Source organism: Larus michahellis, chromosome 10 (genome assembly GCF_964199755.1).
Source record: "Larus michahellis chromosome 10, bLarMic1.1, whole genome shotgun sequence".
Taxonomy (NCBI): Eukaryota; Metazoa; Chordata; class Aves; order Charadriiformes; family Laridae; genus Larus; species Larus michahellis.
In genome coordinates this window covers 2,018,798-3,155,108 of record NC_133905.1, presented here as the reverse complement: position 1 = coordinate 3,155,108, position 1,136,311 = coordinate 2,018,798, and the positions used below count along the sequence as shown (strand labels likewise).

The following is a 1,136,311-nucleotide window of genomic DNA, read 5'->3' as shown; positions in this document are numbered from 1 at the left end:
CCCATCCCCTCTCCCCCTGCAGGGCAGCTCTCTGCGGAGGGCGGTGGGGACGGAGAGAAGCGACGCGGGACAGGGGTCTTTCGGGGAAGGGAACGCGAGACCCAGGCCAGCTTCTGTCCCGCATTTCAACTTCCGCGGCCCAACATCAAACATGTCGCTGCAGCCTGAGCCGCCACGGGCCTGACGGAGGAGCAAAAAGAGAGGGCTGGAGGCAGCAGATCCTAATCTTTATTAAATAAGAACAAAGCTTATGCCGGCTAATGAGAAAAACAAACCGATGAAAGATCCGGCGAGCTCCTCAGAAGGACACAAAGAAATTCTCTCTGAACAAGAGCAGGCTAAAAATATTCCCGAACATTTATTTTGCTGGCAATGGCTTCACAGGCTCCAGATTCGATGCCGCCTCTTTGGGGATTGGCATGGCCGTCGCAGCAATTTCGGAGGAGGGTGCTCCAAACTCTGCACGACACCCAGAGCCGCAGCAGGAACAGCCCCGCAGCCAAGATGCGAGAGCACGAACTGCCTCAGCGCTGTGAGATGACGGCCAGTCCCTGGACGCCTCTCTCTCTCTCTAAGGACAACAGGGTGTTTTACCGTTGGTTTGGGTCCATCATCCTGTTTGGAGACGCTGTGTAAGAGCCAGAGACGCTGCAGGCACTTTTCTCCCGTTTCATTCCCTTCCTCAATGTGGGTCCCGGCGCACGGGGTGCCGAGGTTGCTGCCACTAAGGTTTGCACTGATGCTGCGCACCCGCTGCATCGCGACATCAGGGGCAACTGGTGGAAAACTGGGAGCACTGGTGGTCTTACCCTGCCTGCAGTGTTCCCTCAAATCATCTCCACAGCTGCTGAGCCTCACCAGCTTCAGGTCTCCTCCCCGCAGCCTACACAGACATCGCTGGCAAAGATATGGGCATCTTTTGCAACCAAACCCAAAGCCACATGAAGTTGCCCAGGTTGCACAGGTAGTGTAATGAACTTGGAGCGCAGACCATGCCTGGGGAAACTATTCGGGGAGGGAAGAGTTTCGGGAGGTCATGATCAGCCTGGCAAGGGTTAGCAGAGATTCGACCAGCCCGGCTGTTTTGCTCCTCCTGCCCTCACCGCCTCCCGTAGGACCCTGCGACCTCCGTCCATCCCATCATCTCCAGGGATGGCTAGTGGGAGGTGATGGCAACCGCAGCGCTGGATCTCGCCACCCGGCCGGGACAGGCAGGCGGCTGCAGGGGCTGCTCAGAAATCACCTCCCAGCTTCACAGCTGACCTCCCCTTCCCCACATGGGCTGAGCCCCAAACCTCAGCTGTGAGCGCCGCTGAACTTGGCTGAAAACGTCACTTCTAAAGGCAAAAGCAAGGCAGCGACAAGGCCTGCAGTTCCTCCTCCGCCTCTGCCTTCGCTGACCATGAAACCTCAGCCTCTGCTCTGTTAATGTACTGTGGCTGAACTTGCTGCCAGCAGGTCGGAGGGAACATAATTCACTCAGGCTTTGATGCATTTGATACAGTTTGGGGTGAAAAGGGAGAGGGGGGAGGACAGGAGACGGAGGGGATAAGCGGTGGCAAGGAAGGACGGAGGTTGCCTGCTCGTATGGGAACTGGATTAGTATGAAGATGACAGAGCCATTTTCTAGCCAAGAGGGACTTAGTGATAGCCCAAGAGGGTTTTGGCTGGAGCGGGGGGCTCCGCGTGCTCAGATCGGCGGTGGGTAGGAGGCAGCCTGAGCGTTTGTCTGCAGGCCCCGTTTTATCTCCTTTTCTGATTAGGAGATTGGCAAGGGGAGGGGGAGGGCGGCGTTTGTGTTCTGTATTGCCTGGAGAGTCCTTTTACTGCTCAGGCAGGACCATGGGATGGTCACAGTTCCCTTCCTGGCAGCCAGCTCTCATGTTTGCATCTTCTTAACGCTCTCCTCATCTTCGAGCCCTTTAACCGCTGCTTCACGAAACCTGCCCGTTTTCCCACAGGAAGGAGGTCGCAAGGCACGGAGCAGGTAAATGAACCCTCGTGGTACCACAGGTGGCTTTGTCAGGGCGAGAAACCAGAGGTACCACCTGCCCAGCCTACGCTCAGGGCAGGGGGAGCTCACAAACGCCGAGGACGGGATGAAATCGGAGGAGCGCAGCCCTTAGCCCACATCGCTTCTGCCTGTGCTTTTTCACAGCGAGCTGGTCCAGGTCGTCTCACCAGCCCCATCCCCGCTGCTGCTGTGCCAAACCCCAGAATACTGTAAAGCCCCCACCCTCTACCCTTCTCACTCCTCTAGTGACCGCTGTCGGCCTTGGAGAAGTCAGGGGCCATCGTGTGCCTCTCGATGGTAGGTTTTTCTCCAGGTGCCTGAGTTGTATCTTGTCTCCAGGCTTCAGGGCAGGGCTGAAGCAGAAGCAGCAGCTTTTGCCAAGAGCCCCTCCTGATGGCAATGCTTTTGGGTCGCCTCACGCACCTCGCTGTGCCGTCAGCGCTTGGGCTGAAGTCAGATGCTTTCAAACACAGGTTGCTTCCCCCTTTTTTCTTTTTTGTTGGAGGTGGGGTGGGAAATAGAGGAAAAAGGCAACATCCCTTGTGAGAACCTGAATATTTTACTCTCCGGTTTTTGTCTTGACTGGCTGGTGTTTACACAGGGACAAAGAGGCCGGGAGGAAGCGAAGCGATGTGGCTGCTGTGGTTTCAGTTCTCACTCCACCTCGCTACCGAGAAACTGGACCCGTGGTTTGGTTTGTGGCTGGTGGCGGGGGGCGGGGGGGGGTAAGGGGGGGGGAAGAGGAAAGGTCCTTGGATCCAATCCCTGCCGGGGAGGCTCTCCCAGCCCCGCAGAGGCGCCGGCAACGCCGATGGGGGCTTTGAGAAAGAGGAGAGAAAACCAGCCCCCCACCAAACCCCGCTCCAGCAGCTCACGCTGCGTTAATATTCGCTGCAGAGCGAGGGGTGTAAATTCACTGCTATCTCCTCCGAGTTTGCTGTTTATGCCGTTCATTTCACATAGATGTCACTACTGCCTTATGAGCACTCCTCCGAGCCAGCCGGTTAAATGGACCCAGTGCATTATAGTAATGGAGTAACTGTATAAAAACAATGAAATCCAATCTCTTTAAACTGATTTGATGTCTGCCTGAACCACAACATTTCCTGCTAATGGCTTCCTTCATTTTGTAACCGTGATCTCCACCTGATCAGATTACAGCTGTTTTTAATTACAAAGCTAATAGAGTTTGTAGGCAGTGTCAGGCAGACGGCGCATGCCTGGGGTGGGCATGGGGTGGAGGGGAGCCGGCGGGGGCTCTGGGTGACTCTGCTAACACACTCAGCCCATCAAGCCCACTGTCAAAACACTGGGAGCGGGGGGCAGCTAGGAGGGACGGTGATATTTTTCAGCGCGGAGCCAGCACCTTGGTCCCCGGGCCAGTCTGCGCGACCCCCCGACAGCCCTGGGTTGTGCCCCTGCTGCGTGCTCAGGATGCCTTGTCACCCAGCCGGGCAGCTGGTGGTACCCAGGAGATTTGTGGCGTGTTTGGTGCTCCTGAAAGGCAGATGCCGTGGTGGTAGGAAGCACAAGAAGGGCAGAACCCTTTTCTTGATGGAGTTTAAAAAGACCAAGACACACAAAAAAAAAAAAAAAAAAAGGAAAAAAAAAAGAAAGAAAGAAAAGAAAACGAGAAGACCAGAATAGGCATGTGTGGTGCCATTTGCCTTCTGCAACCAACGGGGCAGGAAAGAGTATTGCGGATGACTGACAGTGGAAAAAGCCCTCGAGATTGATGTCTTTCTTATGGGCTAGCGCAGTCAGCTGCAGGGTCGGCATCCTCTGCCTCGGCCCAGGCAGCGAAGCCCCGGGGACCATCTCCGCGGCTCAGCCCTGTCCCTGGTGGCCTTGTTTTGTCCAGCGGTTCGTTTGTGTATTGATTGCTCCATCTCTCTGGGTTAGGGGCACGGATCAGCGTAGCTGTGGGGAGAGAAGCAGCTTGAAAGAGCTGCTCCCAAGCAGCGCTGGCCAGGGATGCCTGTATTCCGAGAGCTTGTGCATACGCTGCAGGCGAGCCCCAGTTTGGCTCTCTGGTGGTGGGGAAAAAACTATGGGTGTGTTACAGATGGTGCTGGGTAGCTTGTGCTGATGTTTAGGATTCAGCTGAGGTTGGGCTCAGTTGAAGTTGGCTGAAAAATCTCAGCAGAGAAACAGCAGCCTCTCCCTCTCGTACCACCCTGTCCTGCCGTGGGAACCTCTTTTGTGGGGTAGTGGAGCTGCTCTTGCCCACCAAAGCGTTAACGCCAGGCAAGTGGGATGGCTCGGTGGCAAGCAACCCGCTTACAACAGCTGGGTAACAGTGGGGGCAGGCAGGAGGGAGCCCCCCGACTCAGCCAAGCGTCCGCGGGGCTGTACCTGTTGGCATGACCTGCTGGGTTTGCCCTGCCACTGGGGATGCTCGTCCCTCGTTGTAATGCCAGCGCTGCACGTCGGGTTACACACCAGCCCTGTAAATGATTTAGGGTCCACATCAAGAGTGCATCAATTATGTACCCGGGGACTTAATTATTTAGCTTGACAGGAGTCTCTCCCCTTAATTTCATTGTCTCCTCAGTCTCCCCTTTCACAACAGAGCCGTGGATGCTCTGCTGGGAAGGGTGCGTTGTCGCCTGTTTCTGCTCCTTCCCAGTATTGCCCAAACTCATCTGGTCCCCTCTTACCTTAGCAGATGGGGAGACCAAGCCCCAGACATGACTCTGGGGCACGGCAAGGTTCTGTGCCCATGTACCACCACTGCTGTGCTCTGCCCTTGAGGTGTGTCGAGGACTTGGACTCTGCCACCGGTCCAAAAGGAGGACATTTAGGAGGCTTTGGGGATGCTGTAGGTGAGCCAGGCACTGGGATGAATTTTTGTGATTTCCAAAGTCTTTTCTGCTGTCTGGTCACCTGCTAGCGGTCAGAGAAGAGGGTTCCCACGGCCCTTCCAGGTGCTCCCTGGCAGCGCTGGGGATGCTGCCTGGGGACCCTGCCGGCCCATCACACAGAAAGCCATCACCGGGTGCCATCATTCAAGTCAGCGCTTCGCTCCTTTTCTCCCCCGCTTTTTTCTTCTCCTTCCACCTCTTCCTTTATCTGAACTTTTAAACCTCACGACTGGTGCAGGTTTTTACAGTAACTCAAGCCTTCGAGAACTGTTAATGCCGTGCTGTTTTCACAGCGACATTAATATGCGCTGCCAAAATGCCGAGTATCAGAGGTCGGTCTTCGCCGCCGGGAGGCTGTGGGTCGCAGCAGTGGCGGGAGAGCAGGAGACGAGGACACGGCCACGCTGGAGGGACGCAGCGCAGGCAGGCGAGGGCCCAGGTTTGACAGGATTTCCTCTCCCCGCCATCTCTTCGCCGTGTCTTGGTATGTCTTTAAACATGTTTATTTTTCAAGCCTTTAAAACTACCTTTTCCTAAAATAAATAAATGAAACTAAGACCGGGAGCCTAGGATTTTAAAGCAACCCTACAAAAACAAAGCAGTGTGCGCCGATCAGTTGTCACCAGCAACCCTACAATAACAAAATAATACACGCAACCCCACGCAACGCTAAAACAACCGCTGTGGGTGTGCGAGGGAGGAAATATATTTTCCAGTGTTGAGCTTAACACAACTTTGTTCTGCAGTAAACTCAGGGGTCAGAAGGGGGGTGGAAGGACCAAACCACCTTGAGCAGCCTAACTTTAATGTCACGCAGCCGGCAGGGTCGGCGGACACGCGGCAAACACCGCTTCGTTAGCGCGGGGTTTAATAGTCTGGAAAAGGAAAAGAAAGCAAGGTTTTTGCGATGAAACAGGAAGCTTCCTCGAATCCTGGAGCCTTTGAAGAATTGTCAAAGGAATGAGATGTCTGTATGTTTGAAAAAGCTCTGGGCTGTGGAGCCAGAGGGGGCAGGGGGACATGGGGAGGGAGGCATCGAGCACAGACCCTTTCCAGGCCCACACTCTGCTCTTTGTTCCCCATTTTTTAATTTTTTTTTTTTTTTAAATCATTCGATGCTTTTTCATTGCTTTATTATTTTTCTGACACACACAGGCGCTGTCTGAGGTCAGCAGGAGTTCTCTCAGCATTAGAGCAAAGCCCCGATCCTGCGCAGGGCCGTTGGCGGCGCGGCTTTGCCCGTACCTTGCTGCGGGGCGGCGAGTGGAAGTAGCTCTGCCATCCAGGCTCCGCTCACGCCTGACGCACAAAACCATTTTTTTGAGGAAGTGTTTCTGGAGTTTGAAAAGGTCTGGTTAGTTGCCTTTTTTTTTTTTTTTTTTTTTTTCTCCCCTTTAATTTATTTTTGCCTCTTCTATTTTTTGGACCCGGCGCTTCTGTGTGGCTGCGGGAGTAGACGGGCGATACCTCCCCTTCCCTTGTCAGCTGAGAGTCACCAAAGAAAATTCCTGTATGATTTCCGACACGTTTTCTCAGCGTTTCAAATACGAATATGCTGAAAAAGTGTATTTTGGTGGCTTAGCTATTACTAGAGGGAATCTGGTTGCTGCAAAACTGATGATGATGATGATGATGAAAGGCTGGTCGAGGCTGAGTTTCAAGGCCTGTTGTGTGGCCGTACAGGGGACGGGACACTAGACCTGAGAGAGGCTTTCAGACAGTTGAAGGCATTGGGAGGATGCCCAGCGCTGGAGGGATGCCTGCGGGCACGTCTCCGCAGGGAATGGGTTTCATTTCCTCGCAAGCCCGAGGCGGGGAGGACCAGCTCTTTCTTCCTACCCACCGAGGGAAACAGGATCTGCCCTTCCCCAGGCAAAAGCTGCTGGTGACGGGTTGCCTTTTCCCCTCCCAGGGCACCCTTCCCGGCGCCCAGAAATGGCAAGACGTGAGCGGCGAGGTGGCCGAGAGGGAGCACCCAGGCGCTTGGCGGAGAGAGAGAGAGCCTGGTGAAGGGAGCCTGGAGGAAGAGCCAAGAGACTGTCATGACACTGCGCTCTCCTCTGTGCTAATTGTACGCTTGGGACCAAATTTAGCCTGGTGTAACTCCGCTGAAGTCACCAGGGATTCATTTGGCCTCTGGTGGCTCCATTGTTTTAGCTAAATGAGTCAGAAGAAGCAGCCTATTCTTATCTGCGCACAGTGGGGCGGTGACAGTAATGGCTCGGCGAGGCAGACCCCAAAAGCAGCGTGACTAGGACCCGGGATCGGGGCTACCACGAGCCGAACGGGGCTGCAAGAGGAAATGTTTTGACATTTGGGTTATAGATGGAGGCAGGCTCGGCGTGGGCGCGCTGGCGGCGCTCACCGCTGCTGCAGGCGGAGGGGAAGGGGGCTGTCAGGTTCCCTGAATATTCGGCGGTGCCGTTTGGAGTTCCTCAATTCTTCAGCCACCGGAGAGGGAAGCTGTGGCTCTGGAAGGGGCACGTGGTGTCGAAGGGGACTTCACGCCGCTTCCCGGCCCGGTGAGAAAGGGAGCCCAGGCTGGGAACGTCCAAAAAGCACCGGCTGCATCCCTGGGCTGCTCGTACATCTGCCAGCGGCTGGGTGCGGGGAAGGAGGGATGGGATGGAGCGCAGGGCTGGAGGAGGTGTCTTGGGCAAAAGTTTTGGCCACTGGCCCAAGGCAGCATGCCAATTCGATGTGTTGGGAGTTCCCCCCAAACTTTTGGGAAATTTGGGATGAGTTGGGAAGCTGTGACTTTCCAGCCCAGGTTAGGTGCGAGCTGTTTCTAAGCAGAGAGGTATTTGCTGGATGGGCTGTGGGAACCGTGTGCCTCGGCCAGCCGCATCCAGCAGGCGGTTTCGGAGGGGGAATGGAGCAGGTAATGGAGACAGGACTGTTGTCCCCCTTCCCGCGCCTGCTGCTGCTCCCAATCTCCCCTTTCCGTGCTGTACCCACTGAGCACAAGACTTCACGCTCCGAGGCTGTCAGCCCTGCACCTTTCGCCATGGCCAAAGGCGCTCTAAAGCGAGTACAAAGGCAGGTCTTCTTCTGAGGAGAGAGATAACAATAGGTAGGAAGGGAGGGGAGAGCAGACCTGGAGCCTCGCTGCTCCCGGAGCTCTTGTACCTCCACAGCTCCAACAGGCGCATTCCCGGCGTCCGGGGCCGGATAATAAGCAGAGCCACAGCAGCTATTCAGGAGGCTCTGACCCTGGCTAGGTAACTACATAATGAGCCTGTTTGAATTGCTCCCGTCCCTGCCAAAGGGGTGGGATCAGGGGATGCTTTTGTTTGCAATAATGAACCTGTAATTATGCTACATTTCTTGGTTTTAGCCACATTTTTTGTGTGCGTGTTGTTCTCTTTGTATTGACAGATTTATGGCCAGGATACTCCGCTGCACCACCAGCCGTACGGCACGGTGTGGAGACTGTCTGACTGTCGTCTCGGGAAGGTGTGGGGAGCGGGGGAGGAAGGAGGGGAGGGGGGTGTCTTTGCACCACCTCAGCGCCTGAAGGGTTAAATAAATACATTAAAATTAATACAAATGGCAGAGGCGCCGCCTTTCCAAAAGTCACGGGTTTCAGCAAGGCCAAAAGGAAAAAAAGTCTTTTGAGCTCCAGGTGAATTTAAAAAAAAAAAAAAAAAAAAAAGGTAGGGAACGATTAAACTGCATAAATAAATAAATAACACACACCAGATTTCAGCTCCAAGGCGCTCAATAAAATTACACTTTGAAATGCAAGGATTAAGCAGGGTAGGTGACAAGGTAACTTTGTTAACAGGCTAATCTCTCGCCTTAACAGAGACAGGGGATTTACATGTGACTGCACAAAACTGCTTTATGGTCTCTTTTTCCAGCTGGAGATGGTAGGAAGGGGGCAGGACGAGACGGGACAGGGCTGGATGTTTTACAGCCATTTGTAAGATGGGTTTAAACAGCTTTTTTTTTTTTTTTTTGCTTTTTTTTTTTTCTTGGTAGGTTTATTTGTGGGTTTTTTAAGCAAGTCTGCATGGAAATGTGTCGCCAATAATGAGGTGTTTCCAAACCATTCAGGTAGGGGATGATGAAGATGTCACGGGATGATGAATAATTGGGTAAAAGCACTGGTGGTGCCATTTCTCCCTGAATGGTTTTACTTGCTTCCTTACAAAAAGCCAACCAGCAGCAAGGGCTGTTCAAAATGTTATGTCAGGACTTCTTTGCCCTGAGTCTCTCCCTGGATTTCAGCACTTCTTCACCAAGGGAGGTGTGAAATCTAAATCCAGGTTACTTTTTTCAGTGTCCCCTCTGTTCTTTGTTGGGCAAAAAAAGAAAAAGAAAAAAAGAGCTTTATGTCTTTACATTTCAGTCCATTACTAAATTTGACAGTGATGGGCGGTCGAATCTGAAATGAGACCTGGATGCCCATGTGAGGGGGGGTTCACCCAAACCATACAGTGCCCACCTTATTATACCCGGGTCCTGCCACCCCCTGCCACCCCTCCCTCCTGCAGCAGGCAGCGTGCTCCTCGTGCTCCTCGCTTTGCAGTTTAACTCTCTTCAGCGTGAGTGAGGATCTCCACGGTGAACCAGGGGAGACGCCGGGGAGCAATCAGGAGTTCAAACCTTCTCCAGGCTTCTTTGTTTCTGGATAAAAATGACAACGAGAAAGCCATCTCCTCCATAATGTTCATTTGAAATTCATCAGAAAACAGCAGGCTGAACATGTTCTCTGGTTTTAAATAGATCTGGTGAAAGTATTTATCATGTTGTCTTTGTTGCAGCATCGCTGGGGTATTTGTACTGGCTGCAGGCGGAGGGACTGGTCCTGGAAGGAAACTTCATGTGAAGTCCCCAGCCCATTTGCAGATTCATGTGCTGGACTATTTCTGGATGAGATTTCAGCTTTCTCAGGTGGGTCAAGGTGATCTCATCTATGAGGGCATGGAACTGAGGTCCTAGTGAGGGAGGCTGCGGTTCCCCCTCTGCCACTGGGTCAGGGGAAAGTTGGTTTTCCCTTTGCTTTGATGCCTGGATAGCAGGAGAGAAGAGGGTTTCATGCAGGAGGGGTGTGAGCCTCAGTTGAATATGACTGTTTAAACGTTTCCAAACCATCAGCCCAAAGAGTCTTCTCTACTAACGCTGAAAAAAAGAAAAAAAAACCCAATGTCATAGAGCATCACCCCTCAGCCTCCAAACCTCAGGGTTATGTCCGTTCGTGTGTCTCAAGCTACCTTTGCAGGAAGGCGCGTGTAAAGGTCAGCAGTGCATCTGCCCAAAACGACCATGGCCAGCTTGCCCACAGACGTGCTGGCAAGTCGCAGAGCCGACAGGAGTCCAGAGGGGAGACAGGGGAACAGGAGAGGGCTGTCATGCAGAACAGCAGGTCACCGTTTCCCCTGGGGAGCCATCCAACTCTCCGACGTACACAGCACACTCCAAAGAAAACGCCCAACTTTGAGTTGAGTCAACCTGGTAGAAGTGCTGGTCCAAACCCCAGCCATGACTCGGCTGGTGGGGACATGGAGTGTTACGCTGAGACCCCCCTGCCCCTCAGCAGTGATAACCAGCGCAAACCCTCTGCACAGCTTGCGGGGGACAATAAAACTCATCCGCTTGCCACGGGGCTGGAGCTTGCATGGGGGCCACGCGGGCTGCCATGTACCAGGGCCCGGCAGGGCTCATTGGAGATGGACTGCTGACTGTGAGCACACCAAGCACTTTCCCAAGCACAGATGGAACAGCAACTACGAATTACCCACTTTAAAAATCAGATACAACCCCAACTCTGAAGTTTATCCACCGTTTGGGCGCTAGAAGGTATTCAAACCCAGCAGCAGACGCTTATTCAGTGCAGGAATCCGACCAATTGTTTCCCTTCCCTCTCTTGTCCTTATACCTTAAATCATTTTGACCTTTAATTGGCCCTAATTTGCCCACAGAGGGCCCCGGGACCCTTCAACACATTTGCTTGTAATTGGGTCCCTTTGTTATTTTTCCAGAGAGCCACTGCTGGTTGTTTCTTTTTGAAAACATTGCGGCGTGTCATTGAGAGTGGAGCCGCTTTTAAATTAGCCCTGCTGGGGGCCAGGAGAGCCCTGTGAAGAGCCCAGCGGAGAGAGACAGGGCTATCTAAACGCAATTATCATATCACTGCGAAAACGTGAAACCAGGCTGAGCTTAAGCAAACATCACACGCCCCTCGGCTGGAGGGTGGTAAATACTTTGCTGGGAGGTGCGGGGTTGGATGCCATGGAAGAGGTTATCCTGCCATCGCATGTTTTGCCCGGCAAAGCGACCAACGTGTACCTCTGCCTCTTGCTCGCTACGGCTTGGGATGTAACTTGGCGATGTGTTTGCCTTAGCGATTTTGTTTTAAATCTACCTTATTTCGGCATGGTGGTTTGCAAGCGATTGCTCTGGTAGAGCGAGGGGGCACTGCACGGCGGCGCAGGAATAGGAAAGTCCAGGAGAGGAGCAGCGATAGCAGTGAGCGACTGTATTAGCAGACAGCGCTTCCCGAGTAAAGCCCTGCGCGCGCTATTAATCTGGCTGTGGCCACGGTTTGCCCCTAGCCCCACTCATAATGTCATCAAGATCTTAACTGTCCAAAGCTAAGTTAGAACAGCAAGGGATAATACCGCAGCTAGATAGCATCTGCACTGCCTCCTGCGCTAATGGACAGTTGTTCTGTAACCGAGTCTCCTGGCTCAGTTAGCCCTGCAGCACGGAGACCTCGCTTTAATATTCACTCTGTGCAGACCTTAAAATCAAGTTACGTTACAGCGCTGTCAAGCCTCTGACCACGGGTTGTTGTGCCGATGGTCCTCTTGTCACCAGCTGAGATGGAAGCTGCTGCCCAAGCAGCTGGGAGCTGCAGCGTGCCCTGTAAAGTCATTTTAGTACCAAAGCCCAAATGAGTTTTCCTTGCCGTGGCTTAAAGCATCCATGCAGGCAGCACCCACGGACTTCCGCCGCCCTGGAATGGGTTAGCAAACTACATCTCACATTGTACAGAAACTCGAGTAAGCTGGGGCTGGCAAAAGCAGAGGCTGGATTCCTGCCCCGCAGAGGGGAGTTTTGTATCGGGTCGGCCTGTCCATGTGTGGCTCCAGCAAGCAGAAGACGCTGCTGTTTTCACCCAGCTGACGCTAGTGGAGGTCAACGGCGATTGAGGAGGACTTGCCGTTCTGTGAAATTAGCAGGTATGGTGATGCCTCCTCTCCCTCAAGGCTGTGCGCTGAGACAGGCACGGCAAGATGGTGGTTGCAAAGTAAAAGGCACATGTTTGGAAGGAAGACAGAGTCTTGCCGTACCAGCGTGGCTGTTAAATCCCAGCTGAAGCCAGCAGAGACAGATGAGCCCTTAGAAACAGGCAAACCTCACAAGTCCTCCGTCGCCCATGGATATTTCTTGATCTGAGGGGGTGGAAGCTGTAGTTTCTAATGGTCAGGGCATCTAATTAGAGTTGAAGGTGGACGGAATTAGCTCAGCAAAGTGAGTCTTAATAGTTGGCAGCGACTCCTAGTTGTGTAAAGCTCCTACTATAATTTGGCAACATGTAACTGAGGTTCTGGGGGAAGAAGTCCGTTGAAGTGTCCCCCCTTCCCTCCCCAGGTCAGACCCTGCTCTCCCGGAGCCATGAGAAAGCACTCCTCTGCCCAAACCTCCAGCGGCTGGGGCAGCTCACCTGACGCGCCGAGCTCTGAAGGCTGCTGGCACGGAGAGGTTCCCGGCTGTGACCGTAGTGCAGGTTTCAGCCAGGGGATCACCTGCAGTCCTGCAACTGCAGCCAAGGAAAGTCCTCTCCTAAAGGTAACATGGAGACAACAGGCCTGAGGATGAGGTTTGGGGTCCATGCAGTGTACCCAAGCATGGCTGGGTCCTCCTGTGGGGGACGAGCTGGGCACAGGGAGCACGGCCTCACCAAAGCAGGGCTGGACACTCTGGAATCTGCAAAACCGAAGGTGGGAAGCATTTTTGTAGTCATCTTCAGCATCTGTGGCTTTCTTCTGACTTAAGTGTACGTTCTCCCCAGCTTTTTCCGATGCTCCTGTCCAGCTTGCTCGGGATCCAAGGCATTTTATTTCTGCTGTGAGGTTCTGGTCAGATGTGGGCTCTCACTGGAGTTCAGCCGTGGATCCTGGCTGTACGGCTGTGACAGAGGAGAGCGCGCACCCCGAAGCATTTGCAGTGTCAGGGCCAGTCCTGGCAGACGCTGGTCCCCGTAAGTCTGTTTAGACACCTGATCCTTCCCCTCAAGCTCAGAGTGCCCAGGATTCTTGCATGTGTAAATGTCTGCAAAGTCAGGGCTCTGTTTGTATTGCCTGCTTACTAATTTCAGTTTATATTTAAGCTTTTGATGTTCAGTTCATTTTATTTTTTTTTAACCCATCCATAATTTTCAGGAAAGGTTTTTTTGTTTTGCTTTTTAAGCAGACGTCTGAAACGCTCCTTGTGAGTTCAGCATGTTGCTGTGGTAGATACAAAATCTGGGTCCAGTGGTTTGAGTTGGGGGGGGGTCTCTATTTTTGAGCAACGGTGAAGGAGCATGAGAACTGTACTGTACAAAGCCTTGTCGACCCATGGCCATTCCTGACACTGTTTTGTCCCGGTTGCTGCTAGGACGCGCTTTCTCGTGCCAGACCATTATACAGGTCTGCGCGTGGTGCTGAGTCAGCTGCCCATTTGTCCTGCCTTTGAGCAAGAGAAGCTCAACAGGGCGCGCCTGCATATGCCGGCTCCTTTTACAAGCCCAAAGCCTTTCTGGGGGCTTGTAAGCATCACCCTGGCAGAGGAAGGAGATGTCATAGAGTCATAGACTGGTTCGGGTTGGAAGGGAACGTAAAGATCATCTTGTTCCAACCCCCCTGCCGTGGGCAGGGACACCTCCCACTAGACCAGGTTGCTCACGTCCATGTCATGGAAGCCCTCTGACAGCACTGCCTTGGTTTGATCCAGGTTAGAGATGAAATGCCTCGCTGGTAGGGGATGGTGGTGTGGGACTTGGCTCCTGCCATGCTCTGATTGCAGTGCGTGCAGAAGCAGAGGGTATGGTCTTCAGGGCTGTCAGTCCAGCACTAGAAAATTCCCCTTTCAACAATTCTGGTTTTTATTTAAACAAACAAACACACAAAAAAAAAAAAAACCCTGAGCAGTCAGGTAGGAAGAAGTCATATTTTTCCAAAATACCCAGTGATGAATTTGGGAAAATTGGAGGGAGGCCAAGGAGCTACAGCAGAGAGTGAAAATTGGGTGACTTTCCTGGGAGTGACCAGGGAAGCTTTCAAAGCCATCCGCCCCCCCTTTCCCCGCCACTGCCGCAGGAGAGCAAAAACCTTGGCGGGCAGAGGAGCCGCTGCCACCGCCGCTGCCTCCTTTTCTTGCTGCCAGATAAAGAGGACAGACTCTCCTTTTTCAGCCCATTCTGCTCACACAATGGGAGAGGGGGATCAGCGCCAAAATTACAAGTGTGAGCCCTTAATGCATCAGGTTGAACAATGGGCTTTGGAGGCGTCTGCCTTGTCGCGAGGAGCAGTACAGCTAGTTCTGACTACCCAGTGCCATGGAAAAAAACCTCATTGTCCTGGCGAAATGCTCCCCAGAATGAAAACACCCTCCTCCTCCTTTCTTCAGCTTCCTAATGGGAAGCAAAATAACAAACCAGGCCCACAATTAAACAAACATGCCACTAACCGAGCAGAGCTCAAGTGTAACAGATGTTGTTGCAGTTGGACCAGGCTGGGGGCCGGGAGCGAGCCGCGCTGGCTGGCTGCAGCTCCCGGGACACTGGCACTGCAAGCGTTTCTTTGCCGCAACACGGCCTTCTCCCTCCACCGATCTTCCTTCCTTTTTCTCCCGTGTGCCTTTTCCTTGCTCTCATCCTCCCCTCGGCACGTCCCTTCCAGTTGTCCCACCTGGCTGCCCCACTTCCTCCCAGTGTCTCGTTCACCACAGATGGTGATTTTCATGTTTTAACAGTCAAAACCACAGACCGTATTTCAGAAAAGCTCAAGAGAAGGGACAAAGCCACTTCAATGTACTTCTTAGACCATTTTAATATAGAAGACTATAACAATTATTTTTCTCCATTTCTTTTTCCTTGCTCGGATCCGGTGCAGGGACCAGCTCTGTCCCCTCACTGGCAGGCAGTCTCCACCAGGATGCTCAATGCCACCTCCCAGTCCCTGCAGCCCCCCTGAGTTTGATGCTTGCGGTGCAGGTGGCTGTGGGGCAGGAGCTGGGCACGTGCAAGATCCCCACCCCAGATGTGCTGCCCCCTCTCTTGCTGCTCCCAAAAATCACTGGCATCTCTGCAACACAAAAATTTGGTGTTGGAGAGGTGACAGAGGTGGGTAGAGAAGGGCAAGCAAGAGGGAAGCCGTGTCCTTTCCATATTCAGCCGAATCCATCTTCTCTGGAGCTTCGCAACTCTGGCGCAGTCCATGATGGGGTCTTATTACCCTGCAGGTTAAAGTCCTTAAGTCCCCGTCTGGCACCGACTGATGTTTCTGACAGCCCGTGTATCCCTCAGCTTTGCTGGGATCTGTTCCCTCCGTGTCAAAGGGACCAAAATAATTTGGCACATCCCAGAGCTGGAGGCTGGTTGGCCTTGCTCGCTCCCCAGCAAAGCTGTGCCAGGGTCGTACGCTGCTGGAGGAACCGGAGGAACTTGGGTTCAGTGGGAGCCCAGCAGCCCTCTGGGGATGGGCACGGCCTTCTCAGGTCTTTGGGTCACTCCCTAGAGCAAAACCTCCCTCTCTCATCTGGGAGCCATGGTCACCAACACCTCGCTGAGGTGTTTTGAGGAGGAATACAGGGCTGTAACCTGAGGCATCTGTGCCCACGCACATTTTTAGCTTGTCTTTTGTTCTACTTGCTCTTGTAAGTACAAGGTCCTGTGCACTGGGGTTTTGCCTTGCTCCAGGCTGCCATAGCACACCGACTTCTGCAACTATTAATAGAAGTCTGAAGATGTAAGAAAAGTTACTTCTCTTTCTCCTTCAAGCAGGGGAGCTGCAGGAAGTGGGAAGATCCCTGAAATCTTCCCCCATCTGTCTCAGAACAGGGACGGGACCAGCCTGAAGGCCCCCAGAGCCATGGCTCACCAGCACAGTTTGGGACTGGAGCATCCCCCACCTGCCGTAAGCAGCTCAGAGTGAAGCCTTGCTTGGTTTGCCCTGTTTGTTAGGTGGGACAGGCTGGATAGGCTGGAGCACTGGCAATATTAAGTGAACATCACTTGTCAACGCTCTGCTTTGGTAAGGAGCCAGCGAAACGCACGGCCGCTCTGGACCAGGAGTGCCACTTCACCATTTCAGTGGTCAGAGCAGCACAGCCATGGCTAGCTCTAGCCAGAACTGGCACTTGCACTTCCAGATCCCTAGCACGGTGCCGAGTGATATTTCCACTCATACGACAAACTTGTGAACAAACAACAGGGAGAGCCCTTAGCGAAAAGCAGCCCTGCTGTCAAGCCCCCCCTCCAGTTCAAAATGAAAACCAAGTCCAGGTGAACATCCAGGTGTTCCAGACCAGGGTGGTGCTAAAGGTAAATCACAGCAAGCCGACCAACCCCACCTATCAGTTTTGTTATCACCTAAGATTTGGGTTTTTATACTTTTGAACTACTTAACACTGAGTGAGGCAAAGCAGCTCGGATGGGAGATTTGATTGGGGTATTGGTTTTTACTTCTTTTTGACAGTTGATGCACACATGTGTGCACATATGCGACTGCACGTTTGATAAATACAGCAGCAGTTTTACAAGGTTGACTCCATTAGAACAGTTGATGAAATGACATAAAATGACTAGGAATTACCGCCCAGAAGTGGATGTAAAATTATCAGACTTCAAGAAACTCAGGAGAAATTGTTTTCTATAAAACACCAGTGCTTTGTTCAAAAAATGCATCTCTCTTCTCACCGCCCTTCATTCTTCACCCCACCCCCTTCTTTCTCTCATTAGAAACTCAGATTTACCTCTGTTCAGTTCCCACTCTGTTGCCTGCAGCATCTTTTATTTTCACAGCAGCTTGGCAACGCAGACTTTGAGACTAAGACCTAGAGAGACACACCTTGTTATAGTAATGTATCTGGGCCGTGGATGCACAGCAGCCTCCACCCTCGTGCTGGCTCTGGGCCTCTCTGGATCCTGCTCAGGAGGCTGAGCAGCAAAAAGAAGGTCATTTTTGGTTGGGTTAGTTTTATGCCAGTTCAACAGTTCTAGAGCCCCTACTACAAGAAAGATATGGACATGCTGGAACGTGTCCAGAGAAGGGCCACGAGGATGATCAGAGGGCTGGAGCACCTCTCCTACGAGGACAGACTGAGAGAGTTGGGGTTGTTCAGTCTGGAGAAAAAAAGGCTCCGAGGAGACCTTCTAGTGGCCTACCAGTATCTTAAGGGGGCCTACAAGAAAGCTGGGGAGGGACTTTTTAGGATGTTGGGTAATGGTAGGACTAGAGGGAATGGATTAAAACTAGAAATGGGTCGATTCAGACTGGACGTTAGGAAGAAGTTCTTCACCATGAGGGTGGTAAGACACTGGAACAGGTTGCCCAGAGAGGGGGTGGAAGCTTTTTAAGGCCAGGCTGGACGGGGCTCTGAGCAACCTGGTCTAGTGGGAGGCATCCCTGCCTGTGGCAGGGGGGTTGGAACTAGATGATCTTTAAGGTCCCTTCCAACCCAAACAATTCTATGATTCTATGAACATGCTTGAGGCAATTCTTTACAGGGTCAAGTGAGAAAGGGAGTGTAGAAGGGGGAGACCATGTAGGACAGCAGTGCTCAGCTGAGAGGTTGGCTAGGGATGCTGCAGAGCTGTTGCCTCCAGCCCCGTTTTTTTAATGCTGGTAGATATATATCTCGTATGGATGTTTGTCCTGGTTCTTGCTCAAGGCATTGACCTAAACATACTGATTAACAGCAGTCCTCCACTTGGTCCCATCCCAGTGAAGACCTATGTGGCTTCTGTATTTTAAAGCCCATTTAATTTAAGTCTTCGGTAAGCAGGACTATTTTGATAGAGCTGGGGAAGTGATGACACAAATAATTGACAACACAAATAGTTACGCTGGTGGATCAGAAGAGGTGGCAACCTCTGGATGGGAGGTGTGAAAAGCAGCTGTGGACAGACACCTCTGCACAGAGCTCAGCTGCAGCTGAAACAGGATGCAAAACCTAGGGCTTCAGTCACCGCTTCATCAGGTCAAAGGAAGGGGCAGGGCGAATCAGTCCAGAGCAAATGAAAACTCTTCTGTATGTCTGCTCATAAAACCAAAGGCAACTTTTTCTGCTGAGAGATTTGAAAAGATTTGGCTAGTCCTCCGCCATTCTGTTATTTCTATTGTCGATCTAGTCCCTGGTTTAATTCCCATCCCAGACAAAAGCAGAAATGCCGGGATACCACAAGTAGCTGTCGGTCTCTGTAGCTCTTCAGGCCAGGTGGAAGCAGAAGTAGTGGGGATTTCTCATGAATTATCCACCTGGTTTCTAAAAGTGTGTCTGTACAGTCCCTTGAGTGCCTCAGCCTCCTCTACAGCAGATACTGTAAGGCACCAGCAATAACAGCCCTTCTAACTGTGATTTGGCTGCAACATCTCAGATGCCTCAGATCCCACGAGCTCTTGAGAGATATAACCTCCATGCATTGCTTCAGGTCCAACTGAGCATTTACTGGAAAGAGAAGGGGAAACACCCTGTGTGACACAGAGGAAGGAATAAAGGCAGGCGAGGCTAAAAGATGCTGCATGACGGGAATTCCTGACCATTGTAACGGCCCTCAGGAGAGATGCTAGAACTGGGATAGTTTGTAACAGCCCTGAGGGACCAGGGACACAGCAAGGGAGATATCAGCCAGCTTTGTCCCCCTCACAGGACTTGAAGCTCAGCACGACTTGGAAAGCGAAGGATCTGGTTTTTCTCTCTGGGAAATGGGGTTCTAAGGATTCCGGCAGATTACAGCTCTTCTGATGGAAAGGGCAAAATCAGAGCATTGCATAACCTCATGATCTGCTCACCCTTAATCCAGTGATCATTTTCTCTTTCAGTTCCTTCTTCTGTTCCTCCTGGATGGAGCCCTCACTTTTGCAGAGCATCATGCAGGCCTGGAGGAGACTTGCTCATTCCAGTGCAACCATCAGGAGGAAAACATGCCCTTTCTTTTCAGTCAGACCAGCCCTGGAGAAGCCCTTAGCCCTCAGGGCACTGGTGACAGGATGCCTGACATCCACCTACGCCCACAAGCACGCAGCGAGATCTCTCTGATGCAAAGCCCCTTTGGCCCTGTGCTACCACGTGGGGCGTCCTCCTTGTTCTTTGCATTTCAATCGCGTGCATCTACATCCAATCATCTGGGAATCTTATCGTAACTCACATAAAGTCCCCTCTGATCCATAATTACAGGGGCCAAACTAAGAAGGTCCGTAAACTGTTTGTGAGTCAGGTGATCAGGATGTGGCCTAAGGTATCAAAACTTCCAGCAATAAAGGGGACATCACCATTAGGTAACCCCCTTCAGGGGCTGGTATGTGGCAAGCACTGGAATGCACCACTTTTCTTCGTCTTGCTTGATATAATTACTTTCAGTGTTATTTAAAGCTCTGACTAATCACACGGCAATGGCCAGGTTTATAATGCAACAGTGTGTAGCCTGGAGCAAATTCTGACATAATTACACTGTATAAATTCCTCCATTAGAAATGACACTGCATTGGCACTGTGTACAAAGCAGCCATGGTCCAGTCAACTGGCGCTGTGAAAATCTGTCTGACAATTGTTTACCCTGTTGGTATCTTATTGACACTTCCTACAATGATGAAACTGTTACATGACGGCGAATGGGAGCCAAAGGCCCAAATGAGTCTCTCGCTTCCTCTCGCTCGCTTCAAATGCGGTCGTTTTCTTGCCTGGTTTTCTCCGGATGAGGGCTTGCTCGGTTCTGATTGCTCTGAAATGGAAAGAGAAGCATATGGTTATGGTACAAATCACAAAAGCCCATAGAAATCCTGGTTGGGGTTGCATCATTTGCCACAAGGAGCGATTGCTCCCCTAGGCCCTGTCCCTTCACTGCAGTGTGATTATGGGCCGTTTTAGGATGCGTTCCGACCTGGCATTGCCTCGTGCCATGGCAGGGTAGCGGGAGCCAAGCCGTGCTCCCGCTGCTTTGCGGCACGTGCCAACAGAGCGGCAGGGCGTCGCGACAGGCTAATTTGTCAGGCCCTGGCATGTTGCGCTGCAAAATGATTGCGTGTCATATTTGTTTCCCACCGCGGTGTCAGGGCTGCGGCACATTTGAACGGCTTGATGAGGGGGAGGCCCTCTTGGTTGGGAGGAGGACGAAACTCTCAGGGCTGCAGCTAAACGCTATTTGGGCAAAGGAAGCCAAACTCTTTTCCAGTTTTAGAGCACTGATCCAGCGTAGGACAAAGAAGGATTTTGTCCTTTTTGGTCACTATCTTATATAAGGGTAGGAAAAAAACCTGGGAAACACTCAGTAATCTGGAGAAATTCAATGAATGCAATGAATATTGGTTATGGAAACAAAAACTTCTAGGGTGCTTCAAAGGCAGTTTTATCACCTCCCTGAGGAAAGTTCAGGAGGAGCCCACTGAAAACATATCTTTAAAACATCAGGCTTGCTAGCAACAGAATAGCAACAAATGGCGATACGGTTCAGAGGACAGGGGATAGAGGAGTAGAGGAGTACAACTCCAGTCTCTCTCTGACGTGGGAGACCTTAGATCATTTGAAGTATGGGGAGAGGGATCAGGAAACTTTCTAGATCTTTAATTTCAAGCTGGCGCAGAAGACCAAGAGGCCTCCAACACAGGTAAACCTAAGAGAGAAATAGAGGGGTTTTTTGAGTTACAGCTGAAAAAGAGGGAGAACTTGAATACCTGTGTCCCTATCTGTGGAGGACTGTTCCTTGTAGTACCAGTTAATTTACCCGTCTATACCAGTTAATTTACAAAATGCCAAAAGACTGAGTTTCTTCATTTCCCCATGGAATAGACTATTCTTTAAAGGATGTAGTGTCCTGTCCATTCATAAATCTTTGGTGCTTTGTGCAAAACAAGTAACATCGGTAGCATTGTCTGTTTTCACCAGGTAAGAGCCAAACCCATTAACCCCCCCAAACCTGGAGCAATAACCCATGTCTTTTGTTTGTTTGTTTGTTTATTTTCAGCGTCATCAGGAAAGCTGTGACTTGGATGCAGCATGCCACGCAGTCTCCTTCCTAAGCAGTAAGTAATGCCCCTAAGACAAAGGTTTTTCCTGGTGGTATTCAGGGACTGGAGCCAAGTACTGAGATGCTCTTGCATGTATGGGAACAGTGGTGCAGTCCCCTGCTTGTGTTCCCAAATCCCAGTGGACGCTGAACTGGGTCCCTGTGGGGATACAGTGTTTTTCCCCAGTCCCACTAGCGGTACTGTGGGACCTGAGCAGTTCCCCCCCTCTTTGGGGTGGCATGTCCTTGCCTTGGCGAGGAGCAGCATGGAAGAAGTTAGCGCTGCTGTTCCCTGTGGCAACCCAAGCTGTGGCTAAAGGAGTATTTAGATACCCTGGGCTGCCAATTCAGAGCTTTCCTAAAACCAGCAGTAAAATTTGCCTCCGATTCCTTTTTAGGAAAAGAAGGCTGTAGTATAAAGTCCCATTTTCTAGGCATTAAAAGTTTACAACCCGCACCATTAAAAGCAGCATTCTGTGTCAAACTTAATGTTTGGTCTTCAGGAACAGCTAGGAGGAAAAGAGAAGGTTCCCTGTTTGTTCTACAAAACAGGAAAGCGGTTGCTTTCTATACTGTAAATATGCATTAGAAAGCTCTTATAGGCTCGTGCTGGGGATTTGATGTTTTTAACTGACTACATTCCTTACATTTTTGTATAACTGCCAAGAAAGCTAAATAAAATGGCTTTTTTAGTGTTTTCTCTAAGAATAGCCCCGCTTCTTTGTAAATATAGCAAAGGAATTGTTGATAATAATTCTTTGGGAGAATAACTGGTGTTATTGATGTTAAAAGTAGAAAGATTGCTGTTTCTCTGTCTCAGAAATACAGCTAAACTAAGTGGGCTGGGACTTCAGAAAGCCTGAGCATTCCTTAGCCAGGCACTGAGATTAGACTGGTTTCATTCCTGTGCCAGAAGGTGTAGAATCAGGGAAGACCGGCACTGAAGCTCAGGTTAAAAAAAAAATAAATAAAATTAAAATTTGCATTTTCTTTCAGAATGCAAAACTGAACTTTTTCCCTCCTTGTTTGCATTTCTCAGTTTGCAGATGGTTCTGCCTTCTGACAATTTACCCTGAAAAACTGGAGGTTAATCTGCTCTTGTCTGACTCAAATATGCACAATTAACGTTTGGGCACTCCCAAACCCCTGCAGTGTTCGGTGAAGTCCCATCCTCCTGAGATACCAGCAGGCAAAGGCTGTCATTCTCATCTAGAAGCTGACGAGTTGAGCCAAATTTTAGACTACAGGCCCCTGGCTGTTGTTGGTTTGATGCCCTTCGTATGCCAAGGCCTTAGATGGCTTTTTGCAATGCCGTACGATAAACTAGTGGTAAAACCAGGATTGCAGCAGGAGAATTTGAACCAGCCTGTGCCATGCTCTGACTGCTAAATATTGCTGTCACCCAGGGTTGGCGGAATGCTCATAACCCACTTGTACGTCACTTCCAGAAAACAAAAAGGCTAAAATTAATTTTTTAGGGTTGACTGAAAGCATCTGCCTTCCCTACAGTTGAGGCAACCTCTTACAAAGGTTCCCTGTCATTAACCAGCCCTGCGCTTCAGTTAAGCACGCAGAGATTTGGTGCTCGTTCAACCGGGCCTCGTCAGGGCTGGTAGCCCTCGTTAGGATTATTTTTCAAAACAGAGACTCGGTGGGGCCGGGCCGTAGCGTACACTGCCCAGATGCTGCCCTCTGTTTGTTCTGACTTTCCCTCCTCCTACTTTCCCTGCTTGCTCCCTGCCTCTGCTGGAAAAAGGGGTAAACGGTTCTTCCTGATTCACCTCTGCCAGTGCCACCCAGCAGTTTATAGACCTCCGTTGTATTCTCTCACTTGTTTACTTCCCAGACTGAAACGCCCCAGTCTCTTTAGTCATTCCTCATAGATAATGGTGGGTAAAAACGGAATAATTTGGGGAAAAGAGGTATCCAGTCAGTCCTGTCACGACTTTTTTTCTCCTCTATTGTCAGTTTGGTTACGTGGTCTCCTTGTCAGTGAGATTTGCTCTGTGCCAGATGGCATTTGAGGCCGAGCACCTCGGCATCTCTTGAGCCAAAGGAATAGTTCTGTGTTTCACCTTCAAGCCTGTGCTTGTGCCACAGCTCTGATCATACTCTCTATCCAAAGCTATGACATCTAGAATGACACCAAAATTCACAGAGCCTGTAAGGGAAAGGCATTTCCTCATCTCTGCGAGTGACTTGTGAATGTGAGGTGAAGAAGGGTGGAAGGCAAAGCTCCCACCCTGTAAGGATTTTTCAAAATTGAAAAAAATTAAAACTGCCCCCAACGTCTCCCTTATCTATCAATTTAAACAAACAAACAAAAAAACCCAAAAACCCAACAACACCCAAACCAGCTTCTTTTTCTCAAGACTGAGAGGTGCCGCACAGGCTGACTACGGCATTAATGAGCTCGTCTGTGCTTTAGGAAATTCAGATTCAGATCCTTCACCTGTCCTTTCCAGCACACATCTGGGCTGTTGGCTGCTCTTCTTGTATTCCTAGATCTCATGTTGTCACTGCTTGTTCCAAATTTGGGTTAAATCTCAAGTCAGTAGAACCTTATTCAGGTCCAAATAGCAGCCAACTTACCAGGCTCCCAGAACTTCAATCCTGAACGAGGACAAAAATATGAAAATTGATTGTCCTATAAGATAGTTGTCATTCAAAGCCAAATCCACATGCTAAACTTGATTTGTCTGTTCCTTTTACTGCTCTCTGGAAAAGTCTGAGCACTGTGATAAAGACCTAAGGACACAGAAGAATAGGTTAAGTGTTGCAGATGTGTTCAAATTGGGGTTAGGGAGAGAACTCAATGGGAGAATTAGTCTGGGATCCAAACGGCTTTGTGACTTCTGCATAACTGGAGAATCGAGCCATAATGGGATGCAGAGCGTCTGCACGTTTGCCCATGAGAGGCACAGCTTCTTTTAAGTTGCCTGGACCACAGGCCCCAAAAGATCCCGTACTAACTATAGGATAAAATAACTGTTGCCTCCCTGAGTCCCTCCATGGACCTAAGGAAGAGGGATGTGAGTGAGGTCTGAGTTCCCAGAGTGGGCGCCGGGACGCAGTGTGAGAGCGTGCGATGCTCTGCCGAAACACAGCTTAAGATCAGGCTCCGCTCTAAAGCTTCCTCAGAATCCCAAATCCTCTTTTTATATGAGTTTCACTCAAACACAAACAATTAAAGAATTTCATCTTCTCCTACTACGGTGGGAAAGCCTGTGGATGCTTCTCCGGTCTCTAAACTTTATTAAATAGCTCCAGAGTGTACCCTAGATGAGGGTCCTGCTCGGCTTCAGATAACCCGTATCTTTGTGTTTGATGCAAATAAATTGGTCACTGATGCCAGTTGGCAGTGGGGAAGAGAAATAGCACAGCCTGTTGCACAGGAGGAGGGAAAATAATTAAAAAAAAAAAAAGGCAGCTATGAGCCTCGTGTCTGCTTGTATGATCCGAGTCATTTGACAAGGACTCCCATCAATGGCAGCCTTTCAGAGGCCTCAGCGTGGGCTATTGCACATCTCCGCTATCTGCCTCCTTTTATGTTTCCCCTCCCAAGTACAACGCCCATGCCAGCTTTCGAGCTTAAGCATCATCTGTTACAATGCCTGCCTGAAGCACAGGGAGATGCTTTTTGTACTTTTAATTTTGGAATTTGCCCCATTAATAGCAAACGGTCAGGTGGAAAAAGGGAGAAACCTTCCCCCTGGGCCAGATTGCTCTGGATGCCAGCGGCTCTCTCATCACCAGGGGTTTGTCCAAGCGTGCAGTATGCTAACATCCTGCCAGCTCACCTTTCGCAAGCTGAGTCGAAAGCATTCGTCCCACCAGTGCAAATAAGGTGTCTGCCACATGTCTGCTGGTTTCTCCCTGGTGCACTGAGGCAAAGCAGCCCTTCCTTGTCAGTCATTGACCAAAACTGTTGATTCTGGAACAACTGACTGTGCTGGTTGTAAAGGATGCCAAAACCTCTTGAAATCTGGGAGGCAAAGGTGTTTTCTTTTTAAATGACTTAAGCTGTAGAAGGAATTTCCCTGAGAGCTTGTTTGATATCTGGAGTAGAAATGGCTTTCCTTCTCCATCTCCACCTACTCAACACTCAGACTCACCTCCAGAGAGCCTTTAGGCACGTTTCTCCTCTCCTCTCCAGACTCCCTGTGTTGGAGTTCCTCTGCATTTATTTCTAGACAGCTGATGAATGTTGCAGGTGAGTCCAACTTGAATTTGCTTGCTGGGTTAGTGTAACGGACTTAGTTCAGCCTAGGGAGAATACAGCAGTTGTAGAGCACGTTTTCTGTGGTATCAGACATTTCTGGCAGGGCTAAACTGGAGGAAGTTTAGTCCAGTTTGGTTAAACTGTCTGTTAAAATCACAGCTAGTTCCTGAACTGCTCGTTAAAGCTCAGGTCTGGTATATCCCACTTCACGTATGTGCTCTCCTGGCAGCCACCCCTGCTCAGTTTAGCACGCAATTCCCCCCCTTGCCCTCCCCTGAGAGAGGATTTCTGTCCAACTCCAGGCCCCAGGGTCACCCAGACACCTCCCGACCCCCTTGGCTCCCTTGAGAAACTGAGCTGTGCAGAAGGAAAGCACACCTTGACACCTGTGTGTGCCCAAAGCAGCACGGACCTGACGTGTTGCCAAGTGCTGTCGTGCGTTGTGTGATTGAGGCAGGACCTTGCAATGCAAAAGGCATTTTGCAGGCACATAGGAGAGCAACCCACAATAAGAGTGGCTTTTAAAAAACATACCTTATTGAGAGGAGTGGTAAACCCGGCTCCACCTGTACCTAAAGACACAGGTAACACCTGGTGGCACTGATAAAGCGCTGGACCTGTGAGCCTAATGCCCCTTGGCTCCCGTAGGAAACAGGACCTCTACCAGCATCCGTAAATAAATATCCCCCTGTGTCTTTACACACTTAAATACCTTTGCAAACCTGGCTCCTTGCCTGTTTCCCGTACTCAGGCTGCTGCTTCTTTACTTTTGCCCAGCAGCAGGAGCAAGGATCCCAGCTGTAATTTGGAGCTGTGTTGTGCTAAGTGCTGTACAGGCACAGAACAAAAGACCTCTGACCACTTCCCAGCATCTAGCTGCTGTTGTTTTAAAAACAGCCCTCCCTGGTTCTCTTTTTTTTTTTTTTTGTCTTTTATTCATTGTTTTCTTGCTTCCTTTATATTCCTTGTGCCTCCAAGCTAGAATACCTTTGCTGAGCTCCTGACTGAGACAGGCCGAACAGCCACAGGGAAAGGACTTTTTACCTGTGTCACCCTTATCTGCAGGAGGTAAGTGTGACTGGAGCGAAGCTGCGAGGGTTGAAATGAAGGGTGTTAGGGGTAATGCTGCTCAACAAACTTAGTGCTTCAAGGTTCCCACTGGGATTAGGGAACACAAGCACTGCTGGGAAAAAAAAAAAATGCAAAAGTTTAGACCACGGAGAACTGAGCAGAAGCAAACATGTGACACAAAACTGGAAAGCTGTGCTCCACGAGAGGCACATGTACCCCAGCTGCGCCTGGAGTGGGTGGGTTGTGCTTTTCCTGCGCCCAAGCTATTTATTCGAAAGCAACTACCAAGATGGGATTTCCTCCAGGTTTACGTCAAGGAGCTTCACTTCTTGCGCCTTGAAACTTAACTAGGTAAAAGTTATTGTATTAACAATCAGCCAACCCTGGGTTCGAGCTCCGAGTGACTATTTGCATCCATCCCTGAGTTACATAAATCTAAGCCACCATATTTTAAAGAAAAAGTTCTTGAGCTGGTGTTTCTTGTGAAATCCCAATGGGAAAAGTGTGTTTTCTGGGTGCTTTGATGCATTTCAGGTTCATTTTGGGGCTCTGCAATTCATGGCAGCTGGTTCTCTGATTATTTTATATTAAGGACCAACTTCCAGTAACATCAGTGGGAGCAGGATTTTAGCTCTAAAGCTATTATTAACTAATGCAGCACAACAATGCCTGGCTTTCGTTCTGTTTTGTTTTCTCCCAGGGTCGGAACGTGTGTGTATCCCATTAACTCTGTCCTCGCTGCTCTCAAGATGTTCCGCACAAATGATTTTATTTTTTTTGTAAGAAAATATATTTTACTAGGCAGTTTTATGAGAGCTGACAAAATGCCTCATAAATAACCCAGCAGGAAATATGGGGTAAATAAAATTTTTACAACTTTATCATAAACCTGAGAAGTCTTTGGTTCCTTTTCGAATGGAATGAGCAAGGTATTTCATTAAAGGAAAAGACATGCTTTCTAAAGCCCAACAATTATAGACACAATGCCTTTTTAACCTGTAATTCAGTCAAACAGGTTTGGTGGCAGTGGAAAATGTTAAAGGCCCTGTTTTGACGCTTTGGGTCATGCTCCCCACAGATCGATTTGTGCTGTAGGCTCCCTACACAGCAGAGCTGGAGAACTGGTGTATGCCTGACCTGCCCCCGAAAGGATCCAGGACCTCCAAGGAAACACCTATCTGGGGGAACACGCTTAGGACGGGCTGAGGTTATATGTTGCCTTTGAACATCTCCTACTACAGGGGGCTGCGGCTGGGCCCCTAAGCGCAAAGGGAGTACAAACAAATATGGTCCTCAGGTCTTCAGCACAAGCCTGAAATGTGATGATTTGGTCAAAGACCAAGAGTCTGAAATAGAAACGCTTGGAACAAGCCTCAGTCCTTGAACTTTGCGTGAAGGGGGAATTTAGCTCTCAGCAGGAGGATCTTTGACGTGTGATATTTTGGTTCTGTGGGAAGACGGGAGGGGGTGTCACTTTTAAGTCCTTTGCACTTGTAAAAATTCATATTGACATCCATGACTCTGTTCTACTTACAGTGAAACAGAAATTTGGCAAAATACAACCTGTTCCTGCATGCATAAGAGGTATGAAAACTACCTCCCAAAGGAACTGGTAAAGTGCCATTGTGTGCCTACTTGGTCTGATGAAATACCAGAGGAAATGATCTGGAGTGAAGGTCTTTGCCATTTCTCACACCTCCTCGGCTTCTGTGATCCACCCTATTTGTGTCTCTGGGTTAGCTAAAAACTGAGAGAGAACAGTCCTGGAAAGGCTGAGCTTCACAGAAGAATTGGAGACGCTCAGATATGCATGTTATCTTCCTTGCCTTGAGAGCAGGGCTCTCAGACTCATCAGAAGACGACCAGAGTGGACTCCACCACCCAGGCCTCACCTTGCTGGCACCACAGGTTGTGTGTACTGCACAGCTATGGCCCCCACCCCTCCTCCAGGGCGTTATTGCATAAAGCCCACCACCCAGGGTGGTATGGGCCCCACCTTCCCTTAGAGGCACTGTTGCATTCCCCTGCCTTCCCTCCCAGTCCCTCCCTGCTAGATAGCCCTTCCCCACCCACCCACCAGATCACCTAGGTCCTCAGGACATCTACAGCAACTTCCTACAGGAATGTCACGTCATGAAAGCATTTAAAGCCTTTGTAGCTCTAATGCCGTGTAAACAAGGAGGTAAGCCCACCCCACACCACCACTCCAAAGCCCTTTTGATGTTGATTTCTTTTATGGCCACCAGCCATACTTTGGGAATGGGGCACCTCCAGGAGAGCTGGTCCCTGCACCAAGAGGTTTGCAGTCCTGCAGCCTGGTCCTACATCACGCTGAGTACTCAGAGCCCTAGCTGACTTTCAAGCCAAGGCAGGGTGTCCCTGGGAGCTTTGCCTGTGTAAGGGCTCCAGCCTCTGGCACGTTGTCTGGAAAGCGCTGTGTAAATAGGAGAGACAATTATTGCAGCCCTTTCCCGAAAGGAAATTCCATATTGGCACTGAACAGCGCGTTAGTATGGCAGAGCACAGCCCTGACAGAGCAGGCTGGGCTGCGTGCAGGGCTCTGCCCTCCCCCGGCAGGGACTGACAGAGTGTTGAGGGAAATTGGCTTTTCAGTGGGACGTGCTGCTTTAGTGAAAGCCCATATGTTACTGAGTTATCAGTTCTGAATCCCCTGTACTATACCCACGCCTCTGTCACCGCCCCCCTGCTTCTACCCTCCCTTCAGGCCCCCACCCGATGCAGAGGTTAAATAAAATATCATTTCCTTCGGATTTAGCTTTTGTCTTTGGCAATCAAAATGCCCTTTGGGCCCCTGTGGATTCAACCTTCCAGGTCAGGGTAGGACATGGGAAACCCCTTCCCAGACATTTCACTGTAGATAATGTCGTGGCTGATTCATGAGATCATTCAAAGCGCTGCCTTCCGCCACCGCTGCTGCTTTCGGTGCTGATGCTTCTTGGCTTGGGCTCTACCTCCTCTTCCCTCCCCGCAACACCACCTCTCCTTCTGGCTGTATTTTACAAAGCATTTCCTGGGCAGCTGGGAGACACAAGAGGGGTGCTCAGAAGGGGAAGAAAAATCAAGGGCAGGTTAGGTCTACTGCAGCAAGCCTCCGTGCAGGGGAGGAACAGGCTGGGTAAGTCAGAAGAGCCAGCGAACTCTGTCCCTGCTCCAGGAGGGGCTGACCCTGGGAAGCGGCAATGCTCTTGCAATCCTGCTGCTCCTGTTTGGGCCCCTGAGTGCCAGAGTGCATGGAGGAAGCACGAAGGCTCCTGGTCTGATACTGCTGGGCAGACATAGCAAGAGATGGGGGAACATATGCCTACCTGCCTATAGAAGCATCACCTGTGTGTCATTCCTCAGATTTGAGGGTGCAATAAAAAATGGTAGCATATATTTTTATTTATTATAGCTCCTTTAGTCTCCCGCTGAGCAACTCCCTGGAGACTTCCCTCTAACGTAACACCCAACAAAGATCATGCTGGTGAAAGAACTGGTGGTGTAAAGGGGAAGACCTATAAAGCACAGTATATTCCCTTGATTTTATTATGGATTGCTGTTATTTTACCCACTCCTTCCTCGTGTAGTTTTACATACTTGAGTTGAAAGTGCAGCAGCAGCAGCAGGGAGATAGAGCACGCTGACTTCACCCCGTAACTTGCAACAGAGGTAAAAGGGGAGGCCAACAATGGTTTTTATCATTTGCGTGGTCCCCAAGGTAAGCAGGATAAACATGGAAGGAAAGTCCAGTGTTAGTGTCCTGTGCATCTTGCGGGCCAAGTTTGTCCTTTTCCCATGGGGTTCAGTGTGCAAACATGTGGTTGTGGGGGTGGGGGGGCACACTGCTGTCGTGGGCATGCAGCAGCTATACACAGGGATGCACTCTAGGTGAAAGCCTCTGTCAGTGCAGGGCTTTCACCCACCTTCCCGTCTGATCAAAACTATTCTGGATCAACCCTCTGCAGGGATACATCTTGGTAGAAAATCATGCTGGTGAAAACTGTCAGTGAGTTGTCAGCAGTCATCCCCAAACCAGTGTCTACTGACTGATGTTAGTGGCATAACTGCCAGGTCTGTCCTAGGGCTCAGCTCCCAGCATCTCCTCGCTGCCTGCTCTCTGTAGGAGAGGAGGTAGGGATGCAGGAAAAGGCAAGCGTAGGGTAAAGGACAAGGTATGGGTTGTGTGTGTGCATCCACCTTACCATGGGGTTATCCATGGGTCAGAGCACCCTGTATCTTTGGTGGATGGAGCTGTAGGGAATTAGCTCGCAGGAGTTTGGGTTATGAGGCCATTCCTTGGTTTTCCTTGCAGAAATAGAGCCTACTTATCTATTTATTTATTAGTTTTTTAATCAGCAGCCTCCTAAATAACTACCCAAAGCATTTCAAAAAGCCAGGCTGGCAAGACCTGAAAATCAGAAGGGAGACAGCGGGGAGGGGAAAGCGCCTGAGAGCCGGGAATAGAGGACAAATGGCCCCCGCCCCAGCAATGGTCCCAGCCCCCTATTCTCACCCTGCTAACATCCCTCCCTTTGGTAAACAGAGACAGGCAGGTTGGCACCTTGTCTCCTCAGACAAAGGAGCTGGCCCTTTGTTTCGCTGTGTGACTCCCTGGCAGATGGGGGCTGGAGGGTGCCTGAGGGGTCTTGTTCAAGGAAAGCCTCCAGTATGCAAAACGCACCCACGGGCAGGCAGGAGAGCGATGGGTTTCCTCCTGTGAAAGAGCAGGGCGAAACAGTTTCTATCTCCCGACGGGTCTTTTTTGGCTTTGAGAAAACATAAATAGTCTGCAGTTTTCCTAACTGAGCCTCTTGTTTTTATAGGAACTGAGAGGGAAACCTGGGATTTGGAGCCAAACTTTATTTCTGGAGAGGGAGAAAGCCAAAATCCTGACGGCAGGAATGTGTGCATAGCTTAAATATTTAAAATTCTTGCACAAAATTTCTTAGGAGGTGAGAATCTGGCCCACAAATCAGTGTGAAGCCAATCCCTGCTTCCAGTCCCAAGGGTTTTACTGGGGTTTATTCTTGTTGCTTTCAGGGGGGTGAGTGAAGCAGACGGAGAGGAAATAGCCGAGTCAAGGCACAAGAGTTGATGAGAAGCCCACAGTTAATCGGTCACTCTATCAACCACTGCTGTGTCTTAACCAGGTCTTCTTCAAGGGCATTGCACTGCACATGTGGCCTAACCTTCCTGTATGTGCTTTCTCCAGCCTCCTACGCCACAAAAAACTGGGCTGAGGCAATTAAACCACTGAAAATATATTGATTTCTTCAGGGAAGGTGTCAGGCACTGCGTGGGGAGACTCGTGGCACATTTCCATACCCAGCTCTACTATGATGGTGGCTCCACTCTGTCCTTGTGGATGGGGAGTCTCTGGGTTGAAACCAGTCTCAGTCGCAGTCAATGGACTTGTCGTGCTGGCTTGAAGGTCTCGGACCGGCTGGTAACAGGAAGATGCCCACACTGCTGTTGGCATGATTTGTCCCCTTGTTTCATTATTTTCCTTCCCTACTCTGACCTATTATTAACAGACCCACCTTCTACCTAGTGCTTCTGTTTCCCCTGATATATTTGTAAAAGGCCTCTTATTCTCCTTAATCCCTTTGGCTATAATTAACTCATTCTGCATTTTTGCTGCCCTTATCTTTTCCCTGCAAGCCTTAACTGACTGAATATTCTTGTTTGGTTGCCTCCCTGTTTTCCATTTCTACTGAAGGTTTTCTTTTTAATCCTTAGATCTCTGAGCAGGCTTTGCACACTCTTATTTCTTGCATTCTTCTTTATTTACTCTTGTTTTTCTCTCCCACCTTAGTTATTGTGCATGTAAGGACGCCTGTCTGCCTTACACATGGGTAGATTTCAGGACCACCTCCCATGGCACCTTACTTCCTCAATTTCTTAATTCCCCTCAATGCATTTGCCTTTTTCCTTTGACACCATGTGATTTTTTTTTTGGCCGTGTTGGATTTGTCCTTTCCACTTGGGAGATTCCCACCTTCTCAGGCAGTTCCTTTCTTTCACCTAATACCTTTTGTTCTACAGAAAACATGCAAAGTAAACGTTATGTCTTTTTAAAAAAATATTATGTGTGTAGGGTTTATTTTTGACCCAGAAAACTAGAAGGGCTGAACGTGGGCTCAGTGCAATTCAGGAAGGTGGATCTTGGCTCTTGGGGCCAAAATTGTCTTTAGAGTTTGGGTCTTTATAATACCCTGGCATCTCTTTCCAATGGGACTCTCTAGACGGCCCTTTCCTTAACTCCTTTCAGTCTCCAGCTTTTCCTCTGTGTCTCTCAGCTGGGTTTGCCTTTACCATGATGACTTTGAGCAGGTTTTATTTTCTTCTGATGCATTTTACGTCTCGTGCTGATAGCAATACCTCCAAGGGGGCTGCGCTCCCACTGCTGGGGCTCAGCTGTGAAATAGGGTGGTCCCCCACGGGCAGAGGAGGAAATTGGCAGCACATGGTGGGGATCCAGGGTATTTACCTGAGGGGAAGGTGTTAAGGGCTGGGATGATGCTGTGTGGTTGTGGGCTGGGGCCGTGAGAGCCCGTGGGGAACAGTGGAGACCTGTCTGCCACCGTGGGGCTGAGGCAGCCTGCCCTCACCGCCATTTTAAGCTGCAGGAGGAAGGGGCCTGGGCCACCCACTTGCTCCTTGGCCCTCTGCTCGCATGCACCTCAGGAGCAAGCATGGTGAGAGGATGCTTTTGCTGCTAACAAAGAGGCGTAAACCGAAGCGGGATCTCCAGCCATGCTTTTTCTCTCCCTCCTGCAAACTCCGCCTGGGCACTCCGAGGAACATCTGCCAGGCTGTGCAGGTATGCCGAGTAATTTGGTGGGTGGGGATGGTGATAAGCAGACCATTCTTTTGTCCCTGTTATTGTGGAAACAGGGGCTAAAAGAGATCCCCTTGGAGGATAGTAAACAGGTGACTTTGTCCTGTGTGGTGTCAGTGCCCAGGAGGCTTCCAGGGTGGGCAGAGAGGGCCTGGCCTGGCCACCGTCTTCTCCATGAGAGAACAGGGCCACAGGAGCCCAGCAACCCTAACTGCTTGCCCTGACGAAAGGCAACCACCTGACTGGGCCTTTTGAAGAGGGGAAAAAGACAACCAAATTGACCGTTTTTACGCTACTGCCAGCTCCCTTTCTTCTTCCTGCCATGCTCCCCCAGGCCTGGACCTCCATAGAGGCAAGGGCTGTGCTGCTCAGACAGCAGGACGGTGTCAGGGAGGAGGGAGGTTTTTGAGGGGTGGTATGCTGCTGCCTTCCCTCCTCAGGTTCTTCCCTCACCGCCATTAGGCAGGTCCTGCCAGAGCTGGCAGCCAACTGCCCGCTCTGGTCTTTGCTCAGGCCTAAGGGATGGCAGCAGCGGCTGCAGATGGCCATAACCACTGCCAGTTTTGCCAACCTTGTCCACCCTTGGCCACTCTTTGCAGCAGCCACGGACAATTTTCGTGCCCGTTGCTCTCCTCCAGTGTCAGGCTCTGCCGCCCTGGTGCTGCGGTTCAGCAGGGCAGAGCAGGGGAGGGAAGGAGGAAGAAGCGGGGGGGGGCTGCTTTACAGAAAAGAAAAAAAAAAGTGAAAAGGCAGTCATTTGGGGCCTGGGCATGCTGGTGGTTTTGCCGCTTCCGTTGCCTGATCCACCTTTTCAGACACGCATGAGGAAACTTCTGAGAAAGGGCCCTGGGCCGTCCCTGAGCGCTTCAGCGTAACCGTGCACGGGTGTGCACGCAAACACACGCTCGCACGCCGGCCAGGGGCCCGCCAGGCCGGGCTGCTCCCCAGCACACACTCAGGCCTGCACACCTACCAGCCGCCTTCCACAAAAGAGGTTTCTTTCATTTCCTGCGAGAGGAGGAGGTGGGAGAGAGGGAACGTGAAGGCTGCAAATTCCTCAGCCACATATCTCGCCTCCCTCTCCTTTCCTAAGCTGCCTGCCAGCTCCACGTTTAGGAGCCACGGCTCCCTCTTCCCATACAAATAGGCAAGGCTGAACAACTGTGCTTTTAAACCTTGTGGGACATTTCTGTTGCTTCGCGGCGGGGTTTTTTCACAGCATTTCTGTGTTTTGCCTGTCAGAGCCACCTCAAGGCTGCCCTAACACTATAGGGCAAAGTTGCATGCCTTGTGCTGTGGTTGAAGGATTTTATTTTTTTTTTTTTCCCCCCTGGGCTGTCCCCTTCTTGCCCCCAGCCAACCCCAGGAAGCTTGTCTTCATGCATATTGTCAATTACCCTGTACTGGAGCAAGGCTTTTCCAAACCCTGGGCAGTATACATGGCATTTCAAAGGGATATTGCTGTCAAGCACCTCGCTTGTCACAAAACTGTGAGCTGGAGCCACTAAAGCAGCAGGTGGTACCCAGGTGTGTTAAGCTAATCCTCAACTCTCCTAAACCAGAGTTACTTTCCCTCATGAGTAACTAGGACGAGTACAGGAGAGGCAGAGAGCGTTTCTGTTTCAGTTATTTGGCGCTTACAGGCTCTCCCTTATTTTCTACAAGGTAGGTAGTGCTACTACTCCTGCATTGTGGACAGAGACCTTAAGGGTAGTGGGTAAGATCTTATTCTTTCCAGATCTGTGGCAAAGCTGTGAGGTGGTGTTTCTTGCCCGTTTGGAGCAACCTGATGCTGTGTTGTGGCTCAGGTAGAGCTGCTGCTGACATAAGAGGGAGTCCAGCTGGCTCTCCTGTTTCTCTGCCTGTCACTGCAGGCATAAACGAGCAGTATCAATCAGAAACTATGCCTGAAAGGCAAGTGGATTTTGTGTTCATCTAAATAGGGGAAATCCTGTGCACGGAGATTTCAGGACCTGCTGGCTGGAGTGCAGAATGCATGGGGAGAAAGTCCGCTTTTGCAGAACATTTCCCAAGGCATCCAAGGACTCTCTCAAACCCACAAAGCCTGCCCTAAAACCACAGCTTGCAACAAAAGAGGAAGAGTCCGCAGCAGAACTCGGAGCATATTAAACCTTGCAAAATAGGTCTCTTTCTGTGGTGAGGGGTATGTGTATAAATACATACATACACATACGTGAAGAGTCCCTCAGCATCGTAGCTAAAAGTGAAAGCAGCCTGCAGGAGTGCTGAGCAGAGGCGGTGATTTCAGGCAGGGCTGGCAGTGGCAGGGCTGGATTGTGTGGAGGAGCGGCCCGCAGTGGTGGCTTCACGAGGACACTGACCAGTCTTCCCAGGCCCTTCTGCAGCAGAAGCAAAGGATTCTGGCTGGTTTGTGAGCCACAGAGGTAAATTCAGCAAGGGTGTAAATGGAAGAGTGAAACATTGGAAAGAGCGCACTAAGAAAGAGAGTGCAGATGAAAAGATGTCCAACTGGTGCAGGGTGCATAGGCCAAAAGGAGTGTAATTTCCATGCGGCACTAAGGAAGAACGTAGGAAAAGAAAGTAAAAAGAGCATGTTAAACTATAGCCATCTGTCTTAACGTGGTGGTACCATTTCTGTTCTTGTCAGTCCTGACACAACCGAGTGCAGCTGCTGTTGAGTTCAGAGTTGTGCAGGCTCCCATGAAGGTTGTGTTCAAGGCTGGCCCGGGTGAGACTCTACCCGAGGTGGCTGCATTCCTGTGCATTGAGTCAGGAGCTCAGGGTTAACTCTTTCAAGTATGCAGGGCCTTTGCTGAGCAGGTGTGGATCCCTCATGGACAACTTTGCTGAAGCTGGAATGACCCTGTCCAAAGGGATCTCACCAAACAGCTGAAATTCAATGAGCCTGTGCCTGGACACAGTGGCTGTAAGAGCTGTTGCTTCGTTTGGACAAGCCTCTGGCCCACAGTGTTGGTGCATACTTTGTGAACGTGCCTATGGTATGGTTTGCAGCCAGAGCTGCATATTTTGGCTGCTGCCAAGATATCCATCTTCAAGTTTCCATTCTTGGGATGTGACCATGTCCAATGCCTGCACTAACACAGGCTAATGGATTGACACAACCCTATACGAGGTAGGTAAACCCTGCCTTAACTGACTGAGCAGGGACACTTAAGCCTCTGAGTTAAACAGGTGTAGAACCTCTTCTAGATCTCAGGATTCTACAGCTCCTGGGCACAGCGGACTTGCCATCTGGATCACTTTAGAAAGCGCAGAAGAAGGAATGCACTGGAGACCCCTGCTATTATCTCGGTTCTGAGCACAAGGTCAGAGAAGAAAAGCTACTCCATGCTATGTCTGGACTGCAGGCAGACAGGCTCCACTGGGCAAGCCACAACCCTTGTTCCTCAGTCACCTCATCCAGGTCAGGGATGTGGTTGGAGCTCCCCGACCTCCTTTAGCCCACACACACAGTCATTCTTCCCAGGAAGTCAGAACAGAGCTGCTGTAACCCTCAAGATGGAAGGCCCAAGGGGTGGCTGAGAGCAGGGGTTACAGTAGCATTTCAGTCTCTGGGATTATCTGTGTCTTGCCTTCCACTGGAGTAAAAATCACTTCCACATCCCTCAAAGCCATCCTGCTGTGGAAGTGATAGAGAAAGAAAGCAAAGTAAGCAGACAATGCAGCGGGGGAGCATTTCTTTGCATCTTTCCTGGACAGAAGCATCACCTCCGTTCCCATCGCTTGCAGGACCAGCTGTGGTTTCTGGCAATGCCAGACACAGCCATCACCCTCTGGGTTCCATTCCCTTTCATTGTCCCTCTGGAGAGCAGGACTCCTGTTAAAACCCCTGCGAGAGTCACTGAGAGCCAGCTCTATTATTCACCAGCCAGTGAAGCAAGACAGGCATACTCTCCCACAACCTAGGGATGCCCCTCTGATTTGTTACCAATGGGGCTATCTTTAATGGGATCAGAGCCTGCCCTTTTCCACGTCCCAGTGGGACAACACCTGCCCACCAGAGAACAAAGAGGAAACCTGTTGTGATGGCAAAAAAGACAGAGTTGTCCCCAGAGAGGCAGCGAGGCTGTTTGATTAAGAGCATCTTTCTCCCAGCCAGCTGGTTTGCCAGCAAAACAACCAACTAAACTTCATCTTTATGCAAGAGAGAAAGTCTCTGTGAAGCAAATGCCACAAGTCCAGCTTTATTCACCTATATGAACTGTGAGAAATCTGGGGAAATCATTGCACGAAAAGACTGTAGGAGCAAAAGGGAAAATATTTCTGCCTAAAACCAGTATTTAAAATATATTTTTAAAAGGTAGATTTAGAACAGTATTTGAAATGCTGTTAAGAGATCTAACTAGAAGCTTCCTCTCTAACTTGTCCTCAAAAGACCCCATGGTTGCTCGTTGTTGTACATTTCTCTCAAGCCCTGGTCTTTGCAGAGTTGCAGTATCCCACTCAGGCAGGCCTAATTCCAGCTGTGGCTTCTGCATGAATGTCCTCTGGAGACTGACTGTCCGTGTGTGCACATCTGCCCAGGAGTGCCCTTCATCTGTAGCACTCCCAGCCCTGGGGCAAGGAACCAGGACAGGACCAACAAATCCACATCTCCTCGACAGTGGTGCCAAACTCCAAATCAGAGTGTGCCTTCTTTTTCTCTGTCCATTTCTCAAATCAGAAACTATGGCCTTGGTTGCTGGTGCCTATCCCAGAGCAAAACTGGCATATGATCATCGGTGCAGGCTCCAAGAGGGTCAAAAGGAAGTTATCTATAAGCCAGGGGCCACTTTGTGGTACGTGGTTCATTATCCCTGTCCAGAGGTGGAGTGAAAGGACTCAGGCATGCTTGGATGTGTTTGTGCATCTCAGTTTCTTTGGCAGTTTCGTGATTCTGGCAGAAGTATAATTGCAAGCAAAGCTGTATTCCAGTGGATGCGGCACGTAACAAGAAGTTCACCTTCAGTTAGAGAGGATCTTAATATGACCTTCCGTAAAAAAGGGGCATTGTTTTGAGTTGTTAAACAGCTGTTGTGTTCCACCCCAGTAATGGTTGCAATTCAGAAGTGAATAATATAAGCCTTAGATAAACAGCCGGTAAAATAATTTGGGATCTTTCCTGGCGAGGGAAAGCAGGCAAGTTACTCTACAAAAATAAATTATTATTCTCTCTGCCTAGGAAATGAAGTGTTCTTTTCATCACCAAGTGGGCTGTCACACAAAATCTCTTCCCGCCCTTGTGTGCTGGAAGCAGCCCAATGCTGTTTGCAGTATTCTCTTGCCATCTTCACCTTCATACGAAGCAAGAGGTGGTTTTAGTTTGAATTCGTGCATCTTCTCTGTTTTCTCCTCCAACCCTTGTCTGCTTCTCCCTCCCATCCCCAGTCTTCTTGAAAAGAACCCTCCCAAACTGCCCGTCTACTGTTCCACCCAGGCACAAACACCATCTCCTTTCTCGAAGCAGCCACAACGTGACTGCAAGAGAAGCAAAAGTTTCCCTAAACCACTCCCTCCTGCCAAACGCCGAGTGTCCGTTCGGTACATGCTGTGTCTGCCTGTGCTGGGGCAGGACTGCAAAGCGCCGGGCCTTGGGTCTTGGCCTCCATCGGATGAACAATTTCCCGTTGAAGGTTACTCACTTCCTGTTTTCCGTATTTAGACAATCTGGGCCTATGGGGAGGCTTTGATTTGTTGTAAACTTCAGCTGGTTTAAACGTTAAGTCGCGGGAGACTGAGGCGGGGGGAGGAGGGGAAAGGCCTGGAGACAAATTAGGGCCATTTAATACCGCAACTGTGTTCTCTCGCAGTTTTGGAGTGACCATTAGAGCATGTGAAAGGAAGGTCAGGGGCTGACAGCATGGGAGATGGAGAAAGGGCTGCTTCACAATGGGCTGGGGCTGGAGGCAGTGCGTGCGTGTGTGTGCGTGGGGCTCACTCTGTGTGTGTGTGTGTGTGTGTGTGCGCGCGCAGCAGTAGGGAGCCGCCGGGCGATACACTCCAATGACTAATTTCTCCAATGTGTCATTTTTGCCACAGACAGCTGTACGGAGAGGCTAACGGCAGCGCAACAGCTCTGCAGCGGAGGCAGGGAGGAGCCTCTAACCTAGAGAGGAGAGTGCTGTGCCCTTTCCTGGTGCCTATCAGTACACCCCACACGCTGACATTTGTTCGAACTTGCCCAGAAGTCTGCTAGACTGGAGCGAGTCAACACTTGTACATAGCTGATAGGGCAGATCATGTATTTTTTATGCCTATTTTGCAAGGGGAAACTGAGGCACGGAGTGCTGTAACTTTGCTTGTTATCAGAAAGTGAGCGTGTGAGGGATTGGGGTGAGGCCTGGCACCAGTCAGGCAAGGGGCTGTCTGGCTCCTGAGATGTGCTTCATCATGAAGAACATCTTCCCTGTGTTGGTGGGGAGCTATGCTTGGATAGAGAAAAATAGTGTGCAGCCCAGAGTGCCTGTGGGCACCAACGTTATGTGAATGGTTTTGGTCTGTTCCTTTTTGTTCATCTAGTTCTCTTCTAACAGACTAACTCTCAAAATGGGGTGCTTTTACTTTCAAATTTTACAAGGGTCTACAAAAAAGAAAAGAAAAAGAACTAGTAGACAGGCTGAAATGCAGCAGGAGATAATAAATTAATCTGAATTTTACAGAAAAATCCGGTAAGGATTTCCAGGGATGTCCTGAACACTCTAGCAGTATAACCTGCTATCAGAATGCCAATGTGGGCAGGTGGCAGTGAATGAAAGAATCAGCAATAAAAAAAATCACAGGCAAACTAGCCAACATAATGTCACAGGTAAAGAAATCTGCCACGTCCTCTCTGCCTGACTGAGAGCAGGCAGGAGCTGAATCAACCTCCAGAGGCAAATAAAAGACGCGGGGAAGAATTTGGCGAAGCACGGAAGTGTTTAGGAGAAACAAGGGTCCATGTTCACGCTCTGGCATTGATAGGCCCAACGCCAAATGATTTACCCACGCTCTCGACCCTCCTGAGCCAGAGTCAACTTTCCTCCAAATAACTCCCTGCAGCCCGGAGTGCAGAACCAGAGAGAGAAGCACGGGAGCAGGATGCCGGCAGGGAGCCGTTTTCTCCCTGGCATTGCTGTGTAGGCTGGGTTAACATTATACTTCCCCGATTCAGTTTTTAAAGACAAAACAGTAGCAGTTCCCTCCCTCAGCAGTATGGCGAAGCCTTTCCCTGAAGGAGGGGTTAGTTCTCTATTGTGTTACTACCTGATGGATGTTTTTTCTGCCGTATCTCCTACGCTGTGATTGCATTTTACTCAGCCGAGCTTTCGGTGCTCAGAAGTGCAACTGAGTTCTTACTGCAAACGCAGCGTAGTTCTTACTCCGGTCTCTCCCGTAAGTTTTCTCTGATGGGGCCCTTGACCTCCCAGCAGCACCTCGGTGCAATCTGAGCCCTGGATCTGACAGGGACACATCAGACTGAATCGGGACTGATTGCAAAGCCGGCACCACAGAGAATTGCACCCAAAGCTGTTTAAGCAAATGGTGTCTCTGAATCGGCACTAGCCGGCTGCTCTGATGCTGAGGTTTGATCTGTCAGATCCAGAGCAGCCTGGTTTGCACTCATATCACCATGCTTAAAGAACAGTCACTTAATCTCACTTAGAAATGTTTACTTGTGAGGACCAGATGGCCCAGGGAGTTGGGCTAAACAAAGCGTTTTACTTCTAGGTCATGCATTCTAATCCAGTCCAGGTCGGTGATAAATGAACATATTCACCTGATAGCCACTTTTTGGCTTCATTTTTGGTGTTTTTCAGGCTGGTTTCCAAGGGGAGATGTCACACCACAAAATCTCCCTCTGTGCCCTGCCACAGTTGGTACTGATTTGACTGTCTCTGTGGAGAAGCCAAGGATCAAATGCTTCATGGCGCCAGAGTGTTTTCTTTTGCAGCCTGCAGGTGAGGGGAAGTTGTCCTCTGTCTGGCTATGTCATGCCTGCTCTGCGGATGGGCAGGATTTCAGTTTGCAAAACTGCCAGTCCCATCCCCTGCACCAGCATGAAATTCATGAAAAAAAACCAGGGAAATGTTTAATTGCAGTTGACATGTAGGCACTCTCTGCTATGAACTTTATACACAATCACAGATAACGGCATCAAAATTAATGCCTGCTTCCCACTTGTCCTGCTATAAGCAATAAACGTTTGGCAAGTCGGTAAATAGCAAAATTCTCATGTGGCCATCTACAGGTCACCAGGATACTTAAGAAGTTTGCGTTAATTATACCATGTTTGTCATCAAAGAGGGGATATTAACCCTTTTGAGCTGTTACAGGAAAGCAGTGGAGTCATTTGGAAGTAAGTAAACGAAATCTTGTCACTGTAAGTGCAACCTTTGCAAAATTAAGAAAAAAAAAAAAATGTTTGAGGTAAAAACCTCAGTAGACATCATGGAAAATATGCTACCTTTTCAGTTTTCCTTTTATTTATTTTGTATTTTGACATCAAACACTCCCTGTAACCTAATCTTCTTGGCTTTTGATGTGGCCGTGGAGACATGACAATTAAGCACGGCTTAAAACAATAATCCCAACAACAGGAACCAAAGGCAAGTAATGTCAGGGCTCCCCCCTCACAAAAAGCCTGTCCCCCAGTGTTTGGTGGTAGTGAAAGGACCGTAAATCCCAATTTGTTGCCTCGATATCTGCTCTGCGCTTACACTTTACGTTGAACTTTACACAATCGCTCCATTTTCATTCCCTGCTGTTTGTTTTTCTTCCGCTATGCAAAATGTCTGGAGACAAACACAGTACACACGTTGCAGAGAGATGGTTTGATCTTTCGCAGATTAGTGCCACCTGACAAACACGGGATTATTTGTTACCTGTGTTGCAGGAACCGCCGAAGACCCCGCGTAGAAGAGGCACGTTCCTCCAGGCGCTGGGGGGCTGCAGCATCCCTCCTGACAAACTGATGGATTATGGCCCCGATTCTGTGAGCAGATCGGACCGAACCAGTGAAATGCCTGCAGAGAGGCAGCACCAAGGTAAGCCCTCATCAAAGCCTGGACGGGTGTGTAATGTGCAACCAAAGCAAATTGCTTGATTATTCTAAATTATTTTAACATGATGTTGTTAGTTCTCCTGTTCTCTCCTCCTCTCAGCTATTCAAATATGGAGGGAGAGTGGCTGAGTTTACTTATAACCCTGTTTCAAACCTGTCTGGAAAACAAACATGTTTCTTTTTAAATGAAGCTTGCACGGTATGCTATAAACTGCCTTTTTTTTTTTTTTTTTTAAATGGCTGTTTGCACTGAGCCTCGCTAAACAAGTTAGAGAGATGATTAACTCGTCTGAAATGATGCGGGAAGGCCTCGTCCCGCTTGCGTGTGCTTTCTTCAGCACATCTAGAGCTGCCGCAACTCCTTGTCATTCGCGAGCAGGGCTTGCAAACAGGGCTGGGGAGGAGGCTGCACGGTTAAAGAGAAGCACTGATAGAAAGGGCTGGAATTTGCACACACACGCTGAAAAAGGAACTGAAGTTATTTTTTTTCTTAATGAGTAAGGAGTTATCCCCAAGTTGGTTTCCACAGAAGTGAGACGCGACTCCCGGGGGGTCAAAGGAGGAAACCCAAAGTTCATTAGCAGTTTTCTTGAAAATATTGGTTTAGTAGCAGCGGTACTCACCCCTACGCATGGTGGGGGGACTTTGCATCACTTTGTAAGCCTCTAAGGAGTTTCTTTTGTGGGTCAGGCTTGACTGTGTGATGAAAGCAGCCACAAAGTTTTGGCCATGGGAGCGCTGCTTGGTAAGCACTCCTCTCCATCCTCGTGTGCCAGCCCACGTGCGTGCCCCCCTGCACCCACGGCTGCAGCCCTTGTTCCTAGGACAGCACAGAGCAGCTCCGAGCTGGCCATCCCCCGTGGCTGTCTTCACGCCACGGATGACACCAAATGGTAGGAAACAGGTTTCCAGGTTGACAGCGTTGCCTGTTACAGCAGTGCAAGAACCTACGGAGAACTTTGCCCAGTCTAACACAGGCCCTGCCTCGAAACCCATTAAGCAGCTGGCTGCTTTTCCAAGTTTACGGTCCTGGTCAAAACTTGGGTTTAATTGAAAAACATTTCTCCAAAAACTTCAAAAAAACAATGCAAAAACACCAACAAAAACCCCTAGAGAAACTGCACTTCATCATCTGCAACGTGGCTGCTGCCTTAGATTTTTAAACTGGTTTAGAAACTTTAGCACACTTAACTGCATGACCTCGTCACCCCAAAACAACACCGGAGAATGAGCTTTTGTACCTGTGCCTTTTATACTAAATCATTCACCAACCACTTTTTTTTGTCCTACCCTGGTAGGTTTTTGAAATATCAATAGACCGCTCTGCATAAAGTTTAAGCTAGTAATTCTACTGGCAACAATGACGACGGTAATTTTTCCTTTCTCCCTATTAAAAGCAGCCTTTATGACATGAAGCTGGGCACAGGTACTTTCACAAAAAAGGTATTTTATTATTCTTAGCAATATTCACCTTGAAGGAATATGAGGAAAGCATACACTTTTTACAGACAATATATAAACATGTTGTACATAATTAACAATAACTTAGTTCACTAATCCAAAAATAAGCAAAATAAAAAAAATAAAATAAAAACAGAAAATACTGCAGAATTTTTTTATGCTGATACAAGTACAAAATAATTTAAATCTCGACTGCCGTTGTCTATGCTGCAGTGACTGACAATATATTGCACTTTGTCAACTGTATCAGTAATCCCTGTCTTCCACCCACATCCCTTCCCCGCCCCCCTGCCCAAATCCTACAGAAATTTGAGTTGGGTACAAATAGTGTAGAACTGTACCATTGTGAAAGGTAAAAAGTAAAAAGGACCCAATTTTTTACCTCGGTAGACTAAAAATTCTTATGATTTCTCCAAACTGATTTAGTTTCCCATTTATTTGTTTCCACTTCTTTACAAAGTGCACCTATATGCCTACGCAGACCAGAAAAAGGAGGAAAGCAGGATTTTCATGGCTGCTTGGTTCTTAATTCATTATCAAATATTTGAATTACATGTTTAGAAAAAAAATTAATGTACATCCATTTTTATTTGTTTCGGTTTTTTTCTTTAAAGCAGGACTTTCGCAGTAAAGATACAATTGGCTTGATCCAAAAAAAAAAAAAAAAAAAAGAAAACCCCCAACAACAAAAAAGTTAAAAATTAAAAAAAAAAATAAAATAAAAAGCTTGTCACAGAGTTAAGCTTACGTGGTTTACATTATCAAACCCCTCTGTTCATGGGGGCATTTTTCATCAGAAGTATAGCTAAATATGTACATTGTATGTTATACTGGAGCTTGTGTTCACGAGAGGCATCAGATCATAACAATCAATAAAATACACTTCACATTGGTAATAGCTTTGTTTTCGGTCATTTACGTACAATATGGTTTAATAATGGGAATTTAATTTTTTTCTTTTTTTAGTTTTTTTTTTTTTTTCATATAAAATACGCTACGGAAAACGGACGTTCCCCTTAGAACGATGCTTTCCCTCGTCTCATCAGCTGTCGTTGTGTCTGGGATTTGACGGATGTGTGAAGCTCAAACTGATTGTCTCTCTCTCTCTCCCCTCTCCAGTGATCTCAACCTCATTTCTGCCCTTCCTCCCTGTGAAGTCCACCGGGGCCTGGATGCCTGAGACGGCACACGCGCTGGCTGGCTGCGGGCGGACGTGGTGGCCACACTGCCGTAAGTTTACCCCAGCAGCTAATCTGCATTTTTAAGCGACAGCTGCCAACACAACAGAACAAAATGCTTCAACCTCTGAAGTCTGCGAGTTGGATGTTTTTATGCCCTGTGATGGTTTTTGCTGTGCTAGAAGTTAGCCGTGACACAGTTGATAAATGCCTGAATCTCGTCCCTCACTAGTGCAGGATTGCTTTCCCGAGAGTTTTTTCCCAACAGTTTGTCTGATTTAGCTGTCTGTTTTAAGGAATAATAGAGTAGTTGGGAGAGGGGATGTTTTTTGGGTTTTTTGGTTTTGTTTTTTTTTTTTTTCAAAAACAAATCTTTCACGTTAGGGAGAAGAATGAAGAAATTGTGTCAAAATAGTCACCACCTTGGGCACATTAAAATCCCGTATTACAGTTACATTTTTGCTTTGTTCCCCTCCCCAGTCTTTTCCCTCTTCCTAGTAGATATTTTGGTATGGAAGATAGATGGAGCTAATCCAAGGGGGGCTGTTGCATATGTTCCCCCCTCTCCCCCTTGTTTTGAAGGCAGGTTTTCTTACCATTGCAAACAACATCACAAAAACATGCAATCAGAGGGTTGAGGCTTTTTGTGGAAAACAAGAGCAAAATAAATATGACTTTGTGTCTGATTTCATTTTAAAAATTACGTCTTTATAAAGTTGTCCTTCTTTAATTTTTTTTTTATTATTATTTTTTCCCCATCCCAAACAGAGTCCACGATAGAAATCCAGCATGTCTGGCTTCCAGTAAGCCGATTCCATCCTGCGAGGCTGCTTATATCTCTTTACAATATTCACAGTAATAACAAAGAGAGAAAGGAAAGCCAGTTCCAAGCCTTTTCCTTCAGCTTCTGCCACCTTTTTGCTTCCTGCTGGACCATTACGTATCGAACAGGTGAGTTCTTTTTCCTAATACCTGAGGGGGCAAAGTGCATTACAGGCACCACCACACGTTTCTGCAGAAGACCCATCATTTGCAAGGTTTTAGTCCAGCATTAAGAGTCAAACCACATGGGAGCAAAGATTCCCTTTTGCCATCCCTACATGCTCCTCTCGGCAGAACATTTTCTTACTTGGTGTCATCTTAGGCAAAGCCCCATGTTCTTCATCTCTGGGTGGGTCTCTTGGTCGTCGGGTTTTATCCCATGGCTGTAACCATGCTGGATGGGTGTGGATGTCCAAATGAGATGCTGGAAGATGGGTGGATGGGGGTAGGTGTTGGTAGGATGTGTCCAGAGTGGCTGAAAGGCGGCAAATGCCCCATGGGCGCCATGTGACTAGCAAGGGCAGCAGCGCTGAAAGGAGACGATTTCTCCTGCATGCACTTGGACAGTTCCTCAAAACACTCAGAGCCTTTCTTGCTCTTCTTTGATTTGTTGGACATTTTCCTATTCCTGGTCTGAATTCCTTCCTTTTTCATGGTCAGAGGCCTGTTCACCTGCAAGAAATGAGAAAATCAGGCTCATGCAGACAAAATGACCTTATTGTGCAAAAATGAAAATATTTGGACAGCCCCCATGTGTTTTTCCTGGATGGAGACCTTTTTCTGGCCAAAAAAAATGGTGTTTCTCTCTGCAGAACTTGTTTATATTGATTTGTTTAATAAAACCACACACACAAAAAAAACCCTAGACATGAAAAACAAATTGAACTGAATTTGGCAGCTGATGACTCTCTTTCCCGTAGGCTTACCCTCAGTCCTCATTCATTTCCTAATAGGAGAGATCAAACTAGGAGGCACACGTTGACCCAAATTCAGTCCTAAAACATGAGCAATCTTGTAACAGTAACCTCTGTTACTCACAGTTTAAATAACGTTCCAACATGTCAAGTGATTCCTGCTAAGGATTCATTTCTTTAAAAAAAAAAAAACACACCACCAAAAACACAAAAACCCCAAAGCCTTAGATGTAATTATTTTGGAAAAAAAAAGTCAAAATGAAGATGCCCCATCGGGATTAATTTTTGCAGAGGGACCATTCCAAATAGCTTCTGTGTTTCTGGAGGGAAACAGCACACAAAACATGCATAGTTAAACCCAAGTGTGGTAGCTCTATTTTGCCTGATTTGCCCAAGCGTTAGAAGCCAAGCTAATACATTGTAATGTCACTGAACTTAGCATCACTATGCCGACAAAGAATGGCTGTCACTTCCCAGGGGAACCTTAGAGACGGGGGAAGGAATAAAACAACAACCAAAACCCTGAAACCAATAAAAGCCTAGTGTACACCATGCAGTTAAGACATCAATCCCGGCTAGGCAAGCAGCGACACATGAGATGAGTAAATACTCACATTGTGCAATTTATAGTAGAGTCCGCAGGCATTACAAACTGGGTCCCCGTTTGCGTTACGTCGCCATAAGGTCGTGGTGGTTGTCTGACAGTTGGCACAACAAGTCCCTGCTCTCCTAGCCGCTGACTAACCAAAAGAAAAGAAAATTAAAAACGTATTGGCAGGAGGGAGATCATGAGAAAGGTCAAGTTGGACTCAATATTTAGGTTGGGTAGAACTAGATACTAAGGCTTTACAGAGCATCAGGGCTGAAGGAAAGCTCCAGTCAGTTTTACGTTTTGTGGCTGTTAGGTTTTTGTTTAAATTCAAGTATTTTACTATGCGGAATTGCAGTTTCAAGCCCCGTGGCACCATGTATGCAGGGGACGTAGAGAGAAACAACACATCTCTAACTCCACAAATAAAAAATTTAGAGGGGAAAACGACATCTAATTTGTTCGGGTTTTCCCTTTGCAGGATTCTAGAATGCGTCATGAAAATGCATTTGCCTTTTTTTTTTTTCTTCCCCTTAAATGACCGATTTAGTTTGTGCCAGTGTTGGGACTGGGTTTGAAAAGAGGGAATGATCCTAAAGAATGTGATTTTTACCCCTACTCTGGCCCTTTAAAGATGGACACAAAAGAAAACCAACGGCATTACTTAACTGGGTGCAGTATTTATCAGAGCCATCACTGAAAATTCAGTTTCCATTTACAAGTGAAAGGCAGAAAACAAAACCGGCTCCAACTTTCTTTAAATATTTAGCAAACCAAATTTCATGCCTTGCAGCAATGATTCCGCTGACCCGTCTGCCGCCTCTGTCCCTACTCAGTTCCTTGGCTGACAAGTCCTCAAACAACTGTCTTAAAAAAAAAAAAAAAGGCAAGCAACCCCCCCAACCCGCCCCCCCCAAATCCACCACCCTTTCTAAAACTATTGTTCTGCTGAAACCAAGGTGGGGGGAAAGAAAAATGCCAAAACATTCAACCACCTCCCAAAACAAGAACAGGAAAAGTAGAACAGCAGGCAGCCAGTAATTTCTGGATGGGCCCTTGTCTACCAGACCCCACAATAATACGTTCTTTGTGCAAGCACGCTATCGTATAAAGTGTTACGGCCAGACTAATTGCACCCCATATTTTGGGAAATAATTTTGTACTAGAAAGCTTCAACTCTGCCTCTGGAAGTGGACGAAGTACAGTCCACTTTGTGCAATTGGATTAACGCAGAGGACTCAATATTTTCGTTTCTTAAATTAGCAGAGTTTATTTTCTAATGCATATCAATCGTGGCGATTTCCCCGGGGCCTTGCTCCCTGGGTATTTTTGCAATTAAGCCCCTGAGAGCCATAGGGTGAAGCAGCAGCGAAGCTCGCGTTAATGCACTGGGCATCTCCGTGAGCACAGTCACGGAGCGGTGGGTTTCCCAGATGAGAACTTTGTGCCGGCCGGCTCCGCTGGGGAGCTGGTGCGGCTCGAAGCACAGACCAACCCAGCTCACAAAAGAGGAGCACCGGGTTCTGTCCTCACTTGCTCCTGATTTACACCATAGCCCTCTTAACTTTCCCAAAGCTGACGGACGGCTCAGCAGCTTAAGGCAAGAATCAGACCCTGGGAGACTCATATATTTCAGTCCCTTACTCGCCCGTGAGAACAGGCCAAAGGCAGAAAGAGGGGGTACCCCCTACTGCAAGTACACTCATGCAACCCAAACACAATTAATGCCAGACTTCCAAACACTGACATTATTAATACGATCACTTTGCTATTGCGTGTCAGATGAATAAATTCCCAAAGATGGCCATCTCCTCTCCCCCGCAAACAAGCAAGCTACAGTGGAAAAAGGGGCAATAAACAAAGCTGTAAATCAATTAAAACAAAACATTAAAACAACTTAACTAAAGAAAAACTCTCTAGTGCCCCCCAAACCCCTCGCAGTGAGCTAAGTATAACAGTCTCCCAACACACTGGAAGGTGGAGACCTATGTTTGCATATTTGAGATGGCTTACTGATACTCAACTATGCTGCTTAACTCTATGGCCTGTCCCATTCAGACTGGAAAGCACTTGAGCCTGAGAGACGATAAAGTTACACTGTTGTCTTAACATTTTTCTATATGTCAGTCACTTTAGAAGGCAAGTCATTAAGAAGCTTGCATAGTTGAAATTCTGACTCATGACAGAAATCTTCTGTATCCCATCCCAGCGTTAGAGCAGTAATGCCAATTTTCTGCTCTCCAAACCTCATTGAAACGTGCCCACGAATAGCTCAGAGACTTAGGCACCATAAATCACAAAGCTTCAAAAAATATATTTATTATTCTTAGCATTTTAGGCATTATTTGTGGAGTAGAGTGTATTAGAAATTTCAAAACAGCAAGCATGACTGGCAAGGCTTGCCTATAGAAACTCTCTAAAGCTTTTAGAGTCAGGAAACAGATACACAAAGTTTCCTTATCTTTAACGTACAGATATCCGGATAGGAAACTACTACCAGGAGCTTAGAAAGGACATTTTTTTAAAATCACTCAAATGAAAATACAAAGTATAGGTGACTCCATGGAAAAATAATAGGATTTTTTTTTAAACAGTAGGGGATTGTCTGGGGAGGGAACCAATATTAATATTGCCAGAGAATATAAGAGTGAAAATTACTTCATGGCTTTTATACAAATAATTATTAAGTAGGGAGCAGTAGCTTTGACTCATCTGATTTGTTTTGCTTTTTGGAGCTGGAACTTTTTTTTAGTACACGGTGCAGGACATTCACACGCATAACCCTTTCGCTCCCAGTATGCGCCCAAAACGTCCCAAGAGGCCAAATAAATGAGGAATTAAATTAAAAGCTGTCATCCAAGGATAAACGGGGAGACGGATATGCGATATCCCGCGTGCATTGTAAGCGGCAGGGAGGCTGGGGACAGAGGCGCGCACGGCGGGCTGCGGCGCGGTGGTCTGTGCCGGGGACGCCGGGGCTGGGGGGAGATGTGCCCCCAGGCACGGCGGTGACCTCGACGTGACTGACCCCCGTGTACAGTACAGCTCAGCTCCGCGCAGCGGCTGAGCAGATACCACCCGTTCGACTTATGCCTGCGTGTGGTCCCTTTGCCTAATTTATCCCCAAACCCAGGAGAAACAGAGACACCTACCAGCCTTCGTTTAGGTTTAATGAGAGGTCGGTTTTGACCATTCATTTTGTGGTAGAGCCCGCAGGCGTTACACAGGTAATGCCCGGTGCCGTCTCTTCTCCAGAGAGGGGTAGCAGTTGCTCCACAGTTCACACACTCTCTGCCTTCTAAATGGAAACACGAAGAAACCGGATTTCTTTCTTTAAAAACAAATTCACAAAAGCTTTTTGCATTGTCCTTTAGGCATTTTCCAGAAGTCAAAACAGTGTGTTAATTCAAGCACAATCAGACAGCAGTGACATCTACAGCACATGCAGCAAGGAGCTCAGTGTTTCGAGAACGCCCAGACTCCGGTGAGTATTTTATGTCATGATCAGAAACAGGCAGCGCTCTCTGCAAGGTGAGAAAGAGTGACACTCTTATTGTGTCAGATGGAAGTTATCGTTTCAGTAACGAGAACTCCCTTAATCTGCGCTGGGCACTGTTCCCCTCCCGTATCTATTGCACTCCGATGGTTAGATCCTGTGTTCTCCTGCCATAAATACGCACCTACACAAACACACACACCTGCAAACACACAACATGTTAAAGAGAGGGTCAAAGGAAGAGGTTTTCTAGAATTAAATCTAAGCAAAAAGACCTCCCGTTCTGAGCTTTCCTTTTGGTTGCAAATGCTATGGGATGAAAAAGTAAAGCCGAGCAGACTGGGAATGGTTACAGAATGCCAAAGGCTCAGTTATGATTTTTGTTCTAAAGGCAGAAAAACGCTGTTAACGCCAATATTTAAGAAAGTTCAGTTTCAGCAAGCACTCTGGAAATTGCTGTAAAAAACAGGCTTTGAGTTCTTTTCAGTTTTTGTGATTTTTCAACGATACGGCTTGGATTTGCTAGGGAGCAGTTTACCTTATTACTTATTACTCGTTACTGGTTTTAGTAGCACAACATGGGAAACACGACATTGTCGAACGGCTCTATTAAAACCCAGCATGTAACTCCTAGATATGCATTTCTGCCTCAGAAATCTCTCTGCTAAAAGTTCATTTGCCTCTGATGGTTCGAGGGCAGGTCTGCTTAATATAGAAATCTCTCTTAATATAGTTTATGCAAATCCTACAGTATTTAACCAGAGAGGAAATTCTTTTTGCTAATAACTGAAGCAGGCCATGTCGAGTTCAGCGGGGCTTGCGTCTCCTTTAATCTAGGGAGTGGGTGGCTTTTAAACAACACAGTCTAGAGTGAAAAATGAGGGGAGCTCTGCGGCGCTGCATTGGTAGCTTTTGTCCCTCCTAGGGCAGGAAGCTGCAGGAGTCGTCGTGTCGTGAGTCTTAGTTTTCCTACAAAAACACTGAGTGGTCACGAACTTTCCCCAGTTCCTTGCACAGGGGGCTGCCTTACAGAAAAAAAAAAAAAAAAAAAAAAACAAAAAACAACCAAAACCAAGCCACAACGTAAAACAAAACAAAAAAGCTCCTAGCTTCCCCCATTTAATAAAATAATCAGCAACTAGAGGATAAAAATTAAAAAGATACTCGAGATTCCTTTATCTTCACAGAACTGGGTCTTGAGTCCGTTCCCAAACTCGGGAGGCTCGGGCTGCTAATTGTATGTATTTACTACCCTCCTCACTGCTAAAAAATACACATACATAGTAGCAACTGCATCTAAACAATGGCAGAGGGAGAGTGTGCTTTTCCCCTCGGAGGCGCCATTTGAAACAGAGATGATGAGCTTGTAAAATAGCTGATATTTTTGTTGCAAAACTCGTAAGAGATCACATTTCTAAATTATTGTCTGTTTCAAAAATAAATGCATGTGGTGTGTTCGTAAGCATAGATGTGCAATGATATATAAGAATACACACACAAAAGCATACATAGCCGTGTATTTTTAAAGGACTGTTTAAATTCAGTCCTAATATACTGCATTTTATTCCCTTCCGTGGCTGAGGATGTTAAAGCGGGAAGGTTAGAATTACACAAATTGTCTTAATTTGCCTGTCGAGTTGTACGACTAGTGTGATTTCAAAATGGGATCAAAACTTTGTCCACCGTCTAATTTACTGATTTAGGACTGCACTTTTAGGAAGAAACGCAAGGAAGGGCTGTGAACAGGGGGAAGGTCTGCAGTCGGTCGTTTGGAAGCAGAGATACGTCTGGTTCGGGGCGGGGGGGTGGGGAGGAACGGAGTATTTTCTAGTTCGAGTTAGGCTGGAGTAAGTTAGTCATGACTGGACACCTTAGTCTTTCGCACTGGTATGTAAACTATATTTGAACTTTTGCTCCTGTAAAACGTGAAGGAAATAAGGCCCTCTGCGATTCGAAGCGGACCGGCCGGGTCAGTTTCGCTTTCATCCTGCGCTGGGGCCTGGGTGCGTGTTAGTGCAGAGACGTGGAAATTATTGAGGGAGAAACACCTATCGCTAGGATGTCCCCAGTGTAATCCGCGGGGGGTTTACTGACTTGGGGGAACAGGGTCAGGCCTGAGCCCCTCGAGTGGCTGGGTCCAGCTTTTTCTCCAAGGAAAACATATTTTTTTTTCCTCATATAAATCGCTCTTTGTACAACCCGATCTCCCGGCTCGCACCCCACCGGTCCCCGTGTCCCTCGGCTCCATCCGAGCGCCCCGAGGCCAGTGCCCTGTGGCTCAGCAGCCGCTGCGGATGTGTTGGCACCCACAGAAGCCTGGTAGAAGCTCCGTCTCTTAGTTTAAAACCCCGGAAAAGTGGGACTAAGCTGCCACCTGCCCCTCTGTCCCGAAGGGAGCCGACACAAGCGCCCAGCCTTGCAGCAGCCTGCACCCTCACCCCCAAACAGCCAGCGAAGCCAATCGCGACAGGCACAGCCCTCACCTCGGCCCTTCCACCCCGGGGACGCGGTTGGGGGTACAACACTTACCCGAACAGGATCTGGCCTTGCTTCGCGGCTTGGGGGTGAAGCTGGACGCGGGGCCCCCCAGGAAGCTGCCTGGGTGGAAGAGGCTGCTGCTGTAGTCGTGGGCAGCCGGCACGTAGGAGGGGTAGGTGGGGATGGGGTGGTGGGTGGAGGGCTGGGCCCCCATGCTGGTGAGGCTGCTTCTGAGCGGGCTGGCACTCTCCATCTTCATTCCCTCCGACAGCGACACTTGGTACTTGATGCTGTCTTTGTCCTCCTGCCGGGCCCCGGCGGAGGATGAAGGGGAGGCAGCGCTGGTGGAGTTGGGGTCCGGGGACACTTCCTTGGGAGGGGTCGGGGGGAAGCCGAAGAGGTGGGAGCTGGAGTGTGAGGCTGGGGTGAGCGAAGAGACGGAGGCAGTGCTGGAGGTGCTGCTGCCTGGGTACACCGAGATGGCCCCGGGGGCTCCGGCTGCCGAGGGGTGCAGGGGTGTCTTGGTGAAGGGGTTGACGGTCCAGGGGTTGTGGTGATGGGCAGACAGTGCCGCCTTGCTGCTGTCCAGCCAAGGGATCCCGGGGCTGTGGATAAGATGAGGCCGGCACATTTGACTCCCGGTCAGGCGGGCTGTAGGAACACAAGAGCGTTTGGGATCAGCGTGGGGCAGCTCAGCCCGCAGCGGCTCTGGGAAGTCTCCCAGCTCCCCTGTCTGCGGGCAGCCGGAGGGGAGCCGGGCATGGGGGTAGATTTCACAACCCGGAGAAGAGCAGCCAGACTGGCGCAACAGCCCCTTCTCCCTGTCCCCTCCGAGGGACATAGCAGCTAGCCCAGCGAGAAGGAGCAGCGGGGCAGCAGGAGCGGGACCCAGCCACCCGGGGCAGCAGTAGCGGCACCCCCCCCTTTCCTCCCGCCCCACCCCGGGGAATAAGCAGCAAACCCCCAGAATTCTGCTCTGTCTTCCGAGCTGCTGCAACGCGCTTTCTTCGGGTCCTAAAACCACCCCCAAATAAAATCCATCGCCGATTTGAATCGGTTTGTATTTTGCATCCGGGAAGTAGCCGTGTCTGAGAAGTTTTAGCCTCTGCGCACACTATTTCCCCTTCCTCTCTCACCTCCCCCCCTTTCTTTCCCTCCCCTCCGCCAGTCCTTGGTTATCTCTAGGGTTAAAATCCACCCGTGCCTCCCTTTCTATCCTGTTTCCTTAGATCTCCTTTCCCCCCCGGCTCCGACACACCGAGGCGGCCCGCGGGTGGAACTCCTCGCCTCCACGTCGGGCACCGGCACGGAGGGGCCTGGGGAGCGCGGGCGGGGACGGGGGCATAGAGGAGGGCAGCGGGTGCGGATTTACCGTGTGCCTGGCTGTAGGAGACCCTGGCCCGGGCATGAGCAGAATTGGCGTAGTAGGGGTTGCCCTGGGAATCCAGGTGGTTGAAGAAGACATCGACTTCGTCCGGAGGTAGGAGCTGCGCTGGTTCCATGTAGTTGTGAGCCAGTCCGGGATGGTGGCTCTCGGGGTGCTGCCCGTTGAGCACGGCGTGGTGGGCCATCCAGCGAGGCTGGTCCGTGGCCACCTCCATGGCCTCGGGCCTCCCCTCCCACCCACCCCCAGACCAGGAGCGAGCGGCGCTCGGTGGGGAGGGGGTGGTGGTGCTGCTCGGGGGGTGGCTTTTAGGAGTCGGAGTGGCTTTTCTTAAAAGAGAAAATCGCCGGGTGACTGGAGTGCGCCCTCAAAAGGGGGGGGGGACGGACCCCCGGAGTCAGCGTGTCCCTCTGTCAGCGGGCGGGTGGCAGCGGCGGGTCCCGGGGAGCGCCGGGGCAGCACCTGCAGGGAGAGACGGGAGGGTTAGCGGCTCGGCGGCCCCGGGGTGCGCTCCCCGCCGGGACGGCTCCCCGCCGGCTCGCGTTCCCAGCGGGAAATGGATGGGGAGGGGGGGAAGCAGAGCCCCTCCCCCCTTCCAAAAATATCCTCTCCCCTAAAGTCCTCGACTTGCGCCCTCCCTGCTCATTGCCCCGCAAAATAAACAGAGATCCCATTTCAAACTCTTTACCCAAAAAAAAAAGAAAAAAGGCAAAAAGCTTCCTTTCCCCCCGCTCTCGCTACAAACGTCAACAGGAGTTTTTCCAGCTGGCTTCAAAAGCCGGGTAAAAAAGGAAGAATGGCAGATCTAATATAGCGTAGTTCTAGCAAGAACTCCGACTGACACAAAAGGAAAAGGAGGGAAGAAGCGGGGGGGGGGGGGGGGGGAGAACGAGAAGAGGGGGGAGAAGGAGGGGTTTTTAGCGAAAGCAGCGAGTGCGCCCTAGCAGCGGCCCCCCCCCCGCGCCCCACACTTACCCGGCGCGGGAGGCAGGGTGCCTCGGCGGGGTGGGTGGTGATGGATGCCTGCTCGGAGGATGCGAGTGCCGCGGAGAGGGGGAGAAAAAAAATAATAAAAAAAAAAAAAAAAAAAGAAAAAAAACGAGGAGGGAGAAGGGGGGGGGGGGAAGGCAGAGCGAGCGCGGGAGGAGGCTGGATGGAGGGTGTTACTCAGATGGCAAAGCCGCTGCTCTGGCCGGCTCGGTCCCATCCCCGCGCATCCTATATGAGCGCTGGCGCCAGCTGGCCGCGGCGCCGCAGACGGGCCGGGGCGAGCGGGGCCGGCGGCCGGGCCAGCCAATCCCGCCGCCCCACACCGCCCCCAAACCGCACCCCCGGCCCCAAACGGAGCCGGCCCGGGGGGGTGGGGTGGGGGGAGAGGCGCAGACCCCCTCCTCCGCCCCCCCTCCTTCCCCCGCCCGCAGCATCCTCGCCCGGCAGCTCCGTGGGGGCTTTCCCCGCCCGGGCTCTGCACGCCCCTGCGGGGCGGGGACGGCAAAATAGGGGGGTCCCGCCGGGGTATGCAGGGATGCGGGGGGGGGGGGGGGCGAGCGAGGACGGAGTGCGGGAAGGGCTCGGCGATGGGGCCGGCTCCGTCGGGTGCTGCCCGGCCGCGGAGCCGCGGTTCCCAGCGCCGCCGCCGGGATGCCCGGGTCTGGGCTGGGGGGATGGAAATCGGCACCGGGGAGATAAATACGCTAAAATCCCCTAAATCAGGCAGGGCAGCGCGCGGCCGGGAGCAGGACAAACCCCAGCGTGGTTGTTCCCATCACGTTAGTTTGAAATAACTGTCTGAATGGGGGAAAAGAAATAATTAAAAACAAATAAATGCCAGGCTCTGCGCCGGGCCCCGCTGTCCTCCACGCCGCGCCGGGTAGCCTGCGGGGCAGGGACGGATCCTGCCCGGCTCCCCGGCCTGCAGCCCCCGGGCCGGGCCCAGGCTTGGGGCTCGCTGGCGACTGCGTCAGCGAATGGCCAGGCCCGGGTAGCCCAGCCGGGCCGGGGCAGGAGCGCGCCGGGGGACCGGCTACTGCCTCCCCGATGGGGCTGCGGCGCCGCAACCCCCTTTTTTCCCCCTTCTCTCCCTTTTTTTCTTTTTTTTAAAAGAAAACCAACACAGTTTTTAAATTTGCAATTACTTGTGTGATTTGGGCCGGAGAGGAGAGGCGCAACCCGAATCAACAGGCGTTTTCTCTGGAGTTTGCAGCGCAGCTCGGCAGCGGCCGGGGCCGAGCGTGGGGCTCTACCACCGCCCAAGGTGCAGATAAACCCGTCCACTTTTGGGGCAGAAAATAATACTAATGGGAAAAAAATAAAATAAAAATTAAAATAAACCAGCCCCCCAGAGCGCGGCCGGGCGCTGCTGCAGGTCCCGTTTCCCAGGCGCCCCCCTCCCGTTCCCCAGCCGCTGCTTTCGGGGGAAAAAGGGAAACTGGACGCAATTCCTAAAACCTCCGAGCTGGACGCGGCGGGGAGGAATCCGGCTCTCGCCCGGGGAGCGGCGCAGGGGGTGGCGGAGAGCGGCCCCACCGCCCGCCGTGCAGCGGCCGCGGCTCCAGCCCGACGGCGCGGCCGGGGCCGGGGGGGACGCGGGAGCCGGTCGGTGCCGTGCGGGCCCCGCCGAGAGGATGGCGGCGGGGGGAGCCGGGGCGACCCCGAGGATGCTGCTGCTGCCCCGAGGGCCGCCCCCGCGGCGGGCAGCGCCGGGGGCTGGGAGCCGGAGCCGGCCTCCCCCGGCCCGGCCGCCCCAGTCACTACGACGCCGGGGCTCTGACGTCACCCGCCACTGCCAAATTCGCCAGGAAATGAACTTTTTTTTTTTCTTTAAATAATAACAATAATAATAATAATGATGACGGTAATAATAATAAAACTCCCTTTCCTCGCTGCGGAGCCCGTCTGGCCGGAGCGACATGGGGTTCCCTCCCTAACTGTTCCCCCACCACCACCCGTTGTCCCCCTCCAAGCCTTCCACCCCAAGGGACCCCGAGCGCAGCCCCCCCGAGGGGACCCACAGCGGGGAAGCGGGGGCCGGCGGCTGGGGCAGGGGGAGCCGGCGTTGCTCTCCCCTCCTCCTCCCCGCATCTTTTCCTCTGCCGGCCTCCTGCACCCAAAGCCCAGGTTGTCCCGCTTCGCCCCCCCGCCTCCAGTCCTCTGCCCTCGGGGCTGCGCGGCGGCGCCGGGACCGCGGCGCCCCTCGCCCCCTCCTGCCGCCGGCGGGGGGCGGGGGGGAGGTGGTCGCCGGGCGGCAGCTTCTCCGTCGGCTGCCGGGCGCGGAAGGGGCGGTGGAGCCGGCTTCTCCCGGGACGGGCTGGTTGGCCCGGGCAGGCCGGGGACAGGCGCTGAGCCGGGTTTGGTGGGAGAGGGGCCGGGGGCAAGTGCCCCCCGCGCTGCGGAGGTGCCGGCCCGCGGCGGAGCGGGCCCGGGCGCCTTAGGCCGGAGGTGCCAGGGAGGAAAGGGAAACAAAGCAAAAAAAAAAAAAGAAAAGAAAACAGAAAAAGGAAAGTTAAAAGGCAGAGAGAGAACCAACGGAGCTTTCTAAAAATCCGGCTTCTCCCTCCGAAGCGATTTTCTTTCTACATGCACCAAAACACCCCCAACAAAACCACCCAAATATCCCCACAAAACGGATTTTTCTGTTTTGTTTTTTTTTTTGAAAGAAGGGTGAGTATAAAATAAACCCGGGCGTTTGCAGGTAGGTCCCCTCGGCGCCTCATTCTACCCGGAGCCGGGGCGCAATGTGCCCGGGGGGTCCCTCCCGCTGCAGCCGGGATCACCCCGGCACCGGCTCCCGGCCGGCGGTGAAACCCAACGCCTCTCTACGCCCTTATTAATTAATATGGATGTTTTAATTATTGCCAGCCTGCCATCAGCACGGGGCCGCGATTTTTTTTTTTTTTTTTTTTTGGTGGGGGGGGAAGGAGTGGGGTGGGCTGTTTGTTTTAGGCAGGTGATAAAATCGCAGTTAACGAGCTGATAATTCGTTCGTGTTTGTTTTAAAAGACAAATTGTAAAGATTAATCAGGCGGCTTGATTTATGGCGAGGCAGACCCCGGCGCTGCCCGGCCGGGGCTCCCTGAAGCCCCCGGCTCGGGTTACCCGGCAGGCGAAGCAAAACAAAAGGGGCGAGCGGGCAGCGGCTCCGGTCGCGCCGACTCGGGCCGAGCTCCCCCCCCGCCCCCGGCGCCCACCCCCGCCTCGGGTCGGGGATCTGGCTGTCGTGTCCCCCCCGGGGTGCTGGCACCGCGGCCGGCGCCTCTCCTCGCACCCAAATCTCGCTGTTTGCATCCCCCTCTCCCTCCATTAAAACCCTTTGCAAAATAAATGACCCCTCCAGCAGGGATGAACGATTTCTGCTGAGGGAGCGGTTTAATTCCCGTGGCTGAGCTGGGAAATTTCCTAGCCAGCCGGCTCGCAGGATTTTACTTTTTTTTTTTTTTTTTTTTTTTTTTTTTTTTTTTTTTCCCCCCCCGCCGTGTCCCGTCCCCGCTGTCTGCGTTTGACGAGCCGGCTGCCGGCTCCGGGTCTCGGCCGCTAAATGCCCCGGCGGCACGGCTGGGGGTTTTTAATTGAATTAATTCACCCATCGGGAACATCGGCAACCCGCGCTGGCTGCTGGAGGCGAGCAGCTTAGCTCCGCTCCGCAGCCCGCTTCACACGGCTGGGTAAGCAGCAGCTCTCCCCTCAATTTTCTGCCAAGCCTCCGGGGAGAGGGTCCGCCCGGGCCGGGGATGCGCCCTCCTCCCCCTTTTGCCTTCTTTTCTCCTTTTTCCCCCCCCCCCCTTTCTCCCCCTCCGACAAAACGGGCTCCGATTTATTAACTTTATTTTGTTATTGCCGTTGCAATTTTTTTTTCTTCTTTTTTTTTAATATAGGAGCTTTCCAAGATCTGGAAGCACAACTGGTTATTTTGATTTGATTGACAAGTGATGTCATATCGTTAAAGGGGGGGGGGGGGGGGACGGCAACATGTTTTAGCAACAGTTAGTGGTGCCCTGTGATGGAGTTGACACCTATGCCCGGGCAGAGGCGAAAGCAGAAAACAAATACCCGCGCCCGTGCTCACAGACTATTTATTTACACGCCTGGAGTGGGGTTTCTTCCTCTTTTTATTATTTTTTTTTTTTTCCCCTGATCCTGGGAAAAAAGCGTACCTGACCAAACGGGGCTGAGCCGGACGGGACCCGCAGCCCCCGGGGCACTTTCCTCCAGGCACCCCCTTTCCCGGGGTGTCCCCGCCGGTTCCCCCCAACTTCCCCGGGGGTCGAGACCTCCGTACAGCATCGTCCCCCTCCCCTCGCCCCGCTCCGCCCCGAATTGCAACCCGCGGCGGCCGCAAGCAGGGAGGGCAGGCAAAACCCCGTGAAAAAGAAGGAAAAAAAGCGGGAAAGAAGCGTTCAGCCCCGCGCCGGGCCGCGGTGCTCACGGCCGCCGGTGCCCTGAGCGGTGTGCGAGTCTCGGGGCGGGCCGGGGAAGGCGGCTGCCCGCCGGCGGGGAGGGGGCTGTGGGCGTACCGCCCCGACCCCCCCCGCCCCGCCGGGGACCGCGGCAGGTAGAGGACCAGCCGGCCGGTGCCAGCGGCTCCCGCCCGCCCGCAGGTAGGAGCCCCGCGTCGTCCCCCGCCGGGGGCGGCCAGCACCAGCCGTAGCGAACCCCCCCTGCCACCGCCTTGATTTCCTTGGGTGTGATTTTTTTTGGGGGGGAGGGGAAATTCTTGCTTTCTGCCTTTTTTTTTTTTTTTATTCGGTGTTTTCCTCCCTCTTGTCTGGGCTACGCTTTGCTTTTCTTCTCCCCCGGCCCCCCCAGTCCTGCGTTACTAGCACGTATTAATGGCTGCTAATAGGGTTATAAAAGGACACAGTTACCTCTTAACCACAAGACCCTATTTAAGCTGCATTTTAAAAAAAAAAAAAAGAGAGAGAGAGAGAGACGGCTCGGGGAATAAATCACGGAATACTTAATCTTTTTTTTTCTTTTTTTTTTTCTTTTTCCCTAAATACTGTAGGAGCCTTCTGGCTTTCCCTTCCCCCATCCCGCAGCCGATTTCTGCGGGGCATGTCCCCCTCGGTCTCGGGCTTCCCCTCCCGGCCCGCTCCCGCACACGCTTTCACCTGCGCTTTGTCCGCGATTTCCCCGCCGCCCCCCGGCTCGCTCGGCTGCAAATAAAGGGGAGGAAAAGCCCCGAGTCGACCCCAACCTGCCCACAAAAACGCCTTTTGTGCAAGTTCCCAAAGAAGGCGTGCGGGGGGGGGGGGTTGCACACACACACCTTTCTCCAGAAAAAGATATGAATTTTTTTTTCAGGCGCTGCCAGGGAAGATTTCGTTCGCAGGAGCCTGCTTTAATTTTGTAATTTTTTTTTTTTTCTTGCAAGGTTATTTCGGGCGCAGCTGTTGCAGGAGGGAGCAAAGAGGACGATCCCGCAGGTTTGATTTGTTTCTGCGCAGGCAAAAAAACTTTGCTGGGGAGGGACCGAGCCCGGAGCGGGGCTCGTCTCGGCACCGGCCGCGGCTGCTCCCCGCCGCCCCCGGCGCTGCCTGCGGCTGCCTTTCCCCTGCGAGCCGCGGGGCTTGAATCAGGCCGGGGTTTAGGTTTCCGAGAAAAAAAAAATTAAAAAAAAAAATTGCGTTTAATAAAGATGCTCCGTGCTCTGGGAGAGAACAATCCCCGCGACCGAAACCCGCACCCCGCATCCCCCCCCCCCCCCTTAATGAAATCGCTTTTCTTATTGAAATCGCCTCAAATCCAGGCAGGCTCCGCTCCTGGTTGCTTCTATTTCTTTTTTTTTTTTTTTTTTTTTTCTTGCCTTCCAGCCTCAGAACCCCGAAGCAAAAGGAGGATAAAAAGGGGAACTTTGCACATACAAGAAAAAAAAAAAAAAAAAGAGGAAAAAAAAAAAAAGGAGAGGGGGGTGAAAGAGCCCGCGGAGAGGAGCGGCCCGGTCCCCGATGTTACTGGGTAATTTTAAATCATGCAAAGCCCCGTAAAGCTGCCGCACGGGACTGGGACGGGGAGGACTCCCCGGCAGGCAGGTGCAGGGGGAGCGGGGCCGGGCCCTGCCGCCTTCCCGGGGCAGAACAAACCCCTCGCATCTTTTTTTTTTTTTTTTTTTCCTTTTTTTTCTTTTTTTTTTTTTTAATGCCCAAATCTGCCAACAAAGGGAGCGAGGAGATAGGATGTGGCTGCGGGGAGGGGGCTCTGCACACTCTGTCTCCGGGAAGCGTTTTCCTGGCCGCCCTGGGTGAAACGCAACTTTCCAAGATGGAGATTTAAATAATTACCCCGGTGACAATGGGAAAGGAAAGAAAAAAAAAAAAGGAATTAAAAGAAAACCAAACCTCAAACCCAAAGGCGGCCGGGCGGCTCCGCTCCCCACAGGGTGCCGGTGCGGGGGGCGCACCGGGTGCTCCCCAGCCGGGCTGAGCCCCCGCGGTATCTCCGAGCCAGCGGGCGCTGCACCGGGCTCAGCCCGGCACCGGCAGCCCCGTCCGGGCGGGAGGAGGCAGCTCGGGGAGGGTCCGAGTGTGCTGGGGGCATTTTTTCGTTCTTTACAAAACCCTGCCCAGGTTTGTCCCCGGGGGAAACTGCCCCGAGCGATGCGCTTGCAGCAGCGGGACCCGCATCCCGGTGCGCGGCGGCGGAGCCGCGGTGCCGGTGCGGCAGCCCCCCGGGCTGTGCAGAGCCGCGCAGCCGCATCCCCTTACCTTGCCTTTCGCCCGTCCTCGTTTTTCTTTCAGTTTTCCGACCGGTGCCTGGAAAGCGCCGGTTCTCCTCCTCCGCGGGGTCGCCGGGAGCCTCCCCCGCCTGCCTGCGCCGGGAGCGGCGCTCTGCCGGGGCGGTGGGTGCGCGGAGCCTGGCGGAGGGGCTGCCCGAGGTGCGCGCTGCTTAAAACTGGCAGCAGTTTTCGAGCTGAGCCCTCTTTTTTTTTTTTTTTCCTCCCTTCCCTCCTTCCCCCCTTCCCGTCCTCCCTCCCTCCCTCTCTTTCCCTCTCTCCCTTCTTTCCCTCCCCTTCTCTCTCTCACTCTCCTGCATTCAAGGATGGCACAGCGAGCCACTGTGTATTTATGTACATAATAAGGCAGCTCGTCCCCTCCACTTCATTTGCATCATTACAATATCTGTACAAGCACATCACATTGTCTGTTGCTTGCACCTTTTGTTACGGTTGCTGTCACAGTCTACGCGACTTGACTTTCATATTTTAAATGAATTGATATTATACCAACAACACACACTCACATCCCAGGCTCTGGGAAACCGGGCTCCGCAGCCCCAGCCTCTCCCGAGCCGCTTGCTTCATCCACCGGATCCCAGGGAAGGTGGGGTGGGGGGAGCCGCTTTGCAGGATCAATTATTCGTATAAATTATTCCTATTAGAATTTTGTTTCCACTCCCTAGTGAAGGGAATATTTGGGGAGGGGGGGGTAGATTTTTTTTTTTCCTTTGCATTGGCCAGCCTGGCTTTTGTATAACCTCGTGTTTCTTCTCCCCCCACTCCCTTCCCAAACTCAGTCTTTCGGGCTATGCACCTGCACGTAAGAGGGGCAGCGCAGAAGCTGGAAGAGGCGCAAGGAGATATATTATGCGACGAGTCGTTGTTAAAGCTAGGAAAGAAACGGTAAAATATACATCTGGTAGACCAGACCACTAAGCAATTCGGCCAGAACGAATGTTTTTGGAAAGGTTTGCGCTCCCCAGCCCCGGCTTGGCAATCCTCACCTGCTGGGTATTTTCCTGCCGGTGCGTGTGTGTGTGCGGGGCTGGGGGGGGGGGCTGTCCCCTCGCCGAGGGCCGGGTGGCTGGATGGGGTGGCGGGCGCCGGGGCCGGCGGCGGGGGGTCGCGCCGCGGGGGGCCGCAGGGACCTCGAGGAGGCGCCGCGGGGCGCGGCGCGATTCTCCGGGGCGGGGGGTGTCAAGCGAGACCCCTGCCCGGGGCTGCGGGAAAACCATATTAATGGAGAGACAAAGGCCGGACCGTCCGGCGGGGGCCCTGCGGGAGCGGGGAAACGAAATACGGCTCGGGAAGGGAAGGAGAAAAGTTTCGCGGGAGAGGAATTATCATCATAATGGAGGTAAAAATGTGAGCAGGGGAAAGGGAGGGGGGGAGAATCCTATTCTGCTGGCATTTTCTGTCTGTCTTTGTGATATGGTTCGGGGGAAAAAGGGTCCTTGATATGCGGCAGATAATTCTTATCAGCCCCACGCAGCCCATTTCCAAAGTAAGTGTTTTAATTACTCCTCCTGTATTACCCTTCATCCTCTGAGAGGAGATACATCGCCAGATTTATGCAGGGGGAAGAAAATACAAAAGAATGCGGTATTAAAATATATACATATATATCTCTCCCCCTCTTTTTTCCCTTGTGCCCAGGAAGAGGGAGACGCCGTCGCCGGCCGCGCCCCGGGATCGCCCCTGCACGGAACGACTCTAAAACGAGGGACCGTCGCTCAGGCGGAAAAACTACGGGAAAAGCGGGGTTTGAAGCCTGCAGATTTTTCCCCAAAAGGGGACAGACAGGAGTGTCCGAGCCGGGGACTCGGGGGGCGGGCTGAGACCGGCGGAGGCGCGGGGCTGCCCGAGGCTCACCGCGCCGCTGCCTGCTCGCCGGACGGGCTGTCCCGGGGCCAGGGCCACCCCTTCAGGTGCCACCACAGCCATATGGGGCGGGGGGGTTGCGATTTCCCCCTCATGCCCGCTGGAAGAGAAGGTTGTTTTCCTCTGCTGTTTAGCTTTCGTACTAAAGATGTCATCTGAAAGTCTGGGAGGAAGGGGGAACTGTGCTCCGCTCTCTTCCACGGTAACAACCATATTCTGCATATTGAAAAATATTATAGACAGTGGGGAAGGCTTTTTTTTTTTTTTCTTCCCCTTAAAAAAAGAAAAAAAAAAAAGAACCAACCTTTTCAATATTGATTCAACAAAAAAAGAGAAGGAGAGAATTTAAAAAGAGAAGAAGCAGCACCAGCAGCAGGGAGAATATAGGCTCAGCAACTCTCCAGGTTCGCTTCCTTATTATTACTATCCAGGGGTAATTTTTCATCTCTGCTAGCTAATCTTTGTTCCTTGTGAAGATAATGAATAGCCCAATCCTTATCTCCTGGGCTCCTGGAGGCTGCTGGAGAATGGGGTTGAACAGGGTTGAAAATTGGTTCCAAAGTGCTGCTGAATAAATGGTGTTCCTTATCTCTCGCTTCCAGATTATCGGAACCCTTTCAAAACTCACACAACAAATACAGCCACCGCATCTAATGCATCATTTACCAGAGCAGATCTCCGCGTTTGATCGGCAGATAGGCAAAATCTATGTATTCCTTGCGTTACTTAGTATGCATGGACGCGGGGCTGCTGTGCATGCGGGGTGCCCCCGGCCGGGCCTGGGACACCCCCCGGGCTCTTAGCACACGCAGGTCTTTGCTGTGGACTCTGTGGGGCGAGGAGAGTGTCCCCCACCTGTCACCCACCCGGGGGGAGCAGGGTGGGACAGCAACACACCTCGCGAGGTGCTGCCATGCGGCGCACTTGGAAATTTGGGGTTGCTCCGCTGGGGAGCTGGTGGATTTGCGGGGTGAGGACGAGAGGTGTGAGCATCATCCCGGGCACCCGCTTGCAATCACGCTCACTCCCGCACCCACAGTCGCATTCATTCACCTGCACCCACGAGCAGTCGCTGTTACAGGGGTGTGCGGCTGCCCCCCTGCTCCCCCAAAATGCCACTTTTAGGCTCAGCTGTGACCTAGCCCTGCCCCATCCCCTAGTGCTCTCAGGGCCCAGCTGGACCACTCTGGTAAAACCTCCAGGTGCCCCCTCCAGGTTCTTCCCCCCGAAATCCCAGCAGCCCAGCCGCGGAGCCCTGCCAGTCCCTTGGGTCCCATGGGGGCTGGGACCGTCTTCCAGCCTTTCCCTTCGGTGCTGGGTGATCCCCCCACGTCCCAGCTGCAAGCAGGACAGGGAACCTGGGGCAACCCGAGATTGGGGAGCAACTGGTGATCCCGGGGGAGAAAAATAAACAAATAAACACCACAGAAAGAGGGTCATTCTTCGCTCCTGGAGGTAGTGTGAAGTCTGTGTCTGTCTTTTTCTTTTCTTTTCTTTTCTTTTCTTTTCTTTTCTTTTCTTTTCTTTTCTTTTCTTTTCTTTTCTTTTCTTTTCTTTTCTTTTCTTTTCTTTTCTTTTCTTTTCTTTCCTTTCCTTTCCTTTCCTTTCCTTTCCTTTCCTTTCCTTTCCTTTCCTTTCCTTTCCTTTCCTTTCCTTTCCTTTTCTTTTCCTTTTCTTTTTTCTTTTCTTTTTCTTTTCTCTCATTCTTTCTCCCTTTCTCTCTCTTTCTTTCTCTCCCCTCTCCACTAGGTTTTCTTGGTTTTTATTATCCTTCCCCCTCTCCCCCCCCCAAAACATCTCCGTAACAGTAAGTGCCTCCCAGCCCAGCTGTACAGCCCCCAGCTCCAGAGCAGGAGATCCCCCAGCCCCGACCCAGGCACAGATGTCCCCCCCAGCTCTCACCCACCCCTTCTTTCCCCGGCAGCGCCTGAGCCGGTGCCCAGGTAACAAACAAGGGGACATTTTCTTTTGTGCCACCACAGCACACCCCTGCGTCCCCAGCACTGCCCCAGACCCCCAGGCCAGGGGGGCAGCAGGTTCTGGGTTGGGGACAGGACACCTACAGTGTCCCAGTCCCCTTTGCCTGTCCGGCAAAGCTCATCCCTCCCCTGCCTGGAAAGGGAGAGAAACTTCCGTGGGAAGTTGTGGGCAGGCAGCAGCCCCAGCCAGCCCCTGCCCGTGCTCAAGAGTTTTGCAAATGTTCAACTTGTACTAATTTTTTTATGGCTGTATTCATAGTTGTTCCCTGTAAAAAATGGACCTGTGTTAGTTTATTAATAACCTAAACATTACGTATTAAAGACCTATGAGTGACACAAGATGACAAAAAGCTGTATTTTTCCAATATACACAAGCACACATTTAATAACCTTCTATTGCATCTCAGCTAGGCCTTCTCTCTGATGGTTCCCATGGCAACTGAGATAAAAAAGCAGCCATTTTCCATATCTCTATGAAAGTCTATTATATTGCAGGATTAGTTCATCTTCTGCTAAGGTCAAACACAAAGTCATACAACCTGAAATATTTAGAATCCATGTACATTCATTTTTTTATATGCCCTTTCATTTTCCACAAAAGACTGGGCTCCTCTGAGGTTTTATTCCCCAGAAAATGCTAAGCAAAGCAATAAAAAAATCATGATTAGCAGCTGATGAAAAGTTCAATTGTTTTTCCCCCCCCTCCAGTTTTTTTTTTTTTCCCCCTTTAAAAAAAAAAAAAAAAAACCCGCACTATTGTTGGGCAGATAGTGCCTTCCCCATTTATCTCTATCAGCAGCCGTGATTGCAGCCGATACCGGCCGCCTAATTGGGCTGGGAGCAATTTGCAGGCGGACGGCGTCACCTTCTGGCTAAGGCGGGTGAGACAGCGGCGGTGCAGGGTCAGGCCGGGGGTTGGGGCCGGGGGGGGGGATGCTGGAGCCGCCCCTCCGCCCCCTTTTAGCATCCCCCATCCCGCAAACCGGCGGGCGAGGACCGAGGTCGGGGTGCGCCCGGGCGGCTCCGCGGGGTTCCCAACGGGAGACACCCCGGGGCGGGGGAGCAGCTACGGGATGGTACCACGCAGCTCTGCGCCGCTTCGTAAAAATTAATATAATTTCGTTACGGTCTTGCAAACAGTTCGAGAGTCTGTAGCTGCTTATTCCCGCCGTGATTAGCCGGTTTTATTTATTAGTTGTGTCGTGATGAGGTGCTCAAAGCCTTTCATCCGCAAGTTTGAGCTGTGGCACGCTTGCAAAGAAAAAAAAAAAAAGTATTGAACACATCCGAGTCGCTCCCGTGAGCCCTGGGCTGCGGCGTGGCGTGGGGAGGGAAAGCAAAGTCACTTTTCTTTCTTTATGAAGGAGTTGGCAACGTAATTCAGCCCGGTCTTGGTGCCACCTAGAAATGCAATAAAGTAAAACCCGGGCAGCCTTCAGACAGTTTGAACGCTGACAAACGTGTTATTGTCCGTGACATGAAGAACTATGGCTCGCTCTTTTTCCAAGGTCACTCCTGAAAAACCTGGAAAATGAGGGACAGAATTTGTGCGTGTGGCCGCCCACACTTGTGGCTTTGTTCACGGGTACCTGCTGCAATGTGACATTTATTCCAGCCCCTTTTAATGTGGAAAAATAGAGGCTCTGGAAATAAGTGCAAAAGAGGAGAAGCTCGCGGGTGGCAGAAAGATTGAAGAATTTTATTTTTTTTTCTTTCTTTTCCCCATCCCTCCTTTCCCCGGGGGCCCCATAGGGATGTTCCTGGGGCCCCGGCCATGCTGCCGGAGCAGCCCGGGGTGGGCCAGGTGGAGGGGTTAGCAGAGATGGTGTATCCCAGGCTATGCCTGGAGATGACCCGCACCTGCTGCGTAGAGGTGGAGTCGGGGATAGGAACCAGAGCGGGCAAAGCCAAATCCCGGCCCTGAGCCTCCGTCCCCCTCTGCCTCAGCTTCCCCCAGCCCGGGTGGGTGGCGCAGGACGCACACCCGCACGGCGTTGCCAGCGGTCGGCACGTACCCGAAGGGGTTTTTAATAAGCTGTTTGCAGGTAGGCGTTGTTGCGCGGCAGTGGCCACCTCCCGAAAGCAGGCAGCGGCCCTTGCTCTCGGTGGCACGCCTGGGAGGGGGGTGCCAGGGCGGCTTCCCCACCTGGGGACCCCCTTCACCTGGGGCACCTGCGCACCCATAAAAGCCCACACCTGCCTGCTTCCCCCCTCCCTTTCAGGCTCTGCTTCCTTCTGCTCCTTTCGGCGGAGGGCAGACACTTGCATTTCTAGGGCTGACGCAAGGCTATGTATTTTTAACCCTTAGAGCCTGTGACTTGGAGGTATTTTTATTTTTCAATTATTATTATTTTTTAAAAAAAGTTTGTAACATTTCTGATCTTAGGGCTTGTAGTAAAGGGAAGAAGCCTGAAAGCACGCCCTGAGCCTGAAGTTTGAAGAGGAGTACGTAGCATCACCAAACATCGGTAATTTTCTGGTTTAAGTCTTGTGATTTCTTTTCTTCCCTACTTCATCCTTGTCACCCTGGGCAGCAGCTGGTGTGGTGTTTGCGCACCTGGGGTCTGCAGCCTTGAGAAAGCCTCTGGAAATCTGGGAATTACTGTGCTCTCCAGCTAAAAAACGGTTGTTCCCCTGCCTACAGCGCTAGAACCCTCTTCTTGGGGGGGTGGTCTTGGGCTTCTCTCCTAGCCCTGGCTTTCTTGTGAAATCTGCTGCTGGGGGGTAGGTGGTGGCTGAGCTGCCCCGGTGCTGGCAGCGTGGGTGCTACGGGGTGGGGGGCTGCGACAGAGCTCACCGCGAGGGTCCCTGCCCTCCGGCATGTCGGGATGTTTGTGTGCTAGTGCCTGTCGAGGCTGCCGGGAACGCCGCGGAGCTGCGCTGGGTGCCGTTCAAACCCAGCACGGAGCAAAAATGGGGAGGAAAAAAAACCAAACCAACCCAAGTCCCCTTTGGGCTGCAAATATTTAGATTATTTCCAGTGGCCGGTTAGTGCTGGGGGAAGCCTGGAGGCATGTGGGGCTGCTGTCATGTGGCTTTTTGCTGGAGCAGGGTGGCCGCTCGTGCCTGGGAGGAAGGGGCTCCTTCCAGCCCCAGGGGCTCGGGGGGGGAGGCGGTGCCACCGAGGGGATGCTCTCTGCTCCCCCTCCCCGGTGAGCCCGGCGCCGTGTGGTTTGGGATTCAGGGCAGTGGCGAAATGCCCCAGTTTGGCCCCCGGTTGTTTTTCTGTCTCCGGGTGACATCTGGTGCGTTGCTGCGAGTTCCCAGAAAGAGGCCCTGGTGGAGGATGTCAGGGTAGGAAGAAAGGAGCTGACCTTGCTATTAAAAGGCAAGAGAAATGGAAATGTTTCAGGCTGTTTCTAGCAGACGTCTCTGGGAAGAAAACCTCCGAGCTCTGCTCCATCAGGCCCCGGTGGGCAGCTTTTTTCCTGCTAATTGTTCGCTTGATCCCTCGCTGGAGATGCTTACTTTATCCTCGCCCCCGTTGCCGCGTCTGAAAAGATCTTGTGGAGTTTGAGAAGGATTTTAGTCCTCTTGATCCCTCAAGACTTTGTACGCTCCTGGTCTTACAGTGACGCCAGCAGCCCCACGCGCTCAGATCGAAGATGCTCATCTCGAGCGGGAAGAGATCCTGCTCTGAGTCTGGAGCAATCCCACTGAATCCAGCCCAGCGTTCCCAGCAGGACCTCTTTAAAGAAGGAATTTCTTGCAAATCTCTGATCCCTGCTTTGAGCAGGGTCCCGTGGAGGAAGGAAACCTTGCCATCGCATGGCTGCTCCTCGTGATGGGGGAGAAGTGGAGTAATTATCGAGATTAGCGAGAATAAGCTTTGCTTACAGCTTGAGATGAATGAGTGTTTTAAACCCTCTTGGCTTTTTGGCTGAGATCAAATGTGGCATCAGTTTAACATCTGTATCCTTTATCTGGGGAGTGGGAAGACTAACCTTTCTTGACGCAGGGCATGAACTTGATTTAAAAGGGCTCTCCTTCAATTTTTATTTTTTTTTTCCTCCCCCCCGTGCCGTGCGATCCTGCTCGGTGATACCGCGGGGGGCAGGGGCTGCTTTGCCTGCCTGGAAGGGAAGGGAGGAGGAGGAGGGCATGGGAGGCTGTGCTGGATATTTGGAGAATGATGAGAACAGCCCGTGTGAAATGTGGCTGGGGGTGGATCTGTGCTTGAGGACAGTGCGGGCGCGGTGACAGCGCGGTGGCAGCAGGCAGCCATTGGCATTGAGATGTACGGATAGTCCCCGCCGGCCGCAGGGCCACCGGCTCTCCCGGTTCAGTGTCCTCTGAGCTGCTGCCTGCTGAGCTGCGGCTGACAGCGTATCTCGGAAAACCCGAGCGATATATCGGCTGCGAAGGCATAAATCATCCCAGGTGCTGTCTACCTGCTCCCCAACGCTCCTCCTGTGCCACGCGCTGCTGCTCCTGCTTTGTCCCGGGAAGCGCAGGGCCGGGAGCGAGCTGACAGCCGGCATTTGCCCAGCGTGGGTGGCAGAGGCGCTTGGTAGCAGCCACCGGAGCTAATGATTTAAATGATTAGCGCGAGGAGCACAGGCGGCTGCTATTGACTCCAGCCAAGGTGCTCCCGTTGTTCAGGTTACTGTTTTCCAGCCTCTGCCTGCGGAGACACCCCGGTGCTGCCAACAGCCGCCTCGCCGGGGCCGCGGTGATGAGGCACTTGCCTGAAGCCGTGGGCACAGAGCAGGGGTGGCCGAAGGCTCTCTGAGCTCTGCCTTCAAAAGCTTTTTGGTGATGAAAGTGGCTGTTTTCCTTGGGACAGGAGCACCTGGCTTGGCTTGTTGAACATCAGCTTCTCTCACCTGCCACGGCTCTGGGGTGCCAAGCATGGGTGGGCTAGTGGCCTGTGATGCCATGGTGGTGGCCGAGGCTGGTGTGCCCCAAACTGGGAAGATTGGCATGGCTGTGCCCAGTGCAGGAGCTCGGGGATGGGCTCTCCTGCAGGTTACCGCATCCTCAGCACATTTACTCTGTACTGGGCTGAAGGCACCAGCTTCAGCTTCCCCATTGCCTCCTCTTGGCATGTTGGTCTTGGTCTGTTCTTACAGTCCTTAATGGCGACAAGCCATTTGCTGAGGCAAAAGAGCACCAAATAACTTTGTTTTCCACCCAACAGAGGGGAGGTGCTACCTAAAAAAGCCCAGGAGCCTTTCATTCCCTCAGGGGCCAGGCCTGGGGCTTGTTTGAATAAATCATAGAATTATAGAATGGTTTGGGTTAGAAGGGACCTTAAAGATCACCTAGTTCCAACCCCCTGCCCTGGGCAGGGACACGTCCCACTAGACCAGGCTGCTCAAAGCCCCATCCAGCCTGGGCTTGGACACCTCCAGGGATGGGGCATCCACATCTGGGGAACCTGGGCCGGGGGCTCACCAAAAGAATTCACGGTAAAGAAATCAGCCTGGGCTGGCTCTGCCCATCCTTGCGAGGTGAGCCCCGTGCGTGTTGGAAGGAGGGTTTTTTTGCTGGGCCAGGGAAAGTGAAACACAACCTGGGAGCAGGGCTTGAGCCCAGCGCATCGCCGCGCTCTGGCGAGTGGCACACAGAGTGGCAGAGCCACGTCCTGCACCCCTGGTCCTCAGAGCCCCCCGCGCATCCCAGCAGCCCCTCGAAGCGTGTTGCTCCATCCCCGCACAGGCGGATGCGATGCTTGTACCTGAGGGTCTCCAGGAAGGTCCTCTCCTCTTCGGAGACCGAGACAGCCGATGCCGGGAGGCAGAGCGGGTCGCGTTTGACTACTGCAGGCTCTTAAGCCCCACTGGAGCATCTGGTCGAGCCGCTGCTGGGGACAGGATATTGCAGCGGGGGATGCTGGAGCTGGTCCACCAGCCGGTTCCTGTGCTGCGTGGATGTGTAATGCACACCGGCACGGCGTATACGGCGCGGAGTGCGCGACTCCGGGTGCAGTATTTACTTAGGTGTTGAAGGTGAAATGAATCTCTGCCGTTTCCCTCTGGGCTGAATCCTTACCGGCTCCCCCAGCTGAAAGCCAACACTGCTTCTCCGGAGCATGGGAGCCTCCCCCCGGCAAAGTGAGTGGATGTTTCCCAGACTTTAGGAGGAAAAACCCTTTCCCCCTCCACCCCCTTAATTGAAATGCTCACTCCCCCTTACTCATCTTCCCACTCGCTTTTGCCTTCTTTTCCAAAGACTGGTCGGGCTGCTGCCGCTCTGCCCCTTTCCCTTGTTTTTCCCAGCTGTTTTGGAACCCAGTGGGTGGCTCGGGACAGAAACCTGCCCAGCCCACAGAAGCCATAGAAATGCTGCCTGTGGGGCTGTTAAAAGCAAGGTTTTTCTTTGCCAGAACCCAAAATAGTAATTTCCAGTGCAACAGGCGCGTCGGTACCAAGTCAGGCCAGCGCAGTAACTGCAAATCCTTCTGGATGGTGATGTCCTGGAGGAGGCAGAAGGGCTGCTGCTCTTCCATCCAGTGCGCAGGCGAACCGGGAGCAACCACACTGGGATTGGTGGGGCTACTGGGAGCACCCCTCGAGGCAGCGCTTTCCTTAACCCCTTGATCTCAACCCCTGCCTGCTGGGCTATTCTCAAGGCTCCTAAACAAAGCCCATCCTTCATTTGGTAACGTGGTTGCACTTTTTTTTTTTTTTTTTTTTTTGACGAATGGATGGATTTCTTCATAAATCACTTTTTTTTTTTTTTTCCCCCCCACCAAATTAAGAGGGGAGAGAAGGGGAGGAAGGGAAACCCCCAAGCCCTTGTCTTGGTGGCTTGTCATGCCTGCCTTTAATTGACAGACCTTGTTATTAATGTTTTCCAGCCGCCTCTCATCCAGGGCTCAAACCTCCCTCTTAAAGCCCTGTCATGTTAAAAATTGACGTGTGTTGACTTTGGCCTGGGAGAAGCTGGGCCCTGGCTGTAGGTAGGAACTGCGTGTGTTTAGTCTGGCTTACGTTTTATTTTCCCCTTTCATCAAATTAGTTCAGCTGTATTTTTTTTCTGCAGGAAAGAAAAGAAAAGAAAAACTGTTTGACAATCCGAGGCTCTGGGTTAGGATTGCAGCATCGCGTTAAAACAACAAAAAATAGCCTACAAATGTGGGCTGTGGCGGGACGAGGGGAGACGGAGTCACCAGAGCAAGGACGGGAAAAGCTGCTGCAGGTAAACACCATCTCCGAAGAGGCGCACAGGGATTCCTCCCGCAACCCCACAGCCCCAGCTGTTCCTTTGTTTGATTTATTCCAGGCCGGGTACTTGCATACCAGTTCGGTACCTTGCTAAAATTACCGCTGTCCTGCCCCGCATCAGGTTTTTCCGCCCCCCACCCCGGCTCCTAGTTCCTCCCGTGCAGCAGCCTGGCAGCCGGTACCCGAGTGCTCCATCCCAAAGCTCAGCCAGGGATGTGCTGCGAGTCCGACAGGGTGAGCACGGGGCTGAAACGGAGCTGGAAAGCCAAGAAAATCCTGATTCTTGTCCACCGAGTGTCTGGAATCAGGAGCTACGTGATGCTTTTCATTGGGATCGCAGTTAAGATCCAAACTGCATCCATCAGGGATGCTCCTGCCCATGAAAATGAAGTAAAGGAGTTCCCGCATCCATCCTGCTCCTGCTGTCCCAGGGTTTTACCGGCACCTTAGTGCCTCGCTGTGGGAGGCATCTGTCCCATCCCAGCGCAATTTCCCAGGTACTTCAGGGTTAAATGCACCTGAAATGTCAGTGGGGTTCATTGAACATATGGGAGGGCTCCCCAGCCCCAAGTCACTGAGGACCAGGGAAGTGCCAGCTGCTGGTTTGGTGCCAAATGGAAAGAAATAGCTGAAGCCTCAGGAAGTTACTAATGTGCTCGTGTCACCATCCTGCCTGCGCTGAATCCAAGCCTGCTCTGCCCGCGGCGGGTGAGAGACACCAGCCCGGGGCTGGAAATGGAGAGGGGGGGGAAAACCCCAGGTGGGACTGCCAGGAGGCTCCATGGGGGCAAAGCGGGGGTCTCCACTCCCACTCCTTCAAGTGCACGGCGGTGGCATGTCCCCATGCCCCCATCGGGGTTTCTCCTGCAGTGCCTGTGGATACGCGAGTGATGGGGCTCGGCACCTGCCGCTTGGTCCATGCCGTATCCGTGTAGAGCCAGCGTCGCTCCTGCAAGGAGTGACCACCCCGTCGCAGCCAAACAGTGTGAGTGAAGTGGGAACAGGCAGAGAAGGGCCCTCGTTTTCCCTGGGGCGCGTTGGGGACAACCTGTCTTCGTCTCCTGAAAGGTCTCACAGGTGGGTGCTGGCTCAGTATCTCCCCTCGTGGCATTTCCCCGCGCGTCCTTTTTTCCTGCGTCTCCTGATGGTGTTTCTGTGGGCCCCGTGGGTTGCCCACCACGCAGCCCTGTACCCTCAGTGCCCACCGAGTGCGGTGCCAGACCCTACCATCCTGCCCTTGACCTGGATTAGCCCCCTGCTTTTTGGCCATGGGGGCAGACAAGAGCAGGTCCCATCCGTGACGCTGGCTGCCCCGCAAGTGTCACTGCAAACTGGGGGGACCTGGAGCGTTCCTGGCTTCCTGATGGACCCATAATGAAATAGTCACACCCAGGGAAGTGTGGAGAGACGTGGCAGAGACCTCTTCTCCCTGCAGCCGCGATCCCTTTCTGAAGGGCCCGGCTGGGCAACGTGCCCATACACATGAGGACCCGGCCCCTCATGGGGGGGGGGGGGGGCTGAAATATTCTCTAACAGCTACTTTTGTAACATTAGCGAAATCAAAGCAAAACGTGTCAAAATTCCCATTAAGACACATTTAACTTCCCTTGTTTCAAGACAAAGTGCCTTTGCCTGGAGGCAGGGTTCGGGTTTGCTGGGCGGCCGTGGGAGACTATTGGATTACAGGCAGCACGGAGCCAGATTTTGCTCTCTTCAGGGTAAAGGCTTTTTCTAATCAGGATCAGTTTAATTCTGTCATCTGAATTATTAGCTTGGCTCTGTTTCTGGCCTGGGCAGGAAGGAGATGAGGGAAAGGAGCCTGTTGCTGGAGGAGGGGAGGTGAGCGGGGAGAGGGTGCGAGCCCCAAAGGGCAGAGCCTGCGACCTGCTCTTTGCACTGCAGAAACCCCCTGTTCGTGTTCCAGATGATGATGGATGGTGGAAGGTGTGAAGGCCTCCGAGGGCTTTACAGCTATAGATCAAGCCTCGCCGCATGACTCTGCCACAGATGAGCATCAACTTGATTTACTGGTGGGGAAACTGAGGCACGGGGCAGAGAGCAGGGACGTGGAGCTGTGGTGCTGGCAACGCTGAGCCACCCTCGCCTGCAGAGAGGTAAGATGAATTCCTCATTAAATAGAGGAGACAGCAAAATCCCTCTTTTCCTCCTGGAAAAAACAGCATCTCTGCATCCTGGCTCGTGTGTCAGGGGGGGCTGTTTGGGCCTCACCACATCCTTGCTTTGAAAAGGATACTTTTTTCCCTTCCCTTCCCTTTTTTCTTTCCTTTTTTTTTTTTTTTTTTCGGTCCCCCGAGAGTGAGGGTGTGTGTGGAAATTGGAAGGCAGCGTTTTCCATGTTATTCTTCCAACGTCCTCACTCCCCGTGTCATGGGTCCTGTCTGTGGTGCTCATTCCCAAATGGATCTGGATGCTTGCGCTCCGGACACGCGCAGTCCTGCTGCTTTCAGCCCAGTTCCTCCAGGGAGCATTTTGGCTGTTCAACCTGCTCAGAGGGCACCAGGCAGCGGCAGCAACAAATAATAGTAATTAGCTGATGGCATGGTACGGAGAGCGTGATGGGGAACGTTAGCATGGCAGTGCTGAGAAGGGCCGGCGTCGGGCGAAGGGGCTGGGCAGCGAACCCTGAGTGGCCGGTGACCGAGGTTGGGGTTACCCGCGCCTCTGAAGGGGATGAAATCAGGCTGGACTGAGGCATCAAAGGAAAGCTGGCGCTTGTTCTTGGAGGGAGCAGCCAGCTCTGCTGCCTGCGTGTTCCCAGGTGGTTCCTCAAAATGAGAGGAAAGCTGCTAGCATGAGGATGACCCCATCTTTCTTTCACTCGTACAGTTCAGGGGAGAGAGGGGCCTTGCTTCAGCCCATGAGCTGGACACCCGCTTCTCCAGACGTGCCACCAAAGACACCTGAAACGAGAGGACGCAGGCACAGGCGGTGCGGCCAGGATTAGCCAGGCCACCGCGGCACCATTGGGGTGGCAGAGGGCTACAGGAGCGTGCGAGGACTCCAGCGCATCTGATTCAAGCTGGTGAGGAAAGGCACCGCAGGCAAAGGCACCCAGCGTGGGGTGATGCCAGGTCTGAGCTGCGCGGGCGAGTGCTGGCAGCGCTACAACAAGGAGGGTCCCTGCAAAACAGCGGGAGACACGGAAATAAAGCAGCGGGTGAACCCATTGCTCGGGGTGAGCATCTGGGAGCCCAGACCCCACCTGAAAAAGGGAAAAGGGAATTGTTTCCAGCTGCCTCTCAGGAGAGGAGGGTGTGTGAGGACAGGGGCTGGTCAGGCTGGGCTAGCCGGCGGGAGGGCAGGCAGTCCTGCAGCCACGCTGGCTGGTGGACTCACCTGCAACGGGCACCCCTGGGAGACCCCAAGCTTTCTCCTGGGCTGCTACCATCCACACTGCAGCTGGAGTGCAGACTGCTGCTGGCGAGCACTTCCAGAGCAAGGCACTGAAAAACGCAGCGTTTAGCGCGTCCTTTCCCTCCTGCCAACGGGGAATGTGGCTTCTCGGGTGCATTTACCCTGGGTCAAGAGGCAATTCAACGAGACCTTCCCCAACCTGTGGCAGACACTTCCGCTTAATAAACACTCTCTCTCTTCGATTACGCTCAGGCCATGGTCATAGGGAGCTCTGAGCCCGGGTAGGACTGAGATGTGTTGGCAGAGCTGAGGAAAATAGATGAGTTGCAAAAGACCTGGGGAGTCCTTAGCAGATCTACCACCGAGTCCTGTCTTACTGGGTTTTTACAAGGTTTCCTTAACGCCTGTGCAGAACCAGAGAGACCTGGTTGGTACTTGAAGTGTCTTCAGCCCATTAGATTTTGGGATGAAAGGGTTGCTTGTTCCCTGGCGGGGCCAGTCCTGGGGTGGCAGCGGGGAGTGGGATGACGTGAACAGCACTGGGCCTGGCTCCTCGGTGACGGGGAACCCATGAGTGGATCCATATTGGTCAGCATGTGGGGGTCCCGCATGTGGCAGAGCTCAGCTCTAAGGGGAGAGAGGATGATGTGATGTTTTTGGCTTTGCTCCTTGCTGGCATAATCAATCTTCTGCAGGAGATGCTCTGTGCTCAGCGTTTCTGACGTTATCTCGTCCCCACTGTCAAGTGCAGGCTGAAAAAGTGTCCCAGCACTTTCATTTTCAACCACTTAAGCCCTGAGCATCTTTGAAGCCCTGGCTCCATGCTTCCCTCTGCACTCATGTCTCCTCACTGATGAGTGATGGTTGCGCAGGGAAGCCAGCCCGTGTCTTTGGTGTCCTGTCTCTGCGAGGTGCTCCTTTCCCCATGGCCTATTTTGATCTCTAATGTCCTTTAGGTCCTTTGTTTCAGAGATTTTATCTTCTCCTAAATCAGGAGCTGATGATTGCACGTATGAGTCCAGGAACACAGTGGTCGTGGAGTCCTCTTTCCTTGGCCTCCTTAACCTGGTGGAGTCAACTTGCTGGCTCTTTTACGGGGCCCGAAAATTTTCCAGAGAAGGTAGGTTTGTGGGGATATTGCTGTGGGATGTGGTAGTTTGTCTGCGTTTGGGATTCTGCCGTGTACTTTAAGACCATTGAGGGTTGTGAGATGCAATTCCAATGTGTGGGTTGATGTTGAGAGTCAATGATTCTTTGGGTCCCTGCTGTGGACTTCTGCTTTGGAGCTGCTGGAACTGGTGTCTGGGACACACGAGATGCCAGCTGGACTGGCACCTCTTTGAACATCTTCACCAACATCTTCCAGCCCAGTCTATGTATCTTGGAGTCCTTTTTCTTCTTCTAGAAAGAGGCCGAGGGGACGGGTGATGGCATGGGCTCAGGCCATGGGAGCTTGCACCCTCCAGCACAAGCCACCAAACCTGGGTGACCAGGATGGCACTTCCTGGGGGCCAACCTGCAGCCACCCTCAGCAGCTGGCCAACGCCTCCATCGTGCTTCACCAGTGCTTCTTCCCTGGGGAGGCTGGTGCCACCTCAAGCCCTGTCTTGCAGCTACTCCTTGGTGAGCGCAGGCTGTGTCTGCAGCTCCCATCTGGGCGTTTCATGGTGCGCTGCCACCCACCCATGGGAGAGGGACCTTCTCCCAGCTGCTGGGGGTGGGCAGAGCTGTGAGCAAGCCCGCTGGGCTGCTGTGCCTCCAAAGCTGGCTGGTGCCGGCTCCCCTCACCCCAGGGTGCCTCACCAAAATAGCTGCTATGGAAAGAGGTTTGTTGACTTTTTTATTTTCCTTTTCTTTTTTTCTTCCTGTGCTCAGACTTCCCCAGACCTCCTCAGAAGGCTCTGGCATATCATCCTACAGATGTGGCATAGAAGCCCTGGTTGCAAAATATATCCGGCATGGCAGTTGGCAGTGTTGTGCAATCTCCATCAACTTACGGAAACCACTGTGAGATACTATTAAAGAGAGACTCCGGCCCCATCCATCACTCCAGCCGCAGTCACGTGTCCCGCTGTCAGGCAGAAGGGCACGGGCAGGCAGCGCAGGGGCTGTAGGCACCAGGAGAGCTTTCCCTTGCAATGGGTGTTCTTGCGTGTGGGCGGATGGGATATGACCTCTCTTCCGGTGCCTTTTGCTGTTCAGACCACATCTGTTGCGTTGCCATGTATGTTCTACCATTAAATACTCCTCTTCAGTGTCTGTCAGTGCTGCTGTTTCGTGCCAGTGGTCAAAACCTGCCTGATTGTGAACGGCCACACAAAGCTCAGCAGGGAAACATGGCAGAGACGATGGTTATAGTAGCTCTGAGAGGCCAGACATGGGATGGGAGTGTGAAAGATGTTGTTCAGATCTCAACATGTTTCCTTTTTCCTAACCCAGCAGAGACCTTCCCGCGGGCTCCATGGCCCAGGCTGTCCCCTGTGTGCTCCATCAGACTGTCCTAACAGGGGACAGCCTGTACCACCACATCTGACACCAGCAGGCATGTGTGAGAAGGAGCTGTGGCAGCCGGAGACCCCAGGTGTCTCCCTTGCAGGAGAAGGATGTTGTGCAGGTCAGAGGATGCTGTAGGGACTCAAAGCCAGAGGAGAGAAGGGGATTGCAGGTGTTTGTAGGAACAAGGACATCCACACTGGTCCCTATGTAGCTGGTTGGCTTTTTTCGACTAAAAGAGAAGCCTTTGGATGAGCAACACCAAATGGGGAGCGGGACTCTACCTGCCGACATGCAGAGAGAATCCTGGAGGCAATGGCTGGTGTTGTCATGGGACATCCCCCTCCCATCCTGCAGCTCTGTTCTCTGGGGCTCTTGCTAGTTGCTCTCCCAAATAAGTGGGGCCTTGGCTGCAAGGGGGCACTTGTGCAACAATCCGGGTCTCCCAGATTGGCAAGAACATAAAGGGCTGTGGGGACGGCCTGGTAACCTTCAGCCATGGGCAGATTCGGGCAAAGGGCCACAGGACACGGGTCTCACCACCCCTATTCGTCCCTGTCCTTGGGGCACCCTCCCCACACCCCCGAAGGCTGTGGCAGACACCGCAGAGCGCTGGGAAGGGACGAGCAGCCATCGCTCACCCGTCACCGATGAACCCTGCTCAGCGTGGCAGGCTCTTTATCGCCGCGGCTTTATTGCACCTTATTGCACGGCACCTCCTGGCCCAGCTCACCCTCTCCTCCCGAGCCGCCTCTCGCCCATCTCTCTCTCTCTCCACGGGCATATTAAATCCCCGAGGTCTGCCAGGGAGAAATTGCCGCTGCTCCATTACCCCGCTGTCAGCATCCGCTGCACTTGTGTGAATCAGGCTCCCCATCAGAAAATAATAAAGGCAATATTATGAGCAGAGGGGAGAGGAGATTAAAAAACCTGTTTAAAGAGCCTTCTGGTCCCCGTGCTGTTTATTGCACATCATGACTTTGGGTTATTTTTGTTGTCACCGAAGTCGGACTTTTAATTTTCCTCTGATCGTCAAGTGACTGGTTTGTAATTTCCCTGTGGCTCCAAGCATTAAAAAGGGCTGTTTTTTTAAAGTATCTGTTGCTCCCCAAGATCTACTAGTGATACTTTCTCTGCTAGTTGAAATGCTAATGAAATCCTCTACTCAGCCAGGCCACGGTCGTGGCATGCACCGAGTCCGGCCCCGAGGCTCAGCCAAACCCACAGCGGCAGCTGCCTGGGGAGGACTTTGTGTCCCAGTGCTGGGCTACTTCTCTTCTCCTGGGGATCTTGCTGGCACGCTCATGTTTATCTAGGACATGATGGTGGGGTTGGTTGTTTGGGTTTTTTGGTGTGGTGTTTTTTTTTTTTATTTGTTTGTTTGTTTGGTTTTTTTTTTGGATGTGATTTACTTTCCAGGGTGTTTTGGTCAATTTTCACCCTTAATGCCTTTGGCTAACGAGCCTGCTGTATTTCACAGGCTGGTTTTCATGCACTGACACATTTGCGCTGTGGGTTGGCAGCAGTATAAAGGGAAGGTATTTAAGTCCTGCAGCCAAAAATTCCGTCTCCTCCACCCTCGTGCCAAATACCCTATCTGTGATAGGATTTTTTTTTTTGCTGTAGTTGGGTTTTTAATTAGCGGGTAACTGCATGCATAAAGCCCATGAGCGGCAGAAGCAGTGGTGGGTGTTGGATGGAGCTGTCTTGGGCTGATGCCACAGCAAGGGCTGTATCGGGTGTGTGGCATCCCTGGCCCTGGAGACCACGCAGTGTCCAGCGTTGACACGTGGCTGCTGCCCTGCCTGGGTGCTGCCTGCCTTGACGGCAGTGCCCATCTCTGTACTGATGGGTTTGTGTTACGCCTCCACAGCCAAGGGCTTGGAGGTTACCTGGGGTGGCTCAACTCGTTTCATTGCAGTGCAGGCCCTTGCCAAGCCTGGAGAGTTTCCCCAGTGTGAGTCTGGGATCCACCACAGGAGCGGCTCTGCCTGCAGCTCCAGGACAGGCATCGCTTCAGCTGGCATGGCCACGGGAGAGGAGCGTCGGCCTTGGAGATGTTGGATGGAAGCAGCGCCTGGAGGGCTCCAGACTGAGAGAGCAGGACTGATGCTGCTGCTGATCAGCTCGGCTCTGTCTTTGCTCAGTCAAGTCTTGCAAACCTCCAAGGATGGGAATCCTTATCCCTCTGGGGAGCCATCCCACTGCTGCACTCTAGTCCTGCCGACAGCAAGAAGGAGCAGGTAGGGATGAGCGCGACGCTGCGTGCTGCCCCTTCAGGCACAGCACTCAGGCACGGGGCCATGGCAAACACCATCGATGTGAGGGCTTGGTGGAGAAAGATGGGCCATAACAGATGTAGTCGCTGGGCTCTACACAGCAGACCTGCTGCAGGCACTGCTGGGATGCCTTAGAGGTGTCTCTGCATTGGATTTACTTGTCACCTGAGATGTGATTGCAACCAGACCTGTGCTGTGCATGCACCTAAAGGCAGCCAGAGGCGAAAACCCACCTCGGGAGCTGCCGCTTGGTTTTGGTTTTCTGTCCCCTCTTTCCCCACCCTGGTCCCTGGGGGTTAGTGTGGGCAGAGCTCTGCCACCTTCCCAACGGCAGAGAGGTTGCCTGGCTTTGCTGGAGATGGGCCCAGGCCCAGTCCCTGCTCCTGTCCCACGGTTGCCCAAGTGCCACCACGGTGCTTGGCTGGCGGGAGGACAGCAGAGCTCTGCCTCTCCCCCAGTCCATCCCTCTTCCTCCTCCCAGTCCCAGGGAGCCGGGTTTGGGACTCCCCCCACCAACAGGTCATGCCGGCACCAAAGATTAAAATTAAAAAAATAATAATAAAAAAAAAAAATCCCCAAGTTTCTAAAGAAAACTCTAGGCTGAGCTTTCCCAGCTGGAGGGTAGGGGACGGTTGCTTTGTAATCACTCCTGGCTTACTGTTGAAAACATCTTGGTCAGATTTTTATCAGCGCCTGAACAGGAACAGCCTTGAAGGACTGTCTCTGGGGAGATTAGGTGGTTGCCTAGTACAGCGTGAGACGCTCCTGCCCAGCCAGCTGAGGTGCATTTTAAGTGACACTGATTTGGTGTCTGGCTGAGGACCGGCGTCCCTGGTGTTTCGTGGCAGAGCTGGGCGACCACTGTCTGGCCCGGGGAAGACCATTAGCAATTGGGCGATGGTGGGGTGTAAATGTGTGGTTGACTCCTGCTCGTGTTGTCAAGGAAGGGCTGGGGATGCCCAGAAGGCAGGTGGGATGAGTTTACCCATCCTCAGAATGGGGTGAAAGGAGCAAAGGGCAAGGAGGCTGGGGGCTGCCCTGCGGGGAGACGACCGACATTGGGGATGCAGCTTGACCTGCGAAGGGGGGACCCTGCGGGGACCCAACAGGGAGATGTCTCCACTGCAGAGAGGGTCAAGGTAGGTGACCTTGGTCTCAAGGTAGGCACCAGGAGGTGTGAGAGGGGCTGGGCTGGAAGCAGTGAGATTTGATCTGTGGTGTTTCTGAGCAGTTTTGGGCAAAGGTGGGTCCCAAGAAGGGTGCAGCATCCCTCAGAGATGGTGGTCAGGGCTGGGAGAGGAACCTGCACAAGAGGAGGTGGATGCTGAAGAGCAAGAAAATGCTGGTCCAAGCTGGGAGGGATATATGATGGGCAGGGAGGAGACTGAACTAGTTTCCTGGGCACAAACCCGTGTGCGTGGCCTGGGCAATGGGAGGGAGGGTGGGCTGAAAGGCAAGAGGAATGAAGCATTGTGCTCCCACCAGGCAGTCAGCACAGCTCTGCGAGCCCAAACCCTGCAGGGACGAACCCTTTGCTTTGCTGCTGCAAATCGGGCGGGAGCGTGCTAGATGATCTCCATGGAGGGCACCTTCCCCAAAAGCCCGGGCACCAAGCGGGATGGGTTGGACCCATGGCCTCGAATGCCGACATCGTCTCCCGCTGCCAGGTCTTGTGCCATTTCTCCCCTCTGCCTTCACTGTCCTTTCCTTTTTATATCCCTATGGAAAGAAAACAAGCCCTGTGGTCCAGTGGCAGCACAAACCAGAGGGGAAGAGAGAGAGTGAAGTTGTGGCTCACACCAGCCCTTGGCCACCTGGATGGTGCTGGTGGCCAGGGGGGGAGTGTGGGGCAGCACTCAGGGTTTCCAGTAAGGCCGGGGCCGTGGTGGGGAGCAGGGATGGGGCAGGAAGCGTGCAGCAGGCAGCAGGAAGCTGGCCGCTGCGCCGCCCGGCATTCCTGCGCGCTGGAAAGCCGAGTCACGCTTCCTGCGGCGTGCCGGGAGCGCCTCCGCCCCGAGCAGCGCCTGCCGCCAGGCTGGATGCGGCCTCGGGGCTGCAGGGCCCCGGCTCTCTGGGATGGGAGCAAGGCGATGCTCGGTGGCTTCAGTCTTCGGCGCGGGATGCAGCCCAGTGGCTGTCCCGAGGATGCTCCAGGCACGGGTCCAAGCTGTGGTACCTCTAGTGACGATCCCACCCCAATGGGGAGGTGGGTGTGCCGCGGTGAGACAACAGCTATCTGTAACAGTGGACAGTATACATGTGTTTCGGGTGACCTCGGTGTGGAAATGAGCAGTGCCCCATGGCGATGGGTCCCAGGCAGAGCCCCGTGCCCCCATGGCAGTGTTCCATTTGCTCCTCTCTCACCGCCGGCTCGTCCCGGCGCGTCTCCTCCATGCCTTGCACCCACGCGGCCCACAGGGCGCCTCTGCTCTGCGCCTCCTGGGGTTTGGCTCCAGAGGAACCTGAGCTGGCCTGTGTTAGGACAGCTGGCAACGGAACCATCCCTAAAGGATGGCATTACTTTCTCTCCTCCACCCACAGCAGGGCCATGGGCAACAGTGAGCCTTGTCACCATGTCCCCTCCAGCTGGGGTTTCCCCGTTTCCTCCTGCCTATCCCGCTGCCTGCAATCCAGGCAGGGGGGCAAGACTTCGGGCTCTTCTCCCAAAACCTCTTCCACACCTATGCTTTGGCTCGTTTCCTTTGTTAGGTGCTTGTGCTTTAGCTGGAAAGACCTCAACTGATTAATAATTACTGTGATTCCCTGTGCTTTCCTCCCAGATCTCTGCAACTCCCCCTTGCTCACGCCCATAGACGGTTTCATTAATCAATGCGCTGATTGAACAAGCCCGGGCTCCGCGCTGGCACAGCAGCGTGTCTCCAAGAGGGCCGTTGGCTTTGTCCTCTTCTGACAGCCCACCAGGTGAGTTCAATGCTGTGCCAGACGCTCATGACCAAGTTCCCTCTTGCCCTGGAAAGTCCATCCAGTGGTCGTGCCCCGGCTGCTTTTCGTCTGGCATCTCACAGCCAGGCGGAACCACCGCTGCCCTCGGCTGCCACTCTGTCGCCCTGCCCTTTCGTTCAGCGTGCGGGTGGGATTTCCCTCTCGGGGTGCTGGGAGGTGTCGGCAGCCGTGCCGAGTGGCGCGGAGGGCTGTCGGTGTCAGTGCCAGCGGGGGCACAGCTGCAGGAGCCCCCGCTTCGGAGCTGGGCTGGCTCTGCTGGCAAAGGGGAAAAGCGGATGGGTACAGGTGGTGAGAAACGTCCCACTGGGCGACTTTTCGGGTAGAAAGAGCATCCTGGCGTTCCCGTTTTAAGCTGACACATGCCAAAGCAGCTTAGGAGTATAAACCGGAGCAACTGATGCCCCATAGCACGGGAAAATACAGTATTCCTAGACAACGTTGTAAGTTTAGCGTATTCTCTAGGCCCAGAAAGCTTATTTTTCTGTTCTCTCTCATTCTAGCACAAGTGTAACCACCCCGGTGAACAGGGCAAGCCTCTCCGCTGCAGGGATTCTCCGGCGCAGCTCTGCCATGGAGGGGCTGAGTCCGGCTCAGCCTGCAAACCTCCAGCGCTTTTTTCCTTGGCAGTCCTTGCCCTGGGAGCGTAACCCTGCCGGCTTCAGCCCGGCCCAGCAGCAGTCTCTCTGCTGCCTTGGCCGCCTTTCCCAGCACACCTGGAAGCAGGCCGATCCCCGTTCCAAAGCCAAGCGCTACCCGTGATCTTCACCAAACCCCTCGAGCGCAGCCCGGCCCATGGGCTTTGATGGCTCCGGAGCGGCTTGTCCGTGTGAGCGCGGTCCCCATTTCCCTGCCACCTCAGTCCGGCAGCAAGCCCCACTTCTTTAAAATAAAAAAAAAAAACAAACAAACAACACCCCAAAACCCCACTGTCAGCTTTTCTCCGGCCGATCCCCCACCCTGCGGAGGGGTCAGCCTTCCGCCAACCGGCTGCCGTAGGAAGCGGGAGCGCGGCCGGCGGCTGCGGTTTCCCGCACGGCTGCTTTCCCGGCCGAGATTGCAGGGCTGGAGTAATGAGTTACCCAGCCCTCCGAGGAGAGGAGAGCGGAGCAGAGCGCGGCCGGGTTTCCAGGGAAGGAAATCCCAGGGCTTCGTGAGCTCCGCATAATCGCGGGCAGCAAAGGAGCAGGAAGCACTTGTTAGGAAGGAGCGAGGAAACGGAGCCGCTGCCCCGACCCAAGCACACTTTTTAGGACCGGAAAGTGGGAGTAGGAAGGCGTAAAAGTGCTTTGAGCTTTCGCAGAGGATTGCAAAGGGCAAAGGGTTAGGGGAGAGGGAACAAATACCGGCGCGGCGCTGGAGGAGGGGGGAGCCGGCGTGTGCGTGCCGTGGAGGGGACTTCACGGTGGAGTTGCTAATTAAATAAGAAAGGCTCGTCTCCATGCTTGTTAGGTTAACTCAGCAGGGATATTGCAAAAGCAAATTCCTCCCAGCAAGTGTAATTAGGGGGCCGGAATTCCTCCGGTTCCTCGTCCTCCCTTTGAGTGCTGCTAAAGCCATCAGGTGAGGACACGGGGTGAGGGGGGAACACGCAAGTCCTGTGCAATAAAAACCGCCTTCCCGGCACGGCAAGGATTTTGCATCAAGGCTCGACGCTTTTCTCTCTGATTATTCCAGGGTGGAAAATACACGTTCAACAAAACAGGCTCCCTCTCCGGGCTGGGTCGCAGGGCTGCTTCCCCCCGGGCCAAATAGCTCGTGGTGGAGGTGGAAAGAGGATCTGCGAGGGGTCTGGGCAGGGCAGGGCACCGGCAGCTCCCAGCCCACAGGATCTGGGAGGTGTCCGTGCACAGCACAGCCGTCCTGGATGGTGCTGCTGACCCGTCAGCGACCTGCCTTGTCCTCCTGGCCGAAGGGACACGTGGCTCTAACCCAGCGCATCGCCGCAGCAGGACGTTTCGGGGCTCGCCTGGCACATCGTGGCACACGTTGCTGTGTTTGCGCCAGTGCTGCCTGTGCAGGCAGAGGAGGATGCTCACGGAGGGCAGCACATGAAGATTTGTCTCGCCTGGCACTGGGGGACACCAGGTACCTCTGGAAACGTGGGGACAATGGGAGTTACGTGGCAGGGGTGGAAGGGGAGAGCCTGGGGCTGGTGGGACGGGACGGAGGGCACGGATGGAGGGTGAGGGGTTGGGAGAGGAAACGTGGGGGGAGGAGAAAGGGTGAGCCTGGGACCTTAAAGAGCAATTAGTCAAAGCTGAATTGTTTTTCTAAACTCTTAATGAAAACAAAGAGTGGGGCATGGCCCAGATGGTGCCAGGGGATCAAATAAATGTCGCACTCAGGAAGCAGCTGCTACTGGGAATGTTTCCTGCCAGCCCTGCTGCTGCTCACAGCCACTTTTATTATTTGTTATTTTTCAGGACTGCAGCTGGGGTTTCCCTCCAGCTGTGTGGAAATATGCTTAAGGTTGGTCCACGCCGAGAGGCAAAGGGCCTGCTAGGGCTCGTCCCTGGCCCGTGGCAGCGGGTAGCCCCGGGGCATGCAGCCTCCCTGCCCAGCATCTTCGGCCACCCTTCTCCATGGCAAGCCCTCTGATGGAGCAGTCTTGTCCGCCGGCTCCCACCCAGCCCTGCCCAGCACCACCTCTGGCTCGTACGTTGTGTGCCTTTATCTTGTGTAGGGTTTTATCCAAGGGGTAGCATCCCATTTCCCTGCCAAACAACCGCCAGTGGGGGTTCAACCTGTCCCTGCTCTGTGTGGTTGGAGTGATGGACCAGAAATCCAGATATTTGACAATAACGAACATTTTGAGCATTGTTTTCATCTGCCAGCTGCTTTTTGGAGACAGAGAGGTTCTTTTTCCCTATAGTCCCAAGGGCTAAAATGCCCTTGTTTTAAGGAAAAAAAAAAAAAAATCACAACCAGACCAAAGCTCCCCCAAATCCAGCAGCTGGGATTTAAGAAAAGCACCAAACCCAGCCAGATTAGCTCGCTAGGCGTGAGCTGGCAGCCATGGGCATTTGACAGCCTGAGAGCTGGCAAAAGGTAGCCAAGAAAAGGGACGAGTTGGCTGAGAAGATTGTGGTGGCTGGTGTCCCTTTGATGGAGGGGGTGGTGGCTGAATGGAGGGGGACTGTGCTCTGTCTCCACGCTGGCTGGTCTCATCCAGTCCACCAGCAGCCCCTCTGCTCCCTTTTTTTGGGGCACAAGAGACCTGACTTTCTCACGCGCGTTTTTCTGTGCACATCATTCATGAAAGCTCAGGTTGTGCCAGTCCCACAGGTTTTTTTTTTCTGGGCTTTCCGAGGCCACTAAGACTGTGTGTGCAAAAAGATGACCTGGTAAAGAAAAGGCCCTGTTAGTGCTACCACGGAGGGAAAGAGCACAACACGCGCTCAACCCTGTATTAGCCAACAGAGACTCTACATGGGGCGACGCTTCTGTGGCACAAAACAGTCAGAAAGCTGGCTTTGTAGGGCAGCTGCTCCCTGACCAGAGTGCTTTTAAGACATAAGGACCATGGTGGGTTGGTGTATATTCAAGTATTTCATGGGGTGACCAGATGTAGCGACCACTAGGGTCCCTCCTGAGGGGCAGCTCAGCTCCTGCCCCTTGCTTTTTATATGTGGAAAAAAATATGTCAAACGTGGAATGTTTTGGTACAGCTTGATCTCTAGAGGATTTTATTTTCCACCTAAGCCCTTCTCTGCGTGCCCAGGAGGATGAACGTGGATCGTTTGCTGAGGCTTGCGGCTGGCTTTCATCCAGCGTCCCCATCCAGGGTGGGCTCGGATACCTCTGAGCGGGCTGCTCCGCCGCTCAGACAGCAGGTATGGGGGTCCCCCGACTTCCCAAAGGAGGGGAAGGAGCTGGGCAAAAGGAAGGAGCCACGGAGCAGTCGGCGCTGGCTGGGACGGTGCAGGAAATCCCCGCGTGCCCTGGGTTTGGCAGCACAGCCCCCGTCCTGTGGTCCAGCACACGGTCAGGGCAGGACCCTCGCTGTCGAGCCCTGTCCCCGGAGTTTCGCTCCAGCCAAACAGTCGGCGCCGGCTGTTGTGGCAATGCAGAGATGCCCGCTGGGGGTGTCAGGCTGGGTCAGGGTGGGGGGCTGTTTCCCGGCTGTGGTGGCCGAGGCTTTGCCAACTCATGCTGGAGACACCACTTCCCCGCCCGTCATAGCGTGTCCCGGGATTTGCAGTTATGTCCTCAGAGCTGTTTGATCCGCTAAAATTGCAGCTGATCAAAGGGGCAGTTTACGAGAACAAAACACTGGGTGACTTCCTCTGGTGGTGCCAGAGGCAGCCCTTCGGAGGCGAGATACAAGCAAAGAAGAAACCTTTTAACTACTGAGTCTCTTGGCTCCTCAGCTGCTTCTGGGGGACGGCTCTGCTGCACAGCCCAGGCAAAAGCTGAGTGACAGTCTTTATAAATAAATAATATATATATTCTGATAGATGACCTTGGATTTCCACTTCTACGTGGACGCACGTTTGAAAAAAGGTGAGTTCCTGCATTTCCAGGCTTGCGAGCGAGCTTGGCTGCTGCAGTCGCTCAAAAGCAAAAGCCCTCAATCGCTCGTCTACTGAACAAGCTCAGAGCACGAGCCCAACGGACCCGTCAGGTTTGGGGTTTGCACATCAGTTGGGAGAGGGAAATGATGGCAAAAGCGGGGGTGTCTGCCAGCCGGCCATGATTGCCTCATTCCCTCTGGTCCCATGTTTCAATTGACGTTTTGGTTGTTAACATGGGATGTAACTATTTCTGCTTGGACAGGGGAAGAAAGAGACAGCTAACGATGGCTCTCCTGCACCATGAGCATGCAGCGGTGACCACACGTTGCCCTCCTGCCTGCGACATGGGGAGTGACACTGTTGTCCCAAAGCGCCAGCATGGGAAGAGGCTCGTCACAGGTAGGTGCTGCCAGGTTGGATCTCAGCTGAGGACTTCCCCGTGATCCTTGTGCTGGGTGACCCTCCAAAGCTTCCTGACTCTCTTATTGGCCTATCTAGTGAATTGGGAGTTTTGCTGCAAAACGGGGACCATGTCGAGCATCATTTCTGGAAGCTGGAGCATTCTCTAGGATGGTTGCACCAACCCGGGTGGTCTCAGGAGTGGATGGGTTGGGCTTCTTGGAGGGACTGGGCAGGAGTGACCACCAGTCCAAAGGGAGCTCAGGTAGGGGTTCAGAGCAGTGCTGCTGAGAGGGACCTTTCTGTGCTGGTCCATGTATTACGAGAACATCAAACTGCTGAGAACTGAATTGGTCCCACTGCACGGGAGTGGGAGGAGGTGGGCAGAGAGCGGAAAGTCACTCGGTGGTGGGAAGCATTAAAAAGGGCCGGGCAGAGGGGTGCTCCACACCCACCCTCCGTGCTCTGGAAAAAGCCCACTCCCCAGGTAGAGGAGGAAGCTGGCAGTGACGATGTGCTCCGGATGTCACCATACAATCAGGGAGGCTATTTATAGGTTGTTAATTGATTAGGGCAGCCACAGCAGGAGGAAATGACTTTCAGGAGTGACAGAAAACCGCAGTGTCCGGCCGGCTTTGGAGAGGTCTTGGGGAGAGCAGAAAGTCCCAAAATGATCAAAATGCTTTGGAAAGAGGCATTTCACTGGGATGGTGCCTGACTTGGGGTACAGCCTGAAGAGAAGTTGCATAGCTGTTTGTTCTTCTTGTGCGGGCCCCTTGGCAGGACAGAGCTGTCATCGGTCTGGGAAGCCCAGTGGAAATGCTGGTGGCTGTACCCTACGCTAGGGCATGAGGTGGAGCTTTTGGCTCTCTGTAGCCATCCCCCAAGGGGCTTTCTGTCTCTTCTGAGCTCCAGTCAGAGGCTTTGTCCCCAGGAGGGGCTCTCAGGATTAATTCCTTAAAAGCTGGGAAGTAGAACTGACACCAGCTCAGATAATGTCTTAAATGCCAGTTGATGTCCTCCTAGGTGGGACGCTTTTCTTCCTTGGCTTCTTGAGCAAGACGTGTTCCCTCCAGCCAGTGGTTGACCTCACTGTTGGCCATTGGGCTGCTCAAGTCGAGTATCTCAGAGTAGTTGCAGCTTTTCCTTACAGCTTGGAAGATGCACGTTGATCTGGAAGTTGCACGTCATGTGCCCGTGAGAGGGAAGAGCCCATTTTCTGGAGGTCCTGATGTGAGATCCCAGCCTGCAGGGATGAAAATAATGGGGAGCCGGTCCCGGCTCTGCTGGGGCTGCCCGAGGCGAGTGTGCTGAGCTGGTGTGTGTGAGCTGCAGGAATGCACTGTCTCCGAGTCTGCTCGTTTGGAAATGGTGCTCTTTTCAACGGTTCTGTTATCAGATGGAGCATTTCCTTCATCAGTGTTAATATCCATGTAGTGAAACAATGAAAGGGCTTCCTATCAGTTCCAAATAGGACGTGAAAAGCTCTCAGCGTTAAGAGTAGAGGATGCTGGAATAGGGCAATGGGAAACGCCTGAGTCACTGAAATGCCTCTTTGATTCCATGAGGCTGATATGTTCAAAAGGGAAGAAGAAAAAAATAAAAAGAGAGAGAGCGGAGCTAGTTAATGATCTGCAGGACAGAGGACAGGAAGGGCCAGTGCTCGCAGCGTGGGCCCTGCAGAGGAGGGGAGGCAGAGGGACGTCTGGCAAGGGCTTTGGAAAGTGGAGAGTGCAGCAGGGAGCAGAGTGCAGTGAGCTGCCGGCTTTGTTTTCGGAGAGGGGGGAGGCACGAAGGAGACAGCCTTCCCCAGACTAACCCTCTGCCCCTCATCCCGCTGCCTCTTGGCCGCTGCACGCCAGCTTTGTCCCACCTCGCCCGAGCGCTGCCCGCCCTGTGATCCCGGACCACAGCAGGGCTGTGCAGCGCAGCACGGTGTGGGGCGAGGAAACGTGGGGCCAGGGCAATGCTCTCCATCAAAAACTGGAGGGGCTGAATGCGTCCCCGATGCTCTGTGGGGGTGTAGGACGTAGGGGTATCTTTACATACCTCTTTTTGCACTGGCACACGCAGCTGGGGTGAAGCCGCTGGATGTGCATGGAGGGGCTGCTCTCACGCTCTGGTGAGCAGCATCAGCAGCACCACAAGGTTATCCTGGAGACTCCAGGTGCGCAGCGGCAGCATCCTCCATCCCGTGTGCGGGAAACTCACCTGCAAGCTGCCCCTGCAGCCTGTGGCATGTATGCTGTCAGTCCAGCTCTTCTCAGGGCTGATGAGCTGCAAAGCAAACTTTTGAATCACTGTGATTTAATGGTCCCTCCAAGCGCTGCAGACTTGGAGTAGGGCGGGGGTAAAACTGCTTTGCAAAGCACCCAAGGTCACCAGCCCGCAGCACAGAGGAGTTGACCCTTTCCATTGCCTGTTGGCCCAGCTGGAGGACGTGCACAGACGCTCGTGCCGGAGCCATGCGCGCAGGCAGGAGCGAGGGATCTGCTGAGATCGGGCAGCACCTGCCGTCCTGGGACAGGAGGAGCAGGATATCCCGAGCCCGCAGAAATCCCTGGCCTGGCGCGGGGCAGGCAGCCAGGGCAGCGCGGTCGCTGGCCGCTCTGCTGCTGGGACTGAAGGTCTCCCTGCCTGTCCCCGCTGGCCAGGTGTAAATCTCAAGGCCACCAAACAAACACACAGGCTGTGATTTGGGCCAGGTCAGGGGCGGTGAGCAGATTGTTTTTTTTTTTTTTGCTATTACAGGAAAAGCTGCAAATACTTTTGAAGTAACCTGTTTTCTCTCCCTGTTTTACAAACCATCCCCAGTCTCCTGCAGGCAAACACCCTATCGGGCGTAATAGCAACTGTCTCGCTCTCCTTCCTGGGGAAATTCCTCAATGAAAGGAGTTAGAAACCGCAAAAAGAGGGAGCTGGGGGAGAGGAGGAGGTCAGATTTTGCCTTGGTAAGAGCATTTGGCACTGCAGAGCTCCGCAAACAGAAAACCCTTCTGTCAGGAGGAGGTTTCTCCCTGCCATGGAGGGCTGTACGCAAGGGGCATGGCTGCTCCCTGTGCAGGCTGATGGAGCAGAGCACACCCAAAATCTCTCCTCTCCTGGCTGCAAGGCCACAGGCAGGAGGTGTGGAGGTGTTCCCTCGCCAAAAGGCACGCAGGAGTCCCTGCGAACCCACTCTACAGGTTTGTGTCCTGTCCTCCATCCTGGCTTGCCCAGGAGATGCATCTGGCTCCCTGCTTCCCTCGCTCCGTGGGCAGCCCAGCCCCACAGAGGCCAACCTCCGGGCGATGCGCAGCACCCGCCATCCCGCTGCGGCTCCCATTCCCACATGGGACAGGGCTGCCCTTTGTGGCCGGCGAGAGGAGAAGCGATGAAAAGCCAGGGGGAGGGTGCCAGGGCTGGAGGGAGCCCAGCGCTGGGGGTGAGGGCGGCTGGGGAAGGCTCGCACACAAAGGGCCGTCCTGTCTTCACACCTGCGGGGCGGCCGGGGCGCTGACAGGGCGGGTAACGCCACTGACAGAGGCACGGCACTGGCAGATAGCGGCAAGGCTCTTCAAATAACAGCAAGCGGCACGGTGACAGGAGACTTGCCCGGGCTTGACTGCACAGGGGAAGGTGGCCGCTGTGAGCATGGGTTGGGGACAGTGCTGGGGACCCTAAGAAGGGAAAAGGGGAGGTCGGGCAGTTGCCTCTCCTCCTCCGTCTCTGCAATGCTGAAGCCAAGACAGTAATTTGGTGTTTGCTGGGATGTGTCTCGGCCAGGCTGTTTTCTACCAGTGTGGGAGAAATAGGTGGCCTGTGTGAGCAGGGGATGGAGCCAGGTCTTGGGCAAAGGCTTGGAGAGGCTCTCAGAAAAGGCTCCCCCCATCTTCACCTCCTTGAAAAATATACAGCAGACCCCAGGCCATTCATTGGGTCTTTCCAAGAGTTTGCTGAAGTCCCAAATCAGGAATCACCGTGGGCTTCCAGCTGCTTTTCCTACTAGTCAGGTGTGACTGTGTTTGAACACACAGGCATGCTGCTCCCTTGGCTTTCTGCGTCTTATCCAGGGCATGTTTACACTCAGGACTGGAGGCAGTCCCTGGCTGGGGCTGGGGTCCTGTGCATATCAGCATGGTTGAATTCAGCAAGGTTTTGCCCCTACCGCACTTTGGTGGGTTTCAGCATGGGGTTGTGGTGGGTACCCATCACCAGAAGGTGATGAGCCCAGGGTACCCAGCCCTTTCCTTACAGCGTGCACCAAACCGCGCTGCTTCTAACCTCAAAGTACCACTGTTGCCTCTGCTGGGAACGAAGTAGCCCAGGGCTGTGACACTTCTCTTGCTCCCCAGGGGGGACCAGAATCCCTCAGGAGCTGGGGGGCCCCGTGCTGTGGAATCACCTTCTCCTGTTGGGATGCTGAGGTAACATCTCCCTTGGGTCCTGCACCCTCCTGCCTGTTGTCACCGGTGCAGGGCCATCAGTGCCCGCTTCTCACATTCCCCAGTGCGTGTGGGGGGTGAACAGGGGTTAGGGATGCTGGAGGAGGAGCGGGAGGGGGAGAGGGTCCGTGCATTAGAAAGCAGGTTGTAGACTTAAGCAGCTTTAACGTGCCTTTGCACAGCTTGACGTCCCAGCCGCTCTGGGCACAGCCGGGCCGGGGCTGAGCCCCGGGTGCTCCCGGCAGCCGCCGTCCCCCGGCCGCGGGCAAAAGCGGGCGGATGGTGCCCTCCTGCGGCCCCGGCCCCGGGCTCGCCTCCATCCCGGAGCGCGGCCCAGGGCGGGGACCCCCCCCAGGCTTGTTGAACCAGGCTCAATTTGGATATCTCTTCTGTTCTTTTAATTTGTTTGTCGGGATGTTTTTCCCTCCTCCGGCCCCTGCTTTTCCCTGGCTTCCCATCTGCTGGACTCCCACCTCTGTACGGCAGCCAGGGGACGGCCGAGACTCTGCGCAGGCATCGAGCAGCTCCCGCACTGCTCGGCCAGACCTTTCTCTGGAGGGGAGGTTTGGGGTCCCTGCAGCCCCATCCTCATCCCCTGGATCCCCCTCGGGACCCTGAGCCTGGCAGGCTCCCACCCAGGGGGTGGCAACAGACCCTCGTCTTTAGGTTGAGGGAATCTGGGAGCCACCCAGCCCCGGGTGGGCAGTGAAGGGGGGACATAAAGGGATGAGGTGGCCCTGAGAGGAGCCTGGCGGGACAGGCTTCTTTGGCTGGGCTCTGTTCGGTGCATGGGTGTCCCCATTGCTCGGGCCCTGAGCACAACCCAGAGTGTCCCTTTCCTGTCCCAGCTGGGAAGGGCTGGGTCCCTGCCAGCTTTCCTGTTTGTGTTACACCCCACCGCTCCCCAGCAGCCTGTCCCTTACAGGGTGGGGGGCAAGGGCAGCGGTGCTCCCCGGTGTGCCCCCCGTGGCTGGCAGGGCACTGCGACCCTGCTCCCTCCTGCTGGGACCCTCTGCATCCCCCTGAGCCCCCGCAGGAGGGGCATGGAGGAGTATCTGGGCCAGGCAGATTAGCTTCTGCCGAGGTCTGAGCAGCCCCAGAGCCCCTTGCAAGCATCCCTGAGCCACTGGTCCTTGTGGCCCTGGGGAGAGCAACGGGCAGATCCCAACAGTGGCTTGCGGGAGCTTTTCCCCTCCAGCTGGGTTTTGCTGTGACAGGGGAAGGGGGAGACAATGGGCTCGGCGAGCTCCCTCCAACAGGCTCTGCCATCCCGCCTGCGCACTCGCACCAGACCAGCGGTGAGAGATGCCTCCTGGAGCTGTCAGGGGATGACAACGGAGGACAGAGGCTCCCAGCCCTGCCCTGCAGATGGGCTGAGGCAGGGCTGCCTTCAAAGCAAAGCGTGGGTGCTCCCCGGCCTGCCGGGATTAGAAAGTTAAGGGCTGGCATTGTTTTCTCAGGTCCAGAGCGGGTGGATACCAGGTAGGATTAGTCTGGCAAAGCTTCCAAATGTGCTCAAAGGGGCACAATAGGACCTTGAAGAGAAGAAGCTGCACTGATGACAGGCGAGCGGAGCATCTCTCAGCAGCCTCTGCCTCCTGACGCAGGCGGGATGCGCTTGGGGCAGGTGCTGCTGCTTTGCAGCTCCGTCTCTGCCAGGACACCCTTCCCGTGTGCCCTGGCATCCCCCAGGACCACTGGTCCTGCGGGCAGGCAAACGGGGCGCAGGGCTCTCTGTGGCAGGGGAGAGAGGAGAGGTGACGGCGGTGAGTGATCTCGGTGTCTCTCTGCTGCCAACAGCCCAGGTAACCCCTGCGAGTCCCTCAGGGTCTGTCCTGCCCATCTCTGGCTGCGGAAAGGGGTCGAGCCCTTTCCCCCAGGATGCATCTCCTCGTGGAGCGTGATGGTACCTGTGTCGCTGCTCAGATATTTGCTTCTCCAGTTTTCAGTTTTATAAATTATATTTGGCTCAAGAAGAACTAAATGCACCGTTGAATTTGGGGGAGTCTGACAGTACCTTGGGGCAGAGGGAGCTCACTGTGGCACGGAGCAATCCCTGTGGCAGCCAGCTCTTTCCCAGGGTGTCTCTCTGCCATCAGGGAGCTCCGGAGCCCCCTGGGATTATGGGATGGGACATGCGTGCAGACATCAGCAGAGCCTGGGAAAAAAGGGGGGGGCGTGCAGGTAAACAGGCAATGCACGCTTAGGGGTTATTTGTTCTTTTTGGTTTTGTTTAATAATTTACAATCAGGAGCAATTAGAAGCTAAAACCTGGAGAGCAGCAAAACCCCTGCTTTGCTGGGTTGCTGCTCCCCAGGGTTTCCCCACCCAGAGACCCACACCAGCACCGCGGTGGCAGCAGTGTGCTCTGGCGCAGCTGTAGAAAGTGTGGTCGCAGGGGGACTGGCAACTGGTGTGGGCAGCCAGTTGCTGGGTGGCACCTCCAGCCTGAAAACATGGCCTTTGTGGGCTTGGGTGGGGGGCCCAGGCCCCCTCGGAGGGCTGGAGGACGGGCAGGCTGGATGCGGCCCCAGCAGCAGGGCTGCGGGGAGGGTATTGCCCATGGGGATGCTGCTTCCCCGGGGCACGAGGCAATGCTCCGAGCAGCCCCTGGGCAGGCTGGAGCCTGTGCCCGTACAAGGGATTTCCCAGAGCCGCTCTCCTGCTCTGTCCGGGCCCTTTTGTGCCTGCCTAGTCACGTTCCTTCTTACCAGATCTTTGATGAAGCCTCAGTCAACAGCAGACAAATTTAACGGAGTAGAAAGGTGTACCTGATCAGAGCTGGGGAGGCTGGCAAAGGAGTGCCAGGGGCATTTACTGCAGCGTAAAGGGCTGCTCCATCAGTGAGCTGCAGTGATTGCCCGGGCTCCTTGCTGAAACCACAGCTTCGCCCGGCAGCACGCAGCACCAGCGTTTGTTCGTCTGTGATAACTTATTAGCTCCGATAACTCGTTAAGTGGTGGGGAACTTTGAGCGCATGCTGTCACCTGCCTGGCCCAGCTCCTCCAGTGTGGGTCACGCGTGGGCTTGGCACCATCGCACTCTGCGACAGCGGGGCTCACACAACTGTGCCCGGGGGAGGCAGGTCTGCGCTGTGCCGTGGGTGCATCTGAGCTGCCGGGAGAAGGCAGACAGCCACCATGGAGCCTCCGCCTTGCTCACGGCCTGCCACGTGCTATCTGAAGTGCTGCAAACCAGGCTGAGAACCGAAGAGGCTCAACACAGCTCGGGCTTCTTACCCACCTGGCCCCAGGATGGCTGGCCTGGAGCAGAGACTCCAGACCCGCTCTGGGCTCTCTTTGGGGAGGCTGCAGGGGATCTCACTGTCAGCACGGTCTCACGGAGCAGCCGGAGCATCCGTTAGGCTGCGCGGGGCTGGCGTGCCGTGTTTGTGAAACGCGCCGTGCTTGCGGTTGACCAGAGCACTGAAATAAGCCCGGCCGGAATTGGTGCACTGCTCTGTATCCTGATGTGGTGAGCAGCTCCGACCGGCGAGGGTGGGGGCAGCCCCACTGGGGAGACTGGTGTCAGCGGGACCGTGGAGACTTGGCAGCACCGGCACGAGGACCATGCGCAGGGCCCCGCTGGCGCCCGGAAAGCTCAGCCTGGCACTAACGGAACTGTGATAAAAATGAACGTGACCAGGACAGCGGCGCGGGGGAGATTAATGTCAGATTGTCAGAGGGGAGGAAACTAAAGCGGACAGCACTCAAACAGATACTGGAGCGCGCTGGGGGGGCGAAGGGGGTAGATGCTGGTTTTCCCGGCATTGCTGTGTCTGCAGATCTACATCCCCCCCTACAGCCTTCGGGGAGAGAGGAAGGGATGAAGGGTTTGCCTGAAGCACGTGCATTACCCTTGCCAACCCCTGTCCCGCAAATCCCCCCATCTCAGACCCTTTTGTACCGGCCTGAGCACTAATGTGAGCAGCGCTTGCTGCCTGACATATTGCTGCACATCTCTTGTGGGTCCCTGCTCAGGCCGCAGGAAAAAAGCTCTCCTCGTCATTGCTATCAGCTGCTCCGGCCTCGCCTGCGTTGCCAGAGAAGGTCGGTTGGACAGTGTTTCCCACACTGCCCGGTCCCCTGGTATCACCACGGCTTCTCCAGGACTCCACAGCTTCTCCAGGACCCTTCAGCTTCCAGTTGTGCAGGTACAAGAGCCTCTCAGAGGCCTCATTTGCTCCATCACCTTTGGTGACCCCGGTGGTGGTTTTCTCTCCAGCCTTGCTCTCTCAGCTGCTCCGCCAGGCAACCTTCGCATCTGCTGGGTCACACGCTCTTTCCCACCTGACTGAGGCAATCGATGCCCCCAGCCAGCCCCCAGTGCATCACCTTCCCTCCTCTGCCCCAGGTTCTTTGTGTGTCTCTCCTAGGGGTGTATCCAGCCTTTCAAAACTGCCCGTGGCATTGTCCCAGACAAAAATCTCAGCAGAGAAAAGGCGGCCGCAAACCAGAGCTTAACCAGCCACAGGAGCTGGGCTCCAATGGGGCCGTGTCCACCCTGTTGGCACCCAGCATCCCTCCAATTCCTGCCCTGCATCCCTCTCCGCGTGCAGAGCCTGGGGTTTGGCTCTGCGCCGGCCCGGCTGAGCCAGCAAAACCCCTCAAAACCCCGAACCAGGGTGGGCAGAGGCGGGGGAACGAGGTTCCAGCTGCAGGAGGTGCCTCTGTTCTTCCCCGTGTCCCCGCGGCCGGTCGCGGTCGCGGTCCCGGTCCCGCCGTGGCCCCGCGGTGGCCCTGCGGCGGGGCGAAGCGCGGGCCTGCAGGGACACCTGGTGGCTGCCGGCTTCGCTGCGGCCCCGGGGAGCTGTGGCGGGGGGACCCTCCGCCGGGCAGGATTTGCACCCTGGGGAGCGGCGACAGCGATGGGACACGCGGCGGGGACGGGCCGCCGGGGAGCCGCGGCGGGGAATCGCCACCTTCGACTCCTGGGGTACGGCTGGGGGGGGGACGGGAGCTCGTTTTATGTGCAGCATCTCCCGAGCAGCCGCAGCTCCTTCTTTTCCGCCCTAAGAAGAAGGGGAACTAAAGACTTTCCCTTCCCCTGGGCTGGGTGAAGAGCCAGGGAGAGGCAATTTCTATCTCAGCCCTTTTTTGGTTTGGTTTCCTTCTCCCCTCCTTGCAGGTCTGCGGGGGGAGCGGAGGGATGGGCTGGCTGCAGGCACGTGTTCGTGTGCCGACTGAGTTACAGCGAAGGTGATGCTTGCTCCTCTTTGTGGAGTTGGAGGTGGCCAGTGCCGGTGTGGGAGCAGACCCCCCAGGCACAAACAGCAGTGATGGGTGACAAAAACCATCTTATGTGAGCAATGAACGGCGACTCTTGCAGGAGCTGGGAGCTGAGGCGCGAGCGTGTGCGGTGCCCATCTGTCTCCGCTGCCCTTGTTCCCTCGCCATCTTGGTTGGGCAACCAGGGATGTTGAACGCAGGTGGTGAAAATCAATGTCCATTTGCAAGTCATTAGCAAAGAGTAAGGACGACAAATTTCAGCCCTGCCCTCCAGCAGATTCGTTGCCTGTTCATAAAGCTGCCCTGTGGAGGCACCCTGTGGCATGGGTGCCCGGTGTCCCAAAGGTAGCAAAAGCTCCTGCCTGCTCTGCTCCTATGTCACAGGGATGTCCCAAGGCCGAGGCCACACCAACTTTTATGGGCAGAGCTTGCCCGGGACACCGCACGGCCTGTGCCAGCGAAGGCAGGGGGCACTGCGGGCGCAGGAACCAGCAGGGACGGGGCGAGGAGGGAGGGCAGGCAGGCTGCAAGCCTGGGCTTCTGCCACCTCCTCCTCCTGTGTTCCCAGCTCCTGCGGGACGAACTGGCTGCTGCTTACTGGCCACCTGCGGAGGCGATGCTGTTCCCCTGGCCAGGCCGCTCTCCGGCTGTTGGCCAGGATAAAGCAAAGGGGTTTTCGCATCCACCAGCCTGGTGGGGATCCACAGCCTCACTCAGAGGGGAGGTTCACTCATTCATTTATCAGGATGATGCTGAGTCCTGCAGCTCCTGCGGTTCTGTCCCGCCAGTTCGTTTTCAAACAAGCCAGGTTTTATGTATCCCAAAGAGCAGCCCCTGCTATCAGGGACCAGTTTATCCAGGACGGCGAGCTCTGTTAGGATGCTCACTCTGATGCTCTAGTTCTATTACTCCTTTTTGAGCGTTAGCACCTAAGTAATTCACCTCCCCCAGTGCTGGTACTCACTTGATCCTCCATATCCGAGCTCGCACCTTGTCCCTGCTAACTGCTGCTAACCCACACCGTGTTTGCTCTTTGAGCACCGCCTCCTCTAAATGCTCCTCCTCAGCCCCCAGTGAGTTCCTCCAGCTTGTAGGATCTCCCCTGGTACCGCAGGTTACGTTAAAAGTGTGTTGGCATAAACGTCAGTCCCCCAAGCAGGAAAGTGTGATCTTGGCTGCCTGGGACCCCGCATCAGCGGCAGCACAGAGTAGGGAGCAGAGGTGTGTTCCCGGTGGCTGGCCATGGGTTTGCCCTAATCCTTACCGGTGTGCAAGGAACAGAGGCGGGGGGGGATAGGGATGAGTCCCCTTCCACAATTGAGGTAAGGAGGGGTGCGCTTCTGTTGCACAGCCCCTGGGGGAGCCAGGTGAACCAGGTGCCTGCTGGAAAACTACCCTTGGAGGAAAATCCATCCAGGGATTTTGGTGATAAGTTGCCTGTGACCCTCACCCTGCGCAGCTGGCTCTGGCTGAGGAGAGCAGTCTGGTGTTTAGGAGCTGCATCCCCGGGGGCTGGCTCTCATTGCCGTTTCCTTCACCGGTCCCTTTGGCTCTTTGCATGGCAGGTTTACCAAAGAGGTGCTGAGCATCATTTTCCCCGGTCCCACTCTGAACCATTGCCACTGTGATGCTGCTCTGGGGGCAGAGAGCACGAAAATTTCATCCTGGGAGGATACTTGGTAAGCCAGCATCTTTGGTCTTCAGTCCAAGCCCGGCAAGCCCTGGATCACCCCAGTTTGGATCAGTTCAAGAGTCAGAGGACAAGAAGTGCCATGGGCCCTTTTGCTTGTGTAGCTGCCTGAGACTCATCCTAATGATGAGCTCCAGGGCAGAGCCTTGCAGAGCCGCCCAGTAGCCTCGTACAGCCAGGAACTGGGAAGTATGGGGAGAGAGGACCAGGTTGTGTCCCCCAGCAGGTGGATGTGGCAGGGCTGGGTGATCAGAGGCACGATGACATGGAGGCAGCCAGCAGAGCCCGCATGCCCGGGCCAACATCTCCTCTCGGTGAGAACCCAACACGACATGCAGTGTGGCTTCTGGTTTACCTGTGAGCTTGCCGCTTCTCTGCTGCCTACCTCTGTGCTCTCAGAGGTGTCAGGAGTGGGGGTCCTCTCTTTTTTGAGTGTCTCATGCCATGCCGAACTCAGAGGCATGGGATGCTCTCAGGTTGCTCTTCGCTCAGGTCAGCTTTCTCCAGCCTATGGCTGTAGGGCTGACGCAGTTGCATCCCTGCTGGCCAAGCAATGCTCTGCATCTCATGGCTCTGCCACATGGGCCACCGCCATGTGCAGCCCTTGTGTCCCCATGGGAGGAGGATGCTCCCCGCTGCCCATGGAGCCCCTGACACAGCAGTGGCTTCAGGCTGGGCACCACACAGAGATCCGCGGGTGGCACCCATGGGGGATGTCCCCTGAGCTAAAGCCATCAAAGCCGGGTCTCGCCCACCACCACAGGTGAGGCCCACATGGTCCTGGCGGAGCTTCTCCAGCCATGCTGTGCACGGCCGCTGCCCTCAGGAGGAGGAGGCAGCTCAAAGGCACAGCATAAGGCTCGGCACAAGATGGCGGTGGGGCTGGGCAGGGAGGACGGGGGTCCTGGTGGGCCCGCTATGGCCCCAGCGGGGTGGGCCACCTCGGCCGCGCCTGGAGACCCTGGGGTGGCCCCGGAGGAGCTCCCCGGGCCCGGGGGACGTTTCCTGTTTGCTGCCCGCGCTGAAGCATCGGCCCTTCAACCGCCGCCAGTCCTCCGCTTCCGGCAGGGGCTCCCGCCCGGAGCCCCCCTGCACTATCAGCTCGCCAGATGCCTTTTTCAGGATACTGTGGTAAAACTGTGCCGGGCAGGCGCTGTCATTTGGGGTTTTCTCTCATGTCAGCCTTGAAGACAAATTGGACAAGGAGGAGCGAGAGGGGGGGGAAAGAAAAAATAATAAATTTAAACCAAGAAAAAAAAAAAAAAAAAGAAAGAAAGAAAGATGCTCGCTGCCGTCCTCAGCCAGGGCTGGCCCATGCACCAGCGTGGCAATGGGTCCCCCAAGCGGCGGGGCCGGCGGTGGGCTGGGGCCGGGGCAGGCGGTGGTGGCCACCATGGCGGTGCGGCCTCCCTGGGCGGTGTCGGCCTCTAGTGGCGGCAGAGGCCGTGAGGTGCCATGGTGGCACTGTGGGCCCCGTGGGCACCACCAGCGCCATGGGCACCTTCTCTCATCCCTCCTGGCACTGCAGCCTGCTGGGATGTGGTCCTCCAGGTGCTGCCACCCGGTGGGACATGGTCCTCCTCTGGGACACGGCCTGCCCTGCGCTGGCAAAGGAGCAGGAGCTGCGAGAGGGGGGATGAGACACCCCAACACCTCTCAGCCGGCGGCCTGCGGTGACCCCAAACCAGCTGGGTGCCCCTGGGCCACTGGTCCACAGCCACCAGATGGGGCTGAGCAGGATGGACTTGGGACGGCGGGAGGGAAATGACGAAAGAGCACGTGGGGAAGTCTGTCTGTGGGGCTGCGCAGGGGCTGCCAGCTCTGCCATGGGGCTGGGGTACCCAAGGCGTTGTGCCCCGCTGCCGGGGCTGGTCCGTGGACAGGCGAAGGGTGGCAGAGCAGGGATGCTGTTTAACCTGGGAGCTCACCAAAACCCCCTGTGCTGGTGCGGGGTGTGCAGGGGTGCGCAGGGGTGCGCATGCGGGTGTGCGGGGTGCGCATGGGGGTGTGCAGGGGTGCGCGGTCCCCGAGGCTGTAGCTCAGCAGGTAGCACTAAAGCGCAGCTGCGCTCATGGCGCCCGGTACGTGCTCCGTCTCTGCCTCCCGGTGAAGTGGCGGGGTCAGGTGGGCTGGAAGAAGCGTTGCTAAACCCGGTGGGCTTTCAGATGCGCTTCCTCAGAACGTACGGAGACGTGGCAACTCCCAGAGCCGACCGCAGACCTGCAGGCTTTGCTCCCAGTTAAGCTTGGTGATTTTATTTGGTTAGACGAAAAGAAATAAATAAATAAGATGGTTGGTCCCTGGGGAGCAGAGAGGAGGTGTCAGCATGGGGAGGGGAGACAAGGTCGATGGCACAGAGATAGAACTGGGCTATCCCCACCCACGGAGGATGGATGGGGGGCTGGCTAGGGCCGGAGGGTGTGGGTGGGAGTTCCACCGCACCTGACTATAAAACACAATTTTTCTCACCAGCCCCCGAGTTGGAGCATCCACTGGAGGACGGGCTGGACCTGCTGGGCGGGTCTTCAGTGGAGGACTTTCAGCGAGAAGTCAAAGAGGGAGAAGTTGTTCTCTGGCTGCCCGGGACGCCCAGGAGAAGGTTGGGGTGTGGGTAGCACCCTGGTGAGAAGGGGAGCTGCGGGGAGGCAGGGGGGAGCGGCGGGAAGGCGGGGGGAGCTGCGTGCCAGCCCGTGCGAGGCAGGTGGCTGCGCTGAACTGGGGACCTGAAATCATGGCTGCTCGCTTTCGCTGGCAAATCTTGCATTTGTGTGGTTTCCTTTTCCTCCTTCTACGTATACTTTTTTTTTCCCCCCCTTCTCTCTTCATTTCGTTCCCTTTGCTGCGGAGGTAAATTTCAGCCCTTCCAACTTTTTGGTTCCAAACTCTGCACAGGAGCAAAACTAATCACGGAGTCCCAGCAGGGCTCAGCTTTAATTACCTGTGAGATGTTAATCTGCTGGAGGGTTTTGCATGCTCCTTTATCAGAGCCTTCCTTTTCCTTCTGCTTCTGCAATTACCCTGGCAGATGCCTCCCTACTCCTCGCAGCTTCCCCAGGCTATTTTTTCCTGAACAAGATCACAAGTGAACTTCCTAGCCCAGAAAAGCTTCTGGGCAGAGCAGCAGAGACAAAGCCCAGTCCTTTTGCAGCTCTCAGCCCTCTCTTGAAGGCCTGGCTGTTTTCAGAGGCGGCGGCAGGATGGAGGTTGTCATCTCCATCAGCTTGGGATTCCCCCTGCCCACAGGTCTCAGGTTAGATGGCCACGAGCACAGCTGAAGGGAAGAGGAGCCCTCATGCTTGGATTCCTTGGTGGCATTGCCTACATCCCTGCCCAACGTTGGCTGTGATGCTTTGGGAACCTGCTGACTCCAGTTCCCCACGCTTGATGAGCTGCCAAGCCTGGAAGAAATAAGGAATATCCTTGGAAAGCAGCAGCTGGAGTTCAGGCAGATCCCGAAGGCAGCCAGAAATGGTGCCAGCAAGAGCAGCCCTGGCCAGGGACCTGCTGGACTGGCCCTGATGGCAGAGGACAGCGTGGTTACACTGGCTGAAGGACGCTGCAGGACCAAAGCAAGCACAGCCTGAGCCACACAGAGGAGAGACTGAGCTCCCTGGTGGCTCTCCTGATGATGATCCTGCAGCAGCTCCTTCCTAGGATCTCTGTCCTCAGCAGGCACCTTGGGACACACATCTGGCAAGGGGCTGCTTTTCTGCTTGTCACTGGGGTCTGAGCAGGGAGACGATTTTGAAACCTCCTTGGATGCATTGATGGTTTGGAAAACCCAGCCACAAGAGAGAATTTGAGGTCAGATCCCCTTGAGCCCTCAGAGCCAAAGCGGAGGATGGCAGAAGATGGACAGCTGATTGCCTTCCTGACCCAAAACCCCTCCCCATTCTTCCCCCACCCCATGGATTGGAGGCTGCCCCCTTTAAATTCAGCAGAGACAAGCAGCTGCAGCCCTAATTAATGCATTTGTTGCTATCAGGTGCTGTTGCTCTCTGGCTCTCCTCTGGTTCCTGCAGACCCTGAGCTCCTGGTAGGTGCTGTGCTTTTTCCTTCTCCTTTTCTAGTTTATTCTCAGGAGTAAATTTGCAGGAATCCAGAAATTGCTCTGGTTTCTAGGTCGCTTTGCTGCTGTGTGTTTGTTGAAAGGGTTCCCTGATGTACGTGCTGCTGTGAGCTGTCGTCGCAGGCTGCAGATGCCCAGCTGCCCCTTATACAGGGCCACTGGTCCACAGCCACCAGATGGGGCTGAGCAGGATGGACTGGGGATGGCGGGAGGGAAATGGTGGAAGAGCACGTGGGGAAGTCTGTCTGCGGGGCTGCGCAGGGGGTGCCAGGGCTACCGTGGGGCTGGGGTACCCAGGGCTCGGCAGGGAGACTGGGCGTTTTGGGGTGAGGGGCGCCTCCTCGCCGTGGCTCCCCAACAGTTCTGGGGGCTGCTGGCACAGGGCAGCAGGTACAGAGGTCGGGGGACCACTCTGGGGGATGAAACTCACCCTGGGGAATGTCACAGCCCGTGTGTCTCCATCCTATTTCATAACCCAGTCGAAAAGCGCGTAGGAGTCAGACCCTGCCTCCCCGGGGGTCTCTTGCCCACCCCAAGGACCTGCACTAAGTCCCAGGGCAGGAACATGCCTGGGTCGCTTGCCCCAAATTGCTCTTTCCCAGGGCGTGAGTCCCCAGAGGAGCAGCACTGGGGGCAGAACGGGCTCAGGGAGCACAGCATGGGGGGCTGCGTCCAGGCAGGGAGGGCAGCAGAAGGGAGCTGTGTGGAGCGGAGCAAAGCATCTCTCTTCGCAACCGCTGTTTTATTCTCAGCCTCCGGAATTGGGGCAGGTCTCCTTGGGGAACGGAGGCCTTTTTTTGCTGGGGCTGCCTGCGTTCATCCTGCCTATTTATAGCTGCTGTCTCTGCAGCCGTGCTTTCCATTAAGAAGCAGGATCTGAAGCCGCCCAGCAGCCATGAGGGCTGAGCTGTGGTGCTGACCAAGCAGAGCCCTCAGCACAGGGAGGGAAAGACACAGAGACACACCGCCAACCCCACGGGGCTTTGTCATGGTCACAACAAGCTCCACTGTACCCTCGGGGGTGTGGGGTGCCTGCAAAGCCAGGCAGAAGTGGGACATGGGGAAGGAAGGATTCCACTGCCTTTCCTCTGTCAGGAGGAAGGGAAGGTTAAGGGTGTCTCTGGGATCATCAGCGTGATCCCTCTTCTCCTCCCCTGGACCTGCCTGTGTGGGCCCAGGCGCAACAGGCAGCCCCTGTCTGGCAGCCCCTGGTACCTCCCTGAGTACTCTACGTGTGCTTTGGCCCAATGAGTTAATGGTGATTTATTTGATTTTTAGCTGTCAGTTATCCTCATCCCGGTCAGGCAGGACTCTCACTTCCAAGGCTCCCAACAGCAGCCATGCAGGGAGCAGAGGAGGGGGGATCTAGGCTTGCCCACCCCGCTGCAGGGTGAGATCTCTGGGAATGGGAGGGAGCTGGCACCGGGCACAGAACGTGGTGGGCATCAGGGCTCGAGTCTGCAGGAAAACACTCCGGACTAACAAACCCACTTTGGAAGCTGTGCGGCCTGGGGCTAAGGGCTTTCCTGCCAACTGCATCCTCTGTGAAAGGAGAAAAGCATCCCAGGAGAGGATAAGGACAGCTTTCATCCAAGAAAGGCCAGTAAGGGGCAGAGACAGCGTGTCTATGACAGAGACCACAGTTATGTGGGCCTGGGACAGAGGGACAGGCAGTGCAGGTGGGCTAGCGAAGGGCTGGGAAGTGTCCATCTGCTTGTGCGTGTCCAGGCACAGGGCTTGCAGGCAGCACCGGGCTACGGAGGCTATGTTTGCCCCGAGCCTCACACAGTCCCAGGCAGTGCAGGTACTGTGGCACGCCTCCTCAGCACAGCCACCTTGTGGCACTAGCATCCTCTGGGGTGGCTCAGATCACTCTGTGCTGTATCCATGTTCTAGCCCAGTCTCCTGCCGAGTGTGCTTCCCACAGGTGACCGGGATGACCGGGATGCCCAACGGAGAGGGCTGCACCACCCCCGCCCCGCAGAAACCTCCACCCGCAGCTCAGGGCAGGGCATCAGCAAGAAAGGCAGCGCAGGGACACACAGCTGCCGTTTTCTGGCCCTTTATGTATTAGGAGCTTCAAACCACCCTGGTAAACAAGGGCTTGGGTTTCTCCTCCGCCTGGGTCAGGGCTCTGCAGGGTGGCAGAGCTCTGCCTTCAAGGCGCACAGCTGGCAGGAGCGGTCAGGGCTGAACTCTGCTCCCCAGGGAAGCGCACTGCCTGGCCGTGGGCAGGACAGGGCCACCCAGCCCCTCTGCACCAGCGCCTCAGCCTCCCCCAACCCTGGCACAACGCGGAAAGGCGAGGCAGTGGCGGTTTTATTTCAAAGTAGAACAAAGGCGTCTTTTTATTCTTTCTGGAGATGCAACATTCAGATTTGCCATGAGTGCATCTGTGCTCAGACTGGCCATTTGTGCGCGTTTAGTCAGGACACATCTATACAGGGAGAACTGAAAGCACGAGGCTGTTTTATAACCTGGCTGAGTCTCACCTCTGGTAAAGAAACCCTGTTATCCAGCCAAACAGCATGATGTCATGGTCCCTTGCACAGCACATGCTGCTGAGCAGACAGGCTCTCCAGAAAAATCTAAAAACAAAACATACTTTCAGACATTTCACATCAACTTTCCCCCCAATTTTGCTGGGAAGGAGTTTTGGCTCAAAGTGTATCCACTCCCAGGCTTCTCACCTCCCTTCATCTCTCTCCCCTCCACCCAGTCACTAAATCAGAGTTACAGCGCGTCGAGGATGTTGTCAATTTTGGTGACCAGGTCTTGGCGCTTGTTGGAATGCATCTTCTCATTCTCGATGTACGTGTCCTTCTTGAGCTTGCCAGCTACCAGGCGCTCAGCCTCAACTGAGGACTTCAGAACGAGCTCCTTGACTTGGCCGTCGAGCTTCTGGATCTCACTTACCTTACAGGGTAAGAAATAAAGGGAATATTAGAGGAGACAAAAAACCATCCCTACAGTGAAACTGGAATAGAAGAGACGGTAAAGTTGAAGCAAACAATGAAGTCAGGGCCAAGTGGAAACACCTCCAATCCCTCAATTTTGCCTTCTGAGCGATCACCTCTCTCTGGCATCACGTTATGACGAATATCTCACGAATGGATAATTAAATAGTGCAGATAAAGGGACTCCGAGGACCCAGGAGCCATACTGACAGGAAAGAGGTGCAGTGACTATTAAAGAGTGGCTAATGGCAGATTTTAAAGCCTTCAAGCTAAATCACAACTATGACAGCTGGAAGCTGCGTCCCTACAGTTAATGGTGTGTGAGAAGCAGGTCTGCAGCGACAGAGCAACTCTTTGAGTTAATAACAGATTAAGCAAGGTGCCTGTTGGCTGAACGGACATCAGAGACTGATGTGTCCCTCGCTTGGGGTCAAGTGGCTGTTCCAGGTAAGTGCTGAAATACACTGGAGGAAGGAAAGGTTAGCGGGTGTGTGCTCACTGTGCCATGGCTTTCAACGTGGTATAGAGAAATACCCCTTGAGGAGCATCGTGTTACCACAATTCTGTCAGCGCCAAATTCACATGAGCAACAAAAAAAAAAAAAAATACGGAGAAGATTCTGGTTTGGCTGGTGTCAGTAGTAAAGTCGGAACTGATAACGTGTTGATAGTTTCCATTTTTGCCCAAGTGTCACTGCCATGAGCTCAATGAGAAGCAGCAGGATTGTGTTACAAAAGCATTAATCTGCACCCATGCAGCTGGTTCGAAGGTTGTTTAAGAAACAGCACAAGCAGCCGTTCCCCAGCAGCACTTACAGGGCTGCATAACCAAGATTACTGCAAAAAGAACAAACTGATCTTCAGGCCCCCTGGCAGGGACCGAGCCATTTTCAGAGGAGGAAAAAAAAAAACACCAACAGGCTGCAGAACCTAAACCCCACATTAAAACTCACCTAGAATACTTCATAGAGCCCAGAGTAGGAAAGCTTAAATAAAAAGTATTAGAATTTCTTACTTTATCACATAAGTCAGAACCTTCTGTCTTCAGTTTAGACTGCAGAGAGGCTATTTCACTTGTAAGGGCCTTGTGCTCCGTCTCCAAAGACTTTTTGCCGCTGTTCAGGGTGGAGATGTCCCGTGACTGCTTGTATTTATTCACTGCTTCATCAAAGTGACGGTACAGCCCAAGTCTCTTGTTCACCAGAGTAAGCACTTGCTCTGTGATGCAGGCAACCTTCATCCTGGCTTCAGCAGCTGGGTCCTGCAAGAGGACAGATGGGAAGATCAAAGAAGTCGTATCTTTGATGTGCACCATGCCATGCTTGCAACCTGTCACAGGACTGTTACAGAAACTGCTCCCTTTGCAATTAAGTCAACTGTCAGTAATTAGGTAAATGGTGCAAGTACTGACTAGGGCAAGCACCTTTCAGCACTCAGCCTAGTCCAACACATAGCTTAACAAAAAGACAAAATGTTGCAGGAGGAGAATTGGAGACATCCCTGCTTCTCAGGGATGGATTCCTTTTCATCCAGAAGGCAAACCTCGGGTTAGCCTTGGCACACCAGTTCAAGCCCTGCAGGAGTATTAATGCTCAGACAGCATAAAAACAGGGCTCCCCTTAAGCATCAGTAAGATGTTCAATCGTCAGGAAAATTCAGTGAGAATTACTGGTATTGAAAGTCTCCAACCATCAGCTGAGTAAGCCACTAACGCTCCCACCGGGCTCTTCACCATACTGCACCTTAGTGATGGAGAAATCCAGCCTCACGTAGACGATCACAGTGAAGAACAAGATGTAAAAGGCTCCAACCACCAAGAGAGGCTCCTGCAGCATCAAGATTTTGTTGAAGGTGTAGTGAACCTAGGAGAGAAGTTTGGAACACTGAGCGATGACCCGCATTGCTATGGGAGAGAACTCTCCTCAGGCAGCAGCAGAACTGGCTGTGCTGTCCAGCAGGTATTTATTTCTACAACCCAATATCGGCGTTTTGATCATGCCGCTGAATTTGGAGGAGGCGCAACTGCTCAGGCAAACCATGCAAAGACACATGCCACACTCACCACGATGTCTTGGATGTGCTGCTCCACCAGGTTGTTCTTGTGCGCCACAATAACTGGACGTCCAAAAGTGTCCAAGTAAGTGTAGTGAAGCTCATCTGAAGCACGATTGATTTCATACGGGCTGTCCACATGGATATTCCTGTGGATAAAGCCAGAGTCCTGTATGACTCTACACTGTTTGAGATGATGTAACCTAGGACTTGGCTGGCCAACTGTGGCCTCTAGCGCAAGGCCAATTACGCAGTTTAAATGACACTCTAAAAGGAAGCAAAGCTGTGTTCAAGGTCTTCTCCACATGCACAGTCATGGTTTTGTTTCAGTGTCCTCAGGCTGGTAGAGCAGGCTGGAGAATTGCCACCAACCCAGCATCATTTGCAGTAACAAGCCAGGAGTAACGACACTTACTTGGCACCTTCTGGCAGGACGATCTTGACAGTCAGAGAGTCTGTCACTTGCTCATCAAACACGTGGTCGACAAACCTCATTTTCAGGGCATACTGATCACCTAGGAGAGTGCAGACCAGAGGGCGGTTACAATTCCTCAAAGAACAAGGGGCAACCTTGAAGCTCAGCTGCTAACAGAAGAGCAGAATTCGGATGGATACATTGTGCAGCAGGGGGCACTAGCTCACTCAAGTATATTTTAAACAGATGTCTACAAAAACCTGAAGGAAGCAAAGAAAAGAAGGTGGATTTGCATATTCTAGAACTGTTGTTGCTAAGGTGCAGTGTACTGCAGCTTTGAGTTCTTTACTGTACAGCAACCACCTTTAAACACAGAGAAGAAGGCTTCTTACTCCCTTCCCCTGTGCCACCCACCGAGATTGTAGAGGTATTCGTAGCTTGGCAGGTTATAGCCAATGATGTAATGGGTTTTCCATCCCCCAAAAAGCGGGAAGCGGGGACGGATCTCCATCTCCACAGAGTCATCCAGAACAAGGAGGTGGCTGGTGGAGATGTTTCCGATTTCATCTCGGTAATAGACGTCCTGAGCAGCAGCTGGGAGAATGGTCTGTATGGAGAGAAGCAACAGTCAGCGCATCACCTGGGAGCTATTCCCAGTGAAACTGGCAAAACCAATAATGGCTGTTAAGGATCGAGAAACTGCGCTCCCACGTGGGAGATGACGAAATGGCCATTCAGTTGCACTGAGTGGTAAAATTGTGCTATTTTAAGCAATCGGCTACAGAAGTGGCTGCCAGCGCTAAAAGCACTTGGCCTCTAAATGAATGTGATTTCTCCAGCCCAGTTCCAAATATCCCAGGCAGCAAGGGATCTCATTGTGCCCACCAGGACAGCAATTCCCTTTTCGCTCCAGCCCGCTGCCCTAGCTCACTGAGCTTGCTGGCTTTACGCTTCGCAAAATGAAATTTCTGTTTGGCTGCACCACCTTGGAGAATTACAACAATCAATCCTGGAGGCTTCAAGCAGCGAGAAAGGTTTTGGTTCAGATGGAAACACGTAATATTTTTCACATCTGTCTAGCAGAGCCACAGCTTTAACTCATGTTGAGTGCTTTGTGAGCAAGGAATGAATGGGTGAGATTCCAATTAATACTGTTCAACATGATGAGGATCTGACAGAGAAAGCAACTCTGAAAATAAGAGGGTGGGGACAGAGCGAACAGCCGTTGCACAGTGGAAAATGGAAAGAAGAGCTGTCAGCACAGGGACTAAGGGTGTTTTAGAAGGTCCCTGAGGTTGGAGGGGTGGGAGTGTGGAGGAACATTACATGCCCTGGTATATGCAGTTTGTTTGGCCAACAGATGCAACAAAGCATATAACCTCCTAATTCTACCTCCAAAAGCTATCTTCCCTTATTCCCTTATTAATATTCCCTATTCCCACTATGGGAAAACTGTATTTTTATTTTTCCCCTCTGGGAATGTAAGAAAGGGGAAAACCACAGTTTAAAAAAAAAAAAAAAAAAGGCAACATGTCAACCTTAAAAGACTTGACAGAAGAGATCCCGCTGTCTGGCTGTCGCTGGTAGTCGTATCTGGAGAAAGGCCCTTTCAGCACTGCTCCTGTGTGCTTTAAATCAACCGTCTCTTCAACCGCAATGTTCCCCCAGTGAGACACCTCAATGACTCGGGTCATACTGGTGATGGTCAGGAATGGACTGTTATTTTCATAGTGCACCTTCAGAGTATCCTAACAAGGAAAAAAGATAAACTGTTAGAACTGAAGTAAGGAGCAACCTCCCCTCATAATTACCTGTCTCCATGTCCCACAGAGAAACCTCCCTGACAGGCTCTGCAGAGAGGTGAAGCTGACTGCACGGGAAGGTTTGAGCCACCCCAGCCCAGTTCCCACAGGGCACTGGGTACCTGGGGTGTACTCACAGGTCACACCCCGCGTGTCTGGTTGAGTTCTAACGGTGAGGAGGCTAAAGATGCATTCTTCCCGGTTACAAATACACCCCTGCCAGAACGATGCACAAACTGGCTTGGTTTGCTCTGTGACTACCAAGCAACGGTCAGCCATCAATGTCTGTACCACGACCACCTGGCTGGAACACACGTTCATAGCCTGCACGTGGCCTAACTCAGGCTTGACCTGTGATTCTTACACAAAAGCTTCTGCTTCCCGCTCCCCAGCCTCTGAGACGCAGGTGCCACGTTTGCAAGATGCTCTCTGCAGAGCCACAGCCTCTTTGCACAGTTTACCTGGCTGTATGGAGGAATGTCCTTGAAGGGGCCATATTCAATCGTGTCTTCAGTGCGAGAAGGGTTGCCCAGCTTGGTGTAACTCTCCACATTCCTAGAGGCCAGTTTGACCCGGGTTGTTTGGGTCTTGGTGAAGTATGGAGAGTAGAAATAGTGATTTCCTTCAAAGACCACGAACTGCTTCTCACTTTGGGTGATGTGGGTGGGGTAGGGCTGCAGGACATGCGTGAAAACCATTTCAACAGAAACACGGACCTTGGCTCCTGGTGCCAAAGGAGATGGCAGCTTCACAGAGAAGAATTTTCCACTGGAAGGGAGAAGATGGGTAAGTCATGTGAGGTCTTCCCTGAGAGTGCAATCAGATCCACCCCCTGAACATGACCCTGTGGATGGGAGTCCATATATCACGTGTATTGTGTGTGTGATTGGGACCAATATTTTATTTGCTCCTCCAAGGCGTAGAGATGCCTTGTCCCAGAGGGTGGTGCTTACTCTGGACTGGGGAAGCAGGACAGGAGGCAGTGCAGGGTAAACTGTGTCCAGGCACAATTACAGCCTTTGCTTCAAAAAAACACCTGGCTCCCATTTTGGAAGGGGAATGGTGACACACTCCCCTCCCTAGTTCTGTATTTATAAAAGATATTTCAGCAGGGGTTTTCCCATTCTTCTCCAGATAACAAGAATGACCCGAATCAGAGGAAGCATGTGCAAGTGTCCAGAAGAAAAATCACAACATCTTAAGCACCTGTTCCCACAAATTCTGCTGATTCTCAGCTTTTTACCCACAGGATCTGAAACTACAGAACAGCCAGAATATGAGGATGGTTTTGTACTGAGATTCTACAGAAAGGATCGAGATTTCACCAAACCCGTAAGGATGCACCGGATGGACCGAGGTGATGACAGAAATGAATGGACTTCAAGTCATGCCTGGTGGCCCAAGAGCAGGATCTCCAAATATATCAAACTACGGTCTACCTTGGCAACGGAACTCGACAGCTACTGTCCTCTTGAAACCCAGCAGCACCGTGCTTTTGACCCACTTTACAAGCACCTTTTATTTCTCAGCGCTCACGGCTCAGAAAGCACCCGCCTGCCCAGTCTTGCAGCGTATGCACAGTATCCCAAGCTTGGCAGTGCAGAGCCTCAGGCAAAAGACAGCATCCGCTCTCCCTGCAGCGGGCAACAGCCCATGCTGCGCCACAGCATCCAGCACACTGTGGTACTCCTCACATCGTAGACTAAGAGCGGTGCTCTGGGGACGCAGCCAAAGAGCGCTTACAATCTCTCTGTAATCACCACTGACAATCATTTGAGACCTCAAAAGGAAGCAATGGGTAAGAGCACGACCATAGCTATAATGCTTCTCTTACCTGATGTCCTTTAATGCAGGAACAGGGCATTACTTAAGGCACTGAGTACAAGAGACTAAGCACAGCTGTGCCCCCCACTGAAGGCAGCTGAGCTGCATTTAAGAGAGTGATTCCCTCCCTCATAGGGCTCTCCTCTCACTAGCAGCTATGGGTGGCTGTGAGAAGCAGGTATGTGCTGCTTGTGCTGGGGTCAGTGCAGAGATCTAAAACCGCGTGTGTGATCTCCCAAGGAAAGAGCATCTGAGGGAGGGAAATGACTTCTACCGGGGCCTCTTGGGCTGCAGCAATTGGGTTTGGCTGCTTGTGTGAACTGTGTTCCCTGCCTCTGTAGCACCCCAGGATGGAGCCTGAGTACAGAGTGGATCTCTTCCGGGGGAAAAAAAAAGACTCCTGGATCTCTAGGTATGTGGGACTGGGGTGCTATTTCTGCTCCACCATGAGGATGATGTTGGAACCCCCATGCACAACTCTAGGTACTGACCTTAGAGGGTAACACTCACCTTTTACCCTTAACTTTAGTCTCTCTCACTTCCAAGGTGTTCTCCTCCTCTTCCTCACCCTTCACCTGTTCAAAAACAACAGACTGATCAGTGTGCTGCTGTTTAAAAGGCTTAACATCTCCAGGGCAAACTCCATGGAGTCCCTATCCACTTTTTAGCGGGATGCCCCACAGAAAGTACAAACTGGTAGAGAACTACTTTATTTAAAGGGGAAAAAAAAAAATCCCAACAAACCCTTTTAGAATGTTTTTCATTAATACAAATTGCAGTGCGGTCAGTGCGCAAGAACAGATCTCTCACTCTCTGGCATTCCCCTCAGCCTGGTTCCCAAACCAGCACAGTCACCGTAACTTGTGCAAACGATAATCTCTGTGAACCGCTCTGGTGATTTCTCTTGTATGTTCTCTGCAGGGGCTGGGGAGCCAGAAGGCCACGGGAACCTGACTCGGCCAGCAAGAAAAAAGGAGATCGGTGCAAATACTCCTGGGATTAGCAGAGCCCTCTTGTGTGTCCCGTGGGGTAAGAGGCTGGACCCCCAGCCCCAGGCCTGCGCTAGCCGGGGACACAAGCCCCACTCCACGCGAGGGGCTCTCCTTACAGCACTAACGACGTGAATTAGCATCTCTCCCGCCTCCCTCATCGCTTCCCCGACTTCCCCACCTCAGCTATTCCCCCCCTCTTTGGTCTGTATAACCACAGAAACCCCTAACTTCATCATTTACAGGGCTGCGGGGGCAGTGGAGGAGCAATGCGGCCAGCGGGGAGCCTCTCCCCGACCGCTGCGGGGTGCAAGCGGCGGCCGGGCCCGGCGGGGGCGCGGCGCTCTGCCTACGTGTCCCTTACGGGCGGCGGGGCCCGGGCAGCGCCCCGGGCCGAGCCGCGCCCCCCCCCCCCCGCCGCCGGAGCGGGGCTCCGTCCCCCGCCGCCCCCCGCTCACCTGCACGCCCAGGTAGGCCAGGCGGGGCTCCAGGCCGGGCTCCAGCGCCAGCAGGAAGGAGGAGGCGGCCGCGCCGCCCGCCGCGTTGGCCAAGCTGAGCTCGGCCGAGACCTTGGCCAGGTGGGTGCTGAGGTCCACGGAGCGCCGCGCCTCCTCCAGCAGCAGGTCGGCACCGACTCCGGCCCCGGCAGCCGCCAGGCAGAGGAGCAGGCGGCACAGCAGCCCCGCCATGGCCGACACACGGCACGGGGAGGGCACAAGATGGCGGCGCCCGCGCTCTACGGGGAGGGCACAAGATGGCGGCGCCCACCAGGGGAGGAGGCTCACGATGGCGGCGCCCAGTGGCTCTCGAGGGCCCCCCCCCCCCCCCGCCCCGCGGGGTAGGGCGGCCGCGCGAGTGCCTGAGGAGAAAGGCCGGGCTGGAGGCGCGGCTGCGTCGGGGCGGGCCCGGCCCCTCCAGAGCCCCGGGTGGCCGCCTCCCTCCCCCGGTGCTGCCACCATCTCTCCCCCGCCGCGTTCCGCCGCCCAGGGCCGGAGGTTCCCGCGATGCGGCTGGGCCCGCGGCCCTGCTGGGCTCCCGGGCCTGACCAGGCCTCGGGGCCAGCCAAGCGCCAGAGGGGCGGTAGCCCCTCGCTCGGCCCCGCTGTGGAGAACCACTGCGCGGCCTGCAAAAGAGCAAAAAGCAATTATAACAAATAATCCGGGACGCCTAAGGCATCCACGTGCTTTTAAGTCTCCTCTCCAGCCGCTGCACAAAGAGGCTCTGTTTTCTCCTCATTTTTAGCCAAAGCCGGCTCTCGTCCGGGCTCTGGTAGCGGTGGCTTCGAGTGGCCAAAAGCTTAAAGCCTGATGGTAGCACCTGGCACGGGCCGGCAGCGGAGAAGGGCAGTCAGCACGGGCGGCGCTGGGATGTGGCACTGGAGATGGGGTTACGGCGTCTCCTTTACAAAATGAGGCACAAATTGGGACGGTTTGTCTCGCTGGCATGGGGAGCGCTGTTGCTCTGTGAGGCGAGGTTTTGCACAAGTAGATTTTAAGCTGAATCCAGATCTTTTGCTAAAAGCGGCTGATAATTGACAGCCAAACAATGCCAGAGTAGGAGCGCTGCAGGCAGCCAGGGCACGGTAATAACCAGCCCTGAACTAAGATAGGTAAAGAGACCTGGAGAAAGGAAAATGTTAGTGGTTTAACACGTGACTGGAGAAGAGGTCATTGATGCTTTATGCCCAAATATCTAAAGCAGATAAGAGTGAGGAACGGATGTTGTCTGCCGTGATTGCCGGAGCGGTGCTTTCGCCTGTGAGCCCTGTGGGACAACAGACTTTTCATGTTTGCATAATGCGATCCAGGACTCAGCCCTTCTTTAAGATCTTAATATGAGTCAGGAAGATAATTTTTTGAATTGGCCCGGGATTGCCAAGTATTGGAAGGGGATTTCCTAAATTTGTTGCGAGTTTGGATCTGGAGTCAAAACAGCCTCCTGGCAAAGGCTAAATAAAATGGGATGTCTCCTGGTGTGCTACGTTCAAAACAGCATCGCCTCTTACCTGGCCTTCCATTTCTCCCCTCACTGTCTCCCCCCCCAGTTCCTATCATGGAAATTTTCTTGGCAAACGGCTTCGATTTCCCTTTGATTGATTTAGGCGTCAGACCTGTGAATCTGGCAGCTGGCCCCGTGAGCATATCCTAGCACAAGCGGGTAGTTTGTTCGCGGTTTTGGGCGACAGCGGGGCTACCTTCCAGCAGCACAGCGGGAGATGGTCGCAGGGGTGGGTGTCCACCGCCTTAGCCTCATCCTTCCAGCTAAGGAGATGTTCCCGGTCCCTCTGCTCTCCAGGAAAAGCATGTTTATCTTGGCCCTCTCCTCCAAAGAGCTGGGCTATGGGGCCACGGGAACCGGGTAGGCAGGTTCAGGGAGAAACAACCGCAAAACATGGAGGGCTGAGCGAAACAGGCGGCTCTAATTTAAGGTTGCCCAGCAGTGCTGCCTCTGGGGACTCCCTCCAGTTGTCTGGGTTGGTTTTGCTGTGGAAAGTTCCTCTGCTAGGAGTGTCTGTCACTGTCCTTCCTTCAACCCCAGCCTCCGTGTCACAGGGAATAAATGAACTCCAGACTGCATCTTTAATAACACGCACAGCTCCAGCCTTTATTTCCCCTCTCTCCCTCAGGGCAATTTCTCCTGGCAAAGGGAGGGAAAGAAATAAATGCATGTTCCCCTTGTGTCTGGAGATAATTGGGCTTCAGTTGTTACATCCCAAGCCAAAGGTTGCTCTCTGATGGGTTCAGCCCAGAGCCTGGATGTGAGCTTGCTGGCAAATGCGAGTTTCAACATCTGACCCATCCCAGCCCCTGGCGAGCTCTGGATCAGGCTGTTATATACTAACCCCGGGTTCGGATCCATTTCTAATCGTGACAGTTGAGCCATGCCGAGCCTGCGCAGCGTCTGTTCCAAGACTTCAGCCCTACCATGTAGCCTAAATTTATCTTTGGGTTGAAAAGCTGCTGCCTTTAGGCTTCTTACTCAAGGATGAGTTTGGCTCTGCCAACCCGTCTCCCGGCATGTTGTGCAGACCTTTAAGCTTGCACCGAGCGGGTGCACACCGGTGCCAGGCTGTTGTTCCTCCGTGCATGGGTTCAGTTAACGGCTGGCACAGGGACCGCAGGGTTCTTGGCTGGGTGCACTGGCTATGACGGCTGGGAAAGCTCATGGATAGCTCGTGGGCAGTGTTTGAGCAGGGAGAGGCCGTTTTTGCAGGCGAGGAGCGCTGCAGGGCCCGTGCCAGCCACTGTCTCCGAATTGTCCCAGGTAGCTGCATGTGGGTCTGGCCACCCAGTGCCGGTGCCAAGCAGCAGTGAGAGCCAGGAGTCCACAGACACTTATTTTTCTCTCTTTATATGTTGGGTTTTGGTTTGTTTTTTTTTTTAATTCTTCCATTGCAGGGAATGTCCCCCTCCAGCAGTGATGCCCCAGAGAGCTGCGGGTCGGGAAGCAGCATGAGAGCGGTGACCAGACCCCGCTGCCATCCAGGCACTGGCGTAATGCCCTAGCTCCAGGTGACGTGCTGTGGAGAGAACATGTCACGCTCAGGGACACCAAGCAGAGGGAGAGGAACAGCCGCAGTGGAGCCGGTGCCAGCCCAGCCGTCTGCCAGGACCGAGGGACGAGAGCGCTCTAATAAATGCCTCTGGCAGGATAAGCCATGCACAGAACCCCAGGAAAAACCCTATGCTATTCTGTTTTTACAGGGCTGATGCCAAACTCAGAGCCGTGTCATCTGTCAGAGCAATTTGTTCTCAAGGAGGAAAGGAGAAGTTGTTTTCCTGAAGGAGCGGGTTGGCTGTGACCACAGGAGCACACTGAAGGCTGTAGCAGCAGGGAACAGGATTTATCCCGATGATCCTCATACCAGCAGGGAGCTTGCACCTGGAATACACAGGGACCATGATATAACGCGTTGCTCTCTGAGGAGGCCGGGTCAGGGGCAGGAGATATTAAACAGGGCTGTGCATGTGTAGCAGAAGTCATCCTGGCAACACCTTAGTTTGGAGATTTTAGTACAAATCTAACAGCGATCCCGAAAAAAGCACAGGCATGTGGCTGTCGCGATGACCGGGATAAAACTCTGTGCTTCAGCCTTTATTGGTGTTTCACTGTTTAACCCTGTGCCTGTAAAATCACGGCAGCCTTCTGGCTGCCAGCGGGAAGTCGAGGACAATTCTCTCTCTGTGTTCGATCCCGAGCGAGGTTTTGCAGTTCCCAGCCACGAGAGCGCAGGTACGACCGGGCTGAGTGATGGCAGAGTTTACTTAGCCTTGCTACGGCCCTCGAAAAGCAGCTGGAAAGAAAAAAAAAAAAAAAAAAAAAAAAAAAAAAAGAAGCCTTCCAGTTTCATTATTTTTACAACCTCATTTTTCAGCTAGTCAGCACAACTCAGGCTGAGCCTCTGCCAAGCAAAACACGCTGTGGTTCTTGCCTGGGGCTCGTCTGTGATTTCCAGGGGAATGGTGGGCCGGGTGGGGGGCTGGCTGGGGGCTCAGCTCCTGCGCTTTGTTGGGCTGCCCTGGAAACATGTTCCGCCTTCGCACAGAGGCAGCACTAACAGGCACCATCTGCTCAAGGGCTGCTCCCCTGGGGTTTCCTCAAGTTACTTCAGGAATCTGCAGTAGCCCCCCTTACAATGTTCACCTTTCTTTAACATGATTTCTTCCGGGGTTTTAAAAAAAATAAATCTGTTTTCCTTCCCGCCTTAGGCCATGAGACTCAGAAAAACTAATGGAGAAAACTGTCTGTGGACAGCAATTGTACGAAGCATCGGGCAGCACACAGGAAAACCTGCTGGAAGAAAACGAGAGAATGTCTGTGAGTCTTGTAAGGGGGCGAGACCCCTATGTGACAGGTATTGTTGTAACAGAGATGACAAAAATTGCAGCAAGGACACTTCATCACTATAAAAAGTGCTTTTAACTCTGTTTTTAAAGCTTACTGGAAACTGCCATAGACAGGCGCTGGTGGGCTGCTAATGGCAGAAATCTGCTATGTGTGTGGTTAAAATGTAGAGCCTGAGCAAGGAACGGGTATGTTGCCCAACTCGAGGAGACCTGCTTCAGCTCGGGTGGGTCTGGATTTTGTTACAGGATCAGAGCATGTTTTGGATGGAGGGAACAGCGCTGGCTTAACTGTGTCAGATAATTAGGCTGCGATTGGGGCTGCCACTCTAGTACTTCCCAGTGCAGACAGGACCTGGGTAAAAAACCCGCTTCGAACCAACCCTCAAATGGCCTGTCCACGTGGCACCGCACCTTGAAAATGCCTTTGGTGACTGCAAAGGCAGAGGCGGCGTGTGGCGCAAATCTGGGTTTGAGAAGACAAATGCTGCCTTTCCAGAGACTCGGGGGGGCGGGGACGCTGCGGAGGAGGAGGCTGGGGGTCCTAGCCATGGGCAGAGAGGGGCGATGCTGGCTGCTGGGCAGCGGGTGGGTCGCACCCTTGGGCTGCAGAGTGGCTGTGTTGAGCCCCCGCTCCCCGCCCGCCGTGTCCCCGCCTGTCCGCACGCCGCCGCCAGGGGGCGCCCAGGGTCCCCGCAGGCGGGGAGCGGCGAGGGAGCGGTGCCGGCGCTAGCGCGGTAACGTAGCACCGCCCCTTGGCGAATAGCGTGCGCTACGCGGGTGGCGCAGGGGCTGCCCGCCGCTCGGGGGGCAATGGCCGGGCCCGCGGGGGGGGGGGGAAACTACTGCCAGGGGCTGCCGGCGCCTCCCGCCCCATTCACTGCAGCTCTCACATCAGTAATAACGGCTGATGAAAGGGAGGACCCGCTTCCCTTCCCGCAGGCTCTCGGCAGAAACCCCAGGATGAGGTTGCATCCCGTGGCTGTTTGCGATGGGCAAAAGTCACCCACATCTGCGGGGGTAGCGGAGCGCCTTACGGGGGTCCGCTGCAGGGATCAGCAGGCTTCACTGCATCATCCCGGTGTCATCGCTGTCCTGTCAGCCTGCCAGGCTTTGGGGTGTTCAGTGCATCTCCTGGGGTTGCTGCAGGAGGTGGCGTTTGTCCCTGGGGTGACAGACGGGGAGAGGTGGCACGTGTCTCCTCCAGGTGAAAGAAGGGCTGTGCAGTAATGCGGTGCTCGGGTGCCATGGGACCGTGAGATTTAGTGCCCGATCTCTCAGATAAGTGGTATTGAATTTTTCCTTCTGACCCTTTAAGGTCCTGCAAACGTGGGGCCAGGACCCACCTCAGAACAGCACAGTCCCAGGGGCACCGTCAGTCCCAGGGCCACCATCCCGTCCTCAGTGTCAGTGAAGCCCAGCGAGGAAGCGTCACCGGCCACTCTCGGTACAATAACTGAGTTTCCATCTTCGCATGGAATCCTCTTTGCATGCATCCTCTTTCTCAGCTTGTTTTTGGAAAGGAAAGCACTTGCTGGTGTATCTACCTTGGAAGCCCGTTGTTCACGTAGAGTTTAAACCTGGATTTTAAAGCCTCGGTTTTGCAGGATCTGCCACAAACAGTGGGAAGTTGAAGATCCCGCTAACAGCAGCAAGAGGGGGGTCATTTGCAGATTGGCAGCTCTTGCTGTGACTTCTGCATCCTCCAGGAGCCTCGTGTTTGCGCAGCGCTTGCTGTGAGGTAATGCAGATTTCTCACCAGGTTACTAAATTTTGGAATCTGCTGGCAGGGACTTCCCTGGATGATGCTCTACAAAGTACCAGCTGGGATTTACATTTCTCCTGCAAAGGCAGCCCCTGTGGCCCTGCCAGGCTCAATCAGAACCTCTGACCCAAGCCTGGCTGTTCAAGGACCTTGGGCATGCGTGTACGTGGGGGTCCGCAGCGTCCCCTTCCCCAGAGACAAACCCATCGTGCCCTGCCAGATGGCTGCTGGTGATTCCTTCCCACCGCAGGCTATTTGATGTGTGACCCAAAAAGAGAGAGCGTTAACCCTCTGTGAACAGCACTGGTCTGCAGCGGTGAATGCACACGCTCTTTCCTGATGAGAAAAACACTGATGATCAAGGAAAAAAAGATACTGGAGGATAAAAGATCATTCTTTCTTATTCATTTCTTTACTGGCGGGTCTCAGACTCCTCGCACACAGCTCTCCTCGCTGCCTGCTAAGAAATGCCTGTTACGGTATTTGCATTGTTTTTCCCCAAGTCACAGGTATTGCTCGGTGAACTGATCCACTCCAGCAGAAAGGATGGCAGGCAGTGGAGCGCGCAGCCCCACACAGGTCACCCAGAAAGCAGCTAAAAGGCAGCCTCAGCCTCTGCCCTGGACTCCAGCAGGCCAGCCCCGGGTGTCTGAAGCAATTTGGCAGAGGGCAGGAGTGCAGATTGGGCAGAGCAGGTGTTCCTCAGGCTGGCGTTGTGCTGGTGTAGGTGGGATAACGCATCTTTTGTAGCCTGATTACTTTCAGGTTGGCTGAGGACTTCACTGAAGGACACAAACCCAGAGACATCCTGTTCATCTAAACAAAGTAAAAGGTGCTGTTTTCTGTTTGACAGAAATTCAGGCAGGGATATGGAGCCAGCCCCGAGCGCTAGAACAGAGTAATTGAAGCTGTAACACCCACTTATAACCATTTCAGGTTTAGGCGATTGTGCTTTGTGGGGCATACCTTCAATTTGGTGGCTCAGGGATTTGCAAACAGTGAGTCATAATTCCCTGGGGTCAAAAATGCAGCTGCTGAGGCACCAGGCATTGAAAAGTGTTGTCCAAGATAAAAGCAAAGCAAACCTCACTGCCCACACACCCTTATCCTTCAAGGCTGAGTATCTTTGTCACCCTCTTCGAAAACATGCACTCAAAATTATCCAGGCTTCTCATGGTTGCCATTGATACAGAATTTACTTCTCCTTTTAGAGCAGACAAGAGGGGATTGCGAAAAATCTGTGACTTGAAAGAGTTGAGGCAGATAGAGCTGAAGCTAATATGCAGCATGCCGTGCTTGCTGAGAGGTCGCTGGTGTTTGAGGAGGGAATCACGCTGCAGGAGGATCCTAAAAGAGCCCCCTGGGCCTCTGTAGACAATCCCTGACCCTTTGCATCCAGGATGGACCTGCAGATCCCGGAGAGCATCATGCGTGCAGCCAGTTTGGTTCCTACCCACAGAGTGCCATCTTTGGGACACCTTTTGGCGCTGACTCACTGCTAAGGAAGAAGCGACATGCGAGTCACCTGTCCCATAAAGTGTCCCGCTCACAGTGGTCACGTGGCAACCAGGCTCCTGTCCCATGACACATTCTGGGTACAACAACAGCATGACAGGGCCACCTTTGCCACAAAATGCCTGGTTGCAGAGCTCACGTGGCGGGTCCGCCCCATCGTACAGTGCCCCGTGCAGAGAGGAGCCGTGGCACGCAACCTGTGGGTCCTGCAGAGCGTTCCAGGCACTGCCAGCCACCGTCCTGCCCTGCCGGTCCCCATGGCTTCAAAGCCACTAGTGTCGTGAGCTGAGCGGTCTCAGGCACACCAGACCTTCACTGTGAAGGCTTCTGAGCTTGGTAACAGCTCGCAGAACCTGCTGCTTTGGTAACACACTGCTTTAACAAAACCTTGATTCTTGAAGAAAGGCCAGTTCTGCAAAGGCCTGTGCAGTTCTGTGCTGGCTGTGTGCACCTCCCTCTGTACCTATTTTTATACCATTCCTATGGTTTAAAAAACCTTTCAGAAACGTCCGTGTTTAGAGGGACCCAGATCTGACAAAGTAACTGACTCACTCTGGCCCCAGGGAAGTTACTTCACTCCATGGATCATCTTCTCCACTTGAGTACGGAGAACAATCATACGAAATTACCCGTCATACCTCCAACGCAGCTGTAAAAAATTAATTAGCTGGTATTTAGCACCGGCTGTAAAAGTGGGAAGGTGTTGGTGTTGTTGGAGAACCTCTGTAGGTGGGGAGGCCAGCTGGGAGTCCTGCAGGGGACTCCGGTGGTGGTCACCATTTGTGTGACAGCCTCTTGGGATTATGGTCATAAATAGGACGTATGCCCCTAAACCCAAAGTCTGGACCATCAAAACACCCCTTTGCCCTGTGACACTTGGACTTTCCACGGGCTTTGGCTTCCACCAGTGCAGGATCCAGCTAACTACGGTGGTGCCAATGGGGTAAGCGCAAAGCTGTGTGGTGCCCATCTTACACCGTGACCCAGCAGCATGGGGTTGCTTCTCCCTGCCTGTCTTGCCAGGGCCAGTGCAGGCACTTGTCTGAGGGAATGTCCCCTGTGCTCAGCATGTTGTCCCTAGCCTCTGCAGGAGGCTGACTCAAATGCAGAGTAAGGGAACGATTTGGATCTTCACATCTCAGGGAGTGAGCTGGCATCTAAGGGAAGGTGCCAGCGTTGCCGCCTCCCAGTATCAAAGGGATCACAACTCTGCAGTGGTTTTGTGGCTCTTGCTATTGAGCAGGGGGAAGACGTCAAACAAGTCCAAAGCCATTTCTTTTATGTGCTTGTGTCTCCGGGTGCCTGGTGTGAGGGGACGTGGCAGAATCAGGCTTTGCAGCACTGCAGGTGAACCCCCACCCGCTGTGTGGGGCTCAGGCGACAATGGCTGCATTTAGACCCTTTATCAGTGCTTTGTTTTTTTCAGACGTTCAACCTGCAGCAGATGCATTTTATCAGTGAGTACAGATGCTGGTAATCCCTTGCGCTATGTGCAATGTCCTCTGCACCTCAGCAGAAGCTCGGATTGGAGATCTGCCGTGAGATAACGTGACTGCTGTTGCTTCCGATGGTTGGTATCTGGCGATCGAGCCTTATCCAGAGCTAGCTTTTTGCTTTCATGTGTTGCTGCTGTATGACTTAGAAATCAGTTGAGGATTGCAAAGGTGAAAGCATTAGTAGATTACCGGGGTGGTATTTGTACTGCAGGCAGGGATTAGAGGGCAGGCAAGAGACTATGGCTGTACTCTTGCCAGTGGAAATGCATACGTGGTCATGCAATAGCAGAAGATGAACGAAATGCCAGCAGAAGCAGGGTGAATCTGCTTTAGACGAGATAAATCAAAGGGTGACAAACCTTGGAATACAAAAGCAAGATAGTTTGGGTTTACTGCATTTTAGTTCCCCTTTTTTATTTTAGTAAGTTAGATCATTATAATGATAATTTGAGGAAGCTGGTCTGGAAAGCCAAATGTGACAAGAGGAGAGCGTTGCATAGCTAGTTGAGAGTTCTTGCAGTTTAATTGGGGATAGTGGAATCTAGGAGAAATAATTATAAACATGACTACATAGCTAGTTGAGAGAGGACAGCTTTATTTAGGGATCTCCGGACAGCCAGTTTTCACCGAGCGGTACAGACGCTGTGGGGTGGTGCTACATCTTTCTAGGCACAGGGGGAAAGAAGCGTCCCAGGGCTGTGCCCAGCGATGAGGAGGAGGGACTGCAGGACTCTGAAGAGCTGAAACATGCTGGACAAGCATCAGAGGAATGGGCAGGCTCCCCCCAAGCTTCTAATGTCACAGATGGACACAGGTGGGGTAGCTGTGCATCCATGGGAAGAGGGCGAATGCATTAGGCGCTGCGGGGAACATGTGATCTTCACAGCTAACGTCCAGGATTTGTAGGTACTACAGCTGAACCAGCGTGTTCCCCGGACCTCTCTGCAGGCCCTTCCAAAATCAGCAACCAGCAGGTGTTTTGTATCCTTGCTCTTTCTATACACTGTCCCATTTTATGGACTAAGAAGAGAAAGGGAGGGTCCCTTGTGGTCCAAGGACAAAAGCAAAGAGATGGTGTGAGACATATTATGTCTTGTTGTCTCTAATTGCATCAGGAAGATTAGTAAATAGAGATTAGCTGTCACAAAGGAAAGAAAACCAAAGCTGGAGACATTCTTACTTCCTGGTTTAGAGGGATGAGCGCATGAAATAGGTTGAGGTTTCTGCACTGGTTAATGTCTTAAGACCTGTCACTATAGCCTTAGGGATGCTCACCTTTGTGAAGGTCCCTCAAAGGCAGAGAATGGATTTCTTCAGAGCAACGTTAGCGATGGGGAACGATTGTCACTGTGTTTCAAATTGATCCATTTTTTTGGGTTTTCATTGGGTTTTGATATTATCAAATAAGGAATACGATTTTCTTCACAGGCTACTGAAACTAAGTGTGCTGGGCTGCTCACTGCACCTCGCTCTGGTTTCTCCACATGTTGATTCTGGTGGGGAGGTATGCGTGTGCACGTCTGTATGGCCAGGCAAAACGCAAGAGCCACCGCTCAATACTTCCATTTGCCACTTTCTTAACCACCGTCTTTCTAGTTTCATTCTGCCACTGTGAACGTAGCTCTCATCGGTGCCAAAGGACAGGCGTCCAGCCTGGACAGCAAGGACCTCTCTGCTGACACTGCTCCTCCCGAGTGCCAGGATTCATGTGTTCTTCAAGGCAGGCAGGATCTTGCCTCGTCAGTCTGAGAAAATGATGCATTCCCACAGAGGATCAGAAACTCATCACGAACAGCTATTGCATGACACAGCTGTTGGTCATGCCAAGAAAGCTAGCAAGTGACACAGGAACTTGGTGCGAGGTTATCCTCTGCGTAACAAAGGTATGTCACAGATGGTGCCAGGGTCGCTCTGCGGTAGAGGAGGAAGGAGGAAATTTCACCCCCAGTTTTTGATTGCTTTTCACGTTGTGTAAAAAGAAAGAAAAAAGGATTGGTAACAGGGACACAGTCCCGCAGATAGAGAAATGAAAATACCAAACTGGTAATGAACTTTCCAGCATCATATGAGGAGAGCCCAGCAGCCCCGGCTCCCATTCACCTTAGCTTGGTCCGCATTTCAACAGCTTAGACCAGCCCAAGGACCGGTGGCTGCCTCGTGCCTCACCCACTCCTTCCCTTGCATGAGGTACACTCCGCATCAAGCCAGTTTGGTGCATTAAGCTGGCAGAAAATTTATCCATGCTGCTTTTGTTCTTAGTTATCAGCAGATTTAGTGATGAAGTGACTCAGGGCAGGGTCAGTCAAGAGCTGTCACTGGTGTACGGGAGGGAGAGCGTGATGACGAGAATCTGAAGTTGGCGTGGGCTGGAGTGCCCTTTGGAGCTGCAGACAGCACATGGGCTTCTCTGGGCAACGGAGACGCTGAATCGGACTCAGGCACCTACACCACCCTTGTCTGACTTTGGTAAAGTAGGACACCCCACTGCTCTGCGATAGATACTCCTCGGAAGGGATGTGCGCCAGGCCCAACAGATAACGATGACTTTAACAGCACACTCGCCACGCTGCGCTACCATTACTCCATTGATCTCAAACTGCTTTGCCAGCATTAATGAATCAAACCTTGCAGCATCTTTCGGAGGTGAGCGTTGCCGTTTCCAGGTGACACCCAGGGAGACTGTGTTACCCTACAGAGGAGGCAAGCAATTTGCCTAATGATACGTGACAGATTTGTCTCAGAAGGAAGGACAAAGGTCTTCCGACTGCCAGTTCTGCCCTCTCTGCAGATCAGTCCCCGTCTCTTAGAGCAGGAAGCAGTCTGCTGTATACCGTTCAGAAGTGATTTTCTTTTTAATGTAGCAATAACTAGCTTCGTTCTTTTTATCTCTTTAATTAGCTCTAAAAATACCTTTTTTTCCTTGGGTTGCTTCAGTTTTTGCTTTCCTGAGTTTACCAGTTAACGAAAACCCCGATAGTCATGTGACTTGGATGAACAGAATATTCAAGTAATTGCTGAATAAGAAAATGAACTTGCTGCCAACATGCAGAGTAGCACATATGGATTTCTCTTGCACCAGCAGGATGGTTATTCTCCCATGGATTAAGGTGCTGGAGAGTTTACATAGTCTTATTCCACTTGCCTGCATTATTGATCTTAGAACTTGTTATTGCCCGATTAATCAACCTGAATGTATCTTGTCATATTTTGCTTTCATTTTTTTCCTGACAAATGCTGTTGCTACTACCTCACTCTACATCACAGCTGCAAATAAAATCCCAAAAGAACAGATTTGTGTCCTTGTGTCTCCATCCTTTATTTTTTCAAACACGAAGCGGGAAAATTTCTCCAGCCATTTTCTTCTCTCCTCAGACCTCTGACACCCAGACTCCCCACAGGCGTGCTTGGCCGGGCCCTTCTTAGAACCGTCTAGAAGGGTTAGAAGGGACCTTTAGGATCAAATCCAACCGTTAACCTAACACTGCCAAGCCCACCACTAAACCACGTCCCCCAGTGCCACAATCTACCGGTCTTTTAAATACCTCCAGGGATGGTGATTCCACCACTTCCCTGGGCAGCCCGTTCCAGTGTTTGATAACTCTTTTGGTGAAGAGATTTTTCACAATATCCACCCTAAACCTCCCCTGGTGCAACTTGAGGCCTTTTCCTCTCATCCTATCACCTGTTACTTGGGAGAAGAGACCGACCCCCACCTCAATACCCCCTCCTTTCAGGGAGCTGTAGAGAATTATAAGGTCCCCCCTCAGCCTCCTTTTCTCCAGGCTGAACACGCCCGGTTCCCTCAGCCACTCCTCATGAGACTTGTTCTCTAGACCCTTCACAGCTCTGTTGCCCTTCTCTGGAGTCGCTCCAGGATCTGAATGTCTTTTCTTGTAGCGAGGAGCCCACGTGAGCTCCCGGTTGCGGCGGGAGGCGCTGATCCCCGCAGCCCGTTCGGGCCGCGGCCGCCCAAGATGGCGGCCGGGAGGCGGCCATCACGTGACGCGCCACCACTCCCCCTCCCTCCGCTGGCTGCCGGGCGGCGTGCTGACGTCAGGGCCAGCGGGCGGGCCCCCGTGACCGGAAGTTGTCGGGGGGGAGGCGGAAGTGAAAGCGGGGAGGCGGTTGGGCCCATTAAAGCCGACCGAGGCGAGCGGGGGGGTGGCAGCGAGTCTCGGGCGGGCGCCGCGGCACACGCACCAGGTGAGGCCTTGCGGGGCGCCGGGGCCGCGTCTCCGCCGGGGAACAGGGGTGGAATCCCCTCACACCGGTGCGTGCGGGGGGGTGGCGGCTCCGCCCCGGCCCCCGAAGCCGCCGGGTGGGGTGGGGGGGCGTCGGGGCCCCCTCCGCAGGGGTGGGGGAGGCGTTGCTTTCGTGCTCCCGGGGCGGGCTCCGCTACCGGGGCCTGGCCTGCCGGGGAAGGGCGATGTTTGTCTGCCCTCCCGTGCCGAGCTCCCCGCCGCCGTGCCGGGCCCGGCCCGTCGCTGCCCCCGGAACAATGGAGCCGGGCCGCGGGGGTCTCCCCGGGAAAGGGCCCCTCGGCGCAGCGCTGCGGGAGTTGCGGGGGGGACCCGCTGGCCTTTCCCGAGATGCGCGTTTCTTGAGGCCTTTGTGGGAGCCTCCTCTGCGGAGAGGTTCAAAGAGGCCCGAAGTGGTACCTCCCGGGGAGGAGAGCGTATTGTCTGTGACATGTGGTGCTGCTGCAGCTTCCTCTCAAAGCCTGGAGAGGCTTTGGGGCAGCTGGTGGCCGAAGGTGGCCTGGGCTCTGGGGAGGCGCTGGGTTGGGGTGGTGAAATGCTGCTCTGGGTGGTCGGTGGATATCGCTTTCAAGATGAGCAGGCTGCCCTGGGAGCAATTAATCTGACAAAACAGGCGGCTGAAGAGACTGGCAGTTATTGCGAAAGTAGCCCTCTGCGTGTGTAAAGCCTGAGTCAGTTCTAAGAAGTATTAGAGTGGATGTTAGAAGTACTTCTGGCTGTGACTGTATAATAAGGTAAATTAAATTATAGATATGTTATTAGTCTCCAGGTATATATAGACTAATAAATATGGAAATACCTAATTGTTGTCCTTAAGACAACTGCACTGTCTTTCTTATAAGTAGAGGGATTATTTTAGTAGTAAAACATCTTAAAAAGGTTGTCTTAATCTGAAGTAAGATAGGTAATATCAGCATCAAAAAGGGTATGTCTTACCCGGTAACTCCAAACCCTTTGAGTCAAAGCTGGAATTCTCAGTATTATCTCCCTGAAAATACTTGCTGATAAGCAGAGCTGTTGTGATATGTATGTATGAGGGTTTTCTATGCATAAACTGAGAACACATGACAGAACAAAGTCCTCCCAACTGTAAGCAAGCTGTTCTTTGTTTGACAATTGCCAATATGGAAGCTTTAAAGCTTCCAGTTCTTGTGACTGGCTGGCCAGCTCTGGCCTGTGCCTAGCACTCTGTATTTTGGGGTGGGAACTGGGGCTAGAGGAAGTGGAGGATTCTCTTTTTAGGGGATTGGTACATAACCAGCTGTGCCATGGTGTTTGGCTGGCTGTGATTTAAAGGCTTACTTGTGGCTATACCATGTTTGCGGGCTGCGGTGGTACCAGTAGTGTATGATAGAAGCTGCAGCCTTGCGGTGCTTCCAGTAGAGCCAGGCTGCTGGAGCCAATGTACCCTGTTCTCTCAGTAGCTGTATTTGAGGTTAAAGTGGGTGGAGTCATTTGAATATTCCGTGTTAAATAATCAGGGCTTCGTTGCTGTACTTATTCAGGAAGAACAAGTATACTTGTCTCTGTTTTTTTTCCCTCCCCTCCCCCTTGTGACTTCCAACAGCTGACTGAACACATGACTTGCCCTCCATGAACTAATGAGTAGACCCACCATGCCTAGCCTGAGTCCTCAGAATCCAAAGCAGCTCTAATACTGTTACTTTCGAGTGCTGCCTTTTTTTTTTTTTTTTTTTGGGTGGCTATTATGTTAATGCTCTACTTCTGGTGTAGAAAGGCTGTAAGATGGAGTTGATCAGACCCCTCGATAAGGAAAACTTCTAAGATCCAATGGCAGTTTCTTGCTCTCCTAACCTGCAGTCAGAAGTATAACTGATAAGATGCAAGGAAATAGCTATGTTAAACTTCCCTCTTTCTTGTAGTGTCATGCAGTGGTCTGTGTTCTCAAATACTCTGCTAATAGTTCAACATGGCACACTAAGAGTTGTAGCTTAAAAGGCAGAGGTGCCAAGTTAAGAATTTAAATACCTGTGTTGCAGAGACTACACTAGAGGCATCCTTGCCCTCCTACTAAAGCCAGTGAAGCAAACTCTGTGCTGAGTAGCACAGACACGTTACAACATTGATGAATCCCTAACTGAAAGTGGAAAATGTACAAGCTCTGCTATAGGCTCTCCTAAAATCGCCAAGGGATGATACCACTTTGCTTGGTCTACTACCCAAAATGAATGCCTGTGGGCATGAGGGCTACCAGATTTGATTTCTGCAGCACCTTCTTAAAGCTTTTTTTTTTTAAGACTCTTGTGTTCGAAGGTCATGTGAATTACCTGTCGGACCAAATTTCTGGCAAAGCTTGTCCTTGAGGAAACATGACAATTACAATCAAACCATCTGTGCAAAACTATAAATAGCTTTGTCTCTAACATGGATGGGATTTTGGTCTGGCTTCTCTGTGAAAATGAGCCTAGTTTATGTGGAACTTAACACTTGTCTGTAAACAAAATTGCTTGTGCTTGATTAGGGTGCACTTTTAAATGCTACATTGTGAGATAGGTGTCTGGCAAGCCCAGGTTTGGGAATAAGGGCTATGGAACAGGGCACTTGGATGTTTGCATTCTTTAAAAGTGGTGGATGTGTGGGCACAGAGATGCTTACTGGTAGCTGTCCCTGCTGTTATAATATAGCGTCGTCTTCAGTAACTGAAATAAACTGAGCATTAGGTAAATAAGTACAGAGTCCTCACCTTGCATGCTACCGGTGTTCCCTAATGTCTTCTGGCCTTCTCAGATATGACCTGAACTGCTCTTAAGCCCTTGTTACGAGGGCCTGATGGACCTAAGATTCCTTTGCTGAGCTGTAAAGCTTGTTGCCTTGATGGAAGGGAGTCCAGATAAGACCTTACCTAAATGCTGAATGTGGCTGGGCACTAGCATGCTTGCATTCTGCTTGTCCGACAGCAATCCTGCATCCTTCAGATGCTGAAGTACTTCATCCTCGCACAGCATTGTTTTGATAATTGCAGTTTAATTGCCTGATGAGTTGGAGTTCGGTTAGCTTCCCCCTGCAGCTTCCTAAAATGATCTCTTGTAGTTGCTGCATAGCAGTCTGCTTTCAGACGTAGTTAAGTTGTGACATTAGACTGTGAGGATAAAAGGGTCATGTTGTGCAGTGACAATCCAAACATGGGCTGAGAATCTCAAAACTCCATTAGGTATGGATAATTAATTGAATGACAATAGTTAATATACCCTTTTCAGTTCTGCGGTTAGCTGCTCTGTTGAAGATCGTATTTCCCTGTAAATGCACCTTGAATAAAACTTCCAAATGAGTGCCCAAGGTCAGTGACTCCACATGTGCTGCTCAGAAATAGCCGGCAGTGAAGGGATACCCCTCTATCACATGCTTGCTCGCTGGCTTCCAGCGTGCTTGTTGCTTTTGCGCTCTCTTCGCGGGGATGCAGCGCTCGAACCTGGTGTGCTGCTGCATTTTCTGCTCGGTGGAGATCTGCCGTGGTGATGTCATTGTTGCTGTTAGCGCTGTTCCTGCAAGACTGCTCCTCCTCTCCGGTGCCAGCAATGAGCGCTCCGTCCATGGGGGAAGCTGTGTCAACACTGCTGTTGCTAACTCATGGTCAGTAACGGGGAGGGGAGCAAGCTTGTCAAGGCCACTGGACTGTGTTGATTTGCAGCTGATCTCAAATAGCCTTGACTTCTCTTGCTAGGGAACCTATTCCTGAGGCCATGGCTGTTTTCACAGGGCAGTGAAACTTCAGGAGGGGCCTTTGAGATTGGATTGAAGTGTAAATTTGTGGCACAGATGCCTATTTGTATAATTTAAAGGCATTTGATGTAGTGAGTGACTTGCTCTTGCCCCTCCATAACTACTTAAAATACCAGCTTAAGGTGACTAATTGCATCTAACTGTACTTGCATGAGGTTTCAAGCAGAAATTCCTAAATTTGAAATTGAGTAGAGTAGATCTTTATGTTGTCAATTAAGCAAACTGTTTTTTCTGATGTCTGTCTTACATCGCTGCATACTGTAACTTCGGCCACTTGGCACACAAGCTGGACTAGTGAAGTGGTGGACAAAAGTGAGGCAGGTAGCTGGAGCTGCCTTCAGAGGCTACCTGTCTGGAGTACCTGGACCTTGGTTGCTGGGGCTACCAGTTTATCTGAGTCTGTGCTGAACCCTTGATGTCTCCCCAGTTGGGAAGCAGCATCCTTTTGAAAGTAACCTGCTTGGTGCTTGTCTCTCAAGTGGGCTGAGTCACTTGTCTCTGTAGCTTTCTTCTTCTCAGCTCCCAGACATGGATAATGGTCTCTGAGGTCCAGATTGGCACAGTGTTAAAAGTGTCTCACGCCCCCCAACAAGAAGATGCAGTTTACCAGCACTGCTTTCATAATCTCACCATACAAGTCACTTCAGTGAGGGCTTTCTTTTTTTTTGGTCCTTTGTGGAGCTTCATCAGGAGAATAGCTGAGCTGGTTAAGTATTGATGCAGGATCTGTGTGAGAGGTATGAGGGTATGAAGTATGAGTCTGAAACCAAGTCTCCACAGTAGGAATGCCTTGTTAGGCACTGACTCAGCTGCCATGGCAAGCTACCTGTTACACTCCCGTCCTGGGACTGGTACTGAAATACTTGTCCTTCCTGCTCTGCAAACTGCATTAGCATAGCAAGAGGTATTGAGTGTGTGTAGGATCAGGAGTTCTGCTTGCAGATCAAGGTTTAGTTCTTGGACTGCAACCTGTCCCTAGAGGAAGCCTCCTCTCTAGAAGACTCATTACTGAGAACAGGACCTCCTGGAATATATGTACAGGAGTAAGGGTTTTGCCGTTAATGTTGGTCTTGTACTTCTCCGTGTCTACTTGTCTGGCGGTATGATCTCCCATCAGTATTTGTCCTGTCTCTTCTATCAAGTTCCTGGTGCTGAAGGAGAGATGATATTCAGTCTAGGATCTGAATCTCAGGTGTAAGCTACAGGGTCCAGCAGGCTTCCTGAGGGCCGTCGTTTAACTTGAAGGCCTGAACCTTGGTCAAAGTCTCCCTTCAGTCACTTGTTTCCTGCTGAGCCTCTAGGAACTGGTGGAAGCTAGCAGCCAGGAGTAGATAAACAAGGCTTGTTTACCCCTGTCAAGGTCTGAGATCTGTGCTTTGCTTACCGCTGCAAAGGTTATCTAACACCTCCTATTTGTATTTCTAAAACCGAAAGCATGACAGGAATGTGTGAAACCTTAGGAAGCTGTAGGCAAAACTAGAAGTTAATCTGAGTACTCGAAAAACACTGTCAGATATGGTAAAGGTCTAACAACTTTACTGTTTCTTAGTAGCCTAGCTAACTTGAAATACTTTGAATTGGTCAGCCTTATCTTCTGAACAGGAAGACTAAAAGCCATCTGCCCCTTGCACCGTGCTTGGTTTATAGAAAGTAATGGGGGAATCCTGTTCGGTGAGATGGCCTGACATGAGAACCGTGCTGGGCTATTGGTATTCATATAGGGGTTACTGAAACTGTTGGTTGGCTCTGCTGGTGGGGTGGCTGTGTGCCAAAAGGCTGACAGACATGACTGTATAAACCAGGCTGTATGGGCACTATAGCTGTGTTCCAGTTAGTAGTACAAGATTTATCTTGCTTGATTTGGCAGCTTTTCACCGAGGAGACCGTTCTGGTAGAGGCATGGCAACATGGAAGCTATACTGGTATAGCTGAAATGCTTTGCGTAGGCAAGGCCCTTAGTCAAGACACATGGCTTGTTGCCTAGTGTCTCCCAGCAGCCAGCAATGTGCTCAACTCTCCTCCCACATCCTGAGATTGTCTCCCCCAGGGCAGAATAGGGGAAGTTGAGCTTGCTCTGATAAAGGGGGAAGGGTGTTAAAGCAAGCATGCCTGTTCTTGTAACAGCTTGATCCTTGGGGAAGATCAACTGGGAACTACCTGAAATCCTGTAGGATTTGCAGTGCAACTGCTTCCTCCTGGAAGGTAAGGGCACAGCAATACTGATTCTTGAATGACAATGTAACTTGAGCCTTCAAAAGAAGGGTAGCTGAAGATCTTCAGACACTTGCTATCAGCCTGTTGGCACTCTGTATATGTCTGACCATTCCTGGAAGAAAGATATCCTGGGCCCTTCAGCTGTTGGAGGAACTGGTGGACTAAGAAATGTTGTGGCTGGAAACATGCAGCTTTCAGTGAAGCTTCTGGGGTATGGCTTTCTCACAGAGCTGTCTTCCTCTAACCCAAAGACTACCACTTCAGCAGCCCTGGCTTTCTGTCTGGGAATCCTGGTTTCATTACTGTGTTGCATTAGCTCTAAAAGGGTCTTCCTGCGCTCCTGTCCTGAGCACAGCTGAAGTCTCCAAATAGCTGCTACCTGCTGTGGAGATGATGGTGATAATCCTCAGGTTGCTGAGGAGCAAAGTGATCCATCCAGGACAACTGTCCAGCATAGCTGTTTCCATTGCTGGGGACACTTTCTACACTGCCTTGGCTCAGGGCATTTATCATCTGGGAGAGCCTACATATGCTGCTGTAATCCTAAAATAAGAAGCAGTCTAGGCAAAGTCATGTTCCTGTAGACTGCAAGAAATGACCTCCAGACCTTTCCCACTGCTCCTAAGCACACCGGTGGTCTGACTAAACATGCTGAGACACATCTGTCTCGGTACTGTAAGCAAATGCATTTCCGTGCTTGTTTTGTTCCCACTTTCAAACCATGTAATCGGATCAACGTGATATCTCCTGAAGATAAGGTGGCTGCTGTGATATCTAAACCGGTAGAGCTCTGTTTCTAAGCTTTATACCTTCCTGGATGTGGGGGTGGGGGCTAGTCCTATGTAGTTCGGACTTATCTAGGGTAGAGTCACAATTCATAATGGCAGCTTTAGAGCAAGAAGCTTCTTCAGTTCCACATCTAGTATTTAAATGTTGTGCAGGCATACAACAACTCTGATCTGGAGAAATGCCGGGAGGTGTAACAGGACTGTGAATCAGTGAGGCTTGGACTGAAGAACTTGGCTCTGAGATCCTGGGCTTTGAGCCTGACTGATCATGTGCATCAGTGCCTCTCAGGAATGCAGTGCTCTCCAAATCTGAGCACTCACAGCCCTGATGGAGCAGCAGCTGAGCTGAGACCTCAGGCAGGGCAGACCCCTTCTCGTGTGCAAGTCCTGTGATTCCACTGCAGACATGGTTCCTACCAGTGGCATTACCTCTGCCTTCCCTGTGTTATCTGGACTCTCTGGCAAACTGTCCATTGACATATCCTCTTCCAAGGAGCTCTTTGAGCCCTTGCCCACAGCAGGGATGCACCCTAGAGCCTCCAGCTGGGGATTGAAGGTATGCCTGGGAACTACCTGAAATCCTGTAGGATTGCCAATGGAAGGAGCGTCTTCCCCAGGAATGGCTCTGGAGCTTCCTTGATCACACCAAGAGCCTATTCTGCTCACAACTGTTCCAAACCTCGTGCTTTCCAATGGGTTTCCTACATGTTGCCCCATCATTCTCTCCCTTTAGCACTGAGCTATCCTAAGAGCATGTTATCCAGGAACAGGATGCAGCAGAGTATGTGTGTGGGGCTGGTGTCATATCCATCTGGTAGCTAGCTCACAGGCCAGATCAGTTGTCTGTTAGCACTATGTCACACCAGTTTGGTGCTCGCATTGAAGCAGTCAATGAGCTGAACTCAAAAGCCATGTGGCTGAGCTGTAGCTTGCTGCTGGTGGCTGGTTCCTGAGCTTCACTTGGTCCTAGAGCAGCTCCTCCAGCACTGGAGGCTGCAACTCCACCCTCAAAATGAGGTGGAAACTTAATGCAGACAGCTATCCTCTAAAAAGCCAATTCCTCTGGGATAGTGAAACATGTTTTAAGTTTCTATTTTGGTCTGAGTCATGTCAGTGTGCTAGCAAGCATCTAAAGTGTTAGGCTGTTCTTCAAGAAGGGGAAGCTTTTGGCTTGGGACTCGCAGGTTGGGGTGGGAGACACTGGACGGCATAGCTACGCCTCGACAACTTGCAATATAATGTTTTACACAAGGTATCAAAATTAATTTGTAGCTGAGGCTCCCAGCTCCCTGAACAGAGGTAATTCCTGCCTCTCAGGGCTGGCTGGGAAAGGCACCAACTGGACAGAAGCCTGCTCTTGGTGAAACTGCAGTAAGTAGCAGGCAGCCTAGCTGCTGCTCCATAGGAGGGAACGATGAGCTGTGCTTTGAGCTCTTGGCTGGGTACCAGCAGGAGGGAATATGTTGGTTAGAACAGCAACGTAAACGTGTGGGGAGGAAGGAGGTGGAAAGCAGTTTTGAGATGCTACTGATACAGCAGCAGCTTCTGTGAAACTGTCACAGGAATATCTTGCCAGCTGCTTTTGGTGTGGGCTTCACTTTAACTGACTGCTGCTCTGTGGTGTATCAGTGAGGCCTGAAAGCACCTCTAAGGCACCTTTGACTGTATGGACTGTAGGAGTCCATTGCCCTAAGAAGCAACCCATTTACAGAGAGCAGTTCTTGCAAGTTGTCAACCCAAATGGCAAGATGGTCCTCATTTGCTTTTTAGGCACAAAGTCAGCACATGTCCCCACTAAATATGAGGTTTTCCTAGATGGGATCTTTGAGCCAGCTGGCGTAGCTGAGCTACTAGTGGACCTGTCATGGGAGTGGAAGAGGGTGCTGTCCTGTTTATGCAGGCCTTGTCAATGAAAGACTCAACTTGCTGTTAAAACTTCATGTGCTTCTGTAGCAGTCCTCAGTGCAAGGATGCTAGGCACTTGTAGAGCACTCACATTTGGTAAGGAAAACATGCAGCCTCTGTAGCAGACAAAAAAAAAAAATCAAAGGTAGACTTATTTCTAGTTTATTCCTTAAGGGCACCTTGGCACCTCTTAAGCCATGTTCTTATGAAAGTAACAGCCCCTGTTGATTGTCTTCTGGCTAGTGCTCAGTTTTTTCCCAGCTGAAAGGACAGGGTTTCTGCTCTGCTTGTGAGCCGTTGTGTCACTCTCAGGAGAATGCAAGTGAGAGATGTTAAAGGTTGATATCCACTGGTCTCAGGTAGGCATTTGTGTTGAATTGCTCAGGCTGTCACTTGTAGCTTTGCATTAGCAGACACCTTGTTAGCAATGTCTGTGTGATCAGGTAGTTGGAACCAAGCTGCTGTTGTTAAATTGTATTGGTAAAACTTGTCCCGCTCCACCTTGAGCTCCTGCTGCGGCTGGAGTTTGAGGCTTCAGTACAAAGGGTGTCTCGACCACTTGGGCACTCTGCAAGTGGGAACTGTGATCCTGGTCAACTATGGGCAATCACAGGCTGTCTGCCCTTCCTTGGGATGAGGCCTTGCATTTTCAGGATATCTGAATTGGAACAAATTCACGTGTCTACTGAAAGCCTCAGCTAAATTTGGCCTGATAAATCATGGCAGGGTACAGTGTCACCATGGGGCAAGTGATATGTGCCAGTCTGGTGTGCTTGATCCTATAAGAACATAAAACATCGAGAGAGCATCTAATTTCAGTGGCTGAAGGTCTAAGCAGACATAACCCCCTGAGGTCCCAAACATGCTGGGGAACTTGCTACTTCTGGGAAGGAACTGGTTCAATCTGACTGAGATGGTCCTGAATCATTCTTCCAGCTTCAGTTTCCTTGAAGAAATGCAGAACCATTGGGGGGGGGGGTTGTAATAAAAATAGCTCCTTGGTGTAGTACAGAGACTTAATGCTTTGCAGCCTCCCCCATGTGAGAGAACAGCGAGCAGAGGTGGTGTTTCTATGCTGGAAGCGCACTTAGCTGTGTTTCAGGATACTCTTCCTCCATTTCAGGACAGAAGGTTCTTCCGGTGTTCAAGTGTGGCGGTGTTCTGCTCAGTCCAGTCACTGTGGTGGGCCCACTGCACCAGGTGGTATTCCCTATTGGAGTACTGCTCTATCCAAATCGTCACTCTCATGGTTGTGTGTTGCTGCTAAAAGTCCTGTGATATAGCGGAGAAGTGAATGCTCCACTTACCAGGCGCAGCACCCAGAACAGGCTTGCAGTGCTTCAGGTTCAAATATGCCTTTATGTGGAGCACCTACTTACCCTTGTGCTGCCTGCTGGGACATGGGAGCAAAAGTAGGTGCTTGTAAGTGCCATAGTGAGTTTAGCTCTGCTTGATGCTTGTTTACCTACTGTTTTGTGCCTTGGTGTTAAATATCCCTGGAAAAGACACAAGGTGAGAGGTGTGGTCCAGTGGTCTTGCCTCAGTGTTCATCTGGCTTATAGTGGAAGGTGGCAAGTGTCCCCAGTTCTTCCAGCCTCTGCATAGACATGCTCTGGTTCTTGGTTAGGATTGTGACTTGAACTGTTTAATGGCAAAGCTGAAACAGTAAGGACTTCTCCAGCAGCTTGTTGGCCGTTCAAAACTGGTAATGGGTATGCTGCTGCCTGGGGAGCTGTCGTATTCCATGGAGGTGAAATTTCCCACCCATCTCCCCAAAGCTTGCTGCTTTCGTACTAGAACTGTCCACGAGCAATTTAACAGGATGCTCCTATCATAAAGCCTACTTCTGTTAAAGGACAGCTAATCTAAGAGACCTGGTGGGCCATCAATGCGAACTCCTACTGTTCTTTGCTTGTACCAACCAATGCCTGCATTGTGACTTGACACGTGTGAACATCTCTAAGGAATCCTTAACCACTCATTTCTACTTAGAGTTAAAGCAGCTGTCTTAATCTAGCAAGTGAAAGGACAGTTGGAATGTACCCTGAAGCAACAAGGGAAGCCTAATTAGATTTGGCATAGGCTTTATTTGCTCTTACATTTAAGGAGCTGTAGCACTATGGAACTTCATGGGATGGGTTTTAACTCTTCCTTTCAGATCAGCAGTAACACTTGCAGGTCAGATATTAGTGATTCTCCCTTGCTGCTCCTGCAGACCAGCCTTACAAAGGTGATAATACTGTTGTGGGAAAGAGCATGCTATACCAGGCTTAATCTCATGAGGGTCAATGTGCTGTTGATGGCTTGTTTGCTTAGAGGGATGGGCATTAAAAATTGAGTGGAAGGACTCTTGTCCTGTATTGGAGGCAGCTGTGTCATTCCTTTGGCACCAGTTAAGCCAGGAGGAGGAATGATGCTGAGTGGTCTCCTGACTGACAGCAAGTTTCTGATGGCTCCCGAGCAGGGCTAGCTGGGTGTGCTTGTAGGCTGTGTTCTGAGCAGTCAGGCAGGTGACCTCGCTCCAAGAGACTTCACACAGTGTAAAACAGAACTGATGTCTTGGATCAAATCTTAACAAACAGGTTTTTCTTCATGATATCTCTGAAAAAAGGAAGTGTTTGTTCAGAAATACTCCTGGGACTGGATGTGAGCCCTGTGTGAGCTCGCACACTGCCATCTTAAGGGCTTATGTGACTCTTACAGGATGCTGCTCTAGAGTTATTATACCAAATATCATAAAAGCAAGACAAGCTGTGTATATAATGCAAAATAGTCTTAGACTTGGATACCACTGACTCAGCACTATCACAGTTTTGATCTCAATTCAAGCTGAGCTTGCTCTTTGCAAGAGCACAGGGGAAACCCTGCACAGTCTACATCTCAGTTTAGCTCAGTAATCCAATGCATCTTGCAGGTGTGACTGGAGGAACTCCTCAGGTAAGCGAACTGCTCCTTCGGGTATTCAAACCTGCTTCTGTGAGCTAAAGCTATGTTCTTCTTGGGCTCCCTTAGTTGATTTTGTACTAGCAAGGTTCACCAGAAATGAGATCTATGTAGCTTAGAGCATGTATGCATGCTCCATTTTTGGGACACAAGGCAGTAATGAATGTACTCAATGCCACGTGATGTGAGAAACAGCCTGTGTTAACAAGGGAGTAATCAGAAATTGCCTCTGACTTCAGGCAAGCAAATCTTTTGAGTACTGAACCTGGCCCAGGGTTGGTTGCACCTTGTTCTACTGACACAGCAAGCGGCATTCTGTAACCAGGATCAACCGAGGTGTTTCTGAGCTTACTTGAACTGCAATGTGTGGAGGCATCCTCTGTCATGAAGATGTTGTATTTGCCTTTGGCTTAGCATGAGCCGAAGGTACCAAAATCCTTTCCATGGTGTTAAGGAGACTGTAGGAAGGTTTCACTTACAGGACCTTCAGAGAGCACTAGTGTCTTTCACTTCCAGTACCTCAACTTGTTAAAAACACTGTCTGGAAGCAAACATTGGAGGAGGTATGGTATCCTGTCCATGGAGTAGTTTGACCCTTTGGGTTGCTTCATAAGAAATCCCGGTTAAGATAATGGGGATCTCTTCAATGCATCTAGATTGAAGATGTTGCTAGGACCAGTCAGACCTCTGTTCAGCAGAAATAGCTGCTTTAAAGCAGGAGCTGCTGTTGGAGACCTGCTCAGCCACACAGAACATGGCCAGGATAAGGGAAATAGCAAGGGTGGTGCTGTGGGGAGCAATTTGATGCTACTTAAACTTAGAGGGGTTTCCTTCTGTAGGAAGGCTCCAGAAGATCAAACACTGCTACTTCCTCCAAAACTAGAGACGTGGCTTCCTCTACAAAAGCAAAGTCTCTTCTTGTACTGGGTATCTCTGAATATCTCTGAAGCGTTGGTCTATTCATACCTTTATTGAGAAGAGTAGTAAGAGGGCTTGGCCTATCAACTGACTGCACTTCAAAGCAGCATTGATCAAGCCTAGTAGAATGGGGTGGGAAACTCCAGGCAGTGTCCACTGCTGGCCCTGGCAGGACTCATGGGTCTCATGGCCCAAACCAAATACCAGGCTGAGGCAGCTCCTTCTGTGTGATGGCTCATATCCGTTGCATCACCTGGGATGTCTCACCTCTGAGTGCCTCACCTGACCAGTGTTCCTGAGGCAGTAATAGCCCTTCTCACTGATGGGGCAGCCCATCAGCTATGACAAGAAGGCATTGTCAGGTCTGACTTGGACTTCCTTCCCATGTCTGCAGGTGCCTGCTCAGCTGAGCTGGTTCCAAGGTAATGAGACTTGACAGAGCAGTTTCCCTTCCCTTCATAGTGGGACTTCGGGCCATGTTGAGCTTGGGTGCTAAGCATCCAGTGTGACTTAGTGTTGTAACTTAGAGCTCTGTAAATCCCTCCCTGAGCAGGAGAACTAATGCCAGCTTGTCCAAAGCTGCTTTGAATACCAGGAAGCAGTGAGCTGCAGCAGCTGGTGGCAAGCAATACTGAAAACACTGAGGAAAACAGAAGCAGTACATGCTGGGTTCTGGTACAGTCAGTTCAGGGTGAGTTGTTTTTCTCTGTCCTGAGGAAAACGGGCGACTCTCACACTGGACCTGAACCTATACAGATGTTTTCCAAGACAGTTCAGTGTACACAGCTGTCTTAAGCTGTTTCAAAGCTCTGCTCACTTGCTTCTTGCTCCATCTGGGCTGATTGTGCTGCAGAAGTCTCTGGCTTGGCTGCAGAAGTGTCACTTGTGCTACGTGCTTTGAAAACACAGGAGGTGCAGTCTGCTTGAAGGAGCTTACATGGTTGGGTCTCCCCATGGCTACAGAGGAGATGAGCTGTAGACTGTGGATCTTGGCAAGAGCGGAAGCAAGACTAAATGTTGGGGTTGTTGACGACTTTCAGCTGGCTGTATCTTGGCTAGTGTAGCTGGACTGCCAGTGGGATCATTGAGCAATGCAGTCCAGCATAGACAGCCTTGGAAAGGAGAAGTGTTTACACTAGAATGAACCATCCTGTGCTGGCTTTCTGGCATCTCTTAACACCCATCTAAGGATAGCGTGAGCTCTGTGGGTGGCCTATTGCTGCTGTTGACTCAACAGCCTCTGGCTGTTATCTTAACAGTGTTTCCCATCTAGATGTATCACCAGGTACATGAGGGTGGGTGCAGTCCAACAAGGTGTAGCTGTAAGCGCACCACTACCTACGGTGGCTGCAGGAGGGCTTTTTCAGCTGCTGCAGCACTTGCTGGTGGCAAAGTCTAAAAGACTGCATGTCTTTTAACAGTCAAAGCTTGAGGTGATTAAGACCACCTGCAACTAGACTATGCATCTAGTAAGAGGCTCCTACAGCTTGGAGTGTGTTAGCTGTAGTAGTGGGATGAAGCAGGTTGCAGTTATCTAGTAGCTTAGGCTGTTGCATATCCCAGGAAACGCATAGGACCGAGCTGTTCAGAAGATGCATATATCCATGTTGTTGAGAAATTAAGGCCTCTTTAGCTGTGAAGGTCAGGAATAGCTCCCGAAGAGTAGGAGTTGTGTGGTGCAATGAATGTGGTGTAGCAGGATGGGAATTTTAGGGTAACCAAGCCCCCATATAAGGGCTCAATACATAAAACCTGTTGTCAAGGGTCTTCGAACTCATGTAGCACAGCTATAACTATCTTCTGGCTCCCCTTTCTGTACAGAACCTGCAGGGTTCCTCAAGGAGAGCCGAGCAGTCCTTGTGTTGTGGACCAGGTCAGTACCAAACCAGGATCTGTAATCTTGATCAGGCCTGCACACCATGTTTGTCCCACGCCCTCCCCAGAGGTGGGGAGAAGGGCCTTATGGTAGGAAGGGCATGCTCAACCACTAATAGCAAGACTTCACACTTGCTCTCACTGTGCTAAAGCACATCCAGGAGTGTATTCAGGCCTGCTGCAGATGATGCACGTCTAGCTTCTTCTCTAATCCGAAGGAGACCTGGGAGCAAGTAAGAGTGTGGATCTCTGGAGCTCAACTCTCGCTCTCGCTAATTGGATGGACTATTAGAGGTCCATTTAGAGCCACCTGCCTATAATGTGGACTGGAGTCATGACAGCATGCAACTGAACAAACAACCCGTGGTCTAACAGAGCAATAGACTGAATGTTATGAGGTTTGTCACTCTAGCCTTACTAGTCCTTCCACCGAAGGCGAGATGGCAGTCATTAGCTTCATGTGCTCCCAGCAAAGCTGTGGAGTCTGGTAGCAGTTTGCCTTCAGCTGGCCTCTGTGGCTACACTGTGACTGCTTCAACCACAGTGTATCCTTGGGACTCAACACCTTCACAAAGCCCAGCTGCTGGAGAAAGCTGTTGCTTCTTCAAGCTCAACCTGAAAGGCCAAGCCAAACTTTTTTTTTCCTTCTTTTTGTGCTAGGAAACTACTGAACAGCATAAAAAAAAAAGCTTGTGTGGTATTGGATGCATCTCTGCTTACATCTCTTAGTAGCATTTGTAAGAATTAGCCTGTGTTGGGAGCCTTCAGTGGGGCTAAGGGAGATGGCCTATGCTAGTATACCCACGAAATGGCCTGGGAATAGGGTCCAAAGGTACTGTAAAGGGCAAGCGCTTGGCTCATCTACCTGTTGGTATTAAGTTGCCACTACTGGTCTGACACGGCCCTGCCTAGAAAATGGGCAAACACCTGGTTAGGGCTAAAGTGTAGCCTTGAATTGAAGGAGTCTGGTTTCAGGAGTGCTGGGCCCTGCCTGTTGCTGCCTCCATGCTGGGAGTCAGGTTTCTCAGACTCCAAACTTGCTGCTTCCTGCCTTGAGGAATGACATGCTAATGATGTCTGATGGGATTGTTTCTCTTCCTTTCCAGTGTAAAAGATGACTTCTAGGAAGAAAGTGTTACTGAAAGTCATCATCCTTGGAGACTCTGGGTAAGTGGAGGAGCCTTTACGCTGCTGATCCGTGCCTGCCTGGAGCACTGCTCTTGACTAGTGGAAGCCTGGATGTGCTGTAAGAAACCAGTAGTGCTGGGAGGAGAGAATTTACAGCCCCAGATAGCTGTGTTACCTTTATAGCTTTAAGAACTTTTCACCACCCTCTGTCCTGAATGTGTTCCTGCAGCTTAATATCTTGAAGTCCTGCCACAGCAGGGGAAGTGTGGTGGGCAGACCACTCCACTAGCAGACCTGGATAACCTGTCTGCAAGGGGGATGTGTTGCGTTGAAATGAGTGTTTCACTTAAATAAAAAGAAAATAATGAAAAAAACCAAAACATGCTAGTAGGCAATTTTAAGTGACTTCTTAAAACTCTGCCTCTGACAGAGACCTAGTTTATACTGAGCCATCTGCTTGGCTTTTGTCTGATCTGGCTGGAGGCTGCCCCTTGGAGGGAAAGGCTTTGCTCTGTGCTGTTGAGCAAGGAGTCTGCTCTGCTGTTACAGGTTGCTTGCCATGCAGGCTGTAACCTGACTCCCACGACATAAGGGTTATTTATACCACTGTGCCCTGCAAGCTGTTGATCAGGGAGTGTTTCTCAGCCACAGAGGGGGCATGTGAGCCTCTAAGCTGGTTCTCTGGGGAGGATCTCCACCTCTGGGTGCATAGCAGATGTGTATGTGAGCTGTTGCCAGCTGACATTGTCTGTTCCTCCGCCTCCTCCTTCTGCAGAGGCTGAAGATGACTGTTTCTGTTGGGTTTCTCTGGAGCACTTCATCTTCTTCCAAAATTGCCCTCATAATCATAATGTGAGGCATACGCCTTACCAAGAATCAGATTACTTACAAGGCTTCTCAAGATTGTAATCCTTCGTATCCTTAGGTAGCCAGTGTTCTTACTCAGCATGTTGCCTCAACATCTATTGCTGTAAAAGCCCCTTCTTGCAGAGGTCGTCCATTTTCCCTGGTTGAAAGGCCAGGAGGCTATGGTGGAAGGCAAAGGGCACTGGGATGTTCCGGTCAGGGTGGTTAATTCAAACACTGTTGTAGAAACAGCCTACCTAGTCTTTTTTATCTCTCTGTACAGGGTGGGAAAGACATCGCTCATGAACCAGTATGTGAACAAGAAATTCAGTAACCAGTACAAGGCTACGATAGGCGCAGACTTCCTGACAAAAGAGGTCATGGTGGATGACAGGCTAGTGACAATGCAGGTAAGGAGTGTCTGTTCCCTGCTGCAAGGGCTGCCTGGCTGCCTAGACCACACTTGTGTGGGAGTATCTGCTCGAGTGTAGTCCAGAGCAGTGTGGGGGTCGGTGTACTGGGTGTGAATTTTGTTTGCACTGAACTGCTCTTGGCCGTAGGTGCTGCTGGGCTTCTTTACAAATCTGTGCATGGGCTGAACAAGGGAAGGCAAAGATCAGTTTGGCCTCAGCTACGAGCAGCTTTGCCAGGCCCAGTTTAAAAACCAGCATTTGTTACTGCCAGTAAACTAGATCATGTTAGAAAGATGCACTTGTCTGGTGTTGAAGAACTGGAAAGGGCTGTGAAAAGGACTCCTTAGGTCAGCTACGCGTGCTGCCTTGAGTCCTGTGGGTATAGCATTAACCTGCCAGTCTGCTTATGTCTCTAGTATCTGAAGCTTTCATCTCTCCGTGGTGAGACTGACTGCAAGGCAGCAAAAGCCCTGTTGCAGCCATTAGAGGAGTGTTTGAACTGGCCTGGTACCAAAATGCACCCAAGCACTGCAGGAAGGTCACCTGCTGACCCTAATACCTAAGTCCTGCTTGCCCAGAACGAGGATATGTCCCTTGCTGAGGCTGAACACAAAAAGGGTTAACTTCTGGGTGTTTCTGGCTCTTGATACTTAGTGCCTACAGAAATCCCAAGCCTTCAGGTGCTCCTCTCTGGCTAGCTGGGGGCTGTAGATGCCTGGTGGGGAGTTTTGAAATGAATGCCCTAAGTGTGGACTGACTGTGTCGTAGTAGAGCTAGCTCATCTGCCCTGTCTTTTGCTCCAGATATGGGATACAGCAGGACAAGAACGATTTCAGTCTCTGGGAGTTGCCTTCTACAGGGGAGCGGACTGCTGTGTGCTGGTGTTTGATGTCACGGCCCCCAACACATTCAAAACCCTAGACAGCTGGAGGGACGAATTCCTCATCCAGGCCAGTCCAAGGGATCCTGAGAACTTTCCTTTTGTTGTGCTGGGAAACAAGATTGACCTAGAAAACAGACAAGTGAGTACTGTGGCTTGCTAGCCTCCTCTTGGGAAGTTGCTGGAGCGGGAGACCTTGTCGGAACACGGGAGGGTTATCTGAGAAACAGGAGTGGGAGGTGCCTGAGTGCGGCTCAGCTGTTGTGTGCCACTGGGGAAGAAGAGGCTCTCCTGCCTGGAGAGGTCAAACCCCTGTGCACAGCATGCTCCTGCCCACTGGTGGAAGGATTGCAGCAGCTTCCTGAATAGATGCAAGGAGAGAAGCTGGCTCTCCTTTTCCAGAATTGCTGAGAGACCCCTATGGGATCAAGTCTGTGCTCTGCAGCTGCCTGAGCAGTCTGTGCCCTGTGGTCTCATCTTCCTTAGGCGTGGTGCTGCTTGCCCCGGGGCTGAGTGTATCTGGTGGTGGGCAGCAGTCGCCAGTGCTCGGTATCAAGGCTGTAGTTTTGATGAGGTCAGAACTGCTGTCTTAGCTCAGGCTGGATATGAAAGATCTCTGTCCTCACCCTGGAAATAAAAAAACAAACAAAAAAAAAACCCTTCCTGCAGAGCTGAAGGTGGTGACGCTGCTCTCTGTCCATCCAGGTCACCACAAAACGGGCGCAAGCCTGGTGCTACAGTAAAAACAACATCCCCTACTTTGAAACCAGTGCCAAGGAGGCCATTAATGTGGAACAAGCTTTCCAGACGATTGCACGAAATGCACTTAAACAGGTAGGGAGGGGGCCGGTGGGTGCCCTCTGCTGGTGCTGGTCCTGCCTGCCGAGCTTGGCTCCTTGAGGGCCGCCCTGGGCTCTCCAACGGCTTTCCCCAGCCGAGAATGGCTCCTTGCATGCTGGGAGCTGCCTGTGGAGCCGTGGCACTAACTCCTCCCTTCTCTCCCACTAGGAAACCGAAGTGGAGCTTTACAACGAATTCCCCGAACCCATCAAACTAGACAAGAACGACCGAGTGAAGGCTTCTGCGGAGAGCTGCAGCTGCTGAGGGGAGAGGGAGGGGTTGAGCACAGTCCTTCACAAACGAATATCACACTTAGGCCTTCAAACACACAGCCCCTCTTCTGTGTTTAAAATGAAATTTAAAAAAAAAATAATAATTTCCATCTCCAGCTGCCAAAATCCACCCAATCTCCCATGAGCATCTGTGAGTCCCGCACTTCAGAGCTCACGTCCCTGCACCATCCACATCACACGTCATGGTAACAGACCTTTCTCTTAGTTTAAAATGGAAACTCTTATGTATGTTTGGAACTGAATCTAATTCCAGGTGTCCAATGGAGAGAAACTGTTTACAGGTAAATCTGTGTAACAAGTTACATACATTTTTAACTGTCTCGTGTTTTCCCCTGTGAAGGCTGCAACTGGAAAGGCTGATTACCCATAGTTTCATTGCAAGCTCAGCACTCAGTCCAACTAGGTTGAGTTTTGTATGTATCTCTGTTAATGCTTGTTACTTTTAACTAATCAGATCTTTTTACAGTATCCATGTATTATGTAATGCTTCTTTAGGAAAAAATCTTATAGTACATGTTAATATATGCAACCAATTAAAAAAATGTATAAATTAGTGTAAAATTCCTGAATTTACATGTTCAAGTACTGAAACACAGATTGTGTAGAAAGTGAGGAGGACACTTGTGAACTGCAGCGTGTTGCTACAACACAAAGTCCAGATAGAGGCAGTATTCTGTACAGTAGAGATGAACTATGTAAAGCCTTCTTGTTTTGACGCCAAAAAGGCTTCATCTTCTGGAAAATCTGTCTGGCTTCCTTGTATCTAAATTCTCAGATTTGCATAACAGCATTGATATGCACACTGGATTATTGGATTTAAAATTAAATACTGCTATGAAATGACCTCATTTGTTCACCTCCCCTACTGCTTAACTCCTAACATCCTGGAGCGAGTGTGAGAAGGAGCCAGAGCTGAGGTGTCCCGGTGGCTCTCTGTGCTGTGGAAGGAGCTCCTCTCCCACCTGGGTTGTGGTAGCTGTTTCTTGATGAATGACCTGGACTATGAATCTTCCCTTTCTTCTTACTGACTGCTAATCTGGATTTTTGGTATGGAAAATCTTGGCAATCTAGTCCCTTTCCTCTCTTCCTTTCTTCCTGGTATTTGTTCTTGCGTTTGTAGCTTGCTTAAATGGAGCCCCTCTACCTGTTTTCCAGAGGTCTACATTCTAGTACGTAGGCTGAGCTCTTATGTAAAGAGACAAACATGATGCCAATAAACTTAACAAGAACAAACCTTCTTGTTTACTCCTGTTTCTGACTCTCTTTTTTTTCCCCTTCACTAACACGCTCTCTTTTCCTCTGTCTAGTCACCACTTTAGCAAGCCAGTGCCTGCTAATTGGAGGATGTTTGTGCTTCCTCCTTATTATGAGGTCTGTGCCTTCCAGATTGGTTTTCAAGAGTGGGTTGAGCAGGCTCTGTTTGCTCGGCTGACCCCAGGCTGTAGTAGGGCTGCTAAACCCTCTGCTTCTCTTGAAGCTGCCAGCAGTGGCACTAGGTCGGATGGCTCTTCTGTGAGCACGGAGTCCTTCATCCCTGTCCTGGGCATGTGAAAACCTTTGTGGAAGGATGGAGAGGAGGGAAGTGCTGTTACAGCTCTTGCTCCCCTCCTCTGGGGAAGGTTGGTGAGGAGAGCCGGCTGCACCCTTCCCAGCTCAGCGGTTAGGTGCTTCAGCCGCAGGAGAAGCAAGGCTGGCCTGGGGTACCTTAGAGTGAATTAAGGACCTTTCCTTGGTCCAGCCTAGTCAAGGTTATGCCTTTAATTTCTAGAAGCTCTGGGCATGGCCCTGCGCTTGCCAGGCTGAGCTCACTACCGCTCTGCCCATGGGAAGATGGAAAACAAAGTATAGAGAAATGAGGCCAGTTATTTCAAGAGCCTTCTAACAGTCTTTGTGCTCTATATCCTATTTTATGTCTTTGTCCTATCACGCTTTCCTCTCACTTGACTGGGCTTATGCTGTCCACATCACTTTCAAATAACTACTCTGCAATAGCAACGTGTCCTGGTGGGACCACTTTCCTGTCTGCGTCTTTTTGGAAGACTTGGGCCTTCTCCTCTCTATTTAAAGCATCACCCTGCGCTGGTTTGCTGTGGGTGCGGTTCTAGGGTGGAGAAAGCCAAGCTGGGGGAGGGGGGGAGCAGTAACTACAAAGTGATGGCTTTGGGGAAAGGGGAGGGTCTTAACTCTACACCTGCATCCTGCTGCTTTGGCCTTGGGTGGTGGAGCTGTGGATGAGCCCTGGAGAGGCTGTGTTTAATGTCCTCGAATATACTGTTAGAGACACGAGGCCAAGGGGCTAGGACAGCCGTGGAGCTCCTTGCCATGGCATGTTATAGATGCTGAAAGAGAGGATTCCATTTACCACCTACAAACCGATGTTCTTGCAGATGGGAACACGATATAAATGCACACAAACGTACAAAAACCAGCGCAGGAGGCGAGTGCTGTGGGAATTAGCGCCCTGCCGTTACACTTGGGCTGATGGCGTCACAGATGGGGACTGGTGTTCCTGCAAAAATTGCTTATCGTCCCTGTGCTCTGGAGGAGCCGGCTGAAAGGGCAGGGTACCACTCCTAGCAGCAGTGAGGCCTCATGGCTCTTCCTTCTGTGCTGACCTTTTTGCCTGTTGAGTTGCGGCGATGGTGTTGCTGGGCAAATTGCGGAGAAAACCTGGCCCTGGAAGAGGCTGAGGTGTTCGGACGAGCTCAGGGGCTGGTTTTGCTCTTTGCCCAGGTCCTGGCCGGGCAGGAGGGAGAGAGCTGAAGAAGGAGGCTGGCTGGTGCGAGGCGAGGCGATCCACAGGCGATACCAGCAGCCAGCGCCCTGAATTTGCGAAGCGGTGTGACGCTGGCCCCTTTTCAGCGGGTAAAACCCTGCGAGGTTGCGGCAGGGCAGCCAGGTGTGGGGCTTGGCTGTGGCTGCCGAGGGCTTGGAGCCGCTTGCCAAGGCAGCTGTGTTTGGCGAGGCGCTGGCGCAAACGGCAAAGCTGGAGAATCGCGCAACCGCATCTCCGCTGCCGGGGCTGTGCAGGGGGAGAAATTACAGACCGGCCGCCGGCGCACGGAAAGCAGCAGCACGGGGATGCCGAGCTGCGAAGCCCAGGGCGGGAAAGCTCGGTGCGTGCCCTGGCAGCAGCACCCGGGTGGGCTTTGGGGCTGGATACCCCGCCTGCCTTGCAGCCCGTGGAGAGCGGGAGACCCTCCTGCCAGCCCCGTGCCCGCTGGAAGAGGCCACGGCGGGCGGGCAGGGTGCCAGCCCCGTCCCCGCGCACCTGGAGCCCCAAACGGCTGCCGCCGCCAGCACCCACATGCGCACCGACCCCATCCTCCATCCCGCCCGACACCCACCCCCGGGGGGGAAAAACCTGTGATGGAAGCACAGACATATGTTAAGCAATCTGTGGGTACGCAGAAATATTTTTAGCTGGACACCTCTGTGTGCGCGTGTGTGTGGGTTACGTATTCGAACCCAGCTGCGGAAGCAGGGATGCGCACGTGTATGTGGATGCACGGAGACACGTCGTTTGTGAGGCAGGGAGCAAAAGAGCAAGCAGGAGAGCGCAGACAAGGCAGCACGGACGCGGCGCGCGCGCGTGTGTCGCTATATTGTACGTACGCGGACGCACAGCCCGCGGCTCGAGACAGAGCCCGAGGGAGTTCAGTTACAGGCTGCCATTCACCAGACGCCCGCGGTTGCAGGCCTGCCCATGTGCACACGGGCAACGGGCAGTATTTCTCCGTATACCTGTATTTTCAGAGAAAGAGGAAAAATTACCTCACACGTACAGACGCCTACACCCATATATTTTATTTATATAATTATAAAAAAGCATTTAATTATTTATTTATAGGTATCGATATACCCCCCCTACAAACATTTGCGTATGCCCATGTATTGTCTATCAGCCCGTATATAGAGAGACAGAGATGATCATACACTCTCAGACGCATTTTAAATTATTTTATACTTACACGCTGGTATTTGTACGGCTGCATGTGTGGCTTTTCTCCCTCTCCGTCTACACACGCAGATACCACCCCATATTTTATATTTTTTTATATTTACACACTTTGTGTTTACACACTTTGTACTACACACTTTATCTTTACACACGCTGTGTGTGTTTTATATACATTTTTAGATACATTTATATCTTATTCATGTATTTCTGTGTGGTGTATATACATAAACAGGTCATATACGTGCGGGTGCGTGTGTCTGCAGTTTAGCTGTGCTGTTTCTGTGAGAAAGAGAGGGGGAGGGAAGGGGGGAGGCGGGGAGAGCAAAATGAAAGAAAATACAGACACGGAAATAAATATTTAAATAAATTCGATGTAGAGGGGGATATGGGGACAGCTGCGTGTGAGTGGGGGGGGGGAATGACCGGTTCCCTTGTGCTCTCTCTCCATATACACACACAGAATATATATCAAGATTGATACCACACAGACATATATATATATATATATGCATCCCAGATATTACATATGGGGTGGAAGAGATCACAACCTCACACACACACTTATCCCACATGCATTATTATTTTTTTTGGGGGGAGTGGGGGTGGTGTGTTTCTAACCATTCTCTGTGTAGGTCTTTTTCTCTCTCTTGGGGGAGGAGGGGAAGACAGAGGAAATGATAGAAAATACAGACACGCACACAATTAGTTACATATATAAGTCAAGACTCAAATAAAGTATGTAGGCAAATATATCTGTGTGTGTATATATATACACACACACACACACACTATATACAGCCACATCTCAGGAGAGAAGACTATGTGCGAATGGCTCTCGCTCACTTTGTGTGTGTATATGGCAAGAGAGACAATTGCGTATGTATGCGTGCATGAACAGCTCGCTAAGGATAGACGTATATATTGGGGAGGGGGTATATATGTGTGTGTGTGTGTGTGTGTGTGTGTGTGTGTAAAAAGGCCTCACGCTCTCCCCCTGTATATATATATGTGTGTGTATATATATATATACATGTGCCTATAGACAGATTAATAGAGAAGGGGGGGAAGGGTTGGGATAGGGTGTGAACACGGCTCTCAAACTATATATGCCTCTATATGTGTGTGTGTGTGTGTGTATATAAAAAAGAGATTTTTTTTTTGTTTGCATGCATGCGAACAGTCTCTGTATATATATGCACATATGCGTGTGTGCATGTATATATATATATATCTCTCTCTCGAGAAGGCATTGTGTGTGCGAGAACAGTTCTCTGACCAGCTCTCAGTATATACGTATATATGATGTATATACGCAGGGGAGAGATGGGGGGAAAGAAAGAGTGAGAGACGCGCTACCTCTTTCCCTCCCCAATATCTAAGTATATATGTGTATATATACATGGGAGGGGGGTGGTGTACAGCAAGAGTGATTCGTGCAATTGTGTGAGTGAACAGCTGGCTCTCTGTATATATGTATGTATATAAATATATATGTGTGTGTGTATAGAAAGAGAATTGTGTTAACCGGTCTCTGAGTGTATATATATGTAGCGAGCAGTGTGTGTGCATGTGAGAACAGCAGTCTCTTTACATATAGAGAACGCATGCATGTGTATATGCATATATATATATGCGCACATACATGTATGCACATAGCAAGAGAGGAGTACCGTGGGTGAAAACAGCTAAGTATATACATAGGTATGCATACGTATAGAGAGAGAACTGTGTGGTTTTGTGTAAACAGTATGTGCTCCAATTACGTATGTGTATATAGAGAACTGCGCGTGAACACTCTCTCTGTGTGTACATGTGTGTATATGCGCATCTCTAGAGTCATATATAGTAAAAGACAGTAGTGTGTGTGAGAACGGCTCTTGCTAGCTCTACTTATGCTTAGGCATACAGAGAGAGAATATATAGAGATATATACATATATATGCATACGTTTATACACCCCAGGGATTATACTTGGCCAGGGGGGGAGGGGGGGAGAGTGGTGGAAAGTGTGTGTGTGTGTGTGTGTGTGTAGCTACAGCAAGAGCGAGAACGTGTGCGACCGGCTCAGTCTCCCTGTATATATGTATCTATACATACGGCAGAGCGTGTGTATTGCACATGCATTCATGTGCAAACAGCTCTCCGTACAGCTGTAGATACGCAATTTTCTATAGAGGGGGTAGTGTGTCTCTGCGTGTGAAATGTGGGCTCTCTGTGGGTATATTTTTATATATACATGTGTATATATATGTGTGTGTGTGTGTATATATATATATATGTATGTGTGTGTGTGCATGCTGAGAGAGCACAAAGAGAGTGTGTGTGTCTGTCAGAGAGCAGCTCTCTCCCCCCATTCCAGTGTGTGTATATATATATATACGTGTGTATATGCATATGTGTGTGTGTGTCGGGAGAGGCTATTTTTTTTGTGTTTAAACAGCTCTCCCCCCCCTTTCTCTATACAAGCATACATCTGTGTGTATATAAATACAGTGACCTCTGTGTGTGTGACCACCGCTCTGTATATAGGTATATATGCGCATACGTACAGCTCTCCCTCAAGAGACTGTGTGTGTGTGTGTGTGAGAGAGAGAGAGAGACCGGGTCTCTTTCTCATTATATATGCATATATGCATATTTTTTCATATAGTGAGAGAATTATCTGTGTGTGTGAACGGCTTTGAGTGTGTGTCTATATATAAAAAAGTACGTATGCCTATATATGTATATTTATATATAACAAGAGAATTGTGCGCGTCTCTCTCCCCCCCAAGTATACAGTATGTATAAATATATAGTGAATGATGTGCTTGCGAATAGCTCCGTGTGTGTGTGTGTGTGTGTGTGTGTATATATATATATATTTACAGCATACATGCATGCGCGTGTGTATATATATATATATATTTACAGCATACATGCATGCGCGTGTGTGTCTGCATATATGCATATGGGGGAGAGCGGTGAGAGGGTGTGTGTGAGAGAACAGCTCTCTATATACACAGATGACTATATATATGTGTGTGTGTGTGTGTGTGTGTGTGTGTATATATATAGTGCAAGAGAATTTGTGTGTGAACAGCTCTCTCCCTAAATATATACGTAGAGAGAGTTGTGTGCGCGCGTGTGTGTGAACAACTCTGTATAGCATATACATGTATAAATACAGCAAGAGAAAGGAGTATTGTGTGTGTGAGAACAACGCAGTATATAGATGTATATGGAGAGAGAATAGTGTGTGTATAAGCGGCGCTAATTATATATGTCTATATGCATATATAGAGAATTGCCTGACCAGCCTCTCTGTGTATATATGTAAGTATACATGTGTGTATATATATATACATGCATCTGAGTACAAAGAGACAGCATTGTGTGTGTGAGACACTCTCGCTCGCTCCCTACACACGTATATCCGTACAGAGAGGGAATATATACACACACCTCCGCAGACACTTATGTACCCTAGGGATTGGCCGTGTATATGGGGCAGGGAGAGCCAGAGCGAGCGACAGAGAGTGTGTGTGTGTCAGAGGGACTCGCTCTTGCTCTTTCCCTCAAGTCCATATGCATACATCTCTATATAGGGACAGCAAGAGAGAGACTATTGCGTGCAAACTGCTCTCGCTCACTCTGTGTGTGCATGTATATATGCATATAGGGATGTATATAGCGCGAGAGAAGTATGTAGATATAGTATATAGAGGTATATATGCAAGTCTGTACATTGAGGGGGGTAGTGTGTGTCTGTGTGTGGAGTATCGCCCGCTCGCGCTCAGCGCGTGTGTGTGTGTGTGTATATGTGTGTGTGTGTGAATAGAGAGAGGTCGAGCAAGAAGAGAGTGTGAGAGAGAGGTGTCACCCCCATGTCAGTATATATGCATACATGATGCTTACATATGTGTGTGTGTATAGTGAGACTATCGCTTGTGTGCTTGAGCAGCACGCGCTCTCTCTCATCCCCCATTTCTATATATGCCTGAATATGTGTGTGTGTATATATATAAGCATATATAGCGACAGAGAACTGTGTGTGACCCTCTCATGCTGTATATATGCATATATACCAAGCTAGAATTGTGTGCGAGGAGTGTGTCTCTCTATATGTTCATAAATGTGTATGCATATATGCCTATATTGCCCATACAGCAAGAATAATTCCGTGAGAACAGCTTGCTTTCTCAGTATATGTGTAGAGATGGATAGACAGAGCGTGTGAGAGAAGCGTGGACGTATGTGACCAGCTCTGTTTATGTATGTATATATGTATATGAGAGAGAGAGAGAGAGAGAGGGGTGTACGTGAACAAGACGCGCTCTGTGGCTATATAAGTATATATGTACATATAGGGAGAGAACGTGTGTGTGTGTGTGTTGGGGCTATTTTCTCCCACCCTCTGAGAAACACACACACACACACACACACACACACACACACACACACACAGCCCCTCCCCATATAATTTCTTCAAGTATTTATATCTTCATATATTTACACACGTGTTCTGTCCCCTACCGCCTCTTTGGGGGGGAGGCAGAGGGAGCGCTGGCACAGACACCCCCGCCGTGCCGTGTCGCTCCCTGCGCCGGCGGCAGCCACGGCCACAGGGACACGCGTGAGAGTGTGGCACTGCCCGGGCCCCCTCTCGCACCCTACCCCCCCCTTATGTATTTTATTTAAATATTTATAGGCTTATGTCAATACTTTAAGAATAAATACCCAGGTGTTTATGTGCATGTGTGCGCTTGCATTTCTTTTAAATTTACATATAGGTATTACAATACATAACAACAACACAATTATATATATATATATATATATTACATCTATATAATACACCTATGACACGCACACCCCCTCTATCCAGCCACAGCGTATAGCAGCTTGGCTGTAAGTTTCCATTTGGCGACAGCGTTAGCGCTACACACGTAGACACTCACATGTTCCATACACACACATGTATCTTTACATGCGGAACACCCACGCCCCCCCCCCCACCCCCACCCCTTGCAGCCGTGCAGGCGGGGTGGTGGGTGCTGTATCTTGGGGGGGGTGGGGTGGGGTGGGTGCGATGCTGACCACCCCGGGGCTGAAAGGGTTCCCTTTGGGGGTCCCGGCGCCGCGTCCCCCCACCAGCACACCCAGCGGCCCCCCCCCCGCCCCCGCCCCCGCCCAACCCCCGCCCGAGCACCTCGCAGCGCCCGGAGGCCGGACGCAACTCATCACAGGGGTGCCTGGCCAGCACGCCTGCTATGGGGGGGGGGGCACAACCCCGCTGTTATGTGGGGTGGGGGTGTCCCTTTCCTCGGGGGGACATCCCGCTGCAGGACGGAGGCGGGGGGGGGGGGGACGGACACACAAGACCGGGCAGGATCCTGCCCCGGCAAGAGGGTCGAGGGACCCCCCCCAACACCGCGGGCTGCGGGGCTTGTCCCCTCCGGCGGCGGGGGGCCCGGGCGAGGGAAATGGCGGAGAGGGGCCGGGGGATGGGCAGAGGAGGAGGAGGAGGAGGAGGAAGGGGAGGCGGCGGGGCTGTGCGGGCTCGGCGCGGCGTGCGTGAGCAGGGGGCGGGGTGCGAGAGTGTGTGCGGGGGCTGGACGCGTGTGTGCGTGTGCATATGTGTGTGTGGGGGTGTGTAGCCTGTGCACACCCCCGTGGCGTGTGCCCCCCCCCGCCCCAGTGTGCCGGCACACGCCTGCGGACCCCGGCGAACACGCGTGTGCCGGCTGCGAGGGCGCCCCCGCGCACTCACCCCCAACCCCCGGCCCACCCACGGCGGGGGCACATGGATCCCACTCCCAGGTGGGGGGGGGGGAAGAGGGGGCCCCTCCAGGCGCGGCCCCGGGGCTCTGCAAAGCGGGGGGTGTTGTGTACCGCCCCCCCCCGGAAGCCTCGTTCCCCGCGGTGGGATTTGAGGGGGCGGGGTATATTGGGGGGGGGGCGCGAGGGGGGGGGCGTAGCACCGCTGCTGTCCCCCCTCCCCCCGGCCCATGCAGAGCAGCGGGGCGAGGAGCCGCCCCCCCCCCACCCCGCGGCACGGAGAGGTTGGGGGAGCGGCGGCGATTCCCCCCCCCACGCACTGTGCCAAGTCGGGGGTCCCCCCCAGTCCCCCCACCTCCAGCCCGCCTGGCCAGCCGCGCTGCCCGCATCCTCCGCTGCGGGGCGATGCCCGCCGGAGGGGGGGGGGGGGGGGGGGGGCACACTGGACACGCAGGGCTCCCTCCTCCGGGGCCCCGTCCGGGCGGCCGCGAGAGTGGGGGTCGGTGGGGGGGCGGCCCCCGTCGCCGGGGCGGAGACCCCCGGCCTCAGCGCGGCTTCTCCGCGCTGCTGCCGGCGACCGCGGGAGGGCGTCGCCTGTGTTAGTTCCCCCCGGAGAACCCGGGGCCAGTGCCGCCACCGCCCCCCCCCGGCCCCCGCCGCCTTCCCCCCCCCGCGGCGGCCCCTCTTGGGCAGCGGGCGGCGGCGGCGGCGACGCCGGGGGGGGCCGCCGCTGGGCCCCAGCCGCCGCCGCACCGGGCGCCCCCCTCCTCACTCCCGCCGCCGCGCCGGGCGCGCCCCCGAAATCGCGGCGGGGGGCGGCGGGCGGAGCGCGGCGGGGGGCGGGGGGGCGGCGGCGGGCTGGGGGGCGTCCGGGCGCGGGGCGCGGAGCGGGCGGGGCGGCGGGGGGGTCCCCGGCGGCGTCGCGGGAGCCCCGCGAAAGGGCCCCAAGAAGCACAAGTTGGAGCTGGCGGCGGACCAGGCTGTTGTTGTTCTCAACGTGGTCCGCCCCGCGCCCATATAAAGGGCGGCGGCGGCGCCCGCCCCGCCAGAGCGCGGCGGCGGCGGTGGCGCGGAGGCGAGTGGAGAGCAGAGAGAGCAGCGCGTCCGCGCCGGGCCTCCGCCACGCCGCGGTTGTGCCCCTGCCCGCCCCCCGCCTCCCTCCTACCGTCCGCGCCACCATGTCGGTGGAGCTGGAAGAAGCCGATTTGCCCCTGACCGAGGCGGAGGAGGTGCCGCTCGCCCCGGAGAAGAAAGCCACCGCTAAGAAGGCGAAAGGCGGCGGCAGCTCCTCGCTGTCGCCGTCGAAGAAGAAGAAGAACAACAAGAAAAAGAACCAGCCGGGCAAATACAGCCAGCTGGTGGTGGAGACGATCCGCAAGCTGGGCGAGCGCAATGGCTCCTCGCTGGCCAAGATTTATAACGAGGCCAAGAAGGTGGCCTGGTTCGACCAGCAGAACGGCAGGACCTACCTGAAGTACTCCATCAAGGCGCTGGTGCAGAACGACACGCTGCTCCAGGTCAAGGGCACCGGAGCCAACGGCTCCTTCAAGCTCAACAGGAAGAAGCTGGAAGGCGGCGGCGAGGGGGGCGCGGGCAGCAGCGCCCACAAGTCCCACAAGAAGGCGACGGCCTCCACGTCCCGACGGGCGGAGAAGAAGCCGGCGGCCAAAAGCAAGAAACCCGAGAAGAAATCCCACAAGAAGGGAGCCGGTGGCGCGGCGGCGAAGAAGGACAAGGGCAAAGCCAAGAAGGCCACCAAGAAGGGAGCCGCGTCCCCCGGGGGCAAGAAGGTGAAGAAGTCGGCAAAGCCCAAGGCGCTGAAGAGCAGGAAGGCATGAGAGCGGGGCGCGGGGAGCCCCCCCGCCGCCCCCCACCCCCCCGGACTGCGAGCCCCGCGGCACAGACTGCTCTGAGGACGGACCCCAGGGGACCCGCTTTGTCTTTGTGTTGCTGACTCGGCTCCGCGGGCGCCGCCGTGCGCGGTGAGCGGGGCCGCGCCTGCCCCAGCCCCCTTTCCTTTCCCCTTCCCCGGCGCCTTATTTTTTCCATCCCCCCACACCCCGCGGCTTCTCCCCGATCGCGCCCTTTTGTTTTCGGCCGTGCCCCTCCCCGCGTGTAGACGGTTCCCGACCAGCCCCCCCCCCCCCCCCCCTTTTCCTTCTCTGCCATCCCCTCCCCCGCCTCCCCGGTGCTTCACAGGGTTTTTTCCCGCCCGGTTTCCATAGCAGCCATTTTGCGGCGGCGGCGGCGCCCCCGCTGCCCCCCGCGCCACGTGGGCCGGCTCCCGCCGCCCGGGCCCGCCCCGCCCCTCCCCTCCCCTCCCTCCGGGCGCCCCCGTTGCTTGCGCCCGGCCATTTCGAAAAGCCACCGCGCCCCCTATTGGCTGCCGGCCCCGGCGCCATGGCAACGGGCCGTTGGGCGCCAATTGGCTGCCGCGGCGTCGGGGCGCTCTTAAGGGGCGGCGCTGGCGGGGCGGCCCGCGGGGGGAGCCGGGGGCCGCCGGTTCAGGTCGCATCTTCAATGGCCTTTAATTTTTGTGTCAGTCTTTTTTTTTTTTTTTTTTTTTTCCAAATCGGTTTTGGGTTGGTTTTCGGGATTTTTTTTGTTTTGTTTTTTTTGAGGGAGGGTGGGGTGGGGTTTTTTTTCGTTTTCGTATTTTTTTTTTTCTTTTCATTTATCGTCGTTTCAAATAAATTGTTAAAAAACGTCAGAGCTGTGGTGTGCTCCCTGCGGGGCGGGGAGGGCCGGGGCCGCGGAGCCCCCGGGGCGAGGCGCGGGGCGAGGGTGGGTGGCAGCCCAGCCTGGAGGAGAGGAGGGGGGGCCCAGGGGGCTCTGCGGCGCTGCTCCCGGCCTCCAGGGAGATGGGGGCGGGTGGGAAGCCGCGCCTGCCGGGAAGGAAGGGCAGGACGAGCGGAGTGAGGATTCCCCGGCCATGGCGGCTGGGGAGGAGCGCGGTCCCTGCGCAGCTGCGCTTGGCTGAGCGGTGGGGGGGGGGGATGGTGGATGCAGTGAATGGGGACAACCCCACCCCCCCCCCCCCCCCGCAGCACCCGAATTGGAGGCGGGGGGGGGGGGGCAGCTCCCAGGACGCACCCCTACCTCCACTATTCCCCGCAGCTGCGGGTGCCTTTCCCCCGGGATCTGCGGTTCCTGCTGTGCCCCGGGCATCAGCGGCTGGGGGGGGGGGTGTAAGGCACTCGGAGCCGCGGCCTGCACCCCGTGGAGCCACTCCTCGCCTCCATGGCTGCGCCTATTTATAGCTGGCAGCAGCGAGGTTGCGTAAAGCCCTGCCGAGGATCTGGGCCATCTTGTTCTGCAGGCGCGGGGTGAGCCCGCAGCGACACAAGCATTGCTCGCCGGGGACCCCGTCTCACAGCGGGGGTGGGTGGGGGGAAGGGGCCAGCAGGGAGTGGGGCAGGAGGTGTTGCAGTCGAACCGAACGGGCTGTCACCCAAAAATACCAAAAACTGCCTCACAGCAGGGTCCAGCTCAGCTGCCTCCACCAGAGAGGGAGGAGGGCACCAAGCAGGAGCATCACCGCCCCCTCCCAGGTGCTGCGCTCAGAGCATCTACGTGCTCCTGGGGAGCACAGCACAGATCAGCCCAATGCCCGAGGCCCCCACGAGGAGGGGGCAAGGGAACAGCAGCCAGACGGTGCTTGGGGACAGCCACAACCCCTTCGGCACTGCCAGGAAAGGAGCAGCCCCCATCCTCCAGGGCCCATTCAACCCTCCTGATAAAGCAGCAGCTTTATCCCTGTGCCCGTGGGAGCACAAGCAGGGGAGAAGGGAAGCAAATTTCACTCCCTGAAGAAAAGTCAGCTGAATTCAGACAAGCCAGCCGTGCCCCTGGAGGAGGCCAGCGAGACTCTGCTCCTGGGAGGCTGCAGCCTCCCTCCGGGGCTATACGTAGGACAGGCTGCTGCTGGGTCCAACCTGCCACCGTCCCCCTGCCCAAAGGAGTCTCACACCAAGCCCGGGCGCCTGCCAGCAACCTCCAGTACCGGGGGAGAGCGGCTGCATCCCAGCAACGATCTGCAGTTGTCTCCTCAGTCAATAGATGACACTGCAGGTTTTGGAGGGGTTGCCATCACCCAGGTCTGGCCAGCCTCGCAGTCCAGCAGCTGGCTGGCGTAAGCACAGCAGCAGATGGAGGGGCGGCCCCGTGCCCCATGAGGGGTGGTCAGGCCAACGACTCAGCAAGGGCACGGCTCTGCCCTCAGCGCTGACCTGAGGCAAACTGCTCCACTGCTAAGGAGCGTTACTACGAAGGTAATCCACGGGTGGCATTCCCGTGGGCAGGCAGTCAGCCAGCCTCCGGCTGCCCGGCAGGGGGAAGGCAGCAGGGCAACACACCGCGCAGGTCCAGCTGGAGGACCTGCTCTGACCTCTTGGTCAGAGGGGCCAGCAGCATCTCACCTCACAGGTAGAGACTGCCAGGAGCTGTGATGCTGGAGCATCCCCATGCGAGCTCCCATGGGTGCTGCTAGCCACAAGGGCCAGGCACTGGAGAGAAACCCAAGCCCCAAGGGCCAGTGACTCCAGTCTCGTCACCCAAACACAGCCAGTTCCAGAGCTGAGGTACGCAGCTGGTGGAGACTCCACTGCACACAGCAAGAGGCACAGAAGACAGCTTCAGTTCCAGGTCTGGGCTTATCTCGCCTTCAGTGCTCAAGAGGAGGCAGGGGAAGAGCCCTGCAGCCCCCTGCCCCCTCCTCCAGGGAAGCAAAGACCCTCAAACACCCTTTCAGGCCCCTGTGACCTCTGGGAAGGCTCTACTCAGCCAAGTCCTTATTTTATGAGCTCAACTGCTCTGGTGCTCCAAAGCATTCAGAAGAGCCAGGACCAGCAACACTGCTCCAAGAAGCTGAGAGACCTCTCTCTGGAGCTGCAAGCTTGAAGGTGGCAAAGTCCACTCCAGCTTTCTAATAAAGACCAAGACTTGCACTGTCCTGGTCACAACGATGTTCAGATGTGAAGTTTAGCAGGTGATAAAGGCCAAGTGCTTTAGCAACGCTTGGCGAGACGGACAGGATTTCCTTTGGTCTGCAATAGCCCAGCTTTCCCAGACAGTCCATCACACAGCTGGAAGTTCAGAACCCAGCTGGAGCTCAATGTCAAGGGCACCACATGTGTCACCAGCTCCTAGTCGTAGCTGCAGGCATCACCCCACCAGCCTGGGCAGAGCCACACAATAGCTCGGGTGGCTACAGAGCTACTCAGCCCCAGGCGTGCAGCACAGCAGCCTGACATGTCCCCGTTCCCTGCCCCAGGGCACCCTCAACTGCTTAATCCTCCTTTCTGCCTTCTGTTCTGGACAGCACGTTTGGCAGGGCAGAAGGTGCACTGCCCTACGGAGACCAGTCCAGCAGCTCCAGTCCTGCCCAACACCTTCCACAGCCCAGCACAGACCTCGCCAGCACCCAACCCTGACCCCACTGGAAGGTATCTAAGCTTCCCACAACCTTTCCTCCCAAACCCAAGCCAGGAGCAACTCTGGCTTGCACACCAGGCACCAGCGCAACAAACTGGGAGATGTCCAACACTGGGAGAGGGTGTCCAACACCCAGTATCTCCAGACCTCCTCTCTCCTCATCAGATCAGCTTTTCCCACCTGACCTCCGCAAGCCCATCTCTGCCTACTTGCCTGCAAGGTCACCCAGAGGGTCCTGGGCAGCCCATGGGGTGGGGAAAGCACCTCCAGCACTGGGGAGGGTCCTGGGTCCAGCCTTACTCCCCCCTTTGCTGCTGCCAGCTCAGGGGCAGCTCAGGCTTCCTGGTGCTAGTGACAGAGCGACCAGGCAACACGGCATTCCCATGAGCAGGGAGAAGAGCCAGAGAAGGGTTTTATCCACTCCCAGGGGCAGGACAAGACCATTTGTCAGAGTGAAGGTCAAGCAGGACCACTGCTAGGTCAGATGTGGTGCTTTACTAGTCCCTCCCCACTTGGGGAAAACCAAGCCCAGATATCAGGATGCCACCAGAGAGCCGGCTCCCACAGACCGCTGCTAGAGTCAGTAGTTCGGTGAGGTGACAAGACACAGCACGTTCGACAGGGAACCAGTTTAATCAGATATTGGTTTGCACCGTTCTTTTCAGTATCACAAGTTCTGCATTTTTCTAAGAAATACAAAGCACTCTCGGGTTGTACCAAACGCTGGTCCTGGAGAAAACAAGAGGGAAGAGAACAAGACACTTGGATACAGACATGTCAGCCACCGCCGGGTGGACGGGAAGGAAACCCCTCACCCCCACCTCGCCAACATTAACAGTCACTTTACAGGAGTAAGAAAGATCCCGGGGGGGCTGTGGCCAGGTGCCCCCCACCCACCCGAGGTCAGGATACCCCGGCGTAACCGCGGGACATGTCCGCACCCCCATTAGCACAACACTAACGAACACACCGCTTCCACGTTCCACAACAGAGCGAAAAAACCCCTTCATAAAACCAGTTGACAAGCATCCAGGTTCATCTACTCTAGATAATAATAAACTCAGAGCCAGGGTAAGTTACTTCATCCACAAGATTAACAGCTGATTCAATAGGTCGAACACATGCTACTTACAGCACATAAATAGAAATTGCTCTTTTTTTTTTTTTTTTTTAAACTTAAAAAACACGTTATGAAGGTCTATGGTCCGATTGCCCAGACACTGCCGCATGCACACGACTATCGGCCTCCACAGAAGCGGGCTGCTCTGGGCAGCGAGGAAAGCTGTCTCTGCATCAGCTATTCCAGGTGTCACGGGACAGCTAGCCTGCCCCCATGCTCGCACATTATCCACACAGCCATTAAATAAATACAGTACTAGCTAAGAGTGGGTTTTAATACAAACTCTAGGGTTGCCTTTAAAAAGAAATATTAATCCATAGAAGGTTACAGTTAACAGATATAATCATCACTTTATTTCTCAGAACCAGAAGTAGTGTTGAACAAACAAACAACAAGAACAACAACAACAAAAAAAGACACGGCATGTCATTTCCAGAAGTGCAACCAGGGTACAGGGTAGCTCTCGGCGAGACGAAGGGCTTCCGCAGCCGGGAGAGGAGGGGAGCCACAGCAGAAGATGGCAGCTCCCGCTCCCGGCGGGCGCCTGACCTTGCGACGCTCTCCGAGGGGATTTGTCACTGCAGCCTCCACCCCACCCCGCTAGCGGGACCCACGGCGTGTGGGACCACCGAGCCCCCCAGCACCCACGAAGCCAGGGAGCCACAGGAAGGTGACTTTGCAGGGAGGTACCCCAAAATAAGAGACCTTAAAATAAATAGGACCAGAGCTTCTTTACAGTAGGCAATGCACTAGCTTTACCATGAACCAAACTAAAACTAACAGTCACTTCTTGCCAATGGAGAAACTTTTCCTCCTTTTCACATTTTCCAGCCCCCTGCCCTCCCCGCTGCAGTGCGGCCGGGATGGCATTGCTGGGAGGGGGCACAGCAGCAGCAAGTCCCATCCTAATGCAGGGTGAGCGGGGCCAGCTGGGGGGGCCCTGCACAGCCCCAGGGCTGCCAGAGGGGAGAGGTGGCTAGGGGTGCCCATGTCCATCCCCACGTCAGCCAAAACAATCCTCAGCAGCTACCAGCAGCTCAGCACTGTGACCCAACCATGCGGCTCCAAACGCCATCACTGCCGACAGCTGTGATCCAGCTGCCTCCTCCAAAAACACTTCTTCGAGAAGGAAGAGGGGCAGGGTGGGGGCACAAGCAGGGCATCACCTCACCCATGCTCCCCCAGCACCCAGCCATAGCCCAGGCTGGGGGGCTAGCGGAGGGCCGGCGGGGTGCTGCCAGGGCTCACCACCCAGCCCGGGCTGGGGGGGGGCAGGAAAGGGAACCCCAGCCCCCTTGTAAGGGGAGGTAGGACAGTAGTGAAGAGGGGGCCGGGGAGGAGGTAAGGGGCGGGGGGGCAGCGCTCACTTCTTGGAGCTCTGCGTCTTCTTGGGCAGCAGCACGGCCTGAATGTTGGGCAGGACACCGCCCTGGGCGATGGTCACGCCGCCCAGCAGCTTGTTGAGCTCCTCGTCGTTGCGGATGGCGAGCTGCAGGTGCCGCGGGATGATGCGCGTCTTCTTGTTGTCGCGGGCCGCGTTGCCCGCCAGCTCCAGGATCTCAGCCGAGAGGTACTCCAGCACCGCCGCCAGGTACACCGGCGCCCCGGCGCCCACCCGCTCCGCGTAGTTACCCTTCCGCAGCAGCCGGTGCACCCGGCCCACGGGGAACTGCAGCCCGGCCCGCGACGAGCGCGACTTGGCCTTGGCCCGCGCTTTGCCGCCGGACTTCCCCCGGCCCGACATGGCCGGCAGGCAGCGGCCACTCGCCGCCGCCGCCTCCTCCTCCTCCCAAGAAGCGCCGCAACACACAGACGGTCCCGGCGCCTGCGGGGAAGGATAACACGCCGATTACACCGCGCCTCCGGGCCGGGGCCCCACCGTCCCCGCCCGCCGCTGCCGCGCCGCCCTTACCCGCAGCCGTCGCCTCCGCCGCTCCGCCCTGCGCGCCGCCCGCCGCCGCACTGCCAGCGCCGCCGCCGCCGCGCCGCGGATATCCCTGCCCGCCCCGCTGCCCGCCTCTTCCCATTGGTTGCCGCCGCCGCCGGCGCGGCGCTGATTGGTTGTTGCCTCGATCCCTGATTTGCATAGGGCTCGCAGAGCCCGGGCTCGGCCGCGGGGCCGGCGCCGAGGGCAGCGCCCGGCGGGGAGCGACACGGCTCTGGCCCTTGCTCCGGGGGGGTGGAGGGGTCCCGGCTACCAACCGGCCGAGCCCGGGCGCAGCCAGGGGTAACCCACACGCCCCTGTAGCTTAGCTCTTTCCTGGCTGCGCAGGGGCCGGGGTGGTGGTGGCGGTGGGGAGTTCCCCTGGGTGTCTCGGCAGCGCTGCCGCTCCTCACCGGCTGCCCCTTTTGCTTTGCCCAAATCCATAGCCCTCTCCACAGGCCTCCTCTCCTGGAAGGATTGCAGGGCCTGCAGGCGCGGGGGGGATGCTCGGGAGGCGGGGGGAGTCCCCCGATGGGGGGGGAATCCCCCCCATCGGGGGACTCCCCCCGCCTCCCGAGCATCCCCCCCGCCTGCCCGCGCTGCCCTCCCTGCCAGAGCATCAAAGGGGAAAGTTGCTCCCACGCCAGCTTTTGGGCCCAGGTCACGCTGGGTTGAGCGCAGTCATCTCCTTGCCAGGTAGAAGCAACCGCTGCAAACGGCGGCGGGCGAGCAGCCAGGCTCCGGTTTAAAGGTTCGGCAATAACAACTTCTCATTAAACCCTCAGCACAGTTTTTTAATTGGTGACGCTGCTGCCGCCGCCGGTGCTCACAGCCCGGAGGGAGATAAGCTGTGCCCTGCATCTTTGCATCCGCCCATGCCTCCCCAAGGGAAGGATTATGTTCCCCAGAGCGGGGAAAGGTGAGCATGCCCTGCTCGTGCTCAGCATCTTCACTCCCTCCACAGCAACTGGAGACCTGAAACGAATTTGAGACGAGCCGGTAGTGACCTTTGGAAAAGCCTGATCTGCAGTTAGCACCGACCGGGCCAGGGCAGCTGAGCTGCTCATGCTGGAGGAGTGATGGCCAGGCAGGGAGAGAAACCTCCCTCATGGCTCCTGCAAGTATAGGCACCAAGGTGACAGCCCCAGCGCATGAAGAACTATTTATTCTGCCAGGAGCTGCTAATGCAGCGACTCTCTTGCCTCAAGTCACAGTGGGAGCGAGGAGGAGCCAGCGAGCAACAGGCTTTCTGGCTGGAAATCCTAATCCCACCCCAGCTTCCCATAAGCCAGGAGACCTTCTGGGCTCAGCCGCCTCCGTGGCACGCGAGGGATTCAGAGACGGATTTGGCCCTCCCCGGATGCCCGTCCTGCAGCTCCTGCTCTGGCTCCACTGACCCTCCCCAGGGACGAGCCCCAGCTACAGCTGCTCCTGCGGCTCCCCAGGGACAGATCATTCGAGAGGTGCCCTGAAATAAATCCCCAGGGAATACATTCCACTGGCAAACGGAAATGCTCCAGCAACACGGCCCTACTTCTACCCTGAGAGCTCAGCAGCAGGTAGCTGGTCTCTGCCTCAGCAGCTGGAGAGGAGACACAGAAACAGGGGCAAGGGGCTGGGGTGGGCAAGGGGGACACGGACACGCACACGGACAAGGGCACTGCGCAGTCAGCCAGTGAATCCCATTTTATTTTTTCCAATACAAATGAAGCACTGCAAGGGTGCCACCATGTAAGGCTTTTTGGTCTGCAACATCTGGCTCTGTTGACAAAATCCCTGACCTCAAAACCAACCGCCCTAGGCTGGTCTGTAACGGCACTTTGGTTATCTGGGCTTTAATGAACGACCTTTATGAACCAGGCGGAGCGCATCCCTCCACAGACCACGAAAATCCTCTCTAAGTCTTCAAATCCCATTAACAAAAACGATCGTACAAACAACGTGACCAAGACAGGCTGTCCCACCCCCGCTGCCCGCAGGGGAACCCAAGAAAAGTCCCGTTCCTCCCCGGCGCCGCTCAAACACCTCCCTGGGCAGGAGCCAAGGATGCAGGTGGCAACGCTGGTGCAGCGCGGGATGACTCCGGCAGATCTTCCCAGCCTGGGGTTTCCTCCTAGTATCTATTGCACCTTCCTCTGCACCGCAGCCGTCTTTTGAGGGCAAGAGTACCAGAAAGGAATTTGTACAGAAGCGATGTGGAATTAAATGGAAAAAGAGGTACCCGTTTAACACCAAAGAAAAAAAAGGGAAAAGAAAAGAAAACAGAAGAAGGAGACACGGACACTGTGAGAAGGCAGAAGCTGCTCCTCCCCAGCCGGCTGAGATGGTCCTCAGGGCTTTATCATCTCCGGTCCTCACGAGCGACTGGCAGGGAGGGAGGCCAGCAGGTTATATTCACTCCCGTCAGCACAAGACAAAGCCAAAAGCTTTAAAGACAAACACCAACCTTTAACACGACACGAAGAACAGAGACAACAACCTAGAGCATCGGATCAACACCTGAGAGGCCTGGAGAATCTCAACACCAGTCTGCAAAGCTTTCCAAAAAAAAAAAACCCACCACCATTCCTCGTTCTGCTTAGGCAAATCAGAAGGAAAAAGGATGGCCAGCCATCCCAGCTGGTGCCTAAGCCTTGCGCTTCTTCGCAGCCGGCTGTCCCTCCTTCCCCAGCCACTGCTGCAGGATATCTGCACTGGTTTTCTTGGGCGAAGGGCTGTGGATGAACTGGCTCGTCCACCTGGGCAAATCATTTTCTTTCTTCTGGGGAGAACCCTCCTGTGAGTTTTTTAACCAGCCCAGCATCGTTTTGCTGCTCGGGGTGGCTTCGGCCTCCTGGAGAGACAAAAGACAGCGGGAGAGAAGTCAGAAGCAGAGCGAGAGCAGGGCAGGCAGCCGACTGCGAGAGCTGGTCCAGAGCAGGACGGGGAGGCTGGAGCAATCAAGGCACATCTGCAGGAGGTTCCCCGGGCTGCCGGGAACAGGCTTGTTCCAAGCCCCAATTCACATGGAATTTGGCTCATTTGGCAGAGAAATCCTGGCACGGGGTGACGGTTTGTTTCTGGAAGTGGAGGGAAGGGAATCTGTTGGGGGCTCTTTGCTCCAGCATCAAGCACAGCCATGCCCTGCAGATGCCGCCTGCTGCTGCCCCTCCTGCAGCCCGGCACCATCATCCCCGCTTGGGGACGTCACCGTGGCCAAGCCCTCCCCTGCCAACCCCCCCAGCGCTCACCTTCTTGGCTCCCAGCTCGATGGGTGCGAGACACTGGGGCGCGTTGTTGCGGACGCTGTTGACAAAGGTGGAGACTGGGTGGAAGACGATGTTCTCCGTGGGCTGGATGAGTTTAACCGCTTCTTGGGTTGGCACTTCGGCAAAGTCCAGCCATTTCCTGATGGCCTCGTCCCCGTCCAGGATGGCTGGCATCCTAGGGGACACGGAAGTCAGAGCCAAAGCCCAGTGCCCATATGGCAGAGCCGGGTGGCAAAAGCTGGGCTTGTACGTTAGCAAGGAGCCGGCAGCTCGGGGGGGAACGGGGGGAAAATCAAAGCAGTGGGATGCTCTTCTTCAAGGCAGAGCACGCGTTCGCTTTGCCCAGGTAGCTGCTTTGCTGGAAGAGGCGGAGGAGTTGACTGCCAAGCCCTAGTCAGGCGGAGAACGATCCAACTCCGGAGAGCGATCCAACTCCGGAGAGCGATCCAACTCTGACCGCCACCCGCCAGGGCACAAAGATGGTGATTTATGGAAAGGGCGTGAGCCGGTGACCCGAAACAAGCTGGTAATGTTGTAGCGTTTGTCTCCCAGGGCATCAGGAGGTGGCAGGGCTCCCTGCCTGCCTGCTGCCAGACCAGCGTTTGGAGGCGCAGCTTTCCTCCCGCACCCCCCCGCCGCCCTGCAGCCCCCCCACCCCCGGCTCTCACTTGCCTGTGATGGATGAAGCTCACGTCCTTGGAGGCATCCACGGTGATGATGGTGTAAGTGTACAGCATTTCTCCTCCCGCCGGTGGCTCCCAGCAGTCGAAAATCCCAGCCATGGTGAGCAACCTCCAGCCTCTCCATTCCTCCTCTCCCTCCTTCTCCTCGGCCTACAGAAGAGAGGCCCCATCGCCCCGGTCAGTGCCGACCCGCGGGCATCCAAAACATCGCAGACTGGCCGGTGCCGTGGCTCGTTAATCTCAGTCATGAACTGCACTAATCTGAGGGCTTTCCAGGAGCCCTTCCACTAATTTGAGGTAACGCCAGGAGAAGCAGCAGGAGCGCCTTCCAGGGCAAGCCAGCGCCCTCCTCCACTTCTGAACATCCCGGCCGCCGGCTCAGCTGACGGAAAGAGGCAGCGAAACTCCCAGCCCAGTCCCCTGCGAGACACATCACCCACCCATGCAAATACCCGGCATGCGGGGAGCAGCCAGCGTGACGGCGGGGACGCTGTGGCACCATTTACAGCTGGGGGACCGCCGGCCGCAGAGGGATGCCAGGGTGCAAGCCTGCCTTGGACCAGAACCCCGTTGGGAAAGGGAGACCCCCAGAGACGGGCACGGCTGGAGGGAAGGGAGCTTTTCCCAGGAGGGAGCAGGGGCTCAGAGCATTCAGACATGGCGAGGGACCCCGTACCACAGCGTCCTTGGTCTGGGGGAAGTAAATGAAATACGGCTGCTTCCCCCCGCTCTGCTGCTGCCACTCGTAGAAGCCATCTGCCAGGACCACGCAGCGCTTGCCCTGGAGGAGAGCACCCTGGGGGAGAGAAAACACAAGCGAGGGGTGAAGAGCAGCCCCGAGCAGGCTGCAAGGAAGGACAGGGGCCGCTGGGACCACCCAGCCCCCCCGCTCCCTCCTGGGGCTCCCCTATGCTGCCCCACGGGGCACACAAACGCCACCACCAGCGCTGGGATGAAAGGTGAGCTTCACCAGCAACAACCTTTTCAGTTCTTCTACTTTAATGAGATCCGCCAGCTCCGCAGCGCAGGGACCGAACTCCCCTCTGCAGCAGGAGGCCGGTACTCGCTAGGGAGAGGCTTCGGCTCTGGTTTTGCCGACTACGCGAGCTCTTCAAGCTGGACACAAAGGCAGCAGCAACTCACCTTGTAGGAGGACTTCTTCAGCATGGTATCGCTGCGGCAGTTGGAGGTATTAAATTGCATTTTGGAAGGGTCGTCCTTTTTGAACCAGGAGGGAACCAGGCCCCAGCGCATGTCCATGAGGACCCGCTCGGAGGAGTCGGCATCCTTTTGAACGAGACGGAGAAACACCTCGGGTCAAGGACATGTTGCAGGGACCACGAGCATCCCCACGGCTTGAGAGAGGGGCTTCTCCCCCTGCAAGGGGAGCAGAGGCCAGCGTCCCTGCCCAGAACCCAGCTGGGGCTCGCAGTGCCCCCAGCACCAGAGCTGCTCCTCTGCAGGGATGCCACTCCCCAGCCATGCGGAAATAGCCACTAATTATAACCCTTTGCATATTCTTAACGGCTTTGCTGTAAGAATTAATCTTCAGCAGAAAGCCCAAGAATATTTTGCAGGAATAAATAACAGTGTCTCCGCGAGGCTTGCCCAACAGCTCCGGAGGAACGAACGCAGTTTTTCTCCAGCGGGAAGTGCCTGGACACGTGAGCTCCCAAGCCCTTAGGTAAACAGTTACGTCACGCTCCAAGGTCCTCAAAACTTTCCTCTTTAAAAAGCGAGCGTCCCACAGGACGTAAGCCTCACCTTCATTTTAATAACGTGATTTCTGCTGGCCGGGTGCACTTTCACTCCTTTGCGCTTTGCATACCGTCTGCCTTGGGACGATGGAAACGCCTCGCGGCTTTCACTTCTCCCCCAGCTCCCTCTCACTTTCTGCCCGCAGCTGCCAGCCCCGGGCAGGGCACAGCGGGGGCCGGCGAGGCCCCGGGGGCATCTGCTCCCAAAGAACCGCAGTAGAGGTATACATATACCTACTATAGGGGTGTGTGTGTATATATATATATATAGGGACATGTACATGCCCAGTTTTGTGAAGTCTTCCAGAGCATCCCACAGATGAGGAGTGGCAAAAAAGGGGCACGTTACACTGCGCAGTGTCCCAACAGCTGAACGGAGAGGGACAACCCAGCGGGTGTCTGCCCGTGACCGCTATCACGCTCCCAACCCCATGTTCTCTGCTCCATCAACTTACCGGCTGCGCTCGGGGGGATGTGGGACCCCAGGGCAGGAAAGGAAGGTATGATGGATGCCCAACGGCATCACTCCAAAGCAGCCCCCACCGAGGCGTCCCACCCCATCCCCAGTGCCGGTAACGGCTGCGGATCGCAGTGGCCCCTTTCGCTGTCCCACCGGCCAGGGGAGGAAGAGCTGGGTGGGGGGGGGAGCCCAGATTGGGGTGTTTCAATTCAGCGCACCCAGCTTCACCCCGCTGAACACGGAAGAGCAGCAGTTCACCGGGCATCTCTTCTGCGGAAACCCAGCGAGATGCACACACGGCCGTACAGGCTGCTCAGGTTGCCTGGGTGAGCTCTGGCGAGGCTTAAATTAGCCGGGATAACGGTCACCACAGGTGTACTGCTATTTTACAGCTCTGAAGTTGAGATTTTTTTTTTTTTATTTTTTTTTTTTTTCTCTCTCTACCCTCCCCTACCGAAGCGACCCGGACACTCTCTGCAGCATTATGAAAAAAAAAAAAAAAAAAGCCTCAGGAAAGCAGAATAAAACCAGTAGAGCCATTATAGACGTTGGGGAACGTCTATAATTCTATAACTCTACCACAGTTAGTTACTTATATATGAATTTTTGCAGAAAATATAACGCTATGCTGGAAGCATGGTACTGACACCCCCCCCCCCCCTCCCAAGGAACACGTAAATACTAACAGGAGGAGACATCTTTGTAACTAGAAAACTCAATACCTGCCACGTACTGAATTCAATACCTGCCGCTGCGCCAAGAGAAGCCAAACAAGGCGGTCCCGTTCAGGCTGGGTACCCACCACCCCGGGCGGCACGACCCCGTCCCCACCGCCCGGCCAAGCTCCCGTTTAAGCCCACCGGGATACGGCGGCAGCCAGGATGGGGCGCCGGGAGCCCTTGTTTCGGTTGGCGAAGGGAGAGAAGGAAGGGAGGGAGGTACCTGCTGGAGGTGCCGTCGGGAGAGCAGCACCGGGCCGCTGGACTGCGGGCCCTTGTTGTAGGAGGGCCGGTACCGCTCCGCCCGGATCCACTCGGGCTGCCGCTGCCGGCCCCGGTTATCGCGATAGGCGCAGGCCCGGCGGAGGTTGTCGGCCCCCAAGGAACAGGCCGTCCGTCCGCACATCCCGCCGCCCGCCCCGATTCTGCCGGGGGGGGACGGACGGACGGACGGACGGGGACCGAGCGCTCCGCCCCACCGGGACGGGGGCGGCACCGGGCGGGGAGGAGCCACCAGCGCGGGAACGCCCGAACCACGACACTGTCGTCGTCGTCCCCGCCCCCCCCCCCCCCCCCCCCCCGCGACAGGCCAGGCAGAGCCGCGAGAAACCACGAAACCGTTTTATTTGAACGACATAAAAAGGAGAGGGAGGGGCCGGTGTCGCCTCCCCGCCGCGACACCCTCCCGCGCAGGGACAGAGCGACTCGTAAAATCGCAGCTTAAAAACAGGGTTATTTTATAGACAGAGCCCCAAATAGAGCCGTACTGCAGAGAACACGAAAGCTGCTGTAGTGAGTGCGATCCCTATTCTGCTGCCAGAGAAAGAAGCGCTGCCCGGGACGGGGGGCTCGGTATCGGGACAGTCCTGGAAAAGGGGGTTTATCCGACGGAGGCCATGATGACATCCACGGGGAGCTCCTCTCCGCTGCGGGCCGTGACCTGCATCGTCACGGTGTCAGTCAGGACCAGACGAGAGCGTACCAGGAGGTCATGGCCACCCCGGAACACACCTGGAAGGGGGAGCGGGAGGAAGGAGTGAATGCCCCCCCCCGACAAGCCTAAAAATGAATGCTACCGCTTGGCGAGGGCAGGGTTCCCACAGGCAGCCTGGCAAATCCCCGGCACTGGGCCAGGAGAGACCTTTGAGTGGCACGTTTCTCGTTCATTATAACGTACATGGGACTTTTGCTACTGTAAAACTCATGAAAGCAAAGTCTAAAATAAACTCCAGCTGAGAAGAGGTGCAGGTGCTCCTTTTCAGTGAGTACCCGTCACCCGTCTAAAAGCTCCAGCGCGCGCCCATGTCACTGGGCAAGGGTGCTGTGCTTTCCCCCCAAAGGCTCACTCCAAACCAGGACACCACACATCATGAAGACAGCAAATTCCATCCAGCTGGGCCCGGGGCTGATCCCAATATCCCCCCCATCCACAGCACCCTCCCTGATCCCAACAACAGCCACTCTGCACTTGCGGAGACAGAAACCACGGCAGGAACAAGCCTCCGAATCCTAGCCGGAGCACAGCGGGCTCCATCAGAAATTCCTGCCCTGATTTTCAACAGGCAGCTCTGTGCGACCTCCCAAAGAGCTGCTCCTCCTCAAGCAGAGACCTCACCCCACAGCTCACCTGCCAGGTACAGCGTGTGAGAGTTCTTGTTATCTGGCACTTTATCTGATCGCTCGCAGGGCTGCATCCCCAGGAACTTCACGATATTACTAACTGCCTCTGTCAAGAAAAAAATAAATAAAACAAGCTCGACATCATGGGTGTCTTGACAGGCACACACAAAGAGCATCTAAAGGTGACTCAAGCCCTCCCTACACGTTAGGGATCACGTTCCTTGTCCTGAGGGACACATAGCATTGTCCAGTATCGTGTTTTTGGAGGTCGAACAGGGGAAAAACCCACCGCCACGTAGTGGTTCTGTGACCTGATGCAGCGAAGGCGCAACAGAAGCAGGAGGGCGAGTCAGACAATGGAAGCAGGAGAGCGCAGCTGGCTGCACGCTTACCGTGCAACCCTGACAGCCTGCTTGCTTCCCTGGGGACAGATGCAGGGGGAAGGAGACACGGGTCTTTGTGAGGAATTTGGAAAGGCCTCAGGGAAGGCATTTCAAGCCAAAGGCGCTGTGCAAGGAAGCACAGAGATGGCTACAGGACAATGACACTCTTCTAAGCCAAAGGGACCAAGTTTTTACAGGCTTCTCAGAAACAACGAAAGGAGTCTTTAATGCATGATGAAAGAGAAGAGGGCTTACACCACAAGCCTGCCCACCAGCCTCATGTCTTCTGCTCTTTGCATCCTTTTTTACTAGTCTCAAGTCCTAAGGTCAGAGCATCTCCTCCTTTCACAGAAGGGAAGTGGGAGCTCACAGCTGAACTATGGTCTGTCTGCTTGGGAGGGTAGAGTGAGAGAGCAAAGCAAGATGTTCTCGCCTCCCACAATCCATCTTGGTCTCCACAGGGCCCAGAATACTCACTTGTTTTTTTTTTTGAAACCTGAACTAACTTGTTATCACAGTGATTGTAGCTCTGCATTTAACAGCTGCGGGGAACTAGCTTGTGAGGGGTTTTGCCCCATTAGCCTTTCTGCGAGAGACATAAAGGGACGGAGACTGCGCCTACGGACTCTGTCTGCTGGAGGGAGAGGAACGTTATGAGCTCTGCTGGGCTCAGACACCCCCTTACCTTCAAGGGTTTTAATAGCCGATAAAGTAAAGGTCTCTTCCTTTTCATACTCATCACCCACTTCATCCCAGGCTGCTCCAAAGTTTGGCTTCAGAACTCGCTGGATGTGATCAGCCACCGTTACCTCCAGGTCTTCAAGCTGATGGTAGAAGAGGTTCAAGTGAAACACGGTTGTTCCTAACCCTGCCCTCTCCAGAGCGAGCTGGATTCCCAGCGATCAGGTGAATGTAGGAGAGACTCCACTTCCACTCATGAATATATCAGAGCAAGCCCTGCCCCTTCTGATCTGCTCGTGCAAACAACGCTTGGTTGAGTAACCGCTTGGACTGGGGAAGCCACTGGTCATGCCATTTCCAGGATCTACAAAGCAAGTCCTCATTCTGAGCACAGCCCTTGGCCTGACAGAGATCAAAGCACCAGATAAATGTCCAAAACAGAGGAGAAAAAGCTAAGAAATAGCTGCTTGTGTGCACACAGATGTAGTGTTTCCTTCCCTGAAATGCACAAAAGCTTGCATTTTGCCTTTCTGGCCCATCGTCTTGCACGTTGGTAAAGTACAGTGAGATGCTGTCAGACATGTGCTATCACCTAACACTGCGTGCCGGGTTAGCTGAACTGCTGCTGGGACTACGTGTGTGCAAGGCAGAACCGAGCCTGTCCCTCCAGGGCACGTATCAAAGAGCAGTCGGTGCCAGAGCTGGACAGGCAGCAGCCTGCATTCATTTCCACAATCGCTGCAGGAAAGAATTTCCTCCCGATTCTCACTGAAACACATGGAAGAGTTTGTTTAAACAGCACTCAAACAGCCATGGTGACTGGTGGGATGCAGAGAAAGGGGTTAACCTTGCACATTCCGTTGGGAAAAACCTTCCCACTCCTTCTTGGGAGGACGATGTGTCCTCAGTGACTCACTGCACAGCAGTGCCTCTAATCAGATTCACAGCAGTGACAGGCAACGCATAGAAAACAGCCTCTGGAGCTAACAGGGCAAACTGAGGTTGTGTCACAACATCCCTTCCTCTCCGGAGGGTAAACACCACCCTCTGTGAGCCAGTCCCAGTTTCTGACCAAGCATAAGTTCAGCTTCTTCCTTTGTGGTAAAACAGCCTGCCTGGAAATGGCAGAGCCTGATACAGAGGTGGTTCTGCAGCATCGGTGCTTTCATCGGTCTTAGTGCTGGAGAGGGAAAAGCCCCACCTTCCCCAGAGCAAGAACAAGGATGGCAATCTGCCTGTATCAGGCAGGCCACTAGGCAATTAACTGTGCCACCACAGAGAGCAATCCATGGAGAATGACCAACGGCCCTCTGACTCCACAAACTTGACTGTGCAACCAGTGGAGCCCATAGGGCACAGCCAGCCAAGCCTGGAGGACACACCGTGGCCTCCCCAGAACGTAGGTATCCTGCAGTCAGGTGTCTGCCTGGAGAGCAACAGGAGGATACTCAATATGAGACAAAGCAAGATCTCCAAACCCACATCTGCATCCTGGGACAGAAACCACAGAGACAGCAAGAACCCCCTCTTCATGCGATGCTGCCCACATCAGTGTCAGTGGTCACGTTGTTGCTTGCAGGGATCTGAGCGCAGATCACAAAAACCCTCAAAACGACTGCAGTTTCCATGATCAGGTACACGCCAGCTCCTTACCACATACTCATCTTCATAACCCTCGTCATCCGTCTCACCCGTGTTCGGATCACAGTCCTTGACAGTGAACTTCATCATGCAGCTGAAGGTACAGGCCACTGGAAACAGGGGAGGGAAAGGCAAAGCTTGTGTTATCACCAGATCCGCACTCCCCTGCGGCAGAGAGGGGCTGGGAAACTCGGGGCAGCTGGGTTCTCCCCCGACACTGTTGGCAGCACAGGCTTAGCCAGTGACCTAGAGAGGGCTCTCCAACAGCTTCTGTCTCTCAAGGACAAGGTATTTATTTGTAATATTAAGGCTAGCAAACAGTGATAAAGACAGGTTCATGATGGTTGTACGAGACCATAATCCTCAGATCAAGTGTTATCACTGATGAACCTCAAGTTGTGTTGGGAGTTCTAACTAAGTGTGTCCCACCAACGCCTTGTGAAGTGTCAAGACCCTCATCTAGAGATCGGTTCATGCACCTCTGAAATGAAACCACCTTGCACAGCAATATAGCAGCTCATTAATACCACTCAGCTGGGAGAGGAAGTGATGACTCATCCCGGAGAAGACAGGCACTGCTGGGTGAACGGCAGCAACGCACGCAGGCGAGCAGTCCCAGAACACAAACCAGGGAGACCAAAGCACAGGTGAGGCCTGGTTCATGTTGTGGAAAGTGACAAATGAGGGGATGTTCAGTACAAATAGACATCCCCGAAATTCTTGCGGTTTGTCCAAAATAATCCTTTGCTACTCAGAGCATCTGGGCACTCACAGCACTTTACAAGTACCTGCCTCCCCAGATACTAACACAAAGAATAGACAGGCTAAGGAACGTGCCAGGGTGCATGGGGGAAAACTCAGCGGAGAGCTGAATGCTCGTCTGCCAGCTCCCATAGCCTGACTTGACAATGCTACAGCACAAGGGAACCAGGAGAAGAGAAGGAAGGCCTGACAGCCCCCAAACAGCAACGAGAAGTCATGCTCAGCATCACTCAGGGCTGCACCCACACACAGGCTATAAATATCTGGCTAGGATGCAAGGTAGAATGTGTGTGGGCGAGCAATACGGTACGCTTAATTTGGGGGATGTCAGGAAAACACAGAGGGCAAACTGTTTACCTGCTGTCGGATCCTCTTCAGACAGCGCCACCAGTGTGTAGCAGGTACCTGGCTGGTTGTACACCAGGGTTTTGGCAGGTACGTAGCCAATGACCTCATAGCCCTCTGTTGGCTCCATCTGCACCGTGACATTCTCCAGGATCTGATCGTTCAGGGTGTTCGTGCAGTCAAACTAAACGAGGAGAGGGAGAGCAGCAACAGCTTGAAGCTCCTAGCTATAGATCTCACAGCAGAGTCACTTCAGGCAGAGTGGGAGCATGGTGTCGACCTGTGAGCCCCTCGCTCTTTGTGTTTCAACAGTGCATCTTGCTATCAGCTGGCTAGTTATAGGGCTCATACGTTCCAGTTTAGTCACAGAGCAACTATGACTAAAAACTACTCATTTAAATGCTTTAGGGGAGAAACTAAAACCCTGCAGGGGACTCCAGTGCTCCAGCAAACTCCCCCCCCGCCCCGCTTAAAATGAACCAGCACACAACTATCCAATGCCTGCCCTCTGCAACCCAGGCAGGAGCACAAATTCAGCAAGGGCAGGGATGTGTCAGCTTCTGCCTCTTTCAGTTCACCAGTTAGTATGGAACTTTTTCCTCTAAATGTACCTTGCCCTTTCTCCCAGGACGGTAATTCCCAGGTTAACTCTTTGCTGTATGGAAACACGAGTACTGTGTCGCCTACATCTTCTCACTTGATGCTACCAGGACAGGGTGACCTGTAGCAGACGGGAAGATGACCCTCTGCACGGTGCAAACTAGGGATGGTTTGAGCAAATTTCAGCAAGCTTGGTCATTTCAGCAAGTCAAAAATTGCTGATTAGACTTTATTCCAGCTGCAATGACAAGTCATTTAACCTCATACAACTGCATCTGGTGGATGGACAACAGAGACAAAGACCAAACCCTACAAGGGCTGTGCAGGCAGTTCTGAACTTTTGAGGACAGAGCTGGTTAAGGACTAAACACTGCTGCTCACAAGCTGGTGTAGGACTCACTGTGCCTTGAACTCCCCAAGGCCCAGGCAAAGATGCTGGCACATCGATCCTAAACCTCACATGTAGCAGCAGGGCGGTACAGCCAAGGCCAAGATATACAGACACAAGCACCTGTACTACACAGGCTAAAACAAAACACAGGGGATAAAGAGCTCTCCCCCACCATGTCCCTTTCTTGGGTTCCCTTTTCAGCATATCGGATAAAGCTTCACTGTCTTACGCCCAAAGCACATGCTTGGGGACCCTAAGGAAAGAACACAGCTTCCCTTGCCAACTGCTCAGTAAAAACAGCCCCACCTAGTGCTTGTCCGATTTATTTGGACTGTACGTGTAGCACTGTTCAGCCACACACTCCCTAAGTAATTTTTTAGGGGGATCTGCTGCCCTGGTTGAGAAACATTGCAGTGATGTGCTCTGAACACAGATAACCCCGAGCTGTTTCTTCCCAGTGGAGCTTTTAACCGATCAGAAGTTTATTTTCCAATCCTCTTTCAGCACCACATGCCATAGCTACCCACCTGGAACACCATGTGGCTGACAAACGTGTGCTTGGTACAACAAACCACATACTCCGTTTCCAGCTCTGTCAGGGCAACAGGCTCTGGGGAAGACTTGAAGAGCGGGCCCAGTCCCTGAAACTCTGGGATTGCCGCCAGTTGCTCTGAAACAGAGGACACAGAAACCACTGCCTTCCCCAACCCACAGGAAGGTGTTAGCAGTTCAAAGCCCTCATTTAAGCTGCCAGAAGCTACTGCAGCAAGGGACTATCTATCAAACATTCATAAACGTTCACTAGGGACTTTTAAAATTAAAGGCAGAGTCATCCTTTGCCCACATTTATTGCAATCTAGACAGAATAGGACTGTGGGCACCCTTTGCCCCCCAGGATTTAACAGTAGACTTAAAGTGGGGAGACGATGTCACTCTCCAAAAGGAGATAGGAAAAAGACAGGGGGGCCAGGCAGACCCATCAAGAGGTGGCTATTTTGTTCTCACACACAGGCATAGGAGAGGCCTCGCATCAGTTTACCTTGGAATATTTCTTGCCGTGTTGCTGCCACCTTCTCTGGCTGTTTGACTACAGCAACAGGGGCATTTTCTGCAGGAGAAAAAGAAAAAAAAAACCCACACAAAAATCCTAAAAGATTTGAAGGTGAAGAGTAAGAATCAGAATCAGAAAACAGATTAATGTCTGTAGAGGGATTTGACTAAGGAAAGGAAGAGAGCTCATTTCTCATCTTGCTATGGACTAGGCCCCCGTATTTAGCTTCCTAAACACCTTCAGAAATGCAGGAGCTCCAATGAGGATTACCAACTGTTACTATTATTAGCAGTTGGACTAAATCAAAATGCTAATGTGGGAGCATCAGATTTGCTGGCCTTAGTCTTTACAGAAGATATAATTCCACAAAATTCAACTAGGACGGAGGTCAGCAATTCCCAGTACGCCCAATACAGTTTATCGTCCAAGGGCTAGAGCTGCTAGGGAATTACTCGGAGTTTGGACCAGCATTCAGGGGACTGTTCCTCACCTGCTCTTTGCTCGACAATAGGAGCTGTTGCCAAAGGAACAGATTTCAAGTCAAAGGGTTTCTCAGAGGGCTCCAGGGTGTACTGATGCAGAGCCCTCTCCAGGCCAGGGATGGACACCGTCAAACCTGGAGACAGAAGGGACAGGTCATTAAAACCATGGATAATGACAGTGCTTTGTCCTTGTTAAACCAGGAAGGAGGTGCAGACTTGTTTTGAGGATTTTCTGCGTTACCATTCAGGATATAGCCAGCATTGAGGGCCTTCTGCTTCTGCTCCAGAACATTCAGGTAGAAGGTGGCTCTGTCTCTCACTTCATTGTCATCATCCATCACACACCTGAGAGGAAAGTGGAAAACTTTCTTCAGCACAAGGCAGCAGAGTCCACACAAACGAATCCAGGTGACTTTGTCACCTCACAGGGCCAGAAAGAACACACCGTAAAAGACAACTGGCAATCTACTAGTAATTGTATTGGACAAGTAATCATACACCAAACTTCGTAGTGCTGAATGCAGTGGTGATTCCACCACAGAATCCCACTGCACCTTATCAGACCCACAGCTAGAAAAGACTAGACATGCACGAGGATGCTAACAAACTCTCAAGCGAACTGGGGTTTTCACCCCGGATGTTGAGAAACTCTGAGGTACAACTCACCTTTTCAGTAACACCAAGATACTGGGTAACATCTCCTCATTCTGGGCTCCAAACTTTGCCAGGGCACTTACAGCACCTGTTAACACAAGTCATGAAAACAGAATTAGAAAGCAATGAAGTCACCTGAAGTTTCTTCCATTTCCTGTCCCTGTTCAAACGCCGTGCCAGAAACACTAGCATTAGCATAAAGCATTACTGTGACTAGAAAGAGACAGATATATTACAGTGAAGTGCCTGCAAACCCCCTCTGTCTACTTTCAGAGTAACTGCAGCTCCCTCCCCGTTTCTCAGCTGCTGGCCACCTCTTCCATCAATACTACTGCAGGATCTTGGCTGTGTAAAAAGATCTGCTCAGGACTAGAGCAAATCACAATCCTTAAAAGCAGAAGTGTTCATGGACTGTATTTCCTTGAAGATATGTCAAGGGGTGGACAGCTTTCCAGGTCCGTCTCTTACCTGCACGGACTTCTTCATGCTCCAAGACAACCCTGTTGTAGATGAAGCGAATGTATTTGGAGGGGTTATTGGTCTTGGGCCCTTCCTGCCCCAAGAGGTGGAGGATACGAGTGGCCAGCACAGTGAACTCACAGTCCTCAATGAATTCGCAGAGGTGAGACAGGCCTGTCTCTTTGCTCTCCGAGTTCTCCTCAATGATGCTGATGATGCAGTCCACAATGGCTCGCTTGTATTCAAAGCCGCCCTAGGGAGCAAAAGGAACTGCTCAGCTAGAAATCTAGAAGTATTTTAGAGACTCGGAACTAGCCAGACAGGAAAAGTTTCCTTTGCAAAGGTCACTCACACTCAGTGCTTTTAATCTGTGTTTGAAAGGAGAAGGGTAATAATACTGCCCTCACTTTTGACCCTCTTTACACCTAGAGGACCAGCTAATATTCAAGCTCTCTTGCCAGCTCCCTTCAGAATGGCTACAGTGAAGGAAAAAACCCCCAAGTCCTAAAGAGGGTAAAAGAATCCATCAGCCTGAAGGGCTTCAAAATCTCCTTCAAAATCCTCTGCTGCTTGAATTAGTGCATAAAAACAGCCATATGGGAGGAGAAAAAACCCAACCCTCTTCCCTTTAGCACCAGACATCTGAGGATGAATCACAAGAGAAATATATTAAGGATCATATCTGCCACAGCAGGACCCAGCAAATAGCCCCATTAGTGAAGGAAGACAGGCAATCAATACCTCCCCAGGCACACCCCATAACCTGACATGCCATTAGTGCCTGGTTATCTTCAGACATTATTTACTAGTGTCCTCAATACACACTAAGGGATTAAACTGCACACTATCTTCCGCCAATTACATGCACAGTGCTGGGCATTTGGGGGATTTTTCTGGAGCTACTTTGGATTAAAAAGCTGTAACATAGAATGGTTTGAACTACAAAACTACACTCAAAATGATACCATCCACCCACAGAAAATCTGGGAAAGGAGAATCGTCCATTTTTCACAGGAGCAAAATGAGAGGCTCTGGTTTGTTCCCAAACGAGAGGCTGTAATTGGCAGAAAGTGATGTCAGAGCAAGCAGTGGTGCCAGCTGTGTGGCAGGCATGTTAGCTCATTTAGAAATGGCCTCAGCAAACCTCTGTAAAGCTGTCTTTCTGCAATTCTATGTCTGACTGAATGCAGAGAATGGTTATAGGTACTCGTGATCCCTTCACTGCCACAGCACAGAGAACAGAACAAAAGTAGTCCTGTGTCATCAATGACTAGGTTGTTACCAAATCTTTGTGTACAAGACAAAACTTCTTGGAATTTGCTGTCAAAGTATAAAAGAAAGCGAGTTCAAATGTGAAACTCACATGGACTGCCAACAGATCTGCTGTTGCCTGCATTTTTTGGGGGAGTTAATAAACCCCCAGAAAAATCAAAGAATGAAAACCACATTAAAAATATGCCTGACAGTATGCACATAACCATTGTGCACAGCTGGCAGTTTCTGACAGTTAGGCTGCAAACCTTTTAGAGAGAGCACAGCGTTATCTGTAAAAGCTTGACTCTCACGGGGGCCACTGTGCAGTCCTGCAGTCCATGCATACAAACAAGCAACAAAAAGTATTGTCCTGCAAACTTACCTCTTCCCGAAGCATAGTGAAGAGAAAGTTCATGAGGACGGCATGTTTGCGAGGATACTTCTGGCACAGTGCATTGATGGCCTGCACCACTACAACCTGGAGGAAAAGGGCAGCAAGTGAAAAAAGATTCTGTCTTTTTTCCTGTCTCACCTGTCCAGGCAGGAAAAAACAGTTGAATTGTGTCAATTTTGTGCTGGTCCCTAGCCTGGAAACTATGGGTTTGCCTTTATTTATCCAGAAGGCACAATCCTAGGAATTGGAGGAATTTGATCTTTATACATTGGCCAGCCCCTAGCAAAAGCCCACACCCACTGGAAAGAAGAAAAAGATATTTAATTCTCAAAGGGCATCTCCCCAGAAGAGAGCATGTGACTTTGGAGCTGGGTGCTGTATAACTGAGGCATGGCTTTGGCTGATAGCCTCAGATTCCTTCTCTTCCCTGCAAATACTCTGCAGCCTAGCTCCTGGAAGCAGATCCATGCAGGTTTCAGAATGCACACACAAACATGGACAAAGACCAAGGGGTTTCTTAGGAACCTGTGTGTTCCTCCTTCTCCCACTTCCTTACTTTGAACTCATCTGAGATTTCTGACATGAAAGAGGAGATCTGCTTCATGAGCCGGTCGATGCTGCTCTCACTGCCGGTTTTCAGCAACGTGGTGATGGCCAGGGTGGCTATGCTGCGGTTGGAGTCCGTCACAAGGTTCTCCAGGTCTAGATTACAGGCAGTCACAGCGGATGGGTGTTTCATGGCTACCTGGAGAAGAGAAAGAAGAGTGGAAATCGCTCAATAGATGCAAAAGGCCCAGCTGGCAAAACCCACCAAATCCTTACAAGCTCTCACTCCTTCCTGTAAAAATAAATGCCAAAGGCTGTACATGAGGGTCATCTCAGACAAACAACTCATCTAGGGTTAAAGTAACAAGCTCTTTCTTCCTGCAGAATTGCATCTCTTCCTGTAAGAGAAGCAGTAGTAATAAATGATCTTTTACTATTTTCAACTCTCTCAATTCTCCTCTATATATTAAGAAAAGAAAGCTATAAACTCCCAACAAAAATTCAGTGAGCCTAACCGTACAGAACAGCTTTGTGGGTGGAAGCACAGCAGTTACCAGACTGCCATTCTGTCTTTCATTTGTAAGAGTTTACAAGGTCAAGGGAAGAGCTGGAGCAAAGACTGCCACAGAGCAGGCAAGAAGCAGCATCAAGGTTTGATCCCTGTTTTATAAGGAGCTCCTTCACCACACGAAGCTCAGAAGGGAAAGCAGTAACACCTAAGACCGGTGACACTCTTATAGAGACCTGTGAAACTGATTGCTTTTTTTTTTTTCTTTTTTAAAGTGTTCTTTAAGGTTTTATTCCACTCAGAAAGCAATGAAATGTAAGGCTGTACCCTAGGGTAGAGGTTATTCACATAAAATCATCACATCATCTGGCCCCCTTTCTCTTCTGAAGCCTGCACCTCCCTGCACATGAGAAACTATTACAGCTCCCAAGAGACCGGCTCCTACCTTGTTGAGGGTACGGACAGCTGCATATCTCAGTGCTGCTTTCGGGGAGCTGCAGAACAGCTGCAAAACTGCAAGGTGGGAAAACCAACAAAGGCAGACATTTAGGCAATCTATTATTAAGAGGCATTTCATACCTAAAGCAAGAGCTTCGATGAACAGACAGCTGCAAGCACAAGACAACTAGAAGCATGCTTAGGAAGCAACTGTGAATTTACCAGCTTCCTCCTTCCCTCCCTGTTGTCCTCTTTGCCACACATCCCTGCTGACAACTAGCTCTTACCCACCTCCCTCTTCTTCCACAGCATTGCCATCCTTCACTCCTCTTGAAAGCCAATTTCATCACCTTGTCATCTTTCCTACTAAGTCAATTTGAACTGCTGTTCTCCATTTCTATGCAAACCCTGTTCCTTTCCCAGGGCTGGCCCATGAAGGGCACACTCCCTGTCCAGAGAAGTGACACACAGTCTCCCTATCTGCCAACAGTCCCAGTTCAGGAGAGCCTCTGGACTGGACTGAGCTGGGAAGGCAGGACCCCAACACCTTGCCTTCTTGCACTGTTACACTCAGTCTAAAGCAGGGAGATGTGTCAGTTAGAATTCAGCCCTGTTTCACAGAAAAAAAAAAAAAAAAAGACCCCTCCAGTAACCCACACTTGAACACACCAGGCAAATACCTTTACAGGAGCAAAGCTATTCACACAGAGCACAGGCTCTCAGCAGCAGCATAAAGCAACAAAGGGTACGGCAGCATAACAAGCCTGAAACTACACAAGGTCCTTGTTCCTTGGGGTAATCAGCAGGTGTCACCACTGCAGGCCCTTAATTCCCTCACCATTGCCATGAGCGTCACATTTACCTGAGACAGCCGGAGCCAGCTCTTTGGCAGTGCAGTTGGGCAGGTTAACGATGGCTGATGCAGCTTCGTAGACCACCATCTCGTGTTTGTTTCTTAGGCAGCTCTCAATGAAATCGAACAGGGGGCTATCACGGCTAAGGGACAAAAAAACCCACAAGAACAAATTAAAACAAAGGTGTCAACAGAAATAAAGAATCCATCAGCAGAAATGGGCAGATCCCATAGCCCGTGGAAAGTTAAAAGCAGCCATAAATCCGCTGTCCCCAGTTGTGATAGTGGTCGTTATACTGCATTTCTAGCATGCTTGAGCTGGAAATCAGGCTGCCTTCTGAGAAGACACCCTCTGCTTTACAGGGTAAAGGAAATCTCCCTTAGCCCTCACACACTGAGAGCTCACAGTACACACCAAAGCCTTGTCCACCTGGAAGTCACAGTGCATACATGATAGCTAAATAATTACAGAAGACAGAATATCTCAATAAAGAACAGCCATGCAAAACAGGCAAGAGAAACACGAAGTGTTCCATGTGCAAGCACATACACAGACAAAACTCACAGAAGCCATACCATAACAACCTGAAAGCATCCTATATTTTCTCTGCTGCCTTTCAACCAACAATAAGAGGGCAGAAGCTGCATACTGCTCTTTAAAGACAAAAATAATTGCCCTCATGAGATGGCAAGTGAGCCTGCAACAGGAGATGGAAGCAGGACCCGAGAAAATTCTTCCAGCAGGGCAAAGGAGCCCCCTCACCTGCCAGCCTCTTCTTCCAGCAGCTTGCTGGCTACTCGAATCATCATGCAGTAGGCAAACGGTGACTTGAGGCCGTGGCGCGTGAACTTGCTGAGCATCTTGTTGACTGCCAGGCGGTCATTCTTCCGCACATGGTAGAGCAAGCCCAGAGCATGATACTGTGCAAGGAAAGAGTCCGTCACAAACCCATAGTGTGTTCTTTCCACTTTTATCCCCTCTGTTGCCCAGAACTGCCTGGCTGAGCTCCAGTAGTTTGCTCCACTCCCAGCTGCTGCTTAATATTCCCTGTGCTGGCAGCATGTTTCCTACCTGCACCATGATATTGTCGCTGGAAGCTGCCTCCTGAGCCTCATTCACCCAACGTTTTACCACATCATAACTGGTCTTCAGCAGGTGCTGGGGAGGAGACAAAGCCACAGACAAACCATGAGAGAAGGATGGCGGAAGGTTCGGGAATCACAGCTCATATTAAGCAGCAGCAAGCCTTCCCCATGATGGCACTGGCGGCAGCAACTTATAAAAGAGCAGAGGATCAGCATGCAGAGACGGGGCCGTGACAGCTGTGGCCTCAAGGCGTCGATGATCTCCCACAAAGTCAGTGCCAGTCCCTCAGTTCAAAAATTGGGGAACAACGACAATGAAACACTGAAACTCCCAAGATATCCAGTCCCACCACAGATGACTGCTTCCCAACTTGGCTGTCCCTCAGGCCCGCCCTGCAGCGAGTACATACCAAGGAGGACACCAGAGCAGAGCTGGATACACTTGGCACTTTGTCAACAATCGCCTGCTTCATGTAACGCTCAATGGCCTGCAACATGGTACTCTGTAGGGAAAGGGAAACAACAGCTGATATGGAAAAGCCATCAGGACTGTGAAAGAGGAGATGCAAAGGCAAGAAAATCGGGGTGAAATGCGGGATGGGGTGAAGTAGGGAAACGTGAAGGGCCTAGGGCTGCCCCAAGGGAAAAGCAGCACTTACATCAGTGATTTGACAGAGCGCTCTCACAGCAGGGCCTCGGTAATTGTCATCCTTCCCAGTCATGTCTTTGGTTAAGCTGGTTGAAAACAGGAAGCTCTCAATATTGCACTCTTCCTGAGCCAGCAGCTCTCAGGTGCACGCACAGCGCACACAGAGCAGCAGGCAGCCAGCATCACAGCTGAATGCCAAGCAGGCAACTGCAAGTCTCCAGCAAGTCCCACCAGGGTGGGAAAGCAGGAGGAAAAGATCAGTACTCAGGTTGCAAGCCCATCAGCAGCCTGTACGAGCTCCTGATCGTACCATGGGAGCCTGGAGTGCAAACACATGCCCCTGAGGCATTTGCCTTCCTTACTGAACACTCATTCCTGCCCTTTCCCCAGGATCCTGATCAGTGTGAGATGGTCTATGAGGGGACAGGAGTTCATCACATCAGTTCATCACTAAATTCTGCCTGCTGCATGGCCTCTGCCCTCAGTAAACCCTATACCCTCATGCTTCTGTCTCCTGATGCAGCACTGGCCTTTCAGTGGGATGATCAGGAATTTTGTTCGCCAGTGAAGTTGCATCCTGTGCTGCTAACAGGAGCAGTAAATCCCTGCCTACCTGTTGAAAGCCTTGGGATTTATGCCAGAAATCTTCAAAAAGCTTCAAGGCATTCAGATAGGAAAGTAGGAGTTAATGAAACACCCTTTTGCAAGAGGGGAAAAAACAGCAGTGCTGCCATAACCAAAAAAGACAGCCCAAACACCCATGGGCATGGGATATGGGGACACAGAACGTTTTCACATACATCACTGGGAGTTCAGTGTCTGTATTTTAATGTAAAGAAAAAATTTTTCATCACCAAGGGCATTCCCTATCTTCACCCTGCTTAGGGACTACAGTTATCTCCAAGAGGTTGGACAGACATTACTGGAGGACGCATGAATGTAACAGTAAGAAAAGCCAAGTGACTGACCTGCTAGTAACAATGATTACATCTTCTGCAATAGAAGACATCTCTTTGATAGTCAGGTAACACATCCTGCGAAGAGTTGGCTGACAAGGAGAAAAGGAAGACAGACATAAGCTGAGAGGATCCTGGATAAGAAGTGATCTCAGTTTTCCCTGCTTCCATGATTTTATTATGAAGATTAAGAATGTGATACCTTCAGAGGACCAGTGCCTGAGTGTAAAAGATGTACAAAATCCATATTCATTAACAAAACACACCTTCCTCTTCTAAATCCCTCAACCTTAGGGTGAAGCCACAGGGATACCAGATTTATCTGGATCTACAGTTTCATCTTTCATGTAATTCACATGAACAAGGAGAAAAGCTTGAAATCATCAGGTGAAGGCACCCTCTTGCCTCAAAAGCAAGAAAGCAAGCAATTTATATTCCTGGGTCTGGGGATTTCTACACTGGTCTCGTGATTTTAACACCTTGTGGTTTGGGGGACAACTAGTGATGGTACTACTGCTGTAGGTAGGTTCCTGGCCTCCTCCAGGACACACTGTTATTGACTCTCAGCAGGAAGCAGGATCTTTTAATGCTGGGCACAAAGTATAGTGTATTCTATCTGATTATATGCTTGACCTGTGCCTAGCACAATCTCAGGAGCTAAACAGCAATTCAGAGGGAGGAATCTCCATCTTAAGAACAGAGAATGTTTCAGCTAAGCTGCTAAAAGGTCTGGGAAGGGCTAGGAAGCTGATCTCTGTTTCTAAACTTTCATCCTACTCTTCCCACTCAGATCAAGTAGCTCCAGGCAGGATGGAAAAGCTGAATGTATAAAAATGCACATCTCAAGGCTGAAAATGACACTGTTGACAACTTGTCCCACCAGATAAATACAGAAGAAAAGAACAAGCAGACTTACATCATTGGACTGAAACAGCTTGGTCATAGCAAAGAAGGATTCAGTAGCTTCCATGACACCAAGGTGCTCCCCCTAGAAGGTGTTTGGAAAGAAGGAAGGAAATCCCAGTTATCACAACTGGCTTTGGGTCTGCTGCAGGTGTCTCTGTATAGGTGTAAATTTTTTCTCCCTTACCTGGTTTATGAGATACAGGATCTTGGTGAGGATATGAGCACATTTTCGTGGGTTTATGGGAGTCTCATTAAACACTCGTGCCTGGAAACAAAGCACAGACAAGGATGCTGACACCAACACACCCTCACAAACACTGTCCTGTGTTTGTGATACAAACTGATACAAACACTGTATCTGATACAAACAATACATTGTGAGTGAGGTATGGCAAGATTTTTAATGACTTTGGATCAGATTTCCCCTCAATTCCTGTTAAACATGGAACCCTTTTAAAGAGCTGGTTCTACAATCTCATCCTGGGATCGCAAATCCAAGTGCAATTAAGGTTTAAAGGCCAAATCCTCATCACACTTTCACCCACACAAGTCTGGACTGTGTGCTAGCTAAAACACTACTCTTCTGACAGACATACACAAGCTCTGCAAGGCTAACAGGAGCCAACACCATTCACAACACTGCAAGCAAACAGATTACACTGAAACAACAGGGTCTGGAGATTGAGAAGTTTACCTACTGTTCGACAGAAAGGCCTTTTTTCAGAGCAAATTCATAGACTATTCAACAACCACTCACACTCTACTTATTAACTTTGTCACCTAGAAGACATTTGGGGTGTTTAACGCCAATTTCCCATCTTTCTTGTTTTAGGGCAAGCTTTTACAGCTAATTTTATTCATTTTATTACTATTTATAGTTCACAGTCTTTAATTCATTACAGAGACCATTTCAACCTTTTCCTTTCCTCCCTCCAACTATAAAATAAGAATTAGCAGGAGTGTAGCCCATTTCTTTCAGGGCTAGCTGGACTTTAACAAACGCCCATTTCCTTGCTGAACTTCTCTGGTGACCTACTCAAGCGAGGGAGAGACTCTAGAAAGAAAGGGATACACAAAAGAGAGCATCTGAGAATTTACCTCCTGCAAGACAGCACTCTTCTCCAGGTGCTGGAATGGGTTGGAACCCCCACCTGCAAAATAAAGAGAGTAAAAGTCTTTCCAGGGATACTGCTATGGGAAAGCCGCTTTCTAACCATGCCCATACTTTAAAAAACAGACTGAACATTTTTGGGTAACTTTTTTCACGAACACCAAGCAACTAGAGCTCCTTCTTTTAAGTAATATTAATTAGATATCTTCAGAGCAGTTAGGGAAGGCAGAGCAGACAGGACATTCTTTGATTTGTCATCCCCCCCAGAAGTAACTAGCCATGAGCCAAGGTAGACTGATTAGCTGTAAAGTAACCGTGTTCCACTGTTATCCTCACAGACCTATTTCCAGCCCCTTGGCTGGGAGCTTGCTGACAGCTAGAACATCAGTAAGACAGGCCTAGAAACAAAAGCTCAGACAAAAAGAGGCATCTCTTGCCAGACTGGTGAGTCAGGAGTGCTTTATCCCTCCCTTATAAACCAATCAGGAATCTACCAGTAAACTATTTTTGGCTCTATCACTAATTAAGAGAACAAGACAGTGGACTAGAGAGTCTAGACACAGAGTAACTTTCATTGTTCCACTTAATAGAATAAATTATATTAAATAATTAAAAACCTCACCAATTAAGGATGAAATAATCAGAGGGAAATGCACTATCATTCTGCATGGTCTCTATTAGGTCGCCTCCTAAGCATTTGTGAGCTGCAGCTTTTCAAAAGCTGCCAGTTATTGATAAGCAGGTTTTAATTAGTACCTATGTTCAGTCTGGCCCTGGGACAATACACATGCATTTCCAGCGCTGTTCCAACGTTTAACAAGCCTGGTCTGCTAGAAAGCACAGCTCCTGGGCCCAGCTCCGACCTGACCTGGGTTTGAAGCATCCTACGCTAGTGCCAGGAGCCTTTGCAAGAGTAAACCTTACACTTAAAGGCAAACACATCCACACTCTCGCTCCTTCCCAGTTCATAAACTGCCCTCCTCTGGCTCAGGAGAAGTTTGCAAATGCAGTAGGTGGCTGAACAAAGCACACATGCTTATGTGAGGTTGAGGAAAGAAGAAAACAAGGGGAAAAAAGAAAAACAATGTCTGTAGTGTGAATATGAACCAGTTCTAGTATTATCATGTGAACGTGTTCCAAAAAAACACAGCAGCACACTATTTCCCGTGGTCCAGCATAGGTCTACAATCCCTAAATCAGCCATCAACAACAGAGCATCAATCACCCCTTCATCTTTCATGGGACTAAGGATCTTGAAATATATTGTAAACGAGGTCTTGGTCCTCACAGCAGTCTGTGTCAAAGTATTCTTCCATCATAGAAGGAGAAAGACACAGGGAAGACAGAGTCTGCGTGTTCACAAAGCTCCTAATATTGGATGACTAACAACAATTTGTACTGATTTGCAGAGAAACAGTCGTTGACCAAGCAAGGATCTCAGAACAATTATAAGCCCAAAATAACATCTCAAAATGCAGTTCTGAGAGCCAGTGGAAGCAGATCATCCAAGACTGCCTAAACCATCTATAAAAAGCAAAGAAACAGAATCCAATTAAGCGGACACGCTCATCTCAACAAAAAGACTGTTAAATGGAAAGAACGGATATACGAGGCCTGTAAATTCAGGGATGATGCGCTCCACATAAGACCAAGAACAACAAGCACTCAGGCTATACATTTAGACACGTACAAAATCCACAGCAGAAAGGTACGTGCAGTAAATGGTAGGAACCTTCATTTGACACAGAAGCAATAGGATGAGAATTAAATGCAATAGCGAAAAAAAATGTTGGCAAGCCTGCACGCAGCTGTAGCAGAAAGGATAAAGAAAAGCTCTGTGAGCTCTCGCTATGAACAAAATCAACAAGCCGTCACCTTAGTACAAGGAAGTGCATCACCCACCAGCCTTGGCTACAGGTAACACAATAACTTGAAGCATGCAGCAGGTGCAAATGAAGAATAACCCCAAAAATTAAAGCCAAGAGCAATTCCCCTCCAACAGCTGCCGCACTAAATTCTCGGCTTATCAAGATTTCACTGGAGGCTTTGGACAATGGAAACAAGGGCGTTTCGTGCACATTAAAATAAAAAGCAACCACAGTCACATAGAACAATCACCAAGATTTACACTGAATCAATTCGCTTCAAGAAGCACTGATTTGTTATGCAGAGCAAGCTGCATAGAAAGCTTCATAGGAAGATGAAAAAGATACCACAAGGCACAACCGTGACAGTAAACACTGTCATATCTAGCCTTGATTCCACTTGAATTATACACCCCATAAAACATCAACCTCTTCCTTACTACTCGGGCCTAAAGTTTTGAGAGGTCAAGCAATCACTTCGTGTTTCTTCGGTGCTCTCAGCCTTTCAGACCCACTGAAGCTGGCAGCGATCTTGTGGGACGAGCAGACCATGTGTGTCAGAAAAAGTGTGAGAAAGTACAAATTGAATTCTACCCTGCTTTAGCAGCTGGTCTGAGAGTTGGGCAACTGTGATGAGGGCTAATATGCCCAATATTTAGTCTCCGACTCCACACCTAGCGATGCAGCAGGTAACCTCAGAGCGCTGGGCAAATGCAACTGGTTTAGCCTCTGGTTGCGGCCGTGAGAGGAGGGCGGCAGCAGACTGCTCTAGTGCTTCCACAGCGCTTCTCGCTGCGCTCTTGTGTGCGTCAATCGGCCAGCCTCACGGCTTCCTCGGGGTCTCCCCTCACAGCTTCCCCCTTACCCCACCTTACCCACAGGAGGGGTCTCCCCTCACGGCTCCCCCCTTAACCACAGCAGGAATCTCCCCTCACAACTCCCCCCCCTTACCCACAGGAGGGGTCTCCCCTCACAGCTTTCCCCTTTACCCATAGCGGGGGTCTCCTCTCAATGCCCTCCCTCCCTCCCCCCCTTACCCACAGGAGGGGTCTCCCCTCACAACTCCCCCCCCTTACCCACAGGAGGGGTCTCCCCTCACAACTCACCCCCCTACACAGCACACCCCCCCCCAAACACACAGGAGGGGTCTCCCCTCACAACTTTCCCCCTTACCCATAGCAGGGGTCTCCCCTCACAGCACACACCCCCCCCCCCCAAACACACAGGAGGGGTCTCCCCTCACAACTTTCCCCCTTACCCATAGCAGGGGTCTCCCCTCACAGCACACCCCCCCCCCCCCAAACACACAGGAGGGGTCTCCCCTCACAACTCACCCCCTTACCCATAGCGGGGGTCTCCCCTCACGGCTCCGCCCCTTACCCACAGGAGGGGTCTCCCCTCACGGCTACCCCTTTACCCCCCGGAGGGATCTCCCCTCACCCGACTCCTCGTCCTTCTTGTCGAACTTCTTCAGCATGGTGCTGCCGAGCGGCCCCTTGGTGAGGCCCTCCCCACCCCGTGGCAGTCGCAGTCGCAGTCCTAGTCCTAGTCCTAGTCCTAGTCCCGGTCCCGGTCCCGGTCCCGGTCCCGGTCCCGGTCCCAATCTCGATCCCGGTGCCGGTGCCACCACCCGCCCCTTCCTGCTCCCCGCCCCTTCCTGCCAGCCTGTCACTGCCGCGCCGCCCGCCGCACTGCGCAGGCGCGGACCCGCCCTCCCTGACGTGGCTCCCGGCGGCGGCCCGAGCCGCGGAGGCGTGGCGCGGAGCGGTGACTGACAGGAGAGGGGGCGGGAACCGGCGGAGAAGACTGCGATCTGATTGGCGGAGGGGAAGGGGCGGGGCGGGGCTAGGAGAGGGTCCGGGTCTGGGGGCGGCACTAGGGCTGGGGCAGTACCGGCACTGGGGGCACTGGGAGCGGGAGGGGTCACGCTGGGGCTGGGGGGATACAGTGGGGGCTAGGGGATAGTGGGGCTGGGGAGAGCACTGGGACCGGGGGACGCACTGGAGGAGACACAGCATGGGGGGGCCACACCGAGACTGGGAGGGGGCACTGGGAATGGGGGGAGCACATTGCGGGGCTGGGGAGGGCACTGGGCCTGGGGCGGGAGACGCTGGGACCAGGGGACGGGCTGGAGGAGACTCAGTTTGGGAGGGGCCACACCATGAGTGGGAGGGGGCGCTGGGATCACCGGGGGGACACTGGGCAGGGCGACACCCTGGGGGCGGCAGGGGAAGGGCAGAGTGGGGCACGGGGGAGCTCGGGGGACACTGGGGCCAGAGAGGGGCCGGAGCAAGGGGGGGCACACCGGGACTCGGGGCGGGTGGGGGGTGCGATGGGGCAGGAGGTGGGAAGGGGGAGATGGTGGCGGGGTCTCGGTGTCCCTGGGACGAGGGAGGCGGCGGGGGAGAACCCCCTCCTGGGGACGGGCCGTTGTCACCTGGACTGCCTGCCCTGGAGCGTCCCTGCTGTGACATACTGTCACCGGCAGCTCCTTCCGTGCCCCGTGTCCCCGCTGCCACCAGCACCCCGTCCTGTACCCTCCATCTGCAAACCCCCAGGTTTGCCCCATGACACCCCCTCCCCTGCAGCAGGGTGTCCCCGGGGGTCCAGCGTTGCCTGAAGATTGTCAGAGACAGGCGAGGAAGGCAAAGGACCCGCTACCCACCCTGCCACCTCACCCCACCCAACCATCTGCTGCCACATCACTGGCCACCGAAATACGTCCCTCCTGCAGGGCGCAGGGTCACCCTGATTTCTCCTGCCCCCTTCCCAAAGCTGGCACGCATCCCGGAGCTGCACTCACCCTGCAGCAGGTATTCCTCGAAGAGCATGGCCGTGTCCCCCACCAGCTCCAGCGGCCCCCCCAGCGGGCGTCCCCCAGCCTCTGCCTCCCTTGCGCCGCCCTGTACTTTGCACGGGGCGGCCGCGCTCTGCTCCGCGCCGCTCTTATCTCCCAGCCTCGCCGAAGACGGCGGCTCCGGTGACACAACGTGACGTCCCTGTTGGCCCAGAGCGGCTGCAGGCACCCCGGGCCGGGGGCCGGCCCCACTGCTGGTGCAAGGGGTCACACATCTCGTTTGGGGCTTAATGAGCTTCGGTCCCCGGACCAGGACTGCAGCTCTGGGGAGAGGGAACGTGAAATGGGGGCAGAGAGGGCCGCAGAGCTGGTATAAACCACGGCAAGTTGTGTTCAATGCTACCTTTTATTGTACACATTCGCCGCCACTGGCTTACAGACTCAGCTGAGCTTTGGGGAGGATTTTTATGTGCTGCAGCCACTCGGAGAGAGATGGCACACGGGAAAAACCTGCCTGGCTGGATGCAGCCCCTTTGGAGACATCCCAGCAGTGGGCGAGCAAGGAGCAAAGCAGGGCACAGAAATCCCTGTGGTGCCCAGGGCTGGGACCCGGCTGTGCTCTGGGGCTGACCCCAGCGAAGGCAAACGCGTCTGTATCTTCTCCGCTGGTGCTGAGGTGACAGCTGTTAAACCCAACCCTCCAATGGCTGATGCTTGTGCCATGGGCACCAGGACGAGGGGGATGAGGCGCCGTGCCCGTGTTCCCCTGTGGTCACACCAGTGTCATCCCATGGTCCCCCTCTGCCTTCTCCAGCCCCATCCGGGGAGGTTTATTTCCTGCGCCCAAGGCGAGCCATCAGCTCGGCGTTGGCGGCCGCCTTGGCCTGCAGCTCCTTCTCTCTGGCCAGGTCGAGCAGGATTTTCAGTACATGGGTGGGGACATCAAGTGACAGGGACACCTTTCGCACCTTTTTCCTGGGAGCAGGTCTCTTGGTGGCCGGGCTCATTGGCCAGGGCAATGCTTTTCTTCCTGACCCTTCTAGCAGTGGTGAGCTGGCTTTGTCCAGATAAGACCCTTCCCCAGAGTCACGGTCGCTCCTCCTCATTTCGGGGAGACCTGGCAGCATCTCGTTAGCACTGATGGTTTCTCGCCTTGTCAGTTTGCCTCCATCCCCAGTTCGGGGGGCTGACGGGAGCCGCTCGTGGCTCAGCCCCCTCCAGGCTCTTGCCGGTGCCCCAAGGACCACAAGGAAAGTGATCAGCATCCTGCAGCACGGCCCAGCCAGGAGCACCTGCGGGGAGCACGGAGTGGCACTGAGCATCACCCCCCTGGCACACTGCCATGGCCCCACGGACCCCCAGGCAGGATGTGTTCCCACCAGGGTGCCACATGCAGAGCCCCCACTCCCGACACTAGCTGGCCATGCCCAGCACAGGGAGGGGGGGCTCACCTCCCTTTTGAGGACCATTCATTTTTCCACCCTGATTTTAACCTTTTTGCATGGGGGGGGGGGGGGGATGACAAGTTCTGAGGAGGCTGGAGGGAATGCGGGAAGCAAATCAGCTGAGTGTCCCCCTTTTTTCCCGCAGCCGCTGGCTGTCGCCTCCCTTTTGCGCCCTCCAGCCCTTTGCCGCCCAGGGGAAGGGACATGCCCACTTGGCAGGGGTGGCAGCATGGGGACTGCAGCCACTCGCCAGCCCAGACCTTCCCTTTGGCCAGGGAAGCATGACGTGCCTGGGGTTTGGGGGCAGGCGGGTGGCAGGGCTTTCCTCCTCCCACGCCTTCCCCTGAGGATGCCGTCCCCTCACGGGGCTGCTGGACTCTCTGGGACAAAAGCCACCCAGCTGGGAAGGACACGAGCCACTTAGCCTAAAATACACAGCAGGTCAGTGGCAGTGGGGTGACAAGGGCACGAGTCTGGCCACGTGCGCTGAGTTGTGCCAAGTCTCAGCATCTTCTTCCACCCCGTCCGCCGGGTCGGGTCCTGGGGGATGCAGGGTGCTGTGCCGTGGGGTGGGGGTCAGGGTGGGTTGCGGGGACACCACCGCACAGATCCTGCTGTATAGCCGCCTCTCCCCCACATCAGTCACCCAGTGGGGTTTGCCCAGCCGGAAGAAGGGCAGTGAAAGGTGTCCGTTTCACCTTCTGCAACCCATCTCCAGGGCAAAACCCTTTGGAAAGTACCAGAGCAGGCAGCCGGAGGCAGTTTAACTCACGGGGAAGCAAGCAACCAAAAGCATCCGACCCCTGCAACCCATTTCCCAGCTAAAACCCCTCCGGAAAGCACCACCGAAGGGCGCAGCCTCACCATTTCCAGCAGGTCCTCGTCCCTGTGATGTTTGGGCGATGCTCCTGGGGTGTGGAGACCATGAGCTGGGGGTTTGCCCCGCTCCCTGCCAAGCCCTGGCTCTTATCCTGCCCCCAGCTCCACCTCCGACCCGCAGAGAGGGTGACGGTGGCACGCGGAGGGGACACACACACACAATGTTATTAATACATTTTTGCCTAATCGCAGATGAAATCATCCCAGGCTGTGGGTGGGCGTTTGCCCCCTGAGCTCCATCGGCTGCATTTGGAGGGGATTCCGGGAACCTGGGGTGGTTCAGGCGTAATTATTTCACATCTGACTAGCGAGATGGTGGTTTTTCTCCATCTAATTGAGCTTTCCTGCTCCTGTCGGCTTTGGTTAATCACTTGAGGAAGGGAGAAAATGCACATGCATATCACTGCTGGCCAGCATCCATGGCACCGGCAACAGGAGTGCCAGAGCCACAGCGTTGTGCCACACGAGGGTCCGGACCTCTCCCAGTGCCGGTTTGATGCTGCCATCCTGGGGGATGCATTTGTATCACCTCCCCGCTGCGCCAACCCCGGAGCTCTGCTTGAGCTACTGGTTTGCAGCCAGCTGCACCAGTTCAACCGGGATATCACTGGTTTGTAGCTCACCTTCACCCAGTCCAACTGGGACACCGCTCGTTGGCAGCCCGCCTGCACCACGTCCAGCTGGGGGCCACCGCTGGTTTGCGGCTCACCTTCATGCATTCCAACTAGGATGCCACTGGTTTGGCCCCCACCTTCAACCCAGTCTAACTGGGACGCCACTGGTTTGCAGCTCACCTTCACTCCATCCAACTGGAATGCCACTGGTTTGCAGCCCACCTGCACCAGTCCAGCCTGAGCCAGTCCCTCTACCGGCTGCCTGCAGTGGGGGGCAGCCTGTAGGCATTGCTGCGGGGGGAGCCCCGTGCAGAAGGGTTTTGACCCAGAGTTCACCCCTTAGTAGCTGTCGGAGCACCCAGGCGCTCTCAGGCTGGGCAGGCACCCACATGAGATGAGTTGGTGGGTGCTCAGCCCAGAGGGCTGGCCAGGGTGAGCAGCCAGGGCACCCGAGGCTCGTGCTCAGACCGCTGGGGGGGTCTTGCCCACCCCTGTGGCTGCAGGGTGACCCATCCTGTGCCAGCCTCCCCAGCGGTGTCAGGGAGAGGAAATAACGCCGGCTCTGTTCTTCCTCCCGGGAACGGCCAGGACCTCACCCCCCAGCTTGTCAGAGCAGCCAAAATTAGCCGTCGGCGCTGATTCACCCAGCACCGCAGCCCCGCGTGCCGACACGTCACGGCCCGGCCGGGGGGGTCGTGGCCTGGCTTGCGTCAGCCGGGCACAGGGATGGGGCACCGGGCTCCCCCGGGGGGTGAGGACCCCCCAGCCGGCGCTGCATCCATCCCAACTGGGGTGGGCAGGGGGCACGCTTGGCTCAAGAGCTGTCCCCAAACCCCACCGGCATCTCCAGCGGCGCACCAAGAAGCGTGGCATTTCGCCATGAGCGCAGCTTTAATATCACACACCTCCCCGCACACACCCCCACCCCCTCCCCCAGCATTGGTACACATATACATTCGCTGTATACAGATATATACAGAGAGCAGCGGGAGGTATGGGCACCACAAAGCTCGCCCAGCAGCCCCCAGCCCCCTGGGTGCCAAGGCGGTGGGGGGCACGTCCCCACTCAGCCCTGGGGCTGGGGGGAGGCAGGGACTGCAGACCCCCGGGAGCCGACATCACTTCTTTCACAAAGCCTTTGAGAGCGAGCGTAGGCGAGCAGGAACCTTCTCTAACATAGCACCATCCTCAGGGTTTCCCCGACGGGCTGGGATTAGACAGACGGGCTGCTGGCAGGCGTGCGAGCTGGAGGGTAGCGCACGGAGAAAGCCTCCGGCACCTCCCGCAGGTCTTTGCCAAACCATCACCACCGCAAAAGGGGAACCAGGTCCCGCTCGAGGTTAAGGTGAAATTTATTCAAATGGAGCTGGTTGCAGGGTCTGTGAAGGAAGGTACCGCCCGGCCCAGGGATGTGGGCAGCATCCCCTGGCAGAGAGCAGGGAGAGGTTTTGGGGACCCATGGGGGATGCAGGGAAGGGGATGAGGGCGTTAGATGACAGGAGGGGAGCCCAACCACGCCAAGTCCCAGCTCCACTCCTGGGCAGGGCATGGGGCCAGGTGCCGTTCCATTGGCAGCAAATAAGTTAAAAATCAAACCGGGAACAGCCCAGGAAACCTGGGGGTGGGAACGGGGGTCGAGAGCTTTGTGGCGGGGGAGGATGGTTTCCCATTTGATACAAATTTCACCTTAACGGGCCATAAAACTGATATGAAAGGAAAAACCCGTGAGCAGCAATAAGACGTGTTAGAAATAGCACCAAGTTCCTGCCGGGGGCTGGCGGGCATGCTGTCCCTGCCACCGCGGGCGGTCCAGCCCCGGCCGGGCTGGCAGCCAGAGCCCCCCACCGCCGGGCAGCCCTGTCTGCCGAGACACTGCCCGCGCCTACACCTTCGGCTGCCCATGCACCTCGCCTCCAGCAACGCCATGGGCATCTGCGGAGAGAAGTGAGGTGGTGTCAGAGCCAAGGCGGGGGGACAGCATCGTCCCCCTGGTTCTGCATTGGCCGAGCCCACAGCACCGGTTGGGGATGCTGCCGGACCCGCCGGTGCCGGTGGCTGTGCCATGCCATGCCTACCTGGCCCTGGGTGCTGCCTGCAGTGCAGCTCACACTCCTCTTTGCTGTCGAAGCGGTTGAGGTTGCCCCGGCAGCCGCTGTAGACGAAGGGCCGGCACTCGGTGACTCTTTGGTTGTAGTACCACCGCAGCGTGTAGCGCTGGCAGTCCCCCTCATCCAGCGGCAGGCTGCAGGGCTCGGCTGCGGGGACAAACGGCAATGGTGAGGGCAGGCAGGAGCCGGCAGCACACCAGCAGTGGAGGCAGCTAGACCTGCTTGGCCGAGAGGAGGAGAAACCCCAGAAGGGGAAGGCAGGGAACGACTCCCGGCTGAGGGTTTGGCTGGAGGGGACATCTCTGTGCCCTGCCCAAGGGAGTGAGAGCAGGAGACTCTCTCCGAGGGGAAGCTCCCAGCAAAGGCTGGAGAGAGAGCTGGGAGAGAGATGACACGGGGACAGGACAGCCGCAGCATCCCTTGGAAGGGTACAGATGGGATCCTCTGCCTGTCGCTGCTGCTGCCAGGGCTTTCCTGCCCTCCTGGGGATTTTGGGATCCCTCTTGTGGCCCGTGACCAGGAGCACAGGAAACCTGCGAGCGGCAGCAGGTTCTACCAGCCCAGCAAATTGCTCATCACTGCCAGTGACAGCTTCGGCGGAGGGGACGGAGCGTGAGGTCCGCATGGCGTGCGCAGCACAGTGCTGGGATTGGGAATGTACACCCCGCCTGGGTGCCAGCGAGATTTGCGCCTGGCAGCAAATCCCAGGTTACCCCAGCCAGAGGGTGCAGGGACCCGCTGCCAGATGGGATGTGAAGGCATCACCCCAGCAAAGCCCAGGCAGCCCCGCGGTCGCCTCCGGTGGCTCCATCCTTGGTGCCAGGTGGGCTCAGGGAAGCTCACCGCCCATGGTGGGCTGCTCCGAGCTGTCCATCTCCGGGACATCGTCGTAGTCTTCCTCGTCCCCATACATGTTCTCGTACTCGAGGTCATCGGTGTTGAGCATCACCCGCCTGTCCTGCCCTGAGAGACAGCGCCAGGCGTGAGCAGCCCTCGCCTCCCACTCCGTCCTGCTCCCCCCAGCCACAGCCCCAGCCCCAGCCCCGCGCACACACAGCACGCACCCGTGCGCGCCTGCACACACACACTCCCTGCTGCCCTCTCCTCTCCCTGCTCTTTAATTAAAGCCCCCTGGGACTGGCAGCACAGCCACTGATGGATTATCCCCCAGTGCCTGCCAGCGGAGGGCGGGGATATGACCAGCCACACACACAGAGCAGGGGAAAAGGGGGACAGGGACTAAAAGCACAGAGATGACACTCACCCTCCTCTTCCTCAGCGTGTGACAACTTGAGCACAGGGACTTCAGGGAACTGGGTGGGGAAGAGCCCTGTGAGGGGGAAGAACACAGCGCAGGTATCAGGGAGGAGGTGATGGGATCCGAGGTGCTTTCCCCTCCCTGCCTCCTGGGGGAAAGACACCCCTTGCAGGTGCGGAGCAGCCCAGCACTGCTCTGGCGCTGCTGCAGCGTGCCGGGGTACACGGCCAGGGATGGGGGACCTGGGGACACCCTCTCCTCTCTCTGCACCACAGTCCAGGGCTGTCAGAGGAGGGACATGCAGGAGGAGCTGCTGCCCAGCGAGACAGCGCCCACTGGGAGCCCAGCAGGATGGGGATAAGGATGGGGATGAGATGGGCATGGGGAGGCACATGTGCCCATGGGACCAGATCTTGTATGTCCTCTGGGCTATCCATCACCTGTTTGGCCACGCTCCCTTTCCTGGCGGATGCTTCTTCCTCCTCCCTGGGCAGAGTGGAAGCTGCTCCTGGCCTGAACCCCCCAGCCTCCTTGGAGAGAAAGCACCCACCTCATTCCAGCCCACCCCTTGCCCCTGTCCCTCCATCCCACTCCTCCAGTCCACCCTCCTTTCCTTGAGTCCCGGTCCCTGCAAGTCTCCCTGCCCCAGCTCCAGCACCCAAGCACGCAGTCCCCGTGCTCCCTTCTTGATCAGACAGACCCTGGCAGTGCCCAGACCCCTTTGGCACCACCCCGTGCCAGCTGCCCCTGGGGATCCCTGCTGCGCCATCACTTCTGCCATGCACCATCCCTTCTCCCTGCGCATGGTCCCACGCTGACGCCGGCCCTGACCGAGGGGGTCCCAAAGGGTCCCAGCTGCCTCCAGCACCCCCAAAACCAGCGGCACACCTAGGTGCCGGGACCCCTTTGGTGCCACATGCGTGGGGTAGGGGGGTAGGAAGGGAGAGTCGCAACCTGAGTGCTCACGTGAATCCAGGCGCCGCGGGAAGTGTCCGCCGCAGGCTGTGGGAGAGACGGGGCGGGAGGGGTCAGGGGCAGTGGGGGCCAGACCCCAGCCCCAGGGCAGCGGTGGGGGATGCTCACCACAGTGCTGGTTCATCTCCTGCCTGACGAAGGCACGGATCTCCTCCTCCTGCCAGGCACATGGAGGGGGGAAAAGACCAACGTCACAACGGGGGATGGTGCAATTAGAGAGGACGAAAAACCCTTTCCCCAGGCCCCAGCAGAGCCCAGAGGTGAGGGAAGACCCTCCGTCAGCGGCAGTGGGACGGACCCGGCGCCCCTTCCCACCCCACTGACCCGACTGCCATGAGCCTGTGCCAGCTCTCTCCTGGCTCCTTACCGTCATGGCCGGCTCCCCCTTCTCCCCACGGAGCCCCTGGGTGCCAGGACTGCCCTAGGGACAAGCAGAAGGGAGGTGGGAGGCTGGCCCCGGCTGTGGCTTGACCAGGCAGGGCCAGGCACCCGGTCACCCACCTGCTCTCCTCTCTCGCCAGGGATGCCAGGCACGCCGCGAGCCCCCGGCACCGACTGTCCAGGGGGGCCTCTCTCCCCCTGCAAAGGACACACGCTCTGGATCTGGCTGGTGGCTCTGGAGCCACTCTGCTCTCCCCAGTGCCATGGTTGTGCTGCTTTCCCTGTCCCCGCACTCAGGGGACATCTGTGCAGGTGCGGATGGGGATGGGGACGGGTCCCACCCAGACCCAGGACAAGCAGGGTCCCAGTTCCCCCGGGTCCCATCCACTGGGCAGGGGGCCACAAAATATACCCCACTGTGAGTACCCCAAAGCCAACAAGCTGGCAGGGCAGGGACAGAGCTGGGACATGGCTCCTGATGCCACCAGCCCCTTGGTCACTCTGGGGACAGGGCCCTCCTCTCATCACGGCACCCAGAGAGGGACCAGCCACCCATGGTGGACACTCACCTTCTGGCCCTGCATGCCTTCAGGACCTCGTGGGCCAACGTTTCCTGGGGGTCCAGGGGGGCCAGGAACACCATCACTACCCCGGGGACCGGGGCCACCGATAATGCCCGGAGCACCCTGCGGGAGAGCAGAGGGTGAGGCCAGGGTTGTGGGAGCCCCCTGGCCCCACAGCAGGCACCACGGGCATCCTCTGCCCCACAAATGAACATCCCCAAAGCATCGGCACTGATGCCTTCTTGTTAAGAGCGGGGATTTGTTGTCAATTGTAGTTTAGTGATGTAATTTAGAGCAGTGCCTGAGGGCTCTTCTGGGAGCATCAGGCTCTGATGTGCTTCTGACCAAGGCCAGATCCTGGTAAAAGCAACGTGACGCAACTCATACCATCCCTTTCCAGCCTGCTCACCCGGTCTCCTTTCTCCCCCTGGTCTCCTTTGGCTCCCTGCTGCCCATCGAATCCCCGGTCACCCTGCGAAGAGGAAGGAGCAGGCAGCAGGGGACAGCCAGCTGGGGACAGCCAGCCGGGGACAGCCAGCCAGCCGGGCGGCTGAAGTGCCAGCACAGCTTTTCCCAGCACCGTGCTGACCTACCTTTGGTCCCATGAGCCCCTCCTTCCCGGGAATGCCTGGTGGTCCCGACAGACCCAGCTCTCCCTAGGGGACAAAGCAGATGTCTGCCAACCACCAGCCACGCGTACCCATCCCACCCTGGTGTCAGCGCGGTGCTTACCGGCTCGCCTTTCCTCCCCGGCAGCCCCGAGCGCCCCGGGATCCCCGGCTCTCCCTATAGCGGGCAGGAGAGAGGCAGGGTGGTCAGTCCCACACCCCTCAGCGATTATCCCAGAGCTGTGGGCGGAGGAGGGGACCCCATGCCCCTGCCACGGAGCCAAGTTCTGGCCTCAACCATTTCCCTGCTCCTCCCAGCTGGCAGAGGGGATCCAAAGGGCCACAGCCTCCAGGCACCATCTGGGCTCCTGCGGCACCCCGCATGCACCCACTCACCTTCTCGCCCTTGTCCCCATCGAGGCCACAGGCACCTTTCATGCCCCGGTCACCCTGTGAGGATGAGGAGGGGAGTCAGAGCCATGCTGAGCCAGCATGGATCCTGGCCAGGAGAGCACCAGTAGGCAGAGGGGTCAACCCACCTTGGGGCCACGCATGCCTAGGGGTCCCATGTCCCCCTTCTCTCCCCGGACTCCAGGAATCCCATCACGGCCAGGCTGACCCTGTGGGAGAGCGCACAGCGTGATGGGGGGGCCCGCTCCTGCCCTGCGGAAGGTTGGCAGCAGCAGAGACTCAGCTCCTCACCGGCTCGCCAGGCTCTCCCGATGCTCCAACCTCTCCCTGGAGAAGGCAAAGGCATCGGTCAGGGCTGGTGAGAGGGAGAGTGTCCCCAGCACCCCCCAGCAGCGGGAGGTGCCCAGCTCCTTACCTTCTGCCCACCAGGGCCACGTGCCCCAGGGAAGCCCGTGGAGCCCTTCTCACCTTGTTCACCCCTTGCCCCCTGCAAGCAGAAACCCAGATCGACACAGGGCAGGAGGGAGAGCTCTGGCCATGGCACAGCCACAGCACAGCCATGGTGACCTCTGGGGCCAGCTCTGTCAGTTCCCCTTGCCGAGGTGCCAAGCACCATGCCAGGGTGCCCATAAGCACCACCACAGGGGGCACAGGGATGCCACCATGCCCTGGTCCCCTCTCTCCATCACCCCAACAACAGCCCTCCATGGTCCCCAAGCCCCCAGCTTGTGAGACCCCAGCCCCTCACAAGCCCCCCCAGACCCATACCTTCTCTCCAGGCATGCCCTGCTCCCCCTTGTCCCCTTTGTCCCCTTCCATGCCCTTCAGGCCACGCTCTCCCTGCAAAGGAGGAAACACAGGGAGGGGTCAGGGGGTGGGGAGATGCTCAGATACACACAGGGCGGGGAGGACAGGTCCCCCCAGGGCAGGAACATGGGGGTCTGTAGAGTGGGCTGAAGGAGAGGGGACAAGGTGCTCTGTGAGGGAGGGTCCCTCGGCAGCGAGAACCACCCCCAGCTCTTCTGGCAGGCAGAGGAGTGGGGGGTGTTCTCCTGTGCCATTCGGGAGTGGGGCTGCAGGATCAAACCTGTAGGGCCAGGAGCAGGGCAGGCAGGGCCCTGGGGAGGGGGATGCACGGGAAAGCCCCTGCCCATAAGGACAAGAGGGGTAACGCAGAGGGGGACAGGGAGGATGGAGACAGCTCTTACTGGCTCGCCCTTGATGCCCCGCGCGCCGGTGGGCCCCTCCAGCACCACAGTATCGCCCTGCACACCCAAAGAAGAGAGGTGGGGGTGAGTGGGGGGCGTTAGCAGTGCTGTCCTCGCTCCCGCCGCTCCCCGCCCAGGGCCCTCACCTTGTCTCCTTTGGGACCCGGGGCCCCAGCGTCTCCCTGCAAGAAAAGGGAGATGGTGAGATGCTGCGAAGATGTGTGGCGGGGGGGAGGCAGCACCTCCCTGGGGACTCCAATCCCTGGGGGTGCACCATTCGCCCCCCCTGTCCCGCTCGCCAGCACCCAGGGTTCCTTACCTTGTCCCCACGCTCCCCCCGGTTCCCAGGCAAGCCCTGTGGGAGAGAGGAGAGGGGTGGTCAGGGAGGGTCCTGGCTGGGGGTGCAGCCAGGGAAGGGGGGTACTTACTGCTGGACCACGATCCCCTTCTGGCCCCGGGCGCCCATCTTCACCCTGTGAGAATAAAGGAATTAGGAAAAGGATGTCTGGGATGGGGACAGCCCCAGCATCACCCCACCCTGGGGACAGGCATGGTGCTGGCTCACTGTCCCCTAGAGGTTGTGCCATGGGATTTCCTGTCCCCTGTGGTGGGGACACAGAGGAGGATGCGGTGGGGGGAGCTATGGTGGTACCTACCCGCGGCCCCGGGTCTCCACGCTCACCTCTGGCTCCCGGCGTCCCGGCCCCTGGAGCGCCCTGCCGGGGGAAAATGCAAGAGCTCTTCCCTGTCCTTGCTGCCCATCCCAGCCATGCCATGTCCCCCCCATGCCAGGGGACACCCCACAGAACCCCCGCTGTCCTGGGTGCCCAGCACAGAGCAAGCTCCCATGTGCCACCATCCAGAGTGGTTTCAGCATCACCCAGGGGTGGCTGCAGCAGGGACACCCCATGAGAGGAGCAGCCCCACACCCCTCATGCTATGGGTCTGTCCCCTGTCCTACCTTGTCACCCTTCAGACCAGAGGCTCCTTGTATGCCCTAAAAGAAAGGAGAGGGGTGAGCGAGCCACAGGAGGAAGGTGTTGCCAAGCACTCCGCAAAGCATCTCTGGGGCTCCCACAGCGGCTCCCGCCCCGTGCCAGAACCCCCAGCAACACCCAGCTCCAGGGGCTGGGGCTGGGAAGGTGTAGGATGGGTCCCCATCACCCTGCCCAAGCCAGTGGGGGAGCCGGGGCAGAGCCTGCACCCCCCAGGGACACTGTGCCACCAGAGCCCCATACTCACGGCCGGCCCTGGGGGCCCCACAGGTCCCGGTGGTCCAGAGGTGCCATCTCTCCCAGGAAAGCCAATCAAACCCTGGCAGGGAAATACCAGTGAGCAGGCAGAGACCACATCCAGGAGTCAGTGAGGCTTGCTGGGACCCTGCTGGTGCTGCTCAAGGGTCTGTGGTCACAGGGACCAGCAAAAGCAAGCGCTGGCCATAGCCTTTACCCTCTCTCCCGGTGGACCTGGGGGGCCAGGCTGCCCATTGTCCCCTCTCAGGCCGGGCTGTCCTGGTGTTCCAGCAATGCCTGCTAAGCCTGGGGGTCCCGGTGGTCCTGGCAAGCCGATGTCACCCTGAAGCAGGGAGGAAAAAGATGGGGTCTGTGAAAACAGCCTCTTGGGAGCAAGCTTCTCCCTCAGCCAGCCAAGCCAGGGCAGTACCTGGGCACTGGGGACACGGTGAGAGCCAGGGTGACATGGGGACAGGGGTTACCTTCAAGCCCGGAGGCCCATCCTGTCCTGGCGGTCCCCGCACACCGACACCTGGTGCTCCCTGCGTGATGGTGGAGAGCACACAGTGTGTCCCCAAGATGGCAGGCAACGGGGTGCTGGGGGCAGTGTGCCACCCAGAGTGGCCCCCCCAGAGCTCGGGAGAACCCCACCCCCCTGGGAACAGGGGACACTTACCTTCTCCCCTTTGGCTCCTGAGGACCCCTTGGCTCCCTGCAAAGACACCAAGCCACCGGGAAAGGCTGGACTGTGGGGACACAGGTTCCCCCCCCCGCCAACAGCATCCACTGTGCCCAGCAACCACCCCCCAGTCCCCGTGTGCCTCCTACTCACGTCTTCTCCAGGATCTCCCGGCTCCCCAAATCGTCCCGGCTCCCCCTGGAAGGGGGAAACAAGCAAAAAGCAACGGCATGTCATGATGCATGGTGGGGAGCAGCTGTGGCCAGAACCACCCCCTGCTGCGGCAGACACCCCCCCCATGACCCTCTCCCCACTGGCTTTCCCGAGCAGCGCTCACCTTCTCTCCCTTGGGGCCCGGCAAGCCTCGGTCACCCTTGGAGCCCTGCCGGAGGGAGAGCGGCATTAGGAGAGAGAGGTGGCCACCAGGGCTAGCTTGTCCCCCAGAAGTCAGGGGGTGGTGGTAGGGGGGACAAGGTTGACGGGGCCGATGAGGTTAAAAGGGGGGACGAGGTTAACGGGGGTAACTCACGGGCTCTCCCAGCAGCACGCCCTCCAGCAGCGCCGGCTCACCCTGCAGCGACACACGGGTGCTCAGACATACCCACAGCGGGTGCCAGCGCCCTGCGAGCCCCTGCCCACCCCAGCCCCGCTGGCTTCGGCAGCACCCACGGGTGGGTGTCCGCCCCGCCTCCCACCCTGGCTCCTTACCTTCTCGCCTTTGGCGCCGGGAGGGCCAGCGATGGCCTGGGGCGCAGAGGAGAGAGGGGACAGGTGAGCAAGGCTGCGTGGGGATGCCCCGCTTCATCCCAGCCCAGGAATGCCGGGGAAGCTGCCAGATGCTTCGGAGGCAGCTCTGCACTCACCTGCCCTGGGGCTCCGGCATCCCCTGGCTCTCCCTTGGGACCGGCGGGGCCTGAAGGTCCCGGCACACCCTGGCACAAGCAGCACAGCCCTCAGCCTCAGCTGCGGACACCCCAGGCTGAGCCTCGTGGGGCTCCAGCTGGGATGGGATGGGATGGGATGGGATGGGATGGGATGGGATGGGATGGGATGGGATGGGAAGAAACGTACCATCTTCCCAGGCATCCCCGCCTCGCCGTCCTTCCCCGGCACGCCGTCCCTGCCCGGCACACCCGGCTTCCCGCTCTCCCCCTGCGGGCAGTAAGAAAGGGGTTGGGGCACGGGGGTCCCCACAGCCCCCCAAGCAGCCCCAAGCACCCACAATGATGGCAGCTGGGCAGGGGGGGGACAATACACTCACCACTTGTCCTGGCAGCCCGGGGACACCCGGTGGGCCCTGCAAGGGAGACATCAGCAGAAATCAAGTGGCAGCCCAGGCACCAAGAATAGCCAAAGAGCAGGTGGGGAGGGGGCCACAAATACCTACCCCCGGACCGGGGGGGCCTGGGGGGCCAGGCAGCCCCACGTTTCCCTGGGGACCAGGCAAGCCCTGCAATGGAAACAGCCACATCAGAGAGGGGATGGCACACTGCCCTGGCACAGCCAGGACCTCGGCTGCCCCCGCAGGAAGGTGCATGGTGGTGGGGCTGGCTGGCTTTGCGGGGGTCAGATGGTTTTGGGGGAGCCAGGTGGGTGCTGGTGGGGAGGGCACGAGTGCTCACCCGGATGCCGGAGCCAGGTTCCCCTGGATCACCCTGTGAAGACAGTGCCCGTGTCAGTCCCAGCGCCCCGACCCACTGGCACTGTAGTCACAGCCACGTCCCCATGCCTGTCACGGGGCTGTTCCCCAGGGCTGGCTGGATCTGGGAGGAGGTCCAGCTCAAAACATCCCTCCCTCCCTCCAGCCCAAAACGTCCCGAAACATGGACCTCCCAAATCTGGCAAGGCACCACTTTCCTCTGCCAGGTCGGATGTGGTGATGCTGATGCTGTACCTTGGTCCCAGCTGGGCCCTGGGTCCCTGGCGGGCCAGCGCTGCCCTGCAGGCAACAAGGGGACATTATGTTGGGGTGGTGCCTGCTGGTGGCACAGGACAGGGAGGGGCAGCAGGTCAGCACGGTCCCAGTATTGCCACCCCTCCCTGCTCTCTGGGGGGACATCTGCCCCAGCTGATGTCCCCCTGCCATGACAGTCCCCTGCACGTAGCATGGGGTGGCTCCTTACCGGAGGTCCGGGGGGTCCTGGGTCTCCCTGGCTGCCCTAAAGGGAGGAAGAGATGGGGTCACTGCAGGGATGGGTTTCCCCCAGTGGGTGCATGGGGTGCCCCCTGGGAGAGGAGACGCAGACAGTGCCAGCAGCTCTGGTAAGCACCCACGCCAAGTGAGGACAAGCCTGTCCAGCTCCTAGCAAGGGGCCTCGGGCCAAGCACCCACCCAGCCAGACGGGTGACCCCCACGGCTTCACCCAACACCTGCAGCCAGGAGCTCCCAGCTGCGTGCTGAGGTGGGGGGACAGAGTGACACGGGGGGGGACAAAGACACCTACCGGGCGTCCCAGCACGCCGGGGAAGCCTGGCAAGCCCTGCAAAGAACCACGTCAGAGCTGGCAGGCGAGCGAGAGCCCACCACCCCCAGGCAGCCCTGACTGCCCCCCAGGGATGCTCCCCATTCCCGGTGTGTGGTACCCAGCCCAGGGTACTTACGGGGGGGGCTGGGAGGCCCCCTAAAGCCCTGCAGACCCTGCAGAGGGGGGAAGGAGGTGAACGAGGTGAATGTTCCTGCTAGTGCTGGTGGTGGCTGGTGTGGGACCACAGGACCTTCTCCCCCTCCCAGCCCACATCCCCCCACCATGTCCCCACTCACCGGCTTCCCCTCGGGGCCGGCCAGCCCTCTCTCACCCGGCAGGCCCTGGAGCAAGAGAGGGGGACGGGGTCAGTGCCAGGCGAGGGGCCAGGGTCAGTGCCAGGCGGGGGGACAGTGAGGTACTCACCGGGGCGCCGTCCCTGCCCTTCTCGCCAGGCTCCCCTCGCTCGCCCCGGGGGCCACCCTCACCCTGCAACGAGGACAGGCGCAGGGTCATAGGACAGGCAGGGACCTTCCCGTGTCCCCCCGGGGTCTGCTGACACCCAAAGAGGGGTGGCCCCAGCAGTGCCTCCACCCGAGGCTTTGCTCCACGGGGCTGCCCCGTCAGAACCAGGAGACGTACGACCGCAGACCTTATCTCCTTTGGGTCCCCGCTCGCCCTCAGCTCCTGGCTCGCCCTGTGTGGGGGAGAAGATAGATGCCATCAGCCCTTGCTGCTCTCCTGGGGACGCCTGCTCCGCCACTGTCCTCGGTTCCAGCCCAGCTCATCAGATTGTCCCTGGCTCGCTCGCCTTGGCCACCCCACTCCTTTCTGCCCGGCCACGCACCTTCGCTCCCTTGGGTCCAATGGGGCCGCGCTCGCCTGGGAGGCCCATCAGGCTGCCCTCCACCACGTCTGCCTGCGGGCAGGGAGCAGTCAGGGCTGGCACCCAGGGGACCCCACGAAGGTCCCCCGAGGGGTCACAGCCCTCCCCCAGCCCCTATGCCAGGGGACTGGACATGGTCATCCATCCCCAGAAGGGCAGGCTGGCATCCCTTGGGGATGGTCCCCAGCAGCAGCCATCACCTACCTTGGGCCCTGGGGGTCCCTGGGGGCCAGGCAAGCCATCCCTGCCCTGGGCGGGGAGAAAAATTGGTCAAGCATCAAAGGGACAGCAGGGCACAGGGGAGCAGAGCCATCCTGGTATGGCCGCTCCTGGCCCCCATAGGGCATCCCTCTGCCCCCCGGAGAGCCCCCCGTCCCCGCAAGAGGTAACACAGCACAGCGGGAGCAGAGGGGACCGTGTCCCCATCCCAGCTCACCTGCTCGCCCCGGTCACCCTTCTCGCCCCGGTCGCCCTGGGAAAACAACACGGTGGCCATCAGGGGGCTGTCCCCAAGCCCCTGGACCAGGTCCCCCAGCCCTCACCCCCCGTCTCCGCACACACTCACCTTCTCGCCAGGCCGCCCGGCCTCCCCCAGCTCCCCGGCCCGGCCTGGCACCCCGGGGATGCCCGGCTTGCCAGGCTCTCCCGGCTGCCCGGGCGGCCCCTCGGGACCCCGCTCGCCCACGGCACGGCCCGTGGGGCCCTGGGGGCCAGGGGCACCCGGGTCCCCCTTGTCACCTTTGGGTCCTCGCTCACCAGGGAAGCCCAAGGAGCCCTGCAAAACATAATGCCGTGCTGCCAGAGCTAGCCCTGCGCCAGGGGCTGGCAGCCCTCCCCGAGCATCCCAGGGCTGAGCCGGCTGCACGGCCCCCCCCAGCCAGCCCAGACTCGGGGGAGCAGGGCAGGGTGTTTGGGCACGGTTTCAAGCCCAGCACCACTCACCTCTCTGCCCGGAGGCCCCCTTTCTCCCGGCTCCCCCCGGCTGCCCTTCTGTCCCCGCAGCCGCTCAGACACCGGCAGAAATGAGTCCGAGCTCCCGTCGTAGGCACCCGTGAGCTCCTTCAGGGATGAAACCTGGGAGGGAGGAGAGAGGCACCGGTCAGGGGTCAGTGCAACCCCACCACAGCAGCACCCGATGGCTCTGCGAACCCGTCCCAGGTTGCTCAGGTCTCCCACGACCTCCCGTGTCCCCCTTCCTGCTGTCGTGGGGCAGGAACAGCCCCCAGCCCGACAGGCAAGGTCTACATACCTTGATGCCAAGGGCTTCCAGGCTACGTTCAATGTTCTGCAATAAAAAAAAAAAAACATTAAAAACAAAGAGGGTGTTGGCCTGCTCCCACCATGGGGGCTGTAGGGGTTCTCAGTCCCCTGGAGCTGAAGTCCCACCAGCAGACTGGGGGGGACTCACCACTGCAGTCCCGGGGTCTCCGCGCGCTCCAGGGTTGCCAGGTCGCCCCTAGGTTTGCAGAGAAAGAGGGAATGAAAAGACGTACAGAGGTGCAGTAGCTGAGGTGAGCAGAGCTGATGCTGCCCTAAGTAGGTTTCAGAGTTAACGCTGCTGGTGCTGCCTGGGCAGGGGCTGTGATTGCCACCGCCCTGGGGTCCTTGCAGCTTGTCAGGCTCAGTGCTGGGTACTCACTGGCTCCCCTTGCAGTCCAGGCTCCCCTGGATCCCCCTGAAACACAGAAAAAGCATCAAGGAGGGCAGAGCAAGGCTACTCGGCACCGACTCCAGCACCAGGGTCCAGCCCTGCCAGCCTTGGGCACGGAGTCCCACCCAGGACTCATCCCCTCTGTCATGGGGTCCCCCAGACCTTTGCCTTGGGGGGGTTGGGGGTAGGAGCACACCTACCTTTGGTCCAGCCACCCCACGGAGGCCTGGTGAGCCCTGGAAAACACAGAGGGGACAGAATGGCACCCGGCACCCATGCACAGCAGGCAGTGAGCTGAGGGAGCCATGGGCAGGGGTCCTGCCTACCCCATGGCAGCCCAGACTCCAGGGTCCGGTGCTGGGTGGCATCGTGGGCTCAAGGACTACACACCTGGCCTGGGGGGCCAACCTGCCCCGGGACACCGGGGAGGCCAGGGGGCCCGAGGGGTCCTGGCACACCTCTGTCTCCCGGCTCGCCCTTGGCACCACTGCGGCCCTGCCAAGAGAGCAGTGTCACCCTCAGGAGCTGGGTGACCAGATCTGTCCCCGGTGGGGGCAGGTACCCAGCACCCCCCATCGCCGTGCTGCTCTGGGGGGAGGTACTCACATCTCTGCCAGGGGGTCCCGCGTCACCTTTGTCTCCCTAACCAGGAGGGAAAGGAGTTAGAAGGATGCTGCCCCATCCACATGCCCCAAAATGATGCTCCTGGACCTGAGCATATGGGGCCACATGAGGACAAGGTTGGGGCCACATGAGGACAAGGTTGGGGCCACATGGGGACCATGCAGGGACCTTACAGGGACCACCCGGGGCTTGGCTCCTTACCTTTCTCCCATCCTCTCCTGGCGTCCCATCTTCTCCCTGGGGACACAGGCCACCAGTCACCGCCCAACTCAACCACCCTGGCATGGGCACCGCATGGGACGGGGACAGGCACCAGGGGCATGGCTCAGAGCATGGGGGCGCTTTGCCACATCCCCTCCTTGCCTTTATGCTGTACTGGGGTCACTGGCCCTCAGGAACCCCAGGTGAGCCCCAAAGCCAAGCCCTGCTCCCCTAACTCACGTTTTTGCCGTTGAGGCCAGGTTTGCCATCGTCACCGGGTTTGCCCTGCGAGGAAGCAGAAGCAGAAGCAGTGAGAGAGCCCCCCTGGTGCTCCCCCCGGCACCAGCAGCCAGGGGTCCCCAGGTCTCAGGGTGCAGGGAAGCAGGAGCTGGGCACGGGATGAGCCCCCACAGATGGACACAGCTGGGACCAACCGCAGAGGGCAGGACGTGTCCCCCAGGGCACAGGGTGGCTGGTACTTACAGGGACACCGGGTGGTCCCAGGGGTCCCACAGTGCCAGGCGGTCCCTGCTCCCCACGCAGCCCGGGCAGCCCCTGCAGGGAAAGGAGATGGGGGGAGCACAGGGCGGCAGGGCACCTGTGTCCCTCAGCCGGCTCTGGGAGAAGGGACCGAGTGGGTGGCATCCTGCTGGGGACAGGGGATGGTCCTGCTGCGCTGCCCCGGACCAAGGAGCGTGGGACAGGACATCGGCCCCAGCAGGAGCACAACCCAAATCCTCCCCCGCCGGAGGTACTTACATCCCGGCCGGGGTCCCCCTGCTTCCCTGGGTCCCCCTGCAAACAAAAAGGAGGTGAGGGCAGGGACACCCCTGCCCTGCCACATGCCCCCCACCCCGCCATGAGCATCCCCAGCCTGGAGCAGATGGTGTCCGAGGGGGATGCTCTTCCCATCCCATCACCCCTCTGTCCTGCAGCCCCCACTGGTGCTTGGGGATGGCCATGCCCCCCACCCTGGACCACACTCACCCGCAGCCCCGTGGGGCCCGGGGGTCCGGGCTTGCCTTCCAGCCCGTTGCGGCCATCCAGCCCCGGTGGGCCACGGTCCCCCTGTAAGAGAGCAGGGCAGAAGGGCTGGAGCCATGGGGCACAACGGGGGTGCCATGGGGCAGCCTGCAGCCCCCAGCCCCCTCACCTTCTCTCCCGGCAGGCCTCGGTCCCCGGGGTCACCCTGCGGGATGGGAAGAGGAGTGAGTGTTGTGCCCCCTGAACAGCGGCTGAGCAGGGTGCGGACCCCCAACTCAGACATCCGTGGGGACGGGGGCACTCACCCGTGCACCAGGGGGGCCGCGGGGGCCCTCCACACCCTGCAAGAGAGAGACACGCTCATCAGTGGGGCATGGGGGAAAAAGAGGGTGTCCTGGGTGCTCGCCCAACACCCCCTGCACACCAGGACCCCCGGCTCTCCTGCAGAACATCACCCATCTTGCTGTCCCAGCGCCTCCCGCACCAGAGACCCGGCACTTACCCTCTCTCCGGGCAGGCCGGGGGAGCCAACATCACCCCGAGCGCCCTTCGCGCCGTCCTCACCAGGGTCCCCAGGGTCCCCCTGCCAGGGAAGGGCATGTGGTTAGAGAGCACTGCCCCACCGCCAGCACCGACGCCTGTGCCGAGCCCGTGCCAGAGCCCCTGCTGAGCACCTCTGCTTATGCTGCATGGTTTAAGGGCGGGATAATAGCAAAGATCTCAAAATAGAGGCACAGGCTGAAAAAAAAGTGGTTGCTGGGCTCAACGCAGCTCCCGGGTAGCCAGATAGTGGTCGCAGAAGAATGCAATGAGCAGCGCTGCTGAGCCAGGAGCCAGCTGAGCCACGGCTGGGGACCACAATGCCATCCAGCGTGGAGCACAGCCCGCGGCCAAAACTGCCCCGAGCCGGCTCGTAAAAGCAGAACACCCAGAGCATGGGGTACTGCTGTGGGATCCCCCTGGGGCTGGGGAGACAGGAGCATGCTGGCTCCTTCGAGGACCTCAGTCCTACAAGGACCTCCCACCCTGGCATCTTGCTCCCGGCACTGGGCAGGAGCATCAGCCCGTGGGCACCCCACCACCAGCATCCCAGGGGACCCACTCGTTACCTTCTCGCCCTTCTCCCCAACTCCTCCAAGCCCCACATCGACCTGGGGGGCAGAGAGGGGCTGTCAGAGCACAGGGAGCTGGGCACCAGCCCGCGGGCAGGGAGAGGGGTGGGGGCAGAGCTTACAGTTCGTCCTGGGGGTCCGGGAGGCCCCTGAAAGAAGGGTGAGGGAAGCGGGTTAAGGGGAGCTGGCATGGCCCCGGGGAGGGTGGGTCTGGGTCCAGGGTGGGGGCCAGGCACGTGGCCCCACGTCACTCACCGGCTCCCCACGGTCACCTTTGCTCCCTGGTGCTCCGGGGCTGCCCTAGGGGAAAGAGGAACAGGGTGAGGGGAGGAGGGGACACATGGGGTGGTGGGTCCCGTAGGGTGGAGGGTACCCCTGGGGTAAGGGTGGGTGCGTGGCAATGGGGTGCACGAGGTGCCGGGTGCCCACGGGGCAGTGGGAGCACACGAGGTGGTACTCACGTTCCTGCCTTCGGGACCTGGGTCCCCCGAGTCACCCTTCTCCCCGGAGGGGCCGCGGTAGCCAGGGAGGCCCTGGGTGGAGGGCAAAGGGAGGGTGGGCATTAGCGGGAGCCACCCCGAGGCCACTGGGCATCTCACCTGCCCCAGGGTGCCCACCAGCCCCGCACTTACCCGGGGACCCCTGTCTCCGGGTTTGCCAGGCAGACCTGCTTCACCCTGTGGGGAGAGAGGGGGTGAGCGGGGGGGGCAATAGGGAGGGGGAGGTGGTCCTGAGGGATCCTCACTTACCGGGGTGCCTTCATCACCCTTCTCTCCACGTTCTCCCTGCGGCACAGGTCAGCGGGCACCGGCCAAGGGGACAAAAGCACAAGTCACCGGCATCCCCCTGCTCCCCACCAGCCCCCCACCTCCTCGGGGCCATGGTGCCCCAGGGCTCCTGGTCCCGCCACCCCCCTCGCCCCACTCTACCTCCTTGCCACGCAGCCCGGTCTGCCCGGGGGTGCCCGCTCGGCCTGGCTCCCCCTTCTCCCCCGGCTCCCCCGGGTCACCCTAGGCAGGGAGGGAAAGGGGCAACGAGTCAGGGCAGCGTGCGGACTGCTGGAGGGGAGAAGGGGCTCAGCATGGCACCCTCCGCTCCTCGGAGTGGCATTGCAGCACAGCCTGTGGGGACAGCCCCTCCAGACCCCAACGGATGGATGGATGGATGGATAGATGGATGGATGGATGGAGGGGCAATGCCTCCTGCAGTGACATTACCTTTGGGCCGCTCCTGCCCGTGAGGCCGACGATGCCCTGGTTGTTGGAGAGGGAGAGGACGTGTCAATGGGGAACAGGGTGACCCCGTGCCAGGGGAGGGACTGGGGCCGTGATCCGGTGCCCCCGGGGGAGAGCCTGGCCAGCCCCAGAGCACACCCAGACTCACCCGGTCGCCCTGCTCGCCTTTGGGACCGGCTGGCCCCGGGATGCTCAGGCCAGGGGCACCCTAGACACGAAGGGACACAGCTTGGAGCAACAGCACGGGCACCGTGAGCCCCGGGGAGGGACTGTGCCATGCCCCTTGTGCCCCCTGTACCCTGGCAGTACTCACACGGGCCCCTTTGTCTCCCGTGTCACCCTTGGGGCCAGGAGGTCCTTCTGGCCCTGGGAAGCCTCTGTCACCCTGGAGCAGACGAAATGGCACCATCAGCCCCCTCAAAACCACCCCCCATCACCCCCCTGCACCTGGGGACAGCCAGGTCTGGGGGCCAGCACAGGCATCCCCTCAGGTTGATGCCCAGCTGTGCTGTCCCCCCACCCCAGCCCATGGCCGTGCCCCAAGGGGTGCCAGCGCAGAGCCGGGGGGCACAGCCAGAGCAGGGTTACCTTCTCTCCAACACCAGCCACGCTGGGAGCCTGGGGGAGAAGCAGAGGGGATGGTGCTGGGCACTGCCCACGGCTCCCTGTTCCAGGGCTGGGGCAGGCAGAGAAGGACCTGCCGGGCAGCATCACTTACCGGCTTGCCAGGTGGTCCCGGATCGCCCTGCAGAGAGACGGGTGTCATTGCCAGCCCCTTCCCCAGCAGCCCCTCACCAGCCTGCCGGGATCCCGCTTCACCCTTACCTTCTCCCCTGGGGGTCCGGCTGGTCCCGGAGCTCCCTGTGCCGAGAGGAGAGACCTCAGGGGGCTGGCGGTGCCTGGGGACGCGCACCCAGGGCATGGCAGCCCCCTGCTCCTGGGGTGCCGAGTCCATAGCACCGCGGCCACTGCCTCAACTCACCTCTCTGCCCGATGGCCCCGGGCGCCCTGGGGCCCCTGCCTCGCCCTGCAGGAGGGGAGGAAGAGGAAGGTGTCAGGGGCATTCTCCCACCCCGTGCCAGGGTGGCTGCTCCAGCGCAGGGCAGGCATCACCCTGGCATGGCCATGGTCGCCCCAGCACACCTACCTTCTCGCCCTCGGGGCCCGGCACGCCACGGTCCCCCTGCAGAGCAAAGCAGAGGAGGGTTTCAGGGAGCCTTCCTCCCTCCACACCACACTGCACCCTGTCCCAGAGCCCTGAACCCCATCCAAGACCACTGGGCTCTGACAGTGACCCCCGGGCACAGCCACCACGGGGCCGCAGGGACACCAGCACCCACTGATGCTGCCAAATGTCACGGTCCCACTCTGGCACTGTCTCACCTTCTCGCCTGTGTCTCCCAGCTCTCCTGGCACCCCACGGTCTCCCTGGCACAGAATGAGGATGGGGTCAGGGGCAGCAAGACCCACAGGGGCCAGCACAGCACCCAGACCCTTTTGTCCCCGCCAAAGGCAAGGCGAGAGCATCCCTTCGGTCCCCGCACCACTCACCTTCCTGCCTTGCTCCCCCGGTGGTCCCCGAGGGCCCTGCAAAGGAGGACGGAGAAGATGTCACCTCCAGCATGGCAGGGCAAATGCCTAAGCTGTCCAGAGTGGGAGCCCTATGGTGTGCCCTCAGGGCTCAGCTCGACGGCTCAGCCGGCTCCTGCTCGCCTTACCTTCTCTTGGGAAACTCACCCGGTCTCCTGGGTCCCCGGGGCGGCCGGGTGGCCCTGGGAAACCTTCTTTGCCATCGCCCTGGGGATTAGGAAAGGTGACAGCCATGCCCGTGAGATGGGGATGTCCATGAGATAGGGATGGACATCCCTGCTGGAGAGCGGTGCTGGGTCCAGCCCCAGCACGGAGCATCCCCACTGCCCCCTTACCTTCTCTCCCTTCAGGCCAGGGGGCCCAGCAGGTCCCCGGGGCCCGGGGTCCCCAGGCAGCCCCTGCAAGAGAGCACAGCTCAGCCCCTGGGGATGCAGCTCAGCCCCAGGGACACACGGCTGCCATGGCCCTGCTCCCCTCCACCATCCCCGCTGGCCTAGGGGCTGAACTCACCGGGGGGCCGGGCTCCCCTCGAGGCGCTGCCCCATCCACGAGTCCAGGGGGGCCCTGCAGAGACAGGGGTCAGCTCCTGTGTGACGGCCCCAGTGGGGCTCAGTCCTTCCCAGCACCCTGGGGGGGGCTACAGTGCCCTCGGGCACCTAGGGGACCTCTGTCCAGGAGGGCAGAGGAGCCAGGGAAATGCGAAGCTACTCACCCTTTCCCCTCGGTCACCCTTCTCCCCCTGTGAGGGTTAAAAAAAAGCAAGGGCAGGTCTGGGCTCTTTCCATGCCCCCCTCAAACGGAAGAGGAACATGCTAGAGAGAGCCCATCACCAGTGGTATCAGGGCACGCGCATGCCACGTCCCTCTCCCCACAGTCCTCAGCGTCAGCAACAGCTCACGCACATCTATACGGGGGACACAGCCCATGGGCAGGACCAGGAGGTGTGCGTGGGGGAGAAGCTTCAAGCTGCTGGCTGTTCCTCCATCCACTTGTCCACACAACCCCCCAGCTGTCCCCGTGCAGCACCGGGGGGAACATACCTTCACAAACTCTCCTGGAGGTCCTGGTGGCCCCACAGGTCCAGGGGGGCCTGGGTCACCAAAGGGCCCCTGTGGGCCAGGGCTCCCAGGGGGGCCGGTACTGCCCTGGAGGACAGAGATGCTCCGTTGGCTGGGGCCGTGGCACGGGCTGGGGGTGGTGGCAGAGACCCCTTGGTATCGTGACTCCCAGACCTACCGGCGTGCCCGGCTCCCCTTTCCTGCCTGGCAGCCCCTGTCCATCCACGATCACCCTGGGCTCTCCCTGGATGAGGAAGGGGAGAAAAAGTCAGTGTCCCCATGTGTCCTGTTGTGTCCCCAGTGCAGGACAGGGGTCACAGTGCCGTGGACCCGGCAGGGAGACCCTGGGGTCACCCAGACACCAGGTACCAGGAGATGCCAGGGGCTGAGATGTACCCGCCAGGGTCCCCGCTGCTCCCCAGGGACCCCCCTGGGGCAGCCCCATGCCCGTTACCTACCGGCTCGCCTTTCTCCCCCTTCGGGCCAGAAAGCCCCATCGGCCCCCGCATCCCCTGGAAAGACAAGAGTGAGGGAGGTAGGGGCACATGAGGGGGAGTGGGGCTGGGGAGGGATGGGGCCATACTCACGGGATCTCCTCGGGGGCCAGGGATGCCCTGGGTGCCCTGGAAAACAACAGCTCAGGAGGTGAATGCGGGTCCCTGCCAGCCGGGGGAGCATGGATGGGATGGGATGGGATGGGATAGGATGGGATGGGATGGGATGGGGATTCCAGGTAAGGCAGGGATGGACAGTCCCTGCCCAGTACACTTGGCCTGGGACACACACAGGGGACAGCAGTCACCCTGCCAGCTACAGAGACGCTCAGCACAGGGAAAGGTTTGGCAGAAGCCGGCTCAGGGACTGGGCAGGGCAATGGGAAAAGCCCACCGTTCAGCAGCAAACCCAAGGGACACCGCTACTCACTGGCTGGCCAGGTAATCCGGGGTTCCCGGGGCGGCCAGGGCTTCCTGGTGTCCCATCGGCTCCGGGGAAGCCCTGTGGGAGAGAGGAGCATCATGCCAGCACTGGGGCACTGCCAGACTCCCCCAGTGCCCCAGGCGCTGCTGATCCCAGCACTGGGAGCCCAGGACAGCCCTGTGACAGAGCTGGGTCCCGGGATGCCTTTCCCCTGCGTGCTGAGCCGGGGCGTGAAGGAGCAGTGTGGGGCTGGACCGGGGCTCTCCAAGGGGATCCCTCCTCCAGCCTGGGCGAGGAGGTGGAGAAGAGAGGGACGAGGGGCAGAGAGAGGCCCCGCGGGGTCAGGTCACTGTGCCCAGGGACGCTGGGGTGCCCGGGTGAGGGGGTCGCAGGTACTCACCCTGTTCCCCTTCTTGCCTGGCCGCTCGACGCTCTCTGCTGGCAGACCCTGTGGCCCTGGGGGTCCCGGAGGGCCAGGCAGCCCATGGCGGCCCTGGAGGGACAATGGAGAGGATGAGCTGCTGGGTGGCAGGTGGTGGCCAAGGCATGTTCCCTGCCTGCCCCTGTGGCAAGGGCTGGACAGGTGCCTGGCCCAGACCCACCTGCCAGAAGGACAAGGGGACACAGGGACCACGTCCCTGCCCCCCACCACGGAGCTGCCCCCCATCTCCCTCCCCCCCTAATAAGGATATTACCGGCTCGCCAGGGGGGCCCGGTGGCCCCATGCGTCCTTGCGGTCCCTGCGGAGATAAAGCCAGCAGTGAGCATCCCCTGTGGGCTGGCATCATCAGTTTGGGGTAGGCAGCCCCTCCGCCAGAGCCAACGGCTGGGGATGGGACACCAAAGCACTCACTGCCTCGCCGCGGTCTCCCTTCTCGCCCTGCAAGGGGACAGAGGGAAGGGGTTAGGGGCTGCACCCCCATGCTCGGCTCCCCCCTGCGCTGCTGCTATTGGCAAGCTGGGGGGTCCCTGATCCACGCTGAGCCCCCGTGGCACAGCACGGCATGGCACAGCATGGAGATGCTCACCTTGGGGCACTGCACAGTGCAGGGCTTCGGCTTCGGCTCCGGCTCCGGCTAGCAAGAAACGAGCAGCCTGTGTGAACCCAGGGGTAGGAGAAGCCCCCTGCCCCCACAGGGCTGCTCCCCCCTGCACCCCCCAGGGCACCCTGGCCCCTTACCCTGGTGGAGATGATGGTGCAGAGGTCGTCGGTCAGCTCTCCCTCCAGCTCTGCCAGGGCACCACCATCACGATAGATGTACCGAGGGTCTTCACCGGTGACCACGCGCCGGAGCTGCTCCTGGTCCGCCCCCTCCAAGCCCACGGCCAGCACCTGGACCCCTGAGTCGAGAACACCCTCAGCACCCCATAGAACTCCCCACACTCCCTGCTGGGACCCCGTCCATCCTCACCCCCAGCCTTGATGTCACTGGCCGCAGCGATGGCATCATCCCCAGAGGGACCGTCGGCCAGGACCACCAGCACCGCCGGCACACCGGGCCGGCGCCCCGCACCGGGGCTCAGCAAGTAGGTCCTGGCAAAGGTGATGGCTGCCCCTAGGGAGGGAGAAGGAGGAGGGGGACGGTCAGCAGGATCCCACCAGCCACTGCCCCGGCTCCCAGAGCCGCCCCTCACCGATGGCGTTGCCGCTGGGCTCCTCGTAGCGCATGGTGCGGATCTGCTCCAGCACGACAGGCAGGTCGCTGGAGCGGTTGAGGAGCAGCCAGGGCAGGCTGCGGTAGCTGTACGTGGCCAGAGCCACCTGCGAGGGTACAAGGCAGCAATGGGCACCGCTGCCCGGCCCCTCCCGGGCCCCCCGCCACCGGGGCAGCCCCCTACCTGGGTGCCCTCAGGGCCCAGGCGCCCCAGGGCGGACACGGTGTTGGAGAGGAGGGTGCGGACGGCATCAGCACCGGAGGAGCTGTCGCGGGTGCCATGCACCAGGAAGACGATGTCACCGCGGGCGTCCCTGCAGACTGCGGGCAGGGAAGGGGTGAATCCACCACCAGAGTGGAGACAAGCCCAGCCTGGCCCCGTAGTGACCCTGCCGTACCTGTGCGCTCGCTGATGGAGGTCTCGGCACCTGGCGCGCTCCCCAGGAGCGGGCGGAGGGTGAAGGTGTAGCGCTGGCCCAGGCGCAGCCCGGAGACTTGCTGGGAGCTGGCAGCGCCGGGCAGCATCCGCCTCGTCTCCCCACCGGCTGCCGCCCAGGTCACAGAGTCAGGGGGGATGGCAAGCACCCGCCGGGACACTGCCCCCTGTCCTGAGGCCACCCACCCATCTCACCTGCAGCGGGGCTCCAAGAGAGGACGTAGCCGGAGGCGCCAGGGACAGGGGTCCAGGTGAGTGTCACCGAGTCTCTCTGCACCTCTGTCACCTGCAGGCTGGTGACACGGGCCGGGGCAGCTGCCGAGGAGGAGGAAAGGGTGTCCTGACTCTAAGGGGCATCCCCCATCCCACTCCCAGCTCCCCACCCATCACCCCACCCCCCTCCCACCTCAGCCCAACGCTGGGACAGCCCAGTCCCCGGGTGCTCCTCTGGGCTCCAGCCCTGCGCCGGGGCTCCGCTGCCCCCTTGGCCCCGTGCAGTCCCTTACCGGTGATGGCAGTGATGGTGGCTGGCTCGCTCTCCCGGCCACCAGCCAGGCTGGTGATGCTGATGTGGTAGCGCCGGCCGGGCTCCAGCCCCCCCAGGTCGTAGGAGCTGGCGGTGGCCGGGAGCTGCTGGCTGCGCTGGGGACCCCCTGTCCGGGGGGAGAGAGGGGTGAGGGGGTGCTGTGCGGGGGCTGGCGGGGATGCAGGGGTGCTGGCCGGCCACACTCACCCTCAGCCAGGCGCCAGACCAGGCGGTACCCGGCGCTGCCAGCCGCTGGCACCCAGGCCAGGCGCAGGCGATGCTCCGAGGCCTCTGTCACCTGGAAGCTGCTGACGGGGGGCAGCGGGGCTGCCTCCGCTGCAGGGCAGAGGGGCAAGCGTTAGGGGCAGAGGCGCCCGGTGCCACCCCAGAGTGCTTCCCCCCAGCCCCAGCACTCACGGGTGGTGACGATGATGGAGACGGGGTTGCCCTCCCGGTTGCCGATGAGCGCTGTCACCTTCACGGTGTAGGAGACGCCTCCCTCCAGGTCGGGGATGTCGAAGGAGCTGGTGTGGCCGGGAACCCGCCGGCTGTTCTCCGAACCCCCTGCCAAGGACCACGGCGTCAGCTCCCCACACCGCTGCCCTCGTAGCCCGCCCCCATCCCCATCCCCGTCCCACAGTACCGTCCCTGCGGCTCCACACCACGCGGTAGGCGGTGGCTCCCGGCACACCGACCCAGGTGACACGGGCGACGTTGCTCCTGGACGCCTGCACCTCCAGCCGGGACACTGTCCCCACCTGCTCGGGTGCTGTGACAGCGAGAGAGCCACTGTCACCTGGGCTCACAGCAAGCAGCACCAGCCAGCAGTGACAGGCAGGGGGACGCCTCACCTGTCCGCCCTGTGGTGGTGACAGGGCTGCCCTCGCGTCCATCCACAATGGCCGAGACACTGACGGTGTAGACGATGCCAGGGCGCAGCCCCTCGATGGTGAAGGCGGTGGGGTCAGCGGGGAGGAAGCGGGATTGCTCCACACCTAGGACAGATGGCCGGGATGGGAAGGGCTCCACCTCTGCCGCCCCTGCACCCCGTGGTCCCCACACTCACCGTCGCTGCTTCGCCAGGTCAGCAGGTAGCCCCCGGCACCTGGCAGCCCTCTCCAGGTGACCCGCAGCTGGCTGGGACCGGCCTCTGTCACCCGCAGCTCCGAGATGCTGCCCACCGCTGGGTACTCTGCACCGCCACACAGCACCACCGTGTCACCTCGGGGTGCCCAGAGGGGCCCCGCGGCCGCCCCAGCACCCTGAGGGCTTGCAGGGGGACAGAGGAGAAATGCATGCCAGGGGGGAAACACAGTTCTGGGACTCCCGGTGCCAAACCCTGGCGTGGACTTACTGAGGTGGATGGTGAGGGTGGCGGCACTGCCCTCCCGGCCGCCCACCAGCGCTGAGACACGCACCAGGTAAGCGATGCCCTCCCGGAGGTCACCCAGCTCCAGCCCCGTCTGACTGCCCGGGACGCGCCTCGTCCTCTCCGTGCCATCTGCCAGAATAAGGTGCCCACGGACCCTCAGCGCTGGTTGGCCGGGGTCCCCCGGGTGCTGCCTGTGCCCCCACCGCAGACTCACCCTGGTTGTTGCGCACCACCACTTTGTACTCGGTGGCACCGGGGACGCCAGTCCAGCCCAGCCGCACTCGCCGGCCCGACTCCTCAACGAGCCGCAGGTCCGACACGGCACCCACGGGTGCCTCCACCCCTGCGAGGGGACATGGTGAGGCACAGCTGGAGCCACACAGCCAGGACAGCACAGTCCCCATCCTCACCTTGGGCTCTGATGCGGGGTCTCATGGCCCAGGGTGAGCGACGCCACATGGGATGTTCCCCCGTCCCAATGGCTTAGAAGGGTGAGGGATAACCCAGGGGACCCACAGCAGTCACTCACCTGTCTGGAAGGTGGTGACGGGGGTGGCCACCTCCCCACCATCGTAGAGCGTGTAGAGGGTGATGCGGTACTCGGTGCCCGGCTGCAGCCCCGTCAGCTGGTAGGTGTTGGCACTGCTGGGGAGCGACACCGTCCTGGGGGGCTCTGGTCCTGCAGGGAGAGGAGGGTCACTGCCATCTGCTGGCACAGGGGGTCTACAGGGGTGACCGGGCACCCCAAGCCCACCTGTGGCTCTCTTCCACTCCAGGCGGTAGCCACGGGCATCGCGAGCGCCAGTCCAGAGCACTTGGATGGAAGTGGGGCCCAGGATGTTGGTCCGCAGCGTCTGCTCCGTGCCCGCCTCTGCAAGAGGGACCCCCGTGGGCCAGGCTGACCCGTGCTGCTCTGCCACTGGCCACCCCCCACCCGGCGCATCCCCAGCCCCCGCACACGGCAGGGTGGGGAGCATCATCGTGGTGTGGGGCCGTGGGGGATGGTCCCCACCCCACCCTATGGCAACAGGGGTAGAGGCAGGATGGCATCACCCGTACCCACCACCTACCTGTCCTCTGTCGCACAGTGGCCGTGGGCCCCTCCAGCTGCCCGAAGAGCGGGGCCACTGTCACCACGTAGTCAGTGTTGGGCTGCAGCCCCCCCAGCGCATGTGATGTCCGCCCGGCATCCAGGTCCACCCTGTGCCTGTCCTGCCCTGCAAGAGCCGGCGCAGCAGTCCCTTGGGGGGGGTCCGTGCAGTGCGTGCCAACATCCCCCTTCCATCCCTCCTCCCTAGGGCCGCCAGCAGAAGGGGAGTAAGCTCAGAGACGGACACCTACCTGTGAGGGTCGCCCAGGAGAGCCGGTAGCCAGTGGCACCACCGACGGGCTGCCAGGCCAGCAGCACGCTCTGCGCCGAGACGTTGTGGACGGCCAAATGCTGCACACCCACCGGGCGTCCTGCGGGCGAGAGGTGCACGTTGCATCCCCCGCGTTGAGCGCGGGGCAGGGGGAAGCACCTTCGCCTGCAAACCCACCTACTCTGGGAGGAAAAGCCCCCTTGCCCCTGCTCATGGATGCCGAACCGCGCTGAGGTCACCGAGTGCAGCCCGCGCCCAGGCGGCTCCTTCAAAGCACCCCCGCTCCAGCAAACTGGAGCTCAAACGCCTTCCTCTTAATGCCTTAAATACTTTCTGCGGGTTAAGGCTGCCTGGGGCAGCTGAAGGAATCGGTTTGCCAAAATTTGAGGCTTGTAAAGGTGTTGCCCTGGGGCCTCACCCCTGCTCCTGCCCCGCAATGATTTCCACCACCCTCGCAGAAAGCATGCTTTCCTCCCAAAGAGCGGGGTGCTTGAATTTGTAAAAAAAAAAAAAAAAAAAAGAAAAAAAAAAAACCCCTGCATTTTTTCAGTCGACATTTTTACGTCACGTGGGGAAATCTCCAGCGGAAACACTCCCATAAGGCTACGAAGGAGCTGGGAGAGCACACGGTGCTGTATCCCCTCCGGGAGCACTTTTTGGGGCTGGGAGCATCCCCTTGTAGTCGTGCTCACCTGCATCCCCACCCCAGCTCCCCCCCTCAGGCAGCAATGGGTCAGGCAGCCCAATCCCCATGGGGCACGGTGACTGGAGGAGCATCCCTGTGCTGGGAACTCATCCCTGTCCCCGGCTGAGCCCAGGGCCGGGCACGGTGGTGCTTACGTGTGCGGGCGGTGAGGGTGGCGGGGACAGCAGGCTGCTGCGCGTAGCGGGGACGGAGCGTCACCACGTACTCGGTGTCGGGGCGCAGGTTGCTCAGTGTGGCCGACTGCGCACTGGCCCCCAGGCTCTTCTCCTCCCCCTGTGCTGCTCCTGGGGGGGAGGCGGAGGGGTGCGGGTGGGCGCAGGGGCACGGCATAAGCCGGGTCCGGCAGGGAAGGGGTGTCCGCGGGCCGGCACCCTGCCCCGGGGATGCCAGGCGGTGCCAGGGGTGGGGAGCGTGGGGTGAGGCTGGGAAGGCGGCCAGGGCAGGGGCACCCCCCGGAGCGCCCGGGGACAGGGAGGGGCTGCCAGGTGTGCGGCTCCATCCCAGCGCCTGCCCGGGATGGGGGTCTGCCGCCCGCCCCCCACATGCGGCAACCGTGGGGGCACACGTAAGCCTGCGCTATCAGCCCCGGGCGGGGGCACCACCGGGCCGCTGGCTACCATACGTGCACACACACCCTCCCCGAGCCCTGCACACCAAAGCCTCCGGGTGTAGGAACACACATCCCACCTCCATGCCTCTGCACGCACGTGTGCCCCGCAGCCCGAGCACCGGCCACCACGGTGAAGGCAGCCGCGCACACACCCGCGGTGCTCTCGGCATGCAGCCCTGCATCAACCCCCGTGCATTCAACCGCCCCCCCACCCCGTGCATGCACCCTGCCATGCAGCCCCCTGCCACGTCCTGCCCGGCCCAGGGGCTGCCCAAACGCAGGCCATGCAGGCAGCACTGTCCCCTCACCTTGCACGGCATAGCTGAGGCTGTAGCCCTGAGGGGGCTCGGGTCCAGGCTGCCAGGCAAGCCGTAGGAAGGTCGGTCCAGTCTCCACCACGCGGAAGTCCGTCACGGCGCTGGCACGGCTCTCTAGGGGCACACAGAGCCCGGGATGAGCCCCCAGCCCCGCGTGCTGCGGGCACCCAGCGCCTGCCCGCGTCCCCATGGGCACGGACACTCACGGGTGCGTGCTCGGCCGGACACCGACTCGCCGATGCTGTTGGCGTACTGGGCGGTGACAGTGACCAGGTACTCCGTCCCCACGCGCAGCCCCCGCAGCACAGCGCTCGTCTCCCTCGGCCCCAGGCTCACCTGGGCAGGGACTGTGTCACCCCCTCGCCATCCCCAGGCCACCCAGGGGGCCACCGGGGCCGCCCGGGGACTCCGAGCAGGCGTGTGGGAGCACTCACCTCCTGCCTCTCCGCCACGATCGGCTGCCCCAGCCCCGTCAGCGGCACACGCTGCACCCGGTAGCCGGTGACGGGGCCGCTGGCTGCCGTCCAGCGGATCCGCAGCTGGTCAAGGCCCCGCTCCAGGATCTCCAGGTTGGAGGGGCCAGCGTGGCTCAGCCCGTCTGTGGTGGAGCACAGGGGCCATCAGCTCCAGGGTGCATGGGGCAGGGCAGAGAGAGTACTGGGTGGGCACAGCCATGTGCCCGGTGGGATGGGATGGCCAGGAGGGCATTTTGGGGAGGATGGGTGCTAAGGGTGCACCCAGAGTGAGCACAGCCTGGCACCCAGCACCGCCGGCACCTACGTCCCACAGGGAGGAGGACAGGAGCCCATACCCAGCCGGCGCAGGGTGCCCCCGACACTCGTGCACACCCGGCGCGTCATCAGCGGCACCAGCGTCCCCAGCAGCTTGAAGTCACCAACATAGAAGAAGAAGGCATCGGTGGGCATTGAGGCCACGCGGATCAGCTCCTTGTGGTCAGCATTCTTGATCCCTGGCAGGGATGGAGATGATGGGTGAGGGCAGGGATCCTGAACCCGCTGGGAGACCCTCACCCAGCACCAAAGCCTCGCTCACCCACGGCAAAGATCTTAATGCCCTGGTTCTTCAGCTTCGCTGCTGGCCCCTCGGCATCATCCTGGGACTTGCCATCCGTGATGAGGATGCAGATCTGTAGGGCCGTGTGGGAGCCGTGAGAGCCAGCCCAGGGCCCGCAAATGCGATGCTTCCCCCCCGAGATGTTCCCAGGGCCACTGCCCTGCACATACCTGGGGGACCCCAGGCCGGAGCTGCGTGGGGCTGAAGAAGTTGTCAGCAACGTAGCGGAAGCCGGCACCGGTCCGTGTGTTGCCACCCTTGTAGCTCAGCTGCTGGATTGCCCTCCGGACGCTCATCCCATCAGTGTGCTGGGAGAAGGAGAACTCCACCCTGCAGGATGCGGGGGGACATGTCACCTCCTGGCCCTGCTGCCCCACTGCCCTGCACGCCCCCTCCCCGGGGCTCACCGCGGCTCATCGCTGTACTGTGCCGCAGCAAAGCGCACCGCCTTCTCGCCCACCACCTGCACGAAGGGCCCCACCAGGTCGTCCATGAAGGTGCGGATGGCGCGGAAGTTGTTCCTGCCGATGCTGGATGAGCCGTCCACCAGGAAGACGATGTCAGCCTCCAGCACGTCCTCGCAGACCGCTGCGGGGTGGTGACAGCGCTCAGGGCACGGACCAGCACCACGGTGCAGTGTTGCTGGGCCCCTCTCACCAGCCCCCCCACCCCGTGCTCAGCACCCACCTTGGCTCCTCTTCTGCGCCGTGGCAGCCGGGGGGCTCAGGAGCGCGGGGAGCACGGCGAGGAGCAGGAGCCGGCCGCTCATCGTGGGAGCCTGTGAGAGAGGATGCTGCCACCATGGCCTGGCCTGTGTCTGGCCAGGTGGGCGCCGTTGCCGGTGGCTGTCCCATAGCATGGCACGGGTTGGTGACCACGCCGGATGCAGGAGGGCACAGTCGCATGGATGCCCCATGCTGGCCACCACCTGGCCCCGCTCCAGCCTTCCCCGTGCAGCCTGGCTGGTGGCCCCGCTCGCTGCCCGATGCCCGGGGGAGCCGTGCCCCGGCCGGCGGGCGGCTGCCAGCCCCGGCTGCAGGGTGTGCGCGGGCTCTGCCTCCACAAGCCCTTCCCGCTGCCTCCCGCCTGCCTCCTCCACGCCTCGGCTCACCCCGGCGGCTCCTGCCCACCCGTCCCCCCGCTGCCTTGTGGGGGGCTCCCCGCCACCCCAGGAAAGGTGGCGAAACCGGGGTGCTCTAAGGGCAGCGGGGAGCCAGGGCGGGGAAGCCCTGCCCGCGACCCGCCCCCCCCCGCACAGGGCTGCGGGGGGCACAGGGCTGCGGGGGGCACTCGGCCTGACACCATGGTGATGGCCGCGCCGGGTCCCAGCCCAAGCCCAGCCCGTCCCGGCGGAACCCAGGCGGTGCGAGCCCCGCAGTCGCCCCGGTGCGGGCGGGCGGGCGAGCTCCCACGGGTGCCCGCCTGGGTGGCTCGGTCCTGCCCCGCAGCGACCCACTACCACCACCACCACCCCCCGCCTGCAGCGGCGACCCCCCACCACCGTCCCGTGTCCCGTCCCCCCCGCCCCCTGGCACTCACCCGCCGCCCCCCGCGGGGCCGCACCGAGCCGTGCCGCTCCGTGCCGAGCCGAGCCGGGCGCAGGCGGTGCCGGCGCCGGGCGGCCCCCGGCGCTCCCGCCCCTTTATTGAGGGCGGCCCGGAGCGCGGTGCCGGGGGGGGGGGGGGTAAAGGGAGGGTGGGGAGCGGGAGCGGCGCGGCCCCCGCTCAGCCCGGCCCCCCAAAAAGGGCTTTTCCCACCCGCTGCACGGGGAAGGGAGGAAAGAGGCTTTTCGGGCTGTTCCCCCCCCGGAGTGTCACCCCTGGCTCCCCCGCCAGCCGCGCTCCAGGGCTCCGGGATGGGTGGAAGGGGGTGGGATCCCCGCCAGCGAAGGGTTTCTGCTGGGCTTGCAATGGAAGCCACGGTGAGGCTCAGGGTAGTTTTCCCTCCAGCATCTCCATCCTCCCATGCCCTGGGAACGCGGTGAGCAGCTCTGACCCGCCAGCCAGGAGCTTGCCACACACACCTCCATCCATCCCGGGGGAACGCGTCCCCAGGAACCTAAGGGCAATGCCTGGCCCTGGGCAGGGCTGGATGGAGCCGCCATGGGGACCTGAGCCCCTGGTCCCCTCCGGGTTAGACCCTGGTGCTGAGCACCAGCCCCAGGGAGGACAATGTTGGTGGAGAAGGGCTGGTCCCCATGCCAGCGCAGCTCCCCCAGGGCTGCAGGATGGCAGGGCCTCATCCAGGACCTTTCCTGCACCCGCAGCTCATGGTACCCACCAAGCAGGACCCTAGCACCCATAGCTCCAGCACGGGGACTGCCCTGGAGCCAGCTGTGGGGGCACTGTCCCACCTTGTTCCGGACACCATCTCCCAGTAGAGCAGCCACCAGAGCAGACTGGTGGCCGAGACCTTCTCCGGAGTTGGAGAAACATGCTGGAAAGCCACTGTCGGTGTGACTGCGGTTGGTGGGAGGAGGCAAAAGGGAGAGGATGCCCTGCAAGGCGGGCAGGGACCCCACACTGACCTGCCCTCACTCCCTGCCTGCCCAGCAAAGGGTGGGACTGTCCCCTAGGGCTCATCCTTGCCCCAGGGTGCAGCCCTGATCCTCAGGGTGCCCCTCGCCCCCAGGGCATCCTCTAGGACCACTTTGCTCCTTGGGACACATCACGCTGCACCCCATCCTCCCCACGGGTGCCTGTGCTCACCTGGGGCTGACTCCGGCTCATGGCCCCGGTCTGTGCCCCACGCCACCTCCCCGCTGTCTCCTTGGTCACCCCGCATCCCCCTGTCCCCAGCACCGCACCTACCTGTGCCCTCCTGGCCGCTGGCCCAGGGGATGCCCTCTGGCTCCTGGCGGGGCAGCAGGCAGCTCCGGGGGCATCTTCCTGCGGGCAGTGAGGGGAGTGACAGTGGGGGTCCCTGTGGCCCAGGGCCACCTCACAGCTAGGGGCCCGGGGCAGGGCCACCTGCCACCAAGCAAAGATGCTCCAGGGCCGGCTGCAGGCAACTTTCCCAGGCACACACTGTTCCCAAGCAGGGGAGGAGCGGCGATGCCCCCACTCTTCTTAAAGGCGCAGCAAGCAGTGCATCCCCTCCTCTTCATTAGCCTTCCTCTCGTTAGACCCCAGCCCCGGCCCCCCAAACCTGGCCGGCCAGCTCCAAAGTTCACCGTGCCCACGGCTTTCCCCCTGCCTGCCCCAGCTCCGTGGGTCCGGCCGTGGGTCCAGCATCCCCAGGTCAGGACCGTCCCCAAACCCTCCTCCCACCAGAGCTCACTTAATGAAGGCAGGGCGGCCTGTCCCAATTAGACAAGGGGCTTCGTTAAACAAGGAGTGGAGGGCTCTGCCAAGGGCTCTGCGGCTGGCCCCAGGCCCGGAGCTGGGGGAGCAGCCCCACGGCGCGGTGCCGGCAGCAGGGCACGGGCGGCTGGGGGTCACAGCGGCTAGCAGGGGCAGTGCCAGGGTGAGCGTTGCCCAGCGGGCACCGCAGGCAGAGGCATGGGGGCAGCGATGCTTTGCAGCTGCAGTGGGGGCTCTGCCTGCCTCCTCAGCCCCCAGGAACGCAGCAGGCAGCGGTGTGGGGTGGTCCCCAAACCCCACTCCCCCACGGGCAGCCCAGCAGCATCTTGGCCATCTTGCCACCAGCATCCCCCTTGCATTGACATTGGAGGGGGGCACAAAGGGGTGCTGGGTCCCCAAAACCAGAGTGCCTCCCCCTCCGCGGTGTTTCTCAGCTCACCCCCGCATACCAGGGCCGGGGAAGGAATCCGCGGCCCCGGGCGCAGGACGGTGCTGCCTCGGCGGAGGGAGAGCACCAGGCACCAGGTGCGAGTGACTCACGCGGCCGCCCCGCGCCGCTGCACGCCAGTCCCTCCAGGAACATCCCGAAATCTGTCGGCCCTTTCCCAAGCCTGGCGGGCTGGCAGACACCAGTCCTCATTGCCACAGCCCAACCTTGGGGTTCCCCACCTCCTGGCTGGCTTAGCCCCAAAGCACGTTAACTCCTCTCCGCTAACACTGATTAAAGCTTGCAAGGCTGACCCTAAGCCCAGCCCCTTGCCCTTGCCTGCCCTGTGCATGCCACCCCGGTCGCCGAATGCAACTCGCCAGCTGGCCCTGCAACCCCCTGTGGCACAGACTTTGTTGCCTCGTGTCCCGGATCGTGAGAAGTCCCAAAACATCTCCCCAGGTCTCCCCACTCCCGGTCCCTGCAGGGCACCACCCTGAGCTGCAGGCACGGTGTGGGGGCACCAGCGCTGAGCCCCGCAGAGGGTCACACCACCCCCAGGGACGGGAGCCCCCCAGTTTGAGGGGGAGCACATGGGAAGCACTGGGGCTGAGCCTCTCCCTGCCCTGTGCTTGCCAGCCGGGTGGCCTCACTGCTGCCTTAATGGGAAACGAGGAAAATCTGTTTTCTGCAGCCCCAGGTGAGGTTTCGGCGCTGCGTCGGGCGGCAGGGAAGGTGAGTCACGCAGCACGGCGAGACGCGTGCTGAGCTCCAGAGCCAGCTGCGTTCCCAGTGCCGTGGGTCCCGTACCCCATCATCTGCCCCCGTCCCACAGCCGCTGCCTTCGCTGCTGATCCGGCACGGGCTGGGATTCGGCACAACCCTCACAGAATTTTAGTTTCCTGGCCCTACAGCGATGCGTCAGTGCTCTCTGCTCCGGCACGGCACGGGCATCCCCAGCCAGCAGAGCTGCACGGGGCAGCTTCAGGGCTGCTGGAAGGAAGCTGCCCCTTCTCCAGGCCCTCTTAAATTTGGGGGATTTGGGGGCTTTCAGGCAGGGGGGAGCAATGGGGGGCTGGCGCTGAGGCGGGTGAGGGGAGGAGGAGCTGGACGGAGGGGGAACCTCGCCTGCCGCAGGGGCCGGTTGGGACATGCTCCAGGAATGTCTCCCAGCATCAGCCACCGCCAGCTCCCAACCGCGGCACTGAGCCACCCACCCCCGGCATCCCAGCCTGTGGACCCCCGCTGCCATCACCAGCCATCTCCGGGAGAGCGCCAGAGGGCCAGCATCATGCTCACAGTGTGGGCTCGGGGACTCCTGTGCCACCCCACAAGGCTCCCCAGCAAGCCCAGGGGCCACGAAATGGGCCAGGGAGAGGAACTGGTCACCCCTTACCTGCTGTTAACCTGCACCGGGGGGGTTTGGGGTGGGAGACAGCCGTGCCAGCCCTCCGGGCTGCGCTTCACAAGGGGAACGGGCAGCAGGTCCCCTGTGCCAGAGGGGACATCTCTGTCCTGCTGCTGCCCAAAGCCACATCCCTGCTGGAAAAGGAAGCAAAGGATCACATCAGGGTGAAGCCATGACCGGCAAGCTGCCCTCTCTGCCCAGCAGCTCTGGGGATGCCCCCGGCTGTGAGAACCACACTGGGTGCGGGGGCAGCAGCAGGGGCGGGGGGTCTGGTGGGTGAAGGAGGATGGAGGCAAGCGGTCCCACTGCAGCCAGGCTTGGGGTCAGGCTGAGCCCGCTGTTACCCCACGCCAGGGCTCACCGTGGGGCAGGCGCGTGCCCCGGATCCCTCCGCGGCTGCCATGGAGGGATGGGAAGTTTTTCCTGCCTGTAAACTGTTGTGTCTGGAGGCTGCTGCTGGCACGGCCGCGCACCAGCATCTCACGAAGCTGCGCTGGACGGTGGCCAGGCCCCCGCCGTCCACACAGACGGGACTCAGGCAGGGAAGGGTGACACCCCCTTGGCTGAGTCAGGCAGGAGAAGGCAGCCCTGGTCAGGCTGACCACAGAGGCCGGGCTGGCTCTCGGGGACAGTGAGGGAGGGAAAAGCCAGGCACCCCCAGGGCTCTGCCAAGGGCCGGTGGCACTTTGCAAGGGCGTGGGGCCAGCGTGCCAGAAAAGGCGGGTGATGCCGGGGACGACGGCAGCAGGATGAGGAGCCAGCAGCACCGTGTAGGGCTCGAAAGCCCCTACTTAACAAGCTGCTTTCATCAGCTGCATCCTGCGGCTGGGCTTTGGGTGATGCTGGGGATGCCCAGGGAGGCTGCAGGGTGGCTGGGGCCGGGCGTTGGGGACGCAGGGGGAGGCAGAGGCTGAAGCGGCCCCGGAGCTGATGTGCCCCATGCTGCATGTGACCACCCACGCAGCCTGCCTTATCCCTCGGGAATCCGGCTTCTGGACTCATTGAGGCAGGAGCTGCACCACTTCGCTCCTGGCCCTGTGGCCCCCACCCACAGCAGGGACCAGGCTCCATAAAACAAGCCTGCCTTGCCCCCGAGGACAGGGATGCAGGAAAGGATGGAAACGCAGGGATTGGGTGCCCCAAATCTCCCTCAGCACCTCTGTGTGGGGCCAGTGCTGCTTTTCCCCAAGCTGACAAGCCCCGTGGGGTGCACGTGCCCTAGGAATGCCCCAGCCAGCCCAGCACACGCCGCTACGGAAGGGAAACTCCTGCCTCTTCGTCGGGGCAGACAAATTACCTGCCCCGGGGGCACGGAGGATGAAGGCACTGCTGGCCCAGCCCTGGCTGCGGGGTTTGCAGACAGCGGCAGGCAGCGCCCGGGGCACAGCCGGGCTCAGGGTGCACGAAGGGGGACCCAGGGACCCATGGCGGTGCCAGAGCAGGGGCTGGCAGAGCAGAGGGAGCGGTTTCCCCTCGGATGCCTGCAGGAAGGAGATGATGAAGAGGAGCCGAGGGAGAGCTGCCAGCCCAGGGCGTGCGCAGGCTGGGTCCGGGGTGCGCAGAGCGTGACTCGACACGCCGGGCGGCTCAGCCAGCCTGTACCCGCCTGCACCGGGCGCCTGCGCCCGCCCGGCCCGCCTGCCCACCTCGCACGGCCGCGGGGGTCCCCGGGGACCAGCACCGTCGGCAGCACAGCAGGGCCTCGGGCCCGGCAGCAGGATGCAGAGGTGAAAGGTGGCATTCCTGCCGCCGTCCCCTGGGAGAGTGTTTCAGGGCAAGGCCAGGTCACTGGTGTGTCCCTGCAGCGCCGGGAGAGGCGAGGAGATCGTCTTACCTGCAAACGCCAAGGTGCCACGTCTCTGGCTGCCTTTGAGCAACCTGGTCTGGTGGGTTGTGTCCCTGCCCACGGCAGAGGGGTTGGAACAAGATGATCTTTAAGGTCCCTTCCAACCCGAACCATTCTATGATTCTATAAAGTCCTCACCAGTCATCCCTCCAGGAAGGTGTGCAGGCAGACGGGGCACCTCAGCCCCCAAGGGGTGCTGGGGGGGCTGTCAGCAGGGCAGGGGCTGCTCCTGGCACGGTGTCTGCCACTCTGCACCAAACCCTGCCCCCAGGGCAAAGCAGGAGGGGCACCACGGCTCCAGGGGGCTGGAAGGGCACACAGGAGCCCAGCACTGCTCCCGGGGACCTCACAGACATACTCACCAGCGCCACGGGCAGGATGGTCCCACCGATCTCTGCTTGACATCAGACTGACCCAGGCAGCAGCTGAGCAGGGGCATCTGCAGGAGCCCAGGACACAGAGCCCAGCCCTGCAGAGCCGGGGCACTTGCCGTCAGCACTGCAGCCCTTGCCACACACGGGGGGGGACAAGTTGCCCACCAGCTCCCAAACCCTGCGGCACCTCCGCACCCCATCGGAGGGGGATGAGCACCATGAAGCCATGGCTGCCCCATGAGCCGGGAGCAGCTGGTGCAGGGGGAGATGGGGAAGGCACTGCCACCTTCCCTGTGCACAGGAGCTACTCTGCTTGCCCGACACTGAGCTTTTCCCCCTCCCAGGGCTGGGAAACAGCAGCTGCCCCGTTCCCAGCATGGCACCCAGGGCCGCAAGGCCAGCTGCGGGCTGACCCGGCCTTGGGAGTCCCCACGGACCCTGGAGACCCTGCAGGAGCAGGCAGCAGCGTGGCAGGGGGTGTCGGGGGGAGCAGGGTGGTGGCAGGGGCACACAGCAACCACTCACCAGGCAGGGAGGAGGAATGGCAGGCAGGCAGGCAGCACGCCGGCCTGGGAAGCTGGAGCCGTTCCCGGGATACTGCCAGCTGTGCTGCAAAGAAGCTGCTCCTCGCGGGGGGCTCACACAGCTTCACGGGGCCAGGAGTATTTGTTCCTCCCTCCAACAGCACCAGCAGATGCCCCCCCCCAGCTGCAGCAGCTCAATTCCCACGGGAGGAGCGTTGCCAAGAGGAATAGCTGTGAGTCCGAGGCGCCGACCCTCGGGGGGCCCCCGTCCCAGCCCTGAAGGACGAGAGTGAGGACGTGCTGGACTACTGTCCTAGGACCCCGCTGCTGCACCAGGGCTCGCCGTGGACAGTCATTGCCTTCCCAAGAGATGGAAATAACAAGTCACCAACGGCTTGTGCCCAAGCCCTCCTGCTGCCGGGCCGTGGGCAGAGGCACAGCCAGCCCTGGGAGTTTGCCCAGCTCAGCTCTCCAAGCCCAGATTTCCCGCAGCCCCTGTGCCAGGCAAAGGCTGTCCCTTGCTTGCTCCCCTTTCGGCCGATCCTGCTCTCACTTCCCCACTTTCACATCTGGGAATTGGTTCTGGCGGCTGGGAGGATGGGGTGGTTGCTCAATGCTTCCTCTCTGCCTCTACGCAAGTGTTTCACAATCGGCACCAACACCCCCTAAAAATTACCTGCGGCTCCATATAAATTTCTGGCAGGGCTCATGAAAGAGCCCCCGTCCCTCTCTTCATGGGGCTTGGCCGCTCCTTGCGCAAGGGGCACCCGACGGAGCCATGGGGAGCATCACCAGCAGCTCCAGGGCTGGTGGGAGACGTGCGGGGCGGCACCGCAGCCCAGCAGGCAGCTGCTGGCACACGTTGCACTGGGGAGGGGACGGCACAGCTCGCACCGAGGCGCGGGAGGGGGCCCTGGCCGGGACAGGCAGGGGCACGGAAGGGGGTATGTGCCACTGGAGAGCTGGGAAGGGGCTTTTGCAATCTTGGGTGCTGATAAAAGTACGTGGATGGCACAAGCTCCTTTACCTGCAGGATGCCATCGTGCCTTCCCCTACCAGGGGCGTGCCAGCCAACAGCGCTGGATCCCCGGCAGCTGTAGGATACTGTCCTGAGCGTTCACACAGCAGCCACAGTCCATGGGAAGGATGATAAACGCTTGGCCATCAGTTTGCTGGGGGGGTGAGGAAGCCAGCACCCAGGGGACGAAGGCTAGAGGAGGGGCTGGGGGCACCCCTTACCTGTGGGGCGGCAGCCAGGGCGCAGGGGGGACCATGCTGCGAAGGGATCTGTGCAGTTCACGAGACCAGACTTGTCCTCACGGCTCTTCCCCGCGAGGCTGTGCCACTGCTCCTTCAGCTCCTTGGCTGGGTGCCCGACTCCAGAAGAAAAGAATAAAAAGGACGAAGCACCCGCCCTGCCCCGCCGGGGTGAATCGCTGTCTGTCACCATGGGAACTCCTCCCCCCGCAGACCCCCCCACCCGGGATGACTTCATATCTCCATCGAGCAGGAGGCCTGCGTCACCAGGATGGCACGGGACGGGCGGCCACGTACATCTCACGCAAGGACCTTCGCAGACGTGGAAACGGTGGACGCGGGGCAGGATGGTGCAGAGCTGCGGGGGGAAGGCTGAGCACGCCAGGTGAGGGTCCCACAGAGGACCACACAGCACATCTCCAGAGGAACCACAACAAGGGACTCTCAGACCTCCAGCTCCTTGCAGAACACAAGTCTGCAGCACCTCTGTCCCCCTCCTCGTCGCCATCGAGGAGGGAGGAGCGCAGGATCCTGTCTGTGGTCCCCCACGACCTTTGGGAGTCACCAGCCTAGGACCATGGGGACCTCATCCCTCTCCATCCTCCTCAACAAAGCCAGGACAAGGTCACCTGTGAGTCACTGCTGCGCGTGCGAGGCAGAAACAGGAGATACTTGTGTTCCCATGTCATAGGGGCTCCCGCCAAGCGCTGCACATCTGGAACAGCTGTAAACAAAGCAGGGGAAGTCAGAGAGCCACGGCGGGGAGCAGCAGGGACCTCCAGCCTCGCAAGCAGCTGGGTTGTGTGGGGGGGGAATGGGTAGGAGGAGATGCAGAACCACCACGTGGAGGCCAGACGCCCAGGGCTCAAGCACACTCACCCACCGCCTCTTCCTGGAAGCCCCCCCGGCACGGCAGGGCATCCTCTGCACCAAGTGAGCAGAGGCAGGAACTTGCCACGGACAGACTGCCTGCCGCTCCAGTTCCTACGGCCACCGCTCCCACGCCATATCCATGGGCAATTATTGCCACAGATGCCGACCTGGGAATCACACCCTCCAAGTTCCGTCGGTAGCACCGGAGTCTGTTTCTCGACGGCTACGAGCGCTGCTCAAGAGCGCTGCGGTCCGAAGGGAGAGGGCATGGGTTTGGCACATAGGAATCTGTACAACGCTCAGCGGCACACTGTACCCTGGGAAACTCAGAATACAGTTTTCTGAAGCTGCAATACATCAACTGCTAAACCTTGAAGAAACATAACTTTAATTCCTTAGATTAAACGTTCAAATAAGAAAAAAATCCCCCCCGAGAAAAGTCAGCTCACTCTTCCCTAAATATAACAAACAGAAGATAAGCGGCACGTTCCCTTTATAGCATTATCCAAGTGCCTACTCTGAGTAAAAGCTACCTGCAAAGTAGGAAATAGTGCACAGCGCTGGGGCCGCTTTACAAACCACTCTGCGCATCTGAGTCGTCGTGTGCCACGGGCAGTGCGTGTGGAGCGGTTTTATTCTGCGTACTGCGCCAAGTGTCAGCACCCGCATTCACGGGAGGGCAACGCAGCACCCAGAAAAGCTAAATGCTCAGTGTCACACCGCAGGCTCTTGGCGAAACTAGTAAGAACGCTCAGATATTCAGGCCCCTGTTTCAATATCTTAATTCTATAATTAGCCTTGCTCACATCAGGTCATGTGGCATTCAGTCCAGCTTCCCTCACTGTCCTCGTGCTGTCACACCAAGGCAGCACACAGAGCCTTAAACGATCCCAAGATGCAGCAGAGGCTCAGCGATGGATGGTGGGACACCGAGCAGGAGCAGTATCTCCAGAGCACCAGGCGGGTGTTCCAGCAGAGGTACCACTCCTTTCGACACCTCTTTGCACAAAAAAAAAATAAAATATCCCTCCTGCTCTCACAGACCAGGGCTGGGACATCCCCAGGCTGCCACCCCCAGCAGTCTAGTGCTGGACCAGCAGCTCCGTTTTCCAGTCCTAGGCAGGTGAGGAACCTGGGCAGATCCTCCTCCAGGCACCACGCTTCTAGTCGCTTTTCTGGGCATCCCTAGCCATGGGCTCAATGGGCAGCAAAGCAGAACCTCAGCCTGGCAGCCCTACTAAAAACCTCAGAGCCCTGAGGAAGGAAAATGTAAGGGGGAAGAGCTGGAAAGAAGAGATCTGCATGGAAAAGTGAGAACCACTGATCCTCTTCGGATGGCGTGTGGGGTAAAGCAGCTTTTAATGAGGGTGTTCAGGGCTCAGACTCGCCCCCTTGCAGACATGACACTGAAGAAAGAGCTGAGACAAAGATGCCAAGTCCTGCCACAGTGCCCTGCTCAGCCTCGTGCCTCACAGCAGCCCGGGACGGCTGTTGCTGGCGGTCAGGCCTGGATGGGCCCTTTGTCCTTTGCTTTTCCGCACAATGAATACGCTAAAGCTTTGGATGAGCCGTTTCCTTTTCCAAATAGGATACAGGATTTCTGGATATGACTCCAGATACTGCTGCTTACCATTCCTCTCTCCCGGTGTACAAAGCCCCCATGGTGCACAGAAGGGTAAGGTGAAGCGCAGGAGGCCTGGGCAGGGCAAGCCTGTGAGTCTGCCAAGCATCGGTACCACCCTCACCCTAGCGATCCTGCAACCCTGGTGGGCGACGCTTCGTCACAGGGAGAACTCAGCCCTCCACTGATCAAACTACACGGTATAGGGATTGGCCAGGGGAAAAGATCCCTGGTTACAGCCACGCCGATGCCTCGGTTAATCCCTGCACCAAGGGGTCCAAGCAGCGTGAGGATCTGCCAACACAAGACACCAGCAGAGCCGCGCTTCTCCTGCCCCATCTCCTAAACCCCCTTCACCTATTGCTCCCACTGCCATTTTCCACCGGCCTCGGCAGGAGAGTGCATAGAGAAGCAGGCCCGGAGGGCTGCGGGCTCTCCTCCCAAAAGCTCTTTGGCACCAAAGAGCGGCACGGCTCCAAGCCTCTCATTTCTGTGAAAGCCTCTCTGCAGCTCCCTGCTTCCCTGAGGACAAGCTTGGCTCAGCACCTATGTGATTAGTATCAACTGTACTTTCCAGGGGGGGTAATTAGTTCAGGTGAGGCAACTACTGACAGTTGGCTGCTGCGGCCCCTCTTTTGGCAAGCACCCGAATCCCAAACAAGCAGCTCACATATCAAAGAGGCTGCCTGCTCCACAAGCAGATCCACCCTGCACATCTGCCCCGGCCCTGCAGCCCCACACTGGGGGTACCAACAGCTTTTCCTGCTAGAGACCAGGGAAACCTGGCGCACTCGGCGCAGGTCGCTAGCAAGCACTCCCCGTTCTCACTGCTAGATTTTATGTACCCAGAATAGCTCTGTATGCTGGGAAAAAAAAAGTCACTGAAGCGCTGTGCGGGTGGCATTACGGAGCCTTGCATAGGGTGCACACAACGACGCACAGCGCCCTCTCTTCCAGCCAAGAGACGGAGTACCGAGGTGTCAGGGAGGGGAAGCAATTGCCTAGAGGGAGGTGGAGGGCGTGAGCTTCGAAGAGGGAACTTTACCAGGAGAGGATAAGACAGCTCGTACCGTGCAGAAGGGGCGGGAGCAAAGGCCAGTTCACACACCAGACTAAGTTTATCAGCACAGTCTAATGGGATCCCAAGTAACCTTCCAAGTGAAGTACCAAAATAAAACACTTAAGCCATTGAAAACTAGACTGGTCAAAGAGCCCCGCCGAACAATCCTGCATTGTCCAGGGAGCCAGGAAACAGATTTATTAGGTCACCCAGGCCATCTCCAGTTTCAGTGAAATTGCCCTGTTCTAGGGATGGTTCCAACTCCCTCCTCTGGCACTGCCCCTGTCCTTCACTGGGCAGCGGAAACTGCAGGAAGGGGAGGGGAGAGGTCCAGCGAAAGATCTCACTTTTTCAAGGTTCAGGAAAAGCGCTGAGGTAGGACACTTCCATCATGCCAGACGTTTCCCAGTTTGGATTCCCTTGGACTGAGGCTGCTCTGGTGGAGGAACAGAAATACACCCCTACGGCTTAAACAGCAGAAGACCTGCCAACGAGATTAGAGCTTCAGTTCCTCCAGCACCACGGGATTCAGCTGCCAAATGCCTGACGACTCTGCACTAATTCCAGATTACGCTTCCCAGGCCCCTCACTATGGCTCAGAGTACGGGTGTCTCTGCCAAGCAATAACACTCTCGAATCCTGAATGGGTTTCCCCTCCCCACCTTTTAGATCCCCAGTCTGGCTGCTTCTTGTTTACCAAGGAAAAATGATATCACAAACCTCTCAATCCTTAGAGCTTGTGAGACGCACGTGTTTCTGGACGCACGGACTGCCACAGCACCCAAACGTGACAGGCACTACAAGGCTAAGTGCCATTGGAATAACAGCCAGAAGATGTCAACATCTTGGGCATGGTTCAGCCTCGACTCCGAACTGCTAGCGGGCACCCAACAGCACCCTGCACCCAATGCCACTCACCAGGGCATGGCTCTTAGACCGGATCAGCCCAGATACTCAGACTTCTACAAGGATAAAAGCATCTACAAAATACCTTCTAACGCTGCATAAGCCAGCCACCCTTGCACCCAGCCACCAAGAGCTGCAGCCTCCTGGTCAGGAGGGAGCAGGTGTGAAGTCCTCCCTGAAGTGCTGGGAGCGTGCCGCTCAGCACAGCCAGCCTGCTGCTTCTGCAGAGAAACAGAGCAGTTTGGAAAGCAGCCGTCGCAGAGGGGTTTGAACCTCCTCCTAGTACAAAGTCGTGCAGGAAGGCCTGGGGAATTACTCAAGGAGAACAACCATTGCCAAGCGGATACCTCCAGAGAAGAAAACTTGTAGGAAATGCTAACGCAAGGATGTACATCTCCCTTTCCTCGTATTTCTCACCAACTGCAGAGTACCCTGGAAGCTCACCTAGGGGAGAGGGAAATATATAGCAATGGAAGACAAAAGAGGATTAGTCTGATTGCAGTCACAAAACCAAGACAGAATCATTTACTGGTTTCACAAGGCTTGAGGCGTAAGTAAGCTTCTTTAGTTTTTCAGCCCTCAGTGCACTTGCAACGAGCCAGAGCTTGCGACGATAGTTAAACCCAAATTGCATCAAGAACATTTAACAGTTTCAAACTTGCCTAGTATAAGCAATGAGTTCAGACACACTGACTCTCTCATCAAGAATCCAGATTCAGCACAAATGATTTAGTACACTGGATTAGTCTCAAGTGTAATGACTAACTCCTAGAAACTTTTACACTATTTTTAAATCCCACTTGCCAGGGCAGCACCTGGAAATTAAATGAGAATCCCAGGGAGATTTATCCCAAAGACAAAAATTATACAGGAGTACCTCACAGCTTCCAAAGGTAGCTCTGACAGGCTAGTGCCACCTGGTGGGACGCTTTTCTCCATCCTCCTTGCTCAGTTTCACCCTTTCTGTTCCATGTTCCAGCTTCCCAGAGGCAAGACAAGGGAGCAACAACCAGATTAACACCAGAAAAAGCAGGAAGGGCTGGGTAGCTCTATCAACTATTCAGATGTAGGTGTTATCTTCCAGGCATAGGCCAGGTCACCCTATACTTCAGTCAGCAGCTCTCAGCTATTCCATAGCTGAGACAGACTGGATAGATGGAGGCTCACCTGCAAGAGGACTGTGTATACAAAACCCAACACACTCCGTAACAATCTCTGCTCATTACGGAGCTGGTTTACAGATAACCAGGAAGCTTAAGATGAGATGTAACACATTCCCATACAGGCTCTGGAAAAATGTTTGTCTAGCAACAGCTCTAGCTCCTCACGCTACCCTGACTCTGCTAGAGACAACCACCTCCATCGTACTGAGGCAGCATCAGGCAAGGCCCAGCTGATGACCTTCACCAGCTTCAACAGGTGGTGGGAACTCAGCCGACCAGTCTTGCCTGTAACTGGCTAGGGAGAGAGGGGCTGCACAAACTGCCCCTCCGCAGAGGCAGTCGCTCCAACACCAGAGTCACAAACAGCCAAGCCAGAAACACTAACGCCACAGCCCAGGGACAGGAAGCAGACCACCTTTCCACAGATACATTTTGATCTCCTCGATGAGCAGGAGAGCACAAAGGTTCCCCTCAGCCGAGGGCTCTTTGCTCTTACGTCTGTACAAACAGCAGCGTGACAGCCTGAGTTTGACCATGCTGCTGCGCGCACAGAAGGGCACAGTGGAAATAGCTAGAGCTACCCTGGCAGCCTTGTACCAGCGGAAAGACTTCCTTCAACCAGCCTAAAGACAAGACCTCTGAATCAGGACACTGCTAGCTCAGGACAGAGGAGGCGGGGCTGCAGACAGACACACAGACAAGTTTCTAGCATAAGCCCTGACAAATCAAGACTGACTGATCCAATACCTCACCAATTTGGCAAGATGTCTACACGCACACAACCCAGCAAGACACGGCTGACTCCCAGCAGAACCAACTCCACGTAGGATATATTTATTTTTATTTTTATACATTTAACATCGAGAAGATGGCCATTTTGATGGGACTCATCTTGCCCCTGGTGCACAAGACATTAAGAGCCAGGAGGAACCTGTCACAGTCCACAGCTTCATTATTTCCAACCTGCAGGGACACGTCCTAGAAGCGGATCCAGTACATGGCACTGCGGATACGGTTGTAATCCAAGAGCTGTTCAATGGGACCTGAGTGAACAGAACAAGAGTCAGTCACTGGAGACGTAGTTAAAATCCCTGTGCAGATTCACATGGTCTTAAAGCAGATGGCGGCAGAGCAGGCTGCGCTCACAATACAGAGCGGCTATGCACAAAACCAGGTAACTACAGCTCAAACCTCCATCAGGAAAACCAGCAGATACCATCTCCTGACAGAGAAATTGTTACTTGTTTCCTCAGAATAAGTTTTCTCATGCTGCTCCACAATGCTCAGTAAAACTCCACACACAGGTATGAAATACAGAGAGCCATCAAGTCACTGAGATTTTGTCTAGTTCATGCCAACTTCCTGCTCAAAAACCCTCTCCCTTTTCCAAGCCGCTCTGCTTTGAAGGCCAGAGGAAACAGCTGCATGGAGGAGGGGAATCCACAACACACAGGAAGGAGGCAGCAGAGCGGAGCTGAGCTGCTCAGGCAGGTTTTCCGAGAGGAATTTGTCCTTGGCCAGACAGACATGCCAGAGCAGCGCAAGAGAATCAGGTCCCTTCACTTCCCTTATATAAACCACCATGACCCCAGGGTAAGGACACCTGGCAGATGCCGCTGGGCCTGCACCCAGCGATGGGACTCCCAGTCTTAGTCACAGCTCCACAGCAAGCATAGAGGTGGGAGGACAGCCAGCAGCTCGCTGCCACTGCGCCTCCATCACCTGCAGGTTCGAACTCCTGGCAAGTGCGCCTCAGCACATCTAACGTGCAGCGGTAGGAGGACACCAGCAAAGAACCAGAGTGGTTAAGAGGCCAGAAGAGACACACAAAAAAATGCCTACAGCTCACCTCCACGCAGCTTTTGACCCCTTCCTGTTTTCTGAGCTACCGTGTACTAATTGCCGTGTACGACTTACCAACTGCTGCAACTGCCGGGCATTTGTCATAAATGTATTTACTGCAGACTTCTCTCACCATTCTTGCATCAACGGCCTAATAAATATCAAACAAGCAATTAATGACCCTTCTAGCAGACCTGTATTTCTCAAAGTTGGAAGTTACTGTTGCCATTAGATATCAAGATCATTAAAGAGATACTGTCAGACCCTTGAGGGCCACCTGCACCAACTGTCCAGCTCTCATCTGCAAGGATGGCTAACTTTCTACACAACACATTCTTCTGAGGGTACAGAAGACATGGCAGTCCAAGGGATAAGCCTTCCAAGGGATACAGTGGCTGCGGAATTACACAAACTAGATGCTGGTCATCTCCAGGGAAACCGTTAAGGGAATTTCAAGTTGTGCTGCTTAACACGGGCAAATGCCCTCTTTCCAGGATGGACTAAATCCAGCCACAGGGACACAGGACACATTGAGTCTATGCCAGAGATTCTGACATCTTTATATCAGTGTCAGTGAGCTGACCGCCTGGACTCCAGGCAGCTTGACTAAGGGATAAGTAAGCTTCACATTACTGCAGCAAACTACGGCCAGAAAATGCTGACACCAACCACACTTAGGTACCCCAACCAAAACAAAAGGATACCTACAGCAATCCTGGCATCCCATTCCTCCAGAGGGATACGGCGCCCATAGTTTAAGAGATGGCTTCCGATATTCTCACACACTGGGGTAGTACCTAGATGTTGAAGATACCATGTGGTCAGCATAGATGAAAGCCTTCCAGAATTGCACAGCCTGATCATCAGTCAACGCAGACAGAAGAAACTCTAGCCATTAAACCGGCTTCTGATAAAGTACCAGTCATAGTTATCACTCTACGCAGCTCTGTCAGGAGTTAAGCAATACAAAGACTGCTTCACCAGTCTCCCAAAGCGTTACAGCCAAGGCAGACCAGTTTGAGGGTCTCGATTCTAACTTCACCAGGCAGCATATTATTCACTCTCAGCAACAAAACGACTAGAAGTTTACAGAGTCAGAGCTAGCCTGGAGCGCAGCAGGCTGGGGTCAGCTGCTTTGACAACATGGCAGCAGGAATGCAGAGCAGGGGAAAGGAAACTTTGCCCAGTGCCTGCCAGCAGTACTGCTATGTCTAGGAGAGCTCCTGCTCCCCAGGAGAGACATAAGGGGTAACCCTCTGAAAGCTGCACAGCGGTCAATCCATACACCAGAACATACCATCCAGTTGAGCCACCATGGCATTTCGGAGATAGTTCTTGGCTCTCTTCACTTCTGACTCTGTGGTACTAGTGCACAGACGCATCCTGGAGAGGAGACGGAAAGACCACTAAAGCTCTTAAAGATGTTTGTCTGCTCAGACAGCAAGTGAATTCCTCCCTTTCCCAAGCCTCTGCAGAAATAAGCTATTATCACCATCACTTGTCTTGCAGGCTCGAGATTCACTCTTGATCACCACAGAGTGGCTAAGAACTGGGGAGCACCGAACAGCAGGAGGTAAGAGCTCAAGCTTACAGGCAGGGGACATCAGCCAGCAGGTTACACGCTGACTTACACTCACAAAGGCCTAAACAGCCCTGGTGCTGGCTCTAGCTTGCCCATCAGTGGTCTGCAGTACGCTATCACAAGAGAAGGAAAGCTTGTCAGCCATTCCCAAGCACGGCAAGCTGCTATGGAAACTGATGCTGAAAGAACAAGGCATTTCCACAGAGTCTGTTTGGTCTCCAGCTGCTAAATCCCTTCCTCCCCTGCCAACTGCAACGTCTCCGAGGCAAGGGCTAACTCCATCTGCTCCATACACAGCATGGCTCGGCTCTGAATCTCAGATGTATCCTCGAACCATTAGTGGGATATGCATGTATACAATAAGATGTATAGACAGAAGGCCCACAACCACTGGCATGACTCCAGCATCAGGGCATTTATCAGCCACAACACAACAGTCTGAAAGGCAGGAACTCTGACGGCTTCACTCAAGCTTAACATAACAACGGCAGTACGTCTCTTACCTGGTAAAGCCTTGTCTCTAAGGAACAATCTCACTTGTATATAAAAAAACCCCAAAGCCTCAGTGCTAATACTTGGAAGCATGAATGAAAGACCTGAAAAGCCCTAAGGGACTAAAATAGCTCCTCAAAACATTTACAGAAACCACTTAAAGGATCACTTAACCAGAACGCAAGCTACTAAGAAGTTCATAAAGAGACACAGCTCTCTGAAGAACCTAATACGCTCCCCATCAGCTCAGTATCCCACAAGAGGGTCAGATTTTAAACAGGAACTTTTGCCAAAGTTATACTTACCACTCCCCCTGAGCACAATACAGCATATCATCTATGGACAGAGGATCAGAAACAAAATGGAAACCGAAGAGGCCGGTATCAGAGTAAGAGGTGTTGAAAGTCTGGAAACTGTGGCAGAGATTATGCTCCACAGCAAGCGTAGCCAGCCTGCTGGACTGATTCTGTAAATAAGGAGATACCGTCAGCCATTTCAGTCTTACAGCTTCCTCACAACTCAAATTCTTTCCAACTGAGCTGTGTTCGCAAAGACCACAGACAAGACGGAGCGGAACAGTTTGCTGAAGAAGAGCTTAATTTAGGCCCTTCATGTGGTCAACAGATGAGATTTGCTGGTGGAAAAGCCACAGACAATGGCCTAAGAGTCCATCCAGCACAAGCATTTCCTTTCCCAGCCGCAGATGAGGAGCTGGTATGCATACCACCATAGGAGTGGGAGAAAATGGGAAGTGCAAAGTCTCCCCGTAACAGGGGTTAGCACAGCTATGCAGGCCAGACAGATTTCAGACAAGAATGGATGTAACGTTGGGGTTTTTAACAAGTTCCACCTGCTTTCTAGTTGTAAGGCAAGCTTGCATCATAAGACTATAGACGACTCGGTCCTGCTTCCACCACCGCCCCCACCGACTGGTCAGTTTGTGAGGGTGAGAATAAGCTGCTGAGAATTCACCAGCTAAACCTCTTCCAAACCTAGCAGAGAAGTCTCAGTTCATCTGCCAGCATCATCTTGATTAGCCTTCATCGCACTTCTATCCTACTTTCCAGAGTCCTAGCCACTTCACAGCTGGAAGCTGACCATAACAGTCTTCCATAAAGCACAATCACCCACAGTCTCCCTAACATTTCGTATTAAAAGGCTCCAGGCTCTATCACAGTCACAAGCCTCTTACCTTACCACCTCCAAACGTGCGGTCGTAGCGTCCAATGATAGCATTAGCCACATTGAGGACAACGTTGTCTGGATCAGCCCATCCTGGCCCCTCCACAGCAAGAGCAATATGGGCAACAGGGAGAGCATCATCTCTGGCACGGATCTAGAAAATCATCAAGGAGCAGGGGAGACCTGGATGAGCACTGAGGCTTTGTCTGCAGCCTGCTGCAATGCAAGGCTGACAAACTGGAGGACTTGATATTATCCCAGTGAAATGACAGAGTCCCAGGCACTACGGAGCACAAACCAGCTGCTCTGATACAGTATTTCCAGCAGATGACGTGAGCGACAGCCTCATATTCCTAATGGATTTGGGCCTATCTAAAACGCAACGTGTTGGGGCAACAAGCCCCAAGAACAGAACACGGGCATTATCAAGATGCTGTCTCATCAGCTTCTCTGAGACACACAGATTTTTCCTCTCAGAGGCAGCTACAGCTGGTTTCACATTCACTCAACAGTTTGGCAACAGCTGCTTGTTTTGTTCAGGATCAAAACAACTTTACCTCACTCCCTGTGAAGCGACAGCGCGGGAGGACAGGCACAGCATCGTCTTTGTATGTAAATGGCACTCCACTGAAGTGTTGCCTAGCTGCATCTACCAGCTCTTTGTGCGAAATACCTGGCAATGGGAAAGACACAGATTTGCAGTCTTAAACAGCTTAAACAAAATAATCTGATTTCGCATCAGAGATGCGTTACAGGGGTTTGATCACTAGCTTGGAAATACCCAGGCTTCCCAGAATCACGAGGATCTAGAACTTACCTCCAGCAGCTGCCAGGACCATACGAGGTGCCTTGAAGTGAGTATCAACATACGAAGCTAGATCCGCTCGAGTCAGATGCCTAGAATAAAACAGACAGTCCTAGTGCATCAGCATTTAGAGAGACGAGAGGCTTAGGAAAAGCAAATTCACAGTGCAGACACAGCAGTGATGTTGTTGATTCTCTTAGTTGTAGGGTAACAATACTTTTTACAAGGAAGACTACGTTGTCTGTGCTTTTGCTGTGCTCTAATTCCAGAACATAGAGAACAGAAACCAGCAGCCAAGAAACCGGTGGAGAGTTAAGGATAAACTTCAGTACAGAACAGAATACTGACCCTGGTCGCTGAGCTACCAGTATCCTAACAGGTATGTACAGTCAAGGCCACTGCTTAAATGAGCACCACTGGCTCTTAATTTCTCTAACAGTGTCGAACTGACAGGTGTGGGAGAAGGTTCAACCCGGCCCTACCAACCTCACATCTTAAGTGAGAGAGATTCTAGAGAAGAACGTGCAGCATTACACTTTCACCAGCACCAACGGGGAAAACAGAGTCGAGACACAACAAGAAGCCTGTGGGCACAGATCACCCCTGCGTACAGACTGGTTTCCTCGTGCAGTCACCACTACCGAGAAGCAGCAGCCATGCACCCCAAGGACTGAACCCACGGGCTGTGCACTGCATCCAGCCTGTTGCTCACTTGATGTTTTCTGTGGTCCCCTCGACAGTGCGGGCCAGCGGAGTTCCCTGGAAAGCAGTGGCATGAAGGTAATCAAAGGTAACATCCGTCAAGTTGCTGTCGATTTCTTTCATCTCCTGAAGGATGACGCCACGTTCCTTCTCAATCTGAGAATCCTCCAGCGCACAGTTCTGCACGATGTCAGCCAGAAGCTCTACAACTGCAACATATTTCCTACGTTAGCAATCCCATTGCCTGACTGCTACCCACTGCTGCTGACAGGAGAAAAGACATACAGGCAGCAGGGGTACCACAAGAGGATTGAGCAACAAACCACACTGGGGAGCAGATGTAACATAACAGAGACGAGTACTACCCATTCCCAGAGCATCAGAGAGAGACAAACAACACTGTTTTAGCATGAAGTCACCAAGTCAGCTTGCAAAGCATCACTGCCAGCGGAAAGCAGGCAACAGCTGCAGAGGGTGAAGCACACCAGCAGCAGGGTATTGCTGCAGAAACATGCTGAATCCTTACAGGGAGCTTGCAACATCTACAGCGTAGCCCGCATCTACAGTAGGGCCCGCAGCTCTGACTCAAATCACCGTCTCTGGATAAAACTGACCCAAAGAAGAGTCCGCACATGGTAGTACAGAGCACAAGCAACACCCACAAGAGCTGCACTGAGCGCTCTGACGCAGTAGCTGTCGCTGACCTCAGTTTCCCAGCTCGATAAAACAACCACAGACTACTGAATCCCCTCCTGTCAATATAGTGCAGCCTGATAACAAGATCTCTGCAAAACTGGTTTTAGAAACACATGAACTTGCAGCCTTGAAACACCATGTCATGGTAGTGCTCTCTTCAACTACCAACTAGAACCTCCAATTTACTGCTCAGCTACAACTTCATTCCCTGGTCTGTTGTTAGAAAGGATGCTGGTGGGAGAGAAACACAAGCACACATGCTTGCTTCATCCTTAAGCTCCGAACGAGACTTTGCCCACTGGCTATCCTACCTTTGGGCATGTCCTTGGACAAGGCTTTTATGTAATAGGCAGTCTGCTCACGCGAGGTGTACCCGTTCAGGTGAGCGCCCATACTCTCCACCTCCTTCTCAAAGGCAGCGCAAGGACGCTTCTTTGTGCCCTAAAAGAAAACAGATAAACACAATTATGAAATTAACAGATTTCCCTCTCAGGTAGAGCTAAAGCAAGGAAAAGAACAATAAAGACCTGAAACAATAAAACCTGTCACATGATTCATAAAAGCCAAGAGCACGTGCAGAAAGCAAAAGATTTAAAACTTGGCTTATTTACTCTAGCTAAAGGATGGCTAAAGTGTATTTTGAAAGACCAGCAAAAACCCAGCAGGAAAGGAGAAGATCTACACTAAGAGACAACAGTGGCTGAAGTGACATCAGCGGACGTAAACCAAGAACAAACCTAAACCAAAAATAAGCAGGTTTCTAGCTATCCCCATAGCAATATTCAGAAAAAGCCAGAACTGGAGCAGAAAACTACTTTTAATACAGAACTCTTCTCTTAAGGAGCAAGCCAGATGCCGCAGTTGCCTATGACGGCACAGGCTGGACTCGAGTCAGCAAGTCCCAGGCTCAGATACTTTCTGCCCTAGGGCTGTTCAGCAGGCACTTACATTATTAGAAAAGTAATAGCTGTAGGCTCTAAACTTTGGTGGTCCTCTAAGAAAACCAAAGAAAAATAAATGGCTACAGTAAATGATGCTTTGAGCTCTGCTTGCTAACCTGAAGAAACACGCTTCATAACATAATCACATATGTGCGCTACGCAGTGGCTAGGATAGTCAGGGATTGGAACCAGAGCGTTGGATACTCAGTCTCGCTTGTTACTTACAACGTTTTTTTCCTTTAAGAGGGGAAATACCAACTAGTAAATAAGAGTCGCCTTAATTCGTGCACGCTTGCAAGTTGCCGCATATGCAAAGAGCACCATATAGGCTAGGTGCCTTTTGAAGTTTATTTTTATACTATGTGCAAAGTATCTGGGATTCAGATGGCCTGATTTACACTCTCTCAACAGCTATAGCCTCCGAAGCGAGAGCACAATATATAAGCGAATACTCAGAACAGCTCTCTGTGCAGTCCTGTGCCAGACCTAGCATACCTCCTTACCTTAAAGGCCAGGTGTTCCAGGAAGTAACCAGCTCCATTGTTCTTCTCATCTTCATAGCGGCTCCCCACCCCGATCCACACACCCACCTAACGGCAAAAGCATCAACTACGCATATTAGAAAAGAAAACAACATAATCAAGCCTCATGCCACAAATTTAACAGCAGGGACAAGAAGTATCCTCCACAGACAACGTACTAGTAGCACCAAAATAAGAACAAGCACCAGACGCTGTTTCCCATACACATTTTGGCTTTTTATCTAGCAGCTTTGCCAAACCCTACTTTTGCCAGAGATATGACTACTACTGGTCACTTACTGCTTACACAAAAACATTAAGGCTGAGAAAACTTGTAGAGCATGAAAGCTTGACTACAGGCTTATACAAGCCAGGAGAAGCCTTCTACTGCTGCATTAATCACACCAGTTAATAAAGAGAAGTGGTAGGGTCTCTGTCAAAAACTTCAGTTCAAATAGAGGTTTGTCACTTTTGGAAGACATGCTACAGACTAGGCAAGGCTGAGATCATTTCAAGTAAGCCCTTAACCTACATTAAACTTACCGTACATGTTGGCTGATTGGACTCCTCTGAAGCTACACGGAGACCATTGTCCAGGGTGGTGACTTGGGTCTCAGGGATATTTTGGAGTGTCTGGGCATATGTGGCAGCACCTCGGTTCCTTGTCAAAGTCAATAAAGCTGCCTACAAAAAAGAAATAAACGCTACCATCATCACTAAACAGCAGCTTCCCTCTTGCAGGGCTGACCTCCAGAATGCAGAGTGCCGGGCACACGGCTGACCAAAGCTAGACCAGACAAGCTCTTTCACGTTTATATGGGGGAGTTGCTGCTGCACACCGCTCGTTAACCGGAGAGCTGGAAACGCTCAGCAGTACCAGAGATTTCAAGCAGGTCGAAAACCCCAGCGAAGAGTCCCATGAATTGGTTAAAAACCAGTACCGGGGAGGAGGAGAGGAGCCGACAGCAGGCCCCCAACAACACCCGCAAAGGGTGAAGGCCACCGCTGCCCCCCGCCGGGCCCGGCCCCCCTCCGGAGGCAGGAGGTTTCCATGGCGACCGCCGCCCGCCCCGCACAGGCCGCCGCGTCCCCGTGACCTTCCCAGCCGGCCGGCCTGCTGGGCCCGGCAGCCCCACCGCACCGCAGAGCCTCCCGTCCCCCTCGCCGGCCTCCCGCCGACCCGCCTCGCCGCTTGCCGCCGCTGCGGTGACTCACGGAGGGGCGAGGGCCCCGCAGCAACGCCCGCCCGGCCGCACACCCCGCCCGGCACACAGAGGAAGCCGCCATCTTGTCTCCGCCGCCGCCGACCGACGGGGCCGCGCCGCGCCTGCGCAGGAGGGCGGGGCTCGGGGGCGGGGATGCGCATGCGCACGAGGCCGGGGCGGTGCCTGCGATGCGCATGCGTAGGAGGGGAGGGCGGGCTGAGGGCGGCGCATGCGCAAACCGGGGTGTGGGGGGGTGCGCAACGGCGCCCGCTGGTGGCGGGAGGGCGCGGCGGCGGGTGAGGCCGGGACCGGAGTGGGTACCGACCCGTACCGGTCCCTCGGCCGCAGCCCGACGGACCCGGAGCGGGTCGGAGGGGGAAAAGTGGCAGAAAAGGGCCAGAGGGAAGGGGGTGGCGGGCCAGCTTGCCCGCAGGGAGGGCCAGGCCCGGGCCTGGGCCCCGCCAGGCAGTGCCCACAAGCACCGGGGTGCAGCCAGGCCGCCCAGCCTGAGGTCACCTTTATTGAGGAAAGTGCGTTAAAACGAAACCTGAGAAAAAGCTACATGATTTTTATCCGCGACGCCAACTGCGCTGGCCAGGTCCGGGGATCCTTCCGCTGCCCCTCCAAACCAGGGCCCAGCCCGGTGGGACAGGCCCGTGGCGGGGCTGCGCGGGGGGCTCCCGGCGGGCACCTCGGCCTGATGGGCTGGGGCAGCTCCGTCACAGCGGGAGCTCACGGCCAGGGCAGGGCCCCAGCCCTCAAAAGTCCAGAGGGGCTGGTGGGGGTACAAGGCCCCCGGGCCCCAGGGTGGGTGAGTTGGTGCCGTCGGGGTGGCAAAGGCTCCTTCATCCGCCCGGCTCCTTGGGGAGATGTCTTCCTCTCGCAGGGCTACATCCTGGTGCTGTGGTCCGCCTAACGGCGACAGACAGGGAGGGGGTGGGCTTGGCTGCCCCCCCACCTCCGTCACAGTGATGGGGACAGGGAGGCTGGGTGCTTACCGAGGCCTGGCGCTGCTCCCCGGTGATGTGGAGCACAGCATCATGCACGGAGGGGAAGAAGCAGTGCTTGGTAATGGTCGAGCTGAAGAAGTTGCCCCGCTCCAGCTGGGCGAGGACAGAGACTGTGTGGAGGGAGAAACATCCGAAGCTACGGCACCCTGCTGAACCCACCAACCCACCCAACCCCGAGCAGCCTCCCTCCCCCTGCGCTGCAGGGGCACGGAGGTCATCAATCAGGGATCCAGCTGCCTCGCCAGGGGCTGCGGGGCTCAGGCTGGATCCCTGGGACAACCTGCAGCACCTGTCCCCTGGGGAAACCCAGGGGATGGGGACACCATGGAGGGCAGCAGAGCCCCAGGCCAGCAGCTGCGTCCTGAATGGGTGGGCATGCCCAGCAAGGGCTGATGGTTCTGCAGGGCCACCTCACCCGAGCAGCAGGCAATGAAGACGTCCACTTCTATCTCACGGAAATCCCTGAAGATCTGCAAATAGCAGTAAACGCGTTTCAACCGGGAAGAGGGACAGGCAGCAGCCATCAGGCCACCCCCGGGGATGCCCCTGGGAAGGTTGCTGGCCCGTCTGCTCCCCCAGCCCCTTACGTTCTTCAGGATCTTGACAGAGACAGTGTCCACAAAGCTGACAGCGCTGAAGTCCAAGATGACGGTGTGGAAGTGGGGCTGGGGCAGCCCCAGGGTGCGCAGGGTGGGCTCGGGGGGTGCACTGCCCTCCGCCCCACTCAGGACGATCACCGACACTCCCGGACCATTAAGCCCGTCCTCTGCGTCCTGGGGGAGGGGAGGAGACGCGGCCTCGCTGCACGGGGGCTGGCGGCACCCCTGGCTGGGCAGGGTCCTCGTCGGACTCGCCCTGCCCTATAGCGCAGTGGGGCCTGGCGAGGCTCTTTGGCTGCACCAGGGCACGGGCAGTGGGTGGCCCTGGGCGTGGGTGCCTCCCTCGCACCTTCACCCACTTTTGGGCTCTTTCCGGATGCCTCGAGACCCATCCCTCTCCCCCGTGACCCTCTACAGAGCCGGACTCATTAGCTGGCGCCAGATCAGCCTTTGCTCCCGCTCTTAATTCTGATTAACTCACCAAGTGGCTAATGACTTACTGGCTCCACCGCCTAATCATTAACGGCCCGGCTTTCCCCACTGACCTTGGGTGTGACACCGTGGCCCAGATCTGTCCCAGTGCCTCTCCTAACCCAGTGGCCTCAGAATGAACCGTGAGCCCCACACGCCACCGAGCCCGGCAAAGGCATGATTGGGAGGGCCAGGGCCAGGCAGGGAGACGGTGCAGGGCGACACCGGGGTGGTCCGCTGGAGCCGGGAAGCACCTTTTTCCTCTTTGCCTTCTCCTTCTCTGCTTTCTTCTGCTGTTTCTTCAGCTTCTTGAGGGCCTTCTTCTTCTTCTTGATCAGGCGGTCAACGTTGATGCCGCTCTGCACACCAATGCAGCACTGTGTCCCCAGGCACCACACCGCCACCCTGGTGCCAGCAGGCGGGGGCACAGGGAGTACCAGGGGGTCTGGCGGCAATCCTACCTTCTTCTTCAGGGCCTCAGCGTACAGCTCCACGTTGGCAAAATAGAGGGTGGAGGAGGAGCGGAAGATCTTCACACCAGGGATCTCCTGTGCCTGGGGGCAGACGGGGAGGGTGCTACCCCTGGGATGGAGCCCCCTGCTCCCCTTCCCTCCCTCCCCTAAAATGCCCCCTGCTTCTTTCCCCAGCAAACAGCCCCCCGGGATGCTTTGAGACGCCCCCCTCCCCAGCTGCAGGCAGCTCTTCTCCCACCCCCTGTTGCTGTTACCATCTGGTAGTCAGCCACGTCTCTGTAGACTTCGGTGTCGGAGATGCGTCCCATGATGGAGTAGCGGGGGCTGTGGGGAGCAGAGTAAGGGGCTGAGGTCACCATGGGCTTCTCCTGCCCTCAGGACATGGCACCGGCCCCAGCCCTGCTATACTCACAGCTGGGTGCGGAAGATGACGGTGAGCAGCCCGAAGGCCACCGAGGCCCCCAGGCCGATGTCCAAGTTCAGCAAGAGGGTGGCCAGGAATGTCACAACCCAGACCATCTGGAGGGGGGACACTGTCAGCTGCAGCATGGCCTCCCCGCTGGCATCTACAAGCCTCAGGGAGGGTGGAGAAACCCCCTCCAGGGACAAGAGCAAAGCCCCAGGGCTGGTCGGCACCTTACCAGGTCCACTCGGTTGGACTTCCAGAGCATGCGGATATCTTTAAACTGCTTGAACATACCGTGGAGGTTGATGATGATGATGGCAGACAAGATGGCCTAGGAGGGAAGTCCCTGCAGCTATGGGGACCATAGCCACACCACCTTGCCATGGGACAGGCACGGGGGTGAGACGTGGCACAGAGGCTGTGGGACCAGATGTACCTTGGGCAGGTCCCGGAAGAGCTCTCCGATCTTCAGGATGGTCACCAGGATGACAAGGGATGCGATGACACCGGCTACCTGGGGGGAAGGAGAGCGGGAGGCGAAGGGTAAGTCCCCCACCACTCGCTGTGCTCCTTGCCCCCAGTCCAGCCCCGCAGAGGGAGGCAGCGCTGCCCAGACCCACCTGGCTGTTCCCCCCTGTGCTCTCCTGTACCAGGCTCCGAGACATGGAGCAGCTGATGGCGAAACATTGGAAGAAGCCACCCAGGAAGTTGCAGAAGCCCAGCGCAATCAGCTCCTGCAGGGACAAAGCAGCGGAGGGGGAGCACCATGCCTTCCCCTGACTGCAAGAAATACACGCTTGGTTTTCCCCCAGGGAAGGGGCCCTGCCCGTCGGAGCATCACCTGGTTGCTGTCCACTTTGTAGCCGTGCTTCAAGGCAAAGATCTTGCCCAGGGAGATGCAGATGGCGTAGCCCACCACGGCAATGGCGAAGGCATTGCCCACCACCTGCCCAAAGTAGCTGAAGTTAGGGACCACGGGCGGCTTCAACCTACAGCCAAGACAGGGAGACAGGGCTCAAAAGGGGGGTCCCATGGGCAGTGCGGTACCCTGGCTCAGCCACCTTCACGGCCTGGCACTGCTCACCCGCTGGGGATGTTGCCCACCACGGAGATGCCAAACTTGGCGTTCAGGTTGACGCCGTAGGAGATGCCAGTGGAGATGATGATCTGGGGGAGGATGGCTGGAGTGAGGCAGGGCCTTCCTGCGCAGGGACCATGGTGGAGGAGGAGGGGACACATGCCCTAGAGCTGCCCTCGCCAAGGCACCCCATCCCACCCCTCCCCACTCTGGAGGGGACACGGCCATCCGTGGCTGCATCCCCACAGGGAGCTGGGGCAGCTCTGGGTACCGTGATAAGCTCGATGGGGATGGGCATGGGCAGCTTGGCGGCAAACTTGTGGTTGAGCTCTTTCACGATGAAGATGACCACCATGGCAATGATGGCCGTCACCAGGGTGCCCAAGTTTGTATTTGGTAGCTTCTGGCAGATCTCAATGAAGGTCTAGAGGACAAAGGAGGAGGGAACAGGCTCAGGAAAGCAGATGCCTCTCCGGCAGGTTTTTAGGGGCCTCTATGTGCCCCACAGGTGAGCACCCAGGCACCCGGGCAGCAGTGAGCCCCCACTCACTGCGAACAGCGAGAGCGGCCCCGAGTGCTCGTTCAGGGAGATCCCGAAGACATTCTTGAGCTGGGAGATGAGGACATGGACGGAGGCAGCAGTGGTGTACCCACGCACCAGCGGTTCCGAGAGGTAGGTCACCACAAAGCCAAACTGCAGGAGGCCCAGGGCCACCTGGAAGGAGAAGCGGCAGAAGTGACCCACAGGTTGTGGCCCTGGGGCACCACAGCCCCCCAGTTCCCTGCCAGGCTGGGCTGGGGCCCCTTTACCTGGAAGATGCCTGTCAAGACAGTGATGGTGGCCACCAGCTCCACCCTGGCAGCGTCCCTCCTTTCCTCATTGACCGTCATATTGCTGCCGTTGACAGGCTCCAGGAAGTCCTCGCTGGGCACCAGAGACTCCGTCAGGCTCCCAATCATGACGGAGATGACGGCAAAGGGGCCTGGGGACAGGTGGGGTTTGGGCAGGGAGCCCAAGGTCAGCACCAGGACCTCTCTCAGGTCCACAGGCACCTGTCCCCTTGGGCCAGGCTCAAAGCACACCCAGTGTGCTTGGGCTCTGGTATGGTCAACCACCTTCTTTGTAGGTAAAGGGAAGAAAGGTTCCCCCACCCCGCACCCATTGACATGTCAATGTTGGGCCATGGATGAAAGCTCACCCCCTCACCCTCACTCCCTCCCCACCATCCCTGTGGGAGCACGTGGTCCCTCAGCTCACCCACGGAGTTGTGCCTGGACGTCCCGAAGAAAAAGTAGAGGAAGACGGGGTAAAAGGAGGAATAGAGACCGGTGACAGGTGGCAGGCCGGCCAGCAGTGCGTAGGCAAGCCCTGGACATGGTGGAGCAAGGAGACACATCATGGATGGCCAAGCCCTGGCTCCATGACCTGTGAGGAGCCCCTGGCGGCCTGGGCATGGCATAACTCACCCTGGGGCAGGTGCATGATGCCCACACTGAAGCCTGAGGCAATGTCCCCCAGGAGCCAGTCCTTGATCGGGTAGCGGGGCAGCCAGCTCAGGAAGGGCAGGAACCGGAACAGCAGGGACTTGGTGGTGGAGGCTGAGCATCTGGCAGGGAAGGAGTGGGAGCCAGGGCTGACCACAAGCATGAGGGCTTGGGGACATCAGCGGGGGGCCCCATGGGAAGCAATGGGTCCCACCAGACCCCCAGCTCCAGCTGTGGGATCAAGGTGTCCCTCCAGGCAGGAGGACAGAGCAGGGACAAGGCTGTTTGGGCTTGAAGGAACCAACCCCCGGGTCTGCACCGTGTCTGCCACAGGCACCGCGACAGCCAGAGCTGGGCTCCCTGTGGCAGCAGGGCTGGGGCGCACGGTGCCTGGCGGGGTCTAGGCACATCTCTCCGGCCGGCGCAGTCCTACCTGGTCTTGTGGAGACAGCTGTGCAGCGAGGGCTTGGCAGGAGGTTTCCGCTGTGCCACCTCCTCCAGATCAGCCTCGCTCAGCACCTTGTGGGGCTCTCGGTGGTTCAGCACCATCTCTGCTGCCATGGCCACCCAGCCCTCCTGTGTGCCGGCCCGCTGCGGTGAGATAAGGGATGGCTCGGCTGTGTCCCCGCAGCCGGGGACACCCAGCACCCTGCCCACCCCGCAGCCCCGCTGGCCTCACAGAGCCATCAGATCCCGGCCAGGCACGCGGGATCGGCCCCGAGGCCAGGGGTGAGCCGAGTTTTGGGAGTCCTGAAGCAGCAGCAGCTCACACCGGAGAGCGTCAGGCAGCCGGCGTGTGGGCAGGGAGGGAGCCGGGGCTCCAGCAATCGGCACTGCCTGCTTCTGCCCCACTCCCCCACTCCAGCCCCATCTGCCCCACCGGAGCGCACAGGTAGGGGCTGCCCAGGCAGAGCTCCCCTCGATGGCAACCACCCTTCTCCTCCACGTACCGCAGCACAGCCAGGGCAGCGGGCTACCACAGCCACCGAGCAAAGCCCCGGCCACCCCACAGCCCCGTCCGCAGACTTTGTCCCTTTACACATGAGGGGAGCAGGAATGTCAATCCCCAGCGAGCGTCACGGGCTCGCCATCTCTCCGCCAGCGCCCTCCCCAGCCCCCCGCGCTGCAGAGCCGGCTGAGCCCATGGGCAAGGAGGAGCGGGGCTGGGATGGGATCTCTTCCTTTGTGGGGCCGGGATGGTGGGACCAAGACATCTCCATACAGATCTGCAGCCTGACCTTGCTCAAGCTGTGAGGTACCATTGTCCCACCAGGCTCACCCAGCTAGAAGTCCCAACCGGTCCTGAGATGCTCATCCACTTGTGACCAGACCCGTGAGCCACTCGTGTGGTGACCAGGGCCGTGCCACCCTGAGTCCCCGCTTTGCCCCCAGCCCTCCTACCTGCTGTGCCCAAGCCAGTCGGGTGCTGCCGGTCAGGCGCACACTCTGTTTCCTCTTATTAAAAACTGCCCGTGATCTTTGAGACACCGCTCCCTGCCTCCTGCCCTTCCTCCTGCCCTGCCGAGAAGCTGCCTGCTTCCCAGCCCCGCTGCTGTGTGGCACCCACCATGCTCCCCCAGTGCCTGTTGTCCTGGGTACCCTGGCTGTGGCAGGCCACGGGCTGTCATTGCTGTCCCCAAGGCCATCCCATCCTGGGGACTGTCCTGGCCAGCCTCAGCTGCTGGCCCACAGCTGTGCCCAGGGTGCCACCGCCCCAGCGCCCCTGCCCAGTGCAGGGCAGGGGTCTTCTCGCCGCTGGGCAAATCCTGGTGCCAACCTCCTCCCAAGGGCTGCCAGTGGTCACCTCCCCGGGGCGCTGCTCCAGCCCCTGCTTACCTGCTGGAAATGCGTGTGCTGTGCCCCGTAGACTGTCCTGCTTTACCTCAGTGCATGGACCCAGCCGTTATCTTGTTCCAAAGGTCCCCAGCAGGCACCAGAGCTGTGCTGAACCCATCACACCTTCCTGGGCTCCACCACGATCTGGTACCTCCAGTGTTTTCAGAGAATTTCTGAGTCACACTTGGCCCAGACCTGCGGGAACGCGGCCGTGGAGATGCCGGCACCAGTGGGCTGGGCTGACTGGTGCCAGGCTGCAGGGTGAAGCCGGTGGGCAGGGTAGGCACCGGGGAGTTCTGGGTGCCCTGGGTGGTGGGACGAGGCTGGTGTTTGTCATGAGTGGTGACACCCAGGACCACGCGGTCTGTAGTCAGAGAAACTCGTTCCTGGGGGGAAGCATCCTGTGGCCACCCCAGCTCACACGACCCGGGTCCGACAGCAGCCACATGCGGAGTCCTCGGCTGCCTTTCAGCAGTGGGGCTGAGCCCGCACCCCTCAGCCCCCGCTGCATCCCCGGCCCCGCGCTGTCCCACCCCCATGCCCGTCAGTCCCACCGTGGCCCGGTAGCAACATACCGGTGCTGGCACAGGCGCCCACACGCTGCCTCCCCATCGCTCATCCGCTCACCTGGCAGGGAAGCAAAGGCCATCACAGGGCTCCTGCTTGGCAGCAGCTGGTAACGTCGGGTGCCATCTACTGCCTCCTTATCGCTGCTTCCTGTGCCCCAGCCTCCAGCCCCCCACCCACGCCCCAGCTGCTCTGCCCATGGCTCCCCCTCGGCCACCCCAGCCTCCCACAGCCCTTCCTGGCCAGCCTCGGGAAGGGCTGCAGGACAGGACCATCCGGCACCACCAGAACTAGCCAGGGGCCACTGTGAGTCCGACCCCCAGTGCTCAAGGGCCACCCTGGGCTGGGTCAGGCTCAGGCCAGCACCAAGGAAGAAGGCCGTGAGGGGCCGAGGGTCTACGCTCATCAGTGGCGACCCTTGCTCAGAGTGCCATGGATCAATACTGCCCTTTGCCCACCTGCTCCTTCCCCTCCAGCTGCGGAAAAGGGAGGGACTGAAAGCACCGGGGTCACGTTCGGTCTCTTCCTCCTCCTTCTCCCATTTCCCTCTCTGTCCCCACAGCCCAGCCATGCTGCCCTTGGCCTCGCCCAGGCTGCCGGCTGCTGCCACGCATGGGCTCCACAGCTAACCACAGCCACCATGGTGCCTGCCAGCCAGGGCCGGTGCCACTGGGCACCACTGCAGCCCTCACCATATCTCTGGGGACGGATACAGCCAAGTTTAAGCAACTGGCAGCACCCAAGGTCCCCGTCACCCTGAGGTCAACTTGCCCCGGGGCCACGGTGAGCTGGCTGCGAGCTCCTGCCCAAGCCCCCTCCCAGCATCGCCTCCAGCCCCAGCGTTGTGCCCGCAGCTCCAGCCATGGTTCCCAAGCACAGGGAGAGACGGCAGAGAGGCCAGCACCGTTTTATAGACTTTTATTTCCAAATCTGGCGCTTCCATGATACACTTTTACACAGCTGGGGGGGAAAGGGGGGGGCGCGGGCATCTCCCCGCTCCCTGCCCACAGAATCGGGAGATGGAGAGAGGGGAAAAAAAACCAACCCAACCAACCAAACCCAAACCTAAATCCAAGGAGGATGCTCCCCAGAGCCCAGGCCACAGCACTACAATCAGGGACCGAGCCACAGACTGACTCCTGCGCTTCTTGACCGGCCCAGCTGTGCGGGGATAGCCACCGGCTCCGCCGCGCTCTTCATTTTTGGCACTTGTCACTTGCTCTCCGTTTGGCACCAACACAAAGCACTCTCGTGCCCCGTCTGGCGGAGGAGCGGGCCCTATGGCACGGCAGGGGCAGGACGTGGGTACCCACCGGGGTGAGGACATGGGTACCCACCGGATAACCCTGCCGGGGGTAACACGGCGCTGGCCGAGGCACAGGCCAGAGCTCCGATGCTGCGCAGCCAGAGAGAAACATGTAAACGAGATTGTTCGTGAAGGCAAAGATAGGCAGCATGGAGGAGCCCAAGCTGTTCCTGGCACCCGGGGCCGGCAGGCTTTCCCTCTGCGTGCCGGTCCCAAATGGCATGTAAACATGTCAGCAGGCCCTTCCCTCCCTGGCCCTGGGAGAAGGGCAGCAGCAAGCCTGCCATGGCACCCCCGTTACCCAGCCCTGCTGTCCCCTCTGTGTCCTCCCCGCTGACTCGGGGAGGTAGCCGAGAAGCCTTGGCCTTCCCAGGGGCCCAGAGGCCAGTGGCACAAGTCCTCTCCTGTAAACACGTCAGGCTGGGCTGCAGTAAGAAGCTACAGCAGCGTGGCAGTAAGGCAGTACGGAGCGCGCTGTCACGCAGCCCCGAGAGCACCATGGGGGCAGCCGAGCAGAGGCACCGCGCTCGGCCAGTGAAAGAGAGCTTGCCGGCCCCCCGAGCCGGCTGCCCCTGCCCCGAGGCCGGGGTAGGCACAGAGGAGTGTCACCTCATGGCACAGCCAGTGGGAGCAGAGAAACCATCAGGGCGGCCTGAATTTCCAGAGAGGGCAAAGTGCTGTTTATCTCTGTCTCCCAAAATCCAGGCCACTCTGAGCTGGGGTCCTCTGCCAGCCAGAGAGCGCAGGGACGCGTGCGTATGTACGCAGAGCCCCCAGGGAACTAGATACAACTTTAGTGGGCAATGCTGGACCCCAAGACGGGAGCCACGTCATGTTCCTGCAGATGCTAATCCTCCACAGGGCGAGCGCCAGCTCTGGGAACAGCCCAGCCTGCTGCGGAGCAGGGTGAGGGTCATCCAGCTCCTTGCCTGGACCCACAAACCAACAGAGGTTGGCTCTGTAACACGGAGGTTAAAGAGCACAACACGCAGTGGGTAAAAACACAGTGCTCATTTGCTGAGCGGAGGAAACCAGCACTTACAGGAGTGAGACTGAACAGCAAAGCTCGTTTCCTCCCCCAGCGGGTCCCTAGTGCCCAATTTGCTGCCCCACTCGCTCGTGCTCTTGCTGGCACACAGCCCTGACTCACAGATGGGGGGCAGCCCCGAGGGGGTCCCACGGGAGGGCAGAGGGGGGCCTGGCTGCGGGGCCGGCAAGGCTGCAGGGGCCTGAGGGACACCAGGTAGGAGGACGGCGCCGAGACACGTGTGGAGCTGCACGGTGGGAGGGCGAGAGGGGCAGCAGGGCCAGCTGCCCTGCAACGGAGATGGGACAGAGCGGTGCTGGCAAAGCCATAAGGTCTGCCTGGCACTGTCCCTCCGGCCCACCTCAGGGCCCCTGGTACCCCTAAGGAAGCCAGCAAAGGGCTGTTGGTGATACAAATGCTCCAGGGTCCCGGGAACAGACCATCCGTAAAAATAACCATAGAAATTTCTCTTCTCTCTGATTACAAAGATACAAAAAGGTAGAAAACCCTCCCCCACCCCCACGTCCCGGGCTCCGTTTCCATCCCCCTGCCCCTGCCCACCCTCCACGCACACCCTGCGTACAAACGGGTCGCAGAGGAAGAGCTTGGTCCTGGGGGGCTGGAGAAGCCACCCTCACCCGAGCAAGCTCCTGCCATACCTGTCACACCGGGCAAGCGCTGGGGAGCACGGCAGCAGCCGAGCCTGGAGGCTCCTGGCGGTGGATGGTGCAGGCTGCCGGCTCCTCAGCCCGGAGGGCAGGGGAAGGCAGGGTCGGTTTTGGGCCTCTGACCACCAGCAGTTCTGGCCCCTGCCCCCTGGGGACACCAAACCTCAGCTGGCAGTGCCTGGCTAGGCGAAGGGCCCTGCTTCTTCTGTCTCTCTCGCAGACAGCTTCGGCCCCTCAGGAATGGCCCTCGTTTCTTGTTATTCTTCTTGGAGGAAAGAAAAACAGCGTTAAGCCATGGCATCTCCCCTGAGCTCCAGCTGCCTCCCCCCAAGCTATACCAGAGCAGAAACCAACTCCTGTGTCAGGGCAAGAACGACTGTCTCCAAGTCCCTGAGTTCAGGTAAAGGAGGGATGGGACGAGATGGGAAGGGATGGCAGCAGTACCAGCAGGGAGCAGAGCTGGAGGGGAGGAAATGACAGACTGGGACAGGGTCCCTGGGGAGAAATGTGTCTGGGGCAGACAGGGCCCCCCCCTCCTCTCCATCCAGTCTGGCCCTCGTACGCATCTGCTCATTGGGACTTACAGCCGGCCCCGAGCAAGGGACCAGCCAGGAGGTCAGCCTGGCTGCACAAAGCATCTTCCCTGAGCCCCGACAGGCCACAAGTGAGGGCCATCACTTCGGGCAAAGCGAGCAGACCCAGATACACTCATGCTTCTACTCGCGCTGCACTGCAAGCACCCAGAGCTGTCGCACCCAAGGGTTCTCCCTGCCCGGTGACTATTCAGGACCAGGAGACACCTGCCACGCACCCTGGGGCTCACCGTTACACAGCCCTCTCCCCCCAGACCAAACGCCCTTCGGGAGGAAGCCGGGCAGGCAGACGATGCCCGAGGCCTGGCTGAGGAAGGGACACACTCACTCTGAGTCTGGTGACAGCTCCGAAATGCTGTGGGAGGTGGTGGAGCGAGGCGTCGAGGGGCACATTGCAGAGGGCGTCGAGGTCTGCATGGCAGAGGGGGTGGCGGTGGTCTGGGGGCCTGAAGGTGTGCTGGAAGATTGCACCGAAGACAGGACGGAGGAGTTAAAAGAAGCAAGGATGGAAGAAAGGATATCTAACTGTTCCGTGGAAGGATGTCGGCTGGGAACGGCCTCCAGGTTCTCTCTAGAAGGCTGTCTCCTTGACAGCGGCTCTAGGCTTTCCCTAGACAGCTGCCTCCTAGAGAGACTCCCCAGGTTGTCCTGCGAGGGATGCCTGCTAGGCACCGTCTCCAGAGGCTCTCTGGAATTAGATCTTCTGGAGAGAAAGTCCAGCTGCTCCCTTGATGTTTGTCTGGCCGATGCTAGCTGGTCCCTTGAAGGCTGTCTTCTAGAAAGCAAATCCAATTGTTCTCGAGAAGTATCTCGACTTGGCAACGTGTCTATTCGGTCTCTGGACACTTGCCTACTTGGCAATGTGTTTAGCCACTCTCTAGACACCTCTCTTACTGGCCCACAGTCTAGCTGCTCTCTTGACCCAAATCTGCAGGGTAAAGTGTCAAGGTGGTCTCTGGAGCCCTGCCTCCGGGGCAGTGTATTCCCATGATTTCTTTGACTGGGCCTAGCAGCCAGTAGATCCAAGTTTTCCCTAGACCCGTGTCTGCTTGGGATACTTTCCAGGTGTTCAGTAGACCCATGCCTGCTGGGGATAGTGTCCAGCTCCTCCCTGGACCCGTGACGGCTGGGGACAGCTTCCAAGCACTCTCGTGAGTTGTGTCTGCTCAGCTGCTCGCGGGACATCTGTCTCCTCATCAGCATGTCAAGCTGCTCCCGTGATGAGTACCGGCTTGCTGGCTGCGACAGACTGCCCGCCCCAGAGTAGATCCTGCCGTAGGAGGCGGCAGGGACAGCCCTGTGACCCAGCGTGGAGGTCTTGTACCATGTCAGCTCATTGGTCATCCTGCCGACGGATGGCAAGCCTTGGAGAGTCGGAGGGTACTGGAGGCGGTTCTTCAAAATCCCTGCACCAGACAGAAAGAGAAGTCAAATCTCTGCATAACAGTCAAAAGAGCATGAAAGCTGGGGGTGACAAGCCATACCTCCCCAAGGACACGACAAGGTGGATCTGATGCTGAGCCTTCAGGGCCACAACAACCTGAGACAGGCCAGGCCACCCTTGCCTGCTTGCTCCAGGCCATTACCTTTTCTTTGCCGTTGGGTCTGGGTGAGGGAATTCTCATCCCCGCTGGTCAAGGCCAGGTCTGGCTGATTATTATTGGCCGCATCCTTGTTGATGTCAAATCCCAGCTTCCGCTCGGAGCCCCACTTCTGCAGGGAGCAGGGGTGAACCTCGCACTCGCCCAGAGCCGGCCAGTATGACATGAGGTCGTTGCCATCCACATCTGGTGAAGGACACAGCAAAACAGGCCCCAGGGAAGAGGGAGAGAATATTTCTGTGAGCAGCAATTGAAGCCATCACAAGACACGGCCTGGCCCCCAGGGACCTGAGCTCACCCTTTCCCCTGCCAGAGCCCCCGGGACTTGCCTTTGGGAGTGGTGTTGGTGGGGTTAGTGAGGAGGCGTTCGCTGTGTGCCGCCCGCTTGAACTGGCGCTGGAAGCGGCCCCGCAGGCGCACGTTCTCCTCGCTCTCTGAGGACGGGATGGAGAGGCTGCGCTCTTCATCCAGAGACAGGTCACTGTCCGAGTCCGAGTCCTGGTCTGTAGGGACACAGCATGTGTTGGGGAGACATTTGGAATGAGGGTGGGCGAAGCTTTTCCTTCCCGGTTTGGTCAGACAGACTCGTGCCTGCGAGCATCTGTCAGTTAAACAACCGAATCACTAAGTAATGGAGGCAGGGAGGGACCCAAAGGTCTCTGCTCTGACCTCTGCCCAGGCAGGGCCAGACAGGCTCCGACTGCCTCCAGGAAGGCAGAACCACCCCAGGGTTGACCACCTTTACGAGGACAACAGCCTGCCTGACCCCTCACTGCCCTTCCTGCGGCAGCACCCTGCGCCTGCTCCCCCTGCCCTTTCACCAGCGGCCCAGGAGAGGAGCCTGGCTCCATCTCACTGCACCTCCCTCTAAGGCAGTTACAATTAGCTGTGAGATCCCCTTTGCCTCCTCTTCCTCCGGGCTGAGCAAACCCACCTCCCTCAGCCTCTGCTCACCTGTCCCACGCCCCGGCTCCAGCCACGAGAGCGGCCCCCACTCGTCTCACTCCAGTACGCCTGTGCTGTACTGGGGAGCCCAGGGTCCCCACAGACCCCACGACAGCCTATGCCCCCACCCCGTGCCTCCTCCATTTCTAGCTCCTTGGAGGCTGGTAATGCCCTTCGCTGTCTGGCCAGGAGGAGGCCGTGCTATGTGACACAGCTGCTGCCTCTCCTACATGTCCACAGCGTGTTTGGGAGTCACACCCGAACACAGGGTGAAGGATGTAACTGTACAGCCAGAGCCTGCCACGGGAAGGGTTTCCTTCAGCCGGGAGTTAATTTAGGATGCGCTGGGTCAGCCCCAAACCTGGGCACCGGGCTGAGCCTTACCTCCCCCGGCATCACGGTGGAACATGGCCACGTCGATGTCTGTGGGGCCGGCGTGAGCCAGCAGGCTGTGATCCAGGGCCGAGCCCTGACGTGCCGTCACGTTGTCTCTGAAAGACAGGAGGCTTGAACCGTAACAGCGGCAGGAGCCCTTGGCTCTGCCCGCGTGCTCCTGGCACCCCCGAGCCCTTCGCCGCTCCCTACCTGAGGTAAGGCCGCTGGCTGGAGTGGGTGCGGGCAGAGCGCACGCTGCTCACCGACGAGATGGTGGAGGCGCCCAGGGTGATGCGGATGAGCCCGCTCTCCTCAAACAGCGCTGTGTTGTTGTAGGCGCTGGGGCCCTGTCGAGGCCGGGAGAGAGGCACATGCCCTGTTTAGGAGGCGCCACGGCAGCCCAGGGCATGGCCTTCCCACCCGCAGCGGGGACACCCCTGTCAGCTCCTGCCCCAGGCGGGCAGCCTGTCCCCAGACACCTGGGCTGCTCCTGCTCTCACCCACCTGCGTGCTCCTCGTGGCCTCCTCGTTCTGCCCCTTCTTGCCGAGGCAGGCCAGCTTCCAGGCCTCCCGCACCTCCTCATTCAGCACGCAGAACAGGACCAGCACAGCCAGGCCCTGCGGGGAGAGATGCTGTGAGAGACAGCCCCTTGCTGCTGGATGACCTGCTTGCCCCGCAGCACCGGATCCTGGCCGCTCCCTGGCTCCTCCAGAGCCCAGTGTGTTGGCCCTGGTGGCCACCAGGACAGGGACGCACTAAAGAGCCCCTTGACGCTGATCAGTGCTAACCCCCACGGTGGCCACGGGTGAAGGAGGAAAGGGTGGGGGTGTTCCCTTTGCTGGTAGCGGCCAACGAGCGGCTGGCAGGGTCCCCTACAGCAACACCAGCCACGGTGGTGGCAGGAGGTCCGCAGGGTGCTGCTGTGGGTCACATTTGGGGTGTTTGACACCTCTGTTGCAGGCCACTCTTTTGCTCTGCTCCCTGAGAGCAGGGAGACCCCTTCCCTCCCGAGACGGTCCTCGATGCCCCTTGGATGTCACCTCTGAAGCAAGCACCTTGGAGCCACCTCCTGCTCCATGCCACTGCTCACCACGGGCACAGCAGCAAGGACTGGCAGGAGGCACTCGCTGTTGCAGCGGTGACAAGGGAGGGGACAAGGAGCGCAGCGGGATGCTGGGGGCTCAGCGTGGTGTGCCACTCTCCAGAGACGGCCGTGGGGACCACAGGGACGCTCTCCTGGGCTGACCTGTGCCCTCCCCTGGCAGAGGCCGGGCAGTTACCTGGAGGCTGCAGAGGACAGTGTAGAGGTAGTGGAAAGCCAGGACACTGTTGTTGACAGCCAAGAGGCCAAAGAGCCAGGTAGTGCTAATAACTAGAAGCAGAACAAAGGAGCTCCGTAACGTCATGCTGGAGAGAGAGAGACAGACAGACAGACAGGCACACAGACACACACCGAGAGGTTAGTGCGTGTTGTTAATCTACAGTCTAGTGCTCGCAGACAGAGATCCAGAGGGGAAAGCACAATCCTGCCCAGCCCTCCCTGCTGTGCCCAGCGCTGCGGGCTCATCTCTGCACAGCGGTTCGGCTCCCCCCAGCTCCCGCACCTTCCCTTCTGGATCACACATGGCAAACACAGGGGCCCAAACGACACGGGTCATTTGGAGCCACAGAGAGCTGAGCCAAGCTCCAGGGCTGGCCCAGGAGGGAGCGGGGAAAGGTCTCAGAACGAACATGTAGGAGAAGCAGCAGCAGGTGCTGAGAGTTGATAAGGGCTGAGCGTTGAATCCACGCAGACATAAGGGGTGGCTGTGAGGGCAGGCGGTGAAGGTGGACAGGCTGGCAGGACAGTGTGGAGAATGGGGGCGTAGGAATAAGAGGAAAGGACAAAGTTTAGGAAGGGTTAATGTGGCCAGCAGGTGTGGGAGAGGAAAGTGGCTGCAAGGCTGACACTGATGCACAGAGGGACACTCTGCGATGGTGGAAGAGGGAGGATGATCACTGCTAATGATCAATGCTAAAACCCACGAGCCACAGGAACTCTGCCGGGAGTTTGGCCACTAATACTCACAGAACCGATTTCTTCTTGGTCTCCTTTTGGCCTGGGGAACAGGACATCTTGGCCACAAGCAGGAACATGACCCCATTCATCTGAAAGCGTTGGCACTGATTAGAAGCTGTGCCAAGGGCCGTCTGTGACCTGACATCCCCAGCGCAGAGCACAGGCAGACTCCAGGTCCACCAGGCCCATGCAAACGTCCCTTCCTTTCCCCTTCACGCCCGAGCTATGGCCTCCCCCAAGTTTGGCTGGAGCGAGGAGGGACAGAGAGAGGGCCTCTGACTGAGGAAGGAGAATACAGAAAAGGGGGCAGGCAGTGGGCAGCCAAGGAAGGGGGCAGTGCCCATGGTGCGGAGAAGGGAGGCAGGAGAGGGCTGTGGGTGAAACAGGACAGGGTTTTACCACAATGACGACAGTAATGGGGCCTGCAAAGCTCCAGACCAGCTTATCATGAATGGAAATCCAGCAGAAGTCAGGGTTCCCATAGCCCTCAGGATCCAGGCCAACGGCCAGCCCTGCGGGAGGAAGGGAGAGGTCAGGTCCAGACCCAACCGCTTTGGACTTGCCCAAGCCAAGTTGATCCCATCGCAGCACTGAAGGCCGTGAAGGGACTCTCTCGCTGCTCCTCGTGTGCACAGGCTTACAGCCACAGGGGAAAGAGCCAGGACTGCAAGACCCAGCATCAAGATCGTTATTTCCTTTCCCGCAGGGGTCCCTGACACAGCGCAGCCCAGCAGGCATTCACTGCCAGCAACAGATCACTCAAGCACGCAGGCTTGGGAAACGAGGAGACCTTAACCACAAGCCCTGGGACAGCAGGAGCCCCATGCCCATCAAACAAGCCATGGGGAGATGCGCTGAGGAATTACTTCTCCCCAGGAGGCAAGACGACAGCTCTTGATACATGGTCCTCAGCTGACCACCACAGCACCGCTGGCTGTGGCAAGCCCACCCTCAGCTCTCCTCACTGGGTAAGCGAGACGGGCAACACCAGGGGATCAGGAGGCTGCTGAGAACCGGTGCTTTTGGCATGGCTGTAGGACAAGTAGCTCTTACCGGTGATGATGGCAGGCACTCCCCAGCCGATGGCATAGTAGAAACGCATGGCCCCAAAGTTGACATTGCGGGCTTCGGTCTGCATTCGGTAGATGTGGAGGCCCTGGACAAACAGCCAGGCGAAGGTGGAGAGGAAGAAGCAGTGGAGGAGGATGGCAATCACAGTGCAAAGAAACTGGGGAGACAAAAGCCACTCAGAGATGGTCCCGCTGTGCCAAGGCTAACTGCATCATCCACGCCTCACCCCCACCCCCAAGGGTGTGCTTGTTCAAGCCCACAGACCTGGTTCTCAGTGTGGTTGATGCCAAGAAGAAAGAGCAGCTCAGAGAAGAAGAGGGTGACCGATATGTTGGAGTGGATGCTACATGTGTTGGACTTCAGGCCTTTGAGGCAGGTCAGGAAGGAGAAGGTCAGCAGCAGAGCCACCAAGGAGAGAGACACCAAGGAATAGGTGACAATTGCCAATGTCTCTAGGTCACCTTCCAGTTGCTGCAGAAGCAGAGAACCAAAGGCAAAAAGCTGCGTTAGGGGGAGAGGCAGGACGCCTGCTGAGCCCTCAGACTCTACTTGTGTCCCACAGTGATTTTTCTGCCTGTGCCTGCTTATTCTGGGACCCAGTGGCTAACAGCCCCCACCACCCACAGCCCCGAAGGCCGTGGTTACCTCTCGGTGCGAGCTGTCCATCAGAACCCCAAAGGTGCCAAACTGGGAGCACTGGCAGTGGACATGTGTGGTGTTTCGGTACACGAGCTCGCAGTCCCTGGCTGTCCAGAAGCCAGAGGGGTTGGTCCTGCAGCCACCAAAAAGCAGAGCGCACTTAGGAGAGAAGACAGATGAGTGTGGTGTGTGGGGAAGGAACTGCAGAGAAGAGGCGTGATGGGCACGGCTTTTCTCCCAGCAGATACAACTGCACTCCTACAGCTGAAGTACTGGAGCCAGAGCCCTGCAGGGACCCTGCTGTGCCCTCCCAGCAGGAACAAATGCCCTGGGAGAGGGCAGAAACCCCCATGTCCCGGTGCTACCCAGGCACACAGCCTGTCATGGCCAGGGAGACGTGGGGAACGAGGAGGTGCCTGGGGAAAGCAGCTCAAAGCAAGTGGTCCAGCTGTGCTTGACTCACGGGCTGGAGTGGTTCCACTGGACGCAGAGAGGTTTGCTCCTGTTGGCTGTCTCCAGCAGGCGAAATTCCAGCACGAGAGGGGTGTCCAGGGGCCCCCGCAGGAAGGTGTGATTGCTGAACACAGACACGCTCACGATGGGGGAGTTCATCACAGGATTCTTGGGGAGCCTGTAAGGAGCAACAGGGCTTCACCACCACCATGCCTGGCAGCTGCAGCCCTCTGGGGACTTCCCAGACATCCTGCACTAATGTCCCAGAGGGAACAGCTCTACCCAGCCCGCGCCATGCAGTCAAGAAACATGGGGCAGAGCAACGCCAAGGTGGGGAACAAGCAGAGCACTGCAAGGAACCAAACCCAAGCCATTGCAGATGGACTCAGCAACTGCTGGAGGGGACAGAGCAGTATCCAGCCAGCCTCTCTCCACAGGCGCTTGTGGCCAGCAAAGGGGAGGAGGACGTACCTGACGCTGCGGCGATCCACCTGGTAGCGTGCAGGCAGCAGCCCCCCCAGGGTGCGGTACATGATGAGGATGATCACAGTGAGAGCGGGCTCGGGCTCTGGCAGCGCCTGCCTCGGGGAGGCGTTCTCCACAGTGTAGTTCCCTTCGCCCTCAGCCAGTGTGGGCACCGCTGTAGAGGCAGCTGAGGCACACAAGGGGATGGTGAGAACACTCACATGCTGTTCTGAAAGCAGCTTGTGAGCCCACCAGGAGTCTTTGGGATGTGGTGAAGTCAGAAGCTCCGAGCGCTGAAGGGCAACTTGTGGACCTCTGACAGAGCTAGGTCTCAGCAGGGGCACATCTTCCCTTCCGCGCCCACCCACGCTGTTCCCCGAATGATGCTCACATGCTCACCTTCAGCTTTCGGGGGGCTCAGCACCGACAGCGGCAGCACCACATGGGTGTGGGGGTCCCAGGCGGGTTGGCCCCGGAAGAGGCTGCTGTGGTAGCGAGGGTAGCGCCGGCGGATATGGGAGTGGTTCTCCATGCGATCGATGGTCAGCACTGCGGAGGAGCGAGGGAGTGAAAGTCAGCTCTAGGGCAGCCACCTGGAGAGCAGCCATGTTCCAGGGCACCCCAGGTTTGAAGTCACTGGCAATGGGACTGTATGAGCCACAGGCTGGGTTGGGGATATGTCCTGTGTTTGGGCATGACGTGAGATCCCAGCACCCACAGTGCTCCTTCCCAGCCCAAACCCTTGCTCTGCCACAGGGCAGGGTACTTCTGCCACTGAGGCCAGCAGCTTTTTCACTGGACTGGGAGGTAACGAAGCAGGCAGCACACTCCTGCTCTCTTACTCTCAGTGGTGCGTAACCTACTCCAGGCAGGGATGGGACCAGGATGTCTCTCACAAACATCTCCCCACGTTTCAGAGCGCCAAAAAGGACGTTATCAGCACCCTCACTGAGGTGAAGCGAGATGAGGAGGACAGGGTATGATGGAGGAGTGGCTCTGCACCACCACGGCCAGGCCCCTCCACCAGCCAGCTCCTACTCACTGATGTTGGGGGTGACGACGCCAACAGGGTTGAGGTAGGTGAGTTTCATGTTGCTGGCCAGCGTGCCTGAGTAGTCCCGCAGCTGCTCCATGAGGCTGGCGCTGCCATGCTCACTGTGTGGCAGCATGGCCCAGTGCTCCCGGTTCTCAGGCGCCAGCACGGAGCTGCCTGCACGCAGCAGGTTCTGCATGGGAGACACACAGGGGCAGGGAGTGAGGGAAGCACGGCCTTTGAGCCCCATCCTGACCACCCCCAGGCTGCAGCACTGTGCTCTCTGCCCAGCTGGCTGCACGAGGGCTCAGGGAAGAGGTACTTTCTGCTATGATGGGCCCTCACCCTCAACACTCATCAGTGTCCTACAGTGACATCTTTCCTGCATCCCTGCCATGAGGGACTTGCAGGCAGCAGCAAGACCTCTCTTTGCCTTCCCAGGCTGAGTAAACCCAGCTCTCTGCCTCTCCTCATCCACCCTGTGCTCCAGCCCCAACCACGCAGGTGACCTCCATGGGTCTTGCTCCTGTGGGCCAATGTCTGTGCCGCACTGGGGAGCCCAGTGCTCCTGACGTGCTCTCACAACATCCTCAAGCCCCTCAAAGACCCAGGCTCAGGGTGGCTACAAAGAGAAGAAGCATTAGAGGCCACTCTGATTCGGGGGAAGGACTCACCTCATTGAAGTGCGCGTCCTGTGTGGCTGTCAAGCCAAAGCCATGCTGCCGGCTCTCAAAGGCCATGAGACGGGACAGCAGGCGGAAAGTGATGTGCACATCATTGCCAAAGTAGTGGTCCATGTGGTCCGTCACAGCCCGGAGCCGGTGGGCCAGCTTCTTGGCTTCAATTGTGTTGAGCTCAGTCTCGTTCCTCTCCAAACCCTCCAGCTGCCAGTGGGGAGAAAGGAGGGGATTAAACAAGCAGGTTCCTCACTGGGAAACTGGGATGCTGCAGGCCCTGCTTGGCCCAGAGATTGTTTTTGAAACCACAGCACAAGCCACAGACACTCACAGTGGTGGTCGCTAGAACAGGGAGCATCTCTGGCAGACAACCAGCCTCCAGCAACACACCAGGGGTTGCACGGGCCCAGCTAAGCCAGTGCTGTACACGACAGAGGCCAAGGAGAGGAAAGGACAGGACAGGCATCTAGCGATACTTCCCTGGAAACTCTCCTGGCTTCAGTTACAATTCAGCCCGAGTAAGATGCAAGTCTGTAATAAACTTGCCTGGATATTTCAAACGGATTTGTCACTGGCAGAGTCTGGGAGCTACAGATGTCCCACGGAGCAGACATCCTGCCAGCTTCAAACCATTCAGGCCTGCCCAGGATTATTTGTTTTCCCCTCAAATACTGGGGCAGGACACAGGTCATTTCTGATGGGGACACTTCGATTAGATGAAGCCAAGTGAACTTCAGCTCAGATGAGTGCTCTCACAGATGAGTTTGGGGGCAGGAGATGAGAAGATAAAGGTGCTGAGCACTGTGGCAAGGCCCTCTCCTACTCTAGGTGCCCATGGGGAGCTGAGCTCTTTGAAACCTGGCTGTGAGCCCTGGCTCATTTGGCTCCTGCTGTGTCAGGGCTGCAGAGACAAGAGAGGATTACCAGCGTGGAGAGCTCCTTGAAGGCAGGTGAAGTGCAGTTGAAGAGATCTGGCTCCAGCCAGCCCTTCTCCTCATCACAGTGTCTGACGGCTGCACCTAAAACCAAGAAGAAGGGTATGTCTGAAATTCAGCACGGGATACACGGCTCCCCTGCTGCACCCCCCAGCAGGGACCCTCTGCACCAACAGCACCGGCAAGCGAGGGCAGGGCCTGTAACACCCCAGGGCTGTCCTGCTGCTTTGCACCAGTGCAACCCATTCCACCCTTGGTCTGCATCATCTCAGCAAGCTGCTGCCGTCCCCTCCCTCCAGGAGCTGGGTTCTACGTGTGCTTCTGGGCTGCATCACACCAGGCGCCATCACACAGAATTGCAAAGAGGAATAAGTGACTCGGCAGGGCTCAGGTTGGAGAAGCCCTTGGTTCCTGGTGGGGACGCGTCCGTGTCCTCAAGACACATTTGGCCCCAAAATACTGAAGCCCATAGCTCTAAGCATCCCCCAGCTGACGGCCTGCAATGCCTGCTGAGATCCTGCCTCTCTTTACAGGGCAAAGTCACCCCAGGAGGGCAACACCCCTGCTGCGGGGCTGGCAAACCCGCCTCAGAGACAAGCCCCTGCAGGCGAGTGGGATGGAGGAGGACCCCACCGTGTGGGTTCAGTACCCAGCACAAGACCCCATTCCCTGGCTGTGGCCCAAGCACTACTGCACAGCAACGGAGACACCAGCAATGAATAGGATCAGCTGTTCACCACCACCAAAAGCGCTGCTAAAACTGGCACGGAGAGCAGTCTCCTGGGCTGAGAGTGTCACCACACGCACCTTGAGCAAAAGGAACCCAGGCGACCCCAGTGTAGCTGGCAGGACTGTGGAACCCCTCCTGGGGAAGGCAACAGGGCACAGGAGCCCACCCAGGTGCCCATGGCTGGGAGAGGGCAGCAGTGTGGCCAGGGCGAGGAGCAGGAGCCTGGAGCAGACTCCCATTGCTTCTCAGAAAAGCCCCAGTGAGTAACATGCCCCCTCCCACCATCTCCAGCTCCCAGCTGTCCTCCCCAACCACCTTTCCCCCAGCTGCAGAAGCACAGAGACTAGTGCCACTGCAGCTGGGAGCAGGGAAAACAAAGAAACCTCCACACTGCTGGCCTTGCCCCGGCAGAGAAGAGATCAGCTCAGCTGCAGATCTGGGCAGGATCCAGCCCCTGGCGTCCCTCTGCCTCTCCCTGCCAGCCGGGCAGAGGGAACAGAACCTTGTGCTGAGCATGTCCATCAGTTCCTGCTCCCGTCCGACTGCCCCCAGCTCAAACAGCTCCCCCTTCCTCCACCCCACGGCCATTCCTCCCTGCCCTCACTACGCATTGTTCATCATCAGCTCCTTTCCCTCCCAGTCTAAGCAAGCAGGTACCAGCCCGGGAGAGCCAGCATCCATCCCAGGCGAGGAGCAGAGCGCGGACCTGCCCAGAGCCAAAGCTGCAGGCTCAGGACAGCGGGTGGCAGGGGCTGCATGCGGCTGCAGCTGGGTTTGTGCTGGTTAGTGTGCTGGGAACAGGGAAGAGGTGTGTAGGAGTGGTGAGGCCAGGCAAAGCGTTGGGAAGACACTCGGCAGCTCCAGAAGCGGCAGGAAAAGCGCAGGGGTGTGCAGGGTGCCAGGCAGGGAACAGGGAAGGAAAGCCGCGTGGCACAGCCCTTACAGCACAGGGGGGAGAAGACGGGAGCAACCTTACCTGCACCCCTCAAGCCTGAACACGGAGGGCGAGAGAACCAGGGAGAGAAGCGACAACAGTTAGGAGCCGAAACTGCCTCCTCCCGGGGCGAACGGCTGGAGAAGGACAGGGTTTGTGTTGTCCTCCGGGGCTCACGCTGCCCTACAGTCCCGGACATCCTGCTCGCACCTTTGCCGTCACCAAGGACGGCCTCCTCCAACTCAGGATGTGACTGCTAACCGAGACATGCACCTAACGGCACACTGTGCCCTGCTGTCCCCGCAGTGCACGCTGAGAATGGGGCTGGCGGAGCCCCAGCAAGGTGCTGCGGGTGCTGAGCTGCCATGCCAGGCCTGACCCCAACCTCGAGCCCGCTGAAAAGCAGCAGGGAGCAGGTGGGGACCAAGGGCGAGGGAACAGCACAGCCCCGGGCCTGGGTGATGGACCTAGACCCTACAGCCTGTTCCCCAGCCCCAGCCCCGTGGCCAGGCCCCTCTGATCTCCCCCAGGCTGTGGCAATTTTCTCCTCCAACTTCCTTTTCCCAGCCCTCAAGCCCAGCTAAACAGGACTGGGACAGCACGAGAACACAGTGACATTGCTGGGGCTGCTACAGCCCCCAGCAGAACAGTCAGGCTGCCCCCTCCCCTCCCCATCGCATCCCCCACTCACCCAAGGAGCCTTTGGGACACAGCACCGCAGCCGAGAAGCCAAACTTGGTCTGGGGCCACCACACACCTGCCTTCAGGCTTTTGGGGCAGCCATCGTAGAGCACTATGGAGACACACACCCCGAGGGGTTGGTCACCAGGAGGCTCCTGATGCCAAGCCCCACAGCACCGTCTCCCCACCATGCCCACACTCACCCTCGCAGCCGCTGGGTGTCACCTCGGCAAAAGGGCTGTCGCAGCTATTGCACTGGCGCCCGATGACTCCAGGACGGCAGTAGCACCGGCCCGTCTCCTTGTCGCAGGAGCGCGAGGTGGAGCCCACAGGGTAGCAGTCACAAGGCAGGCAGGTGTCACTGCCTTTGGGGCGGTAGTGGAAGTCCTGGGGGGAGACAGGGACAGCCATCAGACAGCCTGTTGGGACAGCAGCTGAGGCCAGCGCCTGGGGAACCACTGGAGCTGGAGCAGAGAAGGGCCAGGCTCTCACGATTTGCAAGGACCCCCGCTGCCCCCATCATCACCATGTTGGGGCGGGAGGGCTGCACAGAAGAGCTGGAGCATGGATCCAGCCCAGAGGTGGGCACACAAAGCAGGGCCTGGGCAGCTGCCAGGCCTTTGGAGGGGACAAAGGAACAGCATCAAGGATGAACAGGGATCCAGGCAAGTCATAGGCCATGTCTCCATGGGCACAGCTGCTCCTCACCTTGCAGTGGCACTGCCCGTTGGTTTTATTGCAGTCAGGGTCAAAGCCCTTGTTCACATCACAGTTACAGGGCCCGCAGGTCGGGTTTCCCCACCAGCCCTTTGGACACTGCTGGTCCATCCTAGGGAGAGAAATACCTCTGGTGTTACAACAACCAAATGCCACCTGCCCAGCTGCTTAGCAGCTCCAAGGAGCCAGGTGGCACTGAGAGGTCCCTGGTCGTGTAGCTGGGCAGCACAGAGCCAGGCATGGAGGCCATGGCCTCTGCCCTGTTCTCCGCATCTCACCTGTGCTCACAGTACTGCCCGAAAAAGTTTCCTCCGCACTCGCACACGTAGCCCAGGGGTGAGCCTGGCTTGCGGCGACACACTGACTTGTTCTTGCAGGGGTTGAGGTGACACGCATCCACACAGTCCCCTCCGTAGTACCCTGAGGTGTGGACAGAGAGCACCGTGTAAAGCGAGCACCTTCCCCCTAAGAGGAGCCAGAGCACCAAGGGGGTGGATTCAAGGGGGCTCAAGAGGGATTTTGTTCCCCACAAAATCTAATGAGCATCTGGTAGGGATTTTGGGACCCAGGACTTGCCAAAGGGATGGAAAGGAGAGCAGTCACAGGTCAGCAGGGAGCCACAGAGAGAGAGGAGAAGACACACAGGCATGGAAAGCAAAGGGGTGGCAGGGCACTGCAGGCCCTACCTGGCTGGCAGACGCAGGAGTAGCTCTGCCACTCGTCCTTGCAGACGCTGTTGGCTGGGCAGGGGCTGGAGTCGCAGGGGCTGGGCACGCTGCAGCCAGCCTCCACCCGCAGGGCATGGCTGGGCTTGGGCAGCGCAGTCCCGATGATGCTGTCACCCAGTCGCACACCCTGCAATGCAGGTGACAAATTCATGGTGAAGCCAGGACGCACACACAAGGCTCCAGTCCTGCTGCCCTTCACAAACCCCCCGGGACAGCCACCCCCTATTATCCCTGCTGCACTGATTTATGGCTACCCCACGGCACCTCAGAGGCCTGACTGCTCAGAGAGAGAGTGTCACCAGCAGGATAGACGCTGGCAGCAGCTGCCAGGTCGTGTTTCCACCCCTCCATGTAACAGACCTGCTGGAAAGGGAAAGCTCAGAGCAATGGACTCACCTGTATGCAGCCCCTCAGCCCGTTCTGCACCTCGCCAGAGCCCAGGACTCCCCCCACGTGCAGGTGCTTCACCTTCAGACCATGCAGTTCGTTTCCAACAACCACTGTGTCCTGCAGAAGGACAAGGAGTAACGTGAGCATCAGCCCTGCCCCAGCCCTGTCCCTCTCCTGCCCCAGCCCTTTCTGAGGGCACAGAGGCCCAGCCCGGCCCGCATATGCCAAGCATCCCCCATGGCTCCTGTCCTGGTGCCAGGGTCTCAAGCAGCACTTACCTGATAGAGCCCAAAGTCCAGGGTGAGGGTGATGACGTAGCGCGAGTCTCGCCCACTGCGGACATCCCGCAGCTCCAGCTGGAGGTCGTGCCATCTCCCATCGCTGACCTGCAGCTGGTCCAGGAGAAGGCTGGTGCTGCGCCCGGACCCCCTGCTCACCATGAAGGAGAGCAGGCCCCCAGCCAGCTGCAGAGAGGGAGTCAGCAACAGCAGCAGTGAGCAAAGCCCTCGCCAATTCTGGCTGCCTCCAGCCTACCCTCCTTCTCAGCTTTGAGCACGGGGGGGGAAACCCAGCCCTGCTAAACACCTCTCCCCACAACCACCCTCTGCTTGGGTTGGAGTCAACACGGAGGGCAGGGTCCGCCTGCTCTCCTGGGGCAGATGGCAGTAGAGCTGGGGCAGAGTGCTGCGGCTGAGGCTGTGGCCCTACCTGGCAGAGCAGGGTGGTGTACTGGCCGGCATGGGCCTGCAGGAGCACCCCATCCGGCTGGCGCGTCCGAAACGCCAGCCCCAGGTACCATGGCACTGAGATCTTCATGTCTGTCTTGAAGTCCCAGGTCAGGACACTGTTGCCCTGGAAATAGTGGGCATGATGCATGGCTGGAAAGGAAAGTGGAGGTGAGGAGACAGGATGGGCACTACGCAGGGAGCGCTAGATGCAGGGACAACAGAGCTAGTTCAGCTCACATGGACCACTTGCTCTGCTTCCATAGCAAACCCAGCACAGTCTTGCCCATACCCACCCTGCCCATGCCCAGCAGCACCCGCTCACTCACGGTGACGGCAGTCTTTGCCCCCGAAGCCAACAGGACAGAGGCAGGAGTAGGTCCCCCAGCTGACAGAGCAGGTGCCGCCGTTCTTGCAGGGGCTGGAGTCACAGAACGTGTGCTTGGCATGGCAGCCTGGAGGTATCAAAGTCACCCACATCAGCCTTGACGTGCTCACCACCTCCCCCCAGCCCATATGGAGAGGCACCATTGCCCACCAGCCCTCTCCCTGGCTGCCAGAGGGGCAAGCCCAGCCGCTCAGCCTCTCAGCACAGACCCTGCCTGCTCAGGGATGAAGATGAAGGCTGTTGCCGCTCCTTATGCCAGAAGAAAGACACTGCAGAGCTAGACCACCTAGCATCTCCCAGACAGGCCACCTCTGCAGGCTCTGCACTTGGGATCAGGGGACATTTCCAGAACATTAGCTGGAATGGAGACTGGCTCATTTAGGGGGATCTGGATGTCCCCCTCCCTGACGGGAAGCTGTTCTGCCCCACTGCTGTTAGAGCCCAGCAGTGCTGCTGCGTGAGCAGGAGGGGCAATTCCCAGGGCAGGGGCTGGCAGGAGCAGAGGCATGAGTACCTGCAGTAGTTCCGTTGTTGGCAATGTAGGAGGCCAGGTCGATGCGTTTGCTGTCAATGTACAGGTCTCTCATGCATCCCACGAAGTCCCGGTGAGTGACGGGGAAGTTTTCTGGCAGGTTGGGGACCCCTCCAAGGAGCAAGGGACCTGTGAGGTCCAGGGACCTACAAGGACAGAAACCCAGGGCTTTAAGAGTCACGTCAACCTCAGGTTGGCCAGCTGGCTCCACAGCGTGAGATGGGAGACAGAAGCAGACATGCTCAGGGACCAGGCACACACAACCAAGGTGACAGATGAGAAGGGCTGACTCCGCAGGGGACCCAAGTGCCCTGCTCCTCTCCCCACCACAGCAGTGCCCAACAGTCCCTGAGGAACTCACTTCTTCGAGCTGGTCTGCACACCCTCTGCGGCACAGGAGTAGTTCCCGATCTCGCTGCCAAACTGCAGGGCCACTGAGGCGTCACATTCGTCCACTGTCAAGATGGCCACCTTGTCCTTGGAGGGGCCCTGCACCACCCCCAGAGCACTGACCTTGGGCTGAAACCAAACATGGGGTGTTAGCAGCACACGTGTCCCCAGACCCAGGCACCCATGGGCTCACACAACAGCAAGGAAAGGGCCTGAGCATGGCCCGGGCACTGCCGCGCTGCCAGAGGTGTGAGCAAAGCAGGAGGGACATCTCCAGCCGAGCTCAGCAAGCAGCGCCAGAGATGGACACGGGGCAAGAACACTGCCTGGAGCGCATTCCTGCAGCCTCCAAGTGTGGTCCTGAGGGTCAATCTCCCCCTGCACCCGGCTCTCTGCTCCACTGCACGCATCCCCAGAGGCAGAAAACCGCATCTACCTTCTCTCCACAGCCTGCCCCACGGGGCAGAGCCAGAGAACAGGAGAGCCGGAGCCCCTTGCTCACGTCTCACGGGAAGGGAGACCCACATGCGTGAGGGGACAGCCAGGGTGCACGTACCTTGTTGTAGTAGCGGAGCTGCAGCGTGTGCCACTGCCCGTCACTCACGCCCCCCGGCAGGTAGGGGCTCACCACCGTGCTGGACTCTCCTGCGGAGACAGGGACGACGGCACGCTGAGGAAAGCACCCTCGGACGCACCCGCCCCTCCTGCAGGCACCAACCCCTCCGTGTTGCCAATGCCCTCGCGCAGGGACGGAGAAGGGCGCCAGGGAGACAAGCTCAGCATGCCAGCTCCTGCTTGCTGCAGCCGCGCAGCAGGAGCAGGTGGAGGGGAAGTGCAGCCCTGGGACCGGCAGCCAGCACCCCGGGATGGCTCCCCCATCCAGGCTGATGGCCAGGGTGCCCTGGCACCATGTGGCCAGCCCCTCACCAGCCACTCACTGCTGAGCCTTGCCCTGAGACCAGTGCAACCAGAGCGGCAGCAGGATGGCCACCAGGCGCTACGTGCAGGGGAGAGGGGAGGAGCACTGGACACAGGACGTGAGGGAAGCCCCAGTTGTTAACGTGAGGGCCCGGTGCTCCTGGCAGCTGGTCCCGACACCCCTCGGAGCAGGCAGGATGGGCACAGCAATGGCAGGAGGCAGCAGGGATGAGACCAACAAGATGGCAAACACCCTTCCAAGAGGCTCCTCCTCTCCAGACTGGCTCATGATAAGGCAGGAGATGAACCTCCCAATGACATAATGGAGAACAACAGCGGAGACTCCAAAAGGGTTTATCCCAGTTTATGCTCACGCTTCCCCTGCTGCACCTGCGCTCCTAAGCCTAGGGATGGTCCCGAGACACACACCCACCCTCTGTGCCATCCACTGATGCTCACCAACACCTCTCTCAACCCCATCTCCCTTAGCGCAGGCTCCGTCCAGGGCAGCACCCCGTCCTCTCCGCTCTCCCCATTCAGCGCAGGCCTTCTCATAGCTCCCACGGCACAAATCTTGCAACAGGCAGGGCCGAGCCTACCTGTGGAGTATTTCAGCTGGACTTGCCCCTGGATGATCTCCACCGCCAGGAAGTCGTGCCTCTCGTTCAGGCGCCCGTTGTAGAGCAGGAGGCCACTGGGCTCCACGGTGCTGAACCTGGGGCGAGGGAGGAAACGGGAGGGCAGGGTGCGCGCAAGGAGCATGCGGAGATCCCTGCTCTCCCGCGTCACACACCAGGGTCCCAGCACAGGGACAGGGTGAGACCCCGGCCCGGCCCCGGGTGCAAGCCCATCTGGGAAGGGGCTGGAAGCTTGATCCAGAGAACGTTTTGGGAGTATGGGGGCCTGGCACGGAGGCAGAGAGCTGGCAGCAGAGAAGGGGAGAGGGACTGAAGGAAGGGATGAGCTGATGCCAGGGGAGACATGCCAGTGCAGACTCAGAGCCCTTTGGCTAAAGGCACCAGGGCAGCCCTGTGGTGAGGCAAAGCCAGTAACACAGGGGTCTGGAGAGCATCAGCGCATCCCTGGACAGGCACAGGGTGTCCACAAGCCACCAGAGCGGGGCCAGGCAAGCCAGCGGGTGCCAGTGTCTGGCAGAGGAGGGAGAGGACTCACGAGAGGGCGAGAGTGAGGTGGAAGCGCTGGCGCAGGCCCCGGAACATGACGAAGGATCGTGGTGGGAAGGAGCGGGTGGACACCTCGCAGAAGGGCGTCTCGAAGCCGCCCGCCGGGCACTGGCAGCGGAAGCCCCCGTCGGCGCTGTTGGTGCAGGTGCCACCGTTGCGGCACACGCCGGGCGCGCAGCGACCTGAGCGGCTGTCCACTTCACAGTTCTCGCCTGGGGGAGCAAGACGGGAGGCTTGGGACATGTCTCGGACCAGGGGCACACACACAGCCGTCACCCGTCCACTCCTTGCCCTGGGAGTGCAGACCTCAGACTGGGTTTGGGGCAGGGTAGCTAAGGGGCAGGAGTTTGTGGGGCAGCTGGGGACACGTGGAGGATGTGACAACCCAGGTGTCACTCAGGTGTTCTCCACAGTAGCCAACAAGCTAGCTACCACCGCCAGCCCTGCAGCTCGAGCCCCTGGGCTGGATGGGATGCCAGCTTCAGCTGAAGGGGCAAGTTTGGACCCAGAATGGCATGGGAATGGGACAGGAGGGAACTGGCCACAGCTGGGCTGCACAGCCCTAAGGATGGAGAGGCAAGGACAAGCCAGGGAAGTCCTGGAGATGCTGAGAGTGCCTCCTTAGACACTGTCACCGCACAGGCCTGGGACAGGCATTGCAGTCCTGGCTCCAGGGTATGGGGACAGCCCAGCGCCACCGAGATCCCCTGCCAATAGCTATGAAAGTCTCACCCACAGCACGAGGAACCTCCTGGACCTCCAGAAACATAGGAGCAAAAGCCGAGCGGAAAACAGCCAGATGAGGGACACCAAATACCCTTGCACGTCGCTGGCATCGGTAATGGGGATGCCCGAAGCCAGCTCAGCAGTGCAGTGCAGGGGGTCTGGCCAGCCCCTTTTCCCGTGCTGTCCCCACAGCACGCAGGGAACCGCTCAGCTGCAGTCCTGCGCCCCAGGCCCTGCTCCCATTACTTGCTCTGTGGCATGCAAGGAGGATGAGGAGACAGCACGAAGTGACAGGGAAACAAGCTCATTAACCCTTCTGCTAATGGCTGTTCACGCTTCAAATACGGGGGTTAATTACCACTGACTCTGCTTATCTCACCAGGAGCCACCAGGAGAGCAGCTCCAAGGCAGCCATCTGCTGCCGTGCTCGCTCCCCACAGAGAAGGCATGGCAGGGGCTCCCTCCCCAGTAGCCACAGGCCACCTTCCCTCACCCCCAGGTTGCCAGTGGCCAGGCATGGGTCTTCACAGCCTATTGGGGACTTGTGGCAACAAGGTGCCGGCTGGCGCAGGGACTCCCCCCATGGCTAGGGCCAGATCTGCCTGGATTAGATCCTGCCTGGTGGGGCAGCTAGGCCCAGCCTCCTCTTCTGTTTTGGGTGGGCAGCAGCTCACCCATGACAGATGGGACCAGCAGGGGCTCCACGCTTCTGCCAGATCGGCTGAAGACTAGCACAGGCTGAAACGAGCACCTCCGATGGTCCCAGAGCCCATCGTCCCACTGGCATGGGGCAGGGAAGGGTAGGGAAGGGCACAGTCCAGCTTGATCCTCCTGCTCTGTGAAAAAGGCTGGGAGGTGGTGGCCAGGGTCCCCAGGAGCCCTTCATGCCACCTCCCTACAAGACAGATTTCTATGGCAACCTCAGCCCTGCACATCCAGCACCATGGAAACACGGAGAGGTGGGAGCAGAGCCGGACCTCCGCAGGCAAAGAGGGGCTCCGACACCCGCCATCCTGCTGGGAAGAGCACCCCACCATGGTGACAGCAACGCCAAGGGACCTGCTCACCTGTGCCCCCACGGCCCCCAGCCCCAGGCACTCACCGCTGAAGTGCTGGCGGCAAACGCACGTGTATCCTCCCTCCTTGCGGGTGCAGATCCCGCCATTCAGACAGGGGTTGGAGTAGCAGAGGTTGATCTCTGTTTCGCAGTAGTCCCCAGTGAAGCCCTGCGGGCAGCGGCACCGCAAGCCAGTGATGGGGTGGATGGGCCGAAAGAGGGTGGAGGGGGAGGCGATGAAGGGGGCCGAGCTGTCGAACTTGAGGACGGAGATGCACTTCATGTAGTTCTGGCAGGGCTCCCGCAGGCAGACGTTATCATCAAAGGGCAGCACCTCCAGCATGGAGGCACCCGTCAGCGCCATGCGCTTCATGTACAGCTGCTCCTGCAGCTCCTCCGAGCTGAAGTAGCGCCCGCCCCGCGGTGCCAGGGCCGAGAAGCTGACGTTGAGCACTGTGCCACCCACGTCCGTGTCGTTCTGGATGTTGAAGATGAAGATGTCCTCCTTAGGCGTTGCGAGCACAGTGGCCACCCCTTCCAGGAAGGTGGACAGCAGCGGGGAGAGGAAGCGCTCCTGCCACATGTTCTCCAACCGCACCGTGATGCTGTTGGCCAACATCTCCTCCGTGATGATGATCACCCGCAAGACACACTGGGCTGTCACACTGTGGATCCCATCTGTGGGAGGGAGCAGGGACACACTGCAGGTCTTTGCCTCCTGCTTGGAGCGTCTCCTCCCTCCCACCCTAGAGCAGGGCCCTGCACCCCAGTGCAGCCCCCAAAAGGCCCAGGTCCTTGGCTAAGGAACCTTGGAGTCACAGCCCCGGGGGCTAGCAGGGTGCCACCGAGGCTGGAAGGGGAGCGGTTGGTGTGGCTGCACCTTCTCCCTCCCATCAGGCTCTCCACTGAGGTTTCCTCCCTGTCCTGGATCTCGGCAGCAAAATGAGCTCTCAGGAACAAAAGATGCTCATGAGAATCGGGCAGAAGGAAGTCCCAGCAGGAGGCTGGGCAAACACGGGAGCCGATGCCAGGGCCTGGGGTGTTTTGCCTCCCCACTGTGCCCTGGCTGCCTCCCCCGCACTGCCTTTCCCTGCGCTCTCCTCCTGCCATTTCCTTCCTCTCTCCTCCAGGGTCTCCAAGGCTTTTGTGCCGGTTTCCCTGCTTCCCCCCTTCTCACCATCTGCTCCGCATCTCTTCCTTCCTCGGCCCATCTCTGGTTTGTTTAATTCTCTTTAATCTTTATTTTCCTTGGAAACAAACTCCCTCCCCTCGGGACCCCGCACCGTGCAAGCGATCTCCCAGGCGCGAACCCAGGAGTGTGCACGCACACTTGGAGCGTGCCCGCCTGCTCTCTCCCAGGCCCTTGGCCGTTAGCAGCATCTCACCCCCACGATAAGCACGCTCACGTGCCAGCAGCTCAGGCTGGACACGCAGCACAGCACCAGCCCGGACAGGCAATGGCACAGCTCCCACCGCAGCACCCACCCCAGCAGCTACGTGATTTGGGGCCCCCCGCCTCACCCTACCCAGCCAACTCCCAGAAACCCAACGGATTCTGCTACCTTGGAGCATCATACCCTGCTGCAAAAGAGGAAATACTAGCCAAGATGGGAACTGGACAGACAGACAGACGTGACCATGTTCCTAATTCCTCCAGGAAACCCCTGCTACAAGCACAGGCAGGCACAGAGCACCCCTCCCAGAGACACAGAGACTGTAATTACCCCAGATGGGGACCTGACAAGCAGAAAGCCCCATTCCTTGCTCAGATAAAACTCCCACCAGTCCCTTCCAGCGCACAATTGCCCCAGCCCATTCCCGAGCCTCACTACTTCACGCTGCCCAAATGCAAGCTGTCCAGCCCTTTGCTGGGACTGTCACTCTTCCCCCTCTCTGCCCAGGCAGAAGTTTGGGCAGTGGTTTTATTTTTCAGTCATTAACTCTCCTTTCCATGTGACCCCAGTCAGTGGCTTTGCCGGGAGGTATCCCACAAAGCAGCCTGCCAATGTCCCCCTCGCTCAGGCCACCCTGGGCACCTTTGCTAGCAGCTTTGGCTGGGGCACCCAGTGGGGAGAAGCCTGCCTGCTGCTCCAGGACACCTCATCTCTCCCAGTCCCCCGCCTTCAGTGCCCTCCGCCCCCAGCACAGGCTCCAGCAGGCAGAGCCAGCCTTCATCATGGTGAAGCAAGCACAGCGCCAACCTCTGTGGCCCCAGAAACCCTCGATGAGGTTCACCAAGAACCTCGCCGCTCCTGGTGAAATGGGGCGATCCATCTTCCAGCCCATTGCCAGCACCCCAATGCTGGTGCCCCCTGGGCACCGGCAGCACACAGCTGTCACCTGCTGTTCCCACCTCCCACCCCACATCCGCCTGAGAGCCCCAAACCCCGACATTCCCTTGGAAACCTGGCTCTCCATCATCATACTGAGACAATATTTACATCAACACATCGACAGTGACTCCCAGGACTATCCCTGGGTACCAAACCTTGCTGTAACATCCCCTACACATGACCAATGAGTGGCAAACGCAAGCTGCTCCCTTACCCTAGGGACACTGGGTTCTGCTGCCTGCGCCTCCCTGCAGGCAAGGCCACCCAAACGATGGGCAAGGAGTTTTCTGGGACGCTTACCTTTTCCCATCCGCCACGCTGACCCCTGGCAGGTAAATCAGCTCTGTAGAGACAGCCTCCCGCACCCTCTCCTGGGCATCCATGACAGGTTCAACACTCTGGGCCCCAATTTACACGCTGACATGGGAGATGGGCTTGTAAAAAGGCAGGCAGGAGGGTGGATCTCACTTCAGGGGAAGAGTGGCTAAAGCAAAGATGCCCACAGCACCACTGAGGGCAGCCCCCGCTCTGCCTCACCCCGTGCTCTGCCCCTCTGCCTTGCAGCTGGAAAGCTGAAGGACGAGCTCTCTGCAGCTCTGCCTGTTCATAGCCCAGCGGGTGGCCGTGTGGGCAATAACCAAGCACAATGGTGTGACCACCCCATTAGAAGGATCCTGCACCAAAGGTGCCATGGTCCAGTCTAGCCTACAGTGGTGCCGGAGGGACCACAGTGCATTACTGGTGCGAACACAGGAGAGCTGCTCGTTTACTCACACACCGCACCTCTGCCCATCCGTTGGCCTGGGTATGACACCACACTGTGCTGTTCGGAGCAGTGAGGGCACCCACAGTCTTCAGGATGATCCCGTCCTTGGCCGTGCGAAGGCGCAGCACAGCCCCGTGCCACCCCACTTCGCCTGCCCGCCCTTCCAAGCGGGAGGTAACTGCGTGGCACATCTCCTGCACACAGATGTAACCTGGGAGGCTGCTCAAATGAGCGTCGCTACCAGGACGCACAGGACAGACTAACGAACCAGACCATTGCCACCAGACAGCCCTGGCCAGCCCGTGCTGAGGCCATGCGTGAAACGAGCCTGGCAAACCCAGCCAGACCCCGCTTCATCTCCTGCAACCCAGTGCAAGGTGACAGAAGTGGCAGCAGGCTTCCCAGCACCCTAGTCAGTCCCAGCCCCAACAGGAACAGGGGTGTAAATGCCAGCCCCCCGTCCCCCCATCCGTGCCCCCGCTCCAAGCCTCATGTGCAAAGCTGCCTTTACTGCTCCTCTCCTCCCACGGCTGCTGCGCTGCAAAGCCTTTTGATTTCCCTCAGCCCCTTTTGAAGTTTGCAGTGCAGGAGGATTTAAAGATTGAAATGTCTCCCTTTTTTCCCCCCCGCCTCTCTCTCTTCTACTCTTCAGAAGGTGAACGCTTTCTGGTGACCCTGCAAATTCCTGCGCAGGCACCAGCCTTCATGCCGGGGCTCGTGCTGTGGAGATAAGGCTCGCACCGGGCTGGGGGAGCAGCGGTGCCAGTACAGTCACCCAGGAGCTAATCTCCTGGAGGAAGGGGGGGTTGCTTCTCTCTGAAATCAAACTGCTCCCGCCCCATATGGAAGCAAGGTGAGAAACCACCCCTCTGTGTGACACCCTGCCAGCATGAGCAATGGCTACCAAAGAGCTCCATCCAGCACCTGGATGGATGTGCCGGGGGACTCAGACGTGCCTGTGCTCAGGGCAAGGAACCCGCACCATCACCTGTGGTCCCTGAGGCACCTTCTCTCTGCAAGAGCCTCACAGGCTGCCAAGAACACCCGGCTCTGGGGAGGTGGAGCGAGGGGAAAGCCACAAGCGCGTCTCAGCCACACTTGGCTTAAGATGCTCCCCAAGCCACCAGCGGCCTGGCACCCCTCCCTGAGGGACCACCTGGTGAGGCAGCACCCCAGGATGCCACCATTTGGACACCAGCTCCCTTCTCGGTGGGAAGCTACGCTGTGTCCCCACTCCCTCTCCTCTCCCTTTGTCCCCTCCTCACAGTTTGCCACTCTGGCCACGGCAAGCATGAGCTCGGTTCGAGCCCAGCTGCCTCCCGCTCTCCTCTCTCCGGCTCACGGTTCACCCAGAAGCAGCCGCGAGGCCTGAGGGACAGCTCTCGCTCTCCCCGAGGGCTGCTCAGTGCCCAGCAACAGGCAGGCAGGCAGACATCCGCCTGATTTATGGCTGTTATTAGGCCTTGGCTGATGCGACGCTGAGTTCTGGGGCAGGCTGGAGTCCAGGAACGCCTCCAAAGAGCAAGGAGGCTGTGGCCAGGGAAGAAGGCAGGCTGCAGGGTTGCCGATGCCTTTGGCATCGCCCAGCCCACATCAGGAAAGCCCAAGTGTCCCTTTCCCAGTTCCCCGCAGTGATGTGGGACCAGTCCTGGCCCCACAGCCCTCTCCGGTAAGCTCCTCCATAACGTGTTGTCCCACCTCAGCATCACACCCAAGGCTGCCTCCCCCTCGGCTCCATCCAAGGGAAAGCAGATGGTTAAGAGAATGACCCACTGCAAATAGGGGGGGAAAAATAAAGCTACCAAAAGAAAGCCCAAAGCTGGCTGGAGGCACTGACCCCCCTGGGAGGCATTTTAATCACGAATGCTCAGCCTTTCTGATTAAATCCTGCGGCTGGAGAGCTGGTGCCTGGTGAATATTCATGCAGCAGAACGAGGAGCCCTGGAAACATGCCTACAGGGAAAGGAGCAGAAAGAAGGGACGTGAGGAGCTCTAACCCCCATGCTGGGCAGCACCGGGTCATCGTGTTTGCACTCCCAAGACTGACAATTACCAGCTTCAAAAGCAGTGAAGCTCCAGAAAGAAGAGCTCCGGCCGGAGGGCGGGGTGGGCAGCAGACTCCTCCTGGGGGTCTGTGCTGTCAGCCTGGGAATGGAGCTTCAGGCCTGCGCTGGAAACATCTTGAAGGGAGCAGGGCTGTCAACTGCTGACCAACAGTCTCCTGGGTCTGCCAGGGCAAAGGCACATCTCTCCTCTCCCCCCATGCCAGAGGCTCTCCGGATCCCTGGGCAGCACCCCAGCTCGCCGTGCAGCACGAGGCATGGGCTCCAGCCAACACTCCACTCCAAGAGCCTTGGTGTCACTAGCAGAGGTTCCCCTTCCCCTACAGCAAACATTTTGGCCTTCAGCCTCCTGGGGAGCTCCAGGGATGGGGAAGAAGGCAGCTCAGCTCAAATGGCCTCCCTGACCCAGGAGGGGACACACTGCTACCCCTCGCTTTGGGGGACCAGGAGCTCAGAAACAGGCTCCGGTGCATCACCACCTGCCCTCTTCTGCACAGCAGAGCCACCGCTCTGACCACAGCGCCCTGAGTGGTCACCCCAGAGGTGGTGAGGGTGCTGCAGGGACAGACAGGGGTAGCTTTCATATTTACAGCTGAGGAACAGTAAAACACCTTCAGATGGTGAATCTAGGAAAGGAGGAGAAAGGTATAGTTAAGGAGAGGAGAAAGGTATAGGTAAGGTGAACATCCCTCACCACTTCTGAAAGGCTTTGGCAGACCTCTCAAGATTTTGATGATACTTGACAGGTTAAGAGAACTCAGAAGTAAATCAGACTCCCCTCTCTCAGCACAGAGTATTAATGCCACTCTCCCGGTAGCTCTAAAGACAGGGACTAAAATATAGTAACCAAGACGACTCCAAAACCATTCCCTAACCAGGAACGGAAATCCTTAGTTCTCCCACCCTAACTTTGGGGTCAGTACCTCCAGCTGTGATGGACCTAACAGGGGAGGAAGCTCCTGAGGTTGGGCTCCTCAAGAGAGGAGAGGCATACAAGTTGTGAAAGGCCAGGGCAGCCCTGGGACGTTTACCTGCCTTGAAAAGACAGCTCTGATGTGTTCAGACATAGCAGTTGGGACAAATGTGCTCGCGGGGAGTCTTCCTTGCCAGGCTGGGATTTTAGGTGAGACATCTTGAACAAATGGGTCCCCTCACCAGAGCCAGCTCCTGGGCTGCAGGCCAAGGGGAGCTGTGTACAGCGAGCTCGAGGAGAACAGGGGCAACACAGCTGCTACAGCTGCATGCAGCTGAGCCCCCACGCTTGCCACCAGCCCAGCAGCCCGGCCCAGCGAAACCAGTCTGGAATGGTTTAAAGTCAACATCACATCAGTCTCCTGCAATGCCCTGATCTCACACAGTGCTGCTGGCCCCAGACACAGCCCCACCACCATGCTGGTCTTGCATCCTCGGCGGCCAAGAGCAGTTTTTAGCAGCCATAGGCGCCCACACGTCTGCGAGGAGCTGAGGTCAGTTTTGAGGCTGTCAGTCCCCCTGGAAAGGCACTGGTCTGTGATGGCCCAAGTCCTCCCTGCCTCCTACAAGGGGCTGAGCCGAGAACACACACAGCTCACAGGCAGGCAGAAGGGCCCATTGCCCTGTGTTTTAGAAGGATCCAGCCTCCCTCAAAGGGACCATAAAGCTCACGGTCAGGCAGGGAAGCAGCTCCCTCCTCGCATGCTGACCCTCGGGCCACCCGCCTAGGTGGTATTGTTGCCTTCCTGCAGGAGAAAGGTGCTCCAGCTCGGGGTTGAGCCCAGGCAAACAATGCAGCCAGGTCTGAACGTCCTGGCCAGCTCTGCAAACCCACCCGCTCACCCTCCCCCTGCACACAGCGACAGCATGGGGCTGACAGGGCTGCCAGCTGGGCGGGGGGCTTCGAACAATAAAGGCAGAAAAACCAAATCAGACCTCCACCTCCACAGCCAGTACCAAAGCCAACAAAAGGCCCGTTTTCCCGTGTCTCACTTCCCTCCCCGGTACAGCTCTTCCCCTTGCATCTTCTCCCCTCCTTCGCAAGCACACCTCTTCCAGTCTCCCTTCCCGCTGGAAGATGACGACACTCTAATTGCAAGGGCCCCCTCGCCGCGAGGCGGCTCGATGCAGGACTTCAGGACGTGATTGTCTCCTGCCTTTGTGCAGGGTTAAGTGTGCGAGGAGGCAGGGCTTGCATAAACACACTCGGGCAGAAGCTGGAAAGGTCAAAACCACCCCCCATCTCCAGTATGTGCGTGCCTGAATCCGATCTCAGCCAGCCCCGCGGTTACAATTAACCCCCAAAGAGCCCCAATCCACCGACAGGCTGGCGCTGGCCATGCAGAACTGCCTTGAACAGGTCTCCTCCTAAAGCCCTCGCTCCGTCTTTTGAAAAAAATCCTCCCCTCGCTGAATAAGCCGGATAGAGAGAGGGAGAGGGTGAAAAGGGAGGGCAGCTGGTAGCTGACGGTCAAGGGAGCATCACGATGTAATGTACGGCTCCCCAGGCGCTCTCGATAATTCAGCGCTCGGCCCTTCCAAAGAGGGCTCTTGCCCTCCCTCCCCCAGAGCAGCTCCTCGGTTCGGCGGTGGACGGATGCCTCCATTTCAGATCACGCATCCACAAGCAAAGAAAGGCTGACGGTGAAGGCAAAGCTCAGGCAGAGGGGAGCTCCAGCTCCAAACCCCGCTTGCTCGCAGACAAGCCCCTAGGTCCATCTTTGCCCTGCCCTCAGCTTGGCCGGAGGGGACCCCAACACTCCCCAAAGCCACCCCAGCAGCTACCGCTGGCATCTGCATTCGGATACTCCGGCAACACACATGACGCCAGAGTTTTAAGCACCGCGCTCTGAGGTTTGTTAGAGCTGTCCCCTGCAACACTAAGGTGGCTACAGAAAAGTGGTATCAGGGTTTTGTCCTGGTTTGCCCAAACCACGACAGTTTTAGAAGCCACGCCAGGAAGCACAGGTGTTGGCAGGTGCCACAGCCAGAATCCAGACGGAACCGATTGCTACCAGCGGATAGGTGTTTCAGAGGGCTCCCGCCGCACTGAGCTCAATCCCTCCCTCCTGGGCACGGCCGAGGAAGCACTCAGTCCCAGCAGGGAGAAAAGCCACCCTGGCTGGGGAGTGATGCAGCGTTCCAGCCCCTGGGCTAGCGGCTTGGAGACCCTGGGAACCAGCTGCTTGCCCAGCCAGAACCCTACAGCGCACATCACGGCCTCGCTGGTGACAGCACCTCCAAAGGTGTCTCGCTAGCAGCTACAGGCGAGCCTCACAGCTGAGTAACGATGCTTTGTTCTTGCAGACCACCTCCGGCCTTGGCCCCCTTACAAAGCGCTCCCCGGCAGCATGCCCACTGCCACCCTTCCCAGCCCCTCCGGCGTTTCCTGATTTGAAGCGACTCCCCATTCAAATCTTGTTGCCAGTCCCCAACCTGCCCCCTCAATGCAGAACAGGCTGCCCGACGTGGACCACACAGAACCCCCCAATGGAACTGCACTAAAGGTTTAATGATTTTCACACCCTACCTGTCACGGTCACCAGCATGGAAGCCACAAGCGGACGGTTGTTGTCCAGCTTACGGCTCAGCCTCAGCTCCCCGCTCGATTGATTCACGATCAACAAGTGCAGTTCATTTCCCCGCTCAAAGGTGTAGAAGAGGCGGTCAGACACATCTGGGTCATAAGCTGGGACCTTCCCTATGACTCCCGAGGGGAAGGTGTTGGACTTATTGGACACGTAGTTATTGAACAGGATCTGGAAGTTCTTGAGAACAGGGCTGTTGTCATTCTGGTCAATGAGTTTGATGTGGACTGTGGCTCTGCTGACCAGAGGGGCAGAGGTGGCTTGCACTACAATCACGTACTCGGGTTTTGTCTCATAATCCAGGTCTATCAAGGCTGTGAGCTCCCCAGAAAAGATGTCCATCTGGAATATCTCGGGGATATTGCCTTCCACAATTTGGTACATGATCTGGGCATTGGGTCCCTCATCCGGGTCGACAGCTGTGATTTGTGCCACAACAGAGCCTACAATGCTGTTCTCTTTTACCAAGACCTCAAACTCTTCAGCAGGAAAGACAGGGGCGTTGTCATTCACATCCTGAATGGTAACCTGGATATGGACAGGAGTTCTCTGAGGAGGGATGCCCCTGTCAACAGCGTATGCAGTCAGCTCGTAGACGGGAACGTTCTCACGGTCCAGCCTGCGGACAGTGCGAATGATCCCCGAGGTGGGCTCTATGGTGAAGTCTCCATCCCCATCCTCTCCGTTCTGGAAGGTGTATTGCACTCGCCCGTTGGTGTGGGCATCCCGGTCAGTGGCAGAGATTTGGAGAACGCTGGTGAAGGGAGGTGCATCCTCAGAGATCATGCCCTGGTAATGAGGGCTGACAAACTGGGGGGCATTGTCATTAACGTCATTCACCATGATTTCAACATAGGTGGTGTCCGCTTTCTGGGGGATCCCATTGTCCTTGGCAGTGATAGCCAGCGTGTAGGTGACCTGGTCCTCATAGTCCAGTTCTGCCTGGAGAGTGATGGCCCCAGAGTCTGGATCGATGCGAAACTGAGGGACGTTGTCTTCTAGGTAGTATGTGATGCGGGCGTTTTCCCCCACGTCATCGTCCGTGGCGCTGATCACCACCGCAGTGCTGCCCACGGGCCGGTCCTCATTGATGCTCACAGAGTAGTGGGCGCTCTGGAAGACAGGCCGGTGTGTGTTGGCATCAGTGATGTTGATGTGAACATGGCAGTTGTCACGCAGGGTGCGGTCGGAAGCCGTCACAGTGAGCACGTAGCGCCTCTCCTGCTTGTAGTCCAGCGGCAAAGAGAGAGTGATGAGCCCCATCCCACCTTGCGTGCTGATGGAGAAGCGGTTCCGCGTGTTGCCTCCCGTGATCTGGTAGGTGATGGCACTGTTCACATCCCGGTCGATCGCTGTGACGCTGAGGACGCTGGTCCCCACAGCTGCATCCTCGTTCAGGCGGATGAAGTACTCCTTCTGGGTGAACTCGGGACGGTTGTCGTTGACATCCATGACAGTGATGGTAACACTGGCGGAGGCAGATAAAGATGGAGAGCCATGGTCTCGAGCCTCTACCCCAAAAAAATAGTGCTCAACTGACTCCCGGTCCAAGGGCCCGCTGACCGTGATCCACCCTGTGGCACTGTTCACCACGAAGGGTGTGTCAGCCGAGACTCCCGTCAGTTTGTACTCCAGGCGCGAGTTCTCACCATAGTCCGCATCCACAGCCTGGATATGGATGACAGAGTGGCCGAGGGGAGCGTTCTCCAGGACAGAGATTTGGAAAGGCGTGCTGACAAAGATGGGGGCGTGGTCATTGATGTCCACCACCTGGATACTAACCATGCCGGTGTTGTTAGAGAGGGGAGGGCGCCCCGCGTCCTGAGCCCGGATCCTTAGGGCGTACTCCCGCTCCACCTCAAAATCCAGTGGGGCCACCACCTGTATCTCCCCAGTGATGCTGTCGATGGAGAACTGGCCCCGGCTGTTCCCGCTGATGATGTTGTAGTGGACCAGTGCATTGTTGTCCTTGTCCAGGTCCGTGGCAGTGACACGCAGGATCTCGGTGTGGGGCCGTATGTCCTCCCTCACCTGGACAATGTAGCGCTTCTCACTGAACTGAGGGGTGTTGTCGTTCTCGTCAAGGACCGTGATGTAGACCTTGACTGTGGCGGAGCGGGGCCCCGGCTCCCTCCCCTGGTCATTGGCCTCCACCACCAAGGAGTACCTCTCCATCTTCTCCCTGTCCACCGGCCCGCTGGTGGTGATGAGGCCGGAGCGGGGGTCGATCTCGAAGACAGCATGGGCAGCCCGCTCGTTGACGAAGCGGTAGCGAATGTTGGCGTTGGGCGGGGAGTCGACGTCGGTGGCCCGCAGCTGCAGGATGGGGTATCCCTCTTCCACGTTCTCCCGGATGGTCTCCCGGTACTCGCCCTGCTCAAAGACCGGGTCGTGGTCGTTACGGTCGGCCACGGCGATGGCCACCATGGTGGTGGCGGAGAGCCGGGGCGCCCCGTGGTCGGCGGCCGTCACGCGGAAGTAGTGCAGCTCCATGCTCTCCCGGTCCAGGGCCTGCGTGGTGGTGATGAGCCCGGCCCGCGGGTCGATGCTGAAGAGCTCCCGCGAGCGGCTGTTCATCAGGGCATCCATGGAGTACACCAGCCGCCCCGCCTCGCCCCCGTCGGGGTCCTGGGCCGCCACCGCCACCACCGCCGTCCCCGCCGGCTGGTTCTCCGCCACCTCCGCCTGGTAGTTGTACTGGGGGAACAGCGGGTGCCGGTTGGGGGCCGAACGCCGGCCCCGCCGCCCCGGGGACGCAGCCGGGGAGGGCAGCGGGCGCGGCGGGGCGGCGCGGGGCGGGCAGCGCCAGGGGGACCGGCGGCGCGGCGGGGCGGGCAGCCCCGGGGGGACCGCCGCCGCCCAGCAGGGCACGGCGGCCGGGCAGCCCCCGCGGGTCGGCGGCGCCCAGCCCGACGGCGGCGCGGCGGCCCCCAGCCCGGGGGGGAACAAAGGGAGCAGCAGCAGCAGCAGCGGCGGCAGCAGCAGCAGCAGCGGAGGCGGCCCCCGGTGGTGGCGGCAGCAGCAGCGGCGGCGGCGGCTCGGGGCGGCCACCGGCTCCTCCGCCGCCATGGTGCCTCGGCGGCCGCCGCCCGGCCCGGGCGCACGGCGGCTGGGCTCGGCGCCGCCCCCGCCTAGCGGCGGCGATGGCCGCCCCCCGCGCCGCTGCGCCCCGCCGCTGCCGCTGCTGCTGCTGCTGCTGCCGGGGGTGGCGGCGGCGGCTCCTCCCGCAGCCCCAACATGGCTCCCGCCGCCCCGCCCCGCCCCGCCCCGCCCCCGCCGCGCGCCCCCGCCCGCCCCGTCGCCGCCATCTTGAGGGAGGGCGGGCAGCCCCTCCGCCCTGCCGCCACACTGCTGCCTCCCCGGGACAGCGGCCGGGCCGCCCGCCTGAGAGGGGCAACGGGCACCGAGCGAGGGACGCGACCCCTCGAGTGAGGGACCTGTCCCCTGCTGTCAGCCGTACCAGGCGCTGTGCGGGGTTGCCGCCGCCATGTGTAGCACGCCTGCCCTGGTGCGAGGTGTGCCCACCCTCGAGGGAGACCTGACAGCCATCGTGCAGAGCATGCTGGCCCTCATGGGAGGCACGCTAGCCTTCAAGGGAGGCACGCTGGCCCTCACAGGAGGCACGCGAGCCCTCAGGGGTGGCATGGAGGCCCTCCCAGGAGGCACGCTGGCCCTCACTGGCAGCACGCGACCAGGCAGGGCACGCCATCCAGCATTGCAGGGGCCGTGGGCGAGCTGCCTGCCCGCACAACCCATCGCCCCCAGCAGCTCGCAGCCACTCGTCCATGGCTGCCCCTGCAGGGCTCGGCGGTCCCAGCTCCAGCGATGGCTGACAGCGGTAGGGCCCGGCCTCCCTTCGCCGTGGCACGCCATAGCGCGGGCCGGGGCTGGGGTGCGGGGAGGGGCTGCACCCCAGCCTGCCCAGTGCCACGGGGAGGCTTGTCTGCGCCTCAGGCAGGGGCTCTCGGAGCCTCCCAGCCGACAGCAGAGCTTGTCAGGCAGGGGTCCCGGGGCCCATGGGCGCCGGCCCTCAGCGCACGCCTCCGCTTGTGCCCACTGATGCCGCTGCAGGCGCAAGCAGGGTCCGTGCGGCACCGCTGGTGTCCCCGCGGCCAGGCTGCCTCCCCGGGGCGCCGAGAAGAGGCCGTGGGTTAGCCGCCGTCCTGGTTTGGGCGACACGGGACTGATTTATCTTCTGACGCTTGGGAAAACTGTGCTTTTAGAAGACTCCGGTGTGTGAATTTGTGAGAACATTTACTTTATAGCCAGCTAGGCTATGTGGGATTCAAGGTCTCAGTGTGTCCGACTTTTGCTGTCCGCTGCTGGGAGTGCACGGCTTCCTACTGATAGAATTGGCTCAGTGTAATCCTTGTGTATTTTATATTGGTATCGGGATCGATACTGCTTCTTTAGTATTATTAGTGTTAATTATTTAGTCTTATCCTCTTAAATTATTTATACTTCAAGCCTTGTGTTTCTTTGTTTTTCCCCGATTCCCCTTCCCGGGTGAGGAGGGATCATGGGGTGATAGAATAATTGCCTAAACGACAATAAATAGTTGCAGGTTTCTCGTAACAGCCGCCCTGCTGCTGGCAGAAGGGGCGAGGCAGGACAACACCAGCCAGGCACCAACGCTGGGGAGAAAGTTACAGGTTTTCCTTCCAGCATCCATGAAAAAAACCAAAACTGTTTTTCCAAGGAAAATTTGGTTTGGGGCCCTTGCATTGGGGTGGTTCATCAGCCTTGCATCTTAGCTGTTGGTTTGATCTCAATCAACTAATATCGCAGCCTAATTCACTGAAGCTTGTAATAGGCTTAGGAATAACAGGGCTTTACGTCCTCATTAGCGTTCAGTGCGCTGCGGCGGGGGAAGCATCCTCGGCCACGTCCTGCTGAAGAAGGGAGCCTGAGGCACGGCCGTTGGGTCACGTGCTGGGAAAGAAAGAGGCGTTTCGGGGAGGAAAATAGAGTAAATAGTGGGAATTTAGGTTGGGTAGGGAAGGGCAGGGAGTACGCAGGACACGCAGTGCCTCCATGCACGTCCCAGCTCCAAGGGGGCTGTGAGAGCCCCCCCGTGCCACCGTGCTGGGTGGGCTACAGTTGAGGGTGGGTAGGCTGGGGAGCAGGGGGACCGCCGTGCCAACACCGCAGCCAGCCTGGGCAGCCCAGCACCCCCTTGTGCAGCCCCTACGTAGCTCCCAAAAAGACGTACAAGTTAACAGCGGGATGGGTTCACACCGGAGATGGGGCTCCTCTTCTTGCTCAGCCCTCGCTCCCCGCGCCGCAGGAGCCACTCACGCTCTCCGACATCCCACCCCACCGGAAGCCGAACGGGGCTGTGCAAGGTCCCACGGTCCCTTGGCAGAAATTTGAGTGGCTGCTCTGGAGCCCCACGCTGCTTTGGACGGCACAGGCCATCTGCACAGCAAGGAGGAGTTCAGAGACGTGCTGACCCCTGGGCACAGCGGGTCTGGGGACCCTGAAGGGGTCCAGCCGCCACTGCCGTGGTGGTGCCCTCTGCACCATCTGCATCCCACGCGCTGCTGCCGCCGCAGTGCCGAATCCTGGCGTCACCAGCGTTTTGCCTCTGCCCAGCGCCCCGTGTTCCTGTGCTCCCCCGCCAACCACGGCCACCACCGGCTCTCACCCGGCTTCGGTTCCACTGACGGTGACAGATGGTCCCCTATCAATTACTGTTAGTGTAAATGAGGGGGTGGGAAGAGCGCATGCTGCCCACTGATTCGGGGTTTGACTGCAAGCAGGCTCCTGCTCCTAGGGTGGAAACTAAATGAACACAAAGCTGGGTCTGCAGCACGCCCAGCAGGTCCCCAAACCACCTTGACCATCCTCATGGCTGGTGCCTCCCTTCCACCACCATCACCCACACAACGGCCATGGCCCGGCCACCACCTGGGCAGCGACAGGGTGAGCAGAGCAGGCAGGGCTTGTCCTTGCCCCGCTGCCTGGTCTGAGCACACGTGTCAGGACCACCACGGGATATACCAAGCAGGCCCTAAAGCAGTGGCTAGTGCGGCTCGGAACATGCCAGAGAGAAGTTCCCATGGTGCCTACACAAGGCTGAGGGCTGACACCTGGTGGGTGGGTGTTTCTAAGCCTCCGGAGAAGCTGGTCGGTTAATTTATAAACTCGGTAGGATTCCTGAACATCAGTACTCTGCTATGATTAACAACTTAGCCACCACAAAACACCTCTGGCTTGGCTGATCCAGCACCTGTGCTGATGGGTGCCCGGGGAAGATGCACATTCTCGCCCTCCAGGCACCCACCCGAGCCCTCCCGGTGCCATCGGGCTGATGCCAGAGCAGCCCGGGCACAGCTCACCCAAGAAACACCATCTCACAAAGGGCAGCGCAGCACCCACATGTGACAGAAACGTGCCGGCTTCACCCGAGCCCCCGCCGGCGGCTGGATTATACATCCCACCTCCTCAAACTGGGGATTTGCCGTCAAGAAACCCAATCAGGAGAGAGGTGATACTTTTAAAAAAAAATGATGAAGGCTTTCAAGTTTATTTGTTCTAATTACCCAGCTGACAGCTCAGGGGAGGAGGACAAAATCGTCGGGGTATTACTGCCACAAAACAGTTGTAATTGAATCATTGCAGACAATAAAGCAGAGGCGCGGGTCACAGGCAGCGCGTCGCTCCCCCGGCGCCAGCCCCCCAACACCCCTCGCTGCTGCACCGCAATAAAAACACACTGATACGAGGAGATACCGCTCTAATAGCGGCCTATTACTGCTAATGGAAATGCAAGTGTGTTATCTGCGCCTGTCACCCACGCACAGAGCAGGAGCCGCTGAGCGGGCCTGGGGATAACGAGTTTACGCGCTGCGGTTTGATTCCCTGCGACGCACAAAGGCCCTTCCAGGGCAGGGGGTGCAGCTCTCCCCCGGGACCCCCCCACAGCAGCCCGTCCCCAGCCCTTCCAGCGGTGACAGCACGGTGGTGGTGCAGGAGGGGTCATGCTTACTGTGCAGCTGGGACATGGGGTGAGAGACTCCCAGGGATCGCAATGGCTCGGGGACGCTGACGAGAGGCACCGGCTCTGCCTGTCCAGGCTCAGCCCGGCCAAGGCTCTCCGCTGGCATGAAAGGCTTTGCCCAGGCTGTGCTCCTGGCCAGCAGAGCCAGGGGTCCTGCCCCCTGTGGGCTTCTGCTGGGCTCTGGGCTTGCCCCAGCCTGGCACTGCAAAGCCTGGGCTGCATCACTGAGGGCAAGTGCCAGAGGAACATCCCACCACTACAACAGGGCACAAGCCAACAAGAAGCCCAAGCAGCACCCAGAGGCAAGCGGAGGTCAGCTAGGGTATGTGCAGCCGTACGCTGCATAGAGCAAGGGGGGCCAGGAGAACCACCGTCCTCTATTGCAATTCCCCCCTCTCCCAGGGGTGCGGCTTGACACACTGCAAGGCCACAAGCCCAGGCACCTGGGAGTCACTGGCCGCAGGGAGGCAGGAGCTGGGACGCAGTCCTGGCCCCCATTTCTGCAGGCAGCTGTGCTTGATGCAGCCCCCATGTTTGGGGTGGGGGGGGTAGGGCGGGTACAGCCTGCACCTGGCATTGACACCCCTACTCTTGGCCAGGGCTGTAGCCCACTGCCCGGCTGGCTGCCCCGGCCCGCAGCCAGGAGCTGAGACCACCTTCCCTGCTGCCGACTCAGTGCTTTACCAAGCGCCCGCCGCCCTCCCACCACACGCAATCCCCCGCCATACAAGGTACCCCCCCGCCCCCGCCAAAGCACCACGCGCAGGGCTGAGGTTTGGGAACAGACAGCCGCAGCCAAAGCGCGATTCATTAGCGCTCGATACAGGCCGTTAAACCCTTGCTGCGCGGGCTGGCTGCCTCGGCAGCTCTGCTGGGAGCCAGCTGAGGCTGCACGCACCTTGCGGGAAGCGAACAGCCGAGTCCAGCTCTGCCAAACCCTTCGTCTGGAGCAGCGACGCTGGGCAGGCCCACGGGGGCGATGGCTGTGCCCCCAGCCAGGGCTGCTGCCCCCCCACCACTCGTTGTCTGCCAGCAACGTGGTAGGAAAACACAATGCAAGCAGCCGAGTGTGGGAAAACTACTGCTTTGCTCCCACTTGAAGATCAGCACCCACTGCTGTGCCGTAGCAGGCACCCGAGCTGCCCCCACCGCTTCGGTCCCCCCACAACAGGACGGGGCAGGCAGGGCTACGTTCACAGAAGTCCAGTTTAAGACGTTTTTATTCCTCTGCATGTTACACTTAGTGTTTAAGAAAATACAGGATCCCTTTGGACATTCATACATTTTTACAGGGGAAAAATAGGTTTCTCTACAGGGTGGTTATTAAGCTTGGGCGTTCCCAGGCTGACTTCAGGAGGTCCTCGCCCCCCCTGCCTGCCAGACCACCCCCCTCCAATTCCTGAGCATCACTGCCCCAGTGCCCAGAGTCCAGGCCTGCAGAGCAGAGCTCGTGTCATCGCCTCAAGCTAAAAAAAAAAAAAAAAAATAAAAAAAAATAATAATACAGTGCCCAGTATTTCCAGTTCCACTTTCCAATAGCTCCTACACTGGATACTGCAAAGGAAGAGCTGGGGACAGGGAGTGACCAGACCGCGCACACGAATATCTAAGAGACCCACGTTAGTGTGTGTGACTACCTGTAACAGGGAAACAGGTTAATCTCGTTTGCTAGAAACCTACAGGAAATATAAATAAGGGTTCCCCACACTCGTGCATAGTCACAAACAGCTACTGGACACCAGGCTCACGCTGCCTCTGAGCGCTGCCACCTGGAGAGGGAGGGCAGCGAGGCAGAGCGACTACGAAGCTCAAGGCAAGAAATCCACACGCTGCACGAACAGAGCGCGCTGGCCCACACGTCGCCCCTCTGCTCGGGGCCACGCTGCGAGAGAGGTGGCAAGCAGCAGCTTCCACATGGCAGGACACGTCTTTGTGCTGTGTCCAGGCCAAAGGCTTCCCAAGGGCAGCGTCACCTACGTGGTCATTACTTCTAAGCTGCCAGTGTGCAAGAAATTCAGATTTAAACATCACTACAGAAAGCGGATTGAAAAAAGCAGCTGCTGGGGCAAGACCTCTATGACCCTAGGCGGGCTGCTACCCAGAGGCAAAGCGGAGGGCCAGGAGGGAGTGAAAGGCTCACCAGACGAGGCGTTAGACAGCGAGCGAGCTACCTCCCCTTGGCAGGGCTGCAGCACATTGGCACTAGCAGCAGAAAACAAAACAGATGTTACGAAAGCTTCTTCCAAGTACCAGCGGACTCCACTTGGTCACTGCAGGGAGAGAGATGCACATGGAAAAGACGTGATACTCTAAGGCAAAGGCCTTTCTCTTCGGGACCTTGGGACACCAGCGTAGCTAAACATCCGCCCCCCGCCCGCTAAGTCCCTCGCAAGCTCTCTGCCCTTCCCGCTAACGCCAGCTGCCTAAATACCTCCTGCCCAAGTCTTGCAGGCAAACCACGCACCAGCACCCACCCCGCTCCGACTTCCCCCGGGGGCACCCCGTGCCCTTTCTGCCGCTGGCGTTTCTAAAGGGCCGGTGAACGCTGTCCCAACCTTAGGCCTCGCGTGGAGGGATATAAGGTATGGAAGGGAATGGGGAGAAAGTGTCAACAAGAGACGGTGTCGATCCAAGTGGTTCAAACTCCAGTCCAAGCCGAGGGGCGGTTAGCTGGTACCGGGAGAGATTTCTGGGAACTCCTTATAAATCTCCAGGATGATAAGTTTGTCCATCTGGCACTGCTGGCCCTCCTCCTCCTCCCCCAGGATGCGCTGCAGGATGCCCTGCAGGTCGGAGAGGCGGTGCTGGTGCTGCAGATAGGGCGTGGAGCGGATGATGGCGTGCATCAGAGACAGATACTCCATCCTCAGCTGCCAAGTGGGAGGGGAGACAAAACACAGAGCACAATGAAAGATTTAAAGTGAGATAAACACGCATGCCAGCCTCCATTACAGTATGAGCGCAGGAACAGCTGCTGCTGCACCACCAGCCAGAGCGCGACTCCAGAGGCACCTGCTTTTCCTTAAGGCTCATTAGTAGCTATGGAAAAACTCTGCTTTTCCCACAGCAACCTAGTGTTGCTCTTCACCCGCTCTCAAACACGCACACGTCTCCTGTCACTTGCAATACCAAAACGGAGATCCTTCCTACTACTCACAGAGGGTCCCCATTCCCAAAGGTCCCTGGACAGACGGGTGCAGAGCACCAGCAGCCTGGCAGATCTTTCTTCAAACACGCCTTTCTACTGCTGTGTGCCAGGCAGGATAAACCTCCCCTTTCTCCTCAGTCTCCAAGGTTGATTTGAGCACCCAGAAACGTGCCCACAGAGGGCCAGGAGGAACACCACTGCTTTGGGACTGTGCTCCCTTCCCCAATGCCAATGGGTTACCGTAGGCACCTTGTCTCCTGGGGAGAGATCTGCAATCTGCCGCACCAGGATGTCTATCAGGACCATCATGTCCGTGTGGTAGAAGATGCTGGCTGTGTCCTTGCTGGCAAAGATGTCCTGCAGGAACTTCAGCACTGAGTGCGGTGGCTGAGGCTGATGCTTGAAGATACAAACTGGATCATCTGGGGGAGGCAGAGAGACTGTGCTAAGCCACATGCTCCTCATTGCCCTCGTCCCCCACCTTCAGTGCACATCCCTTCGTGAGATCCTACAGGCTTCGGAGAGGAGGCTGCCCCTGGCCTTGGCCAGCCGCTCCCTGCCTGTGGCTAGCTTCTGTGCTGGCAGACCTCAGTCCTTGCACAAAGCTGCGTAATCAGGATGGCAGCTCTGCAGGGTACCAAGCCGAGACCAAACTCATTAGCATTAATCATTGTTTATGTTTCACCTACCATCCCAGGTGAGACCTCACTGGCACACTGCCTCTCCATGCCTCCCCTTTTTGCTCAACAGCTACCACATTTTCTCCCCAGTTTGTTAAGCCTGGTCCAATGACCCCTCTGAAAAGCCTGTACCAGAAATGACCTTTCACCACGGAGACCAGGCTAGTACCATCCCAGAAGCAAGAAAAGAAACATTTCCCAGTTTAAATGAGCCACCACATCCTGGTCTCTTCTAAAACACATCCCTGCAGACCCCAAGAGGGGCTCTGGGACACTGCAGCCCCCACCCCCAGCAGCTGTCAGGAAGGCAAGCATAAGAGAAGCATCTTCATTAGGTCGTGGCCCCCCTCTTTCTTCCCCCAGTCCCTCGCAGTAAGGTGATCCCTGCAGGGAATCTGGCAGGGAAAGGGCTAAACAAAGGCTTTGGGAGGAGGCCAGGCAGAAGAGCACTGAGATGCCGGCTGCCCTCAAGCTGATATAGTGTGGAGACAGTGATTTGCAACCCCAAGGAGAACTAAAGCCAAGAGTAAGATGAGCTGCAAGCATCACAGGATGAGTTATTTACCAGCAAATCAACAAATGAATCTCAGGCAGCAAAGCCCCTGTGCTCCAGAAGGTATTAGAAAGCACAATAGTGGCATGCAGCACAGGCAGAAATACCTGGCACTGCTCTTCCTGCGGAGATCTCCAGCTTTCTAGCAATCTGCTTTGCAAAAGCTCTACACGTACAGCGGATTTCACTCTACGCCTGGAGCAGACACAAAGCTAACCCTCTGCCGGCGATTCTGAAATAGGAAGTTCCACTCTAAGCAGCGTTTTGGAAGGCAAGACCTCCCTCTGGATTGTCCCCCGGGGCAGATCGCTGCCAGCACAGGCTGAGGTTTGTGTGCCAGCACTGATGGAGTCCTGTCTGTCTAAGGACAGAAGTGGCCCAGGACCAGCTTTCCTCCCAGACAGGAGCTTGCCTACATTGCAGCCAGCCACGCTGCGAGATGGGGCTGATCTGACCCAGGAGTACATGGAAACGGCAGCCCAGAGGCCTCTCCTCTCTTCCTAGATGCCATCAGCATCACTTTCTTCTTTGTGCAGCTCCATCCTCAGCAATGCAGCCTGTCACCCTCACAAACTCACCAGGAAGCAGCACGTCCCGCCCGAGCCGACAGCTCCTCGGCTACCTGCATCCCCGACACATCCCACCCCTTAACGAGCACCGCGCTCGTCTCCCCCAGTCACCATTAGCTGCACCCCCTGCCAGGCACGTAACAGTGCCGCAAACACTCACCTCCCCTGTTCAGCAGCAGCAGCAGCTTTTCTGTGAAAGTCTTGACATTCGAGTGCTTGCTTATTGTAGTCATGATCACACTGTGTTCTGGAACTAAGGAAGAAACCTGTTCAGCACATCCCTTTGTTTCCTGAAGGCCACAGTAATAAAAAAAAAAACAAACCCACAGTGGAGGGCTCCTATCGCACATCAGTGCTTTGCGGAGCTTTGTGGAACCACAGTCTATCAGGGCTACGTGAAGTTTCAGCCCCACGGAGTGGGTGGGCAGGCAGAGGGAAGGTGAAATAAATCTGGAAACAACGCACGAAACACTTGGGACTTCATGCTTTCTCTGTGGATCCGACTCACGTGCGGGCTCCAGTCCTGCCAGCCAAATACTGTGAAATACCTTGCAAAGGTATTTATGTCGTCAAACAATACCTCTGCTCACAACCCTCTGAAGCCAAGGGCTCCGCTCCCTGCTATCTCCTTACTTCACATCAGCAGTGCCCCGCTGGCGTTTATTGCCTTGCGAGCTCTCCTAAGGAGGGATGGCCAGGCCCCAGGGGCACGCCAGAAAGGAAAAGTTCTTCTTCCCAGCACTCGGCATCGGGCTGCGTAAGGATAGGGGAATGAAGACTCCTAGGAGATAATCCCAAAGCAGGCTAGGGGACATCTGTTGTAACTAAATTACGTTCACCCTCGCAGACCTCACGCCTGTGCGCGAGCATGCACACTCGGAAGCATCCAAACAGCACAGTGTGGCTACTGCTGTGGCACAGGGCTGTCAACCCTGGAATATTTCACAGCCTGCGAGGTGCTTCAGGATCCTTTACGCTGAAGGGCATCAATATAAAATGCTTTTAGGAGAGTTTTTGACCTAACGCTGCACCACTGAACTGTAAGATAGGTGAATCTTGCAGACAGAGGAATAAAAAAATTCAACCCACTAATAAGCAACCCGAACACCATTTAACACGTTCTTAGCATCAGAGAACAAGTCACTGCTCTTGGCTACACCCCAGGTGGGCGATAATCCCCCAGCAACACACGGCCTGTCACGCGTTATTGCCTAATTACTGCAGCCAGGAAGTATATGGGTAAGTGTGAGAAGGGGTAATGAATGAAAGCAGCAGAGACTGTACTTAATCAGTCTCTGTGCAATCAACTTTCACATGAAATTAGAAACTTTCACATAAATTTTAATGAAGGGCAACTCAAAATAACAACAGGTAAATTACTGGACACATCCTTGCTGCTTTATGCTCCCCTCTCTCCATGAAGCCAAGGATAAAGCCATGAAGCAGAACAAGATGAAGTAATTAACTGAAGACAATTGGAGCAACAGGAGATTTGGGGTGAAGTAGTGGCCTCTCTTAGCAGGACCTGCAACTACGCTCCAATTTTCCAACAACAGGCTTCAAAACTCGCAAATGCCCTTCTCTAGGGACCAGATGTGTTGTCTGTTCTCAAGGAGCTCAGCAGGGGAGGAGGGAGGACGGAGAATGAGGGCACTCAGCAGAGATGGCGGCTCAGGCCAACATTGAAGAGCCTGGCCCCAACACACGGGCATCGAGTGAGCTTCAAGAGGTGCAGATGGGTAAGCAGAAGGTTTGTCAAGACCTACAGAAGGCAGAGGACTTTCTTTCTGGACTGGTACTGAGAAATGCCTGCCGAAGCGTTTTCTCTCCCAAATCAGCTGTGCCTATGGGTTAACCTCACTCATGTTCTCCAAGTGCAGAGCAGCAACTGCTTTGATCCAGGCAGCGTGGAAGGAAGTACAGAGAGAAACACACTGGGCTTCACAGGGCTGCCGTGCCCAGAGGGTCAGCTGGTTGGACACGGGCTCTCAGACAGGCTTTTCCTCTAGGGTTTTGCACACTATTTAAACACAGCGTATTGCCAGAGGCTAGGGGAGCTGCAGAGGTTATCATAGCACCATGAAGACCCAGGGAGATTCTCCTTCCCCACTCTTCACACCCTCACTCCAGACCACTGAGTTCCTGCCAAGGCAGAGCAGCACCAAACCGACCTGGAATGTGGAGATTGAAGGCCAGAAGGACATTGACAAATAAGTCGGGCAGCTGGTCGGTGGTGTCCGAGGGCAGCCCGTCCTCAATCACGTCCAGCAGGAACTGCACAAACTGAGAGTTGAGATGTTCTGCGCAAGAAGAAAGAGGGGCATTTACAGCACAGTGAAAATAAACCAAGCAACAAGGGATCATGCAAGCCATTTCTCTGTGCCTTTACGCTTAAAAAAACCACGTTAGTGGAGTGCCAGTGTCAGCCTCCAGGGAATTAACAACCCTGCAAGTGGACTAGAGAGACTACCGAAGTGTCTTTGTGCGAGAGACAAGTGGCTCAGAGAACTCTCCACAGTGCAGGGGAACGCTGAAAGTTGGTCCGCACTGGCGATTTTTTTGAGTAAATAAAACACCAAATCCTGCTCTAGCTGTTGTTGCAGCATCACTGCTGCCAATAAAGGCTTCAGGTAGGAAGAGATTTGTATTCCTGACCACTGGTTAAATCCATCTATTTTAAAAAAAAAAGTAATCATCCAGATCATTAGTAATAACCCATTTTTCAATTTAGCTATTAGGAAAGCTCAGGAGCTCATGCAAATAAGTCCACCTGCAGGAAATAATTGCCAGGGTTACACAAGGAGAGAAAAGCAGGAGGTGTGGAGGCTCATTCCACAGTCTCTACTGCACCAGCTTAAATCTTGCATGTGTTTACTGGGGCATAAGGTGAAGCTGCTGAGGAGATGCTTACAAAAAAACAAACTCTACTGCATTTCTAGGAAAACTGAGCCCAGAGTTTCCCCAAATACAGGGAACACAACATGGCCTGGGGCAGAAGCAGGCAGGCAGGGCTTTCTGGCTGAAGGTCCTTATTGATTGCAACATCCTTCATCATCTCTGCTTTCCCTAAGAGCTTGAAACACACAGGGCAGCACTGTCCTGTTAGAAGGGAGACCAGCAAGGGGCCACATTACGCAGCTGACAGCTTTAGTGGGCGTTCGTGGCGTGATCTGGGCTCTCAGCCTCGTCAGCAGACGGAACGTCTCCGAGGCAAGCAAGAGATGCACGCGTTCACGCAGGGCAGAGGTAAAACAAAATGCTGCTTAGTCACAGTGATGGGCAGATCCACCTCTTCTGCAGCACGGCATCAGTCCGCCACTGCTCTAACCCAGCTTTGTGCTGCTTTCTCTGGAAATCTCAGCCCAGTGTTTCAGCAGCCAGGCTCTGTTGATAGAGAGCAGACCCTACTCTTCCCCTGCTCGTGCTGGGCTTTCCCCTAGCTATCCCCACCTTGACAACCAGGAAAGCTTCCTTCCCTGTGTCTGCCAGCACACCCCAGATGTCCCACCCTCAGCTGCTCTCACCATAGTGATGATATGGCAGGGGCTCCCCCATGGAGAACATCATCGCCAGCACCAGTGCAGAGTAGCACATCTTCTGATGATCTGCAAGATAAAGGTCCTGCCATTAGTTCTCCAGGGTGTGAAACACTGTTCCCCAGCTGCAGCTGGGAAGTCGCACATTTCATACAGACATTTAACGCTGATTAGACTGCTCCCGTATTTACTGAGCTATAAGGGTGTTTTTTCCCCTCTGTTTAAGCACACCACACGTCTTCTGTGCCGTGCGTTTCCAAAGCAATTTAAAAATAATCACAACAAGAATTCTCGATTTTGTTTTCCCCCTCCACTTAAGAGGATCTGGCCAAACTTGATCTGAATAATTAAAAACCTCCCCTGCACGGTCCCAGGACACATCCCATAGTTATGTAATTACTGAACCCAAAAAAGCATCCATCTGGCCACCTTGAAATACTGCCTGTTCCAACCAACACCACCCCCGCACAGCCATGCTGCTCGTTACCGTCCCTGCGCCGCTCTGCTTTCGCTACCTCAGCTCTGCCTGGAGGTACAGAAGGTCTCTGGGGAGACCAGATCACCGCTCGTGACTCGGGCTGTGCATCTGCCCACCTCCCAAGGCCACGCGTGTCTCCAGCATTAATACGTCCTGCAGCACAATTTTCGCTGGCAGCGGCTATACGTGACTGCTCCACAGAACCACAGCCGGTGCCTTTCCTGAATTTTAATTAAGGGATACACCTCAATAGATATTTGCAGAAGAAAAAGAGTCATGGAATAGGATCTGTGTCATCATCAAACGTAGCCTCTGTCCAGTTCAGCAAGTCTGAAGATGATAGAAGATGGAGCATTATTTTTATGAAGTAGGTTACCCCACATACTGGCTAAATAAAGTTCAGCTACATCTGCCAGAAAGAGCCTGGGGCACTGGTTACAAGGGAAGTGAGGGTGTATTTATAAAAAACTGACCAGAACTACTTTTTGTTAGAGGAGAAAAAAGTCCCTTCAAGTATGATTCTTTTCCCAGCAGTACCGCTTCCATGCATGATACAGGCTGGCTCCAGTAGCCCTTTCAAACATTTTATGACGTTTCACTTGTCAATGCACGAATCGATCCGTCTCTAAGCCCCTGCACCCTGCAGTTTGGTTTTGACTGCACAGGCTGATGCCTTCACCGTCACTGCGTGCTCCCAGGCTTGGCCAAAGGACTTGCAGCACTTGGCAGCTCTCAGACTTACTCTTAGCACAGGGGGGGGGAAAAATACTAGCGCATCATTCCAGCCTCGTGCCGCCGGAATGTCATCTCTGTGAGCAAAGCCTCTATCAACAAAGAACACGCAGACTTTGTCAGAGCTCCGCAAGGTGCCCGAGTTTTCAAACAGCGAATACTTGGAGTAAAAAAATAGAACAGCTGGGGCTTAACCAGAGATACTACAGCATTAACAAGATGAAGAGTTTATAGGACAGCACTCTAGACCACGCGTCAGTGAAGGAAAGCTGGAAACTGCTGTTTACTCTTGATAAACAGAGAGGGAGGATATTCAACAACTTACATATAATTCATACTTATGTAAGAACCTCTCAGCTATAAGGCGTCAGTGATGCCAAACAGAAAAAGAATCTGACAAACTGTTCACCACGCGATTTCTTCATTCTTTCCTCCGCAGCTTCAGGAGTTGGGTATCGGAGGCAGGATACGGCAGTAGGCAGACATAGGGACCTGCTGTCCCCAGGTTCCTAGTAAGGCTTTCATGAAGAAAACATTTTCTCTCATCGCATCAGGAGCAATGAAATAATGATCTGAGAACCAGAAGCCAGTGATAAACATGTGGTTGTAGCAAATATGGAGGAAGAGATTAGTTAGAGATGGGAGGAGGGAGGGTAGTTTTACATGTCCTTGGCCCATCTGCCATGAACTGGTGTCCATTCATCTTGGTTGACAGCAGACCCCACTGCTAGGTGGCAAATCTTGTCGTATTTGCCTAAGGATGCCAAATCAAAGGATGCTGAAACCAGTCAGAAAGCTGAACTTGGGGCAAATCCAGATTAACCCGATGCACTCGCTCAGCCTAGACTCTACAAGTTTTTAGAGCGTCCCAGCTGCAGCGAGAGTTATCCAAGACTCACCATGCTGAAGACGACAGTAATTGCCAGCCAGAGCACAGCTATTTTATTCCTTCCAGAGCAGCACCATTGGCTGCAAGAAAGTAAACAGCATTAATACAAGCCTCCTGAAGCAGAGGGCCTCTGCTGACGACAGACCGGTGAGCATCACTCAAGTGGCCATGAAGGGCAGGAGAGATGCGGCTGTTTGCTCACCAGCCGGCATTTCCGAAGCCTGCTGAGGTACCAGTATAAAAAGCCGCTATTATCTATGAAAGATATTTCTCAGAGGCTTTCAAAGACCTTGCTTCCAACCTCTAAACACAGCAGGGCAAAATCCGGGCACTGGGACACAACTGCCTGCAACTGAAAAGAGCCCGACAGCCGACTCGCGTGTACGCTGAGCTGCGACAAGGGAGAAAGTCACGATTACAGACTGGATTATCCCCTTCTGTTTTCTTTGGAATTGTTCTGGCTAATTCTGCCTCGCTGTGGCTTATTATAAGCTCTTCTAACACTGATAGATGCGCAGGCCAGCCGCAGCAGAGGGAGGTGGCCGTCCAGAAGCAATAAGACCCAAGCATCTGGCAGAAGAACTGGCCAGCAGCCAACGCGCCTGCATCAGCCCCAGGGTGAAGTGCCGTCTCATCAAAGGCACCCAGCATCCATGCACAGAGCTTCTGCCTCGGCTGCTCTTCAGTAACAAGCCAGGAGGGATCCCACAGAGCCGCTGCAGCCAGTTCGACGCTCCCCAGTTGCTTAATGCTGGCACCGATTGCTCCGGCCCCCGCCATCCGCAGAAGGGATTAGCTATTCCACGGTATGTCACGGATCAGCTGCTATTCCCCAGTTTTCAGTACCAAAATAAGCTCAAGCGTTTCTAGCATTCAAGGTCATGTTTTCACACAAGGTACCACTTGCCATTTGCTGGCAGGACACAGAGCAGCAAGCAGCAGAATGGCAGGAGGGAACTACTAATGCCCTAAAACACCTCTGAAGGACAGGCAGGTTTGGGTCAAGGATGGTTACTTCTCTGCAGCCCTGCTGTGATGGCCAAGAGGACTGGAGACCACACAGAAGACATTCGTGCAAGCGCCTGCCATAAACTCAGCACAAGGAAGGAAACACGGGATCAGGACACCGATTTGGGAGGCTCCTGTAACCAAAAGCGGTCTGTCAGCAAAGGAAGAGCAGCTTTTCATCCTTCGACTGCGCTGCCTATGTATTAGAACAAAGAGGGAAGAAACCCCTCACATCTTGAGACAAAGCTTGGGAAAGAAGAGATGCTGCAGAGCTGCAGGTTGGCATCTCGGAGGACGTAGCAGAGCCACTTTTCACCCATGTTCACCGCAATGCTTTTTAGATCCCCAAAGCAGAGCTAACACTTGCTGGGAGATAGGCATGCTTCAGCCAGAAGTGCTAATGGAGATCAGCAAAGGTGTGCAGAAGTCACCTAGGTCGGAGCTCGATGCTGCCTCAATACCTGCCTGCGTGGAGGCAGCTCGCGGAACAGAGCAGCAGACTGAAGCCTGTTCGGGCATGGTGCAGAAGACACTCACCTGGAGACAGTCTTTGTGAATTAGTGACGGATGCACGACAAAGTTTATTTTTGGCAGCACAAAATCAGAGTAGCGTTGCCACAGAAGCACAGTCACAGTCCCATAACCAAGTATTATCTGCTTCTTGGGCAGTAAAACCTTGGCCTAGAGAAGAAGCTTCTCATGCATAACCAGACAGAACACCAACGGCGTGATAAGTTCACTGCACAGAACTGATAAGCGGCGATAGCACAGAGAGAAAGCGTAGCCAACACAGGTGTAACGATCTCAGTCCCGTACCACACCACCAGCGCTTTGCCCTGCCCTGAGCCGAAACACCACTTTTCAGGCACTCCCCACCTTTGAAACGCCTGCACTTCAAAGCATCTAAGCAAAGACAAGCACAAAGCCTTCTGCAACAGGCTTGATTTTCACCTCTCGTACTCCTTTCCAGACAGATTAGCCCCATTAGTCCCGTCCACCACACAGTCGGGTTGGCACAGTCTGTGGTGGGATGCTGGGGACAGGGACATCTAGTTATGCATGTCCAAGGTGGTCATCTTGGACATTCATTTGGCTCACATGAAATGGATGCGACGGTCCCTGTTGTGCGCAGACTTGTCGATCCCTACCCAGTCTCGTCACCAAATTACACTTCACAGCTGCATGACACCCGCAGCAAAGCAACAGGCTCAGACCGCACTCAGGGCACCAAACACTGGGGCTCTTCTGATTTGATCCATGTGGTCATGCAACAGCTACTTTAATTTTGGGTCACGATTAGCACAAAACAATGGATTTTCCATATCCCTTTAAGGGAAAAAGTAGTACATGCCACTGCCAGCACTGGTGGCCTACAGGCTGACTCCAAAATACGGAGCAAAGCTGTGACTGCCCAGGGCCCAGGCATGTGTGGGGAGCTGGAAGGTAACGTCAGGGGAGTATTGCTGCACGTTCACCTTGTTCTTAGGGTCTTACTCAGCATCTGCTCCTGGCTGCTGGGAGATAAAGGACACTGGGGTAAGCAGGAGCTCTTCAACCAGCACACATCTCATTCACCGGCATGAAACACCTCAAAGATCCGGTGTAGAATGCTGAGAAAAACTGCCTGTAAGAAGCTGCAGAGATCTTCCTCGAGATCTGCAGGTATCTCTTATCAGTGTCATGAAACCAAACTGGAACAAATACGCTTTAAGACATCCACAAGAAGTGATGCAGATCGTTAATGGCACGTTCAAGAGCTAGACGGCCTGGCACCATTGGACTGAAAACATCCCCTCCCGTGCATTCTCCACTTACAGCTGTAATAACCTGAATAACTTTAAAAAACAGAGACACCATTCTCCCCAGAGCACTGGGCCACGCAGAGCAGTCAGGTCTTGAGGAGCCACATGTTCCTGGGGACCTGGGTACGGCAGCTCCGGCTCACCTTGTGTGTGAGTCTGCATGTCCCGGGCCAGCTCCATCGGCAGCACGGAGTTCACAAGCGTTGAGATGACTGCGGCATCCAGGTTGCACATGGCTCCAAAGCACTTCAACAGCAGCAGCCGTAACGGCACCCTGTGTTCCTGCAAAAACAATTTACTAGATGAAACAATATCCCAGGCGAGGGCTCACTCTAAGGCAGAGACATGAACTGTTTAGAAGTTCCCGCTGTTGGGAAGACACAGACCCTCCCAGGGTGCCAGTGAACCCAGAAGCTCTCCTAGCTTTTAGCAGCAGCATATTTCATGATAACGTTCACACTGGGCTGGCTATGAGTTGTTGGCACGCGCGGTCAGAGGGCATGCGGCAGCCAGAGCTCCGATCTGAAATGCTCCCCTTCATCCACTACATCAGATACAAATCGACAACTATACCTGTCCCCGGCAAACAGAGATTTAATTTTCCAGGATTCTCTGAGCACACTGAGTTTTTGTGAATGCTGCTCTGAAGGAGGTTTTCCTGACAACACAGTATGTGCAAACCCTCTTCAGTATGGGATGGTTCACGAAGAGGACGGGAGCAGTTCCTCTGCTGTGAAGCAGTCGGGTTTGTGCTGGGAGCAGAGGGTATAACCAGAAAGTTTTGGGACGTGCAGGGATTCCAGCAAAACCGACACTCAACCTGCAGCTCCCACGCAGGAGCTCTGCCGCTGGGGTAACCTTCATGCTCCAGCCTCAGCCAACAACTCGGGGTTCAGAGAATGGAAGTGAGCCAAGCCCTGGCAATGGGCAAGACAGCAGCCGGGACAGGAGGGCCAACTGCTCTCCACTTGGCCAGGCTTCCTTGAAATCCTGGTCAGAGAAGAGCAGGCAGGGAAAGCCAGCAGGCTCCGTTATGCCCAGCCTGCCTTCCCACTGCTCTCAGATATGCTCCAGCCCCCTGATGGCTGAGCTCTGGGTCCAGACACAGAAGTGCCAGATGAAAGCTAAATGCCACAAGGCTTGATGTGATGTAGCTGAAGACTTAGGGACAAGATGGGGACAAGTTTCCAACCCCCACAGAGTGCTACAACGGCATGTTCCAGGAAGGAGAGGGGCAAAGCAACACCACATAGGCATTGAAAGCAAAACTTCCATTTCTTCCTCTGAATACTGATTTCCTTCCTCACTCCCAAGGCTTCCACTCACAACCTACTTTCCTAAGCAAAGCTACTTATTAATGCACAGGAGTGCATCAATGAAAAGAGGAGCAGTCACAGCCTGTCAGCTTTCCCAAGGCATCCTCGGAAATCCTTCCTCTAGATATTAGCGATGCCAATTCTGGCCCTCAATGGAGCTAACGAAAGCAGTAGGCTTTACCCTTCACAGCGCTAGCTACCGCTTCGAAGTCTACAGCATGCTCTGCTCTTCCGTACAACTCGCGTGCATAGCATTGACATTAGCCAGCACGCAAAAGGGATGAGCTGCAACTCCATCTAGTTCACCGAACCGCCCCATCCAGGAGGAACATCTCACGTGTATTCATCATAGCAACCCAGCTCTTCTGCATCTTCAGGGAAATCTCAAAAAGAGATTTGTGATGCATTCTGCCACCTTACCATCTGATAATACGCCACAAGGGACAGGACGGATTCAAACTCATTCTTCTTGCACATTTTCTTGCAAACTTCTGGGTCTGCATCTGTCTGGAAACAGGAATGAACAGGTCAGCCCAGTGGCACATCAAAGCAGCAAGGTGCCGGCTGCAGGGACCTCGAGGGAGGCCAGCTGCTTTCAGATCTCAGTAGTCCCAGCCCAACCATCTCACAAAGAAACCGAAGGCAGAGCACAAAAACAGCTCAAGAACTGCCACACACTGCAGATTCTGCGTCAAAGTGAATTCCTGAGAAACGTCTCTGCCATACGGCATGTCTTGGGCTGAAAACATCTAAAAAACCCATGACCTGAGAGGCACCTTCCTGAGCATATCACGCAGTTACAGAGGGCAGCTCCAGGACTGCTCCCACCCTGAGAATTATTGTACATCTCCTCCCACCCCTAAACCATGAGGAAATGGTTGCACAAAATCCCCCTCTGCCTTGCCCTGCAGGGCCACCACGAGGCGGCACAGGCCGTACGATGAGTGACAAAAACACAGGCATTTATTACGCAAAAAAGTATCCGTTCTGCTCATGTCAGAACTGGACAGGAATACAAAATACATGCCAGAGAAAACCCCACACCGGCACCCGTAACACACCACGTCACTGCACTGCACGGCAGCTCCCACATCACGCCCCCCGTACGCAGACGGGCTTGTACGTGCTAGTGACAGCACTGGGACAGGGCTCCCCACTGCTGCTCACTACGGGGATGCGCCTCTCCTGTACGCACGGAGGTGCTGGGATACTTTATACCGTCTCCCAAAAACAGCTTTAAAGCTCACTTTCAAGGTAACCAAAGAATTTTCTTTGCATTTAATAGGTCTCACCCTGCAGGTATTTCCCAGCCACAGAGGATGATTTAAAAGGAAGATGTTTTAAAATGGGACTGGTAGCGCAACAACCCTCACAGCAGGCTTCTAGGTTTTCTGTGGGAGGTTGGGTTTTTTTTGGAGGTCAGGGTTTATATTCTCCTGTGATAGGTAAATAGCACAGCTACCACGAAGAACGGCTCTGTAACTCTTTTCAGAGTGGAAGGTGGAGTGGAAGGCAGCTCAATACCACTGCAGATCCCACACAGGAGGGCAGAGCTTCACACCGATGGCAAAGGATGCACAAGAAACCCGTGCCCTCTGAAAAAGCAGGTACGATGGCAACACAGAGGCGAAGGAGGTCAGAAAAAAGGAACTTCACCAGGTCTGTCTGTAAAGAGAGAAATTTACTCACCAGGATGCGAAGCAGCTCCTCCAGGTAGCAGCAGATGACGTTCTCATCCTCATAGAGCGCCCAGCTGCGCTGCTGAGCGTCGTCCTTGTGCCTGGCCAGATCTGCGAAGATCACCTCCAGACGCTGCTCGTCGTGGCAGATCTGTCCCGAGGGCAGCCCCGCGCTCAGATTCTGCACGATAGCAAAACCCCTGGTTAGTGGGGTCCTGACAGCTAGCCGTTGTTTGGGTGCCTGTTTCCTCTAATTGTTGTCTGGGGACTGGCAGTTGACCTCATTCAGTCAAGAGCTGGCAGCAAAAAAACCAGCAAGTTTAAGACACATACGTCTCAGCTGTCATACTTCTGGGGCCTCCGCCTGCCTCCTTTCCTTGCACAGCTAATGCAGCGAGTGAACCAAAATAGGTGCCAGAACCAGCGCACGAGTCAGAAAGTCTTTAAATCCAAGCTGTCACCATCCTGCTGGAGCATTAGCTGCCTTCTGAGGTTATTCAAGAACCCAAGAAACCTCACCCAAACAAAGCTACCCTTTTTTCTTATTGCATTTAGTAACCTAAGGCTGATCCAGGCAAGCCAATGTCCCCAAAGCCACGGGCATTTGTTCCCGAGTCCCTCCTAGATCACATAACTGTAACCTTTTAGCACACACGCACATCACAAACTTCTCCCCTTCTCTTTGCAGCACACCAGAGGGTGTTTGCAGACCACCACCGGCTCCCTGCCTGCCCTGGGGAGGGCGAACGCTGCAGGAAGGGGAATGCTCATTTCCTATCAGAGAGGAACTTAAGGCAAGGAGCCAACTCAGACGACCACAGCCCTCTGCACATTTCATTGTACTTAGAGGAAAACCCAAACTGCTTGGCACGATGCTCAGTGCCACCTAAACCCTCGTTCTCCCTTCCCAGAGGGCAGCTGAACGACGCCGCATCTTTTATGAAAGCGATCCAGCCTGCGCCAAAAACGTGGGGCAACCCAACACCGCTGAACCTGGAGGTACTCTATTATCCCCCAATAAAAAAAAATAAAACACTGGTTTCCTTCTAGGTGCGGGCATTGAGAAGCCCTTCAGAGGACATGCTGTAGGCTCTGAAAATCACCCTGGGAATGGGGAACGCCAAAGCAGCCTGGCACGGGCCAGGACGGCCGCCAGGCAGCAGCTGAGCACAGCTCCAGGCTCACCCCCAGTAAAACAGATGTGTCCTGGACACCAAACCACCACGCTGTACAGCTGCCTCCAGGAAGAAGTTCCTTCCGCTGCCCCCTCCCTCCAGCCTGAAAGGGACAAATCTTGCTGTAATCCTTGACTCGGGAGCAAGGGCTTGCACGGCACTCTGCACGCCAGCTGCTCAGTACCAGGTCTGCCATCTTCTGCAGCAAGGACGGGAACCAAGTCATCTTGGGCTGCTTTGGTTCTGCTTTCTTCCAAACAGCAGAGCTCAACCACCGCTCACAGAGATTCAGACCAACTCAGCAAATCTTACTGCACGTACTCCTTTCTCAAATTGCTGTCAACGGCAGCCCCACCACTTCTACCTCCTACATAAGCCTTGCCACGAAGGTTTCAATCTTCTGTTGTCTTTCCGACACTTTTCCTTCTCCTTTGAGAGAGAGAGGAGCAGTCAGGCAGCAGCCAACCTGCCCCGACAGCTGCTGTGGTCTGTGGTTTAGGATAAGCCTCTAGGACCCAAGTACATCATATGAACTACCTGTTTTCCCAAAAGCAGGGCAAGAAGGCGGGACCAGCATGTGGAACCAGGCTGATTACAGGTGACGAGCCCAGGCACCATTAAGAGAGGTAAGGATTAATTTGCAGAAGAACTTAAATTATATACACAGGGGTTTGGCAGCAGTGACAACAAGCAGCAGGAGATCAGCGAGGTGGAAGAGAACTGAGCTCAGAAATTCAAACAACGGGGAAAACCCACTCACTGAGACCAAACCCTTAACAATTTCTGGATGAAGCTGTCTTGCAGCGTGCAGTGAACAAGTCATGATCATTCAGTGCGAAAAAAGGCCTTTTCACCGCCACCGGCCAGGACACCCTGCTACTGCACCGCGTCTTCTCCTGGAAACTGGAGAAGCCTTAGTCCTGTCCTGGCGCAGCTCCTTCCAACAGGGACAGCAAGCCTCGAAGCAGACCTCACATTGCAAGCAGAGCAGAAGGACTTTGTACAGAGGCAAGAGCCTGTGTTTTGTGTCAGTGGTGACACACGCACAGTCGCACACCCACAACACCGGCGAGACTGCCGAGTGCAGGAGCAGCACCCTGCGCACCCTCCAGCCCTTCCTGGGAAACCACCCCAGGTTTAACCGTAACGCCTCGCCTGCTTTATTAGAGACAGAAATGTTAGCCATTTTCTTTGGGGTATTTGGGGTGTGAACTCATTGGAACTTCAATTCAGTGCTTCGATTATTTAATAAAAAAGTATTCTTGTTGTCACTGCTCATTACATAATTTTTGTCAGGCAGGTAACGAAGGAAGGAGCGTGCTGCTCCAATACAAGCCTCTGCACGCTCTTCAAATTTCGTGAGGCTGCGAACGGCAGCAGAAAACCAGGTAAGCAGCTGTGAGAAAGGATGGCAGCTTTCAGGAGCTGAGCACAAAAGCAAGAGAATCTCCCTCTGAATGGTGATTTATCGCAGAAGCAAATACTTTAATCAGGAGACTCGCTTGGTCTTGCCATCTCCTCCTCTGTTTAGGAAGGCCTACGACACCGCAGTGTCACCTGCCTGTCCTCGTGCATTCCAGCTGCCTGGGAGAGGATTGTCCATTTATGTACCTTCCTCCTCCTCAGCAGAGCAGGGCAGCGCTGGTCCTACCTCAGCCCACTGCTGGGACGTCTTTTTGGATGAGCGTTTTAATGAGTACTCGTTTTAACGATCGATCTGTTCAGCCTCTTATCACTAATCTGCTTCCTCCAATCCTTCATCTGCAGCCCTTAACGACTCCACCGAGTATCAAGCTCCTAATGGACTTGGATGAGATCAATCCATTAACAAGCTCTTCAATCCGACCGGAGTAACTACACCACACACCGCCTCGATGCGCTCTCAGCACCATTCTCAGCCCTCCCACCACCGTGGTCAGGTCTCTGCTTATTAAACATCTTGGCAGCTACTACAACCTGTCCCCTCCTCATACGGCCATTTCCAGGAATCTGCCGCAGAGCCCATAAAGCAGGAGGAGGTTTCGGTATTTCTAACGACGCCACTACACGTTATCTTGCTGCTTCAAACCTTCTACCTTTTTTTCCTGCTCCCAGCCCAGCAGCACAAACCGCTGGAGGGATTTTGTTCCTCCTGAGCAGCCCAAAATCATTTTGGGAACCTCATCACACCCACACTGCTCAGAGGTGGTCACGAAATCACAGAATTTTTCAGAGTTGGAAGGGACCTCTAGAGATCATCTAGTCCAGCTCCCCTGCTAGAGCAGGACTGCCCAGAGCACATCCCTCAGGGCTGCATCCAGTCGAGTCTTGAAAGTCTCCAGAGAAGGGGACTCCACACCCTCCCTGGGCAGCCTGTTCCAGGGCTCTGTCACCCTCACCGTAAAGAAATTTTTTCTCATGTTTGATCGGAGCTTCCTATGTTCCAGCTTGTGCCCGTTACCCCTCGTCCTGTTACTGGGAACCAATGAAAAGAGCCTGGCTCCATCCTCCTTAAACCCACGCCTGCCACGCAAGCCCAGCTGCCATCTGGCCAAGCTCTTCCTCCCGGTTCTTCCTCACCCCCTCCCATCCCACCATCAAGCATGGCGGATCACCCGTGCCACGGGTACACACACACCTACCAGCAGTTTCCCTCCAGATGAGTCCAGATCCACCTCAGGTACACGATATAGCAGGGTTTTAAATGTGTTTCAGGGGGACTGCTCTGGGAATTCCCCCCTCCTCTGGGCAGCGAACCGTTCCCACTACAGCACCATCGACGACAACCAGGCGGCTAACGCTGCTCCCGACACCGCAGACCGCCAGGCTCCTCGGCAGCCACTCCGCCAGATGAAACACGGTGCGAGAGAGACGCCTGGCTTCAGCTGAGCCAAGCTTCCCAAGACAGGCCTTTCCCACGCGCTCTTTGGGCAGCGGCAGGTCTGCTGCTGGCTGGGCACGCCGGGGACGCAGCCCCGTGGCGCGGAGGCCATGCCTGCCCTGCACGGACCTGCGGGGAGTCATGGGGACGGGGGAGCACTTGGCCGTCAGCCACCACGACGGCTATCCTTCGGTAAGGTCTCCGCAGCCTTCCCTTTTCAGGTGTCCTGAAGCACATTTGCTCCGCAGACGTGCTCGGCAGCGGCTCTCTCTGGATGAGTGTGGCCCGTCTACAGCCCAGCTGAGATGGCTGCGCGTGGAGACTCTGGCGCACACCTTCACAAAGGCTCCTCTAGCAATCAGCGAGCAAAGGGCTTGCCTAAGCACTAATGCATTCCTCCCACCCTCCAGATTCACTTTTGTTACAGTTATTTCACTAAGGAGGAGCCCTACAGAGGCACGCCAACAGCCCAGCCAAGGCCTTGGCCTTGAAAGCGCTGGCCCTGCTGACCTTCCCATTGTCCCAGCCCAGCAGAGGGACAAAGCGCCCGCAGGGAAAAGCTGAGCCCCAGAGCCGCGTTTGTGTCTTGTCAACAGCAAGTCTCCTCCAAGCAAAGCCGAATCAATGAACGAACGGGAACCGCAGGCAAGTGGCAGCCCACGTGGATTCGGGGGAAGGAGAGGGAGCTCAGCCACATCAGCCACAAGGTTTGTCAGGGCTCGTTGGGGACAACAGGCGGCCACCAGGCGCTGGTGATGTGCAGCTGAGAGCAGGTCACAGCCCAGCACTAAAGGAAACCCCCTCCAGACATACATCACCTCCCACACCAACTTCCTAACTTGCTCCTCCATCTCCAACACATCCAAGAACCGTTCGACCCCACCCAACAGCCTGGGCTGATGTATAAAACCGAACTGAATTACACACCTTTGTCAGCAGTTTTCAAGCTTAAATTTAAGGCAACCAGAGATGGGTCTGAGTCACGAATGCAACACAGCAATGCTAATTCAATAAAAAGCAGATAAGTGCTTTCTAAGCGCTCCCTCTCAAGGCGTAGCTAGCTTGTGTATTAGGCAATTTTGCTTGCCTCACACTCAGATTAATAAATCCTCAGATCGACCTCTCTAGATAAGATGTCTACGGTACTACGCCCTCCTCTCAGACAGGAGATAATTCAGCAGAGCTGAAGGCCATCGCATATCACCAATACATACTAATCCCAGTGATCCTCTAGATGCTTGAAAACCAGGCGGCAACTATATTATCTTTAGTTACATCCAAATTTCAAACGAGTTCCCATGAAAGCCAGTTCCAGTTTAGGCAGTCACTGCAGCAATGCCTTTGAAAAGGGGTTTAATTTCCCTTTGCGCATCTTGCACAGCCACCCTGGCACTCATCAGGAACCGGCTCAAGAACAAGAAGAGGAGCCATTTCCAAGGCCAGGCCAAACCCTGACACAGGGAAGCCAACTCAGCACGGTTGCTCCTGCAGATCAGGCTTCCCCAAGTAGCATGGTACCTCTGGAGCATCTTTCCTAAGGTGTGAGCACCTCAGCACCCTCCTCGTCTTTGCTGTTTCCCCCGCGTAGCCTCATGTTACCTCTCTACAAGCAGGAGCACGATGCTGTCCCAGCAGAAGGGTCTTTTGTTCTCGTGAAAACACGTGCCTGGGCAGACTCCACGCTGGAGGACCAGCAAGGTAAATAAGAGGGAAGGTGCCACCGGAATTCAACCTTCAGAAAGCACTGGGGATAGGAGTGAGGTAATGGATTCTGGAATTGATTTAGTAAACCAGCGATCTGACTTCAAATCAAGACTGGAATAGGAATAGAAAGGATATAACTAATTAAAGAACACGATACAAAAGGTTGAAGCAGGTATGATATCTGCTATGAGCAGAGCAAAGCTTTAAACCAAAGCTGGTCTCTCGCTCTGTTTAAGGAAGTGGAAGAAAAACCTGGAAAAACACACAAAAGAACTGACCACGTATTTGCATGGATTGGGGTGTAGAGGGATTTCAGAAATTACAAATTAAAGGAAAAAAAAAAAAAGCCCTTGACCTAGAACTGACGACTCAGCAACAATTACACCCCTGAGATCGTGGAACGATTTGGTGTAACGAACAACACAAAGTCAACAATAACGATTTAAACTCCGCTAGTGAAGCTACAGCGGTGCAGCCACCCCACAACCACACGCGACTGCCCTTCCAGCTGTTAGAGCTGGCTCTCCACGCCAGGCGAACAACCCCGCCTGGCACCAGGCCTCCACCTGGCAGCAGAGCTACATCTTCTGCACGGGACAGGGAGGAAAAACCACACACAACCACAACGTTCGCACCCGGGCACTGCGCAAGCCCACCCAGGCTCTCCTTCTGAAAGCCGCACCGCTCAAGATCAGTATGATGAGGCATTATGAGATGGGACAGGACCTTCTGCTGTGTCTCCATGCAATACTGGGCATTTTTAAGTCCCACGGATGTCCTAGATGACAGATAACATATCAGCTACAAGTATAACATATCAGATCCATACTCGTCCCTGCACCGGCATCAGAATTTCTTCCCATCTTTTTCAGGCCAGTCTGCAGCGATGGCCATGAAATTGAGGTTTTCAAATCCCCTCCGCAGAAACCTGGCACTAAATTCCACTTCTGTGGAATTAAGCTTATTGTATCCTGAGAACAAGTATTAAAGATAAAAAACAATACTCAAATTTTGTCCAAGGTGCAAATAACAGAAAACCGAACTCCTTAGCGTGCAATTCAGAGCCAGAACGTTTGCCTGAAACAGCTAATTTTATTTTTTTTTGCTGAATCTAGATCGCACATTGACACGGTATTGTTATTGAAGTAGGAAGCAATTAACCGTTGGGTTATGGCCACAAACTGAGACCTCATGATTGCTTACAGGACCCTCTATTCAGGGCAGACAGTTAACCAGATTACAATTTGATCTAAAATTTGAATGTCATTAGTTTTCCATATTCAAATGCCTCCAAACAGTTCATTATAATCTTGCCATTAGCAATGGAACTCCAATCTTAGATGTTTGTATGAAGCGTACTCCTCAGGGCTGTATTTAGCAAGTGGGAGATGAAATTTATTATCCCTCCAGCTCAAGCGGAGGGCTGCCCAGGTGCACTTCACCATTTCGACGGCTGCTGCAAGAAGCATCCTTTCATTTCCCTCCCTGTGTACCTGGAGCAGAGAAAGGAGGAATATACGATCGTTTTGGCATAAGGTTTATTTAGAACAAGCTCAAGATAACGCTCTTCCTCCGGTGGCTGAAAGCCTACTCTTCCACAGTCTTTTAGGAAAAAAAAAGCAGGTCTGAGGCGTGTTATGGAATAGAGAGGTTTGCGCCTACAGAAACCTAGTTTTCGTCACTTTGACGAAAGACCAGGGCAGACATATAGAAGTTTCAGGTGCTCCGTTGTCAAAAGAGACAAGAACGCGTGCAGATTTACAGTATGCGTAGGTACGCTGAATCCACACAGAGGACAGGCAGCACCACAGAAGAAAACAAGTTTATACAACGCATTGTTTTATGAAAGGTTTTATACAGAAGCACTTATTGCGAAGGCTCCATTTTCCTCAGCTTGTATTTGTCCTGTTTATAACAGAAAATACCTCTTTAAAAAGTCACTGTTCATTTCTTTCTCCGAAAGAACCATAGCTGCCACAATGGTTCTCCGGGAGCTTCCCCTATCAGCGGTCACCAACTCACATCAGACCTTCCCCAGCGTACCTCAGATCCTGCCGCATCCATTCCCACCGCTGCTTTGTCACCGGGGCTGTCCCTGGGACCTGGAAGGTTGTCATCTCCCACCTGACGTGCTCATGTGGTTCAATTCACTGCCGTCCATCTCACCACCCCCTCCCCAAACCACAGTCTCATCTGAGACACCCACCCCCGCACCACAGCCTACCAGTGCTTCCCAGCACCAAGGACCCTCTCAGCTGGTTTCACATCTCACACCCAGCTCCAAAAATCAAGGTCATGTCATACATCTGCAGCTCATTTGCAGAACAAACTCACCTGTTTTCCACGTCCCTGCTATCAGTACTCAGACCCGGTTTAAACCCCTGGTTCCCTTGGCTAGACGTTAACCCCATGGGTAACCCATCTCTCCCCTTTCCTTTGGGATCTCCCTGCACTTCTCATCCCAAATGTTAGGAGAGCTCATAACACCCTCTGCCCAACACTAGGAGGTGGTTTGCAGCAGCCCCCTGGCCCAGCCCTGAGCATGTTACCTTACTCTCCACCACGGAGATAAGAATCTGCTCCATGATGCTGCTGGTTGCTGGGACGGAGGTCTGGATGTGGCCGATGACCACGCCGATGGCCACGCGGGACAGCTCGTAGCTGAGGTGGGTGTTCCTGCGCACCAGCTCGATCAGTTCGGCACCTATTGTCTTGGGCACGGATGCCACCAGCCCACTGGGTTCTGCTGGCACTGGCTCTGCCACAGCTGCCTTCTTATCCTCCAGGCAGAGGGAGTTGAAAGCATCCAGGCTTGCAGGTGGCACTGGGGCAGCCTTCTTCACCTGAGAAGTCTTCTCCCCATCCACCGTGTGGGACCTTTGGGTCCCCGCTTCAGCTGGCGGTGCCGGGGCAGCCCTCTTGGTCTGGGGCGATTTGCTGGCCCCATCTTTTGGGGAAGTCCCATAGCGGGAGTGGGTCACAGAGCCGGTGTCCAAATTGCGCGTGATGGTGGTGTGGACGCTCCGGCTTGGGACAGGGGGTGGGGTGTTGGCAGGGCTGGAGGTGGCCGTCGGGAGAGCAGTCTCTAACGCGGAAGAAGCGGTGTACAAGGTATCCAGGGACGTCGTGCTCATAGAGGAGGCACTAGAAGCTGACCCAGGGATAATTTCAACAGCGTCTGAAAGGGAACAATTAAAAATGCCTTAGCAACAGCATCAAAGGAAAAAAAAAACCAAAAAACCACCACACAAATTGCTACAGTGAAGTCCATTAAAAGGCTCATTGTGCATGCGACCAGAGCAGTTTAACTCCTCTTCCTGCCTCACTTATCTCAAAGCAAAATTGTAACGGTTCTCTCTGGAGCATTCCCGCACAATCACCTCTTCAGAAAGGGGAAAACCACCCTATTGAGATGAATACCCTTCAAAGGGCTTAGTGTTTCATGCAGGGGAAGAGAGGGAGGGGGGGACAGGACTAAGGGACAGAAAAGTCTTTTCCCCCTGGCTTAGGGAGGGCCTTTTTCTGCGTTCAGGATCTCAGCTCTCGCTTTTGTATGATGGTGCCCGAGAACTGCAGGACACGAAAGGCTTCAGCCCACGCCTCCCCCTTGCACGAACCTCACTGACAGCACACCACGGTGCACACACCACGGTGAAGGAAACATCTGGCTGACAACACCTCTGGTCTCTCCCTTTCAGCACTCCCCGACATTCGACCGGGAGCCCTGCAGCCCTGCCGGCAGGTACCGCTTTCACAAGCCCCCACGTTACCTGCTCTACTGTATTTCTCCCCCCACCCCTAGTTTTGACTAGCTCTAGCAGCGTTAGCTGTCCCACCTTCCAAGGGAAAAAATCCACTACAAGTAAAGAGGTGTTAAGATTTTTCTTTCCTTTAACGTGTTCTAATATATATTTTTGCTAAGCCTTATCCATTCATTTCTAGGGGGCAGAAATGTATCCAAGTCCTTCCATGACTACGAAAAACAGTTACTTGGGCAAACACTGGGCTACCTTAATCTAGGGCTTCACGAGAGCAGCTGATGTTAGTGCTGGAAGAGAAGCAGCCCAGCTCTCAGGGAAGGCAGTTTCCCCCACCAAAGGAAGGGCCATTGGGACAGACGTGTGAAACGCCTTCGCTGCACCTCGGCAGGCAACTCCAGCCCTTCCTGCCCCGTTGGTCTTGGGAGCCATGGGCAGGGACACCTCCCACCAGACCAGGCTGCTCAAAGCCTCATCCAGCCTGGCCTTGGACACCTCCAGGGATGGGGCAGCCACAACTTCCCTGGGCAACCTGGGCCAGGGGCTCACCACCCTCACAGTAAAGAATTTCTTTCTAATATCTAATCTAAGTCTCCCCTCTTTCAGTTTAAAACCATTTCCCCTCATCCTATCACTCTACTCCCTGATCAAGAGTCCCTCCCCAGCTTTCCTGTAGGTCCTTTAGGGACTGGAAGGGGCTCTAAGGTCTCCCTGGAGCCTTCTCTTCTCCAGGCTGAACAATCCCAGCTCTCTCAGCCTGTCCTCACAGCAGGGGGGCTCCAGCCCTCGGATCATCTTTGTGGCCCTCCAATGGACTCGTTCCAACAGCTTCATGTCCTTCTTGTGCTGAGGTCTCCAGAGCTGGATGCAGTACTCCAGGTGGGGTCTCACCAGAGCGGAGCAGAGGGGCAGAAGGGACAGAGAAGCTCCTGCCTTGGCCCCATGGTCCTGCTCTGCTCTGAAGTGCTCATGACCAGCAGCTCCCCTGCCTCTGGGCAGCATATGCATGGCCGTGCCCCGGTATTTATTTCCATTCCTTACAGACATGAGCCACCAATTTTCTGGAAATCTCATCCAAGCACTGTACAAAGAAAGCACCCGACAGACCGGGAGCCAAAAGCAGACTTGACCTTGTCCAAAAAGCACTACCAGTGAGCTCCCCCTGGTGAACGACCACGCTCTGCATGCCAGGGAAAACTCCCTCTGCCTTTCTGGGAGATGGCCACACTGTCTGTGGGAGAAAGAACACCCACAAGGATCTTAAATCACCGAGGTTGTGCGCTGGCCACGTTAGCAGGCAGAGAGTTTGCTCCTCGGAAAGCACCACGTTTCCCAGGGCCACCAGCACCGGAGGACCAGGAGGATGCCGTACCTGGCATCCCTCCGCAGGTGCCAGGCTGCCCAGGCCCTCCTGGATCAGAGGGGACATGAAGGAGCACTGGCCGCCAGCTCATTATCGTGACCATTAAAACCTACAGAAATTTAAGAGAGAGATATATACACACACATATATATATAAAAGGATATAAAACCTATAGGAATTTAGGATATATATATATATAAGGATGCCCTTCTAAGCACAAAGAAAAAGTATTGGGGTACCCTGACTTATATTGCCCAGTGTCTGTTTCACGCCCAAGATCTGGAAAGCAGTTTGTCCTTACTTTTAATAGGAGCAGCAATCTGTGCATTCTTGCGTTTCTCTGGAGGTGGGGGGGTGACAGGAGCAGCACGCCGGGGCTGTGGTGGGATCTATAAGGAAAGATTTCAGAGCAATCAAAGGAGGTTGACAATAAAGACATTCTCTGTTACGAAACCTTCTTTCTTGCGTGTGCGTGTAGGTTTGTCCTTACATCTCTCTCATCGTTCGGGTAAGTTTTCTCAAGAGGACAGATATTAATAGGCGGCTTCCTAGAAGAACAAAGCAGGACTCAAGCCTGCTTCATCCCCTCCCTGTGACAGGCAAAGCAGCCCTTGTTTAATTGCTGTGTTCAGCAGCACACAGCACACACGTCGTGTAGACCTGTCAAGCATTTACTCCTCCTTTATTCCAAACGCAATCCCACACACTCACCATGACTCCACATTACTCTCAATAGCTCCGCAGAGGCTGCAAACAGAGCGCGTATTTAGACACTCTTCTGGAGAGATCCATTACATCAGCTACAAATACCCTTGCAGAAAGACAAAGCCAAGGACTGGAGACATGTAAATGCCTTTTCCATGCTTTCAGAGCTATTTCTGCTCATGCAGGGAGAAAATAGGGCTAGGCCTTCTGTGCAATGCTACGCTACCTAGAGCAAGACCCGCTGGGAAAAGCTTTTGCCAGGGAGTTGCATTAACTCTTCCCATGGGGGGTTTCTCCTGTAAGTCTCCTCTGCTGGGAGCACCGAGCCAGCGGCGTACGAGCCCCAGACCCAGATTCCTACTTTCGGATCCAAACACCATGATCACCGACGTCACTTTCACCCAGGACCACTGCGGGGAGGTGTAACCTCAGGGTTAACCTCTGATCAGTAAGATGCGGCTGAACACCGTGGCCAAGCGAGGTGGGAGCACGTTGCACCAATACTCTGTTCCTCGCATCCCAGGAGCTCAGGGTCAGGAGACTCGGTTCAGGGTCTCTTAGGACTCTTGCAGGCAGCGGGCTCTGAATTGCCACACTTCCCTGTTTTTATGGGATATTGCAATCGCTGCCTGCAGCAAAACTGCCCAGGGCAGCACGGGAAGGGAGAGGAGGTGATGGACTAAATGTCTCAGGTAGCCCAGGTTGAAGCCAGCTGGAATCTACAGTGACACTCGGGCCATCACACTGTGCCAATTTTCCAGGTTTGTTTAGCCATGGAGGAGATGTTTTTCTGTGACCTGTCAATGCTGAACAGCCCCATAACGCCGCGCAGGGCACAGAGGAATGCCAGGCGCCGCAGCGAAAATCTGAGACAGGCTCCTGAAGGATCTCCATTTTAAATAGCTCAGAACAAGGAGAACAAAAAAAAAATAAAAAAAATATACTTTTCCCCCCGCCCCCCCCCGGATCCAGGAAGGGCAGAAACCTCCTCTGAAATGGGAGCAAAGATATTCCTAGAAATAAGACACCTTCGGGAGCCACCTTAAATTTTCAAGGCTCGATGCCAAAAGCTGACAATACGGCGCTCACAGCCCGTGTCTGGAGCCCACCAGACAAGTGAAGGCACAGCAGCCCGCACAGCTTACAAAGACTTTTAAAAAGGGACCTCTTGGTCCCTTTCTCCCACCCAACACCTAATACATCCAACCTTTTACTATGTCACATAACAAGTCGCTTCTAAACAAGCGCCTTTAGCCTGTGGATTAGTACGAGATACTGCTGCAGACGCCCAGCCTGAGCTCTTCTGCTCTTGTCAATCCATCCCACATTGTTCTCTGGGTAAAACGCTATATGATACTTGCATTACAGCTTCAAAAATGATCCGTGCCGGTCCGAAAAGAGACCGCACAGCTGAGAGAGGCCAAGCGGATCAGGAGGGGTCTCTGCATCGCGTGGTTGGAAGGCTGGTCCCAAATCCGGAAAGCTCAGCTGTGCTAAAAGCAGAGCCCTCTCTGCGGAGCGCTGGAGCTAACAGCACGAGTCGGAGCCGCTTGGCACGGCACGGCCACGATTACAGAAGCAGTGGGATTTAGCAGACAGGCAGGCTCAGAGCTTAGAGAAGCAGCGTGACATTATTTGGAGACAGCTAGGGCTGGGCCATTCTGGAATATTTCCATGGCTTCATTAGCCATTCCAAATTTACCACGCAAGTTTAACACAGCTATTACGGACTAGTGCTTAAATTAATAGATGTACACCTAATGTTAGCCCAGAGCCCTGCCAACCTCATTTAGACGCCCACACACTGCAGTCCAAGCAGCGAGAACATGAAGCATCACACAAATTTCCCCGTGCTGGTGCCTGCCTGAGTCGCAAGGGGTAACCGATGGCCATCTCCTCCCTCCACCCCACATCCCAGCCACTGCATGGGGCCAGAAGGAGGATGTACAACACCAAACCCCACCAAGGGAAGGGGAGGGAAGGGGAGAACACATCCTCTGTCCAGCTGCCACGGGGAAGGTGACCACGCAGGAGTCCTTGCCTCAGAGATCCCTCCTGTCCAGAGGGGAGAAGAGGAGGGACATTGTCCAGGGTCCACAGAGAAACACCTACACACGTGTTAAAAGCCTTCCTTTCTCCAGGCCTCTACAAGAGGGCTCTGAACTTCCCCAAATCCATGGATTTTACACATGTGCTTCCCTTCCTTTTCCATTTTGCAGGGACTGCTAGCAGAGGCCCTGCTCCCGGCGCTGCTTGGGACAAGAGCTGACTCAACCAGAACACTCCCATCCCATTCCCAGCACAGACCACCACCACTCCTTCAACGCTAACTCCTGGGAATTATGCTAGTATAGTAGGAACCTTTAAACAAACAAACAAAAAAAAAAAACCCCTAACAAAACCCAAACAAACAAAAAAACCAAACAACAACCCCCCACCCACCACCTCCTCCAGGCAAACGCTGCCAAGCCAGACACACGGGTCTACAGCAGAGGCTTCTGGAGATGAGCACTACAAGCCCACTGAGCATTCACAGATGCAGCAGGCTGACTAAAATACTCCGAGAGCCCAACCTCCCCGCTCGGCAGCTGGTACATCACTGCCCCAGCTTCCCACCTCACGCTAGCTACGGAGGAGCTGACGAGAGGCCCAGCGTGGGTGCCACCAGCAAGTCCTTCAGTCAGTTCAGCCCTTGGGAAGCAAAGCCACCGACAGGAAATTTGCACTTCAAATTTTGCTGAAGTTTTCAGATGCAAACACTGAGCACACTCGAAAATCCAAAGGAGTGAAAAAGCAGGTCCCAAGACCTCTGCTTCTCCAGAGTTAGTGAGAAAGTTTAGGTTTCTGTAGGTCTCCCTTCGGGCAGCTGCACAACCAGTGGAAGAAAGCAATGCTGCTTCCTCCGCTTTCAAAGCACACAGGAACTCCCTCGACCGAGCTGTTAAAAGTCTCAAGGAGCCCTTTCAGCACAGGGCAAAGCTGGAAGCCCTTTGACTGCATCCTCAGTGCCACCCAGACAGAAACAGTTCTCTGTCAGGCGAGGAACCTGGCAAGTGACCAAACCGCAGACCAGATGAAGACGGGGAATCGGCAGGGAGAACGGGCCGCGAGGTGCTCCATTCGCTTAGCCCGTAACGCACGGGCTTGAGAACGCAGCTGGTTTGGCTGCCCAGAAAAGAAAATGAATACCGAGGAGAAAAAACGGGGTTTGTAGGGATTGCCGTGTTCTGCATGAGCCAGGTCTACCTTTCATCTCTGCAGACTCACAATTCTTCAAGCGTAAAACAAGCCTCATCTGCTAGGAGTGACAGCGTATCAGTACCTTATAAACACTGCCTCCAAACACTTATCCCAGACAGATGAAGAAAAACTACAGTGCACGTGTTCATCTGTAGGAGAAAAAAAATAAATATCTCCATGCTCATCCTTGCTCGGCGCCTTTAGCCCTAACACCCAGCTATTCCCACACAGTGTAATCGGCCACATCATTCATCCCCAACAACCGCTGCATCCGTCCTGGGCTACTTCTTTGAAGCCTCGCTGGCGCCGCACAGTAACCTTGGAACTGTCTGACACTTGTGATAACAAAGAATCTGCTCTACATTATATTTCCTGCAATTTAGCTTTAATACGTCATGACAAGGAACATCCAGACAAAGCAGGATCTTTGGGTTTTTTGCGTTTTGAGTAGTAAAAATAGGCAGCCATAGCAGATACTTAAGGACCCAAGGTCTCCTGCAGATTTAACAAGGGGGAAACACAAAGCAGTGCTGAGTGCTCAGAGGGAGTTCTGCTGCACATGTCAAAACTGGTTTTGAAAGTATTCTCTGGGGAGCTTGCAACTCTTCCAGAAAGTTGTCAAGAGACAGTCGCTCAATCTAGAGAGGATCTCGCGTGTCTCCATGAAACCATGGGCCCTCAAGGATCACAAAAAGCACCACAAGTATAAATGGCAGAGGGACTGTTCCAGACTCCTTAGATAGAGACAGCATCAGTTTACACTGCAGTAATTCCAGGTAAGCAGCACAAACACTTGATTTGTGACTTCAGCTGCAAAGGTGTTTTAATGAACAGGAGAGTGATGTCATATCACCAAAGGGGGAAGCTAGAAAGCGTCCAGCCTCTGTTACCTGATAGGGACCTTCATCCTCCTCCTCGAACTCGGTGTTTGGAAGACTGTGATGTCTCTCGTATCCCGTCCGGCAGACCCCGTTGGGCTGCCGTGCCACATCCAGGTGGTGATCGCTGGAGGACTGTGTCATAACCATCCCCTGCGGGGTGGGAGAGTGACCTTTGCGGGACACGGTCTCCTTCCGATGATGGATTAGTTTTCTGAAACGGAGTGATAACGTCAGGAACAGCAAAGCTAAAGGAAGGGAGTGACTGTGCTGCAGCATATAAATGATATATTTAAATGATTTATTGCATTTGGGCTATATATACCAAAATGGGTTACGTTACTCTGAATTCCAACTCCAGTTTCATTAACAACTAAGGAAGCACTTCTGGGGGAGGAAGGAAGAGGCCTTGCAAGAGCCCATGATTTATTCATCAGCTCGCTGGAGAAAAATGCCTCTTCCTCGAGGGAGAATCACATATTGCATTGCAAGCTTCAGAAACTGCCTGCACTTTAGAATCACTGTTCAGCTGAGATTAAACCAGCGTGCCTCGGCGCAGAATGTGAGGTGTCAGAGAAAAACAAAAATTCTCCTCACAAGCAATTACTGAGAACATACTAAGGACCTCGTGCCACATGCCAACAACCTCTACGATTCCCAGCTGATAAAGAGGAAAAAATGCATTTGGAGAGGTTCTGGATTTCTCCTTTAAGCCTACAGGGTGGCTGAGAGTCCCCTCCTCTTTACACGCACGGGGACAGAGGGGGAGACCGAAGCACCGCTTTGCGGGACACGGTTGACAGGAGGAGCAGCACCAGCCAGCTCAAACACGGGGAAGCTCTCTGAGCACATCGGCACTCTGCAGCACAGGGACTGAACTCAACCATGTCCAACTTCATCCCCAAGAATTAAAAAAAAAAAAAAAAAAAAAGACACCAGCACCACACACTGACCACCCTCCACCTGCCAGCTCTCCCAGACGCCCGTCGTACTTACTGGAGGACATCTCTCTGCTCCAGGTTGTACTTTCCCCCATTCTTCATGGCCGCGTTGTGCACAGCCTCGATAGCACGGTCAATAGACTGGAGAACCACATCTTGCTCCAGCACCTGAGAAACACAACATCCCACACGTTACTGTGCTGCTTCAACTGCGGTTCTTCTGCAGCAGAGCCCCCAGTACGGGAAACCCACGTAGCAGGAACCGCACGAGCCACATGGCCAACAAAGAGCTCCCAGAACTCCATCTTAGCACCATCTCACTTTTCCCTCCTCCCTCCAAAGGAAACTTTTGAAGCCGTACTTCAAACTGAGTGTGCCCTTTCAAGGTTTATGGTTGGAAAACAAAGTCGCTGCTGCGAGCACCAAAGTCCAGCGATCATGACAGGAACATGGGGCAGAGCTTCAGGACCACGCAGCAGCCCGGAACATTCAGCCTGATGCAGGGAGGTTTCGAGATCCCACTGCAAAGCCCAGCTTATCCCAAGCTCAATTCTTTCTGCTCTCGCTGCCCTGCTACGGGCCAAATACACAGTTGTGAATGTTACAGACCAAGTCAAAATCTGGCGGCCTTCACAGTCTGTTGGCTCTGGGTTCACGTTTTTACTTGCTTTTTTTCCTTGATGGTTTTTATACTTGTTTTGCAACTTGGAGCGCCTTTTCCAAATCTCCACCCAAACTGTCATGGCAACATTTATTCCTCCTGCCAGCCAGTTTAGGACTGGTTACTGCAGCTGAAATAAACACCAGCCTTAGAGCAAGAAATACCAAAGCTCATCATTCCCCGGGGCTTCGGCAGGAGGCTGGGAGAGCTGTGGCGGAGGGAAGGCAAAGCAGGTTTCCACACTTGGGACATTCTTCAAGGCTTTGTTTATCAACAGTTGACTCGCCTTCGGAAGAAAAGACCTACAGGACTAAAGCTAAAGGCAAAGGACGTGCTACCGAGTCTTTGCCCTGGGTCCAACAGACCTACAGGTCTGCACCATCCCTTCGGTACCACCACCGGCAGCCGCAGCCCGAGCAGGCGGCGGGGAGGGAGGGGGCAGGAGATAAGGGCAACGCTTGGACTCCAGCGCTCACTGCAGCTGTTTGAAGGCTAAAACCCCCCTTCATCTTCCCTTGCTTTGCCCCCTCCCTGCATCACAGCAACCATTTCTCCAGCCAAGGAGCGGCTGGAATCTCATCAAGAATGCACCTTAATTGGCCTTAGGGGGCTGCCGAGCAGCAGAAGGCAAGCCCTCCCCGCCGGGGCCGAAAGTACCTGCCTCCATAGCACTGGCATGCAGTTTTCTGATAACACGCTATGTATTATTTATATCCTGATTAATTACTAAACCAAATGTGAATTAACAGCAACTGCAGACTGTGGGGGGAAGAAAACCCAACCTCTAAACAAGGTGGGGATGAGAGGCCCCTTCTGCCATGCTCAGCTTTGAAAAAGAAAAATTTAGGAGGTTTTCTTGTTGGTTTGTTTTCCCAAGAAAGAGAGAGAGTGAAGAAAGCAACTGGGGAGAACTTTAAAAAAATAAAAGCTGGTGTGTTAAAATACATCTGCCAAATTTGTTGAAGTATCAGATCAAAGACAAAACCAACACTCAGAACGCAGCTTTGGCACGAAGCCCCCAAGCAGCCCCGTATGACCCAGGGAGCGTTTCACCACCTCTAACTACAGATCTAAGTAAGGAAGTGGAGCAAAGCTCACTTGAACGCGTTTAAAGGAGAATTGGAAGGAACGGCAAGTTATCTCAGAGAATGTGCCTAATTTTCTGCGAAGATAAGGGAAAATTACAGCAAGCTGCACGTTTCCTCTAGGGAAGGGGAGCAGCGCAGAAGTCTCCAGCGCTCCAGAATGGGAGTGCCCGTGCTGCTGCGAGCACTGGAGACCCCTGCCCCCTGCACAGCCTGCCCGCCTTCATGCTGCTCCCACCCCAAAATTCAACACAGCTCCTGCTACAGCCTCTGAACGCCCGCCGTGGTGTACTCCCTGGTCCCCCACATCCACCACCACCCCCTCCAAACCCCCTCCACGAGGGGCACCCCTTCGCGCTGCCTTCTCCCACCTTCACCCGTGTGGGTTTCCACCTCTCTCAGTCTGATCTTCCCAGGGAAGATGGCAGCACAGAGCGCTGGATCCTGCGGAAGGGCTCGGCGTCTCTGCCCTCTTCCAGAGAGCACATCGACACCTTCCACAGCCCACAGGAATCCACAGACTGGAGCCACGACTCGCTGCGCGATGCCATTTGTCATGGAGAGGGCGCTTCTTTTCTGATAAAACATGGCATTTTCACACTAATGCAGCAGCGCTGTGACAACCGGCTTTTAGCTGCTGTGCTCTTTCCTTTGTTTCTGCTCCCAAACCCTCTATTAGCAGGGCCCTGTCAAAAGGGCTGGAATAAAAAAAAAGGCAGCAATAACTTGCCACTTGCACTTTATGACATTGTTGATGCTGCTCGTAAATCATCTCCTCCTCCCTTGGGTCTTCAGCACAGGGGCCGCCTCGCATTCGGGGTTTGTAGGACACCCAGCATTGGGGACCCCCTGCACTATAGTCGTAAACTTAAAAAATAGAAATCGGTATTGTGGATAAATCATGTGATTAGAAGGGACCGGCACACTTCCTGGGCTAACCAAAATGGCATTGCTTTGTTTGAAGAGGATGGACAAAAAAGCACGATGCAGTTAAAAGGAGCGTGGATTGTGCGGGGGTGAAAGTCAGGTTTGCCGCTGTCTCACCTACAATCGCCTTCTCCCTAGGACTCGAGGGATGAGCAATTCGGGATAACGCACGTGCCTCGCCGTTCTCCCCATGCAGTTTAGGGAGACCAGTCACTCCGCAGTGCTGGCAGGGTGTTCCTGCCTGCATCCAGCACCTGCTCCCGAGGATGCTCCCGAGGATGCAGGCAGGCAGAGACCCTGAGCAGCAGGGCCAGGCGGCGCCTGTCCCCACCTCCTCACACAGCGGGGGGCAATCCTGGACGCACAGGGCTCTACGGCCTGGAAGAGAGAGGTCACAAACCGGCACCACAGAAACGGAGCAGAGCCTTTGAGCTCAGGCGGGAGAGATCGGCGCTCAGCAGCCCACTCTCGCCCCCACAGGGCCCCGAGCTCAGATCCAGCCCCTACCCCCTCCCACGTTCCAGGATACGGAGATGAAACCCTGCTCATCGCAGACTAAGCTACAGCTCACACGGATGCAGGGGAGTGCATGGAAAGGGCATGGCTGTATGGCGTGTTGTCAGAGGAGATGTACCACGTAAAGCCCAGGAATCCAGCTGGATTTTTACTGAAGCTGTGCCGATAACCGCAGGGGTGGGGGCTGGCAGAGCCCCGAGCGGCTGCTGCAGCGCGCTAGCTCTTACCGACATCCTTCACCAGTGGCACAGCCATGCCAGCGTCTCCTGGACGGCGGAGAAGGCGGCAGGGACGGTGCAGTGACGGTGGTGGAAGGCGGCGGCTCTGCGTGCCCAGCCTGAGGCGGCGAGCGCTGGGGTCTCCTCGGTCGGCGTGGGGTGGCACAGCTACCAGGAGGTGGCCGAGAGGCATCATCAATAGGACACCACCTTCTGCCCAACGTACGGTGAAAACAGAGGGGTGTTCTGGCACATTCACGTGGCATCTCACACCACAAAGGAGTGACCGCCACTCCCTCTATCAGATATTTCTGGTTTCATCAAATAAAACGCTGCAGCAGAGAAATGCTGGGCTCTATAAACAGCCTGTCACGACCAGCCTGGCTACACGGAGAGGCAGGGGAAGAGCAGAGCGGTGACCCCTGACGATCACTGGCTAGTCTGGCTGATGGGGTGCTGGATCAGAGACAGGCCGGCACCCTGCAGGCGAGCTGCCCTGCGGGAGCAAGTTACAGCTCAATTAGAGCCACGAATACCAGCCAGGAAACAGAATTTCTTCTTTTCTAGCCCAGCATAGGAGAATCACAGAAGCATCAATAAATCATTACTTCCTCTCTCCTCGCTAATAACACGAGCAAACAAAGGGTTTCCCCAGAGCCCGCTGCCAATTTCCTCCTGCCCCCATTCACAGGAGGGGGCTCCGCACCTGACGGAGGGCAGAGCCAGACCTCAGCACTGCCCTGGGGGGCTCTGCATGGCCCCCCTCTTCCCGAGGCAGGCGGGGTAGGATGCCCTTCCCAAGGCCAAAGCCAGGCTTTCGAAAAGCATCCTGCCAGGGCGTCTCGGGGGTAGCACAGCATGGCTGTGCACGGGCAGGGATGCATTTGCCCCCGTGGCTCCCATTGCTCCCATCCTCACTGCCCCGGGAGCAGCCTCCCCAAAGACGGCGCGACCTCCACTCCTGCTCCCCCGGGGCTATTGACAACGTCACCTCCCTCCCTCTCCATTTTGATTCCTTCCACACGTACCGCCGGTGTTTTTTTAAATGCACTCACACAGAAGAACTTGCTCAACAGTCTAGAATAATCATACCTTTCAGAAAAGCATTTTCTAGACAAACAGGCTGACAGCTGCATCAGCCCCGACAGGCTGAGCCACCCTGCGTGCGCGAGACTCCCACATTTATGAAAGTGGCCCATTAACGTACGGCAGCCTTTTCTTTGCCTCTGCAGGGGGCTGATCCAAGAAAACATGACTTTTTTTTTTTTTTTTTTCCTCCTGCCTCCCCAGTTTTCAGTGATCAAAGGCGTTTGCTCTCCTGGGCGTGCGGGAATCGGTGCCCTCGTTCTTGCGGCTGCTGTTGCAGCCACAGGGGTGCCCAGGCAGGGCTGCTGATTTTCACCCTCGGGCCATTGCTCTCACAACACCACCACAAAAGACAGACAAAGTTTTGTCTCCAGTGACAGCTCAGTTCTCCACGCAGCTGCACTGACACCGGCCACTGCCGAAATTAGGGTATTTATCCTGCTGGCTTGCACAGGCTGGCTCTTTGTTACTCAAGTCAGAGACAAACGCCACCTCTTAGGTCACACGCCATTCGTCCCCAGTCACCGCCAACCGTCTGCGGGCTGTATTCCTTCCAGATTTAAATGACCGCTGCGGCAATTTACAAAAATCAACCAGCCTTTGTCTCTGGCAGCGCGGAGTACCAGATACGGGTTCCTCCTCCTGAACCACACGGCTCAAACAAATGGGCTGAGTCTGGGGTTCTGCATCGCTGTGGGAAATTCAGCTCCTTCCTCCTTTTTGCCGCCCCAATCAGAATTTTTTACTCCCCAGGCTGTTGCCTAAGAGCTGTGCATTAACTTATTCTTGTCGACAAGAAGATATTGTGCCTTGCGGCACTTAAAAATGCGTGATAAAAATGCAAGTGAAACAATGGGCAACTGTCCTGGTTATTGAGCAAATAAGATAAGAAAAGCTCCAAACAAACCTGCAGCATCTCTGACTTGCTAGCGAGCGAACAAAGACACGGCTGAGCTCTTCTGACAAAGAGGCAGCCCAGAAACAGATCTGGAATTCCTGCTGATATGCTACGGTGGGTTTCTAACAGATCGGTGTTTTTCCGCGGTGTGCTGGCAGCAGCCGCTCGAGCGGACAGCCTGCGCCAATGAGAAATGAAGAGAAAGGAAAGCCGGGGAAAGGGCTTAAGTTGTGCAAATCGTGCTAACGCAAAAGCCAGAGCTCCTGGCGAAAGAGACAGACCAACTAGGGACAGTACGGGCACGAGCGGCATTCGGAACAAACCAAACCCTGAAGGCAGCAGAGAGATGCACGGCAACCAGACTTCAAACGATTCCTCTCCTGGGAGCAGAGAGAAGGGCGCAGAGACACGCGAGGAACAACGAAACGCATGCAACCCACCACTGCACGCTTGTACTTCCCGAGGTGGAAACGCTCCGTCCTGGGTCTCTCCAGCCACGCTCAGACCCCGTCTACTGGCCAGGATGATCAGAATCGGCCACCGATTCCTTCCCCTCGCAATTCTGCGCCCTCCAGTAACCAGAACATGTCCGTTCAGCCAAAACATGGCTAAGAGGATAAAAGCAGAGACAGAAGTTTTAAAAATAAAGCACTCACACATACTTACATATCTTGCTGGTCTCTGCTGCCTTAATTCTTACTCCTCTCGATGCTCCAGGGGACTTCTCTGGCTCAGCCTGTCCCAGGCGAAGAGCCGCCAGACAACAGAGCTGCCCCTCTCTTCAGGGTTTACCCGTTCAGCATCCTTTTGGCACATAATTGCCGAGCCAAGTCAATATCAGACTTGCATCTGTGCAGCAGAAACGTATGTTTCTACTTCCATTTGTGTGTGTATAGTTTGTATACACACACATATATATATATCAGAGTTACAAATATATTATATTTCAGCTACACTGAAAAAGAAAACTGCAAACAAACTCTACTTTGATGAAAGCTCATGATTATGAGCCAGGAGAGATCAAGGTGGAAGGAACGATGCTGCGGTGAAGGTCTAGCAGTCGTTCTAGGACTTTTGACGTATTAGCATTAGAAGTTGCAAAAAAAAAACCAAACCCAACAATGCGAATCTTTGCACAGTCTTCAGCTTGGTAGCCCAAAAAACCGCTACAGATGCCCTTTGCTCATTGAGATTCAGTCCTAGATCAACTGCGTGCAATTAGCACAGGTGCTTAAGAAAGCCCTTATATTAAGTATGATAAAAACGCAACTAACTTCTAACTTCCCAGCGTGCTGGGCAGACTACAAGGTTCTAGTCTCAGCCCATCTTCGTTTTGACTGAATCGGCAAAGACGCGGATGTGGGCTGAAGACTCAGCCGCAGAAACACTCTTTGCGGTTCACCAGGTTTGCCAAGCGCCGCCAGGACAAGGACAGAGCCCAGAGGAAGCAATGAGCCTGGGAAACCACGCAAGTTCTGGCTCCTCTTCTGGCATTCAAGGAGGAAGGTTCAGTTTTCCCCCAAAATCTATTTCCATAGCAGAGATTGTAGCAAAACGTTGGAAAGGGGACAGGTATATGAGAGGCACAGGACCAATATATTCAAATTTCTGCCACGTTCAAGAGAACTCTCCCCCTCCCACTCACCTCTGCACTGGAGCACGTTTCCAGCATGTGAGGATCAAGTAAGTGAAGTCTCCAGGGGTCAAGCAGGAAAAACTGCAAGTAAGTTGGCAATTCAACTGATGGCAAAGACAGATGCAAGAGAAGAGCACGCAGGTACCTGTTAACTGACAGAGACTTTCCTCCCGCATGCCACAGACCGGCACCGATTTCACAGCATGCAGTTACGTGTTTGAGAAAGCGGTAATAACTCGCGATTCATCTTGCAAGGGAATTTATGATTTATCGGCTTTTCTTCCAAAATCCCCTCTCTCCCGTGACCAACCTTCCGGCAAGGGACAGAAGGCAGCAAGCTGTACATGATGCTCATTGGGCATAATCACCGTGTTGCCCAAACCCAAAACGATGGACAAATTGTAAAGTACGTCTTATTGACTTAACAAGAAAGGGGAGACTGGAAAAGAAAACTGACCTGCCATCTCGGCCCCAGTGAATATGGGAAAGCAGACCTGGCGGTGGGCAGGGGCGTACAGCCCAGGGATGCGAGAGAAGGGACACAGCGGGCGGACAGGTCACCGTCCAAGGGAGAGGAGAACCTGAGGGCTTGGGCATGAACGATTCGAGTCTGCCACGCAGAGAACAAGCACAGCTTTCTGGTACCCGCTGTATGAACGGCCATATGTGCTTTATTAAAGCCACTAATGAGGGAAAAGAGCTTCCATCCTCACAGGGCAAACACAGGAAAATCATCAGCTAGTTTTATTCCTGGACAGATGTAAATTGTACAAAATTGTAAACCAGACACAAATCCCCGGGATGTTTTTAGCAGCGCCGGGATCAGAGCTGCCGGGCCCGGCAGAGCCACTGCTCCTTCCTGCAAAGCTGTTGCAGCGAGGATGAAAACCTGCCTTGCATTACCGTGAGCAAGCCTTGGAAAGCTCTCCCCAAACAAAGATGACTCCAGTCAGAAGGATCAAAGGCAGCTCGCTTGCTGCAGGATCAGTTAGCAGCCTGGCTAGAAAATAATTCTCCTGCGTCCCGGACTTTGCATGCGGAGCAAATGCTGCCTCTTCTGCCATAAAGGGATGCAGCTCCCCCTGCACACCCCAAAAATAAAAAGACAGACAGCAGGGCAGGATCAGAAACCACATTAACTCAAGACAGAAAACCCAGCGTTTTCCTCTCTAATGAGCATTTCTCTTCAAGTTACTTGAGCATCCTACCCGAAATGCAGTTTATCACAGTGATGTGATCCGATCGTATCTGCGACCCACTCTGAAACGCAATGACCTCCAAAGCACCATATGGAAAAGCCCAAGCATTCGCTACCAGAAGTAGAATTGCTCCAAGCAACTGAGGAGTAACAGCAGCCAGAAAGGCTGGGTTTATGCTGTCCTTCTGCTCAAAGAGAGTGGCTCCCCCTTCCCACGGAGCAAAGCTCATCCCAAGGCGGAGAGATCACTTACAAACAGTCCTTTTACCACCATCCCTTCACATAACTCCCAAGCACATCAGGTACACCAAGATCCTTGAGGACTTCTCCCGCTAATGGTGTTTCAGGCCAGGGACCCAAGAGAGCAAGCACACTTACAAAGTTTCTCCAAAGTAGGCGCCCAAAAAACCCCTCATTTCTATATAATGTTCCTATAATACAGATCTCACTGGCAACTTCTCTTCCATCCACAGCTCCCCCCTGGGTCATAGGCACAGGTATCTGAAATACCAGTACTAGGAAAGTCCTGGATACCCAACCAATCTCCTCCCCAGCATTTTCAGGCTGTGCAGACCCATTCCCACTGGGGCGGAGGAAACGCAGCTCCCCTGTGCTGGGCAGGTACTTCCCAACACGGAGATCCCAAACAAGTCTTCCACCCAAGCAGAACAACACGTCCGGTCCCAGCAGCCTCCCGCCGGCTGCCAGCAGCCTTCATGACTTTAACCCGGGCACGAAATACTCTTTAAGGGATTTTAAACAAGAAGTATGACAGCCGGGCTTCCGGCAAAAGACAACCCTCAAATGCTCGTTTGCTTTCAGGTGGGCCATTGTGAAGCCAACACAAGAAGGAACCCCTCCTTCTGGAAGACGACAGGCATCTCCCGCGCTCCCCTACCATGGATATTCCTAACTATATGTTTTGACACGATTAGAGTAGCGCTATCAAACAGGGGATGCTATTCACGCTTTTGGCTTATTAGTGCTATACACAAAAATTACATGAAGTTCGGTGTGCCGGCTAATTACAGCAAAGCCGTTTAAAGACTGTTGAGGGTGCAGGTGCAGGGCAGCAAGGGAAAGGGTGTCAGAGGGGCTGAAATACTCCACGCGGGCTGCGCTGTCAAGAGGTAGATCATGCTATTTGGCCATAGACAAAATACCCAAGTATGCCAACGTGCTTGCTGGGTGAGAGCTGCTCCTGCAAGCACGTTTATTGCTGGTAAAGCGGATGCTTCTGCTGAAGCAATCAGCACCCAGACGCTCAGCAAATTCAGGGAGTCACCACAATGGAGCTTTACTGGGACAACGATAAAGCTAATGCTAACTCACGCCCAAAAAGAAACAAAGACACTGCCGAGATCCGTAGGGGTATCTTACAACTGTTACGTGCACAATCATAAATACAGAGCCAAAAAAACCCACCCAGCAAATTGTGAACTAAAACCCCTGCAGCCCCCCGCGCTGCCGTCTGACTGGCAGGCAGTGGGAGGAGAGAGCACGCAACTTCTCTGTGCTGCAAAACTTAAACAGACCGAGAGTTTCCATTGACCTACAAAAGTACCTTGAGAATTGCAAGTTTAGCTATGTTTATCAGAGGAATGAGGCTAACTTGCTGTTATCTCCAGATTCAGTTCAAGAACAAATCCAGGCGTTTGTTTAGTGGGCTTTTTTGCCTTAAAAAAAAAGATTAGAGGGTTCAACTGGATTTGCTGACATTTCACCTATAAGAAGTAAGAGGTGGGTCACGGAAAAAAAGCAATTCATTAGTGTCCCACTCTATCTTCAGGGGAAAAAAGCCTGCTGCTCTAGCTGCAAGTTATAATCCCATCTCCTCTTGCAGCTTAGAGTGGCAGAGGCTCCTCAGAAACACGAAGAAATGGGAACAGGAGAGGAATGTCCTCTTAGGACATTGTGCTGCAGGCAGCAGAACAGCCATAATCCTGTTTTCCTCACTTCCTGAGGCAGCGAACAAAAAAGTGCATTTGTTGGACTGTTCACTTCTCATGCGCAAAACTTTCAGCCCAGCTCATGTGCCTTTTACAGTATTGATTTCTCACGTCCACCTCTTCGCGTGCCACGTTCACCTGTGTCAGCATCCACCTCGCTCAGAGGCATCGGCGAGAGCAAGTTGCCGCCTATCACGGAACCTTCCCAGCCCATCTCCAGCGGGACAAATCCCGCAGGAAAGGAGACAGCCAGGACTCAGCTCACCTCCACCCAACCCAGCTGATGGTCCCTCCATGGAGACAGTCCAGAGGAAGAACCTGCCGGTGCACGAGGGCACCATGGGGCAGAAGTGGTGTTGGAAGCTGCCTGACAGCAAGCAAACCACACAGTAGCCCTCAAGCTGTGCGGTTTGCACAACCCCTGCGCAGGCTGTTTCTCCCTCCCATCCCCTTCTCCCCTCACCAAACTCCTCCAGGTCAAGGCTGATCACTCTTCGCCACTCATAGCTCCCCACGGCCCAGCTACAAGAGGTTTGGGTGGTCCTCCACCCACAAGGCCAAAGATTGCCAACTGTGGTTTTGCTAGAAGACTTTTTTTTTCCCCCCTCAGCCATTAATAGCATTTAAAAGCTTTAAAAGTGACCAGCGCTCGATATCATTTTGAGATCTTAAGCTTCTGAATGACAGCTCAAGAATGCAGGCAGTTCACACGAGTTCACAGAATCACAGAAACTTCAGAGTTGGAAGGGACCTCTAGAGATCGTCTAGTCCAACTCCCCTGCTAGAGCAGGACTGCCCAGAGCACATCCCTCAGGGCTGCATCCAGGCGAGTCTTGAAAATCTCCAGAGAAGGGGACTCCACACCCTCCCTGGGCAGCCTGTTCCAGGGCTCTGTCACCCTCACTGTAAAGAGGTTTTTCCGTGTATTTGAACGGAACTTCCTACGTTCTACCTTGTGCCCATTGCCCCTCTTCCTGTCGCTGGGAACCAATGAAAAGAGTCCGGCACCATCCTCCTTAAACCCACCCTTTAGATACTCGTATGCCATAATAAGGTCCCCCCTCAGCCTTCTCTTCTCCAGGCTAAAGAGTCCCAGCTCTTTCAGCCTTTCCTCATAAGGGAGATGCTCCAGTCCCTCAATCATCTTAGTTGCCCTACGCTGGACCCGCTCCAGTAGTTCCCTGTCCCTCTTGAACTGGGGAGCCCAAAACTGGATGCAGTATTCCAGGTGTGGCCTCACCAGTGCAGAGTAGAGGGGGAGAATGACCTCCCTCGACCTACTGGCCACAGTCTTCCCTATGCAGCCCAGGATGCCGCTGGCCTTAAATTGAGTTCACACATGTGAAAGCCTCAGATGCCAGCCCGTATCACCGGGCAATGCTTCTAAGAGAGCCCCGGACACAGACAAGATGATGCTTCCCAAAACTGACTGCTGGAGGGGTTTCTTTCCATCCCTGATGTAAAGAATTACACTGCACAGGCCCCTTGACAAAGCCGCACAATTATTACAATGCTGCTGCTATCTCTTCTCATCAAGCTAATGGAAGACAGACACATGAAATCAATTCAAAAAAACAAATTAAAGGGGATGCATTTTTCAGTTTAAGTCAGTAAAGGCGATTCTGGGGCAGGCAAAAACTTCATTACTTGGAACCCAGCACTTCAAGGCACGCTGGGTTTTTAATGTCAAATGGAAAAAGACTTCAGCTACAAACACTTTGATTTGGCCCGGCTCAGGGAAATCCCTAAGCTTCTGCATTAAGTAGGTAATGAATTTTTATGAACACCGTTCTTACTCGAGGTACTGGATTTTCACGCAATTACTATTTTTACATGCCGAAAAACATGGGCTTCCCTGATACTTGAGCTTCTCCCCACATATTCCGCAGGGATAGCCGAGCCCGGGCACAGAGGGAAAGGGGCTGTGGACCTGCCTTCTGCTGGGTCACTCGGGTGCGGTTTGTGACCTGGGCATGGCACACTATGTTCAAACCATGGTGTCCTCTCCATCCCCTGCAAACACACACCATTTCCTCAGAAGAGGCGGGGGAAAAGGGCACCTTCAAGCAGGCTGGAAAACCATAGAATTCAATGAGTTTACCCAAAAAGGAATTGGCACCACATCAGACAGAGGCCACGGAGGTTTGCATTTGTCTGCTCAGTGGAGAGCTTCAGCTTGATCTCTTTAGGCAGCCATCTGGTTTTTGCAGGAGCTGCCACGGTTCACTCTACAACCACCACAGCACATGGACAAGCGCACTGAACTCGACTGACGGGGAGCCCTCCACCCTGAAAACCTGTCCACCGCCATCTCCATCTTCCATGTGTGAGCGGGTGAAAGCTCCCTGCGTGGTCCACCGAGGTTTTCTTCCCACCTCCAGAGGAGGAGGACGCAACTCAGAGGCCAAGGCAGGAGGAACTCGAGGGCAGCGGAGCTGGAGCAGGCGGCAGGAACAGCGGGAGATAACCCGACCACATTAGCAGCTGTGGATGTATCACGCCACACCCAAACCCTGTGGACAAGAAGTCAAGACCTTTTCAACAAGACATCATCCTGGCTTCCACGCAATCCTCCTTGTGGGCGAGTGTCTATTTTTGCAGCTCTTACCTCATCTTCTCCCTCATCCCTTTGTTTTTATTCAATTAAATAGAAGGTTCGGAGCTGGGGCCTGTCCTCACGTTCCCATACTACAAGGCACTGTCCCCACTTGGACTAGAAAAAACCCAAGAAATAATTAATAGCTATTACTTAGAAGAGATCTAATCTGAACTTCAAACCAGTGATTTAGCAAGAAGCGATCTACAGCCTGGAATTATCTAGCATACTTAGTTCAACAGCTTGGGTTTTTTTTTTTTTCCTCTTTAAATTAAACCTCTCGAGCAGCTGAACAAACTAAAACATCAGCCTATGGCACAGATGACAGGCACAAACATCACCATCTCATGGAAAGCCTTCACGCACACCACCACGGCCTCAGCAGGACAAGGGGACGAGGTGGCGTAGGTGGGACCCCACCAGCAGCGCAGCACGGATAGACACCTATTCAAAAGCACATCTCGCCAGCATGAAAAGTGGTCTGAGCCCGAGGAACGGGCTCACTACGCTTGCAGCTGTACCCGACGGACAGGAGGAAGAACACAGGCTTTGCAACTCAGTCATCAAGAAGCAAGCAGCTTCCAAGGAGGAAGGGCGTGACAACTTCTTCTAAGCAACTTCTTCTAAGCAACTAAGCAAACAAATAACCAGGAGAAACAAACCCATGAACTTCCCACCTCATCCTAAAAAACCCATGCTGCCAAAGTTTTACTTCCCCTTCTTGCTTAAGCCCCACGCTAAAAGAGGACAAGTATTAGTGCTTTGTTCCCCTGCAAGGAACACGAACAGCTCTGCCAAGTGAGCGCCGCAGCGCAGGGCGTGAATGCAGCGGAGCTGAAATGAAGCGAATGCTCCTCTCCTGCTGCAGAGGGTCTTGTCTTTGGGACAACTCTGTTAGCGTCAGCACAGCTTTGCCCAGAACAGTGCTCAACATCCCCACGGCAAGAAAGTGATGGGGGTGCAAAGGGGAGCGGAGAGAAACAGACGCAGCCATGAATCGTGTCCTCTGCTGCACTTCTCACATGACAAGCTTCAAAACATATTTGCTTAAAAAAAAATAAAATCAAAGGTTATGTCACGTGATAAACATCAAGACAAATTAGGCTTGACAAGTCCCTCCCATAAATGTCAAAGCTTTATTCGTGAGCCAGTGGCCAGGGAGGCAAAGCGATGCTCCTCCAGAACAAGGACCGGGACCCACCACAATTCCCGCTGCAACTCAGGACCAGAGGCAAGGCGGGCAGCCAGGGTCCATGGAAAGGATTTCCAGCGGACCTAAACCGACTGTCATTTCAAATGAGAATTTTTCCTCTAAATATAAGCATTTTGCAGCTCCAGACGCCAACTCATGGAAAAAGCACCAACTGGGGTCCTCCCATAGCGCTGGCTTCCACCACACTCCGCAGCAGCGCGGGGACCAAATTGCTTCTCGCACCCTGTTAGAGGGGGACTCGGGAGCAGCCCCAACGGCAAACGCTTCCAGCCCTCACGAGTCCACAGACAAATGCGTCTCTTCAGTGAAATAAATCGAAGCAACTGTTACTGCCACGGCCAAGAAGAAAGCCTCAGTTTTCTCTCCGGAACAAGTTTTGGTTATAGCATTGACCACATCGGGTGTCAGCATCCTGTGAAGTCTATAACGTTCTTGCGGACTACCCAGTGCTACAGTCGCACGCTAAGGCTGCTCGTACTTCCCTGCTTACAAACCCCTTCTGGAATTCAGCCTTTTTCCAGCACCCAGACTGACAGTTCGTATGCTGAATACATAATGCTGGTTGGGAATGACAAAGTCCAAATCCTTCATGAAGGAGAGAAGCTGGGATGCTCTTAAAATTTCTGTTTGTTTTTACGTACATCTGAGCTATACCAGTAAGGGAAGAAAAAAGAGGAGGCTGCCTCTGGTCCAGAACCAAAGCTCTCCTCACAACGACCTCAACAGACAGGTTCGGCTGTTTGTCACATTTCAGCCACTGACAGATGTAAATACCCATTTTACACCATGGGATTTTACTTTCCCGATGGGCATTAATATGCCGTGCCCCAGAACTTGCGAGAGATCTTCTTAGGTGGGCCAGTGACCTTGATATAGTCTGCTTTTGTCAAAGCCCTCCCCAGTGTACAGCCTGCTCCGAGCACAGAGGTTACTCTTCTCTTGCAAGGAGAGCCCTTCACCTTTCTTCACGTTGTTTTCCCATCATCACTAACGCCAGCACATTTTTCTCCGAGGAAAAGCAATAGGATTTCCTTCTCCCTGCTCTTCAGTGTCTTGCTCCCTCTGTACTTGACACGGAGCAACAATCACAAAAATTCGATTTCCGTAAACTCTCTGGTTTATTGGTTTCAACACGAACTTCTCCTCCTCTGCTTTTTGCCTACTAAGAATCCCACCTGACGGGATGCTGGAAATCCTGGAAGGGAATGCAAGGGTGGGACAATGAACAAGAGGTGCACAAACACACACACAGTGCAAGGGCGGCTCAGCAAGCCCAGAGATGTTCAAACTTCATGTTTGAAGACATCTGCTAATCCCCTCCAGCTCAGAAAGAGCAGCCAAGGCGGAGCTGTCGGTGCCCGGCTCAAAGGAAGGACAGCACAAGACTGATCTTCTGAAGCATCAGAAGACAGAGATGGCCAAAGGGGGGACACCATTCAGTAGACCTGCTGTGTAGCACATCCACGAGCTTGATTTGATGTTAGCACCGTAATTTGACAGAGACATACACACCCTGCTGGGCATCATCAACAACTTCGTTTCCCGTCGCTGACAGCAGTGTTGATCAGCTTAAATGTGCATCAATTAAATTTCAACATCAATCAGAGATTCAGCTGAGCCACAACCTTCCTGTGTAGCCTCTTGACCGTATCCTTACTGACGGGCAGGGGAGCAAGGTCCGGCAAAGCAAGCCACTTGCATGGAGCCCCATAGAGAGACAATGGCAGATTTGAACAGAACCCAGATGCCCATACGTAACCACAGCAGCACCGTGCTCAAGGAACATACACCACTCAGTCATCACTCAAGACTTTTCCCTGCAAACCGGGCAAGCGGAAGGGTGTCTGCATTTGCCGTCCTCCAGGGTCAGCACCTCGCTAGCCATTTTGAATGGATGCTCCTAGTCCAAAATTGGCAGTTCTTCCCTTTGCAATGACAAGTTGGCCATCTTCCAGATGTAAACCAGGAAAGAAATGGAACACCTCTCTGACGAAGAAAGGCTGAGGGATTTGGGTCTTTTTAGTCTGGAAAAAAGATGACTGAGGGGGGACCTTACCAATGCTTATAAATCCTTAAAGGGTGGATGTCAGGAGAATGGGGCCAGGCTTTTTTCAGTGGTGCCCGGGGACAGGACAAGAGGTAACAGGCACAAACTTGAGCATGGGAAGTTCCACCTGAACATGAGGAGGAACTTCTTTGCTGTGAGGGTGGCAGAGCCCTGGCACAGGCTGCCCAGAGAGGTGGTGGAGTCTCCGTCTCTGGAGACATTCCAACCCCGCCTGGACGCGTTCCTGTGCCACCTGCTCTGGGTGATCCTGCCCTGGCCGGGGGTGGGACTGGGTGATCTCCAGAGGTCCCTTCTGTGATTCTGTCAAGAAAGTCTAGTTGTCTTCTCCTGCTGAAAAGCATTCAAAAACCATACAGCAGGCAGCCCCCAAAAAATCACAAATTCGACGTGTAAAATTGCAGGATAACAGCAGGTGATCACTTGTGCAAGACCAGCGCTAGAAGCAAGGGTGCAAATGGCCCTGGGAGACTAAGACACTGCAACCCCGCGGGGAAGCTGGAAACCAGACTGTGTCTATGGGCTCCAGGCAAGTGCCTCTCCAAAGGTGTAGAAGAAAATGGAACATTTCTTCCTTCCAAGCCTGCCCCCTCACCTTGCCCTACCTCCAAAGCGAACAGAGCCACAGCCGCATCGCTCGGGAGCGGACGTGCGCTCTCAGACCTCTCCCTGCTGCTTGCTCGCTTCTGGCCAAGACAGCCTTCGTGTTCTTCAACCCTGACACAGGCTGAATGCCCCCAGCCCAAAGCAAACCCACTGGGACCCCCCATGCGTCGCCCACTGCCCCTCCACCCATCTCCAGCCGTTACGCAGCTGCAGGAGTGAAAAAGCCCAGACCGCCCATACTGCTCACATGCGGGTGTCTGGGTCACAAAGGCAAATTTTATCTGATACCAAAAAGCCTAATTACTTTTAATCAGAGTAAAAATGAGAAGAATGTGTCTGCACAGCCAAGCAAAAAGAGAGGCTAAAGATCATTAGCGTATTTCTACTTTAATCTTTCTGAACTGCGAAAGATTGCAGAACTTCTGAGTAAAATTTCAAGTCTTTAGCTACAGTAATTAGAAACGGCTATAATTCCCCTGACTGTGTAATTTAGTCTCAAGAACAAAACTTCATCTCAAAGCACTAGCAGCTCTGACACGATAGCATCCCCACTATTGCGACAGCCCCGAGAAAAATGCTTCATTCTTTCAGCTTCTTGCATGTGTCAAGAAACGCAGCCTCAGCTGCAAAGCGCTGCCAGCTGCTTATTCTCCAAAATAAAACCTTATTTTTAGCCCAAGTGCTTATTCAGGATCTCTGTGAGTATTGCGATTAAGCTCGCACACCCATCGTAAGCTCTGTCAAATCTGCAGCAGATGACAAACAAGGATGCAGGCTCCAGCGCAGGGGATGGTCTGTATGACAGTCAGCATGATTGTCACCTTCCGTTCAGGAGCGACGAGAGGAACCCTGCCAGGGGTCAGGAGCACTAAGTGTAAAGCTGGATTTTATGTAGACGGAGGGAGAAACTCTAACAGCAAAACACAACTGCCAAAGCTCCGTTTCCAGCGACGGGGGATTTGCTATCAGAACATCCGATCATTTGATTGACACCGTACAACCAGCTCGGTGCTCCGCAACCATCATCGTCTCCATGCTAGCGTGAAAGGTTTGACGGTACCTGAGCTACCACAGCTTCCCCGGGGGTCCTACACTGGCACCAGCCTCAGCACGTGCTGCTCCGTCACCGAACCAACGCATTTGCTACGCTGGCAGAAAAGCAACCAGGTTAGAAACAAAGAGTTTTCCAGCAAGCCAGTGAAGCAAATTAATTGAGAATGGGGCCGACAGGAGCGGAGGCGGCGCAGGGGAAGGATGGATGGTGGGGCTGGGTGTAGGATCAGGCTGGAGGAACAGCCGTGAGTGGTTGGACCCATGCCTGGAGCCCTGGCATGCCCTAGTCCACAAGGAAAGCGGCTCCTACGCTCCCTCGCTCCACGCAACACGCCTCCAAACCCGAACCTACGTCAATGCTACAACATGGACTGGGATGAAGAGGTTTCCCGCAAACAGAGAGCGCTCAAAATTCACTCCTTCGCAGAAGCCTCTCTTCTCTTTGCAGTTTGGGAGGTAAAAACACCATTCCTGCACCTGCCCGGCTACAACTACCTGTACCCTGGCACTGTGCATCCGCTCATGCTGCAGGAGAATTTTTAAGTTGTTGCTAGGCTGCACAAAGCAGTCTCTTATTTTTACCACATGCCTGTTTATTCTCGTAGAAAAAGATACGGCAAATAGGAATCCAAGGCACCCTCCAAATGCTCATTATACTCCCATCTGGGTCCATTTTCTCACCAGAGGGTCCAAAGCTTCTTGTCCATCAGCGTACACACCTTCCCACCCAGACAGCCCCCTTCTTGCTCCTCCAGAGGTACAACAGGAAAGTGTGGCAGACCAGAGAAGGCCTCAGCTGAACAGAGAATCTAAGCCCACATATCAAACGATTTTTCAGTTATTCCAAATAAGTTTCAAGTAATTTTGAAAAGACTATTGATAGTAACTTCAGAGCTGTTTCCTAACAGCTTAATGAAGCTGAGCAGCTGATCTGCCTCCTTAGTGCAGCAGCCAGCACGCTAAACCATTCCTACTTCACCAAGAAACATCCCCCTGCAACTTAGCACTTACTTTTGCACCCCTGACATTTACCCATACAGCATTCTACAGCTGCCATTCCCCTCCTCGGCATGTAATATTAACACTTCCATCGATGGGGAACACAGCCTGGGTCAGGACAGACAAGAGGCAAGGCAAGACCAGCCATGGTGCCTGGTGAAGATGAGAGCTGAAGCAGATCACTGCTCCCGTACGTGGGTCCCATGGCCAACAGGAGACCACTGGGGCCAGCCCTTGCCCCGCTGGGAGCAGAGCGGAGAAGCCTTCCTGGCAGGCAAGTGCCACCCGTAGTTTGGCATCCTCAAGGACGGCAGCTCACCTCGCACTCCTTGTGCTACTGTAGAGCAGTCTGAAGCCTTCAGCCAAATCTGGAATAACTCCAGACTCCTGTCATAAAATTATGTGTTCCGTCATAACGACAGCAACATACGGGCTATTTAACCCACAGGAAGACCCGTGTGATTTGCTAGACTCGGCATTTGTCCCTTCCTGACACCGAGTGAACCTCCTGCTCCTAAGGAAGCTTTCTAAATCGAATCCTTTACAGCTTCACATAAAGCTTTGAAAGGCCTGCCTTCTGCAGCGACTGCCTGACTCCAGAGGACACCCTAAGCTCCAATTTAACCTCCACATTTTCCTGCCGCTCACACATCGCTTCAGCATCAGCACACAGCTGGGGACAAAAGACCGACCTCGTGCTGATGGGCACCTTTCTCTTCAACCAGAAGCCACGGCATTCGCGCCGACAGCTTCACTGCAGCAGTATTTGCCTGGCATTAGATATTAGCGTTTGTCTCTCCCTCCGTCAATAGCTGGAGGTAATTACCCTACGTGCTGTGACCGGCCGGCGTAGCACTGGGTACACGTTTTCACTTGTCTCGGCAGCACCTGTTAGACCCTGAGTTTGTTACGGCTTTGCTCACCACTGGCGTCGCCACTCGAGACCTCTGCCACGGGCGTGCGGAGCTGGGGCAAGGCTGGCGTTTGGGCAAGCAGAACTCGGGGCAAGCTTGCCCTTCAGAACCTGCCCCCGCCCAGCAGCACGCGACCCGATCCTTCCCTCTCACTGCTCGATGGCTTCGGTATCTGTCCCCAGAATGGCACTCTGCTTGAAATGACTCTTAATAACCCACAGCAGAGCTAAAAGGGAACTACAGAAGGGTAAAATCAGCAGAAATACCAGCTGAAGTTGGGCGTTTCTAATTGACCCAAATTAACTGTGCATCATCTGCACCTTCTGGTGCCCTGGCTTGGTCCTAACTTTTTTCTTAGAGGCATTATATGTTTCCAAGAAGGGTTTGTTGGGGTCTGTCCCCTCCCTCCTTGCCCCAACTAACCCTCTTTTAATAGCAACACCAAGCCACAAGAATTTCAGTACAAAATTCTGCCGCGTTTGCGACGAGAAGACATCGGCCAAGCACAAGCTTTAAATAATAAATGGGAATTACATTTTCCTCTAGAGAAGCCGAGGCATGAATTTCCTATATCTACGAAAGCCGAGCAAAAAAAACAACCTGAAAAATCGAGAGGAGCTCAGAAGAAAGCTAATACTCCTAATAGTGGATGGCAGCAGCAACAGCAGCCCGAGCCTCCTCCATGAGCATCCTCTCAGCGGCCCGCGGCGAGGGGCTTTTGGGGGATTTGCTGCTGTTGGCTGTCGCGCAACCTACGGCTCACCTGGAACCTGACTGCACTGCTAAAGAAGCCCAAGGCTTACTTTTACAATGGTGACTCCTGTTGGCCACTCTCTCTCCCTGCTAAGCACCCTAACACTAATCATTAGCTGTGGTTTTTCTCTGTTGTGATTGGGGCAGCATTAATTGCCTCTCAAATCGCTGTCACTAATTAGTCTCGGTGCCCTTATTAAATGGAAACTGGGTGACAAATTGTTTGCGCTCTCACCCCGGACATTCAGGAAATAGTCTCAAGCAAGCTTTCAGCAAGCAGATGTCTCCTCCCGTGAATAAAAGGGCGTTCTGACTTCAGGTCAGCTCTTTGGAGCTGGCAGGGTGCAACAGCAGAGAGTCACGGACACAGAGCACTACTGCGACTGCAGAGCAGCAAATTAGATCCTGCCGCCTCATGCACCATCAGGCAAGTTCTGGTGCTGGAAACTTAACGGCCAGAAAATGATGAGCATAGGCAGGAAAGGCTGCTCTGTTTCCTGCTACCAGGTCTAAGGGCGTTTGGGCAAGTTACAGCTGAACTAGAGGAGAGCGCTCACAAAGTCACCAGCAACACTGCTTTAATGTCAGTGAATTACTACAGGCTGTCAGGAGGCAGCCGTGGCAGGCTGCATGCTATATCAAGGCTATAGCAAAACATAACCTGATAAATGAGTGTAAAGTCAGCAAAGAAATGCTCTTCCTGTAAGATTTTGAAACTGGTATGACCAAGGTGGAGAGATGCAGGAAGGCTGCTCCAGAAAGCAGCCTGGGAGAAAGCTCTCGCACCTACGGCGGCAAGAAGACGTCACGTCACACAAGCAAATGAAGCAGGGGACTGCAGAGAGGAAACTCATGAGCAGCAGCCCAGAGCTATGCCACCGCAGGGTTTTAAAATCTAGTAGTTTAATAAGGTCTCTGCTCTGTAACTAAATAGCTCCTGTAAATAGCTTAAGGGCTTATTGATAGACAAGATGTCCTCTCCTGTCAGGCCGTCCTGCCAAAGAGCCCCAGCCTCGCAGGGAGGCTGGCTCCTGAACCGAGCAGGCGGCAGAGAGACCTGGCGTTGCCCGAACACACACGTGCTCCCCAGGTAATGCTCGTCTCACTGGAGCGTTCTGCAAAGCACACACCCACACTTACTTACAGGCTGGGTTACTGATAACCAGAAATTCAATGGCATCTGAAGGAGCGTCAGCAGCACACTGAAATAAAGGGGTTTGTCACCATTTGCTGCCAGACACTAAAAGGCCCATTTGTAACGTTCACATGCATTTGTGTGCGGTTATCGATCCACCGATACAAGGAGTGTTCGGCACGCAGTTCCCACAGCTATCCCCCGAGGCCCAGAAGAAGAAAAGCCCCATGAATCAGCCTTATATGAAAGGCCTATTTTAATTTCAGAAGCCACGTTGTCCCTCAGAAGCCTCCACTAAACAGCCCCCTGCCCTGTATAAGCCATACGCAATCTCTCGGCCCCGACACCCGCGGGGGCGGCGGGCTCCCACCCGCAGCAGTGACAGCCGAAGGTCCCCTCCCTCCTCTGAGCCCCGTCAGGGCTGCAGCAGCCCACTCGGACTTTCTGTAATTACCAGTATCACCCACTTGGCTGCCATTACTGTCATCGCAAGCACAAGGAGCTGCCATAGCTTCTCCCGGCCCCCAGGACAGTACGGTCTGCCATCAGCATCACGGTGTGTTGATGTGGACGGAGAAGGACGATCACCCACCCCCTCAGCACCTCCTCACGGTGCTGGGGTGCTGCGAGAGCAGAAACCCCCGTGGCTGAGCAGCTACCACGGGGATGGCCACACAAGGGGACGGCCACCTAAGCGCTGCTTACTTACACCAAGCGGGGCTGCCAGCTGGCATAGTCCAGGGTTATGGAGGCATCATGTATGCTCCGGGGAGGAGGATGCCCCTCACCATTTCCCCAGGGCATCACTCCGGCATTTTTCCTGTCTTCCTCTCAGGCTTCTGCGGCAGCGAAGCCAGCCCTTCAGCCCCTTGGCTCCTAACCTGCGAGTCGGCGCCCAGGGGACCCTTGCCCAGCCCATCTCCCCCAGGTGAAGCTGCCGAGCTTCGTCCCTGACCCGCAGAGACGGTGTTCCCCGGACCTCGATCTCCAAACAAGACACCCACAGAAGGTGTCTCCTCCCTCCAGATTCTCACCGCCGGCAGGAACACCATGTCCCAAAAAGGCTGCCGTGTGCCGAAGTCCGCTGCAGCGGGCAACCACATCCACCAGGCCCACACCCCCCACCTCCCCCGGCCAAGGCCAGCAGCCCCATGAACCGCCACAGACGGGACCGTGAGCAGCGCACGGGGTTGCTCCAGACCACCCAGCGCTCCTCCACCCGCCGCCCCAGCACAAACCCACCCTGGGGCCGGTCGTCAGCAAGAAGGCCCCCGCCGCCCCCCCCGGCACCGCGGCCTGTGAGGGGCCAGAGGGAAGAGCCGCCCAGCCCCGGCACCGCCAGCAGTGCTCCCCCGCCAGCCCGCACCCCGCCGGACCCCGCACCCCCGCCGGGTCCCGGCCCCGCGGCCCGACCCACCTGCAGCCGCTGGAGGTAGGAGGCCGGCGCGTAGCCCGTCTCGCCGGAGCCGGCGCGGGTGACGAGCCACCAGTGCTGGTTGCTGCGCTCCAGCAGCAGGAACGTCTCCCCCGCGGCGAAGGGCAGCGAGTTGGGCTCGGCGGAGCGGAAGCTGTACAGGGCCCGGTACATGGCGACGGCGGCACCGGCGGCGGCACCGGCACCTCCGCCCGCCACCCCCCGCCTCGGCCCGCCCCGCCCCGCCCCGCCCCGCCCCCCCTGGCGTCACAGCCGGGCCCCGCCCCCGCGTGGCGCCGCGCCGCCCCACACCGCCCCCTAGCGGCGCGGCGGCGCACCGGCCTCCCGCCGCACCGGCTGGCGCGCGGCAGGGGGCAGGCGCGGCTCGCGCAGCGCGGCGGGGGGCGGAGGCGGGGGGGGGGGGGGGGGGTGCGGCAGAGCCCCGGGGCGGACCCCGGGGACAGGGATCCGGCGAGCGCCGGCCCGTCGGTGTCACAGAACCACAGAGTCATCGGATGCGTTGGGTGGGAAGGGGGCTCTACAGGCCATCCAGTCCCACCCCCCGCAGGCAGCGGGGACATCTTCAGCTAGATCAGGTCGCTCAGAGCCTCATCCAGCCTGGCCTGGAATGTCTCCAGGGATGGGGCCTGCACCACCTCTCTGGGCAACCTGGGCCAGCGTCTCACCACCCTCAGCATGGAGAACTTCTCCCTGATGTCTGTTCTAAACCCGCCCTGCTCTAGTTTAAACCATTGCCCCTCGTCCTGTCACGACGTGCCCTGGCAAACAGCCCCTCTCCATCTCTCCTGGAGCCCCTTCAGGGACTCCAGGTCTCCCCGGAGCCTTCTCTTCTCCAGGCTGAACACCCCCAGCCCTCTCAGCCTGTCCTCACAGCAGAGGGGCTCCAGCCCTCGGATCATCTTCGTGGCCCTCCACTGGCCCCGCTCCAAAAGGTCCATGTCCTTCTTGTGCTGAGGGCTCCAGAGCTGGACGCAGAACTCCAGGTGGGGTCTCACCAGAGCGGAGCAGAATCACCTCTCTGGATCTGGTGGCCACGGTTCTTCTGATGCAGCCCAGGATGCCATCGGCCTTCTGGGCTGCAAGCGCACGTTGTTGGCTCCTGTGCAGCTTTCCATCCACCGGTGTCCTTCCGCCACGGCGGCTTCAGGGGTCCATCACCCGTCGCCCAGTGCCCGTCGCCCTGCTATGTCCAGGCTGAAGGCGAGCGCATCACAGCGCACCCCGCACTCCCCCCTGCCCAGCCGGGTGCCCCCCGAGAAGCCCCCTCCTCTGGGAGCCCCACATTTCGTTGCCATTAAATCCCCAAAGTCCCCATCCCTCGGTGAGTGCCCGCCCCAGGCCCTCTGCTCTCCGTCCCTGCCCCCTGCAGAGAATGGCCATGCCCCGCTCCCCCCAGCATGGAAACGGGGCAGAGCCAGAGCAGACGCCTGGCCCCACACTGGTCCCCACGGAAGGCACAGTGACCTGGCGCGTGGCCGTGGGGACACAGGCACGCTGCCCGTCACACCAGGAGCTCTCAGAGGGGACACAGCCGCCTCCTGCCCTGTCCATCTTTATGCCTTGATGCCCCATCCCAGGAGAACAACCCTTTGGGCCACCACCCCAAGCAGCCCAAGACCCCTGTTTCCCCCCCAGACATCCAAGGCCCCTCGGATGGTGGCCCTCGGAGGCCCCACGGTCCCTCATACCCAGGGGTCTGAGCCCCCCCTGCTGTCATAGAATCATAGCATCGTTTGGGTTGGAAGAGCCCTTTAAGGTCATCAAGTGCAACCATCAACCTAGCAATGCCAAAACCACCACTAAACCACGTCCCTCAGCACCACATCTACACGGATTTTAAATACCTCCAGGGATGGCGACTCCACCACTTCCCGGGGCAGCCTGTTCCAGGTTCCCTGACAACCCTTTCGGTGAAGAAATGTTTCCTAATATCCAGTCTAAACCTCCCCTGGTGCAACTTGAGGCCGTTTCCTCTTGTCCTACCACCGGCTACTTGGGAGAAGAGAGGTGGGCGGCAGCCCTGCAGCACATCTCCCCCCTCCCTCTTCCCCAGCCAGGGCCTTCTCCGAGCAGCCCTGGGGACAAGAGGAATTTTCCACCTGGCAAAGCCAGCACCAAGTGCCCAGCACGGGGCTGACAGCAGCGAGGCGGGGGGTGCCCGGGTTATGGCATCCCAGCGGGGCTGGTACGCGGGCTCCTGCAGCCAAGCCCACCACAGAGATGTCCCTCTCTGGTCCTGCCCTCCCCTGCATCCCGGATGCGAGCACGAGGGGATGCAGAGGTGGAACTGGTGCGCAGACCCCTCCATCCCAGCTGCGCAGGAGCTCAACTCATCCAGAAATGACCAACGATGAAATCCAGCCGGTGGTTGTACAATAAAAGCCAGGCTTGCAGCTGCCACGACCCCCTGCCTGCTCCCAGTGTGTCCCCCCAGTTTTCCCAGTGAAGTAGTTCTGGCTGATCCTGGTTACAGCGGTGAGGATGGAGGATGGACAGGGAGAGAGCAGGTGTCGAGGCACCCCCGCTGCCGGCGGCGTATCAGGGATCGGCTGAAGCTGGGCACGTTGGGGCTGGAAAGGTGACAGGGTGCTTTGAGTGGGAACTGTGAGAAACAGGGATCAACCCTCCAGGAGCCTTTTGGGATCTGGGCTTTGTGCCTGGTCACGGTCCTTTCCAGATGCCTGTCGGGGGCACGGCGTGGTGGTGGGCAAGGGGTGGGCCGCTGGGGAGCAGCACTGCGGGAGGGCAAACCTTCCCCCTCGGGGGGCTATCACTTTTGGTATTACTGCATCATGAGAGCTCCCATGGGGCTGGGATGTGCCGCTTGCCCATCCCCTGCCCATCCCGGTCCGTGCCGCGGTGTTTGCCCTGTCTCGGGCTCTGCTCGCAGCCACATCCCCGCTCCAGGTGAGCCCCAGCTCCTGTTTGCGCTGGCATCACAGCGCTTTATTTCCACGAAGTGGGCAGCATGGGCTGTGCTGGGAGTCAAAGGCGGCTGAGGGGGATGAAGGCAGCCGAGGGGGATGAAGGCAGCCACCTCCCACACGCGTGGCGGTGGCATCCCGGCTTCTCCTTCTGCTCGGCACAGCAGAGCAGCGGCCAGGAACGGGCCCAGATCTCCTCTGCAAGGGCTCCTGCAAACCCTCCTGCTCCTGGGCACGATACAGGGCGGGCAAAGAGCCTCTGAGGGCGCTGGGAGCCCAGGATGGATTCCTGCTGCTGAGGAATCGGCTCCAAATCGCAAGCGCCGGGTGATTTACCTTGGACAGGGAGGGGCAACGAGAAAGGATCCCTCTGCGTCATTTGTGGGCGGCTTTTAAAGCTGAACTTGAGACCTCAGATAATAAGGCATGCACCCCTTGCCCTTGGAGCCGTGGGGACCGGGATCACCGTAGGCACTCGAAGGGCTCGGGGCGCGCGGGGCAGCCTCTGCCGAAGCACCGGCGGCGGCGGGGAAGGGTTGCACAACAGCACTCATATGATTGAAACACAAACTTTGCCAGCTCCACGTACACTTATATAATTCTGCAGCGCCTGGTCGTCAACACGTTGCAAAACAGCAGCAGGATCAATCATTCTACTTTTAGGTATACAAATATTATTGTCCTCCCGCCAGCCCTCTCTGGGCAAAAAGTCACACGGGGTGGGAGGTGCTGCGGGGACCCCGGGCCCGTGGCTCCGGGGACGATGCCACCAGCACATCCTGCGGGGTGTCCGTGAGGCAGGACGGGCAGGCACTGTATGTCTCTTGGGCGTTTCTCAATGTCCCGACAACACTGCCTCCTGGAAAATCCTCATTAAAAGGCTGTAGATGGGACCCCCCCCGCATCCAGATGCCCTGAGATGTCCTGCCAGCATCGGCCTTGGCCACCCTGCCGAGCGGAGCAGGGCCACCCGGGGAGGGTATGGTGTCCTGCGTTACAGGCAGGAGGGGCAGCCCTTGCCTCCTGGAAGGCGTTTTGCAGGTGGGAGAGCTGCCAGGGCTGCCGTGCACCAGCCGTACCTCCGCAGCCGAGCAGGAGGGCAAGCTGGCTGAGGCACGGGGCCGGGCTGCTGGCCGGCAGCAGGGCCAGCACGGACATGGCAGCTGGGCACCGCATGGGCTCGGGTGGCTGCGCCATGGCAGCTGGCACGCAGGACGCAGGCATGTCCCTGCTCCGAGCGAGCCGTGGAGCCGGGCTCGCACATGGGAGGCAGGGACGGGTTTGGGCAGCTCTGTACCCTGTGCCATGGGGACACCCCTGGGCGAGACGGGGCGGGCGGTGGCCGGGAGAGCAGCCCCTGGCTCAGCCTGCCCGGTGCACGCACCGGCGTCGCCCACGGGGGATCTCACCCCTATGGCTGCGTAGGGCTGCGCACGCTCCTTCTCCTTTCGGGAGAAGCCACGCAGCCAGCGGCGGGGAAGGGTGGCTGCCACTGCCTCTTGCCAGGGACACGGTGCTCCATGCTCCGTGCTGAGCCCAGAAACGCCAGCGAGGGGCTGCTCTGCCGGCGGCCGCTTCCCCACAGAGCCCAAAGCACGAAGGAGCCTGAAGCCTTTGGGGAGGTGGGACCCGCTCCGTCTGCCCGTGGGTCCGGGGTGTCCGCAGGGCTCCTTGCGCAACCCGTCCTGCACAAAGCCCATGGCGGGGCTGGCGGGGGCCCAGGCCCCTCCTGTGGCCCGGGAGGAAGGAGCGTCCGGCCGCTGCCAACAGCTGCGCTTCCTGGAAACGAAGAAGACAGAAGGTCGGGAGAGTTGAGGGCCGGCGGCGGGGGGGACGGGGGGGATGCTGCGGGGAGGACTTGAGGCGCTGCGGGTTGCCAGGCCAGCAGCACGCAGCCCAGCCCGCCCTGCAGCTCCGCTCCGGGAAAACAAGCTCTTTGGCTTCGCCTAGAAGCACCCTCTTCTTCGTTAAGCTCTCTGCTCGCATCCTGACCTGACGAGCCCCTTGCCAGCCTGCGTGGCCCTTTCCCATCTCTGCCTGCCGGGGCAGCTCTGCAGGCTGGAACGCCGGGAACGGCTATTTCAGGGGAATACCGCTTTTCCTGCCGTCAGCTCAGCAGCCAGGCTCCTCGCCTCGCCTCGCCTGCGGTGTAAAACCCGATTGCAGGCAGCAGGCGCGGTGGGAAGAGGTGGGGGGGACGTGGGGCGAGGAGCTCGGTGGGCGAGCGCAGGGAGCACGGCAACGTGCGGCACCGCGCCCTGGGCTGCCCGCGCCGCCCTTCCCACCGCAGGGCTGCCGGCGCTCCCGGCTTCATGTCTCAGCCCAAGCCAATGCCGCGTTGCCCAACGTCACCCTTCTCGCGTCCTTTCCCCGTTGCACATTGTGTCGGCCGGGGAAGGGCTGCGAAGCGAGGGGGGGTTTTTGGGTTTTTTTTGGGATGCAGCGGCAGATCTTGCCCCCGCGGGCTGGAGGAGCTCCCTTGCTTCCCTTCCGAAGCGAGAGTGACCCTGCGGGGCCGGCGCAGCCTGTCACGGCTCAGCCGGTGGGGACATTGCTATGGTGCAAACCCAAGAAAGAAAAGAGGACCAAGCCCACGGCCCCACACGGAGCTGGCAGCCTGGCATGGCGGACACCAGCCTGCATCGCCTGAGGCTGGCTGCCATTGTCACCCATTGCTGCCCACGCTGTCCACGGAGGAGGCACCGTGACCGTGTCCCTGCTTGCACCCCTCGCCTGAGGGGAGCCCTGGGCGGGTGGGTGGGTGCAGGAGGCCCCGGTGGGCAGGTGAGGGGTGCTGGGACGGGGATCCCTGCCGGAGGAGCGGGGTGCTCGGCACGGTGGGGCTGGCCCCAGGCACCCCACTGGGGGTTGCGAAGGCCGGGTGAGAGGCGGGTGCGGGAGGCCGCTCAGCCAAGCCGCATTTCCATACAATTCAGGGAAGGCGGCTTCGCCCCCAGCAGCTCCCAGTGGGGGACACAAGCCATTCCCAGTCCCCTCCGCCCTGCCCTGGGTGGCTCCAGGCTGGGGCACCGCTGCAGCTGGCCAAGTGGCAGCACGGGACCCTGGGTGCCCCGTGCCAAGGGGGGACAGCTGCCTGCCCCCCAGCCCCACTATGGCATCACGGCGGAAATGGCTTAAAATCAGTTTTATCAGTGTGCAGTTACGCAAACTTGACCCCACCACCATTAGAAATGGCGAAGGCGTGGCTGCTCGGCCACACACAGCACCCGCTGTCCCCCGGGCAGTGGGCGTCACAGAGCCAGGAGGGCACTGAGTCCCTCTGCCTCATGCACTAGGAGCCACCGTGTCCCCCAGCAAGGCTTGGGGCAGTGGGAGATGCAGCCCCAGGGCCATGGGGGGAGCGGGGCGCACCGCTCTCCGGTGGGCAGGGGTGACAGCGACACCGGGCTGCTGCTGCCCGGCCACAAGGAAATATTTCGCTCTTGCTCCATAAAAGCCATTTGTGTGCCCCTCCCTGCTGGCAGGGACCCAGCTGGGGGGAGGAAGTCCAGCAGCTACTCAAGAGGCAGCAGCACAGGACGGGGACAGCGTGGGGACAGAGGTGTCCTCTCCTCCAGCGGGGACAGGGGCTGTCCCTTGCCTCTTCTTGCTTCTGCCCTGCCCAGCCCCGATGCCAGTGGGGCCACCTACCAAAAGGCCCTGGCAGGTCCACGGCCCCCCAACTCATCGCCCACCTCGGTCCCCAGTCGCCATCCAAGCGGAGCTCAATGCACCGGAGAAGCCGGCGCCGGCTGCAGGAATGCGTTTCATCTCTGGCCAGCCGACCAGTGGCGGTTCCCGGCAGCCACCCCAGTTTGGGGCTAGAAGTGACCTATTTACACAAGGCGAGCTCCCCGCGAGCCCGGGGCCGGCGTGGCGACGCACAGGGCAGGCCGTGGGGGAGCGGGGCTGGAGCAGACGCCGCCGCTCACCCAGCCCCTGCAAAGCCCCCGCTGCAGGGTCAGGCCGGGCCCGGTGCAGCCACCAGGGGCCATGGCCTTGCTGGCAGGAAAAGGTGGGTCCTCTCCGAGCATCAGGAAGCGGCCAGGGAGGAGACCAGACACGGGGGAGCCGCGAGGAACGGGGACGTGCGCTCAGCATCGTCCTCCACGGGGCACAGGCTGCAGCGACTGCAGAGCGGGGTGTCCCAGCTCCCCGTCCGTGTTGCCCCATGGAGGTGGCTCTGCCAGGGCTCAGTGCCATCCCAGCTGTCCCCAGTGCTCCTGGCCGGCACAGCCAGTGCCCAAGGAGGACCGGAGCTGCGGGGAGCCATGCTCGGAGCAGGCGCAGGGAGAGCAGGAATCATCCCCGGAGGGGGAAGCGCTTTCTGGGGAGGCAGAAGCACCGGTTCCCGTGGCACGCACGCCCCAGAGACCGCTGGAGGCTTTTGCTCACAGGGGCGCGGAGATCCGGGCTGCTCCCTCACTGCCCCACTGCCAGCCCTGGCCGGGGGGGACATCTCCAGAGCATCTGCCTCCAAGGTCAGCTTGGCATCGATGGAGGAAAAACAGGAACAGAAAATCCCTCAAAGCCTCTCCCCCAGCCCGGCTGCTGCTCTCCCGTTATTCCATCGCTCCGTCCTTCCCCATACCCTGACGGGCCCCTCGGCAACCACACGTGCCCTCCCCAGCCCCATAACCTGCTCGCCCCGCTCCTGGCCTCCGAGAAGCCCAGGCGCGGGGGTGAGGGGGGGCCTGGCTCTTTGGAGGGGGGCTGCGGGAGGCCCGCTCCCACCCCAGCGTGTCCCAGGCAGGGGTTACGCAATTGCCTTTCCACAAACACAAGGAACTGCTTTGGAGGGATTTGTTGGGAACAGCGTGGAAGGAAAACAGACCTGCTCTTGAACTTTGCAAGAGAATGTGTCATTCAGAGGGACTTGCCATGCGGGTCGCCCCCTCTTTAACCCTCGAGCACAGGGTCTGGGCCAGGACGCCCGGCGGTTTAGATCAACGCGTGGGTGAGGGAGGTTTTTTCCTCATGACAGTTTGCTTTTAAAGCAACTAATAGAAAAATGTCATCTCTGTCCCTGCTCCCCCCCCGCCCCACTGCCGCAGGCCCAGGAAGCTCCCAACCACCTTGTCGTTGCTTCGCAGCGCTGGCACGGCCTCTGCTAATCCTCAGACAATATTGGCAAAGGGATTTCAGCAGCGCAGGAGCCGGGTTTGTCCCCCCGCCTTCCTACAGCAGCACCAATTCCACCTGGGGTTTGATTATTACTATTACACACGCACCCCCCCGAGCGCTCTGGGTCTGCCTGCTGCCACCACAGGGGTCCGAGAGCAGGTCTAGCCCCGAGTTTCACCGCCGGCGGCACTGCCGAGATGGCAGCTCCCTGCCCGTCCCCGGGCCCTGCCTGCAGAGAGCGGAACAAAGAGGGCTTGTTCTGGAGGCAGCTTGCATCACAGCAAATGCGATTGTTCTCATCGGATTTTATGAATTCCCTCCAGAGTTCCTACGTAACACAAGTACATTAGAGGACTTTATCCCTGCTAATTTCAGACTACAAAGTCAAACCGTCCATCAGATGAATCCGCGCAGCCAGGCTTACTCACAGGCAGCACCAGCCACGGGCGCAGCACCTGCCAAGAGGCTCGTCATGAGCTCATTAGCAGAGGGCACCGCATCCTAAGCAGGAGAACTGAAAAGGAAGCATCACGTTGCAGCCGCGGCGCCTCTCCAGCCCCTTTCCCTGTGCCGGGCACGCTGACTCACACCTTCGGCACATCTCCGGGACAGCACCTGGTCGCCACCCAAAGCATTTTGCGATTGGAAGTGCCGAGAATAAACAGCCCCATCCTCCCCCCCGCCGCCCCCAAAGGCTTTTTAGAGCCAGTGCCAGGAGCAGCTCAGGGGCAGCTCACGGGCCCTCGCCAGCTGCGCCGAGCAATGGAGGCTCACGAAGCAGAAACAAGTGGGAAGTTAAGGATGGACAAAGCCACCTCATGGGGAAATCCCCCATGTGCAATAACAAAATAGCGAGGTGACTGCAAGACGTAAAAATACCTGTTTAATACTGACATCTGTTTGTGCCTGAACACTACGGAGCAAGTGGAAGAAAGCAGCCACAGACTCATGTTCTAAGAGCAAAGGTAAAAAACCTCTTCAAAAAGTACCAAAGAGCACAGGACAGCCATCGGAGAGACTTTGATCCGGAGAACTCGATAGCCAACAGTCGGGGAATACGAAACTAAAGCTGCAGAGCTACAGCCGATCGGAGAGGGTGACCTCCCACCACAGCCTTCCTGCCACATCCCACCTCTCCTCGGCACAGCTGCAGGAAGCCGAAGGATGTGCCCAGGAGAAGACCCCAGCACCACCCACCTCCTGAAGCTCTTCGCTTCTACGTAAACCTGCTGCTTTGTCCTGGGCAACCGCAACAAGGAAGAACATCCCCACGCTTAGCTCAGCACTTCCACGCGCAGCTCGTTCTCGCACTATCGCAATGACCTACAGTCTGCACAAGGGGAGAAGTCATTTATCTAAAAATGTTTAGATAAGTAAGTGTGCCTCTCTTACAAGAGGGACCAGTGCTTTGGAGTCACTCTGTTCTCTTTATTTCAGTTACTCACTCTCCTCTCACTTTCTGACACTTCTTTCCCATCCACCTGTCCCCAGTAAAATTTTAAGCTGCTTAGGATACCTTTCAGGCTCCGCAGCTCTCCCCTACTCGCTGCCATTGCGGCTAATCCCATAGGAGTGTCTTACGCATGTTTTGGCTCAGCTTAGATTAAAAAAAACAAAAACGTCACTAGCTCTCTCTAGAAATAGGTTACGCAGCACAAGATCTAGTTTACAAGATCTTGAAACAGGAGAAAGGCTGTCGGAGACTTTAAGCTAAGTTCTCACTTATCAAAGTCACATCATTCTGGCTGGAAGGAACCTCTGGAGGTCTCTCCCCCAACCTTCTGCTGTTTGGTCCCTCTGAGCCATGTTCTCCCCAGCCTACGCAGGCCCTGTTGCCTTGGCCTCTCCTCCGAGGGCTGGTGCTCCAGCCCCTGGCCATCTTGGTATCTCTCTCTTGGACTTGCTCATGGTTCTTGACAGGAGGCCCACAGCAGATGTGCTGCTCCACAGGCGGTCTCACGAGGCAGGTCAAGCCTTGCTGTTCATACCCGGCTTTTGCATGGCACCACCAGAAAGATCTCTGAGCTTCGTCTCTTCCTCAGTCACCAGCAACAACAGAAGCACCACTTACAATGAACAAAAAGAATTTTATTGGAACGTATACACACAGGGATAACAGAGGTATCTGAGTAATCAAATATGGAATGTTTAAGAAAGTTAAAATAAATAAGGATACCGAGTTCTGCCAGTGCTAGGTCCAGCACCAATGTAAGTAAATGCCCTCTGAACAAGTCTGACTCTGACGGGGCCATCCCTGCAGAGCCTGTAAAGATTCCTACCACCAGAAAGTGGCCAATAATTTTGGAATACAAAGAGTCACAATAGTGCTTTCTACTGATGTGCATTCACACTGTTTATTCACCACTTTCGTCTCTTATTTCTTTAATAATATCTATTAAATTCTGAAGTCCAAAAACATAACCCGTGTCTTGGCCCTCATGCACCACACTATCTTCCCCATAGTACTTGCAGGTTGTGTGGGCAAAGTCTATCATACGGACATCAACAGTACTAGCAGTTGGTTTGTAGGCATATGCTCCTGCTGACTCATCTGAAGATTCCTCTGAAAGGTCTTCTAAGTCCTCTGGGTCTGAGTCGACAGCAACTTCCTGCCTTTCCTTCCCATCATAAATGATCAGCAAGGAGCTCGAATAGAAGCGGTAAGACTCCTGTTTCTCCAGGACAGACTTGAGTTCAGTCAGTTTTTTAATAACAGGTTCAAAGAGTTCCCTGCGCAGGTATTTGCCGTTATGAAAGAACTGGTAAAGTGCTTCTTTAAATCCTTGGACCGAGAGTTTTCTTCCATGGTACTTATTCATGAACATTAGCTGGCCAGTGCCTGCCTGGTAGACCTGCACGTACAAACACAAAACAAGAGAAAACGAATAGTTAAAATTGCTGGTAATACCCTCTTCAAGGCTTTGAGTCAGTAAGGGGGGGAAGATAAACTACAGAAAGCTTTTACAAGATGACATATTACTCTTAAAATTGCGCTTGCACAGTTACAGAAACTGCTAACAACAACAGATCCAGCAGTATCTACGGAACTCGGAGGAAATGGAAAATTCCTGCAGTTTAGATTTGAACTTTTCCACCAGGATCATAAGAATGAGGAAAGCTGTGGCCAAGATCTCCAAAGTCAAGCTACAACTTGTACCACAGCCACTCATTAGCTGCCTCTGCTCACAGGCGTACCAGTTGATTCCCAGAATGCTGAGCTCTAAGTGGCAGCCAACACTCATATATAAAACTAGGGTGCATCCCATAATCCTCTGTATTTACAGAAGTCAGAGGTGCTCCAGCAGGAAAGTTCCTTCCTATAGGAGAGTAGTCTGTGCACCACACAGCTCGATAATGCCTAAACATCTGGGTCAAGTAAGGATTGCAGGTGTCTCCGAAGTTGCTCCTTGTTTTCCAGCACAGGTCTATACTGGAAGGTGAGCAATGAGCAGGCTCCGCTCAAATCCCAGTGCACTGTGGTTAGAAATGCAGCTCCCACACTTTCATTTCTGCCTCGTGCTTTTCTCCGAAGTTAAACACTGAGCTGAACACCAAACATGCCCGCAGTCATGATGTGGAACAAGTCCTAGCAAACACTGCTGGCATTCCTGGAATCTACCGGATGGGAGGAGAGAGGCTTCGGAAAAGCCTCAAATACAAACAAGTTGTTTCCCATTTGTCACTCCAGGAATACAGAAGCAAGTAAACAAAACACTCAGGTGAAAGTCCACGCAACTCTATCTCCTTATTTGACCACAAGCCTTATCACATTTACCAAGCCACTTCTTGTCTGCACTTTCCCGACTACTTCAAGCAGTAAAAGATCTGTGACTTTTCAAAGTCGACAAGACAGAAATGCCTGCTTCTTAATATTCTGGCAAATTTCCACACACTTTATTCAAAATGTATGCACTGGCAGACCCTCCTTTCAATTGTTTCCTACACTATCCTGAAATGTTAATTGAATCAGTAATTTTACTACAGTTTTGAATTGCTGCTACTGTGCAGGAGACTGTTTCTGTGCTGAGAGAACACGCTCACTGTTGCAGCGCACGTGCTGCAGGCTGCTCCTGCAGATGCTGCCACGTTCAACTGGTAAGTGATACTCAAAAGCCTCATTTCCCTTCCTGAAGGAAACGAAGCCCAGCATCTCAAAGATAGCAACATATCGGGTGACTACATAAGCCCAAAACCCCACTAACAGAAACGGGTGCAAGTCTGTTGCCTTACACGTCATTAGTTTTCCTCTCACCTGCATGCCACAAACTCGGACTCCAATTACAGCCGATGTACTCTGCTGACACTTGCGAATCTGATTCGCCTTCTTCTCTTCTGACGCATCATCTCCATGCTGTCGGGTTCCCATCTTAAGGTCCAACACACATGGTACTTCGTATCGAGATGTCAGGTTTTCCAGCAAAATGAATTCTGATTAGTTAAGGAACAATCTTCACAATGAGAAATACAGGTTTAAAACCATTATCACAGATTTTATAGTGCCACAGTCTTAACTTTAAGCACACCTAAACCATGCCCAGTATATAAAAGCCTATCAAACATTACACTTACATATACTTGGCATAAAGCACAGTGGATATATAGTTCCAGTTTCACTGGTCTCCAGAGAAGACAGGTGAATTGCTACATAAGAAAAAAGTAACCAGGGTCATATAGAAATATAAACTGGCAGCTGACTTAGAATTACGAGTCTTTCCTGCCTAGCAAGAGACTATTTTTGCAGAAAATGAAGACTTTGTGTGCTTCATTTAGCATTCAGAAACAGTGAAGCATTTTCACACCACCCCTGAAACACAGAAGTTAAAAAGCACTCCAGAACATCTGTATTAATACTGTTCCAGAGATATCACACACTTCTACTTAGGTAGTAATTTAATAATCACCTACAGTGAAATGGTGAGGATACCAGCCACGAAATGCTTTCTGTCGTTTTGAACAGTTTATTAGTCAGAGATATTCCAGTAATCCATTCACCAAAACTCCTCATACCTGAAGAATCTGTCTACCTAAGTATATAGATATAATATTTGTGCAGGATTTATCAGCTGCATCCAAGCCTGCATACAGCAAGATCTCTTTTTTTTTTTTTTCCTCCACAGAATGCACAGGGTGGAGATGTTTGCCTACGGTTCCAGAGAACAAAAACAGCGCACTTCAGCTTTCATGGATTCAGGCGCTGTTTCTGTTTCTTATGCTCCAATCCCACATGATAGTTTATATTCAGCTTTTCTTTATCAAAAAGGCTCACCTAAAAGAGATTGCTAGCAGAAAACTCCGGGCACTGGAATATCTTGTATATTTAAGGCAACATTAAGAAGCTTCTGAAAAGGGAAAGATGACCCTAGTTTTTAAGTTCACCAATACCAAACAGCAACAAAAAGTGACAGAACTCTTCTCCTTTGAAAGCTTTCATTAGCAAACTGTTTTTGTGGAAGATCCCAAACACAGTATGCTATAAAACCTTTCCATTAACTAATCCACAATTTGTAGATTTGAATTAAGTTATCAGAATTTCCTAGCCTAGCTACTTTATTATATGCTGCAAAAGCCCATGATCTGGAAGGTGCTGGCAAGCCCTTCAAAGCCACCAAATAAATCATGGCTTCAGAGAGTCTCTCTGGATTGCAGTTAAGCCTGCATTGTGCTTTTATCTGGCACGTTCAAGAAATAGAAAGCAGAGCCCTACTCATTCCATTGTTATGAGGTATTTTCAGGAAAGGATACTATATTGATTTCGGTGTTTTGCATTTTCCTTCATCCGCTGTAACTGCTGCTGGTGACATTTCATGCTCCAAGGATTATGGTGTTTAAACTGTGAACTGACATTTCCTTTTTTCTCTACGGAATAATACAAGACTTCAGATTTCTTCAGCCACTCAAATTCTTCCTCCAATTTGTGACTAGAAAACAGAACAACGCAGCAAATTAGAGGTTGAGCAGAAAAATAAGCACTTTAAAGGGGGTTGTCAATGGACTTAACTTTACAAACTATTTTGCTCACCTCCACTAACAGCTAGCATAAGCTTTATTTTGCTTTCTGTACAACTGGACAAGTTGCCCATCAGTAATATTTCAACCTTTATAAAGCTACTTCCATATTAATATAAATTAGCATATAGCCAACTATGTTACAAAACATGTAGTAATTCTATTTATATAGCTTTTACCTGTGTGAATTACTTCTATGGCATTAATGCGAGAAGTAGCTTTAAGATCTATCTTTTGCTCAGGTCACTGTCTTTAGCACAATACACCACAGCTCACAGTGAGCATAATCAATATAAATGAACAAGGGGAAATATGTCACAAACAGGGATAAAGCAGGATTCCTACAAACGTATGCCATACGTAGTAACACTGACATGCTTCTTTTGGTTTTATACAACTACTGTGCTTTTGCAGTTGGCTGGTGGTTGGGTTTGGTTTTTTTTCCCCTTTTTTTTTTTCCAGAAGCTTCAAGAGTAACATTGTAAAACATTTTTCAATTGACCACAGCAAAAGATCATGAAAAGACTCAACACACTACTGGGCTGAGGACGTATTACTTTCACTACTCAACCTTTCTGCACTGAAGAGGGTCGGGAAAAAGAAACAAGAGAGGAAAAGAAAATGAAAGTTGAGAGTTCTGAAGAATTCTCTGGAATTCTGGAGCCCAGATCCTAACTTGACAGCAAAAAATGTTACAATTCAATGCTCTGCATTCCAGTTTCCCCTATCAAACTTACCTTTTCATTTTCTCCTCTTTTCTGTGCTGTCGGACCCATTCCTTAGATATCTTCTCATTTTCTAACAACATTGTCTTTTTGTTAGTCCATCGCAACAGCTTACTTTTGGGTTCACAGTCAGAATTATCTAAGTTTTCTAAGTTATCATGGTCCCCATTTAATGGATACGCTATTAGACATAAGTTTCCATCTTCATCCTCTTCAAAGCTCACTGACACCACACCTGAAAAGAAAAAGGATGTAGACTGTTATGAATTGCTGAAGTGATAAGCAAGCCTTTTAGAACACATGATTTTATACTAAGAATATAGCAACTTTTGTTTTTTTTCTCTTACCCTGGTCCTTAGTTTCTATCTCGCCACAGGCCAAACCCCATCTGCCAACCTAACAAATATCAAAAGACCTAGACAAAAATAACACCTCACAAAAGACAATTTATCATATTGACAAAACAATGATACAAAAGGTTCTTTTCTCTCTCTGATGCAGCCAAGTAAGAATCAAATAATAACAGGAGACAATTTCAATTAGTAAAAGTTTTTATTAATTTAAGAAACCTGACTGGTCTGACCCTAAGCAAAATGTAAAACATTTCTTAACATCTTGCAGTGAGAAGTGACCTGCACAAAAAAAAAACCCCACAACAAAAGCTTTAAGTTTTGCATGACAGCAAAGCAAAAAGCACTTATCCAAACAACATTTAGTTAATAGATCCCCAGGGGAAAGATTTGCAAGTAGAGCAAAACAATGAAAACGTCACATTACAATAGAAACTAGTCCAAAAGCTTCCACTTCAAATCACCACGTTTAATTACACATTTTCTTCTCCTTTTTGGAATATATTTTATTGATACTGGTTATGCAGCAATCTTGTGAAATACGTTAACAAAAATGCAATACAAAACAAATCTGTTTGTGGTACAGAAACATGGTGAACCCTGAAAGCATTTTTTTTGTCCTCATCTTTTGTCCTCATCCTCCCCTCAAGAGTCTCTAGAGCACTGCATTGCATTTTAAGAGTCTTAGTGGAGCGCTCTGACAGAGATGCACTCAGTGCTACATTAGCAAGTTTCAGTGGTTAATGAAGCCACAACAATTGTCTGAATTGGTTTTTAGTTTTGTTTTTCAGTCCTCTCTCTTTATTCTCATATCAATCAGTCTGCACAGTTCTTGCAGCTCATCACTAGGCCAGAGGAGAGAGGTCTCGGCGAGAGATTGTCACTTCTGAGCTGGGCAGGCGGCTCCGAGACCTACAGTAGCTGGGGCAGGGAGCGCAGAAGCTCTGACTGACAGTCCTGCTGCCACAAAGGAAAGGACAACAGGAAAAAAGGGGGGGAGCCACCTAGCAAATAGCCTTTGGCTATATCCTGGAAAAAAATAACACAGATGGACCAAGTGAGGCCCCTTACCCCTAAATCCCTCCCCACACTCCCCAAAAAGCCATTTACACTAGTACAATTGTTCTATTACATTTTGAGAAGAATCATTCAAAGATCACATTTTCTTCCAGTCCAACAGAACTTGTAGTTAGACATGTCAAAAAGTCTCTGTAAGCATGGAGTGTAACTTTGAAATATATCCTCTGAAGTCTTCTGCCAGTTTCACAAACAGTATGCAAAACTTCAAAACCCTTATACATGTTAAAATCAATGTGCTTTAAAAAGCAACTCCATTTTAAAAAGTGCTTCAGACATATTTTTTGTTAATCGCCAGGCAGCAGTTGATGGAATAATGAAGAGAAAGAAAAGTGTTTCTGTTAACTAGCACAATGCTTAGGAGAACTGGAATTTCCACTTATACATAACATCTGACTCAGCCTCATCACGTCACGGCTACTTGATCCTTGCCTACCTAAATGCCATGAATTTTCATTTCCTTACTGGCAGAAACAACACTGCAAATATTCAACAAGACACCTTACTGACATGTATTTATTGTGATCAAAATGAGAGTCAGAGGAGAAAACCAAAAACAAAAGAGACCACACTAAGCTTACACAAAACACTGTCAATGAATCTTATCAAATCCCTGTAAATAAACATTAAACAAGTGCCAAAAAAAATATTTAGAAATCCACAAAAAAGCAGCAGAGAATTACTGAAGACATTCACAAGCTGTTAGCTACTTACCTGTGCCTAAAGGAGATATATGGGCTATCACCAGCAGAGCTGCTCTACTCTAATGCTGTTAGTCAGCCCAAACACCAACTTGGCAAGCATTTCCACCCTGCATCTCCACAGCCTGCCTCAGACAACATCAAAATACATGAAAAGAAAACCCTAAAATCTCTTCCACAGAGAAGAGATTTCAGAGATAACAGAGGGCACAGCACACTTGTATTTACAGAAAGAAAAAGCCCAATGCCATCCTAAGGTTTGGAACTTACCCTCATATTGCGGAGTGAATTTACGCATTTCTGTTGGGAGAGTCTCATAGAACTGGTGTTCCCTCTGAATAAGGGGTTTACAGATGGTCTTGTCATTAAACCGGAGGACACAGGAGTGCCCTCCGACCTGGTGGACAAAAGGCTCGAGCAGGACTCCCTTGGAATAGTGCTCCACTTCCATAGCTCCAAATGCTGGGCTCATCCTTGTAGCACATTAGACAGAAGAAGGCGACAGTAGCGAAGGCAGTTCAGAGCCAGAAGCCTCCGAGACCTGAAGGTGTTTATTCCGATTCAAAAGTCTGTTAAAACAAACACAAGAGAGCGCCGGGCCGTCAGTCTCCCCGCACGCGGAGGCCTGGGTAAGCAAGGCTGAGAGGGAGGGAGCCGGTGCCGCTCGCAAAGCCGGCCGCGCAGGCTCCGCCGAGCCGAGGGGAGCGGAGCGGAGCAGAGCAGAGCGGAGCGGTGTCCGCTCGCTGCAGGAGGGCGGCCGACTGCGGTGCGGCGCGGGGCGCGGCCAGGCAGTCAGTCCGAGGACACGCCCCCAGAGCGCCTCAGCCAATGGGAGTCGCCGGGGGCGGGGCGGACAGTCCCGCGGGGCACTCGCCCCGCCGCACCGCGCATGCGCAGCGGGTCACTGCGAGCTGCCCATAGCCTGGCGCTTTTTTTTTTTTTTTTAACATTAATTAAAAAAATATTGATGGTAAGTCCTGGAGAGTCCTACTTCAAGTTATGCCTAACGCCCTCCAGCGTCCGTCCACAGAGCCAGAGACATCAGCGTTCCCAACGATCCCTCCCTCCCCCGTGCACACATCCCAACCCAGACGCAGAAATTCCTAAATAAACCCAAATTTACAATTCTTTCCTCCCAGACAATGACAGCAGTCACAGAAACCTGCCTGGAGACTTATTTCACCAGCTTATTCAGAACATGTCAGATATTTAAAATAATAATTTTTCCGATGAAAAACATAATACATAAGCCATTTTCCAAGAACTTATTTTTGTGTAAATACAGCAGAAGCAGAGCGGTTTGTGCCATCTGCACCCAAAGGGTCTGCAGTCACCCCTGTGACTACCCACTGCTCAGCCCTGGCCAGCCTCCAGCTTCGAGCCACTTGCACTTCAATACGCAATTAAAGGAGCAAAGCTAAAAAAACAAATCATGACTGTCTTGCTCTGTACCTTCCAGTAAATTTTTAAGTCAAGTTGCTCTAATTTTAGACCCGAACTTTAATCATTAACTTTTTGCAGCTAAAAACAACCTCATACTTATTTTGTCTGAAGATCATTACACGAACAATAATGCACTTAATTCAAAGAGACTACAAAGTGTTCTAGGTCACAGGTCTATTTTTATTTGTCCTCCTTAGATATTTAACAGCTTTACATTACCTGGAAAAGCAGAGACCCGCGGGCTTACAGCAGGGGCGCTAACAGAACTACAGACGCCTACAGCATGCACTGTACATAAGGACATTAATTAAATTAAACAACTAAACTGCTTAAAGAAATAACAGATCGATAAATTGAACTCCAGCTCCTGGAATGTTTACCTCCACTTAAGGCTAACAGGTCAATAGAGTTGTACTCGCTACACACCAGCTAGCTTTTTTTTTTCCTCCCTCCTTGCTTTCAAGAGCCTTATTTGACAAAAAGTTACCAGCTTGTTTGTTTGTTTTTTTAAAAAAAACATATTATTTAAAGCATACAGCAAACAAAACAGGCCACCTATGCAAGAGCATGTAAAATTTAATCTGGAATAGTATTTCTGAGAAACAGTATTCTCTTATGATACTCTATATTTGAAGATTAGAGCAAAATCAGTAAACTTTCTGTCTCTATTTGCACCACTTTTACTTTCCTAGTATTTTTCATAATGCAGCTACCGCATCCCCAGAGAAATTTCTCATCTACCCCAACATCAACAATTTAATACCTTGGAGACACACAGGTAAAAACCTCTCAGTTCCACCCCAGACACAAGCCATTTCTCAAAACCTCTTTAACTACCACCAAGGCAAGCAGCCCTGCAGTGCCCAGAGCGCGTGGAGAGGCAAGGTGCAGCCTGGCCTGACCTGGGACACCGGGCAGTCCCACCCATCCGCTGCCACCGCAGACAGAAGGTGGCACTGGAGCCACAGACGTGCTCGGTGCCGCTCCAGGCAGGGCCATACTGCTCCTCAGCTGAGGCTCCACTGTAAGTTGGCTCACCAGCAGATGCCCAACAGACATCCAGCTTTCACCAAACACACACTTAGGAAGCCACATCAGTGCCCAAGTAAGCTCTGACTGACAGTTGCTGCCATTTCCTATTAGAGAAATGTTAATGCATCAGTTTGTGTTTGTATAAAGTACCAGTAATTTTACAAGTCTCAAGAGTTTTATTGAGGATTTCCAAGAGCCAACAATGCCTCCAATCTTCTGGAATTTCCCAGGGAAAACCAGAAGAGTGCCAACTTTCACTGGGAGTGACAGTCACTGTGGTGACAGGTCTTTACACTGACACAGCCACTTTTAATAGCATCACAGTACATCAGCATGACAAGCGCCACTCTTTCCAAGACAGCATTACCATTCCGTGGCCACCTTCCTAATTACCCCTGATGTTGAGACACTGATTGGCAGCTGCAGCAATTCAAACTTAGAAAGTACCTTGCAACACCCCTTAACCTCAAATACCGAGTTAGTCCTAGTCCTACTGCATGGGAGCAGAGTTGCATCAGGAGTAGAAGATGTTTACACTATAGAAATGACTCTCTAGCAAAACACATCTCCAACAGATGCAACACCTTGTTTACCCAACACATCTTCAGGGAGCTCATTAAAAGCAGGTCAACTTGTTTGCTTTCACGAGTACCCAAGTGGTCTGGAGAATACTCGCACATGGTGCACCACGTTCACTCAGCGATGGAATTGCCAAGCACAGAATTGGACAGGACTACTCACGCTACTTCACTGTTTCCTGAAAAAGCAAGATCTGGCAGCACACCACAGTGTAACTTCCCATTCGAGGGATGACAAAGCAAGTTTTTTATAGCTCTGATATTGTAAAAGTACCAGTTATGCAATATTTAGGCAGGACAACAACAGACCTGGAGCACAGTTGTAATGTCCATCAGAAATGCTTTGCACTGTTTCACTTATAAATACTTCCATAAACAGCCTTGCAAGTATGTCAAATTGGTTCCACTCCCTTAGAAATAAAAACTTTAACCTAAGACCAACAGGTTCAAGTGGCATTGATGTCAACCAGCATAAGCACAATACAGTTCTTCACTGCCTTTCCTCTGATTCTACACCCAGTTCGTTTTCAGTGCTCTTTGAGCAAGAAAGAGCATAGAACAGCCGATTTCAAGCAATTTTCTCAGACAGCAAATACAGGCTCAGTGTATCCTGCCCTTTTCCTCCTCTGTGCTTTTAAGTGCCTTTGGTTAAGATCTTTTGCTCAAAGGACACATCAGCAAAAAAAAGCAGGTACTATTCCTTCACATGTTAAGCATTTTAAGAGAAAAATCTGACGTAACTTGAAGGAAGCAAATAAAAACTCATCTAGACATAACAATAGCTTGAGCAATGTCATTTTTACAGGAAGCAGCAAGTGATGTTTAAAACCCAAATCTGTAAAACAGAAATTACATGTACAGACATCTTATTCTCGTTCACATATGACAATGACCATCAAAATAATACCGCAGTGAACTCATGTTTTCAGACTTTAATATTAATCTCAGGTGACAGCATTCTTTGGAAGGCATTTAATGTCATTATGGATTCTTGACTTAGTCCCATACGTAATTGCATTAATGAACACATCCTCTTGAGAGCACAGCTCCCAATTAAGCAGCAGCTCCTTCCTTCATAACAACCTCAAAAGTAACACCTCTTCCCAAAACTCTGTAATAGCAGAATTACTGATGCAGAGCTTCCCTCCTAACCAATCTGTTAAAACTAGGTTCTCTCAAGTGTAGATTTTTTGCTTTGGGTGGTCGATATCTGCAGCTCCAAACAGCCATAATAAATCAGCTTTACAGTGACAGAAATAGCAAGGCAGCAAAGCTCTCTGCCTGTCCTTCCTTACTTCACTGGGTAGTGCAGAGAGGAAGCTGAGAGGGTACCTACCTGCAGAGGTGCTGCAGGACGCTATAACCCCGCTGAACCAGACAAAGCTAAGCCCCTTCCCAAGGTTAAAAGCAAACAGAGGAATGGCAGAGCAAGGCAACAAGGAGAAACCAAAAAAAAACACCACCCTGAGAAACCAAAGAGCAAGCTGCTTCAATCTGAAGAATATTCAGGATCAAATTAATACCAGCTGAGAAAGGACACAGGAAGATGCAAATACCAGTGTGGAATGCGTATGGTATGTTTGTGAGAGCCCACCACCTGCTTTGTGCATAAAATCAAAAAGGTAGCTCAGGTCTGAGTTGGCAAGTCATTAGAATGCTCAAAGGGAACAACCCTTCACAACTGAAGCAGAACAAACACACTTTAAGAACCTACAACGCACCTATCAAACTGGAACAGTTACAGGAATTTTACAAGTCCTTATGTGACCTAACAACATGTTCCATTACTAGTATTCTGTTACTTTACAAATAGCAAGGTACATTCCTTGAATCAAAGAACACAAAATACAAAGCAGGATGCAACATCAGACTATAAAAAACATTAGATATGTTAAACATGTTCAGGCTCAAAGTTCTTGCACAACTTGTGATTCATTTTGATGAAAACCAATGCCATTCCTCTACACAACACTATTTTATTAGCAAATTTGGCCAGTTTAACATTGGTAAGGAATTGCTTCTAACATTCACTTTAGTTGCTGCTTGACTCATGAACTGAAGTTACTCTGGTGTGTTCTGCTCCAGAAGTTCTTACAACTAGAATGGAGATGCTCAAACCCTCTACTGTCCAGCCAGCTGCCTTAAAACAGTGTCAGAAATAGAAAACTACCTTTTGAAGATGAACTGCATATAGATTAGGGAAGCTAACCCTGTCCTATAGATGTTTTTATTCTTAACAGAAAAAAAGACCTCTGCATTCATTTATCACAACTGTTTTAATAGATTCCTAACTTTGAGGATGCATTATACCTCTAAATATAATTCAAGTCCCACAGTAGGATGCTTTTGAGGCCTTTTGTATCTTCAATAGTACCAAAATAACTAAGTTTAAGGAATAAAAGCTATAATTTCTAGCTTTTTATCTCAGTAAGGTAGAAACACAGTGCCTGCATAATAATGGGCTCAGATGAATCCTACAGTTTTGGAAAAAGCCTTAGAAGCAGCCTTAAATTCTGCATGATTACACAAAGCAAACACTTATTCTGGTAACTAATTTTAAGGAAAAGGCTTATCTTCAGTACAAGAGTGCGCTGACATTGTTGATTCTCAGGGTTTTTTTCATTGTAAACAAAGAAGTGTCCCCTAAACAGCAAGTAATGCAAATCCAATACAGCAGGCTTAATAGCTTTCAACATCATGGGGGGAAGAGGGGCAGTGCCACTGCATCAAATGCTTGTGTGTGGGAAGACACCACACAGGTGAGCATATTGCTTTTTAGTTGTCTCACCTTCTGTTTTCCCTAAATGCAAGAACAAAGTATGACACAAGGCAGCAACACGCTGTAGGTCTTTGCAACATTGGCTAACAAATTTGGCTACTATCTGAAAACACCCAGACCCATAAGGTATTCCAGAAAACTACTCCATTGAGCTTACTTTAATAGAAAGACTAGAGTGGGAAAAAAAATCCTTCTTCTTCATCAAGGAAAACCATAAACCAAGTGGTTGTGATGGCAAAAATAAAAAAAAGAAAAGGATGGTTTTTTTCCGAAGTTTCTACGGAAGTCAAGGTTATTTAAGCTCTTCTGCAGCAGATCAATCAATGTCATGATCATTAAGTTATGCCCACATCACTTGTACTCAGAAATGAGTAAGCACAATGTTTTACAAAAATACTCAGCAGGAACACTTGCAAATCAAAGCACCAAATACCAACTCCTCCACACCTACATATTGAGACTACATGTGCGTTGCCTTTCCAAGCAGAAATACTTTTGCTATAGCCTTCACTAGTAAATCATGAGGGTGATGGGAGTCAGGCACTGTACTGATGAGACTTATCATAACCACCCACAGAAACAAAAGGCCAAAAAAGAGCAAATTCTTGTTGAATGTAGGGTGCTTGGGCTAGACCAATAAAAGAAACCACCTGCTTGTTAGAAGTGATGATATAATGTAATTTTCTCTCTCTCTTTTTATTTTTATTCTGTCCTTATTAAATGGCTGGTAATTGCAGCACCACATTGCTATAGTTTGGAAAAATGAAAGAACTCCAGATAAAAAGAAAAAAAATTTCCTTGAATCGATTTACTTAATCATACAAACCAGACTGTATTTAGGAACCCAGAATTACACATGAACTCACACACAAAGTTTCTACAAAATATGTTTGCAAACCCCTTTGGGAATGTTACAGAGCTAACTGGATAGCAGTCTTAGCCCATCAAGGTAGAAAGCTAATCCTATTTTTAACATTAGACCATAAACAAAAGATTCCTATCAAGAAAGAATGGCATGCTTATTATCAGGTAGAAAGGATCTATTCATCACTTCAACAAATTAAAGCAGCAGCCCCTGCCCTCCTCCATACCAATTACAGGAACTCCCTGCATCAAGTTGTATACATTTTTCCTGTGGTATTATCAGAGGAATTTAACAATAAAATTGAATAACATCCACTGACACTAGATTCTAAGAAAATTCTATGCTATGACAGAGCTCATCTATCACTGGCACATCACAAGTCAAACACAGCTGAAATGGTACATAGTTTTTTAAAGTGTTTACAAAAATGTTGGAACATTTTTTAGCAGTTTAACTTACTTCAGAAGAACTAAATTTTTTTTTAAAAAAGTCTCTCATCAGTTTAAAACTGCAGAAAAACATCATGAAATGACTCAGGTTCTTTTGAGGACCTCAGGTCAGGTATGTCACACCTAAAGGTATTACCCCTCTAGAACTTTTTTCCCCTCCACCGAAAAGGGAGGGAGGACACTCCAACACTGGCTACAATGGCAAAGGACTCCCAAGTGCTACATTCAAGATCCTGTTCTGCTATGAACTTTTCAAGAATGTAAGCCAGCACTCTTTGAGATCCTTTTTTCTGTAACAAGAGCATTCTGCCTTTTCTACCCAGTAAAAAATTTATCTACAATATAGAAATGAAAGACAGTGCACTGAGATGCTGAAAAATGTATAAAAGGTGCACTTTTTCTGCACAAAACATTTTTTTTAAATTAGCAACATGTTCATGCTATCTCCTTTTACTCTCTAAACATGGAGTTCTAGTTTTGTCTTCCTTTAAACATAACCCAAACACAGCAGCCAGTACTATAAGAAATAAACACTGACACAGGTTAAGACATGTATTTACATCTGTAAATTTACCACCACAGCTGCAGAGCCATCTCTTGTAGCAAATAACAAAGACTTTTAAATACAACTTTAACAAAATAAACTAAGAATTATGGAATATTAAGAATAATATATTAAGGGAGAAAACTATAAACAAAAAAAAATCCCTAAAGCTACATAATATTCTATTATTGTTCTTCATACACAAACATTATCCCTATCTTCCTTAAACCAGCTCTACATTAGTAAGAGAAAACCAGTTCCCCAGTCCTTTTATCTGGGAAAGCAAGGCAGTAATCAAGGCAGTCTCCAAGAGCTTCTAGCCTTTTCATAACAGAAGCATGCACAGCAGCCCTTCAGCTGCAATTTCTTAAACCTCAGCGAGGAGGTTATGTGCTCAGTACAACTAATATTTCAAGACCCCAAAAAGCAACAGCTTTCAGTTTTCCCTACACCATTTGTAATCTGTAATCTTAACAACTACAGACACAAAGCTCTGGCGAAATGCCAGAGTTTTACCTCTCAAGTAAAGCTATTTTAATTCCCTAGAACTAAAATAAAACCAAGTTACAGGTTACTAAGCATATTCAGCCAGAAAACAGCACACAATTCTGACCCATGCAGTTTTTCCAGGGATTGTGTAATTAAGAACTAACCTCTTTTCCAAGTAAAAATGCCATGGAAACTAAGAAACCTGAACCACCAAAACTAAGCTACTTATACTTCCTATTTAGAAACTGATCCATCTTAAAACAGTATTCTGGCAGCAGCATCTAAAAACACTAGTTGCTATAAAAAAACCACCACCGCCCTTTGTCGAGGAGAAACCAAAATAGCATTCAGCCTTTAATCTTCCAAAAATATGACAGCAAGAGCTAAATTGTGTGGATTACACACATGAAAGTGTTATTCAAGATACCAAAAACCACCAGAAATTCCAGCATTAAGATTAAAATAAATCCAAGGCTATGTCTTTCTCATTACCATGAATTTAGCAGCCTGTGAAACGTATTTCTAGCCGCTCAAGAAAAGAACATGGTATCTTTGTGACTGGCCCTTGAGTTGTGACCAGTTTGCCATACAATGAGAAGTTGCTCAAGAGGACAACTGTCAAGCCCTGTTCAAAGGTCACATTCACATAACCACACAAAGATTTTCTCTGCCTGTATTCCCTTTAGAAATCCCGATCCCTAACACTTTTTAAACCATAAGCACTAGCAGGCCATAGGACAATGTTGTTAAATTTAAGCTTAGATGCCCAAACACTACAATCCAGACTAATTCCTTCTGCAAAAATGTCCAGGGCAGCACAAAGCAAAGATCATCTAGAAATAAACTATTACAGAAGAACGGTGGCCAAAACACTCTGTTATATATTTCACACATCCCATTCACATGTATATTCATCTATACCATCAACATACTTCAAATGAAGAAGTTTAGTCCCTTCTTGTAGAAAATGGTCAAAAAGAACCCCAGAAGGAACCAGTCATCAAGCTTGAAACACCCATCCACATTTTTAACTATAACTCTTCAAGTGTAGGTTACGAGACTTTACTTCTAATGATCATGATAGTTCAAGTTTTCACTCCAGAACAGCTCAAGTTCATGAGACACATTTAACATGGCTTTTAAAATTTTATTTATGTTTCAAAGCATTTCAAACTACTGAAAAACAACAACAAAACCAAGGGGAAAGTCATGAATGTTTCCCCTGGTAAATGTAACTCATTTCAAGCACAGTTTCTCCCTAGTAAAACAACATGGACCTTTTATACAAGCCACCTGCATAGTACTTTAAAAGTGCCTTTTATTTTTTTTTTTTAAATTATTTACGTATTTCACATTTCATCTTTCAGTGATCTAACAGTACACTATCTGGGGCCAATTACAGGCTCACCATAATAATCACTGTCAAAGAATTAATCCATTTTAATCTCATTCAGTTTACATATTCAAACAGCAGTACAAAAACACTTGAAAAAAATCTTATCAATTTCAGTAATCTATAAAAGGAAGCTTTCGTATGAGCTTGGCTGTATTGCTGTCATCACCTCACAGGCTGAAATACATTTAATGATGCAAAAGCGCTAGCTAGTTTTATTAGCCCTGGTAATAGGACACAACTACAGTAAGTCTTATTCCCTTAAACACGTCTGTTGCTTTACAGGCAATTTTTATAGCAGCCAGCAACTTTACAGCACCCGTAAGTGTGGTTTGCACAACTGTCTTCAAAGAGAAACCATCACTAACCAAAAAGGGAAGACTCAGACAGGATCACTGCCGAAAACCCATTTTCTCTTCAAAAACCTGCAATACAGCACCACCATCCACACTGTGCTCATAATCTAAAAAACTGCATACTGTTAGGAAAAAAAAATAATTTCAAGAAGTCAAGCTTATGAAAGACTATTTTATTTTTTGGAAGCAAACTGTGCATATTGATGTTCAATCATTATTTGCACTTTAAAACAAGAAATCACCATTCAGCATTTACGTTTAAATACATGAAAAGGTTTTGCTTCAACAGAACAACTGGAAGCCAGTCTTCCTCTCACCGTGCAACTCACTGCAGCCCAATCAGCATTTACTTCATCTACCCCTCATCCTTGAGAGACTAATTTCCATTAATTCTGAAATGATTCTCCAAACCACTTTGCTCCCTCCTCATCTAGAGCTACACCCTCAACTTGAATAGTCACAGACATCTCTTCAGAAAACTGACTGGTTCTATTAAGCCAAATCCAAATTTTTTCCTAAATTAGCTTGAACAGACTCCCAGTTACAATGCTAGTTATATCAGTATTAACACATCCACCCATTAATTTAACCTCAGATCTCCAGTTAAATTGAAGCAATCTTCTGAAACTTTGTAGAGTGGAGATGATGGTTGGACTCGATGATCCCAAGGGTCTTTTCCAACCTAAATGGTTCTATGATTCTATGAAAGAGCTAACACCTCAGCGACATCAAGATGATGCCTATCATGTCAGCAGTTTCACTTCTCATCTTTCGAACAAGGAAACAGATTAATCTAATTGATGTCACCATAAAAAAACAAAACAACAAACCAATCGTCATCCCTTTGTCCCCACATATCCAAATCACAAGGTAGATAAATTACTGTTCTGGAAAAATATATGAAAAAAAGAGCAAATGTTAAAAGAAAGAGGTCATCTTCAATAAGCATGAAATTAGGCAATCACAATTCCTGACAAGGTTTCAGGCACTGTAGAAAATTTCTGCATCACAGCACAGCACAGCTATTTGGGTATGCCCAAAGCCCTCTGTGCTTCAAGAAAATAAAATCAACATTTTTGCTGTGCTCATTCTAATACAGATTCTGGCGTAAACCCCCCACACCATTGCTTCTTCCAAGTGTGATTTTCTGAGGAAAAGTAGCCTAAATAACTGTCTCTTCTGTCCTTGAACTTGTTTGCTATAAATCTCAACCTGGGGCACCATTAACCAGTTTCAGTAAGTCATCCCATTTCCTTCCAACTTTTTGGATGTCAGGAGGACAGAAGAAGACAGGGACCAAGAAAGGCAGTACAGCTGAAAGGCTACTGTGTGAATTCAGTACTTGCCTGTTCCACTTGGGCTATGAACTGGCTGAGGAGCACATACACAGCTCTAAACCAGCCACTACCTGTGCTGTCTCTTGCCTAACGGTTCATCATGGCACATGCACAGAGTTTGCCTTCATGAAGCAAGACTCAGTGGTCAAAGCCATTTTATAAGCAAGCCTTTCTTTCTCCAGTAAAACAATGCAAAACTGGGCACTAACCAGTTCCAACTATCTCCAATAGACAATCCTCCATACACACCAGCAACCCAGACACAGGGTTATCAGAGACTGCAGGTTAAACATCTGATAACCAGTAGAGTGAGAGAGTACTTTCTGTACCTATTACCTTATTCTAACACAGCTCGTCTTTCTGAGACACAGCCAGGATTTCAAAGACTTCACACTACACAAGTGAAGAAGTTACAAAAGATTTCAGTGACAATTTCAAGCTCCTAAATACCCAATTAAACACAAGCAATGTTAGGCCTTCATTTGAACAAACAGTTTTGCTTCCGTTATGTCTTCCGATATTTCAGACTTCGCAGAAGGAGAAATTTCTAGCTTCTTACAGCACGTGATATTGTGTCATACAGCTTTTTGCAAAAGGGGGGAAGAATTATTTAGAAACAAAAATAGATATTATGAAAGGCCCAAAAATAACATTCTAATGAGATATTTCTAACAAAATCTATAGAAATGCACATCTGCAGTTATACCTTAAAACTCTAAAATGTAGCCTCTTAATATTTGAAAACCATCCCTACATTGTTTCAAAGAAACAATAACCTTGGACAAGACAGAAAGCCAGATAAAAGAATTAGCGAGAGGAAAAATCCTCTCCCCGCAATGGAAAATTTTCATCTCTTCAAGCAAGGCAGAGAGATGCTCAGCCGGACCTGTGTTGCCTGGAGACCAACCGCAGCTTCTTGCCAACAGGGACGAGCTAAGCATCAGCAAATTCAACAACTGATAAGTGGATGAACCCAATGAGAGGCAGCAAGTTTTTTCCACACACCAGCGTAAAAACCTGATCGCTTTCAGATAATGGTTCTAGCCCATGCTCCCTACATACACAAGAATTATTACGAATGTAAAAAGTCAACTAATAAAGCTTCAGACTCCACTGTACTTAGCTCTTACCCCCATACTTCTGGGTACAGCTAGAGTAGTAAAGTGCACTCAAGTCAAAATTTTTAGTCACAATTCAATTTCTGCCCTTTCAATCTTTTGATGCCATATCTGAACTTTTGGAATAGGTTCCTACCCACTAGACAAGTTTTATGGTTAAGCACTGGTGTAGAAATATTAAGGAAACCAATGAACTACATCAAAAAGGAAGAAGCTACACCTCGGCTTAGCATTAAAAACCACATCAAATCATGTTTCACTCAAAACCCTGCCTTTGCCCCTAGCCTTTCCCACCCAAAGCACAGCTCCCTGGGCAGGACAGCATCAGAAGCGTTACTGAGGAGACACTTGTTTTGCCTATTCTGGATCTGGAACTGCTCCCAGACTCAGGCAGGCATCGATTTAGCTGTGGGAGCAGCGTTCCTGATCTCCCAGAGAAACACCTCATCTGTCTTCCTATTTCCAACCACCATCAGTTGAGAATCGACAACAGTAACTGATATTTAATAGCAGTTACTCCAGAATTTACCCAGACCTTATCTAATTCAATTCACTGAAAGTATTCAGACAGTAAAGAACTAAAGATTTTTAAGAGTGACTTCTATTTAATTGATCCCTTTAGATACAATATCCTTGTGGAATTTATGTTGCTAGTGAAGTAGGTCTTCCACCATCAACCTGACAGCACACACTTCCCTGCATCCACCTATTCCTAAACCAAAAGGGCTGACATTTGCATCCCTAGCATCATAGCTGACAGACTGAAACACCCTTAGCGCCTCAACATTTACACCCTTCCCCTACCCTTCAAAAGAAAAAACATCCCCAAAATATCCTCTCACACTCCCCAGCTGATCAGAGAACAATTAAAGTACCACCATACCAGTGACCTGGCTGGAAGCCCATCCACTGACAGGCAGCCAAGTTTCTTTAACATCTTTTCTCATCCTATATTTTCAAAACTGCACGCCTGACAAATCTGAAGTCGTCCTTTCAAGCAACTGGTAGGGAAAGAATTTTTGAGCGCACAAAGCCCAGCATTCATATCACTGACCACTGTCCAGTTTTTCCATCTCCTTCCCAAGTTACCATACCACATGGTTATGATGGCTCCGATCTACCTTTCCTCAAGAAGAAACACCAACATAAAGCTTACATTACTTGTACGACCCAAGTACCACAGACAAGATAACGGATTATTACTTCAGAGACGTATAAAAAAACAAAGACAGAAAAGGTAGGAAAATGGCTTTTTGATTAAATGAATTACTATAAATTTACGAAAAGCTACCTGGCCAAGTTCAAGGTCAGAAATGTTTACAAACAAGTACATATGAATGGCTGTAATCCTTCCATGAAATCCCTCCCATGACCCTCAACCAGAAGACACTTTCAAGCACTTAAAACTATTCTTTTTTGAAGAAATTTTCCTGAATTCTGGCAGTTAAATCATCAGATTCTTCCTCATTTAGTAATATACTTTAATCAAGAAAAAACGGTAACAACGAGCTTGAAGATGCTAAACAGGCCAAATGTAAACAAATTATCAGTCCATTTTTAAAATACATATATTTGTGTGTGGATGCACGCGTATATAAACCCAGTGTCCACCCTTTAATGTTACCCTAAGTCCTGAAAATATGCAAATTAATTTCAACTTAAAGACAATTTCACATTTTTTAAATAGCTTTTATCTTATATAAGCAAAGCTATGTGCAAAGATGCCAATTCTTAGTCATTTAAAAGCCAAAATAACCCTGACCTTGTTATTTTCAAATGTCAATTTGAGCTGTTCTACTCTTACTTCACTGTTACATGTTGAGTAATGACCAGTAACACACCATCCAACTGAAAACTTGAAACTCACATTCGCTTTAATGTTCCAGAACTAAATATATTAAAGCAAAATTCTAATTACAATATTTGACACAGAATTGCTACCTTAGGCGTTCACGAGTCTAAAAAAAGCACCCAGGAACTGGATGCATTTCTAAAACACCTGAACATATGGGACACATAAAGCACCATGTCAAAAAATAAAAAGACAGGCTAGAAGTGAAGGGCAATTAAATTCCAGCATATATCAGGAAAGATATCAGTGTTAAACATGCATACTTTTCACAGTGGAACTAAGGCCAAGGACATATCTGGGTGTAACTACCAACAGGCTGTTATTCTATCAACAACGATAACATTTATTTTCTTAAGCTGAATGCCTATTTCCACAGCCTCAACCATAAGTGTTTTTGTTTAAAAACCTGAGGTCACAGAGCCATGTTAATAAGGTATTATAAGTCTGTGATGCTCAAACCAGCTCATAACAAGACATCACCAAGTACATCCGTTTTATGCAGAAAAAGGATATTGGTAAGCGGCACGTCCAATTATGCAACACATCCCGAATCACCCTTTTTTTCATTCTGTAACATTACCGGGCGTATGAAACAGCCGCCAAACCTGCAGCACATCCATCACCCAGGTAAAACAGAAAACCACCGCCTATTGATTCAGACAGATGGGAACTGCTGAGTAACAGCAAGTGGCGACACCAGCTCCGGGGTCACCCACACACCAAAGCCCGCATAACTGCGGCCTCCCCCCGCCGCGCTGAGCCGGGGCCGGCGCTGCCCAACGCCTCCCGCACCGGCAACTTCCCCCCCTCCCCCGACACCCTGCACAGCCCCGCGGGGGAGGGCACGGCTGGGCCGGAGGCGCGATGCGCTGTGCCAACGAGGATGCTCCCTGAACGTTGTCGTGTTCCCGTGTCCCTCTCCCCCCGCCCCAGTCCCGGACCAAACCCGCATCCCCCGGGGGGGATGCCAGGCCAGTGCCCCTCTCCCTTCCCGCTCAGCCCGGGCAATGCCCCTACCCCTGCCGCCACCACAAGCCCGAGGCCGCCGCCGAGCATCCCCCCACACCGCCTACCCGCCGCCTCCATCAGGCCAGGCATCGACCTCCCGCGGCGGGCGGGGCTAGGGCCTGCAGGGGCAAGGGACCCCGGCCACCCCCTCAGGGCCCACAGCCCCGAGAGGGGGGGGGGACGGGGGGCCGGCGGCGGGTCCGCCGAGAGCCCGCGGAGCCGAGCGGGGGTCCCGGGGGAGCGGCGAAATGCGCCCGTTACCTGGTGTCAGGCCGGCGCCGGCGGCGGCTTCGCCTCTTTTGTTCCTCAGACGTCAAAATGGCGGCGCTGCGCGGGGCCGGCCCTCCCCCACCCCAGCACGCCCCGCCCTCCCTCCCGCTTTCCCATTGGCTCGGCCCGTAGCCCCGCGCGCTGATTGGGCAAGCGCCAGCGCCACTGTTGCTAGGGGAGCCGGGGCGGGTGGCGGTGCCGCAGGCCCGGGCAGCGCTCGACCCCTCGGACTCTCCCTGCACCCGCTCCGCAGCCCGGCCCGGCTCGGCCCGGCCCGGCTCCGCACCCCTTCCAGGGAAGCCACGGGGAGGTGGGGATGGCCGGCCTGCGCTCTATAGTCCGGCCTGGGCAGCGGGACCGTGGGGATAAGCAGCCCCTCCATGGCTCCCGGCCTCTGGCTTTGTGAGGAGAACAGGGGACGTGGCCTCCACCTTCACAAGGCCTCCGACTGAGCGGGCCCTGCCTTGTCCCCAGGCTTCGAGCCCCGACCCAGGCAGCCTCCGCCTGGTGCCAGCCCTGTGGGTTGGGTTTCCTCTTCCTGCGCCCTCAACGATCTTTGGAGTTAGAGCTCCAGGACTTGCAGGCCGCGGGGGCCATAGATAGGGCTCTCGTTAATTTTGCCTCAGTCCCTGCTTGGAAATGGTGACCGTCTCTGTTCGGGTGCAACGCCAACGTGCTGTTAGTTTGGACATCACTGGGGCACTTTGGCTGCTGAGGAGGCAGAGGAGGAGCATCTGTCGAGTCCTTGAAGCAGAGGAGGCTCCTGGGGCCCGTATGCCTGAGCTCACCCGTTAGAGTTCTGTGTTTCTGTAAAACCGAAAATCTCATTGAGGCCTACGCAGCCAAACATCGCAGAGGCTCCCCCTACTCAGCTTTACCCTGAATGACTCCTCAGAGCCTGCGGCCTCATGTTTTAAATGCCATCGCAGTTGTCGGGGTTTGCATGCAAGCCCATGAACACGCCTGTAACAACAAAGCCACCATCGTTGTAAGGAAAAAAGACTGAATAATGAGGTTATTGCAGTTTAAATTACTAAGCAACAGTCTCTCTGACAATGAACTTAGTAACGCTCTGCCATCTATTTAATCACACTAATGAGACAGAACAACTCCACTTAGATACAAATTACTCTGCATTTCATTTAAATAAAGGTCAGAGAGCTAAAAGCCACGCAAGCCACCACAATTCTGCTGTACAACACACCCAGCAAAAGGCATCCTTTGTTTCCAGAAGCAGCCCGGCCGTTCTGGCCATGGGCTGCCAAGGCAGGGCTGCACAGAGCATCTCGCCCAAACTTCCCTCATTTGCCGCCCCGACTGCCCGCCCCTGCCAGGCCACGGGCTCTGGCTGGTTTGGGAATGGCTGCTTGGCTTGGAGAGGTAAGCATCGGTTCGCCAAAGAAGATTCAGAGGGGGAGAGATCTCTGATTTCTCCTTGTTCTAAAGTACAAGCAGGCGTACAGTCATGTGTAAGACGCAATTATACCCCTTGGTTCTCACTGACAATCGAAGCCAAGCAGGGCTGCCCTTTGAGAGTCTCCTCATCTATCTGTCTGGCGCCATCATGATTATCTTCATTTCAAAATCTGGTTTCGTATGTGTCTGCCGCCATTTAAAACGGGTGACTTTCCTTGGTTATTTAAAGATTTTGTTTTAAATCCATGCGTCTTTGGGCTAAAGCCGGTCGTGAGAGCAGGTCTGTAATTTACTCAAGAGACTGGCAGTTATGGCTGGAGATTATTGACACGTGCTACTACTTTTAATCCTCATTTGCGTGCCCGGAGCTGGTCCAGGGCTCACGTCTGATTTATGTTCCCCAGCCACAGGGAGAGGGGAGCTGAGGTGCCTCCCCATGGAACCCCTCCCTGGGCTGCACGATCCCTCCAGAGGCTGAGAATATTCCCGCATGCTCACGGCAGCATTAGGTTTCCTCAAGCATTGCTCCTTGCTGTGCTCCTTTCCGTTCCTCTTAATTAGCGGGGGAGCAATTCCAGGCTATGCGAGTCACTCAGCCATCTCCTACCTCCCCCGCGATCAGCTTCCCTGATACAGTTCATGCCTGTAATAAGACGTCAACATGGAGCTCAGCTTGGCAAGCCTTTCATTCCCCCGCTGCCCTTGCCCGCACACAGTTTATGGTCACTTCCTAAACTTCCAGCCCCCCATCCCATCGGCTCTAGGATGAACCTACTCCCAGACACGCAAGCAAGGCTGATCCTTTGTCTGCCTGTCACTCCAGGTGACCCCACACCACTTGTTGACAACATTTAACCCTGAGCTATGGCGTGAGGCTGTTAAGACGCTTAGCTCTTAGCTAGGAGTCGTTGCAATAGCAGCCCTCCTCCTCCTCCTCCTCCTCACCAAGACAAAAGAGATGCAGCGTTTAAGCTGCTGAGGATCTGCTAAGCAGGCCGTCGTCGGAAAGGTGACTGTTTCTCCCACTGCCAAAATCATTCACAAAATAAATAGTCAATAAACATCCCGCTTCCACAAACACCTTCCTCTCCCTTGCGTGCGCTGTGTGTGCACATATATATACAAATACATTTTTAAAGAGCTGCTGAAAAGTGCCAGACCGACAGTTTAAAGGAACAAGCACTTCCCGTTATTTACAGAACTGCTACAATATAGGAAGCAGCAGAGCGAACTTCTCCCTCTTGGGCTGTGTCAAATCCACGATCCAAAGGAAACCACTTGAGCATAAAGTCCATGCATATTCATGTTTTTATCTCCCCTGCTAAGGATGTAGGAATTGTTCCTTTTACAGCGAGCAGAGGACAGTTACAAAGTTCCCTGGTTCAATATTATTCTTGCCGTGATGAGGGTTGCAAAATTTCATTTATATGAAAACTGAGACCCTAAATCAAGAAATGTAACACACGCACCCCCACAAAATTCAGCCACTCCTCACCAGATCAGCCCAGTTCCAACCCAATACAGTTTTCTAACTGCATGGTCCTCACCCGCAATCTCAGTCCCATGCTCTCTCTGCATGGCATGGTCCGTGCCATTTTTACCGTGCCTGTGGTAGTTCAAATTAACGCACATAGTTCTAGTTATTATTTACTTGCAAAACATTTCATCAGACGATGTGTCTGATTCAGGACTCAAAAAGCCAGGCCACTAAAAGAGGACAGCACTTAATTTAATGAAGTAACAGGGAAATGTCATGCTTTAAAGATGTATTGCACGGAAATAGATTCCATGCTCTATCCTCAGCCCTCTCAGGGTCAAAAATAATAATTATGAGAATGGAGCTGGAAGAAGAAGGATAACGATGGGGTTATTTTGCATGGAGCGGCAGCAAAGCCAGCTGCCTGAGCCCCCGCGGTTCAGCTGCCCGCCGGGCAGGCCTGTCCCTTGCCAGGCACTTTCTATTACTCCTGAGCAATTACATATTGATGGATGAGTCACAGAAGAATAACACAACCGGACTTTGTTTACTGGGATGGAAGCTCAGCTCTGGGATTTCTCAAGAGCTGCAGAGATGGAGAGCTGACAGCTGCTGCTCGACGAGCCAGGGCGCGAGGGATCACAGGTGAAGGATCTGTGCTTTCCTGCAGGAGGCTGTGATTAATGGAAAGGTTTTTCTCCACCCCGAGTTCCTTTTAACAGACATGACCAGACCCAGGAACCACAAGCAAAAACATCTGTAACTTATGGTTTAAGGCTTAATTTCTTGGCTATGCTTCAGGCAAGCGGGGAGCATACATGATCCATGGTGTGCTGAAAACAGGGATGGTGGCAGTGCCCGGCCAGGCACTGCTTACCTGCCAGGAAAGGGCTGAATGCCACGGCCCAGCCCGCCGGCGCTTGCTGGGTTTCTGCAGAAATCCTGGACCGACTGCCTGTGCCCGCGTCCTGCTGCAGCCTGCTCCGCTGCCCAGGGAAGTTGCAGTGGAGCAGTCACAAAAGAGGGCAGCAACAAAGAGCTGCCTCTGAGCCAGCGACGCGTGCAAACCCCTGGCCCGTCCCAGGGATGTCTTCAGCCTCTTCAGAGAGCAAGGACTCTTGCCAGACCCACTCCTAGGGGTCCCAGATGAGCCCCCCAGCCCCAGAAAGCCTGCCTTGCTCACTCAGCCATACTGAGCCCTGGAGACAGTGTCCGTGGGCTTTTAATGGTGATAACAAAACGCCGGTTAGTGCTGTGTCCCCTCGCTCCCCTCCCTTCATTAGCCCTGTCTGCTGAGGATGTAACTCTCCAGCAGGACCCTCTCTTACCTCATGAACAGCTGCCATGGCAGAATTCATGCGTTATTGTAGGACTGAACAATCACTTGCCAAAAAACACACAAAAAAGAACAATACTTAGATAGCAAGTGCCCAAAGGTTAGGGGAGGCCAGAGGGTTTTTTCCATATAATCCTTTCTAAGCTTTCCTGCAGGGCAAGGCAGAGCCCTTAAATGCACAGGCGGGACCCCACCTCCCGGTGCGCGCTGATAACACTGGTGGTACGCAGCCGTGGCCGCTCTGGCATGGTGGCATCGCCCACGCGTGGTCTTCCAGCTCTTCTGAGAGAGTGCAGTGGAAATCTGTCCAGTCTGGTGGGGTGTGTGTTTGGGGCAGCTCACAGCCCTGCTGCAGACGGAGTAAAAACCCAGAACCACCGGTTTGGGTCAGCCCCTTGCTCCTGCCTTCCGTGTCAGCGCTGCCGTGCTCCGTGAGCGACCATCTCTGCCGCGGCAGAAGCCGGAAAGAGCTGGCCGTTTCGCTCGGAGGCTGTGACAGCTCCGTGCCCCAGCGCCTGCCCTCCTGCAGCTTCACCGTCTGATCCTCCTTTTTCTGAGCCTCCCTCAGGCACCCCTTGGTGAATAAATCCCCTCCCGCTCCTTTCCCCTTCCCACAGGGCCGGACAGTGGCACAAGGACCATTCCAGCAGGCTGCAATAATTATGTCCATTAGTGTTATTATTTCTGGAATAGTTATGTTTATCACAGTGGTGCTTAGGGCCAGGCTCCCGTGTCTGGGATTGCGCTTTCCACTCCAGGCTTTGCCCAGAGACCCTTGGTCTTTGCTGCTGCACCCAGACCTCACCAGGAAGCAGCTCGTGTGCTCACCCCGGCTCTCTGCCCTCTACATGGCCACGATTCCACGGCTTTGCCTTCAGCGAAACAGCCCCAACGCCCCAGCACACAAAGAGGAGCACGACTCAGAGCTGAAACTCTTCCGGGGAAAATTTTGGGAACTTCCCAAGCCGGGTGATACTGGGATTTGGCTGACGGCCCACGGTCGCACACCCTGCCGCACCTACCCACCTGGCACTGCCAAAATGTCACTGGTACTGCTCAGCACAGTGCAGCACTGCAGACTATTTAGGGCAGGGGAAGGCCAGTTCAGATATAAATACCAATCAAAATAAGTCAGCTTGTCCTTCAGCTGCTTTAAACCTGCCACCCCCAGCCTCCTATTTCCATTTTCGCTTCTGCAGCCGCTTTGCACAGCCTGGTTTTGCCCAGATATACAACCCAAATCCTGCTCCTGCTGCATTTCTGCAGGACCAGGGCCGGTCCCAGCAGACCCCTGGAGGCGTTTGCAGGTGAGAGGAGGTCAGAAGCTTTGGTCGGCAGCTGCAGACATCCCTTATTGAGTCCCCCCGGCTGAAGAACCAGTTACAGAAAATTTCTCATCCCCATTCAACAAATTCAATGCTTGTAAGACTTTGCACCAGTAAGTCAAACAGGAGAAATAAATGCTGGCAAAAATAGCAATTGGGAGGGGACTGTCTGTATTTCACACATCGCAGGGCGCCTTTTGTACAGGAAGGAAAGGGCTTGTGACGCCTCGCTCACCCCCATCCATCTCACTGCAGATGGGCCACGCGCTCTCTGTGATACCTGCTTCCTCGCAGAAGTCAAGCGTGGCTCCGGCTTGTAACAGCTCCGTTCCCTGCCCACCAAGCCTGCAACGACCGAATAACCGCAGGCTCACGCTGCAGATGTTCCAGCTCTAACTCCCGCTCAGGAACCAAAGCCTCCCTCCCTTTCCCTTACACCCACCGGTCTGTCCCCGCAGGCAGCCCCCTGTTGCTCTCTCATTTAATCTCCTGTGGAGGAGTTTGGATGTGTTTTTCCTCCTGTTCCTTCCCCTTGCTTGCTCCTCCTGTTAGCTTTCCTCTGAGCAGCCACCTACCAGTCTGCCCCTTACTCCAGCCATCAGGGAGAAGGTGATGCTGTAGAAGTCAGAACACACCCCCATGTGTCTTTTAGCTTTGCAGATGAACCATTTCATCCCACCTCAAAGGGAAAAATTCTACCAGGTTTTCCTGAAGGAGGAGGCTGAGAGAGCTGGGGTTGTTCAGCCTGGAGAAGAGAAGGCTCCGGGGAGATCTTACTGCAGCCTTTAAGTGCTTAAAGGGGACCTACAGGAGAGATAGGGGCAAACTTTTTAGCAGGGCCTGTTGTGATAGGACAAGGGCTAATGGCTTTAAACTAAAAGAGGGAACATTTAGACTAGATATAAGGAAGACATTTTTTCCAATGAGGGTGGTGAGACACTGGCCCAGGTTGCCCAGAGGGGCGGTAGATGCCCCATCCCTGGAGACATTCCAGGCCAGGCTGGACGGGGCTCCGAGCAACCTGATCTAGTTGAAGATGTCCCTGCTCATTGCAAGGGGGTTTGGACTTCATGGCCTCTAAAGGTCCGTTACAACCCAAACTCTTCTGTGATTCTGTGATCCCCAAGCAGATTGATCCACTCAATAGCAGACCTGTTCTCTGCCAAAAAAATGTTGTAACGTGCGTGTCCGTGGCTGGGACCTGCACCCTCCTACCCCTCGCTGCAGGCTATAGTTTTCCCCACTGGCTCTCCCTGGCTAAGGGCACAAACCAGAAGACCCACATGAGAGTCAGGAAGGACGGGGATGAGCGGTGCTCTCTCCCAGCTGGGATGAACATGCTCCATCAGGCCTCCAGGGCCTAAGGAGCCAGCAGCAGCAAGCGCTCCTGGCCCATTGCCCCTGGAGCACCAGCGCTTCAGGCAATGCCAAGAGGATGGGCTGAATCAGCATCAATTGGGAATGTGATTTTTGTGAATTCAGCCCTGCCATCTATCCCTTCCCTGCAGTTTCTCCTGCTGCTTCAGCGACTCTTCCTCGGGCTATTTTTGGTGCTGGATTACGTCACTGCCAGCTTCTGCTGCTTTGGAATAGGCACCGGCTGCGAACATCCAAGCCGCAGGGCTGTAAGGACGGGAAGTTTATCACTTGGCCCGCAGACAACCAGGCTGCACTCATGAGCTGCCGGATGGAGCCTGGTTTGTGAGAGCAAACAAGGAGCATCTCGATTGTGCTGGTGCCCAACGGGGAGGAGGAAGACCCTGCCATGAGAGACCCCGCTTCCCCCGGGACCGGGGGATGCTTTCCGGCATCACTGCCATTGCCTGGCTGTGCAATACCAAGCAAGTTAATTAATCCTCTGTGCTTCTCTGCTTTCCAAAGAGAGAGTTTATGCTGACCTACTTCTTACAGAGAAATTTGCAAAGGGCTTCAATGTCCATGACAAGCAAGTGGCACCAAAAGCACTAATTATGCTGGCTGTTCCCAGTACCCCGACCACTGTGGAGCCGACACAGCAGTAAGCAAAAGCAGAACATCGCGGCTCCGGAGCATGTAACAGAGAGAGCTGGTCCTGCAGGGAGGTCACGATTTCCAGCCTGGCAACCTGCTCTTGCTTTTGGGCAAGTGTGACTCACGTGCTGGCCGGCCACATGGCAGGGTGGCTCAGGCCATGAGATGGCACGAGCAGCCACGTGGCAAAGAGGAAGATTCACCTTGCACCTCTTTGCAGAGATGCCGTGCAGCGGGCACGGGGTCCTGGCAGCCCCTGGGTGGAGAGCTGCAGGCTGCTAGCCCAAGGCAAGCGATGCAGCCCCAGGGCAGCGAGGAGAGGCAGGGGATCTCCACAGCGAGCCCTCGGCGTGCCTGCGAGGCTGCAAATGCTTCGCGTGCCTCCCCAGGCATGCTGACACTGTCACTGTGCGTACCAGCACCTCTGGGGCCCCACAGGGGCTGCCTGAGCTGCGGCAGTTTTCGTCTCTCTCCTCCCCACCTCTCCATCTCTGAGCCATGCTGGTAGCCGGGTCTACAGAAACCTGTGCAGGAGCCATTAGCAGAAATGAGGAAACAGGAGGATCCAAGCTGGCCGAGCACCGATGCCACCTTCCCCGGTGGCATCCTGACCCCCACAGCCACCCTCTGCCCTCCCCCTGCATCCCAGCTGGCCAAAATCCCTCTCCCAGAAGACTCTGCCCAGAACAAGGGCTGGAGCTCTTAAGGAGGAAATTCTGAGTTAAATTCCTTCCTCCCGAGTCATTTGCAGAAGGGAACAGCGTGTGCTCCCAGCACAGAGATGACGTCTTGCTGGCCTCCTGCCGCTCCTCGGCTGCTTGTCACCGCGGGGCCAAGGCTCTCCCAGCAAGGGGGCAGGAGGGTTCGGCCGATGGAGAAGGACTTGGAGGGTGTATTTGCTGCACCTCTGCCTGGGGAAAGGCTGGCAGGGGGTGCATTGCTGGCAGCACGAATGCCTCCCCAGAAAAGCCCTGCGTCCCCTGGAGGGACAAGGGTGCAGAAAGTCACCGGAGAGATGCAAAGATCCCCTCCATCCCCCAAGGGAAAACTTGTCCCCAAGCAGGGTCGTTTACCCGCTGTGCAAGACTCCAGTATACACACAGAGTAGAGGAACAGAGTTTCGCTGCAGAATACACGTGAGCCCAGCGTAAAGCAGTTATTAGTGAGGACTCAATAACCAAACCCAGGATTAAGTAGAAGGACCAAAGCCTCATCCGGTGCAAACAGCCGCAGCGGCGTGGAGGCCGTGAGCCCCGTACCAATTCATCCTCAATTCCTCGGCAGGAATGACGAAACAGTTAAAGCAGCCCAAGGAAGCTGTTCATTTTGTATTTGCGTTGAGCTGCTTAAAAAGTAAACACGGCGTAAGGCCAGGCCCGCCAGCAGCTGTCACTGGCCTCAAAATCAAAGATGTTGTGGGCTGATGCAAAGTAGGGCAGGCTGGCGAGCAGAGAGGGCACGGCAGCCGCGCTGGAGGCGGGAGGAACGTGAGCCACGGCTGGCACGGGGCAAAGCCTGCTGCCACCCTTCCTAATCTATCAGCGGGGTCACGGAGCTGGCGAAGTTATCTGAAAAAAAATATTCCTGATGATTCCCTCTCATCTCAGAGACGAGGCGAACGCTGCCCTGATCTGGGCAATCTGTGCAGGGATTATTAAACCAAACTGTATCTGGGCCAAGGTTAATGAAAGAGCCTGCAAAATCCTCCCAGTCGCAGCGTTTTGGTCCCCTCATCACGGGTGGCTTGGCGTGCACACGTGCCCTGAGCCACAGCGAGCCCACTGGGGCTCGTGCTGGGTTTCCCCTCCTCGCAAAGGCGACAAGAGGCTCGCTTTGTGCTTGCTTGCGAAGCCCGCAGAGCACCTCTGCTGACAGTCGGCAGGGATTATTGTCATTTGTTACCACCGTCACCCCACAGGGACACGCTTTGTGCTGCTCAGCGAGGGCTGCAGCCCCCTGGGACCAGCTCCAGCCCTACTTGCCCCATGTGGGGCTTTCGGGGCAGAGCTTGTGCCACCCTGCCTTGGCCAGTGCCACGTGGGAGAGCCACAGCTGATCGGCACCGCAGGCAGAGACGGCCTGCACCCGTATGCTGTGCGGGTACCCATCCAGGAGAGCTTTCCTCACCTGTCTGCAGAGTCCCAGATCCTGCATCTCTACTTGGGCAGCTTCAAGGCAGCCTCCTTTCTGCGGGCGGTCCCAGGGAAGATGGGAAACATGCTCAGGCTCTTTTCTCCCTTTATTTTAAGTGAATAGAGAAGTTCTTCAAAGTGAGGGATTATGGTTCTTTCATTTTCTTGCCTTTCTTATCACTGACGGCCTTGGAAAAGGAGAATTGGGGCATCACAGCGTGAGCTCACATGTCCCTGTCCTGACAGGCTCCTTATCTCTGGAGCAGCTTCCAGCATCTCAGCCCTGATGTTAAAACCATCAAGTCTCTGACCATTAATGCAAAGAAAAACTAGAAGCCACGACACAGCAGTAGTGAGGGCAAAGTTTTCTGCTTCCACCAGCTCTAGGCTGCCCAGATCCTGCTGCCCAAATCTGCTGGGAAACCCAACCGCTCCGGTCCCAGCCGCTTCCCCAGGGCTCTCACCAGGGTGCTTCCCTTCCAGTGCCAGCTCCTTAATAAATACTGGTTGTTCCCATCACATTTCCCTCATGCTGGCTGGTGACGCCAGCCCTACTGGCAAATCATCAATTCCCTATTCACCAAGCCAAGCAAATTCATCAAAAATCACCCCGGATCCGTGGAGACAGACTCCTCGAAGTGTCACAGGAGGTCAGGGCAGAGCTGCAGTGGCGGCCCATGGTCTGGAGATGCAGACCCATGCAAGAGACTTGGCACCAGCCATGCGTCCTCATCCTGCATGGCAGGGCCAGGAGGAGCCCCTGCAAATGAGGGAAGCAGAGCCCATACCTCATCTTTTGTCCCTTCAACATCCACCCTTCAATAAGGCACAATTATCTGTTTACTTAAGAGCAAGGGTAATTAACCACCCAAATGGTGACCGAGGAATGCGCGAGTCACAATAGCCCCTATTATGGAGCAGATCCCACTAAATGCAGATCATTGCTCTTCCCGGCATTAAAAACCTGGCAGCGCACCCCAGCACCTTCACCCACTGCGGACTGGCACCCAGAACACGCCGGGAACTGGTATCCCTCAAGGGCAGCACCGGGAAGGGAGACCAGCCGGGTCCACGCTCTCTGTGGCAGGAGCAGCAAACATTTCTGTGCCACACAGGAACGGGTGCACAAGGTTTCCCAGCCCGGCAGATCACAGCACTAATTTGAATGCTGTAAATATTTGACTTTCATTTGCGATTTAACCTTGCCTGCCTTCAGCTGGGAGTAATTTCCAAGTAAACGGCTGACTTCACGGCGCCTCGGGGGATGTGAGCCGCATCACCAGCCCCCAAATCCCAGGCTCCGCCGACACCGCTACCCCAGCACACATCCCCGGCACTGCAGGGCTCGCGGTTGGGGTCAGCTCAATCCTGGCCAGGATTTTCAATGCCCGTAGCTTCACAGGGGTGAATTTTGATGGAGGAAGAGGAGGATGAAGGTCCCCATCGGTCCTGCTGGCTCTGACTGCCATCCCAAGCAGGGCTGTGGGCTTTGCTGGTGCCTTCGTCTGGCTCCCCACCTCGCAGCCACGCTGGGGGTATTTGTGTCACCAGGCCACACTTGTGGGACACCGGTTGTGTCACTGAGCTGCAGTTCGGGAGGAACCCATTTGGCGGACGCGGCAGCCACCTGTGTTTACCGGCTCCCGTCTCACGCTGGCACGCACACGATTACAGCTTTCGGTTTCAGCCTCTCATCTATTTATATCAAACGCCTGTGAGTGACGTGGGGCTGCCTCCCAGGAGCATTGCTGTCCCGGGCCAGCCTGCCCGGCACCTCCCTGTCAGAGATGGCTTCAGGGTGACTCGATCACAGCCTGAGAGCACCTACACAGGAGCAAAGCTCCTGTGATGATCTCCCTGTCATTCCTGGCACACTCGCAGGGCTCTGAAGCTGTTCTCAGGAAATATCATAGAGTACCAGGCTGGAACGGACCTCAAGGATCAACTGGCCCAACCTTTCTTGGCAAAAGCATGGTCTAGACAAGATGGTCCAGCACCCTGTCCAGCCAAATCTTAAAAGTGTCCAATGATGGGGAACCCACCACTTCCCTGGAGAGATTATTCTGATGGATGATTGTTCTCATTGTGAAAAATTTTCCTCTTGTGTCCAATCAGAATCTCCCCAGGTCTAACTTGTACCCATTACTTCTCGTCTTTTCCATGTGACTCCTTGTAAAAAAAGGGAGTTTCCATCTTCTTTGTAGCCATCCTTTAAATACTGGACCATGGTGATAAGGCCTCCCCTAAGCCTTCTTTCCTCAAGGCTGAACAAACCTAATTCTCTTACATATCGAGCCAGCAATGTGCCCTCATGGCCAAGAAGGCCAATGGCATCCTGGGGTGCATCAAGAAGAGTGTGGCCAGCAGGTGGAGGGAGGTCATCCTCCCCCTCTGCTCTGCCCTGGGGAGGCCGCATCTGGAGTACTGTGTCCAGTTCTGGGCTCCCCGGTTCAAGAAGGACAGGGAACTGCTGGAGAGGGCTACAAGGGGCTACAAAGACGCTGAGGGGACTGGAACACCTCTCTTATGAAGAAAGGCTGAGGGATTTGGGTCTCTTCAGTCTGGAAAAAAGACGGCTGAGGGGGGACCTTACCAACGCTTATAAATCCTTAAAGGGTGGGTGTCAGGAGGATGGGGCCAGGCTTTTTTCAGTGGTGCCCGGGGACAGGACAAGAGGTAACAGGCACAAACTTGAGCATCGGAAGTTCCACCTAAACATGAGGAGGAACTTCTTTGCTGTGAGGGTGGCAGAGCCCTGGCACAGGCTGCCCAGAGAGGTGGTGGAGTCTCCGTCTCTGGAGACATTCCAACCCCGCCTGGACGCGTTCCTGTGCCACCTGCCCTGGGTGACCCTGCTCTGGCCAGGGGTGGGACTGGGTGATCTCCAGAGGTCCCTTCCAACCCCAGCCCTTCTGTGATTCTGTGATATATGTTGGATCCTGCTGAGATGCAACTGAAGCATGGGATGCCAAATGGCTGCATCATTCCTGTCCCCAGGGACAGGCACCTGCCACGCTGCCCAGCCGCCCACAGCTACTGCAGAGCAAGGTCACAAGCTCACAGCCTGGAAGGTTCTGCTCCGCAGCCCCAGGACAGCAGGAGCTGGTCAATGGTGTCCCGTGGCAGCAGGATTTTGGGGTCAGCGCTTGGAGGAGAGAAGAGGTGCAGGTGAGCAGCAAAAAGGGATGCTGTGATGAGATTCAGGCAGAGGCGCCTGCAGAGATATTGCCATCAAAAATAGAAGGAGGGGGGTAGCCACAGACAAACCCACCAGCCCACCCCTATTCCCACAGCCATAATGAAGCGTTACACATCCCTGCCGGGAGGCTATCTGCTCACGTCACACCTGGGTGAGAAACGGTAATAGCTGGGCACATGTAATGAGGAGCAAAACCTATTTATAGCCCCATATAATAAGCTACATCTGAGAGAAGATGAAAGGGAAGAAGATGAGTCAACAGGGCAAACGGAGCTGAACTTTCCCACTAATGGGGCAGCTGGTTCATGTAAAGAGAATCGTTACCGGGAGAGCTGTCCCCAGCAGCATCACTTCCAGTGGATAAAGGCTGACAGTCATGTCCTACCCGAGACACATCCAGCTCCAGCAGAGGCAGCCCTTGGTGCACCCCTAGGGAGAGATGCCGGGGCTGGCAGCCAGGCAGGGGCTGGGCAGACCCAGGTACTGAGTGATGGCCCTTTAGCTTCATCCTGCTCATCAGCTCCAGGCTTTCTCCTTCCCGGCCGGGAGGGCCTCAGCACCCCCTTGCCGGCACTGCCATCAGCAATGGTCCCGTGGGGATTCTCCATGTCCCCACCCAGCCAACAAGGTCTCGCACCAGGAGAGGGGACATCTGTCCCAAATGCAGCATAACCAAGCTTAGCTCCAGAGAAAAGCAACCCAGAGCTCTCGGCCCGTGAACCACCCCACGTGCTCCGGTGCGGGGAAGGTTAACCATCGTCGGGGGTCCCTGCGGTGACAGCCATGGGGACCAGCATGTCCCCCCCGGCTCAGCCCCTGCCCAGCCCAGCAGCTCAGGCAGACAGCGGCTCACGCAGGGATATTTTTAGCCTCCTCGCTCAGCCTTTCATTTTAAAGCCACCCACGGGGAAACATTTCCATTTTATCATGAAAACAACTCCGCTGCAAAAATAAATTATAAGGACATCAAAGTGCTAAAATAAAGGGAGAAAAGAAAGGCCTCCTTACGCCAGGGAGCGGGGAGAGCAGAGGGGCGGCCCTGCTTCCTCCCAGCGGGTCGGATGCAAAGCGGCCTCCTAAAGCTCTTTCAGAACAAAATAACAATGCAGCAAATGAGAAAAGAAAATTAAAATAGAAGAGGAGAGCTGCAGCGGTGAGCGGATGTGCCAGCAGCAATGCAGTGAGTCCTCACAGGGCAGCCGGCTCTCCTCCATCCCGGCTGGGGTGGGCCTTTCCCCGGGATTTCACTGGGATGTGTCCCAGGGAAAGGCTGGCTGCACCATCGCCCCTGCACCATGTACGGGCTCTGGGTCCCAACAGCTAATGAATCTGTGGGACACCCCCTCAGGGTCCTCAGAGCCCCCCGGAACCAGCCCTCGCTCCCTGCACCTTTCCAGGCCATGAGGAAGCTGCTCTTGTTGATCTGATCCAACCCAGCCCCTTTGCTAACCCATGGCACTGGGAGCACAACGTTTCTGAGCTGTAAAAATAGCCGTGGGCTTGCTGGGAACGGAGATGGGCCGTGGCCAGCGCTGCCGTTCCACTGCTGTGCCAGCTGCCTCCCTCGCCCAGCAAAACTGGCAACACCCTGAGCCTGGGGAGATGCCAAGGTCACCCTGGCCTCCGTGTGGTCACCCACGCCTTGAACCCAGGTCCTGGAGACCATCCATGTTCCTTCCCCATCCCCGAGGAGATGCTTCTGCACCGCGAACAGCCGTACCAACACGTGCCCATGCCAAGCGCGGGGACAGGCAGGCAGCGGAGATGCTGCCCGAGCAACGGCCGCGGGGAACACAGCCTTTACAAGAGGGCAAGCAGGGCAGGGGACAAGCCGAGAGCCTGACCTCCGTTTGACATCACGGCGGGTGAAACCCAAACCTCGACCAACAGTGTCTGTTACCTAATTAATAGACTATAATATGCCCGAGGAAATGAACCTTTCCCAGCCCAGTGGCGAGGGCTCTTGCAGGGGGGAGGAGGCATCTGCCTGTGTCCCCACTCTATATTCACCTGAGCACGCAGCCCAGCTGGGCAGCAGCAAGTTCTGGGCTCAACTGTGCCGGGTTCAGTGATTCAAAGCCTTCAGCCCTCTGCAGAACCCACGCGGGGAGAAATCCAGAGAGGAGCAAGGCACAGGGCAGCCCTTCTCCCTGCCTGGGCTCCCACGGCGGCCACCACGGCCCTTCCATCACCCAGGGCGCAGCGGGGGGGAGGATGGACAGGAAAAATTGGCCGTCATCTGCCAGTGTGCTGGGGAGAAGCCACAGAGAAGTCACCCCCTGGGCTGGTGACGCACAGCAAAACCCAAAGCCTCTTCCGAGGCACACTCACAACTCCTCCCGGCGTGGGCTCCTGCCGAGAGCCGAGCAGGCTGCAGGGACCATTTAATCGTGGTTTGCGAGGCGTCCCCCTGTGCTGACGCCATGGGAGGCAGTGGTGTCCCACACGGGGGGCGACCCCGACGGATGTGCCATCACCTCCCCACTGCGCGGCTCGGTGGGGGCCAGGCTGTGCTCGCTTTCCCCAGGGGATGATTTGAGTCAAACACTTCATGATTTTCTGGGAAAAAAAACCCTGCACTGATGCTCCCCCTCCTCAGCCAGCTGACGCTGGAGCCAGCCGATGGCTTCCCTAAGAAACTCACCCGCCCCAGTGTCCCCTGTCCCGCGCAGGGCTGAGCCACCCCGGCACCACCTCTGGGATATGGCAGCTCCCACTCTGGCAGCAGCGCCAGAGCATCCCCATGGGATGCACCGCTGTCCCTCGGGCCTGCCAGGCAGCTCTGGTCCTGGGTGCGCTCCCTCGCACCCTGCACCGAGGAGGGGTGTCCTCTTGGGGTCTGTAGGAGCGATCGTCACCCCAACTGCTGCCATCGGCTCTGCCAGCCATGGAGCCGTGTCAGCTGGTACAAGCCCAGGCACGGCCAGCTGTGGTAACCACCCTGGACAAGAGCTGCAGCGTGTCCTCCCCAGGATGCCCACAGCTTTGCCATCCCCCCGAGGGTCCGTGTGATCCCCTTCTCTGCCAGGTGACACCAGCAAGTGACAGGGCTTGCCGCAGGCTTGCCCGTGGGGGGGACTCTTTATCAGGGAGTAAGTGATAGGACGAGGGGTAATGGTTTTAAACTGAAAGAGGGTAGATTTAGATTAGATATTAGGAAGAAATTCATTACAATGAGGGTGGTGAGACGCTGGAACAGGTTCCCCAGATGTGGATGCCCCATCCCTGGAAGCGTTCAAGGCCAGGCTGGATGGGGCTTGGAGCAACCTGGTCTAGTGGGAGGTGCCCCTGCCCAGGGCAGGGGGGTTGGAGCTGGATGATCTTTAAGGTCCCTTCTAAGCCGAACCATTCCATGATTCTGTGAATGGAGGGTGTACCTGGGACAGGCAACCACACTGCTCAGGCCTGGCACGGAGAGGGGCTGCGCCACAGCCTGGTCCCCCCCCACATCCCAGGGGCTCTGGGGGGCTGCGCACCCAGCGGGGAGCAGCAGGGCTCGTGCACCAAAAAACACTCCCTACGGCCGAGCGCCCGGCGCGGCTGCCTGCCGCCGTGGGTTCTCTCTGCAGCCGGGGCAGGGGCAGCAGGCAGGTCCCCACGCGAGGTGCTGTGTCACTGCCATAGGAGGGATTTGGATTTAGTGCTGGTGATTTAGATAGCGCTTGTCAGTCCCGGTGACGTCAGGCAGGGAACGTGCCCCGCGGGTAAACACTGTCAGTGCTCCCAACCCAGGGGCAGTTACCAGCCAGAGGCAAACGGGGACCCAAGGACAATCCAAGGAGCGTCCCGCTCCGATAGAGAGCTGCTCCCAGGGCTGGCATCCAGCCGGGGGTCAGCACTGAAGTGCCGATGGGGTCCCTGGGGGTGGCTGCAGGTTCATCTGGCTCAGCTCCGCTGCTGGCAGGGCAGGGGGGAGCAGGCAACCAGCGCTTGCTGCAGGGAAAAGCCCTGCCTGGAGGCCAGGCAGTGCCAGAGCAGCATTTCATGGTCTCAGCAGCCCCCGGCCACCCTGCCAGCCCAGCAGCCCCCTCTACCACGTCCCCCCACTGTTCCCCACCCCTTCCCTGGTACCTGCCTCCAGCTGCAGCATTTCCCTGCTCAGCTACGCTATAGCCCAGCTTTCAAGAGGCTCCGCAAGAGCACAGCCAGCATCCTCCTTTTTTTTTTTTTTTTAAATAAAATAAAATGTGTTGCCAATTTACCTGGATGGGAAGCGAACGCTGAATTACCCTGGCTCCATCCCTGCATCAGGGCTGGCACCCAACAAACTCCCTGCTCCTGTTAGCAATTAACTGCACTTGGTGGAAGGTCTCTCCTCAGCCCAATTTTGCAATTAAAGAAATACCCTTGGGGGGGAGGAGGGAGGGAGGGAGTAAAGCCACGTGTTGTATCATTAAAGATGACACCAGCCTACATTCACCTCAGGTGAGAAAGTCGGGGTGGCCTTGCAAAATGTCTTGGTGGGTGGCGAGGTGACGCCACGTCTCAGCCCCCATGCCTGCTGTCCTAGAGCCCTCCCCTTTGGGATCGTGCCAAAGAGAAACTGCCATTGGTTTAGTCTCCCCTGTGCTAAACACACTTGCTATCTGGTTATTTTAAGAAGCTGGCACGGACAGACTCACACGGGCTTTCTTTGGAGAGCCGACCTGCGCCATCCGCCCCGGGAGCCAGCCGGCCCCGTCATTAGCAGAGGTGCGGATTTCAGGGGTGTGGGTGGCTTTGTTTGCTTTGGATTTTGCACATGCGTTTGTTTTCCTTGGTATTCGCTCCTGCAGCTCCGGCTGGGCGCTCCCCCGGGAGCCCAGCTCAGCCGGCGACCCTTGCAGTTCTGACCTCCCCGGCGCCGCATTCCCCTTTGCTCCAATTTCAGATAATTTCAGGCTTTGCTACCAAAAAATACTGACGAGCAATTAATCCCTTTCTGCGAGATAGGACTTCCCCGCCTCCGCAGAGAGCAGGTGGGGAGGTGAAGCCAAACCACGCCAAGTTACAAAACCCCAAGCAGACGAGGAGGCGGCTGGTGAGGCAGCGTGTTTCTGCTTGAAGAAACAGGGCTGAAGGTTGTCCCTTCCCGGGGACATATGTCCTCTGATGCTCAAAACCCTTCCACCAGCCGAACCCGCGTCCCTGCACAGCCAAAGGCTCAGGTCTACCGTTATTTCAGGAAACTTTGGAGGAAAACAATGCCCAGCGCCTGTGGCGTGGGGTTTCTGTGGCCTCTAGCGCCTGGTACCTTGGCGCCCCACCATCGCAGGTTTAGTCCTGCTGACAGCCAGTGCCACAGGCAGGACCGTGCCCGTGCCCCAGCAGGGTGCGGAGGAAAGGCCGGGTGCTGCTCTTAAGTGCCTGACCCTAAGGGCAAGTTTTTAATTGCATTTGGCTGTGGGAAAACTGCCACGGGGCTGCAGATGAGCAAGGCCAAGACCAGCACCCTCCCTAACGGAGAATATTCCTGCAGCTGCACAGGAACAGCCCCTGCAAACCCCCGGGCTGGTCCCCCATCCCCGTCCCTCCCCAGCAGAAGCCATGAATGTTGTCCCATCCCCTCTGATGCACTGCAGAGGGCTTCCTTCAGTGTTTTGTGGCACTGGGGAGTCCCTGGGCTGGTGGTGGGCTGGACACTGGCGGTGTTTCCCAGGTCCTCCCCCCTGGAGAGCGTGGAAACCCGCTGGAACGGGTTATCTTTGTAACCTAGGACAGCCCGTGCTGTTCCCACGGCAGGTGCGAATGTCGCACTCCTCCCCGCTGCCCAAACACAGGCATCACCGCGCTGATAAAAGCGTCTGGTTTTCTTATCCAGCTCCCTCCCGTCACACCTCTGCGCACAGCAGGTGCTAGCGGCACGGTGATGCACCGGAGGCCTTTTAGTAGCCGCGTGGTGACGCTCAGCATCAGAGGCACCGATTGCTGCCACCTCACCCAGCAGCACGGAAAGTCACCTCTCCTTTGGCTCTGACACCGCTCACTCTCCATCACGCAGCGGCATTTCCCAGCTCGGGGCTCCCCCGGGGCGCGCAGAGGAGCGGCAGCAGAAACGCAATGGAAGGGGACGTCCCGCAGCAGCGGCGCCTGCATCCCTCCCCACGGCAAGTCCTCTGCCAGGGGCGCCACCACCCCACGCCCTCCCACAGCCTCTGCAAAGGGGTCCCCAGGGTGCGCCAGCCCCTGAGTCCCCACTGCCGAGGGTGGTGACGTCTTTTCAGCGCCAGCATCCATGCCGGGGACGCCAACAGCCGTTTGGTGCCTCGTGAGAGACGGGGCGATAATGCAATCCTGCAATCCCCACTACGCACCTCAGCTCCTGGGGGGGTTTGTGTCTCACGCGACGGCCCGTTTGGGTCCCCGGCCTGAGACCCACGCAGAGTGGGCACACACACACACACACATATATGTGTATATACATAACCCTTGTACACAAACACAAGCAGACCCCCCCCAAGCAAGCCCCCAGCCCTGCCCTGCCCGCCCGGGGCTGCAGGCTGGCCCTGGCGCTGGCACAGGGTGACGTTACTTTTTATTGCCCGATGCTGGCTGTGCCTCCCTCCCGCTGCCCTGCACTTCACACCACCTTCCCTGCCCTTCCCCAGCGCCTCCACATCAACCTGACCGGCGTCCGCGGCTCTATTTTAGCACGAGAGACCAGTAGTTTCCCTGTCAGAGGTTCATGTTTTCATTTAACTCCCTTTCGCCTTCCCAAATTAGCACGGACAGGCTCCTGCTCTGTTTGCCTTGGAAGAAGACGCAGTGCCACAAATTATTTTTGATTCAAGTAAACAAAGCCTCTACCTCTCTTTTTGTCTCCCCCCCTCTCGCTCCTCTTTGATGTCGGTTGCTAATTTCAGCGCTCAGAGAAGCAGTTGCAAGGGCTCTGGCTGGAGCCCAGCGTGAGGCACCGGGGACGCCGCGGGCTCCCTGCCCTGCCTGGCCACCACCGCAAAGCCAGGGCAGCCCCAGCCCCACCGCAAAGAGCTGCTTGTGCCCCGAGCCCCTAAACGATCCCAACTGAGGGGACTTACCCCAACAGCAACACCCTGGAAAACGTGTGCCCCCTGCAGAGCACCAGTTTCCAAACCCACTAGCAGGCGGCACGGCGGCTGGTGCGGTGCCAGCCTGCCCCAAGTCCCTCCTGCCCCGTGGCCACCTCTGCCCGCTGATGCCAGGAGCAGGGCCACGCTCCCCCCCGGCACGCTGCGGAGCTCGGCAGCGTTTCCCCCACCCAGCGTGCCGCTGTGGGGTTTTCCCAGTCCGGAGCAGCTGGGCAGAGCCACAGCCAGCGGGCATCCTCCAGCCGGGCCAGAGGAAACCGCGCTTTGGGACCGGTGTGAAATGTGTCAGCTTGACATTGCTGGCCAGTGATGGGGACGAGGACGGCTGGCCACGCTGTGAGGGGACAGCAGCCCATTCCCAGCACGTACACGGGGTTGCGAAAACCGGGATTTGTCCCACTTCAGCCATTCCCGGTGGCTGAGGCAAGGGATTAACCAGCGCCGTAATTCCTCCTGGGGGGAGCAGCGCGGGTTCCCATTCCCGCTTCCCCAGCCAATTCCTCATCCCTCTTCACTGACCCACCACTGTCGCCTCCGAGGAATGGGGGTTTTTTGCTACCCACACCCCAAAGCTTCCTCTGTATTTGCAGCCAAGCAGAGGCACATCTCCCTGGGCAACCCAGCACAGGGGAGCAGCCAAACCCGGGGGGCGGGCATTATATATGTTAGGGGGTGCCGGCAGCCTGCCCTTGGCCGTCGTGGGGCACCGCAGTGGCTGCAGCAAGCCCCGGGTGGCACGGCATGGCATGGCAGCATGGGGTGAGACCACGGGCAGGACGAGACCGGGTAGGATCCCTGCCACAGCCCCTCGGGACAGGGTCCTGCGGCTGTAACGGTGCCAGGGAATTTTCAGGTAGTGAATTGCGCAAGGCCCCGTGTCAGCGAGGGCGCATGGGACGGTGTTTATTCAGCGCTCACCCCAGGCTATTTTTGGGACCTGTTTTGCAGTGGGACAGAACCTCCTCGCCCGTGGGCAGGCATGCAGCTACCTCGGGGGCACAGCCCTTCCCAGCACGGCCGGGGCAAAGCAGCCGCTTTGCAGCCTGGTGCAGAGACCCCCCTGCAGTGGGGCCAGCCCCCCCCGGGGGACAGTGACCCCACTGAGCCCCTGGCCCCTGCAACCCACCCCCACGGACAGCCCTTCCCCCAGCATCGATCCACCTAGACACACACTCAGCTGTTTATAGCCGGCGCTGATGTTGATGTGGATCGAGTGGAAGATAACAAGGTTATTTTTAGGTTTATCTCTCAGCCCGTGAAGGGAAATAGGCTTTGCTGGCTCAGGCGGGCTCTGCCCAACCTGTCGGGGCATGGCTGGGTGCCGGGACGAGTGACTCCCGCGACGGGGACGGAGGAGGGATGCACCCCAGATGCACCGAGGGCACAGCGGATGCAGTAGGACAAGCCCTGACGTGCTGGTCCCCATCCTGCCACCCTGCCTGCCCAGCGGGGCCACTCCTGCCACCTCTGTTGGGGGTCCAGTGGCATGGGGAGCCCATGGCTCCAGATTTGTAGGTCTCAAAGAAACGGAGCCCACCCTGGCTGTGCCCCCTGAGCCCCTCCATCCCTCCCGGCAGGGCACGCGGGTAGCCATGGGGACCCTGTCCCTCCTAACACGGCCATGCCCTCACTGGGACAGGGTGCCGGCATTACGCATCCTTCTGCGGGAAGAAGGTTTCAGACCAAGAGCTCCAGCTTGGCAACATCCCACCATCAAAATAGTTGCTTTAATTATAAAGTCCCGAGCGCCTGTGTTTGCTGTGCCGAGCGGCATCTAAAAATATCAAAAACGCTAACTCACCCCGTAATGAGACATTTAGCAGAGGGAGTCACCGCAGAAACCAAACCAGCGGCGCCGGGAGGCTTTTCCCATCAGGAAGGCTCATGGAGCTGCCATGTTCTCCTCCAAAATTCTCAAAGGAAGCCACGGCTTTGGAAGGAGAGGAGACGGCTGCCTCATGGCTGCGTTTCCCCTTCGGTTCAGCTCCCTGCGCAAACCCCGGGGGCAGGGGGTCCCGGCGGGACAGGATCCAGGAGAGGTGTGAGGAAGCCCCAGGTCAGGACGGGTGTGCCTGGACTCATCCCACAGGAGCCCAGCACCTGTAATATCTTATATTTTCTTTTAGATTTTTCTATTTTCTTGCTGATTATGCAGGGATGACGATGTGACTGCGTTTGGCCACATCTAAAACGATTTCAGCAACAGCCACCTTGGGTGGGTGACTTGTCCCCACAGCCGAGACGGGGTAAAGCAGCGAGCAGTGGCGAATAAAGTTTCAAAAAGGGAATTTCTGGGCAATTTTAACACTAAGTGGTGCTGGTCAGCCCAGCCAACGACAGCCGGATTGCTTCACGAGCGCTCAGCCAGGTTTTAGTGGCCAAAATTTGTCCGTGCTGAAGGCGGCGCTGGGCAGGGCTGCAGTGGGATGGGGGTCCAGCGCCAGTTCCTGGGTGCCCTTGGCTCTGGCATGGCTGCGGCCACGGGTGGGCTGGCACAGGACCCGTAATTACCTTGGGGCAGATTACTGAAGGACATGGGGATCGTTAAGGACGGGAGGCGGCGCAGAGCTTGGAAATGGGGAACCGGCTGCCACTGTCAACAAAGCAGGGGGAATCACTCCAGTCACGGTGACGGTCCCAGAGAGTGACCCCGGCCCCCGATAACTAAGTCTTAGACAAACTGCTCCAGATTTCCCCAAAGAGCTATGAGAACCTTATTGCCACTGGTACCTGGGAGGGGAGGAGGGAGGACGTGCTCCCACCACCCGCCAACCTTTGTCCCTCCGGACATTATGAGCCGGGACACGGGCCGTGGTCCCCGCACAAGGAGAGGCGTGAGCATGATGGGAGTGAGCTTTGGCCACAGCCACGCTGCGGAGGAGCGCTGGTGTCACATCCCATCCCTTCTGGCTGGGACGCAAGGGCATGTCCCAGGAGAGCTCCTGGTTGTGGTTCAGCTTTTGATTTACAGGAGCTTTTATCAAGAGCTTTCTGTGCTCTTTATAACAGGAAAAAAGCAGCTGGGACTGTACAAAGGTTTCTGCCGCTCTTCCAGTCCCTCCCAGCGAGAGGCTGGTGCTTCCCAACGCCACCCGTATCCTCGCACTCGTCTTCCTAAGGGCTTGCCCTCCCCAGAGCAGGGTGATGCTCCCATGCCAGGGGTTGGCTGATGCCACTGCGGTGGCTTTGCCCCCTTTCCCGGGACTCCCTCAGTTTCTTGGGGCAACGCGCACGACTCCAGCTGAACCCGCTGGCACAGCCTTCACCGTTACAGGAGCGACCCACAGCCCCGATGCTGACACAAGCATTTTTAAACACGCGGTCCTGCCCGTGCAGCCCGGAGCAGGCAGGAGGGTGCTGCCCGGGCGCGCCGCCTGCCAGCCCTCGGTGGCCTTTCGCACGCTAGCAGGGCGAGATGTTGGCCTCCCTCCTGCCGTGCCTGGCACCGGGTCGCACCGAGGAAAGCTGGAGCCAACCCCGAGCGGCTCTTTTGGCAGGCACCTCGCTCGCGCAATTAAAGGCAAACCCACCGAGGGCAGCGTCCCAGGGCTGCGGTGCAGTCAAGTGACAAGCGCTGGGTTCCTAGCGTGCCCGGCACGAGGGTACGGTCACCCAGCTGCCAGGGGACGTGGGGATGAGCTAAAATACCAGCCTGAAGAAGCGGAGGGATTTTTTGCAGGCAGCCGCTCCCGGCCTCATCTGACCCACCCCAACCCTGGACACCCCTCACAAGCTGCCTGCCTTTCGCTGGTGGACTGCTGGCGTGGCGGCAGGGCTGGGGGTGGTGGGAGGAGAGCGCTCCTTCCCCGCAGCACCCACCCAGAAGGGAGAGGCTGGGGGGAGCACCTGCCCCGTCCCGTAGCCTCCCACCACCACCGCCCCCCGCCATGCACGGGCTGCTGGTGTTTATGCCACCAGCTCTCGGTGTCCGGCACGCGGAGACGGGGACAGGGCTGCCAGCGGGCACCAGGCTCCCACCAGCATTAGTAGCCTCTCCAAGGCTTGTTTGTCTAAACACTGCCCGTGCCCTGACGCCCCCTGAGCTGCGGGTGGTGTGTGTCAGCCACACACCTCGTGCTCTGGCTCCCACCCTGGTTTTCACAACTTTTCCCTGCCTTTCCCCACCATGCTTCACCCCGGGACGCCCGACGCCCAGGGCAGCCCGCTCTCCCGCCGCCCACGCGTGCCCGGGCACACGCTGGCCAGCCACCCTGCACACCCCTGCCTGCTCCGGGAACCACAAAGCAAAAAAGGCAGCAAGGTCGGGGGTACGCACAGCCAAAACACCTGAAATCCAGTAAATATGGGTCCTGCTAGAAAACGCTGGTTAGTGTACACGGCTCTGCGCCTTGCTCCTGCACCCCGGGATCAAGCAGGACAGGACCAAACTGGAACTGGGGAGCAGCAAAGTGGCAGGTTTTTGGAGCGGAGCGGAGCTCACATCTCAGCCCTGCCCGGCCGGGAGCCTGAAGGCCTGTGGGCAGAGCTCGCCTGGGGCCCTGCACACGCATGGGATGAGCTCAGCCGTCCCTTGCCCCCGGCACAAGGTCTGGGGCGGGGGTGTCGATACCCAAAGCCCCCTGGCCCCCCACGCGGGCAAGGCATGGATGAGCGGGCTCGTACCCGAGCCTGAACTATTGCATAAGGGCAGGAACACGTGCCGGCCGCCAGGGCGAAACCGTAAATAACGTTTGTGCCAGAATTCCAGCTCCAGAGCCAGCGGGATGAGGAAACCGTGCTGAGGGGAAGCCAGGGCTATGCAGGTGAGGGCAGCTGGGGTGGGCACAGGGAGCCCCCGGGGCAGGACGCGGCGCTTCAGGGAAGACTTCAGGTAGGCGCGTGCCCCCTCTCAGCCCGTGCTATTTAAATCCCTCACTTGTGAAAGCAGGCCCCGAAACAAGCAAATAAATATTATCTGGAAACACAAAAGCCCTGACGAATCTCCCAAGAATTCCCTACGTGGGCTGCAGGGGAGGTTGCACAACAGGAAGAAGCTGTTGAAACCATTTTCTCCGTGCCGGCGCCGCGCTGGCCTCCACCCAGAGCCGCCCGCTCGGGCTTCAAACCCAGCTAAACCCAAAGCCAGGCAGCGAGACAGATAATATTTCCAGGTAGCCTGTGGCCAGGTGCGTCTCCCGCTAACCGAATGCCTCTCAAGCACCGCAGGGGGATTTGCAGGAGCCCTCCTGGCCACCGCGCTCTGGTTGCGTGGATGGGAAATGCTGGCAGGGGAGCGGGTGCTGAGGGGAGAGGAGAGGGAGAGGGGGATGCTACACGGGCTTTCCCGAGCTGCGTGGGACGGGAGGCCTGACATCGCTTCTCCAGGGGTGCAGGAGGCTTGATCTCACCAGCATCGCCCCGTCTCCTCCAGCCCCCCTGGAGAATGGGGTACACGCGGTGACAGCGCTCCTGGAAGTGGCGCTCTGACCCAGCACCCCTCGGTCTTCTCCTTTGGCGTCCCTCACGTCCCCACCGAAGCAGCCTTGGTGAGCACGTCCCCAGGAGCAGCACGGCGGGGGGGTTTGCTTGCAGGCCAAATCAAGGCTCTTGCAAAACAAGTTAATGATTTAACTCCTTTCAGGGGTGACTTGCCCTTAAACTTCAAAGTCTGGACATCTTATGGAAGGAGAGAATTTGACCCCGAGAACACCCAGCTCCAAACATGAGACAGGAACGCTGGGCTTTGGCCCTGGCCAGGCGGCACGCAGGTTGGGGACTTTCTGGAACACCCAGCTCCTGTGGGGAGAGAGGCCAGACCCTGCCTGGGCATCATCCCAAGGGAAGGGGCAGGATCCCAGCGGGGTGCTGGGCTGTGCTGGGTGCCGGTTGGAGTTGGGGGGGCTGTGTGTGCAGCATCAGGGCTCCCTCTGCTCACCCCAGGGTGCTGCAGTATCTCCCCGTGCTGGTCACTTGCTGCCACCTGGTGCCACCTCGCCACAAGTGCTGGGGACCTGGGGTGTGAAAGTGGGGGTGCCACGGGTCCCTCTGCACCCGTGGGGTCCCCATCCTCGACAGCCGTGCCCCAAAACAGCCCCACTTGTCCTCCAAGGGACAACCTTCATCTGGTTCTCCAAACAGGCCAGTGACCTCTCTCCTGCCTACGGGGTCAAAGCCAGGACTCCAAATATTTCCCAACCTCCCGGACACTACTGAGGGTTGTTTCCTCTAAGGCAGGTGGCCATTCCGGGCATCGGATGTGGAGGTGTCCCCATGCTGTCCCAGAACAGCTTGGGAACAAGGATGCAAAGCACCTAGATAACAAAAATTACTCACATTACTCCAAATCAATTTTCTTTTGCAATAGGGCAACAGGCCCCCAAGGCAAAGAGAGAGCAGGAGGGACTGTATTTCTTTAGTAAGGCTTTTGCCAAGCAAGCCTGTGTCATTCCCACTGGAAAAATAAGGAAATTCAAGATTAACTCAACCTGCAAGGTGGCTGCAAAACACGCAGCAAAATTATTCTCACTTGTTACGGATGGTTCCTTGTGGGAGTGGAAGGAGACACACCGTTTTCCGCAGCTCCATCGGTAGCTCAGTGGCTGAGCTGGAGGACAGGCTGCTTCAGGGACGCACAGCTGACGCTGCCCCGAGGGGGTGTGCTGGAGAGCTGGGGTAGGGTACAGGTGATCTTGGCAAATAGACAAAAAAAAAAGGATTAAAAAGAAATGGGGATGTAATTCCAGAAAGATGAAGGTTTCTGCTCTCAGGTATGAATACCCAGCGTACCAAGGCAAGCTAGAGAGCAAGATTGCAGGAAATGGTGACTCACAGGCTGAGCAACATCGTTCGGGGGGGTTGGGGGGAGCTGTTGTTGTTATTCTTACTGTTTATTTATTTTAAAACCGAGCTGACTGTGATGTTTGCTCTTAACACGCTCATGAAGCAAGACACCCGCTGTTTGAAGCCAGCGAAGCCTGAGCCCAGAGTTCGTGCCCAGCTGCCCGCGTCACCCCTCCAGGTACGGGAGGAGCAGCTGGCAGAGCCGGCAGGATTTCGTCCTGGACACAGCAAGTCTGTGAACGCGCAAGAAGGTGCTGCAGGGAGTTATGAACGCGCTCCCAGCATCCCATGGGGACAGGAGAAGTAACAAGCTTAAACTTCAGCAGAGATTCAGGCTACTCATTAGGACGCTGTATGAGCCCAGCAGCTCCCAGGGACCTGGGGTGGGATGTCCAAGACCAGCAGGGTCGTTCCGGGCTGATGCAGGAGTTGATCTGGGGATGGCCTGGATGATGTCTCAAGGTTTCTCCCAGCCCTACGTTACCACTGTCCCATGAAATGGCTGCGGAGCAGCACAGGCTGTTCCTTCAGGGGACAGGCACAGCCTCTGACCTGGTGCCTGAGCTCTCCTGGGCTTCCCCGACGCTTGGGTGGCAAAGGCAGAGGCCAAGGCAAACCCGTGTGAAGCCTCCCCTGCAGGTCTGTTAGCTGTGCCTTGCGAGGACGTCGCGTCACCCACCCGAGGGGTGCAGCTCACCCGCATTGCCCTGCGAACGCGGGGGGGGAGCACAAATCCCCCTGCTCTTACCCGAAACCTGCCAGCTCACCCCATGCTCCAGCTTTTCCCAGAACGCAAGAAAACAAATAAAATCGATAGAGCAGCACAGCGGGGCTGCGCGCGGGTCCTGCCCTACGGAGTGAAACGGAGGTTTCTGGAAAAGCGTGAGGTTCAGAAAGCGCCGCGACGCCAGCGTCTCTGCTGGGCACCCGGCAGCAGGCAGGGCCCTTGTCAGAGCACCCCGTTCATGGCTATTTGCTGGGCATTTAAAAAAAAAAATAAAAAAAAAAAAGGCAGCGACCCTGTTGAGGTGGCTGAAGACAAAGTTTTTCTGTAAGAAAGGAAAATCAAGGCTCGCCCTCCACGTCTCTAGCGGCGGGCGGGCAGCAGGCAGGCAGCGCTGTCGGGCAGGGAATGGCAGGGAGAAGCCACCCAGCACTAGTGACCCGGCCAGTGCTCCATGAGTAATCCCAAACCGCCCCCAAGAGGCTGGTGTTCAGAAAAAGGCCTTCCAGAAGGAAAACCAACCAAAACCGAAAACCCCACACCAAATCCTATATATTTTCCATGCTTTCGCCATGAGCTTCGGCTGGAGGGTCCCGGGCGGGAGGACCCTCGCCATGTCACGGGGCAGCCGCAGGTGTCACAGGGAACATGTGCCTCTGCTGTGCCCTGGCGTGCGGGGACACCCACAGTGGGCGAGAGGGGCCGTGCCCTGGGGTGCTCCCATCCAGGCTTCCGTGGGAGAAACACAGTTTGTGTCCAAGAGGATTGTGAAACACGTTGAATTGGGGGAAGGTTCAGCTGGGCGACAGGCTCCTGGGGTGAGGGACGCCCACGGCAGCACCCAAACCACGGCGCCAGACACCCCGAGCATCGCTGCGCCCGGCAGAGGATGCTCTGCACAGGGCTGCACTGCTGAAACCCCCCCGCAAGGCAGCGGATGCTGCTGTTGTCCTTTGCTGGAAAAAAAAAAAAGGAGAAAGATGCTTCCCTACTGCAGACAAACATCTGGCTGCAGCTGTGTGGAGCAGGACCGAGCTCAGGGTTTTTTGGGTGCCGGTGTTTCGAGGGCATCGCATTTTCCCCCGCAGCAGCAGCTGGGCACATACCAAGTGCTCGGGAGCAGATGCCACCAGCTCTGTCCCTCCTGCTCCCACTGACACCCCGGGAGTGGGGTGACAGGCACCACCACCACGGAGCTGGGTGCTCAGCAGCAAAACGGCTTGCTCGGGGGCATCGTTAGGTTTATTAGCGAGCCAGCCCTGCTGTGTTTTGCAACCCCTTCTCAGGACACAGTGAATCGGCCTTGGCAAGACCCATAACAACCAGGGGCTGACTCCTCACTTGGCTTTCACATGAACCTCTACCTCCACGAGCCTCGCCACCCAGCCCAGCCCTGGTGCATGCACATAATTACAAGGAAAGCAACACTTAAACACCGCACAACAAACCAAAAGGCAAACTCCTCCCTCCCGCCACGCCAGGATGCTCAGCTACATGCACGTTCCCAGTGCCCAGGCTTGATGCAACTGGGATCCAATGGTTTCCTTGCGGTTCCCCCCAGCTCTGCCCATGGGACAGACAAACCTGCCGGTACCATCGGGAGCCTCTGCCCCCTCCCGAGCCCCACGCATCACCCGGGGACGCAGCCTTACCTGGGTGGGGGGGGGGTGGCTGGGGCTCGCAAGGAGGAATGGTGCCAAGGGGGCAGCAGCGGAAGAGATGGGAGCAGCCCTTGCGTGGCGTGGGGCTTTTCTGGCTGCCAGCAGGCAGTGAGGGTCGGTGGGAATGGCGGCTGGTGTTACTGGGTGTGCTCCCAGGTGTGCTCCCAGGTGCAGGCAGCCTCCCTCCCTGCCGCTCCTCAGTGGGTTCAGCTGCTGCAGTGGGGCCAGCTCGGGCGCTCGGCTGCAGCCGGAGCGAGCTGTGGGTCAGCGGTCAGCACCCAGACCCCCCCACCCCCGAACACACCTGGGGGGTTTTATTACTGAACCATGAGAGGATGCAATGCACGATGCAGACGCCCCGAGCCCCCCCCTCCAGCCCCTGTCTGCAGCCCATCCCCCTGCACTGCAGTAATTAATAAGTTTCCCGCAGCCACCATCAGCTCGACCCGTGCGTTACTGTAGCCGGGGGCCGGGGTGCCATGGCAGGGCCCGGGCAGGAGGAGGGGGTGCCTGGAGGATGCTCCCCATCTCTCCCGGCAGCTCCTCCGTCAAACAAAGCAGCTGACGGGTCTCGACAGCCTCCTGGGGAAAGGAGAAACGCGAGTACTTTTGCCTGGATATTGAAGTAACGCTATTCCCAGCACACCGTACGAATTCAGTAAGACTTGTAATTGCAGCTGAAATTGGTATTTAACACACTTTCAAGAGTTTTAAGAGGAATCTTGGCGCTTAAAACCTAACTCCCCTGCCCCTTGAGGTTTTATTTTGCTTCTTGAGTGTTTAGGGCCACCTCCTCTTAATAAAAAGAAAAAAGCAAAATTTGTATTGTCTTTGAAGAGATGGGACTCCAGCCTTCCCCGCCTGCACCGTCTCTCTTGACGTTATCAAATATTCCTCGAGGCAAAACCTGCGTCTCCCAGAAAAGTGGGGAGGAAAGAAGCAGCAGAGCAAGTCCCCTGTGCCGTGCATCACCCCGCACCACAGCCCCTTCTTCCTCAAAGGAATAAATAATCATTGCACGGTGGACTCCTTAAATCACTAAATTTTAATAGCCATATAAATCCTTTGTGTACAGCAATCTGTGGCATATGAGAAACCATACAGATACCCAACAACTTTTTTCTGGCTTGTACCACATAAAACTATCAGCAATTTTTTTTATTTTTTTTTTTTTACATTAACTCCTGTAGTAGAAACAATAACCAAGCAATTAACAGCAAATTCCTAATTTTCTAAAAGAACGATGTTTCTTCTCTGAAAAAGAGCAGAGAAGCCCATGGGGAGTTTCAGATCTACATGTACAGATGGGGGTACCTGGGGAAGACGGCGGGAAGGTGGCTGTCGGCACCGCCAGCCTGCGCACCCGGCCTGGGGGGGGGAGGCTCCATGAGCACCCGGTGTCAGTCCCCGGGGAGGGCTGGGGGTGACCAAGGGGGTGACGGCCGCCTGCTGCTTTGCCTTCCAGAGGACCACGCACCGCCTCACCCTCCCAGCAGCCGCAGGTCCCGCCGACACCAGGACCAGCCCCCTCCCGCTGGGACACGCAGCGAGGGACCGCAGCCGGGGAGGCGCAGGATCCCTCCCCGCGCATCACCCCGCAGGCAGCAAAGCGTAGCTTGTCTGCCATTGCCCGTTTCTACCCATAATTTCGCTCGGTCAGGAGTTATAATCATCGAGAGGACGTATAAGCACACCGTACCTTTCCACGCCAGTGCCTGGCAGGCGAGCCGTGCCCCCTCCTCGCATCCCAGCGAGCCCAGGAGCCCCCATCCCCTGCCCTACTCACACGCACAGCCCGCTCCCGCCCCGCGCGCCTGCTTTGGGTGACGTCGGCGTTTGCAGAATTCACGGAATTCATTAAGGAAGTCGTTATTTACATCAAAGCGTGCAGCAGCGCGACGCGATAGAGGCGCTGAGACAGGAGTTCGCCCGAGTTTCCTGACTCGCACCCTGCCCGCAGGCTTATTGCTGACTCGGGCTCAGGGACCGAATCGCCCCGGGATGGGGGTTTTCCGTCCCTCCGGGTCACACAACTGCTGTCTGCACCCCGAGTTGTCACTCGCAATGTTCACCCAGCGGGGGAGCCACCCCCCGGGCGAGGCAGGCTGTGCGCGGGTGCCGCACCCTGGGCAACGTTAAGGCATTACATATACACAGGAGCTGTTGGGGGATTTAAAAAAAAACCCACTCAAAGTGTAAACATTTTTTGCACATACAGTCATTGGACTTCCACGCATGAAGTTTTCGGTTGTTTTCTGCATAAAATCACGAGTTAAGGGAGCTACACAAAAAGCACTGGAGCAGACGCCTGGAGCACTGGGGTTCTTACAGCACGGCAGCATGCAACGCGACGGACTCTAGTAGAAATATCGTAAGTCTCAGTCCAGGACGCTTCCTCCTTCCTAAGCTTCTTATATAGTTTAGGTAAATGTCATTAACAACTACGTGCCGGTAACTCGGGTAAGGTGGGTGGCTGCATAAGGAGCTCCAGCACATGGCATGGCTAGTGCTTGGTGATTTCAGCTCGTTTCTACTTTATCTCTAAGTAGAAAAGGGAGAGAATTCTGCTTCCGTTCCCGTATCTATGGAGGTTGCTCAATGACCCCTAGGTCGCTGTGCCGGCGGTGCTATAGGTTTAGGTATCAGTGATTCTGCCTTCCTCAGGGACTTTGGCACATTCATCCCGATTCGTACAAGATCCCTGAGAACTTATCAAAGCTGCAGTACTTTACAATTGAAAAGACCCGGCGCGGGTGCTCGGCTCCCTGCCACGCTCACGCCTGCTTCTTGTTGTTGTCCGTGCTGTGCAGCAGCGCCAGGAACTCCAGGATGAGGTTGGCCGTCTTGCGGGGCCGCTCCACCACCACCGAGTGCCCGCAGTTCTCCAGGATGTACACGTGGCAGTCCGGGATAGCGCTCGCCAAAACACTGGCGCCGGAAACATCCAGGACCTGGACGGGAGGGGGGAAAAATAGTCACTCCCATGGGCCGAGCTAGGTTTGGCTGGCCACCGTAGAAACCCCACTGGAGCCGCCTTTGCGAGTCCAAGCGAACGCTGAGCAGGGACGCGACAGAGCCCTCGTGATGCCAGCCCCATCCTGCGGTGCCCGTGCCTGGGGACGGGACAGGGAGGCTGCACGGTGCCGGTCTCAGCATGCGGCAGGGAACTCTCTTGGGTGTTTTTTGGCTGCCAAGCTCAGTGCGAAGGGGTCATTGCAAGCAAACGCTTGCACCTTTGCATTTGCGCAGCCCTTTGCATGGCTGCAGCTTGCCCGCTCCCCCCTCGCTCCGTAACCAGCCCTACACACAAACACGCAACAAGAGACACGAGTCCCAAGCCCTTGCCTCGCCGCCTGCCCACGGACACCACATCTCTCCCCGGTTGCCAGGACAACTCTTTGCTGGCACTTTATTCCTCTTACGGCCCACGCCTGCCATGGCTGGCACCCGTCCCCTCGCCCTCCCCAGCCCCGGCTCTGCTCTCTCCTCCCTCCGGCCCGCGCTGGCTGGCAGCTTTATGCCCATCACCCCACCAAGTCCCCAGCGGGGACAGGGACACGCGTGTGCCAGCTCCCCGCTAGAGCAAGGCACAGCTCAGTGGCACAGCCTGTGCCGTGCCCCCGTGGGTGGACACGGGCAGAGATGGAGACACAGTCCCATGGGGGAGGCGGAGGGGACCACTTACCTGGTCCTGCTTTCCCCAGATGACCTGTGTCGGTGCTTTGATCTTGCCCATGTTCTCATGGAGAGAGTGCCTGGACTTTTCATCCACGATTTCTAAGAACACTAGTGGGGGGAAGGGGAGAGTCAGTCAGTGCTACAAGGGGGATGCTTCACCTTCCCTTCTCGCAGGGGTCCCTGCGGGCCAGCCCTGCCAGCATCCCCTCAGGGAGAAACCCAGGCAGGGGCGATGGGGAGAGCCCCCAGGGGCTGTCCTTGCGAAGGCCAAGTCCTGCACCGCCACCAAGCCCCTCTGCAGAGACATCCTCCTCCAAGCCCATCTCCGTGCCGGTATTAGCACTAATTAACCCCGCTGGCAGGAACAGGGCAAAACAGCAACCCCATCACCCAAGGGGGTGGCGGCGTGTGGCTACCAGTGACCAAGGTGCATCCCCAAATCTGTTAATGACATTGCCCCCTCCCACACTCAGCAAGGCAGCAGGGGGGTACAGGGGACAGATGTCAGCAGGGGACACAGGGCCGGGGACGAGCCATCCCCATGCCACGGGGGTCCGGCTGGAAAGCCTGGTGAGACTTACGTTTCCGATAAAAATTGTTGTGCGGGATGCGAACGTCAACGAGGCCCTGGAGGATCTGCAGGGAGAGCAGAGGAGAGCTGCTGGGGGGGGACACTGGCACCCCCCTGACATGCCCTGCGCAGCCTGGCCCCGCGCGAGCTCCTTCCTGAGCACCTCTGTCTGGCACAAGCGCGCTTAAGTAACATGTATTTCAGCAACGAGTATTTTTGTCTTTTACGATGCCCATTTTCTGCCCCAGGCCAGCTATTCACAGCCAGCAGGCTGCCTCTGCTATGACTGTGCTTTTCTTCCTCCTTTTATTCTTTTGTTAAAAAAAAAAAAAAAAATCGCCAGGTCTTGGCATTACCTTACTTTTTTTTTCTTACTCTCCAATCTACTCATCCCAGACTTCCTAAGGAAAACCGGCTTAATGGCCAGCCTCTCACCAAGTTCCTCTCGCCTGACAATGAGGTGATTAACATTTCCATCGCTTTACTTAAAAAACAGCAAGCAATCCCCCTTCCAGGCCAGACAACAGCTGCCTTAGTTATTTAATGCTTCCTGCCAGCCGTATTTACTAAAAAAACCCTTCGGCATCCCAGCCCGCTGCCAAAGACCTCAGGGGAAGCTGGGAAAAGTGGGTTTGAAGGGAAAGTGGTGGAAAGGTGCTGGGAGCAGGGTTGGGGGTGTCCCTCCTGGGTGATGGGGGCGTCCTGCCTGGGTGACAGAGGCGACGGCAGCACCGGCTCCGCTCCCGGCGTCACCTCGGCTGCCGGCACGCAGGCTCGGGGAGAAGCAAACCCGCTCCCCGCCTCCGAGCCCCCCTTTCCCAGCCGCCGCAGCCAGCCCGGGCTCCTCACCTGCTGCGGCACCTTGAAGCGGACGTAAGAGCAAAGCTTCAGCATATCCGCCATCTCCTCAGGCGTGGAGGGAATTAAAGGGATCCTGTCGATGCTGTCGGACTCTTGCAGCTCCCGGAGCTGCTTAATGAACTTGCTGTCGGTGGTGCTTGGCAGGCCTGGGTCGAACGAGAAGGGGGACACAAGCTAAAACCCAGACGAGACCTGAGCATCACCATACTGACCTCCCTCATCCCCGCCTCTGGCCTCCTGCTTGGTAACTCATTAAAAAAAAAACAAACCAAAAAAAACCAAAAAAGAGGCAGAAAGAAAAAAATCTGTATGCACAGCAAGCATAATATGTACCCAGAGATACCTCGGCCCCCCTCCTGGCACCACCCAGCCCCGCGGGCTGACATGACACGAGGTGTACTCCCTGTAGACAGGAACGAATACTTTGGCAAAAACTACTGTGCTTATTGTCACGTGGACAGTGGATGCAAGTATTAAAGCCTGTGGCCAGCCTGCCACACTAAAGGGGCGGGCAGAAAAATTCAGAAGGCCCATCCGCATGCACCACTGCGGAGGAAAAAATCCCCCAGAAGCTTAACCCCAAACCTCTGTGCAGCCCCCACGCAGAGGTTTCACACCCAGGAGCGCCGGGAGAGTCAGCCGACATCTCTCCCAGAGAGGAGCGGGAACCTTGCCGCCCCCAGAGCCTGGTAGCTAGGTAACGTTCGCTTTGCTGCATTACTTATTTCTTATCTGGGAGCCGCTTTCCTTGTGTGGGAGGGGGAAGGAGCTGCTATAACAACCGGGATGCAGCAAAGCCCTCCCTGGCAGAGAAGCCCCCTGCCAAACCCCCCATGCCTCCTGCAGGTGTCATGCCCAGGCTCCCCCGAGCACCCCCCGGCCAAGGGGGTGGCGGGGATGGAGGGGATGGTGGGGATGGAGGGGACGGTGGGGAAGGAGGGGTGCTGCATGGGCACAGGGACACCCCGCTGACCTGCGCCTGGCCCCAAAATGCTCTTCCCACTTGGGAGCACCCAAACATGGGAGGATGGAGCCACCCAGCTCCCAAAGCCCCAGCCCTCCGGCACACTGGGGCTCTCAAGCCGCCAGACTGGGGAGGCTTTTCCCAGCGCTGCCTGGGTTCCCTCTCCAGAGCCGAGAGGCTATGGATGTGCCACGTAAAACAGCTGCCACCCCAAGGGGAAACGCGTTTTCTTCCAGAGCACGACTTGTCCCGTTTGTCCCAGTCCCAGCTCTAAGCACAGCATAGCACGGCACACTCCAAAGCCCTGGAGAAGAGCAGTCAGGACAAGGCTGTGATTTCCTCCCATGCCCTGCCAGACATTTTCAGACTGTACATACAAAGTATTTCAAAATGCTTTGCACTAAAAGCCTATTTGGCTGCCAGCGCTGCTTTGGGCTTTCGCACCAGCTCCTGCTCCCCCTCTCCCCGTCCCGCCTCCCCTGCACTGCCCACCTGCAGGACAGATGAGAGTCAGGCTGCAAATGTCTTCTGGGTACTGCGCGGCATAGACGCCAGCTACGTTCCCCCCCATGGAAGTGCCAACCAGATGAAAGGGCCTTCTGTTCAGCTTGATGCACTCCACGAACTGGCAGGGGAGCAGAAGGAGCGTTGTTAGGGGAGAGGAAGCAACAGCATGGGGTCATTAGAGAAATTCAAAAAAGCTTGAGGTCAGCGGCTCTGGCTGCCCGGGAAGGGCTGTGGGTGGGAATGGGGCCACATGAGGCAGAGCTCGCGGCGCTGAGCATCCCTCACATCCCCACGTCCCTCTGCAGAGGCGACGCAACGCCAGGGCGTTACCTGGTGGATTCTCTTAGCTTGCCCGCTAATGGAGTAATCGTCCAAGGCCGAGCGGGTCGTGCCCTCGTGCCCGGGCATGTCAACGCACACCAAGTGCAGGTTCTTCGGCAGGAACTGTGGAAACAAACCAGGGGTGGTTACGGCACAGGGGAACTGCTGCAAAGCCCAGGGATGGAAACTGGTGACCACAGGTGGGAGTAGGGGGTTGGCTCTCCTCCTAGCAGCCCCTGGTTCCTCGTGCACCATAAGAAGTCAGCTCAGGTACCAAGGTTGACACGATGAGAAACCACAGACAAGACCAGCATCCCATGGAGGACACAGGTACATACCGCTCTCCCCTGCATCTCTGCATGTCATAGGGATGAAAGCGATCCAACAAGGCACCAGCACAGAGCTGAGGAGGGTGTTTCCAGCACATTACAGCCATCATCACAGCCCATGCGTACAACGGTTGGGTCCCCACACCACCCCCAAGCCCAGGACCATTGACTCTTGCTACGGAGCAACGTGATGGAAATGGAGTCCCACCTTGACTATGGACAGCCACATGTCTTTGTGGGCTGAGAACCCATGTAACATCAGGATGGACGGTCGGTATCCAGGTCTCCCTCTATAGGAATAACAAAACTGATAGTCATCGTAGTTTGCATATCTAACCTGCATACCCAAGGCTCGGCGCCAGTACCTGGAAACAAGGAGAAAACAACACCAGTGAGTGAGGCAAGACCAGGGCCCAGCGACAATATAAGCCAGGTGGCAGGTCCAAACTCAGCCGCAGATTTGTGAGTTTGCTAAGGCCAGTTAGGCTGGGCTCGCACCGGTGCCATCATGGCCCTAACTGGGACTAATTCTGAGCATCTCTTCCCTGGACCAGACCCCGTGCTTACATGTGATCCCTTACATGTGTATTACCAGCCACTGGCTATTCATGGCTGCCCTGGAGATGGCTTGTGGAGACACTCTGTTTGTTAAAAACTTAAAAAAATACCCAAAATAACTAATTTGCACAATTCCCTCAAGGAAATGGAAGCGGACCAGAATAACAATGCTAAAACTGAAAACGCCCGAAGGTTGGTATGAGGAGAGAGGCTCCAGAGAGGAAGGCAGCAGGCATGGGGAGGCAGTGTGCCGGCCGGGCAGGCACGTGTTCCAGGTGGGTAAGGTGGATCTGTCACGGGTTTATTTGGACACAGCCCTACAGCCATGGGACAACATCACCCCACGGACAAGCACATCGGAGCCCAGCCAAAAAACAACCCTGTCACCAGGAGCACCGCAGAAACCCCGTTCCCATATGCCAACTAGATGATCTTTAAGGATGTATTTATACACACGTGAAGGACCGGAGAGGACCATCCTTACCCAAGGTCAAACACCCCAGAAGATCCCGGGCTAACCCCAGGGAAAGTGGGGGGTTATTCCTCTGAAAGCAGAGAGGCAGACAGCTCCTGCCAGCGCACCGTCGCAGCCTGCTCAAAGAGCATGCAGCAAAACTGCCGGCCAGAGGGGACCTGGATGGAGATTATCGGTGACACTTTGGACACATGATGTGTACGTGCGGTCCAAGACGGAGGAGCAGGCACGCTTTCGCTGCACTTCCCCTATGTTCAGACATAACCCTTGTCAGGACAACTACCGGGCTATTCCTCATGGCCAAGACACCCGCAAATATTTTTATACACCACACCAGAATTTATTTGAGACACAAGAGCAAGGTCACCAACACTGCTGGGCTGTCCTAGCTCTCTGCCCACTCAAAGCTTATGCATAGTACAATCCTCTTTTGGCATAATCCCTTTTTGGAGGGAGTTAGCGGGACTTAAGCAGCATCTCGGCTCTGTGCTGGTCCTACAAGGAGAGGTGAATTTCTCCCTGAATAAGTCTTAAGAGTCCTCGCCTCAAAGGCACCGGTGTAAACTACTGATGGGCAAGATGATAACATTTTTAGCAACTGATCCTGATGGATCAATTCAGCAGAAGGCAAAATAATCTGTGCAAAGCTGAACTGATCCCCCGCAAGGTGTTAACACGCTTAGCGGCAGCGGCTAAACTGATTAACCCCCGTTAGCAGAGCCCGCGGGCGCTGGGGCCGGGGTCAGCGGGGCAGCCCTGGACGTCACGCCCGGCAGAGATGCGCATTAGCGGCAGGGGAGGGAGCCAGGCCACCGGCGATGGGGGCCCTGCCTGACCCTTGGCTGCGCCAGCTGAGGACACGCAGACCGGCAGCGAGGAGGAGGAACGGGGCAGCGAGCGGTGGGAGAAGGGAGAAGCATCCCCCGGGGACCTGCCGGGAGCCATGCCGCAAAGCTGGGGCTGCACGGGGATAAAAGGAGCGGGGGGGGGGGCAGCATGGCGTGCCGTCTGCCCCCTCTTCCGCCTCTGCCAATGGCGAAACACAACGATTTTTCCCCAAAGAAAGCCGACTCATAAGGAAGCACCTAGGAAAGGAAAAGAAAAGGGCAAAGCCGCTCTTCTCGCCCGCTATCCCTAAGATAAGGGGTGCCCGTGAAGCACAGAGCATCGCAGCTACTCCTGCACGACGCCAGCGCTGCCAGAAACGCTGGAAGAGAGACAGATGGGGGCATTCACCCTTCAAAAGAAAACAGCCCTGCTGATCGCCGCTCACACGCTCCCTCCCTCAGCCAAACGCAGACCGATCTGCCCACGGCGCGTTTTCACTCAGCCCCCACTTTGCGACCCCGAGGGACCAGGCAGCAGGGCCTTCTCCACCTCCCTCTCAACCCGGTCTTCCCCTGAATGGACCCACGTTGTATCCCTCAGCTTTTATACCAAGCACGATGCAGATGGGATGGAATACCTTCTTGGTCAGCTTTGGGTCACCTGCCCTGTCCCCTCCTCCCCACCGGTGCGACCCCTCTACGCTTTTCTGCTTCCAACCCTCCAACGGGGCAAATAATGAAGTTAGCCGAGCTTGGTTGCTATAGCAATAAACATAAGCAAGAGCCCCTCTGTGTACCATTCCTCAGCACAAATTACAAATAATCAGGTCTTATCGCTCTGAGAGCAGTTTCTGCGCAAGACTCTGTTAATTTCAGAAGGTTAGTTACAAGAGGCTTGGCTGCAAAGTAAAATTACTGAACCGAAAATTGGTTCTGTTTTCCCTCAAACCAGGACGTCTGGCTCCTCAAAGCTCCCGGCATCAGCCCCTTGCGCCTCCTTTGCCCTGTCCTGCCACCCCTGCCTGTGGCTCTCTGAAGGGTTCGCCCTGACCGCACTCTCTCTGCTACGGTGCGGCAGCGTTCCTCCGGTGACCCTCCTCGGAACTCGAGCCCATCAGGGTCCTCCTTGGCTCGTATGTCCAATGGAAAAAGCCCCCTTTGAGTGACAAACCCGTTACCATCCGGACCTGTCCCCAGGCAGCGGCAGCCTGGACGTCCCCGGGGCAGGAGGCTGTCACACCGCCCGCTCCCCTTTGCAGAGCGGCGTTTGGCCTCACAGCTCCCCACGCGACGCGCAACGGGAAGAAATTCTCCCCCCGCGCCCATCCAGTCGCTGGGGTTTTCATCCCGTCCTCCCTCAGCCCCTAGACGCTGTGATGAAAAGCTCGCTACCGAATGCGCCGTTAGAAACGGGCTTCATCGCGCTGCTGCATCCGAGCGCCGGGGTGGGCTGATGTCTTTGGTTTGGAAACAACCCGTGAGGAAAACTGCAGGAGCCACCATCTGCCGGCAGCACGTGAGGGCTGCCTGCCGCGCTGCCTGCTGCTGCCGGCTGAGGAGACGCTGCCCCGGCTTCTGAAGGGAGCCTTATTCCACTTTCCCCTGCCGCAAACCCAGAGAGGAAAGCCACCAGCGTGCTTATCCCTGATTTCCAGGGACAGATGAGGACTGAAGGATGCCGGCACCGGAAAGGATGACATGCAAGGGGGTAAGGAAAAGCATCGCTCCACCTTCTCTGATGCTCCAGCCCAGAGGAGAGGGGGAGAATGAGAAAAGCCTCGTCCGTAACTACTAGCCAGAGAAAAGTCCCCCCTGCGGAGCAGGCTGTTAATCGGGAGGGAGCGTGTGAGCCAGGGCAGAGGCGGCAGAGCCGAGGACACCCACGCCGACGACGGCTGCACTGAGGCGGCAGCAGGTCAGCAGCCTGCCGGGGCTGCCAGGCTGAGGGACAGGCAGCAACGGCCGTGCTTTTCCCAGCCGCCATCCCATCCTCGGGGAAAACAACAAGATGCTGTGATTTGGGACCAGGACAGGAGTCAGCCTAGCTGAGGCTGCCCCGACAAGGCATAAGCCTCAGCAGCAAAAAAGCAATAAAAAAATGCCATTTTCTTCTTCCAGAGATGCCTAAAGCCACACACAGCCGGTATGTCCGTGGAAAACCCCACCTCGCCAGCTCCTATCGCCGTCACGGGCAGGATCGCCCACCTCTGCCCATGCCGCCTTGCTGCCCGTGGCTCCTTGTGCGCCTGTGTGTGTGCCAGGGCGCAGGGACCCGAGGGGGACCGGCAGTAATTCCACCCCCGCAGTAAAACGAGAGCAGCCGGGCTAATGAACTCACCAGTAGTAGATGCGGATGAGCGCTGAGGGCCAGAGGAGGAAGGAGGCCACGAAGGCCAGGATGGGGATGGCCAAGGTGCCACCGGCGATGACAAACATGTTCAGCACATCCGGGTCCATGCTGCTCTTCACCGCTGGGCCTCACCTGCCCACATGTAGGGAAGGATCAGAGGTTAAACACCAGAAACAATGACAAGTCGACGCTAAATGAGATCGCTGCTGCCAGGGAGAGAGGAGAGCAGCTCTGCGAGAGGCAGAGGATACCGCGCGGGAGCGCGGCAAAGTCTCATTCAGTTTTAAAACTCAATTATTTGTTCTGGTTCCTTAAAGGATCTAATTATTGCAATGTTAACCTCGCAGGAGAGCACTTCTCAAAGGGGCAATAAGCACAGACCACATCCACGGCCACGGGCCATGACGTGGCCCTTGGGGCGCTTTGCAGATGGGGGGTGGGAATCAGACCCTTGGGTGCAGGCAGCCTTTCCCCCCCGACGATGGGTGCAGGCAGGGCTGCCTTAACACAGCCTCCACGTTTCTTTCCAGAGGCAGCGTCCAGCTCCGACTCCCCTCCCCCTGCCCAATCCCAAATCCCCAGCGCAGCTACAACCACTGACCTAGAATTGATGGCTTGAGCCCGGCTCTCATTACGGCTCCGCACAGGCACCAACTAATCAAGGGAGCAGAGCCTATTAATGGGCTCGGGAACCAAAGGAAACAACCTGGCAGGGCGCTCTTTGGCGACCAGCCCTTATCTGAGACAAATTCATCCCCGCCCCCACGTCCTCGCTCCTGCCCCACGGACACAGGGACGTTTTGCACTTGCTGTTTTGCACAGGTCCCCATCCCGGCTCCTGAGCATCCTTCGGACAAATCTCAGGGGCGGCAGACGGAGGGCACAGGGCACAAGGGCGAGCTCTCACGCAACGCCACACTCATCCCTGAACTCGCCCCACCACAGACAGCTGGGATATATTTTTCTCATTAAGAGATTAAACCCTGCCGCGCATGTATCTCCTCTAATTCCCCCTGCTAACCAACCTATGCCTCACCATTTCCTCGGCGCTAGCTCTCTTGTCACACATTTATAAAATGAAACACCCTCAACGCCTGCTCTCCCACCAGCCGTCGCCCCACGTCCTCACCACCACATTTCTCCGTGCCAGGACAGGCGGATTTATTTCTGCTTCCTGCAAGACTCACGGCGGTATGCGGTGTGTATGTCGTAGGTTACGCCGCGAAGCAGGAACCGAATCACCCCAGTCACGTCCTCTCCCCGCTCCGACGCCATCACGCTGGATCACATCAACCCCCCCCATTACACACAACCACAAACAACGGCTCACGGAGCCTCTGAAGGAACAGCCGGGTTTGCCCTCTTGCCCCAGGGAGAACAGGAATAACTGAACTTTGGGGAGTAACTGTAAATATTTCCACCAGGCACCTCCTTAACAAAGCTAAACCTCATTTCCTTCTTCAAGCCTGAACAACACGCCGTTATTCGTTTAATTAATATTTTGTAGCAAGATCTTTGATCTCTGCACGGCTTGTTCATAGACAAACGCTTTGTACGACAGACAAACCTTGCACGCGAGAGCAGGGCTGCACGGGAGCCCTGAAAGCACTTGCTGCGTTTTGCCACGTCGCTAAAACAGCGAAATTAAGCACAGAAAATCACCATCATCCCCACCAGTGACCCCTAACAAGAGAAGGCTGCAGCAGGGGAAAGCGCGGGGCGGTGGGAGCCCCCGCGCTCCCCGGTGTGGGGTCACCAGCTCCGCCGCCTCCCGCCATGCTTGGGAAGTAAAACAAGGAGAAAGCCTTTAAAAAGCTCAGCTTACTTTGCAGAGATCCCCTCCTCCTCTCGGCACGGGTCCTGCTCGCCGGGGCTAGTGGCAGTGTCTGAAAACACTGTCGGAAGAGAGGGGGTGGGAGGGGGGAAGTCAAAATCCCACTCCTGCTTTTTTTTCCTCCTTCCAGGCTCGGTAGCTGGGCGAGACGGTGAGTTTGGGGTATTTAAGCCACCGGCTTCCCTTCAAGACGCCTCATCTTCACCTTCTGACCAACCTTTCCCCTGTTTATGTAAATGCGGTCTTTTGTGCAATAAAGCCAAGCGAGGGCACTTGTTCCAAGCAGGAACAAAGTGCAAGCTGCCATCGGAGACGGAGCGACAGCCAGCGTGGCACGGCGGGGAGAGCCGAGGCCAGCAGCCCCCGCCGCCGCCGGGCTGCGGCACCCAGCGCAACAGGGCTCATGGTTGCGCTTGGGGTGATTACAGCTATTAGAACAAAGCCAGCTAAGCTCCTTCCCATCCCCTTCCTCTTCGTCTTAAATGTAATTTTCCAAATGCTCTCAGTGCCGTCCCCCGCCCTCCGCCGAGCCTCCCCTGTGCGAGTCAGCTTGAAGCGTAGCGCAGCCGCAGGAAATTACTGGAGAGGCAGGAAAACGACGGGCCTGAACTCGCCGGCAGCTTTTGGCCATGGAAATTCAAGCTGGAAGCACAGCGAGAGCACCAGACCCCCCCTGCACAAGCACTGGGGGCTGCTTCAATCCAGAAAATCCCCAAGAGATCCCCCCTGCCGCGGCTGCGGGGCCGGAGGCAGCCTGGGGGGGCTGCCATCCCCATCCTGCCGGAGCGTTTCGGCAGGGCCATGGCAGCCACCGCTCACCACGTGAGCCCCGGCGCCCAATGCCGGCCACGAGCACCCAGCAAACCCCACTCAGGGCCCCCGCCGGCCACGGGTGCCCGGGGGAGAGGATGCTCGGGGAGCCCCACGGCGTGGCCGAGCCAGAGCATCGCCACGGATTTCCATGGTCACCCCCGATGGAGGCAGTGGGAAGGAAAACGCCGTCAGGCCCAGCCCCGGCAGTCAGAGGCAGCCACCATCACCCCGGTCCCCAGCACCCCCAGCCCAGTAAAGCCACCCCTGTGCCCAGCAGCGCTGCGGAGACAGCGGCTGCCCAGAGCCACAGGGGAGCACCCACAGTGCCAGCCCTCTGCCATGGCGCTTTGCCTGCGGGATGATCCCCCTCCCGGCTGCACCCATCCATACTGGGAACAGGAGCGGGCAGCATCACCCCAGACACTGGCACGGTCCTGCACTACCAGCTAGAGAGACATCGCGGACATAAAAATAAAAGCGAGCCCTGTGGTAACAGCCGTAAGCCTTCAGACCACAGCTCATCCATCACTTTGAGGCGCCCTGTGACCAGGAGTCACAGCAAACGGCCCCAGGCATTGCTACTGCCTGCTTGGTAGGATCTCCGAGTACCTCGGAAATTAAGCTGGAAACATCAATTAGGTGAGTCTGATAAATACCGTGTGATCACGCTGGCGATAGGGCCAAGCGGGCTGCGCAGCCGGCAGGACACAGGATGCCAAACCAGGAGCCGCAGGCACTACCCACCGCGGTCCCTGCGTCCCGCCTGGGAGGACCTCCCCCTGATAAGCCACCCCAGGTAACGGGATGGATGGACCAAGGACGCGAAAAGTCTCCACTTCTCTCCCAATTCCTCCCCTGCGCCAAATTCAAGCAGGTGCCTCACCACCTGCAAACAGAGGGGCCAAGAGGCGGGAGGAGGCTGCAGGTTGCTACGGAGGACAGCACGTCGATGACAATAAAGGGACAATAAAATACTGTGAGCAAGGTTTGAGTCCTCGTTGGTGTTTTTTCTCCTTCAGGCTCATTGGATCACAGCGGGGAGGCGGGAGAAGACCCAAGAGTGCACATCAGGTGTATATATCGATTGTTTCCAAGCCCCAGGTAAGATGCAGCAGCAGCACCACACCCCAGCGCGTGGGATCAAAAAACGGCATTTTTCTTTTAAAAAAAAAAAAAAAAAAAAAAAAAGCAACCACAGAAATGTGAAAGCGGCTGGGATTGTTACCCAGGGAGACGGGAGGCTCTTCCCCAGGATCAGCATCCCTCCATCTCTCGCAGAGCAGGGCTCGGAGCCAGCCTCTCTGACGGGGCGAGAGTTGGCAAGGGGTCCCTGGGGGGGTGGGGGGGGTGCACGCTGGGGGGCTGCGGCACAAAAGCCTTCACAAGGCAGAGGGGCTCGGCTGGGAAGGACAGAGCAGCAGCAAGGCCAAGGAGGGTTTTCACAATGCAGGAGTCAGACGCGCGCGCTCCCTGACCGGCCGTGCCAAAATTCAGGCCCAAAGGTTGTATGGGGCCGGGCTCACCGGGGCTGGGCTGAAAACGGGGGCTGCTGCCTCCACTCAGCGTTGGGCTCCCCGCTCCCAGAGCGGCCCAGGGCTCACCAACAGCAGATTTGGGAACTCCGAATAGCTGAAAGCTAGGAAGCACATTCAGGCATACTCTAGGGTTTGGTTTTTTTTTGAAGAGCTGAAGAAGAAGAAACACCGACCAACGTTAAGATCCCACTGCAGAAACAGGGGGCTTTGACAGGCCTCCGCGGCTGAGATTGGGCCCCCCCAAAACCCTGACTTACACCACTAACCCTGTAAGAAGAAAAACCCAAATCATGCAAGTAAGCCACTTCCCTTGGAAACCGCCTCCCCCTTGGCATCCTCAACAGCCAGAAAAATAATACTGCCCATAAACGACGACATAACTAATATTACAGTCCCTCAGAGGTATGTTTTGCAGCGTGATCTTTCAGATGCCAGTCACAGTGAAATTATAATTTAAGATCTATTAATATTCGAACAATCTCTGTCCGTCAGCCAGCCAGCTCTCAATCCACCCTCTGGAGGGCTGGGAATAGGAAATGTGTCCTTTAACCTTCATTTATTTATAGTCGGCAGAAATGAGATCATTATTTCTGCAGCGCCGTTTCACGAAACGTGAATCTCTGACCCATTTGTATCCGTGCAACACGGCTCTTAAACCTCAGCCAGAGAGTCCGGGCTGGCCCCCTCCCCACGCTGCTGCACCCCGGGCTGGGAACACGCAGGGACAAGCCGTCAGCGTCACCGCCAGCCAGCCTGGGGACAAGGCGTCTGAAAAGCGCGACCGGAGCAGGCTGTGCTGCCAGCCAGCCGCTGGTTTAGAAATTCATAACGTGCCCGTTCTCCTTCCGGACCCTGTCACCATCCTCATCCTGCCGCACACGCATGCAGCGGAGCATGCAGGGCGCATCTGGTGTCACGAGTGCGCCCGGACTCAGCCCTCTCCTGGGTGGTTGGCGGGGGAGGGGGGGGGGGGTATAGGAAAGAGATGTTGGGGGGGAAGGGGGTCACCTCTAGGTCCCCTCTCCCAGCACACATCCCCCCCCCCCACCACTCCCTAAAAGCATCCTCCAGCAAAATGACGGCATCCTCCAAACAGATGCAACGCCGCTCTCCTCCCCTCCGTTTTCTGATTGTATTTTTTTGGGGGGGGGGGGGGGGGGGGATTTTAAGGCAAATTAATTTAAGGCATTTTGGCTTTGCTCCTGATGTCCTGCCCGCTCTCCCTCCTCACCCCCAGCCATGCGACCGGGGCGGGGGGGGGGGGGGACCGGGGCGGGGGGGACCCCGGACGCCGTTCCGGCGTCCGGGGCCCCCCCGCCCCGGTCCCCCCCCCCCGGTCCTGGAATTACTACTATTAGTCCCGTATCCCACCCCCCGTCCCGGTCTCTCACCGATCCGATCCGTGCCGGGCCGCAATGGCAGCGTTGAGAGACGAAACGCGGCGGCTCCGTTGCGCCCTCCCTCCGCGCCGGTAGCGGGGCGGCTCCGCGGGGGCGCAGCGGAGCGCGGCAGCGGCGAGGCGGGGATGCGGGAGGGGGGATGTAGAGGGGATACAACCGGGTTGCAAGGTTGGGGGGGGGGGGCGGGAGGGAGAACGGGGTGCAAGGGGAGGGTGCAATAGGGCTGCAGTGGGGGGTGGGAGGACGTAATGGGGGTTCCATGGGGGTGGAAGGGGGGGCTGCAGTGGGCTGTAATGGGGGTGCAAAGGTGGCTAAAATGGGGGGGGGGGGGGGGGAATGCAGTGGGGCTTCAATGGAGGTGGAAGAGGGGGGGTGGATTGGAGCTGCAGCAGGGACACAAGGGGGGACATAATTGGGCTTCCATGAGGGTATAGGGGTGGAAGCGGGGCGGGGGGGGGCTGCAATGGGGGGGATACAGCGGAGAGGTGACAGAGGGATGCGATGGGACTGCAAAGGAGGGATGCCGTAGGGTTGCGGCAGGAATGCAAAGGGGGGTGTAGCAGGGATATAATTGCGGGACATAATTGGGTTTCCATGGGGTCGCAAGGTGGGCACAGCAGCAATGCAATGGGGGGGGTGCAAGGGGGATACAACACGGGGGCAAGGGCGGGGGGGATGCAAAGAGGCTGCAAGGGGATATGCCAGGGATACAACAGGGCTGCAGTGGGGTACAAACGGAGTGTGAAGGGGATACAACAGGGTGGGAGGGGGTTGCAATGGGGCTGCAACATGGGTACGAGGGGGTTACAAGAGGGGCGCAAGAGGAGCGCAAGGCAGCGGTATAGGGATACAGTGGGGATGCTCAGGGGGATGCGATGTCACTCCAGCTGGGGGTGCAGGAGGCCATGCAGCGTGGCTGCACGGGGGATGCAGTGCAGCAGTTCAAGAGGCAACGCAAGGGGGAGGGGGGGAACAAAAGGGTGCAAGGGGTTACAGTGGGGAATGCAACGAAGCTGCAATATCCCACAACGGGGATGTAAGGGGGGATGCAACGGAAGCACAGCAGGGGTACGAGGGGGATGCAATGAGGCTACAGAAGTCACACAATGGGGTTGCCATGGGGACGGAACAGGGATGAAAAAGGGACTGTGGTATGGCAGCAGCAGGGTTACAAGAAGGGGATACAAGGGTGGATACAACCGGGGTTACAACAGGGACGCCATACAACAGCCACAGGGATATAAAGGCGAATGCAGTGCTGCACCCCACACAGGGACCCCACCGCCCCCTTGCACCAGGCCTGGGAGCAAGTTTGGGGGTGGGATGGGGACATCTGTCCCTTTCCCAGGTCCTGGGAGGTGGCTGTGATCAGGGAGCACAAAGCTCTGCCACATTTCCCATGGAAAAGACGCAGAGGTTGAAATCAGAGCATCCCACTGATACTTTTACACCTGAAACAGGATTTTTTGAGCCGGCCATTTAGGCTGCAAGCCTGTTACCTGTCCTCTCTTCCCAACAGATGACACTGCTTGCTCTCAAGAGCTGCTTTTCAACCTGCATTTAAAATCTGCCCTGATTTTCCTTAAAACCACCACCCAAATCCTTTTGCTATAAGCAAATTTACTTTCATTCCCCCGGGTCACATATCAGCTTGGTGTGCACCTTTAAGATACGGCCAAAAATATGAGAAAGCTTAATTAAATTGGGAATGAGATCAGCTCCTGGGTAAATGCAAGCAAATTGGGTCAAATCCTCACCGCATCTGTGCTTTGATAAAGGGTGTCCCTTTGGCCTGGCAGGCTGGGAGAACCGAGAGAAGAACTGGTGCAAAGGGCTTTCCAGCTCAGAGTTTACTACAATAACCAAAAGCTTTTGGTAAGATGAGCTGTCAGAAGAGATTTATAATGGGAATTGAGGGTTTTAGGTGCCCTGGTAAAGGCGAGACACGGCTTCGCGGAGCTTTTTTTGGTTTTCCTTTGAAGAGCTTCCCAGTCAAGCTAGGCTGAACGAAGATGAGCTTCCACTGAGGTGACCTAAGCAGACACGAGAGGTATTTCACAAGCCTTTAAGTGTTGTTTGCAGTCGTATTTGTTTGTTCAACTTTCTCATGCAGAGCCCCAGGCTCCCATGGGACACGTGCGGGGCAGTGCTGACTCACGCCAGGGATGGATTACCCATCAGCTGGTTATTCCAAGACACCTGGTGCGAACGCCTCTGGAAACAGTCATAGCAAATGATGGCTCTTAAAATAGAGAAGCTGAAGCAGAGACCTGCGGTGGTCTTATGTCAAAACAAGGCATGAGCTAACAGAGGAACCTGCTCTCGCAATCCCAGCATGGGAATGCAGCCACAGGGAAGAGTCATCAGGTGTTTCCTTTGGTGGTGATGGGGAAAGGAGGGATCGTTGGGGCTCTCCTGAGCCAGTCATTGCCAGGACAAGGCCACGGCTCCAACAGGTCATGAGCCCATCGAGGAGGTTGGCAGTGCACAGATGACTTTGCCAAGCAGAGGCCAAGGCTGCTCCAGTGTCCCAGCACAGCAGAGGAGACCTTGGGCTCTCCAGGTGGTATGATGGGGGGCCACGGGGGAAGGCAGGGCAGGGCTGGGCTCCCTGTCCCCACAGAGAGCAGATGAGCCCCGGGCTCGAGGGGAAATCCCCAGCAGATCCCACGGCACCTCCCTGAGGACCCTGCAAAGCTGTTTTGGGGTGTCTGCTCAAATTAAAGGCCGGCGCCTGCACTGACCTGCCCCACGCGTTACGTTTCTCCTCTCAGCCCACATACACCACTCATCACACAGCTGCGGTAGCTGGCGAGGGCCAAGTCACCCCCACGTCACCCCCCAAGACTGCCAGTGGTTTGGAGCCCAGTGCCAGCTGTCCTGGCCCTCAGCCGAATATTCCTCATTCCGAACGCCCGCATTCCCACCAGCAGAGGGGCGCAGCTTTGATGCTGTGAGCAGGGCAGAGGATGACTGATGATCCAGTTAGAAACAAAACATCTTTCTAAATCAGAGTAGCCACAGGAAAAAAAAAAAAAAAACCTAAAAAAATCAGAATTAATTGTCCTATGTCCCCAAAAATGAGTCAGCGAGACTTCCACTTAAACTGTCTTGTTTTCCATAGGAAGGTGGAAGCTATGGTTGGATTCAGGCCAGCCTGTGGAGAACTGAAACTCCTACCCCACCAAGCCGAGGAGCAGCGTTGCTCCACCAGATGAAAGGCTTCCATGTTATTTTCCACTGCTGGAGGATGAATCCCCAGGGAGCACGGCGGGATTGTTTGCAACCATAATAAGTGACGGCACGTCGCTTTGGTGAAATGAATCATCTTCCCAGGGTGACTTGTCCCCACGTACTCCCACTCACGCAGTGTCAGCCCCACGGCGATGCCCGGGGGAGCGCGGGCATGGGAGAGCACCAGGGCAGCCGGGGGGCACACCAACCTGGCATGGCCCCACAGCACCCATGGGACCTGCTGTAGAGGAACACCTCGCCATGCCCTGAGCAGAGGGCAACTTTAACAACATACAGCTGCCAAAATTCACCCCCCAGGGCAAGGATAAGGTCTCAGCTCACCCCCGTTTGCAAACAGCAGCGCTCAGTGAGCACAGGAGTAAATAACGCCCCCGGGCGCCTCTCCGGGCAGCCACCCCATCGCTCTTCAGCAGCTCCATTGCTCAACCTGGGACAAAACCAGGAACTAACGCTCCTGGCTTTTAAAACATTATAAAGCAAGACCTACTTGTCTGTTAACAGCTTTAAATAATACTCTCTTAACACTACTCAAAGTTAATGCATATATTACACGCCTTTTAATTACATCCTTAACTGCTAACAATAAGGGTGTACTTATTGTCAGAAAAGCCTTATTTGGTGGCTGCAATATCTTTATGGAGGGGTAACTTCAAAGCCTCGTTTAACCATCATACCTCAAAGCCTTTATTTCAGATTAGCGCGTGCTCGCTGACGTCTCAGCTAAGCGGCCTCAGTCAAGAAACTGAGAACATGATGAGGCGTTTTCCCCGTGAACTGCTTTAGCAAGCGGGCTTCCACGCTTTAAACCACTACGTGAACAACACTGACGCATTACCTTGTAAAAGAAAACCGTATCAGAGTCCCATACCAGCAAAGGAATTATGCCCTGACAGTCATTCCGTAAGTAGAACGTGCACCTTCCAAAATTATAAATAAAGATTAAGCACCAAAGACAACCCTACTGGTTCAAAACACACCTTGTATCTTGCACACCATGTAATTTTACCCTCAATTATGCCAGATTTCCAGAGGGTCACGCCGGGACGCTTGTCACCGTTACATGGACTCTGAAGCCACTTCCCAACTGCCCATATTTGGTTTGCAGCCCAATCCTGAACTTTGGCAATACAAAACGCCCTCAGCACTTTGCTACTTATTAACCTGAAATTCCAGGAGCCCACGATAAAACACTCTGCCTGAGGGTTGTGATAAGGTCACCGAGAGCCCAAAGGTCATTTCATTTGCCCAAAGGAACCTACTTTTATGGTGATGTTGGTGACTTCGGGGCTGGCCCTTCCTGCTTCTCCCGCAGGCCTCCCCTCGCCCCGGCGGATGTTGACAGAGCTGCAATTTCGGTAGAAATGATGAAAATTAAGAAACAGCCAACACTTTAAAGGCTGGCAAGCGGGAAGGGGAGCTCGTGGGCCCCTTGTACGGAAAACAGAGCTGTGGTGGCACCTGGGCAGCACGAGGCTGGAGGTGCCGGTCCCCGCATTGTCCCCTGGCACCCCAACAACCCCCTCTGCCCACGCAGAACGCTCCCCCAGAGCCACACACTCCCCTTTGCGGGGGGGGGACAGGCTCATGGGGGTGTTGAAGGGGGCAGCGGGGACACCCTGAGGGGCCGGGGCTCGGGCAGGCTGGGCCAGCCCCAGCACCCTTTGCAGAAGGGGCAGAGCAGCACCAGTGTCCCCAGCAGTGCTAAATGCCCCCCACCAGCACACAGCCACCGCGTTTGGCCCACGGGAGGAGGAATAAAGCTTCAGCGTTATTTTCAGGTGCCAAGCAAAGCCCCAGGGCCACCCCGTGCCCCATGGGTGCTCCCCTTCCCCCACGGGGCACCCCGGGGGTCACGCTGCTCTTCAAGCTCAGAACGGGCTTCCTCTGCCAGCGCAGAAGGGGACATGGGCTCGCCTGCGGTCTCTCCCTGCGCGGCAAACGTCGGAGATCCTCTCAGCCCAACTCCGCCAACAAAAACGAAGCTGCGGGTGCCCCCCCAGGGCGGCCGGGGCCACGGCTGGAAGGAAGTGGCTGTGCCTGAGGGCTGGGCGAGGAGGAACTCCCACATCGCTGCCAGACCCCTGCCGTCCCACGGGGACCCTGAGCATGGGGACGCATCCCACCCCATCCATCCCTCAGCCTCCTCCTGGGAGCGGGAAGATGACGGAGAGCTGAATCACTGCTCCCGAGATAGCAACACACCAGCCACAGCACAGGCCACCAGCAAAGCTTGGCCGAAGGACCCTCAGGAGGAGCCACCAGGGCCTGGGCAGCACCTACTCACTGCTCCGAGCTCCTGCCCAAGCCAGCTCTGGCACCACCCACAGCCCCTTCTCCTGCACCTTCTCCCCAGGGGGAGGCTGAGGAGGGCCTTTATTAGGGAACGTCCCGCAGGTGCTGCTCAGCTGCAGGTGATGTCCCTCACTCAGCATCATTCAGAGCAGGGGCCAAAACCCAACCCAGGGTGGTTTCACCAGCGGCTCCACCCCTCTTGCGCAAGGCCAGGACAGCCCTGAACTGGCAGGGTTCGCCAGCCTGCGTCGAGCGGGTTTTATGGCCTGATAAGGAGCAGAGAATAATAAAGAGCACAGAAAGTGCAGTAAACAGAGAGATAAAGGGGTGCAGAAAGGAGTGCGAGTTCCCTGTGTCCTCCCTGCAGGTCATCCCGCTGCTGCCTGTCCCTGCGGAGGCTGGCTCTGCCTGTCCTGCTGATAACGCCTGGGATGGAGGGGAAAGGGGATGCCGATAAGCGAGCAGTGCTGGGGACAAACATGGCACCGACGAAGGACGAGGTTCAGGGTTAAAGCCCTCATAGGCACCACAACAAACATTTGCTTTTTGATGCCAGGGTAGCCAAAGCAAGGCCAGTTTGGGGGGGCGGGGGGGGGAGCTCCGGGTTCTGATGACTCTGACCCTGAGGCTGCAGCCGCCATCGCAAGCCCTTGGCTCACGCTGCGCTTTCAGCAAGGTCAGGCGGGAGATTTACAACCCCTGAAGCCGTCGCTTTCCCTCCCTCTTTACTGCCTTCCTCCCGAGCCTGTCCTGCCCCAGGCTGGCTATCAGAGACCCAGCGGAGAGAAGGCACCCTACAGCCCCTCTGTCAGGAGGTGGGACGCCTGCTCCCCAAGCAGCTGAGTTCATTAGCGAGCACCAGGGCGTGCAGCCATTGCTCCAAATCCCCCCATCCAGCCAAAATGGATTTATGGTGCCCATTCCCGCTCTCGTAGCACGGGCCCTGGAGAGCCACAGCCACCCCCGCTCCCCCGGCAAGAGCGGGATCTCGCTGTGGTCAGCGTTGCTGGGAGCCCCCCACGTGCTACGTTTTGTGCCAGCTCCATCTGACCCGATGTAATTGATTCACTGCACTTTGAATGCATTTTGAATTGCGTTTTACATGCAACTGAATGCTGCTGCATCTGCCTCTGGATGGGCCACCACGCAGGCAGGGCGGTGGGGCGCAAGCAGCCTTCGTGGCTGGTTTCAGGAAAAGGCGAGAGGATGTGAAAGCAGCCTGTAAGCACAGGGAGAAAAGTCCAAGACACGTGAAGACACCATTTAGCCTGAGTTCTTGTTATACCTCCCGCCGTTCTACCCGACCGGGGGCCAACAAATGCATCTCCAGCCAAGGGCAGGCACACAGCAGAGGAGGAAGGCAGGGCAGGGGGATGGTTTCTCTGCAAAAGCCGCCCCAGCTGCAGCGTCCTCACTCCAGTGTCGTCTTGGCCAAGCTCATGTGTCCCCTTCCACCACACAGCACGAGCCAGACCCACGTGCACACGCCTTGGGTCACCTGCCCGAGACTGCTGTGCTGGGGACACTTGGCTGGCAGTTTGGGTGGCAGCGCTGGGGACATCACGTACCTTCCCCAAGGTGCACCGCGGAGGCTGAGCCAGCGGACCCTGTTAACTGTGGGCAAATGAACGCGGCCACCCCGCAGCAACCGTCCCGCAGCAGGGCACATCACAGCTCTGGGCGAAGGGAGAAGCGGGTAAAAGCACACAGCCTGATGCACTGGGTGGTTTATCACTTTCTCACGGCATGACTTTCTGACCAAACCAACAGAAGAACAAAACATGGACGTAGCCAAAACCCCCATGCCCAGGGTGTCCCACCACCATTGCCTTTCACTGGGGTTTCTCATACCCACCACCAGTGCCCTCCAGAAATTCCTCTCTCCCCACCGCTGCTTCCCAATCCCTTTCACCATCTGCCCCATCCACCTCCTGGTCCTTCAGGCTCTTCACCTCTCACCTGCGGTGGTCCAGGGAGCCCAGTCCTGGCCCGGCACAGCCCGGCATGGTCCCGAGCGGTGCCCAGGCACCGGAGGCATCCCACAGTGGGTGCCTCCCCATGGGGAGGGATGCTGGGGTCTGGCAGGTCAATTGTTCCTCCAGGATGTAGATTTTGGCTCCGAAGAGCCGGTTTTCCCCCCAGGGCAGAAGTTCAAAGTCCACGCTGCTTCGTGCCGGGAGATGGAAGTGAGGGAAAGGAGGAAATGGCGATTCCTGTTCATGTTCGTGATCGACACAGCAGACTGCTCAGCGTGACCTCCCAACTGGCCGCAGAGGGACGCAGGCACAAACACACTCACACACACATATATATATTTATAGCCACGCTCTCAGCAACTCATTTTGTCCAAGTTCCCGAAGATGTTGCTCTTCATCTTGCTTTCACTCTTCAACTTCAACCCATCTCTGAGCCTAAAAATCTGCTCCTTCAACGTAAGGTCTTTTGGAGAAACAAAAATAGCCCGACCTGAAGTCGTCGATGCCGTGGTGAAGGTACGTTCATTTGCCTGGATGAGGCAGACATTGGGCTGTCTGGGCATTTCTTAGTCTTGCACTTTATTTATTTTTCATGGTTGAATTTCAAGTAAAAAAAAAAAAAACAAACAAAGAAAAGAGTTAATAATTTAAATCATTTTGTAGCCTTAAAGTGAAAATCAGCCTGTGGTTGAGTAGGGTGTTTGCTGTTATTTTAGCCTGTGCGGGAATATAACAGAAACAACATTTGCTGTTTCCTTTGGAAACAGAGTTAGGAAAGGAGGAAAACCTCTGTGCAGAGTGAAAATAATTTTCGCTTTGAATTCAGACAGCTTTGTTTTGCGATACATTATTCACCTTGCTCATGTGCTAATTATTCTGAAATATTATTCTCTAATTAAACATATTCTCATGACAGCAGAGAGCATCATAGCAGAGCGCGGTACAAAATTGAAAAGCCTGATTGCTAATTTATGTAAATAAACCCTCACCGTCAGGCTTCCTCTGCAGCAGCTGAAGATAACTCAGCTTTTTAGAAAAACCATGTTTTGGATTTAAAGTTTTTGCAAGTCCCTTCCGAGACGCCACAGTAACGGGGGACGCGGTGCTCGGTGTGAGCGGGGCGGCTGCGTGTGCTGAGCGGCAGCAGCGAGGAACAACACCATTTATTTGGTCTTTAATCCTTTCGCTGCAGTCGGAGAAGAGGGATTTGCCGGGGTTTGCATTTCTGGATCGTTCTTCCTATACTGTCAGCACTATGGGCAGTTTACGCCAAATTATGGGCAATACATTAATTCCTTACAAGCTTCAGGGGGCAAAAAGGGGCTTTTTTCCATGAAACCCGCAAAGTTTTCAAACTAGGAAAGTTTGAAGAGGAACAAAACCGGGGGCAGAAGGAAGCTCCTGAGCGCGCCGGGCTGTGGGGCGAGCTGGGTTTTCCCGTGGGGAATCCCGGCACCGTCCGTGGGAGCTGAGCCGGCCTGGGGCAGCCTCACCCCCTCTCCCAGCGCCCTGCGGCCCCTCTGTGGTGCCACAGCCCACAGGCGCCGGCACCCTGTTTTCAGCCCAGGGGTCACTTTTTGGCTCTACGGGCTATTCCAGAGGGGTCTGAAGCAGACGGCTGGGGCAGGCGAGTGCTGACAGCACACGCAGCTTTCAGAAGGCACGGCATAGGGGTAGGACCTTAGGGGTATTTACACCAGGAAAAGGGTGAAAACCACTGAGGTGGGTTGATGATAGACACTAACTGGCTCCCCTCGATGCCCCCCAAAACCTCCTGCCACCTCCACCTGGGCACCCAGTGAGTTGGGATGCTTGTGTGCAGCACCGGTCCCAAGCAGAGAAGAAAAACCTGTGTGGCGGGGGGCAGGGAGGGGAGAAACCGGCCATAGGACCATGGCAGGGGGCTGAAAGCAGCACCCCAGCAGCGGCGGGGGCAGAGCGGGCTCGCAGCAGTGGCTCTCGCTGCCCCTTCCCCTCCGCTCTTACTCCTCAGGGGCAGACACAAAAGTTTTTCAACAAACCCGAAACCGCTCTTCTCCCAAGTTCCCTCTCCCAGCTCCCGCGGGGGCGTGTGGCGGCTCTGAAAGCAGAAGGGCTTCGCTCCGGCCACTGCCCCGCTGCTACGACCCCAGGCCGGGCTCCGCTTCTTCCACAAAGAACTTCCCCTGCACCAGTAACCACTTCTTTCTGGCGTCTTTCTCATCCTCCAAAACCCGCCGCGTGCAAACTCGCTTCTGCTCCTTCCCCTTGCAGATCGTTTCTCGCTGTGACATCATGCTGCTGATGGAAATAAAGGAGAACAAGAACCGGGTTTGTCCTCTCCTGGTGCAGAAGCTCACCAGGTAGGGTGGCCACGGGCAACTAGGCAAAGATTGGGAAAGATGCTCGGCAAGAGCCCGTGCTCTGCTCAGCACCACCTTACCAGGGCAAAAGCTCAGGGTCTGGGCTCTTCCTCTTCCAGCCGTCGAGGAAGGACTAGGCTCTGGCAGCCTTGCTGAAGTTCAGGAGCAAAGCCAGCTCCAGACCATTGTAGGACGCATGTTTTTAAACCAAAATAAGATTCAATTTGTTAAAGATTAATTCTCCAAGGAAAACAGAAGGGAGGGACGGGCCAGCACCATCTGCGTCAGGGCAGCCACCTTTCCACAGGGTTGGGAATTGCTTTGGACCGGGGATTCCCCGCCTGGACTGAGGGTCCGGAGGAGGGAGCAGCGTGCGCCTGGCCGGACGGGGGGCCCTGCACCAGTAGGGTGCAATAGGCAGCGAGTGGGTAGAGCGAAAGAGCTGATGAGGGAGCACAGGTCCAGACAATGGGTCCTGAGAAGGTTGTTTGTCTCTACCAGCCGCCTCTGAGGTCAGGCAAGAAACATCCCTGTACCCTCGGGCACAGGCAAAATTATCACCCCCTGCGAATGCAGAAATAAACTCAGGAAAACCACTGTTCCTTCCAGTCAGCTGAAGGGGTCAAAGGAGGAGTACAGCTGCGTGGTCAGTGAGAGGCTGGGAAGGAAGAGCTACAAGGAGCAGTACGCCTTCATCTACAGGTGAGCGAGATCCCCTCGCCAACCAGCGGGCCCCTCGCTCTGCCCTAGAGGCACGCGGGGCACGGCAGAGGTGGCTTTGCTGCGAGGGAGGTGCAGGCTGTGCGGGTGGGATGGGTCCCTGGGCGCAGGATCGTCCCAGGTGCTGCCCCCAGCCTGGTTGTGTCCATCCTGGACCATGGCCGGGCTCCAGGTCAGAGCCCGGAGTCAGCGTCAGACGTGTCGCAGCGAGCTACAAGCATGACATCCCCTGTCCTCTTTATTCTGCTGCAGACATCCTCTGGTATCGGTGAAACAAACCTACCAGTACCCTGACACCCAGCCTGGGGACGAGGATGCCTTCTCCAGAGAGCCCTTCGCCGTCTGGTTCCAGTCTCCAAAAACCGGTGAGACCTTTCAGAAACAAATCATTCTCCCACTGGCGAATCGGATGGAGCGCGACGGTGCCGGCTGGACCTGGGTGTGTGGCGGGGGCAGGTGAAAGGGGCCGTATCCTGACCCCACGCTGCGTTTCTTACTCGAGCAGCATCCACCTTTGGGGCTGCCCCCTCTGGCATGGCCCGCAGCTGGGCGCACGCCGCAGCCCCGTGGCCAGCAGCCCCAGGAGAGCCTCTGCCGCCGCCACGGGCAGCGGTTCCGTGGATGCACTCCGTGCTGCTGGCACAGCCCCAGGAGCAGCCATTGCTTTGCAGGGTTTGCCCTGACACAGCACCACACCACGTCGCAGCTCAGCATCGGCTGGGCAGCTGATGGCGAGCACCGTGCAACCACACAGCCGTCGCCTCTGATCCACAGCCAGAACAGAAGCTGTTTCTTCTTCAGAAAAACCTTCTTCCTTCCAAGTCACTCTCTGTTTCTTTGTGACTCAGTGTGTGTTTAACCGTTACATTTTTTCCTGTTCTTTTGCCTTGTTTTTAAGCTGTCAAAGAGTTTGCTATAATCCCTCTGCACACCACACCGGAGACAGCAGTACGGGAGATTGATGAGCTCTATGATGTGTACTTAGATGTAAAACAGCGCTGGAAAACCGAGGTTAGTTGACACATCTACATTACTAACAGCGGCTTCGGTACTGAGTCACCTGGCACACTCTTCACAGCCCGAAAACCTTAAAACCATTGATAACAAGCCCCAGATCTTGAGTATCTCTTTGATGTCTTTTCATCAAGTTCTCCACATTTCAATTGGTAAACCTGAGCTCCTGATAAAACGGCCGCTTTATCAGCATGCCTTGGTGGTGAGCCCAGCAGAAGGGAGAAGCCCCACTGCACTCAATGAGCGCTCGCTATTTGAGCTGCGTGGGCTATTGGGAGCACCTGGTGATCCTAAAAGTCCTTGCGGGTCTTCTTTTGAAGATCTGTCCTCATGATTTCCTTTGAAAACCCTCCTACCTTCCAGAACTTCATCTTCATGGGGGACTTTAATGCTGGATGTAGCTACGTTCCGCAAAAGCAGTGGAAGAACATCCGGCTGAGGATTTACTCCGAATTCGTCTGGCTAATCGGCGACAAAAATGACACGACAGTGAAGAGAAGCACAAGCTGCCCGTATGACAGGTAAAGGGTTCACTGCCAAACCGTTCCCTGTTTATGACTTTCTGAGAAAAAAAAAAATATGGAAAGGTGTCAGCAATTGTCAGATAAAGCAAATGTGCATGAAGCCTTCAAAGGTGAAACGGTGTCCAAGGGGAAACGCAATGGGAACACTTCTAGTCAGGAGCACAAAGCACTTTGCTGCCTTGTTGGCAAGTAGTGTTGCAAAAAGGGCAAGATTTCACACAAGAACTAGCTGTTGTTGTGACTTAGGTGGACATAAGTGACAGGCGATTACGCAGCACTTCTCATCTGCAGGGAGCCCTGCGGGCACCCAGGTGGAAGGTGCTGCTGCCTCCTCCCTGCTGGCTTTGTGCCATGGTTTTTGCTCTTGCATGGGTAATTTGGATTGACAAATGCAGAATCCAGTTCTCTCTGGAGGTGGGACACCTCACCTTTCCCGGACACGGGGCAGGTCCAGCTGGTACCTGCAGGTCCCTCAGCAGGGACAATAAATACATCAGCTTATTAGAGCCCAGAGGAAGTCAAGACTTAAACCTCTTGCACAACGAGCTTCTGGATCAAAGCAGGACTTCACTGAGACTCCAGTCATTGGTATCCTATGATTTTTGGTATCCAAAGTACGGCTTTGAACTTTGCAGCACTGTTGGGGTGTGTTTGAATACAAGTCATTTAACGTTGGCTTCCAAGGCCAACACACGCCATGATATTTAGGTATCTCACTCCCAAGGAAAGCAATCAGCCAAACTCAGCAGACAGCAGATGCGTGCTGGCATCTCTAAGTAGGCAGCCCACGGGAAAGGACAAACCATACGTATCTGTGACTCCATCAAGGCCACCTCTCTGGCCACCGGCTCGGTGCAGCATGGCTGCCGCTGGTCGAGCACCCCGTAACAGCACCTCGTTCTCTTGCCCCTTGTAGGATCGTGGTCAGCGGGGAGAAGCTTGTCCATGCCATCGTGCCACACTCTGTCAACATCTTTGATTTCCAGGAGGACTTTCAGATGACCGAGGAGCAGGTAGGCACAGCACGGCCTCTGCAGTGGTGGGAGAAGGGCTAACACAGGAGGGTAAAGCCAACGGTATCCAGGCAGTTTTGAACATGGTCTTGTCCATAAGACCGTTGTATCCTCCCAAAGTGATGCAATGCTCCCTCTGCACCCCTCCCCCCCCGCCCCCCACTGCACATCCACCTCCCCACCGCCGCGGGGAAACCCTCTGGGACAGGGTTTGGAAAGAGCATGGGTGACCGGCTCCCAGCCCCTCTGTGCCCTTGTCTTGCAGGCGCTGGGGGTGAGCGACCACTTCCCTGTAGAGTTTGAGCTAAAAGCAAAAGGCGGCTTCTTCAACTGGCTGAAATCACAGTTTTCAAGGAAGAGGAGACCAAGGAAGAGCCGCCGCTTGAGCTCATGAGCATGCTGAGGCCTCTCACGTGCCGTGGAAATACATGGTTGCCAACAGACCTCGTAGAAGACTAGTGGAGATATATTCAGAGCAAGTGCAATATTTAGTGGAGAAAAACACAAATATTTTGTTAAAGTTCAAATATTTGGGGTAAGAAGGTAAATCAAACCTTTGGCTTATTTTCCTCATTGTACGCAAAGATATATCAGCTAGAAGCAGCATACCGTACTTACTGTACTGATCACAAATGCAAGGAGCTCCTGCGAGGGTAAAACACTTCTGTGTGCTTTATCTGTATCTGAAGGGCAGGGATCCCACGCATCACCTGGGCCCTGGAGCTCTGCCGTTCCTTTGCAGGGGCAGGGGGATTAAAGAGACCTTCCTGCATCACGGGTGTCTGTGTGGATGCTTCAGAGCTGCAGCCGGCGGGACACGGGTCTGTGCCTGGTGATTTGCCGCGTGAAATGTTGCCGAACTTGGGAGCGTTCGACGGGTGTGGGTTTGAAACTGCCCACAGGATCGAGGGCTTGGGGAAAGAGAGAAAGAAAAGACAGAGGGAGAGGCAGCGAGAGCCCCTTTTCTGCAGTAACCCATCCGGAGACGGGCGGTGTTCCCAGCCCTGCCTGCCAGCCGCCGCCACCCTGCCTGCCACCCTCAGGCGACAAGTCCCGCGGGTCCCAGGTGACAGCGCTGCCAACAGAGAGGGTCAGCAAAACTTAAATTAAAATCTGATTTCAGCATCCCGACGTGGAAGTGAGCTGCATCCCCCACCACGCCCCCCCCCCCCCCCCCAAAAAAAAATCTTCCGTGGCAGCCTGAAGTTCTCTGCCGAACGAACCAGGCTTTAATGATGATTATTTAACGAGGTGGTGCGGCAATCTGTTTTCTCAGCTCAGCCCACAGGCTGTATTTAGTGCAAACCAAACCCTGTCACGCAGATGGCAGCTGAGAAGTGAGAATAATCCAACTGTTAGCAGAGGCAAATATTCACCCCCCTTCACCAGCACCCCCCGGTCAGGCTGCTGGCGGGGCAGAGAGGGCCAGAAAACGAGATACGCTTTTAGGGGAGGAAAACAGTTCGGCCTTTGCGAAACTCACTGTCTGGGGAGAAAGAATTTGAGGAAAGAAACTAAATAGAGAGGAGATTATCCCGGGGGGCGGGGGGGGGGGTGTTGCACGCAGGGCAGACAACAAATCCTCCGACCTTCAGTAGCAATTCATCTTGAAACGATACAGCACTTTCATAAGCTCCCTCGGTCCTAATCCAGTCGAGGCAAAAGGAAAGAGCCTGATTTAGAACAAATATTTACTTTGGGATTTTTATAGAAATGCCACCGTCTGGCTGACAGCGGCGAGGGTTCATGTGAAGGCTGAAATCAGTCGACGTCTCTGGCCTCACATCTTCGTCCTACATAAGTCCCCGCTCTCTTCTGGCTTTCAGAAAGAAGCAATGCACAAAGGAATAAATCACACTCCAGGAAAGCAGTAATGGATGCATTCAATCATAAACAACACGTAAATATGACTAAGTTTTACTGAAAAAGCTTTGTCCTTATTCGTGATATTGAATATATTCCTTTACTCAGCGTCTGAAGATTAGAGACGTGTCCAGAGAGCAGCGGCTGCGGCCTCAGGCATGATGTTAGCGGCTGTCGGTCCGGAGATGCTCTTGCGGAGAGACTGGCAGGGAGACATCTTCATGCGAAATGATGCTCCTCCGTGGAGAGCTGGGACACGATTTTGTGGGACTCAAAGCGGACAGGCAGCAGCTGCGCTGGGTTCATAACATTTGATAGGGGCCGGGAGGTGCCCAAGGCTCGTACAGTCAGCACAGTCGGTCTCTATAGATATTCCTGTGTATATTCCATACAGGCATTAGACAGCATTATAACTACATCCTAAAACATTTAACAGTTCATGTTGTCTCTAGATCTTTTCCCCACCAGGGGATCATGACCCGGCTGTCCCAACCGCAAAGGGGTTTTTAAGTTGTTCCAGCCTGCAGGAGCCTCGACGTATTCTGCAGCCAGAACAAAGCTTCTCTTTCGATGAATGAGGCTTCTCGAGCTTTATTTATGATCAAGCAGAAGTTTCACACTGGGAATCCAAAATGGCCTAGAGAGACTTTGTCTCATGCAAGCCAGGTCTCAGGTCATGGCTGGGAGAGAAGCAAAGAGACTCTTCAGAAGCTGAAAACTCTGTTTCCTCCACAGCACCCCCGGCCAGGCAAGACCGCAGAGCAGATAGATAGGGTTCAGCTGAACAAAAATTGTCAAGACCCCTCAGTCCCTCAGGTTTGGGTCCTTGCGAAGCCTGTCTCAAACACGTGATGCCGGGGCATCCTCACTTCCCATAGACCCGAGGTCTCCACCACCCCGCAGAGACCCCTCTCCCCAGCCCCACGGGAGGTCCTTGCTTTGGGGATGGAGCAATGGTCCCTGCATTGGGGATGGAGCCAGAAACCCGCAGAAGCATGGCTGCTGCTGCCCTGGGGGAGTCCCTTGGCAGGGAAACCCCCAGGAACCCGCAGCAGCAGCCCAAGGCAGGACTATTTCTCCATAGCCTCCATCATCTCCACTGGCTAGGTTTGTTCATCTGCACCCGGGACTCACCTGGGCAGGGCTTGTGTCCTCTTCCTGGCCTTGGCACCGCTCCCCACTGGCCCCCGAGGGCCCTGACACGTCTCTGTCTCTGCTACAGGGTGAGACACGCTTTGGCCGCGGGCAAGGCTCCGTGTACCTCCTTTTGCCTCCTTTTAGGAACTGGCAGCGATGAAGACACAGGAGAGCTGGTACAAAACCCCACGGGGACCCACTTGGCTTGTTTGTTCGGGGTCTGTATGTCCCCAGACACAGACCAAGGCAGCATGCACCGCAATTGAGCATGCAGTATTAGGGGAACGTTAAGAAATGATATACAAACCACCACCAATCAGACAAACGAGCTGGGATGCGCTGTTTAACAAACTGCACGGGACGGGGGTCAGCAGGGCCGGGGACTGTCCCCTCTCTGCATCAGGGCAGGTGTCCCCAGCTCTGGAGCCTTTCGGCATGGCAATACCCGTGTGCAGCCCAGCCTCTTTTATTTGGGTTTACGTCCCCAGTTGCTTTGCTTTCCTGGAAGTTTAACTGTGCACAAACACACGCAGACATGAGCCGTTGAAGCCCGAACGCCCTCCAAAGCTCCTGCTGCTCCTCTGCCACGTGGGCGATGGGCGAAGAGCAGCAGGTCCCAAAGCCACCACTGATGCGGTTTGGGCTGGGACCCCTATGCATCCTGTACCTGGACATACGGATGTAGGCGTGTACAGATGTACGGCCACACACAGATGTGCAGGAAGCAATTGAGCTGCAGCCCCGAGAAAGAAGGCTGTGTTGTGCTATCGCACAGCAGGGCCGGTACCACTGATAAAAATATCAAAAGCAGAAAAAATCAAAGAGCTTACCAGCACGGGACTGCCGAAACCAGCAGTTGGTCCCAGCCTGGCTGCTTCACAGCTCCCTTGGTGTCTGGAGGCATCGCGGGGAGCAGTCGGTGCCGCAGGCTGGACTTGGCCACACACTGATGGAGCACGAGCCACGGAAAAGGGCCAAGAGCGGAGCAGGGGCTCCCGGGGCAGCGCTCACATGGCACTACGGGGAGCTTGTTCTCAGTCTCCCCAGAGCACGGCGCTCAGTGGCCCCTGGTGAGGCTTTTCTCTGCTAAGAAGCCAAGGAGATGGAGAGCAGAAGGGGAAGACAGCAGTCATCTTCTCCCTGCCTTTATTCAAAAAGAAAAACAACGTGATAATTCACTTTCCTGTATGTTTTCTTCCACCTATCTTCATTAAAAGCATTTCCACAACCTCTGTCAGCCCCTTGCCCAGGATAACGCAGGTTCCTCAGTTCTGCGAGGGCCGCTGGCCACCCCGCGGTGCAGAGCCATCATGCGTTACGTGTTATCGTGGCACCCTCTGGTGGCACCGCCATAAATCCCATCATCAGAGGGTTGTCCCACGGTATTTAGTCCCAGACGCCAGGGCACAGACAGCAAACCTGGCTGTGGAAACATGATTTCGTCCTTTGCTGGGAGCTCGTAGATCCGCGTCCCCATACGTGCCTCTATACAGAGCTTTCCACTGGCGAGACCTGGCCCGCAGCTGACCCCAAGGTGTTCCTGGTCTGGAAATGAGTTTTGCAACAAAAAGGTAGCACGTTTTTTGGCTCCAGGCCTGTTTATTCATTGCCCACAGTTATTTAACTAGGAAACACGCTGCGATGACCTTTACAAGACTGTCCTGCTTGCCAGCAGTGGCTCCCAGGACCAGGCACTAGCAGGTCATGGGGCACATCCCCCCAGGGGACGCCTCGGTGTCCCTTGCCACCCCTGCGCCACGAGCAGCAGGGCAGCTGGCTTGGTCGAGCAGGCATCCTGGTCTTTTCCAGCCCACCCAGCCCCTGGGGATGTCTTTCGGTGACTCCGCTTCTGCCCTTCGATGGCTTGGACCTGGTTTCGGGATTGATGCAAGGCTGCTCCGGGCATGAGCGGCACCCATCGTCCCCTCGCTGCCGGGCACCAGGCGCCCCGGACCCCTTTCTCCAGCACTGGGCAAAACTGAGATCTGGATCGGAGGCTCTTTCTGCACCCCCGGGGCCAGATTTAGCCCGTGTTCCTCTTTGCCATCCCAAGGGCTAAGTGACACAACCTCTCCACGATCACCTGGCGTAACACTATGAACGCCCTCCCCACACCGCCTCGTCTTCTAGTCAGCGCAAAGAACAAGGTTAAATACTTCAGGTGTCATTTTAAATATAGTGCCTCAGCTGTCGGCGTTTGCAGGGCACTTTCTGTTAGTCCAGAGACAGATTTGTAGGAATTAATCTCCATATTGGCAAAGGAACCAGAAACCTTCCTTGAAAAGCTCTGCAAATGCCGGCATTTGAGACGTGACCTCGCGGTTGGGAGGGGGCCTGACCCCAGCCATTTTCAGTGAAGCCAGATGCAAAATCCCTCTTCCCCCCCGCCAAAAAAAATATTAAAATACCCCCTCAGGATATCGCTGTCAGAAAGAAATACCCTCCCGGCTCCTCCACGGGGTTCAAAGGAGTCCCAGGCTTCCAGCTGAGCGTGGATGTAAATATTTGCAGTACCAAGGTCCTGCAGAAAGGCAGTTCATCACAGGAAAGAGCTGTCAAACACACCTCCGGGTCCTGCTAAATCATATCTTGCCTATCAATTTTTTTATTTTTTTTTTTTTAAATCACATATATCCGCCTTTCATTCATGTTATATAAAGAATGCGCTTTAAATCCTGGTCAAAGTAATAGCGACACAAGCTATAAATCCAGCCTGATTTAGTGACAATGTTTTTTCTAAGCGTGCAGCATAAATTCGCGACTACGAAAATTAACCCTGAAAATCCGAGGAATTCTGAAAAGCCATTTAAAAGCATTTTCCCAGGAGGCCCTGGGGAAAGAGCCCCGCACAAGAGGGAGAGCTGGCAGCAGGGCTGTTTTGATAACCTTCTGCGAGAGGGACCTGCTGAATGTTAATGGTTACTGCAGGCTGCGGAGAACAAAATATACTGCTGTAGCCCGTCCTGCGGCTTCCTCTTCAGCTCGGATGGAGCTGTGGAGACGTGTCGCCTCGCGGCGGCATGGGGAATGGCTCCAAGTTGCTGTAACACAGGGGAATATTGCTTTTTAAAAATAAATACTTGCTTACAGGAGTTGGGGAGTTTGATGTTTAAAGGTGTGGGTGCCAGGCAGGTTTGCTCCGGGCCCAGCTCCGCGGCAGGGCTGGCTGCTCCGGCGGCTCGTCCTGCCGCTGGCGGTGACAAAACTTCAGCCACTCCTTTCTGCTACTCTGGATGCAGGCGGGAGATGTACGGAATAAGAAAAATTAAAAAAAAAAAAAAAAAAAGAAAAAGAAGAAATAAAAAAAAAGAAAAATAAGAAATAAAAAGAAAAAAAAGAAATAAAAAAAAAAAAAAAGAAAAATAAGATCCTCCAAGCCAGCTGCCACAGAGAACAGAATAATCACCTGGGGATGCTGACGGCCGCTTTGCGAGACCCCGTCCCCTGCGTGCCAGCAGGTCCAGGGCTGTCCCTGACCTGGCAGAGGCCAAACTGGGCAACCGGTTTTGTTTGTCCCGTGGGAGAGAGCGGGGCAGCCAGCTGTCACGATAACAAATGTTTTCTTCAAGCAAATAAAAAACACTGTGTAAAAAAGCCTCGTGCCATTCCCCGAACTAGCGGTTTCACGCAACTCCACCCCAGTTTCTGTCAAGTGATGTCTGTTTATACGCGACCGCTTCGGACAGGCTTTTAAAAGTGATTAATACATAATTTGTGTCCCTTTTTCTAAGTGAGAAAGGTGCATTGTCTTGCCTGCAAGTACATTTTAATGTGGGGGAAAAAAAAAAATTGAAAATAAAATCACATCAGTTTGAAACAAATAACATCTACAAGTTAAAACCGAGTAGAGAAAAAAGCAGGTTCCGGATTGGAAACTTCACAATCTCGCTTTCCACAGACAGTTAGAGGGAAAAGTAATTACGGGGTTTGCATAATCTGAACAAAAACCCAGAGTCCTGCTGAGCAACAGCCCCGCCACCTGCATCGCTGATACACCCCATAAACGCCCGGGCAGCTCGGGGCATCTCGGGGGGTGAAAGGGGGTGGTTTTGGACACACGCAGCACTCCGTGCAGCCCCAGGCCTGGCGGGGACCGGACACTTACTGCTGCAGTACCATCGCCCGAAAAATTAAGTGTAATGGATTGTCTTTTATATATACATATACACACGCACACATATATATATTTAAAATACTTCAAGGATTAATTTGAAATAATTTAAAGATGTAATACATTAAATTATTAAAGTAATTTAAAGATGCATATCTTTGATTTGTTACGGCTAATCGCTTAGGCTGATGTTGGAAAGGGCAAAGAGGCACCGCCAGCCCCGCGCTCAGCCCGGCCGCTCACCCAACGCCCCAGCCGCCGCCAGCACGGGCTTCACGGGGGACACGATTTCGCCCGTGAATAAAGCACGGCACTTGGTGCTACACCCCAAACCATACCATCCAAGGCTGATTATAGCGCAAGAAGAATAATATACCAGGTCACAAATGGCACGAGGGCTATTTTACCGGCATGCAAGCACTGAAGGATGTGACCAACCCTGGATGGATCACCTTGTCCCTTGCCTGAGGCAGGGAGCCGAGCAGAAAGAGCACCTTACGCCTTTTAGAAGGAGCTGCACTTTAATGCTGTATTCCAAAAAGGCTGAAGCTACTTGGAAAAGTGGATCCCCAGGCTGCCAGGGTCACGCTGGGGCGAGTGATAGAGGTGGCAGTGTTCACAGTGTGTGCTGCAGCCTGGCACCAGCCAAGGCTGGAAGTGCCCATGGCCAGGGTTTTCCCCCCAAAACGATGTTCTGCCGGGCACTGGAGCCCTGCAGAAGGCAGCTTTGTGTCCAGCCTGAAGGACACCCACAGCAAACCGGGACCTTTACGGCTGTCAGAGTGCCTGACAGAGCCGGGCCTGTAACAAGCTGCCTCCCCCAGCTAACGCGGGACCTCCTGCACCTTTTGTATTGGGCAAAATAAAACAAAAGGCGTCTGTTCACATTTGTGAGTGGTGCAGAAAGCGAAGGCCTTGCCGCCAGCAGGTTTAAGGACACTATGAGTGTTTGGAGCGGCCAGCAAGCACCTCGCCTCCCTCCAGGAGCAGCCTCCAAGGCGCTGATCGGAAGAGAAGTGGGGGATGCTCTCCCGATTGCGTTCCTGTAACAGAGCTGCACAGGACGAAATACAATTCTCAGTTTTGAGCAATGCCCAAGTACACAAGAGCTCTGCCATGCTGGCTCCAGTGACGGCCATCAGAAACAGATGGAGGCAAGGCCAGGGACACCCAGAGGGGTCTGAAGAGGGGACTCCAACAGCTCCCCAAACCAAAGGTGGCCAGCAGGCAGCAAATACAGGTGGCACCCCAGGCTATGGCAAGAACAAGCACAGCACAGGGACTGCTACAGGACAGACCTGAGCAGTGTGGAGTGAAGGACAGGCTGAGTGTGCAGGCTGTGAGGAGCTCCAGCTCCTGGACATCATCTCCAAACACTCCTTCTCCTTGACCATTGAGATGAACAAATGCTCCTGGCACCAAAACCCACCAATACCAGACAGGGGGGTGGGATGCTCTTGAGAGTTACCATCCTTGGGTAACTGGTGTGTTGGGGGGACTTACCTTTCACCACCCGGCAAAACATCTTGTGAACCTCCTGGAGGTGGAGTGGGTCCCAGCAGGCTTTCCTATGTGGCAGTGCCGTGACTTATGGGCTGTCCTGGGTCACTGGCCACCAGCAGGCGAGGGTCCAGCTGGCTACCAAGGGCACTACCAGATCTAGCCAAGTGCTCGCGGGACAGTTTGGGCCAGCTGAGGAGCGATGGATGAGTTCCCAGCGGCACTCACAGGTGCCCAAATCCTACTGCAGACCACCACCAAGGAGAGAGATTATAAACAGAGGAAAAGAACCTAAGTTCAAACAAATTAGCAGAAAAAACCCAATTCCACAGCTAGAGGCAAAAAACCATGCCAGTCCTCCGTAAATAATGAAGAAAGAGCATCTCATACCATTACAGGTCGACCCAGCAAGAGGCGCTGGGACGCCAGTAACCTGGTAAGCTGCCACCCCAGCCCCACAGCTGCCTGCCAAGGTGGGCCCTGCAAATGGAAACCTTCATCACGGTGCCGAAGACCGAGAGCAGAGCACAGTGTCCCCCAAAGCACCGCTTTGTGCCCAACACAAAGCCAGCCCTCAGCTGCCAGAGCTGGTGGAGCTGGCTGAATGTTACTGCCAAAGATCAATGCAGCCAAGTTGCACCAAAAGCTCTTCTCATCAGCACCACCAGGTCCTTGCTGCCCTTAGCAAGTTAATTGTTGTGGCCACCCCACAGCTGTCAGTGCCCAGGCAAGGCAGAGTTGCTCCCTTGAAGCAGAGCTCAGCTGTCACTGGAGGTAACCTCAGGCCAGGTAACAATCAGAGTCCATCGACTTCACCAACAGCTCCCATTAATTACAGCTGGTGTGATGAGACCAAGACGACAAGCGGTGACAGGCAAGAGAAGGCCAGACAAGGGCAGGGTTACTGGGAAACAGGAGTTACACAGGCCCGAGGCTCTCAAGGTTTACTCAACCCAACAGCTGTATCCAGGTTTTTTTGGTTTGTTTTGTTTAAAAACATTAAATAGGAGGTTCGGGCTGACGTAGCGCAGAGCTAATGAAACACAGTTAACTATAAAAAGGAAATAATCTGATAAACCTGGGGCAGGAAAGTCCTTGGCAGCCGCCGCGTCTCAGGTTTCAGCTGGGCTTCCAGCGGGAGCCGTGTTTGGGAAAACATCTGCTGGTTTCCATGGCTGGGCGCCGGAGCCGGCCGGCCCCAGGTGCAGCACCGTGCCGGGAACCACCTTCTGCAAACACAGCCCCGGGGAGCCCGCAGGAGCCGGTGGGCGCTGCTGGCATCATCCCGGGATCCGATCGGGGGCACCTCGGGGACACACCACTCTCCAGCTCCGCTGCCCCAGTACCCAGGGTCTACGCAGGGGACAAACCATCACGGCCACATCATGCCCCGCTCGCGCTCCGCCTGCTGCCACCCAGTACCTTTATGTCACGGCTTAAACTTTTGCCAGACATTTTGCTTTGGGGGGAAGGGGGCGGGGAGGGAATCAGAAAAAAAATAATGAATGGCACTGAGATTATGGCCAAGTTTTTCAGGGCTACCCGGGCGGCTCACGGGCGGGGGGTTAGTGGCTCTGCCTGTGGTTTTAGTTCGAACCTTACTGACTACATATGAAAAGAATCCAATGTTGTTGTTTTTAACATGCACATTTTTAATGAAGCAAACATTTCTATTTAATAAGTTATAAGATACAATTTTACAATCCTGCATTTTATTCCAGTTTATTTTGTTTTTACTTCCTAGTTTACAATGTAATGAGCATTTCACATTAAGGCACAAAAAAAGCACAGTAAAAAAAAACAACCCAACCTTCCTTTATTTCCCCAATGACTGTGCTGGAGAGTAGTGCATCCACACGTTAACTGCAGAACCGTAAGCGTGAACTTCTCCCTAGGGACAGACAGTGACGTTTCGACAGGTTTTCAACAAATCCTACCTTCTCCTAATCGCAGAGTTAAAGCTCATTTGGAGAGTTTATTAAAGCCCCAGCAGCTGACAGCAATTCAGATACGCACTTGGGAAGTAGCACGGAGTAATCCAGGACAAACAGATGAGTTATAATGGAAGTTTTCGCCCCCTGACCCTCAGCAGGGATGCCTTCTGCAGCATGAAGGGGATTTCAGGGGAGAGGAGTGTGCTTCAAGCGTGTGTCCTTGGACTGAGATACAATAAAACCACTTGCACCAAAGATGGGTTTGTTGATTGGTATCGCTATTATTGGTAAATTGGCACACCCGCCCTCCCTCCCGCCCCACACCCCACTACACGTGTGGGTCCCGTGCCCAGGCTGGCCTCTCCGCGCCATCGCAGCTACTCGCCTGGCCCACAGCCTCCAGGGAAACCGCCGATCCCCTTCCCAACGCCCCGCCGTGCTCCCGCCTCCAGCAACTCCAGGTCACGCAGGTGAGAGCTACACCTGGCTCGGCAAGTTTAGGGGCTTTATTTTAACTCAGCCAAACTGGGGGGGGGTGGGGGGTGTTCTTAAAATAAATCAAAAAAAAAAAAAAAGAGCGTGGGGAGTTACCTGTAAAGTTACAGAAATCTCACCAGAATCCCGAGCTAATTAAAAACCGCATTGCTAGCATCATGGCCAAAAAGCTACCTGTCTAGATTTACCAAGCGTTAACATAGAAAGGCTGAAAGCTTCCAGGAAGTCATTTTCAGTCTGCTTTTGGTGTGCTATAAAAGATAAACTTTTCCTAAATGTAAACCATTAGCAAAGCATTTTCAGAAACATTTTGATTTTGAGTGGTAAAGCCACTTTTAGTAGCTTCTTACAATGTTAAGCGTTAAAATTGATCAAGTATACAAAGGCACCTATTATAGTACCAGTTTTACCTCATTTCTTTACAGAAAAGAATTTGAACTGGGGACAGCCCAAGTCATATTCCATAACTAAAACGCAAAGTCTCCAGTCAAATAAAATCAGTAGTTAACATACCCAATTACAAAGACAAATTCCAGTTTTCAATTAACACCTAAAGTCTTTAACATCCGCAAGGGAAATTAGTGTCTAGTTATCCACATGATTCTCCAAACGTTAACAGTGACCCGGACAGTACTGCAAAGGTACAATTTGAGGAGGACATTAAACAGATTGACATTAGGTTGGTAAGTAGGATAGAAGTGAAATGCTTGTAAAAAATAAAGTTACAGAGTTTACTTCTGACTGTATTGAAATGTGAGCCGTGTGTATCTAGATACTGCACTTTGCGACAGGACTGCACCCCGTGTAACTCTACATCTGAATCGCGAACGCAACGATCTGACGCTGGAAGAGTTTAAGGAACGGTGACGTGGAAGGGACTCCCGGGGATGTGCTCGTCACCCCACTTCACCGCCAGTATATAGTCACCCCTTTCCTTGACGACGTACGTCACGTTGTACTGATGGCTGCCCAAATGCTTGATGGATACCTCTTCGCAGGGTATTGTAGGTCCGTGGACACCAACTAGCAACATATTTGAACCTACAGCAAAATAACAGACTGTTAGCATTCCTAAGCTTAAACAAACAAGCATGGATGTACCCTGATACTTTAGCTCCCTAACACCAGGATTTCGTTGTTTCAATTCACAGAGTGGCAGTCTGAGGTATGGCTAAGCTGATTTGGTATAAGAAGGAATTTGATTTAAAAAAGCCTTCAACCTCATAGAGGCAAGGGTTTATTTGTGCATTGCGCCGGACCTGACGGACCACGATCTAACCAGCACACGGGAGACACTAACGCTGCTTGTAGAAGCGAGCAGGCGCTGCCTTTCAGGTTCTTCATTAGAAGTTAACAGCAGAGACCACGAAGATTACAGCTGCCCTGTAATCCTCCCGCCGCAAAGCTCCCCGGTGATGCTGACCGGCGCTCGAGGCTTACGGGAACACCGTGCATTACACGCTACGACGCACCGCAAGGGGCTGCTTAACTGCAGCAACCTGTTTGTTCTCACGCCATAACCCTGGGGTTTCTTTCAGGTGCACCTTGTTCAGATAAAGCCATTTGGAGAGGAACTGGCATCTTTACAGCCTCTATATTAGGACCGATTTGTTGAGTACCATGTAAGCATTTAGAGATTTTTCTTTAGATCCAGATCACCTCCCCAAGCTCTGAATTTTAACTTCGCAAGTTGGTTCAGGGCAAAAAACGTCCCACTAAACCACCCTGACATCCAGCGAGTTCCTGGAGCCGTACCTGCTTTGCTGCAGTCCACGGAGAAGGAGCTCTTCTGACCCACAAAAGCCTTTGAGAGTCCTGCTCCCCGGGAAACCACTTTGCTAGCATCCGAGGCGGATTTGGGAATGGCGCTATAGCAAGTTTCAGTTGACGACCTCGTCACCGACTCTACCAGGATGGAAGAAGTTTCGTTGGCGCTGCCTGGGCTAACCAGTCGCTGTCCTGGAAACAGAAAAGACTTCTGACATTCAGATTCACCCCATCTGAAAGGCATTGTCAAGGAGGTTTCGAAACCCTCCAAATGACCAGCATGCATTCTGCATCCAAAATGCATTTTCAGAGAGGAGCAATTTCCTACTTGGGTTTTTAAGCCGACGTCTTCCAGCAACGCTGGCAACAACCCCATCCCAGAGCCCTTGAGTGGTTAAAGGACCACAGGAACTTCAGGATTCATTAAGCAAAGCTGGCTGCTTCAGAAGAGTTAATTGTGCTCCAATCACCAAATGCCAAAAATTACTCGAGTTGGCAGAAAAGCAGGTGCAATTTTGCAATAACCCATTTTGAAAGCAGAGCATGTCCCAGCCTGGGGGAGCGCAGTCCCCGCCGCCGCTCCCAAGAACATCACCGTGCCGCGGGCACCAGGAGAGGGTTCACTAGCTCAGGGGCAGCAGGAGAGATGAACTCCAGTCTGTGCTTAAACACAGCACCGAAGAGAGAAAGAGTTTCCTAAACCGGCCTTCCTCACGTCATCTAAAAGCCGCCCAGACATTACTGACCTTTGGTTGGGTGACACCTGCCCCAAAATGAGACCAAGAGGGGCATCACTTATGCTACAGGCGACCAGATTTCAGGCTTGGGGAGGGAAAAATGGGTAAATAAATCCCATTTCCCTACTGCCACTGCAACACCCTAGCACTATCTCAGGATTTAGTATTGCCCCAGGAAGCTGCTTTATGGCCCTCCACTGAGCCAAGCTGGCAAGCTCCGTGGCTAACGCTCCCGTAGCCTCTCCTGAGATCCCTCGTCTAGGCTCTGGAGGTGATGGGGAGAACCGCTTCGCTTCTCATGTTCTTGGGCCTCTAGAGCTGAACGTTGCCCTGTCTCGGAGGGACATATTTGCCGAATGACACAAACTACTTCAGGCACGCAGTAAATACTGGTTAGCTTTTTACCTGTAACCTTTGCCTTGAAGGGGCTGCCCACTATGTGGTTAGGTCCACCATATTTAACTCCAATTAAATAGTTTCCTGGAGCCATGGGTGTGTACATGACTTTGTAACCTTCTGGAGTTTCCTGGCAGTCCATTTTCACCTTTGATGGCCCTTCAATTGTAACAGAGAGGGTACCTGGACCAGCCTTGGTCGTGTTAATGAAAAACTCCGACTGCAATCCTAGAAAGACGGAGCACAGTAAGACACACTCTTCCCTCACACCCCGTGTTACAAAAACAGCCTGTTATTACATAGGAACGGGTAATTGGGTGCAAGACGAGGCCGCGCAAGGCTGCGGGCAGGGAGGGGCAGCGTGCCTCCCCCCAGCATCCCCGCACGGGCCAGCCCCAGCCGGGGGCTCCGCACCGCAGCTCCCTCCGCCGCGCGACTGCGGGGAAATGGGTCGTGAGAGCCCTTTAGGGCCAAATTGGAAGGATTTTGGCATCAAAAGACTGGCTTGGAGAGAAAACTCTTAGAAGAGCCTTCCTACTTGGCGGCAGAGCCCGCGCTGACACGGCCTCCTGCGTGGCTGAGCTCGGGAAAGCTCAGAGCCATCCCACTGCCCGGACCATAAATCCGCAGCGCAGAGCCCACAAGAAAGGGAGAGAGACGAGGGGCAGGAGATCTCCTGGAGGAGACGGGCGTTTGAACTGCTCGGCGACGGCACTCCAAGCAGTTTGTGGAAACAAAAGCTTGTTTAATTACAGCATCTGGTTAACACAGCTGAATTACTGCCGCTAATACTAAGCCAATGACACAATGCCAGCAACACAAGAAAAAAATTAAGCAACGCTTTCAGCCCCCAAATAATTTACTGTCGAACTCTGGCTTCAAATATTTATGATCTTTGGGCCGTTGTATCAGACACTGCTGAGGAGGAATAAAGTGCTCGAGCTCAATCAAAACCAGGATGGTTATGGGAAAGTTCACTACGGCTGCGACTGAGGCACGCAAGCGTGGTGATAAACCAGGGAGATGTTCCTAGCTTCTCCAGGCAGGAGGCTGCTGTGTCGCAATGCTGGAAGAACCCGGCTCCCACAGAGGATCGTACCGTCTTCCAGAGTTCTAGCAGTACATCTCGCTGGCACCGCCGGCCCGGGAGCCAGGGCAGCCAGCCTGCAACGTGCACCGCTCAACCAGAGCAAAATTAATTTCCAGAGCCAGCAAGCTTCACAGCTTCCCACCGAAGGCTTCTCGCCCCGAAGTCACTGCCTTTCCCCCGCGCCCCAGATGAAGGCTGGCATTGTTGGAGGCTGCAGACGCGCTGCCCTCCCGGGGGGGCCGTTTCAGGTGCTCAGCCACCGGCTATTGAAACCTCCACACTGGAGCATTGTTCGGAAACGCTGCTCGGCAGCTCCCAGGGCCCTCGGCTTTTGGCAGCGGCCAGGATTCAACAAGGGGGCACAGAGTAACTTTGCTGAAGTTAAACAGTCTATTTAGATTAAAAACAACCCCAAGCACCTTTACAGACGGAGAAAAACTCCCGTGACCCTGATGCATCAGTGGCTAGTATTAATGAGTGCTTTTGTTTCCACCTATTAAAGCCGCACAGGCTATAATATCTTTACTTTACATAGTATGTAAAAGCGTGTTTCCAAAACCAACTGCTTGGTTTCTCCAGAACAGCAGAAGCTTTGACTAACAGCGGTATTTTATTACTTTTTTTTCCCCAGGGAGAAAAAAGGTATGAAATGGAATCCACAAAAGACAGCAGAAGACAGGATAAGAGGGACTGGCTATCACACCTTGCATATCAAAACAAAAGAAGATAATATCAGTTTTACTCTGCTATTCACCTGTGTGTGTGGCCCAAAAAAGCACCCAATTAAATAAAATGAAGTGCATACCCTGGAATGCTTTCATACTTTCTTAAAGAGGCCATAAATCATATAAATGAAAAAAAAAAAAAAAAAAAAAGCCTAAACCCTACATTCTTGAGTTGAGAACTATCAGATGGGGCAGCCACAGCAGATAAGTAGGTGGCAGATTTCCAAGAAGAGCCAGCACTCACGCTGCACCTGAAGCGCGTATAGCGCACTACGAACAGAACAACCCACCGCACGCCCTGGAGTTTACACATCGCATTACATTTAACTTGAAACTTCTCCGAGGTGCGAGCACTGGAGCAGAGGTAACTGGGTACACACCCTCACACCCATTTAATTAACAGAGGTACGCACGTTAAACAAGACTCCTTCAACTAGACAGCCAACTCAATATCTGCATTCACAAACTTGCAGACATCGTGTTCACGCGTGGAAGGGAGCTAGAGAATCTCCGGAGCTCCAAGGGACCACCGACACGGAGCTAAGCTCCCCGGCAGAGCCGCAGCCCAGCTGCTAACCAGTTCAAGTGCACTCCTGCTGCAGTTGCTGCTTTACAGAGGTTTTAGGTGTGTTAAGGCTCAGTACAGCCTGCAGACTCGCTGATTGACGGTTATAAGGCTTGAGGAGCATGCGAGAAAGCAAAATTAGCCTGTGCCCAGCTCGGCAGAGAATGTGGGTTAGTCATGTAAAAATACGCCTAGGAACCGCTTCTGTCTCTCTCAGAAAGCCAAAGCGCAAACGGGTCCGTATCAGAGCTGTGAAAGAAGGGTTACCCGTGGTACCGCTCTCCAGGCCGGATCCGTAGGCCGTGACGAGTGCGGGATTGCCCGCCTGCCCCGGCTCGCCAACACGCACTTTGAAAGGGCTGCCCACCACGTGGCTTCCGTTGAACTTCACGTCAATGGAGTGGACGCCGTTTTCATGGGGGATGAACCGAACGGCGTACTTATCTGCAAGAGAGAAGTGGCTCTTCTGACACATCAGCGATAACAATAAACCAATAAAGCAGAATTAAACCCAGGGCTGCTGAGCAACCCAAACGAGTTCTTTACAATGAGACACTGGAACAGGTTGCCCAGAGAGGTGGTGGAGGCCCCATCCCTGGAGACATTCTATAAAACAAGGCTTCTGTAACGCTTCAACGTATTTCGGTCCCAGCTTAAGCAAACTCAGCTACACAAGCTGCTAAGCTCATATTTAAGCAGGAAAACGCTGCATTTATCGCAGGAGGTGTCACGGGTTGTATGTTCACCTCGTCTGCTAGGAGCTGCTCTGAGCTGTCATCTCGTCCGCGGGGTGGGTTTTAGGGTTATTTGCCTCACACGCGCACGAAACATGACAGCTTAATCACAGCCCAACCTGTCGGCGGTCGAGGGAGCCGCGCAGAGAAGAAAAGCAGCTGGCAAGACCCAGCCAACTCTCACCAGCGGGCTGAGCGTGCACCTTTATTTAATACAGTCATTTAGCAATTTGCTGCTGTTTACTATTTTTGATCGCGCGTTAACCCAGAGGAGGGCCCGATCGGCCCCAGCCGGACAGCTGCTGCCTGTCCGTAGCACAGACCATAACTCATTCAGACCTCAAGCGAAGAAGAAAAGCTCATTGCTGAAACAGGTGTTGAGCTTTCTGTGGTGTTTGCTTATATTCTGCTTCCTTGACGTTTAGTATGAAGGAGTGAGTGCGAGTTAAAAATAAACTATTAGTCAAAGATGGAAGCATAGCTTTGAAAAATAAACTTCTTCCCCGGCTAAATTCAAGAACCACATCATATTTCATTTATGACTAATGTCACTGTACCCTCCCCGGCTAGCCAAGACTTAAATACCTGTATCTTGCACAAGGTTAGGGCTCAGCCACTTCCTGAGCTATCTAGGAAAAGCACGGACATAACCCTGACCGAACAACCGTGACACCAAGCAGTCATTCTCCACGCGAGGTCCTTGTCCCCTGGGTACGCTGTTCGCGAGCCAAAGGGACTAAACCCCCTCGCGATGGGGCAAGCGAGCGTGTTTTGGAGGTCACCCAGCTTGTTTTGACCAACGTAAAGCCGTGCTCACCTGGCTCCAGCTCAGACACGTGACATTCTTCTACAGCTCCGGAGGGGCTGTGGACTTTAGCATCGATCTTGCCCTTTGCCCCGTTCAGCCTTATAGCAAAGGATGCCGGCTGATTAACTTTTAATCCAGACTCCTGAGAATGCAACAGTCAGATTATCAAATTTAAACTTCTCATTTCAGACAGCACAAGATTTGTGGCAGGGAAATAACCATTTCAGCACAGTTTTGTTTTGTTTTTTTTTTTTTTTTTAAGATTTCAACCAAAGGCGTAAAGTTGTGACTTGCGCTAACTCTCAAATCAGAAGTTCCCCCCATCTCAGTGGGTGGCTGATTTAGGAGTTGCCCACGTCGGGTAGGCTGATTTTTCCCATGGTAACAAACCATTTTCGGAAGCCAGACGACTCTGCCAAATCAAGCAGAGGCAAGTTTCCGAGACCAGTCACCCATTATCACTGAGGTCAGCCCCCAGTATTCAGGCACTTGATTTAAAAGATGTTTAAGATCTATCTCCATTTTCAGCCCGTTCATTCATTCCAGATTCATTCAGGGGAAAAGCCTCTGATAATCCAGTTGTCTGAAAGAGTAATGTGCATGTTTATATTTGCCACAAGAGGCTGCATTTAGAACGCCGCCGCAAGACGTCTTAACATGAGAAAGTAATTTAAGACACGAAACCAGATGTTGCTGCGCTGTCAGGCCGTCGGTGGAAGGCGGAGGCAGCTGAGCATCCCTGCTGCACCCGTCCGCGCCGGCGCAGCCCAGGCAGCTATCCAGCAGCAATATTTTACACGGAACATACTTTACCTGGTTTTGTTTTCAACTAAATCCTGAAGAGGGAAATAAATGCAACTGAGTAGAACTGAGGTACAACGTATAAAGCAATTCCCTGGCGCGGGTTTAGGGGAGGCTGATGCTGCACACCGCGCTCTGTTACAGAATACTCAGCTTTATCTGCCTCTCCAGGACTTAATTGAAGCGAGTATTCCTGTCAAAGAGTCTTTAAATGAAACACAAGAGAAACATCAGTACCACAGCGACTAATTAACGCCCTTGTAACTCCTGGTTAGAAGAGATACTATCGGATCAGGCTGTCATGATTCATTGACACAGCCAAGGTGAAGGAGTCCTGCACACCAGGCAAACTCCTGGGGACCACAGCTGGGACATATCCAAAAAAAAGCCTCAACTGAAGTACTAATTGCTTATCATAACTCGATGGGACTGAGGTACAGTATATTTAGACACAAACCCTCAGTCTCACGTCCAAGTTTCTGGCTTTGGAGATTTAAGTCAGGCCTTTCATGTTGTATTTTAATGCACGTAACCACACACACAAAAATGATACGGTGAGGTTAACAGATGAGCCCAGACCAACTACAAAGCCGTGATTCACTCTGAGATCCGCTACTGTTCATGAATCATCTGAGCTGCGACTGTGTGGTTTCCTGACATCAGCCAGAGCAAATCTGCGCTCCGGCTTCACGGCGGGGCCCCCTCCATCTGCCCGTGTCAACGCTCCAGCAACGTCCCAGCCATGCAGCCCGACACTGCCTCACCCGTGGAAACCCAGCTCTTCATCACTCCACGTGCCAACCCAGTAGCTCGGTACCAGCATGATCACTGGTGGCTCACATTCATGTTTCAGTTCTCCTTGGCCTTCCCCTAGCTAATGGGGTAGAAAGCGAGTTTTAGCTCCTCCAATGCTCTTTCCAGAGCCTCTTATTCTTAATTCCCAAGTGTCACAACCTGTAATACACTCACTTGAGCCTTCTGCCTTGAAATTCTGGCTAGACAGAGCTGGGCCAGCTCTACCGGCCCAAGCTACCAAGGGACCAGCTGCCAAAAAGCTCTCTGGCTGCAAGCTGAGCTTGAAAACAAGCACCAACCAAGGCAAGGCTACTACTAAGAAGAAAGGACAACTATTTTGGTCTCGGAGAACAAGGACGAAATCAGTCTGTGTGGCAAGTTGTGGAGATGTTTCCTTATGTCTCACCTGAAGGCTAGTGACAGTGAGCCTGCGAGCATCATCGGAGGGGGCGATGACGGGAACCAGGTAGGGGCTTTCAGGAATGTGCTCGTCATTGAACTTTATGGACACCTCATAGTTGCCTGCAGGGAGAAAAGAAGCAGTGAGTGCCCTTAATTTCCTTGAAAGTAGCATTCAGTGTTATTTTAGCATGAATTGGTCTTGGTGCATACCTGGCTCTTGAACTATGTACGATACACCACAAGATCCAACTTTATGGTCCTCAAAGGCAATTTCTGCTTTACTTGGGCCTTCTACAGCAATAGACAGTCCTCCAGCTCCAGCTTCCCGTGTCCATATACTGAACTCGGCTGTTGAAGCACAGGAGAGCACACACAAGAGTAAGTTTGCTGCTGCTGGGTTGCAGCTTCTTCCTAACAGACGATGCAGCATCCCATACGGACGTGTATGAGGAACAGTACCTCATCCCATCATCCTGGGTGATAACACTTAGCAGTTTCTCCAAGACGGTCCCTATTAGCCTTGAATTAGCCCTGTATAACACACCTTACGACCTCAAGCTCATCCTGTGAGAGCAGTCAGTTTCCAAAATGTGGATTTCCAGACTTCTCCATCCACGTGACGCAGGAATATTACTTCTCCATGTTTCTCCACTGACCACCCCTGGCTTGGGGCGACCCTACAGTGTTACACCAAGCTCTGCTCAAGCTCTCAGAGGAGAGGCCAACAGAAACCAAAGCGCTGCGCTGCAGACCTGCGCACGGGGGGCACTGGAGCCCAGCGAGTGCAGAGGACTCACCTGGGACACCCGTCTCTCCACGCTCCAGCCCTGGCCCTCCAGCTCTCACTTTATGGGCTCCTCCCTCGCCCAGCGGCCCCACGGTGAACTGGAAGGGGCTGCCCGGCACCGGCTGTCCTCTGTATTTGACATCCACAGTGTGGACCCCCATTTCTTGTGGCACAAAGCGGACGCAATAGGTGTTTTTGTCAGCTTCTACGATCTCGGCATCAAAGTTTCTTCCAGAGGGACTAGTTACCTGGGCTGTCAAATCCCCACAATCAATTTCTAACAAGAAGAAAATAAAAAAAAAAAAAAATATGCAGATTAGAAAGCGACAAAGGGGGTTAAGCATTTTGTTTTTGGAAGCAGGACCTGAGCTCAAGCGATTACACAGTACAAATGAGGGAAGAGGCACGCAGGTGAGTTTGTACGCTCAGCTAGATGTGTGCTGCTGCGCAGCGAGCCCGGCCAGCTGCAGCTTACCAGGTGCTACGGAGGCAGATGAAGAGGCTGGGTAAGTGCAGCCAGGTAAGACTGGCCTACGTGATCCCCATTTGCCGGACAGCAGTACAAACACTTAGCAGCCAATGTGATGATCCTAAAACCCTGGAGACAGGGTGAGCTCTGCAGCCCATTCTCCAGCCTGCTGTACACAGAATAGGTTAAGGCCTCCCTGGTATTTATTTTTCTGTATCTTGACCATGGTTATGCTTGTTTTTAACCATTCAAAGAGACCGCACTGCCAGCGTTTCTTCCCTAAACTATCTTAATATGAGGATTTCTTAACACTGAAGTTCCTATTTCCATTGCTTCGGGTACAGCCACACTACACAAGCGCAAGTTCTGGTTATTAGGATAAGGACGTTGCTTACCTGGAATTTTTAGGTTCAGATCACATATGCTTCCTACTGTGGCAACAGAGGGAGCCCGTCTTGTTCGTGTGATGCTCTCCTTTACCCTTCCTTCGCCACTTATCTTCACAGTAAATGGGCTGCCTGTAAGTACCACAGCAAGTCATTCCTCCTCTGCTCATGACACGCTGCATCCAGGGGAGGAGCGAAAGCTTCCTCTGACTTGTAGTGGATCACAGGGGACGTTTTAGAGCCAGCTAAGGACAGTCGGGTCCAAGCAAAATACACCCATGTAACCAGAACAGCTTTGGATCCTTGCTGCTTGTGGAGGGTACTGGTAGGACCTCCTTGAATCTTTGGGACTTATGGTCCATCCCAGATCACACAGCCCACCCGCAGTTCCAGAGCGCTGGACAGCTAGGCAAGACCTTTGTTGTACTAACCAAAAAGTTGCCCAACACTTCTGCTTACCTGGAATATGTTCATCTGCAAATTTAGTGGACACAATGTATACGCCAGGTACAGTTGGAAAATAGGACACTTTGCAAGTTCCGTCTTCTAGGTCTTCAGTTTGGATATCCACCTTGCTGGGTCCTTCAACTGCCAGTGAGATCCCACCATAACCTGCAATACAGCTAAGTTAGCCGCAGATTTCCACATAAATTTGACATAAAACAGTCCAAACCCGCATCAGTAGCTAGCTGGTAGCTAGTCCCATGGGCACGTGGGAGTTGCATGATGCCTAAATGACATTATTGTAGCCCTAATCAGTCAAATATTCAACGCACGGCATGCGTTCAGCTCCTAAAATGCTCTGACCATACCCCTTTTATTTCATTAATGTTGAAAAGTTAGCTTCAAAGACTGTGGCCAAGGCTCCACGTTAAACCAACAGGGAAATATCTTCCTCGTTCCCTTCTTGCTGTACACAACGATACTAGAACCAGCACCAGCAAATGAAAGAAAAGCTTCATCGGTGCCTCAGTGAGTCCCTGTTGGCTGCAACGGAAGACATCAGCCAAGACAATGCAAAGCATGTCAGAAGTTAGTAGCACTGTCTGTAGTTAATAACTGACAATAATGACCATGCATGCTTACTACACTATTTGCATCTGCTGCTTTGCGGCTTATTACCTGGTGGTCGCATGCTGAGGGAGACAACGCTCCCAATTTAGAGAGGAGACATATCTCACAGTGTCGTTGCGATGGAACTAACCTGCGTCTCTTGTGTCTACAATGAAGTCACACATTTCAAAGGTTCGTCCTTCTACCAAGCCACGCCCAAACACTCTTGCTCGTCTGGCATCTCCTATCTCAGACTGGACCACCATGATTGTTACGGGGCTGTTTGGTACATGGCTCCCATTTTTCTTGATGCTAACCAGGTGTTCTCCTACTTCCCGTGGAATGAATGAGATGCCTACAAGGCAGAGAAAGGTGACAGACAAACTTATTCACTTTTTATGCGTGTTTTAGTTGATTTAAATGCCTTAATCACACCCAGAAATTAAATACTGGAAGAGCACCCTCTTTACACATGTTGAAGTGTTGCTCCCAAATGGGCCACAAAGCCATTCACGTAGGCTGACAAAAAGCACTTCAATCACAACCTGGCACATCACATGCACGCTAACACAAGAGGTCATTCTTCACACTCTTCTGTCTTTGGCCAACTGTACCAAACAATATCAACCACTTAGTTTGACAACGCTCTCCTGGGAAGGAGCAGAGAAGTCAGTCATTTTACATAGCACAGCAAACTGGAGTAGAGGCCACTACGCTACTCTCTCAGATCAAGACTGTCAGAGCTTACCGATGTGGTTGTTGGGTAGCCTCTTCAGAAGACAAGGCTCATCACGACCTGACGGGGCTTTAATGCTGGCTGTCAGGAGACTGAGATCAGTCTCATTGATGTCCAACAGAAAGTCAGCAGCAGAACCAAGCTTAACCTGGGACCGTCTTCTGTTATCATCTGAATATATAAAGAGAAAGTCAGAAAATATTACACGGCTAAGTGCAGAACAAGTCAGAGGACTTCATCGTCTTGCCACAACCCAGGCCCCCCATGCCATCAGAGGTTAATTTTCATTATGAAGTGCTTCCAGAAGTCTAAACTTTATACCTGTGATCCTGGCGGTGAATGGGCTGCCTGGGATGTGCTTGTCGTTGTACTTGACCAGGATGCTGTAGTTCCCAGGTAGAGTAGGCAGGTACGTGACCGTGCACGTCCCATCTTTGTTATCAATGCAGCTGATCTCTGCTTTTGAAGGTCCTTCAATAGCCAAGTCCAGCCCACCTAGGAAACAAGGAGAACAGCACACCATAAACCTTTGTACCAGATTTGGTCCAAAGACTCGGTCCAAAGACAAAGATTCAGTACTTGGTACTGAAAGTGCAGCTTAGATGCCTGTTTTCAAAGGACAGCAGCAAAAAGAGCTCATGCCAACCCACTAAGACCACAACCCTAATCAGGCTGTTAGATTTACCTAACAGTGACTCCACATCCAGTCATCATCCTTCAGTTCATTTTTAATTAAATGAATCATTTGCAGCCTGTAGCACAGGGTACATCTACTGCTCTCAGGAAGAAGTAATAAGGCAGTTTTGACTGTAAGTTACAGCTTGATGAAATCCGTTTCACCTGATATTTGCACAAGTCATTTGTGTGGCACCAGAGACTCCCAGTTGGACAGATGAATGCAAATTAACACTGATGCGCACTGCACTTCCACGAAGAACAGACTTACCCTCTCCTGCGTCTTCCGTGACAATGGTGAAAACTGCTGGTTTATTGGCAACCCCATAAATGAGGCCAGGCCCATAAGCAGACACACTGCCGCTGTTTGGATAATTCACATAGAACTGCAGAGGGCTCTCTAAAGGAAAAAAAAACCAAACAAAAGAAGCACTTTAAGGACGTGTAGCCTGGATTGCAAGAACAAAACAGACAACAAGCTGCTGCGACCCAACGGGATCTTATTCTTACTGATACCCATGTTCTTCAATGCCATTCTCACTGCTTGATATTTGAAGAACCTTTATGTGACTGTAATGCACTTAAAAAAAACTGAGTAAGTCTCCCCCTTTCATCTTCAAAAAATACTTCTCCATAATTTGTTCCACATTCAGTCATGACAAAGCAACTCTTACTCAAATTACCAGAGATAAACTTCAATGATGTTGTAAAGGGTCTTATTCATTACAAGTTTATTTTTAGCACATTAAATCAGAACATGACTCAGAAGCAGGCTTTCAGTTCAGGCACAGATCCTGAATTTTGGTAGCTCAGAATTAGGAACTAGCACAGCACATTGTCTGGCTCAATGAACCTGAACTAGCAAATTTGAAGGGTATCCAAAAACATATTTGCCAGCCTCAGATTAGCTAAGCTGGTGCACAAGAACAAAAAGTACAGTCACCAACAGCCATTAGCGGCTTCAAAAAAAGGCAGAGATAGCTCTTATGTCCAAAGTTAGATTTTGCAGATGAGACAGCAGCAAGTTTGATTCATGATAGCCTTCAAGAAGGAAACATTACAGCACGTCACCTGGTGCAGGGTAATGGTGTTTACCGAACCAATACCTCCAACAGTTTGGCACTTGTGGAGGTGCTACATCCATCCATACCAAGTGCAGCAGCAACACGCATCACTTTATCGAGCTCCCTGCTTCAGCCAAAGTTATCCCGTGTTTCTGTACACCAGCAGAGCCCGCAGCCCAGTTCAGGCAGTGCTGAAGGTATTTTGTCTCATGTCTACACGTCCTTCTACAGATCTGTCCCTTTTTGCCCCAGCCCCAGGCAGCCAAAATGCCCGGAGAACCGCGGGGCAGCCCCAGCCTCCATAGAATCAGAATGGTTTGGGTTGGAAGGGACCTTAAAGGTAGAGCTTCGGCTGGGGAGCTGGTGAAGTAAGGACAAAAGAGGGGCGGAGAAAGGGAAGGGAAGGCAGTGGTTTCTGTTTGTTAAGCAGCAGCCGGGAAGAAAGAAAGATTACAGCATAGCGTGCATGTGTCTCTTATTTTATTGCACTGGGATGGAAAGAGTAACTATAGTGTTTTAGCCACTTGGTCCTCCCCACAGATGGGAGATTTTAAGCCAATGCAGCTATAAGGATAAACACACACTGTTAACCACTAGTTTTGTTGAGCACCGCAGCAGTAAATTTCAACCTGAAAAAAAATGGTAGTCAGAAAATTGTATGTTTCTTCTTCATAATAAAATGCCACGAAAGCTGGTTTCCAAAACCAAAATCCATTTTAAGCCTGGCCGGTACTATCAAACCACACTGGAGGCTCACATGTGCCGGCACTTACTCCTTTGCTCTAGCTGCTCTCTGGACTGCTCGCAGATGCGTCACTGCTGAACTGCAAGACGCCCCGGGCAGTTCTTACCGCAGTGTGTATGGCTACGCTACGGAAACCTCACCAGGCAGCAGACACATCAGCAGGACGCTGCACTCGGATTTGTGTTGCCTGCTTTGTCAGACCCACCTGGGATGTGCTTTCCCATATATTTTATGTGCATTTCATGCAGCCCGACCTCCGTAGGAGCGTATCTCACTGTTACTGTGCCGTCTTTGTTATCCACAATATCTGGCGTATCCGTCTTTCCAGAGGGCATGTGTACTTCACCTACAAAAAGCCACCGTGGGAGTTACAGAAGGAGAAGCTGCCCGCTTCCCCTCTCCCACCCACCAAGAACTGTCTAGCCATTTTAAACAAGCATTGTAAATTGTTAAATTCCTTACCCACAGGCACAAATAGGAGACTAATGGGAACACTAACCAGACATGTTTTCTACTTAAGCTACATGAATACAACGCAGTGGTAGACATCTGGCAAACAGTCCTGTGACCTTACAAACTCCGCAGGCAGGGCTGTTTGTTTCAGCCACTGAGCTTTCCACGGCAAGCCCCAGGAAAGGCACCCATCTTCCTTGTCGCAAGACGCTCCCTCTCCTGCGGCTCTTTTGAAAAGGAAAAACCGGACTGTCCCTTCAGCAGGGACAGACCAGGGCTCGGGGTGGGATTGCTGAGCTAGAGGGCAGGAGGGGACACAGCCCGTGCGTGCAGGAGCTCGGTGCAGCCGGGGGGATATTGGGGTGATGCTCTCAGCTGCCAGACCTGTGGAAGAGGGGTCGCCTGCTTTGGGGAAGGCATGTGGCAGCCACGCAGGATTAGACTGTTTTGCAGCATCTGTACAACATAAATAATGGAGCTTATCAAGTAGCTTATCACGTAGCTGCTCCAGAGGGGGAAAAGCAGCAACAGGTCCCACAGTGCAGTCGCTCGCAGCCTAGCACTGAGGACCACGGCAGCACCAAGAGTCCCCTCGTTTAACTCAAACCATCGGCGGGGCATATCCCACTCACCCTCAGCGGGTGCCACTTGATGTGAAATTAAACAACTAAGCTGCTGGCAGGATACAATCCTCCCCCACACGCTGTGGTCTAGACCACCCAGATTGTTAGCTGCAAATGGATAATCATGCTAACAAGAAGCAAAACCTCCCTGAAAGGCTTACGCACACTCCAGGTACCTGTTATTTCTCCTTTCCTTACGGCAAAAGGGATAACCATATCGAAGGGCCTGAATCCCATGCCATTCATGTCTCCAACCGGGACGTACGCTTCTTCTGTGACCTAAAAGAAGCAAAAGGATGGGTCACTTCAAAAAGGATGGCAGACCCAAGCGAGCACTGAGCAACTCCACTGCGAGCGCAAGCAGAAGAGAGCGTGCGGTGATTATCGCAGCCAGCCACAGGATCGGGCTCAACCAGAGCTCTCCTTCACGACACCACCACACCGCAGAGCAGAGCCAATCAAACACGGTGCGAATGGGAGACATGCTGGAAAAAAGCTGAGAGATAAAAATGGAACACAAAAGGGATGGAAGACAACGTAGTGCACGCAAGACCCAAAGTGGCTCCATCTGAAAGGGTTTAGTTGCTTAAGGCCTGGAAGAGAAAGTGATTTTTGAATGGGGCAGAGTGATTGCAACACAAAACGGACAAAAGAAACAAGTTTCACAACGCGACTCGGGACTCAAGACACTGTGCTGTTTGACTGAGAAAACAAAGCGATGCACTCAGGTTGCTTGTGCCAACATTAGACATTGCAGAAGTAGAAGCTGTAGGTGTAATGATCCTCTTCGTGTTTAAATGAGAGTTTATTTGAAGACTCCATTCAAGCAGCAAAGAAAAAACAAGGTCTGGATCCCAAAGAACAATTGATCAAACAGAAAGAATGAACACAATGACCAGAGCGATTCAAGCAGTCCCAAGAAGCAGGCTGTCATCTGAAATGGAACACAGATGGGGGGGGAAAAATGTAAAAATTGTGTACCCAAGGGCGGAATCCGGGGGGGGAGGCGCCCACTGGCTCCTGCGACCGCACGACGGCATCATCTGCATCTACGGCCTGGGCAGGGGTAGAGGCAGGTTAGGTGTTATCCTGGCACGGAGGCATCCCCCCTTTCACAGTGCAGAACCCACAGCTCCTTCTAGCTCCTCAACACCTTCCTCCCACCACACAGCCCTCCCACAGTCCTCTCGCCATCGCCAAGGACCTGGATCCAGCCGGGGAGCTGGGAAACTGCCCCTATCCGCAGGGATTGGGCGCTGGGGGAAGCCACGAGTGGCACAGCAAAGGGCAGCCTGGGAGAAAAGCTGGAAAGCCTGAACACCACCAGCCTGAACACTGCTGGAACTGAATTTCAGAGTTGCTTTTCTTATGGGACTGGCGCGGGGTGGGAAGCGAGAGGTTTAATAAAGATGCGAGTCCCCAGCGGGGAGCGCGAGCTGGGAGGCAGGGCAGCCTGCCGCCGTGGGAAGGCTGCTCCCGGCTCATGCGCTCGGGTGAAGGAACCCAGCCCACATCCAGTCATAGCTGCAAAGCCATTCTTCTGATTCATAGCTGGGATAGCGTCGTCAAGACACCGACTGTGTTTTCCCCCAGCACAGCCTCCCTTCCCACCGGGCATGCCAAGAGGATGACTTGCAAATTCCCATCTCCCCCACTTATCCCAACCAGAGCGGCCGGGGCTGACACCCACGCATGCAGCTCCACCGGGCTCGGCCACCCCAGCTCCTCCTGCCCGTTCACACCGCTGCGAACCACCCGAACAAAATCACCCGCCGGAAACTTCGGCATGGAAAGACTCCACTAAGAAAACCAACGCAAAACAGAAATACTGCTGTTTCGCTGTTCTCTGTCCCCAGCTGAGACACCCAAGTCAAACACGCACTATCAGCCAGCTAGGAAGTGGGAATTTTGGCTGGCCAGGAGCGGGCTCCCTGACCTCGAGAGACATTTCCTGCAGTGAGCTTGGAGAAGTGACCAAGGGAGTCGTTTTTCTCGTGGAAATCTTCATGGACACCGGCAGCAATCTGCCAGGGTGGCAGGTAGGACTCGCCGGCATGCCCGGCCCCGGCCACACTCAGCACAAGTACGGCCACCTGGCTTCATGGACCGAGATGTGCCGGAGGCCACCTCGGCTGAGATTACAAGACCAAGACTTGTTTTGCCAACACTGAGAGCCGTTCTTCACGCGAAGGGCTTCTGTGAGCCCCGAGAGGCACCTTGTCTGCTCCTCAGGGAGGCCGGGGTTCTGTTTGCATTTTAAACCTAAACACGCTGAAGTACGGCACGTTGGAAGGAACCTAATTAGAAGGAGGGGGATTTGGCTATAACAGTTTAACTAGCACTTGCAAATCATTTTTAAGCGTGAGCTAACAGCCCGCTTCCCTGGGATCTGTCAACAGACCGTTCCTTATTTTGGGGTCAGCATTGTAAAAAGTGAGAGACGGACAAGTCAGAGCACCGTATCTGACAACGGCTGAAGTAATTAGTCGTAGAAGCCGATTACAACCACCCTTACATCACTTAGAAAAAGAAATGCGCGGTCAGGAAATGAAAAACGAACTTGTTCAGAGAAGCCAAGTCTTCATCCTCTGATGGCTTCTATCCCTCTTCACTTAACTGTATTGCCTGCTCAAAATAAGCTCTGCAAGTAACCAGGATTCATTAGCTCCTCCTAGTCTAATAAATGCCTAAACAAACGTTTACACACAGAGTTAACCTATCACTAAATAAAACATGGCAGCAGGAATCCAAGTGGGAGGTATTTTCGGAGCAGAGCTGGCTTACCATGACGGTGAAAGGACTGTTGGGAATGTCCACCCCACCAAAGCGGACATAAATCACATAGGTTCCTGGTTTCGTGGCGGTGTAGAAGATATCATAAGTCCCGTCCTCGTTTTCAACAACATCTGCTTCAGCTTCTGTCCCATCTGGCGTCAGGACGGTGCACGTCACTTTTCCCTTCCCTGCTGATTTGGCGTCTACCACAAAACCAACCTCCTCACCAGTCTTCACAGTGGGTGCAATTCCAGGACCTGCAAGGCAATTTTAGTTACGGTAAGCGTTCAAAAGACAGTTTCCCCAGGCGGGCCATCCGCAAGGCGCCTGGGAAGCACGGCACCAAAACACCGGTCCCGGGGACCCACAGACGCGGGTCTGGGAGCAGATGTACAACAAGGGACATTCGTAGCGTTGGTCAGCACAGCGGCACGCAAGAGCTGGCCACCAGCCTTCCCTCTCCTCTGCAATCAGAGAGGCTGGATGAGAACAGAGGGGGAAAAAGCTAAGTTTGAAGAAAGCAATGCCTTAACCCATTCTCTTATCGTCACACTCCTTTACGCAGAGCCAAAGGCACTATTTCTGCCCTGGCCAGCGACTCGGCTGCCATGGCTTTAACAGAAACCCCCCCTATAAAAGGGCACAGTAGTAGCCATGGCCACGTTTCCTCCTCCATTACCCACAAATGATTTTCCACTGTTCTGCCACACATCCCAAAAAAAGAAAATCATGAAACAATGCCAAAATTGTAGCAATCGGATCCAGATCTGAAGAACGCTGTTTAAATGAGAACTATTAAGTCTTATTTGCAGTACATATTTAATACTCCTGCTTTCGATCGGCACTTGTCACCAGGTAAATGGCCCATTTTCAAGTGGCAACGAACCTGCCATTTTAATACCTTGACAATATTCCAGCATCTACTCCTACGGCGACTGTATTTCAGCTTTACAGTGGAGAGTCAGAGGCACTTCTTGGAAAGGGGAAATTTAAGCTGGCATCTGAGAGCAATCACCATCGCAGTTATTTTCAATAGCCAGCGACTTGAGTTACTTGGAAGAGTATCAGATTCAGCCATTAAGGCCTCTCTTAGACAAAATTTTGAAGCAAAGGGGATACCCGCCGCTCCGTGTTTCCATTGTGCCAGGACGGTGTTTCTGTTTAAGCAGGCTTGGAGGCATCCAGCTGCCGGACAGGCACCGGGTACGCTCTGACTGCACGAGGCAGGTCGGCACAATGGCCAGGCACTCTCACAGGCCTACAACCACAGACGAAGCTTCCCTGTTCAATTCGGGCTTGCCTCATTTAGAATCCTAGAATGCGTTGGGTGGGAAGGGGGCTCTACAGGCCATCCAGTCCCACCCCCCGCAGTCAGCGGGGACATCTTCAGCTAGATCAGGTTGCTCAGAGCCTCATCCAGCCTGGCCTGGAATGTCTCCAGGGATGGGGCCTCCACCACCTCTCTGGGCAACCTGGGCCAGCGTCTCACCACCCTCAGCATGGAGAACTTCTCCCTGATGTCTAATCTAAACCCGCCCTGCTCTAGTTTAAACCATTGCCCCTCGTCGTGTCACTACGTGCCCTGGCAAACAGCCCCTCTCCATCTCTCCTGGAGCCCCTTCAGGGACTCCAGGTCTCCCCGGAGCCTTCTCTTCTCCAGGCTGAACACCCCCAACTCTCTCTCTTAAACATTTATTTATTTTAAACATTCGGCAGCACTCTTGTAACTAGTTCCTGTCACTTCTGCTCCCTGCCACAGCCTCCGGCTGGCTGGGAGGTGGCAATGTGCCACAGTGGCCAGCCCAAAGCTGCCTGACGACCACCACCCTGAGAACGGGTAAGGGTCGAGACTATAAGTGGGCTCCTACAGCAACAAATCTGGAGTCCCTCCCCTACACCAAGGCACTGATTTTTGAGGCAATGATTTTTTTTGAGTTGTAGTAACTTCTCGTCTTTAGGTTCTCTCCTTCTACCCACGCCTTCCAAAAGTCTGTTCAGACCACGGCCAACCTTGACCAGACAGAAAAGCAGCAGAAACCTCTACTAATAACACCCAGCCTGAACAGGCTTTGCTAATGCAGAAAGCACGTGGCCAGCTATTTACATCCTCACAATTAATTCTGTTCTTGCTCAGAACAAAAAGCTTCTTGCAACACTCGCAGCGCAAGGAGCGTGATGCACTGAACGTGCGCAGATGTGCTATTTTTAAACCAACCTCACTGCAGTTCCCAGCAGGATTTATCCAGGCCAAAATAAGCATCAGACTTTGGTTGCATCTGTCTGTTTATAACAACCCAGACAATTTGAAAGATTTTGCTTGAGATTGCAAGAGATTCCTGCTCACCCGCAGGGTGGACGCTGCTTTGTCTTTAAGGAAAACCCTCTTGTAAAAGCAGCCAGATCACACCAGTCTCCAGCATCTTCTACACCCACTACATCAGCTGTACCATGCTCAGAAGGCAGCTTTGCACCAGGGACAAACAGCAGCAAGAGAGAGGAGCCAACACTCACCAGTGGCCAAGCACTTGCTGGCATCCCCAGCTGGAGACGCCCGGATCCGATAGGGAGAGGACGGGATATCGTCTCCGCCATACTTCACGCCAATCGTATAGCGGCCCGTTTTGTCGGGGACATAGGTGACTGTGTAAGTGCCATCCTTGTTGTCGTGAACGTCCACTCTCTTGGGTTTGCCCTCTTGGTCCTGAGGAACGCGGAACAGAAGATTTAGGCACTATGAAGATAGTTACTAATTCCTTTAGCAGGGCGGCAAATCTGTTCACAACCGTATTCAGATAGTCTCAAACAGATACAGAACTGCAGCTTTTTGAGGATTAAATATATTTCACTCAAGGACTACTACCAGGAACAGACTTAGCAAAAAGGCATCAGACCACTGTAAAACAACCAGTGAACCAGTGCTATCGTTAACTACCCTTTGTTTGACATGAGAATGTTTATAAGATGCAGCAAGCCATTTTAATGAACTTTCTATTAATTGTAAGAAGTTTTAGGCTTCATTCATTGTTATATCGCTGCTGGAAATGAAGAACACTTCCCGGGTCCCCGAGGCACATATCGGGAGCCAGACTGCGCAGCTCTGTCCTGATGAAGCACTGGGCAGCTTTGGCCAGCTGCTCCCCGAAAGCTCCGTGGTCAGGGGGGAGCATTACCGGAGTCTGCTGTCAGCCCCACTGCAAGGTCTGCGGTTAAAAGCAGGTCTATGTGGTCACTCCCACTACCATTTCTACACCAAATGCAAGAATTAAGGAGATGCATAAGCAATACAGATCCGAGCTTCAGCATCCAGCTTTCATACCTGCAACCAAGATCAGCACGGTGCATGATCTTACCGACAGAGCGACTCCCAGCCTTCAGGGCGACTCATGGGCTGCAAAGCCTGAAGCATTTTAGAAAGTCTTCCAGGCCTGCTTACAGGGAGCCGCATGTTGACCCCGTTCTGTATCTCATGAGTTAACACTGCCTGGGGTACAGGATAAGCTGCAAAGGACTTGAGATTCTAGGTACAGCGCGAAAGAGCTTACTTCTTTCAGGGAGGCTTGTGAAACGCTTGACATTCAACAGCTCAGAATGGGAAGCAAACAAATGCTGTGAGGAGGATCACCCACGCACTCCCACCATGCAGGACTTGTGGAATATCATCTTCAAAGCCACAGCCAGGCTGGGAGCTCTGATAAGCCCTTTGGATCCTTTGAGAGCACACTTGCATGCCAGAATAAAGGCAACCGCTTTGGCGCACCTGAGCAGATATCGGGACAGCACAGGAGCAAGAATGCAGAAGGGCAAGTACAACCGGCCGTGCCATGACCTAGGCATGCCAGAACCGAGAAATGTGCTTTATGGTCCACTAACCAGAGACCTTTTTGCTGAGGCCACAGAGTCCAGGCACCAGAAATTTCAGGAAGACAAATAACAAAGTAAAATAAAAACATTCCTGTAGTATCTCCTCAAGCAGCTCATGACTTCTGGCAACCTTGAGGGAGACTTGTTTCTTAATTTATCATGTAATGATCAGTGTGGATGGTATCTTATGGCCTTGCTGAACTACACTGCAAGAAGGCTGTCTCCATTTCAAATTCCAGCATTTTCATAATCTTACAAGAAACTATTTATCTCATTTTGGGCATTTGCAGAGTGCAAGGTTAAACATGAGCCAAATGCAGCACGGGTGATGACTTTAAAACAGAAGTCTCATAAAAGCAACCTCAAGAGCTTCACAAATGCAGAGTGCAAGACCTTCCAGTGCCAGAGCTTAAGGTCCAGCCAGCAGCCCAGCCTCCAGGACACCGGGTATGTCAGGGCACAGCTGTGGACAACGCCGGTAAGAGCCACTCGTGTCCACCTACAACAACGTGTTTCCACTCCTGCTTGGTTTTGTAGTTACTTACAGTGATCTGTACAGCCAGAAGTCCCTGCCCGGCATCCTTAGCATCCACAGTGAACTCCACAGGCAGGCTGGCTGGTATGCCGTAGGAACTGAGACCTGGTCCGCTCGCTGTCACTTTACTGGCATCATACGTAGGAAGCACCTTCACCTTGAAGGGACTTAAAGAGAAACCCATTATTGCCACCCCTCCTCCTAAGTCAGTGGCTGATAGTTACTGCAGGACACGCTGAGGTGCGGGGGCACCTCCCCTACGGTGTCTCTGCTGTCGGCACAGCAGGCTCAAACCACCGCTGAACCCTGAAGTCATGCGATCAGGTCATTAAATCTTCAGTTCATCTAAGTTTATCTTCATCACCTTACCTGCGAGGAATTTCTTCATCAGCATATTTCACAGAGATCATATAGGGTCCCTCCTGCGTAGGGGTGTACACCACCGTGTGGGTGCCATCTCCGTTGTCTACGACATTAACAGGCTCCACAACTCCTAAAAAAGCAATAGACAATTTTCTCAGCTGTGCTATTAGAACTCAGTTCCTCACCAGCCATTTGCCGCACAAAGCTCCAAGATGCACTGCTCATTTACAGTTTGCAACAAGCTAAATTTCAATTTTTTTTAATTTTTTTTTAATGAAAGCAATGGGCATGGATTAGCAATCAGTTTCCCTTATTTTGTATTCATGAGCTATTGACTTGAAATAGATTTATTATCCACCGCTCTCCGGCCTCCCATCTTCTCACTGTAAACAAAAGCTAGCATGAAAATACTGGAGAAAAATCTGCCTCTCTGTACAGTCCAGTTCAAGAGCAATTGCTCAAAATACACTGAAGACCTTTCGAGAAAGAAAATGAGTAATGGTTATAATTGCCTGAACTGTCATTTACAAGATTACATACTGTTACTGGGATTCACTGCACAGAATTGAGCCCTAAAGCCAGTTGGTGTGCAGCACTCACCAGCCGAGTCTTTCACAATTAGGTATTCGGGAAGGCAGGCTCCCTGCCTGGGCAGGAGCTGCCAAAGTCCAAAGAAAGCAGGATCAGTTATTTCGATTTGCATTAAGCTAAAGCTACAGCAGATTACATGACATATTGGTTCAGATCAACACACAAAGCAGTCTACAATTACAAGTCAGCTTTAAAACACAGGAAGGATTTGCAGCAAAGCAAGCACCAAAGAAATGTATAGTTGCCATGCAAAGCCTAAAACCAACACCGTTGGTTCCCATTCCCTCCTCCAGATGATTCTTGCTGCTGGCAGTTGGATTTCCGAGAGCCAAAATTGCCAGTAGTTATTGAGAGTTCAAACCTGTCTCAGTGTCACCCTTTGGATCTCCTTTAAAGAAATCCGAAATCGCTTTCAATGGGGAGCGCCATCCCTGGGAATCCGTCTCATCCACTAAAATTAAAGAAGGGTTACCTGAGGGGCACCAGCGTGACCTGACACTCGAGTGGGGAAGCAGCTCTCACCCTCCCAGCAAGGTGAGACGTGCAGCCAAAAGGTACTCGCTGCTGAGACACTGTGCCACCGAGACACAGCTTCCCAGGTCAATGCAAACATCATTAATGCTATCGCTCGAGGGCCTTGCTACTCTCTGGGGACCACTGAGGGGTTCCACCATGTTTCAGGGTCTCCTGCAACTCAGTGACACGGGTTTCCCAAGTCACCATTCACAGGTGAGACTTTGGATTTACTGTTTGATGCCTAAATCTAAGTCCCAATTGTTCACCAGCGATGGTTACTCACGTCACTTCTCCCAGCTCTACAGATTAGGATAAAGCCATCAAAGACAATGCCCAAAGCAGCACTACCTAGGACACAGTTCTCCGGCTTTTACACCATGACACATGGGTCATTTGTCAAGGTGCACGCACCAGATGAACAGGAACAGAGGGAAATGCTCATTCAAGTGGTATCACCACCTTTGCAAACAGGGCCAGGACCGTGTTACCCACCCAAACACAGCGATGGGGGCACAGTTGGATGGAGTACTTCGGTTCTTACCTCTGGGTCCTGCCACCACCACCTCGAGGGGTGCTACTCCTGCCTTGCTGGTGTCTACAGTGAAGGACTGTGGGATTTTGGCTCGAACAGCTGTTCCCAGACCTGGTCCTACTATCTTCACCTTGCTGGGATCCACAACATCCTTCACAGGAACCTTGAAAGGACTGCCTGGAAGTTACCACAGGAAGCGTTAAACACCACAGAGTTAGAGGAAACCAAAGGTCTTTTTCCCCTACTTTTCCTTGGGCTTTTTTATTATTACCCCTCAACCTCAGGCAGGAATGACAACCCCACAGCCTCCACCCTACTTCTCTGCTTCCGCACAAGCCAGAAGTGTAATGATGGTGCTTCTACATTTTCACTGTCTACCCAACAATTCAGTTGTGATCCATCTGCTTCTCACACCTCAGAAAACAATGCACGAAAGAAACCTGAAGGGCAAACGAAGTGACACGCAGACACTTGTTTCCTTCATATTTTACCAAGTTCAGTATGTTGACAAATAAAATGGGACCAACAGGAAAGAATCGGCTCGCTCACAATGGCTAGGAAGGAATACCTAGATGTACGCTGTACGACAGCATGGAAGAACTTGAACAGGGCAGCAAACTGCGTCTGGCATTTAGAAGCATTTAATTCTTGGTATCGAGCAAAATATCTTTCTTTTAATCATGAACTGCTGGATGCCAGATGTACCTGGAAGATTCCTTAAACCTACTTCACTTCAGCTTAACATCCCGTGCAAACGCGCACACAGCTAAACATCTGGTTTAGGGAACGGTTACTGTGCTCTCCGCAGTGACCAAAACTTGCAGTGTTTAATGTAATCCCCACGACAAGCTCTCCCATTACACCACCTTAACGGAGAACCACCTTACTGCAGAACACAGTCTTGAAGGCATCCACTTACCAAAGGGCTATTTTCTTGACCTAGTGTATTACGCATCATTTGGGCATAATTACCAGTTATTTGTCAAGGGCTGGTGTCCCTTTCCCTGTCCCACCCATCTGTACCCGCTCTGTTGTTCCCCCCCTGCGGGTGCTACAGTCTCGACGAGGCTCCTCCACATCCCCCCAGAGGCCATTTCCGAAAGCAGAAGAGACTGCAGCCCTTCCTCAAAAACTACCGCACCACAGCACAAAGCGCTCCACGCTCCCCTGCCGGGTGTGAGGAACAAACGCCACCCGCTGTTTCTGCCTGGATTCCCAGGAAAAGCAGAGCGTCAAAACCTCAACATCCCCCAGCACGAGTGAGACGCAGCCAAGGCACCGAGCCCTCAGCTCAACGCCTTCCCTCTTCTGAAAGCCACCGAGCAAGAACTCTTACCAGGAATATGCTCTCCCCCGTACGTGATGTTAACGTCGTAGTCTCCTGGAACATAAGGAACATACTCGGCGCTGCAGCTCCCATCCTTGTTATCTTTACAGCTAATTTTAGACTCTGAAGGTCCTTCAACCGTTATTCCAAGGCCACCAATTCCGGCCCCTCTGCAAGACAGAAAAACACTTTGTTAGAATTACCTGCTTCTAACAGCAGCTTCGCATGCTCTGGCTGCATTTTTACCCTTATTGGAAATGCAGTAACCTTGACTTCCGATGTCCAGCCTTCGGCATGCTCTGGCATGCAAAACCGTTCAGCATAACCTCACTGGCATTTTCCTAGAATTTTATCCTCCACCACTATCAACCCCTTGTCTCCGCAGAGCAGAATGCTCAGCATGCGATGAGGTAGCACACACAGTAATCAGAAGGACACAGCTTGGCCTTTTTCTAAATATTTGTATTGGGTTTAGCATCCTGCATCACACCCCCCACTACATTCCTCCCTCCCTCCGATATCCCTTAAGGATCAAGTAGGCCCAGCTACCTGGTGACAACTGAAAAGGCGTTTGGCTGATTGGTGAAAGCTTCTTTGAGTCCAGGTCCTTGTGCCTTCACACGTGATGGATGGCAGCCCTCTGTCACGTTCACTCTGAAGGGACTGTTTGGCACAGGTACATCATCGTACGTCACACTGACTGTGTGCGGACCTGTTAAGAGGAGGAAAACACGTCCCAAATTCCCTAAGTATTCTCATCACTTAACATCACTTCTACAAGATGTTACAGACTTAAATGTCAGTATACGGGTAAGAGCTTCAGCCCGCATTTCACAAGACTCCACTGGTGTTTCATAACCGAGCTGCCATCTACACACTGTTCTTCTGAAGCCAAATTACTGTAAAAGTCAGTTCTCCAAGTTAAAATAGAGCTACTTCCTGCAGAATTAGCTCCTCTACTGGCAACAATCTTGCTAAGATGCCAACAAGTTACTGGCAGACCTCAGCAGTTTGCCAAATGGAAGTGTCAGAAGAGCTGCCTGCTCTTGGTTTTCCCCTCTCAAGTAAAAGAAACCAACAAACAAAAACGCAGAGGTTACCCTTTTCAAACGGCGTGTACTCTACTGAATACGTTCCGTCGGCATTGTCTTGGATGAGACAGTCCGTGGGGGAGCCGGACGGGCTCGTGATCTGTGTCCTGATGTGGTCACCACCAGCCTTCGTAAGAGGTCGCGCATCCACAGTGAACTCAGTTGTCGCTTCTCGGAAGACATCTGCAGGATACATTTTTAAGAGTCACTTCAAGAACCGCATGTATTTCCGATGACAAAATATTTCATGAAGCAGCATGATAAACAATTCATTTGGGAACATAACAAAACACCCCCGTCCGAGGGTCACCATGGGAACACCCAAGGTTATTACAACTTTCAGTGCTCAGAGAACTCTGTGCAGGGTGAAGGACCGCAAGTCCTATGAATTCTGATAACAACAATTATTCTCACCTTTCCCTTCCACTCCTGGCCCAAACACTTTAACTCTGCTTGTGTCCACAGCTGGCTCCACTTTGACCCGGGCTGGGAATTTAGGCACTTGCTCGCCTCCGTATCTCATCTTGATCGTGTACATGCCAGCCGAGAGCGGCACGTACGTTACAACATAGGTCCCGTCTTTGTTATCATCAATCTGGACCTCAGCTTTGGAACCAGTATCCGACACCATGTCCACCCGCAGGTCCCCGGGACCCGCTTCCGTGCAGTCGACGTTCAGCAGCCCTGCCTCACCTACTTTACCACGTTCCAGACCCGGGCCCGTAGCAACAACTTTAGAGACATCAAATGGCATTTCTATGTCTGCCTTAAATGGCGAACCAGGAATGTGAACTTCTTCGAAGAGGATGTTTACGAAATACTCTCCAGGCTTCGTAGGCAGGTAGGAGACGGAGCAGGTTCCATCGCCGTTGTCAGAGCATTCAATTTTAGCCTCACACGGGCCTTCTACCGTCAAACCCAAACCTCCAGTTCCTGCCCCTTTGGTATCTATCGTGAATTGGGCTGGTTTTCCAACGAGGCCCCCTCGAAGACCTGGACCATGAGCTTTTACCTAGAAGAGAAAACGCAGTTGAGTTAAACTCATTTTTTCGTGTCACTGCCAGCACAGACTGCCCAGTCAGACTTGTCTGTATGTGGGATTCGATTAACTAGCTCTTCAAAATATACAGCAAGCAACGTCTCCTTTGCCCCTCCTCCCAGGTTTACTGTAAAGTTGGTGTCTCTTCTCCAAAGGTTTCTAGGCAAGGATACTCATACTCTCACCATAGCTGTTTTTCTATAGCCATGGGATACAAAAGGTAGAAACGTCAAAATATTTGATGGCTGTACACATGCTTTTCTTGAAATCTATTTCCTTAGAAAGAAGCATCTCAGTTAATACAGTTGAGATGCTCATGAGGCCAACTTCTACTAAATTAGGAGCAATGCTTGTATTTGCCACACTATGCAGGATGCTTGCAGTATTCTTAATTTGTTCAATGGTTTTTCAAATACAGTGTTACAGGAATGACTTGCACGAGTCACAGAACCTGCCAAAGGAACGACTCGGCGCTCTGAGTAAGGATGCTCCTGGGTCTGGTTTGGCCAAAATCAAGCCAAGTCTCATGCAATAGCCCACAATTCAGTTTTCCGGTATCAGTTGCTATTACAGCCCTAAACCGTTCACTCACCTTGGAGGGGTCTGGAGGTAGCGTGGCCTCCACAGTGTAGGGGCTCCCTGGGATGGGGTTGCCATCGTAACTGACATCCACCACGTACAGCCCTTCTTCCCTTGGGATGTATTTTGCAGTGCTGCACTCCTTACCCAGAACCGGTTCCACCAGACACGGCACAGCTTTCCTCATAGGACTGGAAATATTAACATCCAGTTTACCTTGCCCGCCTGCTCCTTTGGTGTCAATTACAAATTCCTGATCCTTCCCTACTTCCACTCCTGAAAAAGACAAAACCCACATTACTATGTTAAGTACTCAACGTCAGACAGTGCTCCAAGAAACCTCTCATGCACATACCACCACGGGAGCAAGCACTGGCAGGGCTCTGCTCAGTCTACATCCCTCCACATGCAAAAAAACCCCTGCCAAACCAAATAAAAAAAAAAAAAAAAAAATATAATAATAAAAAAAAAGTACGTTGGTTAACTGGAACTACAAAGCTACAGTGCTAAACAAGCCTGGAGGACACGGCCTGACAACACCGGAGGCTCATTTCAGGAACGCAACAATATTTCACAGCCCTAAGTTCTTCTGCTTTTAGAAAACAAAGACTGTACGAATGACATTCTGCACTGCAGCAGTTACACGCATCTGGCCGAACAGCCATCTAGCCCCAAGGAAACCAGATTTCATCAGCAGGTTCCCAGCCTGGTGAAGAGTCCAGCTCTGTTCACCACAAGGGACCAAACCCCAACACAAACTTTGTCCACGTTGCTATGTAATCTTCGCAAAAAAAAATTTAAAAAAAAATATATATAAATCGAAATTTAGTCCTCCAGAGCATCAGTTAAGTCAGAGCGGTCAAGCTATAAGGTTGGGGCTGGTTGATCCCCAGCTGGAGCAAGTTAAAAAAGAAGTTTGTTTTGCCCACTTCTGTGCCAGCAGAACGCGTCAGCTATCACAGCTTCAGGAGACACGCCGGAGGCAGGCCATGGGGCTTCCAGCCCAGAGGTACTTACTGTTTTCGAGTCCATTGACTTTAACTTTGCTCAGGTCTAGCGGAGCAGCAACGCCCACCGTGAAAGGGCTTTTAGGGATAGGATCACCACCGTAAGTTACCAAAACCTTCATTGGACCCTAGTTGGAGAATTGACAAGTTAGCTCAGCTCCTCACGTCACACAGATGCACTAACATCTGAGCAGCACACAAACCACTTCACCTCATCCATTCCAGCTGACCACAGCCAGACTTACTGGTTTATGGACTTTCAAGCTCTCATCCCACTGCAGCCCTTCAAAGCATTAAATGGTTTTTATTTAATGCAGGAAGAGAGAAAAAGACAGTTCTTTCCAACGTTTAATTAGACTACGTTCAAGCTGCCTGGCAAAACCTCCGGATCTCAGGCTGGCTCCCACCTTCCCGGCGCTCGGACCCGACAGCCGAATGAATGTCCCAGCGCTGCAGACCAGGTATCCCCTCCCACCGCACGGAGAGGCCGGGCCAAAGCCAAGCCTGCAAAGAGGCCGTATTATTACAGCATTTGAAATACCAGGGTTTTTAAGCCGTACAAGTCAGAAAGATTAATGCTTTTGTGTATTTTGGCTGGAATACTGCGCAGCCATGGCAAGCTCCAGCCCACGATGTGTGCTCCTTTTATTCTCTCCTACCACAGTCCATATTTTAGCTATATTCACTGTTTGCTTACTTTTCGCTCTTGGCCGGTTCAGCTCCCAAGTGAAATAATCATGGATGTTTCACACAAGCTAGTGAATAGCTTCCATGATTATTCTTGGTTGTTTTTAGAAAACACACACACGGGTAGCTGTAGCAACACCGCAAGCGAGATAGATAAGGCTGAGTAAACAGCATTAAACCAAGGCTCCTCTGCTGCTGACGCGGCCCCTCAGGAATTTAACTACCTAGTCCGTCCGTCCCCCGCTCTGAAGGGTCCAGAGTCTCATTCGTAAGCTACTGCCTACGAACCCGAGAAAGGCAGGGTCCAGGAATGACCTACCTCCTCGCAGCCCGCAGGGACAACAAGGCTACTCTAATTACTGTGCAGTCTGTTTTCATCTCCTCTTGTTAACCATTGCTTTCCTGCCACTGCTATCCGTGAGCGTCTCCTGTGAGTCCACAGCCCCTCCGTGACCCAAGGTACTTTTCCCACCTGGGTCTCCCATCTGGGGGAGCTGGTTTGGGCATCCTGGCCTGTTTCACCGCTGCTTTTTGGGTGAAACACGGCAATCTGGTACCACTCACACACGCGCGCCCGGAGTTCAGACAACTTTGCTGCCTTCTGCATACCAACCCTGACTGAACAAGCAAAAGCTTCTGCAAACAGGCACACCAGCCACATCCTGAGATCACGCAACTGCTTTATCCAAAAACAAACGCTGGCTCTGTGGTGCTTCCAAGAATGCTAATCCAGCATTATCAGACAAACAATGCTGCAGTCCCCCGTATCAGTCCACTTTTACACAGCTACATTCAAGGAAGCTGGTGCAGAGGACTGAGGAGCTCCTGTGTGTGTTTGTTCAGCAGAACAAGGGCAGCAAAACACTTTCATCTCAGCACTACAGCACCTACGCCTGCAGAAATACACGAGATGCCTGCGTTCTGGCGTTTAATGGCCCTTCACAAACGCGCAAGCAGAGCATAACAAAAAACACTTCTAGAAATTAGCAGCTTCCACTTTCAGCTCTTTAATGGTGTTGCCAGGAAGCATCTGCCTGGGAACCAAAATGAATTCGACTGATTTTTTTTTTCCAACCCAAGGGCAAACCCTCAAATGCAGACAAATACTTTGACGCATTTAACCTGCAGCCCAGCTGCCTTCCTCAGCACCGACTCCTTCGCTTTCCTACCTGGGAGCTGCTGCCCCATCACCCAAACGCTGTGGGTTTTGGCCCTGCTCGGGTTCGCACTACAGCTCCTTCGACAACCGCAACTTGCTGAGAGGCGGCAGCGCACGGCCCCGACTTTGCCAGACTACAGAAGCCCAGAGCAGCCAGGGCAGGCGCCAGCTCCGTTTGGGATCCCGGGAAGGTTCGCCACCTTTCCTCTTCCACTGATAAAGCGCGGAATGACAACATGAGCTGCGCGCTACCGCTTCGATATCTCACTTGTTCCCAGAAAAGAAAACAGTGACAAGCTATCAGTAACTACACCAAAAAAACACATTACTGCTTTCCAATCCCAATTGTCCTGCTGGCTTTAGGGATCACCGACAAGTTTATCTGCTCGTTCCTCTCTGCACAGGTACCAGGGAGGGAGGCCACAGCACTACGGCAACATGAGCCATTCACTCTCGTATTCCTACAGGATTCAGACCTACCTGCTGTATCGGAGTGTACCGAACAGTGTGGGAATAGTCATAGTTGTCAATAATATCCAGATCTGCCACCGCCTCTCCTGGCACCGGGCTGCTGAACTGCACATCCAGCGGCGCTTTTCCAGCTCCCTTGGTGAACACAGTGAAGTGCGTCGGCTTGCCATTTTCCACGCCTGAAGAAAAACGTTAATTCTAATTTATGCAGAGCTCACACACAGAAACTCTTCCCAAGAAGCACTGGGCACCTACAAAGCCCAGTCAAGCAAAATGCCAAGGGAACGGAGTCGTTTCCAGTCGCCTGGCACCGCACCCCCGCTGTCTCCAGCGCTGCATCCCAGCAATGCTCAGCCAGGCGGCGGCTAACCCCCAACAGCCCCTCGCGGTCCAGCACTGGCCGCGCCACCTCAACCCAGGTCTCACCAGTTTTGTTCAGCCCAGGTCCTTCAGCTTTCACTTTGCTGGCATCGTGCGAGGGGTCCACTTTAACCCTGAACGGGCTGGCGGGGATTTCCTGCAACAGAGACACAGCTCTAAACAGGGCTAGCGAAGAGTGATATAGTTACAACGAGACAGATAATAATTTTAAAATACTCCTGCTTTAACTCCAGCAGCATCTTGAGCAAAATTTCACCTCACTTAAACGCTCTGCCCTTCCCTACTGAGTACTATCATTCAAAGTCTAGGGCAAAGTTAACAGCTGGGCAGTTTGCACGGGCCTCTCTCCCTGCCCCCCCACCCCCACTTTCTTTTTTAAGAAAAACCTATTTGTTTTCCCCTGGTTCCTTGGGGAGCCACTGAGGTTTTCTATCCTTTAAAAAGCAGCTTTGCCCCATCACTGAGACCACACTCACCTCAACACATTACATAGAATCCTAGAATGTGTTGGGTGGGAAGGGGGCTCTAAAGGCCATCCAGTCCCACCCCCCGCAGTGAGTGGGGACATCTTCAACTAGATCAGGTTGCTCAGAGCCTCATCCAGCCTGGCCTGGAATGTCTCCAGGGATGGGGCCTCCACCACCTCTCTGGGCAACCTGGGCCAGCGTCTCACCACCCTCAGTGTAAAGAACTTCTTCCTGATGTCTAATCTAAACACGCCCTGCTCTAGTTCAAACCATTGGCCCTCCTCCTATTGCTCCATGCCCTTGCCAACTGCCCCTCCCCATCCTTCCTGTAGGCCCCCTTCAGGGACTGGAAGGCCACTCTAAGGTCTCCCCGGAGCCTTCTCTTATCCAGGCTGAACACCCCCAGCCCTCTCAGCCTGTCCTCACAGCAGAGGGGCTCCAGCCCTCGGATCATCTTCATGGCCCTCCACTGGACCCACTCCAGCAGGTCCATGTCCTTCTTCTGAACATGCCTGAACTTCATTGTCTCCAGCCAACCCCTCTCATTTCTGTACCTTCGAGTACTACAAAAGTGTTTTTAAAAACAGTGATCAGACAAGGTGCACGTGAGCTGAAGCGGAAGGAGGCAGCTGTAAGCCAGCACAGCCAGCTGTGGAGCGGTACATGCTCGGTGATCACAGAGCAGATAAACAGACCCTAGAAACATCAGGCTGTAGAACGAAGACTACAAACCTCTCCTGCAAAAAGCACTTTAATAGTGTAGCGCCCGGCAGCAGGTGGTGCGTATTTCACTGTGAACGTATCATTAGCATTGTGGATGATGTCGAAATCTATGTCTTCTTCCTCATCGCTGACCACACGAGCATCACACTTAATTCCAACACTGACATCACCTAGGAAAAGCAAACGGAGGTTTTGCCACAAGACGGTACAGACATTGCTAGCCAAACAGCCAGCATATTCCCGTTTCCAGTAGTTGCTCAAGTCACCTTGTTAATCGATGTAACAGATCCCATCACAATTCATTGCAATGTTCTGCTTCCCGAGGTTTTCCCACGAAACAAGGAAAACCAGCATGAAACAGGACATAATCCCCACCCTTGCATGAGCCGTGGTTCTGATGCCACAGCAGCAGCCCAGCCTGCCTTTACCTTCTCCTGCATCCGTGCAGTCCACAGTGAAGTGGGTCGGCTCGTTCGCTTTTAGGCCAGTTCTCTCCACGCCAGGTCCGAATACTTTCACTTTCTGAGGATGACTCCCTTGACCTATAATGACCTACGTGGATTCACAAGGGTCAGAATCACACATCTCTCTCACGCTCGAGATCACAGTCAAAGAGATCAAATCACAAGTCCATTGCTTGGACAGAGGCTACGGGAAAACAGTCCCAAGGTAAGAACTAGTTGCCCCAACTCCCCCAGGCTGCAGCTGGACCGACAGGAGACCTCCGATGTCTAAGCTTGTAAAAGCAGAAAGCTTTTTGCAAGTGGATAGATTCCTAAAAAAAGGGAACAGAAGGGCACACCTCCTTGAAGTTCACAGAAGGGGTTTATCATCATAGTTGTAATGACGAGTAGTTGTGAGCACGAGCGTCCTACTTGGCTAGAACTAGTAATTATCCATCTCTACTTACCCTAAATGGGCTATTGGGCACGTTGGCTCCTCCCCAGACAACGGAAATTGTATGTTTGATTGGTTTAACCGGCACATAGGAACAGGCAAACACACCATCAGGCTTGCTCTTTATCTGGATGTCGATAGGGTTTCCTTCTCCATCCTAAAAAGCAGTAATACAAGCAGAAGGTTCAGGTACTTTAAAAATGTTTGTATAGCTTGAATAGCCCAAGACTGTTCCAAAATGTGGGGTTTTTTTCCAGAACTGCATCTCAGAAATACCGAAGAAACATGCAAATTGCACTCCTGTAAGTCCTCCTCATCTAGCACTTGCTCATTTCTAACACCATCCTAACAACACATATTTTAACAAGCTCAGGGGCACTTCGCGTGCTTCCAAATGACAACTCCAGGAAATTACAGCTTGCTTTGCTGAAGAGACTCCAAGTGAGTAAGAAAAGCCATGTATTTCGTATGCCAGGGAGAAGTCACCTTGTCTTGAGTGAGGTCTGCTGCCTGACTACATTCACAGATCAAAGCACAGAGCTCTCAGAGAATTACACATGCCCAGAAATAAGTGGTGTGTAAGCGAGCAGAAATACTTAAGGCATTTTTCTCAACTGTATTAAAGACCTTTTGCTGAAGTTCCACAGAGCTGCCTTTGGCTTTTTACCTGCGCATACATCTTCAGAGGTGCTTTCCCGGCGTCCTTGGTTTCAACTGTGAACTCAGCAGGATTGTTCACTATACAGCCAGTCCTCTCCAAGCCCGGGCCGTAAGCCTTCACCTAAAAAAAACACCCCAAGAGCCTTAGCTTGCAGTTCAGAAAGAGAAGTAAAACTAAGTGATTTATTTCTGAAGACCTTCCCCCTCCCACAAAACCCATGAAGCACGGGATACAAGTAGAGGCTAGTGTGAAAGTTGAGGATTTGGACTAATTCAGCAAGTCTTCATTACATTAAATCAAAACCACAACAGTGTTATTAGAAAAAGCTGAGTAATATCTGGCTGGAGCACGGCGAATTCAGAGCTTTAAGTAGAGACAGATTAAGGGTCAGGTCTGCCACCAGAAGCCTTCAGAAAGGCCTCTACTGTGGATACCAATGACGTGCTATGCCACGGGTGAGCTTTTATACACCACCTTATCTGGGTTGAAGTCTCCTGAAGCCGGTCGGATGAAGGCCATGTAAGGGCTGTCTTTTATGTCCTCATCATCGCACATGATGTGCACAGCATATTCACCGGGCTCTTTGGGCCAATACTTCACGTCACATGAGCCATCGTTCTTGTCATCACACTCAATTTTAGCCTGAGAAGGGCCTTCTATTGCAAAGCCTGAAAAAGGAACAAGTAGGTTCCTCATGTTAGGTTTGTGGTGGCTACTAATTTAACACCACTTCCCCAGACTGCTTTTTATTAGCCATAACAACGCCTGATGCTCTCTATCACCCTTCTTCAGCAATATAGGAAATAATCCATCATTCCCTTCTGGATCTCATCTTGCAAAACCACAGATTAACACTCCCCAGCATACGTGTTCCAGTCTCCAGGACTTGCTTTTGATACTCTGATGTAAGTTTGTTTAGAGCAAAACATCTTACATGTTTTTTCACTGCTGGGAAAGCTATTGTTTCTCATGAGCGTGTCGCTAGTGTTGTAATATATAAATATTTCAGACAAACTAAGCAACGTAACATACCAAGAGAGCCAACTTCTGTGCCAATGGACTCTACCACGAAGTCAGCCGATTTGCCCACAATCCCCTCGTGCAGCCCTGGCCCCCAGGCTCGCACTTTCTGAGGACCTGCTTCATGACCCACTTGAACTTCAAAGGGGCTACAAGAGAAAAGCAAAGCACGGGATTAGAAACGAGGACAAAAACAGCATCCATGTTTTTTTTTTTTCCCCCCAGGCATTTTAATGAGGTTTTACATTGGATTTCCCAAATTAAGAGAAGCTATCATGCGGTGGCACGGTGCCCAGCAGTCTGTCTTTCTAGCAGAGAGGTCATCCAAACCATCACGTGCTTACGTCTTGCACCACAAATCCTGAGCGTCAACTATTTGGCTTGCACTGCTTGCTGCAGCCCTGGACACTAAAAGAACAGATCCCTTCAAAAAAAAACTCACAGCGAAGTCCAAGCTGCGTGATCCACCAAGTTTTATCACTTTTTGTATTCATCATTTTGGGTTTAGCAAGACTGATGTGAATCACTCGTCAAAGCTTTCCCAATACAAGCCGCTGCAGCCCTAAACCAGGCTGTAGATAAACTGTTGTAGCAACTGCTTGCCGTTAACTTTGTCAGAGTTTCTTTGAGGGTCAGCATTGCTTTAAAAGCCCACCAAGCACACAACCCACGAAAGGGCACAAAAAACTCCAAAAAAGCTACTTCTAACTCACCTTTTTGGGATGTTGTGCCCACCCCATGTAATCGTGACAACGTACTTCCCTGGGGTAGCTGGATAATATTCAAATGCATATACGCCATCCATAAAGCCTTTTTGTTTCACCAGCTCCTCCAAGCCCTCTGTTGAAAGATCAGTTCAGCATTAAACTTAACAGCTTCCATCCTGCCTTCAATTACTCAGACAAGTTCATGTTTTCTAGTATTTATTTTAGCTTGCAAGAATAAATTTCTTCCACCAGAGGAAAAAAGGTCAGGTTATAAGGGAAGTTAGTTCTAGTTGCCCTCTAGGACAAAGACAGCAAACACTTCCAGAAGAAATACAGCAGAAAGTATTTTAAGTTACCAGACTTAATAGGTTCCCTTGTGTTTTATTTTCTTAGTCTGCAGTATGATGCATGTCATATGTTAAAACAAAAAAGCTTAACATTTGTCAGACTTTGCAACCACAACTATGCGGGGAATGCCTACTTTTCATTTTCTTCCAGATGAAGAATTTAGGGAGAAAAGCTTAATACACTAAAATTTACATTGATACGTCTGTTGCTTCCCCCCTCCCCGCCCCGTCTCTAACCGCATTAAGCCACACAGTCAGAGCACTGTGCGTGGGGAGGTGAAGGCAACACAATGCACCTTTTAATGCCGTCCCAGCCGGGGGGAGGTGACGGGCTCAAGGACGGCAGCTCCCCGAGAGGAGCAGCCGCCGCCGCTGGCAGCCCCAGGAGCCCCACACACGAGCCAGCGGCCACCGCCGCTCCCATCGCCCCAGCCCACATCCAGAGCTCAGGTCACAGCAAAGGACCTGAGGACGGATCCTGGGAGAAGGTCTCCATGCCAGCCTACACGTTCCCTCAACCTTCTCCCTCCTCTGCTCATGTGCCCGAGCACCCGGGAGCGCTGCTCTGAGCCATTCCTAGCTTTACGAGAGCAGGATTTCCACCCTGCCAGAGACCCTGGAGCGTGACTTGCTCCCACAGATCAGATGAAGTTGCAAGGCGAACCCATAAAGCTTGGAGGCCACGGCAGGCAGACGTGTGGTATTTCTCCGTTTTGCTAACCAATACGCATTGAAATGGAGAGACCTAAAACCAGGCGTAATCTTACCCAGCCCTGCAGATCGAAACCTTCACACTAGACACAAAGTACCAGAAAACCCTTCTGAAATCCGATATTTTTATGGGGATACAAATCCCACCAGTTCCATCAGGCCACCATCTCCTTACTGCTCTTCCCTTTGCGGTCCCCCCTCCTCCCTGTTCTCCAAAATGCATCCACAGCACAGATGCACCCGAACACTTACTCGGTCCCTTTATAGTCACTCCGAGATCTCCGCTCCCCGCTGCTCTCGTATCAACCTTGAAGTCAGCCGTTTCCCTCATGCGGACACCCTTGGGCTGCAGACCTCTACCGGTGGCACGACACGCGTTCGGATTGCAGGCTGCAAGGGAATTTCAGACATCAATTCTGTCTTTGATTCTCAACGTACACGTAGCCTAGCCAGCCTGGAACAACCTGTAGTTCAATGTTGACTCAGGGCAACCACCGCTTAGCTTTCAGCGCAAATTTTAAGGTTATAGCATTAAGGCAGACACTCGGGAGTCTGCTCAGCCGCTGCCTATGTCCCACGGCTTTCAGGCAATAGCGTTCAGTGCAGCCAGGCAACACTGACCCCCTCCAAGGGCCATTTCTTAGAATTAAAGCGAACCCCAAAGCCCTGTTGATTTCCAATTTGATGCCCGTTATCAATACAGAACTCTTACACGGCCGTCACATAGGGATATTCACCATACTAGGCACAGCCTCGTTGATGCCTTTCGCTTTGAGAGGCACGCTGCAGCATGGGCTGAAGTTTGCCTGTGCAGATAAGCCCCAGTGAATAGCACAATAATGCTGTTCCTTCACAAGCACCTGACTGGAATAACTGCTATTCGCAAAAACGAATTCTGCACGTGCTTCGTTAAGAGATGTCGTGTCAAAACCCCCTGCTTGTCGCAGTTCGCACTTTCAGAAGCAAGGCCATCAAGCCCTCTGCAGACCAAAGCAGCCATGGGCAGGGGCAAGAGGTTACATATGGCTGAGGTTAAGCTTACGCTTGACCCCTTGACTCCAAGTGCTTCTCCGGGCCAGCAGAGTGGCTACGTAAATCAGCTAACACACATTTATGAACAGTTTTCATTACACAATCCCACTACCACGGGGTCTTCAACTCCAGAGACCTGAAGGGTTTGAAGAGACTTACAAATAACCACAGCTTCCCAGCGGTGCAAACCCAACATGCATTTCCCCAAAATATGCCGTGCTTACAGCAGGAGCACAAGTCTGCCAAGCGGCTCCTTAGGTTTTTTCACTCGTTTCGATAGCTTACGAGTTTTACCCTGCAGCAGCCAACATCACTCCGCCTCCTACACCGGACGGTGTAAGCGAAGATCGCGTGCCATCTGCTCGCCCTGAAAACTCGGTGGGAGCATAGAGAAGCGTGCCCAACACGGAGTGGGAACGGCTCGCAGAGCCCTCGCACAACTGAGTCAGGCGGCTCGTGGTGAAGCTGGTTTCACTGCCTGGGTCACGCACCAAGTTCACTCGCAACTTTCTTCCCCAACCCCAACAAAACCAAAAACCACTTTGGCCGGGACAAGCTGCAGGCTAGAAGCTTACGAAAAGCAAACATGACGGAGCATCCTGCACACCTCTTACCAACTATGAAGCCATTAGCAGTGAAGTCCAAAATTCCACAAATGGAGGGTAGCTCAGGAGAGATGAGCAGAGATCTAAAAGCGTAGGAGCACGTAAGGATGGAACAGAAAGCAAGTTAGGTGTCAGTTAAGGAGGAAACCAGTAAATATAGTCATCTGAGGAACAAAGGTGGAAAACAGCAAGACACTGCACAGCTGCATAAAACACTTCAAAAAAATACAAAGGGCAGCTTAACATTCGGAGGTCTAGGCAGAAAGGAAACTCTAGCAACAAAAGCCGTATTACTGTTAGAGAGCACTGTTTCACCCTGGGAATGCCCAGGTGACCCACCGCATCGGGTCTAAGATGTTGAAAGGTACAGAGAAGGTGCAAGGCAAGATTCAAGTGTATTCTGTGATCACATCCAAAGTAAAATGTGGCCATCTACATTTAGGTGTATTTTTAAAAAGCATACCCTCTCCGACGAGAACAGTGCAAGGAGTTTTGGGAATTGCCTCCCCAGCAAAGGTCACTTTGACAATGTGAGGACCAGCTTGAACAGGTTTGTAGGTGCAACGGTAGACTTGGTTGCCTTTATCCTCTACTGCAACTTCGGCAAGGCTTCTCCCCTGCGGATCCTCCACTTCCACGTTGACGTCACCCACACCGGCACCTGCAAAGGAAACAAGCCCAGCTGAGCCTTGGCTTCCCCACAGCAACACGGGCTGCGTTTAGGATCACAGCCGGCTCTGTGGGCTCAGCCACCCCTCCTCTGCCGCCATTCCTAGGCGCAGCCCGAATGCTCAGCTTCCGCTGACAGCCACCAGGCATTTCAGTGGGGAGGGGGGCAAGACGGGATGGTGGCATCTCCATGAAGCCATCAAACCGACAGGGTTCTGCTGCTCCATTCACAGCGTTTCACAACAGTATAATAACACTGAACACACACCGAGCCTGGTTACCCTACTGCTGCCACCCTGCAGCGCCTCTATCACGGACTAGCCCACAACTTCACCAGCCTGTTCCACCTCTCAAGCTTTGAAGCGGTTTAGATTAAGAGCTCAGACAATGCGCACGCTGGTCTGGACAAGGATCTTTCCCTGCCGGACTATACGTACCCCCACTTTTGTTCAGACACCTGCTCCTCTCACATTTTATTCAACTCATCGTGCAACAAAAACAGTTTTCCAGACGCTTTCAGAGGCCAGACATGTCTTTACATGAGTCAGACCGCTCCCTCTCCCAATTACACTTCCCCTCGCTATAACCACATTTAATTTTACTTCTAAGCACCCTCAGGCAGGAGGCAATTTAAAATATGCTACTCAGCATATTTCAGTGCTTAAATACTTCAAGTAACTGCTCTAAGTAGTTTCGCATTGTTCTAAATGAATTAGCATTTGTAGCATCTTATTGACTCGTTCCTCTAGGCTACAGCATTGGCCTAATAGCAGGCAACAAGCCACGTGACGGAGATGCCCTCGTGAAGATAGTAGCCCTCTAATAAGTACAAGAGAGGTTGAAACCAGTTTGGCATTGAACTATGAACTCAAAGCAGCACTGTGGCAGATTCTTTCTGTAAAGCTAAATACAGCACACGTTAAGCGTTTACAGTTTGCTCACAGTTCATCCTTCAGAGGTGGGCATTTCACATCCCTGTTTAAAATGAGTTGGGGGAAGAAACCAGCCAGGAACTCGCCTGCTGCCATTCAGCAACTTCATGGCAAATTTCTGGGTAATGCTTAGCACCTTCCTGCCCCAGCCCAGCTCCATACTTCACATGTTTCACACACAGCTGAAGCCTCCAGAGCTATTATTTTGCCTCTGAACTTGATGGGGCTGCAAGTCCTCATCCCCTTTTCAGTTTTTTTATTCCTCCAAGCCTTAGGTTCTCCTCACAACTGAGGAAGCTGCAGGATTTCGGCACTCGTTCGTCCTGCTTACCTGCTGTGTAGAGGTCAAAGTAGGTAGGCTTGTTGGCAATGTTCCCTGTCGCCTCCAGTCCCGGTCCCTTTGCTGTTACTTTGCTCGCATCTCCCTGGGCTTTGTCAACGTTGACTTCGAACGGGCTCTTTGAGATGTGCTGCCCGGCAAACAGGACCGAAACCTAGAGACAGACAGCGTCAGCCCCGACCCACACAGAGCTCAGTATCACCACCACGGAGCCAAGCAAGGGGTGAAGCCCCTGCATACCTAGCACGGAGAGTCTATGCCTCAGAGGTGAGAGACACCATCCGTCCCACAACCTTCATCCTGCCCATGCAGCGTAACTGCTGGCCACCTCCTTAAAGTGCTACTGATCACAGGGCCAGCCCCACCAGCGGGGATGCTTGAATCTGGATGGGCCAATAAGTGGCATATCACCACCCAGCAATGAAGTGGCAGCAGAAGTTGCATTTATCTCTCCAGGCCAGCTGGAAGACCATCCATTCAGGCAAGTGCCAAGCAATGGGATCACCCATCATAAACCTGCTTCTGCAGGCGCCTGGGGACAGAGCTGGGTGGGGAAACCTTCTCTGTAAAACCCCTATGGTGGACAACACCATCAGCAAAGAAACGCCTTACAGAAACAACCTGGTACTTTCCTCTGCGACTCTGTGACAACCCACAAAACTGGCTTCATGAGCTGCAAGAAGCGGCCCCACATGAGAGGAGAGCCAGCTGTGCGACTTCATACCCAAACACCCACACACTTTCTCCCAACACACACACCCCCTTCCCCCTTGAGAAGGGGGCAGCCCGATAGCCCAGACTGAGGACCAAGGCCACCACATCAGGCTACCTTTTCCTCAGGCTGCCCAGAGTGGCTGTTACACCGTCAGTAACCTGGCAGCCCTCAGGGGCTCACAGCCAGCACAGCAGCTCATTTAGCAAGAGAATACTGGTTACTGACACACAACCTACCTTGTGAGGTCCAGTAACCCTTGGCAGATACTGAACTGAATAGGTCTTGTTTTTGTCACTGGACGGTGTTATCTTCGCCTAGGAGAGAAAGCACATCCATCGTTGAGCTGTGCCTACGCATACCAGCCATAAGACTTTTCTGGATAGCGCTTGATACCGCAAACTATGTCCAGAGTCATCCATATCAGCGACATGTTTCTGTGGGAGCAGGGACACTTGCTACCTCCTCTTCTCATATGGAAAAAACCCCATTGATTTTGTCCTTACATGAGACGGAACAAGCTACCTTCTCCCCAGCCCTCTCCCTTGCTGTTAATTGCTCTACTAAGCCAGGCCAAAACTGAGGAGACGTTAAGTCCAACGTACAGCTGTATTTTTCTGGAATGCTGTAACATGATCAAGTGGAGCACTTGGATGAGAAGTTTCTATAAACATTAAAACCAGCATTTTAACTCAAAATGATTCATGGCATCTAAATAGCTGCTTTAAGCCATTCTTGCAGAATGAGTAAGGGCAGACAGTGATTTAGTGATGTGTGTTATCTAAAAGCGTGTCAGAATGTACTTGGCCAGTCAACCTAAAGCACCGCAACTACTGGACATTGGAGTTGTGTTGCTTAGTTGCAGATAGTGACATTTTTTCAAGTTCATCCAGTAAGGCAATTATGAGGAAAAGACTGAGGCTTGCACTTTTGATAGATTTTTTTTTTTTCCTTTTCCAACCTCTTTTTAGATAACTCCACTGTTAAGACCTCACTTGTGAAAGATGAAGGTTACTACAAAATTTTCAGCGTTCAGACCAGCTTTACTTTTCCACACAAAGTATTTAACATACGTACCTCCTCTCTGTTCCCTTCTGGATCCTCTATGAAGACCATCAGGTCCCCCTGCCCAGCACTGATGGTGTCTACCGTGAAGATGGCGGGCTGCTTCACCATGTTCCCATGAGGCTCAATCCCTGCGAGGCACAGCGGCATTAGCTGCTGCTACAAAACCCAGAAGGTAGTGCAGAGACTACCCACAAGCTGTCCAACCCGTCCTCCCGCACGAGTCCCCAGCACCAGCTGCCCCCATCTGCCGCACAACACCCCTTCACCAGCTGCCCAGAACACCATGCTCATGAAAAACCCTACTTTTATAATACAACCATTTTTAATAGTTGGTTGACTCATTGGCACTCGGCTCATCACAGGATCTCCAGTCGAGTCAGGAGCCTGACCGGCATCTGGTTTCAGGTGAGAGCAAGTTACCCCATCTGACAGAGCAACGCGGTGAGGGTCACCCCATGGTGAGTGCCCAGCCGACGCTGACAGCGAGCAGGGTACGTCCATGAGTTGCTCTCTAGGAGCTGCTCTGCTTCACACGGGTAAATGCTGCTGCAATGGTGCTGCACCACAGGAAGGACAACCAGGGAGGCGGGAGAGAAATTTTGGGAAGCCTTTTGGTAAAGGCATTACCCTAAAGCCAGGGGTGAGAGACTTATTTAAGCAAGGCAGTTCTTGCCTATACTGACTCATTTTACTCCATTTTCAGAACTCAGCTGTACAGGCACTGCTCAGATTTCTTATTTTGAAAGCTGCTCAACCTACTTTGCCAGAGCGAACACTGTACAAATGGCACGCAGGAATCTCTTTAAACCACGAAAAACCTGCAATTCAGTGTCACTTTCAATTCACTTTTAGTCAGAGTTTCCTTATTCTCCAGCACAGGGCCTGCTACAGCGTGCTTTTACCAGCAGGGTTTCATCATCTCCCCATACTTAGCCCCAGGTCATGACACCTGTCATGGTGGAGTCAGACTGAGTGGGCGGAAGAACTTCCCAAAGCTGCTGGTTCCGGACTAGCCCAAACACATATACCCTTCCTTCCAAGGGAATTATACCTCGGCTTATTCATAAAACCGTGGGCACTACTGCCCATAGCACAATTAGTGGAAAGTGCAACGTCTGATAGATTATAAAGGAAGTGGTTGTGAACAACAGAATTCCTGAACGTGTTTATCTTCAGAAACAATAACTTGAGAGCAATGCAAGGAAGATCATGTTTTTACTAGGAAATCTGAGCATTCTGATAAGGTGTTAACAATTGACATATTCATTCTTTCAAACTAAGCCCTAGATTATCATCTAGTTTAAACAGCTATAAATTCGCTCCGCGTACCTTCAGTCCACCACACGAGCATTAGGACATGGTATTCGAGTTAAGTGTCGCTCCTTCTTGCAAGCCCAAGGAGAAGGATTGCTTATGCCCTGATGACAGCTTCAGCCAGGACAGCATTAGTCACAGCACTTTCTTAGCCTGCTTTTAATCTACCAGATTTTACTCTCTTCTCAGGCATCTGCCTTGGCTGGGTGAATGAGAACTCCCGGTGCGCCAGTGATGATCTGCGCAACCACCAGCACAACCATGGTGATGCGCTGCAACCACGGCTCACGGTAGGAGGTTAGGAATAACTTACTGCAGTACGTGAAAAAGCAATAATAAAAAAAAAAGCTAAGACTGACCAACTTTGCACCTGACAATCACCTTTTTCTGGAAGCATGAAGACCTGTTATTCATTTGTCCAACAGACCCTGCCCAGTTCGGCAGTGAGGCCCTTGCTGTTGGAGTCACCTTTCGGTTCTGACAGACGTTAGCAGTCACCATTGTCAATTATACTCAGCGACTCTGTTTTGGCAATCAACTTTGGGAGAACATCAATCTTTTAAGAAGAGCCGCTCACCCCTTATGACCTCCATTACTATGGCTCCAGAGCACTCCATGCACAAAAGCAGACAATAAAATAATTCCAGTTTTTGAAAGAATAAGAACATGAGTAAAGCCCGACTTGATAGTCCGAGGCAGGCTGGCCAGTCATTTCCACAGTAAGTGGAGTGTAGGTAGTCCACGTATTTGGGATCTGACCAACGTGTCTATGTACTGTGGGTTGCTGGGGGAGACACCGACGAAGGACATACACCCCAAGTAGGGTAAGTGCTAAACCCACTTCTGACTACTACGACTGCTCGTCAGTGCAGAGACAGTGTCCGTGTCCATTCATTCCACTATTTAAGTTTCAATGGAAAATCAGGTTGGGGAAAAAAAAAAAAAAACAAGGAAAGTTTTGTTTCTTTCCATTACACTCCTATGCACCCAATTCTGAAACCCACTAATTCTAAAAATCTCGAAGGACCACACCTGGCCCCAGATCTAAAAAAAAGATGGAAATGAGAACAAAGTGTAATGTGTAAGTGACGCCTTGATACACACCAAGCACATTAAAGGTAAAAATCTGTTATTCATTCAGTTGTGACTGTACTCCAACCTAGAATAGAACCACTTCAGCAGTTACAGGAATTATCCGTCAAAAGGCAAGTTAAAAATACGACTGCCTACGTAGGTCTCCAGTTGCATAAACATCTATGGGGAAGTCCTTCCAATCAGCAAGCACAGCCTCTACAACAAAAGCTTGGCACTATTTAGTGTTTGAAGGGCTACCAACCCACCTTTGTGCGTGTGCAAACAAAGTATTCACGCCTACAGATCAATTCAAACATCTTATTTAGAATTAGCCAACCCTAACACGCATCTGCCACCAAGCCTGGGAAACGGGAGACTCTGCCTCTACGGAGAGGCTGCTCAGAGATATACACGGATCTAAAGCGGTTTTTCCTCTTTTTGAAGGAGTGCTTTATCACAAGAAGCATTCACCGCGAGATCAACCACCGGCAGCAGCAATACTGCTGGCTTCGATTTCACGCCAAGGCTGTTTCAGCCCCGTATCATGCTACTTCTTCCAGCTGTGGACTGGGAGGCTGGCAGCTCGCAAAACAGGTTCCGAGACTTTGGGGAATTTACATGTTAGAACTAGGAGTGCCTTTTGGACTATATCCACGTATTTCTGAAACTAGGCACCACACCAAGAGCATACAAGTGAAACTTTGAAGTCAGTTACAGTAGGTCTGGAGTTCAACATAAGCAAAAAACCCCACCCAGCTTTCTGAAGAGTTAAATGCTCTCCCCAGCTTAAGCTCACCGAGTCCTTACCTCTGCCATAAGCCCTTGCTTTCTTTGGATTCAGTTTGGGCTTTAAAGGAGCTCCTGGCTTCAGCTTGGCTTTGGGGAACTGGGACAGGTAGGTCATTACAGAGTGCTCATCCACATCAGGGTGGATAATTTCTTCAGGGGTAATAACCTGAAAGACAGTGCAATTAAGTATATTGTACCAGCGCTTGGTTACCGCACGGCAACGCAGAAACAGAGCTGCAACAGTCCTACATTTCAAAACTCCCGCATGCTAATGTGACTTCTTACATTTGTTTTCCCTTTGATACACACAACGTCATTTATTATCTCACGGCAAGAAAAATCAAGAAGCTCATTATGTTCCGAATGTGGTGCGGGGGCTTTTTGTGCCTTGGTTATAAGGGGTTCTCAGGAGACCGTGACAAACTGAACGGCAGCGAGGCAAGACAATGGTAGCTATATTCCCCTGGAAAAGCAACAAGGGCACAACTGAAAGAATTAGCAGTTCGTAATCCTGTGCGCTCAAGCTCTGAAATGCAGCGCTTGCAACGTGAAACGTGTGACCAGTCTCTTCTCCTGCTCCCACGACACAAGCTGCTCCGGCAGCTTCAGAGACTTCAGCGCTTTCGCACAACTTTACCAGCGTGAAAACAATCCTGTTTGCAAATGCATTGTTCCCTGCATGGAAGTCATCTTTGCAGGTGATTTCCAAAGCCAGTGAGTTTTCCTTCTGTGGAATTCAATGCAGCAAGACAAACTCGCTCCGTGGGCTAACAAAGCAGGCACATGCACTTTCTCCCTACCCGAGATGCTGCAACACCAGCTGTCTTCAGCGGAGACACCTACACAAAATCTTACAACCAGAGCTCTGAAACGTAACAGTGCGTTTCATTACAATTTGCCTTTTCTCGGGCAATTTCACCCGAGTAAACTGTAACTTTTGGAAGCGTCCAAGCAACTTCACCCGCTTTCCTCAATCTACGTTGAAGCTAGTCGTGAATCCAAAGCTTGGGTCGCTGTGCTTCCCGCAGGCACAGCCTTACCTGTGGCACACCCAGCCAGTCGTCCGCCTGCTGCATGGCTTCCCGAGCGTTGTCAACGGGCTTCTTCGGGTCCCAGGTCTCCCAGTCAGGGCACAGGCCTGCAAGCACATTTCAGTTAGGTGTTACCTTCAAAGGAGCTTCCCTAGCGGAAGAAACCAAGGATGAACTCCACAGCCACTGGTTTTACACTGCTATACAGAAAGACATTCAAAGATTCGCAGAAGTAAGCAAAACAAGACAGGGACGCTCTGCTCACTGACATGTTTCTAAGACAACAACCAGCATCTCCAGGGGCCCTTATGGCACAGGCAGTAACAGCCAGTTCAGAACGGCTCCCACCCACCCTGCCCATCGACTGAAGGTGTACCGCTTTTCCGTCAGCCACACAACTGCACGGCTTTACGTTTAAGCTGTGCAAGACACCACTCTGAAGTCAGCACGAATACATCTAGCCATCCTTTACGTTTCGCCGGCCTCTCCTGCGGCAAATTTGGAAAAGAAAGTTTCAACTGCTTGCCACAGCTCCCCAGATCGCAGTAGACGAACACCAGCAATCGCGCTAGCGAGGCCGTTTTACAAGAAGGTGAGGAAACTGTGCCTTTTTCACACTTCATCACGTTACTCGCCCTAAGCAGCACAGCCTCAGCTTGCTACACGCTGAAATTCAGGTAGTGAGCAGCTCCTGGCTGCTCTGTGCTCCCTCTGCAAGCCTATTTCAGGAGAACACACGAAGCCTCCTGCTGCGCCCCGAAGTTGAAAGGTTGTTAGCACTTGCTGTGGGAACAAGCCTTTCTTGCATTTAGGAGCCAGCATTTGCGCCTTTGTCCCTTGCACCCAACACAAAGCTCAGACACGGCGCCTCCAATAACGCAATCACACATTCTGCTTTAGGCCAGTATTTCTCTTGGCCAAGTCGTTTACAAGTTGCTGCTTCCCACAGCTGGCCTCTTTGGACTCAGGTTTTCTTGAAATCCTCGTTCCCGTCTCCAGCTCAGCAGTGAACACCACCTCCCACAGGGACAGCGGGGCGGCCACGAGGACAGCGAGCAAGGAAAACGCCAACCGTCGGAGGAAGGGACTTACCTGGAGCACAACTGTCAACAAGGGCCCCCAGTGCTTTGCCATCCTGCCAGTTTTGATTGAAGTTCGTGATCGGCAAGTAAGGAATTTTGTTCTGGATCCAGCCCAGCAGCCTCTGCTTAGGGGTCTGCTTCTTTGCATCATCATCACCTTCATCCTCCCACACTGGCATGGAAATGGAGTAGTGGAGGATAAGGGTCCATATCAGGCCAAGGATCAACTTCAAGTTTCCATCAACTATGGCTTTACTATCTGGAAGGCAAAAGACACGCACCTGATTATTTCCCACCCTAAAGGAAAGAGGCATGTTTTTAAAATACTGTGCCTGCACTCGTGCCCAGGTAATCAAGGACACGAAAAGCAACCCAGGTCACTGCAGGCAATTGCGCAGGCAGAGACACCATTCTTCTCGCCCTGCACTGGACGGGAGGGAAGAGACGAGTCCCAAGGCTTGGTGCCCTCCAGCCGTTCTGAGAGCCCAGTGCTCTCCAAGGGTCCTGTGACTTGCCCTTGAAGCTTTACAACGTTAAGCTTCGGAGAACTGGCAGTTTAAGAACTCCGGTATTTTGCGTTTGGATGATAAGTGCCACCTGGTATTATTAACAGCATTTGTATCTTAGGAAAGAGGCCAAACAGCATGTGATGGGGTTCACAAGAACAGCATCCCTACAGGGCGTACCTACAGCACCACTTAGGAAACTGCAGTTATATACAGAAACGTGCCTCACACACACATCAACAGTTTGCATAAAAAATGGTAGCAAAAAAAACTGCTATATGATGAAGTCCAGCAAAGCCAGAGTTTGGAATTAGAACAGAATCCGGATATGTCACAACCTGGGCACAAACGGCACAGCGGGGAGCGGTGGTCCATCGGGCATCCTTTGCACCACCACACTCCTGCCTGCGCAAAACGTCATCCCGTCACACTACAAACTGAGAGTCAGAGGAAAAGGAAAACCCAACTCTGGATCCAACGTTCTAGCCTAGGAAAAGTTCATCACCTCAGCCACAGCTCTACTTTAAGACACACCACGCGGCTGAGCTTAAGGCTGCTGGGCATCACGACCAGACTGTCGCGCAAGCTGCCTGAGGGGGCAGGGTATTTCTCTGCATCAGTTTGGCCTTACGACGTGACCTCTACAGTTTTGTGAATACTCTTGCAATTTACTTTGGTTTTAGTGAGTCACCGGTCAGATGCACCCCCGCTGAACTCGTAGCTGCTACTCAGGCTGCATTGCACTGGCAGCAGCTCCAGTTTGTCCAAGCTCAACCAAACCAGGGCCGTTCTGCAACGTTACGGGATGCCCTCAGCCTGACCGATCCTGTCATTCACAGCAACGCATCACAGCAGAGCATTTTTCTGTTCTTTCCTTCGTTACAATGAAAACTACTGAAGAAATCCCTTTTTAGTCAACAGAAGTTACAAGTGACCTGGAAGCCTTTGCCTGCTCTCCAGCTCCCGGAGGAGATGCTGGAGTAAAGACAACTACGGTGGTATATGCTGGAGCGAGTGCAGAGGAGGGCAACGAAGCTGGTGAAGGGCCTGGAGAATAAATCCTACGAGGAGCGATTGAAGGAGCTGGGACTGTTTAGTTTGAGGAAGAGGAGGCTGAGGGGAGACCTCATCGCTCTCTACAACTACTTGAAAGGACATTGTAGAGAGGTTGGTGCTGGTCTCTTCTCACAGGTAATTAGCGATAGAACAAGAGGGAATGGCTTCAAGCTGCAGCAGGGTAGGTTTAGGCTGGACATTAGGAAAAAATTCTGCACAGGAAGAGTGGTCGGACACTGGAATAGGCTGCCCAGGGAGGTGGTGGAGTCACCATCCCTGGATGTGTTTAAGACTCGTTTAGATGTGGGGTTGGGGGATATGGTGTAGGGGAGAACTTTGTAGAGTGGGGTTGATGGTTGGACTCGATGATCCCAAGGGTCTTTTCCAGCCTGAATGATTCTATAAACTCACTATCATGCACCAAAATAATTGTACAGGGATCTTAATGAGTGTTCAGTACTTCGATGGCCTTCTCCAGTTCATATTGAGAGTGTTTACAGGTAGAGTCCTCCAAGCCAAGCCCCACCATGCCCAACATCCACCGGGCATGCCTTACTCTCTCCTCTTCAGCTACAGAGACCTCAGCAGCAACCCAACACCATCTTATCAACACAAAAAGATCTCCTGACTTTCAAAACAAGTGATTATACAGAATAGTGACCAAGAACAGTAAGCACCAGGGTGTTCCCTTTAACCCAATGCTCGGGAGAAGTGGTTAATATTTACGTGGTTTCACAATAGGGCGGTATGTCCTGAACAGATAATACTGTAACTTCAGACCTTGAATGGCGTTTGGCCTTTCTCGATAGTTAACGTCTGGTTTCTACTCAGATTTTATTTGTACTGGACTTTTTTAACATTAGTTTTGACTAGACTTACAGGATTGTGATAAGTGTCTGCCATTTGACTGCTCACTGCTGATTTCACATCCACTCTGAGATATACAATAGATAGCCATGAGGTGACTGAGCCCCGCTGGGTTTTAATTACAGGTTCCAAGGTAAAAGTCTGCATCATGTAAGTAGCGTGTCTCCTAGCAACAGCTAAACAGACAGTCCCTGCTGTTACCCTCCCTCCCTCTTCCCAGCTGAGCTGCAAACTGGTCAGGGGAGGGAAGACACTCCCTTACAAACTATCAGGGAAAGCTTCCTTGAAAGAAATGGCACCGGAGCAGAAGGAAGAGCTGCAGTTTACCTAAGAGAGAGACCCCAAACGCTGCTGGCAGGCTCGCCATGGCACCTGAGCTCCACAAGCTGGAATTAAGGGCTGGAGCCTCCAAAGCCGGACCATCAGTGTGAGCCCCCACCACCCACCTGCTCCCTGTATCCCACAGCACCTTCATCCTGCACCCCACGGCAGGACCAGCCGCTCAGCACCCCTCCCGCCAGAGCATCCCTGCCCCAGAAACATCCCCGAGCTTCAGATTTATACTGACATCGGCATTTTTACTGGAGTGGACGCAGTGATGAGTTACTACACGACAAGTAAACTCATTTCGGAAAGCCATCCAGCATTCATTCCCAGGGAGGAAAGCCAGCGGGACAGAGTCACCTCGAGCACGCTGCTACACGCACGTTACTCGAGACAAAGAATGGCCCGTTTTGTATTTACAGCACATAAATAGCATCTGTACGCGGATGCGCTGGGGTTGCCGCAGCAGCCGGCCGTGTGCTCAGCGCCTCCTCCAGCGCCCCGTCGCCACCTCCCAGGGCAGGGCTGGGCAGGGGGCCTCGACCCGGGGGGAAAGAGCCCGTGGACGAGACAGCTTCACACCCAGGGCAAGAATATCCCGTCTCAGCAGCCTCGTCCAGAGAGGCCGGGTGTGGGGACGCTGCCCCGATGACAGGAAAAGGTCACCGCAGGAACGGGACGGCTCTTCCTCCCCGGGGGCTGGTGCCACCCCCACCGCCATGCTTCGTTAGCAAAGTTAGCGAGCTCTTACAGCCTCCCGGCTTCCTGACGGGCATAGGGATCTCATGATGTAATTTTTTCCAAGCCTGATGGTAGGAGGGCTTGTCTGCTTTCCTTTGGGGTGGGGAAGGAGGGAGGGAGGGAGGGAGGGAGAAGAACTCCTGGGCAGGACAGGAGACCTTATCAGCACCCAGCAGAGCCGCCCGCCTTTCCCACAGGCGCCCGCTCCCAGCCGCAGGGGATCCCACCGGCAGCTCAGCCCCTGGCCAGCCTGGGCTCGTGATCTCTGCCATGATATAAAAGGACCCTCCAGGTCCAAGAAGAGACCAGAGTCCAGCCCAAAGCAGGCTTGGCTTCCAAGCGCTGGTGTAAAGCTCGGCTCCACCCAAGCGCTCAGCCTCTCCAGAAGAGCCTCCGCTTTGGTGCTGCCTTCTTAAATAACCGACTGAAAACTTTCAGTGTCTTCTCCGTGAGGTCTCTCGGGCGTTACGATGCAAGCATCTGTTACCAGGTCCCGCACAAGGAGCACAGAGCTGGTCTGGAGAACCCCAAAACCCACATTTGCAGGCACCCCCCACCAGCTCCCAGTGTAACACGGCCAAGATTTTGGAACAGTGAAAAAAAATATGTGTTTCCAAGGACACTTAAGCACGGACAATCACTACTGCAGGCAGTGCCCTCTACCCCAGCTCAGCTGGCTTTCCACTGGATTCCCCCATTCCCTGCCCTCCTTCAAGACACATTTTCTGGCCATCCCAGGCTGGAAAACAGATTATATGCACAGCAGATCTTGCAACACTGCTTTCCTACTACAAACATTACTTTTAGGCGTACTTATTACTCACACAAACTACGCTCAGAAGCTTTACAGAGCCTTTCAAGCTACGCGACTCCCTTCCTGCTCTGGAGCTCGCAGTAAGCGCGCGGCGCAGAGATGCACGCTTGTCAGCGCAACTGCCCGGCCCCTCAAACACGCACCTCCATCGCTGGCAGCCGTGTTCGGCTTGCAGCTTTGGTGAATTAGGTAGATGGGAGCAAATTGTCTGCTTTCAGCCAAAACGGAGAGCGTGTGTTCACTCCACAGCACCAGGCAAGTTTCCGCAGGCTAAAGGAGCCTTCTCCAGGCAGGCGACAGCCACCCATCCCGCCTTCCCGCGGCTCGGAGGGAGCGAGCTGCTGCATCTCACCCGCCGAGATAACTCAGCAGGGCTGAAAATATTCTTTACAGCACCATTGCAGACAGCTTTAATGTAACTTTTTTTTTTTTTTTTTTGGAGAAAGCGTGGTCACCTGCAAAATTTGCTTTATTCACATTACAATGTCTACGTTAACGCCCGCAGGATGCCCTTACACACATGCCTGTGTGCACTCGCTCCCTGCTTCCCTGTACCCAGTAGGAGATGCGTGCTTTGGAGATCAAAGTTCCTGCAGAGCTGAGTCACGCCACCGCACCGGCAGCGGAGCAGGATACCTGCTGACTGCCATTTGACTTGTACTTTCCAAGGACACGTTTTTATGGGGAGCCCAGGCACGAAGCAGGAATCCATGGCTGGAGTGCCATAGGACCTCTCGCCTGCCCCAGAGCAGTACTTAGGAGGACTTCATCTGCGGGGGAACCACAGGCAACCACCTTTAGAGGTGCCATCTGGAACGGCCAAAGGGTGAGAGGTTGGGGATTGTTTTTTTCATGAGAACTCAAAGAGTTTTGGGGCTGTTACGTACAAGTCCTGCTGATAGCTGCAGACTCCAAGTTTGTGAATGCTGGTAGACGACCACTTTCAGACCATCTGCAAGTTACCGCAGCCAGACACACGGTCCAGAACCAGCAAGAAGCAGAAACGCTCAAGTCTGGCTTTAACAGGAACCTTCGCTCCCACCTACACCGCTCAATGTGCATTTTAACTTCGGCTACCCCAACTCTAACTTCGCTTTCCTCATCGAAAAACACCCGATGGCAACCCAACGGCCAAGGGAAGAGCCACGGCCGTGCAGCGGGGCCAGGAGAGGTTGCAGCCAGCTCGCCGCCGAGAGCTCCTGGCGTCGGGACGCGGCTCGACGGGACCCGCGGGCTGACTGCCGGGGAAAACCTGCCAGCAAGACTTAAGCTGTTCTGCAGAATCAACACCAGCACTGAATAAGCGAGCTCCCACTCTTCTCTAATAAAATAAAAAAAAAAAAAAAAGCACCTATATATAGCCTACGACATTAAGTTTTATGTAGGAGTATCCTGCTTCTTAGTCAGCTATTAGGATTTAAGTGGCTGCCTGGTAGGGTGAAGAGGAAAACAGACCGAAACAGAGCTCGTTTGCTTCCCCCATCACACCTCCCAGTCTAGATTGTAATTCTTACCCTTTTATTATCCTATTAACTAAGTGGCAACCGGCCCAAAAAAATGGATTATGGCAATTCCATAGGCCCACAGTACATGCCACCAGTCTCAGTCTTGAAAAGGAACCAAGTTGTAACAGCTCAAGCTGATTTATAATTGTTGCTCTATACTAAATATTAATTCGATATGTTACTCTTGGACTGTTAATATCACACTCCTTAAAGCACAAAGAAAGACGTTAAAGTGCCTAGCCTTCAGCCAGCAGCGTGACAAGCCTGAGCCAGCAATGTGACCGTCTCGAGACAAACGTGTGTCATTTTTACAGCCTGGGCCACAAAAAACTTCCCAACTCAACCTACCGAGTGGAAAACTGCCAGCGCTGCAGAGCCTGGTCCTCTGTATTTGCGTATTTGCCCCGGGAGCAAGCGCCCGCACTGAAACCTGGCATTGGTTCGAAGCTTGCGAAGTCGTCGACTCCAGGAGACATCCCTAAACTCTACCTGCAGCCAGCAGGGGGGCAAGGTCTCTCACTTGATGTTGGCTCTTTAAACAGAGCTGTCGTAGGGCCCTTAAGTCACAATATCGGTGGCCAAGTAACTTCAGCATCTTTTGCCTTTAACCCAAGCGCCTAGGGCACGTTACAATTTAGTTTTAGGCATCTTCAGAGCTGTAAGAATATTTATTAGACTTACAAGCCATCATCGCTTGATTTCAGGAGCTAGTGTGGCAAGATAAATTCCCCTGACCTCACGCATCTTTCACAACAGCTTCACTTGTCCTTCCTGGGCCTTTTCCCAGCCCAGCGTACACCCTTTATTTCAGTTAGCTCTCTACTGGAAGCAGCACTGTTTCCAGAGGGGTGGGGGGAAAAAAAAAAAAAAAATAAAATAGTCAAAAGATCTTGCAGACTGGGAGTCCCCTCACTCCTCTGCTCAAAAGGGTTTCCAAGTTGCAACATGGAAAATTCCAAGCAGATTTTTTGGGAAAAAGGGAAAAAAGTCTTTTCCATGAGGGCTGTCGCACACTGGGACGGGAGCCCCGAGGCCACCAGGACTCCATCCTCCCAGGCCCCCAACCGGGCGCACCCTTGAGCAACCTGATCGAGTTGGGTCTGCTCCGAGTGCAGGGCTTGAACGGCATGATTTTCATTAGGTCTCCGCAAAACTAAATTATCCTACGATTTTTTAAAAAATAACAACAACGACAAATCCACTGTTACAAACCACTTTGTGACTAGTATCTTTTGCTCACCTGCAAGCCTGCTTTGCGTTCAGATTAGGCACAAGTACCACCCGAACTGCGGCCACGCTCCTTGAACTCTGCCCTACAGCAGAGCTGCGAGTCATTTTCTGCCGGACAATTAGTGGAAACAAGATAAGCTGCCGCAGCAGACAGCTTCCTTACTAAACCGAGCTAGCCATACAGACCGCGCAGAGCCTTGTGAAACAAATGAAGGACTGAAAAAGCAAATTTTGAGTAGTGAACTTAAGAAAGAGCTTCTTGGCTGAGGCCGCGGTCAACGCGGCTTCTTCACAGCCTGGGCAAAGCCACCTCAGAAGTTTTGCTGTTGATCTTCATTCACATGCGGAAGTTCTACCACAACCAGCGCTGATCTTTGCGTACAGCTTCTCTAAAAAGTAGTCACCCTCTCCAGCCCTGAGGTCTTTCCCCATTTACAATTTTGGTTTATGCACAGTATAGAGGAAGAACCAAAATGCATGGTCCTTAATACAAAACAAAAGAGCAGCCTCAACAACAGCCTTTACTCTCCATTCCCAGACACGGAAGGAACTCTATAGCGCACAAAGTTCAGCTCAGTTATGGATCATTTATGTGCAGACTGCAGGAATTTCAAATCCTGGTATCTTGACGTTTCTGAGTACTTTCCCACCTCTAATTAAACAGCTATAGCAACTGGCGGACAGAAAAAATTAAGCACTCATTAGGGCTTAATCTTCTGCAACGGTGAGAACGCCACATTGACTGGATCTCTTCCAAAGCCCTGCTCCGCACCATGTGGACACCAAAGAGAAGTATGCAGATGAGATGGAGCTGAGCAAGCTGTCTAAGGGAAGTCTTTGCTGAAGCCTACAGTACGTGTTCACAGGCTCAGCACGCCTGCTAAAGACATCAGCCACATCCTCTGCCGGGATACTCTGTCTTTAGATCAATTACACGGGCTCCTCTGTGCTTTGAGAACACACTGCAACCATTTCCTCCAGTGACCCTGGAGGCCAGGTCCACCTCGCGGCTCGCCGGGGCTCAGCGCACGGCATGTCCCCTGGCCACGCGCAGCCGGCTGTCCCGGCAATGGCATGGGGGCACTGAGCTGGCACCGGGGCGGCTGAACTCCGGCCGGCTCCATGGATTCCTAGCCGTGACCTGCTAGCCTCCAACGGCAACGTGCTCCGGTCCCGCTGCACCTCGGCTTCTCGGTCGTGTTCGCCGCCGGTGGGGAGACCCCCAGGAGAGATGCTCCCCAGCATCCAGCTCACCTGAACACCGGCCGGTGTTCAGCCCACCCGCTCCCAGCTCACCCCTGCGCCACGCCAGGACACGGCCAGCCATCGGCTTCGCTAACGAGCCCAGGCTGATCGTCGCCCCGGGGAAAGGTATCTTCAGGAAGTGCAGGTGATGCACCACATACACAGACCCACTAAGCTTTTTACGAGGGGAGTTTTTCAGAGGAGGAATGCCATCTCACCGGAGGGTTGTAAGAACAGAGTGCTCATCTGGGCACAGACAGGACAATGGAAAAAAAAAAAAATGTTGGATTTTCTTTTTTTCTTTTTTTTTTTTTTTTCTTTTTTTTGCAAGGGGACATACACCATCTTCCTCTATGCTTACCGGGATGCCTGGTTATCAAAAAAAAAAAAAAAAAAGTAAGACTCCTTTTTGAGATTCAACTTAGGATTTGAGATATTAAACACTACAGTTCAGAGGTTTCCCATAGCTTTTGCTTTAACTGGATTTGAAACCACCCAGATCAGCCCCAGAACTTCAGGCCACTATCGCACCCATCGCCCTGTACTGTCCACTGGTGCGCGTTGGGCCTCTGGAAAGGACGTCTCATGAGGTGGAACAGGCAACTGTAAAAATAAGGTCAAATCCAGCCTTTTCAGTGTAGGCTTGGCAAGAAAAAAAAAAATCCTACAGACTTTTAATATAGAAAAGAATAAAAAGACTCAAGCTAGTGGGGCTCACAGGAGTGAAATACAGGTTGAAACAGCTCTGCCCAACTTCTTAACGGGCACCTGGAGCCCACTAAAATATCACATGCAGAAGAGAAAGCCGTAACACGAAGCAAGTTTAAGCCAGCAGTACAACAGCAGCAGCAACCAACCCAGCTTGTGCAAGAGAAAGTGGAAACCCAAGGGGGTTGGAAGGAGAAGTCAAGAATTTCAAAATTAGGAATTGTTTGGGTGGGTGGGGAAAAAAAAAAAAAAAAAAGTCAAACTGCGGGTGGCTCAGGATGAAATTCCTTAACACTTTCAGTCCGAATGCACCTAGGGTTCCCGTTGCCTTAAGAGCCATATCCCAAGTTATGGGTAGGAGAAGGTAAATGTGCGGATCTGAGGCTCGGGAAGAGCCCCAGGCGGGCGGCGTTAGAGCACAGTGACTGTCGCTGCCAGCGCTCCTGGGGAGGAGCAGCTCCACTGGGACGGGACCAGCCAGGAGCAAGGATGAAACGCAGCGGAGCAGGAGCCGCCGTTCACTCCGGCTATTTCAGACGCAGTCACTCGCTGCCAAGCAGGTCCCCGCTCGTGGGACTGCAGGGCAGGCACCCAGCCGACCCGCACGCAGGAATGCTGCGCTAATTATTTGAGATCCTTTTTTGGGGGGAGGGGGGAGAGAGAAAAAAAAAAAAAAAAAAGAAGAAAAGGAGTCTGAATGTCCAGCCTTTGTACAGCAGCAAGTTTCCATGAGTGCTGCTTTGTTTGCAGCGAGCGAGCCCCTCGCCAGCTCCACGGGCACCCCGCCGCCGCGCTCTGACCCCGAAACCCCGGCTGGGCTCGTTAACCGGCGCAGCCGAGCGCCCGGCAACACCGTACCGTTCCCGTAAACCCCCCGCGCCCGCGTCCCGCCGGTGGAGCCGCGGGCCCTGGACACCCCGCCGCGCACGGGGCCTGCCGCGGCACGCTGCCGTCCATGACATCATTGCCAAAACCGCCCCGACAATGGGCCCTGTGAGAGCGGCCCCGCTCGCGCCCAGCGAAGCGCATTCCCCGCTGCTGAGCTCATCCCACCGCCCCTACGGTGCCGGTGCCGGCCCCGGGAGCAGCCGGGATACTGCGTCTTCCGCTCGCGGGAAGCGCCCCGGCCGAAGGAGTTCAGCGCTCTCCAGTGCAACCCAGGGCACTGAACTCCAACCACCACGTTCGGCGGCGGCTTTTTGGAGGAGGACTGAGTGGAAGCCGGGCAGCAGGGGCAGAAACGGTCTTGCAACCCCTTCGTGCCTCACCACGCAAAAGGAGCCCAAGTCCGACTGGGACGTTCCTGCTCCCCACGGGTTCGGGGTGACTCAGCAGCCCCCCATCCCGCAGGGCAGCATGGCTGGCAGTACCCCAAAGAGAGGTTGCATCGACCCCGCGGGCAACAGGCGGCTTGGGAAAGTCCCTGGAAAGGGGCAGGCAGCGTGGGATGGGGCCGTGGGAAGGGCTGCGGGGTTGCACCCACCGCCCCAGGGTCAAGCGCCCGAGGAGGGATGCACCAGGAAGCCATGGGGACAGGTCAATGCAAGCAGCTCGAGTGATGATTAATCATTCGGGAATGACCGGTGAAGGAAAGTCCCCGCAGTGGGGAGTGAGCATCCCGGAAAGTGGATTTCTGTTAAATGATGGAGGGAGTGGGGGGACGAAAGCGGTCCTCCTGCCTTCGCCACGCTCTGCTGAGAAACGCTTGGCTCGGCTTTTGAAACCCAGTGGCACGACACAAGGCACACCTCCCTCCGCCGGGGACGGGATGGGAGAGAAAGGGGAATGACCCTGTGCCAGGTCTGCGCTCCCCGGGGTCACTGCAGTGATTGCCACAGCACTGCAAGGCTTCGCCCTCCCACCGGAGCTACACCCGCGCCAGCAACACCGCCGCCCAATTCGCAGGAAACAAGTTCCACTTTAAGCAACACATTAAAGTGTTAGTCAAATCCGAAATTGCCCAAGCTTAGCACGAAATACACGTCCAGGAGTCTGATAGAATCATAGAATCTTCATGGTTGGAAAGGACCTTCGAGATCATTGAGTCCAACCATACACACACACACAAAAAACAAACAAACAAAAACAAACAACAGAAAACCCAACAACCTACAGTCTCTGCCGTTCAGAGCATGCCCTGAAGTGCCAAATCTAGACGTTGATAAACTGGAGGTTGTTATTTCATGCACAGATGCAGACAGAAAAGCCCCTCCTCACAACACATCGCGTGCTCGCACAACCGGACAGCCAAGCCTTCATCAGCAAGGCTGAGCTGATAAAAACGGCTGCGGAGTCACATTTCGGCGAGTGTCACACAACAAAACTGAGAATTGCCTCTGAAGGACGAGAGGGCCGTAACCATCTCTGCGGGATTAAGGTAATCCTAAATCTCACCGGGTCGCTTCAGGTTGCGTCAAGGTTAAAAACCTGTCTAGGTCTTGCAAAGACCTCCCCGGGGCTGGCAGAGGCATTAGGTGACAAGTCATTAGCACTGCTTCGTATCCTGCGTTACTGAAGGAAGGTGACCAAGATCCAGCGCAGGGGACCCGGGGGAAGGTCCACCCTCAGGCACCAGCGTCCATTGGAGATGGAAAAGGTGCAAGAAATGCGGCTGCAAAAGAAATGCCCTGACGAGGCCGAAGCGCAACGAGGAATCCAGAGGTTTCCAGACGCCAGAGTGACCTCGGCACTACCGAAGAGCGTGTTTACTCACACTGGGGGTAGGTCAAGATAGTTGTAAGAAACAGCATGTAAAATCCTGCCGAGATAAATGAGCCCATTCAGATAGGGCTGTCCTACATCTTCTGTGTGGCAGCCGCCAGGCACGAAAGCTGCAATGGATGGAGCTTCTGAGGCCAAAACCAACACATTGGAAATTATCAGAAGTGATTACTGTTTGGGGAAATCCTTGGCCACGACAGACACCAAGATTCAATTTTTCCATCCGAAACCAGAATCGCTGCACTTGACTGTGATTCACTGCGCGCAGGGCTGTTGGAAGGAAATCCCCATTCATCCAGCCCTGCATGGCTCAACCCATCCCCGCTCCACGCCGCCGCACCGAAGCACCCAGGATTGGAGCTTCGGGGTTGGTGACACATCCGAAAACACCCAGCCAGTTACTTTAGCTACGCAAAACATCTGCGGTTTGTCCCGGTGTTGGCAGCCGCTGATTTTGAGCACCGAACAGCACAGCTCCACGCAGGTTTTCTTTGAAGCATTTAAGCACAGATATGCTGTTACAGAAGCTCTACAGCCCTCCTTAGCCTAGCGACAAAGTTATTCCAGAATTTATCAGCAGGTCAGCTACCTCACTCCTACCATTTCCCTGCGAAGCAACAGGAAAGGTGATTAATCTCCAACATGCAATTGCACCCCCACTGCAGACAGGAACGGCCGCTTTGAAAATCTCCCTCCAGCATCCGAGCCACTTCAACAATTCATTTTGACATTCAGACAGAAGTACGCGCTCTGAACATAAACACGCAGCACCGAAAGCAGCCCGACACCCACGCGCCGCCACCGGAACGTGTCTCGCCACGCCACTGCAATTCAGCGCTGCCGTGACGGTGCAAACCCCCCGAAACCAGCTGTAGTCCTGCCTCCGAGCTGCGGCCACGGCCGTGCCCGTCAGGAGGGGGACAACACACCCGCACGAGGCAGGCTGCCGGCTGCAGCCGCGCACCAAGCGGGGACGCTCGGGGCTGTTGCACCATCGCTGCAAACACATGCATCCCTGCATCCCTGGCAGGATTTTCCGTGTTTTTCCAGTTGCTTTTCCATGACCACTATGAAGATGTGTTAATGCTTTTGTACGTAAGCCAGCTAGATGTTAATTCTTCACGAGCTTTCGCATACAGACACCTATCCTCCCCTCCACCGGGAACCACGACCATCCCTGTCCGAAAAGGAAAACGACCATTTTCTTCCCAGAAGGCCAATCCTTAAATAAAAATAAAAAAATATTCAGTGTGGTGCAGCCACTGCTTGAAGGAAGAAGCTTTCCCCTCTTCCCGGAGAAAGGAGTGAAGTTTTTTTGAGCGTATTTTTGTGTACTTGGGACTTGCACTCTGGGACAGTGCAACCCAGCAGCAAACACTGCCATCCGCGCACAGCGCAAGGCTCGCCCCTGCGCGGCCAAGATTTAAGCCGTGCGTGCGTAACACCCCACGCAGGACAGCACTGTCTTTACACGGTTTCAGCTACAAGCCGCTAATGGGAGGAATAGACGCTTGGCTTGAGGCCCAGGTAACTCCTCGGCCGGCGGCAGCCCCCATCAGACAGACCTCTTTTGAGGGGAGCCTTCGCCAGCAGGAGCGCGGCGCTGAATCCGCAGGGGCACGGACCGCACGGGTGGTCTCCGAGCACCTTAAAGCGGACCAGATGGGATTAATGGTGCGGCTCGAGCACATATTCGCCGCAGCTGTGCGACGCCCGTCCCCGTGCTAGACCGCGTCCCCGCTCCTCCCACCCAAAGCCGCTCGCCCCACGGCGGAGCTTTGCTTCGGACGCGCGAGTCCCGCAGGGCCCCCACGGCACAAGGGACCCCGGCTCACTCCGGCCGCTCTCCCGTGCCGTGGGGCCGGTGCCGTGCACGGGCTCTCTCCGGAGGCTGGGCTTCAAACCTTCCAGCTGAAGGCTTGGCGCAAGGCTCTCCAGACTTCACAGGCTCGCAGCTCTCGCCCCCGTCTTCGGGGACATGGCTCCACCACACACGCTGACCGAGCGGGGCGCAGGCAATTACCCAAATCCTCGCCAGCTGCAAGATCTCATTTTCAATCTGCAGTCTCACATTGTTCACATTTGCAAGCCTATTGTGTTTCACATTTTTAACACAACACACACAAAAAAAAAAAAAATAAAAGCATTGGCTCTAGGGGCAATTTTGGAATATTTGCAGCAACGCTGCAAGCTGCGCTGCTCTGCCTGGTCTCCCATACCCCTTCCAGTTACCTACAGCCTTAGGCCACCTCATTTGTTACCAATTCCTCCATTTCACCATGAAAAATGTTTAGTAACAGGCTATTCCCTCCGTGCAGACAGAAACAGGCATTTCTCCTACTCCTAGGCTGCTCCTTCCAGCTCCTACAGCCCAGTGTGAACACTTTTGCTGCCCAGTACCACCTCAGAAGCCTGAGCTCCTTTTCTCACAGGTAGAGCATGAAATATTCTGCAGTTTGTTACAGCCTATGTGTAAGTAACAAAGCTAGTTAATTAAAATATTTACGCTTCCTCTGCCTTAGGCAGTGCTTTTGACCAATAGCTGCAGCACTTCATGTGAAGCCGTTCAGTTTTCCTCCTTGCAATTAAAAACCCGTTAAAGGCACACAGTTTTCCTCAGTTATTTACCTATCACAGAAAAGGTATTTCTTTTGTTTTGAACACAAGAGCTAGGCTGCAAAACCACAGCAAAATCTGAAGTAGATTCGTTGAAGTACGGTTTTATGCCACTAACTTCAGGGCACTTCCCTGGCCGAGCCAGGGTTGTCCAGCAGAGCTTTCCACCTGGGAAACCTCAGGCATTTCCACTGTTTTCCGGGGCCTTGAACTAGCAGCTCCTCACCGGAGTCTGCTGCTCCTGGTGCTTTCACGGCAGAGCAAACCACCTTGGCGAGCTGACCCTCGCAGAGTAGCTCCAGGCTGTTTCCTCCCAGAAAGCGGGATGTTGGGATATACTCAAGTGAGGATCCCGGCAGGGATGCGGTTAATTCTCTGGGACAAGGTCTTTGCGATACCCTTGTCCGGGAGTCCCATATGCCCCTATCTCTATAACTGCAGATGTCTGCAAGTCATTAGCGTGCTCAGTAATGCGCACTTAGCAGCCACTAATCATCCAGCGCGACAGCGCCAAGGGCAGCCTGAGCCGCTTTACTGGGACAGCCAGCTGAAGGCAGAGCTTCCATTAAAGCTTCTTCACCCCTACAGACTGGGAGAGAATCTGAACCACCGGCAGGCAATCTCAGCCTATTCCAACTCTCTTTTTGGGTGTAAAACCTCTAACTGGGTACCTGTGAGCTGCGCCGGCTTCTGTGAGCGCCGGGGCTGCAGCCCAGGGCCACGGACGGGGATCTGCAGGCGCCCCTCGGTAGCCTGGTGTTGTGGCCCCGCAAGCCGACATCCCGCTTGGCCTTTGGCGACTTGATTGAGCTGGCCATCCTCGCCCCGGCTCACCGCTCAGGTTAGCTAGAGGAGCTGGTTTGTCAACACGCAGCCAACCTCTGCCAGCCGGGGACTTCTCTGACAGCAGCTGCGGTAAAAGCCACCCTCCTCCCTTTGGCCACCCAAATTTGATGTAGCTGTTCAGTTGCCCAGCGCACACGCTGCACCCTCTGTTGCGAGTGTCAGACTCCCTTCAGCCAGCGCTGGGTACCACAGGGCTACATAACCACAGAGCATTAAGGCAGCACCACTACAGAGGGTCCCGTGGTCCCGGTTTAAAAGCCTCCGTCCCTTTGTCCCGACGTCTGACAGCCGCAGCGTCCGGCACCGCTGAGCTCGGGCTGTGGCACTGGGAGTCGCTGCTTTTGAAAGAGTCCCCACAGATTTTCCTCGCAGCCACCAGCCTAGTTTCTCCATTTCTTCATAGCTGCATTTTTACCACAAGCCTAAAAGAGTTACCAAAAGAAATAATTCTCAGAGACAGCTAAAGCTGTTTCTATTTGACTTTTAATTAGATCATTGATCTTGTTCAAGCAGTTACATAAGCTATCAGATATTTGCATCCAGCCACTGTTAATCAACAGCCGGAACAGAGCTGAAACAACACGATTAGCATCCTAAGTCTTCCCACAGCCGGTATGTTAATTCTGCTCTGACACCAACTCTTCCCCCACAGGGGAATTTGATAACCAGACGAGCGTCTCAGCAAGGCACAACAGTGACACCAGCAAACAGCAGCTCTGCGGGAGCATCCAGGTGTTGGAGCAGGCTCAAGGGTGCCTGGGCTTTGGATTATTTGGGAGACCGACAGGCAGAATTACTCCAAGTCTTGCAGAGAGAAGGAAACTCCACAGAAACTCACTATTTAGCTATGAAGGTGAAGTAACACTCGGTATCTTGCATCATCAAGACGACAGTTAGATACCAACTTTGTTGGGCAAGCCAGCGTTCCCCATTCTGTAGCGAGGATCAAAAGCACTCAGATTAATCCAAGGTTTGTGTCTGACACCATGACAGATAGAAGGAATGTCTGTCATCCTGCCAGTTCCCAGCCAGGGAGACGCACCGGAGCCAGATGTGGGACCCTGCACCCCGGCTCTAGCTCTTCGCCCCCGTGGTCCGAGCCCAGAGGGACCTGCTGCTACACTCACCTCACTACCAAGGGCGGATCTGCACAGAGGGAAAGGTCACCTCCAAAATGTACTCATCAGCGTTTTAGCCTTGAGCCCTCAACTAGCTCCAAGACCTGGCCTGCCAGTATTTGTAGAGAGGTTGGTGCTGGTCTCTTCTCACAGGTAATTAGCGATAGAACAAGAGGGAATGGCTTCAAGCTGCAGCAGGGTAGGTTTAGGCTGGACATTAGGAAAAAATTCTGCACAGGAAGAGTGGTCGGACACTGGAATAGGCTGCCCAGGGAGGTGGTGGAGTCACCATCCCTGGATGTGTTTAAGACTCGTTTAGATGTGGGGTTGGGGGATATGGTGTAGGGGAGAACTTTGTAGCGTGGGGTTGATGGTTGGGCTCAATGAACCCAAGGGTCTTTTCCAACCTAAATGATTGTATGATTCTATTTGCCTATGGGAAGTCCACTAAAACAGCTGCAAGGCTGTGCCGAGAAAGGGGAATGTAAAACAGTTAATTATAACAATTAAAGGAAGCACAGATAGAACGCGTTAGTATCTAGCCGAGGGGAACAGTATTTCCTCTTCTGTGTTTGAATAACCTTCGGATGCGCATATCACGGGTGTTTGCTCAGACCAGCTCCGTGCCCTGTGCCTTCTGCTGCCGGGCTCCCAAGGGGTCCGTCGCAGCTCACCAGTTGCCACCTACGGCTCGCCTTGGGCCGGCCAACCACGGCAGCGCCCTTTAACATAGGCTCAGCCATACAGACCCGTACATTGTCTCCTCACAAGAGCAGCCACAGACTAATCAAAACCAGTAGGCAGCCCGAGATGGCCGGGAGCCGCGGGGGAGAGCCTGCCGCCAGCATCCCACCCCCGGCTCAGGCTGGAGCAGCCCCCAGATCCAGACGCGCTGGCAGCACCCAGGCAAGGCGCGGGAGCCGGCGTTGCGGGGCAGCGTTTCACTCCTCAGCCCAGAGCTCGTCCCGCAGACGGCGTGAAGTGCCCCCCACATTTCGGCACGAGAAGCTGGTGGAAACGCGGCAGCCGTGGGCTGGCAGGAAGGGCGGCTCCGCTGCTTGCGGCCACCGCTCCGCAGACGCCTGCACCCCACCCAGGCTCGCAGAAGACGGCAGGAGCCTCCCCAACGGCGTGGGGAAGGCAGAGGGTTGCTCAGCACGGCACCCGCCCATGCGAGCATCCTCTGCTGCGACGCCGGGATGTGCCGCGGCCACTGCTCTTGCCCAATTTTCCCCTGCAAAGAGGGCGGGCTGGGTGACAGCGTGGCAGTCTGTCTGCCCGTCCGTGCCCACCTCGCCCCCAGAGGGCCCAGCGTTTGGGAGCTGTGCTGCCGCGCAGCCCAGCCAGCTCACGCTGGAGTCATTCAGTGCTCTGACAAATAAATGCGTCATGATTTACGGCATGGCCTGAAGCAAGGGAGAAGGAGACGCGGCCCACGATGTCATTGCGGCCCATAGCCACTTTTGTGCTAATAATTGGGTAACAATGGCAGGAGGGTTCATGCAACCTGCTGCTGCTGCTAGATGAAAACAGCTTGTCCCTTCGCAAGACAGATCTCAGCCTGGACGTTCAAAGCTTTGCCAGCACCAACTTACCAGCCTGATGAGTAAAACTTGCTATCTTTCAGTGACCCAGGGAAAACAACTCTGAAATATCAGCTGAATTTATGCTTTAAAGTTAGAGATCGCCTTCAGTATTTATTGGTTCCTTCCCGTTATATTAGTTGTCTAATGCGAGTTGTAAGGAACAGCAGAGGACCATCACCTATCTGACTCGGAGGGAACATCCCATTCGCAACCAGACGGTGCAGTCGTATGTGTGGCCACTCTTCTCAGATGGTTTGAGAGACCCATGGCTGCTTTCTTCCAAAGGCATTACCAGCAGGAGGTCCAAACAACTCCAGCCCATCACACCAGGAGAGGCAGGACTCAGCTGCTCCATCCTCTGCCCACCCCGGGGCAGCTCCAGGGCAGTGTCTGCTGTGTCACTCGGCACAAGGGAGGATGTGCAAGGCAACCCCTGCTTCTCCAGGAACTTGGGCAAAGCTGCCTTTGGCTGTTGTTTGAAGTGGCCTAGCTTGTTTTTGCTAACACAACAAAAAAAAAATATCCAGTTTATCCCTGCAGTGGTTGTACTACAGTTGCCTTGTACTAGCACAGCAGGAACTAGACATTGCACACATCTCTCTCTGGATGTTAGACTTTGACTGCTTACAGCAGAGTAGCGTTTACACGTCGCAACCCACTAGCTGAACCCAAAGCCCACCAGAGCAGATCCAGTCCTCACTGTCATGTACCAGATATTACGTAGGCACCTCCAAAACTCTAGGTTAGTTGCAGGAGGGGCAGAAAGCTGAGGGAGGCTCACGAACAGGTTAGAGCGCACGTCAGAGCCCAGAGAACCATCTAGTTATGATCCAACACAGGCTCACCGCAAGGCTTTCAAGCACAGGAACTAGGATTTATCTCCTAATGATGACCTGGAAGAAAGCGTCTTCCCTATTAGATTACAGAGTACTGGTCCTTCCTCAGGAGGAACACAAACAGGTAGGAGTGCAAGCTGCGAGAAACTTTTGCCTTATGGGGAAAACAATCTACACCACGTTCCCAGAAGCAAGACCTTGGGGGGGGGGACCTCACTCAAGCTTCATTGCACTAATCCAAATCAACAGGCAGAGCTCGCTTAGCACATTGAAGAGAGAACCTCAGACCTCGGTTGACTCAACTCTGAACCCCGGGTCAAGTTCCCGGGAAGAGCAAGGGCAGCTCTGCTCACCCCACCCAGGCGGCGGCTGCAAGAGGGGTGGGCGAGTACCCATCTCGACCGCACACACACACACTGCTATCGAGAAAAGATATGGGAGCAGCTCGCACTGGTTTCACAGGCACGGTATTTTCATAAAAACTGCTAGTTTCATTTCTCCAAGCCCAACGTGAAGGCACATAGCTGTTCCCCCCCCCGCCCTCAGCATGTATTCGGCCTGAAGCAAACTAAGCCTTGTGAGCAGTGCCATATTGGTGATGGCTGTAGCAAAGACTGCTCAGATCTCCTTGCAAGGATGGGCAGTGCCTTCCCTTAGCCTTTTCTACATGTATTCTGCTTTGGGTTCTTCCCCCAGCAGTTAACACTCAGCTACCCGGCATTTCCTTCCTGCAGCATGGACATGCTTGGAACACCTGACTGTTTGTCCTGCCAAGTCCAAGCAGATTGCAGGAACCCATCCTCACCTGCTTCCACCCTCCCATCCTCGCCTGCTTCCACCCCCCACGCATGCCCATCACTACCTTGGTGCGCCTGCACGAAGACGACTCCCCCTGCCCCCAGGTGGGTGCTCTGGAACAGGACCCACAGTGCTATCGGAGCACACACACAAAAAGCAAGAAAACCTCACAGGAACCTACAGGCTTCTCTACAGAGAGCCCGGCTACCTCACCAAGAGCCAAAGTCGGGCTTGATGCTTTGTAAGCAAGAGCCGCTGGGCCAGGCTCTTCAGGCACACCGGTACCAAGCGTCAAGAGAGCCAAACCCCAGGTCGCTGTATCTTCATTACTGTAATGACTTACAGGTCAGGGGCCATGTTTATGAGCCGTGTACCACGCCAGGCAGCAGAGGAAGACGGGTCCACAGGCAGGTCCGCCTGATGCTGGTGGCAGAGACCTGGCGACTGTCACAGTCTGTTCACACCAGCATCACCTGCAATGCACGGCTTCGCTCTGGTGCGCTTGCTTAGCGTGTATTAGTGGTCTAAACTTGTCAGGCCCTTGTTCGGGTCCCAGAGTAGCTGCACATCGAAGTCTGTTTCTGAGGGGCAGAGAGAAAACAGAATTCCTCTGCAGCTCGGGGGATTCAGAGATCATTGGTTTACCTCCCATCGCTTGGAGCGGACACCGAACAATACTGGCAACGCAGAAGCATGGCCACACACAAGGCTAAGCACATTCTTAGATTACAGTTATAGGCTAGAAAAAGTTATCCTGACCCACTTAGATTTAAACATCCCCATGTAAGTCAATACAGGACATGGCATTAGAACATGGAGCAGTTAAGACTTCAGTCCTCCTTGAATAGCTGGCATGGCGTGCAGTGCCTGAAATGAAAAAGCTGTTTAGCACATTAGTCTAACTGGTCCCAAGTAATTTTACTGAAGTTTGATCGGTTTACAAGTTTCCGCTCATATGTAAAAGAACGCAAGAACGGTCTGTGTAAGCTACCTTAAAGTTTCCTGTAACTTGGAGCAAACAGCTCATGCAGAGCCGCTTTTGCTGCAGCCCAGCAGTCCAACTAGTGAAACAGAAGGTCCTGAGGAGACCAACCACTCTCAGAAACCAAAGCCACCTCCAGTCTCCAGCAGTGAGGCCCACTGCCACGCTATCAAAAGTCATTTTCGAGGGGAAGGATTAAGTGTCACATTTCCAAGAAGCAGAAAGTTGCTTCCAAGACACGCTGGATCTTTTCCAGAAAACAGCCTCCAGGGAAGTCACAGGTAAGTGGCAGACAAAACGCAAGTGTATTTAGACTACCTCCTTATGATGTGTTAATAACATCTGGAGTGAGACAGAGAGAGACCCTGCGCGTATACAGGCTGAACGCATATTTTCCCTTTTTTTCCCCAGTTTTCCAGCACCTAGCTCTGGGCACCACAGGACAATGCATTTACCAAGGTTTAGAAAAGACGAATATTCCTCTAAAAATTTAAGATTTGCTTTGTCACCCTTCAGTGAGCATATCAACAGCCTAGTTGGTTTTCAACCATTTTCCTAAAATGAGATTTCAAAAAGGTACTCAAAGGACTCCCAGGTCAAGATACTTCAATCTTTAGAGCACGCTGGAGGTCTGCACTAGAGCACAGCGCGTAGATCAAGTACGAGGTCATTAAGCAAAAACCCACCCGATACAGAGGTTACGCTCGGTCAGAAAGAGCCCTTCCAGAACTACTCCTGCAGCTGGGACATCCCAAGGCCACCAACTTCTCCACAAGGCATGTCCCAACAGACCATGATTATAACTTCATCCTCTCCTCACTGGCACGGCTCAACTCCCTCCAGGCACCGCAGCGGGACTCGGGACCACCGTAAAGACAAACCTTGAAACCAACCACACAACAGCAGCTGGGGCTGGCACAGGATCCCAGCGACACCCTGCAGCTGGGAGGCAAGCCCGATCGGCTCGCTCATCTGGTGAAAGCGCAACCCGGCAAAGAGAAGCTCCATGTTTTTCACTGTGATCAATCTGACTGCTGCAGTCTAAGATTGCAGTTTTACCAAAGAAAAAAGCCAGCCGCTCGGCATCCATCCTGCCTCTCCGCTGGGCAAGCCGTAGCCATGAAGACACTGCCAACAGACACCAACCAGCACCACAGCACACACCTAGGACCTGCCGGCTGCAAGCTTGGGTACAAATTGGCAGGTCACAGCCCAAAACCACCTGCCAGGCTTCAGACACTGAACTCCTCTGTTTCTAAGCTAAATCAGTTGACTCCTGTTGCCCAGTATCAGGGTTTCTAGGGGCAAGCTCTGTGCCAAATTAGCTTCAACCCCCCCTTCTCCACCACTTGCTGCAGCTTTTACCAAGGCATGATGTGGCTCTCATACAAAGTAATCTGCGGAGTCAATCGGCTCCTTCGGCCAAGAGCAAAGCCCTTGTGCTCTGCATTCCTGGCATCCTACTCTGCAGCGCCTGTCACGCCGCACGCCACTCAGCACCCAGGAATCCGCAATTATCTCAGTCTAGCAGACAAAAAAAAAAAGCTAGACTTAATACTTGTTAACACTTGAGTAGCATAGCAGCTCCCTCGTGTCAAGCAGAAGACTCACAGAATGGTAGGGGCTGGGAAGGGACATTGCCCCTTGTCCTGTCACCGGGCACCACTGAAAAGAGTCTGGCCCCATCTTCTTGACACCCACCCTTTAGATACTGATAAGATCCCCTCTCAGCCTTCTCTTCGCCAGGCTAAACAGACCCAGGTCTCTCAGCCTGTCCTTGTAAGAGAGATGCTCCAATCCCCTGATCACCTTCGTAGCCCTCCATTGGACTCTCTCCAGTTTCTTGACCTGGGGAGCCCAGAACTGGGCACAGTACTCCAGATGTGGCCTCACCAAGGCAGAGTGGAAGGGAAGGATGACCTCCTTCGACCCACTGGCCACGCTCTTTTTAATGCGCCCCAGGATGCCATTGGCCTTCTTGGCTGCAAGGGCACATTGACCTCAGTCAACTTCTTGTCCATCAGGACTCCTAGGTCCCTCTCTGCAGAGCTGTTTTCCAGCAGGTCAACCCCTAACCTGTACTGGTGCATGGGGTTATTCCTCCCTACTTGCAGCACCCTACACTTGCCCCTTTTGAACTTCATGAGGTTCCTCTCTGACCAGCTCTCTCTGAATGGCAGCACAGCCTCCTGGTGTGTCAGCCACCCCTCCCACTTTTGTGTCATCAGCAAGCTTGCTGGGGGTACACTCTGTCCCCTCATCCAGGCTGTTGACAAACGTGTTGAATAAGACTGGAGCCAGTACTGGCCCCTGGGGAACACCAGTAGTTACAGGCCTCCAACTAGACTCTGCGCCGCCGATGACAAGCCTCTGAGCTCTGCCATTCAGCCAGTTCTCAATTCACTTCACTGTCCACTCATCCAACCCACACTTCCTAAGCTCACCTATGAGGATATTATGGGAGACAGAGTCAAAAGCCTTGCTAAAGTCGAGGTAGACAACATCCACTGCTCCCCCCTCATCTGCCCAGCCAGCCATGCCATCATAGAAGACTATCAGATTGGTCACCTCCTTCGTGTCCAAGTCACCTGCCCTAACAGCAGCTTTTCCAGAGCTTTCAATCCCATCTTTGCTGGAGGGCACGAAGCACCTATGTGCTTTATGACTGTTTTTTTTACAGTAGACCACACATGTGGTCACATCTGCACTGAAGTGAAGGCCCTTCACGCCTAGGAGAAAAGCATCTTGAAACTACCAACAGACTCTGAGCCGAGACTAAACAAGGGGTAACAGCAGCAGGAGAGGCTGGACTCCTAACTGTGCATCCAGAAAGGGCTGTAGTCAAACACTATAAATTTAAACCGACTTCTCTGCGTCTAGGCAGACTTATTTTAAATGGACAAAAAATGAACGCCAAAAGCTTGCTACTGAAAGAGTTTAAAAGTGTGGTTGTAGTACAGCAGCAGTAGCTGAGCCATAATACATGGCTTCCAAAACGTTCCTGGAAGTTAAATAATAACTGGAACAAGCACTGCATCCACTTAGCAGAGGTCTGATGGCATTATTAATGCCAGAAATCCAGCAGCCGCAGCTGTCAGGTTTTCCCGGCTGATTTGGCTCGGAGCTGGCCCTAAACACCCCAGGCCCTAAAGAATAACCTGGTCATAAAAGTTCTCTACCTAAGCGCCTTTACCGGTACTCAGCTCCAGACCCCGTAACAGCCTTGCTTTTGTTCAGCACCACAAAAGAAGAGACTAAAAACTACAAACAAAATGAAAGCCCCAAGTTCTTCAGAACCCGCAGGGAGAAACGCACCCAGGGCAGGCAGCGAAGCCCAGGGACACCGCGCCTGCAGGAGGGGTGGTGTGGGCTTCAGCCCCTTCAGCCGAACGGAGCACCGCAAGGCTTCCTCTGAACCTCTTTTTTGGAAAGGGGGCTCAGGATGTTTTTTTCAGGCTTCAGTTTATCCCGGACTGTACGTATAGCGGGGCTCCTGTGCTACCACTTGGCTCTGGTGGCACAGCTCGTATGGAGCTGCAGACCCCTTCATGCAAAGGCTGGGAGATGGCAGAGGCACTAGCAGCCTATTTCATTCTCCAAAGCTTCAACTGCAGGGTTTTTAGGGTTTCTTTTGTTGGGTTTTGGGGGTTGTTTGGTTGTTTGTTTTATTTTTAATAGCCAACACAATGCAAGTAAGCTGCAGAACAGTTAGACGAGTCTTAAGTGATTAGGGCCAGCCTGCAGCTCAGTCTCATCCTGCAAGGGAGCGGTGCTGCTGCCGCCGCAGTGCTTCTAGGAAGGAAGTCGCTGGAAGCCAGGCCTGACCGGACTAACCTTGATCTCCCAAACCCGCAGCCCTCGGGAAGTCCCGCAGACAAATAGGAAGGCAGCTGGAGCAGCAACGTTTTTCTAGGGCAAACAATACAACAGAGGGGGAGCGCTGGCCTGGCGTTAGCCCTGTGGCTGGTAAGGAGCTATTCCAGCGGCCGAGGCGGGAAGGTGAGCTCCGACGGCAGCAAAACAAGCTCAGCCCAGGAGTCGGCAGCTGCAACTCGAACCCCTCTGTGTGCGAAGGGAATGCACCTCTCAGTAAATAATTAGCGCCAGCTCCCTTCCCAGCTGCAAGCACGTTAGCTCTTTTGCCCCAGGAGGATAATCAGCCATTCGGGACCCAACAGTCCCCATTTGTCCAAAGCTGTTTTTACCTCCTAGTAGAGAGGAGTAACAGGGTACCCACCTACCCCACCCAGCCACAGGTTTCCAGAGAGGGCCAGGTCTCTCCCAACTGGAGAAGTTTGTATTTTCTTGCTATTGTAGCTGAAGCCTCTGAAGGGAAACAGCTTTCACCTCGGCCAAGAGTTTTAGGCAACTGAGCAGAGCTGCACTCACCCAAATTCAGCTGTGCAATTCATCGAGGCCAGAGTCATCAGGAGGCAGTAATTAGAGTTATCTGGCAAAGTGCTAGAAAAGGCATTCGCATTCCTTCCCAGAGATCTCTCAGGCATTCAAATTATTGCTTTACAGACTGCGTTGCAGCCACACCTGAGCTATTCCCAAAACGGTTACCACATGCATTCCTGAGGGATCATCTGCAATTTGACATTTGTGCATGCCAACAGCTTTTAATTTTCCTGAGCAGCCCACCGGTTATCTAGCAATTGCACCCTCCAGCATGGCATGGAGAGTCAAACCTAGTGCCAGCCAGGGCAGGCGTTAGCTCACACCACCCACCTCCAGGAGCTAGCAGAGGTCCTTGTACATTTTCTGCCACAGCAGGAAGATTAAGGAGAAAGTGCAGCCTGTTCAAAAGCTGCAACTGCGCTCAGGCAAGCATCCACGCTAACCAGAACACTGGCATCATCTACTGGGCTCACGAAAAACCTCCTCTACCACCTATGGTGGTGCCTATCTCCCCACAGCTCACCCCACAAGAGCCAGGCACCCTGCCAGAGCCCTGGTACCCCCGCCTGGACACAGGCTGGGGCCAGCATCATCCCGGCCACATCTCCTGCCAGGGCTGCCAGAGGGCTCAGCGCCTGGGGAAAGGGGCTGCGCAGGGAGAGACCGTGCTCCGGCATTGGGCTTCTTCAGGAAAAGACCTGAGAGCAAAGCCTCACCTACGAGACAGCGGCTAAGGGAGATGCTGAGGAGGACGGGATGGCATTGACAGCCGGGCCCCACCACACACACTGCACACGCAGTTTTAGACCAACACTACGCCCAACGCTTGCTCTTCAAGGAAAGAAACCCCCAACGCTTGCTCTTCAAGGAAAGAGAAAGCAGCCGTTCCTCAGTTCCCGATCCCGCGGCCCCGGGGAGCCCAGCCGGCAGCACCGTCCACGCTCCGCGGGGCAAAGGTCCAGGTGCGGAGGGGGGAAGAAAGAAAAAAAAAAAAAAAAGAAAAGGAAACGCAATAAAATGCGAAAAACCCCCAAACCCACCCGCTGGGGATGCACTCACCGATGGAGACCAGCTTGATGCTCTCCCGCTCCAGGAACTCGAGGGCCACCGAGACGTTCTCCAGCTGCATCTGGCGGAAGGTGGGCCGCTGGTGGTACTTGCGGTACATGCGCTTCTGGCTGAGCACCTCCAGCAGGGCGATGAGGCGCAGCCCGTCGCTCAGGTCGTGCTGCAGGTTGCCGATGCGCTTGTTGACGCAGCGCAGGTGCTCGTTGCACCAGCGGGTGAAGGTGTTCTGCTGGATGCGCTTCCAGGGCGCGTCCTCCGCCAGGTCCTTCTCGGTGGCCGGCATCTCGCCGTCGGGATCGGCCGCTCTGCGCCCGCCCTGGCCCCGCGCCTGCGTGCTCATGGCGCGGCCGCGCTCCGCCTCCTCCTCCGCCTCCTCCTCCTCCTCCTCCTCCTCGGTCGGCTCCGCTCCGCCCGCGCCCCGCCCGGCCGCGCCCGCCCGCCTGCGGGGAGGGAGCGCGGCGATCAACGGTGGCCCCGCTCCTGCGCCTGGTCCTGTCGCCTCCTCGTCGTCGTCCCGCCCGCTCCGCGCTGCTCCCCGGCTCTGCGCCGGCCCCGCGCCGCCGCCCGGCCTTTATCCGCCGGCAGCGGCACGCCCTCGGCTGCATCAGCCTCCCGCGCCCCGGCCCCGCGGGGGGGGGCTGCCGCGACGGCAGCGCCGCCGGCTTCCCCTCCCCCCGGCCGGGACGGGGGTCCCCGCTGGAGCGACCCCCAGCGGTGCCGGCGGGGCCCCCGCGGGGCTGCGGGACTCGCGGGAGCGGGACGCTTGGGGGCACGGCCCCGGGGGGCAGCGCCGTGGCAGCGGGGCACAAGCTGCATTGCACACCCGCCGTGGCATCGGTGCGCAGGCAGAGGGCGACTCACCTGGGCTAGGGCGTGGACGGGGCTGCTAGCCCCCTTGCCACCAGGGCACGAGCACAGCTGGCACCCGCAGCACGGCGCCCCTCGCACAGCAAAGGCGGCACCACCCGACATGGAGCAGCTCGGGGGGGACCGTGGGTGGGCGACCCACCCGCCATGGAGCGACTGAGGGTGACTATAGGTGGGCGACCCACCCACCGTGGAGCGGCTGGGGGGGACTATGGGTGGGCAACATACCCACCATGGAGCGACTGAGGGTGACTATGGGTGGGCGACCCACCCACCATGGAGCGACTGAGGGTGACTATAGGTGGGCGACCCACCCGCCATGGAGCGACTGAGGGTGACTATGGGTGGGCGACCCACCCGCCATGGAGCAGCTGGGGGGGACTATGGGTGGGCGACCCACCCGCCATGGAGCGGCTGGCGGGGACTATGGGTGGGCGACCCAGCACCAGGGCCTGCGGAGCGGGAAGCTGTGCGGGGGAGGCCGGCAGAGCCCAGTCCCTGCCGGCTGGGGTGGGATTCGCTTCTGGACATCTGTAAAACGCTGCAGCCGTCAGGAACGCTGCGCAAAGGACAGGCTGGGTCGGGAGGGGGTGATGGTGCTCGCCGAAGAGGCAGCAGGCTGCTAAGGGAGCACACCCCCTGCGCTGGTACACACTATTTTATCAACCAGTTAAAGAAAATAGAAACTTCAAAAAGCAATCCAGTGATTGACTTGAATTCTTGGGGGAGAGGGGGGGGTCTTTCCTTTTTCCCCCCACTTTTGTGCCTGATTTCTGCCGTGCCACTCCCTGCTGACATACAGACTGTGACTTGCCGCTGACTCATTTGATGACAGCAAAGAGTCAACAGAACTACCCCATCTGCAGTTGCTACATGCTGGCTCTGTACACGCTGGCTCTGTACAGGGTGCCGAGACGTCCCACGACACGTCCCGTGTCAGTGAAAGCTGCAGCGAGGTGTCCCTGCGTGTCCCTGCCCCGAGGGCAGCCTGTGCCCACCCGCTCGCCCTCCCCCGGGGGGCTGATCCCCCGCACACACTCACAGTCCTGGCTCGGCTGCCGGGGCTGCTCCACCGACGTCAAGCGAAGTTTTTGTGTGTGTATCTACTTACATCAAGGCCGTCACGCTGAAAGATGTGAGAGTCTGTCAGAGAAAAAAAAATCCATTGGAACACAATCAATAAAGTCTAATTCGGTTAAATGACCATAGCCACTCGCCACTAAAATTAGAATACAGATTTCCAATGATTTTCTTTCAAGGTTTTCTTTCTAAAGCCTTTACTAAACTATGGCACTGTGGTTTCTCTCCAGTGACCTAACTACTACGTAAGTTTTATTAGATAACTTTGCTCACAAGAAAATAAGAAAGAAGCAAAGCGGAAGATGAGGTAAAGTGGGAGTTACACCTAAACTTCCACTGCTCCCCAACCCGTAAGCAGCATCACCTCCTGTTTAAAAACTACTGAAGGAATCAGAAAGCAGATTGAATACACTGAAGTGATGAGGTGTATCTCATGGCACACCATCCGCTGCTCTTTCCTCAAATTATCGAGCCAAGCAGCAAGACAGATTCAAATAAAAACTGACTTTAACTGAGGGATTTTATTTACAGAGCAAAGCCGGCGACAGGCCGTAGAGGTGCCCCAGTCCCAGGAAAGCAGGCTGAAAATGGAGCTGAGCCTTTTTTCAAGGTCTTTTCACCCATCCACCCTATACTTCGTCTTTTAATGGATGCTAATTGCTTATCGACTTTGGCCTGGGTTGGGACTCCTTACCAACCATTCCACATCCGGATTATCTGATTGCTTATAACACTTTTATTTCCGTCCCTTTCCACTCCCACACCTAGCTATGCACACTCTCTTTAATAGCGTTTTGTGCCCGGGCCACAGTGAAAGTTGAAGCTTAGGCTAGTTTTTTCTGCAGCAAAAGAAGTGGATAAAAGTTAAATAGGGAAAAGGCGGGGGGAAAGGACCTTCATTTTTAACTTAAATATTTAGCTAAAATTTTCAATAGAGGCCATTTTTTCCATAGACCCAATTTTCATCCCAATGATGTATTGCGCAACGACATGTAAGGACAGAGGTTTCTTTGAGTGGTTTTGTACCACTCTGTCCGTCCATCCGTCCATCCATCCATCCACCCATCCACCCACCCACCGCACCAGCAGCACTCAGGCACCAAACCAGCTGTGAAGCGGTCGGCAAAGCGCCGGTGCGGAGCTGTGAGCCCAGCTCCCCCCGCCAGCCTCGGGAGAAGGGCAGCGGCGCAGCCGGGGCTGTTGCTGCTCGGGACCGCGCGGGGTGGGAGGGACGCCGGTGGTCTGGATGCAGCAGCCCGCGTCGCAGCCGCCCTTCCCTGCACATCACAGGGCTCTTGAGCGGAATTTGGCCTTTTGCGTCCTGGTTGCTTTCGGGATTATTGGGAAACAAAGGCTGGTTTATGGGAAGAGAATGAAAAAAAGCAAACTCATTTCTGCTCTGAGGAACAGATCTTGTTTCCATCCTTCCTTCCCAATCCCAGATGACCCTCCCAGCCGTGGTCTGAGCAGCAGAGGGGGCAGCCCCGGCGTGCCCCCCATCGCCTGCACAGGCGTTTGAGATCAGGAGAGGCACCGTGTCTGGGAGCCGCCTTGGCCACAAGTGTGGCAGCGGGATGTGGCAGTGACCGCTGTGACAGGCGGCTCCTCCGGCACCAACGCCTCGTCCTCCTCCCCCGGTGAGAGAGTCCCCCTGGGCTGCCCCGTGCTCGGGTCACGTTTGGCCTGAAAAACTGGATTTCCTTTGAAATGAAGTTGGGAGACACTTCAACACAAGTGAACACATGTTTCAAGTTTCATCAGGAGGCAGAGAAGTAAAAACAAGCTAACCCGTGAATTGGTACTTGCCGGAATACCGGCTTGGTGCTGTATATTATTACAAATGAACTAATGTATGCCTTGCAGAAATACCTCATGTGTATATTTGTACAGGCAGATGTTTGGGTGGATGTATGTGTATATGCAGAGAGGGAGAGAGATTTCAACACTGCGCTCTGGGGCAGACACTTTTCTCTTTTAATTCGTGCTGTATGACGAAGATCCTTCCATCCCGGCTCTTCCTTTGCTCACTAGATGCAGATATAAGGAAGGAAGAACGCTATCGTTGCGTTTTTGGTTCTCTTGAAGCAGTTGCAAAAGCACAGCATCGAATATTTTCCACTGTTTTAAAAATACTCTTCCTCCCTCTTCATGATAATTCACTGCAAGGCTGGACTTTAAAAAGACTGTGTTTAAAAGACCCTGTCTTCCGCTGCCACGTACCTAATGCTTTATCATAGAACCGCTCAGAATATTTTGCGTTTTTAAATGCATCCTTGACAAACGGAATGAATCGTAACGGCATTTGGTTTCTCTATTTTTAGCAAAAAGACACTGAAGAATGTCCCTCAAACCAGAGAGACCAGGCTCTGTGAATTTTCAGGGAGTGAATTCCTGCTTTGCAGGCAGGAATAAAAAAATTAGGAGCATAGTTTAAACTGCAAAGGTAAATAAAAGTTGGCTGGCCTTTACAGGTCTGCTGCTGCTCTCGCTGGAACCTGTGACGACCCTTAATGGAAATTTAATCTCAGCGCAGATTATTCCTCACATCTTTCAGGGCCCTGGAAGCGTACAGTGGGACTCCGCAGCGGACATTTTACCATTAGATTTTTGGAGCATCCTAAAAGCAGGGGGAAGTAGCGTCTCTGACCACTGGCTGCTTCGCTCGGGAAAGGCCCGTTTAAGCCCGGCTTGCAAAAGCAGAAGGGCGTGGGGAGCAGCGGCGCGGGGCCTGGCTGACATCAGTGGACAGGCAGCGCATGATGGGGTGACTAATGAAGTCTGATGTCTGCTTCGGGGTAATCGACTTTATCACGGTCCCACGTGATGATATGTTCTTGGATTCTTCCAAACCATGGGCTATTTATGAGGGATCCCAGCCATTTGGGACACGGTACGTGTTCTCTGCATTATTCAGCAACAGCTTGCTTTGATCGTAAGAGGGCAAGAGTCGGAATTAATATCAAATGTTAATCCAGCATTTGCCTAGAGCAGGGATCGGCCATGGCCGAGCACTCAGGGCTGAGCCTTTGCAGGTGGAAGGGCTTTTCTCCACCACTGGCAGACCACAGTTCAGTCATCGCCTCTCTGAGGTCTAAAAACATCACCTTTTAAAGATTTCAGCGGTGCTGCTAATACACACGAGCAGCGCTGATTCTTTTTCCCACGCTACAACTGACCCCACACAAATGTCTTTGAAGATGCATCAACATCTCAGCAGAAACGTGCGGTGAAAAGCCAGGAAGACGCGTCCATCCTTTCTGTCAAAGCTGCAGCACCCTGAGGGTTTGTACCCCGGGGCTGTCGAAGCTTGGGAGTTGTCAGGGCAATGGCTTGGAAAAAGAAGAAGTGGGCCACGGGCTACAGCACCCAGCTAGCTTTAGAAGTTTATCAGGAGATTTTAAATATTTATAAGTTTTTGGCACGTAATAGCCTTATCCAAACACAGGACAGCATTGTGCACTGCAACAAAAGCCATGTGCAACAAATGCCATAAAATAAATTATAGCACATTCATTCAAAACACTGTGCAGAAGCTAATCCTCGCAGCGCCACGGGGAGACTCGGCCGCTAATCCAGCACTCAGCCAGCACCGTTAGAGGCAGAGAAGCTGAGGCTCAACGTAGTTGAAGGTTTGGTTTTTCAGAAGCGGCAGACAGCGTAACTCGATGGGGTTTTGTGACTAAGTGACCATAAATGGCATTGCCGCGCAGCCGGCAGCACCGATCCTGGCTCCGCAATCACAGCCAGGTCCCCAGGAGCAGCTCCCGGTCTCCCACGTCAAAGGTTTCCAAACACACTGCACATTTTCTTCTCCTGGTACACTATTTACTGAGTTTTTAAAGACAATAGAAGTGTTTCTTCTCAACTGATAAAGTAGTCATTAAGCCTCTCCTTTTGTTACTGTGATCGCTACCAAGCGAAGCAAAACCGAGACAAGTCGTTCAAGTCAAAGCATGAATTCAATGGATTGCGTCATGGATTGCAGCTTATTCAGCAGCTCTATGGAAGGCGAAGGAGTTCTGCATTATACAAATATTGGCTAGGACATTTGATACAACTTGTTCTGAGTTTTTCCATCTTCTTTTTCCTCCTCCCTCTGTCACCCAGGGAAGACAGCAATACAAGAGCACGCAGCGGCAGTTCGGTCCAAATGGGACAGAGGGATGTCTTCAGGCAGAGAAACCTCGAGAAATACGCTGAAAGATATTAAGACTTTGTCTTGGAATTTATATTGAAATTTATCATTCAAAAGTCTATTTAGGCAACAGTTGCTTCTGGTAGCAGTCATGTCTGGGGCATTTTTTTCATCTCTCTGTGTCTGGAAGAATATGATTTTTCTTCTGTACATAGAGGTCTTGCTGCATTATATATGTGTGTGCGTGTATATATATATATATATATATGTATGTCTTGCTGCATTAAATATGTATCCAGAAGCTGAAACTGGTGCCAAAAGCAGCCATCCATCTGGCAAACACGGTGCTTTGCCAGAACTTACAGCGCTGCTGTTGTTTTGGATCCTGGAGAGGCTCGCAGCTGGAATTTAAAGCTCTGGTTTTGACACAGGCTGTAAACGGCCTGAGAGCAAGACTGCTCGTGCTTTTTGCTGCCCTGTGGCAGCTGAAATCGGGGGAGACAACCAAACTGGAATGCATTGAGCACGTACTGGAAGAGCAAGGACAGGGCATTCCTCGGGAATGTGTCTCATTCAGGAATTCACCTCGTTTCTTTGTCCAAAATACCCTCACTGCTTGTTCCTATGGAAATGCTGCAGAGTTCATCTATTTTCCTAGGTTCATCTATTTTTCTGATTGATAAACTGCTGCGGGGTGTTTAATTTTGGTGAAGAAAATGCATGCTCACGGCCATGGATAGTCACCTCCCTCTTTGCAAAAATCCAAATGACAGTTGTGTTGGTACCCGAGGACGATGCCTGCCGGTCGGTGCAAACCTCCCCAGGGCAGCTGCTCCCCGCCAGAACCCCCGCTCCGAGCACCAGGAATGCAGCGACAGCCGCGCCGCGGGTGTCCGAGCAAAATGTAGCTTACCCAAATAAATGTGACTTGGCATATCAAAACACCAAGTTGAAAAATAATTTGAAAGGGCAACTCGTTTTTAAAATAACTCAGGATCTGATTTCACGACCTGGGAAGCCAGATCCTGCACAAAGCCACACAATGCTCCAGTGTGCAGCTAATCGCGGCTTCCTGCCCCTATCAGATACCGCGGGCACCGTCCTCATTAGGCGTTTTCGGTGCTTGCTTCCAGCTTTACCTGCTGCTTGTGTTTGCATTCGGAGTAACCGGGGCTCTCTTCCTAAAACGGTACGCCCATTTTTTCTCAGGGGTTTCAGCTTCTTTTCTTGCGCTTTTGCTCCGCGAGTTGGAGTTCACAGGGGTGACGGTGTAAAGTCAGAATAAACCGTCTCACATCTGCCGGAGCGCGTGGAGCGCACAGAATCCCAGGTGTTCCCCGGTTACTCTCCGGGAGATGCCCTAACCTGGGGTGCAGATGAGGAGTTGTGTTTGGCTGCAGAGGAGCGGCCAAGCTCCTCCTTGGGACAGCTGGATGAAGCGGAGGAAGGAACGCTTTCCGGGGGAACAGCGTATATTTTTTTAAACAAACTAAAGCCCTTCTGTGTAACATAAACAAAACCGTTGACCTATGGGACAGCCAAAGGGGGAGGGAGGTCGTTGGGCTCTCCGGGCCCGCGCCCCGGGATGTGGCAGCCGCAGGGATGAGAATGCCCGGGCACGGAGTGAGTGAAAACACGCACGTCCCGGCTGTTTCAGAAGAAAGGCACGATGCTGCGCAGCGCGCATCTCCGCCGTCCCCATGGCGGTGTTCTCTCATGGTGGGGAATAATCAACCAAAAAGAAAAAAAAAACCAACCACGCTTTAAGTGGATTTGCTTTCTGCAAAAGGGCTGAAGTCACTCTCTTTTCTTTTTTTTTTTTTTTTAAGCATTTCTCACAAAAATGTTCCCAGACAGAAATCTTGCGTAAGAAGCCTTAAGTCTACTGACTCATTTGGAAAGCTACTTCATAAGCCCCTCCACGGGCTGGTAAAGCCTTGGCTGGCACATAAGGGCACGAGGGCCGTGCATTGCTCTGCTGCTCAGCCCGGTGCGGCGCTGGCAGCCTGGTCCTTACCCAGCCAAGCCATTGGGGTATTTAACTTCCTCCACAAACGGCTGTATGTGTGAGGCCATGTCTCTGGGGGCATTTCTCTGCCCGAAAGTGAGCTAACCTTTTAAACACGTTGCAGAACCGGGAGGAACGGCAGAGACCCCCGCGGGCAGCATCACTTTGATTTGGGTGAGAATTAGGAATGATAAAAGGTGGAAGAAAAACACTTGGACCTGGCCGGCCGTCACCAGCCTCAATCCACCGTTCCCCCCCGCAGCTGTTAGTCAGTCCTGCTGTTAATATATTGCAGCAGAGCAATGTCCCGCGCCTGAGCTCTGCCCAGCAACACCCTGCGAGGAGGAAAGGCGGAGGTGGGTGCGCGGGTGCAAGAAGCACCAGCCGGGGGAAAAGGGCAGGGTGTTGCCGCTGTCCCAGAAAATAATGGGAGACGCCAGGCCGGGGGTGGGCGGGAGGAAGGCGGCAGCTCAGGAAACCCTGGGCTGTGCGTCCCGGCACAGCCCCCAGCAGGAACTGGGGGGCTGGATGTGCAGGGGTGGCTCCGTGGGGTTCGTCTGGAGAAACTGGAGACCCCAGATGGGAGAAAATGGCAGGAAAGAAAGCTGAGCAGATCACCCATCCCCGCGGTGTGATCTGTACCTTACCTATTCTCAGGAGCTTTTCTGTGAATAAGCTTTTCCTAAAAACTCTGAGATTCCCCTGCGGGGACTCTTGCTCTGCTCTGGCTCTGCCCTTGTCTTCCAGGGCAAAACCTACAGTTCCCGTGCTGCATCTTGTCTTACTGCAAAATGGGGATAACAGCGATTCCGGCCTTTTGCAAAGGAGCTCCAAAATCACCAGTTAAAAACAAAAAAACGCAATAAAAGGTATGCTACTGGGAGAAGATGGCATCAGAAAGGTGTTACTGGTGGAGCTAGCTGGGCAGCTGGCACCGCTTGCTCCTTGTGTGTCTGACAGAGACCTGAAACAGGAGATAATATCAAGAACGAGCCGGGTCACGTGCTGTCTGATTGAAAAGGACCAAAAGTAAAAATAGATCTTTTTCAATCAAAGAACAGCGTATTTCAAAGGGCAATTCAGCCACCCTCAGTAGTTGGCACTGCACTTCACATCAGCCATCTGGTACCGTGCTCCCAGGAAGGAACCTTGCCTTTGTAATCCGTAGGCATTGTGGCTTCCCTACGGATTAAAACACCAGCAGAGAGGCTGGTGTGACACAGAGGGGAAATAAGGAGCCCCACCAAGCCCAGTCCTGCTAACCGGAGTGAGCAAGAGCGAAACAGAACAGGGGAACGGGGTTGGGGCATGGCTTGAGACCCTTTTTTGAGGGTGGTCACCATGCCTTAGTCCCAGCTGCCCCATTGCTGCAATGGTGGTGTTGGAGGCAGGAGAGGGAAGAGTGAGATATAGATACGGCAGCCTCAGGTAGGTGGTTTTATCTTTACAGCCGTGGTGATAACATGGATTGCAGCAGGATGGAGGCGATCCAGCTGGGGCCAGTCATGCTACGTGGGAGCCCCACGGCGGCCTGGAGCAGGGACCCCCCGGGGGCCCAGGCAGGACTTCAGGAGCCTGGCAAAGCCCTGGGTTATCACCGCTGCCCTCTCGGAGGCACTGGCTGCTTGCACAGGCACAGCACGGTGGACGCCCAGGCGCCTCCGATGGCCCTTGTTTGCTTTTGGCCTCTGTGAGGCTCGAGCCCGGGCAGGGAGGTGGCAGCAGCTCCTCTGGGGACCAGAAACCCCCCAGTTTGCAACACCAGCAGGGCCACGTGTACCCACAAGAAGCCCCCTTCTCCTGCTTTCCACTCAGCAATGGTCTTCCAGGTATATCTCCTTCTTGTTGGACTTTGTGTGTAAACTTTTCCTCTACTCTGCACAGACTTTGGTCCTTTGGCACCAGCTGTCGCTGGCTGGCAAGCTCCTGCTATGAGCTTGCCATACCAGGAATGGTCGGGCTGAGTGGGGCGAGCGCCAGCACACCTGCGTTACCTCCAGCTCTCCGGGAGCAGCAGCTGGAAAGACTCGGCAGCGAGAGCCTTCGCTCCTGTGAGAAAAGCACAAACCTGACCATTAACACACTGGTGCTGCCAGTGCCCGGCTGGCACGGGAACCGCGGTGCATCCGCAGCCTGGTGCCTGGGAGCTCTGCACGGCGGGACGAGCCATGCCCTGCCCTGTGACAGGCTGGTTCGGCCCCACAGGAGCCTTCCTCCTCCTGCCCCTTCACCAGCCTCGGCAGCGGTGTGCCCGGCCACATGCAAACCCAGGGAGGCACCAGCCCACTGTGTTTTCTGTAGCCCTCACAGTAGCAGCGATTTTTCCTTCTGCAAAGCAAAAAATCCTCTCCCTGGTTCCTTGAACAGCAGCAAGTTTCCAGTAGCAATGCTGGGGCGGGCGGGGAGGGGGAGTGCGTGATGAAGTGGTTGCAAACTGGCGAAGTGCAACTGGGAAAGAGCTTTGCCATTGGTACTCCGGGCTGGAAGGCCGAAGGCAGGAGAGCAGCCGCTGGAGCAGTTCGGTGTTTCCCATCCTGGCGGATGCCAACCCCTTTAACAGCTCTTAGAAACACTAATTAGCGCGAAAGTCCGTTTAGCTGCCGGCCTCGGGGGACGAAGGGATGCGGTGGAGACAACCGCTGCCCCAGAGGGCTCTGCGAAGGGCACCTCAACCCGGGGCCGGATAAAAGCCTGGGAGCGACCCGAGGGTTCGAAGCGAAGCCGCGCACGGACGGGCGGGACGCGGCGGGGCAGCGGCCGCCGCGGGTGGGTGCCCCACGCAGGACCGGGGCGGGACCCGGCGCTGGGAGCGGGGCGGGGGCGGGCAGGGGGTCCCGGTGTGCAGCCGCCTCCCACGCCGTCCCCCCCCGCAAACACTTCCCAATGCTGCCACCTACCGCCACCGGCCCGCCCGGCCCCGCCGCCCCCGCGGCCGTGCCCGGGGCTGCGGGACGCTCCCCGCGGGGACCCGCCAGGGCTGGCGCCCGGCCTGCCCCCACCGCCGCTCCTCGCCCCGCAGGGCACCGGCCGGCTCCCAGCACGGGGCGAAACCCCAGCGAAACCAGTGAATGGGTTGAATTTGATCCAAATCCCCCGCAAAGCCGCAGCGGGGAAAGCCGTCCCTGCGCCCGGCTGGGTGGGAGGCAGGGAAAGGGGATGTGCTGCCCCCGCCGCGGCCGGGGAATATCTCCTAATGCCGCAGGAATGCGGTTGTGTCATGGCGAGTCCCCCACACGCCCTGCCACTGCCTCCCAGCCGTCCGCCAGCGCCGGGGAGCACCGGTACCGCCGAAATGGAGGCGTAAATTTCTGCTGGAGGGGCTCCTGGCTGCGGAAACTTGTAAGCCGTAACAACCGCTCGCCGCGACAAAGTCGCTCCGACGTTTCCCAGGTACCTGTCCCATCCGTGAGAGATGAGGGCAGGAGGAGGGGGGGAAAAGGTTCTTAAAAAACTTTTCGTTTTCCTTAAGTAGTTGAGCGTTACCGGGGGCGATATTTCTGACCCTGCGTGAATCCTTCCGGCTGAACTCACTGGGCATGACGCACCCACGGGAGGGGAAAGCACGCCCGAGACAAGAGCAGCTAAAGTGCTCTCCTGCTGCGCTCTCTTTCTGAAGATCTGTATTTCTTTTTCCAGCCGAGGAGCTTTATTATTATGGAAAGAACACGAGATTTTTATGAGTGATTTAACAAATTAGTTTCTCAAATTGTTTGCAGCAGCACAAGAAATGTTGCAGTCATTAAAGTTCATAGAAAGTATTGAGTGCTCCAGCGCTGCAGAGCTTTTCTGTGCACAGCAGAAACAAAGCAAAGCCTCCTCTGGCATGTCTGAAGCCTGACCCTAAAACGCTGTTCCTCACCTCCCCACCGGAGCCATCCAGCCACTCATCCTGCCCTTGTGCACATCGGTGGAATGAGCCGGGAGCTAAACCAGCACAAACCCAGCTACAAACACGATTTTAAAAACAAATAACTAATTATTTCCATTCACTGTATTTAATTTGGGCTCATGCAGAAATGCTTTTCATCCAATAGTCCAAAATATGTCACGTATTAGGAGCTAAAGGGTCCAACCCAATGAATGAGTCATCACCCAGTGGATGAAATCCCATATCTTCATGGCTGCTCATAAATAAGACAAGCTCAACTTTATAGTAAGTCATAAGTAAACAATGAACTATATGAAAATCAGAATCAGCTGTGTTATAACTGCACGGGCACGGTGCCCAGGCAGAAATGAAAAGCGAATGTGATACCATCACCGCTTGGCTTCGGAGGCTGAATCTGGGGCTGAAACTCTTAACAGGGGTTTTGATGCGTGTAGCAGGGCGGTCGGACACCCAGACCTTCGAGGCCACTGCAGATGCCTGTTTGCAATAAACAACACATTATCCCGGCCATTACCACTTCTGAACGCAGCCTCACATCCCGACGGGCAGATTTTCTGAAACTATCGTCTGGTATCTTCTCACTACAGCCCAACATCTCCAGGCGGTGCTCCTGTGCTCTCGCAGTGTGCTCCTGCGTCAGCGCTCTCTCCGAGGTGGAAAAGAAGGGCAGCAAAAAGCTGCTCCTTCACCCTGCGGCAAGCATCAGTAAACGCCGTGCATCCCCCGTAACCGCTACCCTGAGGGTTGGGCTGGATTCACAGAGCTGGGGTTTTTTTTTTTGGAGGGGGGGGTTGGTTTGTTAATTACAATTTGAACCAGTGTTGTGGGAGATGGCAGGAAATAGCAGAAAGTATTGACCAACCTCTGCCTCCCTATAAAATTAACAGCAAGTAAAACTCAGCATTGAAATAACTGGAAGCCTGACCACAGTGCAGACAGCACAGCGAAGGGCCGGGCAAGAGAAGACACATTCTCAGCATGGGAAAGCCTCCGGTGAAGGGACCATGAGCAGTGGGGGCAGCTGAAGCCACCTCCAAGTTCCAGCTCCATCACCCCCACAGGCGGGGTCTCCCTGGCCACAAACATCTCCCGAGGCTGTGAGCTGGCTTGGCAGGGACATTTACTCCAAAAGAAGCTATCTTGTCAAAGACTTCAGGAAATTAATGGTTTTTCTCTTCTCATACCCTATTCATGTCCAGGTTCATGGTGCAGGTGGGATACTCATCCTCAGAGCACCAGAGGAAGCAAATCCTTGGATCTGGGGGAAAACCAGGATGTGCTTGGGCGGTGCTGGAGGGGAAGCGGCAGGTGGACAAGGTTGACCACCTCAGAGGATTTTGAGTTTTCATTAGTGTGACACCGCACAGGAAACCATTAATGGCAGAGGCACCCAGAGCTGCTATTGCCTGAAGCGAGTGCTCCGGAGATAGGTACCAGACAGAGGAGCAGCCTTTGAAGACTTCCAGGTCCACGTGGTCTCGGTGGTGCAGGCTGAGGCGGAGGTGTCGTGCTGCGCCCTCACCCCAACCTTCTCCTCTTCAGTGCAACGGAGCAGCTCGGCCTGCCATTAGAATAGTTATAGGGCCAAGACAGTAGCTATAGGAAGGGGGGAGACCAAAGTAGCTTTTTCCTGAGAGAGCAAAGCTCCAGCGTCTGCCAAAATACACAAGGACACAGACTGCCTTGCGACTGTCCCTGCAGAGCAGGGGCCGGGGCAGGTCAGGATATCCTTTCCACAGCGCTGTGTCTAGACACGGGGGACAGGACCTTTAAGATGCGTCAGAAGAATGAAAGACCAGAAGAGGCACAAGCCTGGTCGCCCTCGCTCGGTCCATGCCAGGGCATGCAGCATCTCACACTGGGGGACGGGGACTGGTTCCCTCCCCCGCTGTGGCATTCCCACGTTCCCATCACCTTGGAACACATTGCTCTAAAATGCTGGGAACGGCAGGGCCCTCTCAGGACTCCACCGATGATTCCCAAGTCCTCTCAGGAGACTTCCAAAGAGGTCCTCTGGCTCCCTGGGTTCCTGATGGTCCTCAGCCCAAGCAGCTCCAGCTGTCGGAGCGGGATGGGCAGCACCACGACCCCAGCGCAGGCTCTACCCCACCCGGGGTGCCCTAACTGGGGAAGGCGGTTTATTTTCTCAACCCCATTATAGTTGTGATAGAGCAAAACACAAACAAAATCCAACCAAAGATGCGACTGCACAAGCCCAAGTCTCTGCTTTCTGTGCAAGCGGACGTCCTCCATATACGTTCTCTCAACATCGGAACATTATTGTACCTTGTTAATAAGGTTCTGCAAATGGATGAATAATTTCCAGAAAGGAAAGAATGTAAAACTTGCATCGACGCAACATTACTCCCGATCAAGTGATCTTCATAATTCTCCAGAACAAACGGAACTTCATATTTTCCATACGTAACCATCTTTGTCACCCAAAGCACTTTGCATTCAATAAAAACACCAGCTTCCATTAGAAAAAAAAAAAAAAAACAAAAAAAAAAACAAAAACCCTTCTGGTGCAGAGTTTTCCTGGCATCGCACATCTCTGGTTCCCTCACTCAACATGTTTAGAATTAAAACACAAAACCTTAACTCACCCTCTAATGATCTGTTTGTTTCCAGATTCATATTCCCACAATATGTTTGCTGACAGCCCTTGGGCTCTTTGACAAGAGACAAGTATTTTTTTTCCCCCCGCGATGTACATGTGCTTCCTTCTGGTGCGTTACAGGGGCAGGGCGCGGGCTGTACGAGCTGTCACCAGCACTGTGACTGTAAGACCAAGGGTAATTTATTCACTACAAACCAAGTGGTTGTACTACGTGCTCGTTGTTCCGAACACTATCGCTTCAACGTTCAGCTTTTGATGAAGAGAGCTGTGCGAAAGGTTGAGCCCTGTTTTGAAACGGTTTTTAAATTTAGCACGGCTACGAGCCGCAGCCAGAATCCCGATGCGTCGGGTTCTCGGGAAGAGGATGCTTAAAAGCTGCTCCCTTCGGTTTCAGGCACTTCAAAACCGTTCTTTTCATCTTGGTATTACATGTTGGGACAGAATGAAAGCAAACCAATTCTTGAAAGGATACGTTGTTTCAAAATAAAGCCAAAATGTTACACCCCAAATAATGTTGGATGCAGTATTTTGACATTATTGCAGCTTATTTCTTTTCTTCCGCCCTTAAACTAATCTCTTGAAATTCATATCAGTTTCCCAAAGCACTTTGATCTCAACAGAAAAGGGGACACACTGGGATAAAACCGAAGCACACTCGAGGCAGCATGAAATCCCAGAATCCCAGACTGGCAGGGGTTGGAAGGGGCCTCTGGAGATCACGCAGTCCCACCCCCGGCCAGAGCAGGGTCACCCAGAGCAGGTGGCACAGGAACGCGTCCAGGCGGGGTTGGAATGTCTCCAGAGACGGAGACTCCCCCACCTCTCTGGGCAGCCTGTGCCAGGGCTCTGCCACCCTCAGGGTAAAGAAGTTCCTCCTCATGTTTAGGTGGAACTTCCGATGCTCAAGTTTGTGCCCGTTACCCCTTGTCCTGTCCCCGGGCACCACTGAGAAGAGCCTGGCCCCATCCTCCTGGCACCCACCCTTTAAGTACTTACAAGCGTTGATAAGATCCCCCCTCAGTCATCTTTTTTCTAAACTGAAGAGACCCAAATCCCTCAGCCTTTCCTCATCAGAGAGGTGTTCCAGTCCCCTCAGCATCTCGGTAGCCCTTTGCTGTCCCCTCTCCAGCAGCTCCCTGTCCTTCGTGAAGCGCGGAGCCCAGAACTGGGCACAGAAACGGGGTGCTCGAGGCAGCAGCGACAACAGGGCATTATTTAATGCACCGGCGACACACACACACAAGGCAAACCTAGGTCTCTAACATCCGGAGAGCCCTGGATGCGGTCCCTTCTAAAAGCAACTTTTATCTCGTATTTTTCTGGGTCTAATGCAACTTCCTCTATCAGCAGAATATTGGAGTTTGTTAGTGGCACGAATGGCCTGACCCCACCCAAACGTGCTGGAAAACTGCACCCAGGTGTAGCAGCCACCGCTCGGGAAAGACGGTGCGAAAAGGGAGAGCGGCGATGGGGATGGCTGTAGCACGGGAAACCCACCTCGTAGCCGAGGGCTTCGGGAGCCCGATCTGCTGCTGAGAAGGTCGAGGCCAGACGTGGTCGGGGTCTGCAGCACCTGCACGGGAAGAGCAGTGTCAGGGGCGAGGGGTCCTCCCTCGCGGGGGGAAAAGTCCTCACTGGCAGAAAACCGCAGCTAAACGACACCCCGGGGAAATGTATTTCCAACCAGGAGCAGCTTCAGCTTGTGAACCACTCATATGTGTACCCTCTTCCACCTATTACGATAGATCCTCCGCCACTGCATGTGGAAAAATGTTTCTCTAAAATACACATAATTTAAATAGGAACTACTGAAAGTGGTTGTCCCACCTGTTACACCTCACCACTGAGTTCACAGCCCCCGTTTCCTTGAGGGCAATTTGTCCTATGAAGAATGGCTCCGAGCTTTACTCCCAGAAAGAATTAATACCTCACTACCACCTCCATTTTCCACAGCGACTAGAATCACTCTTATTTGCTTACTGCAAAAATATTTTAGACGCAACAAATGAAAAACCTCCAGGTTCATCCGAAGAAAGGAAATCCTTGCTGCGGACTCCCCTGGGCTCCCCGCGGAGGTGATGACTCAGAGACTGCAGGGTCCGGCGTGCCGTGCCGGGGTGTTCCTCTGGGCGTGAGGCTGGCCCTCCGTGTGTACAGATAACAGCTTTATGGCACCGGCATTGTTCTGCTTCCCCAGTGCCCTGTTTTCACAAGGCATTTGATGAATAGGCTCTCAACAGCAAAAATACAGGCTGAGATTCAGGAAGGCAAACGACCTTTGCGCTTGTGATTGCGTGTTCACATAGTTACACTTATTTTCCTCATTAACATAAAGGTATCCCTTCTTCTTTAACACGATACATTTAATTTTAATAGGCTTTTTTATTGTATTTAAAAATGTGGAGGAAAACAGAAAAAAAAATATCCCATTGTTCTCCCACATGTTTGTTTTCACTACAACTACTAAGAGGAAAAGCCCTTTACAAAAACAGGATACAGCAGACTCCGCTGCGCTGCCGCACCGCGCGTCCCCGCGCGCTCGCACACCCCGGGCACGGCTGTCGCACACCCCGGGCACGGCTGCAGTGGCAATCGAGAGGCCACAGAAGGTCATCAATACATGAAAAACACCAATGGGAATTTTACTGTCCGCTCGAATGGGAGTAGCATCAAGTCCCTAGTGAATAAACCCCACCAGCCGGGGCAGGTTGGCCTTGGACGCGTCACGCTCTGCCTACAGGCGTTTTTCCCCGCGACTTTGGATACAGACAACAAGGGGCAGATGGGGATGTCCCCACGGCAAACCCCACCACCGCGGGAAGGCGTCGAGCCAACGAGCTGCGTGGTGAAAGCCGAGGCACCCAGCATCCCTTCCCGGCTCTCCTAAGAGACGAAACCCCAGGGACCCATCCCATGTCACCTACATCAGACGCTGCCTGGCCCCAGGAGATGCCCCCAGATCCCCCGTTGGCCTCACCGGGCAGCCACAGCCTGTCTCTGGGGTGCGCTCAGAGTGGGGCTCCCCCCTGCATTGCCACTAATGACTTTTCAGTGCTCCTCTCTCAACGCATCCCGCAGCCTCCTCCTTTCCCCCCACTTGGATTATTGCTTCCCCTGCTTGTTTCCCAGCCGGCCGGCGGAGGGTCCCCGGCCGTGCCAGCCCCCGGGGAAGGCGCCGGGGCCAGGGCAGGAGGACTCACTGCAAAGCACATTTCTGAGGGCTGTTGTTAAGAAGATAATAAAAATTGCTGTTTTCATCCTCCCCACACATTAGCATTTGGAGGAGCTCATGCTTCCAAAGAATGACACTGACTGGTTCTCCGTGATACGGAGGAATAACTCAAGTGCAGTTACCAGGAGATCCGCATTTCTGTAATCAAGAGCCTCATCTCTGGCCAGAAAGCACCTTGTGGGAATTGGGTTGCAGCAACCAGGAAGCCAGGAAAGGGAATTTGAGCTTTTCCAACTCTGAAATACGGTGATTGCAATTCCATTTGCCTGGCCAGAAACTACCGCTTAGCAGCCACCCGCCCGGCAACCTCCGTCAGACGCCATCCCAAGATCAGTTTAATAATAATTAAAAAAGAAGAGTCTCAGATTTTAGGAAAAAGATGTAATGCTGTAAGGGTTGAGGGTATTCTTTGGGGAGAGGGGAACAATACGCTATTTCAGTTTTAGGGTTTTTGGGTTGTGGCTGTACTTGTTTTCCTTTAAACTAAGTGTTTCTTCAACAGAAACGATTGCGACTTTCTATTCAGCCTTGATTTCTGAACAAGGGGAATTGTTACTGCAATGCAAAATTGCTACGTTTTACAATGTAAATGATATGATAAACGTTTATGCAAATCCTTAGGTAAGACTACACCGCTTTATTACTGCAAAACAAACATCCGAATTACTGACATGGTGCCTTTGAACCTGTGAGTGTTTCCTTTCATTCAATAAACTGAAGAGCCAGGGAGGCAGCGCAGACTTAGCACAACAGACTACGCCTGATACTACTTAGAATCAGATCACCAAGTTTTCAGCTCAAGGAGAGAAAAGCCAATTCCCGCCTGTACCGAGAAGACCTTTCATTGTTTAGAAACCGTAAACTGGCATCCCACGCTTTTTGCATTTATTGGCGAATAGCTGCCTATCATCGGAGGACGGGATTATATACACCCATCAGAAATAGACCCAGGTAAACCCACAACATCCTCCCTTGCTGCACGCAAGGAGCTCAGCTACAAAGCCATGTTGTTCCAGGAGCCCCAGGATCCGCCAGCCGTGCGTCCCAAAAGGCAAGAAATCGCATGGCTTCGGTCTCTCGGCCATTCCCCGGGACAAGCTCACTTTGAGCAACCCCTTTTCCGAAAGCGGCTGAGGGACAGCCCTGCCGGCGCTCCCTCCATCCCAGGGACAATCACACCCCGCCGTCGCCCTCCCGCCCCAGCCCCGGGGTCCCGCCGGAGCCGAGGACAGGTCCCGCTCCATGCCCCGACACCCCTCGCACCTACCGGCCACGGCCCCGCCGAGCGATGGATGGAGCTGCCGGGCTCGGGCTGGGGAGCTGCTGCTGGCCCGGCAGCGGGAGGTCACCAGGCTGCTGGTTTGATCTTCAGTTCGTTTTCCATCCGAAAAGTTTAACTCCTTCATGCCCTGGGAGGCGAAATACCACCAGGGCCGGCTGCGCTGTCGCACTCGTCCCTCGCCGGGGACGCTGAGCACACCCCTGTGCCAGGCTGCCGAAGACGCGGACACGCACCTGAGCGACACTAGGACGCGGGGGGAGCCGGCGTGGGCTCTGAGACTTGGGGGTGAGTTTGCTGCGGAGAAGCCCACGGTGAGACGTTCCTCTTAACAACTTACACCGCCCCACACCCATTCCCGAAACCTCCCGTATTCCCACGCATTCCTGTGGCTGCCAAATCCCCTCCAGAGACCCCAGGGGCTTGTACTTGGGAAGGGAAGGGGAAAACCTTTGACAGCACTTTTTTTCCCTTTCTCACCAAGCCCTTGGGAATTTGCAGGGGGTGGAAATTGCTTCTGGCAGAGAGGAGAAACCCAGATCTGCAAGGGCAAGCTGGGAGGTGGCCCAAAAGCATCCCGGTCCCGCTGCCGGGAGCACCCAGCTGGACCCAGCCTGGCCGTGCTCGGCCCTGGCACCCACCTCCCTCCTTGCTTTGATCAGAGAGGGGATCCTGGGGACAGGGACGGGGTTTGGCGGGCCATATCAAGATGAAAGGGCGTTCGCTCGTGTGAAAGCAGAGGGAAGAAGATGCCTCTGCTTGGCCCTCGCAGCCCACTGGGTTTCCCACTCCCTGTGCGCTGGCACCAGCACATGGTACAGCCATAATGCACAGGACGGGGTAGGAGCGGCCACCGGGAACTCAAAATACTGCTACTTCCAGCAAGATGCACAAAATGGTTGTGTGATGATGTCAGCCCTGACCTCCGTGTTCCTCTTGCACTCCTCTGCTGTACGACTGTAGAGCGATGGAAACGCTTTTCTGCATTTTGGGGCGCTGCTTCTGCCCGGACGCCCCGCACCGTGGGCTCGCCCTCACCTTTGGCCACCACCCGTGCCCCGTGCAGGCTGGTCACAGCTGGCAGATGGGAATTTTTAGGCTCCTGCCCACCAGGAAACGAAGCCTGTCCCTGGTGAAGGCTTCTTCAAACACAACGTGTTAGGCATGGAATCATGACCCGGTACAAACCCTGCTCTGGGAGTCGCTGCCCCTCGCAGCTGCCCCTCGCTCCGGCGGTGCGGGGAAAGGGACAGGCGTGAACACTTGCCAGCCTCCCGGGCGGGAGGACCCGCAGGGTGGGCAGGCTGCAGGTCGTCACAGGGAAGGCCATGCGCAGCGGGGACAGGAACGTTTCACGGGGCCGGTGGAAGGGCCAAGCTGGGGTGGAGGTTTGCTCATGGGCACGATGCGCCCCGGGGTGTTGCAGCGTCCCAGGGATGGCGCACGCTGGCATGGGCACACCGGCACGCACTGCGATGAACCTCCGCATCCTTCCCAGGGCACCAGCCCCGGCACCCACAGGAGCCCAACGCTGGCAGCAAAGTGCTCAGAGCAAACAACAAACACGAGGGTCCTGCAGCTCCCGGCTCAGACACCGCCGCCTCCCACCCCTCACCCTGCATCCGGGCTTCGCATCCGAGCTCCCCGCGACAAGGGCTTTCCCCAGACCCTTGGATGAATTCAGTGCATTTTGTCCCCATATAAATAACGCGAACCCCAGCCAGCCCCTCCGGGGTGGATGCACCCATCGGCACCTCTTCCTGCCCAGGTGGCTACCAAAGGACTAACAGTGGCCACAGCCAGGCCCCTCGCGCACCCAGGCACAACAAGTTACGTGAACTGTGACTTTTATCCCCAACAACAGGAGCCTCGATGAAAGAGGAGCCCGAGCGAGGCAGGGGAGAGGCGCCCTCCTGCCCTTTTTCCCCGGAGCAGGAGGCTCCATCTGCAGCGCTGTAATTCCGGGCGACGCACGGCGTCCCCGGGGCTTCACCCTCGACGGAGCACGAGACGGCGGCCACACGTAGTCCCTGCGCAGACACCCTCACCAAAGGGCTGCAGCGGCTTCTCATCTCATCCCCGAGATCAGCCCCACGATTTGACTCGACTCAAAGGCCAACATTTAAGATAATTTTTCAAGCCTTGCCCTGGAGGGAGGGCAGCTCTGGGGCTTTTGCTTTCAAGTATGAAAAATGTAATTATGGATAACGATGCCTCTTGCTGCAGCGCCAGCAAGAAACCTTTCTGTGTTTCACGTCTGGTCCCTGTGTCCTGAAGTAAAAGAGGGTTTCTGCTTTCATTACAAAACATATTTATATTTCAGCCCGAAAGGGCTTCTCATCTGGGAGCTCTCTAGCGGCCGGCAGTCTCTCCTGCATCTGGTGTTACTTAGCCAGCAATTTTTCTTCTGCGTTGCCTGGGGGCCAAAAGTACTCCCCAAAACGCGAAACGGGTTAAAATTGTTTAGGGAACAAAACTCTGTTAGAACGTTTTATTGGAGTCCAGGGAAATTACTTTTAAAATACATACATATAATATTAGCAGCAACAACATACTTTTTTTTTTAAAAGTCCCCTGTAAAAGTAATGATGTTTCAGAAGGGAGCCGGCGTTTCAAACCCGTCTGTATGGAGATCGCATCAGACGCACGGATGAGGTTTCCCCTCTCCGCGGCGTGAGAGGAAACACGTTGCTAAACGTACGTACCTTTAGCTGACGTTTGCCCAACTCGGGCAGTTTGGTTGTGTACTTGCTGGAGCGCAGAAAGCTGAAATCGCGGGGGTTTTATTACCAAATACAGTCTTCCCAGCTTGCATCAAACCCACCCTCCTCAGCCCTCACTGGGTTCTGTTGCTACGAGGCTTAAATCCACTGTTGTATTTAAATTACTACAAGGTGACTAATTAATCCAGGAAAGGAACAGTGAACGCAGGACCTGTCCCAGCAGCTGCCTCACAGCGTTACATCGCCAACCTTTAGGCTCACCTGGTTGACTTCAACCTTCCACCTTCCCCTACCATTAGGCGAGGGACGGAGGGGCTGGTGGCCAGGGAGGAGCCGCGCTGGCCACCCCGCGGGACCCTGCCCTCCCCCCGCGCAAGGCAGCTCCAGCCCCGGCCACCCCTTAGACCTTGCTGATGTTAATTAAGCAATTCTATAAATATAATTATAGGAATAAAAAAACCAAAATCCAACCAAACTAAACTAATGAGGTTTTTTTCCTTATTTCTTAATTCATCTGCTATGTTTATAAATCAAAAAGAAACATCCAGAGGTTCCTAGTTTGAGATCTCGTTTCCTTGTTACTCAGAGATACACTGAATGCTTCTCACTCTCCGTATTCAGATGTTGCCTTCTCACAGAAATTACCATCTAAAGCATCATCTTTTTGTTAAAAATACACCTTTTCATTAAAAAAAAAAAAAATGTTGCTTTTTCTTTCTTATTACAGCCCCATGTTCCTTTTTTTTTTTTTTTTTTTTTTTTTGATGTGGGAACAAGCATTTTTCTAAACCTAAAGAAGCCCTTCTCAGAAGGGGTGGAGGTGTGAAATATTTCTAAGATGCGGTTTTCTTTGATTTCCAAATAATTTGATTCAAGTGCTAGAAAACCGTGGAAAATAATCCCAGTGAGAGAGGAGTAACGGAGAGCCAGGTTCTTCCTAAGCCTCTGAGACCCTTTCAAGTTGGTCTGAAAACCCCACTGTTAATCAAGATAATTGCATGAGAACCAATCAGGAAACCCGGAAACATTCAAAATGAACACTTGTCATTACAAATTCACCATCGTGGCTAAAAAAACCCAGATTATCTCTCTCAAAAGCTGTGGGAAAGTTTGCTTTGTAGCAGGAGGGGCAGAAATAAATATTTGCCCAGTCTGTTTTGTTTACCCTAAAAATGTATATACACGTGCAGCGCTTCAATTAAACACTATTTTCTTTTCCCCAACGCGCACATCGTTCGAACTGCCCTCGTGAGGAGTTTTTAGAGCATCTCTCCCAGGAGCCCGGGCGACGGCTGGACACCAGCGAGTTGCCCGGAGAGTTACGGCACGGCGGGGCAGGCTGGGCTGCTTCAAATTTTAAGCCTCATTTCTTCAGTCTCACCTCTGAGCCCATTTAAACGCAGCTGACCCCGTGCTATAATTTAAAGCAGAGGTGCCAAGTGCCACTGAAATCGTACCTGCGCGCGTGGTGTTATTTTTGCCGGCAGACGCCGGGCGCGTCCGCGTGGCCGAGGCTGGCGCTTGCCAGGGAGCAGGCGCAGGGTGGAGGGGTTCAGGTGCTGGCAGGGTCTGTTTTGCCAAGAGAATGTGCAGATTCCCCCAATTACAGTATTTAAACCATTTCAGAAATTGTGTATTTTCTCGAGGAAGAGTGGTGCTGGGGATGACCGAGGCGGTGGAAGAGCTTGACCCCGTGCGGGGACCAGCAGTGGAGACCTCTCTGCAGCTGGTCCAGGGAGTATCCCCGGCACCCGCTTACGCCACGACACCCAGCACCACGTGGCCTCCCCGTGTTGGCCCTCACCACCCCGACCGCCCCTAGCTCTTCTCCCGTGGATCCCCCTCCCTGCTGACGGGGTCCCTGGGGGCTTCTCCCAAGCGGGTCCTTCCCTCCCCAGTTGTTCAACACTTTCAACCAATTTCAAGTCAAGTGACTCCTCGAGCAAGGGCTCAGCTTGCCTGGGGACACCAGGCTGAAACAAGCAGTTTGAAGCACAGCCGTTTATAGTCCTGCGGTGGTCACAAGCCTCTCCTGGACATACCCTGAGAATAAAGTCTTCTGTGCCGACCGCTGCTTTTGCAGGGACACATTCAGTTATGGATGCGAAAGGTCTCCAGTCTGGGTTCTCTTGTAACAGCTGTCCGCAAAGTTAATGGTGCGCCTTGTTTTGAAAATAAGGTCCAAACTTATAAACATGTCATTTTAAAATGCAGTTGTTTAAAAAACAATCAGAAAAACAAAAGGAAAAAAATTCCAGCCCAGTGCTCCAACCCTCCTGGTCCACTCCCCTGCGGCAGCAAGGTTCAAACAGGTGAAGAGGAGAGGAAAACAAGGGCTGGAAAAAGAACGAATGGCCACCACGTTTAAAAACACCTGCTGGAAGTGACCGCAGCAGAAAATAGTTCAGAACATTTTGGGAAATACACAGATGATGCCCATAACCCACCACTGCTCCTAAGGGAGCCGGGGGCCTCTGGGAGCTTCACCCCAGGACCCCACCGGAGCATCCGCTGATCCCGCTGGCATCGCATGAAAGTGCAACAATCCTCTGTGAGGTACAAAGACCCTTTCAAAAATCTCCTCTTGCCTGAAACAACTTATGGCTAAACAAAAATACGGCTTATTTCATCCAGATTTAGCAAGTCTTGGCTCTTCGTCGTCTCAGGAGAGCAGGGTCTTGGTGCTTCTCCCACTTGAGTCACCAGGAACGCTGCCACAGGCTCCAGACGGCAACCAGACCGTATCCTATGGGCTTATCAGCCGAGCTGACACCTTTTAATTTCCTAGTGCCTCTCACAACGATAAATTTGCCAGAGCTGAGCATTGCCACAAGTGGAGAGGGACAGAGGGCAGCTCTCTGCTGCTGCGCGGGCAGGTTGGCGATGCTCCGTCGTGTCTGATGTGGGTCCCTCCCAGCTCAAACCCTGCACCCACCGCTGGCACCCCCTGCAGTGGGGGCTGAGCTGGGGGGAGCACCCGGGATACCCCCAGCCCTCGACCCGTGGTTGAGGTTTCTCTTCCCTGGCCACGGGGCAGCACCGCGGGTGTGATACGCGTTTTAGGAATGAGAAATTCTGGCACTTTGCTCCCGCTCTCCCTCCTGGCCCTCGCAGCGCAGGTAAGGGCTGGCTCACCCCAAAGTGCTGCAGCCGGGACCAACCAGTTCCGTGACAGTGCACCGGTTTGCACGCGAGCACCGCCAGTGCTGTGCGAGGAAGACAACCGGGTTGACACGACGCTCTGTTTCCGAGGAAGAGGCGGTGGCAGCTCCAGGGTGGTTCCCTGCACGGTTGAATTTAATTTTCAACCCATTTCTGTAGGATGCAGCCGTGAATTTCTGGAAAACTGTGGAAGCATCCCCTCGCAGGAGCATCGCTTCTGGTGTCCGACAGCAGGAGCACGCGCAGCCCCCTGCCCTGCTGTGCTGTGGCACCGCGATGCGACCCGTCGAAGCCAAGGGGCAGCTCTGACCAGCTATTTCTGCCCCCAGGTACACACGGACGGGTCTGCCCCAGCAGCACGGGCAGAGGAGGCACACCGCGACCAGCGGCAGGCACCTTCTTCCCACCCTTTGGAAGAAATGGAGAAACCAAAAGGGAGTGGAGGACACCTTGAGAGAGGAACAGAAACCAACGGGGAGCTGTGCTGGGAGGGAAAGCGCAGGATTACAGATGAATAACATGTGGAGTGTAATTAATCTAGATTAGTTTTTCATTTTATGGCATTAACAGCCCGCGGTCCCAGCGTGCGGAGATGGGGTCCCGCGAGTTCCCAGCCTGCGTGGGGCTGGGAGAGCTCCAAGCACGGCCCCATGGCGCAGGGAGCCGAGCTGGTGACTCACCGCCTGCCTGCTCGCCTGGAGACCGATGAACTCATACCCGGCGCTCCGGCCCTTTCCACGGCCCCCCTTCCATTAATCTTCTGGTTAAAAAGCGCAGCGGTTGCTCAAGGGGGGAAATTCCCACAGAGCAGAAGGATTTGTGCCGGCAGCCCCCCGCTCCCCGCGCTGACCTCCTTGGCGGAGCCAAACATCCGACTCCTCCGACCCCGCAGCCGTGCTGGGGAGCCGCTGGGATTTACGGCTCTGCCTCCCCACTGCCCTCGGAGGCTGGGTCTCCTGCAACGCATGCCGGGTGATGGGGGTTCGGGCTCCAATTCCTCTCTCGGGGATGAAATGCAGACGCAGGGTCTCGCCCTGGTGTCCGGCAGCTCACAATGACATCTTTGCTCCCATAAAAGATTCATCTTGGCACTTTCAGGCAGACTCCATGTTTTGCAATAGCAATTTGCCTATCTGAAGTGCTCGTAGCCACCCTCACCGCCCTCCCGGCCTCCCCCCATACACACCCTGGAGATTTGGGGTTTCGCTTTCCCTAGATTAGAAGTTGCTGCATGCTGTCCCATCACCAACGTGCACTGCCCCTAAGGGGCCCACAAAACTGCTGCGCCTGGAGCACTAACAGCTTTTCCAGCCTCAAAAGAAAAATGGAAGCATAGTTAAAAGTTGTTTCTTAAAACTTCCAAGATACAAGAGCCTGAATAGCAGGAAAACCTGAGCTCTTGGAGACAGGCTCCACGGGTGAACACCGTGCGACAGAATTCGATCTGTGCTTCCCTCTTCATCCAGGAGTGACTGTATTTAACGTCACGTCACCACGCGGAAAACGCCGAAATCATTCTAGGGATGGCAGAGACCTGCAACCGCAGACTTTGTCCCAGAGGCTTTGCAGCCTTGGGGAAGGGGACAACCAGTGCAACCGGGGACCAGGGGTCCAGTTACCACACAGCTACTTTACTCCATCCTTTGACTTTATTTTATATTCGTATTTCTTCAATATAATAGAATACAACTTATTTTACATAATGTATACAAACTATATCACAATGCTTTACAGAGCAAAGCATGAATTACGTGGTAAAAACTGGGAGAACAAGGATGAGGTCCTCTGTACTGCCAAGCCCCCTGTTTTCTCCCCGTTCGCTGACCTCCCAGGACACCCTCAATCTTCTGGAAAACTCCCCCCTGATTAATTACTGTCCCTAAGGTGAACTTGTCCTGTCACCAACGCGCTCCCCCCTCTCCAGGGCACGGGCAGGGCTGGAGCCCCATCACCACCGCTGCCCGAGGGCTTGTAACCTCCCCTTCTTCTTATCTCCATTTTTCCACAAACCATAAAAAGCAGCTCTCTTTCTTTTAAGCAACATAATTAGTCCCAAAATAATTACTGCAAACTCAAGGGGAAAAAAAAAAAAAAAAACAACCCCAAAACACGAGGAGGAGCTATTTTTTTTGCATTGCACATGGGTGGCCCCAGATAAACCACGGGGTTTGGCAACGCCGTCTGCTGCATTTATGAAAGCGGTAAATCCATCACAGCTCGGCAGTAAGAGAGTCGGGGCGGGACGTGGACCCGTCTCCTCTCATAGTCTCTTTTTGTAGCTGCTTGACGAACACAGCTACAAATGGGATGTTGTAAGTGACGTTAGACTGACGACCGCCAGGTCCCCAAGGCCTCGCGCTGAGAGTACGAGGGGAAAAGGGAGGGTTTGGGGGGCTGGGAGCGCGCGGGGCGGTGGATAGCAGGAGCTGCCGGCAGTCACACGCACGGTGGGGAGATCGCAAGGACAGAGGGAGGGAGACTGACCTTACTGCCAGAAGTTTCCAGATGGATCCCCAAAGCGATCCCTGTAGGAATCCTGAACGAAACACGCGCACCTAAGCAAACCCACATACACGTAGCAACAAAAGGAAGGTACCGGCTGCGGCTTCCCCCAGCGCCTGCGTTACTGCAGAGCATCCCATTGTGAACAGGCCGCTATTTTAACAAATATTTTTAATGAGTAATAAGAACAATAAAACACCCATTTTCCATTCTCTAACCTAATGGAATAAACGTATAAGTTCACAGCATCTGCACAACAATGTCATGTCCAGAAGCTTCTCCAAATATGGGAAGAGCGGGATCCCTTCCTGAACGAGCAAAATGGAACACACCCATGGCAGAGCTGATGACAATGGGCAGAAAAAGAGCAAAGGCAGGCGTGTAGGAATAAGTTTCTCTACAACACTTAAATTGGAAACATCAGTCAAATATACATTTGACTGGTAGGAAAAAAATGGTTGGTGGACGAGAAACCAGAGAGTTTTCCTAACTTCAGAGTCTACTTCCCCTCCTAATCCCTTTCATTCCAGTTCCACATCAATGAATCAGACTTTGACCTAAAACCCTGCAGCAGGAGACTTAGCCAAAGGCTTGAATTAAGTATTGCTTATAAAAATCTATTTCCTTTTCTTAACAGCAAACTTTCCAACTGGGAAAAGCGTTTGAGGCCCACATGCTTTCCAAGTTTGTAGAAATGGAAGTTGCTCTCTCTTGTACCCCATCCCTCATAATCTGGAAGAGATACAGTCTTACACATCGAATTGTTTTCCAGGAGAGACTCAGCAGGATATTTGCTTAACCAAGAGGAATTCTCTACATCTAAACGATCCTTGAATGATCTCTTCATTTTTGACCACACTTCCTGTAGTCCTTGAAACCACTTCAAGTACGACGGGTCTCTGCTGACCCTGGTGGCTGGAATTTCTCCTGACCAGGACCCGGAGCATCTGCTGCGGCTCTCCTGGGCCCAGCAGATGAGGGATGAACCTACCTCGGATCGACTGCAAGGTCAAATGCTGCTGTGAGGTCACTCCATTAGGAAAAAAAAAAAAAATAAATAATTAAAATCTCAGACCCTGCCCGCGTAACCGCACCAAGGATCCCCCAGAAGAACCCAACCGAAAAAAACCAAAACCATGTCCCTCTCAATTTTATAATATATTCAATTACAATCTCTGGAGCAGACCAGCCGTGGCTCATTGAGTACACACAAATTAAGCCTAACAATGGCCTCGCAAATAAAATAAACCCATTGCCAGATGACATGAGGCCACACCGGCAGGGGTGGCTGAACTACAGCTTACAACGCTTTCAAGAACAGACTAAGACTGGAGGGATAGGAGCGGATCCTGCCCGGCTGGTTTTGCTTTTGCTCTACGGAGGTACATGGGCTTTTATCTCCGCTTACAGTTTGGACATGATGCACAACTGATGAGGACAGTAACTGTAATCTCAAATACCAAAATAGCAAAGTGTTTATTAACTGGCTAGTCCATACAAAGCTTCTCTTCTAGAGAAGGTTATGGCTATGATTAAAAAACACTTAAAGCCTAAACAGGACTTCGGTGACTGTGTCATGGTCTCATTTTCTTAGTCCGTCAGTCACCACTCGGCTCAGCTTACGAGCAGCAACCATTTCTCAGACCCTGGAAAGGAGGTTGTGTCTTCCCTACAAGCAAGCAGAAGACCATCGTGTTTAACTAACGATGGAAGCTTTGCCTGTGGAAAATATCATCATTTAAGTTTCTATATTGGTGGCATAACTGGAATATCTAAGTAATGGAGTGAGTATTCTCTTGGACTAGTTTTAAGATTACTGCATAAAAGGAAATGCTTTGAAGTTCTGGCAAAAATGAGAACTGGAACTGGTGGCGTTATATCCTGCTGGGCCTTTCATGGGCCATAGGCATATATTTAGAGCAGCAATTAGGTCAAGCTTTTCTGTTGTTCTCAAGAAGTGTTTTTACGTTACTTGAGAAGTCTTCCTTAACAAGAGAGGAAAAGGAGGCAGCTCTCCCTGTTTCGCTCCTGACTTGTAAAGGCTGGTTCTACGCCATGCTCTGCGAACGCACAAGGACGGGCTCGAGGAGCACAGGCACTCCAGGGCCCGCTCCTACAAAGAAGCCCATGCCCACAAACCTGCGAGCACTGCGGGCTTGAAGGAACCCACTGCTGTGGTCCGTGTACATGCAAAGACATCTTCCTGCCCTCTCCATCTCCACCACGAAGGCGTGCTCCAGCCACGGGGAAGACGCCCTGCAGACCTCGTCCAGTGAGTTTCTCTGAACCCCTGCCTGGGGCCTGATGTCCTTGCAGGGACACGGGGCCGTGACTGAAGGCAAGATCACGACACAGACCCTCCCAAACCACCCCGATGCAGATGGCCCTCTATCAGACGGCTTTCGCTGCTCACAGCACCAATCCCCCCCTGCCACATCCTGCTGCCTCCATAAAGCACGTGAGACACGTACAGCAAACTTCACAGAAAAGTTATTTTGGTGGGTAAACAACAACTAGTGGGCAAGACACACACAAAAAAAGGCAAAAAATTAAGAGTTTAGTACGGCACCAGTTAGCTTAGAATATTCTTTTTGCTTTACCCCCCTTGCTTCAATTGGATCAGTACTTTTTAATACAGTCTTTATCATATCTTATTAATGAAAACATTACTCACTTTTGTTGAAGCAAAATAGATTGCATCACAAAATATGATTTCCTAGGATTTCATGCTCGTGGTGTGGTAAGTCACGTCGATCCCTGTTCTAGATGTGCAAATGGAGATGTGTCGAGTTTTGAAGGACAGAGAAGATCCTACTAAATACCCACGAAACAGCCCGTCTTCAGGAAGCGCTATAGGTAGATATAAGGACCACTGAAATGGCCTGGAAAACGCAGACCGTATCCTAAGGCAGTGATGCTTCAAACATGTGCTGAAGCCCATAAAAATAAGTTAAAGGCTGTGTTGACAGACAGGATGAAGGGAAAATCTGTTTCTGGGATTAGTAGTTACAAAAGGTCTTCCAGACTCTGGAGTAATCACAGGATGAGATTTCCAGATGGCTAACCAGGATCTTAGTAAGACCAAGGAAGGAACACGCACCCCTAAAGCTACCAGGGCACAGCAAATCTTCTAGATAAATGGTATCTCAAGGGTACTCCTGAGAATTGTCACATGAAGGTGGCACCCAAAATCTTCCCTAAATGAGGGACAGCCTCTCCGAAACCGCTCCAAATCTCCTCACCTTCCTGGAAGCAGGAGTGAAAACTGCCTCTTGCCCTACTCGTCAGCCAGGACACCAGCCTGTAGCCCTGGGCAGACCCACGCCAATGGAGGGGGCACACCGAGCCCTTTCGGGGGGGTTTTGCTTGGAGCACTGCTGTAAGACAGACAATCCTGGACCCCGCGAGGAGCTGGCGTATGTATCTGAGATGCCTCAAAACATCTCACTTCTGCCCCCATGCCAGCTGGGCTCATCTGCCTTTATAAAAGCTGCTATTTTGGGATGAGGGTGAAGACACTTGATAAGCTCAAAATAAGGCATGAAGTGCCATCAGGGCGTTACCCCTTCCAAAGGGAGCTGAAAAGACAGAACATCTTCAGATGTGGTCTTCCTCAGGCTTTAGTGTGAGGCTCAGGCATTAGAGCCAGTGAAACATGGCAGGAGCCATAAAAAGCAAGTTGGTGGCTTCCTCCAAACCATCTTGGCAGCACCAGCTGACGGGTCAGTCCACGAGCGCTTCCCCCGCTCCGGCTGGCAGCCTGGCAGCACTGCGAGCAGCACCGGGAAAAGGCAACAGCCAGACAAGAGAAATCAGGAATCTGACTCGAAAGTTTGCTGAGCCAGCCCTGGCTTAAAGCAGAAGAAGTGGCAACAGCCACGACAGGAGAAAGGTTCAGGAAACGCTGTTCTGCCCCTGGAATAACGCAACATTTGTCTTCCTTTACGGAGGAAACAATTCAGAGAGGACAGCAGGTACGCAGGCTCAGGACACAGCTGCAGGACACGAGGACCGTGGCACCAGCCCAGCTGTGTGCCAGCACCCTTGTGCCCCGCAGCTCGTCTAGCAGAGAGGGCTCCTGCTCCTCGTCAGCAGCGTGGAGCAAGGCCCTGTGTCGAGGAGGGAAGGGCGCCGAGGCTGGGGCAGCGGGGGTGGCAGAAGAGCTTTCTCTTAAGCTTCAGGAAAGGAGAAAGGTAAAGGCAGGGGCTTAAGGGTGAGTGAGCCGGACTCCAGGCTCTGCCCTCCCCAGGAGGGCTGTAACACTGGCCCTTCACATGGTATGAGGTCAGGTTTGAAAACAAAAAAAAAAACAAAAAACAAAAAAACCCCAACCAAACAAAAAAAATCACTGAAAACCATCACCAATGCTTGCTAAACACTTTTCCATTCTTTTTTTAAACAAACAAAGGCAAACAACTTTCAGCCTCCTGTCCTCGCATGACTGGCAGAGGTGAAGCTGCTTACCCACAGCGAGAAGAGAGGCACGCTGAGACCACGTCCCCGCGCAAGGGCAGGTGCTAGGAAATGGGGAGCGTACGTCTACTTCCCTCACGGCAACTCACTACGGCACCAACCCTTTCTGGTAAATATGGCACGGAAAACCCAGGTGAGGAGAAAAGAGGGTTCTCCCTCTGCAGCAGGCAGCAGACAGACACATCAGCGCGTTGCTGCGGAAGAGCAGCGGGGGCAGAGGTGCAGCCTGCCAGCCGCGGCTGCCCCCGCGCAGGGAGTCGCCGTCTCCCCTGCAGGTACAGAAGGGATGCCAGAACCCAGCCAGGCCAGCGCTCTCGGCCGCTCACAGGACGCCTCTAAAAAGCTGAATGACAAGCTGTAGAGCAGATGTTCACCCTTGGCGGCAACTCCAGCCGTACTGTGGCGTATCGTTTTGCTTTTTCAGCTCTGGCCAAAAAAGATGCACATTTCCTCCACGCCGCGTTATGTAGAAGAGACTGAACCTGAGTGTGGTGATATTTTCTAATAGACATCAGCAAACTTCTCCGGTAGGAAACCAAGTGCTTTACTGGCAGTTCATCAGTGCCTTGAACACCACCGCTCCGAATGACTAACACATGGAATCCCAGAAATGAGACAGCGGTTACCGTTACTTTATGGTTCAGGCATCATTTACAAAAGGCCTTTGGAGGCGTGCAAAAGCAGATTTCTGGAGGAAGCTGGAAGAGGACAAAAGCGCTGCCTGTGCTTTGCCTAGCGCTCCCCAGCAGGCTGCAAGCACCAATTTTCACATATTTTAAAAGGAAAAAAAAAAAAGAAAAAAGAGTGAATAATTCTTGCTCATAAATTACAGTTTGAAATGGAGTAAAGTCAGATTTACAGAGCTGATTTGGCGCAGGATACAGCGTCTTTCCTAAATATGTACACTTGGAGATGAATCACATATGTCTCATAAGGACACTGTTCCTAAAATTTGCTCTCCCGTAACTGTTTAAGGTTCCCGTTCTGCAATAAAAGATGATGTCATTATTTATATTAATAAAGGCAATGGTGCTCAGATCAAATCTAGGAAACCAGTCGCTTCCCTCTTAAAGTTCAGTAACCACAACAACTTTCTTACCGGGTCGGAGACTGTAAGAACTGGCCAGGGTATAAACAAAAACACAGAAAGACGAAAATGGTGCAAAAGTGACCCAGAACACACACTTGACACATATTTCTTTTGTTCTTAGAAAACTGGCTAAGTTAAAAGTGATGTAGTTCTCGTTGCTCTCACTCTGTCCATATTAGGGAGCTTAAACTTCTGCAGAGGAGAGCTGCAACTGAAAAATATTGCTGTTATACTAAGCACAAATAGCTTTTTCTCGAACACCGAGCATGCATGTGGCCTCCCCTCTCCCCCCCAGCTTACATTGCACGAGATTTTTGGACAGTCAGAGAAAACTCTCCTTCCATATGTTCAGGATGTTAAGATTTCAACCTCCTTGCAGCAGGAAAATAAAGTCATCTTCTTTGTAACGGCACAGCACCGAGCACACGCACAGCACTGACACGGTAACGCATGAACTGATCTCTGCCATGGCTGAGAACTGCAGGGATGCCGGAGCAGGTCTTGTTCCTGTCATGTCTGCAGATGCTCTGTTAAGGACTCCAGGGACATAGAGCAATTACTAGGGTTTGTTTCTGCTTTCCAGGAGCAGTTCTGTTTAGGAGAGAATAGAAAGGGATTATTTTTACCTTATAGTTCGGACTTACAGGGTGTGAACTGAATTTTTCTTCCCACAGAGATAACATCGTCGTAACAACTAAGTATCAGAGTGCCTGGTAACGGGGGGCTCCTTCTGAGCAGTGTACGCAATCCCAAGGGCTAACGAGGGTGAAACGCAGGGCCCAATTAGCAGCTGCAGGGTGGAAGGGACTGCTGCGTTTGGGCCACACACTGAGGGTTGCCTAAAGGGTTTTTTTTCTTTTGTTCTGGGGGGCTTTGTTGGTTTGTGGGGTTTTTTTCACTTTGACTCTGCTATACTTGACATCTGCTTCTGGTCAAATTAACAAACTCTCTCATTTTATTTAACATTGAATGTAGGATTAAAACAGTACTGTGAACTGCATTGTCTGAATCTGTGGGGTTGTAGGAAGTATCTACGAAGCATTTTCCACTTGCATGTGTACAGAGAACAAAAACATTTAAGTGAAGATAATTTTTTCCATATATATATTCCGTACATTATTCTATACAAGAGAAAATCAGACAAAACAAAACTAGGACAAAGATTCTTTGAAGTTTCAAAAGAATCTTTGTCCGTCTTAGCCATAGGGATGGCTTAAGCGAAGCTCCACGGATGAGGCAATGGATGAGGCGACAGATGCGTCAAAGGCATCTCACTCGTCATACACGATTTAGCCACAGCAATACTAAGACCACGCAAAGGACGTGCTGACACCAACATCGCTCTTCCTACAGCAGAAGAGGTCCACAGATCTTACCTTCTCCTGACGTGGTCAGGCACAGGTCCGCCCTTCCTGGTGCCCTACCAGCAGCTCTGTCACTCTCACCCCTGGAGCTGCTGTTACCCAGGGCCGCGCTCACACCTGCCATGGCACTGTGCCACCACGGCACCGTACGCAGCCATACTCTGCAAGACGGTCTCCACCAAAGCTCACCCCACAACGTTTCCTGCAGCGGTGATTGCTGAGACCAGAGCCTTTGCTTCTTGGAGACCTCAGTGACTAGAAGGATGTCTCTAATTAAAAACCCCTGGACGTAACTGGCAGCCCCTTTTCTTTGGTGATGGTGACTCTAGGGATGAGTCACCATCCCTAGAGGTGTTTAAGGAACGTCTAGATTTGGCACTTCGGGGCATGCTCTAGTGGCACAGATTGTAGGTTGTTTGGTTGGACTCGATGACCTCAAAGGCCCTTTCCAACCATGAAGATTCTATGATTCTTTGTCGTTCACCTGCTTAATGTTGCAAAAAGCAACAGAAGTCTTCCGCACTCGGGAGAGGGCAGCCCGCGGGCCCGGCTCTCCCACAGCGGTGGAAAGAGCTGGCCTTGTGCGGGCGAGAGGAAGCCTCAGGTCACAGCGGACCCGCAGGTCAATGCCAGGAAGGGGAAAAGAATGGAGCAGGCTTCCCGCGAGGTTCAGGCACAGGGCAGGAAGGCAGATATTGTCTCTAAGGCCCCTCTCTCACACAGCGCGTTAAACGGCACCTTCCACCTCACCGCACCCAAAGTCAGGCAGGGCCAGCTCCCCCCTGCCCGGGGCAGATGGTGGCCGGTGGCTACCCACCACCACGCTGGCTGAGGGTGGGAGGCAGCAGAGAGGAACAGAGAAGATAGGGATGGTCTCTCAAGATCTCAAGAGTACTTTTCTCCTCTGAGGTAATGCCCAGGAACACCCCCATCCTTCCCAGATCGGCTCACTTGGCCTTTCCCTTCCTGATGCCCCCCCGCCCCACGCCTCTCCTTTGCATTGTGTGGGACCTTTCTCCAAAACATGGTGTTTTCCTCTCATTTCCTTCCTCTCGAGACACCTGGAAGTTCCTCCTGCAGGCTCCTGCCACCCCTCACGGTGACAGGGGCCAGGCCACACCAAAGCAATCACCCACACAGCACAGGGCTGCTGGGGTGACACACTCGGAGACAACACAACTGCGGATACAAGGGCTTCTACATACTGAAGATGTAACTTATGCCAGCAAAAATAGCCTGACATATTTGAGGAAAAACAGAAGCAGCAAGTGCCAGCAAGGCCTCCCTCCAGAAGGCTGTAGGGGAAGTATTTTCCATCGTGAAAAATGCAATTAAATGTATTTTAAATTTGTGCTTTGACATCTCAAGCTGTTAGTAGAAGCTCCTTGTTTAAAAGAGTCAGTTTTGCACACAAGAAGCAACGCAGCACAGAAACAAAAGAAAAAAAAAATCCTTTCCAGCTTCAATGCCAATTTAAGAGTTATTGGGAAGCAGCCAGTGTATTTAGGGAAGCTTTTTAAACTCCCTCTTGCAAACTGAGAGATGCCTCAACAGAGACCTGTGCGCACAGCAAACGCCACACATCCCAACTCCAACTTCGCCCTTTCAACACGCTGAATTTTAAAAGCTTGAAGTAGTTTTAGTTTTACCTGAACCCAGCCCATTAAAACTGTACTGAGAAGCACAAAGCCCCATTCTGCTAAGAGGCTGCGTCGGGAAGCGGAGTTTTAAGCTCTGCTACGGCGTTCGCTTGATTCAAGAAGTCAAGGCAAACACACATCTTGGATCACTGGATGTTTATGTGTAAAATAGAAGGTACATAAATACACTTAACAAATGCTGGACTCCAGCTGAAAGCCAACCCCACAAGGCAGGCCGTAGTATATTGAGATGCAAGAGCAAGACAGTGCTTTTCACGGACGGGCAAGCGTTCAAAGCGTGATGACGTGGGTATCGCCAACTACTGACGTCCAGTTCTCACACTCCCGAGACATGTACACACTGGAGCAGGTGTAATGGCGTTTAATGAATTCAACCCTGGATCCCATATCTCCAAACCCATCAGAACCCACATCACAGCAAATCCTCCCAGCCTGTGTGATCGCAGAGAAAACCACCGAGTTACAAGCTGGATGTAAGCAAGGCCATTGCGTCTGCCCGAGTCTGTAGACGGCTGCCACTCAACGACGGGGCAGCAACAGCTGCCACCCGTGGAACGTGGGCCCACCTGCCTCCAAGACCTCCATAAATGCAGCGTGGAGCTTGAGCTGCTTTTGAACAGGTAAGCTACCCGCATACGAGATTTGGGCAGCCACAGATCTCTGACAGATTGGCTTTCCCCTTTTCACATTTCAAGGGTCCTCTTTTCACGTCTTTTCAGCTCCATTAGTCAGAACCAGGAGGGTGAAGCGGTGGTGTCCCTAACCAGCGCTAACAGGACGTGACTCTGCCCTGAGTCATCATCCTCTTTCTCCTCAACTGGAGACGGCTGCTCGCACCTGGATCCCCGGACACCTACGGTAATACTCATCAGGGCAGACAGGCTGCTTTCCAAGCCCGCTCTTCAGAGGCTGCACGAAGCAACCTTCACATTCAAGGGTAATAACTTTGTATTTTCACAGTATCTTCACAACCAGAAGGACTCCAACACATGCTCAAAATTTAAAGAATACTATAGCAGTTTTCTGATGAAGTACCTGAGCCAGCAGGATCTAGCTGGAGCCCTACTTACAGTCCAAGAAATTAAAAAGTTATCACATACAGCTGCAGAATATGACTAAATATCCAATTATTGTTCTTTATTTTAGCATAAAAAACTTACCATGTTTTAATATTCTCCAGTGAAATGTATTTCATGGGAACTGGAAAACACTTACATTAAATGAACACCACTGTTACACGAGCCCGTGGGCACGTGAGCAGAACGGAGGTGCCTCAGTTGAGAAAGATCTCTGCCAGTACGGCAGTCACCCCTTCCACCTCGACACACGCCACCCCAAAGGCTTCACCGGTGAATCTCCTTGCCCGTCTAAGGGCAGTCAGCAGCAAAGATGCCCAGCAGACCCACACTCCAAGCAGACGCAACATCCTACGCACCTGACAAAGCAATTCAGTTCTCACCACGGAAATATCCCAGAAGCACTCGCTCTGCTGGAATTATTCCAGTGTTTGTTTCTTAATTACCGGGGGAAGCCAATTTAGGGCAAATAATTTTTTTACCACTCTCCCTAGATTTGAAATGAGAAACACCATGTAATCAACAGAGGGGTTTTGGGGGGTTTTTTTGCTATTTGTCTACTAAGTCTGCTCCTGAACAGGGGCATGGATGTGCTAAGGAACACCCTCGCTCACTGCATGAGCAGTCCTTCACGTAAAGTAATATGGGAGACTGTTAATAATTTGTTATTGGTGGGGACATAATTAAGGAATGTGTAAGTACGATACTACCCTGCAGGTGTACCATGGCAGCAACTTCAAATTTACTGTTTAAACATATGGGTGACAGCCTTTTAAATTTGAAAATATTGGAAACTAGGGAAGAATTACAATTCAGAGAAGTCTGCAGAGGAAGGACGCACAATTGCTGGGGCATGTAGCGCAGAGACACCAACACCTGGCAGCCCAAGCCTGCAAGTGCAGTTAAAAAAACCCCTGTGAAGTTGCTGCAGGCTACATTTTCACTTACATGCCATTACAATAATTACAAAGTGGAAAAAATTGAGTAATCAATGTCTATTAAGATGCCCAGCTACAGTTGGATTACGGTCAAGTTCTGCAGCAGAAAAGCTGCCGATCAACAAGATTGGCCAAGAAAAACCAAACACCTTTAGTATCACAACCTGACCAGCCTGTAATACCGATACTGAATCTTTAAGAAAGAACAAACCTTTTTGCTCACCACTTCCCCTATACCATTAGTCAGAAACAAACTAACGCAGCGTTTGCCTCCTTGGTCTAAGAAAAAACGCTCTGCACCAGTATTTGGGAGCCAGGACTTTGAGACGAAGTTACTGGTAGGTGTTAGGTGTGATCTCTGCTACCAACAGCATCCCATGAAGAGCAGCTAGGCAGACACATTTAACACTTTTTTTTTTAGTCTTCCCTTCTCCCCCTCCCCCCCCGCCCCATCCTTGTTTGAGGAGACATCTAATGCATCGGGTAGAATGTTTTAATGATAACTCTGGTTTTAACTTTTTAAAGAGAGAAACAGAAGAGACGCAAGTTACCTAGCCCTGACACCAGGACTTAGCACGGCCTGGAGTGGAACGCGCTCACTTAAACTACACCCGGGGTGGATCCAAACCACACGGCAAACAGGGAGGAGGGGAGTTCACTTCCTCAAACTGCTCAAACTTGCTGAAAGCTACATAAATGACTGAGTGAATGTCCTTCCCCTGAGTCAGCACTGAAGCAGAGCTCCGGAATTGCATCTGGTTGACAGCGCAGGTTAAAGACTGCGGGATTGTTGGTTTTCTTAAAGGATGATCTGTGAACGATACCTGGGCGGGCGTCTGGTCACTTGAAAACACGTAACTCTCGCACAAACCGAGGTCACCCCCGCACCCTGTGCTCCAGCCCTTCTCCCCCGGCTCCGCGCGTACGGCTCCACCACAGCACACAGGGAGGGAAAGGTCCCACGGCCGTGACCACCAGGTGTACAAAGCAAACAGGTAAATAGATTCCAATTTTAAAGTAAGTTTTAATTGATTTCATTAACTAGTAACTTCTCTTCTGCTGCAGTACAACAGCGTGCGGCAGGTTATTCAGATATTGTGGAGTGCTGAAATTTGGAGTTAGGCTGAATGAAAGACTATGTGCAATACAAATCAGCTTTCGGTTGTGTTGTAAATTTATTCTCGTAATTTTCACCATTTATTCATCCCAAAAGACATATTGCATATTTGGAACATTTTTAAATAAGAGCCACTGTATTATCCAAGACAAGCAGTTTTGTCACATCAAAACTGATGACATGCCCAATAAAAGTATTTTCCAGAGAAGAACTCCTTACAAGAAATATAAATAGAATATAAACTTCATAAATGATCTAGCACAAAGATTAAAATAGTAAATCCATTCCATACTGAAGGCAGTACTTCACCACTCAGAGTGTGTGTGTGATATTTCTAAAAAAAAAAAAACAATAAAATAAAAAAATCAGTTTCCTAACCGAGGGTACTGAAACAAATATGGGCTAGCTTTTGGATAATTTTTATTCCAATAGAGCAGAACGAATTCATCATTTAACCCTTTTCTCTCAAGTTACTGATTAACATGATCAGGTAAGAAAAAGTTAATTTAGTTTAACCCAAGTCCTTGATTTGTTCCTCTTCATCAGGTACGATGAAGTGACGACGTGCTTGGAAGCACATCCGCATTTTTCAATGTATCACCTGACAGAATAAAAGAATTACGTCTCCATGCTAACACCTCCGTTCCCACAGTCGAGAGCTATTTGAGAACCTCCGTTACCTCTCTGTTCTCAAGGCTGCCAAATGCAAGTAGCCACGCTCCATCTCACCGCATGCAAGCGCAACCTCAGAGCAGCACGGTGTACGCACGCACACCCCCCCTCGCTGCGTCACCAGCGTTGCGTTTCCAGCACCGGGAGTAACGCTGACCCAAACTGAGTAAACTGAAAAATTTAAACATAGTCACACGAGCAACTCCGAATTAGAAATGCCTTAAAGAGGGAAGCAGCAGGAACAGGCAACACTGTGATGGGGCTGAGGGAAGAGAGCAAAACGTGTTATCTTGGAGAAAGGACTGGTTCTGCTTCACCACAAGATCTAAGCAAATCACAGAGGAATCTACGGGCAGCAACCAGCACAGAATTCAAGCACGCAGAGTAATTCATGCTTGTCAAAGCATCTTAAAATAAAAATCCGCTTTTAAAATTTTTAAGAAAATGCTTAAAAAAAAAAAGTATTGCTGCTATTAAACGAAGTCTTCTGTAAATCATTTGACATTCCAATAAAAGTGGTCACTACACTACTATCACTGTAACTAATAATCCAGATTAAAAAACAGCCGGCAAACCGCAAAAATTAAGCGAAGGAATTATTCTATGAATGTTTTCCCTACTGTCCCGCAGGGATCTGGTTCTGGCTCACTACCGTTCCACGGTATATGATCGATAGTCTAGAAAAGCTTTGGTTGTCATCCTTGTTAACACCTGAAGGGGGCAAAAACCAACCCCACTGACAAGCGCTGAACAGGGCTGGGAAGAGGTGGCCGCCTTGCACCGCTCGCCTACTGTGGTTTTTAACAACCAGTATTGCAAAGTCAGATACCGCGGGGCTGGGGTGACGCAAGGAATGCACAGATTTGATTCACGAGATTAAAATCCAAACGCTAGAACTCAGTGAAGCCCCCAAAGGGTTCTGGTAGCCAGCCAAATAAGAATAGCAGAGCAGGATATAAAGCTTATTATCTATTTATATAATGTTAGTAAAGTCACTACTGTAAGGACATGTTCTGTTCTGGCATCTACTCTTCAACAATGAACATTCAGAAAATTAGAAATGGTTTAAAAAGCTGGCAACAATAACTAGAGGGATGAAGAAAAAAAAATTAAGAAATTCGATCCGTTCGTATAAAGTAAGATTGGAAGGTATTTTGATCACGGTACGTCAAATCCCTGGATCAGGACAACATTTGCAGCAGCAGAACATCCTCCAAGAGAGATATATTGAAGTGCAATGGCCGGGAACCAAAGCGAGATGAACTCACGCACAGGGTTGGGGTGGGTTTTGTGGTTTGTTGGTTGGTTGTTGTGGTTTTTTTGAGAGGGCAGTAGCTGCTCAAGTAACTTACCTACAGAGGTGACCAATTCTTTTTCTGAAGCTCTTAAAACAAGACTTCTTTTTTTCTAAAATACATACTTAACTGCTTGACATTACGCTTCTGATGTTGAGATCAGCCGGTGAAGTTTTATGACTGTGATATTGAGAAAAGCAATCAGATATGAGTTTCCTCTACCTTTACCAACAACTGGAAATGGGAGCCCCTGATAGCCCTTACCCCAAAACCTTTAATTGCTAATTCACCTTCGACTTCAGGGAGCCTTTAGTCCAGTACTGGGAGCACCCACTGTTTTTAAAGCAGTAGCGGGTGCAACCCTCTCCCCAGGCAGAAGAACCTGGCCCTGTGGGCAAACTTTGGCTCATGAATTTGAGCGAGCTGGCACAAACTAAAAACCCAGGAAGACAGAAAGAACGGGGAGATCCATACTGCAGCCCAGTTCCCCACCAAAGGAAGGAATTCCGTGTCCAGAAGCACACACAAAGAGGGACTGGGAGGAGTAAATCGGCTGGATCAGGGGAATTCAATGCAGCTCTTTGCTGGGAGCAATCACCCTTCAAACAGATCCAGAGGTACACACGAGAGAGAGGGGGAGGGAATATGGCTTCTAATTCTTGCATACGATCAATTGCTATATTAATGGAGACTCAAAATCTTGAGACAGTTGCTAATGAAATACTAACGGTGGATGAAAAGCCAGAGGGGAAAAAAAAGGCCCCTGGTGGAAAGCAGCCAGCCCAGTTGCAGAGCCAGTGCAAACTACGGTGGCTTCCCAAAAGCCGCTGTGGTGACCTGGTGTTTTAAAGCACTCAGATGCTGCTGGTGGAATGAATCTCGGCAGTGGATTTGCCACGGCGAAGATGCAAGCTGAAGAAGTGATTCTTACAAGTGGCAGAACCCTACAGATTAAGGCAGGAGACATTCAAAAATCTTTACATAAAGCACACGGAAAATTTGAACAAGTAACTTACTTCAGAAGACTTGATTAGAAAAAGAAAAATAACTTCAGAATATACCCCAAAAAGACATGCACAGATGATTGATTACCTTTGCTTCAGCTGTCAGTCATTTGATACTAAACCTCACTAAGACTGTTTTATGAGAAACCTTTACAATATATTGTCCAGGTTCACAGTTCTCCATTTAGCACCAAAAAAATCCAGAGATTCTGCAAGAAGGATCAGGCTAAGACTCTGGAAGAGCGCCTTTAATTGTTACAAGGAACTGGAAAATTATGCAATATTTTTTATATTTTGTGTATTTATATTTTTAAATAAAAGGCCTGCTGTTGTAGTCCCCGTATATGTAGAATTCATTTAGAATTTAAAAAAAGGTGCCTCCGTCAGGATACCAGGACAAAACTGAAGAAGTGTTCAGATATTTTATCATATTAGACCTTCCAAATTGAACTAGCTCAAGTAAAGCAACTCTCAGCCTAATTTTTCTCGTTTGAGGAACCTTTTTAAAACCTCAGACTTCAGTGCAAGCTCAGGGCACTTATTTTACAAGTAGACTTCGAGCATCTGACACGTTTGTGAGAAGCTGCTCTCGTTACAGTAACTCCAAGGCTTAGCTAATCAAGCCTCACAACTAAAAAGCAAGAGCCTAAATATGAATGTAAAAGAGCACACACATTTACTACAAACAAATGCAACAAAAACCAGAGGTTTGTGCATGGAGTGCTTGGAAAATAACTCCTCTTGCTGCTTTACTATCAAAGCACTGAAGAACAGCAGCTTCCCAGTTATCCAATCCTTCTCCAGGGATTCTCACAAATGAGTGAACTGTGCATTTTAGCTCATTCTTGATCATTTGGAACATGCAAATGTCAGGAACTCCTGGGAAAGGCACTGTATTAGGGAAGCACAGGTATACTTACAAGCACAAACCCCCATGCAATGTGTACTACGCACCTGTGTCTGCAGGATAAATATGCATACATGCACATAATTAAAAAATTATTAAGTTAGAAATCTTTCTCCTTTAATACAGCCATGTTGGGTCTCAAATTTCAGCTCTCTGATGCTCTAAAGATTTCTGAAAACACTTGTCTTTTATACCAGGACAAACTTATGTCTTGGGCAGCGTTGCTCGGTACGGGGCACCAACTGGCAGCGCAGCCCGCCCCAGCGCTGGTCCCAGGGAGCTCAGCACCTTCCCCACCGCCAGCCAGGAGGGAGCACTGCTCCACCAAGCCCCACTCCACCTCCTCACACCACGACTACATGCTACTGGGAGGGAGGAGGGAACAGAATCTACTGGAAGAGAAACAGTAGCTGTATAGGAGGGACAAATCGGGAGCTGAAGATGCTAAGGAAGAGAGGAGGCAGCATCAGGCCCCCGTCCCCAGGAAGGGTTTTCCACTGCTGCCCCGCTCCCTGTGCCCACTGCTCCTCCAGCGCCACTGCCCCGCCACAGCAACAAGCCGCTCTCAGCTGTGAACGCTTCTTTCCCGCTCCCCCCGACATGGCAATAATGCTCCCAAGCCTTTCATCACGCTCTCCTCCCCCCTTTGCTTTCTGAAAACCACAGCCAGGAGAGAGATCAGCTAGACAAAACCTTAAACCAGTGCAAATGTGAAACACGAGGTAAAAAACAAAGTCTTTTGCTATTACTGGACATGCTGCAGACATTGTGCCTAGTAACTGTGGCAATATCTAGCACAAAAGAAACTTAACATGAATCTTTTGTTTTTAAATGACATTCAACTCATGCATAGGGAGAGTAAAGTTATTTTATTAAATCATGCACATCACGTGTGTTAGTGCAAATAGTTTAATCTGTACTCCAGAAATTCTATTGTATTTTTATATCTTTACAAAATAGATTTAAAACAATTATTTACTTTAAAAAATGTAATTCTGAAGTTAAGCATTTCAGAACAATATTTGCAATAACCTATATACAAGAGGTACTAAGTACCACTGGCATACGAGTGTTCTGTGGTTGGATGGCTTCCTGCAACTGAAAAGGATGAAATGAATGAACTAAATGACAATATTTATTTTCTACAAGTCACTTGTGGACTATTTTTTCCAACTAATAATCCTCCCATTAGCAAATCCCACGTAACTTAAGATAGAACCTTTAATTAAAGGACAATAACCCTTAAAACCTCACAAAGTAAATTATATGCTAAATTTCTATTTAAATATTTAAACTATCTGTCGATTGCCATAACATTTTTTAAAGCCAATTCAATTGCTGAGATTACCTCCCTATTTTGAAGTTTGCTTTAGCAGAGCCATTTTACTTTACCATTCTTTAGCATATTATTTAAGTCTTTAATAAACTTTTTTTGACAGAACTGTTGAGCTGAACAAGACAACTACAGTCTACATTTAATTCAGCACTAACTACAGTGATTCCCACCAAAAGTCAGCAAATAGCAATAGTTATAGTACTTAGATAAGGAAAATAAACTTTGTAATGGGGACCACTGCATCATACTTACAGCCATGTGATGAGGATGCACAAAATTTTACTACCAAATTGAAATCACCTTGACCCGACAATACATCATATTAGGTATATGATTTCAGTTTTGTAGTATTTTATGTATCTTAGATTTATTTTTTTTTTCAGCTAATCACAGACTTACTGTAGCAGTTCTCTTAACAAAGTTACGCCAACAAATGCTTATCTAAAGAGCTTCTCCAGCTCAAGTCAAAAAGTATCAAATGACTGAAAAAATAAATTGATACATGTGGTATGTGAGAAAGTATTCATACTTTTAAAGAACGCATCTCTTTAAATATATGAAATTCAATAAATTACATTCAAACTAAAGTTAACGTAAGTTGAATCACTGCACTATGTCCATCAAATGACCAAGTACTTGCTCCCAGAAATACCTCAGTTCACTCAAGAACACACACATGCTTACACTCGCACACGCGCACACGAAATACTCTAGGCTGGTCTTCACCATCAATATCTCTGTCTCTTTAAGGCTGGACATGAATTGTGTTTATTTCCAAAAATCATTAATAAAGCAATCCTTATCAAAGAAAAATACGCTTCCTTCGAAAGGCGTGGTAAGAGAAGTTTTCTTAAGTCTTGTTCCCAACAGCTCAGTGACTAACAGCAAGTAAAATGGTATAGTAGTTGTTTTTTTTTTCAAAAAAAAAAAACCAACAAAACTAAACAAAGCAAAATCGTACTGAAAGGCACTGAGCACACTGCATCTGTTTTCCAAGTATCTGCAAGGTTACTTGGCTTGGGTGTCCAAATCAGAAATGTGTTTTTCCTTTTAAATCTGGCAATCAGATTCTAAAGTAAGCGTCCACAACCCTAGCCATTATAAATAATTTGGTACCAAGAAGCCTACTTTAGGCCACCATTATAGTATTCAGAATCCCAACGTACTAATTTAAAACTTGCATGAAATTGTAAGCAAAAATATTGCTCACAGTATGATGAATCACAATTTTATTCCCTCTTTATAGACAGATACATTTTATACAGTTTAAAGCAAATGACCCTACTGCTGTTCTCGCGCAGAGCTGTGCTGTATTAAGAGGTAAAAAGGAAGAGAATTAATCTGTTTTCCCTCAGTATATGAATGTTGCCAGCTTCTAAAGGGAGGACGGTGTATGGATTCAACAACAGTTCTCATGGAGAAGCTCTGGTTAGGCCTGGGTACAGCACGACGGCTGTTACAGCAACCAAAGCTGCCATCACAGGCATCCAAGGCCATTGTCTCTGTGTGGAGAGAAAAAAAAAATCAATATCATATTTGTTCTAATTCATACTAACCAGTTTACCCCGTGGTTCCTGCAAGTCCTGAGTACCTGTTGGTAGGCATCCCTAGACCGTTACCCACGAGCCCTGCCGCAGGCTAGCCCTGACTTAGAGCATCACAGTAAACCGTGTTTCTCTAGCAAAGGCAACTCCACGACTCTTCGTGACTGCGGATCGTCAGGAGAACTTTGGGCAGTCCCGTATTTCCAGCTTCATTACTGCACGCACCTCAAAGGAATCTGCTATTAAACACGTGAGGGCTTAAGATGTTTAAAACATCGCTTGTGCCAAGTAATCGCAAGACACAGGTTTATGCAGTACTGGCATCTTTAGCTTTTGAAACTTTAAATACAGGTCTATGAAGTTAGCTTGTAGCAGATCCTAACATAATTTCAAACAGATTGTCACAACATTTAATGACAAGAATAGCATTTTAAGAGGAGGACAGTGAGAGACGTTAGAGAAAATGCAAGCTGAGAGTTCAGGATACAAACCAACCACCTATTTCTCATCTTGTCTCTTTTTCCATCTTCTTCATAGCAACAGTGAGAAAAATTAAAGTGTTTAGAGCCAGAGAGGAATTTCTTAGTCCATAAACAGGAACCAAAGCTTGTCGATTTTTATTGTTATTTAGAGGCAAACTCTTCATTTTCCACAGTTAATTAAGCAATTAAGTTCTCTTACAGGCCCTAGCACCGCAGCATTGTGCAAAAGGTAGCCCATTTGCTAAAGACAAACTGAGACCAAGTTAGAAGAGGCACATTCAGAACCGGTTAGAACGAAATTCATTGTTAGAATTAAAGAAATCACACAGATGTTAAATGATTAGTTGATTGCTCAGCTCATCAGTATCAACAGAATGGCATATTAAATGAAGGGTTTGCTTCAGGTAAAAAAAAAAAAAATACCTGTGAGCATTTCACCATGCACTATTTTATACAGAAATGGCACAAACAGGTGAGAGGGACAAACATACATCGACTGAACAGTAGTGCTTGTACCTTTCGCTACCACAATGGGCCGTAACACCAATACAGGAAAGCCAGGATTAGGCCGATGAATACGGCTGGGACGGGTTGTAATATGGAAGGCTAAAGAAGGGAAGGGATATTAAAAATCACTTTGTGCTATAAATCAATCAGGTAAAGATGATTTAGAGAGGGGGGAAATAAGTCAGTGAGTTTTGTTTTAATCGAAATGTATTAAAGACATCTAACACAATACAGCATGATCTAATCTGGTATACAAGTTAGTACACCGTTCTACTCAAATGAACAGGGATGTTTAAAATTAAAGGGAAGTAAGCAGAAAATGTTCTAAGAAACCTCTTGCAACAACTTGGAATTTAGCACTTGGAAACAATACAAATCTTAAACTGATTTGCCTGTATCTTACTCATAGTTGGTTTTAGCTTTTTTAAGTGACAGGAAATCCCATCTGGATTCCTTAAGGCAGAAAGACTCACACCAGATATTGAATTTTTCAGCTACTTCTTCATTCCTTGCAAGTTAGCCTTTCCCATTTTCCATCACCAGCCTCCAGGAAAATCAATCTTTTTCCTCCATCAGTGAATCAATTACAACTATGTCCACAGGCAAACCCCGCAGTTCAGACATTTCCGTGAGATTGTAACATGACTGTACAATCAACACGGAGTTACTTGAAAGCAGGGAAGTACGTTCCTATTAGAGACACCACAAAGATCAGCATCTCTGGCAGGTCATCAGCCTTGGCACCAAATGCAATCCTGAAAAATCGATCAAATGCCACAGCTGGGCCAAACTACCAGCTGGCAGGATTGCAGGGTTCATTGAGCTTATGGCCTCGTTAGAACCACCTACATTCAATTACCTGTAAACTACTCCACATTCTAGATGGGCAGCCTCTATGCTTAATATGATAAATTAAAAGCAAAAAAGGACCTAATTCCTTTTTAAGCTGTCCTTGGAAGACGCCTGCTTTCTCTGTATCCTAGCCTATATATTCGTGCACACACACAGACACACAGAGGTTAAGTTCAAACCATGCTAAATATTTCCTTAAAAACTTTTTTTGTGCTGAAGCCACCTTGATTTTGTTCAGTCAAATAAATAAATAAATAAATTCATGCTTGAAGACTTTCTAAAACGTTGTGATTCATAAATAAAATCTCATCCTGTTATGAATTTGTACAAGTCAATCATAGAACCTCCAATATGGTTCAAAACAGGAATCTTAAGAGGTATTCTAGTCTCTGCCATTCGATTCAAATTTGTTTTAATCAAGGCAAATATTTAATAGACAAATTATATGTAACTATTATGGTCATTTTCATGCAGGATTATTTTTGTGTCGTTGGTGCCACAAATCAGAGTGCCACCTTCCCACAGAAAGCATGTTGGTAGAAATAATCACAGCAGTGTTCAAAAAAGTGCCAGAAGTTTAAGTCAACCAGAGCAGCTAATGTTCTCAAACCAGTCACATACACAAATCTGTCATATAAAGCGCATCAGGAAATAATCAGTGACTATAAGCATGCAAGCACAAGTAGTACGCCACACACTGCTAAGCGTTTCAGAACACACCACTTTTTTTTTTAAAGTAAAACTTAAGTATAAAAACTTAGTATGTAAATGATATCCCAAATGGAGTACAGTAGCCTTGTCTTTTCTATCATTTGATAGTTCACTGAGCAATTCTATGGATTTTTTTATTATTTCTTAAATTTTTTTTTAACTTTTAAAGGCATACGCATTTATGGCTGTGGTATCTTGGTAAATGAAACAGATGATAAATATCCACCACATTGAATGAAATTGCCTCCAAACGATTAAGTCTTCCCCTTCACGAACTTATCTCCTTATTGTTGAGGAGCATTTAACTAGGTGCTTCATCAAAAACGTGCATCTTGTATCAGCATATGAAGATATGCAAACTCAGATACTGATGGGCTGCAAAAGGGAACAAATCCCACAGCGGGAAGTCACTGTCTGTGGGATGCTGTCCTCGGAAATGAAGTAGCAGATAACGATTCAAGCATAAGGGGACAACAGCACTTGAAAATTTGACCTTGGAACTCAGCCCAGTATCCATGATGCTTCAAATAACCCACAAGACAGGCGTGTTTTACATTACTCACTGTGAGTAATGCTTGCTTGCACAGCAAGTTTGTCCTGCAGGTCCTTATATAGTTGGATGCTCTTCACCATACCCTGACCTCCAGGCTTCAACTGTCATAACTAAATCCTCCTCTGGAAGCAGATTTTGGCAACTGCTGTGGTTCCTGATTTTATATAAATACTCACCTCAAATTCTTCCTAAAGGTTCCCTTACCTTACAAGCTTTTCCACTTTTATCAGATGCTCCAACTCCCTTCACAGTATTTCTTCCCTCTACTATCCCCCTTTTTCCACGGATCATTTAATCCTGAGGTTAATGTTTTTAACAGAGCAGAAAATCTCACATTCACAACTATTTATTCAGTGTGATCTCTTCTACTAGAATTGGAGGGTTTTGGTTTGTTTGGTTTTGATTTCTGACTACTTTAGTAACTCAATATTATCTGAGCATCCCAGAAGAATTCTAAGCAGGGAGCAGGTTCCACGAGAATTACAGCATCATATTCCTGAAAATATGGTTGAAAAAAGCGAGAAGGGCTTTGAATTCTTTACATCTTCGACAGCTCTACTATGTTAGAGGTTTACATTCGGTAATGGGCTACGGCAAGAGTGTTCACACAAGCTTTGGGCATCTAGCAGCCAGATTATTTTTGAGGATGGTATCTGTAAAACTTTCTCCATAGTCAGAGAAGCAGTTTCCTAAAAGGCTATTACAGAGCATCCATTATCCTCCTGGTTTGTACTGTCCGCTACTGGAGTTTTTCACCCTACACTGATCATAGAGGCATTCCAGGAAGACAATAAACCAGCCATCCCAGCGTAGTAAGGAATCTCAAAGTAAGGCCATGACCACCTTATAACGTGTCTGACACACCCTTAACATCTGGAGGATTTCAGAAGTCTCAATATAAAAAAAAAAGTTGTCCTTAGCTGTAAACTCAATTCTAATGATACAACTCTCAAATTAATTTTGAAAAGAAAAGAATATTTTCATTAGTGAATAGAAAGGACAGTTCAACTGCACTGTTTAAAGCATGAGCTGATCAGGGATAACCACCATTAAGAAGCATGAGCAAGAGTAAGGAGGGAACATCCATTGTAATAAACACTAACAGAATAAAACCATCTTGAAAAAGGTTGCTTAATTTATTTGGATCCGGGTTTCTCAGCTTTTACCCATGTATCGTTCTCTGAAATTAAAAAGTTTTGCTTAGTTCTGGTTCAGTAGTATTTAAAACGGAAGTTTTCAAGAGAGCAGATATCTAAGACTATAGTTAAAACTGTCACACAGCTGGGAATTTAACTTGCACACGTAATTGTAACCGTGCAACGACCTGCAAATTTGCACAGGTAGCACCAGAAGGGAATTTTGCATATGATATGGTACACAGCCCTTTTTTTCCCTTTTTGTTTTTTAAAGTCTGTCCTTTTTCTATTTGACACTTACATATTCCCTCAATCAACAGAATTGCCAGTGTCATAACTTGAGTTCCCCAAATATTTTGTACAGACTTACGTTGTTTCCTTTTTCTTGTAGCAGCTTCAGGTTTTCTTTACATTGTTTGAGTTCTTCTGTGAGTGACTGATTTTCTTGTTCAGCCACCTCATACTTCGCCTTCAGCTCCGAGAGCAGAGTCTGTGTTCTTTCATACTAAAGACAAAGAGAAAACAGTCTGCAGAAAACAGTCTGGACACCCAACACGTGCTTACGTTTGCTTAGCACATGGCTTCCTTTCCTCTCATCTGCCCACAGTAACTCGCCTTGGATCAGTGCTCCCTCTTTCCATAAAAGCAGGGTAGAAAAATCTTAGTTTAGACTTTCTTTTTTTTCTAAATTAAGATTTTTGTCCCTGATTTTGAAGGGCTAGGATTACTAAAACCAAGGAAACATGAAGAAAGAGTTAGGCCTTAATTCATCTCTCCTACCAAACAACTACATATTACCTTATAGGAAAGGATAGTAAAAACTATGAAGACAAAACAAGAAACAGGGGAACACGGAGTCCTTTATGTTTAAATAGTGATCTTACACCTAGGCTATAGTTTAAATACCTACACCAATCAAATAAGTGCAAAAATCAACATTATGTATGAATTAAATCAAACCCTCTTCCCACACAGCAAACTCAAATGTAAGGGTAAGAAAGGCATTAAAAAATTACTACGCCTTATTGCTATCATGCCATAATCGTCAGTGGGGGTCAAGTGCAAACAATATTGTGTGAATGTGTCCCATATTCCTACAGCACGGGCAGTTTCTCCTTTTTCAAACTCACATTCCGTTTTCCTACGGATCACAAGCTCTCTAGTAGTCCTCATGACAGGGATTAACAAGGGCAGAACTCATGACTTTCAGTACTGGCCTTTACCACAAATTAAGGGATCAGGCATCTTTACGAGTGCATTCGATTACAAAGCCACAGACTAACATGAGTGGGTTTTTCAAATTCTGAAAATGGTAAGGAACGTGGCATGGACGAATTAATGCCAGAGCAAGGCAAAGGACTGCAAAAGAAACTAACAGCAGTGACGGGGGAAAACTTTAGTCAAAATGCTCATAAGAGAAAGCAAGTAATTGTTGGAGGCTACAGCTTTCTTCCAGACATCATCTTCAGAGCCCAGACAGATGAAATATGTGCTCAAAATGCTCCCTGTTCCTTCTGTACTTACTAATTATCTTCAGCAGCCTAGAGATCCAGTAAGATTAATGAAGACCTTTGTAAAGAATGTGTAGTTCCGTTGTCAAATAAGAGTTTAAAGCTAACTAGGAAGATCATGTTGACTAAAAAGAATTAATTTTGCTTCATAAAAGTTAATGAAACTCTATACCACGATGTTCAGGAAGACTCTGAATAAGGATTTACCTACCTGAACAGCTTAAAATTAAATTCACTAAGGTAATGCATGGAAGTAAACTTTAGGAAGTTCCCAAAACACACACAAATAATTTTGTCTGAAATCTTCCTTTTTTGATTTAATGCCCAGCTTATCTATTACTAGCTACCATAAAAGTACTCATAATAAAAGTATGAAAAACTTTAATTTCTAGAACTCTTACATTTTTCCTTTTCTTTTAGCTTAAAAGTCAAAGTCATCGGGCATCATATTCTCTCAAAACAGAAATAAAGTTTTCCGTTACCTCTTTCTGAACATCTTTTGCTTGGCTCTCAGCTTCACTGAGTTGGCTTTTTAGACTAGCTGCATCCCGCTGATGTTTTTCTCTCAAAGATCCCATCTGAGTTTCAAGTTCCTTTCGAGACATTTCGAGAACACTTATATCGCTGGTCAGCGCTAAACTCTGCTTCTGAGAGCTGAAAAACAGAATCCAATTGATTCCTCATGTGTTTTAAATTTAAAGAAACAAGAGATTTTTTTTTAAAGCACTTTTCATCCTCCAAAGCTTCACACATTATTTTCATTTAATACGGAAGTAACAGCTTAGAGCAATCGTAGAAGTGCAGATCACCATTGTCTCCCTATACAGAGCACGGACACAAAAGGCCGGCCGTAGTTTTGCTTTTAAATATATACGCACAGCTTAGTGTGTATAATTAATTATAAGATATAATTTAAATAATTTATAATTAATAATTTTTATTTTATTTGTTATTATTTGCTCAGTATTTATTATATACTCCAAAGTATTTTGAAACAAATTTGTAGTGAGAAGTCTGTCCAAGATTGTTAGAAGTATTTTACTTATTTACACACATGCTTCTTTGCTTACTCCAGTTGTATAAGCTAATAGCTAGTATATTCTTCAAGTGTTTAGTAGAGTTGTGTAACAGTCCCAGAAAGCTCTAAATTAAGCCATTAAGAACTTCAGTGTAATAACCAAGTAGTGTTGATTCGCGCCTGTGCAAGGCAGAAGCAAAAATGAGGGAGAGATCTTGCATAACCCCATTATGCAAATCCTGTATTTGCTCATGTGAACTTACGTATGAAAAAATACAAGTGGAAATCAGGGCATGATGGAACAAAAAAGAAAGGTTTGATTCCTGTAAAATAACACATTACTTCTAGAAATGTTTTACTGCAGGAAATTTCCACTTTTTCCAATCAGATCTTACAACTGTGAGGAAGCCAGAAGAAAAAAAAAAACCAAAACCCAGGTATCTAGGCGCAATGGTAAAATTCACATCTCGAATAAAACTGCTGTCCCATATTTACTTTGTTAATTAAATTCTAATACCTGAAACCAAACAACAACACAATAATGGTAGGAGGAGGAATAAGAAGGGGAGTTGCTTCCAGGCAGAGTATTTAGATAGCCTTTAGAATGTCATCTTCAAAAAGCAAAAGAAATACAGTAAAAGACACACTCCTGCACCCTAAAATCCCTCCCAAAAGATATTATGGTGCTTGTGATAAAATAATTTGTATTTTTCTGTTAAGCAAAACATGACATATAATACTGTCCATCATTACTATTTATAATGTGACACGCTTCCATGAGACACCAGACTATCTGAGAATCATTTTCCAACCCTGAATGCTGAGAAAATTTTAGGTTAGGAAATCCCTGTCATTTATCATCTTTTTAAATAGAAGGATAACTGTTAAGTCTAAACACTTTCACAATGCACACTTCCAAAGTTCTTATTAAAAGCAGCAAAGTAAGTCAGGTTACCTTATGACGATATAACATGACTGATAAGCAATACAGAAGCATTTGCAAAATAGAAAAAAATACCTTAATGTAACAATTTGGCATGAAAGCGTGCTCTGCGCAAATACTATGATATAAATAAAATTTCAACACATTAAAACACCATTAGACATTAGTACCGTTTTGGGGAATAAAAAAACAACAGAAAACCCCTCTTCAGCTACTGTGATGCATTCCTAGACAAACCCACTGTGCCCTTACCTAGAAAGCTCCTTCTCTTGTCGCTGAAGTTCAGACGTAAGCGAAGTATTTTCCTTCCTTAGTGTAACACATTCGGCTTCCAGAGCACTCCACTCTGCCTTCAACTTTTCAAGTTCACCTGCAATGAATAAAATTTAATTGAATTGAGTAAAATGATTTCATGACTGCTTCAAGTATCGCTAGCTAATAAATGGAGGAAAAGCTGGTATAGTCGTAAATCTCAAATATATTTGATTATAATCAAGTCACATGAATTTTCTCACAAGCACCTATAAGACATTATCGTATCTTCTACTGTTATGAGGTTTGTGAGCCATTAAACAAGCTACTGCTTTTTTTTATGCAAGCTTTTTCTAAGGCACAGAGGAGTAGAAAACAGTCTGTTTACGGGTCTACTCTAGTATTTCAGAAACAGTGACAGGAAAGCGTATTTGAAGAAAATCTCCCAGACTTGAAAATAGCACACAACTAGAATCACTAGTTACCATGCCTCTGCTACAAGGAACAGAATGTTTAAAGCAATAACTAAGGGCGAAAACAATACCTTTGAAATAAATCAGTCCCTGGTAAAATAGATAAAAATCAATGTTACACAGGTCTTAGCAACACAATGACAGAGACTGGTGTCTCAACTAGAAAAAGGCTTCTCTGGCAACTTCAGATTAACTGATTCAGAATTAAAGCATATTTTACATATGCCAGTTTCTCTGTGACATGGTCAAAGTTTCAGTACGAGCTCTTGAACTCTATTAGCAGATTCTCCAAGGGCTGAAGCGATGGGCCTGGAGCAGTGGCCCTCAAGCAGCCCTCCTGAGAGGTGGGTGCATTACAGGTGAAGTGAAACACAAACGAATGAGCCCAGGAGCAGCCCTATGCTGGCTCAGCACAACGCATTTGTACATCTCCACATTATGCGTCCAGAATAAAGCTTTACGTTTATTAACATTTTTATGTTAAAAATGAGATAATCAACAATTTTATCAAGCCACAAAATACAGTTGTGTCTCGCGTGAAGCTACGCATTTATGGGCTTAAGTTCTACAGAAGGTACACAAATCCTTTTGGAAATCTGCGTCAGTATCAATCCCCCAAACAGTAGAAGTTCTCCATCTTTTCTAAGTGGAATTGTAGTTGGTCTACTTTTAATATCAAAGAGTACCTAAGCTAATTTAGGCACAATTGACAAGCTACTATTTAAGGAAGTATACGAATCAGCTTTTCTAACACTACAAGCCTTGATATATGTATATAAATACACATGTACATATATAGACACAGTAAACGTCTACAGAGAGACAAACAAACGGTGATTTGAATAACTGACATTCATCAGACTGCGAAGGATGCTACTGTTAGCACTGGTCCGCAACATCCTTTTAAACAAGCACCTTTTAAGCGAGTAGCCTCTTCCTTCTGCTGATCCTCACACTGCTGACATCTGAGCTGAAAGCTGGCTTGCAGACTGACAATTTCTTTTTCGTAATCTGAGGCATCTTTCCGCCACCGTTCGAGTTCCGCTCGCACTGTTTGCAGCTCATTTTGCAACGCAGAAATATCTGTATCTCGATCTGATGCTGCTTTTTCCGCAACTTGTTGAAGTGACAGAATCTCATTTTGAGCACTGACTAGTTCATTGCGAGTGCTTGAGATTTCACTCTCCTTTTCCTCACGAAGATTCTCAATATCTTCTTGCAATCTTCGCAACTGAGCTGGAAAGCATACATTAATGTTAATATTTTTAAAAACTGTATTTACAGGAAATCTAAAACGCATAACTCCCTTTTTCAACTTGTTGATGTTTAAATGGACTAAAGAATCCTAATGCAATTGGAAAAGGTATTAATCTTATCAAATGCTGTACCCTTAAAGAGACACGTATGTGAGGTTGTGTATTACAGAGAGTCAAAGGAAATAGAATTACAGTTGGACAAAGCTTTCTTAGACAGGGTTGTGTTTCGTGTTGGATACTATAGCAACTCTCCAAAATCCGAAACCAAGATTTAGATCCAACTTCACTGCAAGCAAAACACGTATTATAGGAAAAGGACACTGTGGGGATCGGAGACAAGAGGAAAAGCAAGAAAGCTTCTGTGACAAGCCAAACAGTTGGCAAAGCGACACGGGAAATGTTTGCCTCGTCAGCAGTTAACTTCTGATGTCTATAAATATTTGAGGCACAGAGTCTAATTTCTACTCCAGTCTCAACATGTAGTAAAGGAAATAAAAATTACTTCTTTGCATAAGGCCTTTTTCAAAGTGCATGATTAATTTTGAATTGAAAGGGACAGCTGCACCGAATATCCTGAACTATAAGTCATCCTTTAGCATTTACAGTTTACTGTAAACGTGCAGCAGTCACACACACACACAAGGTTATTTCAGATTGCTGTACGAAGCAAACCTAAATTATTCCCATTCAAAACTGTTTCATTACTAAACACGTCTCTTCTCTGAGCACAACTATTTTTCATAAACACACATGTGAATAGAATCCAGTGCAAACAGTTGGAAAAAAAAAAGTACAGTACAGAGGAAAGGGAAGCATGAAAGAACGAACAAAATTATAGTTAAAACCCTGACTGATGGAACCAAAGTGCTTAATTTGCTCAGTGCTTTTGTTTGGCTTTTTGAAGAACACATACCAAAGTTCACATGCATTTCATTGATTTTTAACATGGAAAAACACAATTACCAAGTTAATGAAGAATAGCTCTGAGAAGAAAAGTGTTAAGTTCTCAACATCACTTGAAAACCTAATATAAGATACTGCAGATGGTCAGAATTACACGTTTAAAGTTACATGTTTCAGACGCACAGGGCAAAAAAAGGACAGTGTAAAGCACAGGGAAGACAACCAAGGTTGAGTAACCCTCATAGATGTCTTGTATTTATTTTTGTTCCCTCAATCTATTATAGAAGATGACAGGGAGAATGTGAGCGAGTCGCGCCATAAACTGACATAGCATAAGAACTACTCAAGAGAGACTTGCACTTTCATGACGACTGCATTTGATGCTTTTCAGTAGCTGCAGATGCCGTAATATCGGTAGAATTCATATGCAGGTACCAACTAGAAACTTTTTGTTAGCTGATGCCCAGTGAAGAAAAATGCAACTTCCCCCCCCCCCCCCACCTTCTCCAAACAGGCTCCAGCAGGACATTCAGCTCATTAGATAAACTACAGAACTTACAAGTTACCTAATTCCACACTCTGGAGGAAAAAGACAGTATGGGGAAAAAGCATGATAGTTACTCTATACTGTAATAGATAAGAGCTGTTATAGACAACAGTAAGTTAGATTTCACAGCAATTCTGTGTAAGATGAAATGGCTTCTCTTCCATAACAAAGACAGTCACAGCATGATGGATTTTTAAATAGATGTGAGCAACAGGAGGCTTACTGCCACCTCAGTTGTTTGGAAATAGTTTCTAGAGGCTTACACTAAGAGAACAGCAAACAAAGTAGTAGATGAGAACAAGCTGACAGTAAAACACCACATTAAACATTAACAATTGCCCTTCCACATATCCTGACGTTAGAAGCCTCGAACCTACCAAACCAATATGCTAGGAAGCCACACGTTTCTAAACCACTGAGAATTACGACTTGCTAACACAGCAAGTGCTCATTAATGAGCAAAGGAGTAAGTTTTTTCAAACTATATCTTCTTGATATTATTTTCTTTATCAAGCCAACCTAAATTCCTGCTTCTCAGTAATGGCAGTATTTCAACGAAATGTGTTTTTTTCCTGCCGTCTGTATTGTTGCTGAACAACTCTCCCTTTAAATGTTCAGGTGTGAAAACAAGCATGGTGTAACTGAAAATCCAAAACACGTAACAAGCGCTTCTGAAGTTTGGTGGAATTGTAGAAATAATTTACGAAGAAAAATTACCACCAAGAATATTGGAATGGTTTCTGAAGTATTCCAGTGCTTCAGAATTCAGGGCAATTAGAAAGAAAACTTCCATTACACCTCTTACTTAAGTAAGCCATTACCTCATCTAAACTGAACGTGTCTTTTTTTTTTTTTTAAGTAAGTAATGACAAGTTACTTGAATTTCCTTGCTTTACCTATCTGTTCATCTAAAGAACACATGTAAAGACAGGATCTCAGTTGTTTTTGTGGCACCTTCTCTTCCCTATGACAAAGATACAAAGCCATGTAGCACTGGCTGGTGTAAAACATTGATTCCATGAAAATCCTTTAAGAAATGTTACTGCATGAAGCCGCCAGGATTTTTTTTCTCCACTACAGTTTGTAGAGGCTGCCAAGAGAGAATCCTGACATCTTGATAACTTTTCTCAAGTTGTGAGATGTGTCACACCCTAAAAGTTTGGGAAGCAGCAAGCATACAGCGAACAGCAGAAGATCCTCAACTACCACGGAGAAAGAGGAGGAGGAAGCGTAAACAAGACCTCGCTCCTGAAGGGTTCAGGAGACAAAGAGTAATCTTCAAGAGTAATCTTGAAGTTACATTTGGCTCTGTCAAGCTTCTACTTGAAATCTTTTTTTTCCCTCTCAAAAAAAAAAGAGAATTATTTTTTCTGCATAGAAGTAACTATCAAATCTTCATTTCTAACTTTTTCTACAGCAATTCTTTACTTGCAGAATTTTCATTATTAGCAGGACAAGATTCAAAATTAAATTGCTCTTCTTGTTCTGAAGATGAGTATTGCATAAGCCTCTCTTTTTTGCAGGAGCAATGGCAGAAGATGTAAATATTCTTTGCTTTCATATAAACCAGTGCTATTACATAAGCTGCTCAGTGTAACTGGTATACGACAAGTACCACACTCCACAAAAAATTACTGTCCATAAAGTAATTTGGTAAAGCTGTCTTGAATTCCTAAGAAAGTGAGGATTGTCAGACCATCCACCTGTCTGCTCCTCTGCCTTCCAACCATTTTTCAGTCCAAACCAAATGATACGCTGACAAAGGTACCAAGGTACGAAGCTCCTACAAGTTTCATAAGAACCAATGGCTGAGTAGATGTTCAAACTAACGCCTGCTCTAAGGAAGAGTCATAACAGAACCCTGATTGATTTTAAGGCTAAACAGCTTCTTGACCAATGAGCTCACTCACGTGCACAGGCTGACAAGTTAACGTGATACAGCATACGTGACACGAGTTACATCCTGTTATCATTATTTTGGACTGAAAAAAAGCATGATCCGTCATACTTTCTTTTCGAAATAGCACAGATGGTGTCTCTATTGCAGAAATTTTACTGCATGTCCTGAGGTTGGATGCAGATCTGGAGTGATAAAATTATTTAAGAGGATTCTACCAATGAAGTGAAGAGACCGAGTAGCACAAAAAATAGACTAAACCTTCTGAGTGCTCTGAAGATAAATAGTCACAGTAAGAATCCCTGGATCATTCAAAGCTGAGGAAGACTGAAGAGAGAGAAAGCAGAAGAGACATCTGCTACAGACGTCTTCAGCTTTTTCTTAGTTATGATTAGAACCAGAGGAATTGACAGGAAACATCTCACAATATAATTCAAAGATACAGTGAAAGAAATCAGATTTAAAACATAAACACAATTAAAATTTTCCTTTATTAGCTCTTATGATGCCACAGAAACAGCCAAAGCCATATATTTTCCCCTAAAAGAGTGGGGTAAAAAAAAATAATTTCCTACCTTGCAGAACATTTATTTGCTTGTTCGATTCTTCAACTTGCACTCGATATGCTTTTCTCTCTTCTTCCAATAGCGCTATAAATGGAAGTGAAAATGCACCCCAAAATTTTTGTTAGTAAGAAGTATTTCAGCTGCGTAATTAATTTTAGTTACAACTTCCCCTTAAACTGAAAAGATTAAAACAATCGTATTATTTCAGTAAGTTATCAAAGCTAGTAACTGTGTAAGTAGTTTAATAAAAAGTTAATATTAAGACATCATTCCATTATTGTGGTAGTATTACGATTAATTTGAAATTAATATAATCTGTTGCCTGATCCAAAAACTCCACGTGTGCTAAATGCAAACTGGTTTGGGAAGAGAAAAAAAAAGCTGTAAATGTAGCCCTTAGGGAACAGTGACCAATATGCAATTAAACTGGACTATACTATTTCCTGTCAAAAACAACCTACGGTTTTCTGAGGATAATGATACAGTGACACATCTGATGGGGTGATCTAAAGAACTACCACTGAATACATTACATTATGTGCATTATCTGACTGAAATACAGGTTAATCGGTATCTGTAGATGAATATATTTTGCAAGGATGAAATATACAGAGTTCGTGTATGTATTCAATACTACGAAAAGATTTTTGGTTTATCTTGAACATAAAAGTCAGAGCTCAATCAGACTGTATATGAAGTTTAGAAAAAAAAGCAAAAACGTTTCTGACATTCTGTGCAGGAGATGGGAATGCTATGAAACAAATATATCTAACAGACAGTCAGCAAAACTGGACCCCCTTTTAAGACTACCTGACAAATACAGTTTTAATGGATACCCTACACAACCAAGTTGATCTGGGTCTCACCTTGAAGTTCAAAGCATTTTTGTTTACTTGTCCTAGCTAGCTCTTGGGCTTCAACCAGCTCCTTGTGCAGCTGCTGAATTTCTTGCTTAGCCTCAGTCTCTGATTGTGCACCCTGCAATTCATCTGATAAAAGAACATTTTCTTTAAATCATAAATTTGTACAACATCTTAATTTGCACTGCCATGTGATGACTGGCGACTTTTTATTCAAATCATCTGAAGTTAGTTAAAGTAAACTCAAAATTGGATTAGGTAAATATTAGCAAAAAATATTAATATACTTCTAAAAAGGAGGAAAACATATACAAACTTTAAAACATTCATTATACATAACATGCAGCATGAAACAAAACCAAACAAGACTTAGGGAGTTTTTAAAAAACACTGTGTAGATTGGCAAGGATTCCTGGATTCACAAAAATGAAGGAACAACAAGCGTTAAGACGACCCTTGACTGTGTTTACAACGTGTGTGTTCTGAAAAGGAAGCTGCTCCAACCTTCTCTCCCGGCTCACGCTTATCAGCAATGCGTCCCCTTCGTCCCCCGCCCCCCAAGCCCCCCGTCCTGCGCCGGCACCCCCACAGCCCCAGCCTCCCCCCGGGCTGGGTGATGCCAGGCAGCTGCAAGAGATTACGCACAGAGCTGCTATTAAATGCTTTGCTACTGCCAACGGGCTTGCTACCGTGCAGGCTCGGCTTCCTCCTCTCCCTCTGCAGACCGTAACGACAAGGAAAGGAAAAAATCTAGGGAAATCTTGTAAAACAAAAAGAAGAAAAGCCCACCCTCCTTATTTCGTTCGGTGGCCTAGTGAATGCTAAGCTAAATTTTGCCCTTAATTTTTTTTTGCCACTATGTCTTAAAATATTAGGTATATCTTTAACACGATCAGATATCCCTGCATGTTATTTAAACTCTAAATAATAATAATAATGCTCTCCTCCACAACTAAAATGATATTAAATACCTATTGGGCTTACAAGAGAAGACTTGCGGTCACAGACAAATTAAGTACTTTTACAGCTCAAGTTTTGGAGAAATTAAAAGAGGAAAAACAAGTATTTGTAACTAACAGCAGTGTCCTCTAATGGGGACACACTAGAAACTAGACGCAGTGACAACGAGGAAGGCTGATTATTGCCTGATACTCCAGCCTGCAGTATCTGCAATGCCAGGAACCACACCAGGAAACTCCCATTCACTAAATTTTCCTTGAATAGTGTCTGTGCGGAAACAGATCTCCCACTGGGCGCCAGCAGCACTAATTGGTAGAGGGCTAGCACTTTATATAAAGCCAGTTAGGTGAGAAAGGTAAAGGAGGGAATCAGTGAAAAAAGTCCAGCTGAACATGTTGGGAGAGGGAGAATGAAAACGTAGATGTGCTGCTCGGCTAACTGGCTAATAAACGCCTATGGCTACAGGCCACATGGATTTAAGATAAAGGCACACTACTTTGAATAAGAAGCCCAAAAGATAAATTGGTTCAGTTGTCTGAACCTTTCACTAATAAGAAAAAAAAAATAGATACAAGCTGTAGTTTAGTTTGTCATTATACTTTTGACATTCACTTTTGACTGTAGACATCACCAATAAAGTAGTTTAAATTTTTTTTTGCTGTTTTCTTCATTAAAGTAATTGTTTATCAAATTATGCTTAAGTATTCATACCGTGTCCCTCTCAGAACAGAGGCTGTTTTTCCTGTGCTCACAGTAATGAATGGGTGGGATCGAGTGGAGCTGAGGGCACACATGTGCTTTTAGATTTTTTCAGAACAAAATTATGAGAGCAGAAAGAACAAAGAGGACTACATATTTCATCCAAATACTTTCTTTTATAGTTTACTCGAGTTCTAAATTCAAGTCTGTCTTTACTGAACGTGTTTTGTTCTTAGTTTCTCATGGATAAAGACTTGGGGCAATTAGATTTTCAACCCTCCTTAATGAGACTGTTCAGAAGAAATGGACGAGGAAGTTGACAAATTATGCTCAAATCACGCCTGATAAAGAAGCAGTGTCCCAAGCCCAACAATGGACACCCTAAATGAACTTTCTGGTGGACAGTATTTTCCAATTAATTAAAGTACACATCATAAAAGATAACACTGCTTCAAAGGAGATGAGGAACTCGACTTACGGGACAAGATATTCAGTTTAGCAAAGGCACAATCAAGGTAAAAACCCTTTCCTACTCAAATGCAACAGAAAGCCAAGAAATACCAGCACGAGAAAATAACAGCTTTTCAGTCTTACCCAAACTTAAAATTTCTTTAATGCCTTTTAGTTCAAAGCAAACACAATTTCTGTGCTAACTCGAGTTTTGAAAAAAATTCCTTAGCAAGTAGGATTGCTCTATTTCATAAACAATAAAACTACTAGATATCATCAGGCTTAAAATTAGTTCCCTCAGGAAGAAAAGTCACATCACAAAAACCTGGTTTGAGAACCAATGTAAAAAAGTTTGCAATTAAAAAAATATTTGAGCAATTTCCAGAAGCACTCAGCACTGGACTAACTGTTCCCAGAGAAGTCTAAAGAATTCTGTCATTAATTACAACAAAGCCCCCCCCCCCCCCAAAAAAAAGTCAAATACAACACTTTGAAAACCCTCATTCATTTATTCTACCTTATGGAAAATTTTCATCTGTGATCAAATTGTTTTCCATGTTACAACAAAGGTTCTTAATTAACACCACTTTGTTTCACACACACGCTCTGAGGTTTTCCTTAACATCAACTTTACTGGTAGATTTAAAATTGTTAAAGAAATTAGCATGATCTGTACAAATGAGTCTCAAAGCACACAGAAATTTCTTCTCCTTCAATCTGGCCCAAGAAAAGAAGTCTAACCCGTGGGTCGGTTTTGGGGAAAAATGACCATTTCCAAATCATTAAAGAATATGATGGTGTGTGAAGGAATAATTTGCAGTTTTAGGATCTATAAAATAAAATTGCAATAAAACCAAAAGAAAAGCAAAACTCAGATTAAATTAATATTTACAAACATGAAGATATTAAGCAGGCTCTGCTTATATGTTTGCCTTTACGCTTTTGTTTTGATACCAGCGATGATACAGAACCGCACACGGGCTGTGGTCCTAAGTGAGCCCCTACCTGTCTGGGCCGGGCCTGCGGCAGCAACCTCACGAGCAGGCTGGTATTCCTCCAAGCCTCAGAGTAGCTCACCTTCCGAATTTTGTGGGATTTCCCAGGTTATTCAGTTAATTATTTTCAGAATACTCAGGTGAAGTCAGATAAACAATTAAAACCCTGAGTTTCCTTCAGCTTCATAAAATCTATACAAACTGTATCATACATTTAAAATAAAATATTGGGCTACTGCAACATAAAACAACTGTTCCAAACTTTCTCAATCAACAGACCAGTGCTGATTTTTCTAAATTTCTTATGTAAACTACCACTATTCAGCAAACCCTCAACTGAAAACACTTTTTATTAAGATTCCACAGATGAGTTTTGTAGTTACTATGAAAATAGAAGGAAGCTGATAAGAACAAGGTAACTAAGCTTCCAATGACATTTATTGCTTCTTTCCATCTGTTTAACATTTACCTGTTTTTAACATTGCAATAAGTAGTCACAAACAGCCTGTCTAAAGAGAAGCGTCCAGGGAACTATTATTAATGGCTAATAAAGTCATTCACCTTGGGGGGGGGGGGGGGGGGGGGGAAAGGCAGTTCTACTAATCTGTGAGAGCTTTTCCTCCTCCCCGTCGCCAGACTCCAACTTGTAGAAACTTGAAACAAATCCTGAATGCACTCAAGGTTTATTGATGGAAAATACACTTGGAGGAAACTATGGCAATTAAATGTCTCATCATTTTCTTGTTCCCTTAATTTGTTTTCTAAATTCCAACAGTCAAACAAAAAGGAACGCTGCCTTTTCCAGCGGCCATTTCCGCATTCCAAACAGCTGCCAGATCAGAAATGTTCTCACTCTTCCTCAATTATATGACTGCATAACAAATCCACTTGAAAGTCGTTCTGTGGCAAATAAGATCCTTTTTAGGGCAAAGTCAGGCATATGAAGTAGCTCTCTGACAAAACCTCAAACAAAACTGTGGGTTTACAGGCTCTTCACAAGAACTATGAAGGCAAATGACTCACTGCACAGATATTCTTTAATGGCTTCATGAGAGCAAAATAGAGGCCCATAAAGAGCCTCAAAAGAAAAAGAGTTATTCCAACTATTTTAGTTAATTACAGTATGTAATTCAATAGCAAAGTGGTCTACGCAAACAGGTATTTTTCTACTTATTAACTTAAAAGTTCAGTAATGGTTATGGTTTAAATCTTCAACTGGGTAAAGACAGATGAAGCAATGAGAACATCCACAGTGGCAGAAGACTGCTTCCACGTCACTACAGAAAACCTGATTTTAGTCCTTTAAGAGTTCAGTTAACCCTCCCTGCCAGCCTAATACACCCCGGACAGAGAAACTCCGCCAGGCCCTCGCCGCGACACGAGAGCGTTCTCATCCAGGAAGCAGGGTGCTCACAGCAGCCGTATCTTGGCCATCGTGCTTTTCAACCGAATTTTTTGTTTTCAAATAAAACTTGCTGCTAACCCCAAATTTACTACCAAAAATAAGACTATCGTAATCACTACAAACAACATCACCAGATTCTACCTTCTAACATAGGAAGTCACTGAATATACTCGTTATTAATTGCAGACATCAGAGCAAAATCTAAATGGAACACACTCAGTATCTCCAACACTCCTTTTTAAACTGCTTTGCTGAACTGATATCCACTGGAAAACATCAAAATCAATTTTAGTTTCACTATTTGGAAACATATATAATATATGCAATTTTTGGAAGTCCTTCTGTCACGAATTTAGAGAAGTGTAAACAACTACAGGAAAAAAAAAAGCTCCTTTACACATCTTCTAGGTTTCACTGTGGTTTCTTGTCTTTCTGAACCATGAAGAACTGTGACATTCTTTTTACTTGTGATCCCGACGTAGGCATCATTTTACAGATCTTATCAAATGTCTAGTTGTACTTAAATCCTAAAAGTAACTTTCAGTACACTAAATGTTAGCAATTGATTGATATCCCACTAAATTTTTCAGCTCATGAATATGTCAACATTAGCTTGCTAATCAAGTTTTAAGTACATGCCTTCAGTGCAAAGAGCAGTAAAAACAACGTCATAGGTATGAAGCTCAAAGCTCAGGCTCAGCAATCATTCTAAATACGGTTACAACAGGAAATTCAAATCTTGTGTGCTAACCTCAAATCTTGTGTGCTAACCAAAAGAAGATTTTAGATTTTCTTTTTAACCCATCAGGTGCAAACTAATAGAAGTATTTCTAACAGTGATAATTTGGCAACGCTTAAAACATGTCAGTGGTGGAAGAATCCCCCCTCCCCGCAGCCATTAGCCCTAACGTAAGTGTATGTGAGACTGCTATAACTCTAAAGTTATAATGTGTAAATTCCTAGAATAGTGTTGGTGAGTGCAGACACTAGCTTTAAGCACAAATTATTTCTATATTAGCACTTAGAAGTATGCTTTTATACTACATCACCCAAAGGAATCATTATTGATATTTAAATGCCATTCTACCACGATTAAAACGTTTGAATTTCAGCACTGTACTTCAAGGTGCATTTGATAAAAAACAGGTAGCCAAAAAAGATATATGTATATACAGATTATGCATCTAACGTTAAAAAAATAAATTTGTTTACCTTTTAGAAGAGCTACTTTAGCAATAGGTTCATTTAGATCTTGGTCATCCATTTGGGCATCTGCAAAAAACCAAACCCCACGCCTTTCAGCGGGCAGACAGACTGTAGACGCTTTTCGTATATGCATTCTTTAAGTGAAGAGAAGCTTTTACGTTCTTCTCCCTTTACAACAGTTAATTATGAAGTCGCAAAATAGACGTACTGCTCTAAGCTTGTATCTGGCTCCGCATAATACACACCCTCTCGGCTATTTTAGAAAACACTCGCGATTTGTGATTTAATTCAAACTAATTAGATGTTAGAGAGACCTCAGTTAAACGCTTACCTGTAGTGTCGTCGCTGCTTTTTTCCTTGCTTGGACTGAGAGTGTCAGACAGATCAGATTCTTTGACTCTTGCTTGATTCTCTGTAAGAGACAAGGAAAATCAACTGCAATCAGTAAATGCTTTGTTCAATCTCTTAATCGTAATTTCTTCTATTTAACTACTGCTAAATGTCAGATAATAATAGAAAACAACATAGTGGAAGAAACACTTAAAAACCTGGCGGTTGCTTATTTCTTTGTAAATCTGGGCTAAAATGGATTCAGCATCACTAATCAAGCCTGCCATCTCAATAGGGGACGCAACGGCCTCAGGCACAGCTTGAACTTTTGTTAAAGCTCTATTCTTGCCAGTTGGAACTCTGTGCAAAAGCTGATTCAATCAGGGAACAAATACGAAAAGAAAACTAGAACAATGCAGATACTGTAACAAGTCAGAAAGAAACTGCTGTTAAGAATAAAACTGTGCTTCAGTATTTTGGTCAAATAAAATAATAGCAACAAGTCCTGTATATACTGTACTGTTAAAAAAAAAGTGTGATATGAAACAGTAAATCACAGCAATATAAATTAATACACTAATTTCTAGAAAGAATTTTCAGTTCAAATTGCATTAAGAGAAGGCAGTCTACGTCCATTCCGCCAAAAAAAATACCTTTATGAAATATCTGTACATACACAACTCACTACATTATTACATGCAGCTCACTGAAGCCACACAGTTGTGGTTTGGGTTTTTTAACCAGTTCTAAACTTCTAATAGAGACCAGACATCTTCAAAAGGCGAAAGGAATTAATTATATGAGTGTATCTTTTTCCCCGCACAGAAGTGTCCTTGACTCAGAGTCTAAATACTTTATGATGCCGTTATATTTTTTTGGGGTTGGGTTTTTCAGTGAGGAACCATGTCACCAAGATGCAGGTGAGGTTAAACATAACGACATCTTTCTTGGCTGACGACGCAGAGCCTTGGTTTGACAGCAGCACTGCCCACCCACAGATTAACAGAGGTTTCCTCCGAGTCTCAAGTTCCAGGTAGCGAGATATAAATATAAAAAGGCATCATCACAACATTCCTAGAATACAGACTTTACTTCTAATATATATGCAGAAAAGCACGGTGAACACAAATAATTTCTTCACGTATAGATACTGCAGATGCAACAAAAAAGTACCAGGACACAGGAAAAAAGATGCACAGCAATAAATCAAGTAATACCAATAGGGTTAGTATACGAAAACACGTAGAAAACAAAGGAGTAACAAGAAAGCTTGTGTGCATTGTTTTTTCAAATAACAAGAGAACAAACAGAACTAAACACCCCCAAAACGTGCACCATGCACTTACAGTGAGAAATTAGCAAGATGACAAAACACAGATAGCTTAGTAGGAAAAAAAAATGTTTTCTTCAGCTAACATGAAAAGTTTTCTATTTCTCTGTGCCAGAATAACATCCACTTGTACATTAAACAGAAGAAGGCAAGTACAAACAAAGAAGCTGATCAAGAGCCAGAGTTTTCTTATCTTAATGTAACCGAAATCACCGGAGAGGGAGAAGGGGAAAACACCCCTACGCTTAAAGCGCACTAGGGGTTCGGACCTGGCAGCTATTCCAAACTTATCTCAAATGACTTCAGCAGACTTCAAAGCTCATAATGACTGGAGCAGTTAAAAACTTGATGTTTGGAGGTGGTTCTTGCTAAAACAAAAAGGGTACTTTCCTATTTTTAGGAATAAGGTTTTTAACTAAAGATGTTACAACACAAAGCATTTTCCATGTATCATATAGAATCAAGCTCACAAGATTCCCATTAAAACCATAATAATTACTAAACCAAGTAATACATTCTTCTTAAAGTATTAAGAAAAGTATATCCTAAAAGCCTCACCCATGTCGTTTACATTAGTGCCCGCTCCAGAAGTGCTAAGCTGAGCAATATCTGCATCCATCTAACTTTACCATATCTGGTCACACATGGAAACAGCTTTCTTGCTCTGAGCGAAACGGGAGGAACAGCCCAAGTCCCAGCCGCTGAATTAATTCTCTCTCCCCGCACCTCCCTCCCACGCTCCCCTCCCACCCACCCTCGGGGACATCAGCTTCTTCCTCCCTCCTACCCTCCTAGCCCTGAAACAGGGAACGAGAGCTGGCACCAGAGGAAAGATGCATCAGTTTCTACATCTGAAGCAGCAGAAGTCAAAAAGGGAAACGGTTTAAAAACCCGCTTCCTATTCTGGAGCCAGAGTCGTAAGCACAAAACTCTTTCCTGTACTATATTATTTCACAGCAGTCGTCCCTATTTCCCATAATAAAACTGAGCAGAATAAATATAGCCAAAATGATGAAGTGTATTAAAATGTGTTGACATCATACTTAAGTGATGAGTTAGAATGTATTAACAAACACTAAAAATAGCTCAGCGCTTTGCAAGATAACTGGCATGCAAGTGTTACGTTACATTTATTGTATGCATTCTTTTCCCAAATATGGCAGGTTGTCTATAGCTTACTCACCTACAGAAACAAATTAAAGGTGCAATTTCATACATTAAGGTAAGAGAAGATAAATTTGAATGTCTTTAGAGTACCAGAACTTTTAACAACCTAACATTTATTCAACACAGTAACACTCTGCAGAAGGACAGAGGGTAAAGAAATGAGTTAGTATGTCTAGACATTAATAAAAAGCTACAAAAGCGGAGCCAGCCTACAAGTCCAAACAATCTCAATTATTAGACAGACAGGAAATATTGATCTACACACTTTGTAGCATTCCTGATTTTGGCACTGCAAGTTAAGGATGACTGTTCCTTGACAAGATAAACCTTTTTTAATTAGCTCCTTGTATTTCACTTGTTTTATACAGAAGAAAAAAAAAGTCAGAGATGCACATTTATATTTGACTTGGAAAAGGTACTTTTAGGAGGTTAATAGCTACTTTAAAGTTATGAGAGTGTAAGTTAGAAAAAAGTCAAATTAAAATACACTTTTATTTAAAACTTTAAATTGGACCAAACATTATTTCTATTTAGTCCTATAATAAAAACAAAAACCTGTTTGAAGTTTATGCAGGCACTAAAGATTTAAATCTATTTACAAAAGTTATTATATTTTAATTTTTTTTTTTTAAATGCACATTCAGGTAAGAACTCAGTCAAAAACGAAGACTAGGATTTCATGCACTCAGTCTTCCAAAATCATTTCCTTTAAATCTTTTTACCCTACAACAGTATTCAGAGCAGAGTTCAGCGAACAGTATACCTCCCCTTTATTGATTCTTTTTTTTTCCTTAAGCAAGTATTCAACAAAACTCAAACTGCCAGTTTAAGACAGAACATGCACTGAAGTGACATAAAAAACATGCTTCAAAAACAGTTAAATAATCCAGAAGTCTAACCTTTCAAAAGCTTTGTTTCTTCCACTTTGGTTAGATGTCCTTCATCTATGATCTTGTCTGCCAAACAAAATAAGTGTTACTTTCCAAGCTCAAATTAAGGAAGCTTTTCCCTGCACACATCTACGTAGAGTACATTCCATGACCAAATTAAAAGCTGATAATATTACTTCCTACTCGGGCCCGAACAAAAACTTTATTCTGGCGTGGAATAATGAAACAGAGACACAAGCCTGCTGGAACTTTGTGATAAAGTGCATAATTACGTCTTCCGCAATTTATTAGCTTACATTATTAATGCTTCAGTTCACTAATGAGAAGTTAGGAAAATTAATTTTTATGATTTTTTTTTTTAAATCTAACTGGGTGCATTAAATAATTAATACATTTCTCAAGTTACAGTTACCAAAAAAATGAATTCTAAGAGCTGGTTGCCTGAAATAGATAACCACCCAAAACAGCAGAAACCTAGAAATACGCCACAATAAAAGAGCAAATGAGAAGCCACCTCCACATCACAACTGCTTTACCAGTGCCTATGAAAGGCACGCAGAAATAGTCTTTCTTCCAAAAAATTGTGCATGCACCACATTCAGGTTCACCAAAATTGGGTTTACATACAGCACTGACAGGGAAGTCTGTTCATGTACATCAGGTGCATAAAAACCTAAACCACGAATTTGAGACCAGATTGCTAACTTCATCCTAACTCCAGCTAGGACACGAACGCAAACAGTAAGACCAAGGGAAGAAAAGGTTTGGATTGATCGAAGACACTAAAAGAGCTATTGAACCAGTAATTAATTTCTTTTTCAGATGAAATTTCATTATTTCAAATTCCTTAACAACCTGCTAGTGATGCCAACACGCAAAGTTATCGAGGGTCACTTATCTTACAGATCACATCATCAATTTCTACGCAGTAAATCTTGCAATTCAGCCAATGTTGAGAGCTGTTACACCACCGAAACCCCTGGCTGGATCCGCCCCTGCCTCTCCTCCGCGCTCTCCCTGCCCCAGCCCGGGCCACCAGGCAGGGACCCGGCGCGATGGTTACCCCTCGTGCTCCACACAGGGAGCTGAGACACAGAGAAGACCCAAGGAACAGCACACATGGGAGGAGTTTGGATTAAGGAAGCTGGATGACAGTAAATCCTTTTCAAATTTTTAATTAAAAAAAAAAAGCGAGCTTCAGTCAGCATGTCCAGCTTCAAGTAGCTCTGAAGATTAAGTCTCTGTACTCCTCTGATGGTCTGTTGCTGTAACCATGACACGCAGGACAACATTTGCATGGAGATATCTTTTTCAACCCTAAATAGTAGACAAGCTTTCAGACAAAAAAAAAAAAAACCACCAAGGCCTGAAGAAGGGTTTACATGGCCAAAAGCTCGTCCTGTCCCCTTCCCAGCCCTACAGCCAGACAAACCAGCCTAAGAAGAGCTATTTCCTCCGCCTACAAATATTGTCCAGCATTCCTGTAACATTTTAAAAATACTGCTTCAGAAATACACTGAATGGCACACTGGATTTTCAGGATTGGCTTCAGATCTCAAGCAACTGTAGGAGATTACTCATCATCCAAATTCAGAACAATCTCAAGTTCGTCAGAGCTGGAGAAAGTCCCTGTGCCTTCACCGAGGAGGGACCGCGGCAGGAGTCAGGTTACTGCAGCCACACGTGAAGAGTTACTGAGTGATACCATGAGCTGTCTTCCATAAAATAACTTTTTAAAAAAAAAAAAATAAAAAATCTAAACAAAAGTCTTCATATGTGATTATTTCAGTACTCATCTGAGGCTGGAAGGGGGGTGGGGAGGAAGGCAGCAAGAAAGCAGGTGGGGAATTCTGCCCTTATGTCTGAAAAAAGTTATCTGAAAGCAAAAACCGCACACTCCAAGTAGCTACCAACTGCTTGATCTGAAGGGGTAACGCCTCATCTATGCTGGACTGTTAGCTTCAAATAGGCTTCTATAATCAGTTTACAGAAGAAAACTTAGCATTAGGAATCAACAGATCTTGGAGTTTTCACAATTCAGTAACTGTTAAAACCAGAATAATTACAGTACAAAACAAAGAATCTAGTCTTCTTGAGCCAGATGTTTTTCCAAATGGAAACCTTCGCAGTAGCGCTTTACACTTGTAAGAATTCTCAGTTCCTATGAGTAAAGAATACTGCAGACGACTGCAGTGGTTTACTATTTTCTAACCTTCATTATGAATGTCAACATTTGTACAGAAGCATCCTTCTTGACACTGTTTCTTCAGCGAGGAACCTCAGCAGTAACACACCAGTCCCCTCGCCCAGTGTGACCCAAGGCTGGTACAGCCAGTACCCTTCACCGGGGGACTGGCATCCCTCCTAACTCACCAAACGTACCAAAGTAAGCATTCTCTGTGTTTTAGGAATGCTAGCATTTGTATATTTCAAAGCCAACAAAAAATAGTTTATTTCTGCATGCCTATGTATATTTAGATAAACAGAAAAGTGGATTTTGAGGTCAGTGAACTGCATAGGATCTTCGTCTGCACTCTGTTACCACCCTAGTCATTAAAAACAGCAGAATCCACAACAATCAGAAAGTAAAAGCAGAAAACCTCATAAACTTAAATTTTTTAATTTTTTTTTTTTTTTTTAAATCCAGTCACATATTCCCTGAATCAAGACGTGCGTTTTTGGCTCTACATAACTTAGGGTGAGGATCCTAGCTTTAATGTCTGGCATAAATAACTTTTATCTTTCATCCTATCCAGTCACTACTTAACAGAAAACAAAGAGTTACTGATACATATCATAAATAATAGTAATTTTAACCGATATAATCTGCTTTGAAGTTAAGCTTTCAGTTCATCTTTAAGACAGTCTATGTTTCTTTTTGCCGATGAATGCAGTTCAAAGGCAGCTTTCCTTTAGGTTTTTAGGCATTTCCTATCTTTTCAATTTAAGGACTCCCTTTTAGATTTAGGTTGCCTATCACTTTGAGTTAATATAATAGTTAAGATCTGTTAACATTATAACTATTACTGAAGTAACACGCCCCCAGTACATTTTGTGTTTCAGTATCAAATTAGTCTTTGAAGGAGACCAGTTTTGAAGACCAATGAAAGGAAACCTGGCCCTCAACACACAAATTTCAAACCATCTGAAAAAAGTGATACTAAGCAGCTGTAATTGCCATCTGCAGGTCATAAATTAATGGAAATAGACATTCAATCCATCCAAAAATTATGTCATTTTAGATAGATAAATTTAAAAAAACCAAACAAACAAAAAACAGAAACCAACAAAAAGCCACGTAGTAAAAAAGAAAAAATTGACTTGCATTTCAAAATCATAGAAAATTTTCCTCATCACGGAGAGGAAAAAAAATAAGGACGCGAAGAAGAGCTAGACTGGAGTGAAAGACAGGAAGCTAGTAGGGCAGCACATCTCTCTTTTGTCTATACATCATCACCAGTTCTGGTAATAACTCATATCGTGTACTAATAAAAAGCACCACCACGACTTTTGCTGTTGATGTCACTGGTTTTCACCAGTGGTCACCAAAAAAAAAGTTATGAAATGAGCAACAAGCGAACTCGATGTAATGATTAGAAAATAACAGACTTCCCAGATCATTCAGAGCAAGATTTCATAACATTCACGTTATAGATCAGGACAGATTACTGGACAGTGTCCTGAGCTGTATTCTGCTTAAAAAATAAAAAAATATTAAAAATGTATTTAAAAACCTACAGAAGCCAGATTTTAGAAACAATGCTAACCAAGTGCAATCACTTGCAATGCAGCTTGAATAAGATCTGCAACTTGTTTTTACTCCCCCACCAAAAAAAAAAAATTGTAGTTTTAGTACCTTCAGAAGTCTCGATTAGTCTTAACTGATAAGCGCTTTCAGCTGCCTTATATCTCTGTAGCAACTGTACAGATTGTTGAATCATCTAATTTTCCTTCCTGGGCTATCTTACACACTCCAGTCCCTTGACTCACGCTGTTTTCCCTCATTTCTCTGCCTCTGCTTTCCCAATTTAAGTGCTTCTTCCCCAAAACTCTGGAGATGCGCACTTCCCCTCTGTACCACCACAAGTCAGACCCTTTTCTTCTAGACAAGCTGCACAGTTGTCTCAATTCACCTTTCTTTTAAGATTTCTCTTATGGTTTGCAGATTCTATAGTTTTCATTCCTCTGCTTGTACTATAAACCAGCAAACCCTACACAACACAACTTCAATGAGTGACTCCTATTTTCTGGGATTTTTATCATATTATTATTTTTTGAATAATAAACCTGCTTCTTTCCGATAACTAAATCTCTATGATAGCATAGTATCATATGATGAACTATATATTCTTTCTCAACATCGCCAGTCTTTATGATATTCTCCCACACTTAAGCATTTCTGTGCGTCTTAGAACTCCAGTTCCTGGCGACCTCGGAGCTACACCCTCACTGCTGCGGAGAGCGAAGAGGCAGGCGCAGGACTGAAGGGCAGCACTTATACACAAAATTTAAATAACAGATCCCACCGCTTGCAGTTTTTTGACCTCATGATTTTGTGGGGCCTGACTAAACATATTTGAATTTGGGAAAGACAGATTTTCAGTCCAGAAATAAATACACGAGCTGCTGATGTGAAATCTTTTTTTTTTTTCTTGATTAGATAGTAAAACCTTATACTGGCACCAAAAAATGCAGAATACCTTTGAGCTCATATTCACTCTCTTAAAAATAATGCAATTGAGGCCTTAAAGTGTCTTTAATCTAGCTTTCAATCTCTCAAGAAGGAGGAAGCATGAGTAAATTGATCTTTATTTTACTCTTTTGTTACTATTTCAATTGCATGTTAGAATCTTTTACTAGATCCTGACGGCCGCTTTTGCTTCTCAATAGTGACAAGACTGGTCACATGTAGTTTGCAGAGGCGATACTAAGACAAGTTTTGCTAAAATAGGTTAAACTAACATCCAAAAAATGAGAACAGGCAACCAATTTGCATTTGAACATCACTCAGCCTGGTCCTCATTTTCACTCTAGACAAAAAATATTTTTACTCAAACATTTAACTTCAGGTCATTTTTATGTACTGAATAAAGAGGACTCATACAAGATCTTTGCAAAATTTAAAATTATTTTACACTTCAGCCTGATAGAAGACAGCTACCAGTAATGCACTTTTTAAAATAAACATTTTTCAAATGAGTAAAGTTTAAATTTTCTTAGACAAATATTAGCAGTATCCTGTTATTCAGTTTATAGCACTGCAATCCATATCACAAGGAGTAAAGTCAAACAAGTCTGTTACACTTCCGTATTGAAATTTAAAAGGGAAGAGTCCAACAGGCATAATGTCAAAAAAAATACTGTCTTATTTCCGCTTATAAATATTTCTCTCTGCTCAACTTCAGGTACATAATTCTGTAACCTCTTGAGTCAAAAAATAGTTCTTTATGCTACAAAGGAGTTTTCTTTGAAGTGTAATAGCACTTTTCTCTCCATCTTAATGACATTTTTCTCTCAGTGGACAAAGAGTATTAACATCTTAAGTTTTTCTTTAATTCCAGATACGCAGACTGCGCTGATTTATTACCCGTTTTCAAAAGCCATTTGCTTTGAAAACCTGTTTCTCATTCCAGAACAACACATCTTTCTAAAGATTGGTACTGCATATTTGTGTTCTATTTTTCTTAAAAGAATTTCTTAGATTTCCACATAAAAATTAAGGTATTGTTTTCCTTTTTGCTCTCTGTCAGACCTTTAATTATCAGATAGATTACAGATATGTGAAATGAAGAAAAGGCACCATTACCTTATCTCTGTCCTACTGCCCCTGGGATGTTTGCTTAAACTGACAGCATTAGGCTTTCAGCTTCTTACTTCGTAACAGGTGAAAAACGGCACTCAGTTTTAAGCATAATGGGGCAACATTGCCACCCTTTTATTGGTCAGAGGACAGGACTAACTCTAAGAAGAGACAATGTGATCATCGCTTTGCAAGGGCAAAGATATCCTCTTACTACTACAGGCACCTGCTCACTATCACAATGCCACAATTCTGTGCTCAGAAAACTTCTGCTATGACAGAAATATTAAATAGTACTGACAAATTCTGAGTTTTATCCACCTTTTCTGGGTTTTCTGTTGTTTTTAAAGCAAATGTGATGAACACTCTTGTACTCACTCTGACATTCTATGAACTGATGAATAAAAGTGCAGTCCCCTCCACTCTTTGAAAGAAAGTGCTCTAGTAAAGAAAGAAACACTTAAGTTTACATCTTCTTATCATTTTCAAATTGATGCAACAAAAAGTTTGAAAGGTATATTAACAGTATTTGTAATTGCGTATTTACAGTGAACTTTTGAAATCTGAGTTACTATGCAAACAGACAAGACATTGAAATTGTGAAATGATGTCTGAGTGATATTAGAAAATAGATTACTCTCTTGAACTGATCAGAAGAAAGAAGTACTGTAAACGCATTTTCAAAGGGCACTTTTAAATGCTAAAATCTAACAGCAGTTCTTGAGCATAATAAAGAGCCCCTTACCTCAATAGAAGCTATTTAAAAAAAAAACAACAACTTTATTTAACCGAATTTAGGAAGAACCAATTATTAGAAGTCCAAAGATTCCGCATTTGCCATTTGCTGTATTGCTCTTTCAGGTTTTAGGTGGTGACAAGTGACTTCCACTAAATTTCCATTGACAACTTCATATTTTTTTTTACAAAAAGATTAATGCACGTAAGTGATATTTAAATCACAATACATTTAGAATACTTAAAACTGATACATTGCTGAAACACGCAGCTCCATAACACTGATGCCTCTAGTTCCTCCAATTTTTTAATTCATAATCAGACATGGACAATTGCAAATACCAAATTGAGGCATTGAAGGAATAAACAACATGTATTCAACGTATATTCTTCAGCATTTTTATTAGCTTTAAAAGGGCATTTAATAAGTTTTTCTTTAGTCTTCATGTTTATTCTTCATATCCAATATCCTCTTGAAATGAAAAACATTTATTTTAAAAGTGTTACTGCATACCTTCCTTTACTTTTTAAACTAAGTTCCACTGAACAGAAACAACAGTTTTTGAAAGGACAGTTCTACAGTCGAGATCCTAAAACTAGACTCAATGCCCAGGTTTACCCCAGTCTGTCAATGGGACCTTGTTCAGCTCCCAACTCCATCGGAATCTGCACCTCTTTAAGTAAAAAGGTGCTAACGCTTCCTTTCTAAAGAACCTCAAAAATCCTTTGACCTCAAGACTCTAGCAATCTGAAAAGGCTGCTTTTGAGTACACAAACCAGCACCATGGCTGTACCATTTATTCTCCAGATTAAACTTTTCTCTTTTTTTCCGCCTTTCTACAGGATCCTCTAAGTGACCGCATACAAGTTTCCCATATCTTTCTTCGTATAATATATGGCTCGCAAAATGTATATATGAAAGCCAGGGGTAGTGCAACTCCCTGCGAAACATAGCACTTACTGAAATAACTCAGTCCTACACAACCTTTATCAGTAGCTTGAGGTACAAGAAACTTACTCTCCTCTGCACCAGCATTTCCGTATGTGCAATGAGAGAAAAGGAGCGCCTAACCATCAACATCTCAATACACTTCACTACAAAAAGACTCTAGAGAGACTGTAACATGAGTTCTTAGTTCCTCTACTCAGACTGCAGCTCTTTTAGTGTTATGGACACCCACAGAAAAAAATAATGTGTAAAGTTCTTATTCTTGCACCAATTAGGCAGTGTGCCTATAAACATATCTTGAGGACTTGACCTGAAGTTTTGTGAGATAGACAAAAGGAACCCTAAAACACATACTGATTTTACATGGGTTTACCACCATTTTCCTCTGACTGTTGGGGGTGCGGTGGTATGTACACATTTGTATACAGATAGAGGAGACTTAAAAATTCCTTTAATTTTTCTGCCATTTAGCACAAAGACCAAAATTTTGAATTTCTGACCTCTGCCTTCAAGGAAAATCTTTCCTTTATGCAAAATAGCTACAACCTTTTTCACTGCCAACGTTGCTGAATCTACATTATATCCCCTAAATTCTTAGCTCTTCTAAAATAACACAAGACTACTCAGCAAAAAAAAACAGTAGCTGCTTTCTGCTGCTTTCAAGAGAACAAAATCCAAAATCTGGCAGAAAAAAATTGCTGCCCATCTGTCACTATATGAGGGCTCGATAAAGGACAGGAAGATACAAAAAGGCACAGACTGTCATGAAGAGAACACGGGCCAGAAAGCTCTAAAACGCCAGGGAAACGTGGATGGACCAGGTACAGCAGAGATGCAGAAGAATGTGGTACAACCGACAGAATACTGGAAAACTAAGCTAAAATATAGAATAAAAAAAATAGAATGGTAGATGCATGACAGAAAAAGGTGATAGACTGTATAAACAGACAAAGACAACTTGAATGAGCAGTTATATGTTGTTCATATTCATAAACAAAAAGAAAGCGGCAGGTTTAAGCACAAGTTCTACTGTTACTTATAGGGTGGAGGAATCTATATTTTCATGCATCCATCCAGATGACATTTTGACTCTTACACAATCCAAAATAAGTCAAAAAGGGATTGCTTCGACTGTGACAAAAAAGTGAATATCGGTGATACAAGAATATTTGTTATAATCACATAGTAATTAATTCTAATTTGAAATGATATTTCAGAGAATTTTTAAACTCAGACTAATAAGAGTTAGCAGTACTTTAAAAACTAACATGACACTCCTGCCAACAATTTTAAAACATACAAAAAAGTGTTTGTTTAAAAAAAAAAATCAATCTTAGTGTCATGTTATCAAGTATTTCTCTAAAACAATTATGTATTGGCACTCAAAGTTTGAAAGCTTTTATTAAAAATCTCAATTTAGCTCCGAGCTACTTTTGTCCACAGTACTGCATGCTTTTCTAATAACCTCCAACAACTTCACTTTCAAAGCCTTTTACGGTTTACGTGACTAGAATGAAGAATCACAATCCCTGTGTAGTACCTCAGTTTTACTTTGAAAAGAAGTTAACTATTTTCTGGCGCTGATGATTTAAAAAAAAAGTTAAAAGCAGATTTCTTTCTCAACCATTCTATCAAGCATTAAGAGTATTATCAACTTAAAATTATGCATCTTCGAGATGTACCTAAAAATAAAATATGGCAGTTCAGAGAACTGGAAACAGACATTAAGTCTCCTGCTTGCTAATCTCAGCGTGCACCACAGCCGAGTGCCTAAAATGCTAAGATACCACGGGATAACTAGTACTTCGATTAAGGGAAGGGTTTTGCACTGTTCCTTTCAGTGTTTGACAGATCTCTCCTCCTGCCCCAAATAAGAAATAGTCATGAGGTTATGCCACGATTAACTACTTTTGTTTTGCTATTAGTTTCCCTAGTTAAGAAGTTCTTCATTTATAATAAAAAAGGTAAAAAAAGCTAAGAATTAGAGCATATATAGTTCTAAAATTTTGTTTCAAAAATGTATATGGTAATCCTCAAACGCTGTGAATATTAGTTAAAACCACAAGTTCTGTAAGTGCCCCAACCTTTCTTTAATGCTACCAGCATCCCTCAGAGCTTTCGCTATCTAGCAAGACACAGCAAGTGCTGAGGCAACTACATCGAGGAAAGTTTAAATTTTAAGAGGACAAATATATCTTAGCCAATGGAACAATTTAGTGAACATAGAATTATAACTGGAATAATCTTTGCTGTATGTGATATTCGGCATAGTCTTATGAGACAATTTTATTAAAACATTTAAAGTGTATGTTAAGATATATTAGTTAAAATACTTAGCTTTAACTAATTGGTCTTTTAAAAACCCATCAATTAGTTCAATCTGTATTCATTCCTGTTTTACATAAAGTCATTCCTGATTTTTAAACAGTTAGTTTCCACTATTTATGTAGTTCATGTACTCATGTTTTTCATATGTTATAGTTAGAAAAAAATGTTTTGCTGATTTTACTTACCATACCCAATTTACTAGAAAAATGGTATATGTCTGTGTTGCAAGGGAAAATAAAATTAAGAGGAAAAAAGTCAATGAGTTTTCCACTTTCTTGTATCACAATCCTGACATCATTTGGTAGACTCCTACTGATTCCAGTGAGAGCCCAAGAAAAAGAAAAAAAAAAAAAAAAAGACGACGACTTCCAAGTTGGCTCATTAAGTTTTATAAAACTTCCTAAAAACATCTAGACTGAAAGTCTAAGCAAAAAAAACGCTGGTCAGAGGAGTGGACAAATAGAATTTCATTTTTAACACAATATTATTTAAAGTAAAACTTTAGAGGACACTTGGAATTTTTTCAACTTCAAACATCAACCGTAAGACAAAAGGTAGCCTTAAGATACACTACCTTTCTCTGTGCTCCCATTAATTTTAGGTATGAAGTCGTCAACTTGTATGCCTAGGATTAAGAAAGGGTATTATTTCTGGAATCAAGCAAAACATTTTGCGTTTTGTTTCTTTATAAATACAGAATTGTGAAATGCATCTGGCTTTTCATACGTCCTCCTCCTCCTAAATATCTAATCTAATCAAACAAAACAGGCAAAATTTAGTGTGTTTTCCTGCACTACAGATCATGTTCCTGTTTGTTCAAACGTATAAGGGGTTATTATCATCCATGTAATTACAGCCTATTCCATACATACATATACACACACATATATATATGCGTGTAAGAAATCCTGTTACATATATGTATACAGAAACTTTGAAAATCTTGCAGCTGAGGGGGCACAATCAGAGCTCTAAATTGAGCAATGACCCAGAAGCCTGCAGACTCACAACCGGAGTGCCCTCTGCTGGCATTCTGTTGTGGCCACACGGCTTTCGGTGTTAACCAGTGACACCAAGAAGAATGTGCTACTGGGATAACTGTAAGACGTTATTCTTCTGCCAGACCCCTAGACTACAAGGTTATTATAATAAAAGTAATTGAACAGAAAATCTGGAAACCAGCTTAAAACAAGAAACTGATCACACCTACCTAAGCTGTTGTGTTCTTTAAGAGTTTTCTCTTGAAGATGTTCTAACCGTACTGTAAACAAAAGTCCAAGAAAGAGATATTTCACAGATTAAAAGAAAAACAAATAATCAAAGTTTCTTCCCCACTAGTGACTAACCTTGTAAAGCAGTTAGCCGCTCATTTGTGAAGTCGTTATCAGCCTGCAAAGCTTCTATTTTTGCTTGAAGCTCTTGCTCTCTCTCTTCCATTTCATCTATTTTATGCTGCAATTCTTTTTTCTCGGCCAGTCCTTTCTGTTGGATTTCTTCTTGTCTTCCTTCTGCTACCTGCTCAAAAAAGATTAAAAGAATCGCCAAACAAATCAAAATTAACATGTAAAGGAATAGATTACCTTGAGTTTTGTGTATCTGAAAGTACATTAGTAACTTTCTTTGCTAGTCAGATAAAGAAAATTGAAACAATGCAAAATTTTTCTGCTGTTATTTTTCTATAGATTTTACTTCAAGCACAATAACAAAGAGAAAATCTCAAAATATCTTAACTAACTTTTTGTCTGAGGAACCTAAAGTCTTACAGGAAAAGTACCAGGGCCCAAGAACTAAGAAACACCTAAAGTCTCCCAGCACGTCAAATCAATCAAAACCCAAGAGTCCTTCTGAACGGAATATACACTGCACAGACCAACTTGATGGAAAGCCACATCTTTTTCCTTGCTGGATTTCAGGATAATGTTTCAAAGACTCTCCTCCCTCAAAGCTAGGTAATAAGTTTCAATTTTGATCCTTCTGTGTATACCCATCATCATCATCAGTGATTAACTCATAATTGGGAAACCAATGGTCTTAAGACCAGCAATTTAACATTTTAATTTGGAAAGAAAAATCTTCTGTCTGAGGTGCTGAACCAGGACCCAAAGAACCAAAGTTCCAGTATTTATCCAAGACAAATGCAACAACTGCCTCAGGTCTACAAAGAACACAACTACCTTCCTCCTCCACATCTTCTAGATGGAGACTAGATCGGAGACTCTTTGGGAACAGGCTTTATCATACTTTTATTTTTTATGTGTGGGGATTATTTTGTTCTCCAGCATAAAGGACCTTTAAGTATTAATATACTTAAGAAGTTTATGGTAACTTATGGTAACTTTCAAAGCAAACAAAAAGGGAACCTTTTCAGCAATTTACTGAAATAACACTTTCAAGTACATTAAATGTAAACCAAAAGAATATGTAAAAGATGATGTGCATCTTTCTTTCATTTACCTGTTGTTTATAAAGTTTCTTCGCCTTTATTTGATTGCTACATTACAAATTAAATTGTATTTATTTTTTCCATGCATTATAGTATCATCATAAGTCAGATGACGTGGTGTCATTACCTTTAGCTTGTCAGAAAGATCTTTAATTTCATTTACAGCTCCATTGTACTTATTAGCTAATTCTCTTAATTCTTCCTGAGTCCGCTCATTCATTTCTTTCAGGTGAGTACATTCATCTTCTGTATTACTTAAGCTCCGCTGTAAGATAGAATTATTATGCAATAAATAAAAAAATAGAGACTAATAATCCACCAAACATTGAAGCTGATCTGTTTTTTCCAAACAGTATAGGTAACTAATATTTAACTGCTTTGTTCCTAAATTGACATAAACAAACAGATCAAGTCCTGGCAAAAACATTATCTATACAAACTTTTGTAATGTTGTACTTAAAGAAGAGATCACATGAAAACACATTACCTTCATGCACATGTAAAAAAAACCCAAACCCAAAAACCCGCAGTTGGTTATACAATTAATTGTGACTCGTAGAAATAAAGAACTGAAGCGTGTGATCCACCTCCCCCACTCTCTTCTGTTTTATGATAAATTGTGAAAGTTTTATAATAATTTGTGATTCGATGTAATCAATAGATTTCATCATACCTTTCACCCAGCAAAAGAAGATTTAACACATTATATAAGCAAAAAGGCTCCCAGGAAGTGTCCTAAATCTTTTTCTGAACTTCATAAAGTGGAAAGGCATCTGAACTAAGATCCTCTTACTCAAGAGGCACCTGGGTCTTCAGACAAGGAACGCTCCAGAAGTTTCCATCAGCTGGTGATAGCAGCACAACTAAACAGTGCATAGAGTTTCCTCCTTACAGCACAAGATTTGGTTCCTCATTTATATATATTTATTTTTTTAACAAGCTCTGACTTAGTTCACCACCAAAACATCTTTAAACAAAAGTGGATTCAAAACTACATTATATAATAATTATTAAAAGCACAACTTTCAACCAGAAGCCAATGATTCTTCTGGGTGGAGAAAAAAGCCTGTGGCACGAAGGACTCAAGCAAATCTCTTACTAAAGTTAAATTAATATTTCTGCCCCAAGAGTCAAAGTAAAAAGCATTAAGTAGCAAGTAAGAAGAATCTTCTGACTTACTAAAGGATTGGAAAGGAGAAGAAAGCTAGAAGTAAACATTAACAAACCTATCAAGAACTATTACAATATAAAAAGGGGCATTTAACTGAAATGCTGTAAGGTAATTTATTACAGCATTGCATTCTCTAAAGAGCTTGAAGAGGGTAGACACTTTGAGCACTTAAAATTTTAAGTCTGATGGTATTTCTTTACCTAAAGGAACATAGCAAATAATGATAAGCAAAGAGAAAATAAAGCAAAAGACAGATAGTCATGTGAGCTATTAGAGGGGCAGAAATCTTATTTAAAGAAAGTGCCCAACATTTTGTCATCTTAAAAGCTCATTTTTAAGTGTAATTTGTATGAGTGGTTAAGCTTATGCTTCCATAAATTTTACAGTTTAAGGAAGGTCTAACAGCATTTTTTCTAATGTTTGTATGCCATTTTCCCCTCACATACTGCCTTCGGTAAGGCAGCTTCATGAATTTTGGGATCCGACAGGAAAAGGAGGAGGAGCTTAAAGAATAGTTTCTCATTAACTGTTTAACAAGCTAAGTGTTGTCCAATAGGAGAAATACTAAATATACTGCAAGTGCCACAATACAACACATACTGGCATATTACAGGCAGTAAAACAGCGATCTAAGTAGCAGCAGTTATAATATTTCAGCATTTCCAGAAGACTGGGCATGGAACTGCAGTACCTCCACTTCAGACAGTTTTCTGACCACTTCAATTTTCTCCTGAAGAACCCGCCTCAGGGACTCTTTGGCTGTTGTCTCATAGTTGTGTTTGTCTTCTTGTAATGCTATAAGCTCTTTTCGTATACTGTCTTCTGTTTGATTCTGTACATATAATTCAGACACAAAGACAGAATATAAATTAGTATTTTGCTGATTAAATATATTAGATTGTGAGTAAGACATGTTCTATTCCAAAATGTTTAGCAATTTCTGGTAGACGGGAAAATGCTATGGAAAAATCAGCAATCAAAGATTCTTGGCATGACGGGGTGCAAAGCAGCCATTTTTTGAAGTGTATGTATGGCAGCACACAGCAGCTTTGATTATAGGAAAACTATAGGGGTTTTTTTGGCGCGGCTAAGACAATGTCAAGCATAGGAGACCTACAATTTGACAAACCAGAGACCTACGAGGTCCCATCTGAAAGACCTCAAACAGGACCTGCAAAGAAAGATCTTTTAATGTAGGTAGTTGAGAGGAATTGAAAATAAAATAAAACAAAAATTTAAGGCAGGCACAGGTGGCCTAAAGAACAATCAAGGCAGAGGACACTTGTTATTCTGTCTCTGACCATCAGATAGCTCACTCATAATGCCTTTTTTCAAATCCTTATTTGGAAAGAAACATCCATAGGAAACAGGACAGGATGGTTGCTTCTCACCAATGACAGAAATTCCTTTTCTGCATTTCAGTATGTACACGGTTATATACAAAAGAAATCAGTTCGCGCTAAAAAAAATATGCTGAAAACTAACCGTTTATCTAGACTTAAAATGATTCCATGTAACACAGAACAGATATACAGTTTTCATGCTATTCAGATTACCAAAACTGCACAGGCTCATTTCAGAAAGTTCATTTTCCAACTGCTCTCCTACAACTAGCTAATTTCAAGACTCTTCAAAAGAGCTATCTTTCAGCATTCCTAGAATTCAACTTTAAGTGAACTACTTACCTTTGAACATGCCTGTAATTGATTTCCCATAACCTCTAATCTTGACAGCAGCCTGTCTTCATCTATTAAAGCCTGGCAGAAAAGAAGTATCGCCTTAGTATTAACATGTGCTTTATGTAGTTCCCGGAGTGTTCTGCTTTAAAGACTTTAATTTTGCTGGAGTATTTGCTACTAAGAGTTATTTCAAACTGGTACATAATCACTAAATTTATATAAACATTAACTTTTGCACAGTTTAAGAGAACTGCCATAAGCTTGTTATTCTTTCTGCTGCTTTCCCAGTTTTTGTAAATTAATACCGAAAATATGCGCTACTGCGTATTTCAGTCCATGAAGGAAAAGGATGCCTGCAGATACCTGCCAACTAGTATCTGAAGCCTCTTGCGTGACAGCAAGTAGTCGCTGAAGGGTTGCCAGCTTCTGTTCCAACATTTGTTCCCGATGTAAGGCTTCCTATGAAGAGAGCAGAACACCAGTCAGTTCAGCTAGAACAACTCGGAAAAACAGAAGCAACATAAGAGATACCAAAATACAAGAAAAAAAAAGGAAGCGTGAGTACAAAACATTATCACATATTCAAAACTATAATAAGCCCATCCCATCTTACCCATCCATACATTTACTTGGATATTTTAATTAAAAAATGTTATCCTATAACCTCAGGTTGCTAAAAAGCTTCATTTTCCATGCATATGTTGTGTGTGCTGAGTACACACAGAAACAAGTTATTCTTTCCAAGACTTAAAAACACTTGTGACTTTTGTCAATAATTTGAGTAACAAAATTGTAAACACCAAAAGGCAGTTTGGCAGCTCCCATGCAATGAGTTGTTCATCCTCAAATCACGTCACAAAATTAAAATGCCAAACAAGAACTACTGGTTTTGTTCTATTTTTGGTTTACGACAGTAAGATAGAAAAGCATCTTTGTTAACAATTCCAGGATATAGAGAATGAACAGATTGGTGAGCAAGTATATATTTGGCCTCCCAAGAAAGAGCATCTGCCTGAGCTGCTTCCTGCTATGTCAGCAAATACATATAATGTTAGTACCCATCTCAGAAGCCTCGACATTGATGTGAAGAAACAGGCAAAATTAGTCAGTAAAACTATACATAAATTAAAGCTACGTAGAATTTAGCAGGAAGAATGTTTTCACATCTTTTCCAGAAAGTTGCTTTTATGATCCTTTCTAAAGAGTTTATTTATATATATATATATTTGCCCACACTTCAATGTGTTGTCATTTTGCAGTCTAGCCCTTTTGTGACACGACATCTTAGGAAAAAACACACCTATTAAAACTGACTCAGGAGCAGGCACAGAAAGGCTGGTGATACCAATGAGAAGAAGAGCTGCCACCACCGTGCCCTCCTTTATACTTTCCAATAAATACAGGGACAGAAATATTCATACCAAGAAATTATATTCACAGAAACAAACTAGTTCTGGACACGTGAAACGACATCTTGTTTTCCCTTTCTTTTGTTCTACCAAAACCTTTAAACCTGTCCCCGGTACACTCACTGCAGTGGATGACGCCTGAAATACTGGGAGCAAAAGAAAATGGGGGACAATGAGGTAGGATAGGAGAAAGGCCAGGAAAAGCAGGCATAGAGCATTAAGGGAGCCTTCTACAAAACAGGGAGCTTTTGTGTTTCTTTTTTAAGTCACAGTTCATACAGCTCATGCAAAATCCCAGAAGTTTAGATAGGTCTATACTGTGGTCAATTACAAAATAGAATAGTTTGGGTTGGAAGGGACCTTTAAAGGCCATCTAGTCCAACGTCAACGAGCAGGGAACATCAACTAGATCAGCTTGCTCAGAGCCCCGTCCAACCTGACCTTGAATGTCTCCAGGGATGAGGCACCTACCACCTCTCTGGGCAATAATGTTTTACATTCTTTCACTACAGAAAAAGATAGTTAAATGCTTATCATGTTCCAGTTTACAAACTGCAAGCCAAACAAAGATATACAGAGCATAACATCTGTGTTTTGAACAAAGATTAAATACATAGCCAAAACAACACAGTCAAGAGAAAAGTTACCTGTAGATACTGTGAAAGCTGAAACAATTCCTGAGAATACATGCTGGGAGTGTTAGCAGCAACCTGAAAAATAAAGAAATTTAAGAATCAAAATGGCTTTGGATTTTTCATTAAACTCAAGCAATGGAAAATTCATCATTTAAATCTAGTCATGAAGGTAAACTTAAGATTATCTAACAACTGGCATTTTCAATCATTTATTGTTCTACTTTTTTTTGTTCTCCTCTTTTTTTCTTTTTTTTTTTTTTTATGATAGAACTTCCCAACTGAGGACTGAGGCCCCACTGTGTTAATGTCTTTACAAGCTCTTGAACCACCAACGCACCAAAGAATTTAAGGCTTTTGTTTTACTTGAGATTAAGCTGACAAAAAAACCTCAAGGTGCACAAAGGTGAAGCCATTTAACCCAAGGACAAACAGAAATCAGGTTTCCAGAACTGCAAATAAAGTCTCTCATATTCCAACTCAATGTCATCGCTGTCCCACACACACACATTCATCACACATTTTCTGGAGACTTACTAGACATTGTCTTCATCGTTCATCTTTATAAGTACCTGTTTTGGATTTGGGGAATACCTATAATATCTCTAATCATAACTGTTGTTGCTGTATATTAGCACCATCATCTTACTTGATTTCTATTTACATACAATTAAAGAAGTTTTACTATGTCCCCCTGTACTCGGCACTGGTGAGGCCACACCTTGAGTATTGTGTCCAGTTCTGGGCACCTCAATACAAAAGAGATCTCGAGGTGCTGGTGCGAGTGCCGAGGAGGGCAACGAAGCTGGTGAAGGGCAACGAAGCTGGTGAAGGGCCTGGAGAATAAATCTTACGAGGAGCGACTGAAGGAGCTGGGACTGTTTAGTTTGAGGAAGAGGAGGCTGCGGGGAGACCTCATCACTCTCTACAACTACTTGAAAGGACATTGTAGAGAGGCTGGTGCTGGTCTCTTCTCACAGGTCATTAGTGATAGAACAAGAGGGAATGGGTTCAAGCTGCAGCAGGGTAGGTTTAGGCTGGACATTAGGAAAAAATTCTGCACAGGAAGAGTGGTCGGACACTGGAATAGGCTGCCCAGGGAGGTGGTGGAGTCACCATCCCTGGATGTGTTTAAGACTCGTTTAGATGTGGGGTTGGGGGATATGGTGTAGGGGAGAACTTTGTAGAGTGGGGTTGATGGTTGGACTCAATGATCCCAAGGGTCTTTTCCAGCCTAAATGATTCTCTGTGACGCCACCACCTCTGCCAGGCTTAAAGCCTGTTTTTTGCTAAGCCTGACTTCCTACTTTCTCCAGTCCCAGAAACTGTCTGGACTCAGGGAGGTGGCAAAATGTGTTTATTTACTAATTCTTGCACACTCTTCCTACACTGACATAATTTTGAAGCTGTTTTTCACACAGTCCCTCCTCAGAATTTCTGCCCTTGCCTGGATTCATGCTATATACACTGTTTTGAAACCTCAACTTAAATGCAAAGTCTATGGACTCCTCGGGCTGCTGACTTCACAAATAAGTTCCCTTAGTTTCTGAAAATTTTGTTCTTCATGTTTAAAACTCTGATTCAAACATATTTAAGTTAATCTTTTTTTTTAGAGGCTGGAGAGACGATCAATTCCTGACTGCTTGTCTCAAGAGCGTATCTATTGACAGCTGTTTTACAAGTGCCCCACATTATCAAAATTGAGTTTAAAAATTAGACTAGACATTACTGACTCCATGACTCTACAGTGAGCGACTCTGGCGGTATTAGGTGCAAGAGGAGCAGAGAGGTTTGGTCGCAATCTGTCTCTGGAACGTGCCAGAGCACATTCCAGCCTGTGCAGTGCGGCTTCTCCTCCATAAAAAAAACAAGACACAAGGACATCAGACCTCATCCAAACAGCAAATCATAAGCTACCCTTGGGTCCCACAGAACAGATCAAGTACCAAATTATGCAATACCCACGACCTCTTAGTCGGTCAACCTGTACCGGAAAATTTAACCACCTTACCATCAACGGGTTTTTTTCTTAAGTCGTGTTTCAGATGCCGCACTGTCAGAAGTCAAGCTACCTTAAAGTATACACTGCAATACTGCACTACCTTCTCTACCTTAAGTGTCATTCAAAATATTAAACTAGGTAAAAACAGACAGTGGAAAACATATCTCAGTACAACTGGACTTCACCATTTCTCCGTCTTTATAACAAGTCAGAAAGCAGTACGTGGCTCAATAAAGCAGAAAACAGCAAATTACTGAATTACCTTGTCAACAGGACTTGGTAATGGAGCATGGATAACACTAAAAAAAAAAAATTTAAAAGTAAACACAAAGTGCAGAATAGCAGTTCAAAAATCTAAAAGATGCCTGCATTAATTCAAGACGCTTTGTATTTTTAAAGTTTATTCTTCAGATAAAAATGAAGAGTTAATATACAAACATGCAAAACCTGTTAATACTATGCTGATGTTTTCAAAGTTACAGAACTATTTTCAAATTATAAATCCAAGGTCTATTCTGAAAACTCTCTTACCAACTTTTATTTCGGTAGCTACATAATATTTGATTTTTTTAAAAACTGATTTATTAAGCTTTAAACCAATTTACACGCACAAAACAATAGATATGAAAAGACAGTGGATATACTACTCTTGTTTACAAATTCAACAAACTGAGTAAAACAGTATTTGCTAACTTAGAGAATTTTGTACACTTTCACTACAGCAAATGTTATATTTGCACATTTTCATCTGATCTAAAAAGTTCACACATTTCTACTATTTCTTATTAGGACATGCAATTACATGGAAAATTTCCCAAAATAATTTATTTTGACTTGTCTTGCCAGAAGCAAAGACACCTTAAAGCTTCATGCAGATATTTCTGGATACTAATGATAAAGGAATAATTAAATAAACAATCAAAAACATAAAATTGCTGAGGATAAGAGATTATTAGAATTATGTCATTTGTAACTGGCACGCAGTTACTGCAAACAAAATATTTACGTTTTTTGTTTATACCGCTCTTTGAAATTTTCTCCAAAACGTGCACATATACACAAAAAACTCTCAATAATCATCGGGGTTTCCAAACATTATTCCATCCAACGTATGTTATATTTTTTCCCCCCCTTATTCCAGGCAAAGCTTTCTTTCATTATGACACCAAATAACTGCACCACGAGGCCAGATTACTGTATTACTTATCTGAAGAATATAGTGTTACGTATACGCAGAGAGAGAAGCCATTGACCCCACTTTAGTAAAGTCTACGGGCATTCAAAGGAGCAAAGATAATAATCCCAAATAAAAAAGAGGGAAGGAGAACACTCATTTGCTTTCTTTTGTCCTGTTTTCTTGTTTATAACACCCATTCCACGCTAAACCACAGGCAGTCAGAAAAGCCCAACTTGATAAGAACTTTTTTATTCTTGTATAGAACTTTTTTATTCTTTCATAGTTGTCTTAATTTCTAAAAGCAACAAGCAAATGAGATTTCTTTTTCATAATGCCCGCAAGAGAACCATGCTCTCCGTTATTTTCTTTGCATGATCACAGGAAAAGAAATCGTTCCTATGTTGATTCAAAACATAATATTCATCAAATCCTCATTATTCAGTAGTTTAATTTTGCTACACATGAATAGATATTTATTCTTACTCTGATCGCAATCGAGCTTCCATTCCATCTGGAAGAAACAGTTTGATTGTGGAGACTATACATCCATGGGTAACTGAAAAGAAACAAATACTAAGTCATCATGATTTGTTACTACTTAAGTATAAGTTCAACGGTGAATGTTATAGTAACCAAGCGAAACGCCCGAGGCAAGCAAACAAGGGAAGGCAGGGCTGCCTTCAAGCACCCGTGCCCGGGTCTGCCTTCTCGGACTCCTCTGGAGATGGAAACTTCATCACTGGAGACTTGACGCAATTACACCGTGCGCTTAGTCCTGGCTGCAAAGCCGTTCCAGTTCCACTTCTGCCTGCAAGATGTCTTTACTGCAGCAAGTTAAAGTTAACTCCATGTTTCGACCATGAAGTGAGGAAAAAGGAACGCATCTTACCTGTCCCAGGTAACAGGAATGCAGAAGTATAAACAAAATAACGAACTACCTTTTTGACAAGATTCCTATGAACGTATCCAGGGACCTAAAAGGTCACACACCCGATTTGTGTCACTAGACACTCACTTCAACATCTGGAATTTGCCAAGTGATTGTTATTTACAAACACAAGGACCAAAAAGGGAGCACAGAGGAAGCGTGCAGGAACCACCGAGAAGTACATGCCCTTGAACGCTATGGGCAGCATCATTCAAGACGATGCACCTCTGTTTTGGTACGTCTGTAGTACGTGCCTACCACGCAGCCCTCGGCAGGCGGCCTCTCATTCCACACAGAGAAAGTTTGCCTCTCCAGGACTAAATTCAAGATTCTTTGAACTCACGAAAGATCCCAAGGAATAAGAGGAGGAAATGCAATATTTGATTCTTACATCAAGTTCAACCTCTCTTCACAGTGTTTCCCAAAAATGTTACTGGTACCATTTTCAATGACATTGCAAACAGTAAAATTACATCTGGGGTTTGTTTTTTTTTTCTTATATGGTTCTATGATTTCAGAAGTAAAAAAAAATCTTTCTAGTTACATGGAAAGACAGACAAAGATTGTTCCCAAAATACCACCACAAGCCAGATACAAATAAGTATATGGTCATCTATCATCTACCACTACACCTAAAGCACCCACCAACACACAAAGACAAATAGCTGCTCTACTTTCATGGTTATTAATACCAGCAAAACAGTTAATCTGGCTTTGGGAAAAAAAAAAAAAAAAAAAGGGGCAATGGGTGTTTTAGGACAACGTTAGTACTCCAGGGAAACAAGACATGTCTTTGAGGAAGCTACCTCAATAGAATCTAAAAATACAGGAGAAATGATCCAACTAAACAGAGTTGATCTTAACCTTTATTCAGTGCTAAAAACTAATGCTTTGGAGAAGTATCCCCTTGGCTACAGCACCTTGTTTTTTGTAACTGACCTGATAAAGTATTAAATTTACATGCCAGGGAAGAACAGTCAGGACCTTATTCTCAAAACAGATTAACCCATGGGGTTTGGAGTCTTTTTTAGCTTTAGAATTCCCCAGAATTCACAAATCTGTTCTTGCAAAAACACTTGTAAAAATACATTAGTAATATTAGCTGCAGCATGTAATACAACAGCTTTCACAATGAAAAAAAGTTTTTCCTTTAAGGCATAAAGACGAAATTAGTGATTTCAAGAAGAAAGTATTAGGGCAAATGAAATTAAAGACCAACAGGGAGCTTTACCTTTGGGTCATATATATCAGGTGGCTCAGCTGTAAGATTATGGAATTCTGAAGTTTTTCCATCAAGACTCAGACTGAAAAACAAAAGTCTCCTAAAAGCCGCAAGAGCTTTATTTGTATAAAAAAAGGAATAATTAAGAGACAAAGGGGATTTAGCTGAGGGTCTTAAATAGACTGTGAAAAGGTACCATGCATTTTAATAAGGTTCCTAAAAAAAAATTATAAAAAGGAAAAAAAACCACAACACTCTGCACTCTGTCTTTTAGCTATCAGTTCATTATAATTGAAAGAATAATGAGAAAGCCTAAAGGAAAGGTAAAGCAAGATATAAAACATTATTATAGCGATGAGTGGACAGGACAGTAGTAATTGTTTAAATTCAAGTCCGCGTTATTCCTTTCGGGGAATAACAAAAGCAGTAAAGCAACCTCCGGCTGCCAAACGGGACCGAGAACATTCTCCTCGGACCAAGCCCCGTTCCCTCCTCCTGTCCCCGTGTCCCACGTCCCACTCACCTGCCGGGCGCGGGGGTCACGGAGCGCTGCCGGGGGCCGGCCCTTCCCCGCCGCCATCCCGCCCCGGACCCACCGACAGACGGACGGACTGGCCGCCAGGGGGCGCCCCGACGGCCGCTGCGTCCCGGCAGCCACCCCCGGCCGTGGCGAAAACCGCGATTCTCCGGCAAACCTCGGCCACCCGCCGGCTGCGCCGCGGCACCCAACCCCGGACAGCCGCCGAGAGCTGCCCTGAACCCCGCCGAGGGCCTTAGGCTGCAAAGCAGCGTAAAAACGGGAATAAAGTCGTGATTTTTGCCTCAAAAGTTTTGCATCCTAGAGAGACAGTTTGCAAATGAAGCTCTCCTCTTTATTTTCACTTATTGGTGTGATAGCAGCAGCCACGGCAATAATTGACATAGTGCTAAGAATCTGCCTTTTCCCTTCCCCCTGGAGAGCCCGGTGATGGGCAGCGACCACTGGGCTTCCTCACCCGCACAGGCTTTTACAAACACCACGCCAGAGAAAAGATGTATTAAAGAGCCCAAACTTGACTGGAACCCAGTGCATGAACTGTATTTGACCCAGATCATCTGGTATTATTTGACCCCGCTTGAAAGCCTGCTGCTCCTTTCCGTGCGGGGAAGTCACCACCGGTTAACTCCTGGAATGCTCTGGCACCGACTGGGAAATTTAGGAAGTGCTAAAAGAATACAAACCGCACTAACAGAAAAGCAGGGTAAGATGATGAATAGGTAAGTACTGTGTTAAGAAGAGGGAAACGAGCAGGCCTGTGCACCGGTCAGTAATGGGACAAGTGGACAAATGAGGAAGCGGGAGGGTTGGAAACGTTTCTCCAGGGCCTGTTCTTGCCTTCGGCTCCCAGCGGAACGCAGAGGAATGGGTGCTCCCACCGCCTTTCCTGAAAAATCACATACTGAACGTGCCACTACTTTAATGAACCAAACCAAGATCGTATTTGCAAGGAAATGACTTACTAAAGCACAGCCTGAACAATAAAATAAAATGGATTCCAGCAATATTTACACAAATCAAAATTTACATAGGCAAGTAAACTGCCTATCCTGTCATTACCTTGTAATTACACACAGCAAAATGCTGAAATGTCTTGTGCAAGGAAAGCCTTATGTAAATACCAGAATGCAAAATGGTTGTAAAGGGAATCACTAATTTAAAAACTACTTTCATGTCTGTTTCATTACTAGATTAGGTTAACAGTAACATCTGAGATTACTGAAATGAAGTGGTGAAAAAAATGTGTTTATACGCATTCCAATTGCACTCATGGGTAAACACTAACTGCGATGCAGCTGTTTCATGCCCCAGCACGATGATACCATCTTCATTCATTGCTCGGGGGAGCATGAAGAGGGAGGAAAGCAAACTTGTACGCTCTTCCTCATTAGCCAGCTCAACACGTTCATGAGTAACGTAAGTACAGTTCCTATGTTCAAAGCTAGAGAAGAGGAAAAGGAAGGCTGCACAACCTGATCGCTCATTACACAAATGCCAGGTTGCTGGGATCGCGTTTTGTAAAACTAACGTAAAACCATGGGGAAGAACTACTACTGGCACGAATTCCTGGCAAGAATCTGCTTACGATGAACCTTCCACAAACTTTCACATAAAGTAATTGCAAATAATTGCTGATAAACACAAGTGAACTCCAATTTTTGTTCCAGCTAAATCTTAAAATAAAAATTGTTTTAGGTCTAAATACACATGAATAAACTTTTTTGGAATGAGCAACGTTTTCCTATCCTCATTTGAGAGTACCTGCAGAAACCCAAATCAATAGCAGTCACAGAAAGAAAAAGTAGATATCTTGACAAGAATTAAATTAGCCTGTTTCAAACTTATGCCGAGCACCGTATCAAGAAATGCAGTTTCATACTTCTGCCACGTTATTAGTTGAAACTTTAGGGTTCATAGGTTTGACAGAAAGGTAGTTACAAAAATAAAATTAAAAAAACCCAAACACACACCACCACAGAACCCCCACGCAGCACTATCCACGCATGCACATGCTGCGCTTTTAAAATTGCTGGAAGTCAACTGAAGTGAGGTAACAGCTAAGCTTGTGGTCCCAGCTGAGCCTCCTTTTCCGGACCTGCATTTCCACGACACACACTAGCACACATACACCCCCAGAAGACGGGGGGCCACGGAAGCAGCCCAGTTAAAATGTAGCTTGCAGGGGCAAGGGGGGTGCGTGTGTGTGATCAGGGTCAGTGTTTTCAGCAGATCAGTTTCTTGATCCAGTTCACTGCGTGGCCACAGGACTCGCTGCCAGCGCAAAGGAGGGAAGAGACAACCCAAAAAACCCAGCCTGTTTTCTTACAACAGGACTACCATTTACTCTTAAAGATCGGATTGAAATAAGATGTTCTAAATAAAAATACTTGAGAGAAAAAAAAAAAAGAAAAAGTGATCCATACCCTTACCTTTCCGCGTGTTCTCCGTCACATCTACACCAAACTGGATGATGTCACCTGACATAATTTCACATGGTGGGCTTTCCTCAGATCCTCTACTCAGTCTCTGACTATTAATAAAGGTACCATTACTACTTTTAGTGTCTTGAAGATAGAACTGTAGAACAAACAAAAAGAATACAAGGTAAGTATCCGGAAAAAAAACAAAAAAAACCAAAAAAAAACACAAAACAAGAACAATGAAACATAAGTTCCAGTAAAATTTTATTTGCTAAAAAATACAGCCTGACAAATGGACAAGGGTATCAAACTCAAAACACCCTCCTCAGGATGCAACACCTTCACGTTATCAAGAAATGTTTGTACTTGCGTATTAGTTAACATATGATTGAATTCTAGCACATAGACTATGCAAATAATTGCTACAAACCGTGCTTAACCTACTGCCTGCATGGAAAGGATCAGACACTGCTAGCAACAGCATCTTTTGGCACACATAAGTAAGAATTTATATTCATGTTGGTCAACACACAAAAATTCTAAGTGTTCATACACTTAAGGTACCAGCATTCCGTGGCAGAAACGTGCTGTAGGGAAGAGTACCACTGAGGGCACAAGGAAAAGCTTTGGCAAAAGACAGAATCAAGAAATTGTAAGATGAGACCACAGTGAAACTAAAGGGAAACAAAACCTAGGATGTTTTTACCTCCCTGGGATAACTAGTTCACACCATTAATTTAATCTCAAGATTGCTGCATCATCAAGCACCTTTGCAAATACCCATTTGTAGATTTAATTAAACTTTAATAGCAACTTATTGAATCTGAAACTTATGACACAAGACTTCTAGTCAAAACTGCTGCATCTGAGAAGAGGTCACAAGTGAGTCACCCGGCAGAAGACCAGAGTCACTGGCTGAGACCTGATCAGCAGAGAGCATGAAAGAGGGCACTGGAGTCTTACTAACCAGCCAGGTGTAACTACTCAAATGAGTCACTTACAGAAGTTCAAGATGGCCATAGTTATTACAGGAACCTGATGGGACAGCAGAAATCCCTGCCTTCCTGCACTCATAAGGAATCTCAAGTCCCAAAGCAAGTGTAAAGCTGGAGGAGAGATGTTGCCTTCAGAGAAATGAATGTATTCCCGTGTTTCTCCTATAAAAGCAACTGATGATTTTTTTCAGGATTCCATTCCAACTTTTCCGTACTTTTATTTGCCCCTGTTATCACACTCCTCGAAAAAGGTGACATATAGCTCAAGATAATAGCGTCAAGGGAAAAGGTGGGTTTAAAATGGAATGAGAGATCAGCACTAGGGCTCTTCAGGTCTCCTATTGGAAAATGACACCAAGCACGTGCATCTTACACGCTTACCCTGAGCAGCCCAACGCAGCGCCCCTAACCTCAGAGCTTAAGTGTCACTGGGTACGGAAGATGGGACTCAGTACAGTAATCCAAGGGAATGCCAGCACAGGAAAGCTCAGCTAGGTGTAACGTAATGACAGAATGAAAAGCAGCACATGAAAGATATTTTTTTTCCCCCCAACAGATATGCCTTTGATCGTAAATTGAAGAAAGAGAAAATAATCATCAAACAGTCATATGTTCATAAAGATGAAGGGTAAACACAAATTATGGACAGATCAAGAAACTAGGGCTGCATTCTCTGCATTAACAACCAGACCCACCCATATAATACTGTGTGTTATGAAATACTATATATTACTACATAATAATATAATAGTATATAGTACAGATTTTATAACAGTTACAAGTTTAAAAGCCAATCAAATTAATTAGCTTGTTAATTTACTAATCTGAAAGTACCGAACCCTCTCATGGTTCAGTGCAGAGATAATTATCTTTTTACTTCCTGTTTGTTTTCAATTAGCGTTCTGCTCCCTCTGAAAATCCTTCTGTTATGAAAAAGTGAGTCACAAGCAAGGAGAAACAAAGAAGCTTGTGCTTCTTTGTTTTTCCCCACCCTTTTCTTTCCTATGCATAATATCTGCCTTTTATCCCTCCAAGTTTTTGATTAATCACTGCCCCTTGTAAACAGACTTCCTCAAAATCTGCAGATGGGGCCGAGAGGAGACAGCACAGGGAAACACAAGAGAGTGGCCACGGGAAAGGAAGTGCAACAGAGCACCAGCAGCACAAAATTCACAAAATACCAGTAGACTCTCAAAATTCAAACGGTAAAAAAAAAATAAGTCTGTAAACACTTGGCCATAGAAAATACACGTTAAATTTAGTATTATTATATTTATGTCCATTTAACTGTATGCTACTGAATTGCATTATATAAATTTTAAAGAAGTGATGCTCTTGAAGTCTTTACAACAGGATTAAAATACTCTCCTCTTCCTGCATCTAGTAAAGAAGTAAAACTAACAACATGTAAATAAGCTGAAGTCTAAATAGAAATGCTCTGACTTCAAGACTTAGCAAAAAGGATTTAGTCGTCTTTAATAGGTCAGCAACCCCCAGCATTGGTCCCTTTCATGTAGTAAATTCACATGTCATTTCCATTCTAGTTTTCCTAGTTCAAATTATCTTAAAGGTCTACCTCCTTCATCACTTCTGTCATTACTAGAAGTTATCTTTAGAAAACAAAATCAAGCACAAGCCCTGAAACAAACAGGTGTATATGATAACTAATATTTATGGTAGTACACTGGAAATTAATAAGTTATTAATTATGCGGTATCCTTGGTGGGTTCTCCAATTCCCACCTTTTACACACCAGCTACGTACACCAACACCTTTTACACACCAGTACCAGCCTTCTGTGAAACCGGCACGTTTGTTTTTCCCTGCTTTCCAGCACAAACCAACAACATTCCGCGGCAGTGCCAGCTTACAGAGGAACTATAGATCTTTCCCTGATGCTCCTTGCTGAGTTGCACCACCACCACCTCTGTAGTTGTACTGGCTCAAGCATTCGTTTAGTCACTGCAAACCAGTTTTGAGAGCTGATGCAAGTTATGTGAGGAGGCGCTTAAGCCAGTACTGCCAGAAAAAAAGGGCAGCGTATACTGACCTAATTAACACTTGCTTTTATAATTCACACTTCCCTTCAGATCAAGCTAAAGTCCCTGCCCGTTCGTGCCTCATCTTAACAACTAGTCCAGTTCAGAGTGGAGAGGATACCTCGTGAACGTCCAAAACACCTCAGCTTTTGAGGACTAGCAGACATAGTGGTTAGAGACACAGTTTAGATTAGTGATGGGTTTTGTCAGAATTAGGTTGATGGTTGGACTAGGTGATCTGAAAGGTCCCTTCCAGCCTAGGCAATTCTACGGTTCTATGACTGTTAAAGAATTATCACATCCTTAATTCAGATCACAACTATATATACGTACGGTTTGAGTACTAGTTTTCCCTCTTTCTTAAAATACAAGGTAACATACAACTATTTAAGAAACTTACTCTCCAATATCATAACACCTTCTCAGACAGAAAAAGAAATCCCAGACCATTTCCTCCTTAGTAATTTAAGTTCTCATGATAGTTTGCATTGTCTCTTATTTATACCCCATTAACAAACTCCGTTAACTGCAGACATCCTACCATGCTGCTTCCACAAAATATATGGAGACTTTAGAATAAAGTCAAATTTGCAATTCATCAGTACACTCAATCTTCTCCAGTACAGTCCATCTTCTTTAGAAACTGCATTAAGGAGGTTTCAAAAAAATTATAAAATTTCAATTCCCTGTTTTACAGGGAATTATGTATTAATTTAAAAAATCTAGTATTTATTATATTCTGAGTTAATATCCAGTTATGCAAACTGAAGAAAAGAACTTCCTCTTCTTTGACCTATGGTGTTTAAAAGCCTCATTCCATTTAAGTTCCATTGCTTTCTAGGTCAATGACTCAGAACAGTAAATCACGGTCTACATTTTACTTTCATGCAGTTAGATAGCACTACAATTGTTCCCCCTGTAACAAATTCCTAATATTTCCTGATTAATGAAATATAAAATTCTTCCATAGAGATTCCAGAGGACAATACGTTAAATTTATGCAAATACAATATATGAACCCTTGCTGATATTAGGAAGTTATAAAATTGCCATGCTCAGGAAGGACAAATTTTAACTTCACCTATGAAAAGTAGGTAGACCGTTTTCTTCAAAAACTAATAACTAACAACAACAAAAAATATTCTGCTTAATGATTACTACTGCAATGTCTTCCAAGAGGTAGGCTGAAGATAACTCCTTTCTTAGCCTGACAAGTGAGAAAGTCATGAAGTATTTTGTTTCCCAAACCATACGCAGTTCTGGTATAGGACGAGACACTTCTGAAGGACCTCAGAGAAGATAAAGGATGGGCTCAGAGATGCACAGAGAATCTTGAAAAGAAAGCAGCATGTTTTTTCAGCAATTTAATTACAATACAACACAAGGTTAGAACAAAAAACTGATGAGCTTTTGATTAATATCTTTCTATAAGACTCGCTTTTAGCACTGCTATTTTCATCTCCATCTTGACAATATACTGCATCTCTCAATACACAGCATTATTTCACTGATGCTCAAACCAGAAATTTAACATGAAGTTCTAGAATTAGCCTAAAATGTAGCCAAATGCATCATCAAAAATGAACTTTTAATTAACTTGCTAGTTTAACATTTTGGCTTTCTCAGAAAAAAATTAAAATCTAAACATACCAGCAGTGCATAATAATCAATCACACGCTCAGAAGCCAAAGGTACCAGAGATCTTTCTGTTCTATAACTGTTTATTACAAGGTAAAGATGGAGAGTAAGTGCTCCACATACAGGACAACAGGAAAAAAAAATAAAAATCCATGTTTAAAGAGTAAAGTCCTCTATTAATGAGTTCTTGACTGTTTAAATAGTGTTTTTTCAAAAACTTTTATGGCCTAACTGCCCCAGCTACAATACAATGAACAAAAGAACCTCAGGTCTCTCCTAGGGTAGGACTGTGCCAGTACTGCAGGAAGGCACTGAATCAAGAACGGCGATCAAGACAGACTCACGTAACACTTGCTATCGCTATGTATAGCCATCCTTTTCCATTTTAAGAGCACATTACTGCTACTCCATCTAACCCAGCTTGAAACTGCAGTTCAGGAGAACTACGCTGAGAATTACAGTGAGGAAAATTACTGGAGAACGGAGACAGCTTTTCTGCACAGATGCGAGATTCACTCCATGAAGAGGAACAAATTCTACATCTAAAAATGCAGACATAGACCAAAGTATATTAACAATTTCAGCCTTATTCCGTAGCTGAATTAATAATTAAATAAATAATAAGCACCAAAATGTAGGCCATTGCCTCTTTTACAGAAAGTCAATCATTAACATATTCTATGCATTCAATATATTTTCACTGCCTAGACAACTAATATAGAAAGAGAAACCCAATTTCAGGACCTCCTAAGTTTATCATTCTTTTCCTCATCTCTTATTTTCTGTGTGAAAGAAGTACACACAACTCCCATGTGCTTCAGAGCCCTGTTACACAGGCTTTGAGACATTAGTTTAAACCAGAAAGATTTAAATTAATCTGTCAAATTCTGAACTATAGACACTAAGGAGATGACAACTTCATTTCTGCCATGTTTACTACCACAAAGGGGCAGAAAGGCTGTCGGCTACAGCAGTTAAGCCATAAAATGCTGCAGTTAAGATGACAGATTCTTCCCCTATTCATGCTACAAACCAAGTGATCAGTCATTAAGCAATTAATGCTGGCATTACAAATGCACCCCCTGAGTACTAAAGCTAATACTCAAATCCAGCAAGTAAACGGGGATCTAAAAATTGGAATATTTATCCTGGTCCAAAATTGGACTGAGTAGTACAGCTGTGTTTACTTGTTTCATGCTGAGTATTCTACTAGGAGGCGAAGTACATTGGCTTTGCACAATCTGAATTGTGCACAAAGATTTTAAAACAATACCTAATGGGGTCAAACCAATACGGCCTACATTTATCACACTGCAGCCAGGAAGCTTTCTCTCGCATACAATTAAAAGATCATTTTATCATTCTATCTGAGTATGTTCTCATTTTGGGAGCAGCACTTCTGCTAGCAGAGCACACTGTGCAAACCACACTGAATTCCAAGTCACTCCTTTGGCTGTAAGACAGAGAAGTTCAAATGCTAAACTATCTCCAGATCCAATTGACTGAGTTCCTCATTCTGGTCTGCTTAGACACATCCTAAATTCCTTTCCTCTCACTCGCCTAACTCCACCCACCGGTCAAGGAAGTAGAAGTATTTATCTCCATTAGTAAGCAAAATTCACAGGGTGGGGTACATTAAGCAAAATTACTTTTCTATTTAGTCTTCTATTTCTTAAACACATGGATCTAATAGCTCTTTGCTTGCTTTACCAGCTCCTTCAACTTAGAAACAAAACTAGTGCACTAACTTTTGAGTTCTTCGCAAATCTCGTTTTTAAAAGGATTCTAGCTTCCTGAGGGAGGCACAGGCTGCGGAACTAGAAGTGACTGGCTGGGAAGGGATTTCCCAGTCAGAGCGAGCAAAGAGGAGCGGCAGGCAGCTTTTCAGGGACACTAACTATTGAAGGTCCCCGGGGAAAAGCACAACTTGCTTGCAGTTTTCAGTAACTTCTTTGGAAAATGCACTTAACCACTCTTTCTGTACAGTAAGTAAGAAAAAGCGAAAAAGCAAGCCTTTGACAACACAGCACTGGATAGAAAAATATTCACCTTAAGCTTTCAACTGAAAATGTAAACCTAATCTAAATCCGGCTACTCTGATGAAAAGGTTAAAATCCTCAGCTACTCCCAGGAATTCTGTGCCATCCTGTAGCTCCAAGGGGCAGGAGGGAGAGGACAGCAGTGAATCTGCTCTTTGCTGACCGAGTTGTTCCGTGTCTGTTGACTGTACTGCCAGGGCAACCCTGCCGGCTGCTCATACCTGTTGTCAAGCAAAATAAACTGTGGCAGTAAAAGCAGTTTTGTGCCAGCAGAACTGTGTCTGGGTATAAACAGAGTTCAGCCTTTGCTGGATATAAAGTATTAATCCCCCTGCTGCTTGCCATGTCCTGATAGTTCCAGTGCTTTGAAGTTCACTACAGGCCCTGCCAGTCGGTTAACTTCTGCCTGAGCTAACCCACGGGCCATGACGGGGAAGGGAAAGCGGGTTGGATTCCTGGGGAGGAGGAGGAACCACCTCAGGTAGAGAGGCAATGACCAACACGGAGAGGCACTAACAGCTTCAACTGTGCAGAAAACATAGGTTTGCCTACAACCTTGAGTTGCTCTAGCGTGTCCCTCAGCAGCAAAATGTCACCTTCCTCAATAAACCAGAGCAAACATTTCCAGGTGTGTTGTACCTGCAAACATTTAAGCACAGACCTTTCTTTTGACATACTGCATCGCAATGCTTATTTTAGCTGGCGAGTTCTAGATATACTTACACCATCAGCATTTTAAAAGATGGCATATTAAAAGCATTCCCAAAGAAGAAAAACATGACAGCATGTTTGCAGAGTTAACACCATCTCCTACCTGTTGTGCCCTTTAGACAAGAGCATTTACTTTCTAAGCCACTGCTCAAACCCCACGTTTGCTAACAGTTGTAACTGAACTTACTGGTCTGAAGGTGAAAAGCTCAGGACTCAAGGTTACTATTAGTCAACAGCTCTATACTATTCTTCAATATTTGTGGTTATCCACATAATCTACTTTACATCAGGAAAATTCAGAGCCAGGATGTCAGACATTTACTTTGGAAGGATTTTTTAATTTGTGTTAGGAAGTGGTCGTTAACAACAGAAAGGCTACTAAAACCATCAAGCAATACTTTTAATTATTCAGTTTTAGAACTAGCTGTGTAGAGCTTAAAAACATTGTATTTAAATGTTTTGGGCTATTTATTATCAAATAAAATTCTTGAGAAGTATTGCTGCATCTTTCAAAGTAATTCATATTAAAGAGATTGGCAGAAGATGGCTAAAAGTTTAAGGTTAGGACCTCAAACTGTATCACAATCCAAGTTCTCTGGTTTAAAACAAAAGCAAAAACCCATGCTCACAATCTAAAGCTTGTGGATGTTTATAAAACAATGAGGATGAAGATCTCTACCGCTTGTCTCCAGAAGTCTGCTGTAATTATGAACTGCTGCCATAATTGAAGCCATAGTGCCATACCATTCAAGACAGCTCTTAACTCCCTCGTAGTAATGGACAAAAACGAGGCAGCTGGACCCACCACCATCCTGGTTATCAGCTCCTCACCCATCACAGAAAGCAGCAAAGTTGGCTCGATGACAGGGACACCTGAACAACTCTGCGAGGTTTCAGAATTCCCACATTTTCAGTTTGCATCGTTTGGTTGGTATATAACAATGACCAGGCTAAAAATGAGCATATGGTAGAAGCTGGTTCCTAAGCCATATACTCAAACCTCCTGCAGCAGCAGCAGCGTTCAAGAAGAAAAATTCAAGAACATTTCACAACCAGAATTTGGAGTTCTGTGTATTAGGAGATAGCTTTCTGAAGTTGGAGTAAATTAAGAAAAAACACGATGACCTGCATCACCTTTGCTTTCATAAAATATAAGTAAACAAACGGCATTACAATTCCTGGAATGCCCAACGTCCCAATGATCAGTACAGAACTGCACAAATATCACTGACTCGCTTTAAGATTTATTTACTTTAGCTCTAAAAAGAGCTATCAACACTCCAAACACCTAGAAGAACAAAACTTCAGGAAAAAATACAGCAACATTACGGTAATGGTAATTTATATGGAAAAAAACTCTTTCATATGAGATGATGGTCACAGGATACCAACATTAAAGTAACAGTTTATACTAAAAACAGTGCTTTTACTCTACGATTGTGCACTCATCCAAAACTTTGCACAAAAGGTGCTCAAGTCCTGCTCCTGTCTTTTTTTTTTTTTAAAAAAAAAAACAAAAACACAAACCTGCAATGAACCAACACAAATAGAAACACTATCATAAAGGATGGTTCCCCTTGCTAACCTATTTGCCCTCACAGAACTGGCTGCATTCAAGTAACCTCACAAACTCTGTTTTCTAGAAAGAACAATTTGTAACCTAACTTGACAGTTGTGAAATTAAGTCCTCCCAACAACCACGTTCTGTAACTGCAAAATGCAGTGAAACGCCCGGTCACAGAAGAACAAGTCCTGACCACCCTCTATCATGCAGTAACACCTCATTCCTCAGAATACTGTATTAAGATTGTATTGAATTCTGTATTAAGATGCAGAAGATTCATGCCGAAGGATGTGACCTGAAGCAATCCTAGGCATGATACACGATATTCATTCCTCTTGCTGAATAAAGTTTTCTGTTGTAAACAGAAAGTGTGGAATGAAGTAGTTCAAAAAGGTGACAGTTACTCATGAGCGTTGATCTATCCGTAGATTATTCAAATAATCCAGAAATGCATTCAACTGTCAAAAGGAGCAGGATTATAAAATACTCCCCAAAGACCGCAAGATAAAGTGTTTTACCACAAAACGTGACAACACCGCACAAAAATAGATCTCTCTCCACATCAATGTCACTAGTTTTGATGCAAAAAGCTATTTTTAAAAAAGAAGAGATCTAGAAGAATTTTAATTTACAAGTAATTTGGTTTATATATAGCTAACTTCTTGCTACAGTGAGACATCTGTCACCATAGTTACTAATTACTACTCTTCAGAATACCTCTTTTACTTAACTTTTGTCCTCACACTTCACCAGAATTCCTCAAAAATCGACCTTCTGCTACAATTGCTGGATGGTTTCAGGACTAGAAAAATTTTATATTTATTCTCTTCACAGTTGAATCAAAGTCTGTCCCTTCACATATGCCATGCTTTAAAACTTCCTTTTGTAAGTAAAATACAGAACAGATTAGAGGACATGAACATCCTCAGAAATGGAGATACAACTCCATTCTGGATATAGACAAAGCAGAAAAGTTTCCTACAAAAAATATTCCCCAACTAAGTACTAATTATATACAATTTCCTTGAAGACAACAAAAAACACATTTGGATTTTCAGTCTACTTGAAGATTCTCAAGTAGAATTCTCACTCTATGTGAAATCCTCATCCTGAAGATGCTGAGTGATTTTTAAGGTATATTGCTGCTTTACGTGCTAAGCTAAAATATTTTAACAATAAAATGCAATCAAGGGAAAGATTCCTGGGAAATGGTTACTCGCACATGGTCCCAAGATGCTCAGATTGACTCATTAGAATACAAAACCAATAGAATGAAGAGACTTATTTTGCATTACTGCTGTCACGGATGACAGTATCTTACACAGCATACAGAGACTTTGAAAAAAATTTAGCGCTCCTTATTGAAAAGCTGACTAGTGTAATGGTCTCATCAAACCAGTAAAAACTAGATAAAAAGCCCACAAGTTTCCAGAAGGATAGTGTACTTGTTGCAAGTAAGTTGTTCTGCTCTTTTTCATCAAGGAAGCTCAGTCTCTTGTTACACAAGACATTTATACAGCTATGTATCATGCAGCACTGTGATACCAGCGGTTACTTGGTGTAATTTACATCAGCTTCCATCACTACCTCAAATGGTTACCCTGCGGACAACACACGGACAAGGTGACTTTCTGAGGTTTCTCTTAATGTTACTGTGTTCTCTATATTAATCAATTACGGAAATACACTGCAACTTAATATGGCTTTAAAATACAGGAACAAAGTGCCTTAACAAGCCATTACCCAGAAATCCAGGCTTCTTCGGGATAATCACTTAGAACAATCCAGTTTAAAATATTGCTGAAACACTCATCAATTCTGATGCCCCTCCATGAATACTTTCGTCCAAAACTAGACTGAAAGCTAAACAATATTGTTTACTGTAATAAATTTAATGAGAGTTTGGCAACAAGACATACTCTAACTTTGCAATAACGAAAGTAAACATTATCTTGAACTGTACAAAGTCCCAAAGAGTGTGTTTTGGAGATAAAATAAAGAATTATGAGCTCCGCAAAGAGCTGGCTCCCATATAAAACTCTAATTTATTTTCAAATATATTTTCCTAAAGGTTTGCAATTTATCATTGCAATTTACTCTTACCTTCAAGTGGCAAAAGCACCCGTACTAATATTCTTCACTAGGGAAAAAACACTAAAACTATTCCAAGAACTTGACAGTTACATTCTGTGACCAACTTGATAAAGTGCAAGATCAAAATAAACTACGGTCTTGTCTCTGACTACAGCAATGACAAGTATGACACAAAAAGGGAGATTTATCATGTTTGGACATAGCTTTGCCCTAATTTAAGACAAGAGGTAAACCATAAGTCTTCCCTGGTCTTTAAGTTTTAAGAGACTGACCTTATTAAAATCTTGCGTAATTAAAAACTAAACCCAAAAGATCTACAACACCTAAAATAAACACTAAATTGTTTTAGTGGGAAAACATTGGGGAATAGGCAGAATTGACAGAAAAAGCAGAAGACAAATGAAAAATAAGTGTTTAAAACTAAAGGAAATCTTGAAATACCATCAGGATCTGGCACAGTAAATACTTGGAATGAAAAATCTAACACTAACATTATCCATTGTTTCTGATTCCTCAAAAATCTTCAATTAATGAGATAACCAAGTGATTAGCAAAAAATTAACTGAAAACGAAATCTGCATTATTCAGCTTCCTCAAAATTCTTCAATTAACAAGATAACTAAGTGATTAGCAAAAAATTAACTGAAATTGAAATTTGCATTATTCAGCTTCTATCAGCAAACAATTACCTTTTTGATTTGCAAGCAAATTGGAGAAAAACCACAACAAAAGCCAAGATTACCAGTTACTCCACCAGATGAAGAGCAAAAAGAGAAGATCTGCTTATATGAAAGCAAAGAGTCTAAGGCAGCTCGTTACTTTATCAGGAAACTCCAACTCTCAACCATAATCCCGGACATTTCAAGGCAGGTGCAGTACTGCAAAAGCTGCTTAACGATCTTGCTACACACTGCTGGGTTTCTCCACTTAGTTAATCATTACATCAAAGCTCCTCTACTCCTTGCAAAGAAGGATCTCTTCTCACGTGTTCACTTTTCAGCTGTATAGAGAATAAAGGGAGAAGCTGTTGAAACTATTTCAACCTTTCCTCATTTCCACTGCTTCCACGCCAGGCACTGTGCTTACCTACTGTCATTAATTCCACACTGCTGCTGGTTTACGACAGAGAAGACTCCCAGTGATCACACATTCAGACAAAGAAAAAAGCCCCATCAGATTTCACAAAGACCTCCAAATGCAATAGCAGTTTGGTATCATCACAATAACACTACATAAAAACTCTAAAAATATCCTGAAAAATTTATGAAGAATTGTCTCCCTTCCTTTCAGCAAGGGACGTATTCCATCTGAAAGGACTTTTCTAATGTGACTGCAGCATTTTATTAATTTTTTTTTAAACAAACATCTGCAGTAGGCCTAGTTAATTTATCTCTCCTTTGCACAAAGCAAAGACTTCTTGCTTTCTGACATCATCTGCTCATGGACTATTTATTAACAGATGACAGGCGTCAAAGAAAATAATGTTCAGCGCATTTCTAAACTGCAGTTAAAATGACCATATCAAGCAGCTTAATGCTATGGTGATATAAATTCAACGCAGACAATAAAGATGCGGAAGGACAAGTCCTAACTCAAAAGAACTGCCTATGTAGAAATGACACTGTACTAGTTCTAATCATGTCGAACTAGATATTTTTGTAACAGGTCCAAACCACAAATACTACCAAAATACAGCGTAGTGAGAGTTGACTGCACGCTTCCTCATACTGAAAACAAGGGGTCACCAGAGCAATAGGCTCCTCCGCGTTTTTCTGAAGACTTCTCTGCATCAAGCAAGAACCAAAACTTTTTTTTTTTAAACACTAAATTTAATTTTTTTTTCATTCTGTGTTTTGAACTTCAGCATTCCATACAGAGAGCAAATGCAATTAACTGGAAACCAGACACCATCAGAGAAGGGTGCGGCTCCATCTAAAGACGGAAAATTCATTTTCCAGCACAGAGGAGAAATTTGACAATTGGGAGTTTAATATTTGTACTTAAGGCACTGCCAAGCCATACCTCCAACAAAGCAAGAGCGAAAATAGTCTGGGAGGAGGCTGTATTTACTTGCAACTCATTCTTGGGTCAAGACTTTCAAAGCAAGCAGTAACTGAATGCTGGTATTCATGAACAAAGGCAGATTACTCTGGTCTTCCGTTACAATAAAAAATTATGACTTTTTTTTATGCTTGAGGAAATAAATACCTATGGCATGCATCCACGTACTTAGATGGGTCTGCCAGCAGTGAGGGACATATAGCTGATTTTTGGATAGGCGATCTTTGAGAATATTAGTCAGCCATTTCTTTAGCTGTGTCCTGCTGGCTTCAGCGCAAGGTGCTGCAGCCTTCTCACCTGTTCAGAACATCAGAACAACCCCAGCAGACAAGGAGGAACAGGCAGAGCGCAGATAAGATGTTCAAGGATACGGTAATTACAATTTCAAACAGAACGACTCGTGATTCATACCGGCCTTAGTTGAGGGTAAAAAGGAAATCACATACAGGGTACCTTGGGTTTACAGGTTTGCTAACATGGCAAAACTTGCAAAGGTAATTATTCAAATACAGCTTCCCGCACACGCAAAAGCATTTCCATGTCTTTTTTCTAGCTATTTTCCATCATAAAGTCATCAGGGACATTACACTGATAACACTGTGCCTATGAGTTTTATTCTTCAGGCAAGCTAAAAAAAAAAAAAAAAAAAAACACAAAACACACAAAGCCGAATGCCTTTCAAAATACCTTTGTCGAAAAAAAAAAATACTTAGAACACATGATAAGCACCCATGACCAATGTGTCAGTGGGCACGAGGAGCTGGAGCAAGGGAATTGCAAGTACTGCTGGCAATCTCACACCCTTTCAGCTGCAAAGGCTGAGAGAACAGTCATCCACACCTCTCAGAAATACATTACCAAGTCTTGAAATTTTTTGGACTAAACGTGCCATGTTCCCCTCTAAAACATGGAAAACATGTTCAAAGTACAAAAAGAACCTCTTTCTAACACCAGTGGCTCTAGATTGTCAGTCTAAGAAGAAATATCCTCCATCATCGATTTTATAAAGGGAAATTGACGTTTTAATTCTTTAAACAGCCATCAAGTCATTTTCCAAATGGCAGATCCTTCCAAGTAGGAAAACCAGAGACACCTCCAACCATCTATACGCAGATTTCAGGTCACATTGTCCAATTGACAAAACACGATATAACATTTTTCTTACCGAGATGATATGCATTTTTAATGGCTAGAAACATACGGTGACATTTTCCACAGTTCACCTCCTAAAAGCAGTGACATTAATTTGCTAATACTATGTATTGAATGACTTAGGTCATTCTTTGTACTTCATCAGACAGTTAATTCCATTTCCCCTGCTTTTCTTTTTTTAAAAAAGCAGTTAGGATAAGTTTGGTAATTTTTTATTACAAATTGATTCAATTAAAAAAAAGGAGGGGGGATGAGAGGGAGAGAGGACATAAGCACAGACAGTTTTAATCCTGAAAAGCATATGCAAAAAATTAGAGAAAGATGACTAGTCCCTTTGACTACAAAACTCTTCCGTGCAGCTACCAATTCAGGGAACTTGTCCCACTCAAATGAAATTGGAGCCCAAAGCTTCATCAAAAGGTTGCAAGTGTCGCTATATTCTTCCCATGTGGCAGCCAAAGGCACATCCCCAAACATTGCAACCAGCACACCAATAAGGCACTAATGATAATCGCGTAAGATTAGGAAAAAAATCAAATTACACAATAAATTCATCGAGTGGTTGGTTTGGGTTTTTTTTATTTCCGTCATAATAATTATGGGTGGTATTCCCTGCTATCAAGCTATATAGTAGCGAATGATGTTTTCTCTGTACAGCCCTGGTGTTACTCAGTTCTCGTGGAAGCAGCATGCTGTTCCACAGACCAATGAACACATTGCTACTGTAAGAAACACAACACACCTAATCATTGGCAAGCAAGAATCATTGAATCCCTTCCCTAAGCATGAAAATGCTTTTTCTTTTTACTATTTAAACCTGAGTTGCAACCACTAGAGGGCCACATAATTATACACACGCTCACCCAGATTTGGTAAAGCAAACCAATTCAATAAAAAAGTACATATGGGAAACTAAAGTTGAAGACTGTTTATAATATTCAAAAAAAACCCACCTTCATAATGACATTTCCATTAATTATAGCACATATACTGTGGATTGTGTAAACTATTAATCCCATCTTTACAGCCTACAGCCTCAAGTATAAACTACTTTTAAGCTACAACATCCACATTAACAATTCTATTTCTCAGATTTTAAAATTAGGTTTCTCAACTTCAGTGTTCCTGCTACTGAAATTATGCAAGTTACTGAAATTATGCAAATTACTGAAATTCTACCCAGAATAAGCAAGCATGTGTAAAAATCAGAATGCTGTCAAAGCCTCTTCACATTAAATATAGAAATTTAACTTCCTAATCAATGGTAAAAAAATATCTAGCTAGGAATTGGCCATATGCTGCAAAAGAACTGGAATTAACATGCGAATTTTTTCCATGTCTAATCAGCAGTTCAAAGGCATTGCTGTTCTGAGAACACTTAGGCTTTTTCTTTACAAAGGTAGCACTTTTTTGAAATGCATTCTTGACATTTAACATATTAAATTCTGCTAAAATTCATTATCCTGGCTCTTAGAAGAACAAAAGGAAAAGTCCAGAAACTAAAGCAAACCAGGAGAATGAGTCATTTACTAAAAGAACAAGAACAAAAACAACTGGCAGAAGGATATGCACTGGTAACTCAAAGCAAAAAACATTTAAAGAACTATTTCAAAATCTACAGTCCCAACAGAGCACGGAAGAACACTAAACAAGTTTGGTTTCTCCAGTCCTTAAAAGTGACAATGGCCTTTAATGAGAGTGGCAATGCACGGGTACTGTGCATCAAATCGGTCCCATCTACTCTATGAAAAAACAAAATCTGTACTGTGTATCACCAAAACAGATGAACCCTCAAATTAAGTTCACATAAAATTCAAACTGCATTCCCAATACAAACACAGCCTTCCCACAAAAAACATGTTTGCTGTTAAGTAATAAGCTTTGACATACCAAGAGGTTTGTCATCCAAGCTTAAATTTAATATGGCTGTAGACAAGACTATACTTTGATTAAAGAAAAATCAGTGAGACTTCTACGCTACCTATAATTAGTCTAGTATTACTATGAAGTTTTAATAAACTTTAATTAGGATTAGATGCTATCCATAGCTTGTTTCAAAGGAAAATAGGTTGGGCCACTGGGAACTGGCAGCGTTAAGAGCAATACGGTTAAATACAAAGTCAAGAGAAACATGTGTGTGTCACCACTGCCTCTCTTCTGAACTTTTTTTGGAAAATAGTTTTTTTCTGCAGCCAAGTAGTACACTGACGTCCTACGCAAATACCAGGCATTTCAAACCCTATAGGTAATGCAGGTTGACAGAATGCTTCATTGGATTATTATAGCATTGCATTATTTCAACTCTGCCATCAAAAAAAAAAAAAGAAAACATCAACCAAATTTGTGACACTTTCTAGAACAATTTTAAAGATGCATTTATCACTCAAAACTAGGAAAAATGCTTCAAAGTCTACCCAGCCAGTCTTAAAAAAATTAATATGTTATTGTTATAATAAAAACAGAATATGAAATTTATATAGATTAATAACAGCTCTCTTGATAGCTTATCCACAGATCCACGTGGATATCCAGTGAAGCTATATAACCCAGAAGATGCAGGTAACGAGTAAAGGGTAAGACCCTCTTACGTGAAAGCACCTTTTCACACTGCTCCTGTTAGTAGGCAGGAATTTGTCTACCATGGACTTCAAAAGAAGGAAGCAAGTCCTTCTACTTGATCTTAAAATTACGTTCTTCCTCTGTTGCTAGCTGAGAGTAGCTCCCAGGGGTTGACGAAGCAGCTGTGTTTTAGACTCTTAAATGAGAGACTCTGGGGCAGTTCCTGGAAGGTAACGTCCACGCAGCCTCAGTCTTTACATACCTCTTGGCTTTACTGAGTAGCACATTCCTTGACAGCACTCAGCATCTCCCGTCTAAGTTTTCAGGGAAGCGTCAGGAGTAGTCTTTCTGCTTTCTTGTCTATGCATTTCAACCAGCTTTCATTCTAACAAGTTCATTCCTTTGCAGCAGGTTTCTGCTGCGGAGCAGAAACGTTTCACTGTGCCCCCAACGGCAGGGAACACACCGTGTGCTGCGCACAGCTCTGCTACCCTCCCAAACAGCTGCTTTAAGAGTTGCACCACAGCAGATCTCCAGCTTCCTCCCTGTTTACATGCTCTGGTTTCTTTTTGGAAAAAAAAAAACCAAACAAAAAAAAAAACAAACACAAAACACCACTGGACACATGGAGGAACTGAGCATAGACTGGTCCCCTCCAATCACGCAACTGCAACATGTGCAAAGCACACAATATCCTGTACTATGGGTTCAGCCTTCAACAGAAGGTACCTTAAAAAACAAGGGGATGCTGCATTTCTGGACGTAAACAGAAACACATCATTTAATTCTTAGTAAGTTCTCATGGGACAAACAGACAACTTTTACTATGTTTGTTTATTCCATAGCTTGCTTTTCTCGTCTCTTAAAATTAGGTTCAAGTCAGGTAAAATAAACATGTTCTGTTAACCACGGTCCCTCACTCACCCAGTTAAATTGCACTTTTCACCCTTGATTCAAAGCTGGTCAACTTGAGCAGCGTATCTGCCTGCTGACTGCACAAACTGGATGGCCTGACAACTTCCAGACCCAGCAGCTGAATGTCTCTACATTTCCAACACCATCCACTCAACCAGCGCCACGAGCACTAACACAAGGCGTGACACACACCATCACCAACCACCACCCAGCCGCCTTCGCCTTCTCTGTTTCTCAACAGCTTTATAACCTCAGTGTTTCTTAACAGGCACATCAGGAACGTTGATGTTTTCTTCACTTCCCTTTGAAAGCTTTAGCTTGAAAGTTTAAATACCAGAAACAGTAAACTAGTAAACAAAAATGTGTAAACCACATCGGTAGTTCAGAGTAACAAAGAAGGGGAGAAAAATCCCAAGACAACTCACACAGATATTATTCTGAAAGAAAAAGAGTAGGCATTCCAAATCAACTGAACTTAACCCTTTTATTCCTAACCTACCAATACCTAAATTATTTTGTATAAAACAACTTGCAAACATAAATTGTTATAATTTCAGAAAGTTCCTCTGGATTTTATTAGTCATTCATATATATAATAATCAATGTGCAAATTATTAATCCGGTTTTCACTTACTACTTTAAGAAAAAACTGTAACCATTTAGGCAAGCAAGTCACTCACTAGTAATATCCTATGATAAGTTACAATAGAAGTATTCTTGCACTGGGCCTTATGATAAGAATGCAACACATTTCTTTGCCATTTAGAGAACAATCATTATAAAACGTCACTCAGGAACAACTATCACCTTCTTTTCTTTCATTCCCCTTTTTCTGAAGGTTTACCAACTGTGCGTGATTTACAAACGTTTTGCTCTGAAACCCAGAAAGAAGTGTGCCCACTGTGAGTCAGACAGTCAGCTGGAACCTCAATACCACTTAAACTGCAATAGATTACGACTTATCTTCTCTTGGATTTATGTGCAGCCATAATTTCACCTGGAAATTCAATGCTTATTAGAAGAATTCTAGGAAAAACAAACAGTAATAAAATTTTAAAACAAGCAAAAAAAACCCAACAAAATAATCAAACCAAAAAAAAACCCACTAAATTGATTCAACCAAATAATGAATTTAATAAAGAGCTTCTAAGACTGCTCATTTTTGAAAACACAAAATTTTTTCCTCAAGCAATACTTAATCCTCCTTACATTATGTTGAGCCACTCTGCAAATACATAACTATCAGAGCAAATAAAGACTTTAAGTGACCATATTTTTACCACTCACACTTTACCTGAATTTTTATTTTTCATTCACTTCAGCTGCTGTATTACAGAGAATTTCAAATGGTTAGCAGATGAAAATCATCATTTACTGTGACAGTCTCATAAAAAAAACCAATTACCATTGATTTTTAAAGAAAGCTACTAGAACTTCTACATTCTGCAGATACGAAGAATAATCAGTGTGCCAGTTCAAGGGTACATTCAGCTCTACTTATCATCAGCTACAATGCAAACTGAGCTACTAGATTTCTTCATGAAGCAACATGTTCAAAAACACATGAAGTATGAAATAAACTATTTTAACTGTGAGAGGACCATGTAAACAAACATAAGTAGTTCCATGCTGCTATTTAAAAACATAAACCAAAACCACTGAAGCAAACTTCCAATGCTCTCATTAGCTAGACACAATATAAACCTTAAAAAATATATATTTTAAAACTATCTAAACAGGTGAAGTGGTAAACAACAAGTCTCTATAGAAAATATAGTTCCAATTTGGCAGAGAGACGGCACACTCCTCACTAGGAACAGTCTTGTATAAAGAGATGAAACTATTTTCCCTAAAGTCTGATGGAAGATGTCCTATCTTCCAACTGTATGAGTAGTTAAAAGAAAAAAAAAAAAAAACAAACTGTCCAATCAAGAAATATTTATTTTGCTATGAATGAAGCTCATTTCAACTGCCATTGCTGCATTGCTCATAACAACGGCTCTTCTTAACACGTTAAGAATATTTTGATAGAGCTTAACAAACTAAGCTGGGACAAATATGCATTTTTAAAAATAAACATCCAAACAGTAGACTCAACATATAAAATTTTCAAGGAAAAGCTTTGTTACCTTAAGTGATAATTTTAACCTTTATGATGATTTTTTTCAACAGCACAGAACTCTGCTCTTCAAGCACCTATGCTTAATGGTACAAGTAAATTTAAAAAGGAGAAGTGGTAATACATGTTTCCTGTTGCCTTTTTTTTTTTTTAAAAAAAAGCAACTTGCAATCTAAAGCGTGTAATCATGACTTCAATTGTTCTTAAGTTTCAATATTCCCTTTTGCATCACTTCATCCACTTGCAACATCAATCATCTTGTCACTATCCCATCCTCCTAGAATTTCCCCTGCAGCCAAAGTCCGCGGTATCTTCGCCGCTCAGTGCTCTTCTCACCTGATTGTTTATCCCTAATACTGAAAAGTGATTTGTGCCTCGGTGCTGATAAAAAGCTCAGCTCTACAGTTCTCCAATGGCGGTACAGATGTGCTTCCTGCCCCCGTAGTACCTGCACACCACCTTTCCGTGTGGCTAGCAGGCTCAAATCAGAGAAAGTGAGTTCAAGAACTGCTGGCTTGTATTTAGATGGAATGAGACGCACAGAACCAGAAAAGTTTCTTCCAGCCTTTCATCTCACTCCTACTTCCCCTAATTTTCTTCTCCCCAGCCCCTAAAATCATTTATGTCTGGCTGTCCCATCACCAGGTGACACTTACCTTGAACCCACTTGGACAAAAGATGAGAGGAATCAAAGGTGGAGCTGAGACGGGATGCTACCACAGATGGCTGGGAATCTGCCTGTCTCACTTTGCAGAAGGGACAGCAGTAAGAGGAAGGCGGCAGTTCGGATAACAATGACTTTCAGGAAGACTCCAACAGGGAAGTGGTGCTCAAAACTAGACAGGGTAGCTAAGGTAGCTCCTGATGGAAGCTTGCCATTCTTTCCTCCCAGTGAGTGGAAAGACGACAGGACCAACAGGGCAAAGCACAGACGAGGGAGATGAGGTCTAAGGTCTAGCTGTTTTAAGAGTGCCCCAAGTGCGAGAGTTAGCACGTGGAGGATAGGATGGATGAAGGACCTGTTTTACAGAAGGGCTCATCTGGCATGTGAGAACCGGACTGGCAAAATTCTGTGCACCACAACCTCTTCTGACATAAATTTGTTACAATTTCTTCAGTTTTGTCATATACCTTGCTAAGAATCAGTATTCTGCAGAACATTTTATTTTTTACCTTCTCAATAGAAAAAATAATGGGAAATTTAATTCCACAACCTAAAGTACCATATTGTCTAATGGTAATATATACACATTACAAATAAAAGGAAGTTACTACCCAAAAATTCACAAAGAAACACAACACTAAGAGGGGCACTCGCTGCTAGGTAGGCTTTATGTCTCAAGAGGATTAGATAAATGAAACAAAGAACACTCTACTCTGATGTTGTGGTTCCTCGTGCTTTCTTGCTGCCTACTCCGTTTCACTCTTCCTGTTAACTTACTAGATTGCTGCCCTAACCCTGGCAAGAGCGTCTTGTTCTAAATAAGCATTATCACCCTCATTTTCAGAAACGTGTCAGTTGAGTGACCTTAGATTTTCCAAAAGATATTTTCCCTGGACAATGCAGAACAAGTTGACAAGATTTTGTTTCATGCCATTAGCTTTTGTTGATTTGTCAAGGGAACTAGAAAGCACAGAGAACCACAGAAATCAATATTGAAAAAAAGTACCTTCTGAGTTGGAACAAAATCCTGTAAGAGAATAGGATTGGAAACTAATAAGCATGATTCCTCTCTGAATTGCAACACTGAGTTTTGCAGAAAGTAACAAAAACTCCATATTCTACCACAGTTTCCATAATGCAATTTCTCATTAGCATTGTGGGAAGATGCAAGACATACAAGCTTCCTGCTACGGGACATCTTTAACAGTTTTACCCAAGCATAATATCAACATATCTGAAAAAAATTGTTAATACTTTATTTTATAAAGAACAGTCATCCATATCTATTTTCCAGAACTTAAAGCTGTAATACTTGAGAAAAACAAACAACCCATGTATTTAAGTTAGGCTGTTTTCAAAACTTGTAAGTTTGGCTTAATACACTATTAGCATGCTAAACAAATATGTTAATTATTATAATTCAGACATTTAAATGATAATACCCTTACGATGCCTCAAGTGTAGGCAGGTATCTCAGTGCTTTACACTTTAAACAAGCTGCACTTTAACTGACTTTACCACTGCTGATTATATAGAATAAATATACAAAACATTCCTCCCATCATAATTCTTCTTCATGCGAGGTCAGACAGTTCTTTCGAAAGGCTTGTTTATCAAAGCAGATAAACTCTCTCCTCCCTCTTTTAAGATGCCAGCAAACAGAGCTCATACTTCAAAGGCTACATTAAAAAAGTAAGCTCTAATACAGCTAATGCTCTTTCAATTGCTCAAAAATACAACGCATCAGGAAAATAAGGAGCTAATCTCCACCAACCTAAGTCCACATAGCACACGCATAAACTAAAACACCCTTGGTAAATAGATAAAGAGGCCCTCAGACCTACTCATGGACACAACTAAAGGAATCTGCACTCCTGGCCAGCTGTATGAGCAAATGCAGTGCATCTAATACCTCTCTGATTTTGTGGTCGTTTATTACTGGTGTTCTTTTCATCAAGAATTATAAAAGGCACAAACAGCAAGAAATTCTACTGCAATAAGAAGCATTGTTAATAACTGTTCTAGTATTTGAATAACTGCAACCGAGATTAAAAAAGACCACGACAGGAACAATGATAGGGGGGAAAAAAAAAAACCCTAGAAGATCAGTAGCAGGTTGCTCCCCTCCATTCACTGTAGCATCTCCAGCTTTATGAAAAGGAAATCCCAGTAAGGGTCAAAAAAACATAAAGGCAAAGACCGAATTGGTCCATTTTTCATATTTGACTCAGTACACTCACTAAAGTCCTTTTTAATGTCCTAGCAATTACACAGACACTGGTAATATTAAAATTGCAAAAAGCTGACCCCTTCCTGTGTTCCCAAATATTTGTTTGGCTTGTGTGTTCTTTTCAGCATGCTATGTGTTGGTTCAGACTTCAACCAGAACTTTCCAAAAGCTGCAACTTCTCTTCAGACTGAAGAGACTATTCCAAGAAAGTAGGTTTGCTTCCTTTTTTTTTTTCCCCTTCTTACTCATGTTTCCACTCTCTTGTCCATTAAATATAGCCAGTTTAAAAATAAAAATGCAAGTTGGTTGTGCCTGTAAATACCGTAATTAAGTTTTTATATTAAAAAAAATCTGTCTGTATATAATCACAGATTCTCATTCTAAAGTGGACCCTGCCATAAAAACTCCTTATTCTAATACAATTCCCCACTAAAACAGCATTTACTGTTGTGTTAGTAAATGCTAATAGTACGGCCCCGAAATGGGTTGTGCTGTCACATTGCTAATTCTACTCAACAGCTTGGGACTCCAATACGTAATAGTTACTTGTCTACGCACCCTTAGCTTTCAGCTACAGGCTAAACCAGAGCACTCAGCTTTGCCACGGACCTGAACATTCACACATCCACAGCTACTGCTGCGCCAAGTCACTTGTTAAGCCACCAAATCCTTTATCAGCCATAAAAATGCTTAGTTCCTGCACAGTCCAGGAACAGATGTTTCAAATGAAAAAAAAAAAAAAAATCAAGGGTTCAGGGGGTTTTTTTGTCAAAAAAAAAAATCAGAAGCAAATCACTCCATTCCGGAAGGTCAGTTTTGCCATTGCTTTTTTTAACATGCCATCAAGCAGATGTTCATAACACAACTTCTCAGGTTTTATCCCAGCTTAAAAAGGGGCAAAATAGATTGAGATCACTAGATTTTTATTCTATAATTGCAAAGTAACTTGTAGTTTTAGCACTAATGGAGAACCCGGTTGCATCGTGTCTTGACAAACAGCTTTAATGATGATCGTATCAGAAAAGGTATCCTTATTACTAACAACAATGACCTCATTAAACAATTGCCAGGCAAGAGCTCCCTTTTGGATGCAGATAACGGACCTCTCCATTTTGAAATCGCTAAGAGATTACACAAATTACCAACTTTGAGCACTGACAACAATTAAACAGCACTTTCATCTAGCACAACTAGGACTTGGTCCCCAACTACAGCTATCTGATGAAAAAGAATATTTGGGATACCTCAGCATGACTGCAACTTGGAAAACATGAGATGATTACGTTTTCCAAACACTCACAAGTATAAGCAAGCACTTACTAGTTCTTAAATCCTTCTATTGCCTGAAAACTCTGGTTAGAAGAGAATAGTTTCCACTCAGCTTTACTCACCTGTATAAAAACTGTCTAAAGCAATATTTAAAGCAGAACTATATAACATAATTTCTAGACTTAAGGCATGACACCAGCAAGTAGATCCCGTCACCGAAATAGTATTACGAGATTACAGCTACCCTAACATTAGACTCGAAACTACATCTTCATAAAAGGTTTTAAAAGGTTACTACAAAGCAATTATTTTTGTAAATCTTTTGGAAACAAAACTGCAATTAAAATAAAGCAAGAAGCGTACAGCAAGTTTAAACTATAGAACACATCAAAGAGAGGACAAGTTAGAGATCTCAAAAGAAAGACTAGTCATTAAGATCCTTTAATATTAGTTTAAAAAACTTACGTCATCATCTAAAATTCACCCAACAACACCTATCCTGAGAAGGCTCAACATAAAGCTACGTGGGAAAGGGAAGAAGAAAAATCGAGCATATTTTCATTTGACCAGCCAGGGGAGACCAAAGAAACGCACCTATCTGCACGTCTGCATCCAAAATGGTTCAACTGCAGGCACATTTACACCAGGCTGTGAAGCAGGCAAAATCCCACAACAGGATGACCTAGAGAGGCCCAGGAATGCAATCTGGATGTCCCAGAGCAGCTCAAAGAAAGCAGGACAGATGTGTCAGTGCAGCATTTTGCCAAACTAACCCTTCCCAAGCCCATTTCTGGAACATGGGGTCAGAGCAAGTCAACCTGCAGCTAAGATGTAGATCTGCATTGAGTTTACCAGGAGACAATACTCTGCAGTAGGATGTATGTATAACCTGTACTGATTTCAGTAGATGAGGTAGCATGTGTACGCAGATTCCAAAACAAAAAACTTGTTTTGAGAGAAAGTTGTCCATGTGTGTCAATGCAATGCGTTTGTTCAAGTACAAAAACCACCAGAAACATTTTCCCTTCTGTTTACAAGAAAGTTACAAGTTATCCAAACACAGCATACATACTTCTAACTTCTTAATTAACAGTCACATTCATAAATTTAACTAAAAATCAAGATGACACCATGGGTAAAGAGCATTCAAATAGCCTTAGAATATCCACATGCCTCTCTACGTTACAGGTAAAATAGGACTAATATAATAGCAGTCTATCAGTTCTTCCCTTAACTACATAGGAAGGTCTCTGTCCATAGATCAAATCATTGGCTTATGGTCACAGAAAATCTTTATATACCAACCAAAAGCTCTGCTTAAACAGCACAACTGGTAGCTTTACCTAATGTCAACTAGTTACACAGATTGCAAAAACAAATATGCCCTTTCTATGATGATTTGTATTCCTGATTTGCTCCTACAACTGCTGGAATATGCAATCTAGGAAAAATTCTCAAAGAGGAAGATTGAAAAAAAGAATTAATTTCCCCTTTAAGTTCTTAAAAAGGAAGTAGTGGTTGAGAGCTGTAAGTGAAAGTGTTGTATTATTTCTACCCTTATGGAAGTAGGGGTGGACCTAGGAACACTCGTATCACATCTTTTATTTAGTGCTTCTTTTTCTCCTGATAGAAATGATCTTAAAATTTATCTGACATATTTTGGTGGGAATTTTAAGTTACACTATAAAGTACTCCAGTTATTTCATAATAGTAAATCATAATATAAATATATATACACACACTGAAGTTCTAGATCCTCAGAACATTACTTAAGACAACAGCAACACAAGCCAGACTACGTAGCAAATATGCCTGACCCTAGCCCCGAAAGCTTATTTCTTGGTAGGGATTCATTTTGCACCCAAAATTCTATACCAAGTCCACAAGCAACCTAAAGCAGTCAGACCTGCTGTGAAGCCGAGGGTTGGACTGGGTGACCTCCAGAGCTCCACGCCAACCTAACTCATCCTCTAACAGTACATCCATGTCATAGAATTTGGCTGTCCTTGTTCACAGTACCGTAACTTCCCCGAAAGTAGATACCACCCTAACTATACATAATGACTGGAATCCATAGAAACAAAAGAAACTTCGTCAAACTTATACTTTGTCCCTTGATAATATGTGATTATATTGACTCCACACAGCCTTAAAAATCCTCTGGCATTCAGCAAGAGGAATCCCTGTAATGATAGCAAGAAAACAACAAGGAGTTGCAATTACCTACCAAGATCAAAGACACTAAAAAATACTTTGGCTGCAGAATGGATTCTTTCACAACCAGATATAAAAAACAAAGTGCTTTTTTAATAACAAAATTAAAATAACTCATTATGCCTCCCAAAAGTATTCAGATTCTTCAAGCCCCTGGAAACCGTAAGTGTAAGTACATAAAACAGCAATGCCAGAATAAAATCACAAGTAATAACACCAAAACTGATTTGCAATGCTATGGCCCATAAGTCTATTCAACTATTACAGCTAACAACTAACAAAAAAGAAAAAAAAAAAGAGAGAAGAATGACAGTTAATTGTGCCAGGAATTACTGGGAAAGGTCACCAGAAATTTAAAAGGCAAACAGGTAGGCAGGCTAAAAGGCTTTGCAAACCCAAGAGATCCGGCTTCTACCCTATACAGTTAAGTATTAACACTTCAAGAAAAGCAATTAAAAAAATGGAAAGCAACACAGAGTCATCAAAATCTGCTGGGGGCTGGTGTTAAACAGCAAAAAACCTCTTACAGAACATTAGCAATATTGCATCAAAGACATCAAAGTTTTAGAAAAATCTATGTTTAAACTTCATCTTGCTCAACACCCAGAAAAGGAACAACTCTGAAAAAGTACCAGTTAAGTACAAAACCTGCCATATCAGAGAAGACTAATGGCATATGCAAATAGCAGCAGCCAGTACCAAATGTCTTCAAAAGAACGTGCTGTACAAATATCTATTTGGCCCGTAACAGAGCTTTTCTTCTTTGATTTGAAACGTAAGCGTTTCCATTCCTTCCTTTGAAAAGGTTATTAACACACAGTTACAAGCATCCACAACTCTTGTCTATTAAGCTCTTGCATTCATTCAATGGAAGAACAATTACAAGTGTAATTATGAGACTATACAGCATTAATAACTTGTTCTTAGCTTTATTTTCAATAGTCTCTTACTACGAGAACAAAAGGTCACTTGTCTGTTCTTCTACAGCTTCTATATATCTCAGATGTTGCACATTCCCTATATTGAAGTCCTTCTGTCAATAAATATTTTCAACACATTTGAATTATCATATGAAAACCAAAAACAGAACAAGATGTTCCAGCTGGGGACAAACTCACTTTAACAGTAGCACAATACTGTCAATATATTTGTATTTAGTTACAAGTTCTCACTATTTTACGCTATTAGAACATTTGTGATTGAGCTGTCTCATCATCGATCCTTCAGTCCTTTCAATGGCTGGTTACTCTTACCTTATAATCTAAAAAGGTTTAAGAATATCACGTATTTTCCTCCAGTTTGCACCACAGCTCGACTATCAATACTAAAATGTTCCTTAGCTTTGCAAAGATATTATAAATTCCTTATGCCCTTAACTACCCTTGACTAATCCCAGTACTTTCTATATTTACTTTTTACATTTTTACAAAAGTAAAAAAAAGTTGAAATGCTGCTAGCGTTTTCTGTGTTTTTCCACTCAACTGCAGTGTTACTACAGGATTTTGGACTTTCTATTATAAGCCTGCTGGAAATTCATCATTTATTTATACTTTATTAAGACCGAAATAAACTCTAAGACATTGCTCAATCACATACATATGTGTGTCTGGTGCAACATAACACAAAAATTGTATCCGATTAAGTGCCTGGCTCCAGCACAATTATTTTCCTTTTCAAAAAGGAAACCGTTCCGGGTCTCTGGCAGACAAATATATCTTCTTGCTTAAGATGGTACAGTCAAATCCATCTCTCTGCCTGAGGCTCCCCCTCCTAAAGCAGACCAAAAAAAACACTTGTCTATACTCAACAAAAACACAACAATACTGCAAGCTGCCTTCTTCCACCAATTCTGCTACAAGCAGAAATGTTTCTGGAAAGAAAGACAAGTTGGGAATGTTAATTCACTGTCACAGCAATACTTAACTAAATGTGGAGCTCTTAAATAATCCAAACTCTCAGCGACTGAGCAACATTAACAGGAAGCAATTATTGATGTGACTCAAAATCCAGAAACAAACAATCTTATAATTTAGCAGCAATAGCCTGTAAAATTGCTAGCTTTAGGTATAGAGACAGCATTCTTCCTTCCCTTTCACTTGCCAGGTTTCACAAGTAATAACCATTTTCACTTTATATTATCTATTAAAAGAAATGACAGAAACAAAAACGCAACAAATCAGCTGAGTGTCTCCACATTTTGCCGATCAGATTCCAATCAACACAACCGAAGTAGCAGATTGACACAGTTAGACACTACTAACCCACATGGCCCTTTACAGCGCATATAAATTCAATTACTTTAATCAGATAACAAAGCAACCAAAACTGTTCAAATTCAGTATGAAAAATGAGAAAACAGAGCCAAATCAAAAACACTTCTTCAGTATAATGTAAATCCACCTGCAAACGATCAATGGATTGCTGCAACTAAATTGTGAAAGAAAGTCTACAAAAAAAGTAAAAAAGAATTTTATATAATGGAAGTGTATCAGGGAAGCAAGGTTTTACATTTATAAGCACGGGCCCAGGGACAAACTCAAACCATCCCATTAGAGACCCAAGGAAAACACATTTACTGGCCTTCATTACTGCTAAGTAACCTGATTCATTTGAGGTTTGTAAAAATTCATTGCAAATACAAAAGGGATTTTTGTTTGTTTTTAAAACCTAATCAATGTGTTGGTGTTCCTGGCTCAGGATAGATGCATCATGACTGCAATGGATCAGCTCCAAGAATTACAGTATTAGCTCTGCAGCAGTGGCTCTAGATGGTATCTCTGCAGGGAAATCCTTGTCAGCAGTAACTTACCTCTACTATAAATGGCCACCCGCACTCCTACACCGGGTTCTAAGAGAAGCATGGTGGTGAAGTTTGCTGAACCGAGAACACGCCACCCCGTATTACTCTTATGATTATACCAGCATAAAATTGGATAGTTCATTCAGGGTGAAAAGCAGTTACATAAAAATATTAACAGGTGTATGTAAGGGCTGGCTGACATCACCCTCTTACCGAAAGCACCTAAGCACTGAAATTTCACCTTAGTGCATTATAGCAGATCCCAGGTCAGTCTCCCAGGGCACTTGGAATAAACATTCAATGTTTGGAAGATAAAGCCTCTCTTCTACAGACACTGCAGACTGTAAGCATACAGCAACATCAAAAGTACTGAAAATAAAACATTTGCTCAGCTCTCAAAGACAACAATCACAACAGAAGGCTGAAGAGATGTAATAGAGGAAAAATAACATGGTATCTACTGAAAGAAATGCCGACTGATACATGAGAAATTAAACATTCCTTACGTAGGTCCACCAAATAGCCTAGAGTATCATACGGGGAACTCTATAGGAAGCAGCAGAAGAAAATCTCTTATTAAAATCCTGCAACCCCAAATACCATTCTCCATATCCCACTAAATTTTGTAAGATACATTTACTCAAATGCTTCTGAACAAACAGGATGTCCAGAGATGTCCTACGATTCTTGACTCTTGCCAAATGCTTGATCTCCACAGAACATTCTCTGTAATGTTAAGCGAACAACATATTTCCTTTTTACATATTCTCTTTTTTCTTTCTTATTTCTTTCAAATATAATTTTACCCCTAGTACAATACAGCAAGAATAATCTTTCAACTCATGGTTATTAGTGTATTTCTTGTATTGGTGGTTCAAAATTAGATGCAGTATCTTAGAAATGGTCTAACAAGCTGCAAGGCGTTCCTCCTTTCCAAGCACAGGACTCCACATTTGTCCTTGTTCAGATTCCTGAGGTTCCCGTCCACCCATTAGTTCAGCAAGGTCAGGTCCCTCCGCATGGCAGCCCTGCCCTTGTGCAGATCAACTCATTCCGCACCACAACACCACTCCCAGATTCGGTGTCACCTTCAAACTTGACTAGAGTGTACTTCACCAGGTCATTGATAAAAAGTGTTAAACATGACAGGTCATAATATAGACTGCTTGTAACCAGCATCCAGGTAGAGCACCACCTGTTAACCACTACCCCTGAGCTTGATCCTCAAACCAGTTTTATTTTACTCCTCTAGTTGTTCATACATCCAGACTGCAGTGCCCTAACTTAGACAGAAGACCACCACGAGAAACAGTCAAAAGCCCTGTTAAAGGCAAAGTAAATAGCCTGCACTGCTCTCCCTTGCCCATAAAGCTAGTCATTTTATCATACAAGGTAATCAGACTCATCAGACATGATTTATCCCTGCTAAATCCATACTGACCATTACCAAATCATCATCTTCATGTGCCCAGAAAAGTGGTCCAAAACTTGTTCCATTATTTTCCCAGGGACTCAAACAAAGCTAGCCAGTCTGTAGTTCCCTGGTTGTACCTTTGCGGTTGTTGTTTTGGGATGTTGGTGTTTTGGTTTGGGGGTTTAGGGTTGGTTTGGGTTTTGTTTTGCTTTTGTTTTGGGGGGTGAGGGGGGTTGTTTGTTTTCTTTAAAGAGGGTGCACCCTGCAGGAAGGGTTCTGTAACATTTTTATGTCACATATTGTAAGCCTAGCAGCCATAAAGCTCAGCCTTAATAAATTTTATTTACTATCATGTGGACTATTTGGCTTTCAATTTACCAGTTAGCATTTCTGTAATCAAGATACTATGAATGTGCTCGATTCACTTCAAACCCACTTTGAATTAAATGAAAACAGTAGCATTAGCTGCCACCCAAACACAGAAACTTGTGCCTACACATTTTTTTGAGTTAAAAATGACCAGTTATTTGGGAGTTCTTCTGGTCTAAGAAAAATACTTTATTTCTCACACAGTTTCTCAGTGCCTTTAGTAAACTGTGGAAACAGATTCTCTATAAAAGGTACTTTTTGAAAGCCTGGCTATCTGTCTGAAATTTCAGTTTTCTACTAAAAGCTTCCACCACATCTGCCAGAAGCATTTCAGCCTGGGAGAAGTCACATACAAATTCTCGAGGGTTTTCAACTTGCTTATTTTTAAAAACAAAAACTGAAAAAAAAAAACCCACCACACAAGACTATTTCAATTAGGCAGGTTTTACAGAGTTTCTGCCCATATGCAGTGATAGAAGCTGAACAAACATATTTAGATTTTTTGAACTATAGCCCACTTTTGCTTTGATTCACACTTTTTGGAACACTCCATGCTCAGCACAACATCCACGTCCTACATATCTAGTGACTCATTTTTTCAGGCATCTCTTAAAAAGATTCCTTAACTTGTAATTACTCCAAAAAAAAATCAAAATCAAAGTCAATTCTAAGCATAAGCCTCTAATGTTATTGCTGTATGAAAAATCCACAAGGAAGTATTACACTGTTTCTACAAACACAAGCAAAAGGAGGCATTGCACTGGTTGTCTGTAAAAGTATTGCTAAGCACAGAAAAATTCGGAGTACAGATATTCCCCCCACCACTCACTTCCACCTTTATCTTACCCATTTTAGGCCCATGTTAAAAAATATTTTAAAAAGCAAATCCAACATTAAATATCTGCTTTTAATTGCTATTTACTGGTGATCTTGAAGAGTCATCCTACTTTTATCCTTAATAATGCTAGTGTTACATATACATTATCTCCTTTGGGCACATTAACTTTTTCCATGTATAATTAAAGTGCCTTTATACAAAGTAAACATTCACATCTTTCAACTGTAAGTAACATGTCATCTTCCAACTTAGTCTACTTATGCAGCATACTTCAGCTTAAGCCTACCTCTGCCTCAGAAAAAATTGTATACTAGTTCCCTTGCCAATGCTTACTGATGCTCCGCGGTTTCTACCCTTCTTTACAGATTATGCCGACAATTGTTTACAGACTATGTAGTAAACAGGATCACTCACATGATTCACTAAAGCAAAACAAACAAAACTCCAAGCCCTCAAGAAAAAAAAATTATTAGAGTGTAACTGAAAGGAAGCTCAAGAGGCAGCACAGAGGCTGGACAGAGCGGCTGGGAATGCCAGAAACTGGTATCACCATCAAAGTCCACAACTTACGAAACTGCAGCCCCAGATCATTCATGAACTAGTTTGAATTATTTGAAGGTTTCTCTCTCTTACTAGATTAACATTTCAAGGTCTTTTATCAACCCCAGAATTGATGAAAGAACTATATATAAGCTGTAACAAAATGTTTACAAATACTGTGGCAAAAAGAACCTATGCAAGTTTAAATATAGGTCATTGATAGGATAATGACATGTTCCTAAATGAGGTGTACCCATTAGAAGTTCTGTAAACAATGATAATAAGCGTTCCTGCATGCAAGTGTTCTGGCATAGTTTTACATTTTTGTTTGCACTTCGAAAACACCACAGAATTATTTAACGTAGTTTTGGGGATTCAAGATTAAGACTGTATTTACTGACATCATCTTTTACCTGCCTTCTCACAACAGCAGTTTATACGTATTATCTCTAAAGATGCATTTTCCCCCCTCCTCTATCTCACAATTTACGGTTCAGATACTCGACCAGATGAAAAAACAGACCACGTTACCAAGAAACAAACACAGAATCCAAAATTCTCCATACTACTGTATCAATGCTTTAAACCTTTTACAGTCCCACAACATCTAACATGCAAAATTTACAGTAATGTATTCCTATGCATGATTTTAGCCCCACTCTTTAGTCGATCACTATGGCTACTGATCCAGATACCTACCTGGGCAATTTTCATCAAGACCCCCATCGAATCTGCACATGTCGGTATCTCAAGAACTATCACATACCATCCTCTTATTTACTACTACCAAGTCGCTATTTTAGATCAGCCAGCTAAAACAAATAAGCAAGTAATTTTTTGACCTGTATTAGAAAAGCCAAAGCTAACTGAAATTTACAAACAAAAAACCCACAGCTGACTGTCTTTTAAGCTCGTCTGTTAGCTAGCAGACTTGCTCACCACTCAACACTTTGTTAACTTAACCATCTTTATACAGCTAAACTACTTGTAACCGTAATAGAACACATGGGGGTCTTAAAATCTTTATAAATCATGAGGAATGTTGATTAAAAAGCTATATGCATAATACTTTTTAATTTTAAAACAAGTACAATAAATTGGAATATTTTACTTTGTTGAGTCAAACAAGAAAGGTTAAAAACTAAGCTTAAAATGAAAATATTTTGAGCACTTAAAGTTTTCTGAAGTGTCCAAGAATGCACATCGCATGCACAGCTGAGCCAAAACAACATGCTTAATGAAACACTAACACAGATAGCAGTTTGCACAATTACGTGCAGGTAACTTGAAAGCCATGCCATAACCCAGCCTTAAGAAATTAAACGCTTGTCTTGTCCCATCATGCCCAGGTATTGCATAACATAGGATAGTTAACAATGGAAGGTTTAAGAACTCTGAGTGTGCTGTACTGCTCCTCATGCTGTGTCATACTACTAAAAAATGCTGCATTAATTACAGACCATATTATTCTTAAAATCAAGATCTACACTGTCATAGAAGGGTATGCTGTGAAGCTGAAAAACAGAGCTGGTTTAGAGGATATTTCGGGCATAACATCAATGTATTTAAAAAAAACCAAACACACCACCACTGTGCTAAGCAACTGAAATCTGCACTTTGTTCATTTCTTGCTGGATATTTAAAATTACCTTGACAGTCATTAAGTAAAATAACTTTACTTGTCCCAGTTCAATCCCTAGTGGACAAAACATGCACTACAGAACCCCTAAATTCCACTTATGCTAGCTAGCCCTGGCCTTTTGAGAGGAACAGTTAAGACAACAGAGGATATACTTTGAAACCATTTTCACTGTCAATGAGAAAATACCTTGTATGCCATTTGTTACACTCCTGCTGCCAGTAACAAAACTTTTATCAGACCCAAACAACAAAATATTCTTTATAAAATTTCAAAAGGGCAAGTAGAAAGAGTGCCAAACCAACTCAGGGGTTTTTAACCCATTTTTCGACGCTCCTCGCAATCACATTTATTTACATGCTCAGATAAAACAGTAACTTCTCAGCATTTGAAAAAATACTATTAAACCATTATATTTACACAAGCCTGTGCTTTCAAGATTTGTATTACTCACCTCAAAATCACCTACTTCCAGCAATGAATAATACATATGCAAATTTTTCAGTACTTATCACCATTTTGAACTGTTAGCTTTATGTACTTTTAATAATATTTAAAGTCTCCCCTTACTAAGAAATTATCAACTTGCCTGAAAAGTAATCATTTTAACACAAATCTTACTCCTTCCACATGCAACCATACTTATTACAGCAAAACCAAAGTGATCTGCAATCTACAGGGCCTTGCTAAAACAAACGTGCAGGTCCTTGCTTGTGAATAAAGAAAATCTCTTACCTTGCCTGTCTTGTGATCAAACCAGACAAGAGCATGGTTCCTGGACAGCACCTTACAATCAAACGTTGCGTTATTCTGAGCTGGCCGGCAGCGAGCCACTGAGCGGCCGATCTTGACGGGCTCGTCCAGGTAGACATGACGCTCCTGAAACGGATGAGAGTTCGGGCGGCAAGTGAAGATGGCCAAGGCTGAAGGCATCGAGGACAGATTGGGGTTGCCACACCAACCAGAGATGAAGAGAGCCTCTTCTGATGCAGACTGTCCTCCACAATTTTTAACCCAAGCCTCCACAGCAACTTTATATTAAAGCAGGACAAACATTATCATATGAGAGGCCTAACAACTCATTGTTTCAGTGTGTAAACTAATTCTGGCAATAATCCAGTGAAAAAGCCCCATTATGTCTTTTAATAATATCAGCAGTGGCCCAAAAAAACTCTAGAACGTACAACTTTCAATCCATCCTCCTCTGGAAGAATAGGAACAAGCATCTGATTCCTTCAAAGAGAAGCAAAGGCTCCTTGAAAGAAGGATAGAATGTCTTAAATCCAAGTAGATGAGTCATACAAGTACTTTTGTTTGTAACCTCAACAGCCTTCTTTCCCCCCCCCTTCTGTAAACAACACTGACCAAAATTCTGACCAATGCAACATGGAAGCAAGGAAAGGTTTAGGGAAGGGGGATGAGGGAGAAGGATTAGCGTCCTCTCTCAAAGCGCGCAGACCAGGAGCTGGAAGATGAACACGAAGCCCTCACTCCACAACAGGGATCCAGTCACTTCACACGGCAGTCCACATTTCACCATCTTCGCGCATCAAACCAAAGCAGAATAGGTGGTCCTTGATTTTGGATGGGGTATGAGCGCTACGCTGTTTTCCTCCCTTACACCAGATAAAGCTGAATTGGTCTACAGCTTCAGGCTGCCACTCAGATAAGGAACTTGATAAGGCATGGAGAGGGCTTCGAACTCTCCTTCTCGGGGACAAGCTAACGCCTGGGAAGGGTCCTTCGGGGACGGCCTACGAGGCGCACTGACAGGTTGCTCCCAGGCGGTGCCCGCGATGGCTCTGGCCGGCGGCAGCGGGCAGGCGTCCCTCCGCGGCGGCTCTGCTGGCGGCGGGCGGGCGCGGGCCGGCGGCGGGAGGCGAGCGGGGGCCGGCGGCAGCGGCGGGAGGCGAGCGGGGGGCTGCTCCAGGAAGTCTCCGCCACAAGCCCCCGGCGCGGAGAGCGGCGGGCCGGGAGAGGCGGCGTCCCCCTCGGCTCCGCTCCGCTCAGCCCCTCCGCAGGTGGCTGCGCATGAGGAGGGCCCGCTCCTCAGCCCCCCGCGCTCTCCGCCCGCCGAGCGCGGCTCCGCCGGCCCTGCGGCGGCGGGAGAGGCCTGGCGGCCGGGCCCGGACGCCTCCCGCTCGGTAGCTCTGCCTCTCAGGCAGCCGCCGACCACGAAAACTTTCCTCCGACCTGCAGAGCCGAAAACAAACCGGGTCAGACGCGGCCCTCGCCCGACGCGGCCCCAGCCTCCCCCCGGCCTAGCACTGCCCGGCCCCGAGGTGGGGGGGGGGACACGGGACGCACCAGGGCTCCGCTCTCTCCCTTACCTTCAGCGCAGCGGCCGCCATAGTGACTGGAAACCTACCCGGTGTAGCAGCCGCGGCGCTGCCGGGGAGGGGCGGGGGTCGGGGGGGAGGGCAGGCGGCGGCGGAGGGCGGAGCCGTCCTCGGCGGGGCCTGACCAAAGGGAAGGCGCGGTGGCCGCCCTCGGCCTCGGGGCGGGCGGCTGCGCAGGCGCGGGAGGCGGACTCGGCGCCGGCGCGCTGCGCCCGCTGAAGCTGCCGCAGCCGGCGAGGCCCCGCCCCGCTGCCGCTACCGCCCTCTTCCGGGTGCGCCTAGCCTAGGGGGGGCAGTGTCGGGGCGCGGGGAGTCCTGCGAGGGGCGGCGGGCTGAGCCGTGAGGGGCGAGGGTCTGGGCGGTTGAGGGGGGGGCCGAAGGGCCTCCTGTAAAGCGGGAAAAGGGGGAGAGGGGGCTGCTGCGGAAGGGCGGAGGGAGGACGCGTTAGCAGGTGGGAGCGGGGGCAGGTCTCTGAGGTGAGTGAGCCCCCGGGGCCGGGTGCCATGTCTTTCCCCTGCCCTGCTCTCCTCAGCTTCGCCGTGAGGGTGGGAGGGGGGCTCGTCTGCCGTTCAGTGGGGGAGCCCTGAGGAGAAAGTGGGGTCACACGCTATCGCGGAGCTCTGATGAGAGACTGTAGGACCCTCCCCGACATCCTCCTGCCCTCCCCCGATCCCCTCCTTGTTTTACAGTTCCAGGCTGAAAACTTTGGAAGCCGCAGTGTCCTTTGACGCGTCTTGGGGAGGGAGAAATGCCGGCCGTGTTTTGCCGCCTCTAGTTACAGGTTGGCAGCTGGAGTGGGGGATCCCTGGAAGTGGTGACAGGGATGAGTCAGGGCAGGACAGAAGTGGGGTCACTGGTGCAGGCTTTTCCCTCAGTAGATCTTGGAGCATCATCCAAGGTCATATTTATCCCCATTTTATAGATGCTGAGGAAAGGTGGTTCCTTTTTTCAAGGTCATATGGCAGGCTAGTGCCGAACAGGTCTCTCCGGTCCGAATTCATTTTTAAGTCTGTCATTCCCTATAAAGCAAACAAGCGGAGATTGTTTGATATGAGATAGATGTTGGAGTCGTGCCAGCACTATAATTACCCTGTGACAAGGTGTTAGGATCAGGGATATGGGAGGGTTCTCTGATGCCAGAAAGGCCAGGCAGCCGTGAAGGAGAGAAGTAGAGCTGGGCCAGGCAGTTTAGCCAGCAATATATGAGGGAAATAAGCAACAATTGAGGTAAGGCAGTGCAGCGTATGAGTGAAAGCATGATTGCTGTGCTATTGCTTATATAGCACAGTGAAATCTCAGGGTTGTCTTCATTTTTTTTTCCATTCTTTTTGACTGCACTGTGATTTTGGAGGGGGGGGGCGGTGGTGGAATTTGTGATTCATTACAGCCTAGTTTCCTTCTGTTTTCTTCCAATGAGAAAATGAGAGCAAAACCAGGCTGTAATATCTGTGTTTGAAGCAAAGAAATTAAATCCAACATGACAGACAAGTCTAATTTTTGAAAACAGAAGAAGGACTAATAGGTGGAAGCTTTAGGGCTGTGTGTCCATAGTTTTCAGTTCTTCTGACAGAAGGAAAAAAAAATATCTGGCACACCAGTTCCTGGCTTTAATCATCTTGTGTATGAGATCATACTATTGTGATACATATATTCATAATTTACTAATTTTTTAAATAAATGGAAATTCAGTATGGCTGTTGCTTGTAGCGCAGAAGGTGCCAGAAGTAGTCAAAAGGGGGAAGGAAAGGAGTATAAAAGAGGATGAGGAAAACGAGGAATAAATTTAAGTCCATCAGGAGTTAGATTTGAGGGAAAGAGTTGCAAAAGTAGAAGCAATTGAGAACATTTTGGAATTGCAAAGGTGTAAGAAGTGGGAACAAAGGGTATTACACATGTTGGAATGAGAAGAATGTTTATGAGAGCATTTTTTTATATTTCTGTGATAAGAAGAACCATTATCATCTATAGGGCCTAAGAGAAGCAAGTAAAAAAGATGAGCAGTGGATATCTTTTTCTGATGTTCGCTGTAAGTATTTATAATTTTTAGATACTGAGATTCAAACAAATGTAATACAGTATTGTCTGTAGAGTATCTTTCTCAAATCTTCCTGCAACCAATAGAATAAACTAATGCCCTAAGCATCTGTGTCCTTTAAACTGTAAGCCACTGCCATATTATGGTATCCTGAACCCTTCTCCATCTCCTGGAGAAATCCCATTTTGTCAGTCCCATGGGGGAAGCAATGGTACGCGCCAGCTGCCTTTCTAATAACTTTTGGCGCTGCCAAGTGGCTCATGTGACAACAGAGTTCTACCTACTTTTCAGCAAGGACATTAACTTGAGCCTTCCTTTTCTGCGTGAGTGCCAGCTTTCAGAGAAGTTGGATGGGTTTAGTTATCTCTCAGGTTATTTTACTCCTATTTCAAATTGCCTAATGAGTTCAAAGGCTACCGGGGCAGGCTCACAGACTAAGTTAAAAATAGAAAAAGAGGTTGCATTCTGAAATGAGGATACAATGATTGTATGGCTATTTTATGAGTTATTTGATGCTTATCAGAAAGTGTCCATCTTAGAACTGTGGAAAGCAACAGGTGGATGAAAAGAGTTCAGTGTAAAATGCTCAGCTGCTGTACTGTGCTCACTCAGCAGGAGCGAGGAGGACATGTAAGCCCAGGCTTCATTTCTGCAAACCACTGTTTGCCACACGACCAGAAGAGGCAGTGAGCTTTGGCGGCCATGTTAGGTAAGGGCAGCAAGATGCCATTTAGGTGGCCATCCTTTTTCCGGGCAGGAAGTCCATAAAAATGTTATGATAGCCATCATAGCTGAGGGCAGACAGAGCCCGCTCTATAGCCATCTTGGATAAGGGAAATGTAAGGGAGGTGACACTCACATTTGTCCCCTAAAGAGCTAGTGTCTGTTTCAGGATGATGAAATGCAGCAGAGTTTATGTGCATACCTGCCAAACATCTGAATTTTGGCTTGAGTGTGTCGAAGTGCAGGAGAGATTCTGTGGTCTTAATGACTTGATGAAAAATAAGATCTTTTGCTGAAGGAAGCCAGTTGTGAATTATGAGTTAACTGCAACTGACTATAGAAGAAAAACACTGAACATCATTATAGGAATCAGTGCAAGATTTCTGAGTATTTTGCAATTATGAGCTACCAAAATATTAATATACATCAGATTTAATATATCAGATGTATAATATATACATCAGATTAAGATTGTCAGTGGGGAGGTGTTGTGAACCAGTTACTTAGATCCTGACTCAATAGAGATAGTTACGTTTGGAACGAATGAGACATACTGTATAGCAAAAGTTCAGTTTCTAGTATAAAAATTAAGATGCAAACTGATAATGAAAACAGAATAAATAGGTAAGGAGAAAATTGGAGATGCAGAGTTTTCTACTGAGTTCTCATCCCTGAAATTCGTTCCTCAGCAATTTACTAAATCAATTTCTCATTGATTTTCGGTAGTACAAGAAATTCTATGTATAGTAGCGCTCTTTTAAGCCATACCAAATTTTAAAATATGACAATCTATAAAGGCATTTACTGCTATGTAGAGCAACATTTTCTTCAGTGGGAACATGGAAACATATAGCAGTTTCAACTGTTATTTACATCCTAACATATCTTTTGAACTACAAATTTGCCTCAGCAGTAGCTTCTGAGACGTTCAGAATCAAGCTGAACTGTCAAGGAGCTGTTTCAGAGCAATAGGTTAATTTTCCAGGAGATGTGTTAATTTGAAAGTTAATGCTACGAAAACGTAGTTTGCAGTAATCACTTCGTCTCCACTAGAGGACTGGGGGGAGGACTAGCTGCATGGCAGGTCAGACTAACTAGCTCAGACCAATATTTGCTGATCTGTAGTTGCTTTTGAGATGCAATGACTGAAAATGTAAGCACTTTTTTCTTAAGTAGGAAAAGTGGTCTCACAAAGTAACTTAAACGAGGAGTGGCAAGATTATTGTGACACTGTGGTGATTCTACAATTTGTTGAAATATTCTGGTTGCAATTCTTGATAAAATTCACAATATTCTGCACATGCATGATAGCGTGTATTGATGGAAAGTCACAGGTGTGAATGGTGTAGTTCCAGTGTATGTGAAGACAACAACAATCCAGTTTGAATTTTTGGATACCTCTGCTTTCAGAGCTGCCGAATACGTATACGTTCTACAAATGTGCTCTCTAGCAGTGAGTTTCTGTCCATGCTGGTGTATCATGAGAAGTAAATGGAGCAAGATCATGTTCTCAGAATGATGATCATTACTGGAAAACGGTTATTTGCTGGTTTCATGGTTGCATTGAAAAAGAGCCAAATTATCCTAGATTAATAAAAATCATAGATAACACAAAGCCTGTAATACATCTAAGAGCTGATTTACATTTCCGTTTTAACTATGAACTTTGCTACACAGTGTTTCAAACACTGTATGTAAACCACTTTGTAAAAGATTCTGTACAGATACAGACATTGGTATGTGTGTGTCTGACCACCGAGACCCTCTGCTTACAGTGGCAGTGATCGCACAAAATCCATTTTATAAGCTCACCAAGCTCCTCAAAACTTATTAGGACTTTACTCACCACTACTCCTGTTGGAAAACTGCATTCAAAATCTTATTTCTCTAGTGATTAGAAAATTTATGCCAATCATCAGCGGGGATTTATTGAAGTGTGGTTACACTTTATTTTATTGTAGCACTATCATTGTTATTTAGTTTCAGACTTACTTTCTGGTCTTGATCTTTTAACTGTCTGACTGATTATAGGAAGAGCAATAGCATTATCTTTCAGCATTAATTTTGAAAGAATAAGAAATTCAGCTGGTTTAATCCTCTCTCGTCAGGTAGATTCTCCATTTATCTCCTTTTTGTTCAGATCCTTCCCTGCTCCTATTTCTGGTTTGCATTAAGCTTATTAAAACATACTCATACCCAGTATACAAATGAGTATCTTGCTAATATAACAATTATATTCATGTAATATACATAGTAAGCATACATAGAATATACTATTTCTATTATATATTAAATATATAATTTTATAAATATAACATATGCATATATAAAATATATTATTTATAAATACACTCTATATGTCTTATCTATTTATATATACAATATACATTGTATAGTGTGTTGATAATATATGTATATGGTATATATGGATAAATATAACATAATATGCATAATATTAGTACCGTATTATGCTAATATATAACTAATTTTACATATAATGTTTCTTAATTTCTAATCAAATTAGGTAAATTGGTATATCTAGCCTTTCACTGCTTTATTGTTTTAGTAGAACAGAGTCATCATGTAACTGGCTCTTAGTTGCTTATCTATTAATACGACATTGACTTTTTGAAATGTTTGATGTTTTCTGTGGCTGTCTGAAAAATAAGGAAAAGTGTTTTAAAAATAAGTATGACATTTCTGTTTGTTTTTGTTTTAAATAAATGTATTTACTGGACCAGATCTAATTTTCAGATACAAATAAAGTATTGCCTTAAATTGAAATTTCAAGGGGGGAGGTTGAGGGGGGATGGTGAGATGAGCGGAAGGTGTTGTTTATCCAATTCTTTTGTGTTATTCATGGTGGATGTGAACAGGCTGCAGAGTCACTCCCTACAGAAGCTGATGGAAATTGGCCAGCCAGCAGCCAACACCACATTTGCTGCTACCTGATAGACAGCATCCCGCTGAGAGAGGCGGGATAGAAGGGTAGAGATAGCGGCTGTGGGGGGAAGACAGAGGGTGGAAGAAAGCAAGAGAGGCTCAAATGCTGAACAGTTTTGGGTCTTCAGAATCCAGCTGTCTCACGTAGGCCTATACTCATTTTTATTCCAGCGACTGAGATCACAGGGGATGCTTTTTCTAGAATATACTCTTGTCCAAACCCTGCCGAATATTTATATGAACAGATCGCTGTCTTTCTGCAACATAAGACAGAGTTCACAGAGCTTTGTAAGGGCAAATTCCATATGTAGAGCCCTACTATTTCATGAGAACTGTATTGCAATTTGTAGCAAAGCATTCTCAGGTAATAGATTCCCAGTTCTGAAGACTATATTTTGTCCTGCACTGATATGCTTCTTGAAGGAGAAAGCAGTCAGTCTCAGTTGTTTAAACATTACGATACTTAAAATACATGCAGAAATATTTTTATTATTCTTCTTCAACAACTGTCATCCTTTCTCAAGCCAGGAAGATCATCACATTTACCAAAACTAAACTGTATTTGAAATGACTAGGTGAAAATCTTCCTGAACTAATGTTTCCCTAGTAATTAAGAATATCTTCAGTAGGTGAGAATCCTGTCTTTTTCAGTGACTTCTTTCTCAAAGATTGTGTCTATTCTCTAAACTTTCTCCTGCAAAAAGATTATTTCTGTTAAGCGTTAGGTGGAATTAAGTTATTGGTTATTGTTTGCTCATCAAAATGAGCAAAGAATAGCAGTCTTACTAAGTACTTTATTCTTCTTATATTGCTTTTATATATTTATACTTTTTATTCACATGAAAACTTACAAATAGATGCCAGCAAAAACTAGAAGGAAATGCATGTTAATAATAGCTAAAATTTTGTTCTGCCCATGATAACAAGAATGTGAGCAAGGGAAAGTATAAAAATATAAACAAGGAAGGCTTGTAGGAAGCTGTGCGATGATATCTTTTCTTAAACCAAGTGATAAAAGCTTTGGCCAGGCCCCGTTTCAGCTCCTAAATGGAAACAGCAGATGAAGTACCTCTGCAGAATCATTTAATCTGATGAAGCGAAGTCTTAGTCATGGCTCATTTTGGGTAGTAATCTTTTACAGAATTTGGGAGTTAACTGTTGGAAAAGTTTGTGAGTCTTACATGGGATCGTGGTAAAATACCTGAAGAAACTGGAGGCAGCGAGAGCCTCCCTGTGCAGCTGCTCCCGTTGCACGCTACGGAGCTCCGTATCTCAGTTTATATCTAAAATTCACTTTGCCACTAATGGTTTGTGATAACTGAAGGCTGCTGTATCTTAAATTATTACAATGATAGTTTTGTATATTATAATTTTGTCTGGGTTACTTGTTTGTTCCTCCTTTGTCTAGGAAATTACTCCCATGATCAAAGCAGACTTTAATTTCTAGCAGTTTGGTTTTGATAGATAAACAAATGTTCTTAATGGGTCTTAAGGCAACAGTGCATCTAGAGTCATAAATTTTCTATTAAGTATGTAGAGATGTAGTATCTTGGGTTTAGTATTTGGAACTTCTGTTGGGGAAAAAAAGGGCACGAGGAATTCAGGCAGCCAGCCTGTCTGCATCTAGAGGAGCTGAAGCTGTTCTGGTAGCAGTCAACCAAAAGTCTAGTGTGAGTAACTCAATAAGAGTTACAGGTTAGGAAGGGGGTGATGATTTTTTTTTTTGGTTTACTATATTTAGCACATACAACTCCACAAAGTGTTTCCTACTGAAATATAAATGCGACATGGGCTGTGCTAAAAGAATATTAGAAAGTTCTTACATTATTAAATAAAGAGCTTGGCTTTTGGCTAAGACACTAAGGTAGGTTTGAGAGATCAGGATGCTGTCGCTTATCGGCATTCCCGGGCAGGGTCAGGCTGTCCAGCGGGGTGTTTCCAGCCGGCTCCCGGCTGAAGCCGGCGGGACGCGGTGTGGGACGCGCCTCTTCGGTACCGAGCGACACGCTGCGCGGAGGCCGTTCGCCGGCTGTGGTTATCTGCCCGCGCTCCGGGGCACGCGTGGACACGGGCAGCCCGGGGCCGCGGGAGCTCCGCCTCAACCCCGCGATGATGATGCTCCTCCTCAGCGCCGGCTGCGCGCTCGGGGCGCGGGGCCGGTGCGAGGGCGGGCAGTTGCGGGGCAGGACGCGCCGTGCGTGGTCGAGGCCGCCGGGACGCGGCGCCTTTCCGCGGGTGGGCGCTGCGCCCGCCTCCCCCCGCGGGAATGGTTTGGGTTCTCCCGCCCCCCTCCCCGCCCGTGCCCGCTTGGACTCTCCCGCTTCAGGCGGCTCCACTCCCCGCGGGAGGCGGTGCGGCGGCGGTCACGTGACCCCCCCCCCCCCCGCGGCGGCGCTGGGGCCGGCGCGGCGGCGGCCGGGCGGCGCGGGGCCGGCAGCGCCATGTCGCTGCGGGAGCGGAGCGCGGGCGGCGCTGCCGCCGTCGAGGCCGGCGAGGACGCGGCGGCGACTCTGGCGGAGCCGGATGGTCCGGACCGGTGCCTGTCGCTGCTCCCCTGGGACCGTTTCTCGGCCTGGCTGCACTGCGTGTGTGTGGTGGGCTTCGACCTGGAGCTGGGCCAGGCCGTGGAGGTACGTGAGGCGGCGGGGGCCGCTCGGCTTCGGCGGGGCGCGGGGCGCCGCGCAGGCCTCGGGGGGCTTGTGGGCACCGCTCCCTGCGGGGGCGGGCGGCTCTGCGGCAGGGCCCCGCCGGAATCGGGCACTTCCTCTGGTGCCGGTGTTGCGCGGCGGCGGGGGAAGCTCGGCGGTGTTTTGAGGGAAATGTGATTGTGCAAAAGCCCGGGAGGCGGCTGGGGGCGGCGGGGGGGAGCGTACTGCCGCGGGGTCTGCCATAGCGGGGGGACCGTGTGGTGGGACAGCCTCTGTCAGCGACGGCTGTCACGGAGCGTGAGGTGAGTTTCATTGCTTGCAGGCAGCCGTCTTCGTTATGCTGGTTGTCACGTCAGTGTGCCATTGTGAAGGGTTTTTATCTCCTGCCGAGGTCTGTGTTAAGTGCATCATCAGCTTTCTCTATATACGAACAGCACTAATTTCCATGACATCTAGATGTTAAGGATTTTAAGAGAGTAGAATAGTAGTGTGGATGCAAGTAGTCTTCATAATTAAGACTCTTCTCCAGATCGCTAAGGTACGTAAATAAATTATCTAAATGTTTGAAGCGTTTTCCTTGCACCATTAAAGGAGTGTCAAACTGTGACGATGCATTAGTGACGCTGCCGCAAACTGCAGGTTTTTCTAACTGCCCGCTGCTCTTTGCCATTTTGTGCAACAGGCAAACATCTATGAAATTGCATGGTGGAACTGCATTAGGGAACTGATTGGGCTGAGACATAAACTAGAAAGAATCATTATAATTCAGATTAGTTTCACATCCTGTTTTGCCATATGACTGTGCAGCAAACAGTGGTATGCAGGGAAAAATATCTTGTCTTTTTCCTTTTTTTTTTTTTTTTTGTTAAAATGGTGTTAGCATGGTATGGTAGACTGGCCTAAAATTCAAATAAACTAGCTATTACAGTATTTTAAATACCTAATTGATATGCATTGTTGGCTGCAAGATAAATGCAAATAAGAAACCAGCATACTGTGCTAATTATTTAGGTTATATTCTCTTGATGTTATAAGGTGTTATTAGCAATAAAGACAAAAATCTCTTTATAACCTGTGACTTAGGCAGACAGTGTGCTCTGTGGCTGAGGGAAGCACGGAGTAACGTCTCTCCTGGCTGCAAACAACTCTGTTAAGAGTCCCGGTAATTTCAGTTGAATGGATGTATAAAATGAAACTTCAAATGCCTACATAACTAAGGCCTGAGGTTTTTGGTGCTGCGGGAAGAATAATTTGCTTTTAGTTTCAGTTTGACTCCTTAACAATTAGATTACTTAACAGTATAGAATATTAAAAGACATGGAAACGCAAAGCAAGCATTTCTGTTGTTGCACGCCCACACAAAAAATGTTTTATTTCTTTCTTGGAAACTCCTTAGACAGAAAGAAGCAGCTCCTTGCTGCAATAATAGAAGAAAGTTCCTATAACTGTGTTTCAGGGGAAGAGTTCTCAAGTAGTTACCAAAGTTGTATTTCCTCCATTAATCACACTTTTCAAGTTAATTTTCTTTCACCTACGAATTAGGCTGTTTTGTTTTGTTTCCTGTCTAGCGAGCTAAATTATTATTTCGGGGGGGGGGGGGGGAATAAAATACCTGTAAAGGACCTCTAGGTTATGGAGGCAAACACTTGGAAACTAGGAAGTGATGGTCTCCACTAATTCTGCTGCTTTGTCTCTCCCTCGCAGTCTTTTCCCCTTTGCTTTTGTGCTTTTGATGGGGAGCTTCATCTTCAACACCTTCTGGTGATGAGCAGCGGGCATAGCAGGAGCTCACAGGAATGGGATTGGTGCTCCTTTCAATTTGGATTTCTTTAGTAAGATTGTTCACAACGCTGTGAAGTCTGGGGAAACTTCACCAGGGCTGTGCTTTCTTTCGTTATCACGGCATCATTCTGACGTGGCCATCCGTGCAGGTCAGAAAGGTTGGGGAGATGTGACAGCAGAGAGGTAACTGTTACAACTGGTTTACTCCTCTTCCTTTAACTTCTGGGAAGATAGACCAGCTAGTGAGAAAAAGGGGTATGAATTCAATCTGGTCTGTGCTCCAGTCATCTGACCAGCTGCAGATCATTTCAGCATCATTCAACTCCTGAAAAAGTTGCGTTTGAGTGTACTGCTTAGCATAAGGTAGTGTAGGAAAATGTGAAGAGGCTAAAAAAAGATGGTGATAGGTTTAGTAAATGCAGTATGCAGATGTTCCAACCATATGTCTACTTTTAGCTTTAGTTATATTTAATAGGTGTAATGTGTGCCTGGACATCATTGGATAGAGGACTGAGGGGAAAAAGAAATGAATTGGAGACTTCATAGCCAGGGGTTGTTTTCTGTGGAGTAGGGTAGTGGTATGTTTTCAGCAGATACATTCACTTACGTTTTGTTGAACAAGATGAAATTAAATAACTGGATGTTAGTGGTGTACTAATATGAGGACTCTAGACTAAGTTAGTGTTTTTGCATTGAACCTTGGTTCTTAGAGAAGTTCCTAGCTATGAAAGAACTGAAACCATCTTTGAAACATGATCTTTGAATTTATGTTGAATTTCCTTTGCTTACAAGCTAGCCACCCATTTCAGTAGTTTTGAGGGTTTTTTTGAGGAGCTTTTTAGCTGAAATTTAAGTATCTCAGGCTTGTCTTCTTTCCTGTATGTTCTTTTGACGCTTACTTGCATAATCACTGATTTTGTACAGCCGTGTGTTTTTAAATGATGGTGCTTCCATATCTTACGTTATGTTGCATCAGTTTTGATTTCTGTATTGTAAAAACATATTAAATTTACTTTTTTTCCGTCGGTACAAAAGTCTCTTTGTACACTTTCTGAGTGTATTCCTTGAGCTTTCACAGCGCCCGGCTCTCCTTTGGGGCCAATGTTCATCCTCCAAGAGTTAGTATTAATATAGAGGGTGTTCTGTGATTCAATTTTAATTACTCCCACCTAACTATCTATTGCAGCAGATTTCAGATAATACTGTGCTGTTGGCTTTCTGTGGAATCACCTATTGCATTTCATATGTATAAGTTAAACCGAAAGGGTGTAATCTTGCTCTCCTTTGAGACCTGTTGCACTAAAAGCCTCAAGTACTCTGAATTTTTCAATGTATCTACATGGTGTCCAGCTGGCATCCAAAATACCCTATAAAGATGGGTGTTCGAGTTAGCTTAAAAGCATAACAAATAAGAACAGAGACATAATAGCTTACCATTGAAAATAGCCTAAGGCTAGGCAGGTACTTGAGGGTTCTATCATAAAAATATTTAATAGAAGCTTACTGCTTATACCCAGTTAATTTTCAAATAAAATAATACTTTTTTCCTGTAGGTAATATATCCTCCACATTCAAAACTCACAGATAAAGAGGTAAGCCATGATTGCTGTATAAGTATATAATTTGGTTTTAGTTTAGTAATTTCAGGAAATATAATGGCTCTCTTTTTTTTTTCTTCACCATTTAGAAAACCAATATTTGCTATTTGTCTTTTCCAGATTCTAATTCAGGTAAGTGCCTCCTTTACTCTGTAGTTGTCTCTGGACTAAGCTATGTTAAAAAAAGATAAAATTTGGCAGTATAAATTAATGGGTCTAGATTAAATAGACTATATGAATATTTTAATTAATATTACGATACCGAAAAGTTGCATGTAAGGTTATATATAAAACTGTAATTGTCTGCATTGCAGTAAGATTGGGGAACTTTCTTTTTTTTTCTTTCTCCTTTTTCCTCCAAATGTAAATGCAATATCAAGAATGTGAATGTATAAGACTTTCCAGATGACAGACATGCAGATGTTGGAGAATACTTTGCAAGTAAAGAATGAACATCTTAATCTTACTTTTAAAAAAAATAATAATATTGTCGTTGTAGAGAGAAGTATAGGCACAGAATTTGAATGGTTTAATAAAGCAAATGAAAGGGATATGGAACCATCTTCTCATAAAGGATTAAATGTACGTTTTCTAAATTTCATAACAGTGAAACTGACTTTTAAATTCAAAAGCATTTAGAAAGAACAGTTGCGAAGGGAATATCTAGGCTATCTTAGATCTTCTCTATTCTTGATGCTTCTGTTGCTGTGTGTGGTCCTGCTTGCTAAATTCTTCTTTAATCTAAACTTCTACTGTTCTGCTGCCAAAGAGAAATTGGAGGCATGTGACTGATGACTTGGACCACCTGCAAAAAGATACGGCAGAACTAGAGGCTTACTTTTATGTTTCTTTCTTTACAAAAGTCAAACCCTGTAGTAAGAGACTTGTCGCTATAACTGCTTTTACTGTGCTTTTCATTGCTCTCCTTCCAACCTCAGTAATTCTATGATTCTCTGGTATGGGGTGATGCAGGTCTGTGCTTTTAATATGTGTATGAGCTCTCCTGCGTTATTTTACAAACTCTATTGGCTAATTTTTCCTCTTTATCTTAATGTCAGTAAAATTAATATATTTTCTATGTTCTTGATATCCTGTATGTAAATAGAGGAAGAGCTTCTTTCTGTTATTGAAAAAGAAGATGAGTTAACTGTATCTTCTTATTACTCTCATTGTTAATGGTTATAAATCTGTCCAGCCTTCAAAAGGTGTATTGAAGGTACAAAATAATGCCTTTGGAACAAAGGCTGATTTTTTTTTCGTTGGTTTTTGTTTTTTTTTCAAATTAAGAGTGGTAGTAAAGTTATTTTAGGCAGAATGTGAATATGTAAGGAGGGTTTACTTTCAGTGGGGGAAAAAAAACCCACCTTTTTGCTTTTCATAGTGTTCCTATTAGGAACTTTGATCGTTCTCGGTAGCCTGAAGTTTCAAATGATGTAGAGGGATTACCTACATAAAACCTGCATTAGAGAAATTTGCTGGGAGTGTATGTTATCTATAACAACTTATTTTTTCATCGTTGGCTGTAATATAGAAAGAAAAGCTTTGGGTAATATAGCAGTGAAGGAAGTTATTAGCTTGCAGCTAAACTTTTATGTCAGTCTTCCCTGGGTTTTCATGGCTCAAAAGATTAATTCAACTCTTCTTTTTTTTTTTTTCTTCTTTTACAACTATGAACAGGTATCATTCTAGGACTTGTAGTGGCTATGAATTTAGTGGGGAACATGGATTTAATCAGTTCCTGGATCATGAGACATTTTGTATTTTTTAAGCTACGTTTCCTAGTACAGTTATCTTTAAAATAATGCTTTTACCTTTTCTGCATGGATAGTTGAAGGAAGAAGGGATTTTTACCAGTCTCTTCAAATTCTACGTACCGGATTATCTTGTTACATAAGAAGCAGTCATACTCTGAATGATACTTCAACGTAATGATGATTAAGGGGTAATTTACCTTTAGGTATTCTGCGTGTAGCTTCTTATAATAGCTTTTTTTTTTTTCCTTTGGGTGAAGAGAACTAGCTATGAAAACTTGGAGCAAACATTTAGTGCTTTGTTATTGGCATGTGCTGTGTGTTTTTTCTTGATGTGATTGGATTTATATTGCTAAGCACTTGCTTTAGTTACCTGTTTGGATTGGATGGTTATCCCATCACACAGTGTTTTGCTACTTTTGGTTTTGTCTTGGTGCATCGTGGGTTTCCTGATGCAACTTCAAGGGGTTCTGAGGCTGAGACCTGAATGCTCTGAATGTGCCAGCATTAATCCACGCTGCCAGTCGCATGGCCAGTGAATTTGAGTGGGGGGTTGGGCTGTCTGTGGTTGCTGTAGCAGTATGTACGTGCCTGAAAGTGAAGAAGATGAAACTGAGCTTTTAAGTGTGAAGGAAAGTTATCTGGAGAACGGAGCTCTGCCATACTGTTTAGTCAATTAGCACTGGCTGATATAAGACAGGACAGCTGTGAAGAGTTCAGATGATCAGTAGTGACTTCATGTTTTTTTTTTTCCCTGGAGGTCTTTGTAAATTACATCCAGAAGCTGTAGGAGCAAAGCATTGATGAAGTTGTTAGATTCAGTATGGAGAAGCAAGTGTCCTTTGCCAACTGGAAACTTAGTGCTATAACAGTAGCTATAAGTTTAATAGTAGATTGGTTTTTATAGCTACTCATGTGAACGTTTACATCATTACAGTGAAGTTAGTCTTCTTAGCGCAGGTTAGCAATGCTCAGATGTTGTCTTTCAATTGTGTTCATGTTAATAACACTGCATTCCAAAGGGTCTTTTTTTTACAGGTTCGCTAGAATGAGTAATGTATCATCGTGTTCTTAAGATTCTAGCAGTCCCCCTTATCATTGTTGCCACGAACAGCACATTCTGTTCAGCTTATCTCGCTTCTACTTGAACTAAAGGTTTTTTGGAGCTGCTTCTCTTTTAACAGCAGACAACATTTGTAACGGCAAGGACACAGCCATGAGAATATCAATGATACAAGTTCTGATACTTCAGTTCTCATGTTCCACCTGGAGGAAGTTTCTTTGATAACGGAAGCACATATTCAATATACTTAGTTACGTTTTTCTTTCAGAAATTAATTTTGTTAGAAATTAAGGGAAACCTCACTCCTCGGGAGTATTACTGGGAAGTAGTTCTCAGTTCCGCTCAGTTTTCTGCAGTTACTTTTGTGACTTTCAAAAATACCGAGTCCTAGACCTGCACATGGAGTTACAAGAGATCAGCCTAATACGCTCTTACAGAGTGACTTATGTATGAACTGTTTGGTGTCAAAAAAAGGTTAAGTGCAGTCATTCAGTGGAGAAATGACATTGTTAAGATAATCAGAACTATACAGGCAGACCAATAAAATGTGTAATAACAGTAGGAGGACAGCCGTTAGTAGAGCTGCTTAGGGACGTGAGGGTCTAATAAACTCATTGTGAGGCAGAGGGACCTTTTTTTGTTGAAGGTGGACTATTTATTGTTGCCAAAGATGCCAAATTATTCACTTTAAAAAATATAAATATATAAATGATCGCAATAGCAGGGCACAATAGCAGTGCAAGATAAATGAACCGAAACTGTTTTACCTCTTTGGCTCTAGGCAAGCCCTCATGTTAAACAAGGCTCAAACTCAGAATACTGTCTATTTGTTGTTTATCTCTTCCCCTATGTAGGTTGTCTGGGGGACACACAATTTTGTTTTAGATTTCGACGGTCTCCTGGAAGGAAAGTCTCATTGTGTTGTTTTCTGGACCAATTGGATAGAGATCTACCAGTTTATTTAAAGGTTGGAAATAAGAAAAAATGAAGTTAATTTCTTCTGGGTAATGTTAATTTATGGGTCTTCATGCTTAAATTTAATGCTTGAAAAACAAAATCTCTGAACTGGATGTCCTGAAAAATAAAGCTCAGCAATTTTTTTTATAGCGTGTCATTATCATAATGATTAACTAATAATTAGTTCTGTTAACTATTCTTTAAGTTTGCTTACTATGGCTTTAGACTGCAAGGAATTACATTGATGAGCACACCTATTTTGCTACTGACTAGAAACCTGTAGATCAGACTGTAAAAACCATTATCTTACTGGAAATTTGAACTGCTTTATAACTGGGAAAAAGTTTCTATGTCTCTTCCTGTTTCCACCCTTAATTTTCTGAAGATGGAGCAGTTATCTAAAAGAGGTAGTGGCCAAAAAGTTGTTCTCAGCATGTCCTTCCAGAATATTGAGGCCTTTAATTATGCTAGCGGAAGTCTGATTCTCAAACTCAACTTAGATCTGTTTGTGGCAAATACTTGAATTCCTGTTTATAGGAAAGGTGAACCTGGTGTTTAATGTTCGAAATGTGAGAGCATGCTTACTTAATGCTCCAAGAATCTTTTATAACGTTAATACATTGAATGACTAGTTTTTATTTTTTCAAGTCAGGGATTTAAGGTTTTTAACTGCTAAAATTTTTTAGTGCTACTCTGCAAATTATGAGTGTTGATTTATTCCTCAGGAAATTTATTCTATTTTTGCTTTCATGGTGTGTCAGGAGAATGTAGATAAAAATAGCAAAGCCAGAAAGCACAGCTGCTTCCACACACTGGTGTTTTCTCTTTGAAGTACTTATTGAAAAAACATAATGCTGATAAACAGAGTAATCCTTCTAGTTTATTGTATCTAATCAACTTTGGAGCTTGCAGAGAAATAAGCTTTTAAAATGCATATCGAATGCTTCGGAAGAAGGGCAGTATCAGGTTGGGGTATTGAATTCTTTCTTTTCTTTTGCAGAAAGATCCAGCGTATTACTATGGCTATGTGTATTTCAGACAAGTTCGAGACAAATCATTAAAAAGAGGCTATTTCCAGAAGGTAATTTCAATTCTCAATTTTCAATTCTTTTAGGAAAATATTAATTTGGAAATTAAATTAATTAATTTTCAGTGATCTCAGATCTCAGTTGCCTGTAGTCAAATCTGTGGTTGGTTTGCACGTGTGAGAAAAATCACACTTGACGTTCTCTGAGGATAACCAGTAGAACTGTGATAGAACTGAGGGAAAGGGTTATAACTTAAAATTATATTTTTGTTTTGTTACTCTTTATTCTAGTCGCTGGTCCTCATCAGCAAGCTACCTTATGTCCATCTCTTTCGCACCATGCTTAAGCAAATAGCACCAGAATATTTTGAAAAAAGTGAAGCTTTCCTGGAAGCAGGTAGTGGTACAATTATGTTGTTCTGGAAGAGCTCCTGTAATATGACATACTACTTTCAGAGAAATAAACAGCACTGTCACGTTCTAGGTTTTGTTTCTGTCTTCTTGCAGGGCAGAGGGTTGAAACTTTAGCAGTGGGTTGATTTCTAGATCATTGAACAGAGCTAATCTAATTTTGGATCCTCCATGGGACAGTTGAAGCTCCCCCCTAAAAAACATCTAAGGTTTTGTTGTATGTTTCAGGACCAAGTGCTCAGCACAAGTAGCTGATGGCAGTCCTTAGTTCGCACTCTTTACAGATTGAGTCCTTTTGGGCATTCTGACAACTTCTGTTAAGGAACTCTGCAAATGTCATCTCGTGGTGGGGAGGGGGTTGTGTGATTTTATTTTTTTTTTAATTTTTTTTTTTTTTTGGACCAAAGAGAAAAAGCAACAAAGCAGCACTCATAACAGGTGCCTCAGCCTTATTGTAGAACTTTAAGAGCCAGAGAGGGCCAAATTGGAAAGTTATTTGCTGTTTACATAGAAGTGCTGCGTTCTACTGTGTCTGTCCTATACAACGTTCTTGTCTTTGTGCCTTCACTGAGCAGCAGTTTGTGGAAACCGTTCTTGAGGAAGGAATTGCATCTTTTAATCACCTGTAGATACGCAGTTTTTCTTGACAGGTTGCATTATGAACAGAAACTACTGGAATTAGTACTGATAGTCGTAATTGTTTACAACAAAATGCTGAAAAACTTTCTAGCCAAGCTAGAAAGCTAGTTTTTCCTTAACTACTTGTGTTTACCTGTTCTACAGTAGCTGATGTACATAGACGTCTTTCTTAATATGTACTTTCATGGTTTCTCATGTAACATTTCTTCAACTAATTGCAAGTCTAGTTGATACAGAAATGGAAGACGAGGATGCTGTTTTCTTGAAAAGAAAAACTTCATAGTTCCAACGAAATTATACATTAAGAATGTTAAAAAGGTTGTAAAACTTCAGGATTTAGAGCAATCAATGGATAAGTAGAATTACCTTACTATCAGCACTAACCTAAAATTGTAGTGTGCACAAAGGAGACTACAGTATCAGGGTTATAGCATATATAAACTAGTTCTAAATTATACTCTTTTTCTTCAAGTTTGTAGTGATGTTGATCGTTGGCCACCACCAGCTCCAGGGAAAATACTGCATTTGCCTATTATGGGTATTATAATGAAAGTAAGTACCTATTATGGGTATTATAATGAAAGTAGGTACTCCTGCGCTTGTTTTTCTCTGGGTATGCTTTCCCCTCCATTTACTGCATAGGTACTCATTCCTTCTGGAATATTCATTCCGGGAGACCTTAATGCTAGTTATATTTGTCAAATCAAACATTAAGTAACACTACAAGATACTGAGAGTTAAGTTCTATCAAGCAAATTAAATATATTGATGAAAATAATTCTCGTTCCTAAAGTTTGACAAGGAAGAATCTTCTTTGGCTCACACACCAGAAATTAATTTCTCGGTCTGTTGATAATTTTCAATGAAAGTGAAATGTGCCTGAAGAAAGCTATTAAAGAGGTTGTATCTAGTGCATGGGGAGGAACTATAGAGGTTAAATGGTGGCTAAGAACTTGGCCTCTCGGAGCCATAGCATCTTCATATGAAATGCAATTCAATGGATTTGGTGGATCCAGAGGTCACAGTTGGAAGTGCATTCCTAGCAGATACTCTCAAGTCTATGGCTAGATGCATGTACATCACCAGGGAGAGGAAGCAGAAGTTTCTGAAGCTGTTCTGAAAGCCCAAATTTAATAAAGCAGTGCTCTGGATGCTGGATGGTAATGATGAGTGTCAGGTATGTCTTGTTTGGGTATTGCCTGCATTTATCTCATCGGTAATTCTTATCCGTGAGAGCTGAAATTGTGTTCCTAAACTGAGAAAAGCCATAATTATCATCTTCAGCGGTATTGTTCCTGTTTTTTAACACTGTTTGGGTAGTCAGTTTTAATTGTTGTGTATAAACTACATGCATTTGTGCACACCAGCTGCCAGTATGATTATATTTGTAGCACTCAAGGCTTATAGATGCAGACTGTGAGGTCAGAAAAATACATTTGTTATTCAGTCTATTTGGATTCTGCCTCATACACACCAGAATGTCTGATGTTTTAGGACACGATTTTTTCTAAAAGTAATTCTGTACTAACTTAAAACCCTATAACTTTATCTCAGATCATTCTCTCCAACATTTAAATGTATTTTTATTGAAATTGCTGTAATAGTTGTGACTAATGTTATCAATAGTCTTTTTTAAGTGAAGTATAATTTTCATATTCTAATATTCAGTTTGCAGTGTAGTACTACATAGTAGTGCATATTGATTCCTGAAGCAATGATACATAATCTTCAGCTAAGTATTCATTGTTATGTGGATGTTCTGTAAATTAAGCATCATACTGTAGTATATCCTCTTTAAATGTTATATCTTGTCTGTAAGTCAGCGTTTTAAGTCTCTCATGTATTAAATACAAGAAAAAAGAATTCTTTCTCTTTCTTTCAAAGTTGCGGATTCCAACGTATCGTGACAAGCCTGGAACAACGCCAATAGTGCAGAATATGCACCAGGTAGAGATTAGATACTTCTATTGTATGTAACCCTAAGACAAAGCTAAACATCTGCCTTCATTCTTTTACTTTAAACTTGTTCATAAAAAACTGGTAGCAAATCCTCATACGCTTTGATAATAATGAAATCCACAGTCTTTGCAACTCTGAGTGGAGGAGTCTAGAGTTGGATTCTTCGTAGAAAAGTTATTCTAACCCAGTTACCTCAAGTACTTTAGAAGCAAGATGTCCAGCTCCTGGGAGAGGATAGTTGGCTGACAGAATTACTGAGCTTGAACATCCTTTTAATGGGTGAAACTATACTAAACTAGTTTTTTTTCAGGATGAAAATCAAATTAAAAATCTGTAGAAGATGGATATAAAACAAATCTGTGCCTTCGTGTGCTGCATGACTGTTGTTTAGAACAGCTTCAGTATTTATCTTTTCTGGACTGAAAGTTGCATGCTTGTAAGTGGTGTGTGTGTTGGGGGGGAAATCTTGCTTTTAGCACACAAAAATAGTTACGTGTGCAGATAATGTAGTATATACTGCAGTAGTACAGTAGTGGTAAATAATTAGGATATATAACATCTACTGTCTGTAAGCATTTAAGGGAAACTATTTCATTTAATACCTAGGTATTCTGATGACTAAAAACCAAGCATTGCGCTGTCTTTTAGGCAGATGCTCAGATCTCCATGGCTTTACCCACTGTTCATGAAGTAGATCTTTTCAGGTACGGGTTTTGATTGATTTATTTGAAGCTGTTAATTCCCACAAGTCAAAGATCTATGACCGTTCCATAACACGTATCTCATAGCTTGCAGACTAACATTTATCAGGACTGCTTCTAATATTCTTTTTCTGTAAAGCTGGCTAAAAGAATTGGGACAACATGCAGGCTGAAACTGCAATAAATGAGCAAATTCATTAAATGTTCTATTCTACATGAGCATTTTATGTTTTTCAAATGACTATTAAATACTACTGCAAACTTCCTTTTTATCCAGTTCTTAATCAAATACATATTTCTTCAGGTTATGTTAAGTGTTTTAAAATACCCCAATCTGTTTTTAGGTGTTTCTGCCCAGTGTTCTTTCACATTCAGATGCTTTGGGAACTCGTACTGCTCGGGGAGCCACTCGTCGTGATGGCACCATCCCCATCAGAATCTTCAGAAACCGTGTTGGCACTTGTGAGGTAAATGTAGTGGAGCTTCCTAACTAACGACCAAGTGAGTCATCGTAGATTGCAGCTGAGTGCAACTTCATTTGATCTGACTATAACAAAGCATTACAAATTTTAGATTGCTTGTTTCTTTCATGAAATTCTGCACTGTATACATACAAGCTTATTCTCTTTCTACCTTGCAGCTGTATTTCACCACTAAAGTACTGCAGTGATTTCAGGCCATACTTTACCATACATGACAGTGAATTCAAAGAATATACAACTCGCACGCAGGCCCCGTGAGTAAATCAAATTTTGTTTTGAAGTTGTTGCTTAAAGCCGCTTGTAACCATAAATCTGTTTTAAGATACAGCTTAACTATTATGAGTTTCTATCATTAGAGAATACATTTAGATTGCTTATAAATAAGATTTGTCTTAGTGTGCAGTAGTTAGCTGTTTGAAGTTTTTGCTCTAGTTAGGTAGGATAAAGAAGTTATGAAAGAATGTAGTAACCAAACTATATTTGAGCTGTATAGGATACTTGTGTACAGAATAAGTAAAACTGCAAATATGAAAGCAGGAGGAAGTTTTGCTTTTCAGTAAGGGTTTGTCTATGCAATACCGGCTCCATAATAACTCCCAGGAAATTGTTCTGTAACTGTCTTATTTTTAAGCAATTACAAAACAAAGTGACTTCTAGAATTCAACAGCCCTACAGCTGTTTTGTAAAGGTAATCCAGTCGGTGACCTAGTTGAGACAATAATTTAAAAAGTAAATATCTCTTCACTAAGTCTGTTAGAAAAACGTTGTAAATAGTTCAGAAATCGAGATTCTTTTTTAAGAGTGTGAGTTTACAAAAACAATTTTGTTTGAAACTGCCTTAAGGACACAATTTTTCCCCTTCATTATATTTTTTTAATCCTACTCTTATATTGGAGGTATATGCTCTCAAAATATCTTACTATATGTTATTTAAATGCATTTGGGAATGGAGTGCATGAGTTAAATTCACTGATCTTTTTATAAACACATTTTTTTCTAAAGTCTGCACAGGCAGTGGTGGTTGGGGTATTTTTGTTTGTTTGTTTCATTGGGTTTTTTTTTTTACTGTATCTTTCCTCTCAAGTAAAGTATTGCCAGAGATAACAGCAGTGGAAAAACATACAAACATAGGCTTTATGTTTCAGATTGTATTCCATGGGGATGGTTATGCAGTATGTAATTTAATTTCTAAAAATAATTCCATGAAGAGTTTGGTTAAGCTTTAGTAACCTGTGTTTAAAAACTGCATCTGCTCTTCTGTAGCAAAACAGAAAGGTTGTTCAGTATGTATGCTAGTATTTGAAAGAGCTACTATTGCTCTGGCTTTCTTACAGAAAACAAAGAAAATGGAAAGATTGGAAATAGGCTTTAAAGCAGTGGCTCCGAGAAGGGGAAGAATCCAGACTGATACAGATTCTGTGTATTTTACTACCTTTAGCAAGAGGGGAGCAAGGAGTATTTTTCATCTTGATGTTTGGATTTATCATGCCTTTTCAGAAATCACTTCAGTGGTTTAAAATCAGAATTGATTCTTGTAAATATGATAGATTAAGGCTCCTAAAAGTGACCAGGTAGCTTACCAAGTCTTCCTATTATATCACCAGCAGCAGCGAAACAAGATTCCTCATGTTTTGCTACCACTTTACCTTGACCTGGAGAATTATTATTGTGTGTGTAAATGAAAGCCTTACTTGACTTTAACCCTTGGTCTTTAGCCCTCCAGTTAGTGAAAGAAGGTCAATTTGTGTATATTGGTCCAAACACATTCTGTGTGAAACTTGCTTTTTGGTTCACTCAAAATAGAGATGAGAAGGTTTTGTGTTAAGTTAGGCCAGACTTGATCCATTCCTAGGGAGTAGGAGAGCGCCTATTGTTTGGGTTCTTTTGAGACTCACTTTGTTTCTTATGTTGATTCTTATGACATGCCATGAAAAGAACAAAAGATAAAACATAAACTGATTTTTCAGAGTACAACAAAGGAATCTGCTGAGACCTTTTTATGGACACTGCTCTTTATCATTGTTTTGGAAGAAAGACTGTAACTCGTGTGGTAGCACTGAAAAATCATGAACATTTGCAAATCCCAATGAATTTAAATCAATAACGCAAATGAGTTAACAGAATTATAGAAACGGGAAAAAATAATGAAAAAATATAAATGAGTGGGGGGAAAATATGTAATATCCAGAATAAAGTGTTTTCAGGTGAACATACTTGAACAGCAGTACAAGTCAGAAGAAGTGATTTTTCTGGTGAAGGTTGAGTCAATGACAAGCAAGAAAAGACTTCTGAGAAACTGATACAATTTCATGCTGCTCTTTCCAAGATGGAATGGAGAGATGAAAATTGCCATTTCCATATCCCAGGCATTACACTAAGCTACAGAGCCGTGTGATCAGATTTTTGTCCTCTCTGTGAATGCCTAATGAGTTTTCATTGAGATATAGAGTTATAATCAACAAGTGGAGAGAGGAATGAAAGTCAGAAATGTTTGTAGGTTGAGACAGAAATTGATGCCCAACTGCCACCATGATATAGCTGGAAGAACTGAATAAAAATTTAAAGAAAGATTACTTTTCTTTTCTCCCCACCTTGACTTGAGAGACAAGAAACGTAAGGATGGTGTACAGAATGTGTTTAAAATTCGGGGCTTTTTTTAAAACCAATCTGAAGAAGTTATCATAACCTATTTTTAATGCGGCAGTTCCAATGAGACTTGCAGTTATACTCTCTCCTTAGCTAACGTTTGCCTGTAAAGTGGATGGCAGCCACTAATGTGAAAAATATGTTGATATTTCATCATATTAATGCTATAAATCCCAAATTCTGAAGCCCTGTGGTCTAGCAGCAGCCTTATGCTCTTACTGCCTCCTGTTCTTTGGGTGCCCCTATGCATCCTTGAAGCCACATTCCAAGCACAGACCTGATTAGAAAAATCTAACAGGTTGTGAGCTTGGTCACAATGCTATTAATGTGCTTGTACTTCATCACTTCATAATTGCTTTTTAACAAAGAACACTAAAGTGTTGGAAAGGAAATAGGATATTAAGTGTTTCTCTCTCTTAGTCATGTCATCTGAGTAGTAGAAGTCTCATACAAACAGCAGTCGTATTGACATGCACGTTGAAGTACTGAGAATTTGTTATAACCAAACCTTGAAAAGTAGCAATTTGTCTTTCAAATATGAGTTAGATTCCTGCTCATTTAAAAACAAACAAAAAACAAACAAACAAACAAAAAAAAACCACAAAAAAACCCCCACCCGAGATCAGATAATATCCTGTTCTCATCATTGCAAATGGGCAGAATTTAGCCAGGACTCTAAGCAGAAGAGGTCCCTTTTATTCTGCACTACTGTATGGACTTTAAGATACATCTGTCTTGCTAGTTTCTAAAACTTAAAAACTTTGATAAACATACTGTGCTCTTATGTGCAACTTAAAATGTAATTCATAAATACGAAAGGAAAGTAATTCCAAGTTAAGAACTAAAGTTGACCTTTAGAAGCTCTTACTATCATATTTTAAACATGGTTGTTATTTTTCTAGACCGTCTGTCATTCTAGGTGTGACGAATCCTTTTTTTGCGAAAACGCTTCAGCACTGGCCTCACATTATCCGAATTGGAGATATTAAACTTCCAGGTAATGTACAAATATCTTCTGCAATCCTGTGCAACAAGATCTAACTGTGTGCATACTTATTTACAAGCTTACATAATTTAGTTCAATTAATTTAGCTTAATATTAACCAAATCCTCATGGATGTAAATCTGTCAAATGAAATTAGGCCCTTGAGTACTGTATTCTTGTATTGCCAAATCTGGTATATTAAATGCAAAAGGTGGCAATACTCATTAGTCATAATGTTTTACCTTTCGCACAGTTTGGGTTTTGTATCCCTACAGATAAGGTATTAAAATGAGAAACATAATTTGTTACTGATGTTAATTTCAGGATGAGTAAAATGTAATAAATCAGTCGCAGCAGGGGCACAAAAAGTAAAATCCATGTGAAAGCTAAGTTTGAATGTTGCAGTAGTATAATAAGTTGTTTGACAGTATTTTGATAATATATTTCTAATCTGGCAATATTCCAGCAATCATTAATTGTTCAAGTTGTATAATGCCTTACATGATGGAGTAGAATTTTTAATGTAATCTTTGGATAACATGTCAGTTGTTAGCCTGTAATAAAATACTGTAGTATTCTAATTATTATATGAAATTCCTGAATGCAGCTGTTTGCTGTGACAGGTTCACTGTTCTGTTCCGAAAGTGGGAACGCATAAATATCCAGTTAGGATAATACACCACAAATTTCTGAATACATCACACTAATTAAGGGTTATGTACTGTGTTGCATGTAGTTAGGCAAGGTTTTGCTTTGCTTTAAAATATCCTGCCTGTCCACGCTTCACAATACCTGTGGGGGTTTGGGGTTGGATGGGGAGGAGTTAGCTAGCTGCTGCGCAATTAAGGTTTGGAAAACAGAATCTTACTTAAGCTGTTAAACCTCTGCAAAGCCTTATACACAGGATGCCTTCAAATTTGATATACAGTTTCAGGTATGAAATTTGAAAGTTTTGGTGCAGCTGTGTGAAATGCCTAGTCAGGAAGTTCAAGAGATGTATCTGTCTGATCTGACTCTAAAAATTTAAATTTTATTTCTTTAGGGACAAAGAGAGGACTTGTGATTTTATTATTTTTTTTTCCTCCCCACTCTGCAGTTTCAGTAGCAATTTATACTATTATATTTTCTGAAGTTGAGCATCCAACTAGATCTAAGAAGAATGTTCCACTGAGGCTGCAAGACTGTTAACAGGGTTTAGTGTCTTCTGACTGGAGATGGATATATTTGAAAAACAAAAAGCAAAATTAGTTTGGCCTATGGAAAAAGAAACTTAAATTCATTTTATTACAGCACTTTATCTGTGGCTACTCCTTTTAATTTCTTGTATACAGTGTTTATTTTGGCCAAGGTACTAAAGATTTGTTCCTGAAAGCATTTACGCTAAGGGGGTACAAAGGAAGATGGAATAACAATAGAAATTAATGAAACAGTCGTTCATTGCTATACAGTCAGTATTTTTCTTTGGCTGCTTTTATTCAGAAGGTCATCCTTCTGGTTTTTTTTGTTTGATTTTGTTGTTTGGGGTTTTTTTTTTCCTCTTTTCAACAGGGAACCTTTATATAAAGTGAAAAGCCTGTATGCTGTTATTCACATGTTTACTGGATGTTTCTGGATATATACTTGGATGCTTGTTGGCGTTTCTAATGCTTCTTATAATATTAGATAATCTTGCAAATAAAAGTATAAATTTCTAAAAATCGGTGTACATTAACTGTAGCATCCAGTAATAGGGATGGAAATTTCAAGTAAGGTGGCTTTAAATATTTTGGCAGGTGAAGTTCCAAAGCAGGTGAAAGTGAAAAAACTGAAGAACCTAAAAACTTTGGACTCCAAACCTGGTAATAAGTTGCTTCAGAGTTAAATTACCAGTATTTTAATTTTAAAAAGCATACCGCATTTTTCCTTTGGCTGTATGATGCTTTTTTTTTTCTTTAGGTGTTTATACCTCTTACAAGCCATACTTGAACAAAGATGAAGAAATCGTTAAACAGTTACAAAAGGTAATAGTGCAACTCTCTTCTTAATGGAAATTGTTTTGTGTGCTGTCGTACAGCATTTTAAGGCTGAGCTCTGTCTGCGTAACTGAAATGCAACGGGATTCGGATTCCTTCGCCCCAGTTCATAACTGAACAGAGAGGTATACACCCTCATGGTGGAAGAAGGGCTGATGCCTTGTTAGCAGTTTCTATAACAACATGAATGGTAGAACTCAAGAAGTTACCTTAATAATTTAGAGAATTTAAGTGATTGATCAGTTCATCTGTTTTGGATTTTCCACCCTCTGCCATTCCCCTGTAGTCTCTTTCATGGAGAAATCTCACGTGTGAGGTGTGTAAGAGTCAGAGCTTCTAAACTTTAACTGATTTGCACAAGTTTTTTTAGATGGATGTTTTTCTTTCTTTGAATTTCTTCACGTGAAAATAAAAAATCAGCAATTGAAGGGATGAATATCTGCGCAAAATTACTCTATTGCTTTCTTTTCATGGTTCAGGGTAGGGGTGCTATGTGTAAGCTTATGGCAGGTAAGTGCAGAAACAGCGGAATAAATATTTTAAACATATTTAAATAACTTGGGGTAAGAGACTTATTGTGATATTTTATTTCTTTTTTTTTAAAGGGCGTACAACAGAAACGTCCTACAGAAGCACAGAGTGTGATTCTTCGACGGTATTTTTTGGAATTGACAGAAAGTTTCATTATTCCATTAGTGAGTTCTTAGACTAATGTTTTTTTTACACATAGAATACAGAGTAGCTTTTGTGGTGTCAGCATGACTGAATAAGTCCAGTAACTATCCAGTAACTAGCAGCATACCCCCGAGGTCAATGCTGGGTCCAGTCCTGTTCAACATCTTCGTTAATTATCCGGATGAAGGGGCAGCGTGTGGCCTCCGCAAGTTTGCCGATGGTACAAAACCAGGAAGAGCAGCTGATAAACCAGAGGGTGATGCTGCTGTTCGGAGGGACCTCAACAGGCTGGAGGAATGGGCTGGCAGGAACCTCATGCAGTTCAGCAAAGAGAAGTGCAAAGTCCTGCACCTGGGAAGGAACAGACCGATGCAGCAGTATATATTGGGGGCCGCCGGGCTGGAAGGCAGCTTTGCAGGAAAGGATCTGGGGGCCCAGTCATTTCTCTGGGCAAGTGGCTAAAATTGGGAAGTGATACCTCAGGCATTGGATGTTACATATCAGCTGTCCTATTCTGAGCTCTCTGAACACTTTTTTTTGTGGATGACCTGAACTTTTCGTCATTCTAGAGCATGCGTGATCAGGTCCAGTTTCTGTCTGGGAGAATTGGAACATCCCTAGACACGTGTTTGTCCTTGGGTGTTAACGATTAGTGGAGTTTTTCCTTAAAATTTGTGTTTCTTTTCTGTTCTTTTGAGACTGATGGACATGTAGGGTAAATCTAAAACCTTTCCCTGGCATTCCCCCCCCATCTTCCTCCAACTTTCACTTCAAGTGAGAAACTTAATATGTTTTCTGTCATAAATCTTAAATTTACAGGGTGAGATCACCCTTTACGTTCTCTGCCACAAGAAAAGTATAGGGATGGGTCCTTGGCTTTTTCAAAAGATAAAACTAGACTTTTCATAATGTTATCAAAGCTGATTATGTTCACAGATCAGAATGTATGGCCATTTGCATACAAACACTTTTAAAATATATAGCAGCTTCTATGGCTGTGCTTGTGTGAGCTGGTAAGGTGGAGCTGCCTCCTGTCACCGGGCCTTAAGGTTCAGCAGTGGCCTTGCTGAGAAATGTCTCCACTACTCCCTATGTTCGATAGCCAGCTGGGGCTCTAGCCATGCCTTTGCCAAGCGTCGCTACCGCAGAGATGCCCACAGCTGATACAGTTCTATATTTAATAATTGTACAAGGGACTCTGAAAATCCCTTCCAAATACTTGACAGAAAATGGGATTACTGTTTGGAATCGCCTGTGATATGAAGGTACCTGCAGAGCGTCACCAAAGAAAAGAGAGATTATTTACTGGAGGCTGGAGTTCAGGATACACATATTCCACGTATACATTTGCTTCCTGTCCTTCTTGAATCTTGCTGACGCGAAGTTCTGTAGCTGGGAAATACAAATGGTATTAGATAGGCTCCTCCTTATGCTCTCATGTGGTAACTATGTATGACCCACCCTGTACCAATACTTAGATGAGAAAATGCTGTGGTCACAAGCGATAAGTAAACATAACACGTGGACTGTGTATCTTTAATACTGGTTATGCAAACAACCTTTCTTTTTCCTTTCCCTAGGAACGTTATGTGGCAAGCCTAATGCCTTTGCAAAAATGCATATCACCATGGAAGGTAAGGAAATATAATCTGAATGAGCTGGAAATTGGTAATTAGAGAAAACAGTTACGGTATGTTAATGATTTATTTTTCTTTCCATAGAGTCCACCACAGCTGAGGCAGTTTAGCCAAGATGACTTCATGAAGACACTGGAAAAAGCAGGACCACAGCTCACATCAGGTTTAAAAGGAGACTGGATAGGACTTTACAGGTCACTTTTCATCAGCATATAAAAAATTAAATTATGTCAATGAAGACAAATCAGTAATACAAATGCTCTTTTCCTGAGCAAACTTATTATCAGTATTGATTTGAGTAAGACTTACTTTTAGACAAATAGGAATTGGTAGTGCTTAGTATACTTTACGCCCTTAAATCTGTTTCTCTGTAACCTGTTAATGGTTTTCATAAGATGCTACTAACACTACAGGTCTTTGCATACCAGTATTATTTGTGGGTTTATTTCTGGTTCTAACTTGATTCCTCCTTCTAATCAAACAGAGAGATAAAAATGAGAAATAAATATTTCAGACTGACCCTTGCTTTTTTCCTGACAAAATTCCTAATCTTCATTGTCTTTCATATTCCTTTTCTTTACATTGTTTTCCCAATCTTTGTCTTGATTAATAGAAGCATGTGTTACGCTCCAGAATATTACACTTTTTTGAAAGTAAACAGAAAGGGTCCTAATATCTTCTTCAACCACAAACATAATTACTTTACAGTTGATGACATAGAAAACAGAGTGGTATCAAAATTGTCGTTAAAATATAAAAGCTATTTTGCCTCTGTGTTTTATCAGGCATTTCTTGAAATCGCCCAACTTCGATGGTTGGTTTAGGAGTCGTCAGAAAGAAATGACGCAGAAGTTGGAGGCCCTTCATTTAGAAGCACTCTGTAATGAGGTTAGAAAAATATGTGCTTGTGATTATATTTGTCATCTTGTAATAAAAATATATTCTCCCTCAAGTCAGTTTTACTTCTGCAGTTTTCATTGGTTGAACATTAAAATGTTAACAACTTTGTCAAGCCTGGTTTAGCAAAACATGAATTTGTTAACCAAGTACAAGGTAGAACTAACATAGCAAAGAGAACAATATGAAATGCAGTTCACCGTTTTTATAACGACTGTCATAATTTGTAAAATACTTCTGATCTTTTTTTGTTTTGTATTTTGAAATTAAATATTTCCCCCCCCCCCCAAAAAAAAAATAATTCTTTATACTTGATAACGTTATTTCATTCAGCTTCCTTCCTTGGAGTTCCAGCACGTTTTTAGTTCTGATATAGTTTATAGCTTTGAAGGTATAAACTCAACGAGTACTAGAGAAAATTGACAACTACTTAGCTATGGATAGTAAATAAGCCTACAACTGATCCATAGTAATTGGAAAGTGAGAAGTGAAATCTGTTGATTGCTATGTAACAAATTGCCATATAAATTATCTTTAGGTCGTAAGATCCATTCTTTACTGAAGTGGGTATCAGCATAGTTTGAGTCAAAACAACTGATAAAGGTATCGCAAGAGGAAAAGAGATTGTACAGCTAAAGAGGGAATAAGAAGAACAAGAAAATAAGTCAACACCACAGCTTTAAAACAAACAAAAAAGTTGTACTGGTTATTTTTAAAAAGCCATTGATTTGTATCCCTTGCCTTGTCAATTCCCAAACAGTACATTGTAGCAACCCAAATAGAGCAGCCCAGATAATTTGCGGTGCAATAGCTAGGTTGGTTATATCACCTAGAATCTACCCAACTATATTTGACATTAACTTATTGCGAAGAAAAGGGAATGTGTCACAAATTTATTACTGACTGTGCTCCTTATTAGCTTTTTCTTTTGATCCAAGTGTTTACATCTTCTTGTGCATGAGCAAGTGTCTTTAACAGGTGAATAGTAAAGGGGTAGGGGAACAGAACTGCCATTAGAAAATCCACTTAAGGTATTGTACTAGTTATCAGCTATGCGATCTCCTTTAATGCCCTACAAAACAGAAGTGCTGCCTGGCGCTATTTTAATATTTCATTGTGCTGGCAGATCTGATTTGGTAAACATTCACTGCCATTTTGCATTGTAGATGCTATTTTTGAAACTAAACCTGTTTGGCGTGATTTTTTTTTGTATTTGTCTGTATTGTGTTTGTGTCCTAGTCTCCCGTTTTGCGAAGTCCTGGGCAAACATGCAAATGAAGCAGATCTTGCAGTTCATAGTAGAGACAGTACATGAGTAAAATGAGTTTAGTAAATGGCATGAAAATAAGGAAAAGGAGAAGTTCCGTTATGAACAGTAGGCATAAATTATAACTACTTTTGAAAATTATCTACATTGCCATAAATATTTCAATGCTTTTTATTCTTTTAGAACTTGGTTTTCTGGAGTCAGAAGCATACCGAAGTAGAAACGGTGGATCTTGTCTTAAAGTTAAAGAATAAACTGGTAAGTACCTGAGTTGAACGTGGCTCAAATGTGCCTGACTTAACTAGACAAAACTATTATCTAGTTGTATTTAGGTACTTAAATGAAAATATTCCTTAAGATCTAGGTAGCTCAAGCAATCAGTCATTCAGGTTTTTACAACAAAACCAGTTCGTTTCAGCCATGACTGAAGAGTTAGCTGGCTTCCCGACACTGCCCAGCTATGTTGGAAGCATTGTACTGATCTTGTCTTCTTAAAACTCGCTGGAACTTTGTGACTGACCTGAGTGGGAGCAAGGCTGAATCCTCGGGGCAGCAGAAAACCAAACTTTCTTGTGATTATTGAAAGTCCAAATTGGTGTTAGCTCACGCTGCTGTGTAGTTGCTGAGGAAACCTGCTATTGCCCAAATTCCTACTCAGTCAGCAAATGAGGAATTCATTTCCCAGATTTGCTAATATGTCACTTTATTATGTCTTAAAGTAAACTTGCGTTTTTCATAAAAATCGTGTTTTAATGTACCTTTGCAGTTGCAGGCTGACAGAGAACAGCTTCCTGTGAAAACTGAAACACTGAAAAAGCTGCAGACACACATCAATGATATTATACTAGCACTTCCAGATGACTTACAGGACATCTTGCTCAAAACTGGCACATGATTTCTACTGGGCTTTTTGTGTGCAGAAAACAAAAGGCCAGTGTAGCATCACAGAAGACAGTGGCTTACCAACTTCGGAGCACAGCTCTAAACAGTATATTAACACTACAAATGGACTGTACCAATAGTATAGCCCACTATACTATTTTCACTGGGTTTTTTCCACTGAAATACCAATGCAACTAAAGGAATTCCTGTGTCTAATAATGTTTTAAATAAGTGCTCTTAAAGAAAAATCTGTGGGCATATGAAACTATACCACAGCGTAGGACCACGGTGCAGTGCTGGCATTGCAGAATGTTTTCCAATTGGTGCTGCTATACCCAATCCTGTTAACTCAGGGGTGAGCAATATTGACCCTGTACTGTCCTGTTGATGTAGTACCTGATTGCTTTTCTTTTTTCTTTTTTTTTTTCTTTTAGTTTTCATCTAGTGCTAAGTCCAACTGACATACTGTGTGACTTGGTTCAGAATACATTGTAGTTGAGGTATTTTACTGGTAAATCATTGTTTTCAAAACTGGTTCAGGGACAGCTGAAATAATCAGATCGGTTCTTAACTTTCTTCATTTCTCCTTCTTAACATCTTTCCAAAACTTTCCAAAACCATATTAATTTAGCATCTTTAAAGAAGAGAAGGCAGCTGACAAAAATTTCCTGAAGAGCAGTCCCTCGTGTTCAGTATCAGTTAATTAGGGTGCTCTCACTCACATGCCTTAAATATAAAATAATTGTGTACTAATTGGTGGTTTTAAACTGCTGACATTCAGGATTTAAAGTGGATCACTAGTGTAAATGTAAGCATGCGGTATTCATCACAGGAAGTAAACACAGTAGTGTTCTAATACCGATTTTAAAATCAGTGAATTCAGTAGCGTTAGCTGATACAGAGTCTGCTTCAGTTGGAGATCATAGCAGTCAGTTTTTGTTGTTTTTTTTTTTAAATTACCTATACCAGTTTGAGGAGGTAATGGGGCTGGAGGGAAAAGATGTTGGCTTCAGCTGAAAAAAAGCCTATGGAAAGGTCAAACTGTGGCAAGAAAAGATTGTAGCATGAAATTATTCTCAGTATATGCATACGGCAGACATGCATAAAGAGTAATTTTTTCCTCGCATATTAAGCAACAAGAATGTGATGTTTATCTTCTCGAACAAGTTTCAGTGGTATGTAAGAACTCAGCTGCTCCACAGGCAGTGTTGTACTTTGACCGGTTTCAAGTAGAATAAACGTAATGCTATAGTGTACACAGCATACACTTTTATATGACAAGTGGATCATAGTTATAAACAAAATTCTGCTTTTAACTGCTTGGATAGAATTTTAAAAAACTTATGTCATAATCCTGCTAAAAGAATATGCTTTTGTATGATAAATATTTCATACCATCTTTCTAAAAATGTCTTATTTAGCTATAAAGTGTCACAATGGTATTTTTATGAAAATAATGTATTTTAATACTGTTACGGTTTGTATACAATTACTCATGACCAAAAGTTTAATGTATCTATGATGTTACTTAAACTACATCACTTCAGCATTAATTTCGAACTTGCAAAGTTTTTTTGCGCACCCTGGTGAATAGCATTTCTAATCCAGAAACTAAGTGGCAATTCTTAGTAAATTATCTGAAATATTTAACCCAGAGCACTCTGTAGTTTCTTGGAACCATGTAAACTGGTAACAACTATGATAACTATCACATGACTGCAAATATGTATTTTTGTAAAAGAAAATAAAGGGTTTGATTTTTATTTTTTTTCTTTGGAAGTTATATGACTTAAGTGATGTGTGTGGTTTGTTTATTTGTTTTTCCCCTCTTCTGTGTAAGCAAAGCTGTTCAGCAGCTTGTAGCAGCTGCTCCTTAGTGGGACTTGATGAAGCTGTACCCCGTAGGTGACCAGAAATACCTGATGTGCTGGGGTGGTGGTGTAGTTTGATCACGCATCATGGTTGTAGTATAAGAGCTGCAGTATCTTCAAGAAAGCGAATGTCGGGGACTGGCTTCCAAGTAAAATTTATCCAATCTTCAGACTATTTCCTGTACACATCCGAGAGGCCCTGGAGAAACAGGGTAGGGGGAAGTAGATTGCAACCAAAGCTCAACTTGGGTTTCTTTAATGGAGCTGATAATAGTTTAAATCACTGAATAACTAGATGCTTAAACAGAATTAGAATCTTGGTCAAAAGAAAGACAAAAAGAAAAGTTGTGCTGGGTTGTGTGCTGTCTTTGTCAGTGACTTGTAATGCTTTTAGTAATGGTGGTTCAAAGGACCTTAACCTATAAGTACAAGTCTAGGCAAAGTGTAGTCACTGAGACAGGAACGGTCTTCCCTCATTGCAGGTTTCTGATCTTGGCCTCTCTCCCCGCAGCCCTTTCACACTGAGCACGTGTATTTTGATGAGGGATGCTTCAGCCATTCGTAGTGTTGCAGCAGAGGAATTGTTTCAGCTGCAGAAAGTAGTTGCCAGCTTGGTGAGCTGGAATTTTCCCACCCCTGGTTTTTGTTTTGTTTTTAACTCAATGTGCTTAAAATACAGGTAAAGAGCTTTTACAAACCCTCATTCATCTGAGGCTTGATGGCTAAAGGACAGTGCAAAAAACTACTCGTTTCAGTAACTTTGCTTCAGTCTTCATCCAACTTTAAAAAATAAATAAATACTATATATGTATGTGCGCACACGTGCTGTTTGGACCAGGATGGGGAAAAAGTCCTAGAAAATAAGTAGCAACTATTCAGTAAAGAAATGCTAAAGATAAAGGGCCCCAACTGCATCATCAGAAGTTAAGACTGCCTCAGTTAGTGTAACAGGAGAGTGAACTGGACACGCATAAGCTTTGAGACTTCTCAAACTTCTTTTAAACAATGTAAAAAATAACACCAAGAACCAAAACATGAGATAAGATGTAGTCAAATACAGTAAAGGTGCAACTACTCCTTTAACAGTGTCGCCATCCATGATCTCAATAAAGGAGAATTAATCAGAAGTACGTTGTGAGTAATAGCGATGTATGATAATACAGAGCAACCGCTTACGTTAACAGTGAAACCCTGATTCTTGACAATCACTTTCTTAAGCAAGTGTTTGTTAGATTGTACTCAAAACAGCCAAAATAATGAAAAGTATCTAGTAATGACCTAGCGATAGTAAGAATATGCCGGCTTGGAAGTCTAGAAAGTAACTTACTTCAAAAAGAGTCCTTCAGATGTTTTGTAGTACACTTATCCTCAGCTAAGTTCAGGGAAGCTTAACTTTCCTGTCCAAAAAAGATAGTGTAAATACCCAGTGCTCTGAATAGAAAATAGCTTAAGTATTGGAAGCCTAGAGCAGGACTCCCTAAAACGTATCAGGAAATCAGGATCACATTAACATTTTAGGCGCTAACTAGATTAAGTTAAAATAGGGCTTACTTGAAACTTAAATTTTATAAAAAAAAATATAACTCTCAATATAAAACAGATCTATGGTTCAGAAGAACATAATTTAAAACTTGAGTAAGGCTTTCAGCATGACACGTTAAGAAAAGCACGGCCTGAGTAGAGTCACAGTAACCTACTGTTAGGATCTGGTTCAGGGCTGTCTCTTTATCCAGACCATTAAAGATGTTTTTCTTTAATGGGTGGTAAGTAAATAGCTTCTGTTTGAAAAACGTTAGCTCTTGTGTACTGACATAGTTTATAATTAGCATAGGTAGGATATAACTCCCTTGAAAATGTTTAGGGCTTTTGATTGAACCATTTCTTCCTTGGGATAGGGAGCTCAGTCACTCCAGTATTAAACCCAGCGTAATTATCACCTTGCTATGGGCTTTTTACAGTAGCTGTGAAAGAAGCTGTTACAGCTGGTTATGAAATCAAACATAACTATCAAAAAATGGCAGGTTCCTCATAAACCATGGATTGTTTCGGTTTTATTCCCATATTACTTCCTTCTATGTGCCTGCTGCTTCCCGGCCAAGGAACCACACGCTGTGTTTTGCCCGGGCTCCGCAGACCCCCGGCCGCTGCAGGGGCCCCGCAACAGCGCAAGAAAAGCCCCTGCAGCAACCGGTGTTCTGCCACAGAGCGCTTTAGTGCGTCTGGGGGCTCTCTGAGGATCTGTTTTACCCCCAAGCCCCTATTTTCCCTCACTCGCTCTCAGCCGTCTTTGAGGGGAAGCGGCTGCTGGCTGTCGCCCCTCAGCCTCAGCGGGGGCACGACCCGCCGTGAGGTGAATCCCTGGGGTTCGGGGGGAGCGGCCTCCCACGCTGGGCGCTGCGGGGCCGGCCGCTGGGCCTCGGCCTGAGGCGCGGCTGGGCGCCCGGCGGACTACACCTCCCGGCGTACCGCGCTCCGCCTCGCCCGGGGCGGCCGGGAGCGGCGGCGAGGCGGGGCGGGAGCCCTCGACTACATCCCCCGCCGTGCGCTAGCGGCGGCCGTTGCGGGCGGCAGGCGCGGGGCGGGCGCGGCGCTTGCCGGGAGTCGCAGTCCACGCCGCCGTTGGGGCTTGTGCGGCTGCGGCGGCGGAGGGCGAGGGGTGGTTCCGCGGTCGGGGGGATGTGGCGATCGTGACGTGATTCTGTCCGCGTTGGAGCCGGGGCGGCCGTGGCGAGCGTGACGTGGCAGAGAACGAGCGAGCGAGGTTCCCGGTCACACAGCAGCCGCCGCTGCTGCCGCCGCCTCCCCCTTATAAGTCGGCGCCGCCGGGCGAGCCCCGCACCTCAGCAGCCGCCTCCTCGCTCGCGGAGGGATCCCTCAGCGCAGACAGGAGCCGGGCCGCGCTTCCCCCTCCCTCCGCCGCCGCCCAGCCCCGTGCCGGAGCCGCCATGGGCCTCACCATCTCCTCGCTCTTCTCACGCCTCTTCGGCAAGAAGCAGATGCGCATCCTCATGGGTAAGGGGAGACGGCGTCTTCCCCCGCTCCGGAGCCTCGCCGCCGCCTTGCCCGGCCGCGGCCAGGCCCGCCCGCTCCCTCACGGACGCGTCCCGCTGGCGGTGGGGGAGGGGAGGCCGGCGGGAGAGGGCCGCGGGCTCAAGGCGGGGGGCTCGGCCCGGCCCCGGGCTGTGGGGGACGGGGCGCCTCTGCGTCCCCTTTCCTCTGGGCTGGCGGAGCCGTTGGAAAGTGAAGGAGCGGCGGGGGAGGGCGGTGGGGACGTGTCTGCCCTTCCTTCTCCTCCGCCGCGTTCCCGTTTTCTTCTCGCTCGTTCCCCCCCACCACGACCCCGCTGTCGGGGGTGGCGGCTGCGCTGGCCGAGGGGCGGGGGGGGCCGGGACTGAGCCCCGCGTTCTCCGGGGTTTGCAGCGGGGCCGCGGCTCCTTCTCCTCCCACCTGCCCTTCCGCCTGCGCGGGGCCGGAGCGGAGCGTGGAACAAAGATGGAGCGGCGGCAGGTGAGGTCGGTGCCCGCCGCCGGGGGTGTCCCCTCGCCCGGAGCCGAGCGGGCTCCTTGCCGCCCTCTTCGCCGCAGCGCCCGGGTTGCGCCCGAGCAGGGAGTGGGGCTGCTGGGACAGGATGTGACAAAGCCTGGTGTGCTCTGCACCGGGAGCTGAACGAATTGCCGTATAATGGCCGATTTTCGGTAGCTGTGGTGTTGTGGAAGGACGTTTCGGTATAGCGACTGTGTCCTTTAATTCTGCTGTACCTTTTATGCAAAACCATAAAACCCTGTAGGCTGCCCTTCCAGCGCTTGCTTAGTTCTCCTGTCAGCCCGTAATTATTTATTTGGAACTAGATGGTGTTTCTCTCGAAACGGACTGTGTAAGAGTTGAAGCCAGCAGCTCTTGAAGATTCCCACTTTAAGCTTACGGTTCAAAAGGTCAAAGCGAGCGCATACCGCATTCGCTATTTCCTCCTCCGCTTCAGCTCTTCCCTGCCGTTTTCCACCCACCTGCCCACCCCGACAAGTTTTATGTACAAACAAATTCTAACCCCCAAATTTTTCTCAAATGCCGTTACTAAAGTGAATGGAACTTGATTCGTGGCCGCTGACTGAAAGGGCTTGTCCTAAGAAATTATATGAAGTGCTTGTTTCAGTATATCCAGCAACGGGACTAGGTCCTAACTGTGAAACTTCTTGGCACACTACTCATCCTTTACACTGCCTGGGTATGCAGTCACAAAATACAGCTTTTTATTTTTTTTTTTAATTCTCATTTTCCATGTTCTCCATACGTTTTGTGATGACAGAGTTCTTTATTACACGCACAGTAATTTTTATTGTATCTTCGCTGCTTGAAATTAGAGACTCATCCATTTCAAAATAACCTGAGCGATTTTTGTCTTTGAGACAACCTAGTACATCTGTTGGTTTCAAGGAAGTGATTTGACTGTCTCCGTAGCAGCCAGACTCTTCATATGACTCTAAATGAATGAAGTAAAATCTTCAAATGAGCTTGACTGTAGGATGAGATAGTGCTTGTGGTATTTGTAGTTCTGTTGCATTCTGCAAAATAATGAAAACAGGAAAGCAGTGGCATACAGATCAAAACAGCTTGCAAGTCTTTAGGTTGGTAGGTAATTAGTTCAAATTTAGGTTAGATATGAGTTAGGGAGCTGCACTTTCTAGCAGTTGGTTCAACTGCATCTTTTTTTAAAATAATTTTTATTTTAAGATATGGATTATATTAAAATACAGAACTGGATGAGAGCTTGAGACTGCACCATATTTGTTATGTAGTACAAGAGGGTAAAACTTCTGCTATGTTGCGATGAGAGTGTATTATAGGGCCTAAATTAGATGTTTAGAAGCAGAATATACTGGAGATTACATAGTTTATACCTGTAATGTGGAAAAGAAGCTCTTCATAGCATTCTATGTTAATGTACCAGCACTTCGAGGAGAGACGTCTGAATGAATACTGGGACTAAATTAGACTTTTCCTCAAGGTGATAAATTTCAGTTTATGATTCGAAAATGAGCTGGACAAGGCTAGGCATTTAAGTAGTATTCCAGTGAAGTAACTTTATGGGTAAGGTGTTTATGGAGAAAGATTTAGGGGAAGATATTACATGGGTGAATTGATAATGAACGGAAGATTAATTTGTAATTCAAACTTCCCTTTCACAGCTTTCTTCTGTTTCTGCGGAATTCAAGACGAAGTGGAATTAATTTTGCTCTTAAGGCAGACTTTGTGTTGAGTTCTGCAGAATTTGAGGTATCATTACCAACAGCAAACATGGCATGCTATCTTTTATATTCTCAAATCATATTTTTGGTAAAAGATGGACATTTAATGGTATACTGTTACTGAAATTTTGGTTTTAAAAAACTGTACTTGTATAATTAAGTATTTTTCAGAAATATTAAGTTAACATGATTCTGAGGAAAAGAATGTAAAATAATTCCTACATCTTCTTTATAGATGGAAGTAACACAAGGGAAAATAAATGAAATAACTGTAGGATAGGACTGAATGACTTAAAGTGAGACTAGGCAACTGGGCCATTAGAGCGGAAAAACTGAGTCTGAACGCTGTGTATACCTGTCTGTAAACCTCTTCACTCATAGTTTCTTGTGCTTAAAAAAGAAAAGTTAGTGATCTGTTGTGCACCTTTCAGTATCATAATTTAATGTTCTGTGTCTTGATGTAGTTGTGCAAGTGTTAACTGAGATAATAGCTACTCGTGAGCCTCAAATACAAAGGTAATTATTAAACACATTGGGGGAAAGAAAAAAAAGTCAGATTCTTTGGGAATTATGTCACTGTACGGCATAAAACCATTTACCTGGTTTTTATATGTTTTTTTTGAGCCACTGTTGGTTTGCATGCCATTGGGGTTTTTTTCACATGCGTGTGTTTTGTTGAGAAGCTGTATTGAGAATGATCCCTTCATGTCCCCCAAAGACTTAGCCAATTGAAACTAAACCTGTAAAGGATAAATGAGAGAAGTTTTGAGAGAATTGGTGTAAAGGTAAAAGTGGAGGAATACAAACCTGTAGTAAATTGGGATTCAGGAATTTTATTTTTTTGAAGCTGGGTTTTGTTTGTAACAAGAATGTCATGAATCAGATAAACATAGTAGCAGCTTTTCTCTCCTCTGTCTGGTAATGGGAAACATTCATGTCGGAAGCAGCAGCAAGCTGTATTCTATAGTAAACTTTGGAAATCTCAATCCGGCAACCAAAATCTACTGGTCTTGATGGGAATTCCATTTAAAAAGTCAGTTCTTAATTTTTCTGCATCTACGGTTTATATGAAGTTCTGTGCTATGATAACTGAGGCAGCTTGATATTCAGCCACCAGTGATCAAAGTAGTAAATGAGGAATGTGATGTGGCCACAGGGGTGGTGTTCCCAGGGAAAAGTGAACTATGAGTTTGAGATTTAGAAACACAACTGACAGACGGTGAGTAAAACTCTCTTAAGGAGAGTAAAGGGCTTGAACCACAATGATTTTAACGGCAACTGAAAGTGGTGTAGATTTTTTTTTTTTTTCTCCAGCTAGAGGAAGAGGATGTTTGACTCAGTTTAAAGATAAATGGTTGCAAGTACAAGTCTGTGCTTCCCGTTTGTACTTTATTGTAATCTTAGTGCTTTGTGGTACAACTGCTGCCCATCATACCCTACATCAAGGTTCTTATACCTTGGTCTTGTCAATGGTCAGTCAGGCAGTGGAATCAGAGTGAAAATGCAGAATCGGTAACTTATTAAATTGGGGATTTCAGACTTAGGTTTTAATCTTGATAGTTAAATCAACCTGAACTTTATGACATGGAAGTAGCTCGTAGTCTTACATGTAGTGTTCCAGTGCAAATGTAAACATGTTTATTCTTGGACCACTACAAGCAGTAGTTACACTTTCTAGTGGCTCAAAAGATTAAATGTGATTTGGTGCTCTGAAATTTCTTGTTCTGAAAAGGGTGGTAAACGGAAAATTGGAGTAGGAAGTATGAATGGAGCCTATGCTTTTAACGACTGTTGCTTGTTTAGACTTCATAACATTTGCAATTTGGTTAAAAGAGGCAGTTTTTTTGCAAATAGGGTCATGGTGATTTGCAGGAGTTGCCTTCCTTCCATTAAAAGCTGCTGTTTCGAGTGTAGAGTCAGAAGAAGAAAACACATATCCGTAACTCAGCCTGCCTCGGTGCAAAGTCCAGCAGCTTAATTAGAATTGTGGATAAGAGTAGATTTAAGTTTCTGGGCTTTGTGTTACATAGCTAATGTAGCTTTCTGCCAACACCATTGAGGTGGTGGTGGATCCTGGCGCAAGACCAGGCTGTATAACTGGGGCAATAATTCCTTAAATTTAGGAAATAGTTTAAAATTCTTGACTAGTTTCTGATTTCTTAACTCTGAGTCATATCTTCAAATGGTTCTCGATACTCTGTGTATATTCTTTGAAATGAGATTAGCTTTTTTCTTTTTCTTTATCTGTATCTTTAGTATAACCCACAAATAACACTAAAACCATTGTGTAGATCTCTCTTTTGTTACTAATTTTAAGAAATCTTGTCAGTGTTTGTTTACTGATAACTGGGTTTTTTGCTGGGGAGTGGGTGAAGACTTTGTGAGTATGTGTAGCTTTAATTGGTGGTTCACTAAATGATCTTCATTTACTGGGAAATGGTCATATACATCTCATGGACATGCGTCGTGTTTTCTTGTAAAGTTCTAGGCATCCTACAAATGCTCACTTGAAGCTGAGCTGTGTGAGAATAGTGTTGGGCTTCAAGCATTGTGCTATTAAAAACATTGTGTTTCAGCATAGATGGGGTATTTGAGGGTTTCAGAGTTTGCTTAAAGGGTGTTTTTTTTAAGGCTACCTGACACTTATTGGTGTACATTTAACAAAGTTTCATAACTTGCAAGCTCTTTTGAAACTTCTGCTGCACCGTCTTTTTTTTGTTCACGCTTTTGTGTGGTTCTAAAAAAGACCAACACTTAGACAATAGCAAAGTTAAAACTGTTAAATTCTAATTTGAGCGTATGGGGATTTTATTAGCCCTCAAGGAGCTTTGGTTTTGATGGTAGAATTTCGGCCCCCACGCCCCCCGACATTAACAATTAAAACAACTTTTTTTTTTTAAACACACAGTGACAATACCAAAGAAACTGCATTGGCATGTATAATCCTGTTCACAGTGTCAGAATATAGGACAATTATAGATAGGGGTTTTTAATTAGTTTGCTGTAACAGCAGTTTCTATCTTGAGAAGGAGGAGACTTTTTAAGAGTTTGGTTTCATTCTGAATAAGTAGGTAATCTCAAATTCCATTTTACTGCAACGCTGAGGAAACAGTTGTATTATTGTCAGGTCATCAAACCACTTAAGGCCTAATATATCTCAGTAGGTAATTAACTCAAAACACTTAATGTTATCAAACAAGGATAACATTTGGTTTATTATGCAAATATTTTTTAATTAATTGTTGGGGGGGTATTTTTGTGTAGGCCAAATTTTATTGACTATTTTAAGTTTCACAAATAGGCATGTTATTCAAACCGTTGCTGTAGTAAGTGTTTAGTACCTACTGTTTGTTTAGGTGCTTATGTGCTAGGCATTGGATTCTCACGTAAAGAGTTGTATTTTGAGTTGCTCCTATGTGTTCTGAAGTGCCTAACAGTAAGCAGTTGCACAGTTTTAGAAAACTGCAGTGTATGCCTGCAATATTGGTGACACTTCTCAAAAAATGTCTTTGAGGCTCCGTTTTTTGGGTTGTTTTTTTTTTTTAAGGATCACATGTTTACCACGTAGCTTATATCAAAACCCAGCAAGCTTAAGTTTCCTTGTAGAATCAGAAGAGCAAATTTGAGTGCAGAAGGTCTCCTATAAAGATCAAAATTGGAGGCTCCGAACAAACGCATCCTAGTGCATCTGTGAATAGAAGTGATGAAGAGTTACAGCCCTTGGGGTGTATGCAGAGCGATGACAGGAGTTTCCTAATACATGTGTGTTTGTTAATGCAAAAGAAATGTGTTACCAAAGGGCCAGGGGACTGGAATGAGGGACACTGCAGTGCCTTCCATTGATAATGCCAACTCCTGTTGGTTCAGGTGCATGTGAAACTGGACTTAGCTGAAGGTTGAGTAGGTGAGACCTTCCCCAGCTTGAGTGCCGAGTAGCAAACGTGATCAGTTACAAACTATGCGCTGCGTGTAGATTGTTGCTAGGCATTGAAAACCATCCTGACTGACATAGAAGAAACTTCCAAAGTGGATGATAAAACTTAATGCAAATACTAAGCAAGATGACTAAAACTAGTGAGCCTGTAGGTTGTGGATGAAAATGTGTTATTGACCTTGTTTTCTTCATTGCTTGTTCTCTCTCTCTCAGCGCTGGGTAGAGGAAATGGGGAGAAACATACGGCAGTATATCAACAATGACTTAAAAGTGTTTAAAAAGTTGGTTTGTCTTAAGAAAAAAATCTAATACTCTGCATGTAAAATAGCGTGTTTTTAAATTAGCAGGTTGTAGTTCATATTGTGAACTAAATCAAATTTTCTGTTTGTTCTAGTTGGTTTGGATGCTGCTGGTAAGACGACTATTCTTTATAAACTGAAACTAGGAGAAATTGTCACCACAATTCCCACTATTGGTAAGATAACCAAGTCTCATGTCTTCATTCTTCTTACTCTAACTTTGTGTTGTGCAGACAGGCTTCTGGAAAGTGTAGGGTTTTGTTATCTTTTCTGTTGGTATAAGAATCAAGACAAACATGGGCTTTCTGGTACTGCCATAACATACCTTTGTCAGACCAAAGATCATCTAGACTACAGTCCTGTGCCTGGCAGCGGTCAGCAGCAGATGTTCAGGAGTATAGGAACCAATGAAGCAGCAGTACTTCCCCCAAACACCATGAACCTTTAGCAGTTTGTGGCTGAAAGGCTTGCTGACCACCAAAGGTGGTCTACTTGGATTTTATTGATTAATTTGGGCGGGTGGGTGGTGTCCCTCTTCAGTCAATTTTCTTCTTGGTCTAGCATTCAATTCTGATAAGCCAATTTTATATGTATTTGGGAGAAATATAGCTTAGGAAGTAACTATCTTTAACGTGGTTAGAATTGCGTTTTAACACTAGCATTGACTATTTCTAATTATTTGATTCTCTTTTAGGTTTTAATGTGGAAACGGTAGAATATAAAAACATCTGTTTCACAGTTTGGGATGTTGGTGGTCAAGATAAAATTAGACCCCTTTGGAGGCATTATTTCCAAAACACACAGGTAAGAGTTCTGAGATGGCAATCGTTAAAGATATGTTTTGTAAAGTCTCATTATACATGGAAAGTTGTCTTCTGTCCCTTGCTTTCAGAAAGGCTTCTCGCTACTTCCTGCAAGTTCTGAGGGATACCCAGATTTTATTCTAGTTGAAGCTGGTTTGTTACCCTGAAGGCTTCAAGTGTAGTCATGAGTGTAGCCTGGCAAGGATAAAGTCCTTCAGGATCTACCAGTGTTCTGTAATGTGCCAGAGCAGCTGGTTTGTTTGTGAGGAACATTTCAACTTTGCTGTATCCATGTTTTGATCTGTTACAACTGGCGTTAGCTTATACGTAAGAAATGTTATTGTCTAAGTACCCTTCTACATATTCTTTTTTTCTAATCAGCCTCAAAGTATACAGCTTTTACTGTGCTATATCAGTGTATGTAGTACACTGAGTATCTAAAAACACTGTAAAGATCTTGTTACTTATTGATTAGAAAGTGTTCGTTTCCTATTGATGTGTCTGCCATCATTTTTGGTGACATAGATGTGATCTTTCCTTTAGTTTAAAAGCAGTAAGTTAAGTTGCTTATTAGTAAAAGGAAACTTTGGGAGTGTGTTTTCTGTTGGCTTTTTTTTTCTGTATTGAATACAGAGTTGTTTCCAATAAACTTTTGTGTAGCATAATGGATGTGATTGGTGCAGAAAAATGGAGAAGTCTGGATTGACAAAAAGGAGCTAGCAAAGCACTGTCGTGAATAGAGTAATACTTAATTTCACTTCCTTATTCAGCCCTGTTACTAAATATTTTTAAAAGATGTGTCTGTTTTCTTAAATAGAATGATAAAATGTAAGGTTTTCAGACTGAAATTCGAAGAGTAAATAATGTGTTTGTAAGGAGGATGTTTGAATAACAGATGCTATTCAAGTACCGTTTAGTACAAACTTTTTTAAACAAATTCAGGCCTTACTTTAAGAGTGTGGCTTTTTTTTTTCAGTGAAACATGAGATGGTGACGCACTTGTGATTCTCTTGCTACATTTAATGTAATACAATGAGTGAAAAGGGAGGGAGGAGAGTTAGCTTCTGAAATTTTGCTGGTATCTGTCTCTCTTTTTGGTTTTGTTTAAAACTAATGAATCCCATGCTAACGTATAAATTGACATTTGTGGTGTTTAACTTTTTTGATTTAGAGGGCCTGGCTTTATTTTGCAGTTGAAACTTACGTACTTGTTCAGGCAGACTTCTTGCATTGCTTAAACAGAAGTTTCTGTCAAAATTTCTCACCTAAGAGAGGGGACAGTCACAATATTCAATAAGAGGTTTTTTCTTTTTTAAAATAGTACTGTATGTTTACATTGGTTTTTCAAAATTGCTTAACTTCTTACAGGGCCTCATTTTTGTGGTAGACAGCAATGACAGAGAGAGAATCCAGGAAGCAGCAGAAGAGCTGCAGAAAATGGTAAATATCAATACTTCTGAAATATAATTGTTATACTTTGTCATATTTTTGGATGTGTGTCAGCTTCCCTAAGAGATCTAGGATTTTAAAATTCTAGGGAGTTAGTACAGTGCATATCATATTTAACTGGTAATTCTGGGTCACATTGTGCACTGAGTTGTAACTACAACTCTGTAGAGAGCTTTACCTTAAGAACTACTAATGTGTGAGAGCCTTTCTTTCCTTCATAAAACCTTAATAGAAACACAGCACATAAAGAAAGAATTTTGGAAAAACAAATTGGTGCTAAGAATTGCAGCAGCAAGGTGCTGGTAAATTTAAACTGCCTATTGAAAGAAGATTTCCTTGCTTGTAGGAGAAGTTCTGCTGGGTAGTAGTTAAATTTCACTCAGGACTTACTAGCGACTTCAGGAACAAGAATGGGAAAATTTATAACCCTTAAATCAGTATTTAGGTTTCTTTAGTGCTTGCTGAAGTAATTGAAGTACTTAACTGAGCTCATTTAATAATGTGATCGTTTTTTCTCTTAGCTTCAGGAGGATGAGCTGCGAGATGCAGTGCTGCTTCTGTTTGCAAACAAACAAGATCTGCCAAATGCCATGGCAATCAGTGAAATGACAGATAAACTAGGTCTTCAGTCTCTGCGTAACAGAACTGTAAGTGCTGAACTTCCTGGTTGCTGAACTCTTGTCTTCCTTTATTGTGTATCATAAATGTAATCACCCTTGAAAGGAAAGGGAAGTTTTCACCTCTTTCTGTAGAGAGAGGCACATACCTGCTATTTAACTCTGCAGTGCATAGTTTAAGGTCCTTGTTCAAAGTAAGTGATTTAGAAGTATAATACAATGTGTACACTTGTTGCAGTGTTTTGTCTCTCACCTTCTCCTGGAAAAACACAAATATTCCGGGCTGTCACTGAAATACAGCTGTCAAACATGTTTGACAGAGCATGTGGTAGGCTTTCCTGTTTTCCCAGTGCTTGTTATTTTGGGGGAGAAAATGCATTCTGTGTTCTCGCCACTACAAGGACGGGAGAAAATTGAGTAGCTCCTGAATGGTTAGATTCCATCTGTGCAAGCCTTTGAGATATAAAACACATAAGCCATGTATCCTTCTGTAATACTTGCTTAATGTCTGTATGTTGACAATCCGTCGTGGTTTTGGCCAAAAACCGATGTGTGTTGGTTTTGATATGTGTCCTCAAACCAGGAGATGCGCTAAGATCGTATCCATAGAAGATATTTTAGAGGTCTGTTAATTTACATAACTTCATGTCCTTTTTCTGAAGAGCAGTCTTTCAAAAACAAGAAGCTAGTTTTCAGCATATGAACCAAATGCAAGTTCTGCGTTTGTTTTTTGTGCGCTAGATGGTGTTCTAGTATTTGATAGGCCAACACTGAGTTTTTGGGTAGTGTCTGAACCCCATCTACTTTATATGTACTTTTCAAAACTTGTAAAAATACCATCTGTTCAATATTGACTCTACTTACCGCACAGAAGAGTGTTTAAAGAACGCTATTTGAGTGTATATCTGAGTGTCACATACTTTGATAACTTAACTTGCATTTTGTCAGTACTTAAATTTAATTTTTGTTTGTGTTCTATGTTAACAGTGGTATGTCCAGGCTACCTGTGCTACGCAAGGAACTGGTCTGTACGAGGGACTTGACTGGCTGTCAAATGAACTCTCAAAACGCTAACTCAAACTGGACGACTCTTTCACCAGGGACATGTTTGATATAAGTGGTCTAGGCTTGTTACAACAAAATTAGTTTGCATCTTGGTTATTACAGTATCTGGAACTGATATTTGGGCAGGATATTACAGCGTTTCAACTTATTTTGTTGCCAATTATTGTTTACCAAGCTACATGTTGCGAAGCTAGCAATATGCTTGGGTAAAAATCTCCTTAACTTGGGAAAAGTGTATCTTCTGATTTTATTCCCCTTGTTAGCCTAAATGCCTGAATATAGTTATTGTGACATCTTTAAGATCTGTTTCGAATATTCTTTTGAGCCCCAATAAATTAATGTTTTAAATTTTTTTTTTCTCCCTGCTACTTTTAGTTTACTGATGCCCTGTTTCATTCCTCAGACAGTCTGCTGATTTAAAAATGTAGCATTCCGTATGTATTTATTTCTCTCCCTTGCCAAAAAGAATTCCTAATACTGCTTGTTCCAGCCAAGGAAATGCTCTAAAACACTATACAAATCTACTGCACTGAGGAACGTTTTATTAATCCTTGGGTTCTGTCAGCCCAACTTGCCTTTGTGTGAATTGGATTTGATGGGTAGAATAGTTCTGTGCTGGTTGCGAAGAGCTCATGTTGAGGTTGTTTTTAATATTCAGCAGATTGTCTTCCTTTATATTGTATCTTTTTTTTATGTTGCATGTTGCTTTTTGGTATCAGCCTGACTATTTTTGCCCAGTGTATAATAGTTCTGCTGAAGTTTTACTGTTTGTTGGTGAACATATCTTCATAAAGAAATTTTGGAAAATTCATCAAACTCAATGGATTAGTTTCTTCATAACCCACTTGGAATTATTCCTAATAAAATTATAAAATGTATAGTTCTGTGTATGCTTTTCTTGATCCCTGAAATAGTTGAACTGCAAGTTATCGCTTATTTTTTGCCGTGTACTGGGCTTCCCTGCAGCTTGAACGTGAACATCAGTCTCAGGTTTTCAGTTATTTGGAGCTATGTAGAGCGGGACATGGAAGGTGGGCAACGAAGTTGTATACAGTGCAGTAGAGTAGCTGTCATCAAGACTTATATAATTCTGTAAGTGTCTTTTGAAGTTGTAAATCTAAAATTCCGTTTAAGATGTCCAGATATGAAAGTACTAACAGTTACAAAAATTGTAATAAAACAAACACGAACTGCCTGAAAAGCATGCATGTCTGTTTCATAGTTGTATCTACGTTTAAAAACCAGCATGGGTTCTGGCAGGAGAAATCGCGAATTCTGTTGGTGGCTGGCTGGGAAGCTAACTTAAACACTACAGGGATTTCGTCAATATTATATTTACAGTGATAGTCACCCCCAAAAATCAGCTCTATGCAAATGCTACTGTCTGCTTTCATATTTCTGCCCTGGTATACCTGTCTAGTTCAAAATACTTTTAACACGTTTTTTGAGGGTACTACTGATGCATATTTTAAAATCTATTTTTCTGTTGTCTGTTTGCTTTATGGATGCCAATATGGCTCAATCTTCCAGTTGAAATACTCTATTAATTGCACAGCTTTAGGAATCCGAGGCATGATTTCATTGCAGTTTTAGGCTAAGCTCCTCTCTTACTTTTAGTCCAGGTCTTGTTATCCTCGCTAGAAGAACAGTAACAAGGTCTGGTAAACTCAAGCTAGTTTAGACTAAGAGCACCTTCCAAGGCAGCCTCTGCTGTGACTGAGGTTCAGGTCTCCGGGAAGTACTGGTACTGTGAACACAACTAACCAGAGGACATTCCAGAGCTTTGGAATACGGTCGTTAGCTGTCTTCAGTGTGCAACAGAAACCCAGGAGACAGTGCAAGGTGAGTAGAGCTTTGCTTCCACCTTTAATTAATTGCTGATTATGCGTTAACCAGAGTTAATATATCCATGCATTGGATCAGTAGCTGTTAATATGCATATTTATAGCAATGCAGTTCCTTGAAGCAAACCTCAAAAGGAACGCCTTGCTCAGAAGAGGTGGCTTGTCTGTAATACGGGTTATTATTGGCAGTCCCAATAGGTTAAAAGGAAACAACGCTTGTGGCAAATTAAATGCTATCTCTTCTTCCAAGGAAGAACTTGGAGGTAGACTTCAACAAGCAGATACTTAAAAACAAATTAGGCCTCTTGAAGGCAACATGCTGTTTGGTAAACAGATGAAGATTTCATTGTCTTAATTCTTTCAAATGCTTTTAAGTAATTAAAGTACTCGGGTTTAGGTGAGCTCCGTTTAGCCACCTCACTTTTTGAGTTACAGCATGTGTATAGAAGTTAGTATTTCGGAGTCACTGTGCTTGGCTTTGCGTACCAGTAGGTTGTAATTCCACTATAAAATAGGTAATCTCACAAAATCAAAGTCAGGAAGTAGTAAAGATCTTGAGCTCAGTTAAGAGTGATGGGATCTGGGGTTAAGGCTACAGCTTACGCTGAAATGTAGTAAGACAAAGTCAGTAGAATTCTGGGGTGTAATTGAATAGTCGCTGTAGTGTTAACTGGAGCATAGAGAGGAACTGAAGCAAGTACTTCAGTCTGCCTGTAAATAGATCAGGTCACACTTGACCTCTGTTAGTAAAATGGTATTTGCCTCCTAATACTCTGTAAGGTCATAATCTTGGAAGCGAGGTCTCTGGTGCGCAGCTTATTCGTAGTAATACTAAGCTACGGACGGGGCGAGACACTTCATGGGCTGTGGAATAATGTCACCATTGACAGAAGTAAATAAACTTTCCCTCAGGCTATTATAGTCTCATCAACTGTTCTCAATTCTCTAAACATTTTCAAGGTACACTCTAAATTACGTGTTCTTGATTCTAAGCAGCAGTCCCTGGGGTTGGTGCATGTGCTTAGAAAGCCGCCTTGTCTTCAGATGACAAACCTGAAGTAGTTTGTTAGGCGTATTCGTACCGGTTGTTGCTGTGAGCTGGAATCTTGGTGGCTTTCTTTTTCCTTTGGAGTTAGTGCTACTTTTGTAGCTAGTGCTTGTCTGTTAGTACAAGAACAAATAGTCCTGATGAGTTGTTTCGGTTGTTTTTTTTTTTTTTTTTTTAACGCTGCCTTATCTCTTCTAGTACCAGGATCACACGCGGTATTGAAATCCGTATCGCGTTCCATTAATACAGCTATCTGGCAGCAAATTCCTTAGCTGTGGCAGTAACACTTTCTTAAAGTGCCCAAAATGTAATTTGTATGCTACTCTTCTTATCCGAACACAGTACAACTCCCACTGTAAAGGCAGTGACTGTCGTTCCAGACATTATGAATATGTAAAAATACTTTTTAGCTTTTTTACATTCCTTAAAATTGTTATTTTTCTGGCTAAAGCAATTACAACAGTGACCTGTATGTGTTGTATATCAATAACAACATATAATACAGCCCTGCTTTTCAGAAGCAAATTGAATTTTCGTGAAGATCCAATTTTGTCATGTCTGTTAGGAGTTTAGATGTACTAACTTCGCGATTTCCTTCTCAGAAGTCAAATACCTGAACTGCACTGTTCTCCCAGAAGTTCAAAATCTTGGACAGGTAAAAGACTGCTAAAAACTTGTTCCCTGTTCTACTGTAACGATGGGAAATCCTGAGTTCCAGTAGTTGAAATCTTTCATTGTGTAGCATCAACTCCTATGTTCAAACAATGGGTAAGTTTACCGTGCTAGCGAGTCGGTATCCAAGGTGTTTATTTCAGCGGATCAGATGGCCAGCTTAACTATAGAGAGCAAAACACTGAAGAATGAGTGGTTTTTCTTCTATTTGGCCTTGCTGGCACAACTTATTCCTTGTATTTTCAGTACCTGTATGACTGGCTTTTCATTTTTTCCCAATGTTAGGAGAATGGTTTTGCATGAATAGTCAGATCTACGTTCAGACCAGCACAAAAGACTTGTTTTGTTTTTCTCAGATTTAAGTAACTTCATTGCTCAATCCTACAACATAAATAGCAGTGGGTATTTGTTGGGGGTTTTTTTTGTTGATTTTGTTTCTTGGGGTTTTTTTAGTTGCTTAATGAACAATACAATCTAGAACTTGTCCTGCAACTGTTTTGTAGATAATCTGTGGACTTTGGTTCAACTGTTTGCAAGCAGAACAAAAATCAGTTCCAAACGCGTCGGGAATTAGCAACAAATGCTGTAAGCGTTTCTACTTGCCCGGTTTGTTCTCATTGTTATCAACATACACCAGTAAAACAACGTACTGGGGGCAATAGAATGCTACAAGGTAGGTTACAGCGTCAAAAGTGTGTAAAAAGTGGTTTAGGGTTTTGCCAGTAACGAGAATTCACAGCCCAGTTTGCAGTCCCTTGCTCATCTGAGTGATCTTTATATTACTGTCTGGCAAAGGCAATTTGAGTGCAATACGATGAAAGTTTGCACATTGCTTTGTCCCAGCACATCTTTCCCGCCCTTGTCAGGAATGGCCTTGACAAGGGACTTGAGTAAGAAATGACATTGATGTGCTGCTGTTGGACCAATGACTAAAGCTTAGCTACCACGTGTGTTGTGCTTTGTTCAGAAAAAAAATGGAAAATATCAGGTTCTACTAAAGAATCTGATGCTAATTTTAGTAAAACTCTGAAGTGTTGCAGGCTCTTCCTCTTACTGGGTCAGAGTTGAAAATCTGGGAACATTTTTTTTGATGCTAGGAATGTGACAAATGAGGCAACTACGCTATTAATTTGAGGTGTTAAAAGAGCTGACTCCTTCACGTGTTGGCTGTTTTTCCCCTTCTTTTCTTGTACCGTTTTCCTCCTTCCTTTTCTGTCCCCTTCTCTCAGTCATACTTTGCATTATTGTTTGCTTTATGGTGATACATAAATGCATCTTACTGAAGGCGTGAATTAGTCCCTTCAAAAATTGCAGTGATGGAAGAAATAGCGATGTGTAAGAGCTCGAGTACTGTCACGGGTGGCTTAAGACCCCTTTGTCTGGGAGGGACAAGGTCAGGGCATACGTGTTCCAAGTTGCCAGACCAGTCTGAAGGATCTGGCAGAACTTGGTTGGTTTTTGTTCACGTCAAATACACAGGTAAACTACATTTCACAACACCCAGAACAACCTGGAAACCAGCCAAGTATCTATTACCTCCAGAAGGCCAGTCTTTCAGTGCTCTTAGTTCTTACAATGTTCTGAATGAGGTTTGTCCGCAGCAGGGGCCAGCGTGAAAAAAGAAACTCCTCCCTTACAGGGCAACAGCTTGGCAGAGGAGGTGCTGGCGCGGTGCTGCCTCTCCTGAGTTTACTGCATCAGGGACGGGCAGGTCGATTAAGAAGCAAAGTGAGATGTTCCTTTTTTCCCTTTTTCCTTAATGGCTGGTCTGGGAAAGTAGCATTAAAAAAAAAAAAAACCACAAAAACCACCAAAAACATTTAAAAATATGCAAAGAGCATCTTGCCCAGTTTTTTGATGTGAAGGATATAGAGCATTCCAGTTGCTGGAAGAGGAACACATGTGAGTTTAGGTTTATAAAATAAAATGGAGACAAGCTTAATAGGGCTTCTACAAATCTGGGTTCTAGAGGTGATGTAGAGAGGAAAAATTAATTGTTGGGCAAGGTCCAGATGTATAGGGGGAGCTAAAATGGGAACTAAAATCACTTTATGTGGAGTAGGAAGCACCACGTATTAACTCACGTAGATGTAAATATGGCTTGGGAGCCTGGGGGATACAGGTCAAAGCTCTGTGTAAGGGTTGCTTTTCACCCCCCAAATAATTACAATTCTTTTGAATTGTGACTTTTTGCTACCCTAGACCCTAGTGCTGCATTCTTATTCCAGAAATGTTGAACTGGTTCCTGACACATTGCTGCTATTGGCAGTCAGCCTGCGCTGCTGAATTTTACTAATTAAACGAGGGATACTCGGGACTGGAGAATCTCCAGCACTAGCTTGTGGGGCTGAATTTCCTCCTGAGGATATTAAAGGATTATCTGCCATGTGCGAAGGCCGTCTAATTTTACTGGGCCTGTTGCAGACCATGCTTTTCCCTTACTGCAGATGCCAGCTCTCCTCTGCCCTCCCTCCCCTGGGCCTTGCAAGGCATCGGAGGCAGCCACCCAAGTACCGACCCAGGGAACGAGAGGGACCTGCTGTTTCTCGGGAGGCAGCGGAACACCAGGCAGGTCTCTTCTCTGAGCAGCTCCATCTTCTGGGACTACGGAGAAGTTAAAAGATTTTTAATTTTTTGGCTGTGGAAAATAAGACAAAGTAACCCAGTTGTAAAGGATAGGTACTTAAAAAGGACAAAAAGAATGTTTTTTAAAGTTATAAGGGGAGCTCAGTTAGCCTTTGTAAGGAATATAATTTTACTTCCAAACCCATCACTATTCTAAGTGACCGAGACGTTTCTTTTGCCAGTCTACAAGCCTGCATTATGCACTGGACTTTGGGGTTTGGGGGTCTTTTTCCCCACAAATTTTTCAGAGCTGGTAAATGGCAGGTGGCCTCTAACTCAGCTGTAATGTGTCAGTGTTTTCCCAGGTGTTATTCAGTGGTTTTCCCAGGTGTTAATACTTAGTTTTTCTTCTTGAACAGATCTTCCAATTCATTTTTCTGCCCTTTAAGATACTGTATGCTTGCAAATGTTACATCTTCAGGTGCAAGCTTTCTCTCATTTACTAAATTATTAAAGATTCTTTGCCCAGATACGAGGTTTACAGCCTCCATTCTGTTTGCAAGATTTTCTCCTCACTCCTGTATCTTGAAGCTTAGTTACCAGTCACTGATAGTTTGATACTTTTATCAACTTTGTAGTCCAGAAGAGGACAGGCATCTCCTTCAACTCATATGCAAGACTGAATGACGCTTCTCTTTTTGATCAGATTTATAAGAGAACAGTAAATGACTAAGGACCCACCCAAAGTATTTAGGGTCCAATTTTACTGAGTGCTGTCCTTCACTCTGTTGCAATGATCTAACATCGTTCATTGCCACATTCCATGTTTTGCTTTCATTTTTTTATCCAAAGGCCTTTAGCTACCATTTGGCTTAGCTTAAGTGCTGACTTCGCAAAAATTGAAAGCTGAGGATTTACATTTACGCCTGCCAAAGCCTGTTAAAATAAGCGAGTGCTCTGTCAGCGAGGTCTTGTGTTACGTTTTGTAGCGGATCTGCTTCAGCAGGTGAATGCCTGGCTCCAGGCCTTCATCACTTACTCCCACCTCCAAGCCTGCATCTTGCTCTTCGGGCACAAGAGACTTTATGATGGATCTGCTCAGGATATAATGACCCACTAGAACGATAACACAGTCAAGAACGTGTTGTTTGAGACTTATGGGTCTGCATCTTTTTAGCCTTGTATGGCCTCTGAGGCTAAACCTGCCTCTTGGCTTTACTAATGCAGTTGTTTATCAGCATCTACTTGTTAGATGCTCAGATACTACATTAACAAAAATCGTTAGTACTTTTATTGGAAATAACACAGAAAAGACTAAAGAGCAGATGTTTACAACCTTCTGCAGAGACCACCCTTCACAGTATAGCAGGTACTATGTCAAGAGACAGGATAAGCAACCCTCAGCAATGTACTACTCAGAATCATAGAATCATTCAGGTTGGAAAAGACCCTTGGGATCATCGAGTCCAACCATCAACCCCACTCTACAAAGTTCTCCCCTACACCATATCCCCCAACCCCACATCTAAACGAGTCTTAAACACATCCAGGGATGGTGACTCCACCACCTCCCTGGGCAGCCTGTTCCAGTGTCCGACCACTCTTCCTGTGCAGAATTTTTTCCTACTTGAAAGTGACTGCCTATTTTCAGTGGTATATAAACAGTTCAGTGAATCCCAACTATAACCTACAGTCCACCAGAATGCAGTGGAGGTGAGTAGTTGTGCAAATGTAGGGTACACAGCTCTTATCAACCTGGGCAGATGTATTTTGCAATGAAAGACACCAGTAACTAAGAAAAAAACACCATCAATTGATGTGTGTCAGACAATTGAAAAGGGACCTTTATTAGATGAAAGAGGGAGATCAGTGAAATGGCTTTCAACTGCTGTTTGCTTCATATGGACTAATGATGCAGGGAAAGAAGCTTGTTAAATGATTCAAACCCCTTCAACACATTCCATGAAGGTACCGATAAAATACACTTCCCACATCCAAATTATCTCCTACAAAATAGGGAAAAATAGACTATTTCTACAAGGAAAAAAATGCCAGTAAAAACGCTATTAAAAATTCAGGTCTTCTTTGTATGCAACAGAGGAACAAAATAGAACAATTGTGATAAAGGTTTGCAAGTCACTTGTGTTTCTCTTTACAGATTTAGGCACAGATAGCTAATGCACCACATCACTAACTATTCTGTATCTCCCCCTACTTGAAAACAGATTATACTGTTAAAAGCTCCCCCCCCCCCCCCCCATCCACAGTTGGGTGCCCTGAACTTCAGTATTTCTTTTATTACCAATGACTATGAACAACTGAAGGAACAGATGCTACTTATATATGTAGCCAAATTTTACCCGGTGCTAAAGTTACCCTCATTACCCATATTAACTGGGCAAGCAAAATGCTTCCAAATCAATTATAACCTTGAATTTAACATGGATGATTGTTGACAGAAAGTCTATTCACTGATAATTAAAGAACATCTTTTCAGAAGGTAGTGGGTACAAGTACGTTGTTCGTGCCACTTATTAAAAAATCAGGACACAGTAATGGTAACTGAACAAGACAATTTCTGAACTTATTTTAAAAAAATTGCCTTGTCATGACAGTAATTACAATGAGATTGAATCAACTAAATTATTTGTTTTCAGGTTCTGTGTTTGGTTCTGAATTAAGCAGGGTTCAGTTTGTACACTGTCTTATAAATCAGATTAAATTCATATTTTTTTAACAAAATAATTCTTAATCCTTTAAAAACACCAATAAAAAGGTATATGATAATCCAATTTCCAAACCCCTGTTTTAAATATATTTTTCCTATTAGAATATAAAAAGGGAATGGAAAAGTTGTCATGCAAGTATTCTGAACAGTGTGATAATATTCAGTAGAACCATTAAACACATGAACTTTTCAGTAATCGTTCTGACTTTCCTTTTAGTAGCATAGAAGCCAGGGTATAACCTCAGCAGTAAATTAAATTTCTTGCTTTCAAATTCCTTTGTTTGAAAACCCCCAAAAGCACCATGCAAGAGGTGATCTACTTCCACTTCAAGTCACATATTAGTGCTATATGATCAGAAGGATGTGAAACACTTGGCAAGGCCTGATGGGTTGTTACTTCTTCATGACTTGGCAACGGAATGACCTGTTCAACCTCTAGAGCATTTTTGTCAATGAAGATGTAGTCCAGACATCCGTGAAACCCACCAACATAGTTTGTATAAGCAGGTTCTCCGCAAGCACTTAGCAGTTTGAAAGGATGGCTTAGAGGCATATTGCACCTTTCTTCTTCACCACTCGAGACCCAGTCTTCATGATCTTCAGCAATGACACCACTGTTAATAAAACTGTAAGTTCCAGAAGATGGGGTACTATTAAAATCTCCACAGAATATGACTGGTATACTGGGATACAAGTCACATGCTATGTGCTTGATGTGAGACAAGGCTACAGCGATTTGGATGAGACGGATGTTCCCACCTAAGAATATAAAAACGTATTACTTGAAAAATTCCTCTAATGCTACTGTGAGGTATTTAAAGTTGCTCATTTAAGCATATATCATGTATAGCTCTGAAACAGCAATCTCATTTTTTCTGTGCACTACGTTTTAGAATAGTTTTCATAAATAAAGAAGTTTGTGATATGAGAGTTTGAGAGGCAGACAATGTTTTAAACTCACACATACAAGAACCCTGAACCTTAAACACCCATATTACAGCAGCTTGCCATTTCATGGCAACCATCCTAATAACGTTTCTGAAAGGCGCAGAACCAAAAGAAAACCAATTTAAAAGAGGACAATCTCTTCTAAAAGCTTCTGTGGCCCAATCTGGTTGCCCTCCTGGCAGTACCCAAATACAGCTCCTTCAAGTACAATAGGACTGGGAAGCCATGAGCACACACAAAGCTATCTGTATTTTATGGTCTATTCTCTGGGTGAATTGTGTGTAACGTGACTTGCCTTGCTTTCAGCTGTATTCTACTGACTCCCAGGCAGACTAGAACAATCTTAGTCTAAGGAAAATAAATAAACAAACAGACCTAGCAGCCTGGCTTGATTCATCCAGATAAGAAGCAAGGCAGGAAACCCACAGTTCCGTAAGAAAAGGTTATAGCTGCAAAATAAATCTACTCTCCCTAGGAAGGGCAAAAACCTGTACAAACCCAGTTGTCCTACATACAGACACATAACAAAATTACCTTTTGGGTGCCAGTAGAGGTGGGTATTAGCTACACAAACCTTCCTGGAAGGATCAGTTGCAGACTGAAGAACTGAAACCTTCAAGAGAAAACGCAATCTTTGATAAGTCTTAAATAGAGATGTTATACATTTTTAAAAATGCAAGAGTTATCTTATGCCTTTACGGCAATCCAGTTCAAATAATCTGATGCTTACAACTAATGAACAGTACAGCTCCTACATTGAGTCTATTTATCTTTTGTATAAGGTCTGAGTATCAGCCAGTATATTACCACTACATCCAGGTATTTGACAAATGTTCATTTGGCCATGTTTTTTCCTTCATTCCATATCTTTTTCATAAAATGTTGCTAATACCATACCATTCTTTACTTTTATTTTCTATTCTTCCACCTCAGCAACAGAATTGGAGCTATATCTCTAGTTTAGTAGCATTACATAGTTGTTTAATTGAATGTAAATTTAGAGATGATTTCAGTTATCAAGGAAAGTTTGTTAGTCCTACTCAGTCCACAAGTAGGAAACTTTTACCAATGAGTATTTCTGAAATTCCTGACTTAGATCTGTATCTTACACATTTGTACTTACAGAATAGCTCTGCTGGCACACCCACTGGCATCAACGAGCTCACAAACCTGTCCAACCTCATTTCTCTCCCTGCTTTCTAAAAGAGGCATTATTAAAACAAGCTAAATTAACTTAGTCTCGTTTAGAACTGATTGACAAGATTTATGAAATACATATTCTAACATACGAGAGTTAAGTAGTAAAAACCCTAGCAGCCGATGCCACCAACCAGGAATTGGTACCTGGCCCAGAATCTCAACAGCTGTCTTCATCTTAAAACAAAGAATCATTTTGCCTTTTTTACCAAATTTTTGCAATTCCTTATATCTGGTTCAGTAAAGTCTCAATGTTTTGTTCTTGTTCCTAAGTTGCTCTTCTACTCTATTCGTTACCCTAGCTAACAGAGAACATACCACTGTTCTGTCTGTATTTCAGACTGTTACCCCTCGTCTCCCTTCTCCCATGGTTCGATGGTCAAAAAACCTAGCTTGGCTGCCCCTGCCAGGAGACAGTGGGAGGAGGAGGAGAGGGGAAACACGAAGAATGCACATAAAAGCTGGTACCTGCAACACTGATGACCTCTGCAGCACCTTCTCCTGCACCAAGGGGTACTGGGCCAGCTTATCACGCAACTCCTTGTGCAGCGGGTCGGAAAGCAGGGCTTCGCTGAAAGCTATGTCATGCCGGCTAAGGAGGCTAAACTTGTCCCTGCGGTAGAAGGTGGCCAGGCCTTCGTGCTGCTTCTCCTTAATCTTGAAGAGCCCTTCAAGTCCAAAAGCATCTAGGGCTGGAGCCAAGCTGTCCACGAAGACGGACTTATCCACTTCTTGCAGGCAGAGGAGGTCAGCGCTGTAGCCTGCCAGCTCCTTCTTCAGCAGGTTCTGCCGGTAGTCGAGCTCCAGGGCGTACGGGGCGCAGTAGGGGTAGAGCACGGTGCGGGAGAACTCGGTCTGGGCGTAGGTGTCGGCCAGGATGTTGTAGGAGACGGCGCGGATGGAGCCCTGCCCGCAGACCTTCTTGGTGTAGAGGTGCCGGGAGTCGAAGGTGCAGGCGCCGGGGCCGGCCTCCACCGGGCCGCTGCTCTCCACCTCCCGGGGCGGCCCGTAGCGCTGCGCCCCGTCCCCGGGCGTGCACCGCAGCTTCAGCCGCAGCCCCACCATGGCGTTGCTGGGCGTGAAGACCCGCTCGCCCCCGGGCGCCTCCACCCAGGCCGGGCCGTCGCCGCCCGCCGTCTCCCCGCCGCCGCCGGCGGGCCGCTGCTCGCGGTACCATCGGAAGAGGCAGTGCTGCGGGGCCGCGAACTCGGCGCTCACCTTGGGGCAGACGGGGAAGCCGGCCAGCAGCGAGCGCGGCAGCCGCAGCTCGGTGAGGGCCGGCGGGTTGCGCTCCACGCGGTACTGCGCCTCGCCGATCTGCAGCACGGCCCCGTCCTGCCAGGCCGCCGCGTTGGGCACCTCCTCGGCCACCGCCTCCCCATCGCGGGAGAAGAGCCGCACGGCCGGCGCCGCCACTGCCGCTTCCCCCGCCGGGCTGCCCTCCGCCCGCGCCTTCTTGCTCTTCTTGGCCGCCTTGGCGGGGCCCTTGGCAGCGTTGGTGGCGATGCGGGCCAGCGCCCGGCCCAGCGGCTCCGCCTGGTCCCGCTGCATGTGCCTGGCGCTGCCGTCGGGGAGCACGAACCGCAGGCTCAGTTTAGGCTCGGAGGGCACGCACCGCACCACGGCCCGCTCCATGGCGGCGGCGGCAGCAGCGGCGGGCGGGCGGCCGCCACCGGCGAGGAGGGCGGCGGGAGAGCGGCGGAGCCTCCGGAGGGCGGAGCGCAGCCGGCGCCACATGGAGCCGGCGCCGCCGCTTCCCACAGGCGCCGGCCGGAAACGACGAGCCGCGCGCTGCCGCGTCAGCAAGACCCGCGCGCCCAACGTCCGCCGCGCGCGTCTAACTGCCGCCGCGCGCGCGAGGCGTCGCCTGAGGCAGTGGGCGGGAACGGCAGCGCCTCGCCGCGGCCGAGCGGTGTCCTCGTTCCTCTGCCGGCGCCGTGCCCGCCCCCTTTTGCAGGGATTGACCCGCCCGCCCGGTCTAAGCGAGACCGGCCGGAGGAACAGCGGGGTTTGCTGCCACAGCGGTGAAATCCCGTCCCCTCAGGAAAGCTTTCGCGCCCGGCTGACAAGGGGGTTGGATTGAAACTCCAAACTGAATAGTTCCGGGCTGCTAAAGTGTCCTAGGAAGGTGCCCAAGACTCTGGAAAACGGAGCTAAAATTCCCTGCGGCTGATGTTCTTTGCAGCCTCTGCGCGTGGGGCTGTGCCCACATAGATACGAAATTAGGATTTTAAACGCCTCTGTCAAAAGTGGGTAGTAAATCTCTGAAACGTCTTAAAATTTCTATGTATAGTTCTATAAAACGTAGAAGCTTAGCAACAGCTATCTGATGTGCCAGGGTATTGTAATTTCTCAAGCATTCTTCCTGTGGGCTGGAACTAGAAGGTTTTTCTCTGCTTTGTGCAGGCAGAGCGCTGCAGCAGAGAGGCTTTGCTGACTTGCTCAGGCTGTAGTGAGCCCTGTGGCAAACAGAAATTCAAGGTAAGATTTTTTTCCCGGGTCTCTGCTTCTTTTTTAGTCACGAGAGCATATCATTAGTCTGGAAAGTACAAAGCGCAACAAAAACCCTTTCTGTGAATAAATAGGTGTTGAAGGAGCATGCAGTTTTGGGCAGGTGCACGGTGTTACGGGTAGGGCACGGCTCCGCTGTGAGGGCAGCGCGCTGCTTAATTACCGAAGTCTGCTCTGAGAGCTGGGGGGATACGGTGAAAGGTCTGGCCGTGAAACTGCCGTGTTTGTCGGGAGCCGAGCAGGGCGGTGGGTGATGCCCGGGGGTGGGGGTTAGGGGTGCGGACCCTGACTTGGGGTGCGCCTGGCTGAGGTGGCCTCGAACCACCGGTCCGCTGGAAATGGCGCCAGGGCGGGCAGGGCGCCGGGGCTGTGGGTGGGCAGGCCTCTGCCGGGACGGCCACCGACAGGACCCGCTCTCCCGAGGTCGGGAAGCCGCGCCTCGCTCCTTGTCGCTGCCCGCCCTCTGCGCCGTGGCAACCGCGCTGTTGTGCTGAACAGCCTCCGTGCCGCCGTCCTGCCCGGCGGCTCCCCGCGGGACCGCGGGAGAGGTGAGGGCAGCGTGGGCGGCGGGGCGGCTCTCCGTGGGGCTGGGGCGGCGGTTGGTGTTGCGCTTCTCTTCGCACCCACAGGGCTGTGTCCCCGGGCCCTGCTGGGAGGAGGGACCGCCAGGAAAGCGTTATACCGTCTGAGCTTGCTTCAGCTGAGCTTTATGTATTTAGTTTGAGCTGTATTTATTTTGATGCCTGCACTACCACCCGTTTTGATTCGTTTCTAGGACATACCACTAATTTAGGAGGTAGCTTTGGCTTTCTGCTCCCCTGTCAGAACCTGTTGAAATGCAGTTGTGAGTTTGTGTGTTGCGTTTCCAGGGGAACCCTACGATCAGCCTCTTGAGATAGCCATGCTCAGCCACAGGCAATGCTTAAGCCACTACAGAGAGATAGTCTGTTAGTGAATCTGAGCCTAGTAACACTTTTTGTATATGTATTTTTTTTCTTCTGTTTTTCTAGGATTCCTGTTTCAAACCTGTCTCCACTTCTCTGTTGCACAGCCCAACTACCCACAACTGTGGTCACAACCAAAACTCCCACCTGCTTAGCTTGAATCCTGTGTCCACCCCACCAAACTACAAGGCACCTTTTCGTTGTGAATCTGCATCCATAAGCCAGGGTTTATCCACATCCCCTCAGCCACACTTGCTTGCCTCATTTGTTTTAGTAATCTTAGTTTAGTCTTTGCTCAATTTAGTCTTCCTTCTGAAGATGCACACCTTGGCATACCATAAGTGAATGTTATCTAGAGAGCCCAGAGTAGCTGCAGCGTGAAAAGTAAAGTACTGTTAAGCACCTGCTTGGTATTTACAGAGGCACTTGTTCTGGTAGCTCAGGTAAACATTTCCAGACAGGCAGTTGAAATGAAATTGTGGTCTGCCTTAGGTAAATACATAAAACACTGTCACTATCAAGATACATTGATGGCATATATCTTTATATGAAAGATAGAGCCCTCAAAGCAGCCTGCTAAGTTCACCACATGACTTTCAGCATCACAAAATTATTTCTGAATAGTCTCCAGTTTTACACTGCTTTTTACAAGATGATCATGCAGTTTCTTAACCTTTCCATGTATGGAATAGAACTTCTAATGACTATTTTGCACATAGAAAATAAGCTTAACTCTTTTTGAGAAACATGAAAGGAAGAATAGGGTGCTGTTTTTATAGAAATGCATTTTTGATAATTGTTATAGATTGTGGCCCAATAATTGACAGGAACCAGTCCAATTAATCAAATTAGTTTATTAAGCAAGCGGCAGCAAGCAAAACAGCGCTGGGCGGCCGGGGAGTCTTTGCTCCGCCAACGGCGCACACCCACTTCCCGAAAGTAGCTGATTATATACTCTTCTGGTTCCCGTATATGTGTCAATCCTGGTATATTCTGTGTCTGAGCGACGTGTTGCTAGGGGGTCGGTCTTGTCCCGCCTCCTGATGGTCGTGGGGCTGAAGGCTCCTCATCTTTATCGGTGTCCTTGGGGAGACTCTTTCCAGCTTATCTCACAACTTAGCTCTTCCCTTTGAAGTGTTAAAACACACCAGATGCCTGTGATTTAGGCCTTGAGGTGTCAAAGTGCCCCAGACAGCACACCGGATGCCTGTGATTTAGGCCTTTAAGTATGTGAAGAGTCGAAACAGTGTAAGTTTTCACCAGCCTTTAAGAAAGCCTGATTTGATTAACAAACATGATTCTATTTATTACAATAATGTCCTGTACTTTTTGTCTCTTTTTAACAGTGATATAGTGTCTAAAGAATAATTTTCTCATAATTTTGCTCCCGCTTGTTTGACATTGTGATAAAGTTATAAGTCTATGTTGATGTCATCATAGGTTTTTTTCCTAAAGACTGCCTCTCACTTCATTAGAATTCTAGGATCTTGTAATTGAAAATTCGCTGTAGCTTTATCTTTGCAGTAATACCAAATATCAAGAATACTTTGGGCATGTTTTTTTTTTTCCTTAGAACTTTAGGGTCCATGCTCGTCCAAATTTGTTCCATGTTATCTGTCGTGGGTGGTCTTAGTGAGGCAGTAACTTTTTTTTTTTTTTGGTGACCAGACAAAAAGGAGTAAGTAGTCACCTACTGAAACCACAGGAACAGCAACCCTGTCTCAGGCCCTGTCAGAACAGGAAATGTGCCTGCATCGAGTGCAGTCTGCTGCGGGGTTTAATAGGCTGCTTTTCTGGTGTCTTCTGTGCTATGTACAGCTGCTACATTAGCACTTAAAGAACTTTATTTTTATACAATGTTCTAATCTTGAGTTAATAGAACTGTACCATCAGTTTTTACTATTCTAGACTTTGAATGTACGTGCTTTCTGTTGAACTTTGCGATTTTAGCACATACAGTATTTTTTTGTTTTGTGAAAGTTAAACTTTTACTTAGATTGTGGAAATCTCTGGGGCTACCTCATTTTATGTCTTATGTAAATTCAACTTAATACATGCATCTGTTAAAGTGCTTTCTGGACAGAATTAATTGTATTCTAGAACCTTGTTTTTGTTATGGTTTTAGATGCCGCACCCAGATGGAGCACCTTCCCATAAAAAGATTTTGAGAACTTTGTTTCTTCCCATTGTTTTACCTTCATCAGTCACATCTGATATGTCACCAATACAGAATAAACTATTGACATACCGAAGATGCAACGAACAGCAAAAGATCCTTAATCAGTTACTGTGAGTTTCATATAATTCAATAAATGTTGAAATTCAAATGAAAGAAACATTGCACACTTGACATCTGAGAAATAATAATGGTGTTTGTTAATTTTAGAGGTTTTTGATGTCACTGTTGCAGTGCTGAACACTTTCCATCTATAATCATTAATAATAGAAGAACATTTGATGGAATCTCTAGTGGTGGTTTTTTTTTTTTTTACAATACACAAAATCTCGTTGACGTATGCTTGTTGGGGTGAGTTGTGAGGAGAAAGTGACCTTCACATTTTGAGTGTTGTTTATGATAGACTGAAAAAAATCCTTTCTCTTTATGAAAACCTTTTTCAAAGAGAATCAGTCTGGGTTACTTGGTTGCTTTTGTAGGAATGATCCAAACATGGGTCTACTTCTAACAGGCTTCTTTGTCGCTATCTTAATGTGTTTGCTGCTGGGCTTGGTGATCTGTGTCACAATCAGAGGAGCACAGCTGCCAATGCGATTGGTAAATTCACATTAAATTGTCTTTCAAGATTTTCATTTGCAAGGGAGGAAAGACAATAGGAAAAGGCTGCTTTCATGTGATTTTTGTAGGTATAGTAGAAAATAGTGGTTTTTTTCTTTTATTATTTTGATAGAAATTTATTCCTGAAATATCTGCATTCTTTTCAGGAGCTTACTGAAGAAACCCTAGATGTGTCGGTTATCTTGGCATAAACATGAGGATTATGTGGGCTAAGGTTGCATTGTTTGTAGTAGTAGTATGACATTTATAGCAACTTGTATTTTCATGTAAAAAATTAAAAAGGTAAGGAAGTCTAATGGTATTTGATAGGATTAAAAAGCTCAGAAAAAAACTGTTTGGCCTTCAGAAGAAGAAATGGAAATTAAAGACCTACATAGTCTTAATTTAACCCATTTTAAGTATTGTCACTGAGATCAATAATTTTGTTTTTGTTGGTGTGGGTTTTTAGTGATTCCATTTGCTATGACTAGATTTGGTGATGGTAACCAGTTACTCAACTAATTCTTATGCAATTGATGTTCCACTTTAGTGCCTAAATTTTTAAGGGGCAAAGTATTACAGGTTGAGTTTTTTTTGAAAGATACTTGTGTGTGTCCCAAATTGTTGGCCTCACTGGAGCTAGGCAGTGGTATGAAACTAAGTTGCAGGAACAAAGTCTAAGAAGAGTTTATCACAGAAGGGAATCTGATTTGTACCAAAGATAGATGAGGGAGGGTTGCCTTTTTACTTTCTCTTTTTTTTTTTTTAATAATGGTAGCAACAATCACTTATAGAAAGCAGTTAATCTATATCGAAGTTAAAAATAAATGTTTCCCTTATTTTATAACAGCCTTTAAAGTATTGATAGAAATCTAACGAACAAGAAGTCTTTTAATTTTAGCTCTTGGAAAGTAAATCCTGACTTTTTAATGATACCTGCAGTAGCAGAGTGCAGTTTTTAGAATGCGGGTGTTTGGTATGCTGAAAATGTCAGCTATGTTGTAGTGATAACTTACTGTGCAGTAGGATGGCTGCTGACCAGCCATCTGACAAAAAGTGAATATTCTGCTGGAATATTGATTCACTTACATTTTTTTTTTTGTACAAAGTGAACTGTCATTTAAATGAGGTCCCATGAAGTAATGATTTGAGTGCATACTTGAAATTGCCAGTCTAACTTACACTTGGGAGTTTTTAGCTGAGATATATTGAGATAAGGCTGGAATATTCTTTGCAAGATAAGTACAGAGTGTATCCCAAAAGGATGGACTGGAATGTTTTAATGTGTAAGGTCAGCAGGACACGCCAACAGGAACCATTAAAAGTTTTCTGACAGTTATGTAGCAATTTATAACCACAGGCAGTAAAAAAGAGCTGGTCTTAAACAGCTTTAGGAGTTTTGTTCTGTGCATTTTTCTTTTTTTTCTTATAATGCAGTTGGACAAAACCTGTTGTAGTTGGTTGAGAAGTAAGATATAATCCTAACAGGGCAATTGGATGAGATGAATCAAGGCACCTACGGATTGTGATTGTGGCCAAGATAAATGTGGCGCTCTTATATAAGAGAAGACAGAATATGCAAAGGCAACCTTACCTTTTAGCGATCAAAGAGTTGGTAAACATGAAAAAACAGGTTGCATCCATTAAAATTATAGCATTATTTTTAATATATTATTTGTAGTTTTTCTGCACTTCTCGCCCTGTGTTTTACTTTAGAATTGATCGAGCTTTAGAAGCCTATCGTGTATCCATGGAAGAAAAATATGACAGAGACCCTGTACCTCCTATCCCGGAACTGCCTTCCACTGTAAGAAAGTACTTCTTTAATATTTTAACTGTTTCCTGTTTTGTTCTTTGTTATTGGGGCATTTATGCGTCTTACTTCTTAGTATTTACTTAAAGATATTTATCTCAATCCTTATTAATTCATAAATGTATTTATGTGCTCAAGTAGTCCCATTGAAATCGATACCTGTATAGCTACTGAATAAAGCCTTTATTTAGGAATAATGTTTGTTAAATTTTGTATTTCTGATTTTTTGTTTGTTTTTAATACATTATGATTTTCTGTTCATTTTTATACAGATGAACAGTGAGGAAAAACAACGAAGAGTGAGTTAAATTCTTTCTCCTGCTTTTTTAGAGCAGAAGAGTGAATGGTCTCTATTCAGAGGGGTTGAGTGTGTTATGTGGAATTAATGGTGGTTAAACATGAAAAGCTTTTTCAGGAGTCTTGTTGGTGAAAAATGGAATAGGAAACAAAACAGGAATATTTTCTTGTAGTCCAATGGAAATAAAGTGGCTTTCTATTACAGAAAGTATGTCCATCAGTAATTTAAGTTTTGATTAAACCTTAGTTAAAGATCATTGCTTAGAAAAAAATTCCGACTGGCTTCAGGATTTTTTCAGTTGAGGTCATAGATTGTATTTTGCCTGTACATAAAGTAGTCTTTGACATTGTTCACCTGATATGAAGAACATGTACAAATCCTGGAATTTGTGTATGGCTTTTAAAATAAGACTTTATTTCTGAGAGCCACTTTAAACTCAAATTAGCACTGAAATATTTATATTAAGTAGCTTAAGGGAACATCTATTTTTCGTAGCTGGTATTAGGAAAACTCATTCTGAAGACGAGAGATTCGTATCCCTTTTTGTTTTATAACAAAGCTATCACTCAAAAGCACAAATATGTATTTCTTTGGCCAAAAAAGCCCTATTTGTGCATACTTTTTGCCAGATAAATGTTTGTCCAAAGACCAATAACAGGAACCTTGAACTGTTTTATTGTCAGTCATAAACTTCAGCAGAGAACGGAGGGCAATGCCATACTTTGTATTTAAGCACTGAGACAGCGAGACCATCTTAACAACCATAGAGCAGCTTTTAGTGTACTAGTCAGTGAATACTGAAAAGATTAGATTATGTCACCTGTCGTTAAGTATAAGAAATGGTGAATAAAAAAATACTTGATTGTCAAGCCTAATGCAAAAATATTTACAAAGGCAATTATTAGACCCTGACAATATTGTCCTTTCAGACAAACTATCTCTTTATGAAGAAGCGTGTGCAAAGTAATCCGGTGGTTCCCATTCAGCAGCAGTGGCTAATGTCTGTGCTCACATTGGTGCCACAGTCGCTTATGGAAGGCAAAGATAGAGAGCTGTTAACTGAAAAGCTTTTAGGAGAGATAATAAGGGATTATGAAATGAGCATGAAAAGATGTATGGGTAAGTACCATAAACTACACAGTACTAATATTAATATATTAATGCATGTATTAATATATTAATGTATATATATTATATAAGTTGTTCCATGTTCTCTGTCTGAAAATAATTTTTCTAGATTGTTCTTTCAGCCAGGCCTGATCTTTATAATTAACCACTGATTTATCTTTTGCTGCCTCATCAAATGTGTATTAGCTGTAACATTTAAGGCAAACCTTGCTGATTTTATTTGGACTAGTAAAAAGTTAACCAGCCGAAGGTATAGTTCAAGCAAGAACAAAGGCAGCTGTAGACTTCATGAGAAAAAGGTTGATTGCTGATGACCTTATTTCATTACGTCTTTAACCTGTTTAGTGAATTTGATGCAAGAATGTGTAGCTGTTTTCTACTAAAGAAAGCAGAAACTTTTTATGTACTAGTCTTTTTTCTTTTTTTTAATTTTCTTGCCTCTTCAGGAACAGCAGCTTTTTTAAAGCTGTTCATCAAAAAGTGCATCCCTAAGTCTTCTCATCCTGCTTTCTATGCATGAGGAAGTTTGCAACAAAAATCTGCAAAGATAATTAGCTGTTTTCAGCTATCACTCATGCAACTCAGTTAGATTTTTAAACTTCTTTAAGAGTCATGAATTGGAATTTTGAAAGTGTATTCCCTTGAAGTTATGTCTTTTTTTATTTGCATTTATAGTATCTGAAATCTGGAATTGAGACACATTTTGTCAGCATTTTGGTGGATGGCTGATCTTTTTAAAAAAGGCAGATTAAAAAAATACACAATTTAACATGGGACTAACTTCTTCGTAGTGTTATCAGTGGGATAATTATAGTATCCCACTATAATTATATTAAACAAAATTGCCATAAATACTTAGAATTATAGAATATCTCAAGTTGGAAGAGACACATAAGGATCATCCAACTGCCCACTCCTCGCAGGACAGCCTAGCGCTAAACCAGACGACTAAGGGCATCATCCAGATGCTCCTTGAACTCTGACAGGCTTGGTGCTGTGACCACTTCCCTGGGGACCCTGTTCCAGTGACTGACCACACTCTAAGTGAAGAAATAGCTAAAGAAAGAATTATTTAAACACTAGTCTATCTGAAAACCTTCATAAATAGGGGACAGAATTGGAATTAAGCCACCTGAATCTGTACATATATATTTAGCAAAAGCTATGATTTTGAGTTAGTTTTAGGAGAGTGTGTATTGAATACTTGGGTGATACAGTTACCTTTCCATCCTACTATGTGCTTGGTTCAACCTGAAGAAAGACTTAGGAAGTACAGTGCCTATTGAATATGGCTTAATTTTCTTCTAATGTTCATATTTATTATTTTTTTTCTTAGTGCGAAATGTTCTTATTAAACCAGATGTAAAAGGACTTGAAGATGAAGAGGAGGCACCTTTGCCTTTATTACCTCTGTGAGTAAATTATGTTAGCAAATAACCCACTGGCAAAACGCACTCAGCTGCCTGAGTAAAATTCTTGTTGAGCTGCATGAACAGAGTTATGGCACATTATTAATTCTGGGGTCCCTTAATGAGACTTTTTTTTTTCTGTCTGTAGATGATCTTACATTTGAACATCTTATATGTGAATGCTTTGCAAAGTTTTAGCACTGACAGTGTTTTATTACTGTTGTTAAAGTTACATAGAGTAAATGAGACTTCTGAGTGCCCAGACACCGAAGTCATATTGCAGTGACCTGTGGAATTAAATGTGTGTGTCTGGGGCAGTTTACTGTCAGTCACCAGCATTGTACAATACTTTAACGTGATGAAATTGCATCTGTTGCCAAGGTTTCATATGACTTTGTATTATGCTCTGCCAAAATAGAGGAGGAATTCAGGTAGACAGAATATAATTATCTAAAATGTACAATTTGCTGAAGCACCAGAATGTGTGCCATCTACATATTGATGACAAATACTTCCTGTTAGCAGTTGTTGAAGTCAGAAGTTTACATTGAAAGAGCTTCAAGGAAGAACAGGTGATCTGAAAATACTCCGGACTGTAAAACATGGTTGATCTGACAGAGTATCTTTATGGCTTCCACTGTATCATATTGTGGATATGTGTGTGGCACTTAAATAACTATTCGTGTTAGGGAATAAGCTTTTAATACTACTTTCTATATATAAGAATGTTTTATTCAAGTATTGCTTGAGGCTCTTCACTTTTTGTTTGTTTGTTTTGGTGGTTGTGGGTTTTGGGGTTTTTTTCAGAGGCCTGGATTTTTCTACACCATGGCATAACAGTTTTATCCAAGCAAAAAATCAAATGCTTTCCAACTTGCACATTCTCCACCCCACAATGAAAACTCTACTGGATTTTGGTTGTGCAGCATTCTCTACCTTTTATATAGTGGATTTCTCAAGTTTCAGGTAATGTCTGTTTTGGTGAATTATTAACCCGTATAAGTTTTTGAAGCTGGATAAGAAGAGTTTCTTCAATTCTATTATTTATCAGAGGCATTTTTATATAATAAACTTCTTCAATGTGTCATTTAATGTTCTTTGAGTAGGTTACTTTGTGTTATGACACATTTAACTTTTCTTCTGTTGTGTGTAAATATTGTATTGATACTTAAATTGCTGGTAGTATCAGCCCTTTTGATTTATGTTTTGCCTTTAATTCTGTAAAGGTCTCCTCATTATTTATTTAATCTTATTGCCATGATCCCCACAGAAGTGTGGTTGAAGCAGCATTTGAAAAATTGACTTCTAGTAGTATTACTATCTGTAGGGAATTCTATGCTGTGGAATAATTACTAAATTGGCCAAAAATACAAAAGTACAGCATAGTTCACACGTTAAGGAAAAGTATAAAATCAAGAGGCTTCTGAGGTAGAAAACAGCCTGCTTGCTATCTGGAGCCAACATTTTGTCAAATTTTGATGAAATGCTGTCCTTTGTGTGAACTTTGCTCATTATAATGTCACTATAATACCAAAACACACCTCCATCCTGAAGGCTACCCGCCTCCAAGGTGCGACCACTCCTTCTTGAGTCTGCGCCCTGAATTTCTCATAAACTATACCTTTAATTGTGAAGCGAGAGAATTTTACACCAATCATAATAAAAGTATGTGTAACTAAAGTCACTCAACCTCCACCTTGAAGATAACAAATAGTATAAAAATAGCCCAAAAGAGGGGGGATATCAGGGAAGACACCATCGTGAAGAACTCCATCACTGACTTCAGGGATCAGTTGGTGGGCTGAGCCTTTCTTCCCCCCCCATAGGGACGCCTGTGTGTAAGACTTAGATTATACCGAGTGCTTTCTCGGGAAACTTAGAAATTTTGCTAGAGAATCTCTTTCCTACATTTATAGCCAGGCTGTATCATTTATAACTTTGTCGTGTGTTTTGTATATGTAACAATACTTTCATTTGCACATGCTTTGCAGACAGTGTATTTATCGCCGGCAATCCTAAAAACCTATATATCTGTTGTTTAAACAAACTGCATTGTTTAAGTAGCTAGTTGTTTCGGTTTCTCATTGAATGCGACCAAAGACTCTAGAGTGGCCGTGCTAGTTCAGGAGCACGACTAGACTGAAGGTGCAGTCCACTACTAGTGTATCCAAATCATAATAGTTTAATACATATTAAACGCGATTGGACTGATAGTGCTGAATTGGGCATCACTCAGAAATTAAACCTAGCCGCACCTAGCCTCCCACTTCGGTGAGGAGTGTTAGAACACAAGGGGGTTTATTTTCTGCCAAAACCGCTTTGCCCCTTTCACGTAACATATGCTAACCCTAAAGATCAGATTTCTTGCTAGATTTCATTGGTTGCATTTCATTTTTAATCTTGGAACTTTTAATTTTCATAATTTTCAAAATCTTTTTCCTCATTATTTCTTCTGGTAACTCTTCTTTATTTCCTGGGGTTTGGGGTGTTTTTTTCCTCATTTAAATCTATGGAAGTGATGCTTAGATTCCCATTGTGCTTTGTGCTAAAAAACAATGGGTTTGTAATACGGTATAGATTATGGTTACTTTACTCCCTTTTAATTTTGTTTATGAAGTTGCCTGTAACTTTCTTTTTTAGATTGAAAGGGCCGGTTGACTGTGAATCTTTAAAGACTGATGTCTCTCTAAGTTGTTCTAAAGCAGAAGAGAAGATATTGAATACGTGGTATCAAAGAGTTATCAGCCTCTTTACCCAGGAGAACGCATTGAAAGATGTAAAGTTGGATCAGGTTGACCCTTTTTATAACTGTGTGTCTATGCTTATGTCTAATCAGGTAAAAATCTTTCCTCTCTGTGATAAACTTAATGTGAAATTTAGATAATTTTAATGAGTCAGCATATAATATGATATGGGGCCTTTTTTATTATTTAACTGTTAGCCATCTGTTGCATGTAATCCAGTAAAGTATTCCAAGTGTTAAATATTTTTAACTTCCTTCACTTAAAATAAATACAGGGTCTTGTCTGCTTCTTTTTCTTCTATGTTCTTCTGTGTTTTTTAGACACAGAAAATGTATTCGTTCAAGCAACTAGAATGTAATTAGCTTAAAGAAGGAAGTATCTCAGTGTTCTCAGGACCCTTGCTATCACTGGTCTTGGCACTACAGTTACATGTCATATATTAGCAAAATGAACAAAACCTGGTCTCTCTCCCTCAAAAGCAAACATACTTACACAAACAGACTGAAAGTCCATCTCTGCAAAATTTCCAAACACAATTTTTTTTTTCTGTGGAAAATGATACCGCAGGGGTTTGTGAGTTAATTTTTTTTTTTTCTTCCTGATTATGGAAGTTATATGAAGTGTTTCTCAGTTAATTTTGTTTTGGTAAATTCCAGTTGTTTTGTTTGCTAATAATAGTAACACAAGAACGTTCAAATGAGATCACTGATTTCAGACCGAGATAATTGTTTTTCAAGTTCTTAGTTTACTGAAAATTAAAAATCCTTTAATTTCCAGTTAACGTAAAGCATCTGTTGTTCACATTGTTCTATTTAAGAATATAATAATCAGTGGGAATATATATGTTCAGCAGTTCGAAAAGGCAGTAATTTTTAGGATTAAACCTTTATTTACTTTGTAGAAAAATAATGTAACAATAGTCTACTCAAATCAGTCTCATATTAAAGAAAAAGTCAGAGGAAAGTGCATTCCAGATACTTCATTTATTTTTAAAATGTGTATTAGTAACAGACTTGCATTTGTAGCAAAAATAATTGCATGGGCTTTTCTGAAATGTTTGTTTACTTGTTCATTAGTTTACATCCTTTAAGGGTTGTGACTAATGCCCACTGAAGTCATTAGAAGAATTCACACTCCTTTGGTTATCCATGAATCAGGCCAAAAAGTGCTAAAATTAATGGAAATCCTGGCTTACTGAATGAAGGGAAAGTAGGATGGGGCTTTCTGTTCTTTCAACTAATAGGACATATGTGTTATTACCTAGCTGAAAGAATTATTGAGAAGAACAGTTGAAGCTTTTGTGAAACTTTTTGATCCTGAAGACAGAAATTGTCTACCGTTATTTCAGATGGAATTGACTCTTGATGAAAATAAAATGGAGTTTTATCCAAGCTTCCAAGACCTAGAAGAAGCAATTCTATTTATAGTAAATCGTATAGGACAGACTCTCCAGGTGTGCTTTTATCTTTATTTAAATATGTAAATGCTAAGTTGTTAAGCATGTGAAAATATTAGTAATTTAGGACTCTGACTACCATAGTAATGGGAAGCAGAATGCAACTTGAGGGGTGTGTATTTTCCATGAGCATTCTGCAGGTCACAGCATGAATCTTGATGCCCTGTGGAACTCTAGGCTCTGAAACTCATTTTATTATTCCTTGTTCATGAAAAATAGGTACACATGCTACTGTTTTTTTTATTTTGCTGTTTTAATCTGCAAATCTGTGTACAAATTAATGTCTACAAATTAATTGTCTACTTGTTCATTAAATAGAAGTCAGGCTGAAAATTTACCCAGGAAAGAAGACTAGTTAGAATATAATAGAAATATAATTAGCACCTTAGTTAAAGTGTGATGATTTACAATAAACTTGCAGAGAAAGACAAGGAATATTACAGTTGATATTCCTTTTTTTTTTTTTTTTCCTAAGAAAATGCAAGGCCTCAAATCCCTAACAACTAATATATACAAAATCTAAAGGTTTATGTTTTAGTAACTGATCTGTGACTCCCGGGAAGACAGCCTTTCTGGGGGCTTTACGTGTATCCCTGTGGACTGAGTGTTGGCCTTTAATCATACATGATGGTACTTTCAGAGAAGTGTTTTGGATTTAGTTTGGTGTGTTTGCACATAGGATAGAATTTAATTTTATGTAAGATTAGATATTTTTTTTTGTTCCTTTTACATGTTTCCTGATAAATTTTTTAATCAGGAAGAGTTGTTCCAGGTGTGTATGAAGCACCTGGCCTTGGTCACAATTAGGGTCTCATACTTTTCTGATACAGTGTCTTCTGCAGATTGCAGCTTACTTTTAAAATCTATGTATCCCTGCATTGCTTTTCAAAATTTAAGTAATCAGAACTTGCACTTATATTAGAACATCCAGACAATACGTTCTTGGCTAATGGGAGGCACTACAACTCTGGACGCTGAGCTTCCTAATCACGTCATCGTATGGGCTACATCTACACTGAAAAAATCTATTAGAGACAACTTAGAAGGTCCAAAGGAGTATTTTGAAAACTATGGTGAGTGGTAGAAGAGTGTTTAAATAACTGTGTTACTTCTTTCAAACAGGGGCTTTACTGTGCAGCACGTGTGTTATAATAATATTAATATAACATTGTTGAATTGTAGTTGAAAGGTATGGCTGGCTTGTAGATGGGACTGCACAGGCACGGATAGAAAGATTTGAAGCAGAAGAACACAGTTTTGATGAATACACTGCTGTAAGTTTTAATTCTACATTTTATATATAATTTTTACTATACGTACAGCAATAAGAAGAAGGGAACAGAGGATAACAGGTGCTTAGCCTCTAGCTATTATTTTGTCTACCTGCAAATCTACAACTTTTTTTTTTTTCCCCCTAAAAGTCTGTGGTCAATAGAAAAGAAAAATATTTATTTTCTTCAATGTGTAATACTTATTCATGCAGCCAAGTATTTAAATAACAGCTCTGAAGTGTAAAATGTAATGTTTTTCTGAAGTTCATAGATGAGTTCTTCACCCTCAAGAAGGAAATCTTGAGTTTACCAGAGAAGGCTCATTTCCCTATGATTTGTTTGAATTGTGAGGATTTAAAGCAAGGTTTGGCTAGTAACGCAAGCACCTTCGCAAAAATGCTAATGGACAGAATAGTTGCAAATCACAGAGAGCAAAATGAAAAGTAAGTAGAATTTTTTGCTTGTGAATGCTATGTATGTTAAATGCAGAATAAAAAGGTGTAGAAAAAATGCAAATATACCATACTCCTGTTCAATGAAGACTCTTGGATAACTAATGATCTCATGCAAGTTGCACCAGCTGATGTATTTTTTCCTCTGCTTTAGACTCAAAAGCTAGTAGGAGAACTTAGTAATAGAATTGGATAACAGAGGAGTGAAAAGATCAAAGGGCTTTGTTACTCTTCTGGCTTTTTAACTGTGAAATACAGTACTGCTGCACTGCCAAAGAGGAGATTAGCTAGATTCTCTTATTACATGACAGATACCTCTAGATTTTCATAAATAGTGACAAATAATAATACTGATCAATTCTAAAGGTTGATTTGCAGATATGGATTAAATCATGAGTTGAAGTCATATTAAATTGTTTGGTTAAAATGAAGAATTATAGTCAAGTTTTACAGTGATTACACATTACCAAAATGACAAAATATTTACTAGTAAAGTGTTTGTGTGTATGCTAATGATACTGTGCTTCTAATTCTGTTAAAGCTGAGCTTGAAGCCAGTCACACCAAAATCTTAAAATGTTGATATTTTATGTTGAATAAATTTATAGGATATGCAGGGAATTTGAAGCAATTAAGGAACGTGCATTAAAAGTCCCTGAGACAACAGAGGAAATGGTGGAAGCAAGAGCTTACATAAAGAAGGTCAAAACCAAAGGTATTCAGGACCTGTTGTTAAGGATCAAGGTAAATGGCTGTCCTTTAACTCCCTTAATCTTTTACCAAACATGCTGGCCAGTGAAAATACAGAATTCATTCTGGAATGCAGAGACTTTCGTCTGATCATGCTGCATGTATGAATAAACTGTACCCTCAGTGTTACTTCAAATGGAAGTGGAAAGTCCAGCTCATTCTTTGCCATATGGCCTTCCTTCTTATTCTCCATTCCCATGTGTTGTCCATGTCAGTGAGGAAATGCAGCTTTTAAAAAATCATAGCAGATTGTAAGACTCTCAGTTTATTGTTTGTACCCAGGGACTTAGTTCAGGGCTGCTAAAAAAGCTATTTGTGAAAATGTAACGCAAAAGCGTAAAGAGAATTTTATGTGTAAAAATAGTCATGACTTTGAATACGCAAGAAACAATTTACGATTTGAACAGAATATAGGTGATGTAACGTTAGCAGTAGTACTTTGTGTGTGCTCAGGGAATAAAATTGAAAAACTGTGTAAGGTGTGGCTTAACCAAAAATATTACCGGATAAGTAGCTCTTTGCTATATACTATGATTATATGTGTCAGATTTTCTATTTTGCTAATAGGTCTGTAAATATAACACACATTTATTCTGCAGAATTTATATTTTTTATATTTTTAATCATATTAGGATTTTTGCATGTAGGTTTACAGGCCATGGAAGTCATATTTAGAGAAATAAACTCAAGAATGGGGCAGGGATTTGAATAACTTTTTATATGTGTTTTGAATATTCAGTTGGCTGAAGTAGCTCTGAATTCTGAAAAGTCCATAAAATGTAGACTTCTGTTTTATCTTTTTTAGATAATATTATCCTATCATATAGTTTAAACAGACCTATGATACCCCAAGTTTTGTGAAATCTCTCTTTATAGGAGTGCTATCGGCAAATGGATTACTTCTTAGATGTTTTTTTATTTGCTCCTGAAGACATTGCACTGAATGCAGCAGTTCTATTATGGCCAAAGAAGATTAACTCTATTTTTGATGAGCATGATGATGTAAGAGCATTTTCTTGGTTTATGGTATATTTTGGCTTGTTAGACTTCTCACTTACTTGAGCTATTTATTTCCTCAGCAGGCTAAATGTATCTACACATACAATGCAAACCATACTAATTTAGACATGCATAAATAACATATTTCCAGGTTTTTATATCATCAGATGGCTTTTTCTGGTATACTGTGAAAATTGTCACTGTAACTTAAAACCTTCAGCAAGTCTTACTATCTTAATTTGTTTGTGGTCTAGATACTAGTACTAGGTAATTCATAGGAAGGTGGAATTTCACTACACTGCAGTTGACTAGTACTGAAAATGTAACTGCCAGGCTCTTAATAGAGTTAGTGCTCTGGACAGGAAGTCATTGAGTTGAAATGATATTTTGTTCTGTCAATAAAAAACAGTGGGAAAAGTGTCTTTTAGGTAGCACTCATTAATAGAAAATATGCAACATCTACTCCTCTCTGTGTAACTGTAGATTACTTTCTTCCACTTGTCTGTATTCATCTTGCTAGCATTCGTTCTCTGTGGCCGTGATACAGTTAAGTCAAGCCTTTTGGTGTTCTCTTGCTTATCTATAGTAATTTAGCATAGATCTAATAATTTTTTCTGAAAATATTTAGGAATTAATGATTAACACTTTAAAATAAAAATATCAATCTCTCTTAAATATCGTAATGGAGGATTTTGATACTAAGGAGTATGTCCAAGGATAGTAAATATGCATCTTACTTAAAACATACCCAGCTTGGGAGACTGCTATGTCTGTAAAATATTTTGATTGCATGTTGCCTTGCCGTTCTTTTAATCCCAAAAAACAAATGAGTGAAATTAATTTTCTATTTGTTCACAGAGAGTCCATGGTGCTTGTTCCAATTCTTTTTAATGAAAATGGTAGTACAGAGTGTATCTGACTTAGAGTCGCTCAGGAGTGTATCTCTCTATAGCTGACTATCTAGCAACTCGCATTGTGCTAGAGCTTGAGGACAAGAATAGTTTACATCTTTTTATAAGTCCACATATTTGCGTTTTATACTCTCAGATATGAGTCCATTCTTATTCTAATGCAGTAGGAAAGGACTGGTTCCTCCTTTGGAGAAGTTCTCTTTGTCCTCTTCACAATTTTTGCGTGGCAGTAGGTGTCCTTGTCTAAGGAGATCTCCACTGCCTGGGTTGGTTTCTTGTTTGATACCTTAAAAATAACCCCTCTATGTGCAGACCCTGTGCTTTAGAGTGGTCTTACATTACAGAATTTCTGCCTTCTATAGAAGTAGGTGTATGTGGCATAGCATTGCCTTTAAACAACTGTAGATGTCCTCTTTCAGTAAAACACTGAATTCCAAAGATGAGACTCTCTGTCATTTGGTTGTTGGTTTTTTTTAATACTTTCCTATCTTTTGGAGGCCTTTAAGGCAGTCGTAACTGCTATGGTTATTGAGATAAGGGTTCCATGTTAACATATAGAGGTTGCACACACTTAAATGGGATATTCAGAAAGCAACTCTTGAATAAACTTCAAGTATTGTAAGGGTAGTAATTTATCTGTATTTTTTGTTTTCTGTCTGTTTGTGCTAAATATTTAGTTTAGATGGTACTACGTATGTTAATAATTGAAAGGATTTACAACCACTTTTGCATTGCTTTTTTTACAATTAAAAAATAAATCAATTGTTTTGTAGCTGGTTGAACAGTCTAAATGTAAAGCAGAGCAAGAACTAATACATAAATGTGAGAAACTGATGGTGGAATTAGACAGGCTGGCGCGTTCTGTGGCAGAGTTTGAAGAATACTCAGAACTGGATTGCATGCAACAGGTCTGATTAACATTTAGTATAAAATGGGTAGAAATGTTTTGTATGTTTAATACACAGGGATCGTGGAAGAAACTTAGAATTGAAAGTAATCCGTTATTTTAACAAATGTGAACTAAAACCTTTACTATCCTCTTGCTGCATCAAACAAACTCAAAATGACTCCTGTGTCTGTCCCTCTGTCCCCCTCCCCCCTTTATTTGTATTACATTAGCAATAACATTTGACTTAAAGGAAAGTTTTACTATAAAGTTGCTCTTAAATTGATTGAAAGGTAATCCCAGAAAGGACTGAGATAAAACAGGTGTGTAAAGTGAATGATTTTTTTTTTTACTCGGGTTTATATAAAGCATGGAATTCTGGCCCCAGTGACATTATTCACAAGTAACTTCAGTGGGATCAGAATTCTCTTCCCTGTTTTTGATATATTGAGGAACTGAAGGAAAAAATAGTAGGTTAGAAAGAGTGATTGGTAGCAATTTGATTTATTTTTATTGTTCTATGAACGTCAAAACTTCATTATGCTGCTAATGAAGAGCAGACCACTGGCTCCAAAACTTTGCAGATTTCTAGAAGTATTTTATAATGGCCAGAGCATGTCTTGTGCTTTAATTGAAGGATGTCACAATTACGCTCGGTAATTTTGTTTTCTAAACAAAACACTTCAAAGCACAAACCAGAAATCCTAAGCTAATAAATCCCAGTTGCCCTTACGACATGTCAGGTACATAAAAACGTCTGCCTCCTGGAACAGTGCATTTTAAAGCTCAAACATTTTGAAAGTGGATTTATACTCTTAAATTCAGTAATGATAAAACCAACTTTATTTTTCTTAGTGTTAATCTGGTACTCGAGGATAAGAAGATGAGTTTTTAATTCATGTTTTCTAAACTTTTCATAAATATGAAGGCTTATCATATTTTGATATCTTATTTTGATAGCTGTTCAGAGCATAGCTTAGTTATCTCTCAAGACATACAATTATTTGATTTCAGTATGTGGCTGACCTGAGGGCATTACAGAAACGCATACAGGAGGCTGATGAAACAGTAGCTCTTATTAATAAAGAAGAGACTCTGCTCGAATGGCAATTGAGTGACTTCCCACTCCTGAACAACTTAAAAGTTGAGATTGAACCATATCAGAAACTCTTTCATCTCATACTGAAATGGGAACGAGCAGAAAAAAGGTAATTCAGCTCTTGAAGCTAAATGAGGGGAGAGCGGCAAAAATGCTCATGCTGGTTTTGTTCATGTTAGATACAGAATATGGATTTGTTCTTTTGTAAACATTTATTTATTATTAGCAATCCAAGTAGAATAGTAATATAACTTACGTATCAGGCTTATTATTTTTAATTTGGTTAGAAAATGTGTCAGTTTGTTTATGTAAAAAAATAAACACTTCCATGTACAAAACAGAAATCTGCAGCTAATAAATCCCAGTTGCCCTTATGATATGTCAGGTACATAAAAATGTGTATGACTGCGTACACTCAATTGTAATGCAAATTAGTATATCGCATACTAGTTTCTAACTGTATTAGGCATACTGGTAAAGCCTAGAAAACAAACTCTGTGAAAGAAATGTATTAGAAAGAAAAAAATTTGGTTAGTTATGAGCTACTTTGTATACCAGAAAAGGAAGAAGTTCAATTAGAAAACTCACAATCTGTACGTAATGAAAACCATTTTTAACATAACGGCTGTCCAAAATGCCATGTAGATGTGCTCAAATGATTACATTGCTATCTGGTGGCTAGATCCTATAGCAAAATCCGTAGTATGTCTGAGTCTAAATTGAGATTGTTTACCAGTTCCTGCACTCTTTGGACGTTATAACGCGCTATGGCTAGAAAGTATGGATTTTTTTTTGAAAATACCTTTTGAAAAGGCGTAGTATATTTTGATCTCTGTCCAGAGCTTAACTTAAATATTTCTGTATCCATGCAGTTACTTGGTTTCAGCGTGTGACTGACTTAAGAGAATTGCACAAATAGAGGAGTGTGATCAAGCCACCCTTCGTTGTGCATTAGCATTTTGCATAGAATGAAAATAGTTGGAAACAAGAGCTTTGCTGTCATTTAACTATTTATCTCTAATTATTTATACTATTTATAAACTAATTAACTATTTATAAACTAATTATTTAACTCATTTAACTATTAATCCACATCTGCTTTGGTTACAAAACAAAGCGTTAATTATTTGTGGACTATTTGTTACTCTGTTTTCTAACTTTGTGGGTTTTCTCAGATGGATGGATGGTACCTTTTTGGAACTAAATGGGGAAAGCATGGAGGCTGAGGTTGATGAGTTTTTTAGAGAGGTATATAAAGCATCAAGACCATTCCAACAAAAGCACAAGAAAATTCAACAGGAGCGGAAAAAGACCTCACAACACAGAACTGCAGAAGAGAAAACAGAAGAAGAAACAAAGGCAAATCCAACTCTTACAATGTGTTCTTCAGTTCTGGAGCAGATTAAGGACTTTAAGGTAAGAATAAGTGAGGGATATTAATATTTGATGCTGAGGGACAAATGCTAAATTCAGCACTCAGTATAGGTAGATGATGCAGTGTCAGAGACTTACTGTTACAGAGAGTGCACACTCTGAATCACCATTTACAGTTTATATTGTCCCATTGATTTTAATAAAATTTTATTTTGGATATCTTTGTAGTTTTAGGAATGTGAATTGTTAAAGAGTGGACACATACAGGAGAAAAGTAATTTTTGGATGCAGAGAAACATTTAAGGATGTAGTCGGGAATTTTGAAATGGGACTACATGTTATGGTAATGGAAGCCAAATTTAACATAACGTAGCTGAAAAATTGTTCCTTTTCTCTTTTCTGCTAAGACCGTGCTTAATAGTTTTATATTTCTTCATCAATAATGTGGTAGGTTGACCCTGGCTGGATACCAGGTGCCCACCAAAGCCTCTCGATCACTTCCCTCCTTAGCTGGACAGGGGAGAGATAATGTAACAAAAGGCTTGTGGGTCAAGATAAGGATAATTCCTTGTCCCACAGAAGACAATCCTCCACAGAATTCTCCAATGTGAGTCCTTCCCATGGGCTGCAGTTCTTCACAAACTGCTCCAGCATGCATCTCTTCCACTCGGTGCAGCCCTTCAGGAACAGACTCCTCAAGCATGGGTCCCCCATGGAGTCCCAAGTCCTGCCAGCAAACCTGCTCCGGCGTGGGCTGCTCTTGCCACGGGTTTACAGGTCCTGCCAGGAGCCTGCTCCAGCGTGGGCCTCCCACGGGTTCACAGCATCCATCTGCTCCAGTGTGGGGTCCTCCAAGAGCTGCAGGTGGAAATCTGCTCCATCATTAACTTTCATGGGCTGCAGGGAGACAGCCTGCCTCACCAAGGTCTTCACCACAGGCTGCAGGGGAATCTCTCCTCCAGTGCCTGCAGCACCTCTTCCTGCTCCTTCTTCACTGACTGTGGTGTCTGCAGAGTTGTTTCTCTCACATATTCTCATTCCTCTCTCCAGCTGCAATTGCTGTTGCACAGTAACTTTATCACAGAGGTACTACAACCATCACTGGTGGTCTTGGCCTTGGCCAGCGGTGGGTCCATCTTGGAGCCAGCTGGCATTGGCCTGATTGGACATGGGGGAAGCTTCTAGCAGCTTCTCACAGAAGCCACCTCTGTAGCCCCCCACTACCAAAATCTTGCCATGCAAACCCAATACAAGTAACTTACTACAATTGTTTAGAAATTGAATGGGTAACTGAGTGGATCCATCTGCACTTTTCAGAACATATTTGCATGTCATCAGCTGCTGCAGCAGAATTTTAAATGTCCATCAAAGATGATTAAAAAATTAAGAAACAATGCACAACACAATTTTTACCTTATAAATGTTTTTCCTCAATTAGGAGAATATTCCCACTGTGACTATCTTTTGTAACCCTGGCATGAGAACTCGTCATTGGGAGCAGATGTCAAATATAGTAGGATATGACTTAACACCAGACTCTGGAACTACCCTGAGAAAAGTTTTAAAGCAGAATCTAGCTCCTTATTTGGAAGAGTTTGAAGCTATAAGCGTAGGTGCAAGCAAGGTAAGCATAGAGATTTGATGGTGACAAATACAACATCAGGTCTCTTAGTGATGGCTTTTATGGCTTACTAGAATTTTTTGTCTTTGCCCTTATGCAACAAAAGAGATTTGTTGGTGAGAATTTGGCCCATTAGAAGATAGCAGTGGGTGCGTGAACGTTTGTGTCTCATGTTACATTGTTAGTATTTCCTGAGTGTACTGCTTTCTGTGCACTAGAAAATGATATCCTAAGAAGAATAATAACAAGAAGTTAATTTATGCTGTTACAGCAAAATATCTTATTTAGCTAGATAAGTTTTTATGTTGAATTAGTGAGCTGGAAAAAAATAACACAGTGACTAAAATAAACTATTTTCTTTTTAAACTGTAGGAATTTTCCTTAGAGAAAGCAATGCATGCCATGATGGAAACCTGGGGTTCAATTTCCTTCAATACAAGTGTGTATCGTGAGAGTGGTGTTCATATTCTGTCTGCGGTGGATGAGATTCAAGCTATTCTTGATGATCAGATTATGAAAACTCAGACAATGAGAGGATCACCTTTCATTAAACCATTTGACAAAGAAATCAGGGTACGACAAGTACTTTTTTTAAAAAATATCATTTTTATTTGCAGGATAACTATAATGCAAGAGTCTACCAATTGTGTTACAGCTTTATTGTTTGACTTGTTAATGAAGTGCTTTCATTGATTTTTATTTTTTTTTTCAGCAAGGTTCTTTTGGGTTCATGTAAGTCCTACTTGCTTTCTGTGTTGGAATTCCCTCCTCCATTTGGATTCAACTGCAACCAAGAGAACATGATTATATTTTTGTATATTTTGCAAAATCACTATTTCTGTTAGTGTCTTTAACCTTGCTGCTTAATAACTGGAAATTATGTTATTATTATTATTAATAAGAACATTTAGTGATTTAGTCCTTGAGCTTTGGACTCAAATTTTGAACTATGATGTTTTCTTCTGGGCAAGGAAACTTCTTGAGGGTGGGGAAAAGGTTTTTTTTTAGTCAGACCTCAGAACAACGATGGGATCGCTTTACACCTGCTTTGTATTTTCAGGGCTAGAGTAGTCTTTCTGGTGCTAACACCATGACTGTTGACAGGAGAGGAGCTGGTGAAATTGCTTTGCAGTTGCCCTCCCTAGTTCTTTGTTGGTTTGTGTAGGAAATCTTCAGGCTCAAGCAGGCTCAGTGAAGACAGGTAGCATTTACCCTTTACAGGCATCCTCCCCATCCTCTGCCAGAGGTATCTGCTATTCCCCACTTTAGGGACAGGATACTGGGCTGGCTGGATCTCTCCTGTGATCTTGCTTGGCCTTTCTGGTATTCTTGTGTCTCTGCTGCAATTCAGCTGCAAACCAAGAGCTCCTTGCTGTGGGGAGATGAAATAGAATTTGTCACTGGTAGCCTCCTGGGTATTGCTCAATGGGTAAGTTGTTAAAAGCTCATAGCAGTGAAGTGGTCACTGCATTTTTGGAAATTAATTTCCAGGTAAGTTAAACTTTTTGAACTTTGAACTTTGGCTATCTGTATATGTGGAAGAACCCAAATACTGATTAATATTTTTTTTTTTCCCTCTTATTTTGTTTACCGCTAGATATTTTTGTTTTCTCCTTGGAAACTTCAGTACCACAGTGTCTACTTTTCCTGAATTTATTCTCTCTAACATAATTTGTTTGGAAATATTAAGGTAACATTCCTTTAATATTTATTAAGGAATGGGAAAATTGCTTAATTCAAACTCAGGAGATTATCGATGAATGGCTGAAAGTGCAAGCACAGTGGCTTTATTTGGAACCCATTTTTTCTTCTGAGGATATTATGCAACAGATGCCAGAAGAGGGACGTCTCTTTCAGACTGTGGATAGACATTGGAGAGATATTATGAAGCATTGTGCCAAAGACCCAAAGGTAAGGAAAATATACAGTACTAAAAGTAACTTCTGTTTTCTTTTTTTTTTTCTTTTTTCCCCTCTCTTTTTTCCCCCTCTTTTTTTTTTTCCCCTTTTTTTTTTTCTGTCAGTGCTGTTGCTTTCAGAGTACATACAATGAACTACTGAATCAGTTGTCTAGGCTTTCTTGGAACAGAGCCATGTTGTACATTATTTGAATAACTTCTACTGTTTTGAAGTATCTTATTTATAACTTAAAGTTTGCATGTGTGTGCTGTTACAGGTTCTTGTTGCTACTTCCTTGGTAGAGTTATTGGAGAAGCTTCAGAACTGTAATGAGCTTCTTGACAAAATCCTGAAAGGGCTTAATGCTTATCTTGAGAAAAAACGTCTCTTCTTTCCCCGGTATGATGTGTTTTGGCTACTTAAAAAAGCAAAGATTCTGAATGTTTATTTTGTTGTGAATAAGGTCAGCTTTTAAAGTAGCTTGATAATACAGTTGGCTTTTTCTTTTTTTCTTTTTTTCTAAAATATTTTTAGCTTCTTTTTCTTGTCTAATGATGAAATGTTGGAGATCCTGTCAGAGACTAAGGATCCTCTCAGAGTTCAGCCTCACTTGAAGAAGTGTTTTGAAGGCATTGCTAAGCTACATTTCCTTCCCAATTTGGATATCAAAGCAATGTATAGTTCTGAAGGCGAGCGTGTAGAACTCACTTCAACCATTTCTACTTCTGAAGCTCGAGGTGCAGTGGAGAAGTGGCTAATTCAAGTAGAAGATAATATGCTGAGGAGTATTCGTGATGTTATTGCTAGATCAAGAATGGTATGGGTTTTGTAATAATTTAATAACTGTGTCACAAACAGACCTTTCTTTATTTTAAGGCTAACTTGGCTTCCTAAAATTCTTCCTGAACACAAGAGTTGATGAAGTTATGGAGCAAGGACCAAGTTAACATGACTTGCATTTATAGGCCAGTGAGATACGTAAGAACTTAGTTTGAATAAGAATCAGGTCATTTTCCTGTAACACTGGATATAAATTCTTTTAAAAGTTTGGCAGCAATACTGTGTTTATAGCATATATCACCTAATGTAAATAAATTATTTGGGTTCTTTTATTTAATTACAAGTTAGAAATACAACACTTGTAATAAGTTTGTTCCCTCCTAAAAGAAAATCATTAGCCAAAAAATGTTTCTTTGTATGAAGTTAGCAAGTTGTGAATATTTACATAATATGGAAAGATAATTGCAAGAATCTTTAAAATTATTTGATAACAAATTGCAAATCTAAGGGGAAAAGAGCATTTAAAAGTTTGTTTGGACTTTTAAAATAGGAAAATAATATTTTTTAGCAAAGAATATTGATAGATTCACATTATATGCTTCTGTATTACGTTGTGATACATATGCACTGACACTGTATTTAACTCTTTCAGGCATATCTAGTGACTGAGAGAAAAAGATGGGTTCTGGAGTGGCCTGGACAAGTAGTATTGTGTGTCTCTCAAATGTTCTGGACAAGTGAGGTACATGAAGTTCTGTGCAGTGGACCACAGGTACTTTGTAATGCATAATCTTTTTAAAAAATATTTATTAATTTCTTTGTTTCAGCTAATGTATTTTGCTTAATCAAATATATTTCTACAATCAAAATAAAATTTGGAAAAGGATCAGCACATGAGTTTGATATACATGAATTTATGTACAGTGATTTGTACCTTTGATTCAGGTACTTTAATATTCTTGTTTAGAGCAAGCATAGAATAAAACAGCTTTGCAACATAAATGTATAACTGTGAATGAGAGACCAGTTGATGCAAAAACATGACAGTGTAAAAGAATGGCTTAATAAGGAATCTCTATTAAGACATTTAGTCAACATGAAGAAGGCTGGAACACTTACAGCAGTCTTATAACCCGTTTCATAATTACCTTTTTTCTCCTAGGGTTTAAAGGATTATTATGATAAACTTCAGCTTCAACTTAATGATATTGTAGAGCTGGTAAGAGGAAAACTGTCAAAGCAAACAAGGACTACACTGGGTGCCTTGGTTACTATTGATGTTCATGCTAGAGATGTCCTCATGGAAATGATTGAAAGTGGTAATTACCTTTTAAAACATTTTTCTTCGCATGTGTCTTAATACATAGTTAATTAAAAATAGTTAACCAATCTGATTTTGTTGCCTAAACCACAACAGTATTAAGATATGTATGTGAGTATTCAGATGTGAGCATCAACATTAATAATTTCAAAGCTGTTTTAAATTCAAACCTAATAGAAAATCCAGTTATCCAGAACATCTTTTATGATTGCTTTTAATTCTGTGTTCATCAGGTGTGCAGAGTGAAACAGACTTTCAGTGGCTTGCACAACTACGGTATTATTGGGAATTTGAGGATGTTCGTGTCTGCATCATTAATTGCAATGTAAAATATGCCTATGAATACCTTGGAAACTCATCACGCCTTGTCATTACTCCTCTTACAGACAGGTGTTACCGCACCTTGGTATGATCTTCCACTAGTGCTACTAAAAACTGTATTTACTGTAGTATAGTATTTCTTACACTATTCACTACAGCCATACTTTTAGGGCTTGCGGTTGCTGTTGGACTCTGGTATTTCTGTTAAAATGCAGTTTTCAAAGACTGTCATTTCTGTATTGAATATTGAACATGAAGGTGGCTTATAACAACAGATCTGGACAGCCCACCAACTTGATTGAAACGTTAGTAGATTCTTCTGCTATGGATGTGTTTTTTAAAACATAAACAGAGAAAACACCCAATATTTTTATTGCTGTCTAGATTACGAGAAGACAAAATCCTTTTCTGATGTTCTGTGGATGATAAATAAAGTGGAGGAGGATCACTTGTAAGCGTATTGTTCCTAAGACTAGTACAACAGTTTGGCAACTTTTTAGTATCCCTGCTCTTGTTAGAGGTGTTTATTATTGTATTGATCTATCCTCAGTTAACCTGACAACTGAAAGTTACTAAAGTCATCTCAGGTTATCACTTTTTTGACTATCATTTACCGCAGTTTATTTGGCTGGAGCATGATGTCAAGTTTTACTAGGCGCCCGTCGTCCTCCTCTTTTAAGGTGGTAATTTTCACGGTGTGGAGACCTAATCACAAACTCTGTAGGGTGTAAGAAAGAAAAGACTGAAAAGACCTGACTGATGCATCTGAAGAAATTTTTTTTGCCCTCTTTGTAGCTTAAATTTTTAAGGTATGGTTGTAGCTGATGCTTGATACCTGTTTGTCAAAACATCAAGGTACATTGGTGTGAGAGGGTGATGCAGCTGGTAGTCTGTTTGTTTTTTAGGGTCACAGACCCTGAATCTCGGAGCAAAACAGTTGGAAGCCTGGCACTCTGGCAAATGGAAGTCTCATCCTTTGCCCGCCAAAGTCTTCATACAGTGTTCCCAGTGCTTATCAATATAGATGGGGCCTTGTAACTGTGGATTGGAAGCCAAATACATCTCAGTTTTGGTTTAGTCTGCAACTTTATTTTTTTCTGTCAGATTTTCCTCCTACTTCAATGGAATATAGGAGAGAATATGGAATGGTCAGTGGAATATACATGCAACAAAGGGGGACAGTGTGGGGAAGAAAAAGAAAAGTATATAAAAGGAGAAACAGAGATAGAAAAGAATAGCAGCCAAGTAATTGCATCAAATTTAATTTGAAGAAAGAACTGAAAGATTGGGTCTAAGGAAGTTTGAGTAACTAATCATGGTCGTGATGATGATGAACTAAACTCTCCATTAGGGTCAAAATTCAATTCTCTTGTATATATTTCCAAGCTGTAAGTAAATTTCAGATTATGTTTTAATTAATATAACCATAATTTTTATGTTGGATACAATGATTGTATCGAACTATCCAGTGCAATTTAATGTAACATTTCCATTCAGAATAACTTAATATTAATGTAGTACTAATAATTTCCATAAACTATTTCTGTTTCTTAGATTGGAGCCTTTTATTTAAACCTCGGTGGTGCCCCAGAGGGTCCAGCAGGGACAGGTAAAACAGAGACCACCAAAGATTTGGCTAAAGCTCTTGCTGTTCAGTGTGTTGTCTTCAACTGCTCTGATGGCCTTGATTACCTGGCAATGGGAAAGGTAAGTAGAAAATAAATGTATTTTGTATTTTGTTTTTTTAGGATGAAAATTGTAGGGTCTCTGCAGAGACAGTTAAATAAATGTGGCATCTGTGGTCTGCTACCCTTGGATGCTATGTACCAGTCTCTACATATGTTTAATTTTCTGTGCTTTCCGAAATCCTTTCAAGTTGCTAATTAAAACATGAAAGAAACAAGAGTTCACAGGATCAGGATCTTCTGATTTAGCTTTCTTTAGAATCAAGAAAAGACTTTGTTCTCCAGTACATCACTGATCTTTGCTCTAAACAGGCGTAGATATTATTATCATAATTGTATCTTTCATGTAATTAAACTTCCAACATGATACTTTTAGTTTCTTTTGTATTTTCTAAGATTCTGTTAGCGATATTATTGTTATCTTTCTTCATTTGCAGTTTTTCAAGGGTTTGGCTTCATCAGGTGCATGGGCGTGTTTTGATGAATTCAATCGCATTGAACTGGAAGTACTGTCTGTTGTGGCACAGCAGATCCTTTGCATCCAGAGAGCCATACAGATAAAGCTAGAAACATTTATTTTTGAAGGAACTGAACTGAAGCTTAACCCCAACTGTTTTGTAGCTATTACTATGAATCCAGGTTATGCAGGACGTTCTGAACTTCCAGATAATCTAAAGGTAAAATAATAAAATACATGCTTCTGCTTAAGAGTGCGTTATTCAAAAAAAAATGAGGGATACGTGTATTGCTGGTATTAATTCAGATTGTACCACCTGGAATATAAACATATACTTGTCACACAATTTATACATACTAATTTATACATACTCCCCACCTACCCCCCCATTACTTTGTTCTTCTTGAAGGAATTTGAAATATTTTTTTTATTTTCTTGTGTCTGTTAGTGTTTTTCATTATTATTTTTCCAGGCCAAAGGTTATAATGCTGTAGCAAGTAAACTGGCAAGTGTCAGGCTGTTGGGTAGATTAAAGATTCGGATGCTAGCTTTTTTAAGATGGAGGGGTACGTTGGAAAAAATGCTTTAAGTATTTTTACATTGCATTTATTGTAGTCCTATTTAAAAGAGGTGTTAGCAAACTACACAATACAATGAATTTGCTTAGGTTACCTGATTAAATAAAATCTGTGAGATGATTGTTTTGACTAGATTAGTTGTTTCATTGAGGATGTTTGGCTCTAAGTAATCTGGAGCCTTTTGGAAAAGCATCTGTTTCTTAAGACTCAACATCGCACAGAGCTACTGGGCCAGAGCAAGTTGCCCCAGTGGCAGCTATACCGTGAATGCCAACTTAAAGCAGAGTTAATGCAGCATGAAAAGTATACCAGCTGCAGATCACATTCTCTCACTTGTGTACAACACCTTCCCTCACTTACTGCTGTGTTGGATGTATCGGTGTGAAGGGATAACTGCATTCTTGAGACAATGATGAGGGAAAAGAGTTGGGAGGGATGGTGTCTTTTCTGCACTGGATTGTACGTTGAGATGGATCTTGATGACAGCTTGCTTATGTTAGCTTCCTATTAAGTCGTAAGCTGCAAACGTTGATAATTCTTCTATTTCATTGGCTCCCAAATGTTCTGCAGGCCACTGCTTTCCAGTGTAACTGTTTTAAATGATCTACAGCTTACCTAATAATACTAAGCAGTACTTAATTTTAAATGCTGTTACTATTTTCATTTAAAAATGCTGTGATGGGATGAATACTGATCCATCACCTGCAAAAGTTCTGAATTACTGCTCATTCCTCGATTAATTATTTAAAGATATTTATTTGGGTATGTATTTCAGGTTCTTTTCCGAACGGTAGCCATGATGGTTCCTAACTATGCTCTGATAGCAGAAATTTCACTCTATTCATATGGATTCTTGAATGCAAAGTCATTGTCAGTGAAGATAGTAATGACCTACAGGCTTTGTTCAGAACAGCTTTCCTCTCAGTATCACTATGACTATGGCATGCGAGCAGTTAAAGCTGTGTTGGTGGCTGCGGGGAATCTAAAACTGAAATTTCCCATGGAAGATGAAGATATATTGGTGAGTTCCTGAGGGAATAATTCTTAAGGAATTTTACAGATGCATGCAGTTCTGCATTCTGAAGGCAGTTCCACCATGTCTTGTCACATCGCTGATCCATGTTTCTTAATTTGTGAAGTGAAGATAATAAAATACATGCTGCTCTTTCCAGTGCTGTGCTGATGATTGCACAGTTGTGGTTAACTGCTTATCAAAGGCACCATTTAATTAATCTTCATTATGTATTAGATTATTTTAATTGCTGGACAGTTTATTCTGTGTTTTTAATAGTAACATAAAATGTATGTTTGTTTCCTCTAGCTTCTTAGATCCATTAAGGATGTGAACGAGCCCAAATTTTTGTCACATGATGTACCTCTCTTCATGGGTATAACTAGTGATTTATTTCCTGGAATCAAGCTTCCCGATGCAGACTACAATGTAAGCACACTTGTAATTTTTCCTGTGTCGTAATCATTGTGGTTTGTTTTGTGGTGCTTTTCTTTTTTTAACCAAGTATAATTAATACAATAATTTGTGACCTATTGCAAGATAAGGAAAGTTGCTGAATGTTTGCAATGAAACTTAGTACCAAAGAAAATTCTTGTATCTGTTCTGAGTATAATCCACATCTGAGTTCTCTTACATCCAGAAGGGTTGTATAAGGCATCCTACATATTGGAAATTGGCCTGCAGATTTACCAAATTTTAGGGTCTTTTCCTCATTTCTTTCCTAATTCTTGGACATAATTAAGTGAAACTAAGCTTTGTGTTTGTATTTTCTTTTGTTTATTATTTTAATTAACATTAACAAAGCATAGCTCCTTTGTGGGAGGATGGTTGGGAAGAAGATGAGCATGTTGGAAAAGACAAAGTGGATTAACTTTTTAAAAATTTCCAGTAAATACTAGACTCCTGTTAAAATCATATTGTTCCAAAGCACACTGGTTTCCTTATGGTGGTACGCCTTCTCCTCAAGATAAAAATTGTAGTTAACTTCTCTTCTAGCATGTGAAGTACAGAAGTGATTTATTTTTTTTTCCAGTGATGTTTTGTATATTCTGATTATTAGTGTGTTTCAGTTACTAATTAAATTGAAACCCTTCTTGATGAGCACAGACTGTTCTACTGTAGCCCAAGACAGTAATTCACATTGTAGCAATGATAAGATTATGATCTGTTTTGATTTTAGGATTTTCTGGAATGTGCCAGTGAATGTTGTGTTCGACATAATGTCCAACCTGTAAAAACTTTTCTAGAGAAAATGATACAGACATATGAAATGATGATTGTTAGACATGGGTAAGATTCTCATTATTGTTTCACAAGCGGTATTTGTTGTAATTTTGGCTTATACCTTAGTGGCTATTTATATCAAATATAAAAGGTCTTAAGGATGGCAAAATGTTTCTGTTTGTATTGGTACAGTTGATCACCAATACGGCTTTTACATGTCCCAAAGTTCTTGTAAATGTATGTCTGGGGAACTGTACTACCCTTGCTATCAGAAGTAGCCTCACCTGTGTAATGATTTTAGGTGCGGATATCGGTATGGTGAAGACTTAGGTCTGTTTGTATGTATTAAAATATTAGTTATCAGCTCTCTTGACATTTCATTCTTATTACTGAATAGCAACTGTATGGAGTAAATATATACAATATGATATTAGTCATACAATTGTTAACATTCAGCTCATTAATTAATCTTTTCAGGGTGACATTGTTATAGTCACATCCCTCTGCTGGGTGACCAACAAAGTGATTTTGAAATGTGGGCAAAGATAGTTTGAATTTTTTTTTTTGGGGGTGTGTGTGTGTGTAGTACATGTTCCTGTTGTTGATATTCTTCCAGAACTTTGTTATAAACTCTGTCTAGACTGAAAATAAACTAGACAGTAATCTTTGATTTATTTGATTCAGCAAATAAATGAACTGGTGTAGTGGTAAACATGTATTTTAGATGCCAGCTTGCGCACAGTGGCTGTGCAATCAGATTTGCGTGTGCAAATAAACTGGTTTTGCCTAAGTGATGTTTCATATATACAAACCAAACTTACTTGCTCCGCTTTTCAAAAATTAGGTGAAAATTATCTTGAGCATATAAATGATGCTATTGGCCTTTGTGGGTTCTGTAAAAGTCTAAATTGCAAGACAAATTTATTAATAGCATTTTTTTTCCTCCATCTAACAGCTTTATGCTGGTAGGGGAATCTTTTTCTGGGAAGACCAAAATTCTACACGTGTTGGCAGATACACTGTCTCTTATGAAAGAGCGTGGTTATGGTGAAGAAGAAAAAGTAATTTTTAGAACTGTGAATCCAAAATCAATCACTATGGGTCAGCTTTTTGGGCAGTTTGATGCAGTATCCCATGAGGTAATGTATGTTTTAAAATTAGTGTATAGTAATTGCCCATCTTTGTCTGTTTCTTCCCCTCTCACCTGCTGTGGCTTTCATGGGGTTTGTATGAGTGCACTTGTGTTCTAACATGTTCTGGTATCTTCTGACTTCAGGTTAACTCATGGTGTCATTCACGGTTGTTTGCAGGGGAGGAAAGGCAGCTTACAAGGCTCTTGCTTCTGGTTTTTAAGTCCCAATTCCAGACAACATTTCTTCATATGTTCCCTGGACTCCAGACAGTATTTATAGGGCTGTGCTATAAATTAAAATTACTGGTTTGGTTTAAAAAAAAAAAAAAAAAGCAGCAAACATACCAGTATGTGTTCAAGACTAGTAGGAACTAATAATCCTGTCTGTTTTTTCTGCTTTGTAGTGTTTCTAGTGCTTGCTTGCTTCTTTTTTTTCCTTCTCCTGTATATGTCAGACCTCCATTATTCTTGATAGTAAGCCGTTGAATTCATAATTTTATGATTTTAAACACAGATGAGAAATTTTAAGTTTTCTTTTAACTAATACTTGAATGGCTTGTTTTAAATTAGTGTACCAAGCATGTATGCAGTTATATAGGTTTAAATATGCAAAAATAAGCAATACCATGCTGAGAGTCATTATCCTCATATAGTTGCATCCATACTAGAAAATCATACCAAACTTAACTGTATTAATTTCTCTGTCTATTCTTAACCAGTATAATCAAAGTAATGCAAAAACTATCTAGAAAACGTGGGTCCCCAAGTGGGAAGCTTAGGTTTGGAAAAGAAACAATATGAAGTGGTGAATGTGAAATAGTGAAACTCAGGGTGGCTCTGGGGACAACCAGGTGCAAGACAGAGCAGAAGCACTTCTAAGTTTCTGTGAATTGAATTGCTGGTCTTCTATTTGTTACAATATTTTTTAAAGTGAAAAACATACTATTTTAAAATTTGCTGATGTTGCATGACCCTCAGTGAAACTGCAAAGTTATGTTCTGCTCTCTGCAGAACGAGAGAAGAATAATTAAAAGAGAGGAATAATGAAAAGGAAATGGAAGGTTTTTCTGTTATGGGCAGTTTAAATTTAATTACGTAGTCTGTGTCTTAACTTTTCCTTCCTACGTTCTCCCCCTCTAGTGGACAGATGGTATAATTGCTAATACTTTCAGAGAATTTGCATCATCTGAGACTCCTGAGCGCAAATGGGTTATCTTTGATGGCCCAATTGATACTCTCTGGATAGAAAGCATGAATACAGTTCTGGATGACAACAAAAAGGTATCAGCCAGTGAAAATAAATGCCTAAATAAAAAAATGTGGCATTTTGAAAGTATGCTTCTACATATAAAACCACAAATGCAACAGCAGTGCCTGGCATTTGGAAAGACCAAGTGCAAGGTGGCTTTGGTAACAAGTTGTTAGCTTTTTCGTTGTTGGTTTGTTTTTTTTTACATTACTTTATTGGAGTCATAATCACAGAATCGACTCATTGCCGTAAGACATGAAACATATAGTATTTCCTTAATGTCATATTGTCAGTTTGTAACATAAATAATTTAAATTTTTAAAATTACATTTCATTATATTCAATGTAAATCCCACAGTTTCAAAACTTGCACAAACTTAGACACTTACATTTAAAGACATTCCCAAGACACAAAGGGTTACAGTTTCAAAATTAATGACTTCTCCAGTCGAAGTTGTAACCATACAGCACTTTTGAATATAGGCCTTAGTAATATCAAAGTGAATATAAAAATTAGAGACAGCATTTCAAGTTCTGGATGATAGCGTGACAAAGTTACTCAAACTGGATTTTTTCCTTTCTGCTTACTGTCTTTTCTTTATCTTGTCATATGCAAGATGATAGTTACCTGTAATGAACCTACTGGTAGGATAATGTGGAGTACTATGGTTTAAGTGAAGAATTTAGCTAAAGCTAGAAAAAAAATAATTACTGTTCCAAGCAATTAAACGTTTTATGTGGTTGACCTTGCCTCTGTTTATCTTGGTTTTGCTGATTTTCATATAGAACTATAGGTGATTTACAAGTAATTTTCTTTTCTAATGTTGCTTGTGGTTATTTTTTTCTTTTTAATTTTTAAAGCTTTGTTTGATGAGTGGGGAAATCATCCAAATGTCCCTTCAGATGAGTCTTATTTTTGAAACAATGGATCTTTCCCAGGCATCAGTAAGTTTTGCATTTAATCAAAACAAACCAAAGTTCAATATATTAAATTTATAATAAAATGAGTTTACAATTTTTCCTTAGCCTGCTACAGTCAGTCGTTGCGGCATGATTTATTTGGAGCCTTCTCAGCTGGGCTGGAGGCCACTTGTTACCTCTTGGTTGAGTAAACTGCCTGAACCTCTTAACTTAAAGGGACATCAAGGTCTTCTGCAGGGACTATTTGATTGGTTAATACCACCAGCATTAAGACTCCGTCAGAAACAGTGCAAGGTATTTTTTGCCATTTTTTTCCTGCAGTAGCTAGGTGGTCATTTCCATTCTGTTACCTTTGGGAGGGAGGGGCTATTCTCTCATGACAAGCACGACTAGAATGAATATGCAGCGGCCTCCTGTTGTTTCGGAAAGGGCAATTCTTGGGTCCAATTTGGGAAGTTAAAATGAAAATGTTAGGTAAGACTTGTAGGTTGATCATAGCTTTCACCTTGTTTTTTCAAAAGTAAGGTAAGTATTTAATGTGCTGAGTGGAAAATCTTCCCAAGAGGATTTTGTAGATATATTTTTATTTTTTTCTTTAATGATGTCATGTTGATTAGGGAATTACTTTTTTGAAGTGTTAGGGGAAACATACATGTAGTTCTTTGCGAACCCTGTGTGATATAGTTCTTAGGCTTTTCCTCCTGTATTGTTGTAGTTACTTCTGTGGGTTTGGGGATTTTTGTTTGTTTTCCTTTTTAAAATGTATGATTGTAGTGGTCACATAGTAGCGGTGAACATGGCTAACAAGGTAAATGTCTTGATGTTTCAAGGGTAGAGGAGGGCAAATGGTCTTTTGAATAAAAGTCACTGTAAACCTTGCCTTCAAATATTTGTTCAGAATTAATAATCATCTAATTATTTTGGTATTTTAGCTCCAAAAGATAAACCAACTGAACACGTGAAGTATAATACCTATCCTTTTGTATCTCGTAGGAACTGGTACCTACAAGCGATATCAATGTTGTAGTAGCTCTTACCCGGCTTTTTGAAATGTTGATTTGTCAAACTGTGCAAGAAGATCCCACCAACAAAAACATCCGTACATGGATTATGGTTAGTTTTTTTAACCTGTAGAAAAATGTGTATCTGTTTCTGCATATGCCGGTCTTCAAAAATAATTGGACTAATCAGAACAACTTTAATTTGGGATAAGAGACATGTGAAACAACTTTGCTACCTCCGTGCTCCCTCCCCAAAAACTTTGGAGGTGCCCAAATGAGACACAAGTCTCATACACAAGTAACAAATATGATTAAATGTTTTTCTATTTTTCTAATTAACTGGGATAAATAATGTTTTTGCTAAATGTGCTTTTTAACCAACCAAATAATTAGCCAAAGCGAAGTGTCTTATTTCCTTAAAGGACACAAGTGTTTGTGTAATACTGATAGGCTTGTTTGAGCAAAATTTCCTTGGAGAGTGTTTTCTGAGGGTTGTATTAATTGGATGGTCTGTCTGACCTTATATAACTGTTCTTACGAAAAACTGAAGAAAACAGATTTTAGAAGTATTTATTTAAAATAGAATTAGAAAATTCCTAGATCCTGGTTTGCCATTAGAAAATCCCTGAGACCACATGATTGAACTCTTCTCAGGCTTTGTCAGGTGACATAATGGTTTAGTCACGGGCCTTCATTTTTTTGTCATATATTTGTATCCTTGAATAAGGTTTTTTGTTTGCTCTGTCTTTAATCGGATTTCTAAATCTCTTTAGACCAGGGCTGTTCAAGGGTAACTTGTAACACCTATCTGCTTAACAGTATTTTTCAGAATTATGTTCGTTAATCAGACTGTACAAGGTTTGTATAATATGTCAACTTTTTAGACAGATGCTTGTCCTTTTGCCCTTTCAGGGCTGCTTTGCTTTTGCCATGATCTGGTCCATTGGTGGAACTTGCGATGGTGACAGCAGGATAATTTTTGATAATTTCTTGAGGGAAACTCTGGCTGGGAAACCTGGAATAAATCCTGTACCGACGAGTGTGGGAAAATGGGAGTGTCCCTTTGAAGAGAAAGGCTTGGTCTATGACTACCTGTATGAGGTATGGTTGATGGCTCCTGCATTGACTGAAGTAGATTCTTACAGTCTGAATGGAAGGAAAATATAGCTAGATGGATATTTTAACTTTACAAAGCTTGTTGGATGTTGTAGAATGCTGGATTAAATCCCGTAGTGCATTTTTCATTTATTTTTATTTTTTTAATACTAACGTGCTGACCAATCTATTTTTTCTAGAAAGTACCAAGATACAGACATCAGTTATATTAGAATGTTGCCACATTATAATTATTCTGTAACTAAAGCTAAGCTGACAGACTCAAATCTGGTTTCTTACAGAAGGAAAGATATGGACTGTCTAGAAGGAAAGCAGGATATTGAGCCCATAGGCGGTTTGCTTATATTATAATTTTGTTTATAGTATCCATTAGAAATTTAGATTATAATTACACTTTTTAATTTTGTCATGTGTTCTTCTGTTGGGGTTTTGTATGTTTTTGTTTTGTTTGTTTTGGCTGAACAAAATCTTTAAGGACAAAAAGGAATCTAAGCTTAGGTATGTACTTTAACACTTGATTAGTGAGATAAAGCAAACTAAATATATGAACTTTTGAAGCATTTAATTTTAATTAATGTATTAACAATAATTATTTTAATTTTTCAAAAATGAAATAGTCGAGAAAACCTTCCATATGTATAGAAGTAACACCATTTGATTTTTACATCTGTATTTCTTTGTAGCTGAAAGGCAGAGGATGTTGGGTTCATTGGAATGGACTTATTAAAAATATTAATTACAGTGATAAAAATGTGAAGATTCAAGATATTATAGTCCCAACTATGGATACTGTCCGATATACCTATTTGGTAGAGCTATTCATTACCCATGGAAAGTAAGTTAATTCACTTCAGTGCAAACTTCTGAAATATTGGTCATATGTAGAAATGTATCTTATTCTTTCCATTGATTTCATTGTTTTTATCAAGCCCTCAAAATTTATTTGGCCTATTAAAAATAGACATTTACTACAAACAGGGCAATTCATTGCCTGTGAGTCTGGTTTTGGTTTTTGGTTTTGGTTTTTTTATGAAGCCTTATTATAATCCACTTTTGGTGTGCTTGTTCTGATGATGCTGTTATGACAGCCCGAAGAGTTTTTATACCCTTGTTCTTCTTTGGTGATGAAATATATATTTTTTTTCTTTGATTAGTCATATCAAAATCAGTTATATTAACTCTGGTCAGATCATATAAGAGAATAAAATATAAAACAGCCTCAGGTTAAGTTTCAAGGCTGAAAGTTTTATGAAATTTAAACTACTGCAAGACCTATCAGGAGAAATTTAACTCCCATGTATGTTCATATATTCTCCAAAGCCAGTAGGATGAAAGAATGAGAAATGTCTCTTTCTCTTTGTCGCTTTGTCTTGTTGGTAGGAGCAAACTAAAATTGTGAGAGGGTTATATGACTATGTTAAAACATTTTAGTTTCTTCTTAAGGCAGGTAGTGTTTTTAGAGGTAGAACAAGCAGGGCAAGTTAGTGAAACTTTTGACTTCTAATTGCGATTAGTTTATAGTTTGTTAGATTTCTGCAGTCTGTATGCTTTATTTCTTTCTTTGTGAAGACCGCTGCTTTTAGTGGGACCAACAGGTACTGGGAAATCTGTTTATGTCAAGGACAAGTTAATGAACAACTTGGAAAACGAACGCTACTTTCCCTTCTTCATTAATTTTTCAGCTCGAACCAGTGCCAATCAGACCCAGGTTAGTAGAACACATAATTTATGTTTCAAAAAGACAACATATATGAATATTTACTCTATGCTTTGAATATTCCTGTCTGCATTATAGAACATTATTATGTCCAGGCTGGATAAGAGGCGCAAAGGAGTCTTTGGCCCTCCAATGGGAAAAAAGTGCATTATTTTTGTAGATGATATGAATATGCCTGCTTTGGAGAAGTATGGTGCACAGCCTCCTATAGAACTTTTAAGACAGTTCTTCGACCATGGATTTTGGTAATTATTTAAAATACAATTTAAACTTTTTTTTGTTCCTGTTATAATTATTTATTCACTTGAATTCTACTTTCAAAAGTTTTTTTGAAGTCCTTTGTAAATGTTAAGATAACTTTAGTTTATATAAAAATATATTATTTAAAGTTGAAGCAACTTCTGTGTTGCTCTTTAAGTGACTTAATGTCTGCATTTTTCATTGTTTTTATTTTTCTGGTGCGGTTCCTTGTTTCTTTCCTTTCTCTTCCTCTTCAGAGGTTGACAGGTTTTATTTTTAATATATATAAATTTTATATATATTATACATATAAATACATATAAAATTTTATATATATATATAAAACTTTTGATTTTACTCATTGCATTGGTTTTTACTGTCATCCAAGATCACAAGTATTTTTTTAACAACATTTCAATATAATTTTTTAAAATAACAATGAAATCAGATTTGATAATGGGCATGAAATAAAATAAGCTAAAGGTCTTCACTGCTTTTGAGGTTTTTGGCTCTGCTTAGATTGGAAGAGGTGGTCTCCTGAGTTCCCTTCCACCCTGAATTATTCTGTGATTCCAGGCATTTATCAAATACTGTTACTTTTGCGATTCCAGGCTCAAGTATCTGTTGCTCTTGAAAAGAGATAATGTATCTTGCCACATTGTGGCTTTAAATACTTGTCTCAAAATTTTGTGTCAGGTTTTATGTAACCCAGTTTAAACAAATGATCTTTCTGTCAGGCCAGCATGATGTGTTGAGACTAACTGGGGCACAGTTATAGGACTAGTTCTTGGTTTTGGGGTTTTTTTGGTGTGCTTGGTTTTTTTGTTTTGTTTTAAAAAATATATAAATATATATTAAAAATATAGTATTTAATATCTAATATTATATTTTTATGTACATATGCATGCGGAGAGTACTCAGTAGTATAGGTGCATCTAAGCTGTAACAAATGTGTTGTATCTATAACTATCTAAATGTCACATTGCAATTTATTTTGAAGGTATGATTTAAAGGACACATCAAAAATTACACTTGTTGATGTACAGTTACTTGCTGCTATGGGGCCTCCAGGCGGCGGGAGGAATACTGTTACTCCTCGATTTTTGCGACACTTCAACATTTGCACTATTAATTCTTTTAGTGATGAGACAATGGTCCGCATCTTCTCTACCATAGTAGCTTTCTACTTACGGACTAATGAATTTTCTTCTGAGTTCTTCACAATTGGAAATCAAATTGTCACTGCCACTTTAGAGGTAAGAGGCAAATACCTTAATGGAAGTTTCCTTTCATTTGTTTGGTGAAGTTTCACTGTCTCTGTAATAATTGGTGAAGTAGAGATTTTAGATATTTTTTTCCTTATTATTTTTAACATACAGCCTCATCTCCTTTGAGAAAATTGTCTTAGTTTTACTGTTGCAGTAACCTTCTTATTCTAGGAGCGTTGTCTTTAAATTTGTGTTAGTGTGGGCTCTGTGGTACCTGTCCACATAAAGTCAGGTAGATGAGACTGGAATCTTCTGGGGGTCAGACAGGCATGGGAAGCTGTCACACACAAAGTGAAAATACCAATTTCAACTCTTCCAAAATTCCTTTTCTGAGAGACTAAGAATGATGAAATCACCCTCTCCACTTTCCTCCTTCCTCTCCCGGTTCTTATGCTATAGTAGAGTAGGGATGCCAACACGGATGTGCAGCTTCGAATCTGACTCCAGTATGACAAAAGACATCACAGAAACGTTGTGAATCTGAGAGCCATTGGGCCCAGCTGTATGGAATTTCTAAATGGTTTGCGAAGTTCCATGTTACAGATTTTAGCGAGTATCACATTTGCAACGTACCATACACATCAAAAAAAGGAATGGCAATTTGTGACATTTTTGCAAAGAGGCATTGTTACAGATGATGTAAGGTATATAAAAATATAGCTTTGCTGGCTTATTACGTAGCAGAAATCATGAGCAGTGTGAACAAATCTATTACCTACAAATAAGTATTCATCGTGGAAAGGCGTTAGGTAACTAATGAAAAATTCTGACAGATAATCTGATCAGCTTCAAAGGCAAAATCAAATGGCTCAAGTTTTGCAGGGAATGTGACTTCTGCTGCAGAACTGAGGCCTTTCTCAGACTTTTCTGCTAGTTCTGCTTATACCCAAGGACATATTCAAGACTGAATCCATCTCATTCCAAGGACTTGCAGAGCTGCTATTTCAGAACTATTGTTAGATAATACATTCAATGTACAAACCGCAAGGCTGACTACTGCCATTAGAAATCTTTTTGTAGGTTCAACTAATCTTTCCAAAACAAACAAACAAGTAATTCACAAGAAATGTACAAGTTTTGCTTCTTTAAGCAGAATAATAGCAGCTACGAGCGATTTGAATGCTTTTGACTACATATTTGAAACATTCAGTTTTGTCAGCATACATCTTAGACCAATTTATTGTCGTTTAATACAGTCATGCAGTTATTTCTCATCAGACTGCATCAAATTTTGTTTATACTGCTATACTCCTGCACATTTGCCCACTAGAGAATCTGTTCTAACATGAATTTTCATCCTGCTAAGCAGTACCCTCCAACTCCTAGGATTAAAGTGCAATAGAAGAACTGGGCTTTGGAATTGGCTTTGGACACGAGACAACAGGTGAAATGTGTACTCAGTATGATGGATATCGTCAAGCCTGTAACACTTGATTTTACTGTACAATTTTTTTAGCAGGTCAATGTTTGATAATTGTCTTCACCTTTGAGTGTACAGAGAGAGATTAAAAGCTTTCTCTGTCAGCATTCACTTCAGCATGTTATTTACGTTCAATGTAATGAGAAAGGACGCTATTTCTATCATACAGTGTGAGCTAACAACAGCTGATGCATTCCAGATTAGAGCAAAACATAGTCAAAAGACACTTCTCTTGATTTGCCTCTTACTTCAGCATCTTTACTGACTCTTTTATTTTTGAGTAATTTGTAGATATGCAAGCAAATAGATCTAAACAAGTGAAAATCTAGGAAGTTACAATTACGTATCATTCAATCCTTTACTTGAAGGCGGATATCACATAATTAAAGGAAGACAAGAGATCTGAGTGGTATTCCTGGTCCTGCAACAGATTTCTTTATACTTGCTACAATTACTTTTCCCATTTGCAATTAGGTTAGTAGTACGCGTATGATCCAGAATCGCATGAGATGCGTCTGATATATTCAGAGGACTTCAAGATCTTTAGATGTTATTAAGATTTACTAAGTGTGAAATGTTTCTCTTGCAGAAATACAGTTTTAGAAGACATTTAAAATTTATTATAATAATATAGTTGATGTTACTGATTTGTTGATTTTGTTCTTTTTTGTTGTTATTATCTTAAGGTATATAAGAAAGCCATCAAAAATCTTTTGCCTACACCAGCCAAATCTCATTATATATTCAACCTGCGTGACTTTTCACGTGTTATCCATGGCTGCTTGCTCATCAAGAGAAAATCAATTGAAAGCAAACATGAAATGATTCGTCTGTTTGTACATGAGGTATTTCGTGTCTTCTATGACCGTCTAGTGGAAGACAACGATAGAGCCTGGTTGTTCAATTTAATGAAAGATATTGTGAAAGAACATTTCAAAGAAGCGTTTGATTCAGTTTTTGCACACCTGAAGCACGAAAGTACACCTGTGAGTATCACGTTTAACCTGTTGCAAGATAATTGCTTTCATTATAAATTTAAGACTGGAAAGTTTCTCAATGGCAGGTGAAATTTTGGATCAAATGTGCTTGAAAATTTGAGTTAAATTTGGAAAAAAAAAAAAGAGAGTAAAAATGTTTGGAAGGGCTTAACTGTTGTACATAAACGTCCTTTTCAAAAAAATATTCCATTTAAAATGTGGGTAAACTTATTACTTTTCCATTAAAGAATTCTGTGTATCTGATAGTGAAACAAAAACTTGTTCCTTATTTAAATAAAAAAAATTGTGCAACATTTTCTCAGATTTACCAAAAACACCCCTGAGTATTTATATTTTATGAAATTTAATTTACCAAGCATAACGTTTATTAAGCTCCTAGATGTCTGCACATAGAAATCAAGCATCCAATTAGTCAGTAGGTGAGCAGAGCAACTTTTAAAAAGAAATTATGTCACATCTTTTCTTGGAGATGTAGCAGCACATACTGAATCTTTGGGAGATAACAGAAATAGAGCAATTTTTAAATTGCTACCACAAAAGTAGCTGGCGTGTGCGCATAGTACAGTACCTGCAAGGAGAAATACAAGTACGAATACTCTTAAATGGACTTCCTAAGACCTGATTTACAGAATAAGGAGATATTCCCTTTTTAAATTTAGCTGGTGACTAAGCTACTGTGTGGTAATCAGCATTCTGTAATTGTTACAAAATTTTGGTATTTAAAATGTTGTGTAATCACTTTATACTGTATGCCTTGTCTTCCTTTTTTCTGTTTTTCTTTTTTTCTTCTCCTTTCATTTCATTGATTTATAGAAGAAATAATTTTTTGGTCTTAGTTGTTCATTTCATAATATATTGAAAATTGCTAAACATAAAAAATAAACTGAATAAATAATAAATAAATAAATGGAATAAATAAATAAACTGAAGGTCATGATTATGAGACTGTTAATGGCTACTTGAGCCAAATGTGTTCCAAGAATGAAATACGAATAAGTGTATTGTTTAATATGGGAAATAGATAATTTTCAGTTGAGTGTTGTCTGTGAGTCAAAATATTTCAGAGTGCTTTCTCTCATGTCTTGAGTATTTGTCTAAATTCTCCTTTGTTTTCTAAAATTTTTCATAATGTGTTTTCATAATTTGAATATTTACCAAGGTAACAGAAGAAAACATGAGAAGTTTGTTTTTTGGTGACTACATGATTCCAGAACTTGAGGGAGATGAAAGACTTTATGTTGAAATTCCAAGCCTTCAGCAGTTTGCTGATGTTGTGGAGCAGTGTCTGGATGAATATAATCAAATGCACAAAACAAGAATGAACCTTGTAGTTTTCAGGTGTGTATGATCTGTATTATTAAGAACTTTAAGCAGGAGTTGCTAATTTAGCATATCCAGTATTGTGGGCTGTATTTTTTGTATGTCTCCTCCCCTTTATGCATGCACAAAAGTGCCTGCAGTGTTACACCTTTTTGGATGGAACTGATTTTTCTCCTTTAACCCTGCTTTTTTATCCGAAAATAAATAAGGAGAAGTTTTTCTCCTAAGGGGTTCTGAATGTATTCTTGGTTGTTATAGAGGCATTGTGCACCAAAGTAGGTGGGTGCTGTACTTCTGCTAGGCCTCTGTTACTGGCGAAGATGGATGTCAGTTTTGCCTGCAGCCACTGGACTTTCATTTCACCAAGGGCAAGGATTGTAAGGTTGTGAGGTGCAGAGAGAGATACAGCACAATGAAAGCCGTCTCCCTGCTCTGTTATTGTGCAGCACAGCCATGGCCTGCTTCAGGGCATGTACCCAACCTGGTGCTGCAGCTAAGCCTGCGAAATTTTAGCCTCTGCAGGCTGCTATTGTTCCAGAGCTACAACTGAGACAGCTCCTCCCTATTTTAACTGTTATACTTGAAGAAAGTTAAAACTGATAGCACTGCTAGGTTTTAGAAGTAGAGAATTTCTGTTGGTTTTCTTTTTCTTTGACATTTTTATCCATATAGTGCCCCTGTTCTCACTGCTGACGGTTCCTTTTAGTAATTTGTAGTCATTTGTAATTTAGCTAAATACTGATATTTGTATAATAGGAGAGTTGTGAGTTTAATTTTATTTTGCAGTGCATACCCACTACCTTTCTTCCTCTTCCCCACTACCCCACCCCAACTTCAGAAATTTGTTTTGGAGATGCTGCTTCTATACTTGTTTCACAGATTTATAGGTGCACAAATGTATATGTATTACCGCCATTCTGGTAATCAGCACATTTCAAATACAGGTATATGTTGGAACATCTGTCTCGTATAAGCCGTATTCTGAAGCAGCCAGAGGGTAATGCTTTGTTGGTTGGAATGGGAGGAAGCGGACGCCAGTCCTTGACCCGTTTAGCAGCATTCATGGCAAAAATGTGTGTTTTTCAACCAGAGATTTCTAAGACCTATGGTACGAATGAGTGGAGAGAAGATCTGAAAGTGAGTATTAATAACCTGTCTGCATTTTGACTTAATTTTGAGGAAGGATATTTTGGAATATACAATATTTTAACTGTCTTGCATTTTTAGAGTCTTCTGAAGAATGCAGGTGTAAAAGGCTTGAAAACTGTGTTTATAATCACAGATGCACAAATTAAAGAAGAAAGCTTTTTAGAAGACGTTGACAGTGTGCTCAACACTGGGGAGGTACCCAATCTCTTTGCAGCAGATGAAAAACAAGAGATTATAGAGGTATCTTTAGAAATTCTCTTTAATGTCAACTCCCTATTAAGCTATTTTGTCAGTTCAGAGTCAAGTGTGTCTTTTGGGCATATGCATTTAATTCTGTGACTTTTTTTGAGACCTTATCTAAATCAGCCAGTTATTAGTAGACTTACAGAGTTGCTTATGCTTACTCCTAGCTTTAACTCTGACCTGGCAGTCTCTTCACGAACAGGTTAAGTTGTGCACATAGAGAACTTTGTTCACAAGTACCCCATGGCCATAGTTACTTTTTGCAGTGTATTGTGCGGAAGAAGAATGTACTTCATAATGTTTTGATTGATCAGTTAAGGACAAAGACAGTTTTTGAGAAAAGACAGCCGGCCTTTGTCAATAGACTCTTGCTGTCTAGGGCACTAGATCATTGTTAGACAGAATTTCATAGTCTTGACACTTCTCAGAGAGAAGCTGGGGAAGAGTGCTCCATGAATTCAGGCTCAGAAGTAAAGATGCAATGTATTTGGGCAATTTTCTAAAAATTTCTAAGTAAAATCAGGCTTGGATTTTCAAAATAGCAGGCACCACTTGGGAGGGAGAGGCATCCATCTTTGTATACATCAAGTTTGAAACTTAATGTTAGCTAACAATATTTGGAACTGTATGCTGTGCTGTCTTCATATCTCTGTGGTATGTTTACCAATAACTTACCTAAGCCCGCTTCTAGTTGACATTAAAATTGGTTTTGAGTACATATACAAAATGTTCTTTATTGAAAGAGCTGTATCACTTGAGAAATGTCGTTGGGTGTTTTTTTTCTTGGGCTTATGTTATGGAGCATGCTGATACTTGCATTCCATGTATTTTGCAAAGAAGTTAGATTACAGTTCTAATCATCTCTCTCTGTTACTGTTTCACTCTTGCCAGGTATATAATAACAACAACGATATTAAGATAACATGTCTCTTTTATAATTTTACAGTTTGTATGAACATATTCACTTGGTATATGCTAAAACTTGGTAGCTATCCATATTATCCATAAGTTGTTTTTTACTCATTTAAATCTGCCCATGAAAGTATTTCCACTTTTACTCTATTGCTACTAAACTAATTTTTTTCCAAAATTTATTTTATTTTAAATTTAATTCATTTTACTTGCATGATTATGTAAAGTATACATGCTTTTGTGGAAGAATAATTTGAGTTTTAGGAGTTTATAGTCAGGGTTTCATGGATTGCTAATTAATTGGAGATAATAATACTTTTATGAAGTAGTCTTTAGTTTCAAATCTAGAGGTTTCTTCTTGTTTTGAGAGATTATTGTCTTTGGCAAATGAATGAACAGAATATGTTTTGATGTTTGAAACTTAAATTTTCCTCTCCAATTAGGTAAATGCAGCATATTTTAGTATAATAATAAAGCTGAAAAAGTTCTTAGTAAGTTAATGTCTTGAGATGTTGTTTAGGGGACTTACATGGCACTTAAAGCATAGATGATGAGAAAGACGTTTCCTATTGTGATAGAGGCTTTTCTGTAATGAGTAGTAATTTGCCTCACCTGTTTGTATCTCCTAAATTTTTGAGTGACTGAAGATTGATTGTAATTAGGCCTGGTAGTTTTATATATGATTAGAAGGCTTTGGGTCTCTGTTTCTTGAGGGAGCTAATTATGAATTTTGATTTTTTTTTCAGAATGTGTCTTAACCTTTTCTTATCTTAATGTGTCTTGTCCATCTGGAACTCATCTTGGGATGGATTTTTAATTTTTGTTCTAATGTATTCTCGGTTGCTCGAGGCAGCAGGTGGTCATTTCTAGAATGAGTTGTCGGGGTCACAGATGAATATTGTAATCCTATTCTGAAATAGTATTTACTACTTGTTCTTGTCTTGTAGTTTATTCTACCTGTCTCATTTATCAATAAAGAATTTAGTTCATGGTGATGCTGTCATTAACAGGTTTGTTGTAGGACTTCAGAAGTGCTTAATGAGAAATTATATAACTGTTTTTACCCTATGTATTATTCCTAGGGTGTTCGTGCGATAGCTCAGGCGGACAGTAAACATGAAGAACTCAGTCCCTTGGCCTTGTTTGCATTTTTTGTGAACTGCTGCAAAGAAAATCTCCACATTGTGGTAGCATTCAGCCCAATCGGAGATGCTTTCCGCAATCGTCTGAGGCAGTTTCCCTCACTCATTAACTGTTGTACTATTGATTGGTTCCAGGTATGTGGAAATATTTATATTGTTTCCTTAAACAAACACTTCAGTTTTCTAACAATCTGTGTTTTCATGTCTTCTGTATAGAATTACTCCATGTTTTTCAAAATTTTCAAATAGCACAGGCATGTTTTGTAGTAGTTTGGAAGCTCTTTGGTGTGCAATCTCGGTTTTTCTACAAATAAACTTAAATTTGTTGCTAAAAGTTTTACATTGCTGAAATAGTGAATATTCTCAGTTTGGTGATGGTAATTTGTCATTTTATCATATAATGCGTGTGTCTTAAAGGACTAGAGAAACCATTTCAGTGTTATTGTAAAATGATCATAATTGCTGCTGCCTGTTAAGCAGATCATGCATCACAGGAATGACTAGCTAATACAAGTCCTGTTTATCAGTAGATCTTTTATAGCAGAATAAAGCTTGGAAAATTACTACAGTTAATGATCCTTCGTAAGTGGTGTTACTGTCAATAAAGTGCAGTTAGCTCTATAGCTTGGCCTGGTGCTGATGTCAATTTTTCTGCCAAAGGGTGACATAGACGCAGAAATGTTTGGATAGAAAGGCAATATGTAGCTTTTAACTAGACGATCAGCCAGGAGCTGCCAGAAAAGACTGCATGGGTAGTGACCTTGCTGCCTCATCTAGCCCTTATATCAGTTCGTTATTCTTGAGACGTAGTTGGGACTAGTATATCTCATTCTGGTGTTTTGAATTGTACAAATTGTTTTTAAAGTATGAAGACTACTAACGGCTGAATTTTACAAATGCTTCTCTCCTCACTTCTCCCTCAGCCATGGCCTGAAGATGCTCTTGAACGTGTGGCTAATAAGTTCTTAGAAACACTTCAGCTCACTGACAGTGAGCGTCAGGAAGTTGTGCCCATCTGTAAATACTTTCATACCTCAGTTTTGTCACTCTCTGTAAGGTCAGTCTGTTTCTTTTGAAAACAATTCATTAATTTATAGAAATACTAAGAGGGAAAAGATTATGCTGTTGAAAGTAGTGAATTGAGCAATGGAGAACTCAAAAGTTGAATTTTTAGAAGTAAGAAACAACAAAATAGTAGGATTGAGTTCCATTACTTCTCACTTCTGTATTAAATGTTAATGTATACTATTTGCCTACATAAAAATATTATATAAAATTGTCAGAATTGTTTACTCCTATTATTTGTCAGTTATATAACTTTGCTAACAATAGTTAAACTAAATAAACTACTTTTTTTTTTTTAATAGGTTCTTGCAAATTTTGGGGCGCCATAATTATGTTACTCCTACTTCTTATCTTGAGCTTATTGCTGCGTTTCGGAAACTTCTTACTCAGAAACGAGATGCTGTAATGAAAGCCAAGAAGAAATACGTGAATGGACTAGATAAACTAGCTTTTGCCGAATCACAGGTGAGTTAGGACAAAAATGGAACTGAAAATACAAAACGTTTGGCAAAAACAGGTCTTTTCCTGGACAAGTCACTCAAAAAGCATTACTTCAGATTTTGTTTAGCTTGATCTTCAACAGTAAAACTGTAAGAAATGTATTTTACCTTTTCTACAGTCGTAGCAGTTGTGCTAGAGGCCACAGACCTCTAAGCATGTATTGCTAAGCAGTATATGAACAGAGCTTCCCTTTCTTAAATGGTTAACAGGTGACTGTAGGTGAACGTAGCTCTTAAGATTAGAGATTGTACATGTGAGGTAAAAATAAGTCTCTGAAGTGTTTTGATTTGAAACTGAATTTCCGTCTATCAATAAATTAGTCATTAGGTAAAATCTAGGTCTTACAGAAATTATTGGAAATCGTACTTGGTGTTTCTGAATCCTGCCTGCTTCTTTTGTGTATGTTTAGGTTGGTGAGATGAAGCAAGAGCTAGTTCAGCTGCAGCCCAAACTGGAAGAGGCTAAATTGGATAATGCAAACATGATGAAGGTAGCGTTATACAAATACAACTTTGTGGGTTTTAATGTAAGCATGTAGATACTTGGGATCCATAATTTCACCTTTGTAATAAATAGCTTTGAATGAGGCATTTTATCATACAGTGTACTTCTACTTCAGTACCTCAGCTGACTGTAGACAGCTTTGAAAGAGTATGCCTGTATAAGGTTGCTGATATGTGACTTTAACAGTTGAGTTCAGGTTTTTGAGCTCACTTCTTTCCTGGGGTTTGCAGTATCGTGAAACTTGCCACTATTTATGCTTATATCCATAGAACTGGAAGAAAATTGCATTCTTAAGTAAGATACAGACTCTGGAGGTAGAGTCCTTGCCTAAGCTTCATGCCGAAGGACGTTAGAGGAACTTTCATGCTAATAGTGGTTAGACCAGTTTTCCCAAGATCATTCACAAACATTGCAAAAACCACAAATGGTTCTTCAATGTACAAAATAAACAAGAACAGTTTTGCACAGTCTGTCTTTGCATGAACAGGAATGATATGCTTGATTTTTAAAAGGATCCTAAAAAGGATTAACTTCATTGAAATTTAGTGATATTTAGGAACCAATCTCTTAGGTGTTTTCTAAAAATTCTGACTTGCAAAAATACACTTAGCTAGTGTGTTGCTGTTGCATCACAAAAAAGCAAGATTCGATCGATGTTTTCATGCACTTCTGATTTGTAAGTGTTTTTACAGATACAGTGATATCTCTTCTACCGATTCTTACAAACCTTTAAGAAAACTAGATGTCACTTCTGTAGGACTGCAAAGGGAGTACTTGGATGAAGTACTCATCACTGAAAAGAAAATAAATTTCAGTAGTCAATGTTATAGACTATGAAGCTATGAAAACTCACTATAACAGCTAGTCATTTTTTAGTTAAAGCCTGATGCACATTGTTTCTTGCCTCCGGAACTTCCAGCATATTTTGAATAGCTTTCATTGACGGTAATCTGATTGCATGCAGTTTACTGTTAAAGCTCCATGATGAAGTTTCATCATGCTAAGAAACAAATTATTCCCTTAATGTAAACTGAAAATATATGAAAATATTGAAATACTTCCGTTCTTTCATATTTTGCAATGTTCTATAAGTGCTACACTATGTAATTTCTGGTTTTTTGACCATTCACTGCTCAATAGGAAGCTCATCCATGTGTTTTTTCTCTAGACTATAGGAATAGAATCTGCTGAAGTAGAACAAAAAAGAAAAACTGTAAAAGTAGATGAAGAAATTGCTACAGGAAAAGCTGAAGAAGCTCAGGCATTGAAAAATGAATGTGAGAGTGACCTGGCAGAGGCAATCCCAGCCCTGGAGGCCGCACTTGATGCTCTTGACACTTTGAAGGCAAGCTGATCTAAATTTCAGCATTTGAATGAGTTATTTAACATGATTATACTCTTCCATTTATTTGGGAAAGAATGCACTAAGATGAAAAGGATTTGAAAAGTGTTAAATTTCCCCAGTTTTGGCAAAGGAGAGGACTTGTACAGTCATTGTTCAGTGTATTTCCTCTTCCTGTACTCAGAATATAAAGGGGGGGGGGGGTGGAGGGGGAAACATGCATTTATAAAATTGTTTATTTGCAAGAAAGCCCAGTTGTGGGAAAAGCAACCAAAACCTGAGATTACCAGCAGTGGTATCAGGAAATTAATTCTCTTTCAGCTAAGTTAATGTTGACCGCCAGTGTATAACATGGCATTTGTTTATGGCTAAGAATTAACCTGGATCTTTGGTTTAAAGGTTTTGTCCTTGTTGTGACTTAACACGTGATCTGAAAGCAGTATTGTTGAGAAAGTCCCGCAGGAATTTAGTATAGTTGGAGGTAGTTTAGTAGAGTTGTGAAGTATGTGAGATGTTTTAGATGACACTTACAGAAGCGTATCAAAAATATTCTGATGTGGACTTCTTAAAATATGATTTTAATTAATCATTAGCTTACAGTTGCTAGCATTTATTTCATTTTTAGTTCCCCTGCATAGGATACATTGATGGATATTGTTAACTGTCTTACTAACACTGTATTATCCCTTGTAAAAGCCTTCTATAATTATGTTAATTGTCAATGGTGTTATAATTCCCCATTTTTCTGTTAATTCATTCATCTTAGTGGTGAGAAAGGCATGACATTTGTCATAATTTCTTTAAATGTGATTTTTATTTTAGCCTTCTGATATATCAATTGTCAAATCAATGAAAAATCCTCCATCTGGTGTCAAACTTGTCATGGCTGCGATCTGTGTCATGAAAGACATAAAACCTGATAAGATTGCAGATCCTTCAGGGACTGGAGGCAAGGTAAAATGGCAGACAATAGCTTCAAATAAGACTATAATTCATGTTCTTCTCAACATAGAGTTCAATAAACAAGATCATCCAAGGTCCTCTAAAGTAGGCAAATACTTACAGCCTCCATCCATTATTTTACTGAAAACTTCCAGAATTCCAAACTTTCTAAGTTCTGTAATGTGCAAAGAGAACACATTTAATTTGCTTGACTCGTATTTTGATAAAAGATGATACATAACTCTTCCCTGAGACACTGTTCAGTTTTTGGATTTAAATATGGGTTGGGGAAAATGTTTGATCTGATAGACTTTCTTCTTTTTGATGTCTCCAGGAGATACAAGGTCATCGGTATTAAATATGCATGAGTTAATTAAGAGATCTGTCACTTTTTGTTTGTGTGTTTGTTTTAAAACTTGGAAAAGGTATTTCCTACTGTGTTTTGTAGATTTTGGATTACTGGGCTCCGAGCAAGAAACTGCTTGGTGACATGAATTTCTTAAAGGATTTGAAAGAGTATGACAAGGACAATATTCCAGTAAGGCTTCTAATTTTTCAGTGGTTTTTATCATTTTGATATTTTCTTGCAGGTGAAAAAATTGAAATTAGAAAATAATATATCAGAGGCCCCATTTGTCCCAAGTTAGTCAATTTCTGTTATGACCAAGGGTCTCTACAAGATGGTCATAACAAGCAAGTCAAACTTCTTTAGGGTGAGCCTTGTAAGTGGCGTTTCAGAAGGTTTTAGAATTCCCTTTCGGAATTTCTGAGGTTTCTATATAGTCTGTCTTCTATTTGAATGAAATGTCCTTCTGTGCACAAATGTTTCTAACTTCGCAATTTACAGGTGGTATCTCATCAAAAGGTAAAAATAACACATAAAAAACTGTATCAGAGTAAATAGTCAGTCCTGTCTATTGTCTTGTGTCCTAAAATGGCCATAAGCAGGTACCTCAGAAGGAGTAGGAAGAATATATGTAGTAATTTCTCCAAATATTCTTCAGCCTGCAGCACTTTAAATGAAGACCTTCCAAAGCTAGATGTAGTTTCTGTGTGTTTAGTGGTAGGATAAGGATAGGATTAGGATGAAAACAGGAAAAGATCACAAAGCATGATAGGAAAATCAAAAGAAAAAAATGAGCAGTGTTTTTTACCACAATTATTACTGAGTAGTTCTTTGCTATTTCATTGTCTAGAGAAACAGCAACCAATCAGTGTAATTTTAAAGTGTCAGCCACGAGACTTTGATGAGCTATAATGCTTTTGTTATCCAGGCAGCTGTCATGCAGAAGATTCGGGCTGAATACTTGACTAATCCTGAGTTCGATCCACAAAAGGTGGCTAAAGCTTCCTCAGCAGCAGAGGGTTTATGCAAATGGATTATGGCAATGGAGGTGTATGACAGGGTTGCGAAGGTGAGTTTTTAATCCTAGTCCCGCAGTGCTATGAAATCTTTGCTTGGTATAGTCACCCTAAGCATTGTATTAAACAATAAAGTTACAAAAATGTGCTTTAAGCATTTGTATATTGGTTGTAATTGAATAGGTGGTTGCACCCAAGAAAGATCGTCTAAGGGAGGCACAGCAGTCCTTAGCAGAGACACTGACCCTCTTGAATCAGAAGAGAGAAGAACTTGCAGCAGTTGAAAATCGTTTGGCTGCTTTGGAACAAACCTTCACTGAGAAAACTGAAGAAAAGGCTCGTTTAGAATTCCAGGTTGACCTGTGTGCTAAAAAACTAGAACGAGCAGAGAAGTTGATTGGAGGCCTTGGTGGAGAGAAATCAAGGTCAGGTTAAAGGTCAAATGTCAGATATAACAGCCATTGCAGAAACTGAATTTGGACTTCAGTTCTCTGAGACTTTAATGTTGTATCTCTGTCTGAGGCCTGTGCTGCTGAAGAGTGTAACAGCCTGGGGCCTTGAAAGATTCCTCATTGTTTGTAATGTAAAAATATGGGCAACAACATTGAAGGAGAATTGTAGACAAGTCTTCAAAATAAGAATCATAAGATCATAGAGTACCAGGTTGGAAGGGTCATCTCGTCCAATCTTTATTGGTGAAAGCATGGTCTAGACAAGATGACCCAGCACCTTGTGAGAATAAAATACATAAAGACAGTGTCCTTATGTATTCTCCACCTGAAGTTACGGTAAACAATGACAAAAAAGGTTGATTTTTATTGTCAATATCATTAACGTGGAGGTTTCAGCACCATTTTTTTCTGCATTTTCTGCTTGTCATAGATGGAATAATGCTGCGAATGATCTTCAAGACGTATATGATAATTTGACAGGAGATGTTCTGATATCAGCTGGTGTGATAGCGTATCTGGGAGCTTTTACTGCTGGATTTCGACAAGAATGTACCAAAGATTGGAGCAATCTGTGCAAGGTTAGAAGGTCATCTTAGATTTAAATAAGTGTGTGCTTTTTTTCAGATTACTGTAAAAGGCCTCAAAAATCACTTGTCATTTATTTAATGTTAGCCTAGTAAAACTCATTAAGATCAATGGGATAAATTCTGCTGATCCAATATTCTGTAAATTTGAGTTTAATGAAATCAGTGAATTTACTGTAGACTTAAAGTAGCACATCAGAAACAAGAGCACATCATTGACTTTGTAAGGCTTGATTTTTACTTAAAATCTCAGAACTGTCTCTTTTTGCCTTTAAATAAAAGAGTTAACTTTAAAATGCAGTTATGTATAATGTAAAAGAAATTATATTATAACTTATACTGGCACGTATTTATATGTTAATTGAATGGTTGATTATGCTGTTTGCAAAGGGAGAGTTCCAGCATACTTACACTAACACCATAATTCATAAATCAAATGAGGCCGTGGACTTGTGCACCTTCAGCTTCCTTAAATGGTCTCGAACTGATCTTCTCCTACAGTAGGCATTTCCTCATTCTCCTGGTCCCTGCCTTTGCCTTCTGCAGCTTGGGCAGTGTGGCTGGAGCCCTTGCCGGTGAAGACGGAGGCAAAAAAGTCATTGAGTACTTCAGCCTTCTCCATATCCTGGGTGATCAAGTTTCCTGTTTCCTCCTGAGTGGGCCCGTATTTTCCCATCTTTCTTTTATCACTGACATACCTATAGAAGCTGTTCTCGTTGCCTTTGCTGTCCCTGGACAGATTTAACTCTGTCTGGGCTTTAGCTTTCCTAACCTGCTCCCTGGCTGCTCAGACAATTTCTCAGTGTTCCTCCCAGGCTACCTGTTCTTGCTTCCACCTTCTGTAAGCTTCTGTTTGAGATTGTCCACAAGCTCCTTGTTCGTCCATGCAGGCCTCCTGCCATTTTTGCCTGACTGCCTCTTTGTTGGCATGAATTGCTCCTCAGTTTAGAGGAGGTGATCTTTGAATATTAGCCAGCTTTCTTGGGCCCCTCTGCCCTCCAGGGCTTTATCCCACATTATTCTTCCAAGCAGATCCCTGAAGAGGCCAAAGTCTGCTCTCTTGAAGTCCAGGGCAGTGAGCTTACTGTGCGCACTCCTCACTGCCCTAAGGATCTTGAACTCCACCATCTCATGGTCACTGCAGCCCAGGCTGCCCTGGAGCTTCACATTCCCCGGCAGCCCCTCCTTGTTGGTGAGAACAAGGACCAGCATGGCACCTCTCCTCGTTGGTTATACTTGACCTGTTTCAAACTCTTAAAAGGAAATGCACATAGTCACTTTGGATTGAAGTGGCCTTTAATAAAAGACGTAAAGAAACATGGAATAAAGATAAATGAGGTTTTCTTTTCTCTTTTTTTTTCCAGGAGAAAAATATCCCTTGTTCTGAGAATTTCTCTTTGAGTAAGACTCTTGGTGACCCAATAAAAATAAGGGCCTGGAATATTGCTGGTTTGCCAACTGACACATTTTCTGTAGACAATGGGGTCATTGTTGACAATTCAAGGCGTTGGTAGGTGACAAAAAGATTTACTTTTCAAATCCAAACAAGTTTTCACTTTTAAAAAAAAAAATAAAAAATTTCTAGAGACAATGTAGCTTCTGTAGAGACGATGTAATTGAGAGCAGTAGTGGAATCCTTATACCCAGCTCCTGTGAAATTTAAGGGGTATAACAAGATAAAATAAATAAATGCACATAGTTACTTGAAAGCTTTCCTTTCAGGAGATGCAGTCCTCTTGGATAAAGTTATTTGTTATTTTTCTTGGTGTTTTTTTTAGTATTGTATCTTGTTATTGTTACTAGCTAATGAAGCATTTGTAAGAGTTGGTTTTAGAACTGCACAGAAATCTTTATTCTTTACATGTTTAATGATAAGGTTCAGGTTATGTAAATTGCATGGTCCAGATATACCACAGTCCACTTTAGGTTCTTACAGTTATAAGGGTATCAGATGACATTTTTGTGTCTTATAGATATTTATTGTGTGTGAAACTCACATCTATACAAAGGATTTGTTTAGGACCTGTAACAACTTTTTTTTGTATTCTAACTGAAATTTTATTTCAAGGTTGATATCAGTTGTGTGAAAACTTGTGATAGTTGTCTGCAAACAATCTGCACTTGTAGAAATACAAGATTATAAAACTGTCTGGTGATCTTGTGATCTGTGTTCTCTTAAGAATTAGTCTTTGTGATAGATTCAGGTTATATTCAGATTAGTGTGTAATTCTGGTTTTAGAATGTTGCTTAGTTCTCCAAGGGTGCAGTTAGAGGAGGTGTTTGCTATCGTTCATGCCTGACTTACTAAAATACACACATATAGATGAAATCTGCACAGGGAGACAAATCTGTTGGACAAAATTAAAATAGTGTCACCTTTCCCTGCCCCACTTGCATTTCCAGTCTTATGCTAGTTGATATACCAACATATCAGATTTAAATTACAACTAATTCTTTAGTTTTATTTTTGTAGGTGAAAAAATATATGAGCAAGAACTCAAAATTTGTAAAAACAATATAAATTATAAATACCGAGAATTCCAGGGGAGAGGCAGAACAAGATTTTACAAGAATTCTGCATTCTGGTGTATTTTATGAAAAACGTCATGAAGTTTTTTTGCAACTCTTAAAACTATTTTTGGTATTACTTTTCAAATCGTGATAAAACACCTATACCTCTGTTTTTCACTGATCTCTTAAAATAACAGAATCAAAATTGTATTATTTTTTCCTTGCCAGCCTGACACAGAAACATTTTAAAATAGTTTAAAATTTTGAAAAACTCCTGCAAGCACTGCGAAAACTGTCTTGTGTCTTCTAGGCCATTAATGATTGATCCTCAAGGTCAAGCAAATAAATGGATCAAGAATTTTGAGAAGGAAAATCGCCTGAGTGTTATCAAGGTCAATGACGCAGAGTATATGAGAACCCTGGAGAGCTGCATTCAGTTTGGCACTCCACTCCTGCTGGAAAATGTTGGAGAAGAACTAGATCCGTCACTTGAACCTCTGCTACTTAAACAGACTTTTAAACAAGGTACAGCAAAACTAATTTTGAACTCTGAAGCAGATTACGTTAATGTTCATCTTACAATCTGTGGTACTGCCTGATGTTTTTCTTATTACACTCTGATTTACTGCTGCCTGTGGTAAGAGAAAGGTACCTTCACAACAGCCTGAAGTTTTATTTTATTTTTTTAATAAATATCATTCATGTATCACGTGATAGTGGTTTTATGTGAAAACCTTCACCATGTCACACACTAAGTGAAGACACTTGACTCTGCAAAGGGAAGAGTCTCAGTGCAATTGTGTTTTGCTTGCTTCATTTTCATACATTTTAGTCTAATGCTAATACTTACTAAATTTTGCACAAATCAAGAAAAGCTGTCAAGGCATTTTGCTTAAGGCACAGTTTTCCTGTGTTTCTCTGAAACTTGCTAAGTAGCTATGAATTTGATTTTCAACTTTTCTTTCTCTTCCTCCTGGAAAAAGACAGAAAAATGCAGATAAACACAAATATGTTTTTCTTCCTTCTTACGTAAGTTATCTTTAGTGGTTTTCATGTTCATACTTTAAAAAAAAAAAAAAAGAAAAAAAGCTCAAACACTTTTTTTTGAGCTTCCTATTTCAGGCAGGTAATTCAAGGAAAGAATAGTCTGTAAGAATATCATATTTGAGAATAATTCCACAGCTCTGCTACCATCTCCAGTATTGTATATGCACATTGAAAGTACAGTAGTGATTGGATTGACTCCATTTCTTCTGCCACGAGGAAAACGTGGCCTCACTGAAGTCTCTGAGAATTTTTCAGAGTATGAGATTTATTTATTTATTTATTTATACTTTTCAGGAAATTTGTCATTGACAAGAAATTTGCTTTTATTTAATCACAAAAGTAATTTTTTTCTTTAGGTTATTGAAGTAGATCATGGTTTTCTTAACATTTCTCATCTTAACTTCAGGAGGTGTGGAATGTATCAAGCTTGGTGAGGCCATTATTGAGTATTCCAATGATTTCAAGTTTTTTATTACCACAAAACTGAGAAATCCACATTATATGCCTGAACTTGCTACAAAAGTTTCTTTACTCAATTTCATGATAACACCAGAGGGACTTGAAGACCAATTGCTAGGTATTGTGGTAGCGAAAGAGAGGTAAGTCTCTCTTTATGGCAAATACCCGTTTAAATTTTTTATGGCGTAACTCCAAGAAAATGAGAGATTAATTGTAAAGCAAAATTAAAGTTACGTGGTGTAAATGTTGCTCAGTAACAGCTTTGGGGGAAAAAAGATGTTTTTCTAGTTTTCATATCTAAAAAGTTTGTTAGGAAAACAGATTGTCATGTTTACTGTGGGTGTAAGTGTGCACAAGTTAATTAAAATAGCAGATGTAAAATCGTGGTTTTTTTACGGTACTTTTCTCTTGAAATATTCCTCGAATGTTAGAAAACTGTGTAAATATTATTTGAAATTTAAATCATTATTGTGATTTTTGCAATGTGACTGAGCTGCCAGACAAGGATGCAGAATGATGAGGATTTTGTTTTAATTTCATATGAAATAAATGCCCAGTACCTCTGAAACTGATTTTGGGTCTTATCCGAGCCCTCACAGAGTTACAGAGAAGTAGTATCTGGGTTGTACAAAAAGGTCTATGTGATTGGGCTAAACTCTGCTACAAAGGGTTTCCAGCAGTAAACTTATTCCACATTATCATGTGGTGGTTTTTCAGACAGCAGGGTTACAATAAAGAAAAACTAGGATGTGCTGTGAAAGCGAAAGTTGAAGGTGAACATTGACCGTTTTTTTCATTAGACCAGAATTAGAAGAGGAAAGAAATGCTCTCATCCTTCAGTCCGCAGCCAATAAAAAGAACCTAAAAGAAATTGAGAAGAAAATTTTAGAAACCTTACATTCATCTGAAGGGAATATTCTGGAAGATGAGACTGCTATTAAGGTCTTGGATTCTGCTAAAATAACAGCTAATGAGATCACTAAAAAACAGCAGGTAAGAAATGTGTGTGTTTACTTTCCTTAACAACGCATAGAAATTAAATGCTAAAATCTGCAGCTAGTAGAAGGACTGTGAATTAGATGCAAAGCACAAGGAGGAAATTCTGTGCTTGTGAAGTATGAAGAGAAATATAAAATTGGATCCATTCTAGACTCTTCACTGATCAGTCTCTAATTTATAGATAGATACACATTCTTCGAAGCATTTTAAAGACTGAGTGAAAAGTAATAAATTCTGAAGTTAAGGTAATGTGTTAAGATGAAGGAACTAATTTTTTTAAAACAACAAAAATACTCAGGGAGACATTAATAATCTGAGTGACTAATACAGGTACGCAAGCCCAGATTCTTTTGTTATACTTTATGCATAAAATACCAGCTGAAGTCAATGAGAGCTAAATAACATTGGTAAGAGAATAAAGTTGGGTTTTTTAATCATTATAAGCTTAATATAAATCAAATATTAGTGTTTTCCTTAAGCTGATGTTGGCCTTACTGCTACTTGTTAATGCCAATCAAATGTAATCTTGGAATTTGTCTGATGGTCAAATTTTGAAAAGCCTTTTTATTGTTTTGTATAAAGCTGATTTACAGTAGAAAAAGTAGAGTTTAAATACATAATTAGTCTGAAATTAGTCATATTTTTTAATACTGCGGAGATTGATGCTTTTGGTGCTAAATGTTGCAACAAAACTGTTGTGCCTCCTTTGTCCTTTGTTTTGACTATTGCATCCTGTAGTGTAGGTGAATGGATCAGGCAGTACTGTGGTAAGGGTAAGTACTCACTTCACCTACTGGAGTCATTTTCCTGCTGTGATTGTGCTTTTTGGAACATTAAAGTCGTCTTACTCTGGTGTTACAAAGTGCTGTGTAGAACTATTTTTAATGAAGTTATTAAGTAGTAATATTTTTGTACAAAGAACGCTGAAAGCTTTTCCTTATCCACTACTATTGATATTTAGATTGCAGAGAAAACGGAACTTAAAATAGCTGAATCTCGAGAAGGCTATCGAGCTATTGCAAAGCATTCATCGGTGCTGTTCTTTAGTATTGCAGACTTGGCCAACATTGATCCCATGTACCAGTACTCCCTTAGTTGGTTTGTTAACCTCTTCATCAGCTCTATTCATGATAGGTAAATACAGTCTTTCTCGTGTCAAATAAAGTGTTTTCATTCTCTTCTTATGAACAGTTCTCTCCATTTTGAAATCATTTACCTCTTATCCCCCCTTAAATGCAAACTTTTGAAACAAAATATGATTTGTTAATGAAGTAAATGCTCTTAGTTACTGTTTGAGCAAATTATGAACTGTAAGCATGTGCTTTATATAAGTATTTTTAAGAATGTCACTTATAGAAGGGATGAGATCTGGTTCTGAACTAGGCTCCTCCGTTATGAAAACTGAGTGCCACCACCTAACTGTGGCAAATTGATTTCAGCTCATTATTTTACTTGGGACTTTTGAGAGTTGTAAAACACTGAGTATAATTGAAGTTTTGGGGAAATGGGTGTCATAAGTCCCTTGTGGAGCACATGGGTCTAATATAATTCCTCCGCAACCCTAAATAATTTTAGATTTCTTAACTGATTTGCCTAATTTATTCAATTTGAAGTCTATTTCTCACTTTTCTTTTTAGTAACAAATCCAAAATTTTGGAGAAGCGACTTCGATATCTAAATGACCACTTCACATACAATTTGTATTGCAATGTGTGTCGTTCACTGTTTGAAAAGGACAAGCTGCTCTTCTCGTTTTTGCTGTGTTGTAGTCTTCTCATGTAAGCTCATTTTTGTGAAGTCTCTTAATAACAGAAACTAATGATTTTCTTAGAATGGAAAAAGGTATTGATGAGATAGCATGTTCTTGTGCATATTAGGAATAATGCCTTTGGAGTAAGGACATGAATGTTTGGGGTTTTCTAATACTGAGAATATTTACAAGTGAACGAGTACATGAATGCATGTATCACTAGTACAGGACACAATGAAAAAAATGTTCCTATCCTCATTTAAACCAATGGTTTTGTCAGTGATACATCTCTGACTCCCTTTAAAGGAGCTGGGTAATGCTGCCTAGCATCTTTATATCAAGAACAATTGCTATTATTTAAGAAAATATTTTAGAAAGAAATCTAAGACAGTAATGTGCTATCCCAACACCTTCTAGGCTTTTGTCTTTGTTTTTCATTTTTTCTCTTCTTTTTCTTTTGTCCTTTTGCGTACATCATGAGATCTCAGTTGCAGTCTTTTCTCTTCCACTGGCTTTTTAGTTTCTTCCTGTTTATTGTAATTTTGTGTGAATACATTGTGAAAGGAGACATAAGTTCAAAATCGCACCACCATGACCATAATGTGCACACTTACGTAATTACATTGTGTACACATCTGTATATGGACCATTCCTCGGCCAATTTGTAGGGCAACTGTACTCACAGAACCTTTATATTTTCTATAAAGCCTTTAAAAATCAGGAATAATTGCACTTTTTAAAAACAAATAAGCAGATATATACCATTTGCCTCTTGAAACCCTTACTGTAGTCTTAATCAGTCATTTTTACCATGCAGTTTTTTAACTATAGAATACTGAGATCTAATCTCAGCTGTTACCGCGGTAGAAGTATTACTAAATGGCAGTGAAGTATAATTAATTTTGAACAGCTCTTTAGATTATGTAAAATTGTATCTCAATAACTGAATATTATCCATTTTTTTTAACACAGGGCTAAAAATGAAATAGAACAGCAAGAGTTTGTATTCTTACTGACTGGGGGTGTGGGTCTCAAGAATAAGTACAGGAATCCAGATCCATCTTGGCTATCAGATAAGAGCTGGGATGAATTATGTCGTGCAAGTGAAATCCCAGCTTTGAAAGGACTGAGGTATAGTAAAATATTGATGTGAATTAGCCTTAATTATTTTTGACCAAAGTACATGTAACGTGCTGAAAGAAATGTTTCCTGTGTGTTCTCCAAACCAGTGCCAGAATGCCAGTATGGTAAAATCAGCCCTTTTTCATCACTGGGTTTGCTTCACTTATTTAAGTCACACAGTCAGATCGCTAATTATAATATTATTTAATTAAACTATTTTCCTAAATTATTTGAGGCATTCCATAAAGAAATTTTTCTTTTGGAATGTCTCTGTGGTAGAGAAACAGTGTTTCAAGGGGGTCAATGGAGGCCAAAGGAAGTATATGTAGCAGAATTCCACTGCAGTTCTGGGGGAGGAATTTTGCTAGTAAAATCTAATCTTCTGAAATCAGGAGAATTTCACCCTGGATTTAAATAGAATTTAACCATAAATTCTGGAACCAGCAGGGCTGTACAAGTCTTGCATATAAATAGCTGACAGAACCCAAATATTTGGAGGATTTGGATCTGACTGCAGAAACAAGAAGAAACTCTGTTAGAAGAAATTATGTGAGGCTGTTTTGTGTTTTGTGCCCCTTTGGAGTTTTAGTAGCAACGTGAATGATGATCCAGCCTTTAAATAGTCTGAATATTGTCCCATTGCAGAGGATGTACTCTGCATGTTGCATGAAGGAAAATAATATTTTTTTTCCCTGGTTTAATTTCCCAGTAACTTCCTTCAGTTAGAGTGGGGTTTTCCTGGAATACGAGAGGCAGAAAGTTCACCCAGACCTTTGAAAGTCCAAGCAGTGCTGGTTGAAGGAGTAGGCAGAACTTATTGTCAACTCAGAGCCTTTCAGGTGGAGTCTTGTATGTCTTCAGTAGCGTGGTGGGAAGAGATTTTTCACTTTTCAGCATGGAGAAGCTCAACTACAGGTTTACTTGCTGATGTAGGTGTGGAGCGGCTTGTATGACAACACAATGTAATTGGCCTTTGATAAACATCAAAAAACAGGCTCCAGGTATTTACAGTAATTGTAACTGCATTTTCCCTCTAGGAGTCACATCTCTGAAAATATAGGTGAATGGCAAAAAGTTTATGACAGCAAAGAGCCACAAAGCTTTCCGTTACCAGAACAATTTAATAATACATTAAATGAATTACAAAAGATTATAATTCTTCGGTGCTTAAGACCAGACAAGGTAAAATGATCTGTTATCAAGTGTTTGTACGCTGTTCCATGTCTTGTAGCATAGTTTGCACTGGTTGTTAACATAACTAATCTTTTCTTCATCATATTTTATTAAGAAAATAAATGCTATTCTTATTTTTCAATTGAGCAATACAAACACCACAAGCATCAGGTGAGATCTTTTGTCTGACATGGGTTAATGCATCTTTCAGAGTATACTCATTGTTCTAGTTTTCTTCACGTGCTTGTTCATGCGTAGTCTGTTTGCTGGCGCACACAATATACTCGAGAGCAGGATATTCGTACAAAGGGTTCCAAGGCAGAGAGAGATCTAATGTGTTGATTTGAACAGCCAAGGCAAACTTTTAACACATACAGCCTTTGGCACACTTAGCAAATTGTATTGTATGTACTTTAGGAACAATCAATGTTAGGATTTAAAGTGCATAGAATTAATTAAAAATAATTACATTAATACTTACTAAGGGGGAATGTGCTGGTCATCCACATCAGGTAAAGCCTGAGTTAAAGTCTTATCATAATTTAATATTGTTTATATGAGGTATGTTATTTTTTTATTTTCTAAAAGCATTATTATGACTCATGTGAGGGGAGAAAAAAACCAAAAAAGTCAGGAGGGTGCCAACAAGAGGTGAAACCTTTGCTTCTCAAGCATTTGGCAAGACTGGTCTCAAATCTGTGCAACGCAGAGAGGTGTCTGTAGGATCAGGAATTTAACTAAATTAGGATACATAAAACATGCTGTCAAATATGCAGTTATATTTAACTTATGTTAATGGGTTTTATTTACTTTTTTTACCAGATTATTCCAGCTGTAACAACATTTGTAACTGATAAACTGGGGAAGAAATTTGTAGAGCCACCACCTTTTGATCTAACAAAAAGTTACTTAGATTCAAATTCTACAATCCCTTTAATATTTGTGCTATCTCCAGGGGCTGATCCCATGTCTAGTAAGTATACACAGAAAGAGAAAACAAAAGCATGGTGCAGCTTTTCAGATTAGGGACCTGAATTTCCCTTTCAATACACAAAGAGGATTATTTTGCACTTTGTGCAAGTAGATTTGAGTGCATCATGAAACACCGGTAAGATTCTGTACTCCCTAAAAATGGAAACAATATTTTAAACTGAATAAATACTACACTCTACATCAAAGCTATACCGTCTTGTATGTACATTTTAACAAAACAGTAATAAACATTTTTAAATTATTTTTTTTCATGACATAACTTCTTTTTAATGAAGACATGCTAAAATCTTATGCTTTCTATTTAAGGCCTCCTGAAATTTGCAAATGACAGAGAGATGGTTGGGGATAAGTTTCAGTCCATCTCATTAGGACAAGGACAAGGACCTATAGCTACAAAAATGATTCAGAGTGGAATGGAAGAAGGAACCTGGGTTTGTTTACAAAATTGTCATTTAGCTGTCTCATGGATGCCAATGCTGGAGAAAATATGTGAAGAGTTTAACAGTGACAAATGTCATCCAGCCTTCAGACTTTGGCTTACTAGTTACCCTTCACCTAAGGTACAGGCATTGCCAGATGTTCTGTATTGGGGGAAAGGAAAAGTCGATGAGGTTTTTAGGAAATGTTCATATCCCTGAATGAGCTGATAATACGGAACTTCTCTAAAGTACAGTGAGGCTGTTGAAGAGATAATTTAATCAAGAAAGGACATTTAAAAATAATTATAAACAGTAATACCAAGCTTCCTTTGTAGTGTTTTGGTATTGTGATGTGTGATATTTTGTGTACTAGTGAATGGAACTGCATATTGCCTGCATATGTAATTAAGAAGTTTCTGTGCTGTCCACCATTGTTTTGTTTCACATAAATTCAAAATTTTAATCTTGCATTTTATTTATAAGGTGTTGAATAACAAGAAAAGCTTTTAAAATGTAGATTTGTAGTTTACAGCAAGGTCTTTCTTTCTTGGTACCTTTCAGATACTTTTTTTTAAAGCTGTTGATGTTTAAAATTTAATTTCTTACAGATAATTGTTTATATAACAAACACAGAGTAATAACATATTGTTATAACAACATACCATCTATTCCACATTTTCTGAATGCAGTGTTGCTGGTTTTTATTTCTAGTTTCCAGTAACCGTCCTGCAGAATGGAGTGAAGATGACCAATGAACCTCCTACTGGTCTCCGGTTAAACCTTCTTCAGTCATTTCTTTCTGATCCCATTTCTGATCCTGCATTCTTCTCTGGATGCCCTGAAAAGGAGCTGGTAATGTGCCTATCTGTTGAGAGGGGTTTTTTTGTTTGTTTTATCCACAGATACTGGTTTCTGTCCAGTGAATATTAGAAGCTAAAATTTTTGACTATGGTTGTGAGTTTAGTTTTGCAATGATAAAAATGATTAGTTGAGAGTTACTTTGCCAGGTAATTGCACATGGCTATATTTAAAATGCTTTCTTAGGCTTTATTAAATTACGTTCATATTACACACACATACTACACAATATCTATAAACTCTGAACATTGATTAGTCAGGCATACCTATCATTATTGAGTTGGTAAGCACTGGGAAGATCTTTTCTTGCTACCAGGGACCAGTATTGCAGTGCCCAATATGTCTTATTGATAAATGATGAATCACTGAGTTAATCATTATCTGTGAAGGAAGTGAAAAAACAGTGGGATTACTCAGAGATATGAGTATGGTGATCAATATCCATAGGTATAAGTGGATGCATCTAAGGACTTAAATTAAACAATACATCGGTATTTTATCTTTGTCTAACGAGCCTTAAAAATAAATATCTGGTCCTATTTGAATTTTTATGAATTCAGCTGCCCATTACATGGAAAAAGAGAAAAATCTTGTGTAGTGGTACTTAAGGAACTAGGTAAATGTGCTTGCATATCTGGCAACTATGTGCATATTTGTTCCCAAGTTAAATAACCGCAGCATACTTAATAGTTGCTTGTATTTGTGCCCTAGGTGGAGAGTGGTAATCAAATGGTGTGTTGTCTATGTAAGTTACAGACTAGCGTGAGCATACAGCCTAGTTAATAATACTTTCTTGCTTTGTTTTTCTCAAAGGTATGGGAGAAACTGCTCTTTGGAGTCTGTTTTTTCCATGCTCTTGTTCAGGAGAGAAGAAAATTTGGGCCTCTTGGTTGGAATATACCCTATGGATTTAATGAATCAGACTTGCGAATCAGTATCAGACAGCTGCAGGTAAAATCAGCTATTGCCACCTTTAACTCTGATCTTGCGAAGCATAGGATTGAGCAAGAAGCAATACACTTAAATTACATCAAACGTTCATAGATTTTCATTACTTCAGTTACAAAGGCAAGGAACATCAATCATATAAATATTTTCAAAATCACAAAATTAAAACTTGTTTGTGAGATTTAGATTCATACAGACACATGGAATATAATGAGCATATATGAGTATAATAACAGTTTAAATTGTCATATGTAAGAGCTCACTGTGCTTTAAGTAACACAATGTCAGTGACCTGTTATGCTGGTTTTTGTGGTTAGTAGGAGGAATTTTTTTTACAAATATACTGTTAAACAGAAGCTCAGACCATTCTCCTTCCCTAAAATTAAATGTTGAACATGACTTGACCTAGAGTCTTCTGCAGGCCCTGTGTAGAAAAGTCAGGAGAGCTAAAACTGTGAATTAAAGAAGCTGAGGCTGAACAGTTGGAAAAGTTATCAAGAAGTTATGAAAGAGATCAGAGGGTTCTGAAGATTGGAACAAAAATTATGTGAAATGCACATTTCTTTATGACACAGAAAACTGTCCATCTAGAAAGTTTACGCTGGAAAATTGTCCTTTTGTAAATAGTTCAAGAATGACTTGTATTACTTACTAATCTATAATGTATATATTATTTATGAATATCCAGATGGGTATTCATAAGAGGCTTTTACTACGAACTCCTCTTTATTCTAAACAGCAATTTTACCTGAAAAAAATAATTCAGATTTTGAATTCCAGCTCTTAGGGAGAAAACTCTATAAACCGCTGTTATGCGTGTGCTGTATCTTCCAGCCCTTCAGTCTGTAGGTCACACTGTTGTTCTGCAGATATTTCCAGTCTCTGGAATTACTTATGTCTTCTGTTGCAGTTGTTCATAAATGAATACAGCCATGTCCCTTTTGAAGCTGTATCTTACCTAACTGGTGAGTGCAACTATGGAGGTCGAGTGACAGATGACTGGGACAGACGTTTACTGCTGACAATGCTGGATGACTTCTATAATCCAGATATAATTGAAAATCCTCATTACACTTTTTCTCCCAGCGGCAACTATTATGCTCCACCAAAAGGCACATATGAGGACTACATTGAGTTTATTAAGGTAAAAAATAGCAACGAGATTTTGAACTGTTATAATGATGATGCGCTAAAAAGCAATCCTTAAAGGCTTCTCTGCATTAGAAAGGTAGTTTTGCAGCACGTTAAACTGTGCTTGGCTTCTTGGCTAACACCCTTGTATGATCCTTGCCACGATCTAGAGTGTTTCCGAGAGGGAATCGTTAAGTAGACAGGAAGACCGTGGAAGTGGGTTTCTGTAAATGAGATGATAGCTCTCTCACCGGTAACGCTGTCTGCAAATACATACCATTACTGTCCTTACCCGTCTTGAAGTCAGTGGTAGTTTTTCACTCAGCTTCTTAAAGAAGACTTGGATCTAATTCCTAGCATCCTGCTTTATCTCATGCTGATGTTTGTTTATTTTCTCTTAGAGTCTTCCCTTTAGTCAGCACCCAGAGGTATTTGGTTTGCATGAAAATGTGGATATTTCAAAAGACCTTCAGGAAACTAAGATCCTCTTTGAATCTCTGCTTTTAACACAAGGAGGAGGCACTCAGGGAACTTCTGGAGGTGGTGACAGCACTCTTTATGAAATTGCAGATGATATTCTCAGCAAGGTATTGCATTATACCAACTACTCCAACTTATCTTTTCACAATGCATAAATTCTTTAACTAGAATCTTCAGTGTCAAATTGATTTCGTGTTGGAGGAAAATCCTCCTGGGAGGAATTTAGTGCAATATGAAAGTAATAAATAGGTAGGAGATAGGAGACAGAGAGAGAAAGCAGAGCAAATGCAACTTGGAAGAACAGTTGATTTGTTTGTGTGAACAATTTTAAAATTAATAAAATTGAAACGTATTCGTAACTTTTCATGGTATGAAAAAATCTAGCTGTTTTTTTAAAAAATCGTGATTTTTATTTGGATTAAACTACTACAGGCTGTATTGATAAGATACTCATCAGAAGGTTTAGCTGTATCTATTGCTCTGCAACTTGTCATATAAGCATATTTTGAATGTAATACCAATGTATAATGATATATGGAATGATTTCCAAATATGTTATCATTTACAGCTTCCAAATGATTTTGACATTGAAGGCTGCCTGAGTAAATATCCTGTGAGATATGAAGAAAGTATGAACACTGTGCTGGTGCAAGAAATGGAAAGATTTAACAAGTAAAAGTGTTATATTTTACTGAATGTAACCAAAATCATTCCATTTGCAGAAAAAGTTTTCCTGTGAATCATACACTGTAAACCCTATGTTGTGTGAAATATTTTATTTATTTATTTTGTTCCCTTCTAATTGTCTGCAGTCCATGCACAATTACTCCTTGTGGAAGGTCAGAATGTAAGACAGATGTCAGGAAAAATGATCTAGTGGCAAAATGAACTGAAAGAGAAAAATACATGGTAGAAGTGCATCCTGAGGACGCACTTGGAAAAGAGAATGTGAACAATATTTTTATGGTTTTTTTTAACTTCACTTTCTCTTTCAGCATCTTTATCTTCAATTATATTTTTTTTTTTCATATTTCTGACCTGTAGGGTAAAGGGGTTAGAAACTGTAATACACACATGGTTATAGTTAATGAAAATTTTTCCTTGATTGTTGGAAGTATTTCTGCTTATTTCTTTATCATCTCTCATGCATCTGTGTAATTTTTTTCCTTTTTTTCCCCCTTTCCTGATGCCTTTCTTCCTATACCTTATTTTCACAATTATTCTCCTAAGATTATAAACCTATAATCACTTTTATTTTTCGCTTTGGGTCTGCAGTCTCTCTTTTGACATTGTTTCCTAATTTTCTTTCATATCTTCACCTGCTTCTCCATTCTTTCTTCCCTGTTTTTCTCTGTGCTCCTTCTTTCCTATTTGTCTCTTCATGTCTCCCACGTCATTTGCTCCCAAACTTTCAATAATGCTCTCTGGCCTTCAGCCTCCTCAGCAAAGTTTGCCTTTGTTGCAGACCCTACCCACCTCTTCTTTTGTAATCTAAACCTTTTTCCATCATCTAGTAAACGCTGTATACATTTGGCGTTCCAAATTTACCCACTTAACAAACAATACAGAGTATATCAGAGATAAAAAATTAATTTATTATACTGTTCCTAATCTTAAATAAATCATTACACATGCACAAATCCACGACACTATACATGTAGCAATCACGCAGTTATATAGCAGCTATACAAATTCTATAGATGGTTCCATAATCCAGTTTTCTCTTTTTTTTTTCCAATGAGGATGTTGTGTTTTAAAATCATGCAAAATGTGTGAAAATTGTGTTTTATTTTTTAATTCTAGTTTAATCCGAACTATTCGTGTTACACTAATTAACCTGAAGAAAGCCATTAAAGGACTGGTTGTTATGGATGCTGAACTGGAGGCTCTGTGTGGCAGTTTACTTATTGGAAAAGTTCCTGAGAGTTGGGCAAAACGTTCATACCCAAGTCTAAAACCATTAGGGAGCTATATTCTAGATTTTCTAGAGAGGCTAAAATTTTTACAGGTAATGTACAAGAGGCCGTACGACCAATTATTTAATCTACTTTTTCATATAATTTGTCTTTTACATTAAAGGAGTAATGGGAAAGGAGTGATAGACTTCCCTTAGATTTTCTGAGTATGGTTATATAGAAAATGGTCAAACAATACGGGATTTGACTCTTTCTGGTTTTTGAATGTTATTTTCTTCTTTCCAGGATTGGTATGAATTAGGGAAGCCCACGGTTTTTTGGCTGTCAGGATTCTATTTTACTCAAGCTTTCTTAACTGGAGCTATGCAAAACTATGCTAGGAAGCACAGGATCCCTATTGACCTTCTGGGATATGAATTTCAGGTAGAGAGAAATTATAAGTGCATATTTTTATTACTCTGAGTGCTAATTTGTGGTGACATGTAGTAAGTAAATCCTGACTGGGAGGTTCATTTTGCAACTAACTCACTGCAAATTGAAGACAGACATTTCATTCTCTGGTGAGGTAGGCATGTTAAATAACATCCGTAAAAGAGGTATATTAAAAGTAGTTCTATCATTGGACCTGTACCGCCACTCAAGAAAACAGTCTATAGAGTACATATTTGTCTGTGTGATTAAAGCCTTATTTTATAACCTACAATAAAGGTAATTAAAAACAGAAATCTGCTATCTTTATGGTTTTATATAAAAGTAGTAGTGAAAAGGGAGGTATCACTGTATTATTCTCATTTTGGATTCGTCTTCTGGAAACTGGCTATTGGCATAATACCTCAAAAAGCAAACAGCTATAAAAGTTTAATAACATGGAACTCTTACTTCTTGTAGGTTATTCCTCAGGATACTGCTGATGCTGCACCAGAAGATGGCGTTTATATCCGCGGATTATTTTTAGACGGAGCTCGCTGGGACAGGACCAAGTCAGTAACAGAGTGTTTCACTATGGTTCTGGAAAGCTCTCTTGGGTGCTCAAACAAGATTTGTTTAAGTATTTTAATTTTTAATTGATACTTTTCATATTATTGAAATGACACACCAAATGAAATACTCCTTCATGCATGGAAAATGGGGAAGAAAACAAAAAAACCCAAGCCTCAAACCCCTCTTTGGTTTAACACCAAGCCACAAATAATTACCTTGTTGCTTTCTCTCGCCAGGGGAATGTTAGCTGAGCAGTATCCCAAATTGCTCTTTGATATGATGCCAATCATTTGGATAAAGCCAAGTGAGTATAATTTCTTTGAAGTGTGAGCTATTCAACAAGAAATTGAAACAGTGAATTCCTTTTTTACAGAACATCAATGCTCCTGCCCTCACCAGAGTACCCAAACGTGCGCAGAACTCATGTGCGTCTGACCTGTGACGCATTAAAAACAGGGCCGGCTAGCTTGAGTCAGTCTCATCTCATCTGAGCAACAGGCCTGTCCCTCTCCCCACAGATGTTTATATCTATGGATTGGACAAAAGGACCAGTTAAATTAATTTTTTATAAATATGTTTAGGTGCTGCCTAATCTATTTTTCAACCAGAAGTTAGTTTGGGTAGGAAAGCACGTGGTGCTTGAATTCCTGGCTCTGGACAAGTTGAGGAGAACTTTTAATTGATTTACAGAAACAGTATTTTACCTCACATGAATTTAGCAAGGTTTGCTCAGGTTATTTTTAGCTGCTATGCTAGTTGTCTGTCATACTAGTAAGATATTTTCCATAACTCCTGTTTTCTTCGAGCGGGAGCAATAAATCCTTGTTTTTATTTATTCACTCTAGCAGGACTTTTGACTGCAACTGTTGCAACTTACATGGTGTTACCTAATGGGCAGTTTTACAAAGTTTCCGCTTTTTCTGCCAGTGCTCTTTCTGGTTGTTGTATGAATCTGTTCAGACATGCATGATTTTAGACTTTGCACAAGTTGCATGTCAGCAGTCTAGGCGTACAAGGAATTCCTGCGGAGTTGTGTCCTTGTGTCGCAGGTGACTTGAATTGCAGTTAGCTTCTGGGACTGCTGGACCAGAATTCTTGTGGAGCTGGTAAAAGCTCGTGTATAAACTGTGCTTTAACTGTGTAAGTATTCAGATTTTAATGTGTCTTTGAATGATTACAAAGCTGGTAGAATCACAGAAAGGCATTGAGTCTGGAAAACAAATTGTAGTTAAATTAAGTTGGGTCTAAAACCAAAACAAATGACACAAGAAAACACAAAAAAAAGCCAGATAATTTTATTATGTCACTCACAAAACAATTTTGCATTTTTATTTGGCTGTAAGGACATTACTGTAAATACTTAATATTAGAATGTAGATTATTGTTCAGATCTGCTGAATGTAATATATTATGTTGGATTTTTTTTGAAGCTGCAAAATCGGACATAAAGAAATCTAATGCATATGTTTGCCCACTCTACAAGACAAGCGAACGTAAAGGAGTCTTATCTACTACTGGACATTCGACTAACTTTGTCATTGCTTTGACGCTAAACACGGATAAACCAGTTCAACACTGGATCAAGCGAGGTGTTGCATTGCTCTGCCAGCTGGATGACTAACTTTGGACAGTTCAGAAACACACTTCACAAGATCCCGTTCTTTTTCTTTGCTTACACTGGAATGGTCTGTGTAAAAGAAACATCTGACTTTTTTATATTAAAAGATGCATGCAAATATTTTCTGATCCTCAATGTTGCCTCTTAAATAACTATTATTATTAGCATCTTTGCAATCTAGAAAAGATACAGCTAGGATTTTAGACTTTGGTAATATTATTAATGTGTAAACATAAATTTTACGCATTATTTGAATATCACAAAATATATCTTAATGGAAAATTAAATAGTCTGCGCTTTGAGAGAAATGTTGAAGCATTAAGAGTGCTGAATCATGCGAGTGGAAAGCTAGTAGGTAGTAAGTTTTGGGATTTCAACGGGATTTATATATAGCCTATGTTTTGTCAGAGCAACAGTGAAGACTGCAGTATGAGAAATCACTTAATTGTCTATAGTAAGTACTTCAGATGCCTTCTTTCTTCAGCAAATTCATCTTTTCAGGATTTAATTCAGACAGTCTGATTTTTTGTAAGGGTTTTTTTCCAAATAGTTGCTGTGAAGAATAAATGATAAAATCTCCCTTATGACTACCTGCCATAAAATGTTATCCTGTTTCATTATTGCTCCAGAGAAACAGTCTGGTTTCAGTTCCTTCACTGATCTGCACTTATTTTTCTTTAGGAAAAAAAATTACTCAAGCATCCTTCCTAGATCTCCTCTAGCAAAGAACTATTTCTGCATTGCATTCAGACACAGCCATCATCATTTATTTGTAAGGATCCCTCCATAAAATACAGTAATAAATTAAGCACGTGAAAGTCTCACTCCATCCTACCGTCACTACCGTCACTATTCTAACCAGGCATCTATGTCCTGCATTTCCCCGCGCATGGTGCGTTACACCAGCACAAGTTTTCAGCATAGCTCTATCCTTCTGAAATTGTGCTTTTCCCTTTAAAGACTCTCTGTGTTTGCCTTTTTGGTTTTTTTTTTCCTATTTATATTAATATGTGAATTGTGATTAGGCAATCAGAAACACAGTAATTTTTAATAGAGTACTTGCTTGATTTTATTTGTTTATGTTTACTTTTATTGTTTTTAGTTTTTACACTGTCTTACTCTTTTAAGTAAGCTTCTAACAGTATCTTCTATTTACTCCCTTAGGAAAGCACTAAAGAATTTTCTTTCGGTAATGTAATAGTCACTGCTTATGGTTCTCAAATTCTCATTCCAAAGACTTTTAACAAGAGTATTTTTACAAAGAAACTGGACTTTTAATTCCTTCTTTTGCTGACACCATTTGTCAGGTCAGATTATTAAACGTAACTAACCTATATGAAAGAAACATGGAGAAAGTCCCAGAGTATCTTATGATCGGGTATTTATAGTGAGCTATTAATGGACATAGGCTCTACTGAGATCATTTTCAATCCTGAAAATATCACTTTCAAGTTAATAATCACTTCTTCAAAGTGTGAGGTCTTCCCTCTTTCGGAAGGTGAGGAAAAGCAGTATATTTTCTCAATTCATAAGAAAATCAGTAATCTTTTTACAAAAAAAAAAAAAGAATCTAGATTTAAAATGTTTGTATACTCATTGTACGATGGGTATCATCAAATACTAACAGTTACTTGTCTGTATATTTTGTTAATATATTTGTCTCTTTTGCTACGTGTGCAATTACAGAGCAAGGCCTTGCAATCACGCATTAGGTGGATCGGGTAACAAATTAAATGACGCAGGTTTGCTATGAATTACTGCTGCCTAAATTTAAGATGTTTCTAGAATTACTCCAAACTTTGTAAGTGGCATGTTGACAGCTCCCTTCGTTTTGCTGTGCTCGTTCATTTTGCTAATTTATTTATTTCTGTCAGTTTTACTTATTCATTTTATTTTACTTTGCCCTGTATTTTTGGTTGTTTTTTTCAGGCCAGCTGTCTTGAAAGACAGAAGTGGAAGTTTTGATAAGGTAAAACACACAAGAGGTTTGAGCCTAACAGAACATCTGTGAATTTAATCTATAATAGCATGTAGCTGAATATACAAAAGAACAGTGTGACTGCCTGGGCGTATAACAGTGTACATCTACACGCATTATACTATTTAATGAGTGATATGATCATTTATAATGTTTTGATTTCTTCTTAAATTTTAACATTTAGAATTAACAAATAGTACAAATGGGTTTTATTTCTGTGCTCCATTTTTTGTATGACAATCTTAAAAGGGTAAAAATATTTTTTAATTGAACCCTTTCAATTTGGCAAGCTTTTTTTTTTTTAAATTGGTTCTATTCTTAAGTGGATTTTTTGTTATGGGGTTTTTTTTGTAGTGTTTTTTTTTTTTTTATTATTATCATTAACTCCATTGTGGTTACACCAGTATTTTTACTTTCTGTCTGTATTTGTATATATACTGTTGCAGTATTTTATGTATATATATCCCTTACAAGTATTAGGAAAAAACAGGCATGCATTGATGAAAAATGCAGAATTCTATGTTTATTGGGTCTAAATGGCTGTAGAATATGTACGCGAGGTGGTAAAGTTGTTCTTTTTTCAAGCGTGGGGTTTGATGTTGTTTCAGTTGGAAGGCTGATACACATAATAGCACAAATCTACAATACTTTGCTGACTACAAGACGTGGCCCTAACAATATCTTTGTTGAAACAGTTCAAACAAAAACCATTTAAAAAAAAAAAAAATCTCATGTCCTTCACTTGTCCTTCACTTCCAGGTCCTCTGTGAACAAACTGAAAAAACAACCCAAGTCTTATTGCACGTCTGTTTTCCTACTAAGGAAACATCAGAGCACAATTGTGATGATATTTGAGTGTCTAAGAGGGAATAACTATTTATCTGAAAACTAAGTTTTACTTGTTTTTGTTGCTTTCTAGTAAGTAATGTCAGAACAAGTAGTTATTCTGTATGTTCAGTCTGTGGAACAGAGAGAAAAGCTATCACGTGCTATTGGAATAGAAAACCTTTACTCTGTTCTAAATGGAATAACTCTTTGCAGCAAAAACTTAAATACCTGGGAGAAGGCTGGAGCTTGAGATGGAGAAGTTGTGATTCATTTGTTGTAAACTATGTTTCATTTCTCTTGATACTTAAACAGGGATTGCTATTTCTGTTACTCCAGATTTAACCTGAAGATTTAACATCTGCTTCCAATTAAAAAGCAGTGTTTCCCTACAAAAAGCGATCCAAGCTGTGCTGATTTGGCATGTATAATTCTACATATATGTTTGATGACGATTCTGATGATGAAATCCCTACACAACAAGCTATTCAGGAAAGCTTACAAGATAGGCATAAAATTGAAACAAGTGGCAGTGCAACAGAGGATGAAAGGTAATAAATTATTACTTCTGGTTTGGGTGTTTTCTTGGCATTATCATAAGCATGTAGTAACCTTATCTTCCCTTTTCAGTCTATATGTTGTGTTGCTCTGACCTTGTCTCATGGATACTGGGACCCACTGGTAGCTCACTTGCTATGAGTTCTCCCTGAAAAAGTATACCAATTTCCTCAAAAATATGGAACGTAAGAAACTTTCTGGTGACATTTGACATCAATACCTAAATGAGTACAAGGCTTGATGAAGAAGTTAAGTATGTGATGTAAAAATAGATTGGTATGGTAGCTTTCCCTCATTTTAGTATTTAATTGTTGGACTTTGTATGAAAACTCAAATATTTATGGCGGCAGGGGAAGACCAACCAAAAAAGCGTTTTAATATGTTAAACCCCGACAAAACCTATGTAACTTACAGAAATCTAACGTGTAGTCTAGGCTTGAGTATTTTAATTAAGGGATAATTATATCCTGAACTTCACATTAATTTTTACTTCTCATTTTATTTGTGTTCTGTTTATGCAGTTTCCAGTATATTGCAAGTGAAGAACATGAAAAGATAATTGCAGCAATTCGGACAGTTAAGTACAAACACACTCCACAAAGCCTATACCCCTAGGAATCACTTGGATATTGCATTGTTGAGCAATGCCTACATTTTAGGTGTTTGATCACCTGATTTAAGTGCAGTTTTTCTTTATATAGTCTGGGGTGGAGTAAGGCAACTAAAAACAGGACACCAAAAAGCTAACATATTAGATAGGAACATGGTAAAAGGGTGGGTTCATATGTCACTCCTCTCATATTCCATTGCTTCATCTCCTGGAGTTAGGGGACAATGCCGGGCCTTTCTTGCAAAATAAACGACAGGACAGCAAGGGCCTCAGTCAATTAATACTTCCTAAAAGCGTTTCACTTTGTGAGATACCTGGATGAAAATCCCTTCTCTACCTGAAGGGTGTTCCAGAATTGTTCCTTAACTGCCAGAATTGAATGTATTTCTAGATGAGATGTTCTTAGTCTGCCCTTCTGAAACAACAGTCTTTGCTGGAAAAGCAGATGCTATATATGTTCCATACACTATGAAGAATATGCCTAAACTGTAATTACACTTGCTTTCTGGCCTTATGAATATATAGTTCTTCCATATGTAGGAGAACTTCAGTGGCAGAGACTGAGAGCAATCTGTCCGCTCACCCTAGAGCTGTAGGTAACAGGAGGGAGACTGCCTTCTCCCAGGAATGAGGGGATAAAAACCATGAGCAGAAACCAGGATTCTACTTAAACAGGCTTTCCAGCCAAGAAAGTTTTGCAGTTTCTTGGCGAGATATAAAATTGAAAACACAATCATCTCTGTTGATTAAAGTTCCAGTAAGATTGTTAGTAAGAACAGGAATACAAGATAGGTCTCATCCTGTTAAATCACCTTCATTTTACTTTTCCCAACCTAAATATTTTTCCTACAGTTTCACTAGGACACTTGTTTACTTCATACATTAAACTTTCATGCGCTGTTGCTCATAAGAGAGGATTATATTTGAAATATTTTAGTCAATTATAAATAAGTTTTTTCAGTGTATAATTCAAAATGGTTTGTGAGTCAATGACAGTCATTGATTGTTCCATTCGTGAAAACCACCCTCTGAGGAAAAATTACTTTGCCAAAGTTGTTTATTCTAGATACACTGATGGGATAAATGGCACTCAGTATGTAAGTTGCCTGAATTTTGGTTTATTATGAGTAATGAGATACGTGTCTGTCTTAAAATATCACAGGCCAAGAGGAGGCCTTGGTGAAGTTGGTGAAGCACAGTTCTGCTTTTGAAGAAGCAGATCAGCAAGGCTGGCTTCCTGTGCATGAAGCTGCAGCACAGCTAAATAAGAACATCCTTGAAATAACTTTGAAAGGTACGTAGTCCTTGTCGTTTTCCGCCAAAAAGTTTTACAAAGTCAGGTTTGATGAATGATCCAGCTTCAAATGTGTTTTTCTGTATTTCAGCCTCCCGTGCCACTACATGGGAACAGACCACTCTAAAAGGGGAAACACCTCTCTTGGTGGCAGTAAGAAATTGCTTTGTAGATAATGTCCGCTTTCTTCTGCTCAATGGCTGCAATCCCAATGTTAAGAATGAAGAGGGAGATTCTCCTTTAGTTACAGGTGAATACCTTTTTTAGGGGTGGAGAGGTGAGGGCATGAGGGAGGTTCTAGTTACACGTTTTAAGTTTCAATTTCACATTCTTGACTTCACATCAATATCTACAATATTTTGCTATAAGGAGCAAAAAATGCTAATCTCAATATTGAATGTGTCTGTCCCTGTCTTTCTTGATGATATCAAGGCTTTAAATGAACTGACAGTTCCAAGTTAGGGACTGTCACCACAAGGTTCTTAGCATTATTTATTAATTAAAGTATTACCCTTATTGGTCTACTGAAGTATGGGACATAGAACTAAGAGAAGCTAAAAAGCTTTCCCCAAAGTCTGATCCAATGCAGGGAGCTCCAGATGCCTACCGTTTTCCATCCCTCAGTTGCAAAGAGTTTGAGGTTCAGGTTGTACATACATCTTCTTCGTTCAAAGAATCAAAAAGATTTCTCCATGAAGTGCCAGTGTCTTCCTCTGCTTTCCTTGGCATCATTTATGCAGTAGTGCCAGATAACCAGGTCCTCCTGCTTCTTCATGCTATTACTGGTTTTCATGTCTGCAGACATAAAACATTCATATTGTCTGCTTACATGGCATCTCTTTCATTGCATCAGCTTCTCTTTCTTCAAAAACCATCATAATTGGTTTTGATTTTCAAAAATTATAGCAAACCAGCCTGATTTATCTGCATTACGTAGAGCATAAAACAGTGTTTGTCCCTATCCAGGCATTGTTGGAATTAATCCAAGTATGACAAGTGAAGAAGCTAGCCAGGCCTAAATTCTCGGTTCACTTCTCTCTGATTTTTTTTTTTTTTGATTGAAGAAGGCAGTCACATTCCTAGTGTCACTCGTAGTGTGAATGCCATTTTAATTTGATCATGCACAAGAACTGTAATTCTTGATTTGTGAAGAATAAGTCCTAATATTTTGCCAAGATGTTTTTCAAAAATTATGTATGTTCATTTCATTTGCTTCCCCCAACTAGGGCTATGATGCCATTATGCTTAATGAGTCCTAGCCAAAAAAAGGGAAGTGTGTTCTCATTGTCTGAGTGCTAAAGGAGCACTGTAAGTTTATTGGACAAACTTGTAAGTTTTTTTGATATTGGAAGGGTGTTTTTTTCAAAACTATTGTTAAAGGAAGAGGAAAATGCCTACCTGTCCATAGGACCTCCAATCCATCCCTTTGAATAACTAAAGCAAGTGGTCAGGGCCACCTGCTTAAACAAGGTGCAGAAAATTCCTAGATGCTTTTCAAGTTCTCTGTATTAAAATGCACCATCCCCCATGAAGGGGATGTATGGGATTTATCTAAAGCAGCCATGTAGGTTACAGATAATGGGGCATCTCAGGTTATAGTGTGCTGTCAGTGGTATTTCAAGCAGCTGTGGCACATGAAGCTTCTCTGCCTAATCTGTCTCACTGAAGGGCGCTCACTGTTCTACCCCGCACAGCCTGGAAGATCAAAGAGGGAAGGAGGGAAAGGTGTTGCTTACTCATTCCATTCACTGGAGCCAATGCAAATTACTCTTTTAAGATCCTTACTGATTTAACAGATCAGGCTTATTAAGCTAATAAGGTATACGACGCTGTCATTTTAAGACTTGTTTAATATTATGGTAACTGCTTATGAAGATTAAATAGAGGTCTCTGAGCAGGCCAGCTGCTGACCGCGCTAAGTCCCTATATATTATCTCCATCTAGTGGCAAGGGAAGTTGCATTCAGTTGCATTACCAAATGCAACAGAGGATTACAGAGAGAAAGAGATTACCGTAAAACTATTCATTTGCATAGTTAATGTTATCCTGGAAACAAAGAACAGACCTGGCAATAAGTTAAACCTTTCGGTGTAATATGACATTTCTCAGTGTATAAATAGCACTGCCAGGAACAGCTCGGGCTTTCCTGGGCTGCCACATAACAGAAGCCATAGTGCCTAGAATCGTGTTGAATAACATTCTGGCTGATACTTCGCTTATTGTCTTACAGCAGTTAAACATGATTCGTATGAGATTGCCTCCTTGTTGATAAGTTCTGGTGCAAAAGTGAATTTGCAATGTGTCCACAAGAGGACTGCTTTACACGAGGCAGCCAGATTAGGCAGGAAGGATCTGGTGAAGCTTCTCCTTCGTTCTGGAGCAGATCCTGACCCTCGCAGTGGCTATGGGCTCACACCTCTGGCACTGGCTGCACAGGTCGGACATACAGAAATTATGGAGCTCTTATTGCAAAAAGGTGAGGCTTTATTATATAGAAAGAGAAGGCTTGGGGTGAGCTTCTATTTTGCCAGTGTTATAAGTATCTGATGGGATGGTATAATGAAGACAGAGCCAGATTCTTCTCAGTGCCCAATAACAGGACAAGAGGCAGTGGGCCCCAACTGAAACCTAAAAGATTCTGCCTGAACATAAGAAAACACTTTTTTTCTATAGGGTAGTTGAACATTGAAGTGGGTCACTCAGAGAAGTTGTGGAGTCTTTATCCTTGGAGATGCTAAAAACCTGACTGGACGCTGTCCTGGGCAACTTGCTGTAGCTGACCCTGCTTGAGCACAGGCTTGGACTGGATGTTCTCTAAAGGTCCTTTCCAACCTCAGCTATTCTGTGGTTCTGTTTTACAACTTAGTAGATTGATTTAGTAACGTGTAGGTTCAGTAGTGGTGGTGGTGGTGAAGTGAGTAGAAATTGTAAGCCACATGTGTTAGTACTGAAGTGCCTAAAGCCCAAATGGGACAAAGTGAATCCTCTTTCCAATGAAGAAAATTATTCCAAAATGCAGAGGCAAAAAAATTTGTTCTTAGCTCAGTAGTCAGTGAAACTTTGCATTACTGAAGTGAAAAGAAATGAACTGTTGTCATGTGATTGAGTACGCAGCTGATAGGGTTAATGGATCCAAACATATACAAAGTATATTTTTAGAGATTACTTACTGTAGTAGTCATCAATGAAGGCTTTGCAAAACTGCAAGCAAATCTGACACACACCCAGGAGATATTTTGTTTGCATTTTTGGATGGTATCTTAATTTATTTGAACAATTTGACTCCCAAATCACATGAGTTGAGGTCCATCTAAAGAATTCCTAGTATCTAAATTTCACTTTATGAGATACATATGTGTGTGTCTATATATACACACACGTATGTATACTCTCTAAAGTAGTTAGCCTATTTATACACATTTTTATTAGTCTGCTGAAAGTTCTGTGATTGGGTTAAAACTGGTTATTGTAAGATACGCCTTCAGAAATAGCAGCAGAGGTAACTTTCCTTACTAAAGAAAATTAAATGCTATCTGCACCGAAAGGATTGTTGTGATGTAGGTAAGTAAAGGCCTGATAAAGACTACATTTTCATAATATTCAAATAATGTATCAACATTTTAGTGAGTGGATGTAATTGTTTTTAAATGCAATATTGTTTTCTCATGTAGACAGGTCACCGTAGGGAAGGGGTGGGGAATTTTATATGATGGCTGAGCAGCACTGGAACTGGATTGTATGAACTGTTTTGATACTGGGGTTCTTTCACATTTACAGTTATATCTGTCTGGTCTTTGTAAAGTAGAACCGAAATGCGTTGTGCATAAGCCAAAAAACAATTATTCGTTTGAATAAGAAGCAAACCCCTTGCTTGCTCAGTTCTAGCATCGAGTCTTACTGTGTGATTGTGTTCAAAGTGGTTTGGACCTTCTTGTTCCCATGATCAAGGATCCAACATGAAGGTTTATGCCTATAGTGGTTTTATTTGGTGAAGAATATTATCCACAATACCATGTCACTGGGAGGCTGGAGATAGTAATTACTGCTGGATATTTGTAGTGACTACCTTGAAAATCCTTGATGCTTCTTTCCAGGTGCGGATGTTCTTTCACAGGCAATGGATTGTGCTTCTGTATTATTTGAAGCTGCAGGAGGAGGAAACCCAGATTCTCTGAGTCTTTTACTAGAATATGGAGCTGATGCCAACGTACCAAAGCACTCGGGTCATTTGCCAATCCACAGAGCTGCATATAGAGGACACTTTGTGTGAGTTAATATACTTAAAAATCAAGTAATGGTGACACCAGAGATACTAATTTTGCTAATTCTACCTTACTCCATGCAGGCAGAAAATCTGTAGTTTTGTAGAAGGAATTCTTTTTTGACCGTGTAAATATGAGTTTTCCGTATCTGAATGTAAGAGACCAGTCAGGATAAAATCTTCATCATTTCTGGGATGAACCTACTAATTCCTATAGCGTTTCCACACTTGTCACAAATAGTAACAGTGTCCAGTCTGATATTGAGCTTCTTGGGACGTCCTCACTCTCTTTGGGTATGCCTCATCTCTACCCTGTCACAGGAAGGTAAAAATACTAAATAATTAAATAGATTTAGGGGATGAGAGTTGTCCTTATTTTAAAGACAGGAAGGTCACTGGAAGATATTTATGCTAAAATCACAATAAGTGAGAAACAATTCTTCAATACTAGTAATGTTGCATTGTGGTGGAGAGAGTCCAGCAGAGGGCTACAGAGATGATCAAGGGACTGGGGCATCTCTCTTATGAGGAAAGGCTGAGACGCCTGGGTCTGTTTAGCCTGGAGAAGGGAAGACCGCGAGGGGATCTCGTCGATGTTAATAATATCTAAAAGGTGGGTGTCAAGAGGATGGGGCCAGACTCTTTTCAGTGGTGCCCAGGGACAGGACAAGAGGCAACATACACAAGATGGAACACAGGAAATTCCGTCTGAACAGAAGGAAAAACTTCTTTCCTGCGAGGGTGGCAGAGCCCTGGCTCAGGCTGCCCAGAGAGGTGGGGGAGTCTCCGTGTCTGGAAACATTCCAAATCCGCCTGGATGCACTCCTGTGCTGCCTGCTCTGGGTGACCCTGCTCTGGCGGGGGGGTTGGACTAGATGATCTCCAGAAGTCTCTTCCAACCCCCACCATTCTATGATTCCTCTAGCAAGGAATGGGGTTGTTAATGAATAATAGTATAATAGAATAATATTTTACGTGTGGTAGGTGTAAAGCCAGTATCCGGTGCTGGCTAAGAATTTAGTTGTTAGCAGTTAATGTAGAGGTATAGCATGTCATGGTGCTGATTTGGTAGATTAAGACAACTGTACACAGTCCTGATGAATTCTGAAGTCCAGCAACACAGAGAAATTCAAAGATTGAACTAGGTGAACTAGTACATTTAAGATTCTGAGATTCTTTTTTTTTTAATTTTTCAGAGCCCTAAAATATTTAGTTCCAGTTACTGATTTTGATGCCATTAAAGAAAGTGGGATAAGTCCGGTTCACTCAGCAGCAGCAGGAGCACATCCTCAGTGCCTTGAGTTTCTCCTCAAATCTGGGTTTGATGCCAATTTCATGCTGGATCAAAGAGTTCGCAAAGGCTATGATGACCACCGGAAATCAGCATTGTACTTTGCTGTTTCCAATGGGGATATCTGTTCAACACAGTTGCTGTTGGACGCTGGAGCCCTGCCAAACCAAGATCCCATCAACTGTCTCCAAATAGCCTTGAGAATGGGCAACTATGAGTTAATTAATCTACTGCTCCGACACGGGGCTAATGTCAATTACTTCTGCAGAGTGAATACAACACACTTTCCATCAGCTCTACAGTATGCTCTGAAAGATGAAGTCATGTTAAGGATGCTGATGAACTATGGGTATGATGTGCACCGCTGCTTTGATTGCCCACAGGGAAACAGTTCGCGTTCCCAGTATGTGACTGATGGATGGACTTCTACTGTTATCAAAGATACAATGGTAAGTATATCAGATGGCTTCATATGCTGTTTTATTACTGGTGTCCTTTCTAAAACTAAATGAAAAAGTATTTAATGCAGTGTCAGAAAAGGCAGCTTTGAAACTGTGAGACCATTTATACATAAAAATAGGAGTAGACAAGGCTTTAAAATTAAATAGTTGTTGCCATGAGGCCCGGTTTATGACAGCAAATGGTCATAAATAGTATTTTTCAATTGTGAAAATATAGCTAATGATGTGCTAATGATGAGTACAGAATTGGCTCTCCAGGGCAGTCTTGTCCATGCAGGGACTTGCAGGCTGGCTCGCTGGGTTGCCTTGTATCCCGCCACCAGTCCTGGAAGGCTGTTGTAAGGACCCCCTGGAGCTGGCATGGCAAGAACTGAGCAGACATCAACAAACCTGGACCGACCTACAGAGGGTCCTAGAGACACCCATCAGTGTCATTGTTTTGCAGTTTGTAAAGTCCACTGGAACCTAATAAACCCTTCTTTAACCTGAAGATAAGGGGTTGTGGCATGCATTGGGCTGCGATGCAAGGCTAAATTCTGCTCAGGGAGTGGTTGCGCTTCTTTTTAAGCACTTAGTTACCAAATATACAGCTGATTAAGTTCATTTTTTGATCTAGTACAGAATAACTGTCTCAAGATTTTCATATTCTACTCATGAGGCTTAATGCAAGCTGTGACAACCTCTAAAGCTCTCCTGACTGACAGAACACTCCTTCCTGGGGTTCTGCTGAAGTTATTTAATTGCTCTTGCCCTGCAGAGGTGGAAGTCATTTACAGGAGTATTGAATATTATCCTATTAAACATTTTGTTTCTATCAGTTCTGTGAAGTGATAACCTTGTCATGGTTGAAGCATCTGTCCGGGAAAGTGGTACGAGTAATGTTAGATTATGTCGATCATGTTAATATCTGCTGGAAGCTAGAAGCAGTTCTCAAAGAACAGGAACTCTGGCCAGACATCAATTCAATTTTAAGTAAGTATCTCATGTTTACATTTGAAATGACAAACAAGCTGTTTGGGGATTGGTGCCTTTTTTGGTCATGGTATTTGTTTTCATTTTTTCAGACTGCTGCTTTTCTTGACCCTTGTTAGGCCAAAAGTTATGTTTTGACAGCAAGAGACCTCTTAAAAATCAGTCTGTGTAGGATTTAAACTAAGTTCCTCTCAGAACTCTGATACAGTAACTGCACAATCCACCTAGAGCACTCGGGAACTTTAATTATAATGTAGACAACACAGTCCTCTTCAAGGGGAGAAACGCTTTCCCCCCTGCCTCAAGTTGGAACAAATCTAATAAATCACTGGTTTTGAATGATTTAATTCTAGTCTAGATTAATTCTATGTCCTTTTTCCTTGTTCATAATTAAGAAGTAGTGACTCAAAATTCTACTTTTAGTAGCTTCTTCAGGTTGACAGAAAACTGGCAGCAGTTATTTGGGGTTAAAGTACATTCCCCAAACTTTACTACTTAAACTTGCATTAACCTACATTTATTCAATTTGACAGAATCAAAATCTGTTGATTTAGCTGCAAATGGTCACAAATATAACTGAGACATACATGGGCTGAGATAAAAAGGCTGGATCCTGACCACTCCAGTTGTCCAGGGAGAACAACATTCATTTTATCTGTCTATTCACAGAATGAACATGCAGCAAAATCGTGACCAAAGCTTTTGAAAGGCAGCAAAGTATTGAATAAATAAATTGAACAAAAATTAATAAATAGCTTATTAACATTAATCTTGCCTTCTCATTTCTAGCAAATCCTCGCTCTCTGAAGCATCTTTGTCGCCTGAAAATACGGGAATGCATGGGCCGGTTGCGTCTCCGTTGTCCTGTCTTCATGACCTTCCTTCCACTGCCAAACTGCTTGAAAGACTACATACTATACAAGGAATATGATCTTTACGGACAGGAAAACTTCATAGGAACATACAACCTCAACTGTACATAATTATTAGCTCTATGTTTTGAAGGGAATGCTGACGTGGATAAGACTGTCTTATGCAGCAGCTTTTTTCTTTTGGGATTTTCTCCTGTGTATGTTAAGGAATACCAACACTTCCCCCCCTCACCCCTCGAAGAAAATGGGGAGAATCCCAAAATGTAAGTATTGGTGATCCCATTCTACGTATCTACTGGAATATAAACTATCTGAAAGTTATGGCAATAGTATTATAAATGTCTAGTGTGAAAAGGTGAGGAACTGTAAAGTGTGGGGCTGCAAACCTTGTGTTGTTGCTATGTTAAAGCCTGTCGTAACTGATAACACTACCACCGTTGCAGCGTTAAACTGGGGGTTTAACTCAAGATCAGGGATTTAACTAACACCAGGTAGGGACACAGTTCTTTTTCTCTTGAACCTCCCTTTCTCTTGACAGGAAGTAGAGTTTTTGTTTGTGAAATCCTGCATTTGAAGTCCGGAAGAGCAGCCTAGGTAATTTATTTTTTTCACCCAGTTAAGCAATCCACATTCTAAGCAGCAAAACGGGATTAACGGCTATAAACCCCTCTGTTTATCACAGCAACTAGTGTGAAATACCAATGTTTCAACAAGAAGGCACTATTTCTGAAAGACATGTTCGTTCTGCATCTCATTCTTAAATATGGATATGTCTCATCCATGACATATTTTGTTTGCTCTCTCCAGAACTAGGTTTCCCTGGTACAGTGCTGTCCAAAGGCATGATTGCTATTTTTGGAGTTTCTCTTCATATAGTTGGAGCTTAAGCTTTTGGAGCACGATCTGTCAGCAGTCACAGTTGCTTCAGGAATTCTTAGACAGTACACCCAGACCCTGGGCATGCCTTTTCTTTCTAAAAATACTGCAGATGTCAGTCCATATTTTAGAAAAAAAGAAAAGTTCATCAACACACTTGGCATTAGTAGTATTTATTCCTTCATTATCAGTTAAGCATAGATATTTTTTTCTAGTTATACATGCATCTTTATCACAGAAGTTACATAATTCAAAAGTCTGCTTTTCCCCAGAAAAATCTACAAACCTTATAAAATACAAATTTAACCATACTGTAGTTATGACCCATTGCTTTTTACATGGTGTTTATCATATAATAGACTAATGAAGCCTGTGAAGAGATGTATCAGTACCCATGTTAACAGTTGTGCTGGTACGTGAATTCTGATCGTTACCATAACCACAGCTCTGCAGAGTGCTGCACCTTCTCATGGGGCTAAAACATGGGCACCAAACAGCCAGCTACCATGGGAAGGATCATCTTCTACCGGTCTTTGATTGTTGATCGGCATTCCCAAGTACAATAACTTCCTCTGAGGTTATCTGGCTAACATGATTACAATTAAGAGAATTGCAGTACAGTTTGACAACAGAGGGATAGAACTCAATGTGAAAACTTTGTTTAATGGAAGGCAATGCATCCTGTCACCAGTAAATGGTACTTCCTGGAAGTCAGTATTATGAAAAACACAGGAGGTTTTTGCATCAGTACAAATCCCACCCGGAAAGTTATTATAGTTAAATTTTTATTTAATCTACAAAATGCTGACTGAAGCCCTGTCACAATATGTTCACTACTATCCAAGTTTCCAAGATTAAGACACAACAATCGAAGTTGAAGTATGCCATCGGAGGTTTTTAATACAGCTATTCAGGGAAAATGTGCAAGTCAGTCTCAAACATTGCAAAAATCACTTACACTTCACTAGAACAGGACCAGTCCAGAACATCATCATATGAATTTTGACCACTCCACTCCATTATAAAAATGACCTGAAAGATTGTACAAAATCCTTGGCTTGCAATATAAACTTCATCAGGAATACAAGTGCATTCACAATGACACACTGACTTATTCTTGTCATGACAACTTAGATACCGCTATGGCAGGAAAATACAAATCAACTTACTGCTTGGTTAAAAAGAAGAGCCTTGGAGACTAACTGGCTTGCAAGAAATTTTGTGAAATAGAGCAACAGAAAGAATATAAAATATCAGCTCTTGCCGTTAGACTAGACTATATCTGTACTAAATTCACTGAGCAGAGGCAGGTTTCACTTATGTGAATTATTTCCAAAATAACAAGAGACTGTATCATAACACAGTTTTCTCCATTGGCTTCTCCTAAATTCTGTGCAACTAATTCTTCATAATTTACCTGAAACATATGCACAGTCAAATTTGCTTCTTTATATCAACGTACATAAATTATATCTTCATAAATACCTTCAGCTGTTTCAGGATTTTCAGCTCTGGGTTTACATCGATATAAAGATGAACTGTAGAGGGGGAATGTTCCTTAACTCTTAATCATTACTTTACTGTTAGATAGTACATTGTCTTGATACAATTTCAATCCTAAACAGATGAAGGAAGTAATAGACTATCACATTCAAATTAGTTTACACTACCTGCTTGTAACCAGTTATATAAGGATAAGTTGCTTATGACTCTTAACTTGTCCTCTGATTTAAACGTGGAGAAATCTGTTAGTGGCCATAGAGGAGTGCTAGGTATTATCTACAATGCACTAAAATGCATACCCATAAGCACATTTGTATTTGATGCTCATGACATTACATACATAAAGAACGTATGTAGCTTGAAACAACTGACAGGAAAACCTGCTTGGTCTGCAGTGTGTAAATCTAGATAGTGTAACAAACTTAATATCCCCTTACCTAAGGGGAAAAATGAGGTGGTAACTATGAGGTTACAATTAGCAACATAAAAAGTTAGTCCTGACACCACTGCTGATCCAGTACCTATGCAAAGTCACTTTAAAATCGTGTACTTGAAAGATTATTTTCAGGAGTGTCTGAAATAATAGTAGATGCCCATGAAGCAAACTGCAGCTTCAGTTGGAAGTGCTTGAAAGATCAGTCTGTAAGTAAAAGGCAACAGGAAAAATTAAACAGGAGAAATAAATTACAGGAGAGGAAACCAAGCAGTACTTTACTTAAAATAATAAAATGCTCAGGTGGTAAAACACAGTAGTTCCCAGGAGAACACGAGGTGTTTATATTAAAAGTCATACTCTCACAGAAAATACTAAGCACTCTAATTTATTTTTTTTTTTTAATTAACAAAAATGTTTTCCAATTAAGTAGTTCTAAACCTCACAGGAAAAAAGGTAGCAAATAGCTTTTTATTTCGTGGAAGAGGGCATGGATAAAACCTCAGCAGCTTTTTTGCCTTGAGGTAGTTTAATTACAGAGCCATGTGCCTCCTCCCCTTAAGCAAAGCTCAGCCATTCTCACCCCACTGCTACTCACTGCACCGTTCCCATTTAACTTCCTCATCTCTTCCGCCCTGCCTTTTGCTCTTGCAGCTTTTATCGCTCTCCCAGATGCTTTTATATCTTTTTGCTCATCTTACACCAGTGAAACTCCCCTAAATAAGCAAAATCCCCCTCATTTCATTCATGCATTCCAATTTGTTTTATTTAACTTCTCTCTTCAATCATTTCACCTTTCTTTTAGTGGTTAAGATGAGAATCATCCAACACAAACAGAACACTTCACTCCTATGTTGTCTGTTTTAGAAAACCACATGTAATGGCATAGATGGAAAGCCTGAAAAGCAAATGGAATAATTCCAATCATGTATTGCTAAATCTAAAAAATCTCACGACAGTAAATTTATCTGCCAACTTTATTCTCCCACTTTCTTCCTCAAAGATTTATGTCTAAATCAGTAATGGTTTCAAGAAAAAACAGAGTAACTCAATTTTCTGACATTTCTTCAATAAGGCTAATGCAAAACAGACTGCACATCGGAAATGCTTTTTGATGAGCTGGCTAATCTATTAACCGTCTTCCATGTGGAGCTTGGGCTGTTGCAGGTAAACTGGTTAACACGTTAATCAATCCTACTCTCAGGAGCTGGGGGACTAGATTCTAGAAACGGGAGACTACTGATTTCATATTCTTCCTGTGCTGTTTCAAAACTAGTTCATCTTCAGCACGTACTTCAGGAAAATGCAGCAAGACAAAGTAACCCTGAGCTATGCTGTCATATTATTTGATAGAAAACAGAAATATCAGTAAGTAAAAACAAACAAAGAAAAAACCAAAGAGAAAGAAACATGAACTGGAACAATTTGCACAGACCAACTGGCTGCCATGCAACTACCTATAAGCCTGGATTTAGGCACAAAAGGGAAAAAAATTGGATTTGCTGCCTCTCTGTACTTTTTTTTTTTTTTGGCAAGAATAAAACCAGTCCCTTAAGGATGAGAGATGAGAATGGAAGACTATTTATGAAATAAAAACGCTACACTCTTTTAGAAAAAAGCCTCAGATGGGTGTGGTCCATGTGACAGTGTGCTAGCCAGATCTGGCCACGGGGCAACGCCCTTTGCCCTCACTGGGCAACAGCAAGAGCAGATATTTCTGCAAGTGACTGGTTACTCGGGGGATGAAGAATGTACTGGAACAGGAGTTGCTAACTAACTCAGGAAAAGAATGTGGAGGGTCTCTGCTGCTCAGCCTCCACCACCTCTTTCAAGGCAGGGTACTGTGACCCCTTCCCTGGGCTGTGGTGCCAGTAACATCTGCTCCAAGAGCGGCTCCAGCCCCCCCTGCAGCAGCAGCCCCGCCGCAGCAGACTCAGCCCTTCCCTCCTGTGACAGCAGCCAGATGCAGTGAACTTCTGGACAGACATTCGCATCTCCAGCATAAGGAGGAGAGTGCCGTCTTTAGCCGACACAGGGCCACTCCAGTGCGCGAGGAGAGTTAAGGATACCGCTCCCTCTGTACACCGCCAGACACCTAGCAGAGAGGGCCGAGATTCCTCATTTCTTTATCAGCACTGAGCAACTCCAGCTATGAAGAGCTGGGCCAGCATCAGCTGATGGGGAGATACTCTGAAAATTGCTTCCATTCCTGAACACCAGAAATGCCCTGCAATGAACTATAAAACACTGTTATATTATAACTTGGGGTATAAGCATATTATCTTTCTACATTTCCTGTTATCTTCACACCACTATTAGAGAGACATCTTCTGTTCCGTGGGATTTTAGTATTTATAGTAATTAGTGCAAAAATAAATACTTCTCTTCAGACAAGTTTTCTCTTCTGGATCAAGAGGTGAATGCACATTTAGTACTATACAAAATAAATATTACACAGGGTATGGAACACAGAGTTCACATTACAAGCTGTGAACAGACACTGCTTTGAAAAACGCTTTACGGGATTGACTCTAGGATGTAGGATTAACATAGTGTCTTAGTTCAGAGCTAGTAAATTCTGTTTGCAAAATCAATTTCCGTAAAAAGACTTAAAGAGCCTCAACTCATTTTCAGTAAATGTAGTGGTGGCAAGGCATTTACATATTCATAAAATTTTTCAGATAATGGAATTCAAGACGTTCCTGCAACTCTAAGCATGTTTTATAAGAAATGAAGTCAAAGGCTTACAGCTTTTTGTTACAAACGTACTGGGGAAAAACCAAGAACATGGCACTTGTGCTACAAGAATATATACACTATTCTTATCACTTGATAAGGAATGCTTTATACATTCCTCATGCAGCGAAGTGCAACTGTGTCTCATCAGCTCTTATCTAGGTCTGACAGGTTTTTTTTTCTGCTGTTGAAAAGTCTTTCAGCATTATATTCACCAAAAAAACCCAAGACAATAGCATACAGTGCAATACGAAACAAAAAAAAAAAAAAAAGGTCTGTCTAGAACTATTGCACATCTCAGTGATGTTAATAGGGATTTTTCTTCCTAAATCTAAGAACAGTTATGTGCAACAAATTAGGTAAAGCTTAGCACTGTCTTATTTGGACAACTACTTTTGTTTCCAGCGAGGTGCTCTCCATACTGCAGTGTAGGGAACAAATTTCAGTGTACTGCTGACGGCCAATGAGAGTTTAATTGAAAGTTTTGCTTCAAGAGCAGTCAATTGCACAGAGAGGTAAGTGGGGAAAAGAACCCCACCATTTTTTCCACACTGCAGAGAAGCCTTAAGAAAACATAATTTTGTAATAAACATGGTAGCATCACCATGGTTCATCTGGTATACAGAAGAGAAATTATACTGACATGAAAATGGAAATCACTTAATTGAGAAAGAAAAATCAAGGCATAATAGGGTCTACATATTGTGAAGTCTTTTGTACGATACAACAGACCCTCCACCTACATTTCACTTCTTGTAGAACTTGTGCCATTTCAACAGATATATCCAAGGTTCCAATTTTAATGAAGTAGGCAACCTTAGGCTTCGGATTCTCTCTTCTTCTTTCCGTCTTCTCCTAAGTCACTGTCTTCCGACTGGCTGCTGCTAAGGACTACAAATTGTCCTTCTCCGCTGCTCTGGTTCGACCTGCTGGAAGCAGCTATCAACCGGCTTTGCTCCTCTAAGTCCTAATTTGAGAAGGGGCAGGGTGGGAAATCAGAAGAGTATTAACTTTAAAGCCATCTACAATTGAAACAGGATACCATTATTATGATTTATAAACTGTATTTTAATACTATCAATGGACAACTTTCTGTACAGAGGGAATTAAAAGATCGAACAGGAAACCAAAACATTTACATTTCAGTAGCTGGCATTATTAGAACATCTGACAGATTAACACCTCCGTACCTATAATCCATCAACCACAGCAGGTCAGAACAAGTATCTTCGTCTGCAGCCCCTCCCTCACTGTGTAACCGAACCCTCATCAGCGGATGAAGTTATTTTGGGCCTGTGACAGGCATTCCTTCAAGCACTGCTCTTAAGTACTCTTTTAAAGACATTTTGGGGCTTATCTCCTCAGAAGAGCGCTCTTTAAAAACGACTATACAAAATTATAAAAAATCTGCACAGGAAATGCTTCTAATAATTAACTTAATTCCATTGGAGTACAAAACTGCAAAGGAAAGTAGAAAAAAAAAGAATATTAAGAAACATTGATGAAGTGTACCTTTTCAATTTGTTTTTGTTTATTCAGTTCTTTCTGTTGTTTCTCTTTGACTCTATCTATTTCTTTTTGCTTTTCTGATGCTTTTCGATCCTAAAGGGCAAAAATGTAAATAAAGTAAATAACAATAGCCGGAGATGTTTGATACACTACCAATTTATACGAGTTTGATCAAAACTATTATACTACTGTTCTGATTATTCTTCTTTTAAAGGACTGATACGTTTGTTAAAGATAACAAGCTGAATCCTATCTTGAATATTGTTCCACAGTAGACGTTGCTCAAAGTGTTTTTATCTCAGCTTTAAAGTCTAGAAAACTAATCCCTTAAAATACACACAGTATTACTGCATCTATAAGCATCTTACGCTTAAAAATCCATAAAGGGTGGGTGTCAGGAGGATGGGGCCAGGCTCTTTTCAGTGGCGCCCGGGGACAGGACAAGAGGTAACGGGCACAAACTTGAGCATCGGAAGTTCCACCTAAACATGAGGAGGAACTTCTTTGCTGTGAGGGTGGCAGAGCCCTGGCCCAGGCTGCCCAGAGAGGTGGGGGAGTCTCCGTCTCTGGAGACATTCCAACCCCGCCTGGACGCATTCCTGTGCCACCTGCTCTGGGTGACCCTGCTCTGGCGGGGGCTTGGATGAGATGATCTCCAGAGGTCCCTTCCAACCCCGGCCCTTCTGTGATTCTGTGACCTCGCAGAATACATTCTATTACACATATTAAATATACTCTCTCCCTTCCATTCACAAAGATCCTTTGCCCCCAAAAGATTCTTACCAGTTCTGCATGAAAAGCTATCTGTTTTGCCAGTCCAACAGAGTCACAAATCTAAACACAAAACAGATTTGAAATAATCAAAAAGACTCTAATAAAAATGCCTTTAAAATTAAGCCAGATTCCCAAACTATATATGATAGCATATTAGAGCACTTGCAGGTACTTAGACTGTCAGGTTTAACTGTTTTTCAATACATAAACAAAATACTCTCCCGTAGAAGTCCCTTAGACACCTTGAACGGATCCAACATCTTGGAATCCACGTCAGGTTCAAAACTCATACGAGTATAACCATCACCAATACCTTTTCCCCTTCATTGTTTGATTCAAATATATAGCAGATGGAAGTTTGGCGGCTCTCGACTCTCCCTCCTGAAGTTCTAAGCACAAATCCAAAAAGGCGCTTATTCTCCTGGTGTGTAGCATACAAGACTACATTGGGCAAAGGAAACTGCCAAAAAGGATCAAATATGGAGATATTAAAACTGGTTCCAAATATATTCTATATAAGGTTTCAATATACTGCACATTAATTACTTCAATGTCGTAAGTCCACAACCACACCAGTTACAACCTGACCAAACATGTAATGACAAAACAAACAGTAGGTAAGAAGGCAAAGATTAAGTAATTCAAAACATGGGAAAACTTCAAAAAAAGCCACGCTCTGTGTAAGAGAAGGGGATCACATTTGCCGTGCCTTTCAGTTATTTTTTTCTTTAAAGAGACATCATTCATACAAATTACATTTGTGACTAAGCTTTCAGTATTTGGTCCCAGGTAAAGGCACTGCTTCTCCAAACCCTGTACTGCGATGGGTTCAGCTCTCCCGAATTACATAAGCAAGAAAAAGAGAAAACAAAACAAAGCAAAAAAAAAAACCAACAAAAACCAAACCAACCCAAGCAAACAAACCACAAATCCTCGTTATTTTGTTAGAATAAAAGTATTTTGCATTCTCATCCCTCAAAGAGGGTGGACTTAGAAATTTCAAATGTATCTTTTTAAGACTTACCAAAGGATAAGTTTTTAAATTCTGACGGCCCCTACTACAACTGTTGTGAACTGACAGGATGGGAGTTTTCCCTAACCTTAAACGTACACATTTAGAATACTGGCCGTGCACTCAGTTGATGTCTCGCCTGTAGAAGCTTACAGATCTGGGGCAGTTTTGAACTTAATGCCACAAGGGTGAAGAAATTAGAAAGCACTACGTGAAATATCACGACATTCTCACATACTCAGGATTTCCTTTTATGGAAATGAAAATAATTCAGAGTCTCAAAAAAAAAAAAAAAAAGAATATTTTTAAAAGAAGACCCAAATAAATCAATGACAGAGCATAAATTGTGCATAGAGAAAAGGAGGGGGACAACAGATTTGAAATATGAAAAATAAAGGCTGCTATTACTGAAGAATTAAGCTGGCCATATTTGATATCCTATGAAGAATTCAACTTACTTCTTTCAAGTGCATTTTTAATAAAGAATTAGGAAAAAACCTCAAAACCCAAACCAACACAAAAACCAGAAACTGTACAACACGCTCAATGCAAATATGCATGAAAAAAAACAAAACCCCAAAATAAAAGCAAAAACCCAAACACCACGCAAACCCTTTCGGACTTCAGAACTAATTTGACTCCAACCTTACTGCTACCTCTCTACTAACAATGTAAATGTTTATAATGAAACATAATGTTCGATTACAATATTCTGTTTTCCTAAGATTTTACCCTATGAAATCGGGGGGAGGGGGTGAATTTCAAAAACCTACTTGACCTACTGAGATCACAAACCTGATTTGCTGGTGTTTTCCTGTCCATTTTTCAACGTATGAATTAGTCTCCTAATTTCAGTGGAAATTTATCTGGAAATCTCATGCTGTCAGTGATTTTTGCTAACATCTAAGGGTATTATTTTTTAAATAGAAGAATTACATTGCTGGGTATTTATCTTAAAATGTAAATTTACTTACTCGTAGTCTCGTAACTTGTGTCTGTGGATCAATTAACCTAAAAATTTGTTTTTAAAAACAAACCAGAGAGTAAATTTTACCAAAGTGCAAGAAGATCATTCTGTAAATAAACATTAGTAGAAGTCAGGAAGCAAACTTACTTTAAACAGTCACAAGTGACTAATAAATGTGATTCTGTCATCCTGAAAATGTTATGGATGGCACGAGCTGCTAGTATTTGACGCATTGTTTCATAAACGACATCTGGGCTTTCATCAGACTTCACCTCCATAGAGCCAAGAAATCTTACGATAAACAGCTGATGAAGAATTGAATCTAAGACAAAGAAAAGCATTGAGAAAAGTGAACTCCATTTTGGGTTTTCCATTCAAAACCAAAGACGGACTACAGTCAGGAAAACTCCAAACTTGCAACAACTTGGAAAGAGATTGCTCACGCTTATGAATTAGAGGTACAGTTACTAGCCAGCAAGTCACACATCTTTTCATTTGGCTTAATAAATACAAGAGATGCAATGAATGATTTTTAAAATACTTTCAGACAGTAGCCTGATTTAACTCAGCTTGTCTAACACACTGCCGATGTGAGGTAAGCATTCTAAAAGTGGTGTTAAATTAGAAGAGAAAACCTTCAGAGCAGAATAGAAAAATAATTTTCAAATTATATTTTTTATTTTGCATTGAAATGAAATTTTCGCTTTACCTTCTGTTTCAGATTTTGAGCCTCCAGATTCACCAAAAGGATTTGTGCGTCTATTAAAAAATGAAAACATTAAACCAGGAGTCAGATTACAAGAAGCACTAATGCATAATGTAGTAGTCTCATGCTGCATCAAGTAAGAACATGTAATGATTTCACAGACTTGTAATCTGGAGGAATAACGTATGATAAATCATAACGACAAGCAATTTAATCGGGAGTTAGACATAAATTGCTATATTTGAGGGCTCAAATTATGGGAAAAATACCAGCTATTGTTGTCCTATTGCTGCCATAGAGAGTTTTGCTCACATGGTATTTTTTTATATCTGAATTAAGGCCAAGTCAAGACCTTGTTAATATTTGAAGAGGTATAGTTTTAGGGGATGAAATTTCACAGAACAGCTTCAGGAAGTACAGCCAAAAGCTAGTCCTTTCAGTACTCCATCGGAGCACTGCACTTCTCGTCACTGTCTCGAGGTGTCGAATTACTTACTGAAGAGAAGTCACTGGTTTTGTTTCAAATGCAGCTTTCTGAAAACATCACTGGGGTTTTACTCCTAGAGGGTCAAGAGAAATGTGGCTATTTCTGGCTCTCAAAGACAGAATTGCTAGCAGTTACAGTAGAAAGTGAAAATACTCTAGGCTTCCAAGTCTACATGTTTCAAAAGCAGTAAAGCAATGCTGAAAAGAGTACGGAGAATGGGGAAATTTTATTTAAAACTTCTAACGAGGAAAAAACCCTTTCTCTTTGGATAACTGGTAGCTGAAAAACTATTACCAAAGGTTCAATAAATTTCAAATTAGGTTTTATAGGGCAGTAATGAAGGGGTCGCCTCTCAGTAGTTAGTGTTCTTAAAGCAATTTCAGAAGTAAGAGAAAAAAATATGTCAATCTCTCGTGTTCAGTTACGCGTCCTACTGACTGCCAGTTTTATTCGATCCATGAAAACTAAGAGATGTCTAGCGTAAAGTATTAAAATTGTCCTAGATTGAACTCTGAAGTCAAGGTGGCATTGCTACAGTGTTTACAACATGGACTCAATGGAGAATCATCCCACTAGATGTTGACCTGTGTAAATACACTAAAGGGAAATTCTATTAGCATCTTTTATTGCTCAGAATTTTCTTGTCATTTAAGATTAGACTGGAACATTACATGTAAAGTCTCACAGGATCTTTCAAAAGGCAAAAATAAAATTTAAATATATGTCATCAGTACCAGAAACTAAGGAAAGGTGGTTTTTTTAAATAATTAATACTTCTAAAGTAGCATGTTGCCTATCTGTGCACACACTACACTTCCTTATTGACAGTGATGGTTAACTGAAAATACTGAGCACAGCTCTGTATCATTTCTGCTATGAAAACACGAATTTCTAGAATGGAATTATAACTGATGACATGAATTTAGATGAAATATTACGCTTTCCACTTCCTAGAATACGGTTCAAGTCTGTTTTGAATCAGTATGTTCTTAAGGATTTAGTTAGCCAACTGATTATCCTGCCATACCAAACAACAACAACAAAAAACTGTCCAAAAAGGAGTTGAATATATATAATTTTAAACTCTTCCGTATCTGTGAGGTGCAACTGAAAAGTCAAATATTTTTCTAGAATGCAGGGGGATACATACACATTATTGTGACTGGAGTCATTTAAATTAGTTTTCAGCTTTTTGGCTCGTTTTGTTGTTGTTAAGAGCACCTGGATCTGCAATTATGTTTTCTTAATATCTGAATTCTGTACATATAGTTCCAAAAATGCCGTGCAGATTTACAGGTTTTTATTACTTTTGAATGGGAAGTTTACAAAAAAACAAGGAAGAGAAAATATTTTTCTATTTTGGGAAGAGCTCCTAGACAGTTGTAACTTGTCTGTAGATGAGATTACTCTAGAAGCCTAGATCATTTTCACTCACCTTTCAGGTTAAGAAGAGTGCCATCGATTGCCATCATCACCTGGAGGCAGGGCTACCAAATTTCTCTTGAGTTTCCAAGAGGAAATAACCCAAGCTGCTGGGTGAGCAAGCAATAGGAAAGGAAAATACTTTGTGAAACAAAAAGATTAAAATAAATCAAGAATAAAAGCATTAGCTGTTAAAGCAAGAAAAGCTGTTGCTAAATAGAAAACTAGTGCATGTAATTAATCCTCTTTTTTTTTTTTTTTACACTCTGTTTAACAATTAAAAAAAAAAAACCAATTGTTATTTGCTTCGCTGGCCACTGCAAATTTTGTGACATGAGTCAAGGTAAAGGCAATGTGTGTTTTGGAGCTTCAGCCTAAACATGGTTTTCTTGTTTGTTTGTTTGTTTTTAAATTAAGAACGTTAACTTTAGGAATTTTTTTTCCTTCTCTCTCCATTTCCTACCTGCCCGACTGCCCTGAAGATTTTGCTTGACCAGGCAGATCTTCGCTAACTGGAGAAATTATGTCAAATTGGATAGGAGTGTCAGGGGCGACAAGTGAATCCAAAGAAAGTGCCGATAAAGCTGCTGATTCAGATCCCAGCGACCCTGTGCTGCTGGTACGAGCTGCAGGGGGACGAGATTGTCTAAAAAAAAAACCAAAAAAAAATCAAAATGAAGATATCTTAGTTTCAGGTTGGCTGATAATAAATTAAACCATATGGGAGACCAAGACAATATTCCAAAACTTGGATATAAAACAAAACATCACTTAAAACCTGAAGAAGATCAGGGCATGGTTAACAAAAATGGAGTCTACGTTCCTAATCAAATTTAAATAAGTTAAAGTTACTACTTGCATTAATAATTGCATCAGATTGTATTATATTTCATTATTGTGATTATGTACTGATGGTAAAACAATGTGAGGTCTGCTTCCAGGAGCTGGACACCTCAAGAAAAAACTTGTGATTTCATACTACAAACCAGACATACGATGCAACCAAAACTGTCTAGTCAGCTGGAAATCTGGGGCGCTTCTAACAACGGATGCTAGACAACGCTAAAGGTGAGTTCAAGAAATTCTCCTGCAGCCTATCAAAGATTTAGTTCTGAACATAGAAAGTTTTGTTGTTCCCTCTCCCCGGAACTTTACCCAGGATTCTCTTTATAGATGTGCTCTTCAAATGGCCTAGGGCTCATTAACTTACACAGTTGGCCGCATACTCTCATGCCTCTGCTGAAAGGAAGGAGATGGAGTAACAGCCTCCAGAGCTGACTGATTTACGCGTGCAGCAATTTCCTGCAATAGAGAGATGGGGAAAAATAACTGAAAACATTTTCCTCAAAATAAGCTTTTAAGATTTTAGTTTTATTTATATGCAATTGACAGAAGTTATAAACTCAACCCTTTGTGAAAATCTTAAGTTCCTTAATTTTCACTAACGTAGTTGTTGGGCCAATTCCCCTAATTTACCAAGTAAAAATCAGGATGTAAGTGTGTATCAATATGAGTTTACTATAGAAATATAAATGTAAACCATATAAATGACATTAATTTACTTACCCAAATTCTGTACATGAAACAAATAATCAATTTCTAACTCTTCAAAAGGCAAATAACTCTTTCATGAAGTAAAAATGTCTTTCCTACAAAATTGCTGTGCTCATCTATCCTAAGATTGTCAGTTCCCTCTAGGGGAAATTAAATGTATCCGTCTGAGTATTCGTCATATTAATTTGTAACAAAGTATCATATACAAAATACATATACCGGATCTAGAAGATGTCAAAAAGTTATACCAAATATAAAAGTCATGTATTCTTAATGCTTTCTAGAGAAGCATTTGGATGGAGACAATGGACTGTATCCTTTCATACCATGAAAAAGTTACAATTAGACATGTAGGAAGTACTCAGCTTAATTCTATGCTATCCAATTAGATCCAGTTGATCTCTCTTTAATTTTGTGCATATCTGCATCATAACATATTACTGATACTGTAAGTTTTAGTACAGTTACCTCAGGGTTTTCGCTTAGATATATCTGTTTAGATATGTTGTTTATGGTGCATATCCACTGAAAAAGAGAGAGAGGGAAAAAAAGAAAAAAGTTTATTTTTCGTAGTTTTGTAACAAACTTGATTAAATACCCGAGTTGGCTGGTTTCAGCACTTTTCCCACTTTGTTTGTAAGTTCAGAGAGCCAAACCAGTATTCTGCACACCCACCTTGTCATTAAATTCACTGCTATCTGCATACTGCACCTTACATTATCGGATTTCACTTGAAAAAATTATTTTAGTCACACTGAAGATCAAAACTAAGACAAGCTTAAATCACGAGTGAGGAACTAAAAAAAATGAAAGAAAAATCAGGCTTCTCTGTACTTTGTTATTCTGTGACTGCAGATGACATCGCTTCCTCAAGAGATTATAAAGATTCCATCACCTTTTGTGGAATTTGCCCATTTCTTGCATCTGTAAGCTAGACGCTATTTTCTCCCTGTGCTATGGAAAACCATCTGCTCCCGTTCCTTGCTTTTCTCCGAAGGAGAAAAACGTGCTGTTCCACTGAACGCCACCTGGTTGTTAGGGTTCTCACCTGAGCTATCTAAAAGATAGCACAGCTGCAGCCCAGAAAAATCACAAATTTCAGCTGCTGAAGGTGACTGTAAATTCCATTCCTCTGTTGAGGCATTTGAGGTCATTATGGATAGAATGAGTTAAAAGTTCACTGCTTACCACCTAAAGAATATAAAATGTGCAATCTAACTGTTGTTACAAATAGTTCTGCACAACAACAACAAAAGAATCATTGGACTCCGTGCAAACCTCCTATAAGCTTACCTCTTCATAATCTTTTTTACTCTCTGCCTGTAAGATTGACGACCTGAAAGAGAAGGATGGAAAAGACAATTTTGTCTATTTAAAATGCTTCACAAGTACATTCAGACAGGAAATCCATTTTCATGTTTGTACATTGTGCAACAAATTAAGAAAAGCTGAAGATTCTGTGTATGTGCTGAGTGCAGTCAACATCTAATTGGGGGTGGGGCGGATCTATGTTTTCATAGATCACAGAATTCTAATTGTGCCCATGTAAGACTTAGGCACTCACAAAATGCAACAATACATGACTGTAAACTAATTAGGTAATTTTGTTTTGAAATACCACTCAGCTACATTATAGACCTGATAAATAAAAAACCCCAAACATTACAAAGTTAAAAAGACATCCAGATTTTGCTTCTAAATATCCCCAGAATCTATCAAGCTATAATCTGGCCAAATGCAGACCATCTTTCTTTTCTTAATTAGTGAGTCTAGTATTACTTACAGGTAACAGTAATGTAAGAATACTTACTTTTTACCATCAAAAGATGTTATCTGAAAACAGTACCGTCTGTCTTCGCAGTCCACAGCCATTACAGAACAATTGTCTATGTCCATGACAAGCCCCCCAGCGACGTCCCCTCTTGCCTGGCTCATCAAATTTCCACCTTGAGTGAAGTAAAACTGTCTCTCCCAACTGGAAGATACCAGCCCTGTCTTACTAAAAGATAAAAAGAAGTTCTTGGTAGATTAGGAGTTCAGCTGAGCTGTATAAACTAGAACAAAAAGAAAATCACTTGCAACAAACCATCTGGGCACTTAAGAAACCTCTTTTTCCCCCCATGTGATGTTTTAGGTTAGCTTTACAGCTAAATTAGTGTCTTTCCATCTGTTGTTTTTTTCATTCTAAACCTATTGCTGAGCAAAGAATACATAAAAATGTTGCTTTCTTAAATTATGTGAAACTTAATTTAGAATTAAAAGGCGTTAAGTACTTCAGTTTTGATGATCAGCCTTTACGGCACTACTTTATACAATATGCATATTCAAATTGTATGTATTATCAATATAAGTGATAAGACCTCTGAACTCCGCACTTCTACTGTTAAGACTAAGTTTTGAGGAACTTTGTGTTAAGCGTTAGCTTAGTCACATAAGATACCTCAAACTTCCAAGTCTTTTCTACCGTTCAACAAGATTTCCAAAATTTTTGCTTAAAGCTTGTTGGTTTTTTGTTGTTGTTTTTTTTTCCCTGGAGTGACAGGAGAGGAACAATCTGAAACCAAAAATCAAGAACACTTGCAGTTTAGCCTCCTGTTTTGTTCAGATACTCTTTGTGTTCTACTCAATACTCAATTGTGTTCTACTGCAGAAATTCATGCCTCATTCAGTGAGTATGTTACTCTAACTGTTGTTGTAAAAGTAATCTAGATTTTTCTTTAAATTCCTTGCAGCTCATTATATAAATTACAGAAAAAAAATCTGAGTGTTACAACTTATTTTTAGTAACTATAAAAATCAACTCCTAGACTGTAGTACCTGTAGTAACAGCTCCCTCCAGTGGACAAAAGTCTTCCTCGTGAAACTGAGAAGGCCGTTCAAAGTGTATTTCCCTTTACAGAGAATGTTTTGCCTTGTATATCTCAAGGTTGTTATATTTTATTAGCAACTTGAATCCCAAAGCTGTAACAGATACTTATCTAACAATCCTGATAGCTGCAACCTTGTTGTTTTCCAATTACAATCCAATGACGTTACATTCTCTTAAACTTTAATTTTTCTTTTGATACAAAAATTCAGGCAAAATTGGACTAAAATCAGGGTAACTATGCTTTGCACCTGAATGACATTATGTCAGTGTAACAATAAAATCAACACTAATTAGGTGAAGGAGTCCAAAGAAAGAAAGAGAATCGCTCCTATGGGACTGACTTACTCAACTAAGTATGTAAAATCAGCACAGCTAACTTCAAAAAAATATTGCATACTTTTTTAGCTTTCCCTTCCCAAAATTAAACATTCTGGAATTTTGAAGTAACAAGTTAGTCTTACTTTCTTGCATTGAGATAGCCAGCTTTCCGTGTTAGGTTTCTATGAACAGGAAATTTTGTAGTATCAGGATCAGGCAAATAAAGTGGATCGCTAGCTACTTCCAAGTCCTCGATAGTTTGTTGCATGTTTTCTCCTTCACACTCCATTTCCCTGCGAACACTAAGGTAAATAACACGTTATTAACAAAGATAATTTATTAATAAAGTAGGAACAGAAAAAATAATTGACTTGAAAACAGTCCAAAATTCAATGAAAACAACTTACTTCTGTACGCTTGTGCCAATATTGGTCAAAAATTCTTCCAATTGCTCAGTAAGATTTTCTGAACCCATTTTAAAAAAACTTATCTTTAAAAAAAGGGGGGAGAAAAAAGGAAATGTTGTCATTAATAAAACTACATTAACAATGAACAGATGAAACCATAGGAGGTTAAATTTTCTCAGAGAAATCCGTTTTCATCCCTCATTCCCACCAACACCTCCCAATGAAAGGAGCAGAATGCATGTTTTTGTCTGCAGGTGAAGGTGGATGCTGACATTGTGGTGGGATTTCACGGTGTCAGGAGGATGTGCAGAGAGCCACCTGGAGGAAATACAGCAATATGCACAAACTGCCCTGGAACAGAAACAACGTTTGATCTCTTAGTGATCCCGAGGTCTCTCCATGCTTTTTCAAGCCCACCAGGTTGCTAACTGTTGTGTTATGGGTGGGGTTATTTGGGGGGCACGGGAGAGGGGAAACCTGTGAGGACTTGTCTGGGGCCATCCTGTAACTGTGGGCCCTGCCAAGGGGAACCGACAATATGTATCTCAAAAACACTGTACTCAATATCGATCTAAATGGAGTTTAGCCGTATGAAATCCCAGAACGGGAAGCTACAGGGCATGGCCCTGCCCTTCCCATTCTTAGACTCAGCAAAAACCTGCACCTGAACAACAGGTTGCACCATCTACTTTGTTACAGAAAACATTTCGAGCTCAGTTCTTAAATACAAGCTGCAAAGTTTCAAAAAGAAGCAAGAGTTCTTCTTGGACTTGGAAAGTTTTCAGACAGTCTGTAGAAGTTAATTTCTACTCGGGACACGGTGGCAATGCCAGATGCTGGAAAGTTTGACTTTTTTTAAAAAAGGTTTCAGAATCTGAAATTACCTGAGCTTGCATGTATCCTAGCAAGGGTTCTAGCATAGCAATTTTCTTTTTGTACTGAAGAGTATTTAATGCACAGAAATAATGCATCATAGTCTGATGCTGTTTTTTCCTGGAAGTATATACATCTTCTGTAACTTCAGCCTTGATCTGAAGAGACACAGACAGGGGAGGCGAAAAAGGAATGTTTGAGACTTGGTATGCATCACATGCCTTCTAGACAGCGTTACAGCCAGCGTGGAAAAAACAACACAGTAATGTTCCACCCTCTGTCATCAGCAATTGTATATTTTACCCTACAATTCTGCTTCTCTAACTTATACGTGCAAGATACATGAAAAACAAATACAGCTTTCTTTTCTCCCTGGAAAACGTGGTTATTTCTTTGAACATAGTATCACAGCCTTCATCTTAGAGCATTTTCAGTGTTACAAGACAGGCACGTATTGGGCAAACCTGCTTTTTTGTTCTGAAGTAAACTCTCTAGACTGCTAAAACATAAACTATCAACCTTCAGGTGGAATCTGCCATACATTGTCTTCCATCATAAATATATATAGTAGACGAAAATTATTTCTTATCTCCTCTAAAAATCTTTATATTAAGTATTTTGTTTTACGAACCTTTTCATTTTCCCTTCTTTTTGACAACCGACTGTATCTGGTAATGGCAGCATCATGGTCTAAGCAATCAAGAGAGAATTTATGATCATTTTGATAAATAAATGACTTATGAAACAGAGCAGAAAACGTTTTATATCACTGTGTTGCACAGCCAACTGAATGCAAAGTTCTGTCACATTAAAACCTTCAAGAATTGTTATTGCCCGTTTATAATTACTTCACTGCCACAAATACTTGGGCTGAAGAAAAATCCTATCCAGATGCAAACATGGCCAAATTGTTATAAATTTCCTTAAACATCTAATATTCTTCAAAGACAGAAACCTTCTATAAGTAGGGACGATTTCCCATTATGAAAAGCTGTATCTAATCTTTCTTGCTTCTAAAGCAATGAAGCAATTTACATTAAGAGAAGCAGAATCCTTATTTAATCCTGACTTAAAGAATATGTTCTCTACGGGAGACTAATTTTAGGGGGATAAAATTTGTTTTATTAATCTAGTCCTGACTGTAAGAAGTGAGCTAGCACCTATTTTTATTAATTTTGGTAGCATAATCCTAAATTATGTAATAGTTACACATACTTTTACAGTATTGTAGTGTCGATTTCTTTAACACTTTGGTACACAAAGCAGGGTTTTACAAGTGAAGCAAGGAAGCTGGGTGCCTAAGTATCACTGAAAAAAATTACACCTTAATTAGTCACTTTAAGTGGTGCAAATATCTTCACTAATTTTTTAAGTAAATAATCTACAATACTACTGTTGTCTTCTAATATGTATAACATTAAGTATTTTACACTTACCATTGCTTGCAATTTGGAAAACTTCTTTAAGAGTTAATATCTCTACAAAACAATATATCAAAATTTAAATAAGTTGTTTTCAACATAACACTTATATATTACAGTTCTGGTCTGAGTTGGGGAAGTGGAAGCACAGGAGATGGGGAAGTATCACTGGATCAAAGGAAAGCCACAAATACATTGTGCTTCTTCCTACCTAAAATCAGTCATATTCTAGATGGTTACGTAGTCTCATGGTGTCAGGAAAAAGCAACCAGTACAATACTTAGTACTTGTTCTGATCTTGACTCTGGTTTTGTGTCATATTGCAACATAAACAAGCAGAGAGCTACGTTCAACTTTATGGTAAAGAAAAGACAAAAAAACGTGGAAAAGCTTTACAGACAATGCCTCTGAAGTCCATAGAGAGGTATGGTATCATTAAATACTACAGCAGTTGGCGGTTAAAAACTTCCAGTGGGATAATTTCATTTGCGATTATTGCCTCAGGGATTCTTCTTCAGTAAATATTAACAGGAGATTTTTCCAGGTCCCGAGGAGTAATATTACCCTTGAGATACTCATGTTCCCTTCCTCAAAAAGCATAATCTATTCCATCCATAATTTTGCAATGAACTATTCCCAAAGAAGTATTTTCCAAGATTCATAAAGAGCTAGAAGACTTATGGAAGAGTTGCAATTTTTTATTTCAATTTTGACTTAAAATGTTCTATGATACGTATACCTACTCTTTGTATGTGTATACACACATTAGGGATTTAAGTTATTTTGGGTTTAAGTTTTATCATTTATATTTGAAGCCCATGTGCTACACCAGGCTATTCACTTTAGCCTCTCAAATAAAATCGATCATAATCAGACACACTATATATTATTTAGGACAGGTAGAGTAAGATACAACTGTTACAAAGATAAGAAGTTGGAAGCATTTTAAGGCTGCACCTAAGAAGCCACCCATACTACCAGCAGGGCTGAAGAACCACCTTACTAAATCTTAGGAATGTAACAAGTATTACAACATTGGCACTTTGCCCTTTGAGTTTAGTCCAGCCATTATATTGATGTCATGGTATTACAATATATACAAATATTTCCCAACCATGCAAATTATCTGAAAATTATTCTTTCCTAATGTTTGTAGTAACTGCAAAATTTTCATCTTGAATAGAAGATAAGTGCTTCCATAACATAATATTTTTATTGAAACAGTAATAGTGTTCAGTTCTTCAACTGTCATACTCTTGCGAATAGAAATAACTTACATTTGTTTAAAAATTGAGAGATGCATACTTTTGAGAGCTGAAAAATAAGTAGCATATTCTGTTTAGTGAAACAAGAGCTATGGAGATTAAATGCTATGTTGTTGCTATTGCTGCTGTTGATAAAAACAGTATTTGTTCAAGCACTCTACCTTTTAGATCCCTTTCTTTAAACTGGGTAATAGGAAACATCATTGCATCTGCAAGTTGAGTTGAAAGTACTGCATGGCAAGAGCTGAGCTGTGGAAGACAAGGGAAAGAAGGAAATTTTAGAAAAATGGTGCTAAGACTAAATCAAATCAAGATAGGTTAACATCAATTTCACTCAAAGATGACATGTACAACTCAAAACATAACTTTGCAGATTCATTTTTTTTGTATCTATTCTTTTCTAGGTTACTGATCTCATCGCTAGCTTTTTATAGAAGACCTTTAGAGTTTAGTATTTGTTCCTGCTTTTCCAACTTTATTGCAAGTTACCAGATCATGTTAGAAGATGGCCTCATACATTCTGATGACCATCACAGCCCCTCTTTCACAGGTTACAGAGGTAGAACAGATGTGTTTTTCCTTCCAAAATGCTGTTTAAGTAGTGCTAAAAGCAAGAAGAGGGATCACAGAAAAAATCCTGATTGAGATCTTAACGGTGCTAAGTTGTCTTTCGGAAGAGCCTGTCTCTAATCCAGACAGCAGGAGGTTCCTTTGTCAGTCAGGTATCTGAAATCAGGCAATACAAATACCCTGACGAGAAAGAGTTTCTAACTGCCATTCTGTAATGGTTGTTGCCTCTGTCTACATTCAGTTAAACTACGTTCTTTCTCAACAACGTATCTTCATTTTGCTGAATTGATTCTTTACCTTCAGGTTATTTAACTTTAAATATATGCTGCAATATATGATTCAGTGCTACCTTACTGACAAATGAAAGCCATTTCTGTACCTCCTGTCTAAAAAACGCTAGAGTAATTAAGCAAGTTAGTGTCTATACATCATAATGTTAGCAAAGTAAGTGAAACAAATACAAGTACTTGCCTCATCTATCACTTTTGCAAATTGCTGTAGAGTGGAAGTCATAACTTCATCATCTCCCCCTAGTGGAAAACGCTGAAAGAAAATAAAAGGCATGTTGTTTGCTGTGTTTTCTGCCATTCACAAAACTATATTAATCATGTCGATGAATGATTCTGTTATTTTACAATATTATACAGTTAAGATACACTGAAGCACCTCTTTATTGTCCTGTGAAGAAAGAATGTTTTTTGGGGGAAAAAAAGTAATAACCGATTCTCATTTTTAAAAAATAAATCTATTTTTAAATAGGTTAATTAATCAATCTAATTACTAGATTTTATTAATTAGTGGATTTTAGTTAAAAAAAAAAAATCAGGAAAGATGCAGACTTGACATCTATGAAGATTTTTATCCAGCTTTGCAATTTAGTTTAAAATCACCAAAAATGAAGCAATATTTTATGTTCACCTTAAACTTATAGCTCTTAAATTATGTGAAACTTTTAAATCATCCAAAAGACTTGACTTTACAAAGAGTTTACTTCACATCCAAAAGAGTTTACATTACAATGCCTTGATGGAGGCAAAAGTATGATCAAAATGGTCACAACTGAAAAAAGAAAGTTATGGATTCCACCATCTCTGTTTTCACAGATGGAATTATTCTCATAATAAGAGTAAATGATGGTTGTTAAATGGAGACTGCTATGCAATCGCTCCTCTTCACAACTAGTAAAATTAAAGCACTTAACAGTAAATAGGTTTATAAAACAAAAACAACCCCTCACCACCACCCTAAGCACCCAAAACACCGATACAAAAGTAAAATAGTCCACAACTTACTAATATTCGTCATGGTAAGAGGAACTTTCTTCTGTTTTAGTTGGAAGAACTACTATGTTAGTAGACAGTATGACAGTAGATTCTTTTGGCAAAGATTCGAACCACCAACTGCAGCAGTTGATTTTATCTGGACCAAACCTAAATACATTCTCATTGTGCTCTGGGAGATAAAAGACTACAAAAATACATAGTACTGACCACACAAAGACAACAATGATTTACACAGTACCTGTTTCTCATATTCCTTCAGAAGCTTTGAAGTCAGATGAGTTGCTGCACTTAATTCATTCTGATTTAAAAACAAAAACAAAACAAAAAACCAAACAACAAAAAACCAAGGTCGTTACTTTTTGATTTAAATTAATAAAAAAAAAATTCACATATTTGAAGAGGAAACTATTACAGATGTGGAACTTAAAATCTGACTACAGATTTTCAGAAAACCTAAGCATCCTGCCTTTCCATTTCTCTAACATTACTGACAGTTACAGGCAATCACTGTTTAAAAATACCAAGTTCACAGCCTGTACTGTGGGCACTGATTTCTGTATTTTTCATGTTGTGCAATGCATATTTGCATTTAATTATTTCAAACTGTCTGCCCTAGTTACTGAGTATTAGGAATCTGTTATCTGTAAAGGAAGGAAAAAATTACAATGAACCTCGGTACTACCTGGTTACAAACAGACAGGACCCAATTAACAGATTCACAGTACGGAACAACTTCATCTTTCATGATGCAGTTGAAGGAGAAAATACAGAAATTAAAAGCTAAATAGAAAGGCAGTAAAAGAAAACTACATAGCAGCAAACCTACAATAAACACACTAGTCATTAAAGTAAAAACAACAGTAAAATAAAAATACGAAAAGCAAGAGTGACAAACCATTAAAAAAGTCAAACAGTTCAAGCATATACAAATTAAAAATACAGCCATAAACTCAAATGTTCAGAAAAACATACAAAATAGATTCTGCCTTTGGCATAAAAATGCGGTTACTTATAAATGAGTGAAACACGGATATATTGTGGGTAAAAAATAATCTGCCAATTGATACATATTCTTATACACACCAAGATCATAATGGGAAACATTTTAGAAACACTTAGGAAATACAATAAAACTACTAAAAGACCAAAAAGTCTTTTCATTTGTCATAAGAAATTCTGTTGCAAAAAAATCACAAGAATTTAACATTTACCACTCCCTAACATACAGAAAAGCAATCGTTTAATTCTTATTTTATTTCACAATGTTTAAAAAAATATTGCTTATAGTAATTTCAAAAAAAGCAAGAGACGTGAAATGTGGTTCAAAAGCTTTATAATACATTCAGGAATTTCATTAACGCTACCTGTGCATCATATATTCTGTGCATGGCTTGAAATAACTGGTTGATGTAATTGGAAATTGCAGCAGCATCTTCTTCAAATACTCCCAGCAAAGACCGGGTCTGTAAAAATGAAACAGCCAAAACACTAATAGGTCGAGTTAGTATTTAAATTTAACAGTATTTCAAACTCAAATAGCATCGCTTCAGGTTTCATTACTGAAAAGTTTATAAACCCTCCAACACTGTTTACAGGAATGATACATGTTGTGTGCCAGAGAATCAGAGATACCACAGCTCCGCCTCGCTCCTACCGTCAGCTTCTCTCCAGGTTAATACAAGTACATTTTCAGAAACGAAAGGACCAAAGGAGATAAATAACCTTATGAAAAAGTTGGAACTGGGGCAACTACTGTACCCACTATGGTAAATCCCTAAGGAAAAGGGTGAAGATGACTGGTATTCAATAGCGTGCCAGGTATATACATCTCTCCTGCAGTGAGATCAAACCAAAGACTGTGACTTTCTGACACTACCCATCCTGCACGAAGACAGGTGTTGCTGGCTGGGCTTGCAGCTATAATTCACCTCTGCAATAACAGTCATTTCTGTCATCAAAAGACTGAGGAACTAAAAGCCAAGCAAAACCAAAACAGTACAACCGTCATCCTGTTGTTCTTAAGATACATGTTTCTCCCTCTCACCACTCCACGGTGAAAGGGAGTGAAAAGATCTGTCCTTTTGTCCTTGTCAGCTTGTCAGTCATCTGTTCCTCAGCTGCTGTCACCCCCAAGCGTGCTGACTATGCATCCTACAGCACTGTCCACAGCACTGATGAAGGTGCTTAACAGTATCCACCTCAAAAACAACCTCTTTATTGCTGTCCACCTATTAGACTTCAAAACACTGATGACGACTCTAACTCCAACTATCCAGCCAGTTTTTCCAGCCAGGCTGCAGTACGTACCTCTCCATTTAAGCCAGAAGGATGTTACCGGAGACCATGGCAGAATCCTTGCTTGAGTCAAGGTAAATGAAATCCACTGCTCTTCCCTGTGACGAAATGACTGACTCTGGATGAGAAGGCAGTCAGGTTGCTCAGGCATAATTTGCCCTTAAGCTTAAATGAGATGCTGACTCAGTGTTCTTCCATCCTTTTTGCACTTGGAAGCAATGTTGCTCCGCACCACAGGGCTATTGAATAGCTTGCTTCCACCAAGACAAAAACCCAAAAGGGGGAAAAGCAGAGAACATACCTATAACTCTGCATAGGCCACATTTGCTTTCTGAGTCTAAAATATTGTTTGGGATGTTTGGATGAAGAAACAGGAGTATCACTTGCAAGACCCACAAAATAAACCCTTTAACCCTAGCAATGTTTTAGCAACAGTGCTGTGCTTTGTTTTTAGATTTACACTAAAATTAATGGTCCAGACAGAAAATGGAAAGAATCATAAGTACATAACTGGTGTCGCCCCCCCCAGTATGATTATTAAACACTTGAAATTGGAAATTCTCTTTCTTAGTCTTCCCTAGGCTAAATAACTGTAGTTTCCTTAAAGAGGAGGGGACCTTATGGGACCAGGGAAAAGAATGAAAGACTGATAGAAGAAGTCTGGACATCAGGAAAACCTCTCTGATGAGACTAGTGAAAAGCACTGGATTGCACAGCATAAGAATTGTGGGGGTTTTACTATTAGTTCTTTCTATGTTGAAGACTTGTCTTGAAATGACATAGACTTTAGTCCATCTCCCCCTGAAGCATGGAGGTCTTTCTCAGCTACTTTTCTTATTTTCTGCTTTTAATGATAATCAAGGAGTACATATTAAACCTGCATAAAGTATGTCATTTGACCATTCTTTTGACATGCATTTCCTTTATTTAACTTGAATTAGATGGCTGGTTGTCTCACAAATACGATCATATCGTATAATGCCTACAAGATACTTGAATAAAATATGTATATAAACAACAGCATCATCAACACAATAAATCTCTTAAATGGTGGTTCTAGTTTATAAAACAAGTGGAAAAGGGGGTGGAGGAGGAAGGAGGTGGAGGAGAACTAAAACATTTGCCAGGTGTGGCAACATGTTGTGTCATCCTAATAGCTGTGACTCTCTCATTAAAGGAGACATACATGAAAGAATGCAAAAGAAAAAATTACATAGTACCATAACCACTGAATTCTATACACATGACCTTTGAACCTGAACATAAATAAACCTGAACTTGTAATTTTATAGGAATATCATGTAAGGTTTCTGGACTATGCTTACTCTTTAAAACCAAACACTGTAGAATTTGCTTAGCAAAAAAATTAGAGGAATTATTTACTCATGTTTCTAGTAAAACTTTGCATCACTTTGCATGTTCTTTAAGATGCATTCATCCCATTTATATGAGGAGGTACACTAGAAACTACCAGGGATAAGCTGCACAAAGAAACCACACAGTTAGAAGCCAGTGAATTGTCTTAACAATGACATTCCATGTCATCATAGGTACGGTAGTGTAAGAGACATGAGATAGAGCCTGTACTATCAAGTCTCTTGGCTTTTTATTGTGCAATGCTTTGGGAACACAAATAAGCCTGAGCAGAAACTCTCGCTAAATATATATACATAAACACTGAGTACGTATGTAATATATGTCCTAAGTTAATTAAATTCCACTACTTTGCATAGTAAAAGACAGTGTCAGCTTGGCATTTGGTTTACATCTGAAAACACAGTGGTTAGATTTTTATCCTGTAACAGGAGGAAATGAATGGGTTTTGCCATTTTAGAAAAGCCTTTCCTTCCCTCGGATGCAGAATAAGTTTGATATGATGTTTATGTACCTGAAGTTAGTGTCTGAAACGTGTCTGAAGGTGCAGAACTCCAGTCCATAGTTCAGCACTAAACGGGGAGCTAGGCTGATGATCTTTTTCAGTATTACAGCATGAACACATCAGTCAGAAAGTCATGGCAGCTCCTAACGAAAGCAAGGTTTATTCTTTCTCTAAGCAACATTTGTTGCCATTTTCATTGCACTGATTTCAAAATAACAGAAATGAACTAATATAATAGAAGACTACAGAGTCCTAGTTACGTTCTTCTAAGAGGTGGTTATCCAGAATTCACCTGGAATATGAGGTTGACTGAAAGATGTAAAATTCTGTACCTAAAATAGAAGATACCAGGAAATCTAATAGTTTAAGCACATCAAACTCATTGGACTGAGTTAGGCTTTGCTAGTCTGTGTCACACATAATCTCAAATGAAAGATTCTAGAATTTATCATTATGTTCCAATATGTAACTCTTTTGCATGTGCTTGAAAAGAACCCCCCTACATCCCACTTTTTAGGGATCCTAGTTTTATCTTACATTTTATATTTCCTATAAATATGAATAGTTTAGACTTACATATACTAAGAACAGACCTTCAAAAGATAATTTTGTTAAATTGCTATTATTATGACACTTTCAAAAATTCTTCCTCTTCACGACAGTACATCAGTCTCTGGGCCTGAGACCATACTACAGGCTAGATCTCATCTAATACCTAGTATTTGAGCTACGTGGGGCATTGTCCTTTGGAAAGCAATGATACACTTTCTACACGGCCTTCTGTTGCCTTTTCTATGTCGCTCCTCCACTTGACGTAGATTCGTTCAAATGGTTGTCATTTTAGGGGTTAAAATTCCCTATTAAGAAGCAAAAGTTTCTCTTCTTATGGTTGAGGAATCAAAACTACCAATGCATGTGCCATTACAATATAGGCTTGCTCATCTACATAAACATTGCAGCAAAACAAGGATCTTAATTCGAAAGGCTATAATAAAAGAAAATATATTGTAAAGTGTTTTTTCTCATCTAGGAAGAGCAGTACAAAGTACTTGCTGTTGTTGCTGCCAGCAAGAGAAACCACTGCAATTGAATACAGCACTTCCTGCTTAATAGTAAGTAGTATGAAAGAAATGCCAATGTAATTGGCATCACTGACAAAGGTCAAGCAGCAGAAATGGAAGTGAAGATATCGGAGCGATTAAGGGCCTCTCAGCACCACGCGTCTCCCATCTACTCACAGCATTAACAGCAGCCACGATAACCTTACCCAGTTACTGCTTAAACCTTAAAACGCTTTTAGTAAAAGACAAAGATAAGAAAAATCGTCTTGAGAATTGAAGACGGGGTTTGTCAACACGAGGTCGCCAAAATAAATCATGAATGTAAACGCGGGGGCGGGGAAGTTAGGGACTCATGGCAAGCTACTGCCCTGACGCCCGACGCTGATGCACAGACCCTCTGCAAAGTCGCTCCCGAGCTCGCTGCTGTACAGGCGGCTCATCAGCCCGCAGGACGCCCGAGGAGGCGGCGATGCAGACGGGGCCGCGGAGGCCGGGGGCCAGACACCTGGCGGGGGACACTGCCCGAGCTGACAGCCCCAGAACCGCCACTCCCGGCCCCGGGCCCTCCCGCGCCGCGGAGGCGAGGAGGGCAGGAGGGCACCTGGCCGTGCAGGCAGCATCCCTACCCCAGCCGCCGCCGCGGCTCTCCAACGCCTCCCCGAGAGAACACGGCGGCGGGAGGGAAAGGGGAGCAGCGCTAGGCCCGGCGCCCACGGCTTGGGCCCGATCCGGCCTCCGCCCACCGGGCTACGTCTCGCCTCGCTTACCTGGGGACTGTCTTCCAGCGTCTCCTCGATGGGCAGCTTGTCGATGCCGGGCATGGCGGCGGCCGGGGCTGACTCTGCGCCGCTGCAGCTCCCGCTCCCCGCAGCGCGCCCAGCTGACTGGAGCCCCCCTTCTCCCCAGTCACAACACACCCGCCCCGCTTCGCGCCGGATGTCCCGCCCCCGCCGCCCGCTTGGCCTTTCTATTGGCTCTTCCACCCTGCCTGCCCAGCTTCTTATTGGCGAGCGGGTCCATCTGTTCGCCCGCACGCGCGCGTGGGGCCGTTGGCGCCGCGAGGCGCGTGGCGCCTTGGCGTGGGCGCGCGGCGCTGCTCTCCTCCCCCCGCCTCTCCCGGCGGGAGGCGCGCGCCGCCCCTCAGGGCGGAGAGGGAGCGCGTGCCCCGGGGTGGGCCGCGGCCGCCCCCCGTCAGGAATGGAGGCGAGAGGCCTCTGGGCGCTCAGACCGGCGCCCGCCTCTCGGGAGACTTCCCCCCGGCACCCGCTGCCTCGGGCCGCCCCCGGTTCGGGGAGGTGAGTGCGGGGCGGAGGCAGAGAGGGACGTGTCCGTCCTGAGGTGTCTGTCCGGCAGCGCCGCGGGCAGATGGCAGTCGTCAAGCAAAGTTGCTGGGGAAAAAAAACAAGCAAACTTTTTTTTTCTCCTTTCTGCGTTTTCAGTTCCGTGCTCTGTGTTACGAATCAGTGTGGCCTCCCAGCCCGGTTTGTCTTTGCTCTGGATGCCGCCGTCTTCCCAGAGCAGACGGACGATTACCTGGGGGGCAGGACCGCAGCGGGACCGGCGCGGTTGTGTCCCTGTCGCGATGGAAGCGCCTTTTGCGCTCCCGATGTTCCCTGGAGCATCCCTTCTGAGAAGTCTCCATTTACCCCTCCCATGCCTTCACCATCCTCCAGGGCTCTCATCGAGAAAGTGCTTCTATCCCTAACTACTTACCATTTTTTGTTTCCAAGTCATAGCTTCAGCTGAGCACCTGGTTTTCTTGCTTGTCTCTTAAAAAAACAAAAAACCATTGCTGACCACAATTTTCCCCCTTCAGAAGTGAGGCAATAATCAGTCCTAATGGACTCCCTGATTTCTTAGACTGGCCAAGCTTGGTGCGATAGGTTGATGGCCAATTTTAAATGCTTAAAACTGTTGTGAGGGCTCGTTGGAATTGAATCAGGTCGTTGTGCATGGTTTAAAAAAAGCGCGTTCTTGAATTCCCCTCTGCGATTTGTGTTTTGACCGGAGTTCTTGAACTTTAAATTATTCCTGCAGGTTAAGCAATTCATATTTTAAAAGTAGGCCTCTTAGGAGGTGTTGAGTATGTACAAATTGCTTTTCAAGAATATCCGTCTAAATTTCCATTCATTTAAAAGCATTATAATATACTGTGTGGCAAACAAGAGGCTGCATAAAATTCTCACTCTTAAAACTAACAAAAGCAAAACCAAATTGTACATCATATTTGAAGCTGGAAACTGGTTCAACTCTGAAATTACTTGATGATATTTCTTTTCTGCATTTCAATAGATGATTGGTAACTTTTTAGATACATTTATTATTAGGGATAAAAAAAAAGGTTGTTCCTTTGCTGGTTTTGCCTTTCTGGGGCCAGGTGAACTTAGTATAAAACTACATTAGAAAGTACACAAGTCATCCAGCAGAGCAAATGATTATTGTGCAGTCTTCTATGGAAACCTTTCTTTATGGTGTGTCAGATCATGTTTTACCTTTAAAAGCAGATAAAGGAAAAGGTTGGTGTTAAATTACAGTTGAAGACTTTTTGAGGTGGGATTTTTTTTTGTTTGGGTTTGTTTGGGGTTTTTTTTTTAGGGAGTGGTGAGGAAATTTCAAGATTACAACTTGGTTCAGTCAGTTAACTTACCAGCTCAGCTGGTGACTCACCTGACTGAAGCAAGTCCCACCACTTCTCTCTTTCCTTGTCATATGAGGGTAATAGTACAGAGTTATCTTACAAGGTATTTTAAAGACTAGGCTTGTATCTGTAATTATTATGTGACAGAACACTAGCATTGGTTCATGACCTATATAGAAGTGCATAGCTTTCTTGTTTTGAGATCAGTTAACTTGTGACTAAGCTTTACAGCGGGCTTCTGTTAGAAAAGCTCTCTGTTTTGTACTGTAAGGTGCATTTCCTTAGCAGAATTCAGGAAGGTGGTAACTTTAATCGGAACTGGTTTTAGTTACTTTGTATATTCCCAGCTGTGTCAGAAGAAAAAAACCATTTCTTTAGCTGCTATGAACAGAGAACAGCTCTTTGATAATTCAATGTTTCATAGAAGAAAAAACACTAACAAACACCTTTAATACATAGAAACGTGCTTTAGTATCTCAGCTGACACATACTGTAAAAATGTGTCTTGCTTCTGTTGATCTTAACAATTCAGTTTAATGTTTCAGTTTAGTAGCAAGAGGGGGGCTTTTCTAATAAGTTTGAGTATACTAGAGCTTCTTTGAATTAGTAGCTTTTTTTAATGGATCCCCTACGTTGACACATTCTGTAAGATATTACTAGTCTTATTCTTACCCTTTGTGTAGGTTTTTTACAAATGTTACAAGGCATCCAAAAGTTTTATTTGAGATAGAAATTTGACAGCAACAGATGCGATTTTATAGCAATGAACTGAAGAATCTGTCTGAACCCTCTAATAAGTGTGGTTTTAGTGTTAGACTTTTTTCAGCACTGCAGGCTTTTTGTTAGTGTGTGATTTTATTTTTTTGTTTCCTTTTTTGATTTGGGGGGTTTGGTTTTTTGTGTTGTGGGTTTTTTTTGTTTGTTTGTTCTTTCTGCAAAATACTTACTAAGAGGCCTTAGAAATGTGGGGTTTAACACTTGGCACTATGTAAACAGGGAGAAGAACAGCCAATGCCTCTTTAGAGCCTTCCAGATGTGTCCTCTAATGGAGAGAACATTTTGCCTTTGCTGGAGGGTGGAAGTAGCTATCTGGAGAAGGGAGGCTTTATTTGCATGTTACCCACTGTTTAATGCACCGTTTCTCAGACTTTTGCTAATGCCACCCTTGGGTTTACCTTGAATTTATCTGCGTTCCCTTGATCTCCCTGGGTCAAAATAGCTTTTACTTCAGCCAAGAAATAGCTAACTGCTTTTAGTCATGAAAGTTTACGTTAACAGTTTTGAGGTATTCTTGCCTAAAAAAACCTTCTGAATTTTGAAGTTGGCTTTGAATATAATCTTATTATTCAGGTTCAAAACATATTTGAAAGGGAGCTATATGCAGCAGAGTATCTGAAGTTGCGAAATACTGGTGTAGCGGAGTAAAGAAACTGTGGGAAAGGTGAGATGAAAGGCAATTTTTTTCAGTGCGATAAGTAATCAAGAAAGATTATATATACCATTCATACCTTTTTAAAAAGCTGAAAATACTGCATAGGATATTGTGAAAGGTGACCTGGCAGTGGAGTAGCAATGGGTGAGAACAGCAAAAGGTAGCAACAGTAAGCATTGGAGTTTCAGACCAAAGCCACCGAGAACTCTCGGTGTGGTCTCTTCGGCTGGTGTAAACCGAGTCCTTAGAGGCTTCCCATCTCTAAAGAACAAGAGCTTCATCTACTAAACGGATGAACTCTACTGTCCCTGGGCAAAAAACAGTGGTGCAAAATCTGAAAGGGAGATTAGTTTGCTGCCTCATCAAGTATGTGATGCTGTAAGAGGATTGGATTTGCATATTCAAGGCACAGTGATTTCTCCTGTTATTGATTACTTAGGATTTTCAACTTAATGTTTGTTGTGTTGCTCTAATTGCCCCTACAACAGTGTTTCGCTAAAACTCTCTAGGTAATTTCATATGGGTTGCAAGGGAAGTATTGGTCATTTCTAATGGGTCAAAACAATGAAATACAGTTTTTTGAGTGAAGGCTGAAGGTCTATTTAAACTTTCAGTGGAATTCCTAGAAATTTAATCTGGTTCTTTACTACCAAGTATTCATGGATCTAAAACTTTAAGTTTTCTGCTGAAAAATATATTTTCATCCTCATTTATTACAGAAAGGTTTGTTGGCTGATAACTTGATAACAAATACAACCAAGCAAGCTTTTCTTCAAAGAAATCTAGTAACATTTGAATGCTAGACCTTCCCCCAGGCTTTCCAGTAGAACTATGTCTATGTATGTGTTGTTTTAGAATCATGGAATGGTTTGGGTTGGAAGGGCCATTTAAAGATCATCTAGTTCCAACCCCGCTTTGGGGAATTTTTCACTGGATGAGGTTGCTCAAAGCCCCATCCAACCTGACCTTGAACGCTTCTGGGATATAATGGAATCTTGGTATAATGCAGACTTCTTATATTTAGAATGATTTCTCTTTTCTTATGAAATTTTTATAAACAGTTATGTGGACTTGCTTTAGCATTATAAAGGTCTCTTAGATACTTAGATGGTGTTTCAATTTCACTGAATTTCTCAGAAATTAGCATAGTATGAGCATCTGCTTGTGACCTTCTAAATTGGTACTGCCTGTTCTACGTACAGTTGCAGCCATGAACTCTGTTTAAAAACAAGAGTGTTGATATGTTTCAGTGACTGCAATTCAACATTGAACAAATGAATGTAGTATGATTATTTTAATAACAACAGAGTTTCTTACTCGGATAACATTGCTGAAAGAACTTAACATCAACACCAGATGGCAGTATTTGGTGAGCTTCTGGTCTGTGCCTAGCAAATGAGTTAAGTAGTTTTGTCCTGTTTTATGAAAATTCTTCTTGAGAGCTACCAAGATCTCTTTTCCCTGAAAAGTCATTAAAAAACTCTGGAAAAATGAGTGTTTCCAACTGGGAGTTAAAAGCAGACTACCCTGAAGAAGTTTGTTTCCATCTTCCACAATGTCAGAGAGACCAAAAGTTATAATTACTTGGTTAACTTAATGGTTAGCTTTGGGAAGATACATGCCTCTCATAAATGTCTCTCTTACCACCACATATGTCTGTCTTTATTGATAGTTCTTGATAGCTTCCTGAAGAAAACACCTATCAAGTTATTTACCACTTTGGGACTTGAAGTATGCGGTAATCTTTGTGGCTGTGTGGCTCAGGTTAATTTCTTTCATATTCATCCAAGAGAAATAAGTATTTTCTGAAATGTGTTTTGTGTCAGTGCTTGTGTTGGGTTTTTTTAAGTTGTTTAAAAAAATATTAGTGAAATGTATTTTGGAAACTAGCTGTTTATATTATAATGGTTAAGAGGGGTTTTTTTTTGTATTATTAAAGTTATTATCCATTAGTTTCTGGACTCAAGAAGCTGTCTTTCTATTAGTGATCATGCTTTTCACCTCTTTGGGACAGAGAAGTCAGTAAGCAGCTACAAGTTCAGTACAGAAGGAAATTTTGTTTTCTTTTTGACTTAATGTTAGGGTTTTATATTTATTTTTAAAACTGGTGTTCCATGTAGAGACTGTAGAGGCAGAAAACTCATCTACCAGTCACTGCTACGCAAGAGGCTTTGCGTTATCTCTTTAGTAACCTCTGGACCTGGCATGCAGTCTGAATACTCAGAATAACTGCCTGCAGTCAAGAACATGAGTCCTGTTGCTTTGTTAAGGTCAGAGGTTGCCTTGTTGGGAAGAGCTGTACTGAAACATAAAGGGCTGTAAGGCCCTTGCTTAACACTGCTTCCCACTGACCTCTGGTTCACCAAATATTCCAGCAAGCAGTGGTGTCATTCATAGGTCCTCATGGCTGTTTTGTATGTCTGTGCTTGGTGGTTGCTGAGGCTGTTAAGTGATGGTTGGAGCTTAGCTTGCAGGTGGTCATTGCAATTATATTGATGCCACTTCAAGATCCATTGATACGTGCTGATAAGGTGTCCTTGGTAAGATCACTTCTTGAATTGTCACTCCTTTTGATAGTTTGGTTGGACAGCAATCTCACTGCACAGCACAAAGTCGGTCCAGTAAGTGTCAGCATTCTTCAACTGAACGTCTTTCTGCTATAAAGCCACAGCTGGATTGCATTTTTCTCTGTAGAAGCTCCCTCAGCACAGTATTGTCAGTTCTAGACTGTGCCGTTTCCTTCCCAATTTTCCCGCTTCTTTCTGTTCCTAAAGATTAGTCTTGGGTTGTTTACAAACATACAGAAAATCAAAGTGAGGGTACTGTTTATTTCCTTAACATTAGTTGTTAGCCCTGTGAATGTGGCAGATTACACAGAATAAACTACTTTGAGAAAATTGTAAAGCAAGAAAAAATGGAGGGCCAGATTTTTCCTCTAAAAGCACGTGCTCATGTGCTCCAAATTAAAAGTTTTATTTAAGAGGGGTAACTTTTGCATCCCGAAATTAAAATATTGTTTTCATTTTCACATGTTATAAAATAAAGATTTGTCCAAAATAAGGAAAAGAGGAGTCTCTGTAGAGAGGTTATCCTGAATCAAAAGCTGGTTTTGAACATGTGACACGTAAACTGCTGTGAGGCTGACAGATGAGCTTGAATATAAAAATGTTAGAGTTGTACTTTCTTTATAATGAATGAAATCAGTATTCTGTTTTCAAACTTTGAACCTCATTATGAAACCTTTACCTCCTTTCTCCCCATTCCTCATGATTCTTGGTCATTTTAAGTGTTCGCTTTGTAGGATTTAAATAAATTTGTATTGGTTATAAAGCTATAAGAAGGGAAGAATATCTAGCAGTAAAAGGATATTTTAAAAACAGTAAATGTGAGTGTACCGCTTCTATTAGTTTTGGTTTTATGTGGTAAAGAATGATCAGGAAATTTCACATATGGTATATTTCAAAAAAGCTGCGACAAAGTTATTTTAATAAGAAAAATGAATGCATGAATTATTTAAAATAGTTGGTGCAACTGTTCCTGTTAACTAATCCAGGCACTTGGAAGGCAATTACACTGAGCTTTGACAACATTGCCAACCCGCTGCACAGCGCCTTATGCCAAAAGCTATTGTTGTTTTATTGACCACGTTCACCATTACATATGCATATGAAAAAACAGAGGCATTTTCATCGGGATTACCCTAATAGCATTAAGAGATTATTTTTTTAAATTTCCCTGGAAGGAAATTCACTTAAATGAGATTACTTATTACTTGACTGGTTTCCTATCATGCTGCTATGTTTAGGTAAGTGGAGTCCATTAGAGTATAAAGTTTTTTTAAAAACTGATTTTATACATTAATGATTTCAAATAAAAGAGAAGTACTATATTTGTGCACAGCTTCTTTTGAGAAAGTAAAGTCGATGTTCTGGTTAGGAGAGATAACACTTTTTGTCCCTCTTGGTGGCCCCCCTAGTGTCACCATTAGTTGCTAATTACTTGCAAACAAATAAACAATTAACTCCTCGTGCCTCTTGGTGGGAGAGTTTTCATTGACATGCTAAAACTTTCTAATAAAAGATTTTAATTAATGACGTGGCAAATCCAACCCCTTTGTCAACATAGCTATAAGGAGGACTTGTGGAGAAATGCAAGTACAGTATACATGCTATGCTGGCTGAAGGTGACAGCATGGCAAGTACATCGCTATGTGCTGCTAATCCATCAGCGTCTCAGAATCTTCGGAAAGTGTCTGGTTTTGTAGAAAATAAAACCACACAGTGCTCGTTTTCCATTGAAAGTATTTTGGGACTGGAGCAGAAAAAAGATGGCATTCCAGCTGTGAAACCTCACAGACCATGGATGGATGCATGCACCAACTTGGGTAAGTCAGCAGTCTGTTTTGTAACCTCTCAAGCTTTTAATCCTTTAAAAGTGTATATATTTTCATGTTTCTACTGAAAACCAGTAAATTAAAGCTCTTGTTTGCTTGCTTTTTCTAGTTTTAGGTGATGACAGTAATCCCCATCTGCAAATCCCTGTTGTTTCCTATGAAAATCCATTATTTCATGCTAACGGTAATCCAGTGCAAGAGGAAAAAGTTTTGAAATGTGAAAGATATTTTTCAGTCACTGAAAGGCTTTCTTTCAAACGAGAATTGAGCTGGTACAGGGGTAGAAGACCAAGAACTGCATTCACTAGAAACCAGGTAGGGATTTTTTCAGTATTTAATAAATGAACAACAAAGTTTAGTAAAATGTTAGCAGAAGCCTGTAACAGCTAACTAATTCAATATGATGTAGCTCTGCAGAGAGAAATGTAATCAGGAACTAGTGTAAATTAACAGCAGTGTTGCTAATTTTGCACACCTGTGTTTATGCATGGAATCAGAATTGTGCTAACGCTGCTTGGAAGTCTCCTGTTGAACAAATGAAAGTGTTTTTTGTATTTTCTTTATTACTGTTATGAAGTTAGCGATAACTATTCAACAAGTGTGTTTTAATATCCTTAGATTGAAGTCTTGGAAAATGTTTTTAAAATGAACTCCTACCCTGGCATTGATATTAGAGAAGAGCTAGCTCGCAAATTAGATTTAGATGAAGACAGGATCCAGGTAATTAAAAATTTATTTGAACTTTTCTGTAATTCAATCTGTATGTACTCTGTGGTTATATAAATAAGTTTGACAGCAGTAGCAATAATTTTAATAATCTCAATTTAAGACAATGTACATTTATACATGTGGTACGCCTTCAATGATTTGTGAAATGTCAACCATTGAATTCCTTCTGAAATCTTAAACCTTCTTCCATAGTGTTGATTCATCACTATAATATTTCCATGATATCTGCTCTATTAATCTCTAGGTATCATGTGCAGAACTTGATCATTTGTTTCCACGTTTTAAAATCATGTTTATGTTATGCTTGTCACCGTATTTGAAAAACAAATTTGAAACGTATAAATACTGAAATAATTTGTATAAGCATGTAAGTATTTTGTGAGACTATCAGTAGAGAATGCATGTGTTAAACCAATGTTTGAGCCTATGTTTTCATCTGGCCAAAAGCAAAATCTACTCAGGGATTTTAATTATTGATTTCCAGGTAGTCCAATGAGATAAGAAGCATACGATAAACATTAGAATTTGGGCCTCACCTTGATGTTTATTAAGCTTTTGATGCAAGTATTATATTGGGGTTGATGGGAAGCTTGATGCTGCATTTAAGAGCTGAAGAAATAACTTCTTATCTAATAAGACTTGCGTGAATTCCAGATGCTGAGGATCTTCCAGGGTCTGAATCAGTGTCACTGAAGTTAATACTAGTTTTTATAATAATTACAGTGAAGCTGGTCCTCACTTTCCAGTTAAGCTGGGGATATTATTTTCTTTGTCTGTGGTGTTAAAATTATTGCAGTTAGCTACATGCCATCATCTGCAGGTTTTAAATTTGTGTTAAACTTCCAAATTACTGTAATTATACAAAATACTGTAAAGTTGTGTGAATATTTTTAAGTTTCAAAGCTTTCTCTGCTTACAGTGCTGTATTTCTGATAAGATGCCTTTTCTTTCAATTTTAGATTTGGTTCCAGAACCGTCGTGCAAAGCTGAAAAGATCACACCGAGAATCTCAGTTTCTGATGGTGAAAAATACTTTCACCTCCAGCCTGCTAGAATAGAAAGAAGGATGGTTTGCTGTTACGGTACTACAATAGAACATGAAGAATTATTGGAATTTTCATAACTTGTATTAAGTAATGATGATATATTAATTATGATTTTTATCCCCAGAATTGAAAGTTTATCATAATTTTCATTCAATAAACTGTAAATACTTCAAGTATTATTATAATCTACTTTTTGTCGAAAAAGTTAACTTTTCCTATATATTTTAATAAGTATTTTCAGATATTTTTGCAGTTTAAAAAAAACCCAAACCCTAGGTTGCACAAGATTTTCAGCTAGTATGAATTACTGCAGCTTAACTGAAAATGGCTGAACAAAGCTTCATGGTTTTAAAAAAACTCTGTTTAAAGTCTGAAATACATAGTATGCAAAATAGATTTTGCTACCTGAAACAGATTGTGTGTTGCACTGGAGTTTAAATAGCTTATTTACACAGAGTATGATAGTTTTCATAAATAACGTAATTTTTAGAAAAAGGTATCTCAAATGGAAGGTCTACTATTCAACTGACTGTTCAGTTTGAGTAATTGTTTGGTGAAAAGGTGAAAATTATAATCTAGTTTTTGTATCATATTTTAATTAATTTAGGATATTTGCCTATTTAATACTTCAACTTGGATATCTCCTCTCTTGTCAGTGTTCCAGTTATGGAAGTTGCCCTATTATCTTTTAATGACAGAATGCAGCATTTCACAGGAGCAAATCATTTGGGACCAGGTATCCAGATCATTGCCATTAATGCTGTTGAATTAATTTATATCAAACCGTACATGAAAGTTAATTATCCTCATATTTGATATTCAGCCTGAAGTCAATATGCATAAGGAGAGCCTTATGCAAAAAAACAACCCTTCATGGCCATGATGTGGGAAAACGTTGTAAGTACGGGTTTACCCTGCTCCTTGTCCAGCAGAGCTTTAAGCACTTGCTGGAAGTTCTGGTGTCCTTCAATGAGAATTCAGCCTGTGTTTTACTAGAGGTAAAAGAAGGTACTAGGTGGTTCAGCAGAAGCACCGACTTTTAAATGATATTTCAGTCTGTAAATCTGAAAGAACCAGTAAACCCAAAGAATTTAGACATAAAGCTTTGTTAATTGTGTTTTCCCAATTTCACTTGGCTGACTTGAAAATTAAGTTTTATTTTGAAACAAAATTATTTGTTTCAGTTTTTTTACTATTGTAAATATAGTTTTATCTGATTTTAAAAAAAAAGGAACATAAAGAAAAATTCTGGAAACTAAGGAGAAGAAATGATGCGAGTGCTTATGATGTTCAATTTGGTTTTATCTAATTCAGAGCATAGATCTCAGACTATCCCACATTGAAGGAACGCCTAGCCACTGAGCTATGATTTTGGTTTCCAGATTTCTTGTGGAAACAGTTTTGCTTTATACAAAGTACTTTGATATTCACTGGAGGAAGAATGTGAGACAAAGTCTTCAATCTGCATACCTTGGCACTGGGCTCATTCACAGTCTGACACTCAGCCTCTATGGAGTCAGTTAGGACACCCAGGACGTAGAAATCAGCATATTATTATTAATATAGGCTAAATGTAAATACCAGTAAGGGGGTGGGTGGAAATCCATAGATTCTTCTTGTGTTTTAGTAGTGCAAATACAGTTAGATGGTTCTTGACTTGCACTTTATGGTTTAATAATGATAAAATGATAACAGTTTAGGTTTTTTTCTGGCATGTTACTTTCAATGTAGTGCAGTGTCTAAAAGAGGTAGGTATTAAAATTTTAAAGGCCTGTCTCTACTGCATCGAGACATTTTCTGATTCCTCTACCTCTTCTAACATGCTCTGCTTTTCCTTCAATTTTTGTTCTTTCTTAGGATATCTCTATACATTTCAGGTGTTATAATGGATGATTTAACATAGCTTTGCTGAATGTTTGCAAGGTATTGCAAAATGCAGTTAGTTTAGGATTTTATGAGATAACATTGTACTTGTTATATCATGAAAAAACAAGTATTGCTCTTCCTTTCTTGATGCTTGTGTCCATATCTGATGTCCTGTAGAATGAAAGATAAGTTTGAGGAAAAAAGGGGGTGATAGAAAAACCTTAATTTTATGTAGTCTCATATTAGGAAAAGCTAAAGGGAAGGATGATCTGACTTCAGTCCTTAGTTGGTATTTTGGATGATAGGTTCTGATATTAGAATTTAAATAAAAACCATTTCTATATTTTCTGAAAAAATAACTGAAAACCTGCATTGCTTTAGAACCAGACTACAGGTATTTGCCATTTTGTGTCTTTAACTTCATGGGCTCATTGCCTTAATTTTCATAGAACCCCTAAAATCTTTAGGTTTTTTTTGACTTTGCTCCTGGAAATCCTATTTCAGTGTGAAAAGAACAAACTTTTATCCAATATTGTAATGTTAATTATTCATGCTTTGTTGGATTCAGGAAGTAACATTACTAACTGAACTTCTGTTGTATCCTGCATTCAGAAATACTTAAGAGAACATTCACAATTAAAGCAATTTAAATGGAGCCAAATCCATAAGGAATATTTTTTAGAGAAATTGGAATCTCAATTCAGATACCTACCTGATCTGGTAAAGGTAAAGACAATATTGGGAATGCATGAGTTCTATTTTGTTTTTCTTCTCACCTCAAAACATATATTGCCCATAGCTTAACCTTATTGCAGGTAATTTGAAACTATTGTCTACTTTACTGCTGGAAACGAGGTTTCCAGCAGCAACAGATTAGACTAATCTGTACAGATTGATGCCTAAGAACCTTACTCTATTATCTGGCAAATACCTAAATACACCTAATGTCTCTTATAATGGAACTTGTCTCAAGTGACGGAAGTCTGACAAAGCAATTAAAGAGAAGGAGTAGAATAGTAGCAGAATAATAATAGCACCAGTCCTGGTATCCAGCTCTCAATTAGCAAATGTTACCAGAAGGATGATTGGTGTAAGGTACTAAGAGTGTCACACGTACTCCTGAGGGGCAAAAAGTTTAATAGCATAATTGCGTTATTTGCTTCATCTTGGCTTAGCTTGTTCTTCCTAAAGGAAATGCATTAACAAGTTAAAGGAGAACCTCTAACTTTACATTTATGCCTATTTTGACCAGCATGGGTTTAAATTGTGGCCATCACTTTCTTAAATACAGATGAATTTTTTTCCATCTAAAGAAAAAAATAAATTAGCCTGAACTTCACAGGATTTTCTAATATTGTTCTTGTGATAATAGGCGGTTTTCTGGACTACCTTGGGAATACATGTAATACGCTGTGTTACCTGTCTAGGCACAGCCAGTCCAAATAACAACAGTGGATGAGACTATGTCAGGGGAGGCCACCATGCATGCTGAAATCTGGTCCTGCTCCAGTTTTGCATACTTTGCCTTGTAGTGTTTCTGTCTGTCTGTCTGCCCCTCAGAGCTGTGATCAGAAAAGTCTCAATCTTCTTGGTTCCTGCTCTTGACTTAAGCTTTGTGAAGCCACGGCCTCCATTACTTCCAGCCACATTGCCTTGCATTGGCTCCAGTGATCGTTTGGCCTTGTGATAAACCGATAAATTTACTAGGATGGCGAAAAACTGTCCTAGCAAAACACCTGGCTAGTTGTAAGACTTCTCCCTCTTAATATTGGCAAGCTGTTATGTCAACATCCATCAACAACTACAATTTAGGGTAGGGTCAGGTTGATAATGGACTTCTGTCATTGGCTGTAATGGCACTTAAACATTCTAGTAGTGCTTTCCTGAAATGGGCCCAGTGCCTGTGACCCTAATCAGGATGCTGGGTTGCATAATTGTTTGTTTTAAATTGATATTCTTCTCTTAATTAGTGTCTCTATCTTAATTTTTTTTTCTAACCACAAACTTCAGCAATGCCCAGTGCTGCCCAAAAAAAGATGAACTATGCTCATGGTCTAAAAGCAAATGCAAATTAATTTATGCCAAAGAGCAAATGCTTCCAAAGTTCCATTGTGATATTATTACTGCAATATATATAAAAGCATAGATTGAAATTTAGTCTTTAAATTACCAATGTTATCATTGAAAGCCCAGATTGAGAACACCATTCATTAAACTGTCATTTAAAATTTTGAATTTGCAATTATTTAGTTTATCAAGTCTATGCTTACAAATAGCAAGCTAGCACAATAGCAAATGGTATGTTATCATTTTCCTGGTGTGTGTGTGTGTGTACATCTACATTTCTGCAGTTGTTCAAAGTTTTGTATTGAAAATACTTCTAAAGCAGCAAAACCTAGGACTATTTATAGTTGTATGTAAGAAGATTAATGCTGTGTTCATAACATTATTAAAAGGAAATGTGGCTTTAAAAATCATCCAGCATTTATATGACTGGATTTAACAAAAGACTTCCACAAAAGTAGTGTAAAATCATTTGCAAACACCTTAAAATTAAGCTAATTTTAAACAGCTGAGATAACTCTCGGGGTTAACTAGTAATTCTAGAATCAAAGCTTTTTAGAAATTGGTTGTAAAATAACTTTCTTATTATTCTTTGGATTGTCTTAGTTTTGTTATCGGTTGTTAGGTTGAAGCTCTCTGTCCCTTCATTTTAAAGGACTTAATATTACATAATTGGGTGAGAAATATAAGGTATTTTAATTTCAAAAATACTTTTGAACAATGGCGATTGACCTAAATTATTATTTCATGTCCGGTTACTTGTCTCATGAATTAGTCTTGACCCAGAATCCTATTCTGTTACTTTTATTAGCGCTATTTAGAATATCTCATACACTTATTTGATAATGGAACAGGAAAAAGACAAGTAGTAACGATTATTATGTGAGGGGGAGCTGGGGCTGTTGAGCATCTTGGGGGCAGGGAAGGGACCCATCTGATTGCATTACAAAGGATGCTTGTGGGGTCATAATGGGCAAACAGGATTGTTAGTGAGGAAGAGGAATCTAGGGCTGTTGAGGAGCCATCAGTTCTAAATTCTGTGGTGGGGGAATAGTCCCTTGACTTGCATGACATGAGGGGGAAAGGGTAGAAAGAAAATGTGGAAGACCAGTCTTTCTGTTTTGGGCAGCCAAAGGTGATATTGGTGTGGGCCAGCAGTATTGTCTTAGACCAAATCAGGAGAATCTCAGAAACTGTGAAGTGCTGTGTTAGCGTGGCACAGCATTAGCATTGCAGTTCTGCTCTCTTAGCTTGACTAGCAAAATAGAAAACTAATCTGATATTTGTTGAGTTTAGAAGAAGCAATAAGTTAATTTTATTCTAATACCTGTTTTTGCAGGATGCTGTTTATTAGCAATGTGGTAAGAACATGATCAAAAATGCTTAGGGATTATACAGGCTTTGATGTAGCTGTATAATTGCTGCTGAATTTCATACCACCATGTATGTTTTATATTTGATCATATGAATGGGATATGGTGCTGGTATTTGAGTGATGGAACAAGAGGTGTGTTGCCTGTGCCTTAATAAAAAAAAAAGAAAAATAAAAAATGCAAAGAAGAACAAAAAAGCAGTGAAATAATAGATTTTCTGTGTTTTGATCCATGTTGTAAATCAGTTGGTTTAAAGTGTAGTGCCTTTAGCAAACAGAGTATCTGTTAATTCAAACAGGGCACAAGTAATGCTTTTGACATCAATTTTCAAGCACGGTCTTCTGGTTGGGATGTTGCAAGGATCTGTATGTGTGGTCTGTAAATCATACAATCGTGGAATGGTTTGGGTTGGAAGGGACCTTAAAGATCATCTAGTTCCACCCCCCTGCCCTGGGCAGGGACACCTCCCACTAGACCAGGCTGCTCAAAGCCCCATCCAGCCTGGCCTTGGACACCTCCAGGGATGGGGCAGCCACAACTTCCCTGAGCAACCTAATATGATACCATACCTGGATTAGGACGGAAATACGTATCCCTTCTTTTTAGATTTACAGTCCAACGTTTTGTTTTTCCTAGCTCCTAAACCAGGTTTTCCTTTGCCACTGTAACGTTAGAGAACCCAATGCATCACCCTTTTCCTTGTGCAATTTGGAGCAAAAAGGACAAAAGCTAGCTGGTTCCCTTCATTAGTTAATGAAGTTCCCTTCATTAAAAGTTATCTACATTACTAGTCTTGTAATTAACCATTATAAAATTTTGGGAATGCGCCACTTTTAAGTTACATATGCAAGCATGCGTTTCAAATTCCTTAACTCAGTGACCTTTAAAATAAATTCATCTGTAACCTTGCACCAACTTAATTATTGTACCTTCTTTTTTCTAATCCTTTCTTGCTGTTTTAACACCAAATTTTTGTTTTACCAGTCCATGTCATTTTACTATTCTCAAGGTGGTAAGAGCCTGTCCACAATTTCTAGATTCTGAGGCAATCTTTTGTCTATGTATAAACAAATTATGTTTTATATATTAAATGAAAATGAATATATATATATATTAGTGATAGATTTCACACTTTTTTAATATTTAGAATTGTATTGCATCCATCATAGTACTACTGCAAAATACCTTGGGATTCAGTTTCTATGAATGATGTCATATTAGGGAAATAAAGAAGATAGCAGATCAAATATTCTCCATTAAAGATTGTTGGCTATATATTAGCTGCATCTTAAACACCTTGCTTTTTCATACTAAATCAGACTTTAAATTCATAAATCTTGAGGATTATAATGGTCTGTATTTGAAATGCCCATAAAAATGCTGGTCTGCTTTTGCCCTCTTGTGGCTAGATTTTATAATTACAGTCCTACATGTTCTGAAATTAACTTTTGAGTAAAATCTGCAGACATGAGTTAGGCTGTGGGTAGACAGAATCCAGCAGGTGATGACCTATTTTAACTGTTGTGTACAAACTTTGTGACCAAATTTGTATTGTACGTGCATACAAATACGTGATGTTAGGCCTGATCTTCAAAGGTTCTGAGTGGTCAATATTAAACTGAACCTAATGAGAATTGGTGGGTCCTTAATATTTTTGGTAGTCTGAACACTTATTAATAATTAGCTATGACCTTAAGAATTCAATTTTGGGCATCCAACCTTTTAAAATCTTGCCTCTGGATTAATTTAGGCTGCTTTCATTGAGCACATGTTTATAAGACTACCCACCATAGTCAGTTTATGGTAGCAGAATTTTTTTACATGTCAGAAAGCACTTGACAAAGCGGCCAGTAATTCTAAAAAAAAAAAACCCCTCCCCTTATAGTGTAAAACTTAGAATGATTTCTGGTACAATATCTACTCATATAATTCTTTGATAATAAATACGATGTTGATAATGCAAAGGTTTGCCATGTGGGAACACTTCCTACCACCAGACAAAGCTTATTACCACCAGACTTTTCATTTATCAGTGTTTTATCACATTAGAAAGAAAAGAAATGACTTTGTGCTGTTTGAAAACTGGGCATTTCTTACCAGTTTGTCTTGCATTTCAACGTGTTCAGTCAGGGTAAAATATCAAAAAATGTGATGGTATCTGCTTTAGTTTCTATCTTAATTCAAATATTTGTAAGTTACCAGATAGATATTTGGATATGAGGCATACAGTGAAATGCAATTCTCTCACTTCAGAGCTGGAACAGCATCTTATTCTGTGCTACAGGATGTGACTATCTGACAATATAATTGCAAATTGCTCTAATTAATTTTGACAGAGAAAGGAAGTCATAGGGAAGCATTCTAATGAGGCATCAGCATTGGCCTTAGAATGCAGTTGGCTACGGCTAGATATTTTCTTGAAACATGAGTCAGTGACATGGAAAACCTCCTTTTCTTATAGACATTCTTGTTTAAATGAGAAAACTGATCCAATCTGTCTCTTCTTCCTCTGCAAACATATGGTCTTGGGCAATAAGTTTTATCACAAATTACAGTGTAGTAGGAGTGGTGTTTTCTGTGATTGTTACTATTATAATCTAATTAGAAACAAATAATAATTATCTATTGTAACTTATATTAACATGCATTAACTTTCTATGTTCGTATTAACAAATCTTGTTCCTTGTGTTTGATCAGTCTATTCTTACCTGCATCTTTCGCTTGCTCTTTCTTTTACTCAATCTTGACATCTGACTGCTTCAAATTTTTGTTTTAAAAGAATGTGCCAGATTGTAGATAGAGGGAACCTCGAGTTTGTTTGTTTGTTTGAGAGGTAAGGCTGTCAGCAACGATTGTCATTCCTAACAGCGCCCTTCCTCTTTTTTTTTTTTTAAACCCAGTCTTGTAGAATTGCTGTGGATTCTCTTGTGAATCTGCTATAAAATGCTTTAAAATTCTTCTCTGAAATATTGTCGTGTGTCTATCATATAAACAAAGATTGCAGTTTCCAGCTTTGGTATTTCCTTTTGTTTGTATATTTCCCTTTGTGGGAGTAGCATGAGGTGCTATTGACAAAGTGCTTCCCAGTCTTCCACATTGTTACACAGGAGTAAGATTATTCTTTAAAAACTCTTCTAGCCACGTTCCTATTGTTCTGTAACACTATCTGTTACTAGTGTCTCTATGCATTTTAATTACAAAGATCTTCAAAACATTTTCTTTAGCCTTAATTACCCTTAGCTTCTTGCCTCAAATAACAAGTGATGTCATCCTGAGGTGCTTGAGCAAATAGCTCTCCCTCAGTTAAATGGGACAGGGTTTAAGGCAGGTTATGCTCAGTGAGAGATCCCTTAGTGTGCTAGGATTAATTTTGCAGACAGCGCCACAGGATGCTGTTGAATTTCAGAAGAGACTGTTAAATCAGGTTAGGGTTGTTCCCCCCACCCAACCCTCCTCCCCTATATTTCTCTGCAGAAGGAAAATGACAGGCTGTCTGGATGGAAAGTATTGTGCTGTAAAAAGAAAGGGTTGAGAGTAGAAGTAAAATTGAGAAACTCTTGTAAAAATGTTACTTTATTAACTTCTCTAGCATTTATTCAAGCTGCATTGTGGGGATCTTGATTTGCATTTTTAATAGTTGATTGAGATGAAATGCTTGTATTGCAGAAAGATATTTTGAAATTGAACATTAAAAATGATTCAATTATTGCTAAAGAATAAGTCATACATAACTTCAGGGATACAGTTGTTGTTTTGGAATATTTCTAATTCTACAGCATTTTTATTGAAAAATGACTCTTCCATGCAATTTTTAATTTTCTTTGCATCACAAATATACTTTTCTCTAAAAGTGCGGTTTCGTATTACTCCTAATCCAGTGTAACAGAAGACTACCGCTGAAAGATGCAGTCCTGCCCTGCTCCCTCTTTTCTCCAAAACGACATGTGGCCACAGAGAAAGTCACTTCAGCATGCTTTTGGAGCAGGGAGGAGTGTATTTGGTGGCACATCAGTAGAGTTGGATCATCTCAGAGGACCAAGCTGTCTGTTCCTTTATTATATTGATATGAATAAACAGATGCAAAACTAAACAGAAATACGGAGAGCTGACATTTGACTGCAAGCATTCTGAGCCAGCAGAAGAAGTCAGCCTGTACACAATACAGAGAGCTGTGAGGTCTGGGCAGTGGTAACGTTATATGAAGATTTGCATCCATGGATCACCGATAAATTGTTATTTTGATGGTGATCAGGGATAATTTTCATATAATGACTGTTTGGTTTATTTCAGTCAGTTCCTTTTCACCATAACTTACATCTGATGCTGACTTGAGCCTTTAGGAATACAGGATTGATACTTCCTTGGTCATTAAGTGCAATTTCCTGTAGAAGACATTAGGTCACCCAGAAAGGTCACAAGACCATTCACTCCCTACTCTCTGAACTCTACAAGCCTCAAAACATCCCCGAGTACTTGAAGATAGACTTGAGACTTTTAAGAAAAAAGCTCACGCATGACAGTGTGATGTAAAAAGTGAGCAGGAGAGAAATATTCCTGCCAGTACACTACAAGGGATTCTCTAACGTCTACCTTATTGAGCATTAAGGACTGGAGGCTCAATTTCAGGACTTGTAAAGCGTCTGGATGTAGAAGTGGTGGCTGCCAGTGTCAAAGCAGAATTCTTGCATCTAATTCCACTTTCAAGTCCCATCTGGACACAGCAGCAGCTATTCCAGGAGTGCCAATAAATGTTTGGACACAGTAGGAGGCAGCTGGCTGCCAGGACAGCGTGCTGTGCTCTTTGCCACTCGTGAGATAGAAGCAGACGGTTGGCTGGAATTGTTCTGGAGGCTGAATCCGGGCTCCGTGGCCTACACTATTTTAAGCACCCGCTGGTAATGTCTGGATGACCTTAGGAAGCAGAGTCTGTGTCCATAGAAAGCAGCAAATTAAAAACAAAAAACACTACACCCAGGGGTCTTTTCCTGTCCTCCTGGGGGCAGAGTCTTTCCTGACTCCAAATCTAATTATTGGTTTAGCCTCGAGCATGTGTGCAAGACATAAAAGCAGGCATCTTTATGACTCTCTGCTATGTTTCCCCATCTATAAAATGGGACTAGTAATACAGATTTTTACTTTCTGAACTCAGTGCTTTTCCATGACATTTTGTCACATTTCTCAAGGCCTAATGATTTAAAAGTTGCCTTCAACAAGGTAAGTATTCATAACAATTGATAGATTTGATTCAAACTTCAATTCAGTTTTATGGCGTGGGGATACTGTCTTACCAGTTGATAATCTTTCACTTGAGCTTAGCCAGATCTTTTGAAACTATGCGATGCTATAATATAAAGATTCCATCAGAATAGAATTTTTGGGACCCTTGACACTGGTGGGAATGTTCATGTCCTTGCTGGGAGCGTCCACATCCATTTCACACTTTCTAATTTTGTTCTTAAGGTTTGATATCAGAAGATCTTTCTTCCTCCTTTTGATGTGAGATATTCATTCCGTAGGTAAACCAGACGTGTGTAAGTGGGACACTTTTAGTGTAAGTAGTTATTTTCAAAAGATCTGGTTTTCTGTCTTCCAGCATGTGCCAGATGAAGTTCCAGAAGACCCTCCTCTTGCAGGTTTTCTTTTCTGGGATCTTATTTGTGCTTTTGTGGAGAGTGAGATGATACTTTGTGATTCCAGACCTGTAAGAGGTTTCTGAGATGCTGCTGATCTGTTAGCGTACTGTCTGCGTGGTTCACCATAGCTCATCCTCATTTCCTAACGGCAGCTGGTGTTTATCTATAGCAGAGGCATGATATTGCGATAGTCGTGATTGTCTGACTTAGCTAAATACTTCTACAAGCATGATGTGTGTTTTCTGTCCCAAAAGTGAGCTGTTTTCATAACTCCTTTTGCAGTCAAGATCAGTCTCTCTTGGGAGAGATTTCAGTGCTAGAAATATGAAGTATGGATGGAGCATACAACTTCCAAGTCTAAGAAGGAATTTTTGCTGAGCGATAGAAAAATTCAGTAGGGAATGTTTAACCATATTATCAGAACTTTTCATTACATGAGTTTCATGTTTTTGCAGGAACTGATTTCTCACTGTCCCCTCCATCTGGGAACAGCTGCTCGAGGGAAGGAAAAAAAAAAAATTGTTTTTCAGCTTTAAGCAAGAAGGTAGAGTGGCAACCAAAACCAGCTGTAGAATGCATGATATTGATACCCGTGACTTTTGGATGTTATGTGTTCTGTGCTATTTGGAAACAAGAGACTGTTGTGAAAAGGACAAAATTGTCTAGAGAAAAGCAGAGTCCCCACAGCCACTTCTACCCTTCCACTAGCTAGCAGCATTTCGGAGAATCTAGCTAAAAGCGTTAACTGCTGTCATTTGATTCCCACCTCTCCCCTACCCTTTTCCACAAAAGATTTTGGTGGAAATGATTCTAAAGGCTTACAAAGCAATGAAATACTTCTATATTCTCTCAGTTCATTCCTGTTAGTAAGTTTGACATGGTGGCAGTATGAGGATTATTTTTTTTTTCAGATGTGTAATTTTGTTATTAGCTGAAGCTAAACTCTTGGGAAGGGGGCACCAACAGTGATTTTGTCTGATGGCATCTTTGCTTTGTGCTAAGAAGCTGGTGGTCTTAGTAAATAAGACCAATCATTTTGCTGCTTTCTGGGTGCTGCCAGTGTAATCAGCGGTAGCTGGGAGTTCTTCAGTTATTCTGCTAGCTAGGAAATGTCACTGTTCATTCTGTATCTTTGTTTATATTAAAATCGCTGTAGGCTAATGCATCAATAGCACAGATAATGCTATTTTTCCCCTAGTTCTCATTTAAAAATTTCAGCTTCTCCAGCAGTCTAGATCTCTGCTAACAGACAATGCCAAACAGATTTCCCCATGGTTTAGGAGATCTGTTTGCAGAGCTGTGGAGCTGTGTTCAACAGGGAGCCACTGCTTGTCATAGGTGGTTATGAGTAACAGAGACATTATTGTCCTGTAAATAAATTGTACATATGTCTTCCTTTCTTTAGCCATGATGTTGTGTTGCTTTATGTTCTTTGTAATGCATTAAAACATAAAAGGGCTAGTTATTTACAGTTTATACAGCCTGACTTGATTAAAAAAAAAAAGAAAAGGCTTATATAGTTTTCAAGCCTGTTTGGTCACTTCTGAATAATGCAAGGAGAAAGTAAAGCAAGATTACCCAGGTAGAAGTGTATGGCGTACAGCGAAAAAACATGTGCTACACTTCAATTCTGGTCTGACCTTAGCAAACATCTCATCATAAAATCAGTGAAATCCCACCTATAGAATGACTAGTCTTAATATTCCCTTTGTCAGAATTCCAGCCTGCAGGGGCAATGGAGATCAAAAATAAGCATCGTTTCTTCCCAGAGCCTTAAACGGACTATGGCCTGATGTCCAATTTGTGCTAAAAAATGTTTACTGGCAAGAATCTAATTTCTGTTCATGTCATAGTGAAGGGCTCTGAGCGTCCTCAAGTCACAAATCTGTTTTCAAAGGTGGTTGTGAGTGCAAGAACTGTGATTCATCAACTTAAGCAGTTTGAGAGTTTTGTTGTATTATTTTTGCTAATAGTCACAAAGGATGGAAAACGCTATGATAGGTGTAAAACCAGTACTAGTTTAAAAACTACCACCTGGTCATGTTTCCTTTCAACCGATGGGTTAGTGGTGTTTTTGCTTACTATTTTAATCCAAACCATAATGTCTTTTATAATAGTGATGGGTGTATCTCTTCAATTAGGATTGTGGTTTTGTCCATTATTAATCACAGCAACAGCATGTGCTAAGATTTTCAAAAATAATTGGAGTCAAGTGATGTGTAAAGGTGAGGTATGGGAAGGCCCTGTGCTAAAACTGGGGTTAGGACACCTTGGAGCGAATCGTTAGACCTAATAAGCCCTGAAGTCCCTTCCAAGCCCAATTGTACTGCAGTTCTGTGCTTTGGAAGGGCCTCGGGCTTCTGTCTCTTACATGATTTTGAGAATTTTGGGCAAGGGGCTTGCAATTGGCACAATTCACGGATATATCAGAGCAGCTTGCATTTGGGATTTATTAGAAATGTGATTTATTTTCTTTTAAAGAAAAAAGTTTTGGATGTAGCACGTAACTGTAGAGACTCCAGTGGAAGAAGGGTGAAGTATTCATTGCTACCTCCAACTTCTGTTGCTGCGGTAGCGTATTCCCCCGCCTCGCCTGCCCTAATGTTTCGTGCGTTGCGCTTTAATGGTTAGAGACGCCTGATTGATTTTTGGCCTGTGGCCCTGATCTTGCCAAGCGTTTGCAGGAGGCTCGGCGCTGTCACCCCCCTTCCATTGTTGCCGCTGCCCCCACAGCCTGCCCGTCCCCGCCGCACAGTGTGTGTCCCCCCCTCCCCTCCCTTCCCCTCCCCTCCGCGGCCCGGGCCCGGCCGAGCCCCCGCCCGCCCCCCGCCCCCGGCGCGCATGCACACAGCGGCGGCGGCAGCCCCTCCGCCCCCGGAGCCGCCGGGCTCGCTGCAGACCATGGCACCTGGGCTGAAGCTCGGCTCCCTCCTCTTGGCGCTCGTCGCCTCTTTCGGCGGCCGGCAGCTGGCCGGAGGAGCCGGCGGCAGGAGGGGGGGGGCAGCGGCCGATGCTTGCGGAGGGAGGGTGAGTAGAGCGCGGCGCCGCGGCTGGGTTGCCCTGGCCGGCGGGCGTGTGCGGGGAGCGGGGCTTTCCTGCGGGCTGCAGCCTTTCAGGGGGGACGGCGGGGGGTTCCCAGCCGCGGGTGCGGGGCCCTGGCCCGCGGGCGGGCGGCACAGGTGGGACGGGCGCTTCCCCGGGCGGGCTGGCAGCGGGCGCGGGGGGGACGTGGTTTCTGCGGCTCGTGAGGCTGCGGTGCCGCATCTGGTGGTGAATTTGCGGGCGGGAGAGAGGGTGGCATTTCCCGGGAGAGGGGTAGTTGCTGGTTCCTCGCCCGGGGGAGGGAGGCATCTTGTGAGCAGCGAGTGTGAAGAAGTCACTCAACAGGTCTCTCACCGCCGGCGAGCTGCCCTTCCTGAGCGCGACCTGCGCTGCCGGGAGGATAAAAGCCGTCACTTGGGCTTTGTTATTTTAATGATGCGAGGCCGGCTCGGGGTCTTAGCTTCAGGCCTGGTCATTATACAGAGGATGTAGGAAATTTACGGGAGGGGGAAGGGGGGAGGAAGGTGATAAAACGTTGTGTTACTGGGCTTTGCCTTTTGTTCCTGTTTCTGGTGCATTTAGCCGTCGGACTTTTCTTGGTTGCTTTTTCTTTTTTGATGCTTATAAAAAACTTTTGAGTTGTGTGGTTTGGTTTGGTTTTTTCCTTTCTCCTGACGTCTGGTTACAAACGCAGTTGAAGCGTGGTGATCCAGGAACACCGGCGGGAACACAACTGACTTTCATTGCTTTTCCTTTTTGTTAGACTGTCACTAAGGATTTTCTTGGTTTCAGATCAGATCTTTTGAGAACGTTACTGCAACACACGGTTCAGAAGTTTGTAGGGCATAGTGTAGAAAGGCGAAAAGGTTGGAAAATGTGTAAAAGAAGAGTGTGGAAAAACAAACTTCAAACACGAATAAAGCTTGAGACCTAAATCTTGTGGAATGGAACTGTTGAAGGTTTAAATTCCTCTACTAGGTCTTTTTAACTGACAATTAGGAATAAAATGTTTTGGCTCCCTGTGTCTATTGTATGTTTCACCAGACGTAGGCAGGATTCTCCACATGCTCATAGCGATCACAGTGTATATTTCTGTCAAGTTTTGCATCAGCTATTAAGTAAATTAACACTATTAAAAATAATAACTCTTGATTAGTGTATTTGTACGTTTATAGAAATATCCAGATGCAGTTTGTAGTGGATTTATTTTTACTTACATAATTACTGTCATTGTGTGTATTAAACTTGAATGTACCACAATATAATTCTTTTAATTATTTTGACTGGCTTTTAGATCAGTAAAAATTACACTCTTTCCGAATAGCATAAACTCCCCTTTGTCTTTATTGCTCACAACAAATGCAACATTTTAGCTGATTAAATATTTGTACTAGTTTCTGTTTTCATTATATTTTCATCTTCAAGTTCAGACTTCCCTATCCAATTTATTAGATATCTTGTCTGATTGTTTAGTTATAATTTTATAGTCTGGTTTTGTAATACCAATATTGGTTATCATTGCCTGCAGAATCCAGGCAGGGCAGCGTGTATTAGAGTAATGACTGCAGGATGGTACCCATTGTCTCAGTTATGTGGTATTTATCTTGGTCTGCATGTAAGTTTTGAGTAGACTTGACATACTATTAAATGACTGATGGCCCCTCTAACACATTGTCTGCTCTGGAGCAGAGCTGCCTTTGAAGTAGTACCCTGTAGGAAGTAGAGAGACTATTTGCTCTATTAAAATTCCTTGGTATTTCCTCTGTTTAACCACAGGCCGCTTCCCCTCTGCCACTCTAAACACTGCAGGGACACTGACTGATTGAAAAGACACAAGCCCTGAAGTAATTGTGTCCTATTCAAATAGATATTCTTATTGCAGGTTATTTATAAGTAGTGTCTAATTAATGTATGTTAAGGGCATGAATAAATCTTAACATTCTATATAGAGAAGTAAAAATGTCTAGTGTGCATTAAATGAAGCAGTTGAATTGAGGTAATTCTCAATGGCATGAATAAACAATGTAGAAAAATATCAGTTAACGTTTAATAGTTGGTTAAGGAGAAATAAAATGTAGATACCTGGGTGTTTGTACGTATATTTAGATAAACACGTGTTGGGTATTTTCCTCTGCTAAAACTGTGAATGTGTGGTGCCCTTCCCACCTCTCATGAATCTTCTTTTATTGTTTGAGTGTTGTTTTTGAAAATCTGCATTCCATCTTGGTAAATTTATACAAGTAATGCTCATTTTCTTTTCACTCTACAAAATATAGTTTTAAGTTTCCTCAATATTTTGCGGCAGTAAAAGCTTGACTTTGTGAAAGCGTGTTACTGGAGTATCTTTAAAAGAGTGTGATGAGGAAGTATTTGGTGTTTTGATTCATAGCTCCTGAAACTATTCTTAATAGCTAATGTTTTCAAAACATAAACCCTTTAGATGTGTGCTTTTTTTTTTTTTTTTTTTTTTTTACAACTTACATCGCAAAATATATGCCTGTAATACTTTGGCGTTCGTCTTGCAAGCTCAACATATGTCTGCAGCAGGAAAGCAGTTAACATCAGGACGAGGAACTTGACATTACTGTTGCTAAGAATTAACCAGTGATTTCAGTGGATCCAGGATTTTAGAATTTGGATTGACTTTGCTAAGTCTAGGATTTCTTTCATTGATGTTTAACAAAAATTTTAATGTATTCCTACACTTAATGTTATTTCAGATTAAGGTAGAACGTTTGCTTAAAGCAGAATAGTATTGCAAAATAGCTTTCCATATGGATGGTCTTACTACATCATATGCATACCTTTATCCAGAAAAAATAAATCAGGGAAGGGCCTCTTTTGATCTAGAATAAGTATGTCCACATGGGGAGCTATTCTGGAAAAGTAGTCTCTGAATTTATTTCATCCTATAAACAAGCCACGAGGTGTACAGGGAAGACAGGCTTGTGCTCTGATGATGATTTGAATATATTTCAGATTCATTTATTCAGTGTTAAACACATGAGCAACTTTATTCTCAAGTTGTTTTGTAGATTCTAATGGGACTACACACATGAGTAATTTTTTTCATATGTTTAATTCCTCTGAAGTTCCTGGCACTGAACCGTGTGCAGTATAAAGCTTAAATTTAATGAGGCTGTATGATGAGAAAAAATAAATAATACAGCATTTTAGCAAACCTTTTTTTTTTTTTTTTCTTTCCCTCTTGTTAGCAGGGAGTTGTACCTTCCTTTGCTCTGCTAAGCAAAGCTTATCAGACATACCAGGGGTCTCTGTTCCCGTGCATTCTCCCCTGAAACTCTCCCTGTGTCATCTTCTATGCTCTTTATTTAAGAAGCTTTCAATCTCCTTTTCTCTTTCATAGCAAAGACTGTGAAGATCCCCATTTCCTACCATTCCACTATCAGGAGCTCTGCCTGTCTCATTATTCTTTAGGCTCGTGCTGCTGTGTCCCTACATTTATCTCCTCAAGCATCCCTCCCAACACACACTCATTCTTCTCCACAGCTAGGATTTTTCTAAGCACAGAGCTAAGTCATACTGAAGTAATTTTCCCAGCTAAATATATGTCTTGGGAACTTTGTTTAAGAGGAAGAATACCTTGTAAAATGGTAAGAAATAATTTACTGGAGTTTAAATTCCTCCCTTTGTTTCTTGTTATTTTCCAACAGTTAAAGATCATATTTTCTCATGGAGAGTATTCAAAATTTTTAAGGGGTATTGGGCAGAAGACAGACCTGAGCTGAAGCATGGTGGAAGGTGTTAATGTTTGCCATCAGGGGTTCTTTAATCTATAGACGGTTCCAGAGTTAGTTGAAAGCTCTGCAGACCAGATGCCATCCTATTTTTTTTTTTTTTTTTTTTTAATTTTTAGAATCAATAGATTACTCTCCACTGGCGTATAGAACAATGTGATAGCATTTTAGAATTGATTAGATGTGTCATTTAAAGCTTAGTGCGTGTCTCTGATGAGACATAATGCAACATGTCGAGTGCAAGGCTTTGCAAGCATGGTCAGTCATGCAGGTAGGCATCTGTAGTACTTTTGTTTAGCTTCGGATTTGGCTTCAAGATCACTCCAGGGTTTGTTTTGGGTTTTTTTTGAGTTTAATTTATCAAGTAAGGTAGCGGAGTATGTGACCCCATTTTTAGTCCAGTGTCAAAAAGTGTTGATGACCATCTATCTATTTAAGTTAATTTAAAAATGCACAAAGTAGCCTAAGTATGTTAGTGTTTAAATAAGCAGATGAATCTTTCTTCAGAAGCTATGAGGCTATACAGCTTAAATGCCGTGTTTTCAGCATATGAGCATTCAACCAGACAAGCTAGAGAGCAAAATTGTAGAAACATAAACCTGCGTATGTAATTGAAGCTATTTTTCTGTATTAACAACAAAAATGTATATTTCCTTGTATGTTTGTGTGAAATTGGGAAATCGGAATAGGATGCTAATTCATAAGCTGTTGATTTAACAAGGTTTCTATTATCTGAAATCTCTTAGGACTGTTACAGATTTGATTGATTTCCTTTCTAGATCATGCCCTTTAGTTTAGATGTTGAACTCCACTCCTTGCCTTACTTCCCCCCCAAAATCTGCTTTTGAGTAAGTAGAAGTGTAGTAACTACTGTATCAGACTTGTTAATTTAAAATCTTGAGACACTTACTTAAGAACAAGTTCTGCTTTAATAGATTAATACTTTATAGTCCACTCGTGAAAAGATGTTAAGCAGTCATGATTAGATGATACTAGCTTTTCTTTAGTTAATTATTTGGTAATGTTAATATAACATAGATGTTACTTAATTAAAACTGCAACATTTAAAGGGTGTTTAATGAGGACCAGCTGTCTTTTCCAACAGATCAGTCTGAAGATGATGAAACAAAGCTTTGATGTGAACTTGCCTGCTTAATTCTGCTTAAAGGCTGAATTTTACCCGTAAATTTAGCATGTTTTTTAGAAGTAAGCAAGATAAGAGGAGTGTGAAGTATTAGTGGAGAACTGAGTATATTGCTTTGGTTTTATATATACTGCTACCACTCTAATGGAGTGTATTTGAAATCCATTTTTTTCCTGAAACTTTAGGGTAATGCTGATGTTTCTAGACCATGTGTTGTTTTTACATTTAAAAATGAACATTATGCATAAATACATCACACCTAGAAAAACAAACAAAAGTTATATCAAATACATGGATGTTTATTTGTTATATCCTTCTCCCTATATTAATTACGAAAAATTATTTTATGGAAGTGCGAATTACAGTAACCTAAAATAAGGAACTATGGCTAGATCAGTACATATTAAGTACTTAATTTTAGGCTTATGGATAGACTAATTTCTGTAGTTTTACTGCAGTGTTTATTTAACAGAGACACAGACGGTATCCCTTTGATTATCCAAAATTCTGCCAGTCGAGCCAGGGTATAAATGATTATTTTAAGGTGCTTGAACCTATTTTACTTAATAAATTGTACTTTCAAGACCATATCAAAGATGTCATTTCTGGGTTTATAAAGAAGTATCGGTGGCCTACATGGGTTGGAGAAGGTGCCCCTTATCAAATGGGTGTACTGGTATAAAACAAGCAGTTGTAATTTTTGGAAGTGAGTCAAACTGTGTAGGCAATAAGTATTAAGGAACAGAGGGAAGTACAATTAAGAAATGTTTCTTAATAAACCTGAGTGACTGTCCAGTTTTCTCTTGGTCTATGTATCAAGTGTCTTTTATATATGTGTGTGTGTATATATATAAAGTGTATATCAATTACTTCTTGTTTGCCACCAAAACTCAGAAAACATAAATTCTTAATGCAGTATTTTCTAAAGTTCATAGGTACTTTATAACTGCAGGTTCTTACCTGGGTTTTGGTTTTAGCCCATCAGCAGTGTTTTTACAGCTGTCTTAAAATTTGAACACAGACTTTCTTGGTTGGCCATGTGTTTTTGAAAAGGGCTTAGAGGAACATACTTGACAGTAAAGGTGCATCTGGTGACTTCGTATCGGTGTTTGAGTTTTGGTAAGTCTTCTAATAACAGCAGCTTTCCATGGGTCTCTTCTCGCCAAGTTTTCTGTGTTATAAATCTCTTCTTGTTTGCCACCAAGACTCAGAAGGCGAGGTGATACCTGCTGTGCTAACCCTTCTGTTCGTGGGGCCTGTTCTGTTTGGTTTTAGCAGTCCAATACCCCTAGCAGATATTGTCCAAACGCGCTCTTTCTTGACTGAAGAATAGCAGCGCTCTTCTGGTTAGTTTACGTTGTGCCTGCAATGAAGAACATGATTCTGAGGAAACAAACTTACTGTGATTTATCAGTAGCTCGGAGAAATCGTTGGAGTCAGTTTAGCTGGAGCCCATCTAGTAGGAAGAGCACTAAGAAGTGCGACATTTATGGCAAGGCAAGTTAGAGCAGCTGCCAGTCCAGCAGTAACTAGCAGTCTTACCTGTGCGTTTTGACTAAATTCTCATCCCTGCCCAAAGTACAGTCTTTAGAGTTCTAAGCGGAGCAAAGACGGAGGCAGAAGAGATAAAGCAGCACTAGAGGAGCCCATCATGCTAAAACCAGAACAAGATGAGGCGCAGCTGATGATTCTGGAATAAGTTCTAGAACAAGTCAGCTGGACAGGTCAACTAGGGCATGTTCTAAGAACACATTTCAGAGATTTGTTTGTTGTGTGTGGTTTTCTTTTCTTTCTTTTTTTTTTTCTTTTTTTAAACCGCCAGCAAACAACAACAAACTGCAGGAACCCACTGAGGAAGCCTCACAGAAGCAGATTCCAGACCAAGATGAGGGAATCTGCAGATTAGCAAGAGGGTTTCATGTTAATGTCAATGTTTTAAAAGAGATAGTGTAAGCAATAGTACTTATAGCCACATGTACAAGTTGCATCTTTGTTGTTCTGGTCTTCCTGTCACCTCTCACCACTGTATGGATGGATTACAAGAGTGCCAGGGAAATTAAATGTGCAGGTAGGGATTTGTGCTCTCTAAATCTGAAGTATTAAAAATAATTGAAGCTTGGATTAGAGGGTTTGCAAGCACCAGCATACTTTTCAGGATATATTGTATTCTTTGGAATTCTGTCTCACTCAAGGGCTGTTACAGTGTGTATCACTATTGGCTTTGAAACATCCTGTTTTATTATTCCTTGTGCCGATAACAGTGCAAAAGTCCCGTGGATATGCCAGAACACTGCCTCTTGGTACTCTGTTCTTGCTGCATCGTTCAGGTGGTAAGGGGATAGCAAAAGGAAGGTAATTCTGTGGCTAGGAAGTGTCTGAATCCTAATTTGGTATCCTGTTCAATGGTCACACACACTTTTCCTTGGCTATTCACGAGGATTTTTCACACATTTCAAACTCAAAATGTTCTGTTAGATCCTAGTAAAGGACACGTACCAAGTGTCTTTTACCGTACTTTTTAAGAACCCCTCCATTCCTTGATAGGCTTTTTAGGCAGTAGGTGATGAATGTCTTCAAACAGGTGGATGAATTCCTTCTGTTGGCTTACAGAAGTAGTTCTCTGTTCCCGACAGAGCTATCCAATACACTAAACTCCTCTGCTCCTCCTTCAGCCTGAGCCAAACAATCCATTACTGTTGCCATTAATCCATTAAGGAACATGAGTTCCTTAATCTATAATGACCAGGTTAAGAGTTAAGTATGAAATCCTTTCACTAGTGTGTTGGAATGTACGTATGATGGAATAGTATGTTTCACTATTATGGCTGGAACTGTGGCTAGCAAAACCTTTTGAATAGGTCTATGTAGAGATGAAATAGAGTACAACAAGATTAATGTAAGTATCAACCTGCAGGTATGCATGATGCAGAATGTAAAGGGCAGGGATAGTTTTCTTCTAGATGACCAAAGAATCCTTGCTCTTTCATTTCACTGGTAGGACTATGTACCTCTGAATAGCTATCAAGAAGTTTTGGGAGAGGGCCAGGCACTTCTAGGGCAGGTGGGACAAAAAAGCCTGATGGCTCACCTACTGCATGAAAAACACATTGATGCTGGCAACAGACAAGTGACATTTTCAATAGTGTCAATATCTATCAGTAGTACATAAACGGATGTTGAACATCTGGAATGTGTCATAGCAATCTGTTAAATGCATGTTATGCTCTCTCTTCATGTTGCCTTTTAAGTTTGAAGCTGTAGGTGCGTAAGCATCCTTTATTTTTCTTACTCTTACGGATCTGGTCTTGTACTTATTCAGCAAGACAGTAAATCTGGTTTTGAGGCATATCACTCATGTTGCTTATTCTAATGTGCTCTAACAAATGTGAGAGGTGGCTGTGTCCTAGGGGATTTCATGCTGTATCAGGTATCGTATCTCTTCTTGCAGGCCTGAAAGCATAAGCTCTGAAATGTACGTTCTGGTTAATTCAACAGAATTAGAGTTGTGTGCTCATGACTGATCTGAGTCAAATTTGTACCACTCGGTGATGTGACAGGGTGCAGAGATGGCTGTGAAGTGATGACCTCTGTGTTGGCAGATGCACCTACTTGTTGGCAGCATGGAGACTTTGACTCTGTACCTGCCCTCTTCCTTTACTGATTCTGTGCAGAGCGTAACGTGTCACAGCAATGCAGAGATCATTGTAGCGTCTACCAGTGAAGTGCTGACGAAGTGTCCTCTTCTGTTCTCTGTAACCTTTGTATTCTGATGATCTAACATTGGAAGTACAAGCTCCTCTGCTGGAACCCTGGGTTGACAGAAACTCCAAGGGACAAATGAGGAGCATGCAGAGTTCAAAGGGCTCCAACTACATGTGCCCATCGGGTCATAAGTTGCTACAAACTGTGTGGGTATCACACTAAGGACTAGACAGCATCTAAGTCTTGAGGGCGCTATGCGGAGGAGATGATAGGCCTGCAGTTCTGCTTGGAAGGCGATTCTGTGCTCAAAGGTTTCTAAATAGTGGATTTCTATCTATAAGTTTCTCGTACCTCACAAAATTCTATATAAAAACTATTTCTCTACCTGCTATAATATGGCAATATGGATTTTCCTCGTGGTTGGTGGGCAGACTTGGATTTTAATTTCTGACCTTCCCGATGTTCTTCGCTCTTATATCAGTGGGAGGGACTAGATATTTCTGATCTTACTTCTGACTACATTCAAATCCAACCAAGCAATCAGTGACTTCTCTGACTTTTTTTGTATACGGCTGTGGGAAAATTCCTGGTTGGCTGGCTATGAATTAATGAAAATCCTTAGAATGCTTCACTAATGATAGCTCCTGTGGCTTTAAAAATGCTACTCCCTTTTTTAATTTGAGGGAGGTCACAGGGGTTTACAGAAACTAAGAAAAGAAAACTTAACATCTGGTTGTGTTCTGTTGATGACTGCTTTTGTGTGAAGAAAAGTTATGGCGTCTCCTCAGCATCAAACGCATTCAAGGTGATCCTTTCTAAGAACACTTCGCAAGAATACTTTTCACTCAAACTGTGTTTTCTAATTAATTTTGCTTTGTATTTTCAAATGGAGGGTTTTAGTCCTCCATGGGAATCCCAAGCTCATAATACTGACGCTTAAAATAGACCCTACCTTTATAAAATAAACTTATTTTCTTGAGTGCTGTATTTATAATATAAAAAATATTTATGTATGTTTCTAATATTTTCCTTTAAAGTTGTAAAACTACAAGATTAAAACAAGCTATTTGCTTAGATTCTGGGATTCATGAACAGGTTTTTTTTGTTGGTGTTGTTTGCATAGCCACAGTGAAGTTTAGCTTCATCTATTTGCATATAAAGTTCCGAAGAATAATCTGATTTGTAAAGGTCTCCTTTTTATAATTTTAATTTTACAGGCTAAAAGAGAATGATTTTTTTTTTTTAATAATACAGGTTAAAATTATTTGTGAATTTAGTTTAGCTAGTAGGAAGGCGTAATATGAGAATGTTTAGTGCCAAACAGTAGATCTTCTAAACTGTTAAAACTAGAAGCTATCAGCTGTTCAGTTAAACATGTGTATTCCAGGTGTGACTGGCCTGGAATCAGAAAGCATAAAACCATACAACTTTAGAGACTTTTTATAGTCACATTATCTTTTTATTTTATACAATGATTTAAACAAACTATCTGTAGGCCTCTATTTGTCATCTGCTTGTGGGGACAACACCCCAGTCTGTTTTCCTGTTAAACGTGAAATACTAAAGGTTTTGTTCAGTGTTTTTGTTTCTGTTGTTTGTTGGGTTTTTTGTTTTGTTTTGTCTAAAGAGCTAAAACCTGACCTGTTAAAATCAGTGGCAAAACTTTGACTTCTGTTTTGATGGGATTTTGTCTTTTATACCTCAAGTGTGTTGATGCTTCGTGATTGCCTGGCACTGACCAGCTGTGGCTGCCTTCGGTGCAAAACCAGGTGCTTTGCACACTTGAAAAACAAGCGTCTTCTCTGGCTGCTTCTCTGTGGATACGGGGCTGTTCCTGCCCGCTAAACCAGGACGCAGTTTCAGAACGCAGCTCACTTCCACAGAGTGTCCCAGGTGGGGAGTGTTTGGGTGCATCTTCTCCGCACAGGGCAGTGCTGCCGGACTAACGGGGAGCCAAGGAGCTGAACAGCAGGAGCGGGACCCCCGTGTTAGTGGGGCATCACGCTTGTCTTCACGGCTGAGCCCCAGCGGAGCCATTTGCTAGCATGGCCGTTTCTGATGCTTAGGCTTCCGTGATAACTAATGGCCATCTTCAGTCTCAGTGCTGCGTAGGTGTGTGCTGGAACAACCCATAGAGTGTGTTGTCACAGAGTAGGTCGGTGCATTTTAAAGGTACATCTTAGTTTATCACGTAGTAATAACTTCCTTTACAAATAGGCCCTTAGGGACAGATATTTTGTTTTAAATGTACCAGAGTAACTTTGGGTACGGCTGGCTGCCCAGGCGATGAAGAACTCCTTCCCTTTCCTCTGTCTGAGCTGCTCAGGTGCCTTGTCTCAAAGCCCTTCGAATGGGGATCGATGTTCTCTCCCTGTCTGGGCTTGGCCCTAGTTATAGGCAGTAGTAACAAAATGAGGGTGGAAGCTGGAACCGGTAAGTTGTGCAGTTCACTCTGAGCAGAAAGCTTGCTCTGTCTGGATGAGCCTTAAATACGGTGCGGGACGGGGACGTTGCTGAATTTCAGAACATTTTAGCAAAGTTTTCAAGCTTGTGCTGGGCTTCCCCTTGAAGTCTTAGAGATATGGGGTTTAAACAGGTGATTTAGGCTTCACCCTGTAAGTGTGAGCAGATCCTTAGAAGACTGGAGTGGGATTCTGAAAAAGAATGGAGTGCCCTAACTCCTGTTAACTTTCAGTGGGATTTGTTCTCTTTTGTGGCTCACGGTGTAGTTATGTTTTACATTGACTCAGCAGTGAAGCTGGTTGGTGAAATTTTCACTCCCGTCTAATTCTTCCCACTTTGGTGTTGCTGTTTGCCCTTCCCTCCCCACCTGCTTCAATGCACCTGTTTGTGAGCTGCATTGTAAATGGCATTATTAAAACAGTTGGAATTGAAAGTATCCTTATGTCTTTTTCATTTCACAACTGGGGTCATTTCAATGACATGGATAAAGTGAGGTCCCCATGCAGTTGTCTTAAGCGTATGTTCAGAAGGGGTGAGTTACACCACGAGGGAAGAGCCAAGGACTGGACAGGGAGTCGGGGAAATCCCTAAGCTAATTTTGTGATTAGCTCCATGTAACTATTCATATACTTTTTTAAAGGTTCCTAAACTAACACACCTCAAGGGTGGGAATTTAAAAAGTATCTCATCAAAAGAGTTTGGGGTTATTTGGTATACTGAGCTTATAAAGTCCATATTATATAAGATTTTTCATGTGAACATTTTTTGAACAGTGAATTTTTCACAAGCAAGATGATGATAACGTTTCAGAAACCACTCTGGTGCCTGTTGAAATGCAGCCAGCTCGGGTGGAATACAGCAGTTGCCTAAGAGCTCACGGTAACGCTATACAGCCCTTCCTGCCAGGAAATGAAGAGTAGTGTATTCATTTGTAACCCGAGGGGGGAACTTCGCTGTGCAGCCTAGAGTTTGTGAATGGAATTTGGGCAGATTACCACTAAAATTACAGAGTGACCCACTAGGTCTCGTATAACTCCCTCTGTTTCTTAGCTTGGTCTGAAGACATCACTTCTTATGAGTACAGTATCTGTGAGCAAATTTCTGTAGTGGTGGAGTAAGTTAAGGATCGTTCCTCATTATAAAGAGCTTTGATTTTATTTACTGCGTCAGAATTTTTATCTGAGGCCTCCTGATACCACTTCCCAAGGCAGGTATTAACAGCCCCAACAGAAGAAAGGGCCAGGTGTACAGCCTGATGCTTTTGTTATAAAGGAATATCTAATGTTTTGCTTTTTCTGTTGTATAATACAAATATTTAGCTAAAGATACTTTTCAAAGAATCAGTAACATAATCTATTCCAAAATGGTTACAGTTTTGCTTTATTTACATTTTTCCAGGAAATTATGTTGGTGATGTCTAATAATTATCTTTACGTTAATTTAGCTTCTGACAGGAGTAATAGGTTAACCACAAAGAAAGTTAAAATAAGAATCAAAAAGACAAAACAAACACCTAAGTTGGCCTGACCCGTAACAGGTGAAAAGTTATTATTCCATGCTTCTTCAGAACATCAATGGCAACAAAACCTTTATCTTTTATTCATTAGTTAGGAATAATGCAGGTTGGGATAGCTTAGGTTCCTCCATACAGTTGCATTTGTAAGAGTAATTCACTAATCGTGCCATTCACTTTTGGGGTTCTTTTTCAATAAGGACCACTAGCCGTGAAATGTCATGCAGAGGTTTAAAAATGGGACATTCAGCTCACTAAAGAATGGGCTGCAAGGACAGAAGTTTCTTTTTATTACATTCTGGCAGTAAATGTAGGAATCAAAGCCACAAAATAAGTGACAGAATAATGCCCGGTATCATTTAACAGTGCTGGTAGATGTGGATGGCCACTGTGCAGTGTAACCACGTGACATTTGATACATGTGTTTTAGTTATTGTTTATTATATTCCATTCAACCGGAGAAGCTGGCAATATGTAAACTCCAGTAGTTTATTTGCATGCATGGAAAGTTGATTTGTAGTTATAGGTATGATTCCCCTTCCCCCTCCTCCAACATGGTTAAGTTTTGTTGCAACAGAGAAAATAATTGTTTCCATGTTTATATTTTACAATCACATCCAAGTAGTATTCCTGTTGTAAGTTATAATTTATATTGAGAGTGAAACTTGCTGGTCTTTGGATTTACTTCTCAATTTACTGCAATAACGTTATTTTATTTTAATGGAGATGAAGGTTTAAACTGAAAGGGTTTTATATTGTGTGTTGTGTTTATCATCCTGTTCAATTTTTTAGGATTAGCTGTTTAAACATTCAGTTTAACTTAGGTAAAAGAAAGTCAAGTAAAACTTTGAGAGAAATACAGGTTCTGTTTAACTTTTTAATCCACGTATTTAAATGCTTAAGCTCTTAAAACTTACATTGCAGTTGTCACTTCTAAAATAAGACGACTGCTAGAAGGAAACTTGTTCATGGTATTGATTTTCTATATAGAGACTTTTTTGTTAGAAGTAATTGTTTTCTACAGAAAAAAGATCAGTTAGTGTGCATAGCTCTAAAAATAATAGGTTAAAAATGATTGTAAATGCTTTTTCAAATATTTTTAAATTGAAAAGAGTTTTTTTCATAGTTTGATCAACGTCGCGTAACCTGTGGCTCTGTTTTTGTTACACATGCTGATGGTCTGTGGATAACATTACATTTTTTCAGCATGAAACTGAACGCTTCAAATCCCTAAAGCAGTCTCAAATTTATGGTTAATAAAAGAATTTATTGTACTGGATGTCATCTGTTATATCACTCTGGGAACAGAAACTGGCAGTGAGCGGACAGGAAATATTTCCATTTCAAATCGCTTCAATCTTATGGCTAGGGCGAAGGTGTCTGATTTCAGAAAAATCACTGTGAATATCAATGTAATAGAAGTATTTTATTTAAGAAGAGTATCGTCCTTTTCAAATACTTCTTTTTGCTTTATAGTGTTTTATGTAAAGATGCTACTTATATTATTAATGTCTCATGCTTTCTGTATTTCAGTATTGGTCCCTTAATCTTTTCAAGGCAGAAGGAATAGCAGTAATGCATTTCCAGGTGAAAAGCTGCACGTGCCAAGTGAACGGCAATTTGATGAGTTACCATACGGTGACCAAACTGCTTCAGTTTCAGACCTTTGTATTTGTAATTGGTTGGGTTTTTAAGAGTGTGAACTCCTATGTGATGATTAGGTTCTTCCAGCTTAATGGGTTTCTTCAAGCCGTCACCTTTTCAACTGTATTATAAAGTGAGGTCCACGGATTGTAACTTTATGAATGGAAACTTCAAGCATTCAGATTGAAGTTTCTGTATATTTTTCATGCGTTAAGTTGTATTTGAACAACTCTACATTTTAAAGTATTTAAAGCATTTAAAATAATTATACATTTTAAATGGGTACGTTTGTCTATGGGACGTTATAACCAGGGGGAAAAAAGTTTTACGTTTTGATCTTCAGCATGTATTATCATCCTGAAATTCTCCATTTTTCATTTGCATACTGTTGTGTGTTCATGTGTGGTTATAAAAGTTTGGAAGCAATTGTGTATTTCCTTCTTTAAAAGATGTGTAGCAGAGGCATAAGTGTTAATTATTTTTTACAGATACTGTATGAGACTGATTAAAATTAGTTTATTGGAAGGTGGGTGTTAGTTTAACTTTTTTGGTGCAAACCAGCTTATCTGACATTATTTTGAGGAAAATTGTGAGAAGAGATATGAGAAGAAAGCATTACCATGTAGTGGCCATGTGAACACTAAATCTGATTGATAATTATCCTTTGAGTCCTTTCTCTTTCAACTAATTAAGAGGTGGAAGGAAAACTAAGTTAGAGGTGGAAGGAAAAAGGAATAAATGGTAATGTTCAAAAGAAAACAATAAAAATCTAGTATGTTTGCTTTCCTTCTGGGATTCTGTATACCTTGACGTGACATGGGTGTATTTGTAAACAGAGAAATCAGTTCTGAAGCTTTTTATTCATTATTTTAACGAACATGGGTAAGCAGTGAATTTGGCGTGTCTCATGCCTTGGAGGATCTAGGCTGGAGTAATGGAGATCATCAGATTAGATTAATAGATCAGAGATTAAATAGGTTTCAGATATTTCAGCTTGCTGTATTTGCTTGTTTGGTTTCTGTCCAATCATGGTAAATTAGTACACAAAGCTAACTATTTACTTAAAAATCAAGGGAAACGTTAATATACCCTGTCACTAAAATCAGAGCAGTCAATTATTTTACCTGACTTGACATCCTGTTTCTGCTAGATTGTAATGTAGGGTCTTGAATGTCACCTTATGGAAAGCTCCGTTTGTTGTCACTGTAAACGTGACCTTTGTTCATCCTTAAATGTTTTATATATTAACTTTGTAAGTTTTTTTTTCCCCTAAGCCTCAGTAGATTACCATTTTGATTTCCAATTTTTCTTGTCAAATTTATGTGAGCACCCAGTTACCCTGACTATACTATTACAACAACTTAACCTCACACCTTATTACTAATCAAAACAACTCAAGCAAGTAATCCACAGATTATAATGTGGGAAACCGTGCGTCTATTTTCTTTTATAGTCAAGCCTTAGCTTCTGTATATCAGCTCTGCATCAAGTAAGTTATTTAGGTGTATGGGATTTTCTTCTGTTTTGTGTTCCTGCAAAGCTGAAAAACAAGCCTGAATAGGGTCAAGATTTATTACTTAACTTGGGCAGTTTGGAATAGTTTTATTATCTGAGGTGTAGACAAAAAAATAATTAATTAAGTCTGCGTGTAAAAACCAAAGCACTCCCCTTTTAAGTAGAGGAAAAGTTTAAACTATGGTTTTGTTGTAAAACTTATTAGTTACTGTGAATATCACCAAAGGACGTGCACTGAAATCTGCATCTCGTTACTCTGAGTGTGCGGTGTGTGGATGTGCACAGCATAAATGCAAGCCTTTGCTCTGAGTACTGTGCTACCTGAAATTACTTCTCACACAACTGGCGGAAAGGAAATGCTGTTATCCCACTTTTACAGATGAGAAGCTGAGGCACAAAAGGTATTAGACTTTCTCTAAGTTGTAGAGATAGGGTATGGATAAAGTAGGAAATTAACCCGTGTTTCCCAAGTCTCTGAGCAGGGAGAAATCACAAGACGATTCTTCTGTTCAAAATACAGTGCAAAAGGTGTTTGTGTATTTTTTAATTTGTTTTTTAATGGTCAGTGCTTCATGCCTAAGGCATTGCACATGGAATTCTGTGAGATGGAAAGCGAGATTGAGAATCTTTTTTCGGTCGTAAGGCTTTAGCGTTGTCATCATCCTCCTCATGGGTGTGTGCAGCACGCCAGGAACATACTGGTCTGTGACCGGGCATCATCACACCTCCCAGGGTGGTCATCAGTTACAGCCCCTCGCATACGGGCACTGAGCCCACCTTCACCTTTCGGGGGTTACTGCAAGAGAAAGGCTACGTAAGAAAATACGTCTTCGCTGATTTTTTTTTTATTTTTTTTTTCCCCTTGAACAGCATATGTGTTTGATGTAGTATTCTGAAACGATTTTTTTTTTATTCCTGGCAATTTTAGCGAGGTAGGTGAAATTACAGGTTAGGATGCCCTCTCTTCGGGTTCCTTTTGCTTGTAAGGGCTTAGTGCGGAGTGAGTCTGGATCTTACTGGTGCTGCTTGCGTGGGAACCAGAGGAATTTCTCTAGAGCAGCACAGTGATAGTGTTTTTCCTGAGGCTAAATGCACTTTGTGCCATTCCTGTGTTGTGTCAGAGTAGGCCATGAGAGAGCAGGCCCATATGCCAAGCCCACATTTGTGCATCAGGCATTTGATTTTAGGGTTCTTTCCCAAGGTGTGACTTCATATTATTTACTAGTGAGTTACGTAAATTTATCATTTAAAAGAAAGCTGCTTTGACAGAAAAACTAAATGTTATCAAGATGTAGATTTTCTTCACCTTTTTTTTTTTTGTTGTTGGAGAGCCAATTTCAAGCGATAAGGACAAAAAGTGTTCCAAGGTTCTAGGAACTGGGTAAGAGCAATCCATCATGAAAATGAGGTAGAATAAATTTGAAAGACCTTAAGTAGTAGTTAAACAAATGGCACCGATGAGGTAATTTAAAGCCCGGGTAAGTTGTGATACAGGTTGTGTCAGTGTTTCAGCAGATACCACTTTTCATATCAAGTAGTGTATTAATTAGTATGAAAATTGTTATGAGCTTACCGTGTACCGTACGAATAGAACCTGTAACCTTTGCTTTGGACTACTTTCAAAAGCACTTAACATTAAATACGTAGGAAAAATGCATCTCTTAAACTGTTTTACTTGTTCAAATATATTATAAAGTGTGATATCCATAGGGTGGAACTTTTATTAGTGGAAACTGAATGCAGTCAGACTGGAGTTTCAATACCATTTCAAACATTAAATCTCTTGAAAAAATTGTATTTAGGTTCCCTTTTTTAGTAGTTAAAAACCTCATGGGACTTGATAGCACATTATGCCTAAAGAGTTTGCCAGTACAGATATGCTTAAAACACGCACATTCCCTTGATTTTTTTCCAACAGTAAGATTTAGCGATGCTTAATGGTTTTCAAATCCAAGTATTGAAGAGAGATGAGCACGCAGGAATATTTGAGTGTGTTCTTTCTCCTCTTCATCTTTTTTTTTTTTTTTATTGTGAAAAGCCTCAACAATCATGGTGGCAGAAGCTATTCTCTGTAAAGAGATGATTGAGTGGAACAATTAGGGACAAAATATATGGATTTGCAAAGTGTGAAAATCTGAACTCTAGGAGAAGAAAGTCAGCCTTGAGGATCAGGTGAATTCTTAGATAAACTTCATTCAAGACTGGCAGTTCATCTTGAGAATGTCTCCCAGAAGGCTGTGTTTTGCATGGTTTTATTGTGTTGTGTTCAAATTCCTGGCGTTGATCACTCGGTGAAGTTTTTTTTCTGCCTAAATGGCTCTAAGTGAGGAAGGTCCAGTTTGCTTGTAGAGAGGGGCCAGTAGAGTTGGAATATTTGAGTACTATTTCTTCCAAGAATTCTTCAGGTGGACCAGAAGTGTTTGTGCAGCTTTGTGTATCGTTCTGACACATTCCAAATTTTTGGCTGCGTATATGATGGCTGACTCCATAGAGGGTAACCAGGAGTGTAGAAATTCCCTGGCAGCTGAAGCTTTAAATCTGCAGCCACCAGATGTATCTGCCTGGGTCTCTGAAGTTCAACCATGTGGATCGTCAGTGCGTAGTAAGCACTGGACCTTCTAATCCTCACTGCTGATTGTATCACTGCTTAAGCTGTGGGAGTAATTTTCATCTTCTCTGTGGACCAGGACTAGACAGAGGCTCTAAGAAGGAATTTATTTATTAAAAGTGCATAGTTCAGCAGTAAGAACCTCTGTTTGCAAGCTCATCTCGAGGAGGTGGGAATAACAATGCGTAGCGGTGGAGGAACCAAAGCCCGTTCCTTTCTCATGGTTAGAAGGAAGGGCAGCGTAGCTGAGGCTCGTTCCTGACTGCAGGAAGCCAACTCCTGCAGCTTGTCCATTAGCTTCGTGAATGGAAGAAAGGGAGGAATTCTTGATTGCTTCCTAGGGGAAGGTTTATAGAGAAAGGTAACTTATTTATTAGCATAGTTGATGTACAAGAACTTTTACTTCTAAGCAAAAGGTATTTTTAGTCACTGTGTTTGACGTAATGGTCTGTCCATTTTTGCTGTTTTTTTATTTTTTTATTTTTCCCCATCCAGATTAAAAAAGTCTGATACAGTCAGTATGACACTTTGTTCTGAAACTATCGTAATCCAGCCCTTGCTGTTGATGAGGGGATTGTATAACATGGCTGTATAGGGAAGAAATGCGGCGCTTCTTGTTATGTTGTTATTCTTATTGTCCCTCATGATACTGAACTTAATGGAGAGTACCTTTGCTTTGCTACCGAGTAAATGCCTATCACATGTAAAGTCCTACCTTCTTATTGCCTGCGCCTTTTTAAGTTACGTACCTCACAAGGATGGTAACTTTGGGAAGGGATGCCTGTATTATTTTAAAGAAAGTTGGGTTTTTTTACTTAGTCTCCTGCAAAACCAAGTTTCATGTGAGGTATTAAAAATCCTGTTGGCAGAACGGGGAAAGATTCTTTAAAGCTGGAACATGGGATTTTGGCAAGTAAATAATTGATTGTTCCTGGAATTGAACCACACTGCTTAGAAATTCTCAGTTTTAAAATCCTATGGATGAGTACAGTTGTGTGTTTCTAAATCCCCAAGAATAGGTTTTTATGTCCAAAATAATTGCATTTCTTCAAAGGCAGGGATTAAGATGGAACAATCCCAAATCCTATCTACTTTAAAAGTTTTATGAGTTCTGTGGCACTCTAATCAGTAAAGTGAAACTATTACTAAATTGCCTTGCCTCCAGATCCTCTGTTTATATGTTGGTCCTACAAAACCTATGTACATTAATTTTCTTTACAGTCATGAGCTCCTGTGAATATGTAATACTTTCCTTAGTTGTGCCTGTATATTTCATTTGTGTAAGAATTTAAAGTTTCTACGCATATGCATTTCGTATTTTCCGACTGCAAAACTCTAAAAGAATGTCAGTGACTTTCTCAAATAATATAGGAGAAGGATTAGAACTGGGGAGAGACATTGTGTGAACACACACAAAACAGAATAGATGTGCTATGTCAAATTTTTCACGTTCCAGCCTTTATGTGATGTTCTTTAAAGATTTCCTTGCAAGCAGCTGTTCTTATCATTTTCCAAAGTTAAACCCACCCTGTACTACACATGGAGTATCTCCAGTCTGCTTGATCTAAGTTTGTTTACAATGAAAATCTCCAACAATGCAGCAAATTTCAGATTTTAATTTTTAGGTTATGAATAAAGCAGTTAACCCACATCTGATGGCAGTTTCCCTCAGAGTTGGTAGGGCTTTTCTGTGTGCACTCTGGCATTAGATTGAGAAGCAGAGAACAAAAAAAACCCACCCTGAAATAGTCACAATTGTGAATTGTGTTCTGGCTGAAGCTTAAAACTCAACCTATGAAGTCGATCCTAGTTACTTTTACAGATTTTCTGTTTCTTCGGATAAAACCTGGGAGCAAACAAAGAGCTCATGCTAGGAGTTTCCAATTTGAAAAATAGGAATCTGGCAGCAGAACGTTATTAGTGAACCATTTATGATTTTGGAAATAAGTTTTTTTCGTTGCTCTCCAGGTGCCACTGCATATGCTCAGCTTTAAAGGAAAAAAACTATTTTTGAATCTGGCTGGCTTAGAAATACTTGCTCGTTTAGGAGAAGCAGCAAACCTTTATGTGCATAAAATCTTGAAAGAGACAATTAATCCACTTGCTCTGTAGCTCTGAAGTGTTGTTGTTCTTTGCTTTCCTTTTTCACCTGTTGTTCTCTCTTCTGAAAGCAACATAATTTCTTAGTGTAGTAAGCAAAATGAACATATCCATATATTTTATATCCCTATTAATATAAATAATTTATATCCGTTTTTCTCTCATGCTTCTCAGTCACCTCTTGAAACTTTTTCTTGATTGTATTCTGTCCTTGAACAACTTTGTGAGAGAAAGACTGTGTCTCTCAGCTTATGGCTCTGCATGTTTGCACGTTAAATGAAGAGTCAATTAAATGAATGAAATTATATTGTTTAATTGCTTCCTAGACAGGTTGGCTTAGAAGTGCTTGGGCATAAGCTAAAATGCAGTGCTTATGCAATTGTTCCTCTAAGTGTGAAGGACCCTGTAGGCTTATTGAGGTTCTGGGTAACTTCTTGCCATAGGAAGAAATATATTCTTTAATTTTAGTGGAATAATTAGCTAGCTTGTTTGTTTTATAGTATGCAGTGTTGTATATTAAGCAGTAAGCGTGCATAGCAGGCTTCATTAATTTCTCCTCCTCCATTATTTCAGATGTGAGTTGTTCTGTGTGCTTGTTGTTTGTAGCCCAAGTCAGTGTTTCTCAAACTAATTTGTCTTGGGTCCCTCGAAAAACAACTTTACCATTTGCCTCCCGCTTCCTTCCTGGTCACAGTCACCATGCGAGCACCTGCCGTGGCGCTGCGCTCTCTCCCCCTCCGCTCCCCAAACACCTCCTCTTTCCCCCCAGCTCTCCTGCCAGGGGTCGTGTCCCACAGTTAAGAGAACACTGGTTTAACTACAGACTTCTGGCTTTTGGCCAAGTATCCTTAGACCAGCACATTTCAGTAATGTTTGTGGGAAACATGCATTGTTTGAAAATATTTCTTCTGTTGGTTTTTTGGGGGGCTTTTTTGTTTGGGTTCTTTTTACAGAAGGCTTTTAATTACGAAACATTATTTACACAACAAAGTTGGAAAAAATTAAATGCGACAGGGCAAACTACAGAAAACTTCTTAGGCAAACTAGCAAATTGCATGAGAGAAATAAGAGCTGGGCACCCTTCTTCTGCCATGCTTTGCTGTGTTGAATTCCTGGGCTTGACTCGGAGATTTAAGATTTTCACGGTGGGCGGCAAACAGTATAGATTAAACTTGCTTCTATTGTTGTTAAATTGTGGCTTTAAGATCTGTCTGTTCTTTAAACTAAAGCAGTTGACATACATTCAGTGAACAGCTGCATGGAGCCGTGTTGCACACTGAAGAGTCGTGCTGTAAAGACTTTTGTTGCATTTCTTCCTTACGATGATGCTTTACCTCTCTGTCAGACTGACTGATGTGTCACGGAACCTTCCACCTTGTCTTTTCTAAGCAGAAACTGAAATAGCCTGGAATGAGGCATCATGAAAACGCACTTTCACAGGTTTTTGTTTTTGTTTTAATTTTTTTTTTTTTTTAGATAGGATACGCTGCAATTAGTGATCTTCATTCAGCATGTTTCACCACAAAAATCCAAAAAGACCCCCATGAAGCTAGCTGGCGTATGAGTAAACGTGCGGAGGTTTAGGGACCACCTCATCCTCGGGCAGGGTTTAAGTCAGCAGCTGTTCAGTTCAATATCCTTCCAGGATAGCAGGAACTTGAGAAAACCGTGTCTAGCTGAAATGGCAGAAGAATTTGCTCAGACAAAATGTAATTACCTATGTGGGAAGTCAACCATAAAACCATGGATAATGTCATGGGTTTGTGAAAAATGAGATATTTAATGATCACAAAAGGTCAGGACAGTTCTTCCACAAAAGAAGTATGAGTTCCTTGTGTTTGGTTTAGGAAACTTGGTATTACACGTTACTCTTAAAAGAAAGTTTAATTTCCCAGATTTTTATGTAAAGTAGCTTCCTCCCCTGGGTTGTACCTGGATTATAACTCACAGTGTCTGGGCCATCTATACAGTCCTGGGTTTGAATTTTTTACTTCTTAGAGGGATTTGACAGTTGGTTAAGTTAGCACATTTTTTTTCAAAAAGCTATGGGTGTTTCATGGTTTTTTCCACATCGAAGGGCTTAAATTGGGGTAAAAATCTGTATTCTGGAAGATGGAGAAGGAATATGCTAAACGTGAGTATGTCTGACAGTTTTAAACAAAGGGAGGTGTATTGTGCCTGCCTCAGGTCACCAGGCATCTGCTCCCTGGAAGGCTGAGCTCTGCTGGGAAACTCAAAGCATTAAGTCTGTTCACATGAAACAAGGGTTCTTCCAGTTCAGAGGAAGGGCCTAATTGATCTACCAGACAACCTAATACTCTCTCTGAAAGGGACAATTGTGTAAAGGTGATGTGCTAACACCTGGAGGTCGACCGTTGAATTTTCACAAGTAACGTGGAAGGAGAATCGGGCTCTTTGAACACGACAGGCTGTTCGTGACCAGGATGCGTTAGGGAAGAACCAGCTAACCAGCCTCTACAGCAAGAGAATAATCAGGCATTGGATGGAGCATGAAGTTCCTTCCCACTCAAAAATGATGGTTTTCTTTCTCCTGCAATATGTAGTTTATAATTGAATAAAAACGCTGCTTTGCCTTTCATATCTTGGGCCAAATTCAAAATGCAAATGCTATGGAGACACATTCAGCTCCTCTGCTGCCGAACTCACGTGCTGCGGCTCTAAAGGTGAAGCAGTAAATAACTAACAACAAAGAACCCACCGAAATCTGGTAATTTCTTGTAAATCATTATATTGTTTACATAAGAAGAGACACAAAAGATGCCAACTTATTAAAAGAAGTTAAAAAAAAAATGTTTTGAAGAATCTTTGTCCCTGCTTCAAGTAAGAAAGAGGCACCGAGAAGCCTGTTGTGAATTCCGTGAATTCAGTTTTATTAAAACTTACTTCTCCAGCGTCACTGAGATGTTTTTTAAAAATTTGTTTCCACAATTTGTGCATGTGATGCAGAACGCGCGCACACACACACACACATATATATAGAAGGGAAATCTGAATAACATTTATGGTTGGAATTGTCCGTTACACCAAGGCTAGAGTAATAACAGTACAAACCCAGCCACTGCCGTCAGTGGAGTACACACAAGTTCCCTAGCAAACATAGCATGGATTATATATTTTGTTATATTCTGTTGGAAGCAAAATGCCGGCATATAAATAGTACAGATAGTTCATCTTTTTACTGATGACTGTAGAAAATATTCTAACTTGGTTGAAAGCATCAAGAAAGCTCTGAAATGAAAAGAGCAGATGTCACATAGAAAGCCTCTAGTTTACTGAGCAATGAGTATGATAAACAATGATTATTCATCTTGATGTTGGAGTTCAAAAACAATTGTCCCTTTGGTTTGCCTCATGGGAGCATGAAATTAGGACCATGTGTGTGTTGATTAGAAACATATGAAAGATGAATCGTGATTACTGTTTTGGTCTGGTGCACAAGGCTATGCTTGAGGGGTAGTGACTTCCTACCTCCTTTACCAGATCTCTGTAATTAGCGCTAGCATCTCTCTCTGTTTCCTGGTATTGATGTTAAAGGGGCTGCCTGACACTGCCTGTTCACAGGCATAACTTGCCTTTATTGAAGGAAAGAGTGTTTGCTCAACAAAACTTGAATGTTGCAGTGTATTTCAGTATTATTTGTAAAAATGGTTCTTCGTAAGACAGTTCTGAAATCACCAATGCCATCTCTGTCAGGAATTGTCGAATGTGAAAAAGGGATGTTATTTTCAAATAAGAAACACTATGTGTTCTAGAGTAAAAGGAAGAGGAAAAAGTTCAACAATAAAAATTAAGCAGATTTTTTATATCTTTCCATTGTATTTAATTTATGCCTCTGATGGCAGACATTAGTTAAATTTAACTTCTCTTGGAGGCACAATTAGTTGCTGTGGTTAAAATTTATTTTAAGCTTTATTTCTGGAAATGTAATCCTATCTGTGTTCCTCTCTGGGCTAGTAATGGGTAGAAAAAGTTGCCTTAAATGCATTTCATTAATAAGTTGTTACCATAAATGAAGGGTAGGTATTAGAAAAATATAAACAAATGGAAATACAGGTAAACTTCATGTAATAGTCTTTGCCTCTTATTACTACTTGTGCTCTTTCACGTTGAAAGATGGATATTTAAGTAAAATTAAATGCTTGCACAATCCTTGAACATCCAAACGAGTTATTAATTCTTCAGGAGATGATGTGTATTAGTGTTATTTAAGATATCTTGGGATCTTAACTATTCAAGCTGTTCATGTGGACTGAGGAGCAGATCCAGCATGGATCTCTGTGATTTGGGGTATGGGATATGTGATGGAAATTCCCTCTGGCTTGCTTGCCCAGTATAGATGCAGGGTTTGGATCCCAGCGTATCGTCTGTTCTGGGGAGTTGTGCTTTGAGCTCACAGAATGGGAGATTTCACGTTGTTGTGGATAAACACCACCCATCCACCCACCCCACCCACTTCTTGACAAACAAGATTATTTGCAGTTTAATTTGTGTGCATTTCAACTTTGATTATGTGTTTAAAGATCAGTCGTCTATAGTTCTTCATTGAAGGTATTTTGCCCGTTTCCTTTCCTGTGTATTCCTTCTCAGGCAGCCAAAGCTCCAGGCAATGGAGACTTTCTTTCTAGTAAAGTTCAGAATAAATTAAAAGCTGCATGTAAATTCAACAAATGGTAGTGGTTAATTAACTAAGAATGTAGAGCCCTGAGGCCATAGCATTAGTATTTATAGTTTTAAAGTAAGATGCTCTAAACAAGTTGCCTTAGCTGTAGGCCATTTAAATAGCACAATTACTTTATGGCTTAAAACCAAGGGAATGCTTCCTGGAAGAAGGTATTTTTAAACTCACAGCAGTCAGTACTTGGAGGATTAGTACCAAAGTTTAGCACGATGAAATCGTCTGACTAGCTTACATGTTTCAACCTATAACTAACGTGACAGTGATCTAGTTCAGTACTTTAAGGTGACCCTAATTCTCTCACCAGTTACTGCAGCTTTGTTGCACCTTTTGTACACTTGGGAGTAAATTTTTACAAACAGTTGTTTCGTGTGCTGCTTGAGTTTGGCTTATGGTTATATTTACTTTTTGCATCTACTTTATTAAAGATTATGGTATATTGATTTATACTTCTGCTGTTACATCTTTTGTGATGTCACCGTAATCCCAGTGGAAATGCAATTAAAGGTGCTGTGAAAAGCATTGCTATATTATATTTTTTTAAATATAGGATATAAAAGATTGTATTTAATGAATTAAAATACTTGTACTAATTTTCTGTGTGGTTTGGTGAAATTTCTGTCTCTCAAAACTTCAGCTCCAGGACAGAAAAGGAAGACAATGAATGAATTTGATGGTTTACCTGCCCTTATTTATAAATATAAAAAGTCAATGGTTTATTTTCTGTCATTTTTAATCAAACACATAATGTCTTTATTTTGCTATAGTAGTAAATTAAATGACATTTTATATAGTTTAAGAGAAACAGAAAATGAGTCAGAATAGAACAGGTATTAATAGAAAAGTTAAGACTGAAACAAACCAACTTGATGCCTTCCTGTTTCAGGAAACCTTTTTGTATAACAGCTTGTTGAACGCCAACCTGTATCAAAGTTAAACACATAAAAAGCCACCTAAGAAGAAAGTGAGATTACAAGTTTAACTTCTAACGATGCTATCAAGATCTGATTTGCTTTCATCCTTTATGTAGTATTTTACCTTTTTTTAAAGGTAACTTAACTCATACCTTGTTTTTTCTTTTCTAAACACCTGTGTCTGACTATTAAGTGACACACAGTGAATGTTTAGGTGTGATCCTGACAACATCTAATTGCTGTTGGAGTCCTTTTATACTATTGATTTCTGTTCTTTACGTTGTAGCAGTAAACCCAGATACAATGCTATGTAAATGGGTGGTATTTTTTCAAAAGCTAATGGTAAACATTGTGTTTCAAAAATAATTTCAGTGTTTTCTGAAGGGTAAGGTAGTGCATCTCTGAAGTTCAAAGTCCTGTAAGTGTGGAAGAGACCCTGGACCCACCAGCCCGCGTACGTGTCTGGATTCCTGCCTGGGAGAGCAATAGAATGGTTCTCCAGCTCGTCCCCACTTTCTGTGCCTTTCAGCAAGGATGGCAGTCTCTGCTTTAATAGCATTTGATAATAGAAAAGGGTGTCTGCTGTAGCATAACGGATTTCTACAATATGCACTTCTACTGGAAAAGTTATGGGATGCAATTATCTGAATTATTCCAGTTGGAAATCCACAGTTTCATTTGTTCTCCTTTAACTTTGTTGATTTTAGCCAGTAATCACAGGGAAGATTGAAATTTAAATTATCCGTCTGTGTTTTTGTCTAATTAAGTTCTTCTTAGCAAGAATTTCTTTAAGATGTTTACATGTTAAAATGATTGGGGCCTCTATATGGGGCTTCTCACATAAAAAAAATACGCAGAAAAGTAATCCAGTGCATAAAACACATAAGACTTAAAGCATGTGGAAATAAAAATTCCGCAAGAATGATATCAGGCACAGAAACATAAGTTGCATACGGATATATCTGTATAAAAGAATCTAATGAAGGATAGATGTGGGCACATATGTAGACACTGGACATTGGTACTCCCTCTGTAGTACGTTTCTCCTACATGCCGTTCAGGCCCGTGCATCAGCCAAGCCATAGGTTCCGTGTCCTGGCCTATCACACCTCAGTTTATGTTCAGCTTGGAGTTCCGTGTAGTTCTTGTGAGCACTGAGTAATACTAGACTTACGAAAAAAGGGTGACTTGATTATAGATGAATTCTGAGCGTGCTGAGTAATTGGTGGCTTAGTTTGCCCAACTGACAGACAGATCAATAGAGTCCCTCAGGCACCTGTTGTGAGGTAGTTAATGAGACGAGGGGTGTCTGGGAGGTGATGAGTGCGCTTTAATCAGTCCTACTGTTTTGCTCCTACCTTTAATTTCTTTCCTGAAAATGACCTTCACCAAGAAAATAGAGCTGAAGTGCTGTGACTGCGGTGCTTAGCAGTGACTTTCCTCCTCTCTGAACTTCTGATACTCTTTTTGATGACTGTGGAATTGAGATCAGCTTTTTCAGACTCGCGTTCTCTCCTCTCTTCTCTTGCACTTCATTTGCGCTGGAGAACCCAATTTGGTTTGTCATTAAATCTTGATTAAAGGTGTGTATGGGCACAATTAACCTAAATGGTGGAAGCTGAGAACATCACATAACTTTCTTTCAAAAATAAGCTTCTATGATTCATATCTACTGAGCAAGTCATATTACTTAAATGGCAATTTCATGTCTTCATGCAAATATTGTATTCAGACTTTCCTTTCTCTTTGCTTTCACTTCTTTGAGTATTACATTTGGCAGGTTGATGACAGGTGAGTGCATGCAGGTGTACGCAATCTCTTCTGTCGTTGCCTGCGTTGAGGTTGATGGATGGTGTGCCAAAAGAGAAGGAAAAAAATCATGGGTTCTGTTATCCTCCAACAGACTACTTACAAAATAAAAATCTGCCTAAATTCAAAGTAGCTTGCTTTATTAAAATGATTTTCTTGATATTTCTCTACAGGGGCTGTCATCAGTCACCAAGAATAATGGACTACTCAATATCACCTTTAAATATGACAGTAAGTTCAAAATTTGCACTATATTCCCAAAAATCAAGGACTCCTTCGCAGTTGTCAAGATATAGCGTCGTGTCTCTTAAAAATGGCTTGAAGAATAGCACGAGCTCTTTAGTACTGACATAATTTAAAAATCTGGGTTTGTTTCTGCTGTGTCTGGCAGATCTTCTTCCTGTGTTTCACTGATAATAAAACTATCTAATAATTTGTAGTAGTTTCACTTTCAGATTGGCCTACATCTTCCGCCCAGTATTTGGCTGGAAAATTACAGAGAATGGTTTTATTCTTTGAAAGAATATAGTCGTTGAAAGGTTCACTACACACAAAGTCATAGGAAATTATTATTTCAAGCTTTATACATCTTTTTTCTGATGCGTAATTTTGGGGAAAAATGGTGTGAAGTGTATTTCAAGGTAGAAAATGTGTAGCTTGTATTTGTATACAGGGAATATATTAAAACGGTGTCTTTACAAGGACTGATATTGAATACGAACGTTGAAGATGAATAGTGTCTCTTCATCTAGTTGGAGTAGTTGGAACTTTTCATGAGCTACAGTGTTAAAGCACCAGGTTAGTGGAAAACTGCTGTCTACGTTTTCAGTGGAGACAGATGGTTTTGGTACTGTAGCAGATGTGGTCTGTTTTGCAGTTAAACCAAGACGAAAGTAATCTCTAGCACAATAACAGTAATAAGCAAGTTGCAGCAATAATAATTCAGACCTCTTCAAACGTCTGGGAAATGGCTGTATCTTATTGTTTTCATCTTTTAAAGGTTTTTGTCATCTGTGTTGTCTAGTCAGTAAAGTATGACTATTGACTACGTTGGGAATTTATCCTTATTTGGGCAGTTAGTGGCCGTCATCAACATAAGGTCAATGTACAGTCAAGAGAAGCTCTCAATTTACTGCAGCAACGTTTGTATTAATGGCAGTGCAAGTCACAGGTTGGGTTTTTTGCCTACCCAAAGAAATTACCTCAGATGCTGAATGTGGGTAAAATTTGATCACTGAGAGCATGTATGAGGAGAACTAACAATAGTGCTTTTGTTCCATTCCGATCATCCTTTTCTTCCTCTGTTTTTATGTTAATTTCTGAATTTGCAGTCCTTCACGGTGAATTTTTTTTTAATCTAAGTTGATGTTAATATTGAAAATAAGCAAAAGTTATGCCAGATTGCAAGTATACCTTACAAGAGGTAAATGGTCGCTACGAGAGTTATGATTTTTTTTTTTATCTACATAAAGAAAAACAGGAAATAATATCAGTCAGAACAGAGATCCCCACATTTAGTTAACACAATGGAGTCTGTTTAAATCCCATATCTGTCATGTTTTTTCCATTAATTCTGGCACCGGGAACTGTGTTTAACCAACGACAAGTGTTGATTCAGAATTCTGCTGGCACCGTATGCTTCCTGAACAAAGGAGTTATTTGACTTCTGCAGTACTGGGAAAAGAGTTCCCTGATATCAAGGCTAAAGAGTTCATATGATGTGGAAACACATACTTATCGTGAACGAGCCAGTGCAAAAGAGAATTTGACCTGCTGGCTGTGATGTAAAGGCTTTCATTTTGCCACACAGCAGCTCTAGCAAACTGTGTTTTATGTTGTTAAATTGGTTGGTTAGATTATTTATTCAGCTGAAAAACAAGTGTTTGTATGTTTTAGTATTTCACTTGTATTCAAGTAAAACAAGTGGTTTCCTGAAAAGTGCAATTTTCCCCTGCTGTTTTCTTCCTAAATCTCTTGTTCTTTAAAAATGTAAATCAGTGACTCACAGTCAAACTTCAGACATTTGTGCTATATTCCATTTTGGCAAATTGTCATTTGCCCATAAAATTTTAGTAACCAGGATCCAAAATCTTCAGCTTACTATTAATTAGATCCAGACCTAGCAAAAAACTGTTACTTCAAACTTTCCATTGAAAGAGATACTCTGTTCTCCGAAGAGGAAGTTCATGCTGTCATTGAATTCACTCTTAGCAACAGAATTCTGCAAACAGCAGAGTAAGTACCAACTGCCCAGCTTTTGTAAAAGGCAGCGTTGTACAAACTGTTCTATTCTCATTTGTGTGACAGTTACATAAAAGACTCCTTACCATTGTTATTCATAGTAAAAAGCCATTTTCTAAAACCGCTTTTCAGTTAATAATTTTTCTTTCCCTGCTTCCAGGATCACACCTCTGAATTAAATTTGAATTTCCTGCATTGGCTTATCATAACACTTGATTTTTCATGGTTCTTTTCTACAAACTCTGTATAGACAAATACATAGCATATAGATTATCCCAGGTTTTCAGAATTAATCATCGATCAGTAATATATAGTCTACTGGCAAACAACTGCTGGATTTTGTTGGCTTCACTAGTTCAAAAGCAGAACATTTGTTTGTGCGTACATGTCTTCATGTGTACTGTGCAACAGAACTATTGAATTCTCTGGCTGCTACTTCTCTTCCTGCCACAAAATATGAGCCTAAACATTGCAGAGCTTCAAAAGTAATAAAATTTGGCGTTATTTGTTTTCTTCTTTAGAATGCGTAAATACACGGTCAAGTGTCAGAAAGGTCAAGAATGTTTTTCTTGTATTTTATTTTCTTAATGAAAGCTGAGGTTTTCTATAATCACATGTTTGCAGAGCTGTAACTTTAGGGAATACGATGTATTTTGTGAGGATAACAAGACAAAACCAGTTCTGACTGGGATCCAGTGGCAGTGAAATGGGATGTGGCTACTGAAGGGATGACAGAGATGAGATGGATTTGGGCGGTAGGTTCTTTGTGGTCAGGATCAAGCAGTATCGTGGTTAAAAAGCACTTCTGGAGCACCAGTTCTAAAGCTGCACATTGTTCATTGTTCTCATACGTGCCTGATCATCGACCAGCATTCTCTTGCTCTAAGCATTGTGTGTGCACAAAATTAATGGCAGTCCTCATATTCTTTTGAGTGAGGAAAAGTTGTTCTCTTCTGGTGTCCCAACACATGTCCTCTTACTGTGGTACAGGCTACACTGGTATTATAAACTGGTGATTTCCTTTGGAGTCCTATGAACTAGGGTTTTGCAACTGAGGGAAGCGATTGTGCTCAGTGATTTGTACAGTTTTGTGTTTCTCAGTGTCCTGAGACAAAAGCTTCATCTAGATTTACTGTATGGTACTTATTTTTATAGAATAAATAGCACACGTGTACTTTTACTTTGCTCAGTCTTCAAGAAATTTTCGGAAATTAACAATTCTTTATTCTTCTTTACACGGAAAGTTGCAGGTCATGTTGGAAACTGGCTGCTTGAATAGATCTTTAGGATTAGGTGCTGTTGGCAGATTATCGTTTACTTGCTCTGTTATGGCACAAGAACATCAGCAAGAATGTTTTTCTTAAAGCATTTTATTTCTCTGTATTTTTAGACTGCACGCCTTATCTGAATTCAGTGGGAAAACACGTGATTGGAGATGTGCAGAATATAACCATCAGTCAGTATGCGTGTTACGAACAGGTTGCAGTGACGATACTTTGGACATCAAATATCATTGGTGAGTAGCAGAGGGAAATGCACTAATTCATCATGTCGTCGGTAGTAACTTCTTGGTGATTGGTATTAAGTAAAATAATTAAATTATGCTTGGGATCCTTGAAGCAAACTGCTTAAGAAGAAAGAAATTCTTAACAGCTTTGCAGAGCTGCTATTTTTACTAGCTCAATTGAAATACCCTTAAAACTAGGATGCTCTCTGCGGCCATATGCTGCTTTTTACTGTTCAGTTTGTCGAATTTTTCCAGCTCTTCAGAACTGCAATAGCCCTGATTTTGTTCCCTGCCCTAAGGCATTGGTGCATTTCAGTGGCGTTGATTGAGTTTAATTGCCAATACACTTAAAGATTCTTTAGGATGTAAATTGTCTTACAGGTGGAAAACATTATTTAATCATTGCTGTACAAACTTTAATGTGTTTCCTTGTCAAGTCTGGTCACTAAGAATATTCCTTACTCACTTAATCACTGGAAGTACCTTGTTGCCCCCTAGAGCAGTTGTCTCCAAAGTGGGGGGTGCGCAAGATCATCCATTGGGGCGTGTGAAGAAAGTTTTATAACTTCCATATACATATTTTTTTAAGATCCTGAAAAGAAAAACTAAGCTTTACTAATATTCAATATTGTGAATTAACACTGGCACCCTTACTCGGTCTCTATGTCAGATGTCGATGTTTCACGTGTGGTACGTGAGGTATCCTGAAGGAAGAGCAGGTGTGGAGGGAGGGGTTCCCAGTGTGGAGGGGTTCCCAGTGGTGGCCCTCGCTCTTTCATTTGCTTACAGCAGATTGCAACGTATTGCAGTGTATGTGTGTGCTGGGTTAAGTGGATTTACTGATTGTATTATCTAGTTTTAACTAAACTAACCATCATGAAATGGGCAGGTGGCTTAAGATAATCGAAGATAATACAAATAATGCGAGGTAATGGCTTTATACTAAAAGAGGGAGCATTTAGACTAGATATAAGGAAGACATTTTTTCCAATGAGGGTGGTGAAACACTGGCCCAGGTTGCCCAGAGGGGCCGTAGATGCCCCATCCCTGGAGACATTCCAGGCCAGGCTGGACGGGGCTCCGAGCAACCTGATCTAGTTGAAGATGTCCCTGCTCATTGCAAGGGGGGTTGGACTAGATGGCCTTTAGAGCTCCCTTCCCACCCAAACTATTCTGTGATTCTATGATTTAGTAAGAGCTGGAAGTTCCCATTAATGTGGTAGGATTGCATCCTTAATGATGAGATATGGCTAATAATGCAAATGTGTATTTATTAAACTTAATCTAAATTTTTTAGCCTAGACCTGCATTTATCAAAGTAAACATTTTAGATAAGAAAAATTGTGATTTTTTTTTTTTTTTGGTGGCCTCACAGTATTAAATCATACTTACATAATTTTTTGGATAAAAAGTAATGATTAATTTCTGGAGTTTAAAAGAGTATACGAAAATTACACTTAATTCTGCAAAAATGTGCAGTTGAAAGCATTTGGTAATCTTCAGCTGCAGATTGGATGAACCAAATCTCTATGGGAAACAAAGCTTGGTTTTCTTTCTCGTAATCATCAGAGGTTAATCCTTTGGAAATTGTGAGGACAGAACTGCCGCTGAAACATCTCGGGTAACGTGGAGACTGGACACTCTCTTTCATGGTCTTCGTGTAAGCACAAATAGTGCTTTTGTTCCATGAAATATTAAGAACACATTGGGCAACTCACAGTCTTTATCTTTTACAAAACTATAAAACATTAAAAAACCCCACAAAACCATGAAACCAACTGAAATGGAGGAGGTCCGTAGAAAATGGTACATTTGGGATTTTTTTTTTTTAAATTGACAAGCATGGCATAAACTCAAATCAATCTGTTTTGATTTATGTAGCATCTAGCTTACAAAGGCTGTGGCTGTGTCTTTGATAAATACGTGTTCTGCCGTATGGAATGCTGTTGAAAAGATGTAATTAGATGGAGTAGTGGTAGTTGGTCTTGAGGAACTAAACAGTGACTTTGATACCTGAGTCACAAGAGTATCACAGGGTGACACTCCGGCATTGTCCTGTGACATTCACATCACTGTGACTCAGTTTAGTCATCTAACGGAGTAATTCCATCGTGACAGCATTGCAAACAAATGTAAAGAGACCGTGCTGGGAGTTAGTTGTGTTAGAGTAACTTGAAAAAAAATGGGTGTAGTTCTGGCACCAGTTATAAGTAACTGGAAGTATTCACGCACTGGAATAAATTCCATTCCGTTTACGTCAAGTTTTCTGTTACCCCATACTACACTAGAACTAAAGAAGTTGTAACAACAGCCACCACTCTAATCTGGTAATCTCAGAAGTGATAGGAAGATGTTATAAAGGAGCGTTTCTATAATTTGCTCGCAAAGTCTTACATTTCATTGCTAATAATGGAAGTGAAGTTACCGTAACGTATTGCTGAGGGTGAGGAAGGTAATGCTAAGTTGTATTGCAGTGATAATTTGGAAGCCCCAGCTGAGATGCGGGCCCCTCTGCTCTAAGCATTACACAAGTATGTAGTAATTGCAGCCTTTGCCAAAGACTGAATTCTAAATAGGCAAGATAAAAAATGCGGGAAGAACTGACGTACAACAGCAGGTATTAAAACACAAACATGTTTCCTATGACTGGTAAGCTTTATTTTTAAAGACAAATTAAATACATTTGAATTAAATAAAATACCACATCATGCATTTTGAAATATTAGCCTTCTATTTAAATGCCCTGTTGTTTGCAGGGATTGAATACCTGAAAGGATTTCGAGTGATACTTGAAGAGTTAAAATCAGAGGGAAGACAATGCCAGCAGATGGTTTTAAAAGATCCAAAGCAGCTCAGCCCCAGTTTTAAACGAACAGTAAGTGCTTTGTTTCAAGAAAAGTTTCATTGTCGCTTGACTGTGTGAATAGTATTGAAAGAGTTTATATGCCGCATATAAATCTTAATCTATCTCTATTTAAATATATACTCAATGTGCTGTTTGCTAGGATGCAGGTTGCTTCCTAAAAGTCTTATTCTTTAAACTAACGACAGTTGTTGCTCTGGGGACAGATCTAGTCCCTCCTACAGAAGCTTTCCTGAAGCTGGAAGCTTCAGGTGCACTCCTGTAATAGTCCCCGTCCAAACCTGTATTGAGATCCCTCGTGTCGGTGTGTAACGGAGGGGTAGGTAAAGGATTCTTAATGTTGCAAAACTGTGGGCTTGTTTTGAAAAATAGTTTCAGTTATAACAGTTGATTTTAAAATATATTGCAATCTTGTCTTTTTGTAGGGAATGGAATCCCAGCCCTTTGTAAATCTGAAGTTTGAAACAGATTACTTTGTAAAGATTGTTCCTTTTCCTTCCATTAAAAATGAGAGTAATTATCACCCATTTTTCTTCCGAACTAGACGTAAGTATTGCATACAAGATAGTATTGCATATCATCTCTCCACCAATGGCTCCCCCGCCCCCCGCCTGGCGTTTTAGTTTTTCCAATGAAGGAATGTAGTAGGTGATGTTCGATGAGTCTGAGTTAAGATAATTACTGACATAGTCTTTGAAGGAAGATCTGGGTGTTAAGTGGAAAGAATTTGGATGCCACAGATCAATCTGTGGTGTTGGGCAAGAAGCAGAAGAAAATCTCAGCTAGGCCTGAGACGGGCTCAGGTTTGCCTGCAGCAGGGTTACTCCCCTGGTTCTTGGGAACATTTGACGCGGGAAGATGGTTTGCTCCTTCTCTCTGGACATTGTGAAGAAGCTCAGGTTGCTTTTGGTTTTGAGATCACAGTTTCAAAACCAGATCTAGAGATAGAGATGGATGAGTACATGTGCAATTGGATAGCAACAACTCAAGTTGAATTTCTCAAAATTACATAGCAATTCTCACTGGAGTTAAAGGCAAGAAACTTGAATAAGCTCCTCAGTGCTTAAATAGTATGATGAGAAACTGCAAGTACTCTCTGGGGTGAAATGTTGATATTTGTCCTCCTTAGCTGTTTTTGCCCTATAAAACTTGTTAAAATATTTTCAAGTCTGTCTGTTGATGCGGACTGCATTAACGTTGTCTTTGTAATAGTGCTCAGCGTACTTACTTACTCCGAGTAAATGTATTTCAGGCTAGTTTCAGCTTCCTCTCCTGCTGTGCTGTGCCTTGCGTTATCCCTTTTGCCTCACTAAGGAATGCTATTTTCAAATTAACAAACCTGTGTTTCTTATATAAAGATGAGAAGGGACTTGAATTTAGAACAAATTTACTCCAGGCTGGGAGACTGGGAAAGAAATGGGGGTTTTGTCTTCAAAATGGTAAACTCCCTTCTTTTGCCCTCATTCTCTTTGTGTTTAAATAGCGTGGCATTTTGATACTGTATCATTAATAATGTTTGTGTTTATCTGTAGCATGTGAATTGTTGCTACAGCCAGAAAACCTTGTCTGCAAACCCTGTAAGTAAAGATGTAATATTTGCTGTATCTTCATCTTACAAAAAGTTACTGTACTTGAAGAGTCACTTTTTTCCAATTCACGAGTATCTTCTCTGACAGACTGGAAGCCGAGGAATCTGAATGTTACCCAGCAGGGATTTAACATGCAAGTGTCCTTTGATCACGCACCTCACAACTTTGGGTTTAGGTACTACTTCCTTCACTACAAACTTAAGCATGAAGGGCCATTTAAGCAAAAGACCTGCAAACAGGTGCGTCGCTGAGTTTTGCAACTCTTAAAAGCACAAAACCTATTAACATTAGATGTTCTGTGGTTTTATAGAAACTTTAAAAACTTAATATAATGTAGAAGACTATCAGTTTTAAAATTTTTAAACTATTTGGTACTATTTATGTAAAGCGCTCACCAGTCAAAACCAGGCTTGAGGGCTCCACGGGAGCTGGGTTGTATAAGCAAATGGGAAGAGACTGTTCTCTCTCTTTAAGACCCTAAACTAATTAGTACTTCAAGCTGCAGTTTTATTATGTTTGTTATGCATATTATTTCCTACTTTTTTCTTTCACCTTTGCACCAAAGTTGACCGCTTTGTGGGTTACCCATCTGAGGTAGCGCCACAAGATAGCTCTTGTTTTAGTGTGTGCGTGGAATTAGGTTCTCTCTGATTTTGTACAGCTGTGTTCGTAGGTCATCTGGTGGGAGCTGCGATTTGCTGTATGATTTTCGTTAACTTTGGTTAGTATTCAGTGGCAAGTTTGTTCTCACCGGTCAGTCTTTCATCCTAAATCTCTGAAAGCTAGGGAGCTTCAGGGCATAATGCAGAGTTTATGTATTAGGCCAAACTTTTAAGGTTTTTTTTTGATAATTCATCATATTGTAGTTCTGCAGGCAGAGGACTGTAGTCCTTTTATATTTGAGTGGAGAGACTTAGTTTTACTGGTTTAAGGGGTCTTAATACGGGAGGGCACTGTATATTTCTAAATAAAGGCGAATGTATTTTTTTATTTGTTTTTTTTAAGTGTATGAATGGCTTGCAAAGTATTGTCTTTCTTTGATATAGGAGCAAAACACAGATACCACAAGTTGTATTCTTCAGAATGTATCTCCAGGGGATTACATAATTGAGGTAATATTTATAAATAGTCATTCGTACAACAGCTAAATGAGTTTGTTGATGGATAAATTAACTGAAATTAAAGTATTTCAAGTCACACTGGTAAGATTGGATTTCAGGCATCCCCACTGAGGTACCTTGGGCAAGTGAAGGTTTTTAGGCAGATTATTCTTGACCTTTCCGTACCTTTGCTTCCCTGAGCACGTAGCAGTTTCACCTGTGCCTTGAAGTACAGCTGTGGGCCTGCATAATTCTTGGACTTTGATTTTACTTTTTTTTAAACGGAATTCTGTAGTTTAGTCAGTTTTCACTATACTTAAAGCTGTGTATTTCTCTTGATGATGACAGTATGTGAACTCTGAAAGTTAATATTACAATATTAAACTATGTACCATAAAGACAAATGATTTCACTAATTACTGCTTTGTGGTGCTCTGTAATTTTAACTTTTTGAGCAGTAAGTTTCTTCACATTTGTTCATGAAAGCTGTTATATTTGTTTACATATTGCAGAAAATAAATAAAATTAAATTTCCACAAAATAAAATCCCACTTTTACTTTTCAAAGCTGGTTGATGACACTAATACAACACGGAAAACAATGCACTATGCGCTAAAACCAGGTATGAATTTTGTTTTTTAAACAGTGTACAGTATTTACCTTATTAATTTAGATTCAGTTTTAATTATGTTGGAAATAAATCTCAATTTAACCTCTGTCTGTTTGCCATAATCAAGACGACTGAGGCAATTGTGCTGTGATTTTTTTTTTCGCCTAATAAAATGAGTAGACACACACACTTGTACATACACATCTGCGTCTCTGTACATTTATATTTAATACAGGTTGCTTCAATATATCATTGGAAATATTTGTGGGAAAGTCACTTTTTCTATATATATGGATATGAAGAATCATAGTCTGTAATGTTAATTGCATACCACTGATGCATGCAGTAGTGTGGAAGTAACGTAACGAAGCTGTGAGAGCAGCGTAAACACGTTCCCCGCCTGTGTACTTCAGCCCTGAAATCCTGTCAGGCGCTCTGGAAAGCCTGGCAGGTGAACGCTTAGCGTGTCTGCGTGTCACACCAGTTGTTGAGGAGCGAAATAGGGACTGCAGAATGTAACTGCAGACACAAAACATAGCTGCGGATGAAGGCAACGGGCAAAATGGACTGCATCCTAATGCTCATTGCTAAAGGTAATCTGTGCAGAAGGCAGTTCTCAGGGCTAGTTCAGCACCCGGGAACAAAAATCTGTGGGGTCCGAATGACTGTTGCATATCTTCGGCAAAGTTTTTCCCGTGGGGGGAGGTTTGAGTTGGCATGCAGCATTTGTACTTTAGTCTCTCTGATGCTGTGGTGATGGGGACCATCAGCATTAAACCTATTTAAAATGGAGCAGAAGATGATGTTTGGTTCTGCTGAATATTTGAGAATTACCTGATAATAGCGTACTGCAGCAGTTTTACGTTCCCAGTGCGAAGATTTGAGTAGATAATTATCATATAGCTTATTTGCGTATGGCTAATTCTGTTTTATTTTTCGAAGTACATTCTCCGTGGGCTGGACCGATAAGAGCTATTGCCATTACAGTCCCTTTAGTTGTCATTTCAGCATTTGCAACGCTTTTCACCGTGATGTGCCGCAAGAAACAGCAAGGTAAGACGGTTTATTCAATGTAGAGTTCCATGTAACGATGCCCTTTTGCAACCAAAAATGTCTTAACTTGTAGGTTGATTCCAGAAATACCTTTATCTGAAGAGCTTTCTTTACTTTTCTGCTTCTTTCTCCTTCCTCCCCGCTGCTTTTGTGTGTGTTGAAACTGGTACCAAATTGATGGTTTTTGTTGCCATAGAAAGTACTGTATCACAAATCAAGACTTCACTGTAGAAAGGAGAGAACAAAATTGCCATTGGGAAATATTTTTGGGTTTGGGTTTCTTTTTATTTGTAAAAGTACTCCATGACCATGCAGAATACAAACAGATCTGTAAATTGATATATTTTAAACATTCCCTTATTTCATTCAGAAATATCTAATTCATGTTTATTTTAAACCAGAAGGAAAGTAAACCCAGTAAACCCAGCTCTCAGCACTGTCTGGAATACTACCTGTATCTGTTATTCCAGATTTGCTCACTTTCCTGGAAGTTGCCTTTACACTTCATCCTAAACCATCTTCCTAAATCTACTTTCTAAGACTACTTGCAGATGTTTCTCTAAATTAGATTCCATCCCTCTTTGCTGACTTCCCTCTCCTCTGTGTCCAGGAGCTGGCAAGCAATACTTGATACATTGAGATGTTAAAAATCAATTGGCTTTTTTTGTAGAATCTAGGGAATCATGCGGTTTCATGAATATGGAAAAAGAGATTACATCCCCAAACCTCCCATACCTGTGTTATCCATCTGCATTTTGGCACAGAAGTACACTGCAAGTGCTATATGCCATCTGGGTTAAATCCTTTTACCTTCTGGTCCCCTGTAGCTATCCCTTTGCTCACAGCTAGCACAGTTCCAACAAAAAAACCCCAGACGAATCACAAAGGATTTGTGTACAGACAGTTGTTCCTGATGAATTGTCCTAAATTAAATCCCTAGATGGATATTTGTATTTTGAAATACTCATGCTTTATTCCAAACTAGCTTATCAGCTGTAGGACTAGATTGAATGTCTGGCATAAGACCAGACTTTTATGTTGCAGCATAAAAGCATCTATACAAGGAGAGAAACGCTAACAGCTATTTTGATTTAAATTAATCATATCTTAATTCAAATTAATGTCAAATTAACATCCAGACGTGGCTCTGTGTGTGTGTGTATGTGTACCAGAGAGATACTGTATGATATTCTGAAGGCATCTGTGTACCTGGAGTTTAATATTTTCACGTGGCTTGCGTTGTGTGTGTTTGTTTGTTTTAAAAAACAAAACACTGTTATACAGCAAACTCTTGATGATGATACATCTTTAAGGCTTATAATATTTGAACAGAGAGATGACGACTGTTGAAACTGGATAGAGGTGAAACAGCCTCATTCTGTTTATAAAATAAGCCTTTCTTAAGTTTTCTGAGCTGTACGGCAATAACGGCACATTTCACTTTCCAAGTGTGTTCCACGTACGTAGCAACTCCTAAGCTGGATAAATAGAGCACATACAACTTTTCTTTTTCAGGCTGGAAAGGACAGAAATATCTTTTGAAAAAAGCCATTTCTACATGCAGTAGTAATGAGCCTATGAAAGTTTAAAAAAATAAAACCAAGCTTTGTAGTGTGAACTCTCTTTCTCTCTTCCAATTTAGAAAATATATATTCCCATCTAGATGAGGAGAGCTCAGAATCTTCAGCATATGCTGCAGGTCTCCATGTGGAACGACTTCGTCCCCGGCCAAAAGTGTTCATCTGCTATTCCAATAAAGATTGCCAGAAACACATTAACGTCATCCAATGCTTCGCTTATTTTCTTCAGGACTTCTGCGGCTGTGAGGTAAACTCAACGTTTCTTCTGTAAATGGTTTCCTTAACTGAAACAGCACCCCCAAAACTCATAATATGTGCTTGAAAATGAGTTATTTCAATCTCTCTTTTCCACAGAGAGAACTTTAGTTATCCTTCTAAATATTGGCTATAGAGATTTTCTTTACTTAGGGAAAAGAACAGATCATAGCCCGTGTGAAAACACAGAGTAGTGGAAAAGGTGTACCACATTGATTCCAGAACTTTCATTCAGCTGTGTTTAGCTTGTTTCATATTAACGTCTTTTTCTGTTTAGTAGGTCTTGCATCTTTATAGTTGGCAGCCACAAATGGGTATTGGTGTCTACCGGATATACTTCAGTATTCCTAAAATAGGTTCTATATTGGAATTTCAAAGTAGCAGAATCTATTAAAACTCCTACTCAGAGAGAAAAATCTGTGTAATTAGGATTAACTTTTGACACTATGTATTAATTTTTATTGAATTTTTTTTTCACTTCCCTTCTGTTCCATTAATGCTGTAAAATCAGCGTGTCTTATTCTTGTTTTTGATTTAAAGCTACGAGAAAGACATTCAAATTGTTACTTTGAATGACTAGGCTTAGAAGTTCAGACTGCTTTGTGAAATATAATCAATATGTGGCCAGTCTTTCACTTTTCAACTGCAAAAAGGCAAGACAGTTGTGAGTCTTATTTTTGCTGCATTTGACTCCTGCCACTGGGATTTGAAGAGTGAAGGGGAACTGGTTTTTCAACCACAGAGCAAGCCTGACCTCTACTGGCCAAACATGGTGGCGTGATGGATGCCTCACATGTTTGGAGGGGTTATTCACAATTTATTCATGTTTAAAATGGTTCAGGTGAGGTGTTTTATAAGTAACTTACTTGAATCCCCTTTTTAGAGATGTACTTTAGCCCTACTACGCCGTACCTCTTTGGAATAGTGCTAAGGTGAGCTGTTACTGCTATAACTATGTACCATGCAACATATGGGATCAGGCATCTTTTAAGATTTGTATGACAAAATACGGATAGCATCTACATACAGAAGTAATATGTGTTGTTATTAAAGCTGTGGAGTTTAATATAAAAAGTGGTGCTCCATGCATAATGGAACAGTTGCACAAGGATTTTTCTTATGAGATTGGAATATTTTCTCAAAAAGGACAAAACCCATGGCATTTAATAGCCATTTAAAATAATAACTTGACCACATTAAAATTCCTTTCTCTCAGATAGCAGATCAGGCAGTATTTTGAAGAACAGAAACAAGAACAGACACAAAAGAAAACTTACCTGCATTGTACCCTTATCAGCGTATCTCCCGAGGAGCTGTAAAACGCCTTCTCTTCCCCATACCTAGAATAGAATAGTTCAGTTGGGAGAGACCTACAGTGATGCTCTGGTCCGGCTGCCCGAGCACTGCAGGCGTGATCACTTGCTTCCTGTAGCTGACACTGTGGTAACAGTTTTCATGAGTCCTTGTGTTCGAGGCATCCACCTGCTTTCTGTCTTCTGACATGGCAAGGTTTTCCACTCTGTTATGGGTGATCTAGCAGAGCAAAAATACTTTGTTCTCTGGAAAAATGCTTTATGAGTGCTTTTGATGCGTGTCTATTATGGAAGTTTTTTGCATCTATTTTTTTCAGTTACTCTACTGCTCGTTCTTTCTTTCATGAGATAAAGTGGTCTGTCCTTCATTTTGGCGTACACAGGCATTTCAGACCACGTAGAATGTTAAGAAAAAGTACAAAATAAAACAACTCTTACGATGATAAAATTTTCAGAGCTTTCTTACCAGAGATAAGCTGCTGCTGTTTTGCATCCTGACTGAAAGGACTGGGTGTTATAGGCACTAATCATGTTTGTATCTAGATATGAAAATTCTTGGCATCAGACATCATTAGTATGCAAACGATGATAAATGAATATGGATTTCCATTACATTCAGCACATTCTGGACCCACATATACAACGGTTAAATTGTTTGAGGCAGGCACAACACATTGTTTATTGTAGATTGGTGATCTCTAATTTGATCAGATAAGTCAATAGTAATTTACTTCGTCCAACCACATCTTCTATGTTCTTTTTATTCCCCAAGAAATATTGCTACGTACCAATCCATAGTGGTTTTATTTTTTAAGGAACTACCCAGTTTACATTCAGCTGCTTGGCTTTGCACTCTTACCTGTTGATTCCATAAATTTATAGGTAACACAAGTATAATTAAGTATGTTTTTCTTTAATAAATAAGCAGCAAAATGGGTTTATATAGTAACTAGCATTCTTGGGTTTTTTTTAAAAAAAAAGGCTGGAAGGTTTTCCATTTTATCTTAGCAGTTCACCCACGTTCTTAGCCCAGCGAAATATTCAGCCCACAAGCGAAGTTTAGAATGAATATGAGGCCGTGCTTGTTTTGGTGAATAACTACTGACATGGTTAATGGCACTGATTCCGGTTTGTCCACTGTCAAGACTATGTTAATTATTACTCTTTTAAAACAGCTTGTATTTGCATCAGGAACAAGCTATAGTTAAACTCATCATTGATTCTCAATTGCTGCGTAAATGCAAGCTGACTCACTGAGTGTAACTCATTTATATTTTATTAGCAAATATATTTAATATTCTAATAATGAATATCAACCGGAACGTTCTTTTCTTTTCCAGGTGGCTCTAGATTTGTGGGAAGATCTAAAAATTTGTAAAGAAGGTCAGAAAGAGTGGCTTATAAAAAAAATAAACGAGTCCCAGTTTATCATCATTGTGTGTTCCAAGGGAATGAAATACTTCGTGGAAAAAAAGAACTGGAAACACAGAGGGGTAACCAAAGATGCAGGGAAAGGAGAACTCTTTCTGTTTGCTGTGTTAACTGTTGCAGAGAAGCTTCGTCAAGCAAAGCAGAATTCAAATGACCTCTGCAAGTTCATTGCCGTCTACTTTGATTACTCCTGTGAAGGAGACATCCCTGGTATTCTGGATCTAAGTACAAAATACAAACTCATGGACAATCTTCCTCAGCTGTATTCACATTTACACTCCAGAGATCTTAGTGTACAGGATTCAGAGGCGTTTCCTGTTAACGTTAGTAAAAGGAATTATTTCAGGAGCAAATCTGGGAGGTCCCTTTATGTTGCCATTTGCAATATGCATCAGTTCATTGATCAGGAACCAGATTGGTTTGAGAAACAATTTATTCCCTTCCCTCCACCTTCTTTACATTACTCGGAGCCTGTCATGGAAAAATTTGATTCTGGCTTGGTTTTAAATGACTTAGTGAATAAACAGGTGACAGATGGCGATTTTTACCTGAAAACAGATGTAAATATTATTTCGGCTGGGAATTCAGACTCTCACTGTATAATTCAGCACTTAAACCTTGGAGAAGATACAGAAACTCAGGACATTCAAGGTGATGGCAGCTCTGTTCTTCAGCCGTTGTTACATGTCATTAAAGCTTCAAATCTTAAAGATATGCCTCGAGATTCTGGAATCTATGATTCGTCTGTTCCCTCATCTGAATTATCTTTACCTTTAATGGAAGGACTATTGACAGACCAAATGGAAACATCTTCCATTACAGGAAGTGTTTCTTCATCATCGGGTTTAGGTAAGATACAGCGGTGTTTTAAAAATTATATTCGGTTATTGTGAGCATATTTCTACCATCTCAAAATACTGAAGATAATACGTTAGGAGCCATATAGAAGGCTGCAGAGGAAGGTAAGCATTGTATAAAGGTGGTAAAAAAGATAGGCTTCAGTAACTTCAGAAAAATGAATCTTTTCCTTAACTTATTGTTCGGGGGGGGATCCCTAGCTAAGTAAGATTTCACTAAAATTCTATTAATAAAGTCACTTGCTATTAATTGACCTATTATTGGAGAGACCGCGTCTTTCTTCCAGGGACTCCTTGGCAGCTGGGATACTTGGCTGACAGCTGTGTCGTTTAATCAAGAGGGTGATATGGTGAAACATTCTTGCAGAGTGGTCATAAATCTAAAACTGCCATCCGATTTTGCTCCAGCGCATACTAGAAGCTTTAGGGATATAGTCTATACTGTGTCTATACTCGGCTATACTCAAGTTTCAGAATGACATTAGGCTTCTCATTGGATATGGGGCTGGGAGGAATGAACAAACGGGTTTCAGCTGAAGAATTGAAATGCTTAGAAGACACTTTGTGAAATAGATACCCAGCTTAGATGCCTACAGTTAGAAGGAGTAAATATTGCCTCAGGCTATATAAAAAGCTGATCCGACCTTACTAGTTACAGTACATTGAACTGGCATCACAACTACATCAGTGTGGAATGTTCCAGCAATTGTATTCATAGGATAAAACGGCTATTTGCTGAGATTTTCCTTAAGCAGCTACAACAGGTGAATATTGCACTTTGATGGTGGTAAGCTGTTCTGCTTTCTTGAATGAATGCTGACAGTGAGCTCATTTGTTAGACTTTTCTCTTGGCTAAATGGATTATTTTTTATTATTATTCATATAATTCATAACTAATGTTTGATGCCAGAATTATGTTGGGGGAGATAATACAGGTGTTGATTTACAGATACACCATCTGTATTTATAGGCTAGATAGTCTATAGGACAAAATAACTAAAACCTGAGAACTTTTCAGGTGGAAAAAATACAGATTTACTGATTTAATTGCGTAAGCCACAAATACTCTGTTTCAAAATTAATATTATATTTTTTAGTTTCCTGCCAACATAGCCTTTTCTCACATTTGTGGGGAAAAATTACAGATGATATCCGTAAAGGTTCTAGTGTTAGATGAAAGTCGGATGCTAGTTTAAAATTTATGGCCTCTCTGTAAGAATGCTTTACCAGTATGCCCCTCCCGATTCAATCACGGAGCTGTCAGCTGGGTATCCCAGCTGCCAAGGAGTCACTGGAAGAAAGAGGCAGTCTTTCCAGTAATTAATACTCAAGTCACATACCTACTTGTTAACACATTTCAGCTATAGAGGTTAAACATTATAGTACTAGCTGGTGGAGTTGGATCTTAACACTGATGTTCCAGCATCTTAAGGAACCGTTGTAATTTCTGCCGTTTTCCCATTCTCTGTCCCTGTCCAAAAGCACCACGGGGACCGACTCTCGCTCAAACCCTCCCTCAGCCAAACCAGGGTCCTAATGAGGTACAGGTACAAATGAGACAGTGTCTAGAACTGAGCATCATCTGCCTATTAGAGTGAAACCCGTTAAATCTTTTTACTGTCCCAGACATGCAAAATATTTATAGCCCTAATATTTATATGCCTAATAACGAGAGGAGACGATAGAATTTTTTACCATTTATTCTTGTTCTAAGTGTTGGACGTTTCCAAATTATTACTTTGAATTCACAGTACTATTTCTGTTCTAGCTATTTTTTTTATCCATTACTTGGTCAGAACAGAAGTGAACAGCTCTGTCATTTAGCATCTTAAGGTAGATCTTTCCTTTCTTCTTTAAAGGACAGTTTGATTTAATCTTTTGAATTAAAATCGTAAGTCACATAATTTGTAATTATTTCTATCTTTCAGTGCAGTTCATGTGCAGACTGCTGATCTGCAAAGAAAAGATTCTCAAAGAGATCATCATATTGGGCATCATCAACTGAAGTTCAAACCAGTTTAATTTTGAGGAAGTAGCAACAACCAAACCTTTACTAGGTCCATTCAGGATAAGGTCTTCTCTAAGAAGCCCTGCCTGGGGAGAAAATTTGTATTAATTCTTTAGATAAGGAGTTGCTGAGCATGGTATTTCAGCCTCATGAATGTATGGCATTATGATCCAGAGGGTTTTTAGAAGTTTTCTTTGCAGTGTTTCTAAAATGTTGGCCAAATACAAAATCAGTGTTTCAATTAACGAACCTCACTTTTTCTTTTCCTTTTATAGGGGAAGAAGAACCTCCTGTAATCACTGCTACAAAATTCTTAGTGCCTGGAATATGTAAAGCAGAACTTCACTGCCATATCCACACTGACGAACTGCAGGCAATTGCTCCTTTATAATACATGACAACATTGTTATGCATTGCCACTTTATCAACAACCTCTGTTTGTGCTTTAACTACCACACTGTCTCAGCACTAAATCTGCTTGAAGGAACAAGTACTCCCTGAAGAAGATCTGTTATTCCTAAGGCGTTTTTTATGGCCAGTAAACTCAAATCTTTTGGTCTGAATAAAGTCTTTCATGATTTGAAAAACGCAGCATTGAAAAACAGATGGGAATATATTCAAAATTATTACTAATTTAAATGTCATGATATCACACTGTTTACAGATGCCATAATCAAAATTGACATATTTTTTTGCTAGAAATAATCTTGCAAGTGGACATAAAATAGCTTGGAACGTTAAGTCTTAGTAAGTTTTGTAGTCCAGCCTCTAGTTTTAAGTGCTGACATACTTGATGGCAGGAGTGTTGTAGTGAATAAGAGCAGGATTTTTTTCAGAAGCAAGATAAAATGCCAAAGGTGAGATCAAGCAATTCCCCATCAGAAGAAATAATTTTCTTTTAGAAACGTTTGAGCTCCTTTCCTCGCAGTCTCCTCCCCCAAATGTTAATATGTTTCAGTATTTAATTTCAGATAAGTGCATATCTCCCTCTTCTGTATGGTTCTTCTAGCTCTTCCCCACAGTCTGGCTATGATGACTCAGGAATAGGACTGTACCGACTCTGAAGTATCATTTTCATAACAGACAAAAATATAGATCCTGCATATGCTGAGTGGTACCTTGGAAACTGAGTTTCCTGTTTTCTTCCTGGAAGCGCTAATATAAAGAACACTTTAAAGAGATGGGGGAAGGAAGACCAAATTTTGTATTTCAGACATCGTTCTGGTTTGGTTCAGCCATGAAATGAGTATGCTTTATGGGGGATTTAATATTATCTTTCAAGGCCATGCTGCTACAAAAATCATCTGGGGTAAAACAGGTGAAGAGAAGCAGTGAACAGGCATGAATTCTTTGCTTTGTTTTGAGCCAACCAGTAGACAAAAGCCTATCAGTTATTTCACAGTTATTTTTCACAATACTTATCGTTACTTGGTTATTAAGATAGTATAATATTAATACTGTTATATTAACAAAAAAATGCTTAAACTACAACTGGACATGTTTATCTAAAGACACACAGAGCACGCGTGTCCTTTCTTTTGCAGCGACCAGGTAGGTGAGCCATAATCCAAAATATCCCCGCGGTTTCCAAAGAGCAACTTCTCATAAGTAAAACCCATCTGTGTAACTGCAGTTCTAGGCACGATTATAATAAGCATGATACCAGCAAATAGCCAAGGACACCTTGGCAATGTGCCCTTGGCTGTTTTGCCCACGGAGTCAGATTCTGTCTCATTTAACCTGTCTTCACATTCCACTCACAGGAGGTTACTTTAGGAAATACGTCAAGGGAGAACTCAAACACCTCAAATATTTTCTCAGTTTTGATAGATGAGAATTAGACATTGCTGACTGTTACATTGTATTATCTATTTTAATAGCATGAGATAGAACTATTAAACCAGCGATGAGTTGGCTGAGTAGCTTTAAAGCTCCTGAGTGTTGGGGGCTTTTTTTGCCTTTTTTTTTTTTTTTGCATCAGTTTATATTAAATCACTTGAATTTCCAAACCTAAGACTCTCAAAATTGTTGTCGCAGATGGAAACACAAAAGTGCTGTAACAATTATTTGAATGTAACCATGGATGGCAGAACTCCGCCATGCTTTGCAATTATAATACGGAATTCTGTGATCAACTAGATGTACCTGGCAGATTCGGAGGGCCTTCCCCATTCATGTAATGTTCCTTACTCTTCCTGTTTTGCAAATTCGAAAAAAAATCACTAGCTGGAAAACCTCAAACTTGCAATACTGAAGTAAGTTTTCGGTAGTTTTAAGTACATAGTGAATCATCTGCACCTTCAGTGATGTTTTGGGGTTTTTTTTATGCTGTGCCTTGGGCTGTACTGAAAGCAAAATTCTTCATGTTTTCCTGTTCTTTGAAGTTGAAAAATACCTGGGTCAAATATCTAGAGGTAAATGCTCCTCTACTAAATCCAGCTGTGAAGGATCTTGATTCAGTGCAATTCTTGCCATTTTACTAGAGAGAGAGTTTGGGTTGATAAGGCACAGGCAGAAAGGTTACACAATTTGGGTGCTTAGAAATGCCAAAGCTGCAAAAGATGAGGAGGCGGCAATTCCTGAGCAGTTAGCTGGCGAGGGCAGTGCTGCTTTCCCCTGTGGGAAGTCACAGCTCACATACTGTTATTTTCTGCTAGGCTAAAGACTGGGAAGATTTCCTGGTTCTGTTAAGTTCAGTAGCAGAACTGGTATTACTTAACGGATTAGGTTTTTGTGTCGAGCTCTGAGAAGGCTCAGTTTCAAAAACGGACAATAGCAGTTGCACAAAGATTCACTTGTCATTAATCTTTTAATTTTTATTTCTTCCAAATTTGCTGTACAATCCTGCAAATGTTTTTTTTTTTTTTTTTTTTTAATTATAAAAGGTATATGCAGATGCCAACCAAATCTGTTGGCGTGGCGGGGGGCGGTGGGGGGGAAGAAAAGAATTACTTCATTCCTTCTTAACACAAGGTGGAAACAGCATATTATATGTCCTCAAAAGAAAGAGAATATAATTAGTTGAAAATTTAGAGTAGGACAAGCCCACAGATAAAATATACAAGATTGAAAAAAGTAATACTTAATCTGATTTTAGCACAGATTTTTTTACAGAGCCACAGTGCTTAAAAAGATTAGCAAAACATTGTGTGTATTGAGATGCTGGAAGGACGTAGTACTGAATTTGCAAGAATTCTGTATTTTCCCTTCAGTGAGAATAACAGCAAAAATCCTTGTAAAAAAACAGTTTTAAAACAAGTATGTTAATACACATATTAGAGGTTAGCTTACTCCTATTTTCAAGCATTAGTAAACTCTAACCAGAATGTTATTGGTGAATGAATCCCTTGAATTTCTGTTAGACTCAAGTGTGTGGACATTGTTTGGATGTTTTAAAATGTATTTTCTGGGAGGGTGGAAAAAACGTTGGAATGCTGAAGGTTCAATATATGGCAGTGTGTTCAGCGTGTGAATGATAGGTGTAGTTGTTGCCATAATTTGTACCTGTACATAAACACATGAACTGTTGAAAATAGAATGCAGCTGACGTTTGCAGAAATAAAATTTTTATGATACTATAATTTAGAAGTTAAATATCAAAATAAAACTTTTTTGTTCCATTTCTTTCATTGGGCTTTTCTTAGTAGTGTAAGAAGACTTGGCTTAAGAGACCAATTGTTTTACCCAAAACACTTCTAATACAGTTACGCACACCACACAAACAACCAGATTCTCTAACTGCTATTCATACTACATCTGCAAGTGAGATGATATTTTGTTGGGTGTTTAATATAGTCAAGCAACCGTAAGAAACCTTAATGTTCTAAAACTTCTGTATTGGACAGACTGGGTCTGATTTTTATTTTTTTTAAAAATCTGTCTTAATATGATTTTATGTAATTATTTTTCCTATGTCCTCCTTGAAGGTCTCCTAGCAGTACCTGGTTCTGAAACCTATCCACACCAACTCCAAAACCATAATAACCCGGATTGGATTAATTTTGTCAAAGATGATGTGATAATTACCTAAGATTTATATGCTTTTTATTTTGATTCAAGTGGATTTCAAAGCACTGTTCCAGTCAATGAACCCTGCAAACTGTAATTTCAAGGATAAGCCTTGAAACCACTCATGTTCCTTGTGTTGCTCAGGTAAATGAAGGTGTTTATAATGGACTTCTTGTCTGGCACAATCAAACGTAGAATGCTATAGAAAAATCTGTCTGTAAAACTTGTTATTATTGTAGACTTGAACTGCCTCCTTAATATCAGATAGTTTGCATACACATTAGTTATGTTGAATTTATAGGATGATGTTTAAAATGTTTATACCTGTTGTTGTTGTCTTTGGGCCTCCATCCCACGATTCCTAATCCTGCCTCTATCACCAGGTAAATTGGAGACGTTCTGAAGGGTCACTAAGTTGAATAGTTGCATTAGCAATTCAAAAGGGAATTTGATAAGTTACTTCTCTCTATCTGAACTGGATTTATTTGAGATGTGTTATCCACGTGTATATTCTGCAGTCCTAATCTCTGTATCCTCTGCCTTGGAGCCCAGAAGGGACTTCGTGGTTGAAAGAAAATGGAAAGAAGGTGTTGCTCTGGTTTTTATACCTTGAGTTTAAAACATGAGAACCCTCAGGATGCTTTCCTGATGTTTGGGAAGTCTTGCCCAAAATTCTTCCACCTTGAAGATGTGGAAATACATGCTTCAATATGAGGATGTACATATGGATAAGTCTCAAAAAACTTAAGGAAGTAAGCTGTCATTTTTCTTCTTTTATCTTGCATTTAAATATTGTGGTGACTTCATACTGAAATGCCCCACAGAAAAAAAATCCAACAACCCACAACCAGCAATCACACAGCAACAACCACTTTTTGAGTTATGGTGAAAAATGTGCACTGCACGCAATATGCGCATTCAAACTATAATTGGTCAGACCAAATTATTTCTAAAAGGTCAGAAGTTAAAGGCTCTGCTATAGATCAGCTGAAGGAATTTTCCCCTCTATTGCTATAAATTATTTTATTTTTATTTTACTTGCTATAATCTGTTGCTGTTTCTCAGACTCAACAACCAGAACAAAGGTCAATTTCTCTCTTTATAACGGGATATAATTTCATTCTTTATTCTCTTAGAACTAATGGAATAGATTCTGATTTACCTATTGCATTCATTTTTATGGGCAGTGGCACTATTGACAATGATATCATATTTATAACGGTGCACAGAAAAAGTAGAGATTGGTCATATTGTCTGTTTGACAAAAAGCAGAGGAAAAGGAAATGTTCTTTCCTCAGTGTCAGATGTCAGCTAGATGACCAGAAACTGAAGTTCTTGCCCATACCTACCATAATGCTAAAAGCTCAGTTTTTCTTCGGGAAGGCTGGGAGTTTGAAAACATTAATGTGAAAATAGGAAAGATGCTGGGGGGGAGGGGGTAGTTATATATAGTTGGATATAATAGTTTATTATAAACTATTAATAGACATAATAGTTATAATAGTAAATATCAGTGCAAGAATAAATTAACATCTGGATAATTTTCTTCATCAATTAATAAAAATAATTCATTTTTAATGGATAGGGAGCTGTAACATTCAACGCTGATTTATCACAGAAATCAAACAACCTTTTTTTCCAGACTTGGCTGGTAGGTTCACAGGCCTTGACAATAGATGAAAGCTTGAAATAGCGTGAGTGAGTGTACGGAATGCCGTCCTGTTGGGCTGCTGATTTAGCTGGAATTTGAACTATTTTGTTGCTACTGGTGTGCAAAAAGATCTACTTAGAGAGAGGCAGTCTTGTTCATTATGAGAGTCAGGTAAGTTTATTTCATAATAGTCTATAGAATTGGTATTTTTTTCTCCACAGGGGAACTACGCACCTGTGGTTTCACGTAATTGTAAATGCTATAACACATGTATGCTCCCTGTGCAAATTCTGTATTAACCCTTTGGCTCTAAATCAACATCAGATTCTTCACGTAACTTGCTCTGAATTTCTGTAACAGCCAGCCATGTTTATGATGAGATTTTACTCAACCAAAAGTATTTGACTATTCATAGTCATAATATAATTTCCTAGAGAATATAACATTATTTACTAATAGACGTGGAACCCAACATTATACAAAGGGCCTGGGAGACTGATACAGTGTTTTTCCCATATCAGAGTAAAGCAACCTTTGGAGGCTACACCGCCTTTTATAGAATATTGATTATTGCCAACAACTGCAGACCAGCAGTTCTTTTCTTGATTACCTTTGACAGTACACTAAAAATACAGATCAAAACTAAAAGTAGAAGTCGCCTCTTCCATGGCTGAGAAAATTTTATTTCTAACCCAATTACAGAGGATTAAACTTGTCAAAAGTCAAAACTACTTTTATTTATTTTTTTACATAGTTACCAAACTAAACCCTGTTTCAAAGAAAAAAGTTCCCAGAAGGATTTTACATCGAGGAAGCGGGTGCCAAGAATGTTTTCACCGCAGCTAGCTCCCGCCTGGTCAAAGTCATCTATAGTGCAAGTTGCAGAACAATAATCATGATATGAAAGTCTTTTTCAGTAACATTTTCTAAGCCTTTTATGAATGTTGTGGCCACACCCTTTTTAGTAATGCTTTATTTCTCAGATGATTCAGCCAATTCAGTGGGTCTGATTATGAAATCAGATACTAACAATGTGAGTGGGATATGCATCAGAGGAGTTGTTTGGTGTGTCACAAGTCAGATTTTTTTCCTCACAAGCGCACAACTGGGGTTACAAAGGCTGTAAGCAAGGGATGTTAACCTCGTTTTACACAAGAAGCGGGTAGGAACTAGATAGGAGATAAATCCACTTCCTAGCAGAGATGAGGCTGGTGTCAGCTGAAGACAGAATACAGGGAGACATGCCTTAGTCTTGAGCCATAATGGTGCTTCTTTCAGCAGTCTGTAACCAGTGAGTGTATTTCGCTAGAGATAACCATTATTGCAGCTTTTGCTATTTTGCAATAACCTGCATGATAGAACAATCAACAGGGCACTGTTTTATACGCCAAACAAGTTCTGTGTCACCCCTGCAACAAGTCATCTACTGATGGAGCATGGTGGGAAACAGAGGGCTGCACAGCAGAGGCACTGCAAGAGGAGGAGGAGGTAGATTTGGGGCAGACATTGAGCAATGTGGTTTATTTCCTCTATGGTATCCCACCGAGACCTCTGACCTGTGAGTTAACTTAGAACAGCCTTTTGACGGTCTCCAGGGGCCTGTTTCAGCCCCATAGAACTTCTTGGTACTACTTCTTCTCCAGAAGAGCATTCTTGATTTGAACCTGGTTTGCAAGAATGACTCCTTTATAATTTTGATTAAAATCAGGAGTGATTTCATTGCTGGCTGTTACATCATACTTATTTCAAAATAATTAAAAGTGAGAATAGAATTTGACCTACTTGTCTTTAGCAACATCTAATATGGAGGATGTACCCATAAAAGTCATCAGTCATCAACAGAAAGGAAACTGTCTACTCTTTATTGTAGCTTTTGCAAACGTGCCAAGGTGTGATTTAGGTGTTAGGAAGGAAAGCACCATCTCTTTGCAGAACAGTTGGACAATGCTCAGCTACTGAGTGTGGCGTGAGAATAATAGTTACGGTGAATCAGGAAAGCAGGGCAGGATTCTTATTTCTAAACTTCACCCTCTTTGCTTAGACTGCCTTCAGACCTGAGAAATACAGGTACATTTATTTGAATATTCCTGCCCTTACCCTTAAATTGGCTTGTTAAAAACAAACAATTTTTAAAAGTATAACTGTCCAATATCACTGCTCCTTAAGATTTAAAAATGCCGACCAAACAACAATTGCAAGTTGTGTTATATAGTTTATCATCTTAAAAAACAGGAATTACGAATCAGTAATTACAAAAAAGTGTTGAATCTCCCTGGATGACATTTTTAGTTGATGTGGACGAGCAGATTCCAGTATGTTATATAATTACACAATTTACATTGACTAATCTTTCAGTCCCTGTCTACATAAGGAAGTGGAAATTTTGAGGACACATAAAATAGACTAAAAGGTCTCTAAACAGCGTCTCTTCCCATTTCCGGATAATGAATACCAAATTAAGGTTTAAAATAGAGGTCTAAAACAGTCACTTTTCCTTTACAGGCCTGGTAAGTCCTGAGTAAAAAAATGGACAGGCACTTGCTGCCTGTTGCAGCTCTGCTTTTGTAATAGGCACCACTTCAGTGGCACTACCAACGCAGGGGGTGGGACATGTTTTCTTGGCAGCAGCCATGATAAAGGCTCAATGTTTTGGGAATCCATCAGAAATAATCAGAGCTGAGCAGCCTCAAAGATTTCTGCATTCTGCTAACTGTGTCGATGCTGCTGGGAGCCCAGGTTTTGCCCTTAACATAGTATTGATTAATACATAAATGCCTGTGTAGCTAACTTCCGTAGAGCTAGGAAAGTGCCAGGTCCCCACGTACCTGTCTAATTTTATGTGAATTGCTGCTGTAGGAGTAGAAAAAAGGTAGTTGTAAAACTACTGTGGCATCTTGATGGCTATTTTCCAGTTGAATTGTCCCTAGTTTAAAAACAATATTTCACCTTAAGAAACAGTTTCTTTAAATGTGACTTTAATTCCAGAATGTTTTCATACTGTGTAAAGTGGAGTTCGGAGATTACTTAGTATCCCAAACTGAAGAAATTAAATGGCATTTAAGACATTTACTTAAAAAGAAACAAGGTCTGATGTTCCTGTGTCTATGTCTATACTCTATTTCTAGCCTCAGCAATTTGAAACAACTGAACGATTAAATCTTACTGCAAGATGGTAGGTTTGAAATGGAAAGCCTAACCATAGCTGAGGAACACAATTAATTATTCTATTTCAAAATATTTCTGGTGTCTGGGCTACAAAATGTGGTGAGCTACTTTTTGTCTTTTATTATTGCTTTTGCAATGGCTGTTTTAAGTTGGCAACACTACTACTGAAAAAGACCTACCACCTACATTTCATTTGAATTTGCATTTGTGTTAAGGTGTAATCGTTAGCATTTATTATTATATGGAACTAGTGCCTATAGACTTTGGTCACAGAAAATAAGATGATCTTTACCAGCCACAGTATAAATGCATATCAGAAAGTTCCTCTCCTAAAGAGCTCATACTCCACTTGCTTCCATCTTCACAGCACTAGGTTTTTTTCTGATCAATAGGGCTTCATAGTATATTTCCATACTTCTTTCCTCCAGAACAGACATGCCTGTTCCCACCTGGAATTTACTTGTTACTGCTTTCCCCAGGTTGTTGGTCTAATGGGACCTACTCTTGGTCACTTACTGTTAATCTCGTTTGAGATTTTCAGCGTGGAACTGATGCCATTTCCCTTTTTTTGCTCGCTCTTCCTCCTTAACTGTTTTGAACACCAACGTGGCGGTGGGAACCGAGCTTCCAGGGCAGCACAAGCCGTGCAGAGCCCGTGGCGCGGCCATGGGGAAGGGGGCGGCGGTCCGGTGCCCCTTCTCACCCCTGGCCTTCCTCCGGGGGCCGGAGGGCTCCGGGCGGTGGCGGCCGGAGCTGTGGGAGGAGGCAGGGCGGCAGGGGTTGGTAGCTCGGCGCCGACCCAGAGGGGAGGAGCGGGTGGGAGCTGGGGAGGGGAGACCGCGCGGGAGCGGCGGGGGCCGGCACACAGACACACGGCTCCTCCCTCCGCCTGCCCTGACAGCCGCCGGGCCGGCCCTGGAACCCCCCGCGTTCTCGACGCTCCCGCCGCCGGCCGCCAACGGCTCTCCCTGCCCAGCCCCCGCCGCCCTTGGTCGCCCCCGCCGTCGGATCCTCGCCGGGGTGGCAGCTGTGCGAGCCGCATGCCGGGAGCCGAGGAAGGAGCAGGAGGGCGCAAGGTAAGGTGCCGTCCTTTGCGTCTGGGCTCTGCCTGGGGTTGGGCAGGGAGGTGGCTGCCTGTCAGGGCTGGCGGGGCTCGGCTCCTCTGGGGCGACGGGAGGCGGCCGTGGCGGGGCGGACCACAAAGGTTGCATTGTGGCTCCGGCGAGAGCCGGCATGGAGCGGCAGCGGAGGTGCCCCGGCGGTTCGGGGGTGGGCGTGTGTGGGGACGCACCTTCCTCCTTCATCTCCTCACGCCGTCGCCGCCCTCCTCGCCCCGCTCTGGCGATGCCCCGGCAGGGGGGCGCGGGGGTCCCTCACGGCCGGAGCTTTACGCCGGCCGGGTCGGTGTGAGGCGGGCGGGAGCCGCCGCCTGAGCCAGCCCCCGGCTCCGCTCGCGCCCGGCCGCCCTGTGAGGGGCCCTGAGGGGGCGGGGGGCGCTTGACCCGCTTCCTCTCGGGGATCGACAGCCGCTCCGCTTCGGTTTTTTTTTGTAAATAACTTCTTACGTTTAGGGACGTTAGGGATTTATTTAAGGACAAATCTTACACGAGCGTCTGTTCATGAGGAAAACCCCGCGAAGGAAGGGGCTGAAGTCCCAGATGCCTGTTGTCTCCTTTGAAAACCGTAGTTATTACAAATAAGTTATTCCCCCGGCTGCTTGCACGTCCTGGTGGGTGAGAGCGGCTCCGCTGGCCTCCGGTTTTCTACCCTTCCCTCCCCTCAGCACAGCCCGCACCTCGGGGGGAGGAGGTTTGTAGGCGAAAGGAAAGTGCAAAAAACAAACACCCGGCGTAATTACTTACACTTGTGAAGCCCGTCACAGCAGAGTCCTGTAAAAGAGAGACAACGGCAATTAGCGGGGCACGGATCACTGCCTGAATTTCCGCAGGTGAGGCCACTGTAAGGCCGTCGATGGCGGGCTCCTTCCACCACCTACCTCAGGAATGTGGTTGGCGGTGACCAGAATGTGGGATTTACTGAGGAACCATTTACATTAACGCAAGAAGTCCAACCGAGGTAGCTGATACCTTTATTTTTCTATATAGTTCTTAAATCTGTGAATACATAAATGTTCATGTGTATCTCTTCCATTGTATGTGTACATACATTAATATAATTTGTAGTTTAGTATTATCCTTTAGTGCCTTATGTGCTACATTTTCATGGTGAAAGGGCAGAAGAAAATTCCTTCATTCTCAAACACTTGTTATAGAATTAATTTGATTACATACCCAATTCTGTAGCATGTACAGAGGTCTGCCAAGTGCAAAGAGTTATGAGACGGATGATGTATCTGTACAGAATTTGAATTCAGAATAGGAGCCTTGTGATTTGGAAACAAGTTAAGAATATTTATTGCGGAGTAATAAGTTTTGGCGAATGTAGGTAGGGGAGTGTGTGAAACGAAGCTGCCCCACTGTACACGAAGTGAGGGAGTGCACAGGAACATCTTTGTCTTGTCATTTAGTGGATAAAACTTTTATACATATGACTTGCTACCTGTTCTCAGTAAGTATTTATTATCCAGTTTTCATAAACAAAATACCATATTGTTTTGAAGAGAAATCCCTTTTAATTTCCCATCAGAATCGTGCGTATCAGTCAGCAATGTGACAAGGCCTCGTGACCGTGCGGACACTGTAACATTCAGTATCATTCCCTGCACATTTCCTCAGACCTCCGCTCTGTCTTGAATAGTGCACTTCTTCTCGGGACTGCTTTTGTGTAGACAGTTGTTCTGGAGTGATTCCAAGTTGTGGGTGTCTTTATGTGCGCACGATTTGGAGGTGTATTATGTGGAGTTGTTTCCAGCAAGCAGCCAGTGACACTGCATGTCCTTAAACAAAAATCTGTTTTGTTTTGCCGTTCATGAATTCAGGTGAGTGATACCTTACTCTGCTCAGGAGTTTACACATAATGTCTTAATACCAGCTCAGGGGCTAGTTTTCCCCGTGTTAAATCTCTTGCTTTAGGTGCTGAAGAAAACTAACCCGACCTCTTAAATTCTGTTTTTGCTAGAGTTTTAATTTTATGTTTTCAGTATTTTAGGTTTTTGAACAATCTCTTTTGACGAAACATGATTTTTCTGAGTATTTTTTGTGAAAGCATCTGCCCACTGCACAAATGCCGTAATAAATGCATTTAGAATCCTTTTGGAGTGCTTTCTGTGTGTATATTGTATTGCAGATCCCCTATACTCAGTTAAGTGTGATGTCCATTTTGAGAATTAACTTGTTAAGAGTTGCTGTTTTCTTCCTGTGTAATATGTGGGAAAACTGGCAGATGAATACGCTTAGTGGAAGACTAAAATATTTGGGGTGCTACAAATCATATTACTGATTTATTTTGTTTAACTTAATTAGTTTCTTAATGTTTAATGTGATCAGTCCCTTTATGTTATTTATTTATTTGTTAAATCTTAAGGATATAAGCATTGCAGGATCATGTCGGTTTTGCAGATAAATTCTAGTACTTATAGATAAATAGATAAATCTGGTACTTTACAGATAAATTCTAATCTGTGACTTGGAAAAAGCCTGAGCAGAGCAGCACTACATTGGAATAAAAGGTAGAAACAGATGAAAATACTTGAACTTGCTGGACAAAGAGAAGTTTTGAAATTTTCACATTTGCATCTGTACATACTAGCTGAAAAAAAAAGTTATTGCCACATATCTAATATTTTCTAGGTCCTATAAAAGTCCCTTTGATTTTTTTACCAAATTGTGCCTCTCCACTTGTGAGGGCGTGTTGTAGATTTCAGTTGTCCGAGTCACATGAAATCTGGAATAAACAAATGGCAATGGTCTTGCACAGGTCTCTAAGAGCACGTAGAACTTCTCTAGTGTAGTAGGTAAATAATTGGAAAATAAAGGACTCGCCAATTACTGGAGTGAATTTACTGATTAACAAGCACCTTGTACTTTGCTTTTGACTATAAATAGCTGCAAAGTAACTATTCTGAAATAAGTAGTTCTATAGCATGTAAAGGTGGTGGTCTCCATCCCCCAATGGATGTAAAAACAAACAAACAAAAAATATTTTCCCATATAGTGTCAGCCAGGGTTGAACATAAAGTTATATGCCATCAATTATGGAAATGTAAACAATGATTAACTTTGAGGTGCTCAACGCTGTACGGAATCCAGCTGAAGTAGTTAGCGTGCTAATGGATCAGACTGTTAATATCTAAACACAAGGGCATATGTGCATGCATATTGATTTACTTCTTAATCATGTGCTGATGGGTATTCAAGGCTTTCAAATCTGAGTAAGCATGCTGCCGTAGCTATGAGAGTTACTTCAAAGTATTATGTGCCTTATACAGACCACTGCTGAGGGTGGTACTTGAAGGCATAGCCAGTAGTGAAATCCAGCAATCCCCTCCTAAAAAAATTGTTTAAACTGGACAAGAAGCTTTATGTTTTTTACAATAAAAGAGCTTTTTTTTTTGCTTTTCACATTAAATTATTGTATATACAAACAGAAATGGTAACATTATGTGACTAGAAAAGTGCCCTATACTGTTTTTTTGTTTTGTTTTTCCCCTTTCTATATAGGATTAATTACCTTCACAGTCATGCAGTTCCCCTCATAACTCTGCAGGTGTAATCAATGTGTGGTACAACTTGTATTCAAAGAGGTTTACTGGCTTTTATACCACTGAAGCTTGCATAAACTTGGAAAGTTGGCAGGAGTTATCTGGACTTGTGTGGTTTCTGTAGAGCAAGAACAGCTGCTCTGCTGGTATCACCTCTCAAACGTTTTAGTTGTTAAATAGAAGTATAGCTTTCATTAGTTTATTTTAAACACTTCAGCATTTTTCCAAAATAAATTTTGGGGATTATAACTAGCAGAAGAGTATGTCCGTTACACCGTCCGTATTGTATCAGGAATCCTACTGATTTTATTTTAAATATTACAGTGAGTTCAGCTCGTGTTCCCTCAGAAGGTTCTGTCTGGACAATCGCCTTTGTCTTGAAGACAACAACCAGCTATTTGGGCAGCCTGTGTTTTGGGGGTGGCTGACTGCCTGTCCTTGTATATGTCCTTCCTGATGCATCCAGATAGCAGGTGGCTGGGAGAGGTTAGAGGCACGTATGAATTGCAGTACAGTTTGTATTGGCGCAGGCTGTGATGAGTGTATCCCAAACCTGGTTAGCTCTCTGTAGATAGTGACGTTCACGTGAGCATGAGCTTTAAAATGCTTTGCCTACAGAAATAGATGCTGTCAAAATTAGCATTTGTTGATGCTCCACAGATAAGTAATTAATATCCTGGAGAAAATTCTCTCAAGCAGGTCGATTACTGTGTGGAGGAGTGATCTTGCAAACTTTCTGACTTTGAGCTCTGACTGTGCTTAGCAATTGCAGGTGAAAAGCTGTAAAGAAGGAAAAGAAGAGGATTTTAGGAAAGTACACCTTTTTGACTGCTATTCAAATCTATTAAGTAACCAAGAAAAATAAATGCAAAACCAACTTGACAAACTTCAGTGGTTTGTTAAACTGTGCAGCAGTCATGAATGGGATAATCATGACTGTTAAGATAGTAGGCTGAAAGGATTATCATTTTAATGTTAAGGAGAAAATGTGACACCCTTCCTACCCAGGCGGGTGAAATTTTGAACCTGCTACCATTGCCAGGTAGTGACGGTTCTGATAAAGGGGAAAATGGGTTGTGTTTCTCTCACCTGTGGTGCTCTTTTTCTTGTTTTTCATTTATTCTTCATGCATTTTTGTTGAGGAGAAACCTTTTTATCATGAGGGAGGGAGGAATATGTTGAAAGGAAGAGAAGAATATGAAAAAATATGGCAGTGGTTACATTAATTTTACACTGGGCATGCATGCTGTATCTCCATTTTTCAGAGTTTGCCATTACCATGAAAAAGACTTAAATGAAGTGCTAGCTTCAGAAAACTCCTTTTTTTTTTTGGTTTAATAAGCTGTCCCTTAAATTGGTTTAGCTTTGTATAGCCCTTCTAATATTCTTTACAGAAATAGCACATAGTTGTTTCTGGAAATAGTTCTTCCCTAGATAAAATCTAGATTTAAAAAAAATCATAGATAAAATCTTTGTGTTTGTCATTGTTTAAACTTTTGAATAACAGCTGAGTGCTTGCTTTCAAATTCAGAAGTTTGAGGAGGATAGAGTTAAATTAATCTCAGAAATTGCTAGCTGTATGAGTCACTAAATTGGGAACATAAATACTCATAATCTTTGGAAAGAACCTCTCAACATTGTTTTGCTGCGTAGTGTCAACTGCAAAATACAATACAGTATGTTTAGCTGAAAAGTAGTTGTATTTACATTGGAAATCATAGTCTATGAAAAAAAATCAGATAACTTTTTGGCCTTTTTTGCTTGTTAAACTGACTGAAGGCTAGTGCTAAGTCTGCAGTAGAAGCTAGATTATGATACTGTTCTGTTCTGTTTGCTTGCTTTGTTGAAAAGAAATAAAAACTTGGAGAGGGTGAAAAGGGAAGAGAAATGGCCAGTGCTGGAGAATTCTTCTTGCGGGCTGATAGAACGGATAGGTTGTGTTGTTTACTGTCTGGTGCTGAAGCCAGATACTTGAAATAGGAACATCTGGATCTTTTAGTCCAGAGAGAAACGTATTTGTCTCAGAATGACATATGTATTTATGACATCAGTGACAAAAAATTCCTTTATCTATTTACGTTCAATAGAATATAGTACTTAGTATTCTCTGTGTTCTACTTAGACAATGTCTTTATTTTTGTGTGCATTTTACATTTAAACCATCTGTTTAAAATGTTCTGTTCTAGTCTTTGCTAATGTTTCACAATGTTAGATTTTCTTCCTAATCAGGTAAAAGAAATTTAGTTGTATGTTATTACTAAGACACAGAGTACTGAAACATTAAATTCCTTTTTTTTTTTTTCTTTGATTGATATGGCAATCAGCTACCATCCCTAAAAGTGACAACAAAGCTCACGAACATTCCCTGTTTCTCCCTACGCTGTTTCTGACTTGAAGCCACTAAAAGGCTCAAAGCTCTTAGTAACTTTGCAGATTGGATGGTGCAGACGAGTCCTTGCTCTTCTTGGTGGCAGTGATGTACAGTGTTATATAATATGCTGATACTCAGGCTGGACTAAACCAACAGTCTGAATTCTTTCATAACTTTTATTTTGCTCTGCAATAACTAGCTCAGGAAAATCTGTGTTTGCATTTTTGGGAATAAAACGTCTGCAGGTACCTGCTTGTGGTTTTCCCTGACGCTGGTGTCTTACTACATAAGCATATTTAAACAGTTCTGAAAGGTGTCTGAGTTGTAGCCACGTCCTCTCCTTGATGCTGGTAAACTTCTCCATGTGCTTTCTTGAGATTAATTGCAACGTAATTGGTTGTCTTCCTTTTCTTTTGGTATTTTTTAGGTAAAAGAGCTAAGTCTTGGTAAAATAAAGGACTAGTCCTGTTGAGAACAGTGTCTCATAGTAGGCTACATTTCTCCAGCATGGAGCACTATTCCATGTCAGTGCTCTGGCTTCAGCCTGGTAGAAACTTTTATTTATTTAACCGTTGTCTCTTCAGTTTTAATCTACTTTGTGATGAGAATAAATATAATGTTTATGCTATTTCAGAAGTAAACATTGTCTTTTATATATGGCTGGATAGGCTGTCTCACTGTCTATGGCAAGTGTGTGTGCATGGGAGAGGGAGCCAAACTTGATACTTGCGGGGAGACAGAATCATTAGATTATTTTAAAGCTTCTTCTCTATCGTCTTGGAGAGTTCTGATGCAATCACCAAATACGGAATGAGAAGTTATGTGCAGTGCCTGTGGGTCTCTGAACTACTTCCTCCAAATGTCTTTGTATATACACTTGTGTAAAGTACCTATATAAAACTTACCTGCACTTTTTAAGAGGACGGAAGGTGACTGTTTTTAGTGAGATGCCTCAAGGACAGGTATAAAAACCTTTTCAAAAACACGTATTTAAAAAGGTCCTCCAAAACCTCATTCTTCAGTGCATCGGGTGCATTTTTAAAGACCTCAAGATGGTAAGTAATGGTAATCATAGAATCATAATGTGTTCATTGAGGTCAAAATTTACTTGAAATAGGCATTGTGTGTGTGAAAGAAAGTTTATGGTATGCCAGGCTTGGATTGAAGTGATTACGCAAGGTGAAATTTCTCAGCACTGCCTGCTACTTGGAGTTGTAGTCATGAGAAATATTCTTCAAGAGCTTCTTGAGTTTTCACTCTGATTTTGCTGAAGTATGCTTTAGTGGTATAAAGATGCTTGGCAACTGCAGTATCTGAAAACCTCAGAAAAACAATTTGGATAAAAGGTTGGTTTTGGTATTTGTTGTTATGCAGTTAAATAGTGAAGTTAATTTTGAATCTGCCCTTCAACAAGCTATTTGCCGCAGGCGGCTGCTGGTTAGGAGCTGAGTGCTATCAAGATGTGAGGTATTACATGCCTGCAGACTTTGTGTGTGGAAATGTGACTTTTCAGAAAACAATACAAGAGTAAATGTGTTTGTTCACTAGAAATTACAGAATTCTGTGCAGCTAGTAAGGAAATGGAAAATCAGCTCTTTAAAACTGAAGATGTTATGATGTATGCTTGCTAATTAGTAATCTGTTGTTCAGGTTTTGTGAGCATAAAGACTTCTACTTGAGAGAATGACGGTGTCTAATACTCCTAATTTTTTTTCCTTTTTACTATATGCACATTAGTATAGTGATGCTACTGCCGGCTTTTTCGTTAAAAGGAGTAATAGTTTTTGCATTGAGGGGTCTTCGGGTTCAGTAAAGCTTTTTTAGCAGTTCTCTTATCAACCAAGTATAACAAGATACTATTTCAACAATGCAAAGCATTTTGGTGAAGGTAAGGAGCTGTGGGAACATGTTTTATCAGAAGATATTGGTTATTTTTACTTTAACTGTAGTGAACAGCTGTTGAATGATAAGTTATTTTTTAACTACTGCTACTGTGAATATCTTACTTGTCTGGAGATACAAATAGGGAGTGGAGGGAAAGGCAAAGAAGATTTTTAGCCTGAGGATCAAAGTGTATCTACATTTTGTAACACAAGCAAAAAAAAAAAAAAAAGCAAAGAAAATGGGCTTTTTGTAGGGAGTTGCTATTTTTAAAAGATCGGCTAATACTTTCCTCAGTCTGATAGATATAAATCACACGCTGGTTTGAGCCCATGGGGTGTTGTCGCTTCAACACTTTCCTTGAACCTTCTCATTTTTTCTGCTCAAATGATCCTATAATTCTCTTCTGTGCAGGTGTTCGGAGGACTGAGTGCTGTGCTATACTAGATCGCTTTCTTCCCCTTTCTTTTGTCCATTTAAGGGCAATTGCAGAACTTCCAGAATTAAATCTAATTATAAATGAACAAAATACACTTAAATGTAACACGCTTTTCAGTTCTTGAGCCAGTGGCTTATCACTGCTAGGCTTTTCTCTGCCGTTATGGGGTGTAAGAATCTACTCTAAGGCAGGTGGACTGATAATACATCAGATAATCTAAGTTAATGATTTTAAAGGAAGCATAAAAATGAGTTTCTTTGCAGACATAACTTAAGAGAATTTTGGGGTGCATGCTTCCTTCTGCGTACTGTAGTATTAAACAAATCTATACTCACTCATAGAAGACTAAGTATGCTAAATCTCTGATTTCTCTTCAAAACCAAGAAGGATATTTCTTCAAGACTGTTCCTTCAATAAGATAGTGACAGTGGTGTTAAACATAGCTGCTATAAATAAAGTCTTTGACATTGTTTTCCTATGTTTTTGTTCTTTAATTGCCTTTTGCCCACTTCCTCCTAAGACAGCACTGTATGATCTCTAAGACAGCACCTAATTAAAGTGCGTGTTCCGTATCTGGAACAGTCAAGGTTCAGTGTACAGAGGATGAGGAACAGAATACGTCTGAAGCGGAGTCTCTTAAATTAATATTCATTGGCTTGCCTTGGCATCTGGCCTCAAGTTATTAAGAGGGAAGATGATAGATTTATTTTCCTCCTTCAAGTTTCATCATGTGTAGCGCCTATGCCATAAAGTTCAAGTCCAAACAAGAGTTGGATGGTGATATAGAAAGAGGCACCTGTGAATAGCATTTTTTTTTCTGAACATTGTTCCTTTGCTTCTTGAATTGCATTTAATTTTCTAAGATGCTATTATTATTGGAGGCTAATTTCTGGGGATAGTGTTAGTATTCTCATTGAATAAATCCTGAACCAGTATATTCCAAACAAAATTTTACTTTGCCAATTTTAGCTTTAATTTAGTGTGGTTCACTTTGAATATAAACAATGTTTTTGGAGAGTATAAGCCTTACAATAACTTTTCTTTGCACAACAGAACAATTTAGTTTTATTTTAGACCTACTGAAGCAGTTTGTGTTTGCTAGAAATACTTCCACAAAATATTCTTAATGCTTGAAAAAAGATAGCCCCATCTACATCTTAAAATAGAAAAGCTTTTATTTTAAAAATAGTTATTCTGAAGAAAGAGTCTAAGAGCAGTCTGTGGTACAACAGTGAATCAGGATAGAATCTACAGGTTCAGAATTTTTCATTGAAAAGACTTTCAAGTAAGAGAAATAATGGTAATATTTGGTATCCATGGCTTTTGAAAGTGTAGATGGATACCAATTTTCCATTTGTCATTTAGAAACTAAAAAACTTTTGTTATTTTGACAAGGCCATAAAACTTGTCAGTGATGTGGGGATCAGCTGTTTAATTACCTGTTGCTCCTGGTAAAGAGTGAACTAGGACCTGTGTAGACCTGTTGTCAGGAATAGGATGACAAAAGAGTATCCCTGATGATTTTCCAGAAGCGTGTCTGACTCATTGCTGTCCAGCCTCCAAAGTGTGAATGAGAAGTGCTGCTGGCTGGCAATGCTGAATGGACGCTTGGTCTCAAAACTTTAACATCTCCTCCATCTCAAAAGATGGGAAGAAAGGAAGAGTATGATGTGAAAGAAACTGGCTGGTATAGTTTATGCTGTAGCAGACAGGTTACATGGTGGGCATTGCTGGAGCATTGTTCGTTCTTTGGCGTGGATGGAAAGTTAGAGGGATGCTTTGCACTGCCTGCTCCCATCTTGAGGACATGCGCTCTTGGCTGCTGCAGTGCAGAGGACAGGACAAGGCCTGAGGAAGGATGCTTGTCCACCATTGTATTGGCTGGCTGTTAAACCTCTCTCCTCCACATGTGTAAGTGAAGAGTGCATTTGTTTAGTTAGGGGCTCACTTGGCAGATCTCTCGTATTATTGGAAACTGAGCAGTGGAGGCTGCAAGAGCGTGACTGTGTGTCTTTAAAGACTATGACTTATGGTTTCCAAAAAGCCCGTTATCTTATCCAGCATATAGATATCTTTCTGAAGGTGTGGTGGATGAGATCTTGCTATCAGAATGAATAAATGCTAGCCTCTTGATGCCCTCCTCCTATGTTACAGAAAACACCAGAAGCAGATTTTTGTAAGATCCTGAGGTTGTTGAGGGGAAGGAGTACAATGTGTTAGTGACTTCTTCAGATGTTAGAGTGGGAAGATGAGGGAGTTGAGAAGTTTGACAAGATGTATTCCTCTCTGTATTACATTACATGGTGGGTTTTTTTTTTTTGTGAAACATGTGAGAACATAAATTGGGTTTGTGCCATATTTCATTTATTTTCTGTTAGATATACGTCAACTTTTGTCATCAATTAGTCATAGAAAAGTTTGTGACGCAGTAACTTTTATCACTTTTGTCCTCTGCTTTTACTCTAGTTTCATTGTGGAAGTCTCAATGCAGAGAGATGTATGGAGTGTTTGCTTAGATGTTTCCAAGGGTGGGGAGGGGAGTGCCGAAAACACTTTCTTTAGTCATACGTTGAACACTTGTACTGATGTGGTACTAGTTCACAAGTGAACAGTAGAAGTTGTGTTGTTTTGTTTTGTTTTTCTGGAATGGCAACCTTGTGGTTTTGTAATTTGAATCTTTCAGCTTCCAACTTTGAGAATTAATGGATTGCTTTTAACCTTCCCTTGAACCTTTGATCTTACTTAGTACAAGGGACTGTAAGAGGAGGTAAAACTCTTGTTGGCATAAGTTGCATGGTCATTGGAGCATCTAGACTTTGCCAATGTAGAGTAGAAATTCATTACTGAAAGAAAAATTTTTATTTGCCCTGTCGGGAAATTGCTTCCTGAAAGAGGGGAACTTTGCAGAAGATGTTTAAGTATGGACTCTTGCATTGTTGCTTCAAAATATATTTAAGAACAGCTCCCCTCTTTCTGCACTATTATAGACTAGAGAGGCAAGTAATAATTTAACTTTCAACACCTGCTGCTGAGCCACTTCTAGAATTACTAGGGTTTTGGGTGGGTTTGGTTTTTGGTGTTTTTCTGTTGTTGTTGGTTTGGGTTTTTTTTATTTTTAAACTTTTGATTTATTTTTTTTTCAAAGTGGTCCAACTTCAAGATGAGGAGTAAATTTGAGGTCAGGCACTGATCCAAAAAGAGGTCAGATGGCTAACAGTTCCTGCCTTCACCAAGGCGAGACTTCTGTTGTTCTTCCTTTCAGAATAGTTTTCCAGATCTTTAAAACAAGATTTCAAGAAACAAATTTGCTCAGAAACAGACGGTGCAGAAGTTTTATCCCTTTCTGTTACAGTGGAGGTAAAAAAAATATGCAAAATTAAGGACTTACTCTGTTTTCTCTGGAACGGCAGTGCTGCATGCTCCGTTCACAGCAAAGGGCAGGCAAAAAGAGGACATTAATTCCAGCTGGGACCAAATTTTAGTTGATCTTTTTGGGATTTCTGGCTGATAAACATGCTTGCTAGGGCTGTTCATTTACTCCTGCATGGGCAGAATTTTGAAACAAAGATCGACATTCTCTTCAAAGTACTTGTTTTGTGAAGATTGGCCTGATCTGCCTGCCACTGATGGGACACATGCATTGTGCTCAACTTTTCGTGCTGTCCATGACTGTCAAGTCAGATTTTGGCCCAGGTTTCACACAGGTTAAACCAGATTTTTAATAGTTCTCTCTATCTTCTTGCAAAAAGCAAGGGATTATTATCTTGACAAGCACAGCCTATTTTCTGGTTATGCTCTAGTAGGTATTAATTAATATACAGTTGAACCTGTTCTCTGTTAATCAATTAGGTGTTTGTGCTGATCATAATAGAAACCAGGTGTCAAATCAAGTTGAATAAGATGACTTTGATGGCTAAAAGCATTCCCCCCCTGCCCCCTTTAAAAGAAAAGGGAAGAAAAAAGCAATAGGTGTTAAGAAGTTCCATGTTAACATTGTGGATCTTGTTACCAAAAATTAATAGTGTTTCATGCTGAAATTAACTTGCCTTTTCTAGAGACTTCATTTGTTCTTATCATGCAAGCTGTTTACTTGAAGCACCTTTGGCCATGTAGACCTTTTGGAAGTGTTGTAACTTGGGAATGGCTACTGCCAGTCTTTGAATATGGCTGTGCTGTTTTTGAGAGTGACTTCAGGCATGAATGAATTGTTATTTTCTGTAATAAGCAAACTATGATTGTGAGTTATTAAAATATGCTAAAAAGCTTCTGTATCTTTACATATCAGAAACTGAAATTTTCTCCCCAATGTTGTGTGGATCATTCCATGGCAACACTAGCTGTGACTGCTGCTCTGAATTAACATAACTGACACTATGCATAGCCCTGGATACAGGCTTGCTGACATCAACTCTTTTGGCATGTGTTCAGAAAAGTAAACAAAAGACAATCAGTGTTGAGTTTGGCATAACTAGCAAGTCCACAGAACTGCCAAATCCGTCTCAAAGTATTCATCCAATTAATCCCATTGGTTTAGGACTTTAATTTAAGTGACTAAAGCATACTGTATTTGGTCTTAAAAGTTCTTGTCTTAAAATTTTGGTTTTCAAATGAATTAGTAAGCACATTCTTCACTTGTATTACATTTTTTTTTATATTTTTTGTTGTTGTTTCTTTATAGAAAAAAAATGAATTCTGAAAGCTCAGCAATTACGATGAGTAGCCCTGCTGTAATAAACCAATGTGCCAGAGGAGGAATGGAAGAAGAAAAAGTTTGGTAAGCTTTACTTCTAATTTTTTAAGAGGTTAGTAGACAGCAATCGTAGAATGTTTGGAGCTGGAAGGGACCTTAAAGATCACCTAGTTCCAACCCCCCTGCCATGGGCAGGGACACCTCCCACTAGACCAGGCTGCTCAAAGCCCCATCCAACCTGGCCTTGAATGCTTCCAGGGATGGGGCAGCCACAACTTCACTGGGCAATCCATTCCAGTGTCTCAACACCCTCAGAGTAAAGAATTTCTTCTAATCTAAATTTACCCTCTTCCAGTTTAAAACCATTACCCCTCATCCTATTGTTACGTTCCGCAATAAAGCGTCCCTGCCCAGCTTTCCTGTAGGCCCCTTTCAGGTGCTGGAAGGCTGCTATAAGGTCTCCCTGGAGCCTTCTCTTCTCCAGGCCAAATACCCCCAGCTTTCTCAGCAGTATTGGGAGATGTAGTTTTAAAATTAAGTAGAAGAATTATTTTTTGTAAATGTTTGCATAAATTTTATGTTATTTAACAACAGATAAGGAAAAAAGGAAATAGTTTTTTATTGTGGTTTTTAGTTTTTAGCAGAGTACCATGGGACAGGGTGTCATGGGGGATGGCCAATGGAAAAACTCATGTTCACTTCAACACTGCACCAGTTGTCCTCATGGAATCTTTCACATATGGCAAATGTCTTAATGTTGCTGTGCTTGTGTGATGCTGTTACCAGTACCTGCAGTACTATGTAGGCTTGTAGTGTCTGGAGATTCGTGTCCTCGGAGACATTACAAAGTCAATAGTTTCTGCTTTTTATTAAAAAAAATTTACTCTGTACTGGAGAAAAAAATAATTATGCTGTTCAATGGTAGATATGGAGAAATGCTTACACTTTAGGACAATTTTTTTGTGAAATCTGCCACTGACCATGCAATTTTTAGCACCTTCTTTGGTGTTTTCATGGAGGGGACAGGGTGTTGAGAAGGCGTTGAGACTATTTCAGCTGTGTTAATCAGAGCCTGCTGATTTTTACTTGCTGTTGTTCACTAGGGTTTAGCTAGGGTTTTGTTACATTATTTATCATGTAGAAAACAACAAAATAAAGTCATGACAGGGAGCATGGCACCCATAGGGACAAAAAGCTAACTTACATTGTTTTTGTAGTCTGAGAAATACTCTTGAAAAGCTAAATAATTAGAGAAATATTAGCAAGTTAATGTTGTATTTCATACTGTTTGTTTGTCAGAAATCATGTAGAATTTTTTTTTGGTTTTGTTTTTATGTAGAATTAAATTAACAGCATCACAGTACCTGGAAAGTAGTTTCTTTTTAAATGTCTCCCACTATTCTACTACTATTCCTGGAACATCCTCAAAGCTAGAAACAAAATCTTTGGATGAAGGGGCGGGATGAGGAAGACTTGTGAGCTTCCTTCCTGACTCACAAATCTAGTGAGGGATGGGGAATTGTCACATGCTGTTCCTTTGTTTGATATCTTTTATTGTTTTTTATCCTGCTTGTGGTATTGAGCAATACAATTTCATTTTCTGCATGGTATTTCTTTGTAATGCTTATGGCAATTCTTGATAATGTTGCCTAAAATAGGAGTGTATAGTTTGTGGTATCAAGTATTAGAGAATCATGATTTGTCACTTAGGGACAGTGGTGGAAAATAGTGAAATTCACTTGTCTACAAGTCTTTGATTTGGCTTTGGTTGTGTCTGTCTCACTGCCCCCCCCCCCCCCCCCCCCGGCAAATTCTTGTATCTATTGTTTGTATATGCTAATCTACAATTTCTTTGACAAGCATTCAGTCATACTTGCTAACATTTTTAGTCATTGCCTTCCTGCAATTCTTCATTAAATTAGTCAGAGGTTAGAGCAGAGATTGTTCTCTCCTTCAGGAATTAAATACATCTTTTTATTTAATAGCCTAGGATGCTTAGGAGTTCTAATTGGGAGAGAAAACAGGTTTAGTTTTTCAGTCACTATAAAATAACCTGGGATTTGAGGTTAAATAAATATCCACAATTCAGAATATCCATCTGCAGGAGCAGACATACTCTGAAAGTCCCTCCCTGTCACTGAGATGTAGAGAATTGTTTCACATTGTAGGGTTAGTTTAATGCAATTTATGTGGCACTTGGAAATAATTATTTCTATAACCACTAGAGTATTTACACTGACTGGTTGTATGGTTACTACTGTGTATATGGATGTATGTTTGATAAATACTTGCAATTGGCAAGATAAATGTGAAATGAAAATTTTAAATTAGAATCTCACCTTGTAGACTTTGTTGGCTATGAGTAAGTATGTGACAGCTTATGAGAGTGCTAATCAGGGGCAGTAGAAACTTGGACTGTATTGTCTTGACACTGAAGTGTTTTTTACTGAAAGATGAATCGGTCAACACTTCAGTAGTTAAGGATATTTTGAGATTTAACTCTTCTGTCAGCAGAGAATAATACATGCCGTCATAGGCTTTGTGATATCCTTTTATATTTAAGTACTGTGTATTAGGTTATGGAAGTGTTGTGAAGAGCCAGATTATCTCTTAGAGTAAATCGTGGGGTCTGTGCTGAATTACAAGGAGCTGAAAATGTTTAACCCAGCTTTAGGTGTGTTTTGTATCTCCTTAAATGTGTTTCAACCTGTATATCAACCAACAATATCACTTTTACTAGCTTCTTATTTTGTCAACCAAACCCTTGTTTGTTAGAAGAGCATCATGTTTGCAGTCTGTGGAATTTTAGTTTGGTTTTTGATTTGAGAAGCTGAATAGCAGTCTGATGCACGTCTGGTATAATGCATGCAAGATGTGGCTGACATTCTTTACTATCTGTGACTCAGCTATTACTTGGTGGGTGCAGTAAATACAGTGGTGAACATTTCACTTACATCTATGTGGAATATGTTTGACGTTCTCTAACTTTTTTTTGCGTGGGATTTTGGGAGTATTAGAACTGAATAAACATTATTTTTCTCAGCCTAATAAAGGCCAATGTTGCACCGCATTACTGCATCATGCGTTTATTATTGTTTTTTGACTGTCTGATTCTTGAAACGTATTTACATTCTGATGTGTTTCTCAGTTGTTTTATTTTCATGAAAATGTGACTATTAGTAAGGACTGGTGTTAGTCATCGCAAGATTAGGAAAGTGTGCTATTAAAAGTATGCAGTAACAGTGTATTCAATCAAGTCAAAAGTCTCCAAAGAGCAAAAGCCCTGAGCAAGACCTTATCTAGCATTTAAACATCACTTATGATGCATGTAAAAGGCTTTGATGTTGTGTAAGGCCTTATAATTCAGGTCCCCTAGAAACAGAGGGAAGAGTAAATAATTGACTGGTGGTGATTTTTTCTCATAGCCAGAAGACTAAGTTCTTAACTTTTTACCTTGAGTAGATTATTACTAAAATGTGAACAACGGGTAGATACGCTTAATATCAAGGACACTAATGTTATACAACAAACTTGGGGTGGATTTATCCACGTAACCTTAGTATATTGTGACGTTTTCTCAAGTGCTGTAACTATACTTGTATGAATGTTGTTGTCTACTTTGCTCAGTAAAAGCATGGTGCGTTTGTTCAGGTGGTAAGTGTAAATTGTTTTGCCTTGTTCCATTCCTTAAAGTTGGGATCATTTATGTATTTATTCTTTGTTTATAAATTGCAAAGGATGTTTTAATGACTGACAGCAAGTATTTTATTCTCATAGATTACCCACTGCATGGTGTCCTGTTTTAAATAAAGCTGCCATAAATACATTTTGCATGATATATTTTTATATTGGGGAGAGATTAGAGGATAAACTATACAATGGAAATAAATAATAGTTCACTAAATTACTTTCTCCCCTTCTGTAGAAGATGATAGTGTTACTTTATAGAAGATAAAGTGTCTTTACAGTAGAGTACTAACTAGCTAGAATTTTAAAGTTCACGGAAAGGAGTGCAAGAGGGAAGAACTCTTAATTTCAGTCTCTCAAAAATGCTAATGGGTATTGGGAATTCTATGGTTTAACTGCTTTACTGACTATGAAGATGGCATCTGAAACCTTATCTGCTTTCTTTTTCTAGAGCTAGTACCAGAAAGGAATATAATCTGATAAGATATGAAAAAACTGCTGAAAAAACCCAATCGAAAATACAAGAAATTTAATTCTGAAATAAAAACTTCCAATAGTTATTATATGCTCTGTTTCCAGTTACGTTGTATAGCCATTTACAGTTCTGCCATTCTGTTTCATCAGTGTTTTGTATCTGCATAGTTTGGTACTTCTACAAGATAAAGTTTATTGAGTTCTTAAACTTGCAATGCTTCACTTGCTTCTACTGCTTTTTTCCCCCCAACATGCATAATCAAGATTACAGCAATAAAAAAATGCTAGTAATAGTACTAGTGTGACTTTTGTAAATGCCTGATAACTAGAGGGCACCACAGCAGAGTTCATGTGTGGATGAAATTAATCTGTTCTTGATAAGCAGGAATACTGAGAAATTTAGATGATATTAATTGATGTTACGACCATTCACTATCTGAGCTATTACGGAACAGCACTTAACAAAGGCTTGAGAGCCTTGAAATTCTAGAAGCTACCGGTTTGGCAGATTCTCTGTTTCTTAATGTTGAAAATTGCAAGAAAGGAACTAAAGATAAGGGAGCAAGTGGGATCTGTGTCAATTCATGTACGCTTACTAGGAAAGGAGCTGGCTGGCACGTTGTTTTTCAAAACAAATATGCAGGCAAATTGGAAATCTTCCAGTTTTTATTATTGTGTGTGGATTTATACTGTGCTTCCTCTAGGCTGGATGAAATCTTGCTAGTCGCTTCTTTATCTTTTTACATAGAATTAAGTCAGGAAGTATTTCAGTTTCTTAAAACTAATAATTGAAATTTAGGCTTCTGGGTCTCTTCCGTGACTGAGTTTGTGGTGCTTTGGCTTTCCCTTTCTGTCTCCAAATACTCTGTCACGTTGCTAACTCAGTATGCAGCACCTGTGACAGTCACCATCACTTTTAGAGTGAATCTCTCTGAAAACTGCCTCTGTCATGAGGCTCTGAAGAAATAAATCTATAAATTTTAAAACTAACCAAACAAGCATTGTTACATGTGGACTCCAGTGCCTTCTGTCTGTCTTTGTATTTATGACTTGACTTAAACTGAGTTTGGGGACAGAAATGTCTTTAAATAATTTTTGTTTGTTATTTGTCTTCCGCTGTAAGAGCTAGGTTGTTTTTGTTTCAGCTTTCCTTTCCAATCTGAGATGGAAATGTTTTTGTAATCTATAAAGGCATGCGGGTACTGGTGCTAATCTTGGCTGAGAGAGCAGTGGCGTGCAAATAACAATGTTAAGTATCTTGCACGAAAACTTTAATTTGCAATCTCTCATTTTTTTAAGTGCTATGTGTTTCACTGGGACTGGAAATACAGTCATGTTTCTGCATTGAACTTTAATAGAAGAATAACTTGCTTTCTGGTAAATTTATTGTAGAGAAATTGACAATTTGTAGCTACTATTTTTGGTGACTTTTTGAGGAAGGGGAGCTATTGAAACTCCAGTCTGTATAGTAAGAAGTAAGATAAATACTGAACTTAGGTAGTACAAAAAATAATTGCAAAACTGTCTCCGTAGTTGCATGTTTTGAGGGAGAAGAGCTTCTGTCGTATCTCAGTGTGCACGTATCTAGGGTGCAGGGAGATTGTTAGGATCTTGCTGCTGCTCTTGCTGCTGGTGTGATGCACGACACTGCTTCTTGTCATGCAGCCGTGGCTGGGCAGCCCTTCCGGTGTGGTTGGTCACTGCCTGCCCTACATATGGCTGTGTCCTCATGCCTAGAACACGGTCTCTGCAAGAAGATGCCTCAGTGTTTCCTCCCAAAGTTGGAAGCTGTTGGGAGTTGTAGCCTACTTTTCCTGCTCATTATCGATATCACAGTCTTTCCAGCTCAGCATTGTCTATATGAGGGCTAGATACCATTACAAAACATTGCATTGCTCCTATTTGAAGGGGTATTCTAGAAAAGGGACGCGCACAGAGGTAAAAATGACCATCTTTCATGGGGCTGTCCCCAGGATTCTAGAAGTTTATCCTGTAAATTCAGTGCGGGTGAGATTTTGAGGCAGGAAGGAAACAAGTACAATATGAATCCCAGAGATTCAGGGCTATATGGACTAACTAGTTGCTCTTGCACATCTGGCTTCTGCAATTCTTAAAACCAGTTCAGCTCTAAATGGAGGAATGTTGAATGCATCAGTGAGTTTATGGTTTGTTCCAAGCATATATTTGTCTATATAACCAAATATTCATTCCTTTAGTCAAGTATGTGCTGTTACCTCTGATAAGAAAACCGTAAACATTTGCCAGAAACAAATACTAAGGAGTAAAAAGTTGTGTACTGTTCTGTGTTCCAGAAAGAGATGTACTTTGGGTGTTTTCCACTTCCTTTTTAAATGGTCCAAGTTATTATTAACTTCTCTTGAGTTTTCTATTTAAAAAGGAAAAAAAATAACCCAACAATGGTCTTCTGTCTCTGATTTTGTGTAGGTCACCCAAGACTACACAAAGGATTTATTTTTATCTTTTTAATTCCAGTAGTTTTTTTAAAGTGGTGTGGTTATCCAGAATGTGTCTTCTATATATGAAAACATGGTACTTGCTGTATTTGATCATTAGGATGAGATTTTGAAACTCTTCTTCAGTCACTAAGGCCTGTCAGAAGATTTGAGAAAAATATCCATCAATAGGAAGCAAATTAGTAATTTCAACCAAAATTTTGATTCTCCACCTTGACAATCCAAACTTTATTAAAATTCCTTTCATGGATCCCAGATCCTTATTTTGAATTTTTGATCCGAGTAATTAGTAATGATTTGCTTACTTTGTGATAGTTACCAGAAAAGCTTGTGTAAGTTAAATTAAATAAATAAATGCAACTTTACGTCAAGAAAAAAATATTTTTTTTTTTCATAGTATCATAAGTGACTGATGAAGACAGTAGAATTCTTCTTGGGTTTGGGCTTTTTACAGAGATAGTGGTTTGGTCTTCACTGAAGCCTCACACATTGTTTGGTGCTTGCTGTTCCTTTCCCTAGGCAAGGGATGTGGAATATAATCAGAAGCGAAGTTTTTACTTTTGCTGCTATTGTCTTTTTCCCCCCTTTTTTTTTTTTAATAACACGGCCCTAGACATGTGAAATAGGACATTGTAAATAGACACAGGAAATAATTAATTGAAACATACCAGAATTTTTTTTTTTTTTTTTTTTTTAAATCAGGAGAACATTCTGGAGAGCGGCTTCACAACAATCTGGCTTTTGCAGTGTGGTTAATTTAAAACACTTTTGCCTCTTGGTTGCCTGTTCCAGTTTTCACCATTACTTGACACCACCTCTGTTGCGCCGGTACTGTATTGATCCATTCTGTGAGTGAGATGAAAATAATTCTGGTTAAAAATATCTTTCACAAAAGGAAATTAATTTTTATTTTAGTAATTTCATATGTAGCACAGCCCTACAAATAGTTGTTTGGTACAACTTGGAGGGTGAAAAACTGCAGTAAGTATGGGGTAGGGCACAGTGACCAAAGAAGTGGGCAGTCACAAGGTTTGACTACTTTACTAGGACCTCTTTGACAAAACTAGTGGTTTTTATCCTAAAATGGTAGAGTTATAAAATATATAAGGAAGAGTAATCTCAAATAAAATGACCTAGTTTCGTACTTATCTTCTCTAGACAATTAATGATTACTTAAAAACATTAGCTTTAGGAATAAAAATTTCTTTTTGATCTTGAATTTTGGTGCTGTTTTGTAGCAGGATGCATTATCCGGTATGCTTGTTTTCTGGGGTTTCTAAGAACTTCGTAGGTGAACATTATTATTATAAATGATTGGAAAAAGACTTCAGGATTCAAAAATATACATGTAGTATGTATCAGTCTTATCAAAGGGAAAGAAGTAGGCTCATGCAGTGAGAGTATTGACTTCAGCGAAGCCATATGAAGCTATAACAATTTATAGAGCCAGCCTAAGAATGATATAGGTGTACTTTAAGGATATTTTTGTTAGAATCAAATCCCTGTTGTCAGTTCTTAAGTATTGTATACAATATGTCACCAAAAAAAGTTAAAACTGATATAATGAAGATACCCAGTTTGCTTAATATTATGAACGCCATGCGGTTCTGGTGACTTTACTGGGACTAATTCACTGCAAAATTAACTTGCGAGTAAATTATTGCGACAAGAATGAAACCTAAAAGCTTTTCCACAGAAAAAATGACTACAGTGTTGAAGGCATTGACTAATTTTGTTTGCCTGCTTCTAACAGCGCATTTTCTTTAGGAGGCTGGCCTTGTTTTATTATACAGGTGATGGGGAGGGGGGTGGGGGGAACCAAACAGGAAAGCAAGGGGAAAAGAAATAAAAACACTGGGTGGCAAAAAGTCAAGAAATGCAGGTTAGCATTTAAAACAAACAAGGGTGTAGGGCAGAAGGTGGGGAAAGGCAGGTAGATGGAGGAGGGAAAGCGTCAGGCTGCCCTGAATGTTTGTTAGCTGCACACTCGCTTTCCAGAAAACATAATATGTACATATTTATGTAGCACTCCTATTGCAGTACAGTCCGTTCAGTCCATAGTGGTTGGCCTTACTGCGGCTGAGCTCTCATCTCAGTTGTGAAGCACTTTCTCACTTTTGTAATTCTAGGTTCTTAACAGCTGTTGTTAAGCTAAACCTATTTTTAGTCATTCACTTATTTAGGACCCAACAGGCTTACGATTACACAGCTAGCTTTTTAAGTGATTTCATTTAATAAGGAAAAATGGTTCTACAATGAAGTTCTACCCAGTGGCTAGGTATCAGACCACTTCTTGAATGTATGGGTTATGTTAGTCTGTTGATTATTGTTTTAGCTGAGCTTTAAAATTTGGAAACTCTTTGGTATAGCAACAGTAGTTATTCTGGGGTATTGTGCAAATTGTATTTCAGGTGTTTTTGGATTTATTTTTTTTTAAATCATCTGCTATTTAAAAACCAAATAGAAATAACAGGGTCAACTGAGATTAAAAAGATGCTTGAACTGACATGCCCGTGTCTGCAACATGAGTAAAAGTAAAATAGGAAAGCGGTGGTGTGCAGCTGAAAATCTGCATTCTCATGATGAGGTAGTAAGTAGATACTACCTGGTAGATACTTACCTTAATGCATATGGTTTTAATCACACAACCCTTCTTCCTTAATGAGGATGAGAATAGGGTGCTAAATTGCTGCATACTGTAGCTCACAGACAGACAAGTACTCAAGCTGACTCCTAACTTGTGTGGGACGTAAGGTTTCGTGACATAAATCATCATAATTCTGTTGCAGCTCTTGCCAGCTGCTAACTGATGAAGGAAGAATTATGTGTCTGGAATTAGAGTGAGAAGAGAAACAAGTTTAACAACTTTCCCTGTTTCTCCTATATCCTTGTTCAATCAGAAGAAATGAGTCATCCTGAAGAACTGAATTAAAATGCCTCTAGTCAAGTGCAGTTTAACTGCAGATGTTTGTGATTACAAAAGGCACATACATGTTTGGAGAATAAAAGGTTACAGTGTTTGCAAAAAGGAAGTCCCATAAATTGTGGATTAACACTTTAGATTGATAAAACTATTCTTATTTGCAAAAGGCCTTGAATTAGTTGTTTTCTCGTAATGTCTTACTGCAAAGACAGGAAATACTCTCCTTGGAAAGCTGAAGAATATTCAGGGTAGTTAGCATAACCTAACAATTATGACAGACTATTTTAATAAAGCAGATAAATATTTACAAAATAGATTTAAAAACCCCCACTCTATCTTACCTAACTTTCCTAGTTTATTTAATGTACTTCTCTGTCCATAAAAGGAGTAGTAGAATTGAAAATTGTTATGAAGGAATCCTTTGCATTGAGACTTGCAGCCTGGGAGCCAGTCCCTTAAAGGAAGTGGATGAAGATCCAGGGGAGCGACGTAGAACGTGGAGAGGATGACTCATGTCGTCTTCTGTAGCACAGCCAGAACCAGGGAGAGATGAGAATGTGCTGAAATGGTTAAAGTAAGAGCAGTCGCCAACTGCTGACTTAAGTTTCATGCACACATGAAATGGGCTTTGTAACTGAAGAAAATATGCCCCAAAGGCAAATACAAGTTTAAACATATGTTTAATCATCATGTCTTACAAAACTTGGTATGGATTGCATTTCCTCCTCCTGGATGGGATCAAAAAAAAATAGTCTTGATTGCTGCCTTCAGGAAGGAAAAAAAAGCGTTTGGCTTGCATGCGGGCCTGAATCTGAATCCCACAAGATGGCAGGCTTGATCCGAAATTGGGAAAGGCTGTTCTCTCAGCCCGACAGAGAAACAAGTTGCGTGGTGTTCAACTCACTGGTGTCCCTCTGGTTTCTGGTTGTTCTCCTTCCCCCTTCCCACCTCACCCTTTGCTTTGTTCTGGGACTGCATAACGAGATACAAGACAAGGTGAGAGTTACTGATTGCTGGTCTAAGGCTGCTGCTCGTAGCTAATATTTAGTGTTGGGTTGTTTGTTATTTTTTTTTTTTTCAGGGGCTTTATTTCTTCTTTCTTGGTGAAAAAAGATCACTTCCTAGATTCCTGGATAAAGCTGACATCTGCATTTTGTACATGCAGTTACATTGTCTCTAGATCATACTTCAAACAGTTTCTACTGGTATTACATCTCTTGAGACATTTGCTTTGCTACATGCTTGGTTAAGACTCTGTTGTATTCTACCAGCTTTTTCACTGTTGTGTGTCTCTTTATTGTAGCTGTTAGCCTAGGAAGACTGAACAAACATTTATGAAATACCTAATTGGTTCCAATTCAATGTCAAGAAGTTTTTATACAAGTAAAAGGTAACACCGCCTTTAGACTGTGCGCAGTGGTATTTTGTTTATAAATGTGTATTGGTGAACAGGCCAGTGACATGGCTTTTATACTCTGACGTACAAGTAAATGGAATGTTCACAAAGAGCGTATAGACAGTGTGAAATATAATTAGTTTTTAAAGAGATGAAGAATATTTTAAACCAATAATTTTTAGTTACTTTGATGTAGGAAGGGAGTATAAAAATCTGTCAGTCCACTTGTCATTAAAAGTCTCTTTCTTCCTGATGGGGCATATTGGTGAAATCTAGAAAAGATTTAATAAAAACGAATGTCACTTTGGACTGTCTGTGGCAGTCACTCTCTTGGCTGGAATAGGGATCACTGTAACTGAGAAGATGAATCTGTATAACTTTAGATAAAGAGCCAGGCTTTCTCATTTGGGCATGTTAAGATTTCCCCCCCCCGCCGTTGATGAGAGAAGTGCATGTTGACAGAGTGATAAATAACACAGGCATGGGGATTAGGCTTGGATCACCAGTGTAAATAACTAATACACTATGGAAGGAGGCTTCAGCATCCCTAACTCGTGTTTTGATCATTTGCAAGTTGAAGTCATGATTATAGTGGACAAAACTTTTCCTTCAGTGCAATCTTGCAAATGTCGAATAAATGAATTTGCATAGTTTACAAGAAGGATGAAATCTGTCATCTGTCTCAGTTGCTCTTTTCATGCCATAGAGCCTCATCATCTCATCCAGATACACTGCATTTTGCTGCTTTAGCACGTCACCATATTTGATGAACATACTATGTGTTTTTTAGGAAAAACATTATTATTTAAAGATCTCCCTCAGATGGGTTTGATCTCTAAGTACTGTGTATAGTATTATGACATTTGCACAAGTCTTTTGAGCAAGCAAACAGAGGAACAAGGCAATGTTTTCCTATTTCTGTTTAGAGAGGCTGCAAGATATGACATTAAACAGATGATATTGGTAGTACTTATAGAACATTTCATCAAATACATGTGAAATTGACTGTTCTTTCCAGACTGTGCCTCTACTGAGAATCAGCCCCACCTCCATTAACTGCTATCAGTACTTCAGGAACAATTAGCCCTCCAGGGACCCTTACTCATTGTGGGCAGCTGCTTACCACTTAACTGCAGTAAAATCGCCAGTGTGTTTCAGAACACACCATTTCTGTGATAATTAAATTTTTCCAGGACTTTGTAGCGATTATGCATCCTACAGATTTCATTATAGCTATATTAGCACCATCATCTTTTTGGCCATGGAGATTTTCTGTCGCTTCTTTAACTGGGGTGGAAAAAGTTGTCCACAAAGGCAAAAGTTGATATTTGATTTAAATCTAGTTGCCACAATCTCTTCAGTCTCATAGTGGGTTTTTACTTGTTTTTTTTTTGTTTGGGTGAGTTTTTTTTAAATTATCTTTACCTAGGAATCAGTTTAATACATTTCAGGTTTGTTTTTAAGCATTATGTGGCTGATGAGCTCGTAACAAAATCTTCTCTGCTCAGTTAACATGGGTTTCCATTCGTCCCTCAGCCAGTACCTTTCACCTTTCAACCAAGGCACCCATGCTCAGTGGAGTGTACCAGGTTTTGCTGCATTCCATTGTAGGTGGAGTATGTTTTACTTTTAGGCTGATTTAGAAAAAGCAAGAACTCTTAACTTAAACCCACAAAACAAATTAAACAAACAAAGAAATTGCACTAAAGTACAGAAGTAAATACACATAAAATGTACAGTAGTGTGAACTTCTGCTAATCACTTTGAAACATCTTGATTCTCTGAGTGGGTGTACGTGCACATGCCTATATGAAATGTCTGTGACTTTTTTTTTTAAATGTAAAAAGAAGATCCCAGTGATCCACCATTGCCAGCCATCTGTTTCCTGTGTGCTTATCCTGCTTATCTTTTAGTGATTCTTGTCCTTGTTCATGACTCCTTTTCACTAAAGACTCCAGTGTAAGTTCTTATAAGCAGTCTGCTGTTATTTTATGTACTTGTTCAACATGTAGTACGGTTGAGCTTCTGGTTAATACCAAAATAATACTTATTATTATAAGACACTTAAACTCCTTTTTATTTTTTTCCAAATAGTAAGTGATTATATATTTTGATTTATTTCTTTGACTGTAGAGGGAGCTGGTGATAAAAGTTTTCAAGGAAAACAAACATGATGTTTTTATGGGAACATTTAAACATTGTAGTATTTGGAAACAAAAGAACAGAAACAAAAAGTTGATTTTTAACTTGGTCTTTCTTTTGGGGGATGGCCAGGGGGGAGAAAGCTGGAGAATAGGTGAATGATTAAGTTAACTACGTTTTCCTGTGGGCCCTGCAAATTTCTATAGATAAGTGTTGTAAGGATAGTTTCTACAGATAAGTGTGAGAGGATGATCTGAATACGTGTCTTCCAACCTGAATACGTTTGGTCACCTGCAAACGTCTCAGATAGGAAAGATAGCTTTTCTGTAGTAAGGTGTCATTACATTGCCTTAAAACTAAAATTTTGTGTAAATCTGTAGATTTATTTCTTCTGATGTCGAAAAGAAAACCTGAGCTAATAATAATAGCTCATATGAAGGTCATTATGAACACAAACTCCATAGGAATACATGACTAAACTAAAAGCACTGCAAAGTATTGACAAATACCTGCAAGTGTTTCAGAATATCACTTGTATTTGTTAATATTATGAATGTGTGCTTTTTTCCCTGACTGTGAGCTTCAATATCATTGTAAGAAGCATAAATTAAAATTGAGAAAAATTAACCTGATGTACTGTCAGGAATGCAGGTACTCTGTTTCCTACTGCGTTGTCATCTTCTCTGTCATGTTTTACGCTCAGTAGTGAAGGCCAGAAGCTAACTTATTTTACTAGCTGTCCAGTTAGTTATTTAAAAACTGGATTGTAAAGCTGTATTTTAAAAGGTGAATTCAATTACTTCTATACTTCTGAGTGTGGAGAAGATTTTGTTTCTAAGACTCCCATTTATTGTAGCAAGTTACACCAAAAAGGAGGAGCTCTCAGTTTTTCTTTCTTGATGTCTCCCCGTCCCACTCCGTACAGAACAATAAGACAAAGACGGCTCTATTTTGAAAGCTATATAATGTGTTTCTGTTCCACAGATTAAAATGCAAGTTGTATGTGACTAGATAGATTAAAAAAAGAACACATTGTACTCAAATTTTAAAAAATGGAGGTCTCTTTAATATACTGTTACAGCAATTTTATTGCTGTAATTTCTTTAGATACATTGACATCCAAAACTTTATATTGTATTATTTATTACTACAGCAGAAGATCAGGCAAGTTGTAACCGGGCCTGCCTAGGCATGTTTCCCTCACTCTCGGTATCTATTATTTGTCTAACTTAAAGCAGTAAGTGGAGTCGCAGTAAGTCAACTACAAATCAATAAGGGGTTTGTATCAAAGTGCAGGCAGGGAGAGTGATGATACGCTTTTATTGTACCTTTGTATATAGCACCTTTTCTGTCCCATCCATCAAATTTTGTACATTGGCTTGTTTGCTTTTTCTCTTCCCCCAGATATTTTCCTTTTTCTGAACTAACAACTGACCTTAGGAGCTCTTTCATCTTTCTCCCCTGTGCTGTCTTGATAAGGGGGCACTCCCCAATGAAACAGAAAATAGTGGGAAACGTCCACCAATCTCCATACAAATGAAGAAGGAATTAGGATTAGGAGGCTAAATTAGTTTATCATTAAATGTTGACATTTATTTGCTAACCTGTTAGTTTATTATTCCTGAAATAACAGAATTGTAATAAACCCTTGCAGCTCTTGCCTTCCAATCTGTCAGAGTATGATCTGGTGAAACTTCTACAGAGATCCAGTTAATCAGCGGCGAAGCCTGTTTTACAGCATCTTCCTAATCAATTCTTGTAGGAGGTAAAGCTATCTAAAATTTCTTAGGCATCATATGGTTAATCCAGAGGTTAAATAATAGCTCCTTTTCATGGTCTTTATACTCTGTGATTAAAAATAATTTTCCCTCCTTAATGTTTCTCATTTAATCTGCAGCTCATCTGGCACAAGCCAACGTTTGCCTGGTCACGTATTCTGTAATAGAGTACTTAATTGATTCTTTTGCATTTCATTTCAACAGGGGTTTGAAATTAATCATGAACTTTTCCTTGTTCTCATTTGTGTGTCATTCTGTTTGGAGGATGTTTTAAATTTATATATAATGTGGTTGTATTCACCATTTACAGCTTGGTTAAAAAAAATAAATTAAAATGATTAAACACAGGGAGAGGAGAATTTACAGGGAATCTTCTTGTATATATTACAATGGATAGGCTGCTTAATACCTGTCCGTTCAGAATCTTTTAATTTTCTGTTTACTGGAGTAGGAGAGTTGTGAGGAAATAGAATTTCTTTTGTTATCGTTTGCCATCAGGTTTTTGTATGTAAATGAAAGAGAACACAGTAGTTTACAGAAATCATAGGGCACAGTGACAGAAAGGTCACTGCGCTACAGGTTTTATATTTTGTGCAGCAGAGGGCTGTATTTACCAACAGTAAGTGAATAGATGTTTATTGTTTTGTTTTTCTGTGGGGACTATGAGTGACTACACAGGTTATTTAATTTAAAAAATGTATAATGTTTTAATTCCATTTAAGGCTTAGACAAACTTCTTTCACTTAGTGGTGTTTGTCCTTTGTTTTGGAGGACTTAATATTATGATACTTGGTTTCATGGTAGCTTTTTAGTGTCTGTTTCAAGGTACTGAAAAGGTAAATTCTTCTGGCACCTGAACCATTTCTTCTTTTCCTCTTTGAAGGTTATTCCTGTATGGTTTTGTTCATAGTGTGTATGTATGCTGTGCATGTAAGACTGGACTTTTTTGACCAGCAGTGGCCTTCAGGTCTGCGTGTATATTTTGCGTAGTTTTCTCCTGTCAACCTGGGGAGGTCTCTCTTACAGCTCCGAAATAGCCTGTTTACAACAAGACAACTGTGAAATGTCCACTTACTCTGTACATTGCAGTTTACAAAGTCTGTATACCATAATTCTGTGATCATAAACGAAATAGTCGTTCTTTATATTCGTCTGTTACTGTGGCAACTTCATGCAACTGAAGCAGCTCTCGGTGCTTCCCTGGGGAGCACTGGCCATGAATGTTCATTCTGTTTGTTTTTCTAATAAACAGTACAGATAGGACGTGATCATGTTTTTCTCCTACCGTGCTCCTGCCTCAAGCCTTTCAGCAACTGAGTCCTACCTCCAGAAACACATAATTGTCACAAAGGGTAGGTAGGAAGATTGACAAAGGACTCTAGAACTGGCAAAAACTTGTTTTGGATTCTGAATCTCTGGTGTCATTATTTAAAGGAAATGGTTTTGTGTTACCAAGTTCCATCGAAGATCTTGAGTGTTATTTCCTTGCCCATTTCAACTCAAACTGTTTTAATCAATGATGTAAATAATATTTTTTGCCCAGGAAGGAATGTGTGACTATCTCTTTTGCCAAAGTATTAGAACAGCCTCATCTATCATCAGATCACAGTTGATTTCGGATTTTGCATCTGCTAGAATACCTATCTAGGAGGATAGTTAGTAGTCTGGTGAAATAAGCTGTGTTGTTTCCCTTGAGGAAACTGCTAACCCTTTTTCTGAGCCTAATCTAGCAGTTTAGAAATTGCTCAGGTAAACAAAACTTCGGTGCTACAGAGCAAAATTTGGGATTGGTATGGATGCCTGTTGTCTTGATTTGTCACAGACTTCATGAAGTGGAAATTTTAAAAAAGCACATGAATTTCCTTGGTTGCCAGTGCTAACTCATGTAGGAAAACAAGCTCAGTTATTCAACGTACCTGTATTTATTTGAAAGTCGGATGTCTAGAATTTCAGGTTCTTTTGCGCAGTGACTCATACAGTTTGAGATTTCTGTAAGAATGGAAAGGTTTTTGTGTGACGCTGTTGTAAAAGTGACATAACACCTGCTTTTTATTAAGTGTCATTGTCTATTAGACATTGTATTTTAGCGTGCAAAGATTTACACTCATGATACCAGAGCATGCTTACAATAAATGTCTTCTATGGTAATTTAATGCTCTAATATTTTAGCCATCGGTTAAATCTCAAATGCATTGCAGGGCAAATTTTTATTTGCTGAGGCTTTTGCTCACAGTAGAACTTATTCACTACAAGTGTACTGCAACTCTGTTTACGTTCTGCTAGAGCAAAGATGTAACTGTTTTTATCATGTTTCCATTTAAAGACTACTAAAATACTGTAATTTTTCTTTTCTGCATTTTTCTTTTCCCAGTGCAGTTGAGTTTAGAATGATTACCTTAAAGCTCTTTGTTTACATATCAGACACAGTGTTAATACATCTTTTGCTGTGGTTTAGGTTTAACATCAAGTATTTTTCACTTGCTAGTAATTTTAAATTTTTCTCTCTTGAGACCAGCCGCCTGATTTTATGAACTTTGGGAAAAATCATTGCACTTTTTTCCCCTGAGTAGGATGGTTGATTCATTATGGTAATTTAAAGAACAGACTTTTTTTCCCCCTTTCCGTAGATTTACTTGACACATTTTGAGTTTAAAAAACCAACCAAACCAACCTCCCCAACTTTTATCTCTCTTGGCAGGACATAAGGGGGAGTGGGAGCTGGAAATTATGAAACCATTTACTTTGCTTTTTAAGGTACCTAGAAAAGTCAGATTTGCAGAAAGATGTATGTGTGTGGTTTAAAGAAAGCCTGGTTTCCTCAGGAAATGGCATATGACTGTGCTGTCTCTTGCCAGTAACTTTTCAACCTATAGCTCAGTTTCATTTTCAAAAAGATATAAAAAATATCAGAGCCAACAAAGATAAACTCAAGTTTTAACATAATTGTGTGTGGGTGGAGGTGGCCCCAATTAGCCCCAATTAGTATGGCTATTGCGAGGAAGGCTGCCAGAGCATAGCCGTTTTATGTTCTTTTGGCAGGACGTTGCCACAGATGCGTTGCTCTGAACTAACCACAGCCTTCTCGTGGCAAGAGTGTCACAGAGGTAACGAGGGACAGAAAGTCCGCTGAGGTGTGGAACAAACACAGGGCCTGCTTCCCCAGGAAACCAGTTTTCATCACCTCTGCCCCTTGCAGAGTCTGTTCCAGTGCATGTAAGAGGTGGTGGCTGCTTGCACCAGCCTCTGCTATCGTGCGTGCTCAGTGCTGTATCTCTTTTCTTCACATTCTGAGAGATCATGAAGTCACATGCCATGCATAGGATGTGGCTGCTGCTTGGCTTAATTCTGGTGCTGCCTTACTCTCTTAGGAATGAGAAAGCAGCATCTTATCATTAATCTTTACCCTTATCAAAGAGCCCATACTGGAGCATCAGACTTGCAAGACTGAGCTCTAGATGCTTTTTATTGTTCTGCCACTTCTCCCAAACGATTGATTCATCACATTGCTGCATGTCTATTCTTTCTCAGCTTGAAGTTGTCAAGGTTGGGAGATCTGCATGCAGGGCTATTGAACAAATAATGCTGTCAATGAATCTTGCAGCATCGTTAAATCGTTTCTGTGTTTAATGCAAAAGACCCCACTTTAGTTGGAGGTGGGGAGAGCATTGGATGAAGTGAACTCTTCATATCAGTTTTTCATGGACTCCTAGAACAGCATTTTTGATGTGTTTGGAAATTAAAAATGCTGTACTGAAAGCAAGACGCTATTTTATTAATCAAAAGATACAGTATAAATGATTGGAAAATATCCAGCGGCTTGGCTTCAGAAACATATTTCGCATATTCAAAAGTAGGACCATTTACCTTATGTTCCTGTCACTCTGATGGCTACCAACAGTAGTTCTGGTATCAGTGAGGGAAACAGTACATGATAGATGAGGGGAGGGCAGTGGATGTTGTCTACCTTGACTTAAGCAAAGCGTTTGACACGGTCTCCCACAGCATCCTCATAGGGAAGCTTAGGAAAAGTGGGCTAGGTGAATGGAAAGTAAGGTGGACAGATAACTGGTTGAAAGACAGAGCTCAGAGGGTCGTGATTAGGGGCACAGAGTCTAGTTGGAGGTCAGTGACGAGCGGTGCTCCCCAGGGGTCAGTACTGGGTCCAGTCCTGTTCAACATATTCATCAATGACCTGGATGAGGGCATAGAGTGCACCCTCAGCAAGTTTGCTGAAGACGCAAAGCTGGGGGGGTTGGCTGACACACCGTAAGGCTGAGGGGACTGGAACACCTCTCTTGTGAAGAAAGGCTGAGGGATTTGGGTCTCTTCAGTCTGGAAAAAAGATGACTGAGGGGGGATCTTATCAACACTTATAAATCCATAAAGGGTGGGTGCCAGGAGGATGGGGCCAGGCTCTTCTCAGTGGTGCCCGGGGACAGGACAAGGGGTAACGGGCACAAACTTGAGCATGGGAAGTTCCACCTAAACATGAGGAGGAACTTCTTTGCTGTGAGGGTGGCAGAGCCCTGGCACAGGCTGCCCAGAGAGGTGGGGGAGTCTCCGTCTCTGGAGACATCCCAACCCCGCCTGGACGCGTTCCTGTGCCACCTGCTCTGGGTGACCCTGCTCTGGCCGGGGGTGGGACTGGGTGATCTCCAGAGGCCCCTTCCAACCCTATGATTGTATGATTTTGCATCATCATTGATCAAATCAGTATCTGTTTGATCTCTTCCCTTGTGGTTTATGACTCTCTTACTTCAGCTGCTGTAGTAAGTACAAATGTTTACCTGTGTTCTGGTGCTTTCTGTATTCAGACTGAAAAAGCCTGTTCTCTTGTTTTTGTAATTAGCAAGCTTTTCAGTTTTTGTAATGAAGTACTGCGGTGTATGCCTGCTTCCTAAACCTAATTAATATACCTCTTTGAAACCCAAATATATTATCTATCAGCAAGAGTAAGAGCAAAGATAAACATGCCCTAATTTGAAAGCATGGCATTAAAAACAGTTTCAGAGGAACCATAATAGTGTTGAATGTCTCAAAAAAAACCCCAAAAACCTGGTGAAAATACAGAATGAAGCGGTGTGCAGTTGTGCAACTGCTAACATTCTGCAGTGTAGCAAAAAACAATAACTAGTCAGTCTAAAACTATAGTTTCTGCATTATAAAGTGATACTATCTTGGAGAAAAAAAAAAGATACTGTATTAGCTTATGTGATGAGACTATGTCAATATCTGCAAGGGCAAATAGCCCACAAATGTTTATTTATTTGAAAGCAAGTAATCTCTGGCAAATTCATATTAAAGAGTTTTCTGGTACGAGTTATTATTCCTTATTCACAAATAACTGTGGAAAAACTTTAGTTTCATATACAGCTGGGTTTATTTCGTAGGGCCTTCTGACAATCTTTTCAGTAGGTGGTTTCAGTTCTGTATTAGCTTTTTTTGTGCTTGGATAGGAAAGTTTTGGTATGTATGGCACAAACAAAGCAGGAGTATATGGATTCTTGTTCATGTTTTTTCGAAAAGCAAGGTACAGCAGAGTGATCTCAGCAAGGTTGATAATATATTAAAATAATTAATTATTTGGGCTCTTTATTTATTTCTCTTAAAAAATAATGTAAAGAAGCATTGGATACTTAGTAGCAGTAATTTTTCCTTGGTGGTGTGTACAAGTGATGTTTCTGCTTGCAGCTTTCATACATGGTTAGTTTGTGACCATTAAGCACTTTCATTGCATTTGTTTTGGAGGCATCTTAAAACAGGTAATCTGAGTCATAGGCCTGAAATTTTGGTTTGACTCTTGTCTTCTGCCTACATCAACATACACCAATAGGTTTGAAACAGAGAGTGAAAGCACACTACAATGCAAACAAAGTAACATAATTATTGCACTTGCTGCTCTGACATTGTACTTCAGGCAGAGATTTTAGAAGGAAAGCAACTAAATACTTGTGTTAATTAAGGTAATTGATAACGAATCTCATAAATAAGGTAAAATATGAAGGCTATAGACCTTCCTGCATGGACAGGCAATCTCACTTTGAAAGAGATGAAAAAAATTACCTCCGTTGGTGGATCAACCCGTTACTGGTCTACTTTACAGCAAAATCCCATTTCCTGTCGGATCCACTGGTCTCACTTAACATGTTAATTCCTCTTTTTGCAGGAATTGTATTAATTTGGAAGGAACAAAAAGCAGAGGGGACTGTGTGTTCATCCATACAAATAAATTTCTACAAATCTCTCCACCCATAAGTGCACTTTTTAATGAATGTACTTTGACCTGGGACAAAACAAAAAATACACGCTTTCAGAGTCATCACTGGTATAACTGTGGAATTCTAGACTTGTCAAAGTTTTCTGTATGCTTTTGTAAAATGGTCTTGGGCTGAAGTTACTGTAATGTAGTTAGTGTATTTATATTGAAGAGACTAGAAAACATAACTTGTTGCTGGCAGAAGTAGAGATAAGTGAACATTTTCAGTCCTGGGTTGATATTTTGAATGGAGCTTTAATGGAATGATAGTTTCAACAGGTTTTTCTCCATTGCATTCAGGGGTTTCTATAGTAATTACTATGGCAACACTGATGCACAAAATGTTCCCACAGGAACCCAGCTGTGAATAATAGCTAACAACTGAAAACATTTTGCTTTTGCATCTCAGATTAAATATCCCTTCAGACGTGATGAAAATAGTGAAAGCGTGGGAGTTTTGCTTACTTAATAGGAAGTCATTCTACTATATAAAAATCCAGATATTATGAAAGGTGTGTTTGGCTTCAGAGTCCATGTACCCTATGAATACATTGCTGAAGTATCATCCCTCAGACCAATGAAGACCATCACGAACACTGGGTGTAAAATTTGGCACTGGCTTCAAATGTTCCATGTTGTAAAGAAACTTCCAATGCCAAATCTGTAGTATGAAGTCTTCTGATCAGGATTTATAACTTAGCTTTTATTAACGTTATTATTTGTTATGTAAATGTGTTTACATAATTCTTGAAGATAAAACTATCTTGATAGCCCTCTGACCTCACTGTGCAGTGAAGATCAAGATCACAAAAGTCACGTGGCAGAGGTCAGTATTTGTTGACTTCAGTGTCTATTTATAAATTGCCTTCAAATACTCTTCTGATTTTTGCAGAAATAAATTTGTCAGTGTTTGTATTAAGCAGAATATTCTGATGTCAGAGGATGCAATATTTATTGAAACTGTTTGTTGTTAAATCTGGCTCTCCTTGTACGTGTAAACTGGCCTTTGTGCATATAGTTGCCTTGTTTGTATTTATTTCACTTCCACTCAGAACAAAGGGGGAACCAGTCTGGTGTTTATGATATGAATAAACTTTTAAACTTGAAAGCATTTTAGGGCTTGATTTGGTAGTTTTACTGTCATGGAGTAAGACAAAATGCTCATGGAGCTCAGAGGATGTATTGCCACAGTAAAAAGTCCTAATGAGTTGTATCAAACAAGGGAAACGAAGGTAATCAATATTGAAAGGACACTGCTAGTTTGTTTCAAGATCTAAAAAAATATATTAAAGCTGAATAAGAAAATTGTGAAGATCACTGTTAAATATGAGAAAAAAAAAGCTTTCTAAGCCCAGGGGGCCGATGGTTGCTCTTACAGTTATTTATGCAACTTAATTGGCATTACTGTGCAGATAGAAACGAAGACGAAATGGAGATGAAATCACTACTTGTTTTATTTGGGTTCCTGCAGTGTACAACCTGCTAATACTGCAAGGGAAAGTCTTACAAGTGAAAGTGTCTTCATAAATCTAGAAGTTGCATGGTTTGATCTTGATGACTTGTATGCATATATCATATATTGGTTTAAACTTTGATTCAGGGCCTCTTGTATTTCATTTTGGTGCACATAACATAACTGAGGTCAAAAAAAATTAAATATACTGGCAGCTTATTAAAGAAAACTGGTTGTATTTGGTACATAACTACCAAAAATGTTTGTTTATCTACAGATGTTTCGGCTCTGAGTATCTTAAATATTTTGTTAAGCATAGTTGTTTTTATTGTACCTGTTGATTTTAGTCACCTAATAAACTGAAAGTGTTCTCTCCCGGGTTTCATATTCCCCCAAAAGAAAAAAGGGTGTTTCATTGGCTGCTTACCTTTAAAACTGCACCCAAAGGAAAAAAAGAAAAAATCCTAAGTCACGGTACTTCAGATTTTTAAATAAAAAGCTCTAGAAACAGGGAATGGTTGTTTGAAAAAGTTGAAGCTTTTCCCTCAGACTTGATATAAATATTGAAACTCATTCCCATGGAATGTTTTGTTATCGATGAATTCCTGACTTTTTTCACCTCTTAATACGCTGTTCTTTATTTAACTGGCAATGCTTAAAAAGTGTTGGAGAAGTTCTGTTGCCCATGTTTTAGTTATGCCATAGTAAAATACTTGCTTGTGTCCTGAGCAGAGTCCCAGTATGCTGCGGAATTCAACCTTTGGTGAGATTTTTGTGTCCAACTTATTGAACTATATGTGACAAAGTAGCTAAATGGAATTTGCCACCATAGCCTGCAATCCTTTAGGCATGGCGGAGGGCAGAACTAGTGTAGACGTAAAATTATGTGGTATAATTTGACTTTTTTTGGGGGGGTGGTTACTGCATGCTGAAGTTAAGTCATGGGCGTGATTGCATACACTTGGAAAAGTTTAGTTTATGAGCTCCAGTAGTGACAGGCCTGTGACAATTTCAGTGAAACAATATTCTGAAGGTTACAATCCTCTATAACAGATCGCATTTCATAAAAGCAGGTTTCCGTCCTTGACTGACTGCCTTAATGCCATGTCCTTGAGAGCAAGGTGTGAAAAGTATCATACAGCACTCTTTGAAAGGTGCACAGGAGGCTTTCACTTTTCAACACAGAGAAGCCTCTTAAGTTGGCTATAGGCTTAATGACATAACCATTCTATTTGACATTTGTGTTAGAAACCTACATTTTTGGCCTTTTTGGTTGAAATACAAGCTATAAAGCAGAAAAAGATAAAGTTGCAAATGAAGGGATAAGGAAATAGCAGTAAAGGAGTTTTAAAATCTTGTATTGGATTGACTTCCCCCCGAATGAGACTTGTTTTAAATAGTGTTGCCCTCTTTATTCAGTCCTTCTCCTTTTTCTAAATGCCTGTTGGTGAACCACAGGTTTGCAGGAATTCATGTTTACCGTCAGAGAGAGAGACAGATGATATGAATCCAAACAAAAAGGATTTTCAGAAAACACCCACTTCCTTTATGAAGAACATGATGTGATGTCACTTGAATGATCATTTTGAGGGTGTTAGTAGCTTCTCTATAGGCTAACTGAAAATGGTCTTTGGTTGGATTTCATGAACTGCTAAGAAATCCCATGTCTGCTTTCTCTGGGTGAACATTTTTGTTTCTATCTAACCAGTAAGTATCCAATCTTGCTAAACTAAGTGGATTTCCCATCCTTAGGCTCTCAATGAGAGCTTACTGCTATTTTGAAAACAAAATGGAATAGATTTGTTCTCTTCCCTTGAGCATGAATATTGTGAGGTTTTTGCATGGAGGCTTGCTTTTTCTGATTCTCTTATGATGGAGGCTATTTAAGCATTAGCATCAGATCTTTTTTCTCCCCGTGGACCAGAGGATCTTATCTGGATAGCTGACTGTAGGGTGCAGATGAGCAAACATTTCTTTTTAATGAGTTGTTCTCTTTGTAAAGAATTTGGCATGTATTTGTGATACAGCAATGGGATGGGGTAATGACTGAAAATTAACAAACATGTTATTGCCATTTCTCCTTCCTAGTGTTATTGAAATGCTATAGGAATAATTTCAGGCTGCGCATTCAAAGTGAGCCAGTGAATAATCTTTCTAGTCGTAACTTTTGCAATATTCGTGAAATGTTGATATTTTGTTATAGAAATGTAATGCAGGACTCTCTTCTCATCCTCCCCAGCATTAGTGCAGCCGTACCTCTGTCAAACAGCAGCAAAGCCTGTGTCCTCCTGTTGGCTAGTAGCCAGGGCTTTCTGTTTCAGTGGTGAACAGAGTTCATGTATGTCAAGGGGGGGTGCTTTTATAGTGGTGTATATCAGACATAATTTATTGCATTAACCTGCAGTAGTTGCAGATGAAGAAATAAATTATGTTTAAAGCTTTAAATCAAGCCTGCGTTTCTTCAGAAGATTAAACGTTACATCATTAGGAATTATCTGATTTTTAGATCAAAATGTAGAACTTTACTTGGTCTTCAGATTTTTTTTTTCCTCTTTCATAAAATTAGTAGTTATTTTTACAGGAAATTAATCAAATGCAGAAATGAAAAATGCATTTTGTAGCTTCTTTGGGTTTTATTAGTGTTGGGTTATATTACGCTGCTGTGCATTGATTCAGAGTATAAACAAACACGTTCCAGAGAAAGCATGGGAAAAGAGTAGGTGTGGGACAGCGCTCTGGCATGTGTACCTGCTTCAGTGGTGCAGGCTCTCATCTGTGTGTATCCAGATTCACAAGGGCTGTTTTTCTTTCTTAAACGTTTATGACACATAGTTCATGATAGTAGGACAATAAAAGATTATGTTAGTATTCAGGAAGTCAGCCCAGCTAGTAAAAATCAATCTTCTAGTTTTTCCTTGGCGGATACCTCTGTTTCTGTCAAGGTAGTAAATGTTCAGTCTTGCATCTCTAAGTTCCCCCCGGCTCCATCCCCCCTGCCCAGTTATCTACCAGTAGTTGCTGTGGGAGCTTGAAGAGCTCGCGTCTGCAGGATTGAACCTTGGTAAATTAAACATACACACAATCTTTATGAGATGCTTTGCTTTTAGGAAGAAAAGCATATCAAGTAAACTCCATATGAACTTAAAACTTTTCTGAGCCAAATTCTACTGTGTTAGATTTGTTTTTTTCCTTCTGGAAAATAAATGAATTTTTCCACAATCTCCTTTTGGTTCCAAAATGCAGAGACCTAGTATAGAAGAGAAATAGTATTTGAGATTTCCAGTGGAGGAGTCAGTGTTTTTTATTAAGTAGGTCAAACCGTGGAGTTTTTTCTGTTTTAAAATCAGTATCAATGATACATTTATTTATTATCTGTAACTTAAAGCATCTAAGAGAATCAACATCGTACAAAACTATTGTTCAAAGCTAAAATGCTCTTGTGTATCTCAGGCTTCACAAGGTAAACCGCTTTGAATTTTTTTTTTGGTGTGATTTAGTATCACAAATCTCCCAGTGTGTTAAAATAAATGTGCTTTTATGAACTGTATATTAGTGTACACTTTTGATAGGTTGAGCAAATGACATTACAAAGAACAGTTCTGAACAGTAAGTACTATTTATTATTTAACAGTATCTTCGTAAAATATTCACAGCTGTAGTAACAACCTTTATTTTTGCAGATTGAAAAGAATATTTACATAGTACAGCTTGTCTCTAAGTGGTTTGAGCTTTCCTTTTATTGTCTGAATGAGTATTCATGTAGATTTGTGAAATGCACTTTATCTTGAAACAGATGTACAGCTGAGTATTTTAAACAAAACACACAGCTCGGATATTCATATGTAAGAAAACACTGTTGTAGTCAGTGATTCTGTGTGCAGAAAGGCTGCAGGATCGGATGAAGATGTAAAAGTTATGTGAGCTTAATATAAATCCTTCATTTACCTCATCGTCGTGCTTCAAGACAGATAACACACTTCTTTTTGTTAAATGTAAAGAAACTTCAAAGCATTCAGTTCATGTTGTAGTCTCCAGGTTCCTTTATATACTTTTACTTATTGATTGTCATTATATAACTAACGTACAGCACCGTAAAGGTTGCACAAAAAAATTCCACTGATTTATTCTGGGGGGGAACCTAAACAGAAAAACCTGCACATCTTAAGGACAAAAGCGTTATTTTATGACTTTTAATTCTTTTTCTTAGCATTGTCAACAAAATTCTGGGGAACATAGCTGCGTTCTATCCTGAGTTTTATGCAGAAAGACTAGTTATAGGTCCTATTCAATCTTTGCAAAACCTCTACTGTTTCACTCATCTGTAAATGTTATTACTACTGGTGGCAGGTGAGAAAATTTTTTTCAAGTTTTAAGTTTCAAGGCACAATTGGAATATGCTAGGTATATACTTATTAAACTGAACAAAAATAGGCAACAAAATATAGGCAACATTTTTTGCAAAACCATTTTAAGAAAGATCAATGTTTTGTTTCCAGGCAAACCTTTATGATTATGCTGGTTTAATATGAAATAGTGGGTTTTTTTCTGAATGCAAGCAGCAGATGGGACAACGTAAGCATACTAGAAGACAAATAATACCTACTTCAGTCTTGACGGAGATGCATGTTTATTTTTAATTCAGTATTCCACCACTGAAACCAACTGACGTTTATCCTTAATTCACTTTAATACTTTATTAGTTTCAGGCAATATCTTGTCTTTATGGTATACAAACTTCTGTAGTACATACTTAGCTGTGAGAAAGAGAACATGTCTCTATCTGTAATAGTTTTTTATTTAATGGTTTATCTTGTTTCTTCTTTTTTTTTTTTCCTTCTTTTTCCCCCCTCTCCATCTCTACAAGTAGTTTTCTTTTGTAAAGCTTTGCTTTCTGTGGGTAGTGTGTAATACAGCCTTCTGTTACAAGAAGCATAGGGAGTTGATTTATTGTAACTAGCCTGATAAACAATATAAATTAACTCAAGTGTAGTAGAAGTGCCAGAACTTCATTCATGCTTACTTAGGACTTTAAGTGCTTCTCATGGCTCACAGAATCTGGGACCTTACAGATCTCAAGCTGATAATTCACTATGTGTTTAATTCAGTGGCCGTTTACTCTCCAGGCTACCAAATAGTTGTAGAAGCACCTTGGTTTAAGATAGACCAACAGCTCAGGGGATATTAACAGTGTTAAAAGTTCCTGCAGTAATAAATGTTTTGATCAATAAAATTCCAAATTATCCTTCCTAGTCATCCTAGGATCACTAGGAAACTAGCAGACAAGCAAGTCAGTATAGTTCAGTCACTCCCTCGTAAATGTTTCAAGGGGTCTAAAGTACATCTGAGCTACTGAGATGTGAAGATGCCATTTCCAGGGCTTCTTTTGCCAGGGCTGGAGCTTAAAGTTCTGATGGAAGGTGAACAGTTAAAACTTCTGCTAAGGAGGCAGAGGGGGAGTTTGACAGACAAACAGATAGACATGGCTGAAAGCTGAGTGTCTTCACGGGCTGCCTTTCCAAGTGGCAGGCCTCCGCTTGCACTTTTCTCAGGCTGCGTGGACTTGGTTTCAGGCTTTTATTTCCAAGGTAAACTTTCCATAGCCATCTCCAAACCAGGCTCAGCGAACAGGTTCGTTGACCCTCTCCCTCCCACAGTCTGAAGAGTTCCTGTATAGTCCCACCTTCTAGCCTTTCATTCTTGAAAATGCAGTACTGGGCAGAAAATGTTTTGATGACTTTCAGATAAGTGAAAAAAGATCCATCTGTAAGACAGGTCAAGTATTACAAATTACAGCTTTGAGATTACTGTTGCAAATAATTGTAGGGAGGAACTCCTCTCTTTCCCTCCTTTTCTCAGCCATGATCTAGTCTGTGGTCATCTATTTGATGTATTTCGAGAGTGTTAGTCACAGTGCTTCAATAGTTTCTTTGATATGTTTCACCACCTTTTTAATTAACTCCTTTCGGTAAAACTGGCTTGTTTCATTAGGCTGCTGCACTTAAGGCTCTTTAATAACACTACAATAATATCAAAAAGAAAGGAGTTAGCATACCATTGTGAATAATAGGTTAATTCTCACCAAAATGGAGTAAGGTTCTTGATTGATAAGGAAGGAGGATACCTATTGTGAAAACTGGCAAAATGTAGATTTAATATTGTCTGCTGTCTGTAAAGACTGGCTGTTGTGTAGTCTGGGATGCTTTCAGTGAGTGGGAAAGTTACAGATTGATGATAACAAATGGTTACTCATCAGTCATCTTCTAGTGGATGGCCTTCAGTTTAGTGTAGATGAATGATACAACCACCGTTGCTTATTACAGAGTTCTCGGTTCTTGTTACAGAATGATTGTGGGGAAAGATAATTTTTAATGAAGTTTTCATTTCCCTTGTAACTGTTTTCGAAACTGTCATAAATCCTGCTATACTGAACTTGAAATGTCTTTTGTTTCCCCTATATTTAGCTTAATTAAAATAGAGCTAGTGCAGTTCTTAGTAAACTGGGAAAATAAATGCATGAACAGAATTAAAATATCAAAGAAAAAAATGCAGAAATCTAAGTTTAAACATGAGATTTTTTTATTTTGTTAAGTGACTAAGGAGCACAACTGTATAGAAAGCTCACTAGTACTTTTTTGGGAAATCTGACTCCGGTTTTACTGTGAGATCATTTGTGAATAAAAAGGGTGTAAAACTCTTTTTTACAAGTCTACACAGACTGATAGTCTGTGTAATTCGCTATTGTTAATCACATTTTTCTCTTTTCATAATGCAGTTCCAGTGAGACTTTTGGGTTAGAAATTCAGTTTTATAATATCTTGACTTGGAAGCTGTGGGAGGAGGATTTATTAGTGGGATCGTCTTTAACACTAAAGTCTGTGCTTTATGCTGCCTTGTGCTTTTTAATGACTTTATCAATGTGCTTCAAATGTTGATTTTTCTTTCTGGTTGGCTGGCTGTTAGAGGGAAAAACTGAGAAGATTTATATCTGAAACTTTCATGTTACAAAAATGTCTCCATTGTCATGACTATAGTTTATTATTTGCATTATGTTGGTATCTGAAAATGTCTACTGTGATCACAGCTCTATGATGCGTTTTAATGCACATAATAAGAAAAATGTCCATACACCAAGTATTTTACACCAAAATAGAGAAGACAGAAAAAAGACAGAACTATTGCTACCCTGACTCCACAGAAAAGAAACAGAGGCACAGGGTGTTGGTGTCCTTCAGGAACTATAAGCAGCAGGAACGACTCCCAGGTATTTCATGTGTTAGTCCAGTGCTGCAACTGCAAAACATCCATCTTGTTATTGTTGGATGGTGATGTTTGACAGGCAGTGATTTAATTTGCTATTTTTTAACCGAGATTTTGTATTGCTGTTATTATTTGTGATCGCTTCTGTAATCTGTGTAATTGCATGGTTGGAGTTGCAGTGTGCTCAGCACTTAGGTCCCCCCGCCAAACTACTTGTTGGTTTGGTCAGCTTCAACAGGCCAGTCAAGCTTTGATCTGACTTCATGTGTAAAATCTCAGCAATGTTTGCCTACCTTTGTAAAGCAGTTTAAGATCTTACTGGTGAAAAGCACTTACTAAGAGGGAAGTGGAGAGATGTTTTGGTTACTTTTCAGAAATAATTGTACAGTCATAATTATAGGGTAGGGTAAAGGTTTTGGAATGAGTAAAAACTGGAGTCAGCTTCTCTAGTTTTTAGCATCACACAAAGGTATGGCTAGCTTGCTTTACGTCGGTCCTTTGCGTAGCTTCACTGCTAGGATTAAAGGCTCTTTAGTGTCCCCATCTTGTACAGCTGGCAGACTGCACCATCTTACATCACCTGACATAATTGCAGCTTCATAGACCCACACCGTTCAGGTCAGGGTTGTCTCTTCTCGTTGAAAATCAGTAGGAGTAATAAGTTGTTGTCAGACATCAAGTCAGTGCGTCTCTGAAGGCTTGTGAGGCTGCCATGTCCCTTAGCTCTCAGTCTGAATTAAAACATTTGACTAAACTGAAGAGAGAAGCCTGTCAGAAGTACAGCCAAGGAAATCTAAGGTGTCTTAGTACTTCAAGCCTGTGTTTTTCTTTTCTCCCTCAATTGTCACTCCATTATTGATAGAGAAAATACAACAGCTGAAGGTGTAAACACTTTTCCTTGTCTCATCTTGCAGGCCGAAACAACAGCAACAGAACAATTTTTCCTTGTTTCCTTCAACCAAAGGCTGGAATTTCAGAGGGGTAAGTTTGGTATTGTTTTGTTTATACTCTGTAACATTGCCTCCTGCTTCATCCTGTTGCAGTGTAATTGTCAATAAAACATGATCTGCAAGTACTAAAATTATGGCAAAACAATCATAAAATGGAACTTTTCATTTTGTGACCTCCTAAAAGGCTTTCTAAAAACCCAACTTTTGTTTATGTGATTGGCTGACTTATTCTGAGGGGTGGGGGAGATCATTTAATGTAAGTGAGTTAATGTACACTGTGATTTAAAAAGAAAAAAAATTTGGTGTGTTTTCCTCTCTAAAAATAAATCAGCAAAACTGAACTGATATGTACTGTTTTTTAGGTGCTCATTTATTATAGGTATTTGTAAAGTTACTTATTGAAAGCTTGTATATGCGAATTTTGCAGAAGTAGAGTTGGTGAATGATAACAAAAATTACATTAATTTCTTACAAGGTAGAAGGGAGTAGGTTTTATTTCTGTTTGGTTGGCTGAGGAAGGAAATATGGAAGCATGTGTGTTTCCACAGTAACTGAGTCAAAAGGTACATGAAAAACCAAAGCAAGTGAAACTGAGAACCTTAGTATTTGCTGGTGTTCGTGTCTGCATCAGGTTTCAGGAGTGTGCTTCTTATGCAGGTTAATTTGCAGAGAGTTGTGTTGTCCCCTCTCTGTCCCCTGTTGAAAAACTTAATGTGATGGTGGCAGTGCTCAGATGGCAATGGTGTGTCTGCCGTGTGTGTAAGTACTGTAGCAGGGGATACCGTCTGGGAGCAGGAGTTGCTGCTGCATGTTGTATCTTAAGTCATAGTGTTACTGCAACCTTTGAGTCAAAGGAAGGTCTTTTCTGCCTTGCAGACTTCCTTTGGTGTAATAAATTGCCATTACCCGTAGTATGGACTGACTTATACTGAATCTAAAGAGTTCAGTTTTGTATTCAGGAGAGTGTATAAATGTGATTTCTCTGAGTTTCTTCCAAGAAAAGATTTAAGTAGAGAAACACTACTTAAATGCCATGCTGAAAGGGTAAATGACATTGATAGGTTTCCTGGTCTGTGTTTGTCATAATATGATAACCTTCATTAAAACAAAAAATACTTTCCACAGTATCTGATACAGAGTCTTGCATTCTAATTTGGTATTTTGAATAGAGCATCCACTGTTGCTTACTGTGAGCTTTTTGTTTTCACCATCTATTTCTTACATTGCACCATAAAACTATAGGGATGAAGTTGTCAGCATTGCAGAAAAGGTAGTTCCCTCACAACAACACTGTTGAGAATGCAAGGAAAATACCAACAACTTCTGATCTGTAGAATAGTTATAAATTTCAGAGCCGGTTTAAAAGTAAAATTGACTTCAGTATTTCTCCAAATTCTCAACTATGCTGGAAAAGAAATCAAGGAAGAGTGATGTAGGTATGAAAATAGTAGGAAGAGTGTTGTAGGTATGAGTTGTAGCTGGAGAAACAGTGATCCCACGTTCAGAGAGCAGCAGCTCCATGGGAGTGAGGGTCTGGGGTTGGTAAGTGGGGCAGCCTGAAGTCAGTGATCCAGGCTGGATGGCAGAGGTGGACTGGGCTAACACACGAAGAACAGAGAACTGGAGAGTAAAAGACTCTGGAATCAAGAGGAGAAATCAGCAACCTGAAAGGAGAGGAGACCGGAATAGGTATTATGTATAGCCTGATCAGAGAAAACAGGCAGTGAGTAAAGGATCTTCAGAGTGCTTCGTTCATGTGTGGAAATGAAGATCTGTGCGAGTTGTCTGCCACCTCATTTTTAAGGAACTTATTGGGACACTAACGCAGATGTCAAGTTCTATAGTTGTAATATTTCATAAAAAGCATAGTTGGAGTTAATAGTTTGAAATAAACTACTACATCAAGGGAAGAACCTGTATCAGTTGTTCACTTGATCTGTTTAGATGCTGAAACCATGACAGCTGAGCACTGGACAAGAGACCCAAGTCTCTGTTGGTGTTTGCAATGTGTCAGCATCCGCTTTATTTTGATGGGTGGAAAAATTTTTTTATGAAAAGTCCAATGAGCAGACTTGAAGTCACAAAGGTTTTCATGGTGAGTGATAAAAGGTTAACTTTGATGTCTTTTCTCAAACAGGAGTGAAACCTTATTGGGTAAAAGAACGAAATTAATATTGACAGTGGAGCGGTGCCACGCTTGAGTATAGCAAACAAAGCTCTGGAGCTGACTTATTCATAGCATAGATGTTTAAAAAAACCAAAGCTATTTCTGTATTACAGACTATAATATAGGATCATTTCAACAGTTGCAAAAAATAAAAGAGAGAAAGTGGTGAAGCACATAATTGCAATGTTGTGTTCATCTACCTATTCTTGCTTTGCCGTCAGTTCACTGGTTTTAAATGTGTCTGTATCGTGCTGATAAAGTGTGCATGTTAAAGCATCCTTGAACGTACACCAACGTAAACCTCAAAGTAAGATAAGGAAGGCCAAGATGCTAAACATCTACCAAGGAAACTCCTCGGCACTTCTCGTTTTCTTTCCTTTCTTAAATTTATTTTATCAGAAGAAGCTTTTTTCCATGTTGAGCAGCTCTTTTGAGCCCCATGGCTAGAGATCATGTTTAATTTTCTCAATGGGGATTTCCATGTCAAGGTGATATTATTTATGTGTTTCTACTAATGCTGTCATTTTTAGATATTGGTAGCAGTTACTTTAGAACTTTGGGCAGTGTTTAGGGAGAGTTTAGTGTCAGTGGGGAGAAGGGAGTTTATTTTGATTTAAAGTAACAATAATAACAACAAATAAATCCTGGTTTAGATGAAATTTAGTCTTAAAGTTACCGTGCAATCTGTGTGCAATCTCTCTGCTGTATGCTCCTCTTGCATATACATATGAGACATCAGGTTAATTTGGTCTTTGAAGAGATTGTACAGTCAGGTGTCCAGCAAATAGAGTATTTTAGAGGAAAGGTTATTTGTAGTGAGAATTGTAATTGCAGAGGAAGAAACACAGAACCTGTGGAGACAAGAATATTGCAGACTGGAAGGACAGCGTAATGGGAAAAGCAGAATGTAGGAGATTAGGTGGTGGATGTGGCGCTTGGAGTAGAAAAGGAATAAAGCAAAGGAAGCTACTGGGTATAGGATTGGAGAGGGAAAGAGGAAGAAGCAGCAATCTGGGAATAGGGATAGTCAGGATGGGGAGAGCAGGGAGCAGTGAAAGAGGTAGTGAGAGAGAGAGAGTGGAAGCGGGGTAAAGTGTGGAAATGGAGGAAAGCTAGTGAGAGTGAAAGCAGAGAGATGGAAGTATGGAGTGGAGGCAGAACTCTTCTATAAAACACGACAGGCTTATCAGTTCAGCTTTTGCAAATACTGACTCCAGGAAGAAGAAGCAGCCATGTGGATGGGGAGTAGTTTGTGGCCAGGGCTTGGTGAGGAGAGAGGCGTGAATATCGCATGGGATGGGGCAATTCAGAGGCAGATCAATAGTGTACACACAGAAAAAAACAGCACAGGTCTTTGCACAGAGGTTGGTATTAATCCTATTTTTGCCCTCTCTTCTGTTTGCCATTAACTCTTGCTCTTTTCCTTCTCATCTCTATTCCACCCTTCCCTTAAAAGCTTGATGCAGATAGAAGGCTTTCCTCAGCACTGCTGTTTGGTGCTTATAGAAGAGACAGCAGTTTAATATGGTGCTCCCAGTGTCTATGGAAATAATGTGTTGTATTGCCATGTAGGGTGGGAAACAGTTTTATTTAATAAAGCATCCCATCAAATGAGGTTTACCTTTACAGTCATGCACATGCAGTTAGGTGCCAGGATTAAAGCTTCTGTGGTCGTTTATTAGTTATGATATAGTTCTGAATTACACACTTTTGTGCTATTTTTTTCCATAGTAAGAGTAGTCAGGATTATTTATAAGGAAGTTCTGAATTCAAGAAGACTAAGAATCTCTCCTGAGGAGTTTCAGATTTCAGCTGCTTTATTTGGCTCCTTTCCTGCTCCCTTAAAATCACCCACTTTCCCTTTTTGACAACAGGATAATTTTGTAGACCGCCATAGTTATGTGAATGATGGGCTTGTGTTACTGAAATTCTTTAAATGATTTTTTTTTTCCCCCTAATGACGTCTTTACGTGCGTTTGCAAAAGCAGTGGTACATAGCAATCCCGCTGTTCATATGGTGGCATTTCAGATGGCTATGAAGACACTGCCAGGCAATCAAAAGAAAAGCGGTTACCTGATTAATGAAGAATATTGAACTTGTAGGTGTAACTGAAGAGGGTGCTGGCTTTGTCTCTGCTTGTTTTTGATATTTCTCTCTACTGTTCCACCAAGAGGTAGCATCATTTCCTGCGTATTTTAAAAAACATCTGAACCATCATGATGGTTTCTCTACTTCCCCCCCCCCCCCCCCCCCCAAATTTGGCTGAAGAACTTTAGGGCTAAAAATATAAAGAAATAGTGAAATCTAAACCAACACTTTCTACTTGAAATATTGTGAGGCATATGTTTGGTGTGCAGTTGCCTGAAGATTGAAGAGAATTTACTGCAACTAGTCTTCTTCCTATTTCTTCCTTTTTTTGTTTCCTTTTGAGTTTTGCAGAAGCATTTAACCAAGCTGCAGATGTGGTCACCTGTGAGGAAGGCTGATCTAATTTATGAGAAGCCCCACATAAAAATGTGCTAAACATGCTGAAAGTCAATTTTAGATGTGTAAGTGGTTTCTTTGCTAGTTTTCCTGCAAGCGTGTGGGGAAAAAGGTACCTTTCATGCCAAATGGGAAGAATTCCATACTTTTCAGACAGTATTTACAAAATAGTATGTTTATTTTGTGCAGGTTGGCAGATTTCAGTTATTCCCTTCAGGGTGCGTGAATCTAAACAAGATAAAAGTTGCTAAGAGAGAAGTTCTTTTCTAGCTTTAACTTGATGATTAATTACATAAATTACATAGTTACATACTACCACAGGAAGCACCTCTTTACCTTTGCTGAATTCTGACTGGTTTTACTTAATGTCCGTATCCACCGATACTCGTTTGCTTAAGCAATTATGTTATCTGTAACAGACACTTATTAAAAGCGGTGTCAGGCAGGTCTTTATTTGTACTTGTTGAAGCAAAATTATACACGAATGTCTCTAGATCAAATGTGCTTAAATACCATTATCTCGTAGCATGGCCAATGTGATTTTAAAACACAAGTTATCATGTACATTAATAAGCGTAGGTGGTTTTCTGTTATTTTAATGTACTTGTATTTTGTGTGCACAATTTAAATAGCATCCTCTGGAGAGGAGAAAAAAAGTTTACTTTGCATTATTGAAAGCATGGCTGTGCGTGGGATAATTATACCTAATATGACTTAACAGTCAGAAACTAGTTGTTCATGTGTCCCAGAGAGACTCCTCCTCGTGGGGGAGTCCCGCGGCACCCCTGCTCTGCCGTGCCTGCGCCGCTGCCCTGCGCTCCTCCATTGCCCTCTGGGGAGAGCTCTTCTGTTTCTTCTACACGAGAGGTGCTAGGTGGATGCTTGAGCCCTGACCCGTCTCATCCCCCTCTCTCTTCCTTCTTCCAGGGGGTTGCAAAAACTCTTCCGTTTCGACTGTAATTGCCCCGGCACTTCTCTTTTACTGTCTTTGTTCTTGCTTTTCTTCTGCTTTTGTGGACGTGCTGTTGTGCCTCTGTCCAGCCTTGACCTTTCTTGGGTCAGAATGTCTCAGATACCTGGTATTAGAAGTGGTATGAAGCAATTTTATAGGTCTTTCTGCTTTAGTGTATTAAAAGATGGATGCTGTAAACATATAAAGCCTGTCTAAGGAGCTCAGTAGAAGCTGAGTTTCTCTGTAGCCTTGCAGTTCTTTCTTTGGAGCGTGGCAGGGAGCAGGGAAACTTTACTTCAGGCTGGTGGTAGCAACAGTGTAGGGGACAATAGGAGTGTTAAAAATTCCCTTCCATGATACACAGTTTTTAGTTCAGACTACTAGAGCTTATAAACTGTAGTAAGTAGACAGCCTGGACACTGATCTTTATTTGTAAAAGAGCTGATTTTGATGTCTGCCTGTTTAATCTATGGGCGGAGTTTTAAATGTTTTAGCTTATTATTGGTTTTGTTTTTGAACAAACCATTGGAACTGTTGTTGATTAGTCACAAGACTAATTTCTCTTGGAACAGCAAAGTTTATGTTGGCAAACAAATAGAGATGCTATCAGAAATTCATTGTGTGGCATTTGCGTAACTGGATAGTAGTCAATTCCATCTGCAGTTCCAAAACACACATCAGAATTCTTATATTCTTAATGTATACATTGAATTTAAATAGCAATTCAGTGTGACCAGTTAGAAAATTTTGAAGAATTCAAGAATTCCAAACTGATGTGCTGACTCAGCATGGTTTAATTACCATGATAATTTCTATCCACAACGTGTGATGTTAGGTTAGTTATGTCAGAATGTTTTATTTGAAATTCCAGCAAAACATCATTTGTTGATATATTAGTTCTTAGGTCTGTGGTAAATGGCTGTATCTTTTTGTAGGATCAATGGGTAGTGTAAATTCCAAGGTTCTTTGCATACTGTAGCACTTGAACTTGTGCTGGAGAGACATCTATGAGTTATTTACAGATGAGTTAGTTATAAAGGAGAATGATGCAGGCTGCCCTTTAGACTTTGCCAGATCTCTAGTAGTTTGTGACTCAGGTAGAAAAACCTGTGCACGTTTTGTGAGCTGTTTATTGCTCTTGAGGTGTAGAGAGTACTGTAATGCTTAGGAGTTTGCAATGTTTTCATTAACTTAATTCAGTGGCTGTTTTATTAAACTTTCACAGTTTTTACATCTAAAATCATCTATGAGTTAAGTATGTAGCCATTAAGCCTGTCCAATTACCTAGTTTACAGGGCTGCTTTTCAGTTAATTACATGCTGGTTACATAAAGTACACTTTAGATTATATGTTTCTTGGGGCAAGAATTTTGAAGAATGCTTATAGAGCACCTGGCTAATGCATTCGTGAAACGAAGACACTGTCATAGGCTTTTACATCTGCAAAACTTTTCCATCATTATTTGTACTGTACAAGGTAGGTATTCTGTTTATTAAAGCTCGGTTATTCAAAATACTGCAATATCTCCCATTTGTAAGGATTTCGTATAATTTCATGTTTAACTTTTCACAGAATAGATATTTTCTTGAAAAATACTTTCTGCAGTCATTCTGTTAACGTTGTAGGGCTTTATTTTATGGATCTTTGTAAGTGCTTTGTAACAAGATTATTTTTGTTCCGGGTGTGGTTTGTTATTTAGAGTAGAAATATTCTGAATATACTGCAAACCCATCACACCGGCTATTCTGCACATACAAACAATACTGAGCTTGAAGCAACATGTGATAAAGCAGATAGGTCCAGTTGTCATTCTCTTAGGCTAAGTTTGATGTTCTGTTCTATAGCAGATTTCCTGTCTTTAATCATAGAGTGGGTGTTACCTTGTACTCCTGCTGTCATTTACTGTTCTTTTCTTTGTTCAACAGCAGATGAACTTGACCCCTGTGCAGTTTAACTCAAACCAAACTCTGCCCATTTCTTTGTATTTGTTTCCCCCCACCCCACAAGTGGCTGCTCTTTGAGAACACGTGATGTGAAATGACTATTTCCTATGACTTTGTTTCAGAAATTTATAGTGGTTAACAGGGTAATGCTGTCGTCCAGCTGACCTTGATGCCACTTGGTCTGAGAAACCAACATTTTGGAAACCATTTTGAACTACATATTGGTATTGTATTGATGCTACACTATTTCAGATTAGCAATTTTATTTTAAAATGACTAGTGGACATGAATGGTTGTACACATGGACTTCAACTGCTTTTTTTGGTTGTGTTTACTAGTTATGATACTTGCAGTAGAACTTGGTGTTATTATAACGTGTTACAAATATGTGTTATTAACATCACTCTTTACTTTTTTTATCAAATCATTGTGATGGTCTGTTGCCTAATTTCCTAGTGCTCATACTGTAAAAACTCACTGGTCAGTCGAAGTTCATTGTAAAAGTTTCGGATTTTGCAGTGCTTAGGTAGTACTGTTTAAAACTATGAAGTATGTTTTAAATAAAAAGTAAATAAAAGGGCTACACGTTTGGAAGATGTTGCAAAAGCACCATTTGGAGAAACAGTTGGGAAGTTCTGTGTGCTGTATTAGGGGTTTATTCAAGCATCTGCCTCTCCATCTCCAGTTCCACAGCTTCCGATTCAGGTTGGCAAGTTGTACTTGTGACAGAAAGCTAAACAAAATCTTTTACCAACCAAGACAGAAGGAGGGCCTTCTGAAAACTTCTGAAAGAGCTTACAAACAGTTCTCAAGAGCTGATGGAAAAAGAACAGGAAACTTGAATTCCCTCTGACCTTTTTCAGTGGGGAGAAGCATTCTGAGTGGGTTTGTTGGTACTCTGTATGAAGACTGCTGTTTATCCCAAATGTAAAAGTGCTTTCACAGCCAGCTTCACTCTGAGACGTCTCAGTCTTAGAATGAGTCCTAATTATTTTTAAACTAAACATAAGAATAAGATTCTTCTTGAAAGCTAATGCTATTTTCCGTGATTAGAAGAGCACACAGAAATAAAAAATTATGGCCATGTTTTAAAATCTGACACAAATTCATAATAAGAGCAATATGATGGTGTCCTTTATTTATAGCAGCCTGGAAACAAACTTTGTTATTACAGTAGCAACCGGAAAACAAGGTCTACATTTTGCTAGATATCATGAAAACATAATAATAAACTATTGTTTCTCTAAAGAATTTATAATCTAAACTTTTGTAAGAACATACTGTAACATTTCTTAAATAATACTAAATTAAATTTTTAAAGAAAATTCAGGTCTGTTGAAGCTCTTAAATTCCACTCGTGATGATGGACTTCAGGATTCCTGGGTTCTGCTACATGGCTTAAAATGGGATATTAAATCTAATTCAAGATGTATGAAACATTGCATATAACATGATCCTAACACAATTTGGGGTAACATTCTAAAACTCTGTAAAACGCACATTTAAAAATATTGATTATGTTGGTTTTGATTCAAAAATTGTACAGTGGTGCCGCCTCTTTCTAGATTGTGGTTAATTGTGAAGCTTTTCAGGGAGTTAAATTTAGCATCCTTAAAACACTCAAAATGCACAATGAGAAAAGGGATTCAATCTGTCCATGTGCCAGCAGGCTCCCCACTGAATTAGTTCTTTTCCAACTACTGTTTCAAGGTTTCAGTGGTTCACAACCTTAAATATCCTCAAAAGAAGCAGCCATAGTTTGAACAATCGCTGTGTCCAAAGCGGACCAGGTTGTTTTGAGTGGCCTGGTGGCTGCACGTGAACCCGTGTTTAACTTGCTTGGGCTTCTGGGCGGGGAAAAGGGAACATTGGGTGTCTTTCTACAACAGTGCTTCAGGTGTTTGTGTTCCCTTCAGTTATGCGGTTAAAAACCCTAGTTGCAGCAGTAGGATACTGCCCGAAAGAATGATTTTATTTCCTTACTTTCCTTACTTTTAAGAACTTTAGAGAAGGAAGCAACAGTGAAACTGCTCAGGGAGTTTTGCGTGCGCTTTGATCAGTCAGCAGAAGATACTTGGAAACTGGCTGTATACTGTCTGAATAAACACTTGTCAGGTGCTTGTTGTTGTAAACATTTGGCAGACTTTAACCTTATGCCACCCCAGTGCTTTGGGCATTTTACAAGTGAGAATATTAAGGCAGGGAAGTTTCTCAGGCAAAGTGGTGTCAGATTTTTTTTTATTTATTATCTAAATCTTTAATACGGCGTGTTCATTCTTTGTTTCTCTAAACCAAAGTTAGAGTAATATTTAATTCATTTTACCCACAGTTTTATGTAAGTTTCTGGCTGTTTGATCCTGTGTTCATGGGGCTGTCTCGTTTCATTTCATGTTTTGTACTGCATTGGACTCGGCAGCACTGCTGTAGCTGCAGAGACCGAATGAACAGCTTTCATATAGTTACATATTTTGAGTTTGTCAGTTATGATTTCTTGATCTGAATCTTTTGAGGCAGTTGCTGCCTGGAATCTAGATGTGATATCTTAGATTTCCTTCCTTGGTACTTGTGTGGGTTTTTAGAATATATGTAGGTTCAAGCTCCACCTTCTTTCAGGTGGATGCTGTTGGGTGTTGCTGTCAACAAAGTGCAGAGCAATCCTGGAGCTGACTGATGCAAAGCTGCAGGGAAAAAACCCCACAGATACAATGTTTTATTTACCGGGAGGTTAGAGAGCAGGTTTGGCCATCCTGTTCATCTGTGCTGATTGATTAAGGGGGGAAAGGGGAGGGGCGGGTGGCAAACTCTTTCAAAGGTTTACTAGATTGATGAGAAGAAGTCTGGTTGGCCAGTCTTGTGCCTGACACTGGGCTGAAATCTGTGGCATCTGCCTTTAGGCTTCTTAAATTCCAGTGGCTACTGAGGCAGAAGGTTCTAGGTGACCGAAGAAATAGCCCAAGTGAGAATATAAAGAAGCATAGCGAGTTGGAGTGTTTGCATGTTGTGGTCTCCAGGAAACAGAATACGGAAATCTGAATGTTACCAGGAAATCTGATTGAAAAATGCCTGCCTACCTAACTTCATCTTTGGCGCACTTTAAGACCTATGAAAACCATAACACTTCAAAAACTTGCACCCCTATGTTTGAGGTTGGGTGAGGGATTGCCAAATTCTGATAGCAAACGATTAAGGTTTCCCATGATGGAGTGAAAGATTGTTTAAGAAATAACTTAGATCTAATGACAAGCTAATAGAGAGAGAGGAAAGAATCCTTGAAAAATAAATCCAGGCTTATATACAGAATTTATATGGATTTCCTTTGAAAAATAAACTCTGTTCTACTGGAAAGGTCTGCAAAGAAGGCAGATAGATTTGGTTTTAGCTCGTCTTTAGGCAGCAAAGACAGGCCAACAGCATTTACAGTATCCTCAAAGGGAAATACTGGAGTAACTTTTTTAAGTCTTGGCCTAAGATTCTTCCAATTAGTATTTTCTCTCCGCAGAGAGATGCGATGGCTCTTGTTGTCAAAGGAATTGGTTGCTGACTGATACCAGTTTCACCTTTTATCATCTTCCACCAAGCTCAGCAGAAACTTTTTGTTCTAATTTGAGTTCTGAACTGATGAAAGATTGCATCAGCTCACTAAGGACCTGTTTTCTTTAAAAATGAAGTTTGTATTGCTGTTAGCTTGCTACCCAAATTCAAATTTTTCTCGCCATTCTTGCCTACTGGAAATATGCAGAATTTTGACAAACGACTCAGCGTTGGTAGATGTGAGCAAGTCACACCAGAATGAACAGGATAGGGATAGATCAAGAGTGAGGTGTAAGGATGTAGGCTATGTGAGGTAATTATCTGTGTGTGTATACAAAAATGTATTTATCTTATATTTATTATACTGAAAACTTGGGGTTTTTTTGTATGTTAAAATGGAACAGTTAACTAATAAATTCAGCTGTTTCTCTTTGTCTGTTATGGATATTTGCCTGAACTCTTCCGTTCACAGAATTATGATTTAAGTCTTAAACAAAATAGTCTCTTTGGAATAGTAGTAGGAACACACTCGGTCTTCTGATATGACTAAGTCTTCTAAAACCAAGAATGCACTATTTTACAAATCTATAGAAAATATTTTAAAAGGTAAGCACTGAGGCAACTTTTTGTTGTGTATTTGCAGTGTGTGTACAAAAGACCAGAAGAGTTCCAGGATCTTACTTTTCCCTGTATTTGCACTTGTTCTTTACATTAGAGTCCACGTATGCTTTAGAAAAGAACCAAATGTCATATATCTCTCAATAGTTCCGTTTTACTAGTTTCTGAGAACAAGTTTCACTTGCCAAAATTGTTAATTCAGTTTGTGATGCAGGAAAGATGAAGGAAAACCATTTGAGATCACTCATTTTTATTTGCCATGTGGAGCACTGTGTTTCAATCACTTGTGATGATTATGGATTCCATTTTTTGGGGTCAATATTCTGCATTGTTTTCTAGCTAACTTTGGCTAAGGGAAGTTGGTATCTATGTATGTCTAGATTTTGAAGAGGGCTACTCAAATGCACATTGAAACTGGTATATCTGAATCATATGCAAATATAAATTTTCATACAATGTGTGGTAAGTTATGTATTTTGATAACTTGCAGATGAGCACCTCATGAAACTTAGTTTTTCCTACCTTGAAGTAATGTAACTTGATAGGATGGCCAAATGAGGCAACTAACTCAGCATACGTTAAAGGGAAATATGTACTAGAAAGTGCTAGTGGCCTACCTGGCAGTTGGAGAGACACCGCTGAAGACTCTCATTACTAGCAGGTCGATCTCTCTGTCGTGCTTGTCCGAAGAATGATTTGGCATGCAAATATAGGAGCACTCAAGGAAGCATTATATTTCGCAGTTTGAACTATGAGGCTGGAACCTAATCCTTTAGGTTTACTGACTTCGAGTTCTCAGTCACGTTGATGGCCAGCGTGTATGTGCCTAGGGAGTCCTTGCAGGAGGAGATCCACAGTTTTGAAATTTAAAGTGGGTTGGGAAATCTTGTGTCGTTGAGATAGTAACAGTATTATTTGATATTTTTAAGGCAGCAATAACTTTTAAGTTGAATGTGTTCTTGATGCTTAAGGTATATAGCTTTCCAAACTCCGGTGAAATGAAGATTCACTGGGTTTCATAGGGTGCAGTTGCTAAAGGCTTGCTTATCTAGATTGGTGAACAATCAGCAAAAATGGAGTTTCTTTCATCAGTTATATCAAACTACCAGAGATAAAATGCAACTTTGCACTTCCTCGACACGTTCTCACATGCAAAATTGGGGTTCTGCCAATTTCATCTTTGGGCCTTGATTCTGGGCTGATTCTAAAATGTTCTCTGCTGAGTTCTTGCCATTATGCCTCTGTTAATTTAAGAACTCCCACTTAGCAGATCCCTTCATTTCTGAAATACTGAAAGATTTCTGTGAACTATTTCTGCCCAGTGTCTACCAGCTGTTTTGTTTTCTGAGGCATCTACATTTGGAGATGGTTGTCTGCCCTCGAGTTTAAAGCCCGTTGCTGCTGTTTAAGACAGAATTGCGCAGGTAGGAGTTGGACTGTGTTTCAGCTACCATGTCTTAAAGCCCTCAAAGCCCTACCTGCTACTTTAAAAACACGTTAATGGTGTCCTTACCTTTACCATACCCATGCCGTTCACCTGTTAGCAATTTTAAAAACACTTTTGTCTGTTTCATATATTATTCGAAGCAGTCTATGAGGAAACCTCACAACAGAGAGACAACAATGCATGTCACTCAGCTTCTGACGCTTCTAGCGCGCTGCATGACAGGAAGAGAGAGCAAACTGTGGCTGCATGGGGAGGAGTTCCTGCCCAAAACTGAAGGAGAGACATAGGGACTCCTTTGTAGCAAAGACTTTTCACTGTCACGCCGGAGATTAAGAAACCTCCTAAAATCTGAGTACAATACAAAGTACCTCATGGTGTGGTGTTGCTTTTTTGTGCATCATCAGGTAAGTGTGGATTTGAGATCGTGTTACTTCTTATTGTTTGCGTGTGTGGCACTGTAGTAAGTTGAAATTGCACAGATATTGCTTCCACGCATGACAGGATTTAAAGTTGGGTATTAATGAAATCAGAATGTTGCTTAGCAGGGTGTTTCCTTCTGTAAGAAAAGAAATTTGTTAAAAGTTTAGATAATATACTCTGATATTCCCAATGGGACAGATGACCGTTTATTTTTCTCTATGTATTGGTAATTTGTTGCTGCAGGATAGTAGTTTTATGTTTCTGGTTTTGCTTTTTTATCATACACGTGTAAGCTTGTCTGCCTCTGGCTCCTAGTGTGAAAATAAGGATTTTGGCTGATGATTGTCAAAGTGAAAGCTGTACCAGATACCAGATTACAGTGTATTTACAGTGCATAATGATTCTGCTCTGCAGCATCTCTATGTGGTATCACCTGGAAAGCTGGGTGTGGGTTTAGACATTGCACTTTGGAAAGATGTTGACAGAAAAGTAGGAAGATAGATAATAACTTTAGAAAATACAGCCTATGAAGAAAGCTTAAAAGATTTAGCGGATGCCATGTGTAGAAAAATAAGACTTGATGTGAGGTACAAGTATACATTTGTCTCTGTGCGGGAACAATTATAAAGTTGGTCCTTGTTCTCTGTGTTTGCCAAGGGTAGCACAGGAATATTATTTCATAGCAAGGGAGATTTAAGCGAAATATTTTGGGGTGAAACACTTCCTGATTGTAGTGTTAATTGAGCAGCAGAACAGAGTATACCATTATATTATAAAATCTCTCACTTCAAACTTTTCAGCGTAATTTGGAACAAGCTGCGTTGTACACATTGACCTGTTTTACACCTTGCAATAGTTAGCATTTAATACTTGATTGTTCTTAATGATTTGGGTGGGGTTTTGGTTTCGGGCTGTTCCTATGGGAATCAGAGTAGCACATTAGGGTCACAAGTGTACAAATCTGATCTCTGACTTTGCAGCTCTAGTCCCAGTTTGCAGCATCCTTCCACTTGTTGGAAAACTAGACAGCTTCCTCTTATTTAAGGAGCAAAGTTATTTCAAAATATTTGTGTATATGTTGAATAAAACTGTATTTTGAAGTTCTTGGAAACATGTGATAAAGGTGGGGGCCTGTAGTGTGAGGCAGGCAAGTCAGGGATGTGTTCAAGGGCCTATATGCTCTTGGATTTGCTGTGGAGAACGTGGCTAAAGTATACTGAAGCTTAAGGCTGGATTGTTAATTGGGATATTTTTTCTTTTTTTTACATTGGCTGTGACAATTTTCAATGGTGAGAGAGATGATCTGTGATAAATTTCATAGAGTCATAGAATGGTTTGGGTTGGAAGAGACCTTAAAGGTCATCTAGTTCCAACCCCCCTGCTGTGGACAGGGACAAATTTATTGCACAGAATATTTTTAAGATGTTAACTGGAATGTTTCATGCAGTTCTGACTTACATAATGTTTAGGAAAGGTAAATGAAAATTGCATAAGGCTCAGAAAGTTTATTAAGACTGTCAGAGAAATGAAGAGCTGTTCAATTAGTGAAAATTTGTTTAATAGATATTAGGCATTTGAATTCTCAGTTTTTATAAAATAGCTTAAGAAGGAGACCAGTGATTACTAACTGCCATACTGTTAAGTTGGTGTAGTCTTTTGGAATGTATTTAGTATGCATACTTTTGCTGTGGGTATGTATTTTAGATATCATTCATTTGAAAATTTATAGCAGAAGAAATCTAGAAAATGCCACAGTTTTCATGGAACACCATGGAGATGTGTGTTTGGCTTTGACGTGAAGTCACACAGGTTGTTTGGTGTCTGCTAGTACTGTGGAGCTCACAATGAGACCGTTTAAGTTCATTGCAAATTCTGTCTCCTGCTCTGTATGCTTTGTTCAAGAAGATTGAGGTCTTTATGCCTTTGTCAATTTTGGTTAAACCAGGCAACAAGTTTTTAAAAAATAAAATAGTAACTTAAGAATCAGGAGTCATAGGGATATCCACCAAAATACCATATAAGCCTTGTTCCCTAAGAAATGGAGCTAAAGTGCGTGTGTGTGTGTGTGTTTATATATAGTGAACCCAAAAATAGACATAGCAACGTGTGATTTTAGTAAAAGTAGTATTGTTTTTATCTGCAGAAAGATCCATTTTGGGTGCAGCCATTTTATCACTTTATCTTTTCTGTGTGAAGCTGAAGAAGAGCACTTGAGGCGCTTAGATCAAAAGCCATATGCAGGAACCCGTCTGTGGTTTTAAAGGTACAGCAGTATAATGATGCTGAATGCAGGAGGCTGGGGGAAAGCAGACTAACAGTAGAGTACTAGAACAATAAAGGATGACTGCAGTTTACGCAAACGTAAGCCAAAGGTGGAGACCTACTTTATGGAAATTGTTTCATTCCGCTGCTTGTGGTTCTGGTGCTGTGCACAGCATCAGCAGTCCAAGCTCTCTTTTATAATGAGAAGCTCTGTTAGATTCCTGACATCCTTAAAAACAAACAAACAATAAAACCCCCTAAACTTAAAAAGTAAATATAATAAAAATAATAATAATAAAGTGTCATTTGAATGAATCTGCTTTTCAAGTGAGAAAATGTCATTGTAGTTTCTGTTCCAAGAAAAAACGTCATACCTCATCCATGGACAGCTGTAGCAGTTTTGGAACCAGAAGTGGTGGTTGACAGCTGTGATTAAATGGTCAACTGCAGCAAGTGCAGGTCGCTGCTGTTCAGTCAGAGGAAGTCCCCAGGCCTTCAAGTCCACAAAACCTCCAAGGGTAGACTTAGAGCATTAAAACAGCCTAACTTTCATTATTCTTGCTTTTACAACTAGACCTATAATAAACTCCTTCAACACAAACGTACAAGGCTAGGAACAGCAACATCGTCGCGTCAGCTTGCCAAAGGTACAGGAATCAGGGATTATTTGCACAGTAACTCGTTGTATTACTTGAGGCCCCAAAGAACTGGATCTGACAGATCCCGGCTGAAAGCGTTTGTGAGAAGAACAGAAGATGAATCTAAATAGTGTATGGACTCTTTCAAATTGCATCTTAGTCTTTTATTTATGTGCTAAGTGAATTTAGAACCGTAGATATTGATTGTGAGTCTTAATTAAAGGTATAATTTACGTAGCAGTCTTCAAGTTCTGACAGAGAAAGGATTATGGAATAAAGGTTGCTATTCGTTCCTGTAAAAAAGAGCTCCTATGGAGAAAGAAATAAAAGTGTGTAACTTACTTATCTGACTTTGATCCAGACTTTACAGTAAACTGTTAAAAAGTTTCAGCGTGTTTAACTCTCTGCTAGATTCCAGTGACTGATACTCTCCCCCGTCTTCTGAAAAGGGGAAGGAAGAAGGTTAAATAAAGATAGAATAAATACCAGTCCTCAAACAAAGCTCTGCTGATCCTTGTCCTTACAGCATCCCGTACATGCACACCCATTTCCTGTTGTTAATGTTAAACACATTGAATATAACTTTCATTTCATTGTTCACTTCAGTGTTCATTTTATATTACATTGACCGGAAAATCTCAAATCCATCACAATAAGCGCTGTAGAAGTGAAGCTGGCTCCCTGTGCTCGGAGAGGGGTGAAACGGAGCTGCCATTTTGTCTGGCAGGGAAGTGAGTGACTCCTCAGAAGCGCTTTGATACCAAAGTTTCCATGGCGAAGTCTGAGGTGCCGCAGATGACCTCACCTCCATTTCGGAGTTCTCTGCTGTGTAGTAACAGATTTAGAGCAGAGTCTGTTTTTTCATTTGTTTGGTTCGCCTGGGACATCAAGAACAAGCAAGTTCTGTTACTAACACCCATTCACAAAGAGCCTGCCCGTCGAGCGTGTGCGGAGCGGGAAGCAGAACCGGCAAAGCTTTGTCCCAGCCTCGGTGCAAACTGTGCCATCGGGTCATCTCTGACTGCTGCTCCCTCAAAAGGAATAAAGCTTTTCTTTAGATTTTTGTGTCACTCTTGAGAAAAAGAAACCTGTAATGGCTCTGGTATTCCGAACAGTAGAGGGCAGCGGAAATATACGCGGCAACCAGTTTTATCATAAAACTAAGGAATTTTTGGCTCTCTTCAGAGCTTAAGCAAGTTCTTTTTGCCAACATAACATGAAGAACTGTGATATTGGAATGCAGAGTAACAAATTCTGTTCTTTATTTTAAAATGTTGTATTAGAATTCAGTATTCTGAACTCACGGTCCCAAAAGCATGTATGAAAAAGAAGGCCCTGTGCTCTGGGAAGACTTGCTTTAAGATGCTGTTGTCTTCCCGTACCTTCATGCTCTCAGAACTGTCAGCGGTATGGCCGGGGAAGGCAGAGAGAAGCCGGAGGAGGAATGGTGCTGGCATGGAGGTGAGGGGCAGGCTGTCGTAAAGTTAAAAGAGGGCTGGCCTTAAAAGATGGCAGGAGATTCCTCTTTGTCTGAATGAGCTTAAACTAGGGAATGAATTATCACTTGTTTGTGAAATTGTGATTGGTTAGCTCTGCACCAGAGTTAGGAGGAACACCATATTCAACAGGAAAATTAGAGGTTTCTGGCAGGTTATTGCAGACAGAGAAGTTTATGTTCTTTTTTTTTTTTTTTTTTTTTGGCATCTGTACCTTTACTTCATCTCAGACACTTGAATGTCAGCGCAACAGTAATGCGATAAGATGGAAAATGGGTAATTCTGTGTGAGGCTTGGTCTTGTTTCAGTATCACGAGCGCTCTGGCTTGAAGCTGGGAAATGTGACACCACTGCTGCCTCTTCTACTTCACTTCTGAAGTCTTTGTCATGCTATATCCCACCACCTGTGGCAGGAAATGTTAAATTAGCGATTATTCAACTAACCTTAAGATAGAAGGTTATTAATCTTTTGCCTAGTAATTTTATACCCAATTTAAGGTGGATCCAAGGCATATTTTGTTAACTGAGTGATAACAGCAGATGAGAAAAATGTTGAAGCGTTTAGTCAGAATTGTCTCCTGTTGTATTAGGAAGACTAAAATGCTTACCTTCTAATCTGAAATATATTAACTTTTTTTGTTTTCTGGCTGTGACATCTGTGAAGTTTCTGGAAACACTTTAAATTAGTCTGGAGAATTGAAATACTTCCCTCCCAGTCCAGTTTGTCATTATTTCTTTCATCCTATCTCACTTCTTGCATACCTTTTGACATCTGTTTTGTGCTGTTTGTGCCTCATCGCTGGACACTGTGTCCTGACTCTGAATCCCCCATACTCTGTGATATAACTAACTGGAGCTTCATACCTTTGAGATCATTTGAATGTGATTTGAAATGCAAACAGTGAGAACTTGAAACAGATCTTATAACATAGAAGCAATAACAGGTGGGGGTTTTGGAGTCATTAAAGGAATAAATTTGGTCTTGGCAAGTGGTACTTTTCAGGGCTTTTAAAGAGAGGGATCAACATGTTATGGATGAGTGTAGAAGTATTGACAAACTGTAAAGGAAAAAATATGAGAATTGTAGTGTCTGAATATTCTTTTGAACTTACCAGCTTCTGAACATGCTAGATATTTAAGAATTAGAAGGGTGCTTAGAATCGTTGGTATATTTGAATAAACACATGTGGATTTTGCTGATAAAAAAATTATTTACATATCAAAAGAATTTATAAACTAACTGGATTTTTTGCAAGAATGTTGTATAACAGCAGTGTAAGTAGAAACTCACATGGAAGCCTGAATTATTGTTGAGATTTGATGTCTTTATAGAAAGCTGCTTAAACACCAACTATGATTCCTATTGCAGAAGGTGATCATAAGGTTTCAATATAAAGGTTCCTTGTAGATTGAGAGAGCTCTCAGCTGGCTAAGGAGATACTGATTGCTTTTTGAAATAAAAAAAAAAATCATGTAGTAGAGCTGCTTTTCATGCAGACATAGTCCACCCTTTGGAATGTGGCTTGAACCTTTTCTGGACAATGATGTTTCACTTTTAAGTATTTGGTCTGTTTTTTCCCCTCCTTCCAAATTAATCCCTTTTGGATGTTATTTTTTACTGTACCTGATCTCTTCAAATTGTTCTTCTTTGTTTGGTTTTTGTTTTTAACTCTGTCCGACAGAGATACTGTCCTTTGGGTTGTCCTTGATAATAGCGGGCCATAAACGGGAGAGGATCTTAAAACCCCAAACTGCCTGTTCCTCACCAGCAAAAATGATAAAAAAATTTGTTGGTTAAATGGTTTTCCCTTTTCTGTATTATTGCAAATTCTGTTTTTGTTTAATTTTGGGGAGGTATTTTTTGATTAAACTTGTATTACATAGGACAGACTTAGCAAAAATGCTGTGTTTATCCATTAATGAATGAATGCATTCATTGCATCGTTATTTGAGTCAATTTTCTTTCATAAAAGTAGGTAGTAGATTAGGAAATCATTCATGTATAAAATAGAGACATAAAATATGTTTACATTCATGCCTTTTTAGATGTTTTCATTTGAAAACGCAATGTGTGGTGATGCTCTATTATGAGAATTGAGATTGGGAGTCCACAATTGCTCTCATTATTGAACTTCGCAAAAAAAATGTTAACTTACATTCTGCCACCTAGAAATTCTTTTAAAGAAACTTTGGATTATTACTGGTATGGAAAACTGTTTCTTTAGCTTAGACTTAACGATGTTTACCCAAGTATTTCTTAGCTCATCACATACTTCCCTCCCCCAAAATACTACTGAGACATTCAAAGGAACCGTAGTAGAACATGTTGTGGTTTTCCTAGGCATGTGTATGCACGTATATATTATATTTTTATATGTAAGCATGTGTTTGTATATATATATGCACCTTGACCTACTTAGATTTGTTTAAATCATATATTAGAACTGTGTTTTTTACGAAGTTGCTTTCTTTCAATTAGCAGTGTTGAAGTGTGCGTAGATGTATGTTCTGGAAAGACTAAGCTTTTTAGATATTTTCATATGAAAAGAATTTGAAATACAGAATGATTAAATGGTTTTTAGTTTTTCTTTATTTTGGACTTTTTGTTTCGGGGGGCGTGGAGAAAGTCTATTTTGGTAGAATGAATGGATCCTCATTTGTTGAATGGATTTTTGTATGAAAAAAGGGCTTTAAAAGTAAGTTGTTCTGTATTTTGTTTTGAAGTGAGTCTGTCTGTGACTGGGAAGGTTTAAAGGTATTACGTACCCATGCAAATGCATTGTCTTGAGCTATTATTTATTTTGATGCCCGTTAGAATGGATAGATGATTTAGCAAAAGACAGCGATTCTTCTGAAAAGCATTCCCTTCCGTGTCACAGGATGGATTTTTTTTTATCAGGCTATTTTTGTGCATCTTTGCATTTCATCTCCCAGGTGGTAAAATATAAATCTCTAGTATTGATAACTACATGTGATGGAGAGAGGATGTTAATCCAGCCTTCCTATAACAATGTCTTATTGCTCTAATTCCTTTAATTAAATCCCTGCTTTAATATATAATTGGGTATCTGACTTTCTCATCTCCTGTGAGATAATTATTGAGAACAACTCTTTCCTGCTGTGTTAAGACCAGGAAGTGTTCTGTCTCTGTAACTGTGGATGTAATCACAGCCTTTTAGGCAGCAGTATCACAAACATGGATCAATATTCAAACTTGTTATACACCCGGTCACCATGGTCCACTGACTTAATTTTTTTAATGCATTTCAAAAGACAAAAAAAAATTACCAAATGTGATAGAAAATGTCATTTGGTCTAGAGGTAGACATTCAAATGTGTGTAGTGCATCTGCATGGTGAGTCAGAAAGCACAGATGTGTCTCTATACAGAATAGATACGGTATTACGGATACACTCTTTTCAGGCAGACCTTTTCTTAAGCTCTACAAATATTGTGCAGAAAAGGGGAGTTATGAAAGCATTGCAAGCTGTCCGTTTTTCCCAGCAAGATAAACAGCTTCATGACAATTTCCAATTCGCTCTGTTTCAAGTACATACAAATTCTGATAAAGAATTATTCTGCAGTGAGATAGCAGGCGACATTAGTCCATTGCTTATAGCATGATATGGAGTAATCACATTATTTTTTATTTAATACAATGCTGCAGTGTGGTGTTCCTCATATAATTAATATACACTGGAAATAATGAGTGATCACGTCTAGTAAAAGGATAGCATACTACCTTTTAATTCTATTTTTTTCATGTTATTACTCTGAATTTAAAATAGGTACAGTTCTAATTGGATAGTTCAGTTTAAAATTTCAGGAATATTCACATTAATAGCTTTAATGCGCTTCCTAAGTACAAAGACAGGGCACACTGATGGTCATGTGTCTTACAACTTTATTCCTGTTTCATAGTATTCATAATATGTTGAGGCTTCTTACTGGATTTTAATGAAAACAAAACCTGATAGAATCTCTAACTGGACGTGATTCTGATAAAACCACATGCATATGCAGTATATTAGAATGTGATTATGTATTACACCTGTAAGGAACATAACTTGTGTACGTAATTCAGGCACACTCAGGTATCCATAAGGGCTTCAACCGTTCTATCCCTTGACATGTTTGTGGTTAAAACTTCTGTGATTTTCTAAGATCTCTGCACAGGTAAACTCATGGACGTATTAGAGTATGTCATCTTAATACAGCACACTTGGAGTGGGCTTGCCTTCTCGCTGTTGCACATGCTTCTTCAAGCCATATAGTCTCAAAAAAGCTATTGATTTTTATTATGGCTACAGCCATAGATAACTGTAAGAAATGTTAACAAGAACTAGGGATGCTTCATGTGCAAGGTAATAAAATGGAATTAAGAAATCTTATCTCCCTAGTGCTATGCCTGTGCCAGTGCAGGGGTCATGTTGAATAAAGATTCACACATTGTGGTTTTTGGCTCAACGTAGCCTTGCGTGACGATATAAGCTGGTATGGAAAGTCTACTGTAAGACATTATGATGCAGTTAGGAATTGTTTGATAAGTTTATTTGTCATTTGGGCAATATTTGCAATAGATATTTGAACCATTCGAGCACTGCTGACTTGAAATTCTGTCAGGAAGTTCAACGTTTTCATTAATATGCTGCTTAACTGATTTTAGTATTGGGGCTATAAATTAATTTTATCAAAGATCTTTGGCTTTGCAGTGAAGCTTGTACCACTCAGAATGTGTGCGATACATACAATGTTTTATCACATAATCCTTCCGGATTCATCCCAAAGCTATTACAGTGTATTTCTGGGATCCTTTGTGAAAGGAATACACACCAAATTGTGGAGATCGAAATGGAGTCAAGTTTGTGTTAGTTGGTGTGCTGTGTGATTTAAAACATGAAGTGGAAAGCAACAGTTAAGGGGTAACTTTCTGGAACATGAGAGATTCAGAGGTCAGCTGCGTTGTGCTATGGCAACCGAGACAGGACTTGTAACTCCTTTGGGTAAAAGATGCTCACAAAGAGCAAGGATTAATTTAATGAGCACCTTATGCTCCCTGCACAATATCTACTGCAATCTTTGCTTCTAATCCACTTATTATGGGCAAAGAAATTTGTCTGGTAGCTCAATTATTCAAAGTGTCTTCCCCCCCCGCCCCTATGGTCTCCCCCTCCGATAATAGCCCTTGAAACTTAGAAAATTAAAACATTATTCTTAACTGCAGTGGTTGATGGTATTTAACAATTTTTTTTAGAAATGACTTGTTGCATAGCTGCTGGGAGAAATGTACGAAGAACATAAATAGTGTAACACTTGCAAACTCCCAGGTAACAAGAATAGTATAATATACATGCTGTAAGGTAGATTATTTTTCTGTGTGTTACGTTTCAGTAAGCAGAAGAGCTAAAATAAAGTAGGAGCGATCCTTTGATTAGCGCAATAAGGTGGAAGGTAGAGCAAGCTCCACCTACTTTGTGGGGGCTGTACCAGACTCACTCGATGTCTAAGTGCCCTTGTAATTTTTCATCCCCTTTGGTGTGTACATCGCAGTTGATGCTGATTTGTTCCTAGTTATATAGCCAAAGAGGTTCTCTCTAAATAAGATATAGGCATGTTAATATTTACTACTAGCGACATTCTGTGCTGTGCTTTACCTGAATAGCTTTGCCATGGGCTCTGCTTTGTCCATGGTCCCTCTGGGTTTTGGGCCCATATACCCACTTTGAATGCAGTGATCGGGAACCCACATGGTGGTGGTTGTATAACTCTCCTTCTGCAGTGACAGGCTCTCCTGGCTTCTTCAAGTTCACATTATGCAATTTATAGTCTTAATCCGCTTTCGTTAGAGCTGGCCTGTGTTGGAAATGCCACTTTCTGTGTTAATCTGTAGCCACGTGACTACAGTAAGAATCTTTTAATCAGTTATTTAACAAAGGAGCTACCCATTTGTTGTGTGTGTGGTCATGGGTCACACTCTGTTAGCAATGAAATTACATCTATTCCCTTATGGAAATTACTTGTTATCGTTCCAAAAGGCATAATATTTAGAGACTTATTTTTTTAATTTGACCTGTCTGTAAAGTATTTGGAACACATACTCTAATCAAGCACTTAACTTTTTTCTTTTTTTGGGGGGGGGAGGAGGATAGAATAATACCTTTTATTGTATTACGATATTAAGGGTTTCAGAACTAACTTTTATTCTAATATTTTGCAGGCTGAGGCTTAGGTTTACACCATTTTTATGCTTGCATAACTAAAGATGTCAGACTTAAACCAACATAGGCTGTGAATGCAGGTGCATCCCGTCCGTCCCTACAGCAGAATCACCGTTAGCGTAGATTCCAGTATACCAGATCCATACACCGTTTCAGTCGTTTCAATTGACCCTTCTCTTGTAGAAATTTATGTTTCTAAGGTAAACCCCCTTTGTTTTGATTTAACCTATGTCCACTGTGTGGTAGGGATGGTACCTTTTGTTTAGTAATTTCTTGTTTGCAAAGTAAAGACTTAGTGTTGATTTACATAGAATCAATATATTATTTTTTGAGGATACATGCATTTGTATGTACAGAAGTCTAATTAGGCTTGAAGAATAGTCTGCAACATATTCACTAGCATATTAGGAAATGTTACCGTCTGGGCAAAGTACAGATTTTACAGATCTCATCCCAGTTTTGTGGTTTTCATCATGAATTCACATTGAGTAACTCTAGAATAATTCAGATTGGTTTATCCTACGGAAAAAAGCCCCAACCTTATAAAACACTGCTATAGGATAAACAAATATACTAAGTATTATTTCAGATACTTATGTTTGTTGCGCAGTGGGGTCTGGTCCAGAAATTTCTGTGTTCTATTGTGTCTTTTAACTTGTTGCTAAAAAATCTGTACTATAACAGTAAGAGGGATTTGACTGTGCGTAGTCTGAGGGTGAAGAATTACTTTTCATAAAACACTTCTCATTGTGTAATGCGATTAGAGAACTCATGATCCAGTTTCTGTTTCTGGATAATAATGGTGTTAAAACACAGCTGTCCTTGACTTTAAAATTATTATTGCTAGAAAACAGTGAGAAAAGTTACTTCCTAAAAAATAGCAACATTGTATTTAAAGATAATTACCCAAGTCAAAGATCTGCTGAAAACTAGTGAGCAAATATAAAGTTTCAACGCTCACAGTTTCATTTTACAGCAGCATGAAATAAGAACTGGAGGATTATATGATAAATAGTCCTTATCTTTATTCATCGAAGAAAGTTCTCAAACCATATGCTTGACCTAGTAGATGCAATGGTTGTTTTACTGGCTTGACGGAATAAAACCTCTAGGCTTCAGAAAAGCTAATGGTGTGGGCGCTGCGGAGGGGGGATACAGTTTTTATATATATATATTTATTATTATTAGTTGAAAAAAATACCTGCCTTTTAGCTGAACTTTGGTCATCTCATAAAATAGGAGCTCTGTATGGCATCTGTGTGGGTTTTTTAGTGGTTCTTTAAACTGCTCGTCTTTGACTTCCGTAGACTGGAACTAAATCCCAGCTATTATCATCTGTGAATGCTTATCTCTGGTTGACAGTGGAAGACAACACAGCTGGATAAATAAGGATCGTGTATTCTGTGACTTCTCTTGTTTCCTAAATCTTCCTGGCCTGGTAGAAAATGCAGAGCTCTGTTAAATGAAATTTCATACTTCTTATTTGAAGGGTGTGAAGATGAATCTTGTGGTGAACCTGTGAAATGACATCAGGAAGGGCTTGCCATTTTCCAAAACAATACCTGAATATAGAGCAGAATACGATGACTGGCATCAATATTGAAATCCAGCTATATGTTAAGTCAGGTCCTGCAGTACGTTTCAGCTGCTGTCCTCACTATGCAATGCTGACTGTCTGGGACAGATTGCCGAGTGTATGATTTGAAAAATCTAAGTATAAGCTTTTGACACAAAATACAAGTTTCTCCTTCTCACAGTTTTCAGTAGTTACAGAAGTTAATATCAAATGCCCAAGTACAATTTACAATAAACAACAATTATCATGCTTTTAGTTAGAAACAAGTTTCTTAATTGAAGTGAACCTAACTCTCAGTGAGCAGAAAAAGAAACATTAATTTACTTACGTGCTAAGAAGTAGCATTTGAGCTTGTGAAAATAGAGCTTATATTCACATCCGTGGTGGTTATTGTAATGATGAGAGAAAATAATTAACTCTATTTATACATAGGTATGTGTGTATGACTTTACATGTGCCTGTTTCAGGATCAGGCCAGTGGTAGTTGGTACTATTCATCAAAACTGACTCTTTCTTTTCTTTTTGTTTTCTAGAAGAAACGAAAGCAGAGTACCCAAGATGAAGATACAATCAGTATCTGCAGCCTGGATACAAGTGTGAGTAATTTTGTTTTCCTTTTTGCCTTCCTTCCCGTCCCCCCTGAACTAAAATATGGCTATCGCGGGTGCTCTGAAATAAAACACGTTCATCTTTTCAGCTGTGTTGTTTTCATACATAGTATGAATAACTTGTTCTGCTTATTATTAAAAATTTAAATCTGATATATTACTGCTTTTCGTTTTTCTGTAGTAAAACATTTAAAGAGAAAAATAAAAAGCCAGAATAACAGTTTATTGTAAGGCAGTGAATCTCTTATTAGTAAATAACTATCAGGATAAAAGGGCATTGTGAATGCAGGACTTAAAACCAGACCTTTTATCCCATCGCGTGGCTGTATGAGAGATTTTGTTTCAGGTATGTCAGTGGTAGTTAATGCTGCTGTTGGGAAGCTGTGTAACTTGATATTAATACAACTGTGAGACCTGCCTGTGTCACTGCTGGTGATGCACACAACACGTGCAGCTGTGCCATTCTATCACACACCTCGGATGTGAAGAAGCCATCAGAAAACACGTTTCATATAAATTGTGCAGTTTTTAATGTGTATATTTTTATGTACAAATAGAACGTTTCTGATCTGTGAATTTTTTAATTGTTCCTCTAAGTAAAGGTGAAATATTGACTTGTCTGAGTTGGTAAAATTGGTTTTATTAATTTAAAAAAAAAAAAAGCTACTACAGTGACTACTTTAAAAATAAGCTATAAGGACCCCAAACTCCTTTTCTTCATTTTGCTGGATGTTGAAAAACGGTATTAATGAGTGTAATTAGACAGTAAACTGCAATGTGTGTTGTTTTTTGTGTGAGGTTGTGACGCAAGGGTACACTTGCATTTATCATTTCAAATCCATGGAACTAAAATAGATGTAGGAAAATTTACCATTCCTTCTGTTCAGCGTTTGTGTCATTGTTTTCAGTGTTATGTTTACAGTCACCTGTTGAACCAGTTTTCCCTTTCTGTAGACCTTTTGTGTAGTACAGGCAGAAAAAGTAACTTAAAAAGTAGAGAAGAGCTGCTTGTTTTAACGGTTTTGTATTTATTAGCAGGTGTGCTAATAACCTAGGGCTGTTGTTTCTTTAATGATGAGATTTTATTTTTGTATTTGAAGTACATCTGTTATTTGAAGAAACAATTAGATTTAAGGGTTCATCTGCCTGGATGGCTGCAGGTAAGTCCAAGCTCTTGTAGGGCCTCCCAGCGGGCTGGGTAGAGTCCAGCACCGTTTTGGAGATCAGAAACCCACAGTAGCCTGACCTTGTCTGTTAGCTAATTTTAATGTTAGTTAATTGCATTAGACCTTCTACTGGGCCCAACTTCAAAGGAACTGATATTCCTTTAAAGGAATTTTAAAGGAATTTTTATTCTTCAGGAAAAATTCAAAATTACTGACTGCTGCTTCTGGACAAATTGATAGCTTTTTTTAGATGCCTGACTCTGATCTGGGATGGAAAGTGCTGGTTTTAACTATTTTAATGTTTCTGTAAAGAGTATGTATTTTATTCTTGTATAATTAAGACAATTATGTAAAATTCTCCTGTGTAGAAGCTGTTACACTGCTGTAGAAATACTTGGATGAGTATAACTTCTGTTTTGGCTAATAGCTAAAGATTTAAATACTGCTTAAAAGGTACAGTTTCTGTTAATAAGTGAGTTCTTAGAGGAGGGTGGCCTAATGTGATCTCGCCTCTGAATTTGGCCCACAGAAGTACAGAAAGAAAGCGTAGAGCGAAGTGAGGTTCATGGTTTACTGATAAGCAACAGAACGTCCTTCATTTCCAGCTATGAAATGCTACTTAAAATTTATAAAATGTTATTTCCTTGATACTGCTTTTCTGCGTAACCATTACTATTGGCAAGACAAGTGAATATAAACATGAATTGGAGAAAAGATAAGGCAATTAACTAAATATTTCTGTGCTGATCTATGAGACAATGACTATTAAAACTATTGAATTTTGATTTTCACGTAGTAAACTCCTACTTTAGAGGAATAGACTTTATCTTGTCGATAAAATATGTGAAGGGCTGTTAAGAAAACTATTCCCGCTATCTTCAATGAATGACTCCACTACTTAAATTTAAATGCTGAAGTCTGTATTTGTAGAAAATTGTAGGGAGAGAAGTGCTGAGAAAGGAAGGGAGGAAGAAGTTTGGATCTTTCCTTACGGAACTTCAGAACCACTCAGGTCAGCAGGGTGGGGGGTGTCTCGGGAGGATGTAACGGGCCGTGGCACGCAGTCTATCTTGAAGAATGTTACCAGAAAGTACTGATAATCTTCTGCTGTCCAGCCAGCCAGAGTCTACTGGGCCTTGGGTCTTTGAAACTGACTTTGCCCTGAACTCCTCTACATTATAATAGTACAGTTTCCTATTCAGCATGTGGGGCTGTGCCCTCATCACTGACAATAATTGGTGTTAAGGCTGGTTTGCCTCTGGCTGTGACAGAAGACTTAAAATGTCAGGGTGGCTTCCTTTGAGACAGAAAGTGCCTTTGGTTTGGAAAATCAGCATGGCTTGTGCCCTCAGAACAACACCCTCAGGTTTTTTTAGCTTTAGTTAATGGTTCAAGTGTGCCCGTCAAAACTTGGTGCTGTTGACATTAAAACAAGTTGGGCAGGAAGAATTACACATTTTCTAATGACTCGTGTTCCTGCCAATGGGATTATAATCTTCCTGGTAAAGGCAGACTATCACCTTTGTAAGCCTTCTGGACATAGCAAATAAACATTTCTTTTTCCATCCACATCATATTTTGCTGATGGAGAATGATAAAGACAGTGCTAAGTGTGCATCTGGATTGAATACCTGCTCCTTAAGTTCTAGGTGTCTCACGTCATTAGAAAATATTATAGAGTCTTTATGCTGCATGGTGGAATATTGTAGCGTGAAGTTGGCGGTTGGCATCCAGCAGTCCATGGCTGAATACCTACCTGCAGAAGCATTTTGTTCTGTGTGTGTGCTTAAACAGCACAAGAAAAGGGAGACATGCTAGAAGATGCTATTTATATTGAGATGTGTCTTTTGTGGGTTTGGGTTTTGTCCTTAGAGAGCCAAAACTGACATTCCAAACAATTAGGGATTTTGTTACAGAGCAGAAGTTCACCGTCTTTTGTTCTCATGTTTTGTTCTCATGAATGTGACTGGGCAAATTCACGGAAATAAAATTCATCAAGAGCTATTAGACCGAGTGAAACTTCAGAAATCCATCTGAAGAAATCCTTCAACTTGCATGCCTCTGGTGTCTGGGAGAGTAAACTACATGTGTATGGCTTCGTGCTGACTCTGCTGTCGCATTCCTCTCTGCTCAGCTCGTTTTTACCATTGCTGGAGACATGGTACTGGCCTGAGAGATCCATCCCTAGCCGGAGTCATACCCTCCCTTAGAGGACTTTAATTAGCCCGGTACACAACCTTGTCTTCTTCCAAGCAATGACATAGTGAGGGCCCTACGCTTAGTTGGACCCTTTGGGTTGTAGCGTGCCATAAATAACTAAATGTTCAGGTTCCTTTGTCTAGCAGCTCTCATGTCTTTGAAAAGATGTGCCAAATTGCTTAAATGTAGAACCTCCATGAAAGCATTTATTTTCCACGGCAGTGGCTAAAAATATAAAAATTTGAATGCATGTGTTCCCTGTTATGAATTGAGATTCTAACTGGGATAATCATATATTATTAATTTTTTACAGATAATAAATCTCTCAGGCTCTTTAATAAAATAGGTTATTTTTTATTAAATAGTGTGCTTATTTAACAAATAAGCCTATTAGACTTTGCTGTGCAGCATACTCCCTGGTTTACATAACGAGGCGAATGACTCCTGCTCAGTTCTTCCAGCTCACTTAGCTGCGACGCGAGGAAGCGCTGTCAGTCCCATGTTGCAGTCACGGCTACACAGGCTTCACAGCCGTCACCTCGGGGATATGCCTCTTCTCTGGGCTTGCCAATGGAAGGATCTTTTGCTCTGTCTAAAGTTTCCAATTTGTGTAAATGCATCTGTTCATCACCTTTGTCCAGGAGAGAGTGGGGATGGGAAACAAAGAGGGTATTAACTATTTAAAGACTGAGTTGCATCATAACTTGGAAAGCCACGTACATATGGGTCTCCTGCCAATTTACATCTGTCTACAAACTTTTTATAAAAATAGATTTTAATTTTTTTTTTTGTGACTGACCGTTGCCAGACACACCTGTCTTTTCCCAGGGGAATCAATCACAAAGACAGAATTTCCTTTCACAGGAAATGCTGGTTGGAGCTTTGCTGACTCAGGACAAGGACTGGTAACCTAAGCACGTTAAATGATCTTTGTATTTGTTTAGTGGTCTGGACTGGTGTTGATGCTTCAGGAGTTGATAAACTGGCTTATTAAACTGGCTGGTTGGTCTTGGCTCATTTTATTGCCAGTTTAAAGAAGTGGATTTGTAAATCCCTTCAATGTCAAATAGTTTGTGATAACTTGTGGCAGATGTGGCCAGCCGACTGTGAAGGCTGAGGGCATGAATATACGAGGCTGCTGCAGCCTGAAGTCTGTATTTAAATGAAAATGTAGATATTGTCCAACATGCTTTTGTTCCTGTCAGCCTCCACCGGGAGGCTTACCTTGTATTCAGCCTATACAGTTAACTCAGCCTGTAGTTTCATGCTTGTGCACTAAAAATGGTGATATATTCTAGAGTGATTGGCATATGCATATTGATTTATAGACATTACATAGTTAACACGGCTTACACAAACTTTAGGTTCTATAGATGTCCTTTTATAGCTTGGAGAGTTGGGACAGAGAAACTGAGACATCTTTAAAAATCATAGAGGGCTAAGTACTTCTTTGTGTTTAAAACACCCCCTAGAGCTCTACAATTCTCTGAATTCCTCCTTGTGCAGACACTGCGTCTCTTCTTACTTAAATTCTGAGCTGCTTGCAGATTTTTTCTGCCTGTGCTTTCCCTCCTTCTTGCTGCTGTCACTTTTGTTCTTTTCTGATACCAGACTGAAACATGGGGCTTCAGTCTGTGAACCTTCTTCTGAGCCTGGTGGGGTTCTGGAGGAATGCAAGGGCCTGTGCTCCTCGGTCAGGGTCAGGTACCCAGTTCTTTCCCTGTGCTCTCTACCTTCCTCGGAAACAGGGTGTCCATTTAGTTTCTCTAGGCCAAGGGCTCTTTGGGAGTTTTGGACTGTCACATAAAGTTAGTGTATCGTACTAAACAAAGTGGTGATGGACACTGTTACCTGGAGATTTTAACGTTGAGCACTCAGCAAGGTGGTTAAAAGCAGGGTATTTTAATGGCTATTGCAAAAGGGGTAACTGCAGGGTAGCTGGAATCTTGTAATGGTGCGAGATGATACCAAGTGCCTCATAAGTCTCAACTCTATAAAATCATAAATACCTCAGGAGGTATCCAGAGCAAAAAGCTGGTAAAACTTAATACAAAAGTTGCACTTCTCAGAATAAAAATTATACTCATTTAAACAAAATCCTGTTCAGAAGAAGGAACAGGACAATGGTGCGCAGTTCTTCTCTGCAATCAGTTGTGTGCAAAATCTGTTGTAAACTCATGGATGTTGCTTTTGTTTTCTCGTTATATTGAGAAGAAACACAGAACAAATACATGATGAACTAGACAAGTAAAACACTTACATAAGAAGGTAAGATTCCATCTGCAAAGCCTCAGAAGAGTATTTTGATTATATAGAAGTTGTTATTACTGAAAATAAAACTTTTCCAAATGGTCATTTATTAGTGCATTCTGAACTGGAGAAGTCTTACTGCTCATCTGTCTGCTTGGAAGTTAATAAAATACGCCCCAATATAAAATACAAACAAGTTACCCAGACCTAAGCTACATCTGCATACACTGCATCAGAATTCATTAATTTTGATTGCTTTTAGTGCTGAGTGAACGTTTGTTATGTATTTGAGAGTCAATATAACTGAAACATTCTTTGACCTAATTAAACTTAATTATAAACTCAATAATATTTGATTGCTGAGGTATGGTGAGCTAGCTTTGAACAGCTTAGAGGGGATTACTTCTACATCAGCTTATCAGAGTTGAGATAATTAAAATATTTATTGTATCTGGGTCTTTTTATTTCTATAGACTCTGGTCTGTTGCATGTTCCCAGTATCAAAGGCCTTCAGCTTGCCCAGTAATATGTATACAATATGTTTGAATTATGCATGACTCTGATATTGCTCTGTCACATAGGCGGTCAGTGCTCCATCTGGATTCAGACTTTATTATAAAGTGATTGTTCTTAATCCATTATTAATCCATCATATGATTGTGATAGACTAGACGCTGTCTGCTGTTGGGTATTATTTGGAGTAGTGTAATGTCATTTATCTTAAGGCTATGTTTTGTTATTCTTCTGCTATTTCTCATTAAACAAGGCCTACAAGTGCTCTATTGGAAAAATGTATAAACTACTTGTTATGCTGCATTCTCTTTTTCCTACATTCTGGACTGATCTCAGACTTCCTGTGTAGTGTTGCAATACAATTACTCTTTATTTATGTGAACAGCATCGCAGAATTTGGCTAGTTGTGCCAGTAAGTCTCACAGATTATTTTGGTGAGGACAGCTAATGTGTGATGAAGCTGGACATCTTCAGTACAAATCTGTCTATACAAATATGCCAAATCCTGTGGAAACATGGACCAAGCTGTCTTAAAACATACTTGTGCAACTGGGAACTGAGTAAGAAAATGCTCTCTTGTATGAATTCACCCAGTTTCTAGGAATTGAAGCTGATCTATAGATACCTTAAAAGAAGTATGGTTGTTAAAACTAACTTTCTTTAAGGTTTAACTCAGACTACAACAGTATCTTACTGTGACTGGCTAGCATCTATTTGTCTGCTCCTATTTGAATTCATGTACAATATATAATTTGAATACAACATCCTTTCCTCCAGTACAGAGAATCCACTGACCTCAGGGAAATTGTTCCCTTATTTCTTTCTTCCTCTTCAGAAACTGGACATGGAAGAAAAGATACTTTCACTAATTAGCATAATGGCAAATTCAGGTGCAGTGTTCAGTCTTCGTAGTTGTAACGTGCTATGTATTTCATATAAAACAAGGTCTGTTTACAGACAAAAAAGAAAGAGTGCCTGAGTAAAGAATGCTCGTTGTTTCGGTGGTGTCGGTAACTGAAAAATGCCTGAAAAATTGGGATCAGTGAAGGAAAATGCAGTTTAGGGAGGTAGGCTGCAGTCATCTTGTCTTTGGCAAACAAATAAAGCTCTAGGAAAACAAATATTATTGCCAGTGGGTGTCTAATTTTATAGAAAAGGAATAGTGTTCATGAATAAGCACTGTTTATAATAGTGATTTATAAATTTAACATATAAGTAAGTATATTTATATACTTAATATTCATTTATACCAGCATGTTAAAAAATGATCAACTAAATGAAAAAGAAAAATGTCAGTCCTTCTGAATACCATGTTAAAGAAATTATATATTCTTTTTAATGGAATAAAAGTGTGACCAGAATGAGCATTGTGTTCTGGTAGAACTACAGAAGCTGTTGCTGTATCAGCAGTAAGTTTAATATAGGTAAACTGTTTACAGACAAAATGGGGGGAGGGGGAGGCAGAGAAACTCTCATACGTTATTTAAATTGAGCTTATATAGAAGGTGTAAATAAAATCTGCAAATTACATTTTTTTCAGGGAAAGAGAAATTGCGTATGTCTGCATTAACACACAACAGAGAGATCTATCAGTGTCTATGGTTGGTGCTTTGGTGGTAGGATTCATCTTGCCTACCTTTCGGCATCTGTAGTTACAAGTTAGTTATCTAGATTTCCTTTATACTTCTGAGATTTGGATATTGGTTTGACAAGAACACGTAAGAGAGATCAGCTGAATCTTGCCTTGATACTCTGTGAAATGTGTTTTGCTGCAAAGGGAAGATAATACTGAAGAGACTGGAAAGAAGATGTAGGTACAGGCTCTAGGGAGGTTGTTGGGACATGTGTGCCTTGTGCAAGAATGCGTAAACTGGTGTGCTTCTGAGCTCATGGTACAGCTGCAGGACTTTCTTGTGTCCTTTCCTAGCATTCCCTTTTCTAGTTCTTTTTCTCCTCTCCTTGAGCTTATTGACGTGGACGCGCTTTTGAATAGAATAGAATAGACTTTTCAGTTGGAAGGGACCTACAAGGATCACCTAGTCAACTGCCTGACTGATTCAGGGCTGACCAAACGTTAAAGCACGTTATTAAGGGCATTGTCCAAATGCCTCTTAAACACTGACCGGCTTGCGGCATCAACCACCTCTCTAGGAAGCCTGTTTGTGTTTGCCCACCCTCTTGGTAAAGACATGCTTCCGAATGTGAAGTCTGAACAGCTTTGAACCATTCCCAGACTGGATCCTCACTGGATACCAGGGAGAAGAGCCCAGCACCTCCCTCCCCTCTTCCACTCCTCCGGGAGCTGTGGAGGACAATGAGGTCGCCCCTCAGCCTCCTTCTCTCCAGACTGGACAGTCGCAAAGTCCTTAGCCGCTCCTCAAAGGACAGTCCTTCCAGCCCTTTCTCCAGTTTTGCCGCCCTCCTCTAGATGCATTCAGGCACCTGAACATCCCTCTTCAATTGCGGGGCCCAGAACTGCACACTGTGCTCGCGGTGAGGCCGCACCAGCGGTGAATACAGCGGGATAACCACCCCTTTTGACCACAGGTTTTACTGCGTTTGATGCCCCCCCGGGTGGGGTTTGCCCTCTCGGCTGCCGGGGCACTCTGCTGGCTCATGCCGTCCTGCTGTCGGCTGGCATCTCCAGATCCCTTTCTGCAGGGCTGGTGTCCAGCCACTTCTCTCCCACCCTGCAGTATCGGTGGTTTCAGTGCTGCTGTACTCAACACAGCTAAAAATGGCAGAATCCATCTAGTTGAACACTTGCCTGCTCCTGCTCCACAGGAGATCAGTATGTAATGGGCAGAGTGTGCAAGACATGAGGAGACATTAAGGGGTTTCCTTCGTCAAAGTACATGAGCCTATAGTTTGTCTGAGTTTTAAGTGTTTGAGTAGTCTCATTGAAGTAACTGCTGGAAATCAGGGGAACTACTTAAATGCTTGAAGGTACGCCTGTTCAGGTGTGCTTCGCCGAATTGCAGTATGATCTGTAGAATTTACATTCAATGCAATTTGTAAAATCTTTGACAGATTAGAAGATGTATTACTAAGAGATATATCTCTGAAGAGATACATCTGAACGAAAGGAAGCACGTCCACTTGCTGTGTATGATCTTGAGGCAGAGTTAGACTAAACAAGTTATTGTGCTGTTGAGATGTGTAACAGTAGAGGAAAAAGCGGCAACACAGATTCCAGAGCTAAGGATGATTGGTATGTGCGTAAAGATAAAATAAACAGTAAAACGAAATAGAAATGCCTGAGTGGGGAAAAAAAAAGATAAATTCAATTTATTGTGTATGCCTTTTCCTCTGCTTTGAGATTCTTTGTGCAATTCTTGGCATTCAGCAGTCTTTGAGGGGTAAAGCAAGATTTTGGGGGAACTGGATTCCTAGAAAGCGATTTTTCTTCTTAAGTTTTTGATTCTTCTTTCCTGGTGAGGTATGCTTGGTATTATTGTTCCTAAACTGAAAATATGCGTAACTGTGGAGCAAGAGAGACATTGTGAAACCCCTTACAGGAATCCATGGACGCTTTTCAGATATTGCAGAGCTATCACTTACACTTTTGCCATCTGTTTGAATTGTTGATCAAATCTTAAATTGTGATACAGTCTTGGGAGCTGTGGAGGACTTGTGGTAGGAAACTGGAAACAGATTATACCAGTTCTTAGATTTAGTGTATCTTGGTGAGATTAACCACAGTCATGCAAATTTTTTCTTCCCTTGAGTGTAATGAGAAAAGAGAAGAAAATGAACTAAGCTTTTGCCTCCAAATCAGAAATGTTTCATCCAGAAGATCCGTTCAGTCTGTATGCTTTGCTGCAAACTACAGCAAATTACCTGGCTGAAAAGCATGAGACAGAAGAGAACTTTAGCTTCAAGATTCTCAAAGAAATTGTTATTTTTATGACATCTGCACATAACACTCGATTTATCTCTCTGATTCAGTCAAAAGTAGTGTACGTAAGTCTGAGTTAGACTGAAAATAATTAGTTTGGGTAGTAATAGTAGTATATGTTAGGTTCATTCAGTCTGGCTGCCTGGTTATTCACTGAGGGTCCTAAATGAGCCTTGCGACTTGCAGTAAGCTTTGAAGCAGCATATTGTACTGCTCGTGGCAGGTACTTGTAAGTCCTCTTGGCCACATCTACATAAACTGCAGTCCAGCACTTAAGTTAAAGCAGTTATTTGTGTATGGCTACTAAAAGTGAGGTTCGGATTGATTTCCTTTAATATGTTTTCTATCCTATGTTGTCTTTAGAACCGGGACTTTGTAGGCAGGTAGTGGTTAGCAGTGCAGTACTTTCCACTGTTTGTATCTCCTTGCAGCATAGTAATTTAATAAATTTAATATTATTTTCTTGAAGGATGCTGTTTTTCTTGATGATAGTCCTCCATAATGGAAAATGACAATTGAAGTTTGAATTCAGTTTAAATTACTTTGGGGTTACAGAACCAGGCTTGACATGTGCTTATTTTCAACATGGCAAAACTGGGACCGTTTATGAAGAGAAATTAGCCAGATGTTATTGACAGCTATGAAGTTAGATATCCGTTAAGAAATGCGTGTAGTGATTGGCTTGATGAAAACTTGCAGAGGAGTAGTAGTTACTTTTTCATAGTAAAATTGAATCAAGAAACAAGAGTTATAGTAGTTTGGCTGGTTTATTTGGAGGTCAAAATAAAAACTGATATTAGTTCTATAGCGATAAATATTATATAATCCAATACATTTTCTAAAATTAAATTTTATACATCATCACTGGTAACTGTAGTTTATATTGAATCTATAATATGGACCATGCAGACAGAATTTGTAAGAAAAATGAAGGCTCTGTGTAAACAATGTGCTGTGTGTGCCCTTTAGTCAGAGCATTGAGCTTCTGCAAGTTGTGTTATACTTTTGATTAAAACAGTTTACCTGTAATTATTCCATTGAAGAGGGAAAGGATGGCCCATTCGTCTTCAAGTAACTGCTGGGAGTGTTTGAAATTGTGACATAGTCCAGGGCTTATTGAAGTCTTGAGTGGAAGTCAGGTCAGGATTTCATTGAATTAGCATGGCTTTATGTTTTCAAGTCCATAAATTTCTGTAATGCCAGCTACGCCTATAGAAGTGACCAACCATAACAGGAAATTGAGTTTGTACATAAATACACCAGTGTGCCTCTGTAGCGTCGTAGGGTTAGGGCAGGCCTCATGAGGGCATTTGTCCCATCCATCTCTCGGTGGTTGAATTAACTGATAATGAAGTTATTTATTACAGATATTTCTGCAAGATTTTTAGGACCCCCTGCTGCTTCTGCCAGCAAACACGTCTAGAACTTCTCTGTGGCTATTGGTAACAAGATTTTCCCAGTCGCAAACCAGTTTAAGGCACTGCCTTACACCATAATGACAGTTCAGGTCAATGTAAGACTATAAAATCCGCTGAAAACATGAACAGGGGATCCTATACTACACTTTTCACTGTAGCCAGAATTTACTGATAAGCAAAATTTCAGATGTCGCCTTTCGCTTTACAAGAGTTAAAGATGATAATTTTAATGAAGTAAAATGCAGCAGGAGTTGATCTTTCGGTTAGGCAAATCAGAGGAGGTACTTATTGTTTCAGCAAAAGAGAAGTTAAGGTCACTTTATCAGTACATTGGCCTGATTTTCATTAAATACTAGATTATGTCTGCCTGTATCTTTTGAAGAAACCTGTTGTACTACACTGTTTTTTTCTTTATAAACTGGCCTCATTTTAGCAGGAAAATCATTATCAAATAACTTATTGAACAAGAACTTAGCAACAAGAAAAACAAAGAAAAGCCTCATAACTATAAATCTTATCAGTATTTTGTCAGTAGTAGCATTACAGTACCAAATTTTCTATTAGGTACTTTCTACTTTTGGCTGGTAAGAGTAGGTTGAAAAAAAAAAAAAAAGGTAAGTTTCGCACAGGTTTTTGAGGTCACATGGTCTACTTGGCTTGGTTTTATTCCAGTATGAGCCTTAAGTTTTCTGTGTAACCGTCAATGAACCACCCAACCTCTTGATCAGATTCTTATCTGCAAAATACAAAGAATTATGCTTGCTTGTTTTCCTAAAATACAAATAGTAATACTTGCTTGTTTTCCCAAGCTGCTTTGTGACCAAAGTGCAAAAAGTGTTCTTCGCTGCCATTGCCAATGCCTACAGTTGGAAGGGGTATAAACCACTGCAGCCTGTTAACCAAGGTCACTTCGGTGCAGGGTAGGGTAGGAAGACATAAGCAGGTGAATCTTAAAGTTTATTGTGACAGCAAAGTGTAACATGCTTTTTCATAAAAGTTTCACTGTTTTTCTCTGGGGGCATCTTCCAATGCCATGGTAATCTTAGAATAGCATAGCAGTGGTTTCCCAGTTCATTTGGTAGCCCTTAGGTCCTCTTATCTGTTGGGGAAAAATGTTTTTTTATTGCTTCAACCGTTCCATTATTGGTGCAGCGATGCAGTCTGGGCAGCTGAAGGGGATCTGCTTACAGCTGCCGACTCACTTCGTGATTCAACTGCACCCTGTTTCCTGGTGTGGAAAGCAGCAAGGAGGGGGGAAAGCCCCCAGCAAATAGAAGCCCAGCAAGTGTTTGGAAATGCTCTAAGAGTATTTTACAAAAAATAATATGCTATTGTTTACAAGTGTGTGAATGTGTTTCTCAATAGAATATTAGTGTGTCAGCTGTATTGATGAACAAAAATGCAGAAAAAACCATCATTAAAACTCGCCGAGCATTACGCTTGGTGGTTAAGCTACAAGCACTAACATAACAGGAGGCTGGGCAAGATAATTTAGTCACTTTTAGACCTACAGGCAATGAGCCTGTAATGCACGTGGCGTTACAGGACCTGGCAAGTCTGCCTTACAGTAATTAGATTTTAATATTAGACTTAGAATTTTCAAGTTTATTCTGAGCACTGGACTGTCATAAAATCATCCTGCCTGTATGAGGACAGAACATCTTCAGTGGTAACTTCTGAGATCTTTACAGTTATTTGAACTTGTTAATTTAGAGAACAATAAAAATTGGTCAGTAGAAAATACAATAATTTTGCTGTGAACCTGCAAGGTTCATACATGTAGTCTTCATTCACTCCGTTCTGAATTTGCAGGATCAAATTCAAATCTCCTGCTCTATTGGAGGATTGTTTCATTTACTTCCTCTGTACTCTCTCCTGTTTTATCCACTAAACCAGCCATTAGTTCAATTAAAAGGTCTATTCTTTTAATTGACCTATTAATTCTTAAGGCAATGGTTGTATAAAAATCTAGCTGACATTTTTCGCCACTGTTCTCAAGGAAACCAATACTGCAAGGATTTGACTGTCTTAGTAAATGCTGAGACTTTCAGCTGCTATTTTTGTACATAGAATATATTACTTAAATTGCATATATTTGCTTTGTACTGGTGATAAAGTTTGCCCTTTGAGTTTTGTTTGCTCCTAAGAGCTTAATCTGTTCATGAAGGAGGGATTCACTTGATTTATCTCAGTAATCTGGCTTCTTCAGCAAACGTTTGATAGAATTGGAAACTAAACAGCAATCTTTTTAAAGCTCTCCTTCCCCGAATGCAAGCAGTTTATCTGCCAAAGGTATTCCTTTGCACTATTTAGAACTGTATGACAATTTTTTTTTTTAAAGATGCTTAGGTAGTGATAGATACCTGCATAGAATTGTCAAAGGTGATGGTGTATTTAATTTCCAAACTTGACTGTAGGTAGCTTAAATATCTGCTGCTGGGTGTTCCATGTTTCTACCCAATTTTAACTCACTGTGAGAATGTAATTGACTTTTGATTTGATTTTCTAAAAATGTAATTTGGAGGATGGCAATATTCCACTAGTCTGTGTTTTCTTTAGCATGTTGATTAAAAACACGTCATGGATTTTTGTGTATTTCCTCATAAAACTGTTATAACTTGAGATTTTTCCCTTCTAAATTAACTTACTGTACTTCATTAGGTTTGTAAAGAAATGTAAATTTGTCATCCATATGTGTTTAGAGCAAACTTGATTTTAATATATGTAGGGCACGAACCTGATGTTGTAGGGTATTACAGCATAAGTGACTTGCCTACTCGATAAAGCAGAATAAAGCATTAAGGTGGTGTTTTGAATATTAAGTTTATTCTATACCAGCTGCATGTTACTGAAAAGTTGAGGCAGTTTATAATGGTCTAGTTCTACTGTTACACGGGTAAATAACTGATTAGTAAAGCTGTCAATAATTCTTAAAACAAGAATGTGTTCTTACTGGTGTAACTGTAAACTATGTATATACCCTGGTAATTACAAAGAGTACCCGCAGCATTACTAGAATTACAGTTTACCACAGAAAAGCAAAAGATCTTGCTTTTTGGTGTTATATGCGAGTTCTTCAATTAAATGTAAAAACCGTCTGTCTGTTATTTGGCCTTTTTGAACACATCATCTTTCAAGAGATCTCGTTCACTTATCTTAGTTTTGAATTACGGGACATGCGAGTGAAAATGGATGATAGTTGGGCCTTAAATATATAACCTTGGTAAAGAGCTTTGGTGTTCTTCGCATAGTTGTTACTCTTCTGTAAACATTAGTGAAGAGCTTAGAAAGTAAATGAAACTAATTGCAGACTTCCAGAAGTGCAATAATTAACGAAACAAATGGAATACAAGCCCTTGGCTGGAGGGGGGGAAGCTGGCGGTGAATTTCTTCTTCCTGTGAAGTTAATGGAATTTCTTCCAGAAACCTTTGATTTCAGCCAAAGAATAGGGCACACACCCTGATTGTGTGAAGATATTAACAAAGAAAAGGTGCAAGTTTTAATAGGCATATGCTCTTATTGCTTACAAATATCTTTGTATCGGATCTGTCGGTATCCCAATCGGATATTTTTGTCTAATGTGCGTCTATTGTTGGATCTAAAAGGTGGTCAGTGATGTGTACGTGATGAGATGTGAACAGGACGGGTCTTGGGAAGGGGCAAACTGCGACTAGATTTATCATGAGAGCAGGAGCATTCTTTGAGAGGCTGCACTGGTGTTTGTTATACCTATTAAATATTTACTAATTAACTATTAAGTGTTGAAAGTATTTATAGGTGGTTGGAGTGGTTGGATGAAGTGTTTTTTACTTTTTATGAAAGTTCCGTAGTTGCTTCTTAATTAAGCCAAATGAGTCAGTTCTGGGGCATAAAGCTGAGGCTTCTCTGAGCATTGCTGTGTTGGAATATATGTTGTATACATGATGTTAGTCATTGTAGGCATTGTCTTGTCTCTGGGACAGTTGTTTTCATATTCTGTTGTCCCTTGCTTACATACATCTGAAGCATGTTAATTGTGCTCCTTTTGTGACATTTTTTCTTTTGTACCATCACTACTTAGAATAGCACAGTGACTTCCTGCGCACTGTGGGAAATTTGCTCTGAATTCAAGCAGCTTTTGTATTTTGATGTTTGGAGATATTTTTCTTATTAGAGTAGAACCTCTTGCCGGGAAAACCAGCTTTTTATGCTGTTTTCTGCTCCCATGAAATTTTTAACAGTTTATAGGTAATGAATTTGCTGCCCGTGTCTACGTGGAACTGACCAAAGCACTGCTGGGGAGGCTGGGCTTGTGCCTAGCTGCGGTTGTGACACTATTTGTGGTTATGGCACACGTTTCTCATGTGAACTTCATGTACCACTTACCCGTTCTGTGGCTTGTTTTCACTGGTTATGAAATGCTGATGAGCTTATTTTTCCTTAGTGATGCTAAGAAAATTCATTTGTCAAATTTAAGGGACTATACAAAATGTTATTAAAATGGAAACTTATTTTGCTGTTATTTTATTAGGCGATTGGGGTTGAGCTGGCTTTGCTTGCAGAATTTCAGAACCTGCTGTGGTTGAGACAGTCTTTTGATGCAGGATGCACAGCTGTGAAAGAAGGAAATTAAAAGCAGGGCCAGGAAGTACTTCAGTACAAATTTGTTAAAATCAGTTTACTGCACGAAGGGGGAAAAAAAAAAAGGAGGGGGAAAAAAAAAAGGATAAGAGCCATTACAGCATCACTGAAATAATAGTGAATACTGATCTCTGATGGGACAGTTTCTAGCCAGTACCTGCATCAAATTCTCACTTGATTTTTCGGCATAGAGGCTTTAAAATGTCATGTTAAATGGGCACTTTATTTTACATTTGCAGAAGTTCCAAAGTACACTAAGTGGTGAAAAAGACAGTGGAGGATAATATGACCCCTTTGTTGTCACTGGTCATCCATCATTCCTCTACCTTGTATTTTTAATTGAGTGGGGGTTTTTGTTTTGGTTTGGTTGTGAGTTTGTTTTTTGTTTTGTTGGTTTAGGTTGGTTTGTTGGTTTGTTTTTTTTAACGGTGGGATGGGGAGAGAAAGACCAATAAAATAGGATACCGCCTGCATCTGGTGTCATGAATGGGATCAGATGCATAACTGGCAGCTTTTGCCTAACTCCTCAGGGACTTAAGGTGGGTGCCTCAGGAAAAATAATTTTCCCCATGGTTTCCCGGGAGAGAGACGTTTCTTTTATTTTTTTTTTTTCTGCGTCTGGGAATAGGAAGAATGAAAGTTCCCTTTCATTAAATGAGATGCCTTGTTTCCCAAAAAATTTCTTTCATAGCAATAGTATAGCTATACTGTGATTCTTACTGTTGTCACGTGTCTTTTAGTGGGCTTTATTTACATTAGCAGAAAACATAAATAGTGTCAACATATTAATAATTTTTCATCCATTAATTAAGCAATGATGTATCTCTTGCTACATATATTTGCTCACATTTGTCACTTCTAGTGCTCTTTAAAAATAACTTCCTCTTCGTGGTGTTCACTGTTTTAAGTAGGCTAAAAAACCTCTAGCAATGAGAGATACCGTTGAGGACATAAAAAGCAGTTCTTAACATTAAACAGACCACAAAGCTTTAAATATACAAGCGCTAGATGCATTTACTGGTAAACCTCTCGTCCTCTAGTTTCCTCTTAGTGACCTTAGCTTAAGAAGCAAAGAAATGGTGTGCTCAGCAGTGTTCAGCCTTTTTCTTTTTATCTGTGTGAGGTCGTTCCAAAATGCAAACCTGTGTGCCAGTGAGAAAGGCAGGATTGATAGAGCCTCTGTAAAACAGTTCCTGTGGTATGTGTAGGTACATACACAGGTAACGTGTAGGCCATATTTTATTAGACCTTGCATAGCTTCCTACTTCTTAAAACTAACTCAAAAAAAGTGAGTTAAAATTTCCCATTGAGTAAAGAAGTAGAAAATGGAAGTAGAAAGAAATCATTAATGGCAACGTTCGTCTTCCTTCTGTCAAAGGATCGTCAGAAAAGCTAAAACGTTATAGCTCTTCCATGTGGAAGCTTCTGTATGGAAAAAGTAGGTCTTATCCTTGGGGATTATAAAAGCTAATGAAGGAACCATTTATTGTTCTCAGGTTACTGCCATTTCCTAATACGGAAAAGGTTTGAGCCAGCCAAGCTTGCACTGATTCTGGAGTGGCATCACCTGAAAAATACTTGAATGGCTTCTTTCTCCTTAATAGAATTATTATTATTAACTACTTGAAGTGGTGTGTATAAATAGCAAAACTGAACCAGTAACAACTCTGTGAAGCTCTAAATCAGTGCAAGTTCCACTCTAAGCAGGGATCACTGGCACGCTTGCGTTCTGGCAGCTATTTATGTGGTATAGCTATAAAGTTACAGAAGTAATTTCTGCTGATTTTATGTACATCGTGAAGCAGTTATCTGCTGCTTTGCAGATACTCGGTAAGAGCACTTTGAGCAAAACCCAACCCTGTGTTTTTACTGAAGAAATATTTTTTTAGATATTTCTCACTAAGAATCTCTCTGAATCTTGACTGAGTTGCTTAATGAAGTGCTGTTCATTACCAAAAATTGACTGGGGAGACGAAAGAGTGGTTAAAAAAGACAAGACACTAGGTATACTTTGCTCATAAATTTTTATTGAAATATGCAATCTGTTTAGAAGCATTCTGGAGGGCTCCCAGACAGAGGCATAGGGACCCAGGCCAGAGAAGGAGAACAGGAACCATTAGGATACTGTTCACGATGGACATCTCATTCAGCTGCTGCTAAGGTAAATCTTCCACTGAGGTTTTTAGGAAGAAAAACCACTCAGATGTCTAGAAGAGAAGATATAGAATCAGGAACTGGCAAATTCTAAAATTTATTCCAGATAGGACTTTCATCCTGAACTTTCTCACATTTGGCACCTGGTTTGAAATTCTCCTTGCTGAAGTAGGGGGCGTGCTTTACTGTTTTACAGGAATAGCATAAGAAATTTGTAGGGTATTTTGAAGAGGAAAATTATTTTGGTAGAGGTGTTTGCTCAGAACTTTAGAAGGGAAGCTTCATTCGAGAGAAACAATCCAAAACATACATACTAGAAATATTCTTATAAGATCTGCTGTTACTTAAGAACAAAAAGAAATGGAAGGAAATGTTCCAAAAATAACTGGATATTTTTTTAGTCTATACCCCTCCGAAGATTTTCCTTTAAAATACAGCAGTTAACCATCTGGCCCCATCTCTGGGAGGGTGGCTCGCACTGAGCACTAAGAGCTGATCAAGAAGAAGGTTAGAGAAATGACGCTCCTGTCATGAGTGAGTGAGCACGCGGAGCTGACGGCGTTCCTGCCCCTGGCTTTCCAGCTGAATTAGTACTTGAAATGTTGATTCTGGGTACCGAGAGGTTCCAGCTGAGACTGTTAGAGCCACATGAATCATACGGTTTTGACAGATTATTTAAAATAATTCTAAGACCGAAAAGACTAAATATGTCAAAGGCTATTATTTATTGGGTAGCATAACTATTTGTACTGTACCTGTTTGTTAGGTAGCAGCTTAGCAGCTGACCGAGAAACCCAAAAGGTAAAAATGAGTGCTAGGGGCACTGTCGTCTGCTGGTGACTTTGCATTTGGCTTTACTCTTTTACCTTTCCACATTTTGTAGCAATAAAAGAGTATTAAAGAAAGCAGCAATGTTTTTCTGTACCGCTTGCCATGTTTAATTTTATGCTGCATTCAAGCATGTGCTGGTTCCACTTCATTAATTAATTCCAGGCTGCCAATTACAAGAGGCAGCTGAAATAGGAACCTGTTCTCGATGTTGACACATCCCCTCCCCCAGGCAGGTGTGCTGTGCTGAAGCTGTGCTGGACTCACTTGAACAGGACGAAGTAACACTTTTAGATTTAATTAAGACAAGGTGTCTTTAAAGTTTCTTCCCCCATCCCCCTCATCCTCCAGTCATTTCCTGATATATTTTTGGGGCCAACTTTAGCAAGTTTAGGAAGGAACAGGTTTAAAAAACAGATGCATGCTTCCTGAAAAGGACCATTAAAAACTTCCACCCAGTTTCACAAACAAGACTTAATCCTCGTCCTATAAGAAGTGAATACAGAGGAAAAGGCACTGTGGTTTTAGATATTGGAATTTGTTCACACATGGAAAAATATTTAACAAAATTATCATAATCTTAAAAACTGTAAGAAAATATGTCATGTCTTAGGAGTGTTTCTTTAGTATTCTTGCCTATTTCCACTGGTGAATACTGGAGGAAATATTGAGTTGAGTTTTTTTTTTTTTTTTGTGTCATGTGAACTGTTCAATTACTTTGCTAATATTGGTCCCCTCACAAGCACAGCTGTTGTTAATTACTAGAGGAAAAAGGTCTAAAATGGTGGTACTGAGATTACGGATGGCAGACAGCACTGTCTCTGAGATCACCTTAACGTTTCTTGTGGCCATACGAAATTTAGAAAAAAATTCCTAATTCCATGCCTGAAGTTGTTGGTAAGCACACCACCACTTGCTGAGTATTGTTGTCCATGATTTCTAAAATTTGGGGATTAACAGTGTAAAATCTGTGTAGCTTTTATTTCCAAGGAATGTCTGACTCCTTAGCCCACTTGCTAGCAAAATGTGCCGGCAGAGATACCTGTACATGGGTATATCATGGTCAGAAAGCAAAACTGGAATTGCACTGTATACTTCTGTAAGGTTAGACAGAGGACCAGAAACATTGTATGGGATTTCTGAAGGCATTTTTCAGCACGGCGTTTGGTGACATTTTCCTACTGAGTCGGATGTGAAGTCCTAATGAAAGCTGCTCATCTCTAAATGCCAGAGATAGAATCAAGACGGATTCATCAGGGTTAAAGATTTCCCTCTTTCTCTTTTCTGTTTGCAAGAACTATGTCTCTTTGTAGTGATCTGTCAATTGGGTTTCTCTCTGTTACCATTATTTTGAAAAACTGTCAATATCTCACTCAAAACTGCTTTCTCATAGTCTGGATACAAACATAAAAATTGACTAATATGATGTTTTGACTGCATTGCACTTTACAAAGGGTGCAGGGATCTTGCAGTTCTGACAGAAATGCTACATCAGAATCTGATTAATTTAGAGGATTTTGCTGCTCAAATATTGCAGATATTGAGAAAGAACGCGAAGGCAGGCAATGATTAAAAAAACCCAACCATCACAAACCAGCTAACCTCCCCTCCACCCCCGAGCGGTTGTATCTTGGGGAAATAATATCTGAATCATAATCATGTTGTAGATATGCTGTAGATATCTAAATGTATAACTTGGAGGGGGGAGAAGTGCTAGCAGAGTAGGTAGCAGTTGTGAAACAAGTGAACTGCTGCAAGGCATAAGACTATGCCTTTCATAAGCTCCATTGCCTGGTTATTGTATCTTTCCCATATGTGCGAGTAATATCAGATAGGTGATTTAGTTTCATAGAGATCAGGGAGGCTGCTCATGTTCAAAAAGGTCTTTGTAGCTTCTTATTTCAGCTGTTTGGCTTATTCATATGATGTGGTTAATATATCCTGCAGCGACACATTTTAATGCACATCTGCTGTTAGATAGCACGTACTAAAATAAATGTAACTTCCTGAACTAACAAAATAGATAGATTCTTATTGTGATAAAACTGCAATCATTTTGGGAGGATAGATAGCCTTTATTTTAATACGAATACCAGATTTAGAGGAAGCAGTTATGAACAGAAGCGACAGAAGCAGGTATTCTCTGTTTGTACAAAAACAAATGCACCGAATTCCAGAGAACAGTATGTAATAACATACCTGCTTTTCTATTCCAGATATGAAGTGCATTCCGATCTTTATTGTACAGCTATGCTTTTATGAAGCTGTCCTTTCAGCCTTTCAGTTTGGATTCATCAGTGCAATGGCTGGGCATTTCATAGGACTTAAACACTTATTTTTTTTTCGTTGTGGATTATCATTGTAACTGCCTTGGGTCGTCTTGAATATGCAGTCTGTGCTCTCTTCCCCCGTCATGTTTTGGTTTAGGGAGGAAGGGAGTAGCGAACTCAAGGAAGGCTCGCAGAACACACTGACAACACCTGCGCCAGACAATGTGCTTGAAGTACAACATAAGGATTAACATTTTTCCTTCTACTTTATTGCAGCATGTTCCCATACCAGCGCTCTGTTTGCTCTTGCATTTTCTCCTAATTGTTTGGTACTTTCATTATACTTTTCATTATTTAATCATCGTATCTGGAATAAGCTAAGTATACAGGCACTGGAATGTATCATGCTTCGAATCGATAGTTATTACTGCAAATCAAAATGAAGGCCCTATATTCCTGTTCTTCCAGCCTGGAATAACACGGTTTTTACCCCTCTTGCACCTTTTTCTTGCCTTTTCCTCTTTCAATGTGACAGGGTATTTTTTTGCTTCAGCCTACCTTAGCAGTTCTGGATGGTTGCAAGCTTGGTTTTGCTTTATTTGGTTTTTTTTCTCTGTCCCCTGTGCAATGATTATTTTTTTTTTAATTCACTTTTTTTTCCAAGCAGAATTTAGGATATTGCTAAGTCAGCAAGATGGCTTTTGTTGATACCTTCTTCTGGTATCAATATCTCTAAATTAGTCGAAGTTGCTGATACTCAAATTCTATGAAATTGTACCAGTGCAGTGTTTTTCTGATACGGGTGAGCTCTAACCTGCTCGGAGTTCTGGCAAAACTTCCTTTGATTTCAGTGTGGCCAGGGTTTCTCTTTCATGGTTTGCCTCTCTCTCTCTAGGTCTAAAAGATGTAACAAAACCAAAATAAAAGGGTTTTTTTCTCTGGTTTGGGCATAGAAATACTTTGTTTATACTGACCTTCAAGGTAACAAAAATCAGAAAAGAGTTCTTGTCGAAGTGCTTGCCAGCCATTATAACTATAGCAAATGTAGTTACAGAGAAGGGTTACGTGAGCTTGTGCTTTTCTATTCTGTAGTAGCCGAGAACTCGTACACAAACTCACACTTTGAGAGTTGAAGAGTGAAATAAGATATTTTGGTTTTTTAGGGAGAATTTTTTTTTTTATTTTATTCAAGATCATCTGCATCTCTGCTTAAACTGCTGGTTTTGTGCAAGGTTGAAGATTCAGTTAAGTAAAAAGAATGTCTCTGGGAATTCCACAGAGTGCAGCATTGTGTATAGCTTACTAGTGGGATGGTCGTAGTATTCATTGCTGTCTTCTTGAATGGCATCAAACTCACCTGAGTAGGAGGTGCTTTTAGATGCCCTGTGTCAAATTTTGCATGTTATTTCCATGTCATCATTAGTTTCTGGGTTTTTTTTCTATTGACAGAGCTAAAATTCTCCTTTAAGATCTTACTATGTTGTGTTTTGATTATTGCAACAACCTTTTTTTCCTGACTTTAACAAAACCAAATTTGCCTTCCCTATCTATAGCCAAATGTTATTACAAAAGCCATTTTCCTAGGTGATCACTTTGATCAGGCTGTGCTGCTCTTTGCATTGCTCTAGTGACTTCTACTTTGCATCAAACAGAAACTACAAAGGCTTTTGAAAGGATAGATAAATTATTTATCCCAATCCCACAAATTATTCTGCCATTGAAATGGTTCACTCCAGTTCCTGTCCGGCCTAGAATACCAGCCTTCATCCTTAACTTGGTTTTTGGTTTTTTTATATATGTGTGCTTTTGGTCCCCCTATAGAGCCCCATGTTTTCAGAAGAACCCTCCCCGAGAGTTACAGGATGGTGAGAACAAACTCGACAGCTGTAAATTGTCTTGGGCTCTGAAACCAATGCCTGGTATTAAAAGTATACGGCCTCTATTTTTGGGGACGACGACTATATTTTCTGTTTAACGTGTGTCATTAGAACAAAATAATTCTATGGCTATGGGTTCGTGTTTAAGTCTCCTCATGTTATTCTAAATTCTTTTCTGTTAACGCTTCGCTATTTATTAGGCTCTTAAGAGGACAGTTTGTTCATGTTTTTGCAGGGATTTGAAGATACAATATTTGACATCCATGTAATTTAAGACCAAACCCAATTATATAACAAAATCAGAATGTTTGCTAAAACATGAATATATCATCTTGCTTTTGTGTTCAGTCAATTGCTGCGTTTTCAAACTTAATAGAAGCAAAAATTCTGTTCTGATGTAATTATGAGTTGTTTCATAGGTTTTAAAATATTAACCATTATTTTATCTGTGGTGGTTGGAATTACTTTTTAAGACTTTCTTTTTCGTTTTCATTTATTGACTATCTCTGCTATTTTGGGAACAAAGTTAAGGGTGGTTGTTAGGGACCTGTCCAAAACTCGTAGCTGTTGGGGAGCGGAACATGTATGGTGGGTCGTGGTTGCAGATTTGATAATGGAGATCAGGTAAAAGTAGGATGTACTTGATCTTTTTGCCAGACAGCAGTTTGTGGTTTACAACTTGAGCAGAGAGAAGATAGCCTTCAGAAATTACAGTTAGCATTTGTGAGCCAAGAAAGGTATTCAGGAAAACTGTTTCTTGTTTATATTTTTATGTTTCAATTAAAACTTGTTGCAGTAACTTCTGTACCGTGTGGGATTACTTCATTATATTTACACTTGGGATAGTTATTTTGTAACTTTAAATAGAACTTTTTTGTAACCCACAGTAAAACATTCCTAGGAATGGCTTTTGGATTCCCCGATTCTTGATAAAGGGATATGAACAAAGAAGTTCTGTCCTAGGGTGCGTTGTTGGTGTCTGTTTGAAGATGTTATGTCCCATTTCAGCTGTCTGTTAAAGATTAGTCACGTTGTTGCTGATGCCACACCATCTTTAAGGCCGTACCTCTACAATACAGTTGGTACTGGGAGTAGGTTACTTCTATCACTTGTTGATGCATTATCAGTTTTTGCAGGGACGCGTCTTTTTGAAGTTATACCATGGTTTTCCTCCCCCCTCATAGGGAGAGGATGTGGGTAAGAGAAAGATGATTTAATTTTTTGTATTCATTTTTGTCTGATTTTTTTGTACAGTATGTCATAGCACATGGGAATTGAACAACATTTCTAAAAAGATTAATGGACCACAATAGTGGAATATTGGAAATTGGGTAATCACTGTGATAATTTGGATTGTGAGGTTTTGTGTGATCTGCGAAACCCACATTTGGTTCTGAGTAGGGTTTTGCAGATCACACAAAGCCTTGTAGAGGTTTTCTGCATTGGGTTGTCAGGGAGTAGTTAGTGTGAAAGAAGGCATCTCAGGTTCAAGATTGCTCTACTGTAGTTGCGGTATTAGAATGTTCTTACTATTTGTAAAGCGCTTAATAGTCTCATGTTTTTGCTTGATTATCATCACTCTTTCCCATGATGTCTTGTTAGCTGTGTCAAGGAATTGTAAGTAGCTTAACTTTAGGTCTAGAAAGCTGGCATCTCCTTGGCTATGGTCTAGAAAAGTGTACATCATGCTCAGGAGAACATGAAGTCAGTCTCAAGGTTTGTGCGCTAAATATTTATTCAAGAAGCACAGATGTTCTCTTAATTTTGAGACATTCAAATTGGCAAAAATAACTGCCTAGAAGATGAGTAACAGTGCACAGTTGTTATGGAAATTAATAGGTGTGTCTGTTTTTTAAAATAAATAAATAAAGCTTCTGATCCAAAACTTTCATCCAAAAAACTGGAAAGCTGACAATGTTCTTTGGGTGTGACTTCATGAAACAACTGAAGCTGAGCTAAAAGTTTATAGCTATTAGGAGGAGAAAAATTAGCCTTTTCGCTGCGCTGTCCTTATTTGTACCTTCGCGCTTCTCCACCGTTTACCTTCTGTGCTTCTGGTGCCTTTCTCATGGCACAATAACCTGTTCAGCTCACAAAACCAGCAGAAAAAGAAACCGGGCAAAAGAAAGTATTTTTGTGGTGTTGGACCTGCTGACTTACCTGTGTGACGAGATGAGCGCTAGAGTTGGCATAAGGTGGCAGGGAAGGACTACACAGAGCGAGGTACAGGGCCAGTGGAAGAGCATAAAAAGAGGGAGGAGGAGGAATTTGGATAGCGGAGAAGAAAAAGAGGTTTATATTTTTATGAGTGGCAAATTGTTAACTCACCTCAGCCATACTGTAAAATCCTATTCTTTGTCAGCACTTTGAGACTTTTTTTGCATCTTGAGTACAGCACTTCCCACAGTAAAAACTCATTACAAAATTAATAAAAATAATAAAATATTAATGAAGGGTAGAACATGATTAACTCAGCTTCTCAGGACTGGGGAGAATCATGCTAACTGATAAATGTAGTAAAACATGTAAAACTGAACACGAGAAAATGTATAATAAGGCTTGAAATTGGTACAACTAGGTAAATAAATGAATAGGAAAAGAAAACTCAAAAGGCCCAAGTCGTATTTTTTTGCTGCTTTTATTTCTGACCTGACCTACGTACTTGAAAGCTCTTTTGTTGTTTGTTTGTTTGTTTGTTTTGGGGTTTGGTTTTGGATTTGTTTTTTTTTTTTCTTCCCATTATTCCCCACAGTTATATAATTTGGTTTTATAAACTGCATTAACCCCAAACTTTGCTTTACGTATTGCAGTTGGAGGGGATGGTTGGACGAACAAGCTAAGTGGCATTTTGCCAGCATTATAGGTGAGATCAGCTACAGAGTGGGCAAAGTTCCTGTTACTACTGAATAGAATAGAATTTTCATCTTGCTTGTATCGTAAGCATACGCGCATATCTAAGCATACAGCAAGAGATTACAAAATACTGTCTTTGAGGATAAATATTATGGCATTACTCTTGTCATATAAATGTTATTATAATAAAATTTAATCAAAACAAAAAATAGACCACTGCTGTCATGTCTTGGTAAACACTTTGCATTAGAGACAATGATTTCCTCCAAAGAAATTTGCTACTTAATTCTCCAGTCAGCAGGAGTGCTCTGGAGAGAAATTCCTGCTCCCATACTGCCTGTAGTATTTTAATTACATTTTACAAAATTTAATTACATAACTGAAAGTATTTTAATTACCCTTAATCTCATTTAAAAATCATACAAGTGGTTCCAGTAATTTCCTCTCCCTAGAATGCCCCTTTCAATGTAAAATTTCAGGAAAGGACAGTAGACTTTGGGTCGTCATTTCACCCTCTGTAGAACTTGCCTGGCTGTTCAAAATCCACATTGATAAATCAGTACAGTCCTTCCCCCACCTCCTCCTTTCGGCTCTCCCCAGGGAAGTGTACTCGGACAAGGTCAAGAACTTCTTTCTTACGAGTGTAAGCCGTGAAGGGTCATTTTGTCCAGCCTCGCCACACCCTGTGCGTTCCCTCGCGAGGGACCACCGTGGTTCGTAATGAGTTGGCTCTGCTGGGTGGGGTTGGAGGGTGGAGAAGCGTGAATCCCTCCTGATTTTTCTAGGCGTTAGTCTTGAGCTACAGACCGGGCACTATGAACAGTTTTTATAGATTAATCCGAGGCAGCTTTAAAAATGGGTTGTTGTTGTCTTCCTAAGGGGAAGCTCACGAAGGGAGTGCTTCTGTCTCAATGCAAATGCAATTGTTAGGGGGCATCCTTTAACTGCACGGTGCTCTCTGTAGTAATCAAAAGTTACATGAATTTAGCAAAATGAAAACAAACTAAACGAAACAACTTGGCAGGTTGTTTCATGCGTTTGTCTGCCAGTGCTGAATTGTTCCACAGCCTACATTTATATGGAGAAACAATGTAAGCATGTCTTACTTGAAAGTCTTTACAAGCTGGATGTTTGTTTATACAATAAAACATTCACGGTGATTTGTATGAGAATCGTGTCTCTCCGTCAGTTCAACGGGAATGTACTTCAGTACAAAGGTGGTATTTTGAAATAGCCATCATTCACAGTGGAAGACAATGGAGAATCCTGCTATTTATTAATTGTATTTGACAAAACTTAGGGGAATAGTTGAGGGCATCTTGGCTGCAAATCCCGAAGGACAGCCTATTGTAACAGTGAGGAAAACACAGCTCCCTCCTCCTCTTGTTGCTCCATAAGCTGCACAACTAAGGGTCACGTGAAAGGTGGTCTTCAAATGGAGAATCTAGACAGAATAGAAATTTGAGTTTCAGTTTTGTAATGTCAGATGTTCCCCAGAGATGCGTTTCTTTGTTCTGCACTGATCTTTCCAGGATTAGGACTTTACCTGGAAAAACTTCTGCTGTAGTTGTTGAGAGAACATTTTTAATGATAATCACTTATTCTGTAATCCCATTTTTATTTGAATTTCTCAGCACCAATGTGTTTAATCAAGTGGTCTCTTCCTAGTATTTATTACCTAGTAAATTGTAACTCTCATTATCATGCATACAATCCATATTTGCAATGAGGAAATTGCAGTTTCTCGAACAGCTGTGTACCTGCCTGATAAATACCCTTTTTCTAGCAGTTTATATGCTTTCTAGCTACTCACCCCTCATTGTCAGTGTTTCTGCATTCCAGCTCCTGAGCAGATTCAAATTTATAATGTTTGGTTGAAGTGACTGCTTAAAAAGTTCTCTTTGGGTTGTTTGCATGGGGTTTTGGTTTTGGTGTGTGTTTGTTTTGGTTTTGTTTTTCTGAAAGGAAAGCTTCCTAATGATTACCCTGAAGAGATCATGGGGTATGTTGAGGGAGGCTTCAGAGATACTCACTAAGTGCAGGACTGTGTGTGTATGTGCAGCATTAGCTTGGCTAACTTTCACCGGTCATTTCAGAGTAGTAGGAATAGTAGTTTTTCTTTGAATATTCTTAGAGACATTGCACCTCACCTAGGCAGTGGCTTCTGGGGATTTTTTTGTGAAACCACATACGTAGATGGGTGCATATATGAAGGAGTACTCCATAAAGTGCAAACTATGGTGATTTTTTTTTTTCCTTGAAATATGAATGCAATATTTCTACTTAATTTCAGGTTTTTATGGTGGGGCAAATTTTCAGAAGCATCGTATGCCAAGTACTCTTTGTGCACTTAGCCAAAATTGTACAGGAGATTCTGATCCTCTGCAACACACTTTGTATTAAATTAAATCTTTTAGTCCCTCTGTAAACCTGGAGTAAGTTAGCTAGACAGCAAGGCTACTCTACTCAGGATGACTCAGAGACTGACTACTGGATAACTTGATATTCTTACAGCCGTTGATCTGTTTTGAAAACAAAGCAATACACCGTTCATTGTTCTTAATGTGATTTTCTTAAAATCAGCTGGCAATATACAATCATAGAATGGTTTGGGTTGGAAGGGACCTTAAAGATCATCCAGCTCCAACCCCCCTGCCCTGGGCAGGGACACCTCCCACTAGACCAGGCTGCTCAAAGCCCCGTCCAGCCTGGCCTTGGACACCTCCAGGGATGGGGCATCTACAGCTGCTCTGGGCAACCTGGGCCAGTGTCTCACCACCCTCACAGTAAAGAATTTCTTCCTGATATCTAATCTAAATCCACCCTCTTTCAGTTTAAAGCCATTACCCCTTGTCCTATCGCTACGCTCCCTCATAAAGAGTCCCTCTCTATCTGTCCTATAGGCCCCCTTCAGGGACTGGAAGGCTGCTGTAAGGTCTCCCCTGAGCCTTCTCTTCTCCAGGCTGAACAACCCCAACTCTCTCAGCCTGTCCTCACAGCAGAGGGGCTCCAGCCCTCCCAGCATCTTCATGGCCTCGCTCCAACAGGTCCACATCCTTCTTATGTTGGGGGCCCCAGAGCTGGATGCGCACAACTCCAGGTGGGGTCTCACCAGAGTAGAGTAGAGGGGCAGAATCACCTCCCTCGCCCTGCTGGCCACGCTTCTTTTGATGCAGCCCAGGGTGTGGTTGGCTTTCTGGGCTGCGAGTGCACGTTGCCAGCTCATGTTGAGCTTCTCGTCCACCAACACCCCCGAGTCCTCCTCAGGGCTGCTCTCAATCCATTCTCTGCCCAACCTGTGTTTGTGCTTGGGATTGCCCCAACCCACGTTCGGGACCTTGCACTTGGCCTTGTTTATATATAGCATATCTGAAGACAATAATGATAGCATAGTTGATTTTGTGGGTTTGTTTGGGGTTTTTTCAAGCATTACACCTTTTCTTAAATTCTTGTCTTTCCTGTTACTGGAAACGTGTGGCATAGGCATATATTTCACCAATAAAGTATCTGTGCATGTAAGTTTATATTTCTAAGTCATCAGAATGGACAGATCAAAAGTAAAAGCTCCCATAAATACGAATCATAGGAGAAATACAGATAGTGTTTTTCTTTTAGCTTTGCGAGTTGTAATTAATAAATAATTAGACAAAATTGTTGCAACTGAGGCTAGGTGCCTCTTAGACATCACAGTCAGACACACATTAAACCAAGCTGTTTTACACTGGGTGAGGGAAGAAAAGCAGAGGCAGGCAGACAGACATTCAGAGTCTTTTACTTCTTGGCATACCAATATTTTACGAAAAATTAATTGTATTTATCTGATTCTAGTTTTTTTAACAGCTTGGCAAAACAGATTTTTACTGTTAATAGGGAAAGCAGTCATATTAGCATATCAGGAGGAAGAAGGTAATTGAGATCTGGGTGTAGACATCCCAAAATATTTCTTTTTAATCGCAGATTCTGCATTTCTGCCCAAAGGCAGTTAAAATGTGTTGGCAAAGATCATGTTAAAACTTAACACAAAACAAGAAAAACACCAACTCAAGTCTTTAAACAATCTATTTGTGGGTTTCTTCCTAAGGCAGGGTTCAGCTTTAATTGACGATTTTCTGTTCCGCTGAACTCCTTAAAGCCCATGACTTTGATGGTTGAAGATTCTTCACTCCATTGGGCTTTTCCTTATTTAAATGTTTAGATTAAATGTTTCAGTTCCTTTTGCTACTGCTTAGCATAATGGCTATGTAGCAGGGTTTTTTTGTTGTTGTTTTTTAGTCTTCTGCCATCATATTTTGGATCCTTTGAGAAATCTATAATCAACTGCATTTTAATTTTATAATTACTCTGATCAAAGCTGTACGAATCTCAAAGATTAGCATAAGATGAAAAGGAATTCTAGCCACATATGAAGATATTTTTAAGGTTCAAACCCTAGCTATTTCAAAGGACTTTGCCGTGCAGGCAGACGCTGTTGCAGTAATTATTTCAGTATTGGTTTTGAATGGGTGAGGAAGCTAACTAAAGGCATTGGGGTGAACAAGACAATCACAGAAAAACTGTCAGTGAACTTCAGTCCCAAACCAGGTGAATGGTGGTAGGCGCCTTTCTCAAGCAGGGCTTTCCAGACTTACCAAATAGTTTACTTGCTTCTCCCTGACACGTAAGAAACTGTCAGACTAAATTGTGCCTTTGGCCTAAGTAAATAAAAAAAAACCCAAAACAACCCAAAACCAACCAAACCCTCAAAAAACCTGTTTCAGAAACAGCAAAACTGATGCACTGGTCTGCTGTGCAATCTAGTCACAAGCATTTTTTTTTTCTTAAATATTAATTTCTTCTTTGAAAGTAGCTTGCAATTCAGATCTGATTGTTATAGTGTTAGTGCAGATTTGTAGTCTAAGTATGATTTTTTGAATGAGTGGCCTCACTGGATCTAGTCTTTCAAGATTCCCTCGTGGTATCGCTGAAACCTTTATTTGCCCGACGATGTAACTGGAGTTCACTGGGGGCTCTTTCAGCCACAAGTCCATGAACTGACACTCGGCTCTGCTGGGGCATGTGTGCGCACACTCAAACAAAATACAGCGACTGTTGATGGGCAGTCGCTTTCCAATCTAAATTAACGTGGAAATGAAATATAAGTGTACATCAGTACTGACTAAGTTTGTAAGTTCTTTCAGAATGGACTCCAAATGTTTTATTTGATACGCGATACAGAAGGGACCGTGACTAAACTGACCCAGTGTTGATGATGAATGCACATAGCACGCTATAGACAAATTCCATTCTCTGGAAGAAAGAATTGTTTGAAATTGTTCCATTGTGTTATTGCATCAAATAATTTGATACTTATAAAGTTAGGTCCCTATTCATCAATGAACTTTGGGTCCAAATTTCAGTTCCAAAAAAACGTATTTGCACTCTTCTGGTGAAGTAAGCAAACATCCAAAGAGTCTAATGAATCCTGTTTCACATTTTCATTGAAGTCTATCTTGTAGGTGCAAGATGCTCTGAAGCGTATTGATATGAACGTCCTGTCTATTTTTAAGAATTGTATTCCTCTTAAGACAATTTTTCCTCTTGTTTCTCAAGAATTTCTTCAAGCTTGGTCAAGCTGAAGTGCACTGGCCTGATTAATGGAGAAATGACAAAATCCCTCTCTTGGCATATTTTTTTACGTGTACAAACCAAAGTTCATTATTTCAATCTCCAAACTGGTACGCTCCTGTCCTGTGTGAAGTGCTCTTTATGCTGTGAAGCATGTTACAGGATTAGAGTGCTTTGAGGAGAAGCCCTGGAGGCATTTTGTGTAACTGATTTAAAGTGAAGCTGATTTTTATAATGGTGTTAGCGTACACATTCATAAACAAACATATGATACACAGATGGTATTTGAAATCAAGGCTTCTTGGGCTTAAATGGTTACACGGCAGCTGCAGAGTTCTCAGGAGGTTCTTGACCATTTTATACAACCTGTGTGTATTGGTGTTCTGGCGTGCTTGAAACGTGGGAAGAAACTGTCCAACGTTATCAGGTTGTGCTCAAAGGTATCGCCTCTGAATGTCACATGGAAGACTTGCAAAAATGAGTGCACGTTCATGTGAGTGAAATAATTGTTTATAGCTGCAGAAATCCTCAGGTAACACAGGGTTGTGGTTTAGCCCCAGCTGGCAGCAAAGAACCATGTGGCCATTGGTTCACCCTTCAATGCCAGCGGGATGGGGGGAGAATGGGAAGAAAAAGGCAAAACTCGTGGATTGAGGTAAAGGCAGTTTAACAGAACAGCGAAGGAAAGGGGAAAACAACAACAATAATGCCAATAAAGGAATACATACAAAACACAATTAAATCAAATCAAATGCTACATCCTTTTCATATTTTTTTTTAAATATGAAAAGGAACGGGGATGCAGGGAAGCTTGATCTAACCAAATACCGAATCCCCAGTGGTGGTCAGTGGTAGATGCCTGGGGAAGAGTACAAACCAGAAATAGCCTGTCGTGATGTTTCCCCAAAATGCTGTCCCAGTAGCCAAAACTTGTGTCTGCAAAGCCTTCTTAGCAGCATCTTGTGACAGATACTTCCACTGTATGTAATACAAAACTTGTACGTAATATGAAGAATTAGCTCCTTTCTCTTTGCTCTGAATTTGCCACCATCTGGTTTAACCTGATGCACTGTTTTTTCCCCTCTAGTTCAGTGCAGTGACAAGTCATTCCCTATTTGCTTTCTCTGTCACTCACGGTTTGTAGGTCTTTATCACGCCTGCTCTGATTTCCCTCTTTTCTTCTCTGAAATGTCCTGTCTGCTTAACTGCTCTCTCCGTGAAAGCTGTTCCATGCCTCTTGTCAACACTTTTGCTTTCAGTGAACCTTGTCCCATCCTACTGTGATGGAGATGCGGAGAGCGGTACTGCACATAACAGTCAAAATGTTCAAATGTCACGTTTTCTTCTAGAATAATTGAACACCTAGAAGTACTGATAACTTTGTTCTAGTGATTTTCCAGGAATTGTGGGGTTGGGAAACTAGCAGGTTTTTTGTTCTATGAACACACTACTACAAAATAGAGAGGTCTGCGTAACAGGCAGCAGGATAGCATCTCTGGCTCTACTGTGGCGGGTTCTGAAAAGGCCTAGGTGACTAAGCGTGAGAGATGTTATATGCTTGGGATACTGATGAAGTCAAAGGGAAGTGTCCAAATGAGGACTGTGTCTGCCATTTGACTGGGATTATTCTAAAGACATCATTATCTGATTGACAACCTGTAGGAAAACAAAAGCTTGTAAAGCAACATCCATCATACAGTCTGCCTTTAAAACCAGTTAATTCTTTCAACCTTGGTAAAGTTATTCTTGGTTGTGCAGCTTCCCTTTGGCTGAAAATATCCTTCCGTCCTCCCCACCTCCGTCTTCATACTCAGTTTCCGTTTCCTTGTCTCCCATATACTCTTTTTGTCAGATCGATCCCGTGTTGCAGACAGGGCCCCTAATATTTCCTCTCTCTTTTCAGGAAATTTTCCCTACCTTTGTCCTAAGGTAGACATCAAACAGAATGTCCCTGGCTGCACAGACACTGCAATGCCCTATGAGATGTGTTAGGTAAAGGAGTTTTTCCACTGTCTCAGCTTGTTACAATGAGGGGTGCGGGCAGGGGAGCTCTCTGACTAAACAATAGCAACAACAGTGGAACTTTGAAAACACAAAAATAAACTGCTGTTTGCCAGACAGGAAAAAGCAACAATATGGGTGAACAAAATTAAAAAAAAAAAAAAAGGGTGGGGGGAGAAAAAAAACAAGCAGTGCCCTATGCTGTGGCAGCATAACATGATGCAGCATTCCTTCTCTGATGGGCAGGAGCGTTGCACCCAGAATGTAGATGGCACTGCCGTCCGCAGGCCTGCAGTCTGTTTGGGATGTAGCTGCTGTGCCGCGTGGCAGTGCTGTTAGTCGCCACAAGCCCTGCGCTCCCGTCCGATACTCCGCTGTCTGGAAAGCCCGACAACAGCTGAATTGCAGTTACCCTGTGAGAAGCGAACAGGAAAACGCCGGGTTAAATGTTCCGTTTGTAGCGTATGCTGGCCCCTGGCCGGGGGAAGGACGCCGGGGTGGTGCCGCCCTCCCGCCGGCGGGGGCGGGCCGGGGCGGGCCCGGCGGGGGCGCGGCGCAGCGCTGCGGGCCGCCGGCCTGAGGCTCGGCGCCGGTGCGTGCCCGGGCTCATTCGCTCGCAGGAGCTCTTGCGGGCTGTGGCCTCCGCAGCCTAAGGCTGGACATCTCGGTTACCGAGCTGCCGAGTGCCGGGGAGAGGAGGCTCCGCTTTGTCTTCGCGGTTTGCAGGCGGACAGGATCAGCTGTGACCCCCGAAACCGCTCCTCCTGCAGCCACCATGGTGGCCAAGGATTACCCTTTTTACCTTTCCGTCAAGAGGGCAAATTGTGCCCTGGAAGTGCAGACAGTGACCAGCCCGGCTAAAGAGACGGAGGTACTTAATCTACTGCTGATACGGTTGCAACTTTATTTTTCTTTATAGCGTGATCTGTGTTGCCTTGGGGAAGAATAATGTGCTTTGACAATACGCTGCTGTGTATAGATACCTGATTTGGTTAGGCATCCTTTTCTGCTATCGCTAGATGTTGAACTTCCCTTTGGAATAAGGCAAGGAACAAAGAATCTAGATTTTTGTTATCTGTCATTTTAAGGAATTAAAATTAATCTTTTTAGTAGCTAATTGAGAAATACCTGTTTTAGACATGTAGTTTAAAGTCACTTCTGTGTGTTCTATTCCAGTGCTAACCATTACTTACACGTTGTTAAACTTGTGCAGGAACTGGTTATATGCTTCGTTGAGTGAAGGGAATCTAGAAAATGGTGTCTTAAATCATTATCTGTCTTTTCCTCATCAGTAATAAACCAAGAAATTAATATGATAACACAGTTAACTGGAAACTCTGCCTTAGCAGCAGGTTGACTACTCTGTTTCTTAAAAAGTATTAAATCCTGTTAAGTGACATTACAATTCTTACTCGTTCACCCAAATTCAACATATTCATTTGCAAAATTCTCATAAACGGTGAAACTTTTCAGGATCAATGTTCATGAAAGACTTAAATGTTTGGTACTTTAGGTTAGTGTTGCTTTGTGTGCTTATTTGGAAAGAAAATAGTGACCTTAAGGATTCTGTCTGGCTGCACTGGAGGAAAGATACAATTTCTCTCTGGAAGTTTTTATCACTTAAATATATAGCTTCTTCATTAGTCTTGTTTGCTGAGTAACTTGAAGACAACTTACTAAATTGGGTGCATTGAATACAACTACATCAAAGATTAATTACCTCCAGCAGTTGAATAGATCTCAAGTAAAAGTAACATAAGCCAAGTACTATTTAATCATGATGCTTAAGCTAAGAATTAATAAGATGCTGTACTCTTGCTTTTCAGTGTACTTTTACATAAAGGGATTTAATTATTGTAGTTAACAAAGGTAGAATTTTTTTCAACTGTGTGTTTTTGAAAATTAATACCCTGAGTGTGTGTGTACATATGCATCTATGTTAAACACAAATTGTTAAGTACCAAATCATTCTCTTAAAGGTACTTATTTTACTAACTATAACATTAAAGAAATACGGTTTTAGCCTTTACTGCATGAAGGGGGTTTTGTGAATGAATAGAATTGTCAAATGTGAAGAGTTGGAGTGTTCCTCTCTCACAGTTAGGAAGGGCAGCTTAATTATAGTCAAATTTCAAAGAAAAAGTCTCAATGAAAGCATAGAGCATGAGGAAGTATCTAATAACAGATGTGATCAATCAAAATTACAATGTGCAAACAGTTGTTTTGGATTTATAATCTTTCAGATTATGTTTTATACAAATAAGAAAATGTACCCTATGCTTTCAGGCTGTTTTCTGAGAGTATGATGGACTTCCAGCATTCTGAAAAAGACTTTTAAACGCTCTCCTGTGTGGTTTAGGAGGGTACGTAAAGACCACCTGCCACTCCAAAAATTTGGTTAAGGAAGCAGAAATAAAAACCACTCTTTGGGAAAGGCGTTATAAGGATAGATGTATGCAGTCTGTTACTTTGAAGTCTGTCAAAGTGACAGTGGGGGTGGGGGGGTCGTGGTGGAAATCCATGATTCTTCTCAAGCTGTAATGGTAAGCTGTTCTTCCACCCTTTAGTATTTACGAGTCTAAATAAAGCTATTGGGCGCCTTCTACCACAATTTTGTGTTACTACACCAGAATGCGAACTTCTGTGGGGGTTATGAATTTATGGCTTTGAAAACCTGGGTTTCATTTTAATTATTAATATGTGAAGTTAGTTGATTTATTTAATAACCTAACTTGTGCATAAATGTTGATACATGTGGAACAGAACAGATTTTCTGTGATACGGATGCTGTGTTTTGGTTTTAAATCAGAGCTTATGATTATAAAATATTTCCTCTGACCTTATTAAACAATGATCTTTTAGTGTTTGTTTTGAAAAAATACAAAATATAGTCTGGAAGTTCAAGTACAATAGTACTTGCATGGGATGAAATTCAGCCAAAAATTTGAGCATATGCCGAACTGTTAAAACTTTCCCAAATTTCCAGCTGGGTGTCTGGGTAACAAGCTGAAGATTAAGGTCAATAGACTAGATCTTCCTTATTCTTGGACTTCACTTGGAGCGTGCAGAGCAGCAGCGGAAAACCAGGAATGGTACTGAGGAACAAGTCAGTGGCACAAAAGAGACTGGAGGTTTTCCACTTACAGTTCTTTCCTTAAGCCACCCTGGCTTCCTTGGCGTAAACTCCTTAGAAGTAGCACAGTCACAAAACAACGACAAATAAAATGTCTGAAATCACGTGAACAGTAAAAATCTGGATTCTGAGAAAAGGCTAGTGTACCTCTTAGTGAAAGTACAATTACCATAATTCTTTCTAAATGCAGTTTCAGGGTAACAAAACACTCCGACGTCTGAGGAATGAGTTAATATAGGAGGTACTACAAGGCCTTTACATACATCATTGCACACCCCACATAAAGTAATGCAGTACAATTCTAGGTGTAAACACTACAGAGGCGTTAGGCTCTTTCCGTTTTTTTCATAATACAAAACCAGAGACAGTAAAACTTGAAATTTGCTTTGCTTTTTATAAAAAGCCCCACGTCTTTCCCAAGGACGTGTATCTATACACCCAGCGTTTGCTATGTTTCACTGGTTAAAGCAGCTCCCTTATCACACCCTCTAAAAGAAACAAAGTGAAGCAGAGCCAGTGGATGGGCAGCAGATAAGAAAGAGCTCGCACAACCACAGAATGAGGTTTAAAGGTCTGAAGTCATGAGAAGACATGAATTCCTCAGAGTAAAGATGTCGTGTTCTGCTGTACAGGATCTAATACAGGGCTTGGGTTTAGGCTCTAAAAGCTGCAACGGTGGCATAGAATTCCTTTGTGTCTCCAGTATGTTGTATGTCTGCTTACATCTCGTGCGCTGCAGAAATCTTAGACCTAAGAATCGGAGCTGTTTGCAATCTGTCTTTTGTTGTATCCTGATATCCTGACTATTTTGATGTGCAGGACCGTGTTTAATTTGGCGTGAGTAGAGCAGGAAAGCTAACCTGAAGGGTAACCCACAGCCCTCTGGGCCATGGCGTGTCATTAACATGAGATCCAGGCACGGAGCCAGAGGGAGAGGGGCCAAAAGATTGAGATAAACTGCAAGTCATGAATTTTCTTTGATCTTCATAAATGTATGTATTTCATTTTTAATGAAATATTAGCAAGCTGCAGTTCTGATATATTTCAGGTAAGTTCATGTGCAGTGTAACTGCAGTGAGCTAAACGTGGAAACACGTCAAACCCCCACGCTTGGAATTGCTGATCTCTTCTGCTTAATGGCAGTTTGAAACAAACAGCTTGCCTTTATTTTTCCATTCAGCAACTCACCGTATGATGTCTGCTTGTTAATTGGCAGTCCAGCTTCACATCCAGTTTGTTCCAGAATGGAAAAGGTTGGTCTTAGGTAGTCTGTACAAGCAGCTTCTAATGAGAGGAAATTCAGAATTTAATCAACGCTACATCAGTTGTCTGGGTTTTTCAGAGTTTCTGTTACTTGTGTTAATTCACCTCAGTGTGAGGTTTTTCTGTTAATTGGCCTTCATTTCCTAGCTGCTGGTAGACATACTGATTTCTGGATATTGCAGACAAATGATCAGTCGAGATAGCTGGGTGCAACTTGTGCTTACGCTGCTGACACTTCAGAGGTTCTGTCTTGCATATGGCAAATGAAATCTGAGGTTTGAAGAGCGGGGATTAATGAGGGCAGCCCATTTGCAGCAAGGAGCCAATCTTTGATCAACACATGATGCGATAGCATGTTGCAGACCTCCGCGGATTTTCTTCAACTGAGAATACTTGCCTTCTCTATATGGCTGTTCATTGTACCCCGACTATCATTTCAGGTCCTCTTCTTTCTAACACTGTGATTAAAACAAAATATCCCTGGGTTTTACTTAATTTGTGTGCTGGTTTTGCGGAGGCTGGCAGAGGAGGAATAACAAACCTCCTCCTGTTCCCATCAGAGAGTGCGGCTGGTGGGTAGAACCTTGTGGATTTGAAGGGAAGTTGTATCATGGATACACAGAATTTATTGGCTGATCAAGTTCCCTTTATGTATCAGTTTACTTAAATCGCTTAATAGATTCTTCTTGCAGTTCTACTAGTGGGATGCCTCTCCCAGGTTTTAGGATGGATTTGTGCGGATGATTACAGTTGCCTTTGTGCAACACTGAACTATACTTAGAGCTGCTTTAGAGTCACCCACTTGGTTTTTCTTCATCTCAGCTCTAGAAGACTGAATGTTCTAGAATTTCCCAATTGGAATATTTCTAAGATACTGTAAAGCAAAGGCAAATTCTCTGCTGTTTCAAGTATTAAAAAAAATATAGTTAATATTTTAGTTTATAATAGTTTATTAGCACCAATAACAATTGAGAATGTTCAAGTTTTAGATTTACTTCTCTCTGAAGATGAAAAAAGCCTGGGATGCCGGCTTGCTTTATTTTTAGGTTAAGTGTTTGCTGTTTTAAGAGACTCTGTTGTAACATAAGTTGCTTTTTGTATTTTAACCTTTATTGTTTGGGGTTTTTGGTTGGGTTTTTTTTTTTGTGTGTGTGTGTGTGGGTTTTTTTTAGCCTGGAGAAGGTTAAATACTGATAACATCCTGTGGAACAGAGCTTGAATGTGTTTTGGTTGTTTTTTTTTTATATTAAACTCCAAGTTTTGTGCACATTTATTGGAACTGTTTAATCTTAGGCCAATTTAACTAGTAGCAGACTAATAAAAATAATATTGTTGGGCTTCCTGCCATGATAAATGTTGACTTGCCCTTATAAAGTTGACTAAAAACTAATAACCTTTAAAGTATAGGAGTATGGAAATTTAGCAAGTTACATGAAGTCTGAAACAGTGTGGTTCTGTTTTAGTTTGCTGGCGCTGCTTGTGAATTACATTTGAAACAAAGGTTACTGTACTGTTTCAATTTATAGTGTCTTCCATTTATTACACTGTTAACTCTTTTGAGACTAATTTAAGTTAAAACATTTTGCACTAATGAATGCTCCCACAGCACAGAATGAATGCTGTGGATATCTGTTTGTCTTGGTTCACAAAGAGAAAGTCTGTCAGAAGCGGGGAAAAAAATAACCACCATATTTTTTTTATAAAATGTCAAGAAAGTTACAAACCCCAAATCCAGAATTACTGCTGTAAATAATTATCTTGGAACTCGCTGAACTCCAGTAAGTTAGGATGTTTTTAACAAGCGTTGCCAATTTCAGTGGTTTTATATGTGGACTGAGAGAAGGTTAGTTTGCCTTTGAAGGTAAACAGGGTGAATTCTAATATTCTAAAAAGCTAATTTCCTGTACCAGTTTTCACATAGCACTTACTTGCTGGGATGCCTTAAAAAAATCTCTGTAAGTTCCTTTTGTTGAGTTTGTTTTTAAATACAATCAGAAAAATCAACACAATGTGGTCACAGTGGTGCTGCACGTGGGCTGAAGACACAAATGTAATGACCCCTCAGGGAAATATTTTCCCTTGTTTGTCAAATTCAGCACCAGTTCTCCGACACGGAGACTGTTGTTGAACTTGCTGATAAGAGATGGGAGAGTCGGGTGGAAAAACAATCATACCAGCAGTGAACCTACGTTTGCTTTTACTGTTCAGTGGGAGGAAATCAGTGGCTAAGCCGGTCAGCAGCATAGAGTGAAACATTTCTGCAGTGAGGTGCTGAAGCAAATGCAGACCTCTTGTACGGCACCTTGACTGTTACTCTGAGCTCTTCAGTCTGTGTTATCCAGGGCATTGGCTCTGCTGTTCTGCGGGCAGTATAAAGGGAACCTGGCCTAGTTCTTTTTGTTTCCTTTCCTGCTGTTTGTTAGAAAATGAAACCCGATCTTTTGCTAGAGTAGTTTATCCATCAAAGTGTGATAATTAAGCTGTGGGTGGCCTTGTTGAATGACAATGTATGGAAAACTAATCGATATGATGAAATGAATTTAACCCTCTCTGACACTCTGCTTTACATTTTGGGAAAATTCCATTCTTTACATATGCCAGTAAAAAAATTGTTTTATTTTCTGGATGAAGAGCATGAGAAGTGTTAACTTCTTCCCCTAAATAGCTTCCTAGAAGATTTTCATATCTGTGTAGTGTGTTGTTGAATACAGTATATCCAATTATGAGGTGCTAGTTTCACTAATGAACAAATAAAAATAACATCAACTTAGATGTCAGTACATTGCAGCTAATGTAGGTCCCTAATTCTTCAAAGGGTCTTCTGCTTTAATTCTGTGGCTGTTGAATGCTTAGCTTGCCCCAGGAGCGGGCGCTGTATGCTGAGATTCAGGCTTTTAAATGGTAATCTATATGTATTGGAGCCAAAAATAATGATATAAAAATTATCTTTTTGCCCAGATGTTGTCGTTTTGAAATGACCATATCACAGTTTTATAAAGCAACATCTCATTCAGTTACGCAAGGCAAAAAGACTTAAATTTTACTGAAGAGGGAGTTGGCAGAAGTTACTCAGAAGAGGATGGCTTCCTGGTAGCACTGCAGCTGAAGTTGCTTGCTGTACGCATTTCCCATCTGTCCAACAGCAGAAGACTAATTTTTGGAGAGTTACACATTATAAGCTAGAGCTTTCCTTTCTTAATCAGCAGTCTAAACCATTAGGTTAGAGTTTAATATGTAGAAGATCCTAGAAATATAATTGTACGTATATATAGGATCTACAGAATAAATTACAATGAAGAAGCAATCTAGAGCACTGTGTCCTTCACGCCAAATTAGAATGGTGAGGCATGGCATCTTTGAAACTTTTTATCTGATAGTTTCCTGTGTAGAATCGGTAGTAAGCAGTGATTATGCCATTGTGAGTACTCAAATCTTTCTTCCTGTGAATTCCCCGGAAAAGTATATGATAAAAATACAGTGTCTCAGAGGGACGTAGTAGGTGTTTGAAATGTCCACTGTATGCTTTCCAGAACCATCCAGATTTTGGACACAGATTTACTTGTTTTATCAGTTTGTTCACAGTTTGAAGAGTTCTCTTTCAGGCTGCATATATACACACAGTATTTCCACCTTTAATTTTTTGGTCTCTGAATTCAACTGTTACCAAAGTCATCTTGAGTTCAATATACAGCTCCCTCCGAAGGCCATCTGCTCTTTGTTCTAGCCTAGTCAGGTATTAATTTGACTTCACTTGACTGTTCAGCCTTTGAAGTTCCTGCACTCATGTTTCCCTCAGCTTTATTTAGCCTTATATCAAATTTAAAGCCCTGTCAGATTAACATTACTTGTTCACATATACCAGCTCCACATTTTGGAAACCCTGCCAAAATGTAGTCTGGATCTTTTGTTTTCTAACTTACTTCACATATTGTTTCGTCACGTCTTCCTGACTCAGAAAATGCAGTCTAACACTTTGTTTTATTTCAAAACTCTGAAATTATTTTTTAATACTAATAATAACAACAACTTTCGAAGGTCAGGCAAAACACTGTAACTCTTGAATTTTTTTGTGTCCTCACTTGGCCCGGTTCCCAGGCTGGACAGGTGATGGTTGTTGCAACTCGATCCAGCCACTAAATCCTGTCTCTCAATCCCATCTGCTCCTAAGGTCCCTGAACTGGGAGGGGGAGCAGGAGGAGCGATGACTTTGGGTAGCTTTGAGTCTTCTGAGCACACTCAGAGGTACAGACCTGGAATCTGATGTTCATTCTGCCTGGACGATCTGTCCTCACTGGAGCCTCTTCATGCTGGACAGACACAGGAATCACACAGTTCTGCGTTCCCATGTGCTTAGATTTTTATGGTTGCGGGACCCCTGGTTAACTGGAAAAACAGAGATTTTTCAGAGACAAATTAGTAAAATCATGAACAAATGTACTAGGAATTCCTAACCACAAGCAGTGTATTCTTAAAAAAAAACCAAACAACAAACCACAACAACAAAAAAAACCAACAAAAAGCAAAAGAAGAGGCTTGGGAAGCAGCATCTGGAATGCAGCTCCGTGATCTTATTGGACTAATGTGCAAGTGCAGATTCTGGTCAGTGTCTCTGGGTAATGCAGAACAGTTCACGCACTCTCCTCTTTCCATTTGATCTGTTGGTTGTGAAGAACAGAGCCCTTGGTGAGGAAAATAACCATCTGTTTAAAACTTACTTTTTTATGCACTTGACTGGAATTTTTCCCTGTCCAGATCATTGGCCTCAGTAGTTTGTTCAGCTTCTCTGTGGTGCTGACGTGGAGAGGCAGCACAGCCTGAGGAGGGAGGGTATTGTTGAGAGGGGAGCTAGAGGCAGAATGGATGTAGCCCGTGCAGCAGAAATACCGTGATGAAATGTCTAAGTTTCAGTATTACTATCTTATAGTTTCACAATTCCTCCGGTAATGCTACATGTTCATTGCACAGTCAAAGCCTACCTGAACAAACTTTATTATTCCACAGTGGAGGGCGTGACTCAGGGCTGATTGTTCTTATTGTTAGACTTCTCCGAGAGAGAGATGATGCCTGGAACGCTGAGGTTTGATGAGTTTTCACTTCCAGCTGGTTATCTTAACCTAACAGACTGTTTCTAATGTGGGGTGAAAATCCCATTAGAACTATTCAGAAAGCTTTCACTGTAATTAAGGATGTCTGATTAACAAGATTTACTTGCAGTCCTAATTGGTAAAGATGTAAAGTCTTAGACTTCTGAAATTATTGATTCATTATCTCAAATAATTCCATTGGAGAGAATCCTGTAATAATGCTCATCTCTTTTAATGAGATCAAATTCCTAATTTGAAGTACATATTTTAGCTGTTTGGAATTCTGATCAGGTTTTTCAGTCTGAGATCAGAATATGATACGCTACATGAGGAAGACAAAATGGGATGTTGAGACAGAAGGAGTAGGACCTCTGCAGGCATACCTTCACAACCCATTATCTAACTTTCCTTTGACTACTGGGAGAAGTTCTGACCCCTGGTGGCTTACAACAAGAAGCTCTAGAAGAGCGTAATGTTTTTTGATGGTGACTGAAACTCTACTCTGCTCCCCCTGGAACTGTAGGCATCCTTGGCTAGGAGACAGCACAAGTTTTGGAGAGCCTTGGGCTGCCTGACGTCATGAAAGGGAAATCATATTTCTTTTTTTTGCTTCCTGTCACTCTCCAGGAGAAAGAAGGTGATTTCAATTCTTTTCAGTCAGGCTGATTTTCTACAAGGTTATTCAACGCTGGGCATCAATTTTCACAGCTGCCTGAAGTTTATGTGCCCCGCTCGTCAGAGCAAATTAGGTCCTGGTCTGAGTGCTTGCAGGCCTTGAGTAGTAATTAATAAACTTCAGCTGCAGTGACATACACAGTGTTTGGAAGTATTCAAACAAGGATAGACTGACTTGGTGTTCCTTACTTAGTTTTAAACAGAACTCAGGAAGTTAAAAGTTTTTTGCAATGCACTCAAGTGAAATGCTGCAGAGATGCAGTGAAATGCAGATTTACTTCTTTTGTGGTTTCATTTGCTGTCAGTAGACTCCTCAGAAAATTGTCCAAGGGCTTCTGGACTTAGTTTTGTTCTAAGTTAAAACTGGAAGACTGTAAAATTGTGAATAGATCACAATGTGTGTCTATAAAGTCTGTAAGAGTATGGGGAGCATTTAACTTTCAAGCAAGATATGGCTCCGCTGTTGTATACATCAAATTTGTGGCTTTTTTGCATGAGTTTTGTCTTTCGACCAGAGAACATATACATACCAGCAAAGTTATAAGAATGACAGAATGGTGGGGGGAAAGGGACCTCTGGAGATCACCCAGTCCAACCCCTTGCCAGAGCAGGGTCTGCCAGAGCAGGGTCACCCAGAGCAGGCGGCACAGGAACGCATCCAGGCGGGTTTGGGATGTCTCCAGAGACGGAGACTCCCCCACCTCTCTGGGCAGCCTGAGCCGGGGCTCTGCCACCCTCACAGCAAAGAAGTTTTTCCTTCTGTTCAGATGGAATTTCCTGTGTTCCAGCTTGTGTACGTTGCCTCTTGTCCTGTCCCTGGGCACCACTGAAAAGAGTCTGGCCCCATCCTCTTGACACCCACCCTTTAGATATTATTAACATCGATGAGATCCCCTCTCGGTCTTCCCTTCTCCAGGCTAAACAGACCCAGGCGTCTCAGCCTTTCCTCATAAGAGAGATGCCCCAGTCCCTTGATCATCTCTGTAGCCCTCTGCTGGACTCTCTCCAGCAGTTCCCTGTCCTTCTTGAACGGGGGGGCCTAGAACCGGACACAGTACTCCAGATGTGGCCTCACCAGGGCAGAGTAGAGGGTGAGGATGACCTCCTTCGACCTGCTGCCCATGCTCTTTTGAATGCGCCCCAGGAGACCATCGGCCTTCTTGGCCACAAGGGCACATTGCTGGCTCACGGGCAACTTGTCCACCAGAACTCCAGTTCCCTCCCTGCAGAGCTGCTCTCCAGCAGGTCAACCCCTAACCTCTACTGGTGCATGGGGTTATTCCTTCCTTGGTGCAGGACCCTACACGTGCAGGAGAAATCTTTTCTATTAATCTTAATCCCCCTCTCCCTGTCTTCTGGAAAGTCCATACAGTCTTGATTTCCAGATTTTGCATTCAGGGTGTGATATTTATGCCTAGGGTATCTTGCTGCTAAGGTAGAGCTGGTAGCAAAAGCTGTGCTGCTGGCATAGCACTGCCCGACTGTCTGGGACTTCATGTCCTTTCACTGCAGTGCAGCACAATTCATAACAAGCAGGGTCTGCCATGGGATATTATTTGTGCACTAGGACTGGCATTCTGAATAATTATAATAAAAAAGAAACAGCTAATGGCCGAGCCACCAGTTAGAGAAGAATTACAGTGGAATCTCAAAGATTATTCATCTTTTTTGGGGGGTGGGGATGGTGATGCTGTAGATAAGTATGCTAGTGGTGCTGCAATGACGTAAAAAAAATACTCCTTCAAAAATACTCCTGTGTCAAAGACCTGGTTGCTGAAAAGGAAGGAATATGAATAGCAGTGCAACGGTGAAGACAGATAAGGATGTAACTCGATTTAGGCTGCTAAAATTCTTTAATGGCAGGTTTCATGTGTGATTGAATACATTATTTTTGCTAGAGGGTTAAACACTTTGTCCCTCATCTCAGCCAGCATTTATGGATTTCCAGGTCTGCCTGCTGAGAAGTAAATTAAATATGTAGCTGCTTCTCACCTTTCCTCTGTTGCTGTACTAATGGAAGAGAATTTTTTGTGCCAGTAACACAGATGATGATCATCGCTGATGAAATTTATTATTTTTTGGTATCAGGAAGGATGGCAAATCTGCGTTACTTCCAGAAGGATTTGGATTTCTGAACAAAAGGACAATCAGCATGCTTTATTTTCTTAAAGCTATGTCTAGGAAATGGAGGCATAGCAAGCCTACACAAACTTTATAAGCATGGCTGAAAAAGAAAGATGAACTGCTTTAGGATGTCCTTGAAATATGGTGTTGGATGGGGTTTTTAACTTCGCTTGGAAGGTTCGGCTCTTTTTCTGTCAAAAGTTGGGTTTTGCATGTGCTGTTCAAGATCCATTAAATGTCAGATGGAGGTTAGGAAGCCAAGGGTAACTGTTCTATTTTTCTGTATTTGTAATCACTCTTTCCTTGTCGTAACGATTTCTGTTAATGCCTTTTTTTTTTAATCTGCAGGTCAATTGGCATGTTGTATTGAAGTGGTTACGTATTACTATAAGTGCTGTTAAAAGTATATATGAAAAGTATGTAATTGAATGCTTTGTGGTAGATTTGTTTAATTTTCCTTTTTAATGCAAAAATTAATATATGTAAACATATTATTAATGTGTTTGCCTGTATATATAAGTATTTCCATAGGAGCATGCACTCAAAGGACAATTACAGTTAGAGATTTCTGTCTAAATTATGTTTTCTGGAATAAAATACTTTTAACTGAATAGCTGACAGTGCCAGAGGCAAAGAAACAAATAGAATTATTTTTATGTGAAAGTTAATATAATAAAATGATTTTGCTTTTCTTTACCTTTCTCCCTTCCCCTGCTCCCAGCCATGCCAGCTTGTGCATGATTACATTTTTCAGCTGTTCGCAGGATCTGTATGTACCAGCCGAGAGTAATCTGTCATTGTCAGTGTTTAAAACTGCTAATTTTTTTTTACTAGCCCAATTATGTACAAGGTTTACAAACTTGCTTTTTACAAATGCTCTCTTAGGAAAATCAGCAAAACTGGTAGCAGTGTTTATCTGATTATGCTCACGCTGCCCCCATTTATTTTTTTCCTTTCCTTTTTCCTCCTCCCCTACTACAGGAGCCCAGTAACAAACGGGTCAAGCCGCTTTCCAGAGTCACATCACTAGCGAGTCTCATTCCTCCGGTGCGGGCCACTCCGCTGAAGCGGTTCAGCCAGACACTGCAGGTAATCCCAAGAAATGCACTGCTGCATTAAACTGCGCTGCTACGAGGGGAATGCATACATACTCGCCGTTCCTCCTAGGGTTAGCATGGGAATGTGAACCACGCGTACGTGTGCGCACACCCACCGTTGTAACGTGCCAAAGAGGTTTAAGCAACTTACAACTACAGAGTCACTCGACTTAAAAACTCAGAACTCTCACCTCAAAAAACCCACTTCTTTGTACAGATAATTGATGTTTTTTAACTACCAGTAAGAAAACTATTGCACCTGTTGCATATAAAACTTGTTATACTAAAGCATTATGATTTCTTTTTAAATTTGATGAACAGAATTTTCCATGACACTTTCTATTAATTTGGGTTGGTTACTTTGAAAATGTTATTTTTGGTATAGTTAGTCGGGTAGGACTGCTAAATTTCCTTCTGTGTAGTGAACTTTGACCTTGCCTAAACAAAAGACTTAGTGAACAATTGGAAAAAAAGTCATTTTCCAAAGCTGATGATGAAAATTAATAAAGGTTAAGCAAATCTTAAATGCATTTAAGAAATTAAAGAATTTTGTAATTGCAGTTTCTATGTTATAGATTAGGCACGTAATATTTAACATACTTAGAGACTAGTGGAACTTTAATTGATAAGGAATTTGTGCCTTCAGACTTAGAAACTGCAGAACATTTGGGTGCTGAAGTGCTCAGGGTGATCACGAGGGGACAACTGTCGGAGCTGCAGTACAGCTGGGCTCCGGCCTAGCAGGCCGCACTGTTTCCTCTTTAAAACAGTTTGGGTAAGGAGGCGTGTATGAGATCTGAAGAAAATTATTTAGCAAGCCTGACTTCTTTCATGAGAGGAAATATAAAAATATCTGGAATGTATTAAAAATATTAGTTAATCAAAAAATCAACTTAATTAGAGCCTTACTGAAATCTGTTAATCTCAAGGAGGAAAGAAAGAAACCTTAGAGCTAGGAGTCTTGTGACAAGTAAATAAAAAGTCATGGGAAAGAACCCTATTTTTCAGTAGTGGTAGCTATCTAGAAAACAGATACTATAGGGTTTCTTTAACGTCGGTTTTCCTGTGTTCGGTCCCTACGATTTTGAAAGTGCAGACATCTGCATACAAAAGCCGCACGTGTGGGTTGGAGGAACGGCAAAATGGCTGCACTCCCCTCAGTCTGGGTGTGATCCAGAAGGTGTATTATAGCGTGACTGGAGCAGAGATGCCTCTGTTCCCTGGGGTGTATAAATCTCCTCCATAGTCTGCCTCCAGGAAAAAATTGGCCCGGCTCTGAAAGGACTACATTAGTTCCAGTTGTGAGGAGTGTGGAAAGTGAATTAATTTTTGGCTAAACTGCTTCTGAGCACGGTACTTCCCTTTTCACAGCCTTAGACAGCTGTTGTCCTCATTTACGTACCTGTGCTGTCGTTCTGTAGTGAATGTGCCCTCTGAGTCTGCGTTGTCCAGTACAATATTGTGTTTAGTAACGTTTGATTTAGATTATCCGAAACAAACTGTCCTTTCATGCACGTAGCAGCAGCTTCCCGAGGTCAGAGCTACATAAATGTGTTTCAGGGCAAATTTTGAGAAAAATAGGAGAGAAAACAGTGGCTTTGTTGCAAGTCCTACTGTTGCAAGCATTTCTGTCTTGCTCTGTTCATACTGATTATAAGAATATAGTTTAATTAACTGTCTGCTTCTAAGCAGATTAACCAGTGATGTTATTCATACCATCTCCTCTAAGTAACTAGGTTCCTGAAGGAGCTGCGATGAGAAATCAACCTGTATGTTCTCCAAATCCTACGTGTGAATCCATTTGCAAGTGATGAATGCTGGTGATGTCTCTCACGGCTTCATGCAACTGCCTTCATGGCTGGCTGTAAATTGACTTCTTATCTGATTTTGTCAGCAGCAATAGAACAGGATAAAAAAAGACTGACCTTCTTGTGCTCGGGTGCCCCATTTGGAATTACTTAGAAACATTCTGGAAAGCATATATAGCTTTTTTACTTTATTATGTACTGACATAGCTCTCGCTGTGCCCTGTGTAGTAGTATAGAAGGATTATTTTTTTTCATGGTGTAATACCTGTAGAAAGAAAAAAGTGTTGATTTTTCTTACTGGATGAACTTTTATGTATCATTATCGTTCAGTTATTTCAGTCAAACCCCGTGTTTCTTCTTGCATTGCTGCTAGATGTTCTGTATCTGTAAAATGAAGAAAACTACTATCATCACCACAACATCCAAAACAACTTCTTCCCCTGGAAGAAAACAAAACAAAGCCAACAGAACATCCATCCAAAAAGACCACTCAAACAGCAGCAATAAAAGGAATTAGAAAATTCCGAGTTTCCTTTATGGCATTTCAAAGAAACCTGCTTACATATTCTTTCTGAATGGAAGATACCTGTAAGAGGAAAAAAGAAAAGTTTATTGTGCATAATTTTCCTATCCTCTATACATGTAACTTCTGCTTTATATAAATGGACTTCCTGCGTGCAGGCTGAAGAGAAACACCTCTGTGTCTGGGATCTGTGTTGTGTCTTTTAAGCTGTGTTCTTAGCAACTTGTCATGTTTTCCATATTCTATTGATTATAGAGGTATTTGATTTTTTTTTTTTTTGTCTTCTTAACTTTATTATAATTTTCCACATTATTGTCAGTACTCTTCCACAAGGACTCCAAGTAGTGTAAAGTCTTTTCAGCTTTCTTTCTGTTTTTTTTTTTTTTTTTTTTTTTTTTGGCTATTTGTAGTCACTCTTGTTTCTGTCACATAGAGCACTGTAGACTAACGTAATGCTGTTAGCTTAATCTCTGACAGTCTGTATGTATATCTGCAGGATACCAAATGCTAAGCAGGTATTCTTATTTGTTTATCCACCTGGAAAACCACTTTATTCCATAGCTGTATTTTCAGTCTGCATCCAGCTAGACTAACAATTATGATGATCTCTTTGTTTCTGCTTGGTCTTATTCACAGCTGTGCTGTTCGGCTTAAAAGCTGAAAACAGGATTAGAAAAAGAACTCCAGCTGATGCTGAAGAGACAAATTAAAGTCTGGCTAGCTTCCTCTGCAACTTCGGTTTTCATCAGTGTGTCTTGAATTTAAGTAGGGAGTCCAAATTATTTTTATCTATCTTAGGATACAGGTAGTTTCTAGAAATCCTTAAGAAGAAAACTTTTTAACATCGGTTCTGAATGCTAGGACTTTGATCTGTAGTGACTGTATCCCTGTACATGGGGCTGTTTGCTTTACTGCAGTTGAAATTAAGGTTTGTTAATTGCATGAATTCACATCAGTAACACATTGACCCTTCATAGTAACAGTCCTGTAACAGCCAGGGAAAGCTACTGCGGTCAGATAAATACAGTAAACAAAATCAGGGGTTGCGGCTGGATCCTTCCCCAGCCTCTTTAGTTTTTGGAACTATATGAAAATTTTAATAATCCCAGATGGGTTTAATTTTTAACCAGTATGCTGGACATGTTTTTGAGGAAGCTAGAAACTAGGAAAATATCTTTAAAAGAAGAGATGTAGAAATGCTGTTTTGACATTCCTACAGTTCTTTCAAGGGATTCTATCACATGACAGTTTTTTTTTTTCCTTTATGGCAAGTACTGACCAAAGATACTACCGTTAAACTTGTTTTTAAATACCTTTAAAAGTGTTTTTAAAAATTTCTGGTAGAACTTCAGTTCAGCTCTATTACGCTAAACTGAAATAGGTCTGTTTATTTGCAAAAATAAAAAAAAGGGTAAAGTAGTAGAATCGAGATGGTTAAACTGATGTACATTTATCTTAAACTATGAGAGAGTTTTATTGAAATAATTTAGTGTTTATTTGGGGATTTCTTTAATTAGGCTTGTATATCAGGTTTACATCTCATTTCTGTTCTTGTCTGTTGCAGCGTTGACGATTCAAGTATGCTTGACTCTCAAGTGACAAAGTATTAAATTTAGCATTAAATAGTATTTCCCTGGTAATGTGTTAGTTTGTCTCTTCATAGCTTTACAAGCCAATTTCTGCAATGTGTATGCAAAGGAGAGGATAATATGTTAAAATAAGCTTGGATTCCCCACTGAAGTATGTGATTCCTGGCCTAACTAGACTTCAGCGCCCCAGGATAAGTCAGTCAGTGGTTTTGCCTTTGCCATGTATAAAAGAAGGAAATGTGCCAGGCAAAGAAATCGCTCTTCTTGAAGTGAAATTTGTCCTTGTTGCTAACACCTCAAAACATTTCTTTCCCTTTCCACTAATAAATACCCTCAATCCAATGTTCCTTATTAATATTAAGCAAGGTACATTTTGTAGGGTTAATTAAAAGGCTGATGTATGAGAGAAATCAATTAAATATATACTTACTGTGTCCAGGTAGCAAAGATGCTAAGCAAGCAAGCAGGATTTTGGGGAGTTTGGTTTCCTTTTGAGTCTTTCAGCCTTTTTGTGCCCTTTCTGCCCAACAGAGGACAGCGTAGGGCTGTAGAGAATAGTATCAAGCATCCTCATGCAGCGTAAAGAAACATTACTGTCAGTGGATGTAAAAGCTTACTTTTCTCAAAGCGCTGTGTAGTTTCAGTTTGCTGTTACAGGTGCATGCCATTTTATAACACAAGATATGACATTGTTAAAAGGTTTCAAGAATAAGGCATTTACCTTTATAATCAGTCTGTCTGGGGCTATTCATTGTAAGTACCTTCTTCATTCAACATAAAACATTCCTTTAAGAGAACACCACGACAAACAAAGGAGCTTTATACTGGAGAATGCGTATGGGAATGCATGGAAAGGGGCATTCCACCTTGGGTCATGGAATGACAAGTGTTCTGCTTGGCTGCATTCTCATGGTTGGTGATTTGTGGATGCAACAGTCTGCCTCTTTTCCCTAGTCTTGCCATTTGCATGTGAAAACAATGGGTTCCATGATTCATCATAATAACAAACGTAAATTAAGCATGTAATTTCACGTGTGTTTCTTTATCTTCTTAACTCTTGAAGGAAGACTAGCACCTGCCTTGCAAAGTTTTGGAAGGTTGGTATACCTGTGTGTCTGTGTTTATTTTTAGAGGTTTTGTCAATTCCAAGTAGGGCTTAAAATGGCTTCTGTTAAAAGGCATAGTTTTTATTTATGTAATATGTCTTCAGGTACTTTAAAAACATACTGTATTTATAGGCACTGCTTGCATTTCCTGGGCTATTATCTTCAGAGGGGAATTTCAAATATTGTACTTTGTACATGCTGCTTTCAACCTGGAAATGAAGAGAATTTATTTTGTTTTAAATATTCTTACCCAAGGCAATTGAAAGACAATTGTGTTATGTAAGGCAGGTTTTAAAGAACAACAAAAATGTAGATTATTTCAACAATGTGAAATACTTGAGGCATTTCAGAGGTAGGGTCTCAAAAAGAAGCCTCTTATTTTAAGGAAGCAAGAAAGGAGTCTTTTTAAAATAGGGCAGTGAGAGCATAAAGTATCCATCTGTAGCCTGAACTCTTTCTAAGAGTCTACAGGCAAATAGAACTCTCAGGTCTCACTTAAAATTGGACTTGTTTTTATTGAAGTTTAAGACCGGACCACATAATAGATACAGAGATGCTGGTACACATCATCACAGTTTAGAGGCTCCAGAAATATTAATAAAGATTGTACAAGAGTAGAACATAATACAGGTATTTCACAGTTCTCTGTCTACTAGCACTGATTGCTTAACACATTTCTTCAAATGCTAAGAAATAAGTAGGAGCAGGTGGTGTGAAAAGAATCTGGCTTGTTGCTTGTCATAAACATCAAAATCTGAATATTGACATGCCTTTTCCTTAAAGATAATGTGATTGTTCTTCTCTTTTCAGCCAGATATCCATTTCACACCTTTCTGTGTGAATTAGTTTCTTGATCTCGTTATCCATCTGAACAGACAGGATGTTACCAGTTGAAAGGACTACTTCATGTATCAAAACCAGTTTGTTCAGTTAGAGCATTATGGCACTAATTATTTAATCCGGCTTATGGACATATCTGGAATGGTTATACCAACCAAGTCTTTCATGACTCTGACAGTTAAAAAAAAAAAAAAAGTATTACCATCAGGTAGCAAGAGAGTTATTAAGGTAAGAGGAAAGGTTTTGAAGGACAGTCTCGCTTTATGAACCCTCTTTCTGCCCAACTAAGAAAACAGTTTTTTTTCTTAAACCATTAATATGTGTTTGATGTAATGCATCCTTTCACCTGATATCCTCGAGGTACAGTACAGACATCTTCGAACAAACCCACCCCCCAAAAATAAACAAAAACCCAACAGTTCTCTTGACTTTCAGTTCGCACACAGGATGGGTTTATCTACTGGATTTTGCTGTCCTAACTTTCCAGAGTTTCTGTGTAACAATTGAATCTTTCTTCTAAAATTGACCAAAAAAGTATTCATACTAGTTTTGTCTTTAAAGTTTGCATTATTTCTTTATTTTTAAGTATTAGGGATCTAATGAGGCAGATGTGTAACGCATGAATAATTCCTGTCTGTTTACTGAATCGAAACTTCGTATTTGATCAGTTATGTTAGTGTGTTGTACCAGTCTGCCGTTATCTCTGTAGTTCATTCTTGTTGCATGGTATATGAACAAATTGTATAGTTTCAAAATTGCTGAGAACGGGACATAGACGTAGTTCCCCGCAGGAATGGAAGTACTGGCCTTTTATAAAAATGGAGTTTCTCTTACATTCCTAGTACTAAACATTGCTATTAAGTCACAGTAAAAACTAATTAGATAATGTTTGTTGTACTAAACTATGTATATTATTTGCTTAGGAAAGAAATGTGTAATGTGAAACTCTTCTAACAGTAAAAACTATTCTTCTATGCATTTCTAGCGTTCTATCAGTTTCCGCAGTGAGAGTCGCCCAGATCTCTTCAGTGCACGACCATGGTCTCGAAATATGCCCCCTGCTAACACAAAGCGGAGAGACAGTAAACTGTGGAGTGAGACCTTTGATGTTTGTGTCAATCACATGCTTACATCTAAAGAAATCAAGCGTCAAGAGGTATAATTTTTTTTTTTTTAACCATAAATTTCGTGTTCAAAAGTAATTTTTAAAGCATGGAGTTGAGGAATGCTAGTAGGCATTGGTGTGGCACTTGAAGCTTTCCTGAAATTAAACAGAATGTCACCACCTCCACTAGAAGCAGAATTCCATCCCTAGTCCTTATAATTCAAGCTATATCAGATGAATATATTCTTTTCTAAAATCAGCTCATGGTATTTCCTTAAGAAATGTGAAGTTACTAAGATATATTGTACTGTGACTGGCTGCATGTGTGTACGTGTTCTGTGTGACGCTTTCTATGGTGATGGTTGATATTCTGGTGTTTCAGTTTGTTGTTCTAGTAATGATAGATGAGCATGCTATTTCAGGAACAGGTGCTACGTACACGCAGAAATACATAATCATTTCTCTTGTTGGAAAAGAGTGTCTTTCAGGAAGTTTTCAGTGCTAGAAAGATGAAATATTGATCAAAAGATTTATCTTCCAAAACAAAAAAAGGAGTACATCAGTGGTTTTAATGGGTCGTACATGACAAATTCTAAATAGTTCATGTTACAGACAATGACAGAGCTTCCATGGAATCAAGAAACTTTTTCTTCTACAGAAATTTCTAGCTGTATCAACAGTTTATAACAATCTCTCTGAGAGTATTTCAGAGACCGAGTCATAAATCAAACAACAGCAACATCAAGCATTTCTTGTGCAGATTTTAACATTGTACAAGAATTAATAGGAAATAACTTTTAAAATTGAGAACTTCAAAGGCAGCTTATTGAAAAATAAACCGTAGAAACTGTTTGCACAGCGTAACAGTCATTACTGCCTTGGATCAGAAGCCAGGACCTGTCACAGAGCCCACATAAATGAGCTGTATTCCAGGAAGTTTTGCATGAGGGTTCTGCTTTATGTTGGTTCTTATACCGCATGCCTCAACAGGATATCTGAACCGCTTCCGTGCCTCACTGGCACTTAACTCACACTGTGGGAAGCCTTCCGCGCACGCATATTGTCAGGCTACGAGAATCTGCACTAGCTGCGAATGTTCTTCCGTGATTTATGCAGGTTGAAAGCCTTGACTGTAAAGTCAGTAATTCCAGCTGACCAAAACATTGTTAACTTCTGTCGTACCCCACTTAAGAATGAAATCATGCAATAAGTAAATACAATATTATTTTGATAAGACACTGTATTAGGGTAGTGGCTATTTTTAATCTACTAGCTTTACAGTCTCAAATCTGCTTCAAGAGAAGTAACTTAACATCGGACGACAGTTAAGTAGGGCTCAGCCTTCATAACAAAAAAATGAACTGGTACCGAAATAAAAGTGCTCACTACCAAAGAAATGTTTTAAAGAAGATCTGTCTTTTACTTACTAGACCACTCGCTGGAGTGACTTACTGGAACTTTTACTGCTGCACGTGTTAAAATGGAACACAACAAACTCCTATGCAAATAGATGTATAAACAGTTAAGATATAGTTTAGTCAAAATATCACACTGAAGATAGCTCCCTCATTTGGAAACACATCTGTTTGAAAAAAATTAATTCGGTGGCTATTTCAGATAAGCATTTTATGAGCAATCTGATATAGCTCTGGTTTAAAAAGACTGCGCATGATTCTGTAGCTATGGAATAAAGCCTTATTTTATTTCTGCAGTTAGATTTAGCAGAGAAATTCTGCTGCATGGTATGAAGACAGCTATTCAGAGTATAACATCAACGCAAGGAATTGAGTACAGATTAAATAAAGATTATTTTATAATATTTGTGTCTCTCTTCACAGGCTATCTTTGAACTTTCCCAGGGAGAAGAAGACTTGATAGAAGATCTGAAGTTAGCAAAAAAGGTATATTAAAAAAGAAAAAGCAACAAGCAATATTAATTGGTTCATATAACTTTTAAAATAATCCTTGCTTTTTATAATTGCTAAGACAGTAAGAGGGGAAAAAACCCAAAACATATTTCTATTTTCCCATTCTTTCTGAAACACTTAAATGTGCTGCTTTTTTTTTTTTTAATATGAACTTGGTAGTTTAAGATATGGTTATGAAACTTCAAAGTATTCACAGCAATTAGGCTGGTTTTACTTACAGGGAGCTTTAAACGCTGTCACTAATTTTTCAACTACCAATGATACAGGAATTACAGAGCTCCCTTTTTTCTTTTCAGGCTTATCATGACCCAATGCTTAAACTTTCCATAATGACAGAGCAAGAGCTGAACCAAATTTTTGGAACGTTGGACTCTCTAATTCCTCTACATGAAGGTAAAACTGGAATAGTCTTTGTCTGCGTTACTATTGACATAGATTTATAGTCATCTGGTTCATCAAGTGAAGTTTCTCTTCCTTTTTTTAATCGTGACCAGATCTTCTTCGACGACTTCAAGAAGTCAGGAAACCTGATGGATCAATAGAACATGTTGGCCATATCCTTGTGGGTTGGGTAAGGCAGAGTTTTTAATCCGTTTTGAGACTTTAGTTTGGAGCTGCAACATAGTTTTGATGAGGCAATTTCCTTTCCATATCTAGCATAACATGTCAAAAATATATTCTCAAAGACTTTTCAAGGCAACTATTTAGAGACGTAGTGGAATATTTTATCTTTCAAGGTATTTTCCATGAAAAGATTTTAGACTAGGATGTTGTTTTTAAAGCTTTTGCTTTTCAGGAGATGAGCAGTATTTAATATGCTTTAAATAAAAATCAAAAGTCAGACTAGAGTTTTTCTGATGTAGATAACTTAAAAATCTGCCCCCATTTGTATTTTGGTTGCCGAGGGAAATGAAGCTTGAACAGTCACATTGTATAAGGGCACCCTACCCTTATTTTTGAATGTCAGTCTGTTCCAGTCAAGGTAGTTTTTAGTGCTGTCAAAGATACCAATTTTCCTAAAAGTTTGTTAAAATAAGGCAGAGAGGGATACAAGTGAGACGCTATTGCTGCCCCACAAAAGAAAAAGTCAATAAGTTCACTTTCACTAGCATCCAACAACATAAATACTGAAAACAGCTTTTGTTAGCTTCGTTGCTAACATTGCTCGTTAGATTAAAAAAGAGCTGTTTTTAAAGGGATTTAGATATGTGGAAAGTACATCTGTAAGTATCTGCAAGGAATGAAATTCAGCTGGGAAAAAAGGGTACATTTTTAAGGTAATAACAGACATTTAGCAGCTCTGTGTGAAACACTGGCCTATTGTAAGCATGAGAAACACGATCATTACCAGTACCTAAGGCAAATAGTTAGTGATAAGCTTGTAAGTGACAAACATCTGTTTTTATTTGCATAAAGTAGTTTTAAATATATTTATTTTCTGAGTGTTTGAACACCAGTGAACTTCCTTTGGTCCAAATATGTCCGAGTCTAATTTCCTTTGTTGAAGATTTTACATATATTGTGTGTTAATACAGCAGTTTTTGTAAATGGATACATTGTTCTAATCAACACATAAGCGAGTTTTTTTTTCAGATTTAAGGCACAATTCTGTCATCTCAGTTTGGTCAAGGTTCTTGAGGGCAATATAGAAGTTTGATGATAGAAATTTGCTTATCTAAAAAGGTTAGGTCTGGGAGTACTCATTCCTAGGCTTTTGTTTCCATTCGTAATTAAAATCAGACTTCTGTTTTCAACTATTGTCTGCACTAAGTAGTGCTGAACCTTAAGTCATGGATTTTTTTAATGCCTTTGGAATAATATTGGAGATCTCTAGGAACTGAGAGGTGAGCTAGCGCTTCTAAATGATTTAAATGATGAACCAAGGTATCAGAGGATGCTTGTAAACCTCATCTTTGTCGGAAACATTATCATCAATAAACTGTGGATAAATCTCCAGGAAAAAAAGATTCTCAGCGTGCGTTCTGACATCCTGAATCACTTGGAATTTTCTATATAGCAAACTGTGCTTTGTTTCAGCTGCAGAATAATTTATTCCTTTCCCCAGCTTCCATGCCTGAACTCCTACGATAGCTACTGCAGCAATCAAGTAGCAGCCAAAGCGCTATTGGATCACAAGAAACAAGATCACAGAGTGCAAGATTTCCTACAGCGCTGCTTGGAGTCTCCTTTTAGTCGCAAATTGGACCTTTGGAATTTCCTTGACATCCCAAGAAGCCGTTTGGTTAAATACCCATTGCTACTCAGAGAAATTTTGAGACACACACCAAATGATCATCCAGATCAGCAGCACCTTGAAGAAGCTGTGAGTTACTGTTGGGCTTGGGTTTTTTTAGCAGATTATAGCACTTTTAGCTTGTTAATGAATTAAGGGACATCTCATAAAATATGGAAGTGCTAAAACTTACATGAGCGGCCGAAACCAATACATGAAATATCTAGCCCCGCTCCCCCAGTTAAATCCTATTTCAGTAGCAAAGAGATACCAAAACAAAAAAAGAGCGGGTTTGGTAGATGTTTTCCACAGCTCTTGTCTGCTCCTTGTCCATTTTGTATTTACCTTTCAATGTCATTCCCCAGTCTAATCTAAGTTGGGTAATGTAGAGATTCCTTCTCAGGTTTTAGATCATTTAGGTAAGTTTTATTCCCTGCTTTGAGACCTGACATAACCTCTGAATCTAGATTAATTCTCAGCTGTGGGAGTGTTGCTGAAATATGCATTGTGCTTTCTGAAGTAAAACCAGAGGGATAAATCCAAGGCTTTAAAACTTCCTTATTAATAGAAAGGGATCTGATTCAGGTATTCTGAAATGTTTCTAAAATTTCTATTCTTTCCCATATGTCTCTCTCTCTCTCTATATATATATTAAAATCCAATGAACCGTGCAAAGATGCAAATATGTAGCTGGGAGTAAAGGAGTTTAATGTAGTGGGTTTGTTTGACACATGCTTCTAAAGTAATGAATAAATAAATATCATCAGTACCCTACTCCTTTTGAATAGTATTTAAATATAAGTAAATTTCTTTAATATTTTGAGGACAAAATTTATGATTTGCCTAGACTTGAGTATTTTGTACAATTTAGTATTTCCTTCCTGAAAAATGACAGCCCTGCTTTTTTTGGAGAGCACATGTTTCAAAACACATGTACCTGACCGCTGCTGTTCTGCTCTTCCTTCCCCAAATCCCTTGCCCAGCGAAACTCCTCTGTTGTTAAATTGGACAACTGTGGTTTAAATTCAAACCTTGGATAGTCAAATTTAGATGTAATGTATAAAATGCGTTTTCCGCTTGTGCCTATTCCTTTAAACCAAACCAAAAAATCATAAATATCTCAAAGAATTATTCTGCTTATTTCTAAAGTTTGCTTTTCTACATAATGTCTGGTAATATCTTTTAAAAAGCATAATAAATGCTTTCTAGTACTTGGATTTGGTAATTTTTTAATAAACTATAATCAGGATTTTTTTTTTCTTGATATTTCAATAGCCTTACATAGATTTGTGGTATTCTGCTTCAGCAGAACACTGTTTATCTTTGAAGTGATGTATTTCATAAATTGTGTATTTGCCAGGTTAAATTAGGAAACAGAAATGACTCGATGTGGTTGGCTCTTAACGCTCTTTTAGGCTTATGAAGTACGTTTGTCTCCCTGTCTGACAATCTGCTCTAAGCACATTGGGCCAAGCTGATCCCCGATAAGTCTCCTGGGATCAGGAGATTCTTGAATTATCTGTTTGGGCATGTATGTCTCAACTCATTCCCCCGCCCTAGCCTCAGTTATTTACCAATGTATTTTCTTGTAGCTACAGCTAAAGTTATTAGGAGATGGCTCAGAATATCGGACTGTCTATTTGAAGTTTGTTTGTTTTCATTTTTTTTCTGTAGATAAATATAATTCAGGGCATAGTGGCTGAAATCAACATAAAGACTGGTGAATCTGAATGCCAATACTACAAAGAGAGACTCATTTATCTTGAAGAAGGCCAAAGGGATTCACTGATCGATAATTCACGTGTTGTATGTTGTCATGGTGAGCTGAAGAACAACAGGGGAGTGGTAAGGAACAAATATTTTGTCATAAATAGCTTTTAAAGATGTCTTCATTTTTCATGACAGCTAAAAGGGCTGCGAGTATGCGTACAGAAACATCACCCTCTCATATACAGGAAGTTGATAAATCCTAACTATTACATATAACACTCATCTTTTTGGTTAGCCGTCAAATACCTGTATGTGGAGATAATAAGCTCATATGTGTCTCTGTCTCTTTAAGGAGACCTGACAACATCCTGGCTAAATTGTAAATTGATAAATTTCAGCAAAAATTTCAGGAAAAAAACTCCAACAAATAAGAAATACATTTCTGGTCTCAGAGACACAATAATGATGTCTATAATGACACACAAAATGTGCTAACAAATTTTAAATCTGTCAAAGGCTGTGGTTATGAAGAGTGTTTTACTTGATTATTTGTTGAATTTCAAAGAGAATTTGCTGACCAGAGAAGTTTGGTATTTGATACTGCAAATTCCAGTCTCCAGGAGTCTGCAGTATTGACAAGTGTCATAAGCTGAGCTTTCCAATTTAAAAAATAAACAACATGCAGATTAGTAGAGATATTAATAGAATAGAAACCAGTCATTCTTGGGTATTTTTTTCTAAGTCAACTAGAAACAACATGAAATTTTGAATGAAAAAACATCTGTTTCTCATTAACTGAGTTTATAAAAGTTTTATTTAAAAAAAACCAAGCAAACAATGTAGAATTCTAAATGCATTTCTCAGCATTGGGAGCGCTTCTATGTAGCGTGTGTATACATACAATAGAAGGATCACGTTTTACCACACGGCTGAGATGGAAAGATGAAATGCAGGCTCTTTTCTGGTGCACCTGGTAAGGACGAGGCCGGCAGTTAATGCATGGCAAACTAGCAGGAGCAAACAGGCAATTTTCCTCTTTCTACTGAGCTTTATTTACTCCATCCACACTACCCCTGCCTTTCTTTGGTAGCATAACATTAAGGATAGAATTAATTCTTCCAATTTATGAACAGTATTTAAAACTACCCAGTGTTTTTGGGAGGTTGCTACACCGATATATTCCTTGAATACCATTGACAGCGTGGGATATTTTTCTTTCTGTGTTTCTTTGATTTGGGCTGAAAAACAGATCAAACCATTCCTATCTTAATGTTATCAGTCTCCTTTTCACACCGGCTATTACGAAGTATTAGCAATAATACTCTCAGAGCTCTCACCTCTGAAAAGAGTTTGATGTGACTCGCGCTAAAGTCAGGCACGGCAAAGCTTTACATTATGAAGAATCTGCAACACTTTGTGGATGATGGTTTGAAAACTGAGTTTCAAACTAAACCAGATATTTTTGCTGCACATTTAGAATATTAAGAAAAAACACACCAAACCCCAACCCTACTTCACAAGCAAACAGCCATACCTGTATATACCTCTAATGCTTAATCTCACACGTTTTTGCTTTCTTTCATATTTCATTCATATGAAAAGGTAGCCATTTGCCAAAAATCTAAACCGAAACATATCGGATAGCTTTACTTTTATTTTACCAGACTCTGCATAGGGTCATTGTTAGTACAAAAGATGACAGCACTGCAGAATAAGGAACAAACAAAAAGTTCAGGTGTGTGTCCTGCAAAGACTGAGAGGGGCACAAGAAATTGGACTATTCACAGATATAAAATGAGGTGTCAGTGGTGGAAAACCAGAATGATGGTGGACTATTTCAATTTCAGAAGACTGCCAAGGCACATTGGGAAAGGTTTCTGCTATTATTACCTTTTTCATTATAGTCTTCTGAAAACATGAGCTACTGGAAGAGGGGACAGTGATCTAAACGGACCTAAAGGTCTGTCTTGTGTTAAAACTGCAAGTGATGCATCTACTTAGATTTAGAGTCAGGTCAACTTTAGAAGCAAAGAACAGTTACTCATAATTGGGAAGAAAATTTTGGCAGTGTAAAACAAAAAATTAATTTTGATGCATGATATCACGTAAAAAGAGTTTAAAATTTCTGTTTATAATTTTTGGAAGACACTGGAGATTACACAATGGGAGGCACAACATAATTTAAAGATGGTAACAGGTGACTTGTGCCACTTAGGAGCAAAAGTAATTTTCTGAGCTTCAAAGAGCTGTGGTGAAGCTAATTGTGAGCAGGATGTGAACTGTAAAAAGATTGCTCATAATTGCTCATAGAAAATATTTGAATTAATAAGATTGCCTGTTTCTTCATAACACAGGCAGAACAGAAAAGTTAAAGTAGGTGTCAGAAAGAAAAATGTGTGTAAGCATGCTGCTGGAGAGAGGGCTTTGAAATGTCATGCACAAGACTTCAAGGCCTCAACGCTAAAAGATTAATTAGGATCATGACATAAGACACTGAGAAAAGGATGGGAAAAATAATTTTAGAAGTTTTTAAATTGTTATATTTACATACTTACATGCTGATGCACCATAAGACTTTTAAATAGCGGGAAGAGATGAATCCTTGTTTATTTTAACTGTTGAAAACACAAGGTTATAATGTGCTAGAGTTTAAATAATTTTTTAAAATTATTTTCTAACAAAGGAATAATGCACTATTATTTATTAATTTTTAACAGAAACTGCATGTCTTCCTCTTTGAAGAAGTGTTGGTGATCACTCGAGCTATCGCCCATAATGACCAGCTCTGCTACCAGCTGTATCGGCAGCCCATTCCGGTGAAGGAGCTTGTGCTAGAAGACTTGCAAGATGGAGAGGTGCGATTGGGCGGATCCATACGTGGTGCGTTCAGCAACAATGAGAGAAGTATGACCACCCCTTTACTTTTTATTTGCCTATATAGGGTCATTATAACCTTAAGACAACCGTCAATGACACATTAGAAAGTTTTCTCCAAAATTCACATTACCTACATACAACATCCTGATTTTTATTTCAAGACTGGTTTATTATATATATTGTAGTTTGTTTCTTATAGATTGATTCTTGAAGTTCACTATATTGATAGCGGGATTTCTCCACATACCTCCTTCTGTACTGAATTGAGAAGGGGAGAATAAGTAGAATGTAGTGGGAAAACCCCCAAATTATAAGCAAGTGTATTTTGAAATCTTAAGTCATAGCAGCTAAAGCTTATCTTTTCTTGTGTTATAGAGACATTGATTGCTATTCTATAACTAAGTCTTTCAGCTGACAGATAATTAATGTAGTACTCTGTGTTAAGACTGCAGCTATTCATGTTAATGTCAAGAGGTAAGAGATAATGTCCTTCTAATTAGGCATATTATAAAGATGCTTCTTTCTATTACAAGGGTCCTTTGAATCTCACCTATCTTGTGAAAACTTGGAGGGTTTTTTGTATGTATTTGCTTTATTAGTGAAGTGAATGGAAGAAGAATGAGGCAATGTCCAGCTGACACAAGGCACAGTATTCAGTGAAGGTCCTGGAGATCTGCTTTACAGAGCAGTAGGAGGAGAGGTGTTGCAGTGTGGGAGAAGCCTTAATCCTGCTGATTCACTTAAAGCTTTAGAGGTAGCTTGTGCGTGGCAGAACCAAAATTGTTCAATCCAGCAGTAAGAAATTATTAGAAGTGCTTCTGGTGTTCTGTGTTTCTTGTCCCACAAAACAAAGAGATACCCAGACTCTTCTCTCTGCTCTGACAAGGTATTGGCAGGAAAACATCATAAGCCAAAGATTTTACAGATTCTGTTATTTTAATATACTCATTTATTATAAAATCCATTCAGCCAAAGCATTCAGTGTTTTGATATGTATTGTTTCTTTCAGTCAAAAACTTCTTTAGAGTCAGCTTCAAAAACGGATCTCAAAGCCAGTCTCACTCACTCCAAGCCAATGACTCATTCAACAAACAACAGTGGCTTAACTGTATCCGCCAGGCCAAAGAAAAAGTTACGTGTGCAGGCAAAGTTGGCGTGAACGCAGAAGCACATTTTCTTTTGTCACCAAATGGAAGCAGAGTACCCCAGGGAGAAACCACGCTCGAGCAAATGGACCATTCGGACTGTGAGTCAGACTGTAGTATGGACACCAGCGAGATCAGCATCGACTGTGAACGTATGGAACAGACAAACCCTTGTGAAAATGAAAAGCAAATAGAAACCAATGTTTGACAAAAACTTACAGTTCATGGAAGAAAATCTGTCTCTTACCTGTACAGTATTTGCATTCCATACATGGAACCATTTGGAGAAGCACTTTTAAAATATTTTTGTGACAGTGTCAATGCAGTCCTCCTTGTATTCGTACCTATGAGTGTAGTACTGTAACTGCCGATCTGTATAAGCTGGAATCCCTTGCAACTCATGTCCTGTGATTATAGTCCATAAACAACTAAGGTGGATGAAAGAGGTACTTGACCAGTTGTTCTCAATGTCCTGCTGTAAACAGAATCTCTAAACTACTGTTTATATGTGTGTTACATAAAGTAACTTTTCTTAATTTTTGAAGTACTTTATTTGCCCTTTAATGGGGCAGCTGAAGATGTGAACCTAATATGGAGTTTCACGATGGATGATGGGTTTTCATAAAGACATGGAAGGAAAAATTAGTTTCTTGGGAAAAAAACCCAACTCCTCTTGCAATAACCTATCTGAATTCTTGCAGCGTTAGATCGACAAGAACTATAGACAGCAGGCCGTGTAACCAGTGGCACTTTTAGGGATTAATTTTTCAAAATGCAGCACTGTCCTAAGGTCCAGCAACCAAACTTAGTAAAATCTGGTCAGTTAAAGTGGTCAGCATAGTGCCATGGTTTATTTATCAAAGCATGTAATGCTAAAAATAATCAACTAAAAAAAAAAAATCAAACACAAAACAAAAACCACAAACCCAACCAAACCTTTATAGCCAGCACTGAATTAAATGAAATGCTGAGAATACTGGGTGTTTGTAAATAAGCTGATAGTTTGCTTTCAGTGCCATATATATATATATATATATTTTTATCCTAAACAGGATAAGAACGGAAAAAAGCTTTTGCTTGTGAATAGGCCCTCTTCAGCATTTTGCACTCCACTGACCTCCACTGTTGGTTTTAAACACCACTAAACTAATGTTAAAACATTTAATTTTCTCTAAATGTCTGTTTACAATTTCATGTAGTTGGTTTTTAAACTAAGTGACAATTTTATATAAATAGTGCTCTACAAATACCCTATGGGATTATGTAGAGAAAGTTTAAACAAAAAGGGAATTGTTTTTCCTTTAGGATGTATTACATCCTTTATATTTTTCTCAAGTTTTGTTTTGTAAGTTTTTGTTACATTTAATCTCATGCTGGAATTGGAAATGTTACTGTGTTTTCTGGTGGCTGATTTAATCTACTCATTATGATGAGAAGCAGATGAGTCACTTAAATGCAGTCTAAAACACTCAGTTCAACATCCTGTTACTTTTCAGGAATCCCTGGGTAATATTTTATTTCTTAGTGTAAGAAATTATGCCAGTGCTGTATGGCAAGCTATGAAAATGATATATTAATAAATTTAAATGATCCTTGATATTACACAAGATAACCTGTGCAAAGTACTCGTACCAACAGAAGTAGAAAAACTGCTAAGTTATTGCCAAAAACATTTTTCTTGTGTTCTGCAAGTTTACAGAAAATAGTACATGTCAAGTATCGTACAATATATATATGCTGATGCGCATTAGAGAAATCAGTGTGACAAAATGATAAACAATATAAAACAAGGTATTTTTATTTTTTAAAAAAATGTCATTTTTACCCTAGAGAACATATTTCTGTATTTATAGTTTTTCAAAAAAGTCAATTTTCTTTTCTGTTTCAGGCTTTGTAATTTATTTCGACTGCTTCATTTTTAGAGCTGACTGAGTGTGCCAGCGAAGAGGAGAGAAAGGAAAAATTTGCAGAAGAAAAGGCATAGGAAAGCCTATTAGATGATGAACCATTTTCACAAAACCCGTTCAGCAAAATGTTTAAAAAGAGCAAAAAGCATGTAAAGTGTTCAGATAGAGAAGAAAGAATGAATGTGTGTATTGACGTTTGTTTTAAATAATAGCCTTAAACTTTACTGGAAGCATTTCAAATAAATTACATTAAACCATTGTGATTTTTTGTTTGGTTGTTTGTGTAAGAAGACTACGAAAAGATTTCAGTGGTGCACACAGTGAGTCTTAACGTATGTGATCAACGCTTATATTCTGGTTCGCGGGGAAGCGTTACATATTTGGATCAAATTTGCTAGATACAAAATATTAATGAAGAAACAAGTCAATTCAGCGCATTCCTGAAAGTTTTGTGTTACATAATCAATTTAATAAGTAGGTAGAACAAAAAAATTAATATCCTGACATCCGTTTCTCGCTCCTGATTCCTTGTGGGTCACATCTCTACTGAATATATATTACTCCAAAACATTGAGATGGTGAATGTCGGGGCATGTGAAAAGCCACCAACCAGCCTGTGAGCCTCAGAAGATGAATTTACGTCTGTGTACTGTCATTTAGCATCATGTTCGACATACTGCGGTGCACGTGTTTCAATTTTGCTTTGTAGTTGACGTGCACTTAGCAACTGATTTGATCTAAGAAAGCTTAATGAAGGTTTTTTCCAATCATCTTGAGGAATAAGACTTCCACTTTAAGAATCCTAATGTTCTGGATTTTGGTTAGCTTGTTTCGCTTGTTCTGTTTTTCAAATGCCGCTGCTTTTGAAAAAACTACTTGGGGGGGAGCAGAGGGGGACACACACAATAAAATGTACCAAAAAGGATGGGTAAAATGCTTCATGCAAAGTAAAGAGGAAATGTAACATCAGTGAGTATGTCAGTGATCATCATCATAGTAATGAGCAGCATGGAGGCTGAGAAGTCGGAGCAGCGACCTGGCCTGCATGCTGCAGCCACGCAGTACGCGTAGGCCTCCGCGTGATTCTCACACAGAAAATTGCTTCTGATTTCTCAGGTCACCCACCGTTGCGTGTGTAGCACTTCTACTGATGAGAGAGGTCAAAGCTGTGTAACCTTCACGTTGGATCGCCGAGGGATCTCAGATTCACTCGTGTCTCAGACAAAAGAATAGCGCCATGGCGAGAAGGCGAACGAGAACAGGTGGAGTGTGTAAAAAAAGCCAAGAGGCAGTGGAAGAGCCTGAGGTGTCGAGGGCTTCCGAGATCACCGTGAGGGGATGCCAAAATAAGGAGAGGACTGCAGATGCTGGATGAGTTCCAGCTCCTCTAAATCGGAGGTACGAGCACTCTGGATCTCTGTGTCTGGGAGATGAGTGAGCGACAAGGCATTTTGCTCTCAAGAGCAGGAAGTCTGTAGTCTGATGTGACAGTTTCATGCCTTTTTGACAAATCTCATCAACCTGTTCATTCTTCTATTCCTGGTAAGAACAGACAGTGTAGTCTTGGCTTGTGAAAGATCTGATGAACCAGAAGTAATAAGGTAAAAGCATAGATTGTCTTGATTGAGAAAGAAAGGTAAGCAAAGAGAATGCCCTTGAAATCTTTGAATGTGGGTCCTCTCAGACTACAAAAGAAAATTTAACTGTCTGTGGTGTTTGGTTCCCTAGATTTGGTCTGCAGCTCTGAAAAGAACAACGCAAGGCTGAAGAGTTCTCCCCCTGAGCACAAAGGTCCGCTGTGAGACAGCAGGAGCACGTAGAAGTCTGTGAAGCCCAGTACCAGGGAATCAATGGCCAGAATCTGGGTAAAAGATAGGCCCAAAGTTGAACTCCGCGGTAGAGAAGGTGTTTCTCAGTGGCGACTCCTATTCAGCACGACCCACCTGAACCAGGGATACTGCCTTAGGAATGCCTCTGCAATAGTGGGAAGCGGGTCTCTTGAGGTTTCACAGGAGTTTCTAGAGTTTGAAAGATATAACATTTACATGTCAGTTTAATCAACTGCTCTTTTTGAAAAAGTTGATATTTTATGATGACACTGTCTGGCGCTTAGATCCTGGGAATCGAGACTGCCTGCTAACAGAGCCAGAAACTGAGTTTTACGTAAATGGATTTATTTCCTTTGAATATGGGGTTCCAGTTCCAGAATGGACAGGTCTTCCATATTTAATGCTTACTCATGAATACGGATTTTAAAATACTGTAATCTGTTCTACAGGTTGATGCTGCCATCTGCTGGAAATAATTGTGTATTTTTAGAGCTGATTTGATTAAATATTTTAAGATTTTAAATTGTTAATAATTCTAAAATGAAAGTATTTAAAATAGATACTTAAAATATCTACAAGTATCTACAAGTAAAATATCTACAAGTAGATCTTTTCAGACTTTCACCTGTGGATCACAAATTTGTTAGAAAAAAGTACGAGGTGAATTTCTGCTACCAGTCCCTGGCTTTGCAGAGACAAGTTGAGACTACTTCCCCAGTTTGTCTCACCTTGTACTATCACAGGCGTATTTTCTTCATTGCTGGTAAATGACACTAAAGCTTTTTCCAAGAGTGTTAGTTAGGTTTTGCCTCTGAATTTTCTGAAGGTGCTTCTCTTTGCATGGTCTATAAAGAAAGTTTAATTATACGGTTCTCCCATCTTTGATCTCCTGGCACCTAAAATTTAGTCAGCACGAATACCCTTGCTCAAAATTAGCACCCAAACATTTCAAGAGATGAGATGTGCTTTGCATTACTAGAGTAATTTCTGGAAAATAAAATAGTAATTTCTAGTTACTTAAACTGTAACACTGTACTCAGACTAAACAATATTTTGCATTTCTAAATTTGCTTTCATCAAAGAATACTGAGGTGGTGTCTGGAACAAGCATCCAAGTTTGTTCCTTCAGCACGGAGCCTTATGCGACCCTCCCTTAGAGGTGTCTTTTATTTGTGGCTATTAATCTGATCTAGGTCTCTCTTCCTAATGTATCACATTCATCTGATTTCAGAATCAAAGGGATCTGCAGCTGCTTTGTACTTGGGTGGGAAACCACTTGGTGCAAGCCAGGGAGTCGTGGTTGAATGCTTGGCAAATATCAGAAACCACAGAAACTAGAAAGACAGTAAGGTGACGGATTTTATAACTTTTACTTCAGAGTATTCAAGTAATCTCTTCCTATGGTGATTTTGGACTGAACTTTTGTTTTGTGAACTGGGATTCTTGCTACCTTTTAATATCTATCAGGATTTAGGATTCAGAGTGGTAAAGTGATCCAGAATTGTTACATCATTTATCAAGTAGTACTTAGTAATTGTTGTGATGATCTCTCCCAGTCTTATGTTAATTAATACATAAAATAATTTTGTACAGCTGCAAAGACGTATCTTTTTAAAGCAAGTTGTCCATAAGGAAAACATCTTTGTATGTTGTTTGGTAAACGAGCAAGACTCTTCATACATTGTTTGCATTTGTTATGATACGTGCTTATGATGTCTGTGTTTCTCAGTGCTGAACACATCTAAACACATTGTAAACATATGCTTTAGCATATTTTCCAGTATTCATTGTGTGAGAAAGTGGTAGAAAGCATACTTCTCAAGGTTACAGCATAATTTTAGTAGACAGTAGTTTCCCTACCCTGTTAACTTTTTTTTGGAGTTGTTTCTTTGGTGCTTGTTGAGTTTATTGGAATGGCTCTATAGTTGATCCATACAAAGCGGCTCCATTCCAGAATTACTGGAATTCAGTGAAGATATGCAATTTCGACCCAGTTTCTTCTGAAGTCTTTGAAATCTTACTGTCAGATGGTTATTCACTGTCTGTGGATAGGTCTTAATCTAAGGTGAACAGTATGTCAATAGAGCTATGGTAATACAGACAAGCGAGGAGATAAATGTCGTGTGTGTGTGTATATACACATGCTAAAATTACGTTTCCCTAAAGAAAAAAAAAAATATATATTTACTACGTCTACATGTATTAACTTAATAGCTACTGGAAGACCTCATTTTCTTTTGAAAATTCTTTCACCCTGCCCAAAACATAGATACATTTTTCAGTAATTCTTTTGGAATGAGAATAGGCAATATGGTTGGAAGGGCCCACATTAAATAAATGTGAACCATTTCAGGAAGAAATTTGTCTTACCTAACTTTAGAACACCAGTTAAAGGAATCCCCCAGTGTCCCCAAAGAATTTCTTCCTGTACTTAACTTCTATTGCTAGACAGTTTTTTCTAACATTTAACCTAAATCTCCTTTGATACAGCTTAAACCTCATCCCGGTCACCAGGGACACGGAGAATATTTCCTCATCTGCAGCAGCATTTTCTGTATTTGATAACTGCTATTATTTATCCTCCCTCTTCTAGACAAAACACCACCATTTTCCCCGTGTTTCATACAATGGTTTAGATTCGTGCAGCACAAAACAATCACTAAATATGTTCCAGAAGTTACAGCAAAGAGGAGTATGTGTAAAATGAGAGTTGAGGACACCGACTTAGCTCTGTAGTATTACTGCTCGATTGTGAACACAGGCAAGCCAGCTGTAATCACACCCAAACATCGATCAGCTGAACTACTTGTGTATTGAAGACGTACGCAGCCAAGAAGTGATTTTAACAGCTTTGCCAATTCAAACTTAATAAAACAGGTTGACATGTTTGGAGATGTATAATGTATCAACACAGACTTAAATAACACTAGATTGGCATTTCCGTTTTTTCTCTGGTACATGGAAATTCTATTTGAACAAGGTAAAACACAGCAAAATTATTCTGATAATATATCAACTTATCTGTAATATTCTCTCTACCACCAGTGAATCTTCACAGAGCCAGAACATCGAATTCGCAGAGACAGTCTGTCTTTATTTATCCATAGTTTGAACACTGCATTTGTGGGTTTTACTACCTCTAGATAATTGAACACCGTTTCTGCAATTACATAAATGTTTGGTGTTATGTTTCTGTAATTTATGTAAATTATAGTTACAGATACTAATTACCCTATTTAAACTTGGCTGGCTCCCCAAAGACTTCTAAGAAGAAACTAATAATTATTAGCTTATCTTCTTTTAACACCCTGGAGGCCACCATTAGCACCAGACCATTTCTGAGTTGGGACGTTACGTATGTTTTCTGACTTAGAGGTAATCTAAAAAGAGATCAATAAAATAAAAGGGCTGGGTTAAAATATTTGTTCCTTACATAGGAAAAACTTTGCATTGAACTCAGTAGCTGCGTTTGAGATGATGATGTATATATAGCTGCAGTTATCAGGATTTAAGATTAAGATAACTATGTAATGAATACATCAACTTGTTCAACAAGTACAGCACTAGTATACTTTTCACAAAGAAAACAAATTGTGGGCTTTTAATGTTTTGCTAGTTACTTGTAAAACTAAACATCCAGTATTCGTATTTCCTACGCATTGCAAGAATGGGTTATTTTCAGGAGGCACTTTTCAATTTAGTGCATTCCTCAGAACTGCCGAAGAAACGGCTTTGCTATCCTTAGTAATTTCACCGTTATGATGTAAAATGTCAGTGTGGCTTTACTCTGCGTTATGCAGCTACCGCACTTGTGACTGCTGGTAACGTACACAGCAGAGTTAACATGGCAGTGAATCTAACCTCACAGCTACCAAGTAAGCACTCGGGCAATTCGAAAAGCTCTGGAGGTGAGTTTTCCTTAGACAACACTGTTTGCCATTTCTACAACTGAAATTATAGGTATGTGATTTCAAACCCATGAATTACTTTGACAGTTCAGGGAATTAATGGACTGAGTGTGCACAGTAGACTTGATGGTGATGAGCAGAACTAATGTTTTGCTCTCTCCCACCATAGCAAGAAGCCACCTGAGCTGCAGAGCTAGAAAGTGCTAGGCGCTATGGGTTTCCAAATTAGGCGACTAACCATTTTAATGCTCTGTGATGATCTCCATTCTGCTCCCTATCAATAATTACATCAAATCATTCAGGTGAGTTGGGTTTCACATATTCCCAGGTGAATAACGACAGGACCAGAGGAAATGGGCTGAAGCTGCGGCAGGGGAGGTTTAGATTAGCTATTAGGAGGAATTACTTTACTGAAAGAGTGGTCAGGCACTGGACCAGCCTGCCCAGGGAGGGGGTAGAGTCACCATCCCTAGAGATGTTTAAGAAACATCTAGATTTGGCACTTCAGGGCATGCTCTAGTGACAGAGATTGTAGGGGTTGGGTTTTTTTGTGTGTATGGTTGGACTCGATGATCTCAAAGGTCCCTTCCAACCATGAAGATTCTATGATTCACACCCTTCTTTTACCAAAAGTTACAAGCCTTGCAGCAGAGGTGAATAAATGTTAACCTTCTGATTCCAGGCTGGCTTCCGATACAGGTGTGGAGGAGACAAACATGAGGTAGCAACGCCTTAACGTACTGCAGAGGCATCCAACAAAGCTCATGTGTGAATACCTACCAACTGCGTGGATGTGATGGTGTGCTGGTTTTGGCTGGGGTAATTTTCTTCATAGTAGCTAGTGTGAGCCTGTGTTTGGGATTTGTGCTGAAAACTGTGTTGGTAACACTGGTTATTGTTGAGCAGCAGTAGCATACTACCTCAGTAGTTTCCTTAGCAAATCTGCTGGGAAACGTCTCTGACTTAGCTTCAATAGCACCAAAGCCATTTATAGCATTTGGTTTCACTGCCTTTGAAAAATGGTACTCTTTGGCATATGGATAATGGATTATGTTGCCTTCAGCTAATCTGTAATTCTTTATTCTACTGATGAGACATTATAATTGTTTTATTTTTGAAAAAGGCCAAATAGTTCATTACTTGCACATGCAGTTTTTTCTTGTTGAAGCTTGCTTGCAGTTTGTAGTTTTACAAGCCATGGAACACAAATAGCTATTGTCACTTAAGTACCCTTGCTATAGCACCTGTCTTTTGTCACCATCCTAGAAGGGCATGTACATGTGCTTGATTAAACATATAAAGGGGGATTAAATTTGATGAAGTTGAATTAAACACATAAAAGTCTTTGTAATAACACACATTTTCTTTGCAGTTTAAGATTCTGTCACAAAAAAGTGTAACAAACCACATTGCTTGTATTTTTAACCGATTCGGTAAGAACTGTATCTCTTACGCTGTCTCTGTGCGAAGCTGTCGTTGCTGTTTGAACTGGAAAAACGCTAGTCCAAAGACAGAGGAAGTTCGGCAGCGTTTGTGCACCCCCTGCCTAGAAAGAGGGGAAGATGTTAATGGGGGGGAAGGAAAGGAAGGTTGTTTGGTGTGTTCTAATTCATTGTGAGACTATCCAAGAGTTCTGTTAAAGTATATTAAGGCTTTTGCCTGTCCTTCATGGTTAATAATGTGTTTTTATTCTTCAAAGGGGAAACTTCGTCATTTTGAACAATTTTAAATTTGAGAGGAAGAAGTAAGAGCTGGCACTCCCGGAGCACCGCTGCTTTTTGTTGTTGGGCGTTTGTCGAGATGACTTCGTGGGTACCCTGGCTGCTCTGTCATGACAGGACGGCGCCTGCCCCGGGCAGCTGGATCCTCACCTGCCCAGTGCCCGCGGCCAAGCCGTCCGCCACCCGCAGGCGGGGCTGGCGGGGACAGAGGTAAGCCGGCCCAGCACAGCACACCTCCGCGGAGGCTGTTGCGAAGCAGCGCGCTCACGGCCGCAGGGCAGGGCTGACGGGCCGTTGGCTGGCCGCGGATCCAAGCGCCTGCCGTTACCTTGACGCGAAACGCTCCGTCCCCTCCTCCCCAGTGCCACGGCCGGCGGGACGGGGACGCGGGCCCAGCGGCGGCCCCGCTCCCCGCCAGAAGCGGCGACGGACGCCGGGACGGGACCTGCCCAGCCCAGCGGCGGCCCCGCTCCCCGCCAGAACCGGCGACGGACACCGGGACGGGACCTGCCCAGCCCAGCGCTCCCCTCGCCCGCTCCGGGCGTCTCTGTGGAGCTGGAGGAAGAAGCTGCTGGGTCTCCGCGCCCACGGGGCTGGTAGGAGGGACGCGGGAAACGAGCGAGCTGCCCCTTCCGCTCCGTCCTGGCGGGCTGCGGGCGGAAGGACCTTTCTCAGCCGCTTGCCCATAGCCCGGGGCCTCGCCCGCCTGGCGGTGGCGGGGGCTGCCACCATTTTAAACACGGCTCCGCAGCCAGAGCCTCCGCCTCCCGCAGCGCCCACCCTCTGCTCACGGAGGCGGCTGAGGCGGCGGGGCAGCGCCTGCCCCTCTACTTATAACTTGTGCCGCGAGCGGATTGGCTAAGGCGGGGCGGCTCCAGCCACGCCCCCTTTCGGTGTGCGCGGCCGCCATGTTAGAGAGCGGGGAGGGGGCGGCAGGGCTGCCATAAAGCGAGCGGACGGAGGGGGAGCAATAGCGGCAGCGGGTGGTGCATGGCGCTGGGGAAGGGGTAGTTCGGTGGGGGAGGAAGAGAAGGCGCGGGCTATCGTGCTCGCTTCTCGGCGATAGGAGCGAGTGGCGGATGCCGTGATCCCCAGTGGTGGCGAGATGGAGCCGGAGCAGCATCAGCGGACGGAGAAGACCAGCGCGGGCCTCCTCCGGGTGGAGAGTAATAGAGCAGGAGCTGCTGAGGACACCACACAAAATGGCGGACACTCTGAGAGCAGTAGCACTGGGGAGGCGCTGCTGGTGGCTGCTGTTGCTGCAGAGGACAAGGTCCCCCCAAACCTCAGCATCACTAGCAGCAGCCAGCGCAGGAGCAGCATCTCAACGGCAAATGAACAACAACAACAACAGCAGCAGCAGCCGCCCAGCGGTGTGTTGGGGGGGCCTCCCCCTCTCCCTAAGCCCCCAGAAGACCTGCCTGTTAGGAGGAACTTTCAGATCCCCAGGAAGAGCAGAGAAAAGAAAGGTTGTTCCTTCCCTTTCCCTCCTTTCTCTCCCTCACTCCTCTCTTCATCTTATTCATTAGGCAGGCTCTTTATGCACCTCACACAACTGCATGCAAAATCCTGCGGGTGTGGAGGAGGCTGTGGCATGGCTTGGACTAGCGAGGCTGCTGGGGATACGATTTTCAGCGTCAGAGAGGCTTTTACATTCTTTTCTCTCCCAGCCCCTCCCTCTTTTCTCTTTCGTTTTTATTTTGTCACAAGGAGGAAAAAAAAACGAAAACAAAACTCGGCTTGAATTTCAGACCCTTGCTTTAAAACGATGGAAAAGCTGGATGCAATCAGGGTGGGCTTGAGTGTTGATCCTGGCTCTGCTTCTGGAGATGCAGTCACATGCAGAGAAGATGGTTCTCTGGGACATGGACAGAGAAGATGCTTCACTTTTCTCTTCCCCCTGACCTCTCTGCAGGACAGGGGTGTAATCCTGTGTAGGGTAGATTAGCAGACACTGAGCAGAGTTGTCCTTCCATTGATGATACGCAGAAGACTGTTCTTATCTCATGGAAGTTCCTTACTTTGCAGGGAGGAGGCGAGCATTCCACATTCACGTGCCTTGCCTTGGAAGTGTTCCTCTTCCAAGTGTACAGGGTTTGTTCTTTGGTTTTCGAGTAAGTCTTCCTCTAAAAGCCTGTGGTATTGCTTTTTGTGAGACTCCATTGGCTTCTGCTTATCTTTGATTTTGTTAGGTGGTGTTGAAGACATGTCTTATTCCCTCACTGAAACTTATCTTAGTTCTTGACCTTTTGCAGTGTGGGGTCAGTAACTTAGTACGTATCACAAAAATACCTGTTCGCATAGGCTTCTAGTTCTTCAGAGAAGAGTCTAACATCTAACTTCTTGAAATGCTTTCTTCTGTAAGGAGGAGATGAAGGTAGGTTTATTTCATTATCCAGTCTTCCCCTTTCCCTCCTTCCATTTTTGGCAGTAATGTCCCCTTTTTGCTTTTCTTCCCTTTCTTTCCCATTGCCACTCCCCCTGAGGGGGGTACGAGTTTGGCAGAGATTCATTGTAAATAGGACTGGGTTGATTTGGAGGGAAAAAAAAAGGCTCTTATTCATCTGACAGAAAAATGTCTGAATAAAATTTGGTGCTTCTTGCCCTTCCGTATGTCAGACACAAGTGTGGTAACATTTGAATACCTTTATATATATCTGAGAAATGTTTATTACTTAACCACAGGCATTTGAAGTTACTTTCTAGCGTTTTGTTCCAATGTGAATGAAAAACCTGCAAAATCATCTAATTCATCATTTGCCTATGCAGAACTATCTCCTACAGTGTATAAAAGTTTTAGACTAAAAAGTTCAAACATGAAGCTTCTGTGGCTTCTAGGATAGAAGGGGAAGCCATTCTTACGCCTCTTCTAAAATTCGCTTGCTAGTGTCAAGGTCATTTGACCCCTTTGTAAGGGCTTACTTTTTAGGGTACTTGTCTTTTTTTCTTTCGTTTTCAGCTTACAGAGTGCTTTTTTGGGCGTTTTAGTCATACTGGCAACTTATGGTTTCCAAAATTCTCAGACCTTTCTCCATTCTGTCCGTGGTGCTTGCGGTCGCATGGTTGTTCATGGGTGCTGACTGTTGGTCCATGTGATACCATAACGCCAAGTGCTTTGAGGGAGCATGCAGGCAAGGCTAGCAGAAGTGGGTTAGCATAAAAGCTGCCAACATGATCTTTGAGGACAACCAAATTGCTGTTGGAATTGGTATTGGCATTTGAGAAGTGATGCAATTAAATCAGCTCTGGAATTAAACTAGAAGATTAGCAGTGCATTGATTGTCTGGCATTGTAGTGGCATACACTTACAACATGCATAGTACCAGTGTTCAAATGAATCTTGTTGAATTACAAAATAATCAAAAGATCATCTGTCCCTCTCAAAAGAGCTGTCTTGGCTAGATTCTAAATTCCAGCACGAAACAATACATATGGAATACACTTCTTCCATCCTTCCTTGCATCGGAATTGTCTTTGTTTTGCTTTTTTTGAAAACCTCCATTTTATTCATGGGCATACCATCCTGAGAGATGCCTGCTGTCTTGATTATGAAGAGTAATCTGTCGTGTTCAAACTATAAAATCTCTATAGGATGACTTTGTGTGGGGTGGTTGGCTGGGGTTTTTTTGTTTGTTTTTTTAAAGCACCAAAATGTCTTACAGGAACAATTTTTTATTGTGAAGCAATTAAAAATTGAATCTGCAAAACAAAAATGTGAGGGGAAAATCCTAGAAAACTTAGGATTTAGCTGCTTATTTAGCTTTTCTGTGGCTAAATGTGGCTAATGGCTTTCTGTGGTGGAATGTCTCTCCACCAACTCTGTTTGGGGACTGTAAGGGACTGAAAGTCAACAGAAAGGACCTTGTTAATGTGGAGAAATGCATCTGGAGGAAACGTACTTCTTAAAACTAACTGTGGTTAGTTGTCACAGGGAATCTTTCTTCTGACTTCCATTTTTTCTCCTAGTGGAAGAAATTTGGGAAACCAAACTGTAAAAAAAAAAAAAAAAAAAAAAAAAAAAAAAAAAGTTGGCTGTGAGATTTTTTTCTTTTTTTAAATGCACTTGTGCATTTGTTTTCCTGCTTGAAAATGTCTTGAAAGTTTCCGCTTTCTTGGTACATTCAGTTTAGAGATGGTGTTACGTTTTCTTGAGTAGCTTATCTCTTTTTTTAATCTTAGTACTATAGCCAATTGTTGTGGCTCTTCTAATTTGACTGTCAGACCTTCTCAGGTGTCCAAGTCTGCCTGAAACTTCAAAGATCCTTGTTTGGATGGATGAGGAAAACAAGTTTTCAAGACAAAGCACTGGAAGGGCATTTTTTGACTCGCTGAATTCTGAGTGGTCTGTATACCAAAAGGCAATTCCAAAAAACATGCTCAAGTAGCAACCAATGACTCAAGGATTGCTTATTGGTAAAGGTTGAACATTTATTTGTGTAGTCTGCGAAGTTAATAAATGACTGCTGTTTCTCAGGCTCAGTGCGGGGGAAAAAGGTCTTGCTTTTGTCCATGAAAGTCTTAGCTGTACTTGCTTGGAGGTCTAGGTCATCCCTTTTCTGTTTAATAGCATTTGATGTTTCGTGTTGTCTTTTGTCTTCTAATTTTCCACATCTTTGGTAAAGATACATATCTGCTATTTGCTACTTGCTCTTTCGACGCAGGGATTTCATTAAGCAATTCTTGAACTTAATAACTACTTAGATCTTTTGAGAGCAAAAGATATTTTGGCGTAAAAAAAAAATCACATAAGTAACAATATTATGGTTCATCAGCAAAAAAGATTTTTAGTCTTAAAAAATGAAGACTTAATGATGCTTCTCAATGGAGTTCTTGTAGCATGAACACTTGTTTGTGAAGAGTGCTAGCATTCTGCCAACTTACCTGATAATAAAATAAGTAATTTACTTATCTTCACTTGAAAGTTAGTTAGTTCAGCATTCTTTAAAGAAAATGTCTCTGTCTTCCTCTTCTTCACATTCTGACTTAAAAAAACCCCCAAAACCCACAACCCCCCTGACTTCAAACTCAGTTTTCTCAAGTTGAAGCATCAAACAGCTGTGAAAGAGAAACTTAAAGCCTCTAGGGAATTATGTGCATCTGAACATCCAGTCTAATATCTGTCCCTAGACTAGGTGCTATATTAGCTAATCTTAGTTTCCACCTAAAAATACTTACATATGTTCCAATACACTGGGTAGAAACTAAAAAAAAAGCACTATCTTGTCTTTACTTCTGAAGAACAAGCCAGCAAAACCCACAATATTGACCTGTATGTGTTAGAAGGATACTGCAAGTTAGTTCTTACATAAATGACGGTTTAATTTAAATGGGTCCAATAAAGGTGCAGCATACCCCTATCAGGTTTGTATAGTGAGCCTGAAAAATAGATACGCACACACTACTGGTCTTTGAAGTGATGTAGGACTGGAGAGAAGTTTCATAATCTGATCTCTTGCCTGTGACCATAAGATTCGGTGACAGCTGTTGAAGGTCTAGTTTAGTACTGATCAGGTTCTTTTCTGGCTTCTAAACTTCTTTAAGTGAAGTACAGGCCCTTCTGTAGTGACCTTAACCTTTTAGAAAATAGCTGTCCTTTAGTACCAATGCTTAGGTGACAGAATGAAAAGTTGCTTTGCTAGTTACCTCCGTAGGTAATGTTTCAGGTTTTTAGTAGTAACTTGAAGGCTGCAGTGCCTCAAGTTCTGGAAGGACTGCGAAAGGGGCTTTGAGCCTGTCGTGAAGCATATGATTAGTGTGTTTGAAGAGGCATATTGAACAAGGGGAAAAAAGCTTATACCAGGTACTCTTACATTTTTGGACTGTTGTATATGGTAACTTATCTGAGGTTCAAAGCTACGTGACTTACTTTTTTACTTTATGATTACAGTGCTGTCCTGCAGTCAGTTTATCAGACTTTCTTTGCTCCATCCGTCATTTGTCAACTCAGAAATAGAATGCAATAGACACAAAATTAGCAGGCTGCCCTTGAAAAAGAAGTGCTTAGTGGGTGTCGTCTAGTTCTCAAACCAAGTGTGGAGTGTCTTCTAGTACTATATATGAAAAGGTGTCAGGCAGACAGGGTGAAATTTGGTGTTTGTAAGTACTGTTCAAAACATAAGTAGTGTGTTCTGTAAGGATTTTGCATTCAACAGATTTCATTCATGTTCCTTTTCTCTCAGTCAATAGCTGATCATGAAGCCAATCACTCAATTTATGCATGAAGTAAGCTAAGGCAAGATTCTGTGTGTAGCTGCTGTTCCTGTTCGCTTTGTATTGAGTGGGCAGTGTATATCAAAGGAATAGAATTCCTTTACTGTGGTGTTTTTTTGGATTGTTAAGCGTTTTCCTACTAAAAGGTGGATATAAGGTCTTGTTCTTAGGCTGATGTGATCAATTAGATGGAGTCGGTCTTGTTTTACCGTTCTCAAATTGAAAAAATGGAATCTCAAAAGTGACTTTTGTGCCCAAGTACTTAAAAATATTTCAATTTTGATCTATCTTTACTACAAAAGTAGCAACAGCCCTTTTTCTAGCTTCAGTAGCATCTCTGGTGAACTTAGATGGTGTTTGTTTGAGGTATAAATTTGGTGAAGTACAAGCAAGTATATATATTATTGAATAATAAGTAAGTATAGTAGTAAAACATACTTTCAGTCTTCTGCTAACAAATGGAAGAAAAAACACAATAATCTTAAAAAAAAAAAAAGTAATAAAAAAATCTTCCATAATTTTAAGGTGGTAGCTAGAGCTCTTCTGTAAATTTGTTGAGAGCTACTTGTGTAGTCGTTTACGTAGGTTCTCCGTAGCTGAAGAAGAGGGGGACGCGCTGTTCTGGGGCAGCTCTGTCTCAGCTGGCTTGTCAGAATATTAAAACACAGATGGAAACATAGTTGACAATATTTGAATGCATGAGAGGATCTTAATTGATGTAATAACATGCTTCTTCCTAGATTTGCATCTGGGAAGTAGGCAAGACGTTGTGTATAGTTTGTGGTCACTCTTTCTAGCTAGTCCTGTAGAGTTTTCTGCTTGCCTGGACGGAGGAAGTAGGCTGGGTTTGAGCATGTGTTTCTAGGGGGAAGGAAGGAGAAGGGGTGGTGTACTGTAATCACTGTCAAGGAAACAGGAAACTTGGGCAAGCAGCTGGCGTTGGTAACCGTCTGCCTTAATGGGTCCCTTCAGACAAAATAGGAACAGGTGATACGTGAAACTCACGCGCTACAACACGAGGGTTTAATAGTTCCTTGTCAGAAAGATCCAAGAGGTGTTTGGGGATGGGAGGTGCTTTTCCAGTGGGCGTATATCTGTAGGTGGCTTCTTTTATATTTTACTAACAAGTGTTGCTCTCTTCAGTACAAGTGCATTCAGTCTTAGTAATACTTGAGAATTTCGTTCGCTTCCAATTATCTCTCCTCCCATATTGCTGTCAGCCTTTCAACAATGAAGGTGGTGTTTACTAAAAAGGATGTTACATAGTAACATTTTTTAAAATCAGTTTCATAACTTCCACTCTTAAAAAAATCACTTATTCATTGTTGCAGGTGTTGGAGTCATTGCTTTACTTTAGTTTGTAGATGTGGTATTACGTTATGAAGTGTGTGTGTAAATGCAGCTTTTACTAAATAATACAAAACAGTTCAGTTTTCATTTAGAACAATAGTTTTATATTGAGGCTAATGTAGTAAATATTTCCTGCAAATGAGGAAAAGATTACTATCTAAATCTACTGCCATATTATTTAATGAAGTTGGAGATACACCCTTAAGATGTAATTAAATTTAATTTGCTGTTAGAATAATGGTAGATTGTCTTTTATGTGAGACCAGTACCATTGTAGTTCATTCCTAGCTATTGTAACTTCTAGTAATCTCAAGTGGTGGTGGTGTGGGGGTTTATTTTGGTAGAGGAAAAAGAGGCACTCCTACAAAAAGAGCAAAAGCATTCCCAGAAATACCTGTTGGGACTACTTTCTGTCTGAAGTTTATAAAGACCACAAAAATACCGCACTTCTTGTGAGTATTTTGGAAGTTACCCTGGGGAGAAAAACGCTTACCGTACTGAACTAGCTCAGTTCCCCCAGGAGTAGTATTTTCCTAGACGTTACTCTCCAAACCTGCACTCAGGTCCTCTGCTGGCCTGCTCTTGGGATGCTCTTCTGATCAGTTTGAAACTTGCGGTACCCAAATACAAATAAAGAAGCTTGGAGAGATGAACGCTTTACTTGTGCGAACTCAGGCAAAGGTTTGCCCAGCAGGTGACTCCGTACAGCAGACAACAAGTGAAGGGCTTTCCTCCTAAAGCAGTTACCATACGGGATAAGATCATAAATCATGAACACAGGCAGTGTGGATTTTAGATACAGGAGCTTATGGAACTTCTTAAGACATATTTAGCCCTGTATTTAGCCTAATTACCATAAGCAAACAAACAGAAAACCCCCATAACGGTTCTAAAGAGAGGCTAAGCTATGAAACCGTTGTTGAGGTTTTTATTGGAACAATTTGTTCCTGGTTCTTAATTAAAAGAGCTAATTAGTTTAATTAAGATTGTAAAAGTTTAACTACAGTGTTTTGCAATACATATCAGATGTTTTCAAAGGGTAGATTCAGATTTGAGGTGCCTCCCTTACAAACTTCTGAGAACGAGCTGTTCAAGAGTAATATTAACAAAGCACAAAGAAATGTGTTGTTTTTTTTTTTTTTAAGATGCTGTAATTCTAGGCAACTTTAACTTAAACTTTCTAGCCTAAATTCCATCTTTTTCAAACATTTTAGATGTTTTGTATTGTAAACTGAATCACGAACCATTTGTCTTCTATGCATAAACTGTCAATGAACTGGAAAATGTTATTTTATTTCTTTTCTTTTATAGCACTCTTTCAGCCAGTAGCTGTAGGCTCTCGAGAATTTGAGGATGTTGTGAAGATTCTGCATTCATCTTACTTGGAACCAAGTTCAGTGTCCAATTTTAATTACAAGAGAGCCAGCTTAGTTCATAGTGAACTGTTGGAAAAGGAAGTGAGTACATTTGTGGCTTCCCTTTATGAATAAGGTACAAGTCAAATGAAGTTTAATGTTTTCTCTGAGTCTAGAGGCAAAGACCCGGAGATTATTTTCTACTTATGTGCTTGATACTTAATTGCAAACCCACATCCCCCAAAATGTAAACAGCTATTTTTCAGGCAAGTTTGTGACTGTGTAGACATAAAATCTTGCCTGCCAGATACTCCAAAAAGACTAAAAGAAAAAAATTGTATTTGGTACCACTTGCCTCTGTGCATTTTTAGTTTTCACAGATTTTCTTAATTTTAATGTATTTTTAATAACCTGAAAAGATGCTCTAGTATCTTATTTGAAAGGCCTGATGCTTCCTGTGAAACTTAGATTAAAATATTTTTCTGATACGAAGTTTACATAGACTCTGTAATTCTGTTGTTTTCCAAGAAGTACCTCAAAGAGTTGATTACTTGAACTAGTAACTGACGCGGTGTGGTTGAAGCGCTTCGGCTGTACCTTATCTGGGGTCTCTTAAATCCAGCCTTGGCTTTCTTTCGTAACTGTGAAATAAGTTTTCAGTCCCAGTGCCAAAAAAGCTTTGTGTATGGAGTAATAGAATAGATAATTGTTTTGCTGTAATTATTATCTTGAAACTATAAGGTAAACTCTGAAATTTTTTTTTTTTTTGCTACTGTAACGTTTATGATTCATGGTTGCAGCTAAGAAGTATTGCAGCTGATGAAAACCACTGCAGTAGCAGTGAGGTACAACTCCAAAAGTACGTGAATAACATAAGAGATAATGGTCTGTCTCCTAAAAAGAGAAAAAGGCTTATTTCTGGATTTCAAGGATGATACGGAAGTCATTGAGCTGGATGCTTCTAGATAGTTATGCTACCAAGATAACACTAAAACATTACTGCACAGGTTTGTTTGAAGAATGTAGCTTCCTTAAAAAACCCAACCAAAGAAACAAATCTTTGGGCAGGTTAAGCCAATGATATTTCCCACGTGTATAATGTTTTTGAAATTTAATTTTAGCATACTGTAGTCTCATTCAAATTATCTTCTGATTGTTTTTGTACACTTGGATCTGCTAACATAGATGGGGCCTTAAAAGCTTTACACTGGAATGTGACAGCAATAATCTGTCTACATGTGTTAAGAACTTTCTGTAATAACAGTTCACAGAAAAACGCAGAGAGCTGAAATTTGATGGTCGCCTAGAAAAAGAGCTTTCTGAAAGCTATGCATTTCTGATGGTTGATCGACCTCAGGTAAGAAAACAAAACGGCATATACAATGCTTTCTCTTCTTTCTCCATTAAGAGTTTTTGGGTTTTTTTTAAGCTGAATGTTTTTATTGACGCACATGTTAATCTGTAAGTTATTTTTGCAAAGTTCAGCACTGGAAAGTTTAGAAGGATTGGAGAGAGATATGATACTATGTCACTGTTTAAATCCTTTATTCTCTGCTATTTGAGGTGCTCTATTTACATGTCTCTGTAAAGTAGCTCCTCTGGTTTAGGCTCTGTTTTATAAATAAAAGGACGGATTTTCTGATGGCATGTGGGTTTTTGTTGGTTTTGTGGTTTGGGGTTGGTTTTTTTTTTTTAATTGAAAAAGAATGTCGCGTGTTTTTCATGGCAGCTGGTTTTTGGTGGTGTGTGGGCTTTTTGTTACAGTTTTTGGGTTGGTTTTTTTTGAGTCAAGAAGAGGTTACCTTAGAGGAGAAGGTAACCTGTAGTATTAGAAAATGGACCTCATTTTCTGTGTCTCCTCTTTGATCGTGTGTTTTTAATCAAAGTGACAGTAAGGGAATTTCTGTGTGTTTTCTGCTATTATAGAGCCAAGATTTCTTAAGCATTCAGTCATTTGGCAGGTTTACTTCTGCTTTGTGTATTAACAGCAAGTAATACTTGTAAAGTGTGTTCAAGGTATAGGGAGGCTGTTTTGTTTTGCTTTTAAGATCAGGGTGAGTCTGTGTAACTGCTTCATACTGAGAGTTTGACTTGCACAGTTTATATAGCAATTCAGACTAGTCTTACCCCTCGGTGGTTTTGTTTGTAAGGGGTTTTTGGGGGGTTGGTTTTGTTTTGTGTTTTTTTTTTTCTTTTTTAGCTCAACTAAAATTCTGTAATTGTTGTTTCTCATTGTTCTGTTCATATTCTGACTTTCCCGATAGACTTGCTTAAAAAAATGTCTGTTCTCTTCAGATCCAGAACATATGCGAAAAGGGGCTGCAGGTGGGCCACTCCAAAATAACAATTCTCGGGAGCCCTTCCATGGGTAACTATCTTTTGATTAGATGTGCTGCTGTTATTCAGTATGAGTTGGCAGATAATGTGATGCAGTTGTGTAAACTTCCAGTCCTTTTTCTATCACTTATTACAGGAACATCACAGCTAGGTATTTTTAGCAAAGTAGATTGACATCAGAACATTATTTCATAACTCTGTTTTTGGCTAGTTCATTTAAATTATTTTCTCAAAGGGAAGACCTAATTCTCATTTTGTCTTAAGTCAAACCAATATATCATGTCTTCCCAGTATAAAATTAGGAACTAATGCAATCTATGGCTGCATGCCTCTCTATGTTTGTACGTACACGTATGCATGCACGTACATTCAGAAATACCTAATGGAAATAGTAGCTCAGCTTAGTATTGATGTAGATAGAACCAAAGTTCTTGAATGTACAAATCCAAGAAGAGCATTGGAAAATTGGGAGACTTGGAAGAGTCATAAGCTATTAATAGATTTGAAAGAGCAAGATGCAAAGTTCCTTTTGCAAAGCTTTTCAAATAGAAAATTAAGAAATAATTTTGTTGTCCTCTGTGAAAATAGCAGAGTAGAGAGGTGCTAATATGAATGTTTAAAGCATAACAGATGTGAGGGGGGAGGAACAAAGGTGTATGAGCATATAACTTTTTACTGTTTTAGCTGGTAAAGGTTCTGGAGCAGTTAAATAAAGACTTGGAATAAGAGCAACCTAAGCAAAATGGATGCTTTTCTGAGTGCCTGAGTTCAGTTACAGTTATTTGGTCTGAGGTAATTGGGTAGACCAACAAATGACAGTGTGCGCGTGAGGCCTTCAAATCTATGAAATTATGGTTGAAGTGTTGAAAAGAAAGAAATTATTTTGCCTTTCCCTTGGAGTGTCGGTTCAGGAATCCAAAACAGTGTATTTCTGTCAACACTGTAGGATGAAAGATTGCGGAGGATGCCAGTGTTTTCCTGCCTTATTTCTCAATCATACCTTCACCGCTTATCTCCCCATTGTGCAATGGGACGTTGTACAGAAGGACCTCAGCTGTTTAAAAGAACACCTGAAAGCGGTAGCGGTATCTGTACAGCCTTTGGGCAGGGCTCGTCCTCTTGGTCACAATGCTTTCAGGAATGCGGGTGTGCTCCTTTCAAACCCGGCGGGTGTCCGTATTCCACTGTGGTGGTTCATACTGAAGTTGGTGCAAGTAAATATTTATTCTACTGTCTTGAAGTGGCAAATTGTGAACATGCACTTTTGTCTTTCCCTGATCATACTCCCAAAAGATCGTTATATTTTTATCGTTTGGTATACATTGAGCTTTAATCCCATGTAATGCTTCTTAAACTTCTAATAACGTTTTAACATTCAGCATAATGTATTTGGGTTTTTTTTTTATACTCCTTTCAGGTGTTTATATCTCCAGATATGCTGATTTATTGCAGCCTAATCCCCTAGAAGCTGGAGCAACTGGAGACGTGATTGTTTTTAAAATAATAAAGGTAAATTTATCTAGCTTATTCTTGAAGAATTATATTGTTTACTGATAAAAGTGATTTTAACCTAAGTTATTGAACTCCATTATCACATAATTATCTGCTTATAGAGAAACTAGAACCCTACCAGCTTAAATACTGACACTGAGCTTAAATAAAGCGTAATAAATTTTTATACAAGGCAAAAATGTTTCTTTTCTTTGAAAGAATGAAAATAATGTACTTCTATAATGGCTTTTTTTAATGGCCTGTTTTCATTTCCCTGCTCTTAATTCCTTTGGTACTTGAACAAGTTTGCCAGTTATTGGGAAAAAGCTTATGCTTACAATTCTTCTGCTTTATTACAGGGAAAAATGAAAAGCATATATGACCACATCGGTATGAAAGCAATGGAATCGACAGTAAAGAGTGCGTTAGATCCAACACCAAAGCATGAGTGTCATGTTTCAAAGAATGCGAATAAAGTAACCTCCTTGTTGGCTTATCGAGCCTATGAACTTACTCAGGTAGAGAAAAGTTGAGCATGAGTTAACTTCTTATGTAAGAACTTTATAAACAGAACTTTTGAAATGATGGAGATAAAATCACTGAAGATAAAGCAGATACTGAGCATGTTCTGTAAAGCTGCAGTCTGGTGTACGTTTAGCAGTAGCCAACAGATACCTGTATTAGAAATTACAGAACAACATATCAGCCTCTCTTGATTCCCTTTCCTATACCTGGACCTGATGCAGAAGATCCCCTTCAGATTAGGGTGTAGGTGGCATAGGAAATAGCTAGGGAATGTACATGGGGCCTGGAATGTATGCTGGAGAGGAGATAGGTGGAGTTTGAAGTGTAAAAGTGGAACTGGCTAGTGGGCATTAAGTGGGACTCCTAAAAGGAAAAGCATTGACTAGGAAAGAACAGCATTTTTCTTTTTTTTTTTTTTCCCCTCTTTTTTTGGTCTCTTTTTGTTTTCCTTATCAAATTCTCAGGTTTGGAGATGGTGAGTGGTAAGAGAATGGAATCAGTTCCAAGCATCTCTGTTCCTCCAGCTGTTCCATCTCTGTCACTGCAGTAATCTGTTGCAGTCAGATTATTCCGTCAAGCCCATAGATTTTGGGATGCTTACTTGAAAGCACTCTCTGCAATATTACAGCTTTTAAACTTGTGTAAATCAGAGCTGGGCACTGAATCAGATGGCTAGAAAATGAATGTATGTTTTCATTTCTTATTACAAAGTTGCCTTAATTTACATTTTTCTTTAACATGAGAATTTTGTGACTGAACTAAGGATGGACTCCAAACCTCATGGCCATATTTATTTTGCTCAGTGAAATATTTTTGGTTTTGTTAATTGTCCCTTACCTCATCAAGAATATACTTTGAAGTAAATGTTGCAAAATTATTTTTTTTTTATTCCTGATTAGCTCCTGCAGTAGTGTCCATCCTGTCAGTAAAAAAAACAAAAAACAAAACCCAACAAACCTTAATTGATTGTGTTATAAAGTACACATGAGAACAGAATTTAAAAGCTTCCCTATTTTAGGTATCAGCTTTTGAAGAAATAGGCTGTTGGTAAAAGGAACATAAATGTTCCTTTTTGCAGTTTATTACTATTTGCTATTTATTACTATTTATTACAGTAACTTATAACTTGCTTTATATACCAGTTAATGTTTGGCATAACAGGTTTCAAACAAGCTCCCTTTGTTTATTTAAATAATTACTCATGAGGTATATTTTGTAAGCTATTCTTGTGAAACCGAGTATGCCTTTCAGTGAAGAAAGGTCATGGATTGTTAGTATACTTGCAAAATACAGTTCACCAGACTTCTAATTTAACATTGTGTTCACTTCTTTTTCTAGTACTATTTTTATGAATATGGCTTTGATGAAATAAGGCGAAGACCAAGACATGTTTGTCCTTATGCTGTGGTTTCGTTTACTTACAAAGATGAAATGGTGCCAGTACCAAAATTCTTGCCTCCGTCAAGGTAAGCTAGAAAAGGAGTTTAGGAAAGACTGCAAGCAGCATAAAGAATTCGTAGGTCTTGGCAGTAACTTAGAATTGATTTAGATGAACAGTGCTGAAATGAATGGACATGTCACAGGGACTTAGCATAATAAATACTTCTGATACAAAGCAAGAGGACAAAATTGGTTTTATGCAGTAGGCTGGCCCCTGTAGGAAGCAGCTCTGCTGCTCTTTTCACCTCCTCGCCTTCTGCTGAGGTGGAGTCCCTGTATAAGTGGGTTTTTTGCATAACTGAGGAAATTCATAGACAGAGAAGTGTTCACAGCAGTAATCTTGCTTAGTATTCTAAAAAAATGTTCTGTATACTTAGTCACTGAACTCATCAATGGTGTCTCATTGCTTGTGGAGAGAGGAGCTAAATGGGAAGCTGATTACAGATACAGTAAGATACCTATGCTGATAGGAAGGCTTCCAGATGTGGGGACTGTACTATGTAGTGCTAAAAAGTTACCAAGATAGCGAAAATAGTACAAGATACTGCAGCAGTGATAGCTTGAGGTTAGAGAGCAAATTACCAGTGTTGTTATTTTGTTAGACTGATAAAATATCCTTAATGTAGAATTTAGTAGCCAAAACTTTCTGTCTCAACCTAGTAGTCATTCTGTCTTTTTTCTTTTTGTTAGATCAAACAGCTTCAACACAGATAGAAGTACAGGTAAGAAGGAATTGAAATGTATTGCTTTTATGATATAGACATGGAAGGCTTTTGACTTTTTTTCCCCATGTAGTTTTATTTTTTCTTTAACTGAAATGATCGCCTAGTTATGCAGACTGTACCTGAGTGTTATCCTGTACCATACTGATCTCAGGCATCTCTTCCTGATAGTGGATGACTGAACAGACAGACACCTTAGCTTGTATCTTCTTTTACCAGAACAAACCAGAACTGAACAAAATCAAGTCTCTTTTTTCCCCCTCCTTTTCCGCTTACTGCATAGTAACACCTTAGCTTCTGTTCCCAAATCTGCTGTTCAATAGCACTTCAAATAATATGATCCTCTGTCCTGCTTTCCTTTTGAACCTCATTCAAGCAAAATATTGGTACGTATGGAAGTGGTTAACAGTTAAGGTAAGGAGGGAGGATATCCTTGCACAGATGTTGGCATCAAGGGCATGCTTATATAAACAGGTGAAGGTACCATACCAACCTCCTTTACTCTGCTTAGGGCAGGTCAGAACAAGATAGGATTGTGAACACCCTTTCTGTTACCTTTTAACTTATTATTTAACATATTATTGTTTGGTCTGGTATTAGTATGAAATTTTCCCTAAACTGCTTTTGGAGATTCAGCAACCTCTTTACTGCCATTTCCTTTCAGTCCCACCTAGCAAGGGGTTTCTTTTAGTCTTTCTTTCTCCGTCTTAATTTAGATAGATCAAACTTTACGTTATGGAGGGGACAGCTTTGGAATAGAGGCAAGCTTTTGTGCCACGTTTCCTTGAAATCAGCAGCACGTCCTTTCCTTCCCTGCAAGCTGTGAGTATTACCATTTAAAGAGTAAGTTCAAAATATTGCTGTCTTAAAACTCTTCCTAGTAGAGGCTGGTGAATTTTGGATATATTCAGAAGAAAATCTAAAATACACGTTGACTAGATGCTTTAAATATGTCAAACTAGACTCCTGACTTACAAACGTTCAGAGCTCCTTTTAGTTCATGCACAGAACTCTGTCACCATCTCTTTTTGTTTGTTTAACTTTGAAGTGACACACACTCCTTTGCAGGAATGAACACCACTGGCTCATGAGATGGTCCAAGGAACTGATTTTTAAGAGCGTGTATTTGATAGTTCTTATTTGAGGGTAGGACTATAAGGGGACAAAAGAGGTCTTTATTTTTTCTTTTTTCCTCCCTCCCCCCACCTTTCGTCTCCAGTCCTGAGAAGCTTGAGGTTGAAAAAGTTGTGAGCATTGATCAGTTGAAGGAAAAAGTTTCACCAGCGTTGTTCTATAAAGAAACTTACCTAGGAGCAAAAGAAGGTAAATAATTCTAGCTTAACTTTTTTTTTTTTTAATTCAGAATTTAAAAAAGTTATGAATTACAATTTTGTTTCTGTTTTTCCTACCTTCTCTTTCTACCCTTGCATCACGTCAGTGTTGAAGAACGGCATGTACTGTAGCCTTTATGAAGTTGTGGAGAAGTCCCGTTCTGGTAGTCACTTGGAGGGTCTACTTCAGAAACTAGAGAAAGAGAAACTTGTGAGTGCAACAGATTTGACTCTTCCTGTTTATAAAAATTATTTTACTAACTAGTAATTGAGGTGTTTTACGATGTCCATGATCTCGCTGGAATTCCTTAGCTGGCATATTCTTAAGTATTTTATCAGGCTGTTTCTCCACCCATGATAGAATTTAGCTTGCAGACAATAAGAGTATTTGTAGTGAGCAAATGTCTTTGAAATGGTATACTCTTTTTGCTTGAAAACAGGTTCTTGTGAAACCACTTCTGGACAGAGGATTCCTTTTTCTTCTTTCTCCTTGGCAAATGATGTCTCCTTATGGTATGCATACTCAGGCATTTTCAGTTTTGAGTTGGTTTTGGATACTTTTTTTTTTTTTTCAGGGGATTGGGTTTTTGAATACTCTTGAGGCATAGTGATCGTGTTCTCAGCTGACTTTATTTTCTTGTGTTCCAGACCAGCAAACTGGACGGCCCCGCATGCTACATGCATTGTTTCTGTTTCCAGAATCTAGAGGTGTAACGAGCTCAAGTAAGTTTGCTCACTGTTGAGAGTGTTGTGTACATGTTTACTTAAATGTCGTTTATATTCTGTTGAAGACTTTGTAGTGTTATAATCTGTCAGTGTAAACTAGGAGTAACAGTTTGCATTGGTTATGGTCATGGTGGTGGTGTTCAAAACGTGTTTATTTCTTCACAAGTGTAATTATCACTACATATTTTAGGTTTGTTTGTTCATGTTTTAGAAAGTAAAACTTTATTCAAATTTCTTGATTGTGTATTTTGGTAGAACTGAGCCATCAGTATTCCAAGAGATCTATACCTTAGTAATAATATAGCCCTCAAACCTCTGAAGCACATTCTTTAACCATCAAAACATCTGAAAGTTTTTAATGTACCTGAAATTAATTTTTTTGCATTGAGATATGCACCAAAAACTGAGTAAATGAGCAAAGAAATTATTGATACAACCAGGTAATAAAGGATGATGGAAAGGACTTGACTTTAGTAGAACTTTAGTCCTTTGGGATGAGACTTTAAGGTTAATCTTTTACCATTAAAATTGGCAATTAAGCAGAGCTAGCAGCAGAATGCAGTCCTTTTTGGCTTGAGGTGAGTTAGAAGTGATATTGTCAAAACACAGCTCTTTTCAGGCATTTCACTTTTACAAAGAAGTTCTTCTCCTAAGTCTTGGCAGCTTCCTTCAGAGATCCTTATGTCTATATTTCTAATTTTAATAAACCCCTTACCTTTTTCTTATTTAAGTAGCAGTTATGAAAATTCAATTAGTATAGATTGGGTAAGAGGAGATATGATATAAGATGACATTTGAAGTGTGTGCATCCCAGTTCCTTAAAAATACTGCAGTTCTTGCTGCTGTGACATTTCAAAGACTTGTGAGCTCCGGTTTCTATCAAACACAAGGTTAATCACTGGTTTGAGTCTTCAGAGGTGCTTAAATGGGTGAATGGAGAGAAGTTTCAGTCTGTGATTGGAAGGGGGGGAGAGTGGGAATAAATAATTAAAAGAAGGATATAATGTAGTGCTTCCTTGACTGCTGTTTCAAGGATGTGATAGAAGGGATCTAACGGCTTCCCAGGACAGGGAAATCCTGCTCTCGGCACGTGCTCCAGTTGCATCTCTTTGATTTAGTGAGTTGTGTTGCCTTGCAAAGGAATTGAAAAACTGCACAGGTTTCTGCAGGGTTACTAAGCTGAATCATTTTATAAGGGCCCAGTGAGTTTAAAAGCAGCACAGTGAATGCGTTGGGATTGCCTGGGAAGGAGGAACGCTCCCCTTGTTTCTTGCAGGGAGCTGTTAGGCTGCTTCTTAGTAAAACCTTAGTGAGCCTTTGAAGTGGCCTTCTAGAAGGGTCAGTAAAGTGGTTTAAATTGCAAATGATACGCGTATCTAGGATATAGGTTACCACAAAATTATGAAAATGAGCAGTTCGTCATGACTATGAGTAGGTTGACTTTTAAGGAGGCGTTAAAGCTAGTTAATTCATTAAAAAAAAATTAAATTTATCCTTTACTAGCTTTTGGGTTATTTCTCCACAGTCATTCCAAACTGTGTTTCACCAAATATGTATAATACAGAATATTGCTAATTAGTCATCATTTATTTATAGCTTTATGATTTGATTTTAATTGTGAATTCCCTTTTCTCCTATGGCAGCACAAAAAAGTGTTCCATTTGGAACACAGAAAAATTCAACTACCATGGTGTTGCACGAAAATCAGGAAATCATTCCAGAATTCACAAAGTTTATTCAGTCTCTACATTTTGCTTTAATCCAGTCTCGTAAAGACGCTACTGCAGATTTCAATGCTGTTGTGGAAAGGTATATAAATGAGTATTTGAAAAGATGCTGTAGTGGCTCTGGAAAATATAGAGAATTTGTATTATATCGGTATGAATCACGGTTGGATGACAAAAAATTTCTTTATTCTGCTCCAAAAAATAAATCTCATATTGACAGCTCCTTGCAAAACTATATTTTTGGTTGTGAGGCATATCAACTACCTGTTTCTAGAGCTAAGGAATTGATGGAGGGAAATCGGAAACTTCAACAGTTCAGTCCCATCTCAGACTATGAAGCCACAGAAGAAGACTCTGATTTTGCCAATTCAAAAAGTGGGAAAAGAATCCGTGCAAAATACGAAGCCTCTGCTGCCAAGCAAAAACTGCCTCATTCTGGAGATTATGATCCCGATAGACTCAAAGAACTTATTAACTTAATCCAGTGTAGGAAAAAAAACGTAGGTGGAGACTCTGATTCGGAAGACCTTAGAAATAAAAGTGGTCTGAAAAGGAAGCTGGAAAAACAGTCTGAAAATTTGCGGAAATACTTAAAAATGAGTGAATCTTCAGAGAATAGTTGTCAATATGAAGGTAAGAAAGTCTTTGTTTTGTCCTCTTTAAACATTGTAGTTCAAAGCATGCTTAACATTTAATCTTTATAGATTGAAGATTTTTGCATCCTGTGGATACTTTAATGCATGGTAGTTCATTTAAACGTTGGCCTGAGATCTGTCAATAGAGATGTAGTTTATTGTTATGTAGGCTGCCTCGGACTCGTCATGAAGCTGTTTTTGTTTGGAAGGAAGGCAGACTTCCAAAGGGTTTCCTTAGTTGTGGAACTGTCCGAAGACTTTCTAATGTAGAGTACTGAGCAGACTTGCTATTGTAATGTCTTTTGCAGATTTTGACCTTAGGCATTGCTGTAATTCTTTATGGCTCCAATACTCTATATAATACCTAATAAATTTAGATTGAAGGGGAGAATTAAACTTCTAAGAATGAGCACAGTTAAGTTTTGATGTAGCCAGTAATGTGCGTAGTGGGACAAAGGAAACATCCTAATAGTATTAAGATTGAATGATTCTGTACATGAAATTATCTACATCCAAATCTCAGATAATTATCACAGATACTATGATACTTACTTACAATCTGCCAGAAAAAAAACATTTAATGTCTATTTCCCTGACCCTTTTGTCAAGGCAATGAAGGGGGAAAATTGGGGAGGAGGGTGGCACAAAGAAGAGGGGGAATTCCATCAAGCACCAGTCATTCTCACGTGTAGATGAATCACTTTGGAAGATGAAGTGGAATTAATTTTTTGGAAACTGATTTTAGGAGTAAGTTTCCCTTTTGAGGGGGACAGAAGATACTGGCATGTGTGGATGGCGGAGACAGGGGGTAGGCTACATGCTAGATCTTGGGATTCCTGCTTGGACGTCTGTGAATCTTCAGAGTCTTTTTACGTTGATTGTTCATGTGAATTAATTTCTACCTGGCTGTAATCAGAACAGTATCTGTTTAAAACTAAATTTTGCCTTAACTCCCTCAGGGGTACCAAAACGGCAACATCTATCCATGTTTTTGTATTACCCTAAAAGTAATTTGTTTGTCTTGTAAAACATCTTACTTAAAATATTGTGAGCTTAAGTATCTAAACATGATTAGATTTCTATATATGATAAATGAGTTTGAGGTTCCTCAGATACTTAAAAGTAGTCTCTTTCCAAGAAGAATAAATACCTATGGTATTTACTCATGCAAGAGGATGAGTAGAGGAATAACAACTCTGTTCTAAAGTTAGATTTAGTATAAATAGGCATGGCAATGTTTTAGAATTTACGCTTAGTCTAAGAGAACTTGTGAGGTTAAGGATTAAGATACTCATCATCTTCTGGAGCAACAGGGATAGGATGGAGTCGAGTATTTTGCTCACACTAATCTTTTTCTCTCAAGTGATGGAGAATTTCACAAGGTTTCCATAAAATACATAGATCATAATATGTGACTTGTATTAAAACATAAAATAGCGTGGTATTGAGTGACCTAAAAAAACTTAATTATTTATCTGGAGGACATTGTTGGCTTTACAAACCGCCCTTTTGTCAACATCTACCTGTTTAAAATTTTCGTTAGGAAAATAGGTGTATGTGTGCTACGTGAATTGATGCTAAAGAGTGAGACTGTGGGTATGTGGTAGGTTTTTGGGGGGTGTCTGGTTTTGATTTTATTTTAAAACTTAGTAATGGATTACTTTTCCCCTCCTCCCCCTGCTGTAAGGGGGCAGAACCTCGGATTCGCCACACTCTGTTTTCTCAGTTAATTCTGGTCTTGGTGGACATGATACTGACTTGAGGCAACAAGATGTATCTGACCCTGCTGTTACTGACACTCATGGCCTCATTAAACTGCTTTTAGAAACACTAACTAGTGCAGGACACTTGGATTCATCGTTGGCACAGTCTGTAAATCAAGCTTTAGGATTAAGCACTGATGAAATTGAAGAGGATATGAGACAAAAATATGAATATGAATCCATTCCAGCACAGGACAAAGATGATCATGAGCTTCCTAATACTGCTCAGGCTGAAAATGTTAACTTTAAGGACCCACAGAGCCCAGTGATACTGGAAACTGATGTGGCATGCTTACCCTACCCAGTTGATGTTGATCTACGGCTTTCAGCTAATGAAGTAGGTCTGGAACACACGCTACGTTTAAAAGTAAGTGAAACTGCCATGTAGGTAGATGCTGATCATTAATGTACTATTCTTGTAAATATTATGAGACTGAATGAAAAAGATTTTTTTATATATATATATATTTTTTTTTTTTTTTACATGAGCATTAACTTTTCTGTGAAGGAGCTTTTCTGTTTGGTAGGAGTGTATATGGAAATTTTCTTAAATCTTAAGATGTGTGTTCCTGGTTCTTTATGTCTGCTCTTTCTGTAATAAAATTATAATTAAAATACCTGAAAGATGGAAAGCAACCACAGTCAGTCGTCCTCCGTAGCCTTACAATAACTGTCATATGTGGGTGCTCCAGCAATAGACAGCAAAACTTCTGTCATTCTGTTGCTGAGTACTGTATAGGAGCGTTTTTTCATCTCTGCTGAGACCAAAGCCTTGCGGTTGTCTTCTATCTCTTGTAGGAAAACAAATACTCTATTCTGGCTCTCACCTTGCTTGTAGTGCTGAGTTGTTTTACCAAGTTATTGCATGGAGCAGGTGTAGTGTTAGAGTAACAGCTTGCCTACTGCCTTCCATCTTCCTCCTTCCGGGGTGAATTTTGGTCTGTCTGGGCTACTGAGGTTTGCTGAACCTGAAACACAGTAAGGAGAGATTTGAGAGTTCCTCTTCGTAGTTACTGCCTAGCTGTTGCTCTTCCAGAAAATAGCTGATAAGGCAGTAGTTGCTGTTCCGTATGGACTCTCTCAGTAGTGGTTGCAGAGGAGGCCGTTAACGATTGTGTACTGCTTAGTCTTTAACTTTATATACCTGATTGGTGGTTTGGATATGACAACTTGTCATAATTATGAAATTCCATTTTGGGTACAGAAACGAGCCTGGTTTTGACCAGGTTCCTCCCAGATCTGAATTAAGACAATCTCTTTCAAAGCTTATGCACCCAGAATTCTTCCCTGTTCTCCCCCCAAATGCAAACCAAAAATAAACATATCAGTCGTGGGCTGTATAATTTTGAGACTTATCTTGGCCTGTTGCTTTCTTGTCATAAGCAAGAAGTGAAAGAAATAGAATTGCAATTGTATTTGATATTCAGATTTGGTTGGAGGTATCTTAAACAGGAATGTTTATCCACAGGTGATCAACAGTTACTCTGGAGAAGCAGAACGAGAGCTGTTACCTTTTAATGACAGGTCTCTTTCTTGTCTTGATTGGCAAAACTAAGTTGATGGTCTTTGGAAACTGAATATGCTTTATGGGTTCTGGACTGTTATCTTAAAAACAAACAAAAAACCCCAATGGCAACAACTTAACCTCAGCTGACTGTTTGTGTGTGTGAGTTAGTGACCTTTTCTAGTGACAGCACCTCAGGGTTAATAAAGTGATTCTTACTGCTCTGCAATCATCAAGCATGCTTCTCCTCTGATTGTAGTTACTGCTCCAGTTTGGGGAATTGGTTCTGGTCCAGCCTCTTCAAAGTGTATTCTCTATCCTACTTAATAGTAGCAGGCTCTTTATGGGGCAGGAGAACACGCTTCAGTTGCGTGCACAAGTGGGGATCCTGCAAGCCTTACTTTTTGATCTCATACTGTGGAAAAGGTGATGGGCTTGTTTCCGTCCCTCTAGCAGAGTCTGAGTGAGAAGCGTTAAGAAGTGTGCGTAGTGGAAGGTCTTAAATGCTTTATGGGTATTGAAGATGGTGGGGGAATTGGCTTTATTGCGTTTTGGCGGGAGCAGAGTTGAAAAATTCTGAGGACTTAAATGCATGCCTAGCTCTCTTGACATGCCCTCTCGGTGCAGTGGTGTATGTGTGTTCCATGCGTACTTTTCATGACAGCACAACTGGCAGGACACCATTTGAAGAAGGCTCTCGTGCTTAGGGTTCAGAGGGCCCCAGCTGCTTTCTCAAGCACGTTACTCTACAGAGTGGTTGTTCTGTGATCTCTGTTCTTGATACTTATACACAAAGTCCAGTTTCTAACTCATGGAGCAGGAAGGAGTTTGTCCTACCTTTAATCTCTGTGTTGTTTTGTATCTAACTGTCTGGAATGTGGGATGAAATTGGATTGTTGAAGGGTTTAATACTAGTTGCAGGCAGTTCCTCAGCAGTGCCAGCATCTCATGGCTTTAGTCATCGGCTATAGGGACAACAGCCTGAAAGAGGCTAAGGAGCAGACAGATTTCCCAGTTTTTTTCCCGTCTTTGCCTGCTTTCCTCCCTGCCCCACCCAGCTTCTGTACTCTAAGGTGTGTGCTCAGGACTGCCTTATTTACTTAATGATAGACCATCGGCAAAGACATCCGTCTCAGAAATTATCAAACAGGTAAATAAAATATATAAGTGCCTCATGTAAACATTTCCAAGTTTGACTTGACTTGATTGGTGGCAAAATTGCCAATATGCAGATGAACTCTGGTGTGTTCTTACTGTCAGCTGCTAAGAATGTAAAAGCTTAAGAGCTACCAAAAAAAAAAAAGTTTTGAGCTGAGAATTTTTATTGTTTTTTAGGAAGCAAGCACTGGAAGTGTAAGTAGTTTTGAAGACTACAATCTCTGTCCTAGTACACCTATAGAACATGTTTATCGCAGGCAACATTCCAACTCAAATAATATAGGAGAAGTTGGAATGCACTGGAAACTTATTCCCATTACAGGTAAGATGGGTTTAACTCTTACGTTGCTACAAATAGTGAATGAAATCATGTTCTAAAGGCTTCTATCTTTCATAGATCTCATTCTTGGGTCACATGGTGGTGCACAAGCATATATATGGCCTACACAGTTGTTTCTGGTACTTGATTAATACAGAAATCTGCTGGATGAAAACAATACTGGTAGAGAATATTGCTTTGGGTACATACTGACATAATTTAGAAATGTGAATGCTTGACTGTTTATCTGGTGAGGTACACAACTGGTTTGAATTCAGTGTTTGAACTTGTTAGGTTCTACTGAAAGATTGGATGGGTGGATAATTGCAACTGGAAATCCAGAAGAGTAATGAAAAATGTGTTCTCCTTACAGAAAGTACTCTCTCTCTTCTTCTGTCAAGCTCTTCTACTGAAAGTGCTTCAAAGTCTTTGTCCTTATCTAAACATTTACATCTTAAATAATCTTACAGAAGAAGCTTCTTGTTCTATTTCTTGATGAGTCAGCAGTGTGAAGTCTTGGGAGAGCATAAAAGCCTGGATTTGAAGGATGTGGAAACTGGGCATCAAGAGCTCTCAATTCAAGGCTACAAATCAAGTCGTCTTATGACTAAATCCAGATAGAATTTGTTAACTGCATTCTCTGAGTAAAAACTTGCTGATTTCTGATCGTGTTCCAGGAATGCTGGAATCTGTCTCTTGGACACTTGTGGTATCCATGCAGTTGTGTAGTTTAGTAGCTCTTTGTTTGTTTGGCTGAGAGGGGAGAACAGCAGGGGAAGCAGATTTCCCTTCACAGTATTCATAGGCCTTTCAATGAAATGACAGAGTAGTTCTGGATAAAGTTTTCTGCGCTTTCTTTAAGGGCCAAACATCAAAAGCCCATTCAGAGATTTTCCTAAGTTACAGGGTATGGAGAGTGTACAGTGGTTTGGATAGTGGCTTACTCCTGGAGGAAATGGCCACTTTGCATATAGCTGAGGATATGGTTGCTGAGATAACTAGTTAAGTGGATGATTGAGCATCTAAAAACTGAAATACATCAGAGGTGCTGGATGTGGGAGTTCATGCAAGCGTTTGTCAGTTGACTGGTATGTTGCACAGTCTTCTGTGAGACTACAAATCTTACTAGAAAAAATTGTCTCTGAAGTCTTCTGAGGGAGAAGTGCTGTTCTCTAGAGATTGAAGAGATTGTCTTGAGCATCACTGGTTTTCTTTGGGTTCCTACAAATTAGCTATTACTGCAATAAGTATTCATAGAATGAATCATAGAATGGTTTGGGTTGGAAGGGACCATAAAGATCATCTCGTGCCACCCCCTGCCCTGGGCAGGGACACCTCCCACCAGCCCAGGTTGCTCCAAGCCCCGTCCAGCCTGGCCTTGAACACCTCCAGGGATGGGGCAGCCACAGCTTCTCTGGGCAACCTGTCCCAGTGTCTCACTGCTCTCATAGTGAAGAATTTCTTCCTGATATTTAATCTAAATCTACCCTCGTTCAGTTTAAAGCCATTACCTCTCGTCCTATCACTATACTCCCTGTAAAAAGTCCCTCCCCATCTTTCCTGTAGGCCCTTTAGGTACTGGAAGGCCACTGTAAGGTCTCCCCCGAGCCTTCTTTTCTCCAGACTGAACAAACCCAACTCCCTCCTGTCTTCATAGCAGAGATGCTCCAGCCCTGGGTTCATCTTTGTGGCCGTCCTCTGGACTCGCTCCAGCAGGACCACATCCTTGTTATGTTGGGGGCCCCAGAGCTGGAGGCACGACTTGAGGTGTTGACTAGCTCTGCGATATGATCGTGTAAAAGGTGCTATGTAAATATGAAGAAACTCTCCGAATGCTAACTGCTGCTCTCCTTCAGGAGGGGCAGGAAGAGTTCAAGACGCTCAGCTGGAAAAAGTTGAAGATAAGCAAACAGGTGAGAAGAGTAAGTGGGACAGTTTGCACGTGTCGTTATGGCCTGAACTACTGAGCAGCTTGTGTTCTCGCCTGGTATTGAATTGTCATCAGAGAATTCGTAATAACGCTGTTCAGCAAGTGGGCTCGTTTTATTGTGGTACATGAAGAAGGCTGTAGGAAAGTCAAGAGAGGCTTTAATGTTTTGGGCTATTGGCACTCAGTTTTTACTGGGCATATCTTCCTGTATAGTATCTTCTTAAAGGGCTTTGAATTTTGATTCTAGGGAATTAAGATGGATTCAGTAATATAATTTAAAGGAAGCTTTGTTCTTTTCTGAAGCTGATTGTGTTCTAAATCCAATGGCTTCTCCATGTCTCTCATCTTTGTAGCAAGGCAGCTCTGGAAGGGAAAATTCAGAGAACATCAATCTTGCTTTTTCATCGCTGCACAATTGCAGGAAGGCAAATGAGCATCTCTTGGTTTTTTTTCTTTAAAAAAACCAAAAACCTTTTGATACAGGGGTCATGTTCAGCTAAACCTACTTCAAGAACTTAAGTCTTCATAGTTTGTGATTTGAGGAGTGGGGGGTTTGTCTTGCTTCTTTCCTGAGGACAGCAGAAAGTGTCGGAGGAGATAGTTGTTTGTAGGTCCTCAACTCATCTTGACTGCTCCTGTGTCGTGGGCTTGTTTGTTTCCTCACGATTACGTGGTCTAAACTTCTGACAATAGTAATCAAACCTGAGTCTTATTTTTGAAAGCTGACTTGGGCATAGGCAGGTTTTAACAAACCCATCCTAACTCAGTTTTGGTTTGAATTTGAGACTCTTCTTTGGCTTTAGACATAAAGCACAAAAAGGGTGTTTGTTCTTGCTTATTCTTCCTTCTCTCGTAAGGGAAGATTAATGCGTTAATAGACATTCTTAAAAGTGGTGGCTTTTGATGACATTAATCTTGGATATGACAGAACATTCTAGGCTTTCTTTGTCACGTGGTGTTTGAATTTCTGATTCCAAAATCTACCCAAGAATCCTCTTTCTGGAGTCCCTGTGGAAGGACGTCTCTTAGGCAGTGAAGAATTTGACTCTCAGTCTGCGAGGAGAACTACTCCAGCAGCTCTTCAACAGCTGTTCTTTCTAAGATTGTTTTCAGGCAGGTCTCTCTTCGGTTTCTTTGACGTAGCCAGTGACAAGGTATTACCAAGAGTAGGTTTGAAATCATAAATCATACTTCAGTAGTTGTTGAAGGGTTTGTTTATTTGGGGTTTGCTCCTTGCTCACGCACTTGGTTTTTGTGAAGACTTGTGACCCAAAGGTGTAGATCTATGAAGGATGCCACCTTTAGAGAATTCCATTTAAATAAGGGTAACTTTAATTTAAATAATCGTTTGGGGTTTTTTAATCCTGTTTTTTACATGTTAGAAAATATTTGGAATTTATATTCGTATTCAGTGGTATATCTTTCTGTTTACATTCTGTTTAACATTATTTTTTTTTTTTTTACAAAAACCTTTAGTAAAAGTAAAGGCTTTTGTTTTTAAAATGAAGTTTCTTTCATTCTGGAAAATTTTAAATAATCATCTTTGAAGAATAACCTAATGAGTTCTTAATCATATATATCTTGAAAACTTCTTTCCTAACATAATTTTTACAGAAACTTTCCATCAAATCAGGATGAGTGGATTGTATATTGATTTTTTTTCTTTTTTTTTTTCAATAACCTTGGGATTTGAAGTTTTACCTGTTCTGGGGATGCAGACAGAGCCACAAAACAAAATGTCATTGCTAAAAATTGGTATGCAACTGATTAGCTGGATTAAAATGTAAGAAGTTACAAAAACAGCCCCAAATTTAAAGCTATAGTACAGCTTTTAATCTCTTACTAAGTCTTGCTTATATTGTAATAGTTCTTGATTACAATACTGATGTAGCTCCTAAGTGCTGAGCAGCTCAAGAAGAACGAGATGCATAACGTATTTTAAGTGCCTCGTCTCTCAAACGAGCTTAAACTAAGCTTACTCCTTAACATTATGATTTGGTACTGAGTTCAGTACCAAAAAAGGTTCAAATAAAATAGAATGGAACTAATTGGAATAACCCCATTTAAATCTGTGTTTAGTGATTTTAAAGAAAACTTGAAATTTGGGTTGACTCAAAGGATGTGCTTTGAAGGATGAAGAAAGAATTTCATTGATAAGGAAAATAATGGAACCGTATTTCTGGTTTGTCTGGGTAACTCTAGCGGCATGACGTAACTGTGAGGTGGTGCTGTCACCGTGGAAATGGCATCCTGTTAGCGGCACACGTTTTCTTTTGGATCTGGGTAGACATGATTGAATTAGGGACTGAATATAACTTTTTTAACTGGCTACAAAAATGACTGCTTTCCAGAAGAATACTAACTTCTAGCAACTGTCTCTACTATTTTGGTTATTGCTTCTGTTCCAGAAATCTGGTTTTTTGCTTACAACTGTATTAGCTTTAACACTTAAACCCCCCAAAACCTCAACAAAACCAACAAAAAAGCCTCCTTTGAAGTACTTACGGAACACACATATACTGAAATAGCAGTGTGTGTATACATCATTAATAGCAACAAAGCGTTAAGTTTGGTTTAAAAACAAAAACCATAGTTTGGAATGTGGGTGGTGAAGAAACTGTGTGCTGCAGAAAAGATCTGAGGTTTGGGTGACGAGAGGCTTTCAGCACTCCCTGCAGCGTAACTGCTTGTGTGTCACTCATCACCGTAAGGCTTATGGCCTTCCTTCTTTAAGCAAAAAAAATTGTATTCTCAATTGCGAGACCAGACACGCAGCTTGCAGTTTAACTCCGCGAGGTAACGTGTGGCTAAAATAAGCCCCTTCAAAGTCTGAGGATTGTAACCTAGTAACAAATGAAAATATTTGAATAATTTGTCACTCTGCTTGATTTCTAATTTGGTTTTTTTTTTAATTAAGGCAGTTCCTGTTATGCTTAAATCAGATATTATTACTGGGAAAATTACTTGTGTTCTGCTTTTCTGAGCAAACTTTGACTTTATTGTTCTACTGCCTTAGGAGCTATTAAATTCTCTGTGCTTCTGTACCTCAGCAGACAGAACACCTGAACCTTTGGATTTCAGTTGATGGGAGGGGGGAGGCACAACAGTAATGCTGTTGTTTTAAAACTGTGCTTTGAAGATTTTAGTGTATCAGTTGTGTGTGACTTTCAAACATGAGATGATGATGCTTAACTCTTCCTATATAGGTCTGAAATCACCAGAAGAGCCACTGGTGTGTTTACCGCCAAAGGATGCCTTTCCTAATGACCCCCGGGTAATAAATAGGCAGAGAAGTTCTGATTATCAGTTTCCATACTCTCCATTTTCAGACACACAAAAGGGGACAGCAGAAGATGGACTTTATATAAGCCAAGTGGAGAAACTGGAAGATCAGTGTGGGCTAGCAGATCACCCTTTTACAACTAAGCATTCCATTAGCACAATAATAGAGACTACACTATTAGAAGAATACAATCTCTTTGCGAGAAAGATTCGGGAAATTTTGCAGCAGAAGAATATTGCATATGTTAGTGGTATGTCCACTCCCGTCTTCTCTGCCCGAGAGAGGATGATGAGACTTTCTGAATACATGTGTTTACAGGCATCAGAGATTTCTGTCCAGGAATATATAGAGGCACTGAGTGAAAAGTTGAATAGTGTTATTTTGTCCTCTTCGTGCATTCGGCAGACTCCACCCACGTACTCCAGTCCTGAATCAGCAGAAGTAGTTGGTAACGCTGCACTGAATCCTCCCCCCGACACGTTACCTGTTTGCAGGGACTCTGACACCGCCTTGTTGTCAGAGCCGTTGTGTAATAACGCGGTGGAAGATCTGGATTCTAATGAGCAGCGTTCGTCAAGCTTAGCCTTCGTGAAGGAGGAAATAGATCACGTGAATGCTAAAACAGAGGATATGTTGATGTCTGACCAGACCTCTTCCAGTGGTGATCTGATGGAGCCACCAGAAAAGACACAGAAATCCCCAGAAAACTTAAACATTTCAACCCAACCAGCCCTTTCTGATTTTATAAGCCAGTTAAAACCTGAAGTATTTAACAGTTTGGTCAAAATTATTAAAGATGTACAGAAAAACACTGTGAAATTTTATATTCATGAAGAGGAAGAAAGCATTCTCTGTAAAGAAATCAAGGTGAGTATGTCCCAGTTGAGCCTCTCTTTAGTGTTAAAATAGAACGGAGTGCCTTTCAAATCGGAGTGTATAAAACCGGACTTGCAAATGTAAGGTAGTCTGAAATTTATTTCAAAAAAGGTTGACTTGTGAAAGTAGGCTGTCCTGTCCCACTTCTCATTTGAGGGTCTGAGGTAGTCTTGCTTATATTTAGCTTTTACGTCAGTCGTTTTCTCATAGTTGGAGAGCAGAACAGGCTGTAGTTTGGTTCTTTCTGAAGATACTGCCGGGGGGAGGGGGGGCGGTAGCCTTAAGGAAAAAGATAACAAGGGCAAAAATGTGATAGCTTGCCGTTTAGAACGAGTATAGGAAAAGTCCATGTGTGTGGTTTGGGTTGTTTTTTTTTCCCTTTCCCATCCAGTTAAGAGTCCAGGTAACTTTGGGAGATTACCATTCTTGTGTATTTAAATGTGTAAGATGAAAGTGAAATAATAAAAACTTCTGGCTTTATTTGAAAACTCCTGCAGGTTTGATAGGTTGTCAGTTAGCCGTTTATGCCAATGCTGTAAGAATGACTGACTTGCTGAAACAGCCTCTTTGTGTGTTACTACATCCTTCCAAAGAACGTATCAAAAGACAAGGAAACCTGTCTCTCGGAGATTTATTTGAATAGGAAACTTAAACTTAACGCGGTCATCGTGTGGGGATTCACTATTCACTTTTTCTTCACCGTCTTCTCTTTCTGCGGTGTTAGGAATATCTCACAAAGTTAGGTAATACAGAGTGCCATCCAGAACAGTTCCTTAAAAGAAGAGCTGCTTTAGATAAACTGTTGATAATTATCCAAAACGAAGACATCGCCAACCTCATCCATAAGGTATTTCACATAAGTAAACGTGTACTATAGAAAGCTACGTCGTGAGACAAGCTCATTTTGAGCAAGGTCACTTTCCCGTAACAACATCGCGCTTAAACGATGTCCTGGGTTTAGCTGCCGTTTGAAGAAACAAAAATGGTTGTGGTAAATGCCTAGTCTTGCTACATCGTACACCTGCACCTTCTTCCACCTCCACATACGTGCCGATGCCTGTTTATTCTTAATAGTTGTAAAGTTGTAGAGAGGCCCGAGTAGTTCCTCTGCTAGTTCCGTGATGCTCTCGTGGCCAGCGAATGCCGCCGGGGTTCTCTGCAGCTGGGGTTTATGAACCTCTGCTGGACAGAAGGTAAAGCCGCTGTCTCATCCCTGTAACGTTTTTGAGAGCGCGCCTCTGTAGGCACGAGAAAAAATAACGGATCTTTGAAAACGTGTTTTGAAGTTTGACGTTTGGTATTTATAAGTAGGAAAGTTCTGTAATTTGTTTTTTTGTATCATCTTTGGTATGCATCTCTGATTTATAACATTTTTAAACAGATACCTGGCTTAGTAACTTTGAAGAGGCTTTCTTGTGTCAGCTTTGCGGGTGTCGATAGTTTGGATGATGTGAAAAATCACACTTACAACGAACTGTTTGTGTCGGGTGGTTTTGTTGTGTCAGATGAATCTGTCCTTAATCCAGAGTCCATCACTATAGGTAAGTGTGATGTTTTCTGAAGCTTTGAAACAGACAAAAAAAGTCTGATGTTTTAGTATGTAAGAGATGCCAGACTCCTTGCAGTGGAGAATCAAGTCTTCTAACTTTCAAGTTTATTTTTTGTGAGGGGGTTTGGTTGGTTTTGGTTTTTTTTGAGGACTTCAGCTAATTCAGTCTCTCTCTTACCTCAATGGGCTTTTTGGGGAACACGTTTCTGGGGAACGTGTGAACCTGCAGATCTTGGCTTGGCTTTCCAAGTCTTTGCTCGGTTGTGTAGTTGTGTCTATGGAACCTTTTATTCCTTACTATTCAATCCACAGATATGCTAGAAAAAACATTGAAAAACCACATTTTTCACTTTTTCTTTATTTGAAATTGAATAGTGAATGAAATTAGCAGTTTTTCAAATATATTTTAGCAAGGCAGATCACATAGGACTGAATTCGGCTTTTACGTAAGCGGACACCGCTGCTGGGCATCTGACCTACAAAAAAGCAGCTCGGTTTTGGACCGCTGTTGTTGGCTGATCTGCTGGGCAGAAAACCTGAAGCGCTAGCCTAACGTTCGTAGCTGTGTAACTACTTTGATGAAAATGGGAAGAAGCTTTATGTACAAACTGATGCAGTACTTTCAGTTTGCACACCACAATGTTTAACTTCTGTTCAATATCTCCGAAACAGATAAACTAAAACAGTTCTTAAAGTTTCTGGAGGATCTCAACACCCCAGACGGGAAATGGCAGTGGAAAGTCCACTGCAAAATACAAAAAAAACTTAAAGAGCTGGGGAGGTGAGTAGTGTGCTCCAAATACCAGTCGTTGAAACACTTCAGCTGTAATTACGCTCCCAAAACCCCAATTAAGTAGAACTTACTGTTACGTTTGTCTCTTAACATTTAGCCTGACCTTAAATCAAGTATCTTTCTAATAGTGCGCTTTTTTCCCATTACAGAATGAATGCCGCTGCCCTGAGCCTGCTGACCCTTCTCAATACCTACCAAAAGCAGCACTTGGTTGAGATTCTGTCGTACCATAACTGTGATTCTCAAACTCGAAATGCTCCGGAGTTAGAGTGTCTGATCAGGCTCCAGGCTCAAAACATACACCAGAGACATGTCGTCTTCTTAACAGGTAAACCCCAAATTTATGATTATTTCTCCCTCTTTTGATAATAGGTGTTAAATATTAATACAAAATCTCCTTTGTATTTAGAAAAGAATCTCAAAACACTTTCAAATTACGTTGATAATGGAATAGTGGTTGCTACTGTTGATGACTTCATGCAAAACTTTAAAAGTCTCGTCGGGTATCACAACTCGGTTACTGAAGAAAACAGCCTTCCTCCCTCTGACGCTCCCAAAAGACAGTCAGGTAACATTAAGCACGCTTACGCTTTCTTTAGCTAATTAGATGTGGGGGGTGGAGGTCCTTGAGAGAGCGTGCCTTTACTCTTGTAAATGAACATTACAGATGGCAAGGAAAACCCAACTCTCAAGCTATTCTTTTTCTATTTTAAATGATGGGGGAAAAGCAGCTGGGATGGAGCACCAAAGGAGATCTTAAATACAGAATTACAGGCTGACCCGGTATTCCGGAAAGTAGACCTATGGCAAAGTGGTGTAACCGTCTGTTTTCAGGCGAAGGCTAGACTTAAGGGTAGCTTTTAGAAACGGTAACAAAAGGACTGAGATGTCAGTGATTGTACTCCTTTAATTGTCTGATCAAATACTCACCTACTGTGTAACTTTAGATGCTGTTTTGACATTAACCCCTTTGGAGCTGGGAGTTGGGATTTCCCAACACTAAACATGAACACAATGCGCAGAAGCTTTTAGCATCGGAATAACTGGACACTCACACAGAGGGTTAAGTGTGTTTGTTGAGTAAGTGAACAAGAGTGGCAGAAGACCAAGACTTAAGTGATATTGGACTTGCAGACCTGAAGCGTAACACTCTGTGAGTAGTGTATAGCTTTTCTAACGAAAGTTTGTATTTCAATAGAATAGGACTTTCTCTCTTTTTTAATGTAGTTCTTGTAGAAAACGATGAAAAGGATGAGGAGGACATGTCTCTGGATTCAGGGGATGAAACATCACAAATAGAAATCTGCAATGATGCCTCCAAGTATGATACTCATTTGGAAGCTTTGCAGACAGAGGCCAAGGGCTCACATGGAGCAGGCGCAAAAGAAAGCTGCTTATCAGTTACTGAGTTCTCTCCTGAAGCACAAAGTGGCTTGATGGAAAAGACTTCTAAAATTGACTTGGAAGAGATACAACCAATTACTCCAGTTCCTACAACATGCTCTGCTGAAGGAGAAAAACACAATTCAGTCGAACAAGCTCCTTTCGGTAACTTCCAAGCTTACAGCAGACAATTAAACATGTCCCATCAGTTCAGTCACTTTAATGTACTCACTCATCAGACTTTTCTGGGAACAACATACCAAATTTCTTCTGCCAGTCAAAACCAGGAGAGGGGCAATTATTTTCTCTCTGCTTACAGTCAGAGCATGGATACAGACAAGTCGTCACCGCCTGGCGGCTGGGATATAAATTGTGATTCTTCCAGGCCATATTCAAAACAGAAATAAACTTCTGAGTCTCTTTTTATAAGTTGCTGTGGACTTTTCTGTTTCTAAAATAGTGGATTAACAATTTCTATTTTATTCTGGAACAAAATGTTTCTTGTCCTTTATCTCAAATGTTTTCTTGTCTTATTTAAATCCTGATGGCCTGTACCTGTTGAAAGCATCTGAAAAATTGAAATAAATATATATATTTTTTAACATTTACTGTACTTGAATTATCTTGTTTGTTGGCACTTTTAAGTTTCTACATTTGTATTTGACCTGTACCTGGGCTTCGGTTTGAGGTCTGTTTTAATGTAAAACTGAATGTTTGCCTAAAATATGTGAAACAGCGAGGTTTTTTTTAACTGTAAGGGTATCAAAATCACTTTTTTCTTTACGTAAATATCAAAACTTATGTATTTATTTGACATTTGACACAAATTTTGTACAAATGTTTTTACATAGCTCTAAGGCAGTGTAGTTATTTTAATGACTATATACTGGATTTTGGCTAAATACCTCAAGTAGAGTAACCAATGGTGCAGTTCCATTACAAAAATAAAATAAACTCTTAGTGCACAAGGGACTGGCTAACACGTGGCCTTGTCTGTGGTTTTTATATTGTTTTCAAAGTATGTGAGAAACATCCAGAACCTTTAGTTCGTGAATAGCAGTTATCTGGGCGTCTGAGCGCGGTACGGCATGCTCCCTGCAGCACCGTCGCAGGGATCTCGCCGCTTTTATCGTGCCGTTGTAATTACGGTAATGAGAGAAGGACAGACCTGGGTTTACTGACTCGGGTAGCTCAATCTGCGTTAGAAAAACCTCCATCCTAGCGTTGTCTTAAGTACAGAGTTTTATCAGTTTCTTAATCTTGCCCTTTTTAATTTTTCCCCGTGGTTCTCTGGTAATTGCCTAATTTTGTACACAACCTTCTGCCTCAGGCTTCTGGGAAAGGGCAGCTCAGAGTCAGCAGCTGTGGCGTCTCCAGCCCTTGTTGTTCCGTTGCTGGGTTTGCAAACACTGATATTCTTCACTCATACGTTTACTGCTCTTGGCTTCAGGTTGTCCAAACTCATATGTTTGGGGTTTTTTTTCCTATTTGTAATTTGATTTTAGTACTTTCATGTAGGATGTGTGGTTTAGTGCCAGAGGACGGTATTTGAAACAACACGACTTCAAACTCACAAAATTAGTTGGGGAAAAATATTATTGGTTAAAAAACGCTAGCTTTTAAAAAACCAAACAAACCCAGCCCCCAGAATTACCCTTAATGTTGAATGCCCTTCCTTCTGTCCGCACTAGACTAGTGTAGCAGTGGTTACCCTCCTACCAAACATGGCAAATAAATAATCTTTTTTCAAAAGAGAATTCCCTTGTATCAAGAAAGGGTAATGGATGGTGAAGAACTGTTCTACCTCCTGTAACAGCAAGTGCAGGCTGTCGCCTAGCGCGTGACTTGGCATTCAAAGGAGAGGCCAGAGGGCACCTCTGTTCCCTTCGCTGCGGCTGGGAGGTACCTTCACAGTGGGGTTATGTCTAACCACAGCTGCAGGGGGGGTTCTGTGCCGCTTGTCACAGAACAACTAACGTGAACTCGGCTCACGCATCTTCTGCAGACATCTAGAAGAGAAACAGTTTTACCCCAGATTATCCTATCTTTTAAAGCCTAAAAGCAAATTACTCTGAATTAAACATTTAATTCTGACTGGAAGCACTGAATAATGTCTGTTCAGACCTTGATAAGAAAAGTTTTAAAAAAAGACCTTGTTTATGAGAAAACTTCTTTACAGCCCGCTATAACGTTAAGTGTTTCTATCCTGCTCTAACCAAGAGGGAGGGAAAAGTTCAGAGTCAGCACTTCTTCGGTCTTAAAATTTGGGATTACTTGAGTTAATAGACATTAACTATTCAGACAGCTTTTAGTCTTTGACAAGTACAAGCAGTTTCATATCGTTAAAAATACCAACAAAGTCTACCTGAGCCATCCAGGATATATCTTAATCTTTTTATTTATCAAAACTGAGTTCTACAAAAACCCATGTAACATTTTTATACTGTGTTCTGGTGATTTATACTAAATGGATGTACGTCTTCAGGCAGCGTGAAGACCATTCTAAACGGACACACCATCGTTAGTTAAATGTATCTTCAATATGAAAGCCAACGTGACCCTGTATTTATCAAAATTCACATAATTTAAATCTTTCATAAAAAAGATACAGATGGTCCATAATTAATTACAGTAGCAAACAAAGTGCTGTGCATTTACATTTTAAGAGTTCAGAACATTCATATGTACCTCTCAAAATGGTGAAATAAAGTTCTCTTCTTGCGCCAGAGCAGGAATCAGAGCAGTCTCCAACTCCTTCTGCTTCTGCAGGAGGCCCTGAAAGAAACGGAATATAAACATGAATGTTGTGTGTTCCTCATGCAGCCTGAGCTAAGGAAGTGTCACTGTTTCATATTTTAGAACAATTTACTTGTTAAGACTCAATGCTTTTTAAATACACAACTTAAAAAACCCCCCAAAACTAAACAGCAGTACAGAGTAATAGATGAACAGATTCAGCAAAGAGGGAACTCGCGATTTCCTGTCTTCTGCAAGAGACGTGGTGGGACTGAAGCGGACGCCAGTCCACTTTCCAGGGATGACTATGCGGAGAAAAAAGGACTTTTCCATTGTATTAAATTTAACTTGCTCGCTCTTCTGGGCCTTGTCTCTACGTTGGTGCTATTCCAGCGTACTCTGGAATGAAGCTGAACCCAGATCCTTGAAGGACACCAGCTTTTAGTCTTAACATGAGTTTACTCTAAGATAAAGGACGGGATTACCATCTGTGCTAGTGCTGTGTCAGATGTTTTAGGATATGCGTATTTACCCTCAAAAGGTAAAAGGTTCCTGTTTCGTTAATGTCTCTCGTAAGTACCAGAGAATGGAGAAAGCCTGTAATAAAAAACCTCCTGGAAGCGTATCCTTGGCTATGTGATAACTACTACAGGACACAGCCGTGTCAGGTACAGCCGTAAGTTTAAGTCTCTTTAATTAACAGGATCGTATGTATCGATACATCTGGCCCCTTGGTCTCTATCTATTTCAGACCTGTCAGAAGTAAATTGGCACCAAGTAAGTTTGTTTTAAAGAAAAAAACTGGAAAGTTACAATGGTATTCTTCCTCAGTTACAAGACCTTTCTCTAAGAGAAGGGTTACAGGCTGCCGGCACAGCTCAGTATAAACCCAGCTCAAACCAGCAGGTCCTGCCAGAATTTAGAGATGACGTTCCCGGCGGCACAGAAGGGGAGGGAGGGCCTGGAGAACGAGCCTCGGTTAGCGAAGGAGCCTGTCAGACTTCACTTTGCGTCCTTCCAAAAGCAGCAGCTGCCTACTTTCAATCCCTTGATGAATTGCTTTTAACTAATCAACAGGATCTGCTATTTCTATTAATGGGTCAGTGGACTTGTTCAGTCCCTTTGTCAAGAATTACTTTTAAAAAGTTTTTTTTTGCATTTATTAGCATGTTACAAAACAAAGTCATGCAATAAATTGCCCTAAATCAACCCTGAGCTGAAGTGAGACACCAGTTACCATTGAGAACTGGAACAAAGTCTATCACGTGAGCTGCAAAGGTAATAAAGAGGGCTCAGAGAAAGTAATGTGAAATATCAAGACGGGGACACACGAGGCCTTTCTCTGCAAGTCCTTGGGCAGCCCGCTGGTGGCTGGCAAGATCGCTTAGCCATCGCAGGCTACAGCCTCTTGGCAAGTTGTTTTACTGCTTTAGTGCAAATAAGATGGTCTGGTATGTGCTGACTGTAGCTGGGGTTTTGTCCTTTTTCTTAAACTTTGGCCCTTCTGTCACAAATACTTAATTCGCTTTGCGGGATGGTCTTATTCTGCTGACTCTTTCAGTTGAAGTGAGGAAGACAGAAGTCTGTCGATAGTTCCTGTTGCTGCTGTCACCTGAAGTGTAGGAAGAGACCTGCTGTCCTGTAGCAAACGCAACGCCAGACTCGCCCTCCCTTGGGCGGAGGAAGGCCCTCAGCTGCCCTCTGCTCTCTCACCGGTCTCTTCCGTGGTCAGCCAGTTCAGCTGGGACACGGCCCCGCTCTGCGGCCTCGGGTGCGTATTTCAAAGGCTAAAGACCGGACAAATTAGCTGTGAATTTCCCCAGACAAAAGAAGGCTAAAGAATGGCCAACTATTTAATGAATATATATATTCTGAAACTATCAATCCAATATATACATGCATGTATATATAATTAAAAAAAAAAAGACTTCATTATCTTCTGAAAAAGAAAAGTAAACTCTGCTCTTTGTCTCAACTGTATTTCATACAAAATGCTGCGTTACGTTTCCTTTCTTAGTGAAATAACTGATGCAAACCAGGTGTCATCTGTAGAGTACACAATACTTCGGTACACAAGATACACCTCAGTTCAACAGTTAATGTCCTAAATGCATTCTGCAGCTGGCAGGATATCTAAAAAAGAACTCTACGTGTTTTAAGTTAATTCTCTTTCAGAAGCAAGACTAACCTTAACATTAGTTTTCAGCCACTGTTAAGACCTAAATATATACTACGCATCAAAAATGTCCCTAAGCTCCTGTCTCCTAAGTTTGCCAATGGGAGTATTATCACCTTAAATCTCTTTAAATATCCACGGCTTTTGTTCGCCCCAGGAAGCACAAGGATCAAACTGTGCCTTGAAGCTGGCTTTGCTCTTAATCAAAATACCACTGGCAAACGAAGCCCGAGTACAAGAAAAAACGCCAGTTGTAGATATTTAACAAAAAATGTTAATGAGCATTGGGGAAGACCTGATCCAGTCAAACCTACTTGGAAGCCATTAGAAACTGGCAACCTTTCAGCGTTCCTGGGTTACAACTTTCCTTAATAACTTGTGGAGAGCCGTGACCCTTCGTGTGGACAAGGAATTCACCTACTACTGAAGCATGATGTGTGCCTGGCAGAACGTCTGTCTTTGTAAAGCATAGCAGGTAATTAATAATTCAGTTTTGTTTACTTAAGTCTGTCAGATTTTGTTTCCTTTATTTGTATTTTTTTTCCCTTAAGGCAAAGAAAAATAAATAGCGCTGCTAGCAATAAAGTACTTTTCATACGGAGCCATTCAGAAACAAGGGAAGATACGGATACATCTTCATCTTTAGTGTTCTTCGAGAACAAAACGCAAACCTAACTGTGCTTTTTTTGCCTCCCAGCCCCCGCTCAGGCCATTCAGCAGCACAAAAGGACACTGCTGGTGGCACTGCCCGGACCTGCAGCCTGCCCCTCTGTGGGCCACACCTCGGTGCCAACGGCTGGAGTATCAAAAACTCGTGGTTTAGTAACTACATGCCTGACAGTGTTTTTCCTGGTATTCTGACTCCAATCAGGAAAATACGTAACTTACCAGTTACCAGCTAGAATATTTTGTGCTTCTTTACTGCAGCGTGGATCCTTACAGTCAGTCTCACCATATTTAAAATCCTTCTGGCAATCCTGTAGATCTGATCATTACCAGCAACTTACCACCAATAGAACAATGTATACAAACACACACGGCTTTTGTCTCAGGAGCTCTTGTGTGTAGTACTGAACTAAATTTCATTAAACTAAACGTTCACTCACTATACCTGGCTTGTTGACAAATCCTGAATTTTACTAGTACACGTTAACAAAAGAATAGCTATCTCGGAAGCATTTTATAAGTGTTCGCACTTCAAATGTGCAATTGACAGTATTTTTCCAGTACTGACACATGGGTGCCACCACACCAGCTCTTCTGCACCGCTCAGGCTGCTGTGTCACGACTGGCCTACCCATGAAGAATGCAGAAGTGTGAGCTCATTAACAAGGGTTCCAGTGTTTCCTTAAAGTGCTATTCTTTTTTCCCTTGAAAATGAAACATTCTTACTATAAGCAACCCTAACTATCAAAACCTGGAGACTAAATAAAGCCATTCCTCTTGGTTTCAAGTTTCCTCAGGTACTCCAGTGTTTCGTAGCTGATCTAAGGACTGAGGAGTCCAAAGTCTGTCTCTAAGGACAGTCCAAAGGTGGAAGTAATCCATGAAAAGCAATTAGTAATAGGGAACAAAAGTAGAGGACAAGGCCCAAAACTTATCATAGATGATGGAAAAATGAATTAAAGGCTAATGCTTATGACTATGTAATAGTTTGCAATGTTCATTTTGACTTTAGCGTATATATATACACATACATGTTTATCCAATAACTTTTTGCTTACCTGGCGTAATTCTGACAATCCTTTGAGAATTGCTTGTTGTCTCTCTCTGATTTTAACTACATCAGGATTTAGAAGAGGATCTCTAATGTGATCAGAGCTAAAAATCTGTCGTGGCGTTTGGTAAGAATCTAAAAGTAAATGTATATCAAATCAGTTGACAATACTCGATATTTATCCATTTTGTTTTAATTTTGAAGCTGTAGATCTTCACAGCTTGTGAAAATCAGATTTTGGTTGCTACTAGATGACAATCACTATTCTTAAGTCAGAAACACTTATAGATTCCTAAACCCAAATCTATATACAATAATACCAGAGAAGCACAATCATACTTCATACTTAAAGGTAAACAGACAAAAAAGAGAGATAAAAGAATAATAAATTTTGTTGCTTTTCTGATTTTTCTTTAAGTTTTTCTGTGGTTTTGTTTTGTTTTGAATATCAGTATCATTTGGTTGCATAGGCTTTCTGTACGGGGCTGTGACACACATGGGTGACAGCAAAATTCAGTAAGAACAAATACTGAATTGAATAAATTGCAGCACTTTGAACTAAATCGCTGTAACATCTCTTCTACACGAATCAGCTCACAATGCGTTTCAGTACCATTAAACTGTCGATACTGTGGGTCATGTGTTGAAGGTCTAGTCACCGGTGCGTCTGGGTCAAGACAGTACACTTCGTGTGTTCGAACGTACGGAACGAACTGTGAAGAGGGAGGTCTGGCAGCTTCTGCCGCGGGAGGGGGGGAGCTCCGCTGCTGCGGGTCTGTCTGGGCATTTCTCTCTCTTCTACTGGTGTTCTGCACCAGGAAATTAGAAGCGTGTGTCTGTTTTTGTTGTGCCTGATGCAATCTGTTCTTGACTGCTGGAACAGGTGGTGATTCAGATCTGTATGAAACAATTTCAGTTAAAAAAACCCAAACCCAAACAATACTTAATAATGTGATTCATTTTCTCAAATAGTAGAGACAAAGAATCCTCAGAGGACTGAGCTTTTGCTCATTTACTCTGCTTTTATACCTGCAGTTTTTCTGGTCTTGTGTATTTTTAATAGTAGACAATTAGATGCATCTGAATCATTTAAAAAAAACCATTAAAAATCAGGAAAGAAAAGCCTGTACATTTCACTGTTAATGTATTTATACAATTCATTAATGCAGAGTATTGACGTACCTGTCTGCATTCAAATGATTCTTATGTAATTGTTCTTCCTAAAGGAAAACCAAGAAAGACAAAATTAAAATAAAAAGCTAGGTGTTTCTTATATTAAAAGCTTTCATTTTTCAAGACAAATTTGTTCTGAAATTCCAAAAGGGCTGTTTGCCCTGAGTTCAAGAGGAAGGTATTTATCAAAGACTTGCATTAAAGAGACTTGTAGTGTCTCTGAACTAAATTAAACAAATTACAGGAGGATTTGCTCCAATTTTCTGCATCTTTGCCAGCTCTTAAGCACTATCAAAAATACTGTTTATGTTTTTCAATGACCTTGGAAAGCTGCATTTATAAACCTGAATGGTACAACCCAAGATTATTATTATTAAAGGAAAGATAGTGTTTCTAGATACAGTCAGTAGAAGTTTTATATTTAAATGAATAATATTAACATATCACATGCCTCTTAAGGGGACGCTTACTTAAGACAACGCTTACTTATCGTAAAATTCATTGCCCCATTTCTCAGGTACGAAATTCTTGAACATTTACCTTTGAATAACATAAGCACAAAACTTAGATTTACCATTAACCTCAAATAAACCAATAAACTCAGTTTAACAAATGAATAAATCTTTAAAGATACCTCTGCGAACAGTTACATATTGTCATATTTATTTTTTTTTAATATCCACAGCTTCTAAAATACGTGTATGTTGCCACAGTAAACAAATGGCTAAACAGAAGTGAAGTGGCCACCTTGTCTACACCAGATTTTTCCTGTTGGAAGGTGTGAGACAGTGAGGTGTTCATGCAAACATACGTATCTACATCCGTACAGAGAGCGAGCAAGCAAGAGAGAGGGAGAGAGAGAAAAGGCATGAATATATTTGATAGTATTTTCTTAACATGAAAATTGTTGGGTTTTTTTTTCCCCAGACACGAGCTATACCGATACATGCTTACTGCAAATGGAGAATTACTCCACTAAGAAGGATGCATTTTTATGACAATAGAGTACATCCTCAGTAATCCATATTCTCTGCAGAAATAAAAACTGTTTTCTTGAGCAGGTACTCCTGTACCTCAACATAACGACTGGACAAGAAGGAGCAAGTCAGTCTCGTCATCCTACCCTGCACACTGCTTTCCATCAAGCTCCCTCTTTACAAAATGAATCGATGATAACGAATAAATGAAAGAGAATAAACACTTTGGAATTTGAAATAACAGTAAAAGCTGAGTCACAAAATGTGAACACATACTCCTGATCATGAAGAACGAAACAATGCTGTAGCACCATTCTTTCTTTACACCAAGGGGAGTAACAGGAAAATTCTCAATGCCTGAGTTACACAACTGAATTCCCATCCAGGCAAAACGGTGTGGACCAAGAGCCTTAAAAATACGCATCGCTGTTGTTAAAGAGCAAATAGTTACCTTTCTCACTGTGTGCCCCTTATTCTTCGTAGTTATTTCTTCACGAGGTGAAGGAGACCTGTCTGAATAACCACCCTTTTTTAGGCAGAGATTCCTGGGGCTATTTCTTTCTACCAACTGAAGCAGCTCCATTTGTCGTCTTACTTTGTTTTCTTCCCTTTGTTTTTGCAGCTGTTTAGGGTACCTTTCTGATGCCGGAATGTATCTTTTCCCAGGCTTGTTTATGTTCCAGTCAGGTCTTTTGCTGTATTTTTCTGAAGGCTTAATCTGTCTTTCTCTTCTGGCATATTGTTCATATAGATCATTGTAAATGCCACCATTCTCTTTTCCTGAAATTTTATTCTTATCTGTATACTGCATTTCCTTCTGGTATTTTTTGCTGCTAGAGGTTTCTTTATATTCTATGGAAATATCAGGTGATCCGCAACACACAGTTCTTTCCTCAGTTGACTCAGTGTATGCTGAAATGTTAAAGTAATCTAAAAAAACCATAAATTCTATTGTAACTGCAAGCGTAAGGTATTCAAGTTACTTGTTTGACTTTTGCATGCCAATCAATCTACCATTACTGATTTCATTCAAAAATTGGCTGTTACAGTTCTATAGTGTTTTTTATTCTTTTTGATGTGGAAGATAGATAGGATGAGTAGAAGCAAACTCAATAAGAAGGAAAAAAAAAGGCTGGAGAATGAAATCAAGTCACTGTAAAAGCAAAATTTAAGTAAAATGAAACTACATTATTTTAAACCGTAGAGTTCTGTTTCTGTCACGGTACCCAGTCGTAAAGAGCAAAACACAGCTTCTGTTGAGTTTTTCAGCATGCTGACGGTTTGGTCGTATTCACAGTGCTACTGGGAATAACTTACATTCTTAATCCTTGTCTTCCAGTGGAAATATTTTGTTCAATTTTTATATTACTAACAATCCAGTTTCTTTCTTTACTAAGGGGCATATACAAAAAATTTGTTTCATTTGGCATCTCTTCAAATTCACAGTAAAAATTCTACCAGCACTGTCAAAACCAAAAATAGTAATTGTTGCTTAAGCAAATAAAATAAAGCTTCCACTTCACAAGTGATAGGAAGCTAATATATTTATAAATACAAGGCAAATAGTGACTGTAAGTTTCCAGTGAATCTGCTCATTCACACCTCATCTACAACGTCAATAAATGCAGACTAAGTTTGATGTGGGTTTTTTAATGGCATGATAGCACATCAAGATAAAGACTGGAAAGGCCTCTATCTAGATGGACCCACAATTCTGTCTGGGCATTTAGCAAGAATTGCGGAATGGTTTTCTAAACATTTGAATGTAACCTATCATTTGCTAATGAGTCTAGTTTTCTAATTACAGATTTATTGACAATGTTTCTGCCAGTATTTTGAAGGATTCATTAAGAACCCAACCCTGCTTGATACAAAACCACATTACATAAACCTGTGAACACTCACACTGAAGGCTAGTACAAATACATGTTTAAATGCCTTAATAAATTTAGTCCTACATCGCTTGTGACCACAACTCTAAGGCAACACTGTACTTCAGACTGGGTGATTTGAACCTGTAACTGGTAAGTAACAACTATATAGACACATCATTTATTTAGAAGAATATCGCGCTATATTGTAATATCCCAACATGCCTGTGTCTGTCCGAGTATTTCGTTCTAGTTTTATTCTATTCTGAATGACAGTGATTTGGCCCTATAGCTCAGTTTCACAAATATGCTGCTCTACTGTCCTTCTTGAGGTACACCGGAGTAATTAAATGTAAGGGCTGCATACCTGTCTGTACAGCAGTGTCCTTCCGAGGAGAAGTCTGCTGGTCAATGTGACTCTTAATGTCATCAGAAAAATTATGACTTTGATGTGAAATGTCAGTATTACAATTTTCAAATTCTGCATCACCTAAAAAGAAGTAAGTAAATTGTTCAACTTGGTAATGTATGGTCCATTTAAACCATGCTATCAAGTTATAAGACTGTTTTGGTTTAGAACTCAAAGCAAGACTGAGAACTATGGTTCCAATCCTAATACTCTCCCTTTTTCACTGGAAATCTAATTGATGGCACATAGGTTTGAACATGCCCTATGCATTCCTGATAATATCTTTATTTTAATTCCTTTATGTAATATAGTATTTGAAGCTTACTAAAATACAATATTCTCCATATTAGTTAACACTGATATTTGCTTGGATGGTAAATGAACTGAAATGAAATTTGGTTCATGAAGCAGAAGAGCAGTTTCTGACCCAAATGCAGATGGGGAAAAAAACCCCAAACCAAAAACCACCACCAACCTGCATGCCAACACCAAAGGAATAGGCAAACTGAATAGGAAAAGACTTGTACTTGCCACCACCAAGATTCTTCTGAAGTTTTGAAATGTCATGTCCCTTCTGAGCCAAGTCTCGAATGCGCTGTTCTTGTTTTATTCTCTGTGCTAATTCTTGAGCTTTCTGCATTGTCTGATAAAGCTCATTTGTTTTTAGAGTGATGAGTTCCTTAAAAAAAAAAAGAAGATAAAGTAAATATACATGATCATTTCTTTTGAGAATAAAATAATTAGGAATATTTAGTCCCCATATAATCCTCAAGGTTTACATACATTCTTATTTTGGCTAAAGCATTTTTTTTTAAAAAAACCAAAACTAGTTGACTAGATGCAGTATGTAACATATAAATTTTATGATTAAAAAGATAAATTCAGAACCTCTCCTGTGCCGATGAAACATGTTCAATCCTAGCATTAAAAAGCAGGCATCTAGATCCCCAAAGTTATTTGGATATTTATCTCCTTTCTAATAAGTTAATCTTTTCTGAAATGACATCTGATTATAGCCATCTGACTTCCTATATCATGTGGTTTAATGAAATAAATGAAGCTTAAATAAAAATAATTAAAAAACCCCTTCCTCCTCCTTCCACAGAAAGGAGACAGTAGAAGCCTCTGTAAGAAAAGCAGAACATCCCTAAATAGGAGGGTCACAGTTCCCAGCAGGTTCAAGGTACAGGAGCCTGGGCCAAGGAAAATCTTTCCAAACCACTATTACCTTTCCATCCCCAATCCCTACTGCATTTGAGGTGGAAAGAAGAACAACTGATAGCACAATGTGTTTTGAAGGAGCTGAGCTATTACAGAGGAAGATGACTTTCCCAGTATTTTACCAGTTTGTTCTAGCATCTACGGTTGGTTGCTAAACATTTCCGTCCAGAAAATGCAGAGAAACCAGGGATCCATATTTCTGCAGGTTTTAGAGGAGGATGTGTTTTTGGAATCACCCTGTCTTATGACATCATGGAATTCTGCTACTGTTCCAAATATGAAGCAAACAGTAATACTTGCTACTGTGCCAAAAGGAAGAATAAAACATCAGACAAAGCTTTTAACCTTCTACAGACTCTTCTGTAACAGGTAAGAATGTATACAAATGCAAAATTTGTGCTTACCAAAGGGCAAAATGTTGCTTATGTCTTAACTTTTATACAAAAGGAGTACGTGAAGCTCAGGAATAGTTAGTTACAGAGGAGACAGCTCTAGAACATGAATGACTTTTAAAGTGGCTTTTACAGAATATATTCTGAAAGTCTTTAATCCAGAGTGAACGCGCATCCAGGCAAATAAAGTTCATGGTATTAAAGCACCTTAAAAGCATCAAGTTACCAACAATAATAATTGAATCACATACTGTGAGGATTATTTTTTTTTAATTTAAAATTTGCATTTAAAAATGCATGTTTCTGCACTATTTAAAACTACAATTCCATTTTTGCCATTTCTTGTCCATTTCTCTTCCTGGAAAGGCCCTTGTCCAAAAAAAGAAACCTGCCTTAAATTCATATAGTGTTATAAGTTTATTGAGGAAACAGATTTTGGTTTCAAATGTCTAAATTTCAGATAGTTTTAATTTTCAAAAGGATGAGTCAACACCACTTTGAAGGTAAAGAACAAGAACCATTTTCCTCAAAACCCAGTAGTATTACAGACTATCTGCACTAAAGAAAACGCAGAGCCCCACCTCCTTTTGTTTTTGTTTCAGCATATCTTCTTCAAACTGTTTCTGCATTTGTTCTTTTTCTCGCGCTAGGCGCTGTTCTTCCTCTCGTTCTTCCCATTTTCTCTGCTCTTCTTCCAGTTGCTTCTTCTTCCGTTTTTCTTCTACCTGAGCCATTATTGCTTTCTAGTAATATCAGAAAAAAGAGAAAATTAAAAGATATAACATGAAAGGTATTATAAGCTATGTATTCATATACTTCCATAAACTTGTATAATTGGATTTAGACAAATTAAAAAAAATAAAAAAATCAACCACCACCCCAATAAAGCAATTTGAAATACTCAAAGACAAACAGAAGTAGCTTTTTATGTTTTCAAAAATGCTTTTAATTTTCTTGTGAAGAAATGGTGGTCTGATTTTTACCTTTGTACTGTAAGCTAGTATTTCAATCTAGCAGAGTAACAGTTTGACCTGAACAGGCTTGTTACATTTATACTAAGACTTCTATACTCTGTGCTAGAGACATCATCGTGCAGATATACGTTCAGTTTGAGTGCCACAGAAGTAATGTAAATGACAGTAAAGTAGATAAAAGTTTAAAGATTCATTGAGTGGGTCCCTGTAAGTATCAGTCCTCCTCATAACAGTGGAGACTGAAGAAAAATGCAGGCAAACCTACTAGAGCTCTAAAGATTGCACTGTACATCTTCTGAAGCTAGAATTCAGTTACAGAAATACAATCATCTCTGTACAAATATTAAAAGAAAACAGTACAGTCTAACTGAATGAAATACCATTAAACAACTGTAAACACGTAACCTGAAGCATGGAAGTCAGATGCCTCACTGGATTCTGGTATTAAATCTCATGCTTTAGTCATGTGACAACACTGCCTTTCATCCTTTCTTCTTATTAAAATATCGTCAGTAAAACAGAAGTCTACCTGATGTTCTAACTGTTTCTGCCGCCGCCTGTCTCTCTCTTCAATCTGTGCAGGGTCCAGGAGAGCTGTCATTGAACGGAGGAAACTATGAACAAAGAAACATGCAAATGTTTTTAATCGTAAGAAAATAATCCTAAAGCCTTTCTTGATTAGAATCAATTATATTTCAAGGTTATTCTATTGTATTAATTTACAATTATGAAATTCATTTTAGTAAGATGCAAAGTAAGGTTATTTGCAGTAAATTTTATTAATGAACAATGGAAGCACTTGTGTCTTTCAAAAGTGAAACAATAGGTATTTCTGAAAAAAGCAAAAGCCAAATGAGTAAGATACAAACATGAGATTTAAAGAATGTTATTCAATTTTGGTTTGGGTTTTTTTTTTTTCTGAGGAAGTATCAGAAATGTAATGTCTGGGAAGATGATTATCCTTACAAAGCTCACTCACCTGACTTTCTGACTGTGTTCCAAAGCACTGTTTTTAGCAGCTTTTTCTGCATTTCCCACCTTAGACGGTATGAGGTTGCCTAAAGCTGCAGGTGAAAAAGGGTGAATAAAAGCAGTCAGCTCCTTAGGGTCAGGTGACAGGCAAGGACTTTCAGGCTGCTTTTTGTACATTCCATTTAAGGGGTGTTGTGTATTAGCATTAAGGTTCTTTAAAGAATCAAAATGCATTGCCCATCTGTCATGCTCTTCAGCCTAAATAAACATGAAGCAACAAGAAAATGGAAATGCACTCAATTACACTGTTTCTATAAAGTATGGTTAACAAAACAGACAATACACATTTTGTAAAACAGAAACATTAGAAAAGCTCTGTTATGGGGCTACAATACAGACAGCAGTTAATTCCCTAAATGGGAAAACAGAAGTCTCTCTGTTGCTAAAATGCAAGCCAGATCAGAAATTATACTGCTGATCTATATACATGGTCAGCAGAAACATATTGCTACTCTATTTTCAGGGCAAAAAACCCCTATCACTACTATATTTTCAGGGGAAAAACCCAAAAACTTAGAAAGTTAAAAAAAAAGTAATTGAAAAATAAAAAGGTAAATTAACATGGATTTAGGCTTTTTGGTACTGCTTTTTCAATTTATATTGCTATTCCATTACGTTACTTTTCTAATAGTACTGGGAACTGCTTGATTGAGAGGTCAGTACCCTGTGCCCTCTGCCACGCTCTCCTCCTGTTGTGTACAAATTCTCTCTCTAGTAACATGAACAAGTGGCATCTTTTACACTGTCTTACATTTACCCCCTCCATTCTAATTCTGGATGGTAGCAGAATTAATGTGCTTTGTGCAGAGATATTAACCTCTAACTTCCTATTTGCAGCTAGACATGCCCGTTATAAGATAAGCCTTCTTTCAAAATTTCTTCCACCACAGCAGCCACCACTGCTATCCCAGCAAAGGCTTTTGAGATGTGACATACTGGGTTTAAGTCTCTATTCTGTACCACCCAGGCTTAACTTTTTGCTTCAGTGTTGGCAATCGAGACATTCCAATACATCACTAATAAAAGATTTTTACCTAAGGTCCTTTGTTTTTGCTATAGGTACTGAGAAGGTTTTCTCTTCTGACTAAAAGAAGAACTGTTTCCCTCAGAATGGCCACCTCAAAACTTGCATTCTGCAGGAAAAAACCTAACTTAGTCTAATCTAATAAACGTTATGGGAGTCATTTCCGTAAACAAAAATTCCCTTCTGTCAGAAAAGTTTCACACCTATTTTAAATGAAGAAAGAAAATCATAGTACAAATAATGAAAATCCAAATTATTCTTCCTCCTGTTCCCTGAGTTTTGTTCCCTTTGAATACTCTGTGATGTAGAAGCAGATCAAGAGTAGTTGTAGAATCTGTTTTATTCTTATGCAAGTCTGTGGTGCAATATGCAGAAGGGTTGAGAGTATAACAAAAGACCTGAAAAAAAGATTTTGAAGAAAATGAGAGTTAAGTGCCTGTTAACTTCCTTTCAAAAGGAGGCTAGAAGTGAGATTACTGTTAGGTTACTTGCTGGTGACTGCAACCATCTTTCCAGAGCACAGCTATCAAATTAAAAACCAAGGCAGCTAATGAAGTAACCTTTCACAGCTGTGTTCCCTTCACAGTTAAAAAGCTCAATTTGCAAAGGAAACTTGATTCCTTCAACAACTCAGGAAGTGAGAAGACTTGTGTTGTGTGTAGGTATGTAACCAACCTTGGCAATGAGGGGTTTTTTGGAAGATAGGTAGGAAAGCTCTCTTCTAGTACTACAAACTGTGGAACTAAGATGAAGAATTTCTGCCTAGGAATTGTGTAATTGCTGTAAATGCTTCAGTTAAGAGTAAAAACTACATCCTTTTAATCCAGAAGGCCACAGACTATGAATATTCATATAAATCAAGTTTTGGTAACCAAGCTTCTTGTTCACTAATGATACCGAACAGCTCATGATGTGAATACATCTCAGGCATAGTGAAATGATATAATCCTGGGGTTAAAGCTGCATACAGTAATTTGGAAATCTGGATTCTGGCAATAGTACAATCTCACTGCATGTTTCTTCACTTCAAAAGACAGAGTCTTTGGAAGAGTGTGTCAGTATCAGGCTGTATAAGAATGCAGAGTATTCCACCGACCTTAAAACTACTAATATAGTAGAAATAGTAACACGTAAAGGAAAGAAGTCAGCTTCTATATGATAAACCTCCAGGGGTAAAAGCTATATTGACCGCGTTGGCCCATAGTGACAGTATTAAAAGTCTCTTTAGGTATTCTATCTGCAAAGCAATTATATTGGACGCAGTTTTCATCTAGATCCAGCATAGCAGACCTACAGTCAACAGCCTGGAAAAACCAAAGTGTGAAAACGGTAAGGCTATTTTCTTTAATATTTTTTGGTGTACAAGTGTTTAAAAAAAGTTTCATAGGAGCATAAGTGTGTGCATATATACATGTATCAGAGTAATATTTCTAGAAACAGGATTGGAACACCCCTGTGACATGCTGTATTTGCCTGTAACTTTCCTTCTCTTTTCTCATTTCCTTCCATAGTCTATAAAGAAAGTCTTTTTATAAAGCGTTTGGCCAGTATCTCTACACCACCTTCCAAACCCTAGTACTTTCACATAATGATGGGGAAAAAAAAAGTAAATAATATAGTGATATCCCTGTTTTCATCTCTGCAGCAAGCACTCTAACACGTCATGCCAGACACATGGTAGTCTGTTCTCTGCCACCAAAATCCTGGAACAGCTACTGCTGAATGTTGAATTAGACTGTCCTATGAACTTACAGTGAAAACCTGGAAGTGCTATGGGTAGTTACTTATTTGTCTCAACTCCATTAGGTCTACAATTTCAGTTTTTTATTTCTTAGAACAAAAACGGAGAGAAAAACTTCTCTTATTCCAAAAAGTCCCTAGACCACAGATACCTTTGATAAATTAAGTTTTTCTTCTATTTTTCGTAGCTTAGCTTCTTGCTTCTGTTTGTCCAGCTCTTCAAGCCACTTCTTCTGTTGCTCAAGCTTCAAAGCACTAAAGGGTCGTTCCTGTGGCACAGCTTCCTGAAATAAGAGAAGTGCTAGTCTCTTCCCTGTACAAAAAATTCAGTACTTTGTCTAGCCACATAATAAAGACTTGGCAGAAAACTTTGCTTTCAGTTGCTAGGCATAACAGGGCTCTTCTATTGCACAAAAAAAATGAATGTAAGTTTGTAACTGTAGCAAGCGTCTGACTGCTCCATAAAAATGTTCCTGTTGTTAGAAAGATGCTAAAAAGCCACTCCTTGAATACTATTCTAATTTGCACCATCAGCCTCTCACTCCAAAAAACCTTACTTATATATATCGTGAATAAAAATCTCTTCTGTCTTCCTATGATTCACTCCTCAGTGTGTGTTCCAGGTAGGTTCAGCACCATGATTTAATTAGTACTGATCTGCCTCAAGTAAATTCTAGATACCATGTTCTGTTCCTGCTTCTTAATGGATATCTGTATTATTTAACAAACTCCAGTGGCACTGAGAACTTCCAATGCCACCTGACAAAAACCACTCTTCAATCAGTGCCAACTAGCAGTAACTCAGAAACTACTTCCTGAACCTTCTGCCATCAATATATTTCTTTTTAAAGCCTTCTATTTCTGAGAGGTTCCTACTTCTCTTATTTCTTTAATGCATACTTAAAAGCTAAGTGACACTTCAGCTCACACCTCTCATACTATTCCTCACATCAGCCTTGAAAACACTCGGTCTTCAAAGCATCAATAGTTTGATAACAGACACAATTCCCTAGATAGGGCAAAAAGGCCTACTGAATTCTTCTAGTTTAAAAGAACTACTGATGATGTACATCTGTTGTCAATAAATAAGTACAGAAACCTGGCATGCAATTTAAAATCTTACCCCTAAAACAAATGCTGTGCAATAAGAACTGAAATCAGAAGACTGCCCAGCTGGAGCACTTGAAACATTCAGTGGAACTTGATTAGCCTGGGTGGTTAAAGCAGTTGTACAGACACAGTTTTCCTCAGTCATAATAATTGAGTCAGCTGGAAACACTGTCTGCAAATAAAGTGACCACTGTTGTTTAAGACTTATTTAGCTCACCTGTTTTGTTTGTATTAAATGGCCTTTAACATATAATAAAAAAGTAAATTGTATTTCTAGAAGCTTCTATTTATTAAAACTTCAGCCAAAACTTACTAAGCATCTCGTATCCCATATTTCTTAATTATGTAGACTGAAACAAATTCTTAGGGGGCAGAGTGGTAACTTTTCTAGGAATGACAAACATGCCACAAAAAAAGGCCATTTCCAACCGTGACTTCTGTTTAACAGCAATCAGTTTCACTGGAGAAGCAGTCTCACCTGAGTATATTTATCTGACACAGCATTTTCAGGGTGGCAGATGACTTTTTAAAAGACAAGTCTGAGTAAAGTCAAAATTGCTATGCTTATTATGGAAGCAATCAAATACATGTGAGAGCTCATGAACAATGTAAATAATTATATAACCAGGAATTACATTTCAGACTATTCCTCAAAACAGAACTGGAAAACATTTATATCTTTTAGTTAGGAATCAACATGAAAGGACAGGAATGGGTTGTTCATGCTACAAAGATCTTTATTTGTTAAGCTACAAATTGGAGCAACAGGTTAGTGTGAAACAGAGTTGCAGCAATTCGTGCCAGGCAAGAGCTTAAAGTGACCACTGAGATTGGATTTTACTGGATTCATACAGAAAAGAAAATCTTGCATGAATTAAGTCGAACAGTTCTGGAACAGTGCCGTGGAAACTGTGTGCTCTTTAGGGTTCATTGATAGCCTTACCTTTTCTGGGTCAGTTGTTTCCACTTTCTCTTTATGGGCTTTATTATTGCCAGGTTTTGCCCAGAAATAACCCAGCTCTCCCTCCAAAGTTTCTTTCAGTTTCTTCTTCAGTGCTACCTGTTCATCTTTAAAAAAACAAACTCTAGTAAGAGTTCCTAATACAGATGCATAGCAGGGATTTTTTTGTGTTTGGTTTTTTTTTAGCAGCAATGCAAGTCTACCCTGTAATTTTGGTTGTAAAATGGACTACAAGAGTACGTCACTGTTGTCTGACCAGTCTTAAGTATGACTTTGCTCTTAAGAGGATGGTGGGTGAGTCTGTGCCCAGAGATGTAGAGGTAATTGGTGAATCTCTGAGAAGACTACAAAACACTGAAGTCTTAACAGTGTCCCGGGGGAAGAGGGAAAACTCACAGAAATAACCACATATATAAATTCTCTCCATTTTATTATACCAGTCTGGGACTACCGTAATATTATTAAAACCAATGGAGCTGTATGTGGGAGCTACTGACAATGCAGAATCAAACCCTGAAACCAGATGGTCACACCCAAGTTGAAAACAAAACACAGCACTCCTGCATGTGGACTGTAAAAAGCTTAATTTGTTAGAATTTACTACTGCGTTAAACATTTTTATTTTTCTACAGAGATTCCCCTTGGTTGGTGATGGTGCAGGAGTGCAAACTGTTTCAAGTTCAAATTGCAATTTGATATATCCAGTCACGTTTACAGATGAGGGTGACGCTTTTCCCATTAAAAAACAAGTGAATTTGTTAACGATAATGGCTATCAACTACTGGCCGAATGTGGCAAAATTGGTGGCAAGTAACTCCTAAAATATGAAGCACAACTGAATATATTTATTTGTGATGTTATTTATTTGGTTAAGAAGTGTTTTTGCAATAAGTTATAGATAATCTTTGTGTACAATTTTGGAATTCAAGAATCTTAATCTGTCTTGGAGACTAAAAAAAATTCTATAGTTTCCAATTTGTAGCAAATGCACTGATATAAGCGAATTTAAAAGAGCATAAGGAACGCACAGTTTCTTGGCATCCTGAGTGTAATAAATTGATCAGACATATATTCTGTATATCATAAGTACCTAATTCCTTCTTCCATTGGGTCTTTCTAAATTCTATTAAGGCTTTCTTCCCTTCTCTTTCACCCAAGGTACTAAACATGTCACCAGGTTTCCATGAATCCTTTCTAGAGAAAAAGAGAGGAAAGAAATAATTTCATCTAAAAAGCTAATCTGTTAATTTTAAAGGCAACTTCTTAATTGTTATTTATAAAGATTCTTACTATGATTAAGAATTACAATACAAATCTTTATTGGAGATACAATTTTTGTAGACAATAAAATAGATCTACGTACACAACTTTCTGTCCTGGCCATGGATATGTTTCTTGTTTCCTGCTTGAATCAGAGTTAGCTTCCTCTGGAACAGGTGAAACTTCACAAGCTTTTTGGAGCAACACTATGATGTTTTCCTCTGATGCCTCGTTAGTAGCTATGGTAGAATATAATATATAAAAATATACATAAATACATATATGACCACTAAACTTTCCTCAGCATTGAGTAAACACTTTAAGAACAGCCGAAACTTGCAAATTCCCCACTATTTAACAAAACTGTTTTCGGCCCTGCTTGTATGGTTAAGGCACGTTAAGTTACAATGTCACAGGGCATTTTTAGAATGTTAGACTTACAGTAAACACTATTCTTGGCTAAGAGCTTGGACTTTGGGACTAATTACTTCATTGCAGTGTGTCTTGTTCTTGGTGGCAAAATGATGACCACCTCCACAGGTCCACAAACAGGAGTAAGGATGTAATACAAACAGACACACATTAGCTTTTATGTCTCTAAGTGGAAGAATTGAAAAAAAAAAAAAAAAACCCAAACCAAACCACTCAACTATTCATGCAAAAAGATACATGCACATCTTCAGGCCAGAGGAAAACGGCACTACTGCTCTTGAGACACATAGCAAGACCTACACTCTTCACAAAACCAGAAAGGCCAATCTCTTTGAGGCATTGCTTTTTTTCAAACTCCTAATGGTAATGGTACAGTGCAGTTCTATGGTTTTTTACCCTCAATGTAAAATGGTTCCTTTTTTGCATGAAATATTGATGAAACTGCTTGCTGTTTTGCTCTTCAAAGTACTGGAATACTAACAAGCAATCCTTAGTTTTTACTGTTAAAATTATGAAATGCTTGGTTCCTTAACAGTAACAGGCAATTTCACATCCATAATAGCAAAATGTATTTTGTCTGAGACCATGAAACATAAGACCAACATCTCTGCAATCTGAAAATAAACTTAAATTATGAACTCAAAGTTAAGCTTTAACATTTTCCTCTGTTTCCATGAATCTAACTTATTAAACTACTGGTATCTTACCCATTTCCTCTTGGCTTTCATTATGACTCTCAGAGATACTTCTAGTTCCTTCTTTTACAGTCATCAAAATCTGTTGAAGCTGTTCTTGTGTTAAACACACCAAACTTCTTAGGTCTTCGGCTGATACATGTGGGTTTTGAGGTTTCTGTTTACTTTTTTTAATAACATTAGGATTCTCTGAATCAGGATATCTGTTTGTGCTATCTCTTTGGAAAATCAAAGAGTGATCCTTAGCTGCGGCTTCATGTGAGGAGTGTTTAGTAACTTGCAGTTTTTCGCCTTTTGTCATTGATAAGCTTGATTCACTCCTTGGTTTTGTTAAGTTTTCCTGCTTGATACAAGCATTTTGTGTTGACCTCAGAACATGCCCAGTGTGCCTTATTCTCAATGCCTGTTTAGGTGCTCTGGCTTTGTTACCCATCTGTTAAAGCAATAAGATTTCACCATATATTAAATAAGGAAATAAATCTGCATGGGTAACAAACAAAAACAAGATTGAAGGAACAAGTAAAATAAGTGTCATTTTTCTTCTCTGTTACATCAATAGAAACTAACTCAGTATAAACTAATGAAATATCTTCATAAGTACTAGGAATTCCTTGGAAGAGAATACAGCACCTAAATTTGATTATTTAAAAATGACAGTATAAAAAAAATAACTTTATGTAGTATAACATTTAAAAGAATTAATAAACATTATTTCTGATTTTCTTTAGTGTCTCTGAAGCCAGGCTTCAAACAGGATGCTTTCAATATACAGCCAGTATTATTTCAATCTTGATTTTTCCATTCTGTACTAAGGTTTTATCATTTTCAAGGTCCCTGGTGTATACTTGTAATTATCTCCCATGTACTGAGACCTTTTTCTGCTTTCTTTCCTTCCCCAACCCAGTGCATTCCAGTTTATTCAAAGAGACAACCTGTCCCACTGAACAAGAACTTAAACGCGCTTCAGATCCCTATTTTACCAGAATCCTTTTAATCTCTGAAAGTTCTGATTTAGATGATTCCCTGTGCTGCTGTAACTTCATGGGAAAGTAAACTAAAGCCTTTTGCAAAAGTAAAAGTAGTCATAGAACTTTAAATCCATCCTTTTTAACAGCTATTATGAACCTGAGAAATCAGAATCATAGAATATCTCAAGTTGGAAAGGACCCATACATACATATTTATCTTTCATAAATATCATCGATTAAAGAATCTAGACAGTTCAAATGTGTTTTCAAATTTCTATGTTAACAAATTAACTAGTTAATTTGTGTGCTCTAACCAAAAAAGTCACATTTCCACTTACCTTCGTTGCAGGCTTTGATTTATCTTTTGGAAAACAAACACAAACATATGAGAGAAGTATTTAATAATAACTTCCTCCTGAAAAACAATCTTGAGAAATTAGTAAACTGTAAGGCAGGGGGAAAGTACTTTCCCCACAACATCTGCCCCAACTGTGTTATTTTACTTTTTTAAAATTTTATTTCAGTATACACACTTCAGAAGTATGTTGGAAAAAATCAAATATATTCCAGTAACTATTTCCAGTTTTAGGTAGATCTAATAAAATTATTGTGCCAGTCTGATCCTCCTCTGATATTCATTCTCTTTCTCCAAGAGCCCTGTGGTAATGGCCTATTTCTAATTGTTTGTTTATTGTGATTTTTCAGTTTACTTTCTGTCACATCCTTCTAGAATAGTCCCTGTATCCAGCCCCATCTTACTACACGATGTTATCTCTCTATTGCTGACAGCCTAAAGAAACAAGACTTGTGTAATCACACCATCCATTATTGTGCCTCTTACCTATGCCCTGAAATACTCTTCAGTTTTTTAACCCAAATCCTACAGGATGCATAGAGGTGCAGTGGTCTCAAAAATAACATTAAGTACTGTTTAATACTTATTAATAAAGAATATTATAATATTGATTAATAGAGGGGATGCAGTACTCAGCACAAGAAATCCTGTACCTATGGCTAATGGAAAAGGGGGAGAAAATAGTAGGGATGATATTTTAGTGGAACATACCTGTTGGAAACAAGGCTTCTTCAGCTGCACTATGCAATTACTGCTCTGGCAGTGGTTGTTGCACACTTTTCACTTGGTAGCACCTATACTGTTTTTTTTGCATTATCAATTAAAGACACTGGAGAACACTAACTGTTCTTGAAGTCTGCAAAACCACACTATTAATAGTTTGCAACCTAGATGAACACTTTAAAACTTGGGAGTACACTGAATTGTTGTCCTGCAGAGACAAGCATTAAAGCCTGAACCATCTTGATTACATTCCAGTCGTAAAGGTGTCCTCCGGCTGTGTTTATCACTGGGTTCTCAACACTCATCTGAGTAGGTAAAAGTAACCTCTTGACTTGTTTCTGGCTATTCATAAATTAAATAAAGTGGGATTCTATGTGCTATGCTAAACCCAGCTTCTCTGTGGAAAGGAGAAAGAAACATAAATAGGGTCTTTGCCATCACATAATGCGTAACTCAAAGTGCTGCTATGGGTTTTTTGGGGTTTTTTTCTGTGTAAGAGAGAAAAAACCCTATTTATCTTGAGTAGCAGTTTAAGCTACTACAGAAGCCCCAAAGACTGTGAGCAGTATTTGACAGTGCAGAACACTGAAATTCAGAAGTAGTATAATTTGATGCAATTTTTGACACAATTCAATCCAAGGAAGCACTGCTTATAGCAGTTGTATAAACATGTTAATTCCTGGAGAAGACTGCTTGTTCAGGGCTAGTTCAAAGTCAAAGATAATGCTTTATCTTGGAGCACTCTCGAATGGACACTGGCCCTACCCAGCCAATGTTGCCAACTATAGTTGTAAAAAGTGAAAGCTGTACCATTGCTGTTTCAGAGGTTTGACAAGATTTTGTTTCCAGTAGACTGGTATTCCTTACCGACTCAAAATACCCCAGAACACCTCATTCGAGAGCTGTCTGGTAAATGCAGAAAATGAAATACAGTTTAGAAGGCGTTAAACAGATAATTTCTGTATCCTGACTGCTATGTAGAACGGTTAGGGAAAGCGGACTCGTGCTTGTATAGAAACGTATGTCTGACAAATCACAAAAACAGACTTTATTAATACTTAATTATTAACATATACCAGAAAAGTCTATCTCAGGTGGCAGCAATGAGATCTGGCCTAAATAAACTGATTATTGAAAATTATAAACGTCAGCTGTCAAATATTAAAGCTGCTTTGAAGTCAGAAATGTGACTGTAATGATATAATTCTGTGTAAATTAAGCAGAGTTATGAGGCTTCTTTTTGCTTGTTAAGTAAGGTGCTACAAAGTTACAGAAATTATCAAGTTATGCCAGTCGATATATAATAGTACTTAACTTTTTTTTTTTATTAATAGAGAGACAAGCTGTAAAGAGTCAAGGCTATTTGCCAACTGTTCACCGATGGACAGACTATTCAGAAGTTCATTATCAACCTACTGTTCAGTATCGAGCTGGTAAGAGGACTTGTAAATTACAATGCACAAATATTCTTCCTAATCTGGAAAATATTTCAGTAAAGCTGTGCTTCATGTTGCTTGGATCTTAGGTTTAACTTCAAGAAGCTTTAAAGATTACTTGAGATGAATGATTAAAAAAATACCGGTAGCAGCTAAAATTATCCTAGGCTTTCCATCCAGCACTTCAGTTTCAAGCTTCAGTCCATCACTGCAAAATGAGAGAGAGAGGGGGGAATCTGAGTTATTAAGTAATCTGATAATGGTAAGGTTTTTATATTAATACCAAGGACAATTGTACTTAATTATAACACTATATTTAATGTTGGTCCACAGATGGCCTTTCATATCCCAAGCTTTCTACGTTGATGAGAAGTTACTTAATACTAAGAAATCAACAGGTCTTGAAGAGGATATATTTTTATTATTGATGCTTGAAAATTTGGATTTGCATGTTACAAAGTAAATCTTCACGCTGAAGGTGCCATGTATATTGTTGTGTGCCATGTATATTTCTATGCATATTGTCATACATAGCAATACGCCTGCCTCAAAAATTTAATAATCCAACAATATAAAGTTTGTGCTACAAAAAATGCTAAAACAGGCCTCCCTGAAGGCTAGTGCTGATCACAGACAGGGGCTGTATTCTGAAAAGCTTTAATTGTGCTTCCATACAAAAGAGCCCACAGTGGATATTAGGAAAAATTTCTTCACTGAAAGGATTATCAAACATTGGAACAGGTTGCCCAGGGAACCGGCAGAATCGCCATCCCCGGAGATACTTAAAAGATGGTTAGATGTGGTGCTGAGGGACGTGGTTTAGTGGTAGTTTTGGCAGTGTTGGGTTGATGATTGGACTCGATGATCTGAAAGGTCCCTTCCAACCTAGCCAATTCCATGTAAGCGTTTAAAAAAAGGAAAAAAAAAAAAAAAGTTGGCAGTGTTTAGGTGTATGAGTGTAAAGTACACAAACACTTCTCCTTCTTCCATGCATTGAGAAAATCTAATATGAAGATTGATGTTCAAAATAACGCTTTAACACATCTAAAGCTTCCTAATTAACACGGCAGCACAGAAATGCCCGAAACTGTAATTCTAGACGCTCCAGCAGCACAGGGCAGCTTAGCCGAGCCCAGCACCTATTCTTCTGTTGTGCCGGCAGGCCGGGGCAGGGAGGCGGCGGGGCAGAAGGCGATGCAGGCCGGCGGCGGGGCTGGGGTTGGGGCTCTGGAGCGGTCACCCAGGAGCCGGCAGATAGACACCGTTCCCCCCCGCACCGCTGGGGGGGCTCCCCTGGCTGGCGGGACCGAACGCTGCTCGCCTCGGCTCGGTCACCCCGATGGCTCCCGGTACCGCGCCTCGCCCGCGAGGCACTAAGCGCCTTAACTCCCCTCAGAGCCGCGGCGCAGGGGGAGGCCGGGCAGGCTCCCGGGCCGTCAGGGGCCCGGGCAGGGCCGCGTCCCAGCCGGTGGGGGCGGCTGTCGCTAGAGCCCAGCGAGTCCCTTTCTCCGGTCCCTCCTTACCCCAGATTCATGGCTCGGCGCGGCTGAGGAGAGGGACGGGCGCGGCACTCATCGCCCGCCCGCTCGGTCTCTGTGTACGCAGGTTGCCGTCCCCGCACAAGGAGGCGGGAGCGGTGGCTTTGCCAATGGACTCCCGGCACACTGCGGGGTGGGCCGCAGCGAGGCGTTGTGGGGGATGGAGTCCCAGGCACGGGAGGTTCAGCACAAAGCCCCTCCGCTGCTGCCGGAGGCCTCGCCGGGGGTGCAGAGCCGTGACGGGGGATTACAGGGGATTCCCCTCGCCCCTCCGGCGCCAGGGAGGGACGGGAAGCGGGGGCCCGGCTCTGAGGCCTCCGGACCGGCCGCGTTTCCGCTAAAGATGCGGGGAAGAAATGGCGGGCAGCCTGATCAGGCTGTGAGGGGCTTCGCCCGCCCCCCGGGGTTCCGGGCGCTGCGTGGGGAGCGGCGGCCCCTGAACTTCGTCCGGGGAGGAGAGACGGAAAGCGGAGGACAGCTGAGGAGGGGAAGAGCCGGCCGGAACAGCCTGCCCGGCCCCACCGCTCCCTGTGCAGGCGGAGGCGGCGGGGGGCGCGGTCCCCGGCGTGGAACATCTCCGGGCGGCTGCTGCTCGGGGCGCCGGGTGAGGGTCGTCTCCTCGCAGGACGTTTTTTATCCTTAACTTCTGCTGTCTTTAGCGGGTAGTTGTCTTCAGTAGACTCTGTTGGGCTTGCTTTACTTTGGGCTATTTAAGTGGTTTCTGCATGACGGTCCTGCGGAAGTTGCGGTCGTCTCTGTGTTTGGTGGGTTCCCCAAACCCTGCTGTAGCTGGTGGTGGGCGTTCGTCCTCCATTTGTGATGTTATTGAGAAGCGTTTTAGGAGCTGAATGTCAAGCACCGTCCAGTCTGTTGTTTTGGAGGTATAGCTTATTGAATAACAGGACATGTAAACTTGCAAATTATGTGAATCCACGTCTTGCCTCATTTTTAGGAAAAATATCTTCGACTTACGTAAGGAGGATTTGGCTGAGTTAAAGACTATAGTCAGATTCAATAAAATGCTTCAGAGCCCTTTTATTTCTTTTACTATTCAGAATGGCATTTAAGCTTATGCTTAAAGCCAGATGCCTACCGAAATCCTTAATTTCAAAGGACATTAAGACCTTAAGACTTGTCTTGAATAGTGTTGCTTCTAGATGTAGTTAATTTTGTCTGGCCAAAGGTACCATACACATAGGGGCAGATCCTGTAGTGCTCCCTCCGGCTGACAGTAATGGTTCTGCCTTTTTGATACTACAAAAGAAAACAAATAAGCAATAATAGAGAAACAGACAATGAGGCTGAATTTAATGTATATACAAAATCTGCTCTCTGCCATATTATCTTAACTGCTTTGTTTGTCTTTATATAAAATTAAAAAGTCATCAGGCAAAAATACTTTTTTTCAAATATTGCTTCGCAGCTATTTATGTGGGTTTTATTGATTAATACATCAGCTAACGAGTCTTTGAAACTTTCATTTAGGGATGAGAACAAGGGAGGAAAAGAAAAGAAAATCTGGAGGTTTTTCTCAGTAATGCACTCCATGTGAAATCCTCTGAAGCACAGAACATACAAGCTATGTTGTTGGTAACTGCTGCCATTTTTGGCTGCCTTATATCGATGTCACTGAATCTCTTACTCTCTGAATCTCTCTGGGATGTCGGAATAACCTCTGAACATGAATTTGTCTAGCTGATACATTGTAGGATGATCATTAAGTCCAGGAATAAAAATTTGGTAAAAGTGAGACAAAACCAAAAGAACGCATGCTTATCAAAGTCTGCTGAACAATGCTTTCACACAACAACATTGAAAATGGGTTCTTACACATCAGGAAGGGCATCATCTGTTTCATTTGGATGAAAACCTTTCAAACAGGCACCATGTGTCTCCTTATCTACTGTCCAAGAATAGCAGTTTTTGTAGTGTTCCATACAGCAGCTTCTTACTTTCTTTTACTACTAACCTGGTCCCAGAAATACAGCTTTAAGCTGTACCATTTTAATTAACGTTGTTTTTTTTTTTTTAATTTAATGGAGTACTAGTGGTTTGGGATTTTTTCTGCAGATACTTGAGTGAGTTTGTATGCATATTTCTAACCTTTCGTTGTACGTTTTCTTTTCTTTTTTTCTTGTGTGGGGTCTCTGTTGGTATTCATAATCCCTTCTAATTAATTTAACAGTGTTTATATACCAGTTAACTTACGTTCTGTTAGTTCCTTCAGAAATACTCAAAGGCATTAAAAAACCCATAACCTTGTCCCGTTTCTTTCACCATCCTCCTTCTCCCAAAACTTAATTCATTGAAATGTACTGTTACCATAGAGAGATTAAATCCTAGTTTCCTGTAGACTGTCACCTCTTTGCTAAAGGAGATACAGAAGTCTGAAGCATTTGCGTCTTCCTACTCAGCTTGCAGTATCCACAGTCTCTTTCAAAACATTGTGTCTGTAATAAGCAGCTTTTCACTTTCGTGAATCTCTTATCTGTTATTTCATCCCAGCTGTGTGTATCTGGTCACTATGTGATAAGAGCTGCAAGAGAATGTTTTATGATGAGCAGAGCATGGTTAACTATGCAGTCTTCACTGGTAATTCCCTTCTTGTTTACTCATGTCTTCTTTTTCTGGACCAATCATGGCCAAGCGAAAGAAAGGGAGAGCAGGCACTAAATAATTCTTCACAATTTCAAAATTTTTATCTCATACTCTGCTTCACAATGGATTTCCCATATTATGAGATTTCGATTATTCTGCAGCCCAGCCAGACCTGTCTCCTGATTTTTGTTAGAGACAGCAGGTGGCAATGTAGTTTCAAGCTCTAAAAGAATTTTATTTTTTTTCTGAAACAAGTTTTGCAGTCCATTTTACTGTTTTTTAAATAAAACATCAGTGTTTTGCTAGACAAGTGTGAAAACAGGTTCTTTCAAAAAGCTGATAGTAGTTGATCAAATGTTGCTATCTGAAGCTGTAAATAAAACTAATTTTTAAATTATGTACCTGCTAATATACTCTATAGCCTGTTCTTTTGTCAAGATGTCCACAGAAACGGTAAGGCTGTTTTTCTGTTTGTAGTGAACCTTTCCTGAGGTGTCTAGGATGATATCAGAATTAAGATTAAATAGTCCTTTTAATGAAAATCACAGTGGTTTCAGGACTTGGAAAACAACAGTACTATTCTATTCTTTGTCTGCAAGTAAAGACCATCTAGACAACTTGTTCTACACATATGGAACTGGAGGTTCCAGAAGGGGTTAGTGTTGAGGGGCACAATATGCAGGCTTAATAGATACTTAATCACAAGTCTGTTTCAAAAAAGCCACCCTAATATTAAAGAGCAATTCAAGCTGTTAAAATCAGGTTGTTGGCTGTAGCATTATGGCGGAGGGGAACGCTTTCAAAGTAACACGATAAACCTGTCTCCTATATTCTATATTTAACTCTGTTCTATATTTAATGCTGTTTGTGAATGAATACGCATGAAACGTTACGAAGAATTCATACATCACAATAGATTACAGGAAGGCTATAATACAATTGTACTACTACATCACTATTCAGTTTTGATAGGTGGAGAAAATGCATCACTTTTTTGTTTAGGTCATACCAGTTCTACAGCAAACATCTACAGAATCAAGAGTTAATCACATGCTAATCATATTTGGTAAAACTGCAGGTATTTATTTTTGGTATCATTAACAAAAAAGTGAGAATCAGGGAAGCTGGAACAAAGTCACCTTTTATCCCTCTCTGAATTCATCCTTCATCCCTACTTTGGACTTACATTGTTGGTGTGCCGTTTTACTCCTTGTTTTCAGAACCCTTGCTTCCATGCATGGGAGTATTTGCATAACTTTTCGTTATGGAGATTACTGCTACTTTTTCTGACTTACAAGGAGAAATCAATATTTTTGCCTTGCTGTATTTGAAGGTCTGGCTAAGAGTTATTAAACTTTAGATGTATTTTTTTAAACCATTTTTAATGTTTGGGGTTTTTTTAACACCTTATTTGCACAAAATACATGTCTTAAGGACAGCAGAGGCTTGAGGATGAAAATAGTAAGGCTTGGTTAGTATAAATGAAGAAACGAGGTCAGTCATTTACTTACTCAAAAAGACACTATATTTCATCCTGTTGTAGGGCAAAGGAACATATCAGATGGCCTGTTGATTCACCAAAATCGTATCCTCAAGAGCCTTGTATTTACATTCTCTCCTGGGATGCACGTTTCATTCTGAAGGAAATGCATACATGTGCACCATGAGACAAACACTGGGCTTCCTCACTACACAGAACTCGAGCACGTGCTCTGTTCCAGAAGACTCAAATGGAAAAAAGTAAAACGTGTTTAAGTGGGTTTTGTCAGAGAGGAAGGAGTTAACTGGAATGTACTTTTGCTCTTATTTTGACTAGTAGTCTTACTGTAAATTAAATACATAAAGCATATAAGTATCTATACTCCTTTTACTCTGTAAGTCTAAATTATCTTTATTGAATTGAACAGGCTGTTGTCCTTTGGTAAGTTGTTTTATATCTGAAGCAGAACTGGTTTGGCTTGCATATAGTGTGCCAAGTTAGTTCTTTATCAACTACACCATAGATGAAAGTGTCTGAAATAATTTTGTGTATTGCTTTATCAAATTCCTGAAAGACTGGCCATTTTTGAAGAACCATATTTTGTTAAGTGCAAGATTTTTATACAATTAAATGCAAATAAGCAGATTGTAACTTGTGTAAAAGGACTTCCTACACTGTAAAAAAATTATTGCTTCCATTAATGCACATGTGTCTTTGTATTATCGTGAAGGCCAGATAAGGGTTTTTTTTTTTGTTTTTTGGGGTTGTTTTTTTTTGTTTCAAACTACCTTGGAAATTTCCTCCTGAAATACCACGTGTCCTTCCCGCATTAAGAGGCAGAATTCTAAAAATATCCAATGTCCCTTAACGGAACCGCAGCTTCACAAGGAGTCCCTATGTAATGTTTATGTATCGTGAGAAGGACTGTATCAAAGTATTTATTTATCAAATGGAAAGGAGAATGGCTCTGCCCCACAGCAGGAAAGTTGTGTCTCGCACTGAGAGTACATTGTGCACTAATGCTGATAGTACAAATTTTTTGTCAGTCTCATTATGTGCAGCCTGTAACTTTGTTGACAAACTTCCTTAAATGAGCAAGGAAATCTAACTATCTAGTGTACATGCTATAATTTAAAATGTTTTCTGAAGAACCAGTAAAGGAGTCTTCGAAGATAAATCCTACTCTGATATACAATTTTAAAAATACTTAAGTTTTTTCACCTTTCAATATTTATTACTATTTGAAATCATGGGAATATTTCAACTTTAAGACAATTATTGTATTTTGTTTGAAGAGTTGTAACATAGGTTGCATCAGGTAGTAAAACTCCAGGCTTAACGTGTAGGTTTATCTTCCCTTTATCTTTTTGCTAGATAGGAAATTAATTGCTTCCACTGACACACATTTTTGAAATATGTGACTAAGGAATCTACATATTATCGTTAGGCGTTTTTGTATGTTGGACTGGGTGCTTTAGCCATGCATTCCAGACTCTATGTGGATAATATAACTATTCATGACATTATGTCTCATTGTATGGACTATATTCTAACTTGCCATGCTTCCATATTATAATTAACTTTTGTAGTTTTATTTACTGAACCTTATGTGAATATTAGAATCCAGCATAATGGGCATGATAGGAGTTGATGTGAAATATCTGAAGAAATCTAAAGATTGTGTTTCCTGTTACTGCTTGTTGAAAACTATTAAAGTCCTTATGCTTCTAGAAAGGAGAATAGAGGAGATACTACTTGTTTCTATAATGCAAGGACTGTTGGAATGCTTGCAGGGAAAGAGTTACCAGGGTCTGTTTCATTTCCTGATAAATTAATCACCAGTATTCTTAAGTCCTTGACTTATCATTCCAGAGGACTGAATAAAAATGCTTTCAGGCTACATGCATCTCTCCTAAGGATCATGAAACACTATACAAAGCACTTCAATCACTCATTAATTAAACTTTCTAATAGCCTGTATAAGCAAGATAAGAGGATGAGCTTTCAGTGGGAGGTAGGTGTTATGAAAGTCCCATCAGGTGTCTGTCTTGATCTCCAGACACATAAATACCATTAATATCTGGTCTTAAGTGACTTAAGAGAACAAGTCCCATTGATTTTTTTCAATCACTTACATACTCAGGAAAACCCCACTCAGAATTGTTATCCTTGTTTTCTAGGTGGGTAAATGGATTGGCACAACGATTAAATTCAACATTGTTAGTGATAGCTTCTGGAAGCTAGAACAATGGCTAGAACAATGGCCCTTCGGCCTGGGATTGGGTTTGTAAAATGCAGCTGAGAGGGTTTCCCAAGAATACATTTCCTTGGGACTTGCACATGGAATGTAGCCAGATTTGTATTTGGCGTTGTTGCTGCATGCGGGAGTATTTTTTAAATAGTTGAATATACTGCAAATGTGTCTTGAGTCCATTAATCTCTGGGCTTTAACTTAATTTTGCAGGAAGGGATTCCCAAATCTTTTCAGAGTAACATAACATTCGTAGAAAGCATATCCTTTTACTCTTCATCATCATCAGCATCATCCTTCCTCTTAATACTTGTGTGTAGTTTCTGTGGGATATCCAGCCACTGCAGATATAGTAAAGTAAATCAGGAATGTCCTTAAGGTGTATTTAATTTTTCATAATGAAATGTAGCAGTCTGAACTACAGAGAAGCTGCGTGCACAGGTGAACAAACAGCAAATCCCTGTCAAGTGCTTCATGAGCCCTGAAACAAAGATCACTGCTGAACAGCAGCAGCCCTCAAAGCATGAAGATCTCTTACATGCTATCGGTCACGTTCAAGTTCATACTTAGTTTTCAGGTCTTCAGAAGTTAAATGGGAAACCTAAATAGTTTTGGCCTTGCTTCCAGTACATTTTAAGGAACAGAAATGAACGATTTTAGACTTGGTTTTTTTGATTGCTTCCTGCAAATGCAAAATGCGAAAGAGTAACTATCAAGTTTACGCAATCGAATGCCAGCATGAGGTGGTGTTAATCTTTAGCTAGCATACTTGACGATTAATGGAATGAATGTATGAACTGTATGCCAAATAAACTGACTGTTGAAATCAAACAATATATTTCTTTCAAGAAAATCAGTTACTTTTTGGCACTCCAATTGACACAGCACTGCATGTTCTGATTTTAAAATAGTATTTCAAACAGGAGTTTATGTGATGTCCATAAATTGGAGTTTATATCTGATATCATAGATGACTACACACTAAGAAGTTTTAAACACTAGAATATTTCTAAAATATATTCCTATGTAGCAGAGGAATGCGGTTCCTGAAACCTGCCTTTGTGGCCAAGACATGTGCAGACCATGCTTTCGTTCTCAGTGTGGGATATTACACATTTCCTCCCTTCATATTTATGGATTTAAATGACAGTTATGCTTGAGATTGTGTTAATAGGCATTGTCTTTGTGTAACTTGTTACCTTGGAAGGATTATTATGTGGAAGATTGGTACTTTTATGTACTGAAATATACACAGAAATAGACCATTGAGACCACATAAAGTATGTAAAGAAAGTATGTTCTTATTGCATATGCATTACTGAACAGCATTAAAGCAGGTAGACAAACTCAGGAGTAAACCACCCAAATTTATGTAAATTGAAGCCTACAGTAGTCTTTTCCTTTTGTAACCTTCAACACCATCCGTTTGATTGGGTTGCAGCCAAATTCATGGGTGGCAAAAATGGCTGTTGCTCCAGTGGAGTTGCACTGTATCAGAACAACAGTGAATCTTACTTTCCTATTGAGAGAAACGCTTTACTTGGCTTCTTGGGCTTTATAGCATTTGCCATAAGTATTTGTGAAGTATTTTCTATATACAGGTATCTCACGCACACCTATGAATATTAACCTTTGCATGCACCATTGTTTGTAGTTGTTCAGAGATTACATACTTCACTGAATATTGCAGTAGTCTCTTTTGTAAGAAACATTTTTTGAAGCGAGCCTTGCTTCAAAAAGCCAAGCGTACTTGCTACATATTTGTTGTCTGTACACGACACATGGTGCTTTGAAATTGCACACCGCTATACAGTGTTCTTGTCACACTCATTTCCTGTCCTGTTTCTTCACATGGCAGTCTTAAATGAAAAAAATATCAAATCCATCACAAAACGTATTTCAAGGTTTATGTGACTAAAAAAGGATTTATGTGTAGTGTTATACTTACCATAGAATTGGTACAAAGTGTAGAAATAGAACATACTGCATTGTAAGGCAAAAGATTATCAGGCAAAGAATGGATTGTGATCTAAGTTAAGTACCTGAGTGGCTGCAGATTTTTACCAGGTTTTCTGTCTAGATTCTTACTAGCAAAGAAACAAACAGTGATTGTCAAAACACAAAAGAGTCGAGTCGTAATTCTTACAAATATATTCCCCATCAAATGTTGGGGAAGAATAAAGCTTGCATCAAAATAACGGTATTTTCTGGTAACAAGATTAGAATGTTAATTACATAACACTGATCTGTAGCATCAAGTTTGGATTTTTTAAAAAAAGAATTACTAATGATCAGCCTATTAAGTGAGGATGAACCAGTGTTTCTTCTTCTGAAGGTTGTTTCATCTTTTTTTCTTAAAAGTATGTTTTGATATAGTTTATAATAAAACACTATAAAAGTACAGATTACCACTTAAGATTTCATTCCTGTCAGGAAAGCATCTCCTGCAAAATACTTACAAATGAGCTTCTTACTTCTCAAGTCTTGACTGAAGTGCATTATGCAGAAGTCTGACAACTGTTCAGTACAGTTTGCAAGCTGCAGAGAATTCAAAATAGTCTTCAATGTCTAGGCAGAAATTCACTGTACAGCAGGGAGTTTAGGTAGGTTTTCTTCATTTTATCAGCCCATGTTGTGTTTAATTATGACATGGCAAGCATCTCAGGATTATCCTTTGACAGCTAAGAGTTTTTGCTCCAAGTTAATAAGCCTGATGTCCCCCCCTCTTCCATTTTTCCCCTTCATAAAAATCCAATAGGCTGTCAGATCTTTTACTTTTCTTGAAGGAGCCTTCTTTTGGATAGAGATATATTGGCACTGATGCATTCTTTAACTGCATGCATAGTAACTGTCCCATGTGAACACAGCAGAAGCATTTAATGCAATAAAATTAATATCTCACAGCAGATATAAAATAAATATCTGATGTGAGGACCACAGAAACTGTCCTCACAAGAAATCAATCAGTATGCATTTGAACATACACTAATGAAAGCAAAATAAAAACAACCAAAAACTTAGCAAGAAATAGCAGAAAATAAACAAATAATTGAAACAGTAATGATGTTTATTTGTACGCGCTGTCAAAGATGAATGATTATCAAAAAGCAAGAAGAAACTGTAGTAAATAAAATACTAATAAAGTAAAACTACATTATACTTTAAAAATTCAAAATTTCATCTTAAATTAAAAATAAAGAGTCCAAAAGAGCGGAGAAAAAGGGAGGAAAGTTAAGTCCTCTGCATACCGTAATGGATCAAGCCACTGATTTTTTCTGAGGAAGCACTTGGTCAGGTGTTATGCAGATACCTTTCTCCCCTTCTTTATTCTTCTTCTATATACATATACTTTTAAAGCGCAACTTACCTTGAAAAGAAAATGTCTATAAATTGTTAAAAACCTCTAAGATAAAAACAAATGTATCAGTTAAATAGGGAATGTTCATCAGAGCTTGGACAAATCATCATGCAGAGGATATACTGGGAGAAAGCACAGAAACAATCAAAGTTAAACCAGCTGCAGAAATATAAAAGAAAATGATAGCTTTAGCAAATGAACGCCAGTAATTATATTTCCATCTTTTCGTATTATATTGTTTGTCTACGTGGGATAAGACTTAACTGACGCAGATTCTGAACCATTCTGATTTCTAGAATTTAGGCAAAGGGACTATTCAGAAGAACTCCTGAAAGAAAGAAAGAAAAAACATATGTTTGTGTTGTAATGGATCATATCTGAAAAGTGAAAGGTACGTTCTGAGCTTCTGAGGCTTCTTGTGTTCAATTTTTAGGGCCACGTTTTCAGGCTTCATTTAGAGTAAAAAATACTGACTTGCATAGCTGCCTCAACTTGGGAAGGTATGAAGGAACTTACTTCTTTACAGGAAATAAATGGAGCTCTGCAATATCAGAAAATATTATAATAGACATAATAATAAACAGGAAAATAACAGACATAACAATAATAAACAAACATCCTGAATAGCAGCATTGGTTAGAAATTGTGTGGCTTTGAGAAATCAGCTCTGAGTTTATTTTTACCTTCAAATGAAATAATGGAAGTATAAACAGGAAAGGAGATGATTGTCATTTAACTTGCTTGAAGATAAATATATTCATTTATTTGAATGGATATTCTATGTATCCATTTATTTTAAACTGGGAAGTGTTACTGAAGGAGACCACATCTTTTATGATGTGACATTATCATAGGATGACATCATGTTAACAAATCCGTTTTTCCTCAAAACTGTTAACGTTTTGTATACTTCTTCCAATTGTTCCTGATTGTGGGGAGAACTACAGAAATGCTACATATGTTAAAATAGTTAGCCAGGGCATAGCAAATACAAATATTACACTCTTGTAACAAGACTTAGGAAAAAATAGTTAATATACCATTGTGTTATTTAGGGAATATGTGATTATTTTGTGTAGTTAGAAGGTTTGTTAAGATGATCAATGTCGATCACAGCACTTTTGTGTGGTAAGGGAAGAGAAGCACTTCCACAGGCCAGAGAGAGATACAAACAAGCGGATATCTCTACAATTGTTTTCAAGATGCTTTTATGTTTTTGCTAATCCGATTAGGAAAAATATGAGTAGAATATCAGCAGACTGAATATAAAGGTACTTGTGCTGAGGGATAAATAGTAGGATTTTTCTACCAAATACTCTCATCTGCCCTTTTCTTTCTACACTGTAAACAATGCCGTTTTCATAGGCATTTTCATATTCACTTGTCCTTCCCTTTATCAGTATTGGGCTTCTTCCCAAAATTTCAGCACATTCTCTTTTCCTTCACCCTTGAGCTGTACATATGATTGGATTCATGCTTATGTTTTGGGGAAAGTGATAAATTGTTGCAAACTTCAACTTCTGTATTATCTACAGTAAGAATAATATGAAGGAAAAACTTAGGTATCTAGTTAGCACAATTTTCTATTTGGTCCCATGGGTTTTCGTTTGGTTGATCATTTGTTTCTTTATGGTCATTGATAAGAGTATTTAACCCTAAATGTAAAAAAAAAAAAAGTATCACTGTCCTTTTCCTTGCCATTTTGATAGTCCCTGTAACTGTATGAATAATTCTGTAGAATTTTATATACATTTTCCGAAGATACTGTTAACATTCCAGGTTATACATGGTGGTGAATCAGCCCCTCAATTAGTACAATGTCATAAATGCTCGCAAATAGAAAGTTTTACTATAGTTTTGTCTTCCCTCCTTCAGAATTTCACAGTTATAATTATGGTTGGCAATAGGTGAAACTTCATAGATTTCTGTAGATTTATAAACTCTGCTCTAACAATTCCATTTCCAGAAATTTTTAGGATTTCTTTCATATTTTCTGCAGTACTTTGTAAATCTTTG

General features: G+C 46.2%; 29 protein-coding genes and 2 long non-coding RNA genes across 128 annotated transcripts; 13 read left to right on the top strand and 18 right to left on the bottom strand.

Moving 5' to 3' along the window:
- Positions 1 to 44,128: 44,128 nt before the first annotated feature.
- Positions 44,129 to 55,999, bottom strand: GATA2 (GATA binding protein 2). Of its 5 annotated transcripts, none has more exons than XM_074602828.1 (6): positions 55,548 to 55,999; positions 54,561 to 55,034; positions 53,240 to 53,839; positions 50,367 to 50,545; positions 47,240 to 47,365; positions 44,129 to 46,383 (listed from the first exon to the last, which is right to left on the bottom strand). In XM_074602828.1, the coding sequence occupies exons 2-6, from the start codon at positions 54,787 to 54,789 to the stop codon at positions 46,084 to 46,086; spliced, it is 1,434 nt and encodes a 477-aa protein (XP_074458929.1). In that variant the 5' UTR covers positions 54,790 to 55,034; positions 55,548 to 55,999; the 3' UTR covers positions 44,129 to 46,083. The 5 variants fall into 5 exon arrangements, with proteins under 5 accessions (XP_074458929.1, XP_074458931.1, XP_074458930.1 ...); XM_074602830.1 differs by having other exon boundaries at positions 50,367 to 50,512; XM_074602829.1 differs by lacking the exon at positions 55,548 to 55,999 and having other exon boundaries at positions 54,561 to 55,415.
- Positions 56,000 to 107,064: 51,065 nt separating this feature from the next.
- Positions 107,065 to 115,607, bottom strand: RPN1 (ribophorin I). 2 transcript variants are annotated; one of them, XM_074602609.1, is made up of 11 exons: positions 115,244 to 115,607; positions 114,307 to 114,371; positions 112,434 to 112,740; positions 111,709 to 111,918; positions 110,585 to 110,777; positions 110,171 to 110,270; positions 109,766 to 109,904; positions 109,446 to 109,565; positions 108,719 to 108,964; positions 107,438 to 107,663; positions 107,065 to 107,335 (listed from the first exon to the last, which is right to left on the bottom strand). In XM_074602609.1, the coding sequence occupies exons 1-10, from the start codon at positions 115,472 to 115,474 to the stop codon at positions 107,481 to 107,483; spliced, it is 1,794 nt and encodes a 597-aa protein (XP_074458710.1). In that variant the 5' UTR covers positions 115,475 to 115,607; the 3' UTR covers positions 107,065 to 107,335; positions 107,438 to 107,480. The 2 variants fall into 2 exon arrangements, with proteins under 2 accessions (XP_074458710.1, XP_074458709.1); XM_074602608.1 differs by having other exon boundaries at positions 107,065 to 107,663; positions 115,244 to 115,523.
- Positions 115,608 to 128,435: 12,828 nt separating this feature from the next.
- Positions 128,436 to 148,693, top strand: RAB7A (RAB7A, member RAS oncogene family). The gene is made up of 6 exons (XM_074602655.1): positions 128,436 to 128,608; positions 144,155 to 144,215; positions 145,306 to 145,432; positions 146,239 to 146,457; positions 147,021 to 147,149; positions 147,324 to 148,693. Exons 2-6 carry the CDS (start codon positions 144,163 to 144,165, stop codon positions 147,417 to 147,419), a joined length of 624 nt encoding a protein of 207 aa, XP_074458756.1. The 5' UTR covers positions 128,436 to 128,608; positions 144,155 to 144,162; the 3' UTR covers positions 147,420 to 148,693.
- A 9,488-nt stretch (positions 148,694 to 158,181) lies between these two features.
- H1-10 (H1.10 linker histone) lies at positions 158,182 to 160,046 on the top strand. Its single transcript, XM_074603082.1, has one exon. The coding sequence runs from the start codon at positions 158,348 to 158,350 to the stop codon at positions 159,005 to 159,007; it is 660 nt and encodes a 219-aa protein (XP_074459183.1). The 5' UTR covers positions 158,182 to 158,347; the 3' UTR covers positions 159,008 to 160,046.
- Positions 160,047 to 163,216: 3,170 nt separating this feature from the next.
- LOC141749598 (histone H2A type 2-B-like) lies at positions 163,217 to 165,706 on the bottom strand. Its single transcript, XM_074603357.1, has 2 exons — positions 165,635 to 165,706; positions 163,217 to 165,547 (listed from the first exon to the last, which is right to left on the bottom strand). Exon 2 carries the CDS (start codon positions 165,464 to 165,466, stop codon positions 165,086 to 165,088), a length of 381 nt encoding a protein of 126 aa, XP_074459458.1. The 5' UTR covers positions 165,467 to 165,547; positions 165,635 to 165,706; the 3' UTR covers positions 163,217 to 165,085.
- Positions 165,707 to 167,317: 1,611 nt separating this feature from the next.
- HMCES (5-hydroxymethylcytosine binding, ES cell specific) lies at positions 167,318 to 173,076 on the bottom strand. 2 transcript variants are annotated; one of them, XM_074603355.1, is made up of 6 exons: positions 172,737 to 173,076; positions 170,721 to 170,864; positions 170,254 to 170,373; positions 169,567 to 169,727; positions 168,877 to 169,069; positions 167,318 to 168,479 (listed from the first exon to the last, which is right to left on the bottom strand). In XM_074603355.1, exons 1-6 carry the CDS (start codon positions 172,917 to 172,919, stop codon positions 168,273 to 168,275), a joined length of 1,008 nt encoding a protein of 335 aa, XP_074459456.1. In that variant the 5' UTR covers positions 172,920 to 173,076; the 3' UTR covers positions 167,318 to 168,272. The 2 variants fall into 2 exon arrangements, with proteins under 2 accessions (XP_074459456.1, XP_074459457.1); XM_074603356.1 differs by lacking the exon at positions 170,254 to 170,373 and having other exon boundaries at positions 172,737 to 172,999.
- Positions 173,077 to 173,118: 42 nt separating this feature from the next.
- COPG1 (COPI coat complex subunit gamma 1) lies at positions 173,119 to 195,097 on the bottom strand. Of its 2 annotated transcripts, none has more exons than XM_074603354.1 (24): positions 194,952 to 195,097; positions 190,271 to 190,323; positions 189,357 to 189,437; positions 189,183 to 189,254; positions 188,279 to 188,358; positions 187,321 to 187,396; positions 187,072 to 187,164; positions 186,648 to 186,734; positions 186,339 to 186,496; positions 185,585 to 185,718; positions 184,730 to 184,797; positions 183,787 to 183,975; positions 183,219 to 183,314; positions 181,592 to 181,835; positions 181,136 to 181,211; positions 180,711 to 180,814; positions 180,478 to 180,603; positions 179,976 to 180,044; positions 179,464 to 179,606; positions 177,958 to 178,129; positions 176,851 to 176,948; positions 175,202 to 175,340; positions 174,141 to 174,239; positions 173,119 to 173,524 (listed from the first exon to the last, which is right to left on the bottom strand). In XM_074603354.1, exons 1-24 carry the CDS (start codon positions 194,977 to 194,979, stop codon positions 173,394 to 173,396), a joined length of 2,616 nt encoding a protein of 871 aa, XP_074459455.1. In that variant the 5' UTR covers positions 194,980 to 195,097; the 3' UTR covers positions 173,119 to 173,393. The 2 variants fall into 2 exon arrangements, with proteins under 2 accessions (XP_074459455.1, XP_074459454.1); XM_074603353.1 differs by lacking the exon at positions 194,952 to 195,097 and adding an exon at positions 193,589 to 193,835.
- A 3,661-nt stretch (positions 195,098 to 198,758) lies between these two features.
- On the bottom strand, positions 198,759 to 237,415 carry COL7A1 (collagen type VII alpha 1 chain). The gene is made up of 125 exons (XM_074603067.1): positions 237,205 to 237,415; positions 234,519 to 234,977; positions 233,566 to 233,714; positions 233,210 to 233,355; positions 232,624 to 232,678; positions 230,895 to 231,053; positions 228,772 to 228,862; positions 228,492 to 228,672; positions 228,255 to 228,414; positions 228,064 to 228,157; positions 227,822 to 227,980; positions 227,445 to 227,608; positions 227,217 to 227,346; positions 227,002 to 227,124; positions 226,218 to 226,367; positions 225,358 to 225,477; positions 225,087 to 225,233; positions 224,771 to 224,887; positions 224,546 to 224,695; positions 224,231 to 224,359; positions 223,999 to 224,145; positions 223,711 to 223,836; positions 223,496 to 223,639; positions 223,288 to 223,413; positions 223,062 to 223,208; positions 222,852 to 222,980; positions 222,625 to 222,771; positions 222,314 to 222,433; positions 222,081 to 222,227; positions 221,867 to 222,003; positions 221,663 to 221,789; positions 221,440 to 221,583; positions 221,208 to 221,368; positions 221,056 to 221,103; positions 220,881 to 220,907; positions 220,723 to 220,767; positions 220,428 to 220,520; positions 220,034 to 220,105; positions 219,697 to 219,732; positions 219,568 to 219,621; positions 219,288 to 219,353; positions 219,092 to 219,196; positions 218,764 to 218,790; positions 218,562 to 218,615; positions 218,387 to 218,449; positions 218,199 to 218,258; positions 218,013 to 218,048; positions 217,845 to 217,889; positions 217,609 to 217,644; positions 217,444 to 217,488; positions 217,287 to 217,322; positions 217,180 to 217,206; positions 217,050 to 217,079; positions 216,775 to 216,846; positions 216,610 to 216,669; positions 216,444 to 216,479; positions 216,156 to 216,236; positions 215,976 to 216,011; positions 215,859 to 215,903; positions 215,688 to 215,759; positions 215,482 to 215,526; positions 215,349 to 215,375; positions 215,224 to 215,265; positions 214,617 to 214,697; positions 214,420 to 214,455; positions 214,284 to 214,319; positions 214,118 to 214,198; positions 213,890 to 213,925; positions 213,614 to 213,685; positions 213,371 to 213,415; positions 213,131 to 213,166; positions 212,912 to 212,947; positions 212,696 to 212,800; positions 212,506 to 212,541; positions 212,294 to 212,329; positions 212,063 to 212,110; positions 211,904 to 211,939; positions 211,597 to 211,728; positions 211,220 to 211,429; positions 211,091 to 211,126; positions 210,859 to 210,903; positions 210,616 to 210,687; positions 210,421 to 210,465; positions 210,195 to 210,257; positions 210,068 to 210,112; positions 209,751 to 209,786; positions 209,430 to 209,465; positions 209,201 to 209,245; positions 208,929 to 208,961; positions 208,694 to 208,756; positions 208,568 to 208,603; positions 208,378 to 208,458; positions 208,170 to 208,238; positions 208,015 to 208,050; positions 207,836 to 207,877; positions 207,644 to 207,688; positions 207,460 to 207,504; positions 207,304 to 207,339; positions 207,110 to 207,169; positions 206,845 to 206,970; positions 206,638 to 206,709; positions 206,357 to 206,392; positions 206,052 to 206,111; positions 205,824 to 205,868; positions 205,715 to 205,750; positions 205,542 to 205,577; positions 205,396 to 205,452; positions 204,956 to 205,027; positions 204,603 to 204,674; positions 204,479 to 204,514; positions 204,316 to 204,396; positions 204,173 to 204,226; positions 203,901 to 203,954; positions 203,762 to 203,824; positions 203,578 to 203,640; positions 203,175 to 203,291; positions 202,726 to 202,803; positions 202,592 to 202,645; positions 202,333 to 202,381; positions 202,204 to 202,251; positions 201,690 to 201,779; positions 201,256 to 201,321; positions 200,835 to 200,954; positions 199,959 to 200,138; positions 198,759 to 199,815 (listed from the first exon to the last, which is right to left on the bottom strand). Exons 1-125 carry the CDS (start codon positions 237,413 to 237,415, stop codon positions 199,766 to 199,768), a joined length of 10,263 nt encoding a protein of 3,420 aa, XP_074459168.1. The 3' UTR covers positions 198,759 to 199,765.
- Positions 237,416 to 243,663: 6,248 nt separating this feature from the next.
- UQCRC1 (ubiquinol-cytochrome c reductase core protein 1) lies at positions 243,664 to 252,985 on the bottom strand. The gene is made up of 13 exons (XM_074602236.1): positions 252,824 to 252,985; positions 252,152 to 252,292; positions 251,591 to 251,677; positions 250,458 to 250,587; positions 249,461 to 249,659; positions 248,761 to 248,840; positions 248,501 to 248,616; positions 247,954 to 248,097; positions 247,067 to 247,227; positions 245,985 to 246,070; positions 245,396 to 245,484; positions 244,763 to 244,838; positions 243,664 to 243,888 (listed from the first exon to the last, which is right to left on the bottom strand). The coding sequence occupies exons 1-13, from the start codon at positions 252,893 to 252,895 to the stop codon at positions 243,824 to 243,826; spliced, it is 1,446 nt and encodes a 481-aa protein (XP_074458337.1). The 5' UTR covers positions 252,896 to 252,985; the 3' UTR covers positions 243,664 to 243,823.
- Positions 252,986 to 253,507: 522 nt separating this feature from the next.
- Positions 253,508 to 258,911, bottom strand: SLC26A6 (solute carrier family 26 member 6). The gene is made up of 19 exons (XM_074602235.1): positions 258,769 to 258,911; positions 258,318 to 258,457; positions 258,109 to 258,219; positions 257,661 to 257,833; positions 257,401 to 257,565; positions 257,122 to 257,274; positions 256,857 to 256,939; positions 256,614 to 256,761; positions 256,393 to 256,506; positions 256,209 to 256,286; positions 256,008 to 256,103; positions 255,779 to 255,885; positions 255,621 to 255,690; positions 255,355 to 255,447; positions 255,148 to 255,252; positions 254,411 to 254,596; positions 254,239 to 254,293; positions 253,812 to 253,933; positions 253,508 to 253,725 (listed from the first exon to the last, which is right to left on the bottom strand). The coding sequence occupies exons 1-19, from the start codon at positions 258,894 to 258,896 to the stop codon at positions 253,702 to 253,704; spliced, it is 2,151 nt and encodes a 716-aa protein (XP_074458336.1). The 5' UTR covers positions 258,897 to 258,911; the 3' UTR covers positions 253,508 to 253,701.
- A 2,729-nt stretch (positions 258,912 to 261,640) lies between these two features.
- Positions 261,641 to 296,590, bottom strand: CELSR3 (cadherin EGF LAG seven-pass G-type receptor 3). Of its 4 annotated transcripts, none has more exons than XM_074602687.1 (36): positions 293,351 to 296,590; positions 284,732 to 285,364; positions 282,893 to 283,115; positions 282,319 to 282,434; positions 281,358 to 281,446; positions 280,773 to 280,930; positions 280,394 to 280,557; positions 279,821 to 279,946; positions 279,475 to 279,644; positions 279,045 to 279,230; positions 278,773 to 278,883; positions 278,335 to 278,503; positions 277,927 to 278,068; positions 277,640 to 277,760; positions 277,135 to 277,318; positions 276,942 to 277,043; positions 276,293 to 276,307; positions 274,576 to 274,670; positions 273,649 to 273,858; positions 272,984 to 273,167; positions 272,341 to 272,490; positions 271,948 to 272,128; positions 271,487 to 271,654; positions 271,030 to 271,156; positions 270,649 to 270,855; positions 270,367 to 270,541; positions 269,713 to 269,825; positions 269,323 to 269,402; positions 268,535 to 268,661; positions 267,758 to 267,871; positions 267,464 to 267,600; positions 267,263 to 267,369; positions 266,263 to 266,436; positions 265,919 to 266,119; positions 264,661 to 265,738; positions 261,641 to 264,004 (listed from the first exon to the last, which is right to left on the bottom strand). In XM_074602687.1, the coding sequence occupies exons 1-36, from the start codon at positions 296,475 to 296,477 to the stop codon at positions 263,974 to 263,976; spliced, it is 9,495 nt and encodes a 3,164-aa protein (XP_074458788.1). In that variant the 5' UTR covers positions 296,478 to 296,590; the 3' UTR covers positions 261,641 to 263,973. The 4 variants fall into 4 exon arrangements, 3 of the variants coding, with proteins under 3 accessions (XP_074458788.1, XP_074458789.1, XP_074458790.1); XM_074602688.1 differs by having other exon boundaries at positions 261,641 to 264,001; XR_012589319.1 differs by lacking the exon at positions 268,535 to 268,661 and having other exon boundaries at positions 261,641 to 264,001.
- Positions 296,591 to 301,613: 5,023 nt separating this feature from the next.
- Positions 301,614 to 356,580, bottom strand: NCKIPSD (NCK interacting protein with SH3 domain). The gene is made up of 13 exons (XM_074602747.1): positions 356,351 to 356,580; positions 333,481 to 333,593; positions 332,497 to 332,698; positions 327,963 to 328,050; positions 325,090 to 325,718; positions 316,812 to 316,982; positions 315,543 to 315,629; positions 313,950 to 314,088; positions 308,886 to 308,966; positions 307,533 to 307,661; positions 305,522 to 305,614; positions 303,809 to 303,981; positions 301,614 to 303,281 (listed from the first exon to the last, which is right to left on the bottom strand). Exons 1-13 carry the CDS (start codon positions 356,519 to 356,521, stop codon positions 303,078 to 303,080), a joined length of 2,280 nt encoding a protein of 759 aa, XP_074458848.1. The 5' UTR covers positions 356,522 to 356,580; the 3' UTR covers positions 301,614 to 303,077.
- Positions 356,581 to 366,483: 9,903 nt separating this feature from the next.
- On the bottom strand, positions 366,484 to 388,892 carry IP6K2 (inositol hexakisphosphate kinase 2). 2 transcript variants are annotated; one of them, XM_074602745.1, is made up of 6 exons: positions 388,780 to 388,892; positions 373,546 to 373,844; positions 371,160 to 371,382; positions 370,159 to 370,334; positions 368,669 to 368,844; positions 366,484 to 367,268 (listed from the first exon to the last, which is right to left on the bottom strand). In XM_074602745.1, exons 2-6 carry the CDS (start codon positions 373,745 to 373,747, stop codon positions 366,771 to 366,773), a joined length of 1,275 nt encoding a protein of 424 aa, XP_074458846.1. In that variant the 5' UTR covers positions 373,748 to 373,844; positions 388,780 to 388,892; the 3' UTR covers positions 366,484 to 366,770. The 2 variants fall into 2 exon arrangements, with proteins under 2 accessions (XP_074458846.1, XP_074458847.1); XM_074602746.1 differs by having other exon boundaries at positions 388,584 to 388,826.
- A 30,029-nt stretch (positions 388,893 to 418,921) lies between these two features.
- ABHD6 (abhydrolase domain containing 6, acylglycerol lipase) lies at positions 418,922 to 435,038 on the bottom strand. Of its 3 annotated transcripts, none has more exons than XM_074602630.1 (9): positions 434,909 to 435,038; positions 429,324 to 429,467; positions 425,334 to 425,490; positions 424,806 to 424,919; positions 424,461 to 424,593; positions 422,993 to 423,150; positions 422,154 to 422,208; positions 421,580 to 421,680; positions 418,922 to 420,845 (listed from the first exon to the last, which is right to left on the bottom strand). In XM_074602630.1, the coding sequence occupies exons 2-9, from the start codon at positions 429,440 to 429,442 to the stop codon at positions 420,669 to 420,671; spliced, it is 1,014 nt and encodes a 337-aa protein (XP_074458731.1). In that variant the 5' UTR covers positions 429,443 to 429,467; positions 434,909 to 435,038; the 3' UTR covers positions 418,922 to 420,668. The 3 variants fall into 3 exon arrangements, with proteins under 3 accessions (XP_074458731.1, XP_074458732.1, XP_074458733.1); XM_074602631.1 differs by lacking the exon at positions 434,909 to 435,038 and adding an exon at positions 431,161 to 431,993; XM_074602632.1 differs by lacking the exon at positions 434,909 to 435,038 and adding an exon at positions 430,465 to 430,626.
- A 7,657-nt stretch (positions 435,039 to 442,695) lies between these two features.
- Positions 442,696 to 450,203, top strand: DNASE1L3 (deoxyribonuclease 1L3). The gene is made up of 8 exons (XM_074603077.1): positions 442,696 to 442,956; positions 444,694 to 444,782; positions 445,392 to 445,484; positions 445,755 to 445,867; positions 446,401 to 446,513; positions 446,880 to 447,037; positions 447,957 to 448,053; positions 448,319 to 450,203. The coding sequence occupies exons 1-8, from the start codon at positions 442,825 to 442,827 to the stop codon at positions 448,445 to 448,447; spliced, it is 924 nt and encodes a 307-aa protein (XP_074459178.1). The 5' UTR covers positions 442,696 to 442,824; the 3' UTR covers positions 448,448 to 450,203.
- An 8,167-nt stretch (positions 450,204 to 458,370) lies between these two features.
- FLNB (filamin B) lies at positions 458,371 to 534,322 on the bottom strand. 5 transcript variants are annotated; one of them, XM_074602370.1, is made up of 47 exons: positions 533,959 to 534,322; positions 508,010 to 508,258; positions 506,927 to 507,024; positions 505,905 to 506,052; positions 502,719 to 502,837; positions 501,881 to 501,958; positions 500,921 to 501,083; positions 499,452 to 499,649; positions 497,604 to 497,741; positions 496,300 to 496,426; positions 495,599 to 495,735; positions 495,041 to 495,234; positions 494,573 to 494,686; positions 493,919 to 494,062; positions 493,437 to 493,560; positions 493,018 to 493,178; positions 491,864 to 491,954; positions 491,447 to 491,616; positions 489,131 to 489,248; positions 488,127 to 488,389; positions 486,910 to 487,507; positions 486,505 to 486,678; positions 485,954 to 486,116; positions 485,414 to 485,574; positions 484,087 to 484,254; positions 483,391 to 483,480; positions 482,445 to 482,568; positions 482,086 to 482,242; positions 480,191 to 480,380; positions 477,689 to 477,936; positions 475,886 to 475,960; positions 475,081 to 475,183; positions 474,034 to 474,174; positions 472,291 to 472,419; positions 471,666 to 471,839; positions 471,357 to 471,515; positions 470,760 to 470,963; positions 470,015 to 470,167; positions 469,565 to 469,687; positions 468,711 to 468,977; positions 468,124 to 468,261; positions 467,918 to 468,033; positions 465,925 to 466,057; positions 464,641 to 464,817; positions 462,003 to 462,221; positions 460,849 to 461,052; positions 458,371 to 460,134 (listed from the first exon to the last, which is right to left on the bottom strand). In XM_074602370.1, exons 1-47 carry the CDS (start codon positions 534,305 to 534,307, stop codon positions 459,947 to 459,949), a joined length of 7,959 nt encoding a protein of 2,652 aa, XP_074458471.1. In that variant the 5' UTR covers positions 534,308 to 534,322; the 3' UTR covers positions 458,371 to 459,946. The 5 variants fall into 5 exon arrangements, with proteins under 5 accessions (XP_074458471.1, XP_074458467.1, XP_074458469.1 ...); XM_074602366.1 differs by lacking the exon at positions 483,391 to 483,480; XM_074602368.1 differs by lacking the exons at positions 462,003 to 462,221; positions 483,391 to 483,480.
- A 42-nt stretch (positions 534,323 to 534,364) lies between these two features.
- LOC141749491 (uncharacterized) lies at positions 534,365 to 559,174 on the bottom strand. Its single transcript, XM_074603058.1, has 6 exons — positions 558,962 to 559,174; positions 553,558 to 553,663; positions 553,066 to 553,374; positions 550,064 to 550,139; positions 535,877 to 535,977; positions 534,365 to 534,407 (listed from the first exon to the last, which is right to left on the bottom strand). The coding sequence occupies exons 1-5, from the start codon at positions 559,172 to 559,174 to the stop codon at positions 535,956 to 535,958; spliced, it is 726 nt and encodes a 241-aa protein (XP_074459159.1). The 3' UTR covers positions 534,365 to 534,407; positions 535,877 to 535,955.
- An 18,737-nt stretch (positions 559,175 to 577,911) lies between these two features.
- Positions 577,912 to 665,605, bottom strand: SLMAP (sarcolemma associated protein). Of its 50 annotated transcripts, none has more exons than XM_074602324.1 (24): positions 665,467 to 665,605; positions 663,872 to 665,329; positions 629,283 to 629,430; positions 624,649 to 624,721; positions 623,251 to 623,287; positions 621,002 to 621,064; positions 619,309 to 619,404; positions 618,952 to 619,023; positions 617,958 to 618,098; positions 616,223 to 616,360; positions 614,999 to 615,167; positions 614,863 to 614,913; positions 614,227 to 614,277; positions 603,850 to 603,906; positions 600,455 to 600,535; positions 600,130 to 600,189; positions 594,415 to 594,537; positions 593,558 to 593,632; positions 589,295 to 589,615; positions 587,907 to 588,024; positions 586,176 to 586,347; positions 584,553 to 584,687; positions 580,940 to 581,029; positions 577,912 to 579,899 (listed from the first exon to the last, which is right to left on the bottom strand). In XM_074602324.1, exons 2-23 carry the CDS (start codon positions 664,067 to 664,069, stop codon positions 580,946 to 580,948), a joined length of 2,463 nt encoding a protein of 820 aa, XP_074458425.1. In that variant the 5' UTR covers positions 664,070 to 665,329; positions 665,467 to 665,605; the 3' UTR covers positions 577,912 to 579,899; positions 580,940 to 580,945. The 50 variants fall into 50 exon arrangements, with proteins under 50 accessions (XP_074458425.1, XP_074458415.1, XP_074458414.1 ...); XM_074602314.1 differs by lacking the exon at positions 665,467 to 665,605 and adding an exon at positions 610,019 to 610,081 and having other exon boundaries at positions 663,872 to 665,208; XM_074602313.1 differs by lacking the exon at positions 665,467 to 665,605 and adding an exon at positions 610,019 to 610,081 and having other exon boundaries at positions 629,277 to 629,430; positions 663,872 to 664,219.
- A 525-nt stretch (positions 665,606 to 666,130) lies between these two features.
- On the top strand, positions 666,131 to 670,896 carry LOC141749181 (uncharacterized). The gene is made up of 4 exons (XR_012589272.1): positions 666,131 to 666,702; positions 667,423 to 667,501; positions 668,123 to 668,219; positions 669,644 to 670,896. It is a non-coding gene; the product is annotated as an uncharacterized LOC141749181 (long non-coding RNA).
- Positions 670,897 to 673,466: 2,570 nt separating this feature from the next.
- Positions 673,467 to 698,958, top strand: DENND6A (DENN domain containing 6A). 2 transcript variants are annotated; one of them, XM_074602238.1, is made up of 20 exons: positions 673,468 to 673,806; positions 677,160 to 677,198; positions 677,294 to 677,336; positions 680,873 to 680,985; positions 681,976 to 682,056; positions 682,294 to 682,399; positions 683,525 to 683,604; positions 684,937 to 684,999; positions 685,660 to 685,715; positions 686,057 to 686,179; positions 686,353 to 686,448; positions 689,743 to 689,837; positions 691,598 to 691,663; positions 691,761 to 691,825; positions 692,443 to 692,532; positions 694,093 to 694,146; positions 694,234 to 694,343; positions 694,935 to 695,037; positions 696,497 to 696,571; positions 697,080 to 698,958. In XM_074602238.1, the coding sequence occupies exons 1-20, from the start codon at positions 673,618 to 673,620 to the stop codon at positions 697,206 to 697,208; spliced, it is 1,776 nt and encodes a 591-aa protein (XP_074458339.1). In that variant the 5' UTR covers positions 673,468 to 673,617; the 3' UTR covers positions 697,209 to 698,958. The 2 variants fall into 2 exon arrangements, with proteins under 2 accessions (XP_074458340.1, XP_074458339.1); XM_074602239.1 differs by lacking the exon at positions 691,598 to 691,663 and having other exon boundaries at positions 673,467 to 673,806.
- A 2,591-nt stretch (positions 698,959 to 701,549) lies between these two features.
- Positions 701,550 to 713,354, top strand: ARF4 (ARF GTPase 4). The gene is made up of 6 exons (XM_074602237.1): positions 701,550 to 702,078; positions 708,638 to 708,718; positions 709,237 to 709,346; positions 710,714 to 710,785; positions 711,316 to 711,441; positions 712,399 to 713,354. Exons 1-6 carry the CDS (start codon positions 702,012 to 702,014, stop codon positions 712,483 to 712,485), a joined length of 543 nt encoding a protein of 180 aa, XP_074458338.1. The 5' UTR covers positions 701,550 to 702,011; the 3' UTR covers positions 712,486 to 713,354.
- Positions 713,355 to 720,424: 7,070 nt separating this feature from the next.
- Positions 720,425 to 725,352, bottom strand: PDE12 (phosphodiesterase 12). The gene is made up of 3 exons (XM_074602932.1): positions 723,947 to 725,352; positions 722,816 to 722,894; positions 720,425 to 722,092 (listed from the first exon to the last, which is right to left on the bottom strand). The coding sequence occupies exons 1-3, from the start codon at positions 725,213 to 725,215 to the stop codon at positions 721,650 to 721,652; spliced, it is 1,791 nt and encodes a 596-aa protein (XP_074459033.1). The 5' UTR covers positions 725,216 to 725,352; the 3' UTR covers positions 720,425 to 721,649.
- A 207-nt stretch (positions 725,353 to 725,559) lies between these two features.
- DNAH12 (dynein axonemal heavy chain 12) lies at positions 725,560 to 798,784 on the top strand. Of its 4 annotated transcripts, XM_074602999.1 has the most exons (75): positions 725,560 to 725,727; positions 725,885 to 725,959; positions 729,059 to 729,222; positions 731,423 to 731,513; positions 731,792 to 731,818; positions 732,747 to 732,936; positions 734,282 to 734,357; positions 735,162 to 735,320; positions 736,995 to 737,190; positions 738,363 to 738,551; positions 739,477 to 739,627; positions 739,737 to 739,828; positions 740,090 to 740,268; positions 740,885 to 741,020; positions 741,903 to 742,028; positions 743,710 to 743,844; positions 744,837 to 745,030; positions 746,097 to 746,337; positions 747,734 to 747,919; positions 748,289 to 748,489; positions 749,633 to 749,827; positions 750,092 to 750,213; positions 750,349 to 750,631; positions 751,247 to 751,366; positions 751,757 to 751,913; positions 752,149 to 752,321; positions 753,791 to 753,943; positions 754,359 to 754,598; positions 755,732 to 755,977; positions 756,278 to 756,397; positions 757,149 to 757,258; positions 758,148 to 758,331; positions 759,465 to 759,605; positions 760,435 to 760,518; positions 760,600 to 760,788; positions 761,488 to 761,607; positions 762,408 to 762,596; positions 763,295 to 763,446; positions 764,181 to 764,319; positions 764,407 to 764,573; positions 765,569 to 765,824; positions 767,943 to 768,242; positions 769,414 to 769,592; positions 770,519 to 770,711; positions 770,802 to 770,963; positions 772,961 to 773,155; positions 773,944 to 774,077; positions 774,388 to 774,550; positions 774,996 to 775,076; positions 776,259 to 776,435; positions 777,255 to 777,386; positions 777,823 to 777,912; positions 778,649 to 778,789; positions 778,920 to 779,161; positions 779,619 to 779,766; positions 781,137 to 781,282; positions 782,594 to 782,808; positions 783,737 to 783,929; positions 784,590 to 784,782; positions 785,750 to 785,922; positions 786,426 to 786,566; positions 787,511 to 787,669; positions 788,698 to 788,842; positions 789,656 to 789,806; positions 790,133 to 790,386; positions 790,957 to 791,097; positions 791,917 to 792,054; positions 792,962 to 793,195; positions 793,584 to 793,769; positions 794,231 to 794,334; positions 795,466 to 795,670; positions 795,864 to 796,001; positions 796,467 to 796,558; positions 796,796 to 796,863; positions 797,990 to 798,784. In XM_074602999.1, the coding sequence occupies exons 3-75, from the start codon at positions 729,059 to 729,061 to the stop codon at positions 798,178 to 798,180; spliced, it is 11,877 nt and encodes a 3,958-aa protein (XP_074459100.1). In that variant the 5' UTR covers positions 725,560 to 725,727; positions 725,885 to 725,959; the 3' UTR covers positions 798,181 to 798,784. The 4 variants fall into 4 exon arrangements, with proteins under 4 accessions (XP_074459100.1, XP_074459101.1, XP_074459102.1 ...); XM_074603000.1 differs by lacking the exons at positions 725,560 to 725,727; positions 743,710 to 743,844 and having other exon boundaries at positions 725,783 to 725,959; XM_074603001.1 differs by lacking the exons at positions 725,560 to 725,727; positions 743,710 to 743,844; positions 744,837 to 745,030; ... (55 more) ...; positions 796,796 to 796,863; positions 797,990 to 798,784 and having other exon boundaries at positions 725,851 to 725,959; positions 746,097 to 746,276.
- A 2,615-nt stretch (positions 798,785 to 801,399) lies between these two features.
- ASB14 (ankyrin repeat and SOCS box containing 14) lies at positions 801,400 to 812,206 on the top strand. Of its 5 annotated transcripts, XM_074603007.1 has the most exons (10): positions 801,400 to 801,531; positions 802,060 to 802,114; position 802,312; positions 803,311 to 803,442; positions 803,534 to 803,692; positions 805,673 to 805,918; positions 807,537 to 807,708; positions 808,900 to 809,443; positions 810,274 to 810,427; positions 811,217 to 812,206. In XM_074603007.1, exons 1-10 carry the CDS (start codon positions 801,404 to 801,406, stop codon positions 811,408 to 811,410), a joined length of 1,785 nt encoding a protein of 594 aa, XP_074459108.1. In that variant the 5' UTR covers positions 801,400 to 801,403; the 3' UTR covers positions 811,411 to 812,206. The 5 variants fall into 5 exon arrangements, 4 of the variants coding, with proteins under 4 accessions (XP_074459108.1, XP_074459107.1, XP_074459106.1 ...); XM_074603006.1 differs by lacking the exons at positions 801,400 to 801,531; positions 802,060 to 802,114; position 802,312 and having other exon boundaries at positions 803,316 to 803,442; positions 805,676 to 805,918; XR_012589359.1 differs by lacking the exons at positions 801,400 to 801,531; positions 802,060 to 802,114; position 802,312; positions 803,311 to 803,442; positions 803,534 to 803,692 and having other exon boundaries at positions 805,773 to 805,918; positions 811,217 to 811,562; positions 811,838 to 812,206.
- Positions 812,207 to 812,332: 126 nt separating this feature from the next.
- APPL1 (adaptor protein, phosphotyrosine interacting with PH domain and leucine zipper 1) lies at positions 812,333 to 840,465 on the bottom strand. 2 transcript variants are annotated; one of them, XR_012589358.1, is made up of 23 exons: positions 840,287 to 840,465; positions 835,649 to 835,747; positions 834,523 to 834,582; positions 833,473 to 833,544; positions 832,593 to 832,680; positions 831,182 to 831,223; positions 830,377 to 830,435; positions 829,757 to 829,903; positions 828,873 to 828,955; positions 828,609 to 828,767; positions 827,089 to 827,277; positions 826,572 to 826,614; positions 825,747 to 825,803; positions 824,935 to 825,026; positions 824,188 to 824,370; positions 821,819 to 821,868; positions 821,257 to 821,431; positions 821,117 to 821,153; positions 819,444 to 819,590; positions 819,140 to 819,190; positions 818,360 to 818,449; positions 817,591 to 817,814; positions 812,333 to 814,318 (listed from the first exon to the last, which is right to left on the bottom strand). XR_012589358.1 is itself a non-coding variant. In XM_074603003.1 (23 exons), exons 1-22 carry the CDS (start codon positions 840,338 to 840,340, stop codon positions 817,665 to 817,667), a joined length of 2,127 nt encoding a protein of 708 aa, XP_074459104.1. In that variant the 5' UTR covers positions 840,341 to 840,465; the 3' UTR covers positions 812,333 to 814,318; position 817,664. The 2 variants fall into 2 exon arrangements, 1 of the variants encoding a protein (XP_074459104.1); XM_074603003.1 differs by having other exon boundaries at positions 817,664 to 817,814.
- Positions 840,466 to 840,545: 80 nt separating this feature from the next.
- Positions 840,546 to 849,955, top strand: HESX1 (HESX homeobox 1). 2 transcript variants are annotated; one of them, XM_074602858.1, is made up of 5 exons: positions 840,546 to 840,814; positions 847,715 to 847,973; positions 848,092 to 848,297; positions 848,601 to 848,702; positions 849,671 to 849,955. In XM_074602858.1, the coding sequence occupies exons 2-5, from the start codon at positions 847,760 to 847,762 to the stop codon at positions 849,767 to 849,769; spliced, it is 621 nt and encodes a 206-aa protein (XP_074458959.1). In that variant the 5' UTR covers positions 840,546 to 840,814; positions 847,715 to 847,759; the 3' UTR covers positions 849,770 to 849,955. The 2 variants fall into 2 exon arrangements, with proteins under 2 accessions (XP_074458959.1, XP_074458960.1); XM_074602859.1 differs by lacking the exon at positions 840,546 to 840,814 and having other exon boundaries at positions 847,633 to 847,973; positions 849,671 to 849,935.
- On the top strand, positions 840,668 to 910,605 carry IL17RD (interleukin 17 receptor D). Of its 2 annotated transcripts, none has more exons than XM_074602857.1 (13): positions 840,668 to 840,814; positions 891,775 to 891,832; positions 895,233 to 895,358; positions 898,106 to 898,224; positions 898,638 to 898,758; positions 899,745 to 899,789; positions 899,889 to 900,040; positions 900,848 to 900,913; positions 901,469 to 901,523; positions 902,454 to 902,564; positions 904,207 to 904,391; positions 907,053 to 907,992; positions 910,284 to 910,605. In XM_074602857.1, exons 4-13 carry the CDS (start codon positions 898,177 to 898,179, stop codon positions 910,397 to 910,399), a joined length of 1,839 nt encoding a protein of 612 aa, XP_074458958.1. In that variant the 5' UTR covers positions 840,668 to 840,814; positions 891,775 to 891,832; positions 895,233 to 895,358; positions 898,106 to 898,176; the 3' UTR covers positions 910,400 to 910,605. The 2 variants fall into 2 exon arrangements, with proteins under 2 accessions (XP_074458958.1, XP_074458957.1); XM_074602856.1 differs by lacking the exon at positions 840,668 to 840,814 and adding an exon at positions 863,543 to 863,720 and having other exon boundaries at positions 910,284 to 910,598.
- A 9,042-nt stretch (positions 910,606 to 919,647) lies between these two features.
- On the top strand, positions 919,648 to 1,056,085 carry ARHGEF3 (Rho guanine nucleotide exchange factor 3). Of its 7 annotated transcripts, XR_012589354.1 has the most exons (14): positions 919,648 to 919,908; positions 932,862 to 932,957; positions 963,628 to 963,694; positions 989,950 to 990,012; positions 1,036,937 to 1,037,044; positions 1,043,904 to 1,044,074; positions 1,045,862 to 1,045,924; positions 1,046,248 to 1,046,344; positions 1,046,446 to 1,046,522; positions 1,048,017 to 1,048,274; positions 1,049,859 to 1,050,029; positions 1,052,612 to 1,052,798; positions 1,053,781 to 1,054,362; positions 1,055,805 to 1,056,085. XR_012589354.1 is itself a non-coding variant. In XM_074602904.1 (13 exons), exons 2-13 carry the CDS (start codon positions 932,869 to 932,871, stop codon positions 1,054,122 to 1,054,124), a joined length of 1,695 nt encoding a protein of 564 aa, XP_074459005.1. In that variant the 5' UTR covers positions 919,648 to 919,908; positions 932,862 to 932,868; the 3' UTR covers positions 1,054,125 to 1,054,804. The 7 variants fall into 7 exon arrangements, 5 of the variants coding, with proteins under 5 accessions (XP_074459005.1, XP_074459006.1, XP_074459008.1 ...); XM_074602904.1 differs by lacking the exon at positions 1,055,805 to 1,056,085 and having other exon boundaries at positions 1,053,781 to 1,054,804; XM_074602905.1 differs by lacking the exon at positions 1,055,805 to 1,056,085 and having other exon boundaries at positions 1,052,612 to 1,052,774; positions 1,053,781 to 1,054,798.
- Positions 1,056,086 to 1,064,194: 8,109 nt separating this feature from the next.
- On the top strand, positions 1,064,195 to 1,098,668 carry TASOR (transcription activation suppressor). Of its 7 annotated transcripts, none has more exons than XM_074602411.1 (24): positions 1,064,220 to 1,064,750; positions 1,072,153 to 1,072,298; positions 1,073,461 to 1,073,553; positions 1,074,492 to 1,074,564; positions 1,075,951 to 1,076,042; positions 1,076,384 to 1,076,542; positions 1,077,888 to 1,078,015; positions 1,078,680 to 1,078,711; positions 1,079,428 to 1,079,533; positions 1,079,931 to 1,080,034; positions 1,080,150 to 1,080,253; positions 1,080,483 to 1,080,555; positions 1,080,691 to 1,080,765; positions 1,082,412 to 1,082,577; positions 1,082,770 to 1,083,128; positions 1,084,818 to 1,085,260; positions 1,087,733 to 1,087,877; positions 1,093,011 to 1,093,954; positions 1,094,688 to 1,094,810; positions 1,095,345 to 1,095,504; positions 1,096,185 to 1,096,293; positions 1,096,455 to 1,096,633; positions 1,096,715 to 1,096,873; positions 1,097,533 to 1,098,668. In XM_074602411.1, exons 1-24 carry the CDS (start codon positions 1,064,387 to 1,064,389, stop codon positions 1,098,093 to 1,098,095), a joined length of 4,899 nt encoding a protein of 1,632 aa, XP_074458512.1. In that variant the 5' UTR covers positions 1,064,220 to 1,064,386; the 3' UTR covers positions 1,098,096 to 1,098,668. The 7 variants fall into 7 exon arrangements, with proteins under 7 accessions (XP_074458513.1, XP_074458510.1, XP_074458515.1 ...); XM_074602410.1 differs by having other exon boundaries at positions 1,082,716 to 1,083,128; XM_074602412.1 differs by having other exon boundaries at positions 1,064,195 to 1,064,750; positions 1,082,412 to 1,083,128; positions 1,085,082 to 1,085,260.
- On the bottom strand, positions 1,085,277 to 1,126,355 carry CCDC66 (coiled-coil domain containing 66). Of its 8 annotated transcripts, none has more exons than XM_074602417.1 (20): positions 1,124,594 to 1,126,355; positions 1,123,214 to 1,123,278; positions 1,120,895 to 1,120,917; positions 1,119,601 to 1,120,021; positions 1,118,565 to 1,118,700; positions 1,118,292 to 1,118,395; positions 1,117,184 to 1,117,308; positions 1,116,254 to 1,116,412; positions 1,115,283 to 1,115,414; positions 1,112,314 to 1,112,564; positions 1,111,864 to 1,111,948; positions 1,110,942 to 1,111,103; positions 1,109,279 to 1,109,426; positions 1,108,706 to 1,108,828; positions 1,106,919 to 1,107,397; positions 1,105,500 to 1,105,537; positions 1,104,931 to 1,105,214; positions 1,104,325 to 1,104,452; positions 1,100,377 to 1,100,463; positions 1,085,277 to 1,085,861 (listed from the first exon to the last, which is right to left on the bottom strand). In XM_074602417.1, exons 1-19 carry the CDS (start codon positions 1,125,181 to 1,125,183, stop codon positions 1,100,380 to 1,100,382), a joined length of 3,537 nt encoding a protein of 1,178 aa, XP_074458518.1. In that variant the 5' UTR covers positions 1,125,184 to 1,126,355; the 3' UTR covers positions 1,085,277 to 1,085,861; positions 1,100,377 to 1,100,379. The 8 variants fall into 8 exon arrangements, with proteins under 8 accessions (XP_074458518.1, XP_074458517.1, XP_074458520.1 ...); XM_074602416.1 differs by lacking the exon at positions 1,085,277 to 1,085,861 and adding an exon at positions 1,095,855 to 1,099,697; XM_074602419.1 differs by lacking the exon at positions 1,085,277 to 1,085,861 and adding an exon at positions 1,095,855 to 1,099,697 and having other exon boundaries at positions 1,108,706 to 1,108,819.
- LOC141749229 (uncharacterized) lies at positions 1,114,022 to 1,123,558 on the top strand. Of its 2 annotated transcripts, none has more exons than XR_012589295.1 (4): positions 1,114,022 to 1,114,052; positions 1,114,619 to 1,114,719; positions 1,122,969 to 1,123,067; positions 1,123,404 to 1,123,558. It is a non-coding gene; the product is annotated as an uncharacterized LOC141749229 (long non-coding RNA). The 2 variants fall into 2 exon arrangements; XR_012589296.1 differs by having other exon boundaries at positions 1,114,610 to 1,114,719.
- Positions 1,126,356 to 1,136,311: the final 9,956 nt, after the last annotated feature.

What these genes read in the sequence shown, in the direction of transcription:
- GATA2 (XM_074602828.1), bottom strand. Translation starts at nt 54,789, where the DNA reads ATGGAGGTGGCCACGGACCAGCCTCGCTGGATGGCCCACCACGCCGTG. An exon ending in CAAGGCCAGATCCTGTTCGG is followed by an intron (nt 50,546 to 53,239) that starts GTAAGTGTTGTA and finishes TTGTTTTTAAAG; the next exon opens with AAAGAAATCCGGTTTCTTCG. An exon ending in TCTACTATAAATTGCACAAT is followed by an intron (nt 46,384 to 47,239) that starts GTGAGTATTTAC and finishes CATTTCTTGCAG; the next exon opens with GTGAACAGGCCTCTGACCAT.
- RPN1 (XM_074602609.1), bottom strand. Translation starts at nt 115,474, where the DNA reads ATGGCGGGGCTGCTGTGCCGCCTGCTCCTCTGCCTGGCGGCTGCCGGG. An exon ending in CTTCTGTCAAGTCTTTTAAG is followed by an intron (nt 110,778 to 111,708) that starts GTTGACATGTTG and finishes CTCTCCATACAG; the next exon opens with ACCATTCTCCCAGCTGCTGC. An exon ending in TGGATTTCTCCATCACTAAG is followed by an intron (nt 108,965 to 109,445) that starts GTGCAGTATGGT and finishes GTCCTCTTGCAG; the next exon opens with GACCCAGCTGCTGAAGCCAG.
- RAB7A (XM_074602655.1), top strand. Translation starts at nt 144,163, where the DNA reads ATGACTTCTAGGAAGAAAGTGTTACTGAAAGTCATCATCCTTGGAGAC. An exon ending in TTGACCTAGAAAACAGACAA is followed by an intron (nt 146,458 to 147,020) that starts GTGAGTACTGTG and finishes CTGTCCATCCAG; the next exon opens with GTCACCACAAAACGGGCGCA. An exon ending in CACGAAATGCACTTAAACAG is followed by an intron (nt 147,150 to 147,323) that starts GTAGGGAGGGGG and finishes CTCTCCCACTAG; the next exon opens with GAAACCGAAGTGGAGCTTTA.
- H1-10 (XM_074603082.1), top strand. Translation starts at nt 158,348, where the DNA reads ATGTCGGTGGAGCTGGAAGAAGCCGATTTGCCCCTGACCGAGGCGGAG.
- LOC141749598 (XM_074603357.1), bottom strand. Translation starts at nt 165,466, where the DNA reads ATGTCGGGCCGGGGGAAGTCCGGCGGCAAAGCGCGGGCCAAGGCCAAG.
- HMCES (XM_074603355.1), bottom strand. Translation starts at nt 172,919, where the DNA reads ATGTGCGGACGGACGGCCTGTTCCTTGGGGGCCGACAACCTCCGCCGG. An exon ending in TGAAGAAGTCCTCCTACAAG is followed by an intron (nt 170,374 to 170,720) that starts GTGAGTTGCTGC and finishes TCTCTCCCCCAG; the next exon opens with GGTGCTCTCCTCCAGGGCAA. An exon ending in CCCAGACCAAGGACGCTGTG is followed by an intron (nt 169,728 to 170,253) that starts GTACGGGGTCCC and finishes TCTCTTCTGTAG; the next exon opens with GCCGAGGAGAAGGAGGGAGA.
- COPG1 (XM_074603353.1), bottom strand. Translation starts at nt 193,625, where the DNA reads ATGCTGAAGAAGTTCGACAAGAAGGACGAGGAGTCGG. An exon ending in GCTGGCTCCGGCTGTCTCAG is followed by an intron (nt 184,798 to 185,584) that starts GTAAATGTGACG and finishes CCCACCTTGCAG; the next exon opens with TTTTGCAGCTGTTCTGCAGC. An exon ending in GCATGAAGAAGTCCGTGCAG is followed by an intron (nt 181,212 to 181,591) that starts GTAAGAGACGGA and finishes TTGTGTTAACAG; the next exon opens with GTGCTGTAAGTGCCCTGGCA.
- COL7A1 (XM_074603067.1), bottom strand. Translation starts at nt 237,415, where the DNA reads ATGGTGACAGACAGCGATTCACCCCGGCGGGGCAGGGCGGGTGCTTCG. An exon ending in CGGGCCCCGAGGGCGAGAAG is followed by an intron (nt 217,489 to 217,608) that starts GTAGGTGTGCTG and finishes CCCCTCCTGCAG; the next exon opens with GGCGAGGCAGGGGCCCCAGG. An exon ending in CCGGCCCCGAGGGGAAGCCG is followed by an intron (nt 209,787 to 210,067) that starts GTGAGTGGGGAC and finishes GGTTCTTTGCAG; the next exon opens with GGCTTGCCAGGCTTCCCCGG.
- UQCRC1 (XM_074602236.1), bottom strand. Translation starts at nt 252,895, where the DNA reads ATGGCGGCTTCCTCTGTGTGCCGGGCGGGGTGTGCGGCCGGGCGGGCG. An exon ending in GGTCCTGGCAGCTGCTGGAG is followed by an intron (nt 248,617 to 248,760) that starts GTAAGTTCTAGA and finishes TCCCATTGCCAG; the next exon opens with GTATTTCGCACAAAGAGCTG. An exon ending in GTCGCTTCACAGGGAGTGAG is followed by an intron (nt 248,098 to 248,500) that starts GTAAAGTTGTTT and finishes ATGATTTTCTAG; the next exon opens with ATCCGTGCCAGAGATGATGC.
- SLC26A6 (XM_074602235.1), bottom strand. Translation starts at nt 258,896, where the DNA reads ATGGCAGCAGAGATGGTGCTGAACCACCGAGAGCCCCACAAGGTGCTG. An exon ending in AGCTGTCTCCACAAGACCAG is followed by an intron (nt 258,458 to 258,768) that starts GTAGGACTGCGC and finishes CTTCCCTGCCAG; the next exon opens with ATGCTCAGCCTCCACCACCA. An exon ending in ACGTGGCTGACTACCAGATG is followed by an intron (nt 255,448 to 255,620) that starts GTAACAGCAACA and finishes GTCTGCCCCCAG; the next exon opens with GCACAGGAGATCCCTGGTGT.
- CELSR3 (XM_074602687.1), bottom strand. Translation starts at nt 296,477, where the DNA reads ATGGCGGCGGAGGAGCCGGTGGCCGCCCCGAGCCGCCGCCGCCGCTGC. An exon ending in GGGCAAAGACTGCCGTCACC is followed by an intron (nt 279,645 to 279,820) that starts GTGAGTGAGCGG and finishes TTTCCTTTCCAG; the next exon opens with CCATGCATCATGCCCACTAT. An exon ending in TCAAGGAGCTCTCCACGCTG is followed by an intron (nt 273,859 to 274,575) that starts GTAATCCTCTCT and finishes CCCCACTGGCAG; the next exon opens with CTGGAGGGTTTGGAGAGGAA.
- NCKIPSD (XM_074602747.1), bottom strand. Translation starts at nt 356,521, where the DNA reads ATGTACCGGGCCCTGTACAGCTTCCGCTCCGCCGAGCCCAACTCGCTG. An exon ending in GAGCAGAGAGATGTCCTCCA is followed by an intron (nt 332,699 to 333,480) that starts GTAAGTACGACG and finishes ACTCCGTTTCAG; the next exon opens with AAAACTAATCCATCATCGGA. An exon ending in TTGTGGCGTATTATCAGATG is followed by an intron (nt 314,089 to 315,542) that starts GTAAGGTGGCAG and finishes TTGTTTTTGCAG; the next exon opens with GAACACAGGGTGCCGTTACG.
- IP6K2 (XM_074602745.1), bottom strand. Translation starts at nt 373,747, where the DNA reads ATGAGCCCAGCATTTGGAGCTATGGAAGTGGAGCACTATTCCAAGGGA. An exon ending in AAAGAGGAGAAAATGAAAAG is followed by an intron (nt 370,335 to 371,159) that starts GTAAGTTTGATA and finishes TCTGTTTTCTAG; the next exon opens with TCACAAATTGGAGGAAGAAT. An exon ending in AAAACACCGAAATCAATATA is followed by an intron (nt 368,845 to 370,158) that starts GTATCCTTTCCT and finishes TTAACTAATCAG; the next exon opens with AATTCATTTTGCTGGAAAAC.
- ABHD6 (XM_074602630.1), bottom strand. Translation starts at nt 429,442, where the DNA reads ATGGACCCGGATGTGCTGAACATGTTTGTCATCGCCGGTGGCACCTTG. An exon ending in AAGCTAAGAGAATCCACCAG is followed by an intron (nt 424,594 to 424,805) that starts GTAACGCCCTGG and finishes CTCCCCTGCCAG; the next exon opens with TTCGTGGAGTGCATCAAGCT. An exon ending in GCTTCAAGGTGCCGCAGCAG is followed by an intron (nt 422,209 to 422,992) that starts GTGAGGAGCCCG and finishes CTCTCCCTGCAG; the next exon opens with ATCCTCCAGGGCCTCGTTGA.
- DNASE1L3 (XM_074603077.1), top strand. Translation starts at nt 442,825, where the DNA reads ATGTTGCTCTTCATCTTGCTTTCACTCTTCAACTTCAACCCATCTCTG. An exon ending in GTTCCAGTCTCCAAAAACCG is followed by an intron (nt 445,868 to 446,400) that starts GTGAGACCTTTC and finishes CTTGTTTTTAAG; the next exon opens with CTGTCAAAGAGTTTGCTATA. An exon ending in ACAAGCTGCCCGTATGACAG is followed by an intron (nt 447,038 to 447,956) that starts GTAAAGGGTTCA and finishes TGCCCCTTGTAG; the next exon opens with GATCGTGGTCAGCGGGGAGA.
- FLNB (XM_074602370.1), bottom strand. Translation starts at nt 534,307, where the DNA reads ATGAGCACGCAGGCGCGGGGCCAGGGCGGGCGCAGAGCGGCCGATCCC. An exon ending in CAGAAGGGAACAGAGAGGAG is followed by an intron (nt 501,959 to 502,718) that starts GTACGTATGTTA and finishes TTTCTCTCCTAG; the next exon opens with GCGAAGATAACACCGTCCAG. An exon ending in CTTCAAGGCAAAGGTTACAG is followed by an intron (nt 461,053 to 462,002) that starts GTAAAAAGCTAA and finishes TTCTGTTTCCAG; the next exon opens with GACAGCGACTGGTTAGCCCA.
- LOC141749491 (XM_074603058.1), bottom strand. Translation starts at nt 559,174, where the DNA reads ATGCTCCTGCGAGGGGATGCTTCCACAGTTTTCCAGAAATTCACGGCT. An exon ending in GGTGCACTGTCACGGAACTG is followed by an intron (nt 553,664 to 558,961) that starts GTTGGTCCCGGC and finishes TGCTCCCGGCAG; the next exon opens with CGGGACCGGGATGCTTTTGG. An exon ending in CCGAAGCCCTCGGCTACGAG is followed by an intron (nt 535,978 to 550,063) that starts GTGGGTTTCCCG and finishes TTTCTCTGACAG; the next exon opens with ACTCTCACATCTTTCAGCGT.
- SLMAP (XM_074602311.1), bottom strand. Translation starts at nt 664,069, where the DNA reads ATGCCTTCAGCCTTGGCCATCTTCACTTGCCGCCCGAACTCTCATCCG. An exon ending in TTGATCACAAGACAGGCAAG is followed by an intron (nt 629,431 to 663,871) that starts GTAAGAGATTTT and finishes TTTGTTCTACAG; the next exon opens with TTCTATCTTCAAGACACTAA. An exon ending in CAAAAGATGTTCAGAAAGAG is followed by an intron (nt 584,688 to 586,175) that starts GTAACGGAAAAC and finishes CTTTGTCTTTAG; the next exon opens with TATGAAAGAACACAGACTCT.
- DENND6A (XM_074602238.1), top strand. Translation starts at nt 673,618, where the DNA reads ATGTCGCTGCGGGAGCGGAGCGCGGGCGGCGCTGCCGCCGTCGAGGCC. An exon ending in TGAAGCTTTCCTGGAAGCAG is followed by an intron (nt 682,400 to 683,524) that starts GTAGTGGTACAA and finishes TTTTTCTTCAAG; the next exon opens with TTTGTAGTGATGTTGATCGT. An exon ending in CATGAAGTAGATCTTTTCAG is followed by an intron (nt 685,716 to 686,056) that starts GTACGGGTTTTG and finishes ATCTGTTTTTAG; the next exon opens with GTGTTTCTGCCCAGTGTTCT.
- ARF4 (XM_074602237.1), top strand. Translation starts at nt 702,012, where the DNA reads ATGGGCCTCACCATCTCCTCGCTCTTCTCACGCCTCTTCGGCAAGAAG. An exon ending in CACCACAATTCCCACTATTG is followed by an intron (nt 708,719 to 709,236) that starts GTAAGATAACCA and finishes ATTCTCTTTTAG; the next exon opens with GTTTTAATGTGGAAACGGTA. An exon ending in AGTCTCTGCGTAACAGAACT is followed by an intron (nt 711,442 to 712,398) that starts GTAAGTGCTGAA and finishes CTATGTTAACAG; the next exon opens with TGGTATGTCCAGGCTACCTG.
- PDE12 (XM_074602932.1), bottom strand. Translation starts at nt 725,215, where the DNA reads ATGTGGCGCCGGCTGCGCTCCGCCCTCCGGAGGCTCCGCCGCTCTCCC. An exon ending in AGAGGTCATCAGTGTTGCAG is followed by an intron (nt 722,895 to 723,946) that starts GTACCAGCTTTT and finishes TTTCTCTTGAAG; the next exon opens with GTTTCAGTTCTTCAGTCTGC. An exon ending in CCTCTACTGGCACCCAAAAG is followed by an intron (nt 722,093 to 722,815) that starts GTAATTTTGTTA and finishes TTATATTCTTAG; the next exon opens with GTGGGAACATCCGTCTCATC.
- DNAH12 (XM_074602999.1), top strand. Translation starts at nt 729,059, where the DNA reads ATGCCGCACCCAGATGGAGCACCTTCCCATAAAAAGATTTTGAGAACT. An exon ending in GTGGATTTCTCAAGTTTCAG is followed by an intron (nt 735,321 to 736,994) that starts GTAATGTCTGTT and finishes TTTCTTTTTTAG; the next exon opens with ATTGAAAGGGCCGGTTGACT. An exon ending in TTCTGTGCAGTGGACCACAG is followed by an intron (nt 751,367 to 751,756) that starts GTACTTTGTAAT and finishes TTTTTCTCCTAG; the next exon opens with GGTTTAAAGGATTATTATGA.
- ASB14 (XM_074603007.1), top strand. Translation starts at nt 801,404, where the DNA reads ATGTATAATTCTACATATATGTTTGATGACGATTCTGATGATGAAATC. An exon ending in AGTGCAACAGAGGATGAAAG is followed by an intron (nt 801,532 to 802,059) that starts GTAATAAATTAT and finishes CTGTTTATGCAG; the next exon opens with TTTCCAGTATATTGCAAGTG. An exon ending in CTGTTATCAAAGATACAATG is followed by an intron (nt 809,444 to 810,273) that starts GTAAGTATATCA and finishes TGTTTCTATCAG; the next exon opens with TTCTGTGAAGTGATAACCTT.
- APPL1 (XM_074603003.1), bottom strand. Translation starts at nt 840,340, where the DNA reads ATGCCCGGCATCGACAAGCTGCCCATCGAGGAGACGCTGGAAGACAGT. An exon ending in ACAGAATATATGATGCACAG is followed by an intron (nt 834,583 to 835,648) that starts GTAGCGTTAATG and finishes TTTTTAAATCAG; the next exon opens with AATGAATTAAGTGCAGCAAC. An exon ending in TTGCAAAAGTGATAGATGAG is followed by an intron (nt 832,681 to 833,472) that starts GCAAGTACTTGT and finishes TGTCTTCCACAG; the next exon opens with CTCAGCTCTTGCCATGCAGT.
- HESX1 (XM_074602858.1), top strand. Translation starts at nt 847,760, where the DNA reads ATGCTGGCTGAAGGTGACAGCATGGCAAGTACATCGCTATGTGCTGCT. An exon ending in CTGCATTCACTAGAAACCAG is followed by an intron (nt 848,298 to 848,600) that starts GTAGGGATTTTT and finishes TAATATCCTTAG; the next exon opens with ATTGAAGTCTTGGAAAATGT. An exon ending in TAGATGAAGACAGGATCCAG is followed by an intron (nt 848,703 to 849,670) that starts GTAATTAAAAAT and finishes TTTCAATTTTAG; the next exon opens with ATTTGGTTCCAGAACCGTCG.
- IL17RD (XM_074602856.1), top strand. Translation starts at nt 863,595, where the DNA reads ATGGCACCTGGGCTGAAGCTCGGCTCCCTCCTCTTGGCGCTCGTCGCC. An exon ending in GCACTATGCGCTAAAACCAG is followed by an intron (nt 901,524 to 902,453) that starts GTATGAATTTTG and finishes TATTTTTCGAAG; the next exon opens with TACATTCTCCGTGGGCTGGA. An exon ending in GTGCCGCAAGAAACAGCAAG is followed by an intron (nt 902,565 to 904,206) that starts GTAAGACGGTTT and finishes CTTCCAATTTAG; the next exon opens with AAAATATATATTCCCATCTA.
- ARHGEF3 (XM_074602904.1), top strand. Translation starts at nt 932,869, where the DNA reads ATGAATTCTGAAAGCTCAGCAATTACGATGAGTAGCCCTGCTGTAATA. An exon ending in TCTGCAGCCTGGATACAAGT is followed by an intron (nt 990,013 to 1,036,936) that starts GTGAGTAATTTT and finishes CCCCTACTACAG; the next exon opens with GAGCCCAGTAACAAACGGGT. An exon ending in GTTCAGCAACAATGAGAGAA is followed by an intron (nt 1,052,799 to 1,053,780) that starts GTATGACCACCC and finishes TGTTTCTTTCAG; the next exon opens with TCAAAAACTTCTTTAGAGTC.
- TASOR (XM_074602408.1), top strand. Translation starts at nt 1,064,387, where the DNA reads ATGGAGCCGGAGCAGCATCAGCGGACGGAGAAGACCAGCGCGGGCCTC. An exon ending in TCCAGAGTCCATCACTATAG is followed by an intron (nt 1,095,505 to 1,096,184) that starts GTAAGTGTGATG and finishes TCTCCGAAACAG; the next exon opens with ATAAACTAAAACAGTTCTTA. An exon ending in AAACTTAAAGAGCTGGGGAG is followed by an intron (nt 1,096,294 to 1,096,454) that starts GTGAGTAGTGTG and finishes TTCCCATTACAG; the next exon opens with AATGAATGCCGCTGCCCTGA.
- CCDC66 (XM_074602417.1), bottom strand. Translation starts at nt 1,125,183, where the DNA reads ATGTTCCACGCCGGGGACCGCGCCCCCCGCCGCCTCCGCCTGCACAGG. An exon ending in CGCCGAGCCATGAATCTGGG is followed by an intron (nt 1,123,279 to 1,124,593) that starts GTAAGGAGGGAC and finishes CTCATTTTGCAG; the next exon opens with TGATGGACTGAAGCTTGAAA. An exon ending in AGGGGCACACAGTGAGAAAG is followed by an intron (nt 1,105,538 to 1,106,918) that starts GTAACTATTTGC and finishes GTTTTCCTTTAG; the next exon opens with GAAGAACAATTACATAAGAA.